Source organism: Vulpes vulpes, chromosome 13 (genome assembly GCF_048418805.1).
Source record: "Vulpes vulpes isolate BD-2025 chromosome 13, VulVul3, whole genome shotgun sequence".
Taxonomy (NCBI): domain Eukaryota; kingdom Metazoa; phylum Chordata; class Mammalia; order Carnivora; family Canidae; genus Vulpes; species Vulpes vulpes.
In genome coordinates this window covers 27337689-28412500 of record NC_132792.1, presented here as the reverse complement: position 1 = coordinate 28412500, position 1074812 = coordinate 27337689, and the positions used below count along the sequence as shown (strand labels likewise).

Here is a 1074812-nt window from a genome sequence, read left to right as displayed (position 1 = left end):
TGTGTGTCCTTCTCTCTCTGTGTGTGTGTGTGTGTGTCCTTCTCTCTCTGTGTGTGTGTGTCCTTCTCTCTCTGTGTGTGTGTGTGTGTCCTTCTCTCTCTGTGTGTGTGTGTGTGTGTGTCCTTCTCTCTCTGTGTGTGTGTGTGTGTGTCCTTCTCTCTCTGTGTGTGTGTGTGTGTGTCCTTCTCTCTCTGTGTGTGTGTGTGTGTGTGTCCTTCTCTCTCTGTGTGTGTGTGTGTGTGTGTCCTTCTCTCTCTGTGTGTGTGTGTGTGTGTGTCCTTCTCTCTCTGTGTGTGTGTGTGTGTGTCCTTCTCTCTCTGTGTGTGTGTGTGTGTGTGTCCTTCTCTCTCTGTGTGTGTGTGTGTGTGTGTCCTTCTCTCTCTGTGTGTGTGTGTGTGTGTGTCCTTCTCTCTCTGTGTGTGTGTGTGTGTGTCCTTCTCTCTCTGTGTGTGTGTGTGTGTGTCCTTCTCTCTCTGTGTGTGTGTGTGTGTGTCCTTCTCTCTCTGTGTGTGTGTGTGTCCTTCTCTCTCTGTGTGTGTGTGTGTCCTTCTCTCTCTGTGTGTGTGTGTGTCCTTCTCTCTCTGTGTGTGTGTGTGTCCTTCTCTCTGTGTGTGTGTGTGTGTGTGTCCTTCTCTCTCTGTGTGTGTGTGTGTCCTTCTCTCTCTGTGTGTGTGTGTGTGTGTCCTTCTCTCTCTGTGTGTGTGTGTGTCCTTCTCTCTCTGTGTGTGTGTGTGTCCTTCTCTCTCTGTGTGTGTGTGTGTCCTTCTCTCTCTGTGTGTGTGTGTGTCCTTCTCTCTCTGTGTGTGTGTGTCCTTCTCTCTCTGTGTGTGTGTGTGTCCTTCTCTCTCTGTGTGTGTGTGTGTCCTTCTCTCTCTGTGTGTGTGTGTGTCCTTCTCTCTCTGTGTGTGTGTGTGTCCTTCTCTCTCTGTGTGTGTGTGTGTCCTTCTCTCTCTGTGTGTGTGTGTGTCCTTCTCTCTCTGTGTGTGTGTGTGTCCTTCTCTCTCTGTGTGTGTGTGTGTCCTTCTCTCTCTGTGTGTGTGTGTGTCCTTCTCTCTCTGTGTGTGTGTCCTTCTCTCTGTGTGTGTGTCCTTCTCTCTCTGTGTGTCCTTCTCTCTCTGTGTGTCCTTCTCTCTCTGTGTGTCCTTCTCTCTCTGTGTGTCCTTCTCTCTCTGTGTGTGTGTGTGTGTCCTTCTCTCTGTGTGTGTGTGTGTGTGTGTGTCCTTCTCTCTCTGTGTGTGTGTGTCCTTCTCTGTGTGTGTGTGTGTGTCCTTCTCTGTGTGTGTGTGTGTGTCCTTCTCTGTGTGTGTGTGTGTGTGTCCTTCTCTGTGTGTGTGTGTGTCCTTCTCTGTGTGTGTGTGTCCTCTGTGTGTGTGTGTGTCCTTCTCTGTGTGTGTGTGTGTCCTTCTGTGTGTGTGTGTGTCCTTCTCTGTGTGTGTGTGTCCTTCTCTCTGTGTGTGTGTCCTTCTCTCTGTGTGTGTGTCCTTCTCTCTGTGTGTGTGTCCTTCTCTCTGTGTGTGTGTCCTTCTCTCTGTGTGTGTGTGTGTGTCCTTCTCTGTGTGTGTGTGTGTGTCCTTCTCTGTGTGTGTGTGTGTGTGTCCTTCTCTCTGTGTGTGTGTGTGTGTCCTTCTCTCTGTGTGTCTTTCTCTCTCTCTCTCTCTCTCTCTCTCTCTCTCTCTCTCTCTCGACACAGAGGAGTCCTCCTCGCTTGCTTGCTCTGTCTCTCCATGTCTGTGTATCTCCCTCTGTGTGTGCGCGTGTCTGTGTCTCTCCCCCTCCCTGCATATGTGTGTTTTGTGTCTCTCCCTGTCTCTGTGTGTCCATGTCGGTCTCTCTGTCCATGCATGTGTGTGTTCCCCCCCACCCCGCCCGTGTCCGTGTCTCCTTCCCTAAGTCTGTGTGATCCCTGTGTGCATCCCTCTCTGTGTGTCTGTCTCTCTCCAGGTCTCCCTGTAGATCTGTGTATCTCACTCTTCCCATGTGAGCTGGGGGGGCGGGGGGGGGGCGGGAAGGGGAGTATCTGTGTGTTGCTCTCCCCATGGCAGGGTGGAGTGGGGTTGTGTGGGTCTGTCTCTCTCACTCTCCCTGTGAGGTGTGTGTCTCATTCTCCCCATGGGGGGGCGGTCCTTGGGGGCCTCTCCTCTGCCTCCCCTCATCTGACACACAGTTTGTGGCAGAGCTCGTGAGGAATTGCTCATCAGGTTCATTCTGGGCAGAGAGCTGCCAACAGCCATTCCAGCCAGAGCACATACACCTTAACACTGACCTGAGAATCTAAGTAGGAATAAAGATGGCAGATTTTATGCTTTCTAGGCCTCCACTGTGTCCTGAGTCTGTATACGTGGATCCTCTAATAGATCATGAAACCTGGGCCAGCTACTGCCCCAGTCCATCCTGGGGAGGACTCCTTCCTGACAGAAGGCTCCCCATAGGCTCCCCTCTTGCCTCTTCCTATCTTGGCCCCAATAATTTAACTGAAGAAAATGAAGCAAGAACACAATGTGCTTCTTTAGGTACAATGACTGGAAAAGGAGCTGGTTAGGAAAAAGAGGGGGAAGATCTTTCTAGACAGAATAAGTAACAAATGCAAAGGTCCTAAGAATATTCTTCAGAGCATTTGAGAAACAGAAAGAGCCCAATAGGACTGAGATACCAAAAGGAGAGTCAGAGATAAGCAGAAACCAGGTCACACAGAACCTTAGTCTCAGCAAGGAGTTTGGGTGTTCTTGCAGCGAAAAACTCTGAAGTATTTAAGTAGCAGAAGCAAAGGCTTTGACTTTTTTTTTTTTTTAAATAAGTAATCCCTCTGAGCACCCACGGGAAAAACCAACTGGAAGCCTACAAACATGTTTCAGGAAGGCAACAAATGGTCTACAAAACAGCAATAGACTTGGAAAAGGGATTCAAAAACATACTGGAAAAGGGCATATAGAATGCAAGCAAGGTATTGCTCAGAAATGAGAAACAGAAGTTTAAGCTACTAAGTGGATATTAATGTTTTGTGGAGCCAGGAAAAGAATATCCCTATTTAAATAGTGAGTTTCTCAGGGAAAAGAGGCGGCTTCTTTGGATTCAAGAGGAGTCCAACAAGGAGAGGCTTCTTTAGAGAAAGATTTTACAGAAAGAAAGAAAAGAGGGAAAGGGGAGAGAGAATCTCAAGCACACTCCCACCGATCATGGAGCCTGATGCAGGGCTCGATCCCATGACCCTAAGATCATGACCCGAGCTGAAATGAAGAGCCACTCAGGTGTCCCTCCAACATGAGGTTTTAAATTATAATTTTATATACATTATATATAAACACATATGTATTTAAAACTTTTGATTCTTATATGAAGAACCAAAAGCTCAAGGCAATAAGCATCCCAACCCACCTACCAAATTAGCATCAGTGCAATATTCTGGAGAACAATTAGCAGTAAAATCAAAAGCCTTACCTTTCCATCTTGATGGTTAAGAGCATGGTGGAATCCAAATGCCTAGACTGAAATTTTAGCTCTAACACTTACTAGCTGTGTAAACTTATGCAAAATATTTACCCTCTATGCCTCAGATTCTTCCTCCATAAAATGACCAGCAAAATAAATCCTACCTTCAACGTTATAGTAAGATAACATGTAGCATGAAGAACTATGGTTGGCACACAAATCACTCAATAAATGTAATGGTTATAATATATTAATTTTAAAAAATCCTGCACTTATTGTGGGGATCATTTTGTGATATATAAAAATAGTTAATAGTTAATCTCTTCCTACACCGGAAACTAGTAGGATATTGTATGTCAGGTATACTCTATTAGAAAGAAATCCTCCACGGTTGGTTGTTTTGTAAACTACTTATACAAAGAAGGTGTCAAGTCTTTACCATTTGCTTCCAGGACAAAACACCGGAATGTCTCAACAAGAGGGAGGTTTGTTACCAAAATAAATTTCAAAACCCAGTAAAAGAAAAATGGGGTCCGAAAGACACGAACTACTAGCCCTAATTAGTGGATACCGCTCATTTGTTCTCTTAAAAACATACAAGTTGAAGGAGTTAAAGAAAAAAAATAAGATCATTCTCCACCTTTTATTAGTAAGAGAAGCTCGTGCATTCTAGTTGTTTTCTTGGCTTGCAATATAACTAATTTCTTTGACTCAATACTTTCTGTGCTCCTCACAGCACCACAAAGGGACTTCACCTGTGAGAAAGGCACACACCTACAGTGTTTAGTTCTCCCCACAGGTTTGTTCTGGTGAGCCTTGTATTAAAGGTGCTTACGTTCAAAATTTCTAGCAGACTATTTAATACCATCTCTTTCATAGGCCTTTGTGAATTAAATTTTCAACTTTACTAGACTGTTAACTGTACATATTGTAGATATCACTGAGTAATATAAAAGCTACACTAACACTAACTTGATTGGTAGCAACAAGCAAAGTTTAAATGGCTATAGGAAAGAGTCCGTAATTAGAGCCAGCTGCAACTCTTAAGTAGGAAGTACAGTAACTTTTTTTTTTTTTTTTTTACAACTTAACCCACAGAAGACAGAAGCTCTAGACCCATTTCTCAATACACCTGCAAAGTCAGGACTGCACAACTGCCAACAGGCCACTGATGGCTTTGGAGCACATGTTCTAAGTAGCTAGCTGCCATTCAGGTCAAGCTTTGGGGCAACTTTTAGCCTTCTCATGTGACGTCCTAGTATCCTACAACATCCAGTTGATCTCCTCAAATATTTTCCTTCCTCCCTCTCTAAGCCTTCTAGAGTGTTTAAGTAGCACAAAGTACTGTTTTTCTACCCAATGAGCCTCAGATTACACGAGGCTGAAGCTACCGTACGTTCATTCAGGAGCTTCTCTGAAAGCTGTTAACAGAAAACATTATCAGAAGATGTCTAATAGAGTTCAGCTTTTCAGAAGGTTTGCATTTCATTCCTGTTAGCAGTAGCCAAGAGGATTGTTTTGAGGTCATTTGACCACTCATGTTTCAGTAGGCAGACACTATTGGAAGATTTCTCCTCCTCCATCTGACAGGCAATGGCCTGACACAAGACATTTTACTTGCTCGTAGTGAAGCTAACCCCGGGGTGAGCCAAACATGCACCAACTCCTTCCTCTGAACATTTGCAATTAAAGGGGAAGAATTAGACCTATTGCCTGCTTTTCCTGTAAGAACTGTGTTTCATAGTAACAAAGTATCTATGGTTGAAAAAGAACAGTTCTTTTAATAGAAATTTAGCTAATAAATGTCAAAGGAATAATAAAATTAGGGGGAAAAACTAATTAGTAACACCTAATGAAAGTGATGATTAAAAAAAACAATGGAAGGAACGATTAGGTGAAAGGTTAATGGGAACCTTCAAGTGGAGGGATCAGGCTGTTACCACATGAACCCAGAGATTCATCTTAGCATCACCAAGAATGGCGCAACGGATGTCAGGTGCTTCCTGATGGGGTGTAGTATGATTCACATGCGCCACCTGTGAAGTGTTCTAGCCGAAAGAGTGGAATCTGAATCTAATTAAATCAAGGTGAGCTTCTAGTTTACAAAAATGTGAAAGATAAAGGAATAAGTCAAAGGACACCCCCCAACCCCATATAAGGAAGTAGAAAAATCCAGAATGTTATGTTATTCTGCAGAAAACAGACCTGATTCCCCCCACCCCAACACCATTAAGTCAATGGCATGGGAAGGAAGCTCTAGAATCAAAGGAACTCAAGGAACCTACCAACCAAGTACAATGAGTGGGTTTTATGTGAATGCTGATCCATACATACCAGCTATACAAAGACATCTGAGGCAGCTGAAGTTTCACTACATACTGATTAAGACAGGTTACCAAGGAATAGCCAATTAACCAATGTTAACGACATTGTGGTTCAGTAAGAAAATATCCATATTTGTAAGACATGCATTCAGAAATATTTAAGGTAAAAATAATCATTGAGATTTGCTTTATAAACAAGTTTTAAAAACCCCTAAAGAATAAATGAAGTGTGGCAAATCTCAGTGTTTGAATGACAGGTGTATAGACAGTTTTTATGTACCTTCTCTGCCTTTGTGTATGTTTGAAAATTTTCACATTTAAAATAGGAGAACAGGGCACCTGAGTGGCTCAGTTGGTTAAGTGTTTGCCTTTGGCTCAGGTCATGATGCCCGGGCTCTAGGATCAAGTCTGTCTGTCTCTCTCTCACTTCCTCACATCCCCCAAATAAATAAGTAAAATTAAAAAAAAAAAAAAAGTAAAATGTGAGAACATTTAAAATAATGTGCTACTAGCCCTTTATATATAGCAAGGGACTATGAATACAACAATATTAGATGCCACTCAAAAAGTGAAAGGGAACTAATTTAAAACACCTCTGACAGCAAATGCAATGTACTGTAGGACAATATGAAGATTGTAGTAATGTTCTATGAAGGGTGCTTACAGCCCTTGGAGTTCAGTTAACTTTACTAGGAAATCAGTAAAATGGATTTTTCAACTTCAGCTGAACAATAAGCCACTTTGATTCATAGTTATTTGAAAAAGAAGTAAACACCACTCAGGTGATTCTTTGAATTCATGAAGTTTCATAGAACTCCAGAAGTGAGAAAGAATTTGAGGTTTCCTAGTCCAAACCCTATAAACCATGTCTAAAGTGTCTTCTCCCCCAGGGAAGGAGAAGTCCACAAGTCCAGGGATACTGCTAACATCATCCTGCATGTGCAGTACATAGTCTATTAGAGGCGGGACAGCCGCACACAATCATTCTACTTCTATTGCCATTAATACTAATTAAGGTATAATTAATACTAATTCCACAGGTTGTTGTGAAAATCAGGACATAAAGAACCTAAAGGCCTGGCACAGGTTAGGACTTGCTATGGATTAAAATGTGTTCCCCCAAAAGAGATGAAGTCCTAATTGCCAATACCTAAGAATGCAGAATTATTTAGAAATAGTGCCTTTGCAACTGTAATCAAGTTAACATGAGGTCTTTAGAGTGGGCTCAATCCAATATAACTGGCATTTTTGTAAGAAGGAACAGAGACGAACACAGAAGGGAGACAGCCATGCAAAAATGGAGTAGAGATTGGAGTTATGCACCCACCAGTTAAAAAACATCTGGGGCTTCCAGAAGCCTCAGGGCACCCCCCACCCTCTGCAGTCTCAGATGGTGCATGGACCTGCTGACCCCTTAATGTTGGGCTCCTAGCTTCTCACAGAAATGTGAGGAAATTAATTTTTGGTCTTTCAAGCCACCTAGTTTGTGGTACTCTTAGTTACAGCAGCCCTAGGAAATCAATACAGTATTATAGTATGTGCTGCTGATGCACTTCTAAAAAGGACATCTAGGAGAGAACACTGGTGTGGATGGAGACCCTCCTCTGCCTCATTCTTCAATCTAGGTAAATATTCCTCTTAATGTAGCCAATTATTTTTTGCAACTGTACCACATCAAAACCTGAGGATAAGTCAAAAATCAATGATAACCCCTTGTCTCCAATATCCTAGTCCTCCATAGTTGCTTCTTTGATCTTAAGAGAAAAACTCTACATTTGTTTTCCGTTAAAATTTCATTCATAAATTCACTGTGTCATGCCCAGCCATCAGCATTCTTTTTTTTAAACCCATCAACTAACATTTAAATGTCCTGTCCAACTTCATGTCATGCAAAATATGGTTGGCAATACCAGCTGTCTTCAACTTAATCATTAGGAAAATATTGTTCCAAATGCCTGGGTGGCTCAGTCAGTTAAGTGGCTGCCTTTGGCTCAGGTCATGATCCCATGGTCCTAGGATCAAGCCCCACCGCAGGCTCCCTGCTCATGCTCTATCACTATCTTTGTCTCTCCCACTCTCAAAATCTGAAGAAGAGGAGGGGTGGGGAGGCAAGGGAGGGAAGGGGAAGAATATATTGTTCCAAACAAGAAAAGAATCCTTTACCAGGTGTCCCTCAAAGTAGTCAATCCATTACTTACCACTCTTTCAAATATAATTCAGTAACATTTGATCATATACCTGCATTTCCCTATCTTCCCCAAAAGGATTTAAAGCCTATTTTGCTTTCCTAAATACAACCTATTATTAACAAAGTTTTTGTCAAACACGTATCTTCTAGTAAACCTATTCAAGAAAGCAAAATATTTGTATGGCATAACCCAAGCTGGCTACAGTTGCATTGAAATCTGGCTCTCTTCTAATTAAGCATTCTAGAAATTGACATCATGGTCATGTAAAAATTGAAAAATAGGCCTTCTTTCCTTTTTTTAGGAATTCAGATTAAACTTCAGTTTCTATAATGTTTATTACAAACATTTAAAATTATGACTCAGAGGCATGAGATACAGAATCTAATGAAGTAATTTTTAGTATTCTGCTTAGAAAGATAAAAGTCTTATAACTTGAGTCAATAGTTGTCAACAAGAATTTCTATTTAAGTACCTAGTAGAAGCCAGATGCATTACAGATGTGCTCATCGTGGCTCTTACAGTTTGAATGGTCTTTAGAGGTCCCTCTACACTCAGTATAGTCACTGGCTTTATAACACTTTTAATACCCTTGGTTATAAAAATTTTAAAACACCCTGTTGTGGGAAAAAGGCAATTTCCAGAGGTTGAATACCCATAAAGGGTCTCCTCCATTAATGGATAGTGTCCTAAATACAGCTGGTAACTTCCTAGGAGCCTCCATTTTGTCCCTAATTCCAAAAGTTAGGATAAATCACATCCTTTTTTCCACATGACAGGCCACAAGTCTTGAAAAGGGAGTGATCGTGTCCCTGCTCTGTCTTCCCCTCTGTAGGGCTCTCCCATCTCCTTAAAAACTCTCAAAACTCAACAAAAAGAGGACTACTTGAAGCTTTCTAAAGCCTTTACAACAGTTAGTATTGAGTCACTTTCAAATCAAAAATCACTTTCAAATAGCAATTGCAAAGGACTACTTTATTTCTGCCCAAGGGAACAGTTACATTGCACCAAATTCATAATTTTGGACAGTTTTCAAGGGACAATTTCCAAGCCCTAGGTCACTTTACAGAATAGTATTATTTAAAGGCAGGACAAAAAAAAAATCATTCAGTCAAGAATCACATTAGCCACTGCAGGATTTATGGACCAGCATAAGTTGTGGTCAATGGCTTCCCTAACTCCACAACAAACCAACCTCAACCCACTAATCATGCTCCTGGGAACCACAGCTGTCCATTATCAAACAACATTTAGGTTTTTAAATTACTTAGTTTCCTAACTTCAACAAAGTTTCTCTATTATACAAACCTGATGGAAGGACAGTGACACAACCGATCTTTCACTGGTAGAAGGAATGCTATGGATAGAACGGCCTTAACTTCTTGCAAAACATTAAACAGATTCTAGATCCTTAAAAAAAATTTTAAGCTTGTTTGCTCATTCTGTTCACCCAATCTACAGCTGCTCTCTGCCACTTCCTTTTATCTTCGATTTGCAGAGAACACTCAAGAGTTCCCCAAAACTCCCCTATAAACCTGATCCTTAAGCACACAGAACACTTCCAAAAACAAAGAACCTCTAAAACATCAAGACTCAAGCATCAAAAATTAGCATTAATTTTAACAAAGTATTCTTCTACCTCTAAGAACTACCCAGAGAGCATGACAAGTCAAAGACCAGGATTATCTTAATTTTTAACTAGTGATGGTAAACTTGGAGCCCCAAGGGCAATTCTTCTCAATCCACTGGCTGCCAAGAGGTTTTCCATTCAGTGCAGTCTTCAAGCATCAATGATGGTAGTGAAAAACAAAATACCATAGTTACCCCAAAAGACTATGGTAGGGTCATAGTTACCCCAAAAGACTATGGGGGGGAGGCAGGATGGGTATAGGATTCACACCTGGTCATAGGGATATTAATTCCACCATGATTCAACTCAACTGAAAATTAGTGGGGGGGGGGGGGGTGTTAAATATGCAAGGTCCTAATGATGCAAATCCCTCACCATTAAAAGCCAGCTTTTATCTTAAGGCAGCGGCATTAAAACACAGCAGGTAACGTGAACAATAAGGAGCCAGAGACTTTTTAAATCCTCCATCAGACTTCATTACATGAGGAGGAAAGAACCTTAAAAAAACTGGATTTTCAAAATATAGGACACTTTCATTATTCTCAACAGGTAAAAATGTGAGAGATTAAAAGAAATGGACATTCTCCGTAAAGATTAAAGAATGTGGCAAACAATTAATTGGCAAGTATTAATTTGCAGTTGTTTTGGCCAACTCCAAATTTTACCAGCTGGTTCAGGTATGCACTTTATGGAAAACCTTTATAAAACTAATGTTTTCCAAAGTGACTTAGAAGCTGGAATCCACCTCTAAGTTGACAGGATCTTTATCTCACAGATCTTAAAACTTCGAGGTTGGTTAAGTTTGCCTTTTGGTGAGGTTTTGTCAAAAGGATTAAGGACCCAAATCAGAAATGCCCCCAGTAAGGCCGAAAGCTCTTTATTTGTTCCTTTTTTCTCCCTTTCTGTGTGGATATCAAGATGATTACAACATTAATCTTACTAGAGAAAGCACAGGCGTTTTCTCACCTGAACCAACGGGACAAAGCAAAGTAAGCACATCCAACAGAACATCAGAGAACAAAGCAGCAGGAAAAGAATGTAAAGTGTGCCCTCTATCGGTCTGTGAGTTCTAATTGCCAAATTGGCAAGTTGTATCCAGCAATAGGGAGACATGAAGGCCATCCTAGTAGAAAAATTATAAGATATGCTAACCCAGCAGCAAACACCTAGCAGAAGCCCCCTTGACCTGAAGAGTGTTCAGGCTGGTTCTGACCAATCTGTGAGCCTGTTGTGCAATATATAGGAGTCCTGTCAATGCTAGCATATGTCATCAGCTGAGAAATCGCAACAGCAATTTCTAAAAACCCTATATTCTGTTTTATTAATGAGGTAAAATTAGATCATATGAGAAGAGGGTTTTAACAAAACCCCCTTATTCTGTATATTTGGTGCTTCTACAAACTTTTTAGAGGAGTAGAGAGAATTAAACATCCATTGTCTTTGAGTAATGGATCATTAGCCAAGTAATTATTTACAGAGATAAATCCTGAGATAGTGCTTCTGATGTTCCCTCATACTGTGTAATATGTACATGGCAAATAGCTGGAAACCTACTACCTGGAAAATAAGATTTTAAAAAACAAATGTGTTTATCAATTTGGAGCAGCCATTTGGCATCAGGCTAGTTAAGAAGGTCTACCTCCTATTACTTTAACCCATGCTCCTTAACCTATTGAAGGAAACAGATGAACTATGGCCATTTTGAGACTTCAGTGAGAGCTTTAGATCCTCTCTCTATACCCTAAAAAGAAAGGTTTTGCTTTAGTTTCAGGGGGCTCACAAAAACCTTGGTTCCCTCTCTGGACCCCAAATTAAGAAACCCTGCTCAAAAGAAATGTGCTAAGTAAACTAAACTCTAAGTGCCCTTGATAGCCTTCAAGTGATGAGAACTCAAAGATCTTAAATGAATTTTAAGGGTTTCCCCAAGCAACTAGGTAAGAAAGCAAACTACTTATAATTAGTTTCTCTACATTTTAACAGAAAAAGAATATCTAATAGCTTTTCTCTAATCTTGGTTATTCTAGTTATGATGGTATAACATCTACAGGAGTATACATAAAATTATACACACACACACACACCCCTCTACACACAGGGTGACACACACATCTGCATAACCACACACCTACAGACACACATTTGTTTTGGCTACTGGTATCCGAGAAATAAGAGGTTCCTAAAATTCATATACAAAAATCCTCTTAAAACAATGATCAAAAAATTTAACAATACAAGTATGCAAAAAAATTTTCATAACCAGATCACACTTTCAGTCCTACACTTCAGGTACCCCCACCTATTCAGCCTTCAGTTATCAGTTAATTTATTAGCACAATTAGGAGTTGAAGTTCTGAGGCTCAGTAGAAGTCCGTGGTTCAAAGAACTTTGGAACGGTTTCAAAAGGGGATTTTTTTGAATGAACAGTTATGTTGGACACATAATGCATACAGGAGAAGCCAGGGAGTTCAGGAGGATTGCATTCTACTAGTTCTAGCTATTTTTCATTTAACTTAGTTATTGGTTTTTTGTTTTTTCGTGCTTAAGATTTTTATTTATCTATTCAATGGCGAGGGGAACATAAGTGCGGAAGCAACAGAGGGGGAAGGAAAAGCAGACTCCCCACTGAGTAGGGAGTCTGACATAGGCTTCTATCCCAGGCCCCTGGGATCAAGACCCAAGCCAAAGGCAGACACTTAACTGACTGAGCGACCTAGGCGCCCCTAACCATTTGTTCTTAATATAAAATTTCACCTTCCAATGCTGTCAAACTGGTTGCATCTTCTCCAAATAATGAAAAGGTCAATGCCCTCCCAAAAGGCACTATACAAAAAAAGGGAAAAAACTAGGTAGGTCATCTATTGATACCTACAGACTTGTTCCTCTCACACACACCCACATTTCTCACAAATATGTCTGCACAGTTATGGGACACTAACATCAGGAACACAAGAATGCAGATTGAAGGCTTTTCCTGCACAATATGGGTTATTAATATAATTGCCTTTTGGGAAGAGAAATACAACTTTTATTTCCCCCTAAATGATTATTCATATGGGCCAAGTGTTTGGGGATAAAAAAATCCCTAGTTGACCCTTTCTCTAGAAGTGCTTTTAAGATATAGATTAACCCCACCCCAGAATTTCCCCTTCCCTGCCCCAAGCTCTCTCTGCCAGGTGGGGGTGCTCTATCATTCAAATAATAAACTAGTATACAGATACACCAACAAACACTAGTGTGCTCTACGAAATTCTGAAGATTATCAGAAAAGACCTCAGAACGAAGGCTAGACTGGGGGAGGCTTTTATAGCTCAATGTTTTTGGTCTTTAAACTTTAAAGAATAGCAAATAATGAAATTATACCTACTATCTAATAATCCATACAAATGTCGACTATGCATAAAGAACTTAGAACTTTTGTTTTTTGAAACTTAAGTCACCGAAATTATTTTAAGGGCAAACAAAATCTCATCATCAAGGCCTTTTTGTTTAGCCACAACTTGTAGAGAAGCACTCTGTTAGGCCTGCTTTGAGGATATAAAGATGAATCTGCCGAAGCTCTGCCCCAGAGTTTGAAATATGATAAGGATAGGGCATTTGGCAAAATAACCAGAATAAAAGGGAAAATGAGAGCATGCTTTAAGAGTTGCACAGAAGGCTGAGAAAGTTATGAGGGAATAATTGATTCTGGCTTCAGAAAAAAAAAAAAAAGGCAGAAAATTCCAGGGAGTGGGGGTGGCTTCCTAGAGGGAGTGACTTCAGCTGAACACCATCAGATGGCTCAACAACTTAAAAGACTCAAAACACATGGTGTGCCTGTAAGTGAAGTAATCCAGTAAAGCTTACGCGTGTAGCCCTTCCAGGGTGGTGGAAAATTGGAAATGAGCTGCCACTAGGTGGTGGGGAAAGCCTTGAATGCAGCGTCAAAGAGGCTGGCACTTAGTCTGCAGTCAGTATGGAGACCCCGGGGGAGTTGGGATTTATGAACAGAAGTCATATGATCAGATCCGTGGTAGAAAAGCATTCAACAGGTTAGCCTCAAAGGATCGAGTGAAGAAGAAATAGATGCTGGGAGAGGAGGAGTCCGTGAGGGTCTGAGCTAGGAAGTACCTTCTGGGATGGAAAGAATGAGGTGGAGATAAACATTTCCAAGGTAGATGCGCTAAGACGTATCGAGCCAATGAAAGAGGCAATAAGGAGGACAAAGACGACAGGGAGGCTTCCCAGCTGGACTCCTACAAACCACATGAACAGAAAAACAGCAGAGAAGACAATAGCAGTTTCAAGTTCACATGTGCATGGAACGGAGTATCAGTATATGAGGGTGCTTGGCCTATCTCTCCATAGGGCAGTAGCTGGGAAGTCAGAAGGTCATAGAACCTGAAGCTGAAAAGAAAACAAAAAAAAGCTTTTAAAAGTTGGAGCTGGTGTTGAGGCACTCTACATGGAAGGAACAGTTGAAGATACAAGGAAGAAGCCCCCAAAGGAAAGAACAGAGGAAAAGAAACACTGGTCTATACCTACTCTGAATGAGAGGACCAAATAAGAGAAATGAGCAGAATAGGGGAGGCAGAAAAAGTATGAGGTCACTAGTCAAAGGAAGAGACTTTTCTTTGCAAAGGAGGGACATCTCCAGAGGAAGGAGTCAGGGAGGACTGCAGCAAGGTTGGTAGCCTCGCAATGAGGTGAATAGAAGGAGAACACTTAGGAAAATCTTTTCAATAAAGTGGCAGATGCAAAAGCCCAGTTGTAGCTGATTAAAGGGTGAATGGAACAGGATTATCAATCAATAGAAGGTAAAGGTACAAGTGAAGGAAAAGGGAAGAGATTGGAAAGCAATGGGAGGAAGAAAAAAAATTAAGAATTTTAGGATTCACGGGGAGCAGCATCCTTTAAAAGAGCAGCCCGGGTGGCTCAGCGGTTTAGCGCTGCCTTCAGCCCAGGGCGTGATCCTGGAGACCTGGGATCGAGTCCCACATCAGGCTCCCTGCAAAGAGCCTGCTTCTCCCTCTCTCACAAATAAAATCTTTAAAAAAAAAAAAAAAGGGTGACTGGCATGGAAAGGTCCTAGAGAAAAGAACAGAACAGGTGGGGGCAGCCCTTGGGAGGAATAAAAGCATACTCTCCTTAATTATTCCCCCTCTCCCATCCCTTCCTGGTCCTGTCATCTAAGCTAAGACAAGAGAATAGGAAAGAGGACTGAAAATCCTTTTTAGTTCCAAGGATCTAATCCCCTAGTCCTACTATCTCCAACCCCTTTCTCTCCACACGCACGAATACACATACACCTGTACACATATATATCCCTTCCTGAAGGTATGCCGAATTATATGATTATGTGTGCTCTTCAGCATTAACTGGAACCTTCCATATTTATTCCATATAAATTCCATATTCCAAATAAAATTCCATAATTATGGAATTAAATATAATTCCATATTTAAAATGATGAAAGTGTAGGAATATGGGCATGCAACACTATACCTACGATCAATCCTTGATTGCTGCAGATGAGAAAAATGGGGGAAAATTGGGGGAGAAAAAAGGAAATTTAAAACTATTTTCATCCCAGGGTTTATCACCCCCTTTTAGCAAAGTAGTTATCAGGCGTTATATCAAATGATTGTCGGTCATTTATTTCCTGCACTTAGGAGGGGTAAGACTGCTTATTCCTCGGGGGCAGGGGGGTGGGGGGAGAGCTTAAAAGACAGTCAGTTGGAAGGAATGAAGTAAAAAGTATCCTGGGTAATCCATAAACTGGCCAGTTAGTCTTAATAAATCAAGAGGTGGTTTTGCATTAGGGAATTAGAAATGTCATTTCCAACTTGTGATTTCTGCAAAATTGGATGCTACCCAAGCTGGATTTATAAGCAGATAAAGCCAGAATTAAATGAAGGCCTGGGGGAACATCACCTATTCTGAATCACTTCCAAATTTCAGTAGAATAAGAGGTTGGTTGAGACGCAGCAGTTTTTCAACCTCTGTGCACTGGTAAAATACTAGACAGAAAAACTCAGAGTTCTACTAGAAGAACAAAAACAGCCCATTAACGGAAGAGAATATTTATATGCAAAGTTAAACATCACAGGAGATTTTCTGAAATACTCAAACTTAAAAAAAGGTAATACACAAGATGTATTTTAAAGCTTTCTCATTTAAGTGTAGGTAAATATATTCCATGTGTCATCTGTATTTCCGAAAGAAGACCAATGAGAAATGAGCTATCATTAACAGTACTTGTAAAGGCACATATCTCCAAATCTCTCCATTAAATTTTTATTTAGCCCTATAGCATTAAAGAGAAAATATTTAGGTTTTTCACCAACCTCAGTTACCAGAAACATACCACACTGTTTGTGATCAACACTTCAGTTTCACAGAAGAAGCCAAATCTAATCTTAGGGAAAATGAGAGGTTATGGAAGGAGAAGCTGAGGCTTTGCTATGGAAAAGACAAGGCAGGAAAGATTTGTCATATTATGCCCCCTACCATCCAGCCACCAGAAACACCAATTACATATCTGGGCCTTGCTATTTTTTTAAGCAGTGTTATCATAGATGTTTTCATAGATCCCAGTTAAAATGTAATTGGGCATATAAACAGAATGAAGGAGATAGAAAAGTTAGTCCCTTCATACTAAACTCAAGAAATCCCACAAAACATGATAAAGTTAGGATTGGTCTCTGCCTCTCAGTCCTTCAGCCTGAAATGGGTCTTACAACCATTCCAAAAAAATGAAACAAGTCTACCTAGTTTACCATACAAATAAATCCTAAGTGGTTCCAAGACAGGTACAGGCAGCCAGGGTTAACAGCTAATAATGACCATGCTTTTGAATGAGAGAGTGGATGAGAGGGCCACCGCGTTCCAACTGTCACTGTTTAGACAAAATGTGAGTTGTCAAACAGTTTTTCAAAAAGTTGGCATGTGCCTTTTCTCTACAGGATTTTCCTTAGTGTTTGTGCCTAAGTAAAAATTAATGAGGCATAGGCCCTATTAATGGTTATCAAATATATTTTTATTTTAGGATTCTGTTTTCTAATAAAGGGGGAGAAAGAGTGTAGACAGAGTTGTTTATGATGATCTCCCCCATACTAGGTGTGGCCAAAAGTAGGGAAGGTTGATGTTCTCTCAACCTTCTGGTTATATTTTGAAATACAACATACAGTTAAAGGATATATTTGCTCTCTATTCCAAACTGGATGCAATTGATTTTAACTGACTAAATTATCTAATCTCTGCCAAGAATTTTATTTCATTAAGAAAATGATATTATAGAGCATCTGAGATCATAGAGCAGACTAAACATAAAGCCAAAGGAGTTCTGAGAATGCTCCACAGTGAAGGTTTGATTATTTGCAGATGGAATATAGAAGGGAAAAAAAAAAATCAGCTTGCAGGCATCAGCCTAACCAATCCTGGTATCACTGCTGCCTCCACAGTAGCACAAAGCCAAGAAAATAACTGATCTTCTAAGCCACAACATTTTTTTTAAGGTACTAATCACTTTTCTCCCTAGAAAGTAATATTTAACTGCCACTATCCAAGACAAAAGGAAAAGGGGAAATGTTGGTACCACAATAGGCTCTAGCATGTCAACTGTCACTGCTGACATGATTTGGCTAGTGGTCAAGCATTCACCAAGGAACTAATTTAAATCAATCTTCTTTGGGAAAGGCAATTGTTTGGTATGCGCAACAATTGGTGTAGAATCAATCAGTGGACATGAGATCAATTAAAACCAGCTTAAGTTTGTGAAGAGGGACAATTCACACAACCTGAGTTAGATCTCTATTCATTTCAATACTAGCACAATGCAATCCTTAAGCTTCCTTGCAAAGCAGAAAAGCTACTATCACCCTACGCTGTCTCGCCAGGCCTTCAAGTAGTTCCACTTTTAATTAAAAACACAGTATATCCTTTGTTGGCACAGATAGTGTGGTGACTTTTAAAAACCGTAGTTATTTTAGCCAGAAACTTGGAATTTGGGAAGGGGCATCTGTTAAGAAAAGGGGGAAAATGCAAACTTTGATAAGAATTTGGTGGTGGTGGTTTTTAAACACAACCTTACCAATTTACACATAGCCGAAAGTGGTGGAATTTTATTAAATCGAAATCCGAAAGGTTGGTTTGGCAAAAGTGACTATTGCACACTTTAGAACTGGGTTTCTCGGTGTCAGCACTTGAGGATATGGAGGGTAATTGCTAGGAGATTTTGCCAAAGCAGCTTTGAAATGAATAGGTTTTGTGTCAGATACCTAAGGCGGCCCAGGGCCAACCTGGGAGCCGGCCCTGCCGGGAAGAGCGTGCAGTACCACTTCTGGCCGCAGGGGCGCCGCGATGCCCTCCATCAAACAGCACCGCGGTGTCCAGTTCTACCCAAACGCTTAGGGTAGATTCCGCCACGCCCGGCCACGATGGGACAGGCAGCGGGAGCAGGAAGACCTCACGAAATGGCTCGGTCCTCTCATAAACAACCACTTGGCAAAGCGTCGTAGGAATTTCTATCTTTGCACAAACTCTAAGCATCTCCGTTTTTTTCCCCCAACCAAGAAGCACCTTGTGCTGTCAAGAGGAGATAAATCTTCTCCAAACACTTTTGACCACTGTGTAACCAAAAATTGCCAGATCTGAGTGTAATACCTCAAAAGAAATTACCAAGTGGAGAAAGGAGCAGGTGGGGAGGAGGCCTGGAGGAGGAGATGGAGAAGGACGTTTTCAAGACTCCTATCAATATTAAACTTTCACGGCCTCTGGGAAGAAATTTCTCCCTAGCATTTTTATGCGAAACGATTTCTGAAACTATGCACTTTCCAAATGTCAGACGTGAGAAAAAAAAAAAAAAGAAAAGGAGTAGACTTTTTAAACATCTGTGGCGTCAGTGGGAGAGCAGAGGTTACTGCAGTGGCACACCACCGGTTATCCCGAGCTCGGCCGCCAATCTCCAGCCCCGCGGGTAGGTGACAACAGCTTAACGAGGTCCTAAAAAGCTATGAAAAGTTAGGGGGAGAAGAGCTCTCCCCGAAATCTGGGTGCCGGGCCGAGATTCCGTAAAACGAGTTCTAAACATATTATATATAGGTCGAGTGAAACTTTTATATCCCAGAGGAAAGAAAGAAAAAAAAAAAGTCAGAATCTGTTAACTTCAAGACAAATTCTAACCGTGCACAAGTCCAAATTGCTAGAGGAAGACAGTTCCCAGGGGCTGCTGGGCACCTTCCATGCGCGGCAATGCGCGGACTGCGTGTGTTGGAATTGGGTTTAAATTCCCCAGAAGAGCCTCCCTTCCCCTAAAATGCAGCTGGATTAGCTGCAGCCACAGCAGGACTCAGAAATAGGCGCACAGTAAATCTGCCTGAAAGCTAGTTCCCTGAAATATTTCTGGAGGCTTCCACTTGCCTTCCCCGCAGCGCACACAAGTGATGGAGATTGAGGGAGCGGTTAAAAAGCCAGAAGTGAATTTCGCTGGGAACAGAAAGCGTATGGAGAGAGCAAAGTCAGGCCGGTCCCCAAAACATCACTCTGCACGCCAGCGCTCCCCGGAAAACCTGCGTACAAGTTGCTGATCAGTGCAAAAAAGTTCAGTAAGTCATCCCACGCAGTCTTAGGTTCCAGAGACATTAATTTTGCCCCTTCCCTATAAATGCAGGTCCTCCACCTTGACTTGGTACCCCTCCCCAGCTCTCAACTCGCTCTCCCCCAGTCCCCCCCACATCCACACCCACAGTGCTAGGCCGTGTTCAAAGCGATCCGGGGCGCACGTGAGTGGGAAAGGTAGAGATGCGCTACAGGGAAGACGGTTAAGAGGACTGGAAAGACAAAGAAGAACAAGAAACAACGGATGCCGGATAAGAAATGGGAGCGAGGGAGAGGGGTTCAGGAGTAGAAGCGCGGCAGCGAACGGGGTACGGCCCGCACCACTCGGCCCGGGGCGCCCGCGGGGCTCACCCGGCTCCCCGCACGTCTCGCCCCGGCTCGCAGCGCCCTCCGAGTTCTGCCGAGCTCAGGCCCCAGGAGTGCAGAGCGGCGGCGCGCGGCAGCGGGCAGGGGGGCACCGTGCGCCCCGCGGGGCCTCGGGAGCCCCGGCGCGGCCCCACGCACCTCGCGCGGAGGAGGACTCACCTCGCTTGCTGCGTCTCCATCGGTTGCCTTGGCAGTGGCTGTAATCCATACAGTTCAGGATGATGAGGGCAAAGGAGAAGAGGCGAAACTGCATCTGGGCGGCCGGGCGGGGGAGAGGCGCCTCTCAAAGTCGGGGAACTGGAGAGCTCATCCGAGGAGCCGGCGCCCACCGCGCAGCCGGGGAAGACGCGGAGCGCGAGGGGCCACTAGCCCGGGGGGCGCGCTGGTCAGTTCGGCGCGGTCGGCATCGCTCACCCCTTGAACCTGGGAGACGAGGAGGAGAAACAGCGTGGAGGGAGCCCCGGGGAGGCAGCCGCCTCTACGCGCGTCCCGACTTAAGAAGGGGAGGGAGGGGGCGCGACCCCACCGGCGGGCACGAGCCGCGGGGCGGTCTAACCCCGAGCGCACAGCTGCCGGCGACGAGGAGGGGAAGGTGCTTTACAATCAGTGAATTAGCAACCTCTGCGCAGCTACAGGCTCCCACCCGGGGAAAGCAGGCGCGTTGCGCGGCCGGTCCAGGGACAGGAACGCGCTCCAAAGGCATCAAGGGCGCAGCGTTCAAGGAGCCCCCCGAGGTCCAAGGTCCCACGGCGGGGAGCCGAGCGCGGCGGCCGCGGTGGCCGGGCGCGGGTCGCCTACCGTGGCACTTACGGCTCGGGCTGCGCGGCGAGCCTAGGCGCGGCGCTCCATCCCGGGCCGGGGCCGCAGGTCGCCCCGCTAGCACGTGGGCTGGGGAAAAGTTTGCCGCGCGGCCCCGGGAGCGCCCGCAGCCCCCGCGGGTTGGCAGCGCGCCCCAGCAGGAGCGGCGGGCGGGCGCGTCGGCAGCCTCGGGGATGCTGCGTCCCCGCGGTGAGTGCGGTCCTCGGGCGACCGGCGCGACCGCACTCACTCTCGAGGTCCCTATGCAACTGTGCGGCCTCCCGGCTCCCACTCCGCAGCCACCCGCAGCGAGGATTCCTCCCTGCCCACGCTGTGCGAGGCAGAACGGTCCCGCGAGGCCGCAGGGATGTGGCGAGCGCACTTTCCGACGGAGATGCAGCCGGCGGAGGCTCGGGATGCTTCTATAAGTAGGTGGTGCTGTGGTCCAAGGCATCCGTGTCAGGCTGCCTCGGAGTTCCTGGGTCCTAAAGCCAGAAACTCTCGGGTTTCCCTGAGGTCCTAAAGAGCGCTGACGGCTTCCAGCGCGCCCAAGCCCAGCAAGTCCCCTCCGGGCTTTCCTGGAGTGCGCGGCCGAACCCGAGAGTGGCGGAGCCGGGGGCGCCCGGGTCTGCGCTGGGCGGGGGAGCGCGGCTGACTTCACCCCCCCCCCCCCCGCGTCTATTTCGGGCGCTCGGGGAACCGGCTGCAGCCCCAGCCCTGACCTTCCCGCGGGAGGATCTGACTGGTGGCCTCTCCTAGACCATCCTTCCCGGGCTCCCCGCCGGGGATCGCTGCTTCCGACGGGCGGAGTTTGAACTTGAGCCGCGTCCCGAAAGACACCACACCTCTGCCACTTTTCAGTTGACGTCTCGGCTTTGTTCTATGGGAAAATCTGTGAGCGCGGCTGAAATTAAAGCGAGCCCTCAGTGTAGGGAGTGAAAGGGGTATTTCCAATAGCTTTTGCTTACCCTCGGAAGTGTTATTTCTTGACTTCGTTTCTTCTCCAGAAAAATTTGGAATGACTTGTGGTCCTCTGCCTGCAGGACTCAAGAAATTGGGACCTTGCTGCTTTAAACAAAAGTTCACTTTCCACTCAACTATTTCTCAGTCATAATCTTCCTCTCTCCACCCTCAAAGACTCCCTGATTTAAACCTCTGGGTGCTCTAGTTTGGGGGACTACCGTTTAACAAAGTGTTACATGGCATACACTTGATGCTACTGGATTTTTTGTTGTTGTTGTTGCTACTTAATTTCTTGTGTTGAAATCTTCTGTCCTGACCTCATTTCTGTTCAAATGAGTGTAATTACTCCTTAGGCAAAGGTAAGATTTTTTTTTTCTGCTAACTATGGCAGTATATTTGTAGATATGACCATATGCTAGCATTTCATACCCCTGAAATTTCCTTCTCTATGCTTTCAGTGTCAAAGATTTTCAGAAATTTAGAAACTTGAGACAATCATGTTGAAACAATAAGACTATTGGGATAGTCATGTTTATTAACTGTTCCATTATTGTGTATCCATAGCTATTTTTACAGACATCACTATTACGTAACAATATTTATGTGCTAAGAATTTCAGTGTTGTTTCTTTTATGCATGCCTGAGAACATCCAAGATAAATCTGAGTTGAGGTCACTGGTCCCATTTCCTAGATAAGAAAAATCAGCCCCTGAGACTGGCCCACAGGGCACAAATAGGGTTGACAAAACACATTGCAGGAATAGTAGATCTGTTTCTCAGCTTTCAGAGTCTTTGATTTTTATCACAGAATTGGAAGCAATTGGAAACATTTCAGCTTAGGGAGTGGCCTAGCATTTAGCATGATGGCTCGATATTCCAGTAGATATTCCTCCCTCATCATAAATACCACTCATATGAGGCACACGCCAAATTTATTGTACTTCTAAAGAAGTTAAAAGCATAGGAGAATAAAGACTTCTCTAATAAAGCTCTCTGTCTTTCTGTACAACTTTGAGACCCCTTCAAGATCAGTGGTTATCAGTGTCTTTTAGAATATTTATTAATTTTTTTCTTTTAAAATATTTAAGGGCAAAATGAGCACAAGACTAAGTAGATATAACTCTACCACTAACCACCTAAGGTCACTTTTGGCAGTTTTCTGCATCTTAGTTTCCCTGGCAGTATTCTCAGGAAATTAGAACAAAATCTCTTCCATCTCTGCCATGTTCTGGTTGGCAATCAATTTTCTATTTCTATCAAGAAGTTTTTGATTCTATGAGGTCTAACCCAGGTGAAGACAAACTCATCATTGATAGATTTTCAGTGTAGAAAGATGCCATTCATTAGTTAAATTACAGGCCACTTTCAACCTTCTGCCTTTGAAGATTACTTTCCATAATTTCAATCGTTTAGGTTGCACAGTTGGAATTTTTTAAAGCCCGAGATCCTTTTCAGTTTAGTGAACAACTAGATCAATTTCATTTAAAAAAAAAAAAAAAAGAATTTTAACAGCACCATTTCTGCTGAAGTTTGGTTGTTGCTCTTAAGACAAGAATAGGCTCTGGGAGAAGAGCCTTAATTCCTTTGTTCTTATGCTCGCTCCTGGTCTGTCTCTGCTTTTTAGAGGATACCACTGAACCTCCAAAATCTGTCACACTTAGTTCTTGGGGTATGTAGAGGCCCACATACTTCATCTCTTAGAGGCTACTTTGTTGATAATGCAGACTTTTTTTTTTTTTTTTTTTTTTTTTTTTTTTTGCTATTCACTGAATATTTTTCCTGATTTCAAGAACCCAGGAATGTTCTTGCTACTAAAAAATACAACCCTAGCAGATCCTAAACTATCATTAACTTTAATCCCATATTTCTGCTTCCTTTCATTTCTAAACTCTGAATGTGTTGTTGTTGAGCCTCACAGCTCACAGTTTCTCCATCTTGGAGACTCAGTGGACTTTTTCATCAAACTGAGTTTAAATGGTGGTTTCATTAAACCAGCTTTATAAATAGATATGTGCCTGGTGTCTGTTTACAGAGAAACATACTGGTGAGATTGACTTCATACCACTCACTGGCGATAGAGAAGGTCAAGTAAGGGCAGAGTTAGGGAATGATGTTATAGATGGAAGGCAACTTGTGCACTTTACTTTCCCGGCTTGTAGCTCATTGATACAGTTAAAATTCAATCCTTAAAAAAGAAGATATAAGGAAAAGGCTCTCTGCCAGCCACCCAATTCTCCTCCTCAGAGACAACCAGTTATTTGGGTATAACCTTCCAGGTTTTGAGTATCTTCCAGAGATATGTTGTGCTTGTCAAGAAAATGTGAATGTGTGTGTGTGTGTGTGTGTGTGTAGATACTATATATAATCTTGCCCCTATCTTTTATGCAACTAGTGGAAAACAGTATTCATTAATCTGCACCTTGATTTTTTTTCATGTATCTTAAAGTTCATTTGGTATCAGCTCTTTAAAAACTTTCCTTTTTATACAATCACATATAATTTCATTGTATGGTTGTATGTAGCCAGCTCCCTACCAAAAGCCATTTAAGTTGTCTTCATCTTTTTCTGTTACAAGCAATGCTTCAGTTAACCTTTTCATGGTTCATTTTACCTTTGCATTATAGATTCCTAAAAGTAGAAAAGTTGGATTAAATAGTTGGATATGTGTGTGTGCATTCTTAAAGTTACCTCCCGCAGAGGTTCTATCAAATCACAGTGTATAAAAGTGACAATCTCTTTATATACTGGCCAATATGTTTGCATCTTTGATACTCCTAGGCAGACAGTGATACCTCAGTAGTTTTAATTTTTATTTCTTTTAAATAAAATTATGTTTTTAATATGCTTAAGTGATTCTGATTTCCTTTCCCACGAATTCTCCAAAATTATCTATGTTCTTTTTTTTTTCTCTATTCTTGGTCATTTATTTTTGCTTTGTAGAATATATATATATATATATATATATATATATATGATATGTATATCTGTATATATGCACATATATACACACACATAATCTTGTGATTTTCTTACAAATATTTTCTCAAGTTTATGATTCTTCTCTTTCTTTTTAATGTATATAATGACCATGCTGCAATCTTTAAAATATTTTTGTGCAGTTAAATTTGTCAGTGTTCTCTTGTATAGACTTCTGTTTGTGTCCTACTTGTAAAAACTCTTCCCCCTGCCATTTTAAAATTTTCATTTGAAAGTTTTCTAATACATTCTTTGATGTTAAAAAACCATATTAGTGATTTTATGACTGCCTGATGTGGCTACGTTATAATAGATTTAAAATTTTCTGAATCTTTCAAATTTGTATTCACAGATTTGGCAGACTTTGGCTCCAACTCTCATTTTCATTAGCTAGTTTATTTAGAGTTCTCTTGTCTTTTACGCTATCAGATATTCATATTCTCAGATTTAAAGTTTCCCACATTTTGTTACTTGTTGAAATTTGTTAATGTTGTCTTGCCCATCTAAAATTTATCCATTAATTACATCAAAACAAACTATGGCATTGGCCATTGCAACAATATTGATAGTATTTTTTTTCCTGTTAAATGTAAGCTGAATATTTATTTTACTGGTTGTATGTCAGAGCCTATGTTCATTTATTATATTGTGTATGAAATAATTAAATTAATTAATATGAAAGATCCTCAGCAGGGTCACTGACCAGTCCTTATCCAAGCTAATTTGTTGTTTTTAAAAGCCGCACCATAATCACTTATTTAACATTTGAAAAATGTGTAAATATTTGACTTCTCCAAATGTTAATACTATGTTCTGCCACTTGAGAACTCTTCTGTAGACTGATGTGATAAGGCTGATTTCTCATTTTGCTCTCCATCTTAATGGAAGGGATCCAGGAGGCTCTCTCTTCAAAGGAAATCCAGTTCAGACCAGCTCATAAGAGAAAACTCAAGATCTGACTGAAGTTTTACAATTATTTCCTTTATTTAATCTTGTGTGCTCTGAACTCTTTTGAACTAAAATAATATGTGTCATTTCCATTCTTTTCTGTGTGAATGTGGTTGCTGGAAGGAAGTGTTACTACACTTGGTTAATGACAAGAGCCACAAAATGATTCCCAGCTATTTTAAGACTTAGACTCAGTTTCATAAATATGAAGAGAATGTTTTGTTTGACACTCAATTAGCCACGCTAATTGGGATAAACAATAGGACAGGTAATCTCTGACAGCAGGAAATACCCTTCCCAGAACTCTCTTCAGAGCAAGTATCTAAAATAGATATACTTCTCCTAAGCAAGTGGTTTGTCTTTAACTTACAGTTATAATGAATTGCATTACTGTTCAAGAGCAAATTTGTGGCTTACCATCAGCAAGGACAAAAGAGAGGCAGGCATTTATGTACTAGTCTCATTTCTTGCTCCGTTTTATGTTTCTAGTCCTCTTTGCCCTTTGCTGTGTTTTTCTCACAATGTACTTACTTTGCAGTATTAAATGTATCTTTATAAACCACTTTAACTTTGAAATAGTATAGAAAAATTTAAAATAATAATATACACGTTAGATATATGATAATACAGAAATATATACACAGGTCAGAAAACCAATGGGGGCAGTGACAGGGTGGGGGCCTTCTAGTTGCTGAGTATGTCTGCTCTAACTTTCCATTCCAGAACAGGAAATATCCATGGTGTGAATTTGGGGACCCACTAGGCCCATTGGGAGATGGACCCAAGCCAAAATGCCGTTAATCATCCAGTCTTCATAAGCCCCTTCTCCTAACATTTTATTTTATTTAAATTCAATTAATCAACATATTTTTTTAATTAATCAACATATAGTGTATCATTATCTCTTGACATTTGAGGTGTTAATAATTTAATATTAGTGCCCCAAAATCTGGTTACTTCCATCTACCCAAAACACAGTCATCTGAGTAAATGGCCCCAGGTCCTATTGGGGATGGCCAGGAGAAAGACTCACAGTGAGGATCCTTGCTCAAGAGACCTGACCTTCTCTACATTCAAGGAGCTCTGGGGCTGTGAATTGGCTCAAGTATGGATTGGTTAAGGGCCTGTGACTCTGTACTGTGGTGACTCCATTTCTGTTAACCAAACCTAAAGGTTTTCTGTTATATAAATCAAATGAGACTTTACTAGGCTGCATATCTATTTCAGTCCTAGGGAAAGAGTAAGTTATAAATGCCAACTACAATCATATGACTAGTTGCAGAAACAGAAAATAAGTATTTCTTTCTTCATTGGATAGGAATATCAAATATTAGTGTTTTGTCATCTCTTATTCCTCTGCTATCTAACATAAGATGTGTAGATTATTACCCTTATTTCACAGTATTATACCACGAAATATGAAATAGTAAGTGTGATTCAGCTAAAAGAATGAATATCACCCCAAAATGAATAAAAGAACATGTGAGACTTTGTATATCCTCTTTTGGTAAGATCAATATGTTTCTGTGTAGATAGATGTGCCATGTTCTGTGGAAGTATAAATTTGCTTTTATCTTTCTCTGGGAGTTTAAATGTGGTCAATTGAGGTGTGTTTTGATACCAGATTATCAAGAGGATGGACTGTTGCAGTTTTTACTTCCACCTGGGTTAAGTTGGGAACCATATTTCCCAAATCCCCTGCCATGTAATGATGTTGAGTTAGAGCTGGCTAAAAGAGGAATCTACACAAGATTTGGAGGACAGAAATAAAACAGTGGCCAAGACTTTCTGAAGGTCTTTCTGTAGTAGGATGTGATAATGGATAGAAGTTGAGGTACATAGTAAGTACCAGCTTGAAACTCACTTTTCTACATAGAGCCTTTTTCCGGATGGTGGCTCTGCTCACCCAGAGATCCCAGACCCACAACTAGACAATTAGCTGTAGAGACAATAGATTTCCAGAGACTTCTCTACAAATTCCCCCTTCACCGTAGCACTATGATGGTTGTGCATGCTTGGCTTGTCATGCACATTAGTAACTCCTCTGGTCCTCTAATTCCCCTTCCAGACCTTTATTTTCTCAGTTTCTCTCACAATTCTGTGAGATCTAATTCCTATAATAACTCCAGGTATAACACCCAGTGAATCTGCTCTCCTGACTAAACCATGGCTGACATAAAGATTATCTATTGATTTTCAATGTTTAAAAAAAAAGAGAGAACTTAATCCCTTTTCCTCCCGCTTCTTCCCTACACACCATCCCCCCATCTTTCAGTTATAGTCAAATCAACATATATTTTTTAAGATTTTATTTATTTATTCATGAGAGACACACAGAGAGAGGCAGGGACACAGGCAGAGGGAGAAGCAGGTTCCTCGCTAGGAGCTGGTTGCAGGATTCAATCCTGGGATCCTAGGATCATGCCCTGAGCCAAAGGCAGACGCTCAACTGCTGAGCCACCAGCAGATCAATAGTGAGTCGTCATGTTTTTATGACTGTTATTCAGAGCCATGTCATGCAGTAAATTATAACTACTGTTACTTTCCCTTGCAACTTTTTGTTTTCTCTTCTGCAGAGTTTTCTGTGACTTACTAGAAATTCAATGCAAACATTCTTCTGGTGTTCTTACCCACCTCCTAATATGTTTATTCATACCAAGTAGACCATCAATTTCAACTTCTTAAAGTTCCTCTTGAAGGCTCTGGAATGCTTCATCTGAGCGGGTTACCCTTTGGCCCTGATACATAGTTGTCATCCTGGGATGTCCTTTCACTATCTTCCTAGGAATTCCCTTTCCCTCTCACCTCTGGTGGATTTTGTTTCCTGTGTCCCACATCTTCCTCTTTCCTAGTTAATCCTTCACTGTGGTGAAGGACATTCTCCAAGAAACCAAGAGTTTCTTGAAAACTTTTGTATAGGAGTAAATTTTTTGAGACTTTGTGTATCTAAAAATGTCCCTATTCTACCCTCACAACTGGTTACTTAGCTGAATATAAAATTTTAGATTGAGATTATTTTTCTTTGATAGCTTGGAGACATTACCCGGCTGTATTTTACCCTCCAATATCACTTTGAGAAGGCCAAAGTCATTCTAATCACTGATTCTTTTTTATGTTGCTGTCTGTTGCCCCTTCCCAGAAGCTCAGAAATCTAAAATTTCACTGTCAGTACTTTGCTGTGGATCTTTTTTCATTATTCTTGCTGGAGGTTCGATGGCCCTATAAACCTGCAAATTCATGTCCTTCAACTGATCTTTGGTTATTTTGTGGATTATCTCTCCCCCCCCCCCATACACATTTTCTCTCCCCTCCTTCCGCCTTTTTTTTTTTTGAATACCCGTTTTCCAAATATTGAACATTTGAGCAGTCTTTTAAATTTTCCTATACTTCCTCTCCTATTTTTCATCTCTGTCTTTTTTACTCTACTTTCTGGAATATGGCCTCAACTTTATCCTTCAAGTCATATAAAGAATTTTCCCGGGATGCCTGGGTGGCTCGGCAGTTGAGCACCTGTCTTCAGCCCAGGGCATGGTCCTGGAGACCCTGATTAGTCCCACATCGTGTTCCCTGCAGGGAGCGGGCTCTGTGTATGTCTCTGCCTCTCTCTCTCTCTCTCTCTCTCTCTCTCTGTCTCTCTGTCTCTCATGAATAAATAAATTAAATTAAAAAAAATAATTTTCCCTTATCCTTCTCATTATTTTAATTACAAGAGCTCTCTATCTTTTAAAAATATTCCTTGTGGTGCCCAGTCTTGTTTATTACAGTTGCTTTTCTCTGTGTTTATTTTGCTCCTTACCTTCCATCTTTAAGGATTTTCTTGATATTTCATCATTCTTTCCTATTTCCTTACATTTTAAAATGAGACATTAAAAAGCCAATTTAAAAGAAAACAATCATTTGGGTGATGCTTGTCACCTTGAGATTTACCATATAGGAAAAGTGGACCATAAGTAAACTGACTGAGACATTTCATGAGGGAAATAAAAATATAATTTATTTAATTATTCTCAATATAGTTGGTTGGACTCCCTAAAGGTAAATATTCCTAATATTCTGCTAAGAGGGACAGTTGAGGGTTAGGCAATTGTCATCTTTACTACTCCTTTCTTTGAGAATTTTTCCTTCTTTTAGGTAAAATATTTTACCTTAGATTTAGTAAGGTTTCAGAAGAGTGCAAAATTAAAGGCAAAAAAGTGTTCTACCATTATTTGTCTCCGTATTTTTTTATTCATTCAACAAATAATTATTGAAGCCCTATATATTGACACCGTCATGGGTGCTGATGATACAGTGCTGAGAGAGGAAGACAAGATCACTACCCTTATGGAGCTTATATTATATCATATATATATTATATAGATATTACTGGGAAGGGTTAAACAATAAAAAGTAAATAAATAAACAAGAGATTGTCTTTGTTTCCCAAAGCGTTTACTTGCTTTTTGTAGTTTTTATTTTGATACAATTTCAAAAAACTACAAATACCCTTCTCCAAGTATCACCAATTATTTAAATTTCACTGTATTTGTTTGTTTGTTTTTTTGAGTTCAATTTGCCAACATATAGCATAACATCCAGTGCTCATCCTGCCAAGTGTATTTGTTTTATCATTCACTCTATCTCTACACCTACATGTATTTTTTGAAACCAATGATGAATAAGTTTTAAATATGGTCTGTTATTCCTAAATACTCCAGTGTATACTCCTGAGAGCAGGAACATCCATTTATATAGTCTTAATGTTATCAAAATTTGGAAAATTAACATTGATATAATATCATTATCTCACTCAGAGACTCTATGCAAATGCTCTCAGTTGTCTACTATGTCCTTTACAGCTACTTGTTCCCCAGGTCAGAAGGGAATCCAGGATCACATACTACATTTTACTGTCATGCCGCATTATCCTCTTTAGCCTGAAACTGTCTTTCTTTGTCATCCATGGCCTAGATGTTTTTGAAGAACACAGTCAATTTTTCTTGAATGTCCTTTAGTTTGGATTTGTCTGATATTTCCTCATAATTAGATTCAGCTTATGCCTTTTATAGGGGGGAATACTATGAAATTAATGCCATGATGTTATCAGGGCATCATATCAAGAGGAACATGATACTTGACCTGTCCTATTATCCATTACTTGATTAAGATATTGTCTGTCAGATCTTAAATGGTAAAGTCACTATTTTTCCTTTTGACATTAACAATTAATTTATGAAAAACACTTTGGGACTATATAACTATTTTCTCTCTCATCAAACATTCACTCACTATTTTTGCCATTCCTTAATAATTCTTATTCAAATCAATTATTACTCTGACAGTTGCCAAATGGTGACTTTCTAAATACGTTATTTCTTCTACATTTATTAGTTGCCTATCAGAGAGCTTTCTCTTCTTCCTTATCAATTGATTAATATCAGTATAGACCCATCCATGGATTTTTATTTTGTCCAATGGATTATATTGTATTACCATATTTATTTTGATTCTCAATTTCTCCCAGATTTGGTCTTTGGGAGAATCTTAAGCTGGGTTCTGTGTTCTTTTCACATGTTCCAACATTCTTTAAGTATTTTTTTCAATTTTAGGAACAACCATAACTTCCAGACTTATCTTGTGTTTTCCCAGTTCCAGTCCTGCAAAGAACATTTTCTCCAAAAAGGCCCGGTTCTATTTAGTGGAGAATTATATTTGGAAACCGAGATGTGAGTGCTGGGTTTATACAATGCAAGTAGTATCATAGCATCTAGTTTTTTCAGCATCAGAGTTAAAATCATGAGTGAGTTCTTTATATACACTCCCATTCCAATCCAAACACAGAGTTTATTCTAGCCTTCCCCCTTTCCTTGTTTGTAACTTCCTCTGCAACAGTGACAAATGTAAATTGGAAATAAATATAAAAGTAATTACTGCTGTTGTGTATCAAGAAAAACTTTACAGAGATGACATATAATCTTGGTTTTGAAGGCTGAATAGGATATTATGAGGGAAGCAAGAAAGGGCATTAAAGTCAAAAGTGATAGAAAACAGAGATTTAAAGGGAAATAGTAGTCTAATAAACCAGTGTACTAATGGGATAGGGTATGGAGAGAGGGATGGAAGATAAAGGTTTAAATTGGCAAAGTGAACTGCAGACAGATTGCAGGTGAATGGATTTCCATGGTAACACCAAGGAATTTTATCTTCAGTATGAATTAAAGATTTTTTTTTAAGTAGAAGGTGTAACATATTTGATTCTACCTTAGGAAGATAATTATTTCAGCAATACTTAAAATGCCCTGGAGGGAAACCAGTTCAGAGGTTAATTATTATATACATATTTTGTCATATATGGTATATGATTATACTATGTATGATATATTTATACACACACAGTGACTTTCATGGTAGTTGTGTTCTATAAAGTTGCTATGAACACTAAACCAAGTATGTAGAGGAAGAGAATCAATGAACAATCCAAGAAGAAAATTTGGGGTTGGGAAAAGGAATCAAATCTAAGGGGATTACAAGAATAATAACAAGGCTAGTAAATGTCCTGAAGAGGACAGGAAGTAAAGGAAATATGCAGCCAAACATGTACGTAATACAATTCTAAATAGGCAACATTATTTGACTATTTGGTACCCCTTGCTTGTACCACCTTATAATTCTTATCATGCTTTCAGATGGTAGAAGTAATTCAAAATTGGAAAAATAGATATGCCAGAGTCCAAAATAGACCAAGATGACAGTACTTTGGAGAAATAAGAAGCACCTTATACCATCAATTTCAAGACAGAGAAATAAAGATGTTCATCAAAAATCATGAGAAGTTGATCCATTACATCACATTAAAAAATGTAGGTTTGGTAACCCCAGTCTCTCCACAGGCAGAGTACAATGAAAGAATGGGACAGAAAACTGGGAGAGCACACAACAGAAAGAAAGGATCAGGAATGATGAAGCACAGAGCAGGGTTTTCAGAGAGAAGATTTCCAGTTCCCAGGAATGGCTGGCTACATTATTTGAACCAACTCTTCTGCTGAAAACAACTAAAAAAATGCTGAATATAATAAATATCTTTCCAACAGCCACAAAGAGCTAACAAGATAGTAAGGAATAACAGGCCAAAGAACCCAGGATGTTAAGTGAGCACAGAAACCACTTTCATCCTGAGGCTATTTACCCAACATAAAAATGCAAATTTCCATTTTCTCTGGAAAGGGAGGGTTTCTTGTAGAAAGAGAAATAGAAATTTAAATCAAGGATAGATACTAATTGGGGAATTAAATAGAAGACCCTCCTCACAATAACCTGGTACCCCCTGCTATATACTTAAAAGTCAGAGTGGTTCAGCAGTAAACTAGCCCTCACCACATCTGGGATCCAAGATTTACCGCACCTGGGTGGAGACACTCAAGCACTGAATTCGAATTAAGGTGATACTGGACTGATAGTCCCCACAGGTGCTGACAGAAGCAAATTCAAAACTTGCCCTGGAATAAAGTACATCCTGAATTCACATTATTCCAACCAATGATTTTTCAAATACAATAACCAGCACAGAATAAAAGAGAATTCATCCTGAATTCACATTATTCCAACCAATGATTTTTCAAATACAATAACCAGCACAGAATAAAAGAGAATTCATCCTGAATTCACATTATTCCAACCAATGATTTTTCAAATACAATAACCAGCACAGAATAAAAGAGAAGGAGACACACACACAAAAGGGTCACTGTGGACAAGAAACAACAGACAACATAAAGAGACCCACAAAGACTTCAAATATTGTTATAATCAGACAAGTTATAAAACTATGCTTTAATGTGTTAAACGACAAAAACAAGCTTGACAATATCTGCAGGGAGTAGAATTGACAGTGAGTGAGATAGGAAAAAAGGCTAAGAACAGTAAAATTTGAGGGAGAAATAGATTCTTGATGACATTCTTTTTTTTCTTTTTTTAGAGACAGAGAACACCTGTGGGTAGGGGCACCCAGAGAGGAAAGAGAGAGACTTTTTAAGCACGGCACCCTGCTCAGGGTTCAATACCACAATCCTGAGATTATGACCTGAACTGAAATCAAGAGTCAGCCACTTTACCAACGGCCACCCAGGGGCCCCTAGAGGACATCTCTTAAATACCTAGACTCTATGCCTATAGGCCTGATGCTTTTCCATTTTATAAGGCAGAACATTCCCTTTTTCTGCTCAAGCCAGTTTGAACTGGGTTTCTGTAACTTGCAAACAAAAGAGTCCTGTTTATAAGAACTAGATTCAGAGCCCTGGTCTAGTCGCCAAGAATAAAATATCTGAAAGAGAAAGAATCAGTTAATGAAGAGGAATGGAAATTTTTTAAAGGGGAAATGATTTAAAAATTCAGATAATGAGAATGATCTATTTGCCAACCCCTCCTAAAAATAATCTCCTCCTACTGAATTTCTATAACACTATAATTATCCTTTTCTGGCACTTAAAAGGTTTTACCTTATATTGCAGCTAACTTTGTATATCTTTAATCTCTCTTGTAAATCTGCATACACTGGGGAAAAAATAGTCATAGGATTTCAGAATTGTAAAGTACCTTGGACAGACTTAGTAGAATTTTCTTACTTCATAAATTGAAGTAGGGACCATGTCTGTTTTATCTTGGTATTCTAGATGTATTTAGGAATAATACTGATTGACTGAAGGAATGAGTTAATGAGATTAAAAGAGAAAAGGGAATAGGAGAGAGGAGAAATTAAGAAAAAATGAGAGATACAATAAATAAAATGTACATATTTTGGGAAGGGGAGAAGAGAAGTTGGAAGAAAAAGAGTAAGAGAAGGCAGAAGAAATTAGGAATACTGAGCAATATTTGTATGAGTCTCCAGTTGTGAGCCATATTATAATGCTTTTCTTCTAGAACTTTGACCCTTCTAAATTTTCTCTGCTGATGCAAATAATACAATTTATTTTTTTTAATATCCTGAGTGCACATCAAACCAGAGGAGGTAGGAACACTGGATGTATCCTTCAGGGCTGGGAGAGTCCTGATGTAAATCATGGAAGTCGGGGTGGGTTCTGGAAATGGGTGGGTTCTGGCAGGTTGGTAATGTAATGGCTAGATTGGAACGGCTTTATAGAACTTCATGATTATCCTGGTAGACTATAGTGTGATTTTCAATTATTTGTTTTCTCTTTCCTTTAGGGTAATTATCCATCTTCCCCATTGCCATGGAAACTACAATGACTTCTTGTGGGAATACACCTCTCTGCCCCATTGATACCAGTCTTAGCCATGTGATTGGTTTTAATCCACAGCATGTGTGACTCATGCCATATCCAAGCAGAAGCTTTAAGAGCCATGGTGAGTATCTCTTGCTTTAGGTATGAAAATGACATGTTTTCAATGTTTTCAATAAAAACTGCTCTTTTATCCAAGATCCTATAATAAGAGGATCACATGCAGCAGAGCCACAGCCTGATCCTCAGACACCTTTGTTATTCTGCTATTGAGATTGAAGAATCATTTGTTACCAAAGCAGAGCTGACTTTTACATCAGTAAATTGCCTTTGATGCACAAACAGCAATATTTTCTAAAATAAATTCCTGAGTTACTTTGTTTCCAGGACTACACACTCTGACACAAAACTCGTTCAGAAAAAAAAAATGCCATGTTTGAAATATAATTTTGTCTATGCTTATATAAACCTTTTTAATTTCTCACTATCTATTTGCTCATGAAAGAGAACTATAAAAATTGATCTGTAATCTGTATATTCACAGATCCACAATGTCTGAGAGTGTAATAAAAGAAAATCACCATACATCCTCCCAGCAACGACTTAGATTGCTTTGTTCTCATGCAGGAAAAATGGACTTTACTTTTAAATGTTAAAAAAAAAATTATAAGGCTGTCTGTGTGTATAGGGAAGACCACCCCTTTCTTCACCACTACCACCATAAAAATATTTACAGACTATAAATATCTTGGTTTCAGGACCCAACTGGTCATCTGATAGTTCAGTAATGGTCTTGGTGCAGAAAGAAAAATATGTTTCTTGGTTTTAGAGGAAGGAAAAGGAAAACAACTCCAATAGTTGCATTTTTTAATTCCAATCTGCAAAGGAAATGTTTTCTTTCATGAAAAACCAGTGAAGCAAGACTTGCCTGAATTTTTATATAAATCTTAAAAAAAAAAAAAAGCAATGTACCATAGGTTAATACCACTTCAGAAAAGATGGGTTTTTCATTTAAAAGCTGATAATGAGCAAGCATGCTCCCAGAAATATAGTATGTACATGAGCACTTATAGATTTAGCCAATCTGCTATATAGTCTTCCTCCTGAAAAAATTGAAATTCCTTTTCCTCTAAATCTAACAAAGAACAAATTTCATTTTCCTCCTTTCAAATTATAGAAAAGGAAAGTAAAAATTGGAGAAAAGATAAAGGGATGGCTTTTATAAGTCATTGGAATTTTAGTTTCAGAAACATTTTGCTATTTTTTTCCAAAAGGCTAGATACACAGAAAAATAATAAGAAAAATATGCTGTTCACTGCATCCTGAATCCTCATCTTTCAAACTGGACCTGTTTGCGAGTGTCAGTTAGTGCCTGCCAACTGTAGAAGCTGTATTCCTGCTGGAAAGTCCTAGCACGAGAATATCGTATTTCTTCTGGAGCGTACCCATTGCAATTTGCTAATATTCTTAAGGTGAGAGGTCCAATTCAGTTTGCCAACTGCACCCACCAAGTTGGTTTTGGAAGACGTTGACTGTTGGGTGTTCAGGAAGAGATTTTTTAGATTCCCCAATGTTTTCTATTTGTTTGTTTTCTTAAAAAAATACTCATCCATCAAATGAGTGGGTTAGATTTCCTTTCCTGTTTGGGAAAGAATCTGTTCTTTCCCCCTTTTCAGTGGCAATTCATTATTTTTACAAGATTAATCACTGGCCATAAATCTCATGTGTCTAAGATACTTGGCCTGCTTTTTGCTGTATCACAGTAAGATGTTAGTAAATCTAATATAACAGATTGTGTCATCCAATGTATGCGTTTTTGAAAGTGGAAGCCAAATGTAAGTAAATTGAATTGGCTGACTTCTAAGAACCAGAGAGCTGTATGAGGTAGTTTGGACTGAGTACAATCTCAGCCTATCTCCATTCTGCTCTCCCCCCTTCAGAAACAGGTATTTTCATTGCAAGCCCCTAATTGCTAGAAGAGTGGTCTTTGTTGACCACAAAGGATCATTATGCAGCCTAATGAACTGGAATTTGGAATCTTCCATTGCTTTTCCCTCCATCTCTCATTGCACAAACTCTTGTATCAGCTTTGCCCCCTAATGCACCTGCTCTGCAGGTGTGCATTCTCTCCAATCCAAGCACACCAGCCCCCCATCAGGTCCAATCAGATTTCTCACAATATTTTTGGAAGAAGAGGAGGTATCACCTTCTTCCATGTGTATCCCTTTTAACCCAGGCTATCATCTGCCGCAGAGGTCACAAACTCAAGCCTCTATTCAAGATCAACTGGGAACATATTGAGCAAAATGAGTAGGTGGGGACTGCAGAGAATTATAAATTATACATGTCCCATCCAGAGAGGGCAGTCACTACTGAGTTCTGGCTACAATTTTTCATGTAAACATTTGGTCTTCTCAGGCCAAATATTTTTCTTTTTTTAAGAATAATGGTGTATCAGTCAAGTTTCAATCAAAAAAACTGTACAAATCAAATTTTATGACATATCCCAATTTCCATAGGTAGCTACCTTAAAGTTTTAAATATATACATGCATATGCACATTGTTTACCAAATAAAGACTGTGTGTCTCTACTTTGTAATAGTGAGTGATATTTCTTCCCACATGTAAATGGACAGAATTGGCCTCTTAAAAAAATTTGCTGAAGTTACAGTCTCAACTTTTCTATATTGCAGGACACATTCAGTTTAGTAACTTCAGGCTACTTTGCTTTGTGACTATTCGTTTATTTTCTTATTCATCTATCAGATATTTATGGAGTGCCTCTGCTAGGGGAGGGTATATGGAGAGAAATAGGACATGGTATCTGCCTTCAAGGTATGTATGAACTACCCAGGGAGTCTGGCACAGAAACTAAGTTAATATGGATGTAAGAATTTGTTGAATGCAGAGACAAACCATCATTGGGTTGTTTTCAAAATCAGTTCTCAAAACTGCAGTGCTGCCCAATCTTCCATTAATTTCCCATACCCACCTCGTCCAGCCCACCCACTCTTAATATCACATATGCTAATTACTGTGCATGCTGAAGGAGTTGGGTGTGTCTGCTGGTTGCGTCACATTCGCTAAACTCCATGACTCTACCAAATTGTGCATATCAGGAAGTCAGTTATACAGGCCACCTTCTCAAACATGTGACATCTATGAATAGGCAAACACAAAACAGAGAGAAATAGTGTTTCTTATTGCTCTCACTTTTCTCATCCTGATTTCTCCCTTACCCTTTATACCCCTATTCCTCTTACCCTAGTATTCACTGCTCATCTACAGGGAGAACACAGCAAAATGCCTGGCATGACTTCTAGCTATTAGAAAATAATGGAATGAAAGTCAGTCTCTCTCTAAAAAAAGCAACACGTGTGTCATTGCCCTTTGAGATGTCCCCGCCTTAAACTCTAAGGTGTAAATAGGTATTCAAATACACCAGGACTGAGGAATGACATTAAAATAGAAGGGTTTTCAGGTTTCTTGGAATTATTCTCTCTCTCTGCACTTTAAAGCTGAGTTTTGAGTCTCTATGTAGATGAAAATCAACAAGTCAAGAGTTTTTACTATCATCTGGAATAAATTATAAGCTATAGTTAAAGAATAGCCAGTGTTCATTGAGTACCTTTTCTGTTTCAGGTACCATGTTAGAGGATGTATGCTACCTAACTCAAATATTTAATTCTTACAATTTATAGGGAGTGTTACCACATGTCCAGATGAGAAAACAGAGTAGGAGAAATTGAGTGACCCATGCAAAAATCACACACTAGTCAGTGGCAAAGACCCTGGGCCCTGGGTCTTCCCCATCAAACCACACTGTTACTTTAAAGCACACATGAAGTAGATCCTTGCTCACTCAGTTATGAGGTTATATGGACAGATCCCTTAGTTGTATCACCTGATCTTTATGCCAAAGAAGTAAAGAATGCCAGAAAATAAATAACAACTTCAATGACAGTTGTATTGGACCAATACAATTTCCTAACCAGGCTGCATGGTTATGGCAAAGACACAAGGTAAAATGCCTATGAATTGTTTTCCCTGACAATAAGCAGGACCTGGTAATAAACATAATCTTAGGATAACGATGGTTATTCTCTTGTAACTCATTGCAGGAGTAAGCTGGCCTAAGACTGAAGTTTGATGGATTTGACATATATCCATTTTAAAATGCTAACGGACAACTTGTCATCAGTTGTTATCCAACATTAACCATCAATGCCCCAGTAGAGTTCAGCCTCTCCACAGACCCCCTTGGTCCAGCCGCCTACCTACTCCACTGACTACACATGCTACCTCCATTAAAGCACTGCATGCACTGAAGTAGTTACAGGTCTGCTGCATGCTTTACACCCAGTAAGTTCCATTACTCTAACAAATCGGGGATGCAAAGAAGCCAGGTATACACCACCTTCTTAGGTCCTCAAATCTGCATTGAATAACACAAATTCTACAGCTAACCAGAAGATTGAAGAAGGTCTGGTATGGACCAGATTCCCTCCCACCCATTTTCCAGAAGTCCATAGTCTAGAACTCCAATGAGATAGGACCTGGTTATCCCTAATGCAACCACAGAAGGAAGTAGGAAAGCAAATACTAGGCCTTAATTTTCAGTGCGCAAAGGCTCAGCAGGGAAAAGTAGAGCCTGGCTGTTTCCCTATAACTCTGAGCCAATATCCAACTCAAGCTTTGTTATTTTTCCAGATCTAAAAGCCCTTCTATTCAAGGTTTTCTTCACTCTCCCTCCCCCACAATATCATAAGCCCATTGATTTGTGCACGATTTGGAATAAATCTAGCCACGTGATGAGCACTTGTCAGGGATCCTCCCTGAAAGAGACTATGGTGAAGCACACTTCTTCCTGCCTAGTGTGCCTACACTTGCTATTGGACATTCTGCTTCCAAACTTTTGATTTGCAATGGTGAAAGAGACTCTAAATGAAATAGTCCCCTGACCCATTATAGGGGCCCCACATCCTTTGCTTCCATCCTAGACCCTCAAAATTAAGGGACGTTGATGGCATTTTTCCAAGGATATCTGTCATTTACATTGTAAAACTATTCTACTTTCTTAAAAGGGACAGTCGTAACCCCTTTATACCTTATTTTAATTTGGTCTTATCTGCAATGGACTTAGCAAAGATTCATGAAAGTTCATAAGATACAGTCTTCTTTCAAATTTTATGTATGGCTGGTATGCCTGGGTGGCTCAGTCAGTTACATGTCTGACATCAGCTCAGGTCCTGATCTCAGGGTCCTGGGATCAAGCCTCATGTCATCAGGCAACCTGTTCCCCTGTGGAGTCTGCTTCTCCCTACCCTTCTGCCTCTTCCCTGCTTCTTACTCTCTCTCTCTTAAATAAATAAATAAAATCTTTTTTAAAAATTCGAATTTTATGTATAGCTTCTTTATTCCATTATTCCTTTGGTCATTTCAGTTGAGGGTGGAAGGATTCTATGATTCTTGTGTTCATGATACCATTCTTCCCTAAAGTCATTGAGACTTCTTCTGTTTCCTTGCTTAGAAAGCCATTCCCAACACATTCCTCACCTTCCTGGAATTTTGATTAAAATATCAATTTTCATTAATTATAGTTTTTTGATGCTCAAAGAGGGCTTTTGTACCCAGAAAATATTATTTAGAATTATGAGGGATTTAAATATTTGATATAATAAATTTCCCAAAATTTAAAACCAAAATTGTCCTGAAGGCTTTAAACCTACCTGAATAGTTCAGTTCTTTTATTTTACCTATAAATTTAGTACATTTTATGTAAAACATGAACAATAATTTTCAGGAGAATCTTTAATTAATGTTTGGTCAAATAATGTAGAACTTACCAAATTCTACTTAAACCATTTAATTTATGGACTTAATTCAGTTCCCTAAGCATTGTAAACTCCATTTAAAATTAGTGTATTTTCTTTTAATTGCTTGATCAGGCAGGGGCACAGTGCTTCTAGATAAATCCTTCCTAGCATTTACACAACTATTTTTAGTTTTTCTCAAATTCTTTTATTTATTTACTTTTTTTTAGAAAGAGAGAGGAGAGAGCATGTGCATGAGTAGGGGAGGGTAAGAAAGAGAGAAAATCTTAAGCAGGCTCCATGCCCAGTGCAGAGCCCCATGCAAGGCTGAATCTCACAACCTTGAGATCATGACCTGAGCTGAAATCAAGAGTTGGATGCTTAACCAACTGAGCCACCCAGGTGCCCCTTAAATTCTTTTCAATATTTCAATAATTTTTTAGAATTTAGACAAATTTTCTTAACAACTTTCAGCTTAAAATAACAAACCTAGTATCAATCTTTTAAAGCTGGAATCACAGGGTTAATCTTTCAAATTCTCTAACATTTCAAATTATCTTTAACACAACAGACTATAAAACAGCATGCACAGATTATTCTGAATTAATACAAAATGAGTTTAGCTAGGGTTTGATTTCCTTAGAATCTGAAAATATAAATAACAAGATAAATTGAAGAGCTACATATCAAACTCCAGACTCCCAAACAAAAAATGTACATTCTTTACAAAATGGCAATGGAACACTGAACATGTATTAGGCCACAAAGGTATCATCAATAAGTTCTACAAAATGGAACTAAGTAGGCCATGTTATGGAGCCAAAATATAATTAAATTCAAATAAAAAATAAAGACCAAATAAAAGAAAACCATTTATTTAGAAATTTAAGATTACTTTTCTAAATAATTATTTGGTGATAAAAATGAAAATTGTAATAAAATAATATTTTAACAGCAATAATTGATACCAACATATAATAAGCTGGCAATATGTCTTACTGACTCACCCTTTTCTTGTCATTTACCTCTTGATCAAGCTTTTGCATTCATCAATGACTTTAGTATTTGGCTGGCTGTTTTCCTATCACTTATTTTCATCATTCTTAGTGAATTTAACTTCATATAAATAATTCATCAAACACCCAGATGTTTCAGTTTTCTACTTCCTCAGTTGACTTCTTGGCTTCTTCCATGGTTAAAAAAGAAAATTTCTTTCTAATCTGCATTGGAAATGCATTACAAGGGTATCCTCATGGTATCATATCATTCATCCCATAATAAGTACTATGCTAAGATATAGTTTAAATAGATCCTATAAGATTACCTGACTCCAAAAAAAAAAAAAAAAAAAAAAAAAAAAGATTACCTGACTCTATCTATCACCACCTAGTTATTATATTTATTTTAAAACTGGCTGTTTAAAGTATAAGTATTTTATTAACAATGAAAAATGAAATGTAACTGAAAAGACTCATAATGATCATTTTTAAAGAAACAACTAAAATCTCATAAGCAAAGATCTAATTTCTAGTATTACAGTAATACTACTTCAAAATACAAACTCCTCCAGCTTCTACAGTCCATTGTGCTGGATACATAGTTTACAATATATAGTTATTGGCTGATTGACATAGTGTTTGCACATAAGTTGCACTTATTTACTAGATGCTTCTAACAATGTCTAAGAATAGTAATGAAAGGGGCAGTCAGTTAAGTAGCTGACTTTTGATTTTGGTTCGTGTCATGATCTCAGGATCCTGGGATCAAACTTTGTGTCAGGCTCCCTGCTAGGGATTGTCTCTCTCCCTCTCCCTCTGCCTTTCCCCCTGCTCTCTCTCTCTCTCTCTCTCTCTAAAAAGAGTAAAGGAATCTTTTTTAAAAAATACCCATCCATAAGGAGATAACTAATCGGAGAGAAAAGAATAGCAAAGATGAAAGATAAAAGAATAAATAACTGATTTATGGCATGATATTGACTTTAAGTATATGGGGGTACTAGATAGGGGTTCTATTAATCTGCACATATCAGTCACTAACTGAATTACCTAGAGAGGGGATTATTATTCTTATAAAAGAAAAAAATATGGCTATAGATAGTGCAGGACTGGTATAGTAGCTCCATAATGTTATCAATATCCCAATCTACTTCTCTCATTAAGCTCTGCCATCCTTAGCATTTAGTTTTCATTCCTTTGATCATTTTATAAACACAAGATGATTGCTTAATCTGCAACTTCTAGTCCAGGTTCTAGAAAGATCAAAGAGATGAAAATCATAGGATTATATCAAGGTGCAGAAAAAGTATTTGACAAAATTCAACATCCTTTCACAATAAAACCCTCAACAAACTGAGTACAGAAGGAATGTAATAAAGGCCGTATATGACAAACCACAGCCAACATCATACTCAATGGTGAAAGGTTGCAAACTTTTTCTTTAAGATCTGGAATGAGACAAGGGGTCCTTTCTCATTACTACTTTCAATATAGTACTGGAAGCCTTAGCCAGAACAATTAGGCAAGAAAAACAAATAAAGGGCAGCCAAATCAGAAAGAAAAAAAACCCAAAATTTTCTGCCTGCAGATGACACGATCTTATGAATAGAACATTCTAAAGACTCCACCATAAAAACCTGTTAAAGTGTAAAAGTGGTCATCAGGGAATTAGAAGTGAGGAAAATAGGGAGATGTTGATTATTGGCTACAAGCTATAAGATAAATAAGGTCTGGGCAGCCTGGGTGACCCAGCGGTTTAGCGCTGCCTTCGGCTCAGGGTGTGATCCTGGGGTCCTGGGATCCAGTCCCACATCAGGCTCCCTGCATGGAGGCTGCTTCTCCCTCTGCCTGTGTCTCTGCCTCTCTCTCTCTCTCTCTCACTCTCTCTCTCTCTCTCCTCGTGTCTCTCATGAATAAATAAATAAAATCTTTAAAAAAGATAAATAAGGTCTGAGGATCTAATACATAATCTGGTGACTGCAGCTGATAATACTGTGTTGTATAATTGAAACTTTCTAAGAGGGAAGAACTTAAATGTTCACAGAAAGAAAGGAAGAAGGAAGAAAGAGAAAAAAAAGGTTAGACTGGAGGAATCCTTTCACAATGGGAATATATCATACATCATATGTATACATATATCAAGCAATCATGATGCACACTTTACATATCTTATGTATTTGTCAATTATACTTCAGTAAAGCTGAAAAACTTTTAGAACTAGTAAATGAATTCAGTTGCAAGATAAAAAATCAATATACAGAATCAGTTGTATCTCTATTCACTAACACTAAACTATCTAAAAAAGAAATAAGGAAAGCAATTCCATTTACAACAGCATCAAAAACAATAAAATAGTTGGGAATAAATTTAAACAAGGAATAAATGAAAAACCAGTACCTTGAAAACTGCAAAACACTGTTGAAAGAAATAGAAGACACAAATAAACGGAAGTATTTCCCATGTTTATGGGTCAAAAGAATTAATATTAATATTGTTAAAATATTCATACTATCCAAAACCATCAAAAATAAAAATAAAAAATAAAATTAAAAAAAACCATCTGTAGATTCAATGCAATCTCTATTGAAATCCAATGGCATTTTTCACAGAAATACAAAAAACAATTCTAAATGTGTATGGAACCACAGAAGACCCTGAACAACCAAAGCAATCTTGAGAAAGAAGAACAAAGATGGAGGCATCATACTTCCTGATTTCAAACTATACTACAAAGTTTTAGTAATCAAAATGGTATGTATGGTACATATAAAGACTGACATAGGTCAATTAAACAGAATGGAGAATCCAGAAATAAACCCATGCATATACAACTAATATTTGACAAGGGAACCAAGACTATTCATACAACCCAATCGCAAAATAATAATAATTATTATTATTATTTAATTAAAAATTGGGCAAAGAAATTGAATAGACATTTTTCCAAAGAAGGCATACAAATAGCCAGCAGATGCATAAAAAAAGACGCTCAGCATCACTCCATCAGGGAAATGCAAATCAAAACCACAATGAGATATCACCTCACCTCTATTAGAACAGCTATTATGAAAAATAGGTAAGTACTGACAAGGATATGGAGAATAGGGAATTCTGGTGCACTGTTGATAGGAATGTAAATTGGTATGGTCATTATGGAAAACAGAATGGAGGTACCTCAAATAATTAAAAATAGAACTACTATACGATGCAGCAATTCCACTCCTGGGTATATAGTGAAGAAAACGAAATAACTATCTTGAGGAAATATGTACATTGCCACATTAGTCACAATAGCTGAGATATGTAAACAACCTAAGTGTCAGTCCATCAACAGATGAATGGAGAAAATGTGATGTGCATGAATATTACACAATGCAGTATTATTCAGCCATGAGAAAAAAATGAATCCTGTCATTTGCAACAACACGGATGAAGGTTGATGACATTACGTTAAGTGAAATAAGTCAGAGAAAGAAATATACTGTATGATGTCACTTATATATGGAATCTAAAAAAGCCAAACACACAGAAACAGAGAATTGATTGGTAGTTTCCAGGGGTGGGGAATGCAGATGCTCGTCAAAGAAACAAACTTCCAGTTATAAAATGAATAAGTTCTGAGGACTTAATGTGCAGCATGGTTTGACTACATTGTATTGTATACTTGAAGGATGCTAAGAAAGTAGATCTTAATTGTTCTCACTACACACGCACAATGATAATTATGTGAGGTAATGGATGTGTTAAGTAACCTTACTGTGGCAATCATTTTGCAATATATATAATCATAACATTGTACACCTTACTTACTTATAGTGAGATATATCGATTATATCTCAATAAAGGGGGGGAGGGTGGAGATGAAAGAAGCACCCAAGAGGAAAAGGTGGTGCCACGTCTATATCACAAAACAATTCCTACAAATTCTTTCCTGTCTCACTGGCAAGAATATTACCACTTCTTACTCCAAAAGAACTGCTCAGAACAAAATTGGGATTATATTTTTAAAAAAGAAAGGAAGAATAAATGTTAGATAGATGACCATTAGTTTCTGCAATATTGAGAGTAGAAAGAGGGAGTAAATTCTTGGAAAGGGCCTCATGGAGAAAGTGATGAAAGAGCTTGATCTTTAAAAATGGCAGGAGCTGAGTATCCCTATGAAGACCAAAGGAGTGTACTTCAGTATCGTGATAGCATGAACAGAAGGAGAAGTGGATATGAGTGATTAGCCTGACATATTCCGAGAACAGATTAAGGCATAGACTATGCTGGGAGCAATGAGAGAAAGCTGAATTGATGGAGGGAGTTCAAGTTGTGGAGATCTTTGACAGGAAGGCTTTGGACTTGACAAGAAGCATATTAAGGATCTACTGGAAGTTTTAAAGCAAGAGGAAGAATGTATTTAACTAATAGTTTAAGAAAATTTTCTGTGGTTGCAGAATGTGGTACAGATTAAAGTGGAAAGAGATTGGATCTATTTGCTTATGAAGTCACTGAATAACATCCAAGTGCTTTCACTGCAACAATTATAGTTGTTGCCCAGCTGAAGGTCTTAGAGTTACCCTAACACGAGTGTTTCCTGACTAATGGCTCACAAACTGGCAATCATCCATGACGTGCTCGCTAATCCACCCGAAAATGCTATTCATTCTTAAGACAGTACAGAACAATATTGTCACTATATTTTTAACATATGAGACATTATCTACCTTGGATTGTGGCAATTGAGCTTTTGAGGAGGAAATACAAATGATGATTTTTAAAAAGCAGGCCATTTTTATTTTGGTCAATATGCTCAGAGTTAAGTGTTGACGGTATCCATGTGTGGAGAAGTGTGTGAAAACTAATTTTTATGCCAGTGTCCTTTTCAAACACTGTGCATCAAAATTCTGGTTTAATAGCTTGCCTGACTCACTCTTCTCTTCCATCCCTCGGGCAACTCAGATTTCTGCAGTAGGCTGGAGTTTAGCCGCACCCCCAGCTTGGGGACCAATCTTCTTCCCTACTATTATTAGAGGATTCTGGAATCATAATCAAGTAGCTCAGTGACTCAGCAACCCAGCATGAAGTCAGCTCTGCTTCAGGAGATGGTTAACCTTAGATCCCTTTCTAGTGATTTGATTCTTATCATGTTTTTCCTTGTTGAACACTCTGTTGTGATGCTTGACCCAATGCCCATCCCTCCAGAACTGAGATCTTACCTGGGTCCCATCAGTCCTCCAGAATGCCAATGTCCTAACCCTGAGTCCCAATGCCCTCCACCTTCTGCTCCCCCTTCCTGATGCTTCTTCTTTTCTTGTTGACATGTCTAGCTATTGCTAATTGCCAAATCCCCAGCAGCTCACCTGCTTGTACTTATTTCCTCCTATTTCCTATTGCTTAGAGTTGTCTGGTCTCCTGAGTCAAGCCTGTTGAACAGCTGACTACAATCGTGTCCTGTAGTTTTATAAAGTTTCACATCTCACAGCCTGTCTTTAAGCCTTTTTGCTTATGGAAGGATTCCAAAAAAATATTAATTCATTTTTATTCTATATACTTTTCCCCTTTCCCTTCCCATTCTCAGCAGGTAGCCAGGCTCCTAGGATATCCTTGATACAGAGAATTTTGCTGAGAAGTCAGAAGCCATCCCAAAAAGATGGCTTTTTTGTTGATACTCTGTTCTGCTAACAGAGAGAATGGAATATACAAGTGATCAGAAGAACTGTGTTAACAATGTGGGAGACTAATTCCAGACAGAATAGCCATCCCACACTATGTCAAGAATTAGCTAGAAGAAGGTGCCTGGGTGGCTCAGTTGGCTGGGCGTCTGCCTTCTGCCTTTAACTCCAACCATGATCCTGGGGTCTTGGGATGGAGCTTTGCATCGGGCTCTCTGCTCAGCTGGGTGTCTGCTATGCATCCACTTAGCCCCCCATCTCACCCCACCTCTGCCATTTCCTCTGCTTGTGCCTGAGCGCACGTTTTCTCTGTCAAATAAATAAAATCTTTTTAAAAATTAGCTAGAATGTAAAAACACACTAATGATCTCTTAACTCACTTATAACAAATGGTAGAATCAATGAGCATGGGATCCCTGGGTGGCGCAGCGGTTTGGCGCCTGCCTTTGGCCCAGGGAGCGATCCTGGAGACCCAGGATCAAATCCCACATCGGGCTCCCGGTGCATGGAGCCTTCTTCTCCCTCTGCCTCTCTCTCTCTCTCTCTCTCTCTCTGTGACTATCATAAATAAAAAAAAATTAAAAAAAAAAGAATCAATGAGCATAAATTAAGATTGGCAACAGCTACATTATGAAATCTCCAATCTGACCCAGGAAAGTTAGGCTCACTGCAAATAAAGATCAGAAGGGGATCCAAAAATTACAAATAGAAAAAGCAAAATTGGCATACTCAATATGGACCAAAAAACCTAATCAATGAATCAAATTTTATTGCAAAATGTTTCACAGAAAGGATCTCAAAAATGGTAGAATATATTAATAAAGTAAGAATGACAGTAGAAATATTAGACATTTTTAACTGCAGCCTATAGAAAATCAAAGAATTGCATTCATTTGGTGTAATTCACTTCAGGAAAAAGTTCCTCAGCAAATAAAACTCACCTGTGGAATAATTCCGAAGAAATTCTCCACACCAGCACCATAGCGTGAGAATGGAAACACGACTTTTATTCACATTGAATCATCAGCACTTCACCCAGTAAAGGTCTCAGGTTTCCTTTTTCATTTTATTCAACAATTATTTATTGAGTACTTACTGGGTAAAAAGGCTCTGTTAGGTGTCCTCAATAGAGCTACAAACAACAGAGACATGCCCTTGACCTCGGAGATCTTACTGTGTCTCAGGATCTCACCAGGAATGCTTCCAAGTATGCTTTGTTGTATAAAGATGTCCACAGAGATTCTGGATCCACTTCATGTTCCTCTAGGTCTCAGCATACTAAAACTCAAACCATCTTCTCTAGCTTAAGCATCATGATGAGCAATGTGCAGCAAGGTGTCATAATGGATTTGGTCTTTTCAGATTCTCTTTTTTCTAGTTGCATTTTAATCTTTTTACCCCCACTCTATGGAAGTATTTAGATACAACTGTGCATCAAATTATTCAGCTCCCCAATTTAGTTAGAAGATGAAAAATGACACTTCACAAGTAAATTGAAATTCAGGAGTGAAGTCTAAACCCCACTAGGAATGTATGAAACTACCCCCACACATTCAGAAATTATGATCATGACTGCTTATAACTGTGTTCTTTTAAAAGGATGTAGGTTATTTTCATAGTTAAAACCATGGTAATCCTTATTTCATCTTTCTGTATATTATCAAAAATGCCCATCCCTTCATATCTGCCAAAATACAGTTTCTGGACTTGGCAAATGATAAAAGCCTTCCTCTTCAAACCCTTGTGGGTAGCTACAAGAAGAAACTCCTGCTGGGGCCATTGCTGCCCAGCACTTGACTACATGATTGTCTCACAATCAAGTATCATTGGGTTTTGGTTCCTTTTAGAATACCAAAGTAGAAATAAATTTAAATTCTATTAAAAATACTCCCCCTCCAAAAAAAATACTCCCCAACCAATTTAGCACAGAGGAAGGTCGTCTTCTGAATGAACATATCAAGTACATCCGCATTTCGCAAACCAGGACTGTGAAGGATTTTGGTGGTGGAGAAAAGAAAGGAGGTGATGACATCAGCTTTGTCATCCCACTGTGGCCCTCTGTTCTCTCTCTCACTCTCTCTCAGCCTTTTGCTTCCATTTCCACCATCACCAACTCTCCCAAATCCCAGCTCACTCATTTAACACACATTCACAAAGCATGAAGGATGTTTGTCACTGAAGACAAAACACACCTATTCCTCTCCTTTCCCTTTGTCAAGGGCTCCCTGCCACTGTGTATGTGTGAGGGAGTTAGGAGACTGGGGTGTGCCACAGAGCTCCAGGGAAGACCTGTGCGTCAGCGTGGACCCTTTGAGTTTGCCCATCATTGTGATCAGGGCAGGATTTTAAGGTCCCAAGCAAAGCAATTTAACAATTCTCTTCTCTCTGTTCTCTTTAATAAATTGCCACATCACAGTGCTTGGAGGGGCCAGAATATACTCTGTATTAATCCCATTACCAAGAGCAGTCTCTTTAGAGCAAGATTTAAATCCCATCTCGGTTCTGACACAATAGAATTCTCAGAAGCAAAACCTTCTCAGGGAAAGAGCAATAAATCAGGATGCAGCTCCTCCCGGAGTCTTCGCCAGCAAATGTATTTTCCAGGCAAATAGGAGCTGGCGGCAAAAAACAAGTGAGCTCAGGTTTCCTGTGATGCGATTACTACCTTGGGGGAGGGAGAGAAGGGTGGATGGAGAGAAAATCTGACCCTACCTTGGACTGAAAAAAAAAAAAAAGAAAAGAAAGAAAGAAAGGAAAGAAAAAAAAATCTGGCATTTTGGCAGTCCATCTACAAGCGCTTTCTGAATGCCAAGTGCACAGTAGAACCCAGCCAGAAACAGAGACCTCCGGTGCCTTGTGATAAGCCACTGTTCCCTCGCTCCGCTTTTCAATAGTGTCAGGTGAACAGAGTCTAGCGCTGCAACCTTAGAATGGGGCGAACAGCAGCTGCAGGGCAACCGAACACCCGCCGGACCACAGCGCCGCACCGCCGGCGGGGGGAGGAGGACGCACGCCTTTCTTCTCTTCAGAGAAAGATCTTGCTACTTTGCCCTTTTTCTTAACCTTTCCTTTTCTGCTGTGTACTCCAGTCAGGTTTATCAGTCAGCGGGCCAAGTTGGACCAGCGAACGCCACACCTTTGCCTGGACAATTGCACCCTGGGGGGTTTCCGGGGGTGAGGAGCTTGACCACCCAGCCACTCACCCCAGTCGTCATCTCCTTATACTCAGAGTGTCAAGGGCGCCCCTTTGGAGCCCAGAGAACCGAACTTGGACTTTGGCTGTGTGTTCTTGGGCATCATACCTCACCTCTCTTGAGCCTCAGCTTCCTCATGTCTATGATGACGATCATGATATATGCCCGTCAGTGCTCTGTTAGAAATTAATGAGACAATAGTAAAATACTTAGGATCGGGTCTAACACGTACGAAGCACTTGAACAGCAAATATTTAATGTAGGAATGTGCAAAACAGATGTGGAAAAGCATGGGTTTTATTTTACCTGGAATGTACTTTAAATATCTTCTTGTTCATTTGGTCCTTCCATTGACCCATCAGGGGTCAGTCTCTCTGCCTCTAAAAAAATTCCTGCCCAACCTCACAGAGCTCAGGGCTTCTCGCTCTGTGTACCTAAAGCAGATCATATGAGCATCTATCTACACTGCAGCAATTCCTGCACTGTTGAATGAGGTCATCTCCTCGTCTGTCAGCCCTATCATGCCATAAGGCAAAGGAGACATCGTTCAGTTACAAGAGGGTTACAAGCACCTCTGTGGCCAGACTGCTTGAGACCAAATCCCATTCTCACTTTGCCAGTTAACTGCCTCAGTGTTCTCCCTGAAACTGGCTATAATAGTAATAGGGCCTGCCTCTCCAGGTGAGCTTAAAAGAATGCTCAGCATCATAGAAGTATTAACTTTTATTATTATTCTCCTCTGCATCCACCAGAGCCTAGGAGATAGCAGGCATTTGAGGCATGGGTTTGGAGGAACCAGAGAATCACTGCAAATTACAAAGAGAGTGATCCATGTATATCTTTCTGGGCAACACATTACACAGTGATTCAAGAGTGGCTAAACTGGTATCCAAAAGATTTGAAAATAGGATCTTGAAGAGATATTTTCTCACACATGTTCATTGCAGCACTATCTATGATAGCCAAAATGTAAAAGCAAACTGAATGCCTATCGATGGGTGAATGGATAAAGAAAACATGGTGTATACACACAATGGAATACTATTCACCCTTAAAGAAGAAGGAAATTCTGTCATTTCCTACAACATGGATGAAGCTTGAGGACATTATACCAAGATGAAATAAGCCAATCACAAAAGGACAAATACTGTATGATTCCACTTATATGAAGTAGCTAACATAATCAAACTTATAGAAACAGAAAGTAGAGGGGCTGGGGAGGGGGAAATGAGGAGTTGCTCTTCAATGGTATAGGGTTTCAGTCATGCAAGACTTTGAAAAAGTTCTAGAGATTTAATGTGCAGCAATGGGCATTGAGTTAATAATACTGTTCTCTACACTTAAAATTTGTTAAAAGGGTAACAAAGCAAATTTAAGTCATGTGTTCTTTACCACAATAAGAAAAAAACCATATTTAAATCCTAAAAAAGAAGAACTAAATTGGATGTATGGAACCCAGCCCTGCAAGCCTATTTGTGCCCAGCCCCGTGTGAGGTAAGTGCTGGCCTTCCCGAGGCAAACTTGACACAGTCCGGGCTCCTTCTTTATGAGGAGCATCAATGTCTCCACATCTGCACAAAGGTAAACACCTTTGTGCTTCTGTTGAATGCCTACAAACATCATTTCAGAATATCTAAGGCATTCAAGTAAGGAAGACAATACAGAATAAGGAATGCCTGGAATAGTAGAATAATGTTCTACTTTTCTGTCTACTCAAGTAGTTTGCTTTCCAAACTAGTCTTCTGCTAAATAGCCTACATTTTCCCCCCTCATAACACTTATCTCCTCTGGCATTATAATATATTCATTGGTTATTGGTCTATTGCCTGGTAGTAGAATATAACTCCATGAGAGCATAATCAGGATATGCCTAGCATATAGTGATGCTCAATAAACATCTATCGAATGAATGAATGGACAAATGAGTAAGTGAATGAATGAATGAATGAATGAGTCCCTTATTAGAGAAGAACAGGAAAAAATAGTTTGTCCTTAGCTTGACCAGCAAGGTTAAGGTGCTTATGTTGAATAGGAAATTGTCTTTGGAAGAATAGAATCCCTTTATCTCTTTGCATTGCATCATTTTGCCCCCTCTAGTCCGAGGATGCAGACCCCAGTGCCACTCTGCAACACAATAAATATGAATTTAGTTATGATTTCTTAACTAGATATTTCCAGAATACACTGAACTTTATAGATTTTTATGAGCTAGGTAATTCCAGAAATTGAACTGCGTGACAAGAACTCATTAGACATAGGGGATGAGAACCACTCAGGTAGGGCCAAGAAGACAAACATAATTGTGTTGTCACCATTTCAACAAACTCTCAGATAACATCCCTTGAAACTGGGTTCAGGAGCAAAGAATGAGAGGTGTCTAAAACATGTAGACTTAGAGTATTATCCAGATATTCATCCAATCAGCCTTCAAAAACGGAGTCCTCACCCTGAGCTAAAACTCTTCCTCTTTATTTCATTTCGGAGTCAACCAAACTTTCTACCACAGTCATCTGCTAGGTTTGGAAGGCTTAGAATCCTGAGGTTGCAGAGTCACTCTTTATTCCGATGCCTGCTTCAGAGGCTAATGAAGAGGACGAACCACATCTTCCTCATTCTGACCCGTGGAGACCCTGTGTCGAAGCCATCAAGAGGATACTATTCATACTCGTGCTCAGTTCCTCTGAGCCTGTATTTCCATCTGTAGCATCCCATGTCACGCCTTCTGCAGGCCCACCGAGGATTATTTTTATATGCTTCATTTGGGCTTTCTTATGAAATTCTGGGTCAGAGCACTTTCCAGAATAATTGGAGAAGTTACCAAGGCTTCTGAGGAAGAAGATACCAATGGCATTTTTTTTTCCTTTGGAACAGTCCCAGGGAAGAAGGTTTGGGGGAACCTCAGTTGGGCTTACGATCCCCCTGCATCAACAAACTGTCAGTAGCTGACTTTGCACAGCAGTTCCAAAACCAGAAACCAAAATAACTGCCACTGAGAACCTACTGACAGCAAGATTTTACAGCATTTTTCCCTGTTGTGTAACCCAGCCTCCCTTCCACCTTCCCTCCCAGAGATCATTCTGTAGCCAGGAATTGTTTCCCTTTTCCTGCCCCAAGCAAGTGCCCCACAAGTGCATCTGTAGTTTATAAGACTCCTCAGTCATATTGGATGTGGCAGGAAAGGACTGTGGAAGAATGAAAGCAGGAGATGAGATCTGAGACTGTGAGTTCTCTCCTAACCTCACTCCTGACCAGGATAACCCAAGACGAGCACAGGGTCCAGTAACTTTCACAGAGAAGAAACACAGAGATACAGATAAAACCCAGATCAAACGCAAAATCAGTTGCTGTGTTCAAGTACAGAGTCAGGAGAGGCCAGCAGAAAGCTGCCAGCAGATGTGAGTGAGAAAAGGAAGGATTTTTATCTCAGAGGTGGCGATGGGGAGACTCACAGAAGAATGGTGTGTATGTGGCACTGATGCTGCTGATGATAATGATCAAATAATAACAGCTACCATGTATTAATGACCTGTACTGCAGCACCGTGGTGGGTTCTTTCTATGCATCAACTCATTCAGGCACCAGGCAAGGTGCACAACTACCTTTAACTCCATTTCTCAGATGCAGGTCCCAATGGTTAGAGAAATTAATAACTTAAGCATGGTCATTCAGTTGCAGAGAAGAGCTAAGACTTCAGCTCAGGTCTGTCTGAAGCCCATATAGCTATCCCAGCCCCTGGATAGGGCTACTGTCCTGGCGACCTGTGGAATGAACCCCAAATGGAATATTCAAGTTCTGATTTATGCCCTCCTTCTTCCAGCTCCCTGCTTATTGAGCATGCCCAGGGCGAAAGGAGGATAAACCAAGGAGGCCATTGCTGCTTTATTCCTCACCTAGGGGTGGCTCTATGCTGTGATTCCTGGGGTGGTGTCCATTGACTCCTGTGAGGAGGTGACAGGAAGCAACTGGTAGTCTACAGGGAGTCAAGCAAGGTGCCATGCTACACTTCGGCACAGTATTTCTGCCTCAAGACTCCTGGGCCCATGGGTGCCACCTGTACTCACTCTTGATTGCTTCTTTAATTTCCCATCTGAAAGTTCAATTTGTCAGTAATTCTTCTGTTTATAATAATACTTTAGCCCCCCCCCCCCCACCTCAGCTTTCGCTGACTGCTCCCACACCCTCCTATGAACATTGCTTCCTTCAGCCCCAATGTGGAGAACAGCTGAGTGGGAATGCTAAGGCAAAGCCAGCGAGCCCCCAAGCAATGCTTCCTTGGCAGCAGACTCTGAGTTGGCAACAGGCATGCAAGAGCTCCAAAGAACACAAATATTCCCCCTTTTTTTGGGCAGAATTAATGGATAAGTGCTTTTAAAAAGACAGGAATAGAACGGAGACTGGGAAGAAAGAAACAAAGAGGAGAGACTTTTGACTAGGTAAGAATCCCACATCAGAGCTCATCCCCTAGGCTGCAACGATGACTTGTACTTCATACTATACATGCACCCAAGCAAGGGTCTTCCTTCTACATTCGCAGCAGCTGCTCTCACATTGTCAGAGCTCCACACATTTTGGTTTTCTGTAGTGAGAACAGAAACCATTTCTCTTCCCAAAGGTAACTATTATCATGCTGATCGTGATGATGATGATAGCTGTCAGGTATACAAGCCCCTATGCTAAACACTTTAGATGATGATGATGATGATGATGATGATGATGATGAATGATAATGAGAACCCACAGTTTCATAGTTTACTAGGTACTAGGCACTGTTCTAAGTGATTTGTATAGATTAACTGATATACTGATACATCAGTTAACATACAAATCCTTACAGCAAAATGATGAGGTAGGAACTATTATTACAGATGGAGACACTATAGAGCAGAGTTTAAGTGACTTGCTCAAAGTCATGGCTGTGAAAGGTAGGTATTTATCTCCCAAGAACCTAAGGCTCAGAGGGGTTTAGTAATCCATTCAAGGTCACACAGTGAGAAAGCAGTGAAGCTGAGTTTCAAACCAGATCTGCTACAGTCCAAAGCGTATACTATTAGCCAGTATGTTTGATTAACTCTAATTCTCTCTATAGATATAAAGATATATATATATATACAGATATGTATATACATGTGTGAATGTGTGTATACACACACCATCCATGCAACCTAGAAAATGAGAAGTTTGATGAGGCCAAACATACGATTGTGTTTCTATCCAAGAATTTGAGTAGAAGATGGTCTATGACAGCCTTCAAAAATTTCACATGTGGGTCTATATAGAAAAGGATTATATTTGAAAGTGACTTGGGCAACATGGAAAAGCAGCTGAGGCCCCCTTTCACCCTGTCCTGCCACCTATGAGCAGCTGAAAGGATCAATATTTTAGCATGCCCGATTTGGGAAGCTCTGCCTTGGAGAAATTTTTCAGGCAGGTAAGCAGGAAGTGAAGAGAGATCCTACCTTATCTTCTCTCTTCTCCCCTTCTTACCTCTTCCATTTTCCTGCTCCTTCACCTGCTATGAATTTCAATGGCCGCAGGAAGAAAAAGAAATGTGTTGAATAAAGTCAGTGTGATCACTAAAAAACAAATATGCCTCATCACCTAAAAGACCCCAGTCATAATTTTCCTTATTCTTTTCTTCTTCCCCCAGGAAAAAGAACAATAGTAATTAAAATGGAAACATTAGGAGGCCGGGAAGCAAATTGTGAGCACAATTTGCCTAGAAGACAGCCAAGCTGCTGAATTCACTTCCAGCCCCGCCACTTGCCCCCCACCACAAACAGCAACTACTGTCTTGCAGTGCTGGAGTCAAAACCTGCCTACTGGGTGCCGCACAGGCGTGCGACCACAGTGGGTCTCCCTCGGAGCCAAAGCGGTGTGAGCTGCACCGCTTGGGGCATTTTTTTTCCAGAACAGAATAAACATTGGCGTACATATCATTGGGAGCAGGCGTGCCCTGGCAGAAGGGCACGCTGTGTGACTGGCAGCCAATCCTCTTTGGCTTTCAGTTTTATGTTTCCAAATTCTAATTGAATTGCAACCACACCAGGAGCAGTTCTGCTTCATTTTTTGTTACATAAGGCTGATGGCCCAGGAGCACAGGGGCCGTGGAGGTCTCTGGAGCTCAGACTGGGAGTGAGTGAGTGCATTCCCAAAGGGGACTCCTTGCGTGAGAAAGGGAGAAAAGAGGACAGAGACCGTGAGCCTTCACCTCTCTGCATTTTCTGCTCGAGGCTGCGCAGCGATAGATGCCAGGCAAACCCTGCTGCTCCTCATGCCAGATGCAATGTACATGTGTTGTCAAACTAGGATTAGTTTGTTATTTCTCCTTTAAGTAGGTTAAGCTTTTTTAAGCAGGGGGTAATTAAGATTATGACTAGACGAGGAATGAAATAAGTCACGGGGCTTAATGAGGGTATGCTAGTTACCCTCCAATGCAAAGGATAGTAAGTTTGCTTTTATTGGTATAAAAAAAGAAAAAGAAAGGATACACAGATAGACAACTCCATTCACCATCCCCAGTAGAACTGAGAGCACACAGGAGCTCTAACGTAGGCTATCACATTTTTGAAAAGATTTTCTCCCCATATCTCCCTGCCGCTCATTGGCTCCTTCAATCCTCTATCATTACTGATTTCAGAATACTAAAAGCATATAGCTTTATGCTCAAAGATAAAATTGGCACACACACGCTTTCTGCTCACAGGGGCTATCTGCTGCAAAGAACTTGGTGGGAAATAGAAAGGGGCAGGGGATCAGAGAGGTTGTGCAAAGGCTCTCTCTGTGATTCTAGGTGATTCTATCTGTAAACTATTACAATAGCCTGCTTGCTGAGCTTTCAGCAGCTCTCATGGGTTCTCTCCCAAAGAAATACAGGAGACTCCCAGTCTCCTCGCTTCTGATTGTTCCTCCCTCTGCTCCGTTGTCCAACGCAGCCGCCAGACTGGTGGCTCGCAAAGGCCCACTTGTTGGTGCCATTCTCCTGTTGAAATTCCTTCCCAAGGGCACAGAAATGCTGCCCCAAGGGGCATCTCCTGTAAATAATACTTGCACGTTTCCAAAGATGAGAATCTTCAAATCAGCACTGTGTACTGACTGGCAACACATTTAATGTCTATCATTAGTGGATTGGTTAAATAAACCATGGTCCAACCACATAATTGGAAAACATGGAGCTGTAGAAAAGAATGAAACAGATCTGAATGTGCCAAATGTGCTGATATGGGACAATCTCAAGATTCAAGTTTGTATCGTATGTTCCTGTGTGTCCAACAAAGGAAGAAGAAAGAAGATACTTACATATAGAATATTTCTACAAAGATACACAAGTGATCATGGCTGTGTCCTGGGAACGGGGCTGAGGAATTGAGTATCTGGTGGTGCCAAATTTTCTTTTCATTGTATGCTATTTGCAGGTCTTATAAGTATGTGTATATATTACTTGTGTAATAAGAAACACTAACTTAAAAAACAAGAATAAAACCCTAATGTAAAGAGCTTTCTCACCATCTAATGAAGGTACTTCATCACTCCGCCCAGCCCAGCCCACCTTTGATGCCTTCTCTGCTGGCTCAGGTTGCTCCCCATCATTTGTCACTGCCTGACACGTTCCTGCTACCCAAGAACATGCCACACACCAGCGCACAGCTGGGTCTCCTCATCTATGTATTGAGAATAATAACAGCATCCATCACATAGATTTTTTTGAGAATTAAATAAAACATAACAAGTACTTATAACAGTATCTATCTAGCAAATAAGTTTTCCATAAATATTAGTTGCTATTATTTTTTTTTTTATCCTAGGGCCGTTCTTCTCTATAGAAAAGCCTTTGTTCTATTCTCTTTCTGGTGAAAGGCTGCTTATAGTCTCTGGCCTAGCTCAAATGTCATCCTCTCTGTTCTAACAATGTCTGAGCACTTTGTTCATACCCTTTGTGTGGTGCTTTTCAGTGTCTATCACATTAATAACATATTTGTCTGCTTCAATTCATACCTTATGGGCTAAATAGAGCAAGGCCTGTGACATAGATTATTTTCTATAGTCCAATATAGTTTCTCTGCAATTATTTAGAGAATTTAGTGTAATGAAAACAGTACGAAAATCCCCAGAAGATGTAGCATATGTGTATTGCAGCAATCAAAATCCTCTCAGAGTGTGTGTGCTAACGGTTTCCCCACTGTGACACTGGAGAAACCTTCTGAGAAATAAGTATTGACATTAGTGCTAAGATTCCCCTCAAGGGGATCTGAGTACTTCACACCATTTCGGTTGTCAGGCCGCACTGTTTACAGCTCATTCCTTCTTGCCAGAATGCTGGGCCAGCTTTTAGTACTTAGTAATATAGATTGCAAGCTAAATTTTGGCTGATGTTTAATTTTAAAAAATGTGCATTAAAATCCATAGAAGACGAAGAAGAAGAAAAGACTTGAATAAATCATTATGAGAGATATTTCCTGGTTGATTATCATTTTGGAGTTGAGTTTCTAATATTAATACAGTTACATATTCAATGATCTTCCATGCTCATGTGAGAATGAATACATTATTCAGGAACATATAACACAATTCCAGAGGTAAAATATCTGAAGGGGTAGGGTGTCTTGGACTGATATATCTCCATGGATAATGTGTTATCAGAATCATATGGAGGTACTTGTATCAAGACTCGGGTTCCCAAGCTTTACCCAAGGTGGTGTCTCTGGCCATGAGGACCCTAGAATCTGCTTGCTTACATAGGATAACTTGGTCATTCTTAAGTATATTAAACCTTGGAGAGCCAGTGATTTATAACCGCATTAAGACAATTTGGCTTAAATAAGAAAGTTCGGCAAATATAAAGATCTCGTGAAAAGTCAAGCTCCACCAAGTCACGAAATATCTACCATATGCTGCTCCCCATCTTACGTGCTCCTTAGGCAGGGAGCATCTTTGCATCTTTGGTTCTGCCAAGCACCTTGTACGATGTCATGCTTGCAAAGATATCAGGTCTATAGCCAGGTTGGGACAACTGTAGGGAACTGGAATGTGGCTAGCTAGTGATTGATTCTCTTTCCCTTTGGCTCCACGTTGAGTTTCTCAACTCTAATTGGAGATTCTCTTTTCTGGGCTTCAGGCCTGATTAAGGATAATGGCCATGGGAAGGAAAAGGGAAAGCAACATAGTGTGGCCTGAGTCTCAAGTAATATGGAACCCAAATAATGAGAATTGAATCACAATTATACTTGATCTTTGCACCTGCTTGTTTTGCATTTTTAAATGCCTTTTCTTGAGTAGATACAGTTGTCTCTTTCAGTCCTTCTTTATATAACCCTGTAAGCACATGGCATAAAGATAATAATCAAAAGCAACACACTCCACTCAGCAGGTTCCTCTTCCCCATAGTAAATAAGTCAGTTCAGTATGATCTGAGAATCATTGTACTTTGTGAATGAATCTATATATTCACAGAGATTTACTGCAAAACTGTAGTCTTTAGTGGAAAGAGTATTTGTTTTAAAGTCAGTATCTATGTTTAAGACCCACTCATCTCTTCTTAGGTATACAACCTTAATAAACCAAGTCATCTCTTCTTTCTGAACCACAGTTTTCCTGTCTGTAAAATAAGAGTAAAAATTCCCACTTCACATTGTTGTCATAAGGATAGAAGAAATAATATTGACAAAACACTGAGAATATTGTCTAGTACATAGTAAGTATTTAATAATATCTCATTAATTCAATCATCAAATGACAAAGCATCCATGATTTCCAACTATGCAGTATTAACTGTGTTGCTATGAGAAATACTAAGAGTAGTACAGATCGTGCTTAAGCACGACCAGCTACCAGCTGGTGCTTATCTACAAGATAAAACCTGATACACACAAACTATAGCAATATTGTATACAAATTTTTTAAGTAATACAAAATACATCATAAGGCAGTATGTGATCAATTACTAGAATAGGGGTTTAACTAAAAAATCCAACAAATAAGAGTACTGAAGAAATAATTTAGAGGCCAGAAAAGTGATTTGCTAAGATCACTTTGAATATTACTGAGACATTCATGAAAGTATATCTTTATCCACTTAACAAATATTTCCTGAATGTCTACTATACCACGCATTATAGGCTCTGGAAAGCAGTGATAAACAAGACAGAAGGATCCTGGCACCATGGAGCCTATATTTTAATGGTAGGGAAAAGACAAAAAAAAGAGAACAAATTAATGTTCAAAACGAACATAAATCTAGATAGTGAATGACAAATTCTAGGGTAAGGCATCACAGTAGGACTAGCTGGCAGGTATTTTAGAAATAGAGTTAAGGAAGACCTCTCTCTTCAGGGAATATTTAATGAGAGACCCAAATGAGGTCAGAAAGTGAAGCAAGAAAAGACCAGAGGGAGGACAAAGGAGCAGCAAGTGCAAAAGCAGGAATGAACTTGGTGCACAAGATCCTGCGGAAGACCAATGTAGCTGGAATGAGATGAGCCTGGGGAGCAGTGACAGGAGACATGGTGAGAGAGGAAAGTGGAGGCCAAATCACACCATACCCTCTCAGCCGTCAAAAGAGGGGATTTGACTCTAAGCTCTGATGTGAGCCCATTGCAGGATTTTGAGCAATTGAATGGTATAATTTAATGACTTCCTTCACATAGGAGTGAAATGATTTCTTTCACATGATCATGTGTGGAGAACAGATTTATGAGGTAAAGAGGATAAATATGAGACCAGTTAGGACATCAGCACATGGCTCTAGAGAAGAGGACAGTGATGTAAGCTGTGGGAGATGAGAAAGGGAGCTAAAAACACAATAATTAAAAGAAGAATTTAAAGAGATTATTAAAGGAGAAATGATGAAAAATATGGCAAGCTGGTGGACAATATATGAAAAATAAAGAGGATACAGAAGAAATGAATTAAAGCCGGATGAGAAGTAGGAAGCTCAGAGAGAGATTATTATCTGGATAATAGAGTATAAAGACCTGGAATCTGGAGCTCATGCTCTTGAATTTGAATCCCAGGTCTACCCTTTACTCTCCATGGGCCTCTGGAAAGGTTCCTTACCACAACTAAGCCAGTTTCTTCATCTGTAGAATAGGAACAACAATATCTGCATCATAGAGTTGTGAAGGTCAAATGAGAAAATATCTATTTCCTTACACATGGTAGATTCTCCAAAAATATTTGTTCATTCCCTTATACCTCCAACTGAATTTAAACTTTACTCATCTCCTGCTAATAGCAAGACCGTCTAAATACCATTATTTAGAAACATGTGTAACTTCTTCATGGAAACTTTATTACAGTGGATCAACAACTATATTTTTGTTACTTACTCTATTCTCCAGTAATCCAAGGAGAATTCTAAAAACTGGCTCCGCTTTATGGCAAGATGGGAGATTTCCAGGCAAACTGTGTGGTGTAGTCAGATCACCTTAAGGGGAATCTCCGTGCCAAGCCCTATTTACCAGATGGCCCAGTCTTAGGTCCACTGAAATTGTAAACTGTTAGCAAGCAAACTGCAGGGCAATTTTGATTGTCTGGGACCCTGTATAGGAGGAGGCAGGCTTTAAGAAAATCAAAGCATAAACTCTATAGGGCTTTATGGATTAAGGTCACAGCCCCTCAGTGAATACATAATGCCCTAAAGATGATTCCCATTTGTTCATCCAAAAGGAGAAATGGACCAACAGAAGGGAGGTGGCTTTTATTTATTTCCATTGTGCTGTACTAAGTGAATCCAGGACTCACTGTAATTTCCTGTCACAGCCACCCTTTCAGTACAGCTTCCTATTCATGCAGCATGTAGGAAAGTTGAAGTTTTCTAAAAATGAGAATGAACCCCATTTAGCAGTTGAAGATGAAGTGTTGATTCAGAGCTGCCCAGTATGAGATACAGCTCAAGGTTTGGTCTTTCACACTGCTGGAATTTTATTTAATTAAATACTATTAATAAATTAATACTTAAAAATAAAAAATAAATTAATACTTTATTAAATACTGATCACACAGCCAAACCAAAACAGAGAGTACTGTTGGTATAATACTGGGGTGACATGCAAAAAAGAATTTGGGGTGGAGCATAGTGGAGAAGGGAAGGTGAAAGCACATATGAAAGCTCTCACAAGCTAGGGATGAAACAGGCAAGCACTTCTAAATCAATCAATAGTTTTTTCATCTCCCCAAAAGACACTAATGCTTAATTGGAAATAGTGGCCATTGAATCATTGACTGAGAAAGGATCACCACAATATATCTAGTTACCATACATAATTACAAAAATTTTATTCTTGTAATGAGGACTCTTAAGATTTACTCTCAGCAATTTTCAAATATGCAATAGAGTATTATTAATTATAGTCACCATGCTGTACGTTACAGCCCCATGACATTTATAACTGGAAGTTTGTGACTTTTGACTCTTCAGCCATTTCACCCACCACCCACCCCTCTCTGGCAACCAGCAATCAGATGCTGTCAGAACTTACCAATGATCATATTTTCTATAGTGCAAGTGATAAACTGAATCATGGGAAGAAACAAAAAGTGTTCTCTCTGACTCAGGTATTTTGATTTGGACAATGGAGTTTCAAATCATGTTCTTGATTTCTATGAAGATTTTAATGAAACTATGGAAAAACCAAAAGATTGTTCATATCTTGCTCAAATAGAGCTAGATTTTGCTTATCTATCTGTATATTCAGCAGATATACTACACAAATGTAAATTTTGAAAAATTCTACTTAGTCTATAAACTTCTTATCAAAGAACATGAGATCTTACCTGCTAAATGTTCTACACACCTTGTACACAACACTACTTTAAAAAAAAAAAAAAGGAGTAAAGTTTATTTACCTGTAACATTGAGGCTTTCATAATGAAAGCATTGGTTACTTTTCAAAATGTGTAAAATGTGTAACTGTATGGAAGCTCTTAATGAGATTATTGGCTCTATAGGAGTGGAAATTGTCTCCTTAGACATGTGCCTATAAGTTGGGTATCATTGTTCTCAGCCATAGAAAAGATGTTGAAATATTAGCTTGCCATAAAAATCATATTTTCAAAGTGTGGCACAAGGAGAACGTATCTTAGGGGCGCCCGAGTGGCTCAGTTGGTTAAGCATCTGACCCTTGATTTAGGCTCAGGTCATGATCTCAGGGTCCTGGGATTGAGCCCAGCATCCTCCATTCAGAGCTCAGCAGGGAATCTGCTTCTTCCCTCTCTCCCTCTGCCCCCACCCCCATACACACTCTCTCTCAAAAATAAATGAATAAATCTAAAAAAACAAAACAAAACAAAGAATGTCCTCTAATTTGCAAATGCTTTGAGGATGAGAATGGAAAAAACACTACAGTTAAACAGAAATGTATATGCCATTCCTTTGAAACTGTTTGGTCTTAGAAGGGGCTATAAGGAACCTACAGAAAGGTGAAGGGGCTGCACAGGAATTGTTCAATGTTACATTGCAACAAAACTTATATACAGAAAAAGAAATTACTCTTTTTTGGAAATGAGACTGCTTTCAAACGCAGAAAATGGCAGACAAGTTCAACAGGACTTTCTCATTTCTTCACTAAAACTGAACCTTATTTGGAATCCAACTTTAATTTCACAAGTTCAAACTACGTCTATGCTTTAAAATCATTTTCCCTGAGAAATAGAGATTTCAGTGATGGTGACATGATTGTGTTTTGAAATGATAGACAATTTAGATATGGGCAACTAAATGATTAACTTCCAAGTGGTTTTACGATTAATAAGCAGCCGGTCTATCAAAACAGGTCTGTGGATTCAAATTGAATGGACATATCAGGAGACCTAGAAACTAATTCTTACAAGTCTAAAAACCTGGTGTTACTAGTGAGTAAAATCCCGAGTATTCAATGCTCAGATTCTTTTGTTGAAAATATTTAGATCATCGTGTTGGATTGACATCAGGAATCAATGTAATGTGGGTTTAGTAAGAGCAGAGCAGCAAAGTAATTTTACATTTGATTATATTTACTTTTGCAGCAACAAAAAAGAAAAGAAAAAAGGATGCCCTAAAGAAAAGCTTGCAGGCAGTTCTGAGAGGTATTATTGGAAAAGGGAATTGAAAGAATGAAAATACTCTACTGGATCATGATTCAGAAAGAAATATCTCATTATTATTTTTTATTAGATATAGTTAATATCTGTGTAATTAGTATGGATCTTACAAATAATATAGCCTGAAATAGTTTAATATTTAATAAGATAATAAGAATGAAATCATAGTATCAGAGTAAAGAAATATTATCAAAATACTGTTAACTTTTCCTCACCCCTATGGTTTTTTTTTTTTACCCCTATGGTTTTTAAGTTAGTCCCTATCATTAATTACTAATTGCCACTGTTAGTTCTATTGCTTTGGTTTAAATCATAACATTTATATTTTAAAAAAGTAAATAATATAGAATTTTATATAATTTCAAGTAAACACTCATTTTCATATCTTTATATTAAAGTAATAACATATAAACTACTTATTATATACTATATGGGGCTATAAAAAGTTGCTTACTATTTCTCTCCCAGCCAAACAGTATTCCTGTGCCCACAAAGTGCTCCCAGGAACACCCTTCTTCAGACAACTCTCCATCAGCCAGTCAGATTTCAGAGAGCCCGATGATCGATGCAGAAATGGTTCCTTCTTTCATGAACTTCCAGACTAGCAGGAAAGAAAGCATCAAATATGTAATTATAGAGATAGTGTGTGGAAAAGAATGGGGCTATCCAGAGGACTAAAAAAGCACAACTGCAAGAGCCAGTTGGGCCAGGGAAGGCTTCCCTGAGGAAGTCACAGCTAGTCAGCTCCTATAGGCTTAAGGGAAAACCATTTGCAAGCCCACATCTCCAGCATTGGAATGAGTCCAGGATTGCAAACCCGTCGACTGTAGCACAGATTTAGACTGAAGGCGTCCTGTGATCTTCACACAGTTTTCAAAAAACTCAGGCTATCTTATATATATAAAATACTGAGTTGGTATCCTAGCTTCACTCTATATCCTTGGTCAAATTATTTAACCTCACAGATCCTCGGTTTTCTTATCAGGAAAAAATATTCTTTCAAGATTGTTGAGGAATTATGTGAAGTGTCTAGCACTTCATATACAACAATAAAAAATATTATAGCAATGTAAGATTTATCTGCTATGGTATCCTACTATTCCTCATATTTAGGCCTTGGACATATAACTTGTTCTAGAATAATTTGAGAGAGAGATTGATTTCAGCTGAACCAAATAGCACAGAAATACTTCCAAATATCCAGGTCTTAGCTGGTTTGCCATTAAAAGATAATAAGGGGCCTGGAATGAACTTTTTCCTTGCTGGCTAAAGTCTAGAGGCACTCAATACAATGTTAAACTTATTGATTTTAGTTCCCACCTGCTCGACTTGCATCTTATTTCCTTGACAGCAAGATTAAAAGAAAAGAGCAATGAGTAATGGAATGTCTGGGGCAGATTTTGGACACAGGAGATAGACTCCGAGTGTCTAAACTTGCACACATATCAGCCTATATCTCTTTCTGATCTTCCTAGTAGAAGTACATTCCTTTGGTTTATCCTCACCTGATCTCTTCCATTTCCCTACTGCGGACTTACCAGACCCTACTCCAGTCATACCCTAGATAGCAGAATGAATTCCATCATCTCTTTCGGTGGGGTGTCATTTGTCAACTGGAATAAGGGCCTCGATTGTGCAGAGGAAGCCCTGAATATCGATAGACAACTCCTGGCTATCAACACCTCACTTTTGCCTTGTGCCTGATTTCAGCCTGGCTAGCTAGGTGTCAGAGGTAACATTCCTCTTGGAGGTTTCAATACCCTCTCTTGTGACCCCTTGACTCTGCTTGATGACTTCCATGATTTGTTTCTATATATTGAGGAAGGTGAGATTTTTAAGCTTACAGAGGGAGAAAAGCAACCAATTGGATGCCATTTAGCCCTCAAAAAGAAATGGATTGAATATCAGCCAATTTGTTTTAATTCCTGGAACTCCACAACTTACAATATTCTCTGGTTGGGCTGGCTGACTTCCTGACCCCATTCACTTTCAACTGATTTTATTTTTTATTGTGAAATATGTCATCCATAAAAAAAGGATGTGTAAAGCATACATATACTTTTTAAAAAAAACTATTGTGAAGCACATACCAAGCTCCCTCCTCACTCTGTCTCTCTCAATCTCTCTCTCTCTCTCTCTCTCTCTCTCTCACACACACACACACACACACACACACACACACACATGCACACACGCTCATTACAATATGATAGAACATCAATATCTCAGGGGACTTCCCATCTCTTCCCCGGGTATAATACTAGTATAACTTTTGTGATAATCATTATTAATAGTTTCATCATTTACATATGTTATCTCTTAACAATGTAATTTAGCTTCACCTGTCTTCAAATTTTATAAAAATGGAATAACAGTAGCTTTTATTTTGTGACTTGCTTATTTCATACCATATTCTATTGTAAGACTCATTCACATTGATAGAGAGGTATAATGAGTTGATTTTCTCTGCTCTATAGTATAGTATTATAGTATAGTATTGACTTTCTCTGCCCATTGTATTGGAACACCTGGGTGGCTCAGCAGTTGAGTGTCTGCCTTTGGCTCAGGTTGTGATCCCGGGGACCTGGAATCGAGTCCCTCATCAGGTTTCCTGTATGGAGCCTGCTTCTCCTTCTGCCTATCTCTGCCTCTCCCTCTGTGTCTCTCATGAATAAATCAATAAAATCTTTTTTTTTTTAAAGTAATCCATTGTATTACTTTACTAAACTGCAGTTTCTTGTATCTATTCTACTGCTGGTGGAAATTTGATTTGCCACGTGTACCTTGCTCCACTTCTGCTTCCACATCTTTGTCCCAGCCTAGGAGACATGTTTTCTCCCCATGTATTTAATTCTCTCAAAATATGAATATTGTTCTGTTCCTGATTCTTCCTCACCAGTTCACTGTCAATTCTGACAGGTCATAGATGTTGAGGTCAGACTATTTAGTTACTGAATTACTAATGAGCACCTTCACAAATTAATCAAATATGGGATGCCTGGGTGGCTCAGCAGTTAAGCATCTGCCTTCAGCCCAGGGTGTAATCCTGGGGTCCTGGAATCGAGTCCCACATTGGGCTCCCTTCATGGAGCCTGCTTCTCCCTCTGACTGTGTCTCTGCCTCTCTCTGTCTCTGTCTCTCATGAATAAATAAATTCTTTAAAAAATTAATCAAATATTTTGAGTATTCAGTGCTAGGAACTTAGACTCAAGACTATGCAATTTAATATTCAGGAGAGCTTACAAATATTTTCTTTTACCAGCACTGTTGGATCGATAAAGTGCTCAGTTGGTATAGGTTAATCCTTGATTGACATAATAAAAACAGCGTAATTGCAATAACAATAGTAGAAGCTAACATTTATTGTGTACTTACTATGTGTAAGGCACTGTTCTGAGTTTTAAAAGTATTAAATTATTTCATCCTCACAGCAATACTATAAGTACTACTATGTTAATCCTCGTTCTATAAATGAGAAAACTAAGACCAGCAAAATTATGTGATATACCCAAAGTCATACACTAATGAGTATTAAAGTAGAGGGAGTAATAGAAACTTAAAATATAGTTTAGTTATGTTATTTACATAGGCATAATAATAACAACAAATAGTAACAACTATTATTTACTATCTTTACTGTGCAAAATACTAAATTGAGCCCCCTACATGATCTCATTAATTCTCATAATAATTCATTGTGATGAGTATTGTATTTCCAATTTAAAAGGAAAGTTAGCGGGATACCTGTGTGGCGCGGCGGTTTGGCGCCTGCCTTTGGCCCAGGGCGCGATCCTGGAGACCCGGAATCGAATCCCACGTCGGGCTCCCGGTGCATGGAGCCTGCTTCTGCCTCTGCCTATGTCTCTGCCTCCCTCTCTCTCTGTATGACTATCATAAATAAATAAAATTTAAAAAAAAAGGAAAGTTAGGCTTAAAAATGTTAGGTAACTTGCCTAAATATCTAACAAGTGGCACACTAGGGCTTGAACCTAAATATGTCTTACTTCAACATTTATAATCTATCCTAACACTCTGCTGTCCCTCTATAGATTTTACCCAGCTTTTGACATTGATTCATTTCCTTCTTAAATCCCAATTCCTTCTTTCTCTCTTTCTCTTTCTTTCTTTCTTTCTTTCTTTCTTTCTTTCTTTCTTTCTTCTTTCTTTCTTTCTTTCTTTCTTTCTTTCTTTCTTTCTTTCTTCTTTCTTTCTTTCTTTCTTTCTTTCTTTCTTTCTTTCTTTCTTTCTTTCTTCTTTCTTTTTCTTTCTTTCTCTCACCATAGGATGTGGTGGAAATAAAATCTATAAAATTCAACATTCAACTTGCAATGATGTCTAGGGAAAAGAGGTCATCACTGGTTGGAGTCACAGTATTAAGTACTCCATGGAAATTTTTTATCCATTCTATTCTGCTATGTCACCATAAGTGTTTGGATGTAGCCTAGAAAGAAAAAGTGAGTGTGACCATTGTCCTGCTCAGTAAGACTCCGAAGAATATCAAGACATTCTCTTGTCCCATTAGCCCTTCCCTTAAATGACTCACTTCTTGCTTGTTTCCTAAGAATGGAAGTTACCAGTTGGATCCTTCTCTGTTCTTTGTTGCTCTGATTAGTGAAAGCTATACATCACACAATGCTTTTAAAACCATTGTACAGAAAATACAATTATAATAGTAAGTCTAATTGTTTTTATAGTGTGTAACATAGTTTAAATAACATACGCAGCTAAATCTTGGCCCCCGAAGTGGCATTTAGCTATCTTTTTGGTTATTTATTTAACTACAAAACAATTAGTAAACTGGAAATGTATATGTGCCTTTGGACACATGGAATGATCAGAAATTCCCTTTCTGAGGCAACCACAGAGAAGTTAAAAACATTAGTACACACAGAAATGATCAGGGGATGATACAAATTAAAAAATCAAGATGTAAATGCATTTTTTTTCCTTTTCACTTTAATTTACAAGCAGTAGAATTCACTCCTTTAAGTGCACAGTTCTATGAGTTTTGACACATGCACAGAGTTAGGTAATCATCACCATAAATGAGATACAAAGAGTTCCATCAACCACAATCCCCTACCCCCACCAAGTCCTTTTTGTGGTACCTCTGGAGTCAAGCTTTCCTCTGACCTTTAGAGCCTGGCTACCATTCATAGTTTTCCCTATAGTTTTACTTTTTCAGAATATCATATAAATGGAATCACATGGTATATCTGGCTTCTTCCACTTAGTATATTGCATTTGAGATTAATCCATGTTGTTGCATGTACCAATACATTCTTTTGTATGGATGAGTACCATTTTATTGTATGGATGTACTACAGTTTATCTATTCCCCATCTGAAGGACATTTGTATTATTTGTAGGATTTAGTATTGGGAATAAAGCTGCTATAATTTTCATATACAGGCTTTTATGGAAAATAAGTTTTTTTCTAAATTTCACTTAATTAAATGCCTGTGAGTGGGGCTGCAGGGTTGTAATGTGTGTGTTAAACCTTGTAATAACTGCTGAACTGTTTTCCAAAGTACCAGTTTGCCTTCTCAGCAGCACACTATAAGAGTTCCAGTTGTTCCACACAGTCCTGTATACATGGAATGATCAGGCTTTGATTTTAGCCACCCTAATCAATGAATAATGGTATCGTGCTGTAGTTTTAATTTGTATATCCCTAGTGATCAATAGTATTGAACATATTTTCATGCATATTTACAACATCCGTATAGCTTCCTAACAAATTGTCAGTTCAAATCTTTGCTCTATTTTTTAATTGGATTGTTTGTTTTCTAATTTTTGAGTTTTCATTATATAATTTGGATCTAAGGTCTTTTTCAGATACAAGATTTTCTCCAACTGTATGGCTTCTGTTTTCATTTTCTTAGCAGTGTTATTTGCAGAGTAAAAATGTTTTAGTTTGTCAATATTTTTCTTTTACGGACTGTGATTTTGATGTTGTATCTAAGCATTCTTGCCCTAACTCAAGGCCACAAAGATTTTCTCCTACATTTACTTCCAAAAGTTTTATAGTGTTCCCATTTACATTTACGCCTATGATACATTTTAAGGTAAAATTGGTATAAGGTGTAGAGTATAGGTCAAGGTGCATTATTTTTGCATATTGATGTTTGTTACAGCATGATTTTTTGAAAACACTATTCTTTCTCCACTGAGTTGTCTTCACACCTTTGTCAAAAATCACTCTGCCATATATGTAGAGGTCTATTTCTAGACTCTCTATTTTGTTCCATTAATCTATGTACCTGTTACTTTCAGGAATATCATACTACCTTGATCACTTACTTTTAAAAGTTATTAATTTTTCTTATTCAAAAGAAATTACCAAGTTTCATGTGGTCCTGAATTTAAAATAAAATTATTTCAGAGATAAATGTTTTCCAGATGTCCTTTAAAATTTATGATTGATTTATATACTCATGTTGACTTAAGAAAAACAAAACAGGGATTAGGAAATAATTCAAACATCTAAGCTATTAAAATTCAGATGCCAAGATAAATGAGTTGAAAATGTGCAATGCTCATCTTGTTTCTGGAGGCTCCAAAATTTATGACTAAGTTATTTCTATAAGTCTAGGACCAATTACTGCTGTTTCCATAATGTTTAAAGCAATCCTGCCACTGTATTGGATTCAAATGGATTAATCTGTATTTTAAGATATGGCTGTAATTCTCAAAAATCTGTCTTAATAAAGATAGTGAGTGGAATAAAAGAACTTCTAAGAAATATTTATTAATTTTCCACTTTTTGCTTTAATAAAAATATTTTTCATAAATAGAAATTTACCTTGAAGTCCTCTAAAATCAGAATACCTTTTATTTAAGATTTTATTTATTTATTTATTTGAAAGAGTGAGAGACAGCACAAGCAGGATAGGGTGGGGGAGCAGAGGGAGAGAGAGAGAAGGAGTCTCCAGGCGGAGCAGGAAGCCCAATGCCAGGCTTGATCCCAGGCTCCCTGATCCCAGGACTCCAGGATCATAAGCCGAAGGCAGCTGCTTAACCAACTGAGCCACCCAGGCGCCCCTAAAAATCAGATTAATTTTTCTATCTCCATATCCCGTTTCAAATATTCTCAAAGCAGCTACATGCTGCCCTGCAAAACCGCTTCTCCAATACACGATATAAAAGTTAGGGCAATCAGAAGTTCCAGCTCAGGTAATAAATTATCATGTCACCCTATCTAAAATGAGTTTTGAGTCAAAGCTATTACTATAAAATTAAATATTCATTAGAGCAAGTACCAAGTGACCAACGCGAAATGCATAGCAATTTAAAGATAAAAAGAATTATTGCCTTCTGCTTTTAATGAAATGACACATTGTAAGTTGGTGTATACAAGCACTATCAAATAACAAGATGGAGTTTTCTAAAGCACTATTACTAATATGTTTAAAAGAATATAACTGAAAGAAGAAAGTTGAGCATAAGCTAGACTCAGCCCCATAAGAAGCATGAGCATGTCTGCTTTGGTCTCTATTCTATTCTTGGCACCTAGCATAGCACCCAGAATAACTTTTTTTTTCTTTTTTTTTTTATGATAGTCACAGAGAGAGAGAGAGGCAGAGACACAGGCAGAGGGAGGAGCAGGCTTCATGCACCGGGAGCCCGATGTGGGACTCGATCCCAGGTCTCCAGGATCGCGCCCTGGGCCAAAGGCAGGCGCTAAACCGCTGCACCACCCAGGGATCCCCAGAATAACTTTTGTCTACTGACTGTAAGTTTAGTGATTAAGTACATGGTTTTAGAGGTCAGGCAGAAATAAGTTGAAATCCTATATATACTAAAACTTTTATTAAAGATAGTATTGTTTGGACACATGGGTGACTCAGTGGTTGAGTGGGTATCTGAGGTCATGATTCCCGGGGCCTGGGATCAAGTCCTGCCTCCGGCTCCCCACAGCTCTCCCTCTGCCTAAGTCTCTGCCTGTTTCTGTGTGTCTCTCATTAATAAATCATTTATATATATATATATATATATATATATATATATATATATATATATATAGGCAGCCTGGGTGGCTCAGCGTTTAGCACCGCCTTTGGCCCAGGGCCTGATCCTGGAGACCTGACTCTCTCTCTCTCTCTCTCTCTCTTTCCATGTGTCTCATGAATAAATAAATAAAATCTTTAAAAAATAAAAAAAATAATAATAAAGACAGTATTATGCAGGGGCACCTGGGTGGCTCAGTCAGTTAAGCGTCTGCCATCCACTGAGGTCACGATGTCAGGGTCCTGGGATCCAGCCCCTCATCCGGCTCCCTGCTCAGAGTGCGGAGCCTGCTTCTCTTTCCCTCTGTACTCTCTTGCCCTCTCTCAAGTAAGCAAAATTTTTAAAAAAGAAAAAAAAAAAAAAAGAAAAGAAAAAGCAAAAGCATTAGCCAGTTTATTTTTCTAAGTCTGAAGACATGAGTTTGAAAGACCCTAGTTCTAAAATTCAAATCTGTTCTCAAAAGTTAGGATTACCACATGAAAACCACTAAAAAGTTATGCTTTAGGCTTTAATAAGGCAATTCATAAAGAGGAGTTTCAGTGCTTGCCACATGTCACATAAACAATGATCTGTGCACAATGCTCGCTTCACGGGGGGGATACTTTGGGGCGTGTAAGTGTGGGAGAGCAGGCCCTCGGCGGGCAGTGAGGCGGGAGGAGGGACACGCATACGCGGCGCAGCTCTACGCAGGCCAGGCGGCAGCTGCCAAGTACCCCCCCCCCCCCCCCCCCCCCGCGGGTCCTAGCGAAGCAGCGATGCGGGCGGGCGGCCAGGCCCGCTGGGGTTGGGGGCGGCCCCGCGGCCCGGCGCTTACAGCTTACAGCGCCGAGGCCCATGCAGTCAGTCACGTAGCAGCACCTGCTGACGCGCGGGCCCTCGGTTTCTGGGTTGTTTTGCCTTCCTCTTTTCCACATACTTCAGGTCGTAAGATAAAGCCACACGAGCCAACCCGAACTCACGGCTTCGCCCCCGAGGCGAGCCTCTGCTTCCCGCGGCGCCCGCCGGCGTAGCCCCTCGGGGGCCTCTTTGTCCCAAGGTACCGGGCCCTGAGGAGTCATTCCGTCTCCCACTGGAAGGCCTGCGAGGAGCCCGCACGTGACTCCCATGTGACAGGAGCGGAGACCGACCTCCCACGCCCGCTAAAGGCAGAGGACACCCCAGATTTCCTTCCGGTAAGGAACACGGGCGGCTTCGGAATGGCCCGGCACGCCTGTCGCCCGGTCACCTTAAGCTGCGCACCAGAAGGTTCTTCCTTACTTTCTCTTGGCTTCCTTTCCTTGGCAGCTCCCTGTCTCTCCTCCGCCGGCCTGGGCCGTTCTCTTCCCTGTGAGGGGAAACAACACAAATGGCCGAGTCTCCTCAGATCAACGGTAAGTGACGTACTGATGGCTATCGGGCAGCAGTGCCCCTGGTGCCCCGCAGAGGGGAGCTTCAATTCAGGCCTGGGAGAGGATGGGCAGTTGGCCACAGCAAGCCGTGGGGCCCTGGAAGGTTTCACGTCCGGCCTTTGGAATCTGTGTAGAATAGCCTTGAGGCCCATCCAAGGGCCAGATAAGAACTCTGCTGAGTCCCAGATGCCGGCTTTGTTTCCACCGCCGCCGCCTCTTCCTCCTCAGCCAACCCCTCCAGTGACACCCCCAGCCCCCACCCCCCACCTTTCCCCCACCTCCCTCTCTCTCTCCTGAGTCATCATCCTCCAAACACAATGCCTTGTGCTGAGTCTCACCACCACCCCTTTCCGGCTCCTCCCCCACCCCAGCGGAGGGGTGGGGGGATGGGGAGCCCTCCGTCTATGAACCCGTCAAGAAATGGTACTTTCTGGAGGGATGGCAAACCCAAGGTAAATTATTGCAAGCCTTCCCCTTAATAAGGGGAGGAAATCAAAATCCCAGACATGAGAGTCCACCCTTGGCAATGGTAAGGAATTTAGGAAGAGCCTCGCTGATAATGGGATTCAGAGCTCGTTTACCAAGAGGATGATAGAAGCCATTGGGCATGGTTATGAAATGACTGCCTAGGATTGGAAGACTTTAGTTAAGATAGTCTTAACCACAGCCCAATATAGTGTTTGGTTACAAAAATTTAATAATGCAGCTACCACTATCTCTTTGGGAAATTTGGGAAATACAACTCTTATCGGGTTTGATAGGATCACTGGGTCCCGCCCTAGGCTGACCCGTAGGCCCAAGCCTAGTTACAGAGGTAAGTTTTTAGTCAGACATCTCAAGTGGCCATGAGAACATGGAATAAGATCCCTAAAGTCAATGTACCCACCAGGTCCTTCACCACAATTAGGCAAAACCTCACAAAACGTTTTGTTGACTTTATTAATAGGCTGCAAAATGCTGTTATAAAACCAGCTGATCACCCCCAAGCAGCTAAGGTTCTGGTACTGCACTTGGCTTATTAAGTGGCCTTTAAAAGAAAAAGAATTGCGACAAGCAACTCTCTTAGTTCAAGACTAATTAAAAGCAGGCTACATAGAGTCCCCATATAGTCCCTGGAACATGAACATGCCCATTTTCTATGTCCCTAAAAAATCAGGAAAATGGAGGCTCCTTCACAATCTCCGCCAAATAAATGCCTGACGCATAGTGTCTATGGGAGCACTACAACCAGGTCTTCCAAACCTAGCATTAACTCCCAAAGGTTGTCACCTCCTCAAAATTGATTTAAAGGACTGCTTCTTCACTATTCCTCTACACCAGGATGGTAGAAAAAAATTTGCTTTCTCTTTGCCTTGTATTAATTCAAGAGTCCCACTAAAAAGATACCAATGGAAGGTCCTTCCCCAAGGAATGGTCAACAGCCCCAGCATTTGTCAGGACTTTGTGGACCATGCTCTACAGCCTACCCATACTACATTCCCTGAAGTTCTAATATAGCAGTATATGGATGGTACTCTCTTGGTGCATCCAGACGCCATCACCCCAAGACATATGCCCATTTGGCAGATTATACCAACAGGCAGGCTTACAAATCACCCCTAAAAATACAAAAGATGGAACCATGGAAATATTTGGGCTATATTATTATCCAAAGACATATCCAACCACAAGGAGTCACTATTGCAATTAAGAAGACTGACCCTCAACGACCTTCAAAAATTGCTAGAGAACATTAATTAACTTCGGTCCTCTATGGGCATTCCCACTTACAGCCTGTAGCACTTCTTCAACACTTTAAAGGGAAACTCCAACATCCTTTTTCCTCGAGTCCCCTACCCACAAGCAAGGGAAAAATTAAAGCAAATAACCAAATGGCTTAGTATTTGTCGCTTAGAATGAGCCACCCTTGGTAGTCCAATACATTTAATAATCTTAGACACACCTCACAGTCCCACAGGCCTCATCTGTCAACTTCTCTCACATGTAGGGGTCCTAGAATAGACATTTCAAGCCCATCACCCCAAAAAGAAATTTGGAACTCAATTTAAACAACAGGCTACTTAATTGAACAGGTTTTGGCACCAATGTCAAATACTTACTGGGTGACCCAGATATAATTAATCCAGGACCCAATAAGATGGATTTTTAGGCAGCTCTCCACCAATCTAAAATCTTTCAAATAGCATTAGTTGATTCTCATGGAAACATTAATTTTTCTTTATCATGAGACAAAATCATACAAGGCTTTCAACTCCTTCCTCTTGCCTCCTTTACTGTCCTATCTGCCCCTCCTGTTCCTGATGCCTTAACGGTCTTTGTCAATGGATCAGGAAAATTGGGTAAGGGCTCAGTCACATGGCTGAAACAAAGCACTTGAAGACATTTTCTCACTATACACCACAGCTCCACTCAACGAACAGAACTTGGTGCTGTCATTACAGTTCTTCAACATTTTCATGATCACCCTTTAAATATTGTTACTAACTGCTTACATAGTTGGTACAATTCAAGTCATTAAAACAGCCTTTATCCATAATGGTAATGGTGAGAAAATTTTTAATATGTTTAGACACCTTCAACATCTGATACAGACCAGGACAAAATTAGTCTATATCACCAATATCAAGTCTCATTCTGGCTGCCAAGTCCTTTGGTAAAAGGTAATAAAAGAACTAACAAATTAATAATGTTTTCTACAACCATAAAAAAGCACTCTCTTCTCATCAGTTTTTCCACCAAGGGGCCAAAGCTTTGGCTTTAACCTATAAAATACCTTTATGACAGCCTCAAGAAATCATCAGTCAGTGATACTCCAGGATTGCCCCCCAAGAGGGGTTAATCCATGTGGATTAATAAAAAAATGAGATCTGACAAAAGGATGTCACCCATTATGAGTCCTTTGGGTACCTTAACATACCTCCATGTGACTATTGGTACTTTCTCTGCCCTACTCCATGCTACAGCCCAATCCAGAAAAGCTAGTAAGCATGTTAAAAAACATATTCTATCTGCAATCACCGCTATGGCCTTCCTAAACAAATTAAAACTAACAATGGTCCTACTTTTACTTCCAAGGCCCTTACAATCCTTTACAAAACATAAAAGACTAAACATGTAACTGACATCCCAAATAACCCAACCAAACAAGCCATTGTCAAATGGGCCAGTGGCTTTATAAAAGCACAGCTGTATAAATAAAAAAGGAGGAATATGGAGACATATACTTCCCCTCAGGAACAACTTTATAAACCAGTATTTACTCTATTTTTTTTTTAATTGCAAAGCATCAGGACTTACAGCCATAGAACACAACTTTGTTCCTGCTCAGAAAAAGCCTCTAGGGCTCTATCAGCATCCCCTACAAGGACCCCAATGGCAGAGGCTGATGAAATTGTTAACATGGGAAAGAGGATATGCTTCTGCGTTCTCTCCTTTGGGACCCTTTTGGATTCCAGCAAAAGCTGTATGACCCTACCATGAGCTGGCATCTACAGGGATCAAGCCCAGTTCCAGAACTTCAGAAGCTTGCAGTCCAGCCCACCCTGGGGATGATGACAAAGAAAAGGAAGATGGAACCCCTAACCTCCATGATGTAGTCCTCTAGGCCAACATGGGGGTACCTGAAAAAGACTCACTACACAAGCAGAAAAAGCCTTAGAAATCATGGAAACACCTGTGGCCCCTGAAAATGTACTTCTTTCCATGTTTGCACACAAAACTATTAATTCTATAACTCCCAAGTGCTGAAGTCCCTTTGCTACCTGTTTCATAGAACTCTCCATGCCGAAGCCATGATGACCCTCCTGCAACAGTCTCGTTATCAGCCGATTCCCTAACTGCCTATAACCCCTTTGAGTTCAAACTTATGTAAACAAAAAAGGGGGAGATGTGGAAGAGCAGGACCTCAGTGGGGCAAAGAAACAGTAAGAACAGGGACACACATAAGTGGCAACAGCTCTATGCATGTGGCAAAAGCCAATTATTCCTGCCATGAGTCCTGCTGAAAACAGCAATGATGGTGGATAGATGGCCAGGGCTGCTGAGGTCAGCTCTCTGTCCCACACAGCCCCCTACTTAATGCTCCTCTGAGGCCTGTGCAGATAGTCATGTAGGCAGCTCCCTGCTGACCCTAATGTGATTTGTTTCTTGAGCTGTTTTTCCTTCCCTGTTTCCACATATTTTATTTACATTGTATGATGATAAAACCTAGAGCCAACCCAGACTCAAGGCTTCACCTCCGCACCTTCACTTCTTGGCAGTGCCTGACAGTGCAGCCCCTTCGGGCCTCTCTTTGTTCCATGATATTGGACTCTGAGTAATAATTTCATCTCTCATCAGAATGCTCCACAAGGCATATAAGATCTCATGTATTTGTTTAAATTCAGTCTCAGACAGTATTGGGAGAATAAATTTAATAAAAAGTGGAATTATGTATCAAAAGCTGTTTTATAACTGTTTGTGTACTTTGACTCATTAATTCCTCTTCTGAGAATCTACCCTAAATCAAAATACAGAGTTCATTGAAGCATTACTTGAAACAATTACAACAAAAGAAACAATCTAATACCCAACAATAGAAGAATAGAACCAACATCAATTAGGAAAAGATTTTTGACAAGGAAGACTGTTTTGTTATATTGCATAATCAGAAGTGTATAACAAAAATTATGTATGTGGTATGCATTCAACTACATAAAAATATACACAGAATTAGCACTAAAACTATCTTAATTTAAAGCTAAAGACTGTCAAATTAGGTTAAAATAAAAGGCAAATACTTCAGATAAGAGAAGCAACTAAAAAATAACTGGTTTAAAAAAGTAAAAGATACCATAGAATGTATTAGACAAACACAAATAAAATAGGTGTCACAAACATGAATTTCATAAAAAGAACAATTCAAGGAACAAAGCATTAAGTAGAATAAAAGATAGAAATACATGCGTGCAATTATAAATTATAAAAATCCATAACAGCTGTTTAAAAATCTGTGTATTAAATTACACAGCACTAAAATATAAAGTCATTCAGAATATATGTGAAGTATTTAGAAATACACTTGACATAGAAAATTTCAACATGCTATTATAAATTCTGTCATATCAGATAGAAAAAACAAGAACATTAAGATTTGAATAATTAATAGATGAATGATGCACTCTACAACCAGTACATATAATTTGAAAAGCACCTGAGTAAAGTAATATACTGATCTTTACTAAGCCAAAAATAAAATATTAATAGGTTCTACAAAAATAAATTATAGGGACACCTGGGTAGCTCAGTTAGTTAAACATCTGCCTTTAGCTCAGGTCATGATCTCAGGGTCCTGAGTCCTGGGAACATGTTCAGCAGGAAGTCTGTTTCTCCCTCTCCCTCTCCCTCTCCCTCTGCTCCTCCCTGCTCATGCTCTTTCTCTCTCTCAAATAAATAAAATCTTTTAAAAAATTATAACAGACTTATTTTTAAATTGCAAAGCAATAAGTTTATAAAATAATGGAAATATAAACAAAAATACCTCAGCTCCTTCAAAATTAACCTGGAGCACAGTTTGTGGAATATAGTCAAATTGTCCAAAGGAACAATTTCATAAGTTTTATTATTTAAAAAAATGAATAGAGGTAAATGAAGTAACATTTAATTCAAGAAGCTATACAAATAAATACCTATTAAATTTTAGAGGTTCCCAGTGCTAGAGTTTTTCATTGTGTTGCAAGCAATTTCATCCATTCTTAAAGTTTCATTTGTCATTTGTATGGCAATCAAAATTAAATTAAAAAAAGAAAAACAACAGAAGAACAGAAATTAGCTCTCAAAAAGAAAGACCAAGCAAAGAGTAAAAGAAAACTTTAGAAAGAAAAAAGCTTATAAACAACTTGCTCAGTCAAAAAAGAGGAAGGTAAGAAAAGTTACTATAGTTATGAAACAATTATCATACACTACTAAAGATCATAAAAGAAAGTAAGAGATCTTAAAATCCAAAACAAAATAGAATAAAAATTTCAAACAATAATTTAAAAGACAGTATTTCCAGTTTCTGCTCTGGCATGAAGTGAGCTTGGAAGTCATATCTTCCACCTTCATAAGAAGAAAAAGTTTAAACAAATGTGGCTGCCATGCCATAAGGACACAAACAGCCCTGTGGAATAATCCATATAGAGAAGAATTAACAATCCCTATCCTAGAGCCAGCACCAATTTGCTTCCTTGGAAATATATCCTCCCTCACCCTTCAAGCTTTCAGATAACTACAGTCCCAGCCAACATAAAACTTTAATCTCATGAATGACCTGGAATAAGAACTAACTAATGCCATCTTCTGTTATCTTCTACTGCCTCAAATAGTTCAGTAAATTTTAAGTAAGATTAAAAGAAAAAATCGCACTTAGACTTCATAATAACACTACAGAACATCAAATATAGAGAGATCTCTAGGGAAGCCTAACAGAAAAAGAAAAATGATCTTCAAAGGAACAAAACCTAGACTGACAGCAGACTTTTTCATAGCAACAATGGGGCCCAGAAGTCTATGAAATGATGTGTTCAATTTTACTAAGAGAAGGGAACTATCAGACTTCTGTACCCAAAGAGACTATAATCAAAAAGTCATTAAAAATGGAGGTAAAGGGGCCACTGGGTGGCTTAGTCGATTAAGCATGTGCCTTCAGTTCAGGTCATGATCCCAGAATCCCAGGATTGAGCCCTGCATTGGGCTCACTATTCAGTGGGATGTCTGCTTCTTCCTCTGTCCCTCACTCTGCTTGTGCTCTCTCTCTTGCTCACTCTGTCTCTCAAATAAAAAAAAAAATTCTTTTAAAACTGGAGGTAAAATAAAAATGTCTTCAGAGAAGAAAAAACAGTGAGTTTGCTACCAATAAAATATTACCAACTGGCACAAAAGTAAGCACATAAAGTAGAGAGCCCAGAAAGAAACCCATGCTTATGTGATCAATTAACCTATGACAAAGGAAGCAAGAATATACAATAGGGAAAAAATAGTATCTTTAACAAATGGTGCTGGAAAATTGGACAGCTACGTGCAAAAGAATGAAACTGGACAGCTTTCTTACACCATACACAAAAATAAACTCAAAATGTATTAAAACCCTAAATGTGAGTCCTGAAGCCATAAAACTCCTATAAGAAAACCTAGGCAGTGATTTCTTTGACATTGGCCATCATAATAGTTTTCAAGCTATGTCTCTATAGGCAAAGGAAACAAAAGCAAAAATAAACTCTTGGGACTACACTAAAATAAAACAGATTTTGGTGCAGTGAAGGAATCTACCAACAAAACAACAAGACAACCTGCTGAATGAGATAAGATATTTGCAAATGATATATCCAATAAGAGATTAGTATCCAAAATATAGAAAGAACTTATACATACAACCCAACACCAAAAAACCCCCAAACATCCAATTTAAAAATGGGCAGAGGATCTGAATAGACATTTTCCCAAAGAAGACATATAAATGGACAACAGGCACATGATAAGATGCTGAATATCACTCATCATCAGGGAAATTCATATAAAAACTACAAAGAGCTATCACCTTACACATGTCAGAATAACTAAAATCAAAAACACAAAAAAATAAGTGTTGGTGAGGATGGAAAGAAAAAGGAACCTCATGCACTGTTGATGGGAATGCAAATTTATGCAGTCACTGTGGCAAACAGTAAGGTTCCTGAAAATATTAAAATTTTTGAGATTAAAATTTAAAATAATAAGAATTACCATATGATCCAGTTATTCCACAACTGGATATTTGCCCAAAATACAAAAACACTAATTTAAAAAGATATATGCACACCTGTGTTTATTGCAGCATTTACAATAACCAAAATGTGGAAGAAGCCCAAGTGTTCATCCACAGATGAATGGATAAAGAAGATGTAGTGTGTGTGTGCGCATGCATGCGTGCATGTGTGCATATATATACACACACACACACACACATATATATGGTGTGTGTGTTATGTGTGATGAAATATTCAGCCATAAAAAAGAGTGAAATCTTGCCATTTTCAATGACACAGACCTAAAGAGTATTATGCTAAGTGAAACAAGTCATTCAGAGAAAGACAAATACCATCATTTCACTTATATTTGGAAGTCAAGAAACAAAACATCTGAAAAATTAAAAACAAAAGAGACAAACCAAAAAAGACTCTTAAATATGGAGAACTGGTGATTGTAAAAGGGGAGGTGGGCAGGAGGATGGGTGAAATAGGTGAAGGGAATTTAAGTGTACACTTATCATGATGGAAAATGAGAAATGTATAGAATTGTTAAATTATTATATTGTACACTTAAAACTAATGTAACACTGTATGTTAATTATATTCACTAGAAAATAATTTACTAAAGAAATTCCAAAATATGTGCTTTAGTCACATGGAATGGGAACTGTGGTGGAATTGTTTGAAGTACAAGAAGGAAAGAGTTATTTGGACAAATTCAGTCAAATCTTGATGGCATAAAATAACAAAACTGATGTCTTTCTGGATTGAAATAAATGCAAGAATAAGTTAGAATTAAAATACATGACAATAATAGGATACAAATGGGAAGCAGGTGACTGGAAGCAACTGTGGTAGGTTTGTGTATTGTTCAGAAAGAGAATAAAAATTTTTTATTAAACTTAGATCTTGATAATGCAACATCCATGTTACAATTCCTAAGAAAATCCTTGGAATAATACCTCTTATTATTTGATAGATATGGCAACTACAAATAAGACTAATCCAAAATAACAGAAAATACCATTTGGAGAAAAAAGATGAGAGAAAGAAATATAGAAAGAATATAATAATAAGGAAACACAAAAAACTGTTAGAAAATATATCCAAATATGTGTATGTGGTAACTTAAAACATACATATTTATATGAACAGATACACACACACATATGATAGTTATATCTACATATAGTAATTAAAATAAACTTAAATGGACTAAATAATCCTATTAAAAGAACACAGATCAGGGCAGCCTGGGTGGCTCAGTGGTTAGTGCCGCCTTCAGCCCAAGTGCTGATCCTGCCAGGGATTGAGTCCCACATCGGGCTTCCTGCATGGAGCCTGCTTCTCCCTCTGCCTGTGTCTCTGTCTCTCTCTCTCTTTGTGTGTCTCATAAATAAATAAAATCTTTAAAAAAAAGACAAAGAGGGATCCCTGGGTGGCACAGTGGTTTGGCGCTTGCCTTTGGCCCAGGGCGCGATCCTGGAGACCCGGGATCGAATCCCACATCAGGCTCCCGGTGCATGGAGCCTGCTTCTCCCTCTGCCTATGTCTCTGCCTCTCTCTCTCTCTCTCTGTGACTATCATAAATAAATAAAAATTAAAAAAAAAAAAGACAAAGATCATCAAAATATACTTAAGAAAAGTCAACATCTAAAACTACATCTAGATAAAAAGGTTTGGGACGCCTGGGTGGCTCAGCGGTTGAGTGTCTGCCTTTGGCCCAGGGCATGATTCCAGGATCTGGAATCGAGTCCCACATCTGGCTCCTTGCAGGGAGCCTGCTTCTCCCTCTGCCTGTGTCTCTGCCTCTCTCTCTCTCTCTGTGTCTCTCATGAGTAAATAAATAAAATCTTAAAAATAAATAAATAAATAAATAAATAAATAAATAGGTTTCCCTTCCCCTTCCCCTCTTCTTCCCCTTCCTCTTCCCTCCCTTCCTTCCCTTTTTCTTTTCTTTTCTTTTCTTTTCTCTTCTCTTCTTCTCTTCTTTTCTTTTCTTTTTTCATTCCAAAAAGCAAAAACCCTGAATGAACTAATGTATTCACTAATGCTCTTAGATGCAAACAAAAGAAGTCACTCCAAATAGCTCAAGCAAAAATTAATTTGTAAATTATATTATGCAATCAATGAATTTCTTATACAATCAACTATCCCAACTTGGAGACTGTGCAGACAGAAATGATGCCCATATTATTCTGCTAGATGGTCCCTATGAAGCTGCTACTTCAGTGAGGTAGACACTGTAGCTGGTTACACTAGGCAGTGGACATTGTCACAATATTCTGCCTCTGGACAGTTCTGTTCCCATGAGCATTGCAATGGATTTCTGGAATAGCTGCTTCTTTGTGATGGAAGTTTCAAAGTGATGGGAAATAATGAGCCTAAGTCATATGCTGGAGAAGTTGAACACAACAAAACTCTGCAAGGAATAATTCTCATCATCGTTTATGTGAATGTCATCCTCCAAAGTTGTGTAGTACAACTGAAGGAGTCTGCAGAAGTCCTGGCACATTTTAGAAAGTGAGTTTTTGGATTCCAGCTATTAAAGGTATGATATCTGGAAGTGTGAAATTCTCCAAATGTGAGAAAGGTGTTAGAAATTGCTAGTGACTGAATTGTGTTCTCCACAAAATTCATATGTTGAAGTCTGAACTCCCAGGACCTCAGAATGTGACTGTATGAAGAGATACAGTTTTTAAAGAGTTAATCAAGTTAAAATCAAGCCCTTAGTGTGGCCTTGAACCAATGTGATTCGTGTCCCTATAAGAAGAAATTTGGACACACAAAAGAGACACCAGGGGTGTGTCCCCATGGAAGTAAGGTCATGTTAAGACACAGAAGGCAGCCACCACAAGCCAAGGAGCCAAGGCTCTGAAGAAACTGAACCCATACCTTGATTCCAGCCTCCAAAATGGTGAGAAAATAAATTTCTGTTGCTTAAGCCATCCATCTTTGGTATTTTGTTATGGCAGCCTTAGCAAACTAATACAATGGCCGAAAAGAACAAGTGTTTGCTAAGACTACTCCCAAGAGAAAGAAAGAGAAAAATTATTTTCAAGTCAAAATAGTGGTTGTTTTGGAGGGGTTTTCACTAGGATGTTGGAAATATTTATATTTTGATTTGGGTAGTAGATACAGAGCTGTGTATACGTGTGTCTTTATATGCATAAAATTTCACTGGGCCATACATTTTAGGTTTGTGTAGTTTACCATATGTATAATTTACTTCAAATAAAATATTACTTTTTTTAAAAACTACCACAAAAATGCTTGGCACCGGTTTTACTGGTAAGGTCTTTCATAGTTTTTAAAACTATATATTTCTCAGGCTATATAAACTGAGAAATTTTTAAGTAAATTTGTCACAGAGTTTATGACAGAATTTGTGAGTAAAGCTATTGAATTAGTTTTGTGAAATTAGCATAATTGTAATGGAGGCCAACTAAAAACTGGACCAATTTTACTTAGAAATGGAGATTTTTAAAATAATAAATTATTAGTAGTACATTTCATCAGTACATTAAAAAGTAAATCTTTTACCAGGACAATGCAGAATGTATTCCAGGATTGAAGATGAGAAATCTTGAGAAATTTATTTATGAATTCTACCACATGTCAGTAAATGTCAAATTGCATTCAAAGTAGATTCCGGATTTTAGAATGAATAAGCTACTAAAAATAGAAATAGTCATTTAAGATTAAAAATATATATGGTAAAATAAAAAAAATAATAAAAGGATACCTACCATCATTACTGTTGGTCAACATTGCATCAATAAGGGATTCCAGAACAATAAGAGAGCAAATAAAAATTGAGTTAGCAGGAGTCAATGCTATTGTATGTAGATAATACAACTGTATGCTTAGAAAACTAGTGAAAATCAACTTTACAAAGTTCTAAAATGAGTAGGTTTTCAGCAAAGCAACAGCAAAGAAGATAAATATGCTAAAGTAGCTGCTTTTCCAATCAGCTAAAAAAAAAAATAACTGAAAAGAATGATTCCATTTGCTAGAAACAAGAAACATAAAATAATTCTAATAGAAATTATGTAGGGCTCACATGACAAAACTATAGCACTTTCCTTATACAAAATCAGACTTAAATGTAGATTTAAATGTATGATCCTGAATAGACAGGCTAATTTTGCAAAGGTATCATTTCTTCCCAAGTCAACTTAAACTAGAAAAAATATTGGCATATGGTTGTTTCATAATGTGTCAACATTCCTTTCTATTTCTCACAGGAATGGGTAAGAGAGATTCTTTTGGGAGATTTGGAGAGTAGAAGTGAGGCAGCAGTCATTTTGTAGCTTGTACACATTTTCACTGATCACAGCTTCATCTCTGGGTGTGATACAGTGGCAGCAGGCAGTGTTCCATCTTCCCCTGTATCCTCCTCCCCCCCCCACCCCCCCGCCCCGTATCCTCCTTCACCTGCTTCTGACTCCTGGGACAGATGTGTGTTTGGCCCCATGATCAAAGGCAGTCACCTACACCACACCACCAAGGGCAGAGGCAATATGAACAGGCACTGGTATCACTCTGTCCCCAAGAGGCTCAGCTTGTGATTATGGCCTCACCTTGTCCTTGATCTTCCCAATGTTTCCCCATATTGCCTTCCCAGGATCAGATGCAAAGGCAACAGCCTTGCAGACACTGCTTATCAGCGCCTACAATTGCATAAGATCTTAGCTATATGTGTGAACCTCCTAGTGTTTTTGCTTCATAAAAACTGAAAAGTATGATTACATACAAATTAAAACTTCTGAATATTAAAAACACATAAAAACATTTAAAGGCAAAACAAAAAACATGACAAAGTTTTAATGCCTTTAATACATGAAAAGTTCCCTCTGAATAAATTCTTAAAATACTATACAGCCAGAAAAGAGGAGAAAATAGGAATAGCTATGTTAAAGAAATACTGTAATTGGCCATTAGACATATAAAATCAATATAGAATATCAATTGTATTTAAAGAAATACAAATTAAAATAAAAATTGTTATAATCTACCAACTATAATTCACTAAACTGTTAAAAATGTAAGTCTAATCTCACTAATAATCAGAAAGTAAATTGATATAAGATTTTCAGAGATCAGTTTGGCCAGATCTATCTAGAATCTTGGGGAGATATTAATTCTCTTCTAGATCTCTAACTTAAGAACACAATTAGCATTTGAATAATAATACACAAAGATGTTCATTGCAGTGTTATTATACTAACAAACTACTACATACAAAGTTATTAGAAAATAATAGGAAATTGGTTAAATATATCGTGGGACATTCATAAGATTTTGTCATAAGTCTTCCTCAAAAACTATGTACTTGAATTATTAAAAAAATAATGTCCAAATACAGTGCAGTGCTATGTGAAAAGAATAGCCTATAAAACTTTGTTAAGTATAAGTTTTGTTACAAATCATAAATTAAATTGGGAGAGTGGGCTGGGGGGCAAGGGGGTGAGAGAGGCGGCCACGTGACCGTGCTGCAGGTGGGGTGTCCCACCTGAATGTACTATGTACTTGAATTATTAAAAAAATAATGTCCAAATACAGTGCAGTGCTATGTGAAAAGAATAGCCTATAAAACTTTGTTAAGTATAAGTTTTGTTACAAATCATAAATTAAATTAGATGTAAAAATAAAGGACTAGAAGAAAAATACACCAAAAATGAAAGTGATTATGTAGAAACTTATGGAATTTTTTAAACTTTTGTCCTTTGCTTTTCTTATATTTTTCTCTTTACACTTTGCTGTATTTAAAGCTTTTATAATTATAAAAGATAGATGCTGCTATTACATCAAATTATTGTCCCTAGATGATGGGATAAGGAGCAGCTTTCTGGTTTTATGGAATCCCATATTTTTATGTGTTAAGTTTATAATCTTTTTATAAAAATTATCCTTTTCACAATAACTCAGAGGCCAAGTGAGCACAATTAAATAAAGGTCTCAGATACCAGTTTTTACAAAAAATGAGATACCTTTCTTTTCCTCGCGAGTATGAGATCTGAGCTAGAAGATGAATACAAATAGTTAAACTATGTTTGGTAAAGGTCTTGCCATTATTTTTCAGAATGTGATTTTTCATGGCACGACAGTTCTAATTGTTAGAAAGCAATCATCTCATAGAGTTCAACAAATGGTTCTAATTCTATCCTCTTGAGCCACACAGAGTATATCTAATCCTTCCTTCACATGCAAGCCCTTCAAATATTTGAAAAGTTTTCATTCCCCCTGGGTTTTCTCAAGGCTAAATATCTCCAGATTCTTCAACTATTTTTCGTAGGTCATGATTTTGTCTCTTCAACTCAGATGTCATCCTTCAGACACATTTCTTTTTCAGACAATTAACAAATGAGAAAACCTTACTGACTAGCCACACACACACACAAAAAGACAAAAAGTCAATGGTAAGAATTTTTTCAGATTATTTTATTACTATTTATTAGAAAATAATTTCTTTTTCCTTTTAAAAGTTGAATTTCCAGAAACCGTTCTTCATTTTAACTCAAGTAGTCAAAGGATGCCTGGGTGGCTCAGCAGTTTAGTGCCTGCTTTAGCCCAGGGCATGTTCCTGGAGTCCTGGGATCAAGTCCCACATCAGGTTCTCTGCGTGGAGCGTGCTTCTCCCTAGGCTGATGTCTCTGCTTCTCTCTGTGTCTCTATGAGTAAATAAATAAAATCTTAAAAAAAAAAAAGTCAGAAAATTCCAAGTTAAGAACACACTTCACTAAATTATTTAAATACTCCTCAAAGCAGGGGGGCTGACTAGACTAGTGTTTAGGAGCATAGGCTTTGGAATCAAACCATCTACGTTCAAATCCTTCTCTACTATTGATAGCTGTAAGACCTTGAGCATAATTCTCTGTCCTTGTCCTTGATGTTTATAATGGTAAACATCTCCTAGGTTACCGAGAATTAAATAGGATATTGTATGAAAGCACTTAAGTCAGTGTCTAGCACATAGTAAAGTCTTTTTAAGTAAAACAGTTTATAAATGTTCTCAAAGTAATTTTAAAATCTTCTAAATAAGTCTATATGAAGATAGCGCCTATAGGAAATATATATACGAAGAGAGAATACAAAAGCATGAGTTATTAACAGTGGTTTTTGCAAAATTTCTAATCCTAAATGCATAATTTCATTTAAAAACTATAGTTTTAAATGGGGTGATGGACATTAAGGAGGCACATGATGTAACAAGCACTGGGTGCTATATAAGACTGATGAATCACTGACCTCTGCCTGAAGCCAATAATACCTTATATATCAATTAATTGAATTTAAATTTTAAAAAAATTTTAAAAAGAACAATTGGTACATACATATCCTTTTATGCCAATAAATATTGGCATAAAATAAATAAATATTTTTAAAAATTTGTACTTTCACAAATCAAATCAAATCAAGGATACAGACCTTTACTGTGAAGGAGGTAGATAAATAGAGATAGATAAATAGTTAACTAAATTGAACTAAATTAACTAAATTCAGTTTTCCAGGGGAGAAATGATGAGTGCTTGATTCATAGACACAACAACAATGAAGACTATCATTTTGTTGAGTGCTTACCCTGTGCTAAGCACTCTACTCAAAGAGGAGGAAGAAAGACAGAGGGAGGTAAGGGAGCAGAAAAAAGGAAGATGGGGAGAGGGGGCAAGGGGAGGGTAAGAAAAGGAAGGGCCAAGAGTGAGTGGTAGCTAACATGCAATGAGTGCAGGCACTGCATTGTTTCACAGGAACTGTTTCATTTAATACCATAAACCTACAACACTGCTACTAGAAACCATCTTTAGAGAGGTTAAGTACCTGCTTGAGGCAGAACAAATTCATTAACTGGCAAAGGATTCAGACCTAGTTCTAACCACTAAATTAGTATCAAGGAGGGAACTAGATTAGGGCAGCAAAAGGACAAGGAAGAAAATACAAAAGTCTGGTGTCTAAATGACAGAATCGGTAGCAATAGGAAGTATGGATTTGAGTGAGGATGGGAGGTGGAATAAAAAGAGTAGACAGTAATTCTTTGGTTTTTGCATTTCTGAGGCAATATCCAAGACACTCAAAGCAAAGAAAATTGAAATAGTTCAATTACGCTAAATCAATTTTACATTGTGAAGGAATTGAACACTAAAGGTCAATAACAACATTTAAAAGACTAAGGAACATTCCTTTTACTTAAATCTGATTCAGGGAAAGTAAAAATAAAACATGGAAGATAAAAAATACTTTCCTTTTTTTTTCCCTCATCAAGGTGATTTTTTTTAAGTTTGGTAACTTTTAGAAAGGTCCATATTTGCCTCAGTTTGATAAAATAAAGTTTAGCAATGGGGAATGGCTATAACCATATTTTCTTAAATTCATACACCAAAGGAAACCTTTCAGGACCAGCAGCGTGTTTTAATCATGCCATGTTCACTTTCAGAGGGATGTGGAGTCTGGCTGGTGATATTCCAATGCCGATGCTTTCTTCTTCTAGACACACACCTGATTAAAGGCTACAGGATCAAAGAGCAAACCACTTACAGCAAAGTGCTACAGATCCCAAAGCTCATCTGTGAATGGAATCATTTAAAACTATTTTAAAGGGTCATCACAAAGAGGGTGCTTATTTTTAGAAATAAGTTTTCTTTTGATACAAAGAAAAATGTTGGCCATTTCCCTTATGTTTATAACAACATTCCAATTTAATCTTCAGTTTAAAAATTCTTTAATTATTGCACAACAGTGTTTTGTTGATTGCATAACATTCACATCTCTATTTGATACTAAAATCTAGACTTTTCTACGTTTGTGTGTGTGCATGCGCATGCACATTCTTTTCCTTTATGGTAATGATATATGTTAAAGCTTTGGTTTATAAATTTGATTCTGCTCTCAGGGGAAAGCTATAAACATGAGTGATGGGAAAAAATATGTTATAAAAACATCATATTTTAAGTTATTTCATTATGACTTACCCAAATCTTTTTCTGGTAACAGCAGTGGAGCTGAAAAAGAGGATGGTATTGGAAAGCCTGGGTGGTTCAGTATTTGAGCATCTGCCTTCTTTTGGCTCAGGGCACGATCCAGGAATTCCGAGTCCCCTGTATGGAGTCTCAAATTGGGCTCTGCACAGGGAGCCTGCTTCTCTCTCCGCCTCTCTCTGTGTCTCTCATGAATGAATAAATAAAATCTTAAAAAAAAAAAAAAAAAAAAAAGAGGATGGTATTGTGTAGGTATCTATTCCAAAAGTTTATTCCTCTGAATTCCACATTCCTATCTTCTACCACTTAAAGTCATTGACATATATATAGACATAAGGTCTTCAAGTAAAAGTAACCAATAGATTTGGAATTGTTTCTGGAGTGATGATTAGAATCTTGCACTGAAAAGGAACTTCTAATCTAAATTTCTTTTGTTAGTTATCATGACTATCACTGAAAAAGCTGGAAGAATATATGCCAAAACACACAACCACATGTTTTTTGTCCAGTCATACATAAGAAAGAATCCAGCATAATTACTCTTGAATTAAAATCAAAAGCAAGTTTGTAAGATCTATGTCGTTAGAAATACTGAGATTTCATCTAGTATATAGTTGATAACGATCATTATATTTACTCCACTTTTGTTTATAGTGAAATTAAAAGTTGAAAGACAGAAAAAGTCCCAGCAATTTAAATAAATTATATGAAAGAAAACACTGCATGCCACTGTATACCTTTATGAGCCTTTGGCATTTCTGTTCTGAGTAAATATATTGTTCTAATATAGTATAATTTTTTAATTTTCCTTGTCTTAAACTATTTTATAAAATTGGAGTGACCTTTTAAAAACAAACAAGCAAACAAACAAAAAACAAAAGAAGTTTGTCTGCTCCTAGAAGACAGAACCAAAAAAACATTGGGCAAATTTAAAAACACATACACACATTAGCTTTGCTTCTCTACAATTTAGTCATTATAGTAGAATATAAGTTTCAAACACACAAAACCTCGAGTCTCCTGGTGCATCTTGTGTTACCATCTCTTATTCCACTGGAATTCCTACGTTGGAGCAGAGTGTTCTTAGGATAATTTAGCTTAAAAAAAAAAAAAAAAAAAAGCTACAGTTCTTCCTTGTTGTCTATTCAAATTATCCAGAGATGCTGTAGAGAGTTCTTTCCCTTGTTTTTCTCCTTAATTGTTCTAGAAGAGAGCAAATTAATTCAGTAATTTTTTTTAACTTTGATGAGTGATGTTTCACCTAAATGTTCATTCTATTTTCTTGTAAGAGAATGCAGCATGTTATAAAAGTGGTAATTTTGTCAGTATGTGGTTATACTTTTTTTGCTGTTTCTATAATCAATTATTTTTCCAGAGTTCCATAGGTCATTCATGTCAGATAAGTTTACCAGGTGATCAAATGGTAAACCTGAAAAATAATGTTTAACTCTCAAGGTTCTTTTGAAACTCACTTGAAATAATGTGCATGATTGTTAAGTAAAAGTGAAAACATGAAGCAATAAAAGAGGCATTTTTGATTGTTGGTGAAACCTCATTTCAATCCTACAAGTCTTCAAAAACAAGTTCCAACTCCCTCAACAAGGTTTATTACTAGATAACTAAGAATGTTGTCTATTCATGTCATCTATTAAAACAAGGCATAATGGTCATGTAGAGCTCTGGACGGTTTCTGAATCAATGAGACCACATTCTGCCCAATATTTACTATGACTAGTTATATTAACTTGTTAGCAGAAATTTAATTTTTAAAATTTTAATTTTTTTAAATTGATATAAAAAGTTGTAATACTTGTTTGTCACAGCTTCTTAAGTTTTGTCTCTATCATGCAGTGTTTATGCTAATAGCAGCACATATGGCAGCAATGTACTGACCTTTGAATATGCTGAGATAAAACTTGTGATCTACCATTATGGGATTCATGCTTTATGCTTTGTTTGTTTTGTTTTTAAAAGCTGTGATGATTTTAAGCTGATCTATCCGACTCTTTTCAGGTCTCCCTCACATCCAATGGCATGCACTTAGGAAACAGCTGGCAAAAGTTCAAGGTGCAATCTGTGGCTAAGAATGGAGAAACACTAACTGGCTTATGGACAGATGGACCAATAGCTCTGGCCTGATTAGCTAACTGAACGAAGATACAAAGCTAATCATGTGCTTCCTCTCTAGGCAGACCATTTGTTTTTAAAACCAAGTGAAAAGCTGCATATTCCCTGAGGATAGCAACCAATCAGAGACTCACAGCAATGCCCTCTCTACTTTAGTATTTCCAGACATCACCTGTGTACCTGAATGAATGAATGAGTAGTGAAAGAGTAAATCTCTGTGGTATCCATTATCATGCCTACTGTTTGGGGAGTACAAAGATGAACATATATCATGGTTATTGTGCTTAAAGGGCAATATAGAAGGCAGGAAAAAATGGCCACAAATAAATGTAATCTGATAGTATTTTATTCCCCTAGAAGAGCTGCCAGGTTTCAAGTCCTGATTAAATAGGAGTGTCTGTGATCTGATTTTTTCTCCATGCCACCACTCTGATTAAGCTCTGCCTCTGATTCCCCAATAGCTGGGGTCTACACTGATCAACATGGAATCTTAGATGTACACCTTTAAGCAATCAGACTTACTTGTATACGCACTTAGCTTATCCATAGGGAGCTGTGCCTAAGTGCCCACACTGTTTCCCAGTTCAAAAAAGCAACTTCTCCTTACCCCTCAATTGTCCTCACAACACTTAAAAACAAATGAATCAATCTGGCATTGTTCTCCCAATCCCATCACACTAAATGGAAGTCAGCACAAAAGTCAGAGTTTCAGAACCAAAATAGGAGATGCCTTAGATTAATGTTATTTCTTGCAGATTCTAAGAGTCAAACAGTTTATTAAATACATGAGATGAAAAATTAACAAAGCCTAACAGTGTTTGTGCAACCTCTCCACAAAGTTAACACTTTTCCAGAGGATGGCTTGATCTCTAAGAGAATTTAAAAGGCATGGGAGTAAATTATGCATGGAAAACACACAAAACAGTTTAAAAGCAGGCTGTTTTCTAAGAATCTAATTAAAGCCTCATTGAAAATTTTAAACATTTCACTCTAGCAGATAGTTTGCTCTGGCCTTGATTACTTTCTTACTGATGATCTTTACTGCTCAGTATTTTACTTCTGACCTTTTTACTACGGAGGTAAATCTGATTTGGGTTTTCAATTGCTCCTGTGTTAGCAATAATGGTACTAGAATCAGAAGGATTTACTTTCCAACTGAAGATACTTCAGGATACTTGAGGGTATTTGATGATACCTGTATCCCTGTATCCACACATCCACCATCTAGAAAACAGCAGTCATATGTGCCAATCAACAGTAGGGTGCAAACTTGAGTTCACAATATTATGAATTTGAAAGTCAGCAGTTTTGTATGCTGTCCAGCTATTTTCCTGACCACTGGGAAGTAGACAGGGAGGAAAACATCTGAGATTATTAGTATATCTGTCTCTCTTTTTACTTCCATCACTACCAAGAAAGAGCCAAGACCAAGAGAAAAAGAAGTTTTGAAACATTTTATAAATTATAGCTAATGACTGGGGATCCCTGGGTGGCTCAGCGGTTTGGTGCCAGCCTTTGGCCCAGGGTGTGATCCTGGAGTCCTGGGATCGAGTCCCACGTCAGGCTCCCTGCATGGAGACTGTTTCTCCCTCTGCCTGTGTCTCTGCCTTTCTTTCTCTCTCTGTCTCTCATGAATAAATAAATAAAATCTTTAAAAAGTATATAGCTAATTATGATTTTTGCAAGTCTTCAATTGACCTTAACCATTAAAAAATATCTTAGAGCAATACTTCATAAGTCTTAAGTGTTTTCACATACAATATCACTTACCATATAATATTGTGTGGCTGTCTCAGACATCAATTGCATATTCATGAAAAAAAGGGGGGGGCGGAATGTGGCAGTCCTTTTGTTTGTTTCTTATCTCCAGTAAGTAGGCATATAAAACAGCTAATATTGCCATTAGATTAGGAAACCAGAGAGTAAGAAGTACATGATTTTGTTCAATATCACCTGATAATAACAGAATGAAATTAGGGTTTTTGGATAGGTACATTTATATATTTTTCTTCAAGTCCGCTTTTTCCTCCATTATGCCATTCTTTTTTTAAAAAAGATTTTTTTAATCTCAAAATCTAGATCTTACTGTTTAGTAAGATGAAGTTCTCTAGATTGATTCAGTTCATCTAGATGTGAAAAATCTTAGACCTATACAAGAAAATATACAAGTTGTCTGACCCCTTATCCCCAAACACAAGGATAGGGCATTACAACATAGATAAGGATAACATTATAGACACTCTCCCCCCACTCCCCCCAAAAAGGGAGGGGGAATGGCGGTAGAGGGATGGGAATCACTGCTACCCAGAGAACTTGAGATCCAACAGAGAATGGGCTGGTAGTATGTTGATCAGGATTCAAGGCTTGGGAAAGCCTTGAATTCATTCAATAATTTATCATGGGCCTCATATGAGCCAGGCATTAGGGATTCAGTAATGAATGAGACATCATCCATAAATAAATGAAAATGACAGTCTAAGATATTAATCAACTAATTATAAAATTAATAATGTAGTAACAGTGAAATTACACACAGTAAATAAAACAAATAAGAGTATATATCTAGACTAGTATAGGGGGAAGAAAAATTTTCCCGCAGGAGGAAATGTCAAGTTGTCCTTGATATTTGAGTTGCATTCTGGAGCATAAATAAAATACAAACTAGAAGCATAAGTATGCGTGTGCATGGGAAGTAGGGGGTTGGAGGGAGAGAAAATTCATTCCTGGGCAGAGGGAACAACATTGCAAAAATCAAAGCCTAGGAAGGATTATTGCTTTTTAGAGTATTTTGCAAATGTGGATACCAACTGGTGGATTACAAAATCAATTTATGGGACATAATAACTATTACATGGAATAATAAAAAATTAGAGATCATCACATTAACTAAGAGTAGGTATTGTTTTATAAAACTTCAGTCAAATATGTATATTTTTCTTAGCAGTGGGTCATGATGTAAAGTATTTTTCTTACTCTACAGCAGTCCAAATAGCTTGAAGCTACTGTTTTAAGGGATTGAGAAAGGTCAGTGGGGCTTGAGGATATCTTAAAATGAAGCTGATACAGCAAGAAGATAGCAAATAATGATAGCCACGTTAAGGTTTCAGTCTTTAGGCTAAGAACAATAGGTAGTCACTGAAGAATTTTAGCTGGGAGAGAAAAATGATCAGATTTAAACTTGAAAATATTACTCTGGCTCTATAATACAGAAAACAGGTAGGTATGGGGGTCAAGAATAGCTATAGAGAGAATAATTCAGAAAATATTGTATTCATTAAGTGATGGATGCTAGCCTGGGTAAGAATGGTGGCACAGAAGTAGGTGGATTCAAAACACAGAATATTAGTTTAAAGAATATAAGTTGGCATTGAAAAATGGTAAATGAATAATAAACTATCAAAAATGAAAAAATTGTTGAAATAAGAAATTCAATGGAGGCTTCAGAGCAAATTAGACACAGTTGGTAAGATCATTAACAAACAGGAAGAAAGAGCTGAAGAAATTATGCAAAATGCAATGCAGTGCAGGTGGCAGAGATAAAAAGTACGAAAGGGAGGAAGGTTTTTTGGGGAACTCAAAAACACACCTGATGAACCAGGAAGAATTATCCAAAGAGATAACTTTCCAGAACTAATGCAAGACAAAAGCCATTTTCAGAATCAGAGGACCAATGAATCCCAACCTGTATAAATAAAATTCACACTTTAGACATATCATAGTGAAACTTCACAACACTAATGAAAAGATCCTAAAAACAACCTGGGGAAAGTCTCATTACAAAAGGAATGCACAAGAAAAAAACGCATTATTGTATAAAATATCTAAACTTATGAAATTACAATAAAAAAACAGAATGGACGTAAGTAAGTAGGGAGGAAGATCACTGTAGTAAACACTTTCCTTGTATCATTCGGGAGAGTCAGAGATACTAATTTTAGGACATTGTTAAAAAAAAACACGTATTAAAATTTCTAGAATGATCATTAAATAGAAATAAAACATTTAGTTGCCCAACTAGAAGGAAAAAAAATCTTAAGGTAAGAAATATGGAGTGGGGTAATAAAAGCCAAAGTGAGACAAGTAGAAAGCTTGTAATGAGATGGTAGAAATAAACCCATATAGGTTAGTAATCATAATGAAAGGAAATGGATTTAACTCAGCAGTTAATAGAAACAATTGTCAGACTGGTTCCAAAAACTCTAGATAAACGAGAATGTGAAAACATCGTGTTCATCAATACTTAGTTGAATTAAATATGGTATATCCCAACAATGGAATACCACAAAGCAGTGAAAAAGGATCAAATACAGCTGAATACACCAACATGAATATATTAACATGGATGAATCTCAGTGTTGAGAAAAGTAAGCAATAAGTTACTAAGCATGATTTTGATTAAATTCATGTCAAAAACATGCAAAAACATGTTAGGTATATGTGTGTGTCTGTAAAACCATACAGAAAAGCAAAGGAATTATTAACACAAAAGTCATGGTAATGGTTGCTTCTTAGGGGCAAAGAGGAAAATTAATGAGAGGCCCACAAGCTTGTCAAAGTTACTAGGACCATTCTATTCCTTAAGTTGAGTAGCAAGTAGGAGTATTGGGTAAATGAACACTGGTTTTTAACTTTTATGTATTTCATATTTTAAAAAGCATAAACATATGCTTGTGAATGCATGGAAACTTTTAAAAAGTATACAAGAAACCGTTTACTGAATGTAAGCCTCATGAACTCTTGCTCTTTCATGTGTTTTCAGTGCCTGTAAAATTTGCTGGGATAGAAGAGGGCCTATTTATTGAGTGGAAACAAGAACACAAAAAAGAAAATTAATCACTACATAATTTGTGCCCAATGCCTTACTGGGATAGTTTACATATAATCAAAAGTTACAGTTAAATCCAGAACCAGGTAATTTGTTTTTATGCAAATGAACAAATTGTAGGTAATATGTAAAAATAGCCATTAGTTATAGTTGTTTTTTTTTCCCCTCTCTGATGGATACTAGTAATCTATAGTGGCATCATCTCTCAAGTTCAAAGGGCAATATGTGAAAAGCAAAAAGTGGTAGGAAAAGTGAACATCAATTATTCATATAATGGATCACCTTGAAGGAGCAAACCATAAACAGAAGAAAAATCAAAGAGATGTTCATCAAAGTTTTGTCTGTTCCAAATAGATTTTTTTGGTGGGGTCACTGTATCCAATGATTATGCTGGTAGAAGAAAAATGAGAATCTTTTACGCACTTGAAAATAATGGTGCACAGAGACTTAAACTGTTTCGTGGATCAAGAGCCTCCTTTACAACCTACTAAATGTATACCACTTAACCCTTTGTAAATTTAAAGCAATAACGATGTAAGAAGGGACAACGTGTTGTAACTGAAAAAGCCCGGGTTTCAATTCATTGCTTTAACATTTACTCGGTAGGATCTTGAGTAAACATGTTTCCCCATCAATAATATACAAATATTAATGCCAAAATCTCAGTGTTTCCAGGCAAAAGTGTGGCACTCAAATGTTAGCTTTCCTTCTTAAAATTCTCTAAATATATAAATGTGAAAATGCCTGACACATAATAATAAATGTTTAATATTAGCTTCCTCTTTCCTCCTTGGGTTTTCTTTCTGGTCCAGCAAAGCACAGAGTTAACTGCTGGATTTGCTTTCAACTGCCATGGAATCACCTAGAAATCCTTGCCATTAATGTGGTTTGGTTGAACCATCATCTTAGATAAAAAGTCGTTCATTAGTGATGCCTCTAAGAACTTTTTGCCCTTGGGTCACTAGTGGAAAGGGAAACAGGCAGCTTAACATCCTTCCCATTTCTGTATAGCTGGAGTAACATATGTAATTCTATGTAGTTTTGTGTAACTATTTCTCATAGGTCTGTACTTCTGATTCATGGAATTAGCCCTTGCACACAAAGTAAAATGGGCCTGTATTGATCTAGTTACTGATATACCCCTTTTGGATACCTCTCTATGAATTTGACCATTTTGTACTACTGATGATCCTTTAAAATTGGCATTTTCACAACATGGGCTATAGAGAAATAAAAAACTAGCATTTGGCTTACCCTAGCCAGCAGCAATCCTCCTCTACTGTAGCACCTTTGGGCTACAGTTTGGAAGAACCAATACCACAAACCAGGGGCCTGAAATCATAGCACATGGGCCAAATCTGGCCCATAATCTCTAAACTTAACTGCAGGTTGAGGGTGATCTGACCAGATGCCAAATAAAAACCCTCTTTTATCCTTGTACCACTGAGTGCAGAAACAGAAATGTCTGTTGTCCAACTAGCTTTTTTAGTTCAACAACCAAAGTGAAAAATCAAAGCACTTCTGTGTAAAGGAGACCCAACCAGACTTTACATACTTAAAGACTTAAAGATCTTGGGTATCCAGTAAACTGTGTGTGTGTGCGCACACATCTGTAATATTCAAGAAGTCATTTATAAAATTCAGCTTATACTCCTGTTTAGTCTCTGTAGCTGTCCAGTGAATGACAAGAAGCCACATTAAGAAATTAAGAAATAGTAGCTTTATTTATAATTAGCCTCAAACTAGAAACAACTCTGTCCTTAAAGGTACATGGTTAAGCAATGTGGTACATCAATACCATGGAGTAAGACTTAACAATAAAAGGGAAAAAACTACTGATATAGCAACTTCAATAGATCTCAAGGGCATTATGAGTAGAAAAAGTTAAATTCAAAAGGTCATGTTGTATAATCCCATTTCTAGAATATTCTCCTGATGACAAATTATAGAGACTGGACAGATTAGTGGTTGCCGGGAGTTAGAGCTGGTGGAGGTAGGTATGACCATGGAGGGAGCAGCACAAGGGAGAAGTTCAAAAAGTTTTTCTGAACAAAAGATCTCATATATTACTAAACCAACCTACTGGTACAGAGGCATAGTCACAGAAAAATCATTTCCCCAATAAAACATGTCTATTGTTCAGGTAGTAGTGATGCACACATAATGATAGGATACGAGCACGTGACCTTCATGCAGGATAAGCATGTGTGCCATCTCATATGTAATCCCTTAGAGACCTAGTCTGGTTCTCCTCCAATGCATCCTCTTGGAATTATACCTGGTTTTATTACCAGTTCTCATCTGAATCCAGTGGGGGAATGGGATAATTCTGCTTTTGTTTCTTGGCCAGGAATCACTTGATCCTGAAGTTTTGTGAGAAAACGTGGAAAGGAACAATCAACTCCACACACCATGAAGGCAAAGAATAGTTCCTTATCTTGACTGTACTAAAGGCTACACAAACCTACACAAGTGATAAAATGGCACAGAACTATTTGTACACATTGTCCCCATGTCTATATCCTGGTTGTAATAATGTATTACAGTAACAGAGACGGAAAAACTGGGGTAAACTAGATTTAGGCTTCATGACACCTTTCTGTACTATTTTTACAACCTGCTGTGAATCTGAAATTATTCCAAAATGAAAAGTTAAAAAAAACTTAAACACACGAGGAAATTCACCAGATAAAATGAAACACAGCCAATTTTATTCAAATTCCCCCAAATTTATACTCAACATGTTAACTGTTTCTAAAATGTATGTCACTCTTTATACAGTGATTTTATTATTTCATCTTTATTTTATAGTTTTTTCATATTATCTTTATACAGTTCTTCAGTAGAAGCCAGAGTCCTGAGTTGCCCAGTTAGGAGCCTATAACACAGAAAGAGAAATTGACATGGTGAGAAGAAAGTACTTTTGGAAAAAGCTAACTTAGAAGAAAGTGAGGCTAGCATTTCCTTTTAGAATTCCTGCCCAAACCACTATGATTTTAACGACCTCCACCATTTCTAAATGTCAAATGTGCCACTTAGAACAAAAAACCACATCAAAATATCAGCTAAAACAGTTTTTGACCAATTATAAAGAGTAACATTGACAGTATCATCAATATTATTTTTTTCATTTTTTTTCAATATTATTTTAAAAAGTCAATACAAATTGATCTTCAAGCAAACAGAAAAGAATATTATCTAAAAGTTGTTTTAGGTTGAGTTATTCTGGACTTGGTTGGAAGAGGCATAAACATAATTTCCCAATTCTTCCTCTCTTTTAAAATTGAAGAACTAGGGCAGCCCGGATGGCTCAGCGGTTTAGCGCTGCCTTCAGCCCAGGGCATGATCCTGGAGACCCAGGATCGAGTCCCACATCGGGCTCCCTGCATGGAGCCTGCTTCTCCCTCTGCCTGTGCTCTGCCTCTCTCTCTCTCTCTCTCTGTCTCAAATAAATAAATAAATAAATAAACAAACAAACAAACAAAAATTAAACAAAAATTTTAAAAAAAATTTTTTAAATTGAAGAACTATTTAAAGTATTTGATGAACTTCAATCATGAGGTCTCTGATTGTCCATCTGTTTTAGGAAGCAGCTATATGCTTCCTAAACTTCCTATACTCCAATTATACACAACCATAATGGCCAAAAAGCATTAAAGCTGGTTTGTGATTCTAAAATTACAAGGCCATTCAAGTTCCTTTAATACCTAATATGCATGCTCTCTACCAAAAGGGAGGAGGTATATTTTTTTGACACAGTTAAATACGAGTATCAGATAAAATCAGTTTTTAAAGATCAACACTATAAATAAGATCAATATTTTCATAGAAGTATTTCTTCAGATTTAAAAAGAATACAGATTTCAACCTCTTGAAAGAAGTCTACACATGAAAGTTATTATATGCCAGTATCAAAATGATATGTTGTAAACCCTCAGCAGAAGAGTAAATGAAGCCACACAGGCAGAATAAATGGGAAGAAAAACAGATATAATATAAACCAGGAACACAATTTTTTTCAGTTTAGTAACAGATTTTTTTTTAAAATGTCCATATCCCTAATTAGAAATACAAAATCAGATATAACCAATATATTAGTATTTATGTTACGTTACTGCTAAATTCCAGACAAATCAGAAAATCTGTGGTTCTTACCTCTGACCTACTATTCTGATTAAGTTTCTTCTCAATATTCATGGCCAACATCTGGCTTCTAAATGAAAGGCTCTTGGTCTTTTCAATCACTTGCTGATATGGTGAGACTGCATTGTTACCCATAACCACATGACCCTAAAATGAGACAGAGGGAAATTGATTCTGTAATACTATATCTGAACTTTCCAGGTAGGTCATGAGCATGACATCACAACACTACATGACTGTTGCACACATTTTTATGCACTGGAGATGACAATAATCATCCAGCAACGACAAAAAAACGACAAAAAGAAAAAAAAAGGTGGCTGCTATTGCCTTAAAACGAAGCAAAAATTCTTAACAAAATAGAATAAAATATCCAAATGAAAAATTCCCAAAAAAGTTTTACAATAGTCAGCAATTTATAGATGTAGCATAACTAATTTAATACTCACTAATTTAGAATCAATCTTGGCATCCAGTCTAGCATTTCTAATCAAATTTACAATCCACCTTTCAGCTTCTTCTGGAGTCATGTTCAGTTTGTCTGCCAACATGCTAATGAAAAAAATAAAAATGATGTTAATGGAGTCTAGAAACTAAATTTCATGTACATAAGTCTTTGAACTCACTCTAGAGACTTTCAGGTATTTATGGATCACCTTCTTTTAAATATTATGATTCAGTACCTGCAGTGTTCATGTTTGTGCTATTATCTTGTACTATGCATGACCTATCCCATTTCACTAACCAGAGACTGTAAGATCCTTGAAGGGAGGAGACCACATTTCACATTTACAGAAATCCTTAATTAGTAACAATCTAAGGGAGAAAAAAGTTTTACGATGTATAATGATGACAGAAATTACATCTACTATAAGGAACATCAGTGATAAAAATATAATGAAATAACCTAGCTTAGGGCTAGTGTATATGTTTATGTTGTAAACTCTGAGGGCACTCAGGATTGCACTCTATAACCTAAACGGCCACTGAATTTCAGAGGAAAGAGAAAGACACAAAAGGAGAGAGGGAAAGGAGCAAGGGAGATAATCGTTTTTGAAAAAGAGGCTTAATTTATTGGTACCAACAAAAGCACCCTTTAGTAGTAGGTAAGTAGCTGATGGAAGAGGATGTATGCATAGTATTTAAGAGTATACGGTATACATCTATGCACATATGGGTGTTTGAACATTAACTGTTCTCTTTTCACCTCTCTTCATCGAAGACATTGTACAACTTGCCAGGCCCTCTCATGTTATCACTAGTTTGATGAAGAAAACTAGAAAACTAGTAATAAAATCTTTCCTTGGAATATTATAAACTAAAATTCCTAGCCTGATAGCCTTCCTGATTTTAAAATATAGTCAAGACATTGGCAATCACATAATTATGTAATTCCAGATCTCCTAACCAACCCAAATAATCTAGTTAATAAAAATACCCTTATAAGAATAACGGAATTTATGTTAACCCTATTTTATACATTTATTGAAAAAGAGTTAATAGAATTTCATTCAAAATGTGAAAATTAAACTAGGTCATCAATAAAATAATTATAAACTAAATCTACAAAGATATAATCATTTAAAATTTATCCTTAAAATATGCTTAGAGTTAAGAACAATTTGATGATGAATATGAGCCAACTCAACCATAAAACTCCCTGGATTTATGTGTCAAAATTTTGTTCTCTGTGTTTCTGATCAATTTTCTTCTAAGTACACATTCTAAGCAAACATAAAGAACAAGTAATCCAAGAAAAATGAAATCCACTACTATTTCAATGTCATGGATAGTGGATTTCATTTTATATCACTGTTCTCTACTAACCCTCCTTTTATTTGTTACTAAAAATCAGGAATTGTGTCGATTTACTTAAACAAGAAGGCATTTTTTTTTTTTTTTAAGAAGGCATTTTTTTGACTGGTAAAAATTCCTGCAGCTTGTGTGGTTTCCCATTAACTCCTGTGTTTTCTGCTGGTGCCTGACTTATTTTAGAAATGTGTAAATTTCATTGTCTCTGCATTGCTATAGTTAGCTAATATCTGATACTCTTACCTAAAGCTGAACTCTAAAGGTAAAAGATTTTCCACAACATACTCAGTATTTTATCACATTCGATAGCCATTTATCTTTTGTGTGTCTCCTGCATCCCCCAAAACACAACTCTTTAAAGTGAGGTCAAAAGCATTTTACTCTGAAAAATACAAAAGAAACTGTACTAAATATATTAATATTCCAATGTTTAAGATCACTATATTTTGTTTTAAAAGAGCAGAAAATTTATTCCCATTAAAGCTACAGATTATGTGGAGTTGGTATTACAAACATGTTTTTAAATGATAATATAAAAGCTATTTATGAAGGTGGTTTAAGTAGCTAAACATTTAATGACACTTTCAGTCTTGAAGTCTAGGTTATCTGTTGGATTCTTCCTCTTGCTGCCATATACAACTGAGAAGACCTAGAGTTCTCTTTAACCACTGCCTCTTATCTAACCATTCTATTACTATCATGAAAGACTCCTCTCCAGCCATACTAAATTTCTCCATTCATTAAACATGACCAGTTTTCAATCACTTCAGGGCCTTTGCATATACTGTGCCTCCTGCTTAAAAAAAGGCTCATCCATGTTATTCTTCATTTAGCTAGCCGTTCTAAGGCTCTCAGCTATATCAGTATCCTCATAAGCCTTCCAAGACTTCTCTGCAAGCTGTAACATATCTGTTTGATGCTTTCATAGCCCCTTTATTTTCTCTGGAGCAGTCATAACAGTTGCAGTTTTTTCTGCTGAAAAGTATATCATTCTTTTATGATATACTGCATAGATAACCAAAGATCACACACCATAGCTTCTTTGTTCACTGCTTTCTATCCAGCAATTAGCAAAATGCCCAGTTTATAGGAGTCAATTAATAAATATTTACTGTCTGATTCCTAAGCTGGTCACTCCCCTAAGTCCAGGCTCATTACTATTTCCCCGTTTTTTAACGAATTTACTTCTCCAGTCTCTCTTTAATCGATTTTTACATAACTGTCAACTAACCAGTTTATGCCCAAATTCCTTTTAAAACTTTAACAGAGCCTTTCTACCAAAACAATAAAATCCAAACTTCTAAATTTCTCATTCATGGCTCACTACAATTTAGGTACAACCTCGCTTTCCAACCTCTCATTATTCTCCCCCATGAGTACCATATGCCAGCCAAACCAAACCAATTATCTTCCTTCCTTGCCTTTCATTCAACAAAATATGAACTGTTAAATGCTAATGACAAATACGTCTATTCCCCACTTTTATAAAGTTTATGCCAGGCGATGGGGAGTAGAGGACAATCACTTAATCCCCAAAATATATAAATTATTAAAGATGAAAAAGATAGAAAAAAAGATGAAAGAGTAGCAGGAGCTATGTGAGATGCAAAAAAGTTTACTAGTCTTAGTTTGGAGGCTTGGAGATATATTATTTAAGGAAATATTTAAGGTCAGATTTTAACATAAAAGAAAGAAAAGCCTACTCTGCATAATAACTTCATGTAGAATTAATTTTTTGTCCTTCCTTTCTTTGCATCCATATTCTGTCTCATATTCCAACATAGCTGGGCAATATGGCAACATACATCAAGACCCACAAGTACTGGGGGATCCCTGGGTGGCTCAGTGGTTTGGCATCTGCCTTCGGCTCAGGGCATGGTCCTGGAGTCCCTGGATCGAGTCCCACATCGGGCTCCCTGCTTGGGGCCTGCTTCTGCCTCTGCCTGTGTCTCTACTCCTCTCTCTGTGTCTCTCATGAATAAATAAATAAAATCTTTAAAAAAAAAAAAAAAGACCCACAAGTACTGCAAGCTGATCCATAATCCTACTCTGGGGATTTACTGCTTTGCATTATGCTTGTTGATCTTTTATGTATTAAAATCAGGTCAAAGCAAAACCTGAAATAAGGTCCATGAAGTATTAGTAAATTATTGATAGCATCTCAGGTTATCTAGGCTACCAATCACTCCGAGAGTGAATTACAGAATATGGCAATAGTCCAGTTCCTTTAAATAACAGGAAAATATATAGAATAAGAGAAATTAAATGACAGAAACCCTCAAAATTGAAAATTCTTACAGTCTACCGATTTTATGCAAAAATAGTAAAGATTTAAAAATAAAAATATAAATTCTATTCAAGCTTAAAAACAAAAAGCTGGTTTAAGCTATCCTATACAATGCTTATCTTAAAGTAATTCAGCTCATCAATAAAATACAAAATGTATCAAAATGCAGAACTTCTGCTGAGAAAAATATCTAATTTGGTCAAGATTTTAAGCACAAAAATAATTTTCTGATTATTCAGATTATATAGAAAAATCTCAATCTTGTCCAGACAGCTTAAAGCAGACCTTTAAATATTTTGTGTAAATATTCCTTAATAGATATCTTCAAGTTGACTAGCAGTTCTTTTCCTTTCTCAAGTGATGCAACAACATATTGAGTATGTTAAATAAGAAATACATATGGAACCACAAAAGATCCTAAACAATCAAATCAACCTTAAGCAAGAACAACAAAGGGAGAGGTATCACACATCCTGATCTCAAAGTATATTACAAAGCTATACTAATCAAAACAGTATGGTACTGATACAAATAGACAAATGGAACAGAATAGAAAGCCCAGAAATAAACCCATGCATATATATGTGGAATTGATTTACAACAAAGGAGCCAAAAATATACAATGGGGAATTGTATATTCTTTGATTATATATTCTTCAATAAGTGGTGTTGGGGAAACTGGACAGCCATATGCAAAAGATTAAAACTGGACCACTATATTACACTATAAACAAAGTTAACTCAAAATGGATTAAAGACTGAAGACTTGACAGTAAGACTTGAAACCACAGACATCTATTAGATCGCACAGGTGTGGTAAGTTCCTTGACATAAGTCTTGGAGATGACTTTTTGGATCTGACACCAAAGTAAAGATGACAAAAGCAAAATTAACTAAGGGGACTATATCAAACTAAAAAGTCTGCACAGCAAAAGAACTCACCTACAAAATTAAAGGGCAAGCTACCAAATGGGAGAAGATATTACAAATGATAGAGCTAAGGAGTTAATATCCAAAATACATAAAGAACTCTACTACTGAATAGCAAATAAACCTAAATAATTCAACTAAAAAAATGGGCAGAGGATCTGAACAGACATTTTCCCAAAGAAGACCTATAGATAGCCAACAGGTACATGAAAAGATAGGCAACATCACTAATCATCAGGGAAATGCAAATCAAAACTATAGTGAGATATTGTCTCACACTTCTCAGAATGGCTATTATCAAAAAGATAAGAAATAACATGTTGGCAAGCATGTGGAGAAAAGAGAACATTTGTACGCTGTTGGTGAAAATGTAAACTGGTGCAGCCACTATGGAAAACAGCACAGAGGTTCCTCAAATAATTAAAAATAGAACTACCAAAACAAAAACACGAAACTCAAAAAGATACATGTATACCCATGTTCACTGCAGTTAATTTACAATAGCCAGACATGGAAACAACTTAAGTATCCCACTGATGGAGGAGTGGATAAAGAAAATGATAAGCATCTAGCTATTTATAGGCCATAAAAAAGAATAAAATCTTGCCATTTGCAATTCCATGTATGAACCTTGAGGTCATTATGCTAGGTGAAATAAGAGAGAGAAAGACAAATACCATGTGATCTCACTTATAGGTGGAATCTTCAAAACAAAACAAAACAAACAAAAAGCTCATAGATACAGAGAACAGATTGGTGGTTACTAGCGGTGGTGGGTGAAGGGACAGATAAATGGATGAAGAGGGTCAAATGGTACAAACTTCTAGTAATAAAATAAGTCATGGGATATAAAGTACTGCATGGTGACTATAGTTATTAATACTGTACTGCATATTTGAAATTTGTCAAGAAAGCAAATCTTAAAAGTTCTCATCAACCCCCCCCCCCAAAATACTATGTGTGGCTATGGGTGGTAACTTAGACTTACTATGGGGATCATTTCATAATATATACAAATATCGAATCATTACATTGTGTACCTGAAATGAACATGTCATATATTAGTTATAGCTCAATAAAAACCCTAGAACTATCAATATCCCTTGAAAAATGAAAAATCATTGATATTGTGATACAATATCAATAATTATCAATAATTATCAATAAAATAATTGTCAATAAAATAACTGAAAGATGTAACATCAGATTTTTTTTAAAGATTTTATTTATTTATTCATGAGAATACATAGAGAGGAGAGAGAGAAAGAGGCAGAAACACAGGCAGAGGGAGAAGCAGGTCCCATGCAAGGAGCCCTACGCAGGACTCGATCCTCGGTCTCCAGGATTATGCCCTGGGCCGAAGGTGGCGCTAAACCACTAAGCCACCTGGCTGCTCAGAGATTTGTTTTTAACCTACAGAAGATTTGGAAGATGATGCGAGAAAATCTCCCACAGTGTAGAACACAAAGATAAAGAGATGGGAAATTGGAGAAAAGATTAAAAAAAAAAAATTAGAAGTCTGGTTCAAGAGATCTAATATTTAACCAACAGCAGTTCCCCAAGAATAAATAGTGAACATAAAAGAAAATAATTCACTTAAGAAATAATTCAAAATATTCCCCAGAACTAAAGATGAATTTCTAAATTAAAAGGGTCTATCTAGTATGAAGAATTAAAATAAACCTATACTAAGGAATATCACTGTGAAATTTCAGAGCAATGAGGATAAAGGGGGAAAAAATAAACCCTTCAAATTGCTAGAGAGGAAAATACATGATCAAGGATAAAAATGGCTTCTTACTTCTAGAGTAGAAAGCTAGAAAGTGATAGAACAATGTCTTTAAATTCTGGGATAAAGTAGTTTTCAACCTACTATAGTACCATGCTTAGCAATACCATTATTCAAATATGAGAGTAAAATGGACATTTTTAGATGTGAAAAATTTACCTCTAAACCAACCTTCCCTATAAAGCTACTGAAGCTTTACAATAGTAAACCAAGAAAAAGGAAGACAATGAAACTGCAGCTCTATCACAGGAGACAGACTAAGGTAATCTCCAGAACAAATGACAAAGGGAGACAGGTATTCCACGAAGGCACAGAGAACAAGTCCAGATTTTTTTCCCCAGGAGATATAACTGATAGAATAATCAATCTTGAGAAGAGATTTATAAATTGGCAAAAAGTATGAAGTATAATTAATAATGAAGACAGTAAGAAAAACAACGAAGCAAATGACAGTGGGTCACAATTATCAAGTCTAGGGAGTACAGCAAATACTAAAACATATCACAAATCTACCTTTTTCGAAACAATTTGGTCCTGACTCAGGAATCAAGACACAATCAGATTAAAGGGTTCAGAAAAAGTCCCACATACAAATGAGAATTTAAAATGTGATACGAGTGGCATTTCATATTAGTGGGGAAAAGGATAATCTTTCAACTGAACACAAGAATGATAAGAAGCCAACAGTCCTACTGCTGATAGGGAGAAATTTTCAGTGGTCTGGAAAAAAGATCAAAACAGGCATAACATTCCCTGAAGTTGAAACCTAACCCTAAACAAGGTCCTAACTCTTGTCAATTCTATGAAGGCTGAGAGAGGTTAAGAAAGCTACAGAAGAAAAGTCTAAAGGTAGTAGAGGTTAGTTCATGAAGCTTAAGGGAGTTACTTCTAGAACATAAAAGCACCCAAGGTGAAGTTGTATTAATGTAGAAGCTGCAACAAGTTTTCCAGAAGATCTAGCCAAGATAATTAATGAAGGTGACCATACCAAACAGATTTTCAAGTAGAGCCTTATATTGGAAGAAGATGCCATCTAGGACTTTTTTTTTTTTTTTAATTTTTTAAATTTATTTATGATAGTCACACACACACAGAGAGAGAGAGAGAGAGAGAGAGAGAGGGGCAGAGACATAGGCAGAGGGAGAAGCAGGCTCCACGCACCGGGAGCCCGACGTGGGATTCGATCCCAGGTCTGCGGGTTCGCGCCCTGTGCCAAAGGCAGGCGCTAAACCACTGCGCCACCCAGGGATCCTGCCATCTAGGACTTTCATAGCTAAAAAGAAGTCAATGCCTGGATTTAAAGCCTCAAAGGACAGACTGACTCTCTCATAAGGGGCTAATGTAGCTGGTGACTTTAAGTTGAAATCAGTGTTCATTTATCATTCCAAAAATCGTAAGGCCCTTATGAATTATGTCAAATTTACTCTGTGCTCTACAAACAAATTATGTCAAATTTGCTCTATGCCTGGATGATAGTACATCTGTTTACAAAACGATTTACTGAGTATTTTAAACCCACTGTTGAGACCTAATGCTTAGGAAAAAAAGATTCCTTTCAAATATTACTGCTCATTGACAATACATCTGGTCACTCACGAGCTCTGATGGAGATGTACAATGACATTCATGTTGATTTTGTGCCTGCTAACACATCATCTGTCCTGCAGTCCATGGATCAAGGAGTAATTTCAAGTTTTATTAAGAAATAGCCTTTTCTAAGGCTATAGCTGCCATAGATAGTGATTCTTCTGATGAATCTGGGCAAAGTAAATTGAAAACTGTCTAGGAAGGATTTACTATTAAGATGTCATTAAGAACATTTGTGATTCATGGGAAGAGGTCAAAACAGAAATATTAACAGGAGTTTGGAAGAAGTTAATTCCAAGCCTTATCGATGACTTTAAAAGATTCAAGATGACAGTGGAGAAAGTAACTGTAGATGTGGTGGAAATAGCAAGAGAACTAAAATGAAAAGTGGAGTCTGAAGATGGGATTGAAATGCTGCAATCTCATGATAAAACTTAAACAGATGAGGAGGTGCTTCTTATGACTTTCTTGAGATGGAATCTACTCTTGGTGGAGATTATTGGAAATGACAACAAAAGATTTAGAGTATTACATAAACTTAAGTTGATAAAGCAGCAGCAGGATGTGAGAGAACTGACTCCCAATTTTGAAAGAAGTTCTGTAAGTAAAATGCTATCAAACAGTATCACATGCTACTGAGAAATCGTTTGTGAAAGGAAGAGCCAGCCAATAGATGTGGAAAACTTCACTGCTGTTCTAAGAAATCAAGGAAAGACCTTCCACCAGCAAAAGATTATGACGCACTGAAAGATCAGATAATGGTTAGTGTTTTTTAGTAATAAAATATTTTTAAACTAAGGTATATACATTGTTTTTTAAAGACATAATGCTATAATGCACACTTAACAGACTATAGTACGGTGTAAACACAACTTTTATATGCACTAGGAAACCAAAAAATTCTTCTGACTAGTTTTATTATGATATTCATTTTATTGCAATTGCCTGGAACCAAACCCACATCTCTGAGGTAGGTCATATATTACTTTTGGTTAACACAGAAATGCAAAAAGGCTTTTAAAACTATTTCATCTTCATCTGGAAGTGCACCCTTCTATATTTCTCCTTAATATCAGGAAGTATAATTATGAATATAAACTGCCATGTAATAAGAACTTTAAGAAAAATATTAAGATTTAAAATGTTAAAAAAAAAAGATTTAAAATGTTACTTAATAAAATCAAGTAGAATGACTTCATAACTTAAAGAAATGCAAGCGTAGTTGGCAAATACCTTCTTTTGTGAAAAGTCAAACTAACTTTCTTAAAAAAATTACACAAGTGTACACTCCAACATGTTTATCACACACATTCAAAATATTACTTCCATACTTTGTTTTTATCTACAATTGAAAACTGGTCCAAGAATTATTCTAGAACAGCTTTTAAATTTCAGACACACATCATATCTGATAAATTATTCAGCTATACAAAATTAAATCCCACCATAGTAATCTTTTTTGACAGATGCTGCATACTTTATGGTAAACAGATTGGTTATTTATCCTACAAATCTATAAGACTGTATATAAACTGATAAAAACATTCTTAATATGCATTTTTATAAAGATATAACTATCACATGTGCTCAGTCATTAGTCAAGAAACCTATCAACTAAGAATGTTCCAAATCACAAATAGAAAGAATTGTTTAATAAACAACCTTGGTTTTATACTATGTACTATTCTCTTCAGCATTTAAAATGTGTCGACTATTAGACAGTAAGGAGGACAGAGACAAATCCTTCCTTCTCTGCCCCCACAGAAGATAGAGTATCAAATAATTTTAATTAGAGGCAAAGATAGGTCAGCACAAGCTAGTGAATGGAATAATTTGTCATGATTAGTATACAGTGGAAGATAATTTACTTTGCAGCTTAAAATATTCCATTTTGGGGCACCTGGGTGGCACCTGCCTGTAGCTCAGGTGATGATCCCAGAATCCTGGGATCAAGTATTGTGTCAGGCTCCCTGCTCAGCGGGGAATCTGCCTCTCCCTCTGCTCATACTCTCTCGCACTCTAATAAATAGATAAAATATTTTTTAAAATTCCATTTAGTGAGTTACCAGGGTTCATTAAAGCCTCTGATTTTGCAACATACTAATTATGCCCATGTCATTTTAATTATATTTTTCTTCAAACACCTATCATAATTTATAATTTTATCTTCATTTAGTATGTTTCTTCTTCTGGACTTAAAGCTCTGAGGATGTGCTCTCTTCCTTCTACCAGTGTGTGCCCAGAAGAGGCACTCATTCACATTTGTAACATTTCCTTCTCTGAACACCTGTACTAGTTACACTGCTATTACTAATTACATCATAATCATGACACATAGTGTATTTATCCTCTTGGGAAAGTTGAACATTACCTTTTAAAAAAGTTTTTGCATATTCTTAAATGACAGAATTGTAGAAATGGTTAACAGATGGGAAGGTATCAATATCAGTATGCTGGCTGTAATATTTTACTACAGTTTGTGAGATGTTATTCCAAGATGTTATATTGGAAATGTCAATTGTGTAAATGGGAAACTGTATGAAGAACAAAGAGGATCTCTTTATTATTTCTTACAACTGCATGTGAATCCAGAACTATCTTAAAATAAAAGGTGTAATTAAGAGGTCTTACAGAAGAATTACTTACAGGAGCTTTAAAAAAATATAGATGCCAAGATCTCCTCCCCAGAGAATGTTTCAGTTTTTTAGGGGTTGGACCCTTCCTTTCCTTCCTCCCTTCCTCTCTTCCTTCCTCCCTCCCTCCCTCCCTTCCTTCTTCCCTCCCTTCCTTCCTTCCTTCCTTCCTTCCTTCCTTCCTTCCTTCCTTCCTTCCTTCCTCTCTCCCATTCATTCATTCATTCATTCTAAAAGATTTATGTATTTGAGAAAGAGTGCATAGGAGCACAGTGGGGTGGAAGGGGACAGAAAGGGAAGGAAAGAAAATCTGAAGTAGACTCTTAGCACAGAGCCTGACCCAGGGTTCAATCCCATGACCCCAAGTCAGTTAAGATGCTTAACTGACTGAACTGAGCCATTCAGGTGCCCCTCAGTCACCCCTTATTTTTCTTTTAAAAGCTTCCCACTTGGAAAAAAAATTCCCACTTGATTCTACTGTGCTGTGAATACTATAAGTCATTACTTTAGAGCAATGCTTCTACCCAAGGCTGACTATACTTGGGAAGCTTTAAACTCATATTCTTAAACCCTGATCCTAGAGATTCTGATTCAGAAGATCTGTGGAGACTCCAGAAAATTTATTTATTTTAAATTGCTGTTATTTTAAGTTCTGTACAGCTAGGTTAAAAACCTGGGTTACAGAACAATGATTTTTTTCTATGTACTGTTTAAAGGTAAGCATTAAGCTTGGCAGATTATTATCATGGATTTCAAATCCTTGGGAGTCTGAATTAAGATGATTTCTGAATTTATAAAAGGCCAACTTAAATGCCTAACTATTTTAAACCATATTCCTAACCCATTAAAACAGTTTTAAAAAAGGAAAACCTGGGGTGCCTGAGTAGCACAGTAGGCTGGGTGTCCAACTCGTGGTTTTGACTCAGGTCATGATATCCAGTCCCATGTTGGGCTCTGTGCTCAGCACAGAGCCTGCTTAATGCTTAAGATTGCAGGTATGTATCTCTCTCCATCTGCCCCTCCCCTAACTATTTGCATGTGCATGCTTACTCTCTCTCTCTCAAAAAAAAAAAAAAAGAAAAAAAAAAGCCTAATCCCTGGACTAAGTCCTACTGGATACACACCTTAGAGATCTCATTGTTGCTCTAAGTCGAGTATTTCTTTTTTCACCTGAAGCTATATATTCTGCTCTGCCCCTATCTTCTTAATTCTTTATATGCTAAAAATATCAAGTCACTGACTTTTCTTTCCATTACGTTAACAGGCTGTGAATGTGCGCCTAAAAAACTGGCAACCTGATGCAAGTTCTTAATCTTGGATGTGCTTTCGAATAACCACTCTGAAGGTATAGTACAGTAGCTCTGTTATACAACATAGCAGAGCATACTCAGAAAATTTGATCCAAAAAGTTTGAGATGGCTTCAGGGAATGTGTATTTGTAAAACAAAATGAACTTATTAATAATTCTAAGACACAAAATTAAACAATGATTTATGGTTTCCATCTTTATCCTCTTTTAGTGAAAAGACTAAAGACAAATTAGTCTAAATCTGATATTTCTAAAAATATCATTAGTGCACAATGAAAAAGAAAAAATTGATTTTCTAAAAAGATGTTTTATTTATTTGACAGAGAGAGTATGAGAGAGCGTAAGCAGAGGGAGTAGCAGACTCAGACTCGCAGGACCCTGGGATCACTACCTAAACTGAATGCAGATGCTTAACACTGAGCCACCCAGGTACCCCAAAAAAGAATTTATAGTGAGGCACAATACAATGAATGCCAGAGACCTATTAGAGTCCAGGCTCTCCATTAAATAAGACCTAAGCAGCTTAATGTCTCTGAGCCTTAAGTTTTCCAGCTATAAATAAGGAATCATCTCTTTTTCTGGTATAAACAGTGTTTCCAGAAATCTTATGGCTGTACAGAAGTAATTCAGCAGTCAAGAGGAAAGCTGAATAGCAGTACAGGCTAAACAGCATGAAGGGGCTCTGACTGGACTTATACACACACACACTAATATATATATACATACTGCTCATCTGAAAACAAGCATAATACACACACACACACACACACACACACACGATTTAAAAACCATGGTTGTAGAACTTGAAACTTGAGCCACATTTAAAGCGCTCAAAAACTACCAAAGTACTACTGGCAAATATACTGAACAATGTAGTTATAAAAGATTTCCATCACCGCAGAAAAAAGTCCTATTATTGATGATTCAGCAACTGTGCACTGCTGGATCAGAAACTCTTAAGATTTTTTTCCAACTCAAATTCTTCCTTAATATTTGAAGAAAATGCATTAATATAAATCACTAAATTAGAAAACATTCCACAGGTAGCCAAAAACATTTAAACAACTAAAATAAAAAGGAAACACTATCATTGGAAAAGAGAAAAGATTTCTGGACTTTAGACAGCCACTAGTACTTTAACCTGAAAATGCTTTATTTAGACTTTGTTCAAAACTATAAAAAAACTACAGGAATCAAAAACATAAAAACTACACTGATATCAACTTTACAAAGAAAAAAAATTTATTCATTCGACAAATATTTATTGAACACCTATACTGTACTAGACTAGTATACTGTGTGTACTAGACTAGTATACTCTGGATACTACGTGCTAAAGATATAAAAAGGAGAATTTGTTTTCAAGAGAGTCATAACAGAGATAATTAAGTTAGTTCTAGATAAAACAAAACACCCAAATGATCATATTCTAAAGAGAAATAGGGGAAAAGTCCACAAGGAAAACCGAAGTATTGGAATCCTTCTATCACAAGGCTGAAATTATAAATCTTGGGAAAAAAAAAAAAGGCAGCACAAGAATTCAGTTATCTATTGTCCACTAGCATTTCACATATGATTCATCTCTTTATTTAACAACCAATGACATATTAGGAATTGAATGTATTATTTAAGAGAATCAAATTTTTTTAATTATATGTCTGCTAGCTTTAGTAAAGTACTAATAAAACTGGTCAAGGCTTTAATTCCCATAGGAAAAGCCTCATGACTACATGATACTTCTACTCTGAAAAACCACTTCAATAACAACCCAGTAATAATAGGCAAACAAGTACGGATGTCTCAGCAAAACAAATGGCACTAAAGAAAAACTTTGGTCTACACACAATTCCAAAGAGACAAACATTAAAGTAATTTTTTAAGCATTTATGGAGCATATTTAGTTTTGACTTCTTCTGTGGCCAAAAGGGCGCTAGTTATTTTTCAAATTCTAATATGTAAAATTAGTTTCTAATAGGTTATATAAGTTTCACAATTTTTCCGCCAATAATTTTCTCACACAACAAAGAAAATTTCAACTGAAATTCACCATACTTTCCATGTTTCAACATTTTAGGATGTCATAGGAGTTTACTATATGAGAATTCAAATATATAATTAAATGAAACAAACTCAATTAACTGAAATGATTACCAAATGTGGTCTTTCAACAGTATTTCCGATTCACCAAGGGCTAACTTCTTCCTTATTTGAACTTCTGTTGAAACCATTCTAAAACTGGCTATTTTTTATTTTTCTTTTCTCTTTTCATAAGGCATAACAGTATTCTTTAAAAAGGTAACTGACAATCATCATGATACTGCCTTGAAGTTACTCCATTTCCAAAAATCTTGCTATGCCACACACGTAGAAGCTAAAGAAAGTATTTCTGAGTCTGTAGTATTAGCATCCCGAATAAAAACAAAAGTTAGGATTTTAAATAAATCACTATCAGATTGTTTTCTTTTTCTTCTAAAACAAAGGGAAATAAAATAAAAATCCAATTAACTGGAATTCTATGAAGTGTCATTTTACAGTAAATGGAAATTTCCAGGAATTTAAAAGTAGAAAAATACAAATCAAATCAGGGTGTTCTTACTTAATGCTGATACACTGGTGGATGCGACAAAAAGTCTCAAATATGAAGAGACGAGCATTTTCAATGAAATCCTCAAGACAAGCCACCAAGAAGAAGTCATTCACAAGTACCTATGTATGAAAATTTAACAAAAAATAATGAATAGCACTGACAAGCAATTTTCAAAAATGTGACTCAAAATACTTCCTGTGCTTTACTCATTGTTCCAGTTTACTACAGTTCTCTCACCTAATATCACAAGTTCTATATACCACAGCACCTTATATATTTATATTTTTTAATACATATATTTTTTGTGACAAACCACAGCACCTTCTAGAACAGTATGTTCAAGCCTCTAACAATTTAAAGAGATAAATGAATGCTACAAGAAAAAACCTTAGGCACTGCCATGTTTTCTTGTTCTATTGATGACTTGAGCAACCTTGTGACAAAGTAGTTTTGTCCTGTTCATTATCCTACATTAATGCTTTGTAGATAACATATCTTTTCTAGGTTCTTAACATAGTTATGAACAGACTAAAAATATGCATATTTATATGTAAAGTAAGTAGACTTGAAAATAAAGGAAAAAAACTCAAGGCTTTGGCTCCTATCATAATTAAAAGAGAATATTTTAACTTCATTAGTGTCTATTTAACAAATGTACACCAATACATAATAACACTGCATATAACTACATGAACACAAAATATCACATTGTAGTCTATTTTATATTTTGTCCAATGTGTGAAAATCACCTCTGAAGTTATATTACACGATAATTTTCTTTTCCTTAGAGAAGATCATAGTTCTTGAACTAATTCTTTATATTTTGTGTTAATATTTGGGTTTGAAAATGAAACTGACAACTAATAACTTTGGATTTGGTAAATGCATTTAAAAGGTAAGTTCCTGGGTAGCCCCGGTGACTCAGTGGTTTCGTGCTGCCTTCAGCCCAGGGCCTGATCCTGGAGACCCAGGATCAAGCCCCATGTCGGGCTCCCTGCATGGAGCCTGCTTATTCCTCTGCCTGTGTCTTTGCCCCCCGCCCCCATGTCTCCCATGAATAAATAAATAAAATCTTTAAAAAATAAAAATAAAAAGTTCTTCATTTTTTTCTTTTTTTAATTTCTTAAAATTCTGCAAACTAACATAAAAAAAAAAACCAGAAATCTGACTCACTCAGTTGCTCCGAGGTGCTTTAGTTTCTATCAATTAACAATAGACATTATTGTTAAAAAAAATACACATCCTTATACCTTAACTGGTTTATAGCAAATGTGAAGTACAATCATGTGAAAAATTCTAAAGACAGGCCCACTTATGAAACAAACTGAGAATCAGACTTAGCATGTGCAATTTTATACAATCTTACACATACCTATGAAGTACTTCATATATTTACTCATATAAGACATGGAATTACCGGTATATGTATTAATTTATAATGTCACCAATGTTTTAACAAACTACTAACAAAAGGGATACAATATGGCAACATAAAAAATGTCAAAAAAAAAAAAACCCATAAAAAATGTCTTTACCCCAGCACATTTCTAAACAAGTATTTTAAGATTAATGTTTCTGATTTAATTACTAAAAAACTGCAAGTTAACTCTTACAATATCCAATATCCAAACATTAAATAATGTTATTAATGTATAAGTAAAAACTCATACTTACTGATTCGCATTCCCTCAGCTTTTTCTGAGCCCCATCAAAATCAAAGTTAACATATAAGCATTCAACAAATTCTGTAATTGGGTCTTTATATGTGTAAGACTCCTGTAAAATTAAGTCAAAGGTAAGTTGGATCAGATTTTACACTGTTTGGTAGACTGCCTCTAGAATATTCTAATCTTCATGTTTTCTCCTCCCTTACCATTAATTTCTAGCAAATACCTAGTGTCATCTTCTTGAAACAATTGCTCATATCCTGATTCTAGGCTACTCCTTAAGCTTATAATGCCTTCCAGACTGAGTTCTGTAAATTATCATCCTACAACCATTCCACCAAAGGCTTTCACATTCCTCTATTGGCAAAAGTCTCCCTTAGTCAATACACAGTGATGAACCATCCCCAAGTATGTAAGGGTATTCTTATTTAATTTATTCTTAGGTCAAATAAGTAAGCTCTTTTTCCAACCCATAGTTATTGCTGAGAAACTCGCTAAAATCAACCAGTAGGGCCACAGGTTTTGTACAACTAGAGACTATTAATATTGTATCCTATGTAAAGATCACTACTCTGGAATTATGTAGGTAAGCCATCTCCCAAAAGACAGTGCCAAGCTCCAAATCTCCTTCACTCTTTGCAATAAATGCAACACTAATATAGAAGACACATTCATCCATCTAGCAGAGAGCACTATTTATTCATATCACATCTAACATAAGTATATCTTGGAATTAAAGAGAGTAAATTCCCAGTTGAGTATCCTGGGCTCCGTTCTCAATATATATACTGCATATATACTTTTTCCTATTTTTAAAACATTTTTACCTTAAGAACTAAGAGTCTTACTCTAGAAACATATGTTAGATCTAGTTTAGACACATTTTAAAACTTAATAAAGATTTTAGTTTTTACCTGTTGAATAACTTTAACAAGATCTTTTAGCACCTGTCGGCGTTTCCGAACATCTTTGTTTGTTATGACGGCTGTAGTCAAATATCGCAGAATATGTGGACACATTGTCTGAATTGCATTAAGGTACCTATAGTAAAAATTTAAATAACTTTAGTATTTTTAAATTTAATAACCCAGTTTCTCTAAATCTATAATCAACCACATGTGATTTAAAGAAACACTTGAATGGCCAATTAATTACATTGTGCTGTTTCAGTAACGGAAGACTGAGAATACTTAAGAATAATTATAAGGACCATCTCCTCCAAGGAAATGAAAAAAACAAAAGTTTGAGGAGAATGCCAGCTTTTATGAAGACTCACTTCAGAGGTAAATAATCCTATTATTATTGTAACAGGATTTGGGAAGGTCCCTATACATGCTGTCAGTCTGTTCCAAAAGATTGCTAAGCTATGGCTTTCAGTCATTCACCTTCTGGAAAAATGTGTGAAAACTTTCTATGTGCAAATCAGTCATCATAATCAGAAAATGAGGCACTTAAAGTTTCAGAGAATGAAAGACTGGAAACTACAGGGAGAAAGAAACTGTTACAGTATTATAAGGCTCTGGTTAAACTGGTAGCACCGGGAATTAGAAAGGAAGGATTAGATGTCAGACAAATGTCAACAGGGACTCAGCTAATATTTGACAAATCCTGCGATTCTGATGCAGCTGGCCACCCTCTGTCACTTGGTGTTTATCCTGTATTCCTCCTGCTCAATTTCCTTAAATAGCTCCATAATTTTTATCCAAGAAGTACCTTGAAGTGTCAGGCACTATGCCAACCTTGGAAATACATGTCAATACAGTCCATTACTCTGGGCTGAATATATAAACCCCAAAGTACCATCCAGCTTCATCTCCCACCAGACCATCACTGACTGCTTCCTGTTTTTCTACTTTTTTTTTTTTTTTTTAATTTTTATTTATTTATGATAGTCATACAGAGAGAAAGAGAGAGGCAGAGACACAGGCGGAGGGAGAAGCAGGCTCCATGCACCGGGAGCCCGACGTGGGATTCGATCCCGGGTCTCCAGGATCGCGCCCTGGGCCAAAGGCAGGCGCCAAACCGCTGCGCCACCCAGGGATCCCCTGTTTTTCTACTTCTTAAAGCTCACTCCACATATTCTCCCAAACACATCCCTCTGGAAGCCTAAACTCTAGCCATCCTTCAAGATCCAGCTCAGGTACCTTATCTTCCAAATTCTTCCAGACCATGATATTAATAAATCTTTGTATTTCATCATGTAGTAGATTACCAATAAAATGTTGTTCAAACTCTTTAGAGGACCCTAGACACTGTTAATAATCTAACAATTAATAATAATATTTAGTCCCTCCTTAAATTTCCTCTAAACAAGGCAGGGAATAAAAAGAATCAACACTCACTCAAGAATAAACCACTTTCTAGAGAAAAATAACTAAATAAGTTGGCTAAAAGTTTCATCATCTGAAAAATTATGCCTGAGTTTCAGGTAGAAATTTTTAAATTGTCGTCTTCATTCAGAATAATTTTGTCTCAATACTCTCTTGCCAGAGATCTCATGCACAAACACAGGAAAGGATGACTGTTTTTCTCAATATTAATTTTCAAGTAAGTAATTTTAAATAGGCATTCCTGGAACTAATAAACTTATCCATATAGTTTAAAAAACTAAGTTTATGATATGAAATGTTAAACATATTTACTTATCCTAGCTTTCTATTACTGCACCACATATATCCTCATTGTTTTTAATATAGGAGAACTTCTTGGGAAATCAAATCCCACTCTTGGAGAGTATATGGCAGGGGTTAGAAAAAACTTTTCTAAAAGGCAGATAATAAATATTTTAGGTTTTGCAAGCCAGGAGGCACAACTGAGAATATTGTATAGGTACTTATATGTAAGAAACAAAAAAGAAAGCAAGTTTCCTAGGGGAACTCCAGGATCAGGTCATGATCCCGGGGTCCTGGGATGACCCCTTGCCCCTGCCCCACCACTGGGTTCCCTGCAGGGGGCCTGCTTCTCCCTTGGCCTATGTCTCTGCTGCGTATTTCACAATAAATAAATAAATAAACAAATAAATAAATAATCTTTAAAAAAGAGAAGAATTTCCAAAATATTTTATTGATAAAACTCAAAGTATTAGTAGTGGAGTATGATCTTTTAAATAACTTATTTACTAATGAGAAGAACAGCATTTATCTATTGGGGATAATTTTGCTTTATCTACTGGGGATAATTTTGCTTAATTGCATTCAAAGTTAAAGATCCTAACATTAAAACTTACTGCAAATGTTTATCTCTTAATGCTGTTCTTAATTTTACATACTCCGTCTTTGTAAATGTGTTTCATGAACCTAGCTCAAAAACTTATCAATTGACAGAAATGTGATCTTAATTTAGCATATTTATCAGCTGGGAGGCATTAGAGAACTCTGTTAAATTATTTTGATATTGTCCCTTATGATATTACATTATAGATAAATCACTTCCAATTCAATAGCACAGTTAAGTGAATTTGAAATATGGAAATTTCCTCTGTACCTAACAATGAGGTCTAAAACATTCTGGAACTGTGATTTGAGTTTGAAAAATGGATCTGCTAAAAAAAAAAAAAAAAAAAAAAAAAAAAGGATCTGCTATAAATCTGTGTGGGAATGAAGGTCTCCTTTTTTGTTTTATCATGTGAAAGAATGGAAAACAAAGCAGCTGGACATTACTTTTTATTCATTCTATGTTAGTTGTCATCAGAGTGACTGCTAAAATATAGTTTTCTTTCTTTTCTTTTCTTTTCTTTTCTTTTCCTTCCTTTCTTTCTTTCTTTCTGATAGAGAGAGAGAGAGAGAGAGAGAGAGAGAGAGGCAGAGACACAGGCAGAGCGAGAAGCAGGCTCCATGCACTGGGAGCCCGATGTGGGATTCGATCCCAGGTCTCCAGGATCGCGCCCTGGGCCAAAGGCAGGCGCTAAACCGCTGCGCCACCCAGGGATCCCTAAAATATAGTTTTCCATATAAATACTATTTTACTTTCAAATTTTAGGGTGAATTAAGACACAGTAACACGTTATAGCAAAGTTAATTTCCAGAGCCATCCAAGGCTTAGTAATTATTTTTGAGGGCAATTTTTCTCAGTCAGAAAAAATTCAATCTTGCCCTGAGCTCAAAAAAGTCACACTAAACCTTTGCCCTTGCTAAGCCATCCAACTGTTGTTAAGTAGGGAAAATCAGGATATTCTATTTCTGACAAAAATTCATGGACAACGGTTAAGTCCACAGGAGCAAATGAAGTTCACTGTTGACAAAAATGGTTCAAAACTATACCACATGAGGTGCCTGGGTGGTTCAGTCAGTTAAGCATCCAACTCTTGATTTCCGCTCAGGTCAAGACCTCAGAGTGGTGAGATCAAAACATGCATTGGGTTCCATGCTGGGCATGGGGCCTGCTTAAGTTTCTCTCTCTTCCTCTCCCTCTGCCCCTCACCCTTGTTCATTCTCTTTGAAGGAAGGAAAGCCAGCAGGCAGGCAGGCAGAGAACACACAGATTCAAGTATTTGCCACACAGTATCTGGTGTCAATAGGTTTTGAACTTTTTTTTCTTCCACATGTATTTGCCACAAAGTTTTATATCTTAGCAGATTCCACTTCAGGTTGCATTAAATTAGTGTTTTGTCCACTTTGAAAGTATTTTCACCTATACCTGTTCCACATAGACTATTCATAAAGGTATATTCTTTAGTCATTTCAAATCCAACACTGATTCCTCAAATCAACAACTAAGCCATTTGGTAACATCTGTTGACTCCTCAAGACCCAAGGAAAATCACTAAAAATCACGTGCCTTGTTTTTTAATTGATTATTGACATTGTTCCAGATAACTTCAACTCTCAGTAACTGTTCTCAACCAAAAAGCTAATATTTTTAAACAAGTTTATTTTTTCTGAACATTATTTCTTCAGCTACTTCAACTGAACATGATTTAGAATCATCATTGGTAAAATGGCTTTCCCTACTTGGTGAAACAAGAGCCACTCAGAAACTTATCTGCTTGAAGTCTTATTTTCACTAATTTTTGTGAGGAAATTCTGCTATAATGACATTTTAAATTTCCTAATTCTTCTGATGCTTTGCTGTCAGTTGCAATATTATAATGAGTGCTTACAGTCTTGCAATATAAATTAAATTGTACTCTTTTAGCATACCTATAGTGTCAGTTCAATGCTTTGCTTTCTAATTCAGAACAAAATAATCCCCACTCCATTGTGCCTTAAAAGCACATTTGAAGTCCACTTTTCTTGTTTTGACATGATGAGTATGCACTGGTAATAAAAGTGGTGAAGTACTGCAGTATGGCAATATAAATAGGGCCCTTGAAAGATTGGCCAGGTGTATGTGCAGCATTGTTGGTTTCATAATACACTGAGTAGCAGTGTGAGGCAACAAGAGTACAACAGTGTATGATCCCTGTCACAACAACTCTGTCCTTATAGTTCAAAAGCAGCCAAAGACACTATACAGATCAATGAACATGGCTGTGTTCCAATAAATTTATGGACATGAAAACTATAGTCTCAATGTAATTTTTACATGTCACAAAATATTTTTCTTTCAATTTTTTTTAACCATTTAAAATGTAAAAGCCATTCTTCGATCATAGGCCATAAGAAAAAAAAAAAAAAAAAGGCAATGGCCCACAGTCCAGACCCTTAGTATACAGTATTACCATGGCTCTAGACTTCCAAACTATAGCAGGAACTCCCTACCTTCTAGAACTGAAGTGATCCTTCCTATGTATGTATATCTACATAAATCAATACATAAAGAAGGGGAGTGGGGGATAAAGTGACTCTTAAGTTATCTTAGTTCACAATCTTGCAGGATCAGTGATGATACGTTTTATTTTAATTAAAATACAAGCAAAATCACAGATGTGGTTTAACAGTCTACACATGTCTGCTGTACTATTTTATTCTTTTTTTTTTTTGTACTATTTTATTCTATTTCTTTCTTGTTGTCTCTTTTTCTGTCAACTGAAATCAGGATCAATGTTCATCTTTACTGGACTCTTCTAACTTTTCCAGATCTTACTGATCTGGAAGGAAACTGTTAAACCTACTGTATTTATAATGCACAATACATCAGTACTTAGTTAAATATGTTTTTAAGCTACTTCTTGTATTATTTGTTTGGATAATAAACTATTTAAGGATAGAGGGTGTAACTCCTCTATTTTTGAAATCTAATTTTATTATTTTTCCTTTCTTTTTTTAAAGTAGGCCCCACACCCAATGTGGAGCCCAACTTGTGGCTTGAACTCACAACCCTGAGATCAAGAGTCAGACCTTAACAAGTGAGCCACCCAAGTACCCCTATTATTTTTTTCTTTTAAATAGGAACATCAATATTTATTGTATTTAAGTATAATTTCATGATAGGTAATTAAAAATGTTTTAGTATATTTTTTCTCTAGTAAACTCTGATCCAATTGTACAGTTTTATGGAAGTTTTTTGCAGTGTTTTCTAATTGCAAGTCAGATCATTTAGTAATCAAAAGACAAAATATCCCAAAATAAAAAAAAAAAATATAAGTAGCTAATGTGCCAGATGCTATCATAACACAGAGAATAAAAATTCTGTCCTCATACATCTTACTCTAGAAGGAAAAATAAAGCAAGTATAAGTTATTTATTTTAAAGGCATTAAGTAATTAAATATCAAATATAAAGTAGACACAATATATAGACAGGACTTCATGAAAGTTGAAATAAGCCTGAGCTGGATCTTCAAAAACAGGCAGGCTGAGGGCAGCCCCAGTGGCGCAGCGGTTTAGCGCCGCCTGCAGCCCAGGGCATGATCCTGGAGACCCAGGATCAAGTCCCACGTCAGGCTCTCTGCATGGAGCCTGCTTCTCCCTCTGCCTGTGTCTCTGCCTCTCTTTCTCTCCCTGCATCTCTATGAATAAATAAATTTTAAAAATCTTAAAAAAAAAAAAAAAAAAACAGGCAGGCTGAGATAGGTCTAAAAAAAGAAGAGAAGGGCATTTCTGGAAAGACAGTCTGAAAAAACAAAAACAAAAAACAAGGCAAGTCACTTAGGAGAACTTCAGAGGATAAACTTTAACTTAAAAAAAAAATTTTTTTAGATGGAAACCTTAAATGTCATCATCTTGTGCTAGATTAGCTAAAATATCTGCATGAGAAAGAGTTTTATCAGGAACAGTCCAAAAACAGGAAAAATAGAGACGGAAAGGTCAGTCAGGACAATTTCTGAATACCACACAGTTGACTATTAACAGTAAAACTTGAAATTTCTTAGAGGGGAACCCCGGGTGGCGCAGCGGTTTAGCGCCTGCCTTTGGCCCAGGGCGCGATCCTGAAGACCCAGGATCGAATCCCAATTCGGGCTCCCGGTGCATGGAGCCTGCTTCTCTCTCTGCCTCTCTCTCTCTCTCTGTGTGACTATCATAATTAAATAAAAATTAAAAAAAAAAAAAAAAGAAATTTCTTAGGGTGTTTATGTTTTTAGTCAGAAAACACTCAAGGCAGTGTTTGACTCCAACTGAACTTTAAATCTTTTTACAATTGGAGAGTAAGTAACTAGGGCATTGTATCACAAATGCATTCTTTTCTCTAATAGCCTATGAACATTTCTTTGTCTTATATTTGATACCTTATCTTATACATGTTACATTTAAAAGTTCAACATTTTTCAAATGTGCAAATCATTTCCATTTTAGATTCAGAATAAATTATGTCAGAAATGGTAATATCTATGATGTAAAACATTACTTAACCTGCACTGGCACCTAAACTGTCACTTCAAGGACAAAAGTATAAATTCTCAACTAAGAACTTTTCTGTTTTACAAAAAAAAATTATGTCCAAAATCTATATTAACTATCAATTTGATGTAGTTTTATCGATTAATATACTCAACAAACCACATTTAATTGTATTATTGTGCTATTAGAAATTGAAAACAGGGGTGCCTGAGTGGCTCAGTTGGTTAAGCATCTGCCTTTGGCTCAGGTCATGATCCCACAGCAGTCCTGGGATGATCCCTGCATCTGACTCCCTGCTTGGCCAGAGCCTGCTTCTCCCTCTCCCTCTGCCTGCAACTCACCCTGCTTGTGCTCCCTGTCACATAAGTAAATAAAATCTTTAAAAAAATAAAAAAAATAAAAAAAAACCCTGAAAACAGGAAGAGTAACTTCTCCACTAATTTCTAGTATTAATCAAAGACAACTGAAAAGCACATACTGATTGTAGACTTACAAATGCAAATGACCCTACTTACTGGTAGGTATTCCACAAGCTAGAAAAAATGGCTAACACAATGATATGCCAAGCCAACTGGTTATATTTTTGTATGAAAAAGATTAGAATCAAGCAAAACTCAAAAAGAGCCATGAAGACATTACCATTGTGGAAGAAAAAACAACGGTAACCTGACCTTATGGTAAGTGAAGAATAAGCACAGTATTTTAGTGAAAAGTGAAAGCTATAATCCTGCAGGAGTAGTTATTTTCCACTTGTGCTAATACACTGTTTGTTTAAAAAAAAAAAAAACAAAAACAAAAAACAAAACAAAACAAAAAAACATACACACAAAAACACAATTCCACAGCCATGAAGGTTCCTTATTGAGCAGTTGAAAATGTCCAAAAACTGATTTATGGTGATGGTTGCAATATCTGGTAAAGTTACTAAAATTCAAAGAATTGTAAACAAATAAATGAAAATTTGAGTATCTTAGCACAAATTGGGATAGTGGCATCATTCTATTCTAGCACTGTTTTTTTCCCCCACTACCATACTTGCAGTCAAAAAAAAAAAAAAAAAAAAAAAAGCCGGTGCACCTGGGTGGCTCAGTGGTTGAGCATCTGCCTTTCACTCAGGTTGTGTTCCTGAGATCAAATCCTGCATCAGGTTCCCCACAGGGAGCCTACTTCTCACTCAGTCTCTATCTCTGCCTCTCTGCCTCTCTCTCAGTGTCTCATGAATAAATAAGTAAAATCTTAAAAAAAAAAAAAAAAAAAAAAGCCTGTTTAAACTACGTCCTTGATTAGGCAGTACAAATTATTGATTAAAAATAAAATTCAACCCCTCTATACTAATCTTTTTAATATTCTGCATGACTTAGTGGGAAGTATGTATAATGCTCTTCTGCAATATACTTCAGTGTCTCAGTTATTTTAAGGAAAAGCACTTGTAAGAATGAGTTTTGTAAGCTTATTTGTTTCTCTCACAGAACACTACTTTTACTTAAAACAATGGATGACAGATAAACCAAAGCTATTCAGAATTGGGTATTTGGCAGATATTTTCTAGAAAATTAAAGTGAGCCTAAACTTTAAGAAAAACATATGATAAAATTAGAATTTTCCCAGAAAAAGCAGAATTTTTGAAAATATCTGTCAACCAAGAGCTTGACTACTTTCCAGTACTTTAAGCCTTTTCTAATAGGTTTAGTGGTGATAGTAATGAGTGATTTTTTTTGGTATTGCATGTGAACATAATTTGGAATATCTGCATAACTCATGGATCCAAGATTTCCCAACCAATGTATGATGTTATATAGATGAGTACAAAATCCATCAAGTGCAAGACTGACCACTATAGTTTAGGATTCAAAAAACCAAATAAAGTTTCAGATTCCACTTATAATAACCTTTAAAGTACCACTACTTGACTTTTTTTGGATTACCAAAAAAGAATATTCATATCTGAAAAGGCTTTATTAAAACAGCTTTTCTTTTTCTTTTTTTTTTTTTTTTTTTTTTAAGATTTTCTTTATTTATGAGAGAAAGAAAAAGGCAGAGACACAGGCAGAAGGAGAAGCAGGCTCCACGCAGGGAGCCCGATGTAGGACTCGATCCCAGGACTCCAAGATCACGCCCTGGGTTGAAGGCAGGGGCTAAACCGCTGAGCCACCCAGGGATACCCAAAACAGCTCTTTTCTAACTACAAGTATGTGTGAGACTAAGTTTTCTTCATATCCTTCAGAAAAAAATAACATCAGGTATGAAAGTAGGTATAAAAAATCTAGTTTATGCCAGAAATGGAAAAGTCTGCAAAAATGTAAATGCCAACACTCTCACTAAATTTTCAAGTAATTTTTAAAAAATGAGTCAACTATAATCAATTTACTACTTGTCAATTACAAAATATGTCAACTTTCTTTTTTAATAAATATCCAATAGCTCCCCTGTATCTATGTTAATTTAGGTCCTGCAGGGAGTGCAAAGCTCCCATTGGATATTCCAATAGAGTTCTATTTGCCTTATAAAGATAAATGAAGGCTATCTATCTATATAAAACATACTTTTTTCTAATGCACCAAAATGACCAATAAATCCATCACGTCCTTTTAGTGGAATCACTGAAAAACAAAATCATCTCAAATTTCTTTCCTCATTAACTGATCTGATAAAGTAACACTTGTGTCACTTAGGGCATTTCAGGTTTTGGAGAAAATCGTACAAGTATATAACAGTATTCCTTGTCATTTTTATTATTATATCACTTCCCATAAAAAGCCATTTCATTTCTAATTCTTTTTTCATTCTTGAAATGAAATTATCAGGTTTAATATTAGTAATTTCAACATTGATAATTTTCATTGCCTTTGTTGTGTTTTTCTGTACTTTCAATCAAGGTTTTAAAAGCTGAATAAGCACTCAAAAATATGAATTAATCTGAGTGTTGCTTTGACAAAATTTTGTGTTTTATAAACATTTACTCTCTTCTTTGATTCTGTTCTTTATAAGACTCTAAATAATTTCTAGGTTTAATGTACTCTGTTCAGAAACTACAACCTATAAAATTTATATATTTTTTAACTTATTAGATTTTAAATGGCAAAAGGTACTGTCTTTTTGTATATGAACCATGGAAGTACAAATGAAGAGAAGAATTAAACCTATTAATCTAAAATAGCTTCATAATTATCTTAATTCTGAGTGTCATTTTAATTTTATTTCTATGGCTATGAGTCTCTATCTTACCTTAAAATTTTTTTAAAAATCTACTTTTTAGGAGGAGTTCTGGGAGACAGCAGAGTAGAAAGATCCCAAACTCAACCTCATCCTATGGATACAACTAATAACCCTGTAACAGTGTAAATAATCCACAAAACAGTCTGAGGACTGGCAGAACAGACTCTCTACAGCTCAGTGCAAAAAAAGAGGCTGCATCAAAGTGGGTAGAAAGAGCAGAGATATGGGTAGAGACTTTCCTAAGGAGACCTAAGGGATCGTTCAGAAAACAGAGGGATGCCTTGGGCTTGAAGTGGGGAGAGAAAGGAAACCTCATGCCAAACACCCCAGGCACAAGAATAGCACACAGGGAAAACAAATCCCGTAACACCTGACTTTGAAAACCAGAAGCATGTAATTTCACAAGTTGTTACATCAGTGCTTAATACCTGGAACTTTAAAATCAGTAGGTGTGACTCTGGGAGCCAGCAGGGAGGGGACACTGAGTCCTCACCCTTAAAGAGCACAACAAATAGCCTCTAAGAGACACAGCATAAAAGCAGCAGTTTGAAAAAATATCTGGGGTATGCAGGAGGGAGATCTGTTTACTAATCTCAGAGCCTATGCTGGACAGGTAGGGATTGTTGGAAGACTTCTCCAAAAACAAAAGAGGTAGCAGGTGCCATTTCCCCCCTTTGCCTCTCAGATACCTGGGTCCCTGCAAGGAATCAGTGCGGACAACACTCTCCACCTAGCTTCCTAACAAAGCACCACACCCCCACATTCTCCAGTGGACACACCCTCTCCAGCCAGGAGTTGGTTCCACATCTCCTCCCAATTCACAAACCTTCCTAACACTACCCATCCTCACCGGCTACCCCTGCCCTTCTGATAACCCTACCAGCTTCCCTCCCAAGAGGCTACACATTTCCTACAGCAGACCAGCTAGGACCTAGCTGGCATGATACACCCAACCCCTCTAACCCCTGCAGCAGGAATTTTCTAAAGTGGAACAAGGCTCCATAACAAGAGACCCACACAAACCTTACCAACTATCAACACTGAAACTGAATCAGTAATCAAAAGACTCCCAGCAAATAAAAGTCCAGGAGTAGACAGCTGCACAGGTGAATTCTACCAACGTTTACTACTTTTCTCAAGCTTTTCATAAAAAACACAAAAGGAAGGAAAGCATCCAAATATATCCTCTGATACCAAAATCAGATAAAGGCACTACTTAAAAAAAAAAAAAAAAAGATAAAGGCACTACTAAAAAAGAGAACTACAGGCCAACCTCTCTGATGAACATATATAAAAATCCTCAACAAAATATTAAAAAACCAAAGCCAACAATACAAAAAAATCATTCACCACAATCAAGTGGGATTGATTCCTGGGATGCAAGGGTTCAACATTTACAAATCAATCAACACGATATATCACACCAATATGAGAAAGGATAAAAACCATATGATCACTTAAATAGAAGCCAGAAAAGCATTTTACAAAGTACAACATCCATTCATGTTAAAAACCCTCAACAAAATAGGTCTAGAGGAAACATACTTCAACCTAATAAAGACCATATATGGAAAACCTCACACTCAGTTGTGAAAAACTTAGAGCTCTCCTGCTAAGGTCAGGAACAAGACAAAGATGTTGACTCTTAACACTTTTATTCAACATTGTCCTGAAGTCCTAGACAGAGCAATCAGACAAGAAAGAGAAATAAAAGGCATCCAAACCGGTAAGGAAGAGGTAAAACTTTGACTATTTGCAAATGACATGACACTATATATAGAAAGCCCGAAAGATTCCACCTAAAAACTACTAGAAGTGATAAATGAATTCAGTAAGGTCTCAGGACACAAAAGCAATTTACAGAAATTGACTGCATTTCTATACACCATTAATAAACTAGTAGAAATAGAAATTAAGAAAATACCAGGTATGACTACACCAAAAATAGCAAAATACCTAGGATTAAACTTAACCAAAGAAGCAAAAGATTTGTACTTTGTAAACTACAAAACACTAATGAAAGAAAGTGAAGACAACACAAATGAAAGCTATTCCATGCTCATGGATTGGAAGAACAAATAGTGTTAAAATGTGCTTACTATCCAAAGCAATCTTCAGATTTAACACAATCCCTATCAAAATACCAACAGCCTTTTCACAGAACTGAACAAATAATCCTAAAATTTGTGTAGAACTACAAAAGCCCCCAAACAGCCAAGGCAATTTTGAAAAAGAAGACGTAACTGGAGTATCACAACCCCAGGTATCACGATACATTACAAAGCTGTAATAATCAAAACAGTATGGTACTGGCACAAAAAGAGACACAGAGATCAATGGAACAGAACAGAGAGCCCAGAAATAAACGCACAATTATATGGTCAATGAATCTTTGACTAAGGAGGGAAGGATATGCAATGGGAAAAAGATAGTTTCTTCAACAAATGGTATTGGGAAAGCTGGACAGCCACACGTAGAAGAAAAACTGAATCACTTTCTTATACTCTACATCCATACAAACTCAAAATGGATTAAAGACCTAAATATGAGACCTGAAACCATAAAAATCCTACAAGAGAACACAGGCAGTAATTTCTCTAGTATCATCCATAGCAAAATCTAGCTATGTCTCCTGAAGCAAGGAAACAAAAGTGAAAGTAAGCTACCAGTACTATATAAAAATAAAAAGCTTCTGCACAGCAAAAAAAAGCAATCAGCAAAACTAGAAGATAACCTACTGAATGGGAGAAGATATTTGCAAACGACATATCTGATAAAGGGTTAGTATCCAAAATATATAAAAAATTTATACAATTCAACACCAAAATAAAATAAAATAAAACAAATAATATAAAGTGGGCAAAAGACATGAACAGACATTTCTCCAAAGACATACAAAGACATGAAATGCTCAACATCATGCATCAGAGAAATGCAAGTCACAATCAACATGAGATATACCTCATACCTATCAGAATGGCTAAAACACAAGAAAAAAACTGTTGGCAAAGATGTGGTGAAAAAAGAGCCCTCGTGTGCTGTGGGTAGGAATATATATACAAACTGGTGTAGCCATTCTGAAAAAGTTTAATGGTTCCTCAAAAAATTAGAAATAGAATTATCATATGATCCAGTAATTCCACTACCATTTATCCAAAGAATATGAAAAACCTAATTTGAAAAGATATACTCCTTGTTTATAACAGTATTATTAACAATACCCAAATGATGGAAGGAGTCCAACTGTCCATTGATAGATTAATGAATAAAGAAAATATGATATATATTTAAAATATTCATACATAATGGAATGTTACTCAGCCATAAAGAATGACATCTTACCATTTGCAATAACATAGAAGGATCTAGAGAGTACAATGCTAAGTGAAGTCATTCAGAGAAAGACAAATTCCATACAATTTCACTCGTATGTGGAATTTAAGAAACAAAACAAGGAAAAAAGAGATAAACCAAAAACAGTCTTAACTACAGAGAACAAACTGATGGGTTACCAGAGGAGAGGGGAGTGGGGAAATGGGTGAAATAGGTGAATGGGATTAAGAGTACTTATTGTGATGGGCACTGAGAAATGCACAGAATTGCTAAATAAATATATTGTACGCCTGAAACTAACATAACCCTGTGTGTTAATTATACTGGAATTGAATTTTTAAAATGATCTATTTTTTTTGCATTATTTACTTTTTGCAAAATTTTGATTTGTATCTTTTTTAAAAGATTTTATATCAAAGAGAAAGAGCAAGAACATGAGTGGGGGGAGAGGCAGAGGAAGAGGGAGAAGCAGATTCCCCACTGAGCAAAAAGTCAGACAAGGACTGAATCCCAAGGCCCTGGGATCATGACCTAAGCAGAAGGCAGCCACTTAACCCACTGAGCCACCCAGTTGCCCCAGTATGATTTTTATCTTGACACTTTCTGCAATCTCAACTGAACTACCTTTGTATTTCTAGTAGCCATAACAAATGGTTCTACTAATTAATTAAACATATTCTATATACCTTTTAAAATTCTCATAAGCCATAAGGTTGTCAGGAATTGATTCATATTGCTTCCCCTACTTGTATTACAGAAATTTCAAAGTGAGTTTGAATACTTTTATTTTTGTTGTTTGCATGCTTTTTTATTACTTGAAAATAATCAAAGAGACTGTTAAATTTAATGTTCCTTTCTAAATATATATGTAACTGCAAAAAACACAGAAGAGTAGATCTACTAGTAAGTAGTACTATGGAAAGCCAATTCCTAATGATTCCTACGGCTTATTTCATTCAGGAAGAGCTGTCCTTATCCTTAACCCATCCCCTACGTGTCAGGTTACAGGCCAATGACTGGGTCAAATCTGCTAAATCAGAGTAAGATCATCTTCCCACACTGATTTTAGGAATATCAATCAACTCTTAAGATAACCGTACAGGTTTTATTAAACAGGACAGAGACAAAATACTAAGTGTTATTTTTAATCTCTTTTCATTTGAATGCATATTTGGCTAATTTCCATAAATACTGAGAAATATATCCTTAATTCTTATTTAAAATACTGAGAAATATATCCGTAATTCTTATTTAAAATTCTCAGAAAACATCTCTTTTATAAGATGCATAGATAACTGGGCAGCCTGGGTGGCTCAGCGGTTTAGCGCTGCCTTCAGCCCAGAGCATGATCCTGGAGACCCAGGATGGAGTCCAATGTCGGGCTCCCCACATGGAGCCTGCTTCTCCCTCTGCCTGTGTCTCTGCCTCTCTGCCTCTCTCTCTCTGTCTCTCATGAATAAATAAACAAAATCTTTTAAAAATGCATAATTTAACATTAAAGACAGGTAGGTAGCTATTCCCTGCAATAATCAAATCATTTCCTGCAAATAATCAAATTCCCAAATTTCCTGCAATAATCAGTCATTTTTCTGGATACTCCAGATTCATCCAATATTGATGTGTCTCAACTACTGCATGAGATTAACTTTAATTGTCAGTATCACAAATAAAAAAGCCTTTTCTAAAATGTAATGGTTGAAAAGTACTTCTCAAAAGGGTACCTCTCAAGAATCACTGCTCTGAAAGGATTAAATAAGCAATGTACCATAGCCAAAAGAGATTAATCAATTTAATCTCTCATAGAGAAAGCTACCAGATCAGGAAGACTTGAGAAGAACCTGATAAAAGACATTAATATATTTAAATCAGAATGGGGGACGGAGGTAAGAACACAGTGAGAAATATTGATCTGAAATGAAATCATGAAAAAAGTAAAAAAGCAAATCTTAGAAATGCCCATCTAAACGTTTTGGGTGACATACTTATCAAAATGTTCATTATCTGGTACTATGGCAAGAATAGTCCTACTATGAAGATAGATACATTAGGCCAGCTTAATCTGATGGTCCATTAACAGTCCAGTCACAAATTAACTTTCCATTCTGATTCCAAGTACTCTTAAAGCAACATTCTCTTTATTACATGGCTTCCTAGGTGTTAAACTTACAGGGTCAGAACTCTTACCACTTATCCTTCTCATTATGAATTACTGAAGGCATTCTGGTTTTATACATCAGTCTTTCTGAAGCTGGTTCAGCTTTGTTCTTCATAAATCTACTTTTAAGATACTGCTAAATAATATTGCTGAGCTTACTATGGTAAAGCCCACAACCAAGTATTACACCCTTGTAGGATCTTAATGTACAGTTGTTTTTGTTTTTTTAATTTTTCCCACTAGCCTTTTTTCTTAATTCAACAGACTGATTTATATATCTTTTAGATTATAAACAATTTATTATGGCATTCAGCAAATAGCAAAATATATAATAAATAAAATTTAAAAACTGCATATATGTAATTTTAATAGTGAATTTCCCATAAACAGGATTTAAGGAATAATAACTCAGAATTAGGCTAGTATGTACACAGTGAATAATGTGAATCTTGAGGGCATACTTAAATATATCTCTAATAAAGGAAGAAATACAATGCTATGTAAATTGTAAAATTTTACCTCTTGCCATTTATATTTAAAATGGGGTGCAGGGCAGCCCCAGTGGCTTAGCATTTTAGCGCCACCTTCAGCCCAGGGTGTGATCCTAGAGACCCGGGGTTGAGTCCCACATTGGGCTCCATGCATGGAGCCTGCTTCTCCCTCTGCCCATCTGTCTGTCTCTCTCTCTCTCTCTCTCTGTTTCTCTCTCTCTCTGTGTGTCTCTAATAAACAAAAAAATAAAATAAAATAAAATAAAATAAAATAAAATAAAATAAAATGGGGTGCAAAATCATATACTGTCTTTTATCTTAACTAATGCCATGTAGTTCTTCTTTTTATCTTTTTTTCAAGGAAAGAAAAACACAATTTCTTGTTACAAAAACTCCTCTGCCCATGTTTGGTTTTAACATACTGGGTCACCAGGTCATTAAAATACTGACTAAATATACTAATACTGAGCTTACATTACAATGTTAATATGAAAAATAAAACAGGCCTATTTCTGTTAAGACTGCTTCTTTTTACCAGATTCAGGGGAACAGTTAGCATTTAATGCAGAGAACAGAATATATACCATTTAAAAATGGTTCCCTTGATTCTCCATAAAAAAAAAATTACTGACATTTCTAGGTTGGCTGGATACTTTTCATCTGTATTACCACTAATAACTTAATTTCTCTTACATTCAAAGTGCTATTATGTTAAAAACTTCACTGAAGAGGTCAAATATTTTAGTCTTAAAAATCTTACTAAAACAAACATTTAAAGTACATTTACTAATTAAAAGTCACATTTCTTAATGTGACTCAGTTTAGAATCTCATCAACTTATCCAAAAATATTGCTACAGATATTATTTTCAAGACTTTGAAAATTACAAAACATCTTAAAAACAGGTAACTCAATCTTCACTGATGTTTTAATTCAGAAGGGTATTACACCATCTATTTCCAAGCTATACCTTTATAAATTAAATATGCATTTTAGAGAAAAACATTAAAGTAATAATTTGACAGACATGAAAACAAGTGAAATATAACAACTATATCTTCATTTTGGTAACATATAACAAAGAGATGGCTCAAAAGTTACAGAGTTTAGCCAACAATATAGTCAATTAAGCCATACCATGAAGCAAATGCCAATCCATTATTGCAATCTTGAATTATGTCTATATAAGCACATATACAGGTCAAGAAGTTAATATTGCCCCTGTAATCTATAAAACAACCCTAGAATTCTGAAGATCTGTATTTTAAGAGGATTGTGGATAAACTGGCAGCTACCTACGGAAGACAACCAAAATACTCTTTAGTATTAGTCTTTTTTTTAGTCTGAAAAATTACACACTTGATAAAACCATAGATATTTAGCCTGAAGGAAGAGATAAGGAAAAATTATCTTCAAACATCTGAAGTGTTCCCACAAAGTGGTTTTGTCTTCTGTTCTTCTAACCAATAAGAAATAATGAGAAGATTCAAAAGGCACTTAGCTCAATTGGAAAAATAAATTTCCAAAACTGATTTGCAGCTAACAATAGAATGGTCTAGTTCATAAAGCAGTGAATTTCTTAGCACCAAAAGTTATATAATTGAGCAATGATGATATAAAGAACTCTGGGATATATATATTTATTCCATGCTTTGGCCTGGAGTCCTAATTCTGAATATATTAATTATCTGGGATCTTGTTAAGATTCCGATTCTGATTTAGTTCCTCACGGGTAAGGCCTGAGATTCTACATGATGTCTATGCTGCTGACATAGGAAGCACACTAAAGAAGCACTTCAGCAAGTTCAAAGTACACTGTTTTCAAATAATTTACTTGAGTTACATGTAAGCTTTTTTAATTAACAAGCAAATTTACCATTTGCAGAGGGGGAAAAAAGGTTGACAACAAACTGAAATGTTAGTGAGAAGTACATTTTTTAGTTAAAAAAAAATCCATGTAATTTCACATAACGAAAGTCAGAATTATACTGTGAAATAACTTACTGCGGCTGGTAAAGGAAGAGATCAATTATGTTATCACGCCCTTTGGGGTGGTTGAAGAAAACGAACAGAGACCAGTGGATGAGCCATGTTCGCTGCTGAAGAGACTGAAGTGGAGAACTCACAGACTACGGGATTAAAAAATTCACACATAGGCAATATTAATATATGAAAAAGAGGCAAGAGAATAAACATTGCTGATCTGAGAATTTTTATTAAAAATGAGAACCTTCTGAGGCATGCTCTAAGGCCATTATGATCAAAGTCCCAACCCCTAGACCCTCAACATTAGAAATTACCTCTCTGCTCTGAGAAATAGATTCCATAATGTCCCATATGCCATTTTTACAAAAGATGTAAACTATACATCTTCTGAAAACATTTTACACATTTCAGAAAACATTTTAAATGCAAGGACTGACCTAATTACTCATAGTTGTTTTATTAGGCAGATTGTAAGTGAAAACTATCATCTTCTGCATAGGACTTTTTGAGGACCTGTCACTGAGGTGGCACTAATAGTATTATGACATTTTCACTGTACAAATAAAAAAGGTGCAGTAGTTTAGAAGAAATGAAAACTTGAGTTCATTTCTCTAAGGGCCAAAAAGTTTGACAGTTTCAAGGAGATTCAGTGAAACTAGTCAACTCCTAACCAGCTGTAACTTTTACGTCAAGTTAACAAAAGCTAATCTGACCATTTTTATTCCCCCCCCCCCATCCTTCCACTCCTCCCTCCCCTACTCTTTTTTCTTTTAATGTACAGTGTTCTCCTTATCAGAAAGTATTAAAGATACACAGAAATTTCATAGAATCACCCTGGAAAAATGTAACTCACATTATTATCTATGGTCTCTTTTAACCGTGTAAGGTCTTCCATAGCTGCATCCCAATTCTGCATTAAGATTTCAGACGCCAGTTTTCCCCAGAGTGAACTCAAAGCATTTCTATCTGTTGCTGGAACCTGTTTAAGCAATCATAATGAATTATATTCTGAATATTCTAGGAAAAAAATATACTGTGTATTTTATACCTTACATATATCCACCTAGCCTACTAAAAGACTTATAGCTTTCCACCCCAAACAGTAATTATCTAAGTTCTTACTGGATCACATTGGTTAAACTGATTTAAACAGCTTCCATTTAACTTAATTTACTAAAAATACTCCCCCTCTTTGATATTCAGTCTAACTCAGAAAGAGTAACTTAAAAGTAGGGTACAGGACCAGCGTTAAAAGTATTATTTTCAGAACAAAAAAAATATCCAAATTACAACACAAATGAAAGGAGTTAGAGAAAAAAAGCAAATCTACTGGTTAATAATAACAATAATTATCAAAGGAATATGTACTGTGCAATAACATGTTTATTTTCACATAATCCTAATAGAAACACTAAAAAGGTAATTTTTTTAATCTCCATTTTTATTAAAGAGGGGAAACTGATGCATGGAGAGTGTAATTTGCTCAAAATTACACTTCTTTAAATTTTAAAAGCTATAGATTTTTTTTAAAGATTTATTTATTTTTAGAGAGCGAGAGGTAGGGGAGAGGCAGAGGGAAAGGGAAAGAATCTTTTAAGCAGACTACCAGTAAGTGTAGAGCCTGATGGGGGTAGGGGTAGCACTTGATCCCATGACCTATGAGATCATGACCTGAGTGGAAACCAAGAGTCTGATGCTTAACAACTGAGCCACCCAGGCGCCCCCAAAGCTACAAAATTTATACCACAATCTAAACCACAAAAGAGGAAGACTAAGGGCACCTACTCTTTCTGCCACTGATGGAAAACGGTAACAAACCCAAAATACCTATTAAAGACTTTGATGGCAGTAATTAACTATAATGTACTGAATAACATTTAGCAATCACATTACTTGTAATAGACAAAAAAATGGAAGTTCAATTTTTTTTTCCACAACCACAACCAATTCAGGATACATCCCAGTTTGATATTAAAATGTGATAAGCTATGCATCTGAAAATCAGTAAGTAACAGATATCTATCTTTTACAGCAACATTATCAAACAGAACACATCAGCCCTGAAACTTCAGCCAAGACCCAAAGCTTCCAACATTACTTAAGCTTTCTTGATTCAAGGAAAAGTACCTTTAAGTCAAATGGAATGTACTTACAGGAGATAAATTTTATTTTATTCTTTTTAAAGATTTTATTTATTTATTTATTCATGATAGACACAGAGAGAGAGGCAAAGACATAGGCAGAGAGAGAAAGAGGCTCCCTGTGGGGAGCCTGATGTGGGACTTGATTCCAGGACCCCATGGATCATGTCCTGAGCCAAAGGCAGATGCTCAACCACTGAGCCACTGAGCCGTCCCAAAGAAAGAAATTTTAAATTCTGAATAAAAACAATAACAAAACCCATGCTACTAAAATATGATCACCAACAGTTCTAGCATCTTAAAATCACTTTTATTTTAATAACTGCTGGATGAGGGGAGAGGTTATATTTTCATGCCAGATTAAAGGCACAGAGAAGGCAGATTTTTTTTTTTTTTTAAGATTTTATTTACTTATTTGACACACAGGGAGAGAGAAAGAGAATAAGCACAAGCAGGGGGAGTGGCAGAGGGAGAGCAGACTCCCCGTTGAGCAGGGAGCTGGATGCTGGACTTGCTCCCAGGACCCTGGGATCATGACTCAAGCCCAAGCCAAATGCAGAGATTTAACTGACTGAGCCACCCAGGCGCCCAGAGAAGGCAGATTTTTAACAATATAATTAAAATACAGTGTTAATCCCTTTTATTTATTTTTTAGTAACTTTTAAAACAAAAAATGTTCAAAAAATTCCTACCAACTCTGCTCTACCATTTCATTCCAAGTTAATGCATTTCTTAGACCACAACCAAATAGGGTGCATGTAAATACTCTTTCGATGTATTCTAAAAGCCATCACATTTTTAAAAAATAAAGGTAGATTCTGGGGTCACACAGCTTTAATTTACACAACACTGACCTACAATAGGTCACCTGGAGAGTCAAATTCTAATCACAGATCATAGTTACAATGGTTCTTTCATAGCTTATGTTTCCCTAACTATAGATTTAAGAGAATAACCAACCACCAGACAAGAATTTAGACATGAAAAAAGGCTATTACAAAAAAATAAAAGTAAGTAACTAATAAGTAAAACACTGATATTATTCATCCCAAATCCAATTCAGGATTTTTAATGTTTGCTATTAACAAGATTTTGAACAAATACATAGATTTTATAGTAGTGCCTATCTAAACAAAAGAAAAAGAAAAGTAAAATTATCCACTGTTTTAAACTTAGCTTGGTTAGCTCCCATCAATAAGCCAATTTCCACCTACTCAAATGCTTTGTCACACAGATAGGACATAAATTTAAAATAACTTTCACATAATTTCTAAGCACTATCCTATCACTATATTTTGACTGCTCTTAATGTAGAACATTGATTTTTGTGCTCAAATCATGGTAATCAATCACCTAACCAAATGTCATTTGAATTCCAACACAAGATCTGTTAGGTAATACAAAAGCTTTAAAACAGAATTTTTTTAAATTAGGGAACTAAGATCTTATTTAAACAAAAGGAAACATAAAAACTTCACAAACCTTTAAGTATATATACCTATCCTTTGTATAAATTTTCAGACTAATTGTAAAACCACACTACATAAATGTAATATACTGTTAAAACTAGAATATATTTATTAGGATAAAAGCTTTTTGTAGCAGGATAGCAAGTTTTTAATCCCCTAAAGGTTCATGCGTACTACTCTGGCTCAAGTCCATGTCATTACAGTTGGCTCTTCATACCAACCTGCTTTCAAGGGTGGATATGCTAGAAGAGTTTCAATATCTGGATTTCCAGCAGTTACCTTAAGTTTCCACGTCTTAGCAAAATGGCACATTCACTCACTGACCAGCAACAATAAATTTACTGTGCTAGAACTCTAACATGACACTAAATCTTCATTCTCAAAATTCACTCCCAGCATTAACAAATGATATGAATAACCAACTCTTTTCATGTACCTGTAATCATATCAGGCTTCTGATTTTACAATCCTGGTTTAAGCTGTTTACATTTCCAAAGTAATCAACTTTTGCTCTCCTAAATCCTTCATAATATTCAAAGTAAAACTGATGGAATTTTCTGATAAGCCACTACATTTTAGCATCACTGATTACCTTCAATGCACTTGCAAGCTAACCATAGCTAATCTGTAAATTAAGAATATTCGTAAATGGGAGCAAGAGAAAAATACTTTTTTTCAAATCAAATTTTGAAATACACTGAAAATATTTTCTTTAGAAGCAAGGATAGTAGTTCTAAAAAATGAGGTTCCCGAAGTACTTTTTAAGTGTAGCAATTAGCTGACTTAATAAAACAATCTCTTCTTCTCTGCTCCCCCAAAAGGAAAATTTAATTTCCTAGAAAACAACGAAAGAAAGCAGCTATAAGTCTTTTCTTTGTGGTAAGCATATGGGGCTAAAAGAATAAAGGCAACAGAAAATAGAGAAAGAAGAAACAGACTCTTCCAAAGTTAGAAAACAATAAGTCCCTGTCTTAAGAAGTTATTTCCCAACATCTAGGATTAACTAGAGAAATCAGAGACTCAGGTACTTGCTTACTAACCCAAAGTGAGTAACAAATTATAATTTCTCAAGTGAAAAGCTAGTTAAAACAAGGGCATTTTGATAACTCTAGAAAGCATTAATACAATTACCTACAACGAAGGCAGAATGAGAAAAACACATCTTTTCATTTGAAAGCCTTTTTTCTTTGGCTTCATGCAATTCTCCTTCCCAAACAAAAGCACTGAATCTAGCAATTTGTCAAATAGGCAAATGAAAATAACAAAGAGGGTTCTTTACTATTAGAAATTTGCTCTAATAGTACCATTTAACCTCACCCTCCTCCTCATTATTAAAAAAAATCATTGAGTTTTATTTTCTAATAGCTAAGGGTAGAAATAAATGGAAAAAAGTTACTATTAAAAGCCATAATTTTTTTTCAAATGTTATTAGAGTTCTACAGTTGTTTAAAAGAAACTCAAGGGATGTATACAGCATAAAATACTGAATTAAATTTAGGAATAACGGATTTATTCAACGAATATTTATTAAACATCCACGATGTGCTATTCACTGTGCTATACAGTAATATTAACAAATTGATTACATGATAGAATTTTGATAATGCTCATCATACAATTATACATAAAATAAGAAATTAGTGGCCTCTACTTTTGGGTTTCAAGAACAAGATAAATTTTCCTCCAAATTTATAGGTCTGATACAAGCTTTCCTATTTTTATTTGTTCTTTGTTGGGGAAAGCAAATTTTTTTCTCCTTTCAAGGATTCTTGAAAACTTATGTACAGACTCAAATCTATGACATGTTTTGACAACCCAAGGGAAACTGACAGCCATATGAAATCTGAGAAGAAAAAAAATTTACTTACCAACACTCTAAAGAAGTAAAGATACTCAGCTGCTCCAGAATAATTCCCACATTCATATTGGAATTTTGCATACCTATAGAGTGTATCTAAATATTCCTGCCTAAACTAAAAAAAGAAAAACAAACAAACAAAAAATTCAGTTCTATTTTTGAGTTTTAAAATTCAAGCCATTTACTTCTTTAAATGTCTCCAGAAGTTAACTCTCTTAGTGCATCCTAGGTGTCACCAAAAAAAAAAAAAAACCAAAATAAAACAAAATCATGATCAGAAGTACATGATTCTTAAAACATACATTAGCAACTGGTGGACTTATCATTCATAATTCTGGTCTCAAAAGAATTATGAGCTGTAACAATACCTAATTTGTTGCAATGAAAATCTGAATTGCAGTAGAAGGTCTAAGTTGTGAGTCTCTCAGTCAGTGACTGAACTTAGACAACTAACACGTGCATGCATCCCTAGAAGGTTTTGTGATTCTATGCAAGTAACATGCACAGTAAATTTCAGTTCTGTAAAAACTGGAAGTTTCACCAACTTTTGAAGTTAGCAATGAAAGCAAAGTGAAAGTAAAGAAATATAAGAAGGGCTCTGAACTAGAACATTATCAAACACACCAAACATTCTCTATAGAAACCAGGAAGAATAATTTGCACAGTGGTCAGCATACCTCTTGTTATAGTAATTGTTAAATAAAAGATAAAACCGAATGCAAGTGAAGAATTAATTACATGCAAGTCCTCAAACTTTAACACAAGGGAAAGGAGCCTGGGAGATGACTAGGAAAGTCTACAATAAAATTCCTTTATTGGGGATTTATGAAGATCTTAATAATGTCAAGAACTACTATTTTCCAGAAACCAGCCAGCGTATTAATTCTATTGCTCAAAGCATTTCTAACTCAAATTTAGTTCTATCTTTATTTGTAATGCACCAGAAATAAAAAAATGGTACCCATTACTTGATTATTCTAGAAAAAATAAAAAGTTTTGAAAATTAATAGGACCTAAAGGTAAGTATAAGCATCTCATTTTCTCATCAGCATCAATCTTTAAAAACTGAAGTTTTGAAAACATACCAAGTATTATATTAATAAGTTAATCTGGAATTTATACTCATGTCAAGCCTCAAACCTATATATGCAGCACTATTCTTTAATTAGCCTTATTAAAACTGGACAACAATAGAAAATTTTTTAAATATCACTTACACCATGCTTGTCTGCCAGGTAGTCAAACAGCATCCGGCCATCTCTTAATTAGAAACAAAGATTGTATTTAATAGGCCATAGAAAACAAAATATGCATATCCAATGCTTATCCCATTACCCACATAAAGCCATTTAAATATCTTAATACTTAAACACTAGAAATAAGACTTCTAGAAAAAAATAAAAATATTACAAGATTCATCAGTTATGCTTGTTACATATTTTAGGGTGTATGCTATACACATACATTAGGGTGTATGCTATACACCCTAAATAATTATTATCCATATCAGTGTCAATTCAACTGACCTTTTCTTAAATTAGCTTTGCATAACTATGATGTTGACAGGATGGTAAAAGACAAAATGATGACAAAGACACCAAGGAACGAGTGACAGATGGGCACAGTGGCCCACTTACTGGGCATTTTCAAAAAAGAAAACATTTTCTTACACTTATCACAGAGCAAATGCTATGATGTTTTTCCAGAGCATAATTTTACTTAAAGATTTAATGGGAGAGGGAATATATCATCACCAAAATTAACATGGGTATATTATAATACTGAATATGAAACATGCATGAAATTTTAACATAAGATTTCAAAAAAAACTTAACACTTGTGGATCACAGTGAATAACTATTACATTCCTTGTATCCATAATCACTGTGGCAGTATTTTCAGAAAAGTATGATAAGTACAATATATGTTCAATGAAATTTAAAAACGAATTGGTTGGAAGAGATTATCACTTTGAAAATAAGTAGTTTACACGTTTTTAAAACAATTCCATCCTTCCATTTATCTCAATGCCAATGCCTATTAAACTGCAAGGAGTTCTCACTTTCTAATAAATCTATATTCATCTTGATTTATATCCTAATCTCATTAGTTTCTAGTACTTAAGTGACTAAATTTGGAATTTAAATTCTAAATTTTCTGCTGAACCCTAACAGCTGGGTTATTCCAGCTGTTCCTTTGTGGACACTTATATGTGACCTGAAGGTCTGTCATTATATTCTATTCTAAGTGTACATAAGTAGCATAACACAGGCACACACACATAGCTTATACATGTCTGCTTTGTTAAGACATAGCTATGTGTACATGTATAGGTCTGTGTATTATGTGTTATACATAGTGTAACGTGGCGAACATTAGTAACGTAGCAGGTTACATTATAATATGGTTATATTGCTGTTTTGCTTATAATTATCTGGTAACACTTCCCCAAAACACAAATGAAAACAGAGCTAATCTCTCTAAAAATTTGGTTTGGTCACATATCGTATGAACTAAAGATACAACATAGCAAAATCTTCAGCAATTCCTCTAGTAAATACATTGGCAGCTGAGATTTACCACAATGGCAATATTCAATTTTAGTAGATTTTATTTTAAAGAATTTCTAATAACCCAAAGGGTTTCCATTAATGATATACATTAAGCCAGAGTGAGGCAACATGCTTTCTTTGGAAACCAAGCAATAAATTTATTTCTGGTTAAGAGGAAGTTAAGAATAAAATAACCTTATCAGCTCTACACTATTCTTCGTCCTTGGGCTGAGCAATGAGGTTGGAAGGATACAAGAGAATGCAGCCAAGTGATAAAATGAGCTCAGGTTTCCCTCTTGGCACTGCCCAGGCACAGGTATGTCAACCTCAGTACTACTGACACTTTGGAGATGGATAAGTCTTTGTTGGGGGTAGGGTACTGATCATTGTAAGATGTTTGGCAGCAACCCTGACCTCTTCTTGCTAGGTCCTAATAGCAACCTTTTAATTATGACAACTAAAAATGTCACCATACACTGCTAAATATCCTCTGGAAAGAGAGGAGGAAGGCAAAACTATTCCAGCTTAATCAGATTTGGGTAACTGGTAAAGAAGTTAAAAATAAAACTAGTATTAATATTTTAAGGAATTTCTGGGCCCTACACATTAAGGATAAATTAAAATAAAGTAATCAATTACTCCATGAACTTTTATGATGGGATATTAGACAAAATTTGAATGAACATTTGTATTAATCCAGAAAAGAGAATTTGCAGAATACAAATTAAGGGAAGATACCTGGTTGACTGCATCTGCCTTGTAGTTTCTGGATCTTCAAACATCTTCACAATTGGTTCCGTTTCTGCCTGAAGCTGTTTCAGTTGTGCAACAACTGTGGTTCTTTTTTCTCTCAAAGCTAATTAAAAATGCAAAGGAGTACTCTAATGTTAAACTATACTGCTCACCATGAAGATGTCTCTGGAAATTTTTCAGTTTACTTAAATTGTGCATAAATTTTTTACCAACATATTCATGTCTAGGAATCATCAACTCAGTAAGTCTCCCAGATCCATTTTTTTTTTTTCTTTCTAGCAGTGCAAAAGCACATAAAGAGGGAATCTTCTTATTCTTAAAGAAAACTGAGGAATATACTGATACAGCCTGGGAGGGGGTGGCTGCTATGAAACAAATGATCTGATTCTACATTTCAGAGACTTCAATCCTGGTGTTTTTGTATTTGTTCTCACTGAATTTTCTTAGGTGAATATTATCCCAGAGTTTCTGAATAGACTCAGAGGCGTTTACGTATTACTATAGATCTTCAATTAGGTTGAATGGAATTTAAATCCAGTCAGTAATCTCTCTATAAATCTAACTCTGTAATCTCTCATCCCAATTCTAGTTTCTACTGCATGATGAAGAGTCAGAGAAAACATGCACATAACCTACCCTGCAGGCATGTTTTAAACTTTCAATAAGAAATAGTTAACTTTTTCATCACAAACTAAAATTTAAAGAGCTATTGTCATTTACTGTAAGTAAAAAATGTGATTATGTTTAGTGTAATAATTTGTTACACATTAAAAAAGTATTACTGGAACAGTGTTTCTCAAACATAAAAGGGTACCTTGATCAAATTTTAGAAAATGTCAATTTAAACAATGTAAACTCTATTTCTCTATTGAAAGCGTTCATAGAATTTTTTAATACCATGTTCATAAGCGTAATAATACAGCATTTTTTCAAACTTAATGGGAAAACTTTCTTTTTTTAAGGGAACATCTATTATCACAGAAAACAAGAATGTGGAAAACATCATGCCACGGTAGTGCTCCAATTTAAGTGCTGGGCCTCCACCAGCAGTTTCTGATTAAGTATATCTGGGGTATGACTCCAAAATTTGCATTTCTGACATATTCTCCCAGGTGAACTAATAATGTACTGGGGACAATACTTTTGAGAATCCTGGATATACCCAGATACTTCAAGATGAAAAGAAATCTCTTAGAAACACAGATGCTAAATGAAAATGTTAGCAGACCAAAAACAGCAGCATTCTCAGATTATTCTAAAAAGACAATCTGATACATAAGCACAATTTTGATAATACACCCTATGAACTGAACATATTTGAAAATCATGTTTCAAAGTAGTTTCACACTATTTGGGGTGAGAAAATAATATACTTTAGATGACACATAACCTTCACATTACCTTTCATCCAGAGAACTTTTAAAACATTCGAATAATTGATTAAAGACTTTTGGCTAAAGCTCTTAAAAATCACAAAACTTTAACACACACATCCTCGGTTCGTGAGGCAAGCTGCAGTTCCAAATGACAAAACTTACCATGTGGAATATCATCAGAATAAAGGTTTTTGTATACATCCATAGCAAAGTCTACCATGTTGGTATCACTAAGAAGATCCAATTTCCCTTGTAATAATTCTTTTTCATTATATATCTGCAAGACAAAATTACTTTCTAGTGAGTATGCTGAAGTACCTCCAAATAGAAAGATAAACAGCCGCACCAACTCAACTGATAAGCACATATAGGTGCTTCCTTGCCACACCAGATAATTGGGCATCAACTCAAATTTTTTACCTTCTTAGTATCTCACATCCACATGATGCCTACCCATCTCTCCTTGAGGTGGCCTCTTGTCTACCCCCATATATTTTTTCACTAAATCATTTGAATCCTTTATAATCCTTCCCCAATTGACACCACTAAAACAGAACCAGCACCCATTCTCTAAGTCAACTATGTCTTATCAGGTTTTTACTTTGCTAGGACTTCAAGAAACAATTTAACCCCAAAGTACAAGGACCAAAGAGATACAAAAGCAAACTTACATAAATGTGAAATTTAGTGCAATGAGCAACATGGAAGGATTCTATACAATAGTATTCAAGGAGATAGTAACCAAAATTAAAAAAAAAAAAAACTTAAATAAGCAGTTATCAAGATAAAACTTAAGCAAAAGAAAAGATTTGCATACTACATTTAATTTTGTCAAGGGAAAAAAATGCAGGAAGATTCCACATTACAGTTTGTGAAAAGATGGTGATCAAATGGTACAGCTATGAGATCAAAACTGAATCTTCGAAGCTATGTAAAGAACTCCTACAAAATAGTAAGGAGAGAGAATTCAATTGAAAATGGCTAAAAAATTTTAACAGCTGCTTTATAAGAGTATAACCAAATGGTCAAGAAACTCCAAAAAGGTTCTCAACTTCACTAATCATACAGAAAATGCAATTAAAGCCACATTAAAACAACAACAAAAACGCCTGTCAATACCAGTGTTGGTGTAGATGTAGAGTAATTGAACACTTACTCTTCTGGCAGAAGTATAATCACTTTGGAAAACTGTTTTTATTTCCTAAAATCAAACATACTTTTTGACCTAGTAATTCTGGTCTTTGATACCCAAGAGAAATGGGTGCATATATTCAAAGGACATATCCAAGAATGTTCATAGCAGATAGACCAGTCTATCAATATTAGAATGAATAAACTATAATATACCTATATAACTGATTAATATTCAGCAATGGAATCAAAGAACTAGTTATCCTACCAACTTGTATGACTCTCACAATGTAGAATGAATTAAGTCACACAAAGCAGTACAATGCTTAGTTTCATGTATGTAAAATCCAAACCAGGCAAAAAACTATTCTAGATCAGATGAGTCCTTACCTTTGGGAGATGTGAGTAGATTAAGAGGAGTCAAGAGGAAAGTTTTTAGGATATTTGTCATGTTTTATTTATTGATCTGGATGGTGGTCACACAAGTGGGTTCACTTTGAAAAAGGTGCTTATATTTAGCACTTTTCTGTATGAATGTAATATTTGATAAAATTTTTCTTTAAAAAATTGAGGCTTCCTTTCAGTGTACCCTATAGAAACTTAATTTTAAGTGAAAACATCTTTCTCTAGCATACGAACCTCTTGTCACCCATTTATAGATTTTAATTTACACGGTCTCTATTGTAGATTAAAAGCATTGCTCCTCTGCCATCAGACCTTACTGGCCTCTTAAATCTATCTCTGCTTATATCACCTTCCCTAAATTCTGCCTTATACCCACACTTACTGTGTAAAGGGCAGACAGTAAATAACTTAGGCTTTTGAGCCAAGAGGCAAAATCTAGGAAACTAGGGGTACCAAGGTGGTGCAGTCAGTTGAGTATCTGACTCAAGGTTTCAGCTCAGGTCTTTATCCCAGGGTCCTGGGATAGAGTCCTGCATCTGGGCTCTGCTCTCAGCGGGGAGTCTGCTTGAGATTTTCTCTCCCCCTGCTTCTGCCCCTTTCCTCAACTCATGCGTGTGCATGTCCACACACATGCTCTGTCTCTCAAATAAATAAATCTTTAAAAAAAATCTAGGATATTATATATAAGTCCTGTAAGAGTTTCCACAATTTCTTTTCTTTCTAAAGTAAACAGTAATAGAGTAAAATTTTTTTATAAAAGAGATCTACTAACAAGAAGAATGAAATTTTGGGAGGGTGGGAACTAATTCATTCAACTGAGGTACAGAGTTAGTGTTTTATAATTGAAAATGTTTGCACATTTTCATCTATTAAAAATTATTTTTAGGTTACAGACCATACAAAATAGGCAGAGAGTGCTTGCTGTATTTGCTTCACGGACTATAGTTTTGCCAATCCCTGCCTGGTCTATCAATCTCTTGAAAACAGCTCCTACTTTTTAACAAATTGAAAATATTCTTTTGACATCTCTTCCTGCTGTCATCCTCCACAAATCCAACATCCATACTGATGATTAAGAAACTCAAGCCTTAAAATTTCCCACATCTTTCCTTAACTTTCACTTAGTACCTCATCTCTAACACTTCAATTTAAATTCATCATCTTTTTCACTATTACCATTAAAACACTTCATCATGCCCACTATACCCCACTGTCCTTTGAAACTTTTATATCACCCTTTTTGGTTGTCACTTACCACATTAGTTAAGATACCATTTTTAACTATTCCAAAGATTTTCTCATTAGTAGTATCATTGATTCCATCCATTTTCTCCAGCCACATACAATTCAATGTCAATCTCTACTTCTGGAAAAAAGTCCTCCGCCTTCTATGTTCTGGCTAAGGATAACTATAAAATGTTTCAAAAGCAAGCAATAATGCTATTCTTATTCATATCTGTGCTTTTCTCTGATCTGTAATCCATCTCTGACATATATCTACAAGCCTACCTCCAAACATTTCTACACTATTTCAATAACCTTCCACTGCTCCTCTCCCTCTGACAGTGACTGTCATAGGCCCTTATAAATAAATATATGATTTTCAATCTCAGTTGGGCCATCCATACCCACCAATTCTTATACTTTGATCAGTTTTCTCAGTCTCGATTTCTATTCCTTTTTTTTTTTTTTTTTCGATTTCTATTCCTTATCTCACTCCACAAAACCCCAACTGGCTGCCTCCTCTTTCACACAGGATGGCCTACCCTCCCAAAAGAAAATATTCAAGAATATTCACTTTGTCCCAGAAGGCTAAGAGATAATGCTTTAAATACATTACCTCCATGCAATTTTTCTAACAACCCCATAAGGTTGGTGGCAGTATCAACACTTCATGCATGCGACAGGCTTAATTAAGATGAGAAAGTAACTGCTCTGAGATATTAAATAATTATTAAAAGCATGTATGCCAGACTATATTTTACATGCTAAGGACACAGCAGAGAACAAAAGTAGAGCACACATTCTCCAACATATTACAAATATATCAAATTGTTACTCTCAGGAATAATGAGCACAGCCTTTATCCTAACTATCTAAAACTCAACTTAAAACCTATCCTCAAGGGACGCCTGGGTGGCTCAGTGATTGAGTGCCTGCCTTCAGCTCAGGGCATGGCCCCAGAGTCCTGAGATCAAGTCCCACCCTGGGTTCCCCTTGAGGAGCCTGCTTCTCCCTCTGCCTATGTCTCTGCCTCTCTCATGAAAAAAATCTTTAAAAACCTATCCTCAACAAAACAAAAACCTATCTTCAAAGTCCTTTTTGCCCACAGAATAGAATCTTTTCAATTCTAACAGCACTCTGCCAGTACTTCTCTACCTTTGTCCCTTTTTGCATTGTATGTAATTATAGACCTTTATCTCCTCTAAAGGATAGGTAAGTTTCTCAGTGGTGAGATGTCTGAGTTTTATCCTAGATTTAACACAATTCCACGACAGACCTATACTTAGTAACTGCTAAGTAAATACTCCAGTATCTTTCTTCCTCTGAGTGTATTCCAGCCATCTCACCAACATTCTCTACAAAATGGCAGGTACTGAGCAGTTATTTTCCAATGACTTTCAGCTGCCATTCATAGTTTTGGTCTTACCCTATGAAAAACTAATTTACCTTCACATATTCCTCCCTTTTATCTACCTGCCTTGTAAAACAAAAACATAAAGACCACATCACAAGAATATGAACTTTGGCTAGTTTAGGAGCATTTCTGCAAGTAGCTGATAAAGGATTTCTAATATGGCATTTTTCTATTCTTTCATTTTTAGCGAATTATCCTCACACATCCAGAAAAGGAAACAAGGCTGAATAAGCGGTTTTATTCAAGCTCTAAAGTTACAGGTGTAACTACATCCTAAGTAAAGAAAAATCAAAAGAACTTTGCTGTTCCCTAACATCATAACTTTAGAGTCATGCTATGTGTTTGGAAAAGGAACAGATAATTTTGCGGACTATACCTAATGAACAATTACTACCAAGATCTGAAAAGTTATCAGAACAATTTAATGTTGATTTGCAGAGCTCTTCTGTTTTACTGTCGTTGAGCCACACAAATATACTTCCCAAGTCTAGAGTTCCCTAAGTAGACTTACGTTGTAACCTGCTTTCAGATACAGGATTCATTTACTTTTCTAGCCAATAATCGAATCCCTTCATCATAGAAACACTGCTTTATCATGATTATTATGTATCAATTTCCCAACAAACTCAAGGTATAACTAACACCAACATTTCACAACTTTCAGGATTGAGACGTTTTGAAATGAGGACTCAGAACCACATAATTCAAGGTACCTAGAGTAGCTAAATGAAGGTTAACTTTCAAATTACTCTTAGTCTGTATACACCGGAAAACCACTTTTAAGCAAAAAAAACAAACAAAATTGTCCAGTTTTTTTTTTTGAGGGGTCGGGGAGAAGGACGCCCCATCAGACAAAATATGCCACGCTCTAAGAACTGGCTGTACTTATCGAAAGACCGGGAAGACTCTATGCGAAGGACTCGCAACTTCATGGAAGTTCAAGTAGTACTTGGTTTTTAAGTGTATGAAAATTATTCCAAAGATCTGGCAAACAAAAACGCAAAGCCAAGCACACCCTTCCCCATAGTCCCCGAAAGAAAACCCAAAATCTCCCTACACAACAATTTGCTTTCGGAAGCAAGCGCTACTACTTGGACGCTGGCGAAAGGTCCACTTCCGAGAGGAACTGACGCGAAGTCCCTCTGGCACTGTCACCTCCAGAAGTGAAGCGGAGACCTCTTCAACCTAAGCTGTGCACCGTCACCCTCAATTCTTGTCACACCCGAGTCCTGCCGTGCTAACCAACTGGGACGGCGCTAAATTACCAGCAGATCTTCCTGCCTCACGCAGGACCAAACTCGCGGCCGCCTCACACGTGTGTCAGGCCTGGGGCTGTCGCCACCGCCTCTCGGCCTCGCCCGGCGTCTTACGCGCTCCCGCGGCTTCTTCGCGGTCAAAGCCCCCCTCACCTCTTTTACGGAGAGAAACTCCAGCAACGGAAAGACTAGATGCCGATCCAAAAAGTGCGCGATGCGAGTAGTCAAGTCGTACTCCGCCATCTTGCCAAGAAAAAAGAAAGTCTGTACTCACTAAAACTTTATTGATAGCGTCGACGAACAAACGGACAAGGCCCGGGCTGCGCGTGCGCAGTGGTTAACCACGCCCGGGGCCGGGGGCGGCGTTCAGCCCCAAGCGCTCAGAGAACAATAGCGCATGCGTGCGGGTCCTCCCTTCCTTTAGGCAACCGTGAGGCTGGGCGGAGCCGCGGGCGCGGTTTCTTCCGTTTGCGAGTCTCCCGGCGTTCCGCCCTCCGTTCCGCTAGTAAATACCGAGAAGGGATTGTCGATTTCTTTGGGAAGTGGCCGAGGGCCAGATAATGAGGCCCCTGCTTTCCGGGAAGTTGCATGGAAGAAAGAAAGAATACCTGAGGCTTCGTTGGGCGTATAGCGTTTGTTTTGTAGTCGTGGGTTACATTAAGGGGGGCGGGTTTCTAGGCAGCAAACTAGTGAAGTAATTTTTGATGATAATTAAGATCCGTGATCTGTCGGGCGTGGTCGGCCGGACCTAGTCTTTTAGGAAGGTCAGAGAAAGCACAGGGTAGCAGTTTAATGGAGGCTCGTAGCGGCAGAAGGAGGCGACAAAATTGGAGCCAGGGTAAACCGTGCGTGGTGGATGGCTTAGCGATCGGAAAGGCCACGACACAGGGGAGGACTTGGTATATTCCAAAAGCTGAATATCCTGTGTGACTAGACAGTGAGGTAAAGACGATGTGAAGGGCCAGGTCATGCTTAAGGTAAGAAGGTGGATTTTATTCCAGGTGCTCTGAAGTCTCCTCTGCCAGTCCTCTTTCATCTTTCAGGCCTCTTCATTCTGGAGGGCCTCAGGGTCTTGGACCTCTTCTCTAAGTCAATACCCTAGTTGATATCATTCAACCTAATGGCTTTAAATGCAGTCTGTACATTGACAACTCCTAAATTATAGCCCCAACACAGACTTTTAGTTAACTGCAGACTCACATGTATGTAGCTGGCTACACAGCATCTCAACGTCGACATGTCCAAAGCTAGACTCCCACATGTAGCTCATCAAAACCTGCTCTTTTTGCCCTCTTCTCCGTCTGGTGAATGCTAGTTCCATCTGCCCACTTGCTCAGACCCAAAACCTTGGAGTCATCTTTGGCTTTTCTCTTTCTGTTACATTTTGCACTGAATGCACCAACAAACCCTTTGGTTTTTAGCATCTGAAGCATATGTGGATCCAGTCAGTTCACACCACCTCCAAAGTCACATCCCTAGTCCAAACCACCATCATGTCTTGCTTTGGTTTGTACAGTATCTTCTTCACTAATTACTTTGCTTCCCTTCTTTTCCACCTGTGATTTATTCCCACAGAAGCCAGGGTGACTCTTAAAATAAATATGCTTAAAGCTATCAAAGCCTTGTTATCTCTTGCACTAACCTCATCTTCTTCACTCTACCCCAGCCCTATTTTCTGTCTGTATAGATTTCCCTACTCAGGGCTTTTATGTGAATGGACACATATAATACGTGGCCTTTTGTGTCTGACACTTTCAATTTGCATAATATTTCCAAAATTCACCCTAGTTTTAGCATGACCAGTACTTCATTTCTTTTCATGGCCAAATTATATTCTATTATATGGCTATACCACAAAAAAATTATGGACATTTGGGTGGTTTCTACCTTTTGGCTACTATGAATAATGCTGCTATAAATATTTGTGTACAAATTTTTGTGTAGACATAAATTTTCAGTTTTCTTGGTTCTATACCCAGAGATGGAACTGGTGGGATACATGGTAACTATGTTTAATCACTTGAGGAACTGCCACACTGTACTATAATTTTGCAAGATATTAACACTGGGGGAAAACTGAGTAAAGGATCTTGCAAGTGTTTGTGAATCTACTATCTCAGAATAAAGTTTCAATTTGAAAAAAAAAATGATTTCTAGACTTTGGGCATAGGAAACTGCGTTCCCACTGGTGAGTAGTAGATGGGGGGAGAATAGTAGAGGAATAGGTATGGGTGCTAAAATCAGGAATTCTGTTTTAGAAGATTAAGATCCTTATTATATATCCACATAATGATGTGTAGTATGCAAATTGACATACTATTCTGGATCAGTTGATATAGTTGTTACCACTTACCATGTATGTCACCTCGTAGAATAGACCCTCGTTATCCATAGCAGGTACGTTCCAAGACCCCCAGTGGATGCCAGAAACCATGGACAGTAATAAACCCTATACATATACTATGCTTTGCCCAATACATACATACCTATGATAAAATTTATAAGTTAGGTATAAAGTTTCCCAGAAGCCCAGAAACTAAAGTTGTAAGAGAATATAGACAGGAAAAGAGGAAGTTAAAGAAGTAGCAGCCAAAGCTTCCAGCATAAGTGACCTAGGGCAGAGGAAGAAAGCAAGCAGGTAACAGTATGGAAACTTGTCAAAAAAGGAAGAGTGGGCATTTTTGAGAAGCAGAGAGAAATAAGATGCAATTCAATTTGATTAACATTTTGAGCTTTTACCATATGCAAGGTATTAAGCTAGGTATTAATGGAAGTATATAATCCGTAAAGGCTATATAGGAGCTTTCAGTCTTAATATGTGGCAATTGTTTATTCATTCATTCTGTGTTAAATAGTTACATGGTCCTAAGCACCGTTTTAGGTCCTGAGAATATAAAAACGGACTACCTTCTCTGAAGAAGATTATATTCAAGGGGAAGGAGATGAATGAAAACAGATAAATATATACTTCATTCAGTGGTGATGAATGCTTTGAAGAACAGTATGCAAGGTAGAAGTTAGAGAATGGTGGGGAAGGTCTTCAGTGTATGTAATGTGGTCAGGGAAGGCCTCTCTGGTAAAGTAGAATGTGAAAAGGGACCTGAAGGAAGTAGGGAGCCTATGGCTCTCTAGAGCAAGAAAATTTCAGGTAAAGGAATGTTCAGTATAAAGGTACTGAGGCCCAACTGCACTTGGTATTAATGAGAAATAGCAGGGAGACTAGCAATTCAAGAGCTGACTGAGCAAAAGGAAGTGTGATAGAAGATGAGTTCAGAGAGTGAGTTGTGAGACAGATGACATAATGTTTTGGAAGCCACAGTCAAGACTTTGAGTTGTATTCTGCATCAGGTGGGAGGCTATTGGAGAGTTTTGAACAGAGAAGTCACATATTCAGAGTTAAGTTTTATAAAGACCACTTCAGGGGCATGTGGTTGGCTTAGTTGGTTAAGCATCTTGCCTTCAGCTCAGGTCATGATCTCATGGTCCTGAGATCGAACCCTACATTGGGCTTCCTGCTCAATGGGGAGTCTGCTTCTCCCTCTCCTTCTCCCTTCCCTCCCCCCGCCCATGTGTTCTCTCTCTCTCTCTCTCTCTCTCTCTCAAATAAATAAGTCTTTAAAAAAAATTTAAAAAGACCACTTCAAAGGTTGAGGGGTAGGGGTGGCAAGCATTTACATAGAGAAACCAGTTAAGAGACTATTGAAATAATTCAAGCAAGAGATGATGGTGGCTTAAACTAGAGTGATAGCATTGAAAAAGTTGTGCACAGTAACAAAAATCTGAATACATTTTAAATGCAGAGCTATCAAAATTTGTTAATGTATTAGATGAGAAAAAGACGGGTCAAAGATGACCCCAAGGTCTTGAAGAACTGAGAGGCCATTGACCAAAATGAGGAAGGGTATGATAGATGCATGTTTTAGAGGAGAGAAATCAGTTTAGTTTTGGACATACAGTATTTTGGATGCCTATTAGACATCCAAGTACTGATTAGGCAGTGGTGTATAGGGATCTGGAATTCAGGAGATAAGTAAAAGCTGGAGACAGAAAACTAGATCTTGTTAATCTATTGATGAAATTTAGAAACGTGACTGAGTGAAATCAGAGTATAAGTGTGCTTGAAAAAAATACAGAGAAGACTAAATCTTAGGCACTTCAACTTGTTGGGACAAGTTGGGACAACTTAGATCAAGCGAAAAAGCTAGAGAAGGATGCAAATAGGTGGTGGAGAGAAGAGGACAAGCAAGAGAAAGTGGTGTTCCAGGCGCCAAAGGAGGAGAATGGTCCAAGCAGCAAAGAGCAACTGTGTGGTGCTGTTAGTTCAAGAAGACAACTGAGTATTGTGCTTTGGCTTCCAAAAATATGCAGGTTATTATTGACCTTGGTAAGAGCAGTTTCAGTGAGTGATGAATGAAAGTCTATTTTGTGTGGGCCCGAAAGATGGGAGGAGTGAAACAACATAAAAAAACATATCTTTTGAGGAATTTTACTAGAAAGGGAAGCAGTGAGATAGAGGTATTGGTGTGGATGGAGTCTACTGATTTGACATGATACAATACTTATGTATATAACTGTAATGAAAGGATAGAGTATTAACAGAAACATAGGGAATCTGAGAAGAACATGGATCTCAGGCTGATCCAAGAGATTGACTCTCAACGGGAGTAGAGAAAACAGAAATCTTGGTGGGTCAGATGTCTTTTGTGTTGGGACTGCTGACTTTTTACAACAAATAGGGAAGAGATCATTGCAGTGGTTCAGGAACAATTGGAACGTTGTGGAGATACAACAATAGGAAAATAGAAGAAATGCTTGAGAAAGACAGCTTGGGAAGTCAGCTGTCAGAGACTAGGGGAGAATATGCCAGAAGAGAAAAGATGGGGGCCAAATAGCTTATGTGAGGAATTTGAAATTTATCTGAAATCATGAGGAACCTTCAAGTATTTCTGAATATGGGAATGAATAATTCTGTGTTTCAGAAAGATAATTCTGACAGTTGTATGGACAGTGGATTGGATAGGTGAAATGGAGCCAGACTGTGGAAGGTCTTCAAAATCAGACTGGGAAACTTGGATTTGATCAGATAAGCAATGGGAACCACTCATTAAGTTCTTAAATAAAAAAAGACATGAAGACAGTGGTGTTTTGTCCTTTAAAATTAAACTAGAAATGATTTACAAGTTGGATTAAAGTGGTGACAGATTGGAAACTCTGCTGATTTGCCTGGCTTTTCCCCTGGAATTTTCCTTGCTGGTTTGTGAAAATATCTTGTTTCTTTTTATAAGAGATTTAGCCCCAAATATGGAAAATCTGACTTTTTGGCTTTAGTCTCTTCCTAGTGTTGTAGTTAAAAAGAGATATTACAGAAGGACAGGCAAGGCCTCACCTGGTACTCAGTGGTATTTAATTCTCCTTCATTTATTAGATGTCGATTGAATACTTGCCATTGGCTATCACCGTGTCAGGCTCTAGGGAAACAGAGAGGAAACCAGTCTTAGCCCACAGGGAGCTTACCATTTTATCGGTGGAGGCAGGCATGTAAAATGTAAAATAATCGCAGCACAGTGTGAGAGAGTCCATGCACAGAGTGCTTCTGAGAGTCCAGGGGAAGGAATAATTTGCTGCTAGAGGAAGTTGGAGCTTCATGGGTAAGGTAACATTTGATTACCTCTACCTGAATGCATGTTCAGCTAGCTAAGAAAAGGGGAAAGAACATTTCAGACAGAAGGAAGAACAGGCATACAGGCTTGGCCTTGAGAAAAAGCATAGTGTGATCAAAGACACTGAGAAGGTCTTTATGCCTAGAGGATGCCATGTGTGATGATGTTGAGTGGCAGAACATGAGTCTGTGTTGAGGGATCATGGCTAAAATGTCAAGGGCACTGAAGACTGCTGAGAAGTTTGAATATTAGCTTGCAGGCCAGTCTCTCTGATAACCCTTAACATCTTTCAACACATCCTCTTCCTCTGTCTTTCTAGTTCAGGCTCTGATCATCTCTCATACTTGAATAATCTTTCGAAGCTTTTCACTATCCCTGGTCCCAGACTCATCTAACCTGTCCTCCCCTCTGCTATTTGGATGACTTAAATAGACATCTAACTTTGCTATGAACTGAATTGTGCGTGCCCCCCCCCCAATTCCCAGATTTCATATGTTGAAGTCCTAACTCATGGTAGCTTAGAATGTAACTATATTTGGAAATAGGGTCATTAAAGGCAGTAATTAAATTAAAATGAGGTCATTATCTGAGCCCTAATCAAGTATGACTGGTGTCCACATAAGACAAGAGATTAAGATACACACATGTACAGTGGAAAGACCGTGGGAGAAGATGGCCATCTACAAGTGAGGGAGAGAAGCCTTTAGAGGAAAGAACTCTACTAACACCTTGATCTTGGACTTCTAGCCTGTTTGTTATTAAGCCACCCAATCTGTGATACTTTGTCATGGCAGCCTTAGCACAGTATATCAAGTTTTTTAGAAACTTATCACTCCAGAACCTTATACCTTCCCATGCTAAGCTCTCCTCAAACAACTAACCAAATTTATTGTTTTTCTACATCAAGAAGCAAGATCCCAAATAAACAACCTAACTCTACACCTTAAGGAACTAGAAAAAGAAGAAATGAGCCCAAAGTTAGTAGAAGAAAAAAAATAAAGAGTAGAACAGAAATAAATGCAATTGAGAACAAACAGTAAAGAAGACTAACTAAACCAGGAGTTGTTTGGGGGTTTTTTTGTTGTTGTTTTGTTTTGTTTTGTTTTTTTGCGCCTGCCGGGCTCCCCGGGTGCGGCTGCGACGCCCGCCACAGCTGGGGCAATCCACGGGAAGGGCCCGGCTCGCGTCCAGAGTCGCCGCCGAGGAGTTGTTTTGAAGGTAAACAGAATTGACAAATCTTCAGCTAGCCCAACCAAGGAACAAAAACAGGATGCAAATCAACACAATTAGAAATGAAAAAGACATTACAACTGAAATATAAGAATTATAAGAGGCTCCTAGAACAACTATATACCAACAAACTGGACAACCTACAAGAAATGAAAAAAAAAATTCTTGGAAACATACAACTTATCAAGACTAAATCAAGAAGAAACAAAGTCTGAATAGAACAATTACTGGTAAGGAAATTGAATCAGTAATTAAAAAAAAAAAAAATCTCTCAACGAAGAGAAGCCCAGGACCAAAGGGCTTCACTGGTAGATTTTACTATTTAAGTAAGAATTAGGGATGCCTGGATGGCTCAGTGGTTGAGCATCTGCCTTCACTCAGGGTGTAATCCCGGGGTCCTGCGATCCAGTCCCACTGGGTTTGGAGAGGGCCTGCTTCTCCTGCCTATGTCTCTGCTTCTCTCTCTGTGTCTCTTATAAATAAATAAATAAAATCTTTAAAACAAATAAGATTTAACACAAGGAGGTGGGAGAAACACCCCCAAACTCATTTTATGAGTCCAGCGTTAACCTGATAACAAAACCAGAAAAGGATACTAATAGAAAAGAAAACTAGTTGGATAAATACACTAGTTATACTTTTAGTAAATAAATATAAATATATTTTTTCAGGTAAATATAGATGCAAATACTCTCAATAGAATACTAGCAAACCAAATTCAGCAGCACATTTTTAAATTTTTTATTGAAGTTTTATTTGCCAACATATAACACTGAGTGCTCATCCCATCAATGCCCTCCTCAGTGCCTGTCACCCAGTTACCTCAACCGCCCCCCCCACCTCCCCTTCCACAACCCTTTGTTTGTTTCCCAGAGTTAGGAGTCTTTCATGGTTTGTCTCCCTAATTTTTCCCACTCAGTTCCTCTCCCTTCCCTTATAATCCCTTTCACTATTTCTTATATTCCCCGTATGAGTGAAACCATATGATGATTGTCCGTTGATTGACTGACTTCACTCAACATAATATACTCCAGTTGCATCCACGTCGAAGCAAATGGTGGGTATTCGTCCTTTCTGATGGCTGTACTCCCTGTACTCAGCATTTCACTACATCTGTATCTTTGAGGTAAATACCCAGTAGTGCAATTGCTGGGTTGTAGGATAGCTCTATTTTTAACTCTGAGGAAACTCCACACTGCTTTCCAGAGTGGCTGCACCAGTTATCCTTTCCCACCAACAGTACAAGAGGGTTCCCCCTTCTCCACATCCTCTCCAACATTTGTTGTTTCCTGTCTTGTTAATTTTCCCCATTCTCACTGGTGTGAGGTGGTATCTCATTGTGGTTTTGATTTGTATTTCCCTGATGGCAAGTGATGCTGAGCATTTTCTCATGTGCTTGTTGGCCATGTGTATGTCTCAGCAGCACATTAAAAGGATCATTCACCTCACCGTGATCAGTGTGGTTTATCCCTGGGATACAAGGATGGTCCAGCATATGCAAATCAATTAGTGTGATATATCACATTAATAGAACTGAAAGAAGAATCATAAGATCACCTCAGGAGAAAAAGTCACACATTTACATCTAGGTGTTAAGTCTTTTTTTTTTTTCCAAAATAATTATTTGACAAAATTCAACAAACATTTATGATAAAAGCTCTTAAGTTAGGGTTAGAAGGACTACATCTCAACATAATAAAGGCCATATATGACAAGCCCACAACAAATATCACACTCAGTGGTGAAAAGCTGAAAGCTTTTCCTCTAAGATCAGGAAAAAGACAATGTGTGTCCACTCACCACTTGTATTCAGCATAGTCCTCGAAGTCCTACAAGAATAATCCAGCAAGAAAAAGAAATAAAAGTTATCAGAATTGGAAAGAAAGAAGTAAAATTATCTCTATTTGCAGATGACATGATTTTATAGAGAAAATCCAAAAGACCCAACCAAAAACTGTTAGGTCTAATTAATGAATGCTATAAAGTTTCCAGATATAAAATTAACATATAAAAATCAGTAATGTTTCTATACACTAACAAATTTTCACGAAAAGAAAGAAATCACTTCCATTTACAATAACATCAAAAACAAAATACACAGGAATAAATTTAACCAATAATGTGAAAAATCACTACTCTGAAAACTACAAGGTGTTGATGAAAGAAATCAAAGAAGACACAAATAAATGGATAGGTGCCTCATGTTGATGGAATAAAAGAATTAATATTGGGGTGTCTGGATGGCTCAGTCAGTTAGGCTTCTGACTCTTGATTTCAACTCCAGTCATGATCTCAGGGTGGTGAGATCGAGCCCTATGTTGGGCCCGCACTGAGTATGGAGCCTGCATAAGATTCTCTCCCTCTCCCTCTGGCCTCCCCACCACCACCACCACCAAAAAAAAAAAAAAAAAAAAAAGAATTAATACTGTTAAAATATCAGTACTGCCAAAACCATATATAGATTCAATGCAATCTCAATGAAGTTTCCAATAGCATTTTTTACAGATACAGAAAAAAACAAAAAAACTTCTAAAATGTATGTAGAATCAGGCAGTTACTATTTCTTCACTCGCTCTCCAGCAGGTCATTCAAACCAAACTGCCCTCTGCCCCTTCCCACCCCATTGACCACCTTTTCACTTTTTAAGACTCAAATGAAGCATCATCTTCCCCATTCTGTGCTCCTTAGCGGAGCATATCTGAAGTAATCAGCCTCTCTACCTCCTCTCTACTGACAACAAACTTTTATCACAGCCTGTAACAATCTAACCCACTTTTTCTTTTTTTACATCTTTTTTTCCCTCTCCTATACTAAAGACTGTGCATATAAGGACTAGGAATATCTGTTTTTATACTCCCAATCCCTGTCTTAGTACTTGGCACATAACAAGTACTTAATAGATGCTATGGAAATGAATATATGTGTATAGAGCTTGGATATCTAGACCTACATATTTTTGAAAGAAATTCAGCCACATTTTGGAATAATTTAATGAATACCTGTCACTACTATAGGGGACACATTTTTTAAAATGCTCATGTCTCCTGATTTAATAGCTGTCTTAGATATTTATAAATAACACTAACAGTATTTGTAATTCACTGAACCCTTTTATATGGCACCAATGCAGATGCCTATTGCATTTAAAAAAATATTTATTTATTTGAGAGAGAGAATAAGTGGTGGGGAGGGGCAGAGGGAGAGAGAAATCAAGAGAAGCAGACTCCCTGCTGAGCAGGAAGCCTGATGTGGGGCTCAGTCCCAGGACCAGGAGATCAGGACCAAAGCCAAAGGCAGACACTTAACTGACTAAGCCACCCAGGCGCCCCCCTCCTATTGCATTTTAATGTCTGCCTTCTTTAGTTATATTTCCAGTTCATTTATTCAACACACATTTGTTCCTATTTTGTGCCAGACACAGTATTAGATTTTGCAAGTAAAAAATGACTAAAATGCTCTTTCTACCTACAGGAACTTATAGTTAGGTCGAAGTTACAGATACATAAGCCAGTGGTTATACTTTAGTGTGGTAAGTGCAATCATAGAAATGTACATGAGGTATTAATGGAGTAGTTTAATTAGATTAAGAGCCCAAACATAGCTTACATCTAGGTGTTAAATCTTTCTTTTTCTCCCAAAATAATTATTGCTTCTTGGAGTGCATATCTTCAGAAAATGACTTTTTCCTGACCCATTCTCTTGCACTGGAGGGACCTTCTTGTAATTCCTTCTGTACCAATTCTACCCAATGCCTGTGTGAGAATTTCCAGAAGCCCCCATCCTGCTGTCATCCTCATTAAAGTATCACAGAGAGAGAAGGCGCCTTTGGAGGACTTGAATCCCCTCTTTCTTCACTTACCACCTCATATAAAGCTAGGATTGACAGCTAATTCTGTTCTACTCTGAAACCTTGTAATAAGCGCAGTGAAGGATATTGGGCAAAGGGAACCATTACTGCTCTTATCTGTCTCCAACACCAGGACCTGGAATGTGGCTACCCCACTCTTGGGGGAAAGTAGCAATTACCCGTAGTTGGGAGAATCTTAGAAGAATCTGAAAGAATTGTGATGAATCTAAAAGAGTTGACAAGCTAATATAAACCACTACCCACTTCAAAACATAATTAAAATACCTGTGTATCTGTTCAAATACTTCTAATTCTGTATGTCTTTTATAGAATATTCTGTGTTGGTATTATCTGTCTTTAAAAATTCCTGCAGTTCAAATAAGCACTTAGTGCCTGATTGCCAGACCAATGGGGTTGGTTAACATACTTATTGATAGAAATATGCCCTGAAATGCAGTACAATCTTCTAATGACAACTGTGATTTGAATACATTCTCTTATGTGAGAATAACCAGCTTCAATTATCTGATCAAAAATCCTATTTAGCATTTAATTTGGAAATTTTTATGTAAAAAATGTGGGCTCTTTAAGAAAGTAATTTTTAAGTAAAGTTTCCATGTTACTTTAAGTTATATATCTCAAGCCAATGCTAGGATCTACTGGCTATGAAGGAATTCAGCTAGTATCACATGCAAGTCCAGTTACTGCTGATCTAGCCAAAAAATAAAAAGTAAATATTGAGATGATGTAGGGAGCCAGGCAGCATTTTCAGCCTGGAACCCAAACAAGAAAACACAGTTTTCCAGGGACTCTAGGGCCCCAAGTAGAAGAGTTAAGTAGGAGAACAGTATCGCTGTTCATACTTGTGGTATACCCTTTGTCATGTTGTATTTACTTGATCTGTTTACATGTCTGTCCCTTCCACTAAACTATGAGTTCTACAAGGTCAGGAATGAGACATATTTATGTCTATACCCATGTAACCTTTCAGAGAAATAAAAATAATAAAATAAAATAAAATAAATAAATAAATAAATAAAATAAAATAAAAACCTTTCAGAGAAATAAAAATAATAAAAACCTTTCAGGAGCGGCCCCTGCCCGGATGGCAGCAGTAGTTCTAGGGGGAGACACCATGGGCCCCGAGCGCATCTTCCCCAATCAGACTGAGGAACTGGGGCCGCACCAGGGCCCTACAGAAGGCACTGGGGATTGGAGCAGCGAGGAGCCTGAGGAAGAGCAGGAGGACACAGGGGCAGGCCCAGCTGGCTACTCCTATCAGCCGCTGAACCAGGATCCTGAGCAAGAGGAGGTGGAGCTGGCACTGGTGGGGGATGGTGAAGATGTAGTTGCTGATATTCAGGATCGGATCCAGGCCCTGGGGCTTCATTTGCCAGACCCACCAGTAGAGAGCGAGGATGAAGAGGAGGAGGGAGCTACCGGACTGAGCAACCACAGCTCTATTCCCATGGACCCTGAACATGTGGAGCTGGTGAAAAGGACGATGGCTAGAGTAAGCCTGCCTGCACCAGGGGTTCCTGCCTGGGCTCGGGAGATCTCAGATGCCCAGTGGGAAGATGTGGTACAGAAGGCCCTCCAAGCTCGGCAGGGAGCCCCAGCCTGGAAGTGACTACCCTAAGAGCTGCCTTATCTCCCTGCATTCCAGGCCAGAACCAGCACAGGACTGAACACATCCCTGGTTGTAATGTCCATCTCCATCTTCCTCCTCTCCCTTTCCACATCAAGGCAAATCAGACTTCTTCTCAGAGACCCACTTTATTCAGTTCTGTACATATGGGGAAATCGGCCCAAGCCCAACCCATCTTAGCATGTATCACTCTGTGGAGAATAAAGCACCCTATGTACACACAAAAAAATAAAATAAAATAAAATAAAATAAAATAAAATAAAATAAATAAAATAAAATAAAACCTTTCAGAGTTCTGTAGGTAGCCCCAAAGGAGAATAACAAAAGGGATTCATTGGAAGGCATTAAATATTTTAATATTATCAAACTAACCAGACGGTAGGAGACTACGGATATGCTTAGTGAAGTCTTCCCTGACTTTCCCATTTAGAATAGCTTCCTCCAACATTTCCACATCTTGTTTATTTCCCTACCAATGCTTATCACAATCTATAATGACCTTGTTTATTTGTTTACTGGTTTAAATCTTTCTCAACTCAAGGTAATTTCATGAAGGCAGGAACCTACTCGGCGGTCTTGTTCATTACTGCCTGATAACTATTTGTTGCTTAATAACTATTTGCTGAATTAATCTTTGAATGAATTAATATGTGTTATTTAGGTGGGATATGTTTGTGTCTAAAAATTTCTTACTTGATACAGAAGGCTTCCTTATACCAGGTTACAATGGCCACGAGGAGAGGTAGAACTATTGAAAAAGTAAAGAATGTGAACATGCCTTGATTCCTGGTGCTTGATCTCTGAGAGATCTTCTCTTTTTATTCTCCTATATAACAATGGAAAATGAACTCAGTGCTGTGAAAGAAGAGAGCTGGATTAGTGATAGTCGTATCTTTGAAGGCTTCTCTGAGTCCTGGAGATCAGGAATGAGGGAGTTGTTACAGGCACTAAGCTCCATTTATTTAACAAAAGTATTCTGTACCTGTTTTGTGACAAGAACTAAGTGGGGCCACGAGATACAAAGATGACTAGGAGGAAGGTTGTAAAGCAGCAACAGGTTAAAAACTGGGGCTCTCTGAAGCTGCTGGAAAAGATCCGTGTACTCACTCGACAGGGTTTTTTTTTTTTTAATTTATTTATTCATTAGAAGCACAGAGAGAGAGAGAGAGAGAGAGAGAGAGAGAGAGACAGGCAGAAGGAGAAGCAGGCTCCATGCAGGGAGCCTGATGTGGGACTCGATCCCGATCCCGTGTCTCCAGGATCACACCCTGGGCTGGAGGCGGCGCTAAACCGCTGAGCCACCCGGGCTGCCCCCTTTCTTCATTTCTTTTTGATTTTTAAAAGAATTTGTTTTTTAAAATTAAAAAAGTGTTATTTCTTCACTTTATATTTTAAGGCATTAACATAATTCCTTTTAATTTATAGATTAATTATCTAATTATTAATCCTCTAATTCTGTCACCTCAGTGCTGAGCTTTTCTAATTCTGATTAAGGAGGTTCTCTCGCATCTTGAATCACTACTTTAATGGCTTGTAGGCTTGCTTTGAAACGGCGGGTTACAGTTTTGAGCTGTTTTGTGGGCACGTCTTCATGGCCTGCGCTCCTGGTCTGTAGGAATGTCAGTTTGCCTCTCATTCCTTTTTCTTACAGTATTTTTATACGGGATTTTCCCTCCATACTATGGGAAGTTCGTTTTATGTTTTTGTTTTTCCGAAAACTGATAGTGAGGCTGATGGAGAAAAACTTTTCTGGGGGAAAAAAAAAAAAAAAAAAAAAAAAGCCTCTTCTGTTGTTCCTGTGTAGTGGTGGCTTGCTGTCTGGAAGTCCCTGGCCACCGTGTCCTCCCCCCTGGACCTTTCCTCCGTCCCAGGGGCCCCGCAGGCTAAGGCTCCGCCCCTGCGCGGCCGCTCCTCCTCGGGGCGGAGCCGGGGCCCAGGTCGCGGCCCGGCCAGTCCCCGGGGCGCCCAGTCCCGCTGGGGCCGCCGCGGGTCCACGGGCTGCGGCGCCGCCCCGGAGGGAACCGACGAGGCCAGCTTCGCCCCGGCTGCGCGCCGCCGGCTGCTCGGTCCGGAGCACCTGCCGGCACCTGAGCCCACCTGCCGCGCCTATCGCAGGGCCGGGGCCTCGTCGCCGCTGCCGCCCGCGGGCTTCCTTCTGCCGCTGCCCCGGCCCCGATGGCTCCACCGCTGGAATCTGGGTGCCCTGGCTTTGCTGTAAATTTTGCCCAGGCCTTTGGGCTTCGCCACTCAGTTGCTCTGTTTTTGTGGTTGTCGTTTGCTTGCTTTTGCTTTTTTTGTTTTTGTTTTTGTTTTGTAGGAATTTGAAGACTTAAAACCTGGGCTTCCACGATCTCCCCCGAATCCGGGTCACCTGCATCTAAAGCCGAGAAGAACCTGAGACTAAGTAGATGTGACCTTCCACACAGGCTCCTTGAATGGAAGAGTGGTGCCCAGTGCTTATCAAGTGGATGCTTCCTCTGTACCCGCCACCCCAGACATGTAGCAGCTTACTTCTGCCCTAAGCAATTCTGCTGTGTTAAGCTTTGTCCTCAACCTCCGTGCCTGGCTTCAGTAGATCCCTAACAGGCACGTAGGACCATGTCACTCCTCTATTCTACGATTAAATTCCCAACTCCTTGGCAAAGCATACAAGACCCTCCATAATTGGGCCTTTCCCTCTCTCTCTTGTCTGACCTACTGCACCACCTTTAAACTCCATGGGCTTATGCCACTGGCCTGCTTGCCAGACATCATTTTCATGCTTCAGTGCTTTTGTGTGCATTGTATTGCTTCTGCTTGGAATGCCTTTCCCACCTTTGTTCTTCTGGCTAATTCTTATTCAACTTTCCAGACTTCATTGGCCTCCTCTTGGATCTTACAGCACCCTGTGCTTTTTGTCACTTACCCGGTAAAATGTACATGATCTGCGAAAGGGTCTGTCACCCTCACTTGGCAGTAAACTAGGGACCATATCTTACCTTTGTGTGTCTCACATCACATGCAATACCTTGCACATAGATAATTTTAACAGTTTCACTGCTTCTTGCTTCTATTGTCCTTTCTGAGTCATTTTACCTACTACGTGGTACCAGCTATGCTCTATTTCATTTACTGCAATGGTATGTTAAAATTTTTTAAAAATTCAAATTTCTCTCTGGTTCAGGTATTCTTCTGAGCTTCAGATCACTTATTTATTCACTGCTTGGGCAGCATCTGCACTTGTATGTCTCCCAAAGCTCCAAAATCAAGAGCCAGCTCACCACTAGTGTTCCCTTTCTTCATCAATTACACCTTGTTGATCATGCCAGAAAATAGGAGTCAGGCTAAATCACTCTTCTCTCAACTCCCCAGTCCGCAAGTCCTACTGATTCTACCTTCCAAGCCTATCTCAGTTACTTTCTTTTCTTTCTTTGTTCCTTTTTTTTTTTTTTAAGATTTTATTTATTCATGAGAGACACACAGAGAGAAGCAGAGACATAGGCAGAGAGAGAAGCAGGCTGGGAGGGAGGGAGCAGAGACCCTGATGCAGGACTTGATCCCAGGACCCTGGGATCATACCCTGAGCTAAAGGCAGATCTGTGGGTGTGGTTTTTTTTCTTTTTTTCTTTTCTTTTTTTTTTGACGACACGGTTCAAACTTTTATTTGGCAAGAAGTTTGATCCTAGGACATCAAATCAACATTGGGAATAAATAGCAAATTCATATTCAGAATAATAGTAGGTCTGCGTACCCTCCCCCCCCCCCCCCCCCCCCCGCCGCACTATCGGCCTGATGCCACAGGGCACAACCTGTCATCCTGTCATTCTGCTAAACTGCGGGGCCAGAGTAGAGGCGCGGGAGCAAAGTGGGTACCAGAAGCCGCCAGACCGTGCAGGGTGTGGGCCCAGGACCAGGGCGGGGGCACTTGGAATGGACGCCTGGGGGGGGAGGGGGAGGGGGGGAGGAAGGAAGGGGAAGGGAGGAGGGGAGGGGGCGGGGAGGAGGGGCGGGGTGGGGACAGGAGGGAAGCAAGCAGGGCTGGAGCAGGTGTTCCCAGAGGAAGAGGCCTGACCTCGCCCGAGTGTGGGACGCTCCAGGGCATCCTGAGGTCCCCAAGGCTGCTCCAGGCAGTGCACCATGTGCGGCAGAGTCATGGGCAGGGCACTCAGCCAGGCCCCTCACTACACCCGGCGGGCCGCGTCGTGCGGGGAACACTGGCCACACTGGCCACAGAGTCCAGGTACCCGCAAGCCGCTCTCTACCCGCGTGCAGCCCCCTGGTCTGCAGGCCCGGGCGCGGGATCGTAGCCGCCGACACAGAGCCACCCAGGCATCCCACTTCCATTCTTCTCTAATCCACTGTAACTGCACCACTTGCAGCCATATAATCTCTCACCTGAAGCCATTTAAAACATATTCCTAACTATATTCCTGGATCTACTCTTCACTTTCTCTCACCTATTTTACATATGACAGACAAAATTACTCTTTGAAAATGAAAATTTGATCTGTTTGTCCTCTACTTAAAACCACTCAATGGCATTTCATTGTTTTTAGTATGAAGTCTGAAAATCCTTAAAATGACCTCTACATTCCTGCACCTTTTGTTCACTGATTTCCTTTAAATTTCTCAAATTCAGCAAACTCCTTCCTATCACCCAGTCAAGCTATTTCCTCTGCGTGGATCCTCCCTCCATCCTTCTTCCTCCCTTACCAGGCCAAACTCATATTTTGCCTTTAATATGGTAAATAGTTTCCTGCTGTTTATAGTTATATTCACTTAGAAATGTATCCATAAAAATAGTGTGCATTTGCTTGTTATAGAACTCTATGTTCTACATAAGTAAATCAAATCCTTTTTTTAAATTTCCTTTAAAAAATATTGTATTTATTTATTAGAGGCAGAGCATGAGCAGGGGGAAGGAGTAGAGAGAGAAGAGCAGACTCCCCACTGAGCAGGGTGCCTGACCTGGAACTGGATCCTGAGTGGAGGAATCATGACCTGAGCTGAAGGCAGACACTTCACTGATTATGTCACCCAGGTGCCCATAAAATCAAAGTCTATAAATCTGTCAATGACTTGTATTTTATATTCAACATTATGTTTGAAAAATCCATCCATGTTGCTGAATGCATAATTTGTTCATTTTTTTTCTCTATAATATTCTACATTTTCTTAAAATCTATTCCAAAATCAATGAACTTTAGTGTTGTTTTCAGTCTGGAGCTGTAGTGAACTATGAATAATGCTGCTATGATCCTTCTTCTACATGTATCTGATCTACCAGTGTACCCATTTTTTCAGGGTATATACCCTATGATCTTTGACAATTAATGCCAGATTGTTTCCTAGAGTGGATGTTCAAGATTATACCCCTATCAGGAATATAGGAGAGTTACTACTGCTATACATCCTAGCTGACACTTTTTAATTCATGCCAATCTGATGCATGAGTGTTTTGCTTACACTTTTTTTTTGTTGTTTTGTTTTGGTTTTTTTTTTTTTTTTTGCTTACACTTTTAAAAATAAGTTGATACTTTGTAAAATAATACCATAATATGTGGTCACTTGTTTCCAAAGCTGGACACAACAATGCCTCCAATCCCACATGCCCTTCTGCAATATGATTTTGTAATTTCTCCATTAAAAAATTGAGTCTATTTCTCTTCCCCCTAAATCTGAGTTGGTGCCAAGACTTGTTTTGATTTCTAGATCTGAGTCTTAAGAAGCCTAGTAGTTTCTACTTTCACTCTCATGGAATCCAGCTGCCATGTACGTTCAGGCTAGATTACTGAATAGAGAGGCCAAACCAGCCCCCAGCTATTCCAACTACCCCAGCTGAGGTGCCAGACACAAGAGTGAAGTCATCTCAGATATTCCCACCCTAGTTGAATGCAACTGCAAGAGAGAACCCATCCAATATTATGTACAGAAATAATAAATGGTTATTATTTTAAGCCAAGTCAGTTGTGGATTTATATAACAATAGCTAGTTGAATGACAATATATATATATCAAAGGTATTAAAAAATGCTTCTACCCTCCCTGTTTCTTTCTTTTAACAATCTATCTTAAATGTTTTTATATGATCTTTTAAAATACATACAAAAGTGTTAATCATAGTTATATTTACATTTTTTAAAAAGTGGGAACAACCTCTATGTTTAAAATTTAAAATGTGGGGACACCTGGGTGGCTCAGCAGTTGAGTGTCTGCCTTTGGCTCAGGGCGTGATCCCTGAGTCCCGGGACTGAGTCCCACATCAGGCTTCCTGCATGGATCCTGCTTCTCCCTCTTGCCCATGTCTCTGCCTCTCTTTCTCTGTGCCTCTCATGAATAAATAAAATAAAATAAAATAAAATAAAATAAAATAAAATTTAAAATGTGGAGTAATTAAATTATGATGCTTTCATAAGGTAGGACACTCTACAGAAAAAACTACATTGAAAGGATTTTTAATGACACTAGAAAATGCTGAAGAAAAATATCGGGGACTGGTAAGGGCAAGATCGATATATATTTACATATATATTCTTGTTTAAAAATTGTACATAGAAAAACATTGGAAAAAAACAATCAATATATCAACAATAGTTTAGTGGGTTTTCCCCCCTAGTCTTTGAAAGTTTTCTACAGAGAGGATATATTACTTATCTCATGAGAGAAAAGATACTAATGCCATTTTTCGGAACAGTAAAAAAAATTGACGTGCTCCTGCGGAGAAAATTCCCCTTCTTTTAAAACTGTACAGGCTGTGGCACGCTGCTTCCCCTGGTGGCTATCAGTTCAAATTTCAGGAGCAGACCTGGAGGCTTGTTAGCCCAAATTTTTGAAATTCAGAGACAGTTTCTAACTCTATTTTTCTATGTTAAAAATAAACTACTATTTTACTATTGTAATTATTTCATAAAAGAAATGACATTTCAAAGTCCTGAACATGAGAAGAACATAATCACAAAACAAAAGACAACCCTTTAAACACATTTAACTTTATGAAAATCTCACTAGGGACTTGGAAATTTTCATTGCCATGGACTGATGGAGACTTCATTTGCAAGACTGGCTCAAAGAAAGAAAAAAACACAACACTAAACTTAAGACTACTCTTAAGGATATCAAAAGCCAATATATTCTTACTTGGTAAAAATTCTAAATTTCCTAATAAAATTATCTTTCAAGTTGAGAGGGATGAAACTTCTAGAGCCATGAGTTATGTTCAGTTTCTTCAAGGGTAGAGTTTCTCCAAGTGGAGGTGCTTCCTCAATATTAATTTCAGCCCCAAGGATGCTATCCCAGATCTATTGGTATGGTATTGGTATGATCTCTGGGAGTGTGTGGCCTAGGAGTCTGCATTTTTAACATCATCCACAGGGGAGAGTTATACACTTAGGTTTGAAAGAAATACTGTCTTTTAAGGGTTCTCTATCTTGATCTTGTTGATAGGTCATGACTGTAAATAAAAATTCATCAAGGTGTACACTTAACTTTTATACTTCATGTCATTTACACCACAGTAAAAAGTAAAAATGAAACAAATAATAGGAGTTACATAATTGCCTTGGTAAAGTATATTTATTTAGCAAATTTTAATTCATACTAATAGTCATGATTTACGTATTTCTGTTGCTCTGAAGCAGATAGTTTTGCATTCTAGAAAATGCAAATGCTGGTCATTTTAGAAACAATTTTTTATGTAGTTTTGGTTAAAATAATCTTATTTCTTTAGTGGAAAAATGATTCTAGTTTCCAGTCAAATTTATTTGAAAAACAAGCCATTATTTTGTTTTCTTTCATATAGAAAACATTCATTATTACAGATTGTTAAAATTTTTTGATTTCCTTAGAAAGTTGATGTTTTAAGTAAACAATACATTTAAACCCCTGTAGTTTTTGTTTTGTGAATATGAAGAAATGAAAACTTCTGTAAGAAGAAAGGAAGAGAGGGAGGAAAAAGGAAAAGAAAGGAAAGGCAAAAAAAGAAAGAACATGGAACAAACAGTACCCTAAAGACAAAATATTTCTGTCTATCCACTCAAAATAAACCCCCTCAAATAACTGAAGACATTTCACATGTTTTGATTGTTAGTTGTTTTTGTTTTTGTTTTCTTAAGGGTTTTATTCATTTACTCATGAGAGACACAAAGAGAGAGGCAGAGACATAGGCAGAGGGAGAGGGAGAGGCAGGCTCTGCAGGGAGCCTGATGTAGGCTTGATCCCCAGACCCTGGGATCACAACCTGAGACAAAGGCAGACATGCAACCACTGAGCCACCCAGGCGCCCCTTGATTGTTAGTTTTATCTTAACTATTCTGATTCCCACTTACAATAGCTTCCTTAAGGCATAGTAGCTTATTGTAACACTTCATGTTTGAAATACTTTGTAGGTGTTTCTATTGATGTGTGTTTATAAGCTTTGTTATTATTATTTAAAATATATGATTGCTTCTGTGTTGGAAAGAGAGCAGCAAGGACTCACTAAGAGGTAGAGCACCTTAAAGAATTTGTGGCTTCTCATCCTGATGCTTGATTTATCACACACCTTCACAATTTTACTAGTGTCAGAAGGAGGCCTGTTTTCTCTTGGAATGCTACATTCTTTAGGGAATGAAGTGTTCAGAGTCTTTAACACTGTATTAGAGTGTCCCCTGAGTATTTAGCATCTGGATATGGCCATCATCACAGTCATGAAAGATAGAGCAGACCAGAACTGACTCTGTCCAGGGGAAAAGCAGGATCAACACCAAATCTACCATGGAGTTTCCTAGTGTTACAAAAATAATGGGTTATGGCATCTATATAAAACACTTCTGCAGTCTTGCATTTAACTTGTGTTATTGTCACCCAGCCTATATACAATTAGGAAATAATAGTTAATGACATTACTATACAAATTTAGGGGATTATAAACCATAATTTTCATAACAACAATTACAGGCTGTTATGGTAACTCTATTTTTCTCATACACATAGTGTCTCTTTTTTTAAATAATGGTGCTAAAAATTTTAGAAGGATTTTTGAAATATAATAAATAATCCACATTTGTTCAGAAATTATTTCTTTAGTATTACCAGGAGATATAAACTTCTAAACTAGATGGTTCAACTGACTTATTTTGTATTTATTTTTAAAATTATATTGCTTAATATAAAAATTATATAGGTAATAAAAAGTTTTTAAAATTCAGATAAACTGAGAAGAAAAGAATTAAAATCTCTCATAGAACAATTACTTGCAAATAATCCCTGTTAACATTTGTGTGTTGGAAAACATCAAGAGTGAGACTGCTAGGTCGCAGCATTTATTTAGCACAATATACTAGATAGACCCTGCTTTACAAATATTAATTCATCTGATTCAAAGAACAATTCTGTAAGGTGGTCTTATTATCAAGCCTATTTTACAAAAGAGAAAGCTACAGAATAGTTATTAAGAGACTTGCCCAAGGTCAGACCACTAGTAGGTGGCAAAGCTGGGATTCTGGCCAGACTTTGGAGTCTCTGTTTTAGTTACTTGCTAAACTTACACTTACCAATATATTTTTAAAATAGCTTTACTGAGATATAATTGACATGCAACAAGCCACACATATTTAAAATATACAATTTGATCGTTTTAATCATCCTCACTGTTTTTATATGTATAGGTTAGTAGTGTTCAGTATATTCACATTGTACATAGTCAGGCTCCAGGGCTTTTCATCTTGCAAAACTGAAACTCTCTAACCATTGGACAATATCTCCACCGTTATCAACCCCTCTCTGCCTCAGCTTTTGGCAACCACTGTCCATCCTACTTTGTTTTATGAATTGGACTATTTTAGATGTCTCATATGAATGGAATCCCACAGTGTTTGTTTTTCTGTGACAAACTTATTTCACTTAGCATAGTGTCCTCAAGTTTTGTCCATGTTATAGCATATGACAAGATGTCCTTCCTTCTTTACTTTTTAAGGCTGAATAATATTCCTGTGTGTGTATGTACCACATTTTATCTATCCACTCATCTGTCAGTGACATTTGGCCTGCTTGCACCTCTTGGCTGTCATGAATATCGCTGCTGTGAACATGACTGTCTGTACAAATATCTCTTTGAGACTCTGCTTTCATTTCTTTTGGATATAAACCCAGAAGTAGGATTGCTGGATCATATGGTAATTCAATTTTTTAAATTTTTTGAGAAACTATTATAATGTTTTCCATGGCAGCTGTACCATCTTACGTTCCCACCAACAGTGCACAAAGATTTCAATTTCTCTATGTCCTTGCTAACACCCATTCTTTTCTGTTTTTTTTTCCCTATAGTAGGCATTTTAATGGGTATGAGATGATAGCTCATTGTGCTTTTGATTTGCATTTCTCTAATAATTAGTAATGTGAAAATCTTTTCATGTTTGTTGGTCATTTGTATTACTATCTTTGGAGAAATATCTAGTCTAGTTCTTTGTCCACTTTTAAGTTTTTTTGTTGTTGTTCATGAAAGAGATCTTTATATATTCTGGATATTGATGCCCAATATATGTTTTTTAAATAAATGTAGAATAATATTTCTACTTTTCAGGCTATTTTACAGAATGCTTTTTCATTTTATGTAATTTGAATATATTTAGTATTACTTTGCTATGAAATCTATATTCTGGCATATGTTTACAGATAGTTTTTAATGATCTTTCTATTGCAAACATGCTATTTTCATTTTTTGCCATGGTAAATTAAACTACAATGATCATATTTATTGATTTTTATGATAGTTTCTGTGTTAGTTTCTAGAGTCCATTGTAACAAATTACCACAAACTTCATGGATATAAACAATAGAAGTTATTCTCCTAGTTCTAGGGGCAAAAAATCTGAAACCTGTCAGGACCACACTGACCCTAGGATTCTATGGGGTAATGTCCTTTCATTTTCTGGCTTCTGGTGGCTGTTGGCATTCTTTGACTTTCGGCTGCATCATTCTGATATCTACTTCTGTGGTCACACTGCCTCCTCCTCATGCTGTCTATGTAATCTCTCTCTGCCTTAATCTTATAATAACTCTAGTCATTGGATTTAGGGCCCACCCAGATAATACAGAATGATCTTATCATCTCAAGATCCTTAACTAAATGATAACTGCAAAGACTCATTTTTCCATGTAAAGTAACACCAACAAATTCTGGGGATTAGGACATGGACATACCAGATGGAGCAGGAGGGAGGCATACTATTCAACTGATACAGTTTCATTAAAATAAATTTCTAAAATTTGAATTATTAGCTCAAGGTATGATGGTTTTAGACAAATATTTTCAAATTGTGTTCTATAATGACTTTAATTGCATTTTTAATGTTCTTAAACATATATGTGCTGTGTGTGTGCTTACATACACATCATGGAAAAATATATATGTAGTCCATAAAAATTAAAAAAGGAAAGAAAAGAGAAGTGAAAATTGGAGGTGGGGAGAAAGTGAAAAAGTAATACTGAGAATTGTCGGAGCTCCTTAATAATTTAAATTCTGTAGAGAGTTGTATCAGTAAAATATACCTTACTGCCCCAGGCCTAGACATGTGGCCAAACTTGTTGTTTTGTTTCTGTTTAGAAATATATTTTGTTTTCAAATCTTTGCATTTTATTTAAATAATCTTCAATTATGACATTTTCTATTATAAATAAACTTTTTTTTCCTATTTTCTTCAATTGTCACATAATCTTTACACTGTAAAATATAAATTTTTGGACTTTTACAATCATTTGATGAAAAAGCTAAGAAAAGCTTTGTATACATGTATGTATTTTGTTGGGATGTGGAAAATCATTAGGATTCTTTTCTGAAACCTAGTTCAATAGTTCACCAAAAAGGAACTACGTCTCAGGGTTAAAGTCATTTTCAACAGCATTTGGGTAATAAATCATCTGGAATTGTATTTTCAATACTTTATCATAAATAACTATGAATCATTGGGTCTTGATAGAAGGTGATTTTTGTAACCAACTTGTAGAACTTACACATCCAGCTGAGTGTGAGTTCCTCTTTTTTTTTTTTTTTTAAGATTTTATTTATTTATTCATGAGAGACACAGAGAAAGAGAGAGAGAGTCAGAGACACAGGCAGATAGAGAGAAGCAGGCTCCATTCAGGGAGCAGGAGGTGGGACTCAATCCCAGAACTCCAGGATCACTCCCTTGGCCAAAGGCAGGTGCTCAACTGCTGAGCCACCCAGGCGTCCTGAGTGTGAATTCTTTAAAGTCAGAGACCATGTATTTTTTCCGGGGATGTGACAATTGCTCAAAATTGGGTTTTGAACTTCTCTCTTAAAACTAACTGGTTTTAACTTGTGGCTTAAGATTCTCAAAAATAAACTCATTTCTTTTATTTAAAAAACCCATTTCATATTTAATCCAAATTTTCTATTTATTTTTCAGTTTGACCATCCATTGGACTTGGCTCTAAATAACTTTTGTCTGGCTTCAAAAAAAAAAATCAAATCCATTTTCATGAAAAAATAGTTTGTCACCGGAGAAGATACTCAATATGTTGCCACATTTACCAAAAATGATTTAAGCAACATCATTATCATTAAAATAAGTAAATGGCCTCCTGAGGAATGTACTTTGAGACCAGACACTTAGAAGTGTTATTTCTGGTATGTTTTCAGTAACATCCTGACACGTGCTACAGATGTAACACAATAGAGTTATTGCATACTGGATTTTATGGGATGAAGAGAACTCTCAAGATTTTCTAGTCAAACCTCCTAATTTTACAATTAAGGAACAGTGAGTTTCAGGCAACTTAAATTGCAGAAGGCTCGCTACATCCTTAGCTGGTAATGGAGTTTAGTGAGATCCAAATTTTATTTGATTTAAGGGCTTTAAAGGTTTTTTTTAATATATATACTATATACACATATGGTGTAGCTGTTGTGAATTGGCTAGTGGCTGCAGATATGTTTAAATTTGCTAGAAATTTTTAAATAACTGAAGGAGGGTGGGGCAGTAGCTGTCCACTTCAGATTAGCAATGGGTTTTAGTTCTGTATGAAACATATGCCCTTAGGTAAAGTCAGATTTGATAAATAAAATTTGAATTTCAGATACATAATGCTTAATTTTTTATTATAGGTATGTCCCAAATATTGCATGGGATATACTCATACTAAAAATATTCATTATTTGGAATTATTTGGAAATTTAACTGGGTGTCATGTATTTTATCCAGCAAATCTAGCTTTGAAGCATATGAGACATACTTATTACCATTTCAAACCCAGCCTAGCAGCCAGGTATGGCGAAACTATTTACAATTCACTAAAGAGCCATACATTCTCTCATATTTTGCAGCTTTCTTGAAATTAGGCAGAGCCACATGACTTGTTCTGGCTAATATCCTGTGGTTTGAAGTGATATGTGTCAGTTGATTGATGTACTTAAAAGTCAACCTGCAACCAATTACCCCCCACCACCTTCACACTGTCCCTGCTGCAGTGAACTAGAAGCCATGTGTTCAAGATGGCATACATGCAAGATGCACTACTTTTGAATCCCTGTAGAAAAGTTAGAATCAAAGTACCCAGGAGAACTGTTGGACCCACAGCATACTTTGTGTGTAAGAAATAAACCTTTATCTGTTAAACCACTGATATTTTATAGTTTGTTTGTTACTGCAGCTTGGCATAACCTACCCTGATAAGCCTACTATGTATCATTAGATAAATAAAATAAATTCTGTGAGTCTAAATTTGCTGCTTTTTTTTTTTTTTTAGAGTAATCTCTACACCCAAGGTGGGGATTGAGCTCACAACCCAGAAATCAAGAGTCCCACGTTCTACCAACCAACAGGGTATTGTTGTTTTTTAATCTTTATGGTGTTGCAATCAACTTTGCAGAACTGTTTGAAGGATTCAATGAGAATTACATGCGAAAAGCTTTAGCACTCTGTAGGGTGCAAAAATGAGAATGATATTTAATGATAGCATGCTTATGATGATTATTGTTTTAATTCTTAGAACATTCTTATGAAACTGGTGTTATTTTCATTTTATTACTAAGGGAAATGAGGCTTGAAGTGGTTGAGCAATTTGTGAAGGTCATTTCATAAAGCTCTTATTAAAGTTACGTCTCTATTCCAGGACAGTCTGACTCCAAAATCAGTATTTTCAAATCTATATCACATAAACATTTACCCATGACATACAGAAGCTTATCTCTATGTCATTTGTTCATTTTAGAAACAATTATTGATTGCCTCTCATATCAGCCACCTGTATTAGCATTAGAATGCTAAATAAAAGACCAGACCTCTCTTTCCCTTAAGGAAGTCTCAGTCTTGTCAAGGCATGTAAATATGTAATTACTGATTAGTACAATGAGTTATGTGATAGACAGAAGCAAAGACTTCTAAAGAAACATGTTGGAAATGGAGTATGGTTAGATGAGGCTTCAAGGAGGTGATGAAAACTGCATGGAGTCTTGGAGGATAAATGTGAGCCGGTCTGACAAAAACAGCCTGGGATTCTAGGCAGAGAGAACATATACTAAGAATGCACAAACCCATTTGGTATGTTCAGGAATTGTAGTTAGTTGTATACCTGGGTTGCAATCATCTAGCAAGTTCAGGAACTGAGTATAACCAGTGGGAGCTAGAAACATGGCAGAGGGCTGCTCAGTAAGAGTGAGAGTATAGACATGGGGTGGACCAAAAGGACAAAGAAAATGAAGGTACCACCAGGGATTTTGAGGGAGGGGTAGAAATAGCCTGACATACTTCTTCCTTCCTCCCACCCCTGCCTCCCATTGAGCAAACCTAACTAGAAGCCAGTTGGTAAGGGAGCCAAGGAAATGTAGTTTCAGGAGCCAGCTTTCTGCTATACTGAACAGTATAGGGAATGAGTGAGAAATGGATCATAGAACAAATAGCACAAGATTTTCAATTCCACCCCTTGCTCTGAGAGGAGTGTTCATATTCTTCAGGCAACAATATTAACATATCCTATTGTTTGCCAGTTGGGTTTTCCTCAGCAGCAGACCTTGAGATGGAGATTAGGGTATAGGAAGTTTATTGAGAAGTGCTTTCAGGATCAACACTTGTGGAAGAGAGGAAAATTAAGTAGAATTGGGTAGAGGTGATGTTGAGCTGCAATGCAGTCCCAACAAAACTGCAGCTGAACCCATGTGAACCCATCTGTGCAGCTAGGACAGCCTTTCAAAGTTGTTTCTGCGGGGGTAATGGAATTGACCTTTATACTCCTATCTGATTGATGATTGGATACCAGCTTTTCTGGGAAGAAGGCATGACCTTGGGCCTAGAGAATGCTGAAAGCCAAGAACCATCTTCCAGCAGCATTCCCAGAAGCCAGGTATGTCTACCATGATCCACCCCTTGTGCCCCTCAATCTCTGCATAGTTTCTACAAGCAGCTCCTCATGGAGGAGGGAGGGAAAGGGCAAAGTTTGGAAAGGGAAGGTTAATGAGACAAGCTAGAGTTCTCAATGCTGCAGTTGGTTACAGGGCCACACTAACTCATCTCCCTCCTCTACCATGCACTCTAGACCCTCTCCCCCTCAGCTGTCATCTCTAGTGGTCTCAGTGGTTTACCTGGTGGCATGACCCAGATCCTTTTCTCGGAGGTGTATCTAAAGCACTGATTACCCTGCCCTTCTCTGGCCAGAGTTACCGCATTTGTCAATTTGCCATCAGAACTGGGCAAGGCATATAAATGGATTTTACAAGTGGATTGCCTGGGCTCCACACTTTTCCAACCAGCCCTACCTCCTCTTGATCCTCTTGTACTCTATCTTGCTGACTAATCACTGGACAGAAGGAGTCAAAAGTGCTCGGGCAGTAGCTCAATTGGACTCTTGCTCAACTGGACTCTTGCTATGTCCCCTGGAAGAAATGTTCTCTCTCCAGGAATTAGGATTTGTATATACACAGAGCCCAGAGTTCTATACAAAGAGTAATAAAGAAATCTTAAACTTTCAGTGAAGAGCAATCTTTGGGGCTCTTAAAAATTCAGAGGCCAGGAGGAATAAAGACAGCTAGGAAAAAGGAAATGACCAGTTACATAGGAAGGAAAACAGGTGTATAATGTTTGTGAAGTCAAAAGAAGAAAGTCTTCAAGCAATGGATTTAATCAACTAATGTCAAATGCTGGGAGGGATACAATACGATTAAGACTAAGAGTAGACCACTGGATTCAGCAAGAATTAAGGACCTTGAAGAGTATTTTTTTCAGTGGAGTGGAGGAATGAAAGCCTGATTAGAGGAATTTAAAAATAGAAATAGGAGACAAGAATATGAAGATGCTGAGTATAGATGCTTTTAAGATGTTTTCTAGAAAAAAGTAGAGGAAAAGAAGGTAGCTAGAGGGAAAGGCACAAATAATTTTTTGAAAGAGGTGAGACACTATAGCATGTTGATGGAAATGACCTAACACAGAGGGAATGATTGAGAGGCATAATTAGTCTTTGCCATAGATGCCTGACAAGAAGTGCTCAGTGAATGCTAGCTACTCAGAACTTGATAATTACAAAATCATCTGCCTACTTTCTTAGATTTTGATTGAATTTTTTATTTCTACCAAGTATCCAGGTAATGTCAGCAATATACTTAAGTGTTATTAAGGTCCATGAATGTTGCTATGAAGAATAATAAACAAGAAGTTTAACATTCCTTATGACCACGTAAAAATAAAATTATATTCATTGTTTTTAGGGGAGGGGTTTATGTAGGTTAGTCCATGCATCTGAATATAAACCAATTATTTCCACAAAATACTTTAGAATTTTGATTAGGTTTATTATTTGAGTAGACTTTTGTCAACAGTCAATAACAAGAGTGGCTGGTAGATGTGTAGGGCTACAAAAACAAAGAAATAAAAACAATAAATGACAATGCAGAGAAGAAAGAATAAGGTCAGTGGAATGGTTGCAAAGCATTAAGCACAATCTGAGTGTTCAGATGAAAACTCTCCCTTTTAAACAGTAACTATGGTGACTGGGAAACTAATCAGGGTGCCCAGGATTAGACCTAGTACTTTAGTGGATCTAGGACAGAGACAAAAGGGAGGATATTACATATAGTTTTGTTATTTTGAACAGAGGAGAAAAGAATAAACCTCTTTATTTGTGAAATGGTTCAATTTGTGTGTGAGGAAAAGCCATGACTATAACCAATCAGAGTCTTCGTCCAAGTAAAAGATTACACAGAATTATTGTCAGATGCTGGATTTTTCCTTCCAGAGAAATGACAACCCTTTACCTTGAAAATTTCAAGAGCAGTCTTCCAAAACCCCTATAAAATATTAAACTAATATACTTGCAATTTTAGTACAAATCAGGAAATTCAGAAATTACAGTACTCATAGTAATATTACTAAGTTCACAGGGCACACATGTAAGACTTTTTATTCCAAAGCAGCCCAATTTTAAGAGTTAATATTTCTTTGGGGACCGATGTATTTTCCATCTTCTCTGCATTAAGATTATAAAACAAAAATGTGTTTGCATACTTCATTTAATGTATAATTTCTTAGCTCTGCCAAGATCTTTGGCTGACCTCTGATTTTGTATCAATATTTAAGGGAAGATATTAGATGGGAAATCATCTTGAGGCAAACTCAAAGACCAGTCATATAGTAAGACTTTTATATTTTGTATATTTACAATGCAGTAATTTTACTTTGTGACTAGTTTCCATAATATGTTTTTGTTAATTAAAAAAGAAAAATATTTAATTTCCAAGGGCAAATTTCCAGTTTTTCACTTCTTTACTCCAAAACACTGAATAGAAGAGAATCATACAGACGCGTAACATTTGATTTACTTATTTTTCTCATGCTGTGTTTAGTTTTTTAAGTCCAAATATTTTTGATTGGTATAAACTATCTGGAAAACTGATTTAGAAACTGATAAAATACTTCTGAAAGTCATGATGGCATATCTACTTGACAATGTAAAAATGGACATAACTAAAATATCCCTAGTTCTACGCTTTTCAATTGAGAAAAAAAAAAAGCATTCTTTTAAAGAAATATGACAGATCAACCAATGCAATTTTATCTAATGAGGGCAATCTGAGGAGTTGTGTGGAGCATACCTCAGAATGGCCCACTCAAGGGGATGGAAGAGGGGAGCATTTCTCTCCTGATTCTTGTTCTGCATTGTTTTAATACCCTCACACTTCCAAGTTTGTATGTGAGTCAAAATGTAGCTCAACAGTTACCCTCAGGTACTATAGCAAGAAATGCCTGATGTAGAAAGCAAGAAATTGCCATAGAGGCAAGATGCTGTCTCATTATACTTGTATATATCTGATTGTCATAATGACACTTGGGCTTGAGTATGTTGAGAGAACATGAGGGGATGCAAGAGGTGTTTAAACACCTTTTCATGATTAATTCTGGAAAAATAACATGATGTAACTATTGATAGATATAGCTACTTGCAAATGGATATTTAAGGCAATAATACAAGAATACCCAAGGTTTATCAAGATGACTGTAAGAATGTTTAAGTCTAATCCATCATGTTGTGTTTAAAAAAGAAAAGATAGGCTATAGCTATAGAATATATCCCATGTTTTCAACTCTGCATGGGGCCTCTTAAGAGGAAGACGAAAAGTACTATAGAAGCTTTGTGTGCCTTCAAAATAGTTACAAGGCATTGTCTCCTACAAAATAGTCAAATACCTACCCTGTTTAGCAGCATGATCTTTAGTGAAGACGGACATCATGCAATCATAGCTTAAAGACATTAACTAAGAGTATCATCTAATTTGTTTTATTCTGCTTCTCTGTTTATCAAACGACCTCTGATTCTCTTGAGGCTTTCTCATAAACTGGTCTACAGAGATAAAATGGGCTCATTTTCAACATGAATAATTGCTTTCCTTCATAGTCACATTTATCATCATAAATTTAAAAACTGAACCATGATTTATATATCAGTACTTTTTGAATCTGGATAGTGTGAGATGAAGATTACTGAGCATGGTTGGGATATTGTTTAAAAAGATATCAAGCATGGGGGGTGCCTGAGTGGCTCAGTTGGTTAAGCATCTGCCTTGGGGTCAGGTCATGATCCTGGGGTCCTAGGATTGAACCCACATCAGGTTCCCTGCTCAGTGGGGAGTCTGCTTCTCCTTCTCCCTGTGCCCCTCCTCCCCCTCCCCGCTCATGTTCCTCTATCCGAAATAAATACATAATATCTTTTTAAAAATATAAAAAATAGATTAAGCATGGATGTGACAAGGAAATCAAGATGATATGACAAGAAGAGAATTATATAAAGTTCTAGAAGGAAAAGCAGTTGAGTGAAAGTTGAAACAGTAAAGTAGCTTGGAAGAGTAGAAGATGCAAAGCATGCTGACTTTTCTTCTTGGCTCTGTGGATAAAGTGAAGGAGGTCTGGGAGATAATATAGTTTTCAATTAATGGGAGACAGTGTGAGAAAAGGTTCAAAACGATAGCTTGGCTATTCTGATAGTAGAGGGGCTTCTACAAAATATTGTAGACCCAATTATCCTAAGTTTTCAGTTGGAGCATGGCATAATGGAGCCTTCGACCTTAGCAAAATCGCTTCTCCAAGTTAGTGGTTTGGCTTGATCTTTTATCAAAAGTCTTGGGAGATTGAGAAATAAAGGTGATTGCAAAGCATTTGGTAAACATAAATTAATAGAAAACTCAACATTAGGAACTTTCTAGCAAATGTCTCTGAAATAAGTGGTGTATTTTGTGAAAAATTTCAGAGTGGTTTCTTGATACATTAAAATGTTTTTCTCGTATTAGTGATGCTTTCATAGTTGGCTTGATTCACTTGATATCGATGATCTGCACTATAATAAAATTTAAGCAGAGAAACTTAATACAGTCTGAATTGGGAACCACAGCTTCATGGGGACTTAATATATCATGTTGCAACATAACATTCTAATATACATAATTTCCTAAATTGTGCATTGACTTCAGGGAGTACTTAAATATTCAGTTCAATTCTCTCTCTTAAGTGTTCAGAATATAGCTAACAATATAATGTCCTGTATGCAGAAGGTAGAAAAGCTTCCTTCCACACCCAGATCCACCAGCAGAGCCAGAAAACAAGAAAATAGCTGTATGGAAAAGTTCCCTGGCAGAGTTATTTTCAGCACATTTTGAGAGGACATAAAAGGAAGAAGAATCAACATTTCCTGAATGCCAGCCCTTTTACTAGTATTTTAATGCACTTTAGCCATTAAAACAAACCTGCAAGTCTAGGTATTCATCATTCCTATTTCATTTTTGAGGAAATTAAGCTCAGATGTTCTGTTGAAATTACAACTGTGGTGGAACTGAGACTAGAATACAGTACTGTCTTCATTCTGTTCATACACCAAGGATCTATGTACAAATCTATGAATGCAAGAGCATTCTGCTCAAGCATCCCATCATGGGTATTGTAGCAACATTCCTTTCAATATTTTCAGTGCTGTCAAACTAGGCATCCATTTATGAAAAGAATATCTCTGCTCCTTCCTTAAAGGCAAGAAGGGGGTTATCAGACTAGTTTTTGCTTTCTTAGTAACAGTGGGTATGGTTTCAGGATCCAAGCTCTAACATGTTCATCAATTGTAAACTCCTGCATGACAGAGGCCATGACTTTGACTTCCAATTTCCAATTCCTACCTGTTTAAAAGAAACGCCCAGAATCAAGTCGTGGAAGCCTATGTTTTAGTTGTTGAATTCTTGCTTCTTCTCAACTCTGAAGGCTCAAGCCCTGAATTATTTCAATTATTTATGAAATAAACCAGTGCTCACATTAATACAGTTTTTTAATTTATTTGGAAAAAGTAGATGAAGAAAATGTTTGGCAAATGCTCACTTTTACAGTGAACTGGGTTTGGCTTGTTGACTGAGTGGATTTGGATATGAATATTTTCAGTTGGCAGTAAGAAGGAGAAAGAATTCTTTATTTGCTTCTTGACATTGTGAGTTTAAGGAATGCTTTGTGCTGTTATTCCGACAGACTTACAAATCAAAATAAGCACGAAATGGTAACCTCCAGAAGTTAGTGGAAGATAATACTGGGGGGAAGAGACAAGTATGTTTTCACTCTCAAAAAGGGTGAAATATGTCAGTAGGAGAAAGGGGAATTCTTATTTTGAAGCTATTGTATAAACCATTAATTTCATATAGCTTCACAGGGAAACACATTAAAATTCACTTTAACTCCATGAGGAGGTTAATAAATACATTAAAAAACTAAGGTAACTACTTCAAATGAAGAACTGAGAAGTTATCTTATAAAAGGATATAGTGTGCAGCCTCCAGAACAATCCCAATGGTCCCTACCTCTTGATATTCCCATCTTCCTTCCATGAAGTATGGGCTAGACTTAGTGACTTGCTTTCAATAAGGTGGAACTAGCAATGTACATCAGAAAAGGCAGTGTAGTCTCTCTCCCTCTCTCTCTCTCTCTAAGATTGTTCGCTCTGGGAGAAGCCACATGTACTATCACGAGCAACCCTATGGTGAGGTACATGTGGCAAGACACTGAGGCCTCTTGCCAACAGCCATGTCAATGAGCTTGGAAGTGGATCCTCCAGCCCCATTCAAGCCTTTAGATGTCGAGATTCCCAGCTAACAGTTTGCCTGCAGCCTCATGACAGACTGAACCACAACTACTCAGCTAGGCTGCTCCTAGATTCCTGATCCTGAGAAACTGCAGCATAATAAATGTACATTGTTTTAAGGCACTAAATTCTGAGGTAATTTGTTGTGCAGCTAGTACAAGGAGGCAGGAGTGATAACACACACTCTATTCTGTAAAGGATAGAGCCAGAAATTCACTTCAGCAAGATAACTAGACAGGAATAGATCACGTTTCAGTAGGCCAGTTAAAAGAAGAAAATGTAGCCCACAAGTCTTGAGAGTCAGCATGTCAAGGCTGAAGGACTGAAGGCCAGCAAAATAGGCACACTTTGGAAAAGTTAGTACACAAAAGTTTAACCCCAAAGGTTAGTGGAGGAGATACTTTTTGGGGGAAGCTACAGAGAAGAAAACGAAGAAAAAGACCTTTTTGGGGGGAAGCTACAGAGAAGCTAGAATTACCCCACAGGTTGAGAGACTGTCTGACATTTGATGTGGAAATTGTCCCAGTTATCAGAGTTCAATCAACTGAGTAGGCATGGTTTTTACCCTTAGGAACTTATATTTCTAAAGGGACATACTGACATGAGCAAGCATATAAAAAGGTATAACTTTAAATTCTAAAAGAATATTCTTCTTCCTTTCCATTCTCTCTGCCTCTGTCAAGCTCAGATTCTCTGCACCTCATGCCTAGCACTTAATTGCTACCAGGTTGTTTCTTGTTCTTGAGCCTTGTCTCCTCAGCTAGACTGTAGGTTGCTTAAGAAAAGGATCATGTCTCGTTCAATAATCCTCCTCTAACCACAAATTCTTATTTGAAATGTGAGTATATGTGGACATATTTCTGTGTACCTTCTCTGAAGCCACAAGAATTTTGGATGATCATACATGAATCATTTCAAATGCCACCATCTTGTCTCCAGTGAGATCCAAAGCCTTCTGGGTTATTTTTTTCTACCCTCTTCTGCCTCTCTATACTATTGGTTATATTTTCTCCAATTTTTGAAAAGGTGCACTAACCCATTTTCTTTATAATATGGACATTATAATGTGGTGCAAGAAATGATGCTAAGTGTTGAGAGGACATGCTGCCTTAGATAAGATAGACACAGACCCTGCCTTTTTATCATTTGCTACTCATGTAGTCTGTACAATATTAGGAAAAAAAGTAATTAAACAGTGATAACTCCCAGCAATGTTTAAAGATAGTATACATGATCTGTCATGCTATTTCCCAGTGGAGAATCCATTTTTTGATCTGACACTGCCATAAGTGATATTTTGTACCAAAGAAAGCTTCACAAGATCTTCCAACGTGAAACTCTTCCAGAACAGAAAGATGTACTCATGGGGCACCTGGGTGGCTCAGTCAGTTAAGCATCTGGCTCTTGATTTGGCTCAGGTCATGATCTTAGGGTCATGAGATGGAGCCCCATGACAGGCTGTGCTGGGCATGGAGCCTGCTTCCTGTCCCTCTGGCCCTCCCCTCCTTAAAAAAAGAAAGATGTACTCACATAAAAGGACATAGATAACATGATTGATGGAGAGACAAAAATGAAATATCTTAAAAGCAGGCAGGTGGCAGTTATCAGATCTTAGAAAATAATTTCTCAATCCTTGATATCTAGAACTTTTCATTTGAGAAAGTGGACATAAAGTGTATTTTAAAAAGACCTTTACACATATAGTAAATGATTCATTACAATTCTATAAAATGACTAACTCTTAATTTGTTAGGTGTCCATTTAAAGTTGTTTCTTCCCCAGAGACCATCCCATGTAGTCCTTGTACTCTAGTATAATTTAAAGTAGCCCTTGTACTCTAGTATAATTTAAAGTAATTTAATATTTAATTGTCTATTTCCATCCAATAAATCATGGGCTTTTAATGAGAGCAAGGACCTGTCTTTCTTGATTAATTTTGTATCACTAGTCCCTAGCATAGTGCCTCACACATGGAAAATGTGATGTATAAGGGAATAAATACATAGAAGTAAAAAAGGTCTTCAAAAAAAAGACCTGTTATCATATGCATGCTTTCTTTTTTAAAAATTCATTTTTAAAATATTCAATTTAAATTTAATTTGCCAACATATAGTATAACACTGAGTACTCATCTCATCAAGTGCCCTCCTTTGTGCCTGTCACTCAGTTACCCCATCTCCCCCGCCCCCAATCATACTCCACCCTCCCCTTCTACAACTCTTTGTTTGTTTACCAGAGTTAGGAGTCTCTCCTCCTGTTTTGTCTTCCTCTCTAATTTTATCCGACTCATTCTGACTCAGTTTCCCTCCTTTCCCTTATAGTTCCTTTCACTATTTCTTACATTCCCCTATGCATGCTTTCTCTAAAAAGATAGAAAAAACACTGAAAAGAAATAAAATCACTATGTAAGGCTGTTCAAACCTGTCTGCCTATCTGATGATAAATAATTCTGCTCGGAGCACGAGATACATTAATTTTCATTCATTTCTTCATTTATTTATTTCCTTCCTAGTGCATACTAAGCAAAGCCTTGACCTCTCCTGTTTTGCCCCCGAAGCCTGTCCGGAGGCTGCTTTGTAGATTTGGTCCTAGCAGACAGACCTGACATTCCTGGAACTCTCTCCATCTTTTGCCTTGAAGGCCCTGATATCAAACAGTCCCAGCTGGTTCATTCATAACAGGCTGAAATATTTGAATCGAATTATGCTAGAAAAGGCAGCCATTAGAGGTGTGCAAACAAAGAAGCAATATTGCAAAGCAGGGTTCAGAAAGATTCTTCTGTTGGTAGTGAGCAGAGCAGTTAGAGTATAGAGGATGGGAACTCAGGCTGAAGCTGAGCAGGGAAAGTAGAAGCAGACAGCAGCTAGGAAACTCAGGCAAGGGTCTGATCCTGACAAGATGATAAACTGGATTAAAATATTGGCAGTGGGAATGGAAAGAAATTGTTGGATGTGAAAGACATTAAATAAAAATTTGAAATCCATTCACTGTGAGCCTAGAGGACAGGGACTTATCTTGACATTCTTTGCTCCCAGGCTCATGCCTGGGACAGATTTTACTGCAGGGGGCACAGCATACGTCCAGGAACTATTTAAGGACTGAATCAATAACAATTAATAGAATTATATAACTGACAGGATGTGGGAGAAGAGGAAGAAGGAATAAATCAAGAGTGATTTTCGGAAAGTTTGGAAGGGAATATTATTTCAGTAAAAGAAAGTATTCAGTTTGGTCTTATTGAGTCTCTGTAGTGTCAGAAATTAGCAATATGGATTTGGAATTTGAATTCAAAAGATAGGTTAAAGAAGGGGTTCTTCATCCTTGAAGAACTGGGAAGACTGAAATCTTTAGAGCACATAGAATTTCTAAGATTGGGTAGATGAAAGAATGGAAGTCAGAGTCAGCCTCTCAATTTGGTATGGCAATGCTTGTTTCCTACTCTAGAGGATGAGTTCCCATGGGGGGGTGGATACATACATAATATAGTCAGCAGACAGGGTTTCCAGTACATCCTTCTTCCAATCAAGCTGCGACTTTTCATGTATTTAACTTGCTTAAGTTAGAATTTCCTGACTTATAAAAAAAAGATAGTAAATATAAAGACAAGCTCTTAAAGATGTGTCTAAGAAAATGGCAATATAAATCTCATGTAGGGATGTATGAGTGACAATGTGCAGTAAATATGAAGCTTTAGTTTGCTGTTTAGGATAGTTCCACCTTCTCAAAACATGACTTCTTAAGTAAGAGTGGCCATCTTTAGTGATTCTGCCCTTTCATATCGTATGACAAAGATTAAGAATTTAAATGTACCCAATCGCTATCAAAACCATGGAATTTTGAGAGCACTCTCTAGAAACTAAGTAAATACACAATAAGGAGGAAAATCCTTTGATCTGACAATTTTTTAAAAAGATTTTATTTATTTGAGAGAAATAGAGCATGAGAGGGGGAGATGGGTAGAAGGAGATGGGGAAGACTCTCTGCTGAGCAAGGAGCCCACATGGCTGGATCCCAGGGCCCCAGGATCATGACCTGAGCCAAAGGCAGATGCTTAACCTAGTGATCCACCCAGGAGGCCCTGACTTGACAATTCTACATCGAACCATTAATACAGCTGTTAAATAAAAGTAAATATATTTGAGATAGCTCTTGCCTCACCCATTCTGAGTTTTGTAAAAACTTATTTCCAGACAGCTCACTGAAAACAGGCCTTTCTTGTTAAATTCAATGGAAAGGTGGTGGTGTTCTATACAAATCACTCACTCGTCCTTTACTATTACTGATATATTTTGTAAAATAAATGTCTCAACATCACACATAATGAAAATCAAGTTATTGATTTTCATATGATTTTTTTAAGAATCAGGAAAAACCCAGGCTTCAATGAGAAAATTTGAAACTTACAAGAAAACATCTTTAAGTAGCAATGAGGTACACCGCACCGTGTGTTGGGGTATTTGTGCTCCCACAAGATTCTTACAATCCACTCAATGTTAGAGATACAAAAACCTGAAGCATCATTTCCATATTTGACTTGCACATGGTCTTCTTGTTTATCATATCATCCACCTAAAGATGCTAACATTGATTAAGGTTTCTTTTCTTTCTTATACAAGCCTTCATTCTCCAGCTTTCTTGGGGCAGCAGGGGTGGTGGAGGGCAGGAGGGGCCCCAGCTTACTGCAACGATTTGTGTAACCTGTGGGAAAAGAACACTGGCCGACATGTTAAAAATATCCAGCTTTTAATTCAGATTTCTAAAAATATTTTATTTATTTATTTGAGAGAGACAGAGAGAGAGATAGTGAGAGAGAGCACAAGTGGTGTGGAGAGGGAGGAGCAGGCTCCCCATTGAGCAGGGAGCCCAATGTGGGGCTCCATCCCAGGACACTGGGATCATGACCTGAGCCAAGGGCAGACACTTAACCAACTGAGCCACCTTGATGCCCTTAATTCAGATTCTACCCTAATCAAAAAATGAAAGAAACAAACATTAATTGAACTTTTACAACACACCAAGCCAAGATATATATAATCTTGCATAAGTGGTAAAGGAGACCCAATAAGGTAAATATCATTAGTCTCATTTTATAAATAGGGAAAACGGGGGCTCAGAAAAGATAAATAATTTATCCAAGGTCATTGACTAGAAACTAGGATGTAAATATTTAAACTGACTTTGAAATCCCTAGTTCTTTCTGTCATATTAACTTCTATGACTACAAACCATTCATGATTTTTTGGTTGTTACTTGATACTATAGTTAGGCAAAAGCTACTACAAGTTAAAAATTTTTTTCAGAATGTTGGGAAATATTTTTGTAGAAATCATTTTATTAGTTCACAGCATGAGTTAGATGTGAAGTATAGAGATCTGGAACTGTGCATTCTCAGTAAGTACATTTTAATAATATTGGAATACATCAATTAACTCATTGTGATATTGTTCAATGTTATACTTAAAGCTTAACGTGAGGAAAGAAAGACTGAATTACAACATATGATTGGCATCCTTATTTTTATACATTAGTCTCCATTATTTTTCCTAGGGGCTGCATTTCCAGTGATCTTTAGGAATTTTAAGTTTCCTAGTATTGCATTTTTCCAGCCCAAGTCTTTGACAGTCTCAGTCAAAATTCAGCTGATGTTGTGGGCTGATTTTTCCCCCTAACTTTTTATTGAAACAGTGTATTTCTCTGAAATAGTTTAAGGCTGTTCTTACCATTTCCTGCTGGGTGGGACTTTTTTTTTTTTTTTGGCTATGCTGTTTGCTTAAACTATGAAGCCATTTCAAGTAGACATGTTTTATCATCCTTTTTCCCCTTTAGAGGAACCTCCCTATAATTTAAGGTTGTTAATAGCCTCACCAAAGTGACATTTCTAATGTTTACTTATTTATTTTTCTCATTAGACATAGAGGATGAAGGACAGTGGTTCTTCATCACTACTTCTAATTCCAACCTGCAATGAGTGGTTAATAGGTATCCCTTCGGTAAAATTGTGTGTCATAAAAAGGGTATTTTAAACATAAATGTAAATAAGGCTAATAATTTTAAAAACATGTGAGAGAAATAGCTCATATTAAATAAAGCTAATAATGCCTTAAAATATAGGTCATCCCTTGAGGAGTTGAAAATCCAAACACATTTCCTAAAGTTGCTTCTGGAAAGCAAAAGGCATTGGAATTAAATCAATTAATTGAGTATTTAGGACATGTTTGTTCTTATTTTCTTCATCACTGTTATTATCAGGGCACTTTAATGATAATAATAATGTGGTATGTGTACCCATTTAAATTTCATCATTAATTAAAATAAGTGGCATGTTCCTCAGGAACTTATTAATAAAACAGAACAAAAATGACAGAGACTCTATGAAGCCAACAAATACATTAGATCATTGAAGATAAAGGAAAGAATGGAAACAAGACCCCTTTCACAGATCCAAACATGTATGCTGTTTTAGAAAATTATTACAGCATTTCCTGCTTCATTAGTGAGGAGTTTCTCATTTTGAAATTCCCCTGAAAGGACATCCTGACTTATTCTTAGTAAGTTACCATTACAGTAGTCCGCCCACTCCTCATCCCATCTCTGGTTTTTCTTTCCACTATTTCAGTTACTCACCATCAACTGGAAGTGGATGACCCTCTTGCAACTATCGTCAGAAGACTAATAGTAGCCTAATGCTATGTTCACAAACCATATATCATTCACCTTCATTCATCTTATCAACGTAGGCATTTTATCATCTCACTTTATCACAAAAGGAAGGGTGAGTACAACATGAGATATCTGGAGAGAGACCACATTCACATTATTTTTATGACAGTATATTGTTATAATTGCTCTGTTTTTATTATTAGCTATTGTTGTTAATCTCTTAATCTGCTTAATTTATAAATGAAACTATCATAGGGGTGTATGTATAGGAAAGAACATAGTATATATAGGATTCCATACTACCTGTGGTTTCAGGCATCCACTGCAGGTCTTGGAACGTATCCCCCTCAGAGAAGAGGGGCTACTGTAGCTGCATTTCTGCATGAAAGCAGATTAAATCTTCTTCCATATCTCTTGATCTACCCAGCTGTCCTTATGATGTGTTTTAATGTTCTAGACCTACTGAGTCAAAGAGTGTGAAAAGATCAGGCATCCTGGAGAAACAACTCACAATGCTGGTTGTACCAAAGTGAGAAAGTGCTGTCTTTTCACACCACATAACAAGTAATCACCCCTTATTTTTGGAAATTGTAGGGAAAGTACTGGCCTGGTAGTCATTAAATGAAGGTTCTAGTTCTCAGCCCATTTGTAACTTAAAAGGCCACCCTTGGAAATCACTTAGCCTCTCAGTCTCGGTTCCCAAACAGTAAAATGAAGGACTTTTAGAGAGAGTATTGTCTCTAAGATGTCCTCCAGATGTAAGGCTTTAACAAGACCCATAAAATCTGTATTTAATGCCGGAATCTAATTGGAATATCTTTAAATTTCCTAAGTAAATACTGAGCAATGGGGGTCTGCACTCACCTGCTGAGTGACATTTTGAAACTCTCTAAACCACTGACCTTTTCCAAAAATCAGGGCATCGTACAATTTTCTTTATCCTATTAGCATAGAAGCCATGAGAGTGAGTAAAATTCCTAGTTACAAAACTGCTTAAATTTTTTTGGAAACCATCTTCAATAAACATACAATGTATAGCTATCTATTAGAGTGACTAAATGTACATCCTAAACAAACATGCTAAGAGAGCTGCTACTTCGAAGGAAGAAAGTCAAATGAAAAACCATTTTTTAAAAAAGACTTTTTATTTATTCATGAGAGACACACAGAGAGAGACAGAGAGAGGCAGAGACACAAGCAGAGGGAGAAGCAGGCTCCATGCAGGGAGCCCATCATGGGACTCGATCAGGCCCTGGGCTGAAGGTGGCACTAAACTGCTGAGTCACCCAGGCTGCCCTGAAAAACCATTTTTAATGGATGTTAAACAGGCTTGTGGTGATCATTTCGCAATACATACAAATACCAATCGTTATGTTGTACACTGGAAACTAACATAATGTTATATGTCAGTGATACTTCAATTAAAAAAGGGGGGGAAAATGAAAACCATTTTATTTTCTTTTAGGCAAACTCCAAATATTTTTCTCATCTATTTTAAAAATTAAGAATAGGAAATATTGCCTAATAGTCAAAAAATTTAAAAACTAGGAAGGAGAGGCAGAGATTAGAAAGGAAATGAAAGATGAAAATGGAGGGAAAAAATGAGAAAAAGAAAGAAAAAGATTCACAAATGGAGAGAGAAATAGATAAACCAGGAAAGATAAGGAAAAACATCAGAGGGAATTTCATAGAAGTTAAGTGGACATGAAAAGACAGACACTCAAAAAATGGAACATAAGTTATCTACAAGAAAGGTATTCATGCAGAAATAGCTTAATCAATGGATTTTAATGAAATAGATTTCACACACATAGTAGTTTTAAGCAGTCACCTCTTGGCACTGATTTCTAGGCCAACTGAAGAGGAATAGAAGACTGAATCAGATATTTCCCGATGTTATTTCAATTAAAATGAGCTTCTTCAATGGGTATTCCCCACATATTGTAAAATGATAGTAACTGACTAGAAATTGGTGCCTCAACTAGAGAAAGGACGAGAAAAATTTAGGACAGAATAAAAAAAAAATTCTTTAAAGTATTTTATTTTCCATGGGAACAATAAATCATTTGTAATTTTTCATGGAAGTCATTTATTTGCAAGTCTTTTAAACAATGTGTATCAACTGTTAACATCAATCTCTTTTCATACTATTATTAATTCAAAATAGAATATTTCAGAAGTTAAGGAATTAATTGCTCTTTTTCAGTTGTTATTTATAAGAGCATAATTGTTATTTTTAAAATATCCTTATCAGTTGGAAAAGTAGTAGATGCATATGAGTAAAATGACATTTCCTTTAATATAATCTGTCAAAAATATGTGGTGTTTATAGATAAAACAAATGTCAGAATATTGCTAATAACTCATTTGGGGGATGTGGACATAGTGGTTCGTGTGTTTTCTATTTTCGTGTATATTTGGGATTTTTCTCTAACAAAAAAATAAACCATTTTTCTTTGAAACTGAGTCAACTATTTCACTGTGTCACAAGAAGTAGCTAGATGAATACATGATATCTTACTTTCAGGAGATCATGGAAGACTTTCTAGAGGATTTTTTGTTACCAAAATTTCTTTGGTTCCTACTTCTTTTTCAGTGACTTCTACAACTTTATTTTTTCATCATCAACTAACTTTTATTTTCAGAAGAGCTGAACTGTATTTTTATAAATTTCCACTTCAGAAGCACAGGAAGTCTTAAGAAATGGATGAGAACCAGGTACTTAGTGTACGGTTTTCCATTGTGTTTTATTTAACTTAAGTCCCAAATTCTAAAAGCAGAAATGGAAGTATCTTTATGCCTTGGGTAGAGATGTCTCAATTGTTCCATGGGAAGGCTGGAGAAAGCATTGCATTTGGAAGCCTTGCTTTGGCTATCACCTGAGACTGGTATCCTAGAAGTGCAGTCCAGTATGCTGAGTCTCTTGGAGGAGAGGAATGCTTGCCTCTTACTCACACACTGCTTTATTTGCAAGTTAAAGTCTCAGAGGAGACTGTCTGTCTACCCAGCTGCAGAATGTGTATGCGATGATTGCATCTGTTGCCATGGAAACTGAAATATAACCGATAAACTACAGCCCAAAACAGATTAAAATTGACTTAGAAAAACTATGTAGGGTTATTACAAAATGCATGATAAAACATCTCTTTACTGTACCTCCCTCTTTAAAATGATAGCTTATGAAGTAGAATTTTCATAGAAATCATTCTACCCAACAGAGTTTGTGGTGGTAGAAAGATTATTGCTGAATAAATCCTTAAAGTAGTATATGATAACTGCACATGACAGTAAATGGATGGATGGTTTAAATGCATATATGTTTGGCTAAACATATATGTATAAGGGTAATGATATCATTATGAAATGCTATGAGTCCCAGAAATCCAGGCCCAAATATATTTGAACATGATAAAAAAGATAATTGATTTTTGCTTTAACCTGATTTACTATTTCAAAGATGTATATCTATTGTTTTGTTTTTTTTTTAAGATTTTATTTATTTATTCATGAGAGAGAGAGGCAGAGACATGGCACAGGGAGAGGCAGGCTCCCTGCAAGGAGCCTGATGAGGGACTTGATCCCAGGACCCCGGGATCATGACTTGAGCCAAAGGCAGATGCTCAACCGCTGAGCCACCTAGGTGCCCTATTGTCTTGTGGTTGAATTTATATTAACCTAAACTTAATAATAGCCACCACTTATTCAACCTATACTCGTAATGATCAAAATTGTAGAGCTGGAGAATTAATAATCGAAACTGTTACAGAACATCAGTTGGTTGAAATGAGGTTTTTTTTTCCTGAATGCAGCAATCATACCTAAAGAGCTAAGACTGGTCAGTTGGGGAAACTGAAAAATTATAGAATGATAATTATTCAGATGTCATACAATTAGCAAACCTTATTTTTAGGGTGTCAAGTGTATTAAGATCATTTGATAGTAACAATAAATTAATTATTTTTCCTAGCAAAAATTATCAATGGTGGTATGTACTAAGGGAAAAGAGCAAAGACTGGAATTGCACTTGACCACTTTTGGATTTTCATTGTGTAATGAACTTGTTCTGCATTATGACTTTTAAAAAACAACCTGCCAAGTTACACAGAGCAAGAGGACAACTTATGGAGGATATATCTATCACCCGGAAAGTTCGAAGTTTATTTTGCCATCTTTTAAGTCAAAGGAAGACTGGAAGGTCTGTTTTCCCATTTGTTGTTCTGAATATTTATAGAAAAGGAAAGGTTCTTTTGGAGACAGTTGAAACGAAGTTCCAATTCTGTCTTTGGAAATGACTCATAGCTTCTAACGTAGGACCTTCTAATGATCCATATGTCGATGTATGGAATGTTTAATGACATAGGAATGGTGATAGCTGGATCTTGGTCTGTTCTCTGTCCTGTCATTACCTGGCTGTGGATCTCACACATTTCTGGCCCACAGTTTTCTCATCTGTCAGATCTCAGTAGGAGGTGCTGAATAATCAGTAACATTCCTTTCAGTTCTAATTAGAATCAAACCTTATGTGAATGTTTCTATCTGACTCAACCCTAATCCATAATTCCTTTCTCCCTAATTATTTTCTGGTATTGGTCCAGGGGTAAATATGTGTCCAGTTCTAACCAATTATTGTTAATGGCTGAGATTCCAGGAACGCTTTTTAAAAGGATAGATGGTGCCAGAATGATCCTTTGGGCCTTTTGAACCTGTCCCCTCTTGCCTGCAAAAAATGCAATGCATAGGGTATAGCAGCCATATTTTTTTCAAGATTTTTAATTTGTTTATTTGAGAGAAAGCATGAGTTGGGGAGAGGGATAGAGGGAGAGAGAGAAGCAGACTCCCCACAGAGCAGGGAGCCTGACACGGGGCTTAATCCCAGGACCCCAGGAACATGACCTGAGCTGAAGGCACATGCTTAACCAACTGAGCCATATAGGCAACCCCCATAGCAGCCATCTTAATGTCTATGAGATGACAAACTAAGGATGGTAGAAGCAGAGAAATAAAAAAAATGCATATCCCTAATGGCTTCTTTGAGAAGCCTTACCAGCCTTGGGCTGTCTGTATCTGGATTTCTTGCTATAGGAGAAAAAAACCCCATCATTTAAGCCATTGCAAAATGGTTTACCATTATTGGCAGTAGAATTTATGCTAAATGATATAGCTTAATACAACAAATAGAACTAAAATGCTCTAATTGAAGAAGGTTCCTTGTGAAAGATACAAAGATCAATACCATGATTGCTTCTCTCAAGGCACTTCTAAGTAGAAGGCAAATGACGAACACTCAGCTAACTACAATACCAGTCAGAATGCATTAAGAAATGTATCAACAACATTTTAAGCAAGATGAAGTCATTCTTGAGCTCAGGGAACTATGTGGGGAAATTGGACATAGAGCCCCCCCCCTTTTTTTTTTTAAAGATTTTACTTATTTAAGAGAGAGAGCACAAGCAGAGGGAGCGGCAGAAGCAGGCTCCCCACTGAGCAGGGAGCCTGATGTGAGGCTCGATCCCAGGACCCTGGGATCATGACCTAAGCTGAAGGCAGACTGAGCCACCCAGGTGCCCCTGGGCATAGAGCCTTAAAGAGATATATTTTAGTACTCTTGGAAGTTCATGCTGCCTCTTAATTACATTAATAATTAAATTATTAATATAAAAGCAGTAATTGGACATTAAGCTATGATCACTTTATTATGCTGATCTAGAGATTGGGTCATATAGTTAAGCTTGACTTTCAATTTAACATTTTAGCAAAATATTGTTTTATAAAATATCATTCTAAAAGAATTCCACATTAGGAGGTTAAAAAGGGTCATGGTAACCCATTTCCTTCCACTTGCTCAGCTACTGGTTTATGTAACTACTCTCAGTGCCCTAATAATTTGCTGTTTGAAAAAATATGGACTAAAGTCAATGCCTGCCCTTTTTTTTTCTGCTGCTATGATGCTACTCTAACCCTACTTAACTGTCCAAGTCTTTTCCCAGACTGTGTAATCTGATAAGTGATTCAACACAGTTAAGTTAACCAATAAAAATGGCTTAATATACCACCAGCATTCACTTGTGTTTGTGCTTTTATAGCATCTAGACTGTGATCATTCCTGATCACATTTTGGAATCATCAGGGACACTTTTAGAAATACCGAATGCATGAGCTCACCCATCCAAGTTGATTTGAATCTAACAGGTCTGGCAGTGGGATGCAGGAACTGGTAGGTTTATTTTATTTTATTTTTTAAAATATTTATTTATTTTTTCATGAGAGACACAGAGAGAGAGGCAGAGACATAGGCAGAGGGAGAAGCAGGCTCCATGCAGGGAGCCTGATGTGGGACTCGATCCCGGGACCCCGGAATCATGTCCTGAGCCAAAGGCAGACGCTTAACCACTGAGCCACCCAGGCATCCCAGGAACTGGTAGGTTTAAAAGTGTCTTAGGTGCTTTTAATGTACAGCTAAGGTAAAGAACCAGCAGTCTAATCCACCAGACGCCTGATGTGGCAAGCTTCTCTAAAAAGCTACTCTCAGCCTTGTGGGATTAGATGACTAAAGCACAATTCATTTTGCCCCTGAGCTGAAAAGGAGTTTGTTGAAAGAATCTTGCATTTTCTCAGCAACACCACAGGGAATGGGGCCTCTTTGGGGCCTGCACCCAGTATCGGGAAAGCTGACCGGAACCAGGCAGTGGTTCCCCTGGCCCCTTCCTCTCTTGTTCACTCAAGCTCTAATTCTCATAAACTGCAGATTTTTGATTTATTCCTTCCCACCACCCTCACCCCCAGATATCTGGTCTATTCTGCTCTTTCTGAAACTCAGCTCTGCCTCCCCAGCTATGAAGGAAAATTCTATGGCTACTCAAGGTCAGCACATGTATTTGTATTCTGCATATACCTAGAGGTCTGCACCTGCCTTATATGAATGAAATGGTCCCTCTGAAGGGAATGGCCTCAAGATACATCACTACTGGTGACTCCAGCTTCTCCTTTTCAGAGACAGATCCAAGCTCAGAGGCTCCTTCCTTACAAGTACATAGTCTATGAGAAGCTCTGGCCCAGCGTAGGTAAGTGTCCATTCTGATCTACTCACCTATGCTCTGAGATGCAGGCTAAGATGGCAGAAACACAGCTGCAGAGGTCTCATCCCTACATGGGGAAGGGGGCACTTATTTATAAAGGGGATCATTTATGAGGTAGCCAGTTAACTAAAAAGGTCTAGTTGATCCCTCAAAGAGCTAGCTTTTGAGTATGGGAGATGTAAACATAAAATGTCTCTCAGAAGCCATCTTTCAGTATAATGAGCACGTAGGAAAACCCAGAGGCCTTTCCTGACTGTTGTGTTCCAGGAAAGCATTATGGAAGGGATATATTTTTTATAGATAATGTAGGGAAAGAGGGACTCAGGAGGAGAGGGTATAATGAACAAAAGCATGAGGTGAGTATGGCAACTATTTCAGATCCATTGGACCATAGGATTTAAAACATAGTATGCGATCAAGTTGAAGCCAGAATGTAGAGCTTTTTGAAAGTTAGGCAAAAGGCAAAAGGATTCCTTCTAGAAAATGTAAGGTTTTTGAGCAAGGCAAATATATAACCAGATGAGTATTTTAGGAAAGTCGATCTCTTCCAAAGTGACTGTAGTAAGTAAAGAGGAGAAGATATAAAAATAGGTGAATAGATCAAATAAGAGGCAGACAGGATCCAATCTAGGTTGGTGGCAATAAGAATAAAAAAAAATAAAGACAGGGAATTCTCGAGAATCATGAGGATTTCAGGCAGCATGCCAGGGGCAAGGAGAGAGATATTTGGATTAGGAAGTGTATTCCAGGGCTCTGGCCACATACATGTATGGTAAAGCCAGTTCCAACAAGTTACTTTTTAAGGTACTCTTTGTATTTATTTATTTCATTTGACTCATTCTATTGTTCACTCACTCAACATTTACTGAGCACCTGGTTTGATCAGACATTATATAGGGAGGTGGTTCAGATAAGATGAATGAGACTGGACTCTCCCCATGAGGATGTGGACATGAAAACAATGAATGAGAAGACAGCATGAAAAGTGCCACATGACCTCATAGGGCTGCCGGGCAGATTAGATGAGATCACGTCTGTAAGATGCTTAGTTAGGCACAGTGCCTGGTACCTAGTAAGCGCTCAAGAAATAGTAACTATTATTCCATATAAAATCCCCAGAGAGCAAAAAAGTAGAAGTGATGAACTGCCTTAGGATATTGAGGACAGCTTCAGAGATGAGTGAGATCATTGACCAGGCAGAGGCAAAGAGGGGCATTCTAGATGGAAGGGCCCACATAAGTAAAAGCATGATGTGTTCTGAGAAGACAGAGAACAGTGGCTGCTATAGAGTACAAGATGTATATTTAGTAGTGGCACGTAGGCTAGGCCTACTTTTACGTGGCCTCAATGCCCAACAAATTCTAGATTTTATGTTTTAGGCAATCAGAAGCAATGATTGGATTTCAAGCAGACAGAGGGTAAGCAGATTTCTTATTAGAAAGAAATAAGGGACTCTCACTATAGGAACAGTGAGAGTGGGACAGGAGAATAGGTCAGAGCAAAGAAATTACTAAAGGCTACTTAAATTATTCAGGCAAGTCATTTGAGGTAAGAGCATGAATCGAGATGGTTATAGTAGAAATGGATGCAGGAAAAAAAATCATGATTTTTATTTTTACCATTTTTTAAAAAAGATTTTATTTATTAGTGAGAGACACACAGAGAGAGGCAGAGACACAAGTAGAGGAAGAAGCAGACTTCTAGAGGGGAGCCTGATATGGGACTCCATCCTGGGACTCCAGGACCATGCCTTGAGCCGCAAGCAGGCTCAACCACTGAGCCACCCAGGCGTCCCTACAATTTTTCTTGGATAAAGCATTTTTATAACATTTTCAATAATTCACATACTTCTAAAAGCTTGTGACATTATGTTTGAACATTTATCTAATTCAAAACATATTATATTTTTACCAGCTCACTCTTATAATGTTAATCTCTTCTAAAAACTTAGAAAAGACCATGCTTTAGGAAAATGAAACAAAACAAAACAAACTTTCACAATTATAGCATCTATTTTAACATCATAGGTTGGATTACTTGCAAACATACTGTGCAAAAATAACCTCATATGAATATTTTAATGTTGCACTCTAATTTTATGTATTCTTTCTTATATATTTCAAGATTGTGAAATAAATACAGGCAATATTTAAGTATTCTGATGTGCTGATGAGAACATCCTTTTCTTACTGCATTACCTGAGAACCAATCCGGTGGCCTAGACTTAGGTCATGCCTGGAGGCCAGCAGCTTTTTGGGTTAAGTTGCTTATAGCTTATCTTCCTGACACCTGGAAAAGGTTACAGAACTCAGAGGTCTTATTACTGCAATTCTTGTGTACAGTCAATGCCTATTTATCGAAAATTGAATTAACTAAAAATTTACAATGAGTTATTTTTTCTAGTATTTATATGTGATAACTCCTCTTTATAATAAAAACCACCAAGAATTGTAAAATCCTGTATTTCATTTTAAAACAAAACAGTTCAATAATATTTTACTGTCTTTTAAAACTAACCTTATAGTTTTGAGCTAATTGTAGATTCACATGCACTTGTGAGAAATAATATAGAGAAATCCCTCGCACAATTTCCCAGTTCTGCCCAGTGGTAACATCGTGCAAACTATAGTATAATATGACAAGCAGGATACTGACATTGATAGAGTGTATATCTCTTCCTGGATTCTCTGTTCTAGTCCATTGGTCTATCCATCTTTTCCTCCACCAATACTCTACTGCCTTGATTACTGTAGCTATTTAAATGGCCCTAATATCAGGAAGAATGATGCCTCATACTCTATTCTTTTTTTAAAGATGGTTTTAGGTATTCTAGGGCCTCATTTTACTATATTTCATTATAATATATTTCTTTTATAAATTGGAAATCCAGGTATACTATATAGAACAACTCCTATTAACTAGTATATTAAGTTAATTATTAATATGTCATTCATCAAAATTCTGAATTAGTGAGAATTTACTTTTAGTTCTGGCTTTAAGGCAAAGTTACCACAAAACAAATTATAAAAGCAAAGTTCTGGTATCTTCTCTATAGGCATTTAAAAACCATCTATTTGAGGTGCCTGGGCAGCTCAGTCTGTTGAGCATTGGACTTTTGGGTTCAGCTCAGGTCATGATCTCAGGGTTGTGAGACAGAGCACCCCCGCCTCACCCCACTCAGTGGGGAATCTGCTTGAGAGTCCCTCCCTCTCCCTCTGCACTTCCTCCTGCTCAGACACACACACACACACACACACACACACACACACACACACACACACACTTTCTCTCTCTCAAAATAAATAATCTTAAAAACAACAAAAAAACCCCAAAAGATCTACTATTCCAGGGTGCCTGGCTAGCTAAATCAGTAGAGTATCCAAATCTCTCTCTCTCTCTCTCTTTTGGAGCTTGGGGAGGGACAAAGGGAATCTTAAGCAGGTTCCATACCCAGCTCATGTCTGACCAGGGTCTCAATTTTACAACCCTGAGATCATGACCTGAGCCCAGATCAACAGTCAAGAGTCAAATGCTTAACTGAGGGAACCATCCAGGCACCCTTTAGCATGCAACTCTTGATCTCAGGGTTGTAAGTTCAAGCCCCACATTAGGTGTAGAGATTACTTTAAAAAAAAAAAAAATATATATATATATATAAAAGCTATCTATTCCTATCTATATGGATGTGTCATGAATATTTCAGTTCTAATAATTCTAATATATTCATTCTTTAAGATAATTTTAGGTGCTAGAAGTTCTAGTAATGTTAAACCAATGGGGTGCTCTGTAAAATGTTCTGTTCATTGACCTTTAGTTATATTTACCTACCTATAACCTTTATAAAGCAATAAATAACTGCAAGCACAGGACATGAACAAATCCCAAAACCAGCTTATTGAAATGCAACTTTGTCTCTAAAGATTCTGCTGTGCCATTTACCTTTGGAGAAGAAAGGAGAAAAAGATAAACAAAAACTTCAGGAAATTGATGCTCAGAAATTAAATATACTTAAGTGTGGCAGATATATTTTTAGTTATGAAAATGGATATTCTCACCAGCAGTATGCTCTCATAATTGTCTGCTAACAAATAGGTTGGGATACATGAGATAAATTTGCAAACTATTGAATATGCTTGCCAATATTTGAATTTCAAAAGGAATCATTTTGTAGAATTTTGTACAAGTTTCTCTAATCCATGATACTAATTTCTTTTTGAGGTATAAGGAATTTTTATTCTCTTGCAGACAATAAATTAAGATATTTGTGCTGTCTTTAAGAAGTCAAACAGGCTTTTAAAAAGGTAATCTTTTATTACCAAAACCTGAAGCCTAACCCTCTCAGAAATTACTGTGGCGTGTAATCAAAAGAAATAATTATAAAATAAAATATCATGATCATATGTAATGTTTTTATATTTAGCTAATGAAGTCTTTAAACAAGAAGAGTAGAGATTTTTTAAAAAATGTATATATTCAATAGATATATTGAGGATAAAATCAATATAAAAAAACTACAAATATTTAAAGCGTATCTCTAAGTTTTGACACTTGCATACCCCTTTGAAACCACATCACGAATTAAGGTAATAAACATAATTATTATGCTCAAAAGTTTTCTTGTGTCTTTTTCTAATCTTCTAATCTCTCCTACCTCCCCTCCCCTAGTCTAGGTAACCACTGTTCTGCTTTTTGTCACTATGTATTTGTTCGCATTTTCTACAATTTTATATAAATGGAATCATACAGCATGTATTTGTTTTTTTCTTGGCTGCTTTTATTCAGATTCTGATATTTATCCATGCTGCATGTATAACAGCTTGTTATTTTTTATTACTAAAGTACAGATATATCATAATTTGCTTATCCAATCACCGATTGAAGGACATTTGGGTTGTTTCCAGTTTGGGGCTATTGTAGATAAAACTGCTATGAATATTTGTATTCAAATCTTTTTATGGTTGTCTATTTTCATTTCTCTTGGGTAAATATCTTGAGTGGAATGGCTAACTCATGTAGTAGGTGCGTATTTATTTTTTAAGAAACTGTCCAGCTTTTTTTTCCAAAGGGCTGAAACACTTCTATTTCTACCTACAGTGGATGAGAATTCCATATCCTTCCTAATACTTGATATGGTCAGTTATTTTAATTTTAGCTATTCTGTTAGATGTGTAGTGGTATCTCATTGCAGTTTGACTTTACATTTACCTAACGACAAGTGACACTGGGCATCCTTTTGCATGCTTATTTGTTATCCATATCCCTTTTTGGTGAGATGTCTGTTCAAACCACTTGCTCCCTGAAAAAAAAAAAAAAAGAGTTGTTTTCTTATTATTGAGTTTGGAAAGTCCGCTATATATTCTGGATACAAGTTCTATATTAGATCAACAGTTTGCAAATGTTTTCTCCAATCTGTGGATTGTCTTTTCATTCTTTTATAGGATCTTTTGAAGAACTGAACTTTCAAATTTTGATGAAATACAATTTATGTTTTTTTTCTCTTATTGATTATGTCTTTGATGTTGTATTTAAGAAATATTTGTCTAAACCCAAGGTCTCAAAGATTTTCTTTCATGTTGTTTTTCAGAAATTCTATAGTTTCAGATTTTTACATTAAATCTATGACCCATTTTGAGTTGATTTTTGTATGTGGTAAGAGGTATGGATTGAAATTCTTTTTTTTTTTTTTGTATATGGATACACAAATATTCCAACACCATTTGTTGAAAACATTACTTTTTCTTCAGTGAATTGCCTTTGTACTTATGTCAAAAATCAGTTGTCTAGACATGTGTGGGGCTGTATCTGGGCTCTCTATTTTGTTCCATTGTCTGCCTTTATGCCAATACATCACTGTCTTAAGTACTGTAGTTTTATAATAAGTCTTGAAATCAGACCATATTTGTCCTCTAATTTTGTTCTTTCTCTTCATTTGGATACCCAGACAACCCAGGTGTCATAACAGAGAATAGCTGTTTTATGGGGATTTTTTTGTTTTTTAAAAATCTCACAGTTATTCTAGTCTGTACTGAGAAGCTAGAGTAAAAAATCCAGTTCAGATGGTTCTGTGAAGGATATGCTCACATGCTTTATCATTTCATTTGGAACTTGGACTTTATTGAACACAGACTATGTTTCAATTATTGTGGCTGAAATTTGTATCAATCCGGTTCTTGATAAAAGCTAACTATTGTAGCATAGATAAGTGAAAAGTAAGTGCTGAGTATATAACTAGCAAAAGACATGTTTGTCTTTTGAGTCCTTGATCCATTTAGAAGGAGCTGGAGTGAGTTTTCATGAAAAAGTCTTTTTAAAAAAAATATTTATTTATTTATTCATGAGAGACACACAGAGAGAGGCAAAGACATAGGCAGGCTCCATGCAGGGAGCCCGATGTGGGACTCAATCCTGGGACTCCCGGGATCACACCCTGGGCCAAAGGCAGATGCTCAACCGCTGAGCCACCCAGGTATCCCGCAAAATTCTATTTAAAAATTCAGCAGGACTGGGGTGCTTGGGTGGCTCAGTCAGTTGAAACTGTTAGTTTTGGCTCAGGTCATGATCTCAGAGTGGTGGGACCACCCCTGCATCCAGCTCTGAGCTCAGTGGGGAGTCTCTTGAGATTCTCTCTTCCCTCTATGTCTCCCCCACCTCATGTCACACACACTCTCTCTCTCAAAAAGATAAATGAATCTTAAAAAAAAATAAAAATTTGGCATGACTAAGAATTATTGTCTAAAAATTTTTTTAAAAATTATTGTCTAACATGGAATATGTTTATTGATGAGAAACATACCTAACCTTATTGTCCAATTTCCTGCAACAATCCTCAGTAGTTTGACTATGCTTTCAGTCTGATCATTTGCTTGAGACAAAGCAGTTGTTTCTATGATTTTTTTGAAGGCTTACTCTCAATTCAGGAGGGTTTGTGTGTATGTGTGTTTCTTTTTCCCCCAAAACTGAGATTGTCAATATGCCATACCTCAATTGGATTGGGAAAGTTCTGGATAGGAAATTTGCTTGGGGCTGGATAGCATTACAACTGAGGGCTTGGCTTTGGATTCAGGCAAACTGGGTTTAAATATTGATTCTACTTTGTAATAATTACATTACCTTGATTATGTTTTTAAATATCTACAAACTCATTTATCATCTGGAAATTGGGGATTATATAGTGTTTGCCTCTTAGGATTATTACTAGTGGCTTAGACTTTATTTAACTACTGCAAAGACTGGAAAAGAATAAAGCACATAACAAGCTCCAGTGTATAATCTACCAAGTTAATTCCATGATACATGACAGTGAAAACTTGATCAGGAATCCTTATTGATTTTGTAAGATTATATTAATGGTTTATACCAAGCTCCTCAGGAAAACCCAGTGTGCATACACTTGGGAACCACTACACTAGGTGATTTATATAGACTATCATATTTGATTTATAACAACTCTGAGTTGTTGTGCTTTCATTCATTTTTCATCAGTAAGAAAACTGAGGTTCACAATGACTGTGTTGATGGTTATCCAGCAAATTGAGCTTCAAGGATTCAGACCCAGATCTGACTTCAAAATCCCTACTTTTAACTATTTCCCTATATTTATGTAAGCAAGGTTCTTAGAGAACCCTAAATTTAACTAAGGAGAAAATGCACATACACAGCAGAAGTTGATTGCAAATATCTGGCCCAGACTTAAGAATAAAGCAATAGGGGAATTGGGAACATTTCATTGCCATTTGTGAAGGAGTCTACCCTTAATATAATCTTACATAAACCATTAATATAATCTTACAAAATCAATAAGGAATCCTTATCAAGTTTTCAGCATCATATGTCATGGAATTAACTTGGTAGATTATACACTGGAGCTTGTTATGTGCTTTATTTTTTCCCAGTCTTTGTAGTAGTCAAAATCCAAGCCCCTAGTTAGAGCTTCTACCTAATGTTTTCCTGAGAATAATTCCCAGATGTACTGAATTTACAATGGCCAAGATAACCTGATGACTAATTTCTGGAACAATACCCTTCTTGCTATAAAATGCATTCCTACAGGTATGCATTTTTTTTTTCTCTACACACCTAATTTAGGATATAGATGAACCCATATCACAGATCCAATGGGAACACTACAACACGTTTTGGTATCTAAATGGCAAATGGCTCTGGCCATCACCATTAGCTATTGCTTGACTAGGCTTATAAACAAGTTACAAGAACTGAATCAAAATGACACTCTGCACACATGATGACATAATTATGGGTGTAGACTTCATCTTAGAGAAGAATCCCAAAAGAGTTTATGTCAGTATGAACTGTAAAGACTCTACCATAGGAGTATTTTTAGGATTTCTTTACTCCCACAATAATTGCAAAGAACTCAGTGACATTTGACAGTAATTTTATTATTGTGAGAACTTTCTGCTCAACTATAGGCAAGTGTTCTACAGTCGTACCTGGCACTTTGAGGCTAAGGACTCTCCAGAATTCATTAACTGAAACAACAGTGGTTTGTATTCAGTGTAATATAGTGAACCAGACCAAGAAGTTAATAGTATTTTGACATTCTGAAAAGTATTTTCCCACCAGAAAGCTCCAACACAGCCAGATGTTATTTTCCTGTAGGCGATATAGTACTTCAATATAGTTTTTTTTTTTTAATTAGAGATTTTCTGTTTCTTCAAGGGAAACCAGCTTTATTTTCTTGTTATAATTATAAAAATATGGTCAGCCATACAGACAGGTGTAATAAAGAAAGAAGTCATCTGAAATTTCATTATGCAGTGATAACCTCTAGGTATGTAAGTTTCTCTCTTTCCCTCTTTTCCTATTCTTTATAATCTATTTGTCTAAAAACAATGCAATAAGTGCACATGTATGGAAAAAATTAAATTTTAAAGAATGGACATAAAATGAAAAGCAGAATCCCCTCCATTTCTAAATGTTTTTCCCAGGTGAAATGTTTATGTTAACTTCTAGTTTTTGACTTATCAACTATAGTTGATTCCCAACTGTAAATGAAAAAGCAAGCCGACAAAGCCAAAGCTGCTCAAACAGCAGAAGACGCCATGAGGGTAATGGAACAGATGACCAAAGAGAAGAGCGAAACTCTGGCCTCCTTGGAGGATACCAAGCAAACAAATGAAAAACTACAGAATGAAGTAATCAGATTTATGTATTTATGTATTTATGTATTTATGTATTTATTTATTTATTTATTTATTTTTAGTAATCAGATTTAAATGTCTTTTTGTACAAAGGACAGCTTAGCGACTTCATGGAATGCTTGATCACTAACTCAGGATTGTTTATTTTTTGAAGTATGGCCTCATGCAGCTTGGATCTGTGTTAGTGGAGTTGAATATACACCAGGAGCACAATAATATTAAATAAAGTATATTAGTTCACTAAAAAAAGGTGAGTATTTAGTCTACTCATGTTACTTGCTACTTATTTTAATAATCCTAGGACTTAATAGTCCTATTGTTACTTTGATTTGAATTGGTTACTGACTGGTTTTAAATATTATACTGAAATTGCTATTGCCTGTTCTATCTGACTAATCTTTCTCTTTACTTTTCATATTAGTAAGATGCTAACTTCACTATCCAAACTTCCATTTCTGCTGCCCATTTTTTAAACCTCAACTTCTGTACTTTTGCAGTGTCAAGATTTATGATATTTTTATTTCTCTAGAAAAAATATAAATAAAACCAAAAGACCTGTGTTAAAATCATATTTCCATTACAGGCAAGCTGTGTAGTAGAGCCTCACTAAGCCTTGATAGTGAATATGTGATTTACCTTTTCCATTTCCTTTACGTGTCTTTTGATGAACAGCAGTTTCTAATCTTGATAAAGTCCAATGTATCTTTTTTCTTTTATGGTTACTACTTTTTACATACCAAGAAATCCTTTCCTACTGCATTATTGCAAAGATATTCTTTATGCTTCCTTCTAAGGATTTTATAGTTTAGTTTTTATTTTAGGTTTACAATCCACCTCACATTATTTTTTATATGTTGTGATATACTAGTCAGGATATATAGATATCCAGTTGTTCTACTACCATTTGTTGAAAATATTTTCTTTTCCTCATTGAATTTCTGGCATTTATGTCAATTGGCTGAATACATATGGGGAGAGGTCTATTTCTAGATTCTCTATTCTATTCAACCCATCTATTTGTCTTTTCTTATGCCAATAACACATTGTCTTAATTACTATAGCTTTATAATAAGTCTTAGAGTCAGATGGTCTAAATCCTCCAACTTGTTTCTTTTTCAGGATTATTTTAGCTATTCTGGTCCTTTGTATTTCTATTTAACAGTGAATGTTTGACTATCAATTTTTATAAAATACAGCATTCTGAGCTGGAATTATACTGATTCTATACATCATTTTTAGGTGGAATGACATCTTTACAGTATCATCCTGCAACAATGTACATGGTGTATTTATTTACTTTTTTGGCCTTCCTGCAGACTTGTAGTTTTAAAAGTAGAGATCTTTTATATCTTTTTAAAAGTTTATTCTTAAGTATTTAATGTTTTTTGACACTATTATAAAGATTACTTATTTTTAAATGTTATTTCCAATTGTTTGTTGAAATAGTATAGAAATACTGACTTTTTATATCCTAGAACCTTGCTGAGTTCACTTATTGGAATTAAAAGATTTTTGGAGAATCTTGTAGAATCATGTTGTCTGTGAATAAAGGCAGTTTCGTTTCTGCTTTTCTAATCTTTATTCTCCATTACCCATTTCTTTATATGTTATATTCATCTTTTCTGGTAGACTTTTAAACATATTTATCACAGTTATTTTAAAGTCTTTTTCTGCCAACTCTAACACCTACGGCCTTTGTTGGTCTCTTTCTATTGACTGCAAGTCACATTTTCCCTTTCTAGTAATTTTTTATTGTTATGCTGTGGGTAATACATTGCAGGGTCTCTGGATCTTCCTCTGAAAAGTATTGAGTTTTGTTCTAGCAGGCAGTTAAATTACAGACAGATCACCTTTAACTTGAGGAAACTTGTGGAAACTTGGTTTTCATTTTTTTTAGGACAGGTTTATATTTTAGTTTTGGTGATGTAGGCTTTGTTCCTAGCTTCATGGAAAACCCAAGGTGGTTACCAAGGTCACTTAACTTGGTTGGATTTCAGCTTCAAGGTGTGTCTTAGCTGTGGTGGGCAGCAGCTAAAATCTCTGCTTGGCTCTTAGAGCCTTTCACAGCTGTCACCTTCTGCTAGGTTCCTTGGATTGACAGGCAGTCAGCCAACAATTTGAGGAGAGTTTATATGCAGATTTCCAGGCTTCTCACTCAGTAGCTCCTTCCTTTAGGGGATTTCACCTTAGATTTTAGTGGCTCAAACAGACCCAAATTCAGTCCTCTAAATTCTTAGGCCAGCAAGACTGGTTTTCTTCCAGGGTTCTACCTTCCTGTGCTGCACAGACTGAAGAGTGAGAGGAGCTCTTTTTATAGATACGCTATTTAGGGCTAAATAGATGTATAGGAAGTCTGATTGAGACATATTGCCAATCTACAGCCTTACCAAAATGTCCCCATTTTCCTTAATAAGTATCTTCTGTCTCAATTCTGATTGAATAATTTGTAAAAGTCCTTTTCCTCCTGCTTTCACTTCAAAAAACAAATTATGCTTTTAAAAACCTTTTAAATTCATAATGACCAAAATTTAGACTACTTTTATAACTGATGATACAGAAGTAGAATGTGACTGAGGATCAGGAGACCAAGGAATTTTTATAATTGCTTTTCCACCAATCAGCTATGTCATATTAGCATTAGGGAACCACTAAACCATTCTGTTCCTCCTTGTTGGATAAAAGTCAAGAATGGACTAAATAATGTCTAAGTAAAATTCTAATTAGATACTATATAAATACATACACACATACACACATATGTAGGCAAATTATGTAATATTTTGAGTTTCAAAAACACCTCTAATTAAAAAAATTTTGTTTATAAAATTTTTATATATTTTATTAATTGATATGTCACCAAATATAAGAGACAGCTATGACATGAAAATAAGAACATTTCTTATATTTTTTCTCCTGAAACTTTTTGGCTAAAGCTGGCAAAATAATTTTGTTTTATTTTTTTCTACTTTCTTTTTTTAAAGAATGTATTTATTTATTTATTTGAGAGAGTGAGAGAGAGCATGTGCATGCAAGTGCAGGAGGTGGGGAAGGGCAGAAGAAGAGGGAGAGAGAATCTCAAGCAGACTCTGGGCTGAGCACAACCTTGAGATCACGACCTGAGCCAAAACCAAGAGTCCATGCTTAATGGACTCTGCCACCCAGGTGCCTTAACAATGTTCCCTTTAAAAGGTATTAGATAACTTAGAATGATTATAAATATGATATTCTTAATTTATAATTAAAAACTAAAACATATTTCATTCTTAATGAAACTACTTAATCATTAACATTTTGAAAAATGTGCCATTGGGACCCCTGGGTGGCTCAGTGGTTGAGCATCTGCCTTTGGCTCAGAGCGTGATCCCGGGATTCTGGGAGAATCTTGGGATCGAGTCCCACATCGGGCTCCTGCAGAGAGCCTGCTTATCTCTCTGCCTATGTCTCTGCCTCTCTCATGAATAAATATAATCTTTTAAAAAAGAAAAAGAAAAAAGAAAATGCACCATAAAAGTCAAGTGTCATCTTCAATAGGAAACTTTTACTAAATATCTGTAAACCTCTTTGCAAAAACTGCTTGATTTTAATGGAAAATCATTAAAACATCAAAAACCTGTAAACCTAAAGAGTTTTGCTTCTAACTACTATCCTTTCTATGTGTGGCCCAATAAAATAATGGGACTCACATGTTTTCTTTGACATTTCACTAAATTCAGTTCAATTCAATCTAAGTATCTGAGAAATATGTGGGACTATAAACTTAAAAATTCATTTAATTCATTTTAAATTCATTCATTCCTTTAATTGCACAATGTGTCTAGGAACTCCACAGATTATTAAGTATTAAAGTTAAATATTACTTCACTTTGTGTCTAGAGTTACTCTATCTCATGAGAAATTATTGATAGGAATAATATACTTTTAGTTATCTGGTCCATGTTCCTAAGGCCAATGCCCTCCTTTTCTGAACTCAGATGCAGACAACTTCCATGTTACTGAATTTCTATCATTCTTTACTTCTTTCTACCATTCACATCATTTGTTCAAATGTCATCTCTTTGTAAAAGCCAGTTACCTTCCTCTTAACTCTTCAATGATAAGGAATCTTAAGCAGCTCGCTAGCCATTTCTTTTTCCATTTCAAATTTCTGTGTATTTCAGTTTTTTATTCAAGATATGCATGCACATAGTTAATTTAAATTGTTTTGTAAAACACTTTTCCTCTTCCTTACTGCTTCTCTATTTCTTAATTCCTCAAAGCAAAATCAAATATTTTTGTTATTTTAAACTTACCTGCACATTTCTATGCAACATGGTTTTTTTATTTTTTATTTTTTTATTTTTTATTTTTTGCAACATGGTTTTTTAAAAAAATTTTTATTTATTTATGATAGTCAGAGAGAGAGAGAGAGAGAGAGAGGCAGAGACACAGGCAGAGGGAGAAGCAGGCTCCATGCACCGGGAGCCCGACATGGGACTCGATCCCGGGTCTCCAGTATCGCGCCCCGGGCCAAAGGCAGGTGCCAAACCGCTGCACCACCCAGGGATCCCTATGCAACATGGTTTTATTGCTATATCTTGATCTATCAATTTTAGATATTATCTCATGTCATCTCCCTCCAAATAAGGATTTAGCATTCACTTTTGTTTGAAACCACTTACGGTACTGCCTATCTCTATCCTATCCCCACCTATATATTTTTCCTCTGTGCTCTTTTCCTCCCAGTATAGTTACATCATGTCTAGTTAGGTCAATATTCAATGTTTGAATTCTTATAAATAGTTAAACAATATTTTCTGCTGAGCCACATACTATACTGGATTAATTTTACTTTTTATTAGAGTTCGTTGTCTTGTCTCCCCCCCCCCCTTTTTTAAAAGATTTTATTTATTTATTCATGGGAGACACACACACACACACAGAGGTAGAGACATAGGCAGAGGGAGAAGCAGGCTCCATGCAGGGAGCCCGACATGGGACTTGATCCCAGGTCTCCAGGCTCACACCCTGGGCCAAAGGCAGTGCTAAACTGCTGAGCCACCCGGGCTGCCCCCTTTTCATTAGTATTTTACATATAAAATCCTTTGGTTAGCAATTTATATATACAATTAAATATATAACTTAATTTCAGACACTTAGTTGTTTATATCCCTCAAAGACACCCAGACAATTCTACCAATTTCATTTTTCTTGAAGAAATCTCTTCTGGAGCTGTTTGACTTTGCCCATTTTCCTATAACTTTCTTATAACTTATGTATTTTCTTACTTGGTTTATGCTCTTGTTTAGTGTAACATTACACATCCTCGAGCAGTGGACGAGAGAGATTCACAGCAGCTGGATTTTCATGACTTTAGATGTCTGAAATGTCTTTATTTTTCCCTCACAGTCGATTAGTATAGAATTCTAGGTTAGAAATCTCAGTATCTTAAAAATCATTGTTTCAATGTCTTTTAGATTCCAGGGTTGCTCTTGAGAAGTCCAAAGGCATTCTAATACCTGTCTCTGCATTATACCTTCTCTTTGGAGGTGGGTGGAGTTTTTGCTTTGCTTTCAGTGTTCAGAAGTGTATTGTAATTGATATTAGTATGGATTCATGCTTTTCCAATGTGCCAAGGCAGATATTCACATTCATCAGGCCCCCTCTACCTGCAAACTCATATCCTTCAGTTCAGGGGACGTTTTGTGGATTATTCTTTGTTGATTTCCTCTACTCCATCATGCATTTTCTCTTTCTGGAAATCATTTTATTTGTGTATTGGCTTTCCTGGATTAGTTCTCTATTTGCCTATCTTTCCCATTTTATGTTTGTCTTTTTACTCTACTCTCTGAAAGTTTCCTTCAGTGTCATTCCCCAGTCTTTTTTTTTTTTTAAGATTTTATTTATTTATTCATAAGAGAGAGAACGACAGAGAGAGAGAGAGAGAGAGAGAGAGAGAGAGAGAGAGAGAGAGAGGCAGAGACACAGGCAGAGGGAGAAGCAGGTTCCATGCAGGGAACCTGACATGGGACTCGATCCTGGGTCTCCAGGATCACACTCTGGACTGAAGGCGGCGCTAAACCGCTAAGCCATCCAGGCTGCCCTGCCCCAGCCTTTCTATTGCATTTTTGGTTTCTGCATTTTTTTAAAATTCCAAAATCTCTTCTAAAAATTATGAATAATTCCTCCTCCATTTTAAATAGCATACTGACCTTGCCTCATACACCTTGCCTTATACATCTCAGGACAATTTTTTAAAGTAAACTTTTCTTCTCTCTTAATAGTCTCCATTCCCTTGTTTGTCTGGTAATCCTTAGTTGATCTTTCTTCTAAAGACAATGCCATTGAAAACCTGACTGCAAGTTGGAATGTGTGGATGGTGCTTGTCAATTGTAGGCTTCACTTTCTCCTTGGTCTGTTTTTTCATTGAATTTCTTCTTCTTGTGAATTTCTGATCAATATCTTTAGACTTTTTTTTAGGCTGGTCATTTTGCCCAAAGAAAACTTCTAAACTTTTGCCTGCAGGTTAGAAATCTGGCTCTCAGAGTCCTGGGAGCTGAATGAGGGAAGGAGGTAGGATATCTCAGCATTCAAAATGTAAATATTTACTTAATCTCCACATTTTTAGTGTGATATTAGAGATACCAGTGGTTCTGGTGTCCCATTCTCCAGAGACTCTCTATTTTACCCTCATCGGAGAAATATTTTCTGTCCTTTCCTGGACCTGAAGACTGAAGTTGCCTTGCAGTTTATGGTAGAAAGGGGGATGTGGGATCTGTTTCTTAAACAGACTTTCAAGTATGTTTCTGTATTTAGTCTCATTTTCACTGCCCTTTTTCACTCGCCATGGCCAGGAACATTTCACGTTTTACTATGGCCCGAGCTGTGGCATTTTGGCTATCAAAACAGAACATTTGAAAAAAAATATTTGTAGCTTCACTTTACTGTTTGCTTTGTACCAGGTACATTATAGACATTATCTATAATTTTCAAAACCAGCCTAAAACTATGTTATTATCATCGTCAGTGCATGGAGTTGAATAACTTAAATAGAATTACATAGTAAAGCAATTGTGCTTGAGATTCAAAACTGAATCTGGACCGTAGGCTCTAAAGTTGATGCTTTTTGCTACATGCTGCACTGTGTTGTTAGTCTTAAAAGAGGAGTCAAACTTATTAAGTCAGAAACACCAGGACCTACTGGCACATCTGAAATGCCTTTGCTCTCCACCTCATTTCATATTCATCGGGTGTTTTAGAACTTATTTTGGGTGTATCTTGAGTAGACATTGGGAGTGGAGAGTGAAAGCCCAAGGATTATGGGAATAATGACTTTGAAAAGATTGATGATGATGCAGCCACTAGCAGGAAATGGAAGTGAACTGTTGAAAGGGGAAAGCTTGTGCCTATATTTATATTCCTCACATTGGGGTAATAGTAAAAAAAAAAAATCAAATGATGAAATCAACTGCAGCCTTTTGCTGGTATTATGAGTTTTTTTGGTTGAGTTTGTTTCTTAAGGCTGAGCAATTAAGTGAGCCTTCCCTGGAAACAGGAATCAAGATTAGATGATCTGAGAGGTCATTTTCAGCTTTATGACTCAGAAATGTTTATTAATGAGGCCAGTTTCCCCACTCACAAACCTAGTCTTTTCTTCTGCTATAATCAAATATTTATTCCTATCCTTTGTGCCCTGCACTTCCACTTTGCCTCCTGAACCAAAGCATACTTGTAAATTCTAAACAAATATTTACCAACCACCTACTATCTGCCAGTCACTATTAGATGTCAGTCACACAAAAATAAACAAGACAGACCAAGGCCTGCCCAATAGAACTTAATGAGTTTAATGGAGAATTCTTATCTTTAATAAGCAAGTAAAATAAACTGATAAACAATAAGGGGACAGATCTTACCATCTTTTCCAAATTTTTTCATATTATATGCATTAAATAATAAATATTTAAAAAAATAAATATTTAAATACCCTTTCATTTTATATTCAACATTAACCTAAATGACCTCTTCAACCTCCCAGATTTTACTGTGCTTCAAGGGATCTGGCATTGCTCCTTTTCCAAGAGCATATATTTGGTTCTCTTCTTTGCTAACTACAGCCTTCTTCCTGCCATCTGCTTCCTTCCCCCACTCTGCTGATCCTTAAGAGATTTTCTCCTCCATCATCACCCATTTAACTCTCTTTTGACATCACTTGTCTTTTGTGCTCATCTCAGAAGAAAAGCTGTTTTTCTTCTTTCAGATTAAAGATGCTCCTTTTGCCCTAGGACTATTCCTTACTCCTCAGAGTATTTTCACTCTTTAGTATCATTCCTAGACTGGCTCCACTGGTGTATTCTCATCTGTCTTTGCATGTGCACAGATTTTTTTCCACTATTGATAATTTCCAATTGACAGAGACAACCCATGGAGCTAGTCTTCTTTCCCTCAGATTTTCACTTTCAGATAAGTAAATATTTATTACCCTCAATTTTGATTTCTGTCATGACAACATACTTCTTCTTTAGCCTCTGTCATATATTTTTCCTCAAATCCTTTCACCAAAACTCTTTCAAGGGTGACTATTGACCTCTTACTAAATCCAATGACCTTTTCCAGACCTTACTTTTTGGCTTTGGCCTTCTTAACATTTCTGTAGTACATGACCATGTTGTCCTTCTGAAACATACTTATTGGTTGGCTTCTGTGATCTTCTGTGACACTGAACTTCCATGATCACCTTCCATTTGTCAGACAATGGAAGACTCTTCTCTATCCTAGTTCATGACTTAACCCTTTGACCTTCACTCTCAAGTTTCTTTCCCATTTTTATTGATTCTGTGCATTGGCTATAACCATTAAAGCCATTAAAACTATTATTTTTTTTAAGATTTTATTTATTTATTCATGGAAGACAAACACACGCAGAGAGAGAGAGAGAGAGAGAGAGACTCAGAGACACAGGCAGAGGGAGAAGCAGGCTCCATGCAGGCAGCCTGACGTGGGACTCTATCCTGGGTTTCCAGGATCATGCCCTGGGCTGAAGGCGGCGCCAAACTGCTGAGCCACCCAGGGTGCCCCATTAAGTCTATTCTTGATGAGTCTTTGAATTTTCCAAGTGGATCATGATATAAAGTATGTTAAGGGTTGACCATATTTTGGAATGTTTTGCTTAAGCAAAATTGTATAGGCTCTGTACAGAAGGATTGTTCTGAGTGTGATATTCTAATGTGCATTATGATATCCAAGAAGTAGTAAACATCTTCAAAATGTATTTAGTCTCAGGATCTTTTAATGGGGCATCTCATGTCAATAGTGTTTGAGAAACACATTTTGGAAAACAGTGTTTATTATTATGAGTTCTAATGTCTCACCTTAATTCAATTTTGTGCCGGAAACTAAACATGGGATGTTTCTACTTGGATATAACATTAACTTAGTAGGTCAAGAACTTACTAAATCAGGTCTAAAATTCTACTCAGTACAACACCATTATTTTTCAACCCATTATCTCTTCTTAGTTTTCTTCTCTGCATCAGTGTCATCACAATTTTCTTAGTCATTCCAACTCAAAACCTCAGCATCATCTCTGGATTTTCCTTCTTCATCATTCCCTTTACCATTCAGTCATCTCATAATTATTAATTAGATAGTTCTTGAACTTGTATGCACTGTTATTTCCCTAGTCCAACTTCTCATAACCTCATATCTGGAAATCATCCTAAATGGCCCTGATGTGTCAAGTTTTTCCTCATATGATCCATACAAAACAACCACTTTTGTCAAAATACAGATTTGATCATGTCACTGCCCTACTAAGACTCTTCAGCCAACTTCTGGTTACCTCTTGAAGACAGTCTGAACTATTTTAAGGTTAATGTCTCTATCAATTTCCCCTATCTAGTTCCTTGCTATTTCTTTAATTTTACTATTTACTCCAGCTAAATAGACCTCACTGTTCTAAGACTGTGGAGGTTTTCTAGCTCTGAACCACTTACTAACAATCTGCCTTGCATTACTTTTGGCATTATTTTTAAAAATCATAGATCATAAAATCAATTTTTTGGTGTTTAGGTGAAATTATTTATTTTCATTTATTTGCTTGAAGATTACATCTATATTGTAGTTCTCTATTTTCTCTTCATAAGGAAGTAATGATCTCTGTAAGATATTCTTTTTTTTTCTATAAGATATTCTTATGGGATCCCTGGGTGGCACAGCGGTTTAGCGCCTGCCTTTGGCCCAGGGCAGGATCCTGGAGACCCGGGATAGAATCCCACGTTGGGCTCCCGGTGCATGGAGCATGCTTCTCCCTCTGCCTATGTCTCTGCCTCTCTCTCTCTCTCTCTCTGTGACTATAATTTAAAAAAAAAAAAAGATATTCTTATACTTTTATGTCAGTTATTCATTGCTAATAACACATCATCTCAAACTTAATTGCTTAAAACAAAAAGACTTTATTAATTTGTTCATGCTTCTCTGGGTCAAGAATTCAGGCAGGGACTGCTAGAGTTTCTTCTTTGTCAGGGATCATGGTGTCAGTGGGGGTGTTGGGATGGCTAGAGTTTTAAGATGGTCTCTCTCACATTTCTGACAGTTATTTCTGATTCCTGATTGAGGACTCAGGTGGGGCTGTTGTCAGGTTTGGTTTTTCTCCACATAGATCTCTCCATGGGGCTGTTCAGGCTTCCTCATTGCATAGTAGCTGAGTTCACAGTGGGTGAATTATAAGATGCAAAGACAGAAGTTGTATTACTTTTAAGGCCTACCCTCAGAATTCAAAGCATTACATTTCCTATTAGGCATAATAAGTACTAAGTCTATCCCAAATTCAATGGTGGAGGAAATAGACTCCACCTTTTAACAGAAGAATAAATAGCAAGGCCACATTGCAAAAGAGCATACTGATAACCACTGATCCTTTTACTGTCTCCATAGGTTTTCTTTTTCCAGAACATCACACAGTAGGTAGTATTTTTGGATTAGTTCCTTTCATTCAATTACATGTATTTTAAGTTTCTTCCATGTCTTTCTATGGTTTGGTAGCTCATGTACATTTGGGCTGCTATAACAAAATACAACAGATTAGGTGGCTTATAAAAAGCAGCAAGTATTTCTCAGAGTTCTGGAGGCTGGAAGTCCCAAACTGGATGCAAGCATGGCTGGGTTCAGGTAAAGAGCCTCTTCTGAGTTGCAGATTGCTGACTTCTCAGTGTAACCTCCCATGGTGGAAGGGACAAGAGAGCTTTCTCTGGCCTCTTCTGAAAGGGCTGCAAAATATTTCATTGTACAGATACAGCATGGTTTTATTTAACTCATTTCCTATTAATAAACATTTGGTTTGTTTAGTCTGTTATTACAAATAGTATTTCTTATTTTTTAAGATTTTATTTATTTGAGATTGAGAGAGAGAGAGACAGAGCACAGGTGCATTTATAAGAAGGGCAGAGAAGAGGGATGGGGAGAAGCAGACTCACAGCTGAGTAGGGAACTCCACGTGGGGCTCAATCCCAGGACCCTGGGATCATGACCTACTATAGTCAAAGGCAAACGCTTAACCTATTGAACCCCCCTACAAATAGTACTTCAGTGAATTCCTGTGAACCTACCTTTTTGTATTTTTTTTTTCCTGGTGTATCTTTGTAGTAGATTTCTAGAAGTGGGATTGCTAAATAAAAGGGTAAGTACTTGTGTAATTTTGCTACATATTGACAAATTCCCCTCTCTTTAGGAGTTTCAACATTTTGTATTTCCATAACAATGTATTAAGGTGCTATTTCTTCACAGCCTTATCAAGAAAATATGTTGCAGACTTTTGGATTTTTTTCCAATCTGATAAGAAAGAAATAGTAACTCAGTGAAGTTTTAAATTATTACTTATTTGTTATGAATATAATTTAAAACTTTTCTTATGTTTAGTAGCCATTTACATTTCTTTTTCCTATGATATCTGTTCATATTTCTAGCCTATCTTTCTATAGGTTGTCTTTTTTCTTTAGTTTTAGAAGCTTTTATATATATTAGAGATATGAACCATTTGTGTATAAGATACACTTTTTCCTAGCCAGTCATTTGTTTTTTTTTTATTAGTTGTGTTTATTTTCACATTTCTAATTCTTACCTAATCAAATCCATCATTTTTATTGCTTCTGGAGTCATAGTTTCCCCACTTTCAGGTTGTCATTCAATTCTGTTTCTCTTTATTTAAATTTATTTATTTTATATTTATTATATATATATATATATATATAATTTATTGGAGTTGATTTGCCAACATATAGTATAACACCCAGTGCTCATCCTGTCAAGTGCCTGCCTCAGTGCCTGTCACCCAGTTACCCCATCCCACTATCCACTACCCCTTGTTCATTTCCCAGAGTTAGGAGCCTCTCATGTTTTGTCACCCTCTCTGATTTTTCCCACTCATTTTCCCTCCTTTCCCCTATGATCCTTTTCACTATTTTTTGTATTCCCCATATGAGTGAAACCATATAATGATTGTCCTTCTCCGATTGGCTTACTTCACTCAGCATAATACCCTCCCATCCACGTCAAAGCAAATGGTGCGTATTTGTCCTTTCTAATGGCTGAGTAATATTCCATTGTATATATAGACCACAGGTTCTGTATCCATTCATCTTTTGATGGACACTGAGGCTCCTTCCACAGTTTGGCTATTGTGGACATTGCTGCTGTAAACATTGGGGTGTAGGTGTCCCGACATTTCACTGCATCTGTATCTTTGGCGTAAATACCCAGTAGTGCAATTGCTGGGTCATAGGGTAGCTCTACTTTTAACTCTTTGAGGAACCTCCACACAGTTTTCCAGAGTGGCAGTACCAGTTCACATTCCAATTCTGTTTCCTTTTAATACGCTTAGTAATCATCAAACTAACCCTGTTTAGTGGGTTTAAATAGCATTTTTCATTTTTATTTTATTTATTAATTTATTTTAAAAGATTTTATGTATTTACTCAAGAGAAAGAACTAAGGACTCTTAGATCTAAGGATCTAAGACTCTAAGATCACCACCTGAGCTGAATGCAGATGCTACCCAGGAGCCCCACAACCAGCGATTTTTTAAATAAGAATAAATAGAACAGAAAAAAAAATGTAGTAATTGCACATAATAAAGTATTGAAAGAGCTCGGAAGTTGTCATTCCTATCCTTACAACAAGAAAAATGGTGAACAAACTGAAAGTCATCAATTTTGGAGTCATCAGAGAACTGAGGTCAAAGAACAAAATGTTGCTCCTCAAAACAGAGAGACAGAAAGATAAAGAGAATTGCAGTTTACCAGGAATAGAAGCCCAGTAGAAGCAGACTGTAGTAGGAACTGTTATCTGTAGGAATACTTCAAACTGTAACTAAGGAACTACTAAGTGGCTTAATGTAGACTAGCTTAAGAGTTAAAAACTCCAAGGGGGCCCTATTTTAATGGTACACTCCCATTTCCATGAGTTTTACCTCCAGAGTTCCTATCATGTTCTCACTGTGAAGATGGGAGACAAATCCTCTAGTACTTCCAGCAGGAGGAGGAATAATCATTTTGAAATATGTTCTTTCTTTTTTTTAGATTTTATTTATTGATTCATGAGAGACACACAGAGAGAGGAGAGACACAGGCAGAGGGAGAAGTAGGTTCCCTGTGGGGGAGCCTGATGTGGGGCTCCATCCTAAGACCCCAGGACCACAACCTGAGCCTAAGGCAGACACTCAACTGCTGAGCCACCCAGGAGCCCTTGAAATATTGTTCTTAGCAAGTTCTACCCTCAAAGGAAACTATTTTACCAGAGTTTAACTGATTGGGGTTTCACTAAGGCTTAAATAGCCTGAGGGAAGGGAAATAGCCAGCCTAGACTCACTAAAAACTTGAGACCTAATCTGAGATCTAATCATAGGCCTATAGAACACTTTCCCTTGCCCTATACCTTGCTCCATATCAATAGGGTTCCTGTATAATATTAGGGGATTAAGGCTAGAAGAACTAAAAGCCTCAAATGCTATTTAAGGAGTCTCTATGAAAACCCAAAGGCTACAAGGGGAGACACACCTGTTAAATTTTAAGCTCCTCGAGTAGATGGTCATTTCTTTTAAATCACCTCAGTTGATCAGATTGACATGTAGTAGGTACTCAATACTTATTCAATGAATGGATTCGTGAAGGACTCAGTATACTGTACTCATTCTCCTTTAAGAAAGATAGTGGTTGGCTGTCAAGGTCTTATCCTTTCTATTACTTTTGTATGTATGATTCATTATTTAAAAGTTCACAAAATTAGCAATCCATGAAATGGGACCAGTTCTTATAAGCATGTCTTTCTAGGGTCCCGTGGGTGGCTCAGTTGGTTGAGCAAGGGACTCAGGTCATGATCTCATGGGTCGCTGGATCCAGCTCCAGCTGGGGCTGGGTACAGAGTCTGCTGAGGATTCTCTCCCTCTGCCCCTCCCCCCAACTCACCCGCATGCTCTCTCTCAAGTATTTTTTAAAAATAAACATATCTTCTAGAATTTAAATAAAAATCTGAAATTTAAAAAAAAAAATGAAGCAGAAGTGAAAAGGGAGTCATTCCCTCCCCTCCTTTCTTTCATGTGAAAATGGGCAGAGTTTAGAAATAACATTTATAGGGATCCCTGGGTGGCTCAGCGGTTCGGTGCCTGCCTTTGGCCCAGGGCCCGATCCTGGAATCCTGGGATCAAGTCCCATATTGGGCTCCCTGCATGGAGCCTGCTTCTCCCTCTGCCTGTGTCTCTGCCTCTCTCTCTATGATGAATAAATAAAATCCTTTTTTAAAAAAAAGAAATAACATTTATAGATTTTCAAGTTTCACACTTGATTTTTTTTTTAAGTAGGCTTCACACCCAGCATGGAGCCCAAGGTGTGGCTTGAACTCAGGACCCTGAGATCAAGACTTGAGCTGAGATTAAGAGCCAGTCACTTAACTGACTGAGCCACCCAGGTGCCCCAGAAGTTCCACACCTGAAATCATTTTGTAGGGAAATATGCTTTATTTTGTGCTCATTCTTTTCTCTGTGCTTATCTCCATTTCTTACCTCCCACTTCCTCATCATCACGTTCTTCTTTCTTCTGGCCTTTAGGTCCCCATCATCTGAAGTCTCTCTCCAGGGGACTCTGAGAATGGAATGGAAAGAACCCTGGATTTAGTGCCAGGAGATCTCAGTGTAAATCCTGATTCTGTGCATCAAGCAACTGATAGGCTTGGGGGAGGCATCTGCCTCTCAGAGCTCAGTCTCCTTCCTGGGCACAGTGGACTTTCCAAGTCATCCTCCTTTACTAGGCTGCTGGGAGAGTCAAAAGAACATCAAGGAAGGGCTTGGTAAGTTGTTAACTTAAAATCACCTATTGCCAAAATCACAGCTGTCTGGGGTCCTGCACAAGGGCTCCAAAGAATTCTCTTTGGGTCATCCCTTCTGTTGTTTTCCCCCTCTGTCTCTCTTTCTACCTTACTTATAGGAAGAAGTTTATTCCTTCATGTTGTCTGAAGGCTTGATTATCTAATGCCAATTATTCACTTACCCTTCTAGTATGATTTTGTAGCTATTCTGAATTTCTAGTTGTATCTGGTGGGAATGATTTGGAAAATGATTTTAAGCATTTTTCTCAGAATTTTAAAATCTGAATTACATCTCTATGTTTAACTACATCTCTACATATAATTGCATCTCTATATTCCAACTCACAACTAGTGCAATCCCTTTGCTCACGTCAGAGCATTGTTCATTAGTTTAACCATTTAAAATTAACTTTAATGATATAAAAAATCTAATATTAACCACTTCCCTTAACTCATTTGATTAGTAACTTGTATCAGGTGAATCATTCCAGTGATGCCAATTCATTGTAGTGAGATTGTTTCTCAATCTCCACTACCTCACAATTTAGATCTTAATGGCTTTAGGTTGGATATAGCAATTATATTTTGACAGGACTGAATAAAAATTCTGTAATGTATAACCACTGAGGAAATACTCATGATATTGTACTATTAAAAATGTACTTGCAAAAAAAGAAAAAATTTAAAAATAACACAGATGATGCTAACTCTTACAATTGCAAAATCATTTAAAAATATAAGATTAGTCAGCCTGTGGTAGATGACTGAATTTCCTAAGTAAGGCTATTTAAATACTTCACTGTATGTGGAGTTTCTATTTAACTTTCTTTTTTTCAAGTTTTTATTTAAATTCCAGTTAGTTAACATGCAGTGTAATATTAGTTTTAGGAGAATTTAGTGATTGATGACTTACATGTAACACCCAGTGCTTACAACAAGTGCCACCCTTAATACCCATTACCCTATAGCCACTTTCCCTCCAACAGTCCTCAATAGCCCCTAGTTTGTTAAGAGTCTATTTTATGGTTTGCTTGTCTCTCTTTTTCATTCCCTATGTTCATCTGTTTTGTTCTTAAATTCCTCATATGAGTGAAATCATATGGTATTTGTCTTTCTCTGACTGATTTATTTCTCTTAGCATAATACAATTTAGTTCCATCCATGTTGTTGCAAAGGGTAAGATTTAAGATTTTTTATGGCTGAGTAATATTCTATTATATACATATACCACAACTTCTTTATCCATTCATCAGATGATGGACATTTGGGCTCTTTCTATAATTGGCTATTGTTGATAATGCTGCTATAAACATTGAGGTCTATGTGTCTCTTCAAATCAGTATTTTTGTATCCTTTGTGCAAATACTTAGTAGTGCAATTGCTGGATCATAAGGTAGTTTTCTATTTTCAACTCTTTGAGGAAACTCCATACTGTTCCTCTAAGTAACTTTCAAACTCCTAGATTCTTGGCATTTTGCCACAACATTTATTGATTCAATCCTTCTCTCAGTGACACATGGATGCAATTCAAAACATATTTTTTAAGTAAAACACTTTTGTCTTTTTTTTCCAGCTAATAAGTAATCTTTACTACAGAGTGAAGAAAATTCAAAGGACAAATAATGCATAATTGAGTTACATTCCAGGTACAAATTTTTATTATTCAAATAAGCATGCATATACAACATTAAACAATCAATGTTTCAAACATTCAATTTTGGCATTCTCTTTTTTAAGTCTGCAGAGCTCTTTTTTTTTTTTTTTTTTTTTTTTTTGGCTGGGTACAGTATACTTTATTGATGGTACATGACAAGGTAGGGCTCCCCAAGCCCCTCCCCTTCCTCGGGGTCTAGGATATAAATTGGAGGTCAGGAGATTCTCAGTGTGTTGGGGGATTAAGTTGGGGCAGGGACTCCCCAGCAGCTGAGAGCCTCTCTCTTCCTCTCGTTCTTGCCGGGGCTGGTGGTCCAGGAGGCTCTTACTCCTTGGAGGCCATGTGGACCATGAGGTCCACCACCTGGTTTCTGTAGCCGAATTCATTGTCATACCAGGAAATGAGCTTGACAAAGTGGTCATTGAGGGCAATGCCAGCCCTGGCGTCGAAGGTGGAAGAGTGGGTGTCACTGTTGAAGTCACAGGAGACAACCTGGTCCTCAGTGTAGCCCAGGATGCCCTTGAGGGGGCCCTCCGATGCCTGCTTCACTACCTTCTTGATGTCGTCATATTTGGCAGCTTTCTCCAGGCGGCAGGTCAGATCCTCAACTGACACATTGGAGGTGGGGACACGGAAGGCCATGTCAGTGAGCTTCCCGTTCAGCTCAGGGATGACCTTGCTCAACAGCCTTGGTGGTTCCAGTGGAAACAGGGATGATGGTCTGGGCAGCTCCTCGGCCGTCACACCACAGCTTCCCAGAGGGGCCGTCCACGGTCTTCTGGGTGGCAGCGATGGCATGGACGGTGGTCATGAGGCCCTCCACGATGCCAAAGTGGTCATGGATGACTTTGGCTAGAGGAGCCAAGTAGTTGATGGTGCAGGAGGCATTGCTGACAATCTTGAGGGAGTTGTCATACTTCTCGTGGTTCACACCCATCACAAACATGGGGGCATCAGCAGAAGGAGCAGAGATGATGACCCTCTTGGCCCCGCCCTTCAAGTGAGCCCCAGCCTTCTCCATGGTGGTGAAGACCCCAGTGTACTCCACAACATACTCAGCACCAGCATCACCCCATTTGATGTTGGCGGGATCTCGCTCCTGGAAGATGGAGATGGACTTCCCGTTGATGACAAGTTTCCCGTTCTCAGCCTTGACTGTGCCGTGGAATTTGCCGTGGGTAGAATCATACTGGAACATGTACACCATGTAGTTGAGATCAATGAAGGGGTCATTGATGGCGACAATATCCACTTTGCCAGAGTTAAAAGCAGCCCTGGTGACCAGGCGCCCAATACGGCCAAATCTGGCACTGCACCAGAAGATGTGGCTGTCTGTCGAACGGGGAGGAGCAGAGCTGCAGAGCTCTTTCTTGAGTATCCATATTCTTGGAAATGTTGACCCATCTTCTAGTATATAGTGGAATTTCTTTTGGAATTTTGGGTCTATAGATACTTTTTTTTTTAAAGAAATGTAAGGGATCTGAAAAGCCTATTAAAATACTTTCTATGCCACTAAGTTTAGGGTCACTGCTTTTGACTTAGGTTAAAACTACTATCCAGGTAACCAAATAACCAAGTAACTCAACTAGTATCTGTAAGTTCTATCTACAAATAATTCTTATTGAGAGTTTGTTTAGTTATATACATTCAGATACTTTCTTGGTTTTCATATATAAATCAAACATTTTTGTGGACAATAAAGTTCTTCCTTATTTTCAGCATCCATTCATTCAAAACTTGTGTAAGCCAGCTTTTGCTGTAATAACAAATAACCTCAACGTCTTTGTGGGTTAAAGCAACAAATGTGCTTGTGAGGTGGTTCTGTCAGATTTAGCTGAGCTTGGTAGAGCTAGACCTTGCCCCCATGAAACATATATTTTCATTTCATAGGTCAAACTAAGGGAGTAAGCCAGTACCTTGGATATCCTATTCTCATTTTAGAGGGACCAATCAAGAGACTGGGTACCAAGCCATGCAAAATATGCAAGTACATTTAAAACTTCTACTGAGATATTCTTTTAGCCAAAGAAAGTAATATGACCTAGGCTAAAGTCAGTGGGCAGGAAAGTAGACTGTATTCATAGAGAAGCATGGCAAGGGTATGGAGGGAATGAATATTTGTGAAATAATGCAATCTCCCGCAGCCTGCCATTGTTTACAAATGTCCACTTCCTTCCCAAAAACAAATATAGTCAACCCATTCTAACAATACTCTAAGGTTTCATTCAATCAAAATATCTAGCTTGAAATGTAGGCTCTCAAAATATATATCATGCTTGGGGCATCCAGGTGGCTCAGTGGTTGAGCATCTACCTTCAGCTCATGTTGTGATCCCAGGGTCCTGAGATCGAGTTCCGCATCAGGCTCCCCATAAGGAGCCTGCTTCTCCCTCTATGTCTCTGCCTCTCTCTGCATCTCTCATAAATAAATACAATCTTTTACATATATATATATATATATATATATATATATATATATATATATATATAATATGTCGAGATATATATACACACACACACACATATATATATATATCATGCTCAAACATAGCTCCTCTTCAGCCAAAGTCCTATAAACTAAAGGATTTGTTATTTGCACCCCAAACATCCATCATAAAATAGTAGAACCCACAATAAACACTCTTATTTAGAAAGGGGAAGAAGGAGAGAACCTAGCAATCACTGATCCATAGCAATTCTGAAATCCCAATGAGGAACTGTTATAAGATCTACTAACCTGAGCTAGTGCAGAAAGCTTTACCCATTTTCAGTTTTGTTTCCTGGAGGTAGACTCTTAGTCTATAGTCCTTCTTGAAATCTTGACTTCATTTTCTAGGAGGTCCTTCCTTTTTAAATATCCTCTTTGGGAAAAATTGCCCTCTTTGGCTACTGAACAGCTTCCTCGGCCTGCCCATAGAACATGGAGGACTCAAGAATAGTTTTATTGTTCAAATGATGACAATTCCTTCAATTCAGGCCAGTGGCAATTTGAGCAGTTGGGCACAACTCTTTAAAAAATATTGTTGTTTTCTTTGATACCTTTGTTTCTATTAATGCCTTCTGCCAGTAACCAGATTCATAAGACATCCTTCTAGGCTTAATTACAGATAATTTGAACTCTTTAGCCTTTCATTAGGCCAAATCTATGGTCTCTTTACCCTGAGCCATTTTTGATACCTTTAAAGGAATCAGAGTCTGAACAGTCTGATGACAACAATTTTGATTTGGTCTTTGCTCTCAAGTTTGAGTCTTAATAATAGTAGGAGTAAGGGTTTTAATTAGGTGTACTTTTCCTTAATAGAATGAAAATGGTAGCTCTTCATATTATGAAGGATGACAAAAATATTTTGTAGGCACTTTATAATATTAATTTTGTATTACTGTGTATGCTTTCTAATGTTTATAATGAGTTTCTAAAAGAGAATAGATCATATAAACTGCTTTTCTTCCATTTATCCACTTGAAAATTTCTTTGAAATTATCCTGAAAATGGCCTACATATTACTATGGTATTTTCATATTCAGAATTTGCTCAACTTCTGATATACTTTCAATTCACTAAAAATAATTTAAATTATTCCATGTAAGAAAATTCACACACAATAGAAAATAGCTTTCCATGCCCTTGAGTTGGTCTTTGCACTGAGCTTTTGTCTTAATTTGCAAATAGCTAACTGGCTGGAAATGAGAAACAGTTGCATTTTTCAACTCTGTCTCTGGATTTCTATATTCTCCTTTTCTTTTCTCCTTTTTCTCCTTTCTCCATACTTATTTGAAAAAAAGGCCAACTATTTTCTCAGTTCATCTCTCTCTTATAATGCTAAATAAGCACTCTGGAGCTGCCAACATTCTGTTTCAAAAAGTCTTTGCCAAAGTCACAAGTTTATAGATATATTTTCTGCCTTTCAAGTTCTCTCAGGTGACAGTTTTACCAAAATGTCCCCTATTGTTTAGTATAGGTTGTCATTTTTTCCAGAGTCCTTTACCATTAGGGCTCCCATAGTAGGCATTGTGCAAATACTACAGACTTTAGTTTTTTGTTGTTACAGTAGTGCCTTGCTTCTAGGTAGCAATTTCTTTATTAATCAATACTATTCAGCTACAGAAAAGAACCAAATCTTGCCATCTGCAATCACATGGATGGATTTAGAGGATATAATGCTAAGTGAAGGAAGTCAGAGAAAGACAGATACCATATGATTTCACTTATAGGTAGCACTTAAGAAAAATAAGACAAAGGAACAAAGAAAAAAGAGAAAAATAAGAACAATAAAAAATCAGACTCAAATATAGAGAACTGGTGGTTGCCAAGGGGGGAGGTAAATGAGTGAAGGGGATTAAGAGTGCACTTACAGTGATGAGCACTAAATAGAATTGTTGCATTATCATATTGGATACCTGAAACTAATATAAGTGTATGTTAATTATACTTGAAAAAAATTATAGTAAAATATAGCTTTGCAAAATAGTCCAGGATACAGAATTTAAAATATTCACCTTTAAGATATTCTTTTCACTTCCCTTAAACACCCATATTGCCTATTTCTGTAAGGACTAGTCATGAGAAAAGAAGTTAGAGTCACTAAAAACAAAAATACAGAAAGAATCATTGGAAGAGATGAGATGTTGATGCAATACTGATGCACTGAATGTGATCTTTTTATCACCAAAAAAGTTGCACACATGATGACATATTTGCACCTCAACTCCACCACTGATCATCGCACTGTCCTCTTAGGTGAAAGTACTAAAAAGGCAAAGTATGCCTTTGTTTTCTTACATTCACCCAGGATCTCATTGTTTTTGCTACAAAATTACCTCTTTTTCTCCATCCTAGTATTAATACCTACCATTTATTGGTTGCTTCACCAGGCTATAGACACTGTGCTAGTCAATGTGTGTACATTATATAACAACAGCATATAAACACATTTTTCTCACTTATCAGTGAGGCAATGAAGACACCTCAAACATTAAATAACTTTCACAAGCCCATAAAGCTAGTAAAGTGGTAGAGACAAGATTCAAATCAGGTCTTTCTGATTGTAAGAAAATGCATAGTTCTGACCACTCCACAGCACTGCCACCTGTCCTGGACGTGTCTCTTGCATACTGTATGGCCTTGGCTAGACAGAAGCAAGTATATAAATTAATCCTAAGGCAAAAATGATTATAATCTCTCATCTTTCCCTCAATACCCTTTATCTTACCATTTTGAAAAATGAACTTGCTCATTCAAATGAGTCTCTAATTGGACTGGTTTCATGGAAGGTGACAAAAGGAAATGAAACATTTTAGAGGAACTGAGGAGGTCTTTGGAAAGAGGAGCAGGAGTCATTCAGGTGCCATTTGAGTCATTCCACAGAGTTGGTAGTGTAATCTCCTCTGGCTGATGCTTTCTAATATCGCACACCCACACAAGTGAACCTTGCTCACCTCCTCTCTCAAGAATGGTCAGCAAAATTTAAAGCTCTAACTAAAAAAAAAACATTGAAGAAAATCAGTGCGCTGTATTAACAGCATACATGAACTTAAAGTCTCTGATACCAAGGTAAGCTTTCCACTTGGCTTCATTCATTTATTTACTAAGCAATATCAACTTATTTGGTTTTTACCTCTTATATGAACTATTTTTCCACATACTTACTGACCTTCATTAATTTACAGAATTAATCTCTTTCCTATTCCCAAAGAATTTACTATCTTTCTCTATATGTCAGATCTTACATATTACATTTTACTTTATTTTTTACATGTTAAGGTTTTTTTCACTCTAACAATCCCCTAGGGTTACACTGACTTATAGATTTTTAACGAGAGCATTTAACCATGTTTGGCACTGGCCAGCTGCTGAATAAACTTACAATTTCTATATCTGTGTTTCCTATTTGAAAAATGCCAGCCACAGGTGCAATTATAGCCTAACCTGTGTGTGTGAAACTGATTCCTCTAGTTTATTTCTTTCTCTGTTTTCTTTGCTCACTTCCCCCTTTTTTTCTTACAATTTGTGCTTTCCTTTTTTGCCTTTTTTTTTTCTCTGAGTCTATCTGCCTTTCATCACTGTCTCTGATTAGCTCCATTCTCCAACAGGCACCTGCTTGTGTCAGGGAAGATGCCACTAGCATCAGGTTCAAATTCTCCAAGCTTAGTAATCTGAGCAGAAAGAGAACTTGTTTACTTTAGCATGAAAAATGTCTTGATATATCTTCTCTTACTTTTTTTTTAAAGATTTTATTTATTTATTCATGAGAGATGGCGGCGGGGGGGGGGGGCAGAGACACAGGCAGGGGGAGAAGCAGGCTCCATGCAGGGAGTCTGACATCCCGGGACTCCAGAATCATGCCCTGGGCTGAAGACAGGCACTTAACCGCTGAAACACCCAGGGATCCCCATCTTCTCTTACTTTTTGCTGGTGATATTCTAACATGAGGGTAAGTCAGGAGGATATACCTCAAATATCCAGAACCTGATCCATTACCTTTTATGGTAGATTACTTATGTTTTTATTGAGATGATGCTATGTAATAAACCACACCAAAAATCTCAGCTCCAGTCTTGGAAGAATCTTTCTGGTTGTCCCAAATTTGGTGCCAGCAGCTCTCAGGCTGCATGCTTCATTAATGTATACTGCATGTGTCCTAGTCCCTCAACCTTTGATTTAAAGTCTTAGGCTTCATCCTAGTTGCACCAAATTAGGTCATGGTACTCTCTCTCTGAACCAGTCATGGACCAGCTAATACTAATTAGTTTAGGCCTGAGCCACATGTGGTACTCATTGAGCTACTTCTCTAAAGCACATCAGCTGCTTAGGACGGTGATGGGTGGTTACCTGAAACACAAGCTGGGTGCTAGAATCAGAAGAAGGTGATAAAAGGCTGCCAGAATCAGCAAATGCCCAATACAGAATATGATGCTTATGTTTTAGATTTCTTATTTAAGCTCAGGTTTTGGTTTAGCCTACTCTGGTTTTAGGAAGAGGGATTGGGCAACAGTCATGATGTGAACTGGCTATTAGTAGATGCCGCCTCCAAGACTGAACTGAGAAAATTTGCTGAATAAAGAAGGAAAGATGAAGAAGAGGTACCTTGTAAGGGTGATATTTTTCTTCCACCACCTGATCTAGTGATAAAGAGCAGCTACTGAAGTTTAAACTTTTTCTATCCCTGGAAAGAATATAAGACATTCCGAATTAGAAACATCTGCTGGTACATTAGTCATTGTTCCAGTTCTAGGGGGAAAAATAGTAAAATGTTGGTCTTGACAATGGAGAGTTACCCAGAAAAATTTTTTGATAAAAAAAATTAAAAAATATATGTAAAAAATGGACAATGACACATGTTAAATAATACAGGAATTCTGGAAAAAAACCTGGTACATCTGAAATTTCTGGTGCACAACAAATACTTAAGGATCAAACAATTTTAGTGATGCTGACAAGATTATTGCTGCTTCCAGGTCATACGGATAGAGTGTCTTGGACTAAGTGTTTATTCAAAGGACTGTTATGATACATCAGTGAAGGATTTCCTAATAGAATTCACTGTGGTTGGGCACCTGAATGGCTCAGTTGAAGTGTCTGTCTTCAGCTCAGGTCATGATCCCAGGGTCCTGGGATACAGCCCTGCATCAGGCTTGGTGCTCAGCAGGGAATCAGCTTCTTCTCCCTCTTGCCCTCCCCCCACCTGTATGCTTGCTCCCGTGCTCTTGCTCTCTCCCTTTCTCTCAAATAAAATCTGGAAAAAAAATTCACTGTGTTTATAAATTTTTAAAATTTATTCATTCATGATAGAGACAGAGACACAGGAGGAGGGAGAAGCAGGCTCCATGCCAGGAGCCCAACGTGGGACTCAATCCCGGGACTCCAGGATCACGCCCTGGGCCAAGGGCAGGCGCCAAACCGCTGAGCCACCCAGGGATCCCCTCCACTGTGTTTATAAAGCTCCTATCTTAAGCTTTTAAAATATTTGTCTGCGAGGTGGTTTTGAACTGTCATGAAGATTTCAGGTGCTCTTCATAACTCTACTTGAAGCCATTCCTCTAAGGATGGCCCACAATTGTCTGCTTGTTTATGTTCTAGAGATGAAATGAAATAATGTATGAGATGTGAACGAAATAGTCCTGAGTACACGGAAAGTGCTCAGTAAACTGCAGGACCCAGTTATCCTTCTTATTACTGCTCTTCTTTTGCCCCATATAATTTGAATCACTTTTCCGTAAGACCAAATTCTGTGTGCAAGTTGCTGCTCTAAGGATTTGGTGGCAGGAAAGTCCACCAACACCTTTGTCTGATCTCAAAGGATAAATAAAGGGGGCAGCTGGTTTCTAACATCTTTGCTTTGACAGCCCTCAGAGCCACCAGAGCCTCACATGCAGTTGGGGCTATTGGTAGCTTCTGGAGAAAGAGTGCTTGAACATCCTCAGAACGCCAATGTTTTTTCAGGGAATAGTATCCATGTGTCTCAAAGTGAAAATTAAATCCAAACCTCCTTCATCATCAAACACTTGCTGTTCCTCTTTGAAAACTTGGTGAATCTGGTGCTCATGAAAACATGGGTTAGTGAAGATCAGTGTGAAAGGCTAAATAACACATGCTTTCTTTCTCCTCTTTGGTTCTTCACTTTAATGGTCCTAATACTTCTCCAAAAGAAGAAAAGCAAGCAATGAAACAAAAAAGATATAGAAGTGATGCTACAAAGAATCACCCCTTAGTTAATGATAGAAGAAATGCTAGTTTAATGCAATACAGCTGGTACTTATAATTAACTAGTGATCAGTAAATGATCATTAAGAGGTTTGCAATGACTATATTTTTATGTTATGATTTGAGTAAGGATTTTATGATATGTTTTAAGTGCATTATTTATGAAGAGCAGAGGCTATGCCACAAAATAATTAGTTGTCTTCATTTTAAGGTTTTTATTTTAAAATACCTATAGAGGATTTTTTAAAGATTATGCTCTAAATACAAAATGAAACTAGAGAGTAGTAATGGATATTTACAGAAATGTAAATTAAAATGAGATATGATTTTTTAATATTTTGGGCTAGACCAGGTGAAATAGCAAAGGATGTGGAGATAAATATATTTTGGAGAGAGAGCCATCAAGATCTGTAGTTTAATTGGATCTGCCATGGGAAAGAAAGAAGAGTGAGTGATAAGATGTTTTTACTTTAAGCACCTGGAGGGATGACAAATAAGGAAAGCCATGAACCAAGCAGGGATAAGGTAGGAGTACAGAGGAGTTCCTTTGGGGACATGGTAAGTTTGAAGTTTGGCTCTATTATCATAAGCAGTTTATTTTCCCACAGACTTATTTTGATTAAATCTCTTGATTTCCAGGGTATAATATTCCTCAACTCAAACCCAAGGAAGAGAGGTTGGTCTAAATAACTCGGCTTTTCACAAGTTCTGATAGTGCAACAAATTTTTGAGATTATCGACTTTGAAAAATAAAAGTGTAAACATAAACATAATGTGCATAATGATCAATTATTGGTTTCATTTTGTATTGAGCATTGTGCAAACTGCTTTACAAATGTTAACTTTTCTCCTATTTTCAGATAAGAAAAATTGAGGATTTAAAAGGGCCTAGCAACATAGTTAACAGAGCTAGTAAGACCAGTTTGACTCGAAAGGCCTTGCTTAAAGGCATTAAAATATATCTTATGTGTTTGCTTTTTTTTTAAAAAAAAGATAATATTGATCTTTATTGATAATATTGATATATTCTAAACACTTCTAATTTTTCTTTATCTTTTATAAGCATATTTTTCAGTTTCATACTAAATAGAAGCAAATATTCAAATTAATCAATCATAAACAATATTTAGCATGATTTATTATGCCAGGTTCCAATTTAAGAACTGATATGGCCTTGGAGCAATCATACTGCATTGTTATCAGAATTGAGTAGTCATAAAAATAAATGCTTACAATACTGTTGAGTAAGTTGAAAAATATGTCAATGTTAAACACTAATTTAATTTTTGAAAATCTGGAATTAGGCCAGCAACATTTTTTTAGAAGTTGAAAGTGTGTATCATTCCGAAAGATGAGCTTAACAAATTACAAATTTGTGTTTACAAATAGAATTTTCAAGATGGTATACCTAGTGAGCAGGTACTGGATATAAATATTACAATATTAAGCAGGTACATTTCTCCAGAAAGAAACTTCTTAGTGATGAGGAGCAATTGCCCAAATGAAGGAAAGGAGATTAATCACTTACTGATTAGCCTTGAAAAAAATACAATCACTGGATTTTCCATAGGAAAAAAAAATCAGGCTCCTCTGGGCTGCACACAAAATAAGACCAGAAAAGGAATCTTGTGGTGCCAAAAGCAAATCTGGATTAATCATTAGTGGCTGGTCCTTTGACAAGTGTGGTTTCCTGCCTGGGATGTCATACTTCTGTATTGAGTTTTGACTGCCAGCATGGCCAGAGACCATCATCCGTACATCATAGCATCCTAAGAGATGTCCCATGATGTCTCATTTTTCCAGCATCTTCTTCCGAGAAAATTATGTTAAAAGGAGCATCACTAGTGGCACTGAAGGTAAAATGAAGTAACAAAAGGGGAGATTGGTGCTTATGGGGAAGGAAAGTCTCATTGTCTTGCCCTGGTGATAGCGGATGCTATAAACTGACTCTGCAAATAGAATCTTTACTATAGAAAGTCTTTAGGTTTTAAAACGCAAGCAATAAGAGTTGCCTTTTTTCCTGTTACCCCAGAGTATCTCTAATAGCCAGTAGCCAATCCACAGAAACATGGAACATTACCTCAAAGAGAGAATACAGAAGAGCTAGGATAGTTAACAATATTCAAGGTGACCAGGTGAAGGAGCAGAGGCCGACAGGCTGGACTTGTAGTTTTACCTTTGATTCATACACTGTCTCTGTGCTTATGCAGCAGAATCAGCATGACCAACCAGGCATCTCAGCTCCTTGAGTGTTTCCATCCTTGTTATCACCTCTTTCCTGAATAAAGACTTAATCAAAATCAACTATTGCATTCTGTCCTTGGTAGCCCTTCCCATTCTGACTGGATTGGCTCAGCCAGATGACATTCAGGTGAGCCAAGAAAAGATGCCTGTCCCCTCCCCCTCTCCCTCACACTCCCAACTTGTTGGGATGGGGTGATGTTATCCTGTTATATATTTTGAAAGATTATTTGTTGAAAAGTAACAAATGATTATATTTTCAACTCATTCCTATGTATCCATAATCAGAGAATTAGAGAAATCTCTAAATTAGACCATTTATTCTCTGGTTCCAATTAGTATTAATCAAGAAACCTTTCTTACCTTTTAGGTTTGTGTGCCTGACTCACACAAGACTTGGTATGATTATGTGCATTTCATGATTTTTTTTTTCAGATGAAATCACACTCTCCCCTCCTCCCTGAATTAGTAACATTTGAAGTTAACCATATTCTTTCTTTTCTGTAATCAGTGGAGCAGCTTCCTCCCTCCCTCCATCTTCTATTGGTATTAGCTAGTCTCCTGGTCAGCTATTAACAGGCATTCTGATGCCTTTATTAGCTACCAGCTGTCTTAAAACTTCACTTTTTCCCTTCCTCTTCCTCTTTTTCTTCTGAAAACTAAATGCCTTTGCAGAAATGCTTTTTCCCTAATGGTTAATTTATTCAAGAAACTTAACATGGATTAAGATCCTGGCAAATGTAGGCTTTTAAAAAACAAACAGTAGGCTGTATTTAAAACCAGATTTAAGATGAAATAGTGAGGAAAATGAAGAATCTCTTAGGAGCAAAAGCTTTAGAAATTCGTAATAACCGTAATCAGTCCTAACCCATAGGTAACAAGGCCCTTTTTTTAAACTAACATTGTTTTCTTTTGGTGTCTCATTGAATGTTAATGTGCTATACCTTTACTTTATTCATTAAAAGAAAAAAAAGCCTGCTCAATTTAATGCATAGAATGCTGATTTCCTTTTGGATAGCTTAGACTCTGGTTCATTTCCTTATTTCCAGTCTTTATAATTTTATACCTAGATAAATGATATTTTTCTATTCTTAATTTTAAAACAGGTCATGAGAAAAAAGTTATGCCAATGCTACTAATCTTTAGATTGCCAGCGCCAGGAAAGCAACATTCATAATATTGTCCTCACTGGCTTTCCTTTTGGAATTGTGGTGCCAGGGAAAATGATTTATTGCCAGCCTGGACTGAGACTTGGGCTTTGTAGAAAAGATTTATTGGCATCAACTTTGCATAAGGCCATAATCAGTCCTGAAAAGACATTTGTCACTATAAACCCTTATTTTCAGGTGCCTGACACTTTCCATAAAACTATACTTCAAGTGGAAAAGTCATTTGGGTTTTCAGATCCTTTATTCCAGTATTTCTTGACCATTTAAAAAGTCTTTCATTTCTTGAGCTTTCTGGATACACTAGCATAGTGTTCCTGGGACCTATCCCTAGGTTTCCGCAAGGCAGGCAGGGGGCTGGGGAGGTGGGAACCATAAGTGTATATTTTAAACAAGTGCCTGAGGAGCTTCTGCCGCAAGTAGAAAACTGAGAAACATTCTCAGGACAGCAGATATGGAGTCCTGTGCATAGCTCTGGCTGTGTTTGTGTAATCCTGACTAGCTGATGTGGCCTCTCTGTCTCATTTGTTTCCTTGTGTATTCCTTATATATGCCTTAATTGGGCAAGTATACTGTCTTTTTATAAATCGTGAAGTTTAAAGAAAATAAAGTAAGGAAGTACTTACCTTACAGGAAGTACACATAGGAAGCAGATGATGCACCTTTGTTCTATTCTTTTTTCTAAAATCCATAATGACAAGCACAAACACACAAACAAAATTACTTGTGTCTGTGTATACATGCATAGACAGTACTCAGTCAGGGGTAGAAAAACTCTTGGGAGGGTGAACTGATCTCTTGATCAGAATGAACAACTTAAAATTCACTTGTAGGAAGCAGCAATACAGTTCAGATTAGGAGACATAATCCAAGAGCCAAAGTTTACTGCAAGGTGGATAACCAAAGAGGTCCTGTCTTGAAACACCAGTCTCAAGGATGCCTAAGAAGCTGAAAACATTCCTCAAGTACCAATGACAGGCCCTCAGATTTAAAGAGAGTTTAAAGTGCTTAATGCACTTAAGATAGCCTGAAATAGCCAACTATTTACCATATTCGTTAACTCACCAAGAAACTGTGCACAAATTAATTGGTCCATGTTTACTCTTATCTGTGGCACAAATCAGAGGGGTTCAAAAGTCAACCTGAAAGCACTTTTGCATTTCAATTGATTCCAAATGTAAAGTCATGATACCATTTGCTTTTTATAGAATAATTTATAGTGATTGTCCTTTATAATGTGAATCTGTCAGGTCTGAGGTCACTTACATGTTTAAGTTCTGAATTTTATATGATTCTTGCATTCTACTTCCTCCTCTTAGAAAAACCTCCCTTGAGTCAGTTTTGGAGAAAATACAGTAAATCATGAAATCAGCCAAAAGATAGAAACCTCCAAGCAGTAGTACATTTTGTCATGTAGCTGTTATTTCCAGAATTTTCCATTTTGGTGTTAGTTCAAAACATACTGGTTAAATTGTTTATTTTATTTTTAAAGATTTTATTCATTTATTCATGAGAGACACGGGGAGGGAGAGCAGGGACACAGGCAGAGGGAGAAGCAGGCTCCATGTAGGGAGCCTGATGTGGGACTCTCAATCCTGGGACTCCAGGATCAAGCCCAGGGCCAAAGGCAGGTGTCAAACTGCTGAGCCACCCAGGGATCCCCCTTAATTGTTTATTTTAAAAAGAAAAATATATTCAAAGAAGGGTTTTGCCTTAGTCACTGTTTTACTAATAGCCAAAGAATATTTTGTGAAGTGTTACAAGGAAAAATAAAAATCTGGTACATTTGTGCTCTTAATATCCAAGTCTTAGTTAACCTAATGGATTTGTTATTGGAACAGATACAAATACATTTATTAATTCAAAATAAAATTTTACATTGACATAGATATCTCAGTCCTCAACAAATACATCATTTATATGTTTTAATACCAGTCTAACATTTGTTCTGATTATTTTACATGGATTATAGATAATTAGAAAATAAATATTCAAATACTAGAAATGAAAACCTCATGGGGTATTTTAAATGCTTGTTGATTATAAAAAACATAAAACATGAGCCTGTCTCTTCAAACAATCAATTATCAATTAAAACAACCAATATTAATTGGACTATCTTAGATATACCAAGACAATTGAAATGCATGGAGCTCTAGGGAAACCACATTGCTCAGCCCCACCTATCGTGCAGTGGGGATGGTGCCCACTGGAATTAAGCAGGGCACACCCAGTCTGCGGGATTGGATGTAACAGCCCTTGATGCCTCCTGTCCTCAACTAGTTTACAATCCATCTGAGCAGGGGGAGGAAGCAGGTAAAATTGGAGATAAGATTAATACACATGAAACAAGAGTAGCAAGAAAAAAATATATAACAATAAAATAAAAAGGGAGAAAAAAGTAAAATGAAGATGGTGTATGCCAAAGACATGGGAATGTGTCTTGTTTCTTTTTCCCTCATTAGGTGATAACAGATTCTAAAATAACTTGGGTAGCTGAGCATGTAGTTGAAGATATGCTCTGTGTAACAGAACTGCCTGTGAGCTCTGAGAAGCCTGGAGATTAATGACCACATGGAGGCCCTGGTACAAATTTTTAAAATGATCCAAGAAGAGAATATAGACTTTGTCATTTGATGAGATTGGGTTTTAGCCATCAGGGAAATTTCAGCTTCAACGTGAAATTTCTGACTTGATAGGTTACATTTTATTTGTGTATTTTAATCACATTGTGAATTCATAATTCCAGGGTGAAAACACCTATCTTACATATAAAACGTCCGAAGAATGCTGGGTGGGGGGGTGGGAATGGGTTTAGGGAAGAAATTGTGTGTGTGATGTTATAGGTAAGGAATGCGATCACAAAGACCAATTCCATGAAAAACATTTCTTGTAAACTCATGAAAGAATGCTGTTACATATAAATTTGAGCATGCAATTGCAGAGTAGTATGGACAGTTGAATGCTATAGGTGTTTTATTCATCTTTCACGCCTTGGCTTAGGAATCACTTACTCTAGAAGGCCTCCCTGATCTCCAAAGTTAGGTAACATGTCCCTCCTGTGGCTTTGCAGCATGTGCTCAACTATCAATGCACTCATAACTTGTTTGCAATTGCATGTTTATTGTTCTGTCTCACATAACAAAACGGCAATAACAATGTTTAATATTCATTAAACATTATGCTTACTAAATGAACTTTCTTAAAGCTTTAAGTAATTATGTGCTTTAATAATAAGAACCAGGACGCCAATAAATTAGGAAATCTAGAAGAAATGGACGCATTCCTGGAAAGCCACAAACTACCAAAACTGGAGCAGGAAGAAACAGAAAACCTGAACAGGCCAATAACCAGGGAGGAAATTGAAGCAGTCATCAAAAACCTCCCAAGACACAAGAGTCCAGGGCCAGATGGCTTCCCAGGGGAATTCTATCAAACGTTTAAAGAAGAAATCATACCTATTCTACTAAAGCTGTTTGGAAAGATAGAAAGAGATGGAATACTTCCAGATTCGTTCTATGAGGCCAGCATCACCCTGATTCCAAAACCAGACAAAGACCCCACCAAAAAGGAGAATTACAGACCTATATCCCTGATGAACATGGATGCAAAAATTCTCAACAAGATACTAGCCAATAGGATCCAACAACACATTAAGAAAATTATTCACCATGACCAAGTAGGATTTATCCCTGGGACACAAGGCTGGTTCAACACTCGTAAAACCATCAATGTGATTCTTCATATCAGCAAGAGAAAAACCAAGAACCATATGATACTCTCATTAGATGCAGAGAAAGCATTTGACAAAATACAGCATCCATTCCTGATCAAAACCCTTCAGAGTGTTGGGATAGAGGGAACTTTCCTCGACATCTTAAAAGCCATCTATGAAAAGCCCACAGCAAATATCATTCTCAATGGGGAAGCACTGGGAGCCTTTCCCCTAAGATCAGGAACAAGACAGGGATGTCCACTCTCACCACTGCTGTTCAACATAGTTCTGGAAGTCCTCGCCTCAGCAATCAGACAACAAAAAGACATTAAAGGCATTCAAATTGGCAAAGAAGAAGTCAAACTCTCCCTCTTCGCCGATGACATGATACTCTACATAGAAAACCCAAACGCCTCCACCCCAAGATTGCTAGAACTCATACAGCAATTTGGTAGCGTGGCAGGATACAAAATCAATGCCCAGAAATCAATGGCATTTCTATACACTAACAATGAGACTGAAGAAAGAGAAATTAAGGAGTCAATCCCATTTACAATTGCACCCAAAAGCATAAGATACCTAGGAATAAACCTAACCAAAGAGGTAAAAGATCTATACCCTAAAAACTATAGAACACTTCTGAAAGAAATTGAGGAAGACACAAAGAGATGGAAAAATATTCCATGCTCATGGATTGGCAGAATTAATATTGTAAAAATGTCAATGTTACCCAGGGCAATTTATACGTTTAATGCAATCCCTATCAAAATACCATGGACTTTCTTCAGAGAGTTAGAACAAATTATTTTAAGATTTGTGTGGAATCAGAAAAGACCCCGAATAGCCAGGGGAATTTTAAAAAAGAAAACCATAGCTGGGGGCATCACAATGCCAGATTTCAGGTTGTACTACAAAGCTGTGGTCATCAAGACAGTGTGGTACTGGCACAAAAACAGACACATAGATCAATGGAACAGAATAGAGAACCCAGAAGTGGACCCTGAAATGTACGGTCATCTAATATTCGATAAAGGAGGAAAGACTATCCATTGGAAGAAAGACAGTCTCTTCAATAAATGGTGCTGGGAAAATTGGACATCCACATGCAGAAGAATGAAACTGGACCACTCTCTTTCACCATACATAAAGATAAACTCAAAATGGATGAGAGATCTAAATGTGAGACAAGATTCCATCAAAATCCTAGAGGAGAACACAGGCAACACCCTTTTTGAACTTGGCCACAGTAACTTCTTGCAAGATACATCCACAAAGGCAAAAGAAACAAAAGCAAAAATGAACTATTGGGACTTCATCAAGATAAGAAGCTTTTGCACAGCAAAGGATACAGTCAACAAAACTAAAAGACAACCTACAGAATGGGAGAAGATATTTGCAAATGACATATCAGATAAAGGGCTAGTTTCCAAAATCTATAAAGAACTTATTAAACTCAACACCAAAGAAACAAACAATCCAATCATGAAATGGGCCAAAGACATGAAGAGAAATCTCACAGAGGAAGACATGGACATGGCCAACAAGCACATGAGAAAATGCTCTGCATCACTTGCCATCAGGGAAATACAAATCAAAACCACAATGAGATACCACCTCACACCAGTGAGAATGGGGAAAATTAACAAGGCAGGAAACAACAAATGTTGGAGAGGATGCGGAGAAAAGGGAACCCTCTTACACTGTTGGTGGGAATGTGAACTGGTGCAGCCACTCTGGAAAACTGTGTGGAGGTTCCTCAAAGAGTTAAAAATAGACCTGCCCTACGACCCAGCAATTGCACTGTTGGGGATTTACCCCAAAGATTCAGATGCAATGAAATGTCGGGACACCTGCACCCCGATGTTTCTAGCAGCAATGGCCACAATAGCCAAACTGTGGAAGGAGCCTCGGTGTCCATCGAAAGATGAATGGATAAAGAAGGTGTGGTTTATGTATACAATGGAATATTACTCAGCAATTAGAAACGACAAATACCCACCATTTGCTTCAACGTGGATGGAACTGGAGGGTATTATGCTGAGTGAAATAAGTCAGTCGGAGAAGGACAAACAGTGTATGTTCTCATTCATTTGGGGAATATAAATAATAGTGAAAGGGAATATAAAGGAAGGGAAAAGAAATGTTGGGAAATATCAGGAAGGGAGACAGAACATAAAGACTCCTAACTCGGGGAAACGAACTAGGGGTGGTGGAAGGGGAGGAGGGCGGGTGTTGGAGGGGAATGGGTGACGGGCACTGAGGTGGACACTTGACGGGATGAGCACTGGGTGTTTTTCTGTATGTTGGTAAATTGAACACCAATAAAAATTAATTAAAAAAAAAATAAGAAGAACCAGGATGCCTGGGTGGTTTAGTTGGTTAAGCATCTGCCTTTGGCTCAGGTCATGATCCCAGGGTCTGGAACAGAACTCTGTGTCAGACTCCATGGGGAGTCTGTTTGTCCTTCTTCCTTTGCCCCCCCCCCCCACCACTTGTGCTCTCTCTCACTCTCTCCAATAAATTAATACAATTTTTAATAATAAATAATAATATGAAGAAGAACCATCTAGTGAGGTAGGTATTGCTATTAGGTTACTTTACAAATGAGGAAATAGAGCTGTAAAAAGGTTAAGAAACTGCCCAAGGCCAAAGAGCTAGAACATTGCAGAGTAAGAATTCAAATACAAATAATCTGACTACAAAACAGGGAAAGTGTATTTTACACCTGCCGCTGGCAAAATGTTGGGCACTTAGCATCCAAATTTTCACTGAACGAATAACTGAATGATGTCAAAGAGGGAGACAGATGAAGATTGGGAGCTATACAAGAAAGCTGGTTAGGGAGAGTGTGGGATTTGAGCTAAGCCTTGAAAAATGGGCACGATTTGGATGAGTTTACAAAAAAGTGGAGAGCATTATGCCTGGAGAACTTGAGCCAATAATGAGAACATGTACACAGAGTGTTTGGGGACAGTCAGGAGGCTGTAGACATGGAGACTGGGTAGGAAGGTTGAGTCACATTGTAGAATATCTTAGAAACACAGGCAAAGTAACAGAAGAAAGCCACTAACATACCATGTATGTGAGAGTGACATGACAAGAGCAGTTTTTAAGTGAAAGCATTATGTAAAAACAGAACAAAACCACCATCTAGGCATATTTTAAAATATTCTTTATATTCTTTAAAGAATGTCTATTTTACTAGTAAACTAATTTCAAGGAGTGTAGTTTTCACCTTATTTTTACTTAGTCAACTGAGTATCTGCTCTTTTGTTATATAAACACTGTAAAGGATGCAGTAATTTCATAAATGGTTAAATATAGTTTCTTTTAGATATATTACTCTTCAATTTTGAAGTAGGTTTTATTTTCTTTCAAAATAATAGGAGGCTCTCATCTCACTTAAATATAACCTATTTTAGTGACTGTAATTTTATCTAATATATCCTTTGTCAAATTTATTAATCTCCTAGCTGGCATTCAAAATAGTCACCATTTAAGATGATTAGGTCAGTCCAAAAATTAGTTGCCTAGCTTATCAATTTCTTAGTAAATGTCTTTATTGCCAAAAAACTGTAAGGTTCTGCCCTTGGCTTTTATTTGGTATATGGCTCTACAGCTTGGAGAAGGCAAGCTCATCAAATTTATAGATGACACAAAGTTGAAAAGAAAACAATCTATCTGATGTCACAATCTAGAAAAGTTGGAGCAAGGGTCAAATCTAACAGGATGGAGCCATACGGTTAGATCATGTTTCAAGATTCTATGAAAATAACTGCACCAGCAAAAGACCAAGAAAATGATGTTTAGCTGCAATACGTGGGCTAAGTACCCCTGTTTGTCCACCCTAGCAAGTTTACAGTCCATGGTGACTACATTGAAACTCAACAGAGAATACTATCATACCTGATTTGTGCTACCCTGGAAGGGTGCATGCAGTCCCATTCTACATTGACAATAGGTTTTAAGTAAACATACACACATCACACATACATGTTTTTAAATCCATCACTCTCTCAACTTGGAAAATACTATTAATTAGAAACAAAGGAGTTGAACTGCTTTGTCAGCTTTGCAAAATATCAAATCCATCACTTTTATTGGTCAAACACATACCTGTGACAATGGTGGTTCTGCCTTATAGTGGCCAAAGAACTTTATGAGCCTGGTGTCGTGTACTATTGGATTCCTTCTTCAAATGGTTTTATGGATTCTGGTAGAGTAGCTCTATACCCACACAATGTCTTTTAACAAGGCACAAATTCACCAGAATTATAGATAATCCTTCTCTTAATACTTCTTGGCTTATATATCATCTCTCTCTCTCTCTCTCTCTCTTTGGCCAGATCTAATAAATATAAGAAAGATAGAGCTACTAAATTTTATTTCCAAAAATTATCAGTTACCAAAATAAAAGAATTTGTTTTCAATTCATATTCTCCATTTACTTTCTTGAGGTTCCTAAACTATTAGACCAAATTTTTCTTCTAAGTTGTCATATGATTGGTAAACCCAATTTTAGTTCTAATTTACCATATGAGTCCTTAAAAGATACTAATTTTGTCAAATTCAAATTATCTCAAAAACTCTAGTGTGCAAACCTTCCAAATTAAACAATCCCTCCCTCTCCTCTCTGTTACACATATACATACTCACACAGGTATAGAGAAATTTTTTGTGTGTTTTTCTGGATCTCTAGACATTAATAAAACTCATATACACAAGGGCTTCTGGTTCAACAACATATATATCAAAAAAGAAAATATATATCAAGAACTATATCTAAAAACTACTGAATTTAACCATCCTTTCATTCTTTAATCTGTTCATTCATCCAACAAATCTTTATTTGAATATAATGGAGTGATTAAAAGTTCAAGCTGTAGAGCCAGATTCCCTGGGTGTAAGTCCTAAGCATTCCAGTTATAGCTTGTGGGACCTTGGTTGGGACTGTCACAGTTTCCACATTGCTAAATTGGGGATAATAATAAAACCTCTTATGGATTATTTTAAGGACATGTAAAATGCTGAGAGCAGCACGTGACACATGTAAATGCTGTATTTGTCTTGTTATTATTATGGTCTCTACACTTGATCAATTTAAATCTTTTTCTAAGGACAGGTACTAATTCTTTTGACAAATATATTCACCCTTAAAGATCTTCTAAAATGAGTTTTAGCTCTAAAATTATGGAGAATACACCTTACAGTAGGTGATTCCTTGTTCCTAAGAAAAACCTTGGTGAAACCGGTGAACAGATTATTAAAAATGTCTATTCATTGAAAGAATCCTCTCCAGAAAAACCACGTTCTGCAGCTTAGTGTCATGACACAGATAACATTTATATCAGAGGCTGAGCTAAAACACTTGTCTTGGCAAAAGTAGAAAAAAAAAAAGCAGAATAAAGAATTACAGGAAAAAATAGGTACTGGTGTTCTCATGAAAGTTTAATTCTGTTGACCTTGACAGTGTTGCCTCAAAATGGGGTGAGAAAGGAAGATGTGTGGTGACCTAGCACACAGATGAAGGGGTGCCTCCCACCTCATACAAGATCTGTTATGTGTCTGTAGAAGAAGGTAAAGATGCAATTATCCTATTTTCTTTGGGGTTCTTGTTCTCTTTTGTTCATTTTTTTCTAATCTTCATAGTTATATCTGCATTTCCCCTAATCTCAACACTCATTTCATTAAAATGATGACCAGAGTCACAATCTATTCTTTGATTTTTCTTTCGGAGGCTCTTCTCTCTTCTTATTTCTTATCAATTTTATACTAGCAGCATTTTGAGACAAAATAGAAGTTATAAAGGGAAGGGTTCTGCAATGCCCTGAGTGTCAACTAGCTGAATGGATTGGTGCACGGATGAGGGATGGGGAGAGAGTCCTGGGGAGAGTATCTGGATCTGAGAAGTATAAATCCTACAGAACTGCAACTTATTGGTAGTATATTTCTCTCTGTGTCTTTGAAAATCTAAAAATCCCATTTAAGATGCCTTTTTGATTCCAAACCTAGTGATCTCTAGCCCTACAACTTTATAGATGATACTTTGAAATTATCTGGATAGGCATTCTGATAGTTCTAGGGATAATGATATGCTCATAAAGTTAAGTGTGGCTGAATTTATATGTAGTGCCACTGCTTAGACTTCTCCAAATTTTGTTACTTCTTGAAGTCGGATCTCAGTTCAGCTCTCTTCCACAAATCTTAGTGGATTATGGACAGATTGAATCCCATTATGGGGTTGGACTCAATTGCTGCTGGATCTAATCAAGGTTTCTCCCAGGGATCATTCCACAATGACAAGAGAAGCCAACGTTCCTCTGAGCAAAATTACTTTTATTGCACTTCTAAAATCATTGATTTTCATGAAAAGAGGAAGATTGGAAGTAACTTAGATAATTTCTAGCACTTTAACAAGATGTACTGACTAGTTTGAAGTTGTATGGTGACATTTTATTTCCTGTTTTAGGGAGGATAGACTCTTTCACTTATTTTTATAAGCTACTTAAAGTCTGGTCAAGTTTCCTCTTTCCACTACACCAAGACCTTTGAAAAATTAAGAGATACATTTTTAGGTGTTGGTCATTCTCCAGTGTAAACCTAAATGTTACTGGAGGAACAAAGAAAAACCATCATTGTGAAGACCCATGTACTGGTGTAGGTATGGCTGCTCCATCTAATTCACTTCTTTTTCTGTCTGAGCTTTGATCCCTTTGCAGAAACCTAGAAGTATTAATAATCCTTCCTATACATGGAGAACCCTTGAGGTAATAGGGCAAAATGAAATTAAAATTAAATGGGAGTATCAAATTGGTTTTAAGATAACAGCATGGTGGAATAAACACGGTGAAGTAAGAAGTCAGGTTAGCGCTCAGAATGCATTTTAGAAGTTGCACACATTTCCTGAAGGAGCAGTTAACCTTTCTTTTGGTATTATTTTGCCTTTCCTTTTAGACATTAGGTACTCAGAATTGGATCCCTGAATCATACATGACTCGCTTCTTAGATATTTAGTTATTTATGGGGTTATTTTTAATAATGGAAGGAGCAGACATGAATCCACAAGTCACAAGTGCTTGACAAAAACAAGGGGCATACATTTGATTCTAGCTTTCTTTACAGCCAAAGAAGAGAACAGAATAGAATCAGTGACATGATTTGCAACTTTATGAAATAATGAAACAAGAAGCCTGGTCCTCATTGTGGCACTATAAGGAATTTTCTGTTGCTCGCCTCACAATGAGGGCATTATAACATGCAAAAAAAATGTATTCAGCAGCATCATTAACAGTACATTTCATGGAGTTTTATCCACTTTGGTTCTGTTTGTTGCACTGAATGAAGTTAGGTTACACTAGCCCTTGCCTGAATATAAATAAATATATGTGAATTGCAAACCTTATGTAGCTCACCCTGTAGCACAAAAAAACATTTGGAACTTCCATCTCTTAAATTTTTTGAGTGAAAGATATATGAAACTTTTAGTGGCATTTAAATGAGCACAGCACCTGTCTGGCCCCACACTTTCCCAATTTATAAGCAAAGTCTTCATTACCCATATGTCCCAAGAAACCCAACGCATTCAGAGGAAGACTCCAATTTGGATGACCTTGCTTCTATTCTTCTTAATTTATTATTAAAATGCTGTTGCTTAATTTGTTGAAAAACTTTTAGAGGACCTATTATGTGCTAGGCACTGTATCTTCACTGAAGATATAGTAGTGAACAAAAAGTAGACACAGTTGTCCTGCTTTGATGGTTTGAGAGGGGGAAAGCAGTTGCAGGAGGCCAACTGAGCTTTGGAGGCAATATGGGAACAGGTAGTATAGAGCTTTATAGGAGGTATGAGAGACTCTGGATTCAACTCTTAGCAAGATGTACAGCTATTGGAAGGTTCTGAGCAGAATGACATGATCTTGTTAAAAGAGAATCATTCTGGGGCAAGGACAGAAACTAGAAGACCAGTTTAGTGAAATAATCCAAGACAGGTTAAAAATCAGAAGGAACAATTCCCAGTTTCTTTTTCCTAGATCAGTATGCCATATTTATCCTCTTTACTAGAACTTCTGACACCTCTCCTTACACACCTTTGGATGATTCTTATTTCCTATTTCACAGAGCAACCATCATTCTTTGCCTTCTTACCACTGCTTCTATCCCTCAGCTCATATCCATGTCCATTTACTCTGTCTTCCCTTTGGCAACAACTGACGAATTTTCTGTAACTCTCTTTACTAATCCACTAGTCCCATCTCCTCTCAACTACTCAAGGACATCACTCTAGAATTTGTCTCTTTTCTCTATTGCATCATCATTTCTCCTTTACTTTTTTGCATCTTCCCATAGCACGTAAATATGCTAATATTCTTCCAATATTAAGAAAATCCTCTCTTGACCCAAATCCACCACCCAAGTGCAGCCATGTTTCCCTATTCCCCCATATAGCAAAAAATCATATAAAGAATAATTATTTCTCTCCTTTGTCTTCTCTTAAAAGGCTCTCATTGGGCTTTCACCCCCACCACTCCACCAAAATTGCTATTGAGAAATCAGCAGTGACTTTCATGTTGCTAAATCTAATGATCAAATCTCAGTTCTCAACCTACTTGGTCTGTCAGCAGTAGGGAACACATTAAACAAAATTTTTTAAAAATTTATTTATTTGACAGAGAGTGAGCACATGAAAGAGGAAGGGAGAGGGATAAGCAGACTCCCCATGGAGGGGGGAGGCCCATTTGGAGCTTGATCCCAGGACCTTGGCAAAAGCAGATGCTCAAGGGACTGAGCCACCCAGGTGTCCCAGGAAGGGACACATTTTTACTTTTGGCACAGCCACTATCTTGGTTTTCCTCCTCTATTTGTTTTCTTTGCTGGCTTCTCCTTATCTCCCATTAAAAATGGGTTTCAGTTCATGGGCCTTTTTGCTTCTCTGACTATACTACTCTTTTGGTGACTGCTTCTAGTCTCAAAGCTTAAATACTATCTATATGATATTCAAAAATTTAGACTCTAGTTCTAAACTATAATGTTAATTCTAGACTTATCTATTTTCAGTTGGGTATCTAATAGTTTTCTCAAATAGATCAAGCCCAAAGCTGATCCTGATCTTTTCACCTAAACTGTTCCTCCTGTATCCATCCCCATCCTTGTAAACAGCAACTGAACTCTTTCAGTTACTGATCCAAAGCCTTGGAATCTCTCACACACTCTGCCTGCAAGCCAATCGCAAATCCATCATTTTTACTTTCAAAATGCCACCACCTTCTAAACATATTTAGAGTCTGGATATGTTTTTAATTCTCATTCTTCCACTGCTACCACTCTAGCTTAATCCTCCATCACATTTTGAATAGATTATTGCAACAGCCACTTAAGGGGTCTAACTGGTTCTGTCCCTTTACTTCCTTTATTTCCTTTATTAGTCTGTTCTCAATCCAATGGCCAGAATGATCCTTAGGTCATTACCTCCTTCTGTTCAAAATCCTCCAGAGGCTTCTCATCTCACTTAAAGTAAAAGCCAAAAAAATCCTCAATGGCTTAAAAGGCCTGGCACAGTCCAGCAACAATTTAAAAGTCTGGCAATATTGAGTATTGGTGAAATTGTGGAACACCAAGTGGTTTTATTTTATTGATTTTTAAATTTAATATAGTTTGTTTTTTTAATTTACTGGTGAGAATGTAATGGGTATAAACACTTGGAGAACAATGTGGCAATACTTAATGAAGCTGAAAATGCACAATGGGACAGGAATTCTGGTTCTATGTTCATACCTAAAAAGTCCCATGCATGTAAAGAGAGTAACATATACAATAATTTTTATAGCAGCATTGCTTATAACATCAAAAAACAGAAAACTAAACATCTATGAATAAAAGGTGGATAAATAAATCTTTATATGTTTATACAATAGAACATTACTAAGCAATGAAAATCAAGAAATGAAAGCTACATGTGCCAATATGGAGGGTCACATCGAAGCCCTCATTTGTATTAATGTTTTATTTCCTAAACAGGGTAGTGGGTTCACAGGTATTTATTACATTAGTTCTTAGAGCCTCTGTATGTCTGAAATATGTCATGAATTTTAAAGGAGGTAAACGGGAAATTTGTTGAGTGAGGGAACAGTTTAGAGTGAGAGCTTGCTGGGGGAGGGGCATAGATAGACACAGAGATGAACTTATACAGGCATGCATTGGGGCTGAGGAACTTAATTTCTATCCCCTCCTCCTGCAGTTTTCTTGGTTCATGTTACCATTTTTTCAATAGCCTTCTGTTTGTTCTTCCTCACCAGGTTCTTATTCCCCAGAATTCATTTTTTTATAGTTCTGAGTGGTTTATATAAACCCAAATCTGATCATGTCCATCCCTCTCCCTATAAATCTTAATAGACTCTTCATTACTTATAACAAATATAGTAAATTTCCTAATAGGATAGAAAGGGCACTGTAAAATATGGACCCAAGCATCCTTACCAATATCTGTCCCCAAATACTCCTGTTCGCAGCTCTGCGTTCTTGCTCACAGTCCTCTCTAGGGAATCATCCTTGTCTCACATCTGGAAAACACCAACATGAGATACAGTTTATGTGACTTCTTTCTAGCTTCTCTGGAGGTAGCAAGTCCTTCCTTTTCCTGTACATGTATAGAATTTTGTACATACCTCTATTATAGCAGTCATATTGTGTAGGATTTTTATTAGGTACTTATCATTCTGTTTCCCTCAATAGGAGCTATTAAAAGTCAGAGACAGTGGTTTTTGTTGCTGTTTCATCTTGTTTATATGTTTGCTTTTAAATCTTTACACACCTCGTCCCTACTAAGATGCTTAACATGTAAGGGATGCTAAATAATTATTTGTAGAATTGATGAAAGAATGAGTGGAGGTTTTATTTAGCAATGTTGTGGGTGACAAGAATAGACCAAGTAAGATATAAAGACAGTTTTCAAGTTCTTAATTATATGGCTGCCTCTTCTCATGAATTAAAGTGCTATTTCAACTTACAAATATTGTCAATAAGCATTGACAATACATATTCCAAAAATGAGAAAAAGTTGCAGGTATTATTTTGTTCATGTTAGCTAAATGTAGTCAGGATTGAGATGGTCCCTTGCTAGGATAAGTCAAAACTACTACACTGACAGGATACCAGAATATTTCAATTTACTTTTGAAAGTCTGGGTTAAAGCAATATAATCTTTAATCTGAAAAAAATGCACAACATAATATAACTCCTTCCTACATTCTCAAGATTTGAGACATGGAAGTTTACAGTTTCATTGTAGGGCCACACTAAGTCAATGAGAACTGTATCTGGATATGACATCTGCACAGGAAAATCTACTCCCTTTATTTTTAAGTTTTTTAATATCAAATTATTTTACAATTTGGAGGAAAACCCTACTGCTCCTCCATTGGTTCTCAAGACAATTGAATGTGGTAACTTACATTTTTGAAAATATATCAGTTTGGTATTTACTCAAAACTGGACAAATTCCACATTTTCAAAATGACTAGCTATTACTGAAGCTCCAACTTCCAAGTAGCTTGAATATTAAGAACTGGTTTTAAAAACCAAACCCACAAAGTACTCCAGAAAATGTAATCATTCTTCAATTGTCAACCACCAAGGCGCTTCCATTTAGAAAAGAATCAAGAGACTTGCCAGTTATTCAAGCCTAAGTGTCTTAACCCAGTTTCAGACTGAGGACAAAATACTGTAGAGACACAAAAGAATGCAACAGCACTCACTTCTTTTTTTTTTTTTTTTTTTTTTTTTTGAGGGAAGCTCTTTTATACATTCTCTAAGAAACAAGTATAAAACTGAGTTATTAGTCACTCCCGATAGAGGTGAGAGAGAAGCTGATGATGTGACCAGAACCGAAGGAAAGTTGTCTAGGTAATCAAAATACCAGACTTCCATTTAGACCCCTGAACAGTTTCCCAAAATTTTTTGAGGTGGTTAAGTCCATCTTCTGCATTATTTCTCAAACACATTAGGATATTGTTACCATGTGTGTTTTCATTTTTGTTACTGTTTTTATAATTTGCCCTAATTGCATGAAAAATGAGGGCATGAAGAAAAGCATGGGAGTTCTCTTTTCCTATTTTAACCCCACACGTTAAGCACAGACTTGCCCCATGCTGACTCCTCTAACACTTTGTAGGAGGCCCTGATCCAGCAATCATTCCTTTCAACTTCCAGACAACCGCCAGCCATACTCTTGGATGGGAAAAATGGAGAGGTTTTGGAAACTGCAAATCAAGTGTTTGTGCTGTATGATCTTCCAGTTCTGCCTATCAGAGTCCCAGCCAAAGCAAAATTCACAAATCAGTAATCATTAGACCTCCAGCATTATTCTCATTATTTTCTGAGTGTTTCCCCTTTATCCTTTTTAAATTTTCCTCAAAATATCACTTGAGTGAGGTGGGAATTATATGATCTTACAATAAATACCAGCTTTACAAATGACTATTACCTTATGGTGAATAGTACAGTTACTGAATGCAATTTTTGGTAAATTTCAATATTCCTATTTGAAAGCCAGGCTTATATAATATTAGGACTTTTTCTTAATAATTTCAAACTCAGTATTTGCTTCTAGATGAGTGAACTTGAGAAGGATGAAAGGAAAATGAGTTCTTCACAATAAATACATTTGTACTTTTAGGATTTCTTGCCACATAGATGCTTGTTAGGATTTTTTATTTTATTAAATTTTTTTTCAAACTGTATTACAGACACTAATTACAGGGCATTTGCTATTTTAAGAAAGGGAGAAATAATTAAAAAGCTTATCCAAATTTTCCAGGCATGTTAGAGTTGGGGAAAGGATCAAAAGCCAATATTCCAATGTTTCCTATCCATTTGTTTCTCTTCCACACCACATTTAGAACTGGTTACAAATAAATTTTTATTTCCAATATCCATCTCAAGGCTTTCATTGTATTTTTATTCCTAGATAGCTACCAAATATTTATTTTATTTGAAGCATATTTTGACCACTCTTGATTATGTTTTTTCCAAAAATGATTTTCCCCGGTGACAACTGAAACTCAAGTGATGATAACAACAAAAGAGATTTTGAGAATTTTTCCAGAACCAGGGTCACTGGTGACATTTCCATAAATCACACACAATCTCAACACAGACCATCTTACAGAGAAGACTTACTCTAATAAGCTTTAATGTACAGAGGTTAAAATAGCCTCGTTGTATTTATCTTTCACTGTGCAGCTTACCAAAACCAAATTTCTGTCATCAACAATTATTAATCATCCATATGCCCTGCAGAGAATTTTAATAAAGCATATTATGAACCTGGGGCTGGGGTGATGCAAGAAGGACACAAATGTGATCCAAATTTATAAAAGGAGATGGGGGTCCCTATGGCTCCACCACATCTGTTTGCCATATGTTCATAAATCACATCAATGTTTTGAACATTTCTCCTAGCACCTTCCTGTCACTCTGGTTTTATAGTTCATAATTTTACCCCTCTTACCCTCATACACACGAAAAAAATCTCATTATTATATTTCAAGGTTGAGAATAACATTTGACCAACTATTGGGTTAAACAAACTGCAGCCAATGGCTGTGGCTAGTGTCCAATGACCTTCCAGTTGCTTGAGAGTTGGTTGCAATAGGCAAAAGCAGGAGCAAAACTTGTTTATTCTAAAAAAGGAAAGAATATGAAGATACCAGTTACCACTGCCAAAACCAAAAGGAAGCTACATTTTTAGTATGAATCTATGAAATAGAGTTGCCAATAAGAAAGTTGACAACTTAGGAAAAGATGTTTTACCCTACAAATAGGACCCTCAGAAACATTATGCACACTACTTATTTTTGTTTTCCTGTGATGCTAATGCATATCTGCATGTGGTGCAGTGCCTGCTCTCTAAGAGTTTGACATCTCTGACAACCATGACATGAAGACAGAGCAAGAGCAACAGGATTCAAATTGCATTTTCCTGACAGTCTATGTGACCTGTTGGTTTGTTTAACAAAAAATGTAAGCAAACTAAAGGTGCAGAGTAGGTCAAATTATCTATGTGGTATCATAATAGATGAAACTGAGGTCTCTGGTCATGGCTGACTGGCCTCTCCTCCCCCTTGCTCCAGGTAGTACTAGTGAACAGAATGTAACAACAAAATCATGCATATCCATATCTAAGCTTGAAAACAAAACAGCAAACAAAAAACACCCACTTGGTGCCAGAAATAAAGAGAGGTTATCTGAAGCCAGAGCAAAAAAGGAAGCTAAAGCCATGGGCCCTGAGGCTACTAACCCTGGACGTTCTAAATCACTTTCATTTGAGAATAGAGAGTTGGGAAAGGAGACAAATGTTGAGTTGTTGACCCTGTGGCATGGGAAGCTAAAGGTGCACTACCAGTATGAAACCAAGAACCTGGAAGGGACTAGAAAAGTTCTTTCCACTGGACTGGGAATTTGGCAAGAAAAATGGGCTGCCTGTACTAGATCATGGTTGAAAATTAATCATCTGGAAGAAATCTAAACTGATACTATGCAGGGATAGGGGGTTAAATTCACACATTACACTTGGTGAGAGAATCTTAGGTCATGAAATTATTGTAAACACTGGTTGAGAGACCCATGGGACTGGCAGAGGGAGACATAAAACCACCCACAATAGGGATCCCTGGGTGGCTTAGTGGTTTAGTGCCTGCTGTTGACCTGGAGAAAATATTACCAAAAATATACTTCAGTGATCCAGGAGTCCTGGGATCGAGTCCCACGTCAGGCTCCCTGCATGAAACCTGCTTCTTCCTCTGCTTGTGTCTCTGCCAATCTCTCTCTCTCTCTCTCTCTCTGTCTCTCATGAATAAATACAATCTTAAAAAAAAAAAAAAAAACCACATACACACCCACCCACAATAATGACTTCACAAGCTTGAATCATGACATATCCTTTGAAAACAACTCAATCTGAAGACAGAATCCAACTAAAATTTGAAGCATTTAAGAAAACAGATCTCCATGTGACTCAGGATCTCAACAGGAGAATTCATAGGTTAAAACCAATAGAGCATGGAACAATGTGAAAACAAATTTGCTTTAAATATTCAAAGATATAGATAGAAAAAAATAAAAATTATAAGGGCAGTATCTCCTAAAAAAAGCAATTTTGAAAAAGCAAAGTGGAAAGCCTAGAAATTAAAAATATAATAATTGAAAGGAAAAGCTCAGTATATTAACTATTTAGTGTATTGCATATGGACAGAGGAAATTAGTAAATTTGAAAACAGATCTGAAAATTCATCTAAATGCAGTGGGTTAGATTTACATATACATAGATATATATGGAGTTAAGGAACATGATACCTAATATGCATGCTATTCCTCAATTAACTAATTATAACTCATTAACAGATAGATTATATTGCAAATAAAAAAAGACACCAGGAGTATGGAATGAGAATCTGACATATGTCTAATAAGTCTAATAAATATTCTCTCCAGAATCAGAGATTGGGAGAGAAGCAGTCTGAAAATGAAAGAAACCATGGATCTTCATATTCAAGAAGCAGATAGTTCTGAGTAGGGTAACCAAAAAAATCCACACTTAGACACTATGGTGAAATTTTAGAATGTCAAAGATCAGGATTTTTAAATTAGGGAGAAAAAATTTTAAGATGCACAAAAGCTGAGACAGATCCTTATGAAAATATTACCAAAAATATACTTCAGCAAGAAAGAAATTGAATTTATTTATTTGAGAGAGAGAATACAAGCAGTGGGGAGGGGTAAATGGAGTAGCAGGCTCCCCACTGAGGAAGGAGCCCAATATGGGGCTTAATTCTAGGACCCTGAGATCATGACCTGAGGTGAAGGGCAGACACTTAACCAACTGAGCCACCCAGGCGCCCTAGGAAATTGAATTTAGAAAGAAAGGGTGTGGTATAAGAATCAATGATAAACAGAAAAATCAAAGCATATTGATAAATCTAGGTTGAGATGTTTAAAGTGTGTATGTGAGGAGAGCACCCGGCTGGTTCAGTTAGTAGATTAGAGCATGTGACTCTTGATCTCGAGGTTGTGAGTTCAAGCCCCACACTGAGTGTAGTGATTACTTTAAAAAAATAAAATAAAATGTGTTTGTGCCTGCACACATATTAAAATAAAGTAACATAAATGGTGGGACAAGACACAACATTTTAAGGTCCTTGTCTTTTTTCAAGAGAAAGATAGAATTATTGATTCACCTAAAAACTTATTAAGTCTATTATTACTATTTAAGAGTAACTGCTAGAAGAATAGAAATAGAGTGCATAACTAACAAACTTACAAGAGAGATCTTTAAAAGAGTGAATTGAGGATGGGAATAAACTCAACCAATACAGTACATGAAACAGCCACTCACTTAACCAGGTTTTTTCATTGGTTTTATTGCTTATAAAAGTACATCGATATAAACAAGGTTATATCTGCATTTTCAGGAATTATGATGAAGATGAACCTAGAAGAATTATATGTAGGACATTTTTTAATATTAAATGAGCTAATACACTTATGAGATAAATAGGAAGAAACAAAGTGAAAGACCTCAATAAATAATTGTCATTATCATTATTATGTTTAAATATTAAAAAGTTTAAGCTTTCAAAGTTAATCAGGAGAGGAATCCTGAATCTTCTTTGATATGAATGTACTATGTGATTACAAATTAACGTTTTTAAATTTCAGATAATTTGGCTATTTTTAGCAGAAGCCAGAAAGTCAAAACAACAAAACACTTCTGATATTTATATATAGAAATAATAATGATAAACAGTGCAGTGAAAGAAAAGAATGAACAAAAATTTTGCAACAAGGATTGCAGATTCATTTGAAAGTTGGTACCAAAAAAAAAAAAAAAAAGAAAGTTGGTACCATTTTTCAGATAGTGGGGGGATGTTCAACTTTGAGATTATGCTGGAAAAACATTAAACATTTTTCACTTACAAAAGTGCTCTTTTCATTCTTAGAAGTTTTACAGAACTATTATTTATAATTTCCATGAAAATTTTCATATCTTACTTTGTTTAATAATTTTTTAGGACATATTTTTTCTTCTGGGTCATATGAGTTTCAAAGCTTGAATAATGTCATTCATCGTTGGCTTTCCCAACAGAATTACCATGTAGCTTGTACACAGTTAAAACTCATGAAAATTGGTTTGTAGATAAAAATAATTCTTCCAAAAATCACTGACATTTGTGAAGAGAGCCTGCTTAAATTCAGTAGCACATTTTCCCCTTGTCATTGAAAAAGACAACCATTCTCTTTATCCCTCTTTTTACCCCACCAAATAGAGCCTAGACAGGAACCAAGAAAAAGATTTATCAAGGAATGTATGCTTCCAATTTTTTAAGTTAAAAGCCTTCATATGCTTCAGGAGTAGATCCTTCTGACAGGAACATCAAATATCCTTAGTATTGAAGGTATAGGACACAAAAAGTCACAATACCCCATTACTCAGCCATGAAGCTGACTCCTTTGTTCTTCATTCAAGAAGTATGTTACTTACAGTAGATACCAGAATCAAGAATTTTAATGGATCCAGTTTCTCTCCAATCACCTATTGTACGTGAAAGATAAAGCAACAGATGTAGAATATTCAGTGATGCATATTCTTATGGAGTTACTTCCATCTTCTCTCTCCCATCTTCAGACCACTTCTGCACGTCTCTCACTACTATGCAGCATAGGACTGCATGACAAATCATTGTCTAAATATTGTTATCCATGAAGTCAAAGACAGCTTTATTTGGAAGAGGGCTTAAAAATTATACCTTACTATAGGTATAGAACTCCTTAAGTGCCAGATGGTTTCATTTCAACATTAAGTTGCTGATCTTCCTATGACACTTGCCAGAAGAAAGTTTGGGACACCTCTTCACATGTTTCTTGAAGTAGCCTCTTGATACTAAGGAAGCCTCTCCAGATGTAACCCAGTAAAGATAATACCTTGCAAACCATAAATAAAATGGCCTAACTAAATTCACATCAGGAGACTGCCAGTCTGTAAGAAAGGGGTTCCCCACCCTCCTGCAAAACTCAACAAATTAGTTAGAACTGAAAGTACAGGGTTTAGTTCTGACTCTGCTTGCACATTAGAATCGTCCCAGATCACCTAAACATGAAAGATGGTCAAGACATTGATATTTTAAAAAAAAAGTTCCTTTGTTACTTCTTTTATTTTTTGGCGGGAGCAGGGGGCAGAGAGAGAGAAAGAGAATCTTAAGCAGGCACAGAAATGGGTGAGGGGCTCAATTTCAGAACCTTGAGATCATGACTCTGAGATCATGACCTGAGCCAAAATCAAGAGTTGGACGCTTAACTGACTGAGCCACCCAGGTACCTTTAGTTGCTTCTAATAATCAGCAGCTGAGAACAAGTGTTATGGGGCCTACTGGCAAGAAGATCATACTTTCTTTTTAAAATGAAAAAGCTACATATGCTTATTGTTTTTACAACATAGTTATGGATAAGTAAAAAAATGAAGAAAAATCCACATGTAATCTTGATTTCTAGAGATAACAAATATTAAAACCCTGGTGCATTTTCTTCCAGATTCTTTTTTTTTTTTATAGTTGTTTTTTGTTTTTTTTTAAATTTTTTTTGTATTTACTTATGATAGTCACACAGAGAGAGAGAGAGGCAGAGACACAGGCAGAGGGAGAAGCAGGCTCCATGCACCAGGAGCCCGACGTGGGATTCGATCCCGGGTCTCCAGGATTGCGCCCTGGGCCAAAGGCAGGCGCTAAACCGCTGCGCCACTCAGGGATCCCTCTTCCAGATTCTTTACTTTGCATCCCCATATGAAAACATGCATGAATATATTAACACATTCGTTTTTGAGAAAGCTAATTTATGAAAGAGATGGGATGTGGAGAAATTGGAGCCCTCATACATTGATTGATGGCAGAAAATGTAAAATGGTGCAGCTCTTTTGGAAAACAATTTGGCAGTTCCTTAAAAAGTTAAATACAGGGATGCCTGGGTGGCTCAGCAGCTGAGCGTCTGCCTTCAGCTCAGGGCGTGATCCTGGAGTCCCAGGATCAAGTCCCACATCGGGCTCCCTGCATGAAGCCTGCTTCTCCCTCTGCCTGTGTCTCTGCCTCTCTCTCTCTCTCTCTCTCTCTCTCTCATGAATAAACAAATAAAATCTTAAAAAAAAATTAAACACAGAATTACTATATGATGTAGTGATTTCACTCCTAAGTATCTAACCCAAGAAAAATTAAAGCATATGCCCCCACAAAAACATGCAAAAAATGTCTAAGTAGCTAGCCCAAAAGCTAAAATAACACAAATGTCCATCAACTGTTGAAATAAAATGTGATATTCCATAATGTGTAATATCATTCATCAATAAAATGAAATTAAGTATCAATACATACTACAACATGGATGAGCCTTGAAAATGTTATGCTAGGTGAAGGAAACCCATCACTAAGGGCCACTAACTGTATGATTCCATGCATATGAAATGTGCAGAAATAGGCAAATTTATAGAGACGAAGTAGACTCATGGTTGCTTAGAATGGGGTTGGTGCAGGTAAGGAATGTAGATGGACTGGTTGGGGGTCCCTGGGTGGCTCGGTGGTTGACCGCCTGCCTTCGGCCCAGGGCGTGATCCTGGAGTCCCAGGATCGAGTCCTGCATCGGGCTCCCCACACAGAGTCTGCTTCTTCCTCTGCCTGTGTCTCTGCCTCTCTCTCTCTCTGTCTCTCATGAATAAATAAATAATTTTTTTTAAAAAATATGGACTGGTAATGAGTATGGGGTTTCTTTTAGTGGGAATGAAAATATTCTAAAGTTAGATTGTGGTGATGATTGAAAAATACTGTGAATATGCTAAAAAAATTAAAAATAACATTAAATTGTACACTTTAAATAAGTGAATTGTATGGTATGTGAAATATATTTTAATAAAGCTGTTTTAAAAAGACGTAAGAACTCAGAGTCCTATTTCACATCTTAATATTCTAATGTTGATTATTTATTACTTCTTTTTAAAGGGATTTATCCCCATTAGTTACTCTTTCTTTCCTCCTTCTTTCAATGGTTCTTTTATAAGTGAGCTGACGGGAAACTCTTTACCATCTATCACCTCCAGGAAAAAATAAAGAATTTTAAGACCTACTTAGTTCTTGTTGAAAAGAAGTTTGATATTACAAATATCAACGTCACTAGAGGCTCAACTCTAAACCCATGGCAAAAGGGAGATTTGAGTGAAATCTGTGTCACTAGGAGATGCCACCAACATTCTTTTGATATTAAAATAATCTTCTTCAGGATTTGAATTCTTGAAACACAGTACTCACTTAGCTAAGTTTCTGGTTTGTCTTTTTTATTACCTGCTAAGAGCACATCTTAAAATAACTTTTCCAGGAAAAAAAAAAGTGCTCATTGAAAAATTCTGTTCTCATGACTTATCTTCCTAAGAAATATAATTAGAAAATAATATAGATTGCAATGTGTTGAGAGGTACAAAAGAGGAAGTTTGGGGCTGCTAAGAGTGCTGTGGGAAGTTAAAAATTTGAGTAGGAGTTTGTATTGATAAGGAGGGACATAATAGCAAATGCCTACTTCTCTGGCTGCATGTTGTGGTTAACTTGATTAAAGACAGGCTTAGAGTTAGCATCGGCTTCAGGGTTGCACTAAACTGGTCAAACTCAATTGTTACTCGAAATTGTACTTGGACACTCGAAAACAGCAATTTGAGGATTTTTTTCCCTCCCCTTTTGCTTTCAAGTGGTACAAAATAATGTGAAATTTTCTGGCCAATCATAGACTGATTGAGGATGTATAGTAAGAAGTCAACCACCAGCTAATCTGCCAGGGCAGACATCCCAGAACTGGTGGATTCATTCCCTTCGAAGGAAAGTACCAGTCGGAGGCCTCATAAAGGGGGCAATGGGTGTATTAATCTTAACAAAACCCCAAAAGCATTTCCCATCATTTTTAGATTTGAAGTGGTTTAAAAGAAATTGAGAAGGTAACTTACAGTCTGTCTTAAAATAGAGGAGCCCACATCAAAGTTATATTCATGGTCTCTTCAAGAAGGATCTTCTATATAAAAAAAATTAATGGCATAGAATATAAATAGTGTTATACTATGACAGCCCTGTGACAAAAGCTATTGTCATTCACAGAGGTTTATGACCTTAACTCAGGCTGTTTTTTTTTTTTTTTCAAACAAAGGGCCCATAATTACAGGTCCTTGCCAAAATGTAATGCTATAAGTTGGTGGTCTTCAAACTAATTGATTTTTCTTTTTTCTTTATTTTTAAAGAGAATTTATTTATTTATTCATGAGAGACACACAGAAATGCAGAGACATAGGCAGAGGGAGAAGCAGGGAGCCTGATGTGGGACTCAATCATAGGACCCCAGGATCATGACCTGAGCCAAAGGCAGACACTCAACCACTGAGCCACCCAGGCATCCCTGATTTTACTTTTTAGAACAACTTTTGGTTTACAGAAAACTTGAATGGAAAGTACTAGGAGTTCCCATATATCTCTTCTCCCCAGCCCCTATCTTGTATATCGTTTCCCCTATTATAATTTGCTATAATTGATTAATTGATGAACTAATATTGATACATTGTCATTAATAATTTGCATTAGGGCTCATTCTGTTGTACAGTTTCATGGATTTTGAAAAATGTATAATGGCATGTATCTACCATTGCAGTATTATACACACTTTCATTGGCCTAAAAATCCTGTTTTACACCTCTTTATCCTTTTCTTTCTCCCTCCAAAGCCCTGGCAACTATTGATCTTTCAGTAGTCCCTAGAGTTTTGCCTTTGCCAGAATGTCTTATAGTTGAGATCATATAGTAAGTAACCTATTCAGATTGGCTTCTTTCACTTAGCAATGCGAATTTAAGATCACTCTACTTCTTTTCATGACCTGATGGCTCATTTCTATTTATTGCTGAATAATACTCTCTTTAATAGTTTGCTTGTCCATTCACCTATTGAAGGGCATCTTGATTGCTTCTAAGTTTTGGCAATTATAAATAAAGCTGTTATATACATTCCTGTGCAGGTTTTTGTGGGGACATAAGCTTTCAACTCATTTGGATAAATACCAAGAAGAGCAATTGCTGGATCCCATGATAAGACAATGTTTAGCTTTGTAAGAAATTGTCAAATTTCCAAAGTGACTGTACAATTTTTCATTTTCACCAGACATGAATGAGAAATCCCAGTGCTCCATATCCTTGCTAGCACTGGGTTTTGTCAATGTTTTGGATTTTAATCATTCTAATAGTTGTATAGTGGTACCTTGGTCTCTCCCCCCGCCCTCTTTTTAGGTTTATTTATTCGAGAAGGAGAGAGAGAGAGAGAGAGAGAGAGAGAGAGAGGCAGAGACACAGGCAGAGGGAGAAGCAGGCTCCATGCAGGAAGCCTGATGTGGGACTCGATCCTGGGACTCCAGGATCACACCCTGAGCAAAGGCAGACGCTCAAACACTGAGCCACCCAGGCATCCCATATCTCACTGTTTTAATTAGTAATTCCATAATGACATAGGAGGTTGAATATCTTCTCATATGCTTATTTGCCATTCATATATTTTCTTTAGTGAGATACCTGTTTAGACCTTTTGCTCACTTTCTAACTGGGTTGTTTGGTTTCTTATTGCTGAGTCCTAAGTGTTCTTTATATATTTTGTGTATCAGTTCTTTATCAGATACCTGTTTTGCAAAGATTTCCTTCTGGTCTGTAGCTTGTCTTTTCACTCTCCCTCTAGTATTACAGCATGGTAATAGGTACAAAGTAAAATCAGTAAGTGTTAATTGAATGAACAAATTAGGTAGTGTCCACTTTCTTCAGGCATTCCTGTTGCTGGCTAACAGTTTCTTTCAAACATGTGAAAAGCTAATCATAGATTAATGGTTATTTAAAAAAATCTTTCTCTTAAAATGAATGCACTGAGCTTCTCAAACAACTGAAAAAAATATGAGTATTTTATTAGCTTCAAATTATCTCAACAGGAAACCAATGTCTCCTATTGTGATGCCCATATAATAACAATTGAGGAAAAAGAAGATGCGTCTTTAAGAACTGGTTGATAGAGAAAACTTTAAAGAGTTTGGAGTGATTTGTCATTATAAAGCAGGTCCCTTGAGAAGCCTATCTTTTTTCCTGCACTCTTTGTATGGAACTGAGTTTGCTTTAATAGTTTTTTTCTTTATAAAATCATTCTTCATAAACCCAGTGTTTTTGAGGGATCATTTATTCAAATCCACTTATATAAGCTTGTAACCTGTTTTAACAGTTTGCTTATAAGATGAATATGTATTAACAGGGAGAGGGACTATTTCCCTAAAACCTGTTACTGCATTTTTGAAAAGGCTATAACTGATGTGCTTTAAGAGTCAAAGCTGTGATTTCCAAGGTGCACAACTTGATCTTGGGTGAAAAGATGATTCTTTTAAGATAAATTCTCCAAATTAGTTATGGAATTTTTTATGCAATAGCTCATTACTGTTATAGAGATTATAATGAACATATTATAGCACCTTAAAGTCTTAAAAAATTCTGCAGTGAATAAAATGACCCCCAATCTTAGCCAGTTTGGCTATAGAACCCTTCCAATGACTTATTAATTTCCTCTAATATCTATTACCATCCCACAAAACAACTTTGTGATATGATTTATTAAAATACTTTTTTCCCCCTAAAAAAAACAATTTTGGAATACATTTTCTTCCAAAAGCGAGGGAGGGCAAAACTGAGCTAATGAGTAACTCTTTATGCTTGTTTCTCTTTGTCTGTGCTGTATGATAGATTCTAGGGGAAGGAGGTAAGTAAGATAAAGAAATAGGTAGTATATAATGAATGATACAGAAGTCCCAATTCTTTTGCTGATGGGCTGTTATATATATTTAGTATCTGTAATGAACCCAATATAAAAAGAGTAAGTGGCTTTTGTGAAATTATGGTGGTAAATGATAAAGATGAATAGACACCACTTGCTAGGTTTGGATCTGCATATTGATTCACATCCACCTTGAATACCATATATTTTATATACATGTTATCTTATGTCCATACTTTTGCTTCTTTTGACCAAGGATTGTATAGAAAAGGATTTCATTTCATATTTGTTTTGCATAGTATGTAAGAGCTTAGTGTATATAATTTGGTGGTAATATCAGCCTCTAGTAAAATGTGGTCAGTATATTACTTAAGGACTTGTCGCAAATAAAATTCAACCTTAATGCTTTTCCACCTTAAAAGGATTACATTACATCTTGTTAAAATAAAAAAAAAAATGTGTAATGTAACAGTTCAGAGTGACTCTTTTATGTTAATGTAACAATCACTCTGAACTGGTTGTTCTTCAGAATGATCCCTTTTAGAGAAGTTATCACTGATTTAACATTAATAGACCAAAGAAATGGAAGACACATTTAACACACCTCATAAAAGACAAGCCACATTTTGTAGTGCTTTAGGAGACAGACAACTGATTTTAAGGTGTTAATTAGAATGGAGCATGTTAAAATCAGAAAGTTGTCTCATATGACAAGGAATTAAAACACTGTGTTTTAAAAAAGAAGTAAACTGGAAAAATACTGATTCAAAGGGATACATGTACCCTAGTGTTTACAGCATTATCTACAATAGCCAAAGTATGGAAAGAACCCAAATGTCCATTGACTGATGAATGGATAAAGAGGATGTGGTGCACACCCACCCACCCACCCACACACACAGGAATATTATTCCATAAAAAAGAATGAAATCTTGCCATTTCCATTTCCAACGATGTGGATAGAGCTAGAGAGTATTATGCTAAGTGAAACAGTCAGAGAAAGACAAATATCACATGATTTCATTCACATGTGGAATTTAAGAAACAAAACATGAACATGCTAGGGAAAAAAAGAGAGGCAAAACAGAAAAACTCAACTATAGAGAACAAACCAGGGGATGGGTTAAATAGGTGATGGGGATTAAGGAAGGCACTTGTGATGAGCACTGGGTATAGTATGTAAGTGACGAATCACTGAATTCTACATCTGAAACTACTATTATACTGTATGTTAACAAACTGAAATTTAAATAAAAACTTTTTTTTTTTTTTTTTAGTATTAAATAAAAACTTGAAAGAAAAAAATAAAGAGAAGTAAACTGGGATGGATAGAGTGACTGATGCATTAAAATGTATTGACTAATGTTCTGAATATGTAAGAAATTTGAAATGAGATTACTTATCTTACAGCCCTTGATGGTTTTGATGTAACAGAGACTCCTCAAGTAAGTAATAGAATTATTTTATTTATAATACCTTGAAATTATTTTTGTAAGAATAAAAAGTGGTATTTTGGCCCATACTGTGAATCAGTGTAGTTCTTCAGAGAAAGAATTACATTAGAAAATAAGAAAGTAAGTTGGAACGCCTGGGTGGCTCAGTGGTTAGGAGTCTGCCTTTGGCCAGGGAGTGATCCTGGAGTCCTGAGATTGAGTCCCACATGGGGCTCCCTGAACGGAGCCTGCTTCTCCCTCTGCCTATGTCTCCACCTCTCTCCCTCTCTGTGTCTCTCATGAATAAATAAATAAAATCTTAAAAAAAAAAAGAAAAGAAGTAAATAAATAAATATCAAGGTAAATTACTGATACAGGTCAAGTGGTTGACTAATGAACTCAACGGTCCCCTAAAATCTTAAAGTATTAACAGAGTATAATGTAAAGCACAAAATCTCGAATTGGATTGTATTTAAATCTTGCTTCTGGCACTTCCTAGTTCTTCTATGACTGAGAAATTAATTTATCTGAGTCTCAATTTCCTAATCAATAAGATGGATCTTAATAAAATGCTTCTCTTGAAAAGTTACTGAATAAAAATGCTGTGCCTAGAAAAGATCTAAAAGCTTCCACGGAGAAATATTATCAGACAAAACAGGTCTTGTCTAAGGATCAGGAATTAAAATGACTTCAGACTTCTCAGTAACAACATTGGAAGCTTAAAGAGATTGTAGTAGTACTTCAAAATATTAAGTAAAAATTATTTTCAATCAATAGTTCTGTATCTGACCAATCTCTTAATCAGGCAGCATAATAAAAGACACTTTCAAATATACAACATATAAAAATTTCAATGCACCATCTCTAGGAAATTACTCTAGGATAATTTTCAGAAATCAAAAAAGTAAATCAAGAAATAAAAGGTTGAGGCACATGAGTGGCACAGTCAGTTAAGCTTCCAACTCTTGATTTTGGCTCAGGTCATGATCTCAGGGTTCTGAGATTGAGCCCCTGTCAGGCTCTGCATTGGGCATGGAGCCTGTTTAAGATACGCTCTCTCACTCTCTTCCTCTGCCCCTCCCCTCCACCAAAAGAAAGGAAAAAAAGGATGAAGGGAGAGAGGAACAGAGAAAGAAAGAAAGAGGTTAGGCTCAGCAAATCTTTTTTTTTTTTTTTTTTTAGGCTCAGCAAATCTAATAAGGCTCACAAGAGAATAATGTCCAACCCAGAAGTCCATTCATTAATTTTCAATGATAAATACAATGGTCAAGTGTTCTAGAACACTATTTATCATCTGGCCATTGCATTATTTATCTAACAGAAAATCTACATCAGAAACATGATCATAACCAGAAAGTTGTTGCTTTGTAAATATGAATCAAAATGGAGGGAGATATTCTATGATGGCCAATTTGCCCATGTCCACTATCAGAGATATTATATATACAAAGGCCTTTTGGAGTTTTCTTAACCCACCCAGGATAGTGACAAAAGTATGTTAGCATTCTTAATATGTTATCCTGCACTTAATTGTCCCCTGTTACATCATTCTTTCTATCAACTGGATTAAATCTATGAATTAACCTTTACTGGAGGGTTTCCAAAATGTCCTTACTCAAATATTTACAAACTATCTTTTTTTTTTTTTTTTTCAGCTACAGATTTTTATTAGATGAAGGATGTCTTCGGTTAGCTCAAAGGAAAGGGGTGACAATTGGCAAGCACTCCTCCATACAAGAAAGGAAGCATTCTTGGCTAATGGGGATGGGTAGTTATGATATTTAAAGGTCAGTGTCTTCTGCTTAACTTTGACCACCCAGGAAGATCTTCCCCTTGGCACTCAACATCACCAGTCCTGACATGAAAGGGTCTGCAATGAGCTAGTTCAACTTGGCCAACAGTTCTTCCAGTTCTGGCCGAGCTTTGAATCTTCCCTTGAAGTCTTCTTCAGTGTGCTCCTTCACTGACAATCTGACTCCTTCAGGAAGATTGCTTTGGATTATTTCCAAGAAAATCTCTGCAAATGTAGCACTCAGACCACTGATCTGAACCACTTGTTCATGAGTGGTAAGAACTGAGTCCAGGAGCATTTTGTTACCTTGGTCCTGCAGCCGCAACACTTCCATGGTTTTGGTGGGCATTGCATAACTTTCCTCAACTTTAATGGATAGATGGTTGCAGAGGTGGTGAACATATTGGGCATAACTCTCTGCTAGGGCCATGTCGTATGCAGTCAGGTGAATGTTTAAAACTCCATATTCATAATCTGTCCCCAAATTAATGGGTCTCACTTCTACTTTTCCCTTCTTCTTCTTGGGCTCCTGTGCTTTAACTAGGTGCTTGTATCTTCCAATGCCATGGGTAGGCTTTGACTTGTAGTGCCGACTGGTATTCAGCAGAATGCCACCTGCAGAACAGATGGGATTTTCTCCTGAAGTCCTGAGCCTTAAGAGAAAAAAGGCTTGCTTAAAAATGGTATCGGTCCTCAGACACAGCATCTTTCCCAGAGCTCCGTTCATCCTTTGTTGCTGCCGCCGGGAACCGTTTAAGTTGAAGACCCGCCCAAGCTGCAGCGATCCCCTACAAACTATCTTTTTAAAGTGGATTATTTCGACACTTCATTGATTATGTATGATTCTTACTTCTTTCATTCAAAGAAGATAACTTTATTTCCAATTTTGGGGGGCATCCCATCATAGCCCCTTATGTACTGACTACTATGTCCCCTGGCAAACTAAATAGAATTAACAAGAATTCTCAAATAGAATCTAAACAAACAAATTTATGATTAGGAGTTTTTTCAAGACACTTAACTTCTTTAGAGCATCATACACAAACAAGTATCTGAATGGATGAGATCATTGAGGTCCTCAGCAACAAGAGATTTTAAATCATTACTACAGAGCTACACTATTTTTGGAACACAGCTGTATTACACTCTATTCTTTCACTATTAATATAACCCAGCTATATTATAACTATTAATTTTCTGTTTGCCAATCTCTTTGATTTTAGAATAAGTATTTTTTGAAATCAAAATGTATTTATATATCCTCCACCTTTATCAATCACAACCATCTTTATAGTCACATTGCACACATGCACACACACCCAAACACACACTCATGCACATACACTACAATGCACAAACTAAATACAAACTCAGTTCTAAAAGAAAGGTAGAACTAACAATATTTGGTATAACTTCAGAAAAAGAGTAATTTTTGGCAGCAAAATTTCCCAAAGTCTCAGATTAGAAAGCATTATGTCAAAATATAGGGTCAGTCCAAAGTTCCTGTGCAGGATTGTTAATTTGATCTATTCTATAACGACTGATGCCATAGCCACTAATGCCAGTCACCTTGACCCTTTGTATCATTAGTCACAGCTGGCACCCTGTTGTAGTGTGAATGGATCAATGCCAATCAACCTCTATTACCAAAATACTATTTCAAATCGCATGCCCAATGGTGGGTAAGGGTTAACATCTTGATTTATAAGGAGTTAATTGTAACCACCATTGAAAGCAAGATCAAGAGCTAGAACTAAAACAAGCTAAAAGACAATCTATATATGTGGAAAGACTAGAGAGCCAAGCAGCTAGATGGGAAATGTTAATGTAAAGAGAAAGGTAAAAAGAAGAGCCACTTTGCAGATAGGGGATGGAGGGGATAGAAAAGTAGAAAGATCGAAGAGATATAAAATATTGTAGATGCACTGTACTTTAAAAAGTTGAGCTAACCTCAGACTATAAACTGTTACATTAAGGCCCTATTTAAAAAGAGCAATCTGGGATCCATTTTTGATGTTTCTATTCTCTTTACCTCACAATTGTATATGGCTAAAATTTAGCATTTCCTCCAATTATGAATATAAACAACAAACCACAGTAGTATTAGTGGTATCTGTGACTATATCATGAGTAGAAGTCATCTATATTTCCTTTTTCTAAAGAAAGGATTTTATTTATTTATTCATGAGAGACACAGGGAGAGACAGAGGCAGAGACTTAGGCAGAGGGAGAAGCAGGCTCAATGCAGGGAGCCCAACATGGGACTCGATCCCGGGATCCAGGATCAAGCCCTGAGCCAAAGGCAGTCGCTCAATGGCTGAGCCATCTAGGTGTCCTGAAGTCATCTATATTTCTGGATCACATTGTTATTGTTGTAGATATCCCAGACTATCTTGTATGCTTATTACGTCTTTGAAATTACATCATTGGGGCACCCGGGTGGCTCAGTGGTTGAGCGTCTGTCTTTGGTTCAGGTCGTGATCCTGGGGCCCTGGGATCAAGTCCCACATCAGGCTCCCTATGGGGAGCCTGCTTCTCCCTTTGCCTATGTCTCTGCCTCTCTCTGTACCTTTCATGAATAAATAAAATCTTTTTTTTTTTTAAAAGAAATTACATCAGTTATAGGTTTGCTCTTGGATATTGCTTTCAAATGTGTCAATAAACAAAATACTCCTATTACTATATCACAAATCTGTTTTCTTTTTAATATTTTGATAATTGTATTCCAATATAATTAGTTTCCTTTGTACTGCTATGTATTTTACTTTAGGCATCTAGAAACATTACTGTGAGAAACGCTTCACAGGCTTACCTAGACTGCAAGAGGGTCCATGGAAGAAATTTCAAGACTCTTGATTAAAGGGACTCAAAATATCAGTGAAATGGTAAATACTTTCATGTCAATTAAAACATATTTTTATTTTATAAGCTATACAGATATTTTTAAAAAAGAAATAGAAAAAGTAACAAATAGTATAAAAGTATATAAGTAAAAAGTAGGAGTCTTCCAGATTAAAGAATACACTTATGATGAGCACAGAGTAATACACAAAATTGTTGAATCACTGTATTGTACACCTGAAACGAATATAACACTGTATATTAACTTTAAGGAATTAAAAAAAAAAAAAAAACCTTGGGATTCTCCTGTTACCTCCATAGCTTCTCACTACTCAGTTCACTTTTCTGGTATGTGTCCTTCCTGACACTTCCTTTTTGCACTAAAGATCTCTTATTTATAGAGCCTCTTATAATGTATAAACAGAATCACAACATGCTTGTTTTATAACATGGCTTTTAAATTCAACATATATTGTGGATATTTCTCCATATCATTATATACAAATTCACCTCATTGTTTTATATAATATTTCATGATGTTGTTATACCACAAATTATGTAATTGATTTTTAATAGGTACTTAGATACTGTCAAACAAATTTCAGGGAACATCTTATTCACTGAAGTGATATTGAAAATATTTAGGAATCCTTATGTCATGGATGCTAACAAAAATGGATCCCAACTTCAGTACTGTAGGGAGATTTTAGTGGTCCCCTGCTGGACTGGGCATTCACCCTTTGTTGCTAGGTCACAAAGAAGCCCACTGCAGAGGGTAGGGGGGCTGAGACATTGGGTGAGGAAATCAAGGACATTTATGTGAGTAGATTTGTTGCTTAATGGCTGAAGTGCAATTGCTAAATCAATGGAATTTATACTTATATTTAGATAAATAATGTCAGATTGCCTTTTAAGAAAGTATACTTATTCTAACAGAACTTCATTAACAATATTTTTCATCTTTGTCTAAATGTACATAGAAATTTTAACATTTAACATCAAATTTTAATCTTTTTTATGTTTATAGAAATTTGTATTAGTGTCTCTTATTTTGCATTTTTAAAAATTATGAGTGAAGTTGAATGTCTTTTCATAGATTTATATGATTAGTGTTACTTTCTCTGAGGCCAGTCACTTTGAGTCCTTTGTCCATTCTGCTATTGATGTTTATTTTTTATAGATCTTCAAATTAAGATCTAGAAATCTAGATTAGAATATATATTTAAAAAATAAATAATTAAAAAACAAAAATTAAAAAAATAAAGTCTGTATTAAAGAAATTAGTCCCTGTCTACCATATTTGTCATGTTCATTTTTTTCCATTTTGTATCTTTTGGCTTAATGGTTTTTAAATATTGAGAAAACTTTACTTTCTATGTAGTTGAAATTGTCAGTCTTTTTCTTTTGAATTCTGGGTCCTATATCACATTTTAAAAGCCTTTCCTATTCCAATTTTATTAGAAACAGTCATCTGAGTCTTTTTAAAACTACTTTTATGGTTTTAGTTTAGAAATTTTTTGATCCATCTGGAATTTATTTTAGTATAATGAGTGAGGTAGGCATCTAGCTTAATTATTTTCCAAATGGCTATGCAGTTGTACCAACACAATTTACTGACTAATCAGTCTTTCCTCCACATTATCCTAATTTCTTAAATGAACTTACATCCTTTTTTAGATTTTCGGATCTGCTCCATTGATATTTTTATTCCTTTTCTAGTATCAGACTATTTTAATTACTTTAACTTTATAATATATTTTAATATTTAAGCAGGCTGCCTTACTTTGTTACTCTTTCAGATTTTTTTCAATAATCTGATATATCCAATCATGTGCCACAAAAAATTGAATTATTTTCTCACATTTCAAAAAAATCAGTTTTCTAGTTGGGATCATAGTGAACTTATAGACTAAACCAGAGATTTATATTAATACAATAGAATCTGTAAAAGAAAATGTTAGTTTTCCTATATATTGACAACTTCAGTAAAATTTTAATTTTTCTTTGTTCCTTAAAAAAAGTTTATCCCTAGATTTTTTGATTGTTGATTACTATTGTAAATTGGATATTTTTTTCTGTATAATTTCAAATCTTTTTTTGTGTATATGAGAGAGTTAATGACTTCTTTGTTTTATTGCATTTTTTTTAAACTAGCATGCTTACTGAATTCTGTTTCTCATTATTCTAACTTGCTTTTATTGGGTCTTCCAGATAAACTTCCAAACCATTTACAAATACTGCCTCTTCTCTTACAATAAGATAATTTTTTATTTAATTTTCTTACCTAATTTCATCTTCAAAATAGGAAAAACATCAAATTAACAGGAAAGATATGGGGGAATTTCTCCAGGGGCAGAACCATATAAAGATGCTTAAGTAAAATAAAATGATGAGAATAACTCTTCTTGTTCAGTGAAGCTACTTTTATATACGGTTGTCACTATATGAGTCATTTTTGGTCACATTTTCAAGCTCAGCATACAACTCCTGCCCTATAATTGCTCTAATAATTTTAAAATAAAAACACTGATAGCTGTAGACAGCTATAAATAATCAAAATGGAAGGCATTCACACCATGCTTTCAAAATGCACTTGTTTAGCTTTACTTTGCCAATAACTTAAACCATATGGAAAGGGCAAATCCTCCTACACAAACACATTCTACAAGTGGCATACACAATAAATGATAGCATTTGACAAGTTTTTACTAGTTTATTTCTTTTCAGAGACAGAAAAGCCAGTTGTTACAATCAGTGTAAAGTGAAAAAATATGTACCTTACCAATCCAAAATCTTTCTTTCTCTCTCTCTCTTTTTTTTTTTTTTTTTTTTTTTGGCCTGTGTTACATCATGTTTATACAAGAGCAGCTCTCCTGGACAAGTTGCCATATATCCATTCCTATTCCCTTTGCTCCTGTTCCAGAAGCTGAAAGGTCAGTGACATAGTAATGCCTATTATAAATACCATTTGGTTATGAGGTTGATAATTTTGGGGAGCTTGATTGAAGACAGTGATGGACTTCCAGATGTCATGACTCACTTGCAGATCAACTTGAGAAACTGAAAGCTGAGCTCCATAGCACTTAAAAAAGCCTATTTGGACTTCTAAGCAGTAGGACAACTATAGGAATAAGACATGAATAGGAGTTATATACAGAAACTGATTACTTAAACAAATGACACCCCTTCCCCTTCTCTAATAGTGAGAGGAGTGGAAGTAAAGGAGCCTAGGGACATCCAGATTTGAACAGTGACCCATTTTTCTGCCTGAGATAAAAAGTAGTCCTTCTGGCATGCTTGTACGCATCATGGCCCTTTTCCTATATATTGAACACTTGGGCCTAAAGCATGAGCAGAGAGAGACAAGATGAAAGTAATGTGTGTCAGAGGTTAACTGAAGACAAATAATGGTTGCTGGAAGATTAGGGAATTCTCTAGTTAATTCTGTCTTTTCAGGTGAGCACATGTGGTTCTTATCTATACTCATTGTGAAACTATATCTACCCACCTTGAGGGAAGAATTAAGTTGATGGTTTGGTTATATTTTACATTTTATTTTTATTTCTATTGAAAATTTAGTCCTCTTTAAGGTTGCTGTTCTAAAAAAGTCACAAAAATTTTTAAATGACTAAATTTGGTGAAATTACAAATGAACAAGATTGAGGTTTAGGGGATCTTGTAACCAATTATGAATCAGAAGTTTTTCTTTCTTTTTTTAAAATATTTTATTTATTTATTTAAGAGAAGGAGAACACAAGCAGGGGGAGGGGTAGAGGAAGAAGCAGGCTCCCCATTGAGCAGGGAGCCCTACTCAGGGCTCAATCCCAGGACCCTGAGATCATGACCTGAGTCAAAAGAAGACACTTAACTTTTTTTTTTTTGCTTGTTTCTTTTGCCTTCTGGATGTATCTTGCAAGAAGTTACTGTGGCCGAGTTCAAAAAAGGGTGTTCCCTGTGTTCTCCTCTAGGATTTTGATGGAATCTTGTCTCACATTTAGATCTTTCATCCATTTTATCTTTGTGTATGGTGAAAGAGAGTGGTCTAGTTTCATTCTTCTGCATGTGGATGTCCAATTTTCCCAGCACCATTTATTGAAGAGACTGTCTTTCTTCCAGTGGATAGTCTTTCCTCCTTTATCGAATATTAGTTGACCATAAAGTTCAGGGTCCACTTCTGGGTTCTCTATTCTGTTCCATTGATCTATGTGTCTGTTTTTGTGCCAGTACCACACTGTCTTGATGACTACAGCTTTGTAGTACAACCTGAAATCTGGCATTGTGATGCCCCCAGCTATGGTTTTCTTTTTTAAAATTCCCCTGGCTATTCGGGGTCTTTTCTGATTCCACACAAATCTTAAAGTAATTTGTTCTAACTCTCTGAAGAAAGTCCATGGTATTTTGATAGGGATTGCATTAAACGTGTAAATTGCCCTGGGTAACATTGACATTTTCACAATATTAATTCTGCCAATCCATGAGCATGGAATATTTTTCCATCTCTTTGTGTCTTCCTCAATTTCTTTCAGAAGTGTTCTATAGTTTTTAGGGTATATATCCTTTACCTCTTTGGTTAGGTTTATTCCTAGGTATCTTATGAAATGCCGGGACACCTGCCCCCAGATGTTTATAGCAGCAATGTCCACAATAGCCAAACTGTGGAAGGAGCCTCGGTGTCCATCGAAAGATGAATGGGTAAAGAAGATGTGGTTTATGTATACAATGGAATATTACTCAGCCATCAGAAATGACAAATACCCACCATTTGCTTCAGTGTGGATGGAACTGGAGGGTATTATGCTGAGTGAAATAAGTCAATCGGAGAAGGACAAACATTATATGTTCTTATTCATTTGGGGAATATAGATAATAGTGAAAGGGAATAGAAGGGAAGAGAGAAGAAATGGGTGGAAATATCAGAAAGGGAGACAGAACATAAAGACTCCTAACTCTGGGAAACGAACTAGGGGTGGTGGAAGGGGAGGAGGGCGGGGGGTGGGGGTGAATGGGTGACGGGCACTGAGGGGGGCACTTGATGGGATGAGCACTGGGTGTTATTCTGTATGTTGGCAAATTGAACACCAATACAAAATTAATTTATTATTAAAAAAAAAAAAGACACTTAACTGAGCCACCCAGGCACTCCAGAAAGTTTTTCTTAGGAACCAGGCACATAAGAAAAGAGAGACAGAGGTGAGAAAGAACATAGTTATAGACTGTATCTTGACTGTTGAGGTAAGATAAGCAGTGGTGTAGTTTGAAATGGTGCTGCATAGGTAGTCATGTGTACTGTGGGTATTAGGTTATGTTTGAGTGCCAACTTCTAAAAAATTGGAAACAGAGCCTTCAAAAATTTCAATTTGTTCAGTTGACCAAGCAACCATAATCTTAGGTACTCTGTCCTTCTAGCCCCAAATAGTTACACATTAATGCCATTATAAAACTAGGAATGATTTTATTATCATAAACTAGAATTTTATTATAGGCATAATGGTTTTTGAATTTCAAAAATGATGTATAGAATTTATATTAAAATTATATATTTAGGATGACAGATACTATCTTAGTTACCCAGCTTAATATGAATGATTAGACTTATTAGTTGAGTAATAATTTTGAATTTAATGATTTCATGTCAAAGTATTTGGATATCTGCTAGACGATAAGGAAAAGTATGCACCAAAATTTTCAGAAAGAGTTCAAGAAAAATTTAACCTTGGGAAATCCCATCCACTAAATTAAATTCACTGGGACTTGAAAAGGGGAAGAAAAGTTAAAAGAGAAAGAATTTATCCTTTCTATTTTTTTCTAGGAAAAAATATTGAAGTAGAAATAAAATGCTTCTATGTTTTTGTAGACAATTTAAAAATTCTATGCTTGTTATGTTGATGAAAATTACCCTTGTGCTCTTAGTACTGGGAAACTCCATTCATCCTTTACTAAATTAATCAGGACTCTCAACAGTAAGAAACAGAATCCTAAATTAAATTATTTTAGGGAAACAAATAATTTATTGATACATATAACAAGAAAGGATACAAATGTAAGTAATGAAATCAAGGAAGAACTGGAGTTGGAATTCACTGCCACCAAGACTCTTCATCTCTTCACTTGTCTGTGCTTAACTGAAATTTTTTTCAACCTCTCATAATCAATCTCCACTGTCTCTTCTGTTTTGTACCAAAGAAAATGGTCCAAAAGAAGGAGAAAAGGTGGGCTAATTATTAAGTTGCCCTTTCTTGCCACTCAATAAGTAAGCTTCTGCAGTATAAAGAGTTTAGATGTTAAGGATTAATCTTCTAAACCTGGAGAGTCACAGAAATTATTCAATCTGATGATTTGTGTAGACTGCAATATCCTCGGGGGACAAAATCTCTATCAAATATACCAGTTTAAGACTAGAGGAAAAATCTTAATCTTGGGTGGATCTAGGTAGATTGGCAATTTCAAAGACCCATTGAAAGCCTTGCTTTACAACTTTGAGGCAAAAAATGGATGATTGACATATATGCATCACATTTCACCCCCTTCAACCTCACCAAGAAAAATCAGAAAATGGATTTTTTTTAAAGAGAAATCCAAGTGGATGGAAGAAATGAAAGAGGAAAAATAGCACAGGATTTTGGGAGCTGGAAAGCAGATGGAAAAGTAGAACTCATGTACCATACTTGAGAAAGTTAAAAAAGACAAAGGATTGGTGGGTAGGGAAAAAAAGAAGGAACATTAGATTAACTGTCCGGGAGATTAAAAACAATTACATGGCACTTATGATGTGCACACAGGCATTCCACATATTATATCATTGACTAATCATAAGTGCCTAAGGCGTAGGTACTTTTATTATTTCCAATATCCTAGTGGAAAAACTGAGGCACAAAAAAATTAAGTCACCATTAATAAATTGAAGGCTTAGGATTCAATCCTAGGCAGTCTAACTTCAAAGCCTGGGGATTTCACCACTCAGCCTGCCCAGATTACAAGAAAGGGAGAGTAAGGAAACAGAAGAAAAAAAAATCCTTCTCAGAAAACAAGTGCTTATAAAGCACCTAGCACATGTGGCACCTGGGGTGGCTCAGTCAGTGAGCAACTGACTCTTGATTTTGGTTCAGGGTCATGATCTCGGTGTCCTGAGATAGAAACCTGGGTCTGGCTTCCCAGTCAGTGGGGAGGGGAAGTCTGCTTGGGACTCCCTCCCCCTCCTCATGTGCTCTCTCTAAAATAAATAAATAAATCTTAAAAAAATAAAGTCTTTTCAAAGGTACGTTTTGTTATGTATGTTACAAAGTTATACTAATATGAATACTGAGCAATGATTTAACTACAATTGTGCTTTAACTATGGTGGAAGGATAAGGGATGGGAAGGAAATGTTACATGATGGGATGGAGAGAGGAAAGACAACCACATCCTCAGCCCGAGTAGGGTGCAGTAGATGATGCCTAATATTGAAAACAAAAATACAACATCACAATTATCCATTTCTAAAGACATGGAAGTAAATAACAAATATAGTCTCTACAAGTACTGTTTTCCATAACAAAGTTTCTATGATTTTTATAGAACAATTTAGCTTATTAAGTTATGTGTATGAATTATAAAAAGAAAAAAATTCTTCATTTTTGATTATTAGAATTTTCCTGACTAAGATAACCTGGAGTGCAAATTAAAGTCTTCTTACATTGAGTTTAATTAAGAGCATTTACATGTGGAGCACATACTATTATTACATAAAATGCCTTTTATTTTGCATATTGTAAAACCCCATTAAATCATCTATAAAGTTTCTTTAAAATCATCTTTTGTTTAATGTATTCTGTATCCTTATGGAGCTAGGCATTTTTCCCAATTTAAAATGAAGTTTCAGAGAATGAGTTTAATTTTTTAAATTGCCAAAGATCTCTTAAGAATTTGGGAGAGTAGAAAGATCAGAACATAACATTCCCAATTCTGTCATCAAGCCACAAATTCATGTTGAATTTCCTCAAATATTTTAAAAATAATAAACAACCAACCAAAAAGACAAATAATTTGAGATTGCCAAAAAGAAAAAAAGGACAATGTTGGCACAATTGTAAACTAATTGTCCATATTTGACAAGGACTCTCGAATTCATGTCAGATACAAAAGAAGTCTATTTTCTCCAAAACTGTGGAAATCCACAACTGAATAAAAACTATCATGAATAAGTATAAATAACAGAATGAGTGATAAGATCTAGTATATAATCAGTGGATATGGTCCAAAACTAATTACCATGTATCTACTGAATCAATGAAGGGTAGAGAAAGCTAAATACACACATATACACACACTTTATTCCATTTTCCATCAGTGAGACTGATTACTTCTGGTTTTGATTGGATAGGACCTCATCTCACACTTTTAGATCAGAATATTATTTAAATTTAGTTTATATGAAAACCTTACTCTTTAAGAAAATATTAAAAGAACAGAAACAAGGGAGTAGATATAGATTTGGCCTCAGATTCCTCATCTGAAAAATTAGGACAATAATTGTACTTATCTCACAAAAGTGTTGTGAAAATTAACTGAAATAATGCATGGGAGCAATTAGCATAGTGCTTCAAGCCATTTAAAAGATAAACTCAATTTCAACGCTTCTGCTTAGTTCACTATATTATTCTCATACTTAGAAGAATAACTTAATGGACCCAGTATTTTTTTAAGTGATGACAGGGTCCTTAGGCAAAGTCTGGAAGGAGAAAATTGAAAAGTGGGAAAAAAGAGAAAAATGTCTGCATAATGTCTTAATAGAAACTTTCAATTGGTTGGGTGTTGGGGATACGAACTAGGGGTTTGGAGGTCCTAGCAGGGGAGGAGAGGAGTGTTCTAGAAAAGGAAGATAGATAAATATCCAAAGATGGGGAGAAAGCATAGTTTAAAACAATCTCCTAGTGAGTAATTTCACTTTTCCTTTTCTACGTTGGACATATTCCTCCTCCTCGTTTTAATGAAAACATGTCTACTCACAAAAGTCTTTTGTTGGTAGAGCTTTGGATAATGAACATGGGTTAAGCATACAGATAAAGAAAAGTCCCAGAGGCAAGGCAGTGAATGGATATTGGGACTGAGTGGGAGATAACTGAATCTCTTGAGCCTCTCCATGCCCTCACCATCCTGAGAAACACCTGGGAAATTGTGGGAAGGTCTTGAATTTCCTAGTGTCTACAGAATACAGAATTCACTCAGTAGCTGAGCGAATTTGTTCAAGTATTCCAGAAGGCTGGCAAATTTGGGATTCTCAGGATTAACATCAGCTTTTCTTTCCTTTAGCTAAAATACCCCAAAACACAACTATGACAGATTATAGGAAGCCACATGAGTTCCCTAAATAATAAGCAAGTTACGATGATATAACGGGAATGAATAAAAAAAATTTAGAACATTTAATGTTTTATAAAATTGTTTCACAAGCATTAGCTCATGCAATTTTCACAAAGACTGTGGAATCTTTTTTTATTTTTAATGAGAAAAATAGACTCAGATATGCTCATGAACTTGCCCAAAGGATCACAGTGAGGATAGGCTTCCTTTACAGAACAAAACGATACAAACCTTGGTGGGGGAGAGTAGACAAATTTGGGCTACTTCAAATTTTACCTATACCCGTTCTGATAGATAAATCAACTTGAAAATTAAGTATCTGCTTAAAATTATTGCAGCTGCTGTTTCAAAAGATATTAATGAGCATGGTTTTGGTAATCTGGGATATTTTTTAAAATTTTGCCAAAAATTAATGTGTATTCTAAAAGAGGTTATCCTCCAACATGATTGTCTTAGCAATATTTTTATTTTATTGCTAAAGATCCATTCCCTTTAATCTTGTTTTCCATATTTTAATGAAAGAAAGTGAATTATTTTAATAAGCCCAATTCTATAAAGAGAAAAATCTATAAGCCAGAGTGAAATAGAAACTAGTTTGCAAATGTATCATTTTATTATAAAGTACTGATTGAAGTATGGGGTCTAAACATAAATGAAGGGTCTAAACATAAATGAAGCAGGAAGGTAATGAAATTGAACTTAGGAAATGAATCATTAAGGAAAAGAGACACTACATAAGTTATATTGAAATAGAAATATATTGACTAATGCATTCAAAAGTCTTCACATGAATAAGTGCCCAGTATGTGGCTCAGTATCATGTCTTTAAATTTGGTTTTCTTATAATGACTCATTATAAGCACATAAGAAACCAGTTCGGGTACTAAATTTCTATTTCCCAAATATGTGATTTTCTCCGTACTGGTGATGGTTGGTATTTATATGCTTGGTGCAGAAAAAGCAAAATTTCCCTTGATTCCTGGTTTCTATTATAAGCAACATGAAAATCCATTGATTAAATACTTGTGATGATAATCTTAGTGTTTTGCTTGTTTTGTCAGTCTTCCCATTAAATTGTAGTTGAGATCATCTTACCATTTTGTTAAATTAATGGCATTTTTGCTTATATTCTGGAGTTGTGAAAGGTTCCCTGTATGTGTATTTTACTAAGATTTAATGCTGTTGAATACAAGGCAGTGTTCTGCAAAAAAAAAAAAAAAAAAAAAAAAAAAAATCATGTCAAAGATTTACAAACCAATGGAGCCCAAACCCTGTAGAGTCACAGCATCATATTAGCAACAGTGCAGAACAAACAGATTGCCGTGAACAACTACAGGAGAACCCACTATACTTCTTCCCTTAGATTTCATTACCTGAGAACCTTCTTTCTTTGACAGTTTCATCTATAATCATTTTGTTTGCCTGAGTTGGGGTATAGTGGTTAAGCACCTAATTCTACCACTTACCATTTGTGCTGCTAACCTTTTTATACCTCACCATCTTTATGGATAAATAAAGATGATAGTGTACACCTCACAGGATTGTTACAAGGCCTAAGTGAGAACCTGAATAGTATAAATAGGGCTTGGCACATAGTGACTCGATCCACATTTATTATTTATTCTTTCTGGTTTTCTTTTTAGTTTAACTTTTCATGTCGAATATATTTGTTAAAATGCTTTTAAGCTGAAAGTTTTAGGCCACTTTAGACTCATCAAAACACACTGAAGTTTATTTTCTCACTTAACAAGAAGTCTAGATACAGGCAGTCTCCTCAGAGGCTCAACAATGCCAGGGTGTTAAGTCAATGTTTCTGGAATTCTTTTGGTTTCTGTACCCTACCCCTTACCCATGATCACAAAATGACTACAATGTTCCAGGAGAGTATCCAGAGCAGGAAATAAGAGGACAGGCAGAAAAGAGGCTCCCCCGCCCCCCAAGGAGATTCTACCTGTGTCTCATTTTTCCCAAACTGGGTGTCATGCTCACCTGTAGGCCAAGAAAGAATGAGATTCCTATGACAGAAGGCCAGAACTAATTATTTGCTTTTTTGTTTCTAAACAACAAAATAAAGGTCTATACAATTGTATAAGGAAATTTAGAGTGTATTAATACGCTCTTCTCCTCAGTGGTTTGTTTATTTTCCCTGAATTATCTAGGTAAATGTTTTCATTCCTAACTATATTCTGTAGATTTATCCACAGTTTATTAAGTGCAAACATATTTTTGTTTATGCATTGTTTTTTAAAAATAGATTGGAGAATGATCTCTCAGATACAACCAAGAGGGAAAAAGAGGGTTTATTTTTTTCTAATTATGTAAGATATCTTCCAATTGTCTCATTTTGTATTCTCTCATACAGCTGATCTCCAAGAGAATTACTCAGCATTGAATATTAAATGGATTGACGAGTAGGTGAAAATAGTATGTAAAACAAAAGAATGGGAAACCAGAGTCATGTGGAAATAATGTAATTAATTGAGTTGAGAAGCTAGTTCTTTACTTAAAAAGATTCAATGAATTTGATGACTTTTCATTGTGAATAATAGCCAAATATGAGAAATTTTTATTCACAGAGTGAAAAATCATGTTAGGTTCATCTTTAGGTTTCATATTTATTTTATTTGTATTTGGTTTTCCATGAGGCAGGAGTTCTACATCAGTATCCTTCATTCTCTTTTACCCGCTGTTGCTTTTGGTATAATGCACACCATAAGTCTTCCAATTTGTTGTAAATGTCCCTTTACACCAATTGTTCCTAAAACATCATGGCAGCTGGCAGTGACACAAAAATTCCTGAGAATGCCATATGATCATTAGATCATTTATCCCTTTGTGGCTGTTCCAACCTCATGTAGCTAATACTATATTATAATATGTTATTCTATGAATCTGGTCCAAAGGCACAAGAATGCTGTGATAAAGAACTGAAAAGTATTTGAGATGTGTCAATACGGAAACGGAACCAAATTCCTTTAAAAGGGACCTAATAACTATAGTTTCTATCCAAAGAATAAACTGACCACACTCTCCAATGGACTGGGTAATATATAAGAAGCTGCTATATAATTCCCTCACATGAGAACATGCTGATAAGAAAATGTGCAGGCTAGACATGTAGCCAACGGCTTCTTTTTTGGGGATATTCAGTTCAAACACTCTGCTAAAAATTAACCCAGAATCCATGGATAAATAACCTCCAATCCAAAGCTTCATTTCTGATGAGGAGAGAATAGAAAAAACATCATGGCCGTCAGCCCTAAGAGGTGTGGTGACTGTGTTCAGAGACTGTGATCTGTGGTTCTCCTAACTTTTTAATTGGCCTCCTGGGGTATGTAGAATGCTGTGTGTTTGTCACACTTGTAGAGATCTTGGCACAAACGATTTACAGCTGTTTGGAGCCTTAACACAATAGAAAGGGCCTGCTGGGTCTGGCATTTGCTGACACAGCCTTGGAGTCAATGGAAAAGTCTGGCTTCTCTTTTGAGGTCCTCACAGTGAAGGATTTGCAGACTGTAAAGTATACAAGAAAGCTAAGAATCATCCTAAGCACAACCAAAGCGCTTCTCTGCAGGGCTCCAGGGAATCTGGTAAGTACACTTTTCCTGCAGAACCCTGAAACATTTTCGCCTTCTTCACTTGAAACATCATCCTCCACAATAAAACACTTTATGATATTTTGCCTACATTTGCCACACAAAGGGATTTATGATAGAAGATCTCACATCAGAGGTGGTGGCACACTAGAACTCATGGCTGAAACCAAGGCAAGGCATTATTTATTATTTTTTTTGTTTTGGATCCTCATAGTGTTTCATTATGCTGTGTTTAGTTAATTTGAATTAGTTGCCAACTTTGAAAAGTCAGAACATTTCACATTATAACAGAAGTCCAGACTATTGATTTCTCTGGAAAAACCAGATCTGGCCACACAAAGTCTGAATTTTGGCTTGGAACAGATAACCAGGGATGGACAGCACTGCCCTCTTTAAGGGAACATAGGTCTCAAGTGCCAGAGTCCTTTGGAAGGCCTCTTGCATTCACATCCCATGACTGGCACGAATAGGCACTTGAATTAACAACCACAATATATAGAACATACCTTTAAAATGCAGATTTCAAAAAATAAAGAATATTAAACACAACATAACCACCTCTTAGCTTGCTCAAATAACATTTTCCTATCTTGTTTAAGGTTTTTTTTTAAGAAGTAAAACATCATATATAAATTTAAGCTATTTATCCTTCCAAAATCTCAATCCTCTTTCTTCACCTATATAGATAACTTCTATTTTGACTTTGCTCTTAATCATTTTCATGATTTTTTTTACTATGTAGCTATATATATATTTTAAAAATTGTATTCTTTTATAAATTTTTAAAGTTTATAGATAAGGGTTTTTTGTACCTTGCCCATTCATTTAAATTTACATTGTTGAGATCTATCCAGGCTGAAACATGTAGGTCTAGTTAATTCATTTAAACAGATCCATAATCTGTTTAAATTTATTTTGTGATCTATTTTGCAACTATATTTCAGTTAATTTATCCATTTTTCTATTGCTGAAAATTCGTTACATTTGTAATTTTTCATTCTTTAGACAATGTTGCTTGGAACATTCTTGTGCACATTTCCTTGTACAAGTTTATCAGTTTCTTTAAGATACACCTAGCAAGGAATTGCTGGGCCTTAATTATCCTCAATATTCTCAGATATTGCCAAAAATTCTCTCCATTATTTTATTTAATTCACTCCCCTATCAATAGCAGAAGAGAGTTCCTGATACTCTTCTTCCTCACAAATACTTGTCACTTTTTTCAATTTTTTGCCAATTTTTAGGAGTAAATGGCATTTCATTATTTTTTAACTTATTTAAATTCAATTAGTTAACATATAATGTACCATTAATTTCATATGTAGAGTTCGGTTATTCATCTGTTGCATATAATACCCAGTGCTCATTACATCACGTGCCCTCCTTAATGTCCATCACCGATTTACTCCCCCCTCCCCTCCAGCAACCCTCAGTTTGTTTCCAATAGTTAAGAGTCTCTTATGGTTTGTCTCCCTCTCTGATTTTGTCTTATTTTATTTTTCTCTCTCTTTGCCTATGATCCTCTCTGTTTTGTTTCCTAGATTCCACATATGAGTAAAACTAGTGAAAGCAAACATCTTTTTATAAATGTACTGGCTTTTCAAGTTACCTGAGCTTTAGTTGATCTTTTTCCCTCATTGTTTTATTGCTATTTTTTATTTTTCTCAGTGATTTGGAAAGATAAATGGTAAGATTTCATCCTTCTTGATGGCTGATTTGGAAGGATTCTTTACATATTCTAGATACCAAATCCCTTGTTGATTATATGCATTGAAAATATCCCAGGCTTTGGCTCATCTTTCACTTTCGGTGACTTTTATTACAGTGAATTTTCTTTTTAATATAAAATTTGTCAGTACATTCTCAAGATTCGTGTTTTTTTGCCTTGCATAAGAAATCTTTATCTAAACCTAAGTGATAAAATATTAGGTACTTTCTTCTAAAAGTTATACACTTTTCACAATTAGGTTTTTAACCAACTTAAAATTTATCTTTGTGCATAAGAACCTAATCTTATTTTTCAATATGAATATCCATTTGTCCCAGCACAATTTATTTAATAGTTCATTTCCACCTCCTAAGTTTATAATGCCACGGATGAATGTAGAGTTCGAGAGCTATCAATTTTGTTCTACTGGTCTATTTGTCTGTTTCTATATCAGTATTGTAGTCTTAATTACGGTAACTTTAAAATAAGTTTTGATTCTTTGTAGGGACAGTCTCTCCTTTCCTTCATCCTACCATTCCTCCTTGAAAATTATCTTGATTATTCTTTACTTCTGCTCTTCTACATGAATTACCTTTTCAATGTTTTGAAAACAAACAAGTGAGCAAACATAGCCCTGTTGGGATTTTGATCAGATTTATAATAGATGTTCAAGATCTATTTGGGGAAAATGGAGATGTTTACAAAAGAGAGTCTTCCTATTCATGCGTATTGTATATTCTCCATTTGTATAGAAAATTGTCAATAAAGTGCTACAATTTTCTTCATAATATTTTGCACATTAAAAAATTTAATTCCTAGATTTTTAAGATAAAATTTGATATATTCTAAATGTATATTTTAAAAATTACTATAACTTATTTCTACTCTTTTTTTTGGTATGCAATAGAATTCCCAACCAATTTCTATTAATTGATCTTGAATCCAGCTACCTTGTTTTGTTTTCTTTTCTTTTCATCAACCATATAGTTTGTTTATAGGGTTCTTGGGCTTTCCATTAAGCAATCATATCATCTTTGTATAATGAGAGTTTTATTTCTTTTTTTATCCTTATACTTTTGGATCTATTTTTGTTGAGTAGAATTAGCATTAGCAGGTACATGAAATTTTTACCATACATGAAATTTTGAAGTTTTACTTGAGCTAACGCCTATCTCATTAAGATGAATGAATAATCTTTTCTGGTATTTTCTAACATCTCTCAATTGTTTCCATTTAACTAATTAATTAAGAGTCATTGGATACTCAGACCACTGTAATAGCATCCTAACAAATATATTTTTAAAGGATTTTATTTATTTGAGAGAGAGGGAGAGGGGAAGTGGCAGAGGAAAAGAGAGAATCTGGAGCAGACTCTGCGCTGAGTGCAAAGCCCGATGCAGGGCTCAATGTGAGGACTCTTAGATCATGACCAGAGCCAAAATCAAGAGTCAGACATTGACTGAGTCAGCCAGTAAAAAAATACTTTTTACTTCTACATTTGTCCCTATATAAACGATTTTTAAAAAATGTAAATAAAATCACATCACTCTGTCTAAAATTCTTTAGTGACATTTTGCTGTGCTTTATGATAAAGTCCAAACTCCTTCTAATGCATAATCTCCAGTCTCAGTGCTTACCATTCCCCCTCTAGGTTTTACAAAGGCTGGAGATTTTATCTCTATTAAGAATCTTCCTTGACAGCTCTACATAATATAGTCCCTCCACTCTGTCCTGCCCTCCTTCCTCGGTTTCTCTTTAAAACATCACCCTGTTTGTTTTTCATTCTAGTACATATCACATTCTGAAGTGATGTTATTTGCTTACTTGTTCATTGTCTGCTTCTTCCACTCGAGTATAAGCTCCATAAAGGCAGTCTTGTTCATGTTAATATTCCCAGGGCTTAGACTAATGCCAGGCACATAGTTGGTATTAATAAATGCTTTTTGAATGAATAAAAAAAAAAACAGTTCTTTCTCCTCTTATCCACAATTATCTCAAATATATACTCTGTATTTTCTGACTGCCTTGACTCTAAGGAAGAAAATTATCGATGTTGGAAAATTGGTCAAAGATAAGAATAAAGATCAAAGTTTTCTAGATGGCTATTTAAAAATATTATTCTTCCCAAATGTTAGGAAGATAGGCAAATGTGTTGCTATTGAATGGGCAGCCTTTCCAGGTGAGGTTCTAGTATAATCCAAGTTTTCTGGAGGTTAACATGGCTTCTTTATTTTTTTAATTTTTATTTATTTATGATAGTCACACACACACACACAGAGAGAGAGAGAGGCAGAGACATAGGCAGAGGGAGAAGCAGGCTCCATGCACCGGGAGCCCAACGTGGGATTCGATCCCGGGTCTCCAGGAATGCGCCCTGGGCCAAAGGCAGGCGCCAAACCACTGTGCCACCCAGGGATCCCTAACATGGCTTCTTAGTGGTACAACTATGCCTCTCACAATGGTTCTTCTGCTGTTCTATAGGTTCAGGCATTTTGGGACGGGGAGGGGGGGGTGCCTATGGATAATTGTGGGGGATGGGGCACTGGTATCTCAATCCCAAAGTTTCTGTTCCACATCTTGTTGTTCTCTCTTCCTAGTGTCCTCCCCCAGAAGTTCCTCTACCCTCTCTTTATAGGCTTTCTCCCTAAATATTTAAGTTTATTTCTTTGCTAGAAGATAATTGTCCTAAAAAAGATCACAAGTTTAGAATTCCAGTCTTTTGCAACCTAAAACTTGTACACCTTATCTTCAGAAAGTCTAGTCTTTAAAAACATGGTGACATTTTACCATGAACCACTGAAGACTTCATATTCTGCTCCAAATGTACACTTGTTTCTATAGGTCAAGGATTGGAGCAAATAATGCTGAGCCCTCTACTGTGCTAGTTAACATGGAAAGAGAAGAAGCCAAGATTGTAGTAGAGGCTGGAACCAGAGAACATAACTCAACAGTAAGGTGTGAAAGTTCAAAAGACATTAAGTCCGCTGTGATCCAGGAAGCCATTCTGTCTTGTTACAACTCTGTAACTGGGGAAGGGGTAGTTCCAGGAAACAGTAAATATTTAAAGTCAGGCAAATGTTTTTTTTTTTTTTTAATTAATTTTTATTGGTGTTCAATTTACCAACATGCAGAAAAACACCCAGTGCTCATCCCATCAAGTGTCCACCTCAGTGCCCGTCACCCATTCCCCTCCAACACCCGCCCTCCTCCCCTTCCACCACCCCTAGTTCGTTTCCCCAAGTTAGGAGTCTTTATGTTCTGTCTCCCTTCCTGATATTTCCCAACATTTCTTTTCCCTTCCTTTATATTCCCTTTCACTATTATTCATATTCCCCAAATGAATGAGAACATACACTGTTTGTCCTTCTCCAATTGACTTATTTCACTCAGCATAATACCCTCCAGTTCCATCCACGTTGAAGCAAATGGTGGGTATTTGTCGTTTCTAATTGCTGAGTAATATTCCATTGTATACATAAACCACATCTTCTTTATCCATTCATCTTTCGATGGACACCGAGGCTCCTTCCACAGTTTGGCTATTGTGGCCATTGCTGCTAGAAACATCGGGGTGCAGGTGTCCCGACGTTTCATTGCATCTGAATCTTTGGGGTAAATCCCCAACAGTGCAATTGCTGGGTCGTAGGGCAGGTCTATTTTTAACTCTTTGAGGAACCTCCACACAGTTTTCCAGAGTGGCTGCACCAGTTCACATTCCCACCAACAGTGTAAGAGGGTTCCCTTTTCTCCGCATCCTCTCCAACATTTGTTGTTTCCTGCCTTGTTAATTTTCCCCATTCTCACTGGTGTGAGGTGGTATCTCATTGTGGTTTTGATTTGTATTTCCCTGATGGCAAGTGATGCAGAGCATTTTCTCATGTGCTTGTTGGCCATGTCCATGTCTTCCTCTGTGAGATTTCTCTTCATGTCTTTGGCCCATTTCATGATTGGATTGTTTGTTTCTTTGGTGTTGAGTTTAATAAGTTCTTTATAGATTTTGGAAACTAGCCCTTTATCTGATATGTCATTTGCAAATATCTTCTCCCATTCTGTAGGTTGTCTTTTAGTTTTGTTGACTGTATCCTTTGCTGTGCAAAAGCTTCTTATCTTGATGAAGTCCCAATAGTTCATTTTTGCTTTTGTTTCTTTTGCCTTTGTGGATGTATCTTGCAAGAAGTTACTGTGGCCAAGTTCAAAAAGGGTGTTGCCTGTGTTCTCCTCTAGGATTTTGATGGAATCTTGTCTCACATTTAGATCTCTCATCCATTTTGAGTTTATCTTTGTGTATGGTGAAAGAGAGTGGTCCAGTTTCATTCTTCTGCATGTGGATGTCCAATTTTCCCAGCACCATTTATTGAAGAGACTGTCTTTCTTCCAATGGATAGTCTTTCCTCCTTTATCGAATATTAGATGACCGTACATTTCAGGGTCCACTTCTGGGTTCTCTATTCTGTTCCATTGATCTATGTGTCTGTTTTTGTGCCAGTACCACACTGTCTTGATGACCACAGCTTTGTAGTACAACCTGAAATCTGGCATTGTGATGCCCCCAGCTATGGTTTTCTTTTTTAAAATTCCCCTGGCTATTCGGGGTCTTTTCTGATTCCACACAAATCTTAAAATAATTTGTTCTAACTCTCTGAAGAAAGTCCATGGTATTTTGATAGGGATTGCATTAAACGTATAAATTGCCCTGGGTAACATTGACATTTTTACAATATTAATTCTGCCAATCCATGAGCATGGAATATTTTTCCATCTCTTTGTGTCTTCCTCAATTTCTTTCAGAAGTGTTCTATAGTTTTTAGGGTATAGATCTTTTACCTCTTTGGTTAGGTTTATTCCTAGGTATCTTATGCTTTTGGGTGCAATTGTAAATGGGATTGACTCCTTAATTTCTCTTTCTTCAGTCTCATTGTTAGTGTATAGAAATGCCATTGATTTCTGGGCATTGATTTTGTATCCTGCCACGCTACCAAATTGCTGTATGAGTTCTAGCAATCTTGGGGTGGAGGCGTTTGGGTTTTCTATGTAGAGTATCATGTCATCGGCGAAGAGGGAGAGTTTGACTTCTTCTTTGCCAATTTGAATGCCTTTAATGTCTTTTTGTTGTCTGATTGCTGAGGCGAGGACTTCCAGAACTATGTTGAACAGCAGTGGTGAGAGTGGACATCCCTGTCTTGTTCCTGATCTTAGGGGAAAGGCTCCCAGTGCTTCCCCATTGAGAATGATATTTGCTGTGGGCTTTTCATAGATGGCTTTTAAGATGTCGAGGAAAGTTCCCTCTATCCCAACACTCTGAAGGGTTTTGATCAGGAATGGATGCTGTATTTTGTCAAATGCTTTCTCTGCATCTAATGAGAGTATCATATGGTTCTTGGTTTTTCTCTTGCTGATATGAAGAATCACATTGATGGTTTTACGAGTGTTGAACCAGCCTTGTGTCCCAGGGATAAATCCTACTTGGTCATGGTGAATAATTTTCTTAATGTGTTGTTGGATCCTATTGGCTAGTATCTTGTTGAGAATTTTTGCATCCATGTTCATCAGGGATATAGGTCTGTAATTCTCCTTTTTGGTGGGGTCTTTGTCTGGTTTTGGAATCAGGGTGATGCTGGCCTCATAGAACGAATCTGGAAGTATTCCATCTCTTTCTATCTTTCCAAACAGCTTTAGTAGAATAGGTATGATTTCTTCTTTAAACGTTTGATAGAATTCCCCTGGGAAGCCATCTGGCCCTGGACTCTTGTGTCTTGGGAGGTTTTTGATGACTGCTTCAATTTCCTCCCTGGTTATTGGCCTGTTCAGGTTTTCTGTTTCTTCCTGCTCCAGTTTTGGTAGTTTGTGGCTTTCCAGGAATGCGTCCATTTCTTCTAGATTTCCTAATTTATTGGCGTACAGCTGTTCATAATATGTTTTTAAAATCGTTTGTATTTCCTTGGTGTTGGTAGTGATCTCTCCTTTCTCATTCATGATTTTATTAATTTGAGTCTTCTCTCTCTTCTTTTTAATAAGGTTGGCTAATGGTTTATCTATCTTATTAATTCTTTCAAAGAACCAACTCCTGGTTCTGTTGATCTGTTCCACAGTTCTTTTGGTCTCGATATCATTTAGTTCTGCTCAAATTTTAATTAACTGTCTTCTTCTGCTGGGGGTGGGGTCTATTTGTTGCTTTTTCTCTAGTTCCTTTATGTGTAAGGTGAGCTTTTGAATTTGAGATCTTTCCAGTTTTTGAATGGATGCTTGTATTGCGATGTATTTCCCCCTCAAGACTGCTTTTGCTGCATCCCAAAGATTTTGAACGGTTGTATCTTCATTCTCATTAGTTTCCATGAATCTTTTTAATTCTTCCTTAATTTCCTGGTTGACCTTTTCATCTTTTAGCAGGATGGTCCTTAACCTCCACGTGTTTGAGGTCCTTCCATACTTCTTGTTGTGATTAAGTTCTAATTTCAAGGCATTATGGTCTGAGAATATACAGGGGACTATCCCGATCTTTTGGTATCGGTTCAGACCCGATTTGTGACCCAGTATGTGGTCTATCCTGGAGAAAGTTCCATGTGCACTTGAGAAGAATGTGTATTCAGTTGAGTTTGGATGTAAAGTTCTGTAGATATCTGTGAAATCCATCTGGTCCAGTGTATCATTTAAAGCTCTCGTTTCTTTGGAGATGTTGTGCTTAGAAGACCTATCCAGGGTAGAAAGAGCTAGATTGAAGTCACCAAGTATAAGTGTATTATTATCAAGGTATTTCTTGAGTTTGGTTATTAATTGGTTTAAATATTTGGCAGCTCCCACATTCGGGGCATATATATTGAGGATTGTTAAGTCCTCTTGTTGGATAGATCCTTTGAGTATGAGATAGTGTCCCTCTTCATCTCTCACTATAGTCTTTGGGGTAAATTTTAACTTATCTGATATAAGGATGGCAACCCCTGCTTTCTTTTGAGGACCATTTGAATGGTAAATGGTTCTACAACCTTTTATTTTCAGGTTGTAGGTGTCCTTCTGTCTAAAATGAGTCTCTTGTAGACAGCAAATAGATGGGTCCTGCTTTTTTATCCAGTCTGAAACCCTGCGCCTTTTGTTGGGGTCATTAAGCCCATTCACGTTCAGAGTTACTATTGATAGATATGAGTTTAGTGTCATCATATCTATTCAGTCCTTGTTTTTGTGGATTGTTCCACTGAACTTTTTCTTAAAGGGGAATTTTAAGAGTCCCCCTTAAAATTTCTTGCAGAGCTGGTTTGGAGGTTACATACTCTTTCAGTTCCTGCCTGTCTTGGAAGCTCTTTATCTCTCCTTCCATTTTGAATGAAAGCCTTGCTGGGTAAAGTATTCTTGGTTGCATGTTCTTCTCATTTAGGACCCTGAATATATCCTGCCAGCCCTTTCTGGCCTGCCAGGTCTCTGTGGAGAGGTCTGCTGTTACCCTAATATTCCTCCCCATAAAAGTCAGGGACTTTTTTTCTCTTGCTGCTTTAAGGATCTTCTCCTTATCTTTGGAATTTGCAAGCTTCACTATTAAATGTCGAGGTGTTGAACGGTTTTTGTTGATTTTAGGGGGGGATCTCTCTATTTCCTGGATCTGAATGCCTGTTTCCCTTCCCAGGTTAGGAAAGTTTTCAGCTAGGATTTGTTCAAATACATATTCTGGCCCTCTGTCCCTTTCGGCGCCCTCAGGAACCCCAATTAAACGTAGGTTTTTCTTCCTCAGGCTGTCATTTATTTCCCTTAATCTATCCTCATGATCTTTTAATTGCTTGTCTCTTTTTTCCTCAGTTTCCCTCTTTGCCATCAACTTGTCTTCTATGTCACTCACTCGTTCTTCCACCTCGTTAACCCTCGTCGTTAGGACTTCTAGCTTGGATAGCATCTCATTTAATTGATTTTTAATTTCTGCCTGATTGGATCTAAATTCTGCAGTCATGAAGTCTCTTGAGTCCTTTATGGTTTTTTCTAGAGCCACCAGTAGCTGTAAAATAGTGCTTCTGAATTGGCTTTCTGACATTGAATTGTAATCCATATTTTGTAACTCTGTGGGAGAGTGGGCTGTTTCTGATTCTTTTTTTTGAGGTGAGGTTTTCCTTCTAGTCATTTTGCTCAGTGCAGAGTGGCCAAAAACAAGTTGTATTGGGAAAAGGAGAAAAAGAGAGAGAAGGAAAGAAAAGAGAAAAAGAAAAAAGAGAAAGAAGAAAAAAAAGGGGAAAAAGAGAAGAAAAAGAAAGAAAAAGAAAGAAAGGAGAAAAAAGAAAAAAAAAGGGGGGGTGGGGGAAGCAATCAGAAATCAAGAAGAAAGAGAAAAAAAAGCACAAAACAAAACAAAAACAAAAACAAAAACAAAAAAAAAAACACGGGGGAGTATCTTCCGATTCTGTATACTTTAAGTCCCTTGACTTCCCTTGGAACTGGTCCGTGTCGCTGGTCTTCTGGGGGAGGGGCCTGCTGTGCTGATTCTCAGGTGTTAGCACTTGGGGGAGCTGCTCTGCCCCTGCCTGGTGCAGGGCTCAGTGGGGGTTGTTCACCCCGTGAGGCCCCGGGAGGAAGCCACAGTGGCGGGGGCAGCTCTGGCACCCTGGAGTCAGCTCCCGCAGTAGCTCCGGGGCTCTCCGTCTGCAGGGCCTGGGGGCTCCCAGGCGGGGCCGCTGATCTGCTCAGTTCCAGGCAGGAGCATCCTTGCTGTCCTGGGCCCTCCCGGCCTCTGCCTGTCCCGGGGGAGGCCGGATCCTGGGCTGTGTCCCGGCGCCCTGTGCTACGGGGCCTGCGCTGTTGGATTCGCGCCGCCGCCTGAGCCCCTCCGAGCTGTTCCCAGAGCCGCGCCGCCCCCTCCGCGGAGCTTCTTCCTCCGCCCCACCTGCCGCCTGAGCTGCTCCCGGAGCCCCGCAGCCCCCTCCGCGGAGCCGCCGCCCGAGCCCCTCCAAGCTGTTCCCGGAGCCGCGCCGCCCCCTCCGCGGAGCTTCTTCCTCCGCCCGAGCCGCCGCCGCTGAGCTGTTCCCGGAGCCCCGCAGCCCCCTCCGCGGAGCCGCCGCCCGAGCCCCTCCGAGCTGCTCCGGGTCCCGCCGAGCGCTGCAGCCCTTAGGGAGCTCGGCGCACTCTCCGGGGCGCAGTTCCTCTGTTACTGTCCCAGGGAGCCCGAGGGCATCCCCGCCTTTCTGGGGATCCTGCTCCAATTCCCCGGGAGGCCTTTTCGCGGGGAAGGTTGGTGCAGCTCCTGCTCCTCCGGGTCGGGGCTCTCCTGTCCTGGGGACACTCGCCCCGGCCTCAGCCCGGCTCCTCGCGGGGCCCCTCCCCCTTGGAGGCCTTTTGTGTCTTTATTTCTTTTTCCCCGTCTTCCTACCTTGATAGAAGCGCGAACTCTTCTCACTGTAGCGTTCCAGCTGGTCTCTCTTTAAATCTCAGGCCGAATTCGTAGATTTTCAGGATGATTGGATGGTTTTCTAGGTAATTTGTTGAGGACAGGTTACTTGGGGACCCTGCTCTTCCGCCATCTTGCCCCTCCCCCTCAGGCAAATGTTTTTATTATATCTATTCATGTAGAAGACATTAATTTTGTTGTAAGACCAGGTAAGCAGCTGATGAGTCATCATCTACCATCTATATATTCAACCAGTTCAGCAAGTCAGCCTCAACCTCTTCCTTTCCAAATGCCCTTCATTCACTCAGTAAATCCAGCTCATTATTTATTATAAAGCTCATTATTTTAGTTTTCAAGAGGTCCAGAAGCAGGTTGGCCAAAAGTCATGAATGCAGCAGCTCAAAGAACTTGTCAAGGACCTGAAATTTTGTTTCCTTCTTTCTTTTCTGCCATCCTCAACATGTTGGATCATGTTGTTAGACTTTTTTTTTTTTTTTTTTAAATCATGGCTGCAAGATGGCTGCTGCAGCTTTAAGCATTATATCCTCACAAATCCACATCAAGCAACAGAAAAAAGATGACCCTGCCTCTGTCCCCTTCTAAAGTTGAGAAAAAATTTCCCAGAATACTTCCAGCAAACACCTCATTACATCTTACTGGCCAGTGTTTCATGCTTAAAAAGATCACTGACAAGATAAATGGGATAATTATGATTGGTTTACACTAGTCAATATTCACTCTCTGGAGCTGGAGAGGGGCCCACTGGTTGTTTTACTTTCAAATACCTGAACAAAATTTGAATTCTATTAACAAGGAATGGAAGTGAGAATGGTTGTTGAACAGGCAGTTCCAGCAGACGCTATTGGTGCCCCAGTGATATTCCACAGGCCTACTCTGAAGTACTCCTGAAGTTTCCTCACACACCCATGGCTTCCTATTTCACTCTGCTTCAAAGTGTTCTCTGCCTATGGGAGCTTGCTCTCTCAGGAGAAATCTTCAACTAATGAAGACAGATGATACTCCTGCTTCCCCTGATTAATGGAACAAATTCAAGGCATATTCCACACAATTTCCCAGGGAAATTGGCCACCAGTAAGATGGACTCCAACTTGCCCACAGTGGCAGTACACTCATTCACATAACATTCATTGATTTTCCTCCCTTTAGTGTCTCACTGCTTCCTGGTACCACACCCAAATCAATGTCTTGTGTTCTGCTTTTGTGCAAATTCTAAGTCATTAGTCAACAGTGTCTGCCAGTTATAGCACAGGTGCTTCTCTCTTGTTAATGCCTTGCCTGGTCTCCAACATAGGGTTATTATTCCTTTGTGTGGCTGCTACCTTATATAACCCACTAATATAACACACATTGTTTCATGTGTGCTTATTTCCTACTATATTCTATGTTCCTGTTCTAGTCTTTGCTACACACTTAGTATCCTGCACAGTACCTGGCAGTAGGTACTCACTAAAAGAAAACATTTCCAGAGCTCACTGTGTGGCTTCTTACCGAGGATTTCTCTCAAAAAACAAAATGACACAATCCTTTGACCACCCCAGTCATGACCCTCCCTTCTCCGTTTTATTTTTATTACTTCCATTGCTCTCTGCTTCAACTGCTGCCTGCAAGGTTAAAACTCTGGATTTCTCCAGACTAGGAAGGTATTCATATGGGATAAATATGCTTTCCACTATAAGTGAATACCCCATGACACATTTTTTTTTTTTACCTATGTTTTAGCATTTCCAATCTCTGAGACAGATCTTTTAACCTAAATATTGCCTCACAGCTGGCAGATCATGTCCAGACCCACTGAACTCCAGCTCACTATGAAGGCCAATAATTCAATGGCCTAAAATATGGACAGCAAGGCAGAGGGCTTCCCTGTTGCTGCTGCAAGGAAATTTTATTTGAGAAACTCTAATTCTTAGTGACATATTTAGTATATTCTCATTTCCCCCCTAACTTTATTGCCTTATCAGTAATACTGAAACTGGGGCACCTGAGTGGCTCAGTGGCTCAATGTCTGCCTTTGGCTCAGCTCATGATCCCAGGGTCTTGGGATGGAGACACACATCAGGCACTTCTCCCTCTGCCTATGTCTCTGCCTCTCTCTCTGTGTCTCTCATGAATAAATAAATAAAATCTTAAAAAGAAAAAGTAATACTGAAACTGCCTTCGAATATAGAAACGAGTAGCTGGGAAATAAGTCACATGAATGATGTAGTGATTGCTGTCCATTTGTGTTACCCTTGCTCTTTAAAAATTAAAAACAAAAACAGAAAAAATAATTACTGTTGCCAATAAAATAGATGCCAATTCATGATGTAGAGTGACAGTTAAAGAAGAAAAAATAGAAGATTTGGGACTTGGGGAAGAATTTTAGAAAGAGGAAGAATAAGATTTTCAGGCCAGTGTGAAGCTAGAGCAATACTAATGTAACTACTGACCTCAATAGCTTGGTTATCAGTGTATTAACAGCTGTTGTGAAGTTGGCTTCCTATACTGATAGCCAATTGGCACTTAGTTGAACACAGTAAACAGGAGCAATGGGAGTGGGGAGAAAGGGTGAGGCTGCATCAAGGGTCAGACAGTAATCTGTGAGATGAATGTGGCTCAGATATTATGTCTTGCAAATGTTGGACCTAAGTGCAGAAAGAAACATGTTGCAATCAAGATTTCAGTCCCGCATTAATGGAGGCAAATTTATTGTGGAACTAAATGAAGCTTGGGTTTTAGACTCCCTTCACTCCTACAGGTCCCTACTAAGGGCCAGTAGCTAATTTGTATCAATTAATTTTCTTTCAACAAGTTCCCCCAAATTGTGTGAGCTCCAAGCTCTGAAATACCTAATTTTCCCCTACATTTAATTTTTAAGAAATTCTCAAAAAATATCAGAATATTGTAATGAAATACTGTTTTAAGAGGGTATGAAAAATCCCAATTCTGATAAACAAATAAGTCATATCATTTCACTAAATAAGTATTTATAACTCCTGACAAAGAGGTTTAAGATCTGTTTCTTTAAAAATATTATACTGTAATTGAGGAATCAAGGCTTAGGCTTATGAAAATAACTATTGCAATTAAAATTGAAAAATGGGATGTATTCATTAAAGAAGAATTTGTTGTGAACTCTGTGACAGAGTATACCAGACAGACTGGGTATCCAATAGTTAATAAAACAGACATTAGCTTTCATGAAGCCTATAGTAGGAAAGAAGCTTTTAAAAAGTAAATTAGTGAATAAATAGAATCATTAAAAGTTGTGAAAAGTCCTATAAAAAAGACTATCAGGTTGTTAAAACAGAGATTAAAATAAAAAACAACTTTCATATTGGGTAGTCAGTGAGAATCTATTTGAGAAGGGGGCCCACCAAAAAGGAGAGAAGAATCAACAATGAAAAGAGATGAAAGGAAATATGTTCTGGACAGACATGTAAAGATCTGAGGAAGGAAGTATCTGGGGCCCTCTTGAGCAACAGAAATGCAGCCAGAGTGGTCAGGTACAGTAAGCAGCCAGAGAGAGACATGAGATGAGGCAAAAGACTCATGGTACTTGCAAATGAAGACTTCCAAGTATTTTCCATGTTACATTTCCTTCTTAACTTGTAAAATGATGAGATTTGAAAACTGACTTTGCTTTTTAGAACATAGTAGTACCAGTAGTACAAGAGACAACCATTGTGTTCCAGGAGATAGTTTATAAAGTTACAACAGAGGAAGAAAAATTAAGCATGTGCTGTTTCATCAAGTTCTTAAATTCCAATCTCTATTTTTAAAAAAATATAGCCTACCTTCCAGTATTGCACATTAGAAACATGATAATTGGATGCCAATACTATCATTCATTTGGGTTATAAAAGAATGGATAACACTGTACTCCTCATCACCTTTGGAAGAAATTACCAGCATGTTCATGGACTTTAATCATGGGTGAATTTTATTGTATCTATGGTGGAGGAGTGGTATTAGGAACAGCAACTTCAACTGTCCTGACTTCTGAAAAAAAGTAATCTTGCTACCTGAGGTCTGAAAAACTATGTGGGTAAAATTTTATTACTTAATGATAAGTTAGATAAAAATAATGAAAGGAATTTTGGTAAAAGAACTTTTGGTTGATTTCTTTCTTTTGGAGTTCTGAATCCCCATTTCACCTCTCAATGAAAGAGCTAATCAATTAGAGCTTGACAAAGAGGAGGTAGACAGGGATCTGATCACCTCTCAATGAAAAAGCTAATCAATTAGAGCTTGACAAAGAGGAGGTAGACAGGGATCTGATCATACCTGGTCTTTGAAGCCAATGGCTTTTGATTTAAAGTCCATGGAAAGCTGGGGCACTAGGGTAGCTCAGTCAGCTCAGGTCATGATCTCATGCTCATGAGATTGAGCCCCACATCAGGCTCCATGATCAGTGAAGTCTGCTTGAGATTCTCTTCCCTCTCCCTCTGCCCCCCAACTTAAAAAATAACTAAAAAAAGTCAATGGAAAGCTATTTAGAAGTCTTATCTTAAAAAATCATTTGGTTCAGTTCATGTTTTAGGAAGCTGTATGTTTTAAGAAGTAGCACAATGAATTCTGTATTGGGAGATTAGTGTGTGCTGATCATAGAGAAGAGGACTTCTGAGTGTAGATAAAATTGAGACTTTAAGTGATGGGTGAAAATTGATAAGCAGGGGAGAGAACAAGAAAGGGTATTCATGGTAAATCCAATGAAATGAGAAAAGGCTTTGAGGTTGGCTAGGGTGGGAGAAGTTAAAGAATATGCCCATCTGATTGAGGTATATTAAGTTCTAATCAAATTATAATGGATTCTGCTGATCAGACTAGGAACATTTAGGTCATAGGAGACTCCAAAAAATGTATGCATGATATAATGGAAGTAAAGCTTCAGAAACACAAAATTGGTAGAAATGTGAAGGTAGGATCTATTCAAAAGTGTAAAAGAAAGTAAAAACAACTAAATAAGAAAAATCTAAGCAACAAAATACTTTCTGAAGTAAAATATGCACTTCATTTTTCACTTTCAGTTAAAACCTAGATAAGCTTGGCAACAGTTGTTTTATTATTTTATTAGCAGACCAGGGAGAAATAGAGAGCAAGACCACAGTAATACAGATGGAGCTAGGGTTAGCTGTAGGACAGGTCCCAAAGGAACATGACAAGAATAAAAAATCAGACTGAGCATGGCAACTTGGGCTTGGGTATGATTCAGCTGGTATCATGTATGTGTTGACATGATGATTATTAGTGTTGTTACAATCAGGTAAGTGGTCCTAAGAGTGGGAATGAGAGAGAGGCATGAGGAAGAAGGGAGGCTGGCAAGCTAGGTCATTTGTTAAAATTCATGATGGAAGTTAATTTCCCACAACTCAGTCATAATACAAGTATCCAAAGTTGCATTTGGGGTATTCTGAGTTCAAGTAGGTAAAATACTAATTAAATATCCCAACCATTGGGAAAAAGGGGCACCGACCACTTGCAAGCCTAGGTTTCAGTGGTCTCAGGATGGGACAAATCTAAGTCCACTTAATGTAGGGAGATAGTGTGGTTTAATGTAAAAGAATGTAGGGACCTGGACTCACAACCAGGCTTCTCTCTGCCACTTGCTAGCCGGGTGAAAAGCTATAAAGCTCTGAACCTTACTTTCTTTTTCCAAAATATGAGGATACAAATGCCTAAATGGCATGGTTGCAATGACAATGTTTGTAAAAGTCTCTGATGCAGAGAATGATTTGCTAAAAGGCAGCTATTAAAAAAATGATGTCATTAGCAAAATAGTCTGGAACCTATATCAAATATTACCTTAAAGGACTGTTAATACAACCTGAAATACCTATATTCATTTCCCCTTAAGATAAAGAAGTCATAAGGATAAACATGAGTATTGTGTCTCTGCTTCCTGGGCCACAAATGGGACTATACTGATGGCAAATAATAAGAAACATCAGATCAGGACTTAGAATGTAGAGTGATTCCTTGGTGAGCATGATCTATACCTTCACCTCTAGAATACTGGTATGTCATGGCATTTTAGAAAAGGCTACTCAGAATCTAAGGAAAAACTGTTATAAGCACCAGCTCTTTATGGAGACATTTGAAAAATGATACAGCATCAAGTCACTTGGCAGATGGTGCAGAGGAAGAGGAAAAGTGTTTCACATTAATGAATCTGCATACTGAAAAGCCCACTATGCTTACAGGAGAAGGGTCTTTAAAAGACTGACATATTACTTTCAGCTATAACAAGTAAAATTATTTATAAATGCAAAGTTACTATAGAAAAGAAATAGTGGATATTTAGCAAGTAGTGGAGCTACTGAAAGTTCCTGAAAAATAAAGTAGAATCATACAAGGGAAATATAATCATAGAGGAAAGAGAAGTGATTGCTTAAGGGAAAGTCTCTTGATGTGTTCTCCTACATCCTGTGCTTCCACCATTGCAGCACTTACTTCCTAGAATATAATTGACCATCTATTTTCCCCATGAATTCACAAGCCCATAGCAAGAGGAAGTCAGTCTAGCTTATTTATGATTGTTGGTACAATCCCCAGGCTCTGCCAGTGCTTGGCACATCATAGTAGCTGCTTAATAAATATTTGATATTAAATAATAAAGCTAACATCATAGAAAACACTGTATCAACCTGAGTGGAAGATAAAGTAAATTAAAGAATTTCACAGGAGGAAAAAAGAGAAGAGGCACTGCAGCATATAGGCAGATATGTGTTTTAGAATGTCTTAATGTTTCATGCCTAAAAAATATAAAACCAGCTTCTCCATCTGTGACCCTGATGAATAAAAGAGATAAAGAAAAATGAACTCTAAGTTGTAGGTGGGTGTATATTAAACTTTAAATTGTGGCCACAGTGGCTACAAATCAGATTCAAGGTCAACATAGGGTGAAAATAGTTGTCATTTTATTTATCTTATGCTTTACAAAAGGTAAATACCACTGGTTATTTTACATATATGATCCTGTCTTGGAAAACTTTTATAAGAAAGGAGAAAGAATCTCCCAGTATAAAATTAAAATGTAATCAGGGGCAGTAAAAACAATACGGTTGTTACTTCAGCATCGAAGAAGATAAAACTCCAGGTCCAAGAGCCTCAGAGAACTTTGACAAATGTGACCCATGAGAGATGTAGGATGACCTGGAGGTGTTGGAATTGGATGCACACATCCATTGCTATATGTTACAGCTGGATGATTTAAGAGACCCCATGCTAATGAATATCACAAGGAACCAGAAACTCCCTTGACAGCCATGTATACACTTGTAAAATAACAAAGAATCTGAATGTAAGTATTTGTACTTCATCACTCAGTCTGAAATTCTACCCAATCCAGTCAGGCCTAGAGAAACGTGCAGCTTTAGCAAAAATCAGTCCCTCCCTTGAAACAAAATATTAATGTTACTACTGATGCACCCACTCTTCTAGGCATTCTTCATTTCAGATGTTCTCAATAGAGCTCTGACACTGCTTCTAATCAATCCATATTAAAGGGCCAGCTATAGGATGTGACATTTCTTCTGGAAAACTGTATGTGTTAATATAAAATCTGGGCTTTTGCCACAGAGATATTTTTGTAGTGAGTGAAAACTGCTGCTTAAGAAACAAAAAAAATTGAGGAAAATTGGGAACTTTTTTATCCAGTTTATTCTGATACTGAAATTCAAAAAACAGGACAGGATTAATATGTTGCTTTTTCTATGATGATATTTATGCATTAGATGGAACTACTCTTGCTGTTTGTGTCCTTGTGTTTTCTTTTTCTTTTTTTTTTGTCCTTGTGTTTTCTATGGTACAGTTTACCCCACAGTAGATCTAAATTTAAAACAATAAATGTTTTGAAAGAAATAAAATTTAGCTTGAGGGAAAAAAAATGTCAGTTAAAATTCATGTGGACTAGGCTAATTGGACAACCAGACAGCATACAGCATCTTTCTAGAAAGCCTGTGGTTGTATTGTGGACAGTTTATATCTTCTCCTAATATATAAAATATTCTATAATAACAAGGATAATTGAGCTCTTATTAATTTCATCATGAGATAACTGGTGCCTTTAATGTCAGAATCATCATTTTTAAGATTTGGAGACTTAAAAGGCTTTGAGTATAAACTGTAGCCCTGCCTCTTTAATAATTATATTGCTTAATATATACTGATTTGTACTGGCCAAAATTTGATTGCTAATACCATTAATTCAATACAATCCATACTTGCTCAGCTTTTTACAAGACAAAAATATGAACTAAAATTAAAAGCTTGTACTGACAAAGTCATATATTGTGATGATAAGCTGGATGATCATGAAAGCTCAGAAGTTATAGACATCAACACTTCATGCTTTATAACAACTGAATCTTGCCTGGCCAGAGTCTAAATTTTGCTTGGACCTTTTGAACCTCTTCTTCTCTACCCAAGTTCCTGAGTTTAGATAGCATCAATAATTAGTTCTGGATCCTCTTCTTTTCTCTATCTAGGTTCTATCCTTAGGCAATCTTACCCACTCCTAGGACCCTATATAACATCTCCAGCATAGACCACTTACCTAAACCTCCACTTAGCTGACACATGTCCATTTTAGAATCTACTCTCCACAGAGTTTCATTTACTTATTTGTTTATGAGTAGGCTTTATACCCAATGTGGGGCTTGAACTCACCAACCCTGAGATCAAGAGTCACATGCTCTACTGACTGAGCCAGCCAGTCGCCCCCACATAGTTGTATTTTTAAAAAGTGAATGAGATTGTGCCACTTTTCTGGGTAAATTTCTTAAGTGGTTTCCATTTCTTTCAGAATATAGTTCAGATTTCCTTACCATGGTCTAAAATGCCCGGTCTGATGATTTCTTTCTAATTTCTCATGTCATCTCTCCACTGCTCTTAGCTATTGTGATTTTCTTTCCCTTTCTTGGAGGGTTTGCTCTTTTCAGACCTTTACACTTGTTCCTGGACTGCTCTGCTTTTCCTGCAGCTGTTCCTTTGGGCTTGCTTATCCTCAACCTTGGGTCAAGGAGCAGAGACCACCCTCTCAGAGGCTTTCCCTGGCCACCTTCCAATAACTTTTCTCCCTCCATTTCTCTCTCCTCCTCACTCAGGGTTTTTTTTTTTTTTTTTTCCTTTTTCATCTCTTAGTAATATGAAACTACTTTGATTTTTAAAATTTTGAATTTTCTAAACATGCTTTTGTTCTCCCACCTATTTGTGTCCTACTCTTTGTTCAGCTAGAGGCTTCCATTGTCTTAGGGAGGATTAGGGTTGCTATAGCATGAATGAGAGGAAAAGATGGAATCAGCGTTCTGCCTATTTCACTGGCAGCAATTATAAAACATGAAGCCTTCTGATTTACAAGAGCTTTTTAAAAAGGTTTTTGAGGAGGAAAATGTTTTTTCCCTAAACTTCTGAAGGAGTTTTGGTTTATTCACACATGACAGGCTTAAAAGAAAATAGAAAACTATTGATTGTTGTAGAAAATTGAAGAATTGTGGAAAATATAAGTGCGGGGTGAAGTGAGGTAGAGGTGAGGAGCTTTAGTTAACCGTTCTCCACAGGATGCACTTAATAAGGTAGGGGGAAACTGAAAGCCTTTTCTCCCGCCTCAGGGTCAGACTTCCTCAGATTGACTTCTCAATCTCCTGAGAGTCTTTGAGCCAGATGCCCTGTTGTCTTATCAGTAAAATTATGGTAGTATTTCCCACCTCCTAGAATCTTGAGGATTAACGTAGTTAACACATATCTAGCACTTTAGAATAAGGTCTAATAACACAGGGAAGAACTCAATATTTACTAGTCTTTATGACTTTCTGCATAACAACCTCTCATTCATTGTTTAAAATTGTTTAAGTCTTATAGCTCTTCTCGGAAGACCTTCTTTAAAGTTATCCCTTTCCTAATCCCTCTACCCCCAAAACACACTAAGTATTTGTACCTTTGTTTTTTGTATCTATTTGAATTACTCAGTATTGTGAAGAATTTACGGCTAGTCCAAACCTTGTAAACTAGATAAAGATGGGTTAAATTTTTCTCAATTACTTCTAATTCCTTTTAAAGGAACAAAAGTTTCTGTAATGGTAATTTCTTAGAAATATATATAAATAAAATTATGGAATTGCAGAATTTTTAATTACAAGTAAAGTTTATCTCCCCAAAGAAACTTTGAGTCACACTGGTAACTTCATTTTTTAAAAAGAGCTTGAGAAGAGTATTTATATGCTGTTCTCAATCATTAAACTTTATAAATTCAAGATTTCTCTAAGTGATTTATTATTGGGAGGGATAGTATACCCTTCTTAAGTTCTGAATCAAATGTTAATGTCCTCATCTTATACTTATGGCATCATTATTATAAGAACACAAAATCATATTCCAATTATTTTCAATTGCATGTTGCTATGACTTTTTCCCTCTGAGGTTGTTACTTAAAAGTACATCACATACACTTGTGGGAACTTCTAGAAATCACACTAATTAAGTGCACATGGAAAAATTCCTTAGCATTCCAGGGTTGCTTCATAGGCTATACTTAGATAATAGATTAGCACAAGTGGAGCAAGAACAATAAAGTAAACCATAAGTCAAAGGAATGATCAGTTTTAAACTTGTGCAGATAATAGATTAGACAAGTGGAGCAAGAACAATAAAGTAAACCATAAGTCAAAGGAATGATCAGTTTTAAACCTGTGCCCTGAAAGGTAATATAACCTTCTACCTTAGAAGATTGCTACTAACCATTTATTGTATAGAGGCTTTTAAAAATACATGTTGAATCAGTAACTACAATTTCTGGAATTCTTTATAATTCTAACAAACTGCTATTGATATATGTCAGAAGACAACTCTGGAGATTAAGTTTCTAATCAACAAGAGTGATTCAGCTGTAATAGAAGTCTCTGAAACAATTCTATTTTGGTAAAGTGTTGAATTTCATCTTTGGTCTTAGGAGTGAACATACTCGTGATCTAAATAATTCCATTGATATAATGAAGATCTTTTGCCTTTCTCCATGAAAAACTTTTCATTAACCACCTTGGTGTTATACTTGGAAACATATTTACATAAATAGTCATTTCCGGGGATCCCTGGTGGCTCAGCGGTTTGGCGCTTGCCTTTGGCCCAGGGCGCGATCCTGGAGTCCCGGGATCGAGTCCTGTGTCGGGCTTCTGCATGGAGCCTGCTTCTCCCTCTGCCTGTGTCTTTGCCCCTCTCTGTGTGTCTATCATAAATAAATAGATAAATCTTTAAAAAAATAGTTATTTCCTTTTCAAATGACTGTTGCAAACCCAAATGTATAAAGCATAATTTTAAAAATATTTTTATTTATTCATGAGAGACACAGGCAGTGGGAGAAGCAGGCTCCATGCAGGGAGCCCAATGTGGGACTTGATCCCAGGTCTCTGGGATCAGGCCCTGGGCTGAAGGCAGCACTAACCCACTGAGCCACCTAGGCTGCCCTAAAGATCTTATTTTTAAGCAAGCTCTACACTCAACATGAGATCAAGAATCACATGCTCTACCAACTGAGCTATCCAGGTGCCGCCTATATATGTGCTGCCAAAGCAAGCCAGGTACCACCTATAAAGCATACCCTTTAACCTACTCTTGGAATGTCCTCCTTTTTTATACCTTACCTCCTATCAAATACACTTTCCTTTCTGCATCAAAGCTCCCCTAAATCTCACCCTCTCCCCAAAACTTTGCAAACTGTCAATCTATTATGCTTTAAGCCTAAATCTCACAAAATGGGCCAGTTTAGTGTAAAAACATTAATTTGTCTTTTTTTAATCCAGTCCTTACTTGACTCTGCTTGTCGTAACTTCACTCCTACTATATAGAGCTCTGCTCTTTATGGCTCTTAGCCTCTATTTCTGTAACTTTTACCTGTCTTTCATTCCATTCCTTCAGGGCTTCCAAGTGATGATTAGATCATTTGAGAAACTAATTTGAACTAATGTATTGAGGCAGTACTATCTATGGTCATGTGATAGGATGGGTATAAAACACAAAATCTGAGCCTGTATGAGCTCAGAGAGCAGAGATCATTAGTCACCAGGCAAGGGACCTGGAACCAGCTACTCAGATTCTACCACAATTAGGGAAAAGCTTCATTTCTGGTATGTTTTATACCTTATGGTATATATTTTAAGTTTTGGTATCATAAGGAAAAGTAATGACTAGTAAAATTCTTCATTTAGAGAACACAGTCTTTAAAAATCTCATGGAATAAATAGGTGTTACTGGAACTAAACCTTAATGAATTATAATTAAGTGGCTATTGTAATACATGCCTTCTCATTAGATATTACTTTCCTTGAGCATACTCTGACGCACCAATCTAAAAGCCAAGTGACTTCATTCTTCCCAGAATGGCAACTTCCCAGCATAACACACCCTGGAATGTATTATTGTGGTTTCAAATGGTCTGTGTAGTGGCAAATTTGTCATAATTAAGATGTTTTGCAGAAGATAATGACAGCCTATTAAATACTAAGTGAAAGTTATTCCTAATTATAAATGTTGATATGTCTGAAGATTTATGTATATAAATACATATATTCTTTTGCATTTATATTTTATACTTATATAATTCATAAAAATGTATATAAATACACACATATAACTCATATGGCTTTATATATATTACATAATTTAAACTAATTTTAACTTTTTCCAGATTTAGTTCATAGTCTTTCGCCATGCAATTTATTTAGCTGGCATCCTCCTTAACTATAAAACTTCAGAGGAGACTGATGATCCAAGAATAAGGTAAGTGAAGTCTTCATGAATTTAAAAAGCAAATAAACTAATACCTCTCTTAGTAGGAGTAGGGGGTAACAGGTGAGTTCTCTTATCACTAGTGAAGATGTATATTGTTTTTTTTTTTTTTCCTGGAGGTCAAGTTAGTCTTCATAGTTAATGCCTTAAAGTTGTGCATACCTTTTCTATCTAAAAAATCCCCTTCTAGTGATTCATCCTAAGGAAATAATTAAAGTATGAAACTGCATATATAGGAATGTTCACTGTGGCACTGCATATCACATTAAAATGATGCTAATCATCCAAAAGTACAAAAAGAAAAGCTTGATTAAATATATTGATATACCACTAAAATGAACAATTCTTGCTTTAAAATGATTATGCAGATTATGTAAGTTAACATGGAAAATGTTTATCTGTGTTCAGTGAAAAAGTCATAATATAAATATTACACACAGTATGATCCATTTATACTTAAAACATGAATTTATATATTTATATACACCTTGTGTGGATGTATGCATGTGTGTGTCCACATTTCTTCACACATGAAAAATCTACATTTACAGTACTGATGAATGAGTCTTTCGTGATGAAGGAAATGTTCCATGTCTTTGCTAACACAGTAGTCCCTAGCCACTTCTGGCTATTGAGCACTTGAAGTATGGCTAGAGCAAATGAGGAACTGAATTTTTATTTATTTATTTTTAAGATGTATTTATTTGAGCAAGAGAGATAGCTAGTGAGCACCAGAGAGAGCAGAGGAGGTGGAGAGAGGCGGGGTCTTGGCTGAGCAGGGAGCTGATGCAAGGCTCAATCCCAGGACCCCAAGACCAATCACTATCTGAGCTGAAGGCAGATGCTTAATTGAGCCAAGCACCCCCTGAATTTTTATTTTATTTATTTTAATTTAAATACCACATGTGGCTAGTAGTTACCACATTGGGCAGCAGAGAGCAAGAAGGGTGTATGCCATGATGTTAACAGTGGTTATAATTTGTTATTGTTTATCTTCTTTTTGCCCTTCTAATCTCTAAGGTTTACAAATGAACATGTATTACATATATGATAAGAAAAGAATAAAGTTCTTTTTTGAGAAGTCAAGGATGGAATTCAAGTATCGATCTAAGTAAGAGTCTGAAGACCTGGATTTGAGTACCAGTTCTGCCATTTATTGGTTATATTAATTTTTAGTTCAAATTTTCAAGCCTGGGGGATCCCTGGGTGGCATAGCAGTTTAGCCCCTGCCTTTGGCCCAGGGCGTGATCCTGGAGTCCCAGGATCGAGTCCCACGTCAGGCTCCCTGCATGGAGCCTGCTTCTCCCTCTGCCTATGTCTCTGCTCTCTCTCTCTGTCTCTCATGAATAAATAAAACCTTAAAAAAAAAAGATTTTTAAGCCTGTGTAATGCCTGTAGCATCTCTTATATTATTTCATGGTATTTTTTATTAAATTAATTAATGTTTGTGACCAATGACTTCATTTAGAGAAAGTTAGGAATAAAGTATTCTATTTCTATGTTTTAATTTTTATGTAGAGAATTAAAGAATGTTTAAGAAAGAAGAAATTTAAGAATAGTGAAATCAACTATGATTCTGATGTTTATGAAATAGGAAATAAAAACTAAAAGCTTGCATAGAGTGAGAGAAGAGTGGCCATACTTACCAAAGAAGATGAAATTACTTGAGACAGAGTCATTAATGTGAAAAAAATCTTTGGCATGTGCCTTACAGTTAGCTATTAACCATTTTAATAAGGCATAATAAATACAAAAACATTCATCTAAGAATCTCACTGATTAGATGAGTTATCCAAAATGTTAATAGAAGCCATGCGCTCTCATTTAAGTTTCACTAATTAAATTTTAAAATCCACATGAATGCAATGAAAATATCATATTTTGTTTGTCCAACATATAATAACATTGGAATTAAAAAGTAGTTCTCTACTTTTAGTAGTAGTTTGAAGAGACTGGACAAAGATCTTCATAAGATAATATTTCGTAAATTCAGAAGAACCCTGCTTAAAGAGTTCTCAATTCAGTGAAAAGGCTTATTGCTTCATGAGGTCAACAGAAATGCTCTGATGGTAGTACTTTAAAAAACATAGCAACACTTTATTTTTATTTATTTATTTTTTAAAGCTTTTATTTATTTATTCATGAAAGGCAGAGAGAGAGAGAGGCAGAGACACAGGCAGAGAGAGAAGCAGGCTCCATGCACGGAGCCTGATGCGGGACTCAATCCTGAGTCTCCAGGATCACACCCTGGGCCGAAGGCGGTGCTACACTGGTGAGCCACCCAGGCTGCCGCATATCAACACTTTAAAAGCATTTACTTAGAAGTCAGATGAACACCAAATTATGGATTTTATACTCATAAATGAAATTGAACATACAATATAATGGCACTTGGAAGCTGACATTTAAAGCAACCCAAAAAACTCTTGTCACTAAGATGTCCATGGAGAATAATGTTTTCAAAGAGTACTGAATGTATCTTAGGATATTATTGTAGGTTTCAAATATGAAGTCAAAAGAAATAAACTATATGAAGAAAAATAAAAGATAAAGATGTTTATTAAATATATTAGGTATGAGAAAATTGAAAGAGTATCTCGACTAATGATTAGACTGAAGTGTTATTATTTATTTTTAAACTCTTTGAAAAACTTGTTTGTGGCCTGATTCATCTAGGTGGCTACAAATGGATGAAAGACCAAAGATGGCACTAAAATCTATGAGAAAACAGGTAATTTTCTCAACTGAGAAGTTTCCAGTTTGTAACTTTCAATTCTTTCCTCTTATGTTTTTAAAGGCATTAGCTGAAGACATCACAAGCCACTAACAATAATTTCAAACCCTGAGGAGACTGGCCAGATGCCAGTGGGCTAGGTTCTAAGTGCTTATAACCACAGAGAGGAAAAAAACAACAATGTTAGAAGCTATAGATTCATTACATCAACTACATATCTCAGAAAATATTGATATATATTTCAAAGAAATAGACTTGCAGTCATCTAGACCATGGATTTAAAAAAAAAAAAACAACAACAAAAAAACCAATTTGGCCCTTTTTCTTTCTTCCTTAAGATTTTATTTATTTGAGAGAGAGAGAGCGAGAGAGAGAGTGAGAGAGCACAAGCAGTGAGAAGGGGCAGCAGGAGAGGGAGAAGCAGACTTCCTGCCAAGCAGGGAGCCCAATACAGCTTGATCTCAGGACCCCAGGATTATGACCTGAGCCAAAGGCAGGCACTTAACTGACAGGGCCACCCAGGTGCTCCTACCCCTTTTTTCTTTCTTTGTTGTAATTTAAAAATGACCATAGCGGGCACCAGGGTGACTCAGCGGTTGAGCATCTGCCTTCGGCTCAGGTCCCAAGGTCCTGGGATCGAGTCTCACATCGGGCTCCCTGTGGGAAGCCTGCTTCTTCCTCTGCCTATGTCTCTCATGAATAAATAAGTAAAATCTTTATAAAAAATGACCACTGCAATTATTTCTAAGTTTTTGCATTTGAGCAAGAGATTGTAATATTATAGTTATTTGTAGTTTATAAAATGTTTTTGCATGTTGCTTTTATTTTTACCACAAAACCTTAAGTCAAGATTGATTAAGACGAGAATTTTACAGATGAGAAAATTCAGGGAAATTGGTAAATTTATCCAAGGTAAGTGGCATTGGTGGGGCTTGAACCTTGGTTTCTTGATTTTAAGGCTGGTCTCCCAGACTTTATGACCACTTTGAGGCAGAGTCATACCAGGTACACAGCTGTTTATGGATCCAGACATCTTTATGCATTCCCAGAGCTTAAGGGATGAAGGCTTGATGCATCTTTTCTCCTCTTCATTACTCACGGCCCCACTCCCAATAGCATAGGCAGTGTGGCTTCTTCCTGATACTCAATTATTCTTGTTTTGAGTCAGGGATACATGCCCTTCTGTTTGGAATATAGCAGATTATTACCATATACTTAAAAAATAAACTCCAGTCTAGACCCATTGATTCTTTTAACAACATGCAATATCAAACCACATGTAAACATTATTATAAGCTGCTGTTCTGAAATGTCAGGAAACTATTGTCCCAAGGACAGAAAATCCTCAGACCCACATAGTTACCTAGTTTTATATGCAAAACTTGTAACAGGAAAGAGATATTTGGTGTGTCATTTGCAATTGTTTGGTTCTTCTCCTTTCCAGAGAATTCTTACACTGAAAAGAACAAACTCTTTATACCAACCAAATGAAAACTCAGCCTGTGGTTGACAACTTAATAAAGTTATCTGTGGTTGTATAGCACTAGTGCAAATGATAAGTTTGGGATTCTCCAAGCCAAAAAATAAAATATAAGGTAAAGCTATATTTACCTTTGCACATACATGCATGCATGTATTTTCAACAATTATATCCTTATTTTCCATGAGTTTTTAGAAATGTTTTCATTTCTTTTGGTATAAGTGATGTTTAAAGTTCAGATATTGATCTCCAAGATAACCCAAACAGCTGAAGCTTTTCCAAATGTATGAGGCAAATGAGAACATGAAAGAGTCAACTATCTCCTTAATCTGCCTGAACACGACTAGTTCATAGAACAGGCATACTTGCCTCTTTTCTTGTGGAACTCATTTCACAAAAGCTATTTCCAACTTGTAAAATAATTTAAAATAATAATCATGTTGGTACTGAAGAACACCTTTTATTTTAGTCAGGCCTCTCTTTGGAGGGTGACGTTAAAATCTGGTGAATATGACATGTGATAGTAACTCTTCTTTAGAATTCTGACAGAACACACATTTTGCTTATGGGGTAAGAAAAAACCGATAGTAACTTAATCATGTTTTAAATAAGACATTTTAATTTTCATGTTTATAATATTTATAATACTTTAACAGTGACATTGAAAGGGTGAACATACAATAAATGTAGAATTCATGCTCAAATTAACAAATGAATTAGCTTTTAATATTTGAATATGTCTTGAGCATCTGTTATGTGCTTGGCATTAAGCTAAATGCTTTACCTACATTATCTTGGCTACCCCTCATTAATAATCCTAGGCATTTAAAAAGGATTATGTCCCATGTTATACATTTATTTTATATATTAGCATTTCCCAGCATGTTCCATAGATCATTAATTCTAAAAATCATTCGATGAAGAAAAGGGCTCTGTGGTCAAAATCCTATCATTGTTCCTCCTAAAGATTTAAAAAATACTTTAAAAAAGATATAAGAATTAACAATATCAATAGCCTGAAAAAAAACCAATATAATCTTTTCAATAGCTATAGAAAAATAATTTGACAAAATTCAACATCCACTCATGATAAAAGCTCACTGAACTAAGAAGGGAAGGGGGCTCCTTCAACCTGATAAAGGAAATTTACAAAAACTTAAGAGTTACCTATCATATTTAGACTGAAAGCTTTCTCCCTCAGATCAGGAAGAAGGCAACGATATTCTCTTCAGTAGTCTAACATTGTCCTGGAAATTCCAGCCAGTGAAGTGAAGCAAGAAAAGAAATACGATTAATCCAGATCAGAAAGTAAGTAGTAAAACTTTCTTTATTCATAGATGACATGATCTCCCATACAGGAAAGCCTACAGTGTACAAAAAAGTCACTAGAACTAATAAGTGAATATAGAAAACTTGCAGATAAAAATATCAGCAAAAATAATTAAATTTCTACATACTAGTGACAATTGCAATTTGAAATTTGAAAGGAACTATTTATAATAGCATAAAAATCATAAAACACTTAGAGATGCGCCCCAATGTGTATAGCAACAATGTCCACAAGAGCCATACTATGGAAAGAGCCCAGATGTCCATCAACAGATGAGTGGATAAAGAAGACGTGGTATGTATATACAATGGACTACTACTTGGCCAACAACAACAAAAAAAAGAAATCTTGCCATTGCAATGACGTGGATGGAACTAGAGGATATTATGCTAAGCAAAATAAGTCAATCAGAGAAAGACAATTATCACATGATCTCATTCATATGTGGAATTTAAGAAACAAAACAGAATCATAGATGAAGAAAAGAAAAAATAAAACAAGATGAAATCAGAGAGGAAGACAAAGCATAAGAGACTCTTAATCATAGGAAATAAATTGAGGGTTGCTGGAGGGGGTGGGGGGAACAGGGTAACTGGGATATGAACATTAAGGAGGGTATGTGATGTAATGAGCACTGGGTATTATATAAGACTGATGAATCACTGAATTCTACCTCTGAAACCAATAATATATGTTAATTAAATTTAAATAAAAATTTTAAAAAATAAAAATAGAAATATACATAAAAATAAATACTTGAAGCATAAAATACTTTAAGAAACTATTAAGATAAACATTAATTTGTTAAAAAACAGAGATGAACCTTTAAGATACATAACATTTGTATCCTGAAAACTAGAAAATATTAATTAAAGAAATTAAGTAACTTACAGATATGAAAGAACACCTAAATAAGCAGAGACAAATCAAATTCATGGGTTGGAAAAGCACATTGTTAAGATGTAATTCTCCCCAAATTTATCTCTAGATTCAAAAAAATCCCAATCAAATCTGAGCAGTCTTTTCTGTAGAAATTAACAAGTAGATTTTCAAACTTTAATGGAAATGCAAAAAATCCAGAATAGCAAAAATCATTTTGGAAAAGAACAAAACTGTAAGACTCATGTTACTTGATTTGAAGATCATGAAGCTGTAAAGGTACAGTAATCAGTGTTTTGGCTTAAGGATAAATATTTAAATAAATGGAACAGAATAGAATCTACTCAATTTCTAACAGTAAAAAAAATTTATTGGGGAAACTGAAATTTTAATTTCAGTTTTTTAATTTTTTTAAAACATTTTTATTCATCCATTCATGGGAGACACACAGAAAGAGGCAGAGACATAGGCAGAGAGAGAAGCAGGCTCCCTCTGGGGAGCCCGATGTGGGACTCTATCCTGGGGCTCTGGAATCATGCCCTGAGTCAAAGGCAAGCCACTCAACCGCTGAGCCACCCAGGCATCCCAGTTTTTTGATTTCTTGAAAAGACTATTGCCTTTTCAAACAATTATCGTATGACCAAACAATGTCATTCCTCCACATTTCTCAAAGAGAAATTAAAGTACATGTCTAAAGATCCTGTTATTGAATATTAATACTTAATATTTATTAATATTCAATATTAATATAACATTGTTGCAATTTAAAGACTCAGCAATAAAAAGAAGCTAATTACTGATAGATGCAATCTCAAGATGTATCTCAAAACATTATGCTAAATGAGAGAACTCAGACAAAAAGCTATAAATGTATGATTAGACTGGAAAGAGCAAAATGAAAGAAACAGAAAGCAGATGGTTGTTTGCCATGGGCTGGGGAACGAGAAGAGAATGATTGTGAAGCAGATGGAAGGAACTTTTGGGAATTATGAAAATGTCCCATATCTTGACTGTAGAGGCGTCTATATAACTGCATATTTTTATCAGAATTGGTAGAGCCATACATTTAAAAAGGGTATATTTTACTGCAGGTAAATTAATCCTCAGTGAACCTAACTCAAGCAAAAAGACTCTCACAATACTTTAGTAAGAAACTGCTTTAAATATTTTTTAACTCAAAGATTTCTAAGATTGTTTTACTGAAAATATTTGAAAAATATCTTTCTGAAAATATGAAAAATATTTTACTGAAAATATGAAAATACATATATCATATTTTAGAATATAAGTATTTTATAAATACATATTTTCAATATTTATAATTACAAAAATTAAGTTTCTTAAAGTTATTTTTGAGGATCATAGTTATAACACAGACAAAACATTCCATATATTTGAGTACTAACCTCAGAAAAGCAAAGACACGTTTCTTGCCTTCAGGCTGCTTAGAATAAATGTAGGAGATTGGCAAGCCAACTGTTATTGAAAATTCAGCACAATAAATGGAATGTTAGAGGTGTTTACATTGCGATATGGAAGTACTCAAGAGGATTGTTCAGTTGTAACTCAGAGAGGGGCAGGTGTGGAATGGCTCAAGGAAAGGTTCCTGGGAAATGCCTACACTAAGTAAGAAAGGACAGGTTGAACTGAGCAAGGCATGGAATGTGGGGTAGAGAGAAGAGAACTGCAGAAAAAAAAAATGTATGATGTATGAGACAATATTATCTTTGAGAGAAAGTTCTAATGATTTAGGATTGTTGAAATACAAAGAATTTGTGGAGATTTTAATTGGGGAGATATCAGATCTGTATTTTAGAAGGCAATTCTAATTGCTCTGTGGAAGTGACTGGAGATGGAAACTGAGAAACCAGTTAGATCCTTGAGGCAGGAAATTGCTAGGATATGAACTTGGTAGTGGTAATGGACATGGAAAAGAGAAGACATTTGATAGAAATATTTAGAGGTGGATTTGGTGTTCTTTGAAGACTGAGTGAATGGACATTAAGAGTAAGATGAAAGGAGGGATCCTTTCTGGCTCTTGTTAAGAACACATGTAAGTCAAGTTCCAGATAAGAATCCTCAAATTATTAGCAAGGATATAAAACAATATTTATACAAGTTTATTCCCTACAACTCCCTACAGTATGCAACAGGCAGGAGATTCTCAAAAACTTCCTGTTGGATGAATGACCAAATGAAAGAATTACAATAGTAATGAACTAATAGGAATAGGTAGGTGAATTTTGTAATAGAATTTCAAGAAACTACAATTGTTCCTAAGGCTCCAGAAAGTACAATTCTTCCCAAAGCCATAAGAGTCAAACATATGAAAGACTTCATAAGATTAAAGGCTCAGTATCTTTATTTTTTAATGCCTTAAGTATGTTATAAATTTGAAGATAGTTAACAAAAAATATCAAGATCTTTTAGTGCCATTAAAGTTACATAGATGTACCATTTCTCTGAATCTTAAAAATTTTTTACATTTGTATTTCTCTTGAAAAGAACAGCTGTAATTTTCTATTTTAATAGATTTTACCCTGAAGCATTTGCATGCTTCAATAAATTTTCTACCTTATAGTCATCATTCTAAATCTTTCCCATTTTTTCCAAATGTCCATTCTTATTTTTATCCTTCTTATTTTCAGTTGAAGAGCCACCTCCCACTTTACTAACAAAATAGGCATCCAGCCTGAATTCCCTCATTCTCCTTCTCCATACCTCTTAAACTACTGGAAAGAAATTCTCCTTCATGGAAAATGATTTCCATGTATTAGTGAAAGTGACTCACTTTTGGTATATTGGACAAAAAACTAAATATGAACCTTCCTAATATTATGATATACAAATTGTATATTGATTTAAAAGATGAGCTGGATTTACAACTTAACTTTGACTTATTCAATTAGAGATAAAGAAACTAAGGTCCAAAGAGGTGCAATAAATAGTCCATGATGGCCAAGTGATTTTTCACCTCTAACGGTTCACCCTAGCTCTAAAAATCTATTATCCTATGATTAGAAAGAAAATCTATGAACAGTTTGTGGGTAATAGAAAAATACAAACTAAATTGGCTATGATTTACCAAAATAAAAGTAGACTATGGTTATTGAAAATCTAGCTGTGAATAAGTTAAAAGTAAAGAAGAGTATATCAGTATATGTTAATTTATTTTTAAAGTGTTCATTAAGGGTCTTCTATATGCCAGGAACTGTTTTAGGCTATGGAGATAGAAGGTGAACAAAACAACAATCCGTCTTTGTGGGGCTTATACTCTAATGAAAACAAAACTAAATAAGCAAACTACACATCATAATAGATGGTGAGAAGTGCTATGGATTATCAGAGGGAGAAAGGGGTATACTAATTGCCAAGAGTAGGGTGGAGGGAGAGTTACAGAAAGCTCTCTCTCACTAAGGTCATATTGGAGCAAAAACCAGAAAGAGAAAGAACAACCCATGCAATGACCTAGGCAGCGGAGGGAGTTTGGAGGGGTGGAGAGGGACGCAGTGGGAAGGTGGAAGGATGCAGGGAAGTGATCTTTTAGGCAAAAATAAAATCAAGGGGAAAAGCTTTGAGGTGTACTATTTCTAGCATGTTTCATGATCAAGAAGCTAGAGTAAGAAGGCCAATGGGGTTGGAGCAGAGGCAAGTAGGAGTTAATAGGTAAGAAGAATAGGGAACTACCATAGTAGCAGACTGCTATAAGGCCTTTATTAAGAATAAGATAGAGGCTGTTAGAAGTTTTTTGTGTAAAGAAATGATAGGATCTACAAGAAATGATAAATGTTGGTGAGGATGTGGAAAAAAGGAACCTTTACTTAGTGTTGGTGGGAATGCAAACTGGTGTAGCCACTCTGGAAAACAGTATGGGGGTTCCTGAAAAAGTTAAAAGTAGAATTACCACATGCTCCAGTAATTGCACTGCTGGATATTTACCCCGCAAATACAAAAACAGTAGTTCAAAGGAATACATGTACCCCTATGTTTATTGCAGCATTATTTACAATAGCTAAATTATGGAAGCAGCCCAAGTGTTCCTCAACAGATGAATGGAGAGGGACACCTGGGTGGCTCAACGGTTGAGTGTCTGCCTTTGGCCCAGGGCGTGATCCTGGAGACCTGGGATCGAGTCCCACATCAGGCTCTCTGCATGGAGCCTGCTTCTCCCTCTGCCTATGTCTCTGCCTCTCTCTCTCTCTCTCTCTCTCTCTCTCTCTCTCTCCTGGATAAATAAATAAAATCTTTAAAAACAAAAAACAAAAAAAACAGATGAATGGAGAAAGAAGATACAGTGTATATATATTCAATGGAATATTATTCAGCCATAAAAAGAATGAAATCTTGCCATTTGCAGCAAGATGGGTGGAGCTAGAGCATATAATGCTAAGTGAAATAAGACAGAGAAAGATAAACACCATATGATTTAAGAAACAAAACAAATGAACAAAGGAAAAATCCAGAGAGAGAAAGAGAGAGAGATAGAGAGAGAGAGAGAGACAAACCAAGGAACAAACTCCTAACTATAGAAAACTGATAGTTACCAGAAGGGAGGGAGGTGAGGAAATGGGTAAAAATAGGTGAAGGGGATTAGAGTCCACTTATCATGATGGGCACTGAGTAATGTACAGAACTTTTGAATCACTATATCGTACACCTGAAACTAATATAACGCTGTATGTTAACTATACCAGAATTAAAAATTTAATTAAAAAAAGAAATGATGGGATCTTACTTATTTTTCTAAAGGCCTATTCTGGATTTTATATTGACTGTAAGAGAATAAGGGGTTATGCAGGAACCAAAGGAAGGCAGTACTCTAGGTGAAAGATGGACATGGTGAGAAGAGGTTAAATTCTGAAGATATTTCAAAGGCAAAGCCAGAAGTATTTGCTGACAGACTGGATATAGGATATGAGAGAAAGACTATAAGATTTTTTGGTCTGAACACCTGAAAGGAAGGAGTTGCCATGACTGAGGAAGAGGAGACTATAGGAGACACTGGTTTGGATGGAAATTAAAGAACAGAATCCTAGGTGTTCAATTTTAACTATATTATAAAATGCTTTTTAGACGTCCAATTAAGAATGTCAATTATGGGGCAGCCCTGATGGCCCAGTGGTTTGGCGCCGCCTTCAGCCCAGGGTATGATCTTGGAGACCTGGGATCAAGTCCCACGTCAGGTTCCCTGCATGGAGCCTGCTTCTCCCTCTGCCTGTGTCTCTGCCTCTCTCTCTCTCTCTCTCTCTCTTTCTCTCTCTCTGTCGGTCATGAATAAATAACTAAAATCTTAAAAAAAAAGAATGTCAATTATGCAGTTAGATATATAAGTCTGAGGTCAGAGGAGAGATACAGGGAGGAGATATAAACTCTGAAGTCACCAGCAGATAGATGACATTTAAAACTGTATATCTGGATGAGATTAAAGAGATGCTCAGAGACTTATAATTCTAATGTTTCTAGGCCAAGAGATATGGAGGATCCAATAAAGGAGTTTAAGAAGTGGTCTTCAGGGTAGGAGGAAAACCAAGACAGTGAGTGCCCTGGAAATCACTGTTTAAAATGCTGCTCTTAAGGCAAGCAAGATGAGGAAATAAAATGAACCAGTGTATTTAGAATGGTGAATGTCATTTGTGTTCTTGATAAGACACAGGTTGGGAAAGGAGTGTGTGAAGTCTGATATAAAAAGCTACAACACGTTTTATTGCTTAGGATCCATGAAAAAGCAGGAAAAGAGAAGAATTACTGAAATGACAGCCTGAATTAAGAAGAGGGCATAAAATCTAGTGACCAAGTGCGGGGGTTGGTCTCAGAAAAAAGCACAAACAACTCAGAGGAACAAGAGAGAAGTCAGAATATATACTGTTTTCAAAAACAGCTTATATTCATTTATTACTGTTACTTTTCTTAGATTCATATTTTATCCTTTACTTATGAGCTCATTATTTAAAAATAATTTAATACCTTTTAATTTTTCTACATTTTACTTTTATATGTAATAAAATAATCTAAATTTCTAGATTCTAGAATAACTCCTTTCAGTCCAAAGAAGACCAAGCAATTCCAGCATAATGTAAAACTATTCTGAATGGCAGAAATAACTCAGATTCATATGGGGCATTCCAAGTCTCTTTACTACTTTTCTTAACCAAGAAGTAACCAGAAATCTTATAAGGGCATTCTATTAACAGGGATATGCCAAGATAGTATTGTTTTTACACTACATGATTTATGTCAAATATAATCTCCGTATATATTAAAAGCCCTGGGATAAATAATATACAGGAAGATTATATTTCAATATTCAGGGAGATAATCTTTGACATTTGTTATGTTTGTATTAAACAAAATATAGTTGTCCTCTTTCCTATTATTCATAAATTGGAGGAAGTAAGGTTATGTCAGTAAATTATTCAGACTTTAAAAATATTTGTATTAATTTATTAATAATTAATAACCTAAATATTAATAACCTAATATACCAGAACTATAAGTTTCAAAAATTCAAGTTGTCTTACATATAAATGAGAAACGTTATTTTTCAAAGATAGTGACTTCTAAGTTTGTATCTCCCACCTAGAACTTTCTAATTTACTGACTATATATACATGCATAGTCAGTAAATATATATATATATATTTACTGTATGTATATATAAAAATGTATGCACATATATACACATGCAAATTGTATACATATGTAAATTATAATGTGTATACATAATTTATATATAAATATATATAAGTATATAAACATATACATTTCCCAGAAGAATGGCTCATATACTAGCTGTATTTGAGCTTTTAGCCTAGTAAATTTCATCTGGTAAAACAAAAAAACAAAGCTAATCACACATGTGCTCCGATGATGCTACTGAATGCACGACTGACTATATAGCAGTTTTATTCAAGAGGTATAGGTTGAGCGTCTGCCTTCGGCTCAGGGCGTTATCCCAGGGTCCTAGGATCGAGTCCCACATTGGGTTCCCTGCATGGAGCCTGCTTCTACCTCTGCCCGTGTTTCTGCTTTCTCTCTCTGTGTCTCTCATGAATAAATAAAATCTTTAAAAAAATAAACACAATCAGGAATAATGTGAAATATAACATTAAATTAACAAAATCGGCAATCTTTTCTCTGTTTCTAAGAAATAATTTTTTTAAAGATTTTTATTTACTTATTCATGAGATAGAGAGAGGCAGAGAGACAGGCAGAGGGAGAAGCAGGCTCCACGCAGGGAGCCCAACGTGGGACTCAATCCCAGATCTTCAGGATCACGCCTTAGGCTGAAGGCAGCACTAAACCGCTGAGCCACCCAGGCTGCCCAATAATCTTTCAATTAGTGAAATTTCTAGGAAGGAATACATGGTATCCTGGGACAACATGTGCCACTGACTGACTTTTTTTTTTTTTTTTTAACACTAAAGCAGTGTATTTGTTTTCTAGGGCTCACATAACAAAATGCCACAGACAGGGTGGCTTAAACAGCAGAAGTTTATTTTCTCACAATTCTAGAGTCCAAAATCAGGTGTCTGTAGGGTTGAGAGGTTGGCCTCTCTCATTGCTTGTGTGTTGTGTTCTTCTCCCTGTTTTCACATGATCTTCTGTGTTCTAACCTCCCATTCTTGTAAGAACACCAATCATTGCCTTACAGGGTCTACCCTAACAAATCTATTTTAATTTAATTACCTCTTTAAAGATCCTATCTCTAAAAGTCACATTCTGAGGTAGTGGAGTTTGAGCTTCAAAAATATAAATTTAGGGTGGGAGGCACAATTCAGCCCATAACAAACACTATAGTTAGTTACAAGAAAAATGCATAATTTGGAGAAGGCCTTATGGTATTTTTCTATTCTGAAATCATAATATCTTAATTAAATGTGAGGTCCATCAAATTCATCCACTGAAATTCTTTTTATCCCAAAGTTTAAAATGTTTATTCCTTAAACAGAATTGTCAGTCAGCATTCCCTGAAAAACTAAAAATGGTTGAATGGATTATACAGATTTCTTTATAATTTACAGGGCATTTTCATATATCTGTTGTTTGAGTCACACAACTCTGGGAAATTTAGAAAATATGGCTTCTTCATTCTTCATTCGGTGGCCATTTAATTACATTATGTGACACCTAGAAAAGAGAATGGCAGGTGAAAATTTATGTGCATGAGGATTTGGGAGACTCAAAAAATCACCTCAGGTGTAAGAGTTTGTCTACAAGAATGACATAGGCCTAAGCTCACAGTTGCACAATGCTTTTTTCAAGGGCCACAGAATGGTTGCATCCATGATATGGCAGCAGAAGCAGGGTGAAATTAAGAAAGGACATACTCATTTGGTAAACTTGACTAAGCTATTTTCCTAACCAATCTGGTATTACTTAGCATATAGTTTATAACCAGACTTTCCTCAGACTCTGATAAAGTAATTTGAAAGTTCTGGCCAAGGTTTAAAAAGTTCAGATGACTTCTGGTGGTGAAAAGTGACTGTGGTGAACTAAAATTCTGTACGTTTTTAAGACTGCAGTTTAAAGTGCAGAGCACACTGATAGGATCAGTGGCAAACACATGGCATTCTCCTTCTCTAGGGATGTCCCTCAAGCTCCATCACTCAGCTTGATCATATTAACTGAATCATTGTTCCACTCATTGAGCTAGTGTGTTCACTGCCTAAAAATTCACAATGCTGCCAACTGTGGCTACCACTATTATGGTGTACTTTCTCCTATTGGCTAGTATGATGCTTTTTGTTAAGGAAAACTATAGAACATTATAATTGAAATTTCTCTATGTAAGTTCAGGAAAATTTTTCATGCTAGGCTATTTTTTTTTTTCATGTTGAAATCCCTAAAATATTTTACCCTGGGGAAAAACTCAGGACCTGGCAAGAGCAAGGAGCAGAAACATCTTTTAGAAGGGAATCTAAATTTATACATGAAGGGAGAAAACTTCTGAATATGCCTATATTTCCTCATTCTCCTGAAGCCCCAGTAAGTAAAGGAATAGAAAGAGAACAAAAACAACAAAAGAACAACAACAACAAAAAATATAAAGGGAGATAAAGATGGTGAGAGATTTCAACAGAATTCTCTGGGAAATGGAAAGCAGCTGGCTAGTGGTGTTCAGTAAAGGAAGCTATAACGTGAGTGCCTACATAGGAAGTTATCTGTAAAAACCATGCTTTTTGCCTTTTTTTCCTCTTTCTTCCTTTTTTTTCTTTTTAGTATATTTGCCCTACAGAAACCTGGAAAAGTTTAGGATATTGAGGCACAATGTACTGAATGGCAAAATGTACTCAACGCTAAAAACAAGGAAAATGTTTGAAAGTAGCTAGATCCTCAGATTTTGTCTACTACTCCTAAGATAAATAATTCCCTCCCTATTTTCTCCCTACTTATACTTTGGAGGAATCAATGTTTTAGCTTCTAGATAAATTACTACATCCAAAGGCTTTGGACCATGGACACTAATCAGTGTGAGGTATGGGATGGGAAATGAGGCTGAAGCCAAAAGGATTAAGTCCAATTTTTATACTGATTGGTAGGACTCTGGCCCCCCTTCCCTATCCTGTTCCTAGAATACAGGTGTTAAGACATACACTCAAACTGGTAGGAGAATAAGAGAACACTTCTCTGGAGAACCAATGACCTCAAAGAAAAGACCTAATGAAACTGACACTGACAGATCCTAATTTAAGGAAAAAGAAAGCAGGCATCCTATTCATCACAAACACATAGTATTTCCATACAGCATTCTGGTGTCTTATATTTAAATATGAAACACACAGCTAAGTATCACAAGACATTTGAGTAAAATCTTCTACATGAAAGACATACATTAGAAAAGAAAAAGAGAAAATAAAATACCTAGAGAAAATAGAGACACTGAAAGGAGCAGAACATACTTTAAGGAATATTCTCAGAGAGATAACAGATAATGATTGATAGCTAAAACAAGAACAACATGCTATTTAAAAAAAAAAAAAAAGAACAGAGGACAATGAAGACATGGAAATGAAAAATAAGATAGCCAAAAAAGACTAATTAATAGAAAATTTGGAAGATAATATTGAAGATATTTCCCAGCTAGTAGAACAAAAAGATCAAGGAGATGGGAAAGAAGAAATGAAAAAAATAAAGGATCCAACAAAAGATCTAACTTTCAAACAAGAAAATAAAGGAAATGAAATCATCTAAAGAATTACACAAGGAAATTCCCCAGAACTGAAATGTGTAGAGAACAGTCCAGATTGGAACAAGGCATAGAAGAGAAATAAAAGAAGAGGAAGAAGAAATTGACTATTGAGCTCTCATAAAACAGTATTGGAAACTACAGTAAATTTAGACAAACTAATAATAAAAACTGGCAAATGAAAACTTTAAGTAGTTGCTAATTCCAGGAAAAAATGAAAGATTGTAGAGAAGGAAGGATCTCTCTGTCCTACTTGACCTACGATGGCAAATGTATTTGGGTGTTTGAATAAAGTAAACCTGATATAGAAAGGATGGGCAAAGGCGAAAAGAAGCATTGGCAGAGATAACATTGCTCTACTGAGACAGCAGTAAACTATATTATTCAGAAATATAGAAAAAGCAGGGGGAAACATATATTTAGAAGAATTCAGTGTTTGATTGGTGTTATTGTAAGTCTTTTAGTGAAATTTACCTCAATATAAAGTACATACATATATTTGATGAAAATAAAAATTGAATTAATACAAAAAGGGAAATCTAAGATTATAACAAAGGGTAAGAGAGATGGAAAACAGTCAAGACTTATATATTTCATTTACCCATAAAATTCATTATAAAAAAACTTTTAAATGTAAAGTTGGACTCCATAATAGTTTTTTTTTAGTATGATCAAATAATATTTCTCTTATTTTCACATTATGGTAATGGCTTGATTTATGAAATTTACATCTTTGGCATCTTTATACTAATGTATGTCCTAACTTTTTAAAAATAAAAAGATCCAAATTGATATCTATATCTTACTAAGTTAATTATAGTAACTGTTTAAGAATATATCTCTATGAAACTTTGTTTTCAAGTGAGACTAGGGTTACTTCCTACCTTAGTCATTAGTTGTAAGGAATAAAGACTCAAACTAGCTGAGTAATGATGGAAAATTCATTTAAAGGATAAAACACTATTTTAAAAACTCAGGGGCAAGTTTTTTGAGAGACTGGAACAAGGAAACAATGCCATCAAGATCTAAGGCTGTTGATTTCATTCTATTCTCTCCCTCCAGGGCCAAAGGATTCTCATGTCTTCACTTTTTTATGTGCCTAAAACAGTATTTTCTTGCTCTATGGAGATTTCTGGGTTTCACTTATGCAAGCCCAAAAGTGATCACTCCAGGGTCGGCTTTCTGTGATCTCCCTAAATGGTCCAAAGTTGCCAAGTAGAATTTCTAAATTCCAATTCCAAAAGCTTGGAAGATGAATGATTGGCTCAGCTTGAGTCAAGTACCTACAATTGATCCAATCAGCTGTGGGCTGTGTTTGGGAGCTGTCATGTGACCTGATACTCCCTGGCAGGGATGGTGGAAGAGATTGGGTAGCCTGGGTGGCTCGGAGGTTTGGTGCCTGCCTTCAGCCCAGGGTGTGATCCTGGAGACCTGGGATGGAGTCCTGGGCCAGGCTCCCTGCATGGAGCCTGCTTCTCTGTCTCTGCCCCTCTCTCTGTATCTCTCATTAATAATAAAAAAATAAAATCTTTTTTTTTTTTTATTTATGATAGTCACAGAGAGAGAGAGAGAGAGAGAGAGAGAGAGAGGCAGAGACACAGGCAGAGTGAGAAGCAGGCTCCATGCACCGGGAGCCCGACGTGGGATTCGATCCTGGGTCTCCAGGATCGCGCCCTGGGCCAAAGGCAGGCGCCAAACCGCTGCGCCACCCAGGGATCCCAAAAAATAAAATCTTAAAAAAAAAAAAAAAAGAGATCAACAAATAAGCAAATTGACTAACACATTTGCTTTACTTTTTCAGTTATCTTGATAAGGGCTCAAAAAGTCTCTTTTTATTCCTAGCCCGGATGCTCCAAAGAAAATAGACACTCCAAACAAAGTGGAATAACTGACAGGTATCCCAAATGAAGTGGAGAGTTGTGAAAAGTATAAAGAATATATGTCTCTCCTGTTCTTGAGCTTTCTTCACATGCATAAATTAAAATTCTAAATCAGGGGAGTTATAGGAAACGTCTTAGTCTTATTTTTCAATGGAGAGACATTCCCACTATTGTCCGATTATTTTAAGGCCAATATGATTCCCTGCTGATGTTGTTACTTGAAGATTTGCATTATGAGAGTAGAATGTATGAGAGTAGAACCTGTGTCACAGGAAAAGTTTCCCAGAAGTTAATGTTTATGATATTTAAAATTACAGTTATATTTTCAACTACATGAAGCCAATTCTTGCATCCTTATCTATTATTTTATATCCTGTGTAGAGAAGTATTAAGGAATGGGGTTGGAATGAGTGATGGGCTAGAAGAAATAAATTAGATTCGAACACACAAACTATTTGAACTAGCCTTATGTTAGCCCCCATTAAAATATCACATATGTTTCTTTCTTGGTAACTGTTTTTATTTTCTTTTAAAGCTGAAAAAAAAGAATATTATGTTAAATGACACTTCTATCTTGGCTTTTTCCCTAAAAACATTAAAGAGAAATTTCAGAGACAGAAGAAAAAACTTTTTGTTACCAGGGTTTTTCAGCAGTGTTTTTTATGGGTAAAAGAGGTTTGGTTTTAGATTATGTGTGGGAAGAGACGTGAGAACAGATGTGATTATAATGTCATTGCATTCCACATCCTCATAGACAGGTTAATTTAGAGTAGGCAGTTGCTTATTTTATAAACTGAAGAAACCATTTGGGCTTCCTGGATTTCTGGCTGAAAATTTAAGACAACTGCTTGCTGAGTTTATGAATTTAAAATAGATGGATTTGTAAAGTGTGAATAAAAATGCAACAAATAGGAATTATCTCTGCTTCTTCCAAGATATATTTTCAAATCTACATCAGGCTTCTATTTAACTGTCACCAAGGAAATATTACACAGTTTGCTAGATCATCCTGTACTAGAGTTGAATGATGAATGGAAAAGAAAACAGAAGCAGTCCATGAAATGATGACTTCATTACAGTGATTATTTTTAACCCTTAAAGTTTTATTTTATTCATGTCAGGTATTGTGCTATGCCTTCACAGCCATTTTCACATTTAATCTTTTTAATAGCCCTTTGAGGTAGGTATTATCTTCTAGCAAATGAGATAATAAAGGACTTATGCCAGGTCATATTAGGAACAATTGGTAAAATCAGAAATCAACTCAAAATTTTAAAATTCCAAGGAATATCACTGTTTTGATATATAAACTGCACTTGAAAAAAACAATTTAATTGAATTTCTTTTTTGGCAGTAACTGTGAGAAATGGCATGTCTGTATATTTGTGTCATGTATTCAGTGATTTTATTCAGATCATTATTTGTATCCCTACAATTTCATTTGAGTTCTATCCCTTAGTGACAATTTCTTCGGAAACAATGGTTTCCTCAGAGGTTTGTCCACTGGTAATTCAGAGACATATTTCAGAAGCTCTGCTTTCAATAGAAAGTTTTATACTTTGAGTAATATGTACTTCTCCCCCACTCAAATCATAAAAAAAATTCTTTTCTAACTAAAAAAAATTATATATTTAAGTTAACTCATGTAACTGCTCTAAAGTGACTGTAATCTGTAACTTTAGAAAAGAACACTCAGAATCAGACCAGTGTACTTTGGTTGAACTTTGGTTTAATTTGGCTAATTGTGTTTAGCATGCAGCTTAGGTTGATAATTTTGTTTGTGCTGACACCAAAGTATCTACTTAATGATATTATACTGACAATTATAGCTGTGCTTTAACTGATAAACCAAAGTTAGCTTCTGATAGTTTAAAAATATTTAACTCTTATCATGATATAAATTATATAAATGATATTATCAACAGCATTTTTTTCCATTTCCTAGCATTTCTAGAATGGGAAAACTTTTGTTCAAGATTAATGGTTAAAAGTATTAGCTATTCATGAATTAAATGAAAACCTGCAAGACCAGCTTACATTTTAAAAAATATATAGTGTAAGTGTGACTTCTTATGCACTCTACATATATTGAATCAGGCTAGATTAATGATAATAATCATAAATACCATTTCTGGCTACTCAGTTGTTCCTTGAATTAATATATTACGTGGCATCATAATTGAGACAACCAATACATTAAAATAGATTACTTTGCACAAATCAGATTATACATGTTATGTACGTCAAACCAGAGTTAAATGTTTTACTCTTTTATTTCCAAATAATTATGATGAGGCAAAAAAACACTCTGTAAAAAAAAAAATTCATCTTGAAAGTTTACAATATATAAAGATCTATATAATACATAAGATTTCTAAGTTTTATTCCTGCATATGGATATTGTTTGATCTACTACTTTATTGAGAGGCTGGACTTTAGCTGTGAAATTTACTTGTGAAATTGTTTTATAGCAGAAAATAATATGCTTTTATTTTCAGTATTCTATTTAGTGTACTATTGTAGGAAAAAATGGACTAAAACTAGAATATTAAGGCCTTTTTCACTTTTTTCCACCTCAGGACAGCAAGAAAGTTGTAATACAAAGCAAAATAAAAATAAGAAGAAAGCAGATTTGTGAAGGCACAAGTCAGATTCAAAAACCTCTCCTTGCCTGAAGCATTACAAAAGACACAGCATGCAGGCATAATCTTTAAGGGAGTCTCCTGTGTCATCAGGGGTCTAGATTACATCATCACTGATTTCATCTTTTCCATCTCCTAATTTTAATGTCTCTGCTTTCCCAAGGCTGCTGTAATTTATCCCATGGGTTCTCAAAATAAGTGACATTTAAAATAGAAACATAGCTTCTGTGTTTTCTTTATTGTCTTTGCCATTTGTCGATACCACACGTATTTGCAGATAAGTACCTTCTGTTCCAGTTCTAATAAAAATGTTCTTTACATATCCACTGTTCTGTCAAGAATTTTTTTGATTTGTAAAATGAAATACAAATAATACATTTATGTTGCTTTAGAGTAAAACTTAATCAAAATGAATTTTGTTGAATTTATGAGACAAGAGCTATATTCAACATAAATTTGCCAGAAATGTTTTGCGTCATGCGATACTTCAACTATAATTTTATTTTTCTTCTTACATCAGACTGGAGCAACCCTTCGCCAAACATATTTTAAAGACAAACAAAATTATAATAGTTCCTACTTTTCCTACTTTCTAGTATGTTCACTCCTTCAGGGATTTTTTTGGGAAAGAGTAAAAAATCTTGAAGAGGATAGTAAGTCCCAGCTGAGAATCATGTGCCAAGATGTTCAGTGACTTTTTTTTCTTTAAAGACACAGATGATAAGAATAGGAAACCAACTTTTAGCTATTTGGGATTGTTTCTTTTTCTTTTTTTAAAGATTTTATTTATTCATGAGAGACACAATGAGAGAGAGAGAGAGAGAGAGAGAGAGAGAGGGAGACAGAGAGAGAGAAAGGCAGGGACATAGGCAGAGGGAGAAGCAGGCTCCATGCAGGGAGCTTGATGTGGGACTTGATCCCGGGACTCCAGGATCACGCCCTGAGATGAAGGCAGATGCTTAACCGCTGAGCCATCCAGGTGTCCTGGGAGTGTTTCTTAAAAAAAAAATAAATCTAGAAGTTGCCACTTTGAAAATAGCTGAGTTATTATTTCAAACTGACTTATCTGAGAGTAGGAAGGGATTTAAGAAGTTTTCAGCCATTCTTAAATATGTCTGCCATGTGGTGCCAATTCAAGTAGAAGCTGTTATTGATCTCTGGTAAAGAAGTTAAATTTATTCCTTTTCAGAGACTATTCTTATTGAACCCTATGATTCCCCTTTGCTGTTAAAATAGTAATTTTAAGATGAAATTATGGGAAGCTAAATTGCAGTTATTACTTTTAATGTCCTCACTTAACAAAATAAAAAGTTGGCAACTTATATTGGCTCCTTTACCTTTTTCCTGGAAATTTTACTGGTTCATAAAGCCCCAAATCAGTGAGCATTGGTCTAATGAAGCTTCTGTCTTTCCACAAATAATTATTGAGTCTCTTGGGACAGTTCATGAACATGACACACAGATGCTGAATGGAGCTTAGAGTCTAGTAATAGACACAAATGATGATATATAAGGATTATAATACAGTGGGGTAAGTGCTACAAGGAGAGGAAATACTGGAGCATATGAGCAGGGCACCTAATCCTGATCTGGGCAAGTCAGGCAAGGAGGTCTCTCTAGGAAAGAGATACAAAATATGAAGTAGAATATATTGGCTTTGTGAGGAAAATACCCTTTTCAAGGTATCTACGTCCTCAGAAAAGCAAACCAAAGTGTTGCTTTAGCATCATGGAATCAGAACAAAGAGCTATTAATTAGAGCCTATTGAACTTTGATGAAATAATCACATCTCAGCCAATATAACTGTTCTTTAGTGGTCAATTTCTCTAGAGACGAGGCAGTAGGATAACAACCTTAAGGTAAGAAGTGATATTCTCTTTCTCTGCCCATCTCTCTGAGAGTGAAACTTGCCTCACCCTCCTCCAGACCCTTGCCTCACCCTCCTGTCTCATGGAGAGAGTGTCAGGGAAGAAAACTGGGAAGTCAGGAACCTCATTTTTCTGGGTTTGTTTTTCAAAACTCATCAGGATATACATAAGCATGACTGATGTATAACTGATATGGCTGTACTGATTGGTAAGTTATTAAAGTACTTTGCATTCACTGATAAATAGCCGTTTACCCAGAATCACCTACCCTCCCCAAACTAAAGGATAATGCTTACGACAGCAGAGGAGGCTCCAGGATGCTGCATGAGCAATAAGCCAGTTTCTGCATCCTTTCTGATTGTTTGGAGTATTAGTTATCTATTGTTGTATAGCACTTCATTCCCAAAACTGGCAGCTTAAAGCAATAATAAACAATTGTTATCTGACACAGTTTCTTGGCAACAGCTCAGCTGCTCAGCTGAGTTGTTATGGCTAACCATGTATCATTGCAGTCACAATGCCAGCTGGATCTGAAGTCTTGACTGGGGATGAGAGGACCAGTACTAAAATATGTCACTCACATGGCTTGCAAGTTGCAGGAGACCTCAGTTCCTCACTACATGGATCTCTTTGTAAACATGCATGATTGTCTTCATGACATAGGAGCTTTCTTCCTCAGAATGAGTGAGCTAAAAGAGAGCAAGGCAGAAGCTACAAAGTCTTTTATGACAGCTTCAAAAGTTGCACTTCATCATTCCTGAAATATCTTATTGATAACACAGTTCACCCCTATTCAATGTAGGTGGACCATATAGGGTGTGCTAATTAGGAGGTGAAAATCATTGGGGACCATCTTTTTTTTAAATAAATTTATTTTTTATTGGTGTTCAATTTACCAACATACAGAATAACACCCAGTGCTAATCCCGTCAAGTGCCCCCCTCAGTGCTCGTCACCCATTCACCCCTACCCCCCGCCCTCCTCCCCTTCCACCACCCCTAGTTCGTTTCCCAGAGTTAGGAGTCTTTATGTTCTGTCTCCCTTTCTGATATTTCCCACACATTTCTTCTCCCTTCCATTGGGGACCATCTTAAAGCCTACTACCACAATCAGTGACCTTGCCATATGGTTTGTTCAATATTCTACACACCACTTTCACACAAGTCAGAGTAGCCTTGAAAAAGGAGAAGGCAGCAAGGTGGGGGCAAATTTGAACCTGAGATTAAATTTTTGTCTTCCTCCAAGAAGGTACTTCAAATAGAAATTGAATCTTACAAAAATGCAAATTTTGTTCTTGCACACCTGAGTTTTTGCACTGAGATTCATAGCTTGTGTCTCACATAAGTGTTCCCAGAAAATAACTGCCAAAGTTTTGTTCACCAATACTCTTCTGTTGCTTTAATTCTTTAAAAGGTATAATCCTTCAATAACTTTGCTATTCATTTGAGTCTGGGAAGCACTCTTCTTTCTTCCATTAGGTATTGCTTTCATCAAAGTATTCATTCTGGCAACCCAAGATATGGAGCCCCCATACCATTCTTTCTACAGGGCATCTGTGCAGCACAGCAAATGCTAACTAGGACTGCCTTGGCATTCAGTAGGGAGAAGTATGGGTTGACAGTGAGGGTCTTTGGATTTATGTATCATTCACACTTCCGACCTGTAATCAATTTTCTGTTTTTTGGGGGGAAAATATTAACAAAATTTGGACTTGCTTAAGTTTATTAACAAGCAATCACCAATGATAGTACAGCAGCTATCCAGTGAATTATCAAGGTACATTGTGAGGGCAGTATCTTTGGAATTTTCTAGTATTTCATGGAGATCTTAAGGAATTTTAGAAATGTGGGACACCTGGGTGGCTCAGCAGTTAAGCGTCTGCCTTTGGCTCAGGGTTTGATCCTGGAGTCCTGGGATCGAGTCCCATATCAGGCTCCCTGCACAGAGCCTGCTTCTCCTCCCTCTGCCTCTCTCTTTCTGTGTCTCTTGTGGATAAGTAAAATCTTTACAAAAAAAAAAGAATTTTAGAAATGCTGCCATTTTACAGAGTTATACTATTACTCTTGGAAAGATGTTTAAAAATCCTATATATTTGGAATCTGACTGAAAAAAGAAATATGAAATCCTAGATAATTTATCAATGGTAGTAGCATTAATTCCTATCCCAAGAAAAGAATGAATAATTACTGATTGGTGTCTCATAAAAAAATAAGCAAATTTTCAAGTCTCTTTGAGCTATCTATAATCTACTATGTCTTTTCTTCGATGCAAAGCAACCACTGCCGAGCTATTAATCACACACCGGAGAACAACATTCTGTGGAGTTGAAATAAAATTTCCATATGAGACCTGCTTCTCCACAAAAATGGAAGATTACACCCAGGATGGAATAATAATAACAATGCTACTGTGGCAGCTAGGGAGGTGCTCTGTTAGAATCTCCCTTCAAGAAAGAACTTGCTATTTAATTGCAAGGAGTGCACCAGCCAGCTTCCAGCTCTTAAAGGCTTCAAAATTTATCTCAGCTTCTGAGCTGGGGTCATGCTCCTCCAGGTACCTTCCTCAATGACTGAACATTGTGAGGGTTCTAGGGCCTGGCCATTTCTACCCAGTATAGGACTTCTCTAATGGGAAGTCTTTGCTCAGGTGCTTTTCTCATTGAATTTGGCTGATACTTTGTCAGATCTAAATCATGGTGTGAGGCTATTTCTGTCCAATCCAGCTTCCTACTCTCTTTTGTTTCACAGGCATCAAATATGCATTGTGGTCTGAAAGCTTTCCCTCCCCAAGCTTTCCCTTCCAGGAGTATCCAGACGACAAAGCTATTTTTTTTTTTAAATAAAATCCTACTATGTGAAGGACATTATATAATAATGTGTTTGGGAGAAATTATTTAACCTCTCTAAACTGTTACTTCATCTGTAAAGTGGGATTGTTGTTTGAAATAATCTACAAAGAGCAATTTGTAAAGTGCCAAGTACACATTAAGTACTCAATAATTGGTATACAATACTATTATTGTACCACATGCCAGACTCTGTGTGATAAATTCCAGTGTTTATTACTTATAATCCTTGTTATAATCAGCAAGTATTAATATGCTTATTTGACATATAGGGAAACTAGGATTCAATGAGGTTAAGATAATTTGCTCAAATTGCTTAACCACATAGCTAGAATGAGCAACCTCAGATTAAAACCCAGCAGGTTCTGTAGAAGAGAGTAATGTACATGTATGCTGGCAAATTATCCATTGCTCAGAATATAATGAAACTCCATGCCCTCTATGACATGCTATAAACAATTTATAACTAATACAAACTACTTTGGGAACTCTTTTATAACTCTTAAGTCTGTGCACTTAATTTCACTACATATATGACATTAGAATCTGTCCATGGGCATTTAACACTAAGCATTTGCCTAAAAGCTTAGGAGAGGATTATATAGTGTCACTGCCACTCTCTGATGAGTACTGGTCAGTTATTCTCATAGAATGACTCTCAATCTGGGTTTGTCCGATGTTTTCTCAAGATTAGACTGAGGTTATTTTTAATATTCCATTTCTCTATTGCTAGAAAAACTACATCAATTGGAATCACTCCCTTCTGACTGTTGTGGTTCCCACCCCACCCACAGAAATGCTCAAGCCCATTATTAAAAGATGGAAAAGAATCTGTAACGGAACTATAATGGTAGAAGGAAGTTAAAATACTATATTGGTCAATTTCTAGTGAGGTGACAGAAATTTGAACTGAGTGGCAGCTTTTGAAGCTCACTTATACTGTTCCTTACCTCACAGTTTTAAGATAAAGAACCACAAGGAGATATGACCTTACACCTATCAGCATGGTTAAACTCAAAGACAGGAAATAACAACTGCTGGTGAGGATGTGAAGAAAAAGGAACCCCTGTGTACTGTTGGTAGGAATGTAAATTGATGCATCCACTGTGGAAAAAAGTATGGAAGTTCCTCAAAAATATTATAATCCAGTATAATCCATATTATAATATTATAATCCAATATTATAATCCATATAATCCAGTAATTCCACTACTATTTACACAAAGACAGCAAAAACACTAATTCGAAAAGATATATGGACCCCTATTGCAGCATTATTTACAATAATCAAAGTATGGAAGCAAGTCAAGTATCCATCCATAGATAAATGGATAAAGAAGATGTATGTGGTATATATGCACGATGGAATATTACTGAGCCATAAAAAAAAGAATGAGATCTTGCCATTCTCAACAACATGGACCTAGAGGATATAATTCTAAGTGAAATAAGGCAAAGAAAAACAAATACCTTATGATTTCACTAATACGTGGAATCTAAGCAACAAAACAAAGAAAAACGGAAACAAATAAAAACGCAGACTCTTAAATACAGAGAATAAACAGGTGACTCCCAGGGAGGAGGTGAGTAGGGGGATGTATGAAATAAATAAAGGGGATTAAGAATGCACTGTTTATTTTTTTTCCCTTTGTAAACGGTTTTATTATCAGTGATATTAACAACACTATCTGCCACTTATATTTACATATCTTTTTTTCATCTTTACAACAGCCTTATAAGGTAGATACAAATATTAGACACATTTCACAGATAAGGAAACAGGCTCAGAAAGGTTAAGAAACTTGCCCAGTCACCCAGCAAATAAGTGACAGCACAGGCCTCTCCCCAGAGAAGAGTTAGTGAACCCCTATATCCCCATCCCTGTTACCTGGTAAAGGCAAACATCCGAACCCCATAACATACAATCTGGGAAATAAGTTTCAAAGCTCTTTGTGACTATGGATCTCACCAAACTCCAGGGGTCAAGGAGAGAACCTTCCAGCAGTGTTCCTGGTCCATTTTGCACATAAATGCACTGCTTATGATGAGCACTAAGTACTGTATATGGAATTGTTGAATCATTGCATTGTACACCTGAAACTAATATATAACACTATGCTAATTATACTTCAATTAAAAAAAAGAATTTTAGGGACAACTGGGTGGCTTAGTCAGTTCAATGTCTGCCTTCATGTCAGGTCATGATCTCAGGGTCCTGGGATTGAGTCTTGAGTCGGGCTCCCCGTCCAGGGGGGAGTTTGCTTCTCCCTTTGCCCCTTGCCCTGCTCATGCTCTCTCCTTCTTTCTTACTCTCAAATAAATAACATCTTTAAAAAAAAAAGAATTTTAACTACAATTTTTAAAAATTATGTTTAAAAAACATTTGAGATCATGGTGCTTCCACACTATGAGATAGAGATGGATGAGGTTGGTAGAATGGACTTAGGGGGTGGACAGTTTTCTTAGCAAAATTCTGCTGGGAAACCAGTCTTTTTTCCAAACAAATTTAAGGGGTTGACTAAGCCCTCCTACATGCAAAAAAGCATATGATTTATGATCTGAAAAATAAGATGGACATGTTGTCTCAGTATTGCTATTGGCATTTAAGTGAATTCTAACCAAGAGTGGTTGGCATGACCATGGAAAGAAAAAGATGACCAGTAAAGTAAATGATATTGCGGCCTGATGGCAAGGGTAAGGTACATCAAAACTATAGGTCTGAATGAACAACTTAAGCCACTTGCAGCTAGAATGATGCTAACAAATCAAGAAGAGACACTACAGAAAAATGAAAATTTAATTTGTAACAGAATAACATGTACTTAAAAAATGTATAAGTTGATATTCAGTATATTTTTAAAATATTTTATTTAGAGAGAGAAAGAAAGAATGTACACAAGTGGAGAAGGGGAGGCACTGAGGGAGAAGGAGAAGCTGACTCCCTACTGGGAAATTTTATGAAGCAGGGAGCCCCACATGGGCTCTGGATCCTAGGACCCTGAGACTACAACCTGAGCTGAAAGCAGATGCTTAACTGACTGAGCCACCCAGGCACCCCAATATTCGGTATATTTTTGTGTGAGCTTACCCATAATGAAAGTTATTTATTGTGAATACTTTTTTGAACATTTTTTAAGTAAAGAATTAGGTTATACTTCTATTGTAGAAAATGGAGTCTAGATGGGTTCCCGAGACCATCAGGTTACTGTAATAGTTTACAGAGTACAGAGACTCCTGGATGTTTGGTACCCAAACGGGATATTTACAAAAATACATTTTTTCACAGACTTCTACATATATACAGATGTATGTATGAGAACAGAATATGCACTTTGGGGAAATTAAATAAATATCATTTGAAAAAGTGGACTTTTAAGTATGGTTATAAATCTTAAAAAGAAACAACTCTAATTGATTGTTCATGTGGGACAAATTCTGGGTGTACTCTTTCTGGATGTACTTTCCTGTTCAATGTTGTTACAACTATGGCACAGAGGGGTAATTATCAGTTTGTGAATTCTACTGTGAAAGAACCAAAGTGATCTCACTGGAAATGTTTCCCAGAGACTCTCCTTTGCTTTCTAAAATAATATAATTGGATGTGAAATGAACTTCTGGCACATATTAAGACATATATTGCAAATGATGGCAAAGTGGAAAAACTAGAAGTGCCTAAATGCTACAGTTGGGCCAGCAAAGGGGGTATAGACTCTTGTGTTTGGAAGCTGGGACATATTAAATTACATAATCTTTTAAAAATGTAATAAACAATTTTCAGAAGGTTCCTAAAACAACTTCATGTTAATCTGGCCTTTGGTAAATAAAACTCTAAGGAAAACTTCCTTCCAAATGTGAATGTGTCACAGTGAAAATCTATTGACATGGAATGAAGATGAAATAAGCAATATTTTCCCTTAAATACAAAGGGATTTATGGCTATGATTCACTAATTAGAAACAATAACATGATTTAAAAGCTATAATAAATTTTATATGAGACTTGTAGTGAGACCAATTTACTTTCATGGATAATTGTCACAGTAAATAGAGGTTATAAACTATGCTATATATTATGGGATATTTTAATTCAGTATGATTAAGACAGAACAAAGCAGATAGTAGATTCTAAATAAATGATGATGATGTTGGATACTGCAAAATCAATTCAAATGGCATTACGCTGTCCTGTTGTATGATGTCCATTTTATAAATGCCATAAGGTTTATTACATATAAGAAGTTGCTTTAGTCTTTCATAATATCTGAAGTTATTAATTGAATTAAGTAAACTTTGACCATAAAAGAGAAGCACTTCATAGAGCTTCATAGGCCAATGTAGCTTGATAAAGCTTATTCTACCTCAAAGAAAGTGTAGGCTTATTCAAAGTTATTCCTTTCTGACTAGTTCATTCTGATGTATTATTGTTCTAATTATTCAAACATAAGCTTGTATAAAAATGAAAATCATGAGTGTTATATAAAAAAAGCAAGTCATAGATCACATTCATGTGCCTTTTTCATTGATCTACTGAGATCATTAAATGAGACAGTTATTTCCCATGGTGTCTAACATGGCATAATTTAATATTTGGCTGCTTGGATATTTCCTTGATATTTGTCACCAATACTGGGCAGTGTTCAATCAGAGAAACTGGATTAAATATTTTTAACATACATGAACGAATACTTTTTCAAAGGAGTGAGGTGAGAGAGAAAATTTTGAAAATATTCTATAATAGAAAATTTTGAAAATATTCTATAAAGGTAGATTTATAGAAAGTATGATGTTTATGTTCTCAGGGTTATGGTTTTATCTATGGAAGACATTTTTTATTTACATTTATAATTACATCATAAAATAGAATAAAGAAGAATAAAGAATTTTTGTCACTTACATACCAGTTTTTTCCTGAGTGTTCTGGAGGAGGGAAAGTTTTATTAGACATCTGAAATGTTACAATATGTAAACACAGTCAATTCCCCCGATTCAGAAAGTACTGTTGTTAAAAAAAAAAAAAAAATTCTACTTAAATATATTTTTCCTGTAAGTATTTCACCTTTTATCTAAGATTTAAACAGCTTATCTCCTTCATATGCATTTCCCCTTTGTCCTACTAGTGGAAAAAGTTGAGTAAATCATATCACATCAGGGCCTCAGATTAGAAAACATATACAAAGTTCATTAGTTTTTCAAAGTATGGCAATTACCCCACTAATGGGTTGCAACTAGTTTTTATTAAAAGAAAAAAAAAAGGAAATTGACTCGATTTGAATAGAAAATATACACACATCATAGTCTGTAAATTTTGTTTCAGTTTTATATATATGGACACATACTGGGTAATGTCAAATGTATTCCTTAATATAGGTTGCAGGCAAAAAAGGTTTGAAAAGTACAGTTTTAATGATTCATAAATACCTTCTAAGTCTAAAATAAAATCATTCAAGTTTCCAGGTCAGAGATCCTAAAAATGATCTCCTTTAACATAGTGACATAGTTTACTGCCTGAGAGACACTAGCAGCTAATCACAAGGGCATTTAGTTGAAATGACTAGAGAATATTTACTCTCTTAATTAGTTCTGTTAATATCCATTGTATTTAAAAGACATTTTGTTGAGCTTTTACCTACTCAAAAAATCCAACAAAATGTTAGGCATAAACAATTTAGTTTAGTCTACAAATATTAATTTGTAGATGTATGTCACATATACATATGCCACATATTGTGGTAAGGAGCTGGGAGATGTAAAATGAATAGGTATGGTCCCAACTGTGTTTATAATTTTTAGGAAAATATCAGATATAAAAAGAGAACATCCTATCCATAACCAAGGAGTAAAGTTCATATGTGCACTACTATGAAATATTATCCTAATAATCACGAATTCAAGATGTTGTTTTTTGAGTATCTAATTCACTCATTCAACAAACATTAACCGTATGCCAGGTGCTTTACTAGGTTGGATGTTCCAAGGCTAAAATGACAAAGTCCATACTCTCAAGGAATTTATATAACAATCAAAAATACAGAAAATAAGTAAACAACAAAAAAAATCAAAGCGGTAAGTGTTATAATGATGTAACAGGCATTAACTAGGAGTCACTTGTTATTGGATAGACAATAGAAAAGAAAGGCCTCCCTGTAAGTAGATAGTTTTAAATAAAACTGAGATATAAGAGACAAAAATAAGACAGCAACTTAAAGCTATGAGAGGAACATTCCAGGAAAAGGGATATTGGGCAAATGCCAGACCCAAGGCAGAGAGGAGTTTGGAATGTTTGAGGAATAGTAAGTAGGCGAGAATGGCTGGGGTTTAGTGAAGAAAGAATAGTAGATGAGGTGAGAGAGAGATGTAGGAGAGAGCCACACTGAGTAAAGCCCTATAAACTGTGGTAGTGTTTAGAGTATACTTTCATTGCCTGGGGGAGTCATTTGAGAGCCATAAGCAAAGGACTTCTGTGGTCTGATTTTTTTTTTTAAGATAGTAGGGGTGCTAATATAGAAAATAGATTTTACACAGCTAGAATGAAACTAACATAGTTTAAGAGGCTATTACAGTCAGTAAGGTGAGAGATGGTTGTGGCTTAGACTGAAGTAGTACCAGTGGAGATGCAAGTAGACTTGGACAAAGTTTTGGAAGTACAATACAGTATTTACTGACAGGCTACATATAGGAGGTGGAGAATCGACAATACTTCCTAGAATTTTAGTTTGTGCAACTAAGTGGATAGTTTCATCAACTGCAGTGGGGAAGCCTATTTGGGGGGTGTGGTGGAAGGAATCCAGAATTCCGTCTGGGATATGTTAACTTGGGGATGTGTATTAGCTATCTAAGTGAATATGTCAAGAAAGCAGAACTGGGTCTCAGAGGAGAATTTGGGATTCATCAGCATATAAGTAGTATTTATAGCCAAAGGACTGGTACCTCCATGGGAGTGCCATGCAATATCTCTTTTAATTTTGATAACAATTCAAAGTAGGTATTTTTCTTTTTATATAACTATAATTCGCTTCTTTTTATACATGAGCAAATGGGGTGCTCAGAGATACACATTCCAAAAGTCAACCAGCTACTAAATATTGGACTTTGGGTTCAAATCTGTCTGATAGAGTTCGTGTTCATTCTATTGTTTTCTTGAAGCATTAGAATACATGAATTTCTGAGTGGAAGGTTTTTAATTTTTTTGAATGAAGAATTTCTAAAAGGTCTGTTAAGTTTGCAGAGAATGAAGCTCATTCAGAATCGATTCCAAGTTTCTAAGTTCAATAGTCTTTTCTGTCCTTATGTAACTTCTCTGTGGCTGATGCTATTGATAGTTCCTTTTTCTTTTTTAAATCCTACTCCCTTGGCTTGTGGGATATGACCCTCCTTTCTCCCTATCTTGATTGCCTCTTCATTGTTCCTTAACTATGGCTATAATGTAGAGATTTTCAGCCTTCTTTCCTCATTTTACATATTCCCTTTACAATTTTATGTTTCCATTGTTTCAAATATTAAATATATGCATATGAATTTAAATTTCTTTTCTTCTACTCCAGACACGTCTCCCTAGCTCTAGTAGACGAGGTCTAATGGTTCCAGAAAGCAAATAGCTTGGTGGGTGAGGGTGGGAAAGGAGGCTCCCCGCCGTGAAGTGGCAGAGGAGGAGCTAAGTGCAGGGACTGGGACGGTCTCATTCGTACATTTATTCCGTATTTCATTCATTCACTTATTTATAAGGATTTACATGTTGGCCGGTCTTACGAGTTTTCAAATCTAGAATGGCAGACGGTGGTGATCCAGGTTGCCAAGAAGACTTCACGTGAACATTTATTTACTCAGTCCTCGGCCACACAAACATAGCGTAAAGGCAGAATCCCGCTCAGTCTCTCAGAGAGATTTAAACAAATTTTTGGAGTGCATCCGTTTAGTCGGACATTCTAAAAAATGGAAAGCAAATCCCATTACGGAAGGAGGAAAGCTGGCAAATAAAGGACTGGAGCAGATGTGACATTGCAGCAGAGCATGAAGAGAACAAGGTCAGGGAGTGGGAAGAAAACGAATACACCTATGTAGGAAAAAATGAAAAGCCGGGAGTGGCGCATATTAAAAAAAAACAAACAAAAAAAACCCCCGCATTTGCTAAAAATCCCTGGTAAAAAAGTCACCTCGTCCTGGGCGGACTTCACCTTCCGGCTCTTAAGTCAGGCGTCCTCGAGTCCCGGAACGCCACCAGCCGCCAGGCTCGCCCCGCCCGCCCCGCTCGCCCCGCCCCCTTCCCCGACTTCCCTGCCAGGGGGCCGCGTGCACGTGCGCGGCGGATCCCGCCCCCTCCGGCCCTCTCGACCAATGAGAAAGGGCGTCGTCGTTCGCCGCCGCCCGGTCGCAGGTCACGTGACGGTGTCTCCCCGCCCTCTCATTCCCTGCCTCTAGGTTCTGAGAAGATGGCGAAGGTCTCAGAGCTTTACGATGTCACTTGGGAAGGTAACTGCGGGCGGGGAGGGCGCGGAAAGACCAAAAGCCCTGGGAAGCGGTTCGGCAGTACGTGCTGCTGCCGGGCGGAGACCTGGATTCTTTGGTCTGTCTTCTGCACTGGAGCTCTCTCCGGACCGGCCAAGCTGAGGAGGTGGCTGAGGTGGATTTTGAGGCTGACCCTCTCCTTGGCCCGGCCGCCGATTGGCGTCTGTGGTGTTCCCCACCGCTTGTGCTCATCAATAGACTGACTGACCGGTGTACCTCCGCGCTGTACAGTAGCCCAGGATGGCTTCCGTTCTGAGACGGGAGGGCCGTCGCGCATTTCATGTGGCTGCTGGGAGGCGCGGAGGCGGCGGGATGGTTCCCTGCTGAAGCTTCCCTGCAGCCGAGAAATACAGGGCCGCCAAGGCCTTTTATTAAGCTGTGTGAGGGTTACGACTCTGTGCCTTAAAGGTCTGTGGAAGACCCGTGAACAAAATTGATCCTCCCACGTGCCACTTTACATTTCGTTCTCTGCAAAACTGGGTCTCTCATTTCTCTTCTTCAATATCCGCTCCCCCATTCCCCTCAAAGCACACTTAGACACGTAACACAACTTTCTTTTTACTTCCTGCCAGTAATTCCTTTTCTGAAAGGGGAAAAGAACTGGTTATTTTAGGTATATGCTCAAGTGTGGTGGACTTCTTCTCCCATTCTACTTTAAGGGAGAGTGTTCTTTAAATCTGGAGGCAGCCAAACTTTGAGCCCGTTTTATAAGAGATTTTTGTGTTCTTAAAAACTTTAGTGGGAAGCATGGTTAAGAGCCTTGAGTTTCTCTAAGGCTTGATAGTTGTGTAATTGAAATTTCTGTTCCCGTTATTTAACGGTAGCTTTAATAGCTTATTTGTTTAGCGAATGCCTTCTTCAAATACTTAAACAGCGACCTGATAACATGTGGACTGAAAGTTATATTGGCCATTTGATGGTGACTGTATCTATCAGATATTACAAAATTGCAAACATATGTGGGAAAAGGTAAAATTCCTTTATACCTGAACTGAATTCGGTAATTTATCATTAGTTTTGTGGCCTTTAGCTCACTGTGAACCTCAGTATTTCTACCTGTATTGGGGGAGTTTATTATATTAAATAAAAGTATTAGCTGCTTAGTGCTAGATCTTGGGTATATTAAATTAAGGAACACACAGTCCTTACCTTTAGGGAATTCACAGTCTAAGGGAGAAGACAGACCTGTAAAATACATAGTTTTATTTTATTTTATTTTTTTTTTTAATACATAGTTTTAAAAGGCTTCTGTCAACTGTATATTCTGAAGCCATATGGTAGATATGTGGCTGTTACTTTTAATGCTTTTTAAAATTTTTTTTCAATTATTTCATACTTTTTAGAAAGTGCTACTTTGAAGGTATGCTCAATTCGGTTTCTTAGGTGATAGGAGCAAGTAGATAATGACCTATTAGCAGATAAGGTAATGATTTAGTAGGTAACTTGGGATCTTACCCTGTGGGTATTGTAAAGAGGAGTGGATTTAGAATAATAAATACAAACTACTTCACAAGTATGATTGAACAAAAGAGAAAACATGTTAAAATGCTTTTACACCATTAAGTGCTTTAGAAAAAGATGATCTAGCTCCTTGTCCATGACTCCCACTTTATCTTAATTATTTCCCCCCTTACTCTTTGGGCTGGCTATGCTGGCTTTTGTTGAATTCCCTAAATGTGTTCTGCTCCTCTTATCTTAGAGCTGGACAGATGCTATTTCTTCCTACTGGGAGTGTTTTTCCTTTCTTGCTCTAGTCTTGCTACCATTATACATTACCGTTTATCAGAATTTCCCTCAAAGGTCATATATTTTGGAGAGCTTTCCTTGACCACCCTATCCTATCCCTTTGCCAAAATTTTTTGAAAAAAAGAATAAAAACAACAAGAAAAGCAACAAAATGTACTTCTGGTCCTTTAACTCTGTGTCCTCATATTATTGAAGTGCTTATCCAATTTGTTAAGTTTTAAAATTTTGTTTCCTAGAATGAAGGGGGGAGGGCCAGCCTGTTTTATTCTTGTGCTAGACATTTTGGAAGAGCTTAGTAATTGTTTACTAAGTGAATTGTTAATAGCATTAATAATAAACATTAACAAACTGTCACAAAAGACTATAAGTCATTTTTCAAGTGTTGGAAAAATTTCTGTACCTTAGGTAGACTTAGGCAGCTCATTCTACTAATAGGCTATAGTTTACTTATTTGGAAAATGAAGGTTTCAGACTTTTCTGGAATAAAAGTTCTGTTTCAGGGCTTTTAAAGAGATCCCAGATTTTTCTTTCAAAGACTTATAGTAACACATTTTTAGGATGTTAGAGGGTGATGGAGGACTCTTGAAGATAGTTTTTTCTTTAGATTTTTTTGGGGAGGGCATGTCAGCTGGACCTGTGTCCTTAAGAATTCCATTGTATAGCATCATGAATTAAAGCTGTGGAAATGGCTTGTTCAAAAAGTACTGTAGTTCTTGTGATAGGAGGATTTGTCACATTTATAAAAGACCCATGTAGTAAGTCTAACACTCTTTTAATCTATTGAGCTCTATAAAAAAAAGTAGAATATATGGTTTACCTATTCAGCCAGTTGAAAATTAATGCTGTTTGTTAGAGTAGTTACTGCTTAGGAGTTTAGAGGTGGGAAAGAGAGTTGTAAGAAGGGTATAGCCAAGTTTCTCAAAAATAAGATATTTGGCCAGGATATGGATAGGATGTCTAGCACACTGCCTTGCCTATAATAGGTACCAAATGAACATTTGTTGAAAAAATACTTGTAAAAATGTTTATTCTCTCTACTTTCTCTTTATTCAGTCCTTCAAACCATAATTTGGTTTCTATGCCCTATCATTCCAGTAAGGTTTCTAGGGAGACCTAATGCCAGTTCTAATGAATGTGTTTTTTTACACCTGTACTATATTTGTTGTTGCATATCACTCCATGAAACATTCTTTCCTTGGTTTCATAATAACATTAGGGGTCTCACTTTTCAGACCTTACCTTTGTGAGTTTTCTGTGTCCATTTATTTGCTCCTTGATTTTTAGTGTCCTTAATAGTTCTTTTCTTAGCACTCTATTATCAGTGGTTTATTAAACCTGAGACCAACAGCCTCCAGGCTGATGGAGGGATAAGTTTTATGTGGTTTTTGAATTCTATGAAATTGTATGTAAAATTGAGTATATGTAAACATGTACATATTTCTGGGAAAAAAAGGGTTCAAAGGTCTCATCAGCTTCAAAGAGTACAAAATTAAAAAGTTAAATGCCTTCTGTGGTTGATCTAATTCACATGTAGCTTTAACTATTGGCCTATATACTAAATAGCATGTTAATTAAATACATATCTGGAGTACTTGTAACAGGCAGTGTTCCACTTCTTGAGGATACAGTGCTGAACATGACAGGCAGGATCCCAGATCTCATGGAACATACCCTGAGATTTCACTTCTAAGCTAAAGATCCATATTTATGAATATGTTTTGTGAAAGTAATTTTTTTCAAGGTAAGAGCTAGGTTGTCACCTTGAATGCTAGCCTAATTTGGGTTCAGCATGTGGGCAAAGGGTGCGATGTTACAGAACAGATCTGTAAAACACTAATTTATATTCCCAAGACACTTAACTCCTCTTTTAAAATAATCTGCCAGGTTGGTGTGCCTGGGTGGTGCAGTCATTTAAGCATCTGACTCTTGATTTTGGCCGAGTTTATAATCTCAGGGTCTTTAGATGGAACCTTGGGTCAGCCTCTGTGCTCAGCAGAGTCAGCTTGGGTTTCTCTTTCCATCTCCCTCTGCCCTTCCCTGCTCCTGCACGCATGTACTTTCTCTCTCTCTAAAATGAATAAATAAATCTTTAGAATAAAATAATCTGCAAGTGAACTGTGGTATAGGGGATAGAGTTTGAATGAATTCTGAGAACCCATGCTTTGGTTCTAAGCATAAGGTTCTGTTGTGATGTAATAAGGGATGTGTATTTGGTATTTTTGTCCCCAGTTGTGTCACAGAGCTCCTAAACCTTTAGAAATTTCTTGAATGATAAGGTTAGTAGCAACAGCTTTTGTTGTATTTAATCTTTTTTTCTGGGTTTTTGACTTAAGAGCCTCTAAGATCTTTGGAGTTTCTAGAATGTTGAGTATCTTTTTGTATGCTAATGAGACTGTTGGTGGCTGGATAGCTTCAGATTGGGGGCTGGTCATCCAAAAGACCAGGGAAAGTAAAAAATTGGAACTCTCATTTCTTGACTTCCTGGGAGAGGATCTGGAGATCAATCCAGATCCTTGGAATGAAGCCCCCATAAAACCCACTAAGCTATGGTGTTTGGAGAGCTTCCAGGTTGGTAAGCACCTCAAGGAAGGTACTACTAGGATGGTGTCTTGCTGAGAGAGAGTATGAAAGTTCCTCTGCTTTTCTTTTCTCTTCTCAACTTTGCCCTATGTATCTCTTCCATTTGGCTTTTCTTAGTTGTAGTTTTTATAATAAATCCATAAGAGTAAGTGAAGCACCTATCTGAGTTCTGTGAGGTATTCTCACAAACCTGAGGAGGAGGTTGTGAGAACCCCAGGCTTTATAGCCAGTTAGTCAGAAATACTGGTGGCCCTGACTCTTGATTGGTGTCTAAGTTTTGTGGGACTGAGCCCTTAACCTGTGGGGTATGAATGACCTACTTTATTTTTTTATTTTTTAAATTATTTTGTCTGTTCATTTCCTCTTGAACTTTGTAAGAATCAGTTCAAGGTTATTTCCTTTGCGGAGTGAGAGTCAAGCTGATTTCTGGTTGTCAGTAGAAGGAATTAACTGTGTTAATTTGATTTTTAAGACCATTTATGATCTATTTTTGTCTTGCAATTTTTTTTAAGACTTTGAGCTATAGGAACTCAGATAATGCGTATGAAAGTAGTGAAAATTCCATGTTTCTTTTATACTTATTCTCTAGGGGCCAGCTTATGTGTTCAACAATTTAACTGTTTAAATCTCTTCTGTGTCTGTAGAAGGAAGAGGTGGTACCCAGATGAATAAATATGTTAGATTTTCTTAGGTAGGAGTAAGAAATCATAAATGTGATTGGAAAATTGGATAGTTCATTCTACCATAACTATATGAAAAAGGGACCTTTTGTTTACTGGATTAGATACTCTTTCCCAGTTATTTCTGTTGTTATCAAAATACTGTTCATTACAACTCCTCAGTTTCCTCTTATTTTATGATATGCAGTGTTGTTCTTGTGACTCTTTTGCTAGTGCTTTTTACCTTACTTTACATTATTTTCACTTATTATTATATATATAATTGAAAGATTTCCTTTGTTCTGATTCTTTTGCTGTTTATTTTCTTGCATAGCTGTGTATCTTTATACATTATATGTACTGTTAATGTTATTATGAAGTTTTATGATGAATGTCCTTTCAGTGCAGACAGCCTAATATGATCCCCTGATTATGAAATTTTACATTCTTGAGTGGGTGAGCTTCAGGAGTACTTTGGATTTTTGAGATTTCTATGAATAATTTTGTGTTCCCCCCTGCACCCCCAAAAAATTATCCCTAGCTTTTATCAAGTTCTGAAAATTGTCTTTAACTTCAAAAAAGTTAAGATCCATAGTTGCTTTAGATCTTAAATCTTTGTAGCAGACCAATCCTATTCATTACTTTTATATAGTTGTAACATTAGTTGTAATGTCTTTTTAATCTTCTAAAGGATCTGTTGCTTTTGTTAAATTTATTTTCTGCTTTATGAATTTTGACATACCATAGACTTAAATCAGTGTGACTTTATTTTCTCTGTCTGAAAAGTTGATTTCAATTTCCTTATCAGTTTTTGACACTGATCAAATATATATGTAATAACAAGCTTTATTTTTTTCAGAAATGCGAGATAAAATGAGAAAATGGAGAGAAGAAAACTCACGAAACAGTGAGCAAATTGTGGAAGTTGGAGAGGAATTAATTAATGAATATGCTTCTAAGCTTGGAGATGATAGTAAGTGCTTTATTCATGCTCTTTCATGTTATGTTTTGGGTTTTAGTTTTTTTATTTTTATTCTTTTTTGGGTTTTAGTTTTTTTAAAAAGCATCTTTTCATTACGTTTTTCCTGCAGTCTATGATTTGCCCCCTATTTAAAAAAAAAAAAATTCAGGATGTCTAATGATGCATTATTTTGAGAAGGATTTCTAAATTGCTGGTTGTAGTGAAGCATTCAAATAGATATTTTTGCTTTAAAGCTCAGAGGGCTATAGTCTTGTTCTGGTCACAATGTATTTCATAAAGAATTTTTTAGTAACGCCTGTGTGGCTCAGCTGTTGGGCGGCTGCCTTCGGCTTAGGTCGTGCTCCCAGGATCTGGGATCGAGTTCCGCATCGGGCTATTCTGAGGGAGCCTGCTTCTCCCTCTGCCTCTTTCTCTGCCTTTCTGTGTCTCTCATGAATAAATAAATAAGTCTGTAAAAAAAAAGAATTTTTTAGAAGAGGAAAGGTATTAAATAATAGATTTTTTTAACCTTATAAGATATTAAAATATTTTATATTACTGAAAGCATAGAAGATTGCTTTCTTAATCTATTATATAATGCAGTAAAACAATTTTCAGTTACAAGTAATATTCTCTAAAATATCAGAAACAAGAAAAATGTCTGATTTCTTTTGGGAGATTTTTACATTAAGTTCAATTTTTTTTCTCTCTGTGTCTAGTTTGGATCATATATGAACAAGTGATGATTGCAGCCCTAGACTATGGCCGAGATGACTTGGCTTTGGTAGGTATTTAAACTAATTATATTTTATTTTATTTTAAATTTACTTCGTGAATTATAAGTACCTAAGCTTTAGTACACGGCTTGTAGTTGAATGCTTTTATGGGTGAATTTCAGTGCTACTCCTAAGAGTAGGTGAGACTAACTAGGTACTTGGGACAGTTAAATCTTTTTAACAGTCTTGAGAAGTAGATATTTAGTATCCCAGTTTTACTGAAAAGGTTAAATTGGTTGGTGAAGGTTGTCCACTTAACAGGTGAATTATGCTATTATAGAGTTTAAAAAAAGAAGCAGATAGTTTAAAACAAGTTTATCTTTTGGGTTTTTGAATGACTTTTATAACACAGAGAGTAGAGTCACTGACTCATGATGATTTGACTTACAGTTTTTCAACTTAATAATGGTCTGAAAGCAATACACATTCACTGGAAACTACACTTTGAATTCTGATCTTTTCCTAGGCTAGTGATAAGTGGTATAATACTTTCTCATGATGCTGTGTGGTGGCAGTGGGCCCTACCCTCCCAGTCAGCCATATGATCATGATCACCAGGGTAAACAACTGATAAACTTACTACCATTCTGTACCCATACAGACATTCTGTTTTTCACTTTCATATAGTATTTAGTAATTAAATATAGTAATACTGTATTCCATATAGTATTTAGTAAATTTAGTAAACATGAGATAGTTGATGTCTTATTATACAATAGGCATTGTGTTAGAAGATTTTGCCCAACTATAAGCTAAAGTGTTCTGAGCATGTGTCAGGCAAGCTAGGCTAAACTATGCTGTTCAGTAGGTTAGGTGTTATTAAACACATTTTTGACTTTCAATATTTTGAACTTAATTTATTTATTGGGATTTATTGGGATGTAACCCCATCATAAGTGGAAGATCTGTACATAATGTTAAATACTATTTTGCATTGTTGTAAATGTATCTCTTAAATTATTAGAAAATCCTAACATGTATAGAACATGACTTAGAATACTAATATTGCTTTTAGAATAAAAGAATGATAATAGCTATATTTTTGAATACTCATGTGATAGCCATTGTGCTAAATGCTTTATATTATACTTTATTTAATCTTCACAGTTATTTCTTGATTTGTGCTTGATACTATCATTATATTCATTTTGTAAATGAAAAAGTGAAGGTTTCTGGTTTTTCGTTTTATTGTTCTATATTCCAGAGTTCTTCAGTACAACTTCATGCTATTTCCTCATTTAAGCCAAAAAGAAAGTACATGCAAACAAAGTAGAAATATTAGGAGAACATATGCATATCTGAATTAGCATTGCTTTTTTTCTAAGGTAATTTATGTTACATTGCCTATATATCTAATTTCAGTGGAGCTACTAGTGGTAAAAGAAAAAGTGTTCCATTAAACCTTTTAGATTACCATCAGAACCTATGAGATAGTCTATCTATCTGTCTATCTATCTATCTATCTGGGGGGAGGGGTATAGGAGAGGGGGAGAGAGAATCTCAAGCAAGTTCTATGCTCAGTGCAGAGCCCAACCCCGGGCTTGATCCCATAACCCTGCGATCCTCACCTGAGCTGAAATTAAGAGACACTTAACCAACTGAGCCCTGAAATAGTCTTTCAAATATCCATAGAGATTGCAGCTTGCATCTTAAGGGAAATGTTTAGTTATTTTTTAAGAAGCCAAATGCCATTTGATGAAGTAGGAGATCAAATTAGATAATATTGGTAACCAAAGCCAGAGATCAACTTAAATGGTAGCTTTTTTTGTAACATAGTATTTTTTTAATGTTCAGAATTTCTATACAGCTTGATTAACCAAGTAGTATGAGTTGTGCATGGTGTCAAAGAAATAAACAAACATCATCTCCAGTTTTGACTAACTTGAATATTTTTCTTAGTGTGGCAGATGTTTAGCCACGTACTTGGAAGCTATACTTCCAGATCATGTTATAACTTTTTTATTACTAATTAATAGTTTCTTCACTAAGGAAAGGTATTTTTTTTTTTTGGTCACTTATGCTTTGGGGCACTAGAATGGACTGTTTTTATAATCCTTAACATTTTAGTGCTTCCAAGACTCTTAAAATCCTCATATGTTGCTGAGAACATAGTTGGTACTCAATAAATACTTGAATATTTATTTATTTATTTAAGTTGATAGGTGGATTATGGATCTCTCCCAAAGGGGATTGGTACTCTTTAGATTTGGTGTCAGTATTTTATAACCCCAAGTCAGGGTATGTGTACTGACAGGATGATTGATTAATACATGATTTCAACAGGGCAAAAGTGTTATAGTATTTGGAGGACTTGAGAGTACTGTCAAAGAGCTTAATTTATATCAGGAGAATGCTTAGATAATAGAAACTAAAAGCCAGGAAGTTGTTATAAGGGTTTAATTTGGGCCATTATGGAAGCAATTCTGAAGGAGTAGTAATATGGCAACATCTAAAGAGTTATTAGTGTATCCCATGACCTGCTTATTTTCCCAGTTAAGAGCATGATCAGTTTCTGAGTACTGTAATTTCAGGGTTCTTCTTTTATCCCTTATTCATTACCAATTAATTTCACTTCATGTTGTTAGAGTACACTAATGAAATGATTTAAGAAGATACATTGAAGATTATATAGGCCATTCCCTCTAGCTCATTTAGTATATGTAATGTAATTCCTACTTCTTAAGTCTTTTTTACCAATTATTTTTTCAGTTTTGTCTTCAGGAGTTGAGAAGACAGTTTCCTGGCAGCCACAGAGTCAAGAGACTAACAGGCATGAGATTTGAAGCCATGGAAAGGTAACTGAACCTTAAAAACAGTATAATCTCAGGGAATGCCTCGGTGGCTCAGTGGTTGAGCTTCTGCCTTCAGCTCAGGGCACGATCCTGGGATCCTGGGAATGAGTCCCACATCGGGCTCCCTGTGGGGAGCCCGCTTCTCCCTCTGCCAATGTCTCTGCCTCTCTGTGTCTCATGAATAAATAAATAAAATCTTTTAAAAAACTCCAGTCTAATCCCATTTTAAAATGATAAATGTGGGGTCTAGATATAGGTCCTCCTATACTCATGACAGCATCATTAAGTGTGCAAGAACTTTTGCTTTTGAGCTGCAGAATAGTGTCAGTGCTTTCTCAGCATAAATCTTGCCAGTTACTGCCAATAAATAGGATTTGACATAGGAGTGCAATTTACCATCTCTGACCTAGTGAAATGGGTTTGTGTTTTGGAGTAAGGACTGGTTTTATATCCTGTTTCTATGATTTATTAGCTGTTTATCTGGCACATTATTCAACTTACTTAAATCTTTTAGCCTTATTCCTCTGTAAAATGAGAAAATTACCAACTTGTCAGGATTGTTTTGGGAATTAGTAATGACATATGTGTAGTACCCTGACAGGTATTCAAGGCATAGAAGCTATTACTATTTCTTAAATGGGATATAGTTGGCATTGTATTAGTTTCAGGTACATGACATCATGATCTGATATTTGTGTATATTGTGAAGTGATTACCACAGTGGGTTTAGTTAACATCCATCACCATACATTGTTACAATTTTTTTTTCTTATGAGAACTTTTAAGATTTTTTCTCTTAGCAGCTTTCAAGTACATAACACAGTATTGTTAACTATAGTAACTATACTGTATATTATATTCCCCAGGACATATTTTATAACTGGAAATTTGTACCTTTTGAGCACTGTTACCTATTTTCCCACCCCCAGTGCCTACCTCTGGCAACCACTAATCTGTTCTCTGTTTCTAGGAGTTTGTGTTTTTTTTGATTCCACATATAAGTGAGGTCATATAGTTTTTGTCTTTCTCTATTACATTTAGCATATGCCCTAAAGTTCCATCCAAGTTGTCATAAATGGCAGATTTTTTTTTTCTCTTTTATGGCTGAATAATATTTCATGATACCAGTCTTCTTTATCCACTCATTTGTTAATGGGCTTTTAGACTATTTCTGTGTATTGGTTATTGCAAATAATGGTGCAATGAATGTGAGGTTGAAAATACCTTTACAAGATAGTGATTTTGTTTTCTTTGGTTAAATACCTAGAAGGAGAATTGCTGGATCAAATGGTAGTTCTATTCTGAATTTTGTAAGAGACCTCTACTGTTTTTCATGGTGGCTGTGCCAATTTACATTCCCACTAACATTGTGCAAGAGTTCCCTTTTCTCTCCATCCTTGGCAAGACTTGTTATGTCTTGTCTTTTTGATAATAGCCATTCTAATATGTGTGAGCTAATAGCTCACTGTGGTTTTGATTTTCATTTCCCTGTTGATTAGTAATGTTGAACACGTTTTCATGTACCTGTTTGCTATCTGTATGTCTTCCTTGGAAAAATACTCAGTTCCTCTGTCTCTTTTTACTTAGGTTTTTTTTCTTTTCTTTTGCCATTTATTGTATGAGTTCTTTATACGTATTAGATATTAACTCTTTAGCAAGTATTTGAAAGCATCAGATAATTTGCAAATATTTTTCCAATTCCATAAATTATGTTTTCATTTTTGTTGAATGTTTTCTTCGTTGTACAGAAGCTTTTGAATTTGATATAGTCCCACTTTTTTTTTGCTCTTGCTGGCCTTTTTTTTTTTTTTTATAACCTCAGTTATAGTAGCTTTTAGTAAGTAGAATGTATCGATATAATTTTTCTTAATCTCTTTAATCCTTAACTTTTGATTTATGTGTTTGTGTATATGTATAGTTTAATCCCATTGGATTGTCTCTGTAAGCAATCAAAGAGCATAGGTAAAGAAAAATAAATAAAATAGTATTATTTTAGATTAGCAGAAAGTAATTTAGATTCAAAGGACGGAATGGAGGAAATCTACAACGGATTGTTCCTGAATCTGTGTTCTCGCTAATATCATTTTTTGTTTTATTTCAAGTGGTATAAATTTCTAGACTACTCTTAAAATGTATTAATACCCAAACATCCCAGAGTCCAAGATGGTTGATTTTTAAAATTATCTTGTAAAGGTTTGAGAGGTACTAGTTTCCAAAGCACACATTTTAAGTAGTTATTATCCCTCTACCCGCCTTCCTATCATGCAAAAAAAATTGATAGGGTAACAATTTATTTATTTATTTTTAAAGATTTTATTTATTTATTCATGAGAGAGGCAGAGACATAGGCAGAGGGAGAAGCAAGGCTCCCTGTAGGGATCCTGATGTGGGACTTGATCCTAGGACCCCAGGATCATGACCTGAGCCAAGGGCAGACGCTCAACCACTGAGCCACCCAGGTGCCCCACAGTAATTTATTCAAAAGTTTTCTAAGACACAGGTGAACTCTAATTCTTTTAAGCCTTACTCTTTAATTGAAACTCATGTAATCATTTTACTCAATAAGGTTTTACTGCTCTTTTTCTTGGAAGAATGACTACTATGTGTCTTCATTACATAGGACCATTAATAATTGATTCTCATACACAATTGTGTGAATTAGAGTGATCTGTGGAATTTAAAGTACATAGTTCCCTACTCCCCACTTAACTGAGATCACTTTTTTAGGAGTTAATCAGAATCTTTCTTTTAAAAAAAGCCCTTCAGGAGAATAGACAAGTAGGTTTACAAGTAAGTTTAAGAACATTGCTGACTAAAGGTAAATTCTTGTGGACCTTCAGTGTATTAGGATTCTCTAGAGAAACAGAACCAAGAGGATATTGATGTACATATACATGGGTGGGAGGAGGGAGGAAGGATATATAGGGAGAGGGAGAGGCTTATTATGAAGCAATCAAGGAAGCTGAGAAGTCCTAGAATCTGCTGTCTGCAACTTGGGAGACCCAGGAAAGTTGGTACTATAATTCAGTTTGAATCCCAAGTCTGAAGGCCTGAGAACCAAGGAAGCCAGACTGAGGCCAGGAGAAAATGAGATAAGATGTCCTAGCTCAAGTAGTGAGGCAGTAAAAAGGAATGAACAGCTCTCTTTCCTTTGTAGTTTTATTCAAGCTCTCAAAGGATTGGGTCATGTTCACTCACATTGGGGAAGGCAATCTATTTTAGCAGTAAATCTGTCCACAGATTCAAATGCTAATCTTATCTGAAAACATACTTAGACATACCCAGGAATAATATTTAATCTGGGCAGTGCATGGTCAGTCAAAGTGATCTGTCACACTCAGAAAAATTAACCATCACAGTCAGTTTTTACAGAACTTACTATTTTTTATAGTAAAATTTAAATATATTTAAGTAAACAACTAGCTATTAATGTTTTGTATGTATAGTTTTTTGTGTTTTTTTTTTTTTTTTCTTAAGATTTTACTTATTTGAGAGAAAGAGAGAGATGGTGCACAGGCTGGGGGAAGGGGCAGAAGGAGATGGGGAAGCAGACTCTGTTGAGTAGGGAGCCTTACATGGGGCTCAATTCCAGGACCCTGATGACCTGAGCCAAAGGCAGATTCTTAACCGATTGAGCCACACAGCGGCCCCTATGTATATAGTTTTTGTACAACTATAAAAACGATGTAAATTTTCTGATAATACCGAAAAAACTAGAAAACTGCTAAAATTTAGATTATCATTATATTAGTGAAATGAAGTTTCCTATTGTCTTCTATCATTTGGTGTGTTTTCTAAAGCTTATGTAGTTGGAAAAAAGATTCCCAGGGGGTTCTCATTCTCATGTACTGTATCTTGTGAGCACCCTTGCTCTATAACATTAATTTTGTCCTTGTTTATATACTTCATTGTCTTATTAATATTTAATGATTTTTATTTTACGTTTCTCCATTTAGTTGCAGGTTCTATTGAGGCTAGCATCCTTACTGTATTACCATGTATTTGAGGTCCAAACTAATTTTATTTGAACTAGTCAAGTCTGATTGACTTAGTGTGCCATGATGTTATTTGGCCTCCATATGGTATGAACACATTTACAAATTAAGTCTGCTTTTATTTTTCTCAGTTGTCTACTACAGTTAAAGTAGTCTTACCTACTAGCATGATTATAATCACAAAGAGGCTTGGGTGCTAAAATTGTGGGGCAGTATTCAGTTAAAAGATATGTCATTATAATGATACAGAATATTCATGTATTGAATATCACTAAGAAAAAATATAAAATTAAAAAATTCTCTTAGGAAACTTAAGAGATCTCAAGAACATAGCTATTGTTCCTAGTTTTAGAAACATTGCTGTGAAAGGTTTTAAAGATTGCTTTTAGTTTTCTTTAAAGATCGATATCTGGAAATGGAGAAATTGATTTGGAGTAGAGTTGGGTTATGGATACTGTTAGGAAGGAATTGCAGAATCAGCTTTTTCCTTACACCTCAAACAAGAGTCCTACAAGAATCATACAAGAGTATATGATGTTCTTTATGTGATTTCTGATGTATCCTTCTGCTTGATTCCTTATCACATAATGTTTATTTTGGCTTGTTAGACATAGGCAGACATATTTGATTATTTTTTCATTTGTGTTGTTGTAAATTGTTAACTATTCCCTTTGTGAGGTTGTAACCCAGCAGGGTGTACTGCAGGTGTATATTTAACAGGTACTTAATGAATTGAACTGAACCAGCTAACTAAGAAAGCTAAGTATTTATTAAAGGAGAATTAAATCATAGATCATTTCCTTGTGAATTTGTTAAAATGAAACTTGTTCTTATGCTTTATTGGCTATAATTCTAGGTTTACCTAGGACCACAAAGGTATCTATGTTGCTAGTTTTTACCTTTGTATTTAAGCCAAATTGAATCATTGTATTTTAGTTCATCTCTTTTTTTTTCTTTGTTCATGAATCTGTGTTTTTAAAGTAAGTTTTTCTAGAAATACTTTATTCATGAATTTTTTTCTGTAAAAAATAATACTGTAGCAAATTTCTGCTGTTACCTGAAGATCAGAAGAGACTTGGATTGCAACTGTAAACACATTTAAAGCCCTGCCAGTTTAATTGTTTTCTGTGTTTACTATTTGTCACTAAAACTTGAAAATAATGATTCTTGATTTTTTTTCTTTTTAAATAGATATGATGATGCTATACAACTATATGATCGAATTTTACAAGAAGATCCAACTAACACTGTAAGTTAGCTGTTTGCCCTGAAGATTGTCTAAATTTTATTTTAAAAGGTGAAATTAATTGATTTTTTAAATAATGGAAAAGTAAATATGAAATCAGGTTTTATCTTCTTATTTTAGATACTTTATGTTGGGCCACATTTTAAAAATAGATTTAAAACTCTTCAGTGAAATTTGACTCATAGTGTATCTTTTCGGACAGAAACTGTGGAAATTTAGAAAGAAAGAATTTTACGTGCTTGCAAAAAGGTCAGCAGAGCTCAGTGGTTTTATAATATTTTGAAGTTTATGATAAATAACTTGTTTGGGTAGTTATATTTTAGTTTTAATGAAAAATGAAAGAGGTTATCAGTAATTGGTATATGGAATTAATAAAGGTGTTTTGATTTGGTTTTACTTTTTCTGTCTTATACTTGAACAGTAACACATATATGTACATATATATAATATACTTGTGTATGTATACAGATACTTGTATATGTATATATGTGTGTGTATATATATAAAGAAATATATATATTTTGTTTCCTGTAAGATAACATCTTTAATTTATCCTGATTTGAACAAATATATCAGTATATTGGGCAGAGTATTTGTGCTAAATATACTTATATAGTATTATTTGTCTTAAAAATATTGCTGAAGGGGATCCCTGGGTGGCGCAGCGGTTTGGCGCCTGCCTTTGGCCCAGGGCGCGATCCTGGAGACCTGGGATCGAATCCCACGTCGGGCTCCCATGCACGGAGCCTGCTTCTCCCTCTGCCTGTGTCTCTGCCTCTCTCTCTCTCTCTCTCTGTGTGACTATCATAAATAAAAAAAATTTAAAAAAAAAAAGAGCCACAAAGGTTCTTTAAAAAAAAATATTGCTGAAGATTTTTTTGATTTTTGAGAATAGTTTGAGAATTTTATTTTAATATTTTTGCATAATGGCTTTCCTCAGACATACCTTTTACTCAATGAAAAGTTATAGAGATTTTAGATAACATACCAGGCATTTTAATATTTTTTTATACCCATGCACATATACACCTGTTAAAAGCAAATCATATTTAAAAATTTTTAAACAAAAACCAGTTTGTTTTGCCCTTTTATAGGAGATATTGCTATATTAACACAAATACATGAACGTTTTCTCTTATTTGGCAAGTGTTTCATTGAAAATATACATTTTTGTTAAGCCACTTAATGTGTAATTGTGGATTATAAGATGCAGAAATAATAATTGAACATTAGTTACTTAATTTAAGTAAATTATTTATGCTTTCTTGGGCAATTATTTAATATTGAAGTGTGTAATATTTAGTTAGCTTTTATCTAAGGCTTTCATTGGTCATAAATCTGATCTCTGCTTGTCTCTTCTGATACTTTGTGGTAATACTTAGATCTGTTGCTTAAATGATAGTCTTTTTTCAGCTTTACTGAGATAGAATTGACAAGTAACATTGTGTAAGTTACACAGTGTGTGCATGTATATGTGTATGTGTGTGTGTGTGTATATATGTGTGTGTATATATATATATGTGTGTGTGTGTGTATATATATATATATATATATATATACGTAGTGAAGTGGTTTAGATTTTTGCTTTTAATATTATCCCATCCCAGGGACATTTCTTCTGGAAAATTCCTAGGTTTTTTTGGGGTGAAGAGGTAGAGATAGGTACTTGAATGGCAAGGATTTATTATTTTGTGAGGATTCTCAGCATATACAATTTCAGGGAGAAGTTTTGAGAGAGCTGCAATTCTACCCTTGGTAAAAAACAAAAAAAAAATCAAAAATAGAAAGAGCTTTTGTTAGTATATCTACATATTTCCAATAAAAGTTCATAAAAGTTATGAATAACTTTCCAATTTTAACCATTCTACTCACTTGCCACCTGTTTTAATAAAATAGCACCATTTTTCTTTTCCTGAAGCATTTTCATTTACTTAGTTATAAGACTTCACTACAATTTCAAAGGTATTCATTTTTCACACAGCCAAATATTAAAAATATGAAATCAAGTTTCCAAAAAAAGTTTGCTCCATTTTTTTTTTTAATACCAGGTTAAAAATCAACAGCTTTTGATTTTATTTTCTTGGTATTAGGAGTCAAACATTTTACTTCTGTGTCAGTTTGAATTGGGGATATTTTTAATAAATTATTTCACTTTTTCAGGATCTAAGATAGTATGTAATGATTTTTCTGTGTTTGTAGTAATTTCTATGTTCTCTGGCTCTAAGATTGACTAAAAGAGAAATCCAAATGGTTTCAGTCATAGACTATATATGAGGTGTTGGTAACTATGTCCCTTAGTTGCTAGGTAAGTATTTTAGAACAAGGTGACTAAATACATTTTGCTAAATGTATTATTCTTTCATTAAATATTATTTTTAACATCCCCTTAGTCCCTTCTGTAAATGTTTATTGAATATCTGTCATGAGTCACCAGAATGTTGGGTGTTACAAAGCATAAAGACAGTTTCTGTTAATGTACCCATAGAAAGCACTGTGGTAGACTTTGAGAGAGATAACAAAACCATGTAAACCTAGAACTAATTAAGTCTAGTAGGGGAAGACTTCACTTATATTAAACAGTTAAGTGGCAGTGTAGAATACATTACAGTTTCTTTTTTCAAACCAACTATAATGTATTACCTCAAAGGTGGGAAAGTCTAGTTTCACCCTCATCCATAGTTATAATTCAGGCTTTTTTTTTTTTTTTTTTTTTTTTTTTTTTTTTTTTTTTTTTTTTAGTTTTATTTATTTATGATAGTCACAGAGAGAGAGAGAGAGGCAGAGACACAGGCAGAGGGAGAAGCAGGCTCCATGCACCGGGAGCCTGACGTGGGATTCGATCCCGGGTCTCCAGGATCGCGCCCTGGGCCAAAGGCAGGCGCCAAACCGCTGCGCCACCCAGGGATCCCAATTCAGGCTTTTATAATACTGTGATTCTTCGTGTTGTATGAAAGTGATCATATGACTATTAATGGTCTTGTGCCTCTGTGTTTCTAGATATCCAGTATAGAAATGAGGTTGTTCATTCAAGCTTTAAGGAGCTTGGAGCTTCCCTTTTATATGTGTTCATTAATCTTTCAAAAAAAATATTTAGTGCTTATGGTGTGCTTGGTGCTCGGAATAGAAGAACAAATTAGACACCCACCTGACTGTGCTTAGGGATGCAGAGTGATCTAGTGAACAGATTATGGACTTTGAAAATAGACTGTTAAATTTTTATTCCTTAGTCACTTGCTGTGTGGTTTTTGAGCCTTGCATGGCTTGAAGGATGAATGTGGTTGAAGTGAAGTAGGGTCGGCCAGGGAAAGTTCTTGTATCTCCTGAATGAATCCTTAGCACTATTTAAGTACAAAGTCTATCTAAGGAAGAAAGAATAAAGTGATTAGAAAGGAAGTTTTCAAATTTCCTTTAGGGAGGTTGCTGAAATGGACTCCTCCCGCCCCTATCCCATCTATTTTTAAAAGGTTGTGAAATATTTTTTTGAAAAAGTAATACCTATGTTAAAAATTACAAAGAATATATGGTAAAAAATAAGTCCTCTCACCCCGGATCTCATGTTCTCCTTCACTTAGGCAAACATTGTTAACAATTTCTTAATGTATTCTTCCAGAGGTTTTTCTCCCTCATGTACACACAAATATGCACGTGTGTATGAGTGTATCCCTTTTGACAGAGTTGTTGGAAAAGGAAATGGTGGCATATTCTCTCTTGCATGCATTGTAAAGATCATGCTGTATGTCAGCACATCCTTACATCATCCTATCCTCTCAATAGCTGCATAACATTGCATTGTATGATGTATAAAAAACAGTTTCTTGAAAAACAGTCTCTTGAAGTAAGACCCCTTGATGAACTCTTAGATTGATTCTGATATCTTCCTCCCTGGAACAGGCTTGCAGTGAATGTCATTTGTACGATGAATTTCTACTCGGGAATCTGTCTGGAGGTCCGTGCATTTTAAATTTTGATAGATGTTACCAAATTTCCTTGCACAAAGGCTTTTTAACCATCCATATTCACTTCTGTGGTATAAGAGAGTGCTGCTTCTCCTGTATCCTCCCACATGGTGTACTATCAGCTTTTTTGTTTTTAACCTCTGGCAGTCTAATTGGAAAAAAAAAGGTATCTTGTTATAATTTGCATTATGAGAGATGTTGAATATTTTTAAATATGCTTTAAAAGCCATTTGTATTTCTCTTTCCAAACTGCCTCCCTCCTTTAATATGTTTTCCAAATGAAATTTTATTTCTTTTCTTGTTGAAGAGAGGGCATGGTTCTGGTGCTCTAACTAGTTAACCTCATCCTTCTTCCCCACTCTTTGACTTCTGAGAAAAACGGGTTTTGAGGAGCAATATTTGATACCTCTGAATTGGTTCATTGTACACAGTGACTGGAGATGCATCAAGAAGGCCTGTGTTGGGTATCCCTGGGTGGCTCAGCAGTTTAGCGCCTGCCTTTGGCCCAGGGCGCAATCCTGGAGTCCCGGAATCGGGTCCTGCGTCGGGCTCCCGACATGGAGCCTGCTTCTCCCTCTGCCTGTGTTTCTTCCTCTCTCTCTATACATCTATCATGAATAAATAATATCTTTAAAAAAAAAAAAAAGGCCTTTGTTTTTTAACAACCTGGTATGTGACACTTAAGAATTTTTATTCTTAGAAAATGGAGAATGAATGGGGTGCCTGGGTGGTTCAGTCAGTTGGGCATCTTTCTCTTGATTTTGACTCAGGTCATGATCTCAGGGTTGCAAGGTCGAGCCCCGCATGAGGCTCTGAGCATGGAGCCTGCTTAAGAGTCTCTCTCCCGCCATGCCCCTCTTTCACACACTTACTCTCTCTAAAAATAAAAAAGAAAATGGACAGTGATTAGGGAAATCCATCAGATAATTTTAGAAATAACTTTGTTAATAATACACGAGATAGTTTGAACAAAGTGCAGAGATTAAATAATTTGTAATCGGGCAGCTGTTCTGTTTTAGGCCAGAGATCACGGGGATCTAAACCTAGGACAAGTAGAATTGGAAAGGTTAGGGAATGGATGAAAGACTATTTTACAATAAAAGTACGCAAACAATTAGAATCACTTAGCTGTGAATGGTTTTTAGAAAGGTAATTCTCAAATGTGAAATTTTAGTTGTTAACCAGTGAGAGTCAAATATTGGATTAGTCTTACTGTGAGCTTTTATCTCTTAGCTTGCCTAAGCACCAGTCAGTTTTTTCTTTGCTTGCTTTTAATATAAAAGTAGGCTTTTCTTCCTTTGAAAGCTCCTTAAGGGAAAAAATTATGTCTGTTGCATAAACTAATACCTAGCATATGGTAGGCCTTGAGCGAATACTTGTTGAATGAATACTTTTCAGAAAAGGGGTGTAATAATTATTGTGTTTTAGTTGTATTTCATATTTCAGAAAGAACAGATTTTACCTTGAATTGTGAACTCCCTCTTATGATTTATGAAATATTTAAAGTTTTGTTTTGGAATTAGACGGAGTTGCCTCTGTGCCAAGGGTGAAGATGCTTTTAGAATGTCACATTTCCCAGGGTGTTGGGCGTAAGACTTGGTGGACCCAGAACACTGCTTTCCTTCTGTTGGCCAGTGTCCCAGCATCCGCAGTATGGGGAGATCTAGATTGTATTTTGCTGGTAGACCTTAATCTTTTAATCCTTTCCTAGGTGTTCTCCCCCACTTGCCCCCCCAAAGCTTGTATTTTAAGACATTTAAGACAAGTTTCAGGAAGAACTGCTGGTTAGCCCCTTTGTACATAATGTTACAGAAGGCATGTAGTAAGTTTGATGAAGATTTGTTCATAGTCATCAATATTTTATATTTTATAATAGGCATTCTAACTCTGTTATTAAATCACTTATAAAATGTGGAACAGTTTTTAAGACTTAAACTGGCATTTGCAAAGATCGATCCAAACAAGACATTTAGAGAAATTCAGAACATAGGCATATTTTTCAGGGAAAAAAAACTATTAAGAAAGAAATAAATGGAAATTGATAAATATTCAAGATCCTACTTAACAGTCCAATTAATTCTATTTTAAAACTGTTTTGACATATAATTGATATAGAATACACTGCATATATCTAAGATGTACAGTTTGATAAGTTTTGACATTTGTATACCTGTGAAACCATCACCATAATCAAGATAGTGAACAAAACTATTATTTTCAGAAGTTTTCTTTGCTCCTTTCCATTTTTATATTTCCAAAATATATTCTTGAGCTTTCTTGTGGGATATAATTAAGTTACTTGAAAACGATTTGATCCTTTTGGGTCTTAGACCTTAGAGAGGTCCAGAAAATGCTTATAGGGCTAGTTACTTATTCCCCATTACAATCCTTCTGGGTACCCAAAGCTGAGTGACTCAAGGGAAACCCTTGAGATTCAAGAGGAATCTAGAGTTTTTATTCTGTATTCTTTCTTTCCCAGTGCTGTGTCTACAAACTCTAGCCTTTGATCTTCCTGGGCTCGCAGCTCCTGAACTCAGAGAGTCTACTGAACTCAGCCTGGTATTTCTCTTTTTTTAGATTTTTATTTTTTATTTTTATTTTTTTAAGATTTATTTATTCAGAGAGAGAGGTAGAGACACAGGCAGAGGGAGAAGCAGGCTCCATGCAGGGAGCCCAATGTGGGACCTGATCCCGGGACTCCAGAATCACGCCCTGGGCTGCAGGCGGCGCTAAACTGCTGCGCCACTGGGGCTGCCCTGATTTTTCTCTTTTTGCACAGGATCCCTGAAATTCTCAAAGCAATGAGCCAGGGCAATAAAAATAGGGCTCACCTCATTTATTTTCAGCTTCTCAGGGATCACTGTTTTTTGTTGCCTGTTGTCCTGTGCCTTAAAATTGTTGCGTGTATTTAGTCTAATTCTTTAGTTGGTTCAGGCAAAAGGATAAATCTGTTCCCATCTTGGCCAGAAATGAAATCCCTATAAAATTATCATGATAAATAAAGATCGGTTCTTAGGCCAGCATGTGGTAGTATTTTTCTTTAGAAGAAATAAGGTGGAAACGGCTGTTGCTTGGTATGTAACTTAATAATATATTATTGCCTATATGATAATTATTGCCATGTAGGTATTTCTTTATGCTATCATACATAGTTTCATTAGGAAGATTGGCTTTGTGTAGCTAAGAGTTACCACTTAAAAGTTTGTTTTAGACTTTAGACTATTAGGAAATAAAGTGCTGTGTCTTAAGTTTTACATGATCAGTCAACATACTGCTTATATAATAGAGATTTTAGGGTATGATTCCTAAGTTGTTTAATATACGTTGGCGAATTGAATTTAAAAAAAGGGTATATTTAAAACCTTCAGTGAAATGTTAGGTGGAAAGCTCTTCATTTTTAAAATAGGCTGTTACAAAGTTAATACTGAATTTAAGTTAATAGTGAATTTCTCACTTGACGGGATGAGCACTGGGTGTTATTCTATATGTTGGCAAATTGAACACCAACAAAAAATAAATTTATATTAAAAAATACCGAATTTCTCTTTGTTTTACATTATTATAAAATTGTAACATTCCTCCCACTACAAATATGTATAATACAAAATAATAATAATAACTTGTTTTACTTGTAATATTTTGGATTCTTTCAGGAAGTTTCCTAGAAAGATCTAGCATGGGAATCAGAAATTTCAGATTTTATTTTTAATCTTACCTCTCTGATGGCATTTAAGTTGTTTAAACCTCTGATTTCCATCATTTACAAAAGGATTGTTTTTTAAAAGGGATTTTAAAGATTAGTTATCTTTGAAACACTACAGCAGTGCTTTAAAAGCTATATTCTACAGCATATTGCTGACCTAAAATATCAGTGTATGTTTAGCAGTAGAGAGATGGTTCTGTTGTTAAATTACTGAGAAAATGAATTAACACCTAGACAGGTGTTTATAGTATACCCATCTTCATTTGAGATTTTTGTGCATAATGGTATCCAATAGTGTTCATACCATAGCTCTTACCATGACTGTAGAGGTGGTAATTGTTTTTAATGTTTATACTTTAACTTTTTGCCTGATATGTCATATTTCAGTGCAGTATTTTCAACAAGTTTCCCTAGATCTATGTAATATCTCAACTGGTGCAAATCCTATAGAGATTGGGACAAGATACTAATATCAAACTAAGTAAGCCTGTGCTGGGCCTTTAAAGATTTCATAGGTAAAGCTTTTGGCAAGGCTTAACACCTATTTTAAGTATAGACTAACCGTATAAAAAGAAGGAAGATAACATTTATTCAATAATATTATATACTATGTACTGTATTAGTTGCTTTACATTCATATTTGGAGATTTGTGTGTTATGGAGGTTTGGGAAGGTTAAATATTTTGCCTTTGGTTAATAAGCTGGTAAGTGCCAAGAGTTGAGATTTATTTCTTGTCTTTTTTGTTTTAAAACATGGACTCTGTTCTACCATATTGTCTGTAGAAGTAGTATCATGATAAGTGAAAGGAATAAACAGTTAAATATGTTTCAAATGTGTTGGATTGGTGAAATTAGATACAACATATCCAAAAGAAATTAGTTTTTAAATTATATGTTAATTTATCCATCATCTATTTTCAGAAGAACTTGGGAGAAGGCTCTCATTTGGAGTTTAATATTCTTCCTAAAGTCTTTAGGATTGAGTTACTTTTAGAGCTTTTCTTTTACTTTCTTTCTGAATTCTTGAGGCTTTTTAAGTGGTACGTTTATTATGGCACTTTCATTGTTGTACAAAATAAAATTATTCCAAAAATACTTGAGTACCTACCATTTGGCAGGTGTTGTGTTAGACCTTTGGCATGAGTTGAATAATCAAGGATATATTTTTTTTAAGCATTTTGTTTTTTTATTGCCAAAATGCTGTTATCATTGTTATTATAAATATCACTGATAGTCTTATTTGTAGGGAGTCTCTTGATTCTGATTTTTTTGACTTTCACTTTTTTAGAGCAAAACCCACACCTTTTTCACCCATGTTAGATAGCTCCATTTGTTTAAAGAGCACCATTCATTTTATTTCCCTTGTCTGCATCTTGTGGAATCTATATTATATAAAACAATAATGATCATGTCCATAATTAATAGATTTAACTTGGCCATAGCTTTTGTTTGTTTTATTGTTTTGCTATCTGCATTGAATTAAATAAACAGAGATGGAGGAGATATAAATTTAATAATTTATATAATGCCCTCCAATCTCTGTTAACTACAGCCTTAAATGGATAGCCTTGAGTACACACAATGTTACTGTCTGACTACACACAAAGTTGCTGTCTTCCTTGCCTTTGCTTCTGTGTTCCTTCATCTATGCTCTGTCCTCCCCACAATTCCCTCTTTTGCTTTTTTAATGTCTTCTTGTGCTATTTCAGTATAGGTATCACATCTGGGATCCTCTGCTTTCTGCCCTTACACTTCCTCCATTCTGCCAGTCTGTGTTAGGCTGTCCTCCATGTTGCCACAACACCCTGGATATCTCTATCATTGTCTTTTTATTGGATGTGTCTTTTTCTCATGAGCTGCTGTAAGGAATTATCTATTCTTTTTTTTTTTACCTCATTTTTTTTATTGTTTTGCAGAGTACCTGTTAAACAATAAAGTTCAGTATATATTTGATGAATGCATAAATTAATGACACTGATACTTATATTAGTCATTTAAAAAACTTTAAAATGCAAGGTGAAATGTTTTGTCTACTTATAAAATACTTTTTTCAGGTCCTGTATTATTCTTGAAAGACTTACAGATAGATTTTCTCTTAAAACTGAAAAAAGTTATCAGGAGCTATATTTTATAATGCATTCAAGTGGCCATGGTGAGATTTTTTTTTTTTTCCTAATCTCTACTATTCCTCTATCTTTTAACGTACAAATCTTATGAATGAGACAGAGTAAAGGACTTTAGGCTGGGTAAAGATTAGAATTCCCTGCTGGCTTGTAATTATCAGAATCTGGATGGTTATTTATTTGAATGAAATGATGCATACATTGTGTACATCAAAAGTAAAGCATATGTGATTGTTAGAGGAATGTTTGAATTCCCCAGTGGGATGTCATAGGGTATGTTTATAAACTCCCACTAAGCAGTAGTTTGACAATGGAATTTCGCTGGCATTGAGATAATAATTTGCACAGTCAAATTACCTTCTTTACAAAAACCCAGGGAATCATGAGGGCCTAATCCTTTATTAATGTCAACCCATAGGCTGCAAGAAAGCGTAAGATTGCCATTCGAAAAGCCCAGGGGAAAAATGTGGAGGCCATTCGGGAACTGAATGAGTATCTGGAACAGTGAGTGTCTTACAAGAGGATTGTGTTTTGTTATTCTGATAAATCTTTTTTAATTAAAATGGAATTTGCATTTGATTTTCCTTTTTTGCCTCCATGCTGTTCATTTACAGAATATCTACACCTTTCCCCCCCACCCTTTTCCTCTCACCAGATTTGTTGGGGACCAAGAAGCCTGGCATGAACTTGCAGAACTTTATATCAATGAACACGAGTAAGTTGTAAATTTTGTTAGGAGTGCAGTTTTTTATCACTATTAGATAAGTTCAGAAGACATAGTGGTTTCGGAAGGATTGGTGAAAGAATATGAATCATGTCATTTTAAATTAACTAAATAAATGAAAACAGATCAGTTTGTTGATTATAATATGTGAATTGCTTTAATTAGCTCATTTGTGTTTTGCTAATTATTTTTGTTTGAGGAATATGTTTTTCTTTCAAATACAGATGGATTCTTTGGAATTAGAATGGCCTGCATTTTCTGAATTAAGGCTGTTTTTAATGATTCAAAATTGTGAATTTTTAGAGTCTAAATTGTTCTAATATACAATGAGTATTATACTCCCTGCTGTTTAAAAATTCTGTCAATTGTATGCATTTATTAGTCTTAGAATTAAGAGAATCAACTTTTCCAAAGTAGAAGCATTCTGTTGCCTGGGTAAAAGACCAAGAATAATCAAGAATGTTGAATGCTGTAGGAACTTGCTTATTGGATATTTAATGTTTTTGTTAGCTTTTTTATTGATGCAGTGACAGGAGGAAATCCCAGTGTGAGAGGATTAGCCTAGTCTTAGTCAGTTTTCTAATATTGCAGCATTAATGCTAACCTCCATCTATAGGCAGGATTTTTTTTTTTCTTTTTTCCCTTAGTTCTTCTCAATCCAAAGTATATACATTGTTTTGTTTCTTCTTTCTGAGGGAATAGAATCAGATTCTCATGTGCATATTCTTACTGTGTATGAATAACTTCATTCTCGTACTACAAATAGCTGACACAGGAAATAAAATAGAATGAAGACATTTATGTCTTAGCTTTGCCCAGGGCTATATGTGTAATGTGAAATGGAGAATTAAGGTAGTTATCTGTTATTTGTAGTAAAACCAGAAGCTAAAATAAAAGTAATAGTTATCATTTAATGAATGTGTACTGTATTCTGGGAACCATTCTTCAGTTCTCTTCTGTGCTCTGGCTGTCAGAATCCTTTTTTTTTTTTTTTCTATTAGTAAATTATTTTCTGAATCATGTTCATATAGATGTATATATGCTTATATGATCACATATGTAAACATACTCAGGATTATCTTATGTATGTGAGAGTGGTAGTGCATTTGGCTTAACTGGTAATGTCTCCATCTTTCAAAGCTTTGTTCTAACATTTATTTTTATTTTTATTCTGGTATAGTTAATATACAGTGATATATTAATTTTGTATTCCATTTCTCATAGCCTTAAAGTCAGCATTTGTAAAGTATACGGTATATAATTTGAATAACATGAAACTGAATTTTTGGAGAGAAACAAAACATTAGTTTTATTTTGTCCCTAAAACAGATGACAGTTATTTAAAATGTTTTTGTGACTTTTGAAGATATCATGATTAAAAGCATTTAAAAACATTTCAGATTAATCAAGGAATTTAAGTTAAAGAAATACCTAATGAAGAAAATTTGGAAAACACAGTAAAAAGTAAAGACAAAGACCAGAATTATGTGTAATTGCATCACCTTATCTATAATTTATATTTTATTTTCTTTAGTACTTCTTGAAACAAACCTAAAATAGAATTATTTTTATAGTTTATACTTTTCACTTAATCATGTTTTAACAGACATTTCCTATCACAATAAATATTTCACAGTGTGATTTTAATGACTATATTACTCCATCTTATTGATGTACTCTAATATTTTTAATCAGTTTCCTAGAGGAATAGAAATCTTTTTTTTTTTTTCCTCTCCCTTTTTTCATTTTTACTATAATTCTGTATGAGTTTGTTTTCTTGGACTAAATTCTTAGAAATAGAATTACTTGATTATAAGATATGCACATTTTTAGTGGTGTTGATAAATCATTCCTGTTGTTGTTCACTAGAAAGATAGTTACCAGTTTACTCTCACATCAGCAATTATTACTCACCCTCTGAGTGCCATTATTTTTTTCAATCTTTGTAAATTTTTATAGGTGAAAAATTGGTTACAACTTTGTAAAAGATTTTTAATAGCTCTATGTATAAAGGACAAAAAATAAAGAATACAAACCTTTGTCCTGTCAAAAATATATCCTTGTTATGTATCTTTTTAATATTGATTTTTAACTTACAGGAACTTCGTATTTTTATATAGTGAGATATATCAGTTTTTATTGCTTTCATGTCCTCTAAAACTACATAAATATATCACCTCTGTTTTCTTTTTTCTTTCTCAGTTTAACTTTTTTGCATGTGTTTCTAATATTTCTGTATTTAGTTCTAAAATAGGCTATAGTTTATTTTTAACCTATTATTTATTATTTGCTTCACCTTGAAACGGCCACGTTCAGTATTGCTTTATTTTGAGTCTCTAAAGAGTCATTGAGATAGAGTTGAATGTATACTTAAGAGAAATGAACTGAAAAATCCCAAGAAATCAAGAAATATAAAGACAGAAAAGCACCTGAAAAGTAACTAACTCTTAGGGGAAATGATAATTGTGTTCGACCTAGTCTTTTATCTTGTATCACAAAACTCTTTTTGGTCTTGAAGCTAGGTGTTTACAAAATGACCATTTATTTTTTCTAATTGAACACAGAGGCAATTTTCAGGTTTAGGGTGAGTGGAAAATAAATATCTCTAGAGTTTTTAAACTATATGAAAATCAGAATCTGTTCATTTGAGTCATTTAACCTGTTTGGGCAAGTCATTGTAGTAAGTAAGGGATTTTTTTGTTTTGTTTTATTGTTTGTTTTTGGTAGAAAAGATGAGTTACTGTGTTACCAGTTCAGTACTGTTTGTGGACACAGTGGCAAAATGTAGCAATTTAGGAGTTGCTGGATATATTTATCATCTTGCCATTCTTTTTTGCATGGGAATAAGCTACTTTAAGCAGCATTGCTACTCTAGATCTAGAATTTTTATTCCAAATAAATTTCCAGAGTAGAATGTTCATATAAGCCTATTCATTGTTGTTACAGAAATCAGAGGATATGGAATTCTGCTATGCCCTTTTTAAAAATATCTTTAAATTTTCTTTATATTTGCTTCTCATTTATAAATTCTAGCTTCTATTCAGCGATTGCAGTGGTATATATCATACCAATGGATCATATTGAGACATTTTACTTGTTTTAAATATAAAAAGTTAGTTAAAATGTGTACATTAGTACTACCAGAATGTGTTATAAACAAAAATATGTGTTTTGAACACACTTAATTTTTTTTTTACTTGACTTGTAGTTAAAACTAGATGTTGTATCAGCAAGAAGCGATTAATAATATAAAGTAATTATGGTTGTGGCTGTGGTTCCGTTTTGTAGGTCCAACCTTACTATTAAAATTCTATAACAAATGGAATTATCAAAATCCTATAAGGAAAAATCATAATGTTGATAAAGCAATATGGGGATAAATGTGTGACCTCTACAAATGCTTTTAAAAGTGAAGAACGGAAGAACTTTGAAAACTTTATTTAATTATTGACTCTGACATACTAATACTAGTGGTTACTTTAAATAGATTAAAATAATTTAAATTCTATAATCAATGAGTCATTGTAATGAATTAACGTTTTTATGGATTTGGAATGGAATTGACTGTGTACTGTTCTTGGGAGAATTGAGAAAATGGTCACTCACATACTTTCCAATATGGTTTAAATACTCTTGAGTGAACTTCTGTTGAGAAAACTGTCTTGGACCATCTTCTGCTTCTTTTAGCTCTAAGTTTATTTGATTCTATACTTTATCCACAAAATTAGTTTGATTTTATACTTTGTGAAATTAGGAGAAGGGATCCTCCTCTGTATAAATATATCCAGCAACTCCTAAATAAATTTTGAGAAAAATATCTTGGCATTCATTTTTCAGTAGACACTCCTACCTATTTTATCTTAGTTAATACTGTATAAAAACGGGAGTCATAGTTGTGCTCAATCCATTTAAGTCTGTAAGAATATTTATTCTTAGCATTAATATGAATTTTTTGTATCATCTTAGTAAAAGGAACATATTTAGAAGGGACGTGTTTAAGGTAGAGACCACTTTCTTCTTCTCTTATAGAATGATAAATATATACCAGATAGGTAATCACAATACTTTTGTTCTAGACATTTATGTAATCATTCAGTCATTTATTATATACCTATCACATGTCAGGAACCAGTGCTAGGTTTTGGGTATAAAAATGAAAAAAGACTAAATAGCTATATGATCCTTGATAACAGTATGTATATATAAATCTAAAGTGCTATGATTTTGGTAATCTACAGGGTGTTTTTGGTTTCTCAGGCCCTTTTAGTTTGATTGCTGTACCCATTTTTATGTTACCATTGACCTCTTCATCACTACCATCATTACCATGGTTTTTTATTGTGTATAGTGCATAGAGGCAATATGCAGAGTGGTTATAAGTAGGCTGTCCAGAGTGGCATCGCCTAGGTTTCAGTTAGTATCTCTGTGCCTTCTCAACTATAAAATTTTGATAATTTCCTGCTTCCTCGAGTTTTGGCAGGATTAAATGAATTAATACATATAATATACCTAGAGAAGTGCGTGGTACATAATGAGCATATAAGTTAGCTGTTATTAGTACATATATGTGAAATTGCAGTATGTATACTTTGAAAAGTATATTAGACTTAGTGTGAAGATCGGTAGCTTTGTATGTTGGTGACAAATGCCAAAAATAATTGTAGGTAGCCATTTTCTGTTAGCTACTGTCATCACCTTTCATGGGGAATAAACTTTAAAACACCTGTGTTCTTTAGGATTTCCTATAAATAGTGACGATATTCACATTGCTTTAAACATAAAATACATTAATGGGAATTACAGTCACATGGTGTAAAACCATTTTTCCAGAGCCCTTTGTAGCAGTCCTCTCCTCAGGTTTTGAGGAAGATGTTTTTGTTTCTTTACCACATAATGAAATAGTAGTAGAGTATGTATCAGAACCACTAACTTCATCTACCTTTCATGGGTTTAAAATTTCTAACTTCATTATAATTTTGTGTTTGACAAACAAGTAATGAAAAGTCTTTGTAATACAATGTGTTGGTAGATAATGTCACTAAAGGATTTTTGTGGATAGTATTTAATAAAATGTTTATTTCCTTTTTACACTTCAGCCATTCAGATATTTTATTAAGTGATCAATGGGCTTGAAGTTATTTTATATGTAACCTGATCCAAGATTGTGAAGTCTGTGTTGTGAATAATGTTTTGGAAATAGTAACCCAGTTTTAAGAATGTAATATCTACTGATGGTTCATAGGCTGCTTTAGAATCTAAGCCTTTGTTATTTGTATTTAAGAATTCAGCATAACAGGCTTTTTATTAATAAAGCTTTAAATTTGGGGAACAAAATACCTAATATCAAATTGTTTTAAGATTATTTTCAATCACTGTTTTAAATTATTTTTAAGTTATTTTAGCTAAGGTGGTATTTGTAACTTTTAAAATTGATTTTTCATCTTCATATTTTTCAGCTATGCTAAAGCAGCCTTTTGTTTAGAGGAGCTAATGATGACTAATCCACACAACCACTTATACTGTCAGCAGTATGCTGAAGTAAGTGCTCTCAAAAACAACATGTATATGATTTTATTTTTGTTGATGTTAGGTATTATTTTGGAACTAAGAACATGTCCTAAATGTGAGGCAAGTATATAAATATTTAAAACATCTGATGAAAACTGTAGGTTGTAAAAGATTTAAGTTTTTATTACTATAATGGGAATATGACTTTAAAAATAAAAGCACTTACTTAAAACAGTGAAATTCTTTGTATTTTTTATTGTATACTCTTTAATTTTGAACTAATGATGCCTTAATTGTCACCATTTAATGGCTTCTGAAACATTTACAATAATTATGATTTTTAAATCCATATTCTAGGAAACATGTTAAGATCAATATTTTTGGAAGTAGGAAGTATTTATTTTACTATAAAGAATAGTAATACAATTGAATGCTATATAAGGTTAGGATTTCATTAATAAGGAATGTCAGGGTGACTAGGAAAGGGCAGCTCAGTATTTAAGTATAAATTTAGAATGCTGCTAATAGAAAATATAAAGTTGTGAGGCATTTAGGCAGCTGAAAAATAAATTATATTGGCTTTTTTACGAACAGCATTTTTTTTTTTAATTAAAAAAATTTTTTTAGCATTTTGTTTTAAAAACTACTCTTATGATCTTAGTGTTCGTAGAATAGATTTTTCAGGGAGATTATTATGCTTTAAAATTTAGATTAGCTTTAACAACTTTAAGATGAATTCTTTTAACATCTTGCATTTGTTTACAGAAATTCTGTTTCAATTACTAATGCCTATGGTATGATGAAACATGCTATATTTCAAAGTAGTAAAATAAACAGATTTCAGCACTCTGCAATTTCTAACAGGTTAAATATACCCAAGGTGGACTTGAAAACCTCGAACTTTCAAGAAAGTATTTTGCACAGGCACTGAAACTGAACAACAGAAATATGAGAGCTTTGTTTGGGCTTTACATGGTGAGTAAAGATGCATGTTTAATGTTATTTTATGAAATCTGTCATTTAAAGTCCATTAACTATCCCATCCAATCACTTCCCTCATTTTTTTTTGTATCTTGTTGATAAGATTATTTTTCCCCTCTAGTTAAATAATGAAGTTTTATTTTTAAATGTTAATACATCCTATTTGATATTTTATTATAAAATGTGTCCTATTGTATCAGAATTTGTCTACTCTATTAAATAGTAGCAGATATGAAACCATATTATGTATTTTAATTGTTTTGATATTCTTGGGTTAAATTGTATTTAACCCAATATTGTATTTCTTACCTTAAATTATAATTGTATGGCAGTTTTAAACTACACAATAAAAGACATTAGTAATAAAATTTCTACTGTCAAAACTTTTCTTATGGTACAAAAAAGAGCTTGGGAATTGTGGGAAGCATGTAATTAAATATTTCTGTGGTTTATGTATGCCAAGTGACGAGCTTAGAAAAGTCAATTAACAAGAGCTATGGGAAATAGAGGAAGAATTTGCTGAGCTTTAAAATATACATAAAATGAGCCCCTCTCTCTACAATTAGAAAACTTTTTTTAATAGGCCAGTTCTTTGAAATTTTAATTTATCCTGATCTTTTCAAGGACTTTGGATGAATGTCTTATTGGGGCTCAGTGAAAAAGAATTGATTGCAGAAGTAGAGGCAGGAAGAAATATAAATGAAATCATTTTTAGGAAAGGAATGGCAAAATATAATTAGAAAATGGTTCAAAGGAATTTCAAGAAATTTTTCCTAGATCTACCAGTGCCAATTATAATAGGTTGGAGATATAGTAGCAGTGCTATCTCTTTATCAAATAAATGAAATACTAATTTTAAAAGAATTAGTATTTAAAACAATTATTAAATTACAAATCTATTAGTATTTTAAAACAAATTATTAATGATAGTTTATATATAACACTTTATGTGCTAGGCATTATTTTAAATCATTAAATCCTTATATCAACTGTTTGAAAAGATACTATTATTAGTACCATTTCACAGAAAGTGAACCTAAAACACATAGAGGTCTAGTGAATTTGTTGAATGATATCACAGACTTACTAAGTGATTGAGCTGGGATATCAGCTTAGGCAGTTGATTCCAGAGTCATTCTCTTAATCACTGCATTTGCTTAAATTTGTACCAAGAAGGTGATATTAAGGACATAGAAGTATAAAAATAAGATTTTGGTCAATAAATTTCTCACTGACTAAGGAAGAGAGAAAAAAAGACCCTGTAACACAGGCTAAGTATAAAAGAAAGGCTTAATTTTTTTTTTAATCACTTGGACAAATCCTCTTAAGAATATGATATATTTAAGCGTAAGATAAAAGATCTTCCTCTCTCAAGAAATACAAATATATGCTTAAAAATTAGTATATAATTATGGTGGTTTACGGATTTTTTCGTGGATCCTAGATTAACAATCCCTTGTTTAAGTACATTTTTTAAAAGGAGAGGATGGATCAAATTGCAGTGATTCTAATTGGTACTGTGGAAACATAATTTGGAAACTCTTGGTAAACTGAAAAGAGAACTAGATTGGAAATGAAGATCTCTTTCTATTTTTAAGGCTTTCATAACTTGCTTTGGTCAAGTCAAATAACTCCTATTGGACTTAAATTTTTCTTCACTTACTAATGTAAATTGGACCAAATTATTTTTGAAATACCTTCTTACATTAATATTAAATCATTCTATAATTCTGACATAGGAAAGCTGAAGTAATACAGTATTAAGTAACTAGAAATAATAATTTAATAACAAGAAGTAATAATGACCTTCAATATTCTACTATTTAAGTGATACTCTACAGTATTTAAGTATTTAATTTTACCTTTAAGAGTTGTGGTAGATAACTAATAAATTTAGGTATTATTTAAGATGCTCTCTCTTTTTGTCATTTTATTCTGTATTTTAAAATATATTTTTATTTTTAAATAGTAATTTCATTCCACTTTATTTTTATTTTAAAAATTGTTTTGGTACAGTTTTTAAAAACCCTTTGTTTTCCCATTGCAACTAAGATCCTGCATGTTTTTTGGTTGTCTTGGCTAGAAAAAAGGAATTTTGTTTTTGATGTTTCTTTTTTGTTTATAGTCGGCAAGTCATATTGCTTCTAATCCAAAAGCAAGTGCAAAAACAAAAAAGGACAACATGAAATATGCTAGTTGGGCAGCTAGTCAAATAAACAGAGCTTATCAGGTCAGTATTGATAATTTTATATTATCATATAGGTGAGTTAATGTATTTCTTAATTGTTTTTTCTTTCATCAAACTAAGAAGCCAAATGTCTATCATTGGACTTTTTGCCTTTGAGTCTTAATCAAATGTGTTTTAACTGTGTAGAATTAACTTGTAGGATCACTTGTTTTTCTTCTTTTTTCAAAAGAAGTCCATTACTCTTATGATCCCATAAGTAGCCCTGACCATCTGGAAATTTCAGTAGTCAGCATTTGGGAAATAAAAAGTAATTTTAAAAATCCAGAAAAGGTAAGCAAAATCACAGTGTATTTCAGAATCAGATTGGATATGTGAATATATTATTAATTAGAATATCTCAAGTTATTAAAAGGGAAGAAGAAAAGCCTAAAAGTAAGCTCAGCTCGTCAGACTATATAAAAAATATTTTTGTACTCTGCTTACATGTCAGATCTTATCTGAAACTTCTCTACTCATTTCTTAGTTTTCTGAAGCTTGTCCCTAAGAGATTCTTCAGGAAGAGCTCATGGGAAAATAGTATCTTCTTAGATCTTGCATGTTTATAAACTCTCTCTGTAGTCTTTATATTTCTGGGATAGTTCGACTTTTTTTTACAACCTTTGACTTACATTTACTTACCTTAAACATGTTCCATTGTGTTTTAGCTTAAAATATTGCTGTCAAGAGGTCTAATCCCATCCTGATTTTCTTTCCCTAAGTGACTTAGACTTTTTGTCTGGATGTCCAAAGGAGTTTTTTCTTTAACATTAAAATCTATTAGTTTCACTGCAGTGTATTTTGTTGATTGTTATTAGGTCAGTTTTCCCAAATGCATATTAGTCCCATTCGGAATGTAAATTTAATCCTCTGTTAATCTGATAAGAGTTGCTTTTAGTGTTAAATATTTTTTCTGTTTACTTGCCTAAATTTTTTTCTCAGCTCTCTAACAGTTTATTGGATTTCCTCTCTCACCTCGTTCCTCTATCATTCATTTTCTTTCAAATCTTTTTCTGTCAGTTTGGTTTTTTTCTTCTAGTAATTTTTTATGGAGTTAATCTGTATTCTTTTGTTGTTTTCCTTGTTTAAATCAGATAGTTTTTATTGGGAGAAGGTTTTTGTGGAGTAAGGGCGTCGGAAATAGGATAATTTTCCCAACTTGACTTTTTATGGCTTCCTCTTTGAAATACAGAACTTAAATAAGACCTTCTGTATACAGTCTTTCTCAGAATCAGTGTGGTTCAGAAAGATTTTCTGGCTTCAGCCTTCTGTTCTACCCCTAGAGCTCTGTAGATCTTGAATTCTGAGGTTTGCCCTCAGCTTTAAATGTTGCATTTTGTTGTTAGTTCTTTTATTTTATTCTGGGATTTGCTGACTGTGGACATCACTACCTTCCTCTTACCCACCCCTCTCCCTTTAGTGAGCCATCTCTCCCTTTGTGTTTCTGCCCTATTCAATTTGGTTTCAGTTTCTGGTGATTATCCTTCAGTGTGAGATTTTTTTTTTCCTTCCTGGAAGAGGGTGTTTGCTGGACATTTCAGAGGTTTTGAGGTTGTACACTATTAGGGATGCTTAACGTCATATTACATGCAGCTTTTAAAGCTTACCTTTGATTTTCAGCCTTTGGGACTGTCCTGGTTTTTCAGACCATTTGCAGATTCATCAATTCATAACTTTGTTCATTTCTTCAACTTTTAGAGTTATACGCTATCCATCCTACCATACGTAATCCTACCATACAGCTGTTGATCTTTTGTAGGTCTTTCCACTATTGGTGATAAAACCAAATTACGGGGTTTTGGAGTATTGCCTGTAATGTAGGTTTTTTTGAAGATGTTTTCTTTGGCCTTGTTTTCTGTTACTTTGTTGTGGTACTGTTTCTTTTTGTACTTCACCTGGTTGGAGAAGGTTGAGGAGATTAAAAAAAAATCAGTGCCCTCATGATCACATTTTTTAAAGTCACTTGTGTATTTTTATTATATATAATAGAGGATATTAATTTTTTGGCATATTGTAAGTCAGAATATTTATAAATATTAGCCAGGCTGTGCTTCTTTAAATGTAGTTAGTTTGAGATAGCACAGATCATAATGGGTTTCCATAGTTAGTAGGCCTAGAGAGAGAGAGAGAGAGAGAGAGTGTGTGTATGTGTGCATGTGTGAGAGAGAGAGATTTAAAGTTAAGACTTGGATAATATAAAACTAAGGGTATGCAGACTATGTCCTTTTTTTGAGATATTTTTGAGAAACAGCTAGCTGCTCAGAGAGTGCTTTTTTTGACATGGCATGATTATATTTTTATTTATTTATTTATTTATTTATTTATTTATTTATTTATTTTTAAATTTTTATTTATTTATGATAGTCACAGAGAGAGAGAGAGAGAGACGCAGAGACACAGGCAGAGGGAGAAGCAGGCTCCATGCACCGGGAGCCTGACGTGGGATTCGATCCCGGGTCTCCAGGATCGCGCCCTGGGCCAAAGGCAGGCGCCAAACCGCTGCGCCACCCAGGGATCCCATATTTTTAAAATCAGTTTTCATTACAACATATATAGAAAAAAGAACCCAAGATTACTTGGGTACACATTTCAGTGAATTATGCAAGGTAAATGTATCCATGTCAAGAAATGGGAACATTACAGTACCCCAGAGCCCTCATAGTACATCCTCTTAATTTCTACTTCTATTAACCTCAAGAGTATTGATTCATAATCCCTAGTTTTGGCTTGTTTTTGAACTTTATAGTATCATAGTATGTATTCATTTTTGTCTAGCCTATTTCACTAATATAATTATGACATTTATCCCTTTTCATGTCTAGTTCATTTATTTTCATTGTACTAATAGTCTGTTATATGAACTATACTACAATTTATCTAGTCAGTTGTTGGTAGGCATTTGGGTTATTTCCTGTTGGGGGCTATTTTGAATAATGCTATACTGAATATTGCTGCAGTCTTTTGGTATACATGTGCTTCTGATGAGTGTATGCCTTTGAGTGGAAATACTGGGTCATAATTTATTTTCCAAATTAGTTTTTTATAGTCCCACCAGTCATGTTTGGCAGTACTCATAGTTCCACATCTTTACCAATACTTGGTCCTATCAGTTTTTGTAATTATAACCATTCTGGTACATGTATAGTGGCATCTTATGGTTTCATTTTTCATCTCCCTGATGACCAGTGAGATTGAGCATTTTTTCATGTTTATTGGCTATTTGAATATCCTCTTTCTTGAAGTCTATCTTTTTAATTGATTTATGATTTTTTATTTTGTTTTTTAGTTTTCTGATTATGAGCTTTTTGTTATACGTGCAGAAAATTTCTTCAACTGCTTACCTCCTATCTCAAATGATTTTGATGAGTTCTGAAGTAAAAAATGTTCATTTATATTCTTTTATGGTTTGTGCTTTTTGTGTTTAAGAAATTGGTTGCTACTCATAGTCATAAAGATAATTTTGTGTGTCTTGAGAGTTTTTTTTTTTCTTCTACCTTTTATATTTAGATCCATAATCCATTTGGAATTGATTTCTATGTATGGTGTGAAATAAGGGTCAATTTTCCCCCATGTAGCTATCCAGAGAGTTTCTGTCCATCTCTATTCTGTCATGAATCCCATTCGTGGAAGCTAATATCACCATGTAGGAGTTAAGAGAAGAACACCAGTGCTGGATCTGTGTTGTATGTCTTCAAAGTTTGGTTCTGACATTAATTATTTATGCAGTTTTGGATAAATTGTATACTATTTCTGGGCATAGGTTTTCATCTCCAAGATGGATATAGTAGAAGTTTTCTGAGGATTAAAAGAATTAATACATAATTTTCATCAAACTGCTCTAATATATATTACATTGTTTTTAATAATTACATGCTCCAGGTTTACTTTGTGATGCTTGCTGTGTTCATTGCAAATATGACCACAACAAGAATGGTTATAAGAGCAAATTCTTCTAGAAAATTTCTTATGAGCTAGGTATTTTTCCTATTTTAGAAATAAAGAAATTAAAGCATTGAAAGATTAAATAACTTTCCCAATTAACATAGCTGGTTAATAACAGCTATTTTCAAACCTAGAGAGTCTGACTCCAGAGTTGGTGCTCTTAACAGCCACAATAAACTGCCTCTATAAAGAAATGTCAGGTATAAATGTATCTGAAACTAGAAATGCAGTTTTTCACTCTCCTCCCAGTTATTTTCTCATGTGAACAATTGAATAATGTGAACTAATTTCAGAGTTTAGTTTTGTTTTACTTTCTATCTCCTTCGTAATACAATGCCAGACAATTATGCCCTTTTCTCCCTTAGGAGATGCACCTTACCACTGGACATGAATCTGTTATTTCAGTATTTTAAGCCACTGTTTGTAGATCTAAACCCTGTTAGTAATATTTACCCCTGCCATTCTTTTCTTCTTTTAAATTTTGCCTTACTAGATCCATTCTATTTATAGATTTATAAAGTCTTTGTTCTTTGGAAAGACCTCTAAGAGTGTCATTGGTACTCTTCAGTATTTGAGTTTTACATCATAAACTCCTTAGTCTACAGAGATGTTTTACACATCTTTACTGAAGATGTGATTTGCTTTCTCTTGACTCTATAGGAAGGGATAGAAAAAAGAACTTTTGCCAATTTCTATCATTTTTAGATACCACTGCAGGAAGGTAACGTATCTCTGTTGGTCGTGTCAGGTTTCTGTATAACAACTTCTGTGTAGCTCCTCAACTACACCTATCATGCAAAATTTATTTGCCCCTCGACACCACTAACAGATTTTAAATAAAATCTCTTTGTTCTTTTAAAGCTTGTATATTCTGTGCTTTCTCTTTAGAGGTTTTGTGTTCTTTCTATGAATCAGATTCCATAAATATTTGTATCCATTACCTTTTGCTAACTTAGTGATTTAAAATAACAACTTATTTGCTTATGATTCTATAGGTAGGCTGTTTAGCTTGGACTCAGTTGAGTAATTCTGCTCGTCTCAACTGGGCTTATTTATATTTCTGCAGTATGCTAGTGGTTGATGGCCTCACTTAAATTTCTGACTTTGGCTGTCTGTCACCTGGGAGGGCTGGGCCTCTTGTTTCTCATTTGGCAGGATAACTTGGACTTACTCATGTGGTGGTCTTAGGATTCCAGGAGTAGCAAACAGTCAAACTCCACTGTGCAAGGACTTTTTAAGTCTCTGTGTCACATTTTCCTAATTTTCCATTGAGCAAAACAAGTCACATGGTCAACCCAGATTCAGGGGATGTAATACTTCACCTCTTGGGAAGAGAAAATATGTGGTCATTTGGCAATTTATTATACTATTGTAAAGCTTCATAGTCCCCACCTTCTGTTGTCATTTATTTATCTGCTTTATTGAAGTATGATTTATATACAGTAATGTACATACATTTTAAATGCACAGTTGAAGTATTAACAAATGTATACACCCTTCTTACCATCATCCCATTGAAGATATGTAGCATTTCTGTCACCCCAGAAAGTTCCTTCTGCCACTCTGCAGTCAGCCCCTCCTGACACTACAGACAAGCACTGATAGCATTTTTATGACTATGAATTAGTTTTGCCTCTACTAGAACTTTATATAAATGAGATCATAGGTTATGTACTCTTTTGTGCCTGGCTTCTTTCACTCAGTGTAATGTTTCTGAGATTGATCCATCCAGTGTTCCAATTTATTTATCCTAGTACTTTGTACACCCATATTATTTTGCACAAATTCTGCAAAGGTAAATTTTAACCCAATTTATTCCAGTTACCACAGTGGATAAATTATTGACCTTTGAGTTTGATAAAAAAGTTTTTATTTGACAGTGCTTTCTGGTGAGTTTTCTTTAAGATCCATAGAGAATTATGAAAGAAGAGTTTATTTAAGCAAAATCTAATTGTATGAAAACAAAAATGCAGTATTTGTGATTAATATGGAAAATATAACTTTTAGAGATTGACACTTTAGTAATTAGATAAATCTCTGGGATCTAATTGAGAATTTTATGACTCATGTCTAGGCATATAAACAAGTATAAAGTATATAATAAATACTCCTTATTATACTGTTTTTCTAGGCATTTATAAATTAGAGAAAATGAGATTTTAAGAACTGGTTTTCCTTCTTTCTTTCTACTTAATAATGAAACAGAATATGGCTACTACTTGCTCTTCAATTAGGTAATTGGTTTAGCATGTTCAGTAGAGGCAGGCAAGTTTGATTAATGCTCATGAAAAACTTTAATGTGAACCTACTCACAATAATTTTCCAGATAAATGCTTCTTTGGTACACTGTTAAATTCATCTGTGCTAGCAATCCATATGTTATTTATGATTGCAGAGGTGATTCTGTTTCTATCCTTTTGGGAAATGGAAAATTAAATCATGATTTGAGGGAAAAATAGGATTCCGGCTTAATCAGTTAAATTGCCATATAATTCTGGAATAGACAAAATAATTGCATGTCAGGCAAAATTTGAAGTGATAGATTTATATTTCCAACTTTCTTTTTATTTGTTCTGACACAAATAAGTTTGGCTTATTCTAAATTGTACTGGCCTGTCATAGTGTTGACACACAATCTTAGGTGTTTTTTTTAATTACCTAATTTAAAAAATCACAAATTTGTATTTACTATTATTATGTTTAAGTACAAATCAAGAAAAGTGCTGTATTTTAAAATACTGGTTATGACTTCAGTTCTACAGAAAGTTTGCATTGTCCTGTTTTGCTAATTAAAAAATTGGAGTGAATGTTACTATGTGGTATCCTATGTTGGTCAGATCCATCAAAGCTTTTTCTTGGAATTAGTCCTTTAAATATCTGATTAAGACCATTCCTGTTTACTTTGGATAGGCAGTAGTAAAAGAAAAGGCTTTCTGTTCTTGGTAAGTCCTTGTGAAAGTGAATTTATCAACTAGGTAATAGGAATAATAACACATCTCATATCCTTTAGTCACCATCGGAAATTATGAAAAGTCAGAATTTTAAATGTATTGCTATTACCATATTTTGTAATTAGGAATTGTATATTTAACATTTGAATTCCTTAGTAATGTCTTATGAAAGGTGTAAAGTGATCTTGATTCTTATGAGAAGCTTTTTTCTTCCCCTGGCATTTCTCTAGAAATCCCCATTATTTACTCTATCAAATCAAGATTCAACCATAGAAGCTAATGGTTTAGGAAGTAGAAGAATCATGATGTTAACCTGCAGCCAGAGAGGTCAGAGGCAGGTTACCAATTCCTGAAGTCTATTGCTTCTGTGGTTTTACCTGTGCTTGATCACTTAATCTTTCTCAACAGGTCATGAGAAGTTTGCCAAATTAAGTTAATTACAAAAGAGAAGGAACACATCATAAATCAAGTGCTAAGTGCTTAAGACAGCATTGGTATTTGTAGGGAAAATCAGTCACTTGAAAATGTATGAGTGCTTAGACGTATAGTAAAAATACTATATTTTGCTAATAGCAAACGTTAATCAATACTTTAAACAGGGATACAGAGAATGTTGATATAATAAACCTTCTCTTACCCCCACAAGGAACATTTATTTAGTAAATCTGTAGTATTCAAACTGATAAATGGTGAGAATTGTCAGTCTAGTTAGAAAACTCATTTTGAAATCAGCATGGGGTATTCAAGTGTTTTCCTTACTGATTATGTGCATTGTATTGAATTTAATATGCCATGAATTTGCTTTTAAATATGCAAAGATACCGTTTTTAATGCATTGTATTTTGTTTTAATTATAAAATCCAATCCCAATTTGGTTTTATAAAATTACAACTTTATAAACTAGTAATGCATATCTTAAAACATGTTTACATTATTTTAATATGTAACATAGAGTTTTTATTTTTTTTGTAACGTAGAGTTTTATTTGACAGCTCTTTGCTGCAGAAACATATCATGTAGTCCACTAATAATTCCAGAAACTTTTTAAAGATTGTGACTTACTTTAATTAATTTTAGAGATGTCTTACAACTTGAAAATATTTAATAGAAAGTACTTGTACATTTACATTTTACTTTGAAATTGTAAATATTTTTTAGAGGTCTGACAAGTAGAAATGGTTTACATTTCTACAGAAGTATAAATTTCATTTATAAGTTAAACTTTTTATTTCATGAAAGTTTCTAGTTGAAAGAGGATAGTTTTAAAATCAAATTTATGTTTTTATAGGTTATCACACTAAAGCATTTAAATTGGCCAATTTTGCAGTCAAATCATAGTGCACTTCAACTAAAAATGAAACCTTAATGAAAATGTAACGTCCAAATTTTGAACTTTGATGAAAGAAATTAAAGACAACACAAGCAAAATGGAAGGATATTCCATATTCATGGATTGGGAGAACAGTTATTGTTAAAAGGGTGCTTACTGCCCAAAGTAATCTGAAGATTTAATGCAATCCCTGTCAAAATACCAACAGTATTTTTCACAGAACTAGAACAAATAATCCTAAATTTGTATGGAGCTACAAAAGCCCCTTAATAGCCAAAGCAATCTTAAACAAGAAAAACAAAGCAAAGCTGGAGGTATCACAATTCCTTCAAGTTATTCTACAAAGCTGTATTAATCAAAACAATATGGTCCTGGCACAAAAATAGACACATAGATCAGTGGAACAGGATAAAAAGCCCAGAAGCAAACCCACAATTATATGTTTAATTAATCTTTAACAAAAGAGGCAAGAATATGCAATGGGAAAGTTTCTTCAACAAATGATGTTGGGAAAACTGGACATAGCTACATGCAAAAGAATGAAATTGGACCATTTTCTTACACCATACAGAAAATAACTCAAAATGCATTAAAGATTAAATGTGAGACCTGAAACTATAAAAATCCTAGAAGAGAGCACAGGCAGTAATTTCTCTGACATTGGCTGTAGCAACATTTTTCTAGATACGTTCTGGAGGTTAAGGAAATAAAAGCAAAGAATAAAACCCAAATTTTGTTTTATTGAAGAAAGGATATTTGATTTCATGCTAGTGACAAAATAGATAATGTTAACTCTTGTTAGCAACATAAAGGTAAGATTATGAGTTTGAACCTGCCATGAAATTGAGCCTAATTGCATTTTTTTTTAAATTAGTTTGCAGGTCGAAGTAAGAAGGAAACTAAATACTCTCTTAAGGCAGTTGAAGACATGTTGGAAACACTGCAGATCACCCAGTCTTAAGGTTTCAGACTCTTTCACATTACATTTCACAACTGCACAGTTGAACTTATTGGCCTGTGACTTATTTACTAAATGCCTAGTGCTATTTATATACTAATTTTTGTTAAGAGGGCAATTGTAAAGAATGTTTATATAAACCTAAAAATGCCTTTTATTGCTAAGCAGGAAGATGGAGAAAGTCCATGGAAGAGAGATTTAACAAGATTCATATTGATTGTACATCATTCTCTTCATATCACACATACAGAACTTCTTTTAAGCCACAATGTGATGTAGAAATCCCATAAATAAATCATGTGATTTATTAAATTTGTGTATGAAGATTCTAGATTCTTTTTGTTATACTCAAGTAGCGAATATGTTGTTTTAGAACTCAGTTTCTAGCTAACTCCTTATTTGTGAAAAGAAATAGATAGCATGCATACCTGACAAGCAAAATATTGGCAAATTATTTTGATTTCTCTTTATAGTGTTAAGTTGGATTTTGCTGTGCATTCCAGTGGGTTATTGTTTTATGCACTATAATATTATTCTGATAAGTCTTGCTTAATATATATCATTCTCCAAAGTTTAGTAATATCTCTGTAAAATTTTTGTTTTGCCATAGGCCATAACTGAGATTTTTTACCTGTAAGAAGTTTTAAGGTTCATATAATAATCAAATTTAACCTTTATGAAAGTTAAAGTTATTGAACTTTTAAGTATAAACTACATAAAAGAATATTAAGACAACATAGTAGAGATTAAAGAGATTTCAGTGAAAAAAAAAAGGTTTCAGTGGCTGAGTTATTTTTACTAGGGAAAATAAAATCTAAACTATCTTTAGGGGCAAAATTTTTACAGTTCTCATATTTCATTACTTCCTTAGTAATAAGAATTTCTCTTTCCTTTTTCTCTTTTCATGATAAACAACCATTATACTACCTTCAATAGTGTTTTGCATGTTTCAGTGGAATAGAAAGAAATTTTGAGACGCTTTTAAGAACTTTATTCAGACACAAATCAGTTTTTAAAATAGGCAATTAACCATTCAGGGCATGTATTAGTAAAGTAGTAGTAGTTTATAATTTACATATACAAATTACATGTTCTATGTATTGCATACATGTATAATTACATATATAAATAGTTTACGTATATAAATAATTAGTTCTGTACCATTAGTACAGAAACTTCTACATACTTGTCATTGCTGGATTTAGGCAAATGGGGTTAATGGAGGAATTGACAACCTGGAAGTCTTTAGGAAGAAAACTATTGTCAATATCAGTTTTTAATCTTTTGAATAATTCTGTTAGTAAATTATTCTCCATATCTGGTCTAATTCTTTTATTTTGCAGTCTTTTTAGTTTTATTCTGCCATGAGAAGTGAGCAGAATGTAAAATTCCCCACATAAAGATAATTCTTATCAACAAATCTTTGTTATCACAAGATATACTCTCTTTTGCCCATGAATTTAGTAACTGCATTTTCAACGTAATCACCCATCTCAGATTTGTTTGCTATAAAGTGCTCATATATTATTCCACTACCTTTCTTCCCACTAACCTCGTATAAGTCACTAAGGTAGTGTTTACTTTAGCAATTAAATTTGTGTGAGGTAGTGTCTTTTATAATCATCAGCCAAAGTTTCAGTTTATTTTTCTAATTTTAAAACCTGCTTGCCAAGAATTTTTTATGAAATACATTGTTAATGTATAGAAATTTAATAAACCTCAGTTTAAGTAAGTGTACTGATCATCCAATCGTGGCAGATATTTGCCAACTGCTTCTACCGCCACTTTTTCCTCGTTAACAGTATCTTACATTGTTCGGTAGGACCAGAGATCCTTGTTCTTCAAGGAGATAAGGTTCTTACTTTACCTCAGCCCTAGGATATGTATCATGATTGATCTTAAAAAACAGAGGTGATTTCATTTCTTATGGTCTGTGATATGCCAAGGCAGTACTTTTTGCAGTGAAGGAAATCTTCTGTATTTGTGGTGTTCTCTATGGTAGCCACTAACTGTATGTAGCTACTGAGAACTTGAAATGTGGCTAGTAGAAATGAGAAATTGAATTTTTAATATAATTTTAATTTAAGTAGCTGCATGTGACTACCATGGCTACCATAGTGGGCAGTGCAGATATCCAGAGTGTGGGCATGTTACCTATTTAAGGCTAATAAAATGAACAGAAGACTATTGGGAAGGGTTTTCCTTTCAAATTAAAAAGTCAGAGCTTTATGAAGCTTTTTGCCTCTTTCTCTTCCTTCAGGCCATGAGTGTAGTCAACATGTTTAGAGATACAACAGCCATCTTACAACTATGAAACAATAAATAGGAGAATGAAAGCTACTTTTCAGAGATGACTTTGTAGAAAGACTAGGGAGAGCCTGCATCCCTGATGGCATATTGGATACTTGAACAAACATGAGTTGCCATCCTCTGCACTTATCACATGAGAAAAATAAACTCTCCATTGTTTAAGACATTGTTTGGGTTTTCTTGTTACTTTTGCCATGTATGTTTCTCACTACTACTATGTCCATTAATTTTTTTTAAATATGCAAAGCTCTTATTTTAGACATGCTGGGAATGGTGTTTCAAAGTGTAATGATTTAAAGTTAGAGTAGACAAGTACATATAACAAAAGTAGTAATACTTTGTTGTAACTCAACATACACTATTTAAGCCAACCTTAGCCATAGGATATTATTGAATTGGGGAGCAGAGGAGGATGTAGAAAAGATAGAAAAGGAAGACCAGTGCTTCAGCATGCTGGGAGCATATAATTTTTATTGATAAATGCTTCAGGGAATCTTTTTTTTCTGATGCCACAATCCATTTATTCTCAAAGTAACTTTATTTCATAGAACTTTAAGATTTTAGAAGGGACTTTATTATTATTTTTTAAGATTTTATTTATTTATGCATGAGAGACACAGAGAGAGAGGCAGACACAGGCAGAGGGTGAAGCAGGCTCCATGCAAGGATCCCGATGCAGGACTCAATCCTGCGACTCCGGGATCACATCCTGAGCCAAAGACAGACGCTCAACACTGAGCCATCCGGGGCATCTCTGGAAGGGACTTTAAAGATGAATTAGTTATATTCTATTTTAGGATGAGGAATCAAGGTTCTGAGAAATTAAGCTCTTCTGTGAAAGAGCAGGACCAGGATGTCAGGGGTTCCCAAGTCAGTGTATTTTCTAGTATACTCTGAGGTATGTATCTATTCTGTGATATATTCTTCCTATTTTAGAATGAGAAAAATAAGAGATAGATGTATCCGAGGAACGTTACTTGTTAGCATAGCAGGGATTAGAATTCAGATTTTCTGACTTGTAAAACAATTTTTTAGTGGAATAATAAAGTCATAATTTATTTATGAAATTATACTTTCATTTTGAATTAAACTGAACAAACTAAATTGCCCATTTAAGCTATATTACTTCATTTTAAGTCATTGTGAGAACTATTTCAGACTATTTAGAACTACTTTGAACCTCCCTTCTCACTCTTGACAAGTAACATCTTGTTATAGACTGAATTGTGTCCCCCTAATATTCATATGTCAAAGTCCTAACCCCCAAACCTCTGAATGTGATTTTATTTGGAGATAGTCTTTAAAGTGATAATTAAGGTAAAATTAGGTCATGGGTGGGCCATAATCCAATATGATTGGTATCTTTATAAGAAGAACTTAGGACACAGACAACAGAGGAAAAACCATGGGAAGACAAAGAAAGATGCCCATCTACAAGTCGAGGAGTGATTCCACAGAAGAAACCAACCCTCCTGACACCTTGATCTTGGACTTCTGGCCTTTAGAACTATGATGAAATAAATTTCTGTTGTTTAAAACACCCAGTTCTCTGTGTGCTTTGTTAAGGCAGCCCTAGCAAACTAACAGAGCTTTCTGACTAATTCACAGAGAAAAACATACCCAGTATCAGACGTTTTTGTACTTGACCTAACCTCTTTTTCTCTTAGAGTAGAAAAAAATAGCCCTGCCCTTGCTTGAATGATTTCCCACCACTGTCCTCATTTTTTATACCTAAGCCTTGTTTTAGTTTCACAAATTTGCCTTACTGACTTCTACCATAGAGCATCCTGTCTTCTCTGAAATGTCACATCATTGCTTTTCTTCAAATTTGTCCTTAAACTATTTTTCTTTTGTATCTTTTCTTTCTTTCAACTAGAATTCTTCCTGTTAACACTCATATATGTCCATTTCATTACCTTTTTAAAACAACTCCCTTCATTTTCATAATCCACCTCTAACTACTACCCTGATTCTGTTTTTTGTTTTTGATTTCAGTCTAATTCCTTCAGTTTTCTAAACTTGTATCTGTTCTTCCCCTCTCATTCTTTAAATTGCTCCAGTTTGGTACCTCCACACACTCCCACTGTATTCCTTTGAAATGGTTTAGTTCTGTGTCATCAATCTGATGGATGTTTTCTTTTAAACCATAACTGTGTTCTATTTATTTAGTGCTGTATTACACATTTCAGATCTGTCCATTCTTGTCCATTTTCATTGCCACCACTACCCTGGAACAAGCTGTCATCACCTGACTCCTAAACCACAATAGCCAGAAAGCTAGATTTCTTGCATCTTCACTTCTCAGTCTGTTCTCCATTGCAGTGAGAATATGACTACACATCACTAGAAATGACTTTTTACCTTTCCCCTCATTAAAACTCTTCAGTTGTTCCCCTTTGTTGCTCTATACATGGCCTGTGAGGTTCTGCGTAGTATCAGAACCAGGAAGGATGGTTCAGATTTCCTGATTGTAAACTACTCTCCCCTCTATTTCTGAATTTAGCCATATTTAAATTCTGTGGCTTTGTTAATGCTGTCTTTTTCCACAAACTTGGTACTCATTCCCTCTGTATGGAGCAAAAAGCCTGGACTCATCTATCAGAGGTCAGGCCCCTCTTCTTTCTTCCTACCCATGTTTTTAAAATAATGTTTTATTTTTACAGTACTTTGACTCACCAGAAGTTGCAAAAACGGTATGGGAGTTCCCATGTACCAGCTTCTCCCTATTATCTTAACCATAGTATATTGTCATAGGAAATTGACATTGCAGCATTACTATTAACTGAGTTACTGGCCTTATTTGGTTTCACAATTTTTGCATGCTCATTTTTTTGTTTATAAAATGTTATATATTTGGATTCATGTTACTATCACCATAAGCATAATATAGAACCTAACATCACAAACTTCATTCTTGCTACTTACTAGTTATACCTTCATCTAACCCTAATGACCAGCATCCACTGATCTTTTCTCTATCACTGTAATGTAACTTTAAGAGTGTTACATCAATAGGATCAGACAACTTGTAACCCTTTGAGACTGGCTTTTCACTCAGTATATTGCCATTTAGATCATAACTGTTGTTGCTGTGTTGATAGTTTGTTCCTTTTTATTGCTAAATAATGTTCCATTGTATGGACATACCTCAATCTGGTAATCAGCTACCAAAGAAAGCCCTGAATTGTTAGCACAACCATATGATCATATCAATTGATGTACAAAATTATTTGCAGAATTCAACACCTGTTTATGATTTAAAAAACTAATTTAGCTATAGAAGGAAACTTCCTTGATCTGATTTTTTAAAGACCTGTAAAACATATCTAGCATCATCTTGATGAAAGAATAAATGCTATTTTCCTAAGATTGGAATGAGGCAAGGATGTGTATTTTTATCACTTCTATTCAACATAGTACTTGATATCTTTGCTGATGCAGTAAGAAGAGAAAAAGGAACAAAAGGCATACAGATTGGAAAGAAGTAAAGCTGTCTATATTTACAGATAAGCTGATGATCTACATAGAAATATCCCAGGAAGGGATCCCTGGGTGGCACAGCGGTTTAGCGCCTGCCTTTGGCCCAGGGCGCGATCCTGGAGACCCGGGATCGAATCCCACATCGGGCTCCTGGTGCATGGAGCCTGCTTCTCCCTCTGCCTCTCTCTCACTCTCTCTCTCTCTCTCTGTGACTATCATAAAATAAATAAAAATTAAAAAAAAAAAAAAAGAAATATCCCAGGAAATCTCCAAAAACATCCTGAACTAATAAATGAGTTTTATAAGATCAATACAAGGTCAACAAAATTCAATCATGTTTCTATATGTTAGGAATAAACAATATTTATAATTGCTCAAAATATTAAACATAAAATTTTAAAATATACAGGATATGTTTGCTGAAAACTACAAATGCTAATGAAATCAAAGAGCTAAATAAGTGGAGAGACATCCCATGTTCATGGATTGGAAGACAATATAGTAAAGATGTTAGTTGTCCCCCATATGGACTATAGGTTTGGTACAATTAGTATCAAAATCACAGATGCTTTGTAGATAGAACTTTATAAAAATATATGAAAAGCAAAGGAACTAAAATATTCTAAACAACTTTACAAATGAAAATAAAGTGGGAAGAAATCTACCAGATATTGCCATATGTAGGTATAGTAATCAAGACAGTGTGGTATTGTTACTGTGTGATTTTGTCAGAATGATAGACGCATAGAGTAGTGGAACAGAATAGAATCCAGAATTGACCCATGCTAGTATGACAAACTAATTTTTGAGAGAGATGCATAAGCAATTCAATGGTGGAATTGGGCTGGGACAATTGAAGTTGAAAAAATCAGACATTCATAGCAGAAAAGGCCCTCAAACTAGACCTCTCACCTTATAAAAAAGTTAACTCAAAATGGGTAATGGATCTAGATGTAACATGTAAAACTACAACGCTTTTAGGAAAAAACAGGAAAAAATTTCTTTGACCTAGGATTAGGCCAGAATTCTTCAAGGGACAGCAAAAGTGTAATCCTTTATAAATCAATCAATCAATCAATCTTTGTCAAACAACAAAACCTTGTTCTGAGAATGACCTGTTAAAAGAGATGAAAAGACAAGCCATAGACAGAAAATACTTGCAGTTATCTATTCGATAAAAGACTTTTGTTCAGAATAAAGAACTATGAAAATTCAATAGCAAAAAAGAATGGGCAAAAGACTCAGGCACTTAAGGAGGTAATAGGGATGGCAAATATGCACAGGAAAAGATGTTCAACATCATTTGCTATTAATAAGGATGTGCAGATTGAAGCTTCAATGATAACACCCCCAACACAGAATGACTAGATACATACCCATAATTTTGTATACTGATGATTATGTGGAGCAACTTGGAAATATCAAACGTTTAGCTACTCAGGAAAAGTTTGTTGTATACTTTTATATTATCATATACTTTCATTTGGAGCATTTATAATCTTAATTATATTTTTAAATAATTGTTTCCCTCAGTAGATTCTCTAATTATAGGAGGTCAGAGACCATGCCTATATCTGTCCATTTCTTTCATTCTAGGTTCTAGCATGATACCTGTGCATAGTAAAGAATTCTTTTAATACAAAAAAAAATTACTATGCACATCTTGACATAATTTATTTAACAAATCTTACTTCCAGAAGTAGTTTAGTTTCACTTTGTTTTGTGGCAAAATAAATTATAATCAGAAAGTTACCCAAAAATCTAATCTGCATGTTAAACGAACAATATTACAAGGCTGCCAATGAGATTGTATATATGTCATAAATAATTTTAAAAATGCAATGCTTAACAATATAAATGAGATATTCTCAATAAACTGTAGAAATTTCCCAACTGTAAGGATATTGCAAATGGCCAAAAGTGACTAATGGACTGTTGAAAATTTTTGTTAATGGTTCTCAAAGTATTTCTGGACTTGTTAGAAATGCAAATTATTGAGCTTAATCCCAATCTACTATATAAGAAAACTCAGGACACAGTCCAGCAATTTGTGTTTTAACAAACCCATCAGGTATTCCTGAAGCCCACTAAAACTTGAAAACCATTTTTCTACGGTTGACTTGATTGTTGGAAGACTGATTGGAAGAAGCAAGTGATTCTGTGGAGATTGTGTTATTTCCTTTGTTTCTTGTGTTATATTTGTATATGGTGTTCTTTGTGTTATCCTCTCCTTTGCTTCCTCCCCCTTTTCCCCATTTCATTTTGTTTTTTTTTGCAACCCTATTTCCCCTTGATGCCAAAATAAAAAAAAACATGTGTACATTTGTTTTATATGTTGAATGTTTTTTCCCTTTGTAATTTTAAAATTAGTACATATGTAGAAATATCGCTATTATTTTTTCTTGGAACTCAAACTGAATTTATTTGATTTGTATTAGTTACCCTCAGTAGTTTTTTTTTTTTTTTTAGACTTTTAAGTGAAAGGAGATGGAAGTGGGTCAGTGGTCTTTAAAAAGAGAAATTCTATGTATTCACACACATACACAGATGTTCATATATATGCCTTTCCATCTTTCTATGTATACATGGTGTATTTGTATTTTTTGCACTCAATTGTAATAACCATAATGAGGGTGTAGATGACTTGAGCTTTGTATGACAGTGGGTATAGTAGAAAATAATAATATTAAGTCTCTGTTGTTCTACATTCATTGTTTCTTAAAAATTCTGATTAATAGAAAGATTTTGATGCTTAAAAAATTAAATTAGGGGGCACCTGGGTGGCTTAGTTGGTTAAGCATCTGCCTTTGGCTCTGGCCATGATCCCAGGACCTTGGGATGGAACCTTGCCCCACGTCTGGCTCCCTGCTCAATGGGGAGCTTGCTTCTCTCTCTCTCTCCCTCTGCCTCTCTCCCTGCTTGTGCGCTTTCTCTCTCTCTCTCTCTCTCTCTCTTTTTCAAATAAATAAATACAAATCTTTTTTAAAAAGTTAAATTAGAATCATATCACAGCAAACCATTTTAGCTGCAAATGAGTGAATTCCAGTGGGGTCAATTGCATGTCTACTGTTGTTGATATAAGAAAACAAGCATTATGAGAACATACAACTGCTTTTTAGGTCTTTAGGTCCTAGGTCTACCAACAAACTGCTGCCCCAAAACAACTTGGAGACTAATTTATCAAATAAGTCACTGATGGGGAAATATCTACTTGCAGATGTCCAAGTAATACTGAACTTTTCCAAGTAGAGAATGGACACTAACTTTGAAGAAATATGAGTTTATACCTAAGTAATTTGAGAGATATATTACTAAGATATCCTTTGTGAGTTCAATTATTTTATAGGCAACCTAAATATTATATGAAAACATGGGTAAAAATGATTTGAATATGTGATTGTATCAGGTTAATGACCAAAAACATTAAGATTTATCAAAAAACAAACAAACAAACAAACAAACATGCTCTTTAAAAATCTAGGTAACAACGTCTACCATAATATATCAACTTAAAATCAGTTTGAAGCTCTCCAGATTGTTAACTATAGGCAGTAATGTTAAGAATTGGACTCAAATGACAATTTATTTTGGATCTAATTTCACTATATGTTTTATGTGTCATACTTCATATGACAGAGAGAACCAGGGAAAACACAGTCCTTTGGCTGATAATTTCTCAATGTAACCCTCGCCCCCCAATCTGACCAAAAAAGTGTGGGGAAAAATTACCATAATTCTTGTGAGGGTATTCAGAGTTGGGAGGTTCCAGATAAAAATGCCTGAAGAAAAACTATAAAAATTGCCTTCCTACAAAGAACTTCAAATAGCATGATGATTTAAAGGAACTAACAGCAGTCAGGAAATAGACATTCTACCAAATATGTGATTGTATCATAAGTGGCACCCAGGAGTCAGAACACTGGTGCTTGCATAAATGCAGTCTTGGGAATATTACAATGAGAGTTTAAAAAATAAAGATGTAAAAATAATTGAGTATTTTTTTTTCATTTTACAGGGTACTACTCAATATTTCAGTTTTCTGCATGAGATTTTTTTAAAGATATTTCCACAAGAAAGAATTTAATAGTCTAAAGAGAATCATAATGGAGTATTTTATGTTAATCTATCCTAATTTAGCTTAGTAACTTTAAACTTGCACTTAATTTTCTATTGACAGATCTCAGATGTTCGTGAACTAATATTGGGATTCATATTTTTAACAGTCATTGATCAGAAATGAAAAAGCTTGCTTTTCAATACTTTTTTCCTCCAGCAAGCTTATAGAAGTACGCCACCTAGAGTAAATTTTATTTTACTTTAATTTTTAAAGTATAAAACTGTTGGGCTGATTTAATGTTCCTTTAAACCCCAGGAAGTAGAGATATATAATCAAAATCAAACTAAATCATATAATTGTGGATTTTTTTCATATATGTTGTTTTCACATGTGACTTTTTTTTTTTTAAGTAGGCCACACGTCTGATGTGGAGCCCAACCTAGGGCTTAAACTCATGTTCCTGAGATTGAGATATGAGCTGAAATCAAGAGTTGTACACTTAACTGACAGAGCCACCCAGATGCCCTATATGTGACAATATTGCTGTATAAAATATTCTGTTAATAGTTTTTGTTAATAGTTCCAGATTAAGCAGTTTATTTAATAAACCCTCTTGCGATGGATAACAAATTAAATCCAGGAGTTACACTTTTTAAAACCTAATTCAATGAAATTAGGGCTGATTTTGATATGTCATTACCAATTAAAATAAGTATGGAAATATTTGAAAGATATTATGAATAATGAGTTATACACACACACACACACACACAGTAAACCTTAATCTTGCTGTGGTCAATGAATTTTTTAAGTTTAATTGTAGAAGACATAGCCAGTGAGTGAGCTTGTTGTCGGACCAATACAAGTAGGTAAAGTTTTTCAAATGCTAATAAAATGTGAATGGAAAGAACCTTTTATTTGGTCCCTCATGGTTTTTCAGGTGGAACACGAAGCATATAAAAGAACAAGTTTTAATATTTATTTATTGATAAAACACTGCAAGATTTTGAGACCTATAGATTTCTTCGACTAGACAGTGTTAAAAATCATTTTCCCCCTTTATGGAATATTAAGTGACATATAACATTGTTTAAGTTTAAGGTGTACAATGTAATGATTTGATGCATGTATATATTGCAAAGTGCTTACCATAATAAGATTAATTAATACATCTTTCACCTCATGTAATTTCCATTTTGTTACTGTTATGAAGAAAAAACATTTAAGATTTATTCTCCTAGCAACTTTCAAATATACATTACATATTATTAACTAGAATCACCATGCTGTACATTAGATCCCTAGAACTTACTCATTTTAGAATTTAAAGTATATGCCCTTTGACTAGTATCTTCTCATTTCCTCAAACCTCTAGCCCTGTTAATTATCAATCTCCTGTTTCTGTGAGTTTGACATTTTTAGATTCCACATATGAATGAGATCATACAGTATTTGTCTTTCTTTGACTTATTTCACTTAGCATAATGCCCTCAAGGTCCATCTATGTTGTCACAAAAGGCAGAATCTCCTCCATTTTTATAGCTGAATTATATACACACACTACATTTTCTTTATTCATTCATCTATCACTGGACATTTAGGTTCTTTATGTGTATTGGCTATTATGAATAATGCTGCAGTGAATATAGGAGGGCAGATATCTCTTCAAGATAGTAATTTCATTTCTTTTGGATATATATCCAGAAGTGGAATTGATGGATCCTATAATAGTTCTATTTTTAATTTTTTAAGGAACCTCCATATTGTTTTTTATGGTGGCTGTACCAAGTTACATTCCCACTGATAGTGCAGTAGGTTCCTGTCCCACTACATCTCCAGTATTTATTTCTGATATTTTGATGATAGCCATTCTTACAGATGTGAGGTGGTATCTCACTGTACTTTTGCTTTGCATTTCCCTGATGATTAGTGATACTGAGCACCTTTTCGTGTACTTGGTGGCCATTTATACATCTTTTTTAGAAAAATTCAAATTATTTGCCCATTTAAAAATTTTGGGTTTTTTGCTACAGAGTTATATTATTCCTTATATAATTTGGAAATTAACCTTATCAGATGTGTGGTTTGCAAATACTTTCATTTTTCAGGTTGCCTTTTTATTTTGTTGGTTGTTTTGCTGTATAGAAGCTTTTTAGTTTGATGTGGTATCACTTGTTGATTTTTTGCTTTTGTCACTTATCCCTTTGGTGTCATATCCAAAAAATCATTGACAATTCTGACTTCAAGGAAATTTCAGTACTTTGTTGAATAGCAGTGTGAGAGTGGACACCCTTGTCTTGTTCCTCATTTTAGTGGGAATGTTTTCTTTTTTTTTTTTTTTTAAGATTTATTTATTTATTCATGAGAGACACAGACAGAGAGAGAGAGGCAGAGACATAGGCAGAGGGAGAAGCAAGCTCCACGCAGGAAGCCAGACGTGGGACTTGATCCCGGATCAGAGGAAATGTTTTCAATCTCTCACTGCTAAGTATGATGTTATCTGTATGTTTGTCAGGTATGGCCAATATTATGTGAGGTATATTCTTTAGCCTACTTGTTGAGAGTTTTTATTATGAAAGAATTTTGAATTTTGCTCAGTGCTTTTTGTCTGCATCTATTAAGATGATCATGTGATTTTTTTCCTCTAGCACATTAATGTGTTTTATCATATTGATTGATTTTCACATAACCATCTTTGCATTCTAGGGATAAATCCCACTTGATTATGGTGTATGGTCCTCTTAATGTGCTTTTGAACGCATTTGCTAGTATTTTGTTAGGAATTTTTGCATGTGTATTCAGCAATGATACTGGCCTGTAGTTTTTTCGTGGTATCCTATTCTGGCTTTGGTATTAAAAAAGTTCTGGCGTTGTAAAATCTATTTGGGAATGTTCTCTCCTCTTCAGATTTTTGGAAGACTTTGACAGGATTAGGATAAATTATTTAAATGTTTAATAGAATTCACTAGTGAAGCCATCTGGTCCTGGACTTTTTCTTTGCTGGGAGATTTTTGATTATTGAGTCAATATTCTTGCTAGGAATTGATATGTTATGATTTTCTAGTCATGATTCAGTTTTATGGGGACACCTCGGTGGCTCAGCGGTTGAGCGTCTGCCTTTAGCTCAGGGCATGACCCAAGGGTCCTGGGATCAAGTCCCACATCGGGCTCCCCATGGGGAGCCTGCTTCTCCCTCTGCCTATGTCTCTGTCTCTCTCTCTGTGTCTCCCATGAATAAATAAATAAAATATTTAAAAAATGATTCAGTTTTATTTATTGTTTTTAAAGAGATTATTTATTTGACAGAGAGAGAGTGAGCACAAGCAAGGGAAACAGGAGAGGGAGAAGAGGCTTTCTGCTGATCAGGGAGCCTGATGTGGGGCTTGATCCCAGGACCCTGGGATCATGATCTGAGCCAAAGGCAGACGCCTAATTGATTGAGCCACCCAGGCACCCCATGATTCAGTTTTAATAGGTTGTGTATTTCTATGAATTTATGCATTTCTTGGAGCTTGTCCTATTTGTATGATTGTCCATGGCAGTCTCTTATGATTATTTGTATTTCTCTGGTATCAGTTGTAATATCTCCTCTTTCATTTATGGTTTTATTTATTTGAGTTCTCCTTTTTTTCTTGGTAAGTCTACCTATGGGTTTGTGAATTTTGTTTATCTTTTCACAAAACTAGCTCTTCAATTTTTTTATTTTTGGGGGTTGTTTTCTACTCTCTCTCTTTTTAGATAGAGAGCAGGTGCATGTGTATGAGTGGCAGGGAGGGGCAGAGGGAGAGGGAGAAGTAGGCTCCCTGCTGAGTAGGGAGCCTGACTCAGGGCTGGATTCCAGAACCCTGGGATCATGACCTAAGCTGATGGCAGATGCTTAACCATCTGAGCCACCCATGAGCCACCATTTTTTTAGTTCTCTAAGGTATAAATTTGGGCTATTTATTTGAGGTCTTTCTCTTTTTAATGTAAGCTCTTATTGGTATAAAATTTTCTCTTAGCACTACTTTTTCTGCATCCCATACATTTTGGTAGGTTGTGTTTCCAATATCATTTGTTTCGAGATATTTTCTAGTTTCTCTTGGTTTTTTGTTTTAATATTTTATTTATTCATGAGAGACAGTGAGAGAGAGAGAGAGAGAGAGAGAGAGAGAGAGAGAGGCAGAGACATAGGCAGAGAGAAGCAGGCTCCATGCAGGGAGCCTGACGTGGGACTCGATCCCGGTCTCCAGGATCACGCCCTGGGCCCAAGGCAGCACTAAACTGCTGAGCCACCAGGGCTGCCCTCTAGTTTCTCTTTGATTTTATCTTTGACTCATTGGTTTTTCAGGAGTTTAATTTTTATGTATTTGTGAATTTTCCAGCTTCTCTCCTGTTACTTATTTCTAGTATCATATCATTGTGTTTGGAAAGGATTCTTGGTATGATTTCAATCTTCTCGGTTTGCTAAGATTTGTTTTATGACCTAACGTATAGATTAGTCTAGTGAATGTTTCTGTGCACTTGAGAACAGTATGTGTTCTGTTGTTGTTGAATGGAATGTATATTTCTGTTAAGTCTTTTTGGTGTAAAGTACAATTAAGTGTTTCCTTATTAATATTTTGTTGGCATGGTCTACTCATTGTTGAAAGTGGGATATTGAAGTCACCTATTATTAATATGTTCTTGTTTATTATTCCCTTCAGATCTTTTAGTATTTGCTTATATTTAGATGCTCTGATGAGGGGTACATATATATTTATAATTGTTACATATTTTTGATGAATTAACCCCTTTATCATAATATAATAACCTTCTTGGTTTCTTGTTCAATTTTTTGACTTAAAGTCTGTTTTGTCTGATATAAATGTAGCTATACCTGCTCTTTTTTGAATTCCATTTGCTTGGTATGTCTTTTTCTGTCCTTTCACTTTGAGCCTCTGTGTATTCTTGAAGTCGAATTGTGTCTCTTATAGGAATCATATAGTTGGGTCTTGGTTTCTTTTTTTTTTTAATCATTTAGTTGCCCTATGTCTTTTTATTGGAAAATTTAATTCACTTACATTTAAAGAAATTAGAGATAGATAAAGACTTAGTGTTGCCATCTATTTTATTGTTTTCTGACTCTTGTAGGTCCTTTGTTTCTTCTCTTCTATCTTTGTGAATTGATGATTTTCTGTCGTGGGGTACGTTGATTCCCTTCTTTTTGTGTTGTATGTATCTACTGTAGGTTTTTGTTTATGTTTATCCTGAGGCTTACATAAAACATCTTATATATATAGCAGTCTATTTTAAAATGATAGCAACTTAACTTAGATTGTATGTAAAAACTCTACCCTTTCCTCCTTTCCCTCACATATATTTTTGATGTCACAATTTATATCTTTTTATATTATATATCTAACAAATTACTTGTATCTACAGCTGTATTTAATACTTTTTTCTTTAATCTTTATCATAGAATTAAGTGGTTACCACACCATCATATTAAAGTATGAGAATATTTTGAATCTGACTATATACTTACCTTTACCAGTTTATTATATATTTTTATGTGTTTTCATATTACTAATTAGTGTCCTTTTGTTTCAGCTTGAAGAACTCCTTTCAGCTTTTTTTTTTAAGAGGGCAGTTCTGGTGGTAATGAATCCCTGCAACTTTGGTTTATTGGGAGGTGTTTATCTAGCCTTCATTTCTGAAGGACAACTTTGCCAGGTAAAGTTTCCTGGTTGGCAGTTTTTATCTTTCAGAACTTTGAATATGTCACTTCACTCTCCTAGGTCTGCAAGTTCTCTGCTGAGAAAACCAGTGATAGTTTAATAAGGATTCCCTTGTATGAGGGAAAGGATTTTCCTCCTGTGCTTTTAAAATTCTCTTTGTCTTTGATTGATTTAAAATTCACGATAATGTAACTTGAGAAGATTGTTTTGGGTTGAGATGTGAGGACACTTATTAGCTTCATGAATTTTGATGGCTAAATCTTCCCCCAGTTTTGGGAAGTTCTCAGACATTATTTCTTTATATAAACATTCTACCCCTTCTCTCCCTTTTTTTCCCTTGTGACTTCACTGATGTATAAATGGTTTCCTTTAATGGTATTTCATAATATTGTAGGCTTTCTTCATTATTTGTCAATTTTTCCTTTTGCTTATCTGACTGGATAATTTCAAATGATCTATCTTTGAGTTCATTGTTTATTTCTTCTACTAGGTTGGTTCAGTCTCCTGTTGAAGCTTTTATTGATGTCCTCAGTGCAGCCATTGTATTTTACAGTTCCAAAATTGCTCTTTGATTCTTTTTTATGTTTTTTCATTTTGTTTTTATATTTCTTTTTTTTTATTTTATTGTTTGTATTCTTTTGTAGCTCTATGAGCATCTTTATAATAATTACTTTGAATTTTTTATCAGGCAGTTCCTGGATCTCCATTTCTTTGGCATCATTTACTGGAAATTTACTGTGTTCTTTTGGTGGTGTCATGTTTCCCTGCTTTCTTCATGATCCCAGTAGCTTTGCATAAGTGTGCAATTGAAGAAGGAGTCACCCCTTCGAGACTTTATGGACTGACTTTGGTAAGAAAAGATCTTTACCTATGCCGGGGGGCACGCTGAAATGTGATATGGGAACTATTGGTTTAGGATAACAAGTGCAGGTATGTGTGGTGGGTCTGAGCCCTGCAGGATGTGATTTTTCAATGGCTTGGCCTGCTGAAGTCCATAACATCTACAATTATGTGGCCCTTGATGAACATTGTGGGGAATCTGCATTGGCTGCAAAGGCTTTTGTTCCTCGGCAGCAATTTCAGGTCTAGTGGCTAGAGACCAGGGCAGGTAGTGGTAGTGGTAGTGGTTAGAGCTCGTGGTATACACACCTTTGGCTCTGGGCACCAGCTGCAGGCTCCATTATAGTGACTGGGGCTGGTTGTAGACATTCACATAGTGTCAGGGGCCAAGGGAAGCAACAAGAAGGAGTCAAGGCCAATTGTGCACTGGAAGCTGTGGGGGCCTTGGCTGTCAGTGGGAATTCTCATGGCTGCAGGGTTGTGCCTTGGGTATATGTATTACAGTGGAGGTTGGTGATAGGAGTCAGGCTGGACTTATGCAGGAGCACAACTAGAGGAGCTAGCCCTGAGCATGTTGCATGGTGATGGGGTCAGCCATGGGGGTCTAGGCTGAGATCTTGCAATTGTGCAGCAGTAGAATCTACAGCGGAGTGTCAATGTGGATCTCAAGCTCTAGTAGGGAGGGAATGTGAAAGTGGGGAGAGGAATTCAGTATCTGGCTTTTGTCAACATGGGAACCTGGGGGGTGAAAACCCGTGAAGTCTGTGGGGAGCTCTACATGACTGTGCTGGTTTCCTCAGTGGCAAAAACTCCTGAAGTCCTTTGCAGAGGAAGTCCCTGGGAACCATGGTCACTCTCACTATCTGGCTGATACTGGTAGCCCCTGTGCTTCTTATTCCTAGCCATAGCTGTACTTTTTGGCTTTGCTGATGTCTGGGTGATGTGAAACTGAAGGATTCTTCATGCAGTGCTCTGAAAGGATTATGGAAGCTGATCACTCATCCTATCACAGTGAGGGGAACCTTTCTAGCTGGTGAGTTCCCTTTTGGCAGGGAACAGTGCCAGCCTGGGGAGATTGAAGCAGGCAAAATGAAGCTGTTCTTTCTTTCCTTTTTGTGTGGCTATTTTCAAGTTTTTTATTCTACTGTATTTGCTAAATTTCTTTCTTTTTAAATTTAATTAATTAATTATTATTATTATTATTATTTTTTATTTGCTAAATTTCTTAAGTGGACTCCTGAGCTCTCCCAAAACTGTTTTTTTTTTTTTCATGAACAGCTGCCTAATTGTTGACCTTGTGGGGGATTGGAAGCTGGGGTCTCCTACTCTGACAATTGGTGATGTCACTATTCAGCATTGACATTTCGCAATGAATGTGATGGGGAAAGATTTTTATAAAAATCAATGCAAAATATTTTGGATTTAAAACCAAACCTATTTGGAGATATCATGAACCTCTGCCTTATCTAAGCTTTAAGAGATGCTTTTCTAGTTTTTTGTATCTGTTGATAAGTAATGCCTGAAATTTTTGCTTTGGAGAGTTCAGACTTCAAAGCAATTGTGGGCGAATGTTGTTTCTTATAGCATCCTACAAAGAATCAGATTTTCTGGTGAAATATTACTTGATTTATTAGTGCCCTATATAAGTGACTTCTACAAACTATGGGAAAAATTCCTGCAAAGTTGAGGTCTTGTCTTCAATTTCCTTTCCCTACAGCATCTGACATATATTGTTGCCACTGTGGATGCTTATAAATATTTGTCAATTTCATATTTTGTCTGTAAGCCAACTGATGTTGGTGAGGAATGTCATTCAATTGCTAAAGTTTAACACTCAAATTAAGTTATAAGACTGTAGTTTTAGTTGGCAGGTTTTTGTTTTTGTTTTTTAGGTTTTTTTAAATTAAGTATTGCGAGTTTTACTTAAGGCACAGCTGAACCTCCTTGATAGCAGTTACATAGTACAGAAGTTCAGAATGAAAAACTTATAAAAATTTCTTAGCTCACTAAGAATATGCACCAGACAGAAAAATACCCATTGGGTAATAGTAAGTAGTTAATGTTAGTACTAAAAACTGAACACATTTATATTTCAGTTATAAGGGATACATGCATTTTATTTCCTGTATAGCTTCAAGATTTTATGCTGTCCAGTTGCTATGGGGAGTTCTGTTATCCGTCACTGTGGGGTTTCCTACTTGGCAGCATTATGTATTTATGATGTCATCTGTGTTTGCTGGTTGTTGCATTTGCAGTGGAACTTGTATTTTGGCTAGTTGAAAAGGGAGAGAAAAAGAAAGCAAACTAAACTTGACTCCTTGGCAATGAAGCCGTAGCTTCCTGTTACTTGGAGCCATATATTCCAAGAATGCCAAATGTAACTTCTGTTGTGGGCCATAGTTACTCTACCTATAATTGACTATGTTTTCATTATAATTATTATATTTATTATATTATTATTATATAATAAACTTATTATTATATAATAAACTTGTATAGTTATTTGAAAATCCAAAAGATAAAACTAAACATATTGTCTTATTTGTTGACATGGTGCTTTTCAGGTGGAATTTTAATATGGGAAGTTAGCCTATGTAGAATGATGCTTATTTTGTTTATTTTGATCAAAGAAAAATCATCATCATTATTAATATTATTATATAAGCTTTTATTTACTGAAAGTACGTGAAAATCTAAATGAACTGAAAAAAGAAGTTTTTCCCTCAATTTTTATAAGATAAGCAAAATAGAAAATAAATTTAAACTCATTAATATCTGAGACTTCTTTTTAAAAACAACTTCCAGTATATATTTTCAAGTTAGCACATATTTAGCTCACAAGCCAGTGTTCTAAACCATCTACATCTACCACATAAACCTGTGATATTTGTTTATAAAGATTTTCAGGTATCCCAAGAAATACCTTCTTAATATTAAAAACACAGAAGTACCTTCTTTTTTTAATTTTTTAATTTTTTTTAATAAATTTATTTTTTATTGGTGTTCAATTTGTCAACATGTAGAATAACACCCAGTGCTCATCCTGTCAAGTGCCCACCTCGGTGCCCATCACCCAATCACCCCCACCCTCCACTCACCTCCCCTTCCACCACCCCTAGTTCGTTTCCCAGAGTTAGGAGTCTTTCATGTTCTGTCTCCCTTCCTGATATTACCCACTTATTTTTTATCTTTTCCCCTTTATTCCCTTTCATTATTTTTTATATTCCCCAAATGAATGAGACCATATAATGTTTGTCCTTCTCCGATTGACTTATTTCACTCAGCATAATACCCTCCAGTTCCATCCACGTTGAAGCAAATGGTGGGTATTTGTCGTTTCTAATGGCTGAGGAATATTCCATTGTATACATAAACCACATAAAGAGGATATTATTTTTTATTTTTTTTATTTTATTATTTATGAGAGACAGAGAGAGGCAGAGACACAGGCTCTCTGTAGAGCCTGATGTGGGACTCAATTCTGGGACTTGGGATCACAACCTGAGCCGAAGGCAGATGCCCACCGCTGAGCCACCCAGGTGTCTCCAGAAGCACCTTCTTAATATTGATTCTTAATGTAAAAAACTAAGAATTAACTCCTTAATGTTGACATATTAAGTGATATTCATTGTAACTTGTAGATTTATAGATTATGTTCATTGTAGTTTATGTATTTCATTTTATTTTTTGAATATTGGCAGTCTATGAGACAAAGTTTAGTAAATATCTACTAAGTTAACTTAAAACATTGTGTATGCCTCCAACTATGTTGCACAATGATATTCCCTGGTCTGTGGAAGCATATGAAGAAAATGCATGGGTATTGCCTGTATGTATAAAACATGTGGAGACAAAAATCTAATACTGAGATCTTGCCCTTAAAGAGCTTACAATTTAGTTTGAAAGCCAGTGTATGAGAATGAAAATTCTATTAGTGTAAATATCAAGTAACTGTCCAGTAATACAATATAAGAGTAATTCTTACTGCCTGGTGATTTGATATTTTAGTATTAAAATATTATATATAAATATTAATTTATAAATATAAATATATTTAATATATCTTCAGAAGATATCCCTGTAGGTTGAAAGTTCTTTAGACCTTGGAGAGGCGGAAAAGACTTACTCTTTTTTTTTTTTTTTTATACTTTTTTTTTTTTTAATTTTTTTATTTATTTATGATAGTCACAGAGAGAGAGAGAGAGAGGCAGAGACATAGGCAGAGGGAGAAGCAGGCTCCATGCACCAGGAGCCCGACGTGGGATTCGATCCCGGGTCTCCAGGATCGCGCCCTGGGCCAAAGGCAGGCGCCAAACCGCTGCGCCACCCAGGGATCCCAAAGACTTACTCTTGATACTGAAAGTTGGATGATAGTTTAGATTCAAGGTAGGGGCAACAATTAATTAATTAATAATTTTTAAAAAGATTTTATTTATTTATTCATGAAAGACACACAGAGAGAGGCAGCGACATAGGCAGATGGAGTATGAGGCTCCCTGCAAGGAGCCTGATGTGGGACATGATCCCTGACTCTGGGATCGTGCCCTGAGCCAAAGACAGATGCTCAACTGCTGAGCCACCCAGGCATCCCAGGAGCAGCAGTTTATATGTCAGTCTTGGGACAAAATAACCATCTAGAAATATAGTAAGCAAATTGTTTTGTTTTCTTTAGGATGAGAATTTAGGAAAATGAGTATAGAGAAAGAATGATGGGAAATGTTAATGTTTAGAACAAATACTTCTCTAGCACTTTACAATTTATAAGGTATTTCTGTGTAATTCTCATTTAATCTTAAATACCTGTAGTGTAGTATCTCATTATTCCTATTTAAAAAATAAATATAGGACTAGGTAACTGGGCGTTACAATTACAAAATATAAATGAACAAAGTATAAATGTAAGCTTTGATGATCTTAAGAGAAAAATATAATAAAAATAAGAGTAGGGTGGAGATTAGATACAAGGAAAAATGTGATACTCTGATTTTCATTGCAAGGAGACAGTTTAGTGATAAAACACATAGCTTCAAAAGTGACAGCAATATTTTTATAATTTTTTCATACCTTTAGAGAGTTTTTATGTAAATCTATCTCTTGTAGAGTTATACTTTTATCTGAATTTCAGTAATGCCTTCTATTTATTTAAAAAAGTAATTAAAAATAAACTTGATTATTCTATTTTTTTCCTAAAATTATATATATATCTGCCATCTGAAGTACTCTTTTGCAAATTGTACAGAGTTGTGAAGATGTTCAATAGGAATTGGCAATGATTATTTTGGGGTGATGGAACATTGGTAGTCTCTTTTAGTTTCTTCCTGGCACTTTCTACTATACTTTCTAAGCTAAATGTGTACCATTTTTTTCCGCAAACAATAAAGGCATTATTAATTTTAAAAATTCCATAAAGTACAGTTCTGAGGAATATACTTTGGGAACTACCGATATAGGTAATTACTCCTAAACTTTATGGATGAATTTCACAATAATATATGATTTTTCAAACTCAGAAGTTCTAAAAATTACTTTCCAATTTTTCTGTGGCGTGTAATGAAGTGATTTAGCAAAAAGTTTTTGTAATTACTATATTTTATTCTTAAGTGAAAACCTAAGAGAAAAAGTTGCTACTTATTAGTAGACCTCCACATATATATCATAGATATTAGTAGTTTATATTCCCAGTTCAAATAAAGACAAATTAGATATAATAGTCAGTATGGTTTATTTTACTATAATTGCTTTCTGAGATACAAGAAATACTGATACATTTTTAAAGAATTTTGATCAGACAGATTGAACTAATGGATCTGAAGGAGATCATTTTGAGGCAAATTTATACATTTATTATGTTTATACTCACTAATAGGTGTTAATATATATATTCCAGCACTTTCTTATGTTATCTTTCTTTAATCAATGATAATTATGGACATAAATTAGGTAATAATAGACCAAAAATAGGTTATATAAATTTAAGTAATGATTACTACCTTCATGATTACCAGTAGTACTCTGCTGAGTTGTAAAAAAACTAACAATGACTATATCTGGAGGACCTCCCTCTGATTTCTGATACTCACTATTCATTCTACAGCACTTGCCCTCCCAGGCTCTTCACATGTTCCATTTTAGATGGATATTTAAAAAATAATTTTTATCAACATTTTTAAAAGTAGATACTGAAACAGATACCACTGTTAAGTTTAACATCATAATCTCTTATGAGACCTTTGTAAACCCTTGAGGATTACTATTTGGGAAATAGCCAAATAGGAACTAATGTAGGCATGGATTTCCATGTAATTCCTGAGGAAAAGAGAGAATGTTGAGTGGGGAGAGCAGAAAGTATGGGACTGAAGCTTAAGGTTTATGACAATTTTGGGGGATAAATACCCAGTAGTGGAATTACTGAATCTTATGAGATTTTAATTTTTAACATTTTGAGGAACTTCCATACTGTTTTCCATGGTGGTTGCACCAATTGGCATTCTCCAGCAACAGTGCACAAAGGTTCCCTTCTTTCCACATCCTAATTGACACTTGTTATTTTTCATCTTTTTGATATTAGCCATGCTGATTGGTGTGAGATCATAGCTCATTGTGATTTTGATTTGTATCATAAGTACAGAGAGCAAACTCCTGGTTGCCAAACACACTCAAAGAAAGGGATGGGGGTTGACAAATTAAGTGAAGGAGATTAAGACGTACAAACTTCCAGTTATAAAATAAATAAGTCAGAGAGATGAAAAGTACATAACATAAGGAATATAGTCAATAATATCATAATGACTTATGGTGACAGATGGTGACTACACCTATTGTGGTAAGCATTGATTAATGTACAGACTTTTGAATCACTGTGTTGTACACCTGAAACTAAATAACACTGTATGTCAACTATACTTCAATAGTAAAAATTTTAAAAAATAATTTTAAATTTAAAAGTAAAAAAAAAAATTGGGGAGTGGAAGAAGAAAAAAAGAGTAAAAGACAAAGAACTAAGGAAATATAACAATTCCAGGGCAATTGCCATCGAATGAATGACATTATATACTGTATCTTATTTCATACAGTATCCAAACCTAATTAGAATGAGAAAGTTGCAACTCAGAAATATAGGTGGAGGAAGGAAGTAGGCTAATTAGAGAGGTGAAAAAAAATGTGACTATAGTAAAAAAGGGATGAGAGAAAATGGGCAGATTTAAGAAATATTAAAACTTAAAAGTAGTAAGACTTGATGAAATAGATATGGATGAAACCAGAGAGTATGATGCTAAGTGAAATAAGTCAGAGAAATACAAATGCCATATGATTTCACTTATATGTGGAATTTAACAGACAGATGAACATAGGAACAAAAAAAAAAAAAGAGAGAGGCAAACTAGAAAACAGACTCTCTCTCTCTTTCTCTTTCTCTCTTTTTAAAAAGACTTTTTTATTTATTTGAGAGAGAAAGCATGAGAGAGGGAAAGAGAAACCCAAGGAGACTCCAGGCTGAGCACAGAGGCCGACATTGAGTTTGATTCCACAGCCTGAGCCGAAACCAAGAATAGTCTGCCTAACTGACTGTGCTACCCAGGTGCTCACAGAAAACAAACTTTTAACTGTAGAGAATAAATTGAGGGGAGGTGGGTGGTGGGATGGGTTAAATAGACGGGTATTAAGGAGGGCAGTAGTGATGAGCACTGGGTGGTGTTGTTAAGGTTTTGGCCATTAGATTTAGTTCTGGTCGACATTTAAATTAAAAAAGAATACTTTTATTAATTTCACTTAGAGAATTTAGGAAGGGATTCAGGTGTTATTTAACATTACCAAGTTAGAAAGGTAATTCATAGAAATTCTGTTAGTGCACTTTCAAATTTGACTTGATTTAGAATATTATCAAATAGAGGAGACCAAATTTTAAAAAAAGAAAACAGCGTCAATTTGTGGCATAGAGCTAAATGATAACATTATATGACAAGATTAATAAATAGTTTCATTTAATATTAGTTTTTTTAAATATTTTTTAAATTTTTATTTATTTATGATTGTCAGAGAGAGAGAGAGAGTCAGAGACATAAGCAGGCTCCATGAACCAGGAGCCCGATGTGGGATTTGATCCTGGGTCTCTAGGATCGCACCCTGGGCCAAAGGCAGGCACCAAACCACTGCACCACCCAGGGATCCCCTAATATTAGGTTTTGATACAACACTTAAAACACTGCTTTGGTTCAAAGTAAGTTATTGAATCTAGGTAACAAGAAAATGAATAAGATTATTAGCATGTAACAAAGCCCAGAAATGAAATATCATTTGGAAAATAGCAAGCTGGTTAAAGGCCAGGAAGGGGAAAAAAATAAGAAACGCAAATGTTCCATCAGAGAACTTGCTTTGAAAATGAATAAAAGAAGTAAATATATTCCATTTAAATGTTATTTTATACTTATTAGACTTTCATTTCTAAAGGACAAATAACAAAACAGGATCTGGATTTTTTTAAGTGGGAGTAAGAGCTATTGTTCCCTTTTGATTTTAAGTAGGAATATGTTTTCTCTTGATATTTCAATCTAGGACTATTTCTTTTTGCATTAAAAGTTTAGATAGACCAATCTAAAGCAACAAATTACACCAAAGGGAAATTGGAACAGATAAATGTCTTTTAGGACGTATGTTACTGTTTATTAAAAAATACCAATCTTCTACTTTTATATAGACCAAAAGGTTTCATACTTTCTTTTCAAAAGTAGCATGGCAGAAAGCTTTTGTAGGTTAGAACTGCAGAGTAAACACTGTACAAAACTTAAATCATGAACAACCTTACCTCCCAATATGGCAAAAATAAAGTATGTAGTTTTGTAACATATATTGCTTATAGAAAGCATTCTATACCAAAAAGCACCGTCTCTTTAATAATTTAAATTCCCAATGAGCAAAAGATATTAGTAAGAAAGGAATTCAACATTATTAAAATCTTCTACTTTGTACCTATGGTGAAAGATGACCTCCTTAGCTTACCAAGTGTTTTAAGTTCCAGTGATTATTTTTCTCTTCCTAAATCGCTAAATGGTCTCTGATTTGCTATCGTGTTTGCTGAATTTGTAGGATTATTCACTTTCACTTTAATCAGTTGAAGATTTAGTAAAATCCAGCATCTTCTTTGATGAGTCAGTAAATAGTTTTTGTATCTTTCAACCTAAGAGTCCTCTTCTCCGGCCCTTTGCTTGCCTGACAGCTTTGTGCTTAGTTTGTTTTAGTTAGAAGGATATTTAACATTGTGACTGATCTGGACTGCATGAAATAAGATAGTCAACTGGTGGAAGCCAATTCAGGCCACACATATTTAATACTTAAATGCTGAACCTGTATGGTGAACAGGTGTTTTGGAAGTTGCCAAATGAGCCATACAGCCTACATGCAGATGACTGGGCATGGTCTAAAATGGCCTGAACCTTCTGAATTTTCTGACTTTTTCCCGTCATTTTGAATTATACCAAAACAATTTCCTTCAGCATTGAAGCAGCTGGCCAGGTCTTATAGTTTCTTTTTTCTTATGTTCAACTAAGGAAGAAAAATTGATTCAGGGGGAAAAAGGTATGGCTCACCCCAAAGTTTGTGCTAAGGATAAGGCTCAGTGGCACTAAAATGCCCAAGTCTGTGTTTGTGTGGATTTAGGGTGAACAAAATAACGGCATAATTATGTTCAGGAAGTAGAAAAATTAGATTATACCTCTAATTTTTGAGTAAGAGTGAGTAATTTTCTCAGTTGTATTTCTCCTTCATTAACACCATGAATTTGTTTAATACTAACTTCAAATTTGTAATATAAGTAATAAGTTTCCTTTGTTGAGGGACAAAAGTACATTCTCTTCTTAGGTAGTTAGTTCATGTTTCTAGTGATGAATTTAAAAGTTATTTCTTAATTCCATACTACTATATTATTCATCACCAAATATAAGAGTGATTAGGGATATCTATTAGCTAGCTGGATTAAGAACAAACCATTTTTGTGACATGAAACTTTAGGCTAAACATGCAAATTATTGATTTGCTTTTGATTTTGCTAGTTTGCCAATGATTCTCTTTGAATATAGGGCTTTCACTTAGTAATATCTGAAATAATTCTTTGCTATAATATCCTGTAGATGTGAAAATCATCCAGCCTTACAGTGCACAGAAAATATAGAGCATCTCTATTTAGTTTTGTTGAAGGAAATGCCCAATATGGTATTACAGTAAAGAGTTATTTCAGATATCACTAAGTAAAAGCACTATATCCAGATAGGAAACAGTCAGCAAAACTAAAAGGCAGCCTATGGAATGGGAGAAGATATTTGTAAATCACGTATCTGATAACTGTTAGTATCCAAAATATATAAAGAACTTATAAAACTAAATACCCAAAAACCAGATAATCCAATTTAAAAATGGGTAGAAGACATGAATACATATTTTTCCAAAGAAGACGTACACATGGCCAACAAACATGAAAAGATGCTCAGCATCACTCATCATCAGGGAAATACAAATCAAAACTACAATGAGCTGTCACCTCACACCTGCCAGAATGGCTAATATCAACAATGCAAGAAACAACTGGTGTTGGCGAGGATGTGAAAAAGGAGAACTCTCTTGCACTGCTGGTGGGAATACAAACTGGTGCAGCCACTCTGGAAAATGGTATGGAGGTTCCTCAAAAAGTTAAAAATAGAACTACCCTACATCCAACAGTTGCACAACTAGATATTTACCCAAAGAATACAAAAATGCTAATTCAAAGGAATATATGTACCTCAGTGTTTATAGCAGCATAATCTACTATAGCCAAACTATGGATACAACCCAAGTGTCCATCAACTAATGAATGGATTAAAAAGATGTAGTATGTATATACAATAGAATATTTACCTAGCCATAAAAAAGAATGAAATCTGACCATTTGCAATGATATGGATGAAGTTAGAGTGTATTATGCTAAGTCAAATAAGTCATCAGAGAAAGAGAAATACCAGGTGATTTCACTCCTATGTGGAATTTAAGAAACAAAACAGATGAACATAGGGTAGGGGAAGGAGGAAAAAGGAGAGAGAGAGGCAAACCATGAGACTCTTAACTATAGAGAACAAACTGAGAGGATGTGGGTGGGGGATGGGCTAAATGGGTGGTGAATATTAAAGAGGACACTTGTGATGAGCACTGAGTGTTGTATGTAAGTGATAAATCACTAAATTCTACACCTGAAACCGATATTAAACTGTATGTTAACTAACTGGAATCTAAATAGAAACTCAAAACTACAAAAAAAGTGAAAAGATAAACCACTGAGAGGTGATACCTGCAATTATATAGCCAACAAGGGATTAATATCTCTCTAGATTATATATATAGGATATATAATTATATGTATGATAAAAATAAAAAATTATTACATGTTATATATTTACATGAAGCACATAATAATAGATATTTATTAAGAATTAATAGGAAAAATTATTTATAGAGCAGCTCTGCCTGACAACTATTATAAACCTCTGAATTATTTTAAACATCCCTCTTAATTGTTCTAAACATTCCCCCTCTGCATGTTTTTTTATTCCATTAATCTCCAAGTCCTTTTGATTATATTTCTAAACTTTATTTTAAATTATTCTCTTTCTTTTTGGTCCCACTAACTTGGCTCAGTATAGTCCCTTCAACTTAGGGGAATAGATTTCCAACTTATTTCCCTCCCTTCTTTTAAACATTTCTTTTGCAGTGCCAACAGAAAAAGGTTTCTTTTTCTTTTTAAAAAAAAAAAGTAAAAAAATAAAAAAAATAAAGTTTTCTTAATACATTCAGAACAAGCTTGTTATTCTTTTACTCAGAAATTCACCATGGTTTATAATTCATAGCGTTCATTTTAATTTTTATCAAACTATATATGCACATAACTTAGTCAAATTTTTGTAAGGTCACTTATTTGTTCATCCTTTTAACTTATGTCCATTTAATTTTTACTATTACATTGATGTCTTGAGTTCGTGTTGTTTCTTCTTGATTTTTTCAGTCTTAAGCATAATGTGTTGAGTTTTCATTATAAAAGGTGAGGGTTTAGCTCTCTTCCTCTATCCCTACCACATATAAACACCCTTCCATATCCCCATCTTCCTGATACAGTTAATACTGCAATTTTGATCATATTTTTAGTATTTCATGTCATTTTGACTATGCAGATGCTATTACAGCTGGTCCAAATATTAAATTGTTTTTACTTTTCTGGATAACTTCTTGTGTTCTTTATCTGTTCTTGTATTTTCTTGCAATTATTACTAATTTAAACTCAAACTGTTCCCTGTTGCCTAGTCCTTAATTCAAGATATTCAGATACATCATGCATTCTATCAATTCTGTAATCCTGAAGAAGTTGTTTCTTGATACGTAAATTCCTAGCATAGTACCATTCATATATATGGTCAGTAATCAATAAATGTTTATTGATGACTGGAATGTTACTCACTAAGCTTCATAAATATATTTCTACAGTTTATGCCTTCTGAGAAAAACTAAAGTTAGGTAGGTTATTTCAAATTTTCACAATTTGGAGAAACCTCAATTTTCTAATCTGCAAAATAGGACCAAGAATTTCTACTTCTAAGATTGTTGTAAGGATTGATCATATAATGATTATCAGCAGTACTTGGCACATATGAAACGTTGAATGGCGATAGATACTGATTTAAAGTAATGATTGTGTACTGCTACTATTACTATCCTGTTGGTAATTCTGTGACCACTTGGATTCATATCATGAATTTCCTTAGGGATTTTCAGTGACTTCTTATCAAAAGAAAGAGTTGGAGAAAGATTTTTCGCTATTTCAATGTTTTTGAAGAGAATTCCCTTGACCTTTTTTTGGGGGGGGGGATCTTAATTTGAAGAGTTTGGGATGCTACTCCTCTTCTTTAAATACCCTGTCTCAGGGATAATATAAGTTCTTTCTCATTAGTTTGGATAATAATGTGTCTTAAGCAAGTACCTATAGGACTTAGTTTATAACAAACTCAGTTTTAACTATTCATATTTATTCTTATCTCTTCAGTGAATTTATGGGCTTTACTTATTTATTTGGTATTTTATTATTTTATTTTAATTCCATTGCAGTTTAACATATAATGGTAAGTTAGTTTCAGGTATACAATATCGTGATTCAAAAGTTCCTTCTTATACTCAGTGCTCATCAAGATTAGTACTCTTAATCCCTGTCATCTACTTCACCCATCCCTCCATCCACCTCCCCTCTGGTCACCCTCTGTTTTCAGTAGTTAAGAGCTTGTTTTATTTTATTTATTTATTTATTTTTTTTAAGAGCTTGTTTTAAAAAAAAGTGTGTTTTTTGGTCTCTCTCTCTTTTTTCCTTTCTTCATTTGCTTTGTTTCTTAAATTCCATATATGAGTGAAATCATATATGTGTCTTTCTCTGACTAATTTCACTTAGCATTATATTCCCTAGATCCATCCATGTCTTTTCAAATGACAAGATTTCACACTTTTTATGGCTATTTTCATGCTTTTTTAATATGTATATTACATATGCATATTCCATATATATATACACATATATATACACACACACATATATATCTTCATATCTTCTTTTCCATTTACCTATGGATAAACACTTGGGCTGCTTCCATATTTTGGCTATTATAAATAATGCTACTATAAACCTAGGGGTGCATATATTGCTTTGAATTGCTGTGTTTGTATTCTTTGGTTAAGTATCTAGTAGTGCAGTTCCTAGATTTTAGGGTAGTTGTATTTTTAACTTTTTGATGAGCCTCTACACTGTCTTCCAGAGTGGCTGCACCAGTTTGCATTACCACCAACAGGGCACGAGGATTCCTTTTTCTCCACATCCTCACCAGTACTTGTTTCTTGAGTTTTTTATTATGGTTATTCTGATGTGTGTGAGGTGATATCTCATTGTGGTTTTGATTTGCATTTCCCTGTTGGTGAGGGATGTTGAACATCTTTTTGTGTGTCTGTTGGCCATCTGTATATCCTCTTTGGAGAAATGTCTATTCATATCTTCTGCCCACTTTAAAATTGGATTATTTAGGGGGCACCTAGGTGGCTCAGTGGTGGAGTGTCTGCCTTTGGCTCAGGTCATGATCCCAAGGTCCTGGGATAGATTTCTGCACTGAGCTTCTTGCAGGGAGCCAGCTTCTCTCTCTGCCTATGTCTCTGCTTCTTTCTCTGTGTCTCTCACGAATAAATAAAATCTTAAAACAATTTTTGATTATTTGTGTTATCAGTGTTCAATTATGTAAGTCCTCTATATACTTTGGATACTAATCCTTTATCAGATATGTCATTTGCAGATACCTTCTCCCATTCAGTAGGTTGTCATTTAGTTTTGTTCGTTGTTTCCTTTGTTGTGCAAAAGCTTTTTATTTTAATGTAGTTTTTTTTGTTTGTTTGTTTCTCTTGCCTCAGGATACATATTAGAAAGATGTTACTATGACTGATGTCAGAGACCTTACTGTCTGTGCTGTCCTCTAGGATTTCTGTTTCAGGTCTGATATTTAGATTCTTAATCCATTTTGAGTTTATTTTTGTGAATAAGAACGTGGTCCACTTTCATCCTTTTGCTGTCTAGTTTTCCCAACACCATTTGTTGAAGAGAATGTCTTTTTTCCCATTGCATATCCTTGTCTCCTTTTTTGAAGATTAATTGACCATATTGTTATGGGTTTATTTCTGGGCTTTCTGTTCTGTTCCATTGATGTATGTGTCTATTTTTGTGACAGTGCCATACTGTTTTGATTACTAGAGTTCTGTAATATAACTTACAATCTGGAATTGTGATACCTCCAGTTTTGTTCTTCTTTTTTAAGATTGCTGTAGCCATTCAGAGTTTTTTGTGGATCCACACAAATTTTAAGATTATTTGTTCTAGTTCTATGAAAAATGCTGTTGGTATTTTGATAGAGATTGCATTAAATGTGTAGATTGCTTTGGGTAGTAGGGACATTTTAACAATATTTATTCTTCTAACCCTTGGGGATGGAATGTCTTTCTATTTCTTTGGGTCATCTCTAATTTCTTTCATCATTGTTTTATAGTTTTCAGAGTATAGGTCTTCCGCCTCTTGGTTAAGTTTATTCCTAGGTATTTTATTATTTTTGGTACTAATTGTAAATAGGGTTGGGCTTGGTGTAAGTAAGCTAGGTAGTTAAGGTTGCCAGGATCTTGCAAGTGGCCCTGTGTTTATGCTGGGGGTTGGGGGAGGGGAGTGCATCCGCCAGCTCCATTGTTCCTGTAGGAATCCCCTGTGAACCCTGTGAGCATGTTCCTCCAGGACATGCTCTAAGATGAGTAAATAACTCTCCCTCTTATATGTTCCAGATATTTTTCAAATGTTTGCCTCTATGCTATCATCTCCTTGGGCTATTTGTTGTGCTGTCTCTTTAAGGGTGGCAACTTGGCTTCCTGTCACCCTCTAGGCGATCCAAGAATGGAGCCTGCTGATTTTTTAAAATTCCAGACTTTAAGTCCCTCGGTTTTAAAAACCCACAGAATTCAGCCCCTTTGGCTTTCAAAGCCAAATGTTATGGGGATTCATCTTCCCAACGCAGACTCCCCTGTGTGATACTGTTTCTCACTCTTCACTGCGCCCTTTACTCTATTCTCCCAGTGGATGGCCAAGGTCTGTTTAGGTGCCCACTGAGTTTCTGCTCTTCCTACCCTCTTTGATGTGGCCTCTCCTCTCCCTTTATGGAGTTTGTTCTTCCTGTCTTCCGGTCTTCCATTTTCTGGGTTATTTATCATGATGTGAATGCTATCTTCTTGTATCCGTGTGGCAAGGTGAGCTTAGGGCCCTCTTACATTGCCATCTTCCCAGCCTTCTGATTGTATGGGCTTTTAAAATGCCTTCTGATATAATTGCTTCTCATATTTTGTACTTTTTCCTCTGAATATTTTTATAGCATTGAGCATTAAGGTTTAATTTGGCACCATGAATTATAGATGCTTAAATGATATTATTATATTAAGTCATCTAAGTTTCAAGTGAGTAAGGAAGAGAAGGAAAAAACTTAATTTCCCATTGGTACCTAAAATTTCTGGGAGCATACAGAAACATTCTAAAATGTTTCGCAGCCAATTATGCTATTTTGCCTTATTCCTTCATTTTTTCTCAGGATGTTTTCCCTATGAAGTCTTTTTTTTTTGGAAATTCTGCTTTATGTTCATTTTGGAAATAATGTATTAAATCGGATTGACTCAGGGGTGCTACAAAAGAAACCTTCGGCCAGAGAAGAAAAATCTCCAATAGCAGAGTGGTCCCAAATCAACAATTCCTACTGAGGCTGTTCTTAACTGCTTATTGTGCCTGACATATAGGGATTTCTGATAGTTCATTTGGCATTCTTATTTCCCTGAGAAACGCAGAAGGCATTTTAAGTTGTCTATTAAAGATGTCTCTCTTACATGTCATTTTGGAAATCTTAAGGAAAAAATGACCATCATTGCACATAGAGCCAAACTCAATCTCTCCCTTTCCTAGTTGAGCTAACTTTTTGTTTAAACTCCACGTATAGTTGAGAAAATAAGAGATTATTTTTAAATTATCAAACATTTGTGGATGTTTCTAGATTTGTAATAGCTGGTTTAAATGTGGATTTTTAAAAATTTTTTAAGAAAATGACATGTTGAGTAAATTTTCATTATTGCAAAATGATTTATTTTTAAACTACTAATTGTACCAACTATGGAGAGAGAAAGGAATTCAGCTAAATTTTTTTAAAGATTATTTATTTATTTATTCATGAGAGACACACAGAGAGAAAGAAAGAGGCAGAGACACAGGCAGAGAGAGAAGCAGGCTCCATGCAGGAACCCCTATGTGGGACTTGATCCCGCTATTCCAGGATCACGCCCTGAGCCAAAGGCAGACACTCAACCGCTGAGCCACCCAGGTATCCCAAGAATTCAGCTAAAATGTAAAATTGCAACTGATTAGTGAAAACATCAGAAGAAATTCTAGAAGATAATTCTGCCCTTAGACTGTGCTTGTAACTGCACAAAGAACATTGGGATGTACTACTGACACCTTCATTCAAGTTGCTCTGATCAGATTTATTATTTTTTTCCTTATACCCATACTCCCTTTCTTGGTTAATTTATTTACTGCCTTTTTACTCACCAATTTATAAACTTTGACCTCCTTCCTGCTCTTCACTAAGTTCTGGTCATTAAGTTACAGTTTTATCACTGAAATGCCTCTTGACTGATTCTTTTCTATTCCCTTTTCATTTCTTGGATTCAGAGCTTTACTAAGCTATTGCATTATGCTCTGAACTGGTTTTCAAATCTCTCTAGCCTCCAATTGTACTTTAGGAACTTTTGATTGTTTTGCATTTTTCAGGATCAAAATCTAACTTTCTTGATAAGACCATTAAGATCCTTTGTTGCCTCAGTATTGTTACTGCTAATGGGTAAAGCTAGGGCTTTAGGGTTGCAAAGACCTGGATGCAGATTTTATCTTTATCACTTCTTGTGTGATTTGCTCAAATAGGTTTCTTAGCTTTACTAAGAATAGTTTCCATGTCAATAAATTGGTAGTGAATTGGTAATGATAAGAACAATAATAGTTTACAACTCCTAGAATTTTTGTCAAGATTAAATTATCTATTTAAAGTGCTCAGTGTGTGATAAGTGTCAGGTTTGACCTGGTTGGTAGTGAAATGAAATAGAGAGGCCAGGCAAAAGTTGGTCGAGGCAGGCTTTTAATGGACGGGCTCTCGGGGGAGGTCCCGCAAGGGGGTGGGGCCGGCAAGTCGCGCCCAAAGGGAGTGCATGTGGACTTTTTAAGGGGAGCGGTAAGGGGTTGTGTCTGTATGGCGTGATAGGTATTAGGGCATATTACTGGTGGAATCGGTACGGGGCGATAACTGCTTATGCCCTTATATGGGGGTTGGGTAAGGTGCGGTTCAGGTTTCCTGCATAGGTCCTGTCTCCCCGTGATGAGGCGTCCTTAGGTGGTCGGCTGGTGGCAGGGAAAGTCCCGAGGTGAGGGTAATAAGGTGGAGGGCCCGCCCCCATATTGTTGGTGCCTCCCGATCCCCCTTGATCCCGCCGGCCCAACAATAAGCATTCAATATGTTAGTTTTCATTTTTCTTTCTCATTATTTTAGCCACCATGCCTATTGCTTACCATGATGAGTTTCCAGATTTCATCTGTCTGCTTATGTTTTCCCCTCTCTATCTGAACTTCTACTTGTTCTCCAAAGCCCTATTTAAATGTCACTTCTATGAAGATTTCCTTGGTTCAACTCTATTAATTACTCTTCTGAGAGTCACATTGTATATTCATACCACTAATGGTGTTCATAACACTATATCATAGGTATACTTTTGAAAGCCCTTTTCCCTTATCCATTTGAAAATCTTCAAAGGTTGAGACCTCTGAAGTTGAATGCTAGAAAATGCAAGCATTTCCATTTGTAATCCTAGTTTTAGGCTATATTTCTCTTGAGTTAGTCGCCTCTTCAAATAGATATCTGAGGTCTTTCTTAAAGATAACTTTAAAAATAGTAAATTGGAAACATATTACTATTTTAGCACTGCTACAGAAGGTTTGGAAGATGAAGTAAAAAGCCACCCACAATCATGCTGTTGTCATGTGATTTGTATTATTCTTTTGTATTTTCCCTTCTAATTGTTTTCCTGTAAACATGTATTTGCCTAGTTGCAATTCTAATGCACATTCAATTTTTTGTTGTACTTGGGTTTTTTTTTTAAGCATTATGTTTTAAGTACTTTGTATGCTATTATAGGACATTTATAACCATTGAAAAACTACTTAATTCTTCAAGTGAATATTTAATTATTTGCTATATATTTCTGTCTACTCTTTGTCTCCTGTCTTGCTATTATAAACACTGCTATAGTAGACAATTGCATGACAGTAGCCTTTTGTACGTTTTGGATTAATTCCTTGATATATGTTCCCCAAAGTGAACTTAATGCTTTAATGATAATTCACTTCAGTCATACGCTGTGCTAGGATTATAACTACAGTATTTAAACAGGCCAGTGGTGAAACTGAAAAATGCTAGGGTAGAAGATTAAGGAAGAAAGAGGAGGGTTTGTTTTTTTTTTTAAATAAAAGTGTTTACTCCTTAAGGAGAGGTACCTAGCCTTATAGTTTTTTGCTCTTTCTCTTATGAGGAAAGTGTTCATTGATTAAATATTTATTGAGCACTCTAAGTACAAAAACGTAATGCCTGCCCTCAGAAAGCTTACAGTTGACTGAGAGAGGCAGATATCCAAACAGGCCATTAGAATACACAGACATAAGGACTACAAGGGGTATAAGTGTATCCAGTATTAAAGAATATACAGAAAGAGCAACTAAACTCATATTGGAGGGTTTAGAGAATTCATTCAAAAATTGTGTGCTCGTTACTAAAGGTAAAATTCTGAAGTTCAGGGGGCTCCTAGTTTGGTGAGATTGACACTCATTTTAAAAATAGCTATAGTGGATTTAAAATTCCAGATGAATTTCTAGACCAAGATAAGGATTTCAAGTGAAATATCTGAAACTCTGTTTTATGATTCAGAGAGGATATAAATGGGATGAAACATTGAAAGAGCATTTATGAGGGGCAACAAGAATGGAAGAAGAAGAAGAAAGCCACATTCCCTTTCTATATCCTATTTGCAGCCAAGTCTACATGGGGAAGGTGGGCAGAAATACTTATCCTCGAATAAGATAAGGTTGGTAAATATATCAGACTAGCCCTTTTAATTTTATAAATCAAGGCTGCATTTTTGTGACCCAAGTAAGCATATGGCATTCTGTTCTAAAAAGAGATTAGAAGAAATAAAAAAGCAAACATCTTTTGGTGTCATACTATGAATCTTCCATATTCAGTTTACCAGTTGTTATGGCTATATACATACACAGTCTTAATTTCCTAAATGGTCAGAGACTTGGCATGTCATACCTTGGTGCTCATTCTTTAAGGATGTATAGCATAGTCAGCTAATTACCTCAAATCTCCTTTCTTTTGGTCAGAGAACCCCAAGATTTTAGAAGCTGACAAAGCCATCCAGCTAGTGACTACTTTTTCTAGCCTCTCACAATGAGGTGTATCTGTGTGACTAAATTTTGGTCACTGGTGTATGAGAACTAAATTATGCAGTTCTGGGCTACTTCCTTTAAAAAAAAAAGAAAGGAAACTGATGACCTCCATATCCTTTTTCCTTTTTGCCATGTGCTGTGACTTGATGAGAATTTGAACAACTACCTCAGGTTTTAGAGCTATGGGAGCTATGTGTTATAACAGAGCTGCCTTGCCAACCCTACCTCTGGATTGTTAGAGAAGTATATATTTATATAATTTTAAATAAAAGAGAGAGACATATTATTTTGTATATGAGTATAATATGTAACGTTATTTCATTCATTGGGAGGAGATTTTCTTTTAGTAAATTAGCCTATTCCTTGCTTAATTCAGGAAGAGTAGTGGTGTAAGGCTAGAGTATTCTAGGCAAATGGATAAAAGCTGTAAAAGAGAGGGTGATTCAGGAAAGTACAAGCATTTTGGTATGGCTGGACTGCAGGGTATGAGAAAGTGTGAGAGTAGAAGTTGGAAAAATAGATAGTAGCCAAATCATGAGGAGACTTGTATATCACACTGCCAAATTTAGATTTTGTCCTATCAGCTCTAGGGAACCATTGAAAGTTGTTGAATAGGGGGCATGGTTTAAAGAAAGATCACATCAACAATAGTATAGAGGATGAATGACTTTTGTCCTGTTGTAGTTTTGGATTGTTTGTATCTTTCATCCCCGTCTGTCAAGTTGGATAATCAAGGGTAATGTAATCTGGCTTTTCTTCAATTTAGTGGGGCTCATATAAACCTAAACTCCAGGGTTCATTATGAAATCAAAGGAGCAGGAAAAACTTTTCCAGAATCCTCTTCCTCAACCTGAGCTGTTATGAGTGGGTTGGAACCCTAGCACTGCGTGGTGGAGCTATGTGCCTTTCCATCAGTGCTAGCATTCAGAAAATTCTGGGCAATTTCTCCTCTCAGATCGGAGCTAAATTCACATCCAAACTAAGCCTTTAAAGAGAATTACTCTTCCAGTTATATTGATGACAAATCCTTCCTCTGTAGTCATTTCCTCATATTGCACAGCTTTTTTATCATGTGCTTGCTGAATCACAGCAATATTTAGTTCCATGCCTTGGGCACTTGAATCTTTTGGTGTGTACTTCAAGAAGAGCCAATCTAAGCGCCCCTGGTTTTGTTTTCTGTTGTTCTTCCTGCATATTATATGTAGGATAGTAATAACAAAGTACTTGGTTGCTTTTAGTCTTCCTACAGGATTTGCACTGAGTGTTTTAATGTTCATTAGCCTACAAAATAATATAATTCATATACACAAATAGAAAACACTCATCCAACTTGTAAGTTTTTCTTTACATCTTAGCAATTAAAGGTGAGCAGGTTTTTATGGCTTTCTTGCCATTTGCTTTTGTTTTGTTATTCTCAGAAGAGAAAATAGGAAAAATTTTCTGGTGAGCCAAGCCCATTACCCCCAAGGGACTATTCATTCTGCACTACACTAGAGGGAAGGACAGCTAAGATGAGTGATATCTTGGCCTGCTGTAATCATGTTCATTTGGTGATATTTACAGTCCTACTGCTCACCCCTCCCTTGAATGGTGTCTCAAAAGCTTTGGATAGCTCAAACTTTGCCTGTAACAAATTTTCTCAACATGCCTCCTTTGCCTCTACAGATTTTAAGCAGATGTATTGAATCAGTAAAATGAAGATGTGGTAAATTCCACTTTATTTTGAATAGAAACAATCACCAAAGCTCAAGCAGATTTCTCTTTGGCCTTCTTTTATTTGAGAGAGGTGGAGACAGAGCAAGCCTAACTTTTAAGAGAGGTTTTTTTTTTTTTTTTTAGGTAACACCTCAAGGTCACCTGACCTTGGGTCTAAAATGCTTTCCAGTAGAAATTGATTTTTATAATGATGATCCTTAAATACTTGAAAAAATACTTTCCAAATCATTAAGGAAATAATGATCCATCAGCAAGTATTTATTGACTACTATTAACCAATAACCAAGTAAGCTTAGTATTGTTTGTTTCTTTTTTTAAAGATTTTGTTTATTTATTCATGAGAGACACAGGCAGAGGGAGAAGCAGGCTCCATGCAGTGAAGCCCAATGTGGGACTCAATCCCAAGTCTCCAGGATCACGCCCTGGGCTGAAGGCAGTGCTAAACCGCTGAGCCACTGGGACTGCGCAAGCTTGGTATTGTTAACAGTGTTTTAGAGATGAGAGAACTCAGGCATAGTTAGTTTCAGGAATCTGCTCAAGATCATGCATATGGAAACTGGTGAAAGAAGGAGTAGTACCAAACCTCATAGTAGTTTAGCTTTTCTTAAGGACTTGATAGTATGGGTGGGAGAATAAGCCTAACACATGAAAAAAAAATGGGAATAATTAAACCCAGAACCATGTGGTCAAGACTAGGGATATAATATACAGAGGATAAAGAGTTAACATGGCTTATAATAATTAGGCTTCAACCAGAATGTTAGATTTGAACTAGATCTTGAGGATGAAATAGAACTTCCATAGGCAGAGTGGATGGAAAATACAATTCAATCATGAAGAAATAGTTAGAGCAAACTATTACAGAGGAGAATCATGGAATGTAATTTCAGAGCATTTTCCATGTTGCATACATTTAATTTTATTCTAGTTCTTCAATTTCAGTAACCCATTACCATACCCCATTTCCAATAATATAGATAAATAGATTTTACTAAGAAAATCTATGCTAGACATTTAGGGCTGGAATTTCTTATCTGGAATTCAATATGCTTTCTCTACCACCACACTGCATGGAGTATGGGTAATGGGGGTGGGAGGAGAGAGAGCATATAGTACTGGGTATTCTCAAACTGTCTCCTTTTCAAGTACTAAGCAGATCCAATTCTGCTTAGCTTCCCAGATTGCAGGGCTGTCAGATGGAAAGGAAAAACAAAGTATATGAAGTTTCTTTTAAGGTGCACATGTGGACTGGTGTTTCTTTTCTTGGCTTTTAGAAGGTGCCTTCATCACGGCACAAAGGGATTTTCTTGATACTGTGGGGATTTATTGGTACATGTTATAATGTACCATAGAGACACTTCTTTCCTCTGCAGAATTATGTTTGATGGGTGACAAAGCAAATACCCAATAGGCTTCTGAGATATGATGTGTGGATCCTGTAAAGAAAGGAGTTTGAAGATTGAAAAGGAAGGAGGAAAAAAGGAACAGGGTGACAAGGTTGCTTTTAGCTCAACCTTGGTCTTCCTATGGAAATGATACTGTTTTAAAAAAATTCTATACTCCACAGACATTAGCTTTTGGCCAGAAGGCAAGCAACTATTCTTTTAGCAGATGGGTAAGCGAGAAGGTATAGAAGGAAAATGAAGTTTAAGGAAATGCCTGATTCTTAGAAGATTCTTGGAAGGTCATGCAGTTCTTAAAATCTGCTTGGGAGGTTTTTAAAGATGGGAGTGGTACAGTTGTATCCTCTTTGATACTTTTTCACCCAGTTCTGCCTACAAATAGATGCAGAGAGTTGGTTTAGATGATTTCTAATACAGCCTTGCAGATCTGTGGTTATATTCAAGTTCTTTTATTTTTTTTAAGATTTTATTTATTTATTCATGATAGACAGAGAGAGAGAGAGAGAGAGAGAGAGAGAGAGAGAGAGGGGCAGAGACACAGGCAGAGGGAGAAGCAGGCTCCATGCCAGGAGCCCGACATGGGACTTGATCCCGGGACTCCAGGATCATGCCCTGGGCCAAAGGCAGGCGCTAAACCGCTGAGCCACCCAGGGATCCCCTATATTCAAGTTCTTTTAACCAAAGGAATTAGCCTTTAGAGATTTAGAGGTATTTGATGGGGGCATATTAGAAAGTCTGTCTTATTAAAATGAAATGACAGAATTATTAATATAGTTAAAAAATTGGAGGCCTAGGACAACAATTTCAGAAAGAATTCCTGAAGTCTTTGTTAATTGAGAAAGTCATGTCTAAGTAAATTTTGTTTCTTTGTAATAGAGGGAGTGCCTTGAGATATTCTGTACTTGTACAACAATATAAAGAGAAAGGTCTGTCAAGGTGGGCTATGTCACTTACTGTGTCTCTGCCTTGCTTTTGTATTTTGGGACATGCATCCTTAAGTAAATGAGCAAAAAGTCTTCAGGAAATTGGGGTCTCTTGACAGTATAGATGTTATACCTGAAAGGAGCATTGCATACTATTGCATTATTCATGGGGACTTTACATTCTCTGATTATCTTTTTTTATTTTTTGTTCTTTTTAGAGAGGGAGAAAGAGAGGGGAGTGGCAGAGGGAGAGGAGAGAAAATCTTAAGCAGGCTCCACACCTAGCACAGAGTCTGACATGGGGCCTGATATCACAACCCTGAGATCATGACCTGAGCTGAAACCAAGAGTCAGACTCTCAGCCAACTGAGTCACCCATCCATATACCCCTCTGATTATCTTTTAAGAGTAGAAATTTCAAGCAAACAGGAAGTTGATATTCAAAGACTTCTTACTTCCCCTATAGGTTTCCTGGGTTCCATTCATTAAGTAAACATCTATGTGCCAGTAGTAGTTCAAAACATTGAGAATGCAATGAGAATAGATCAACATGGTTCTTATCATTAAATATTTATTGTCTGGACTTTCAAGCTTTTAGGAGGATATCATACCTAGTAATAATTTAATATAATTAGAAGAAAGTTTCCTTTATATAAAGCTAGATTGTTCCCAGAATTATTGTAATACTTACAAGAGAAAATTTTGAAATTGAAAAGGACTTGGGAAATGTCTCCTTTCAGTCAAGAATCCATTTTAAAAATCACTGGTAGTTCTAGAAAAATCAGATTTTCCAATTTATTCATAATGTGGTAGAGTCAAGTATACTTTCATAGATCTGCAACAGCACATTGGTAAGGGAAGCCTGCAACAAGAAACCAATTTCAAATTTTGTTTCTTATTTCTGAAATGGTTTTCTGTCATAACTTTGGAAAACCAGCACCATGAATTTTTCAAATTATCCTTAGGCAGCTCTGGCATAATTTATGTTAAGAGGTTTTGGCCTGTTTATGTACCCTGGAATTTGCCAAAATTAGTAATGTGATATTCCATATTTAGCAAACCTATAGAGCAATAAATAAGGACATATGACTATTGGGGAGAGCTGTTTGTTTAAATTCTTTTTTGTGGCATTCATGAAATGTGGGGGACTTCCAACTCAAATTCTGCAATATTAGGCAGCAAGTTGTACTCTGAACCAAACCAGATGGTGATCAGCTCTATTCCTATTATCAACTCACTACAGCGATGGTTACCAGACCTTACTTGCAACTTTAACATTTGGAACAGATTAACAGCAGTTAGACTGAAATGAGAAACCTCCATTTTACTAAAAGTTTCAGAACATATCATGCTGTAAAATCAGAAGGACTAGTAAGAAAAATTATGAGGGAAAGAGTTCACTGTCTACCTTGGTTTCTCCCTGCAGGATGCATTATTTCCCTTTTATGAGTGCCCTCTTCAAAGGAATTTTAATGTGGAGTATTGTGAGGATTAGGGTCTGTTAGCCTATCAGCCTCCTGAGGTGCCCCATTTCACAACCCATTGTTGAATTTATCTAGGTATAGCCATGAATAGTGCAATCCTGATGCACACAAAAGGGTTGTTTGGGGGATTCCCTTTGCAATACGGTTACACACACACACACACACATACACATGCACACACACACGCTGTACAACTTAAGAGGTTCAGCCAGCCATTCAAATTCATAAACATTTGGGCTGCCCAGATTTGGTCTGTGGATCTGAATGTATTTTGTAAATGCTTTTGCCTTGTCTACCAATGCCATATACTGTTTACTTCTCACAGTAACCTTTCTTTTTTGGCATCTATTGGTCTAGGACAAATCAATGTGTGTCCTTTACATCTAACTTTGAATACAGGTGAAACCATGTTAAAGTAAACACCTTGGCCAGCAAGTCTTAAAGTTACAGCTATCAGGACAAAACGTAGAAATAAGACATATCACTGAATTCAATGCCCATTTTGTGTTACATAAAACTGACGTATTTAGTTAAAGAATATACTAAAGACATAGTTGGTGTGAGTGGTAGATATGATGAGGACGGATATGAGTGTTCTAATGTATCAACATTCTTCTATGATTATGGTTCTGAGACAGGAACAAAAAGGTAAATTCTCTACTTTCAATACTTAAATGGTGGCAGCTCTACTCTTGTTCTTCTGGTGGACTGAATAGCTTGCCAGAGAAACCCTTCAGAGAGAGGCCGACTGCTTTTGTGCATTTTTGTTTTTTCTCTAGCCAAGATCTTGCTTCAGGGTTGATTGAAAATCCATTTGCCTGTTTCTTGGTGTGATTGGAAATAAAAATTCCTTTTCAGGAATGGATTTTTGAAGCGTCTTGTACTGTACAAATCAGGAAAGATGAAAATAATGCTTAGTTCCTGGAGGATAAGAATACCTCACTTTTGTCTGCTGGAACTGAATTTTGGAGTGCAGTTGTTAGAAATGCAGACAATGGAGTTATGATATATCTGGAGAAGAGTGGCAAGAGAGACAGAGAGGAGAGAGAAAAAAACAGACAGGGAATGTTCAGGAGAATGTTCATTATCCTACAAGTGGAAGGAACTCTTTTAAATATTTTTAACTGGAAAAAAAAATAAATAAATATTTTTAACTGGAAATGACTTGATAGGATTGGAAACTATATGACTATACTCTAGAAGAAGTAGGATTATTACAAGAATAATGAAAACCAGGTAGGAGGTTATTGCAGTAGACAAGGTGAATGATAATTTTGACTGGTATGGTCCTTCAAGTCTTTGTTCTATTCACCCATAATTAGGGCTTTAAATATATTTAAGTAAAATATATTATACCATATTACTGTTTAAACTCTAATTTTTTTTAGCTTCAGAATTTATGGTGAACATTTTTTTTTCCTATTTACCATTCTTCTATACTAATTTTTAATAATCACATGAATTTCCTTATAGGAGAATATTATTGTTGTTTATTGGGTTATCCCCTATTGAGTGATACTTGAATTTTCAGTTTTCAATAGTCACTACTGTTATGATTATCCTTATAAGTACATCTTCAGTCACATTATGACTATTTCATTAGTATAACTTCTTAGAAGTAGACTTTCTAGGACAAAGAGTATTCAAGTCTTAAGTTTTTCAGGGTACTGCCAAATTGTACATGTAGTTCAGCTTCTTTTGCAGTATAGCTGATACCCAAGGAGCAGTGTATGAGTTGCATATATGATCCCCACACTGTGTGTTCTCGTCTTCTCAAATTCATTAATTGTGATTCTTCCTTAGAGTGTAAATTACCTTGTAATCAATGTACTTTGCTTATTGTAATAAATAATCAGTTACCTCTCTTATTCTAGACACCAGAGTTAAAATTTGGAATGAGAAAGGACTTGTGAAATTCTTCTTTGAACTAAGAATACATTTTTTGAAATCACTGGTAGATCTAAATTTATGATATTTCCAATTTATTCATAATGTGAAAGAATAAATAAAAGTGTATCCATCTTAGACATGAAAAAAACATAATCTCTGTCCTCAAACATTCACACTTTCTAAAACAGACTTTTTAAAGGGTAGTTTTAGATACAAAGAAAAATTCAAGGATTTTATAATTACTCCCCTGCGTTCCCCCCCCCCAAAAAAAAACAAGAGGAAAGAAGAAAAACAAAGATCAGAGACATAAATAGATGTGTATTTTTAAAGTGAAAGAAAGTTATTGTTTTTCCTTTGAATTTTTTGGAAGGTAATATTGTAATTTGTTAATGCTTGGAACTGCTTACAACAAGGATCTATCAGAGGCTAGATCCCTTTGGTTGAAATTCATGAGAACTTGCTTAGTGAAGAAGATCTTGAATGGGCTGACTACAAAAGAGTTCTTATTTCCACAGTGGCAGTTATGTTTCTAATGAGATGAACATTAAAGCTGACTTGGAACCATCTTATTTGTGTTAAATATAATTCCTTGTTACATATTAACATGCCACAAACTTACCTTTCAAGTAAAATAATACCCAACTCCCATTCTTCTTTTTCTTAATTCAAATACTATTTTGCTAAATGCTAGGCACATAGTAGATTCTTAGTAAATGCTTGATTAATTCATTAACCTAGAAAGTAGCTGGTAATAGAAGATTCTCATTTTGGATCTGCCTTGCTATGAATATTAGTGGCAAAATATGCTCTCCATGCAGGAGAAACATGTTTGAGTTAATCAAAGTGAGGGCAGTAACTTAAAATCTTAACTGATATTCTGGGTAGCAACTATTAACACCTCAGTTACTTTTCTATTGTGCTTTAAGAAATTCATTTCTACTACATACTTATATTTTCTCAACTATTTTGTGTTCTCAAATAGTCAAAACAAAACCCAAATCAAGACAAAACAAAACCCCAAACAAAAAACAAAAGGACAGCCTAGCCAGACTCTAACCAAGTCATCCTATGGGAAACTTGCTTTTTTGGGACCTCTCAAATTCCCATTTATTAGTCCTTTCTCCTTTTACTCTATTTCTAGAATAGTAATACCACTGTGATGTCTCATCAGCCAAGTGCATTTTCTTTTTTAAATCTTGTTAACTAACAATTCAGAGGAAGAGTTTAAGATATTACTGTTTTCAAGAGTTACTTTTATTAGGAGGAGTCTTTAGAAAGGAAAAAAAAAACCCTTTATGATTCATAGTAGCAAATAATAGTGGAGGGGATTTAAGGTGACCTATGGATGCCATTTTGTGAGTTCTTTCTAATATCTTAAGTATTGGGGAACTTACTTAAATTTTCCTTTCAAAGCATCATCCTCCTACTCTCATATTGTAACCACCAGAAAAGATGGCTTCTATACACTCTAGCCCAATCAGAAATTTTCCCACCAAAGAAATGTGTGCCTGTTTGAATTATTTCCCCATTTGTGATATAAAGCTAAACCCCCAAAAACCTTGCTATAGAACATCTTTGGTTCCAACATTTTATATAAAAGTGGCTTTATCTTAATGTATACATCTTTATACCTAAAGGAAATCATCCTTTTAAAATGTTTACAATATTCCTTTTTAATCCTAAGGTGTTATAAGCCAAAGCTTCATATTAAATAAATGAATGAATGTGATCTTGACTTTATTTGTGATGTGGGGTATCACACTATGATTGGGCAGCTTTATTTAATGTTGTTAATTATTTTTTGAGTTTTCCACCATCCAGACTTCTCTTAATCAGACCACAATCTATTTTCTTTTTAAAAAATATTTTATTTATTTATTTGAGAGAGAGAGATAGAGATGAGGGGGGCAGACAGGGAGGGGCAAAGAAAGAGGGAGAAGCAGACTGCTCACTGAGCAGGGAGCCTAGCCTGACTTGGGGCTTGATCCCAGGACCCTGAGATCACGACCCAAGCTAAAGGTAGTAGCTTAGTCAACTGAGCCAACCAGATGCCCCTCACAATCTATTTTCTACAGTATCCATTATTACATAATTACTTTTTAATCATAAAAGATAATTATGAATATCATATATTATATAAAATCATAAGAAAAGTAAGAAAACCATTTTTAGGAGAGTGGTGGAGAAGACAATGGAAACTAATTCTAATTTTAATCAAGATAGTAAAGCCTATGCTTCATAGAAAACAAACTATCAAATCTCATTAACTTGACTCATTTGGTCCAGGTGACCCTCCAGGAAAACTTGTCTTCAGTGCAGTAACTTGACAATTGATGTTACTGAGATCTTGAGGTTCTAATGTCTCCTCACCTCAGTAGGATGCCTCAACAGGAGGAGTGAATAGAGCATTTATAACCTTTTCAGATCCCGCTGATCAGAGATAATCAGATGGCTCTATTAAACAGTAAAAATTTTGAGAATCATAGTGAGCGTTATTAATGAGAACAGAGTTAAATTTATCTTAATTATGAGAGAAAGGGCTCAATCATCTGAAAGAACATCAGGTCTGAGAAGAAATGAATACATTTTGGGTATCTATTTTTAATTTTTTGAGGAACCTCTACACTGTCTTCTACAGTGGCTACACCAGCTTGCTTTCCTACAAACAGTGCATGAGAGTTCCTTTTTCTCTGTAGCCTCACCATCACTTGTTATTTTTTGTATTCTTGATTTTAGTTATTCTGACAGGTGTAAGGTGATAGTGCAGTGTAGTTTTGATTTGCATTTCCCCGGTGATGAATGATATTGAGCATCTTTTCAGGTGGCTATTGGCCATCTATATGTCTTCTTTGGAAAAATGTCTGTTCAAGTCTTCTGCCCATTTTTAAATTGGATTGTTTGTCTCTTTTGGTGTTTAGTTATATAAGTTCTTTATATATTTTGGATATTAACTCCTTATCAGATATGTGATTTGCAGAAATCTTTTCTCATTCTGTAAGTTGTCTTGTTGTTTTGTTGATAGTTTTCATCACTGTGCAGAAGAAGCTTTTTATTTTGGTATGGTCTAATTTTAGTCTTAACCACAGTTACTTACTAAAAAGATATGTGAGCATCTTGGACACTACACACCTATCAGACATTGGAATCAGATTGGCCACCACTTTCATTTCCTGTTCTATATTGATTTTCATGCTTATTTGCTTTCTGTCTAGCAATCATCAATTTCACAAAGATATGACATCACTGAAAGGAATGTGTAATTTAATGTTGAAACTGTGAACTATATTTAGCTAGTAGTTCATACAGTGGCTGACAGATTTTGAATATTGCTGTATTTCCCTTAAATGTTTAAAATGCCAAAAAAAAAATGCTCAACAGCACTTCTCTAAGGGTGCTGCAGTGCCCTGGGGTGCCTTTATACACAGTATGGGAACCACAGGCTTATTACATGGGTACTATGTATAAATCACTTCTCACAATAGTTTGGAAGGTAAGTGTTATCATTCACAATTTGGATGAGAAAACTAAGGTTTGAAAAGGGAATGAATTCTATCCCAAAACTTCTACTTAAGTAATTAGCAAAGCAGAGGCTTGAACCCCAGCCTCTGGCTCCAAACTCCATTGCATCATGCCATGTGCCTTGAGATTTGCAGGATTAAGGTTTTCACAGCTTCCTCTCCCCATGACCTTTCCTGGGTTTCAAAAACATTGAAATGACTATTTTTTTTAAACATGTGGAAGTGCTTGAAACTCATGGAAATGATTTTAAGTCATGTCTACATTTTTAGCTTTAAGGCACACCTGCTAGAAAATAAATTCTCTTGAGTGGAGATTAAAGAACTTTAAAATGGTCTTAAAATGGCCCCAAGGAAGATTGTTTAAGCTTGAAATCAAGACAGTACATTTCTAATTAACTTGTAATTATTTTACTGCTAATTTTTAATGTGACATTTAGTATGTACCACATATCACTTTTTCTCCAGCTGTCAGGACAGTCCCTAAACTAAACCTTCTTCACCAGCTGTTGCCTAATTCAATATGGTCCATGCTGGAATTTTTCCAACTCTGCCTGCACATAATTTCTAAGTCTCAACAGACCTGTGCAAACATGAACCATAACTATAATCTTTCATGTTACTCATAGTTCTATTTAATTATCTGAAATACTACCTGATAAATAGTGTAATCAGAAGAATTCCAATTTAACAGTAACTACTTCCACATCACTTTTCTACTCTCATCTAATTTGAAACAGGTTTTGGATTACTACCTCTAAATTATGTAAACTCCTAATCAATGATTAATTTAAGAATCTTCATGCTGCTGTTTTTTGTTTTTTTTTTCTCTCCTTTTGTGTGTGGTTCCTAAGTGTCAATAAATTCAGGCCTACTCAAATGAAAATTTTTTCTTCCTTAGACTTTTTAGGTCTTTATTTTCTACTGAGCTTATTGAGGGGACAGAGGATGAGTATTTGTAAACAAAGAAGAGTCAATCCTTACAACAGAAAATTGTTCTTAAAGAAAATCTCTCTTAATGTAAAATTAAAAGTACATTTGTATTAAATACTCTGTCACAATTATAGTTCAGAGAAATATCTGCTGAGGAAAACTGTTCTTAATTTAAAAACAAGGATGCCTGGGTGGCTCAGTGGTTGAGCATCTGCCTTCAGCTCAGGGAGTTATCCCGGGGTCCTGGGATCAAGTTCCGCATCAGGATCCCTGCAGGGAGCCTGGTTCTCCCTCTGCCTATATCTCTGCCTTTCTGTGTCTCTCATGAATAAACAAACAAAAATCTTAAAAAATAAAAATAAAAAATAAAAACAAATTCATAATGAATGGCTATAGAGTGACATTTATTGAGCAATCTGTACATGCCAGGCATTTTATGCTTATAATTTTCTTTAAACCTAAACACAACAATGAGAAGTCATTGTTATTACTTTCATCTTGCAGGTGAGGAAAGTACAGCTGAGAGTTTGAGGAATTCTTTCAAGTTAACAAGTGAATGAGAGGAAAGTACAGCTGAGAGTTTGAGGAATTCTTTCAAGTTAACAAGTGAATGAACGTTAGAGCTCACATTCAAACTCAGCCATGGCTTTTGCCTGCAGGGATATCCTATCCTCAGATCAAGATATATGGAGATAGTCTCATCTTTTTTAATGGTGATTGCATATGAAAACATAATATTAATCTTTAAAATTTATCAAATACTCTATTGGATGCTACAATGTTATTTGCTTTATTCTGGGAGCTAATTAGTGCTAATTATCAATACTGACTGCTGAAAGTATATAGCTTATGCATTTTCTAAAAGTCCATGATTTATTTTTAGCTTTTCTGTTATTTGCCATTAGGGATCTCACAGGATCATAGTGAGTTGCTGATGATCTATAATACAGAAAAAAGTTTTGGGCTGGATCCCAGGAAACCTGGATTCATATTTGCCTTTTCCACTTGTTACCTTGATATTTAAGAGTCAGTTTCTATGTCCAGGGCTCAGTTTCTTCATTAGTATAATAAAATAATTGAGATGTATGCTCCCTAAGGTTTTTTTGAGTACCAAAGTTCTATGATTTTACAAAGCACACTTATGTCTTATATGTCAATCCCAATGATGCATGTAGATACAGTTAAATGCTAGTGGTATATATAATTCAGAACTGAAAGAAATACCTTTGGATTTGGCTTTTGCAAGCATAAATGAAGTACAGTAAGTGAAACCTTTAAAGCACTATATCAATTGTAGTTTTTCTATTAGCTTGCTATTGCTATGTAGCAAATTACCACAAATTGTGTGGCTTAGAATAAGACACATTTATTATCTCATGATTTCCATGGCATAGATGTCTCAACATGTAGTTTAGCTGGGTCTCCTGCTCGGGATCTCATCACAAGGCTGCAGTCAAGGTGTCAGGAGGCTACATTCATTTCTGGGGCTTGGTCTTCTTCCAAGCTTAGGTTGTTGGGAGAATCCATTTCCTCATGGTTGTAGAATGGAAGGCCCCATTTTCTTGTTGGCCGTCAGCTAAAAGCAAGAAACTCTCAGCTCCTGGAGGTTGCCTGCAATTTCTTGCTCTGTGGCTCCCTCATAAGCCTTGTCAAAATCTGGAAACTTACTTCTTCACGTCAACAAGGAGTAGTCTCTCCTGCTGTCTGCTAAGATAAAGTGTTAGGCAACTGTACTGGGTTAATTGGTGTCCCCCCCACCCCCAATTCATATCCACCTAGAACATATAAGAAATTATTTGCAGATGTAATTAACCAAGTTAAGATGAGGTCATACTGGAGTAGAGTTGGTCCTCATCTAATGACTGGTGTCCTTTTAAGAAAATAGAGGCACAGAGACACACAGAGGGAAGATGGTCATATGATAACAGAGTCAGAGATTGGATTTAGGGTGCTATAGGACAAGAAATACTAAGGATTACTGGCAACTACCAGAGGCTGGAAGAGGCAAGGAAAGATTCCTCTTCTAGAGATTTTTAGAGAGGGTATGGACCTACAGATAACTTGATTGTTGATTTCTAGTATCCCAAACTATGAGAGAATAAGTTTTTGTTGTTCTAAGCCACCAAATTTATGGGATTTTGTTATGGCAGCCCTAGAAAACTAATACAATAGCATAATGTAATCATGGGAATAACAGTATCACATTATCTTAGCTATGTAACAACCAAATCAAAGCAGTGACATTCTAATACCTTTAACATTTTCTCTTAGAAGCAAGTCACAGAGTCCTCCCACACTGAAGGGGAAGGGATTATACAAGGCATTGGCTAGTCACTGGGGGTCACCTTAGGATGTCTCTCCCACATCAACACAAGTTTATGCTATTTTATTTTGTGACAGCAGGCCCTTCTATTATGTAGAAATTGAATTAAGTTCTATTTAATTCTCTTTTACCACTTCTAATTATTTCAGAATTATCTATAGAGATATTTTATTAAAAAGTTTCAGTGTGACTAATATCTTTTTTTTTTAATGATGGCTCTTTTTCTTGAAGTCTATTATTCTTGACATTTTCTGTGCTCTTAATTGTCTCCTTAAATTGGATTTGTTGACAACTTTGGCTACATGTTGCTCTGAAGATGAAAGCTAGTCAATCATTTGAATGTATAAAAAAGAAAAAGAAGTTTATTAACTAATCTTTGGTCTCTTAAAAAATCATTAGCACTCTAAGAGATATTGGTCAATAGATCAATATTCTATTGAACACCTACTATATACCTATCATTGTACAAGATTTTAAGTATATTTTAGTACATATTCACTATTTCAAATGATAAAATGATGTGGTCAAAGGCAAGCTGAGACTCATCAGCCAGAAAGTCATTGCTGTCAGATTATCTAAGATATACTTATACAAAACATTAGCAGATTCAATTATATTAGCGTTCATAGAACTGCAGTTCAGGGTTATCAGGAACCAACAAAGCAAAGCGATGACTCTATTTGACTATAGGTACTCTTGTTTTTATACTGGCTCTTGAATTCAAGCTTCCACCAATGCTATGAAATAGAGTCAGATTTGTGAACTAGTGTTTCAGACACATCTCTCATATTTTCCTATGGATTTCTTTTGGGACTGTTAGACAGACATGTGTTTTTCTTTGGGTACTACCATAGAAGTCCCTAATGGGATAAATTTCAACCCTTAGTCAGCCTTGGGGAAAAATAAATGTTTCCTTATATATGAACTTAGTGCATATCATGTTGCATAGCTATTCCGGGTGCAAAGTGCCTGTACGTTATTCTCTGGAGTTCAGACTTTTCTTTCAGAGATAGTTTATTTGGAAACCTATCACTATTGTCAAAGATAGAGGCTTGCATACTTTCATACACAATGCTGTCAAAATCTGGTCTCTAAACTATTCTTGATTCTATAAAGATCATAATTAAATTTCTTCTTGCCAAATTCCCATCTTTAACACTGCATGAATAATCCTTTAGGATATTGGTATTTAATACTGCCAGAAAAAGATATTAAATACTATAATTCCAGGAAGATTATTTGTATAGTATCAAACATGAAAAAGTGAAATGCATTTTAGGTCTCTACCCTTGGAATTGCCATGTAATGTAATGAAGTGAAATTGCTTCATGTAAAGAAGTTTATATGGTTGAGTTTCTGGCTCTAGATTTTGGCAAAATGAAGTGTTCCATAGGTCCCTGATGAAACCAGATGATCAAAGGCAGCCATTCTCCTTTAAGTTTTCTGTAATGGGTCCCTCAGTGAGAGAGGTCAGAATCCTACAGATTAAAAAAATCACAATTTGACCTAAGTTCAAATTTGAACTCTGGCACTTTTTAGTTATAAAATGGGATGGTATGTTGTATCACAGGGCATTTGTAGTGATTAAATAATGAATGTAAATTGCATAGCTTGAAGCCTAGCTTCATGTAAGAAGTGCTCAATATATATTAGGTAAAATGAATTAAAAAAATAAAATTTCAACTCAACATTCTCTTCCAACTGTGAAGCAAACTTAGACTATAGGGAAATTTGCAAATGATCTTGGGATTTTCTTTTGACTGAAATATCGGCACCACTTATTATGGTGGAAGGAACAAACATTCATTGGCCACCTATGGCATGTCAGACAATATGTTAGAATTTTTGCATAGATGAGGTCATCAAATTCTAAAACAAAACAAAACAAAACAAAACAAAACAAAAACAAACCAAAATAAGCAAACAACCATATAGGTCTCATTTCAAAATAAGGAATTGAGCTAAAAAGTTTCAGAGCTGTGATTTAAATTCATATCTATTTGACTCTCTAAACCAAGCTTTTTCTGCTGTACCATGCTGCTTCTCAAATGGCAAAGCCCTCTGAAATTCACCTGTTAAATGACTTCTGTATGTCATAAAGAGAGACAAAGTCTTTTACCAAAAAAACCCTGACCTTTATTATGGAAAGGCATAAGTGATTTCAAGTGGTAAACAACAAACCTACAAACTTTTTGAGAGGCTTTCATTTTTTTTAAGAGATTTTATTTATTTATTTATGAGAGACAGAGAGAGAGAGAGAGAGGCAGAGACATAGGCAAAGGGAGAAACAGGCTCCATGCAGGAAGCCCAATGTGGGACTTGATCTTGGGACTCCATGATCACACCTTGAGCCAAAGGCACTCAACCACTGAGCCACCCAGGCATCCCTTTGAGAGGCTTTTAAATGTGATTAGGCACAGAGAGCCCCACTGGCCAAGTCTGTGGCCCTGGGCGGTCCCTAAGGATTAATGATTTACCATCAGCCGGATCTCTGGGAGTGCCTCCTCCCAAGGAAGGTGACTGCTGGGCCTCCTGGGGCGGGTATCTTGCTGACCCAGCTACCTCTTCTAGTGGAAGAATATGGTCTGAACTCAGGGACAGCTCTCAGCCTAGGCCTTCTGCAGGTGACCTACAGAGTCTGCATGTTCTAGGGGAGTTGAGGTAATGATTAGGACCCCCTGTTCCGTGTTGGACATAGTGGGGGTGGCTGCTCAGAAGTGCAACTGGTGCCACACCCCACGGCCTTCAGGCCCTCATTCTGCCTGCCTGGCCTCGCAGTCCCTGATGGTGCCTCCCTCCATCCCCCCACCCCCCACCTCTGGGCTTGATCTACTCTGGTCTGCAGTTGGCCAATAAAGTTGTGTCTCCAACCTGGCAATAAAAAAAAAAAAAGAAAAGAAATCAGACACACAATCAGACATTTTCAGACTTGCTTATTTAGATATTTCTCTTTTACTCCCACCCACACATACATGCAGTCACATTTGCCTGGACCAGTTTGTATCTGCTGAGAATCTTGGGCTCAGTTAAATGGGAAGTGGGTGGCTGGGAAGAGTGACTGGGAAATAACTACATTTGCATTTTGAAAAAATCATGGTGACTGCAGCACATAGATTAGATTAAAGAAGGCTAGATGAATGCAGGGAGATCAGTTAGGAGGCTACTGCAGTAGTTTAGGTAAAAGATGGTACTCTTAAAGTACACTAGTGATAATTAAGAGGATGAAAAGTCAGTGGATTTGGGTTGGAAGTGAAGTCAGTAGGGCTTTATGATGGACTGGATATAAGTGGTGAGGTGAGAATCGTTCAAATAAAACTCTTATATCTGTCAGGTTCATTGAATAGGGAAACGAGAAGTACATTCACATTTTAGGGGAAGGATCAATACCATGGCTTTATATATATATTGAATTTGAATATGGCAAATTTAGTATGTTGAGTTTGAGACTTCCAAATGACTAGAGATACAAATATGGAGTTTAATCGTAGTATATATGGTTATTAAAGCTGTGGACCTGGATGTGATTTTCTCAGGAAAGCATAACAGATGAGATGAAAAGTTTATCTACTACCCAGGCTTTTGAAAGTCTAATGTTTGGTAGCTAGATGGATGGGGGATGAGCCTGCAAAGTAAATACAGGAGTGACTAGAGATAAGAGAATAAAATCAAGTATCTATGGTAAGAAAGTATTTCATAAGAGGTGATTAACACATATATAGTAGATGCATACTGAAACAGGTCCATAGATTGTGACAAGGAATTAATTAATGACCTTAGTAAGATTTCTTTTGGTAAAGTGATGAAGGTAGAAACTGAATTTTTGAGGTTGAGGAGTCAGCAGGAGGTGAGAAATCAGAATAGTGTGGAGGAAAAATAAAACTTCTTGAAGAGTTTGGTTAGGGGGCAGCTGGGTGGCTCAGTGGGTTAGGCATACAACTTTTGTTTTCAGCTCAGGTCATGATCTCAGGGTCATAAGATTGAGTCCCACACTGGGCTCTGCACTCAGCATGGAGTCTCCTTGAGATTCTCTCTCACCCTCCCTCTCTGCTTCTCTCTCTGCTTGTATGTGTACACATGTGCATGCTTCTCTCTCTCTCAAATAAATAAAATCTAAAAAAAGAGGTTTTTACAACCTATTTAAAGCAGTTAGGCTTTCTTTTTTTTCCTTCTTTCCTATTTGGGAAAAGTAAAACATTGTCACGTCTTAGGGCAATTTTTTTCTTGCACCTGAACCAAAAAAGAAAAAAAAGAACAGAAAAAAAAAAGAAAGAAAAAAAAAGAAAAGAAATAGAGCTAAATTAAAGCCAGGTCTATGTTTTATCTAGTCCTGTATTCTGTGTGTTAGAAAAGCCAATTATATCTCCTGCTTCTGAAAGTAATGGCCTTATGAAGAAGGGATCCTGTAGTGCCCAGGGCCTGGTGCTTCAGGGAGTGCCTCCAGTGTGTGGTGAGTATGCTTTGTCATGATTTTCTGGCTGTTCTGTCCTCCAGGTCAGTCATCTGCAGAGGCTTTCCTTACCCGCCACAGATAGTGTTTGGTCCCTGGCCTGAATGTGTTGAGTTTTAACTAGGCGTGCTTTTGTCTGCTTGTGAAATGAGACCTGTCACACCTCCACTGTAACGGAGACCTTGCAAAACTTTCTGGTCAGGAGATGTGATGTGGGCAGGGGTTTGTGCTGTTCTGGGGGAGTGGCCCATTGCAATGAGACTGAGGTGAATGTAGCTAAGATAGCAGTTCCACTGAAGTGTGTGGGGTGGGGCTTAGTATAAGCCAAGTAGCTGCTTCCCACAGGTGGCTCTATGCTTATGCAGACTACTGGGGGAGGGAAATGGTGTTGGCCAGCTGCTTTGTTCTCGGAGAGGTGTCTCTGTGAAAGCTGCTTCTCCAGGACAAGCTCCAAGAAGAGCAAATAGTTTCCCCACTGTGTGCCCCAGGAACTCTTCAGATCACTGTTTCCATGCTGTATGCCTCTGGGTCGTTTGTCTGCCTGCCTTCTCTCTAAGAGTGGCACAGTGCCCTAGGGACTCTATCCTAGCCAAGCCCACTACCTTTAAAACTCTTGGCTGTAAGCCCTGCTGGTTGCAAGAACTCATGAAATTCAGCCCCTCTCATTTTCCAAGCCAGTGGCTAAGGGAAAACATTCTCCTTGTGCATTCCTTTGTGTGCTTCTCTATCTCTGTCTATCTCTAGCTCTATCTTTATCTCTTCTCTCACTTCTCTGTGACTATGGCTCCCTCTACTCCACAGCAGAGCACTTGGATCCTTTTCTCCCTTAAACCACATCTCTATACTTCCTATCTTCTTCCATGTGGCTCCTCTCTTCCTTTAATAGTGGAGTTTGTTCTATTGGTCTTCAGGTCAATTTCTGGGGATTTAAGATTATTTGATACTTATCTACTTGTATTCATGGGACAGGGTGCACCTAGGATCCTCCTCTCCACAGCTATCTTCCTGTCTCCACTATAATTTTTTTTAAATTAAAAATTACTTAAATGAATATATAATAATACTGACTTTGTTTTGCTTTGCTGTTATATGAATTTAAACACATGTATAGATTCCATAAATACCACTCTAATCAGGATACAGAACTATTTCATCACCCTAGGAATCCTCCTCATGTTATTTGTACCCTTTCCTCACCTAAACCTTGGCAACCACTGATTATTCCATGTCCCTGCAGTTTTCTCTTTTTGAAAATGCCATATAAATGGAGTCACAGAAGGTGTAACTTTTTGAGGCTGGCTGCTTTTACCTGGGAATAGGTGCCTTTGAAATTCATCCACATTGTTGCATATATCAATAATTCATTATTTTTTATTTCTGAGTAATATTCTATTATATAAATATACCACAATGTATTTATCCGTTTATCTGTTCATGTATAATTACTTCCAGTTGTTGGCAGTTATAATTAGAGCTGATATAAACGTTCTTATACAGGTTTCTTATAAATATGTTTCCTTTTTTTTTAAAGATTTTATTTATGTATTCATGAGAAACATACAGAGAGAGAGAGAGAGGCAGAGACACAGGCAGAGGGAGAAGCAGGCTCCATGCAGGGATCCCGATACAGGACTCGATCCCGGGACTCCAGGACCACGCCCTGGGCTGAAGGCATGCGCCAAACTGCTGAGCCACCCAGGGATCTCCCCCACCGTTTCTTTATAATAACTAGGAGAGGATTACTGGGCCATATTGTATTTAACTTTATAAGACACTGCCATACTGTTTACCAGGCAGCTATACCATTTTGTATCTTGGTTTTAAAATTAAAATGAGATACACTTCACGTTCTCATTCATTTGGGGAATATAAATAATAGTGAAAGGAAATATAAAGGAAGGGAGAAGAAATGTGTGGGAAATATCAGGAAGGGAGGCAGAACATAAAGACTCCTAACTCTGGGAAACGAACTAGGGGTGGTGGAAGGGGAGGAGGGTAGGGGGGTGGGGTGGAATGGGTGACGGGCACTGAGGGGGACACTTGACGGGATGAGCACTGGGTGTTATTGTGTATGTTGGTAAATTGAACACCAATAAAAATTAATTTATTAAAAAAAGTAAAAAAAATGAGATACACTTCTATTAGAGTGGCTGAAATTTTAAATGCTGACAATTTCAAATACTGGTGAGGATGTGGAGAAATTACAATTCTAATGCATTGCTGATGGGAATGCAAAATGGTACAGCTGAGTGAAAAAAAGCTGGAGGTCACAGTCTTTGGTACTCCAGTTACAGAAGTGACATTTTTATCACTTTTCCATATTCTATTCATTTGAATCAAGTTACTAAGTCTAACCCATATTCAAGGAGAGGGAATTACTGAAAGGCATGAATATCATGGAGGAGGAATCACACTTGGAATCATTTAAAAATGCTTCCTAAAACAAATAATTTAAAGAACATGAGAAGGAAGAATAACACTTACGGGGAAGAATATTATATTTACACATATATTTGCCATTTTTACTATTATTCTTTATTTCTAACATTCCAGTTTCCTTCTGCTATCATTTTATTTTTGTCAAAAAAAATCTTTATCAGTTATTTCAGTGCACATCTCCTGCAAGTGTATTCTTTTAGTTTTCTTTTTTCTAGTAAAGTATTTATTTCACCTTAATTCCTGAAGGATATGTTCATTGTGTATAGTGTGCTGAGCTGACAATTCTTTTCTTTCAGCTCTTTGAAAATGTTAACTTTCTTCTGGCCTCCATGTTTGATTTTTTATTTTCATTTTTAAAAAGATTTTATTCATTTGTTAGAGAGAGACAGACAGATAGTAAGCAGGGGAATAACAAAGGGACAGGGACAAGGAGACTCCTTGCTGAGGGCAGAGCCCAACGTAGGGTTTGATCCCATGACCCTGAGATCACAACCTGGGCCAAAATCAAGAATCAAACACTCAGCTGAGTGAGCCATCCAGGTGCTCCCCTGGTCTCCATGTTTTCTGATGAATTTGAGTTATTTTCATGAATAATGTGTCATTTACTCTGGTTACTTTAAAATTTTTTGTTTTAATTTTCAGCAATTTATGTTTCTTGGATTTGTAAGTTTCTCCTGTTTAGATTCACTGGGATTCTTGAATCTGAAGATTTGTGCATTTCACTATATTTTAGACGTTTTTAGTCATATCTTTAAAATGTTTTTGAGCATGGGTTCTTTCGCTTCTTCTAGGACTCCAGTGACTAAAATATTAGATATTTTGGTAATTAGTGTAAGTTCTTGAGGGTCTGTTACTTTTTTTTTTCCCAGTTTGTTTTTCAGCTAGGAAAATATCAGTAGATCTGTGTTCAAGTTTACTTGTTCTTTTCTTTACCATTTCCAATCTGCTATTGAGCCTTTACAGTAAATTTAAATTTTGGTTATTGGTTTTTACATTTCTAAAATTTCTATCTAGTTCTTTTTTTATAACTTCTGTTATTGCTGAGTTTTTTTCATTTTTTCTTCTTTTTTTCTAGAATATTTTCCTTTATTGGAACATTTTTATAATAGCTGAAATGAAGCCTTTGTCCAATAATTCCAATATCTGTGTTATTTCAGTGTTGGCATCTGTTGATTGTCTTTTGCCATGCAAGTTGAAGTATTAGTAGTTCTTTATATGCTGGATAATTTCAGGTTGTATTCTGGATATTTTGAATGTAATATTATGAGTCTCTTGGTCTTGTTTAAATCCTATGGAGAACGTTGATATTTTTGTTTAACAGGCAACCGACCCAAGTAGTATAGATCACAAGTTCTGACCAGTCTTCTGTAGGTTGTGGTTTCAATATCAGTTTTATTTTCAAAGCCTTTGACATACTATTCTGATATGTCCCATGTATATACCATTCATTCAATGGCCAATCTGGGACATAGCTCTTAGTTCAGTTCTTGTAGTCTTTGTTATGCTGTTTAACATCTGATCCATTCATGTGCAATTTGGGGGTGAGTCCAGGAGTTCATAAATAATTTTGTGGTGTTACTTTTTGAAGCTCCTTCCTGACTCCAGAACTTTTCAGTTTCCTGATGTTTACATTGCTCGTTTTCTGGCTAGAAAGCTGGAACTTTATTTAATCTCCTTTTTTGCCCATTTCTCATTACTGCATCTGCATCTGAGGTCCATTGTTAGGCAGAGAGAGAAAAGAGCAATGGAGTTTTGCCCCATTCTCTCTGGTTTTGACTTTCCTTACTCCCTGAGCTTATCTAAAATACATTCCCTCTCATTAAAAACTTTAATTTTTTTTTTTTTTTTTTTTGGAAAGAGTTTGAAAGAGGAAGTCTTTTTGCTAAAAGCTGGCACTTTTTTCATTTGAATCAAAGCCTGTAGTTTTACCTGTTACCAAAGAAGCAAATGGTAGGCCCAGTTGTTCTGGGTAAGTATCATGTACTGAGAGAATTCTTTGTAGGATACGAGATCTGAAATTAACTGTAAAATGAGGGATCATAAAATAGGAGGTGCAGAAAGAAGGGTACAAAAGATAAATGGCTAGTGAATCTAACAGTTACTGCCTCTCCCACACTGACCTAATGTTGAAGTGAAAGTATACCCTTGGGATCCGTGGGTGGCGCAGCGGTTTGGCGCCTGCCTTTGGCCCAGGGCACGATCCTGGAGACCCCGGATCGAATCCCATGTTGGGCTCCCAGTGCATGGAGCCTGCTTCTCCCTCTGCCTGTGTCTCTGCCTCTCTCTCTCTGTGTGACTATCATAAATAATAAATTAAAAATTAAAAAAAAAGAAAGGTATTAAAAAAAAAAGTATACCCTTAGCCCTGAACAAAGATAAGTTCATATATTTTTGAGTCCTGTTAGGTTCTTGAGTTTATAAATTCCAAGTCCTACAATAGCTTTCCTGTATAGGTCTTAAAGCTGTTCAAAATAACATTTCTGCCCACAGTAGGCCAATAATTTAAAGATCACATTTTAATATTCCAGGACTTTTGGCCATACTCTTTTTTTTTAATTTTCTAGGTTTAAGGGATTATCATTTTATTTAATTTCATATTTTATTTAAATTCAACTAACTAACATATAATGTATTATTGGTTTCAGAGGTAAAGGTTAATGATTCATCAGTCTTACATAATACCCAGTTCTCATTACATCACATGCCCTTCTTAATGTCCATTACCCAGTTACCCTATTCTGCCCCCTCACCTCCAGCAACCCTCAGTTTGTTTCCTATGATTAAGAGTCTCTTATGGTTTGTCTTCCTCTCTGATTTCATCTTGTTTTATTTTTTTCTCTTCCCCTATGATCTTCTGTTTTGTTTTTTAAATTCCACATATGAGTGGGATCATATGATAATTCTTTCTCTGATTAGCATATTTTTCTTAGCATAATTTCTAATTCCATCCACATTGCTGCAAATGGCAAGATTTTTTTTTGATGACTGAATAGTGTGTGTGTGTGTATACATATATACCACATCATATATATATACACACACACACACACACACACACCACATCTTCTTTATCCATTCATCTTTGAATGAACATCTGGGGTCTTTCCATAGTTTGACTATCATGGACATTGTTGTATGAACATTGGGGTGCAGGTGCCCCTTTGAATCACTACATTTGTATCTTTAGGGTAAATACCTAGTAGTGAAATTGCTGGGTTATAGGGTAGCTCTATTTTCAACTTTTTGAGGAACCTCTATACTGTTTTCCAGATTTGCTGCACCAGCTTACATTCCCATCAACAGTGTATGAGTGTTCTCCTTTCTCTGCATTCTTGCCAACACCTGTCATTTTCTGACTTGTTAATTTTAGCCATTCTGACTGATATGTGTTGGTATCTCATCATGGTTTTGATTTATATTTCGCTGATGCCAAGTGATGTTGAATATTTTTTCATGTATCTGTTGGTCATTTGTATGTCTTCTTTGGAGAAATGTCTGTTCATGTCATCTGTTGGTCATTTGTATGTCTTCTTTGGAGAAATGTCTGTTCATGTCTTCTGCCCATTTCTTTATTGGATTATTTGTTTTTTGGGTGTTGAGTCTGGTCAGTTTTTTTTTAAGACTTTATTTATTCATGAGAGACATAGAGAGAGAGAGAGAGAGGCAGAGACAGAGGACGTGGGACTCGATCCCGGGTCTCCAGGATCAGGCCCTGGACTGGAGGCGGCACTAAACTGCTGAGTCACCTGGGCTGCCCTGGTAAGTTTTTTATAGATTTTGGATACTAGTTTTTTATCTGATGTGTCATTTGCAGATATCTTCTCCCATTTTGTCAGTTGTCTTTTGGTTTTGTTGACTGTTTCCTTTGCTGCTCAAAAGCTTTTTCTCGATGAAATCCCATGAGTTAATTTTTGTCTTTGTTTCATTTGCCTTTGGAGATGTGTCTAGTAAGAAGTTGCTGCAGCTGAGGTCACAGAGGGTTGCTGCCTGTGTTCCCCTTCTGGGTTTTGATGGATTCCTGTCTCAGATTTAGGTCTTTTATCCATTTTGAGTCCTTTTTTGTGTATAGTGTGAGGAAATGGTCCAGTTTCATTCTTCTGCATGTGGCTGTCCAATTTTCCCAACACTATTTGTTGAAGAGATTTTTTTCCATTGGATATTCTTTCTGCTTTGTAAAACATTAGTTGACCATAGAGTTGAGCATCCATTTCTGGGTTCCCTATTCTGTTTCACTGAACTAGGTGTCTGTTTTTGTGTCAGTACCATACTGCCTTGATGATTACAGCTTTGTAATGAAGCTTGAAGTCCAGAATTGTGATGCCACCAGTTTGGGTTTTCTTTTTCAATATTCCTGTGGCTACTCAGAGTCTTTTCTGGTTCCATACAAATTTTAGAATTCTTTTGTCCAACTCTGAAATAAGTTGATGATATTTTGATAGGGATTGCTTTGAATATATAGATTGCTCTAAGTAGCATAGACATTTTAACAATATTTGTTCTTCCAGTTCATGAGCATGGAATGTTTTTCCATTTCTTTGTATCTCCCTCAATTTCTTTCATGAGTATTCTATAGTTTCCCGAGTATAGATCATTAGCTTCTTTGGTTAGGTTGATTCCTAGATATCTTATGGTTTTGGGTACAATTGTAAATGGGATTGACTCCTTAATTTCTCTTTCTTCTGTCTCATTGTTAGTGTATAGATTTCTGTGCATTGATTTTATAACCTTCCACTTTGCTGAATTCCTGTATGAGGTCTAGCGATTTTTGGGTGGAGTCTTTTGGGTTTTCCATATAGAGTATCATGTCATCTGCAAAGAGTTTGACTTTGCTGATTTGGGTCCTCTTTATTTCTTTTTGTTGTCTGATTGCTGAGGCTAGGACTTACATATAGTACAGTGTTGAGCAGCAGTGGTGATAGTGGACATCCCTGCTGTGTTCCTGACCTTAGGGGAAAAAGTTCTCAGTTTTTCCCACTGAGAATGATATTTGCTGCAAGCTTTTTGTATATGGCTTTTATGATGTTGAGATATGTTCTTTCCATCCCTACACTGAAAACTTTCAATCAAGAAAGTATGCTGCACTTTGTCAGATGCTTTTTCTGCATCTATTGAGAGGATCGTATGGTTCTTGTCCTTTTTTTTATTAATGTAGTGTATCACATTTTTGATTTGCAGATGTTGAACCACCCTTGTAGCCCAGGTATAAATCCCATTTGATCATAGTGAATAATCCTTTTAATATACTGTCGGATCCTATTGGATAGTATTTTGGTGAGAATTTTTGCATTCATGTTCATCAGGGATATTGGTCTGTAATTCTTTTGAGGCGGGATCTTTGTCTAGTTTTGAGATCAATGTCATGCTGGCCTCGTAGAAAGAGTTTGGAAGTTTTCCTTCCATTTTTATTTTTTGAAACAGCTTCAGAAGAATAGGTATTAATTCTTCTTTAAATGTTTGGTAGAATTCCCCTAGGAAACCATCTGGCCCTCACCTCTTTTTTGTTGGGAGATTTTTGATTCCTGATTATCTCAATTTCTTTGCTGGTTATGAATCTATTCAGGCTTTCTATTTCTTCCTGTTCCAGTTTTGGTAGTTTAGTCATCTCTAGGAATGTATCCATTTCTTCTAGATTGCCTAATTTGTGGGCATATAGTTGCTCATATGTTCTTCTAATTGTTTGTAGTGCTCTCTCCTCTTTCATTCATTATTTTATTTATTTGAGTCCTTTCTCTTTTATTTTTGATCAGTCTGTTGGCCATAACTCTTAACACTTTTCCAAGGTGAAAACACAGAGGAATCTTATTCAGGGATATATCAAACCTCTAAATATCTAGTTTTATGAAAATAAAACATTTAATAAGTATCATTCATTTTTTACTATGAATTGGATACTTAAAACCATGTGTCTGGTTATCAGAATAAAAATAAAATGGTTTTTAATAATAAACAAAATCTCCCAAGTAATACATAAAAATGATGTCATTGAAATCTGAAAACTCTCCTTAACAGTTTATGTTTATACAAGGATGTCTTGCTGATGTCTGATGTAAGGAAAAACAGAAAACCTCTTAGAGAAAATTAGCTACTTGAACCTGGGCTGTTGAAAATGCATTTAGTAAGTCTGAAAATTTTGGCAGAATGTCACATCATCTAAATGGGGGAGATAAACTTGAGGTGTAAGGGATATGAAATACAGTTTGCATTCTTGATTCTCCAGACAGTAGATTTTGGAAGGTGATAAGTTAAAGCTTTTGTGGGAAAATGGTAAATTAATTTTGAAGCTGCCAGTGATATATCCTGGCTGGACTAAAATCAAGGCATTTTCATAAGTCTAAGTGACCTAAAAGCAATTGACATGGGACTCTTTTATTTTGCTTTTTTTTTTTTTTAAAGATTTATTCACTTATTCATGAGAGACACACACACACACAGAGAGAGAGAGAGAGAGAGAGGCAGAGACACAGGCAGAGGGAGAAGCATGTTCCCCTAAAGGAGCCCGATGGCTCCCAGATCCCAGGATCATGCCCTGAGCTGAAGGCAGACACTCAACCACTAAGCCACCCAGGCGTCCCTTATTTTGCTTTTAAGATTCAATTTCCACATTGTTATTTTATCAAGAATTTTCCTTGGGGAAAATTGGGGATCTTACAGTTGAGTACACATTCAAAATGGCTCATCTTTGCAGCAATGAGAAAAAAATATCTTGAGCATCAGTAACATAAAAATAAATAATGTTTAGCTAAAGAATAAAGAATTATAAACAAGGTACCTCTTTAAAGAATTCCTCTACTTTCTTCATAATTCTCGTATGTGATAAACAGTGTACATGAGAGTCAAAATGCTCTGAGCATCTCTAAGTATGAAAAGCAATTTGTGCAAAAAATAAGAAAACTGCTTGTAGCCAATCTATATATTATCAATAGATAAATGGTTGAGGATAGACATTATTCTATTACCACTGATTGCAAGAATTTATGATATTCACTTAGCTGGTGCCAAATTTGCCAGATTTTGCCATATAAATATCTCAAGGGGCAATACTAGGTCAGTGGTCAAGAGTTTGGGCTCTACTGTCAGACTTTTCTAGGTGTTATTCCTGGCTTCACTATTACTAGCTTTGTGATTTTAGGTTGACTGTTTTCTCTTAAGCTTCATTTATCCCATCACAAAATGGAATTAATAGTGTACATTTCATAGGATTGTTGTGAGTATTAAATCATCTCATATAAAATCCTTAGCATAAGTATTAGCAAAATCATTTGGTAAACACCCCATAAATGTTAGCCACTGAAATGACCTGGAGATTCTACAGAACAAGTAATTCAGTGAAAGCTCTTTCCATGAAAATTGTCTTATGAAAGACTCTTACCTTAGGTATATATAATTCAATCCAGCAAGTTTAGGATTGCTGGTCTTACATGTTTCAAAATCTGGTGTATAATAAATGGATTTTTATTATAATTTAAATTTTTTTCAAATTATATTTATAAAATTAAGTGCCATTTAAACATTTACAGAAGGGACACCTGGGTGGCTCAGCAGTTGAGCATCTGCCTTTGGCTCAAGGAGTGGTCCCAGGGTCCAGGGATCAAGTACCACATCGGGCTCCCTGTGAGGAGACTGCTTCTCCCTCTGCCTGTGTCTCTGCCTCTCGATGTGTGTTTCTCATGAATAAATAAATAAATAAAAATCTTAAAAAAATAAACATTTACAGAAATGGATGTATGCCTGTGAACTCTCAGGTTTCTTAAGAACAGAGTTTGTAAAAAAAGAAAAGAAAGAAAGAAAGAAAGAAAGAAAGAAGAAAGAAAGAAAGAGAAAAGGAATTCAGTCTGTAAACCTGAGTTATACTGAATCTTTTTCCCTTTTGCATATAGATTCATATACAAAATTTAGTAACAATCCATTCTGCCTACTCCAGAATCAGAATATTTACTTTATTCTTCTGAAACTATTGTACCTTCAGATGGAGGACTTAAAATAAAATCTTTTTGAACTGATTTAGAATCTTTTGAATTAACTTTATTTGTGCCATTGAATATGGCAATCATCTATATTTTTGTTATGTACACTAAGATGATAGGACAAAATGAGATGTTTATAAGAGTTCCATGACTTAGTGAAAATGATCAAGAAAAGATTGAGCATTGGCTTCTACTGATAAACTTCTAGGACAAAGAAAGGGTAGGTTGATGCTTTATGACTACTAGAATGCTTGGTGATAATGATGCTCAATACATACTTTCTGAATAATTGAATTCAGTTCAGTTTGTCTGTACTTGCCTTTTCTCCCCAGCACCAAGAACATACACCCCTCTGTTTATCCTTCAAGACTCAGTTCAGTTCATATCTTATTCTTGGAAAATTTGCCACAGTGTTGATCTTCTACAAAAAGTGTGGTAGGTATCCTTTGTAGCAGTTTCATAGAAGTTCTTTTTACTCCATTTAGGTGAAGGCATACAGCATATCACTGACTCCCCCTGCCCCCGGTCTGTATAGTGCTGAATATGTTGTAGTATCCCAGTATTTATATGTTTTTTCATTGTACTTAAGTGATTCAAATGTGTGACTTGAAGCCTCTGATTCTACAGATGCTTTGTTAATCATTTTTGTGAATCAGAGCTGGCATTTCTAGTTTTATAATTGAGAAATGAATTTATAGATGAGATGCTTTCAGTATAAAAGATGCAGTATTTTTATTCCATCAAGTTTTGCCATGCTTCTGTAAATATGTCTCAAGATTCCCCTGAAGTCTGGGATTTGTGATCTTCAGCTGTCACTAGAGTGTTATTTTCAACTTAGAATGAGTAGCAGAAATATTACTTTACTTCATTAACTTTGAAACCTAGAGGGCTTAGTGTATGTTTACTAAAAAGGTTTTCAATGTCAACTAGAGGGCCGTGAGAGGCTCTGGGCTCTATTTTCCATAATTACTCAATTATTTACCTCCCCTCTCTGTGTTCTCTTATGAGAATAATAAACTATTGTTTAACTCATTGGAACTCAGTGCAAGTTGGAAGAGTTTTCATTTCATAACAAGCAACAATTTAGTGAATGTAATAATTAGATGATGAGAACTGCTTCTTCAGGAAAGGGGTAAGAAAGAGGCATGAATGAGGCCAAGAAGACCACTCTGGCAAAGAGAGGAGATTTTTTTAGCAATGAATATAGGGTATACTGAGGTTTTATTCTTATGCATGGAGCCCAAATTCCCTGGAAAAGGATTTGGCCTGTACAAACTATGGTGCCTAAACACAAATGTATCATAGAAGCATGGGCTGGAAGATTCTATTTGGACCTATTCAGTGGGTTGTTCTTGTTGTCCATCCCACAAATTATCTTCTCCCTACTAATTACTTCATTTCCAGATGCTACAAATGAACACTGCTGCTGTGTGCATGACTAAAAAAATAAGTGGAAGACAAAAGCAAAGTAAGACTAATGATAGATTTTTTACACTTAAGCAAACTCCTGAAGGTTTGGATTCTAAAGAGACCCACAGTAGGAATACTTCCTGAGCTCCTGTTACAGACATGTGAACAGCTGTTCTGGACCTTCTCTTCTGTAAAAATCCTCATTGTTGCTTGGTCTCTGCAAGTAGAAGGCAAATTGCTCAGCTTGCTTTGAATATGAAAGAGAAATTAATTGTAGTTGGGTTTGACTTGACAAGGATCGAGGTCAGAATTTTTAGAATATTCTCTCAAATATTCCAAATATTCCTACCTTTCTAAAATATCAATAGTTGGAGACATTTCTGAAATCATGAAGTAAAATAAACCAGGCAATTTTGGGAAGATATCCTGGGGGTCCGAGGCAGTGGGCAGCTGTTTTATTTTGTCCTATAAGAAGCAAAGTCTGTGTTGTTGAATAAGCTACCCTATCAAGGCAGCCACAATGCATGAGAAATCTTCATTGAGAATTTGGAAGGAAATACACAAAATGGGTTAGACTTAGAAAAACTTTAAACACTTTCTGGTCATCTTTCTCATTTTATTGGTGTACAAAATATCAGTTAAAGATTACTACCTGGGGCAGCCCTGGTGGCCCAGCAGTTTAGCACTGCCTTCGGCCCGGGGTGTGATCCTGGAGACCTGGGGTCGAGTCCCACATTGGGCTCCCTGCATGGAGCCTGCTTTGCCCTCTGCCTGTATCTCTGCCTCTCTCTCTCTGTCATGAATAAATAAATAAAATCTAAAAAGAGAGAGAGAGAGAGAGAGAGAGAGAGAGAGAGAGAGAAAACAAAACAAAAAGATTACTACCTTGATTGTTCATCAAAAAAGAAGGAGCCAGAAATGGTTGACTTGAAGTCTATAACCATGGCTAGTGAAGTGATTTTATTGTTGGATTCTGCTCCATTGACTCTTCTGAGCATTTCACAGAAGAAAGAGCATGGTGTGTGAAGTTCAAAAGAAGGTGGATAGTTCCTTGCTTTCTATTACGAGCATGATATTTTATCTCTGAGCTTTCTTCCTCTGTTACTATAGGGTAATAATGATAACACATACTATTCAGGGTTGTTTTGGTTGTGAGGATCGACTGAGGCAATGCAGAGCTTAGGATATGGCAAAATTGGAAGGCTTTCTCAGATTTTAGATCCTTTCTTTCTCAGTCCTAATCAGTTCCTTTTAAAGTCATCTGGCATTTGAGATTCAGAGACCTGGATGGGCCTAATATGATCTTGATTTTCTTCCATTTAGGTGTTTGTTTGCACATAGATGTGCAGATAGAGTTTAGGGGAGGAGAGTTCAAGGTATCTAGGTCAGAGCCCTGGCTTTAGAAATGGACTTTGAAGTAAATGTCAGTGAATGAAAGATTCACTTTGCATAGTGCCATTTCAAAAGAGACTGTAGAGTTTCATCCCCTCATGGGAGCCCCCTGTATGGGCATGATGCAAGTTAGAACAGGCACAAATATTTTATGGCTTTTCTACAGTCTTGTTCATTTAGAGGTAATCATTGCAGCTCTCACAAAGGCCAAAAAATGATCACATAAACGCTCCTTACTTGGGAGATTGGTATTCTTACTGGCAAAAACTTCTAATTTCTCAGGACTGCATGAAATTGTTAATCAATTAACAATTGTGAGTCTCTGCATATAGTTTCTTCATAACTCCTACCAAGCCAGTTCAACTTCCTCCTATTACATTAGTCAAGACTACCGTCATCTCCTTTTTTATTTTTTTTTCCTTTGCACAGTTGTGTGTTTTCCAAAGGTTTAACCACAGTTGCATAAATATTTTTCCTGTTATGAATCTAAAGCTGACTGTAGGGAAATAAGATAATTTAGTCAACCAGATTTTCTATTTGGGAGTAGAAAGGATTCAGTGGAGCTTCCATAGGGTGGGACAATATCCTCTTGAGAAAACATCAGTCACACTAGTGCAGATTACACTAAGCAGTGCTACTGATGACTGAAATTAGAAAATCTCCATGATTCACCAAACTTGAACAATTGCCTAAAATATAGCGCTACATGTATTGCTTATCCATTTAAAAAGCCAGTTGATGGGATCCCTGGGTGGCGCAGTGGTTTAGCGCCTGCCTTTGGCCCAGGGCGCGATCCTGGAGACCCGGGATAGAGTCCCACGTCGGGCTCCCTGCATGGAGCCTGCTTCTCCCTCTGCCTATGTCTCTGCCTCTCTCTCTCTGTGTGACTATCATAAATAAATAAACAATTTTTTTAAAAAAGCCAGTTGAAAGAGTCCCAAAAGGTTTGCTTAGGCAGAAAAGACCTCCAGATTTCCAGAATTGGCAAAACAGCTATAGTTGGGGATAGAGGGTATCAGATACTTCTCACTGTAAAGGTGTGTGCTTGATTCTCCTACCAGTTCTTTAAATTTTCTGTGATAGTTCCATTAAATTCATTAAGTTTACTTCATACAACCCACACCCTGGTCAAGAACTAAAGCAAATATTTTCTTTCTTTTTTTTTCTTGTTTTCTTTCTTCTTTCTTCTTTCCATCCTTCTTCCTTTCCTTTCATTCTGTCTTTCTCTCTCTCTCCATGGTATTATTCTCGGCCTTCATTATAGCTATTATTTTTCCTTTTTCATTTATTTTTTTCCCTTCCTCCCTATCTTGTTGCTGCTTAGATTTTTCTGATACTACTTTTATAGAATTGGGTTGATGACAATTTTCAGTTTAGCCAAAGGACATCATTAATCCCTGCTCAACTTCCATTTTATATATATTTTTTTCATATAATTTCTTTATTCCCTGTATTGCCCATTTCCAAATCTGTTTTCCCTACCATAGGCACCTATTCTTTTGTTTTAATGTGAGTCATTACAAACCACCTTTTTTGTGTATTTATTTGTGGATATGTATAGCCATAAGCAATATGTATTATTGTTTTAGGTATGTGCTTTCAGTTTACACAAATGGTCTTACTTGATATATTCTGTTACTTTTTTTCACTCAACATTATGTTTTTGAAATCTATATGTCAATGTATGTAAAACAAGTTCATTCTTTTTAATTATATGTATTTTATCTCTTTGCCCTATTAATGGATATTTAGTTTGTTTTTAACTAGCTGCAGTGGTGAACATCCTTTCTCTATGTCTTTACCAGCAGAAGTTTTTATTGGGGTTGGGAGACATTGTGGTTATAAGATTATAATCACTAGGTTCAGAGTAAATCCATAGTCATTTTTGTATTTATTTCCAATTTTCTCTTCACTATTGCTATTCCAGCATACGTGCCTGCATGAAGATTTTTACTTCCCTACATCTTAGTTTTAACTTTGATACTTCTCAGCATTTTATTTTTGTCAAAATTGTGGGTAGAAAGTACTATTTCATTGTTGTTTTAGTTTAATATTTCTCTGGCAATAAGGATGAGTACTTCATTATTTGTACATCTGGCATTTAGTTTTTCTGTCTATAGATTGCATATTTATAGTCTCTGCCAATTTTACTATTGGGTTTCTCATTTTATTCTTGCTCATTTGCTGGAGATCCTTATAATTTCTATACATTTTTTTTTGCAAAATGCAAATCTTTTCTCTGGGTCTGTCAACAGATGTAATAAAATCCATCAAACTTCTCCTTCATAGTTTGTGCTTTTATATCTTACTTAAAATCCTTCCCTGGAGGCACCAGAGTTGCTCAGTGGTTGAGCATCTGCCCTTGGCTCAGGTCATGATCCCCGGGTCCTGGGATCAAGTCCCACATCAGGCTTCCTTTAGGGAGTCTGCTTCTCCCTCTGCCTATGTCTCTGTCTCTTTCTGGGTCTCTCATGAATAAAAAAATAAATTAAAAAAATAAAAAATAAATAAAAAAAACTTTCCCTGATACTGCGTGTTTGCAGTATTCTTTTACATTTTTAAAAATAGTATTAAATATTATCTTTAATACTCAGTATAATACTGGAGCTCATATTGCAATAGAAAAATCAGAGTAAGTATGAAGGGTAGAAACGGAGTTGATGTAATTATTTATGTAAAATATTTATAAGAATAAGAAAATTATTAGAAGTAAAAATTTAGCAAGATGGCTGGATACAAAATCAGCCAATATTAAAAATGGATTTAGCATTAGAAAATTAATTTAATTCATATGTTAACAGAATAAAGGAAACTAATCATATAACAATCTTGATAGATGTAGAAAAATTATTTGATAAATTCAACAATTTAACATAATATAAAAATGTGTATAATAAAACCCCACAAAATTAATCTGAAATAGTGGCACATTACATCCTAAAATATCAATAGCTTTCCCCTTTACCAGTAATCATTAAACAGAAAATACAAAACCAAAGTACCAATGGTAATAAGCCTAACAAAAATGGGTAATACTTTTACAGATAAATAGTTAAACACGCTTCTAGGGAAACCCAAAAAAGATCTGAATGAATGGAGAGATGTACTGTATTTCTGAATGGAAAGACAGCATCGTAAAGGTAATGTTTCTTCCCAATCCAACATATAAATTTAATGCTATCCAAATAAAATTCCAAGGTATAGGATTTAGATAGTAAATATCTAAAACCATCTGAAGAGTAAAGATGAGAAACTACCCTTAAGATATAAAGGTTTATATCAAATATGTAATAATTAAATTATTCTAGTATTAGCATAGGAACAAATAGACTATCATAATAGAATAGACATTCTGAAACCATGCCTGTGTACACATGAGAAGTTGATCACGACTGATTAGCTACTGAAAACAGTTATGAAATAATTATTTTAAAAATAATGTTGACATATAATAATAACAAAAACAACCACCAATATTTATCGGATGCTTGCTGTGTTCCAGCACTGCTCCAAATGTTGAAATACATATAGATTCAGGCTTATAACAATCAAGTGAAATAGGTGATATCTATAGCATCATTTTACAAATGATAAAACTGAGGCACAGGCACAGAGGGATTAGATAAATTGATAATTCCCAAGTGGGGATTTCATCCTAGGCAGTTTAGATTCAGTGTCCATTCTCTTAACCACTATTCTAGACAGCTATCTCAGATCTACATTGGCTCATTCTAAACAGAAAAATAAAATTAGGTCCTTACTTTAAACTGTGCACACACACAAAAATGATCTCTGGATGAATTATTTCCTTTTTAAAACATTTATAACAATCTATTATTTCTTGTCACTAGTATCAGGAGTGTGGTGACTAACTCTCCTAATATGCATCTAAAAACTCTGAATGTCTTAGAATATCTTATTTACATCAGGATGTTCACTTTTGTTTTGTTTTCCCATTTCTTGTGCTTAGTACCTGACAGAAGAAACAAATTTGCTCTATGAAGAATTGTAGCTATTACATTACAGGAAGAATATAAAGAAAAAAGTGATAGACAATGAATGCTCTACATCAGAATAGAACTTGCTATCTAGAAACAGTGTATACTACTGGGACAGATAAAAAGAACTCCTGAAAAAGGGAATTTTTGACACAGAATCTTGAGCCATACGTTCATAGAAACTCTTGGGTGTATATTAACCAAATGTCAGGATGCTTCCTGAATATGAATTTTGGGAAAAGCAACAAAGTACTCTCTTAGTGATATAGAGTCTGGAAATAAAGGTGTAGACCTAGAAATCCATAAATTCATCTTTACTTCACAACCAGAATAAAGTGGATACTCATGGGTTTAAATGCCAGCATAGAAATGGATAAACTTTCAGTTTATCTATCTAAAATTTTACTTCTGTTTGTGTTATATTAACTGATGTATTAAAAATGTCTAATACAGTTAATGTCTAAACTCTGGAATTATGTCATTTCTTCATCTCTTTCACATTTACCTCCATTGATTTTCATTCAGTATCTTAATGTAACCTCTCCCTCTACCCTCAGGGCATGGTTGGAGTTTAGATAAGCAGGATACAGACAGGAATTTCAATGTTTCTTTTTATCTCTCACAAAAATTTAAGGGAGTCCAAGAACATAAACTACAATGATTATTGTATCTTCTTTAGTATCTGTTATTTACAAAATCCTGAGAGACTTGGCCCTCATGTGTTACAAACAGCTGTTATCTGTGTCATTCTGTATTGAGTATTGTGAAGTCATACATATTTGCTCCTGACACATGTCTTCTCTCTCACATTAAGTCCTGTGATGAATGGAACATTTCTTCCATGATAATTTCTTTTCTTAACAATCCATTACATAACTTTCTCTCCAATAGGGAGAGAAGGAACTAATTTTACAAAGTAGGTGTGCAAAAAAAAAAAAACAAAAAACAAAAAGCAAAGTAGGTGTGCAGAGGGTGGGAACCGTGGATCTATATATGTAAGTTACATGGGCATATATATGTCAATGCTTTTTCTCCTAAGTCCACCAAAGAGTTAACATTTCTGCCACCCTTCTTCCTAGATAAAAACTGTCAAAAAAGAGAGAGTAAAAGTAAGAGCCTGGAAACACACCTAAAATCCCTTAGAAGGAAACTAAATATTTTTGTCTTGCCATTTGGGAAACATGATTCTTTTTTAATTATTTTTTTTTTAAATTTGCTTCCTATAAACACTAGTAATATTTAGTCCTATACTACAGCCAATTTTGAGGTCTTAGATCTACCAGACTTCTAGTCTCTATGTTGTACCTGAAAATCATACTGGGAAATAAGAAGCTGGGAATTCAAGTAGATGAAAGGAGGAAATATTTGTTTCCAAGCTCTATTCACCTTATTTTGTGTGTGTATGTGAAGGATTTCCATATTGCTTAGTTTTAATGGGTTTCAGTAGAACTATAGAAAAAAAAAGTGGAAAAGAACTATGGCTTTCAAAAAATTGGGATCAAAGTGCAATTGGCATGCCTGATTATAAGAAGTTAGTTTCAAATACTTAATTACCCAATTTCCAACCTCCTGTCAGTATCTTGGAACTGTGAAGGTGAAGAATGTGAATTTCAACCTGCCCTTGCAGATATCTGCTTAAAGTTAGTATCACTTCTTTGAAGAACAGAATTTGACTTTTATCATAGTGATGTTAATAACTTTAAAGTGTTATACTCCATAGTTATCAAGATACACCAAATAACAGGTGACCAAGAGACTAAGTAGCCATCAGTTTTGAAGAGTTTTAAGGAATAATTTAGTGTGATTAATTATACTAGACCACCCAAGCTGAGATTGTGATTCTGAGTATGGTCTTATTAGAGGGGCCTTCTACAATTATCTTGTTACTACATATTTAGTAAGTGCTTTCTGTAAATCTGCCAAATCCCATGTACCAACTTCCTCAATAAAACCAAGCATTTATGCCTGTCATCACTGTAAATGCCAGGGAACCACAGAATATCACGAGGAGTTATTTCACTCATGTTTTCTGTCAACAAAATCACAATATCAGTGTTAACGGCATTTGTCATTTAAGCTTTTTTTTTTCTTCTTCTTCCTCCTAAAGGAGAACACTGTAATGAACCATTTGGGGAATTTGGATTCTAGAAACACTATTCTTAGAATTCTGGGTTATCCCAAGTGGTTGATCTGATTTTTTACTGTTATAGTTATTTTTACAGAGTGGATTAACTTAGTTATGTTGTAATTTGACATATGCCCACTCCTTTCAGTTTAAGGAAAAAAGATACTTCCCAGGAACTTCTTAGACAATGCGGTTAGTCCAGGACAGAACACCTCCCAAGATGTGTCCAGGGGACATTGAATTGTACAAGGGCAGTGGAAGCCTGGCACAGCACAATTTTATCTTCCCTGCAATAACTGTGGGGAAGGCAGCTTGGAATGAATTAAGTTGTCCTTAGAGAGTTCTGTGTGTTTGTGTAGCAGTCAGATAATAGAGTGCACAGCAACTGGAAATGCAATGTCCCATGACTGAAACTGTTCTCAGAAATGAGATACAGAATCTGTGGAAGAGGTTGTATGCTCCCATCTATTACTCTCATGGGTGTAAAAAAAAAATGTCATTTTGTTTTCTCTTTGTTCTCTCTGGTTTTATTTCTACATTTGTCTTTTCCTGTCTTTTGGGGGTTACTTGAGTGTTTTTTTTTTTAAGATATCCATTTTGATATATCTTTAGTGTTTTTGAGAATGTCTTTGTATAACCTTTTCAATGGTTGCTTTAGGTGTTACATTATATTTACCTAACTTAACAGTCTACTGTTGTCATCATTTGACCAATGGGAGTGAAATATAAAAACCTTCCCTCCTATTTTATCCCTTTACTCTCCTCTGTTTATAATTGTCTTAAACATTTACATATGTTTGTAATCACATCAGACAGTTTTATAATTTTAAAAAGATTTTATTTATTTTAGAGAGAGGGAGCTCTGGAAGGGGCGTAGAGGGGGAGGAAGAGGGAAAGGGAGAGAATTGCAAGCAGACTCTGCACTGAGTGTGGAGCCTGATTTGAGCCCATGATCCTGAGATTGTTAATTGAGCTGAATCCAAGAGTTAGTCACTTAACCAACTGAGCCACCCAGGCACCCCAGAAAGTTTTATAATTTTTGCTTCAACTCTCAAACATAATTTAGAAAACTCAAGAGGAGAAGGAAAGCCTATTATATTTATCCATATGTTTGCTCAGTGTAGTCTTTCTTCCTTTTTGAGATTCCATGGTTCTTTTTTTAATAATTTATTTTTTTTAATCACATCCTTTCCATTCAGGGTATTACTTTTATCCATTCTTTTAAGGTAGGCCTTCTGGAGACAAATTCTCTTATATTTCTTTTATCTGAGAATGTCTAATTTCCTCTTCATTCCTGAAGGATATTTTCACTAGGTATAGGATTCTGGATTGACAGTTCTTTCAGCACTTGAAAGATACTGTTCCAGGCAGCCCGGGTGGTTCAGTGGTTTAGCACCGCTTTTGGCCCAGGGCCTGATCCTGGAGACCCAGGATCGAGTCCCGCGTCGGGCTCCTTGCATGGAGCCTGCTTCTTCCTCTGCTGCTCTGTGTGTGTGTGTGTGTGTGTGTGTGTGTGATTAATAAATAAATAAAATCTTAAAAAAAAAGAAAGAAAGAAAGATTCTGTTCCACTTCCTTCTGGCCTCTGTGGTTTCTGATAAGAAATATACTATTATTTGAATTGCTTTTTTCCTATAGGTAAGATATTGTTTCTCTGGATTCAAGTATTTCCTTTGTCTTTAGTTTACCGAAGTTTGGCTGTGACATGTGTCTTGATGTAGATTTCTTTATAGTCTAAAATTTACATTTGGAAAAAAATAAGGTAAAATTTATATTTGGTTGTCCATTAAACCTCTGTTTCTTTGCTAAGACTCTATTTTTATAAACAATTGTTTAAGTAAATTTGTAATTGCTTGTTAAAGCATTTTTTTGTGATGATTGCTTTATAATATTTGTTAGACAACTCTTCCATTTCTTTCATATCATTATGAGCACTTACTGATGGGCTTTCTTCATTCATTTAGAAATTTTCCTGGTTCTTGGTATGCAAGTGATTTTTTTTTTATCAAATTTTGGACACATGGGGTATCATGAGAATCTAGATCTTCTTTACACCTTCTCATTTGGCTATCTTCCTGTACAGAGAAAGGAGTGCTGTCAGGTGGGAGCCTCTATTGTCACCTGAAGGGAGTGCTCCTTGTTATTGCTGGATGAGGTTTAACTCACCACCAGGTCTCCCCTGACACCATGGTAGGGGTTTACCTCATTATTACTGGGCAGTAGTAAAAATCTTGACTCTCTACCAGGATTCCTGTGGTGTCATTCCACTGCAGAGAGAAGCATACATCTGTTATCCCAGGGTGGAGGTAGAAATCCAGGTTCCCCACATGGTCTCCACTAACACTGTGACTCTTATTACCACCTGGGGGATAAAAATTCCAGTCCTCTAGTTAGCCTTCTGTGACATGATTCATTACATTCTGTCAAAGGTAGAAGTCCATACTCCCTGCTCAGCTATTGTTATTTTGAGTAAAGTAGGTCCCAGTATTTTTTTTTTTTTCTGTTGTGTTTGGCTAGAACAGAACAGTTCTTTTTTAATAAGATTTATTTATTTATTTATTTATTTATTTATTTATTTGTTTATTTAGAGAGAGAATGAGCATGCACAAGTCAAGAGAGGAGCAAAGAGGGAAAGAATTTTAAGCAGACTCCCTGCTGAGCTTGTAGCCTGAATGTGTGGATGGGGGGTCCTCAGTCTTACAACCCATAAGATCATGACCTGAACCAAAACCAAGAGTCTGTTGCTCAACCGACTGAGCCACCCAGGTGCCCCAGAGCAGTTATTTTCTAAATTTCTTTCTTGCTAACTGTCCTGTTCTTGTCCTTTGACTAAAGAGAGCAAACTTTGTTTTTGTGTGTGTGTGTGTGCATTACTGTTTCAGGATTACCAGTTTATTTGGCTCAAAGTCTGGAATATGTATGTCGAAAAGAAAACCCAGGGTATTCACTACCATATTGACTTGAGTCTCTTGCTGGTCTGCTATCTTCTCTCCATCTTTCAGAGTCGTCTTTTTTTTGTGTGTGTATAAAACTGTGTCTTCTTTATTTTGCATACTTTAATCTCAGAACAAAATAAACAAACACCACAATACACATCCAAACAAACACCACAATACACATCCAAACCCCTTGTCAAATGTCATGAGGGCTAGGGCTTAAGGCCCTTCTTTCCTGCTTCGAACAAAGACAGGAGGGAAAAAAAATCCAATAGACATCAGCAGAGGGAACCAGGTGAACTTGGGCCACTCAGGGCTGCTGGGGAGCCATGGGGACACTATAAAGAGGGCACAAGGTCTGCAAGGAAAAATTAATCAACTTCTTCCATTCTAGAGGCATCCTCATCACCCTCAAGTGGAGGGATCTTATCAGGAACAGCAGCACTGGGTTCCTCTGCTGTCACTTCATCTTCATCAATGCCCAGGTCTAGCTTGATCATGTGGTAAATGCGGTTGGAATGAGTCTGGGGATCCTCCAGTGAGAAGCCAGAGGGGAGCAGAGCTGTTTTAAACAGTAGCACCGGGATCCCTGGGTGGCGCAGCGGTTTGGCGCCTGCCTTTGGCCCAGGGCGCGATCCTGGAGACCCGGGATCAAATCCCACGTCGGGCTCCCGGTGCATGGAGCCTGCTTCTCCCTCTGCCTGTGTCTCTGCCTCTCTCTCTCTCTATCTCTCTGTGACTATCATAAATAAATTTAAAAAAAAAATTAAAAAAAAAAAAAAAACAGTAGCACCACCAGGTCCTTGACAGCCTTGTAGTTCTTGTCTGCCTCTGCCTCTGCCACAGCGTCTCCACAATGGGGTGGTCAGGGTTGATCTCCAGGTGCTTTTTGGCCATCATGTAGCCCACTGTAGAGTTGTCCCGGAATGCCTGGGCTTTCATTATCTGCTCCATGTTGGCAGTCCAGCCATAGGTGCTAGTCACAATGCAGCAGGGTGAAGACACCAGCCTGTTGGAGATGGTCACCTTTTCAACCTTCTTATCCAAGATTTCCTTCATGAGTTTGCAGAGATTCTCAAACTTGGCCTTGCTCTCCTCCATTTTCTTCTCCTCCTCTTCATCCTCAGGCAACTCCAGGCCCTCCTTGGTAACTGAGACCAGACTCTTCCCATCAAACTCCTTGAGCTGCTGCATGCATTACTCGTCGATAGGCTCTGTCGTATACACTACCTCGAAGCCCCGTTTTGTACTTGCTCCACAAAAGCAGAGTTGGCAAGCTGTTCTTTGCTCTCACCAGTGATGTAATAGATGGACTTCTGAGTCTCCTTCATATGGCACACGTACTCTGAAAGAGAAGTCATCTCATCTCCAGACTGGGAAGTGTGGTAACGCAGCAGCTCAGAAAGGCGGCACCGGTTAGTGGAATCTTCATGGATTCCAAGCTTTAGGTTTTTAGAGAACACCTCATAGAATTTCTTATAGTTTTCCTTGTCTTCTGACAATTCAGAGAAGAGCTCAAGGCACTTCTTCACAATATATTTGCAAATGACCTTCAAGATTTTGCTCTGCTGGAGCATTTCTTGGTAGATATTCAGGGGCAGGTCCTCGGAGTCAACCACACCATGGATGAAGTTGTCCATGATGAACACATAGCGGACATAGAGTTTGATGTTCTTTTTCTTCTTGTTTTCAAAGAGGTCAAAAGAGCCCGATGAGGGATGAACAGCAATGCCCTGAATTCCAGCTGACCTTCTACAGAGAAGTGCTTGACTGCCAGGTGATCTTCCCAGTCATTAGTAAGGCTCTTGTAAAACTCTCCATATTCCTCCTGGGTGATGTCATCAGGGTTTCTGGTCTAAATGGGCTTAGTCTTGTTCAGTTCTTGATCAATGTATTTTTCCTTAATCTTCTTTGTCTTTTATTTTTTCTTGTCCTTGCCACTATCATCCTCCTCATCTGAACCCACATCTTCAATCTTGGGTTTCTCCTCGTCATCTTTATCTTCTTCCTCTTTCTCCCCTTTCTCTTCCTCTGCCTCATTATCACTAATTTCTTTCTCTCATTCCTTCTCCAAATAAAGGGTGATGGGATATTCTATGAACTGGGAGTGCTTCTTCACCACTTCTTTGACACGTCTCTCCTCTAAATATTCTGTTTGGTCTTCTTTAAGATGGAGGATCACTTTGGTACCCCGGCCAATGGGCTCACCATGGTCTGCACATACAGTGAAAGAACCCCCAGCAGAAGACTCCCATGCATACTGCTCATCATCATTGTGTTTTGTGATAACAACCACTTTATCTGCCACCAGATAAGCAGAATAAAAGCCAACACCAAACTGTCCAATCATGGAGATGTCTGCACCAGCCTGAAGAGCCTCCATGAATGCTTTAGTGCCAGACTTGGCAATGGTTCTCAAATTATTTATGAGATCAGCTTTGGTCATACCAATGCCTGTGTCCACCAGAGTCAGGGTGTGTTCCTGGGGGTTAGGGATGATGTCAATTTTCAGCTCTTTACCACTGTCCAACTTGGAAGGGTCTGTCAGGCTTTCATAGCGAATCTTGTCCAAGGCATCAGAAGCATTACTGATCAACTCTCGAAGAAAAATTTCCTTGTTAGAATAGAAGGTATTGATGATGAGGGACATGAGCTGGGCAATTTCTGCCTGGAAGACAAAAGTCTCCACCTCCTCCTCTCCATGGTGCACTTCCTCAGGCATCTTAAAGGAGAAGAGCTGCGAGCACTACAGACCACGGTGGGCAGGGACTGCGTCCGGCTACAATGCCACACCAAGGCTGCGTGAGGGTGACTCCTCAGAGTCGTCTTAATGTTTGTTTTGGATTTAATGTCCAAGGGTTTTGTTTGTAAAAACAGGAACATGGAAAAATTTTGAAAAAAAAAACAGGAAAAATGATGTCTATCTTCCTGATAGCAACAGTCCCTCTAAAAGCTTTACTCTCTTATAACAAGACATGGAAAACTTCTCATCAGAAATCCCACACTCCTTGATTTTAAAAGCAAACCTTCAGCATGAACTTCAGTGCTTCCAATTAACATTGATTTAACTATTTTGCCTCAAAAATGATGAGATAAAATATTTTAGAAGATCTCTTCACTAATATTGAGAGCATCAGATCAATCCCATTCTTTTTTTATTCACCGTGCCCCTATTTGAATTCTCTGGTAAATACCATACTGATTTTTTTTGAGGCATCTAGATTTGAGCTTTAAGAGTCGTTGGCTTCACTGTCATGTTTATTCACCCAACTAATAAATGTAAGTCATGTCTAGTCTTCATTATAACAAGTGTAACCAGCATATTGAATTGAATATTAACATGATTTTTTTATTATTCTAATAAATCCCTCCTGGGCATTCCAATACAATAATACAAATTTGCAAAAGAAGGCTTAGATTTTTGGCAGGTATTTTGGAGAGATCTAGCACTCTATGGTGAGCAAAAATTGGGATTTCCACTTTCCTTCTTATATCAAGATGCTTGTTTCTGGACCATTTATTCTGCCCCATTAGTTTTTCATTTTGTCTGTTTTAGACCATTTATTGCCATGGCTTTCTAATATGTCTTAGTATCTGGTGGAATGAGTCGTGGTTATTTGGAGATTTTATTTTTTCATATAAACATCTAAATGTTTGGCATGTTCCCCTAAAACATTCTGCAGACTTTTTATTGGTATTATATTAAATTTAAACATGATATGTTTATTCAGGTTTATTCAGGTCTTCTTTTATGATAGTTAAAGGTACTTGATACATTCTCTTCACAAATGCCTTGTTCATTCTTTATGAGATTATTCTCACTTTATGTTTTTTTTTAATTTCTATAATGTGATAGCATATTTACAAACTTGGTGAATTCTCTTATTAATTCCAAGTATTTTTTTTTTTTGTTTTTCTTTTTTTAAATGATCATACTGTTAGGAAATGTCTTGCACCTTCCTTTGCAATTATCATAACTCTTTCTTATCATATTTATCTTTCCTACTGCATCACTTAGAATGTTCTGTATTACTGCACTGAACAGTAAAAGAGACAATGAAAATTTTATATTGTTCCAGTTCTTAAAGGTAGTATACTTAACTTTCAGGTTTTACTAGATAGTTTTTTATCAAGTCAAGGAAATTCCTTTCACTCTAGCCTTCTGAGAGTTTAGTCATAAAAATCTATTGACCTTTATCAAATATAGTTTTTCTTCATTTATTGAGATGATTATGTGATTTTTTCTTTTAGTTTATAATGTTTAAATTACATTAATAAGTTTTTTGATGTAATTAAACTATTTTGGATTGGTTGAATCCACTACATTGAATTCTGGTATATTAACTTTTAAATGAATTGATAGATTTGGTTGTCTAATTACTTAGGGATTTTTGTGTGTTTAAAATTTTTATAAGTTAACTATATCTATACTTTTCCCCTCATTATTTTTTATCCAGTTTTGAATTCATGGTTATACTAGCTTCATAAAATTAGTTGGGCAGCAGCTTTCCCCTTTCTCCTATTTTTCTGGAACAACTTGTATAAGAAAGGGATTATCTGTTCTTGAAAGTTTGGTAGTATTCAACTACAAAACCAAATGGGACCAAGGTTTGGTCATTTTTGGAGGGGGAGTTCTTGACTCCCATATCCAGTTCTTTAATGGTGATTCATCTATTCAAGTATTATATTTCTTCTTGGGTTTATCTTGGCATCTTACATTTTTTCCAGAAATGTATCCATTTAAGCTAGGTTTGCAAATGTCTTGGCATATAGTTGTAATAGTATTCTATTATTTTAAAAAATCTTTGTTACACCAAAAGCTTATTGCTAGTTATTTTTTCTAAATTTTATAAAGCAAAATGTCCAGGGTTTTTTTCCTCTCTTACTAATCAAAGAATTAGTTTTGTTACCCATCTTTAATTAAATAAGTTTTATGTAAAATTGATTTCTGATGTTATCTTTGTCTGTTCCCTTCATTTTACCCAGTTTTGTTTATTATATTGCCATTTTTCTAATTTATTTTTGGATATGTACTTTAATTATTTTATATCTTTTCTATTTTTACTTAGATTTCTTCAAAGCTGTAAGCATTCTTCAAAGTGTAACTTAACCTCGGTTTGAAATTTTGATATTTAATACTTTCATTGTCATTCACTTTTAAGTGTACTATAATTTTTAGATTATTTTCTTTATATCCCAAGATTATTTCGTTGCATGTTTTCAGATATATCTCTATCTATATATATATATACATATATATAATCTGTATTAAATATGAGTTTTAGGGCTATCTTATTTTAATTGATTTAAATTTTATTGTACTATGGTTATAGAAGATAGTCTGTATGCTGATGATTACTTAGTATTTACTGAGGATTATTCTGTGCCTTAGTTGCCCTACTACTAGTTATTTTTTGTAAATGCCCCATGTTTGTTAAAAATGTATGTTCCTTTCTCTTTTTCATGGGTGTGAATGTCCTTATATATTTAATGTTCGATATAATGAACTATGTTCTTTAAATTTATTATACATTTGTTTATTCTTGGTTGCTGTAAGCTATCAGTTTCTGGAAAGACTGGATTAAAATCCCCAACTACAAATTTCTCCGTAGTTCCATTATTATTATTATTATTATTATTATTATTATTATATTTTTAAGCTTTATTGATAGGTGCATATATATTCATGGTCATTATACTTCAATCTCTGTTTTTTTTCCCAGTACATAATATTCTCCTTCACACATGTTGTGAGGGTTAAGAGGCATTTTTGTTTTGGCAAAAGATACAGAAACTAACAGATCTATTTACACAAAATAAGAAATCATACATCATAATATCAGTTCATGGAATCATAACTACTAGGCATAACAACTTCAGCATTTTATTTTATTTTTCTTAAAATATGCTATGTGACCTTTCCACTTGTGCATAATTCTGGCAGTATATCTCTTCATAAGAAGTGCGGGTGAGTAGTGCAAAGAGCTCCAGTACATTTTTTTTTTTTTAGCATTTATTATGAGACTGGGAAAATTTAAGATTAGTTTTCTGGGTATGGATATTTTCCACTAGAAAATGCTTTAGGCAGTTTTAATCAATCTACTGACTTAAAATTTTTATATTTTTCAGTGTGGATGCAATAGATCTTACCTATAAGAATATTTGTTTAAATCTATTAAGGTGGTAGGGAAATGTATTATCTTAGCTTTGAAAAAAGAAAATTGAAATTATAAGAAATTGTACACCAATTAATTTAATGATATTGGTTAGTAATATTAGTAATGACTTTATTTTTTAAAGCACATTTTACATAATTGTCTTTTTTGTGACATTATGGGTGAAAAGCCTTTTGTCGACATAATGGGTTTCACTGGTATGGTAATTTCTGGATCTTCACGTTACTTAGCCTGCCAGGAGTTTTTGACAAAGTTGAATAATCCTTCCTTCTTGGAACACTGTCTTCAGATTTTTCCAAGACTGTTTTCTCCTCACTTTCCTCCTTTGTTCCCAGCTGCTTCTAAATCTTCTTTTGCTCCTCCTTTTTTTGATCTATAAGTGTTAGAGTGGACCAAGGCCCAGTTCTTGGAATTCTTCTCTATCTACTCTACTTCCTACATAATGTGATTGTTCTATAAATAGCATTTATATGGTAATTACTCCTAAATTTATTGTTATTTGACTGAACTATATGAAATTTCTGATACAACTATTTTTTGATATACAAACGTGGTAATTTTACATGATCAATGATTCAACCTAAAAAAAAACTATCTGTAATATATATATATATATATATATATTTTTTTTTTTTTTCCATGTGAGCATCCAAGGAACTACTCTCTTCTCTCACAGCAATGTTATCAGCAAATCCTGCCAACTCTACCAGCAAAATATATGATAAATCCAATCATTCCTCATCAATCTTACCACTTCCACCTTAGCCTCAAACTGTCATGATAGTCTCCTGACTGGTTTCCCTGCTTTCATCCTTGTCCTTTTATGGTCTATCGTCAACACAGTTGTCAGAGTTATACTTCTAAAACATAAGCCAGAACTTGTCAAACCTGCTGACTTTTCCCCATCAAGTTCTGAAATCCTTTCCATGGCCTGTCAGACATTACATGTTCTGACTCTATCTCTCCTTAAATTCATCTGCCATCTTTCTCTCTTCTACAGCCACTGTGGCTAATGTTTCTCAAACTTGCCCAGTGTGCTCCCATTTTGGGGATTTGCCTTTCAGGCTTCTCTGTATGGGATAATCTCTTCCCAGCCACTTATGGCTCACTTACTTCTTTATGCTTTAAGTGGCTCCACGGCCACCTCTTTAGAGACCTTCCCAGACACCTCTGCATAAAATATCATCCCTTACTATTACTCATTATCCTTTTATCCTTTCTATTCCTTTTCATAGTACTTATCAGAACCTATAGTGGTTATGTATTTATTTGTATGTTTATTTTCTGTCTCCTTCAACTAGAAACAAGCTCTACCCACCATAGATTTTGTCTGTTTTGTTTGTGTTTTTGTCTCTAATATAAGACAGTGCTTGGCACATAGTACATACTCAGTATTTGTTGAATGAAAGAATGCATGCATAAATGAGTGACCTGGTTATGGAGAGGGGACTTTTTCTTTTCTTTTTTTAAAGATTTTATTTATTTATTCATGAAAGACAGAGAGAGGGAGAGAGAGAGAGAGAGAGGGGTAGAGAGAGAAGCAGGCTCCATACAGGAAGCCTAACATGGGACTCGATCCTGGGTCTCCAGGATCAGGCTCTGGGCTGAAGGCTGTGCTAAACCGCTGAGCCACCCGGGCTGCCCAAGAATTTCTTAGTGAAGCTGCTGCCTCCCCTTTTCTTTCCTTGGGCAGCCATTTTATCCTGATAGCTGTGGAGTATGACTTCCTTGTCACCATATTTTATCTAACTTTCTCCGTCATTGCTCTTAGGGCTTCTTTCAGGTTGACCAAGTTGGCATTATAGGGAATGCAGCAAAGTGGGGCATTTTGAATTCTGGGTTCCTTAGGCAAAAGTTTTGCTAATTAACTTTGATACTATTACCTCAGCTCAGTGGTAGCACTGTGTTTTTTTTCCCCCCAGTGCTAGCACGGTTTATTTCATATCTTTCTTTTCCAGTTACCTTTGATGTAAAAAAATGGAACAAAACAAAAATATAACACCAAAAACCCACCAATAACTAAAAACATTTTCCCACTCTTCTAGTAAAAGAAGGTGGAGTGATGGGAGAGCAGTCCAATAACTCCACATATCCACCTTTTCAGTTCAGAAATTGTGGTAGTGTGTGTGTGTGTGTGTGTGTGTGTGTGTGTGTGTGTGTTTATTTCCATGACTCCAAAAAGTTTTGTAGCCTTAGACAATATCAGGATATGTGCCAGCCTCTTTCTCATCAATCAATTTTCTACCTACTAAACAGTAATCTTTCCCTAAATATGTACTACAAAAAAATCTGACCTAAGTGAGATCTGGTAGTATTAGCATCACCTAGGAGCTTGTTAGAAATAGAAGCTCTTACAACCTCATTCTAAAGCTAGTAAATTCATTGACTTTTGAGTTCATGATCATCATTTTCTAGTCATAATGCTAGTATTCTTTATAGCTGTGGCTACACTGGAAATTGCCTGTAGTGTTCTTGATATTGATATAGTTGTAATTATTCTAATCCTTTTCTCCTTTTAAACTTTTCTCTATAGAACTTTAGGATTCCTTGAAAATTGCTTCAGCACATACCTCAGGGATGACGGTTACCTTATGGATGGCATCCTACTCCGTCTTGAGACTATCTTTTCACCAGGGTAGCTGTGTAGGTTGAATTGTGTCCTCCCCCATGACACCAAAAAAAAAAAAATTGCATTTCTAACCCCTGGTACCTGTGATTGTAACTTTATTTGGAGATGAGAGCTTTGCTGTTGTAATCAAGTTAAAATGTGGTCAAACTGGATTAGGGTAGGCCCCAACCCAGTGACTGGTATCCTTGTAAGAGGGGAATTTGAACATAGACACAGACGAAACACGCTAGGAAGAACACTGTATAAAGATGGAGGCAGAGATTGAAGTGCTATGTCTACAAGCCAAGGCATGCCAAGTATTAATGGCAACCACAAGAATCTGCAAGAAAAGCATAGAATAGATTCTAACTCAGAACCTCCAGAAGAAACCAACTCGGTGACACGTGGATATTGGAATTCTAGCCCCCAGAGCTGTGAGAGAATAAATGTCTGTTTTAAGCCACTTGGTTTGTGGTATTTTGTTATGGCAGCACTAGGAAGCTAGTATCTTTGATCTGTCTTTATATCTGCATAACATACCACTTGAAGGAAGCATTGGCTCACTTGTGAAATGTTTAGAAACCATGACTACTGTCCACTGGTGGTAGTGGTAGTAGGTGACAGGAGGCCGTAGGACAAAAATTACTCTTTACCTCTGACAAAAACTCTAGTTGGAGAGGCAGTGTGTTCTAGGTATTCTCTAGCACTTACAATAATGCATTTTTTCATTTGATAAATCTAAATTACTGTTCCCTTTCCTCCCTCGCATGGCTCATTCTTTGAGTTGCTTGGATGAATTGTAATTTCAGTGATAGATACCTCAGTGATACAGTGTACTCAAAACCATTCATCTTTGCTAATGGACCAAGGAAGTACCTTGACTCTTATTTCTTTTAAATGAATTCTTTTCCAATGTAGTACACTGACTGGGAAGCTAAGCAGCAACCATTATTCCTAGATTGTTCTGGGACCACTCCTCACTCCCAAGAGGCCCAGCCATATTTTTTTCCCATAAGGTCCATAAAGTTCTCATGGAAATAAAACAATTAGGTCCACCTTCCACTCCTGCCCCGAAGACATGTCTTGAATTCTCTTTTCACATATTGCTAGAAGTCACTGAGAAAAAGATTGAAGTGGTATGCAAAATTTTGTCTTAGGCAAAATGAATAAAGATAAATTGCTATTTCATTTGGAAGGGAAAAGTAGGCAGCATGATTGTATAAGCTCATTAAGGGCTATGTATCATTTCCAAATCCACAAAGTCATAGTTGCCTGTTGGTACTAGCTAAAAAAAGCAGTAGGTAAGTGGATTAGTAGAGCTAATTTGGTCATTTAGAATTGTTTTTACTTTTTTCAATTAAGGGTATATCAATTTTCTTAATGATGTTTTAACACAGCAATTATATTTTAAATAAACAAGTGAAAGAATGCAGACACTTATTCAAAAGAGATACTCATAAAATTGTTTTATATTTTTAAATTTATAGTTGTATTCAGTGGATTCCAATAGGATTTATTGAGTTTATTTCCTTTTTGGTTTTAATTAGGAAACTCTACTGGAATTGTGGATAGCTATACAAAGTGGAGGAATGGATGTTTTTATTTTATCATATTGGATGTTAGATTTTTTCTTTAATAAATTTTCAGAGATACTATGGTGTTAGTTGAGTTTTTTTTTAAATGATAGAAATGAAACCAAATATTTACTTAAAGTCATTTTGAATGTTGCAAAAGAATGTGCTTATTGAGAAAGTTGAGTTTTCTCTAAGAAAAGCCCTCCAATTTCTATGTTTTGACTGTATATCAGTTTGAGATTGGGTCTTGTGAAACTCCAAATAAACAAAAGAAGTATTCAGAAAAACATTCTTCTACTTGTGGTGGTGAACAGAGACAGGACAGAAGGGAAAGGCCTTAGGATAAAGGAACTATTTCCTGAGATTTTCTAGAAGGGACCAGTTCGAATTCTTTTTTGATTTTTGAGTTAAAAATAAGAATATATATGGATCACTCCATCAGCTCATCTTCTACCTTTGTAATTGAGAACCAAAAAACCATCAGCAGTAATGACTCAGCCATGAAACTGAGGGTTCTTGGTGATTGGTGTACACACGGGTTCTAACAAAAACTGTTCCTGGATAGTTCTCTCTTTCATTTTACATATATATCTTATTATAACTAATAAATGGCAGATAACATATCACATCTTGCCTACTTCATCCTGAAACTGACAGTGATTTTCCTAAAAGCACAACACCTCAAGAACTGTCTTCTCTTGAACTCTCCCACTTCTGTTCTGCTTGGCCCTGCTCTTGCCAGAGTTTACTCTGATTTCCTCTCTTTACCCCCACCCTATACTCACTATTATCCCTTACCCATCCCACCCTTTAGGCCACAATTCTATTATTAAAAAGGTCTCGTAGATATTGATCTTTTTTCTTCTTTCATTTCATTGCCTTAACCTAAATCTATAATTATTAGATTCTGGAGCAATAAGGGATCTTGAAGGTCAATTTACTTTCTTCTCGTCTCTTATAGGTCAATATATTGAAGAATGTATATGATTCAAGGTTATATAACTATGTAGGAGTACTACTAGAAGTACTTGTATTACATATGCCTCTGACATTTGTTAATACCATTGTTATTATTTATAATAATACTTTATCTCTTTGATTATTTCTATTAAAGCATTATACAGCAACAGAAATAAATTTGATAGTGATGTGCAACACCAATTAATTTATTGAACACACTTATTGAGCATATGCTAAGGTCAATGATTGTTCTAAATTCTAGGAATTAAGCTGTAAATAAGGTAGAAAAAACTTTCAACCTTCATAGACTTTGCATTCTTGTGGTGGAAGATAGATTCTAAATTTTTATACATATGGGAAATATATACTGGTTTGTGATGATGCTGAAAATTCAAGCAGGGAAGAGGGAGAGGAAATGTAGGGGTTCTATGTTCTAGTATGTATGTTGAGGGAGGAGGTGAGGGAGTAAAACCAAGACTTTGAATGTGAGGAGACAGTATACTGGAACTGAATCAAACAAGCATTTGTTCTTCTTGCTTTAATTTTTGCTAATGAAGGATTACCAAATATAATCCTTTCAAAGTTTTTCTTCCCTTCCTCCTGAGATGAATAACGTAAAATTGTGGCAGATAGTAATAAGGAAGGTATGGTTTTGCCCTGGCTGCCACTCTCATTACCTTAATTTTTCTTTGAGATTCTCATTTATCTAAAAGGCAGGATTCACCCATTGACATGGCAATCACTAGTTAATTTAAATCTAGAGTTTGCATTTCTTCATTTTTAAGAACTGAGTTTCTTACTTGAAGGCAAAGAGTTTAATTAAGGCTGCATGTAAGAGAAAAAACAAGATGCAAAAGGAACCTAGAACTACTAGTGCCTCAGCTCAAATGCCATATATTGGACATTTATAGAAGAGGGCAACAGCTTAGAAACCTCTTTACTGAAGGAGGCTGGAGAGGTAATTGACATGAGTGACTTGGAAAACCGAGAAATAAGTGCTGATCAGTTCTCTCTGCTTTTTGTAACCCAGTGAGTGGTATAGTGTTTCAAACCTGGGTGGAGAAAATCCTTCAGTTGAGTGGAAGTGATTAACTACGGGGAATAGTGTGTAGCAATTATTTTTCTTACCTTGTATTTGTGTGTACATACAATAGTGTAGGAGGAATGGATATATTAAATTTCCCCTGGTGTTTTTCCTGCTTCTCCTATAATTTCTCTTTCCTTTCTTACTTCCCTTCCTCTCCTTACTCTTAATGTTGGTGTTGCTTTGAGTTCCATCCTTATTTCACTGCTGTCCTCCCTCCTGCTCCTTTCTCTGGTAATCTTGCTCATTCACAAGGTTTTAGTTGTCACCTAAATGGCAATGATATCTCACTTTCTTCACACCTGAACTCTCTGATCACTAGACTAATAACGTTTTGCTTGCACATTATGTGGGCACCTTAAATGTATGGAAATAAGCTAACCCACCTTTGTTTTACAAGTTTCTGCATCCTTTTAGTCTCCATCTCACTATACATACCATCTCCCAAGCCAAATACTCAAGTCATTTTTGACTAATTTCTTTTTATCATCAATCAACCCTGATAATTTTCCAATAATATTTTAATTAATTTTAATTTTCCAATAATATTTTAGGTTTCTTTGTCTCCATCCCTATAGTTCTTTCCTGAGCCTTATCTCATCTCCCTTCCTCCTCTAACTCCATCCATCCTCCACATTTCTGCTGGAGAAATCTTTGAAAATGAAAATCTGACTAGATAATATCTTGCTTTGGCCATTTCCCATAATTGACTTCCCTTAGGGTCAGGCTTTTTCTTACCCAAAAGTGATCTCTACATTGCTATTTGAAGAAATATGGAAAGGAACGCCTGGGTGACTCAGTCTGTTAAGCGTCCAACTCTTGATTTTGGCTCAGGTCATGATCTCAGGGTCATGGGATCAAGCCCTGCCTCAGGCTCAATGCTCAGCATGGATTCTGCTTGAGGATTCTCTCTCTCCCTCACCTTCTTCACAACCTCCCTCCACTTGTGCTCTTGCTCTTTCCAAAATAAATAATCTTAAAAAAAAAAGAAATATGGAAAAATGTTCAACAAGTATATCAAAATGATAGAACCATAGAATCACAGGATTGAAAGACTCTTCAAAAGTCACCAGTGGAACATCTTTCTCTTCTCTAGAGGTATTCAAGCAAAAGCCAGGAGTCAAATGAGAGGGACTGAAAATGGAGAGAATTTAAGTCTCAGATATGATCTGATCCAGGTGAACTGAGATCTCGGTCTCTTTCCAAGCCAACTCTGGATTGTTTGATTTGGAGAAGCCTTATTCATTTTATAAGTCCAACTTAATGACATTTTCCTCCTGAAGTCTATCTTCATTTCTAACTGGAGTGATTTTTTAAACTTTGTTTCTTCTCTGAGGACAGAACCTGTCTTCTCTTAGTAAGTGCTAAATGAATATGTGGATACAAAAATAGCATAGTTTTGGGGCAGCTCTGGTGCATCGGTTTAGCACCACCTGCAGCCTGGGGTGTGATCCTGGAGATCGGGGATTGAGTCACACGTCAGGCTCGGTGAATGGAGCCTGCTTCTCCCTCTGCCTGTGTCTCTGCCTCTCTCTCTCTCTCTCTCATAAATAAATAAAATATTTTAAAAAATAGCATAGTTTCTAAGGTTCTAGTTTGTATTATTGTTGGTATAATGTCAAGAACTCAAACTTTACCTTCAAGAGGACGTTAGTTCAAATCACAATACTTACTAGTTGTGTGCTACTAGAAAAGGTGATTGATTCATGACAGTGAAGTTTGGTTTCCTCATATGTAAATTAGAAATACTAATTTCTGCTCTTAGGATTTTTGTAAGGATTAAACAATAAAAAAGTAAACCTGTTGTCTGTAGTCTCTGGGGGAGAAGTTCAAGCTAAGTTCATTCATTTTGTTGACAGAATTCATTCCCTGTAGTTGTAAGAAGGAGGTAGTTATATCCTTCTTAGCAGTTAGCCAAGAACTTCTCAGTAACTGAGAGGCTACCCATATTCTGTGTCGCAGTGACTCTCTGTATTTTCAAGCCAGAATTTGTGGGTCAGATCTCCCTTTGCCTTGCCTTTGAATTCTTCTTCTATAAGGTGGAGAAACCTCTCTGCTTTTAAGTGTTTATGGGATTAGATAAAACCCACTTAGACAATATCCCTAGGACACTATAAAATATAATCATGGTGGCTATATCTTATATTCACAGGTTTCAAAAATTATAATATTGCATTTCAAGGGGCCATTTTAGAAATTAATACCTGCCACAAATGTGCATTACCATATAAAATAACAAATAAAAAATAAATATAACAAAAATAAATTATAAGTTTTTTGCATATTTTTGCTTTTCTACTTAGCTTGTATACTGTTAAGTTTTTTTGCAGCTGATATTTATGTTGAGCAAATACTACATACTTCATGAATACATAAAGTACAGAAAATCAGATATGAGAAATTTTCATCACTTTTTAAATAAATTCCATTTTTATTGAGCATTTATTATGTGCTAGTTTTCCACTCTAATTCATCTCATCTTAAAAGCAATCCTGTGGCTATGCTATTACGAGCATTATTTTGTAGAAGATGAGAGACAGAGATAGATTAAGTAAAATCCTCAATGTCTCACAAGTAGTAAATAGTAAATCCAGAACCTGAATCCAGCTAGTCTGTGTGCACATGCCAGGCTCTTGACTTTTGGGATTTTAATATTCAGCAAATTGTTCCTATTGATCAGTCATCTGCTCAAAGAAGATGTCATCCAGTCATATGGAAATGCAGCAAATCTGGTGCAAAGAACTGTGAATCTTTGTTGGGCCAATTCACTTACATTTCACTGAAAAATCTGCAAATAAACAGATGACTTCTTAGAGGAAATGGAGGAGCAGCTTCCCAGTGATTTAAAGTCAATTATTAATCATGTTCAGATCTTTAGAAGATTTAACTAGATTAGAAGGATTTATTAACAGTATATTACTTATTGAAGCAGAAAGAAGTAACCTCTATTTGTAAGGCTTAACACAGTAGATAGAAGTAAAGCCCAACAAACAGCTTAGATAGGCTCAGTTAAGCGCACATTTTTACCTGTTCCTTGCTAACATGATTGAGTAAGTGCTTCCAAACAGTTAACAGTTTGGTCATAACCAAATCCCACTAATCATGAGGTATAGAAAACTCATTTAGATACCAGGGGAAAAAGGGAGAGAGAAAGAGAATTGAATGATCTAATGAGGTCTTCCCATCTCCAGTATCTGTGAAACGTATTATTTAGTAATACTTTAGAGATACTTGTGTAATTTGAAGTAAGTTAATATTATAACCAGAAGTATCTATTTTGGGACACAAATCCAATTGCAGTTGGTATGCCATGTCTGTCCTTGTGTGTCTGCCTGGTTACCAGGAGAGTATCTGTCCTGGGCTCTGCATTGGGCAAAATATGCTTTATCTAAGTGTTTGGAGGCTTGCATTATTGAGTGACTGAGGGGTGAATTGCAGCACTTCTTAGACTCTCCAACTCACATCTTATGTATTCACTCATTAGTTCATTATGTCGATGCTCAATAACTATTTCTTGAATAAATGAAAAAAAATCCTCAGGAAGATAGTCATTCAACCTCATTCTAAGGACATAGGGACATAGGGAAAGCAAAGCAGCAATGTTGGGTTGAAGATCTGGACATTCTTTTGAGAATTTTTTTAAAGATTTATTTATCTTATACAGAGAGAGAAAGCACAAGTGGGAGAGGGGAGGGAGGAAGGACAGAGGGAGAGAAAGAGATTCCTCAAGTAGACTCCTTGCTGAGCAGAGTCCAACGTGGGGCTCTAAGGACTCATGAGATTATGACCCAAGCCAAAATCAAGAGTCAGCTGCTTAACTGACTGAGCCACCCAGGTGCCTTGAGAATATTTTTGAATTCAATCAAACTCGGCACAGAATCTCACCAAGGGAATGGAATTTGTCCTGTATGAGCCAAAAGCAACCTATTTTTGGATTTTAGCCACATATCTGGGGGCAAAATTCTTGAGGCAACATAAGATAGCCTCAAGAGTCACCTGTTTGGCAACATGGTATAGGAGTGGGGGTTTACAGACAAAGAGACACGTCTTTAGACAAACCACCAACTAAGTTCCTAAGTCTTTATAAAAACTATGCAGTGTTTAATAATAATAGGGAGAGTACAATAGCATGGAGATTTCCATAACCCAAGAGACGAGCATGGACTTATTGTCTGTAATGTAGCTGCCTATTAAAGTGTTCAGGTTTGTAGGTCTGTCTTAACAGGTTGGCAAAGGATAGGCTATGTAACTTTGCACTGGCTCATAAGAATAATGAATAGAAACTATTTTTTAGGACAAGGCAATTTTGTGCCTCTGGTACTTTAAGAATATTGCCTAGGGACTATGAGCTTCTCAGGACCCCATAAAAATACTTCAGGACTGAAAAAGATGTTGACTCCAAATATGAAAAGACAACAGCAAAATTGAAATTAATAAATATTTACTTCAGTGTATATAAGGTATAACATGTTATTTTATTGTTTGTTAAATATATTATTAGTTAATATTGATTTTATTTGAAAACTTGTAGCTTGGATTTTTTTTAACCTTGCCAAAATTCTCAAAAAAGTGATGACTGTAGAGAATTTATTGCTATTTTCAAAGTAAATGAATTACCACATAATTTCTAAAATAAAATTATGAAGATCTTTCAAAATTTTTATAGCAAGATATTATGTTAATCATATTAATTAATTTAGGCATTTTAATAGTTTGATACAGTGGCAAAATTGCCCAAGGCTAAATCAGGTCTTGAATTAGAATGTGATGATCAGCAGTCGGAAGATGTCCATATATCAGAGAAATTCAAGAGAAAGGATCCAAAGAGTCTAATTGGCAGAGTCTAGAAATGGAAACTAGGCTGCCAGAGATAGTCGTTAACGTAGCCAGCTTTCCTCCCAAACCATGAGAGAACTGGCAATAGCAAGTCATGGCCTCAGCCTTACAGAACAAAACGGGAGTTCAGGGTCAGGGCTTTTTTTCTGAGTAATAAGTCAGTTGCTGGATTACCACAAGCTAGCACAAGATAAAAGTTGGCCTTGGCAGCAAGTTTGACTTGTATATGAGTCCCTTGAGTTTTAGTCTAGTTTTTCCCTTAACCAAGAGCAGATCCCAAGTCTAGAGAAGGCTGTGCACATGGGGATCATGACAGTCAACAAATATCTTTAAGCACCTGCTATCTGCCCAGGGACTGTCTAGGTACTGGGAATGCAATAGAAAACAATTCAGATACTAACTCATAGGCCACCCTGCTTACTGCCTAATGGGAAAGGTAAGACATTAAACAATAACAAGTGGGATAAGTGCTATTGAAAAGAAGGACAGAGTGCTAAGAAAGTAGCACAAAGACTGTGAGAACGAGAGATCAAGACAGAGCATTAAAGAAAAATCAAGTAGAGCAAGCGTGACCAGGACCAGGGACCTTATTGATAGGAGAATTTTAATCTAACAAAGGACATCACAGCAGCAGTTGCTGGAGAGCTGGACAGGAGCTTGGCATGGGGGCATAGAGGCATAGCTGTGGATTTTGAGGGACTTGACAACCAGGGCTGGAGAGTTCATGGTTAGCCCAGCATAGACAAGATCTTTCCCAGAGCAGTCTGTAATATTGAGAAGCACTCTCTTGGAATATGTTTGAGGGGCCCTGGATTACTGTGCTTTCTGTCACAAATGAACTATTATTTAAATTTTATCTCTTCTACTAACACTTCCTCTCAGACACTATGGCTACCACACTTGCAAACAATCAGTTTGTGTCAGCCTGCTGGACTGTCCAGTTGAAAAATCTGTCCTTTTTAATCTTTAACGTGTAACTTAGGCCCTTGGAGACTCAGGCATCCCTAACACATGTATAATTCTTTAGAATTTTAAATAAGTTGTGTTCAACACCAATTAACATCATCATCAAAAATATTGTGCATGGCATACATCTCATGCAAGCAGCAAGCATTGATTGTACAAAGTACTCTCAACTGGAACCCGCCCAGCCCCAAATGACTTCATGCAGAGAAAATAAATAGCAGTGAGCAGGCAGCTTGATCTGGGTAGAGTGGACTTTTTTTGTTGTTTTCTTTTTCTACCTCCAGCAGCCCTTAGCACAGTGCCTTACTCATGAAATGGTCGTTAAAATGGAACGCATACAGAAGTTGGTATATTTTTTCAATGCCACATCTGAGTTTGAGAGTCAATCAGTTCAAGTTGAATCCCCTAGCATTTTTATTTTAGAGATAGTACCTTTGTCTCTGCCTTCCTCCAGAGGGGAGAGATGCAATGTAATAATATAGTCATTTGTACTGAGTATGTTCCAGCTGAAAGGACTCTGTGTAAGTGCTTTGAGTCTAAAAGAAAGGTATTCATTGTTAGACTCTAGTATTTGAAGATGACCTCTCTGATAGGGTTGTATCCCTAAGTGACTGAAATGGCTGTGGTCTCAGAGGCGCGTGGGAAGGCTTTTCTTCGGTTTGTGGTAAGAGCCTGTTTGCAGGCCCTGGTATTAGTAGCGCCACCTTCCTTCAGGCTGCTTGTCAAGATGAGTTGGTGCATTTTTGTTAGGTGTATACCAGGTTCCTCTGTTGACAGGTGTTCTGTTCCAGAATTTCATAGTTATTGAGAAATGGACTATGTCAGCACAAGATTTTATTGTATTTTGAGGCACTTTGGAGCCTCCGACAGCTGCTCTCATTTTGCAGAGCAAACTGCTGCTGAAGGTTTGGCAAGGCTTAATTTTTAAATGGATTCTATGCTGCTATATGCGGCATTTCCCTTGGCATTTGAATCATTCAGCACATATCCTCATCGTTAGATCATTTTTTTTGATGAAATTTTTGTTGGTCACCTTTAAAGCTGCATCAATCACTTGGTAATGGAAAAAAAAGTCAATGTAATGATCTGCTTTGAAAATAAACAGTATAACTTGACTTTGGCGTTGAGAGCCTATTATCATGTGGTAACATCATTCTATTCCAATGACATTATCTGCTAAGGATATTATGATGGTGGAAAATATTCCGATTTTGTTATCGGAACAATGAAACTGTGATATTTAATTATAGAGAAGCATGTTTAATTTGGGAAATCTGGTATGTTGACTGCCATAGTGTACTCATCAGAAGCCTGGGTGGTGGTAATCCAATTTGAACAGAATGTTATTTAGGAACCCACCATGTTATTGATTTAACACTTTTTCTCACTTTCTTAAATCTTTTCCCTTGAAGTTTGAATTTTCCATTAAGTTTTCTGATTAAAAAATTAACTAATGACTCAATTAACACACTGTGTAGTAGGAAGTAGAGAAGGGTGAGAAAAGGGAGAATGGCATCCGTGGCTAGTTTTTATTTTGGAGGGGTGAGACCTGTATGAATGACACAGTGAAGGCATTTCCCAGTTGAAATGTTAACAAATTAGAGAACTGAATTCTCTCTCTCTCTCTCTCTCTCTCTCTCACCTCTTTACACATATATACCATGTATTGAGGAAATTAAAAATAAAGCAGTTGTATGATTACATTGATTAGACTGTTATGTGAATAAATAAAGGCTATCCTTAAAATGGTTGAGAAGGTGGCATTGGGATAAGATTTGAAAGGCAATACGGGGTACTTCCTTTTCTATAGTTAACTTTCCTGCTAATAATTCATTGTGCCATCCTACATTCTTAAATGCTCTTCAACTACAGCTAATGACTAGCCAAGAAATAAGTGAGCCCCTTTTACTGAGTACCTTCTATGTGTCAGACATCATGCCTGATCTAAAGGGAATGTAGAATAAATAAAATCTTAAAAAAAATAAAGGGAATGTAGAAATGGATAAGGCACATGTTGTCCTCAGGGAGCTCTCCATCTCATAGGAGGCAGACACAGCAAATAACTGTTTTTGGTGTTCACATGTGGGTCAGGGGTGGAAGAGGACACTAGCAGTGGGGAAAAGGTGAAGAAAGTCACATCACACTTACTCCAGTCTCAGCAGTACATTAGCAAGAAACAGTGAATCAGAAAATAAGAGAATAATTATTTCTGGGCTGGAAGAAACTCAGAAAGCAGAGTCCACCCTAATTTGACAGTGAAGCTGCTAAACATCTGAGAGTCAAATGGCTTTTCCAAGGTCATAGAGCAAGTTGGTGGCAGAGATAGAACTAGAACCCAGTCTTCTGACTAATGTTCTTCCTACTATATCACATTTCTTTCAAAGTTCTATTTCCATCTTGGAGTCAAGGATAATGGACCTCTGCAGGAGGAGACTTGGTCCCCTCACAGTTTTCCTTGGTGACAAGTCCTGATACGGAGTCTTTATGTTTCCTTTTCATTCATCCGGAGGGCACAAGATATATTCTAGGTGTACCTAATAGTAGGATATTTCTGCAGCTGGGTCAGAGGTGCTCTGTGACCTGGTTTTGGCTTCTGAAATAGTCTGAGTTACTACTTGGAGTGTCCCCAGATTCACTAAAGTGCCACAGAGACCACAAAACAGAACCTTTGTCTATATAGAGGGTTGGGAAGAATGGAGGAGGTTGTATTGAGGACTACCACTAAATTCACATGGGGATTGTGTTCTCAAACAGAATATAAGGAGACAAAAATGCCTTTTGTTTCTGGCAGGGGGCCACAATCAGCCTCAAGGCTGGTGGCATTATACTGAAAAAAAGTAGCCCAGGCTTCGTATCTACTGGCACTGAGTGATTTGGGCAATCGAATGGAAATATGACCTTTTTGGTTTGTGCTACTTCAGCTCAGTGCCCTCTGTAGACTCTTAAATATATACAGCATGCTGAAAGCTCTTCTTTCATAGACTTTTTTTTAGGTAGAATGTATATCTGAAAGAAGCCATTCAAGAACTGGTTTTAAATAACCTAAATATTTAATTGTAGGGTGGTAAGTAAATATTGGTGTTATTACATTTTAAATGGAAGCTTTACTTTGTTCATTCTTTATAACTTTATTTTTGTAAGTATACAAATTTACAGAATTGTCTCTGCCAAATAAAGAGCCCCACTCCCAAATCCAAACAACTGAAGTTGATCACAAAGGCACATTGCTGGTAATTATGTATAGGAAACAAAAGGAGGAATAAATATAGCCCTGGTTACTGCAAGCTCATTTCACATCAGTACTGGCTTTGTGACACAGAAAATGATGTATAAGTAAAAAATGCCTTGGAAAAATAGGAATTCTTTAAATATGGACTATGTTGATCTTAATCTAGTTAGCAACACTTCATATTAATGCATGACTGTGTTATATTTACATTTCCTTAGGAGGTGGTGTGTTGAAAGAAAAAGGCATGTGAGTTGGACCCATGAAGTTTAAGATCCTTACCCAGGACCTGAGAAGTTTACTTCATTGTTTTGAACCTGACTTTTCTCATTGGCAAAAGGAGTAGTTTCTCCATGTAAAAGTCTTGGCATAGTACTTGTTGCATTATAGGCATTCCATAACTGTTAGCCCAATTTTCCTTCTTAATTCCTATGAAAATAAACCAGTGAGCACATGATTTTTGAAGTTCTCATTAACTATCCTTTTTTTTGTGTATCTAATAGCACTCTTACAGTTAGTTGGGTCTCCTGGTGGGCATAACTCAACTTTATTATAAAATTCAAACATAAAGACAGCTTGGAAGGGAGGCCCCAAGAGATACTGTACATCTCATCTGAGAAGAAAAGGAAAATCAATCAAGGGCAAAGCTGTGGTGAAAGAGGAAGAAACTGAGACACACATCTTTCCCCTTTGTGGTATCAGTCAGCATTCCAAGCTCAGGGCCATCCCATCTTTTACTGTCAAAACTGGGATGCTTTTGAAAGTGAAAAAGGATAGGGAAAAGTGCCAATAAGACAGGATGCTGAGAGAACAGTCATACATCTGGACTTTCCAGAGCAAATCAGAACATATGATTACCTTGTCCATAGGAGTCCTGGGGGCCTCAGGCAGCATGGTGTCACACAGACCATGGCCAGAATTCCAACTGGGTTCCCAATGGTTAGGCACATGGTGTGATCAGTTATGCAACCTCCCTGAACCTCAACATATTTATTTATGGAAGAGAGTTAATGAGAGCTGTGCCTCAGGCTGTACTAAGGATCAGAGAAATGCATCTAAAGTACTTGGTGTGCAGTATATAGAGATTGTTTTTTTATGTATAATGCATGCAGAAAGCCTGCATGGAATGGATCTGAGAATAAAAGTAAATCTCCCAAAGGGAGAAAATCTCCCTTATCTCTGACTTCAGCATTACAAAATTTGGAACATGGAGCAATGGGGGAGTAAAAGGAAATTTACTGCCATCTTATACTACTTGCTGTTAATTTTGGACTTCATTAACCAACTTTATTAAGTATTTTTGCCAGATATATTATTATATTTTTAATTAATAATATGTGAGTATAGAAGATCAGAGATCAAGAGAGAGGAGATGTGTTTGGGGAAAGAACTATTGCCTATAAACAAGTTGTGGGTGCTGGCAGTGAATTTGCACAGGTTAAGAGAACTCAGCTGCAGAGGGTTGCAATTAATTGCTTCCCCTTCCCTAAACGGAATAACATAAATGGCCTTGTAGGTTCTTGAACCTGCCAGGGAAGAGGGCAGCAATCCCCTGGTTTGCATGGCTCTCTTACCATTCATTAGGAAGAAAACTTTCCGTCTGTATGTAAATAAGAACACATATCAGACATATTTACTTTGATTCATTATTTGAAACCACCCAGGCAGCACTTTAAAAAACATATCAGCATTTGTTGAGACTGCTGATCCTTGGATAATTATCCAACTGCCTTCTCAGAATAAGTGTCATCTCCTCAGACGTCATCCCGAACACATTAATTATGAAATAACAGAGGGCTTCTGAATATCTTCTCAGGCATGATTGTTCAGTTAACAGAATTTGTGTTCACATTTTTTGTATTTGTATCAGCAAAGCAGAAGAGGAGGCTCAAAGCTGGAATATTGTAATTGCTTTAGTGGACACAAATTATACAATGAATAGTTACTGAAATGACATTTCAATACATCTGTAAAGAGAAAGAACCACATAGGCTGGATGAGGTTCTCCACACTTTGACGTACTTACTGACATTTTTCCTTAAAGTCAAACCACTTCTAAAGATCCTGATTTCGTCAGGGTGGGTATTTTCTACATGCCTTTTAAGAAATAGTCTTGCTCTTTATTTCATTTCATTATTTTAATAAACTATACTTTTTGGGGGGCTTTTGAGTGTTTTTAATATTTTTGAGTGTTTTTAATATTAAGAACAAATTAACACATATATTTATATCTTCACTGAGACTTTATTATTCTAGCAAAGAAATTATATATTTTTAAAACCAGACGAATGACCAAAAAATAGGCTTCTTGTGCATTCCCCCCCCCCTTATTTGTCCTTTCTGTGATCTTCTTGTATCTATCTAAAATGAGGCCCAGTTTTGCAGTCTTTATAATGGTAATGTTAACTCTGAAATCAGAATTAAGCAAGTGAAATTGAGGTGTTTATTTCCCAACAGAAATAACGTTCAGTTTGACGAATTTAAATAAGCAGTAGTAAGTACCCCATTCCTTTGCTAGGAAGGGAAATCATCCTAACCCCGTGTAAATGTTATCTTGTAATTGGTGGGATTTGGTTTGGCAATTAAACCTGCCAGGAATAACAGAACCTGGCTTCCCTGAGTCTTTTTTTTTTTTTTTTTTTGGCAGTTCTTATTCTAGCAAATTTTTTGGAAGTTCTTTTGTAATTCTTGGAGAACACCTTTAGTAATGTGCCTGTATGATTAAGAAGCACATCTCGGCTCGACAATTTAATGCATGTCTGGTAGGGCAATCTAGTCTGGCTAGAAGTAGTTGGCAAACTGTTGTCTATTACCAGAAAGTAAAGGGAGTGAATAAGAAATTTCCTAACTTCTTCCCTCATCTTTTCCTTTTATTTTAATTGGAATTAACAGAGTAAAATCGAGCTTTTTGGTGTGCAATTCTGTGAATTTTAATATATGCATAGGTTTGTATAACCACCACTACCATCAGGATATAGAACAGTTCTGTTGCCCCCAGACTCTTGTATTATATCCCTCCACTGGCACTTTGACCCCATCTGTAACTCCTTGCAGCTACTAATCTGTTCTCCATTATTATAGTTTTATCTTTTCAAGAATGTCCTATAAATGGAATCATATATTATGCAACCTTTTCAGACTGTCGCCTATCATTTATTATAATGCCTTTAAGAATCATCCAGGTTAAAAAAAAAAAAGAATTATCCAGTTTGTATATATCAATAGTTCCTTTCTTTTCATTGCTAAGTAGTATTCAGTTGCATGGATGTGGCGCAGGGTCTTTATCCATTGAAGGACAATTTTACTTCCTTCTAGCTTATTATTATTATTATTATTATTATTATTATTATTATTATTATAGAGCTGCTGTAAACAATATATAGGCTTTGTGTAGATATGAATTTTATTTCTCTAGGATAAATAGTGAGGAGTGAGATTGCTGTGTCATGTAGTAAGTGTGTGTTTAACTTTATGAGAGATTGGCAAACTATTTTTCAGAGTGACTATACCTTGCTATCAGCAATGTGTGAGAATTCCATTTATTCTGTATCCTCATCAGCACTTTGTATTATTCATATTTCTAGTCATTTTAATGCGTATGTAGGGGCATCTCATTTTAGTTTTAATTTGCATTTCCTTAATGACTAATGGTGTTGAGCATCTTTTTATATGCTTATTTGCCTTCCTTATCTCTGATGAAGTTTTTGTTTGAATCTTTTGTTCACTTTTTAAATTGAGCTATTTGTTTTTTCCAGTAATTGAGAGTTCTTTATATACTCTGGATATGAATAATTTTTTGAATATGTGATTTATAAGTATTTAAAATATTTTTAGTCTGTAGCTTCTTTTTTCACTTTCTTAAAAGTAACTTTTGCAGAACAAAATTTTTTAATATTGATAAAGTCCAATTTATTAATTTTTGTTTTATGGATTATGCCTTTGGCGTTATGTTTTATGTTTTACATTTTTAAAATGATTTTATTTATTTATTCATGAGATACACAGAAAGAGAGAAGCAGAGATATAGGCAGAGGGAGAAGCAAACTCCATGTAGGGAGCCTGATGTGGGACTTGATCTGGATCCTGGGATCACGCCCTGAGTCAAAAGCAGATGCTCCACTGCTAAGCCACCCAGGTGTCCCTGTGTTTTACATTTAAATGTGTGATTCATTTAGACATTAATTTTTGTATAATGAGTGAAGTTTAGGGCAAAGTTCATTTTTATTTTTTGATATGGATGTCCAGATTTTCTAATACCATTCATTGAAATGACTATCCTTTTATCTTTGCAAAACTCAGTTGGTTATATTTGTGAATGTCTATTTCTGGACTCCACGCTGTACTTTGATCTATGTGTCTATCCCTTTACCAGCACTGCACTCTCTTGATTATTGTAGCTTTATAGATCTTAAGAATAGGTGTTGAGATAACTTTAATTTTATTCCTATTTCTCAAAATTGTTTTAGCTACTTCAGTTCTTTTGTTTTCAGTATGTATTTAAAAATAAATTTGTCTGTATCTACAAAACAAACAAGTATGAGCACCTGGGTGGCTCAGTTGGTTTATCATCTGCCTTCAGCTCAGGTCATGATCCTGGGGTCCTGCAATTGAATCCCACATTGGACTCCCTGCTCAGCAGGGAGTCTGCTGCTCCCTCTACCCATCCCCATTGTTCATGCATGCATGCTCTCTCTTTTTCTCTCACATTCTCTCTCATAAATAAACAAACAAACAAACAAATAAATAAATAAAGTCTTTGGAAAATTGTAACAAAAACAAGCAAAAATAAACAAACAAAAAAAAACTTTGTTATTTGAATAGAATTGCATTAAATCTGTAGATCAATTTGGGAAGAATTTACATCTTTATTATGACTGAGTCCTCTAATCTGTGACCATGAAATGTTCCTATGCTTTTTAGGTCTTTTATTTTTTATTTCTTTCATCAGTGCTTGTAGTTTTTGGAAAATAGATCTTATATATTTTGTAGATTTATACCTAAGTAATTCATTTTTTGGAGCTATTATAAGTGGTCTTATGTTGTTTTTTTAAAAGATTTTATTTATTTATTTATGAGAGACAGACAGAGACAGAGAGTGAAGCAGAGGGAGAAGCAGGCTCCATGCAGGGAGCCCGATGCGGGACTCAATCTCAGGACTCCAGTATCACGCCCTGGACAGAGGCAGCCGCTAAGCGGCTGAGCCACCCAGGGATCCCCAATCATATGTTTTAATTTTGTTTCCAGTTGTTTATTGCTTGTGTATGGGAATACTACTGATTTCTGAGTGTTGACTTTTTATGTTGTAATCTGCTAAACTCAAAAGTTCAAGGAGTTATTAATTTTTAGATTTCTTGAGGTTTTCTAGATAGAGAAATAGATTATCAATAAGTAGGGATGGTTTCATTTACTTTTCCTTCAGTATGCCTTTTACTTAGTCTTACCTCACTGCACTAGCTAGGACTTCCAGTGTGATACTGAATAGAAATGGTAAGAGTAGACATCCTTGACTTGTTTTCAGTCTTACGGGGTAATTTTCCCTTTTGTCTCTGAGTGTTTGGAAACCCCTTCCCTTCTCCTTGAGACAGAACTAGAGGGCTTCTCCTGCTCTCCCTTTCTATACTTATGCTACTTCCAGGTCTCAGATTGCCTAAAGTTCAGGCCTGGTGGTAGCAGAAGAAAAAGAAATTATGAACTCACCACTAATTTGGTAATATTTTAAACTCTCGTATTTTCCCCAAACTACCTGATACTCTTTTCTGAGTTCTCAGATAGCTGTTCTAACTATGCTGTCCAGGTTTTTTAGCTTCATTCAGTGGAAGAGACAGGATAGAGCGTACCTCCTCCATTTTATCTGGAACCAGAACCTTTTTATGTTTTTCAAAATAAGAGATTTGTTTGTTTGATTTTGCACATGCTTTTTTTCCATCAAATTTTTAGGAGTAATTTTTAGGGGAATTTTAAGGGGAAAATATTTTAATCCTGGAAAATGGAAAAAGTACTTTGGAAAAGTTTTTCTTCCCTTTACATTTTTTAATGTCTATTTATTGAAGGATGGGAGTTTATGTGTTATATTTCACAATATTTAAGGCAAGAGAGATTATAAGGTGCAGGTAGAAAATAAAATGGCCTCCTTTTCCTAGTACTTAATGCCAGACACACTCAAAGGGACTAATTATTTTGTTGTCTTTCAATCAAATTTTGAGTGGCCCTCATTAATCCACTGCTTACTCTCAGGTGTAAAAACAAAACAAAACAGGTGTCCAGTCATTTTATTATGTCAAACCAATTCAGTTCAGGAACATTATGTACATCCCTATATAATAACTAAAACTCCAACTTTATTTTAAAGTTGAAGCTTTTCCTCTGAGACTGCTCAAAACCAGGGTCTTATAGGAGCAAGGAGGTGGGTTTGTCATTTTCCCTGTTTTGCCTACAAACACTTTTTTTCTTTCTTTGCCATTCATTAGACACAATTGGCTCCCCCAGGACTGAAGAACAGAGTAGGAAATGTAGAGAAGAGCTAAGGGTCAGGGAAAGTATTACTTGGCTGGCACTATAAGGAGTTGACATTGGCCCCAGACTTGGAAAGTATTTAAAGCCAGACTGTTTCTCATTTGCAGGGTTTCTAGACACTCCTCCCTATGCAGCTGGTCACCTACAGTTCCATGACACAGGTGATGCACCATCTCCATATAAACTGTAAGTGTTGGGCTTAAAACACTCATTCAGTGGCTCTTTTGAACAAAATTCATTTAAGATCAGGGTGTTTCTCTCTCTCTCTCTGTCTCTCTCTCTCTCCCTCTCTCTTCACATATACGTAGTCCACAGGAAAATCACTTATTTTCCCAGAGCATACCCCTGTACCTCTGTTTCTTGCCCTTAAACTCCCTTGGGTATGAGTCAGACCACAGTCAACTTTATCCACTAAGCTATTCAAATATTCTTGAGTCTCTGGATTTGCTCCATACCTGGTAGGTCTCATAGCACGTCAGCAATTCTCTTGAAAGAAAGACTGTACTTTTCTACTCACTTGTCTCAGACTCCTCAGCCTATTTTATAGGATGGAGGTTAATGGGAAGGTCACAAAGTGGTTCTCTACCACAATCTTTACAAGTCTGACTTGTATGGCCTAACCAATACTGAGAGGAAAAGTCCCTTTTTAATCTCCTATTGCCTATATAAGTAATCCCTTTGGTCTTTATATGACTGATATCTTATGTGCTAACTGGAAGAATATAAAACATGTATCAAATGTAGCTGGTGACTTAGAAGATAAGCAGTCTGGTTGTATGCTTATAAAAGTACCAGTTAGATTCTTTAACATGTACTTTTTATTTTAATGGTCCTATCAGTGAAGACTTTCTATAAGCATTGTCTTCAGGATTGGATGTTACTGCAGAAAAGAAGAGAGAAAGAAGGGAATCATTGCTCTACTTTGGATTTCAGAAACCTGTAGGTTTCAGCCTTTTATATTATTTATCAAAGTGTGGGTAGTGTGGGTGAATGCCTGTTAATGTAAAATGATTTTTCCACCATACAGAGAGGCAGGGGGAGAAAAGCTTCATAAAAAAGGAGACATAAAAAGAAGGTTTGGAAGAAGGTAAAGGGATCCTCATATGTCTCCCTTGATCAAAATGTAGGTCAAAAGAGGAATAGTGGATAGGTTTGGGGGACCCAAGACGAGAGATTTGTGTTTTACTCTATAGAATGACTCTAGGAAATGCTCTCCATTTTTTAGAGATCCCACATCTAGGATACAGCAGAGATTGGAGTAGCAAAGCAAAAAGGCAGGGAATGACATAGAGAAGACCTGAGACAAGCCTCTTAACTCTAATGGTCTGAGAGAACCTTCAACATTTTCCAATGATCATGATAGGACAGAGTAGCAGATGGCCCAGAAGAAGCCTTGTAGAATGCAGACTGTCTGGCTCTGAATATTGGCTACCATGCAGGGCCATGAGTATCAGCAGCTTCCAGAAACTGGATTCAGGACTCAGTGGCCAAGATGAGGCAGGGCATATTAAACCTCAACAGGGAGGTCAATGATTATGGACTGGACTTGGGCCCACTCCCTCTACCCTGCAACTTCCAGAATACCACGGTGTTCTGAGCCTTCTCCAAGACACCACCCAAGAAGAAGGGAAGGACAAGCAGAGAATGAGACTCCTGAATTAACTGATTTATTAACAATAAAAATATTAAGTTTTAAGCCAGAGATATCTCAAATTGGCAAGATTAGGCTTTCCACTACTGAACTGGATCCAGTTTTGCACAACTGAGTCTATGACTGTGAAATTAAAATTCATTATATACATACATACTTGCTCACTAAATTTTGAAAAAATGAGAGCAGAGCATGTTTTTTTTGTTTTTTGTTTTTTTGTTATTTTTTTTAAGAGAGAGTGTGTGCAAGTGCACAAATGGCAGGGGAGGGGCAGATGGTGAAAGAGAATCTTAAGCAGGCTCCATGCCCAGCACAGAGCCTATTGCCGGCTCAATCTTACAACTCTGAGATCATGACCTGAGCCAAAATTAGGAGTTGGACATTTAACTGACCAAGCCACCTGAGTGCCCAAAGCCCAGTTTTAATGGATCCATTTTATCTTTAAGACCCGATAAAATGCCTGAAAAAAAGGTAAAAATTGAGGTAGCAGGTATTTTTATTAAATTATTATGGTAGAAACAAAACTCTTAATTTGTGAATTGATTAGTTGACACCTGCCCTAGTAAATGAAATTGCCACCACTTAATGAAATTTTCAACTCTCTAGTTCCTTTACCTCTGAAACTTGGGTCTAGCTCACTTGTCATAATAGCAGGTGAACTTCTGTGATTTCTCTGATACTTTTTTTTTCTCCTCCTGTATCTTTGCCAATCTATTGTTTGCAGATACGGGTCACTCCTACGGCTCATCCCTCTTTCTTCTTATAAGTTACCAGAAACATGCAAAACTGGAAAAAAGTTAAAAGAGAAAAAACATACATTAGAGAAAGGATTCTGACATAGGGAAAGTCCAGTAATTCATTGTTGGGAAGACTCTCGAAGACTCTCTTAAAAACCCGTTTGTACCATAACATGATTCCTCTATTAGGAAAGGAAAAGGTTTTCTCATATGGACCCCTCCTAGATATCTCTGAACAGTTAACAAAACTTTTCTGCTATGTTGGAAAACCACTTTTCACTGCCATTTATTAGTGATGTCTCTTTCACTTCAGCTATTGTCTCTTTTCCGATACAAGGAATAGAAACAACTGAGTGGAGGGCAATTCCACATGAACCTTTGATAAGATACCTTGTTAAGTAAGTAATTTCTTAAAGTTTTTTTTTTTAAGTAGTATTTATTTATTTGAGAGAAAGAGAAAATGGACCTGAGCAGTGGAGGGGAGGGGCAAGGGGAGAGGGAGAGGGAGAGAATCCTCAAGCAGACTCCCCTCTGAGCATGGTGCCCAAAGTGGGGCTCAATACTAGAACTCTGTGGTCACTTGAGTTGAAACCAAGAGTCAGATGCTTAACTGATTGAGCCACACACGTGCCCCTAAAGTTATTTATTTATTTATTTAGCTCCTAAAGTATTTTTTTAAAGATTTTATTTATTCATGAGAGACATACAGAGAGAGGCAGAGGCATAGAGACAGGAAGAAGCAGACTCCCTGCGGTGGAGTCCCTCCGATGCAGGACTCAATCCCAGGATCTCGGGATCACAACCCGAGCCAAAGGCAGATGGTCAACCACTGAGCCATTCAGGCACCCACCCCTAAAGTATTTTAATTCTAAGTGTAATTTTAAGAAAACATCAAGACTTCATTGACAGCTAGAATGGTTAATTCAAGGACACCCTTTTGCTTTTAACCGTATGTGAGAAGGACCTTCAAAAACCTAAGTCATCAAAGAATGTTTCCAAAGTATTGCACAGATTAACTAGAAGCTTTCTTCAGAATTTATTTTTTAAAGTATAGCTTGCATAATTTTGAGCATGAAATTTGATGAAACATCAAATACCTGGGATTTTCTCATTTAGAGAAAATATAATAGAGCTGTACAGGAGTCACTTCATACTCAGGTTTTGCGCTTATAGGAAGAAGACTATCTAGGTGGACTTTCAATTGGGAAGGTGCACTTCTTTATCGAACAAAACAAAACAAAACCCAAAACATAGTTTGCAGTAAACATGATAATAGACTACGAGATTGTGGAAATGTTGGCAATTTTTAGTGATTTGTTTTTATCCTGCCTTTGAAATTGTAGGTTAATGATATGATACTACTTAGATGAGATCAACAGGTATTTCTGATGATGAGAATAAAAAGATAATTCCCTATACTGAAAGGAAGTATAATACTATAATGAAAATGTAAGTTCTAGGGTCAGATTGCCATGAGTGGAATCCTGGTTTCTCTGCTTTCTAATTATGTGACCTTAAGCAAGTAAAATAATCACAACACTTAAGTTTCCTTATGTGTAGCATGGGAATAGTAATTTACCTCAAAGAGTTTTGAAGATTGAATGAGTTAATACTGAATGTAAAGCAACTAGAATAGAACTTGCACATTGTAAGCACTTAACAATGCTAGCTTTGTTGAATAATTATTTTGAGTAATTGGCTTTTGTTATCATGTCCTAGAAATAACCCCCATATCCAGTTAGTGTTGCTGTATATTATTGCCAGAAAGGATAGTTTAAGATCAGCACTCTGATATCTAAATCATCCACCCTGAGAGATGTCAAGTGATATTTAATTGATTTATACTCAATAGTTCCATATTGCAAGACAAGTCATTTATTTACCCCAGGGGTACAGAAAACTTATCTCAAAAAGTAGGTATGTATAGTATATTTCCCAAAATTATATATCATCTTTGTAATGAATCATTACAATTGACTTTCTGTTGTTCTGAGAGATGACTGGAAATTCCTACCTAAAAATTTTCAAACTAAAATTCTTATGGTATGTTGTATTGATCTAGAGGTTCAAGGCTTTGACTGGCCATTTATTCATCTGTGGCTTGACACCAGGTCTGTTATCAGAGAAAATGTTGACGCTGCATGCAAATAATCTCTTGGCCATCCAAGTGAGGTGGCCCTTCATTCAGATATGAGTCTTGATTAACTGTTAACCTTACTTTCTGCATAGTTGGTTGTTAGATATGTAGTAGAGTATTTGCAATGAATGCTTCCTCTAGGGAATGTTCTTGAACTTTTGGATGACTGACTGTTATAGAAAAAAGAAAATTCATTTGTGATAATATTTATGGAAAATTACTTAAAAGATATGAAAGCTTCAAGATATTCTACATCTTCCTCTTACATTAAGCAATAACGTGAAGAGTAGGACATTAACACTATATTGTTTGGAGTCATTATAAAACTAATTTTATTAAATCATGTTTCACCATGTTCATCACTGTTGGTGCATTGTTGAAGACTTTATCCGCTACATAAAGGAAAGCACTGGACAATTAATCTTGGGTTTTCAGAGAAAATTATGATTCTTCCATTATTACAAATCTTTTTTAAAAGGTTTTCTGGGGGCAACTAGGAATCTTGTTTCTAACAACTTTTAATGTACTATCTTTCTAAACTATTATCAGGTCATACACAGAAAACAAATGTTTATATTTATATGGCATGACAAGGACAAAAGAGGAGGCTGCATATGGCCAGAGATACAGAGATATATTTTATATACATAATATACATATATATTTGATATGATATGTATATTTGATATGTATATATTTGATATGATATGTAGATATTTGATATATATAATATATATTAGATCTCACTATAAATATGTGTGTGTTTGTACAAATATTTGTGCTTATTCCTCTACTCAAGTACAAGTTTTTGTCTCAAAATATACTTTCTCGACTCCAAACAACTGTTTATTCCAGCCAACCTAGTTTTCCTATTGTTCCTCATACTCCTCCTTTTTTCTTTTCTTGATCCTTTTTCATTCCTTCCTTCCTTCCCTCCTTCCTTCCTTCCTTCCTTCCTTCCTTCCTTCCTTCCTTCCTCTCTCCTTCCTTCTTCTTCCTTCCTCCCTCCTTTCTTTCTTTCTTTCTTTCTTTCTTTCTTTCTTTCTTTCTTTCTTTCTTCTTTCCTCTCTCCCCTCCCTCATCCCTTCTCTTTCTTTTCTCCTTCCTTCCTTTCTTTCCATTTTTCTCCTAACTACTTTTGCTCAAACTATTTGTCCTTATAAAGGCCTTCTTCCCTCTTTCTAATAGTCCTAACTTGCCATCATTTAAAGATGCAATTTGTTTATGAGAAGCTTTCTCTGGCTGCTATACTTGAGTCAGAGGACTAATTTTCTCTTTGATTCCAGAAGCTGTGATTCTGCATAGTACCATTAATAATTTATTATTTGAACTTCTTGATAGTTTCTTTGTTGGTCCTTCTCCTGTAGTATTATATTTTTTGGCATTCACTGGATTGCAGACTTCTTGAGTGCAGCAACTTGCTTTCTAGGTCCCTTAAACTCTCTTTTCACAGATTAGTACAGGTTTGGGTATAGAAAAGGAAGCTCCCTGTAGCCTGTGTTTCAGTTGTCTATTACTTTATAGCAAACAGCCCCAAAACTCAGTGCTTAAAACAGCCATTTTATTTTACTCATGATTTTAGGTGTGAGAAAGTTGAGCAAATGTCTTGGCTGGTGGTTTGTCTCTCATCCCTTTGATAGGAGCTGGGCCAGCTGAGGCTGGAGGATTCCAATTTGACTTCTTCACCTACATGTTAGGTTCCTTGGTATTCTGTGGCTGGTCTCTTCCTTCATGGTGTCTCATCCTTCAAGGCCCTTTCATGTGTCTTAGACTGTTGTCTTGAGGAATCATACTTCTTGCATGGTGGCTGCTTCTAGGAAGTCAGAAGCTGCTAGGCTAGGTAAGAGATATGCCTGGACCTGGCACAGTGACACATTAGTCCTATTCCTCTATTGGCTAAAGCAGTCACAGAGCCTCTTGGATTCAAGGGGATGGAGAAACAGACTCCAGTTCTCAATGGGGAATGCAATAAAGTCACACTGCAGGAGATCATGCAGGATGGAAATTATTGTTGAGGCCATTTTTGAAAAATATAATCTGATTCAATCTGTGGGTATATTCAGTGGTTTTATTTTGGATGTATGTGCATTTGAGTAAAATGTACAAGATGTAAACTGAGGAGTCAAGAGTTAGAAATGTATAAAATGAATGCTATTTTAGAATAACTAATCAATTAAAAAACAAATGTACAGACCAGCATTTTATTAAGAGGATCTGCACATTTAGGTTTTTGTCTGACTAAGGTGCTGTGGTCTACCTGAGGCTGTGATACGATAGGCTCCTGGTACAATGGCAGCGGACTCTGCTATTTGATTAGATCAAATGTAGCAATAACTAATTCTTTTGTGACAGCTTTTGCTGTGTCAAATGTAGTAATGGCATGGCCATGATATTCTCTGTGTAAATGGACTGGAATTTAATTTGAACTCCAACTTTTTACTAAAAAGATATTCATGGCTTTCTAGCTTAGCTCTCCAATCTCAAGGGTCATCAATTCCAATTTTAATATTCTTTTCAGTTCTGCAGACTAATCTATAAACCAGGCAAGAAAACAAATTTGATTTTATTTATTTACTTTATTATTATTATTAAAATATATTTAAACGTAAACTATTTTTTAAAATGCTTTGTATGTCATGCAAGATAAAAAAAATACATTGTAGTTAAATTGAATGGAATAAGATCTTAGTTCCTGACATCTGAGACTTTAGTCCTTTGTGTGTATGTGTCTGTATATATGCATGTGTTATTTGGATTTGAGTGAATTTGCTGGTATAAGCTACATAGAGAACTAGACAGTCTATCTTGAAGGGTTTTTTTCCTTTTTAAAAATAGGTTTTATTTATTTATTCATAGAGAGAGAGAGAATGAGAGAGAGAGAGAGAGAGAGAGAGGCAGAAACACAGGCAGAGGGAGAAGCAAGCTCCACGCAGGGAGCCTGATGTGGGACTCGATCCTGGGTCTCCAGGATCATGCCCTGGGCTGAAGGTGGCGCTAAACCACTGAGCCACCCAGGCTGCCCTATCTTGAATTTTTAAGGTAGAATATTACTATTATCATATGGAGTCTTATCTTCACTTGCTAAATTGGAAGTTCTTTAAGGTGAACACTGTGTTATGCATCTTTTTATTGAATACTCAACTCTGGAGTTTCTATGCAAATGGAACTGCTACTGGTAAACTAATTCTGATTTGGCCACCCTGGGAATTCGAAGTCCTAAAACAGGCCACTCTAACTTACTGGAACCTTTAGGAAAGGCTGCTTAGGATTACAATTTGTTTTTTTTTTTTGTTTTTTGTTTTTTGTTTTTTTTTAATTTTTTATTTATTTATGATAGTCACAGAGAGAGAGAGAGAGAGGCAGAGACATAGGCAGAAGGAGAAGCAGGCTCCATGCACTGGGAGCCCGACATGGGATTCGATCATGGGTCTCCAGGATCGCGCCCTGGGCCAAAGGCAGGCGCCAAACTGCTGCGCCACCCAGGGATCCCAGGATTACATTTTGGGTGAATCTTTCTATGCCTAAGTCTCTCCCCTTCAGTTTCTCTATTATTTACACCAATTTACCTGTACTCTTAGGAACTGTTGATGATAGAATCTTTTCCAAGGTGCTTAAAATCAAATACCTCTCACTGAAACATTACTGGATATGGAATGAATCAAAAACATGTGGATTAAATTTCCTTGAAAATTTCTTTGGTTATAAAAATTAAGGAGAAAAAGTGTTTGGCCAGATGCATTGTGGGTGATGCCAAACCTAAATTGTTTGAAAAATGTGTGTGCTGGTTAGATAAACAAACAAACAAGTTTTATTTCCCTCTTGCCTTGTAAAACCTCACACTCACATAAAAAAAAAATCTCAGGTCAGCTTACAGTCAGGTTTTATAAAGTTTTTTTAATTTAAATTCAATTAGCCTACACATATAAAGATTTTGATAAGTCTATAGTTTCCTTCTTTACTTGATCATGGGAGGGAAATAACTATATAGGTAAATGCTCCTGAGAAACAAGTAAGCTATGCTGATTTTCTCAATAGACTGCAATGGATTGAGTGATATAAGATGTATTTGTGATATGTAACATTCAGATGGTTTCTGAATGTTAATTGAAGATTTTATCTAAAAGAGTTTTTTTTCCATAAGAGAAGCAGTTGACTTTTTCAACTTAAACTATTCCTAAAATACTCAAGAGCTTTGAGATGTGTATGTGTGTGTGTATACATACATATATGTGTGTGTGTGTGTGTGTGTATATATATATATACACATGCATGCCTTTAGCATGCAAACAATAAACCTGAAATTAATTTAATCCCCAAATCCAACTTAATGAAAGAAAGCATTCTAAGGTTAAATTTCACTGTAGGGCAGCCTGGGTGGCTCAGCGGTTTAGCACCTGCCTTTGGCCCAGGGCCTGATCCTGGAGACCCGGGATCGAGTCCCACCTCAGGCTCCCTGCATGGAGCCTGCTTCTCCCTCTGCCTGTGTCTCCACCTCTCTCTTTCTTTCTCTCTCTCTCTCTCTTTCTCTCTCTCTCTCTGTGTCTCTCATGAATAAATAAATAAAATATTAAAAAAATAATAAATAAATTTCATTGTAATGGTTGTTATCATTCTTCTTGTCTTCTCCATCAAAAATCATCAAATAATTGCTTAACCATCTGTGTCTCCGTACCCAGCATAATTTAAGGAGAATCACGTTGAGATGGTCCCTAGCAATTAGACAGATACATGAGTATGTATACCCTAGTACAACAGAAGAAAGACATTAGGAAATAAATAGGCCACAAAATACTTTCAGTGGCTCCGAAATTTAAGTGTCCATAGGTATCACCTGAAAAGGTTATTAAAAATAAGGTCTTTACAGGGCTAGCAGTGTGCAGTATCTGTGTTGTGGGATGTTTGGATAGATGGTGGTCACAGCATGCAAAAGACTGGATAAAATGTATAAAACCTGATCTTGTCCTCAAAATATAATATAGATGGGAATTATATATATCATTTACTCGTTGAAGACTTATTGTCCACTCTAGTCAATATTTGCCTCAATTTTCAGGATTCTTTAAATATGGAGTTTTTTCAATTAAACATGAAGGAAATGAAAATTTGGTCACATTGGAAAGATATTTAAAATTTGTAGATTAAAATAGAGTTTATATATACCAATGGATAGTGAAATCTTCTATTTCTAGGGTTTTAAATAACCTTAATGCCTGAGAGAAAACATTAAGAGCAAAAAATCAAAATCGCTAAATTTGCTAAACTAGGGAACCCACGAAGATGCAAAAAAATCATATAAAATATCTGGGAATAACAACATGTTCTTGATCCCTTCAACATAATGGCTGTTCAGTAGCTAGTAGATTGTAGTTGATATTTCAGATTATAGAGCCAAGGGATGTTTGTCTTATAGTCTGGTGATGTGCAACTGGGCTCAAAGGAAACATGCTGATGCTTCAGATGGATACATAGTGCTCTCATTGGGATGAGACTTGATATACAGATAAGAACTGGTGACAGAGTTTGGCTAGGGAAGGGTTCTTGTGTATACTGTTGTCTGATTTCATTCTTCCTCAGCAACATCTTTGATCTCATCTCCCTTCTAACTCTAATTATGAATGCCAAGTAACCACTGTGACTACATTTTTCTATCAGTGAACTGATCTGTTATAAATTACCAGAAAGGTATATCTTCAAATATTTGTTCAGGACTGATATTTATTTTCTGGGTACCAACTCTTGGATTCTTCAAGTCCATTATATTTCTGTGTTAAAAAAAAAGTGGGGATAAAGATATTGTCCCTTGTTTCATAGGTTTCTGGGGTTAAAGAAACTGGAAACCACTTAATATTTTTCTAGCTCGAGAAATATTAAGATAATTAAAATAATATTTAACAATTTTACAAAAGGCCACAAGAATAATGAATATTTGGGAATCAAATATTAGAAATGTAAGGATCAGTATCATTTTCCAAATGAGGAAAGGAGCTGGTTGGCTTGCCCAATTTCACATAGTTAACCAATGTTTGAGCTAGGTCAAGTCCAGTTTATCTCACTTTCAGCATTGGGCTCTGGAATGTTCCACAAGACCAGAGCTTTAACAAGACTCATCTAAGAATTGGTGCTATGATTCGTTACTGAAAGCCCCTCGACTCAAGATAAACTGATCTATATAGCTCTAAGCATACATTTGACATAACATAGGAACATGCAATGTTAAAATGAGAAAGCACAGTGGAGAAGGTAGTCCAACTTTTTAAATTTTTTTGATAAGAAATGTATTATGTGAGACTTTCATGCTCCAGTGGCATCCTGGCTCTAGTTCATTTCTTCTTCAAGCTTATACTACTTTCTTATTGCTCTTCTGTAAATCATTACAGCTTAGATATGCTTGACATGGCTATTTGAGTTATGCCAACTTATAATCTTCATTGGCAGCAAAATAAAAAGCCTAGGTCTTCTATATATTGTAAGTCAGGTAGCAATCTCAAAATCTCAACTGTGAGTCACTTCTGCTGCTTTGCTAACCAGTCATTTAGAACATAAACTTCTGGATCAGAAAATTAAAGAATTCAGAGAAAAAGAAGCAATATTTGGGTGAGTTTGCTTGGCTTTCTTTGTTTCTTTAGTATTCAAGTGGACAACTTGTACAATTTCCCTTGCTTTGATCTTACCAGTCCATACTACCAAGTTGCAGGCACAGTTACTTGCCCATCCCTTAATCTACAGACTTTGAAGAACATGTAAAAAAAAAAAAAAAAACCTCAACCATTGTGCAACTTGCAGACTGAAAGTTCCTTCCAGTGATTGCTGCTGCTGACATGGGCCATGTGGGAGGAGGCAGCTCCCACTAGGTCTGCCCCCAAGTCACCTACCCTGCCAAACCCATCAATCTTGCCAACATCATTTCCTGAATAGTGAAGCTCCTCAATGCGTGTCCACTGGCATGCCCTTGGAAGAGCAATTCCAGTCAGGAATTAATTAATGGAGAGAAGGCAAGACAGAGCCTTGTATTTAACTTGGAACCATGATAACCACGAAATGGCTGTGCATATTTTGTGAATCAGATTGCTGTCAAATCCATGTGTGTTTTGACTCGGATACAGATACACTTCAGTGATTGTATGTTCTTTAGTAAGAACTATTTGATGTTCAAAAACCTTGAAGCCATTCAGACCACTTTCTTTCCCCTTTCCAAATAGAAGTTTGCATTTTGTCCACCACAAGGAAGATGCAAATGCCAAAAGGCCTGAGTTCACTTTGAAAGTCCAAAGCCACAAACTCTGATTGGCTTCTCCAATTGGCCAGATATATTCTCCAGGGCTCCAGACCTTACATCAGTGGGACACTATGATGTCGTAATGAAGAGTGTATACTGTGGGGCAGACTACCTGAATTCAAATCCCTCAACTGTACCTTCAAATAAATTGCTTCATCTTACTTAACCCCAGTACTTTATCTTCCGAGGAAGTAATAAGAATACTACCTTCCTTGTATACTATATTTGGAACATTTAAGAACCTGACAAACAATAATTTATGAGAAGATTGGGGAGAACTTTTTGGTAAGGTTTATTTGTATTTGGGTATTTCCTATTCATGTTAATGAATTGAAATGATCTTTATTAATAAAGAAGACTAAGTTATTACACAAGGTTACAGACTTTTGGTTTTTAAAATCCTTTTCAGGTATCTTGAATAGATATTACTTATACAATAATTTCTGTCCAACATATTGCAATATTCCCTGCAATATTTCTCTTTCTCTTTTGCTTTAGCCCAAACTAAAAGTCTTTTCCCATTTTCACTATGCCTAAATTAATATTTCCCCTTTATTTCCCTTGGGTTACTTCTGAGTGCATATCAATTACATTTGACATTTTAGTTTGGTTTTAAAAATATTTTCCAAAGAAATGCACTAATTGTGGTCAGAGATTAAAAGGAATAGGAATGGAACTTGCAAAGACAAGAAGCAAGAGGAAGGAAAGAGGAAGAGATCCAGAGATGTCGAAAAGTATGAGCTACAAAGTCCAACTATGACAATTCCTATAAAAAAATTCCTATATGGAGGAGGAATCAAACTTAATACTTACATGCTAATAAACTAGCGGTAGAGTTTATTTATTTATTTATTTATTTATTTATTTATTTATTTATTTTATGATAGTCACACAGAGAGAGAGAGAGAGGCAGAGACATAGGCAGAGGGAGAAGCAGGCTCCATGTACCGGGAGCCTGACATGGGATTCGATCCCGGGTCTCCAGGATCGCGCCCTGGGCCAAAGGCAGGAGCCAAACTGCTGCGCCACCCAGGGATCCCCGCGGTAGAGTTTTAATAGCATTCAGATAGATTCCAATGATAGATGAGTTATGTAATGATGGAGGCTTTTGTGAGAAACTCAGAGTGAAGGCTCAAAAATTTAATTGACTTCAAACGGGCATTTGGATGAGGGCCAGCAGGTGAGCATTGAATGCTGTACTTACTTCACACAAATATTAAAATATGTGCTTCATGGTAGACCCTGAATAGGTATATCATATGAATGAACATGAGAATAAGTGAATGAATTAGTGGACAAAGTAAATGCAATAGCCAAAAAGATGTGGGAAGCAAAATGTAATTAAATTTATATTCCAAGTATAGAACTGTACTAGTAGAATGTTCTGAACCTGTACTATTCTAATAAAAACTTCCTTAATTGAGTAGTATAAGACTAAAGCATACTTACTATACAGAGAGGTCAATATCTTGGATCTTCCTAAATGAAAAATAAACCAGATGGGTCACTTTTTTCCACTCTCTGTGAGAGGAAAATACAAATAGAAAAGTGAACCGGCTCAATAAATTGTTGCTAGGTATCCTTTCCATCCTAGGAAATGCTGGACAACATCTAGGGGCAGAAGCTGTAGAGCCGGCAAGAGACCAGTTTCCAATGATGGCTCAGAAAAGGTCACTGCCTTAATAGAAATCACCAAGATGAATGTGACTCAGAAGCCTAATATCTCATGACAGCAAAGCTTTCATCTAGGAATTCATTAGCACCCAGATAGGAAGTATATATATACAGATTACACTAACCAAAGCCCTGGACAAGAAGCAGCAGATGAGGTCTCCTTTAATAGGTCCTTCATTTTCAACCATTTCTATATTGATGCAAATTCAGTTGTAATTTTTGAGGTCTTTACTTCTAGATTGTTGCAGGTTGGGCTCCCCTAGTAGTTGGACATTAATTTACAAGATACTGAGAAGCACTCTGGAGATGAGTACTGATAGTTGCAGGGGAGGGAAGCAGAGCTGGGCAAAGAAGTGGAGCTGTGGTATAGTTTTACTGAAGACCTCAGCAGGTCCTTTGGGAGCTCTGGAGCTGGGATGGCACTTTAGAGTTGGGGGCAAGGTGGCTGGACTTTTATATCCCTGCAATGATTTGGATAGGATGAGGACACTGGATAGTGGCTTCTCCTCAAAGTAGAGGTAACCTTAGGCAAAGCAGTTTTCTTCTGACACAGTCCTCCAAACAGGTTCTGACAGCAGAGGACCATCTTTAGGCAGCACTTCCAGTAGATAGATAAATTCCATGTTCTTGAAGGGGAATCTGGGCAACACATGATTGCATGCCACAGTTAGTTCTCAGGTATTTATCATGGTTTCTTTATGAGGTCAAAGTAAGCAAAACATAAGAACTGTAAAAATAACTTGTTTTATAAGATAAACTCAAATCAGACAAATTACTATGTGTAAGTGGAATCCCATTGTATAATCCCAGTTGGACATTTAATGGTGATCCTATAGTAATGCATTTTATTTCCTTAGATTCTTCTTGTCCAAAATTCTTATCAGTGTTTAATGGAAGGTTTGGGAGAGATTTCTTAAAAAGCAGGTATAGAAAGTAGACAAAACTTCTTTATTTTTTTGTTATGGTCTATTATACTGGGATATGACATTATGATAAATTTATGCTCTCAGAGAAGAAATTTATTTCTTTTCACATTATAAGATCTTTAGAGTACACTGACTTTCATACCAAACTAGGAAAATATACCAACATGTACCAACTTAGAAATATACTAAGTTCCAAAAGTTTACTGCTAAGCCATTGCTTGGAACTTCAAGTTGTAATTCAACTTTGTTCATAGGAAATTTATTTCACTACAGTTCAGCCTCTCTGGGTCTCGGTTTCATAATCTGTGACCTAAGGAACCAAAGGATAGACAATTGTGACAGCTCTTCTATTTCAGCTAGAACATATGGTTCTTTGTATGTAATGGTAGTTCTGTCACTGATTATCAGTGCTTGTTGGAGTACTTCAGTAAATGTTTGATTCTGTGCTGTTTAAAGCTTTTTTTTTTTGTTTGTTTTTGTTTTTGTTTAAAGCTTTTTAATGAATCTTTTCCACCACTCTGTAGCCCATAGGGACTGATACACTGAAAATAGTATATTCATTGGAATAGCCCAGGAAGGGGCGGGGCAAGATGGTGGAGGAGAAGGGTCCCCAAGTCACCCGCCCCACCAACTTACCTAGATAACTTTCAAACCACCCTGCACACCTCCGAATTCGGCCTGAGATTGGAAGAGAGAACAGCCGGAGCACGACGGAGAAGGGTTTTCGCTTCTAACCCGGTAGGAAGGTGGGAAAGACGAAGCAGCATCCAGCGGGGCGGGGCTGCGAGGAGCCGGGCTAAGGCCGGGAGGGCCTCGGCCGGGAGCGCCCGCCCGGAGAAGCGGGAACTGAACGATCCCCGGAGTCTTCCCGCCGGGAGGGCGCTCGCAGGGAGCTCGGGCAGGACCGCAGGAGGGCAGCGGAGCCCCAGGTTCCCGGGGTCACTAGCAGGAGGGCGCCCCACACCCCGCGGGCCGAGCTCGGGGAAGGGCTGGAGACGCGCCGGGGGCCTTGGGGAGAAGCCGGGAGGGGGGCGGGGGCTCCGGGCGGAGGGGGCTGCACCTGCTGCCTTCGGGAGCCGCGGCCCGGGAGCGCGAGTCCGGCGGCGCAGGCCCCGGAGCCCAGGGCGCGGGGGACACAGCCCGGGACCCTGCTCCCCCGGGACAGGCGGGGGCGGGGAGGGCCCAGGACAGACGGTCCTGCCCCGGGGCCCCCGAGCTGTGCAGGTCAGCGCCCCCCCCTCCCCGAGCATCCAGGCCCCTGTGGACTCGGAGCTGCGGTGGTTACTGGGGAGCTGACTCCAGGGCTGGGGGGCAGCTGCCGCCAGTGGTGGTGTCCCTCCTGGTGTCACCCTGTGCCTGGGAGGGGCGGGCCGCCAGGGAACAGGGGGCTCACGGGGGGTACACAGCTACCCGGAGTGGGGGGTGGGCATCTCCCCAGGTGCACACACCTGAGAGTCAGCACAGCAGGCCCCTCCCCCAGAAGACCAGCTGGAAGGACGGGGAGGAGCAAGTTCTTGACCAGGCAGCGCTGGAAAGCTCCAGGGGAAGTCAAGGAATTTGTAGTATATAGAACCAGAGGATACCCCTCCTTGTTTGTTGTTGTTGTTGTTGTTATTTTTATTTGTTTCTTTTTCTTCCTTTTTTCAGTACAACTCATTTTTAGCCACTCTGCAGTGAGCAAAATGACTAGAAAGAACTCACCACAAAAGAAAGAATCAGAAACAGTCCTCTCTCCCACAGAGTTACAGAATTTGGATTACATCCAATGTCAGAAAGCCAATTCAGAAGCACAATTATAAAGCTACTGGTGGCTTTGGAAAAAAGCATAAAGGATTCAAGAGACTTCATGACGGCAGAATTTAGATCTAATCAGGCTGAAATTAAAAACCAGTTAAATGAGATGCAATCCAAGGAGGTCCTAATGACGAGGGTTAATGAGGTAGAGAAAGAATGAGTGACATAGAAGACAAGTTGTTGGAAAGGAAGGAAGCTGAGGAAAAAACAGAAAAGCAATTAAAAGACCAAGAGCAAAGGTTAAGGGAAATAAATGAAAGCCTCAGAAGGAAAAATCTACGTTTAATTGGAGTTCCAGAAGGTGCCAAAAGGGACAGAGGACCAGAAAGCATATTTGAACAAATCATAGCTGAGAACGTCCCTAATTTGGAGAGGGAAACAGGCATTCAGATTCAGGAGATAGAGAAGTCCCTCCCTAAAATAAATAAAAACCACTCAACACCTCGACATTTAATAGTGAAACTTGCAATCCAAAGATAAAGAGAAAATCCTTAAAGCAGCAAGAGACAAGAGATCCCTAACTTATATGGGGAAAACTATTAGATTTACAGCAGACCTCTCCACAGAGACCTGGCAGGCCAGAAAGGGCTGGCAGGATATATTCAGGGTCCTAAATGAGAAGAACATGCAGCCAAGAATACTTTATCCAGCAAGGCTTTCATTCAGAATAGAAGGAGAGATAAAGAGCTTCCAAGATAGGCAGAAACTGAAAAACTCTGTGACCACCAAACCAGCTCCGCAAGAAATATTTAGGGGGACTCTAAAAGAAAGATGATGCCCAAAGAAATAATCCAAAAAAACAGGGACCGAATAGGTATTATGATGACACTAAATTCACATCTTTTAATAGTAACTCTGAACGTGAATGGACTTAATGACCCCATCAAAAGGCGCAGGGTTTCTGACTGGATAAAAAAGAAGACCCATCTATTTGCTGCCTACAAGAGACTCATTGTAGACCTAAGGACACCTACAGCCTGAAAATAAGAGGTTGAAGAACCATTTACCATTCAAATGGTCCTCAAAAGAAAGCAGGGGTAGCCATCCTTATATCAGATAAATTAAAGTTTATTCCAAAGACTGTAGTAGGAGATGAAGAGGGACACTATATCATTATCATACTTAAAAGATCTATACAACAAGAGGACCTAACAATCATGAATATTTATGCCCCTAATGTGGGAGCTGCCAAGTATATCAATCAGTTAATAACCAAAGTAAAGACATACTTAGATAATAATACTCTAATACTGGGAGACTTCAACACAGCACTTTCTGCAAATGACAGATATTCTAAGCACAACATCTCCAAAGAAACAAGAGCTTTAAGTGATACACTGGATCAGATGGATTTCACAGATATTTACAGAATTTTACATCCAAACGCAACTGAATACACATTCTTCTCAAGTGCACGTGGAACTTTCTCCAGAATAGACCACATACTGGTCACAAATCAGGGCTTAACCAATACCTAAAGGTTGGGATTGTCCCTTGCATATTTTCAGACCATAATGTTTTGAAACTTGAACTCAGTCACAAGAAGAAATTTGGAAGAAACTAAAAAACGTGGAGGTTAAAGAGCATCCAGGAAATTAGAGAAGAATTAAAAATATTCATGGAAACTAATGAGAAGATACAACCATTCAAAATCTTTGGGATACAGCAAAAGCAGTCCTGAGAGGAAAATAGATCACAATACAAGCATCCCTTAAAAAATGGAAAAAAACTCAAATACACAAGCTAACATTGCACCTAAAGGAACTGGAGAAAGAACAGCAAATAAAACCTACACCCAGCAGAAGAAGAGAGTTAATAAAGATTCAAGCAGAAATCAATGAAATAGAGACCAGAAGAACTGTGGAACAGATCAACAAAAGCAGGAGTTGGTTCTTTGAAAGAATTAATAAGATATATAAACCATTAGCCAACCTTATTAAAAACAAAAGACTAATAAAATCATGAATGAAAAAGGAGAGATCACAATCAATACCAAGGAAATACAGATGATTTTAAAAACATATTATGAGCAGCTATATGCCAATAAGGCCCTCTATAAGAAATGAATGCATTTCTGGAAAACCACAAACTACCAAAACTGGAACAGGAAGAAATAGAAAACCTGAACAGGCCAATAACCAGCAAGGAAATTGAAGCAGTTATCAAAAACCTCCCAAGACACTAAAGTCCAGGGCCAGATGGCTTCCCATGGGAATTCTATTAAACATTTAAAGAAGAAACAATACCTATTCTACTAAAGTTATTCTGAAAGATAGAAAGGGATGGAGTACTTCCAAACTCATTCTATCAGGCCAGCATCACCTTCATTCCCAAACCAGACGAAGACCCCACCAAAAAGAATTAAAGCCCAATATCCCTGATGAAACAGATGCAAAAATTCTCAACAAGATACTAGCAAATAGGATCCAATAGTATATTAAGAAGATTATTCACCATGGATGCAAGGCTGGTTCAACAGTCATAAAGCAATCAGTGTGATAGATCATATCAACAAGAGAAAAAAATAAGAACCACATGATCCTCTCAATACATGCAGAGAAGGCATTTGACAAAAAACAGCATCCATTCCTGATCAAAACTCTTCAGAGTGTAGGGATAGAGGGAACATTGCTCAGCATCTTAAAAGCCATCTACAAAAAGCCCATAGCAAATATCATTCTCAATGGGGAAACACTGGGAGCCTTTCCCCTAAGATCAGGGACACGACAGGGATGTCCACTCTTACCACTGCTATTCAACATAGTACTAGAAGTCCTAGCCTCAGCAATCAGACAACAAAAGGAAATAAAGGGCATTCAAATTGGCAAAGAAGTCAAACTCTTCCTCTTTGCAGATGACATGATACTGTACATAGAAAACCCAAAAGACTCCACCCCAAGATTGCTAGAATGCATACAGCAATTCGGCAGTGTGGCAAGATACAAAATCAATGCCCAGAAGTCAGTGGCATTTCTATACACTAACAATGAAACTGAAGAAAGAGAAATTTAGGAGTCAATCCCATTTACAATTGCACCCCAAAGCATAAGATACCTAGGAATAAACCTAACCAAAGAGATAAAGGATCTATACCCTAAAAACTACAGAACACTTCTGAAAGAAATTGAGGAAGACACAAAGAGATGGAAAAACATTCCATGCTCATGGATTAGAAGAATTAATATTGTGAAAATGTCAATGTTACCCAGGACAATTTACACATTTAATGCAATCCCTATCAAAATACCATGGACTTTCTTCAGAGAGTTAAAACAAATCATCTTAAGATTTGTGTAGAATCAGAAAAGACCCCGAATAACCAGGGGAATATTGAAAAAGAAAACCAGAGCTGGGGGCATCACGATGCTGGATTTCAAGTTGTACTACAAAGCTGTGATGATCAAGACAGTGTGGTACTGGCACAAAAAACAGACACATAGATCAATGGAACAGAATAGAGAATCCAGAAATGGGCCCTCAACTCTATGGTCAACTAGTATTCAACAAAGCAGGAAGGACCATCCACTGGAAAAAGGACAGTCTCTTCAGTAAATGGGTACTGGGAAAATTGGACAGCCATGTGCAGAAGAATGAAACTAGACCATTCTCTTACACCATACACAAAGATAAACTCAAAATAGATGAAAAATCTAAATGTGAGACAAGATTCCATCAAAATCCTAGAGGAGAACACAGGCAACACTCTTTTTGAATTTGGCCACAGCAACTTCTTGCAAGATATATCTATGAAGGCAAGGGAAATAAAAGCAAAAATTAATTATTGGGACTTCATCAAGATAAAAAGCTTCCACACAGCTAAAGAAACAGTCAACAAAACTAAAAGACAACCTACAGAATGGAGAAGATATTTGCAAATGCCGTATCAGATAAAGGGCTAGTACCCAAGACCTTTGAAGAACTTATTAAACTCAACAGCAAAGAAACAAACAATCCAATCATGAAATAGGCAAAATACATGAACAGAAATTTCACAGAGGAAGACAGGCATGGCCAACAAGCACATGAGAAAATGCTCCATATCACTGGCCATCAGGGAAATACAAATCAAAACCACAATGAGATACCACCTCACACCAGTGAGAATGGTGAAAATTAACAAGACAGGAAACAACAAATGTTGGAGAGGATGTGGAGAAAGGGGAACCCTCTTGCACTGTTGGTGGGAATGCGAACTGGTGCAGCCACTCTGGAAAACTGTGTGGAGGTTCCTCAAAGAGTTAAAAATAGATCTGCCCTACGACCCAGCAATTGCACTGCTGGGGATTTACCCCAAAGATACAGATGCAGTGAAACGCTGGGACACCTGCACCCCGATGTTGATAGCACCAATGTCCACAATAGCCAAACTGTGGAAGGAGCCTCAGTGTCCATCGAAAGATGAATGGGTAAAGAAGATGTGAGATCTATATCTATATCTATATCTATATCTATATCTATATCTATATCTATCTATATATAATGGAATATTACTCAGCTATTAGAAATGACAAATACCCACCATTTGCTTCAGTGTTCATGGAACTGGAGGGTATTATGCTGAGTGAAGTAAGTCCATCGAAGAAGGACAAACATTAAACAGTCTCATTCATTTGGGGAATATAAAAAATAGTGAAAGGGAATAAAGGGGAAAGGAGAAAAATGAGTGGGAAATATCAGTGAGGGTGACAGATCATGAGAGACACCTAACTCTGGGAAATGAACAAGGGGTGGTGGAAAAGGAGAAATAACCAGGGTGTTGGGGTGACTGAGGTGATGGGCACTGAGGCGAGCACTTGATGGGTGAGCACTGTGTGTTATGGTATATGTTGGCATATAGAACTCCAATAAAGAATATAGATAGATAGATGATAGATAGGTAGATAGATAGATAGATAGATAGATAGATAGATAGATAAAAAAAAGAAGAAGAAGAAATAGCCCAGGAATTGCTGTGGTAGTTGAAATGCCACTCACCTTCTCAGCTCTGAGAGGAGTTACTTACATTTACTATTTTTGGTAAAATAGAAAAGAATGGTTCAGTGACTTTATGTTCTGTTTTATTTTTAGATGGATTAATGCGACAAAACAGACATAATGTAGAAGTTTTAGTAACCATTCAAACCATTTCACCCAGGCAGCAAAATGTAAGCTATGATAATAGGCCATCCCTGTTGGCAACATTGTCCATTATTTATAATGCTATGGGAGGCCCAAGGCCACCCCAAATGACCTGGTAAACCATGGTATCCTTTATGCAAGTATTCATTTCTAAGAAAGAAAATTATTACATATTTGTGCCAGACATAATGGTTCAGAGAAGGGTTTAAACCTTTATTTAATCCCAAGAACAACTTTATCATATAAATTTTATTATCAATCTTAATTCTACATGTGAGGAAATTGAGGCACAGAGAGCTTTATGTAGCTTTTAAAGTCTTAGAGTAAGTATTCAAATCCAGATGTTATCTTTTTCATTAACAAATGCTATTATCTCTATAAACACTGCTTCCAAGGAATAGAAACTAGGGACTTTGAATAATAATAAGAAACACTTGGAGTGCCTGAGTGGCTCAGGTCATGATCTCAGAGTTCCGGGATTGAGCCCTAAACCAGGCCATCCATGTTCAGTGGGGGAGTCTATTTGAGGATTCTCTCTTTCCCTCTCCCTGTGCCCTTCTTCCCACTCACATGCTCCCTCTTTTTTTTTTTTTTTTTTAATTTTATTTATTTATTCATGAGAGACTCGGAGAGAAGGCAGGGATATAGGCAGAGGGAGATGCAGGCTCCTCACAGGGAGCTCAGTGGGGAACTTGATCCCGGAACTCCAGGATCACACCCTGGGACAAAGGCAGATGCTCAACCACTGAGCTACCCAGGCGTCCTTCTCCCTCTCTCTCTTAAATAAACGAATAAATCTTTATTAATTTTTTTTAAATTATTTATTTATTTATTTATGATAGTCACACAGAGAGAGAGAGAGAGAGGCAGAGACACAGGCAGAGGGAGAAGCAGGCTCCACGCACCGGGAGCCCGACGTGGGATTCGATCCCGGGTCTCCAGGATCGTGCCCTGGGCCAAAGGCAGGCGCTAAACCGCTGCGCCACCCAGGGATCCCCACGAATAAATCTTTAAAACTTAAAAAAAAAATCTAAAAATAAACAGAGTCAGAGTTTAGTTATTGAAAATTGGAAGTATGGAGTATTGTCCTACTGAACGTTCTGCACTTCTCTTAATCCTACATGTATATACAGATGTTGCATTGATTGTGTCACTCAGAGTGTGAGCTGAGGCCTGTCCTCTGTCCACATTTTCACCTAAGAAGTGGATGAGTCACAGTAATATGTCATAAATGGTAGTGCAAGCTGGATGCTGGGCAACCCCAGACCACAGCTCCCTGTGCGGTCTCTGTTTCTATGGAATGGGTGTAACTTGGGGTGGGCATCCTGTCTCCAATTTCTAGTTGGATCTTCAGTGTAACTCCTGCTCTGAGAAGGTGGAAGGTCTAAGAGTTAAAAGAGATCTTCAAGTTCAGCCTTTTGGTTCTGGGAGAGAAGTTATTCACATACATCTTGCTTCTCTAATTTGAAGCTAGATCATTTTGCTAAGTTATTCAAAACAAAAAAGCACGTTTATGAACAAAAGTTGCTTAAGCTAACCCTCTAAATGTCCACATCACCAATGACTTGATGGTCAAATCACTGTGTGGGAGAAATGTGAAAAGCAGGAGGATTTGTGCTGGAATGAGAGACAAAGATGATCTATGTTCTTTGCTGCTTCTTAATTTTTTATAAAATAGCTTTTTGAAAAGTATTCCATTTGTCATAGGGATTGAGAGGCTTATTTATCTTGCTATTACCAATGACACATAAAGAAGCTCTCCTTTGTTTTATTTTTTTAAGATTTTATTTATTTATTCATGAGAGACACACACAGAGAGAGAGAGAGAGAGAGAGAGAGGCAGAAACACAGACAGAGGGAGAAGCAGGCTCCATGCAAGGAGCCCCATGTGGGACTCCATCCTGAACTCCAGGATCATGGGACTCCAGGATCACACCCTGGGCCAAAGGCAGGGGCTAAATCGCTGAGCCACCCAGAGATCCCTTTCCTTTGTCTTAAATTGACTTCCCACATCTTTGCTTTTGTTAACATGTATATGTTGCAGTTTCAATACCTAATGTTTATTTGCATCTTTCCTGACTTCATTAGTTTTCCTTGATTAACCTGTAGAAGATGGCATGTAATGCTCACAAAGAAATGCTCAGCAAATCCATTTTTTTTACCATAAAAGTTTAGAAGAATTTCTGAGTTTAATGCAACAGAGTAGTAGAGACCCCTCCATGTGTAAGATTGAGAATCATTAAGAAAATTTCCCGTGGTATTTTCTCTGTGGAGTAGCAGGTTGGGATGGGGCATGGGTAGACAAAGAAAGGAAACTAACATTTATTAAACATCTGCCAGCAATTGTTGCACACATTATCTCATTTAAATCTTTAACAATTTGGGGGAGGTAAATATTTCCACACCATTGTATATGTGTGAAAAATCAGGCTTCAAGAAGTTCATTTGCTTTCTATCATATTCTTTGTGGTAAAGCTGGCATTCAAACTCAGGTCTGTCAGAGGAAGACACATGCCATATGATTTCACTTATATGGGGAATCTAAAAAAAACAAAACAGTGAACAAATAAACAGAAAATCGGAAACAGACTCATAAATACAAAGAACAAACTGGTGATTGCCAAAGGGGAAGGATGTGGAAGAATGGGCAAAATAGTTGAAGGGGATTAAGAACTACAAACTTCCAGTTATAAAATGAATAAGTTATAGAGATAAAAATTACAGCATGGGGACTATAATCAATAATATTGTAATAATGTTGTATGGTGACAGATGTTGACTATACTTACTGTGATGAGAACTGAGTAATGTACAGAATTGTCAAATCAGTATGTTGCACACCTGAAACTTATATAACAACGTATGTCAGCTATACTTCATTAATAAAAAAAGAAAAGAAAAGCAGCTTAGGTCAGTATGTCTCCAGATTTGTGCATATTCTTTCCACCAAACTACATGTCTTTGAAGGATATCACTTAGCAGGAGTGTTCAGCTTCCTAATGACAAAGCACATTCATGACAGTCTTTTTAGATACATAATAACTTTTTTTGATTTTTGGAATCCTTTTCTGGTGTTCAGTGTTTTCTTCCCTTGTTGCCCCTTCTCTATTACTACTCTGTCTTCTTGGTAGGAAGTCTTTAGTAACAGTAAAGAGAAAGAAATTTGGTTAGCATCATGGCATCTTGAAGAGACATGTGAGAATAGTCAGCACCCATAAGAGGAAGTATTTTTGTTTCAATCTGAAGAATCCAAAGGATCAAAGTCTCTTTCTGGAATCCTTCCTTCCTCATCCTATTTCTACTCTTCCCATGATGTCTGGTCCTTGGCAGTCTGATGTAGATGGAACTGGAATCAAGGGGATTGTGTTATTAGAGATAGCAGGAAACTTCTAGATACCCCGCTGAGATTATTTTTATTTTAATTTTCCTAAAGCAGACCACAAGACGAGGCAAAGGTAGTTTATTTAAGGTGAAGGTGAAGGTAGTTTATTTAAAGGTGATCCTAGAAAACACAAGTGAAGAAGTATGGAAATTGAGGTAAGGAAGGGGGAAGAAGAACCAGTACAAGGTGTTTTAATGAATAGGTTACTGCCGTGGGCCAACTAGATTTAGTTCCACTTGGGTATCCTCCAAGAAAGTAAATAAGATGGGGATGCTAAGCACTTATTTATCAATTTCTATTTTGTATTGGTTGACATTTGCCCCTACGGCCTTTACTTCTCCTGCACTTCTAAGTTGTGCCTGTCATTGGGAGGTCTTATAGTCCCTAAAAAGCCTTCAGGTAAGAAGAAACCTGTGTGAGATGTCATATGTTAATCATGAATTTTACTGTAGCTGTAAGTGAAATAGGGAGCCAAGGGGCTATGGAGAAGGATATCAACCGCATCTATTATAGACGTCTCTATGAACTGACAGAGACTTGATGGGTAGAGTACAGAAGTGCCTTGCATCATTCTGTAGACTCCTTGTAAATATGTGATTGATAAGTGATAGGACAGTCTGGAGAAAGACAATATAGTGCAGTGGGTACTACCATGGACTCTGGTACTGGATTCTAATCATCCCTGTTACTTACTAGCTGGATTAATTTGGTCAAATTATTTAACTTCTCAGTGGTTATTCATCTTTATATAATGAGGATGGTGGTAATAAAGCTTACCTCAAGGGTATTTGTGTCAAGTTGAAATGAGCTAATGTGTGTTAAGCATTTGCAACAGGGCCCAAGATAGGTACTCAGGCCTTTTATTTCTGGTCATGCAAGAGACTTCCATTGTCTCCTAAATTTTACAAATGTGGAATGGAACTTTCAGAAAATCTTCCGAGTGATTTTTTTTCTTAAGATTTTATTTTATTTATTCATAGAGACAGAGAGAGAGAGAGGCAGAGACACAGGCACCATACAGAGAGCCTGACGTGGGACCCGATCCCGGGTCTCCAGGATCACGCCCTGGGCTGCAGGCTGCGCCACTGGGGCTGCCCCTTCCGAGTGAATTCTTAACTAGAGAGACTTCTTTTACATTCTGCCATCGAATTCTGCTCTCCCAGACCCAGGACTTCACATATATCTTACTTAACATGTGATCTACCCAAACTTTGAGTAATCAAAGAATTCAACTTTTAAGCAGTATAAGTTTATAAATGGGCAGAGTGACAAGAAAAAAACAGAAAGAACTGATGTTGCCATAAATAGTCTGGATGTCCTCAGAATTCCACATAAACAATACCCACTATGACATAGATTCAGTCTGATAAAATATACTATGATTTCTGCTGATGGAATGTGTGCTAAATGTACTACACATATTATCTCATTTAATATTTATATCAAATCTATGGGGTAGCTATTTACTAGCTCAGTTCTTCAGTTGGAGAAACAGAATCAGAGAGCTGAAATAACTTGCTCAAGATCCCACAACTGGTAATTTGTGGGACTGGGAGTCTTGACACCAAGGCATGTTTTTGTAACCACTATGTGCAATTGAAGCACTGCAATAAGCTCAATGTTATTCTCCACTGACATCAGTTGAGGCTGATACTCAGAGTAGTTTCAGAATTGAAGCTTGTGTGGAGTTCTGCTCTATTACTTGTGGCCTCGGGCATCACTTAATCTTCCTGAATTCATGTTTTCTATAAAAGAGGAATAATGGTGTTTACTCCATAGCATTTTTGGGGGGATCCCATGAAATTATTTAAGTACTTTATAATTAAGTATTATATAAGTTTGATCATGTAAAAGGATAAAGTTTTAAAATGAGAAGCTGAGAGTCTACATGAATGAAAACAGTAACAAAGTAGTTCAGATTTTAAATGGTTTCATAATTAACATTATATTCACATATTTCAGTTTCTAATTGATATTCTTTCTTTCTTCTTCTCTTATTAATTCACTTCATAGCCAGGGTTAAATATTTACTGTATAAGGCATGTTTTATGAGTTAGGAATATATAGATGAAAGTAGCATAGTATCCACATTTTGTTTTGCTCATGCTACTTTTTCATTCTGCCCCTCTCTTCCCTCTTTCCTTCTTTCTTTTCTTCCTTCCTTCCTTCCTTCCTTCCTTCCTTCCTTCCCTCCTTCCTTCCTTCCTTCCTTCTTTCCCTCCCTCCTTGCTTCCTCCTTCCTTCTTTTCTGTAATTTTACTGTATCTTAACTGAGGAAAAAAGATAACCAACTCATCATCTTTGTTTGCCTCTACCCATTGTTTAGAAATAGTTAAGTCTGAATGCTTTTAAGTTAGTTTAACAGTATGTCAAGACTCTGAAGATATGTTCATTTATAGATACCTCTGTCTGCAAATTAGGCCTTCCTAATACTGTGAAACATTAAGGTCTTTAAAACCATTAAGATTGTTAGCTTTGGCTGCAGATAAGCAGAATAAACAAACGCCTTTCCAAGGGGCACTAGTTCTGCTGTCTTCATTGGCTTTCGAAGCTCAAGGAAGCCACAAGTCTCAAAAAAAAAAAATTCTTATCCCCCAAACTGAGGACTTTCTAATGGGCTTCATTGTTTTTTGTCTAGTGTTTCTTACAGGTGAAGATAGCATAATGTTTTTGTGTTGGCTGTGAATGTACTTTAGTGGTTTTCTGATTTGTGCTAATCTTCATACTTGTATATAATTAATTATCTACCTACCCATATCTTGTCCCAAATATTGGCTCTGATAGACAAGTGTCTTTTCACTCATGAATAATCAATCAGTATATAAGTGTAAATAAAGCATGGAAATATATTTCTAAATTTTGAGGGAAAATTGATGGGTTTTCATGTTAATTCACTAGTTTCAATGTCTTCCTCTAACCTGGTGGTTCTTAAGGAATAAATTTGCCCCTGTAGGACATTTGGCAATATCTTCATAGGTTTTTGGTTGTTATAACTGCTACTGCTGTCTAGTAAGTAGAGACCTCAGGGATGCTGCTTAATATCCTGCAATGCACAGGACAGTCTCCTAGAAAGAATGATCTGACCCCAAGTATCTATAGTACCAAGGTGGAGCAACTATAAGTCTAACCTCATTCTTATTTGGAAAGTTTGGGAGATATAATTGAATTTTTTAAGGTTAGTTCTGCCAGCCATAGCCTTAGATTTCCCAGTATCAGAATAAGCATAATCTTGAGCAAAGTAGGGAACCGACAACACTTCACTCAATATATTTTATTATTCCAAAATGAAACAAACCAGAATTTTTACTTCCTTTGACTCATTTAAAAGGCTCTCTTTAAAGACTTTTATTTTAAATGTTGTATGTGTATGAATAGGAATGACACCATAGTCTTCTCAGTGGTTAAGATCTCTAAAAGGTTAACATGGCTTTGGTCAATCAGGAAAAGGGAAGAAGAATAATGAATGCAACCACCACTTGTTAAAGTACCACAATTTGAGTGAATTACTCAAATCGTGAATTACTTTCACTTTTTTCTAGAATCTCCTTAAGGTTTTGTCACTTTAAAACCCTTGCTCACACTATTCCACTATTCCCCAATGGTTAAAATTCTACCTATATATCAAGGTTGAGCTTCTGGACCTTTCTGGACCAGCGTAAGAAAAAATCATTACTTCTTCCTTAAATAACTTTTGTGGATTCTAGCCCTCTTTCTGTGGTCTTCTGTCAAAAAAATATATGCACATGTATTTATAGATATGTTTATCTTATTAAAAATCTATGACGTCTTCAACTGAAATTTAAATATTTTATATTTTAAAGGTAAGGCTCTCTATATCTTTGTTTCTCCTAACATCTATTAGCATGCACTTAATTGGCATTTAATAGATTCAAGTTGATTAGTGTATTTTTGCAGGTTTGCCTTTCTCATGGAGTTGAAAACCACAGTAAAGATAAAGATATTACCAAAATAACATTCTTTACTCTGCAGCGACTGTGTACCATTAGCATGTTGAACGGAATTACTTATTGTTCCTCCTTACTTTGGTATCTTTCAGATACCCTTATTTAGATTATTTTAGTGTTTTTAAGTCCCAGAAATAGATAGCCACAGCAACATGAATTATCCTGTTTTATTTGGTGTATTTTAAAGCATTGTAGATTTTCTACAAATCTTTCCCACAGAATGTTCTTTCTTGTTAATGAAAACTCTGGAGAGAGAGGTGGAGGTTGAGAGGTGAGGACAGATAAGAATTTAGCTGTGTGTTTCTCACAGGGCAGCAAGTTGTGGGAGACTTTGACCTGGATCCCTGGAGCTTATCTCACATATTTGTTAATCATGTGGAAGAGGGAGCATGCAGATTTTAAACTGTTAGCTGCAACACAAACCATACATGTGTTTGGTTAGGATAGCAATGAAACATAAAAGTAGGGAACCAAGGTTTGCAATTCTGCACTTGCTTTTTAAAAAGTTATCCTATGTTCATACCGTAAAGAACAAATCAAAATATGATGAGGTAAACATTCTATATAGTCATGAAATGAGATCACAGTTAAATACTAACATATTTCTTTCCTGTATTCCCTTGAAAGTGTTTTCATCTCTTGCTTTCCAGTTCACAAGTAGCTTTACTCTTCCCTTCTCAGTACTAAAAATTCTTTTGGACTGTTCAAATTTTCTTTTCCAAGCAAAACATAAAATTATATATTGCAGATGTGAATTCTTTAGATTAAAAATAGGCTCACAGTTTGAAGTTTAAAGATAAGGTATAGCAGTCAAAATGTTTGCAGGGTATACTTTATCAATTATATATCATTTAATATCCCCAGTGTGCTGACTCTGTTGCCCACTATACAAAATAATTCTTGTTGAATTATTTTGCTCTTGAGGAAGCTTATTCATTTTTAAGACTCTCTACTCAATTTTAACCTGGAAGCAGGCTTAATTTTACTATAGGGATGCTGCAGTTATGAAGTTTGATATATCTAAAAAAAAAAGATTTTATATTTGTAAAATACCAATTATACCCTATTTCAAGCAAACATATTCTTCAAATACAGGAATAATATGTAAGAGGTACATAGTAAGTCAAGCATACTTAATATAAACTAATGTATGCTCTAAGCCACAGAAGAAAAATCAGTGTAGAATTGAATTTCTCAGTAATGTAGCTAGTTGGCTTGATGACCTTAGATTCCAAGGCCTAATTTGCTAAGAGCCAGAATCAAGATGGTTTTATTGAACAACAATTAAACATCTCAGCCTCCTTCATTAGTCTCAATGATGATTCTAGACAATATTCTTTTAGGATTATAATGTCCATTTTCTTTCTATTAATTACATCTTTTGTCTACATTTACATTATTACATTATCTTTAATACACTTATTTTTGATAAAACATTATTCTGTTTTTGTCTCTATATTGGGGAGATCAGGAGTGCTATTATGTGATTTAAAATAAAATCTTCAAATTAAATTTTACTTAGAATTTCCCTCTTACAGTTCAAAATTTTATGAGATCATGAGCCTCTTTATTTCATTTGATTCATTGTTATTCTTTTGACTTACACATGTAGCAAAAATGTAGATACCTGATCCCTAGATGGTCTATGGAGCTATTTTCAGTATTAAAGTTTACCATGTAAAAACTGCTTGAGTTGGTATTTATTTGTGATATAAGAACAAGACATTTTATTGGTGCCTTATCAAATATGGCATTATTTTCCCACTACTTTTCATAAGATTTTTGGCAGCTGAGGGTGAGAGTGGCTACAGAGGTGATTAGAGCCAGTGACCTGATGGCTGAAAAATTGTTGAGAATCTGATATGGACGATGGTGATATACAATGTTATCAACCTTCCTGGTTCTTGAGTGAAGACAAGAGACTATGACATTGAGATTTCCATTTGTTTAAATGTATGCTGTAAAAATTGAATGTTTTTTTCTGAAATCATTATATATATACAACCTGTCCATTAGTCACCTCATACATTTTATTATCACTTCATACTTTATTTTCTTCCTTTGACCTCAGGAAGAATCCCAAGTAATTCTAAAACCCATTAGTATCTCTGAACACTCACAAAAAATCCATAAATGATTTCTTAATGGTCATTACTAATCGGTATTAAGCAATCTTGGACTGGTTAGAAGTCATTGTATAGAGACTTTAAAAAATCTTTAATACATGAATTCTCTTATGTTAAAACTATCATTTCCCTTTTGAGTATCTAAAAATAATACAAGGTGTTTACCCCTCAGTAAAACCATCATAATAAATGTGAAAATTCCACTTTCACTCTCCATTATTATAGTATGTTGGATCTTAAAATAAGAGAGTTGCAAAAGTTTTTAATTTACAAATAGGTTGAGAAATCCTAATTATTCCCCATCCCCCACACTTCCAGTTGATCCCTTGAGTAAGAGCTATAGACAAAGGCTTAGTAATATTGAGTTTAGATATGGTTTCCAGCTTCTTTGGACACCTGTGCCATTTGAGGGATGATCTATAGTACTGTGGGATATAATATATTAACACAGAACCATAGGGTTTAGAATAATACAGATGGAGTTCAAATCCTGGCACCATTATATTGTAGTTGTATGCTTAGGCCAAGTTGCTTGTAAAGTAGGGATAATGCTAATACTGACCTTAGCTAGGTTGTTAAAGAATAAATGAGATAATGAATAAAAACTCCTAGCACAATTCCTATTATACAATGAGTATGCAATAAGGTTAATCATTACTCTTATTTGCGTTTCTGTGCCCAAGAAATCTTTCTCACACCTCAAAGGGGAGGACCTACTATAGGAGCAATATAGAAAGAATTAAGAACAAATCCCCAAAATGAGAGATGAGAATTTTCACTGAGGCCCACAGGATGGGCAATGGTGCTGTTTATTGGGGCTTAATAAGAGTCATAGGCAACTATACAAATAAAGACCTATAGAAAAATCTGCAGTTTTGTTCTCTGAGTTATGCTCAGTATTGTCACTGAATTTGGTACATTAATGGACAATCTGGTCAAAAGTAAAAATTGTCTCCAATATTCTTCAAAGTTGCAACACCCCTGTTTAGAAGCTGTAGAGGTAATTCAAACCAATTTTGTCATTATTTAGAGTTCTACATAGCAAAAGGACTTTTGACAACACCATCTATTACTATCCATAAAAGTTGTGAACTTTCATCTTAAGTATGTTTGAGTGTAACAGGCATGATGAAGAGGTTTGTTGAAATGCTTTCCACATTCCACGGGAAGCAGACATAGTGGGGATAGTGGGGTGTCTTTAGGATAATTTGTGTAATACGAGCCTTTCTACTTTCCCAGATATTATAGTAATAGTAGACAGAAGTTATTCTACTAATAGATGACCATATAGTGTCCATTAGACCAGTTACTCTTAGCAAGCCTAATGAGTTTGGGCAAAGGGAAAGACCATCACAGTGAAGGACCTTTCATGCATGAGGACACTGATGCCCTGGAACTTGGCATTTCTAGATCCTTTTTGTCTTAGAACTTACTCCTCTAGGTTAGTGCCTTCCTCAGCTATAGCACTGAAGAAAAGAAATCAGTGGCCCCACTAGTCAGGGAAGTAGTTGGCAAATTGGTTAAGCAGTCTCCATTTGAAGTCAGACTTCCTGGATTTAAAGTCTGACTCAGCCACTTTTACACCTGGCAACTTTGGGAAATCTTATCTCTACTTTCTCTATTTCTAAAATGAGAACTACTTCATCGGATTTTTGTGGATAAAATCACAAAAATGAAAGTAAACAGCTTAGCACATTTATTGGAACATTTTATTTTTTTATTTTTAAAGATTTTATTTACTTAGAGAGAGAGAGAGAGAGCATGAGCAGGGGAGCAGCAGAGGGAGAAGCAGAATCCCTGCTTAGCAGGGTGCCCGACATGAAGCTTGATTCCAGGACCCTGGGATCATGACCTGGGCTGAAAGTAGACACTTAACTAACTGAGCCACCCGGGTGCCCTACTGGAACATTTTAAATGCTCAAAATAAATTAGGGTTTTTGTTGTTAATATTTTGGGGACATTGTTGGTTCCATGTTGGAAAGCTAATCTAGTGAGATAAAATTTTCTTTGAGTTAAAGAAAACTTTGTAATAGCAATGAGATCCTTAGGGAACTACAAAATTAAGAACTTGGAGGATCATACCCTAGCCAGCACTTTGGGCTAGAAGAGTAGTGGCAAGAAGTTATAGAGTCTAAGAAAACTAGCAAATCACACAATTTGCGGACACATTATAGTGATGATATAATATCCATCAGCTCAGTAATGCCCCTTTAGCTAGGACTTTGAATACCATTATGTTGGATTGTGTTTTCTCAAAACTCATTTGTTGAAGTTTCACCCCCAGGATCTCAAAGTATGACCTTATTTGGAGGTAGGGTCTTATGGATACCAAATTAAAATTAGAGAGGGCACTAATGCAATATGACTGGTGTCTTTATAAAAAGGGAAACTTTGGACATAGAAATATAAAGAGTGGGAGAATGCCATGTGAAGAGTCACAGGGAGAAGACAGCCATCTACAAGTCAAGGAGAGACTCCTGGAACAGATCCTTTCCTCACAACCCTCAGAAAGAACCAGTTATACCAACGTCTTGGATTTTGAAATGTGAGATAACAAATTTCTGTTGTTTAAGCTGCCCAGTTTATGGTACTTTGTTATGGCAGCCCTAGCAAGCTAGTATAGATACTCAAAAAAAGTGTCATGGAGTAGACTTGGTGAGGATATTCTTGGTGCAGGTACTAGCATATGAAAAAAAAATAAAGCCTCTTTGGATTATAAAACCATGGTTATGGACACTAGGAAAGGCATCTTAGTTGCCAGTTTAGATGTGGACTGATACTGTTAGTCATTTGGGAAAAACAGGATCCCAGAACCTTCCCTTCCTCTAGGTTTCTAAGGGGTTTGGAGCATAGTGGTAATAACTGTCCCATTTGCTTTCTGCTTGATGTTGAAAGCATGCTCAGAGAACTTAACACATGTAGGTAGGGACTCATATTTGGTTTGAGACTAGTGAGAAGGAAAAGGTTTGAATCTTACTTCCTAACTCTTCCATTTTTGTAAATCAAACTCAGATGATAGGAAACATCAATGGAAATAAATATTTATACCTTTGTTTTGAATGTTACAGGCCTCTAGAGTTGTACAAAATGAATTAATGTATTCATCCAGTCTTTTGTCAGACCTTTATTGAGCCCTTACTATATATCAGGTTTCATTGATATTAAGGCTTTGATGGGAGATAAAACTTGGTTCCTGATGTCACAGGATTTAGAATCTAGAGAGGGAAGTATATAGAAGGCTGAAGCAGACTGTAACAATTGCTGAGGAACTCAGGGATGCTATGAGAGATGAGTTTCTATCTCATGCTGCAGGAGATTGAGGAGGCTATGAAATGCATCAAGGAATACATGACACTTAAGCCAAGTCTAGTAGGCCCTCCTTGCTAGGTGAGTACACGTGGAGGGAAAAGACAGGACAACCCAGACAGTAGGTATAGCACAGGCAGTATCATAGGGGAATGAAAGAATATGACACACCTACAGTAAGTGCCAATAACTTGTTTCAAGGATGGGTTAGGTACTGAGGGAAGGAGAAAGGATTGGCAGTTAGTAGAGGGTATGCAGTCACCATATGGAGTAGAAAATGAACTGATTTTTGAGTTAGAATTCATGTATCCATTCAATAGATATTTATTGAAGTTCTAAATATATTAGGATTGGAGGATAGAATTGTCATTGTTGACCTCATGGAAAAGGCTTATATTTGCATTTTTCCGGTGCCATTTCCTTGCTATGTGGCTCCTGAGCAAGTGACTAACATAAGGTGGAAGACTCTGGATTTAATTCCCTCATTGGAAAAATGAGAGAGTTTGATCAAGGTTGCTCTTAGTTCTAATATGACTGCCATGAGCAGTAAGAACATGTTCTCCTAGTTGACATTGATAGAATGTGGGGTTTCCCCACCACTCTAACTTAGAGCATCCTGGGCCCACGTATACTGAGTTAATGATTCCATATTGGGAAGAAAAGTGTTCAAATAACAGTCCCATTAGGCAATGATCCATTTCTCCCAGAGTAATAAAAGTCACACATTTATGATTTGTATGAAATAAAAACTGTGAGCTTTGTTTTTCTTGTGAAAAATCTGTCATGTCTCTGTGGAAACTGGTTTTTATCACTCACAGGGTTACTGTAATAATTGTAGACTTTTCTACACTCATTCTCGCTCCAAAAAACAATGGGATATTTACATCTTAGTTTATGAGCAATTATGACTCAATTGTGAAAATATTAAGTGTTGAGAGGAGAGAAACATGGCTGGCCCTGGGGAAATATCTCAAGCAAGTAGAATTTGTGCTCGTATCCCCTTCCCTCCCTGATCATGCTTAAGTACTCCTTTCTTTCTTTACCCCCACCTCAATCTGTCTTCTCATTTAGGTTGGTAGCCTGTGAATTCCTTATCAGACACTAATTATAAACTTAAAATGATCTCTTGTATTCCTTATAATAATTCATGAAGAATATACCATTATCCCTTTTTCACAAGTAAGGAAACTGAGACTCTGAAATAGAACTTTTCTGAGACCATATAACTAGTAAATTCCAGAGTTGGGATTAGAACCTAGGTACACTTTCCCCCAGGTTTTTTTCTTACTCATATTTTCTCTCTCGATCGATCTCTCTCTGTCTCTGTCTCTCCCTGAAAACATAAACTCACCCCCAATGAGCATGCTTATTGTAGGAATCAATTTTGTAGTTGTTATATCAATATTGATGTCTAAATATGAACCAGTATTTATTTATAAATCATATCTCTTGGAGATTGGCCATCCATACCTACCCCTTAATTAGCTTCATTGGTTACCACCCTCACATATAAGTTTGGGGGAACTAAATCTCTTCTTTCTGCTATAAAGTTAGGCATATGCCTTCCAACAGAATGCATTTTTTGAAGCAATTAAACACTATTTGGATGGGGTGTTAGCTATTTTATTTTATATGGTTTTAATGGGAAAAATATTTTTCAAAAATCTTGAAGACAAGTATCTTTTTCAATGAAAGTGACTATAAGCCAAAGGCAAAGAAAGAATTTACCAAGTAGAAAGGACACCTGGGTGGCTCAGAGGTTGAGCATCTGCCTTTGGCTCAGGGCATAATCCCCAGTCTGGGAATAGAGTCCCATATCCAGCTCCCTGTGAGAAGCCTACTTCTCCCTCTGTCTGTGTCTCTGCCTCTCTCTCCATGTCTCTCATGAATAAATAAAATCTTTAAAAAAACTTACCAAGTAGAAGATAAACAAACAAAACCCTGACAAATTGAGGCTCCTCACTGACATTCCATATGGCCATTTAGAGAAAAAGAAGTAGGTGGGTACAGAACACAAAGCAGTCAGCCAGGACTATTTTTATAGCCACACAACTTAACCTTATGGTGGAGAAATCAGAACAAAAATAGAATAACTGATGGAGAAACCACAATAATAAACTATCCTCCCTGCCCCCACCCTTAACAAAATGGTATTTAACAAATGAGAGCTGATGAAATAAGCCTAGAAACAAGAAAATTATGTTTTACCACTTGTAAAAAGAGTTGCTTAGCATTATTTATGTTCAACCAAATATTCTTCATACTTTCCACCTATAAGTTGTCTCTCTCCTCTCTTGATACTGTACCTCAGCTTAAAATCCATTAACCATAATGGAAAAGAATAGCTATATTGTGGGCCTGTTGTAACTTTTGAAGATGTTCTGCAGGATATGGCTACCCATACCAGTTGAAAGAATATTCAGTTTTTGCCAAACCTGTTCATTTGTCTATGTTCACCTACTCCATTTCTCTTCTTTATTTTGGCAATATGGCTGACTTTCAGGGATTTTTCCATTCTAAGAAGACTTAAGACTGCTGCTCCTCTTTAATCATCTGGAGAGAGAGAGTTTTTCTCAACTTGGCATTGCTGCTAACAACCTTGGCAATGCCAGTGGATTTGCACAATATTGTATTCACAGCACCAAGTGTCCCCAAAATGAACTACATTTCAGAGTGAAGAGTTCAGCGCATAGACTGCCTGAGTAGTAGAGGTGATCTGAGAGTTTTCTCCTGCTCTTAAGTAGGTTTTTTCACTCTGGCTTGAGGTAGTTCAGAAGATTCCCCTCCTTCTTATTCTTGTTCATCACTGTAGCTGGTCTTTTGTATCTTTCCCCTTCACTCCCAGCCCTGATTGTATAGACTTCCAGTCTCATATTGCCAACTCATTGTGTCTCTACAATTTCAAATATATCATGACCAAACCAAGTGCTTCACTTTCTCCATTGCACTGGCTGGCCTCTTTCAGAATTTCTCCCATGTCTGTTTTTTAAAAAAAAGTAATGTTTGACCCCTCCCTCAAATCATTCTCCCTCTCTTTCTTCTCATTATTAATTCAATTGGAATTAAAAAAATAAAACAAAAAATTATTGTTTCTCCCTCCACAGTATATCTGGTCCTAGTTCCCCCCCCCACCCCACTACTGATGTTCTCCCAGCCTTTATAACCCAAGAAGCTATGATCATGTCCTAGTTCATATTGCTGTCTCTTTTTTCTTCCGATCCTTTCTGCAAATCATATGGTTACATTGTTTTCAAGACCGTGTTTCCCTTGAGTTTGTCCTACATTTAGAAGCCTGAAGTAGGATCCAGGCTCTCCTGAATCAGCTTTAAATACTTTGCTAATTTTTAAGGTATTATAGAACCTACAGCAAATCTATCAGACATCATTTCTTGCTGTTCCCTTAAACACATTTCTAACATCAGATCAATTCTCATTCACCTCACCAACACAGAGTTTATTTCTAACTTTCTTATCCCTCTTCACTTAAAAGGTTTTTAAAAATACTTCTTTTTTATACTAATATTATTCATTAAAATCTAAATCTCAGCTCATATCCTTTTTCATGAAGTTTTCCCTGACCATTGTAGCCTGCAATCTTTTTTTTTTTTTTTTTGTAGCCTGCAATCTTAATTGATTTTTTGTTTCTTTGAATTTCTGTTGGTCTCTACTGATTGTTGCCTTGTATTTTTCTTGAATATTTTCATTACCATTAACCACATCTTTCCAATTAGAGTATAAACTCATTGAGGATCAGAGACTACTCTAAATTATCTTTCAAATTAGCATGGAGGTTAATTTTTGTGATGTGCATCCCTTATTCTCTGATAAAAGATAAAGTTTTCTGTCATTTACGTTTAAATGGCCCTTTAGAGTCTATGGCATCTTTTAATATATATTATTGAATCAGAAAGTCTTAACAGGTTTTAAATAATTTGTATTTTCAGAGGCAGGAGCTGCCTGCCATCCTCTGTAGAGTTGCAAGAACACCCTGGAAAAAACCTTGCTACCTATTTGAGTAAGCAAATAAATGCCAGATATAGTGACAAAAAGTTGCAAGAGCTTCTGTTTCATTCATCAAACTTCTGTCAGGATGAGAAACTTTTAAGTGGGAGTAGAAAGCCTGCTTGAGGAGCCCACAGAGTTTCCTTCAGCTCCTTCTCCCTGAGATTCAGAACTAAGGAGCTCTGCTTGTTTTAGGGTGGTCCTGACTGTAAGCGGCAAGAGGGCAACATGAGGCTTTAAGTTAAAGTTAACACAGGTTCAGAGGAGGATGGTGTTTAGGAGAAGGAGGAGTGAACATTGTGTTCTGCCTGAGGCAGCAAACACTAGAACTTTCATTCAGCTCTTCTTTGGGATGATCTCTCATGGGGAACAAAAGACCCAAAAGATCTGAAAATTAAGGCTATCATACATTTGGAAGTCAAGCCTACACCAAGGCTCAGCATAATGCCTCTGTGAAGGAGCCCTGCAGCTAGCAGTGGGCAGTATAAAGGGATTTTAGTTCCCATCACTTTTCTGGGTATAACCATTGGAAACCACTTTGCCCCAGGCCAACACTCCTCAAGTTTCACTCAGAACTCATACCTGATAACGGTATATCCTATATAAGTAGCTTTGAAACTGCTTTGATCCTAGGAGCCCCAGCCTTCTTTAATGATTGTTCACTGGGGAGTGAACCTGCCCCTCCTCAAAGAATAGAATGGATGGGAGGGAAGGAAATGGAGAAAGAGAAGGGAAGGAAAAGAAAATTTGTCGTAGCTACTATGCTTTGGCCATGATCAGCCAAATTAAACCCAGCTTCTACTCAGCAGCTCTCCATGAGAGTAAGTACTTTTCTTCTCTCCTACATACAATTAAGCATAAAAATTTCCTTGAAATTAAAATGTAGAGAGGGTTGAGGGCTTGAAGAAATGCAGACCAAATTTCCCTCTTCTAATAAGTGAAAGGTCAAGTATAGTTGTATTTTGGGATTTGACTGAGTCATATTCTGCATTCTACATGCATGCAGAATATAAACAGGGTTCTATATTATTTTGATCTCCACAATAAATTTGTAAATTAGGAAGGCCACATATTACTTTCCCCATTTGAAATGTCAGCTCTTTGTAATGGATAGTCAAGAAAGGCTTAGTGATAGCATAATCTTCTAAAATATCCAGTTTCCTTCTTGACCTGGTGGGGCAGGCAGAATAATGTCCCCCTTCTCCCCAAATGTCCACTTCCTAATCCCTGAAACCTGTGAATATGATATTTTACATTGCAAAGGGATTTTGCTAAGGTGAAATATCTTGTGATGAGGATATTATCCTGAGTTATCTGGTTGGACCCTATATAATCACAAAGATCTTCATAAATGGAAAGTCAGAGTCAGAGATCTGATCACAGAAGCAGATGGAGAGCAGGAGAGGTAGAGGGAGAGAGAGAGAGAAAGCATCTAAAGATGCTGTGCTGCTGCTGACTTTGAAAATGGAAGAAGGGGCGTGAACCAAAGAATGAAGGTGGTAGCAGAAACAGAAAAAAGTCAAGAAAATAGATTCTCTACTAGAGTCAGCAAAAGGAAGGTAGTTCTGCTAACACCCTTATTTTAGGACTTCAGACCTCCAGAGTTGTAAGATCATACATTTGTGTTGTTTTAAGCCAGTAAATTTGTGGTAATTTGGCATTACAGCAATAGAATCTAATATACCCAGCTAAGGCACAATTAGTGGCAAGTCTTTAGCAACAAAGCTGAAGATGTAATCTATTTTACTACCTATTTTTGAACAGAAAGCAAAGTTAGTAAAATAATTAATTGGAAAGAAATGATTTGGTGCTTACTTACCTGATAGAGTCGTTTTTCTATTTTCTGGGTATCACCACCTTCTCTCTCCTTGCAGCTCATTCAGCTACTGCAGCCTGACTTTGAATATACTCTGTGTGCACGTGTCTGCCCATTTCACACTTGAGCATGAAAATAGAACTATGGTTAGGGCCAGTGTATATTCTGAAGGGTCAGTGAAAACTTTTGCATTCTTAAAGCTTTTTCAAGCTATTTTCAAGGTTCACTAATACCATCTTGCTTCACAATTATTTTTTTTAATTTTTATTTATTTATGATAGTCACAGAGAGAGAGAGAGAGAGAGAGAGAGAGAGGCAGAGACACAGGCAGAGGGAGAAGCAGGCTCCATGCACCAGGAGCCCGACGTGGGATTCGATCCTGGGTCTCCAGGATTGTGCCCTGGGCCAAAGGCAAGCGCTAAACCGCTGCGCCACCCAGGATCCCGCTTCACAATTATTAATTAAAAATGAGAATTTGCTTTTGTGACATTTGAAGAATTCTTCCCAGACACTTCTACGTACTTTTCAGTTTCAAAATTTTCAAGGTTGTCTATTGGACTTCATTGGAGAGAAATGACCTTCATATGAATGTAATTTTTTTTCTTTACTATGAGTCTTATTTCATCTCATGTTCTTCATGCTGTTTTCCTCATTATTTGTGTTGTGATTTTTCAAGAGGTTCAAGTTAAGTCAACCCAGATATAAATGATAAACTTTCAGAATTTCCAAAGTCTCTAGAATTTATTTTTTTCTAGAAATAAAATAGGCAGACATTGCCATAATTCCACAACTTGTTATATTCAGCTATACTGAGTAATGAGTTTGAAATGTTATGGGTATAGCCTTGTACTCCTCACAATCACTAGCAATCATTGAGTACTTACTGTATGTAAGTTCTGAACTAATATTTTACATTTATTGGCATGTGTAATTTTTAAAATGGCTCCATATCATATGGTAGGTTGATTTTATTAATAGCCATAATTCTTCACACATCCCTTGTTTTAGTCTGTTCAGGCCACCATGACTAGATAGCACAGATGGGTGGCTTATAAACAACAAAAAATTATTTCTCATAGTTCTGGAGGCTGGAAGCTCTAGATCACGGCTCTGGCAGGCATGGTCATGTTCTCTGCTAAGAGTCCTCTTCTTGGTTCATAGCTAGCACCTTCTCACTTTGTCCTCACATGGTGGAAGGGGCTAGGGATCTCTCTGGATTCTCTTTTATAAAGCACTAATTCCATTCATGAGGGTTCCACCCTCATGTCTTAAGCACCTCGCAAAGGCTCTTCTTTCTAATACCATTATCTTTGGGAGTTAGGATTTCAGCATATGAATTTTGGGGAGACTCATTCAGACCATACACCCCTGAATACATACCCTTTAATAATTTCTTTCAACACTGATTCAAGACCTGGCCATGTGACTTGCTCTGGTCAATGGAACCTTGGCAAACTTGATGCAAGCAAAGACTTGAAAAAGTGCTTATACATTTCCCTTCTTTTTCTTGGACCTCTGCCACTACCAGTGAACAGATCTAGACTGGCTTTGTGGAGAAACAGGAGTTATATTGTAAAAGAGCTAAGATATTCTAAGTAAGGATATTCTAACCTATGCAGCCCCAACTACCTTTCCAGGTGATTGCAGAATCTGAGTGAGTCTAGCTGAGGTCAGCCCACTTTGACCCAGATTGTGAGCAATAGTCCATGCTTATTAGTTTAAACTCTAAGTTTTGAGATAGTTGGTTACTTAGCAATAGCTAACTGACCCCATGTAGATACCAATATTCTTATTTTATATATGAATAAACTGAATTTTTAGAAATATTAAGTAACTTGTTCAAGACTGACTCTAAAGCCTATGAACTTGACTATATGCAATTAAACCATGTAAAACTGTGAAATGAAATCCTCAGCCTAAAAATTGATAGACTAGTTCTTGTACACACACACACACACACACACACACACACACACACAGTGTTCCCATTCTTAAAGGAGAGAAATGAGAATTATGAAGTAGATGTAATATAATGGAGCATAGTGTGATCATCATTGATCTCTTAATTTCTCAGAGATGACACTACTGATGTACTGTACAGAATAATTTTCTTTCTTTCTTTTTTTTTGTTTTTGTTTTTTTTTTCAGAATAATTTTCTTATAGTATAGTACTCTTCTTGGACTGTAGTATGTTTATGGACCTTGCCCCTAAAATGTTCCTAATGTCCTACACCCCTAGTGATAATGACCATTAAAAATGTCTTCATAGGGGATCCCTGGGTGGCTCAGCAGTTTGGTGCCTGCCTTTGGCCCAGGGCGTGATCCTGGAGTCCCAGGATCAAGTCCCATATCAGGCTCCCTGCATGGAGCCAGCTTCTCCCTCTGCCTGTGCCTCTGCCTCTGTGTGTGTGTGTGTGTGGTTGTCATGAATAAATAAATAAAATCTTTTTAAAAATGTCTTCATAGTCATTTTGATTATATACCTTGGCATCAACCCGCTGTCTCAAGTTTTCAAGCCTACTTGAATGGGGCAGCGGGCTGGGAAGAGATATCACTTCTAGTTGAGAACCATTGTTGCAATTTTTAAAATATTAGATTTAATAGAAAACACATGCGTGTTTTTGTTGTGTATATACCAATTAGAAATAATTTAATTTCATTGTTTGGGACTAATAAATTATTATAAGGCAAACATCACTGACATCACCACACACGTGAAGAAGTACTTTGTCAGTCAATCTCAGATACCTGCCCTAGGTTCCCTGTCTCTAATGCAACCCCCTCCGTCTTCTCACAAGTAACTAATATCCTAGATTTATAATAACCACTTCTTAAATTTTAACTTCTCTGTAGTTTTGTCAACCAAAATGTGTATCCTTTTTAAAATTTTTATTCCTTTGTAGTTTTAATCACCCAAAATGTGTATCTCTAAGTCAATATAGTTTTGTTTTGAATATACTTAAAAAAATATGCCCTTATCAGCTCTTTTTAATCTAAAGGTAACCTCTCCAACATTTTCTTTTATTTATAATTTATTTGTCAAGGAATATTGGATATTTAATTATTTCAGGCCTAAGGCAATAAATATTTGAGAACACATTTTTTGTTTGGAAAAAATGGCAATATCATTTATATAATCAACTTATGCATAGTTTATTCAGAGTTTGTCACTACAGTGCATTGGTTCAGAAAAATACTGTCATTTTTGCACAGTTGTGTCTTAAGACAATAACCCCACTGTTTCTGCAGTTAACATCATGGCCATGGAACACATCATGTTAAACAGTGAGGTAAATAATTATTTCTCAAGCAACAGGCCTTGATTGCTTCCAGGGAAGCTATTAACTGCAGCTCTATTCCACCCATACCTGTTCATGAATGATCATCACTTTATCCATTTATTTAGTGCTTTCTCAATCAGGAGTAATATAGAAAATGCTTTTGCTTCAACCCTTTCTCTCTGTCCAATTGCTGTGCCATGGCTTTCTCCTCCCAAATTAGGAAGAAAATCAAAGCCTAGTCATTACATTGGATCATAATGCTAGAGATCAGGCTGCTTTTTCCTAATTCTGTACTTCAAGTTGGAATATTTTAGAATATCAGTTTACAGTATAATAGGGAAGGTAAGAAGCTACTTACCCTTTTGAAGTTGGCAGGTAAGTTGATTGCCTGGAAATCTGAGTGCTATTTAAAACCAACAAAATTTGCTTTCTGATTATAATAGCAATATTTAATCATAGAAGACTTTGAGAGAAAGCAGAAAAGTACAAAGAAAATTAGTCAAAATTAGAGGATGATGCCTCATTGACAGAATCCATTTTCATTATTTTAATTTTGAGACCCATATGTTTAGCTGTCATTTTCAGGGACAACACACCAGTGCCACTGCCCAGATACAGTTTTGTTAGCCCTGCACTGATGCTGATGGCCTGTCTGGGCTGGTATGTTTTTCTCTCTTCTGACATGTATTTCAGCTGTCACTGCACTCAAGATTAACAACAGTGAGGACTCCCCCATCATGTGAACTCATACACAATTTGGTTTTGTCCATAATCTTGCATGGGAATGTCTTCTATTTTTCTCTATACACCCTTCCTAAGATCTTTGGACTACGTGAGCATTCCTCCAAAGTGAGCTGACTTATGTGACAGGTGGATCTCTATCCAGCATGGATGGTCAATTGGGGTGTGAAATAAGACTAAATTCATTAATCTGCAGCCCAGGCTAATAATATTCCTTATTAGCTCTCATTGAAGCTTTTCTTTTAAATCTATTGTTAGAAAAGGTCTGATCATTAAAAGATTTCATAAACTTCACTCCATCTTTATTTCCCATGTGGTCTCTTAGCATCCTAGTCTCTGAGGAAGAATTTAACTGCTCCTAGGAAATACTATTGGTATATGATAATTAATAACGAATAACGTGTACTTGACATTGTGCCTGGCAGAGTGAAAACTCAAACCTGGTGAGTGTTAGCAAATACAATGATTAGTAGTAAAAATTTTAAGTGGGAGGATCCATGTGTCATCCAAATGAATATGTTCAAACACAGTTAGAAATACACAAACATATTTAAGAAAATGTGAAAGTGTTTAATTAGCTAAAGGATATATTACCTATCATTCTTTTTTTGTATATTTTTTATTGGAGTTTGATTTGCCAACATATAGTATAATACCCAGTGCTCATCCTGTCAAGTGCCCCCCTCAGTGCCTGTCACCCAGTCACCCCATCCCCCTACCCACCTCCCCTTCCACTACCCCCTTGTTCATTTCCCAGAGTTAGGAATCTCTCATGCTTTGTCACCCTCTCTGATTTTTACCTATCATTTTTTAATAAGCTTGAATAATACTAGAGAGACATTGCCAAAGCTGGAAAACTCCAATGGTCTGTACACTTCCAGCTTTACTCAGAAGACAAACATAACTTTACCTGCTCATTCTCCAATAATCCATGGTGCCAAATAGATTTGTTTTAGGTTTAGAATTAATTAAAAGGTTTAGAATTAATTTAACTTGGCTACTGAGTTGTACATTCTTTGAAAGCCAAGAATGTATTTTCCTCATCCATCTAGCTCCCAAAGCTCCTAGCAGAAGATCTAATAGTAGATCGGTTTTTAATAAATATTTAGTGAATGAATGAACCCATAGATTTACCTAGAATAAGACTGTAGGTTAAACCTGCTTTCTGTTTCCCTAAGAAAAGTTTTGGGTACAAAAGTTATTTAATTCGTTTTAGGAATTATTGCAAGTCCATGACTATACTCTGAATAATAATCTGGTAAAGGTAGAACACTAATCCTGAAGACAAAACATCTCTACATTCATTAATATACTCAGCACACATTTATGAGCACTGACTATGTTCTAGGTGTCATATTAGGCAATAGGAATGACAGTGTGAAAGACTGACATCGTTCCTGCTCTTAGGGAACTTAACAGTCTAATGAAGAAGACAAGTAAATGGTTAATTTCAAGACTATACAGTTAAGGTTATGATAGAGCTATAGATACATTTCTTCCTTCTTGCCTTTTCAAGGAGAGAGATTGATCTTTAGCAACTTCTTGCCACATATAAGTTTTGTAAAATATAAGGAAGAAGTTCTTTGAAGTCAGATTTTTTTTTTACATACCTATACTCAATTTTAAATGTTTATGCCAGATGTCCCTGAGAGCAAGGGGGAGATAGAAGTTCCTTTGAGATCCAGAAGAAAGGGCATATTTTGGTTAGGCTGGAGAGAAATCTGAGGCCAATGATGAGAGGTCTGTGATCAGAGAGAAAGCTTCCCCATTTTATAATTATGTCCTAGAGACGTGGCAAAATCTCCAAAATTGGACCATCAAGTGAGAATGATCCTGATATGGGGCCTCCCAGAATTGCCCGTGATTGGCATATCCTACACAAGGGGCATAGAAATAGCAGAGCCAATAGAATTAGTGGAAGTTATGAAAATGGACATAGGGAAGTGCTGAGTGATGACTAAGGAACTCTTCTCACCCACACTCCCAATAATGTGGTGATACATAAGTCTTTGGGCCTCTTACAAACCTGGAGAAGGGAAGCAGCATAATCAACAGAATGGATTTCTTGCCAGCTGAACACAAAGGAAGCTTGGACAGGATTCGAATAAGTTTAATAAGTAATGAATAAATGTTACTTCTTACACATCTGAGTTTGTGAATTCAGATTATACTTGCCTTTCTTGGATAATATGGCAATTACAAAATTATTTCAAAAGAAATTGTGAAATCAGGAAACCACCACTTCATACACATTTTCGATGAGTTTTCAGGTGAAAGGCTAATCAAAAACTTCATGCTTAACATGTCCTTAAGAAATATTTATTAAATCGAAATGACTCTATTAGAATATTTCTAAATCATCCAAGTGTGTCAATGCTAAATGTTCAGTTTAGGATAAAGGATGCAGTATATTGTAAGAGGACCAATGTAGTGCTATGTTAGGAAGTAAGTTCAGTAGATTCAAGTATTTGATAATTATATGACATTGGACAAGTTAGCTATTTATTCTGCACCCAGTTCCACATTGGAAAATAAGTGTAATAATAGATCTCTCATGGTTCTTGTGAAGATTAAATTAACTAAGTCTTTGGATTTTAAAATGGAAGAATTCATAGGTATCTTATGCTTTTGGGTGCAATTGTAAATGGGATTGACTCCTTAATTTCTCTTTCTTTAGTCTCATTGTTAGCGTATAGTAATGCCACTGACTTCTGGGCATTGATTTTGTATCCTGCCACGCTGCCAAACATTAATGACAATTAATTGGCTATATCCAGTTTGCATGGCTGGATATTTCATGAATGAGTTTCAAACAAACATGACGTGCCTTTTAGGGTACATTATTTTGGGGGGCTTAGAATTAAGAAATTTTCAAATAGCTTAGAGTTTGTTGTTATTGTTGTTAAACTGTGATCTGTTTTAAGGCATAATTAACTGAGATTCTGTATAATATTCAGTGCATTAACAGAGACAGTTTTACATTATCTGGAAACACTCTCAAGATATTTAAAATCAACTAACTTGATTGTCTTTGAACTTCAATGTGGTTTTTACTCATTTTTGTCCTTCATAACTCAGGTTATAAAAATATACATTACCTGAGCTAAAAAAAAATATAGGGCACCCTGTATATGTATATTCCAAGTGTGGTCCTTTGTAACATTACATTGGAGAATAACAAAGAGATGGGTTCTTCTTGGTTATTTCATCATGTTAAACATCATATTAAACATCTGGATGTTTCATTTTAGTTTGTATTATAGCTGCTTTCTCAGTTACAGGCATACAGACTGTCCTTTCCCCACATAAGCTCTGTTTCTTGTAACTCACCATCTCCTATTTGATTCCTTAATTCCACTGGCAATTTGGAGCAGCCTGCTTACTCATGTTGTGTCTGCAGCTCTGGAATCTTAGCCCTTGAGTCATGTAATCTCGGAAATCTTTGCTTTCTGCCTTATGTATTCACAGCAATCAGGCAGGCCCTTAAGGCCTTCCTGGAAATATCCCAAAATACTTCATTTTTTATTTTGTATTTAGTTTGAAGGGTTTCCAGTTAAGTTAGCCTTGGATTCCTAATTTTGACTGGCCACCCAATTGAAGACAGCCTCAGAGAACTCTAGTTTGGCAAATCAGCACCCTTGGTAGAATTCTGTGGATTTCCTACATGTCACACAACCAACTTGTGATGTCAAGTTTTCAGAATCATTATTTTTTTTTTATTATAGGAAAATTCTGCAACCAATATTTAGTACTAATAATTCCTTCCCTTCTTATTTAGTTTATCAATGAAAGATTGAGTTCGAAAGTAGAAGAAAATAAGAATTAAACATTTGTTAAATATAAATATATTTTAATGAAACATTAATAACTGTAAGATGGAGTTTATGGAACATACTATTAATAAATTGATTCAAAAAAATATTAACCTACTACATGCAGGTTATATTACTAAGTCACTGGAAAAGCAAGAAGAACTCTGACCCATTTTCTGCTCATGAGAAGCTTATAGTCTAGGTTGAAAAGCAGAGAAATAAACCACTAATTTCGGTGCAGTTAAGTATTATGTCAAGGGTAAGTACTGAGTATGATGACAGCAAAAGAAGGTGGCCTCTTGGAGGTGGTTATATTTAAGTTATGATAAGAAGGAGAAAAATAATTTAGCCAGGAAAAGAAGAATGCATTTTGAAAATTTTAGGCAGAGAAAACAATTGTTCAAGAAGTTGGATTATTCCGGGATGCCTGGGTAGCTCAGTGGTTTAGTGCCTCCCTTTGGCCCAGGACGTGATCCTGGAGTCCCAGGATCAAGTCCCACTTCCGGGCTCCCTGCATGGATCCTGCTTCTCCCTCTGCCTAATGTCTCTGCCTCTCTCTCTGTCTCTCATGAATAAATAAATAAAATGTTAAAAAAAAAAAAAGAAATTGAATTATTCCAACCAGTGATGGACTTGTCTTAGGTCTTTCTCACATACTATACTATTTATAATAGATTGTAAAAATGGCCACAAATTCTTCCCCTCTTTGTTTCCAAGCGCTTGCAATGTGATGTTACAGACCCTCCCATAAAGAGGTGTAATATATTTCTCTACCTTTTGAATATGGGTAGGGCATATGACTTGCTCTGGATAAAGGGCCTAAGCAAATGTGCTACTAGCAGAGTCTTGGCCCATGCTTGTACATTGGAGCCTGACCTCTTGCTGAACTAGAGCCCTGAGACCATCATATTTTATGAGCCTGAGTTAGCCTGTTGGGTGAAAGAGAGATCACATGGAGGAGAATTGAGGCATCCTGACTGACAGGTTGCCAACTGCCAGATATTTAAGGGAAGCCATCTATAGGGAACAAAATAAGCCTTCTCCCCCCAAGGATCTCCACATCCTAATCTCAGAACCTATGAATATGTTACCTTACATGGCAAAAAAAGATTTTGAAGATATGACGAAGTTAAGTATTTTGAAATGAAGGGATTATTCTGAATTATCTGAGTGGGCTCACTGTAGTCACAAGGGTCCTTAAAAGAAGAAGATAGGAGAGTCAGACTTAGAGAAGATGATGTGAGAATGGAAACAAAGGTAGAAGTTATAGCAAGATCTGAAGATGCTTTACTGCTCACTTTGAAAATGAAAGGAGAAACCATGGGACAAGGAATGAGGTGGCCTCTAGAATCTGGAAAGTGCAAGGAAACAGATTCTCCTCTGGAGCTTCCAGAAGGAATGCAGTTGTGCTGATACCTTGCTTTTGACTACAACACTTATGATTTTCAAAATGGTAAGATAAAAAAGTTGTATTGTTTAAATAAGTTTACAGTAATATGTTTCACCAGTAATAGGAGACTAATACAGCATGCTGGGCTTTCTAGTTGTGAGCCAATCTGCTAGCAAACTACAGCTGCATAGCAGTGCCCAACAGAGATCAGTCAAGCTGGTCCACACCAGAACCACCCAGACTACTCCGGGATCACTAGTGATATTAAGCAGGTGTTTTAAGTCACCAAGTTTTTGAGTGATTTCTCACACAAGAACAGCTAATTGATAAACTGATCTATAAGTTTAAAATTTTTAAAAATCAAAAGTTTTTAAGTTACTTAAAAATAGTTATTTCCTTAACTCTCCTATGGACTTATGTGGGCAGCTCTCTAAAGTAAAAATTCACCATTCCTGCCTCTGAGTCCCCAGTCTGTCTTGGTTCCTGACCTTTCTAAGTTTGATTGTTCACCTCTTCTTTGGATTTCTAATTTTCCTCAGTCTTCTTCCAATACAGTTCCCTTTTTTACTTAAACTAGCCCTGGCTGGTTTCTGTTACTGCTTGACTGTGAGCTCTGTAAATGCAATTTGGGAATTCTTTCTCATTATCAACCTGTTATAAGTTTGTTAGGTATTCTGGTATTTGGGAAGCATGATAGGAAAGACATTTGCTCATCTCTAGATTTATCTTTAAATTTTTGTCATTTTGTACACACTTTAAAGAAAGCTATACTGAGTATTTTTTCATTGAAACAAGTCAACATAAACCTAGAGCTGGTTACAGAGAGCCTCCATGTCATTACTTGTCTCACTTTCTACTCAGTTCAGACTAAGTCATCTCGTTGGAATGCCATGAGAAGACATTCTATCCTTTGTTAAGGGACTTGACTGACCACAATTATATTATTATGCCTATGTGTGTTGAAAAATTCCAGGGAACGTTAGAAAGAATCACATGGGATTTTGGCTTGAATCAAATGAAACCAGTTTGGAATGAGAAAGCAAAGATACTTTGAGCAATGAAAGAAATTTCACAACTATTAAAAGTATCAGTTTTACTGAAAAATTTTCCTTCCTTGAATGTCCTATAAATTGTACTTAGAGTTGTGTACTTTTTAGAGTATGAATAAGGATTTTGGTGTTGCAAAATGTAACTTTTGTTTCATGGTATATAGCTTCTTTGAGTCCCAGTACTATATTATATCAATTTCCTACATTATGTGTAAATATTTCTTGCCACTCCTATTATACATGCTTCTTGCTCAGTTTGGTTCTGTGGTCATCAATTCTATGATACTGTCACCAGAAAAATTATTTTTCTGCCTCCCTTTTCTTCCTCTGCCCCCACTAATCATTCCCTAACTCTTAATGAATTCAAGACCTATCGTCCCTGCTTTACCACATAGGCTACTGAACATTGTGGAAATAAAATCATATAACCACAAACTGGGAACTACTACAGGCTTGGTATTTTCAAGTCTAGCTGGGTTCTCAGTGCCACTTGGCAACCCTTTTCCTTGATGCTGGTTTCATAGCCCAAAGTCTTTCTCTTTCAGTAATAACTGCTCAGTCTTGACAGAGGAAATAGAGGCTGTCAGATGCTAATAATTTCCCTTCCCTACATTATAAAAATGCTGAAAGTAGCATCCATCCTTCTTTCTTTGTATTAAGGGAAAATGAGTTGATATTTATCAGCTATATGCTGTATATCCAGCCAAAACTCTTCCCTGAACTCCAGACTCATACTTCTTATTGTCTACTAAACATCTCCACTAGATATCAAACAGGCTTCTCAAATGTAACATGTTCAGAGCAAAACTCCTGATCTTGCCAAATTCTGCTTTTCCATTGTATTCCTCATGCCATTAATGGTGACCATCCTTCTAGTTGTTAAGGTCCTAAATTTTGCAATCATTTTGCTAACCCAGTCACTGTCATCTTTTATTTAGATTATTGAAGTAATCCCTATTTTTTCCTCTTTCATCTGCTGTTGTGGCCTTACAGACTGTTCTCAGTATGGTAGCTGAAGTCATTATGCTAAAAATGTAAATAAGATCACAGTCTTTGCTCCGAACTCTCCATTGTCTTCCCATTTCATCCCACGCAAAAGCCCAAGTCTTTACAGTGATCGTTAAAGCTCTATACCAATAGACTCACCATTGCATCTGACTTTATGACTGACTACTCTCCTTACTTATCTACCTCTTCCTTGAATAGGATGGACTTGTTTTGGCCTTAGGCTTTTGCATTTGTCGTTCTCTGCCTGCAACAGACTTCCCCAGGTTATTTGCCTGCCTTTCCTTTTACTTAGATCAGGTTGTTGTTGAAATATATTTTTTTCTCCATGAGCTTTTTCTGATCACTTTATTTAAAATTGTCCCCACCAGGGCAGTCCAGGTGGCTCAGCATTTTAGCGCTGCCTTCAGCCCAGGGCCTGATCCTGGAGACCTGGGATCGAGTCCTGTGTCGGGCTCCCTGCATGGAGCCTGCTTCTCCCTCTGCCTGTGTCTCTGCCTCTCTGTCTCTCTGTCTCTCATGAATAAATAAATAAAATCTTTAAAAATATAAAATAAATAAAATAAATAAAAAAATAAAATTGTCCCCACCTACCTAATCCCACTGATTACTCTCTAGCTCCCTTTCCTGCCTTACTTTTCTCCACAATGCTTTGATAGAACATTTTGTATATTCACTTCTTTTATTCATTGTCTTTTCCCGCCAGAATGTAAACATAAAAAAAGGAATTTTTGTTTATTTATTACTTTATTTCTCAGTACGTATAACATTGCTTGACACATAGTGGAAGTTCAATCAATATTTTCTGAATGAATAAATGTTTTTTCCTTACTAAGGGACTTCTTTGTTTATATGCTGAATCAATTTCCACTGCCTGTTTTAGAAATTCATTCATGAACTATTTTCAAATTTTCTTGCATTTTTCCTCTCTCTCTCTCATCTAAATCAATGTTTTCAACTACACATTTATAGTTAAATATCACTAATATTTTTAAAGATTTTACTTATTTATATTTCTGAGAGAGAGCATTCATGTGAGTGTGAGTAGGAGGAGGAGCAAAGGCAGAGGGAGAGGGAAAGAGAGGAGAAAGAATTTCAAGCAGACTCTGTGCGGAGCTTGGAGACTGATGTAGGGCCTCTCTCATGCCCCTGATATCATAACCTGAGCTGAAACCAAAAGTTGGATGTTTAACTGACTGAGCCACTCAGGTGCCCCAAATATCACTCATATTAAAAAGAAAATCCCTGTGGTTTCTGCTTTCAGGCTGAGATTTTATGAAAATTATAATAAGGAAACACAAAATGAAATAAACACATTATTGGAAAGATAGGATAATATGGAGATCAAAAGTGAATTTTTAAAAAATGTCTAAAAATTGAAAAAAGAATAGGAACAAGTTGAAAGATGAAATAGAATCTGAGGGCAGCTGTAGCCCAGAAAACACAGAGTGTGTGTGTGTGTGTGTGTGTGTGTGTGTGTGTGTTGATACCTAGAGAGCATTTGGTCCCTCAGTTGACAGGGAAAAAGGCAGAATGAGAAGTAAAGCTAGAAGGAGGGGATTTTTTTGACATGTGTTTATGGAAAGCTGTACCATTTTGTTCACTCATTTCCTCTCCCCATTGTTATACACAGAGCTGTTTATTGTAGAACTAGTAAGTGGGCCAAGACAATGTACTTTTGAATTTTTAGGTAATGAGCATCTATTACTTTGACTTAGATCTAAAATAAAGATGCAAAAATGATTAAGGGTAAAGAGGAAAAGCCAGGGGAGAGTACTCTTAAGAGCACAGACTCAGGCACCAGACTGGGGTTTGAATCCCAGGTATGCTACTTACTAGTTGAATAACCTGGAATAATTTAGTTTGTGCCACAGTTTTCCTGTTTTTAAAATGGACATAAATAGAAGCATTTTGCTTATAGGGTTACTGTGAGGAGGACATGAGTTAAAATAGATAAAGTGCTTGAACTAGTGTTTGGTATGTGTGATATACTATAATTATGTGCCTGGACAAGGAAAAGGGAAAATAAAAAAAAAATATTCCATGAACCAACCGAATCTGTTTTATTTCCTCTAACTTGATCCATGTTTAGTTTAACTAATAATTCTGGTTTTGGTGGTCTTTTGATGGAGAAGAATAGTGTTGCAAATGACCAATTGCTTGGGATTTCTGAATAAGGAGCAAGGAATTAGGGAAATTTTAATTTGATTGGATGTTTAAAATGCAACTTGTATTCTAATCATCATGCCTTGATCAATACCTTTGTTTCTGCTCTTGTCATCTTGAAAGAACCTTCATCCAATTTTTTCATATCCTAAATAATTTTAGGGAAATAAACTAGCCCTATCCCTCTACAAAGACTTTGATGAAAGCCCTGGCCAACTCACAACTCTCTTTACTCTCTTGCATATATTGTTGGTTCATCCCATTTAGCCCCATTTCAAATTGTTTAGTCTAATTATTGGGAACACAGAAATTAGTACTTTATCATATACCATTAGGTAGAATATATTTTATTAATTACTATAAGTTTTTGGTGTCTATTTATTGGTAGCAATTTTTATGAAAGGACATTGATTTTCCCTTAATCTAAACTTTCCTGTAAGATCTTATACTTTCTTCCTTTTTTTTTTTTTAAAGATTTTATTTATTTATTCATGAAAGACAGGGAGAGAGAGAGAGACAGAGAGGGAGACAGAGAGAGAGACAGAGAGAGAGAGAGGGGCAAAGACACAGGCAGAGAGAGAAGCACGCTCCATGCAGGGAGCCTGATGTGGGACTTGATCCTGGGACTACAGGATTATGCCCTGGGCTGAAGGCAGGTGGTAAACTGCTGAGCCACCCAGGGTTCCCCTGCTTTTTTCTTTTTTTCACAATTAAATCTTTAGAAATGGAACTCTGCATTTAGTAATAATGTGGTTTCCAATTCCATAGCTCATTTACTTCTTAAACCTCTATAAATTGCCTTAATCCTGCTATTCTGTTAACACTACTCTCTTTGGGGTATACAGTGACTTCTTAGTTGCCAGGGGAAAATATACATTTCAGTTCTTATTTTTCTTATCAATTTAACATGAGTATCTTGACCACTTCTTGAGTCTTGAGTCCTCCTGAAATTTCTTGAATCTTCTTTGTTGGATTCCAGAAAAGTGTCCTTCCCAGTTCAGCCTTCACCTGTGACCATTTCTTCTCATCCTATGAAGGTATCAGTATCCAAGATCTTTCGTAGATCTTTCACTCCACAGCTGGTTAGTATTATGTATTCAAAATACAATTTATGGTGAATCAGCTAGTAACCAGGGTTACTATCATATTTAATGGGAAATATTCTTAAGAATAGAATTATTGTAAACCACAGTAACACATCAGATAATACATTCTAAGGGAAAGAAAATTATTGAGATAAGAGCGTGGTTTTGGGTACCTAGAATTGTGGGAAAGTTTCTGTGGGAAAGTTAAAAGGCATTTTTTTCGATATTTAGAAGTATAATTAAAAAGGACACTTACAAAGCCAAAACCAGCAATGCTAGAAAAAAAATTTAAATGTAGTTCTTTGAGAATTTACCTCCATGGAAATTTTCTCTTACTCTCCTATGCTCTTCCAAACACTACTCTGTAGAACGGATACATTAATAGTGCATCAATTATACATCATTTGGGGCACTGATAGGAGTAGAGAGTGCCCTTATTTCTCACTCCTCTTTTCCTTCAAAATTTTTCCTTCTCTGTCCCCTAGGAGGGGCAGAGTAATTTAGAGTTTGATGACTTTTAGAGGGGCAAATATAGTCCGCTCCTCCCCCTTGAGTCTTCAGGGTCTACCTGCCTTCAGGGAATCTGCCCTGATAGAGCATGTGGAAGGCATAGTGGTAAAGGTCCCAAACTTGCTTTTTATTTGGAGTGAGTAGATGAGAAAATTTGCTTAATTCTAGAGACTCGAATTAGTAAGTCCATTTTTGCCACATGTTCTCCAAGGGCCCTGTTTTGGTCTCTATCTGCTTCATTCTTCTGTTCATCTCAAGGAAAATATTCCATCTTTTGAACATCTTATGATTCAGGAGGGGACAACAAGGAAGTTGTTTAATGGTCCCCTCAAACTCCAGTATTATCTACCAATAGAGTCATTCCTCATTATTTGTGACACCAAAACAATCATTTCACTGACACATTGTTCTACCTGGCAATAGTGTTAAATACAAATCTTTCTATGATTTTTTTAAATTGAAATATATCCACTTTTGGAATGATTTCATGGTTACAAAGAAATAAAAGTACAGCCCCATGTGATATATTCACTGTATTCATCTCATAATGGTGGATTCAGCTAGAATTCTTGTGGTCATGTATTTTTGTTCCTTATTATTGTCGTGTAGATAACAAAAAAATTCTATGATGTAACACAGTAGGAGAAGACTAGAAACAGGCACAGGAGAAATCTTATTTTCTTTATTGGAAAATTAAATCTTGTCTAATATATAGTTCTCATTTCTAGGATTTCCTAAATCAATCTTTCTTTTTCTTTCTTTCTTTCTTTCTTTCTTTCTTTCTTTCTTTCTTTCTCTCTCTCTCTCTTTCTTTCTTTCTTTCTTTCTTCTTTCTTTCTCTTTCTTTCTTTCTTTCTTTCTTTCTTTCTCTCTTTCTTTCTCTCTCTCTTTCTTTCTTTCTTTCTTCTTTTCTTTTATGATTTTCTTAAATCTAAGATGAATGAAAATCAATTTTCTCCAAACTCTAGAATTTTATTTTTCTGATGCCATTTCTTAGAAACAAAACAAAACAAAACAAAAAAACAAAACAAAACCTTTCAAATTAGGCTCATAATCCATGACAAATGAAAAACGCTTTCCTTTGGGGTTTTGCTACATAATAGTCATAAAATGCATTTCATAGGTATTCACTTGAGGATATTAAAATATTATAGACTGTCATAGACAGTTTCAATTAGCAGCTCTAATTTATATATAAGGGAAATCTAGAGTCATTCCAGGCTAGAGGGAGATGCCTGGCACAGTTAAAAACTGAAATTCTAAGGTTATAATTCCGAGCCATATAAGATTCAGTCAACTTAGTTTAGCAAAAATTTACATTGTAACTGCCATGTATAAAGCGTGGCATTAGAAACTAGGGATTCAAAGATTAATCAGACCTGGTCTCTGAGATTCGTAATCATAAATGGGAGAGACAGATGTGAATTCAACCAGGCAACTGCTCTTCCTCGGATGAGGCACCAGGATACAAGCCTATGTTTTGGCCAAATCAATTAATGTTAGGTTTGGGTTTCTAAAGTCTGGATCTTGGGCTGGTAAGTGCTCTAAAGTATCCAGTACTGAACAGAATTAGTTGATAAACAAAAAAATCAAACAAACAAATCAAAACAACAACAAAAACAGTATGGAGAATTTTAAGGTGTATGACTTTCAGGCTTTAGGAATAGAATTTAGTCCCCATAAATTAAAATCCAAAGGATCAAGAGTCTGGTAGACACTAGGACCAAGTAGAGAATGAGAACAAGGCAGAAGGAAATTGAGAGGACTCAAAATCTTTGCAGAGAGCAGGCTGGCCAGACCATGACTCATTTCTGGTGGCTGCTGGCCATGTGAATTGGGAGCTAAAGGCCTGAGTTGGGAGGACACCAGCCAAGTACTAGATCATCATAGTATAGTGGAAGGAGGACAGGGATTGAGCAAATCATGTAAGTTGGTTGTTATTTTCATCAAGTTCAGTTTTTAGAACTGGTATATGAGGCTTTCCCTAGAAGAAACAAGGTTATACAGAGATGGGCTACCTAAAATTAGCAAGAACATTGATGTATAAATATACCTTTTGGGCTTCCTGCATTTGCTCTTTTGTATGTCATGTGCTTACCTGTAGATCTGGGGGTAAGTGAGACCAGCCCCACTTCAAACCATTAGGAACAAGAAGGGAACACGGTTCTCCAAAAGGAATACTGGGGTGCCATTTAAAAATTTAAGAGGAACAGATTTCAGACTGGCAAAAATAGATGTCCTGCATGAAAAGGAAAGGCACAATATCAAATGCAATCAAGGACAAGGATTATGAGGAAAGAAAAAGACGTCTGAATTTATCAATAATCACAAAAGTGATATAAGAAGCAGGCTGTTTAGGAAAGCTTCGCAGCCAGGGAGATACCAGTCTGAATCCTGGTTCTGCTTCCCCAATTTTGTAATTTCTGAGCCTTAATGGCAAAGCCAAAATTATAATTTATATCTGATAACTTAAATATATAAGATTAGAATCCCCCCCAGCCCTGGTACATTGGTGCTAGTTATTATTCTTAACAAACCAAAAAATGAATGGAGAGGAAATAAAAATAATAATAGCTCTGATATAAGAAGGGTAATCAAATGAAAGAAAATAGAGAAATTAGATTATAGGTAGAAAGTGGCAACAAGTTAAATTTATTTTTTACCAATCTTGTTCTCCCCACCTCAAGATAGGGCAGATCTGTAAGACTTACCAGAAAGAGTCAACTGAAGAACAGATAATAAAGAAGGATGATAAATTAACGAGTCACTTAAATAATGTGAAGAAAAACTATTTATCTTCCAAGACTAAAAATAAAGAGAAGATGACAGCCATTTACCTTCATAGGCCATTTCAAATGTTAATTTTTCTGTAAAGTTCTTTGATGCCTCTAGCTAGGCCCAGTTGCTCCTGCTTCTGGCCCTCATTGTCCTTGACATACCTTCCAACATAGTCCTTACCACACTGTAATGTGAAAGTCAATTCATACATGTCTTTCTATCATGTTGTAAACTTCAACGCCAGTATGCTCAGTGCCAAGCACAGTTCTTATATTACCTAACTCACAAATGTTATTTGAATGACTGTATGAATAAGCATAAGCAATTGCTTTCATTTTATCCTAAAACAATACTACTGCTACTGACTTGAATCTCTTGGGTGATTTAATAGAGAAGATTACTGTCTGGCCAATTGTTTATATACTGGGACATATGAAAGACAGTCCTGTCTTAATAAACTTGAAGGTTAAGATTTCATCTGTAGAATGTACCCAGAAGAGCCATTGTCGTCCTCCTTGCTGAACTGCAAGTTTACAAGTCTCTCTCTTTTTTTAACCATGTGCTTCTCCAGGCTAAAAGCCAAATCTTTTTCATCTTGGTATATATATCCCAGATTTCACTCACCCCCTCAACTCCGTAGCAGAAACCTCATTCAGTCCCTGACACTTAGAGAAATTCTGTAAATGTTTGGGTAATTAATAAACGAGTATAACCCAGGTAAGTGATATTTAAACAATGCCTAGAGTGGTATTATTTAATGTACAGTTAAATAGTTGTGCCTCTATTACAGAGCATTTGTTTATAAAATGATTTAAGCACATCATTCACACATCATAAAGCTGCCCTCTTTTAATCCTTTTGTTATATTACATTGTGAAACAGTTAGCTGTGTGATATCCCCACTGAGAGTTTTTAGTGTAGACAATTAACTCAGTTCATTGGGAGAGAAGAATAGATTTGAACTGTTACTTATTTCTTGTATTTGTAGCTGAGCTGGCCATGTCAGAGAAAAGATTTTCTTATTTACTGCATATGGAACATGGAAAACTATCTGTGGTGAAGGGAGACTGGGGTCTATCTGTGTACTGAAATGTAGTTTAGTATTAAGAAGGAAATCTTTCATTCCCAAAGATTGACTAGGGTGATACATAGAAGAGAATCCCATATGGTTAAATTTAGGACCTTGAAAGAATTCCACCCAACAGCCTCCTCTAGCATTTTCATTTGATTATGATCTGGATCATTTTCCTTTCCTTTAAGCCATTCCCTTGAAATTACTTATTCCAAGATTCTTAAATCAGTGGCAAAAGAATTGTTGGCCAAAGTTACTGCCTCCTTTATACAAATGGTCTTTTCAAATTATGTGACTTTCATTTAAAAGTAGCTCTAGGCAGCTATGATGTTTCAGTTTGCAATTGTACAAGAACTGTTTGTGATCTTTGCCACTGAACCTGGCCTTTTTCATTTTTCTTCTTTCTTGCAGCTCTTATCTTTGCTGTTTGCTGAGGTGATTTGAGTAACAGAAACATGGAAAGGCTTATACATAATTGCACATTGGTCTTTTTATTTTCAGTTTAAGGTTGACCCTTTCAAGGACAGATTGGCATGGATCACTGCTTATTGCTTAGAGTTTCAGTAGTCATTGGGCAGACATTTATAGAGCATTGGCTATTGGCAGACACTGAAGGTAACTGTGTGTTCATCTACTCTAGGAGACATGTCTTATACAGAAAACATTTAAGCCTTAACATTTCCTGATTAGTGTGATGAGTGCTATAATGGTAAGACAGGGGCTTCCAAAGCACTGACATCTAATTCCACACTGAAGGGAGTGGCCTACTCTTTGGATGGGTCACACAGTCCTTAGAATAAGAGTGAAAAAATAAAAATAAAAAAAGAGAATAAGAGTGAGAGTTATCCAGGGAAGTGGGGGGAGGAGTTGTAAGACAGACAAGATGAACAGGCCCTTATGAAGAAGTAGGAGTTTGTGAAACTGTAAGAAATTCTATTTAGCCTATAAAGAGTGCAGAGGAAGAACTAATGAGATGAGGCTGGTGGGGCCAAACAATGACTAAATTATAAGCACTTACCATTTTTCATCTCCAATCTTCTATAAAATGTGGACACAAAAGATAATCACCCTTATTTATTGGATGAATGAGAGATGGTGATGGAAAATGAAAGAAGCTAAGAAGTGCTTCCTATACTAAAAAAAGACGGACAGATCCATAGGGAGAGCAAAGGATGTGGGAGGTAGAGCCTAGAGTCTTGGGTAGTCTGGATAGAAAAAGAAGCAGGTGGACGAGTTGAGGAGATGATGGTGGAGATAGAGGGAAAGGGAAAGATCAAGAGAGAAAGACATACACACATAAAAATATACACACAAGACAGGGACACTAAGAGACACACAACTGAGTGAAATAGAGGCACTTAAAGAAAAGAATACATGTCCATCAGTGAATGAATGGATAAAAAGAAGCTGTGATTTACACACACACACACACACACACAGTAGAATATTATTCAGCTATGAGAAAGAAGAAAATACTGCCATGGGCAACAGCATGGATGGCTCTTGAGGGCATTATGCTAAGTGAGACAAGTCATAGAAAAACAAATACTGTATGATATCACTCATATGTGAAATCTAAAAAAGCTGAACTCATAGACACAGAGAATAGAATGGTAGTTACCAGGGCCTGGAGTGGTTGGAATTGGCAAGATGCTATTTAAGAGTACAAACTTGCAACTAGTAGATAAATAAGTCCTGGAGGTCCGATGTACAGCATAGTGATTATAGTCAACCATACTGTATTATAAATGTCAAAGCTGCCTTAATTGTTCTCGCTACAAGAAAAGAAAGGATGGCTTGATAGAGATATTACCTAATGCTATGGTGGGAATCTTATTCCAATATATAAATAAATATATACAAATAAATGAAGTCAACACTTCATATATATGAAGTTTATACACTGTTATATGTCAGTTATCTCAATTAGAAAAAATAAAAGAATGCACACCAAGACAGAGCTAGAGATAGTGAGAAAACAAAGAGAGAAATAGAGATAAAGACATATTTAAAAAGACAGATATTAAATAGAGCTATAGAGAACAGGAGATGAAATAGCTACCACAGAGACTAGAACTTTGGAACAAGAGAATTGCTTATAGAGGTTTTTAAGAAAGTTTCTCTGTTTACTGTATTATGTAATGTTCTTTGTTTAGTAAAACTACCCTGCTTATGAACATTTTTATAATTTTTCACTTTTTATATGAAAAACATTTCATTTTTATGAAATTTAAATTTATAAAATTTAATTTATAATTTTTCACTTTAGGATGTATGAACATGGTCAGACTGGCCCCATAGGTGCCCAGTTATGTACTGCAGAGATGAACAGTGATGAGAGCAGGGAAGGCAAATATGCCCCATTATGGGGTTGGCTGTGATCATGTGGTCAGAATGTGACTTTTCTCTGTTCTGAACCGAGGACTCATACAGAGAGAGCTCTGAGGCATCTGGCTGTATCTCAGAAAGCAATTGGACATCACGTTGCCTGGGAAGTCTTCCTAGATCTTGCAGTCTTAGGTAGATGCCCCTCTTCTGTGTTCCTACAGCACCCTGCTTCAGCCCATTTATCACAGGCAGAAAATAGGTGAACTCTAGTTACACAATCATATGCGCTATGTATCCTCATTCTCCATGTATATTTTTAATAGACACCATGAAATTTGATATCAGTAGAAACATTGGATTCTGACTTTATAGTGAATGAGTACAGTATGTGCAGGAAAATTTACCCATTTACCCATGGACATGTTACACAAACAAGTCCTGGAGAATAGCTCAAATAGAGAGAAACTTTCAGAGTTATTCAACTAGCCAAGCTCAGACAAATTCTGTTTTTATTATTATTATTATTTGCTTTTCTAACTTACCAAAATCAAGTTAAAGGTTCAATGGTGGGAACCCGGGCACCTCAATCAATTAAGCATCTGCCTTTGGCTCAGGTCATGATCCCAGGGTACTGGGATTGAGTCCGGCATCAGGCTCTCTGCTCTGCTGGGAACCCGCTTCTCCTCTGCCTGCCACTCCCCCTGCTTGTGCTGTCTCACTCTCTCTGTCAAATAAATAAAATCTTTTTTTTTTTTTTAAAGATTCAATGGTTTGCAGGTACCTGCTAATAAATGTTATTATTCCCACATTTTCTAGGAGAAACAGCCAGGAGATATTAAGGGAGATTGCTCAGGATGAGGGTAGTAGTCAATGGCAAATCAAGTCTGGATCATAGATTTTCTGTGTATGCCACTGTTATTTCTAATCTACAATACTGCTTCTCACCTCAAGAGAGTTCAATGATTTGGAAGAAGTATATAGATGCTTCAGCAAGCACATTCCATACACTTACGCTGTCTCTAGAATATCAGGAGGCCAGGTGGAAATTATAGGTGGTTGGAGTACCTATAATTTTATCATTTTTTCTTTATAAACTACAGATTCTCACTCCTACTAATGGTCAAATACCTTGAAATTCTTTTTTCTTCCTTATGTTAGGCACAACTAACTATGAATAGTGAATTTACAGTGGGACAGGCCCGGTAGAAAGGGTCCAGGACTTGGAATGGTTTCTCCCACTGTGACAGGCATGTTCCGTGATAGAAACAGATCTATCTACAGGCAGGGGGATAACTTCAGCAAGTGGAACTTGGATGTCAGTGAGTGAATTATTATATAAAAGATAGTAGCTAGGGCAGCAGTCTTCCATGGTGGGAATGGGATAGAAGTCTAACAGGGAAATTGTTTCAATTGAGGGAATAGCATTGTAATAAGAAGTGTGAAGCAAGAATAGCCAGAAGCAGACACCTCGCGCTTTGGTACCAGGGCAGGATACCCTGGGCCAAGAAGGTAGTAGAGGACTAAAACAATACAAGAAAGGTTTTGGTCCCAAGGATTTCTGAATGCATTTAAAGCCTAGGCTCTAATATATGAGAAGAACATGGGCTGGACTAGCAGGAAGAATAATGACATCAAGTCAAAAAATGGTGAATGGAGATGCATAAGGCCTATTTACCTAAAGTCGGGATTTGTCCTAGAAAATGTGGTTATCTAAATAGGTAGACCAGAGTCAAAATGCAAAGAAAGAGAGTGCAGAGTCTAGGATACAGCAGAGGCTTAATACTTGTTTATTGAATACATAGCAGTACTATTTTGGAGCATCTGACTCAGCTGCTGATGCAGAGATGTGTGACAAGATGGAAAAGTGGCTCTAAAAGATGTTTGGTTAAAAACAATACGCTTGCAGCACAAAAACAATATTGTAAAATGTCTGTTGAGATAAGAAATAGGGTAATGCTAAGAATATATCATTTAATTAGGATGATACATAGGAATAATTAAACACTTTCGTCACTTGCATTTGCAGAAAAAAAATGTTTTTATTGCCTTTGTGTTGAATAGAATACTGTAGAGGGAGAAAAACTCACCACATGATACAATATTAAAATAATAAAAATCAACCTAAATATTTAGGCACAAGTTTCATTTATTTGGATTGAATGACTCCAAACTTTCTAGTTGGAAGCTCTTTTAAGAACAAACCTAGTTACACCTTCTTTCAAAGAGCCACCGTCTTCAAAAACAGATTCCATGTGTTATCTAATTAATCAGATGGCAGCAAAGGTGTAAACCTAAGATAAATTTATTAGATGTGATTTGCTTATATGCCTAAATCTAACATGTAGGAGCCATGGTAGCTACAAAGTGAATGTCAGTACACATGTTAGCAATGATCCCTAAAAAGACTAAAAACATCACAGCCATGAATTAGGTCTGAAGGCACTGATAATTATTTTCTGGACTGTAGGCTAAATATTAATCTTGATGGGTCATCCTCATTACCCACTATATAGTTAAGGCTATCGTCAAGTTTAACCACAGCTTTTGGACATAGGAGTGGCTATAGAAGAGGACTTTCTTTTACCTATTCTGTTACATAAAGTCATATGAATGGACCCGTGTCTGGCCTTATACTATAGCTTCCTCTATTCTTAATTATCTCAGTATTTAAAGATAGGAGATTGAACAACAGAAGAAAGTAAACAATAGAGACTACAAAGCATTTTGTGGTCACATCCTACCTCTTGACTCAGTTTTAAGGCCATCAGGGTTTTGAAGACCCAGTTTCTTAAAACCAACAACCAACTAAATAGAATACTACGTAAACACTGCATTACATTTACCACATTATGCAGCATTATAAATAATTCAGCACAAGTGGCACTTCTAGTGCAAATGAACTTAGGCCATTTTGTAGCATTAACTTGATGATTTTGTTCACATTTACTTTCTAATACAATCTTGGCTCATCTGTAATGGGTTTCTTAGGTCATCGATTTAAAATAGCCAGGTTTATTCTGCACTCACACAGAAACAATAGCTATTTCTCAAATTGATAGTTGTAAAGAGAGGTCTAATTTCTCAATATGTATTGATTTTTTTTTTTTTTTTTGGTGCAGTAAAGAGGATCTCTGTTTTTCAAAGCAGCCTGTGCCACATTGGTGGAATCTAGTTGGTCTAGATTAAAAACAGATTTGTGTCCTGGAATGCTGAGTACAAGTCCTAATTGTGTGGCAGTTCTATTTTTTGATTAGTCAAACAAGACTGACCAATCTCTCAGGATGCAGAGACAATAAATTAACACTATATTGTCAAGTATTTTTTGGTCAATAGAATATTATAGTAAAATGATATATTTTCCTTCATGATATTTGGTGATGAGTGTGGATTAAATGATGGAATTTTTTTAGCCAGAGGCATAGTTGCTCCTTCTGGAGGAGGATTTTGTTTTTCTTTTTTTCCTTTGTTCTTTTTTCTTCTCTGTTAAAGATGCAGACACAACCATAGATTTTTTAAAGAAAACTGTCCTACTGATAAGGTAGTTTCAGGCAACCATGTTATATAAAGAGGATATGTGGCATATGATCCATTGCTCCCAGGTGATGAGACTCAATAGGGCAACTGAGTCAAGGTTAGCCCATCCATAGCATGAACAGCAACCCATGATGTGATATTATCCAAAAGTTCTGTTCCAAAAAAGATGAAAGTTATTAGTTGAACCCATTAGATTACTTCTCTTAGGACCTTGCACTGAAGGCAATAAACCAGAGGGTATCAGGAAGAGAACTAGACAGAAAATAAGAGGTATGCGGAGAATAGCTGAGCGAGTTGAGAAGTACATATTTGGACTGAAAATCTATGGGCTTTTGCTGCTAGAGCTACCTTAGAGTCTGCATGACTCTTTCATTCCAACTTCCGTGAGCTCTATCCTGGTTTCTGCCTTTCCTGATATCTGGCTCTTTAGCTTCCCTTGGCTTCTAGGAAGATAATCTATATAGACAGGGGCATGTTTACTTATTTCCATACAATAAAATCCCTGTTACATAAGTTTGAGTTAGTAGCTGTCCTTATGACAATGACTAATAAAAGCAGAAGTAAATAGAGATTGTGAGCAAGAGGTTCTGAAAAAAATCTGTTTTAAATTGGAGTCATTTTCTGCTCTCCTGTCTACCAAGAAGAACATATGATGCTTTTAGATTTTAAACTACAGTAGTATCATCTCAATATTAATAGACTCAGGGGCTCCATTCTGTAGTTCTGAAATCTTGAATTTTAGTTTACCCCCCTGCAAGGAATACAAAGCTTAGTCTGGGTTTAATCTTTTATAAAGGGGGATGTGTGCTGGTTGTTTCCCCATTTGCTCTTGGATTATTCCCCTGCCTTTCTCTTCTTCTGTTTTATATAACAGGAAACTACATTTCCTAGATTTTTTTGCCAACTAGCTTTAGATAGGTTGTAGGACAGAAGGAAGGAGGAAGCTAGAGTAGTTCTCCCTTTCTTGTTCAATTATAGATGAAGCACCAGCATCTCCTTCACTTGCTGTAGCGGCCACCAGACAGGTCTACCCTGTGTGATACAGACTCCTGGCAGGACAGGTAAGCCTTCTCTGCTCCCAGCTTTCACTGGATGACCCTCAGATTGTGGGCTCTAGGAAGATGACCTCTCTCCTTCTCTCTTACCCTAGGAGCACAGAGGCTTCTTACTGTTGCTCCTCTCTCTCATTTATTTATTCCCTATCTGACTTTATATCTCTTTTCTTACCAGTGTAACCAGTTTCCTGACCTGGGTCAGTCATTTAACTGAGCATCCACTTCCACATCTGCAAAATGGAGATATAAGATACATTTCAGAATGTTGTTGAAAGAATTATATGCTGTTTCAGAGTGGCCTCAAACAAATCTCAGAAGGCTAAATGGGATGATTAAAAACGGAAAGATCCAGGCTCCTGAGGTGGAGTCTAATTTGTTAATACACTGCAATTAATTCTTTAGCTCTAGGGACTGATCTCAGACTAATGAGTACCTATGGTTTAAAAACAGTAGGTGTGATGAAATTAAGCCATTTTGCAGAAAGGAAACATAAGTTGATCCTCAGGGGGAGGGAGGGATGGATATATATATATATATATATATATATATATATATATATATATAACTAGAAACTATAGAAACTAGAAACTATATATATATATATATATATATATATATATATATAACTAGAAACTATAGAAACTAGAAACTATATATATATATATATATATATATATATAACTAGAAACTTCCTATCAAAATGACTCTGGATATATGGCCTAGGATATTACTAAATTTCCAAGTTTCCAAGAATGCCAAGAAAAAAAGTTAATTAGCATTTTTCTACATGGCAGAAAACTTTGCTACCACACCAGTTTTACACTATGGAGCTTTATTCTTTGAAGAGAAATTATGTCATCTTCTTATTGGTCTGTAAGTCTAAACATCCCAGACAAGGGACTGTGTTACCCACTTGTTGATCAATAAGCTATGGCTGGGGCTGTTGGGTATGATTCATGCTGTATTAAGGAAGCAGCTTCTATGGAACCATTTGGAAAGAATGGGAAGGCCAACTACTTCCTAAAGAAGGGATGCTGGAACAGGAAATCCCATAGGTATTCATTAAAAAAGTATGCATGAGGTAAACAAAAGAGTCTGCAGATATAAAAATAAGAATGTAGCCAGTGAAGTATAACAGATTGGGAAAACAAGAAGATGGTGTTTCATAAGAGAGAGAATTTTCAGTGAATGGCAGGTACAGAAAAAGAGGAATCATCAAAGATAACTACAAGGTTTAAAATATGAGCGATGAAGGAATATTTTGTTTAAACACTTATGGAGTGCTTATGACATGCCTGCAACTATTTTAAGTACTTTATATACATTACCTGATTTAATTCTTTTTTTTTTCTGATTTAATTCTTATAACAACCTATTGTGGCAAGGAAAAAGGCGCACAGAGGTTAAGCAACTAGTCCAAGACAACACACTTAATAGGTAGCAGAGTAGGGCCTCAGAACAAGCAGGTCTGTTATAGAGTAACAAAATGACAGAGGCAGTCAGACTGCACATACATCAAACCATCCAGGGGCTGAGACACAGTCTCTGGCGATTGCTGCCATAGAAAATAGAACAAATATCTCTTCATGACTCATTCACCTTGAATGGGTTATGTGTTCATTCCTGAATGGGTCATTGTGACCAGGGTGATAGGCTAATATATATCATTAACTAATATATATTAGAGTTGGGACAATCTTTCCTAAGCAACAGGACCAACAAGAAATAAGGAATTTCTACAAAGTAAAATTTTGGTTGCCATTGCAAGAAGATGGGGAAATGGAGGTTGGTGACAAAAATGACAAATTAATACCATTAAAAAAAAGGAAACCAAGCAGAGGATTTGACTCTTAGATGGGATAATGGAAGCTACTGAATCAGGAGAAGAGGAAAAAAAGAGACCACAGAATGGATAAGAAAATGAATAAAAGTATGATCTGGGGTCTTACTGAATTAGCTGGGGGAGATTTCAGCAGGGGCTAGTGTTCTCCACTGTGATTATTGGTACCACGACAGAAAACCCTGATCTGTCACTATTCTATGGCCCTATTTTCACCCTCATGTTGTTGATTTAGAGAAAGCTGAACCCTCTACACCTCTCTGTTGAAACATCTTTTTCTGCTGGCTTTTTGTCAGCACTGTATTCAAGTGTATTTATTTTATATACATGCTTCCTTTCATCCTCACTTTGAGCAGAAAATCAAGAAGTAGGATTTTCATAGGTAATTTGATCTTGTATCTTTATTTTTCAACTTAAAAAAAAAAGCAACTCTTGTAGCAGAGTGACTTTATCAAGGTTAAACATAGTGTAAGAAAAGACCTCTTTTTAACTTTCTCCTAATTTTTGCCCTTCACCTCTATTATCTGAGGTTGGAGGTGGTCAATCCTAGTTCAGCCTCAAAATAGTTATTCTCTTGGATGAAAGATGTTAAAGCCAAGATCTGAACCTTAAAGAAGAGGAAAATATAATATGTAAACACTAAGGTGCTGTGGCTCATATGTCGTTCAAAAATATGTAGTTTTACAAAAGAGCCTTTCATTCAAAACATAACAAGTAAACAAGGGAGAAAAATTACCTGTGGATTTTAATTAGAATGACCATTGAATACTGGATAATTGATGAGTCACTCTTTTTAGCTAATAAGAAATAAGAACTTCAAAGATCATGGAAATTTCTCCCTGTTGCATTTAAACACAGATGTGTAGATTACTGGTAAGTGGTAGCTAACTTACTGGTTGCACAGTGCTTAAACTGGAAAGGAACCACTTCCTGAATTTTGTCATTTCTATAATAATCCGGTTATGACAAAGAAAATATCAAGTTATAATCTAGGAAGATTCATATCCTATAGATACATTTTAATAGTTTCATTGATTTCCCCTTTATATACATAATTTCTAAAAGTAGCCTTCCTAGATGTCATTCATCTTGGGAATGAACAGTGCAGAGTATAACCTTCTTTTGCCTCCTCCTCATTCCCCCCAGATTTCAGCATATGTACATTCCCTTCTTTAAATGAAAAGAAATTGCATTTTGAGTACCTCCTCCCGTAATACTAAGAAGCAAAGCAAGACTGTCATCTGCTTCATTTTATGGACACTAGTGATTTTCCTGTAGAGGGATAACTGTTGATTAAATATTTTCCATGCTCCTTCTACATTTCCTGGTTCTGCAGCTCTTGTTTCCCTGACTTAAAGCAAAAATATTGCTTGGTTAAGACACCATGCTCTATTTCAAATCAGTTTGCCACCAACATTTGGTTATTGGGATATCATTTAAAAGACAGTCTACTCATATTTGAATATTATTCACATGACCGAAAACAAACCAGGACACCTTCACAATCAGTTCATTAAGTTAATAAATGGCTTTTTAGAGCTCTTTATAATTGTCCTGCTTTTAGAAATATAATATCTAAGCTGATATGTCACTATTGTTTAATAAATCTATCAAAGCAGGTACAAATACATAAAAGTGTATTTATACTATCTACAATCTTAACAATTACCAACTGGAGCAATTATATCTGCTAATTGCTGTATTGACAGTAGTCACTGGCAGATCTTACTAGAGCAACTATACCATTTTCAAAACATATCATAACAAAACAAATGACAATAGCATCAACTCCTACCATTGGTACTACCACAACTCTTGGTAATTCCGTATCTACTAATTTTAAGTGGTAAACCTGATGGCCACATTAATTCCCATCTTAAATGAGGAACCTAAAGATGAGCACATTTTAATCACTTATTCAAGGTCAACAGGACATATCCAAGGCAGAAGCAGGGAAAGAAACAAGGTTTTCTGACTTGCAAGAATACATATTTTGTTATCTGGTGTTTTGTTATGTTGATACCTGATATATCAAGAAAGTTTACATCAGTATTAAAAAATTCACCATGAGCTTTGTTGGATCCTGATTCCACAAATTATAGAAGAAAAAAAAGAAAATTTGCCTCTCATCAAACTAAAATCAATAAACACATTTATACAGAAATACCTCATAAAAATGTTTTTTATCAGTCCTGAGAATCCAAACTTCTTGGTCATTATGGCTGGCTTTCCTTATCCTCCAAAACTTTGTGATTTTTACTTGGAGTTAAAGCTAGAAAAGCATATTTGGATATCAGTCAATAGTCTGCCATAATTGAACTGCTATTACAATATTAATCCAGTTTACATTGCCAGATCTGGAACTCTGTTGTTTATGCATTATATTTAGGCACAGAGAATATTTTTTATGACCTGGGAATCTTGGTGCCTACAATCCTGGCTCCTTAGACACATTATGCAACCATTCCCTTCTAATGTCTTGCCACCTTCTGAGGTTGCTGTCACGGAGCATATGTGGATATTGCTCAGAGGGCTCACAGATCTCATTCCCTTTTCAGGCTGTTTCACCTTATCAAATGCATCATCTCTCCTTCCTTCCTAGACTTCTGAAACCCCAAAGTATCATTTCCTCTCTGCTTCCCACCTTGCCAAAATCTCTAGAGGCTGGGGCTATAAAAGGTTGATATTCTGCTTCAGGAATGGCTGTAGGGAGGACACACACATGTTATCCTGCCAAACACATTACTATAAAAAGGTAATCATCATTGGTCTTTTTAGTTATTTTAAAAATCTACTGAGCCCTAAAGCTTTCATCTTCTGTTCTGGGCTGAAAGAAATTTTGGCTGATGACATTTGCATTGGCCATGATAAAGGGTAGAATGAAATCACCCATCTTCTAATTCTTGGTAGTAAGTGGAAATTCCTTATGACTCTGGGCAGACTCTTATTTGAAGCAATAATATGTTAATTTTATTTTTCTAATTTTCATAAGATACCATATAAGATTTTTCAAAAGCCCAGTAAAATACACCCACTTGTATGCTTTTCTATTATCAGCTAATCATTGATATGCACAAAGCACATGGAAATGCCAGTTATCTCCAAAATGAAAGAATAGAGCATTTTCCAGAATAAGTGAGCAGTCCCATCTCCCTTTCTCATGTCTATTTTCCTTGCACTCAGAAAAATGCTGACATTGGAAGTATAAATAATATGTTAACTCTGAATTTGGATAAATTACTTGACCTTTTATTAAAAGTCCTTTCTTTGCTTCATGAAAAAGTATACCTTAGTTTCATTCCAATTCAAGTTCCTCTATGAACAAGTGGCCAAAACTATAGTCATTCTGGTACTGTGTGCAACATTTACTGGGGTCAGAAGCACCATCTGTTTATGGAATGGCTTACACTGAAAGGTCTTCAGGAAAAAAAGGGTTATCCTAATTCAGTTTAATCCAGTATGAGGCATTGTGTAGCACAATATATGAGAGCTTTAGATCATTGATAGGATTTTGATTCTGAGTCTTCCACATGCTTCAGTGCTGTGTGGTTGTGGCTGAGTCTTAATGCACCCTATGATATCACTTCCCCATTTTAAAAACAAATAAAGATCATAGTGATTTATTTTGATACTTTAAGCTTGGCTCCCTTTACTTTCTCAACACCCCACAAGATTTCAATAAAACCGGCTCATCTTCCAGAAACAGATTAAGAATCCTTGAAAATACTTATATCCAACAAAGATTAAAGTGCAACAGTTCTATACTTATGTAGAAGATCTAGATACAGAAATACATGAAAGATGAATAAATCCAGTAGTTTGTGAGCTGTTACCAGGAAACTTTCATCCTGTGTTCAATCTAGCTTTAAGATTCAACTAAACAGAAGGAAATAATACCAAGGAATAAATTCATTTTAGGTTAAAGGAAAAGGAAAGAAAAATGAAATTAAATAAAATATTTAAAATGCAATTGACTTACAAACCTTTAAGCTCTCTTTTAAACTTCAACATCCTCACAAGATCTGGATCAAAGTTCCAGAGAATGACCAATGATGGTCATTAATAATAAAGAAGAACACTGGAGAAATTAAGAGAATATCATACCTATGCTTAGCAATATGATGTTTTTAAAATGTGCAGTTGGAATAATAAGATAAAACATTTCATTAATCTTGTCATAAGTGTGGGGGTTTTTTTGTTTTTTCTTTCTTTTTTTTCATAGGTGTGTTTTTTGAGCCAGGAAAGAACTTGGGACCTGATAGGGTTCTATAGAAGCCTTGATTGAGTGTGGTTGCAAAGTAGATGATCTGAATTATTAACAGGAACAGATGGTGGCAATTCTCAGTCTTGGAAATATTTTTTTTTTACATTTGTCTAGGAGTTATCCAGTTATTTGTAAAAGGCACTTCTCACTGGGTTTAGGACAGAGCCAAAGGTTAAACACTAGCTCAGAGTCACCCAATATCTTGATTTTCTGGCCATTATGAAAACAGGGTTCTTACTCCTTTCCACTGACCCCTGAGCTGTACTACCTTGTTGTCAGGCTGAGAAGGTCTGCTTGTTTCTGTTTGTGGTTGGATGAAAGATGTTCACATGGCTAATTATCCCTGTGGCCCAAAGAAAAGCAGGTGAAGTCTGAGATTAATGCAATATTGAAGTGTTAAGAGGCTTTCACAGCTCAGAAAATTCTCTTAGCTGAGCTGGTTCTCCTGAAACGTTGAGTCCTGTTTTCCGTGGCATGGTGCAGCTGATGTTGTCACTCTGTGGTCAGGAGCAGGAAAGCTGGTGGGGTGGAGAGAGATTAGCGGTCTGAAAATATGTAATTGGAATTGCATGGCAACAGGGAGTTGACAGCCCTCAGGGACCACAAACAGGAGAGGACCAACAGCTCAACTGAATTAAAATAAACTGTGATTTTGAAAAAATAGTGGGGGAGAAACATCATTGAGTATTTAAGAATTTGATAAATTATAGATGAATTCTGTAATGCCTACCTTAGAAGGTAAAGTGTTAAATGAGATATGTAAGAAAATTAGTATAGTGCCAGGATCATAGTTATTAATCAATTAAAAACCTGATAGTTTTTATTCTTATTATGTATGGGGAGAGCAGATCAGTATACCTTAATCTTAGAAGCAGTATTATTTCATTGGAATTTTCCCCCATTTGCACTAGAGAATTTTGATCCTCGATTCATATCCTGTACCTGACATTGTGGGTGGAAAAACTCCACTCATGAATTCAGAGAGGGCAGGCACTTTGCTACGGCAGTTGCCATCCAACTGACTGTGGTTAGTTTGTATAATTGAAGCCAAGCAAAGCTAAGGCAATGCTGGTACATGGATCCTTCTGTTAGACTAAATAAAGAACAATGAGACCATTTTTATGGGGGGAGGAGAAAAAATATTTTTAAAAGTAGAGAATGGCTTGAGACTAGGAACCTTAGGCTGTATCTAAATGTTACCAAATATTGAAAAGAAACTGCACAAAAAAATCTATTTAGTCACCTACATGTTTCTAGAAATCCAATGTTTGATTTCATTATAGACAAAATCAGAGGAGGATTAGATTTTTTTTCCCTGGCATTATGAGACACGGTCTCAGCATCTTTCTGGCTTATAGGTCCCTCTATTTAGAATTAGAATAAATTAGAATTTATATCATGTATTCATCCAGGACCAGCACAGCTGCTTTCTGGGATGCCAGTCCACTGTTAAGGCCACTCTTCAAACTATAAAGGACTATTTGTTTTGTGAAAAGTTTGCATAGTATTAGAGCACAGTTTGAGGTCTGGTTCATTTAAATGAGCCAGCCAAATTTGGTATCTTGGTGGTTTAAAGTCAAAGGATTAAAATTTACAAAGCAATGACGTTTAACTTTCCTTCCTGTACCTCAAATCTATCTCAAAGAGATCAACCAACAAAATTCCTTCTGAAGTTCAAAAAAATTAAGTCAATTCAAATCTGTAATAATGTCATCTGGAGCATCTGGGAATTTTAGCAAGAATAGTTTTTGCTCAGAACAAGATGATAAAGAATGAGCAGTAGAGAGATAGGTTTAATATAACACTGTACACAAAGCAGATGTTCCAAATGTTGGTTGTTGAGTGAATGAATTGAAAAATTTTAAATAAAGGTGGTTTTGACATGAAGATCAAGAGTTAAACACAACTTTTCAACTTCACTTGTTGTATGTAGAGGAAATATAAGTGTAAAAGCATGACCTCAATAGTCTGAAAGACATGGATTCAAATCCTCAGAATATCACTAGTGTTTTTCAAGTTTCCTCAATCATAAAATATTTTTTTAATCTGCAAGAATTTTTTTGAAGATCACATCAGATATTTATAGAGAACTATACCTAATTCACAGTAGGTGCTCAATAAATATTGGTTCTCTCTCCCCTAGTTGTTCTTTTAACCCTCTTTTAAGCGTGATTTTAATTCCAAGCTTAAATGCTTAGCATGCAAAGGAATAAAAGGAAAATTCTGAGATACATCTTTTGGAGATTCAATTCTAGTGATCCACTCCATATTTATCTTCTATGATTATGTCACTGGATGGACTATACAGCAATGAGCAATGCATTCAAAGGAGTATTGGCAATAATTGATCAATTTATTGATGAATATACTTTATAAAGATTTTAACAAATTCATCAAAACTCATGGGATATTTAAATGGTATTGCAAAATCTACCTATGAAGTTGTTTTGGGGAAAAAAAATCACACAATGGGATCTTCTTATTCCAAGAAAAGAATTCCAGAGAACTAATGTTATGGCTAACGCAAGAAACTATAACATTTAGAGAATTCACCAGTCTGCCTAAAAATCCTATGAAGCTGTCTCTGTTATCCTCAAACATAGATCAAAGTAAGACTTTTCTGTTATGTTCAGTACCTATCTCATAAAGTCAGTACACACTTGGAGTACTAGTTCCTGCCTTATTATCACATGACTTCAGAGCATTGAGCCTAGGGAGGAGTAAGTTGCTATGCAGTTCTACACTGGAAGAGTCTAGGCAATGAAAGGAAACAAATCTTGAGGGCAATGAAAGCTGAATGTAGCCATCCCTCACTATGGCAGGGAATGTGGTTCACAGGGAGAACATAGACAGTAGTCAGCTTAGTGAAACAGCCAAGCAACAGGAACAGGCATTTTACAGAGAACATTATGGGGAACCAAACCTCAAAAGCAACCAAAAGATAAAGATGACTTCAAACAGACTTCAAATAAGCTCTCAGCATAACACAATCCCAGGGCAGATTGTATGGGCCAAAAACAAACACTGTGGGAGATACAGAAAATCAGCAAACCTAGAAGAATCCAGTTGAAATCAGAACAGACATAACTATTTTGACCACTCTTCTGCTCATTCCCTAGATGAGAAATAACCAAACACTGATATCAGAACCCTACTGAATAGTATTTGGCTTATTATCAATATCTTAATTTAAGTTCAAGTATGGCAAATTGTACAGTTCCCATGTCAATGAATAGATTCAAACATTTTCAAAATCTCCTATTATTTTCATACAGTCCCAAGTTAAAGACTTTATTAAACATGGGTGCCTAGACTACATGAATCCAACTTGACAATTATAGTTAAATATTGTTACCTGGAGTTTGCAAAATTAGATTAGCACCCTTCCTTAAAGACTATTGTTTCAACAAGGATTTACCAACATGTTGTATTATGATTGTTTGCTTTTGTGCCTGTAGTTTAATAAGCTTAATAAGGCCTGAGAATGTTTATTTGTGTAAATATACATGTGGTATTATTTGGTGCTCCATGAATTTCTTAAACAGTGGTGTGTATGTGTATGCGTTTCTCTGCATATTGTAGAGATGGGAGTGTGGCCTAAGGTATTTTTTAAAAATGCTTTCCCATTTATTCCTACTATGCACATAGGATCACTTATGAGCTAAATTCATCATGTCCAACACGAGTTTGATTGACTCTTACTCTAAAGAAGATGGGGTGTACATGACATGATGAGCACTGGTGTCATACTCATGTTGGCAAATTGACTTTTTAAAAATTTTTAAATTTTTCATTTTTTTATATGTATATTTTTTATTGGAGTTCAATTTGCCAACATATAGTATAACACCCAGTGCTCATCCATCCCATCAAGTGCCCCCCTCAGTGCCCATCACCAGTCATCCCATCCCTCCGCCCACCTCCCCTTCCACTACCCCTTGTTCATTTCCCAGAGTTAGTCTCTCATGTTTTGTCACCCTCTCTGATTGTTCCCACTCATTTTCTCTCATTTCCCCTATAATCCCTTTCACTATTTTTTTATATTCCTTGTTTGAGTGAAACCCTATAATTATTGTCTTTCTCCAATTGACTTACTTCACTCAGTATAATACCCTCCAGTTCCATCCATGTTGAAGCAAATGGTGGGTATTCATCATTTCTAATGGCTGAGTAATATTCCATTGTATACATAGACCACATCTTCCTTATCCATTCATCTTTTGCTGGACACTGAGGCTCCTTCTGCAGTTTGGCTATTGTGGACATTGCTGCTATAAACATTGAGAAGCAGGTGTCTCGGCTTTTCACTGTATTTGTTTCTTTGGGGTAAATTCCTAGTAGTGCAATTTCTGGGTCTTAGGGTAGCTCTATTTTTAACTCTTTGAGGAACCTCCGTGGCCTAAAGTATTATACTCTTTGAGGAACCTCCGTGGCCTAAAGTATTATACTGGGAACTGCTATCCTTATCTTTTCATCTTGCCTGTTATAACCCATCAGTCTTCACTTGGTTCCAGAAACATCATACTAATTGTCATGGATTGTATATATCTGAGTGATAAGACCAGTTAGTGAAAAGTAGTAATACCAAAGAGACAAAGGTCAAAAAGTCTGAAGATTCAATGTCATGTGGGTCAGTGGGCCTAATACTCCATGGAATTTATTCAGAAATTCTGTAATTGAACCATGGTAGCTAGGGTTAGCCTTGTCTGTAAACTGCTATGATAACTAATTATGGGACCTCATCTATGAGTTTAACATGTCATATGAACCAAAACAACTAGTAGTTGTATGGATTGAACTGGGTTTCAGATAGGCAGGGCCAAGCTGCATGACTCCAGTGGGGCACCACTCACATTGTCATCTATGTGAATTGTGCTCCATGGAATTGTGCAGCAGATAATGTGTGAGTTATATATGTACTCCGAAGGGAAGGTAGATTTAGATGTGTAGCAGATGCTATCAGTGCCCAACCCATATTACTCAAATGTCTCAGTTTGCTCTGCCTGATTTCCAATTTCCAGATAAGCCCAGGGACTTGTCCTCTCCAATCCCATTACCTCAACTGTGAAAAGTGGCATGTAGGAAGTTAATACTTATAGAATATTTCTTGACCAATAATTCTGGAAGTTGTCATATACACACATGCATGTGTGCACACACACACAAATATCATTGATTAATTGCCTTCCATTTCTTGTGTCACCTCTCCACTTTGCTTTCATTATTGCCTATACTTGTCAAGTACTTGTATACTTGACTTGTATACTCTATGACTTCATATAATCTTCTGAGAGATCTGAAACTAAAATAAAGTACAACCTAGATTTGTTTAAAAATTTCCAGAATGTGGTTGCGACTCTTGTCCCTTTAGAGAAGGCCTCTTCTTTGTCTATTGGAGTTGGAGTAGTGGCCCTGAACAGCTTCCAGGATAGAAATGGACATTCTTACAAAATGTAACATCAAATCTATCATCTATGCCCATTAAATAAATAATTTAAAATCCTAATTAGAGTCCTCTAATGAGTCACAAGACATCAAATGAATGTTGTTTCTGTTTCTACCAAATATTACAGGCTCTTTAAAGTAATTCTGGTCATAATCTTATTCTGTTTTCAGATACATGGAAGCAAAATGTAAAAAAAAAAAATTAAAAAAACTTTTTTGCTAGCCATTTAGAGAATTAAATGGTAGAAAATTTTAAATTTAGAAGAGGTGACACAGAATCTCAGAGGATGTGACACAGCAGTTAAAAATACACTAGGAAATGGTGAGTATGCTTGCATTTATACCAATGGAACATAGACCTAGGCCAATGCCATCCATAGTTGTTAAAAGATACTCATTCCAGAGAATGTCACTCATTTGGAAATGAATGGAAACATGTCATGTTGAATACAGTTTAGTATGGGGAATTATGACAAGGAGGTAATACCGTTCATATTAATTGTATCATAGTAACAAAGTAATTTGAAAGTAGAAAGAAAAACAAAAAGGATAGACAGAGAAAATGATAAACTAGCTTTTTTAAAAAGGAGATACAATTGTGACAGACTTGTGTAAAAGGTGGGGGAATATTGAATGTGAAATTCTGAAAGTGTATTCAAAAGAAGAATTATAGAGGGGAAGGGAAAGAAATCAGGATTGGATAGCAGAAATAATGTTAAAAGTCAGTAAGTTAGGAGAACATATACGGGATACCAAATCTTATGTAAGAATACTTTTGGGGACTTTAAATCAGCTCCTGTCATTCTTTGACTCAAATCTTCCACTGGCTACCAATCTCCCTCAGAATAAAAGCCAAAAATCCTTCCAGTGGAACCCTACCTGATCTTCCCTCTTACTTCTCTATCTTCATCTCCTCTATAACTCTTCTTGTTCATTCATCTCCATATACAATGGCCTTCTTTCTGGACCTCATACATGCTAAGCATTATCTATCCTATCCCAAGGTCTTGGCGCAGGATATTCCCTCAGCCCATGGGGATATGTACATAGTTCATTCCCTCTTCACCACATCTTTACTCATATGCCACCTTCCCAATTAGGCCTTCAATGATCATCCTGTTTAAAATGTCAACCTTCTCCTGATCATATTGCTGTATTTTCTAAAATAATATTTTTGGCCTTCTAACAAAATGGTCTAATATACTTAACATATAAAATTTGCCTTTTATTTAACTCCTCTCCCTGCCCTTCAGCTGGAACGTAAGCATGTTGAGGGTTGGAATTCTAAGTTTCTTTTCATTGACATACCTCAATCTGAATGAATGAATGAATGAATGAATGAATGAATGATGACTTGTTGGTTGCTCTGTTAACACCAGCAACTGGCACAAAATAGTTACTGAAAAAATTCAATGAAAGAATCAATGAACCTTTATGGGTTTGAAAAATCTTATAGATGTTGAAGTAAAATTTCAAATTAACCTTGACTTTGGTCACAGACACTAAAATGTAAATCAAAACATTATTCACAGGCTGATTACTTATTTTCACTACTGGAATTTATAGTTTAATCTTTAGCTGTGAGATATCTCATCATAAATCTCTTAAATCCAGCATCTTACTTTCTAGGCTAAATGATATGAATTTTATTTAGGTGACATTTGTGAGATAAATACAGTTTCTAGGAGACAATTTGTGATATGTCTATGGTGATCCAGCCTAGAGGGAAGAGAATATAATCTAGTTTCTCTTCTTTCTACCATGGTTCCAAATAATTAGTCATCCAATCTGTATTTTTATAAAATTTTTTAGTATATATGCTGCTGAAGCAAGCACTATTTTTACAAAATTTTCAGTAAACACAGTGTAAAAATACTGACCTTAACATAAACATAAAAACATTACTTTTAACTGAATAATTAACATAAAATGCATTATATACATATCAGTGAGCTAGAAGTATGTTAGAAAATTTTCTAAAAAATATTTGAAAATATAGTAGCTTCAATTTAATGTGAAAAAAATATTGATTTTTGGCTGAAGTAGTTTCAAAACAATCTTGGTATTTTGACCTTTTCTGAAACAAATGAATCATGCGCAATTTGACCAGATGACTCTTTTCCAAAAATGGCTCAAACTCTAGCCATGTTTCCACCATTACCTTGTGGCAAGAGGGAATATTGACAAGTAATGACAGTTACTTTGACTCCTTGTTTTTGCCACAAAATACATATTTCTGTACTGATCAGCATTTTAATTGTACTTGGGCATGAGACTAAATGTGGCTAATTGACCTTGGAGCCATGAGATTGGATCGGACTACGTCTTCCTGTATACTTTTTAATAAGACTTGAATTTAAGGGTATGTTCAGATAGATGAGTTGTGACAAGCTACAGTGATTCAACTTTTGATATTTTGTTTTTACTCTATCACCAGCTTGCAGTGGCACCCCAAATTCGGTATGGTCTTGAAATAGATCACTGTAGATATTACTTTGACCATGACCACATCTAGATTTCAAGTAGGAAACCAGTTTTCATGCTGTGTTTCTCCTGGAGAGGGTATCACTTAAGAGAAATGCCTATTTTTACCTCCAGAACAAAACACTAGATAAAATGCATTAATCCTTCTTTACATTTTTCAGGGGAGGACTATATATTTTCATAAAGAAGAAATTCTTTTTTCCTCCAGTTTTATTGAGAAATGATTGACATACATCACTGTATAAGTTTAAGGTGTACTGCAAGATGATTTGGTTGACACCACAGTAGGTTTTACTTAATATCCATCATGTCATATAGATATTTAATAAAAAGAAAAGAAAAAAAATCCGTTCTCCTTTTGATGAGAACTCTTAGGATCAACTCTCTTAACCATTTTTCTGCATGTCATATAGTAGCATTAACTGTAGTAATCATAGTGTACATTATTATATCTCTAGTACTTATCAATCTTATAAGTGAAGGCTTGTAAGTTTTGACCATATTCTTCCAGTTTTCCTCTCCTGACCCTCAACCTCTGGTAACCACAAGTCTGATCTCTTTCTATAACCAAAGTTTCCTTTTTTAGATTCCACATATAAATGAGATCATACAGTGTTTGTCTTTCTCTGATTAACTTCTTGGCATAATACCTTCAAAGTACACCAGTGTTGTCACAAATAGTAAGATTTCTTCATTTTTATGACTGAATAATATTCTTCACCTATTCATCCATAGATGTACTAGATGTATATGTAGTTGTTTTTATGTCTTGGTTATTGCAAATAATGCTATTATGAACATGGGGGTGTAGATATACACCTCAAAAGTTGAGTTAGTTTTTTCATTTCCTTTGATATATTCCCCAAAGTGGAATTGCTGAAACATATACTAGTTCTATTTTTATTTTTTTGAGGGATCTCCATACTGTTTTCCAAAGTGGTTGCACCAACTTATGATCTGAGAAACAGTACTCAAGGGTTGGTTCCCTTTACTCCACATCTATGCCAGCATTTGTCATCTTTTCTCTGTTTGATGATGGCCATTATAACAGGCATAAGGTGATACCTCATTGCAGTTTTAATTTGTACTAATGACTAGTGATTTTAAGCATCTTTTCATATACTTAATTGGCCTTTTATGTATCTTCTTTGGAAAAAAATGTCTGCTTGGGTACTTTATTCATTTTTTAACTGGATTATGGATTTTCTTTGCTATTGAGTTGTATGAGTTCTTTGTGTATTTTGGATACTAATCCCTTATCAGATAAATGGTTTGCAAGTATTTTTTCCCATTTCATAGGTTGTCTTTCATTTTGGTTTGTGGTTTTTATTGCTGTACAAAAGTTTTTAGATGGAACTCCACTTGTTAATTTTGATGTTGCTTGTGCTTTAGGTGTGATTTCCAAGAAATCATTACGAAGACCCATGCCAAGGAACTTTTTTCCTGTTTTTCTTTTTTCTTTTTCCTAGCAATTTCATGGTTTTAGGTCTCACAGTGAATAACTTTAATTCATTTTGAGTTAATTTTTGTGACTGGTGTTAAGAAAAATTCTTTTAGAATATTAAGTGAAGAATGAAGATGACAAAAACAATAGCTTTCAAGTGTACATAAATATAGTATTAGAGAATTTGGGCTTTGGGGGAACTTAGTTTTATATTAGCACGTCAATAAAATATCTGGAACATGTTTTCCTATGCTGTTGCTGCTGCTATTATTATTATTATTATCATCATCATGCCCATGCCTAGTTTTGTTAGATTCTTTTAAACAAAAGAAGACCACAATTATTGTTAGCTCTGCATATAGCCCATATAAGCCAATTATGGGATTACTCTAAAAAAAAAAAAAAAAAAAAAAGAGAGAGAGAGGGAGCCCAGCCACTCACAGGAGGAACTGAAAGTCACATCCAAAGAAATGTGATCTTAAGCCCATTGATAAATTTTGAAGAGGCTGGAACAAAGCAAAAGGTGAGGGTGATGAAATGTTCAACCATGTCACTTCTAACTGCCTAAAGAAATGATGGAGACCATGAATGCAAAGATGTTTCAAGGCAATAAAACTTGTTCAAAAAGTAAAAAGTAGTAGAGTCTGCCTAATATAAAACCCCAGAAGCTCATGGCACTAGCACAATATTTTCTTTATAACTGAAGAAAGTGATTTAGAAAAGGACTTTTTAACAAAACAAGTACTGAAGACTTTTTAAAAGTATGTTCTAGAATTTCCATTTGCTGTTTTAGAACTACCTCAATACAATTTAATATTTCTCCTTAAATTTATATTTTCTGTAGCACCTTGAGCATGCCAATCACTATTTTGCCAACCACAATACTTTTAGGAATACAATTCCTGAATTTAGAGAGATATTCCTGTAAAATTTATAGAAAAAAAGAAATGTTGCAAAATGTTAACAGTGTTTATCTGTGGGTGGAAAGATCATAAGTAGCTTTTATTTTCTTTTATGTTTCTTTCTATATATTTCAAAATTTCTCGTGTCTAGTTATTATTTTCATAATAAAAATTCTGTTAAAAATGACTGCAATTTTCTGGGAGACCAAGAGAAAAGATCACTTGATTAGTTGGTAGAATTTTAATACTGTGGATGGGTACTAGTACTGAGACTTAGTTATGTGTTCATGTGTTGACAGTCTTTGCCTGTGGTTTTTGTTTGTTTGATAGCCCATATGTCTGGGCTAGAAATGCAGGAATAATTTCACTTGGTTGATGGGAAAAGGCAAACGGCTAAAACCATTAAAATGGTATGGATTACTTCACCCATGCTTATTTGTTAAAGGAAGAGAGAGGGGAATGGAGTGGGAGGACACACATCTGCCTCAGCCAAGTGACTACTAGTTATTAAACCTTTGTAGACATAATCTTTCTAAATCTCCCTTCTAATATACTCTTCTTCCATTCATTTCCATACCAATAAATGGCATCTTTTCTCTCACACTTTTCACCTAGAAATCTAGAAGTCATCTTGACCCATTTTTCTCCTTCATTGCTTAAATCGAAGTCTTTTTTTTCTTATGTCAAAGTCTTCACCAACCATCAACTAATGAATAGATAAACAAAAAGTAATGTATCTATGCAATGGAACATTACTTAGCCATTTAAAAAGGAACAGACTGATCCATGCTACAACATGGATGTACATTCAAAACACTATGCTAAGTTAAAGAAGCTGGGCATAAAAGATTACATATTATATGGTTCCCTTTGTAAGAAATATCCAAAATAGGCAAATATAGACACATGCCATGAGCTGGGGAGACGAAGGAATGGTGAGTTATTTGGTTTTCTTGGGCTGCCATAGCAAAAAACCACAGGCCAGATGACTTAAACGGGATGGCAGAAATCTATTTTCTCACAGTTCTGGAGGCTAGATGTCTGAGATCAAGCTGCTGGCAGTGTTGATTTCTTCTGAGTTCTGTCTCCTTGACTTGTGGATGGATGTTTTCCCCCTCTGTCTTCATATGGTTTCTTCTTTGTGTAGGTCTATGTCCTTATCTACTCTTCTTATCAGGAAACCAGTCAAGTTGGATTATGGCCCACCTGTATGATCTCATTTTACCCTAATTTCCTCTTTCTAGGCAGTATCTCCAAATACAATCATATTCTAAGATACTTAGGTTTAGGACTTCAACTTATGAATTTTGGAGGCTAAGGCACAGTCACAGTTCAGCAAATAAAGAGGAGTGACTGCTTAATGGGTATAAATCTTTTAGGGTGATGAAAATGTCCTGGAACTAGACAGTGGTGGTGGTTGCAGACATTGTGAATGTACTAAATGACATTGAATTGCATACTTAAAATGGTTTAAAATGGCAAATTGTATGTTGTATCTTACCTCAAAAAAAAAAAAAAGTCATCACCTGGCATATTGATTTCATCTTTTAAAATGAATCACATCAGTGTACATTTGCCATCTCTACCACTCTAGCCAAAGCTACCATTATTTCTTACATGATATATGTCAACAATTTCAAACTACTCGTCTTGTTTCCACCCTTGGTCTGCTCCAATTTGTTCTCTGCCCTGAAGCCAGCTGGGTCTTTTGGAAATGTGGATTCAATTATGTCACTCCCCAGATTAAAACATTTCAGTGATTCCTCATTTTCTTTAGAATCAAATCCAAAGTTTTTGTTTATGGCTACAGGCCCATTATGCTCAGGTCTTTGTCTACATCTCAACTTTGTTTCTTCTTTGTTTCTTTTCTTCTTTTGTTTCTTTCTTTCCCCACTGTCTAATTTGCTCTAATCTTAACCTGTCATCTTTTAACTTTTAGCAAGCCAGGATATTTCTTATCTCCGGGCTTCTGCTTATGCTATTCCTTTACCCCTACTGCCCTGCCTTCACTCCTAGCATACCTAAAGTCTATCATCATTTTTATCTTACCTCAAATATCACTTCCTCAGAGAGATTTTTCTCTGATTTTTCCATCTAAATTATTCTTTTTCATAGCACTCTGTTTCTTTTTTCAAAGTACATAGGACAAGTAATTCACACAGTAAGGACCAACTTCTGCTGAAACAAGGGCAGGACTCAGTAAAGAGATACATGGGCATTAATAAAATAGAGTACATAATAGATTAAATCACAAAAATTAGAAGTTAGTCTTTTGTTTTCTTTGATAAGTATGTTAAAAAAAGAAGATAAAATAATATAAAAGAAAGAAAACATAGCTACAAATAGTAATGTCAAGAATTCTTGACAGAACACCATGAATAATTTTTGGGTCGAAAAGGAAAAAAACAAAGAAAATGAGTAAGTAAGGAAGTATAAATTATTTCAAATGACTTGAAAAGAGGTAAAATTGATTACATCAATTATCATATTAAGGGATCCCTGGGTGGCGCAGCGGTTTGGCGCCTGCCTTTGGCCCAGGGCACGATCCTGAAGACCGGGGATCGAATCCCACATCGGGTTCCCGGTGCATGGGGCCTGCTTCTTCTTCCGCCTGTGTCTCTGCCTCTCTCTCTCTCTCTGTGACTATCATAAATAAATAAAAAAATTTAAAAAAAATTATCATATTAAAATCTATCCCTATAAAAGAGATGAGCTCAAAATTAATTTATAGTCAAATTATGTTTAACATTTTTTTAAAGATTTTTTTTTTAATTTGAAAGAGAAAGAAATAAAGAGAGGGAGCAAAAGCATAGGGAGGGGCAGACGGGGTGGTGAGAAGAGAATCTCAAGTAGACTGCACTGAGTGTGGAACTGGATGTAGGGCTCTTTCTCATGACCCTGAGATTATGATCTGAGCCAAAACCAAGAGTCATACACTCAACCAAATGATCCCACTCCGATCTCTGTTTAACTTTTAAAGAAAAGAAAATTGCTCTGTTAAATAATCTTTCTAAAGAATTAAAATGTTGAAAACTTCAAAACTCATTTAATTAAGCTGCATAACCAGAAAATAAAAGAATACAAATATAGGAAAGTATACATTAATCTCATTTACAAATATAAGTAAAAGTATCTTAAGTTAAAGAGTCAGAAATGAAAACCAGTAATTTTTCAGAGAATTATAAAATTCCTAAATATGATTATTCTAGAAGTGTACTAATGCTTTAGCATTGGGAAATCTATTTATATAATTCAATTGGACTAACAGATTTAGAGAATATTACACAATTATTGTAAAGGGCATTTCTCATGAATCAAAACCATTCTTAATAAAGTCATACTAGGAATAAATAGGTTCTTCCTTAGTTTAGTTTTTAAAAAAAAATCTGTCAGAAAAACTTAGCAAATATCATAAAGATGAAACATTAAAAGTGTTCCCACTGAAGTCTTGACCAAAATAAGAATGCTGAAAACTATCATGATTACTAGAACCAGGAGTCCTAAGCAATGTAATAAGGTAAGAAAAGAAAATGAGTTAGAAGTATCAAAACAAGGGACTCAAACTTTTATTATTATAAACAATAGAATTTCAAGAGAAGGAATAGAATGATAATTTTAGTAAAATGAGTTGATACAATGTCAATATACAAAAATCAACATCTTTTCTATGCACAATTAAAAAACTAATTAGAAAACTGAAAGATCTACTACAATGAGAACACAAATTATTAAAATATTCATTAACCAACTTAGCAGAGTGCATATGACATTTATAGGGGAAATTATATGATTTTACTCAAATATATATAATAAAGCCTAAGTGAAAAAGCCTCAGGATAAGAAAACTCAATACCATAAATAAGTATGTAAATAAATACATAAATTAAATGCAATATGAACTAAAATCCTAACAAGATTTTTTAAATGATAGTTACAAGTGTCTCTTAAAATTCATCTGAAAGAGAAAACATGCAAGGATGTACTAAAAAGAAAAATTGAGAAAGATAAATAATATAGGTTTAAATTGGGAAGGGTGATTATTTCTTTGTTTTTTATTTTTCCTTAAAGAAGAAAGAATTTTTGCTCCTCCTAGGAGGGAGATATTATTGGAGTACATTTTCTTCCTTGAACTGTTTGAATAATTTCTTTGCAGATCTCACTCTTCCCACAGTTAGGGCCTAAGAGCTAGATCTGTAGAGAAGACATAGAAAGCCTCACTTTGGTTCCAAGCTAACCTATGTCCTCTAGCACAATATGTTGGAAGTGTTATGTTTTACATGTTTACAAACATGTAGGTTTACAAAAACCTACAGACTTATTAAAGGAATGTACAGGAGGTTATTTTGACAATCATGAAGCTGAGGGGATCTATGTAAGACATTAAACCCGAAACCCATAAAAAAGCTTTTATCTTATAAATAAAAATGAACAATTTCTGGACAATGTGATACAAGAGCCAAATTTAAAGTAACAAACTGGAAGAAAATATTTGCAACAGATAGAGAAAGAGCCATCAGGAGTTCCTACAGCTCAATAAGGAACAGCAACTATCCTAATAAGAAAAATAAACAATAGTTACAAACTGGCAGTTCTAAAAACATGGCCAGCATACATCTGAAAATATGCTTAAAATCACTAACAGAATTCAAACTGGAAAATTTTCCCCCATCAGATTAGCAAATTTTAAAAAGACTAGTATGCAAACTGGTGCTTTCATGAGCTGTTGGTCAGTATTAAACTTGGTTAAACCTTTTTCAGGTCAACTTGACAATATTTTTTGAATTTAGGATTTACATATTCTTAAACCAACAATTACTTCTGTCTTTAAAAATCCATATTTAATGGGGTGCCTGGGTGCCTCAGTCAGTTGAGCCTCTGGCTCTTGACTTTGGCCCAGGTCTGGAGATTGAGCCCAGAGTCAGGCTCGGTGCTCAGTGGGGAGTCTGCTGGAGATTTTTTCTCTTCCTTTCCCTTGGCCCCTCCCCCCACTCTCACTCTTGCTCTCTCTCTCTCAAATAAATAAATAAATCTTAAAATAAAAAAATCCGTGTTTAATGTCCTTGTCCTCTCCCATAGTGATGTCCTTGCTAGATCTCCACCCCTTATTGTTCGCAGCTTGCATGCTCAGTTTCAACCAGGACTGTTCCCAAGGCCGCAACTCAGTTTCTCATTACCTGTTTAGCCATAGTTTCTCAACAATATCCCCAGGTGTCTGGGTTAAAAGGAGCTTCCATTCTTAGCCTCCTTGTGTGACAGAATCAGAACCCTTTCCCACAACCATCTAGGCATAAGGTGAAAAACTCAACTGCCTGCTGACAGTCGTAAAGTAAAAGAAAGTAAAAGAAATGAATGAAGCAAGGAGAGTAGAAGTATGTATGTTAGTAGTAGACTTTGAAAGCAAATTGCAGAACATGTACTCTGGCCAAAGTAGTCCATATTTATATGTGAAATATCCTAACCTTTAAGTAGTTCACTAATTTTTGTTGGTTTACTAAAACAAAGAAATTATAATTTGTGGAAGGCAAAGGAAACATAATTTGACTCATGAGCAATTTATTGATAAACCTCCAATCTAATAGTTAATTTACTCTGGTGTCTCCTAGTGCCCTAACCTGCCCACATCCCTTAGATAAGGCCATCACAATTCATTGGAGGCTCTGGAAATGTTCATCTTCTAAAAGCAAAGGGTCTTATTAGGTTGCCTTTCCCAGAATCTCCTTAGCATCTCTGCAGATGCATACATCTCTCTGTCATGACAATTCTGCATACCAAGGTTATGGAGTGACAGTGAACAGTATTTAATTAAACCTCTAAAGGTCCTGGTACTCTTCTCTCAAACAAGGGTGACTGCTCATCCTTTTATTACAGTCACTCAAGTGACTTGACCAGAACAATGTAAATCTACTACAACTAAATCTTCCTCCAGAAAGAGATGCATATGGTAAATCATGCATTGAAAAAAATTAATGTTCTACTAGTACCCCAACCACATGATGACTATTACAAAAGCCATGCATTTAAAGTGCAGGCAAACAACAGACACGAAATGTGTTCTGCTCAGAGAGAGTGAAGGGATCATAACCTCCAATTTAAAGGCCAAGATTACTTTATCCAGTTTAGAGAGTAAGGCACTGTTTTCATAGAGTAATGAATCACATTTTTTCTGCCCCACAGAATTCTAATGCTGTCCAGTATGGTAAGATAGATGATCCTACTTAAAATTATATTTTACAAAACAAAACAGATATAACTCAGTAACTGTGCATCTAATTGACTTAATTGCCTCATTTATCACATGACTTAAGTGAGCTGCTGTTTTCTACTCTGTTTCACCCATGTAATTCTTGTAATATAAGAGCTGAGACATGGTGCCAGGCATGAGCGAGAAATCTTCTCTCCTGAGAAAAGATATCAGTGGAGTGATGTTGGCTTTGGGTTCCAGTTTATTGAAAAATCAATGTCCATTTGTGCGACCAACACATATGGCTTTCTTCCAGGCTGATGATGGCTTCGGGAGGCTGACAATCACCTAATGAAGTCAGATCAGCTTACCCAGCACCCAAGTTACAGTTGGCAAAGTGACTTTGTCATTAAAATCCAGTTTATCATTCCTGTTGGTGTTTTTCTTTCCATCTCAGCCCCTCCTATCTGTTTCTCCTGAAGCCATAGTATTGTTTTTCTCTCTGTAGATAACAGACCAATGGCTCCAGTTTTAACATTTCAAAGGGACTCTGTATGTTTGGTGCTCAAAGGATAAACAACTTTTTCCACAAGTTCATGTCTGTCATTAAAGGCAGGAAAATACATATATATGTAGATAGTCCAGCTCAGTCTTGACTCATAATAGACATTTTTACAAGTCAGAGCCAGGTTTGTAATAGGCTCAATTGAAATGCATCAGATTAGCTGTCTTGGGTAAATCAACAAGGCTAGGTTTGTCTAATGTGTTGATACATTCCAATAAACAGAGTCCAGCTGACATTTTACATGAGGCTTTTAAAAAAAACTAATTACCAGTAAAGTAATACAATTTCCCCATTATTAAATGGAGTGGCAGTCTAAATTGCAATACTGTTTCTTCCCCCAGTGTTCTCTTTCCCTGGAGAATACATCCAGAGTGATAGTCACTGGCGTCAAAAGCTCTGGTAAAGTAGTGGGTTTTTTTCCCCCCGAATCTGCCAAAAGCAACAAATAATTCTGTTAGGAAGTGCCAGCTCAGTCACTTAGAGCATGATTACTAGGTTCTTACTTGGGCCTGTTACGTGAAGACCTCCCTCTCTATTAGCTAAGAATGTTTTGATTACAGGTAACAAAACTAACTGGTTAATGTTAGAGAAAGAAAGGAAAAAGAAAGATTTCTATATATATAAATGTGCAAGGATGGCAAGCAATCACAGAATCAATGGGAAGATAAAGAACCAGGCATAAGACTGGATATGAACCAAGGCATTTTTATGCCAAGCGGGAAGAAGCCAAGATCTTTTAGTCCAAACGGTTGGTCTGGAGCTTCTGCTGCATGTAGGGCACCATGGCTGCTTGCTGCTGCTATGAAAGAATTTAAGTGTCTTTATGTCCCTTGCTAAAGAGTCAGAGTCACATGTTGGAGCCTCTGGTTGATTGGGTCAAAACAAGATACTGGAAACAATAGAATATATAGTCATTTGTGCTTACCATTCCTAAAGAGAACAAACATCTAAAAGTTTGCAATCACTATAGTATGTCTGAACTGGTAAGTGGTATAAGCTGGAAGTGATCATGGACATTTGGAAAGATTCAGGCTCACAGCAATCTTGACCAGTGAAGAAGTGAAGTCTACTGAGAGAGAGTCATGTTAAGAATTTTGCATAAAGAAGGCAGCCCTGGTGGCTCAGTGGTTTAGCGCCGCCTTCAGCCCAGGGCCTGATCCTGGAGACCTGGGATCGAGTCCTACATCAGGCTCCTTGCATGTAGCCTGCTTCTCCCTCTGCCTGTGTCTCTGCCTCTCTCTCTGTGTGTGTCTGTCATGAATAAATAAATAAAATATTAAAAAAGAATTTTGCATAAAGAAATATGTAAAATGGTTCCTGTAGGAGGCATAATAAATAGGGAACAAAAAGATAATAAACTAGTTAGGGAGTAGAGTCTCCAATAAAAATCTCAAGGTCAAGATGAAATTTAAACAGGACATAAATTTGCAGTGTTCTGCCGTTGTAGTAAGGCATATCACCAAAGGATTTTAGGATACACACATGTGCACACATGCATGTGCATATATACATGATTTCTATACATATATGGAAATGACTCTTCTTGAATAATATTTTACTGGGCCAATAACAAAACTCCCATATAATCTTTGTTTAAGGCAGTATGTTTGATTCTCATCAACAGATTTACTTTAAAAGCCCTCAAATGGGAAAAGTGAAAAGAACCTGCATTTATTGAGTGTTCATGTTGTTTTAAGTATCTTTCTGTGTCATATCACTTAATCCTCACATCATATCTTCAAGATAAATATGAGCTGCTCAAGTTAAAGATAATAAAGATGAAGTTCAGAGAATGTAGGAGGTTTGCCCGAGGTCACATATAGCAAAAACCTATTCTGTGTGTATATGTATGTAAAACAGTCAGATATACTCCTAGACCTTATGTTCTCATCTCTCACTCCTCAGTCTGACTTCTGACCCCATCACTTCAGTAAAACAGCTCTAACAAAGGTTATCAGCAGTTTTCATGTGACTAAATTCAATGGATACTTTTCAGTCCTCATCCTACATCATTTTAGCAGCATCTCACACACTGTACAATTCTTTCCTTCTGGAAACACTCTTATCTAAGTCATTTTGGCTGCTATATCAAAATACTGTAGACTGGATGTTTTAAACAACAAAAATTTATTTTCTCACAATTCTGGAAGTGGGAATTTCAAGATCAGGAGGCGGGCAACTTTCATTCCTGGTGAGGACCCACTTCCTGGCTTTCAGAGGGCTACCATCTTGCTGTATGTTCACATGATCTGTTCTTTGTGGGAAGAAAAGAGAGAAGGCTCCTACATTTCTTCCTCTTATTATAGGGGCATAAATATCATCATGGGCGATCTACCCTCATTATCTCGTCCAAACCTAGTTACCACCTTACCTCCAAATACTACCATGTTGGGGATTAGGATTTCAACATAGGAATTTTTGGAGGACACAAACATTCACCCCATTAGAACTCTCTTCTGCAGGGTGCCACATTTGCATGGTTATCCATTTCCCTCACTGGTTACTCCTGTTCTGTACCCTTTCTAGCTTTATCCATTTTTATTTGCATTCCTCCCTTATTATTATTCTTGCTATTCATGGATAATTTTATTCAAGCCCACCTTTAATAACTAGTAAGGAACAGATGTCTCATGATTTTATCTCTAGACCACACCTCTAATTTTTAAGTCCAGTTTAATTTACAGCTACCTATTTGATATTACTTATATCCTGCTCTTCCCATGAACTTATAACTTGCTGTCCCCCCCAAAAATAACCCTAACCAACACACACAGATACATGCATATGTACATACATACTTGATCTTTTCTAGAATACTGTGTTACAAGGAATGGCACCACTATGAATCACACTGCAATTTTACGTTTATTGGCATAATTAGTGTCTGTTAGTTTATAGCCAGCCAGCCAAGATATTAATTGTGCATCTACTGTTCCAGTACTATTCAAAATTCTGAGCAAATAACAGTGACCTAAACAAGCAAAGTCCCTTTGTTAAGGATTTATGCCCCAGTGAGGAGATGCAGAGAATAAAAAGTAAACAGGGAGAGGGGATGGAGTGTAATTGAGAGAGCTGCTATAGCTAGGGAAGCCAATTCGGAAAAGATACCAAATGATTTGAGACTTGGATGATGAAAAAAGGGCAGCCACATGACATTATTGAGGAAGAATACTCAAGTAGAAGGAGCAGCAACTATAAAGGTCTTGAGATGGCGATCAGTTTTACATGTTCTAGAACCTAAATGTAAGCCAGTATGGCTAGAATGTAGTGAAAGAGGATAGTGGAGAGAGGTGGGATTAGAAAGTTCTACAAGACAATGACATTCAGATTAGATTTCTGGAATGAGAAAGAAGTAAAACAACAAAAAAAGAAAGTTGAGTTAGCAATTGAAGGGAAAGTTATAAGAAGAGTTAAATCATTATTTAGGCTTTTCATTGTACCTCCTGAAACATGAGGAAGAGAAAACTGGCCTGGCATATTCTCAATCTTGGTATTTACTTTCATACTTCTTTTTAGGGGAAGTTTGGAGGCAGATGAGGTGGGCCTTTATCCGATGTCTCTAAAATCACACCATAATAAAAGGACAAAAACTGTTGAGTTCAGAAAATTGTGAGAGGACTGGAAATTTTGGGTAACATGTTCCTTGTATACAAAGGATTGAACATAGAAATTCTATTGACATCTAATTGCTGGCATGTGCAGGCTGATAAGTGTTACCAAATGCCTTCCTAAATAAGTATTGGGTGGTGTGGAAAGAAATGTTTCTCTGTTGGCTAAATGGTGAAAGCAGTAACCTATTAAGAGAATTATTCTCAGAGACTGAATGCTAATTGATTTTATGTGCATGTCAAGAAGCCGATCAATGACAGGCTTGCCGCAAAATAGCAGAGCAAAGAAAAATATACAAAGCAGATTGTAGTCAAATGTGGAAAGCATCTGATCTTATCACTGAAAATATGTAGTTTAATGAACATTTTACCAGTTTGGTACACATAAACTCCATAAAATCCAGAAACTAGAACTCTTCAATTTCACTCTGAACAATTATAGATAACATGTAAATGTTTTTAACTAAAGAAAACCAATTTTATAACTTCATAATCTGAAAATTTTTTTATTGAAGTGAAACTCATATAATATAAAATTAACTATTTTAAAGTGTATAATTCAGTGGCATTTGTACGTTCACAATGTTGTGCAACCATTGCTATCTAGTTTGAAACTATATAATTCCAAAAAGTGGATACAACCCAAATGTCCATCAATGGATGAGTGAGTAAAAAAACTGTGATTTATCCGTACAACTGAATATTATTCAGCCATAAAAAAGAGTGAAATACATATTGCAATGTGGATGAACCTAGAAGACCTGCTAAGTGAAAGAAACCAGCCACAATAGGTCACATTATATGATTCCATTTATATGAACTTTCCAGATTAGGTAAATCCATAGAAACTTTGTAATTTCTTATATGATAAATGATGACTGACTTCCTTAAGAACTATGAACTTTTGTGAATGTAGGGACTGTACCTTATTCATCTGTACATTTCTTTACCCCAAAATACAGTTTCAGACATACAGAGAACCCACTGTTATCAGTTAAGAACTGATACAATGTACTTATCATAGAACTAAAACCAACACCAATATTTGCACGTATTTGTCATAAAGATTTGACCTTGCACAATTAATGGAAATAAGAGAGATAGTCTATGTGATGTTTAGTTTCTAAATCTAGTGCTGGAACCTGATGTCCACATTTAGGTAACTAGGAAGAAAAGATTATTGTGGAGTCAGGGAAACAAATACAAACTGGAACCTGTGATTTTGAACTGGAGCCCTTAAGAATGAACTGGAAACTCTATAGGTTCCCTATCGCCTTCAAGTTTATTTCTGATGAAAATTCCTTCAAAAGCTAATGCCCCATTGTCACAGAGCTAAACACACACCTGGACCAGGAATTGGAGAACTTAGAGCAGGAGATGCAGTAGGATCTCAAGGAGTTGCTGCTGCCACCCTCCAGCCAGGAAGTCAGGGAGTCAGTTCCAACAGGCAGGAGTTATAAAAGCAACCTGTGCTGCACCAACCTTGTCAGCACCAGAAGGTAGCTTCTGTCTTCTGTGTCAGCATCTGACGTAATCCCATGAAGGAAAGATGGATTCTGGGAAATGTAGTTCAAGCTAAGCTAAATTGAGGCAATGGTAATCAATCTCCCACAATTAGCAGGGATGCTTATAGAATAAATGAGTAAACCAGTGCAAGAAACAGTGTGTTAGCAAGCATTTCTGTAACTGCCTTGTCTGCACTGTGTGTGAAAAATATTTTTCAAGTGCCTATATAAACCAGAAAATGGACTGGGCACTTTACCAGCATGATTGTTTTGCTATATCATCACAACAACCATATGACATAATCACAATTTTTATTACACAATTATTTCTTTTTTAACTTTAGTTACACAGTTATTATTACAAAGGAAAGGAAGTGCAAATTGCTAAATAGCAATAGATATTTAGCTTAGGTAGCAAATAGTTGAGCTAGAAAACCAGATTGAGATCTATTCCACTATAAAGCCCATGCTCTGTCCACTATACTGCCCTGCTCCTGACAGACCTACACTGGTTTTCTCCACTCTGTGTAAAGTTTTCTGCTGCTTTCTCCTCTCCATTTTCTTCCTTTTCAAGAAAAAAAAAGGTCCATCCTTTCCCTCCATGTAACCATTTTTAGGGACGACTGAGTTCTATAATCTGGACTTGTTCAGTGGTGCCTGTCAGATGTTATCAGACTCGGCATCAGAAAATGACAGACACCTTTCCTTTTTTCTCTTAGGAGTGAATTACTCTCTCCCTCCCTGTCTCCATGCTCTGCTGTTAAATTCACTTCCATGCTATCAATCTTTCATGAAACCATGAACAAGTCAAATTCTGAGATATTCTTCTCATCTGTTGTTGATAAGTCCCACATGTTTCCAAAAAGTGTGTTGTTTTGCAATGACTTGATGCTTGATATTATGACAAAAAGACAATATATAATTAGAAGACTAAAGAATTGTGTGTATTATTTGCCTAAGATGAGGCATAAAAGTATTACTAGCTAACATTTTTCAGTTCTTGCCATGAGCATAGTCTGACCTAAGAGTTCTTTATATGAATTCTCTCATTAATCTAAATGACTAGCCAATAGAAGGGTTAACTATATATTGAGATTTTTTTTTAATGAACAAATCTGAGCTTTGAGACATTAAAAAACTTGCTCAAAGGTACAGATTAGTAAATCATCAGGTCCCTTTGATCTGAAAGCCCTTGTTCTTAATTATCATGAAATGTCATTTAAAACTCCTTACCAATTTCTTCCTATTTTTTTCCTGGGGGTAGGCAGGAGGGATGAAGGGTAGAAGGAGTGGGAGAGAGAGAATTTTTTTTAAAAGATTTTATTTATTTATCTGAGAGAGAGAGAGGAGAGAGAAAGAGAGAGAACAAGCAGCAAGGGGAGAGGCAAAGGGAGAGGGAGAAGCAGACTCCCCGCCAAGCAGGAAGCCCAATGTGGGGCTCGATTCCAGGACCCTGGGAATACAACCTGAGCCGAAGACAGATGTTTAATTGACTGAGCCACCCAGACACCCCAGGAAAGGGAGAATCTTAAGCAGGATCCATCTCCAACATGGAATCTGACATGGGGTTCGAGCTCATGACCCTGAGATCATGACCTGAGCCGAAATCAATAGTCAGACACTTAACTGACAGAGCCACCAATTTATTCCTCTTATTTAACAACTATCCATTCAATGCTCACTAGAGGGTCAGGTATAAATAGCAGATTAAAACACCGTGGCACAGGGCAAAACGAGGAATATAGTCACAATCATATTTTTTATATTCTAGTAGTTGTGTTCAAGTACAGTTTACGAAATATGTAGTAATACTTGGTGGATGGAAGTCTTTTTGAATGTTCTCTCCAAAAAGCTGAGAATGCAGTAATTTTCCTCCTAAAGAAATTAAGATCATTGATCTTGTTTTAGTAGGAAGCAGTTAAGTCAATCTAATAACTGCAAGTTTAATAGACTGAATTTTTAAAATTCAAGCTTTTGTCTTCAAATTTATATACACAAAATAAATGAGGAAAGAATATGTCTTACTTTCATAAATTTTACCTTCTCATTACAATGCACTGTGAAGATAGGGACTTATAGAAAGAAGAATCCAACTTATGGTAGCAAATGCTAATGGAGATTTCTGCTGCTAGTACAGCAGATCCACTCTCAGGCTGTTTTAGATTATGCTTTTGCTATTTGTGCTATCATTTCCATTCTTTCCTCTCTAAATACCCCCCCCCCCCCCCATCTTTTCATCTTACATCTTTAGTGCATTCATAGTGGAAAGGTTGTAAAATTTGACTGGACTGGGAAATGACATTAGAGAATGTAGAGCATAAGAAGATTGGAGACCTGGCCGAGGGGATCTTCTCTAGGGTCTGTTATCTACTTGTTTTCACATTGCACATAGTATTACTGATAGGAAGAGCCAGTGGATATCCGCTCAGTCTAGTGTTTTCTGGAATGATTCTTTAATCTAGAGCTTCATTGCAACAACAATAAGAGTCACAGAGGTGACTCCTTCACAACATAGGATGAGAACTATGTCTGGTTTAACTTAAGCTACTTTTGTGGATATTGCATTATATATGACAGATGGGTTCTGACACAAGCTTCATTTCTTCCTTCACTACGTAAATTAATTTAGTTTGCTATGGCTCAGAACATAATACTTTGTAATTGTTTGGGTTTTGCTTTCTTTCTTTGTATAGGGTCAACTGATTCTCTTTTTTGTTATTGTTATTTGCTTTTATTTTTATGTTATTGCCTGATACCTCTTCTTATTTTGCAAGTTTTCTCAAAGTTTACTTTATCAACTGAGATGCTTAAAGGAAATTACCTCCTTCGATGTTTCTGAGGATGATCTACTACCAGCTATCCCTTATCATGGATATCTGTTTTGGGTGCCTGAGCTTTCACGTCTGCTTGTTTTTCCTTTTTAAACTTGACAGTCTGTATCTGTCTGTGCTGTGGCAATACTTCCTGTGCATTAAATGGTTGCCATGTATTACCTCTTGCTTTCACAGTAATCCTGCAAAGTAGTGTGATTATCTCTGTTTTACAAATAAAAACCTAAGATCTGAGAAATTCAGCTACTTTTTTCTAAGGTCATATGAAATATATACTTATCTGAATTTAAAGCTCAGAGTCACTGAAAAGATATTTTATCCATTTCCCATTGTAATGAGAAAAGACTATTTGAGTCGAAGAAAATATGTAACTGTAATAAGACATGGGGCAGTTGAACTGCTCAGGCTTAACCCCTGGCTCCACCTTTGTTATCTAACTAACTTTAAGTAAGTTACTTGAACTTTCTGAGACACAGTTTCCTCATCTGTAGAATGGACACAATTACATTAACTAACTTTCTGGGATATTGTGAGGACTAAATGTGATATCACATGTGATATCACTGTTGAAGAACGGGCTGACATGTGGGAAGAGTTTAGTACATGCTAGCTGTGATTACTATTACTGTTGTTATTTTTTTTCCTAACTGAAAATTAGTTTACTAAACAGAAGCATTAGTGTCATGGTACTCACTCTGAAACATCAAAATTCCTCATGACTTTAGAAGTTCAGAGGTTTGAGTATTTAACTGTTTCATACCCATAGTCGCATTGGGCCATATCTATGCTGGAAGAAAGAAAGGATTTTTTTCCTTTAAATTAGTGCTCCCCAAGCTATGGTAATATTACCCCTTTTCTTCTGTCCTGACTCTGTTCTTAAAAATGAAGTGGAATATTCACCAATTACCACATGATGCATGAAGTAGCCTCATCCTATAAAACCCTATTCCTGGAAAACAACCTTGGCTTGGCTTTGGTGATTCTAAATGTGAGGATCAGAGTCCAAAATTGACTCCCTGGAAAGGCTGTTCAGGCAGCAGTTAACAAATCACCCTCCAGGAGGGAGAATTCCCGGACAAGCTGGGCAGGATCAGGGCACTCACTTCCCATAAATCTCCCACCAGCCATTGCCCTTCTTTCTGGGAATCACCACCATTGTTTTCCCTCTTCTCTTAATCCCTTCTTCCCTAGCTCCTTCTTTACCTCCCATCCTCATTCCTTCCTTTACTTTCTTCTATTAGGGAATTAAAGCAGACATCAAAACCAAATATAAACTAACACATTGTAATGCCCCGTATCTTTAATACTATGTGTGCTGTATGTATTTAAAGTTGAGAAGTTAAGACTGTAAGGAGAAGGACCATGTCTGGTCCTTCTCTGGAAGACACCTAAAACAGAACTTCATACTCTGCTAAGGCTAGAGAGCCACTGAGGAGGGTCATGTTCTCAAAACAAACAAACAAACGAACAAACACACATACTCATGGGTTTATCTTACTTCATGTTCTATGCCATTGGCCATAATACCTCAGATATATCTGAAGAAAAATGATATTGAAATAATAATCATAAAAGCAATGAAAAATTAAGCCTTCAATTTAGGTTGTAAGAATGATTTCTGCAAAAGGAAGAAAAGGAAGCCCAGGTACCTTGATCACCAAATACCCTCTACTTTGCTGTAAAACATCTATTAAATGTGTGGGGGTCTTAATTACTCAAAATATTGAAGTTAGTTCAAACTGTCCTTTTTGAATGGAGTATTTCCTGATGTTTGCCTATGCTGGAACATTCCTCACCTTGGTGAGGTGAGTCAGCATTTTCCAGTTCTCTAGCTTATTAACAGAGTTGTACCTCTGCCAGTGGTTTCCAAACACAGGAGTGTGACAAAATTTCACTGGTCTGAGGTAAAATGAGAAAAATAAGGATAATGTAGGGACTTTTTCTTAGAGCCAAATTTATTTAATTGAAAGGAGGACCATTTACTTTGAAATTATGTAATTTCTATATTTTTGTGACAAAGAGGTCTTTCTTTTATGAAAAGATCGACAAACAAAGAAAATTGAGGAACTGCTTCCTTAGACTTTGGAAAATGTGAAACGGAGAGATTGCTCTAGGCCACACATGGGTGTGTGTGTGTATGTGTGTGTTTATAGCCAGACACCCACCTCAAGGGATAGAGTAACAGGACAATTCCTTAAGGAGGCTTGTAATGGGGGACTTGGTGGTGGTGGTGGTGGTGGGGGGGGGGTGGTTAGCTCCAGTCAGATGGTTGCTAAAGCTGGGAGGAGTTACTGAAACACAAGGGGTTGCTATTCCATCCTTACAAACCTTTATTCTTCATATTGCCTTTTTGGGTTGTATTTCTTCCTCTGAGCTATAATTGGTGTCTTTTTAAACCCGATTTTACTTGAATAAAATTGTTCCCTAGGGATAGCTTTGATAAGTAGTCAACAAATTAAAACAGGAAGTGAATGAAAAGAAAAAAACTGCTGTGATGATATTTCTAATAATAATGGTACACCCGTAATTATTATAATTATCTTTATAATTAAAAAAAAAACCAAACTTTCAGCAAACAAGGAATAGTGAAGAACTTCCTCAACTTGATAAAGAACATCTACAAAAAAGCTTCAGCAAACTTCATACCTAATGGCAAGAAACTCAAGATTTCCCTAAGATTAGGAATGGGCAAGGATGTCCTCTCTTACCACTTCCATTTAACATTGTACTAGAAGTCCTAGCTAATGCATTCAGAAAAAAAAAAAAAGGAAAAAATGGTATACAGATTGAGAAGAAAGAAATAAAATTTGTTTTCAGATGACAAAATTGTCATGTAGTAAATACAAAAGAATCAAGCAAAAATGCTTGGAAGTAATAAGCTATTGTAGCAAGTTTGCAGGATACAAAGTTAGTCTACAAAAGTCAATTGCTTTCTTATATGCCAGCAATGAGCAAATGGAATTTGAAATTAAAAATACAGTATTGTTTGTATTATAACCCTTTCCCTTATGAAATACTTAGTTATAAGTCTAACAACATATATACCAGATTTCTATGAGGAAATCTACAAAACTCTGATGAGAGAAATCAAAGAATAATTAAATAAATGAACAATTGCTTCATGTTCATTGATGGAAAGACCCAATATCATTGAGATGTCTCTTCTTAATTTGATCTGTAGATTCAATGTAATCTGAATAAAAAAACCCAGAAAGTTATTTTGTGGACAAACTAATTTAAAGTTTATACAGAGAGGCAAAAGACCCAGAATAACCAACACAATATTGACAGAGAAAAACAAAGTTGTAGGAATGATTAATTTAGTGTGTATTTTGTCAGGGCAGGGGAGTCAGAGCAAAATCTAGTATATATATGGTGTTCAATATATCTGTTAAGTAAATGGATGGATGGTCAATAATGTTAAAGGAGAGGGATGCAAGGCTAAGTAGAGCTGTAGGTGTACAGAATTGTGTTAGGGTCATGAAAAAGGCATGAGCCCTAGGACACAGGATGTATGGAGAGAAGCTCCAAAGATAGATTTGTCTACTTCACACTTAGACATGAGACTTTCCCTGGGAACCCATTCCATTCTCATTTTTTATCAGTCATTCATTTATTAAGTAACTACTATGTACTAGAAACTGCCCTCAGCAGTGGTGAGTATACAAGGATTAATTTTCTCCTCATAGATGCATTTTACTGGTTCTTCACTGAATGCTCACACAGCAAAGTAGACACCTAGCTTCTACCCACTTTCCTACTCTTGGCACTTTTATGTACTGACACAAAATTTAAAAAAAGAGTTAAAATATCTCTTTCATGCAGGTTCCCAACCTTTACTGCTTTGAAGACTGGCTAAAGTAAAAACTTTTTTGGTTGGTTTTCCTACTGTGAATAAATACTGCCCTCTTCTGGAATGTTGACAGAAGTATAAAAGACTGACTTCTAGCCTGGAAAGCTTTAGAGTTCGTGGAAAGTTAGGGTTAGAAAGGATTTTACTCTAATCTCATTATTTTATTAGTAGGGAGTTTGATTCTTGAGAAAGTCAAGTTTCTGCTCTCTACATTGGATGAGGAGAGAGGGGAATGAAACTTAAGCTTTCAGATTCTTAGTTCATGATACCTCTTTTCAAGTTTACTAGAGATATGGTTATTGATATTTTTATTGCTCCTATCTATCTATTTATATATGTATTTTCCATTCATTTTTTTTTATCACATTCAGTGATGCTTTCTTCTGGTTCCTACTCTCCTTTCCATAGTGTAGTGATAGACAGACTGACCTTGAGGACTCAAAACAGAGTGAGAGCTGTCTCAACCTGTCTGTCTGTGCATCTGTATGTCTTCTGAATTTTTGTCTGTCGGACTATCTTATATCTTCTATAGATTTATGGATGAGAGAGTTTAAAGCCCACTACCTATTTCTGAATTTAAATATGTATGGGCAAACCTCACATCGTCTTCTCTTCCATTCAGATAGTCATTTGGCAAATATTTATTGCCTACCCACTAAGTGTTGAATGTTGTGAATACATGAACAAAAAAAAGACAGGTTCTCTCTTCCCCTGAGTTATCGTTAATGGGGTTGATAGAAATGTGAACACATGATCAGAGGCAGCAGTATGATGAGGTCCTCAGACAAGAAGTCTCAGAGAATGGAAGGATGCATCTAACTCAGACTGAAGGAGGAAGGAGGCTTCCTGGAGGTAGTGGTTCCTAACCTTTCCAATTTTTGAGGATTGCATATATGATTAAGGGGGAATACAAATGTCAAACTGCAAGCAAAGTTTAACAGACATTCCTACTCAATCTTCATTCCCTGAGAGAGCTCAGGGATTTGTAAATCTCAAAGTATAAATAACTCAGTGATCACTGAACTTCGAGGATATAAACATCTTATATAATAAATGAGACCAAATTTTACATGTCAAATAAATCATTCAGAAACACTACTTATAATAAAATTGTGGGGGATCCCTGGGTGGCGCAGCGGTTTGGCGCCTGCCTTTGGCCCAGGGCGCGATCCTGACCCTGGAGACCCGGGATCGAGTCCCACGTCGGGCTCCCGGTGCATGGAGCCTGCTTCTCTGCCTCTCTCTCTCTCTCTGTGTGTGTGACTATCATAAATAAATAAAGAAAAAAAATTGTGATAATATTTAATTTTCATTCCATCTACTTCTGTCATTAATATTCATATATTTATACAGCTTACATTTATTAGGATTTCTAAAGCCCTTTACTTTACTGAGAATCTGTATTAACTTGTGTAGCAAACTTTGTAGGCTGTCCAATAAAGAATAAAGCCAAAATAAAGCTAGAAAAAGACCTATAAATAGGAGTAGAAATCAATGAACTTGTCCTTGCAAGCATTCTGAGAATAAAGGCTATTTATCTGTATTAACAATGGCTGGGGGAAAAAATGCCTGAAAGTCTGTTTTAGTGTATTACAGAGGAATACAAATTTAATTCAGAGAAATTTGATTAGGAGAGAAAGAGAAGTCTCTGATTCCTAAGTGGACCTTGGGCAGGTTGTTTAAGCCCTCCAAGATCCAGATATAGAGCTACCTCTAGCCCATATTGTATCTTTGGGCAAACTGGAAAAGGCACACCCTTTGGGCCAGTGTATCCCCACAGACATTAAGCTTGGTGAACAGAATGTGAGATGATCTCAGTCCTATCTTGCCCCTTAATCTGGTCTCCCTGTGCAGTGAGGGACCTGCCCAAGTATATGCAGATGCCTTCACCAGATACTTCAACAGTAAAATGGAGCTCTGGGTTTTATACTATATGTTGGCAAGTTGAATTTAAATAAAATTTAAAAAATAAAACATAAAAAATGGAGCTTGCAACTGTTCTGTGAACCTCACAAGGTTGGTGCAGGGATCTTATGAACAAACAAAAGCATACATGTATATACATACATACATACATTTCATAAGCTGTGTTATACAGAATCTAATGTTCCATGCTTGGAAGAGAGATTATTGTATCAATGATCACAGATATTCTCTTTAGAGATGCTCAGAAGAGTACTTGTAGCTGCTAACTAGACATCTGTTAAAATGTCATCCAGAATGGCCTGAGGATGTTCATGTTCTGTGAAGCACAACGTTGATTTCTTGGAAGCCCTCTCTTGTTTGTGACCAGAATTCCAAACAGCAAAGCCACAGTCTTCTTAGAGCGTTCTGATTCCCATAGCCCGAATTCACTCAGGTGGCTACACACAGAGGACCGTGCTGACAGCTGATGGCAGCAGGTGCTAAGAGCCATCCCTGATCCACTGAGCACACAAGAAGCACCAGCTCTCTTTTCTCTCTTTCATATTTCTTCACTTCTCAAACCTCCTTTATTTCTTCTAGAAGAATTAGCCCCACATATATGTTTCAAAAATATTTCCAATAACTAAGTTTGAAGTTTTATGGTTCAGCTTAATTTGGAAAACACAAACCAACACAAAAGGTAAAGTAATTCATTTTTCACACCTCAGGACAAAGCCAAAGTATATTTTTACACATACATTCATACACTAATTTTACACATACACTCATACACATTCACACCTCAGGATGTGTGAGTTCACACCATTCACACATCTTTCACACCTCAGGACAAAGCCAAAGTATATTTTTACACATACACTCATACACTAATTTTACACATACACTCATACACATTCAAACATACTAGGTATACTTTCACCTTAGGGTCTGTGATCTTACAGTGTTTCTGCCTGGAATAATCTCCTCTGCATATCCACATGAAATAACCTCTCCCCTCCTTTAAGTCTTTGTGGTTTTGTTTAATGATGTTGATGTACAATGAATATCTATTGAATTAAATTGAACTGAAAGTAGTGGGAATTCCTGACCTATATGTTTATTTTGAACTTAATATTTTTTGAAAATTTCTTGGGGATGCCTGGGTGGCTCAGCAGGGGACACCTGGGTGGCTCAGTGGTTGAGCGTCTGCCTTTGGCTCAGGGTGTGATCCCAGGATCTGGGATGGAGTCTCACATCCGTCTCCCTGAGAGAAGCCTGCTTCTTCTCTCTCTGCCGGTGTCTCTGCCTCTCTCTCTGTGTCTCTCATGAATAAATAAATAAATCTTAAAAAAAAAAGAAAAGAAAATTTCTTGAAATTGTTTCTCCATAATTGTTCCTTCTATTTAAGGCTGGTGTTTATTATATTCATTATTTATATGTAGCTTTAAATGAGCTTATAAGCAATTTTTCCCAAATACTTATACTGACAAAAAAATCTGGCAAATAAGCCAGCTCCTATGCTTGGTATTAACTTCTGGAGTTGCCACATGTGAGTGTGTGTGCACATGAGCAAGTGTGCATGTGTGTGTGTATGTGTGTGTAAGAATACTTGAAATTCTTGGGGGTATCCAAGTCACTAAAAGATGAAATAGGTAAGGGGAACAATAGATGGATAGAGAGCAACCCTATCTAGATGTTTTGACAACTATTCCTCTTATAGCCTTGAAGTACTACCTTCTCATGTACTTTATACTGTTTAATTATCCCCTGATTCCAACCTTCTCCAAAGAGATGTTAAAAATTACATGGACTGGCCAAATCAGGGTAGAAATCATGTTTGGAAAAGGCAGACACAAGAAAATTTTGGCACTAGGTTTAAGGTTTACATAGATAATCTTTCAGGTCTTTAGTACACCATAATCTGGTTTTATTTATTTTTTAAAAAAAGATTTTATTTCTGTTCATATATTCATGAGAGACACAAAGAGAGAGGCAGAGACAAAGGCAGAGGGGGAATCAGGCTCCATGCAGGGAGCCCAATGTGGGACCCGATCCCGGAACTCTGGGATCATGCCCTGAGCCAAAGGCTGGCACTTAACCACTGAGCCACCCAGGCCTCCGCATAATCTGGTTTTAAAGCCTATAGCTACATTCTAGGATATTTACAATTTTAAGACAAAATGCTTTTTTATTTGATTTTCTTCTTAATGATATAGCTTCATGATTATGAGTCTAATCACACTGGCTGGATAGATACCTCTCAGATTGGCCACTTACCAGGGTGTGGCTTTAGGTACAAGCTCCATGCTCTGGGTCTCAGGTTTTCATCTGTTAATTTTTTTAGTTAAGGTATTTAATCATGATCCAAGAGAAAAGGGACACTTTGGGGTGGATAGCAGGAAGAAAATAAGACCCAAATGCCTCCAGGACTGATCCTCAAATGCTGTGAAGGATCCCAGGGCAGGGCAGGCAGCAGGCTCATATCCCACATTCAGAGAAGACAAGGGGGCAGGAGTCTCCCTCCAGCCTTCCTCACAATTGGGAATGTCTTTCTAGGTTGTCTAGGAATACCCAGTCCTACCTTGCTGGAGAATGCAATGGAAAATGACAGATATGTTAAAACCTGGTGATCCTGGTAGGCAGGAGGAAGGAATCACAAGAGAGCCTGGTAGAGCTAGTCACCAGCAGAAGGTATCCCAGGATTTACTTCCTATAATTACTGACAGGAGTTCATGAGATTGCATTGTAGTGTTTCAAGAAGTGAACACTGAATAAATGTCAGCTGTAATTATATAATAGGATAGGATGTGTTTCGTATGTCCTTAAGTATGTCCTCTGCAATGTTCCTTTGGTTTACTTTACTTTCTAAAAGTGTCACTTGGCAATTCTGTTGAAGCTGCTTCCTTTGTAGATCACGGGAAGAGGGTTGTAGAGACCATGATGTTGATATGAGTACACTGCCAGATTCTAATCTTAACATGTGATGATACTAGGAGATTGTGATGAACTATGCTGGAATCTTACTCTATTGTTTAAAACCAGACCAAATCTTACCACTGCATGTTGCCATTTTCTGCCATTTGGAACTGCATATGACTTCTGGTGTCCTTGTAATTTATTTTCTTCCTCCATTTGCTGGTCTTCCTTTTCCAGATGTCAGGTATTCAAGGTGAAGGGAGAAACATTTATTTGGTACCTACTCTATGCTGGAAATGGAGGAATCACTAGCTTGCCACAACCCTTTCTATCTCCATTTTACAAATGAGAAGTTGAGGTGATGTGGTTAAATTATTTACTCAAAGTTGTATAGTTGTTAAGCGGCCAGTTAGAGATTCCATTCCTGATCTCTCTTGCTCTGAAACCCCCCACTCTTTGTGAATTAGAAAGCTGCCCTTAAAGGGCCCAAAGAGGATTTTACCCTCAATGCCAAGATCACCGTCACCCCTACTCCACACATGCTCTGTTATCGTCTACTTATCATAATCCTACTTATTTTTCTAGGTGTTAGCACAATGCTATGTTCTCCATCTCCCTATCATGCTGCAAAGTAGTTGTCTTGCAAGACTGTTGGACATCTAATACCATGTAATGCAGCATGTTAGAGGCATGTGTTATTATGTGGCTAATACTCTTTTAGGTACTGATAAAAAAAGAAGTAACACATGCAAAGCAAGCAAGTTTCCTCCAAAGAAATCTTCAAAGTTTCCTATGGCCACTGCTCCTTTGATTTGGAATAAAAATCACAAAATCTTCACAAAAGAAAGAAAAAAATCAAGCATCAGTTTTGTGACCAGTAACTCTTTCAAGTTATGTAACCGAGGTAGTTGGAAATACAAGAAAAGGACACCAAATCCATAATTGTGAACATTTGGGGTTAGTGCATGGTCCAGGAGTTAAGTGGCTAGATGCAAACATATACACTCCCTAGGGAAGTGAATCTCACATCAAATGAAAAGGGATTGCAAACAGGAACTCCATACAGGAACCATATGCAAAGTTTTGAGAATACTCTATTTATTTGCTAAGAGAAGGTGCAGTCTCTTTAATCATGTTCACAATTACCTTCCATTTTTCCCTAATAAATTAGTTTTTCTTTTTTCTACCAGGCAAGTGCATTTTGACTTGTATGGATCACTCTCTCATTGTCACAAAATATTAGTTTTAAACTGATCAGGTTTGCCAGATAGACATTTTGAATTCCCGTTTTGTGAAAGAATGCAATGCTGCTGATTTTATAGGTGTAGAACAGTAATACTACCTCAGAAAAAGTTCTTTCCTAGGGAGAAACCATGGCAGAAATCATTAAGGAGGAAAAGAGGGCATGTAATCTAAGGTTACATTGTTTAAGAGCTTTTTAAAACAGAAAATGAAAAAGGAATCAGGAGGGCAAAGTTAAGAGTTGGTTAGGTTTTTTTTTTAAGATTTTATTTATTTATTCATGAGAGACACAGAGAGAGGAGCAGAGTCATAGGCAGAGGGAGAAGCAGGCTCCATGCAGGGAGCCCGATGTGGGACTCAATCCCAGGACTACAGGATCACGACCTGAGCCAAAGGCAGATGCTCAACCGCTGAGCTACTCAGGTGTCCCAAGAGTTAGTTAGTTAAGAGCATAGATTTTAGAGCCAGAGAGCCTCGTGTATTAATCATGATTTTTCCTGTCACTATATGACTTTGAACACTTAATCTTTCTACGTTTCAGCATCCTAATAGTTAAAATATGGAATAATGCTTACTTCAAAGAATGTCCTGAAGTTCAGTATATTTAATATTTGTCTGTTTGTCTATCAGCCATTGTACAATACCCAGAAGAAACTGTAAATAAACAGATGAAGCCCCAGAACTCGTGTAAGTTATTAGAGGAATAATCATATATTGAGCAAACAATTAATTACAATTATGGAAAGTCTTGCAAAGGAGGAAGATGGAGTCCAGGTGAGCAGACAACAGGGAAACTGTACCTAGACTGGAAAAGTGCATTTAAGCTGAGATCTTGAAGCTTTGCAATGAGCAGAGGAAATAGGTCTCAGGAAAAGGGAACAGTTAAGTCCTAGACTCTGTGATAGGAAGGACCATGGTACAATCCAAGAACTGAAAGACTAGAACGTGGCAAATAACCTGACTATACACACACAGATTATACTTATTATGTCCTGAGGGCAATGAGGGGTAGGAAGCAATTCCTACATGAAGGAGTGACATGACCTGAATTGCATTTTCTTTTTTTCAATAATCTTTTAAAATTCTGATGGGACACCTAGGTGGTTCAGTCGGCTAAGTGACTGTCTTTGGGTCAGGTTGTGATCCGTGATCTGGGGGTCCTGGGATCCAGCACCACATGGGGCTCCCTGCTCAGCAGGGAGCCTACTTCTCCCTCTCCTTGGCCCCTCCCGCCATGCGCTCTCCCTCTCTCTCAAATAAATAAATAAATAAAATCTTAAAAACACAATCTTTTAAAATTCTGAAATGATCACAAACTTTCAGAAAATTAGGAAAGAAAGCTGTTTACTTTTTTTTTGAACCATTTGAGTATAATTTGGTGACCTTTGCTCTCTAATACATTAGTATGTACTTTCCACAAACAAGACATTTTCCTACGTAACCAAAACTGCCAAGATCAGAAGACTAATATTGACACATTACCAACTAATCCTCAAAACCCAATCAATTTTCATCAGTTGTCCCAATAATGTCTTTCTGCTGAAAATAGCAGTTAGAATCCTACTAAGTGCTATGACTTAGTTGTCATGCTTCTTTATATTTCTTCAATTTGTAGCAAGTTCTTTAGTATTTCCTTGAATTTAATGACTTGGAGCCTTTTGAAGATTGCAGGCCAGTTATTTTACAGACATCTTTTTAGTGCAGTTTGTTTAATGTTTCCTCATGATCAGAGTCAGGTTAAGAGCCTTTGGCAGGAGTATCAGTGAAGTGATGCTATTCCTATCTGCTGTCACATGATAATCAATTTATCCCATTGCTAATGACATTCACTTTGATCACTTTGGTTAGGGTGATGTGTAACAGACTCCTTAACTTTAAAGTTACTGTTCCCCTTATAAGGAATAAATATTTTACAGGTGATACTTTGAAACTATATAAAATCTTATTCCTCATCAAAACAATTGAATTATTTATTTATTTATGTCTCTTTTGACTCCTAGTTTCCTGCTTTATTCAGTGTGTTATAATTTGTTAACATTTTTATTTAGATGCTCAAATTGTCTCTCCCCAATTTGTCCATGATGTCCCAGTTTGTCCCAATTTGTCCCTTCATATGAGCTTTTGAATCCTTTTAATGTGCTCTCTTCATTTTTTGAACACTTGCTTGCCTTCTGGAACAAAGGTGCCTTTTGTACTTTCCCTCAGCTAGTGCTGAAACAAGGTAATCTTGAGGATGTTGAATCCTTTTGGACAACAGTATTTGTACACCAAGATATGGGCACTAGGAGTGCTCAGTATACTTACTACTGGGAAGTTTCTGTTCCAGCCCTCACAGTGGACAGAGCTAGCAGTGCATGTCCATATGTGTGTTTGTGTGTGTGCAAATGAACCTTGTGGTATTGGATTGGAACTAGAAGTATCAGTGTGGACTCCTGGTTTTTAGAATATATGTGGATTGAGAAAGAAATAAAATAAATGTGTGTCTGTGCATGCATGCATATATACACATACTTTAGTTTTCTTTCTTCCTATATTTGTACTTCCCTTTTCCAATAGTGAGGAGACTAGTTCAAAATATTCTTTATGTGTTTATTTGATAAATCTGGGCATGCAACAAATCTCCCATCTCCATTGCCATCCCCTCCTACACAAATTCCTCCATCCACCAATTTAAGTTCTGAGACCCTGTGACAATGCAAGGATGTTTACCTCATTCTGCCTTGGATTCGGCTCACAGTGCCAGACCACCTGTCCATATGGATGCTCTCTTTACCCTGCTCAGGCTCTGACTTCCAGTGCCAGGCAGGCTGCTTCTCCTACCAAGTGGAGCATTCCCCATGCTGCTTGGATACGGATACTGGCATAACATGGCAGGCTGCCCCTGACACCTTTCTCATCCTGATTGAGCTCTGATTTCTCCACTGCAATCTACTCCCTTACTCTCTCTGTGAATGCCCTTCTCACCTTGCTTTAGCTTTGACACTCCATGCTGGGGCCTTGAGTGAGAAATATACCTTTTGTGCTAATGGAATAGCAAGGAGGCTAGTGTACCTTAAACAGAATGAATGAGGGGGACCGAGAGTTGAAGGCCAGGTTGTATATGGCCTCTAGGGCTATTTTAAAGACTTTGGCTTTTGTTCTAAGGGAGGTAGGGAACCATTGGAAGTTTCTAGTGATATGATCTGGTATGTTTTAGAAGAATCCATCTGGTGCTATACTATGACTAGATGAAAGAGGGACATGGATAGAAATAATGTGCAGTGTATTATTACAGTGCACTGGTACAACATATGGATATACTTTAAATAAATAAACATGTATCGGAGTGTGCTCAAATTCTATTATCTACAGTGGTACAGGATTATAAATGTCTGAAAAGTATTGTTCACAGTGGCAAGAAAACCAGCAGCTGAGTTTACTTAGGAAGAAGGTAAACTTCTTTTACTCCTAGGTTCAAAGAACTAATTAGTGATAACACCTGTTAGAAACAAAACACCTATGATACACTAGTATTTCTCCAGTACTAATGGGAAGAGAGAAATTTGGGTGTGATTAACCTATTGAATGTGAGGGGATGCTCTGTGTAAAGATTTGAAGCAGTAGTGCTAGTATGTGTGTAATTACTTAATGTTCTGTATTCTTATGGACTTCTAAAATGACATTGAGGCAATTCAACATTTAATAATTTGATATAATATGAAAATAGTACCTTTTCCATTCTTATTTACACATGTAATTTATATTTGTGTAGTTTATATTCTTTTTAGAAATAATAAGTAAATAAGTAAAAATGAGATAATGAATGAAATGTACTCATTATAGCATACTATAAACATAGCTACTGATAACATTTCATGTATTTATAGTCTTATATATGCGGTGTCCCAATAAAAATTACACAAATTATTAATGCATATTTTGATTATACAGTAGTATATAGATAAGAAGTGTTTAGTTTGAGCCTTACATTTGTCTTCTAACATATTAAAATGATTGCTTTAAAATGTTTTTACTCTGAGGTTGCCTGAGTGGTTCAGTCACTTAAGTGTTGATTCTTGATTTTGGCTCAGGGCCATGAATTCAAGCCCTGAGTTGGGCTCCATGCTGGGCATGGAGCCTACTTAAAAACAAACAAACAAACAAACAAACAAATAAAAATAAAATGTTTCTACTCTGATTCTTTGGATAAGGGTTCTACTGAAATGTTCTAAAGGGGTAAATATATTTTTTAATTGGGGAGATTCACAAAGACACACAGCGTATATTTAAAAAATAGAATCAGCTCTCTAAATTGTTTTATTTTTGTAATCTTGGTACTGGTTCATGATCATCTACCTGTTTTTGTTAATTAATATACAGTCTCACTAAAATTTTTAATAGGAGAGTAGTATTCCACAGTATGATAATTTATTGGGCTATTTTCTTTTGGCAGATCTGCATTGCTTAGAATTTATCTCTATTATAAGAGCACTGTCATTTATATCTTTGTTAGCACATCTTTGTGCACTTGTCTGATTGTATTCTTATTCTGGTTCTAATCAAATGGAGCCTATATTTTCCCAAGCATCCTTGTTTTGCAACAAGTGATAGAATAAACTTATTGTTTTTATGTTTAATATATAAAGTTTTGAAATATATATACATTTTAAATATAAAACTGGGTTTCAAAGAAATTTCAGGCTGTCAGTTGGCCACTTTAAGAGTAGGGAGCCTATTGGGGAAGGGTAAGTGGAGGGTGTGTATGGGAATAGAAGGAAATAACATTTACTCACATCATCAGTTTCTTTGATGAGTAAGTTTGAGAAGCATTTAAGATGTAGATCTAGGGCAGCCCAGGTGGCTCAGCAGTTTAGTGTCACCTTGAGCCCAGGGCGTGATCCTGGAGAGCCAGGATTGAGTCCCACGTTGGGCTCCCTGCATGGAACTTGCTTCTCCTTCTGCCTGTGGCTCTGCCTCTCTGTCTCTCTCTCTCTCTCTGTGTCTCTCATGAATAAATAAATAAAATCTTTAAAAAAATAAGATGTAGCTCTAAAAGAATTTCTAGGTCAAATGGCATGGGCATTTTTATAACTTTCTTTCCATATTGCAAATATTTCCCTAGACAGGATATACCACTTTGTCCAGTATCTATAAAAACTGCCAATTTGTTGGAAGGTGATAGAATCTTCCAATGATTATAATATTTAAAGGTATATTTTAAAAAGAAAACCATCATGGGCACAAATGTCTATTAAGGTTTCAACATGTCTCTTTCATGCCATCCTACTTATGTCACCATCTTGAGATGTTATTCATATACAAAACCTCTTTGAAACTTAGCTAATTTTTAGTGAATAAAATTTTGCTCTTCTTTCTCTGACTCTATAAATAGGAAAGGATTAAGCAAATTTCAAAATCACTCCATGAGAGTGGTCACACCAGCTGCACCCAAATTTTTAAAAAAACTATTTATGGATATCCAAGTTTATTTTAAAATGAAATCATCACATTCAGCATCAACTTTGATTAAGGAGAAAAAAATAAACTTCCCAAGCTTTTCAGACAGCTGTCAGCCTAACTACAACTTGAAATGGATACTGTTTGTGAACATAGCAATGAGAACTATTAAGCATCAGGTACTATAGGAAATGATTAAATAATGGCCAAAATTCAATTTTGAATTAGAAAGGACACAAGGATTATACCTGTTGTGAGAACCTCCTCCTTTTGTAATTCATTAAGAGCCTTTCTCATACCAGTATAATTTTTTATACTTCATAAAAAATTGGTTTAATTGTATCTGTGATCACTGTACAAATGTTTTTTAAGCCTACAATTATTATGTAAAGTCTAATAAATTAGGTAGACTGTAAGCTGTCTGCAAGTAGGGTAGAGTCTTTTGGCATAAAAAAGAAACCCAATATAAGGCTCTCGGATAGGTGAGATGTGGCATGTAGCCCCCAAATTATGATATAAAACTAAAATATCCACTTCAGAGATAATTTTCAAGTCTCTTAATTTAATCAACATTAATTGAATGCCTGCTGTGTGCCAGGTGCTGGAGAATAGTGGAGAAAAACCAGGCAGAGTGCCCAATGTGTGTATCCAAGAAATTTAACTGTATTTGTGTTGTAAATGAGACTAGCATGCTCCCAAAATCCCATTTTACTCCCTCTATCAAGAAAGGTAATCTTTCTCAGTTTACAACTGAGACACACTAGCATGGAATTATCCTTAAAATTAGTCATTACAATAACTCTATCTTATTCCTCCATTTTTTTTGGTCTAGCGTTACTGGCCATTTTTCTGTCCTTGGATTCCCTAAGCATTTCGCATTCTTAGGGATTTTGATTTTGATTTTGCTCCTCCTTTACAGCACTTTATGAAATTATTGTTATGTAAATTTTCTCACATATGTAGTATGATTTGGTAGAGGAAGAATCCTAAACCAATACCACTTATCCATATATCATTCTAAGAGTAATATTTCAAGAGGGAAGTTCAGTTGAATTCTCCTATATCTACCAATTGCTCTAAATCATATCACATTTTAGTTAGCTTCCTATTTGGATCATTACTGTCATGTACATATTTGTTTTTCCTGGAGTTTCCAGTTGTTTTTCTTGGCTAAGAAGTAACTAGCTTTATTATGGTTTAAGCATTTTCTAGATTTTAAACTGAAAGTGCCGCGTGTATTTTTATTCCGAAGATACTACTCCTAGAGCCTTCTACTGCAATATCAATTTATTCATTTCTAACTGTATGGCCATCATTCTGGGATTTATTTTTACCGTATTAATATTTTGGTTCCATTACTGTTTTTCTTTTTAACTTAAAAAATTTTTATTTAAATTCACTGTGGTTAACATATAGTTTCCAGGATAGAATTTAGTGATTCATCAATTGCATGTAACACCCAGTGCTCATTACATCAAATGCTCGCTTTAATGCCCATCACTTAATTATCCCATCCCCTCCATTTCCCCTCCAGCCACTCTCAGTTTGTTTCCTATAGTTGAGTCTCTTATGGTTTGTTCCCCTCTCTGTTTTTTTTTTTTTTAAGATTTTATTTATTTATTCATAGAGACAGAGAGAGAGAGAGAGAGAGAGAGAGAGAGAGAGAGAGACAGGCAGAGGGAGAAGCAGGAATCATACAGAGACCCTGATGTGGGACTCCATCCACGGTCTCCAGGATCACGCCCTGGGCTGCAGGCGGCGCTAAACCCCTGCGCCACCAGGGCTGCCCAGCCCTCTCTGTTTTTATCTTATTTTATTTTTTCTTCCTTCCACTATATTCATCTGTTTTGTTTATTAATTTTTACATATTAGTGAAATCATATAGTATTTGTCTTTCTCTGACTTGCTTCACTTAGCAAAATACCCTCTAGTTCTATCCATATCATGGCAAATGGCAAAATGTCATTCTTTTTTATGGCTGAATAATATTCCATTATATATATATTTATATATAAACCACTTCTTTATCCATTCATCTGCTGATAGACATCTGGGCTCTATCCATATTTTGGCTATTGTGGATATTCCTGCCATAAACATTGGGGTGCACATTGGGTACATTTCCACCAATAGTAAAAGGGGGTTCTCCTTTCTCCGCATCCTCACCACCACTGTTGTTTCCTGAGTTGCTAATTTTAGCCATTCTGACTGATGTGGGATGGAATCTCATTATGGTTTTGACTTGGATTTCCCTGATGCTGAATGATGTTAAGCAGTTTTTCATGTGTCTGCTGGCCATTTTGTATATCTTCTTTGGAAAACTGTCTATTCATATCTTCTGCCCATTTCTTTACTGGATTCTTTGTTCTTGGGGTGTTCAGTTTGATAAATTATTTATAGATTTTGAATACTAGCTCTTTATCTGATATGTCATTTGAAAATATCTTTTCCCATTCCACAGGTTGCCTTTTAGTTTTGTTGTTTCCTTTGTAGTCCAAAAGCTTTTATCCCAATGAAGTCCCCATAGTTGATTTTTGCTTTTGTTTTCCTTGCCTTTGGAGACGTACCTAGCAAGAAGTTATTGCGGCTGAGGTCAAAGAGGTTGCTGCTTGTGTTCTCCTCTAGGATTTTGATGGATTCTTGTATCACATGTAGGTCTTCCAGCCATTTTGAGTCATTTTTATCTATGACGTAAGAAAGTGGTCCAATTTCATTTTTGTACATGTAGCTGACCAATGTTTCCATCACCATTCATTGAAGAGACTGCCTTTTTTCCATTGGATATTATTTCCCATTTTGTCAAAGATTAGTTGACCATTAGGGTGAAGGTCCATTCCTGGGTTCTCTATTCTGTTCCATTGATCTATATGTCTGTTTTTTTGTGCCAATACTATATTGTCTTGATTACAGCTTTGTAATACAGCTTTAAATATGGAATTGTAATGCCTCCAGCCTTGGTTTTCTTTTTCAACATTCGTTTGGCTATTAGCGGTCTTTTCTGGTTCCATACAAATTTTAGTATTGTTTATTCCAACTCTTTGAAAAGTGTCCTTCTTCAGCTGTTATTACAGTCTTTGATTTAAAAGCTAGTTTGTCTGATATAAAGTTGGGCTACTCCCATCTTTCTTTTGATGTCTATTAGCATGATACATGGTTTTCCACCCCCTCACTTTCAATCTGGAGGTGTCTTTGTGTTTAAAATAAGTCTCTTGTAAGCAGTATATATATATTTTTATCCATTCTAATACCTCATGTCTTATGATTGAGCATTTATCCATTTACATTTGGAGTAATTATTGAAAGATATGAATTTAGTGCAATTGTATTACCTGTAAAGTTGCTGTTCCTATAGATTGTCTCTGTTTCTTTCTGGTCTTTGTTGCTTTTGGGCTCTCTCCCCAATCAAAGGATCTCCTTTAATATTTTTTGCAGGGCTGGTTTAGTGTTCACAAATTCCTTTATTTTTTGTTTGTCCTGGAAACTCTATCTCTCCTTCTATTCTGAACGAAAACCTTGCTGGATAAAGTATTCTTGACTGCATATTTTTTGTATGTAGCACATTGAATATGTCATGCCAGTCCTTTCTGGCCTGCCAGGCCTCTGTGGACAGGTCAGCTTCACTATAATATTTCGAGGTGTTGATCTATTTTTGTTGATTTTGAGAGGGGCTTCTCTGTGCTTCCTGGACATGAATGCCTGTTTCCTTCCCTAGATTAGGAAATTCTCAGCTATAATTTGTTCAAACAAACCTTCTGCCCCTTTCTCCTGCCCCTTATCTTCTGGGAACTCCTATACTATGGATATTATTTTTCTTTATAGAGTCGCTGAGTTCCCCCAGTCTACCTTTGTTATCTAATAGGTTTCTTTCCCTCTTCTTTTCAGCTTCTTTATTTTCAATAATTTTATCTTCTATATCACTGATTCTTTCTTCTGTTTTATTCATCGTCATTTTTATGGCCTTCACTTGGCACTACACTTCAGTTATAGCATTTTTAATTTTTTAATTTTGGCCTGACTAGATTTTATTTCTCTTATCTCTGCAGTAAGGGATTCTCTAGTGTCTCCTATGCTTTTCTCAAGCCCAGCTAGTATCCTTATAATTGTTGTTTTAAATTCTAGTCCAGACATTTTACTTATATTTGTATTGATTAAAGCTCTCTGACCATGTTTTTTTCCTGTTGTCTCTTTTGAAGTGAATTCCTCTGTCTTGTCATTTTGGAAGGAGAAAAAAAAGAAAGAAAGAAAGAAAGAAAGAAAGAAAGAAAGAAAGAAAGAAAGAAAATATAGAAATAAGAATAAGAAAAACTAAAATTGGGCAGCCCAGGTGGCTCAGAGGTTTAGCACCACCTGCCATCCAGGGTGTGATCCTGGAGATTCAGGTTCAAGTCCCACATCAGGCTCCCTGCATGGAGCCTGCTTCTCCCTCTGCCTGTGTCTGTGCCTCTCTCTCTCTCTCTCTCTCTCTCTCTCTCTCTGTGTCTCTCATGAATAAATAAATAAAATCTTAAAAAAAAAAGAAAAAGAAAAACTAAAATTTAAAAATTAAAAAATCAAAAAATTAAGATAAAATAAAATACATATAGATCCTAGTTGTGCTTTGGTCTGCCTGTTATGAGAAGCTTCCATGGATCGTTTTTCTGCTTTATAGATATGCAGCTTCATTCTACAAGACTTCCAATCAATTTTGTGGGTGTTCAGAATGATCCAATCCTTAACTGTGTTCCAGTGAGGATACAGGCTTAGGGTTGCCCTACTCTGCCATTCTTTTAAAATTTTTAATGACTTTCTCCTTCTTGCATTCCTGATTTTACACTGCCTATGTACAGTCACAAGATTTTTGTTTTCAGGAAATGGTGAATGAGGTATAAATTCTTCAGTACATGCACATCAGAAAATTGCTTCATTTTGTTTAAACTTAACTGATAAATTGGCTAATAAAATTTTTCTAGATTCCAAATCATTTTTTTCACAACACTAAATGCTTTTCCTTTGACTTTTAGCATCCAGTACTGCTAATCTGATACTAATCTTATTCATCTTCTTTCATAAGTAACACTTGACAAGAATTTTGTCCTAGAAAGTTTTCAAATTTTATCAAGATGTGAACAGATATGAATCTTTTCCCTTTTCATTAATTCTCTTTGACCTTCAGTGGGGATTTTAAATGTGAAGATTAAAAAATATCTTTAACTCAGGAAAAACGTGTTTGTTTTTTTTTTAAATTTAAGTCCTATCATTCATTGTCTCTGTCCCCATTCCCATGACCTTAGGAACTATTACTGTAGGGATGTTGTAAGGAACAAGCAAGATAATTTGAAACCCTCATTATTAACCAGAAAGAAAACAAAATTGAAAAAAAAAACCACCTTTATTCTTGATCTCTTGTGGAGATCTGAATTTATCTAAGGATCTGCTTAACCTCTTTTCCCAACTACAAGATTAAAATTTTGAGGTGTACCTAGGAAAATTTTTGAAATTGCTACTGGAGGCAAAAATTACAGCTTACTGCCAGAATGGAAGAGAAAGAGGTCAAGTGGTCCAAAGTGTTCTTCAATTAAACACTTTGATAATTGATTTAAAGTCCAAATGAAGCTTGGAACCTCCAGCTTGATTTGGTGCTCTTCAAAGTAGATGGCTCCCTAATGTACTGTAGTACTTTAGCTTCCATAGCCCTTTCCTTTCCACTAGGATGAACCTTTTAAATTCCATGCCCCAAAAATCTAACAAAATCTCTGATATGCACATGATATACGCTCATTTTCAGTGTTGATATGGATTTGTTACGTTAATTATACTTTTTACTGAAATTTTAGGGTAACATGAGGAACAGAGACAAGTAAAATGTGTGCTCAATCTGCTATACTGAACCAGACATCAACATATGACAATTGGATGCAGGGCTTTGAAACAGTAGTCTTTTTTTTTAAACAGTATTTTAATGTATTGGGCTATTTTGATATAATCTACATCAAAATCATTAAATTTTCCATTGTTTAAATTCATAAGTATTATGTTTAACATGTAGCATTTATCTGATCCCTGAGCTTTTCCTCAAGCTTCAATGGAATAGAAATAGTAATAATATGTCAAGACCTCCTGCCTTGCTGATTAATAAGAGCATACTCCCATAGTACTTGTTGAACTAAGTGATCAACTTCTAGAAGACAGAATTTGGATGGAATCATAAAGAGATAATCACACAATAGTATAGTTAGTGTTAAGATAAAATCAGAGAATTGCTCTTTCCATATATTTTCCTTTCTTTACAGCCACAAATGCCCAAATTTACTTTGCTTTTGAGGCATGTCCAGAACACTATTATTCTTTTGCCAATTAAATTATTTTTACTTCCTAAACTTTTATCTATCAAATCCTTTGGTTTCAGCATTTCAAGACTTGTCTAAAATCCCAAATTCTTCATAAAGTTTTCCTTAATTAATTAGAAAAATAGTCAACAAAATTTTCTTATAATGACAAGAATAATTTCTGTTCTACACTTTTTAAAAACATTTTTTTATTTTTATTTATCTTTTAAAAAACATTTTGAATGAGATATAAGTCACATACCATACAATTCACCCATTGAAATGTATAATTTAGTAGTTTTTAGTATAGTCACAGAATTGTGTATCTACTGTCACACTCAACTTTAGAACATTTTTATCACCTGAGAAAGACACTCCAGACCCCTTAGCTGTCATTGCCCTATTCCCCTATCTCTCCTGCCCCTAGACCTAAGCAAGCACTAATTTATATTGTTTCTATAGAGTTCCCTGTTCTGAACTTTCATATGAATGGAATCATATAATATGTGAACTTTTGTGACTGGCTTCTTGCATTTAGTATAATATTTTCAAGGTTCATCCAAGTTGTACCATGTATCAGTACTTCATGTATTTTTATAGCCAAATAATAGTCTATTGTATGGATATATTACATTTTGATTATCCACTCATCTATTGATGGACATTGGTGTTGTTTACACCTTTTGGTTATTTTGACTAATGCTGCTTTCATGTACAAGTGTTTTTATGGATGTATGTTTTCATTTCTCTAGGAATTATAATTGCTGAGTAATATGATATCTCTGTGTTTGTTGGTTGGAAGAACCACCAGACTATTTTCCAAAGCAGCTGTATCATTTTACATTCCCACTAGCAGTAGTATATCAAGATTCTGATTTTTCTACATCCTCACCAATGCTTAATGTTATCTGATTTGTTTTGATTCTAGGCATCCTATAGGGTATGAGGTGACATATAACTGTGATTTTGATTTGTATTTCCATCATGAGTAATCATGTGATCATCTTTTTATGTGCTTATTGGCCATTTATATATCTACCTGGGAGATATACATATACATATTCTTGGAATATATAAATTATTTAGAAAAATTTCTATTTGGATCTTTACCCATTCTTTAATTGGGTTATATTTTTATAATTGAGTTGTAAGAGTTCTTTAGATACTATAGATACAAATCCCTTATCAGATATATGATTTGCAAATATTTTCCCCATTCTGTGGGTTGTCTTTTCACTTTTGTAATGTTTCCCTTAAAACACAAAAGCTTTCTATTTTGATGAATACAAATTTGTCTGTTTTTTCTTTTGTTTATCTTGTTTTTTTTGGTTGTATCTAGGATCTTTTTTCAAATCCGAGGTCATGAAGATATACCTCTAAATATTCTTCTATGAATTTTATATTTTTAGCTCTTATATTTAGGTTTTTGCTACATTTTGAATTCATATATATATATATAGTACGAGGTAAGAATCAACTTCACTCTTTTAAATGTGGTTATCCAGTTTTCCCAGCATTGTTTGTTGGAAAGACTATGCTTTCCTCATTGAATATTCTTGATGCCCTTATTAAAATCTATCAATCATAGAATCTATTGTACGCTTATGTTTTACAATATGCATTTATCTCTTTGCCTACACATAAGGATAATACTTGGTTTATTTCTGGAGAGTATTAAAATTATCTATAACATTTAACCAGGCAGATAATCTGGAAAATGTCTGTTACCTACCTACACTCATAACAACCACAATATCTCAGTGGTGTAGTATGTATTTAGCTTATGTAGCTGGAAGTTGGCTTGAGATTGTTTGATGCAGGCTGGATCTGATGGAGACAGCTTGGATCTTCAGGTCTTCTGCAATTATCTCTCATTTTCTGTCTAGAAATAGTGTGCCAACGTGAGCATGCTTTTCCCATGGAATGACAGACACTCAAGTATAACTGCATAGACACATCTTAAGGTTCTGCTGTATAAAATGCACACTGCTTTGTTCAGTATTTAGTCTTTCCACTCCCATCCCTAAGTTCTTCCACCATATTGTGAAATGCCATAGTATGAAATGCTAACATTTAATTAACTCAACCAAGTCCTGTGGCCAGGTCCACCATCAAAGCAGCAGGGAGGAATTTTCTCCCATAAAATTAAAAGTGTTGAATACAGTATAATACTACATCCTATAACTCCACAAATTATACAAAACTTGCTCTAGGAAAGAAATTAAAAGCCCCAAAACTCTTATACAAGTTCCCCCTTGCTATATTTACTTATTATTTCTAAGAATTTTCTTTTGTATATTTTATAGAATTTTCAACATCCTGCCATGTCTTCTGTGAATAATAGCTTACCATATTCCTCTCCAATATTTATGTCTTTTCTTTTTCTTGCCTTATTACATGGGTTAAGAAATTCTAGTTCAATGTTGAATAGGAGCAGTAAGATAAGCCGTCCATCTTTTCCTTAATATTTCACCATTAAATGTGATGTTGGCTATAGGTTTTCTTCGATACATTTTATTATATTCAACAAATATTCAAGTTTGCTGACAGCGTCATCATGAATGGTTATTGGATTTTGTCAAATGCTCTTTTTGTAACAATTTTGAACTGATGATTTGTTTTTCTCTTAAGATGAGAATCACATTGGTTGATTACAGCTTTTTTGAGGCATAATTGACATGAAATAAACTTCACATATTTAAAATGTACAATTTGATGTTATGGTATTTGTATATACCTGTGAAATCATGATGGTAATCAAAATAACTGCATTTGTCAATCACTTCCAAAAATTTCTTAATAGCCCATTGTAATTTCTCCTTTTGCCCATACCTATATCCTCCCCTGATCTCTAGACTCCTATTGATCTACTTTCTGTTACCATATGTTATTTTTCATTTCCTAGAATCTTATACATAAGGAAGCATACGGTATACACTATCTTTTGTCTGACATCTTTCACTAAGCATACTTAATTTGTAAGTCTTCAATGTATAATATGTAACAATTCATTTTCATGGATCATGCTTTTGGTGTTGAATCTAAGAAATCTTTGCCTAACCAAAGGACAAACATATTATTCCCTATATACTGTTTCAGACTTTTATAATTTTAATTGAAGTATAATTGACATATAGTACTACAATAGTTTCAGGTATAAAACATAGTAATTTGAAAGTTATATACATTACAAAATGCTTACCATGATTAGTGTAGTTACCATTGGTCACCATACAAAATTATTACATATTATTGACTATATTCCCTATGCTATACTTTTTATCCCAATGACTTATTTATCTTACAACTGGAAGTTTGTACTCTTGATCCCATTCACCTATTTCATCTATGTTCTTAGACTTTACATTTATGTCTATGATCAATTTTGAGTTATGGTGAACCTTTGCAATTACATTGGGCAACCTTTGCAATTACATTGAATTACCAGAACATAATCCAAAATAACCTCCCATATCAGAATCCTTAACTTAGTTATATCTGAAAACTTCTTTTTGCTTTGTAAGGTAGACTACTCACTATTTCAGGGGATTAGGACTTGGACATCTTTGGCGTGAGGGAGGGGTGTTATTATTCTGCCTACCACAGATAGATTCTTATAAGCAAATATCCCTGGGTTTTCTGTATTATACAAATGGCCTCCATGTTGTTCTAAAATAGCTTAATTGATGAACAACTTGGGACAGAGTAGAAAGACTGAAAACCAAACAAAGCTTTACCACCCAATTTGTAGTTGAAAGAAGATGAGCTTTTCAGTAAATGGGATTTGGATTTGAATCTCCAATTTTTCCTTTTATTCACTCTATAATTTTGGAAAAGTTAATTTGTTGTCTGTCTTCATGTTTCCCATTTAACAATAAGGTATAATGATATCTTATAGGGTTACTTTGAGAACTAAAGGGATAATGTCAGTTATAATGCCTAGACAGCACCTGGCATATAAAATGTATGATAATTTACGTTTCTTTTTTTAAAGATTTTATTTATTTGTTCATGAAAGACACACACACACACACACACACACACACACACACAGAGGCAGAGACACAGGCAGAGGGAGAAGCAGGCTCCATGCTGGGAGCCTGATGTGGGACTTGATCCCGGGTCTCCAGGATCACACCCCGGGCCAAAGGCAGGCACCAAACTGCTGAGCCACCCAGGGATACCCAATAATTTACATTTCTTCCTAGAAACCTTTACTTCCATTAGGCTCTATTTTTCTGACCAAAACACCTGCTGTATTTATTCCTGATGCTTATGCTATTGGTGTATGTGTACTGAGAATCTTTCATCTTGATACTAATAACATTGCAAAGTGTACATTAGTAGAGAGGTTACAAGTTGTAGAGCCCTAGATCTAAACCTTGATATCAGTATGTGTGAACTGTATGAATATAAGTATTCTTATATCCTGAATGAGGAGAGTAATAGTCTTGCCTAACCTAGTGCCATCAGGGCTAAGCACACAGATATCCCTTTCCTGTGGTAAGCTTTGTGGTGCAGTAATTGATTTGGCCCTTAGAGGGAGCTCCATGTGAGTGAGAATCCTGAGAAGCAGATGAGCTGTGTAGTTTCTTTCCTTGGATTCTGTTTTTAGCAAAACTGATTAAGGGGTGATTTACATTGCATAGATTCACAGACATGTGATATTTATATGCATTTTAAAATTTTGAAGCAGAACATAAATTTAGGTTCATTAGGTTAACAATAATTTGAATTACTTCATGAAATGCTCTTAATGTCTTTGACAAGATCAGAAAATAAATAATCTCAATACCAGTGTATCCTTCAGTGGCTGACCAAGATTGTAAATCCCATAATTTACAAAATATATTTTTGGCATATATTCGAATGATTGCACTAAAGTAGGCAAGGCAGCAATCATTTTGAATCTCTCAAACTATAACCTTTCAAATAAATTAGTTCTTCCTGTGACACAGATTGCTGAGGCAATAAACTATAAATGGTTTTTACGGAAGCAAATACAAATAGAAGAGAGTTACAAGTAACATTAACATTCTGGATAACCCAGAGCAATCTTAGACTTATTTTCCGCCTTGAAAAAATGAAAATATAAAGTAATAAAGATGTCACTAAGACCAGAATTCAATATTAATAAGTTTATAAATATAAAACAATAAAGATATTCACACTAAGACCAAAATTCAATATTAATAAGTTTAAAAGAAGATACATTAAAGGGGAGATTAATGTGAAGTTTACTCCTCACGTGGCAAGAAATAAGATCATGTAGTTTAAGACATTTCTCCTAAGAAATTATTAAACTCATATTTCTATAGCAACTATATGTGAACTATCCTAAAGTGAAGGAAGGAACTAATTTTTTATCTTAGACACTATGAAACTTTATTTCTCTGTGAACTTACATTTGCAAAAGTTTTATTAATTTCCTTTAGCATGATAAAGCACGGTCCTGAGCCTGAGCCCCACTCTTTGACTTATTTCCCTAACACACTTTACACACCTTTAAAGTCTCCATGCTTTGCCTTGTGATTCCTTCCAATGAAGACTCCATTTTCTCTACCCATGTTTGCTGAATTCAAATATCTATTTCACAGTAATCCTCCCCAGGCAATCTTTCTACCCCTCCCTCAACGTATGTAGTGTTATTTATTTACTCATCATATTTCCAAAATATGTCCTATTCCAGTTACTGGTTTATAATCTTCACTGCATGACCAAATTCTGACCTTTGTGTGAGCATACAGTGTACCCTATTTATTTGAGAATCCTCAGAACCTTCCAGGGTGCTCATGAACATGTTATAAAATTAATGATATACAGAGTGCCATGTATCCACAAGCAACTTAAAGTCTGTGAGATGAGGCCAGAGATGGTATTGATGCTGATTTAAGTACATGGAGAACCTAATTAAGAATTAAGAGACCATTATATGCTTTCTTTTCAAAAAAAAAAAACTTACTCATTATTATGTTCATCAGAAAATCCATTTTTTTCCAAAATGAGTTTTTAATGTTTTAGACAAAAGCAGAACAAGTTAAAATTACTTACACTTAGACTGAAGCCTCTCATTAGACATATTCAGGGAAATCTTAGGTACTGAGGCACACTGAACAGACTGCACTTGCTCACATTTCCTCTTATCCTCTTCCCTTTCCTATTTAGGCTCCACACAGAAGCCAGAGCAATTTCCTTTTTAAAAGAAGAAATCAAACTATATCATCTGCCTTTTTATCATTTACATCTCTGATGGCTTCCCAGTTCACGTAGAATAAAACTCAAACCCTTTCCTTTGGCCTCCAGGTCCCACAGGTTTGGCCTTTGCTGACCACTGTCACCATTTTTCATGTGTTCTGCTTTACTTATAAGCGATAGTCACAGTTCTCCTTCCTTCTCTTATTTGAAGACATGAAGGTTAGTTCTGCTTTTGGCCTTTGAAGAACCTTCTCTCCTGGAGAGTGTTTCCTTTACCTCCTTTAAGAGACTTGCTATCCTGCCCCGTAGATCCACATTAAAGACTCTTCCTTAGTCTTTCCTGATTACCTACTCTAAACAGCTTCTCAGATTTTTCAAGTATATCATCTTGTTTTATCTTCATTATAGCATTTAGCAATACCTGGCTGCTTCTTGCTATTTATTTTTCTGTTCCTCAGTGCTAGATGATATAGTCCTTAAAAATAGATACTTTGTTTCAAATAGGGGCTCAAAAGCATTTCCAGGTGTTCTTTTTTTTTTAATTGAAGTATAGTTGACATACAATATTGCATTAGTTTCAGCTGTCCAACATAATGTTTTGATAATTATATAGATTATAAAATGTTCACCATAGTTATTACAGTTTCATTGATATACTGGATTGGATGGGGATATGTCGTGGGGATGATGAGTACATCCCCATGACTTACTTATTTTTTGACTGAAAGTTTTTACCTTTTAATCCTCTTCACCTATATCATCAAAATAGTAATTAAATATAATTAACAAAAACATTTCTTAAGCAAACGAATGTACTACAGGGAATCAAATCTGAAACAATAACAAGTATTCATTCCTTTCATCTTTTCCCCTGGTATTCTCTTAAAATATTGGGAGTTGAGGTTAAGAACACATTCAGCTAAGTTATCTCAAATGTTTAGAAAATGAGTAGATAAATGTAAAAGATCAGCATCTTGAGAAGTAATTGTTGGTCCTGAGATGTTCAAATACAGATATGTGGATTCTGCTAGAGCCAAGCAGGTATATAGAGTACATGAAGAGAAATTCTTCCAAGGACTTTTGCTGAAAATGACATTAAAGAAAAGTGAGAGGGAAGTAGGGCCCAGAGAAATTTTTTGTTTTTCTTTTTAAAATAGAAGAAATAATTACATGTCTTTAGAAAATGATACAGTGGCAAGATCATATTAATTAATCAGGATATGTATTGTTATAGAAATCATATTTTTTTCCTTTCTAAGCTGCTATAAATTACTCGGAGAAAATATCTCCAGTAGGAGATGCTAATATGTAATTAGTGTCATAATTAGGATGAGGATGTTAGATATATATTGAGGAAGAGATCAGAAAAGGATTTTGGTATTCCATGTGATAATTGACCAAGTGAAAAATGTACCTGGATAATTTTGGAGTATAATACATAATACACTGCTATGTTTATCCTGGACGTATTGGGCCATATTGATTGGACCTGCATCATGGGACTCCAGTAGTGACAGCCTAGGAAAAATCCCTTTGCTGACTAGCTTTCTTCACTTTTAATATTACAGGTCTGTGTATTATCATCTCTAAGGTCTCTAACAGGTCTGAAAACTCTGTACCTAATTGGAATGTTGCAGATTTCAGAAGTAAAATGAGACTACAAATGAGATTCAGTAAAGATAAAATTCATCTACTTCAAATCTCTGGATGGCCTAGCATGCCACTTGGAAACTGTATTCCTCTTTCAAAGTATAGTAAACCAATTAGCAAATAGCACAGAGAGGTCATGCCTAGCAATTGAAAATTGCAAAGCATTTCCTGATGGAATTACACATTGAGTATATGAAGAGACCTAAAAAATGACTCAATTAAAAAAATGACTCAATTTAGCTTTTCTTAAAACTGTGAAATGGGTGTTTTATGAGCTATTAGTAGGCATTCTGTAACAAATGAGTTCTGTGGTCAAATAAGTGTGGACAACATGCACGGTATATTTGATTGGGAGGTTCTCAAATCTTATCAGTGTATTAAAAGTACGAACTTCATTAAACAAACCCAACTAACATTAAACATACATTTCATTCATTCAACCAGTATTTATTATATGCCTACTAGATGTGGCAGGCTCTACCAGAGATACTTGGGATATATCAGTGCCAACACAGACAGTTTTGTCTTCCCAGGGCTTACATGCTGGAGGGTTGAGGTAAGGGATAAACAATAAACATAAGAATAACCAATTTATAAAATACGGTAGAAAATGATAAATGCCACATAAAAAAATTAGAGGAGTATAAAGGGAGGGCTTGTGCTGGGATGGGAGCATATCTCATCAGTATTTGATAGAATAGTCAAAGGAGGCCTCATTAGGAAGATGACATTTGAACAAAGACAGAGGTAAGGGAATCATATAAGTAGATACTTGGGAGAATAACATTTCAGTTAGAGAGAACAACCAATACCAAGGCAAGAGCACGTCTCATGTTCAGGCAAAAGCTAGGGGGCCATTGTGGCTGAAGCCAAATGAACAAGAGGACAGTCAAGGGAGAAGAGATGAGAGAAAATCTTATGAAGATACTTATGGGCCATTTAAGGCTTTGGCTTTTTCTTTAAGTGAAATGGGGAGCCACAGGAAGGTTTTGACCAGAGAAGTAACTTGAATTTATTTACATTCTAAAAAAACAGTGCTGTGAGGAAACCTACTAGAATTTAGGTTCTCCACCTAAAGTCATTAGTATAAGCTGTGTTGATATCGTAATTCACAGATCATTCCTCATACTGACATACAGACTCTCTATAAATATTTACTGAATGAATGAATGTATTAATAAATCGTATACCTTTCTGAACAAAACAAGAGGCCAAAATATGGCAATTCACTTATTTCACTAATTATGTGAAATTAAGAGCAATTAAACTTTTAAGTCCCAAATTATTTAGAAATATGAGAATTAAAAAAAAGAAATATGAGAATTATACAGTTATTGCATTGTATCAAGTTTTTATTGCTGTTATAACAAATTGCCAGAATTTTAGCAGTTTAAAACAAGACCTATTCATTATCTCATGGTTTTTTGTGTCATAAAGTCTGACACATCTCACTGGGCTAAAACCAAGTTGTCAACAGGGCTGTGTTCCTTACTGAAGGCTCTGTGGAAGAAACCACTTTTAAACTCATGTTTTTAGGGCTGATTGCTGTTTTTTTGTGACTGTCAGATTGGGCTGATTTTTGCTCCTAGAGGCTACCTACATTCCTTCATTATGTTTTCCATGTGGCCTCCTTCAGCAATGATTGGTCCAGTCCCTCTGATATTTGGAATCTCTCTGATTCAGCCAAATAAAGTTCTTTGCTTTTAAGGGCTCATGTGATTAGATTAAATCAAAAGAGATAATCTGTAACTTTATCACATGCGTATAACCTTAATCATATCTGTGAAGTCCTTTTGCCTTGTAATTTATTCACAAATTCCAGGGATTAAGACCTGGACATTTTATGGAAGCCATTCTGTTTACCATTTCTTTTTTTATCTAAAAGATTATAAGTGTCTTTCAAAAAATACTTTCTATAAAATTATATTTTTGTCTTTGAGATAGAGGTGACAGATATTTCCCCAGGGGCATCTGGGTGGCTCAGTCAGTAAAGCATCCAACTCTTGGTTTTGGCTCAGGTTACCATCTCAGGGTCGTGAAATGAGCTCCCATCGGAGTTACTCAAGATTCTTTCTCCCTCTTCCTCCACCCCTCTCTGCCCTCCGTGTGCCTGCTCTATCTCCCTAAAAATAAAAATGAAAATATAACTTAAAAAATGAAATGTTAAAATACAGAGATGATAGATATTACCCTACTAAGAGAATCAAGAAGAAAAAGGTTAATTAAATTTTCTAAATTTGAATAATTTTCTAGATATAATTCCTTTCTATCTCTTCCTTTTCATTTGTGTTTCATCCCATTTCATTCTATTCAATTCCAGAAACTTTGGTTGAACAACTTCTATGTGCCAGACACCTATATTACTTGCAATGGATATAAAAATATAAGACATTTTCTTAGCTCTTAAGGAGCTAACAGCTTAGTTGGTGAAACCTCACAAACATATAATTTACAGCAACAGGGTATGACAAATGAACATTAGTGGACAAAGAAATTAAGATAGCACTGCTTACAGTTACCTGATGCACCCTAGAGCCATTAATGCTATATTGGAATACTTCCAAAGTAACTAGGTAGTAATTAATACTAGTTACTAGCTACAAGGTAATAACTAATACTTCCAAAGTATCTTCAACTCCCTGAATAAACTGTTTTTGGTAATTGCCTTGTGACTAAGAAGGAAAACATTTCAGGGGTGGCTTGGGCCTACTAGTCTTTCTATAACTTAACTTTACTGGGCCAAATAAAAGCCTGTAAAATTCAAGGCTCTCAGTCATCAATAGAGTAGGGGTGGGAAGTCAAGTTGGCAGGCTGGGCTGGGGCTTGCATATATGTCTAAATCCCCCTGGGACACTCTGTCTGACTATTCGGCAATCAGTCTTGCTGTGCACTGTAGAAGACTGCTGAAGCTCTCCTTGGCAGGACTCTGAAGATTTAAACAGTAGCATTTTGTTATATAGACCTTGGCACTGTGCTCCACAGACAAAAAAGATTCAGTCTTTTATGAACACAATCAAGACAACTGGCTCCACCATTGTTTTGCTTTTTGTTGTACTTTTGGATACCAATATTTCAAAGAAAATGTGGTTTCCCCAACTCAGAAAGTTTTTTCATGTTGTTCATTAAATAATTCATTAATGTGTTCATTTATTTCTTCCTTTGGTTGTGTGCCTCCAGAATGTAAAACTGTGTAACCTTCAGCTTTAAATGTATGCAGACTTCTCTGATGTTTTTTTGAGAATGAAAAAAATCAGTCTGACTTAGCATATATTGTTGAGTTAACCATCAGCTTGCAGGGATAAGAGGGAAGCAAAGTCATATTTTTGAGCATCCAAAGACACAGACCAGTCCAAATGGACATCAGCCAGTGGTCTTGGGCAGTGTCCTGGAGACCCTTTGCTATATTTGGTATGGCATTAACTTTTTAGGTTTTGAAAAGTGGATAGATTCAGAGGGTCCTAGATGTCAAGGGGTAGGATATATTATCAATTGGCAGGAAAATATTTCATATTTAAACAATTGGAATATATATACTGGTCATCAGATCTAAATATCAATGTTGAGGGAGAGTACGTTTGTGAATTAGCAGTGAGTTTGCTGTGGGCAAAATCTTTGTGTCATTCTGACCTATTCACTCCTCTAAAACTGCATTTTAAAGCAGTCTTTCCCAAGTCTCCCTCTTCTTCACTGTCACCTGGTGAACTTTATTTTTCGTTTTAAAAATTATTTAAAAATCTATCATGTGCACATGTTTATAAAAATCAAGCTACATAGAGGGCTAGAAAGTGAAAAAGTTAAATCACTTGTCCTATACTACTTGCACCTGTGGAATCATACTCTAGAAGAATTCACTTTTGACTGTTCCATTATTTAGGTCTTTCAGTGGCTGCCTCTATAACTAACGACAATAGTTTTACATATATGGTTCTTAAGTGTCCAACTCTTGATTTTGGCTCAGGTCATAATCTCAGGGTTGTGAAATCAGGCTCTGTGCTCAGCGCGGAGTCTGCTTGAGATTCTTTCTCCTTCTCCCTCTGCCATCCCCCTACTCCTGTGCTCTCTCTCAAAATAAATAAATATATTTTTTAAAGATTTTATTTATTTATTTATTTATTTATTTATTTATTTATTTATTTATTTATGAGAGACACACACACACACACAGAGAGAGAGAGGCAAAGACACAGGCAGAGGGGGAAGCAGGCTCCACACAGGGAGCCTGACGTGGGACTCGATCCCGAGACTCCAGGATCACTGCCCGGGCCAAAGGCAGGCACTAAACCACTGAGCCACCCAGGGATCCCCAGTAAAATCTTTTTTAAAAAAAGTTCTGATGTGATCCTTTTGTTCAGCCAGTCAGAACTAATTCAGTAGAGAAGGCAGAGTGTGGATTATAACATAACTATATGCTTTATAAAGATATTTGCTCAACCACCATGGCCATGTTTGGTGGAATTTTAGAATCTGCAAATTTCACTTCACTTAGAAAATATCTTACCTTATTTTCCTCATCCTTTTGTATTTTTATACCTTTTAAAAATTCTTCCTCTAAATCTATTTGCCTTATTATAAACCTTGTGTGTGTGTGTGTGTGTGTGTGTGTGTGTGTGTGTGTCTTACAGCTTTTCTGTTAACTCTATATTCCCTGCTGGGTTTTTTTACCCATATTTAGAGAGTAGAATAAATTGCTGTCTTATATCATTGTCCAAAGAAAATGAATATGGTGAAAGGTCATTCAAATTGTAGAGAGCAGAGTTCTCAAAAAAGATGATCAGAATTTTTTGGGAAAATGTATAATCTCATGATCAATTAATAGGATACGTGTTCTCCATACTTGGAAACTCAGCATATTGATTTAACATGGAAATTTATATTTAGCAAAAATTACTCACCACACTCAGGAACATAAAAATCTCTATGCTTATTTCTGACTGCCAAAGCATTTCATGCAGCGCTGGTTGTTTATAATGAAGATGGTGCTGACTCCTGAAATAAAAATTTCTTCTGTAAGATGCACTAAATCACGGGGAGTATTAGGTAATAGCACAAATACATACTCAAAATAGGACATGACATCTGTCGGAGCCTGGCTTGCTAGTAATTTTCTGTCCTTAGGCTAAGCCTCTGAGCATTATGAATATACTTAACACAGGTAGTGAGACTTACATTGTGGGTGAATGGAACAAGCAAGTCCGTTCAGTCTGCCATACAGAAACCATTCTTAATTGAATCACATCTAAATATTTTCTCCATTTTGAAATGTCTTGTAGCATTTTTAAGTTCAATCATTATTTTCTATAGGATGAATTGATCTTCTCAATCATTACAAGAGGATCAAAGCTACTGCTAAGAATTTATACTGCACAAAAAGAGATGAAGGGAAGTAATTTCAAAAAGAAAAATTTTTTTTCTCCTAAGCCAAATTCTTTCTTTCAGAATTCAACAGAAGATTTTTGTGACCCCCAGGACATAAAGGCTTATATTTGATCCTCTATTTCCAGTTGCCTCCCACTCCCAACTCCTGGACACAACAGTTCTCAGCCCTCCCAGTTCTTCCTTTCAAATATCTTAGACAATGAATAATTGGAAATTTAAAATATTTATTTATTTTTATTTATTTTTTAAGGATTTTATTTATTCATGAGAGACAAAGAGAGAGGGGCAGAGACATAGGCAGAAGGAGAAGCAGGCTCCCTGCAGGCAGCCCAATGTGGGGACTCCAGGATCACACCCTGAGCCAAAGCCAGACACTCAACCGCTCAGCCACCCAAGCATCCCTAAAAATATTTAAATACCATTTATAATAGCACTGAAACAACAAAATATTAAAGGATTAATTTTAAACAAGGTGCACAATCCTGCTTCCCTGAAAACTACAGTGCTGAGAGAAATGTTAAAAAACCTAAGTAAGTAGAAAGGAATGCTGTATTTATTTATTGGAAGGCTCAATATTGTTAAAATGCTTATTCTCCTCTAAATTTTGTGTGTATGTAGATAGTCAATATAATCAAAAATTAGCTAAATTCCCTATGGAATTTTAAAGAATATAGACAAGCTGATTTTAAAATGTTTTTGGAAATACAAAAGACTTAGAATAGCAAAGAAAGAAAAAAGATCTTTTTGCAAAGTTAGAAGTACCTGACTTCAAGCTATGTTATAAAGCTACAGTAGTAAAGATAGTATAGTATTAGTAAAGTAATAGATGAATAGATTAAAATGTAGGATCTAGAAATAGATTTACATATATATAATCAAATAATTTTCTTTTTTTAATATGTGAGAGCGTTCTTTTTTATTTTTTTATTTTTTAATAATAAATTTATTTTTTATTCGTGTTAATTGGCCAACATACAGAATAACACCCAGTGCTCATCCCGTCAAGTGCCTCTCTCAGTGCCCGTCACCCATTCACCCCCAACCCCCACCCTCTTCCCCTTCCACCACCCCTAGTTCGTGTCCCAGAGTTAGGAGTCTTTATGTTCTGTCTCCCTTTCTGATATTTCCTACCCGTTTCTTCTCCCTTCCCTTCTATTCCCTTTCACTATTATTTATATTCCCCAAATGAATGAGAACATACACTGTTTGTCCTTCTCCGATTGACTTACTTCACTCAGCATAATACCCTCCAGTTCCATCCACGTTGAAGCAAATGGTGGGTATTTGTCGTTTCTAATGGCTGAGGAATATTCCATTGTATACATAAACCACATCTTCTTTATCCATTCATCTTTTGATGGACACCGAGGCTCCTTCCACAGTTTGGCTATTGTGGACATTGCTGCTAGAAACATCGGGGTGCAGGTGTCCCTGCATTTCATTGCATCTGAATCTGTGGGGTAAATACCCAACAGTGCAATTACTGGGTCGTAGGGCAGGTCTATTTTTAACTCTTTGAGGAACCTCCACACAGTTTTCCAGAGTGGCTGCACCAGTTCACATTCCCACCAGCAGTGTAAGAGGGTTCCCTTTTCTCCGCATCCTCTCCAACATTTGTTGTTTCCTGCCTTGTTAATTTTCCCCATTCTCACTGGTGTGAGGTGGTATCTCATTGTGGTTTTGATTTGTATTTCCCTGATGGCAAGTGATGCAGAGCATTTTCTCATGTGCTTGTTGGCCATGTCCATGTCTTCCTCTGTGAAATTTCTGCTCATGTCTTTTGCCCATTTCATGATTGGATTGTTTGTTTCTCTGCTGTTGAGTTTAATAAGTTCTTTATAGATTTTGGAAACTAGCCCTTTTTCTGATACGTCATTTGCAAATATCTTCTCCCATTCTGTAGGTTGTCTTTTAGTTTTGTTGACTGTATCCTTTGCTGTGCAAAAGCTTCTTATCTTGATGAGGTCCCAATAGTTCATTTTTGCTTTTGTTTCCTCTGCCTTCGTGGATGGATCTTGCAAGAAATTACTGCAGCCGAGTTCAAAAAAGGGTGTTGCCTGTGTTCTCCTCTAGGATTTTGATGGAATCTTGTCTCACATTTAGATCTCTCATCCATTTTGAGTTTATCTTTGTGTATGGTGAAAGAGAGTGGTCTAGTTTCATTCTTCTGCATGTGGATGTCCAATTTTCCCAGCACCATTTATTGAAGAGACTTTCTTCTAGTGGATAGTCTTTCCTCCTTTATCGAATATTAGTTGGCCATAAAGTTGAGGGTCCACTTCTGGATTCTCTATTCTGTTCCACTGATCTATGTGTCTGTTTTTGTGCCAGTACCACACTGTCTTGATGACCACAGCTTTGTAGTACAACCTGAAATCTGGTATTGTGATGCCCCCAGCTATGGTTTTCTTTTTTAAAATTCCCCTGGCTATTCGGGGTCTTTTCTGATTCCACACAAATCTTAAAATAATTTGTTCTAACTCTCTGAAGAAAGCCCATGGTATTTTGATAGGGATTGCATTAAACGTGTAAATTGCCCTGGGTAACATTGGCATTTTCACAATATTAATTCTGCCAATCCATGAGCATGGAATATTTTTCCATCTCTTTGTGTCTTCCTCAATTTCTTTCAGAAGTGTTCTATAGTTTTTAGGCTATAGATCCTTTACCTCTTTGGTTAGGTTTATTCCTAGGTATCTTATGCTTTTGGGTGCAATTGTAAATGGGATTGACTCCTTAATTTCTCTTTCTTCAGCCTCATTGTTAGTGTATAAAAATGCCACTGACTTCTGGGCATTGATTTTGTATCCTGCCACACTGCCAAATTGCTGTATGAGTTCTAGCAATCTTGGGGTGGAGGCTTTTGTGTTTTCTATGTAGAGTATCATGTCATCGGCGAAGAGGGAGAGTTTGACTTCTTCTTTGCCAATTTGAATGCCTTTAATGTCTTTTTGTTGTCTGATTGCTGAGGCGAGGACTTCCAGTACTATGTTGAATAGCAGTGGTGAGAGTGGACATCCCTGTCTTGTTCCTGATCTTAGGGGAAAGGCTCCCAGTGCTTCCCCATTGAGAATTATATTTGCTGTGGGCTTTTCATAGATGGTTTTTAAGATGTTGAGGAATGTTCCCTCTATCCCAACACTCTGAAGGGTTTTGATCAGGAATGGATGCTGTATTTTGTCAAATGCTTTCTCTGCATCTAATGAGAGGATCATATGGTTCTTGGTTTTTCTCTTGCTGATATGATGAATCACATTGATTGTTTTACGAGTGTTGAACCAACCTTGTGTCCCGGGAATAAATCCCACTTGGTCATGGTGAATAATTTTCATAATGTACTGTTGGATCCTATTGGCTAGTATCTTGTTGAGAATTTTTGCATCCATTTCAACAAAGGCATCAAAGTGATTCAGTGAGAAGTAGAAAATCTTTCTACAAGTAGTGCTCAAAAAGGAGGATAGCCAAAAAAAAAAAAAAAAAAAAAAACAACAACAACAACAAAACAAAAAACAAAAAACAAACAAACAAAAAAAACCAGGCCCTTCAACTTCTACTCAAAATCTAATTTGAAATGGCTTGCAGACCTATAAATAAAAGCTAAAGTTATAAAGCTTCTAGAAAAAACCAGGAAAATATTTTCATAAACTTTGAGTAGAACTAAGATTTCTTAGAGAGAGTAAACAAACTATAAAGTAGATTTTATTATAATCAAAAGACACTGCTAATAAAATAAATAGATAACAGCCTGGAAGAAAATATTTGTAGCAAATACATTTGTTGAAGGGCTTACATATTAAGAATTCCTAAAACTCAATAATAATAAGGTACATAATTGTATAAAAATGGACAAAACACTTGAGTAAACACTCACAAAAATAACACATGTATGACTAATAAGCAAATTTAAAAGTGTTCAACATCATTAATTCTTAAAGAAATGCAAATTAAAACACAAATTGAAATAAAATTGACAGTACCAAATGTTTTAGAGGATGGAGAGCATTTGGTACACTCATACATAGCTGGTGGGAATATAAAGTGGTAAAACCACTTTGGAAAATAGTTTGGCTATTTCTCAAAAAACTAATATATATGTACCCATATCTAAGAGGACTGGAAACATCTATCCACAAAAGCCTTGTTCTAGAATGTTAGAGCTACTTTATTTGTAGCAGCCCCTAAGTGGGAAAAACCTAGGTATCCATCAATGGGAGAACAATGATTAAATAAACTGTGATATAGTCATACAATGAAGCAACAATAAAAATAAATGAACTACTGGTACACATAAAAACGTGGATAAATCTCAAAAATATTATATTGAGTATAAGATGCCATAAACAAAGTATATAATTTATTATTCAATTTATAAGAAGTTTAGAATAAGCAAAAGTAATCTATGATAATAGAAATCAGATGGGTGGGGTTGCTTCTGGGGAATGAGGCAGAGAACATACTGGAGAGGTGTGAGGGAGCTTTCCAAGTGATGGGAATAATCTGACTTGATACAGATGTGGGTTACATAAGTATACTCATTTGTCAAATTGAACAAACTATACACTTAGGATCTGTGCATTTCATTGAATGTAAAGTAGAACTTAATAAAAATGTTTGAAAAGGTCTTCCAGATTTCTTCATTACTGATTCTTTTTTTTTTTTTAATTTTTTTTTTAATTTTTTATGATAGTCACAGAGAGAGAGAGAGAGGCAGAAACACAGGCGGAGGGAGAAGCAGGCTCCATGCACCGGGAGCCCGATGTGGGATTCGATCCCGGGTCTCCAGGATCGCGCCCTGGGCCAAAGGCAGGCGCCAAACCGCTGCGCCACCCAGGGATCCCTTCATTACTGATTCTTATGCCAATTTCGGCTATGAGTATTCCACATTTATTTTGTTGTAATAACCAAAGGATTCTTTCAATATGGAACTGTATTTTATTTATGTTCATGTCCCAGCAAATGGGCCAATATGTGGCACATTTTATTCCCTAACCAGAAGTCCATCCAGTACAAGCCAGTCACTGAAACATAGCTCTGGCTTAGCCATTCTGCAGGCATGAAACATTATCTAGTCTGTTCATTCTAAACTACTGCAACTTTATGGTATTGGAAAACCAGTGAATCTCTTCATTCCTCTCATCATATCATCCTTTGGCACCATTCAAAATACAAGTTACTGCAGTTTTTTGTCTTCTCTATTAAGTTCAGTGTTTCCTCTCCTCCACTCCAAATCATCTTCCATTATTTTCCTCTGTGCTCAATTCTGTATAGTTTTTGGAACTTTTGTTGCTGTTGTCCAAGAAAGAAAGAAGGAGAGAAAAACAGTAAGTAAATTAAAAGAAAAAATGCACCTGAAAAAGCCTGAATATCTTCACAAAATGCCCCACGTTCATCCTTGCACTAATTGAACCAGGGGACATTTGAGACCTTGCAGCTCTCTCAGGTGTAAGCTGTTTATTATGACACTCTCAGTCCTATGTAGAGTACTATGCATTCTTGTTAGTTTAAAAAAATTGTATGATTGTTTTAAAATTTAACCTACCCCCTCCTCTCCACTAATGCAGTCTAAAATGCTTCAGTACTTGTGGAACACAGCTGTTCTCCTTTGGTTCTGCAGATATGCTCTTACCCTCAGCCACACCCAAGCACTAGCAGAGCTCAGCTGTCGATCGAGCAAAGTTTGGTATAAACTTCAGATGGAGAAGCATTTTCCTCCCAACGTATGTATTGTACCTCAATAGCTAATGCTTTAAATGGCTCCTCTGGTTTGCGTCTGTAAGTTAAGGCCTTGGATGTGGTTTGTTTGTCCTTAAAAGAAATAAAACTTTTCTGCTGATTAAAAAAAAAGACACAAACAACAAACATCACTTATAATTCAGTGAAATATAGTTAACAATTACCCTTTCTACTTATCACTCATATCTGTTGATATCCTAGTAACTCATCTGCATTCACTAAGGACTTTGGGATCTGACTCCATATATGTCTCTACCTTTTTTAATTTAAATTCAATAAGCCAACATATAGTACATCATTAGTTTCAGGTGTAGCTTTTCAATAATTTATCAGCCACATGTAACATTCAGTGCCCATCCCATCTCATGCCCATCACTTGCCCTTCTTAATGCCCATCACTCCATTCCCCACCCTACATCCCCTTCAGCAACTCTGTTTGTTTCCCAGAGTTAAGAGTCTCTCATGTTTTGCCTTCCTCCCTGATTGTATCTCTACTTGTAATTCTATCATTATCCTCTGTCAATATCCATGTAGATATCATTCAGTATCTTAGTTTTCAAGTTCCTTGATCTTCTTTCTTATCCTATTTTAGAAGCCCATTTCCATGTCTTCATGATGGACCCATCCATTGTCTACTTCTTTTTTATTAATAGTTTTTTAAATATATAATTCACATAAAGATAAAATTTACTTAAAGTGTATGGTTCACTTTTGGTATATTCACAGGCATATGCAACCATCATCACAGTCAATTTTAGAATATTTTCATAACCTTAAGAAGTAACCCCATATTCTTTAGCTATCATATTCTTTAGCTATGCATACAGTTCCCCCACCCCACAGTGCTCCAAAACCACAAATCTACCTTGTCTCTATAAATTTCCCTATCCTGGACTTTCCTATTAATGGTATCATACAGTATATATAGCCATTTGTGACTGTTTTTTTTCCCTTAGCAGAATGTTTTCAAGGTTCATATATGTAGCATGTATCAATGCTTCACTCCTTTATATGGCCAAATAATATCTCATTATATAGGTATGCCACATTTTATTTATTCATTTTTCCATTGATGGACATTTGAGTTGTTTCCCTTTTTGGCTATTATTAATACTGCTGCTGTAAATATTTATGTACAGTTTTTTCTTTTGGTGCATGTTTTTATTTCTCTTGGATATCTAATTCAGAGTGCAATTGCTGAGTGATATGATATCTTTATATATTGCCTACTTCTTACTATTCAATATCTGCCTCTGACCACCGATCAGGCTTTCTCATTTTTCAATTGTATCTGATTTCATTTTTCCTCAAACTATGTGATCTCTTCTAACTTTATTCTGTTGCTTACATGCCCAATGGCCTATTACTTACTCACTTGACACTATTCTTAAATCTCGTCTTCTTTTCTTTCTGTTACTATACAATATGAAGCTCTAGCTTTGGATTAATATAACTATTTTTTATTCTTAACCTATGTGCTAGTTTGGCATCATTAAAAATCTCTAGTCTGTAACCTCAGCTGGACTTTTGGTGCTGTTTGTCAATGTTGTAATTTGTCCCAAGTCAGCTTGCTATTTCATTTCCCATAACAGCTATTTCAAACATTGACATCTCTTCTTAAAAGCTTAAATGACCCCTGCTCACTCTTCCAACTTCCTTGATATTTTCTAACCCTCTCCCCACACATACTCTGCCCCACATCAGTCCATTCCCTGTTTCTAAACTCTCAAAGAACACTCCCATTTCAGGGTCTTTGTTATTGCTGTATCTTATGACTGAGAAACTCATCTCTTTTTTGGTATTCTTGTTCCTGAATTTCACTCAGATCTCTTCTCAAATGTCAACTCATGAGAGAGGCTTTTTCTAACCTAACTAAATTAGTATCATCTTCCAACAACCCTCTTGTCCTTACTCTCTGTTCTATTACCATGCTATTTTTCTTCTTAGCTCTTATCTTACACGTTTTATTATTTGTTTGTTCATTGTTTGCCTTTCCCCACTATGATGTAAATTTCATGAGATCAAGGCATTTGTCTATGATTGCTCACATATTTTGGCACTGGGAAAAACTTAGATATAGAAAGAGCTTAACAAATTTCATGGAATAGGGACGCTTATGTGGGTCAGTCAGTTAAGCATGGGACTCTTGACTTTAGCTCAGGTTATGATCTCAGGGTCCTGAGATTGAGCTCTATATCTACCTCTGTGCTCAGCCGGGAGTTTTCTTGGAATTCTCTCCTCCTTTTGCCCCTCCCCCTGTGTGCTCTTTCTCTCTCAAAATAAATGAATAAATCTTTTTAATTAATTAATTAATTTTGTGGTGTAAACATGTTATAGAAACTTCCCATTATTCCACTTTCTTTACTCTTTCAAAAGATTATTATGTCCTGCTACATTCATTACTCACCCAAACTTTTCCATATGCTCTTGTACTTTCTTCTTACCTGTCTCAGTAGGATAGATGTCCTGCTCCGGTCAAAGAAAATCCCTCTGTCTCTAGTTTTTATCTCATCTTTGCCTTTTAATCTGGAAAATCCAATAATTTATTCCTTAGTTTTCATATGTGTTTAACCTCTACTCTACTGCCATTGCCTTTTCCTGAAGGTAACAAATACACTTGAATTTGTTCTACCTAAACACACACACACACACACACACACACACAAAACAAAGAAACTTTCTCTAGAGCATCCCCCTTTTGTGCTACTTTTACTATATCCGTATCCATATCCATATCCACTTCCATTTACAATCAAGTTTTGTGCGAAAGAATTCTGTTCATATTATTTCTACTTTCTTATTGCTCATATCACTCCTCAATTTAAAGTATCCTGAATTCTTCCCCAAATATCTACCAAGATCATTTTTAAGATTTTCCATGATCTTCATAATGTCAGTCAATAGATAGTGTGTTTTCCTATCCTAAGGACCCTCTGGGGCAGTTGTCCTTTTGAGTACTTCCATTTTCTTGATACATACATTCCTCTGCCATTGTGACACATTTTTCTTTCTCTGCTATTTTTTTAATTGTTTTTTCTTATTCTCAAACACAAGTTCAAGTTTCTCAGCTTACTTGCATTTCAAATGTTGACGTTTCCCAGAGTTTCAGTTGCACGCCTGACTCTGTCCAATCACATGAGCCTTCTTTGCGTTGAAAAAAAAAAAAAAAAACACCCATCACTTCCCTGAAGTCTTTAGAAAGAAAACTTGCTGTTTTCTCTACTTGGAACACTTCTCTTTTGTCCTTTTACTTGGCTGCATTCTTCTTGTCCTTTAAGTCTTACCTTGAAGGTGACTATTTCCTCAGGGTCCTCATACTTAAAGCGAATAATTAAAGAATTTTAATAAAAATAGCACTTATAAAGGTAGAGCAGAATTAAGGGAAATGTACAGGGGATGGTAAAGCACTCTGGAACTGGCAACATTAGGAAGCCGAGCATGAAAAAGAAAAGCTACCAGAACTGGATGGTAGATCTAGCCATAGAAGAAGGCTGCCTAATCTAAGTTGTGTCTGTCAGATATGCAGCCACAGCCTAACCATGGTCAAGTAAAAAGTGAGAAGGCAGAGTAAATATTCTGACTAAGCTTTATTTTACTCTTTAATTGATGAACCTATGGAGAAAAGTGGTTAAGATTGACTTCCTTTTCTTGTTCCTGACCTTACAGGGAAGGCTCTCAGTTTTTCCCCATTGAGGACGATGTTAGCTGTGGTTTTTCATATATGGCCTTTATTATGTTGAAGTATGTTCCCTCTAAACCTACCTTTTGAGGATTTTATCATGAATGGATATCATACTTTGTCAAATGCTGTTTCTGTGTCTATTGAAATGATCATATGGTTCTTATTGTTTCTCTTATTGATGTGATGTATCATGTTGATTGATTTGTGAAAATTGAATCACTCTTGTGTCCCAGAAATAAATCCCACTTGAGCATGGTGTATGATTTTTTTAATGTACTGTTGGGTTCAAATTACTAATATTTTGTTGAAGATTTTTGCATCTATGTTCATCAGACATATTAGCCTATAGTTCCCTTTTTCTGTGGTGTCTTTTCTGGTCTTAGTATCAGGTAATGCTGACCTCATAGAATGAATTTGGAAGTTTTCCTTCCTCTTCTATTTTTTGAAATAGTTTGAAAAGAATAAGTATTAACTCTTCATTAAAAGTTTGGTAGAATTTGCCTGTGAAGCCATCTGGGCCTGTACTTTTGTTTTTTGGGAGTTTTTTGATTACTGATTCAATTTCTTTGCCGGTAATCAGTCTGTTCAAATTTTCTATTTTTTTCCCTCTTCTGTTCAGCTTGATTACTTTCCATTACCCTGTCTTCTAGGTCATTAATCTGTTCATTACATCATATGTGTTTCTCGTTTCATTTCTTGAGCCCTTTATATCTCTGCTATCTTATTACTTATGTTTATAGATATCTGTGCCATGATTATTCTATTGGGTATTGCTAGAGGTTCCATTTAGGATCTCTTCTACCATAGACACTTCTGATACTATGGGGTCTTTTGCTCATAAGATCCAAGTGGAAGGGCAGTTTATAACATACCCAAAACCTGATGGAAAGCCTTTTTCTCTTTCTTTATCCAAGTCCCACCAAGTGGCAATATTATGGGTCACCTAATAAGTGGGATTGAAAAGAACATCCAAATGTGTTAAATGTGTTAAATGTGGATATAGCATATCCAAAAGTCGAAGGAGTGTGCCTGTTTATTTGAGGTGGGATTTGTGAGAAAGAGCAACTTAAAACTTATCTCCCCTATTAGAGAGTGTATCTGGATGTGCCCACAAACTACTAGAACTAGATATTTCACTAGTGTACAGGCCCCTAAACTCTTTCCCATATTTCCCTATGTTTCCATCAAGAATATAGGGATGCTTACTAGTTTCTGCCCAGCATGTCTAGATAGCATAAAATTGTCAATATAATGGACCACCATGATACTTTGGGAGATTTAAGATGATGAAGGGACATCTGGATAATGTATAACGTTAAGCAGGCATAGTGACATAACACTGAGATAAGATAATGAAGGTCTACTGCAATCCCTACTGCATGAAGAAATATTGTCATTATCATAGATCCTTATGTTCAAAACACTCTGATTGCTACTCTATCCCTGAGATTTATTATAGTTTCATTTACCTTATCTGAATATTAAGTGATCACCACTTTGACTCTACCAGCTTAGGATCACAATATTCCTATTCAAATCCAAGCCAAATTTATTTGAGGCATCCTCCAATATCACTTCTGGCTTATAATTAACATGGAATTTTTCAAGATACTAGTATCCATACTTAAAATTTCTTAATGTGTTGATTAGAGAAATACTCTCTGAGTCCACATACTAGGGTATGTATTAAGGGTGGCTCCAGAGTTAGCACATAATAGGTTAATTTTTCTCTTTCTGAATCTTTTAGACTTCTTTTATTTTATTCAAAATATGCCAGGCAAATTCCAGCATTACCATTTCTCTATCATTTACTGCAGGACACCATTGAATCCTAGCTCCAATTAATCAATCTGGATGAAGAAGGTATGTGGCATTTCCGCATGCATGAGCCAACACTTTAAATTCTGAATCCTAAGAATGTGCTCTCATGTTAGTAAATAAGCCTGATGTCATCTTATGACTTGACCACTTTGTTATGATCATCTTGTTCTAAAATAACTAGAATCTAGTACCATACATGCTGTCCAGAATTCTGTTTATATAAATTGGGAAAATTCTGCCACTACTTTAGGCCTTGAATTTTTCCAAGTGTGCAATGCTGATCATAAAAGCAATGAGAGGTAGTGAGTGTGCATGCCCCTGTAGGCCACTCCCAGGCCTGGCCAATTAAAATTCCCCATGTGTGATCTTCCTTTTTTTTTTTTTTTTCATGTGTGATCTTCCATGAGTTTTTCCCTTTTACCAGCTGAATGTTGACGCATAGGGTGGCATTGGAACTATGCATTGAGTAATAGTACTTCCATCAGCCTGGGTCTCTAAAAGACTACATTGGAAAGAACCTCACACCACCCTAATCTGTGGAGGCTGAGAAAAATTAAGGCCATTCCACCTCAAGTTTAGCATTAGCACAAGTACAGCCATCTTAGGCCCCTGTGAATAAGAGCTGAACTTTATAAGAAAAACTGCAGTAAGCCCTCTGCAGGGAATCCCATATCAGAAAGACAACAGAGCTCAGAATTGCCCTCAGCAGAGAATCCCATATCAGATCTTAAGAAACCCCCGCACCCTTTCCCCCATGTTGGAAAAAAAATTCCTCCACCCCTTCTGAAAATTCCCTAGACCAGCCCATAAAAAACGCAGCTGTAACCCACTTCGGAGTCCAAGCCCTTGCTCTGCTGTGTGGAGTATACTTGGACCCAAGCTCGAGCTTGTAAATAAACCCTCATGTACTTGCATCAGTGTCAGCTCCTTGGTGGTTTCTCAGATTCACAATCTTGGGCACAACAAATCTATCCTCCACCAGCAGGCTGGCACCAACAGTGGACTGTTAACATAAGAAAGTTACTTCTATTGTGTTTGAGTCATTTTATATGAGATATACTTGTTAAAACAGTTTGCTTATCTTAACTAGACAGGACATTTTTGCCTTCTTTTTTCCTTTTTACATGAGGTGTGGTTTATAAATTATTTTGAAAATGGGAAATTACTTGATTCTTGGAATTAATGCCTTAGAGAGCCTGATCTCTGTGATGGTACGCCTACATAAATTTGTAGATATGGCAACTCTAGTGATAATTATTATTAGTCTGCATCCCACTTCTTCTTAGGATGTTATTTCTTCTTATCCATCAGTATCATAGAAGCTACAATTTCTAACTCCAGAGAAATATAAAACATATACCTGATACCTTTAATTTAAGAAAAATAGCAAGTTGATGGGCAAAGTGATCTGAGTGGCTATCAGAAGAGATCCTGATACATGGGAAACATTTTCTGTTTTTGTTTGTGTAAAATATATACCTTTAATGAAATGTCATCAACATATACACAAATGGCAATGTATCACAATTGCCTTTTTTTCTGTCTCTCTTATTTAGGAACCAGACTATAGGTAAGACAAAAACAGCTAGTGTTCCCAAATAATCTGCACAAGGTCTTTTTTAGGCAGTTAAATAATCTTGAAAGTTTTTTAAAGGGTTTATTTATTCATGAGAGATACAGAGAGAGAGAGAAAGGCAGAGACATAGGCAGAGGGAGAAACCTCCCCCCAAGGACTCTGATGTGGGACTTGATCCTGGACGCTCAGATCACACCCTGAGCCAAAGGCAGACGCTCAGCTGCTGAGCCATCCAGGTGTCCCTAACCTTGAAATTTTTGACCTTACAAATCTTTCACCAGATCTCTGTTTACCATATATAGTTTGTTATGCAGGTTGATGAGTAGAAGAACCTCGAGTTTTTGTTCTAGGAGAAATGATAAATCTACCTTGATATCACATTCATTTTAAACAAGGACATAAATTTGTACATGACCTCATCATGGCATAGGCCAATTTCTTTTTTATAGAATTCAGTATTTTACTTCCTTGCAGATGCCTTTTGGTCAGATTATTTCAGAGCTTTTGTTTAAAAATAAATGCTTAGTTTTAAAAAATTAGAATAGGAACTCAAGTAGCTTATTAAAAGCCCCTTTAACTTTCTGCTTATTTTTTTTAAGCATTCATTTTAAAAGGCAGAGTGGGAAGATGGCGGAAGAGTAGGGTCCCCAAGTCACCTGTCCCCAACAAATTACCTAGATAACCTTCAAATCATCCTGAAAATCTACTAATTCGGCCTGAGATTTAAAGAGAGACCAGCTGGAACGCTACAGTGAGAAGAGTTCGCGCTTCTATCAGGTAGGAAGACGGAGAAAAAGGAATAAAGACACAAAAGGTCTCCAAGGGGGAGGGGCCCCGCGAGGAGCCGGGCTGAGGCCGGGGCGAGTGTCCCCAGGACAGGAGAGCCCCGGCCCGGAGGAGCAGGAGCTGCACCAACCTTCCCGGGCGGAAAGGGGCCCGCAGGGAGTTGGAGCAGGACCCAGGAGGGCGGGGATGCCCCCGGGCTCCCTGGGACACTAACAGGCACCTGCGCCCCGGGAGATGCGCCGAGCTCCCTAAGGGCTGCAGCGCTCGGCGGGACCCGGAGCAGCTCGGAGGGGCTCGGGCGGCGGCTCCGCGGAGGGGGCTGCGGGGCGGGAGCACGAACCCAACAGCGCAGGCCCCGGAGCACAGGGCGACGGGACACAGCCCAGGATCCGGCCTCCCCCGGGACAGGCAGAGGCCGGGAGGGCCCAGGACAGCGAGGACGCTCCTGCCCGGAGCTGAGATCAGCGGCCCCGCCCCGGAGCCTCCAGGCCCTGCAGACGGAGAGCCCCGGAGCTACTGCGGGAGCTGACTCCAGGGTCCCAGAGCTGCCCCCGCCACTGTTGCTTCCTCCCGGGGCCTCACGGGGTGAACAACCCCCACTGAGCCCTGCACCAGGCAGGGGCAGAGCAGCTCCCCCAAGTGCTAACACCTGAGAATCAGCAGAGCAGGCCCCTCCCCCAGAAGACCAACTAGACGGACAAGTTCCAGGGGAAGTCAAGGGACTTAAAGTATACAGAATCAGAAGATTCTCCCCCGTGTTCTTTTTTGTTTTGTTTTGTTTTGTTTTGTTTTGTGTGGTTTTTTTTCTTTCTTTCTTTTTGATTTCTGATTGCTTCCCCCACCCCACCCCACCCCTTTTTTTCTCCTGTCTTTTTCTTTCTCTTTTTCTTCTTTTTCCTTTTTTTTTCTTCTTTCTCACTTTTCTTTTTCTCTTTTCTTTCCTTCTCTCTCTTTTTCTCCTTTTCCCAATAACAACTTGCTTTTGGCCACTCTGCACTGAGCAAAATGACTAGAAGGAAAACCTCACCTCAAAAAAAAGAATCAGAAACAGCCCTCTCTCCCACAGAGTTACAAAATCTGGATTACAATTCAATGTCAGAAAGCCAATTCAGAAGCACTATTATACAGCTACTGGTGGCTCTAGAAAAAACCATAAAGGACTCAAGAGACTTCATGACTGCAGAATTTAGATCCAATCAGGCAGAAATTAAAAATCAATTAAATGAGATGCAATCCAAGCTAGAAGTCCTAACGACGAGGCTTAACGAGGTGGAAGAACGAGTGAGTGACATAGAAGACAAGTTGATGGCAAAGAGGGAAACTGAGGAAAAAAGAGACAGAAAATTAAAAGACCATGAGGATAGATTAAGGGAAATAAATGACAGCCTGAGGAAGAAAAACCTACATTTAATTGGGGTTCCCGAGGGCGCCGAAAGTGCCAGAGGGCCAGAATATGTATTTGAAAAATCCTAGCTGAAAACTATCCGAATCTGGGAAGGGAAAGAGGCATTCAGATCCAGGAAATAGAGAGATCCCCCCCTAAAATCAATAAAAACCACTCAACACCTCACATTTAATAGTGAAGCTTGCAAATTCCAAAGATAAGAAGATCCTTAAAGCAGCAAGAGAAAAAAAGTCCCTGACTTTTATGGGGAGGAATATTAGGGTAACAGCAGACCTCTCCACAGAGACCTGGCAGGCCAGAAAGGGCTGGCAGGATATATTCAGGGTCCTAAATGAGAAGAACATGCAACCAAGAATACTTTATCCAGCAAGGCTCTCATTCAAAATGGAAGGAGAGATAAAGAGCTTCCAAGACAGGCAGGAACTGAAAGAATATGTGACCTCCAAACCAGCTCTGCAAGAAATTTTAAGGGGGACTCTTAAAATTCCCCTTTAAGAAGAAGTTCAGTGGAACAATCCACAAAAACAAGGACTGAATAGAGATCATGATGACACTAAACTCATATCTGTCAATAGTAACTCTGAACGTGAACAGGCTTAATGACCCCATCAAAAGGCGCAGGGTTTCAGACTGGATAAAAAGCAGGACCCATCTATTTGCTGTCTACAAGAGACTCATTTTAGACAGAAGGACACCTACAACCTGAAAATAAAAGGTTGTAGAACCATTTACCATTCAAATGGTCCTCAAAAGAAAGCAGGGGTAGCCACCCTCATATCAGATAAATTAAAATTTACCCCGAAGACTATAGTGAGAGATGAAGAGGGACACTATCTCATACTCAAAGGATCTATCCAACAAGAGGACTTAACAATCCTCAATATATATGCCCCGAATGTGGGAGCTGCCAAATATTTAAACCAATTAATAACCAAACTGAAGAAATACTTTGATAATAATACACTTATACCTGGTGACTTCAATCTAGCTCTTTCTACCCTCGATAGGTCTTCTAAGCACAACATCTCCAAAGAAACAAGAGCTTTAAATGATACACTGGACCAGATGGATTTCACAGATATCTATAGAACTTTACATCCAAACTCAACTGAATACACATTCTTCTCAAGTGCACATGGAACTTTCTCCAGAATAGACCACATACTGGGTCACAAATCGGGTCTGAACCGATACCAAAAGATCGGGATAGTCCCCTGTATATTCTCAGACCATAATGCCTAGAACTTAATCACAACAAGAAGTTTGGAAGGACCACAAACACGTGGAGGTTAAGGACCATCCTGCTAAAGGATGAAAAGGTCAACCAGGAAATTAAGGAAGAATTAAAAAGATTCATGGAAACTAATGAGAATGAAGATACAACTGTTCAAAATCTTTGGGATGCAGCAAAAGCAGTCCTGAGGGGGAAATACATCGCAATACAAGCATCCATTCAAAAACTGGAAAGAACTCAAATACAAAATCTCACCTTACACATAAAGGAACTAGAGAAAAAGCAACAAATGGACCCCACCCCCAGCAGAAGAAGACAGTTAATTAAAATTCAAGCAGAACTAAATGAAATCGAGACCAAAAGAACTGTGGAACAGATCAACAGAACCAGGAGTTGGTTCTTTGAAAGAATTAATAAGATAGATAAACCATTAGCCAACCTTACTAAAAAAAAGAGAGAGAAGACTCAAATTAATAAAATCATGAATGAGAAAGGAGAGATCACTACCAACACCAAGGAAATACAAACGATTTTAAAAACATATTATGAACAGCTCTACGCCAATAAATTAGACAATCTAGAAGAAATGGACGCATTCCTGGAAAGCCACAAACTACCAAAACTGGAACAGGAAGAAATAGAAAACCTGAACAGGCCAATAACCAGAGAGGAAATTGAAGCAGTCATCAAAAACCTCCCAAGACACAAGAGTCCAGGGCCAGATGGCTTCCCAGGGGAATTCTATCAAACGTTTAAAGAAGAAATCATACCTATTCTACTAAAGCTGTTTGGAAAGATAGAAAGAGATGGAGTACTTCCAAATTCGTTCTATGAGGCCAGCATCACCTTAATTCCGAAACCAGACAAAGACCCCACCAAAAAGGAGAATTACAAACCAATATCCCTGATGAACATGGATGCAAAAATTCTCAACAAGATACTAGCCAATAGGATCCAACAACACATTAAGAAAATTATTCACCATGACCAAGTAGGATTTATCCCCGGGACACAAGGCTGGTTCAACACTCGTAAAACCATCAATGTGATTCATCATATCAGCAAGAGAAAAACCAAGAACCATATGATCCTCTCATTAGATGCAGAGAAAGCATTTGACAAAATACAGCATCCATTCCTGATCAAAACACTTCAGAGTGTTGGGATAGAGGGAACATTCCTCGACATCTTATAAGCCATCTACGAAAAGCCCACAGCAAATATCATTCTCATTGGGGAAGCACTGGGAGCCTTTCCCTTAAGGTCAGGAACAAGACAGGGATGTCCACTCTCACCACTGCTATTCAACATAGTACTGGAAGTCCTCGCCTCAGCAATCAGACAACAAAAAGACATTAAAGGCATTCAAATTGGCAAAGAAGAAGTCAAACTCTCCCTCTTCGCCGATGACATGATACTCTACATAGAAAACCCAAAAGCCTCCACCCCAAGATTGCTAGAACTCATACAGCAATTTGGCAGTGTGGCAGGATACAAAATCAATGCCCAGAAGTCAGTGGCATTTTTATACACTAACAATGAGACTGAAGAAAGAGAAATTAAGGAGTCCATCCCATTTACAATTGCACCCAAAAGCATAAGATACCTAGGAATAAACCTAACCAAAGAGGTAAAGGATCTATACCCTAAAAACTATAGAACACTTTTGAAAGAAATTGAGGAAGACACAAAGAGATGGAAAAATATTCCATGCTCATGGATTGGCAGAATTAATATTGTGAAAATGCCAATGTTACCCAGGGCAATTTACACGTTTAATGCAATCCCTATCAAAATACCATGGGCTTTCTTCAGAGAGTTAGAACAAATTATTTTAAGATTTGTGTGGAATCAGAAAAGACCCCGAATAGCCAGGGGAATTTTAAAAAAGAAAACCATAGCTGGGGGCATCACAATACCAGATTTCAGGTTGTACTACAAAGCTGTGGTCATCAAGACAGTGTGGTACTGGCACAAAAACAGACACATAGATCAGTGGAACAGAATAGAGAACCCAGAAGTGGACCCTGAAATGTATGGTCATCTAATATTCGATAAAGGAGGAAAGACTATCCACTGGAAGAAAGACAGTCTCTTCAATAAATGGTGCTGGGAAAATTGGACATCCACATGCAGAAGAATGAAACTGGACCACTCTCTTTCACCATACACAAAGATAAACTCAAAATGGATGAGAGATCTAAATGTGAGACAAGATTCCATCAAAATCCTAGAGGAGAACACAGGCAACACCCTTTTTGAACTTGGCCACAGTAACTTCTTGCAAGATCCATCCACGAAGGCAGAGGAAACAAAAGCAAAAATGAACTATTGGGACCTCATCAAGATAAGAAGCTTTTGCACAGCAAAGGATACAGTCAACAAAACTAAAAGACAACCTACAGAATGGGAGAAGATATTTGCAAATGACGTATCAGAAAAAGGGCTAGTTTCCAAAATCTATAAAGAACTTATTAAACTCAACAGCAGAGAAACAAATAATCCAATCATGAAATGGGCAAAAGACATGAGCAGAAATTTCACAGAGGAAGACATGGACATGGCCAACAAGCACATGAGAAAATGCTCTGCATCACTTGCCATCAGGGAAATACAAATCAAAACCACAATGAGATACCACCTCACACCAGTGAGAATGGGGAAAATTAACAAGGCAGGAAACAACAAATGTTGGAGAGGATGCAGAGAAAAGGGAACCCTCTTACACTGCTGATGGGAATGTGAACTGGTGCAGCCACTCTGGAAAACTGTGTGGAGGTTCCTCAAAGAGTTAAAAATAGACCTGCCCTACGACCCAGTAATTGCACTGTTGGGTATTTACCCCACAGATTCAGATGCAATGAAATGCCGGGACACCTGCACCCCGATGTTTCTAGCAGCAATGTCCACAATAGCCAAACTGTGGAAGGAGCCTCGGTGTCCATCAAAAGATGAATGGATAAAGAAGATGTGGTTTATGTATACAATGGAATATTCCTCAGCAATTAGAAACGACAAATACCCACCATTTGCTTCAACGTGGATGGAACTGGAGGGTATTATGCTGAGTGAAATAAGTCAGTTGGAGAAGGACAAACAGTGTATGTTCTCACTCATTTGGGGAATATAAATAATAGTGAAAGGGAATATAAGGGAAGGGAGAAGAAATGTGTGGGAAATATCAGGAAGGGAGACAGAACGTGGAAGACTCCTAACTCTGGGAAAGAACTAGGGGTGGTGGAAGGGGAGGAGGGCGGGGTGTGGGGGGGAGTGGGTGACAGGCACTGAGGGGGACACTTGACGGGATGAGCACTGGGTGTTTTTCTGTATGTTGGTAAATTGAACACCAATAAAAATCAATTTATTAAAAAATAAATAAAAATAAAAGGCAGAGTTGGGATAGTAGAAATTATGCTGATCTGAATGTCAGAAGCTATGGGTTCATATCTGGTTCTGAATTTGGACTCCTGAATAAACTAATACCACACAAAGTCTTATTTTTTCCCCTCAATCTCAATATGAAAACTTTTGTAGGTTACTGATGAAAAACTGATAAGAATAAAATGCCTGGTATATAGTTCTTTCTTATTTCTTTATTTCCTTTGGTGCTAGCCTGATTCTTCTTGATTGGATTAACATGATTTCTCAATGACTTGTATATCAGATCAACTTGGCAGAATTATCATGTGCACCAGAGACAGTACACTCAGAACATTTGTCCTTTGGACCTGGTTCATGCATTATTTAAAGAACAAGCATAATTTGTTAATAAAATTAAACATGTGGAATCTAAATATTAAAATATATTCAAATTTACTACTTCATATCAACGGCAGTTTGATTTTTAAATTGTCTTCCTGCATTGACACAGAGACATTAATGTGGAAGCCGAGAAAATTAAGGCCATTCCATCTTAAGTTCAGAGTTAACACAAGTACAGCCATCTCAGGCCCCTGTGAATAGGAGTTGAACTTTACCTTACTTCAGTTAAGCCCCATATTAGAATGAGAACAGAGCTCAACGCCCTTGAAAGCCCCATATCAGAATGTAAACAGAACTTGAGAAATTCCTCCACCCCTTCTGGAGGTCCCCTAGACCAGCCCATAAAACTAAGCTGGAACCCACCTCAGGGTCCAAGTCCCTGCTGCGCTGTGTCGGGTATACTTGGACCCAAACTTGAGCTTGTAAATAAACCCTCGTGTGTTTGCATCGGTGTAGGTTCCTTGGTGGTTTCTCGGATACATAATCTTGGGCACAACAATTAAGCCACACTCCCTCTTTGGGACCAATAGGTACAGGCATCACCGGTCTGGGCTAAGGGTATCCTTGGGTCTCTGTAGCCGCAAACTAATGAAACTCCAAAACATCCAGTACAATACAAATTCAATAGAGAGGAAATTTTCTGAATAGTTTACTTGAAGCAAAACATTCATCTTCTATTACTCTCTCCTTTACTCCAAGTACTTAAAAACTTTCATTCTTTATATTTGTAAGAAGATCTGGATGTATATAAAAGCCAAGCTTTGATAGAGAAGGCTGCTACAGTGTAGCCTACCCTGCACCTCCACTTAACTTTTCCCTTCAGTCCTCAATTCCCTGTAAACTGATCTTAGTATTCTCTTATTGAAACTATTCTTAAAAAGTAGCATACAGTCTCCAAATTAATAAGTACTAGAAGCACTTTTCTTTCCTTATGGTATTGTACTCACCAGCTGCATTTCAAACCACATGTGATCCTTGAGATTTTCCATCATAATTTTCATAGTTTACTCTCTCTGGTTTTTATTATCATATTAACTGTTTTCTCTTGATATGTTTCAGAGTCTCTCACATATTTACTCAGCTTATTTTCATTACTTTTTCTACAGAGTTTCTTCTTTAGGCCAATATTCTAAATATATGTGCTTTCTTGAGATGATTCCAGCATGAACTGTGGACTTTAGGACTGCCATATTGATGTACGCAGGCCTACCTCTCTATTGAAGTTTATTAAGTGTTTGTAAATGTCTTAATTTTGCATCTCAATTTAGGATATATATTAGGGGCCTGTATTAGACATCTGTTGGGGTTTCTGCTCAGTTTAGAACATATTCTTTCTTTTTTAAAAAATATTTTATTTATTTATTCATGAGAAACACACAGAGAGAGGCAGAGACACAGGCAGAGGGAGAAGCAGGCTCCATGCAGGGAGCCTGACGTGGGACTCGATCCCAGGTCTCCAGGATCAGGCCCTGGGCTGAAGGTGGAGCTAAACCGCTGAGCCATCTGGGCTGCCCTGTGTTCTTTCTTTTTTAAAATCATATTATTTTATTTTATTTTATTTTATTTTATTTTATTTTATTTTATTTTATTTTTCATCATGATAAGTGCACTCATTAATCCCCATACCCTATTTCCCTCATCTCCCACCCACCTCCCCTCTGGTAACCATCAGTTTGTCCTGTATAATTAAGAGTCTGTTTCTTGGTTTGTCTTTCTCTCCCTGTTTCCTTTCCTTGTTTGTTTTGTTTTTGAATTCCACATATAAGTGAGATCATATGATAGTTGTCTTTTTCTGAGTGACTTATTTCCCTTAACATTATATTCTTTAGCTCTATCCATATTGTTGCAAATGGCAAGATTTTATTCTTTTTTATGCCTGAATAATATTCCATTGCCTGTGTGTATTGTATGTGTGGGAATATTATATATATATAAATCGCATCTTCTTTATCTATCAATGGACACTTGGGCTGCTTCCATTGTTTGGCTACTATATGTTATGCTGTTGTAAACATGAGAGTGCATGTAGGAGAAGCTTTTTATTTTGATGAAGTCCCCAAAGTTTATTTTTGCTTTTATTTCCTTTGTTTCAGGAGACATATTAGAAAAATGTTGCTACAGCTAATGTCAGAGAAATAACTGCCTGTGGTTTCTTCAAGGATTTTTATGATTTCAGATCTCACATTTAGGTCTTTAATCCATTTTGAGTGTATTTTTTTAATGAAAGAAGGTGATACAGTTTCATTCTTTTACATGCGGTTGTCCAGTTATTCCAACATTGTTTGTTGAAGAAACTTTCCTGTTGCATGTTTATTCCTGCTTTGTTGAAGATTAACTGACCATATAATTGTGGATTTATGTCTGGGTTTTCTGTTCTATTCCACTGATCTAAGTGTCTATTTGTATGCCAGTACCATACTGTTTTAATTACTACCACTTTGTAATATAACTTGAAATCTAGAATTGTAATAACCCCTAGTTTTGTTTTTTTTTTCTTTCAAAATTGCTTTGGCTACTCAGGGTTTTTGTGGTTCCATACAGATTTTAGAATTGATTGTTCTAGTTCTGAAAAATGGTGTTGGTGTTTTGATAGTGATTAAGTTAAATGTGCATATTGTTTTCAGTAATATAGACATTTTAAAAATATTTGTTCTTCCAACTCATGAGCAGGGAATGTCTTTCCCTTCCTTTGTGCCATCTTCAATTTCTTTCATCAGGGTTTTATAGTTTTCAGAGTACAGGTCTTTTGTCTTTTTGGTTAAGTTTATTCTTCGATATTTTATTGTTTTTGGCACAACTATAGATGGATTTGTTTTCTTAATTTCATTTTTTGCTGCTTCATTATTAGTGTTTAGGATGCAACAGATTTCTGTATGTTGATTTTTTTTATCCTGAGACCTTACTGAATTCATTTTTTCAGCTCTAGTAGTTTTTTGGTGCTGTCTTTAGGATTTTCTATATATGGTATTATGTCATCTACAGATATTGAGAGTTATACTTCTTCCTTACCAATTTGGATGCCTTTTATTTCTTTATGTTGTCTAATTGCTCTCACTAGGACTTCCAGTACCATGTTGAATAAAAGTGGTGAGAGTGTACATCGTCTTGTTCTTGACCTTACGGGAAGCTGTTTTTCACCATCAAGTATGATGCTGGCTGTGGGCTTTTCAGATAAGACCTTTCTTATGTTGAGGTATGTTCCCACTAGACCTACTTTGCAGAGAGTTTTTACCATAAATGGATATTGTACTTTGTCAGGTGCTTTTTCTGTTTCTATTGAAATAATCATATGGTTTTTATCCTTGCTCTTATTGATGTGATGAACCATTGATGTGATGAACCATGTTAATTGTTTTGTGAATATTGAACCACACTTGTATCTCAGGAATAAATTCCACTTGAGTATGGTGTATGATTTTTTTAATGTAATGTTGGATTCGATTTTCTAATATTTTGTTGAGCATTTTTTGCATTATATTCATGGGAGATATTGGCTGGTAGTTCTATTTTTTGTGGGGTCTTTATCTGGTTGTGATATCAAGGTGATACTGGCCTCATAGAATGAATTTGGAACTTTTGCTTCCTCTTGTAATATTTAGAATAGTTTGAGAATGATAGGTATTAAATCTTTAAAAGTTTGGTAGAATTTACCTGTGAAGCTGTCTAGTCCTGGACTTTTATTTGGGGGGAGTATTTTGATTACTCATCCAATTTCTTTGCTGATTATGAGTCTATTCAGATTTTTATTTCTTCTTGTTTAAATTTAGTAGGTTATATGTTTCTAGGAATTTACCCATTTCTTCTAAGTTGCCCAATTTGTTGGCATATAGGTTTTCATAATATTCTGTTAAAATGGTTTGTATTTCTGTGGTGTTGGTGGTTATTTCTCTTCTTTCATTAGCGATTTTGTTTATTTCGGTTCTCTCTGTGTTTTGGGGGGCTTTGGAGGTCTTTTTGGATGAGTCTGGCTAGCAGTTTATCAATTTTTGTTTATCTTTTCAAAGAACCAGCTTTTGATTTCATTGATCTGTTCTACTGTTTATGTTTTTTGTTTTTTTTTTGGTTTCTATACCATTTATTTCACTCTAACCCTACTATTTCCTTTTGCTGGACTTGAGTTTTGTTTGCAGAGCACATTTATTTCTGGGCACTGTTCCTGACACAGTATTCTGGCAGACCATGCTTGTGGTCTCCTTAATTTCCATTTCTTCTTTAGCTTACTAATAGAACTTCCTTTTTACTGGAGTGTCAATATGCCCAGCTACTAAATTAAATGTCAAAATTTACTAAGTCTTCTAAGGATTCTGGAAAGTTTTACTTTCTTGATAGAGGAATCATCTCTTCTTCTTCCTTGTTTCTTCTTTCTTTTCTTTTCTTTCTACTTGGAATGTAAATGAAAGCTGAAGGGAGGCCAGTCATTCTGCTACAATGAGGTGCCTCTAAGGATGGGAAGAACCCCCCCGCCCCCCCCTCACACACAAATAGTGCTGAACCAGGAGACAGAAGCAGTCTAGACCACTGTTGACTCTTTGGAGCTTCTGTACCAGTTCTGTCTCCTACATTAGTTAGAATTAATTTCACTTGTGAGCAAAATAAAATATCAAAGTAATAGTGGCATAAAAAGATATAAATCATTTCTCTTTCATGTGTCATAAAAATATATAAATCATTTCTCTTTCATGTAAATGAAGTTGAGGGATGGACAGTCCTGGGCTGATACACAAGATGATACAAGTGATTCCTTAGTCATTAAGCACTCAGATTCTGCATTTTATGCTTATGGCTTTGGGAATAAGAAGGCTGCTAGGCCATATAATCCAGCCATTATATCCACACTTAATTCATGAGCAAGAATTATCTCCCTTTAAAATATACATAGAGACGTATATATATAAATACATACATATATGTATACATGTATACATATGTATTTATATATATATGTCTCTTTAAAAATACTTTCTTGAAGTCACATAGGACACTTCTATTGATATCCCTCAGCCAGAAATTAGTCATTGAGTCATACTTAACTGCAAGGTAGCTATATTTTCAGCTACAAATAATGACTACTACGACAAAGGAAGAAGGTGGTGAAAATTGGGGACAATAACTAGCTGTTTATTTTCCAGATGCTCATCTTTGACTACTTTATATATCCATCTAAAAAATAATTCCCCATTTGATTAAACTTAAAGTTAGGATTCTATTACTTGCAGCCAGATGCAATTCTTAACTAATTTAGAGTTTGGATCCTAAATAAGAATGCTAAGAGTAACAAGATAAAATGTGGAATTGATAAAGAAAGAAAGTGGGGCACTGGACAATGAGTAATCATATGATGCATGCCAGAAAATCGGTGATGATTATTTTGTAGAATTAAGTCAAGTTGTTTTCTGTTGTATTTTAGGAAGTCGACCATAGCCTCCCCAGTCTATAGTATTAGGAAAAATAGAGGGCAGTTCAGACTTTTGCAGGGGGAAGGAGTTTACTTGTTGCCACTATCATCAGACCATTCTATAAGCAAAAATGGAAGAATTGTTTTAATTATCTATTGCTGCATTATAAACTATTCCAACACTAAATTGTTCAGAATACCTATTATTATCCCTATAGTTCTTATGCATTGAATAAGCTCAGCTGAGTGATTTTCTCATAGGATGTCTCCCATAATTTCATGTCAGGTGGTGAATGGGGCTGGAAATATCTAAGGTGTTGACTGGCCTAGACATCCAAGAGGGCTCTTCCTTTAGCTAGGATGGCTGAGAGACTGAGCATCTTTCTCTCTCCATGAAGCCCCTCCTCATGACTTAATTGGGCCTCCTCACAACATGATCATCTCAAGGAAGTCATGCTTCTTTTTGTTGGCTATCCCCAAACTGACTGTGTGAGAAACCTAGCTGGAAGCTACTAGGCTTCTTATAGTCTAGCCTCAGAAAACATGCAGCATCAGTTCTGCCACATTCTGTGGTCGAACATGAATTATAAAGCTACCTAGATCCAAAGAGTGCGGACTACACAAGTATATGAAAACCAGGAAGAGGGATCCCTGGGTGGCGCAGCGGTTTGGCGCCTGCCTTCTGCCCAGGGAGCGATCCTGGAGACCCCGGATCGAATCCCACATCGGGCTCCTGGTGCATGGAGCCTGCTTCTCCCTCTGCCTATGTCTCTGCGCCTCTCTCTCTCTGTGTGTGACTATCATAAATAAATAAAAATTAAAAAAAAAACTAGGAAGCATGATTCTTGAGGGTTGGACACTATCTTTGGAAAGAGAATACAAACTTGCTAAGAGAGTTGCTTTATGCCTGTGTCTTAAAATCTCAATTGGATACTGAAAGATTGTAAAAAAATTTTTGTTTTTGCACTTTAAACATATTCCGTGGCTGTGGAAGTCTTAGCAAAAGCAAAGACAGACTTATGCTACTTTTCTTAAGATTCCTCTCTCAGACAAAGGTTTTGAGTTTAAAGGAAAAGATGAGATCAATACTACTGTCATCCAGAGGCTGTTTTGAATTGTTACAAGATAGCTGCAAGAAACTAAGGGCTAGCAGAATGTGCAGAGCAGGGGTCAGTTGATTCAAGAAAGGACTCTTCAGGCTCAGAGATCCTCAGCTCTTTCACATATATAGAATTAATAGCTTAGAGCCTACTAAGTTTTTGAGGAAACCATTTTGTGAAAGAAACTGAAGGGTTACAGGCATCAGCTTGTGATTGTTCAGTCCTCAAGGTCATTTCTTGCAAATGCTTGATAGCTCCCAGAAAAGGCATTTCCCCCAAAGCTATAGGCCACTCATTTGCCATCTTTCTATCCTACTCAAATGGAAGAGGTTTTAAAATTTTTGTTTGTTTTTAATTTTATTTATTTGTTCATGAGAGACAAAGAAAGAGGTAGAGACATAGGCAGAGGGAGAAGCCCGATCCCTAAAGAGAGACTGATACAGGACTTGACCCCAGGACCCTGGAATCACACCCTGAGCCAAAGGCAGACACTCAACTAATGAGCCACCCAAGTGCCCCTGTTTTGTTTTGTTTTAATCTTGATCATTCTACTGATTCTCTATACCCAATTCTAATATGTATGGGGGAAGTATCCCCACACTAACAAGCAAATCTCTGCATACCAACTCAGTTCTGATAGTATCTACTCAGAAATAGCATCAGATTCCATAGGTAAAGGGTTTAGTCCTACCAAGACTGTCCATTCCCCCTTCTTGTCCCCTGCACTTCAAATGCCAGGTGTAAATCCAGGTTATCACCTGTGCTTCTGACCTACTGGCTACAGATTAAACGAGAGGTATTCACAACCTGCTCCTTAGACTTATAGATTCTAGTCACAATGTCCAGGTTGTTACCTATACTTCTGACCAACTCGCTAAAAATCAGATTCCCACATGCCCATCTTTGGTTCAATTAATTTGCTAGAGTGGTTCACAGAACTCAGAGAAACATTCTATTTACTAGATCACTAGTTTATTATAAAAGAATATAACTCTGGAACAACCAAGTGGAAGAGATTCATAAGGCAAGATGTGGGGAAAAGGCAAGAAAATTTCATGCCCTCTCCAGGCACAACACTCTTTCTGAATCACATGTTCACCAACCCAGGAGTTCTTTGATTCTCTTCTGGTTCTGTTTGAATTTTTGTGGAGAATTCATTACTCATTGTTTGAAGAAAAAAACAATTTACTCATTGTTTGAAGAAAAAACAAAAGAATTGATTATAGCTAAGATTTTTAAAAAGAAGAGGATTTGTGGAAACAAAATACTTGGGAAATAGAGTATTTTACAAGTGGATAACAGTGGGTGTCTGTGGAGCAGAATCAGATTGTTGGAAGACAGGAACGGGAGACTTACTTTTCTCTGTAAACTCATTTGCCCTAATAGAATTTTGTGCCTTATCCATGTATTACCTATTTGAGAAAGCAATTGAAAGCCACAAAATTTATTTTCAATATAATGTGAGCCATACCATGATAGTTACCACCATACTAACTAGCTTCCATTTATTGGGTTTTTACATTGTGTGAGGCTCAGTTCTAAACCCTGTACATAAAATAGATTAATTAATTCTCACATCAATCTAAGAGGTAAGTAGCATTACTATCAGCTGTATGATTTGGAAGAATTGCTTGATTTCTTGTGTAAAACTATTTTTATTCTATCCTATTTATACTATTCTTATTTCTGTTCATTCTGTGATATCACATATGTTAAACGTTGAATGTTTGCTATGTTAGTAGCTATAGTAGAAAGTATTCTGGTTTCGAAGTCCTGAGCTCTTTTTTTTTTTTTTTTTTTTGTCTAGCAACTTACTACCTATGCAAACGTCAGCAAGCCACTTTTCCTTTCTGAGGAAGTCTTAGTTTTTCACTATAGAAAGGAAACAAGGTGCCTTCTCATTTTACAGGCTTTGCATGAGGATCAAATGAAGGCATACAGTGGAGGTAGATTGGGAACCAGAATACACCAAACCAATATGGGTTGCTATTATTATTAATACCTAGTGTAACATTTCAGTTAGGAAAGTGGTAAGGCAATAGACATGTAACTGAAAACAATTGGAAGATCATTCTGCTTTCAGCAGGAGTGGCATTTCCTCTTTGCTTGTTGCTTTATATAGCCGCTAGTTTTATGCATAGCAACAGCCTTGAAGTGGATCAGCAAGTACATAATGAACATACTTTAAGCAGGAAATGTTAAATGATTTATATCTGTTGGTATGGGCTAAGCCTTGATTAATTCAGGAGATGTTTTTCTCAGTTGAAAAGAAAGCAACTGACCTCATGTTGTTTACTGTACATGAATAAATTCGACATTTGGTGATAAAATGGTAAGCTAAGTTAAATTTGTGGCTTTTGTCTTAAGAAAACCCTGGAAATATTGTACAGTATTTATTTAGATTCACTCTCTTTTCTTTTGCATAATTTGAGAGCAGCTTCCCCAACTCCTTCTTTTTTTCTTCTTCTTCTTCCCCTTCTCCTCCTCCTTCTTAGTCTTTTCAGGAACAAAACAACCGTGTAAAATACTGCAAAATGACAACAAAAAAATCTTACCAAAAGTTAAACTAGAAGGTGGAAGAATTTGACTTTATTAAACAAATAGTATCTATGAAAATATATGCAGAGTGTTCTAGAGGATTTATCAAGCCAAAATTCCTTCAGAATGCCATATATATAATAAGAGAACCATCTGAGAAATGAGGGGAAAGGCAAAAATATATATCTTTGTTGTTTTTACAGCTCTATAAGGTTACCTGGCAGACTTGCCTATAGTTTGGTTAATTTTAGTTTTTCTTGGCTCTTATAATAGTTGAAACCCAGAAAAATCTTCTAGAGACCTTTATCTCATTGGTGATAAAAAAGAATCATAATGCCAATAGTCTCAGACAGCTCAGTTTATTTTTGCACAGAAATTTTATTTTTTTCTCAATAATGTCCCATCCTCCCCCTCTCCTCCGTAGAGCCTTTCACCTCCCCACAGTGGCACTCTGCTGAGCAGCTTTCCAAGGGGAGAAGGAATGTTTGAAAATGTGGGGGAAGATGTGAACTGCAACCCACATAAAAATCTTTATTTAGATAGTTTTTATCCAGAGATTTTAAAAAATGCCAACTAAGGTACTCAATCCTATTTTCTTAGCAGAAGCAAGAGAATAAAGCAAGAAGGTGGGGAATGCTTAGTACACCTGCACCCTGTATGGAATTTAACATTTTCTCTTATTTAGTAGTTCATTGTTTTCTTTTTACCTCTATTCAGAGCTTACAGCTTCAATAGGCAAGAGCTCGCTGGGCAGCAAATTCTGAGTGTGGGTTTTAGGGTCAAGCTGACCTCACTTCAGATTTCTTTTTTTTTTTTTTTTTAAGATTTCATTTATTTATTCATGAGAGGCACACACAGAGAGAGAGAGAGAGAGAGAGAGAGAGGCAGAGACATAGACAGAGGGATAAGCAGGCTCCATGCAGGGAGCCCGATGTGGGACTCGATCCTGGGATTCCAGGATCATGCCCTGGGCCAAAGGCAGGAGCTCAACCGCTGAGCCACACAGGCATCCCTCACTTTAGATTTCTTGAGTATTTTTAAACCAGAATTTAATTGCCTCAGCAGAAGGAACCAGAAATTTTACTCTACCCAAAACAAACAAAACAATACCAGACCCAATTTCAAACAATCATAGTAGCAACAATTAAAGCAAAATGGCCAAAATGTTATGTTTACTGTAATGAAAGAGATTCATTTGAAGTCAGGAAATCTACATTTAATTGTCTAGAAAAAGCATTCACAAATATCTTAAGCTCTTCAGCCTTTCTTCATCGGTTCCATTGGAATGACCACTGGCCTAACTCTTTTATAGTTTGTGTGCAGACCCAACAATGGTGTATCTCTGGAGGTCGGTAAACATTTTCCAGTTTCCAGGACTGCAGAATAACTATTTTATGTTTTGTGGGTCATGATGGTGGAGTCGTAGGACAAAAGCAGCCATCCACAATGTATACACTAATGAGTGTGTCTGTGTAAAAACAACAGCAACAACAAACCTTCACGTATGAACACTAAAATTTGTATTTTATATAGATTTTACATTTCAAAAAGTTCTATTCTTCTTTTGATTTTTTTCTCCAAACATTTAAAAATGTTAAAATCACTCTTAGCCCTTGGACATAGAAGTTTTGGCCTGGATTTGGCGCACACAGGTTGTAATTTGCTAACCCTGGTGTATATTAAGCACTAATAAGTTTACATATATGCAAATAGTTAAGTTATATAACATCACTGTGAGATATCTGAGATACATTTTAATTCCAAATTTCCCTCTGTCACCTCAAACTTGTTAAGATTCCTCCTTGCCATTTTGCAACATTTCAGTTTTGTCTCAAGGAAAATAATTTAATTGAAGAGGTCCTTTTGACTGAAAATTTCCAGGATGCATTTCCCATCCAAAGAGAGGCGGTTGTAGAGTTACTTAGCACTTGAAATTAGATAAACTACTGAATCATCTCTGAGTGAAGCATCCTAGATTTCCCTAGATGATATAGACACTCATTTTACACCTTGTGCATGCCCCAAAATAGAACCCCCCACACACAATGCGTTATAATTATCTGCTTAGGTGTTGTTCTCCCGGTGAATTAGGAGCTTTGTAAGGATAGGGACTGGGCCCCAGTGTCTCCTAAAATTTGTGGCAATATTATTCATTTATTTGTGCCGCTGTGAAACTAATAAGGAATCTGAAGAGCATGTAGAAATACAGGGAAAAAAAAAACAAGTAAAATTGATGAGGGCATCAGGATAAAGGAGAAATGTGGGAGTTAGATTTATAAAGGCAAGGTAAGAGTATCACAGGAAGCATATTCCACTTGGTCCTGTACAGTTGCTACATGTGGCCTGCCAACTCGCCCCTGTGATTGATTGATAGATAGATTGATTTTTTTTTTATTTGGAGTTCGATTTGCCAACATAGAGTATAACACTATCCCGTCAAGTGCTCATCCCGTCAAGTGCTCCACTCAGTGCCCCCCAGTCACCCCATTCCTGCTTAGCAGGGAGTCTGTCCCTTCCCCGCCCCCCCCCATGCTCATGCACTCGCGCCCTCTCTCTCTCTCTCAAACAAATAAATAAAATCTTTAAACAAAAACATAAAATAGTTATGGCTAAATGGAACAAGAAATGTTCTGAACCAAAATTCTGCTGTGGGAGAATAAATTTTAGCTGAAAATTTCTAGTCCCAGAAATAGCCTGAATAAATTTGATTCTGATGTCCAGTTTTTGTGATGTTAAATTAGAGTTCATTTATATCTTTGTTCTGCTTCCTATAATATGATTCCCCCTTTCCCCCTGGGCTGATTTTAAGAATAGCTCCTTATGGGATCCCTGGGTGGTGCAGCGGTTTGGCGCCTGCCTTTGGCCCAGGGCGCGATCCTGGAGACCCGGGATCGAATCCCACATCAGGCTCCCGGTGCATGGAGCCTGCTTCTCCCTCTGCCTGTGTCTCTGCCTCTCTCTCTTTCTCTCTGTATGACTATCATAAATAAATAAAATTAAAAAAAAATTTAAGAATAGCTCCTTATCTTTGCTTTTCAAGAATTTGACCATGATATGCCGAGGGGTTTATATTTTTCAAAAGGTTTAGGAAGTTTTTCTCCATCCTTTTTTGAAATATTTTTCTTCCATTTCACTGTCTCCTCTCTTTCTGTACAGAGAGACCGCTGTGAGGCTCTTATTCCACAAATCTTTAAGTTTTTCATTATTTTTTCCAATCTTTTCTTTTTTTTTTCTCTTCTATATTCTATTTGGATAATTGTGATTGATCTTTCCTAGCTTTTTGTCATCAACCTTTCTTTTTTAGAGTTGCATCAACTATTAATTCCATCTAGCAATTTCTTTTTCATTTAAAATGATATACTTTGCAATTTCTATTTGGTTCTTTTTTATATTTCAGTTTTTCTGCTGAGATTTCCTATCTCTTTGCTTACTATAACTTTTTTTTGTTTTAAATCTGTACTTAAGTAAATAGATTTATATTCTGTTTTTAAGTCCTTTGCTGCTAATTCCAGAATTTGGGCTAATTCCATAGCTGTTTCTACTGATTTTTCTCTAAATTATGGATTATGTTTTTTTTACTTCTCCACATGTCCAATAATTTTGGACCATATTCCAGTCATAGTCAATGATATCTGGAAGGGGGCATAGATTATGTTTTCTTACTTAAGAAGAGATGAAATTTTGTTCTGCCACACAGCTAAATTAACTGAATCCTTTTGTTCCTGTTAGGATTGTTTTATGCTTTGTTAGGTTAGAAATACTTCAATTTTATCCATTCTTACAACATGGTTCTTACTCTAGGACCTGGCCCTCACTCCTAAACTCTGGCCTTTCAAGGGTTTCAAAAGAATGCCTAAAGTCCTCAGTGCAATCTCTCCACTTTAGGATTGAACTCCACTTTCTCCTAGCAGTCTGAAATCTCTATTTATATCCTTTGGTAGCTCCATCTATCTCTCAGGTCCACAACTATCCTGTTATCTTCATAGAGTCTAGTTCTGAATGTACTTATCCAAGCTTTCAGCCAATGTATCAAGGAGATCTCCCATATAGAAATCTGGAGGCCCTTTCTACATACTTCTCTCTGGTAACTTCAAATTTAAACCACCTCACCATCTCTGAACTCCCAGTTTCTGCCATTTCAGAGTAGGACTGATGCTTTTTTTTTACATTCCATCTTCTTGTATTGAAATCAGGAAAGTGTCCCCAGGCCAACTGCCAGGGCAAATGTGAGTCTAACCTTGTATGTTTGCCTTCTACCAAAGATCACATTTCTGCTCTATTGTTAAGTGTCTGAAAAATAGTTGCCTCATTTTTTTTTCTGTTTGTAATTATTTAAAGAGAGATGATTAGTCCTATACTAGTTACTCCGTCATGGCCAGAGTAGGAATCAGCACTTTTAAATATTTTTAAGTCTGCTTTACATTAATGTATGCCAGCTTTGGTTGTGAAACATTCAAATTGCCTGCAATTATTTTAAAGGTGCTGTGAGACTTTCATACTGTAAGATGAGGCATAGGCATTATTACAAAATAATTGTTTAGATAGGATGTAACAAAATAGGTTTGGGAGTCCCAGTGAAAACTGTAATGTTTTTTGAAATTTAAGTCTAAAGAGGCCATTTTATGCTGTAATAAAATGGTTATTTGGCATCCTTGATTTTATTTCTCAAAGGCACAAGCTTCGTTGTCTATACTATATTAAACAATCGAAAAACAGTGAATCTAGCTTTTATGTTCAGGATCTTCATGGATTACTTTTTAACTGAAGTTTAAGAAATTATTGTGAATTCTGCTAATGATTGGCTTAATTAGCAAATAAATACCAATTTTTCCCTAAGGTAGAAGACTCACAAGAACAGTTAAGTACTATATATTTATGAAAGTCATATTAGAAGCAAGATTAGATTGGAATTTGAATAATAATAGCAACATACATTTATTACCAAATTATTACCAAAGGTTTAGGTGAGAGAGTATGGGCAAATGAGAGAAAAAAGAAGAAAAAGTGTATTAGGCATTGGGGAATACAGGAATGAGGAGGAGTATTTTTTTCCCTATTTGGTATTTGTTATTCATTCAATACATAAATGGGGCCCTGGGATGAAGAGATTATAGTCTAATCCTTTTTTGAAAGTAACAACAAATACTATATAATAAGAAAGTAAAGTATAATTGAAAATTAGAGAGTTGGTTTGGAATGAATTTGTTTCTGAACTGTTAAAGTTATTTGTTTTATTCTGTCATTAAATTTTCAAAATACTTGGTTTTCATCTACCTCAAACTAAATGGAAGGCAGCATTCCAGAATTTGCGAGGATAAATCTACCTTATGATACTGAAGTTCATAAATCCAGGAACTCTTTTAATATACAATGCAAAGTGGTTCTACAGAGCTCTTGCATCCCTTTCACCTGTCCATTTCAGTAAACAGCACAGGGGAAATCACTTCATCTCTTTGTTTCCTTTTCTAACTTAGAAATAGATAGAAGGAACTAAAATTCTGAATGTTGCAGTATATTCTTGATATTTTTAGCATCACTGTCTTCGTTGTGCTCTTGAATCTTACCTCATCTTAGGTCAAATCAACAAGTTTATTCCCTGTGACCTAAGGTATGTATCTACAAATTTAGAGGAACAGACTGAGATCATTGCATGAAATAAAAAACAGTTTTTCCCCATGAGGATAGACCTGCCATTTCCTAGTAGTTATGTTCAAAATGACCATATGTATATGTTGCAGGAACTCCAAGGATAATATATTTTAAATGGGGGAAAGTTTCCTTTCACCTGGTGATAGTGTAAGTTCTGATCTTTCGGTGCCAATACTGTTATTCCCGGCAGACCTCTGCTTTGACCACAGACCTCAGTAATTCCATTAATCATTTTGTTTCCTTCAGAGCTAGAAGGCTATATCCAAGGGAACAACACTAAAGAGGGATAAGATTATATACCATTCTTTAATTTCCTAATTTGGGGCCTACAGCTCAGCATTTAAGAGATCGGGTATTTTTTCCTGTTTGCAATAAGAACATATTCCTGGCTAGGAATATGCAGGCTAACTGGTTAGGATCATCCTCTACGTAGACAATTTAAAGATAACAAATATGTAGCCTTAATTTGGTGAAATCATTTTTAAAGCAATACATAACATTCTGTTAGTATTACTATATTCTATCAGAATGTATATAATATCAATATCTCAGCACAGACTATTTGTAATAATAAAATGATGATCAATTTTCAAATATTATATAATATTCTGAAGATTTATTCTTTTACCATCCTTTATGGGATATTCACATGCTTCCATATGGGCTGAGTTAATTAAAGTGCCTTAACAAAGTTGCTTTAAGTGCTTGCTGTACAAACAGCTTCTCCCATTTTTAAACCAATAAATTGCTTTTAATGCCTCCAAAAAACAGCCATATATGTATCTTTTAAATATACACAGTTGTTACAGAGAAAATGAGCCTGAATGATACCAGAAAATAATACCAGAATTAGCAAATACATTTACATGCTAAGTTTTCCTATGATTCTTGGTTAAATCTTTTATTTTTCCCTTATCAAATCAGGTGCAATTTCCACCTTAGTAAATGCTTTGCAATTTTCTCTCAAGTCTATACTATTACTTGTTTAGCACTAAATCATTTATGTACTGAACTCTGCATATTTCATTTTTTTATTGAATTGTACATTTCTTTTTCTTGAGCTGTCAAGAGAGGAGTTAAAGTTTTCTGTTGGAGTATTTTAAAAATGACTTTTTTAAAAAGCAGAACACCTTTCAGACAGTTATGCAGCTGCTTTCTTATAGATCTCAGTAACTAGGCTACATCATTTAATGAATGACTCTTTTAATAACCCAGAAGTCATTTTATTTTATTTTTTTAAAAGATTTTATTTAATTATTCATGAGAGACACAGAGAGAGAGAGAGAGAGAGAGAGAGAGGCAAGGACAGAAGCAGGCTCCATGCAGGGAGCCCAATGTGGAACTCAATCCCAGGACTCCAGGATCATGCCCTGAACCAAAGGAAGACACTCAACCACTGAGCCACCCAGGTGTCCCCAGAAGTCATTTTAACAGAAAAGTTCCAGTTCCAGGAATAGTTTGGACAGATTACCCTAAAAGTCCCTTTATAAAACACACACACACACACACACACACACTCAGGGAAGTCTGGGTAGCTCAGTCAGTTAAGCATCTGACTCTTGATTTCATCTCAGCCCCACGGGGGGGGGGGGGGGGGGGGGGGCGGGCGGCGGAGCTCCACCCTGGGCACAGATCCTGCTTAAGACTCTCTCTGCCCCTCTCCCATCACTCTACCCCTCTAAAAATAAACAAACAAAAACACACACAGAGAAAGTAAGAACAGAATATACTTTCAAATGTAGAGTGGAAAAAAAAGGAAGGCTGAAAACCAATAAGGGAGCATGCAAACTGAGACTCCTGCATATACCCAGGATCCCCTGCTGGTGGGGGAATAAATGAACTCAAAGTATTATTTAGTAAATATTTAGTAAATATGCTCACACCCTCTAACCTAAAATTCCATACTTTTTTACAGAAATTCTCAGACAAAAACAAAAACAAAACACAAGATGTTCATTGCAGTATTGTTTGTAAGAACAAAAATATTAGAAATAGGGCAGCCCCCATGGCCCAGCAGTTTGGCACCACCTTCAGCCCCGGGTATGATCCTGGAGACCTGGGATCCAGTCCCACATCGGGCTCCCTGCATGGAGCCTGCTTCTCCCTCTGCCTGTGTCTCTGCCTCTCTCTCTGTGTGTCTCTCATGAATAAATAAATAAAATCTTTAAAAAATATATTAGAAATAATACCAATTCCCATTCATAGGATAATGAAACAATAAGTGGTAGTATACAATGGGTGCTCAGTACTATATAACAATAAAAAATGTGAAATATATCAAAGCCATATAGAAAACATGGATGTATCCCCAGAATAAAATGATTTCAAAAAGCCAGCTGCCAAATGACAATGATACCATCTTACACTATTTATAAAAGCTTGAAAACAAGCACATAAGCAATATTACAGTATTTATAGTAAGTTTATAAAATATTTGTAACGTATATCAAAACATGCATATAATACATGTATGAGAAGTAAAGTATTTTTAAAAATTGTGGTAATGATAGACACCAAGTTTAAGATAGTTGTCATCTCAATAGAAGAAAATAGGTCTTGGGGAGAGGTAAAAGGGAGCAGCAATTCTAATCTGTATTATCTTATTTATTAAAAATATAATTCTTATAAAAGTTGAGAGGGATATATTAATTATCAAGAAAAGTGAACAATTTCATATGCTATTGGTGGAAGTTTAAGTTGCAGTGTATTTGGAGGGCACTTTGACTATATTATCAAAATTGAAAATGTACAAACCTATCATTTAATAATTATATTTCTAGATATTTATCTTATGGGTACATTTGACATAGGTAAAAAGTTGCATATATAGAGATTTATTGCAGCAATGTTTGCAACAGGAAAAATTTTGAGACATCTGAAAGGGAACTGGTTAAATATATTTTTATATACCATACTTAACATATATGGATATAGTGATTACGGCATATTCATACAATGGAAAATATACAGTTCCTGAAAGAGGTAGCTCTCTAATTGCTGAATGAAAAGATTCCTCATATAAGTTAAGTGGGAAAAGCAAGGCACAGGAGAGTAGAACCATAGGCAGACGTGGCTCAACTGATTTAAAAAACATATATGCTTAGGAATGCTATTATGTAGTATATTCATGAAAATAGAAGTTTAAATTATTGAAAAGATACTTCTATGAAAGAGAATAGGGGAGACTATGGTGAAACGAGATTTAATTTTCATTGTGCATACTTTGAATTTTTTAACATGATATGTGTATTAAATGACTTCAACAGCCAGTTATAGGTTTTAAGAGGTAGAGTCGCCTGGGTGGCTCTGTCATTTAAGTGTCCAACTTTTGATTTCGGCTCAGGTCATGATCTCAGGGTGGCCTGATGGAGCCCCACATAGGGCTCCTCAGTCAGCATGGAGTCTGCTTGAGATTCTTTTCCTCTTCCTTCCACTTCTGCCCATCTTCCTTCTCCTCTCTCTCTCTCTCTCTCAAATAAATAAATAAATAATATATATTTTTTAAATGGAGGGAGAAGGCTACTGGGCACAGAAAATGCTAGATTTTTTTTTTCTCCTTTTAAAAAAATCATGGAGGGCAGCCCCGGTGGCGCAGCAGTTTAGTGCCCTTAGCGCCGCCTGCAGCTCAGGGTGTGATCCTGGAGACTGAGGATCGAGTCCCACGTCCGGCTCCCTGCATGGAGCCTGCTTCTCCCTCTGCCTGTGTCTCTCCCTCTCTCTCTATCGCTCATGAATAAATAAATAAATAATTAAAAAATAAAAAATAAATAAAATCATGGAGATTCTGGACCCTAATGCTATGGAAGTTATTTTGTTTTGTTGTTGTTGTTGTTGTTTCTTTAAATTCAATCAACCAACATATATAGTACATTATTAGTTTCAGATGCAGAGTTTAATAATTCATCAGTTATGTATAACACCCAGTGCTAATCACATCACATGCCCTCCTTAATGCTCATCACCCAAATGCTATGGAAGATTCCTAACTCTGGGAAACGAACTAGGGGTGGTGGAAGGGGAGGAGGGCAGGGGGTGGGGATGACTAGGTGATGGGCACTGAGGGGGGCACTTAGTGGGATGAGCACTGGGTGTTATGCTAAATGTTGGCAAATTGAACTCCAATAAAAATTTTTTTAATTAAAAAGAAGAAAAATGAGAAAATAATTTGAAATATGCTTCAGAATACTAATAGAGTCTTTTGTTTCATATCTAATCCTTATTTGAATACAATTAAGTTCATATTCTCTATAAGGTAGTGATGAATGTGCTGGTATTTATACGCATAGTTTTAACAATTATTATCAAATAATTATTTTTACCAGTTGTGCTGAAGGAAAAAAAACAACACTATACTAAGTATCAAATGGAGTATAAAGTTAGTCAATAATGTTAAGGTTGCTATTGGATGTTTGATGTTATGTAAATAAATAATTAAGTAACTTTCCCTCCTACTCCCATGGCAAAGCACACACATTCTTCAAATGAGGGGGTGAGTGGGTGGGAATTCAGGTCCTGAAATGGTAAGAAGTGCCTCAAGGTCACACAAATTATTAGTGGCAGATCTAAAGCTGGCATCCATGTTTCTTGACTCTTGGTTTAGTGTTCATTTTACCTACATCTAAATGCCTTAAATGGTAAATCCCAATTGTGCATAACAGAAGGAGAAGAGGGAGAAAATAAGAGAAGCGAGGGAGGCAGGAAGGAAGGGAGAATAAACTAACATTTATTGAAAACCACTATGTAGCAGATACTTTTATACAGTTAATTTTTTTTATATTTATAAGTACTCTCTAAGGTTCCAGATAGATTGCTATAAGCTATTTTATATTTGTGGAAACCAAGGCTTGATTGTCATGAGGGTGGGTAAGTGGCATTAAATAAATAGCTAAGGTATGAGCAAATACCATTTCCCATCTTACACTTACTTTGAGCTATGCACTCAGTGGGTAGAATTGTGAACAGACTCACAGATACTATTCCAAATATATACATATATTTGTAAAGTCAAAGCGAGGTAAGATAAATGTTAAGTTGAACCATTATATATTTTGACTTTTAAAAAGAGCAATTTTATATGGCGGGATCATCCAATATGCATGATACAAAGCACAGCTTAGAAGGACATACATACAGATCCCATTATGGATTCTAAGAGGAATCTTCAAGCATCTTAGATAAAGCAGAATAAGAGTCAAGCCGGTCTTTTGGGATTGGCAACCTAGGTTGAAAAGCCAAGTGCACCAGGGAAACAATACTGGGTCACAGATCCCATCTTAGGAGATGAGTTGCCAATAGAAGAGCTAGAGAATTATTAGCTAGCCCGTTCTGAGCGCGGTTTTGACAGAATGCACTCGTTGGCAGGAGTGTGAGAGGCAGCAAATGCTGTGGCTTTTACTTGTCTCAACCTTTACTTGGCTGAGTGCCTGAAGCTCTCCTTAGAAGAGATGCAATTATCCTCTTGCCCTTTCTCAAAGTTCTCTTCTGTCACTTTGTAGTCTGGCTTCAACAATGTCATACCTGATGACTGGTGTTTGAGCCCAAGCCAAGGGTGTCATTACCTGGAGGGGGTATAGTAATGTAACCCTATATATTATCTATAGCAAACTACCTGGAAGCGCTACAACCCCAAAAGCTTTTACTGGTTTAACATTCAAGCCAAACTGCAGGGCAAAAGGAAAAGGAGATAGTTTGTTTGCTAAAGGATTGGGTTATAGCAGGATGGACTATGTCAGTGAAAGGTGCCTCCTCTGGTTCTATTGTCTCTTCCTTGCAGCTCTAATACACCAGTTCCTAGATTCCTGAATTAAAGTGAAAAGCCAGAGCTCACTTTCTCTTTCTCCCTTTCTCTCTCTCTCTCTCCCTTCCTCCCTCTGAATGTGATAAGACCCTTCTTTGAGAAGAAATCCACCTACTTAGCACCTTTCCTTAGAAGCTTTTTAACCACTGTTTACTTGAATAGGGTCCTTAATGAGTGGTTTTGCTGTATGTGTGGAGGTTCCTCAGAGTTAAAAATAGGTCTGCCCTATGACCCAGCAATTGCACTGCTGGGGATTTACCCCAAAGATACAGATGCAATGAGATGCCGGGACACCTGCACCCCGATGTTTCTAGCAGCAATGTCCACAATAGCCAAACTGTGGAAGGAGCCTCGGTGTCCATCGAAAGATGAATGGATAAAGAAGCTGTGGTCTATGTATACAATGGAATATTCCTCAGCCATTAGAAATGACAACTACCCACCATTTGCTTGGACGTGGATGGAACTGGGGGGTATTATGCTGAGAGCAATAAGTCCATCGGAGGACAAACATTATATGGTCTCATTCATTTGGGGAATATAAAAAATAGTGAAAGGGAATAAAGGGGAAAGGAGAAAAAATAAGTGGGAAATATCAGAAAGGGAGACAGAACATGAGAGACTCCTAACTCTGGGAAACGAACTAGGGGTGGTGGAAGGGGAGGAGGGCGGGTGGGGGGGGGGGATGACTGAGTGACGGGCACTGAGGGGGGCACTTGACGGGATGAGCACTGGGTGTTATTCTGTATGTTGGCAAATTGAACACCAATAAAAAATAAATTTATAAAAAGAAAAAAAAATAAAAAATAAATAAAAAATAAAATTTACCACAACTGAAATCTCTGCTATTTTATTTTTTCCTTTGTAAAAGAATCTCACTGAATTCATAGACTCTATTTTTGTTTCCATTCATCAACCCACTTCTCTAACAATCCAATAACCATCTTCATTATAGCTGATACAGTATTAAGCTCAGGATAGAAAGCAAAATGCTATAGTAGTTGAGAACCTGGTTTCTAGAATCAGGAACCTGGGCTAAAGTCTAGGATCATCTAATTACTAGATATTACTTTGGGTTTTCTAATCTCTTACACCTCGGTTTTCTCATCATTTATATAGAACCTACTTCCAAGAGTTGTAAAGATTAAATGAGATAATCACTGTGGAGTCTGCATAGAGGCTAGAATACAAGTATTCAGTAAATTTGAACTCTTATTAATGGTGATCTATGAAGCCACAGCAATCTCAGACAATTTTTTAAAAAGGCATCCAGGGGATCCCTGGGTGGCTCAGCGGTTTAGAGCCTGCCTTTGGCCCAGGCGCGATCCTGGAGTCCCGGGATTGAGTCCCGCGTCGGGCTCCCGGCATGGAGCCTGCTTCTCCCTCCTCCTGTGTCTCTGCCTCTCTCTCTCTCTCTCTCTATGTCTATCATAAATTAATAAATAAATAAATCTTAAAAAAAGGCATCCAGATCAATAAGGAAGAAGTAAAAGTTTCATTATTTGCAGATGATATGACACTATATATAGAAAACCTGAAAGACTCCACCAAGCAACTGCTAAAACTGATAAATGAATTCAGTAAAGTCACAAGATATAAAAAAAATCCATGTACAGAAGTCTGTTACATTTTTATGTACCAATAATGAAGGAGAAAGTGAAATTACGAAAATTGCATTTACATTTACAACTGCATCAAATAATAAGATACCTAATAATAAACATAACTAAAGAAGTGAAAGACCTGTATTCTGAAAACTATAAAGCGCTAATGAAAGAAATTGAAGGTGACACAAAGAAATGGAAAAACATTCTATGCTCATGGATTGGAAGAATAAATATTGTTAAAATGTCCGTACTACCCAAAGCAATCTATGCATTTAATGCAAACTCTATCAAAATACCAATATCATTTTTCACAGAACTAGAACAAACAATGCTAAAATTTGTATGGAACCACAAAAGTCCCTGACTAGCCAAAGCAATCTTGAAAGAGAAAAATAAAGCTGGAGGCATCACAATTCTGGACTTATAAAGCTGTAGTCACCAAAACAGTATGGTACTGGCACAAAAATAGATATATAGATCAATAGAACAGAATAGAAAATCCAGAAATAAACCTGCAATTATATGATCAGTTAATCTTCGACAAAGCAGAAGAGTATCCAATAGGAAAAAGTCTTTTCAACAAATGGTGTTGAAAAACTGGACAGCAACATGTAAAAGAATAAAATTGGACCACTTTCTTATTCAATACACAAAAAATAAATTCAAAATGGATTAAAGACCTGAATGTGAGACCTGAAACCATAAAAATCCTAGAAGAGAGGATTCTCTTTGGCAGTAATTTCTTTGACATCAACTGTAACAACTTTTTTCTATGTCCCCTGAGGCAAGGGAAACAAAAGCAAAAATAAACTGTTGGAACTATATCAAAATAAAAATCTTTTGCACAGCGAAGGATCAACCGACAAAACTAAAATGAAACCTATAGAATGGAAGAATATATTTGCAAATGACATATCCAATAAAGAGGTCATATCCAAAATATATAAAGAACCGAAGGAACTCAATACCCAAACACCAAATAATCCAATTAAAAAATCGGCAGAAGAGATGAATGGACATTTCTCCAGAGAAGACATCCAAATGGCCAACAGACACATGAAAAGATTCTCATCACTTACCATCAGGGAAATGCAAACCAAAACTACAACGAGATATTACTCCACACCTATCAGAATAGCTATAATCAACAACACAAGAAAGAACAGATGCTGGTGAGGATGTGGAGAAAGAGGAATATAAACTGGTGGTGGGAATGCAAACTGGTGCAGCCAGTCTGGACAACAGTATGGAGTTTCTTCAAAAAGTTAAAAACAGTGCTCGCTTCGGCAGCACATATACTAAAATTGGAATGATACAGAGAAGATTAGCATGGCCCCTGCGCAAGGATGACACGCAAATTCGTGAAGCGTTCCATATTTTTACTTTTTAAGTTGCCTTTAGTCTTGGTCCTGATCTTTCTTTTTACAATTATCAAAATAAAATTTATTAAGAAAAAGGAAAAAAAAAGTTAAAAACAGAGCTTCTCTATAATCTAGTAATCACACTACTGGGTATTTACCCAAAGAATACAAAAACACTGATTTAAAGGGATACATGCACCCTGATGTTTTTTGCAGCATTACTTATGGTGGCCAAACAATGGAAGCATCCCAAGCATCCATTGATAGATGAAAGGGTAAGGAATGGATAAAGAATATATCCATTCTTTATCCATGGATAAACTTTCTGGAGTATTGTGGTCAATGAGTAAAAAATTATTGAATGAATAAAAGAATCCATAAGAATAAATTTCAAAAAAAAAAAAGAATAAATTTCCTCCAAATTATTTGATTTTGCCTTACCACAATCTTCCAGATATTTCCTCCTCATTACCTAATTCTTCACCTGTTTCTCATGGAATGAAACTGTTCCATGCATCTGACTGAACCCTAATTAAACCCTTCCTCTCTTGCCATTGATAAATCTAAGAAACCAACCTTTTCCCCCTCATAACATTACCATATGTTATGCCTCAAATCAACCCAGATAAAGTAGGTGTTATGAGTCAGCCACAACAAAAACAAATCCCAAGCAGTTATAGGCAAAGAGCTGCACTTTAGATAATTCTGAAAAATGTTAACAGTGCTTCTAAAGAACTAAAAATTCTCTCCTGGAATTTAGCGATATAAACAGAAATCTAGGCCTGAGATGGTTTGTATAGTATTTGAATGTTTTAAATAAATTCCAATATTCACTGGTTTGGGAGATTTTATAAATAATATAAAAGGAACAATAAGTCATTGGCGTTTGGTTTCTGGTTGAGATTACTTGGGGATGACCAGAAAGGTCACCAGAAAGTATTCATTTAAAAATTGGGTAAGAATGTCTACACATTCAAACTAGATATTTTGAGAAATAAATGAATATATACCAATACCTTTTACGCAAAGCAGATATGCAAGGTACTTTTCTGGTAAAAGATCTAATTCTCTGACTAATATCTTTATTTCAGTTAATGAAATCTGTATCTGAATTCTTGATTCATAAATCCGCATTCTTGAACTGGGAACTTATAATAATCTCTGGAATATCCTACAGGCAAGTATAGGTCTACTGATGATTTGCATAGTCTCAGAATGAAACAATAATTCTTCCATCTGGTAACATGACAGATTTCTGATTATTCTTTTGTGAACACAGTTTAATATAACAGTATTTAGGGAAAAAAAGTAGAATAGTTATTGAAAAGGTGCTTAAAGGGAAATAACTGGTAAGACCTGATTTTTATCTAATTTTTCCTTTCTTTTGTGTATTACCTCTGGAAAGTAGAAAATGTGACAATAAGTGGGCCTTTAGAAAACTGCCATTTCCACACCTAAAGGAAAAACATGATAGCATTTTATGGGATATCCCATGTCTCTCTTGCCCTCAGACACAACCAAGATAAATGAGAAGATGTCTAAATGGCAAGTCTGGGTGACAACATCATGGCAGACCTACTGCAATGAGCAGTTGACTGATGAGCAAGAGAATAGAGGTTGAATAAAAATGTGAATTCCTAGATGCTGTATACATTTTTTTTCTATTCTCAAGTAGGGGGTGCTTTGAGTTTAAGAAGAAAATTCCTTATCCCTTCTGTGTGCATGATAAAGTTTGTTTAAGACAGAAGTCATGTGGCTGCTTCATCCTGCTGATGCCATTCAAAGTGAGAACATTTCTCTATGGGGTGCTTGCTCTTTAGGCTTGACTGGTGGGCATCATGTCTGAATGGTGACAGAGGTAATGTGAGCTTGAACTGCCATCACAGGAGTAGTGCCTCTTCTTCCAGCTCATCTCACTGCTTTGATCTCTGCTTCCAATTTTTGGATGCTAAAAATGCTGTAACTGACCTTTAAGGACACTCTGCACTCTCCTAGGCACCTGTAAGATTAGTCTCAATTTTTCCAGAGATAAACTCACTCCCTCATATTCTCCAGCTAAAGAAAAGAACACAGTCAAGCTGAGTTTATCATTCTTTGTCCACCTGCTATGTTTTTAGGGCTCCAGTGTTTTGGGCCTTCTATCCTCTTCCTATTCAGTTTCCACCATATCATATCAATGTGATTACCATTTCCAGGTACACAACTTCAGCATATTCTCTGATGTTTGATTTGCCTGTGGTCAGAATTAGGTGTAAAAATGGAAGATTGTGTAGTATCTGTTTACTTTTCCTACTCTAATGTTGGCTTTGACTACTCAGCACCAGGTTTGACCTGAAGCTCAGAGCTTGGCTAATCCTGAGAAGAGAGATTCAATTCTGACAAGTTTGTCTCATCTAGGGTGCTCTTTTCTCTAGCTACCAATGATACCACAATTTTAAATCAGTCTTCTCAAGGGCCTTTATTATCCAGGGCTTGAAGAGGTGGTTATGAACTTAATGGCCCCTACACAACCTGGTTAAGGTCTTAGCAGTTTGGAACTTCTTTTTCATATATTTTTTAGCAGACTAAGACATGAAATATAAAAATCTAGCAGAGGGAACAGCTGATAACAGGGAAAGAATGAACCTGCCTTTAGAAAGTCAATTTCTCCACATCTGTTGTTATGGGATTCTTTCTTAGCCAGTTTTCCAGTAAAAAATTTTGATACCATGTAGGTGGGCCAGCCAGACAATTTCATTTCACATTTACATTCAACTTTTAACCTGATATGGAATATGTAAGAACATACTTCTTAAAAACCTTGTCCAGGTTTGGGTTAAGACTCAACTGGAAGCATTCTATTAATACAGGTATAGAATGCCTGCAAGATACTGTACTCAGTTTGATGCCTTCTGACCATCACTAGAATCCATTTACAGTCCATCTCAAACAGGATTTGAGTAACATGATTATCAGTGGCTCTACTACGGTTCTACTGTGAAACATCATTCATAGAAATTCTGAATTGGAAAATATTGTTTCCTTGTAAGCTATTTCTTCATAGAAAATACCTTATCTTGTATCAAAACAAAATACCTTATCAAACTCACTTATTCTTATAAATGATATTCTTTTATCACTAAGAAAAGCATGATTTATTGAATACTTCATAATCCCTAAAAGAGGGTTTAAATATACTAACCCTCTGTATTTGTCCTAAATTTTGATATTTGACATACAGTAACTGGAATGGGGTATCCTGTTCTAAAGTCTAAAGCTCTCCTAACATTCCTACCAAATTTTCTTTTGGGGGAGGCTTTTTCTCTACGAAGCTTATCTTGCAACGGTTTACAAGTACTAATCTGTTTGCTTTATATTGTAACTGAACCCAAATTTGTATGCCTAATGCTCAGCAAAGCCAATCACTGAGACATCAAGTATGCAGCAAGGAAAGGGTTTAATCGAGAGGCATTACAAGGAGACAAGCAGGCAGGCTCACATCTGTCTTACCCAATTGAGATTAGAACAAGTTTTTATAATCATGGGGATTGGGATTACATATATATTGATGAAAATGATGGGAAAATATGACTATTCATGAAGAAAGGTGGAGCATGTGCATTGAGCAATCATATATGTAACATACATTCCATGTTTTCTTTGAGGTGGAGTCTTAACATTTAAATGAGGCAAAATTCAACCCCTGATGTCAAGAGGTCATCAGTAGCACAAGGAGAGGGGCTATGCACATGATATGAGAGCCAGTATAAACTGGATGTGGTCTTGGGCTCATTATCTTGGGTAATGAGTGCAGGACCTTGCTTGTTCATGGGCTAGAACCGTATCAGTGACCTGCATCCATGTCAGCCCAGGCCTCTATGGAGAGAGTTGGTGGATGTGTTAAATTATTGAGGTCTGAAAAGAAACAATAACTCATGAGGGAGAAACAGGTCTCTGAAAAATAAACTTTAAATTTCCTGTTATTCTTAACTCTGAGGGGCAGTTTCTGTTTCAGAACATTAGGAAAAGGAATAAGCACATTGACAAATGATTTTCAGTAGAATTAACATAACCTAAAACAATCTAGTTAACAATGAAAATATTTATTTGCATTTATTGGCATTCTCTAATAATACTTAATTAGGCAACATTGAATGATCCTATCCAGCAGAATTTTAGTTTTCAAAATTTGTTTAAAGTTTTTACTTAAATTCCAGTTAGGTAACATACAGTGTAATATTAGTTTCAAGTGTAAAATATAGTGAATCAACACTTCCATACATCACCCTGTTCATCAGGAGTGTACTCCTTAATTCCCATCACCTATTTGACCCATGCCTCCACCCACCTCCCCTTCGGTAAGCATCAGTTTGTTCTCTACAATTAAGAGTTTCTTGGTTTGTCTCTCTCCTTGTTTTCCCTTTTGCTCATTTGTTTTGTTTCTTAAATTCTATGTATGAGTGAAATCATATGGTATTTGTCTTTTTCTGATTGACTTCTTTGACTTGGCATAATGCTCTCTACTTCCATAAATGTTGTTAACACATGGCAAGATTTCATTCTATTTTATGGCTGAATAAGATTCCATTGTATATAAATACCACATTTTCTTTATCAATTCATCATCAGTGGACACGAGCTGTTTCCATAATTTCTAGATAATGCTGCTATTAATATCAGGGTGCATGTATCTCTTAGAATTAGCATCTTTGTGTTCTTATACAGCAGAATTTTAAAAGAGTTAATATTTGAAAGTGCCCAGTAAAAGCAGTAATTAAGGATAACATTGTTGCTGTTATTTATTGGGTTATTTCTTTTGGATCTTGTTAGATTTATCAGGATGTTCTCTATCTAGGTAATGAAGAGCTTATTTTTAGCTATGGTAATATATTATTAAGATAAATCTTCAAAGTTTTCAAACCAAAGTTATATTCTCCATCCTTTATGGTATTAAAATTCTCTAACTGATTGAACAAATTCAAAACAATTTTTCCAAGTTAGAGGGACTTTTGCAAGGTTTCTAGTGGCTCCCATTCTTGGAGACAGGATAAGAATGTCCATATAGGCCAACATAAAAAGGACCCTCTGAAATTTTCATGATAGAATCTCAACTCTTCCCCTATAGGTCTGACACCTGAAGCATTTGAAATTTACTTTTATATACAAACAGAATTTCAACCATGTGGACACTCATCAGAGAATTCAAGAACAAAAGACCAGAGATTGAGCAATTTTGTTAGAAGCTTTGCTAGAAAAATCCAATATTTGAAAGCCAGTCAGAGAAGCATGTTAACCGTCCAATCCTCAAGAGAATTCTGGCTCCATTCCTTAATTAAACAGACAGCAAGCTGGACTATATTAGTTTCCTGAAAAAGTATCTTCCCTTTGGACTTAATAATATGTCCTTAAGCTTTTATTATTGGGTATAATATATTATTTATATAATTATATAGGACATATTAATTATATGTATATAATGTTATATATTATGTTTATATAATATTAATGTAACACATTATAATATGTATAATAATATATAACAGTGTGTATAATATAGTAATATAATAATTATATTAATATACTGGAAGCATCCATTTGAAGAACATTTCTAGAGATGGATGAGTGGCTCAGAGGTTGAGCATCTGCCATTGGCTCAGGGTGTGATCCCAGAGTCTTCGGATCAAATCTCACATCGGGCTTCCTGCATGGAGCCTGCTTCTCCCTCTGCCTATGTCTCTGCCTCTCTCTTTCTCTGTGTCTCTCATGAATAAATAAATAAAATCTTTTTTAAAAAATGAAGAACATTTCTGTAGCTTCAGTAAAACCTTTTTCCACTGTGTCACTCACTGTCCTCTATGTAAAGATCTACCTGATTATTCCTTTCAGAATTTTGTACCAGAGTGTGTTTTCTTCTATAAATTAATACCCAGACTTTCTGGGGATCCCTGGGTGGCTCAGCGGTTTGGCGCCTGCCTTTGGCCCAGGGCGCGATCCTGGAGACCCGGGATCGAATCCCACATCGGGCTTCCGGTGCATGGAGGCTGCTTCTCCCTCTGCCTATGTCTCTGCCTCTCTCTCTCTCTCTCTGTGACTATAATAAATTAAAAAAAAATACCCAGACTTTCTTTATTATTTGTTTATTTATTTATTTATTTTTAGACTTTATTTTTATCAAGTACTTCATAATACTTTTTACCAAGTACTTCATAATAATGACCAAACATTCTTCATTCCCTTTTTGTTTTGTTTAATAGAAACCTCAAGGTTAAAAAAAAAAAAAGAAACCTCAAGGTTAACAAAATTATTGTGAGTTATTAACTAATATCAAGGTATCTAGTTTATATTCTCTTTTCTTCTGATTGATTTTGAATTAATCTTTTTTATTGTTAAGTTTTGGTTTAGCATTAACTGCATCAGTCATCTTTGAAATAGATGAACTACAATTATAGTTACTAGATAGCCTAGATTTTCCAGGGACATTTTTATTTGAAGTGGCATTATTCATTTACCTACAGATGATTAATTAAAATCTAATAATATACTTCCACATTCTTATAATTATAAAGTTTTTCATGAAAATAAATTCGCTGACCATTAAAAATTTGAAAGATCCCGAGTCCCAATTTTGGGCTGATAATCAGCTTCATATTGTAAATAAGCCCAACCTCATTCCAGTACTCAGACCCATTGTTTCCACTGACCATTGGCCATAGTAACTTGGATGTGCCCCACATACTCCAAACTTAACATACCTTTCCCACCCAACCTAGTATTTCTTCCTATGCTTTCATACCTTGGTTATTGTCAAATTATCTAAGCAGTTTCTCTCACTGCCTCCACCTCATTCAGATTAGTCATTGACTTCATCTATTTCATTTCTGAAATACCCGAGTTATTACCCCTTCTCAGTTTCTTCACTTTTCTTTTTTTTTTAAGATTTTATTTATTTATTCATGACAGACACACAGAGAGAGGCAGAGACACAGGCAGAGGGAGAAGCAAGCTCTATGCAGGGAGCCCGACGTGGGACTCGATCCCGGGTCTCGAGGATTACACCCCAAGCTGAAGGCGGTGCTAAACCACTGGGCCACCGGGGCTGCCCAGTTTCTTCACTTTTCTAGTTCATCATTTCTCCTTGGCCCCTTCCTCTTGCTTTCCTACCTGTCCTCTACTCCATCATCTGAGTTTTCTTTCTAAAACTGAATTCTGATTATGCCATTTTTGACAAAATGTCCATAGTTCCTCTATTATCTGTAGAATACAGTTCAATTACATAACCATGACAGTAGTTGTCATCCATCCCAATTTGCACTATTTACTCCTGGAACACAAGTGTTTGCAGCTTTCCCTCTTCATCTACCTCCACTTCCTTCCTCTGCCCACTTCACAACTCTCTCCAAGGACCACCTTCCTATTATGTTTGGGAGAAATTATAAGTGAATGTGTATGTATGAGAGCCTGTTTTTCTGCTACTTCCAGCAGCTACGTGCTGCTGTTAGGTCTGGTTCAAACTTTCATTTGCTTCCCTAAGTTTATGGAATTCTGGAACAACCATCTGCTGGTGCCTCTAGCATGTGGGCTGCAGCAGAGGGGTAATACCAAGGGGCCTGCCCTTCTCTTCTATGCCCCATCTGTAAATCCTCCACAGCGCCATGAATATGAGGTTGTTATATATGGCTGACTTGTATGAAAGGTTTAAAGACGTAGAAAGAGAAGATACAGAATAATTAGGAACAGGGAACAACTTAATATTAAGTATGTAACATCCCTGATCTTCAAAATCCTTCAGCCATCTTTGCAATGGGGAATTTGTCAACGAGTAGACTTTTCTTTCTGAAGCCTCTGATTTGCTTGGGCCCTCTCCCACTGCCCTTTTCTTCCTCTGGCCTTATCTTTTCTCCCTACATGGTTATGCCCAACTTACAAGTTCCTCGATATTTATTATATAGAGTGGTTTTACTTTTTACCCACTCTCCCATCAGAGTAGGAAGTTTGATCTGTGAGTAAAAAGCTACAAAGTAGGTCCACTTTGTAAAGGGAAAAAATTCCCTTTGTTAAAGCCAGTATGGTTAAGCATAGTGAGAACATAAATTAATAACGTTTCTACTGAATTGTTTCCTTACTGCAGTTGGATAGAAGTCAACAATAACAAAACCAACTTCTCAGAATAATTATAGGCCTCTTGGCAAGTCAGAGTATTTTTTGATTGTTAAACAGATTCTCTTTTTCCTCTGACATATATTCTGACATAAAACCTAAATTCATAAAAACCTCATAAGAGGAAGGAAAGCTGATGAAGTATAGTTCAGCACAAATAATGCCATCTAGCTACCAATAAATTATTCATGGTAGCTATTTATATAGTGTAATTCCTATACTTACCTGAGAATATGCTGACAAGTTCTTCTTTCTACTATATTTTCATCAGTCGACTTAACTCAAGTCTGAGGAGAAAGATAACAGTTGCCTCTCTCTCTTCTTAGGTGTGTAGATTATGTTTATTGTATTCTAAGTTGTAAACTAAGTTATATTCTAAGTTATATTTACAGAAAGGAAGAAAGGAGAGTCTTTGTGGCTCCTTTAAAGGATGAGAATATGAATGTAATTAGGAAACAAATGGGGTCACCCTGGTTAATTATTTCATGAATCACCACGTCATAGGCCTGGCAGAGACCTTGAGAGACACCTTCTTACTCTCAGCAAGAAGATATTACCTAGACTGGATGATCGCCAATCCCATTTATACGGCCCTACTAAGAAGCTCTCACATTTTGCCTTATTAAGTCATTCCAATATAATAATCCTGGATATCATAATAGTCTTCCTGATGGATAACTGAATTCTTATGTTGCTTTCTTATCTTCTTATATTAGCCCAGGGAAGTCAAGATAATTAGTTCATAATTTGTTATTTTCTTAATTAAAAATAATTTTATTTTGTTTTCTGGTTTCAAAACTTTTTCACAATCATAGTACAATTAAGTACATGGGCTCTAATCCTGATTCCACAACTTACTGGTTGTGTGATCTTAGAGAAATTTTAAACCTGTTTGTGCCTCAGGTTCATCATCAATATTTTTGAAGTAACAATGGTACCTACCTTAGAGGGTCCTTTTGAAGATTAAATCAAAGGACTTAATAGGTGTAAATCTCTTGAATATTGGCATATAGTAAGTATTATAAAAAATGCTTGTTAAGAATTAAAAGCACATTTAGGAAAAAAAGGAAAGAAAAATTCAGAAAACACAATAGAAGAAACAAATTACTAAAAACTGTACTCTAGAGACAGCTATTTACATTTTAATGTTCCTTCTTGTCTTGTGTACTATAAATCACATATATAGCACATAATTGGGATAATGCTGCATTTGAGAAAAGGCTCTGTATCATGAACTTCTTCACTTAATGTTACTTTATGAGCACTGCTCCATATCCTTAAAAATCTTCCACAATTATGTTTAGTGGTTTTACAGCAATCCATCATATGAGCTTACCTTATCTCAGCAGTCCCTCTGTTGTTGAGCAATGAGATTTTTCACTATGTAGCTAATGCAGTATGAATATCTTTGTAAATAAGCTTTTATCTATCTCCTTGAATATTTCTTTTTTAAAATATTTTCTTTATTTGAGAGAGAGAGAGTACATAGGGAACAGGGGGAGGAGCAGAAAGAGAGGGAAAAACATTCCCTACTGTCCCTATTGGACAATAGGGCTCCATTTCAGAACCCCAAGATCATGACCTGAGCTAAAGGCAGACCCTTAACTGACTGAGACACCCAGGTGCCCCTCCTTGAATATTTCTAGTCTAAGTTTTCTTGAAGTGGGATACTAGGAAAAAAGGATATTTTGAAAGTTCTAGGTACATACTATTAATCTATATTCCTGAAAGAAATGTATTACTTGATGCCTCTGTGAAGCTATATATGACATAGTACATTTCGAGGCCACATTAAGCATTGCTTTTTTTTAAAAAAAGGAAAACATGTTCCCAATTTGCTATAATAAAAATTATATCAGTTTGATTCCTGGTGAAAGTGAATGTTTCTACATATAAACTATTAAAAACTGGTGAATTTTTACTGAGACATGCCTTAGCCTTTCTGCTCTGCAAGTAGAAGTCATTGTTCTCTTACATTTTCCCTTGTGTCGTGGTTTCTAACTTTAATCCACTTCGTGGCTTTCCTCTAAAGAGTTTTTCCTTTTTTGGGTTCTTCTCTTATCCTGGAAACCAGGATAAGAGGCTACTTTAGTATTGGGGCCAGACTGCTGGTTTTTGGAATAATGAGAGAATTCATCATGTTCCTATTTATGCAAGTCATGAGCAATCAAGTGGTTGGTACGAGTTAGTATTGATCTGGGTACTATGGAGGTAAGAGAGGGTCCTTGCCCTCCCAGAGTTTAAAGTCTAATTGGAAAGAAAAGTCTAATGCATGAAACAATTAGTGATCAATACAAGGCAGCCTACACTGAGCGAATATTAGAATACAGATACTAAGTGCTTCAGTCATTTAAAGAAAGGGAGAAATCAATGATGATGTGAATCAATCAATGAGTTTGGCCTTGGCAGAGGGAAGGACAGGCAGTTCAGGTGAAAAGAACTATAGAAGTGATAGCCTATTGTAGATAGGAAGAGCATGGATTTTTGTGTCAGACCTGGGTGGGAAGTCTTAGCTCCACCATTTACTAGCTTTGAACTTCAGCGTAGGTATTAACCAGTCACACTCCAGGTTTGAATCCCAACTCTGTCACTTACGAGCTGTGTGTCAAAGCTGATATTTTGGGCAAGCTAATAACTTCAATGGTAAATCGAATTTGGTTCATAACATTATGGTAATCAGAATACCTACTTCATAGGGTTGTTGTGGGAATTAAGTGAGCACATGTGAAAACTGGGTCCTGGCACATTATAAACACTCAATAGTGTTAGTTTTCATCACAAATTGCTTTAGACATCAATTTAGTAAATTTAGTAAATCACTTGTTAATATATTGTACTAATGATTCTCCACCATAATAACTGTGGGTGTTTTGAATGAGAATTAGACAGATTTGTCATTGCAAAGGAGAGAAAGAGACTGGAACTGGAGGTTTTCCTCCAAATTATGATGCACGTTTTATATTTTGAAGTGAAGTGCTTGGCTCTTCCCTCAAGGTCAGTTTATTGTTCATTATAGCCTACATGCACAGACCTGTATCTCCCTCCATTTGGGCTTGAAAGCCTTTTATTCTGTAAGGCCCAAAGTTACCTCTGATTGAGGAAGGGAGTAAATAAAGGTATGCAACTTTCTTAACTACTTCAGCAGTAGGGGGCAGTGCTGACTATGCCATTTTAGTATCAAGGCAGAATGAGTTCATTTTTAGCAATTGTTCTTAATGTCATCTGTATTCCAGAGTAGTTAATTTTGCTAATTTGGCAAAACACGGATAAAGTTAAATAAAATTCAAAGATAAATTCAACATAAGCAGACAAATTCTCTGGTCTGGATAAATGGCAGTAAAGAACAGCCTTTTGCCAGATTGCTCCCTGAATAGAATCTTTTAGGTTTTAACACTAAGAGTGTTCCAAAATTTTTTTTCAACCAAATAAAAGGATTTTGTGGGATATCTCTATGGCAAAACTCTTCTATTCACAAGACAGAGTTTTCTGCCACATAACATTGGAACTAATTATTGCAGCTATGGCTATTCAAGGTCTGGAGGATTATGGTATAAGATATTATTAGCACATCATACTTTACAATTAATCAAGACAGTTTTCAGAATGATTTTCTGTCTCATGAAGAGAAATATAATTTCTTTCTCGGACTATCTATGTTGGCAGAAATAAGAGACCTCTAAATACATAGTTTCCACGTAGATGATTGATAATAATGAAGGAGGGGAGAAGAGGAAGAGGAGGAAGGGAAGGAGGAGAGAAGAAAAAGGAGGAGGAGGTGGAAATGAGAAAGAAGATGAAGGGGAAGATTATTTTTGATCATGATGATGCCCCAATTCAGCTATTTGTCAACCAGTACTTAATCAACATGAACATAGCTCCCAAGTACTTCCAAAAACCCAGGTTCTGCTGTGACAAAGCAGCTCACTTAAGATAATGGTGGATCTAATGATGGAATACCAGACAGGATTCCCTCTTGGCCTTCGTCTCATTTATCATATTTAAGTTTCATCAGAGTCCTGCAAAACAGTGTTATCCCTGTTTTATAAATGAAGAAATTATGTCTCAGATGACTTGACAAGAGTAGAGGAGCAGGCATTCAACTTCAAGCTAGTTGTTTTCCTGTTATGAAGCCCTTATTATCGCATGTGCAGTGAAGATTAAGCAAGACACTTCATAGAATGCCTGACACAGTCGGCACTCAAATACAATTTTTTTCCATCTTTGAGTTCCTTACTGGAGATTACATAAATCCCATGAGAACTATTGTGCACATAGGAAGAATAACTACATTTTCTTTTTGGCTCAAAGAAAACTGACAGCATAGCTTATCTGAACCTCAGTGGGGGCAATAAGTAGCATGGCTACAAATTTTGATAGGTTTAAGTTGGTTTTATATTTTGAGAAATAGCTATATTATCTAAAAGCAAAATACTGGTATGATTGCCTTATAGAGTTTCTTATTTTTCAAATTCCATGACCATTACTTTTCTTTATAAAATGATGAATACCAAATGAAATAGCTAGGATAAATAGATTTTTTTTTGCAAGAAGGGTAATATTCCCTCTAATCTGGAATAAATAATGACTCCTTAGTGAAGGTGTCCTAGGTTTCTGTCTTTTCTCTACTGCCTATGAGTTGTGGCTAGTCATCTAAAATTCTTGAGCTTCAATTTTTTTAATTTTTAAAATGCAGGTAGTAATACTTGTCTTGGAGGAATGTTGTGAGAATTTGGTAAGTAAGGTATAAATTCCATAACATATAGTAAGGACTCAAAAAAGTGCTTCCTCCTGCTCATGAACTGGAAGCATTGGGATTGGTATTTTAATAATCTTAATAATAAGATTATTTTTTTGTTGTAATAATACAACAAAATCATATAGGTAATCTTAAGGTAAATTGTGATTATTTCCCTCTTTATTATTATTATTATTTTTCATTTCATTTCTCTCTTTAAAAAGCACTACTCATTTGTGTGTTTCTGGGAGTTTTTAGAATAATTTTTTTTTGCCTTTAGTATAAAAGTATTAAATATAATGGCTCAAGTGGTCATCAGAGAATGTAGGAATTTTTATATTCATTGATACATAATGTGCTTTAACAACACAAAGACTTTAGAAATTGTGATGGTTATCAGTGTCATCTAACAAAGAGCCCTAACTCTCCCCATTTCCACTTACATGATGGAACTGCATTTCCCAGTTTGAATGGGACTGTGGAACTAGACTTGGCTAGCAAGTTGCCAGGAGTTACAATGCCTGGTCCAGACCTTTCAGACTCCCTTTCTCCTTCCAGCTTGACAACCAGTAACAATTGAAAAGGTAGCTACATCAGACTTGGTCTCTAAGAACCTCCTCCCCTATTGACCTATAAAAGTCATATAGTAAGATACTATGGAATTGTAGCAGCATTATGTAACTCATTCTAAATGATTAGAAGTGGTTAACCAAGGAAAAATCTTCTAGCAAAAAATATATATATATTACATAAAATATATATATTACACATACATACATATATATGGCAATATATGGAGCCTCACTTCAAATTGTCCCTTTAGAATTGTCAACCTTGACAGCACTTATTTATACATAATAAGAAAAAAATTTCACTTAGTAATAGCAATTCTTATGCATCCCTCAGTTGAAAATAGAGATCAAAAGTAGATTAAGATAAGTTTAAAAGCAGGAATATAACTTAATTTGATATTTTTTCTCATCTAAAAGTTTTTTATATATTTAGATGAGTATTCTTTAAAATACCAAAAAATACCAATTCATGTAGTTTTTTCACATCATGCAATTCACACTCTAAGTTCAATACTGAGTAAACCCAAATATCTTTGATTTTTTTCATATAAAGTAAAATAATAAGGTATGGTTTACATTGTTCAATGATAATGATAGCAAGAAGAATGTTGTGTTTGAATCAGAATAAATATTACTATTAATTTTTTGGACAAATAATTTCAAATATAATTTTAAAAGACAAAATCAGCATCACAGATTCAGATTTAAATAAATAAGAACAAACACAATGAAATATCTTAATAAATAGTTTTATTTTAAAATGATATGACACACTTGCTATTAACATATAAGGCATCACATGCCCTAAGAAAAAAGCCCATAACCTTAATAACTGCCCTTTTTGCATATTAAAACACATAATCAACATCAAATTATTTTTCTTATTTGGCAAGAAAAATAAAATTAAAAGCACGATGAGAGCCACAAAATAGAAACTCTCAAATATACTGTATAGCAATAATCCATCTTTGCTTTCTTGTACAACATTTCTTCCCAGCCTGGCTAGGAAGCAGGAAGATGGCAGTGGGAAAATAAGGCTGTTTTCTTCCTGAAACCCAGGAGAATTACTAAAACTTGGAGCAAAGGAAAATACTTTCTGCTGCCCATATTTCCTTGAAATAAAATATTAATTCATGATAAGATAAATTCTAAATATGCCACACCCTTATGAGCCTGAAATTGCACAGTTAAAAAAATAAATCAAACATCTGTGAGATGCTGAACAGCCAAAAGAGACCTACGTAACTATGGCATCTCATTCTGAGGTTGATTCTAAATTCTTCATTCATGACCTGTGAAAGACTTCTCTTGTCCTTAAAGTCAACATTAAGGCATGCCAAATCTCCTATAAGAAAATTATTCTAACAATAGCTTTGGATATTACAGTTCTATAATTATAAACATTCTTCTAATACATACAGAGACTTGATTGGACATAAATTTACACACTAACAAACATAAACCACAGGTATGCTCTTAAGTGTAAGCCACAGATTTTTGAAGTCAATTTTACATATTTAAAAAAACATCTTATGTTTTACAGTGTCAGTGCACAAATCAGGCAAATTATTTCCCAAGGCTTCTGCCCATAAAGTTGGAAGGAGAGAATATTTTAGAATACTATGAACCATAAAATGATATAGCTGAAAATCAGCTGAAAGATAATGATATGTTAATTCTCTTTCTTATGAACCCTTTTATACTGGGTAAAGCCAGTGAGAGTTCATTATAATTCTTTTCATTGTAGTCATTCTTTATGCCCAATTCTGGGAAAGGTCAAACCCCATTGCAGAGAACTATAAAGATCTGTCTTATTCGTTTGTCACAGTGGAATCTAGCTGGTGCTATTAAATCTTGTTGAATAGGTGAACCACTGGTGAAGGTTGTGAATCTCTTTTGTCAGACCACATTTTTGTGGTAGCAGTAAGTGCTGCAATGGAATCTGACCTTCAGATTGAAAAACCTGCTCCTAATAAATATATAGAACATTTTTTTTAACTTTAGATGATTAATCCAGGTAAGGTTTTGCATAAGCCTCTCGCACATATGAAGGCTGAAATGTTCAAATGCTGTTGCCTAGAATTTCTGCCTGTCACAAAGAAGTAACAAAAAGTAGAGCTAGAGCCATTGGGTTCAGACCCTAATTCCTGACACTCAACTGGCATAGTGCTCACTCAATCACTATCCTTACACTGGGAGGCAAAACGAAGGCACAATTAGTAGGGCAGTCTCTTTGTCTAAATTTGCACCTCAAAGGACATGTGCGAGCATTGGTTCAATTGGGTCCCCAAAACAAATAAGTATGATAGGGATGGACTCAGATATTTTAAGCAGACAGCAAAGCTTGTGATATTGATACCAGGCAGGTATCTAGTAAAATAGAACCAAGGGGCATAGCAGTTGTATGGATAAAAGCACCACAGCCACCAAGAATTTCATGGTACTAAGCAGTCCTACATTCCTCTAAACTATAAATCAGTTATGAAATGGGAAGCCTAGAGAAAAGAGATTCTTCCTCTGAGGAGGCCAGTAAGTGGTCTGCTTCTGGAGCTCTAAATGGCTAGAAAGGACCCTCAGCATTGCAGAGAAAACATTCAGCTCTACTATAAACAGTTTAAGGTGCCCTACAAAGGAACAGTTTACTAAAGTTATTAGGAAGATTAAACTGTCCATAAGCAGCATATAGATCCCAGTTGGTACTGGAGAAAGTCAGCTTTCTTTCTGGTATTCACCCCTCTGGACCACATTGCTAAAGAATGAGCTGCTTTCTTTTAAGATTAGGAAAGTGACTTACAGTTTAGTTTTTTGAAACCTGATAGAAAGTTAAAGACCTAAACATGGACCTCTGAAAGAAGTTGCTGTTGCAGTTCTAGCAATAGAAACTCTCATAAACAACAACCAGCACCATGTTCAAGAGATAGATGTAAGGTCATAATATCCATGAAGGATCCAAGACCAGCAAGACCACAGCCATCATCGGTTCAATGTCTATAGCGTTTATCACCTGATCTTGCCAAAGTACTTCTAAATAAAGACATTTAGAGCCAAAAACCTCTGACTCAGGTTAGAAACAAAAGAGTCTTAAAGTTCAGGGGGTTTTTGTTGCCTGTGTTACCATGACTTTAAATTCAAGTAATCCTCATCTTGAATTCAGGCACTGATAGGATGGACAAGAGCTACCCAACTGAATACTGGAGGGAAGCGGATTAAGGCAGTTAGCTGAACTTTGTCAATACAGCATTAAAGGAGATACCCAGATGATTTTCTGAATTGGTTCTTTTTGGAGTAATGGTCTGCCATCACATAAGTAGAACCTTAAAAGAGATGTGTCCTATACGTGAACAGATTTAAATAATGTTGTTGAAATAAATAAGCATTAATTATAATATTTCAATTTTAAAATTTTAAGAAAGGAGAGGAAGAAATGCATTCTGACTTGTTAGGTCTTTCCTTGTGCATATCTTATCCTTATTAGAACTCAAATAGATATAATGGGAGATATGTGTATCCTTTAGATCACATCAGAACTGTATGTAATTTGGTAGCGCTGTTAAGATTCATTACATGTTTCCCAATGAAAAATTTCGGGTTTTTCTCCTTTATCCAGTTTTACAAAATTGAAAAACTTCCTAACACTTGATTCTCAAATTTGTCTTCCTTCATGAGCTGAAAATCGGGCTGTACATTAATTCAGTTTAGTCTGCAATTTAGCTAATTAACTATGTCTCACCAATAAATAAAACAAAACTCAGCTGATCCCACTTAGCTTCTAAGAATAAGCATGTACTTTTTTAATGTATTTTTTAAAAAGACAAAAGACACACAGCTCAGACCTACTCACCCAGCCAAGGATATCATTAACTTATTGCCTCAACTTCCATGTAAAGAGGATCCCTAAACAAGCTAGAATCTGACAATTTATAAACCTTCAGAATATGAAATTTATACTGCTGATAAGTCAACTTCAACATAAATCATGACATGAGAGTCACAGTAAAACAAAAACTTTGTTCAGAAAGCACAATGACCCAGCAATAGATAGCAAAAATCATGTTTATATTCTCCCAATTTTTTTCAAATTGAGCTACATCTAGCTTTTGCTGATGTTCATATAATTTCTCATTTTTACCTAATAATTCTTTCACATGCCTGCCCTCTCCCTTTTTAGTATCCTCTGATTCTTTTTCCATTTCATCTTAAATCCTTAGTAACACACAATGTATCTAACTCATCAGATCAATCTCTGACGGCCACAAGAACTCATTCACATAAATGTCCTGAGTCACACACTCTGCCAGCCAAAGTCATCCACGTATTCCACAATCCTCAAAAACAACAAAAACTTTAGGCATTAGAATTAGGCTTTAGAATCTATCAAGAAATTGTGTTCTCACTTCCCCATTTCTGCCCTTCCAGCCAAAGTTCCAAGTTCCAGTCCTCTTTACGAATGACCCCACCGATGGAAGTTCAAGCAACTCTTACAGTGGAAGGATGGAAACACCTCAAGGATTAACTGTAAAATGTAAGCTGTTTCTGAGCCTGTCTTTTCTACTCCTTTGGTACATAATGGTACAGAGATAGTGTGGACACTGGTTGTGTTTTGCAAAGTTGTGACCACTTTGCTCATCATGAATCTCATCGAGCAAGTTTGAGTGTTATGAGGCAAGATTTCACAGTTACTGAGGGCATGGATGAGGAACTCAGAATGATACTTATGGGGCACCTGAGTAGTTCAGTAGGTTAAGCGTCTGCCTTCAGCTCAGGTCATGATCTCAAAGTCCTGGGATTGAGCCCCGTATCAGGCTCCCTGCTCAGTGGGGAGTCTGCTTCTCCCTCTGCCCCTCCCTGCCTTGCTGTGCTCTCTCTCTCTCTCTAATAAATAAATAAATCTCTAAACAAAATTTAAAAATTAAAAAAAAAGAATGATACTTAGACCACTGTTAGGAGGTGATAAGTTTTAGTGAGGATGCAGTTCCCACTGAATCTCTATGTTTACTCTTTCTCTCTGCCGTTCTTCTAATTTTTTAGCTGTGGGCTTAAGGACTGCTGCCATCCTAGGGCAATGGCAATGGCTTGTTGCTTGGCCTAGAGTAAGTGATACCAGCTTCTAGGCACAGTCTCTAAGAGTCTAGCTGCAATTGTATTGCAATTGTATTTCTCCAAACAACAACAACAAAACATCACGTGGGTGTGTGTGAGCCAATCATGACTCAGACCTGCCTAGAGGTTTATGTCTGGAAATATATTATGAACGTCTTATGCTTTGGCTCTCTGGTGTGAGAACCAGGAAAGAATTCTAGAGCCTGGGTGGCCAGTATGATGGCCAAACCACAAAAATAAAATGAAATTTATATGAGCAACTAATTTTACTTCATCTAGAGAATGAGCATGCAACACTGGCTAAAATCTGGCACTACTGTTCTGGGTTAAATTAAGATTAGTCTTATAATGATTTATATTTTTTTCCTAAAAAGTTGATTCTAATGACTTAGTTACCACTTCTGAGCACAGGAGTAATTTTAAATATAACAGATGTGTTTTTGCATTTTAAAAAATAATCAATATCCTCAAGCTTCAAAATATTCAAATTCAAAACCCTATATTTTAGTGTTCAGCCAATTTAAAAGAAGAAAAGAATTAGCAAGAGAATGGATAAGCACCTTTGAGAATTAAATGTAAGCCTTATTATATGACTAGTACTTAAGTTCTATTTCATAAAATGTTACTAATTGGTCCTACTGTGTGTAGGACCTCCTAATGTCCAAAGAATAATACCCCATATACCATGTAAAAGAAATCATTTGTACACTGGTTGTTAGAAATATTTTGCTATAGAAATAGAAACTGATGGCCATTATAGATTAGTTAATCTCAGTTCTTTAGATGGACAGGTGTAGCTGGTTGTAGTTTCTTAATGCATTTACACAGCTTTTCTTCTAAATAAAAAATACATATAGAACCAAAACACTCATTGGCTGTTGGTTTGGGAAATAAGCCTTTCTTGCTAAGCAAATAAACTGCACTGTTCATTTTAAGAAATGTGGTTTGTTTTCAAATAAAATGCTAATACAGATTCTCACTAGGCTCACAACCAGAATTAACTCTGTACATCAAGAGCATCTTCCTCTACCAAGGACAGTTCCAGGGTATTTTCATTAGTGCAGGTTTTCATCCTAAAGTTGAAAGAACCGTAGAGTTTTGCAGACTCTTTGGAAGAGGCAAACCTGTTGCGACGATACAGCTCCCCTTTCCACATAGACATCATTAGCAAACAGGACAGAACGACCCCCCCAAGCGTAAGCAGGCAGAGTCCTGCAATCACACAGCGGTCCAGGTGAGCCCCCAACCTCGCGCTCTCCTTTTCCAAGCGTTCCATCTCCCTGGCTGCCACGGTGTTGGGATCCACAGTCACTTCCCGTGGGACAATGTAAGAGATGATCACCAGCAAGATGCCAGTGACCAAGAACAAGATGGCACTGACGAAACCATAGTCTACAGACTTCCCTGAAGATGTGGCTTCTGAACTTACATCATCCTCATCTTCAGATATCAAGGATATGGCAGGCTCATGGGCCCACTCATTTGGATTTCCCCAGCCAAGGTCTCCCAGATGACTGCTTCCTTTTGCTGAAAGGGAACATCGGTTCTTTTGCTCTAAGTTGACATTCTCATCCACGCAGGTAAAAGAAGTTTCTAATTCCTGGCTGCAGCAGTTGCAGACTTTCCGGCCTGCCGTTATTTGGTTGTTCCCTGAGTTGAGAGGTCCTGGTGGCAAAGAGTCTATCTGAATAGCACTGTCTTGCAGGGAGGAGGAGGGGGATGCTAGAGAAGGGCGAAGTTTAGATCCTTCCGTCTCAGCTGCTCTGGGTGTCGACATACAGTGTCTCTGGCAGCAGAGAGCAGCTTTGACAGCTGCTGCATCTGCCTGGTCACCAGGAAGCCCTCCTGAATGCCAGTCTGCAGCATCACACAGGACCGCCTGGCTGCTCTTCTTAGCAAGGCAATGGAGCTCCATCGAGCTAGTCAGACATCCCCCAGCAGCTTCTGAAAATTCTGCCAACAGCAACACAGATAAGAACCCAATAGCGGCTAAGGCTACACTACCAGGAGTATCGCTCCTGGGGTCCCCATCTCCTTTTTGGTCACAATTGTTGACACTTCCAGCCCCAGTTCCTCCTAAAAGGGATAAAAGAAAGGAAAGGATATCTAGTGGCAGGAAAGTGTGAAAAGGGCAAATCCTCTGACTTAGCAGAGGGATTGACACTGAGAAACTTAGGTCAGGGTAGAGGTAGAAAAGGAGCACAGAGGAAGTAGCAGTGTCTCTGAAGGAAGCATTGCCGTCACCAAGCCAAATTTATCCAAGGACTCACACATTTCTGTGACAGGATCCCTCAAACAAGAAGGCAAGTTTCCTGTAGAGAGACACAAATGAGAAAGGCAGGGACCTTTTTTAGCAGAGCTGAGATTTTCTGGAAAACCTGGGGAAGCACACACTTCTCAACAATTCAGTTAAATTCTTTACACTACCTTTGGTTCAGAACAGATCCTAATATTGATTAGCTTTAGAGCATCACTGTGGAGGAACAAATATGGCACTATCCGGTGGGCTCTACTGGCACTGGGGCTCAGCATTGTGACTGAGTAGCTCTGAAGTGGGTAAAAGATACCCGGCCACATCTCCTAAACTTAAGGTCATCCGCTGACCTTAGTCACAGTCCTGTGTGTACAAAACCCTCTGCTTGTTCATTGTGCTTTCATTCTCAGCCCCTGCAGCTACAGGATGCTAGCTTGTTCTGGACTGGGAAGTATGGAGACAACTCGCCTTACCGTGTGATCCCAGCCAGACCTGATGGGGCAGCCCGCTCCACTCCTCCTCTCCCCACCACACCTGGTCTAGGTACAGATCAGCTACTCTTGCTCATTGTGTCTGAATGGGTCTGAGTTCCTCTCCCTGTGCACACATGGCTAACAAACACGCATGGGAAATTGACCATCCAGATGTTTTTATTTAGAAGTAAACTGACAGTAAAGACAAATTATAAACCTGCAGAGTCACAGTTCTGTTGAGGGAAACAGGTGAGAAGCTGTTAACATAGTTCCAAAATTACCTTTGGAAATTTGTCTCCAGACATGCCTTACTCCCACTGCAGCATGGGATCCTTCTGTGACAGAACTTTGGGTTGAGCAGAAACTGTCATCCTTCCAAGGAATAAACAACTCCACTATCACCGAGTACAGCAGTTACAAGCAAGGGCCCTTTTAATTTTGTTTCCAAATTCTTGGCAATAATTGATTTAACCCATGGTGCTGGGGGCTTATTATGCTCAAAATTCGCAGCTCCAGGGATTCCTGGGTGGCTCAGCGGTTTAGGGCCTCCCTTTGGTCTAGATTGTGATTCTGGAATCCTGGGATCGAGTCCTGCATGGGGCTCCCTGCATGGAGCCTGCTTCTCCCTCTGCCTGTGTCTCTGCTTCTCTCTCTCTGTGTGTCTCTCATGAATGAATAGGTACAATCTTTAAAAAAAAAAAAAATTTGCAGCTCCAACAGCTGGCACTCCCCCCCCCACACACACACAAGTAATGCTTACCTAAGGTCTACTTGGCAACTCACTTAAAATATGGGAGAGGGAATCCACACTTTTCTGCTCTATATTAGTCTGCTTTATTTTTTTTAACTTCCATTGTCGAAGTTTTTCTGTAACTGAAACAGGAAAACAAAACAAAAACCACCAAGTGCAAAAAACATACAACTGAACCAACCACAGCTTTCCCCTAGCAAGTGGACACAGATCCCTACAGTCGGATCCGTCCACGAATAAAGCGACGATAACGGATTTGATCAATTCCTCAGACGAAAAGCAGTCTCGCAGCTCCCTCAGACGTGCGGGGCTGACGAACTTCGGCACGATCAGCGCCTCACACCGGGCCACCCGGGATAAAATCGGCAGGATCCGCACGGGGCTTCCAATTCATAACAAAGAGGGACAGAAATCTCCACTTAATCCCCCTCTCCTCGTCTCTCAGGAAAGAGACTCCGCGTGTTCCATCGCGGATATGCGAGCCGCACAGCTCCACAACCGGCGCCTCCCTCCTCAGCACAGGATGGGGAACCCCACGGCACCGCCAAAGGCTCTTGGCCTCCGCTCCCGCCCTCGTCCCTCTGGCTAAGCGCGCGGCTCCTGAGACTGCACCTCGGAGCGAGGGGACCGCTCCTGCCTCCCCCGCCGGCCTCAGCGGGCACCGACACCTGCACGGAGCTAACGGACGGGCGAGGCCGGTCTGGGGAGGCGACCTCGCATCCGGCCGGCGCGGGGATCAATCCGTCGGGCCCGGGGGAACCTCGAGGCACCGGCGTCGGGCCGCGACCGCCGAACAGCCCGAGGCAAGGCGAGCGCCCGGCGCAGGGAGTGGGACGCGCTCCGCTGCCCCGCCAGGCTCCCGGGGGCTCTCCCTCGCCCCAGCGCCTCCTCCCGGCCCCGCTCGCCCTCACTCACCCCGCCTGACCGCCCCGTGCGGCCCGAGCACCGCGCGCCCCCCGGCGCGGCTCCGCGGGGAAGTCGCCCGCCTTCCGGCCGGCAGCGCTCTCGGAGCCTCCGCTCCGCCGGGCTCCGCCGGGTGGGCAGCGCCTGCGGCGCCGGCCGGGAGGGGCGGGGCCGGGCGCGGCGGGGCGGGGCGGGCGGGGCGGGCGGGGCGGGCGGGCGGGCGCTCCTTGGTGCTGAGCATCCCGGGAGATGTAGTCCAGGGCGGTCTCCCGGCTCCCCCCACCTTGCTCTTTCCCCTCCGCGTGGCTTTTGCCCTTCCTGCTCTACGTCCATGCTCCTGATCATCACTTTAGAAGACATCACTGGACCCTAAACTCAGGGTTGGGTCCTACAGCCTCAGGTACGGCCACAAGATTATGGGGGAAGGAGTGTATATGTGGTTCCAACACTGTGCCAGCCAATATGCCTATTTTGTCTTGTTTAATAGAACAGATCTTGGAAGAAGATTTTATTAATCCTCATCCTTACAGATAAGGAAACGAGGCTTAGAGGAATTAAGTGTTTCATCCAACGTTACAGAGACAAGAAAGTTTATTCCGGGAATATGCTTCCAAAGTCATTGCCTTGCCCACACAATCAGGAGAAACATCACCATTGAGGGATTTGTTCTTTTTTGCCTATTGCATCCCCTGTGCCTTAGCCAAGTGTCTAGTGTCTGTTGCATTATGAGTAGTAATGATCCAAAATAACGACCGTTAACATAAATAATACTTACTACTTCCAGGTTCTCTTCTAATCACTTTAGATACATTAACTCGTTTAATGTTCACAATTTTTTTTTTTTTTTAATTTTTACACGAGAGGAAATTGAGTTACAAAGAAGCTTAGTGATTTGTTCAGAGTGCCCAGGACTCGGCAGAGGTGAGGCATGAACTCCAAAAGTTCTAAAAATTATGCAAATTGCATGAATGGAAGAAAGATCAGAGGGCTAGAAAAGAAAGGGTTGGGAATAAAGGAAGTCGGCAGACGAAGCTTCTGAGTTATGACTCCCAGGAGAGAACAAAGTAACTTCTTTGGGTCACCAGTCTTTCTAACCATAGTGGATTGCACCAGCCAACAGCCAAAGGGAATGTGTGTGGTTTGTGGATCATCTCCAAGTTTTCAGCATTGCCTTTGGGACTATTATGGGGTTATTGATTGTTTTCATCTATGGGAAACAAAAGAAGGGCTATAACCCTTTATAACTTTTTTCTACTTGTGAGCAGCTCATGTAAATTCTGTGGTTGCTTGCTTTCAAGTGATAAATAAGTCTTCCATAGTGACAATTTTGTTAGTTTTCCTTTATAGTGATAGAATCCATAGTATCATAGTTCTAGGGACTTCACAGTCCAGCTCCATAAGATCTTTTCCCACCATAACTCCCTTTTGGCTAGTTAGGCCCATTTGTTGATAAGCATGTTATGCATATTGTGGTTTCTTCTGCTTTGTTTATTACTCTGCTCTCCAGTGAGAATATCCTTCCTTCCATCCCCTATTCCTTCCACCCTTTTGAGGACTATCTCACCAAACCATACATGTAGGGGTAGGGGTACATTCTGCTTTTAGTACTTTATGTTTAGAAGGGAACACAAAGACATCATAGGGTATCTAGAAGAGAGCAACTGAGAAATTGAAGAAACTCACTTTGGACAGGAAGATGCTGAAGGAGCTTGATGTATTTAGTAATAGGAGAGTTACATGAAACAAAAACTAGCTTTAAATAATTTAAGACTCCCAAAAAGAAGAGGAATTCTGTATCATGGTTAAAAAGGGTAATAGCAGAACCAATGACAATAATAGCACTTGTTAGCCCTAATATGTTCTCATATTTAATTCTTACACCAATTCTATATGGGAGCACATATCATTGTACCCATTTTGCGATGTAGAAATTGAGGATTAAAAAGGTGGAGTCTCTGTCCCAAGGTATGAGAACTAATCACTGACAGAGCCAAGATTCTAACTTGAGTCTGTCTGATTCCAGAACCTGTATCTCTTCACCACCATGCTGTACTGAGCAATGCTTCACAGTAGAGCATGCATGAGAGATGATAATATTTATTGCACTAGGATAAACATAAGAGGTTTCTCATGGTCATAGTTCTGGTGCTGTGGCTACTGGAGGCTCAGCAGGACAGCTAGGAGGGCCAAGGGAATACATAAGCCAGCACGTCTGTAATACAATGAATCACCTGAGGATGATGGACATGGGGACTGGAAAGCTTTGGATAGCACTATCACTTTTAATAAAGAGGTTGATTTGGGGCTGATTATAAGAAATAACATTCTCTCGTGGAATGTGAAATAGGATGTCTCATGAAAGTGAATTCTGTATTACTGGAGAGGATAAAGAAAGAACCATTTATTAGTGATTTGTAGAAAGGGTTCATCTAGTTGGATTAGAGGACTTCTACGGTTTCTCTGCTGAAGTGATTCTAAGTTATAGCTCTTTCATAAATCTCTTTTCCTCCAAGCCAGCCCCCTAAAGGTTCTGCCTCTTGTGAACTTTACTAAGACTTGTCAGCCCTGGTGTTTGTTGTATTTATCAACCAATGCCTTCTGACATTTCTTATATGTCTAGGTAACTACTGCATACTGTTTAACTGCCCACTTTGGTGCCTAAACCTCTAGTGGCAATTGTAAGCTCATAAAGGTCAATATTCATATATTAAATGTCTTATTACCCCCTTCAGAGAGTGTAATATTTCTATTGGATAGAGAGAGGGAGAATGAACTGACACTGGAGATGATTATCTGTCCACATGATTGTCTCTCATGTCCTATTTCTATAGATAGTACATTTGACTGCATATTAATGACTATTAACAAATATCAACTCTGCCACATATTACAAACTCTCATTCAAAATTCTGCAGAAAAAGAAATGTAGACTGACTGAGTTCCTGGAAATAAAAGCTCTGCAAAAAATACCACTTGCTGGAATAATTTCACCTCTCCCTCACCTACGTCCATGTCTAAAACTTACCTCGAAATCTGACCAAAGAACTTTTCAAGAGCCTTTCTTGTTCAACACCCCCAGTTTCTCATTATGCTTCTAATTGGCATTCTAGTGGCATAAGGCATTTCCTTTTATATAGTCATCTTGCATATATAGACTTACTTCATTTATGTTTTATACTTCTTTGTATGTGGTGTCTCTTCCCAGATAAAATTTAAGTTCCTTGAGAACCAATATATTCTTTCTATAATTTCAAAACTGCACATGAGCATCAAACAGTGAAATACATGGGCAACAGTGGCTTCTCAGTATGTGCTGACAAAACAATTAACACTATGATATTAAAGTCTAGGTAATAATTTCGACCTTGCATATTTTTTAAATGTCATGGGTTTCTGTTTGTTTGTTAGTGTATTTATACTCTGTGAGGTATGGGAGGAGCATTCATGATGACACTATGTTGATCAGAGAAAAAATAGATTCTGAGAAGTAATTTGACTAAGTGAATCAAGGGTAGTGAAGAGATTTGCAACAATCAGTCTTTTATAGTGATGACTGAGGATGGTTTCCAGTTTTCTCTCTTTGGCAATAATAAGAAGAACTGATTATAAATAAATATCCTTAGTGGGTTCAGAGTTATTAGGAGAGACTAGGCTATAAGGAGGTAAGAAAGACATTTTTAGAATTGGCTGTATAGAGGCTCAGTCATTTAATGACAATAATACAAGGAATATGATTTACTTTATACCCCAAGCTGGGACTTCTGAATGATGGAAGAGAAGAGTATAAAATGACCAAAATTTAGAGTAATGATCTCATTTAGTAACAAAATTCTAGGAACTAAAAAGTAACATTAAATTTGAAAGTTCCCTTTAGGGACGCCTGGGTGGCTCAGTGTTTGAGCGTCTGCTGTTGGCTCAGGGCGTGATCTTGGAGTCCCACATCGGGCTCCCTGCATAGAACTTGCTTCTTCCTCTGCCTGTGTCTCTGCATCTCTCTCTCTCTGTGTCTCTCTTGAATAAATAAAGAAAATCTTAAAAAAAAAAAGTTCCCTTTAAATAAGAATGCTTACAGTAGCCAGGCAGGCATGTTATTTAAATTAAGAAAGTGCCCAGTACAGACAGTTGGGGTCTGGGGAGACTGCAGCCAAATTGAGAGCAAGTGCTTTTTCCTAAAGGGAGCAGTATCCCCTAACTGCTTTACCTGACTTTTGTCTTGCATGAATTTAAATATCAATAAAAGTCAGATATTCCAATTTGTATTCAACAATTCAAAATATTTTAAATTTTAAATTTTAATTTTAATTTTTTTTTTCTGGGTCAGAGAAAACATAACTACAGGAAGCATTAATTTCCAGTAATAGGAAACTAGGTGATTTAGACCCACCCACTGTTGAGGATAATTAGAAAATCTAGACAAAATGTATAAAAATCATGTGTTTCAAGACATGCAAGTTTAACAAGATACAGAAAAATTACTGGATCAAAATCTAGAGAAGATAGATTCAGAATGTCAAGTTAGGAGCTTGAAGCTTCCTTTTACTTGGAGATGTTAGATAATTACAGAGGGAAGAGTTGAAAAGCTGAGGAGGTAAGGAGATTGGGGATTGAAATCCTGAGGCTGCCAAAGAAAGGATGTAGTGAATCTGCTCCATTCCTTAAACTCTGGGTTGGAATCCCGAAAGGTTGCATGCTGGCAGTGTGAGCCAGAAGTTAGATTGGCCCTCATAGGGAGCGTACCTCAGTTTGTTAAAATGTCAATCCCTAAAATTTAACCAAAATAATTTCAGAGTGTTAGGACACCAGTTACTTGGCAGAAGCAGCATTCTCTGAAACAAAAACAAAACAAAACAAAATGAAAACTACAGCATCATTTCAGACTAATTCTACAAACAATTATGCAAATATACTGACTCACAATAAAAAAATAACCATGAGAAAAGCCAATTTCTAAAGGTCACACACTGTGTAATTTTATATGTGTATATAATTTTCAAAGTGACAAAATCATAGAGATGGAAAACAGATTAGTGGTTGCCATGGGTTAAAGATGGTGAAAGTGAGGCATGGGTGTGACTGTAGTATAAGGAGATCTTCATGGTGATGGAAGTTCTGTTTCTTGATCATGGTCCTGGTTGCATGAACATATGCATGTGGTAAACTGACAATTTTTTGGTTTGATCTTCCATATAGTTACATAGTTACATTTGAGGGAAGCTGAAGAGTACACAGATCTTTCTGTAATATCTTTGCAACTTTCCAAGAATCTATAATTTTAAGATAAAAAGCACAACAAACCAAAAAGCCAAGCACATCAGGTTAGATCACATGCATGAAAACAAATAGAAACATAAGACCATAGAAAGGACCAATGGGAAGCCTCAGATACTGGAGGATTTTATTTTATTTTTTTAAATTTTATTTATTTATTTATTTTTTATGATAGTCACAGAGAGAGGAGAGAGAGAGAGAGGCAGAGACATAGGCAGAGGGAGAAGCAGGCTCCATGCACCGGGAGCCTGATGTGGGATTCGATCCTGGGTCTCGAGGATCGTGCCCTGGGCCAAGGGCAGGCGCCAAACCACTGTGCCACCCAGGGATCCCAATACTGGAGGATTTTAAATTGCTATACTTACTGGGCTCAAGGAAATAAGACAAAATTTAGAATTTTTCAGGGATCTGGAAATGAAAAATAAAAAATAACATAATCAAAATTTAAAACTCAAAAGATAATTTCTTATTAGAAATTATGGGGCCCTGGGTAGCTCAGTGGTTGAGCATCTGCCCTTTGCTCAGGTTGTGATCCCGAGGTCCTGAGATCAAGTCCTGCATTGGGCTCCCCGCAGTTAGCCTGCTTCTCCCTCTGCCTATGTCTCTGCCTCTCTCTGTGTGTCTCTCATGAATAAATAAATAAAATCAGGAAGAAAGAAAGAAAAAGAAAGAAAGAAAGAAAGAAAGAAAGAAAGAAAGAAAGAAAGAAAGAAAGAAAAGAAAGGAAATTAGACACCATGAAGAGAAATTAGTGAATTGGAGACAGTTCAATAAAACATCTCAAACAAAGTACAAAGGATGAAAAATAGAAAAGTGAAGTAAAAGACATGGAAGTTAAACAGGTTTCAGAGATTCTTGGAGTAAAGTTTTTTCTCTCTCCTTTTAGGAGGAGAGGAGAAGACAGCTTTCTCTTGCTCCTGTAGGTAAGCAGACAAAATCAAATTTTCGGATTCTCTCCTGTGATACAGACTTTTAAGTTTGTATACATAGGGCATTTGACTTTGCTGTCATTACATTGTCCCAGTAGTAAAACGTGCGGTGTTGGGAACTGCAAGGTCATTACTTTAAGTGTAAAATGATAATCTGTCTCTGATCCAAGTACCATGTGTGCATTCAGGATAGAATTAATAAATATGGATTAAAAAAAAAACAATAGTAAGAATGGAGAAAATAAGCTAGCCACTAAAAAATTCTAATTGTAACAGTATCATTCCATTAAGTTAGTAAATGAGGCAAAACTATACCAGAATATTTTGGGATATTGGCAAAACAATGAAGAAAAGCAAGAATGTGCTTACCATAAATGTCAAGATAGAGGCAACCATTTCAAGGGATGGAGGCAATAGTGATTTGGAGAAGGCAAAAGAGGCTTGTGGGGCATGGCACATCTTGACCCACACGTGCTTACATGGGTATTCTCTTTGAGCTAAATTATTAGAGGTGATTCTCTTCATTTCATGCTCTGTTCTGTGGGTTGCAGATCATAATAAGATAAACATGCCTTTAGAGAGGATTCAGGTTTCAAGTGCCTGATTTGAATCTTGCATTAATAACTTATATCAACCTAAGGATTTTGTCTAGCTTAAGAACTTGAAGGTAGTTTCCTCTAGCTTGGTTTCACCTGGCATATTGTTAAGCATGGAGGGTGGCCAGACGTGTGATCTTACAGTACCCCATACCATACTACCAGGATACTCCACATAAATTCTTTGTTCAAGTCATTAATAACATTCAATAATTCAGCCATTCATTCAAATATTAATTAAATGTCAAAAGTTCTAATACTAAGTGCCAGATGTAGAGTAGTGAACTGAATGAATACATCCCAACTTTCAAAGGAGTTTTCAATCTGGTGGGGGATGTGCCAAATTAACAGACAAGTATAATACCATTTCATCAGTGTTCTGATAGAGGAATAGATGATACAGTGGTAACATACAGGAAGAGTACCTAACTCAGAATTGGCAGGTCAAAGTGCACTCCTAGATGATACAATATCTAGGTAAGACATATATAGAAAGAAATTAGCCCTTTAAAGAATGAGGTAGCATGATTAATGGTGAGAATTGAGAAGTAAATGCAACTGAAGAAAATTCAGTATGTACACCATATAAAGTGTGAAGGGAAGAATGTCAAGTAATGATATTGGAAGTGTCAAGAGAGGAAAAATTATCTGTGGGCTAGCAAGTAAGAATAAGGTGTGTGGACTTAATTCTAAATACAGCAAAATACCAGTGGTGGCTTTTAAGTAGACTAAGATCATATTTGAATTTTAAAAAGATCATTTTGGAGAATAGATTGAAGAGGAGCTAGCCTAATCAAATAATTTATAGTAATCGTGCAAGCAAGAGATAACAACAATGAGATATAAATATAAAGATGTAGATAAGAAAAAAAAAAGATGTAGATAAGTTACAAGAAAAAGGTATATCAATGCAAACATTAATCAGAAGGAGACCAAAGCAGCTATGGTAAAGTGGGCTTCAGGACAATGAATGTTACGAGGAATAAGAGAAATAATGATAAAAGGTCCAATTCCTCCAGACACAACAACCACAAGTGTGGATGTACTCCCTGAATCTCTGTGGGGCCACATTTCCCATTCTGTTGAATGGAATATGTGTGGAAATGGTGTGTGTTAACTTCTGGGAGGAAGTGGTTAAGGGTCTAATGTTTCTGTCCATTTTACTCTTCATGCTATCTGCTATCTGTATGATGCTAAAATGACCTTGAAGCCATAATATGAAAGCAACCTGGATTGCTGAATCACAGCTCAGAGGAGAGCCACTTGATCCATGTCAGACTCAGACATGAGCATAAAACAAACTTCTTTTGTGGCAGTGAGGTTTTGAGCTTATTTGGCGCAATAGTTAGTCTTTTCTCCTTAGCTGCAGCAGGCCAAAAAGGAGCTCAGAAAGCGGACAGATAGGGTCTGGTTATCTACCTATGTAGAGAGTAGTTTAAGCAATTACTGTGTTTTGCTTTCCTTTACTATTAAGGAGAATAAAAGTTTTATTTTAGATTTTTCATATCATAATAATTATTGCTAATCTTTTCAGTGATATTATTTCAATACTTAAGCTAAGGTACCTTTCTACTTGAGTTTTATTCCCACATTCTCACTGTCTTTTTTTCTATAAAATAAACATGCTTGAAAAGCATAATAACACTCTATAACTGTATTTCATATTTTTGGATATATGTCAGAGGAATAGCCAAGTTGGATTCCTATAAATATATAAACATGGCTCTGGAGTATTATTTGCTTCATTGTGTTTTTTACATATATATATATGACAAGGCATATATATATATATATATATATTATAGTATTTAGTGTTTTTATATATTAATTTAAATATTTTAATATGTCTTCAATAACATCTTATATGCTTTTCATATTTTAGAAATTTCTTCTCATTTCTGCCCCACTGACAGTCCCACACATTTTTTAGGGAAGCTTAAGTTGTGAGAAAGGTCTTCATGACTTAGCCTTTGCCTAACTCTTCTTCCCCACCTCCCAGCACACATTCCAACTTCATAAACTGTCTGCAATTCACTGAATATTTCCAGTTGTACTCATAGCATTCCTTCTTCCAAAGCTGCCTTTTCTACTTAGACTTGCTGGTTCTGAACTCCATTCCCTCAACTTGTCAGTATAAGTCAACTCTGCTAGAACATGGTTTTCTCTATAAAATTCTTTAATGCTTCCCCACCCTGGGTAGAATTGACCACTACTTTCTTTGTATCTCATTCTAATTCAGCTCTTATATACCCATCAGAGCACCAATAATATATATCTTTTTTTGTCTAATGTGTGAAAGGAAGAACATTAGTCATAACTTACCCCTTGGTCTCCAAATTTCACTTCCTTTCCAAGGAGGGCAAATGTCAAGGAATGTCTTTCAATTTGCTGAGCTGAGTGATATATGAAAGTGCAATCTGGGAAGCTGAGAAAGATTAAATAGTGCTATATAAAGAAAGAGGTGGGGGAGGCAAATCCCAGAGTGAGAAGGAGGCTGAAATCAGACACTGAGAGCCTTGAAGAGAGGGACTTCTGAGGAGGAGGGAGAAAAAAGAAATCACACACAGTGAAAGGAGATTAGAGAAGATTTTTTTGTGACTGGATAGGAAGAAGAAAAAGAAAAAGGTTGGGTAAAAAGTTTCCCGTGCAAAATGGATTTTTGGGTCCTCAAAGTCTTTAGCCCAATATATTTCAAGACTTAGGTATCTTGATTGATTTGAGTTCTCTCTCTCTCTCTCTCTCTCTCTCTCTCTCTCTCTCTCTCTCTCTCTCGTAGTTAAAAAAAAAATAAACTTTGCATATACAATGTATTTTGTAGCCCCAGTGGGATCTGGAGCAGCACCTTGTGGTCAAACGCATTAATTTATCTTTCAGCAAAGAGTATAGATAATTCACACTAGTTTGGATAAAGAAAGAATGTAAATAGCCTTTCATAAATACACATTTGATTTTGCTGCTACATGATCTTACTACAAATTAGTAAAAACCCTTTTGGTTTTAAGACTTTTTATTGGATTTCAGAATCATGACTAAGCAGTTGTGGCCCTAAATAAGCCTTGCCTTCACCTGCCAACAGATCTTCCTGTTCTTAACCTGGGTTCATTCATGGTCACATGCTGGGTCACTGGTCTAGGACTGACTGAGCTGTGGATGGCTTGTCTCTGTTTTGCCTAATTTCCCATCATTCAGCCAACTAGACTGATTCACAGGGTAATTCACAGGGTAGCGACACGTTTCCAAAAGAATGAGTGAGAGCACACAAAGCTTCTTGGCAGCTAAGCTCAGCACTGGCATGTGGTCATTTCTAAAGCATTAAAAAAATAAATAAATAAAATCATCAGCCTCGCCCAGATACAAGGGTTAGGAAAGTAGACTCCACCTTTTAACATGAGGATCTACAAAGTCACCTTGCTAGGGTTGTAGAACAATTAGGACCTTTTTTTTTTTTTTTTTTTTTCTGCAGTCAAGCTGCTATAACTAAAATGAGTCTGAACATCAAGTGGGAATGGGTAGAGAACTGATGTTATCTAGATCCAGTCAGATATTCATTGATTGCCTTACCAATGTCAATTTCCCACCATTCTATTTTATTTTATTTCCCACCATTCTATTTTATCACACTCTTTGGATTTCCCTCTGAGTAGCCATCTTTCTCTTTTGTGTAGAATTTCCCACCATTCTATTTTATTTTATTTCCCACCATTCTATTTTATCACACTCTTTGGATTTCCCTCTGAGTAGCCATCTTTCTCTTTTGTGTAGAAGATTTTTTGGTTTGGGGAAATTGACTTTACCCTCTGCTCAAGGGCACAAATCAGGAAATTTAATCACATACCCTCAGGCTACAGTGATTGGTTAGGGATTCAGTTCTAAACAAACACAGGACTTTCTTAGTCACAACTGTCTCAGAAATATTTTAATCAAGGTGAAGTGCAAGATTTTGATCAATGATTGAGGATAGAGGAAGCATGTAGTCCTTGTTTCTGCTTAGAACCACAAGATAAGTCAGCCTGAGGATAAAGCTGACACATAGGAAGAGGGAATATGCCAAAGAATTACAAGAAACAACAAAAGTCAAGGTTAAACTGCTAAATTTCCTATGGTCTTTGACCTTCATGGTAACTTGAGTCAACAAATCTCCAACCTAAGTTGGGTTTTCTAAATATCTATGAAAGCATCCAAAAGTGACATATTTTCATACCTTTCTCTATCTCATTAGACATCTTGAAGTAGGCACCAGGTTTAATTTATATCCAACTCTCTGGTTTGAGCTTAGTGCCTGAGAAGTCTAAAATAAGTGTTTGATTAAAAGCCCTATATAACCTAAAGCCTGCTGAAACATAGTTCTCCAGTATGAATAAAGTGGAAGCGGTATCTATAAATAAGAAAACAAAAAGCAGTAAGCAGTCGCCAACCTATAGGGCTCAGTTTGTATTTGTAAATGAATCTATAAATCATTTGATAAATGAATAATTTAAACCTGAAATCCAACAGTCTGTATAGTTTAATTTTGTTACACAAATAGATTTAAAAAGTTACAAATAAATGCCTTTGGTTAGAAAAAAAGAAACTTAAATGTGCACACACACACACATGCACACACACAAGCTTCCCAACCATAAGGAAGGAAATGTTCCAGAAAGGGTAATCCAGTCATATTTTTATGGATAGTGGGTTTCAGAATGAGAATAAGAAAATGAAAATAAACAAGAAGAATTCAAGAACAAGTTCAAAATGAAATATCATGAACATGGCACTTCCACAAATAGTATTCTAATTTTGTAAAATATATAAGCAAGCTAAGCCTAATTTTTTAAGTCCTTATTAAGATTTTGATTTCAGTGTTCCTGGGAAAAGGGAATTTGGTTATTTGGCAAGGGGTGTTATAAAAATTAACTAGCATGGATGCTTGACTAAAATGAAAACCGAATAGCAATGCAAAATGTTAGTTCTGTGAGCCGGAGCCAGAGATCTTACATGGTAAGAGTTCTGTCTTTCTTGACCTTACTGGGAATTAGAAAGGAATATATGTCTCAGCCTGCAAGATAAAACCCATCCTTTATGAAATCAAGACAAAGTAACTTTTATAAGCAGCAATAGAAATGAAGGGTAAATATTGGGGGAAAAACACTATAATGAACTGTGAAATCTAATGACAGAGTCTGTCACTGTGCAAAATCAATGTCACATTCACGTTTGGTAAGCTATGACATCCATCTATCAAAAATACCTTAGAAATAATTAAGTGGATCATTATAGTGTTAGTCTATCTTCCTCTCACTGTGGGGGCAGACTAAGTAGCTCACTACCAAATTCTCTTAACCCAACAGAGTCCTCATTTCTATGTTATGCATCTATTAAAGTCTAACACATTCCTTACAGTCATATCAGATAAGAGAATTACATATATTTCTTCAAGATTTATGCTTAGGATAATAAAAATAGACGCTGTCTTCAAATAATAACAAAGAAAATGAAATTACAAATTTTAGGTACAGGACAGCTTAATCTGTCCACTCTTTGCTCAGCTATAATTGGTGACTTTTTAAAATTATGTTATGATCTACACATTACATTTAATGCTTGACACATTAGTGAAGTTTATACAGCACACATACTCCAGTCAGACACCATGCTAGATTCTGGGAATTAAAAAAACAGAGGTTACATATGATCTTTACTTTACCTTTATATCTTTACTTTCAAGTTTTCTTCAATGTGGTACAGGCTAGTTTGTAGAAGGAAAATTTCCTTATTAAAAAAAAAATGTCAGAGAAGCCCTATTGTTTTAGCTAGATACAGTTGTTCCTGTGTATTAAAAGCCCTACAGTCCATTTGCCTACTCACAAGATGCCTTAAATATCTCTGGAACTTAACCCATTTGCTCAACTGAATCACTTTAGGTACCTGGCATTCTCCTAAGTAGAATGTGCTGATGATCTCCGATAAACTAAATTCCTCTTCCTGTGTCTTCTCTCAACAACAGTGAAAATCCAAGTTCTCTTTGGGGAAAGATGGGAAGAAACTACCTTAAAATAATCAGTAATTTAAGCATTCATCTGATTCTCAGGCTAAACCAAAAGGGAAATAGTCAGTACATTTTGTCATAGAAATTATAATGAAGCAAAATACTCCAAAGTAATTCTCCTTCCATCTGTGAACTAATAGTGAAAGGCATTGTTATAGGCCTTTTATCCTCATAAATATTTTAAACTTCATGACCAAATGTGCTTGCTGTTTCTCTTAATTGAGCTATGAGAATCCAATCACTGGAGTGGGTTAGTACTTTTGACAATCTCAAGGGGTATTCCTCCTATCTTTGCTATCCCCAAAGAAGCCGACTTTCAGTGGTTTGACCATTGGGAGGAGGGATAAGTTGATTTCAAATTATTGCATATTTTCCATTTGTATAAATGTGGGTAATTTTTTTAAATCTTATTTTCAGGAGATAAAATGATTTATATTTGGAAAGGCACGATCCACCCAGAAATGTGTGGGTGTCATAGCCATGTATCTTAGACCGTAAATCTGTTCTCTCTCACTCTTAAAAAATAAATTGAAAATGAATTTTTACTGCTCTCTCTTGAATAACTTAGACATTGAGGAGCTTTGGTGTTGCTTCAATGCTTTCATAATCCTCTGCACGTATCCCTGAAATCACATTTACTATACTATTTGTCAGTTCAGTTCCCATCTCCCCCACCAAAATGCAAGCCTCCTTTACTACAGGGAATATGGTTTATTCATCTCAGTATCCTCAGTGCCTAGCAGAGTGTGAAATAAAAACGTCAAAGCATACTAAGGAGAGAAGGAAGAAAATATGGAGGAGAAGAATATAAAGCTCAATATGTGGAAAATGTTTTAATAATGTGGTTAGAAATTCTCTATTGTAACCTCTACTTGGGAAAATCATGATGTTTGTTAAAAGCTTAATACAGTAGATTTGTTCAGGAGGGAAAAAAAACACTCAGGAATAGAAAATAATATCCAAAATATAATAGGGTGGAGCTAATTTAGGTAAGCTTTTTAAAAGCACAGGGATCAAAAGCTATTTATTATGATGTTTCTAAAATACTACAAAAATAACAATATGAGCTGGAGTTGTAACAACCTGACCTCAGCATTTATACTTCTTGTGACTATTTAAGAAAGGTAGTCACAGATTTTTTTGCCTTGACCAAGAAGTGGGATCTATGACTTTTTTCCTTGAGTCTGAATGGAACTCTACTTGTTACTAATAGAATGCAAGAGAAGTGGCACAGTGACTTTCAAAGCTAGATAAAAAATGGTTGTGCAGCTACTGTCTGGGACATTCAGCCCCATTGAGCAATCATATACCTGTACTCTAGCCATTATTTGACTGCATATGCATGAAAGACCCCAAGAAATGTCCAGCTGAGCCCTTCCTGAATTTCTGACCACAAAATCATGAGCAAAATAAAACCGTTTTTTTTTTTTTTTTATCTGCTAACTTTTTGGAATAATTTGTTACACAGCAGTATTAGCCAGAATACTTCTAATCATGGATCCTCTAATCAAGGCCTTTTTAAGGAGGTAGCAGGTCAAGTAAGACTATGTTTAATAACATTTGTCAGATATGAGGAGCAAATTTAAAAGGATTTTGCTTTAAAATTTTTAAAGAGCTGAATCTAAATAGTTTATATTAGTGAAGGAGAATAGCTAAACAAAGGAGAATATTGGTCACGTATACCTCACTTAATAAGCTAGAAATTGTTGAGTATTTGTCACAGTTTATTGATTTATTTATTTATTTTAAATATTTGTTTTAAAGTTTTTTTTTTTTTAATTTTTATTTATTTATGATAGTCACAGAGAGAGAGAGAGAGGCAGAGACACAGGCAGAGGTGGAAGCAGGCTCCATGTACCGGGAGCCCGACGTGGGATTCGATCCTGGGTCTCCAGGATCGCGCCCTGGGCCAAAGGCAGGCGCCAAACCGCTGCGCCACCCAGGGATCCCAGTTTATTGATTTAGAAAGCAAACTTGGATAAACTTTTGGTTAGCCCACTATGGAGCACATTTCATCTTTAGACATTTGTAAGGTTCATCATCACAGTTCTAGCTGGTATATATATGGTGGATAAGTAAAAAGAAAACAGGGAAAACTTTCAGAAAAAAAGAAAACAGGTAATATTTAAGACAAAAGTCAGGAAAAATGCTATTTCATCCATTAAAGCAGAGATTATATAAGTAACATAAAACGAGATTCTTGACAATAGTCAATAAGGCATAATTCTGGACAGATATTCTAAAAGAGAGCTCAGAGAGTCCGAAGAAAGAAAAGAGTTAACCCTCAAAAGGGGAGCCCAATGAATTTTTTTAAAGCCCCATAAAATCTTTTAAATTGTCTTAAGAATGACTGAGACTTTTTCTTCTATAAGTGGCAGTATAATGTAGAATTTGTGGTAATCAACAGATATTGAGAAAACCTGCCCTTGGCAATCCCAGATCTTAAATATCTTTTTGAAGTTTGAAGTAGCTCACAATATGGAAGTCTAGAAATGAATGTAGTGTGGATCTTTCCTTCGGGGAGAACATTAATTCTGAGAATGAAAGTTCAGGACATTTAGCTTATGTGAATTGGCAGAAAGCTAATGTTCTCTGGGGAAATTTTAGTATATTGGCAATAATTATAATTGTCATAGCTCAGGTTTTATTCATATTACATGATAAGAAATGACATTGCAAAGATATTTAAAGCACTCTCAGGCTTTCAACTTGTTCAGTCTTTCATGCTATCTATTCTCACTATTCTCTCTCTTCCTTTTACAATTCTGTTCCCTGATTATTTGAAAATAAAATTTTATTTCTATCAAAATGTTTTATGCGAAGAAATATTGACAAAAAATTAAATGAAAGTAGTGTTGAAATACATAAATAGGATGTTCACTTTATCCACTTGTTCTGCTCCCTAGAGACAACTGCTTTTAACTCAGTAAGCTTATTAGAGAGATATCACCATAATTTAAAAAGTAAACATTTACGGGGTGGCACCAGGGTGGTTCAGTCAGGTAAGCATCCAACTCTTGATTTCAGCTCAGATCACGATCTCAGGGTTGTGAGATCTGGCCCCATGTCAGGCTCCACACTCAGCTTGGGATTCTCTCTCTCCCTCTGCCCCTCTCCTCTCTTAAAAAAATAAACAGTAAGCATATACTGCATTTTCTTATTTATCAACAAAATGTTCTACAATGGTATATGAGCATTTAACTTGCAATTCGTCTTCTTTTCCCTTACTCTTCACATCATCTCAGTATATTTCAATCTTTGATTAAAAGAATATGCACTGTTTTCACCATTATAACTACATAAATATTGTTCATGCTGAACCAGGTAGAATTCTGTAATGTTTCTGATTTCTTAGACAATTTATTTCCCCTATAGTTATTAAAGTCCTCATTTTGTTTTTCACTTAGTTTTCCTTGAATATCTAAGTTATCTACAGATTTCCCATAGCTCTTTAACGTGCCTCTCCGTGCAATTTTCTTGACCATCAAACATGTCAGATGAGCTATTAGTTCCAGGTATTTTTTCTGGAAACAGCTTTCAGACTCTGAGCTGAACAGGTTGCTCTCTAGGCCAGGTAAACATTTTGTATTTTATTCTGGAATGGTTGTTTACTTTCATCTTGGGAACTGTCTTTATTTCTCCACTTTATTTCTTCCCCCACTTCTTCCCTTCCCTGGTATATTATTTTAGATCCAGCTGTAAGTAAAACAAACAACCCCCTACAAAAATACCCAACCTTCCAAAAGGTTGCTTAAATATGGAAGTTTATTTGCTTTCATGGAAAAAGAATCTGGTAGTAGACAGCCTGGACTGGTGATGTGTCTTTCCAATATCAGGTACACAAGCTCCTTATGTTGCTTCTCAGCAATACTTCCCATGTTACCTCCTGGTCCGAGAGAGTTGCTGAGTCTTCAGCCATCATGTTTTCATTCCAACTAGTATCAAGAAGGAAGGGTGAAAAAAAGGTACACCTTCTTCCTTAAAAGCACTTTTCTTACATTTTCTTAGCCAAAACATAGTTTCTTGGCAATATCAACCTGCAAGGAAGTTTGGGAAACAAATCTTTTATCTGAGCTGGCATATTTTCATCTAAAATTTGGAATTGTATTATCCAGTACAACGTGTCTAATGGATATTAGGAGGTAACTACTCCAATCTGCCATAATTGGCCTCATTGGACGGGAAGGGAAGGAATCAGGAATGGGCAGAGAGAGAAGTCACAGAGGTAGGCTGGGTGATATCCTCAGTACAGGAAGCTAAGAAGCTAAAGTGGCTCTTTAGAGATGTCCCTTGAGGTTATACTCTCTGGATCTTTACAACCCTGCCTCTATCAATCATTAGATGAGGGGCTCCCTGAGAAGCATATGATTTGGGATGAAGCAGCTCTTTTTAGCTAAGGCAGTCTCTGAAGAGGATAATTGCTGTCTTTGACAGCCCTACGTATCTACTTTTTTTTTTTTTTTTTTAATCCGACCAGGGTAGAAAGTACTCTGAAGGGAAATCTAGATGGCTCAGCCCCATTGTTACCATAAACCACAAGAGACTGGTTTCTACAAAATATTTTTCAAAATCTCCTTAGCTAAGGGCAATATGGATAGGAATCATTGAGTGCAAGTTGAAAACAGGATCATTGAGTGAATACAAATTAGTACTACTGAGGTCTGTCTCAGAGTATCACTAAGTCCTTAAGTACTGTAGAAAATGTGAAACAAGATTTTAGTCACTATTTTGTGAGTAAGTATATTTGAGAATCCATGCTTCCAATACCATTACTCAAAACCTGTTTCCTGTTTTTGAAAACTGGAGGTTCCTCCCTAGGAATGAGGAGACAAATTTAATTTTAATTTTAGTGTCCAATGTCTCATCCTAGGCAAATCCTTTCTTAATATGTTGCTCATGCAGTGCCCCTTTGATTCCTTTATACACCTGAATGTACACAGCCATGCACAACAGTTTATATGAAGTGTCTTTGCCATGTGCATTTAAGAAGCCTGCCAATATCCCAAGTTCTTTATATCATCTGAAGACATTTCCAGGGGTCATCATCCTAATGTCATCATCTTCTTGTTCAGGTTTCACTAACTCTGTGTCTCTAATACTTTGTGATGTGTCATTTTCTAAATTCTCCTATGATTTGTATTTCCTCAAAAATTACAGAAAATATCAATTAACTGAGGAAAATAAATTTTAAAAAATTATAATTCCCAATTCTCTCACTTTCTAAGTTGGTTGAATACAAAGGAAGATCCTCTTGGTTGTTCAGAGGATTGGTAGATTAAGATATACATAAAGATTGTGGGTGATTAATAAATGTGCCTCTTCTGACCACTTCTTTATTTATATAATTCTTCCTCTAGAAGAATTATTCTAAGGGGTTTTCCAGTTTTGCAAACAGAAGAGTACTAAACCCCCCCTGTCTAGGGAAAAGTTGCTACAGAAGAAGTAAATAAATATTCATAAGGGTCAAGGACCCTTTTCTTTCAAAGTTCAAGCACTGCTCTGATAGATGGAGATGGTCTGAATAATGTTTTATGGGTAGAAAGGCAATTAAGGTCCTGAAAGGAAACTCATGAGGGAAGGAGACACCTGGACTGGTTACCCAATTTCAATACCTAGACATAGGTGTTGATGGCAAAAGCTGTGTTGAGTTCCATGTTCTAGTGATTGAATAGTAATTTTGGAACCTAGATCACAGGCACAGCTGTGACCTGTTCAGAACTGGGACCAATGAGGGAATTACTGAAGCACAGGATTCTGTGAGACCATTGTTCAGTTCTATCATTGTAGTAAAGACAGAAGCAATATAGAGAGAAAGCTGGCCTCAACTGGCAAACCAATCTGATTTTTATGTTTTCTATGCCTAAGCAGAATGGACTCTTGTACGGATTAAAGCACAAGAGTTCTATAATTTAAGGATGGAAGTGGCCTCAAGAAGATTCTTAGCTTCCTGCTTATTTGACTATATGGAGCCTGGATTAATTCATTTAAGAATTAAAAAAAATGTGAATGTTATAGACTGAATGTTTGTGTATCCACACCACCCCCAACATCTATATGTTGTAGCTTTAACTCATGGTGTGACTGTATTAGAAAATGAAGCATTTTGTAGATAATTAAGGTTAAATGAGGTCGTAGGTTTTGGGTCCTGATCTTATAGAATTAATGTCCTTAAAAGATACCAGAGGAGTTTCTTCTCCCACCCCAGTCTCTCTCTCTGTGTCTATCTATCTGTATGTGTGTCTCACAATCTCTCCCTGCCATGTGAGAACATAGCAAGAAGGTAGCTGTCTGCAAGTCAGGAAGGGAGCTGTCAGTCAGGAAGAGAACTCTCACCAGAAAGCAAATTGGCCAGAATCTCAATTTTGGACTTCTAGCCTTCAGGGTTGTGAGACAATAAATTTCTGTTATTTAAACTGCCTAGTGAATAGTATTTGTTATGGCAGCCTGAGCCAACTAATACAGTGACCACTTTTGTACTCCAAGCAAATGAAATAGGTCATAATAGTCATTTCAAAATAATGGAGAACTTTTTTTCTTGGTTAGAGGTATAAGGTCAAGTTGAAAGGGAGCAAATGTATTCAATATCACAAGCATAAAACCAGAAAGTTACTTCTAATGCTCTCAAACACTCACATGGAAGCCACACAGAAGAATTTAAAGAAAAATTCTGAGTCCTGGTGACCTTGTTACTCAGAGTTACTTTCAAATTGTATACAATTGGCCATCTGTTACGCTAGGCTAAATAATATGGCATTTTAAAAGACTAAGCAGAAAAGAGATTTTTTTTTTTTTGGTGGTGTGAATATTGTCAATACAAAGTCTTGGAGTTATTTTTGAGAATCTCCATCTCTCTGTGATTGTCATGTCATTCATACATGACGACTTTTGTAAATGTCTTTTTTTCTTTATTCTTAAAGGAACAGAAAGTAGAATAAAAAATCTATTAAAATCGTTGGTCTTTAATTCAGTTCTGGGTTGATTAACTAAGGCACATTACCTATGACCATTTAATGTGACATAATACCTCTACTGTGGGAAGTCATAAATAAAATTCTGTTACATTTCAGTGTTTCTTTTTTTGTTTATAAACTAAGATGGACTCTGTTCTTATTTACTAATTAAAAAGGACACTGATGGTGATGAGGTAGCTTCATAAAATGACAGGGGATATGACCCCCCCAGGATCAATGCAGTGGTTCAGCAATGTTTGGGCAATATTACCAGTTCTCTCTTACCTTAGTGACAGACTGAAAGTGTAGAAACATCATGAAAAGATTTACTGAGCTTAGGGCCCAAGGAATTTACTATTCCTTTCCAGTTAGCATTGAAAGAAGGCAGTTTTGACTCAATCCTGATTTCTTGGTCATTTGGAAATTTAAGCACTGGAATGTATCCTTTGAGGGAGATTTTGAAAATTAGGCTTTCTTAAGAAAAAGAAAAGCACTAATTATTTCTGTGGAAAGTTGTAACCTGCTTGGTTCTCTCTTCTGTGTCAGGGTCATAGATTTTAAGTCAACCAGGTATGGGCTTGATCCTGAGTTCCAGTGTATGACTTTGAGTATTCTTCTTTTTCCTTCTCTATAAGGTATGGTAGGATGATAGTGAGCGGTATATGAGAACATACATAGAATACATTTAGTACAGGGCCTGGCACACAGCAGCCACTCAATAAATCATAATTACTGATATTTTGAAGATCTTGCTGATGTTGCTGATGGTGATAAGTATGCTAAGGCAAGAGTAGAAAGAGCTTCCTTCCTGTATTTGTCATATTCATTCAAAACTGATTCTGTAGATATTCATGAAGCATCTACCATGAGTCTGACTCTGGGTTAGACACTTGATATGAAGAAAAAAGGAAAATAGATCCGACTCTTGTGTTTATTGTGCTTATATGCTGGTCATGAGGCAGATATTAAGCTGAAAATCATAAAAGTAAATATATAAATACAAATAAAGATAAACTTTCTAAAGAAAAATTCACTGTGGGCTATGGGGAATACAAAAGGGGATGGAGACCAAGAGATGAAGAAGTGCCTCTATGGGGAAGCATTGCTAAGACCTGAAGAAGCAGACTGCGATAATAAGCAAAGAGTTTGATGAAGGGCACGCCAGGCAGAGGGACAGTATATGCAAAGACCTGTGGGTGGAGAATAAATAGATGCCCCTGAAGAACCACAAGAAGACTAAGGGGGCTGAAAGTGAATTGAATGGGAGTGAAGGGAAGTGGGAGGACATGAGGAGGGAGATGTAGACAGGGGCCAGATTGGAGCTGTTAAAGATTAGAGTTTCTACTAAATGCAGTGAAAAGTCATTTTGAATAGAAGAATGACATGATACAGTCTACATGTTTTAAAAATTCCTTTGACATCTCTGTAGATAATGGAGTAGAAAGATACAGGAGCAGAACAGGATAATGACTACTTAAAAGCTATGATCTTATTCCAGGGAGGGTATAATAGCTTAAGGATGCTTAAGGAAGCATCATAGCAGTAGAGAAGGAGATGGATGAATATTTTATATGTGTATTGTCTGGCATATTATCTTAATTATTGTAAAGATGGAATGCATATATACATATATCTTCAGCTGCATCCCATCTTTACAATAATTATGATGATAATAATAAAATAAAATGCCGGACAATTTATTAAGCCCTTTCAAATGCATTGTGCCACTTAATGCTTAGAACCTCTTTTTTAAAAAGTAGGTACTGCTTTATTAATCATTCTGTTATTAAATTAAAACAAAAGTCAGAAAGGTAAAATAATTTTCTCAAGGCCATACAGTAGAAAGTAGTGTTGCTGGGATCTGAGTTCATATGTGTCTTGATTCTAAAATCCATATCTTTAAGCATTTCCCAGTTGTGCACTTGCCACCTAATCTGGAGAATATGTGTAGATTCTATCCCTCTGCACTGGTATCAGGGATTGTCTTCAGCTTCCGGACTCTCACGTTTTGGAGTGACCTCAGAGACAGTGGCTATGCCAAGAGCATCGTCTGAGGCAGTTGTGGTCAGCTTCAAATCTGCCCCAATATCAGTATCACCAGTGGCTCTAGGTGCTCTCCTCCAGAGTGCTCTAGTGTTTCAGAAAAGTGGCCTTTATAGAAAGTGAGAGGAATTATTGAAGCTTTACCCTTGTGCATTAGGAAGAGTGGAATGATAATTGCTTTATATTGTGTGGTGCTGCAGATAATCAAGCAGAGGAATTGGAATAACTGTTTTGAAAGAAATGTGAAAGATCACCAAACCAGAAATGTTTTAATGAGAGGAGCAGAGTACAAATCCTGAGCAATAGTAGGTGGTAAATAAAGTATTCAGAGTAGATCACTAAGAGGATATGCTTTGATGGGGGAGGGGAGAGGAGAATAGACTGATGAAATATAAAGATCTCGACATAGTTGCAGAGAGGAAATGTGGAAGAACGTGTCAGACGTTAGAGGAAAATATAGCAATAATACATACCACAATTGAAAGGTTACTGTGTGCAATTAAATACATCGCCTCTTTTAATTCATTCTCACAATTGCTCTTATTTAGTAAGGCTCAAAGATATCAAGAAAATTGCCTTGTATTACGCAGCTAATATGTGGTGGAGTCAGTATATTACATCTGTCTGCCGCCCATGTTGAACTAAAATAACTGTATTCTCCTGACACAAAGGGGAAGAGAGGGGCACGGATTTTGAATGAATCCTCTCTATAATTCTTGTCTCTAATCACAAAGGGAAAGGGAGCCCATAAAGAAAGTACAAAAGAAGAGCAGAAAATACGTTACCTGTCCAGGCTTTAGAATGACCTCTCTTTAGAAGATAACCACTCTGGCTGAGAGATTAAAGTGAAGGCTGCAAAGCTTGACAAATAGCACAGGCAAATCCTGAAAGGCTGTATCTCTAGTGACAGAATGAGGTTTCTTGGGAGTTACTGCAGATACCAGACAAACAGCAGTACATTTTGCATCATGCATGGAGGATAATAAGACTGAGGAAATTTCTGCTCTAACTGTCCCCTTCTTTAGTTTGACATATTCTGTGTGTGGTAGCAGTGGGTGCAGAGGGCAGATCTACACTAGAACTTAGAAATGTTAAAATGTTGTTGGTAAATTGAACACCAATAAAAATTAATTAATAAAAAAAAAAAAAAAAAAAAAGAAATGTTAAAATGTACATGATGCCACCAAGCAGAATTTAACTGATTGCCTTTTGGTCAAGGGAGCCTATTTCTAGTGTGAGAATCTATTATCCAAGACAGAAGGGACTTCTAGATCAAAGGCTATGCTGGTAAGGAGGAAGACAGTGTGCTCTTGAGATCTGTGACTTATAATAGTTCCATAGCTAATTGCTGGTTACAATGATGGCTGCCATTTATCAAGTAATTCTTAGGCTAGGTGCTGTGCTAAGAGCTTCCCATGCTTTAGTAGCATAGCATTCAATTCTCATAAAATCCCGGATACTATGTGCTATAATTATAATAATTCCCATTTTACAGATAAAACAGATAATGAGAAAGGTTAACAAAATTGTCTAAAGTCATACTGTTAGTATAGGTATCACAGGTGGGATTTGAGCCTAGGAGATTTGACTCTACAGCTCGTGTGTTTAGCTACTGTATGGTGCAATGTCTATTTTAAGTTCCATGTCTCCTATCTTTCTGAGTTCTCTTTGGGTTTTGAGTACATACATCTCACTTGCTTTAACATTTTAGAATTCCAGAAGTGACTATGCAGATTAGATCTTGGGACACTCTTAACTTTGCCTATATTAAAAATAATGAAAACTCATTTATAAGCAGCATTGGAAATTAACTGACTGCAAAAAGTTTCTCTACTGTGAAGAACTCTACAAACAGTCTTGTTCTCCTATATATGTAAAAAAAGAAACTTAGCTAGAAACTTGGGGGTAGAAGTACTTATTACAGAACTTAATACACAAAAGTACAGTAAATATTGTTTGAAGAGTGGAGATGTGAATTGACATACTTCAATAATGTCTATAGAAGTTTCTAATTTTTTCTTAAAAAAAAATTTAGGCCTAACTATCCCTCTCTGAATGAGTATGCTGGGGATTGGCTCAGTTGGAAATGTATGAGTGGATCAAGACTTAGAAGAGTGTTTTCCCTCTAGGCTGTTGCCAGTGATGACATGAGAAGATGAGACACTGTCAAAGGTTAAGAGCTAAGCCAGAGAAGGAAAGGCAAATGGGCCACCAGACTAGAGACCAAAAACTAATATGGAAACCCGGAGTCCATTGTCACCATGATTAGCAAGAAGCAATAATCAAGATAAAAAAAAAGTCATCTGGACCAGGGGGTACTGTCACCAATGCTTTTATATGGAGGCTGCAGCAATAGGTTAGGTTGCATGTCTCTGGCTTCATTTTGAAAATATGTACAAGCGGATGGAAACGTGGAGTGAAATGACAATATCCTCTCCCTTAGTCAACTAGGAAATTTTTTCCTTCAAATATCCACTTTTCTCACTGTACATTTTCCTGATTTCTCTCCTCTGATGATAGTCACTCTCAATAAAGTGATCTGAATTGCCCTTCTCTATACCTCAAGTGTCAGAAATGAAATTTCTGTCTTTCTGCTCTTAGAGGCATCTGGCACCCTGCAGAGCCAACGGAGAGAGATGAGCTTTTCTTTTCTTTTTTTTTTTTTTTTAAGATTTTATTTATTTATTAGAGACACAGCGAATGAGAGAGAGAGAGAGGCAGAGAGAGAAGCAGGCGCCATGCAGGGAGCCCGATGAGGGACTCGATCCCGGGTCTCCAGGATCACGTCCCAGGCTGAAGGCGGCGCTAAACCACTAAGGCACCGGGGCTACCCGAGCTTTTCTAATTTCAGCCAGAAATGTATTATATTAAATGCGACTCAAAAGTGGGTTATTGCTTTATCGATTAAGAGTAAAGGTTTTGGCAACAGACACCAAGCTCCCACCTATGCTCTACTACTTACTCACTCACTATGTTACTCTACTGCTCTGCATGACCCCAGCAAGGTTACAATGGCCCGGAGCAAGGTTACAACGTTATATTCATTCCAACTTCTTAAAATTGCTTGGGTAATTGAGTTAGAGAATGAAAATGAGGCTTAAGCTTAGTAAGCATCCAATAGATGATGGCTATTATTTTTATTGATATTATTATCATTAAAAATGGTCAACAATTGCAGTGTATGGATGGTAGGGGAGAAAGAGCTTATTTAAAGTGCCCCAGATTCCTCCTGGCAAGCAATGAGCATTCACTAAATGGGTCTTACAATGATCATGATCTGCGTATTATTATTCTGAGATGCTGATACTTGCAGGACAGCCTAAGAAGAAGCTTAAAATCTATTCAATTAAGTCTCTTTTGTCTTCACTGCACTGAAGTTTTCTCTCACTCCTCTATTTAACTATATTTCACCATAGAAATTGACTATCTCTACCTTGACACAGGGTCATTTTCTAACTTAAAATATTTGGTGTTTTATTGGAACAAAACAGGGATGAAACACAATGTACAATGCTTGATTTAAGAATCATGCAACTCTATTAATACTATTTCATCCCCCTACTTTCGGACAGGGATTGAATTATCCAGACTCTGTTAAGGTCACGGTTGATTTGAATTATGCACTCTAGTTTAACAGTGGAAAATATGAAGTTCTTCTAGCTCAGTGAGCTTAGAGAAATAGATTGATAAACTTCAGGATTAAAATGGGACTATAGGAATAAGAAGGATACATTTATGAAGAATAGTTTTGGAAATATTAAAATTACTTTATAAAAATAGAACCAAGGCTTTTATTAATCTAAATTTGAAAAATTTCAAATAGATGATTCGACCAAATTTCCTATTCACTCATTCATTAGTTCATTCAGGAGGTATTTATTTAGTGCTTATTATATCCTTTTTTTTATATCTTTTTTTTAAAAGATTTATTTATTCATTCAGTAGAGACACAGACTGAGAGAAAGAGGCAGAGACACAGGCAGAGGGAGAAGCAGGCTCCTCGCAGGGAGCCTGATGCGGGACTCGATTCTGGATCCTGGGATCACAACCTGAGCCAAAGGCAGGCGCCCAACCGCTGAGCCACCCAGGCATCCCTAGTGATATCCTATAGGTGCTTGAAATTTACATCATATTCATCTCCAACACTGGATCATAGAATTGGATTGAAGAACAACAAAAGACTAATGAAGTAAAATAGAATTTTTCACTGGTCTCAAATTATACTCCATTACTGATTTTTTAATTTAGCAAGCTTATTTCTTCTCACTTTATACCCCAATCCCTGCTTTCTTACCCCATCTAACCTCTGCCCAAGGCTGGAAAGAGATTGGAGGGCAGGAGAGGAGAAGCCAGGGAATTTCTGCTTCCATCTTGCTTACCTTACCGTCTCCATGTCCCTTTCTTCTCTCAGCTGGCTCTAGTAGTACTGTTTTCTCTCTTTGTTCCTTCAGGCTTAGCAGTGGTAATACCTTTCATTTTCTGGCAGTATGTGAGTGCCTATACACCCTTTCCTGGCTTCCTTATCTCTGTCCACCCCTTTGTAGACAGTCCTTTCATTACATTGTTTTCAAAATCCCATCTGTGTGAGCCTTTTCTTCCCTGCCTGGACTCCAACTGATAGATAAATAAATGCACCTGCCTCACTGTGATAAGAATTTGTTCGTTACTAACAATAAACAAAAAAGAATTGTGTAAAACAGTTAATATTTCAAAATAGACATCTTTACCACTGAACATCATGAAGTGAAACTATCTGTTGTTATGAATCATGTTTATATACACATATCTAGGGATGTATGTAGAAGGCATTGGCCATCAGTGACTTCTAGACAACAGTTTGCCTGCTAGCTTTTGTTGTCCTGAGATTTTTAATTAACATACCCATTGTTTTGTACAGGTGAGCCCTACATGCCCAAACGCATCTGAACAGGTACATCAAGACTTTCCATCAGAGATTGAGTTACTCCTACTCTTTCCTCACAATGCTCTTGATTGTAGAGAATAGCGACAAGAAACCAGAAAGGAAACACCATTCTTTACAATTTAGCAGGAAAATCAAAAGAAATAGGCAGGCAATCTGCTGTTCCTTCCCCATATGGGTGACAGCAATGCAATCGGAAAAATAAGTACTAATTAGCTAAATGAAAAGCTCAAACTGGGATTGTTGAAGAGTTTAATTTTAGGGCAAACTGAGATGCTTTCCCAATCCTAGGGATGTAGAAACAGACAGGAACACAGAATGTCTTACCTGCAAAAGCTGGTCAATAAAATCCTTTATGTCTCAGGAGGAACACCATGAAGTTATTTAGCAGAAATGCTAACACAGATTCTAGTTAAGAATTAAATAATTTGAGTATTTATTCATATCTTACTCTGAAAATCAAAGTAATAATATTGTTCTGAATAATTCTTTATTTATGTTCATTCAGAGTAGGTTATCAAAGTACACATTGGAATTAGGTTTCCTAAATAAAATATTTATTGGAAACTCTAAAGAACCTACTGTACAAATATATTGCTATGGATTGAACAGTGAGAGATTATTTCTGCCTGGGTCAAATGAGTATATTGAAAATTAGGTGAAGAGTTTCTACAGTCTATTTATTGAAACATTTCAAATATTTATTCCCTTTCTGCCAGATTAGGAAACACATCTAGAAGAAAAACAATTATATTTGCCCTCGGATTATCATTTGCTAATCTAATAATTTGTAACCCATTCCTTTTCTGGAATTAGGTAAGTAAATCTCACACTTGGTTTCCAGAATATTCTCTCAAGATATTCACATCACCTTCAGTCTCCTGATTTCCCTTTCATTCCTTATTGTTTCTCAGAGACTACTAACTGTGAATAAATAATCTAATTTGCAGTTTTTCTTGATACCCCAGGTTATAATTTGCCTATGTCAGGAGACAGACTCATTTTGAGATTATATATTATTGCAAACAACTCACTTATCTTGAGATTTAATTCTCTTTTCACCAGCATTAAATCCAGCTTTTTGTGATCTGAGGCTCTTTCTTAGGGGCATCAAAAGCACCAACAAGACAAAGAAAACAAAAACAAATAAGAGTTGAATAATTGAACATTCCCTTTATCTTGGTGATTTTTATTTCCTCTGTCTGCCTTGGGCTTCAGTTGGCTCTTATAAATACAAGAGATCTGACTTTTAGGGAATGGGATCTCAGGCTTTTTTCTTACTCTGCCTTCAAACAAAATAATTTTGATAGAAACAACACTGGGCCAACCACATTTATCTTGGTAATTCCCAAATATTAGCTTTTGAGATAGTTCATTCTTGTAACAAAAAAAGTATTCCATTTGATATCAAGCTTCTTCTTCTTCTTTTTTTTTTTTAAGATTTAATTTATTTATTTAAGAGAGAGAGAGAAAAGGTGAGGGGAGGGGCCGGGGGGAATGGAGGGAGAGAGAGAGGGCATTCCCAGCAGACTCCATACCAAGTGCAGAGCCCAATGTGGGGCTTGATCTGGCCACCTAGAGATCATGACCTGAGCTGAAACCAAGAGTCAGTCCCATAACTGATGGAGCCACCCAGGCACCCCTTGATTCAAGCTTTTGACAAGCTGGCTTGGTATATAGTTTAACACAGAGAACTGCTGATGCTAATGAGTGCACAGATTTTCTGAACCAAATATAGTCTCTTAGTTCACATCATGATATTAGGAGATCAGCAAGATAGAACTGGCAATAATTCTGGAACGGAGCCCTACATTAAAAATCTCATTTGGAAAAACTGCTTCCTACTGGCTATTACACTGGAGTCACTATATTAATGAAAGATGGAAATCCTTGGTTACACTTTATATGATTATAATCTTCAATTACTAAATAGGCTTCTGGTTAAGCCCAAAGGAAATTTGACTTACATTTCTGATTAAGGGAGAAATAGACTTAATTATGTGATGATCAACACTTTTTTCCCCCCTCCTTCCCTAAAGAAGACATTTTGGATTCAGGTTTGGATCATCCGTGCCCCCTTAACTTCACTCTGTCCTTCAGTGTTGCACCTGATCTGAAAAAGCATAAAACTGCAATAGTGAAAGCAAAATGAGGCTCTTTAGAATGTCATGGGTGACCTCAGGAAGTTAATAAAATGCCCAGTATTCTGCTCATGATTCTTCTGAGAGGGATTTTTTTCCTTCTAAATCCATATCAATACAGAAACTCTACAGAATAGCAGAATATAGGCAACTATGGGCTCAATGTAATGAAAAGAACAGGAAAAAAAATAATACTGGTGAATTTTTGAGATTAGACCTAGGAAATATTAAAGTTAATATCTTGTTTAATAAATGACTTCACTAGAAGCCAAAAGAAAATTTGGTCCTAATATAAAGGTCAATATAAAATTAAGATTAGGCAATGGGGTTACTTGTGGATGAATTCTGTGAAATTACTCTAAAATCACAAATCTCTTTTGATGACCACATAAAATATTTACCCCATCTATTTGTCAATCCATAGATGGTAATGTTTTCTATATTAGGCATTAAGTGACAATTTATTTTTCAAGATAATATCAGTTACCTAAAAGTTTAAAAGACTCACAAGTAAATATTACATTAGGAATAGTTTGAGATTTATCCTTAGTGGTAAATTCAAAGCCTTACTATTTATTCTAATGCCCTGAGTACAGTTCTATCCAGATAGGCATAAAGTCTACTCCATCTGGAAAACAAATACTCCCTTAAATACTCAAATGATAAACCTATTAACCTACTCACCTTTACTGTAAAATTTTGTATCAACTCCCAATAATCTATGCTACATTCTAGCAAAAACAAAATGAGTTGGTTTTATATTGCTCCATTTAAAAAACTAGGACATGAGACTTGATGGGGTTAAGTAATTTTCTCAATGTTTTAATAAATTTTAAGACCTGCTTTTCCTTGTAATATTACACAATACTAATTTCTTAAACCATAAGCTTCATAAAGACAGAAGCTGTGTATGTTTGGTTGTATGTTATATACCCAATACCTAACTCTGTGCCTGCAGCTTGGTAGACATTTGCTGACTGTTCATGTTAAAGACATAGCCACCATGGAATGACCTCTGTTTCATTTTCATCAAGAAAATGGTATAAGATAACAAAATAAACTTTTTTTGTGTGCTATTCAGTAACCTTTTCCATCTCTTTGATTTCATAAAATAATAGAATTTTACACCTTGGGGGAAACTTCAGGATTATACACTCAGTTCCTTCATAACTGACTGTTTCTGTTTCCCAAGCAAAATAATTTTACTGTAAATCCCAAGTTAGCCTTGCTTTTCAAAGTTAGTATTATTACCAGAATGAGAGTTGTTGAAAATATTTTTTTTGATAGATTAGATACCAATTCTAAGCAATTTGGAATAGGGCTGTGTCCTAGTTTCCATTATTATTTCCTAAATTATTTTGACGTAGCTAATGGCTTTAGAATTACAAATCATCCAGCTAGGAGGAGTAAAATCAAGGAAACTACCTGCATTGATGCCAATGACATTAACTAGACATCTTTGACTAGTTATTGCCCCAAACCAGTTTACATTAATTTAGTAGCTGCCAAGGCAAACACTTTCAGTTGATCAGAGTTTCCTGCAAACACAGACGACTTTTCATATATACAATATCTCATTTTCTACTGCCTGCCTAGAACCCACACTATTTGGTTAAAGCTTTCATTAAGTAGTTTTATTTTACTATTTATTTGGAGACTTGTATTTCAGGTCATAAATACAAAGTAGTCATAAAATCAAATACTATGAAAACCAAACATTGTTATTAGATTTTAGTTATCTTCTGCCCTGGCACTCTGGTTGGGAATCCAGAGTCAAGTACTAACTAGTTGGGTGGTGTAAGACAAGTTTCTTAACTGAGCTTTTCACCAGTTATCTCATTGATAAACTGTAGATAATAATAATCTTTATTTCAAAGAATTTTAGTGAAAATTAAATGAGATAAAGGTGTCAATTCTCCATAAACTGATCCATAGATTTCATTTTTTCCTAATCAAAATCTTTGCAGATTTCTTATTTTGAAAAAATTGACAGTCTGATTTTAAAGTTTATGTGGAAATAGAAGGCAGTTTATTTGAAAACTAGCCAATGCAATTTTGAAGAAACAGAACAAATTTGGAAGCTTTTCACGGATTACTCTAAAGTTACATTGATCAAAACATTGATATAGTGGGGCAATGATAGAGACACTGATCAATGGGATAAAATAGAGTGTCAGAAACAGACCTTCATATATTCAGTCTCCTGAAATACAATAAAGATGACAGTGCATTGCAGTGGGAAAAGGATGATCTTCTTATTAAATAGAGCTGCGTTAATTGGATATCAATGTGAGAAAAAATATGTACCTTGACCCTTACCTCACACTATACAAAATATTCAATTCCGAGTGAATTGAAGATGTAAATGTGAAAGAGAAAACAAAACTTAGAGAAGACCATTTTCATGGCCCTGGAAAAGGCAAAGATTTCTTAGGCAGAAAATAAAAATCCACTATCTATTTTTTAATTTATTGGAATTATATTAAAATTAAGAATTCTGTTTCAACCACTGATAATAGTGTCTAAAAGCAACCTAATGTACAGAAAAAAATTTATATATATTTCTATGACAAAGAATATATATATATATATAGGATATATATATCTCAAAACTCCTGCAAATCCATCATTTCTTATGAGTTAGACAACCTGATAGAAAGCTGTACAAAAAAGACACAAACCCTTATCAAAGGAGAATACCCAAATGTCCAATAACCATAAAAAGTGCCAAACTTCATGAGCCATCAGAAAAATGAAAATTAAAATATTCACAGTAGAAGATGACTTATCTGTAATATGAATGCATGACAAAACACTAGTATCTGGAATATATATATAAAATGTTCCTGAAAATCAAATCAATAAAACAAAGTTCCTATTATAAAATGGGCAAAAGACTTGAACAGGCCTTTCACAAAGGAGGAAATTCAAAGAGCCAATAAATATGCAAAGGTGTTCAACTTTTTTAATCATCAAGGAAATAAATTAAGAGCCACAATAAGATACCACTACATTATGACCACATTGCATAATTAAAGTCTGACTTTAGCAACTGTGGGTGAGAATTTGGAACAGCATCTACTTGTAAACAGTGGAAGTTTGAATTAGTGCAACTGCTTCCTGAAACCATTTAGATGTTATCTATTAAAGATGAAGATAAGTGACTGATAACTCTCCTGTACCCCTAGGAATGTACCATAAATACATCTGCATGTACAAAAAATACACATGAATTCTCATAGCATTGTTTAAGATGGTTAACAACAGACAACAAGCCAAATGTCCTTTGATAGGTAAATAGGTAAATAATTTTTAGTATAGTCAAAGAAGGAATACCATAAAGTAATGAAAATGAATGGACTATGCAACATGTAACAATCTCAGAGAGAATCATGAAATAAAAGAATAGATCAGCATGACTTTCTTCAAAAGCAAAAAAGAAAATAAACTAACATGTCTACAGACATGTGGTGGATGCATTATGAAAAAATAAGGACATTGTAACATAACTATTATCACAAGAATCAGAATGGCAATTACCCATAAGAGGTAGAAATTTGGATAAGAAGGAATAGACGAGGTTTTCTGGGAGCTGGAGGTAATGTTCTCTCTCTTTACTTGGATACTGATGAATAATGTTCATTTTGTAGTGATTTATTTAAACTGTATACTTTTCCTATATATATATGCTATGCTCTATTTCCCAATTTTTAAAAGCTGAAATAAGAAAAAAATAAATAGGGAAAGAATATCCATTTTACTGGTATGGGTCACAGCAAAGACACAGGCAATTCAGTTCTTCAACATGACTATATTCCTAGAAGCACAGTCTAGAGTGTGTTGTATCTTTCTTTAGCTCTTCTATAACGAGTAAAATGAAAAAGCTGAAAAACATCAACTATTAAGGAGGATGTGGAATAAATAATGCTCATGAACTGAGTGCAAATGTAAATTGATAGAACCACTTTGGAAAACTCTTCTACTAAAACTGATTATATACACCTGCGATTCAATAATTCCACTCTTGAGCATTCACAGTAGAAATGTATTTATTGGAACACCTGGGTGGCTCAATCTATTGAGCAACAGACTCTTGATTTCAGCTCAGGTCATGATCTCAGAGTGGTGGAATGGAGTCCCTCATGGGGCTATGTGCTCAGCGGGGAGTCTGCTTGAGAGTCTTTCTTTCTCTCTCCTTCTGCCCCTCCTCCTGCTCATACACACATGTTTCTCTCTCTCAAAATAAATATTTTTAAAAAGAAATGTTTTTATCAAAAGACATGTACTAGAATATTCATAGCAGAACTATTCCTAATAGCCCCAAATTGGAAAATATACAAATGAACAGTAATGGAATGGATGATAATGGAATGAATAAATAAATGGAGATATTGTTATAAAATGGAATACTATTCACTGATGAAAATGAATGATCTATAATTACACACAGAAATATGGATGAGTCTTGCAACCATAATATTAAGCAAAAACTGCATATAGATGTCTCTATAAGTATATTAACAGGCAAAATTAACCTGTGCTTTTAGAAATCAGGATACAATTATCCTTGAGAAGGGAGAAATTGAAACGAGTCACAAAGGAGTGCTTTATAATATTCTTTCTTAATATGTGTGCTGATTAAAAGGCTGGGTTCAGTTTTTTTTGTTACTATAAACATATGATTTATGTGCCTTTCTGTATGATACATTAAACTTCTCTGAGAAGTTTTAAAAATGGATACATATATAAAGTTGTTAGAAATGCAGCTGGTATGTAGTAAGCTCTAAAAATCATTATCTATTATTAATTATGTTGTTATTGATGTTCTTGCCTATGAAAAGCAATAAGTCTAAGTTCTGATCCTCATGTGTTAAAAAAGGAAATTAGTAAATGTTAGAAAGACAAGAGAATTAGCCCAAGTTGAGGCTATCTCACTAACATAATCAGAATAATTGAAAAATAATTGAAAAAATGCATAACTTTGTTCTTAAATGAGTCAGTGTGTTTTCATGCTATATACTACCTGTGGCACACATCCCTAAATGTGGGAAACACTTCAATTGATCAAATAATTTAGCTACTTTGAAGAGATTGTTAACATCTTACTCACCTTGATAGACTCATCACAATGAGCTTCACCCCAACAACCAGCAGTGTTCTTTTTTTTTCCCTCTGAGACTCATTTATGTCCACTTGACCTAACAACTAGCTGAATAATTTTGATTTATAGAATCTTCACTTCAATGATTATCTGAGTACTTGAGAAGTCCTAAAGTTTAATTGTAGCTCACCCTATAGCTTAATCCCATGTGGAAAGAGAATGACTCCTTATCTGGAGAATATAAGGCATTCTCTCACATTTTCAGAGAAGATTGTCTGTTGTTCTGTTGACACGCTTGTTAGTTAGTTAATAACTACTAAAAGAAGTCCCTTTAAATCAATAATAGAAAATATTATTTTCAATATCTCATCAAAGAATATGGTAAAGGCATAGATTAATAGCAGTTTACATTGTTCCAAACACTATGACATGGCTTCTTGCTCACATATCAGAGGATTAGCTAGATTGAAAAGAGAACTAACTAAAAAAATGCAATATTAAAATAAGCAAAGATTAATAGTAGTTTAGAACTCCATCTTCTGCAATTGCATGATTTTCTATTTGTTTATCAACTTTTATCAAACACTGATAGTTGCATAGAAGATTATCTCATTAACTTTGAGTTTGGTTTCAACAATAATACAAAACAATGTTTTCAAATAGATTTCTAAGCTAAAAATGGTGCATTCTTTATGGACTCGGAGACAAAGGTTATCAAACAAATCATTGTGTACTAATTCTAAGGTGGATGAAGTAGAAATATCTGGTCAATGAGTATTGACCTAATGGCTTTTAATTATTGAGATCAATGTAATATCTTTCTTCTTCTTGGTTTCTAAACCCTGTTTGGTAAACTATTTCTCCTGTGCTCTTAGAGATACCAGATGTTTGATTTGCTTTGACAGGTGTGTGTGGGAGTATCTGTTTTGTACTACCCTTGCTAAAACAACATCTCCATTCTACTTAATTGACAACTCCTATAATTCCAAAGTCTATTACAAACTATAATTCCTATTTACCCTAACTCCATGGGTGTTTGACAGATGTGAAGTTGGAGAAAGAATAATCTCACCATGTTAGAAATTTCAGAATACCACTGAAATAATTCCAACTCTCTTTTACTGGCACATTCTTCTGGATCCTTAATTATACCCCTATTATCTGCCATTAAATCAAGTCCTTTCAAAAAAAGAACTTCCCCAATAAATAAAATGATTTGGCATTGGTCTCTCCAACTAAGGAACAGGTGCAGTACCATACTGTCTTAGTGTGGATTGTAACAGAGAGTTCAGGTCCTGATGAGAAGGAAAACTCAGGTAAAGCCTCTGGGGATGTCCTACCAGGTTGAAACTTATATAGGACATCTCTTGTACCTTGCCTTATATCCTATTGCTCACTACTTTTAAGTCGTGCAGCAGCAATAAATTTTCACAGGTATAATTTGACAGCACAATGTATCTGTTGTTTTGGCTTGGGGAATTCTTGGATATGCAGCATGGGATGGATGTGAGCACTTATTGACACTCTACAAGGCATTTCCCACTTATAGTAGATGGAATATGGTATTTTCTCTCAGTGAAGTAGATAATCTGAAGCATATTGTCTCTGACACCTCAAGAGGTCTTGGCTGGATCAAGCATCAGTTGTCCACTACAGAAATCAATGTGGCATTTGTTAAGGGATTGGCTTTCCTTTTTCTATTTCACTTTCTAGTTTGTCATTCACTTCCCTAGTAGATTATCTACATGAAAATGCTTGTCTCAGTTTCTGCTTTCAAAGAAATCTCAGGCTAACTAAATCATAACTAGAAAGAAATGAAAAGTTGGAGAAGAGAATGGATGTGTATAAGATAAACAAGATGTAGATATTTACCTTATCTTAAAATGTATCTAAAATAGGATTTGAGGCAGTTATGATCACTGAACAGGTATAATAAGCCACAGCACATTAACACAAGCAAAAAGGCAAAAAAGTACATTGTAAATGAGAAGATATTTAGTCCCCAAGTTGGAATAAAATGGCAGCAATTGAATGGAATATTTGTACCTAGGTTTCCTGGCAATCAGGGCAAAAATGGAAGCATTCAACCCTTAGTGTTTAGTGGTTTAGAGTAAGCCAATTAGTCAGTAGCCATAAATGCATTCACATGCTGGACTCCAGAAGAAATTGTTCATCTATAGGGACTCTACCCTATAAATGGAATATTGAAAATGTAAGGGAGGGTATTCTTAATAGCAGAGTTATAATAGAGATTATAGAGTCATTTTGTGAAGTTGCTTCATGTACTGTACGTAGTAGAACCAGAATATAATACCAAGCATGTTTAATTGTGAGCAAAACTGCCTCCTGATGAACTCTGAACAAGATAGTTCAATCCTGGGCAGGGTAGCTTGGTGGTTTAGCGCCGCCTTCAGCCCAGGGCCTGATCCTGGAGACCCAGGATCGAGTCCCATGTCAGGCTTCCTGCATGGAGCCTGCTTCTCCCTCTGCCTGTGTCTCTGCCTCTCTCTCTCTCTCTCTCTCCCCCTGTGTGTCTCTCATGAATAAATAAATAAAATCTTTAAAAAGAAAGATAGTTTAATCCTGCACTTAGATAACTAAATTAACATGTGAAATATTCTTTTAATCATGTAATATAACATATTTATTGCAAATATTACCATTTCCCCCTGTACCTATGGCAGACATTCTTACTGATTATGGCATTCTTCCTCTTGATCTTGGATGCAGTGTCTCATTTTCTTAACATGATACTCTAAACTACAGATAGTTTAATATTATTAATTATCATTTGTACATGTAACATGTACATCTGGATGAGAAAAACATATCTGCCAAAACATCATCTGGATGAGAAAAATACCCCTGTTAAAAATTATTTTTGATGGAGAATAACTATTAAGCTCTTCTGAGTCACAGTAAATAAATGAACCCCAGATTTCACAGCCTCTTGAGGGCTACTCTTGGGACATATGATAGAATTTGTTCACTATGTTCAATACTGAGAACAAATAATGTGTGAAAATAGAGTGAGATTTCCAACATGACTAAGACACCTAAGAATTGTTAGAGGTACATTGTATCTCATGGTATAAAGAGTATTGACATATGAAAATGTAAGACAAATTATATGTAAGGAATTTTCTTTACCCTAAAGAATCACTCTGCCAGAAAGATAAGACCCACAACAGTAGATGCAAATGTCCACCCAGCATTATAATAGCTATTGTTTCTTTAATAAAAAGAAGGCAGGCATGACACAGTGTAACTTACATTCTCAAGAACATTCTGAAGTTCTCCGCTCCCCAACTCTCAACCCTTCCCACCACCTCAACTGCCAGTTGGTGTGGTATTTTTCTTGGAAATGCAACTGTTAAAAAAACCAAATCAAAACAAAATCCATCTACAATTGTAACAAAAGTAACAACAGGATGAAACCCTTCCTAGATCAACTGCTTAAAAATGGGTTATGATTCCTTTTTTTAAAAAATTTTATACACACACCTATGTGTGTGTTGGCATTTAATAAGGGGAATAACAAGTTGTTCTAAAAGAAAAATATATGAAAAGCTAATATAAACTCAAAAGGAATATCCCAGGCTGGGCATTCTTGACAAAGAGAATATACCTAGAGCAAAAGTAGAAAAAAGTAAGTTGAAATAAAATTATCTAAGTATTTCAAGAACTGTTGTTATGTATTTGTGAATTAAAACTTCTGGTTCCTGAGGTACCTGGCTGGCTGGCTCAGGCAGGAGAGCATGTAACTCTTGATCTGGGGATTGTGAGGTCAAGCCCTGTGTTGGGTGTAGAGCCTACTTTAAAAAAAGAAAAAAAAAAAAGACTTCCAGTTCCTTTGAATAGGGGAGAGAGGCTAAACTTACCTTGCAAATCAAGCAGCCTAATTTGCTAATTTGTGCTTATTAGAATTCCTTTTCTAGTACATTGATGTCATTTCTTCACTTGTTTGTCTTTCCTCTGAGGCTGCAAATTCCATTAGGACCTCACTTCTTATTCATCTCTTTTTTTACACCTCATAACTCTCACAGACACATGGCAGATGTGCTATTAATATTTATTTAGAAAATTAATCTATGAATGAATAAATTCAAATGATGCTACACACTATGCTTCCAATTTACTTGAACTTTCTGATTTCTCTCTAAAAGTCTGTGTTTTTCAGAATATTCTCACTTCAAAGTAACTTGGTGGCAAAAGTGGAATTATAAACCCAGAGTTCTTCCTCACCGCCCTCCACACCATTTTAGTGACTGCCAAACACTCTTAAAAACTCAGTTCACATTTGGTCTAAATCATTTCTAATCACACAGAGGGGTAGAATTTTAGCTCAAACAAGTATACCGGTGACTTTCCTTACCTCTACACCTTCAATTGGAAAAATGGAACATATAGAATCAAGCACACAAGTATGCATACATTTCCATGAGAATAAGGCCAGTACTTCATCTTTTTAAGTTCTTAACAGATATTATTCACTTTTAGAGAAAAATATTAGCTACTATTTAACAAGCATGTTCTATGCCAAACACTATGTAAAGCATTTATATGCATCGCTTGATCTTCACAATATTCTTATGAAATAAGTTCCAACCTTATCCTCATTACATAGTTGAGGAAATTGTTTAGAAAGTTTAAGTTACATATTGCTCTTACATTGAAAGGCTTGGTTTCTTTTCTTTCTGTTTTTTAAGATTTTATATATTCATTGATGAGAGACACAGGGAGAGAGAGGCAGAGACACAGGCAGAGAGAGAAGCAGGCTCCATGCAGGGAGCCCGATGTGAGACTTGATCCGGGGACTCCAGGATCATGCCCTGGGCCAAAGGCAGGTGCTAAACCACTGAGCCACCCAGGCGTCCCGAAAGGCTTGGTTTCAGACCCACTTGTATCTGATGCCATATGCCATAATCTAGTCTTACTCATTTTTATGTATCATCCAGCATGTGTCAAAGGGTCTGTTGTAGAGTAACAAAGAAGGAATGAATGAAACTAGAATGACCAAACTGTTTGAAAATATTTCACTTCAAACAGAGCTAATCCCCAAAGCCTTTGCCTTTGCTTTCTCCTGTTAGATTTCTGTGACTTCTTAACATCATAGAAATTAATATTCATGTGCATTTTATTTTTAATTATTATTTTTATTAAATCTCAATTATTGAGTACATTTTTAAAAGAATAATTAACATACAGTGTTATATTAGTTTCAACTGTGCACTATAATGTTTCAACAATCAGATTCATTACTCAGTGTTCATCACTATAAATGTACTCTTAATCCCTATTATCTATTTCACCCCTCTCCCTACCCACTTCCCCTCTGGTAGCCACCAGTTTGTGCTCTGTATTTAGAAGTCTCTTTTTTTGGTTTGTCTCTTTTTTTTTATTTGTTTTGGTGATTGCTTTCTTAAATTCCACACAGGCAAAATCATTGTGGTATTTGTCTTTGTCTTATTCTACTTAGCGTTATGCCCTCTAGGTCCATCCATGTTGTTGCAAATGACAAGATCTCATTCTTATTCATCTGCATTTTAAAAGTCCCCAATTGAGGGCTCTTGGGTGACTCATTTGGTTAAGCATCCCCTTCTTGATTTCAGCTCAACTCATGATCTCAGGGTCATGGGATCAAGCCCCTCGTCAGACTCCGGGATGAGCTTGGAGCCTGCTTAAGATTTTCTCTCTCTCTCTCCATCTCCCTGTGCCCCTTCCTACTCTGGTCACACATATTCGCTTTCTGTCTCAAAAAAAAAAAACCCCAGTTGGCATTTAACTGAAATGTGGATAAAATGGTGGTCTTTTTCCCACATATGCACCCTTTCCATAGCAGTCTCCTTTTAGTAGGCAATTTAGTTTAGGTTCATTTGAAACAGTCATCTTTTTTGATAATGTACAAATTTAAAAGATCAGTGAAGTGTGAGAGCTAAATGGATATAAAAATACAAGAACATATGCAGAGGGTGTAGAAAAGAGTCAGACAATACAGCATTTCTCAGCATGAGGGCTGCTCTGTCGCATTACTACTTGGGACATCTGTGCCTGCACCAAGCTGTCTCAGAGAAAGGCTTTGAGCCAAACCATCATGCAGACCTCATCCTCCACACATAGTGGTGGCAATGCTGCTATTCAGAAGCACCTGCCCATGAATACAATTTGCTCACTGGGGCTGCAGGAGCATCAGAATTATGCACTATCTCCATCTAATAACACCTTTGTAGTCACTCCACAGCAGGGGCTCTACATGGGTCTTTTAATATTCTCGCCCTCTGTAGGGAATAAGAACTATGATTTCTCTTCCCCTCATGAATTAAATTGTATTACCAGGTAGCAACGGGGCAGTGCCAACTGAATAAAATTGATGACAAAAGCAGACAGGAGAATTCCAATGTCCTCAGCTGTGTTTGAGGGAGACAGATTTTATTTCAAAGGCACTAACTCAGCAAGGCATGAGCCTTAGTGCCATGCAAGCACCGTGGTGTTGCTCACTAAATCTAAAGCCAGGAGCAGCACAGACCAGGTATCACTTACTAACAGTCAACTTGACGAACAGCGTACCCATCTGCAACCAAGCCATGCCCTCTAATGTCCCCTTACAAATCTCTACAATTGCTCTCCTCCTGTATCTTTGGGTTTGCACCTGTGTTTTAATATACAACTTCTTTAAGATAGGATATTGCATTCAGCTATTTCAATATTCCTAGGCATAACCATGGGGTTGGCTTCCAGATTACTAAATTCAAACTCATCAGGCAGGTACATCAGTGACCTATAAATGAAGCATGCTGTGAAAATCACTTTCAAATTGTAGAAATACTGCTGCTTATTTCTGATAAGATGTAATAAAAGGTTGGATAATATCTTTGGGATTCATAAATTACAAATGCAGTCTTTGTTGACACCATGGTATGTATGTTTGCCTATAGTCTATCCATGGCCCATGACTCATGCCTGTATTGCCAGTGTCATCACTACCATCTTCATTTACAACAGACATTAAGATAGCTTTTTCCAAAGTACATTCCTTGGAACACTAACACTGCATAATAGAGCTCTATGGAAACATCCTACTGGGGAATGTTTTTTGTTAATCCGTAAAAGCAAAATATACTCTGTTGCATTTTTCAAAGTTATTTGATTAGAAATCTTTCTTTCAGAAAATATCTTGAAGGCTAAATACCCCATTAGAATTGCCATTTGAAGGAAGAATAAAAACAAATAGTAGCATAGGTTATCACTATCCGGATGTTCATGATAAGTATGAGGGAGAAAGAAGCACAACCTTTTCCTGTTTGAGCACTGCCTTTCCCCGAAAATTAAGATCCTGTACCTTGATCTCCATTGGAGATTCATTATCTCACAGATGAGTTATATAGCAAAAATAATAAAGACTGCCTAAGTTGTGCACTCTTATATTTCCAGTGTTAGGCATGTAGGAGCTGCTCAGTAGGTAAATGCTTGTTGAATTAGTAAGTGAATGAATGGATGGATGAAAGAATGAATGAGTCTGCATATGCCTCTTTCTGAATGTAGCCACCTATGATAATGCACTATTTTTCAAAAGTAAGTAGGCTGGGGCCCCTGGGTGGCTTAGTAGTTTAAGTGTCTGACTTCAGCTCAGGTCATGATCTCATGGCCCTGGGATCGAGCCCCAAGTCAGGCTCCCTGCTTGACAGGGAGTTTGCTTATCTCTTTCCTTCCCCCTTTGCCCCTTCCCCGCCACCCCTGCCCCCGCCCTGCTCATGCTCAAATAAATAAATGAAACCTTAAAAAATATATATAAGTAGGCTGTATTAGAACAGATGTTTCTAAGTCACCGCAGTGGCTCTGCTCTTCTCTCTATAACTTGTAAATAATGAAATCACATGCGTGTTTCAAAATGTCAGCCTCTGTTGCTGGCTGTGTTGTTACCATGGCAACATAGACTATGACATTATAAGCTATGGTCTCTGCCACAGCAACTATTTGAGAATTACTCTGCAGAATTCCGCAATGAGCGGAATGAATTCCACAATGAGATATTGTTGTTATGGATCCCTATCCAGCCCCGGTCTGAACCTGGCTGTGCATGTACCTGTGAGAATGAGGTTTACTTTACATTACTTTCTTTTATTATTCAGAGCCTAATATTCCAGTTGCTAAATAATAATTATTATTTTTTTAATAATTACTTTATCTTCCTCCTTCATTTGCTTCAATTATGCTCACAGTACAGAAAGTTAGAAAATACCCTCAAGAGCACTGATGCTCAGAATTTGGGATTTTATGGACTAGAAGAACTCATTAAACATTAGAGGAATAAATATCTGCTTGTCCACTTTTATTAATTGCTAAGTAAAGACAAAAATTTTAAAATAACCACCCCTTTCCCTAGTTTTATAAAGAATGGACACTCTGTCCCCTCAAAGCAGTAAGGACAATTTAAAATAAGGGACATTTTTTTAATTTGAAGAAGCCTGTAACATAAGAGTCACATTGCCTTTATTCATTTTATTAGACTGCTGAACATTTTATCATGGACATATGCTGATTGTTCCACAAACACATATCTGAAAACTTCTTCCCAAGGGGACAGTAGGAAAACAAAAGTGAGTGTAAAACATGTGAAGCTTTAGTTTAGATGAGGCCAATGGTCTATACAGCCTAAAACTCCATCTTGTCAGTGGCTCCAAGTAGCTTACCACACCAATCTCCAGTGTTGTGTTGAACCTCACAGAGATTCTCCCCTCCTCCCCCAGCCCCTACCTCTGCACTCTCCCTCCCAGCAGACAGCCTCACTTCCTCTCTCTCAAGAAAACTGAGACAAGTTTCTTGATTTCATATATACAAATTATCTAAATCTCTACACATCTTTTTTTAGGAGCATAGGCCTTCTATTTATTTCCACTTGTTTGAAGTTTTCAATCTCTACTTCTTCACTGACATCTTTGCTCCAGCCTTCACCTTCTCTTTATTCACTTCTCCCTAGTAAAGTACTAAATCTGATTTATCTTGATCCATATTAATTGTGCATATAACTACTGTAGCCCCCCTCCAAAAGTAATCAATTCCCTTCCATTTCTCACTGTAGTTCTCATGGATTTTTAAGAAGGCCTGAGTCTTCTCAGTCCCTCTATCAAAGTGTAAGCAGATTAGGCACGATCTACCTCTCTGGTAGGACCAGCCAGGTTTATGCCCTGACTGTTCTCGCTCCTCCACTCACATAGATGGGGTAAATCAGGTCAGATTAGTGCTTGTGGTCTTGGCTGTATGTCATCAGAGGCCCACTATGTTTTCCAATCCAGACATTTCCAGTGAGCCCTGAATAAAGCTGTGATCTCCATCATGCAGCCTGTTCTTTATGTATATACAGCGTTGGCCAGAATCTTAGAGAGTCAGAGTTAAGTGGTAGGATTTGGACCTAGCCTCACTCCAAACTCCTAATAGTTTATACCCCTCAACCCCATCTCCTTTTGTGTCCACCTCCTGCAATCTGGTTTCCCCACCCACAGAACACCCAACCACTCTGGCAAAATCTCACCAGTGTCTGTCTAATTGTCAAATTCAATAGCATATGTCAATCTTGTAATGTTTTTATGTATCTTGAAAATCTTGAATTTTTAAAAAGTAAAATATAAAGTTTTTTACATCTTGAAATCTTGAATTATTTTAGCTATTACTTTCTTCTTCCCTGTTCTGATACTCTGACCATTTTTTCTTTGAAATTCCTGAGTCTTATTCTATAGAAAACACTTTCTTTACTTTTACTTTTCTAACTACTTCTTCACAGATTCCTTCACTAAATCCCTTAAATGTTAATATGCTATTAAGCTCTAATCTTGACCTTCTTCTAATATGCTATTAAGCTCTAATCTTGACCTTCTAATTCTGTTACTCTTCTGCCATTACTTCTGCCACTGGACTGACTTTCAAATCTACATATCCAGTATAGGTCTGTTCCTGGACAACGAGTTAGTTCTATGTTATCTTTCTGCCTGTTCAAACTCTCCACCTAGACAAATGATAAGCATCCCAAACTTTTTCAAAATTAAATCAATCATTCCCTCATGGCAACATGAGAAGTTCCACTGATCTGCTCCCCAACGAAACTGGTAAAAATTATTTTTAAAAAACAACCATTTAAAGCCTCTGTACTTCTAGGTATATACTCAAGATAAATGAAAACATATATCCACACAGAAACATCTACAAATGTTCATAGCCACTTGTATTATTATTCATAATAGCCAAAAGTTGGAAAAAACCTAAATGTTCACTAGTGGGTAAGTGGATAAACAAAATTTTATATATCCACACAATGGAATCTTATTCAGCCAGAAAAAGGAATGGAATACGATACATAGATGAAACTTGAAAACACTATGCTAAGTGAAAGAAGCTACTCACAAAGACCATACATTATATGATTCCATTCATTCCATTCATATGAAAGTCTAGAATCTATAGAGACAGAAAATAAATTAGTTGTTGCTTAGGGCAATAGAGGGAAGAGTAGGTATATAGGGGAGGCGATAAGTAAAGGCACAGGGCTTCTTTTTTCTTTTTGACAAAAATATTCTAAAATTGACATGTCATGGTTGAATATATCTTTGAATATACTAAATACTATTGAATTGACACACTTTAAATAGGTGAATTTATGGTATGTGAATTATATCTTAATAAATCTGTTTTTAAAAATGAATTGATCATTTCCACTCAAGTCTGTTTATTCTTGTCTTTTCCTAAGTCATTCTCTTAACCACCCAAGGTAGTAATTATCCTACAAGCTATTCTAGACTCCCCTCTTTACCTTTACTCCAGTGCCCAGTTCTTCATCAATTCCTTCCTAATCTACTCCCTAAAATCATTCTGACCTGTCCTATTTTCTCCACCTCTATTTCATGCTCTCAGTTCATGGTCTCATAAATATGATCTCTCTTGATATGCATCCCTGTCCTAAGAGTTGAGTATGAAGGGAATGGTATTGGAATTGGTGGTGAGGATGAGAAGGATTGACTGAGGGATGCACTTACTTGTACTCCAGAGGTTTTTTGTTTGTTTGTTTGTTTTTCTTTTGCTGTTTTGCTTGAAATGTTGTAGACAGTGATAATAATGACAGGGTTCTGCTCCCATATCTGTACCTCTTCTCTGCTTTTGATTTCTTTCTTCCTTTCTCTCTTTTTTCCTTTCTCTCTGTATTTATGGTGTTCTTTTTTATATATATATACTGATACATTTTAAGCCAAATGAAGGAATATTTTATCCCTCTCATTTCTCATTCCCAAGCAATAAAAAATTCCTGTTTATTTTACTCCTTTCAGGGCAAAAATTAGAAAAACTTATTTCTCTACACACATATATGTGTAATTGTTTGGAGTGTCTCTATATTAGTTTTAACAACCTGTGGAAATTAAAAATCATAACAAGAAAACTGTTGGGAATAAATAATTGAGGGATTTGACTTATAATTAATTTTTGGTAAAGAGGACTATTGTGAGGGTAAAGAGTTTTACTAGTATAGGGTAGTGTTGTCTATGGAAAAGGAATTGTGTTGGATGATGTTAGAAGGTGGAGGAGGGAGAGTAAAGTATCCTCCAGACTGAGAAGACACTTTGGAACCAAAACTTGAAGCAAGCCACTCCATACCATTTATACAATTCTATTCAGGGTAACTTACTGACAGGGAATAGGGCAAACAACTATCCAGGTGCTGCACATATATTCTTTACGAAGTCCAGACCCTAATTCACAGCTTTTATAGAGTGAGGGGATGTGCAGAGGTCATTGAGGTCAAAGAGTTTAACATTTAACAGACTTCATGGCACCATCTGTGTACCAGAGGGAAGGGAGGGGGAAGAAACTATGTTATCTCTGCTAGTTATCTAAACAGCTTTACAGGGGATCAAAGCAAACCTGCTTGCATGATCAGAGCATACATTAATCTCCAAGAGGCCCAAAACACATAGCCCTAAGAGAACACATAGACATGAACAAATGGAGGACCAAAAATGGAGTCAGTTTTGTAGCACTCTCACAGGTGACCAGACTTAATGACAATGATTAATACATTAACTGTTAAAAAAATAGCTATTTTATAATAAAAATCAATTGAACACCAATAATAAATAAATTTACAAGAAAAAAAAATCATTGTTATCTACTTGTTTGGAAGGTGAAAGGTACAATGGTCAGTAGATTGGAAAACATAATTTGGCAAAACACATGGTAGCTCTATAAAGTTCAAACTCCTATGCAGTAAATGGTTTGGGGGACAATATTAAATTGGATGAACAACATCTGAGGAACAGGGGACCTCAGATTTGCAAATGTAGGAACTAGATTTTTTTTTTCCTTTCCCAAGGATGATTTGCCACCAGAAAGCTCTTTCTAAATGGGTAATAATGTTCCTGTCTGTAAATATGTACACTGTCACTGTAGGTAAGCCATGTGGGTAGCCAGTATAAAAATCAAAGTTTTACCTGGTCATTATAGACACAGAACAAAGGGATTTAGGTGATATTAAAAAGTATCTCCAAGCTTAAATAACATAGAGCACTACTTCCCACTACTGGGGCCTGTCACGGAAATATGTGCTTCAGTTTATCAGTTAAGAGTCCCTGCATGGAGAATGGTTTTTGTTTTTTCTTTTCAAGACTCCATCTTCCCCACATAGCAATTTATAGCATTTCTTCATATATAAAACAGCATACAATCAAGTTGATGTTGCTTTAATCAGAAAATAACAACTTGTGATTAGTCCAGCATCATGTTTCCTGTGTCTGATAAATTGTAGTTTCCTTTGGCTATAAATACAGATATATCAGTCTGGTACCAACAGACTCTAATATTATCCATTTCTTCCATCTTTAATGCATCAGATCTCTTGGAGTGTGCATGTACCTTACTTTTTAAACTCTCAGAGGACACATTTTTCTCTTAGTTTATTTTTTAAGATTTTATTTATATATTCATGAGAGACACAGAGAGAGAGAGGCAGAGACACAGGCAGAGGGAGGAGCAGGCTCCATGCAGGGAGCCGGATATGGGACTCCATCCCCAGACTTCAGGACCACGCCCTGGATCAAAGGCAGGCGCTAAACCGCTGAGCCACCCAGGGATCCTCATTTTCTCTTAGTTTTAAAAATATTTCACTCTAAGGAAGCTAATATTCCTTTGTTATTTATCCTCTCTTCATGCAAGAAAATGCATTTTATTGTGTATCTGACCTGCATTCTTTTTCTTTTATTCTTTTAGAGAGAGAGAGAGAGAGCATGCTCACATAAGTGGGTGGGAAGAGGGAGAGGATCTCAGACTCTGTGCCAACGTGGGGCCCAATCTCAATACTAAGATCATGACCTGAGCCAAAATCAAGAGTTGGGTGCCTAACCAACTGAGCTATCCAGGTGCCCCTGACCTGAATTCTTGACACATTATTTGCTCTTCGTGAAACAAAGAAAAGCAGTTTGTTTATTTAAATAACTATAGTTAGGGGCACCCAGGTAGTTAAGCCTCTGAGTCTTGATTTTGGCTCAGGTTATGATCTCAAGGTCAGGGTTGAGCCCCTCCTGGGGCTCCATGCTCAGGGAGGGGGTCCACTTGAGAGTCTTTCCCTTTCCTTCTATTCTTCTACCTCCTTAAACACACATATATAAATAGATAACTATAGTTCTATGTTTGCAAAGAAAGTTTATATTTAAAGTTACATTATTTTTTAAGATATTTATTTATTTATTTATTTATTTATTTATTTATTTATGATAGGCAGAGAAAGAGAGAGAGAGGCAGAGACACAGGCAGAGGGAGAAGCAGGCTCCATGCCAGGATCCCAACGCGGGACCAGATCCCGGGACTCCAGGATCGCGCCCTGGGCCAAAGGCAGGCGCCAAACCGCTGAGCCACCCAGGGATCCTCCTAAAGTTACATTATTTAATTAATGGCCTTCTCCATTTTTTAAAAAAGACATTTTGTTAAGGGCTTACCCAAGCACCTAATATCTGGGTATGATTTTTAATTATCTGTTCATCTTTACCTATAATGAGACATTCTCAGTCTAGGGAAGGTTGGCACCAATTGTCAGAAAAGATCAATCAGTTATTTCCTGGATGAACAATTTTTACAATGAAGAGCAATTGGCCAGTCACTGAATTCTTGACATGGGTAACTATCCCAAGAAAAAATATTCTGTAGTCCCTGCTCCCTCAAAAAATTTTCTAGATTAATATTACAGGAGACAAGAAAGTTAAACAAAAGAAATCAATGTTTTGCTAAGATGTGACTGAATGTAACAAAAGGCAGCAAATGAACAGGACCAAAAGCATAAAATACAGTCAATCTAGTTAGAATTGATTTATCTTCAAAATAGAATCAGCAGCTAAAAGATAGGTGCACAACTTTTTTAATATTCCTCCAGCACTTAGGCAAGCCAATATAACCCAGGATGTCCAATTCACCAATACAAATGGAAAGAATTTGCTATTTTGCAATGAAAGATCTGTGCTATGATCAGTATTGTTAGAAAGAAAAAAGTATACCGTGTGTGTGTGTGTGTGTGTGTGTGTGTGTGTGTGTGTGTGTTCATAGCAGGCTGTTGGCCTCAGATCTCTCTGTGGGATCTGCTGGCTCTGGCACGTGTCTTGAGGTCTCCTGTTGCCCTCTCACAGTAATATCTAGATCAGAGTTTTCCAAACTTAACGTCATGTGGAACACTGTTCAGCATGAAAAAAATAATAATGTTCCATGCTCAAATAAGCTTGGGAAACTATTAAAGAAAGGTAAGGAGGCTTTGTTAAGATTTTCCAAAGGTAGTAAGAGACCTTTTCTTTTTTTTCCTGTTTGAAAGTAGTCATTTATTAACTGACCAGATTACAAAAATAATCATGGTAGATACCTTAGTTCATCCTTCTAATAAGCCTATTGTCTGGTCTTCCCTGTTGCCAGCATCTCCACCTTCTACAAAATGGGTGGTCTTTTTCTTCATTCTGCTGTGTGGAGAAGATAATTTGAAGGGCCATAAAATGTTGTTCGCTTCTTTGAAACGTTTTCCAAAGGTATAGATCTCGTGAATCAGATCCTCCATGCAAATGATGCCATATTTACCAAGGGATCGGGCAATCAATGTGTTATCTGTCAGGGCAATTCGCTTCTTGCCATAACCATGCTGGTAGATCAATTCATTCACTGACTTCAGGTTTGGGTACCCCCAAGCTATATATGGTTCCACAATCCTTAGAATGTTAACTGAAGCCTTATTGAGCTTAACAAAGGTGCCATTGAAGATTTGGCGAAGGCAAAGAAGCTGAAACACCTTTCAATGGCTCACACCATTGATACCTCTGATCCTGATGACAAATGCCAACTTGGGTTCTGCAGGCGCGTAGAAGTTGCCGGCTTTTCTCGCCATCCTCGCCATGCGAATCTCAGTTCTGTACATCTGCCTGTATTCCTTGTGGTAGTGCTTAGCTTTTTCATAGATAAGCATCCTCCTTGTCTTTCGAAGCATCTTTTGGGCAAACTTTTTTCTCAGACGCTTGATCTTCAACTCTTGTACATTGTGAATATTTACAATTTATATATTATGGTCTCTTTCATTTTAGTCACATTCAATTCTGGAATTCCCATTAGTATCTAAGTAAAACATTCCGTGGAACACAGTTGGGGACTTTTGACATAGACTCTGGGCTCTTAGGGCCTTTTACCCAAATATTGCCCTCTATCTTAGCTCTTGAGATTATGCCACTCAGGAGGCAAGAGGCACACCAAACTCAGTTGCCCACCTGAAGGCTCTTTAGACCCACCAGCAAGAGGCAGTCCCTGATCTGTGTTATATCTGAAACATGATAGGCAAACCCTTCATTAGTGGAGTCAAGAGACCATGATCTCCAACCAAAAAATGAGGTGTTGTAATCCTTGACCCTGACACACATACCACAACCATCCCCTCAATTCTCCATTTCTCTGTAGGAAAGAGTAGAGTCCAGTGAGATAGGGAGATTTTCATGTCTCCTGTTGGGCATTAGACCATTACTACAAATGTACTCATTCTTTTTTTTTTTTTTAATGTACTCATTCATAGCTACTGGGTTATAGTTATCTGTATGGTACTATTCTAACCACAGAACAGCACAAACTTTGCAAGAAAGCTTCTAATGATACTTTATTTAATTAATACCTTCTTTTAAAAAGATGCCTAAAACTAAGGCATGGGGAGTAGTTATGTGAAATCAGTATGGTCTAGCTAAAATACAGAAGAATGTCCCACCGGCATCAGGAATCATCTAATGCCTCATTTACAAAGAGTGCCTGCTGGCACACAAGGTTCAAATTTCCTATAGATTGGCAGAAAAAATAATTATTGTGACTCTGCTGTGCATAGAAGTAGGAACCTGGTCACACAAGACTTCATTTTTAATAAAATCCCCTAAGGAGATATAAAAGGGCAGCAACTGAACACTAAATTTTATTCTTTAGTCAGTTTGGTGAGTCATAATAAATGCTTCCTTCTGAATTATTTTTTCTTAGAAAATAATAAGACTGATCATGTGAAGCATACTGGAGGAGTAGGAAGTACACTCATTATAGAATCAAACAGACCAGGGGTTTGGATACTAGGTCTGTCACTTCCTAGCTAATTACCTTGAATAAGTTTATTAATCTTTCTCAGTTCTAGTTTGTTTGTCTATAACATGAGGATAAAAATTTCTAAATCAAATGATCAATATGTGAATATCTCATGTAATGTTTCTAGCTCATAATAGGAATTCCATAAATTAGGTATCTCTAGGCTGAAATGAAAACAAAGCAAATAAGCAAATACTAAAATCAAAATACCACTAACAAGAACTATCAATCTTGTGTCTATGATGGTTGTTACTCTACAGTAAAATTCTTTTATCTAATTTGATCATAGGTCATATCTGACAAGGTGTAGCATTTTTATGGTTTGAAATGAGCTAGTCTCTGACAGTCAGATCTAGCACTGACAAGAGTAGAATTAATTGCTCCAGTTAGTAGACAGGAGCCTTATTCAGTCTAGCTGTAGGGGGCTTTAGCAAGACAAAAATTCACATCTGGGAGCTAAGGTTTGGGTTTATTTTTAGATTTTATTTTAAAGCCAGTCTTGAAAACAAAGTCCTGTGCCATTTGACAAATAAGGTAATAAATAAACTGATGGATGATGTTGTAAAATATGATTAAAATCAAACATGCAATAGCTAGTTTAAATGCTAATGTTAATTGTTTTTTGAACACTTCCACTTAAAATTTTAGGATAGAATATGCCCTAGACTTGTTCGAGCCTAGACTGTGCTTTGGTGTGGCCCAGAAGTCATTAACCTGGTGTACCCAGACTTCAACTTTATGAAACATAGTAGCAGAGACGTACATATTAGAGATGAAATGCAACCAAGCTGCTCTAAAGCAAAAATATTTCCTTGGGGGTACTTTAAGAGAATTGGGATGTTGATTGGGAGGTAACCTATATCAAATAAGTGTTTGTTAGAAAACATATTAGTTAAGAAGTATAACATCAGAGTAAGTGCCAGGATGCTCTGACATACAAGTCAGAGTTTGAGTAGAAAAATAGAACCACTATAAGTGTCACTGGAATCAGGAAATTGATAGAGGAATTAAGGTTTACACATATGTGGAAGGAGCTAGAAAAGTGAAGGGCTAGCAGGCTGAAGGATTGGGAAGCAATCCATGATGACTTCAGCCTGACGTACTAGAGTGGGTGGAGAACTGGAATCTGAGAACCACTGATTCTGGTCACCAGGACCCAGAAGACAGCAACCACAGAGATATCCATAAAAAGCCACCATGCCTCGCTGCCGTGCCTTCTGAAAATATGGCTTCCTCCTCACTTTTGCCTTCCAGGTCTCATAGTTCCTCTCATAAATAGTCTCTGAAGCCAGAATCATGCAGGTGAGGGATCTGGGGAAATGTAGTTCCCATCCTTGCAAGGGAGGGTGATGGTCCTGAGTTGGTAAGAGACAACCTGGTTATATTTTGTGCTGAGATGTCCTGGCTCTCCTGGGGATGATGACAGCTGTACAGAATGTTTGGAAAGATATCCGTCCCTTGGGATCACTTTTAGCATTTTTCATATAAGAAATTCTTATGAGAACTATGATTTTAAAAAAAGAAGCAAAATGACTTAGTCAAAACACTAAATCAAGAAAAAAGAGAAGTCAAGCATATATTGAGTATCTTTTGTGTGACAGGCATTAGGTGATTTACCGTTTTTATTCCATTTGCTCTCACAACATAGATTGTTGCTTTATTTTTTCATTTTAGAGATAGGGCAACTTCATTTTAAAGGTGAAATAAATGTCTCCTGAATAATTTAACTGGTAGATGATGAAGTGTATGGAACCTAGGTTGGGTCTAAACATAGTGCTATTTCTACCATGCCATAATACAACCTATGAAGGGGATAAAAAATTTTGACATTGCTTTTAGCAAACACAAATATTTTTATATTAATAAAAGCTACACTGGCATTTGTTTAACCTTCAGTGTGTATTGTGCAGCCTACCTGCATCAGAATAACTAAGAGAATTTGCATTTAAACTAGTCTCTAGGTGATTCTTTACTCTGTAGTTTAGGAATCACTGATTTAAATATTTCCTCAGTCATCAGAGTGAATATTGAATCAGGAGAAAGGGCCAGTTTTACTGCAACTATGATATATTAACTAGCAGGACATATTAAAATACAGAATTATGCAAAGTTTCTGTAAAATACAGAATTAGAGGCAGTTCAAATTCCTACCCGTTTTGTCAATATTGTTGCCTCACATAATCTCCTTCCTGGAGTTAAATAACACATTCCGACTATTTCCAAATCAAATGGAATCTGGAACAGAAAAGCACAAATGTTTACTTCTTTCCAGGTACAATTATCTAGGGGCATAACACTTTCAAATATATATTAAATTATTTTAATATATTATTTTCATGGCCAGGTAATTGTCACATGTTTATCAAACAGCCACATCCTGCAGTCAGGTAGCAAAGCACTTGAAACCATTTTGTTTGCCTACACAAGAATCTAGTACATTCAGCTCTCCGGTGACCCAGCAGACACTACGGTACTTCATGGTACTTATGCTCACTCAGGAACTCTTAGTAACCCTGTGCCTCTGGTTCAATTTCTCAGTAGAATATAATGACCTTAATTGGAAAGACATCTTTTTTTGATGGAGAGATCTTCTCCAGATTGGAGCTTATGTTCTAAATGCATGCAAGAACACAAGGAAAATTATTTTAGGAGAATAACCACCAAATTTCAAATGGATCACCTAGAAGATTTAACCAAAGAGGAAATCCCTAGTCATGCTATTCTCCGTGGAGCTAAGTAATTGTGCTACTGATTTTCTTGTTTGGCAACCAATATACTCTAAAAACCAGATCTTAGGCCTAGGATGTCTATACCAAATGAAAGCACAAAATATTTGCGTAGAATAACCTAAAAAGAATATCAGTTAAGCCTAGCCAGTTAACTAAGCATTATAATTGAGAAACATAATGAAAATTATTTATTTCAAAGCTTCATGAAGACAATATAGACTAAAGGAGATTCTTATAATTCCAGACATTTCAAGTTGAAAAAAAGTCAGTTCATTAAAGTTCCATCCTTGGCTCATCTGCTCCCACTTGTCTCATTCTTTCCTATAGAATAGGTTTGTTTCTACCACCTGGGAACCATGAAAATCCAGACCCATATTCCAGGACTGCCTTACTAATAAAGTCTCCTAAGCGGTGATTTGCTTTATGCTCATTGTGATCCTGTTTCCTCAGTTCTTACTGGATCTTTTTGATCATTTTGTCTGGATATCAGACTGTGTGTGTCTGCTACCTTTTTGTCTTTTGGTTTTCTGTACCCATCTCATCTGCCTTTTGGTAGTCTTGATCTTTTTTGTCACTTTTTTTTTTTTTTTTTTTTTTTTAGAGGGGAAAGCAGAGGGAGAAGAAGAGGGAGAATCTTAGACTGGCTCCACGCCAGGCATGGAGCCCAATGCTGGGCTCCGTCTCACAACCCTGAGATCATGGCCTGAGGTGAAGTCAAGAGTTGGATGAACCAACTGATCCGCCCAGGCACCCCTTTCTTGTCACACTTACACATGCTTCAGACTCCAGCCTCTTGACAATCTGTTCCACCTGGCGGCTTTTGTGGTTTCTCTAGCCCACTCGAGTCCCTTACCTATTATTGCAGTCAAGTGGAAGTTTATACCTGATTCTAATAGATATTAGACTCACAATTCCTTGACTAAAAAATCAACTGTTGAGAAAGATTAGTTAACCAGTCTTACCCCAGACCTCTATTTCCTCACATTTAATGTGTGGCTTTTTGTATCTTTCTCCTAAGGTAGTTTTAAGATTTGAGCGAGATGATCATGTGAGGCACCCAGTGCCTACACATGTGTAGTACCTCTCACTTAATAAGAATTTAAGCACTGATGCTAACATATCTTTTTTGATCTTATTCTATATTGCTTTGACACTTAGGTAAATTTAAGACATTTTTCTGTTTCATGAAATATTTCATCTATTCTTCCTAAAATAAGTATAATGTTAAATAAATTTTTTAAATCTCCAGGAAAAGAATTTTATGCTCTTTTCCCTTGAAAGACTCATTGCCTAGCACCAGGCTGGGCATGATAGTAGGTGTACAATAAATAATTACTGAAGTGAATTAAAGTGAATGGGGAGCTGGAAGAGTTTCGATAGCAGTTGCCAGGCTGCCTGTTACATGTTATTCCTGACAGAATGTCTTCCATGAATTAATGATTCAGAACACCAGGTGGTCAGCCACAAGCTTCCTAAAAAGGGAAAGGAGCGGGAGGAGAGGAGGATTTTCGCATGAAAGCTTTAAGTTTCACCACAGTGAATTCAAAATTCTTCTTTCTTGCTTCCAAAACTAGGCAGCTGGTGTCACAGCTTCACTCCAACTGTTAGTAGGGGCAACGATGTCTGGGTTGCAAGGCATGTTACTGGACTCCATCTCACTCCCACACTGCTTCCAGGTTCTAATGATTCCAAAGATTCATTTATACTTAGATTAACCTTGATAAATAAAATACTTATATGTCTCCAGTTTTTAAAGAATCAAAGTGAATGAAAAACTATAAAAGATTTTAAAACCCCCTAAGACTAACTTGGCAAGAATACAGCAACTTGGAAGAAAAAAATTTACTGGTGTCAAGACTCTTCTCTATTTTACAGTCATACCCCTTTGGAGTCCCAAGGGTCATATAAGGGCAGAGAGCCCAGTTTGGATTAAGAACTTTGGAATACTTTATTGAGCTTATGCCTGCCTAGATAGTAAGAACAAAGCCTTGGCTCTCCCAAGCCTAGCCCCAAAGAATATATATTTTGACCAAAGCTTATTTAAACATGCACATGTGCACACACACATGCATGCATTTTTCTCATTGAAATATTGAATAATATTCTTTTTTTAAAAAAAAAGGAATATTGAATAATACTCATATATAAGCATCCTCTCTCATCATCATAGCAACCTAGGGACCAAGAAGATGAGCTTAAAGAGACTGCCACCTTTATCCCGATTTAAATAATTTGACTTTGCAGATCTCAGCTTTTGGAGAGCTGTTGGTATCTTATGATGTATAGCATCTGTCCATAAGCTTGAACATATTTTCAGATTGATTGTGCTCTGCTTGACACCCCAGCTTATATCCTCTTCTACATCTAGCAGAAGTAGATCAGACAAATATGATTATACAAATCCTACACATTAACCTGATAAAGGGAGAAAGTAAGATGCTATCATGTTGTAAGACAAGAGAATGTAGATTATCACTAGTTGGTCCTATTTAATAATTAAGAAATTGTAGGATGGAGTGCCATGGAGAAAAATTATATTTGAACCTAGACCCCTACCACCTACAGGACAGTTCAAAGAGCTCCCTAATTCTAATCACTCATTTAGTGGGAATTACGCCTGCAGTCAATCGGAACTTCTGCAAGTTCCTTTGATAACTCAGTTCTGTACTGATACTGTGGTGGCATATTTTGGGGAATGGTCTTTAATAGAATGTAAGAGAATAAAGTGATTCCAGTCTAAAGCTTTGGTGCTGGTATTTCTTGAGTAGTATTGTTACTACAAGTCTGTTTGAAATATTGATACTTAATTTTGATTTAAAAGTGAGGACACCAGATAACAGCAAGGTACAGCCAAGTTAGTCTTTCTGGGCAAAGACCAACTGTTGGTGAGAATGTAGAGCAACTGGAACTCTCAAATTTTGACACTAAGAATACTGTTGAAAACAGTTTTGTATATTTTTATGCAGTTAAATATAGCCTTGCCACACAATGAGAAATTAGGCTTCTATGTATTTACCCAGGAGAAATAAAAAACATACTGTATTTTGATACAAATACTTATAGTCCAATGATCATAGCAGCATAACTCATAATTAAAAACTGGAAACATGAATGAACCCAAAATGTTTATAATTGAGTGATGAAAATATGGATGGCTTCTGCTTCTTTTTTAAATTCTTCCTATTGTAAATTCTCTAGAGAACTTGTACTTCTACTACTAAGGAAAGAATACTTCTACTAAGAAAAGAATTCTTCTACTAAGGAAAGGATACATGCTTTGGATGGTGCAGCAATTACTAATGTGGAGATGCCTAAAACTTCCCAGACTATTCCAGGATGTTGGACTGTGCTGAGTCTGGGAACAGGCTCAAAATTCAAGGTCTTGAGAATGGGCAGCATCTGGTGCAGGGTGCTGTGTCACCTACGTCAATGCTGACATAGATGATGAGGCTGATATGGGAAAGTCCAAGGAGTGAGGGGCACAAAGCCTCAAGCAAAGCCAGGGCAGGCCATCCAACTGAGTCATCTTCCCACAGGGACTGGGCAGATAAACTGCACCTAGTTGTCAAGGAACCAGACAAATTCCTAGAAATCTGATGCTTAACACACTGTGCCACCCAGGCACCCCCCTCCTGTATCTCTTCAAAACAATTTTTTTGTTTCTTACATTCCCTTCATGTAGAAGGGAATGTAAGATGAAGGGGTAACTGGGAAAAGAAACCTGGAACATATTTCTGAAGCAAAGAAAAGATCACAACAATTCCCTTTTTGGGAGAATTTATACTCTCAGCATGGGTAGAGAGGAAACTTCAACACCAAGAAGATTATTTTACTGCTAAAAGACCACTGGAGTAGGGTGACTGGGAGGCTTAGTTGGTTAAGCGGCTGAGTTCAGCTTGGGTCATGATCTCAGAGTCCTGGGTTCTAGCCCCCACCAGAGTCCTGCTCTGTGCTCTGTGGGGAGTCTGCTTCTTCCTCTGCCCCTCCCTCTCCCCCTGCTCATGTTCTCTCTCTCTCTCTTAAGTGAATAAATAAAATCTTAAAAAATAAAAACACAAAATAAATAAACAAAAGGTTCATGGAGTGGTTGCCATGAAACCAGTAATTGGGCAACTTGCTTTTTGTGTGACCTTAAGAGAAAAACTTATCTTGCAGGTCTTGGTTTCCTCTTATGTAGAACTAAAGGTTAGCTTAGCTGATCTCATTAGTTTTCCCTCTCTCTCTCTCTCTCTCTTTGATTAAGACATTCTGTGTTTTCTCATTCTGGGCAGAATGCCTAAGATGTCCAACAAAATAAATTTGTTTTGAAGAAAAAAAAATTGTTTTGAAGAGATACAGGAGGGGGGTGCCTGGGTGGCACAGTGTGTTAAGCGTCAGGCTCTTGGTTTTGGCTGGGGCCCTTGTCTCAGGGTCATGAGATTGGGCCCTTGGCCTCTGCACTCATTGCAGAGTCTGCTTAAGACTCTCTTTCTATCTCTCCCTTTTCCTCTGCCCCTCCCCTCCCCCCGGGATGAGGGCACTCTCTCTGTCTCTTTCAAAAATACATAAAATAAATCTTAAAAAAAAAAGAAGATATAGGAGGGAAGTGGTTCAGCTGAATTTCTTTCTTTCTCTTTTCTTTCTTTCTTTCTTTCTTTCTTTCTTTCTTTCTTTCTTTCTTTCTTTCTTTTTCTTTTTTTTCTTTCTTTCTTTCTATCAGGTAAGTTCTACACTGAATGTGGAGCTTCAATTTATAACTCTGAGATCAAGAATTGTATGCTTTCCTGACTGAGCCAACCAGGCACCCCCCACCTGTATTTATTTCTGAAGCATAGTAGATTTTCTGACTTTCAGATAACACCTTGACATATGCTTGATAGTTTCTGAGTAAACTTACTTTATATGTGATGAAACATAATAAATTTAAATTGTTCCTAGTTAATCTAAAAGCCATAGGCATCTGACACATTCCTACTAATTGAAGATATTAGGAGACTTTCACTTACTGCTAATGCTTGGTGCTAGAAATACTTGAAAGTCAAACACAAGTCATTTATTTTGTGACTCATTTCCAACTACTTGGGAAAAGATTCATCTAGTAACTCTGTATCTCAGTGCTATGAAAAAAGTCAAAGTATTGTATAAAAGATTGAATTTCCCTGTATAAAACATTAGAGAAAACTACATCTAGAAGAATATACTGGACATATTCTACGTTAGCTCTTTGTTCCCAGAGTCCACTTGTCCCTGAAATAATCCCATTATGTGCCTTCCTTAGCCCCGTCTTGGTTAGAGGCAGGTGGGAGAGGTTAGGTCTTTTGTTCTACCTTAAAACCATCTTGCTACAGGACTTGCTCTGACATTGGGGATATAGCAACACCGGCTCCAACACCTGGCATTTTAAAATCTGCTTAAACCTGGATTTACATTAAAGTTCCCTTCCTTGGAATTTCCCTGACTGATAGCTCCTGCCTCAATTTCATTTTTTACTTAATTTTCATGATCCTTAGGGTCACAAAAAGAAATTAATGTACAGATTACCTTCACTGCTGGTGGTTTTATGGTAGGAATTCTCCACACATGGTAGCGAGAACAGCAATGTTACCTTGCACCCAGGGCAAGCAGGACTTAGATGTATAGCAGACATGTGACTACCAGAATAATAACTAAACGCTGTTCAGAAGAACAACTACTCTTTTTCCTCCTCCTCCTTTTTTTGTTAAGTTTAAAGAAGAGAGGATATGATTGTACCAGTTTTTACGACCTAACTTGAGGTTCTGAGGTAACGGATCTCTCTTGTGTTCAGACATGAAGATACTTCAGATAAGGTACCAAAATCCAGTGCTCGCTTCGGCAGCACATATACTAAAAAATTGGAACGATACAGAGAAGATTAGCATGGCCCCTGCGCAAGGATGACACGCAAATTCGTGAAGCGTTCCATATTTAAAAAAAAAAAAAAAAAGGTACCAAAATCCAGCCAAATCAATAAGAGCCAGGATAGTAATATTGGTTTCCTTTAACCTACAGGTACAGTCATATCAAGTGAGCCAGAAGAGAATTGGGATCTCTTACTTCAAAAAATGGGGCAATGTAAATGAGCAGGTACTTGGGGCTTCATGAACTTACTGATTAGTAAGCTGCAGATGAATAGGAAGTACAGTTTGTAAAAAAAGGTACCACCAAGCCAGTAAGGATCTCTGCACACTCTCCCATCTGCTACAGGAGCCACTTGTAATAGATGTAGATTCTCAGAGCATATGAAAAGTCTTGCCTGCTACGTCCACTCTGGTATGTTTAGAAAGACGTATCTGTAAGATCAGGTCAGTTATATCTGTTCTGCAAAGAGCTTTCACTAATGATAAGCATTTGTGAAATTATGCCTGTATGTTTTAGAGTATGATTTACTCGACAGGAAATTGATACAATCTCATTTAAATCTGAACTATAAGCCAAAAAAAAAAAAAAAAAAAAAAAAGGCATTTCCTTCTTTGTCAATGTAGTACGGAAGCCTATTAATCAGAGGCATATATCTAAGGCTTCCTAAATTCATTCTCTAAAAAAGGAAATGCAAACTCCACAAAGTTGAGCCTGGGTTCCCACTAAAACCACCTATCCCAGTGCTAAATTTATCATGTGAGTTTAGGTGGAAGGAGAAATAGTGACAAAAGATGTTTAATGATGTGTGTATCATCTTCCATTTATATATTTTGAGATTATTTAAATTTATTTCTTATTCTGGGCTTCCTGTATACTAAGGTTGGGGTCTTTCTGGTCTTCTTTTCTACTTTTTGTTGGATTTCTTAAGGCTTGTTTTTCATCCTTTTGCTTTAAAACCATTTTGGGAAATTATCCATGTTATTTATGCTATTTTAGTGGTGATCCTTAAATTTATAACACATAAATTTCATTCAACCATATCTTAACTTTGTCTACAGTTATATCATCCTCCTTAATAAAGAGGATTTAAAATGCTATAAATATGATTACCCCCTTCTTAGTAATGTGTATTATCTTGTTTTTAAAATGAAAATATTATTTATTCTTTATGTAATTTAGATATACTCCTACCTGACTTAATTTCTTTATTTGTTGTTGCTTTTAGCATCCAGTTCTATTCTTGGCTCACTCTTTCTCCCTGCAATACATTTTCTTTTAGTAAGTGCAGGTGACTAGGAAAATCTCTCAATCACTGTATGTTTGGAAATATCTTTAGTTTACACACATTCTTGTGTAATAGTTCAGCATATTATAGAACTCTACATTCACTATTTTGGTTCAGCAATCTAAAAATATTACAAGATCTTTACACCTCTATGTTGCTGATGAGAAATCTGTTGTAAGGTCTAATCATCATCCTTAATAGATACACTACTGTTTTCCTATTTTCCTTTCATTATATTCTCACTGTCCATACCATAATGTGTATACATATATACAGCTTTGTTTTATATCTAGGATGACAGGAGGTTTGTCTGAATAAAATTTAATATTGGGGATTAATTCCCTTTAATTTGAAGTAATTACATCAATGTCCTCTTCAGTGTTTTTACTAGGTCTATGTTTATTTAACCTCTTCCATTTATTTCTTATTTATACTGCAGGTTCTACACTATAGCTATTGTAATCATTTGAAATGTAAATCTTACTATGTCAGTAATTAAAATATTAAAGACTTTTCTATGTTCCTAGAATAAAGACCAGAATCCTAAATAAGATCTGAAAGGTCTTAGTGATCTCTCCAGACTTATCCTGGATCTTTCTCTTCTTTGCCTTCTGACATTCAGACACATTGACCTCCGTTTAGTTCTTCCTCACTTTTGCCAGTTAACTTCTAGTCCTTCTTGGGATCTCATTTCATTATTATTCCTAAAATGAAGTCTTCTCTGACCCCTTGCAATATATCAGTTCTTTCCAAGACATGCTTTCATAACTGCCTGCACTTTGTTTCAAAGGATACTAGGACTACAAATATGTGATCATATGATTGTCAGTCTTGACCATTTGAGATTTGAGGGCAGGAACATGTTTTGCTCAATTGTTATCCTAGGGACCCTGGGTGGGGTGGCTCAGGGGTTGAGCGTCTGCCTTTGGCTCAGGGCATGATCCTGGAGTTCCGAGATCAAGTCCCATATTGGGCTCCCTGCATGGAGCCTGCTTCTCCCTCTGCCTATGTCTCTGCTTCTCTCTCTCTCTCTCTCATGAATAAATAAATAAACTCTTTAAAAATATATTTTTTTATCCTAGCACACAGCATAACTGTGGGGTTTTTCAAGTTAATAATAAAGCAATACTTTTAAAACTACCAGTATGTTCTTATTTATTTCTCATACATGCATGGAAGGTATCTATTGCCTATTAAGAAAATTGCTTATTAAGACTTAGCAGACCTGATATATCACTTCCATCAACCTTTAAGCTCTGCTAAATTTGCAAATTGTATTATATGGAACTATGTTTTTAATGTAGCTAATCATCACTTATCATCTTACAAACAGGTGAAGATCATCAACACAATATTTTGCTTTCAAAATGCTTCTCAAAAGAGATCACGGATACATTTTTCATTTTTATGTATAATTTATTGGTGTTTATTTTTGCCAAGTCATATAATTAAAAATTAATTATACACATGTACAAGGAAGTAAATGCGCTTCGGAAAGAAAAAAAGAAAAGCCTTCCTACTGGGGATCATGAGCTCAGCAAAGCAGGAAGCTGCCATCTGGAGAACGATTTTCACACTCTCACAAGTGAAGTGGCTGCAGATCACCACGTGTGACATGCTTCTTTTACTTCTTTTCTAATTAGATGCAATTTTCTTTGAAGGAGCTTTTTATTAAAGATATAATTGTACTTATATAATCCAAGTAAAATGTAGCTTGACAGATGGAAGAAGGATGGAAGGTAGTTTAATATCACCCTTACAAATAAAGTGTTACCAGACAAAGATTTGGCTCAGTATTAGTCCTTATTTAAATGCTGATATTTCCCCCCTAGTTTACACTTCTATCAAAGTTTTAATATGAAATCTCTAGCTCACTTATTCGAAAAGAGAAAAGAATCAGCAATCTTCAGTTTTCAACTGAACAAGTGTTAGTGATTCCCCACCCCACCCACAGCCCCTCAAGGCTGCACACATGGTAAATAAAATTTCTTTCTTTCTTTCTTCTCCACCTCCCCCTCCTTCTTTTTCTATGAGCATTGCTGATGGCATGACCAACAACTTGGGCTAGCTCTTGTCAAATCAGCACAGCAAATATCCCATAGCAATTATAATGGAGTAACTTTGTTGTTTGTCCAAGGTAACAGCTTCAAGAGCAGTGTAAAATTGTGTGTGTGTGTGCACACAAGATTTATCTACTGAAATACACATGCTACATGCACACATACATGTATGTAATGCATATGTGCAAAATATGTACCTGTGTGTACATATGTGTGTATGTGAGACATATTGTATGTATACACATATATATGACATTTAGCTCAAAGTATCTTTTTTTAATAAAGTATTTGTGGCAGGATATTCAGCTGCTATATCAGAAACTCAGAATGACAGTGGCATGCACATTATAGAAGTTCATTTTTCTCTCGTGAAGTCCAGAAGTAGGTGGTGTGGGCCTGACATGGCAGCTCCACTATCACCAGGGCCCCATATTTCATCTCTTTTTCTGCTCTGGCAATCATAGCATTTGTTTCCATTGTCAAATTTCCTGAGACTGACCTAGATTTCCACTTGAGTTCCAGCCACTCTTAAGAGCTCCAGACTAGAAGCAGGAGAAAGAGAGAAGGCAATGTGAGCTGCCCACAAGCCCCACCCAAGTACTTTCATTTAATTCTCACGTATACAGGCAGGCTGGGAATTGTAGTTGATTAACAGGACACTTGCACCAGTAAGGAAGGAGGGGGTGACTACTGAGCAGGCATTCCACAGCCTATTTTGGTGTGCTTGTATTCAGCTCTTCTCTAGAACTCAGGTATGCATGTGTTTAATGTGCTAGCAGAATAAGTGTTTGAACCAAACTGATTCCTTTATTGGTCTAAAAGGCAGCCTTCCAAGGAATGTTGGTCCAGGCCCATTACATTATTATTTATTTTTCCCTTGAACCAGAATGCTATTTATTTTATTCAGTAAGCATGGTCTCTGTGTTTAACTACATTCTTTTTGGTTAAACAAATCATACTTTAAATATATGAGAAAAACTAAAAAATTAAAGCTCATGAGAGATTCTTTTGAAAAGTCCAATTCATATGCTACATTTTACTTTTAATATAAATCTTTTTTTTCTTCATTTTTTTCTTTATTTCAGGAAAAGTAAGGCCCATCACCTCATCTATGCTAAATCACTAGGTCTTATTAATTAAATTGTTTAAAATTCACTTTCTATGGTTGTAAAATGTGGTGAGTGATACTTAATTTATGGGATTAGCATGAGGATTTTGAGCTCATGTATACAATTTGTCCAGTGCAGTAAGTGGGTAATGCCAGGTGTGTTCTCTGGAAAATATCTATTTCACATTTCCTACATATGTCTGAATAAAGAAAATAAAATAGGAAAAGTATTAATAATACAAAAATACAGATTCACTCTTTAGAATTTGCCAAACTGAAAAAAGAGGACTTTCTACATCTTTGCCATGATAAAAGCTATTTTCACATTTCTCTTCTTTACACCAATGAATATCTATCTCTACAGATAAACAGAGAATCGTGATAGACCATTACTACTAATGAGATAGTCACTTAGATAACTAAACAAGATATAAAGTACTATATAAGATATGAGATATAATATCAAAATTAAAATCAATAGTTATTCCATCACCAACATAATGTATTAGAAGAAGTAGTAGAAGATATTTACTAAAACTGTTAAAACCTAGTAATCAATTGATCAAGAAATTTTCAAGATCTTTATGGGAAAAACTATAAGACTATACTGAAGGTCAATCAAGAAATACTAAATGATATCTGTTCCCAGATAGGTAGAATCCACCAGGATTTTTCATGGATCATTGCAACTTAATTCTAAAATTAATATGGAACTGTAAATGTATAACAACAACCATACCAAGTTAGAAAAAGATCAGAGACTGAAATAGCCCCACCTGATCAGGAAACATATTCTAACACTGTGGTAATTAAAGGCACAGCATAATGTAGGAATAGGCAAATAATTTGACAGAACGAATAAGAAAGCCCAGAAAGAGAACCTTGCATATATACCTTCTCTTGTGTTTTTGGCTAATTCTGACCCCAAGGAAACAGTAATCCCCTTTGTGCCTTACTTGACCTTATAGGAAACAAGAAGTGGGAGTATCCTGTTCTTCCACACTGAGGTGACTCTCATCTTTCTACTCCTAAGTCACCACCTTCCCCTGAAAGAAGAAATAAACCTTTATCACATACTTTCTAAACTTTCTACTCTGTCTATCCTGAAGCTACTTCCATGTCCTGTTGTAAGAGTAACAAAAGGAATTCTGCTCCATGGTTTACTGTGTGGGTTGACTTGGATAAATTATTTAACCTTTCTATGAGTCTGACTCCTCTGCTGTTGAGTGAGGATAATAATGCGATCTCTCCTGTAAGATTGTTTTTAGGATTAAATGAGTTCAAATCATTACATTTAATAGCATCACCTGTGGGATGTAGTCATACAGCTGTACTCATTGTTTCTCCTGCTATACTCTTATATTTACTCAGTGGGTCTAGATTTTCTTTGTCCCTGGATGTAAATCATGATCTTTCTGCTAACTTTTAGGTAACACAAACAGTTCTTTAATCATAAAATACAATCTTAGGTTAATATGCAACATGGTTAGTCCATGTCATAGTCAAATCTTCAGTCTTGCTCTAAAGCCAAAATACTTCCCCTCTCGCCTCTCTCAGTTCATTTCTATGACAGGAAGGAAGCCTGTGGTTGAGGAAGTAACTTGGTCAATTTTTTAATTACTTTCTTCACCTAACCTTCTACTTTAATCCTTTCTTGCTAAAAGCAGTAAGGAAGAGAAAAGATATATAAGGTGCAGAGAAGTTCCTACTTGGACAGTACTGTCATGGCGGCCCAGTATCAAGTCCAGCAGACTGGACTTGATAGATGTTCAAAGCTGAATATTTTTCTTGTTGGTACTTAGGTGTGTTCTCTGGAAAACATCCTTGCTGGAAAATTCCTAAAAGAATGCCCTTGATGAGAACAAAAGCATCCCTATTCTTGCTGATTGCTTACTCTTTCTTCAGCCCAAAGAAACTACTTGCTTCTGTCTACAAGGTCTGTTTCTCCTGATACGAACTAAGACAGTGACTTCAAAAGAGCTCTGTCTTACATGTGGTACAATTTGGGTTCTTGAGAAACACATATTTCTTACCCTGGAAAATTCTGGAAGCCCTGTGTAGTCCCACAGCAGCCACCTCTTTTCCATACATTGTCAAAGCAGCTAGTTGGCCACTGCCATTGGATTTCCCAGGTGTGACACAGGTCTCCATCCACTCTGGTCTTTGTGGTACATGTGACACATATTGAGCTTCTCAAATCCCTTTTATTGGGCTTCAGTGGACAGTGTCCTTCAGCCCTCTTCCTTAGGACTCAATATGCAGCATTCTCCAAATAAACCTCCCCATTCTGATTTCTAACTCTTAATACTTTTGTTCCACTGAAGTGAGTGAAAGGATGTCAGGTAACTTGTTCTTGATATTTGTTTATAAATTTTGCATATACTCCAGCACCTCCTTTGACATGTGGTACCTTTTGTTTCATGGTGCCCCAGCCAAATTTCCATGTCAAACTAAACAAATATTAGCTATTATTATTGCCTAAGGAAAGGGAACATAAATGCTGGCCCTGGGGTTGGTGGCTAAAAGAAATTTTAGTTTTATCTGCCCTATTTTTTTTAATATTTTATTTATTTATTCATGAGAGACACACACAGAGAGAGAGAGAGAGGCAGAGACACAGGCAGAGGGAGAAGCAGGCTCTATGCAGGGAGCCTAATGTGGGACTCGATCCTGGGACTCCAGGATCACATCCTGGGCCAAAGGCAGGTGCTAAACTGCTGAGCCACCCAGGGATCCCTATCTGCCCTGTCTTTTAAAGGAATAATTAAATCATACATTGTATGTAAAATTTAAAATATTTTTAAAGCAATGCTTTTCATGGAATATAAGATTCTCCAATATTCTTTATTAAGTAGGCTCTCCTTTTCTCAGTCTGCAATGCTACCTCTGCATGTATCGTTTCCACAGATGTGCTTGTTGGTCTGTTTCTAATTTCCCTGTTCTACTACTTTGGTCAACTTGCTTATTTCTGTACCAGTATTGCACTCTACTAGCTATTACATCTTTATACAAACTCAATATCTTACAGAGAAAAGTCCTCTTTATGATAGCCTTTTACCTCAAGAGATCTTTGGCTACTCTTGGACTTTTGTTGTCTTTCACTAAAATTTTAGGATCAGAATCTGAAAACCATAATCAATTATTTGAGGATCATCCATTATTCCCAACCTCCAAAGTCTAGGATACAGGAAGAGATTTGATATAATTAAACTTAAGGATCCAACCTTTCCTCTTTCTGTTGAGACAATTGTCTCTCTCTTTATTCCCAGATAATTGATGGTGTTGTTAGCCAAACACAAATTTTCTCATGGGAGACAGAGCAATAAGTTTCCTTCTAATCTGTAATAGAGGTTAATATTAAGTAGCATGCATGTAAGAATCTCTTGTGACTTAATGCAAGATAGATATGAAGACAAGAGAAGGTCCTATATTCTGTTACATTCCCCTAGTATGTGATAAGTAAGTTACCATGTGGAAGTAGAATGGCCTATCCTGTTTCATGTTCTTTTAGTGACAATTTAGCAAGCCTCCATCTTCACAGATGAAGAAAACATTGGAATGTGGAAAATGCCTGGCAAACCCCCAATCCATTTTTTAAAGAATTTGGCAATGGTTGTGACATACTCTATCTTTTGCTTTTCTCATTTAAAACTGTGGTTATATTTCCAGGTCAATACATAAAGATTCAACTCATATATTTGTATAATATTCACTACGAGGAATACTGCAATGAACAAAATAGAGAAGATCTGTGGATACAATTTTAATTGTCTTATTCTCAGTGTAGTATTACCAGAGTCTTTCCTGTTCCCTAGATGAAGTTGCCACTTTATTTTTGCCATCATCTTTTCCCTGAATTTACCTCCACTCTGGCACATTTGTCTTAACATATTTATTTCCATCCTTGATAACCATTTCATTCATTACTTCTCTAAAACTTCCTCTTTTCTTCTTTTTTAATTAAGCATTGAATACTAATTTCTTCACTGTGCCATAATTTTTTTCTTGGTCATTTTCTACCACCAGTTGGGTTGATAAGGGCTTTCCTCTAGAGAGAAAAAATGTAATCATTCTCTGTATCCCCAGTTTCTGGCCTAATGCAAGGGACACTGGACTCCACAAATAAGGAATGAATTTTCTCAAGTTTTCATCCATCACCTCCATGGAGAGCACTCCATAATATTTTAAGTAGTATTTAGATATTTTGATCTGGATGTCACTCCATCTGCAAATATCCAATAGTTTGAAAACTGAAACCATCATCTTTTCTCACCACTGCGTTTCCCTCAACCAGACCCCTTTCTTGACTTTTTACAGTGCTTAGCCATCATTATTTTGAGTCAATCCTAACTCATTGATTCTCACCTTATATTTTGTCAGTCATCAAGTTCTATTGAGATTGGTCCCAATATTTCCTTCAACAATCCTTTCTTTTTCCAAATTAACAGCCACATTGAAGGTACGCATCTTCTCATGTGTGGCCTATTATTAGACACCTAACATGGTGACTCATAGACACTCAAGAGATGCTTAATTAATATGTGACCACGTGTCCAGGTGTGAACAGTAAATTATATATTCACCATACTTTTTGAAAGGATAGGAAGCTGCCATAAAGTGGTGAATGAAGAGATCCATGGTCCAAATGCTTCACTTGTTACATCTGTCAAGAGCTGGAGATCTAAAGCCAGCTTGATTCACTGGTGATGTTTTTGCTACCAGGCTGATGTCAGAAGGACTTATTAAACTTCATTGACAGGACACCATTAGTAAAGCTGGATATTGTAGTAGTTCTTCTGACCTCATTTGTTCAATCCATTTATTTTTTTAAGAGCTTCTTTCATCCTCTCCATGACTGCTGAGCCACCCATCTTCTAACATACCTCTCTTTAGTTCTTACTATCCTGGAGTATTATTTGAAGCTCAAGAATTCCCACTTTTCCAGTGAATCCCGTCCTCTTATCTTACTGATCTTACAAGGCAATAGCTAATCAGGTTCACTCACCCATTAATTCTATAAATATTTAATGAGCATTTTCTGTTTCCAGAATTGTTTTAGGCACTGGAAAGAAAAATTAGCCCTTGCAAAGGCACAGCTGGCTATTTTGCTAACTATTCCCCTTGACCTCATCAATATGTCAGGTTCATAGAAAGGCAATATATCATGTCAAAAGCATGATCAGAAGACATCACAAGTTCAGATCTTACCTATACCCCCCTCAGCAAGGGATATAGTACAGTTAAACTCTTTGTGTTCAGTTGCATCATTCATAATAATAGTAATTTGTCCTCAGATTTTGTAGTATTATATAGGAATATACCTCAAATTGCTAAAATAATTCTGATACATATCAAGTATTAAAAAAAAAAACTGGCTATTAAGAGGAGGGCCTAAATGCTCTGGGCATTTCAGGTCTTGAGAGTTGTTAGGATAAAGATATGAAAGTTATACCAATGTGTGCTGTGCCAGTTACAACTCCATCTCTGCCTATGTATTATGTGAGATTGATTGATATTGATTACTTGATTTATTGGTTGATGGCCTAGGATATTGAGTAGGTTTAGTCATGAATCCACACAGCAGCCAAACACAGCTGATTTCTGAAGTCAGAACTGCGTTCAAATCTTTCTTTGTTACTTAGGTGCCATATGATCTTGTGAGAAATGGAGTTAATGATTCTATGACCATTCTTCATTTAATCAATGTTTACTGGGAACGTACTGCTTGTCAGACACTACTGTAGGCCCTAGGGATATGCCACTTAACCAGAGAGATATGATATTGGCACTACTGGGGCCTGCAGTTTGGTGAGAAGAGGAGAAGTAAACATGCAAACAATAAATCAAAGAGTTTTAGCAACCTTCCAGGGTGACTGTGAGGGTTTATAAATTCTCCAGGAATGGAATGGAAGTTGCCTGGATAAAAGGAGTTCATAGTTTAGTATGGGAAGTAACCACACAATAGATATTGGTCATACTATACAAGCAATGAGAGCAGGAAGCAGCATGGCTATGGAGCCTGTGAGAAAACAAGAGCCCCAGGGGGGTAGATTCTGAGCCATGGCAGGAAGACTAGAACAGTGACTGGCTAAAGGGAGGACCAGCAGGAAGCTTCCCAAGATCAACTTTGCCATCTAAGGCCATTCTGTCTTCCATTTAGTCCAAACACTGCTGCCTGAAATATTTTCCAAGTCAGTTTGTTTCATCACATTAGACCACTCCTAAATATTTTACTTTCCTAGATCTCTCTTCACCTAATGCCCAATATTATTCTAGATGCTCTTTTCAACTTTTCAGAAAATGTTATTAGATTTGAGAGCTCAACCTAAAGGAATTGCCAAGTACTAATCTACTGCAGATTTTCCCTGTACTTCTTATTCTTCGGGATTAATCTTTGTTTTCGTTTTGTTTTGGTTTTACTGTTTTTGTTTTCTTAGGTATGGTGCCTCCTCTTCCACATCTTTTTCTCTCTACTCCTTCTATGTCCTGATATCAAATTCACCTTCAGGAAATTCTACCTGGTGGGAAATTATAGCAATTCCCGACCTAGACATTTTTGGCAAAAGTCCAGCTTCCTAGCAATCGACTGATCACTCTGGCCTCTAAGCTGGACAATGCAGAGCCACCTCAAAGAGCTCTTACAGGAAAGCTGCTGGATGTAAACAAAATGAGATCATTGAAAGGAATGCAGTGCAAACACCAAAACCTGTATCTGGACTTTTAAAAATGCACCAGTAAGTTTTGTTCAAAGCCTCTAGGTCCTTATAAAAATCTACAATGATTTACAGGAAAATATTTTTTAAAAGCCTAGGGAATCTATGTGGACAAACACTTGTGACTTTAAGAGTCTTCTTTCTTCTTCTTTAGGATTGGAACATGAGTGTATATTACATAGAATTGTAACAATTTATAATCTGACATCTACCGAACAATAAAAACAAACAAAAGTAGGATTTCTTCCAGATATAGATACCAGAAAAACTTCTCTCATTTTGGCCCTCTCATGTTGACTTCAAGGTCTGGATGAATGCATTTTGCATTCATGAAAGTGAGTGGCTTTTTGCCTTTTAACCCCTGCTTCACTGTCAGATGTCAAACAGAACACTGCAGCCTAAGCGTGAGAGAATAGACTGGAATATCTGTAACTTGCTGAAAAAGTTAGTAATCTGTAGATTGCTTACATTCTCCATGTGACTATAGGTATCACTATTGTGCAGAGTTTCCTTGAGGCTGAAATTATTGTAGCCATCTAGACTGGAAAAATAACGTCAGCTAACTAATGTGGTTGTTTCATGACTGTGTGCTTATGACATTGATGAGAGAAATAGGTACATTGAAAGGGATTTTCTTCTTTGTCTTCTCTTCTCTCTGTCCTCACTTGACCTGGAAGACCCACTATCATCCTGGAGATGACTTCTAAACCTCTGTCATCTCTGTCACCCGACAGTTCTGTCCCTCAAGGCCTGGGCCACAACTGTAACTGCTGCCATAGGTCCCTTAAATACATCATGTCCAAAACTTAAATTCATTATTTTCCCTACCAAATTGTATCTGTCTTCTCTTGTGTCTTGGATTAATGCTCTACTATTCAGACAGTTGCACGACTAAAATTTCTTATTGCTTCCCAGGAATTCTTGAATATCTGACAATGTTTATATTCCAACACTGACATAAATGGACAGTTGCAGAGGAGTAGGATTGCAGTAAAGAAGATCTAAATATTATTTTGAGAAAGTCCTTTGGTTTGAACAACATTGTCATAATCCTCTACAGGACTTCAATAGTTTGCTAAAGACTGAATAATCCAGTATAACCTATTGCAATTGAAAAACTCACTTCAAGTATATTGTCTTCGTGTGTGTGTGTGTGTGTGTGTGTGTGTGTGTGTGTGTGGCTCAGGGAGGTTTTATTATTATTATTAACTAAATTCCATATTTATTTGACTTTCACTAGTTTTCTGATTAATGTTCTCTTTCTGTTCCAAGATCCAGTTCAGAGTATAACATTGCATTTAGTTGTCCTGTCTCCATAGTCTCTTCTATTCTATGACAGTTTCTCAACCTTTTCTTATCTTTCACAATCTTGACAGGTTTTTTTTAAAGATTTTATTTATTTATTCATAGGGACAGAGAGAGAGAGAGGCAGAGACACAGGCAGAGGGAGAAGCAGGCATCATACAGAGAGCCTGATGTGGGACTCGATCCAGGGTCTCCAGGATCACGCCCTGGGCTGCAGGCGGTGCTAAACCGCTGCGCCACCGGGGCTGCCCCAATCTTGACAGTTTTGAAGAACACAGGGCAGGCCTTTGTACAATGTCCCTCAATTTGGGTTTGTCAGCAGTTTTTCTCATGATTACACTAGGGTTTTTGGTTTTTGGAAAGAATGCCACAGAGGGGAAGTAAATGCTTTCTCATGTAACATCAGGGGATACATGATACCTGTATGGCATTACTGTTGCTGTTAACCTTCATCATTTGGTTACAGTGGTGTCTGCCAGGCTTCTCCACTATTATTTTCCCCTTTCTATACTCTATCATGAATGCATTTTTTTTTTCTTTAAAAGACTCTAGTTTTGTAACAAATTTTTATTTACTTACTTTGTTAGAATTCTCTAACATGGGGCATCTTATTTCAGGAAAAAAAGAGAGAGAGAGAGAGAGAGAGAGAGAGAGAAAGAGAGAGAAGTAAACTTATTTGATTTTTTTCCTGGAAACTACCATAATCCAAAGTCACCTCTTTTCAACAAAAATTTTTAAAATATTAGAATATAACTCAACCCAGTGCTGACTGTTTCATATAGAACATTTACATCAATATCATGACTCATAGTTGTAATGCATTTGAGCTACTCTTGCCATTGATTGACTGGGTTTCCTACAACTTATAAAATTTTGATAGTTTTTATGATATTAATCAATCAAAAAAGCACTCAGAAATAGCCCCCCCCCCTTTTTTTACAGAAAAGTATGTGTAATATATTTATGTAAAGTTTTTGAAAAGTTCTAGCAAAAAAAAATCTGAAATATATGAGGAATTCTGACTTACTTCAGAGAAAAATATTAATATAAAAGGATAATTTCATTTAAAACTATGTATAACACTAAAACTTCCTTTTGTCAGTGGAAAATATATATACAATAACACATTATCTGTGACATATTTTTTAAAGTTAAAATGTTTATTTTTTCTCCCTAGTGGTTTTATAGCTCAAGGCTTGTCAACCATGTTCACATGAGTTATATCTATGCATTTCCTGAACCTTTAATGCTGAATAGAATATTTGCAAACATGACTCACACCTGTCAGAGAGAAGGTCAAATAATTTGGGACAGCCATTTGTACTCATAATATTAGCTTCATAATAATATTGTAAGGGGTTTTACCTTACATTTTGATAAGCTCTTCAGGAAAATGTAGAGTCATGCCTTCTTGTGTCATTAGAATATATGTGTGAGTCTCTTCAATAAATGGTGCGGGGAAAATTGGATATCCATATGCAGAAGAATGAAACTAGACCATTCTCTTACACCATACACAAAGATAAACTCAAAATGGATGAAAGATCTAAATGTGAGACAAGAATCCATCAAAATCCTAGAGGAGAACACAGGCAACACCCTTTTTGAACTTGGCCACAGCAACTTCTTGCAAGATACATCTGTGAAGGCAAGAGAAACAAAAGCAAAAATGAACTATTGGGACTTCATCAAGATAAGAAACTTCTGCACAGCAAAAGAAACAGTCAACAAAACTAAAAGACAACGTACGGAATGGGAGAAGATATTTGCAAATGACGTATCAGATAAAGGGCTGGTTTCCAAGATCTATAAAGAATTTGTTAAACTCAACAGCAAAGAAATAAATAATCCAATCATGAAATGGGCCAAAGACATGAACAAAATTTCACAGAGGAAGACATAGACATGGCCAACATGCACATGAGAAAATGTTCTGCATCACTTGCCATCAGGGAAATAAAAATCAAAACCACAATGCGATACCACTTCCCACCAGTGAGAGTGGTGAAAATTAACAAGGCAGGAAACAACAAATGTTGGAGAGGATGTGGAGAAAGGGGAACCCTCTTGCACTGTTGGTGGGAATGTGAACTGGTACAGCCACTCTGGTAAACTGTGTGGAGGTTCCTCAAAGAGTTAAAAATAGGACTGCTCTATGACCCAGCAATTGCACTGCTGGGGATTTACCCCAAAGATACAGATGCAGTGAAATGGCAGGACACCTGCACCCCAATGTTTATAGCAGCAATGTCCACAATAGCCAAACTGTGGAAGGAGCCTCGGTGCCCATTGAAAGATGAATGGATAAAGAAGATGTGGTTTATGTATACAATGGAATATTACTGAGCCATTAGAAACGACAAATACCCACCATTTGCTTTGACATGGATGGAACTGGAGGGTATTATGCTGAGTGAAATAAGTCAATCGGAGAAGGACAAACATTATATGGTCTCATTCATTTGGGGAATATAAAAATTAATGAAAGGGAAAAAAAGGGAAAGGAGAGAAAATGAGTGAAAATGTCAGTGAGGGTGACAAAACATGAGAGACACCTAATTCTTGGAAATGAACAAGGGGTAGTGGAAAGGGAGGTGGATGGGGGGTTGAGGTGACTGAGTGATGGGCACTGAGGGGGGCACTTGTTGGGATGAGCACTGGGTATTATGCTATATGTTGGCAAATTGAACTCCAATTAAAAAAAAAAAAAAAGCAAAGGAAGAACAAATCACCATGTCTCTTCCTGAGCTGACTGTCCACCTTTTCCAACTCTAGGGCATTGCTGCTTCTTTCTCTTGGGGCTTTGAACTCTGGGCCTTATACCAGTAGTCACTTGTTCTCAGGCTTTCAGAGCTGGGTTGAGTTATTTTACTGAACTTCTTGGTTTGCAAGCTTGTGGATGTCATATTATGGGATTCTCCACCTGCATAATGCCTGAGCAAATTAATATGTTAAATGTTCTCTTTTATCTTTGTATGTATGTTTGTGTGTATGCATTCTCCCTCTCTTTCTCTATTATCTATCATCTATCTATTGCTTATTCAATCTATGTTTTGGTAGAATACTTATACTATAGATTTTGGGAAGGGGAGTTCTAAAGGAAGAATGACAACAAAAACAAAAATAAAGCAACAAAATTAAACAAACAATAAAAAGAATATGTGTGTGATTGCCACAACAGCCTATAATTAAATTTTTGAAACCTAAAGTACACATTAAGAGTGTAAGAGGGGGCATGCCTGGCTGGCCTAGTCGGTAGAGCATGCAACTCTTGATCTTAGGGTCATGAATTCAAGCCCCACATAGGGAGCAGAGCTTAAATAAGCAAACAAATAAATACCATATATATCTCATTTTTAAAAAGAATATAAAAGAGACACCAGCTTATAGCTAAGTCATATTTACTACTGGGTTTCAGGTCTGACTGGTGACGGACTTCCAAGACCCCATTTCATCTAAAGCTCAGCTAGACATTAGGGTGCAAGGCAGCACATTGGTATTCATGAGGCAGAGTGTTGCATTAGAAAGTTCATCCTTCTCGCTTTTGTGGATAATAAAGCATAACTTCCATTGAATCTGTAGTTCAAGAACAGGATGTTCATTGGCACTAAGAAGGTTTCAAAGGCATTAACTGTGGTTGTGGAGGCACTGACAATGCACAGCTGTGGAAGCATCAGCCCGTAGCCAAGATGGCTCCAATAATGTCCTGTATGTCCTGCTATGGGATATGTGCTAACCTGTGGCTAGAAGAGGGCTCAGCAGTGCAGTTGGTAATAGTGAAAGAAAGTAGACAGACCCTAATTCATCTGGTCCTAAAGCCAATTTTTCTTAATTGTCATGCTATAATGCTCATTAGCTTGCTCAAAAGGGATCATACAAACCACTTGGCTCACTTCGAGAAATTGACACACATGCCAGTACCAGCAACAAAACTGGAAATAAATGTTTAAAGTACAGATATGAAGAACTTGATACCTACACACTAATATCTCTAACCAAACTCTCCAAGTCATAAATAGTCAAGTGGCAACAAATGAAATCATACATCTCACAACATGCATTCATATTGTTGGGTTTTATTCCCCCCTAGAAAAGGCAGTAGTCCTCAAAAATATTAAGAGCAGTACATTAAGTGGCCACTCGGTGTCAGGAGCTGCTAACTGTTCTTCTAAAGGAACCATTTTTTCAGTCTGGAAAAGAAACAGAATATTTTTAAATGACTTGACTACCTTATTTTCTCCAATTTTAATGTTTTAACTACTGAACATTTTAACACAATTCCAAACAATTTTGCTTAGAATGTTCATAATTAGAACTGTTCTGAGTTTACTGATGTTAAGATGATTAATAAATCTCAGCTGCATAATAATTTAATATTTATGTTCATCTGTTTGTGGAATCTAGTTACTTGTTTTTTTAAAGATTTTATTTATTCATGAGGGACACATATAGAGAGGTAGAGACATAGGCAGAGAGAGGAGCAGGCCTCCTGTCGGGAGCTGGATGGCGGGACTCCATCTCAGGACCCTGGGATCACAACCTGAGCCAAAGCAGCACTCAACGACTCAGCCACCCAAGTGCCCCATGGAATCTAGTTATAATAAGTAATTTGGGCTTATGTCCTCCTCTACACCATGACAGAGATAATCTAGAAAGAACAGGGTAAAGAAGAATGAAAAAAGAGCTTTGGTGTCAAGCAACCCTAGCTTTAATAGCCCAGCCAACTTGTCCATGTATGATCTTAGATAAGTAACTTGAGTTTCTCTTTCCTTATTTGAAAAATGAGGATAATAATACTCACCTTAACAGAATTACTGTATTAACTGATATAATCAGTAGTTGTTAAGTGCCTGGCACAGAGTGGGCACTTATCATTTTACATCTAATGTTTTATAGTGAGTATCATGAGGACTTGCCTATTTCAACATTCTATGATTCAAGTATCTAGAATTTTCTGAGATTTTCTTCAGTCTTTATTAAATCCTATCCAATGAGAAATCAAAATGGATCAATATCTGATGTTCATTTTATTACATTATTTTAGTTTGCAAAATTATTCTGAAATATTATGAATGAATTGATTGAATCGTCTTTTATGCCCTTTCATCAATACATTAATAGTAGCAATTATTTAGAGAATTTTTAACCCATTTTTCTCTTATATGTTGTATCTTCCAACTTATTTACCTCAGTCTTTTCTAAACTTTACTTTGTCCACAAATTTATACCATTTTTATTTTTTCGTGATCCAAGAAACTGAGAAATATTTCCCAAGATGGAAAAAAGGAAATATAGGTCAAGGTGGAAATTCTGAGAATAAGGAAATAAGAGAGTGTATGTAAGTTAAGCTTTCATCTCTGACCCTCCATTCTAATAGGCAAGAAGGTGTCAGAAGCAGGACAAGTGGGGATATGAGACCATGATTCAAGAAGAGAAAATTCTTCAGAAAAGGTAGAGTAATAAGGTATCTAAGGATTGTAAAAAAGAGGAAAATTACCAATTATTTTAATTCATTTTAATGAATCACTGGCTTAGAATTCTGTAAATGTTTGAGATACATAAATAAATATTGGGCTGTAATTCTCTTAAAGGTCACAACTTTGAAGCTCAGTTTTTTTTGGTGGGAGGAGTAAGTAGGGAATTTTTCAGAATTTGAGCTCTACTGCACACAACCTAGTTTACTATATAGATTAACAATAGTATATTATATCTGACTCCACGATGCATTTTCAACAGGATGGTGCAGATTTTTGACTAGTGGCAACAGTGGACTCAGAATTGATCATGATAGCTCTCAGAATGATAGTTATGAGAGCAATGTGAAAACTACTTAAACCGGAATTCTAATTTTTGAGAGAACTGATTTTTGGACTAGCTGGTCCAGCTGAAGAACCAGACTTAGGCACCACTATGTCAATGAAGAAGTTTTAAAAAAACTTAACAGAGTTCTGACTCCAAAGTTGTTTTTAATCCTGGCTTCATAAATATGCCTACTTTTATTAGAAATATGGGTTCTTTCTAGAAGGAAAAAAAAAACATTGCTGGGGGATAGAGAATATTTTGAGACTAGTTATAAACTTTAGTTCTATTGGTCAAGACCAAATCAAATATGTATTTCATTCTGGCAACAAAAGGCTGGCAACAAAACTTATATCTACTAGCACCAAAATTTGGGAAAATGTAGAGGGAAGATCTCTTCCAAAGATAGAGGGAAAGAATTTTGGGTGGTGGCTTTAATGGTTCTTAGAGACAACACAAGTATAGAAGTCTCAGAAAGCAAAATTCTGCACCCATGAGAGAACTCAGGTGGCCTTTGGGGAAGAATTCTGCATGTAGCCTCAAAGCCAACTAATTTGGTGTTTCCATGAAGGTCTGCCTAATGTCTTAAAATATGAATATGGAAGGATTTGTGGTGACTGAAATATATATAATGACTCATGTAACAGCTCCTTAGGATGGATTAAGACAAGCATGTCCTTTGATTTCTGACTAGAATTACCTCAGTATGCTGTCCACCAGGTAATTGTATAAAGAGGCTTGCAGGCAAAGAACATCTAAGCAAATTTCTTGAGGAGTTGTCTGGTTCATGGGAACAACCCAAATTCTTATTGTTTGTAAATATAATTAGGACTAAGGAGAAGAGGAACTAGGATCCAGTGGATGAAAAAGAAAAGTATGTGTGGGAGGATACCTAATGAAACTTAGATCTTGAGAGGTAAGGGTTAACTCCACGAGATGACAAATCTTTGGCATGAAAAGTAGTTAGGCTTTACTATCTTGATCTGGGCACATTCTTAGGCCAGCACAAAGTTTGGTAAGAGACCTCAGTGGAAAGAGGAAATGTGATATAGTCATAATAATGGCTGGGTGTTTCACAGGCCCCAGGGTAAGTGATATAAATCCCAAAATAGTGGAAATTGGAGATAGTCTCAGTAATTTTTTGGTTGTGACAATAATGACTACCTAGTGGCTCTATAGGTCCCCAGAGTTTCTTTTTTTCCCCTGCATCCGAGAGGGTACAGATTTGGAGAAAAAAGAACTTAAAACTAGGGATGTCAGATTAAGCTAATGCCCAGTTAAATTTGAATCTCAGATCAGCAGTGAGGTTTTTAGTATAAGTGTGTCCCAATATTGCATGGGACATACTTATAATAAAACATTTTTTGTTTATCTGAAAGTCATTTATCTAGATGTATAGTATTTTTATCTGGCAGCCATATTTAAGTACTTACTTAAATGTATTTGTTAATAAGAAATGACTATAGTGAGTTCTGTCTGGTTCTATTTAGCATTTTCTCTAGAGTATCTAAGAGGGAGTATACTCATTCCCAACAAAAAAAAAATATAGGGGAGAAGTTTTATGTCAATAGACAAAATCCATGAGCAAAACACACTATTAAATAATTAAAACTTCTTTTATGAGATTTTTATAAGATTGAAAGGATCTAAGACAAAAACAAAAATTTAGAAGACTTCCTCTCTGCTCATGACTAATAGAGAGAGTGGCAAAACTACCAAAGAAGTATAGCAATAGAATTAATAGGATTGGCTGTTGTCATCAATTTAATGAGTGGGGAGATAGAAGAAAAGTTTGGAATGATTTATAGGTTCCTGGTTCAGTTGGACAAATGGCATCATGAACCAAGAAGAGAAAGGGGAATATTGAATACTTGAGGAAATATTGAATCCAGCTTTGAAAAGCTGATTTTGAGATATTTTTTGAGATGTCTACCATACAGTTGAACACATGTATTTGGAACCTAAAAGAAGATCTGCATTAGAGATATGATTGGCAGTTGAAGCCATAAAAATGGGAATAATAGTGGACATATAACATATAGATAATGAATAGCAAAGGGCCAATGATGGAACCATGGGGAACACATATATTTGAGGAAGAGATAAAGGAGAGAGAACATACAAAATAAACTAGGAAGAAAATATAGAAAGAAAGATAGGAGAAATGGTATCCTAAAGGGAAAGAGATGAGAGCTTCACAAAGGAAGTGCTCATGAGTGCCAAATGCTGATGAGGTGAAGTAAGATGTAATATAAAAAAGGTCACTGAATTTGACAAGTGGAATGCCACTAGGGATATGTGCCAAAGTATATTTATATTGAAGCAGTGGGTGCCAAAGCCAAATTGCTGTGAATTGGCAAGTCACAGAAATAAGGAGGTGGAGATAGTGAGTACAATCAGTCAAGGAGGCTGACAGTGGATAGAGGAAGCAGAGCAGTATTTAAAGAGGACATAGTATTGAAGGAGAGCTCGCTGCTCTTTTTTCAAGGGAATTTGGAATTGAGACCTGCTTGCTTGCTTGCTTGCTTTCCTTCCTTCCTTCCTTCTTTCTTTAAGTGATAGAAACTTGATCATGTTTATGAGTCAGTGAGGTTGAGGGTAAGACTGCAGAAGAAAGAACCACAGAAAATGGCCAGGGTCCTGAAAGTAAAGAAAGGGGTGGGAACAAAGGGACAGTGAGGGTTTTAATCTCTGACTCGAGTAGAGACGGCATGTTTTCTATACCATTTCCTGTACTGTGACTAAAAAGAAGCAGATGAAAGTCAGTGAACTGTATAGGAAAGGGGAAATAGGAAGAGGGAAATAACGTGGAAAAATCAATATTGCCTTTTCATACTTAACCAGAAATGAACACGTCTGCTATGAAGAAATACTGAATCATGTTAGCAAATCTTGACTGAAGTCTAAAGAATGAAGGACTCAAACCAGATGGAATAAAAAAAAAAAAAAACAGAAAGACTTAACCAAAAGGACTTAAATCAGAGCAAGTATGGAAAAGGGTGACGGATGCAGAAACTGGCCGCACCCACTTCATAGATCAAGGGAGCCACGGCTCCGTCAGGTCTATCTGGCAGGTATACCCTATTGAAAGGTAACATAGAAGATCCTAGTGCCTTTCAGCTTCAAAGTATTTTAACTAACTTCTTTGTTCTTATTTTATTCTCACTAGGAACCTGGTGTGAATGGTTATCCCATCTCCAATTAACTTTCTCATTTCAAATGAGTCATTTCGCATTCTGATTTTGACAGTTTAGTCTTCACGAATTAGTGAGTCAACTTCCCTAAGCTAAATGAACAGCAACATGATTAGATCTAAAATTTCAACTTGCATATCTGACAACTGGATGCTGGTTTCTGGTGTATATAGTTGTCTTGCGAAGCTTCCTAATAACAGTTGGTACAGCTTTCCCAGAGTCATCTCAGTCCAGGTAAATAATTTTCTTTATTTCAATTCTCTTTGAAATACAACTTTCAAGTCTTTTGTATACATATCTCAAGCTTCTGTGTCCCACCTTAGCCAAGGGAGGTAGCAAGGAATAATGACTCTATATGAGCTCTGAAACCAGATCAACTGAATCAGAATCCACCTCTTCTACTTCAGCTATGAACTCAGGCAAGTTAACTAACTTCTTGTTACTTTGATTTCCTCATCTTAAAAACTAGATATAAAAAAAAACTAGATATAATACTAATATTCACCTAATGTTTTGTTTCGTTTTATTTTTGAGGATTGAGTTAATACCCTATAAAACTCTTAGTATAGTGTCCAGCACATAGTAAGGACTTAAATAATATTAACTACGAGTATTAGCTCCAAACTTGCCTTTTTCCTAGACATCATAAACCGTGTCCCAAACTATACTTATTATTTTCTCTCCATTTCTTTCTTTATTTAATAAATATTTATGAAGCATCATTTTTATGCTTCACCTCACAGTACTAGATGCAAAGGAAACAAGGGTGAATAACACAGGAAAAGATTCCTCTTCTCCACTATCTGGTGGAGAAAGAGGATGATCAGGAAACAGTTCAGCAAAACACAGTAAGGTATCATTCCTGTCCTTTAATGCCTGGTTGCCACTCACATTTGTAACAACGATCAATCTAAGAAATAAAAGCCTAAAATATTTTTTAATTCTGCTTTCACATTGTAATACCTTTCCTGGAACCACTTTGCTTAATTTGATGTAAATCTTTCTAAATTTCTTGGTGGTATAGACTAAATAGATCTTTAAAACCATTAGAAGATCATTATTTTAACTATTATTTTGGTACCATGAATACTTTAAATTGCTGAGTTTCGTTTACCTGGATAGTATCTTCAGCATTATTTATGAAAGCATGTTCTCTAGTCTTAATTGGCTAGAAAAAAATTATTTGAATTTGTAAAATCATCATTCTTAAAATCACCAGGTTTTAGAATGTGACCTAATATGTTGGCTGTGTTTTTAAGCCAAATTGTGTAGATGTCAGCCATTTTTTTAAACAAGAAGGTATGGCTAATACTTTTCTCAGTAGCGTTTAGGTGCTATATATCCAGAGTTTCTAATTGTCACACATGCCATCCCATGTAAAAGAGAATGGCTTAAGGGACTGCCTCTTTGAAATTAATCTAAGCATAGATCTAGCATGTAGAGATGTTTAAATCACCGCCACAATGATAAGCCATTAGGATAAAAAAAAAAAAAGACCTTTTATTGAAAATGCCTAATGCCTATATTCCTCTGATATAGCCACATCCATTTGTTGTGAATTCCTAAAGTTCTTTAATCTCAGAAATTAAAGCTGATTACCATCCCAAACATTCCAAAAGGGATAATGAAGCAATGGAGAAGGGAAAATGGCAACCAAGGCAATTATTGGCCAAGAGCATGGTTTTAGTGACTATATATATTCAATTATTCTTCTCTTAAATTGTTCATTTGGTTTGTTTTGGTAGAGGAGAGGTTACTACTGCATCCAATCTGACTTCTAAAGCTACACTCTCCTAACAGAGTAAGCATCAATGAGCACTCTGGAGGGCTAATTATAGGGCTGTCAAAAACACTTACCAGAAAGAATACCCAGAGCAGTATTATTCATCATAGTTCAAATGGGAAATAATCCTAATGCCCATCAATGACAAAAAGGATAAGTAAATTGCAGATTCTCTTTAAAGTGCATACTATACAGCAATGAAAATAAATTATAGCTATATGCAAAAACATGGATATTACAAACATAACATTGAAGCAAAGAAGGTAGACATAAAGAAATGCTTGCTGTTATGATTCCATGTACACGAAGTCCAGAAAGAGATGTTACAAGTTATAATGGCAGAGACTTTGAAAATGTTGGAAATGGGATCCCTGGGTGGCTCAGTGGTTTGGCACCTGCCTTTGGTCCAGGGTGTGATCCTGGAGTCCCGGGATCAAGTCCCGCGTCGGGCTCCTGGCATGGAGCCTGCTTCTCCCTCTGCCTGTGTCTCTGCCTCTCTCTCTCTCTCTTTCTCTCTCATGAATAAATAAATAAATCTTTAAAAAAAAAAAAAGAAAATGTTGGAAACGTTTTGTTTTTGTTTCATTCTTTTCTACTATCTTACCTGGACACTGATTACATTAGTGTTTCCACTTTGTGAAAATTCAGAGAGTTGTACATGTGATTTGTATGCTTTTCTATATATATGCTATCTTTCAATACTCTTTAACAAAACTGATAATCTATGGCAAGTGGGCTTTTGGGGCAGCTGATGATACTCTACTTTTTGACCTGGGATATGGCTAAAGTAGTACATTCATTTTGTGATACTTTGTGCGCATTCATGATTTGCACGCTTGTCTATATGTAATATGTATGTAACACTGAAGGTAAAAAACTAGAAAAAAAAAACCCTCAAACTGCTCGCCATTATATTATATTGTTACACTGTCTGGGTAATTGTCTTTTTACAGTGAGATATATCAATCCAGGCTTAGAATTTGACACTGCAGGGGTGCCTAGATGGCTCAGTAAATTGAGTGACCAACTCTTGGTTTTGGTTGGAGTTGTGATCTCATGTGGTGAGATTGAGCATGCTCATGGATGCAGAATCTGCTTGAGATTCTCTCCCTCTCTCTTTCCCTCTCCTTCTCCCTTTGCCCCTTGTGTCACTTGCTTGCATGTTCTCTCTCTCTCTCTCTCTCTCTCTCTCTCAAATAAAGGAAATGAATAAAATCTCTTTTTTTAAAAAAAAGAAAGGAATTTGGCACTACAATGATAGTGAGGAGTAGCTATCATTCCTTCTGTTGTCCCTTCTTTAAAGGAACATCTTTCTCCAGTGAATCTCATTGAGGACACAGTATTCTGGCTATAGATTGTGGCATTCCTTATTTGGTTAGGCAGTTGGGAACTTCTCATGTGTGCATAGAATGTCTTTACTTACTTCCTTAATGTTTTGTCATAATTTATCAAGTTAATTTCTAATAGATCTCCCATTTATAAGTGACAAACACTGAATTTTAGCAGAAAGTCTCATAGATATTTTTAGAATAAGAGTTCAATATTTCTTTGGATGTTTTTTCTCCTACTTAGGAAAATTATGGCAAAATATCTAGTCATTGAGTCTGGTTTGTTTTTTACTTTTGATTTATCAGAAATATCAAACTGTTTAATATTTTTAAAATCTCTTTTGATGTCTTACTACCCTCCGCTAATTCTCAGTGATATGGACAAATTTATAAAATTTGTAAAGTCTCACAGATTTAGTTACAAAGGGCATGCCTACCCTTGTCATTTAGGTAGGGGTATTTCAAATTGTAGGAATAACTTCTTTAAATTCTTTATTAATAGTGGCTTACTGTGGCAGCATTGACAGGCTTCTCTCCATCAGGAAAAAAAATACACAAATAAATATATTCTGTTTTCATCTGAATAAATTCAAGCCAAAGACGATAGATACTCACTATTGAAAAGAATGAAAATTCTGATTTTTTAAATTATTATGATTGGTTCATGTCTTCCATAGACTTGCTTTGCTTTAAATAACTGTAATATTTTCTTTTTCTGATAATCCAATTATCACAACTTGGCAAGTAAGAATTCATTTAAGCTGATTCTGCTAACAGAATCCTAAAATTTAGACAACATCTTTGTTTTCCTGTAACCAGATATTCCAGACCATCTTAAATTTTTTATGTCCCAAAATAGTATATCATCTACTTTTTGTAGAATCCTATTCCATTTTACTGGAAAATAAATTAGGAACCAAAGCCTGATTATCAGGGATGCAAAGCAGACTAATGAGTCCTTATTATAATAAAAAAGTTTTTAGGACATGCTAATAGAAGAACTAGAAAAATTATATTTGAAAATCTTATATTCAAGGTACTTTCATGTACTGCCAGTTGGATTGCCCATGGAGAACTGATACCATCAAAATTACAAATATAGTAATTTATAGTATGGGACTAGCAATCCCACTTTGAGGGAATTATCATATAGATATATTTGTATAAGTATAAAATGATATAGTTTATAATTTAAAAAAATAAAAACACTCAAATGTCTTATCAAAAGGGGATTGGTATTTTTGTAGAATATACTACCAAAAAAAAAAAAAAAAAAGAGGTTGTGTTATTGGCACGGCTGCAGGAGAGGCCACTGCAGGGAAAATGGTGGATGGGTAGCCAGGAAAGGAGTCTAGAGCCACTAGAGTAATGGAGGGGAAATTTCCAATTACCATGCTAAGAGGCTGTGATCTCCACAAAGCTTAACAAAGGTCTGCAAGTCTGTATTTACCATAGTCAGAAAACAAAGATTTCCATCAAGCTTGGATCAAGTAAGCCTAAGGAAATTGTTCCAAGTCTTGCTCCAAAAATCCTCTCTGTAGCAGCAGCTATTAATGGAGCTGAAGATAATAAAGTACAGGAAACACCTCCAGAAGCAAAGATGAGCATAAAGAATATTGAATGGGGATACACCAACACCAGCAGCCTGAACACCTTCAATAAAGGAATTCTGATAACCAGAAACTATGGGAGCAGGATGTAAAATTTCATCTTGGAAATTTCTATGACCAGTACAATTAAATGATAAGTTTTGAAATTGGGGAATGGGGGAAGCATAAAGTTAAAAGAAATAGTTCCCTTTTTAAAAGACCAGTAGAAAATTCTTTGGAGTCCAAGCCAGGTTTTTTGTTTGTTTTATTTTTTTAAGATTGAGTTGTACACTAATAAATGAGAGATTGAAATAAGAGGTGCTTGTTTCATGGATAGATCTCAAGACATTTGTTAATTTTGTAGTCTTATGGGATTAGTTTCCAAAAGTTACAGGCAATAAAGAAACCAGAAATGGGATCCTTAAGAGTTGCACTTTTTTTTAGATACAACTATTAGCCCTACTAAGAGAGAAGCAAAAGTTATTGTTTATTTAAACTTCAAGCAGTTTCTCTATAACTAATACCTTCATTATCTAAACTGCCTGGCTCCCAGAAAGAGTCATATAGAGAGGGAATATTGTATTAGGGGGAAAATATTACTGGACTGTCAGCGGAGTCAACTTAGACAAAATTAAGATATAGTTTTCCCTTTTTAACCATTTGTTTTATTGCAAGTCATCATAAATAAGACATTGTATTGCTGTTGGTAGATACAGACACTTAGCTGTATACCATTCAAAATACCATTTTTTGAAACTTTGTGTGAACCATTGAGTATTTGAAATAGCCTTTCACCTAAATGGATTTGCCCTACCTCCATTGGTCTTTAAAGAGCAACCATTTGTCATCAAAATAAACCAATATTTTGAATGTGCTTCTCTTGCTTGTTAATTAACTATTTCCTGTAAGCATTTAAGAAAAAAATTAGGAAGTACTCTTTACACTGATGTAGAAAAATTGCCAAGATATGTTGTTCAATGAAAACAAACAAGGTGCAGAATAGAATGCTTTTTATACAAAATCACATATGAGAAAAAGGTGAAAAATTAAGCATATATGCTTATATTTGCAAAGAGAATCTATGAAAAGATTGATAAGAAACTTTAAGAAAGTGTTTATGGGTTTGGGTTAGAGTTTGGAACAAGGTGATTAACAGACAAGATATTATCAAGACTTTTTACTGTATATTATCTTCTTTTAATTTTTTTAAAAGAATGTGTTTTGAACCATGTGTATTACCTATTCAAAAATTAAAGGCATTAAAAATAAAATATGTAGATACACTAAAAAATAAAGTATAAAAATTAAGATGTGCATCTGTATTGATCTCATTAACATTTCTCTGCAACATAACAAAATAGGTTTTTAACCACTCAAGTGAGTATAGTTGTACTCTCTTTTCTTTTATAATTTAATAAGCTATATAGTTTTCCATTTAAGTGAAAAGCTGATGGAAACTAATGTAATTACTTATTTATTTTCTATACTAACACAAAAAACAAATTCAATATAATAGTACTTAAACTATGAAATGAATAATATTAATATCATAGTTTGTTTTGGCAACCATCCTTTGAATATATCCACAAACATTGCGCAAATTATTTTGCTCTTGAGTCAATAGTAGTAATTCCTCATTCTGCTGTTATTATGTCAAATTTCCTATTAGATACTGTGTTCCAATATTTTAGGTTCATTTTAAATTTAAAACTGCTGTTGTTCCTATAACTGAAAGTGTTTACCTGACAGCAGCTTTCAACTGCTGGCTTACATATAGAGCAGTGGAAGCTAGTCCAACTCTCCTAAATATTTGAAGTATCTTTTAACCACTGGGACAAATGGTATCAGTAATCACCAATGGTTTTTTGTTTTTGTTTTTTCCTCATCTTCTTCCAAACAACCTTTTTCTTCTCAATGTTTCTTAATATTAAACAGTATGACAGTTTGACCAAATTTTGGCCAATACAGTGAGAGGTCAATGATGTTGCCACTTCTAGGATTGGTTCATAGAAACCTCCTATATATGATTTTCATTGTTTTTTTCCACTTATGGCCTAAGTAAAGAGGAATTTCTGGAGACAAGAGGATGAGCAAAATGGAAAGGGACTGGATCTCTGAATGATTGCATGGAGCAGAACCTGCCCATATTCCTTTCAACAACATTCATTGTGCTCAATAAGTATTCAATATTTATGTTGTTAAGCCTTTGACAATTTGTTATTATTATAGCAGTTAGTCTACCTGACTAACAGAGACAACCATCTGATACATCTGAAATTATTTAAAATATATGTCTTATGTTCATAAATTACTGCAACTTTGCCTTCAGTTAGAAACAAAAATAAAAAATAAGGAAATATTATTGTAATTTATATGTTTGACTAAAGCACTCAGGTTTGCATATCCAATTCAAGTTCAACTTCATTGAAAATCTTGTCTTTGGGGATCCCTGGGTGGCTCAGCAGTTTAGTGCCTGCCTTTGGCCCAGGGTATGATTCTGGAGTCCTGGGATTGAGTCCCACATCAGGCTCCCAGCATGAAGCCTGCTTCTCCCTCCTCCTGTGTCTCTGCCTCTCTCTCTCTCTCTCTCTCTCTCTCTCTCTATGTCTATCATAAATAAATAAATCTTAAAAAAAAAAAGAAAATTTTGTCCTTGTTTGGGCATAGATTTTAATTTATCTTTGGTCTTTTCTGAGTTATTAGCATTTCTTTCAACATCATATTTATTTTCTCACCAACTTTACTATATGATATATTGACATAACCAAGCCTTTAAACATCACTATTTCCAAATCTTTTTTTTTTAAGATTTTGCTTACTTATTAATGAGAGACACACACACAGAGTGAGAGAGGCAGAGACATAGAGGGAGAGCAGGCTCCATGCAGGGAGCCCTGATGTGGGACTCAATCCCAGGACTCCAGGATCATGCCTTGAGCTGAAGGCAGGCGCCTAACCGCTGAGCCACCCAGGCCTCCCCACTATTTACAAATCTTATTTTTAATATGATTTAATCTTACTCTGTTTATTAATAATCTTATTTAAGTTTTGGCTTTTAGGATGAGTATACAGATAAGGATACAAAATGGAGCTCATATAGAGGATATATAACAAATTTTGTTCTCTTGCTTTTATTGTCCTTATTAATATTATCTAGTGTTTAGCAAATTACTAGGTCTCTAAAAAGAAAAAGTATCTTTTGAGGATTATAAAGGAAGAGGGACATCAGTGAAAATTAGACTACTAAAATATTTGTTATAAAAGTTTACATTTAATAAATTAATATATTAATATAAATATACACATTTTAATGGCTTTATGTGAAATTCTCTTTTAACTCTTTATTTTTATGAGCTACCCTAACCCTGTGTGCATGTGCATGCATGTATGTGTGTGTGTGTGTGTGTGTATGCTCATGTATCTACTTCTGCCATTGATGGTTTTCCATTAGAAATTTAAAATGTTATCAAACTGAGAAGTAATTTTATCAATCAAAACCTAACCTTAAGGAACTAGAAAAAGCACCACAGACTAAATTCAAATCTAGCAGAAGAAAATAATAAAGATATAAGTGGAGAGTTACAAAATAGAGCATACAAAAACAAAGAACAGGAGAGATTTGAGATTAGGTGAAAAGTATGATAGATGTGTAATTGAAGTACCAAAAAGAGAAGAGGGAGAGATAATGGAGCAGAAGCAATATGAAGAGCTGATGGCTAAGAATTTTCCAGACTTCTGTCCAGACTCTGACACCTGCCATTTAAAGTCTTTCAGAGTCCAGACACCACGGCTCCCTAGTTTCCTCTTCTGCCTCCTCCCCAAGGCATCAAGAATAATGGCTCTTCTGATCTTTGCTGAGGACGTCTTCTCCCTGACAATGTCCTTCTTCACTTATCTGCATACTGAAATCCTCCTTCTTTCTCTTTGGGCAATTGAAATGTCTTCTGCATTGTTTTTACAATTCTCTTGATCAAAATGAATTGTTCTCCTCATTGAAATCTCACAAGTTCTTTGTTTCTATTCAAGTAGAGAATTTACTGTAGTCTGACTCCTATAATTCTTTCAGCCACCTGTCTTCTCTACTACACTGTTCAAAGAAAGTTTTGTGATATTTTTGCCTTTCATTGGGAAAGCAGTGGCTAAAAGGAATTTAACACTCAGGGAAACTTGTTAAGGCAAGAATCACAGAAGTGCAGGAGACAGTCAGCCTAGTTATACTCTAGCATAGGCATATGCCAAAAAAATAAGGAAATAAGGAGTCATCGTAAGGGAGACAGGAGTCTGAAGGGATCAAGATTATACATTTCCAGGGGAACTATATAGATGTAGACTCTATCTAATAGAATTTGGTAACTTCAGGATTTAATTTCTTACATTAAGGACATTAACCATAAACTCTGCTTTTGTGTCTGTAGAGATTGTAGTATTCTGTGTATCCCCAAAGTAGACACCACATCATATATTAAGCATGACATTACTAAAAGAAGAAGCTAAGCTTTGAAATGAGATACGGGGGTGTCTGGGTGGCTCAGTTGGCTGAGTAGTCAACTCTTGATTCTGGCTCAGGTTATGATCTCGGGTCATGAGATCAAGTCCCAAGATGGGCTCCACGCTGAGCATGAAGCCTGCTTAAAATTCTCTCTCTCCCTCTCCCTCTGCTCCTCCCAAATCCTGTTGTGCTCTCACATTCTCTCTCTAAAAAAGAAAAGAAAATAAATGAGAGACAGTTTTAAGATTTTTCTCAAGAAGTGGTCAAGTTAGAAGGTAAAAGAGAAAACTGTTAGAAGAGTGATCTAAAGCTTCCTCAAAATATGTATTGCCAATAAAAAAATCGTATTAAGTGCCTACTTGTGAGTCCTAAAGTGGTGACTCTTCTATAGGCACATAATAAACAAAATAGATCTAATTTGAAACCACGGCATTCACTGAATTTTTATATGTGATTAACAATTCATTCAGAGATCTCGGTAGAATTATGAGGATATACAATACTATTTATTATTTGAATAGTAAATACACTTTGTTGACATAGCTGTGGCAATTCAATTCCTGAAATTCAAATGCATTAACCCTGTGAAAATAGCAAAAGGTAAATGTGATGATATGGGATTCTTTTTTAGAACTTATTTCGCTTTTTTTTTCTTTTCTTTTTTTTTTCTTTCTTTCTTTTTTTTTTTTTTTTTGGTAAGAGAAGTTGCAAAGTAGGAGGAGGAATAGAATCCTAAGGCAATAAAGGCTTTTGAAGGTTCAATTACAAAGGTTTCATCTTCTCAACTTACCTGGAAACAGGTGAGCAAGAAAAATACTCATGCCTTTTCCTCATGTGATACTCTTTGACATAATTCCCTGTAATTTGCTGCCTTTAGCAGACAGATCTGATATTTAGCAGACAGATCTGATAGCAGATGGAGATCTGATATTAAGAGGATACAAATTCATCCTTTCCACATTCAGTGGGGGTAGTGGAGAGTTGAATGGGGAGTAGGGGAAGAAGTCAAACTCAGAATGAGACAGCTACTACTTACTGCTCAGTAAGTGATTTGCCATCTACTTCGGGCCTTGAAAGAATAGTTTAATGTCTGTATATTCAAGTAGGATTCATGTCTAACTTCCTTCTTTACAGAGTGCACGAAATTATATACTCGGTTTACTAATGTTCTCTCTGATAGAATCTTACCTTCACAGCCCTGCTAATAGTCTGTAATCTGGTGATTATCAGACTCAAGCTTCTTCATGTCAAACTTGATTTATATTAGAAGCCGTGGGGTCTAGACAAATGTAGAAGATCTCTGAAGATGTATTTGGGGGAGAAAGCATATGGAAGGTAAAATGGCCACTAAGGTACAGATCCATTTCCAAAACAAGTGTAGAAAACATCAGTGGTTTAGATAAATTCTTTGGCAAGATGCTTGACCCAATGTTTCCTTTTAGTGAACTGTACTTAGATCTTTAGATTTTTTAGCATAGGTTTTTAATATTTACCAGTATTTTGCAGCTGATCTCAACAGAATTAAACTGATCTTGCTATAACTCCTTTAAAAATTGTCATAGCTTCATGGGATGCTTGGGTGGCTCAGTGCTTGAGCATCTGCCTTTGGTTCAGGTCGTGATCCTGGGGTCCTGGGATCGAGTTCCACATTAGGCTGCTCTCAGGGAGCCTGCTTCTCCCTCTGCCTATGTCTCTGCCTTTCTCTCTATGTCCCTCATGAATAAATAAAGTCTTTAAAATAAAATAAAATTGTCATAGCTCCATAGTGAAGAAACAATGAATCAGAATCAAACAGATGGCCATTTAAGTCCTGTTTCTATGGAGAATGAAGTACAAAGACTGCTTTTCAGGTAACAGACCACTTAATCAACCAGCTCTCTGAGTGCACAATTACGCTTTATAGTTAATGTCAATATTGTAAATGATCTGACAAGATGTCTTGTGTATTACTTCAGGATATCTCCAGAAATCAATCACTCTCACCACCATTCTCTCTTACTTGAATTACTGTGATAGTCTCTTCATCTTCTATTCTCTGCTCTGAGCCCTTTTCTCTCTGAGTCTCTTCTCAATGCAAGTATAAGAGTAATTTCAAATATAAGCCAGACAATGTCATGTCACAAACCCTGTAGTAACTCCCATTTCACTCACAGACTAAAAGCCAAAGTCCTTACAATGACTGACTTAATTTGGGTTCTTTAAAAGCAAAGCCTGAAATGTGGACTCTTGTAAAAGAGATATTGTGAATGTGTACTCCCAGGTGCAAACTTTAAGAGAGAGGGAAGCAGGATAAAACAGGGGAAAGAAAAGAGCAGGGATGTAATCTCAACTAAAGTCTGTCTTGGCCTGATGCACAGCCGTAAGGCTTTGGTACACAAATGGATCATAGAAGAGACCAGCTTTCTAAACACTCATATCTATCAACACATTACCATTGGCTCTATGCACATGGGTGACTTCCTGGTCATATGGTTCCTCTCAGCTAAGAACTCATAGAAGTTGGGGAGCAGTGCATCTGTAGTACATATTTTTTAAAAAGATTATTTATTTATTTGAGAGAGGGCATGCATGAGCAGGGGGAGGGACAGAGGGAAAGAATCTCAAGCAGATTCCCTGCCAACCATGAAACCCCATGTGGGGCTCAACCTCATGACCCCAAGATCATGACATAAGCCAAAGTCAAGAATCAGATGCTTAACCCACTGAGCCACCCAGGTGCCCCAATATTCAGTACATACTTTTAAAGGGAGCATTTATTCAAAACAATTGATTTATAAAAGTGTTTCATGAGCTTTTTGGTTCCAAAGTGAGTGCATTCTTCCTTTGATAACATATTTTAATTTATCAGTGGATTCAATGTCTACTCTTTAAAAAAACACTTTCTTTTATAGCCAGAATTACTTGCCAGGAATATAGCAAAAACTCAATTTATCAGTTTAAAGGTATACTTCACATAGCAAATAAGACACCCTTTAAAAAGTTTATTTGAAAACACAGACCATAATGCAAAAAGAGTAAAACAATAGTCATTATCAAGAGTTTAAAAAATGTATTTTTCTTGAAAGAAGAACTCCAAAGACTCACTTTAATTCTACTTGGTTTGTCTTGCTCTAGAATTCTAGGAGATAACCATGGCTTATTTTATGTTCTCCACTCAAAGTATGCACACATTGGAGATAGATGTAAAAAGAAGGAGAAGGACTCTTGAATAGGTAGTGGTATACTGAACTTCTCATGTGCACTCATGTAACCAAAATGCACATGCTTGTGCACACACAGAGATGCACCCTACACTCCAATACAATTTTCCTACCATGGAAAAATTCAGGATCCATCTTTCTGACATTTTCTTATCTCCTTCCACTTCCCACATTTTCCTGTTTTCCCTCTTATTCTATATTATCATCTTCAAATGTCCCCTCACCTATGGTCTCCAAGAAGGTGCTTTGTGGGAAGGCATCTTCAAGTCTCTCGTTCTCCATGACCTGAGGATTCCTCTTGCTTTATTCATTCATTGATTTGGCAGCTGCAGGTGCATTCTAAGTGGCAGGTACTGGAGATGTTCAATCTTAGGTTAGCCTCATCTGGATCTAGCCAAACTAATTATGTATCCACATGGATCATGTTCTATAAATCCTCTGTCCCATTTACCTCTCACAAAAACAAAAGTATTCTTCTCTGCTTTGAGAGAAAGGAAATTATTCCATAGATGTTCAACAATTTTCTAACGTCACCCAGCTATAGTAAATGGAAAAGCTGAATTAACCGAAGTTTCTAACCCCAAAGCCAAAGGGTTTTTTTGTTTTTTTGGGTTTTTTTGCTGCACTTCTGATTGTCCTGACCAACAAACCTATCCCAGTGATCCCTCAAGCCACAGTGTGGCTGCTTTGTGACAGGTCATTAGACTTGTGTCCTAATGTACTCCACTTTATCCCTAGGGTATGGGGTTGTTGAAATTCTTGCTTCCGTCAGAGACAGAAAGCAGCGGTAATTTCCCTCAATGATCAAATTATAGCTGTAAGGTCTTCCCCCTGAATCCCTGCTCCTCCTTCTATTCCTCTAATGTTATATCTACTTGACTTTTTGTAATCTTCCTCCTACCTCACCTGCCACATATAAAGGTAAGATGATCCTCATGTACTTTACATAAAGTGTTCAATAGTGATTTTTTTATAAATGTAAAAGCAACTACTAATCTAACTTTAGATTCTCAAATTTTTGTGTTATCATGGAGATAAATGGTGTAAATGAAGTATAAATTTCATAAACAGAGACATACAAGTTTGGACTCCAGTGATTTTTAAGGAGACATCTTTTGTCATTATTAAGCTTAGGCTTTCCCTATGCTTATTAGGAGTAATGGGTAGAGATCTAGATCTTCTTTACAAAAACTGTTTGGCTAGATCCAGATGAGGCTAACCTAAGATTGAACATCTGACACCCTATAGAAACCTCTATAAGTATCCCCAAAGTCGACAAACTCACTCTTGAAACTTCTAGTTCTCTGTATTGTATGAGTCACTCCTCCAGGCTCTTAACAATTGCCCTCAAAATGAATTCTTTGCTATCACTTTTGTATTACTTTAGAAACCTGTTTTCAAGAAAGTCTGGTTTGGTTTGGTTTGGTTTTAATCAGAAGCAAGTATAGTGCTTTTTGACAGGCTGCTAAGTACTTTGGCTGACGTCCATTTTTATCTCTTATTTGTTACCTTGATCTTAAGAGGTATGCAACTTGGCGAAGGTTTGGATAGGGAATAAAAGGCAGCTCAGCCAAAAAAAAATCTCATGATCTATTCTTCATTTTTAACTTGATATTTATGATTATAAATATATAAAGGCTTGTGAAAATAAATAAAAAGCCAAAAATACAGACACATTTAAGAGAAAACACCCTTTTATATCATATCACTGGGACAAATTACTTCAAAACTTGGGTAAATGTCTTTTTAGATCTCTATGTATTTCACTGAAATGGGAAAAGTGAACAGAAATAATCAAAGTATTTAAAGCAAGTTGTCTAGTTGTATGTATCTGCCTTGGCAAGGTAAGGTTGTATTTGAATTTTTTTTTAAGTTTTTAATTTTATTTGAGGGAGAGAGAGACAGCATGAGTGGGAGGAGGGGCAGAGGGAAAGGGAGAAGGAGAGAGGCAGACAGACTTCCACTGAGTGTGAAGCCAGAAGCAAGCCTATGCAGGGCTTGATCCCAGGACCCTGAGATCATGATCTGAGCCAAAGTCAGACACTTAACCAACTGAATCACACAGGCACCTCTATATTAGAAATTCTTGTCCTAGCATCTATTTAGACAAAAATTCAAAGTCTGACTTAATTGAATTAATGGACACATTAAGGGACTACCAAGTTTGCCTAGATTTGGAGATGGTAGTGGAAGGAAGACAGTTATTCCACAGTTAAGAATACTTACTCCTATTATTCACCTAATATTCAAATGTTCTATCTCAAAATGGTAACTTGGATCCTTTTGCTTTCCAAAACCCTCTGTATGAGTGATATTATTTATCTCCATGGCTTTCCAAATGTAAGATAACCCTCAAAGATACCTTCAAAGAAAGTTAATTGTGCATTCCAAGGAGGGAGAGAATATATTATTCAATTTTTTCTAATGAAAAAGAGAAAGAATATAGGGATGATCCATATAATAAGTACCTTTGATGCTGGACCTTGAAGCAAGGGCAGGATTGAGCCAGGTGGTAAGGGTGGAAGATATTCTATGTAGAGAAGTAAACAAGAGAGACATAAAAGGGGAAAACCTGCAAAGAGTGTTTGGGGGTTCTTTTTGTTTGTTTTCCTGGAATATAGGTCACATATAAGAAACTACTCAGAGATAAGACATAAAGATAATATTGTAGAGCACTCTGAATTCCAAACTAAAAAAAATCTCTAATTTTATTTGGTAAGAAATATGAAACCTTAGAATATTTCTGAAGAATGTATAACAAGATAAGGACTACACTTTAGGTAAATTGAACAGCAATATCTTCAAGGGATCTGAAATAGGAATGTAAGGAGAGCTGTACTCTAGGAATGTAGCCATAGATTTGGAAACAATTGGTTGACTATGAAGGCATAGGTGGTAAAAGGGGAAATTCTTAACTTTTAGCCCCTTGTGACTAGATAGTTGATAGTATGCCATTACTAGAAATGATAAAGTGAGGGGGAAGCCCCTTTCTTGGATACAGTGGAAGACTTTAAGTTACATTGAGTGTATAGTGCCCATAAACATTCTAGATAAAGATATAATATTTGGAATCATCAAGATAGCTAATTCCTTTGGAGTAACGAGATCTCTGAAGTAGGGAATCTATAAACAGATAAAGATAATAAAGGCAGAATATGAACAAAACAGATGACAGAGAGAGTTCCATCAAGGCTGTAGAATACACAATCCACTTCGGTAGCCACTAGTCAATATGCATTTTGAACACTTGAAAGGGACTAGTCCAAATTAAGGTGTATTGTAAAATATGTACTAGGCTTCCAAGAGTTAGTATGAAAAAATCAGCTCTCACGGGAAGAAGCTTGTCTTCCCTCCAGTGCTACAAAGCATATAAAAAAATTATCCATTGAGCAGAATAAAAAAAAAAATAACAAACCCAACAACAACAACAACACACACACACACACACACACACACACACACACACAAAATGAAGATGAAGAAACACTTTAACCATGCATATCTGTTTACCTGGATGATGCAATGTTGGTAAAAGGGAAACAATATTATCTAAATAGAATGAATCAGTCAGGTTTCTGAGAGCCACTACTCTCCAAAAAACCCCCACATATAATAGGCATATAATTGGAATTTAATAAATACTTACCAAGTGGATGGATGAACATTACTGGATAATTCAGTTTCCTGGCATAAAATGGATGCCACACTCATGTAGAATTGAAGAGAATTTGATAAAAGAACTATTTCTAAATAAGTGGGCATAATAAAAGACAAAAACAAGGAATGACAACATTGTGAACCTATTTCCACCACCAGGTCTGAAGAGACATGGAGAAGAAGCAGTTATTGAAATTTGGGACATACATAGTAGATTCCTTATAGAAGTTGTGACCCAAGTTAGAAAGATCCAGCCAAGTGAAAATGACGTCAAAGAAGGGAGCCAGTGGGGAGCACTTGATGGGATGAGCACTGGGTGTTATGCTATATGTTGGCAAATCGAACTCCAATTAAAAAATATACAAAAAAAAAATAAAGTGGGTTTCTTGGAAAAAAATAATAATTTGAACATATTTTAAAAAAGGGATCCAGTGGAATAATTACTTGGCCCTCCTTCTATCAGCTTGTTGATCTTTCACTGGTACTGACCACTGGCTAAAACCAACGCAAAACCCTATGGTAAGGGAGCCTCCTGAATATAAGCCTTCAAAGTCAAACTCCAAGAGCCAAGTGGATGTGGAGAGGCATTCATACATTACCCAGCACAAATTCTTATAGCTTTCATTATCATTCTTTTCAATCTATCTAAAGACACATATATTTCCTGAGAAATGCTCATGATTTCATTCTCATTATCAATCAGATGGTGAAAAAAAAATTAAGCATCTAGACAATGTTTTAGGCACTGGAATATGACTTTAACCAAAAAAGACTAGGGCCCCATCCTAAGTGAGCACATAGTCTGGTGGAGAAAGAGAAACATGCCAGAGCTCCAGAGATCCCCTTTATAGAGAGAAAACCATAGACTTTAGAATCAAACAAAAACATTCGGCAATTAACATACTTACACTGAGTCCCTGCTTCATATGTTAAAAAGAAATTGTGACACCTCTTTCTTAGAGTTACTGTGTAATTTAAAGGCTGTGTATGCATAGCATTTAATATAGATATTGGAATAGAATATCTAATTATGACATTAGAAATGGCAGGAGATACCTCTACATTATAAAGGTCTCCCCAATAGGTTTATATTTTCTCCCATATCTTCTTCTTAGGTAGCTCCTGCCCATGTCCTCCCCACTTCAGTTATCTGCTTGCAAAGAATTGTGTATTAGTTTCTTCAGAGAAGCAGAACTAATAGGAGATATATACAAAGAAATTTATTATATAAATTGGCTCCCATGATTATGGAAGCTGAGAAGTCCCACAATCTGCTGTCTGCCAACTAGAGGCCCAAAGAAGCTGATATGGTAGTTCCAGTCCAGTCCAGTTAGTAGAACCAGGGGAGCCAATAGTAGAAGTACCCATCTGAATCCAAAGGTCTGAGAACCAGGAGCATCAATGTTGGAAGACAGAAGATGGATATCCTTCCTAGCTTAAACAGAATTTTCCTTCTACCACCTTTTTGTTCTATTCAGGTCCTCATTAGATGGCATGATGCCCCCCCACACTGATGGGAATTATCTTTATTCTACCAATTCAAATGCTAATCTCTTCTGGAAACAGCTTCACAGACATACCCAGAAATAATGTGTGTGGTTTTTTTTTTTTCAACTATCTGGGCATCCCTTAGCCCAATTTGACATATAAAATTAGCCACAGATTGCAGAGCACTGAACGAAAACACAGCTGGCATTTGTAAAAGACCGTAACTGCAGCACTGTCTTCCCTTCAAAGCACAATTTCTTTCTCATTTTACCAAACATGGGAACTGGTGGTTGGTGGTGAGTGTAGCTTCATGCGTCCAGAGAACCCAGGAAGTGGAGAATTCCTGTTGCAGCAGTTTGGGTTATTGCAGGCCACTGCATAATCTGTCCAGGGAGGGCCTGCACTGTGGGCATGTGGAGCATGGCCATGGTGGCAGCTATCTCCTTTTCCTCCTATGAGAACTATGAGCTGTAATTTAGCAAGTGTATTTTCCTCCTATTGATCTCACAGGAAATCTATCCATACTGTATCCATACTGACATTTGTAAAAGACAAAGTTCTCCTTGCTCCTTCCCTGCTTGGTGTCTGTCAACAATATTTAATTACTATAAGGATAGAAAGCAAATGTTCTCTGTTCGCTGGACACAGCCTTGACCCCCTTCCTGTACTCTTCTACTATTGTGTCACTTATTAAGTGAATTGCATACAGAATGATAGCCTTAACACCTTCTGAGTAATAAATAAATGATCTATATTTTTCATTAATGTTGTATGACCTTGTCTATGAGACTTTATGTTAGATGCTAAAAGAAAAATTGAGGTGAATAATCATTACAACTATGAAAAAGAAAAAACACTTCAAGTTATGAGGGAAAAGAAGAAACAATTATAGCAATTATGCATAAAGAAGTTTTATTAATGACCCAAACACCAAAATTGGTTTTTTAACACATTGGAGAACAAGCAGATGCTTTATTATAATAATTATAAAACAGAAATTCTTCTACATTGATATTTCCATTAACATTTTCATTGATATTTGGAAAAGATATTTCCAAAGCTGCTTTACATATCTTCTTTAAAATACTTTCTCAGGTGTTAAGGCCACATGTAAGATGCCGGGTCTGTCATCCTCTTGGTCTTTAGTCTTCCAGTTATACACAGGGGGGTTGTCTCCACTAAATTTAACCTTAATACAATTTGATTCTTGCAGATATCTTTTGCAAGCCAAAATATGCAAGCCTAAAAAAATTTTTTTTCAATGCTAGCCTTCTAAAAGTTCAGAGCTCCTCCTGTGTAAAGTGAGTTCTGTATTTTTACTTCCTCTAGGCCGCCATGAAACAGATTTTAAGTATAGCAAATGTTTACATTTGTTATGAGCTGATGGCTAATAAGGCTCAGACTACGTTTGCTGAATATGTAGGAGGCCAGTGCGCCTAAAGAAAGCATTGCAGCTTCAATCATTTGGCAATATTCTCTCTTCATTTGTTAATTCACCATGCATTCATTCAACACTAACTTTCTTCACTTACATGTGCAAAGTATTAAGTTAGACACAGTGAAAGGGAGGCTTATATGGCATGGTATCTGCTTTTTTAAAAATATATGTATATATTTAAACATTTTGTTGATCAGTGCAGGGCCCAATGCAGTGCTCAATTGATCCTACAACCATGAGATCATGACCTGATTCAAAATCAAGAATCAAATAGCCGACTGAGCCCCTCAGGCGCCCCAGGCAGGGTACCTGATTTTAAGAAGCTTGTGTTTCTGCTTCGGTAACTATATGTGACCAAACTTTCTATTAGGTGATAGTTCAAGAACTATTACAGAGATACTACTGTTCCTAATTTTTTTTAAAAAGGGTTGTGTATGTGGTAATGTCACTTGCAGTATGCAATCAACTTGAGAGACTGAGAAAATGAGACTCAAAATTGTCAAGTTTGTTAAGTATCCCTGTATATCAGCACACCTGTCTTTCCTTGCAACTTTTCTCTAAAACGGTTTGCACTATATATGCAGAAATGAATTATCAGGAAACTATATACAATCATGAATAATTTTTTCTTGTACATATTATGTAGTGTGAACTTACCATGTGTTATTACATTATATTGTAAAATATTTTCTTTTTCTCTGAGGCTATGGACATACAAATGACATATTTCTTATTTCCTCCATATCTAATATTCAATATATTTCACACAAATAACACTGTATAACCTTTCCCTTGTCAGGAATGTGTGAAAACAGTTTGCTTTGTTCTCTTATACTATAGTGTGGACCGTTAAACGGCAATTCCATTTTTACAGAAAACATGGATGTAATTTAGCAAGTGTATTTTCCTCCTATTGATCTCACAGGAAATCTATCCATACTGTATCCATACTGACATTTGTAAAAGACAAAGTTCTCCTTGCTCCTTCCCTGCTTGGTGTCTGTCAACAATATTTAATTACTATAAGGATAGAAAGCAAATTTTTCACCATAGCCACAAGGCCCAATAGGGTCTGGTCTCTTCCTCCCTCTCCAATGTCAAGTTCCCCTCTCTGCCCTTCTTTCCCAGAATCCAGCTACTCCAACCTTCTTTCACTCTTTATGCTTCCTGATTCTGGAGCTGGACTGCCTGGGTTTCAATCCTCACTTTGCCCTTTACTAGCTCTGTGATTAGACAAGTTATGTGATACATCTATGCCTCAGTTTGCTCATCTGTAAAATGGATGCAATGATGGTACTCACTTGACAGTTTTGTTATTATGGAGATCGAATGTTACATATAAAAGTGTCTACTTGTGTCTGGTACACAGAAAGAACTATGAGAAGATTTCTATTATGTGTTATTCTTGCCTAAGTGACTTAAGACATGCTTTTGTCTCTGTTTCAGTGCTGCCTTTTGATCCTTTTCCTTAGCTAAAGAATATTTATTCTTTATATATCAGTCTAAATGTTCTGTCTATAAAACATTTCCTTCCTCTCACATTAGATCAGAACTCTCTGTTATAGACTCCCCTAGCACCCCGTATGTCCTTGGTAGCACTTACCACAATAATTTTAATTAATTGTTCTTTCCTTTCATTGTTTTGCTTGAGTCTATCTTTGCTGCTCCCTGAGGGTAGAAACCCAGTCCATCCTGCTTACCACTTTGTAACCTTTCTATTCTCTCACCCCTAACATATGAATGACTCTCAATAGCTTAATTGACTGATTAATCTCACTTGTTTTCCCTTTCTCTTCCTGACCTTTCAGAGTTATAGTAGCAAGGAATGATCTAGCTAGCAGGGAGGCATTAGGGGCACCCAGGATACGTCTGTGCTCAGAAATGTGCTCTGCTCTGCATCATAATGAAAGGAAAAATGAAACCATTTGGAAATATGGAGAACAACAAACTAGGGGAAAATTGGGTCAGAAAGGATGTCAACAGCACATTTCTCATAAAGGAATGGATAATTATCCTCATGGTATTCCTGAAATTGGGACAAGGCATGGCGATCATAAATGGCAGAAAGTACAAATGGAAACTTCTACCCAGACCTCTATCTAACCATAACTCTGCCTCTGGACCAAAGCAAAAACAATAGTCTGATTGTCAAAGTATGCACAAACCTCTTTCCCACATCTCTTGTAAGAACTTTAATCTTTCACCAAGAACATTTACAATGAATGTATTTCCTCATGCTCATTTCCTGAATGGTCTGTTCATTTGTGTTTTACCTTGCTTACTTTCTTCAAGACCAAAATCAATTCTGGTCAACTCCACCAAATATCCATTAGGCTATATGCACACTCTCTCTTCATAAAATGAATGAATTTGTCTATCTGTGAATATCTTTCTGTTATTTCCATATATCTCTCTCTCTTTCTTATTACCAATGTTCAACAGTTAAACCCAGAATGACCATTTATTTCCTTCTGGTACTTCAACCTTTCTGCACTACCCAGAATTAACCAGAAGATGTCAGTCTTATAACTCAAACCAATTTTGGTCCCTCTCCTAAATCACGTAAAAACAAGATAGAAGGGCAAAGACCTTTAAAATCCCCTAAAACTCCAAACAGTGGCATACAATTCAATATGCTAAGATATTCTTTATACTTACATACATCCTGTTTCGGGTTTACAGAAATGTAACCCATGGGCAGATAACTATTCACAGATCTTTTCTAATAACTGAAGCCAAATCAGTGTTGTGACTAAACAATCAGAACTGTGGAGTTGGGAGGGCCTTAGAGTTCCTTTGCTTTACCCTCTACCGTCTGTCTCTCCATGAGTTTCTTTTATCCAAGAATGGGAAGTGATTTCTTAGTACAAATTCATTCCCTTATTCATACATTTAGTTATTCATCAGTTTTTTATTGAGCATGTTCTATGTGCTTGGCAATGGGATAATTGCTAAGGGATCCAAAAGTTAGAAAGTTGAAATAGACACAATCCTTGACGACAGTCATGGGTTGAATTAGGCCCACTCCCCAAAGAAAAACCAGGTACAGTGAAATCCCAGTATCTCAAATGTGAACTTATTTAGAAATAGAATCATTGCAGGTATAATAGTTTAGATGTATCAGTACTAGGGTAGGGTGGGCCCTTAATGCAATACGACTGGTGTCCTTATGGGAGGAGGAAAGAAATGCACAGGGAAGAGATGATCATGTGATGACAGAAAAAGGGACTGAAGTGGTACATCTCCAAGCCAAGGAATTCTGAGGATTTCTGGCAAACACCAGAAGCTAGAGGTGACAAAGAAAGAATATCCCCTATAGGTTTCATAGGGAGCATGGCCCTGTTGACACCACGATTTTATACTTCCAGCCTCCGGAACTGTGAGATAGTAAATTTCTGTTGTTTTAAGCCACTCAAGTTGTGGTACTCTATTAGAACAGCCCAGGAAATTAATACATCCACAAAAAGATTACACAATACAAACAGGTAAGTCTACTACAATGTAACAAATGCTATTATAATTGAAGTATGGGATGTAATGGGAAAACAGGAGAAATGCCCATCAGAGGAGATCAGAGGATTTCTAGAGGAAGTGACCCCCATTTTAAAAACAAAAACAAAAACAAAAGATGCTAAAGTAAATTGTTGTTACACACTAGAGCCATTTTATAAATGGACAATAGCGTGCAATTCTCTCCCCTACCTACAGTCCTTCTTTGCCCAGCTCCCACTTTGGTCAGCAATCAAAATATTATTAGATGTGAATTTCAACTCATATGTTCTGGGACTCTGTACTAGATTTTATTTCAGTTTTATTCTCTTATATCACTAAAAACAAACAACCCACAACCAAAAAATTTACTTTGTACCTCTAGTGATTACAGCAACCAATTTGTACTAGAACCCTTATAATTTTACTGAGACTTCATCTTACCCCTACCCTCTCTTCCTGCTGAACCATGCCCTTTGCCCTTACCTCTGCCCCATAATATAGGAGACATAATATAATAACATAATATAGGACATAATATAATACATAATACAGTAACATAATATAGGAGAATAAAACTGAAATAAAATGTATTTTATTATTAGTTTGGAGCAAATACAAAGTACAGTTTTTTTGTTTGTGTTGTTTAAGATTGTCCACAAACTTGGGTTTTAGTAACTACTGATTTATCAAGATTATATGTGAAAGAAAATACATATGCATAATCTTTCTGTTTCTATCTCTGTCTCCTCCTCTTTCATCCACCTCCCCACTCTCTCTAATGAAAAAAAAATCTTACTTTCTTTGTTAGGTTCCGAAGAAATCCATAGTAAGGATTCAAAAAGTCCTTTCCACAGCATGTGTATATAATTTATAGATCATTAAATGCTTTCTCACAAATTTAGTTTAGAGGGAGGTTTAGATTGTTTATCCTTTTGTTAAAAGCAGTATTATTTGGTCCCAGCCTATGATGATGATATGATTTTAGTAATAAATAGCCTTGAGATTCTTCTTACTAGATATTTTTCATTAATTCATTCAACCATTCATTCAATTCCTCATGAAACCAAAGCTTGTTGGATGCCTGTGTTCATGACTGGGACTAGGATATGTAACAGAAATATAATTTTTTTCTTAAAAGATTTATTGATTTATTTTAGGGAGAGAGAGAGCACAAATAAGGCAGAGTTGAGGGAGAGAGGGAGAATCTTCAAGCAAACTTACCACTAAAGTTGGAGCTCAATGTGGGGCTTGATTTCACAGCCCTGAGATCATGACCTGAGCCAAAATCAGGACTTGGACACTTAACTTACTGGTGCCTAGAGATACAAACATTAAGAAGATAAGATTACTTGTTCTAAAAGATATCATGACTTAGAAGAGAAAGAAAAATAAATGGAGTCAACAAAAGTATACAAGATGGTACAGAAGAGAAAAGAACGGAGGGTTTGCTTCTGCCTCTAAGGATCAAGGAGCATTCGTGAAGCTTTTCTATTAAATCCAGATCCTGGAATGCCAGGGTGGCTCAGTGGTTGAGCATCTGCCTTCGGCTCAGGCCATGATACCAGGGTCCTGGGATTGAGTCCCACATTGGGCTCCCCACAGGGAGTCTGCTTCTCCCCCTGCCTATGTCTCTGCCTCTCTCTGTGTGGGTCTCGTGAATAAAGAAATAAAATCTTTTAAAAAATTTAAAAAGTAAAAAAATCCAGATCCTACACATATAATGAATTCATTGTGAGGTTCAACAGGTGATCATGAATCACCTACACTAAAGAGTTAGAAGAACAAAGTTCCACTCATGTATATAATTAGCAAAATAACAAATGTGAAAAGTAGGCTAAGGTTGTAGAAAAGACCCCAGAGATTAAAAAAAAAAAAAAGTTAGATTTACTTGTCTAAATGGTACAGAAAGAAATCAGGTCAATAAGGAGACAAAAAAGCAAGAATCTGTAAAGGAATATGCTTGTATATCCTAGATATAGAATAGAATAGTTGTAGATGGTAGTATATGCTACAGGTAAGAGTTAATCAGACTCTGAACTAACTTTCTGAAAGCCAGTCCTTACACATATTTAGCTGGAGTGACCCAGGATGCAGTCTGACCTGGAAAAATGCTCAAGACCACCATTCTGGGACCTGGTGCAGTTGCGGAACATGAGGTAACACCAGGAACATAATGAATGCCAGTGACCCATACACAGAATACTGAAGCTGCAACAAGTTCCTCATCCATCACTTTCCATGTCCCCATGCAGTACAGCTTCTGACAGGTACATTCATGAATTCATTACTGTAGAACTTACCCAGATGATGGAAAGTACTTAGACATCCTGCAGTGTATTAATTAGGGTTTTTGTTTGTTTGTTTGTTTTTGGTGAGGAAGAGTTAGCAAAAGAAAACACTCCAGAACTAGCCAAAGTTACTCCAGGAAGACAGAGAACTCTAACAGAATGCGAAAGCAGAGATGCTGTCAAGCCTCATGAAAAGACTAGAACCACTAGATCCCATTTTTTCTTTTCTTTTTAAAAGATTTTTAATTATTCATGACACACACAGAGAGAGAGAGAGAGAGAATGAGAGGCAGAGGGAGAAGCAGGCTCGATGCAGGGAGCCCGATGGGGAATGGATCCCAGGTCTCCAGGATCACACCCTAGGCTGAAGGTGGCACTAAACCACTGGGCCACCAAGGCTGCCCATATCCTGTCTTTTCTTTGCAGCTTTCCACCAGTCTTCTCACGCTTTATTCTCAGTCCAGAATAACTTTTTCTTCCTCCACCTCCCCTTGATATGTCTTGTTTTCAATAGATTTGCCAGATTAAAGCTGTAATCTCTCAAGCACCTTAAAAAAATTCCTAAGGCCAGATTAATTTGTAATAGCTAAATTCAGATATTCAAACCTGGTACTATGTGGATTGAGATGTACAGTTTTGGAAAAAGGAGATTGGATACAGAAATGTCATGATTCCTTCATTTTCCCTAAATTTTCCATATTCTCTTAAATACTTAGAATAAATGTGAAAAAAAAGGAGTTTCAACACTGAGAACTCTATTTTTCATCAAAAAGGAAAGTTTTGTTCGTTCAACCACAGAAGTGAAATGATTCAGAAAGCAACCACAGTTGAACAAATTTAGTGTCAATTTTAATACTTGGGAACAGATCAAACTTGAAATTGAATTTTAAGGATATATATTTACAAACAAAATCCATGTGAGAATATGTGCTTTAAACAAGCTGACACTGACTTCTATGATATTGCATATTGCTGCACATTTCTACAAACATTGGCACCTCTAATGCATTCATTCTTCTGCTGCTTTTTTTTTTTCACTAATGACTCGGTGATTAAGAAAGGAAAAAAGAAAACCAAAATTGGTGAACTAGATGATTTAGGAAAAAGTTTAACTTGACAAGGGAAGAGTTTGTCTAGAAATGAACACTTTAATGACATGTCAAATCTCTATCTTACCATGAAAGTTTATGTCCTTTCCAGTAGAGATCCCAAATTATGAGAAACTACATGAAAACATAGAACAATGTAAGATTTATTCATTTCAGTTTTTACTTTAAATAAAAGGGAAAATATGTATTGCTGGGTTGTCTGAACACCATCAGATGCAGGAACATTCCCAGAGATTCTATCTGATCCTAGCAGAGAAAAGTCTGTTTAATTCCTCTTTGGTTTCCTATCTTGGACATAGAAAATTTCTCACTCTGTACTGGAAAGGAATTGGGCACCGTCTCTGCTGAAATTGATTCACAGGTAGTCAAGAAACTGGGTGGCTTGATAACAAAGGGCTCTTTTCCTCTCTTTTTCCTTTTTTCTTTATTATTTTCATGAAAGGGCTTTATTTTGTGTTCCTCTTTGGCAGAAATCTCTGACTCACAGATCAGCTGTTCTTTCTAACAGTTAGTTTCCACACCACAGCATGACTTAGGATATTAAAGATATTACACACAGATTCTCAATGTGTATGAATCATACCAACTAAATGTTGAGTCCTGGAAAGAATGTACATGGTAGAGGGAAACTACAGAAGATTGTGAGAAGACAGGAAAATGCAAAAATGAAATGAAATCTAATTGGATATCTAAGATGAGTAATGACATTTCCGTTACAATTTTAGGACTAATTTTCCTAACTAATCTCCAGGGTAACTCAAGCCTAAATTGAAAGAAGCTTTTCTGAGTCAGAGTCCTGTGCAGTTAATCTGAAGGCTTACTGTCTAGGTGCTGGTTCCCTGCACCACAACCCTACTCAAGGCCTCCTTTTTCAAACCCCACAAAGACTCTTGGCTTAGGCATCCAGGAGAAAATATTTAAGACATTTGTATGTTCCAGCATTGTGCTATTTGAAATATCACTTTCTGGGGTACTTGACTGGCTCAGTCCAAAGAACATGCAACTAACTCTTGGTCTCAGGGTCATGAGTTTGAGCCCTGCATTAGGGGTAGCGATTAATTAAATGAATAAAATTTTAGAAAAAGAAAGAATTATGATTTTTTGCAGGAAAGTCTTAGGAAGTAATCTGATTTCCCAGATAGCTCCTGGATTCATAACATTACCTCTAGTCGCTCCTCTAATGAAGGAATGGTTTAAGTGTTAATAATCTACATCTAGAGCCAAATCCCCAAGATTATATTCTGGCTCAGTCGCTTACTGGCTTGTAGGAAACTGTATTCAGTAATATAGTATACAATAAGGCGTACATAGTACAGTGACAAATTAACACCTCTATAGGAAATGCTCATTGGAGGCTGTTACATGCTTTCACTACACAAAGTACACGTTGCTATGTAACAGCCTGCAATAAACATTTCCCATCTGAACGTTCTCCAATTTTTGGCTCATAGTCATAGACCATTAGTCTAGCTGGATAATTTCCAGAGCTTTCAAGAAAAATGAACAAAATATCAAGGCAAGATAGGATGTTTTGTAAATAAATAGGCATTGTGCATCCCTCCTCTTAGCTGTTTTATTTCTCTTGATCAATGAGATTGATATTTATTTGCCAGAACATAACCTTAAAATGTTCCTATTTTCTTCTTTGCAGGAAGATTTCACTTAGTGGACTTCTCTGCAGAATTTCACACTTTTGACCATTTTCTTGAGTTTTTCTCTCCCTCAATATCCTTGACTTCTTTAATATCTTCATGTCCTTGTTCTTCTCCTATAATTGAAGTCATTCTGGGACTCCTGGGTGGCTCAGTGGCCGGGCGTCTGCCTTCAGCTCAGGGTGTTATCCTGGAGTTCCAGGATCGAGTCCCTCATCAGGCTCCCTGCAAGGAGCCTGCTTCTCCCTCTGCCTGTGTCTCTGCCTCTCTTTCTGTGTCTCTCCTGAATAAATAAATAAAATCTTTAAAAAAATAATTCAAGTTGTTCTAAGTATTCATCATGATTTCGTTACTTCATCTCATTAAAAATATCAGCTTTCGTCAGGATTTACTCTCAGCTGTTTTCCATTAAAAATTTTTCTCAGCCTTTCTGAGTTACAAACCTCTTTTAAAAATCTGTCAGAAATCAGGAAGTCGGGGCACCTGGGTGACTCAGTGGTTAAGCATCTGCCTTTGTCTCAGGTCAACGTCCTGGAATCCTGGGATTGAGTCCTGCATCAGGCTCCCTTCCAGGAGCCTGCTTCTCCCCCTGCCTATGTCTCTGCCCCTCTCCCTGTGTCTCTCATAAATGAACAAACAAACAAACAAACTTAAAAGAAAAGAAAACCAGGAACTCTTTCAGAGGAGTGGAAGATTGGAGAAGACATATTTCCAAATTATGCACTTAGTTTCCCCCTCCACTTATAAGCCCTGCTGGGAAAACTCACATACTCTTAAGCTTCAATATCCCACCTGTGTTGATTGACCCATATCTGCATTTTTATTCCCAATCTCTTTCCAGTACTCCAGACCTGTATATACTCAGCTAGTGAATGGGTGCATTTGGAAATTGCAGAAGTGCCTCAAATTCTACCTGCCTAAACTACAAACATCTTCTCATCTAAATCTAATATTCTTTGCCTTATTGTCTGACACATTGGATGATACCACCATTCACCCAGCCATCCAAGCTTGAAATGTTGGTCACCCTAGACTTTTCCTTCTCCCTCATTTCCTAGGACTAATTATTCATCAAGTTCTGTCATTTTTACTTCCTATAGATCCCAAGGATGCTGTTTTCTCAGTCATTGTTGTGCTTCAGATCCTCATAACTTCTTGCCCATTTTAGTAACAGAGATTCCTTAAATTATTTCAATTGCATAATTAGTAAGCATTTTATCATTGAAAAAGATCCAAACAAAAGTACAAAGGGTAAATTGTCTCTTTCCATATTGCCTTATTCCACCCAATCTCTCTCCTCCCACAGGTATATCCATTATTAAGCATTTGGTTCATACCTCATTAGTTCTTGTTTCTTACAATTGCCTGCATATGCATGTAGAGATGCAAAGATATAGGGTTATTGTTTTGTTTTACATAAATGGGAACATGCTTTATATAAAAGATTTGGAGAAATTTCCATTTTATAGAGGCTGCTTTTAGGCAAACAAGCATGAACAATGGAATGTAGAAAGGTCCCACAGTGACCACTTGGCTGAGTAGAAACAGGCCCATCAGGCAACCCACCTCAAAATATCATAGGCCCTAACTGACCCATGGGCTTACAATGAGGCACCATTCCCAAAAGAGGGAATATTCTGTTTGTCGCCATACTTCCTCATCTTCCCCCTTTAAAATTCCTCCCACTGCCTGGTTGGGGACAGCCTCTCCAGTGCTGTCCTGCCTGCACTCCCTTGTGGTGTATTCAATAAACTTCTATGTCCTTTGTTCTGCCTCAGGTGAATTCTTTCACCACCCATACCACCAGCCTCCACTCCGATCATCACCCCCATCCAATCAAGACACCCCATTTAGACATTACAGATGCATGTGATTTAATAGCTGCTTAGTATTCCATTGTAAATGATGCAGGAAGTATAATTTAACCTCCTGAGAATGTGGCAGGTTTCCATTTTTCACTGTTATAAATCAATAAATTACTATCATCCTTATGTGGTGCACCTGTTGTGCATGTGGAAGGATACTTTTGAAGGTGTGATTCCTAGCATTGGATATCAGAGATTCCTGTCTGCTCTCCTACTTCTGTCCCAACCCTCTACCATCCACCTTCATTTATTCACTGCCATTCAATAACAACAACAAAAATCTTAGCATCTATAATTCTTCAGCCACTGTGTTGGACATTTGGTAATAGAAGAACCAGCTGATCATGCTTTCAGGGAGTTCAAAATAAAATAGGAGATACAGACAAGCAAATAGACAACTAAAGTGCAGTATGACAGGGACAAGACAGAAATGTACACAAGGTGCTCTCTCAGAGAACATCAAGTCAGAAAACATGCTCATTCTGAAAAGTAGGTGAGACCAATGCAAAGGTTCCTAGATACCACTTGAAGTTGGAATTGGCTTGATGTAGAAATGATGGGACTTTGCAGCAGAAGGAAAACCTGTGATTTGTCAGTGTTGATGTGTGCCATGCACTGTTCTGGGTACTGGAATTACAGAAGTGAACAAGATAAAAAAAAAAAAAAGGTTCTCACTTTTATGGTCCTATCCTTGATATCGTGGGGGGAGGAGATTGACACAGAGATGCACGAGAAAGTGTATGATACAAATTCAAATCATGACATGCATTATGAGAAATAAAGCAGAGCAATAGGTTTTGAGAAGTGTTGGAGTAAGCTATTAAGAGATAGAGACATCCATAAAGGGTTTGTGAAGGTTATGTTTGCCTTGAGACATGACTGACCAGTCAGAAGGAGACAGCACATCAAAATCCAAGAGAGGTACTTAGCAGAGGGAACAGCAAGTTCAAAGACCCTGAGGAAAGAATGGGCCACAGGAACAGAGGAATGAGAGGAAGGCCACTTACACAGCTGAGGGTATATATCCAGGGAACTGCAAGCATTTATGTGTGACCATAACCACAGAATGCCAGAGAGGATCCTTTATGATCTGATTTCTGGTTCCCACCTTCTCCCCACATCACTTATCACCCCTCAGATGATTTTTAAGCTCCAGACACACAGTTGTTTTCAGCTACCTGAAGCAATGACACTTTCTTACCTTCACTCCTGTTGTTTTCACTGACTCCAATGCACCTTCCTTGCCCAGCTAACTCCAACTTTCCCTTCAGGCTTAGCTCAGAGACCTATAGTCCTTTCTATGGCATAGTAGTCTGTTCGTGAATAACCTTTTTTTTTTAAAGATTTTATTTATTCATTCATGAGAGACACAGATTGAGAGAGAAAGAGAGAGAGAGAGAGAGAGAGAGAGGCAGAGACACAGGCAGAGGGAGAAGCAGGCTCCATGCAGGGAGCCTGACATGGGACTCGATCCCAGGTCTCCAGGATCAGGCCCTGGGCCAAAGGCGACGCTAAACCGCTGAGCCACCAGGGCTGCCCCTGAATAACCCTCTTAATGAACTGCATTTCCCCTGAAGACAGAGCTTGTGTGATCTGCACTTGTATCCATAGAATTTGGCCTAAAACGTGACACAACAGGGGTTGTGTCCGCTAATTGGAGATGACACCTCGTCTCTCTCCTGTATGGCTTTCCTTCTTCCTCATCTGATTTATAAATTCTATCTCACAACCCTTCCTGTAGAAACCCAAGGAAAAAGTATGTCTCAAAACATATGATACTTTAAGAATTCTGCATATTTTTTTCTAGATCTGATCTCTTGGAATATGCATCTTCTAAGGAGATTGCAGTCCTTACTTTTTATATATTTTTTCTTCTTCTTGCATTTGCATTTTCAGGAAAGGGAAGGAAAACCATTTTCTTTGTGATAGCATGTATTATGTGCCAGCACATTGGCTCAGTCTTTGCCTGTTACCTTATAGCATGTTCAAAATACCACTAAGAGGTAGTTATCTTTTCTCTTGCAAATGGGAACTTGAGGCTCAAACAAATAAAAAAGCTGAGTTATAATTGAACCCAGTCAGTCTGCCTCCCTCAGTAAAACAACAAGAACCTATGTCTAAAATCAAGAAGTCTTTTCATAATACATAAATTCATAATGAACTCATTGAATTCATAATTCATAAAATAATTTCTTAAGTATTAATAAAATAAGAACATTAGGGGCACCTGAGTGGCTCAGTGGTTGAGGGTCTGCCTTTGCTCAGGTTGTGATCCTGGGGTCCTGGGATCAGGCCCCACATCAGGCTCCCTGCAGGGAGCCTGCTTCTCCCACTGCCTATGTCTCTGCCTCTCTCTCTCTCTCTCTCTCTCTCTCTCTCTCTCTGTCTCTTGTGAATAAATAAATAAAGTATCTAAAAATAAAATAAGAACTTTAACACAAGTAATAAAAACAATCTTGATGTAAAAATGTCTAAGATAAAATTGTCAGAAAACTATGGATATTTGGGAAAGAATATAGTCAACATTATATAAAGGCAAGCTCCTATTCCTGCCTCAGGTTATTATTGTGAGTACAAACCAGAGCTAAATGCCAAACGAAACAGCATATCATTACAAACCAAAAGGATATTTTTCTTTTTCCACTATTCACAATGAAAGGTAAAAATGACTATAAATATCACTCATAATGATGAGTGCTTAAGGATTCTTTATTACATATAGAAGAAGCAATCGTTGTTATAAATGTCCAGTCAGATTGCATTTCAGAAGTACTTCTTATGCTGAAAAAAATAAAAGTCTTCAAGTTGTCACCAGTCTTTCATCCTAAGTAACACTAAAAAGGTAGCATATTACAATTTGTTCCATTTGGACCTTCCTCTAATTACATATATCAGCTATATAAGAATTTCGCCATTACTTATATGTACCATGAAAGTTTCTCTGATGGCAAAATGTATTTCAATTACACGAATCTTTTTGAAGCACCTTACAAATTTGAGTAGCTGTCCTGTATAACTCAAACAGAAACTTCAGCAAAACATGGTCTCTTCCCTCAAAAAATTAATGGTCTAATGAAAGATACCTACAAATGGAACTTAGTACCATTTAAATATTCTATATACAGTTTCTCATCTATGTAGTATAAGTGAGGGTTCTTTTGTTAAAGCCATTCTCTGAGATCCTAGAGATGCAAAATCAGTGCCTAATGGAATAAGACTAAGTTGTTGTAAGGGCAACATTCCAAGGATATTTGGATGTTTAGTGTCAATTATTAATTACATTGTTTCTTCTTTCAGGCTAAAGGAATATAGTACATTGTATGATCTCAATCACATAAATACAAAAACAATCATGCACAGAAAAATCATTGAGGAAATAGCCCAAAGTACTACTAATGTTATTTGTAGGTATTAATAAAGGTTAAAAAATATTCTCTGTATGTTCAATTTTATAATCAGTTCATTTAACAAACATGATTTTGATAGTAAGGTGAATATCTGGCCTCTAAATTATAGCCTGAAAATTGAGAGGTTGGACTTTAGAGATAAGGAAAGTTTTAATTTTGTCCTTGCAAATTTACCTTCCTAAACCTCGTTTTCTTTGGATTTGAAATGGAGAAAATATCCAGCATGGGATTTTGTGAGGATTAGATAAAATTATATGTGACATGATCAGAGATATTTAATGAAAATTATTAGCATTCTCCCATTCTCTGCCATGAAGAAGCATGAATTGTAAAGAAGATCCTTTGGTTTTGTTGATCAGTGTTAAAAAGAAGATGCAAATAATTTAGAAAACATTTTTTAAAATTTTATTTATTTAAGTAATATCTACATCCCATAAAGGGCTTGAACTCATGACCAAGAGTCACGCACTTCTCCAACTGAGCCAGCCAGGCACCCTGCAAATAATTTATATTAGACAGTTTGAGAATAAAAACAGACACTAAAGTCAACTAAAATTATATAATTTAAAACATATAGATCGGATGCAAATTGGTTTATTATTTTAAATGGCCTATAAAGCAGTTCTATTCAAAACTATTTTCAAAAATTAAATTCTGGGGGCGGGGCAAGATGGCAGAAGAGTAGGGTCCCCAAGTCACCCGCCCCACCAACTTACCTAGACAACTTTCAAACCATCCTGCACACCTCTGAATTCGGCCTGAGATTGGAAGAGAGAACAGCCGGAGCACGACGGAGAAGGGTTTTCGCTTCTAACCCGGTAGGAAGGTGGGAAAGACGAAGCAGCATCCAGCGGGGCGGGGCTGCGAGGAGCCGGGCTAAGGCCGGGAGGGCCTCGGCCGGGAGCGCCCGCCCGGAGAAGCGGGAACTGAACGATCCCCGGAGTCTTCCCGCCGGGAGGGCGCTCGCAGGGAGCTCGGGCAGGACCGCAGGAGGGCAGCGGAGCCCCCAGGTTCCCGGGGTCACTAGCAGGAGGGCGCCCCACACCCCGCGGGCCGAGCTCGGGGAAGGGCTGGAGCCGCGCCGGGGGGCCTCGGGGAGAAGCCGGGGGGCGGGCGGGGGCTCCGGGCGGAGGGGGCTGCACCTGCTGCCTTCGGGAGCCGCGGCCCGGGAGCGCGATTCCAGCGGCGCAGGCCCCGGAGCCCAGGGCGCGGGGGACACAGCTGGGACCCTGCTCCCCTGGGACAGGCTGGGGCGGGGAGGGCCCAGGACAGACGGTCCTGCCCCGGGCCCCCGAGCTGTGCAGGTCAGCGCCCCCCTCCCCAGCATCCAGGCCCCTGCGGTGGGAGCTGCGGTGGTTACTGGGGAGCTGACTCCAGGGCTGGGGGGCGGCCGCCACCAGTGGTGGTGTCCCTCCTGGTGTCACCCTGTGCCTGGGAGGGGCGGGCCGCCAGGGAACAGGGGCCTCACGGGGTAAACAGCTACCCGGAGTGGGGGGTGGGCATCTCCCCAGGTGCACACACCTGAGAGTCAGCACAGCAGGCCCCTCCCCCAGAAGACCCGCTGGAAGGACCTGGAGGAGCAAGTTCATGGCGGAGCAGCGCTAGAAAGCTCCAGGGGAAGTCGAGGGATTTACAGTATAAAGAACCAGAGGATACCCCTCCTTGTTTTTGTTTTTGTCTTTTGTTTTTTGTTATTTTGTTTTTTCCCCTTTTTCTCTTTTTTTTTCTTCCTTTTTCCAGTACAACTTGATTTTAGCCACTCTGCACTGAGCAAAATAACTAGAAAGAACTCACCAAAAAGAAAGAATTAGAAATAGTACTCACTGCCACAGAGTTACAGAATTTAGATTACAATTTGAAGTCAGAAAGCCAATTCAGAAGCACAATTATAAAGCTACTTGTGGCTCTGGAAAAAAGCATAAAGGATTCAGGAGACTTCATGACTGCAGAATTTAGATCTAATCAGCTGAAATTAAAAATCAATTAAATGAAATGCAATCCAAACTGGAGGTCCTAACAATGAGGGTTAATAGGTAGAAGAAAAAGTGAGTGACATAGAAGACAAGGTGATGGCAAGGAAGGAAGCTGAGGAAAAAAGAGAAAAACAATTAAAATATCACGAGGAAAGGTTAAAGGAAATAAATGACAGCCCCTGAAGGGAAAATCTGTTAATTGGGGTTCCAGAGGGTGCCAAAAGGGACAGAGGACCAGAAAGCATATTTGAATAAATCATAGCTGTGAACTTCCCTAATTTGGGGAGGGAAACACATTCAGATATAGTAGATAGAGAGATCCCCCCCTAAAATCAATAAAAACCATTCAACATCCTGACATTTAATAGTGAAACTTCCAAATTCCAAAGATAAAGAGAAGATCCGTAAAGCAGCAAGAGACGAGAGATCCCTAACCTATATGAGGAGAAGTATCAGATTAACAGCAGACCTCTCCAAGAGACCTGGCAGGCCAGAAAGGGCTGGCAGGATATATTCAGGGTCCTAAGTGACAAGAAAATGCAGCCAAGAATACTTTTCCAGCAAGGCTCTCATTCAGAATAGAAGGAAAGATAAAAAGCTTCCAAGACAGGCAGAAACTGAAAGAATACCACCAAACCAGCTCTGCAAGAAATATTAAGGGGGACTTTGTAAAAGAAAGAGGAAGTCCAAGGAAACAATCCACAAAAACAGGGACTTAATAGGTATCATGATGACACTAAATTCATATTTTTCAATAGTAATTCTGAACGTGAATGGGCGTAATGACCCCATCAAAAGGCGTAGGATTTCAGACTGGATAAAAAAGCAAGACGCATCTATTTGCTGTCTACAAGAGACTCATTTTAGACATAAGGACACCTACGGCCTGAAAATAAAAGGTTGGAGAACCATTTACCATTCAAATGGTCCTCAAAAGAAAGCAGGGGTAGCCATCCTTATATCAGATAATTAAAGTTTATCCCAGACTGTAGTAAGAGAGGAAGAGGAACACTATATCATACTTAAAGGATCTGTCCAGCAAGAGGACCTAACAATCATGAATATTTATGCCCCTAATGTGGGAGCTGCCAAGTATATCAATCAATTAATAACCAAAGTTAAAACACACATAGATAATAATACACTAATACTAGGAGACATCAACACGGCGCTTTCTGCAAATGATACATCTTCTAAGCACAACATCTCCAAAGAAACAAGAGCTTTAAATGATACACTGGATCAGATGGATTTCACAGATATTTACAGAATTTTACATCCAAATGCAACTGAATACACATTCTTCTCAAGTGCACATGGAACTTTCTAAAAGGGCTAGTATCCAAAATCTATAAAGAACTTATTAAACTCAACAGCAAAAATCAAACAATCCAATCATGAAATGGGCAAAAGACATGAACAAAATTTCACAGAGGAAGACATAGACATGGCCCACAAGCACATGAAAAAATGCTCCACATCACTGGCCATCAGGGAAATACAAATCAAAACAACAATGAGATACCACCTCACACCAGTAACAATGGGGATAATTAACAAGGCAGAAAACAACAAATCTTGGAGAGGATGTGGAGAAAGGGGAACCCTCTTGCACTGTTGGTGGGAATGTGAACTGGTGCAGCCACTCTGGAAAACTGTGGAGGTTCCTCAAAGAGTTAAAAATAGATCTGCCCTAGGACCCAGCAATTGCACCGCTGGGGATTAACCCCAGAGATACAGATGCAGTGAAAAGGCAGGACACCCCAATGTTTATAGCAGCAATGTCCACAATAGCCAGACTGTGGAAGGAGCCTTGGTGTCCATCGAAAGATGAATGGATAAAGATGTGGTCTATGTATACAATGGAATATTCCTCAGCCATTAGAAACGACAAATGCCCACCATTTGCTTCGACATGGATGGAACTGGAGGGTATTATGCTGAGTGAAATAAATCAATCGGAGAGGACAAACATTATATGGTCTCATTCATTTGGGGAATATAAAAAATAGTGAAAGGGAATAAAAGGGAAAGGAGAGAAAATGAATGGGAAATACCAGAGAGGGAGACATAACATGAGAGACTCCTAACTCTGGGAAATGAACAAGGGGTAGTGGAAAGGGAGGTGGGAGGGGGGTTGGAGTGACAGGTGACAGGCACTGAGGGGGGCACTTGATGGGATGAGCACTGGGTGATATGCTATACGTTGGCAAATTGAACTCCAATAAAAAAATTAAATTCTTTCTAAAATAAAATAAAATACCATGTTAAATAAAGAAAAAAATTTAAAACACTTCTTTGTGTAGTGATTATATTACCAAATGAATAGGATAGTTGTTAGTATACCTATTTATCCACATTAGTCATTCTTGTGTCTATTTTTAATACTTTTCTCAAGATTATATTTTCTATATGATATAATTATTTTTATTTTTTAATTGCCTGCAATATTTTCAAATTTTCATTTAAGCATTAATCTTAATGCTTAATGCTTAATTAATCTTAATGCTTAATGCAAAATTAAAATTAATCTTGTCTCTTTTATGTTAGATATGAAGTTTTAATTGACAAAAAATTGTCCCTATTAATAAGATCAGAAAAAAAATCTGTTGCATGGAGAAAATTATTTTTTTTAATGTGCAAGTCATTTAGCTCAAATTTTTATAGGTCTTAGTTTTTTCCCCTTCCTTTAAAGTATCTTTCTTCAACAAATATTCTTACAGGATAAAACTTGTTAAGTAAATTGTCACTATTCATAATTATTTGAATGTTTCACAAAATTTGTATGAGGGAAAGTCATAGCCCTTCTCAATTTCATTTTATTTTGATGCAAGATATATATATTAAATTAAAAGTAGGAGCCCCTACTTCTACTTTCTTCTTCACACAAACTGAGATACTCAGAAGTGCAATTTTTGAATTTCACAATTAAATCTTGTGTATTGAGGTCTAAAAAGCTAACTCATTCAGCTTCTCTCTTGCTTTTACAAGGATATATTGCAATATCTGATTCCTTGCAAACTCTGTTTTCAGTAATTATAATATGCTAAAAGCTTCATACACTAGACTTTTTGGTACTCCATTTATGAACACATGTTGATTAAAATTTTCAAACTAATTTGGAATAAAATACTGTCAAAATTTAGAGAAGTATTTTAAAAAGTTTAATACCATTTTAGGACACTTAAATTAATATGAAAAGATATTATTTAGATCTTCAAATACATAAAATATGATTGATACTGGGTACAAAGAAAGAATACTATAAACTCTGCTATTGGTAGTTTTTTTTAAATTAATTTTTATTGGTGTGCAATTTACCAACATACAGAAAAACACCCAGTGCTCATCCCGTCAAGTGTCCGCCTCAGTGCCCGTCACCCATTCCCCTTATTGGTAGTTTTATATAGGGCATCAGTTTCAGGACACCTGGGTGGGCTCAGTGGTGAGCATCTGCCTTTGGCTCAGGTCGTAGTCCTGGGGTCTGGGAATTGAATCCCTCATCAGGTTCCCTGCAAGCATCTTCCTTCTCCTTCTGCCTATGTCTTGGCATCTTTCTCTGTGTCTTTCATGAATAAATAAATAAAATATTTTTTAAAAAATACATCAGTTTCATTAAACATTTTAGCTTCAGGACTTTTACTGTTTTGTACAACTATATTTTTAAATTTTAAACATAAGTTCTATTTTGATTGATAAAATTTTAGAGCCCATTTGGATACTGATGAATTAGGGCAGAGGTTGGCAAGCTACAGCTCTCTGGTCAAATCTGGAACTCTGCCAGGTTTTATAAATATAGTTTTACTGGAACATAGCCATGCTTTTTGTTTATGGATTTTCTATTCCTACTTTTGTACTAAACAGTAGAATTGAGTAGTTTCACCAAAAACCATACAACCTGCAAAGCCTGAAATGTTTTCTATCTGGCACTCTGCAAGACACAAATTTCCCAATCCCTCTAAGAATACACTATGATGAATTCCCAGTATATTTGTGTCATGAGTTTCTTAATCATCAATATTATCTTTATAATGATGCCATGCTCTATCAAAATTTGTATTCATATTTTCCTACAAAACAACTAACTCTACTGGTGAACTTCTTAACTGAATTCACAACAGCAATCACAGTATGACAGAATGAACTTCCAAGAGTTTAACTTTGATTCCATTAAATGGGTGAAAGTCAACCAGTTATTAGAATTCACTAATTTTCCATTTAAAGCAGTAGATAATTGGCATAAGAAGCAGACCAGAAAATTTCAATAGTTGGGAGGCTTACTGAGGATTATCCTTGGGATCATCTCTTGTGAAAGAGTCTGTAAAGAAGCAAGATTGGCCAAATAGAGAAGTCAACTTGGCCCAGAGATGCCTCTGCTCCCTTCATGAGACTTATTCTGCTTTGGACCAAAATGGCTGGTCTTGAATACTCCTTCCTTGATCAGCCAGCCCTGAAACACATGTGACCTTGGCCAAGCTTCTCTCTGCAGCTGAAGCAATCCCTCCAAGGACTGATAGCTGTAAGCTGTCTGCCAGCAGCCCTCCCCAGTAGGTTCACTAACATGTCCTGCCTCAGAGGGAGACCCAGGAGGTGCATCACCAAGTTATGATCATCCATTTCTTCATATGTGTTCCAGGAGCAGCTCTTCCAGGATTCTGAGAGGTCTCTCTTCTGAGGGAAGACTTAGAAAAGGAAGATTAATGGTGCTGGCTCTGACTCCTACAGCTACAGCTGATCTAAAGGTACCACTGAGACTCATTGCTTTTTTCCCTTTACTACCCATTCTAAATTTCCTTTAGCCTCATGAAGCACTGCTAGGAGGCTTGGCCAGCAACAGTGCACTTTCAGACTGAGGCTGCCTGAGAATTGTCATTTTCCATCAAAACTGGGCAAGGGGATACCAAGTGGTGCCCAGTTGGATCATCTAGGTGTCCCTGTTCCTCCATTGTGTTAATAGCAACCCTTCTTTCTGCTGATGATCAGAGTCAAATATTTTTGCCAAGATGATGACTTCTCTTCTTGTTTGATAACTTCTGGATACAGGGAGACTGTAATACCCAGGCATCAGTCATAACTTTTTTTCTGTCACCTCATAGAAGTATATTCTCTTAAGGATCCAGGACTTAAAAGCCTAAAGAGCCCAGAGTTGTTGGGACAGAAGGCACAAATTCTTCCAGTTGGTTACTGGGAATGATAATAAGGAGAGCTATTCCTGATTCTATCCCCTAATCCTGGGCCAATCATTTTCTTCTCATTCAACACATAGTTCTATATAAAGTTCTTTAATTTAAGGTATATACAGTGACATGGAAGATGATGCCCGATCCTCCAAGTATCACCTCTCAACTAGCACAAGTTATGCCTCCAAAAGACTATTTTCAGTGCTCTATCAGGCAGCATCTTCTGGATGGTGTGATATGTGATATAACCAGTAAGTTCTATGGTCATGGGCTCCCTCCTCTTTTTCTTTATACTGAATTTCTATTCTTCTTTTTAAGATATTGATTGATTGATTGGTTGGTTGAAAGAGTCAGGGGAGGGGCAGAGAGAGAATCTCTAGCAGACTCCACACTGAATGCAGAGCCCAATGTGGGGCTCAGTTTCACAACCCTGAGGTAGGACCTGAGCCGAAATCAAGAATTGGATGCTTAATGGACTGAGCCACCCAGGCGCCTCAGTGAATTTCTATTTGATGAGATCCTTTGCTGGTGGGTCAGACATACCATATACCTTCAGAGAATAGTGTTAGTTGAGGTTCTTTGGACTGAAAAGGCAAAACTCTACCTGGAATCTGTGCCTATTCCTGCTTGAAGGAATCACTGGTCCTTCTATGGTGGAAGGAGCTCAATCTAGTCACCTTGCCATTAAGTGGCCAGTTGGTCTACTTGAGAGATGATGGTATATCAGGGACCTAATGTTGGTCTCTGCAACTAGCAGGTTAGAAACACAGCAGCAGGAGCTAGATCAACCTTGGTAAAGTGGAACCCAAGTTGTCAGGCTCATTTAGAGCCACCATGACTAATCCATTCATGTAAACAATGACAAAGCCTGACATCAACTGATTTCAGTGAGATCAGTGAGGTGCCTGAGGCACAAAATTTAAGGACATTCACTTTGTGGCTGTGCACCTGCAGAGTCAGCACTCGTGAGTAAGTGCCTCCTGTATTTTTACATCCTAGGTGCCTCACTTGCCCTGTGCTAGTTCCAGCCCTGCCCAAGTCATTCTGTTTACTTGGTTGTCTAGTGTACCTTCCCTGGTGTTTCCTGTCTGGTCAACATTAATTTGTCATAGACATACCAATTCACTTTATGCCCATTCCCATATGCCCATTTTATTTTCACTATAGCCCTGATACCTAGAATAATACTCCTTATTTACCTGGCTTTTTTTTCTTACCTGTTTTTTGTTCAGTAGCTGTCTCCCATCTCTTATTCAATTAGGGCTCCCTCAACCTCTCAGTCACAGTTACAGATATAGTCCCTACAATCTTATTTAACTTTTAATATCTTTTTTATGATTTGTAGCCGCCCCATGTGTTATTTGTTGCCATTCTCCCAACTGGATTCAGTTTTTTGATACTCTTGTATACTCCAAAAGACCTGTCTAGAATAGTGTTGCATATATATAGTGCGAAGATTTCACAAGTTTAGAATTTTTAAAGGATTCCTGTGACTCTTCAGAGCATACTCAATGAGGCTTTTATTTAAAGGCAGACACTACATTCAGTAAGAGAAAGAGAACATCAGTCAGCATTGAGAATTGGAAAGACATCAAGTCATGGGTTTCAGAGTTCTTTTTCATACAGTAATATGCTTCATCTATACATTAAACTGAAAGATTTATGTGATGAATCTTAATTCAGGAGAACTTAGAGCAGAAATTCCCAGCAAGATCTTCTGTGTCCCTCTGGTCACATAACCAAACCTGGCTGCCAACGGCTTGTATTAGTTAGGGTTCTTCAGAGATACAGAACCAATAAGATACACACACATACACACACACACAGATTATATATATACGTGAGCCAATTCATACATGGTATGGGAGTGTATGTATTATATATATACATACTAAATTTCACCACAAATATACATAATACTCATAAATATGTGGAGATTTATTACATATTATATGTTTGTTTATGTATATGAAGAAATGTATTATAAGAATTGGCCCCCATGATTATGGAAGCTGAGAAGCCCCACCATCTGCCATCTGCAAACTCCAGAGAACTGGGAAGCTAGTGCTATAATTCAGTCATAGTCTGAAAATCTAGGGATGGATAGTATAATTCTCATTCTTGGTTCAGAGACCTGAAAGCCAGGAGCATTGATGTCTCAGAACAGAAGATGGATGTTATAGCCCCAAGCAGATAGAACAAATTTAACCTTCTTCCGTTTTGTTCTACTTAGGCCGTGAAAGAATTGGATTATAAAAGATGATGCCGCTGGCATTGGTGAGGCAAATATTCTTTACCCAGTCTACTGATTCAAATCCTAATCTCTTCCAGAAACATCCTCTCAGAAAAACCCAGAAATAATGTTCTGAGTATCAGCTATCCTTTGATCCCGTCAAGTTGATATACAAAGGTAAAAGCCATCAGTAAACAAACAGCTGTCCTCTGGGGCATTTTGGACTTTAAACAGCATGTTATAAATCCCACTACCCTTACCATGGCCAACAGCCAAAATCAGATACCTAGATATCTTCAGAAAGAATCATAGAGCAATCTCAGTTCTCTCTATATAGGGTCTCAGCAAATGCTTGTTTGGGTTAAGGAGTTTATTTACTGAATAAAGTGATTCATTCACATTTCCAATCCACTTATACTTATATAAAGCTATGAAAGATGCTTTCTTAGACTCTTTGTAAACCTTTAAAACAATTACCTACAATATAAGATGATTGATTCTGCACCCCAAATCTTGATTTCTCTGTTGGCTCTTCTTAGAAGAGAGGGAAATTTTAATCCTGTTACATACATTCATAAGACATGATTGCCTTTGTGTCTATGAATGCTTCATTTTTATTTAGTAAGTTCTTTCTAAAGTCTTAGATTAGTAAAGACATAATATGTGAATGGCCAATGTGCCAACAGCAAAGTGCCTTCACTTAGAAACATGAACTTAATTTAAATTGCCTTTTGTCTAAAGATGGTGCTACTACCAGGAACAAGCCACAGAGTACATATTTAATAATGACTATAAATCCAGACATTTCATTATTATAAATATTGAAGCCTGGCAGATGCATGACCCCTTGAGGTGGCCAGGCTGATCTAATATAATACATTGTTGTAAAGCAGTACTTTCTGAAACCAGGAGAGTAAATCTAGCTACTTTGGTTTTGGAAGAGCATACCCTAGAGTTAATAAGAGTTAATAAGTTAATAAGTAAGTTAATAGACTAGAAGTGTGAGGATATGAGGATAGAAACCTTGACTATTTCATTTGTGGTTATATTTCCATGGCTTAGCATACAATGGCACATGGTAGATGTTCAGTAAATACTTATTGAATGAAAAAAAAAATACTTATTGAATGAGTGAATGAAAGGAAAAACAAGTATGAATAAAGCCTTACTTATAATTGTGGCCTAAATATTCATTCAAGATGAAGCCAGAGATTCTAACTTCCATTTCCTTGGAGAGACCTCAACAAGACTCAGATAGTCTTTTAAGGAGAGTCAGGACTGGCTCCAGAGTCACCCAGCCAATTCCCCTCTTAGATGGAGATGCTTAACACCATCACTCATTCCTCACTGAGTGAAGCAAATTTTCAGCTTTACTCAGGTTCTGGTAAAGACATGGTAAATGTGGGGACTGGGAAGATAATGATGTTGACAAATGAAAGGATAAATATAATATCCTTTTAAAATATAAATTGGCACTCCTTTCAACCTGTCTTCAACTCCTCCTCAATGTCTTCCTTTCACTTGTAGGAAATATTCTTTTCCTAGTCTACTGATTCAAAGCCTAATCTCTTCCAGAAACATCCTGTCAGACAAACCCAGAAATAATGTTTCATCTGAGTATCAGCTATCCTTTGGTCCCTTCAAGTTGGTCCACATAGGTAAAAGCCATCAGTAAACAAACCAGCACAGCTGTTGGTTTTGGATGAAGTCCAAAGTTCATACTCTGATCTACAAGGACCTACAGGATCTGGCCTCCAGCTTCCTTTGAGCTTATCTCCCAGAGCTTTTCCCCATGCCCATGTGCTCAGCCTCATTGGCTTTCTTGCCAATTTTCAAATGTACCAAGGATATTTGTAATCCTGATGTCCTCTGTCTGTTACAATCTTCCAGGCCTCTGTGGCATTGGTGTCCTGGCTTCCTATAAATCCCTGTGCCATACCTACTTAGAGTGACCAGCTCTGGATAGGCATAGTATTTATGACTCCTGGATATTATTAATTTATTTACTCACTTATTGTTTGAATTCCTCACCAAAATGTACATTCCTCAAAGGTAGGAACTTTGTTTTTTGGCAATGTTGTTTTTCTTTTGTTTTCTTCATGATGCTTCCTTAGAATAATGGCTAGAACACACTCAATAATTACTTGTTGAACAAATAAATGAATGATAGTACAGATGGATGAATGAATGCTGTAACCACTGGACAGGCTCTAAGACAGTCAAGGGGAAATTCCCTTGATGTCACATAAGCAATATCATGAACCATAACACCAAGCAGGAAAATGATGGAGAGAAAAAAAATTGAAATTTCTCTATAATTTCCCTTTCTTCAGATACACTTGACATTCCCTGTACTTGGGTCTTGTGTCCCTGGGTGTGAATAATGATACACAATTCTTGGTATTTCCCAAATAGTTCAGGTACATAAGTCTCCAGGAATGCACATAAACAATTAATTAACTAGAGATGAGTGAAGTAGGGCACAGGAAAGATGATTTCCCTGTAATAAATTAAGAAACAGTGTGGGAAAAAGAGAATTTCTATGTGGTACAAAGGTAGAACAGGAAACAACACAAAAGGACCAGAACTTGATGGATACTACAGTAGTTTTCAAGCTGGTGCAGTTTGTATATATTAAATATATAACTTATACTAACATTTGTAATTATATTTATATAATAACTATGTATGAAAACAAAAAGGTATCTTTTTTGAGAATAAAGAATAAATATAAACAATGTATCATACAAATACTATCTTCAAATTAATATTAAACTATAGTATAATTCCACTTAGAATTCTCAAGGGATTTTTTGTTGTTTTTATTTATGGAGTAGGTAGGATACTAGATAAAAAGATATTAAATTTTATATTGAAGAAAAATTGCTGAGAAGTCATCAAAAAAGAATGAAGAGAGCAATGGGGCTGAGGTCCTGCCTAACAGATATAAGAAAATTGTAGGGGATGCCTGAGTAGCTCAGCAGTTGAGCATCTGCCTTCGGCTCAGGGTGTGATCCTGGGGTCCGGGATCAAGTCCCATATAGGGCTCCTTACAGGCAGCCTGCTTCTCCCTCTGCCTATGTCTCTGCCTTTCTCTGTGTGTGTGTTTCATGAGTAAATAAATAAAATCTTTTTTTAAAAAAAGAAAATTATAGGAAGCCATTGTAATAGGATCAATTTTGTATTGGCACATTGATAGACATGGGATTAGTAGATCAGAAAAGGAAATCTAGAATTAGATTAGATCCCAATCTGTATGATGACTAAATTGTTACATGTGACTAAGTTGGTAGTTCAATTCAGTGTGTGTGTGTGTGGAGGGGGTTATTAATAAATGATATCATCATTATACATGTGAAAAAAATTAAAGTATTATGAAAATGCAAAAATAAATTACTTATGAATTAAAAACTCATCTAAAAAATAAAGTAACAGAAATCTTGCAGGAGAATGAAGTAGAATTCATACCCGATCAAGCGCTAATGGAGCCCTTCTTACTCAATTCTGGAAAACCAAAAGCTGGAAGATATAAGATATAGATATTTGTTTGTGAAAAAATTTTAAAAATATATTGTGTAGCAGAATATAACATAAACATAAGATATAAATAATAGATACTGAAAAAAATATTCCCAAAGAGGATAGAAAGAAGTAACAGAGAAAACACCATGTGTAGAGCATCCTACTTTCTCTTCTCACATTCAGTTGGGGCCACAAGACAAAATTCTGGCCAATGGAATGTGGGCAGATACGATATAAGCCACTTGCTGGCCTTAAAAATACCCTGTTCTATTCTTCTATTAGTTATGTGTTGCTGTAAAACAAATTACCCTAAAACTTAGAGGCATAAAAAAACAAATTTATTATCTCACAGTTATTGTGAGTCAGGAATCTGGATGAGTCTTAGGTAGGCCTTCTGGTTCAAGGTCTCTAATAGGTTGCAACCAAAGTATTGGCCTGTGCTTTCATCTCCTCTGAGGGCTCAACTGAGGGAGGATCCATTTCTAAACTCGTTCATGTAGTTGACAGGGTTCAGTTCCTCAAGGGCTGTTGGACTGAAGATGTCACTTCCTCAATGTCTGTTGCCTGAAGGCCTCTCTCAGTCCCCTGTCAAGTGCACAGCTGGCTTCACTCAGTGAACAAAAAGAAGGAACTGTTGAGAAGCCATGGTCTTTTTTGCAGCCTGATCTGAAACAAAATGTGACCTCCCATCATCTCTACTATACTCTGTTTGCTACACACAAGTCACTAAACCCAGCCCATGCTCAAGCAGAGGATTACATACATGCATGACAACCAAGAGCCTCAAGTCTCAGTCAGTTAAGTAACCAACTCTTGATTTTGGCTCAGGTCATGATCTCAGGGTCGTGCATTGAACTCTGCATCGCTGAGCATGGAGCCTGCTTAGGATTCTCTCTCTCCTCCTCCCTCTGTCCCTCCTTATGTTCACTGCATGCTCTCTGTCTCAAAAAACAAAACAAAACAAAACAAAAAACAAAATAAAAACAAACAAACCAAGAGCTGCCTGCCACAACTCTCCAGGTCTCTTCTTGCCACAGTGATTTTGGAAGCAACATTTCCTGGATGTCATATCTATAAGATAAAGGAAGACTTCTTGACCCACAAGAAACTTTGGAAAGTTGAGAAATAAACTTTCATTGTGCTGAGCCCTTGAGACGTGATTACCATGATGTAACATAGCCTATCATGACCAACGGAGTGTTAATATCTACAGCACACACAGAGTATTTACAACTTGATGTGATTAGGTGGATAATCCAATCAAAAATGGACAGTGGAAATAAAATTTAATGCACAGATTTGTGATTGAAACATAAGAAAAGAGGCCATGATAACAGGAGGGGAGGGAGGAGTGATAATAATAAGCAATATTTATTGAAAGTAATTTATTACTTTGTACCAGTTACTGCTGTGATTTACATTGTTTAACACATTTAATCTCCACAAAAATAAAAGAGATGAAATAATTGTTACTATTATCTCCTTCTGACATAGGAAGTACCTGAGGCACGGAGAGTTTAACAGAATTGTCCAAGATCGCACAGCTAGTAAAGTGTTGGAACGAAAGTTGAAATCCAGGAAGTCTGACATCTGAGCAGTTTTCTATCCACTAAGTCATGCTGTTTAAACATACTAGTCAGGAAAATTACAATGAAAGAAACAGTCATCACATATCAGTCTAGCTAAAATTTGAGTGAAAACATCCATTGAATACAGCAATAGAGAACATTGTTGGCAAAAACATCAATAATACAGGCTTTGTGGGAAGCAATCCTAAAATAGTCATCATTTAATCTACATGTTTCCCTGGTTCCAGCAGTCCTACTCTGGGATCCTACTGTGTTAATTCCCACATTATTTATCACAGCAAAAAAAGAACTACATACAAAGATTTGCCCATAGGATGTAAATATTTTAATAAATGTTTGCATATCCACTCTACAGTATATAACACAGATATTAAGAAGAATGAAATAGAGCTATGCCAATTGACTTAAAGGGATTTCCATGAAGTGTTGTTGCATTAAAATGACAATATATAAAAAACTGTGAATGATATGACCCTGTTTTCTTAGAACGAAACCAAGAAATATTCTTATATATTTATACATTGTATGTGATTCTATGCACTGGGAATAGAATAGTGACCAGTCAGAGGCCAAACTTTAGATATTGGAGAGCAGCCAGGAAAGGTGACTGAGAAAGAATGACCAGTAAGTGGAGTAGAAAGAGAAACAAGAGAGCAGTTTCTAGGAGGCCAGATAAAGAAATTGGTTCAAAAAGAAGAGGGGCAAAAGTTGCTGCTAGTGGCCCTGTTTTTTTGCAGGGGTGGTTCAAAAAAAAAAGTTGCTGCTAGAAAGGACAGGATGAGAAAATTGGCTTTAGTACATGGCAGTCATTTATGCATTTATATTTTCAAGATGTGTGTGTGTGTGTATGGATGGACTGAAGAGGGTTCAAGACAGGATGGGAGAATAATAAAAATAAGGGACAACTACAGTCAAATCTCACAAGAGAGTTTTGATTTAAAGGAGAAAGAGAAATATGGTAATATAGCAGTAGCTGGAAGGGGATGCTTTGTTTTGTTTTGATTTTTAAGATGATAGATATTTCATATCAGTTGTATGCTATCAAAAGCCATCCATAGAGAAAATTCATGATAGAAGAGAGAGGAGGCAAGCACTAGAGTGATGTGTCAAGGTAACTAAGTGGAAATGGATTTTGGTACACAAATGGAGGGGGTGGTCTGAGAAGGTGATAAAGGTTTCTGTCTTATAGACAAAAAGGAAGGCTGAGTACACAGCACAGATCCCTGGTGTTGGCAGAGGTGAGTGTGAGGAAGATGTCCTCTCATTTCTTGTATTTTCATAGTGATGTACAGAAGCAAGGTCATCAGCTGAGGGTGAAGATGGAAGGACATACTGGGAGTTTGAAGAGGAAAGGTATGGGAAATCATCAGGATGAGTGGCAGGGGGAAGGACCATACAGATACAATGGGATTTTTCTGTCACCACCAATGTTCTTCTAAAGGTGATACATTTAATGAACACAGTCAGCCAAGGATGTTCAGCCTCACTCAGCTGCCTGGGTGCACATCTGAAGGAGGCAGAGAGCTGAACATAAACAGGGTAGGGTGACACAGAGATTGGCCCTATAGGAAGGGGACTGTGACATAAAGGGGGTAAAGGACAATGAATGGTGACAGGATTAAGATATTATAGTTCCACATAGATCAGAGCTTTTCTGGAGTTGAGGTATTAGGGGGATTATCTGAAAAGATAGGAGGGGGCGCCTGGGTGGATCAGTCAGTTAAGTGTCTGATCTCGGCTCAAGTCATGATCTCAGGGACCTGGGATTGAGCCCCACATGGGGTCCCTGCTCAGCCATGAGTTTGCTTTTCCCTCTCCCTCTGCTCCTGCTCTCTCTCTCTAAAATAAATAAATAAAATCTTTTAAGAAAAAAGATAGGAGACAATGGTCAGAGTAAAGTACTTAAAAAATGAGATTGTGGAGGGGTTTCAGTTTTTTGTTAGTGTTAGTGTTACTGGTATTGACAGATCTAGTATATAATCATGGAACTGAAAAGCTGAGATGACGTGAAGTTATATCTCATATACTAGGGGAGAGGAGGTTAAGAGACTGAGAAACCAGAGTATTGGAAAGACTGCATGCATGGATATTGAAATCACCAAGAAGTGTTAGGAGGATTCAGAGCAAATGGTATAAAAATCTTCAGAAGTAGCCTGAAAGTCTGTGGATGGGAGCTGACGTGGGGGACGGATGGTATAGTATGGTAGCATGACCTCTGAAGTTAGCATTTTTTAGAAGGAGACAGTGTTTTGGATGGCAGTGTTGTGAATGAAGATCAAGAAGAACACTTTCCTCACTTCTGGGCTGTGAGAAATTAAAAAACAAAACAAGCAAGCAAAATGAACACCTAGCCACTTTTGGAGCGTCCTGAAAAAGAAACAAATTCCTTAGGGAAGAATCAGGTGTTTTTGTTGTTGCTGTTGTTTGTTTGTTTTTAAGATTTTATTTATTTATGAGAGACACAGAGAGAAAGGCAGAGACAGGCTCCCTGTGGGGAGCCTGACATGGGACTCGGTCCCAAGACCCCGGAATCACGACGTGAGCCAAAGGCAGATGCTCAACCACTGAACCACCCAGGTGCCCCAAGAATCAGGTTTGGGATAGAGGAAACAGATTGTTGTTGGCTGAATAATGGCCCCCAAAGGTATGAATTCATAATCCCAGGAATCTGTAAATATTACCTTATTTGGAGTCTTTGCAAATAAATGTAATTGAGTTAAGGATTTTCAGATGGGGAGAGGATCCTGGATTCTCCAGATGGGCCCTGAATGTAGTCAACCACATGCATCCTTGTAAGAGAGAGGCAGAGGGAAACGTAACACAGAGAGAAGAAAAGGGACTCAGATAAGGTGATGTGGAGATGGATCAGAGAAAGATTCAAAGAGAACTTTCCTTGAAGTTTGAAGTGACAAGCTACGCAATGCCAGCAGTAACCAGAAGCTTTAAGAGGCAAGGCATGCCTTCTTTTGTGAAGCCTCCTGAGGGGACGCAGCACTGCTAATGCTTTAACTTAGGCCCAGTGATACTGATTTTGGACTTCTGGATTTGATCTGTGAGAGAGTAAATTTCTGCTTTAAGTCCCCAACTTTGTAGTAATTTTTATAACGGCCTGAGAAAACTAATAGGTGAAGGAAACATTCACAGAAGAGATTGGGAAGACAGTGCATTTTGTTGACAGACTGAGTTCCAGAGAGTGCAGGGAGAGTAAGGAGATGGAATTATAGAGAATGGATGAATTCATATGGAACTGCGAGACTGGTGAGAGTAAGCCGGGTACTCCTAGGCTGCTTGGGACCACCCATTGCATAGGGGTGAGAGAATGATGACAGAGAGGCAGACTCTGAAGGGACGCAGGGGTGTTTGTGCCAGGAGAAGGAGTTTTGGAGGCCCCTCTTCATTTCTACAAATCAAAGGGGGGGGGGAACAACTTCCTGAGAGCATAAGATTATGTATGTATTCATAGATGTGTATATATGTATTTATTTGTGGATGTAGATATATGTACATATATTTCACTATGTATACATAATATGTATGAGTTCTATATCTATCATCATGTGCATGAAAATATATTCATATATGCATATGAATGTGTATTGGCATATTATTTTTAAAGCATGGAGACAAATGAAATGATAACAGTTTGGATAGAGTAAGAGAAATAATGGGAATAGAGAGGGAAAGAAGAATCCTGGCACTCAGAAAACAAAGCAAAACATGATAGGATATGCAAGGATCACATTTATATAAACTGCCTAAGTGTGTAAATATATGAGCAATTTTTAAAAATGAAGTTAAAATAAATTTATAAAAATAAAGTTTGTATAGCAAAAAAAAAAAAAGCCAAAAGACTGTTAAAAATTACATCCAAACATACATGATGGTGACAATCCAATCTTAGTTTCCTCTGCATTTCCTTGTTTTAATTTGTAGTGCACTGCATTTGTGGTTCTAAACTGATCCAGGTGTGCAGACAATTCAACTTACAACAGCTTCAGCTCTCTATCTCTGATTTGCCTCTGCACACCTTCTTTGTATCTGTGAAGGAAAGAGGCTGCCAGTACTCCATAGCATCTGTGTGCTTGAAGGAATTTGTCTGAGATGACCTTAAGGTAGGTCTGCTTTGGGAACCTGGTCTATTATTATGACAAAATGATAATGCGACTAAGAATTCTTGGAAATTGATGTCTACTTAAAAAAAAAATAAACAGCCTGGGCATGCAAATTTTCTTCTTATTAATACCATTTACCACCAAACAGGGTTATAATTTCAAATCTAAGGTTCTTCCCTGAGTGAGTACTAAACAAAAAACTGTCTTACTCTTATGCTGTGAAGCCTAAGGCTTTTTACTTTTTTAGCATCTCTCAAGCCTCAAAATCTTGATCATTTAACAGTGTAATGCAAGTCTCAGGATGTGCATTCCTATCGTGGATCTTCATCATCCAGATGCAGACTAGGGAGGAAAAAAAATGCATGGAGGATTGCTGGAAAAATTTCAACAGATTTATCATAGGTCATCTCTACTCATGTATTCTATTACTGCATTCCAGTCAGTCACTGACTCTGGAGCCAGACTACCTGGGTTCAGATTCTGGTTTACTCATAACTGGCTGTGTATCCTTGGGTAAGTTACTTAATCTCTGTGCCTCAGACTCCTCAACTGTAAAAAATGTGATGGGATTATTGATGGCAGTGTTCTCGTTAGTTTGTTGTGAAGAACAAATAAACTAATGCATGTACTGCATTTAGTTTGGGCACTTAGTAAATACCAGGTACATGTGAACTGTTATTTGTTGTTTTATTTTGATGATGATGATGATGATGATGATGATGATGATGATAATTGGTGAATATGTAGGGTAGTAATTTCCCCAAATAGTGGATGAGTGGACACAAAAGAAAAGATGAAATAAAAGCTAAAAAGAATAAGGGAAAGAAAAATCTATGACCTTGGTTAGGATTTGGGAAGCTGGAAGTATTTTGGAAGAAATGTAGTCTCCCAGAAAGAAACAAAAAACAAAAACAAAAACACTCAAACACACAAAAAGAATAAGAGCAGGGGATTGGTGACTTGAATTACATGGATATGTAAACAGTAAATCCTGAGGTCAGAAAACTTAGGTAATGAGTAGTTGTGGGCAAAGTTGTAGGGATCTGGGAAAAAAAAATCTATGTGTAAAATCACTTTCAATACGGAGAAATATGGATTTCTCAAGTTAGAAAAAATGAAAAAAAAAGACAAATACATACTTAAATTGTGTATTATCATTAATATTCCTATCATTAGAATGACAGGAAAATACATACATCTTTACACATATTTTCCAGCGACTTATTGGGGCAACAGAACTTCCATCTAAATGGCCAAGGACATACTTTCCTTGCTTATTTGCTCATCGGACAGCTTGGCAACAGAAAAATTGGCTTTCAACTTCATATTGCCCAAGGACAATTTTCTCATTCTGAAAGGAGTTTTTAGTTCCAATTCATAATAAATACCTCTACTTGTATTTATAGTTTTATTTTAGAGAACACCAGTGAATTCTTGGCAGGTAGCGGGCTGCTAATGAGGCACGTTGGCTCACAATCTTATCAGTCTTTTAAATTAGCAGCCAAATAAATTTGTCAAAGAACATGGCATGTCTTACACAGAGATATATCATATATTCATGGATTATTCTGTTTCTGGGTTCTTCTAATATTAAGTAGAATCTGATCTTTTATATGGATTTCTAAAAGGAACTTTTCAGCTGTACTTCTGTTCTTCTGAAACAGCTCTTTGAAAGAGCTGATTGAGTTGCCTTAGGCAGGGTCTTTTAGAAGTTCATTTGTGTGTGTGTGTGTGTGTGTGTGTGTATGTGTATATTGGGGGAGGGCGAGGGGGAGTTGATGGCCTCTTGAAAGAGAAGTGCCAAAATAGAGTAACCAAAATTGTCATTATATTAAGCGTTGATATTTGTTTAATTAACACTTGCAACAAAAAATATAATTATGCTAGTTCCAACACAATTATAGGATTTTTTTAAAAAAGATATACTGATTAGCACTTCAGGGTGTTATGGAAATGTAATGGAGCAAAAGGGAAACTTTTATAACAAAGATCTTCATCTTCCAAAACCGCATTTCCTACTGAGTAGCTTTGTCCTATCCTTCTGGCACCCTCTCTGTGTGTGTAACTTACTCCTTTGGCAAGCGTTGAATATTCATCTACATTCTTTCTGGTGCTAAGAGTAGGGACCTTGTAGGGTATGGGTGGCTGTTATCCTGGAGATGGCTGGATTGGTAGCTTCAGAAAGCAGTTTCTTCTCAGAAGGAAGTGGTAGAGATGATGCAGGCAGTCTGAGTCCAAGAACCCAAGGTAAGGTCCCACAGGACCTTGGCTTCATGCAAGACAGAAATCAAGTATAACCCAGAGAAGTGGAAACAGAGTTTATTGAAGAGTGTGACAGGTAGAGAATAACAGATAGAGTATCTGGGAGACTCAGAAAGGAAAGGAGAGTGAGTCTTGTCATTGCTTGGGGCTAGAAGTTCATATTAGAAAAGGGATGTGTTCCTTCAGGAATCCAGGGTAGGGTTTAATCAAAGGGAAGTGTCAGGTGAACAATAGGTATTATTCCACAAATACCAAAGGCAGGAGTATTGATGTCAGTGTCAGCCAACGTGTGTTTGAAGCTAATGTCCTGGAATATGTTTGAGATCTGGTTCTTCCTAGGTGTTATCAGGTACTTGGGGCCTAGGACACAAAACTCAGAGAGCGATTGACTTCCTGGCTTCTCCCTTGAAATGGAAACATAGCTTCATTGGCTTATTCAGGGACAAAATATAGATCATGAGTAATGGAGCCTAGCAGAAAAACAGCAGAGATGGAGCTATTCTAAAATGATGTCCCTTTTGCTTCCCTATGTCAGAGACAGCAGCAACAAAAATAAAGACCCAGAGTTATGGGTTATATTGTGTACCCCCCAAAATGTACATATCAAAGCCCCAATCCCCAGTACCTCAAAATATGGCTGTATTTGGAGATAGGGCCTTTGAAGTGGTAAATAAGTTAAAATAAAACCATCCTAGGGGATCCCTGGGTGGCGCAGCGGTTTGGCGTCTGCCTTTGGCCCAGAGCGCAATCCTGGAGACCCGGGATCGAATCCCACGTCAGGCTCCCGGTGCATGGAGCCTGCTTCTCCCTCTGCCTATGTCTCTGCCTCTCTCTCTCTCTCTCTCTCTGCTATCATAAATCAATAAAAAAAATTAAAAAAAAAACATCCTAATCCAATCTGACTGGTATCCTTATAAGAAGAGGAAATTTAGACATGCAGGAATGCTTGCGCATAGAAGAAAGACCATTGAAAACATGGGGAGGAGGTGATGATAATCTGCAAGTCCAGAAGGGAGGCCTTGAGAGGCACCAACCTGCTGACACCTTGATCTTGGATTGCTAGCCTCCTGTATTGGGAGAGTTTGTTATTTTTTATGGTATGGTGTTATGGCAGCTCCAGTAAACTAATGTACCTACTTTGTTAAATGATGCAAAATCCTCACCACCATTTTTTTCATTAGATCTTTTCAGATTAAAATTGCACTGGACACAGTTAAATAGGCAGTAAAGGCTTTATTCAAGACTATTGAAATAAAGGAAGAGACTGAACTTAAATCCATTAAAGCAAACAGTAGAGAATTTTTTAAGTCCTAGGGTGAGCAGGTAGAGGAAATTAGGAGAAAGGTTCATCTGTGTACTCTGTCCGGCATGATGGGTTATTCTGAGTTTGCAAATGTTTTTCTCTGTAAGTAAGCCATCTGTGTTTACTAACTGGTCTCCACTATAGCTGAACTCCTACCTTATCACAGGGACTGGAAAAGAGGGGTGTTGTCTCTTTCAGTGTTTATATTTCAAAGAGATGGTTCCCAGGTCCTCAAGAAAGATTCCTGGATTATCAGCCTGGCAAAAGGCTGGAAGAAGATTTACATATATTTCAAAGGGGCAGAGAACGAATTTATAATTTTAAGTCTTCTAAAGTAAATGCTCTAAGAAAAGGGAGGCCAGGAGGCTATAGTTGGGAGAAACCTAGTTTAGCCAAGCTGAGGGGAACATCACAGGCATCTTCGTTGACCTCTTTGTTATGGAACAGGCTGACCTCTAGCCCTGGAGGACATCAGTTCCCTGGCACTGGTTTGCCTGTGTGCTCTTGTAAGACTGATGTCCCTCAAAGCTACTATTATGGGATAGGATGCATCCCATAGTACTAGACTGAGAAATTCTGGTCATTTCGCAGAGGCCAAGCAAACACAATCAGAAGGGAGGAAAATAACCCTCTACTATTGCCATTCTGGGCCTCTGCAAATGGTGCCTTAAGCTGGATCTCATTAAATTTGTGTCCCATTTCCCACCTCAAGTCACTCAGAGCCCAGCAATTACCCAGTAAGTGCTTTCCAAAGAGCAAATATAGGATTCATTTCCTTTTAACTTCTCCGTCTGTTTCTTTGTTTTAAAATAGCACAGCTTTAAAATTGGTGTCACCGTAGAAAACAGGTAATATTGTTTTCATTCTGTCTCCTCTCCCAGGAGGTACTTCAGTATTGAGAGAAAATTCCCGTCTGCCTGAAGCCCCAGGAAAGTGAGTGCTGGTGTGAAAGCATCCATGGGGACACAGGAAATTACCATCTAGCTGCCCTGTTCAAAACACCAGTAGGGTGCACCCACCGGAGATGCACATTATCATGGTCAGAGTCACAGACTTGAGTAATAGCCTGTGCTAGAATGTAGACGAGCTGACTGGTTGTGCCTAGCAATTTTCCAGCCCTCTCCTAAACAAAGAAAAATCTCGGGTTGTAAGTAAAATCTCAATGTTTCTTGCTAAATCTGAGGGGAACATCAATTGTTTTCAATTCAGAATAGCTATACAGACAATTTCTTCTTTTCTTGGGTTAAGAAAATAAATGAATTAGATAGAATGACTTATCTTTCCTGAGGGGATCATTTATGGGATTATAAAGGTAAAGGGTTTAAGGCTTTGATTCTGGCCTCTTTGATGATAGGGAAGAAGGATATGGAGTAACAGGTAGACTCATTAGACTTCCAGACATTTGGAGATTCCTTTCTATCTTACAAATATCTTCATTATAATTGCTGGCTTTCTGTGAGGATAAATGCATTCAAACTTTGCTTTGAATAGCACAAACTGGCTTTCTACCTTTTAGTTGACACACTTTTGCTATTTCCAAGTCTGTTGTAAACAGAAGAGAAAGAAAAGAATGAAAGACATTAGGGCCTTGGCAACAGCTCCCTCCCAAGTGTTGTGTGCAGACTGAAAACCTCAGTACCATAGGGGCATATACTCCCTCCATAGCCTCCAAATCCTCACCAAGTGACTTATATATTTTTTCCCTTTTCCTACCCAAGTCAACTTCCACCTCCAAATGACCCTTAATCCTCTTATACCTTTTCACATGGTTTTCATGTTAAATGATTTTGAAGATACAGAACTGAATGATTTAAAGCATGTGTAGCCCTTCATTAATACAATTGAATCAGAGCATTTTCTTTCTTTTTTTTTTTAAGTTTTATTTATCTATTTATTCATGAGAGACAGAGAGAGAGGCAGAGACACAGGCAGAGGGAGAAACAGGCTCCATGCAGGGAGCCTGACATGGGACTCGATCCAGGGTCTCCAGGATCACACCCTGGGCCAAAGGCGGCACTAAACCGCTGAGCCACCCCGGCTGCCCTGAATCAGAGCATTTTCTAATCCTGACTAGGTACATTGCCTCAAATCCAGATGGCAGTTTTATTCCTACACAGGCTTATAGATCTAAAAGTATAGGTACAACCTGGATGAAAATAGTCACTCAACAAAAATTCATTGTCGATCTCTGATATGCTAGGTGTTACGGACACAGCCATGAGAAGAGAGACTGGGCCCCTTCCTCACAGAGCTTCCGGTCTTTCTAGAATAACAAGTAGTTAAAAGTAATAAGGCTTTAATATCTGATGGTAGCACCTAACTCAGTATTGGTTAAGCAGAGTTAATAACAGATGAAGGACATGGACAATTTATCAGAGTAATATTTAATCTGAAGACTAAACAGGAGTTAGCCAGATGATGTACTGTGGGAAAGGGGTCCCACTAAAGGGAATTAGGGTATAAACATCTAGGCTCTAGAGGTAAGAGAAAGCCTGGCTTCTGGAGGAGATGAAAGTAGTTCACTATGGCAAGAGAAGAGAAGGAGAGAGTGCCAGAAACAGAGACAGGAAAGAAGAGGTAAATAAGGTAAGAGTAAATGCAGGGTAGTTTATAAATAATCATGTAAATCTCTTAAAAGAGTTTGGAAATATTCTAAGGCAATAGGCCAAAAAAAGGGATGTGCACTAAGGCTGCTCACCAGGGTACACAGTATCACCAAAGAAAACAGCCCTTTCTCAGAATTGATGGACTCTGACCCACACATGATCCTCATCATGTTTTCTCTCACTACTGTACTGCCAAGAATCCATTCCAAAGGGAAAAGTTAATTGGAATGTTACATAATATTCTAAATCAGAAACTGGAGACAGAAACTAGCTGGAGAAAGCATGAATGGCACTTGAAGGCTATGTTCTTCAGTAGAGGGTTGGACTCTGTAGAGCTTCCGCTTTGCCAAAAAAGTAGCACACCACACACGGGGCCCCTGCTAGACCTTGCCACACTTTTTTATAAACTAGAAAAGGGTGTCTCCCTCCCATCTGAAGCCACTCAACATCTAGGAATAAAGCTTGGCCAGGAAAATAAAGACAAATTTCACCCCCAACACAGACCTGCTATGATCTCCCCAACCTTGAACCTGAATGACCTTAGGCAGAAGCCCTGCATAAGATGACACACATTTGTCTTTTGTTTTAACTTCGTTATATTTCCTGAAGTATATGTATTTTAATATATAGTATCTATCTCCTAATTATATGTTAATTTGGAAAAATAATTATCCTCTAAAGAAGTAAAGAACTGTTAGCCAATGAAACCATAGATAATTAACTTTACTACAAATTAAGGTAGTCTTCTTGCTTCTCCCCAGTTGGGAATTCTGACACAGAGGGAACAAGAGTTGATTACAGATGAAGGAAAGGTGAATTGTTCTAAAGTGTGATGGCTTTAAGAGGGAGAGACAGAGAGAGGAGGGAAATTTAGTAGAATTGTGTGAAGTGTTTTATTAAAAGGTAGTATGTGAGTCTTGGGAAAAGAAAGCTCAAATAGTCATTGAGGAGTGCTGAATGGATAGTGTGAAGAGGCCAAATACAAACTTCATTCGTCTACTTTGCTTGGCTGATTCTGTTTCTAGAGACAACAGTCTTTTCTCCACAGAAGGCAGCCCTCAGACTAGTGCCATGAATCCTACAGTTCAGGGACCTTGTGCTTGTATTGATATTTTTTTCCTTCCAGCTGACTGGGAAATCTAATAACCATGGCTAGCATTTTTTTCTATGAGCAGATGTGCTTGGAATTCCAAATAAATTTACAAGTCTTTGTATCAACTTGGAGTTACCTTAAATAGAAATCAAGGAATATTCTTTTATTAAAAATGACTTCTTTCTTGTATGTCTTGCCATTACTTTTCAGTAGATTAAACAAAGCAAGAGTGAAAACACATGAAATGGAAAAGTTGTCTGGGGTTACAACTTGTATAAGGCAGGTTTCTTGGCAACCAAATAAACTCAATTTTGTGGATTTCAGTGTGTACTGATTAATGTCAGAGGGGCCACAGACACACAGATTTGATTACTTCCTACATGATTTCATTCTAATAGTATTATTGAAAGAGTTCTTTGAAATTTACCTTTTGACCAAAAAACACCCAATGGTGCTCTGGGTTTCCAGTGAAATTTAAATTGACTCAATTTTGTTTTTGGGGATTTTTAAAAAACTATTCATTTATGCATGCATGCATGTGTGTGTGGAAGAAGGGCAGAGTCAGGGAGAGAATCCTGAAGCAGACTCCCCACCGAATGTAGAGCCTGATGCAGAGGCCTATACAGGGGCCAGTCTCAGGACCCCGAGATAATAACCTGTGACAAAATCAAGAGTCGGCCATTTAGTTGACTGAGCCACACAGGCCTGCTTAGGTTGACTCAGCTTCAGTGGATGACATGAAGTAGACACTGTATCAGATGCTAACTGTGTAGCACCTCATTTAATCTTTACAATAACTCCTTCAAGTAAAGATTATATTTTCAGTTAGTCAAAAACTGGAGCACAAATCCAAGGTCACTCAGTTAGTGGATGACGGATATAAATTCTACATTACATAGCTCTACAAGCTTTGCTTTTTCTGATCTATCATTTTGCTTGCTTGCTTTCTTGATAATTCCTAAGTGTTTACATATGCCAGTTGCAGTTTGTCCCAACTTAAATCTCACAACACAACTCTGGTGAACATATGGTTATTTACATTTTATAAATTAAGAAATTGAGATTCTAATGTTAAATATGTTTTCAAGGTCATGCATGAGTATGTGATAGACTCTATCAAGAATTTAAATATTTTAGATCCAATTTCAGTTCTTCTCCTACTCCCTCACAGCTTCCTTTCTCAAGATGTTCTGTCCTAAACTCAGCAAAATTCATGCTGCTTAAAATAAAATTGGCTCTCTGTCACTTTTAAAATTTACCTGTCTGTTGACCTCTTCCTCAAAACCATCCTCTCTCTACACTTGTTGAAAAAAATAATCTTATATATTAATTCAAGCCGGGATACTAATGACAGATTAGTGAATTTATGGTTTTTTTTTAAATTTTATTTATTTATTCATGAGGGAGAGAGAGAGAGAGAGAGAGAGAGAGAGAGAGAGAGGCAGAGGAGACACAGGCAGAGGGAGAAGCAGGTTTCATGCAGGGAGCCTGAAGAGGGACTCCATCCTGGGTCTTCAGGATCAGGCCCTGGGCTGAAGGTGGCGCTAAACTGCTGAGCCACCCGGGGTGCCCTCAATTTACGTATTATAGCTGATCCTTGCATGTTTCCTAGGAGACTAAAAAAGACAGAACCTACTGGAATGACCCTTTCTTGTTGGACTATTAGATACTGAGGCACAGATGGCAAGGGAGATACACATTTGAACAAACAACCTTTACTACATGTCTAAAATCATACAATGAGTAAATAAACCTAAGACATGCATAGATGGTACTGTGAAAGATACCTGTGCTGTATGCTCATATGCTTACATTAGTAATAAATGTATAATTATGAATTAAAACAACATAAAAGAGCAAGGTCTCATGAACCTCCAACATATCTGAAATATTTTTTGGCTCTAAATTCCTTCTCTTCATAAACAGGTGGAGACTCTATGCTACAGTCAATATCTCACACACAGGTGATAACCCAAGAAAGAAGATAGAAGAATGAGCAGGATGGTAGTCCTCAATTGTGGTATTTTTCTGTTTCACATATTTGAAAACACTAAAGACTATAAAAGCTGTAATGATTATTAAATTAAAATGACTATAGGCAATCAACATTAAAAATTAAAAGCAAAAAAAAAACTATATTTTTTTGGGCAGAGTGATACCCATTCAATTTCTTAGTTTGCCTTTCTAATAACATTAATGATATTCTCTTCCTGGTAGCTTAATAAAATATTGACTTACAAAACTGGGGATAGGGGAGTGATATTACTTCAAGCATAGCTGAAATGTCAACTCAAATTATTTCCTTAAGTTTCTACTCCCTCTGGGTCTTCCCTCTCTGCTCCTCTGTGTGTGAGCCTAATTCATAGGTTTACCACATGGCATGGCTAAGATAATGACCAGAAGGCTCTACGCTACTAGCTTACAAATACCAATTGGAAAAGAGTGCTGCTTTCCCTAGAAACTCTTGCCAAATCTCCCAGATTTTCCATGATTTGCTTGGCTTTTGTCACTTGCCGATCCCTGAATCAATCATTGTGGCTAACAGAAATCTGATGCCCTGATGGCCACACCTGGGTCAAAACTGCTGAGGGTGGTGTCAACCTAAGCAGAACCAAAGGGAATGAAAATGGGAGGAAGTGGACAGATGAAAAGAAAAATTAAGCTACCCCTAAGGCTCTTTCAAAATAGTGGACAAATTGAGTCTCTGGAGGATCCTTTTAATACAAAGGAAAAAGACATGAAGTGGATTAGAAAACATTAAAAAAACACATTGTATATCAAAAACAGCTGTTTGTCTTTCTCTGACTGACTTTTGCACTCAGCATAATACCCTCTAAATGCATCCATGTTGTCACAAATGGCAAGGTCTTGTCTTTTTTATGCCTGAGTAATATTCCACCATGTAATATTCCATGCAATAAATATGATTTCATGTATATGCAGAATCTAAAAAATAAAACAAATAAACAAAAAGCAGAATCGGACCTAAAAATACAGAGAACAAACTGATGGTTGCCAAAAGATGAGGGGAGGGGGATGGGCAAAAAAGATGAAGGGGAGTGGAGATACAGGCTTTTAGTTATGGAATAATGAGTCATGGGGATATAAAGTACAGCACAGGGAATATAGCGAATGGATTTGTGATAACAATGCATGGTGACAGATGGTACCTATACTTAAGCATAGCATAATGTATAGAGTTGTTGAATCACACTATGTTGTATACCTGACACTAATGAAATAGAATGTGTCAAATGTACAAAAAAATCTATTTATAAGTAATACCAAAAAAGAAAACAAAGACATAGCTGTTGATTGAAATATAATTAAGTTATCTTGATAGTATGCAAAGAATTACAAGTAGAACAGTTAAGCAAGAAATTCCTTTTCTTTGAAGTACATTTGTGTCAGATTCCATTGAAACCAAGGTTGGCAGAAGAGTATGTCGATTAAGCAAACTTTAATTAATAATGTCACAACATAGCCATGAGTAGGATGGATTAGCTATATTCCCCAGGTTTATGTGACCCGTGTGGTTCTTACTTCAGAGTCTATAATGCCAGAAGAGAAGCATGTGTCCAGAGAGAATTTTAAAACAGGAAAAAGATGATTCAGCATATGGGTTATCCAATAGGCTAAGTCCAATAGGTTAAGTTATTTCTGAAACCCTTAATATGCCCCCTATTCACTCCCAACTGGCTAGCTCCTTCTTTTTCAGCTATAATTTTTGCTAATCAGCTATCTTGAAAAAGTAAGGGACTACAGGATTGGCTAGCTCGGCTGATGCACTGATAGTTAATTTTGACTTTCAGCTGTGGAGCAAAGAGAAAATGGAACTGCAGTCATATTGTGAACAAGAATAAGATTATAAGGAACACTGTGAAGAGTTCAATGCAAGAGGGAGGTGGTGACCAGATCTGAAGCAGTGGCTCACCAACAAAGGGCAGAAAAGAAAGTTAGCATGGGTACAGGAAGAAGATCCTGACACGGTCTCTGAGCCCATAGAAGCTGGGGAGAGAAAACCTTTTACTGATATCCTATCACCCTATGCTGACCAGGTTTGAAGAGCACTGGGTCAATGCATCTCAGGAAGCCCTCCAAACCTGATGGCAACATGGAGAGGCTGGAGGCCTTGAATGAAATGTCACTCATACTTGTAGGTAGTCAGAAAAGATCCCCAGAGCAAAATTACAGTGCTATAAGCATAAAAAGAAGAACACATACTGGGCAGGGGGAGTGGTGGGGAATAAACTCAAAAAAACAGATGTCTCTTACACGGTTTTCCTAACAACAGATTACATTTTGATGGAAATGAGGACAATTCTCATCTTCTTGATATTCTAAATATTTAAGAAACCCCACATAATATGCAATGGGTTGTTTGCAGTGATGGAACTTTTGTCATTTTTTTAAAAAGATTTTTATTTATTTATTCATGAGAGACAGAGAGAGAGGCAGAGACACAGACAGAGGGAGAAGCAGGCTCTCCGCAGGGAGCCCGATGTGGGACTCGATCCCGTGACCGGGATCACACCCCGAGCCAAAGGCAGACACTCAACCACTGAGCCACACAGGTGTCCCAGAACTTTTGTCATCTTATCCTTTGATGTACTATAAAGTTATTTCCAAAAAACTTGCAGAAGAAACCTAATGTGCCATCAAGAGATATTTTGCTGTTTCCCAAGTAACTCTCTCCTTCCGGAGGCACTACCTGTAAATCAAAATATTACTGCCCTGAAAAGAGGAATATAAATAACTCAATCCACCAGGAACAGAGCCAGAAAATAAGTCAAGAATAGAAAACCAAAATAATTAGTGCAAGGGCATCTCAGCCAAATAAAGGGGAGTGGGATGTCTAACAGTTAAGGGGGAAGCAGCATCAGACCTTGGTTTTAAAAGAGAAAATTGAGAAATCATTAAGTGTTTTACTAAGTGCAACAAACCCTGCTAGTGATAGCAAAAGCTAATTTTTAAGGTACTCAAAAAGAGATGACAAGTTTTCTCTAAAATGTATACAAGTGATAGCCAAAGAGATGATAACCAGGTATAAAAGCATCAATAGGGAGAAAATGGTACACATGGAGAGAGCACAAAATATTAAACCCCAAAGGATTTTAAGATAATGTGAGAAAGAACCTAGTTCTCTAAACCACTGAACAATGTAACTACCCTGGGAGAAATAACCAGTGAATAAACTTGAACTAAAAAAGAAAAGAAAATGTATTCATTTTTAAAGGTCTTTGTAATTAAAGATATATCTTTGATTGAACCATAAATCCAAATTTTATGAACACTTTATTCATTTTGTCTCTCTTCTGTTATTCTTAACTGGATTATTTCCTTAGAAGTTCCAAATTAAGAACCTTAGGTTTGTATTCACAGGCAGAAATACCTGACTGACGCAGGACATGACTGTAGGTAACCTGCTTATTGTGTGGTCCTCGGGTAGGGAGAAACCACAGCCTCCCTTTAGTTCATTTACTCTTTACTGCTATAGAGGAGAGAAAAGGGGAACCACAGAATTATTATGGGATAATAGAGTGGGCTGAAGCTGTCAGACTGTGTAGACATGAGACTACCCAGACTGTTTTCTACTTAGTTGAAAATTCATGCTAAGAAATCATTAGCAAATGGGTAAGTCTAAAACTCTGTCACTATCTACAGATACCAGTCCTGATGTCTACAAATTCCCTTTCCAAATGAGTTTCCTCTCCTTTGCCAAAGGCAAATGGTATGAGTGTGAAGAAAAGACTAAGCAGATCAAGGGAAGACATATAAGGGAAAGAATGTGTCACTGTCCTAGAAACTTCTTCCTGTGACCCAGTGGTGTGAATTTTCTTGGCCTTGGTCCACGAATAGGTTCCTACTGCTTAGCGGCATGGAAGGTAGGCAGATTGATAAGTGTGGAAATGTGCTGTTTTACAGGGTAAATGTATCAGGAACACAAACATCATGCCCTGGAATTCCTTTTCTGCTTCCAAGGGAAATTTGAAAACCCAATTGCTCTACATTTCTTCTTTTACAAAAGACACTCAAAGGTGTCTTCCAAGATATAGCCAACAAATCTTGTATTTTGCCTTTCTCAAATTAAATGTGATAAAAACACTAAGTCTAAAGCTTTTTCTTCTTTTAAAAAATGTTGCACTATGTTATTGAAAAACAGGGTAACAGCTAGTCCTAAATCAAATTTAATGATTAAAGTATAGCAAGTTCCAGCTCTTACATAGATGAATAAATTTAGCAACTTTAAATATTAAAATCTGACATTTAATTTGCATTTCTACATGGTAAAGCATTTCATAATATTTTTGTGCTCTTTAGCCTTTTATTAAATGTGAATTGTAGAAACAGATTAGCATATCAAAACTTATTTATTGGTTTAGGAAAATAACATTGCATAATCATGAAAAACATATTGTGGATCTTGTGAAAAATGAATGATGACCACCAAGACAATTTATGTCCTGTAGTTAGCAGAATGAAGTCATAGGGTTATAAGAAAACACACACACACACCATTTGCCTTCAAATGAAATCCACCACTTCTTCCCCCATCATAGTTTCAATCCTAGCTATTAAGCTTAAAGTTTAAAATGTATACAAGTACCCTATGAAGAGCTTGTGATATATTAGCTTTTAGAGAATATTTGCTATTTTTTAACTCATGTATTTTCTAAACAAAAATAATCTCATCACTCTTCAAAAAACTAGAACTTATTGGGGTGCCTGGGTGGCTAAGTTGGTTGGTTAAGTGTTGGTTAAGCTGGTTAAGTGTCCAACTCTTGGTTTTGGCTTAGGTCATGATCTCATGGGTAATGGCATCCAGCCCTACATTGGGCTCCATGCTCACTGTGATGTCTGCTAGAAGATTCTCTCTCTCTGCCTCTCTTCATGCATGCTGTCTCTCTCAAATAAATAAATCGTTTTTAAAAAAATAGAACTTATTTCCTCTACCTGCAGTACTATGAGCAAAAGGAAGATACTTGCATTTTAACAAAATCTTGATTTCAAAGTACAGTATTAAAATAAAGAGGAACATGATATGTTGACGCTTAGTTTCCCTCAACGCTTCTTTTTTGTGCTTGTTTTCTAAATCTGCAAGATCAATTTGTACAAGCAACACTGACAAAGTATGTTCTCAAAAATCAAATTATACCCTACTAGTATCTGCAGTAGAATTTTAATCCTTAAATAAAATAGACAGTAAATCAATATATTTAAAGAAAATAATTGTTGATAGAAGTGTGTTTCTTTGCTGAGGGACAGTTTGAGACTCGGTGAAAAACTAATAGTGTTAGATCTTAGTTTTAAGTCCTAAAGAAAGAGAAAGATGAAGCACATGTGTTAATTTTTAATATCCTATTTTATAGCTAAGGTTGTATAAACAAAGCTTCTTTTAAATGAGTTGGAACAGTGATAAACATAGACACAATATAAATTATACCTCAATCTTGGCTTCTGAAGGTCTTCTAAAATAATGGAATTTGCAGCAATAATAATGAATATTTGTATTTTGTACCATCTAGACTGGAACAAAAATGGCCAGATAACTATTGACACTTTCATTTCATATAGTTTATCATTTGCAATATATTTTATTGTTGTGTTGTTGAACAAAGTATAGACTTTGAAATATGGAATTATATTTTATGCTTTAGCACTTAACTTTGCACAAGGTCAAAATGGATTTATCACTGATGGGAGACATCTCAAACTCTATAGACCACTGGGACAAAGAAAAATAACTTTTAAAACAACTCGGCCAACTATAATATGCTCATAAAAATCAGACTGGGATTGGATAATGTCTGGCAATTCTTTTTCAGTATTGATTGAGTTTTACTCCTTATTTTTTTTAAACTTTCTTTTTTTTTCTTTTTTTTTTTTTAGATTTTATTTATTTATTTATTTATTTAGAGAGAGAGAGAGAGAATGGCTGGGACACAGGCAGAGGGAGAAGCAGGCTCCATGCAGGGAGCCTGACGTGGGACTGGATCCCCGATCTCCTGGATCACACCCCAGGCTGCAGGCGGCGCTGAACCGCTGCAGCACCGGGGCTGCCCAAGTTTTACTCTTTAAAAGACCAAAGTTCTATTCAACAATAGTTAACAGATATCCAGACACAACTATTACAATCCACAGTTTAAATTTTAGGTAATTATCTCAAATCACATTATCAGCTGGAAAATGAAAAGATAGTTAAGAAGCTTTTCTATGAGTGGCTGGAACATTTCTACCAAAAAAAAAAAAAAAAGGAATATTTATGGGGTATTTTCTCATAGTATAAATCTGGCTTACAAAAGAGTTAATATAGTAGTAGTCTCTCCCCCCCCCACCCTACCCCTGATATTTAGTTCATGGATTTTCTGTTCGTATTTTAATGGTAGTCCACAAATCAATGAGCCAGCACTGATAGATGTACCATGTCCTAGACTGTACCCAGGGCTGAGTTAAATCCCTCCATAATCCTATAAATGTGATAGGCAATCTCCACCAAAGCTACTCTTAAATACAGGAAGCCAGACATGCAGGATCCTACAACATGTAAGGAAAATCTCATGCTGTGAGATCAATGAGGACTTTGCCCTATTTTCAGGAATGCCTTATCAGAGAACTAAGAATAGTGGAAAGAGACTAAAAATAGGAAGGCACCAGGGTGCAGTGCAGAAAGTGAACACCCAAATCATATGTCTTATAGGACGTTCTACAGAACAAGCACCTGCCATACTCCTCCCTACAACTCTGAGCCTGTTAATGCTATTTTTCCATTTAAAACATTTTACAGTCAAAAGTCAAGCAAAGTTTCCTAATAAACAGAGATTCTCAGCTAGTCTACTCTCTTCCTGTTAAATTGTGTTTTTTTTTTAATTTCTATTTTAGAAACATATCTACTGCACAAGTTAAGACCTTAATGAATAAGCAAATAATAAAAGTTTACCACAAATGGTTGTTGAACATGTCTAGATTTTTAAGGGTTTTGATAGAAAATGTCATCCTCTTGATTTCAGCATCTCCAGCACAGAGCCCTCTTATTGTGCTTTTTTGAAGAAGTTTATGCTATTAAAAAATATGAAAAATTTATGCTATTAAATTTTTAGAATAATTAAGTTAAAACTTCCCAGTACCACATTATTTTAAAGAACATGCACATAACAGATCTCTATGAGTTCAAATATTTTGAAGCTCTCAAAAGCTTTGCTTCTTCTGCAGACTAAATCAAGAAGTCGTAGAATAAGCAAAATACTATGAGACTTAAGGGGTAAGGAAATGCAACAGATTGCAAAAGATTGCAACAGTACAAGAGGCTGCTGAAGGTTCAGTTCAAATTCTAACTGTAAGAGAAGAAAGGAAGCCTCAATTTGAATTTAAGTAGTGTATGTTTCTTGATCTTCCAGTTTTTCCTCATTCAAAGTTTCTTGGTTCTTCTTTGTTTTGTTTCATGGATCCCTTTGGGTAAAACTTATGTTCTTCTTCTCAGAATAATATTTCTAGAAAAATAAAATAAAATACATAGGACTTATAGCACAAATGATACATTTAAAATATATATAATGCATATTTGTTATATAACAAAAATTATATATCTAATTATATATATCACATATATAATATATATATTAAGATCCATGCCAAGAGGCCACATACAAATCACACTTTGAGATAAAAATTCCCAATTCCCAATAAGAAATTTCCAAAGGATTTATTAACAACAAGGTGGCCCCTAGAAGCAGGGGCAGATAGATCATCTATTGTATATGCTCCCTTAGTAGCTGACAATGTCCGGCCACAGTCAGGCATTGCTGAAACTGAGAAACAAAGTTCTTGATGGGCCACCATCCTTTTATACTAGTGACTTTCATTACAATTTAGGGAGAATGTAAACAGCCTATATCCTTAATAAAAAAACATTTGCAGGGCCAGCTTGGGTGGCCCAGCGGTTTGGCACCACCTTCGGCCCAAAGCCTGACCCTGGAGACCCAGGGTCAAGTCCCACGTCAGGCTCCCTGCATGGAGCCTTCTTCTCCCTCTGCCTGTGTGTCTGCCTTTCTCTCTCTCTCTGTCGCTCTCTCTGTCTCTGTGTCTCTCACGAATAAATAAGTAAAGTCTTTAAAAAAAAAAAAAAAACATTTGCAGACATCTGTGTCCCTCTTGATTCTAAAAGCAAACTCGGGATCAGCTAAATGACACTTTATTTTTAAAATATCAGTATCTGAGACCAAGAGTCTCTGAACAATATCTCCACCTTCAGCATCCTTGAAAGGCCGTCTCTCACAAGTGTACTTGATAGGTGTTGTTCTGGTCTTCAAGGAAAGAGTTCATTGTCGGATAGGAATTCAACTGTGGTTGATCTTTAAGCATCCTGTCACACAGCTAGGGGGACAAGCCTGACCTCTGCTAGCAGTTTGGTCCACCAAAGTATAATCTTCTTTCCTCCCACAGTAATATGGCCAAGTTGGTCGGACGGCTGCCTAACTATACGACATTTCCCAGGTTTACTTGTGGTTAGGTAGTCTCTAGCATAAGCAAAAGTGGTGAGTGCGATTTTCTGGCTATTTCCCTCAAAAAGTGGGTATATATCCTACATGCTTTATTTGCCCTCTACATTTTCTGAAACCCAAATGTATCGGTGACTCTATTCTTTTTTTTTTTAATAAATTAATTTTTATTGGTGTTCAATTTACCAACATACAGAATAACACCCAGTGCTCATCCTGTCAAATGTCCCCCTCAGTGCCCGTTACCCATTCCCCCCCACCCCCGCCCTCCTCCCCTTCCACCACCCCTAGTTTGTTTCCCAGAGTTAGGAGTCTTTATGTTCTGTCTGATATTTCCCACACATTTCTTCTCCCTTCCTTTATATTCCCTTTCACTATTATTTATATTCCCCAAATGAATGAGAACATACACTGCTTGTCCTTCTCCGATTGACTTACTGCACTCAGCATAATACCCTCCAGTTCCATCCACGTTGAAGCAAATGGTGGGTATTTGTCGTTTCTAATGGCTGAGGAATATTCCATTGTATACATAAACCACATCTTCTTTATCCATTCATCTTTCGATGGACACCGAGGCTCCTTCCACAGTTTGGCTATTGTGGACATTGCTGCTAGAAACATCGGGGTGCAGGTGTCCCGGAGTTTCATTGCATCTGAATCTTTGGGGTAAATCCCCAACAGTGCAATTGCTGGGTCGTAGGGCAGGTTTATTTTTAACTCTTTGAGGAACCTCCACACAGTTTTCCAGAGTGGCTGCACCAGTTCACATTCCCACCAACAGTGTAAGAGGGTTCCTTTTCTCCGCATCCTCTCCAACATTTGTTGTTTCCTGCCTTGTTAATTTTCCCCATTCTCACTGGTGTGAGGTGGTATCTCATTGTGGTTTTGATTTGTATTTCCCTGATGGCAAGTGATGCAGAGCATTTTCTCATGTGCATGTTGGCCATGTCCATGTCTTCCTCTGTGAGATTTCTGTTCATGTCGGTGACTCTATTCTGACTAGACATGCAATGAATACCCTAGGAATGGTGAAAAAAACTAAATGGAAGGAAACTGTTTACTGAATGATTGGGTGGTGCTTGGTGACCTATTGATACCCTATCCCACTCTAGCTACATGACAGGAAGAAAAAAAATAACTTGTTGGAACCATTGAATGTGGAGGTCTCTCTGTTATGACATTTCAACCCACTCTAATCAGTATATGCCTTGTGTATATAATGCCTCATCTCCACACACCATTCTGGAATTGTATAGTGGACAAAGTTGATTCAATTCTATTGCCAGAACAGCAAATAACACCCAGAAAAACCACTTATCTAGCACCACTCAAGATAGGCAAGGCCTTAAAATATGGGACAATCTTATACTTACACAATGACTATGATACTAATTCTGTGCGTAATATTTATTAATGTTAGTTGAAAAGAATATTCCTCAGTTTAGAATACCAAGTTTTAAAGTGTTTCATGTATTAACTTTATTTAAAATTCTAGTCAACTAATCTAGGAAGATGAAACTATTCACTGAGAAGTTCTTAATATTCATTTACACAATTTAAACGTATAAATCTTAGAGAATTAATACATCTTAAGTATGGAAACATTCCAAATTTTCAATCTGGCCATTTATCCTATATTTGAACTTCCTCTAGAATATACCACCTCAGGTGATTATAATAATGATAAATACTATATATTACTACTTCTGCTACCATTACTGTCACCATCATTACTTCCACCATTACTTTTAATGAGCACTATGTACCTGGATTCCGTACTATCACATTTATTATACTAATAATTTAATCGATTAATTTATTTAATGATAGAAACTCACTACCTCCAGAGCCAGATAATTCTATCATTGTATAATGTTACAGTTGAAGACTTTTGATTAAGCCTTTAAATCCAAGCTGTAAGTAAAATTTAAGGTCAATCATTCAAAATGTACCCTGAAACAGAATATGGGAAAAATATTAGTTTATTTGAAAATAAAAGACATTGCATTTCTTTCTTGATCCACAGCTCATTTATTTGAGTTTAGTGTCCACTATTTGTTCCTGAAACCATTTTAAAACTAACCCCATGTACTGATAGAGCATTTTAATGAAAATAATATGACAGGGGTTCTGTAGACTTACTTCCAGGAAAACCCCTATACTGAAAACACATAAACCTTCACATGGCCTGAAATCAATCATAACACTCAAAAAAATCATGATTGCAACAATTACCTTAAGATTAAAAACTCTTATCTATTTTTATGGTTGTCAAGGAAAACTTCCTCTGATTTCCAAATGAAATACATTGGCTGAAAGATAAACAGAATAAACACTAAAATATGAAATAAAATCCAACAAAATATGACTTTAAAAATTCATTAAAATTTAAAGATCTTAATTTTTAAATTTTAAACTCTCAAATAAAGCATTGCAAAGATCAGAATAACTTTGAAGATGGAATTCTGACACTCCTCTCTAAGTAAAGTTAATGGAATTTTAAAACCTAAAAAATTAAATTCTCAACCACAATTATTTATACTGTCTTAAGCACTATGTAAAATACAAATGAAATTGGACATAATTGTGCTTTTAACTATTTTAGACTATAACAGAGAGATAAAGTTATATAACTGGAAGATCAAAATATTAGAGAAAGATTGTATATCATTTAAAAAGATGATTTGTGTAGTTGGTATGGAGAAATGTTGGTAAGATTTAACTGCAATTATGGATAGTTAGAGATTAAAATTGGTAAAATAATTTTTCTCAGTATATTTATTTAAAGATGGACAAAGTACCATAAAGTATTACTCTGTATAAATGCTGAGAAATGAAGAAATAAATACATGTAGTTGCAAAGAAGATACCTTGGACTGAAGTTAGTCATCCTGGGCTTGAACTCTCAGAGGTTGAACCAAAACCAAATCTTTATCATTTCTACCTGCACTTCCAGGTGCAAAAGTACAGGGTCTGAAAAATCAAAGGTGCTCAATAAATTTTGGCAAATTAATCCATCTGAATTCAACTATTAAAAACACTATTATGGAAGTTTCTTTACATCCTGGCTTTGGGTTCCTGTCTGTCAATTATTGATATTGGACTAAATGATGTCTATCAAGTTTACCAACCTGTTATTCTTGCCAATCTTTGATTGTCACCCAGAAGCTATAGTCTTCTTATTCTTAGCCCTCACATCCAATCCATGACCCAGACAGATAGACTCTTCTACCTAAATATCACTGGAATCTGTCCACTTTTTCCAGTGCCATACTAATCTAAGCTTCCATTCTCTCATTTATAAAAATAAAATGCCCTATTATCTCCCTCTCTTCCACATTTTACAAGAAGTCAGAATGACGTTAAAATAAAAATTCAATCATGCATCACACGTATTGTTGCCTCCTCACAGACTTTATTTCGTTTTTTTTTTTTTTTTAAGATTTTATTTATTTATTCATGAGACACACACAGAGAGAGGCAGAGACACAGACAGAGGGAGAAGCAGGCTCCATGCAGGGAGCCTGACGTGGGACTCAATCCCGGGTCCCCAGGATCATGACCTAAGCCAAAGGCAGATGCTCAACCGCTGAGCCACCCAGGTGTCCCTCCTCACAGATTTTAAGGATCCGAAATCTAAACATCTCCTAAGAAACCTATCATAATTTGGCTCCTTTCTCTACCTCTTGTCTGTTGTGACTCTTCCTTTTAAATTCTCCATGTTCTGGCACACCTAATTTTCTCTATGTATTCCATGTACTATATTTCTTTCCTCTTCTACAAATCTATAGGTAGTCTTTCTTCTCCTTGAAACACTTTTGTCTTCCCTTAGGTCTTAGGCTTACAAACTCTTATTCATCTTTTAGGTCTCATCTCTAGGCACTCAACCTAGATTAGGTCTCCATAATATTTATTCATATTCAACATTATATTTCCATTTTGGCAAGGATCATTATATTTCTGTACATTCTGAACATTTTCCTCACAAAGTTTTAAAATGCATAGAGTCAGGAATCTTAACTATCTTGTTTACCACTGAATCCCAAGATTACAAAACAGGTCCTATTATTTAGCAATTAGTTTTTACTGGTCAGTTGGACTCTATGTCTTCTAAATTAGTGTTTTCTTTAGTCGTTGAATAAAGTCACCAATAGTCCACTAATAAGGTCAAAGAGAAAATAATCACTTAGCAAAGAGATAAAAATCCACTGGTTTCTTATCCAGTTCCATTCTTCTTCTTTAGTAGCCAAACCCAGAGTTAGTACAGGGCAGCAATGTGTACCTAATTCATAGTTCATCATCTCCCTACCTTGTTTCTAAGAGTGGCCACTAAGTTCTGGCTACTAAGACATTCCACAGAGGGTTCCTCTTCCCAAATTTATTTTTTACTTTGCTTTTTGCTTTACTTTGCCTTTTGGAATTCCCATTTTTCTAGGCTGAGAAAGAATGTAATGCCTGAAAGTAAAGCTGCCATCTTACCAGGATGAAAACTACATAGTAATTATGATAGAACAGGAAGATAGGATGAGCCTAGTTCATTGCTAAATATCTTCCAGGCGTGGCAGCAGTCCTGAGGCACTTTAAGATTTCCTTTTACAACTCTTCAGGGAGCCTGGATGACTCATTTGGTTACATATCAAACTCTTGATTTTGGTTCAACTCATGATCTCAGGGTTGTGAGATTGAGCTCTGCTTTGGATTCCACGGTGGGCAGGGAGTCTGCTTAGGATTCTCTCTTTTCCTCTACCCCTCCCTCCTAAAAAAAGAAAAAAAAAAAAAGAATAAGCTCCTTACTTGTTTACTCTCTAGGAGCTTAAACTTGCATCTGAACATATTTCTAACACATTCAGTCAATCACTGTGAAGATATTATTGAGTGTGTAGAAAGCAACAAACATGTTACAACCTTTTGGTATTTAAATCCAGCTCCGCCCCCTTCCAGTTGTGAGACCTCATTAGTTTCATTGGTTTATCTGTTAAATGAGAATAATGATATCATCTTGCAAGGTAAATATGAGTATTAAAGGCAACAACTGTAGCTCATGGTCTGATACAGTAGTTGCTCAATGAATCAAGAAATTTCAGTGCCTTTTGAGAAAAATAAACGTATACAGGATTTGTAGCCAAATAGAGTTTCTACCGATTACTTACTTTATAAGTCCATTAGACTCTTTGGAGACTTGGTGTCTTAGTTGTAAAGTGAGGACAATATTACCTACCCTAGAGAGATTTATGAGGATTAGAGATAAAACATTTAAAGTAATAGACATTTAATGAATGGCAGTTATGATTTAATAGAATTAGAAATGCACAATAGTATATCATCCTAGACTACAGCAACTAGATTAAGATACTTGAATCTACAGAGCACTTTTTCAATAACAATTTTTTTAAAGATTTTATTTATTATTTATTCATGAGAGACACAGAGACAGGCAGAGACACAGGCAGAGGGAGAAGCAGGCTCCACGCAGGGAGCCCAACGTGGGACTTGATCCTGGGTCTCCCGGATCACAACCTGGGCTAAAGGAGGCGCTAAACTTCTGAGCCACCCGGGCTGCCCTTCAATAACAATTTTTTTAAAAATTCGTAACATATTTAGTTTTCCTCTTTAGCATTAATTCTCACATGGAGGTTAGAGAGGAGGCCACAAGCCCCTTTGAAAGTTTTAAGAACTCTATGGACCTTATCTATAGAAAAAAGCACATATACAGAAACTCTTACATTCAGTTTTAGGGAATTATGGATTCTCTTAAGTTCTCTCCAGCTCAAGATTGCATTATACTCCCTAATCAAGAGTTCATGGAATTTAAGGGGCCATCTTAATATGGTAATTATGCATTTAAAGCTGTCCTGTGGAATAAACTCAAAGATGTATAATCTTTATCTAATTGTTTTATCTGCATATCTACTCCAATACACAGAAATCACATTATTTGAGAAGAAGCCCTTTCAACACATTTGCATTTAGAAGTTTGTTTTGTATAGATTTATGTTTGGAAGTATTAAGTTTAATTTAAACTTTATTAAAGGGGAAAAGAACAGAAGACATCTAGATGACAAGGGAAACTAAAATCAATAAGCTATAATGCAGCTATCTAAAATGTGACCCAGTGTTCCACTCAGAAAAAGGACAAATAAAACTCTGAGTGATAACTCCTCAAGAAAGAATTATGTTTCTGCCAAAATATTGCTGAGATTACACATGGGACTGCCAATAGTTGTAGTTTATAAAGAATCTAGTGTTACCTTGTGGTTAGGGCACAAGGAAGTGCTGGAGAAAAATGCTATTTTGGATTCTTCAAGTCACAGGCTTTCACTATGACCCTGACCAAGTTACACAACCTTTGCTTCTTTCCACCTTCCCACCCCACCTCCCCAAAAAGAAATATTCTTAATCTTCTCTATTCTGATCTAATACTTAGTAGACAATAAATATGTGATGCATCACATATATGTTAAGTATTCCTTAGATTTCAAAACCCAGTTGTATTGTATCAACTTACTATAGTAGTGAAGTCCTAAGAAGGAAGCAAGATTCAGGTGAGTCATCTGGTTTAATTCAATAGGCTTAATCCTTCTAAATGGTGTCAAGTCCCAGCCTTGCACAACTATGTCAGTCTCCCTGAGCTGTCTTTCCATCTTCTCTTTACCTTTGCCTTGTGGATGGTATTTATGATGAGTTACACTGTCACCAGAACTAAGAAAAGACAAATGGTTTCTTTATCATAGTCCTATGTGTCTCAGCCTTTCCTACCCATCTCCATGTAATTTTGCATTCACTCAATGTGTAGGAGTCACTCAGCTAGTTTCTCTCCATTGCAATAGCAGAATTTAGTAAAGGACATAAATACTCTAAGGAAAAGCAAATCTATCCTTTTGGGATTCAAGCTTTCTAGGAAAGCTTTGTTCAATCATGAGTTAAAAGTGCATTGAGAGACATTAAAGAATGGAAATCCTTCCTGTCTATACTGGTGAAGATACTAGAACAAACTTAATAGGAACACATAAGAAAAAAATAATAGACAAAAGCTCACCTAAGAAAGACCTGAATTCGAAAAATATAAATTATTTTTGTAAAATCCAACTCTCAGTTATACACTGGAGATCACAATGAAAGTTTAAAAGTGAAAAATGTGATGTTATATGAAGAAAGCAAAGTGAATAAAAGTGTATATAGAGTACCACTGTCTAAGCAAGGTACTGGAGAGGTACCACACACATGCATCTGCACACACACACACATATACATAAGTTATACACACACATATGTTATACTCACACTCTTGATTTTATTTTTAAAAATGGAAAAATAATCATTTTCTTAAGGTTTATCTATCATAGGAAAAAGAAAATAATTTCAACAAAGAGAGAAGCTAACTTGTTTTGTTTTTAGCTCAACACCATTTAACGTCATTTTAAAAAATTAAATATCTTTTTTAAATACTTAAGAATAAAATGGAAATTAAACAAATAAACCTAATTATCTAACCATTTGGTGGCATAACTATACAGAGATGAACAATCCCAAATGACTGTAGTTCACACACTGGATTGTGTATCACTAGTAGGATATAAACAAAAGACAAAAATAATTCAGAAAAAAATTTGAGCTTTTTTTCAGTGGCCATATTCTTGGGGGTGATGTTATTGTTAATCTCAGATTTGTATGTGTATGTTTTGGGGTAAATCAAGTGAATAATTATATTGTCACAAATTTTTGGCATTGGATAAAGAAGATAGATGAGATTGTTACTAAAATTGATGAGATTAAAGAAAAACCTTCTGGTCCTGAATTTGAATAAAAAGTGTCACTATAAACTGAAAATGATTCTTTTTAATTTCTTGATTTATTAAAAAATTGTTAATAGCTTTATTTAGCTATAATTGATATACGAAAAAACTGTACATATTAAATGTGTACAATTTAGTGAGTATGAACATATACAAAACCCCCCAATACCATCACATAATCAAGGGACTAGACATATCCAATACCTTCCAAAGTTTCCTTGTATCATTTTGGTTTTGTTGTTCTTTGTTTATTTGTTTTGTGGTAAGATGATTTACTGCGATCTACTCTATTGGTACAAAGTTTCACTTACGCTAGATGAAAAAATTCTATAGATCTGTGGTAAAAACATGGTGTCTATAGTTAACAATATGGTATTGTATTCTTCAGAAGATTTTCTTTTAACAATACGGACCTATTTCCTAGATCTGTTTACCAAAAAGGCCTTTTACGTAACTGGTGTAGTAGCTATGGTATCCTAGCATCAAATTACAATCTTTAAATGACCATTTCTCATTAAAAGAAACCAAGGCTTCTTGAAGAAATGATTGATACCAAGTCTCACGCAAAAGTGCATATGAGAAGCCTGCAATACCTTGTCAAACTATATATCAATGATGCCATCAACCACTACCAGGGGCATGTCAAAAAAGACACAGGAGCTGACTTGAAGAGATTCCTGATAGCCATATAAGGGATGATTGAGCATCAGTAAAAAAAAAAAATAATAATAAATGCAATCTATTAAAAACATCAAATATGTTTAAATCTGTGGGTTCTTAATCTCTCTCACACACACACTACACAAGCTCACACTTGCCACTTTTGCAGTATGTTAAGATACCAAGTGTGCAACTGCCTTTCATACCCTATCTCATACTCCCATGGACACACTTCTGAGTGAAGCCTCAGGTGCACCGAAAGGACAATCCATGTGGGCTTATGTCTCACATTATGTTGATAGCAACCTTCTGTTTTTCTGACACAACCCTGAGAAGTGGTCTGCATTTTGCAGTTGTCCTCAACAGTGACCTTGATAGGGTGCCTTGCCTGTCTGTTGTCTTTCCTCCTTTCTTCATTTCCCATACCATTCACACCTGCTCCACAGGATTAATTCCAAAACAAACAAACTATACAAAAGTCTTGGTCCCAGGCTCTGCTTTCCCATGAAGGAAATCCAATATAGCTGTCTCATTCATTATTTTGAAAACTGGTAAATAAAAGAAAAGGCTCAAGTATTTACTCCATCATGTATAATCTGGACCTAAAGAATAATCAAGTAGTTGATAAAGGAAAGTTTCTCAGTATAGAATTATTCCAACTAATCAAAGAAGAGGTAATAGAATTTGAATACCACCATTTTACAAGTACTAAGGATTAATGGATTTTGGAATATTACCAATGGCTGATAGCACAACAAAATGAGAAATGAGAAAATGTTAAAATGATATCTGATGGAAATAGACACCACCACAGTAAAGAGATCTTGTAACTCAAACAGAAAACAACTAAATCTGACCAAGGACCTCTGGATCTAACTACCAATTTGCAGGAAATATAAAGGACAGAGGAATATATTAAGTGACATGACACTGTGACACCACAGAAGTGCAATCAACAAAACCCAAAACGTGGGAAATTCTACAGAACTAATGACCTATTTTGCTTAATAAAAATTTGTAAGTAAAAAGATGGAAATTAGTAGTTCAAGAGATTTAGTAGACACATTAAATCAATATATGCACTTTACTTAGATACTAATACAAATAGTTTTTTTCTAAAAAAGCTATGAGACAAATGGATATAATTATATATTTAATGATATTGAACAATTATTTATCTTTGCAATGTAATAATGATATTGCATTATATTCAATAAATAATTATTTTTTAGAAATACATATTAAAATATTTACAGGTGATGTGATTGGATTTGCTTCAAAATAATCAGGTATGGAAGAGGATAAGCAAATGGGGATATAAGTAAAATAAGATTAATCATATGTTGATAATTGTTGAAGCTCAGTAGAACATAATTCAAGTTTGTTATACCTAGGTCTATACTTTTATATACATTCAAAAATTACCATACTAAATGTTAAAACTGCATGAATACGTGTGCAAATGTGTATGTATACATATACATATCAACCTGTTTGAAATATAAGGAGAAATTTTTATGACACAAAAGTGTTAAATTTCATTTATTTTCTTAAGCTTTAACTGATTAAGTAGACAAATAACTATTTGAATAATACAATTAAAATAATACAAATAAAAAGATTAATTTACCTAATATCTATCTTTAACAATGTAAAGATTGTACTTTCTTTCCTAACAAAAACTTGATAGTTACAATAATTAATCATACCATAGGCTATAAAGGTAACCTTAATTTAAAAATCACAATATGTACAAAGCATATCCTAGAATCACAGACCAATAAAGTTTAAATGTATTATAAATAGTTGCATTAAAAATTTAAAAAACTATTTCAAATTATTATTTGAACAATCTATTATAGATCATTTAGAATATGTCACTAATGGACACTTCATTAAAAAATAGTATGGAGAGTGTGGGGGGGGGAGGGGCAAGATGGCGGCAGAGTAGGGTCTCCAAGTCACTTGTCCTCAACAAATTACCTAGAAAACATTCAAATCATCCTGAAAATCTACGAATTCAGCCTGAGATTTTTTTTTTGAATTTTTATTTATTTATGATAGTCACAGAGAGAGAGAGAGAGAGAGAGAGAGAGAGAGGCAGAGACACAGGCAGAGGGAGAAGCAGGCTCCATGCACCGGGAGCCCGACGTGGGATTCGATCCCGGGTCTCCAGGATCGCGCCTTGGGCCAAAGGCAGGCGCCAAACCGCTGCGCCACCCAGGGATCCCTCAGCCTGAGATTTAAAGAGAGACCAGCTGGAACGCTACAGTGAGAAGAGTTCGCGCTTCTATCAAGGTAGGAAGACGGGGAAAAAGAAATAAAGACACAAAAGACCTCCAAGGGGGAGGGGCCCGCGAGGAGCCGGGCTGAGGCCGGGGCGAGTGTCCCCAGGACAGGAGAGCCCCGTCCCGGAGGAGCAGGAGCTGCACCGACCTTCCCCGCGGAAAGGCCTCCCGGGGAATTGGAGCAGGATCCCCAGAAAGGCGGGGATGCCCTCGGGCTCCCGGGGACAGTAACAGAGGAACTGCGCCCCGGAGAGTGCGCCGAGCTCCCTAAGGGCTGCAGCGCTCGGCGGGACCCGGAGCAGCTCGGAGGGGCTTGGGCGGCGGCTCCGCGGAGGGGGCTGCGGGGCTCCGGGAACAGCTCAGTGGCGGCGGCTCGGGCAGAGGAAGAAGCTCCGCGGAGGGGGCGGCGCGGCTCCGGGAACAGCTCGGAGGGGCTCGGGCGGCGGCTCCGCGGAGGAGGCTGCACCGCCGGGGGCGCGAATCCAACAGCGCAGGCCCCGGAGCACAGGGCGCCGGGACACAGCCCAGGATCCGGCCTCCCCCCGGGACAGGCAGAGGCCGGGAGGGCCCAGGACAGCGAGGACGCTCCTGCCTGGAACTGAGCAGATCAGCGGCCCCGCCTGGGAGCCCCCAGGCCCTGCAGACGGAGAGCCCCGGAGCTACTGCGGGGGCTGACTTCAGGGTCCCAGAGCTGCCCCCGCCACTGTGGCTTCCTCCCGGGGCCTCACGGGGTGAACAACCCCCACTGAGCCCTGCACCAGGCAGGGGCAGAGCAGCTCCCCCAAGTGCTAACACCTGAGAATCAGCACAGCAGGCCCCTCCCCCAGAAGACCAGCTAGAGGGACAAGTTCCAAGGGAAGTCAAGGGACTTAAAGAACACAGAATCGGAAGATACTCCCCCGTGTTTTTTTTGTTTTGTTTTGTTTTGTTTTGTTTTTTTGTTTTGTTTTGTGCTTTTTTTTTCTTTTCTCTCTTTCTTCTTGATTTCTGATTGCGTCCCCCACCCCCCCTTTTTTTTCTTTTTTCTCCTTTCTTTTTCTTCTCTTTTTCCCCCTTTTTTTTCTGCTTTCTCTTTTTTCTTTTTCTCTTTTCTTTCCTTCTCTCTCTTTTTCTCCTTTTCCCAATACAACTTGTTTTTGGCCACTCTGCACTGAGCAAAATGACTAGAAGGAAAACCTCACCTCAAAAAAAAGAATCAGAAACAGCCCTCTCTCCCACAGAGTTACAAAATATGGATTACAATTCAATGTCAGAAAGCCAATTCAGAAGCACTATTATACAGCTACTGGTGGCTCTAGAAAAAACCATAAAGGACTCAAGAGACTTCATGACTGCAGAATTGAGATCCAATCAGGCAGAAATTAAAAATCAATTAAATGAGATACAATCCAAGCTAGAAGTCCTAACGACGAGGCTTGACGAGGTGGAAGAACGAATGAGTGACATAGAAGACAAGCTGATGGCAAAGAGGGAAACTGAGGAAAAAAGAGACAGGCAATTAAAAGACCATGAGGATAGATTAAGGGAAATAAATGACAGCCTGAGGAAGAAAAACCTACGTTTAATTGGGGTTCCCGAGGGCGCCGAAAGGGACAGAGGGCCAGAATATGTATTTGAACAAATCCTAGCTGAAAACTTTCCGAATCTGGGAAGGGAAAGAGGCATTCAGATCCAGGAAATAGAGAGATCCCCCCCTAAAATCAACAAAACCCGATCAACACCTCGACATTTAATAGTGAAGCTTGCAAATTCCAAAGATAAGGAGAAGATCCTTAAAGCAGCAAGAGAAAAAAAGTCCCTGACTTTTATGGGGAGGAATATTAGGGTAACAGCAGACCTCTCCACAGAGACCTGGCAGGCCAGAAAGGGCTGGCAGGATATATTCAGGGTCCTAAATGAGAAGAACATGCAACCAAGAATACTCTATCCAGCAAGGCTTTCATTCAAAATGGAAGGAGAGATAAAGAGCTTCCAAGACAGGCAGGAACTGAAAGAATATGTAACCTCCAAACCAGCTCTGCAAGAAATTTTAAGGGGGACTCTTAAAACTCCCCTTTAAGAAGAAGTTCAGTGGAACAATCCACAAAAACAAGGACTGAATAGATATGATGACACTAAACTCATATCTATCAATAGTAACTCTGAACGTGAATGGGCTTAATGACCCCATCAAAAGGCGCAGGGTTTCAGACTGGATTAAAAAGCAGGACCCATCTATTTGCTGTCTACAAGAGACTCATTTTAGACAGAAGGACACCTACAACCTGAAAATAAAAGGTTGGAGAACCATTTACCATTCAAATGGTCCTCAAAAGAAAGCAGGGGTAGCCATCCTTATATCAGATAAATTAAAATTTACCCTGAAGACTATAGTGAGAGATGAAGAGGGACACTATCTCATACTCAAAGGATCTATCCAACAAGAAGACTTAACAATTCTCAATATATATGCCCCAAATGTGGGAGCTGCCAAATATTTAAACCAATTAATAACCAAACTGAAGAAATACTTTGATAATAATACACTTATACTTGGTGATTTCAATCTAGCTCTTTCTATACTAGATAGGTCTTCTAAGCACAACATCTCCAAAGAAACGAGAGCTTTAAATGATACACTGGACCAGATGGATTTCACAGATATCTACAGAACTTTACATCCAAACTCAACTGAATACACATTCTTCTCAAGTGCACATGGAACTTTCTCCAGAATAGACCACATACTGGGTCACAAATCGGGTCTGAACCGATACCAAAAGATCGGGATAGTCCCCTGTATATTCTCAGACCATAATGCCTTGAAATTAGAACTTAATCACAACAAGAAGTTTGGAAGGACCACAAACACATGGAGGTTAAGGACCATCCTGCTAAAAGATGAAAAGGTCAACCAGGAAATTAAGGAAGAATTGAGAAGATTCATGGAAACTAATGAGAATGAAGATACAACCGTTCAAAATCTTTGGGACGCAGCAAAAGCAGTCCTGAGGGGGAAATACATCGCAATACAAGCATCCATTCAAAAACTGGAAAGAACTCAAATTCAAAAGCTCACCTTACACATAAAGGAACTAGAGAAAAAGCAACAAATGGACCCCACCCCCAGCAGAAGAAGACAGTTAATTAAAATTCGAGCAGAACTCAATGATATCGAGACCAAAAGAACTGTGGAACAGATCAACAGAACCAGGAGTTGGTTCTTTGAAAGAATTAATAAGATAGATAAACCATTAGCGAACCTTATTAAAAAGAAGAGAGAGAAGACTCAAATTAATAAAATCATGAATGAGAAAGGAGAGATCACTACCAACACCAAGGAAATACAAACGATTCTAAAAACATATTATGAACAGCTGTATGCCAATAAATTAGGAAATCTAGAAGAAATGGATGCATTCCTGGAAAGCCACAAACTACCAAAACTGGAGCAGGAAGAAATAGAAAACCTGAACAGGCCAATAACCAGGGAGGAAATTGAAGCAGTCATCAAAAACCTCCCGAGACACAAGACTCCAGGGCCAGATGGCTTCCCAGGGGAATTCTATCAAACGTTTAAAGAAGAAATCATACCTATTCTACTAAAGCTGTTTGGAAAGATAGAAAGAGATGGAGTACTGCCAAATTCGTTCTATGAGGCCAGCATCACCTTAATTCCGAAACCAGACAAAGACCCCACCAAAAAGGAGAATTACAGACCAATATCCCTGATGAACATGGATGCAAAAATTCTCAACAAGATACTAGCCAATAGGATCCAACAACACATTAAGAAAATTATTCACCATGACCAAGTAGGATTTATCCCTGGGACACAAGGCTGGTTCAACACTCGTAAAACCATCAATGTGATTCATCATATCAGCAAGAGAAAAACCAAGAACCATATGATCCTCTCATTGGATGCAGAGAAAGCATTTGACAAAATACAGCATCCATTCCTGATCAAAACACTTCAGAGTGTTGGGATAGAGGGAACTTTCCTCGACATCTTAAAAGCCATTTACGAAAAGCCCACAGCAAATATCATTCTCAATGGGGAAGCACTGGGAGCCTTTCCCCTAAGATCAGGAACAAGACAGGGATGTCCACTCTCACCACTGCTGTTCAACATATGTCTGGAAGTCCTCGCCTCAGCAATTAGACAACAAAAAGACATTAAAGGCATTCAAATTGGCAAAGAAGAAGTCAAACTCTCCCTCTTCGCCGATGACATGATACTCTACATAGAATACCCAAAAGCCTCCACCCCAAGATTGCTAGAACTCATACAGCAATTTGGTAACGTGGCAGGATACAAATCAATGCCCAGAAATCAATGGCATTTCTATACACTAACAATGAGACTGAAGAAAGAGAAATTAAGGAGTCAATCCCATTTACAATTGCACCCAAAAGCATAAGATACCTAGGAATAAACCTTACCAAAGAGGTGAAGGATCTATACCCTAAAAACTATAGAACACTTCTGAAAGAAATTGAGGAAGACACAAAGAGATGGAAAAATATTCCATGCTCATGGATTGGCAGAATTAATATTGTGAAAATGTCAATGTTACCCAGGGCAATTTACACGTTTAATGCAATCCCTATCAAAATACCATGGACTTTCTTCAGAGAGTTAGAACAAATTATTTTAAGATTTGTGTGGAATCAGAAAAGACCCCGAATAGCCAGGGGAATTTTAAAAAAGAAAACCATAGCTGGGGGCATCACAATGCCAGATTTCAGGTTGTACTACAAAGCTGTGGTCATCAAGACAGTGTGGTACTGGCACAAAAATAGACACATAGATCAATGGAACAGAATAGAGAACCCAGAAGTGGACCCTGAAATGTATGGTCATCTAATATTCGATAAAGGAGGAAAGACTATCCATTGGAAGAAAGACAGTCTCTTCAATAAATGGTGTTGGGAAAATTGGACATCCACATGCAGAAGAATGAAACTGGACCACTCTCTTTCACCATACACAAAGATAAACTCAAAATGGATGAGAGATCTAAATGTGAGACAAGAGTCCATCAAAATCCTAGAGGAGAACACAGGCAACACCCTTTTTGAACTCGGCCACAGTAACTTCTTGCAAGATACATCCACAAAGGCAAAAGAAACAAAAGCAAAAATGAACTATTGGGACTTCATCAAGATAAGAAGCTTTTGCACAGCAAAGGATACAGTCAAAAAAACTAAAAGACAACCTACAGAATGGGAGAGGATATTTGCAAACGACATATCAGATAAAGGGCTAGTTTCCAAAATCTATAAAGAACTTATTAAACTCAACACCAAAGAAACAAACAATCCAATCATGAAATGGGCAAAAGACATGAAGAGAAATCTCACAGAGGAAGACATGGACATGGCCAACATGCACATGAGAAAATGCTCTGCATCACTTGCCATCAGGGAAATACAAATCAAAACCACAATGAGATACCACCTCACACCAGTGAGAATGGGGAAAATTAACAAGGCAGGAAACAACAAATGTTGGAGAGGATGCGGAGAAAAGGGAACCCTCTTACACTGTTGGTGGGAATGTGAACTGGTGCAGCCACTCTGGAAAACTGTGTGGAGGTTCCTCAAAGAGTTAAAAATAGACCTGCCCTACGACCCAGCAATTGCACTGTTGGGGATTTACCCCAAAGATTCAGATGCAACGAAACGTCGGGACACCTGCACCCCGATGTTTCTATCAGCAATGGCCACAATAGCCAAACTGTGGAAGGAGCCTCGGTGTCCATCGAAAGATGAATGGATAAAGAAGATGTGGTTTATGTATACAATGGAATATTACTCAGCGATTAGAAACGACAAATACCCACCATTTGCTTCAACGTGGATGGAACTGGAGGGTATTATGCTGAGTGAAATAAGTCAATCGGAGAAGGACAAGCAGTGTATGTTCTCATTCATTTGGGGAATATAAATAATAGTGAAAGGGAATATAAAGGAAGGGAGAAGAAATGTTGGGAAATATCAGGAAGGGAGACAGAACATAAAGACTCCTAACTCGGGGAAACGAACTAGGGGTGGTGGAAGGGGGGAGGAGGGCGGGTGTTGGAGGGGAATGGGTGACGGGCACTGAGGTGGACACTTGACGGGATGAGCACTGGGTGTTTTTCTGTATGTTGGTAAATTGAACACCAATAAAAATTAATTAAAAAAAAATAGTATGGAATATGGCCAAAGCAACAATATTTAAGATAGAACCTATCATCTTAAATTCATAGATTGTTAAAGAAAAAAAAACTAATTATGTGAACTTAGACTTTCTTTTCCTCTTTTTGTGAATAATAGAATATATCCTTAATTTAAAAAATTTCAGTAGGCAATCTTATATATGAATAAAGGTTAAATCAGAATCTTAAAATTAAATCTAGCAGAACAATATAATGAAAATGATAAATCAAGAAATTAATGCTAATTTATATTTGAGAAATTTAGTAATGTAATTTATGACAGAAATAGGTGAGAATCATGAGACCACTGATATAATTTCAATAGAGACTAAAATGTCACTGTAAATTTGATTATCTCAAAAACAATTCAGTAGTTTTATAATCCAATGATACTCCCATAATGGAATTTTCTTAAAATTCTCTTTCAAGAAAATAGAGAAAACAAAGTTTTAGTGGTGAAGCACTTTAGATACCTATTAAGATTACAAATCATGGCAAAGATCCTATCAATAATATCTTATGAATATATACCAATTTAATATGCAATTTAAAAAGACAAAATGGTATTCCAATTTAAGATAGATTATAGATCTTAATGTGAAATATTATACAATAAACTTTTTTTAAAAAGCAGGAAATTGTGCTCACTTACCCTAAATTTCAAATCTTAGCTGGCTTTGTGATTTTATTGCTGTGAGAGAACTAATATTGACTTTTTCATTGGAGAATTCATGCTCAGTTCCTCTAAGTGAACTGACAGACCAGAGATGGGGTGGGTGCCTCTCCGTGCTGCCGACAGGCTGCAGACAAGGCCCGCAGGCTGGTGTTCATGGAGGCAGGGACTGCTGCTCCCCTTGCCTAGATGTTGAACGGGATCTCACCTTCAGATGAATTTCTCTACATACTGTTTGGGCCTTTGCCAAGTGAAACTACATTTTTAATTTTAATTTTAGCTTAGTTTTTCACCCATCTACACTGATTTTTTGACTGTTACCTAAGTTGAATAATAAAGGATTGTCAGTTGAAAAAAAAAAAAAAAGACTTGAGGGTGGCCCTCCGGGCGCCTTCAGCCCAGGGTGTGATCCTGGAGACCCGGGATCAAGTCCCACGTCGGGCTCCCTGCATGGAGCCTGCTTCTCCCTCTGCCTGTGTCTCTGCCTCTCTCTCCGTCTCTGTGTCTCTCATGAATAAATAAATAAAAATCTTAAAAAAAAAAAAAACAGAAAAGAATATCTTCATGACTTTTGGTAGGTGTAGGGCTCTCCAGAGAAATGGAACCAACAGGAGATATAGTTATAGGGATATTTATGTATATGTTTATAGATATACATACATATATAAAATAAAATCATGATAAATAAGAAAAAACAGGAAATTATATATCTGATCTCTGTGGAGAAAAACTTTTTTTAAGTATAAAAATAAATGAGATTTAAAACTTTGACAGGACTACACACAAAAAAGTGTTCTATAAAAATTCTGTAAAACTTCAATATCAAAAGCAACATAAAAGAGCAGAATGATAACTTGAGAAAAGTATTTGCAAAGAGTTAATCTTCAACATTAAATGAGAAAATGGGCATAACATATGAACATAATTAAAAGAAGGAGAAATATAAACAAATATTAAACTTGAAATCGTGTTCAACTTTACTAATAATCAAAAAGTGCTAAGTTTAAAACTCTATGAAAATGTTGATAAGGTCGATGTCAGAGAAATTACTGCCTGTGCTTTCTTCTATGATTTTTATAGTTTTAGATTTCACATTTAGATCTTTTTTTTAAGATTTTATTTATTTATTTATTCATGAGAGACACAGCGAGGCAAAGAGATAGACAGAGGGACCTAATGTGGGACTCGATCCCTGGACCAGGATCATGCCCTGAGCCAAAGGCAGATGCTCAACTGCTAAGCCACCCAGGCATCCCTCACATTTAGATCTTGAATCCATTTTGAGCTTATTTTTGTGTATGGTGTTAGAAAGTGGTTTAGTTTCATTATTTTACATTCCAATTTTTCCAGTGCCAGTTACTAAAGAGACTGTCATTTCCCCATTGTATATTCTTGCCTCCTTTGTGATAGATTAATTGACTATGTAATTGTAGACTTATTTCTGGAGTCTCTATTCTGTTCCATTGTTCTGTGTGCCTACTTTTGTGGCAGTACCATACTATTTTGTAGTATTCTAGAGCTTTGTATATATCTTGAAATCTGGCTGTGTTCTTCTTTCTCAAGATTGCTTTGGCTATTTGAGGTCTTCTGTGGTTCCATAAATATTTAAGGATTATTAGTTCTAGTCCTGTAAAAAATGCTGTATTTTTCTAAATATGCCTCCTCAGGCAATCAAAAAGTAAAATTAAAATATTGTGGCTACACTAAAATAAAAGGTTTTTGCACAGTGAAGGAAACCATCAACAAAACAAAAAGACAACCTACTGAATGGGAGAAGATATTTGCAAATGACATATCCACGAAGGGGTTAATATCCAAAATATATAAAGAACTTATACAACTCAACACTAAAAAAATAAATAATTCAATTAAGCAATGTACAGAGGGTCTGAATAGACATTATTCCAACAAAGACATACGGAGGGCTAACAGACACATGAAAAGATGCTCAACATCTGGGAAATATAAATCAAAACCACAATGAGCTATCACCTTACACCAGTTAGAATGGCTAAAATCAAAATGATAAGAAGTAACAAATGTTGGTGAGAATGTAAAGAAAAAGGAACCCTCATGCACTGTTGGTGGGAATGTAAATTGGTGGAGTCACCATAGAAAACAGTATGGTGGATCCTCAAAAAATCAAAAATAGATCCAGTAATTCCAGTACTTTAATATTTACCCAAAGAAAATGAAAACATTAACATGAAAAGATATACGTGCTCCTATGTTTATTGCAGCATTATTTACAATAGCTGAGATATGGAAGTAGTCAAAGTGACATCAATAGATAAGAAAGATTTAAATGGATGGATAAGGAAGATGTGGTATATACATATATGGGAATATTATGCAACCATAAAAAAGGATGAGGGCCTGCCATTTGAAACAACATGAACAGACAGAAATAAATCATACTGAAAAATACAAATACCATCTGACTTATAAGTAGAATCTAAAAAAAAAGAAAAGAAATGATTAAGTAAACAAAAAGTAGAATGAGACCTATAAATACAGAGAACAAACATGATTGCCAGTGGGGTTGAGGGGAGTGGAGGGTGGGGCAAAATGGGTGATGGGGAGTGGGAGATATAGGCCTCCAGTTATGGAATGAATAAGTAATAGGAATAAAAGTCACAGCATAAGGAATACAGTCAATTATTTTATAATAGAGATATAATGGGACAGAAGGTAGGTACACTTATGGTGAACACAGCATAATGTATAAACTAGTTAAATCACAAAATTGTACACCTGAAACTAATGTAACATTGTGTGTCAACTATACTCAGATAAAAAAAATATAACGAAATAGTTGTAAAAGATAGGGGCGCCTGGTTGGCTCAGGCAGTAGACTTTTGATCTAGGAGTTGTGAGTTTGAGCCCCATGTTGGGTGTAGAGATTACTTAAAAAATAAAAAAACTTAAGAAAAGAAAAAAAAAGATCTTCAGGAAGGGGGCAGAAGGGGCACTTTAGTGTACTTTCTGTAGAATGTAATTTGTTAGTAAGTACTAAGTATATACCAACTATAAAAATGACAGTGATCTTTACTGAAATTCTATTTGTAATACCTGAGTTTTGGAAATACTATCCTTTTTTAATAATAAAGGATAAGAAATTGAAATGTTGGATCCCTGGGTGGCGCAGCGCTTTAGCGCCTGTCTTTGGCCCAGGGCACGATCCTGGAGACCCCGGATCGAATCCCATGTCGGGCTCCCGGTGCATGGAGCCTGCTTCTCCCTCTGCCTGTGTCTCTGCCTCTCTCTCTCTCTCTCTCTCTCTCTCTGTGACTATCATAAATAAATAAAAATTTAAAAAAAAAACTCATTTAAGAAATTGAAATGTAAAATGTGTAAAATTGTACCCATTAAAATAAGTTTTGGAATATTGTTCAAAAGTATGAAGAACTGTTCTCATTCTACTGTGAGTGAAAAAAAGCAAATTATAAATCTCTGCATATATAACCTTTTCTTAATTTTATAAAAAATTAAAACAAAACAAAAAGTATTGACAGAAAAAAAACATTGAAAGGATATATACTAAAATATTAAGTTTCATTGTTGGAAGTACATAATGTTAACCTTTGTTTTTTTATTTTATTATTTATTTATTTGTATATTTTTTTATTGGAGTTCAATTTGCCAACATATAGTATAACTGAAATACAAATCAAAATCACAATGAGATACCACCTCACACCAGTGAGAATGGTGAAAATTAACAGGACGGGAAACAACAAATGTTGGAGAGGATGTGGATAAAGGGGATCCCTCTTTGTTTTTAATTTTATATGACAGGTATTTTTAATTTTGGAAATAGAAACAAGTTAAAAATTTTACAAAAGTAAGTGAAAATTGTGGTCATTTGAAAATTAGGAAATAAAAATTTGTATAGCAGGAATATGGAAATCATAAAGATAAAATATGAATAAATGAATATGAAAGCAGATGAAGCAAAATCTCCTCAAAAACAGTTTAATAAATTCAAGGAACCTGGATAGCTTAGTCAGTTGTGTCGGCCTTCGGCTCAGGTCATGATCCCAGGGTCCTGGGATGGAGTCCTGCATTGGATTCCCTACCCAGCGGGGGTCCTACTTCTACCTTTCCCTCTTACTCATGCTCTCTCTCTCTTTCTCTCAAATAAATAAATTAAATTAAATTAATTTTTAAAAAGACTAATTCATAGAAACATTGAACAAAATATATATTTTGTATATTCAAATAAAACTGAAAGAAACCCAATGAGAAGAAGAAAAATCTAGAGATTTGAAAAATTAGAATAGTACCTGGAACATAAAATCCAATAAATATGTTAACCATATACAGTACATGCTTACATACTTGAGTATCTCCATTTAAATGGACATTTTCTGAAAGAAAAACATAAATGTCAAATTTGATTCACAATGAAATTAGAAAAAGAGAAGAAAATAACAACATAAATTGTAAAACACTTCTAAAATTACTGCCAAAAAATACTCAGTCCAGGTATTTGAATCAAGTACTTCTTTCAAAGTTCCCCAAAGTACATACTTTTCATAATAGAACTTGTAATTATACTTAAGTTCCTAGAAAAAGCATGAAACATTTCTAATGCCTTAAATTAGCCATAACCTTGACTCCAAAACCTGGCAGATAAGGCCCCCTACACAGCTGTGTAAGAGAACAGCTGTCTGTTCTATTTTCATTAAGAATGTTCTCTGTCAGGATCCCTGGGTGGCGCAGCGGTTTGGCCCCTGCCTTTGGCCCAGGGCGTGATCCTGGAGACTCGGGATCGAATCCCACGTCGGGCTCCCGGTGCATGGAGCCTGCTTCTCCCTCTGCCTGTGTCTCTGCCTCTCTCTCTCTCTCTCTCTCTCTGTGACTATCATAAATAAATAAAAATTAAAAAAAAAAAGAATGTTCTCTGTCTATCCCACCCCGACACTAACTCCCTGTCCAATTGCAGTGCGTCACTTGGGGTCCCAGCAGGTGATAGATGGCACAGCTGAGAACTTGGTCCTTGGAGGAGGCTTTCTGATGAAGGAGCTGTTTGTTGAGGTGTGGCAGAGTTAAGGGAACCAACGTGTGATTTTGAGGCGCATAGGAACTAGCGATATGGGGAAGCATTTATGGTTCACAGGCCGGAAGGGACAAGTGAGGTCGTGGAAGAGGGGTTGATTGACAGAAACTATAATTTTGGAGAGATGTAGTCACAAGCAGAACCATGGCAACACAAAGGGGGAAATGGAGGAGGGAAGCCACTACACTAGATCCTTTCCCTTCTCCTGTCTTCCAGACTTTGGGGAGTGCTTTTCATTGGCTGACTCCAGAAAAAGGCTAAAAACTGAGGAGCGCGGGGGAGAGGGATGGGCACAGCACAGGGTAGAGGAGGGTCAAGAATCCATGAGGGAGTGCTGTCAGAGGGAACAACTGGACATTCACATGACCATTCCCACCCCTTTCTTTAAGAGCTGTGGCAAGGAGAAATTGTCTAGGGACGTGGCATGGTAAGTATTTAAGACCAAAGCCTGAACAACTGCCTTGCTCTGAGACCTTCTCAGAAACCTTCCCCAAACTTGTTTTCACCCAACCTTAGCCACTTATCTGGACCTTCTTGCCTCTAGCAGCTGTGCCACCTCTGAAATATGAATTTCAAGCATTCCACATTCTGATTTGCATTTATAATCTATTATCTCTACCCAAAGATAACACATTCAAACAATTCTTCCAACTAATGAAGCTCTGCAACATATACTCACCGCCCCCCCCACACACACATGCTCCCTCACACACATTTACTATTCACTACTGTTTTTCTGTCCTCACTTGCCTGTTTTTTCAGGTTAGATTTTGTGATCCCAGGATTTTAACCTCTCTCTGGAAAACACCTTCAACTGTCTGGCTTCTTGCTTCCCTTGGAGCTCATTGTCAAGAACTGTTTTTACTACTTGCCACAATTTCCTGGATGCTGGTGAAAGAACCAGACTCCTGGATCAGAGATAAAGAAGAGTTTTGTTACTCAGCAGTAGTGGTAGCCAGATTATCAGCAGTTTTCCTCTGGTTCCCTGAGCCCCAGTTCCCACAGGGTGACACAAAGAGGTTTGGATGACACCTCCACATTCAGTGGGCTGCATTACAGGAGAGGAGCCCTAAACTTGGGGAACTGAATCTTGTGTAATGGGCAAGAAACATGACCATTATGTTGAAGACATTATCTTTATTATGCTGGAGGGTAAGCATGCCAACCTTTTACTCTGGAGGAAGAGAGTCTATTATTTCTATTTTCTGAGCCCTTTCCCTACAGAAACATCCCTGGAAGAATAGTCCATGACAAATTATAGTCAGTGCTTCCACTCACAATCTGTGTAGAAATGCATCTATGCCTGTATCCAAGCAATCAGAGAAACTGCTGGAGAAGTCAACCAATTAAACTGAGAGGTCTCTTTCTCTTGCATCACCACTCTCCTTTTTTACTGGATTATGACCATCAACCTACAAAGTCTCCATTTTTCACTTTAAAAATAAAAATCCAAGTTCCCCTCCATCTATCACTTAACCTCTCTGCTTTTCTTCAGAGCAAAACTTCCTCAAACAGAATAATTACACTTATTCTCTCTGCTTCTTTACCTTTGCTTTATTCTGTTGATCTCTCTGTCCAATATTCCTTTTTTTTAGATTTTTTTTTTTTTTTGTCTATTTGAGAGAGAGAGAACGGCAGGAGGGGCAGAAGGAGAGGGAGAGAGAGCATCTTAAGCAGACTATCTCCTGAGTCCAGAGCCTGACACAGGATTCAATCCCATGGCTCTGAAATCATGACTGAGCTGAAATCAAGAGCTTAACCAACTCAGCTACTAGGTGACCCTCTATGTCCCATATTCTTAGATGACTTTTATCAAGTAAAGCATGTTGCCAAATCACAAAGATTTCTCCTACTTCATCTGAACCTACCTAAACATTTTCAAGATAACCAACATCCTTGGAGTGCCTGAGTATCTCAGTTGATTAAGCATCTGCCTTTGACTCAGGTCATGATCTCAGGGTCCAGGAATCAAGCCCTGTATCTGCTTCTCCCTCTCCCTCTGCCCCTCCCCACTGCTTGTGCACCATTTCTCTCCCTCTCTCTCAAATAAATAAATACAATCTTTAAATAATAATAATAATTAATAATAATAATAATAACCAACATCCTTTTTTCTTGAAAAGTCCCCTAACTTGGTTTCTATGAAATGAGCACTCTCAGAGAGTTACCTCTCTGAATGTTCCTTTTCAATGTCCTTTACTGGAGCTTCTTTCTGCACAGGGCTGGGATGTCACACAGGACTGCCTGCTCCCCCTTAGATGGACCTCAAACTTGGTTTAATACCTTGTTGTCACCATCTTGAAATTTTAAATTTTTGAACAAAGAGCTCTGTATTTCTGTATTGCACTAAGCCCCATATCTCCACCTGGTTGACTAATGCCCATCTCAAATTGTTATGTCCAAATGAAAGTTCTTGATTTCCCCTTCTTTACAAAATTTCCCTCTTCGGGTTCTCATATCTGTTAATGACACTACCATATATCAAGTTACTGAAGCCCCAAACCCACGCATCCTCATTCATGTGTTTCCCTTTTCTCAGCCCCCATATAACCCATAGCAAGTCCTGTCAGTTCTACCCCTAATTTGTATCTTGAGTCTGTTTACTCAAGTACATCCACTGCTCTCTTTGTCTGATCCATGTCATGGCCATTTCTCCTCAGACAACTATAATAGCCTTCTTTCTTGGATTCTTTTCTCCATTTTTCTTTCCAGGCAATTTATTTTCCCTAGTAAGTAAAGATCTTTTTTTGTTTGCTTGCTTATTTTCTTAAATTTATATTTTAAGACAATTCAGAATTATAGACAATAACAAAAGCAGTATAAAAAATTGCATATATCAGATTTCCCAAATGGTAACATTTGACCACATTTATTTTATCAATCTCTCTCACATATATAAAATAGCTAATATATGTTACACGTATACATAAATATGAATATATATAATTCTCACTGTTATTTCTTCCTAAATATCATTTGAGAGTAGGTTGTAGATATCATACCCTTTTACCCTTAAATATAGCACTGTGGATTTCCCCAAATCAAGAATATGCTCTCAGTTAACAATCAAGAAATTCACTTTGATACAATACTATTATCTAATCCATAGGCCTAACCAAATTTGGCCAATTGTTCTAGTAATAACTTATAGAAAAAGTTATTCTATAAGTTCTATAAGTTATTCTATAAGTTTTTCTATAAGTTCTAGAAATAACATAGAAAAACTTTCATTTCTGGTCTAGGAACTAGGTCAGAATTCATTTTGCATTCAGCTATGTTTCTTTATTTTCTTTAATCCACTTTGTCCTGCCAAAAAATATGAAAGTACTCAAAGAATGATGGAGACATGTCAAAGGACACAGATCCCAGCTTCAAGAGGCTACTATTGGTCAAATCTGGGAAAACCAGAGCATCAAAATAACTGATTATAATAACGGATTATAACTCATTGAATAGAATAAGAATCCATGAGCCCTTACCAATCAAAAAATAAATAAAATAAAATAAGCCAATAAATAAATAAACGGAAGAAAAGAGAAAGCCCTTCCCTAGGTAGAATATCAACAGATATGGAAGAAGTAAAAGCATTTGCAAATCATTAATGAATAGAGAGTACTATATGCTCGGTGCTGTGCTAGATGCTGGGGATAAACATTATCCAAAAACAGACACTGTTGTAGAGATAATAAGACAATGTCTGAACCTCGGAAGCTTTGTACATAAGGCCTTTCTGACCTGGTCCTCATAGGGTCTCTCCAGTCTGATCTTGTGTAACTCCCACATCACTCTCTTTACTACAGTTATGATCAACTAATTTCAGTTTCCCTCTTGTTCTCCAGTTTTACATACTCTCCCTTTGAACACACCAAATCTCTTTAATTTCCCCCTCTATGCTCCCTCCCATTTGCAGCTTACTACCAAGTGGTACTTCTTCCAGAAACCGTTCCTTACTTTTCCATTACTCATACTACAAATCTCCTTACAATATGACTTAAACCCTCTTCTCCTTCCTATAACAGTACTTACCTTGTATTTTAATTGTTGCTTTATTATTTTTCCAACTACTAAATTGTAAGCTTCTTTTTTTTTCTTGATTGATAGGCTTTATTTTTAGAGAAATTTCAGATTTAAAGAAAAATTGAGCAGAACATATAGAGAGTTACCATAAACCCTCTGTTCTCCCTCACCCTCAGTCTCCCCTATTCTAAACCTCTTGCATTCATGTGGTACATTTATTACACTTGATGAACCAATATTGATACATCGTTTTCCCCTAAAGTCCATAGTTACACAGGATACATTCTTTGTGTTTTACAGTTCTGTGGGTTTCCCAACTATAAGCATCTTGAGGATGATGATTTCCAGGGACAGCATAGTACTTGATATATCATACTTCATAAAAATTCTTGCTGAATGAATGAATGAATGAATACAGAGCCAAAATATCAAATAAAGGAGAATCCAGATTCAATGGACATGTGTCATTCGGGCTTACCCAAATCTTTTGTTCCACGTTTTGAAAGTTCCCCTATATTGTGAATCTTACTATGATGGAAATCTAATTTCCCACCCTTACTAGCCTTTATGGTACAAATATGCAATATATGCTCAGCCAGTACGATATGCTTGAATAAAACTCTGGCTCAGAAATAAGCTATGGAAGAAATAGGTGAGGTTCTGAGTATTTGTTCTGATGAACTTAAGTGGCAGGAGAGGCAGTAAGGTTATGAGGTGGTTGTAGCAAAAGTCCCTGTACCAAGCAAGTACTGTGGTATTCAGGGGGCCTATATACTTCTGCTCCACTGTTCCAGTGCCTGAGGTTTTCTGCCTGCCTTAATAAAACTTTCTCTTTAAACCAATTGGAGTGGATTCTGTTGTCTGCAACAGAGAAAGAACATATATCATGAAGGAGGACTATTATGTATAAAACATTTAGATGAAGCAGAGAGTACCCCTGATTCAGTCCTAAAAGGTGGGTAGTACTTGAGTTTGATAAAATGCAGAAAAAGCAGTCCAGGTGAAGTAAGGATACATCAGTGGGAAAGTGCAAAACACATGGCAGGGAGTAGTCTCATTTGGCCAGAGTAGCACAGAGGAGAAAAAGTTGGAGAAGAAAATCAAAAAATGGTTTCAGACCAGATTTGTTAGGTATCAAGTGACAGAATAAGAACTTTATTCTGAAATAAATTAATCAATTAGTTCACTGTGTGTTACCTGGAAGACAGCTATTCCTCAATTGCTTAGGATCACTCTTTCTGTATCACATAAAGGAGAATGTAAAGCCTAGCCTATTCCTGGTTTCTGCTATAAATATCTCTATAACTGACTATATAACGGAGAATCATAAACTCAGAACCACCAGGCCAAATTCAGCCTGCCACCATCTCTTATTGGGTAAGTACAGTTTATTTCTAGTTAATTTGAATTTGACTGTCTTTAGGATGGGTTTGAGCCCTCCAGTGAGGGGCAGAGTCCCCGCCATTCCCTACTTTTGTATACCTGGCCATATCACATATTTAATTTGGAATTGTGACCATAGCCCTAATTCTGGAGCTACTTATCTTAATTAATGTCATTTAAACACGTATGACAGAATAAATCCTGTATGTCAGTTTACCTTTGGTATTGGGGTGCCTGGGTAGCTCAGTCAGTTAAACATCCAACTCTTGGTTTCAGCTCAGGTCATGATCTTGTGGTCATGATCTCAGGGTCGTGAGATCCAGCCCCTCCTCTGTGCTCAGTGAGACTCTGCCCTGCTCCTTCTCCTTCTGCTCCTCCTCCCTCCCCCCACCATGTGCACACACACTCTCTCTCTCTAACATAAATAAATCTTAAAAAAAAAAAAAGAATGACTCAGTGTCTGACATCCCAGGGTGCAAAGTGATGGGTGAAACTGTACCCATAAAATACTCCCTTCCTCCTTTTCCCCACCATGCCATAGCCCTGCCCCTTCTCTTCTAGCCTTTGATGCAGAATTCTAAATGGGGAGAAAAAGCAGCCAGGCATATTTGGGGGCCGGTGGAGAAGCGGTAACCATGCCCTCTCCTCCACTGCTGGTTGCTAGCCTGGGTTGAGCCCAATGAGTGGGATGGGGTGGAGCGGAGAAGTTTTAAATTGAAGGAGGGTTTGGAGTTCTAACATTAAGTTGGATTGGATAGTTTATTGTCTTAAAGATTAAGGCTTTTCCTGTTACTATTTAGAATGTGCACAAAAGCTATGGAATCTACGTAAAACTTCATATAAGTAAAAACAAGCCAATAGAGTGGGTCTGTGGGTGCAGTGGTGTGGGAAAAGGAAATAATGATAAAATTCATGCCTAAAATGTATACTTTATTTTAGAAACTGGCTAGAATTGCAACAAATCCTTGATCAATTCTTATGCCAAGACCCCAGCTCTGCTCTTAGTTACCTGACCAGTCCCCATATCCACTAGATATGGCTTTTAATTCTGACTTATTCCTTCCCTAATATTTTATATTCTTTTACATTTTCTTGATTTCCACATTTGGTTTTCTGGCTCTTTCTCTGTCCCTGCTGCTCCTATTACCTGATTCTGTTCATCCCAGAGTTTAAGGTGGAATCCAAAACCAAATCCATTATTCTCATTATTGACTCATACCTAGAGATGAGTCTAGTTCCTGGTCTTAACTCCTTGAATTTTCTTCTGTCTCAAAGAATTCATTAATGGGATTATTCTCAGAAATGATCAGAGAAATGGCATTCAAGTGATAAAATATAAATTTTATCACTTTATCACATTGTGCCAAACCAGCACAATGACCTGCTCAACCTCCCATCAATGAGAGATATGAATAATGCCTGAAGAATCATTTTCTGGGGTGCCTGGGTGGCTCAGTGGTTGAGCATCTGCCTTTGGCTCAGGTAGTGATCCCGGGGTCCTGGGATCAAGTCCCACATCTGGCTCCTGTGAGGAGCCTGTTTCTCCCTCTGCCTGTGTCTCTTTGTCTCTCATGAATAAATAAATAAAATCTTGTAAAAAATCATTTCCTAATACATTGTCCTACTTGTTTTTTTTAGTTAATGTGTTATTTCATTTATACCATGAAAAGAGTTCCCTCTGCACCTTTAACTAAACAAATGTTTGCCATTTACTTAGCTTCTGTAATGGGCTAATATTTTCATATAATCATTTCTTTTAAAAATACTTTATTTATTTATTTGACAGAGAGAGAGAGTGAGCGAGCAGGAGCAGGGGGCAGGGCAGACTTCACACAGAGCAGGAAACCGACACAGGACTCAATCCCAAACCTGAGGGGAAAGGCAGACATTTAACTGACTGAGCCACCCAGGCACACCTACAATCATTTCTAACCTTCACAATACCATCTTGTTCTAGCAGGCATTATTTTGATGCCATACAGATAAGGAAATTGGCTCAGAGAGTTTTTTGACTGGCCTAGTTCATGACAGAACTAGAATTTCATATTTTACTGATCCAGAATGAACTAGAATTTGGCAAAATGTGATTGAGAATACATAACAGATGTTGGGAGGATCATGGTGAAATTCCAAAAGGCATATTTTGGGATTCATGAAGAATACTTCAAAATATTAACTGAGAAATGAGTTGGATAAGGACAGACAGAGGGAGAGAACTTGGCTTTGGCTAAGATCCCAGCTGTAGAAACTGCCAAGACACTATAAATTAAAGCCAACACTTGGACTTGTCCCTGGTTATAGACAGATATCTGTTGTGGAGCACTACCAGAAGGATGGACTCCACTTAACTTACTGCCTCTATTGCTCGGGCTGGCACCAGTTGGAATTTTAAGATTCATTCTCTAACTGAACATAGCAGGGCACACAGTCAAAGGCTCCCACTCCAAACTCAAACTGAGTGCTTGTAGCTGATAAATGAAGGGAGCTTTGAAGGCAGGTAAGAAGCAGGATTTTGCTGTCTCGTCACAGAGTGCTTGTTATTTCAGCCGTGTGATTGCACTCCACTTCAGAGCCTGGCTGGGGTAAACTATAATGACCATTTTATGTTAACAGAGAATTTCATGGAATACACAAGCCTTCTCAATGTTACATGTGATGTTTCTCTGTGATACACATAGTGGGAATTCACCAAAGAGTGGCATTTTCTGTTCTAGCTGTGATTATGGTATAGTGTGGTATGGGTGGAGAGAACATTCAGAAGTCCAGTGATAAATCTGCAAGTTGTTTCCATGGCTACCAAACATTTGTGATCCTGGATATAAATCCTGCAGCAACAAATCTGTTTATTCATGATCTTTATAATCAATGACAGTTATAACTCAAGTTAATATTTCAGATATTAATTCAGAAAGTGGGGCACCTGGGTGACTCAGTGGTTGAGTGTCTGGGGTCCAGGGATTGAGTCCTTCATCAGGCTCCCTGCAGGGAGTCTGCTTCTCCTTCTGCCTATGTCTCTGCCTCTCTCTGTGTCTCTGTGTCTCATGAATAAATAAATAAATAAAATCTTTTAAAAAAATAATAATTCAGAAAGTATTTACAAGGCACATGAGACAAGAACCAGGTTCTGAGAGCACAGAAGTCAGCAGAATAAACACAAGTCCTGAACCTCACAATTACCTTTTTATCAAATAGAATTTTGTAGAATACCAGTCCACTATGGGTTCTGCTTGATAATAATATTAATAGTAAAATTAATAATTACATTTGGACAACAAAATAAAATAGTACTGGATCATGGCCCAAAATATAAAATCAATATTCATAGTCCCTATTGGTATGAATACATGATTGAATAACTAAACAAGTGGGGAGAATAGGCAAATCTTCCATGAAGAAGAATTCCAAATAAATTATGTAGAAACTCCACCCTCAAGGAGATTGAACATAACACCCTCACTACTTAAGTATGGCCTGCTTATAGTGACTCCCTTCCAAAGAATACAGTATGGAAAGAGGATTTTTTTTTTAAAACGTAACTTTATAGGAATGAAACCTGATGAACACTATATCGGCCAGTTGGTCAAGGTTAACACCAGCAAGGATAAGTCATATTGATCGTGTGTACCTTTGATATAATGTCATGAAGATGGCACTTAACTTCTGTGGTCTTCCTACCTCAAACACATAACTCCAATCTAATCACACCAAATTCCCAAATCCTAATTGGAGAGTCTATCTACAAAATGCTGTCAAGATCATCAAAAACGAGTAAAGTCTGAGAAACTGTCACTGTCAAAAGGAACCTAAAGACTCATTAAGGCTAAATGTTATGTGGTACTATGGATGAGATCCTAAAGCAAGGAACAAGAAAAATAATATTACCTGAAAAATAAGAAAATATGAAGTATGGACTTTAGTTAATAATAATGTATTGATATTGGTTCATGAATTTTTAAAAATGTACCATACTGACATAAAATGTTAATAACAGGAGAAACTGGGAACTCTATGTATTACCTTCACAATTTCTAAATCTAAAACTATTCTAAAATAAAATGTTTATTTTTTAAGAAAAATAATTACTTCAGTTCCTTCTATAGTTTCCAAGTTACTTTTCTATCCATTAGCATATTTTAACTTCAGTTCAATAAAGAATGGACCCCTCTACTGTGCTAAGTACTCTTCCAGACACATAGAAATTGTCCCTAATAACTGGGCAGTAACTTAGATTGAGATTTGCCAAATCTACATAACTTTTAAGAGTCAGAGCAAGGACTCAATAGTAGATTTATAACTATAGATTTATTTCTTTTTTCCATTAAATTAAATTTACAACTGGAAGTAATTATTATTTTACTTGAGACACTCCATCATAACATGGTTTTCTAAGACCATGTTAGCATGGATGCCAGTGTATAAAGACAAAAAAAAAAATGTCTTTTATTTTGTGTTATTGTCCCATAAGCAACTGAGCATATTCTCTCAGGTTCAGACCTCCTGAAGTTCTTATGCCTGAAATTCCTTAATTGATATAAAACAAAAAGATTTGATTTTAGTTCTATATTCTATGGTCTGTATATCCCAATCCTTTAATCAGATGACATTCTACCAAGTTGAATTCAGATAGCATAATATATGTTCTGGAATTCCTTTGCTTCAAAAGTGCATATGCTTAAATTCAAAATGCTTACTTACACTGATAGCAAAGCAAGGTAACGAAGCAGGAAATATCACTGGTTTGGACATAGAAGAGATAGATTCAAATTCTAGCTTAGACGTTGTCTTGTTTCATTATTTTGATCAAGTTATATACATATCCTTTCTGAGTAACAATTTCTTCTGTAAAATGGGAATAATACCACTTACTTAGAGGTGCTTGAAGTATTAAATAAATGTGTGTGTGGCTCACCAAATATAAAACCTGATGCGAAGTAGGGATTCAATAAACATTGTTAGAAACTTGCTAGGGGATGAAGTCTGTGAGCAGGAAAAGAAGAGCAATGAGATAAAGGTGAGAATGTCCTTATTATAGAATTTTCCAGAGAAATGGCCATCAGACATGTAGAATACAAATTTTCACAAAAAGGGAATAATAGCATAACTTGAATTAACCATTGGGTCAAAAGGTATTGAGATTCTCTGAACATTTGAAGCCTGGAAGATAATCATAAGTGCTTGAGCTTATTTCTGTCAAAACAAGAGCAAATAATTTCTTCTTCATGTCTGACAACTTGGCAAATCACATAATCTAATGTGTTAATCTAGAGGATGAGCCTTTTTATTAATAGCTTTTGTTCACATGCCAGCTCAGTACTCACAACTGTGCCCAAAAGTAGTGCCAGAGGGTTTGTATGAGCTCTTTCATTAAGTTAAATGTAATTAAATTCCGGACTTTTTACATTATAAATGGTGCTTCCTGATGTTCCTTAAAACTATAATGTACAAAGAGGATAAAATCCCATATATTTGGTCCTGTAGTGAAGGTCTTCTAAACATTGACTCTGCGGCCTCCAGCTCCTCCTCCTGTGACCCTATGTGTGAGCAATGGGACATGACTTGTAGGGCACCCATCTCCTTGTAGAGGACAGTAGAGAAATCTTCTGAAGATTATCTCCTAACCTCTGATTGCCCAGCACTTTCGCTTCCAATATAGTGTTCTGACCTCCAACATTTGCAGCATCATGTGTGGAATCTGAAATTCTACCGCCTATTTTTCTGTTTGGAAGTTGCTGCTTTTAATATAAATGTTGACTTTATTTTCTGTATGCAAGTTTTGGAGCTCTAGGCCATGAACATTTTCAAAATAAATCAGCTCAATAATAAACATACATAATTCCCATTATAGGTAATGATCTGTGTAGTTCAGGGCTGCCAAGTTGAGCCCTAGATCAACATCCAGAAGTGTTTTTGAAGGCCTAATATGTATAGAGGCATTACTGGTGCTGATCCCAGCCATATGAGGTCAGTGTTTCAATTTCCCTGACAGCAGCTTCATTGGCAGGACAAAGTGTACAAGGGTTGCCAAAGCTAACATATCAGGTAGCTGGGCCTCCAAACAGATGTGTTCCCATTTTCTGTTATTCTCCCTTTGTCGGCAATTTCTATATGTGTACCAAAGCCAGATTGTGATGCTTACTTGGATGTGCTCAAAGCCCATTACAGTCCTTGGCCATATATGGATGAACTTGAGAATAGACTCCGACTCATAGTTTGAAGTAGTTGAAAATGTCTAAGACTCCTTATTCCATGGTCAAATTATCAGTTTAATCTTTTCTAGTGTTATCAGGGGAGCTGAGAGTTGGGGTGGCAGGGGGGAAGGGGGAAGTAGTGGAATTAGCATTACCTGTCATTTGCCTCTCCTCAACTTGATTTTTGTCAAGTCCTAGACTCATGATATCTGAGATTTTAGTCAGTTCATGCACCAGCTAAATGGCTGCATCAAAATTTCCTGAGATATAGGCTAATAGTACTGTGTAGCAAACCTATAAAATCAAACTTCCCAAACTGAGCCATGGGAAAGATCCAGATCAGTGATAACCTGAGCCGAGTTTAGACACCTTAAGAGTGCTTTGGGTGATAAGTATGCTGGTCATATGGGACCCTGGAATTTTTAACCTTCAGACCAGACCAGCAGTCAGGTTTGCAATTTACCAAGAAAGTTCTCTTTCACTCAAAGCTACAGTTACAGTACCACAGTAGAAGTAGATCTTTAAGTCTTTCCAGTTTGTTCCAGAACTAATGTCAACTCCTGGAGAAGGCAGAGGGCTAAATGGGAAATGGAGGAACCCATCTGGAAGTACCCTTATGTCTCAAATGAGTCTCTTGTAGACAGCAAATAGATGGGTCTTGCTTTTTTATCCAGTCTGAAACCCTGTGTCTTCTAGATAGGATCATTTAGCCCATTCACATTTAGAGTAACTATTGAAATATATGAATTTAATGTCATCGTAATACCTATTCAGTCCCTGTTTTTGTGGGTTATTTCTTTGGGCTTCCTCTTTCTTTTACAGAGTCCCCCTTAATATTTCTTGTGGAGCTGGTTTGGTGGTCACATATTCTTTCAGTTTCTGCCTATCCTGGAGTTCTTTATCTCTCCTTCTATTCTGAATGAGAGTCTTGCTGGATAAAGTATTCTTGGCTGCATGTTCTCATTTAATACCGTGTATATATTATGCCATTCCTTTCTGGCTTGCCAGGTCTCTTGGAGAGGTCTGCTGTTAATCTGATATCTCTCCCCATATAAGTTAAGAATCTCTTGTCTCTCGCTGCTTTAAGGACTTTCTCTTTATCTTTGGAATTGGCAAGTTTCACTATTAAATGTCAAGGTGTTGAATGGTTTTCATTGATTTTACACAGTAGTTACATAGTATATGAAGTATTTTCCATGTGTAACATGAGAAGAATTATTTGTGTTTTAAGATTCTCTTCTACCTTCTAAAGAAGATAGACCCCAATGATTGGAGGGTCTCTTGTGGACTGAAAAGAATGATGCCTGGGCAATGATGTTTAGAGGAAATGAATAAAAGTTAAATTGAACTGCATGAGAAAGGGAGCAAGAGGGAGTGAATGGAAGCATTAGGTGGAGGAAGGGAGAGATTAGCCTGGAAAAGCAGGCCCTGAAGGACAAGAAGAAAGAAATCTGAAACTGAGAACTGGTCTGTGTATGATCAGCAGACCATGCTGCTCTAACAAAAACACCTCACCGTGTGGTGGCTTAAATGAGATAGATTATTTTGCTAGCATTTAATAGTTCAGGGATTAATAGTTGGGAACTTCTAAACTTCTAATGCTGTTTGTCAGTATTCTTTAGATCATAATAAATGGGAAAGAGTGAAAGGTGAGCAGCTTTGACTCTAAGAAGATGATCAGGCAGTTGTACACATCATTGTTCATATCTCATAGGCCTGACTTGGTTCCTTGGTCACACCCAGATGCAAGGGATGCTGACATATGTCATTTCTAGCTGGGCAGTCATGATCTCAGCTAAAACCTGGAGCCTTCTCTTGCTAAAAGGAAGAAGGAGTATATGGATACAGTGACACAATTAGCAGTCTCTGCCCACTTGGCAGGAGATAGCTAATTGCCAGTTTGGGCATGTAATGTTTTATCCTGTGCTGTGTGAATGATCACCTTTAATTTTCCCCCAATATACTTAGGAAAATACACACTGTTCACTAGTGTTTTGGAGTGGTTTCTTTCTAGTAAATGTAAATAGCCAAGGTCTGCTTCAAAGCTGACCCACTGGTGAAAACAAAAGCTCCACCCAGAGATAGTGACAAATGTGCTGCATATGTGTTGTCTTGTTTTATCTTCACAACAGCTCCATTAAGGAGCTATCACCATTTCCTTATTAAAAGAGAAAATGGAGGCTCAAAACGTAAAAAACAACTAGTAGCCATGTATCTAGGAAGTGAAAAAGTTAGGATTCCAGCCAAAGAGTGCCTGATTCCAAAGCCCTTGCCCTATAGCCTGGTGCCCACTTCATGTGCTCCATACTCTATCTCCTGTCCTGAGGAAGAGAGCCTCATCAGGCCCAAGGATATGGGTTATTTCACTTTATCCCTTTGTACATCTATTCCCCCCCCCTTTTTTTCCTAGGTGACTAAACCTTCTGCAAAGCAAACCCCAAACCACCTTAAGCAAATGATTTTAGATAGGATAAAGACCCATTATTTAGTTTGCAAACTCAACCTTTTGAAAGCTCACCCCACCCAGAGATTTGACAATTAACCTTTAAAACAGTTTAATTTAGCAAATTTATAGGGAAAAATTGGTAGAAATTTTTCCAGTATCTTTTCAGAGAGATTCAAATGTGGTGAATCACAACACAGTTATGCGTTGAATGTGTTGCCATTGATAATTAAGAGACACACATATCATGTCATGGAGGTAAGAACAATCTAAGGTTTCCATGACTTGCTGTTTCCATTAGCTAAAGAACTACTTTTAAAATAATAAGCATGCTTCCTAGCGTAAATAATTTTGTTTCCAGGTTAACATCCTACCAAAAATGGCATACATAACATTTCTCTTGACAAATCCAGGATTCTTCTGCCCATTAAAAACTAGCCATTCCATAATAAGGCAGACTTGCTTTCCACTGATGTATAAGAATCTTCTATGCACTATTTCCTCTGGTGGATGGAGAAATGTGGGTATTTAATCAAAAGCTGGACACCAAAAGGCATAGACCAAGACTGTGTACAGATTTAAAATATAAATCAAATAAATTCTCACACAGAATTCTGAAAAAATCTACTCTCATAATACCTTGCTAAAAAACAGGAAACAATCTCACCAGGGTCAGGAATTATGGTCGCAGAAGAATTATGAGCAACTCTGATAGAAAACTTCCCTCTCAGCTCTGTTTGAAAGTGTTTATGTTTCTCAAAAGACAGATGATTTATTTAGATGGTGTCAGCATCAGCAACACTCTACATGAGGTCTAAGGATGCTAATCTCTGAAGAGCATCCTTAAAAATAATACTTTCATGGTGAAAGTTGGGAATTTCATATCCCATCATACTATTTGAGATACACGAGATACATCAACATATTAAGGCTGTACAAAAAAAATCCCTACTCACTTTTATATTTTTTATAAAGTATTTTTATAAAGTATAAAGTATATATTTTAATATAGTGTTTCCAAAACTTGTTTGACCATAGAATTATAAGAAAAAAAATACTATATCCTACCTCCACTCCCAATTTGCCATTCATTTTTCCACTTAGCCATCAAGATTAGCTTTTTTAAAGCACCAACCAAATATGTCACTCTCCTTTTGCTCAAAAATCTCCAATGGCTTCACATCAACTCAGCATGCAAATCACAGCTCTGACCAAGGTCCATAAAGTTTATATGATCTGGTCTCTCACTTCTATCAATACCTATTTCACATATGCCTCCCTGGGCCACACAGACTGCCTTGCCATGTCTGCAATATGTCGAGCATTTTTTTTTTTTTTCTGTCGTCTTAGGACTCTTCCTACTGCTATTCTTTGACTTGGTCATTCTTCCCCAGATATGTCTATGTCTTTCTCACTGACCATATTCTGATCCTTGCTCAGATATCACATTATCAGAAAGTTTTTACCGTTTTACATAAGACATCATTTCTAAAATAATAATCTCCTTCTCTATCCTTTAGGCCTTTACCTTATCTTGTTTTTCTTCAGAGTACTATTCACTACATGATATTATAGAATTACCAGTTTATTAGATTATTTCTCCTCTCCTTTACTAGAATGTGAAGTGTGTGAACAGAGATCTTTTCTGTTTTATTTGCCTCTTTATCCCCAACTGTCTCTGACATACAGCAGGTACTCAATAAATAAACAATTAATTAATTAATTAATTAATATATCACAGGACCAACATCATCCCATGAAATACATTCAAGAATTGTTGGTTCTCATAATGCCAAAACAAAAGGTAGATTTGATTAATTCAAATAATCAACTAAACTCAAACAAGCAGGAGGAGGAAAAAAAAAAAAACATAAAACTTGTTATTTGGCTAATAAAACCAATCCAGAAAAAAAAAATGTTTAGGCTAAACCTTTTTTCTACGTGAGGTTCCAGAACCATCCCAGAAAAAATAGCTTTTAATCTCTTATTGCTGAGATGTATGATGTTCTAATTCCTTAGAGGAGGTTTCCTACTTTTTTTTATAGATAGGAAATGTTCAGCTCACAAAGCTGACCTAAAGTTGTGTGAATTATAACCTGGCTTGATCTCCACTGGAGAATATTCAAAAACTCCACGACCTTCAGTGAGGAAGACTGCAAAGTACTTTTCTGGCACCTGATTCTACTAAGTAGGTAAAATATGGAGTTTGATTAGTTTGCAATTCCAGAGGTCTTGCATCAGGAAATCAAGAAATCTTGCATCAAGCGGTCCAGTTTCACATTATGTGAATTATGATTCTAATGATCTTTTTGTGAACCTAAAGTTCATATTATAACCCTTGAAAAATCAGAGAAAAGCAATGAAATAGAGATGTATTTTCCTTGAATATGTCACAAATTGAGAATGGGACACTATTTCCAACCATCACTAACATCATGAAAAATGATTGCCTTAACTCTTTTAAGAGTCAGTCACTCGTACTAAAGAATTACTTGCTTGAAAAACAAAATAAAGAAACCAACATTGAAAGTTACTCCTAAATTCCTCCCACAGAAAGCTCTAATTTCTAGCTGCCACTAAAAAGAAAAATGATCACTATGCTCTCTTCCTTGCTTGGTAATAGCTTAGCAGTTGCTTTTTCAAAAACAAGGTTAGGAAAATTTGATGAAGTGGCTCATTTTTCATAATTATGTAAACTGTACATAGTGAACACAAAAAAGGAAAAAACTTATGTGGGAGAATGTCACGACCCACAGAAGCCTAGGTATGAATGAGTGCCTTGGATGGACTTGAATCCCAATCAATCTCAGGACAAGAAAATAAAAGAGACTCAAAGGAAACAATAAAGCAAAAGGATGCTAATTTAGAAGTTTCCACTGAGGCACAGAGGAAGGCTACAAAATAACAATGGCTCATGATGGTCCAAGCCTTATTCTATGAGCTTTTCATACTTTAACTCTCATGATAAAGACATTAGGCAGGAACTTCTGTAAACCTCATTCTATAAATGAGGACCCTGACGCGTTAAGAAAAATGTAGATAAAGTTACTTTTCCTTACAACTTACAGCCCGTTGATAAGATAAATACCTGAGACAAGTAGGATGGGACATTCCTCAAGGAACTCACAGCTGTCTTAATGTTCATGCTTTGCTAGAGGCTAAAAGCAACCCTGGCTTGACAATGGGCAGACCTCCAGGATCCTGTAAGTCATCTCTAACTAGAGAACTGGGTGATGGGCACTGAGGAGGGCACCTGATGGATGTTATATGTTGGCAAATTGAATTTAAATTAAAACAAATGTGGAAGATAGCTCCAGAAGACAGCAGAAGAGTAGGGACCCTCACCTCACCTGGTCCCACCAACTTACCTAGACAACTTTTAAACCATCCTGAACACCTATGAATTAGGCCTGAGATTTAAAGAAAGAACAGCCGGAGCACGACGGAGAAGGGTTTTTGCTTCTAACCTGGTAGGAAGGTGGGAAAGACGAAGCAGCATCCAGCGGGGCGGGTAGGAAGGTGGAAAACCCGGTAGGAAGGTAGAAACCCGCTTCTAACCCGGTAGGAAGGTGGGAAAGACGAAGCTGCGAGGAGCCGGGCTAAGGCCGGGAGGGCCTCGGCCGGGAGCGCCCGCCCGGAGAAGCGGGAACTGAACGATCCCCGGAGTCTTCCCGCCGGGAGGGCGCTTGCAGGGAGCTCGGGCAGGACCGCAGGAGGGCAGCGGAGCCCCCAGGTTCCCGGGGTCACTAGCAGGAGGGCGCCCCACACCCTGCAGGCCGAGCTCGGGGAAGGGCTGGAGCCAGGCCAGGGGGCCTCGGGGAGAAGCCGGGGGTGGGCGGGGTCTCCGGGCGGAGGGGGCTGCACCTGCTGCCTTTGGGAGCCGCGGCCCCGGGAGCGCGATAAGGGCGCGGAGCCCAGGGCGCGGGGGACACAGCCGGGACCCTGCTCCCCCGGGACAGGCGGGGGCGGGGAGGGCCCAGGACAGACGCTCCTGCCCCGGCCCCCGAGCTGTGCAGGTCAGCGCCCCCCTCCCCGAGCATCCAGGCCCCTGCGGACTGGGAACTGCGGAGGTTACTGGGGAGCTGACTCCAGGGCTGGGGGGCGGCTGCCACCAGTGGTGGTGTCCCTCCTGGTGTCACCCTGTGCCTGGGAGGGGCGGGCCGACAGGGAACAGGGGCCTCACGGGGGGTACACAGCTACCCGGAGTGGGGGGTGGGCATCTCCCCAGGTACACACACCTGAGAGTCAGCACAGCAGGCCCCTCCCCCAGAAGACCAGCTGGAAGGACAGGGAGGAGTAAGTTCTTGGCGGAGCAGCGCTGGAAAGCTCCAGGGGAAGTCCAGGGATTCACAGTATATACAATTAGAGGGTACCCCTCCTTTACAGTACACCCCTTTTCCAGTACAACTTGTTTTTATATGAGACCAGAAATTTCCAATGTTTTTTCTCTTTTCCCACCTTAACTACAATATTTTACCACCTCTACATTTTTAAATTTCTTCCTTTTTGACTTTCATATTTCTACAAGTACATGTCTTAGAAATATTTTCCACTTCTAGATTCCCTTCAACATACTTAATTTAATTTTGGGAGATATACGAGATATTTTTTTTTTTGTTTTGTGTTTTTTGTTTTCTCTGCCTCATTTTGTTCTACAATGGCGGGAGTTAATACCTTCTAAAACATGACCAGCGTGCACCCAGAACCAAGTGGAATACTATGCTGCTTCATTCTGTGAGATTATACTCCCTCTTCATTCCCATTCTGCCCCCCTCTTTTATCTCATTTATGTCTTGGTGGTCAATGTTGGGGCTTTCTACAAGTATCACTGGTTTATACAAAATTTGGGACTGAGCATCTTCTAACATACAAAACTTAATACACTCAGAACCAAGAGGATCACCATCTAGGACCCCTCAGTAGACTACATTCTCCCTCCACTACAACTTCTTCACCACCACCGTCTCCCAGTCCCCTCTTTTTTTCTTCTCTTTTGTCTTTTTTCCTGTTTCTTTTGCTTTTTACTCTTTTTTTTCTCTTCTTCTTTGGGATTCTTGGCCTTTTATTTTTTACTACTTTAAGATTTGTTTTTCACTTTAGTGGTCCTTTTGTTTTATTTTGTTCTGATCGTTGTTTTTATTTTCTGGTCTCTGACCTCATCAGAATCATCTAGGGTGAAATTTACTTAAGTCGTGGTTGATATTCTTGACTCAGCCAGCTCATAAAGCCACTCTGCACTGAGCAAAATGACTAGAAGGGAGAACTCACCACAAAAGAAAGAATCAGAAACAGTCCTCTCTGCCACAGAGTTACAGAATATGGATTAAAATTTGATGTCAGAAAACCAATTCAGAAGCACAATTATAAAGCTACTGGTGGCTCTGGAAAAAAGCATAAAGGATTCAGGAGACTTCATGACTGCAGCATTTAGATCTAAGCAGGTTGAAATTAAAAATCAATTAAATGAGATGCAATCCAAACTGGAGGTCCTAATGACAAGAGTTAATGAGGTGGAAGAAAGAGTGAGCAATATAGAAGACAAGCTGATGGCAAGGAAGGAAGCTGAGGAAAAAAGAAAAAAAATTAAAAGGTCATGAGGAAAGGTTAAAGGAAATAAATGGTAGCCTCAGAAGGAAGAATTTATGTATAATTGGGGTTCCAGAAAATGCCGAGAGAGACAGAGGACCAGAAAGCATATTTGAACAAATCATAGCTGAGAACGTCCCTAATTTGGGGAGGGAAACAGGCATTCATATCCAGGAGATAGAAAGATCCTCCCTAAAATCAATGAAAACCATATAATACCTTGACATTCAATAGTGAAACTTGCCAATTCCAAAGATAAAGAGAAAATCCTTAAAGCAGCAACAGACAAGAGATTAAATTTATATGGGGAGAACTATCAGATTAACAGCAGACGTCTCCAAGAGACCTGGCAGGCCAGAAAGGAATGGCATAATATATACACAGAGTACTAAATGAGAACATATAGCTAAGAATACTTTATCTAGCAAGGCTCTCATTCAGAAGAGAAGGAGCGATAAAGAACTTCCAAGATAGGCAGAAACTGAAAGACTACGTGACCACCAAACCACTTCTGCAAGAAATATTAAGGGAGACCCTGTAAAAGAAAGAGGAATCCCAAAGAAATAACCCACAAAAACAGGGACTGAAAAGGTATTACAACGACACTAAATTCATATCTTTCAATAGTTACTCTGAACATGAATGGGCTAAATGATCGCATCAAAAGACGCAGGGTTTTGGACTGGATAAAAAAGTGAAACCCAACTATTTGCTGTCTACAATAGGCTCATTTTAGACCTAAGGACACCTACAGCCTGAAAATGAAAGGTTGGAGAACCATTTGTCATTCTAATGGTCCTCAAAGGAAGCAAGGGTAGCAATCCTCGTATCAGATAAATTAAAGTTTATCCCAAAGGCTGTAGTAAGAGATGAAGAGGGACACTATATCGTACTTAAAGGATCTATCCAACAAGAGGACCTAACAATCATGGATATTTATGCCTCTAATGTGGAAGCTCCCAAGTATATCAATCAATTAATAACCAAAGTTAAGACATACATAGATAATAATACACTAATACTGGGAGACTTCCACATGGCACTTTCTGCAAATGACAGATCTTCTAAGCACATCATCTCCAAAGAAACAAGAGCTTTAAATGATACACTGAACCAGATGTATTACAAGGATATTTATAGAACTTTCCATCCAAATGCAATTGAATACACATTCTTCTCAAGTGCACATGGAACTTTCTCCAGACTAGACCATATAGTGAGCCACAAATCAGGTCTCAAGTGATACCAAAAGATTGGGATTGTCCCCTGCATATTTTCAGACCACAATTCTTTGAAACTAGAGCACAGTCACAAGAGGAAATTTGGAAGTAACTCAAACACGAGGAGGTTAAACAGCATCCTGCTAAAAGATGAAAGAGTCAACCAGGAAATTAGAGAAAAATGTAAAAGATTCATGGAAACTAATGAGAATGAAGGTACAACTGTTCAAAATCTTTGGGATATAGCAAAGCAGTCCTAAGAGGGAAATATATCCCAATACAAGCATCCCTCAAAAAATTGGAAAAACCTCAAATACACAATCTAACCTTGTACCTAAAGGAACTGGAGAAAGAACAGCAAATAAAACCTACACCAGGGGATCCCTGGGTGGCTCAGTGGTTTAGTGCCTGCCTTTGGCCCAGGGCATGATCCTGGAGTCCTGGGATCGAGTCCAACATTGGGCTCCTTGCTTGGAGCTTGCTTCTCCTTCTTCCTGTGTCTCTGCCTCTCTCTGTGTCTCTCATGAATAAATAAATAAAATCTTTAAAAATAAAATAAAATAAAACATACACCAAGCACAAGAAGAGAGATAATAAAGATTCAAGCAGAACTCAATAAAATAAAGACCAGAAGAACCATAGAACAGATCAACAAAACCAGGAGTTGGTTCTTGAAAGAATTAATAAGATAGATAAACCATTGGCCAGCCTTATTAAAAACAAAAGAGAAAATATTCAAATTAATAAAATCATGAATGAAAGAGGAGAGATCACAACCAATACCAAGGAAATACAAACAATTTTAAAAAACGTATTATGAGCAGCTATACACCAATAAATTGGGCAATCTAGAAGAAATGGATGTATTTCTGGAAAGCCACAAATTACCAAAACTGGAACAGAAAGAAATAGAAAACCTGAACAGGCCAATAACCAGGGAGGAAATTGAAGCAGATATCAAAAACCTCCCAAGGCACAGAAATCCAGGGCCAGATGGTTTCCCAGGGGAATTCTATCAAACGTTTAAAGAAGAAACAATACCTATCCTACTAAAGCTGTTCGGAAAGATAGAAAGAGATGAAATACTTCCAAACTCGTTTTATGAGGCCAGCATCACCTTAATTCCAAAACCAGACAAAGATCCCACCAAAAAGGAGAATTATAGACCAATATCCCTGATGAAAAAGGAAACAAAAATTCTCAACAAGATACTAGCCAATAGGATCCAACGATATATTAAGAAAATTATTCACCATGACCAAGTGGGGTTTATCCCCAGGATGCGAGGCTGGTTCAACACTTGTGAAACAATCAACATGATAGATCACATCAACAAGAGAAAAAAACAAGAACCATATGATCTTCTCAATAGATGCGGAGAAAGCATTTGACAAAATACAGCATCCATTCCTGATCAAAAGTCTTCAGAGTGTAGGGATGGAGAGAACATTCCTCAGCATTAGAAGCCATCTACGAAAAGCCCACAGCAAATATCATTCTCCATGAGGAAAAACTGAGAGCTTTTCCTCTAAGATCAGGAACATGACAGGAATGTCCATACTCACCACTGCTATTCAATATAGTACTAGAAGTCCTAGCCTCAGCAATCAGACAACAAAAAGAAATAAAAGGCATTCAAATTGGCAAAGAAGAAGTCAAACTCTCCCTCTTCACAGATGACATGATACTGTACATAGAAAACCCAAAAGAGGAATGCCTGGGTGGCTCAGTGGCTGAGCATCTGCCTTCAGCCCAGGGCATGATACTGGAGTCCCAGGATCCGGCTCCCTGCATGGAGCCTGCTTCTCCCTCTGCCTGTGTCTCTGCCTCTCTCTCTGTCTGTGTTCTCATGAATAAATAAATAAATAAATAAATAAATAAATAAATAAAATCTTTTAAAAAACAACAACAACAAAAGATTCCACCCCAAGATTGTTAGAACTCATACAGCAGTTCAGCAGTGTGGCAGAATACAAAAATCAATGCCCAGAAATCAGTGGCATTTCTATACACTAACAATGAGCCTGAAGAAAGAGAAATTAAGGAGTCAATTCCATGTACAATTGCACCCAAAAGCATAAGATACCTAGGAATGAACCTAACCAAAGACATAAAGGATCTATACCCTAAAAACTACAGAACACTTCTGAAAGAATATGAGGAAGAAAAATATTCCATGCTTATGGATTGGAAGAATTAATATTGTGAAAATGTCAATGCTACCCGGGGCAATGTGCACGTTTAATGTAATCCCTCTCAAAATACCATGGACTTTCTTCAGAGAGTCAGAACAAATAATCTTAAGATTTGTGTGGAATCAGAAAAGACCCCGAATAGCCAGGGGATTACTGAAAAAGAAAACAAGAGCCAGGGGCATCACAATGCCGGATTTCAAGTTGTACTACAAAGCTGTGATCATCAAGACAGTGTGGTACTGGCACAAAAACAGACACATAGATCAATGGAACACAATAGAGAATCCAGAAATGGGCCCTCAACATTATGGTCAACTAATATTCAACAAAGCAGGAAAGACTATCCCCTGGAAAATGGACAGTCTCTTCAATAAATGGCGCTGGGAATATTGGACAGCCATGTTCAGAAGAATGAAACTAGACCATTCTCTTACACCATACATAAAGATAAACTGAAAGTGGATGAAAGATCTAAATGTGAGACAAGAATCCATCTAAATCCTAGAGGAGAACACAGGCAACACCCTTTCTGAACTTGGCCATAGCAACTTCTTGCAAGATACATCCATGAAGGCAAGGGAAACAAAAGCAAAAATGACCTATCAGGACTTAAGATCAAAAAACTTCTGCACGGCAAAAGAAACAGTCAATAAAACTAAAAGACAATCTACAGAATGGGAAAAGATATTTGCAAATGACATATCAGATAAAGGGCTAGTATCCAAGATCTATAAAGAACTTATTAAACTCAACAGCAAAGAAACAAACAATCCAGTCATGAAATGGGCGAAAGACATGAACAGAAATTTCATTAAGGAAGACAGACATGGTCAACAAGCACATGAGAAAATGCTCCGCATCACTGGCCATCAGGGAAATACAAATCAAAACCACAATAAGATACCACCTACACCAGTGAGAATTGTGAAAATTAACAAGACAGGAAACAACAAATGTTGGAGAGGATGTGGAGAAAAGGGAACCCTCTTGCACTGTTGGTGGAAATGTGAACTGATACAACCACTCTGGAAAACTGTGTGGAGGTTCTTCAAAGAGTTACAAATAGAGCTACCCTACGACCCAGCAATGGCATTGCTGGGGATTTACCCCAAAGATACAGATGCAGTGAAACAGCAGGACCCCTGCACCCCGATGTTTCTAGCAACAATGTCCACAATAGCCAAACTGTGGAAGGAGCCTCGGTGTCCATTGAAAGATCAATGGATAAAGAAGATGTGAGATATATATACAATGGAATATTACTCAGCCATTAGAAATGACCAATACCCACCCACCATTTGCTTTGACGTGGATGGAACTGGAAGGTATTATGATGAGTGAAGTAAGTCAATCAGAAAAGGACAATCATCATATGGTTTCACTTATATGGGGAATATAAAAAATAGTGAAAGGGACCATAGGGGAAAGAAGAGAAAATGGGAAAAATCAGAGAGAGTGACAAAACATGAGAGACTTCTAACTCTGGGAAATGAACAAGGGGTAGTGGAAGGAGAGGTGGGTGAGGGGATGGGGTGATTGGGTGATGGGCACTGAGGGGAGCACTTGATGGGATGAGCACTGGGTATTATACTATATATACATTGGCAAATCAAACTCCAATAAAAAAATACAAAAAAAATTAAACATATGTAAAACAAAACAAAAACATACAGAAATTGCTTTAAAGATCTCTGTTATCTCTATCCCTCTGCTCCCTCTCCCCACCCCCAACTTAAAAATAATCAGTTGCACCTCATAATAACAAGTGCAACTCTTTCTGCCAGTGGGTCCTGTCCCAATGCTATAATAAGAGCAACTTTTTGCACTGTGGAACATCTAAAGCACTCTTTTGTCCACTGCCCTCAATGACCCTGCATCACCAAGAGGGTGTAGGTGAGGGAGAGGATTCTGTGAAGAAGTTTCTTTGGCAAAATGTACCCTTTGAGCCCCAAGCCCTCTTCTTCCAAGAAGGGGTGACAGGTGGCTCCAGTCCCCTCAAAACAAGTCTAATGATTAAGAGATAGATGAATAGGGGGGTTTAGTAAGACCAGAGAACCTTCGTTATTAGAGACACAGCAGACTGAAATCTAACCTTTGTCTCTAGAAATCTGGAAGACGGTAGAGAGGAGAACTCGAGCTGCTTTAACAGTGAGGCTAAGACAAGTTTCCACAGCTTGTCCAAAGTGATGACACTCCCCTCTTCGGGTAAGTCAAAGAATGGGATCCCTGGGTGGCTCAGTGGTTGAGCATCTGCCTTTGGCTCAGGGCATGATCCCGGGTCTGGAGATGGAATCCTGCATTGGGCTCACTCTGAGGAGCCCCTCTCCATCTATGTCTCGGCCTCTTTCTCTATGTCTCTCATGAATAAACAAATAAATAAAAAAGAAAACAAAGAATTGTGGGTTGTTTTTTTTTTCCCCTGTGGAACAGGATGGAAAGAGAATTGATTTGGAAAATACAGATATTTGTGTCTCTTTTACTCATGCAATTATCCTAGTACTTAAAGCATACTTATTCTAGAGGACAGAACAGATGTTCAATGAATATTTATCCATATTTTATAAATTGCTATTATGTCATTATAAAATATTTATTAAAATATTATTTTATAAGTTATTAATATTTAATATAGGTATATTAGATAAGCAAAATATTCAAGATTTAATTAATATTTAATAAACAAATATTTATTGCTTCTTAATACATGTTAATTAACTAAAGAGAAAACACTGAGTAAGGAATGATCAGCCAAAGGAGAGCCACTGCTACATCACAGGAGATCCAACTAGAGATTCAGAAAGACCTTTCTAAAATACCCACTCAGTTTATTGTGCAGAGAAAACCCCAGCATCTGACAGAGAGAAAGAGAACAAGCAGGGGAAGGGCAGGGTACAGAGGGAGAGGGAGAAGCAGACTTTCCACTGAGCAGGAGCTGGACACAGGACTTGATCCCAGGACACCCGAGATCATAACCCAAGGAGAAGGCAGGTGTTTTACCAACTGAGCCACCCAAGGGCCCTTAAAACCCCAGAATTCTATATAATTTCCCTTGAAGTTTCCTTGTAGATGAAGACATTTGTGGGTGTCACATCATCCACTAATTCTATTCCCTTTCCTCCCATTTTATTCTGGATAAGTTATTCCACTCCCACTATCCCCCATGCAGGTAAGAGGTCCAAGGAGGGAGGCAAAGATGCACTGGTCATTTTCCCCAGTGCACATGGGAGGCTGGGAGGAGTGTGAGGAGAGGTTTAACATCACATCATCATGTAGCGTTTGATTACTTTTATTTATTTTTTATTTATTTTATTTTGGGGGGGTTGATTACTTTTAGAGCCCCTGACTCCAATTTCTGAGACATAGAGACTGCTTTTGCACTTAGAGTGACTGCAGAGCAAAAGCAGAAATTATGGGTTATGGTGGATCGTTGGGAGCACCATCTCCAGCCTTGTTCAGTGATACCATACTGACACCAATAGCTTGAAATCAGTCATGGTGGGAGAATCTAAATGAAGGAAACTGTCAAGCACTACAGATTAGCCACTCTGCCTTTCACCCAACCAATAACCAAAAGCTGAATATTAAACATTTAGCAGCATTTTCCCTGAACCTCTAGGTGCATAAAGCTTCACAGGCAGTACCTTTTCTAAGGTACTGATCAATCCAATCTTCTTCAAACATTTTAGAGAAGAGAAAGATGAAGTATTCCTAAATTCATTCTGTGAAGACAGCAACCAAGAGAGCAAAGCCAGACAAAGGACGGAAAGCCAGCTCATTTCTCTCATGATCATCAATGCGTTTTTCACCTAAAATTGCATTGCTGAGAATCATCCATATCTTGATGTCTAGGTGTAGTTTGTTTGTGTCGACGGGTGCAGAGTACTTTATTCTAAGCGCATACCAAAATAAGACAGTTTATTTTCCATTTCTTTTTTCAATTTCGTTATTTCCAAGTTTTTGTTACTATGCAACAGGGCTGCTATAAACATCTTTGTACAGGTTTCCTGGTGTAGGTTATACAGGACATTCTCCTAGGCATGTACCTAAGAGAAGAATTGCTGGATCATAGTCTATGCATATGCTCCACTTTACAACATAAAACCAAACTGATTTCCAAATTAAAGAGGCATCTGCAGTTGCTTTTTGGTATGGTATAGGGAGAAACTCAGTTTCATCTGTTTCCTTAGGTATAACTTTCATCTAACTCCACTTGTTTAAAAGCTGTTTTCCCCAAATGATTTAGAGTGCTACGTCTTTTATATATCAAAGTTCCACGTATATGTGGGTGTGTCTTGCAATCTATATTTCATTGATTGATTTTTCTGTCCCTCCACCAAAATATAATTGCTGTAGCTTTTAAACAAGCCTGGATATTTGGTAGTGCCTGAGATCTCTTGAGCCCTTTGGCTTTCTGTATTAATTTTAAAGTCTGTTCTTCCTCTCACGAACATATATATCTCTTTATCTATGTAGTTCTTTAATTTCAGTTATGTCTATGGATTTCCCAAGATGTCTCTCATATCTTTTGTCAGGTTTAATTCTGTATCTTTGATTTTTTGTTGTTGTTGCCCAAAGATAACCTTCTTTTTCATTAAATTTTCTTAACTGTTCCTGCTGTATAAGAATGAATATGCTCCTTGGTAACTTCTTTCTTTCATCATTGCTAATTGTAGATTCTTTTGGGCTTTCTTTGTTAATGATAATATTGCCTTCATTTAATATTTATTTTTTATTCTCAAAAATAGACTTATTTTTAAAAGCTTATATATTAGTCTGACATTTTCATTTTATAAATTTTAAAATGACTAAAACGTTTTGGTAAAGAAACATAATAGAAGTGTACTACCAGGAGAGAGACAATGGTAAGTACCACATCTGGGATGGTAGTTGCCATGGACAAGAGAGACAAAGGGGTAGCAGATAGAATCAGTTATTATCAGCATCCTAGTTTTGTATTTCTGGATGGTTTCATAAGAGTCTTCTAGAGAGACGGTTTAAAAAGTTGCCTTGAATGGAGTAATAATGGAATTATTATGATAATGAGAATTAGTCATAAATCAACAATCATATTCATCCAATTTTATGATTCTGAGACCCAGTTAAAATAAGAACCCTATTAAAATAATAACCTCATTAAATTATAGGAGGGGGCTACTGAGGCACAGAGGGTACTCATAGCTTGATAACAAGTGGTGGAGCTAAGATTTTTTTATACAGATGGTCTGACCCAAGAGGCCCATGATCTTAGTCATATGCTCTAAAATGGGTGGCATGTGCAGACGTAAAAGATAAAACTAACTAAATAAAATAGTATGGATAGTAGCAGCAAGAGTGGGAGCATATGTATTATCTTTCCATTAACTTAGCCCTTGTACAGTAATTACTAGACTCTACGTAAACACAGGGCAATAAAGAACTGATGCAACTTACAAGAAAGAGGGAGAGTTAAGATTTGAGCTATGCAAGATTTGGGATGAAAGAATGACACAAGAGAAGACTCTGGGAATGAGGAACAGGGCTGAGACAGTCAGCCCACTCCTGACAGCAGAGATGTTAAGAGTCTCTAGAAAGAAGGAATCTGTGGTTAATATAAAAGCTACAACTGCATAATATAAATTATCCACCTAGGTTATATATATGACTCAAGTGGCAGCTGGACTCACCCTGTACTCTGATATTTAATTAAATTTTTGTAAAATGCTAGACTCCCCACCACCACCACCATACACATGAAGTTCAAAGGAATTCTTAACAGCTCACATCTCCTATGGTGCCTACATTCTATAGTTCTGCATCCATGAGTTCTCAAGCTCACTCACATCCTACTTCCCATGACTGTTGTCTTCTTTCCTGTCTGCACTAACCCACATGCAGAACATACCTCCTTTTATATTATTTCTTCCAAAACTACTCTCATAAAGCATTTGTATGCTACCCTAGCACAACCACCAATTTAAATTTTAATATTAAACATTACCATTTAGAAGTCCTTTAGCGCCCATGCCGTCAGGTGTTCCTCAATGACCACCCTTCTCCACAGAGCCCAGCCAGTGGCTGTGTGCATCCTCACATTGCTTCTTCTTCAACTCCTCTTCAATTTCTTCCTTGGCATGGATTCAGCTTCATGTTAACTTCTCACAGACTGTTTTCGCCTTCTCTTCCTCCGTTATTTCATAGCAGCACTCCAACTCTGTCAAAACATCCCATCAAGGTATTTTTCTAAACAAAGACAATCACTTTCTTAAGGTTTGTCCTTGTGCCATGTAATACTTGTATATTGCACAGTAAACAGCTGCTAACAAGAGCTCCTCATGCCTCTCTAGCACTTCCTTGGATCCTCCACTGGGACCACAGACCTCCTGCCTATAATCCAGCCACTGAACAGATAACATGCAGCACAGAAGAGAACCTTTACCAGACTTATCAACATTTAAAAAATATTTTTAGTATAACCCTCTTAGGAGTGTATGTAAAAAGACAATAATGAGTATATATATGTTGATGATTGAGAAAGAGAGAGAATGGTCCGTTTTGACATCATAACATTACTTGCCTTTTCCTATGGTTGAAGACCCCAATTTTCTTTTAGAAGTCTCTCTACCATTATGTGCAGTGTTCCTAGATGGTTCGTTCAGGGGACAAAGAATAGATGTGTGACCCAAATGAAGGAGGGAACTCAGACTCTGACTCCTAGTAATTAGAATTGCTAAAATGAAGGTTTGTGCTGGACATACTCATAGTAAAAAATTATTGGTTGTTTATCTGAAATTCAGATTTAATTACATGTCCAGTATATTTATTTGCTACATCTGGCAGCTACACCGGTAATCAAAAGTCCTGGTTGCCTGACACAGACAGAAGATTGCTGGGGTCCAGCTACTCTTCTGTCCACTACTTTTGTCTCCAGGATTCACTGTCACTACCCAGGCTCTGTCCTGCCTCAAACCTAGTTATTTATTCCCCCAGTTCTTTGACTATCCCTACCCCAAAATCCTCCACTATATTTCTTTCTTTTTTCTTTTCTTTTGTTTGCCATTGTCATTGTTGTTTGTCTCAGATATCTAAAGTTGTTTTTTTGTAGTTACTAGCAAAAAAATCACGGCAGCAACACAACTGGCATACCCATGCTGGAAATAGCCAGGGTATTTTGGCCCAAAGAAAATCTCTAAAACTGAATTTATTGCCACTAAGATCTAAGATAAAAATATTGACTTAGAAAATGGACCCTTCTGACTTCTCCAGAACTTCAGACCTGGCAATATGGGGCTGCAGTTCCACTGGGTAAGAACCATCTGGATTAGAGCAGTTGTCCTCCATAGACAGAATATGCACTTGTTTATTTATACTACCTGCCAGGCCTTGTGGGTGTTTGAGAATGTGATCGATGATACGTATAGTGCCTTCATGCTCCCTGGTTCTTTAACACTGCCTGATGCAGTTCAGTTTAACTCAATAAATCTTTGCTTAGCACCTAAAGTATTTGGCACTGAGGAAAATGAAGGAAGGTTCAGTCCACACCATCAAAGAACCTCTTAGTCTAATGAGTGTGGCAGACACTTCGAAGGAGAACTTCATATGTAATATGGTGAAAGAAATAATGGAAGTAGGTCCAGGGTAGTATGAGAACCAATAAAGATCATTTCATTCAACCTGGGTTTCTGGAGAAGATGAAGCCTCCCTGAGACTAGAAGGATAAGGAAAAGAAGACTTGCTGAGAGGTGAGCAAGCTGATTAAAGGAGAAAAGGCATGAAACAGTAGATGCAATGTAAATAAGTACAAGGTTATTTTTTTCTTTTCTTTTCTTTTCTTTTTCTTTCTTTTCTTTTCTTTTTTTTTTTTTTTTTAACAATGAGGTGATTTCTGATGCCATGGCTCTAGGGTAACCTCTGGCAATCTCTAACTCCTGACTAGACTTTAGTCCCAGGTTCTGTTTTCACTTTGCTTATAGGTATTCCCTCAATCTTGGCCCTCCAGGATGTACTTGTTTGACCAGTGTTAATTTTCCATTCTCTGTCTCTCTTGTCACCCTCCAGAGAAGTCGGAGCCCCCTCACTTAAAGAAAAACTTCACAGCGCCACCTCCAGGCCAATGGCTTCTCAGGGATCCAAGCCCACAGTGGGTCAAATTCGTCTTTTTTTTTTTTTTTTAATCTACCTGATTCTATATCTTCAAATTCTGATTAGGATTTTATGATTTCTAGGGAAGTAACAGATCTCTTAAAAAGTATCATACACGTTCAGCATTAAGCCTCACAGACCAGAATCAATAAAATAATGTTACCATAAATTTGTTTCATTTGTTTCTCAACTCTTAGAAGAAAGCTGTTCTTCAAGGGAAGAGTTTTGTCTTGTTCAGTGCTGTATCCACAGTTCTGCAAACACTATTTCACACATACCTTAATAAATATCTACTTAGTTTAATTAGTGATATAAGATTTGCCACTTATTAAAAATATAGATTGTTTTATAGTTCCACTTGCATAACTGTTTAAAATGCAACCAATTCCAATAATCTTTATCAAGCAAATCAAATTAGTGTGACTGGATAATTTGAATATAGACCATAAGCATTCCTTCTTTTTGATACTTAAATGAAAAATTGGGCATTTAAATCACAGGCTTACCCTTAGAAAAGACAGTGGGTTGGTTGCAGCCAAAATTATTTCAATATTTTTGTATGGTATAGGGAGCCAAATGACTAATATAACTAAATAGTTCTTTTTATTTATTTTTATTTGCAACATGGTTCACACAATTCTTCTAAACAATGACATAAAAGAGATTTCCTTGTGTATAACTTACATACCTCCCATAAAGTAAATGCTCAAAGATACTAGAACAGATCACCTGCTGCTGTACTGTTCTCATATCCAACAGAGTTGATGCACGATATATAAATACTCAAGTCCAATATTAAAAACTCAGGTACTTGACTAACTTTAATAAAGTTTCTCAAACTCTATCAATATATTTAAAGTACATATATATTTTAAGAAAGATTATTGTCAACAACTTCTCTATAAAAATAAGTTTAATGGTTTGGCCCATCTAACTTTACTACTATGAGTATGAACATTTAACTTTTAATATGTGGTCAGGCTTATCCTACCTTCTCTCAACATTAACACCAACCAAATCAAAAGGAGGTAGTAGAGTGCTAACACGTGAAGATTAATCCAGTGATTCCTGTCACAGTGCTTTCCAGGAGGTACCCATGTTACTGGATTTGGGTGATATGGTTTGTTCTTAATTCCCTGATTTGGACAACCAGATTGAATAGGAAGAGAATAGTGATTCTGATGGCCATTCCCGCAGCACATTCCTGGCTTCTTTCTGGACGAAGGGTGCCTTATTGGAGGAGGCAAGAATATCAGTTCTGAAATCTGGTACAAAGGCTTGGGGTTGCAGTCACTGAAGTGGGTTTCACTTCTACTTCCTTACTTATTTCTTCATCTGAAAGAGAGGATCCTGAATGAAAATCAGAGGTAATGCTATCAAAGCTGGATAGAACTGGAGCGTGATATGATGAATGAAATAGGTCAGTAGGAGAAAGACTTATCGTATGTTTCACTTATAGGTCGATAACGAGAAACAGCACAGAGGATCATAGGGGAAGGAAGGGAAGATGGAATGGAAAGAAATCAGAGAGGAAGAGACTCTTAGCTCTGGGAAACAAACAGGGTTGCTGGAGGGGAGATGGGTGCAGGGGATAGGGTAACTGGTGACGTGATGAACACTGGGTGTTATATGCAACTGATAAATTATTGAACACTATGTCTTAAACTAATGATGTACTGTTATGTTGGCTAATTGAATTTAAATTAAAAAAAAAAAAAAAACGCACCAGGACGCCTGGATGGCTCAATGGTTGAGCATCTGCTTTTGGCTCAGGGTGTGATTCTGGAGTCCCAGGATCGAGTCCCACATTGGGCTCCCTGCATGGAGCCTGCTTCTCCTTCTGCCTGTGTCTCTGCCTTCCTCTACCTGTCTCTCTCTCTCTGTCATGAATGAATAAATTAAAAATATTTTTAAAAAATAAAAATAAAATAAAAAAATTAAAAAGCACCAATGAACACATTGTTTTTCTCTCCATCCCGACAGCACATCTCCCATGGCTCCCCACCCAGAGTGAGTCATTTTGGCAACCTAGGCAGACATACAAGATGCCCCTGTTCTCACAGGCTCAGGACCTCTGGATCAACTGTGAAACTCACTGACACAAATACATCTGTAAGCCTTTTTGATGGCTTTTCTGGATATCACTGATTTTTGTATTTCTCTGGAAGTAGCAGAGTCAATTTCTCAGGAAATCTCACAATGGCCTCTTTTCTCCACTTACCATGTTTTTGAACTCGCCTTGTGAGGAAGAAGATAACAGCAGCAAATTCATTCTTCATTTTTCCCACCACCCCACTGGGCTCTGGGGCAGCAGACCTGGCAGCTGCACAGCCTTGCGGCCCCACAAGAACCAAGGCGCCACCTCCCCTCAGAGAACCTGGTCCCCAGCGTGTGGTTCCCATATCATCTCAATGTTTCTCATTAAACTATAAGATTTATCAAGTGGTAAGCTGGGAATTATTTTGTTGTGTTCCTTATGAGGTATTTCAAGGAGAGAACCAAAAGACGTATTAGCACTTTACTGGAAATTGCCTATCCACTTCCCTATTGCCTGTCTATTTATACCTAACCTTATTCCAGAAAAGATTGAATGTGGCTTACAGAACTACATAAACTACTTCAAAAGCATAAACAAAAGCAGAGCAAAAGAAAGAAACAAAGGATATATAACACAACTAAGAATGAGTGTAAAATGTACATCATAAAGACCCATATGGTTTACTACAACTGAGTCACAAATTTGGCCCTGAGCACTCTACCAAGTTCACTGGCAGAGGGAAACCTGATCAGTTCCTCAACGCACAGGGTTTATAATACAGAAACAGCAATTTATCATGATGAACGTGATGATTACTGTCCCAAGATCAGACAGGATGTGCTTACTAATGTTCTTATATTTTACCTTAATATAGGCTGATGATCACAGTAGAGAACAATTTAATAAAAGCAGTTCTGCAAGGAGGAAATAGCTGCTGGTGACTTGCTTCTCCTTATTTACCTACCTGCTATAATCAGCATGACTAGCTAAGAATTATAGTATACACAGCATGCAGTTGCCACAACAGTCCCTTATGCAGAATTCTCCTGTTTCTTTCCAAATTATCACTTTATTCTCCATGCAATATATTTCTAATCAAGCACAGAAGCAAAAAATAATGCTGTATCTTTAACAATATCATTCAAGAAAGAACCACCAATAATCCTGATTTCTATTATAGGCTTTTTTGTTTCCTGCTGTATAAACAAAATTATGATCTTTACCATTTAAAAACTCAGACATATCCTATCCCGTTTCTATTTGCATAAAGTCTATGGAGTTCCACACTGCATCAGCCGTGGCATTTAAAATCTCTGGATATTTTAATTATTTATGACAAAGATGGATAAAGATTATATTGTTTGACGGAGTCATGTTGACAAGCAAATAATGGTGTTTTTAAAAAGGAAAATGTGAAATTTTACTTTCTAACACATGATTGTTTCACCTTATAAACCTAAGGTTAAAAGAAAAGTTTTAAATCAATCACTGGGTGGTGGGTAGAAATTTTAGATTCCAATTGAACAAGTCTACTGGCACCATGACCATATGCTAAGCACTGTACCAAAAGTTTTCATACAAATATACCAAAGTGTCCTGACAACAGCCCTATGAAGTGAAGGCTATCATTCCTATTTTACAGATAAAGAAGTTGGGACAATAGTGCTACGGTCAGTAAACTTTTTCTATAAGGGACAGAGAGTAATTATTTTAGACACTGTGGACCATTAAAGACTTTGCAACAACCATTCGGCTCTGCTGCCGGAATGTGAAAAGCATAGACTGGACTGAAAGGAATGGCTGTGGCTGTGTTCCAGTAGAATCGTATCCACGAAAGAGATAGCAGAGCCACAAAATACAGATCCTTGGGCCATAATGTGCACACCTCTGAAAGGTATAACTTGCTCAAGATCACTCAGAAAATTTGGATTAAAATTCAGATTTTCTGCTCTGAAGCTCAATGTTTTTTTCTAATCTTCCATCCTTTCTTTAGTGCCTAGACATCCATTTTAAAATAACAAGCTATTTGTGGACAACTTTTGATCAGTTGTTTTTAATCTAGCCAAAATAAAATTCCAGAAAATTTGTTTGAAAAAATGTTTTTAAATATTCAATTATCTACTAATAGCTTTATGTATATGTTGACAAATACACTTCAAAATGTTTTTGTTGGAGTTCAAAGATACCCTCTTTTTTTTATTATTGAAACGAGGAACGGTCTAAAGTCAATGACCCATCTCTACATTTAAAAAAATAAAAAAAAGAAGGGCAAATTAAACCTAAATCATGCATAAATATAAGAGTAGGGGCACTTGGGTGGCTCAGTCGGTTAAGTGTCTGAGTTCAGCTCGAGTCATGATCTCAGGGCTCTCCTGGGATTGAGCCCAGCAGGGAGTCTCCTTCTCCATCTCCCTTTTCTCCCACTTATGCACACATGTATACTCTCTCTCACTTACTCAAATAAATCTTCAAAAGGGAAAAAAGGTAAGAGTGGAAATCAATGAAATAGAAAAATCAATGCAGAATATCAGTAAAACCAAAACCTAATTATAGAGAAAACAAAAGTGGAAAGACCTTAGACAGCAAATAAGAGAGCGAGATATTTTTACCCTGGTATCACAAATGTAGACACTGAGACATGCCATGGAGAATAAATATTCTTGAGGTTATCTACCCATTAAGTGACAGGATCTTAAACCCATGTCTGCTGAGTCTAAATTCCATGTTATTTTCAATATGCCAGCAGTGAGTAGACTACATTGTATATTGTGGGGTGTCATGGACAGACAAGTTTTCCCATCTATTTTCCCTCAGCCTGAAATGTACGACCAAGCACTAAAAATGGAAGTGGAATACTTTTAGCACCTAAAGTTAGACACGCTGTCATATTACTATCTATCAAACAGTAGTATTATGAGTTTATTTCCAGAGTCACAGCATATGGCTGTTCAATAGAGAACTCTAATCAGTACTTCGCACTATGGTCTGGGCGAGTAGCTCTTCTGCAGGTGTGCAGCAGGCCACTTTCACGATTACACTTGGTGGTTGCTCTGGTTCATTCATTAATTCACCAGATATTTACTGAGTGTCTGCTACATGCTAAGCACTGGGATAGACTCTGAGGACACAAAGATTAGGAGGGATCTTAGAGTTTAGTGGGGAAAATGAGCAAAGGGGCAGGTAATTGTAATACATCATAGTGAGAGCAGAATGAACTGGTGACTCTTACAAGAGACTTCTAATTTAGAGGACGAGTGAATATTGGGATTTGCCTCTATTTTCTTACCATATGGGCTTTTTACTCTTGTGCCACTAACCTAGGGTTTCTGCTCCACACAGGTAGTGCTGCACTGAAGGTCAAAGCAGGGATGGCCTTGTTCCTGGCTCCTTTATGGGAAGATTATGGTGGACTCTTAGAGATGTGGGTTCATTATAGATCTCTTAGGTAGGTTAATCTATAAAGCAAACAAACCCGTGTCTGACTTGATTGTCTTTCTTTTTAATGTCAAAGTTATTAGACTAACAGACTCTCCCCATCAATGACAAAGCTAAGAAGAAACAGGAAAGGAAGGGGATGGAGAAACCTCCTTCTCCCAGAGCTACAAATATCTCAAGCACTGTACTTGTTCATGAGTGTCTTGTTCATGATGAAATCCCTCTCCCACCCACACCCTGCATGTGAGCTAGTGCTGGATTGTACTTCACCATTAAATGTATGAATGGATGATTGAATCTTAGACGCATGAAAGTACTAGCCAGGGAATGTGGACGTTTCAGTGGGTAAGACAGAATCTTCCAAGCAGAGTGAACAGCATATGCAGAACCATGCAAAAAAAAAAAAAAAAAAAAAAAAGCAAAGAAGACTATGCAACAGAAGTTCCTGCACAGAAAATAGCCCAGACTAGCAAGAGAATTGAATAGAAAGGGGTTTATAAGATCTGAGAGCTAGAAATGTAATTGAGTCCAATCACTGCTCAGTTCAATCATTTGGCATCATGCCTTGCTGACTAAACTGTTTCCCTTTCTATGGGCTGGGTAAACATTCACTAGCATATCATAATATCTAGTTAATAAAACATTAAACCACCTTCTCTTTGTCAATTTGCACTTATGGGGGTATCAATAAATGAATCTATCATTGTGGGTATAAGCACATGTGAGATTTGAAATACAATGTATTTACAATTATCTCCAATTTTAGTGACTTTATCTGAATTTTCATGGTTGGGAAGTTTGGAAAATCATGCTATAATTTAAAGATACTGTTAATCAATCTGAAAATTAACATTTTCTCTCTTGTGCTTGCAGCAATAGCTTCTGAGAACTTTATTTCAATTAGAAATGTCCAATTATAATAAATGCCTCTAATGAAGATGTAAAAGGACAAGGATAAAAGTGAAGAAATAGGAAGACTGAAGATATAGGTTCTAAAGGGCAACCATTATTCAGTTTCTTGTAATTGCCTTCAGAATTCCCCACCTCCCTTAAAAGAAGAAAATCTGAATTATATATAATGTATTAGTAACAATTGTACTTTGGGAGTTTTTCCAGGCGATTCACATAAATGGAAAAACAAGTGCATGTGAGGTCATGTGTATCCATCTGAGTACTTAATGATAATAATATTGATTTTAAAGTACACTAGGAAAAAAATGGTTAATCCTTACCTATTGTTCTTAGGTACCTATTGTCTTGTTCAGATACACTTGTGGAGAAGGTAGAAGAAAATAAATTGTCAATTGCCAGCATCAATTCATTTTAACCTATGAGCTCATATTTTAACTCTAAGAATTTTTAAATGTCTTAATTCTTAATTACTAGGACATTAATTCTGCAAGCTCTGAGTTCATGTGGCACACATGTGGGAATATTTCCTGATCAGCTTGTAAGAAGCAATTAAAATTCAAGGTTTCTTCCAATCACACAAGTTGCTTTAGAATCAAAGCCTATTTGAATGAAATCTATAAGCACAACATTTCTTTCAGCAAATCAGCATCTAAGGATGGAAGAGCACATGCAAACTGATGTCTGTGTAAGAAGATAGATTTAAGTCCAGAGGCAGGGGAGACTTTGACAAACTTGTCCCTACTACAAATAATGAATTTTTGCCCATAAGGAAGCCTAAGGCTTTTAGGAGACTCCATAGGAGGTCTATGTAATAAATATATGTCTACTATTTGTCTACTATCTACTATCATATTTCCATGATTTAGTTTAATTCTCACATTTCTATGAGTTCAAGAGGTTGGCTCTATCACTTCTATTTTCCTTGTAGGGAAAGTGAGGAAGACAAACTTGACCAATGACACAGCTAAGAAGAGGAGCAACCAGGATTTGAATCGAATTCTAACCCCAAAGCCTCTGTTTTTTCTTCTCTACCCACAAAGTGCCAATTCTACATAAGCTTTTTGGAAATATGCAATTAGTGGTTTGGGATATATAGCAACTTTAGTCCTGGTGCTCATACATCAGTACTAGTCATTCCTTCAGAATAAAAGGGATGATTCATTGTCATGGGGAAAAGTCTAAAATCACCTATCCCTATAGAAAAGCCCACCTAAAGTACTCTAAACAGAAGAAACTCAAAATGAATGTATTCTATTTACTGTGGTTCACATTTAAATATTACTCTATAGACAAAAAATTGACATCTGTGGCTGTTAATATAATCACAGAGGTAGAGAACCTTCTCTCATCTCTTCTTGAATGTGAAACATTTAAACAAGAAAATTTCTCCAAGAATGTTGTTACTGTTATCACAAATTAACCATAATCTCCTTCCAGATTCCAAATCTGGAAAATCTGCCTCAATAAAATTCCATTTAAAAAAGAAATAAGGTACAGAATGAACCACAGGTTTCCTCAGGGAAACTAAGGCAGGGGCAAGGGCAGGGCCAGTGATGAGCTTCATGGATTTCCTTTGCTTCTAGTCTTGTTTAGGTATTTAAACAACACAAGAGCTAAGAAGGCTGCCACTGAAGGTAAGACTGCGTGATGAGGTCCTGAGGAGATCTCTAAAACTCCTGCTCATTGCATGTCTGTGGGTAATTCTTCCCAGCTACACCCCTAATCCTCCACTAGCTCTTCTTCCTTATGGCTCTTCCCAGATACTTTACATCTCAGACATTTGGAAACTACTTCAAAGTGAGGGCCTATAAATAATACTTCCTGTCATGTCCTTACCTAGATGCAGCAGAGAAGTTAGAAACATGGACTCTGGAGCCGTGTGGCTTGGATTTGTATCACAGCTTTACCATAGACTTGGACATGTGAAACATGCTTCATTTCTCCATATATATATAATATGGTAATAGCAGCATCTCCCTCACAGAGTTGTGGTGAAGGCTAAGTGTGGAAGAACAAATAGTGCCTGGAACAGAGTAGGTTTTCAGTAAATGTTAGCTGTCGTTAATATTTTGAAGAAGTAGTAAGTTGAATTCTCCACCTCCATAGCCATATACAGTTGATCCTTAAACAACATGGATTTGAACTGCATGGCTCTACTTACACACAGATTTTTTTTTTACAGTACAGTTCCATAAATGGATTTTCCTTTGGCTTTCTTACTAACTTTTCATTTTATCCAGCTTACTTTATGGTAAGAATACTGTGTATAATACATACAACATTACAAAATATATATTAACTGCCTGTTTATGTTATTAGCAAGGTTTTTGGTCAATAATAAACTATTAATAGTTAAGTTTGGGGGAGTCAAAGTTATACATGGATTTTTCAAGTCTAAGTGCACAGGGGTTGGTACCCCTAGCTCCCATGTTGTTCAAGAGTCAACTATAATTATCAAAATTCCATTGACACTTCAATTTAGTTGTGAAAAACGGGGATTTTGTTCTAGTCTTCATCATAGTCTCATAAAATACTCAGAGAAAAATATCCCATCTGTCTATAAACAGTATTTCAAACATCACTGGTCACTAACTACCCTCCACTCAAAACTTTTCCATACTCCTACACTTTATGATTACATGATATTAATAGTTGAAGGAGGAGCATTCACATTTTGCTATGTTTATGTCCTTCAACTTTTAATGTAATAAATATTTTCATTTATTTTTTAATTCACTCTTGGTGACAACCCACCTAGATGTTAATCTTTTCATGATTTTCCCCCTATATAAACACATGGCCTTTGAAACCAACAACAGTTGTTTTGCTTTCTTCTAAATCATATAAACAATTAGATTTACAGATGGTGATCCACTAGTCCCAGTTTTCTGGGGACTTTCTAGATTTAAGCACATGAGGGTAGAGCCTGACATGGGGCTCCATCTCACCACCCTGAGATCATGACCTGAGCCAAAACCAAGAGTTGGACGCTTAATGGATTAAACCACCCAGGCATCCCACCCCATTGTATTGTTATGAAGACTACATGGAGGGATACAGGAGAAAAGTCTAGAACAATACCTGACACAATCCAAGTATTTTAAAAAGTATTATATCATGCTATTACTTTGAACCAATCACTGCCTTCAGTGAGAGGGCAAGATACTGATTAAATTTGACTATGGCCCTCAAGGAGCAATACAGATGCTTTGGGGGAAGTGATCCTGGGTCTAGGTCAAGCAAGGCTATCCTAAAGAACGCTGTGTTTATTCTCTGCCTTTAGTGTAGGAAAGGGGCCTAAGCTCTCTATGTATTCATTTCTTTACAAGCTTCATAGAATCTACTGTTGAAAACCTTAATCTCAATTCATTTCCAGGTTTCAGGTATGTTTAGTCTTCAGTAACTTCTCTTCCCAAATAGGACATCAGGATGTTTAACATTTCAGGCACATACCAGGGTCAACAAAAATAGCTTTTGCCTCTATCTCACTGCCTTCTATTTTGAATATTTGTGTTAATAATGTGCTTCCTTGGTGCTCTAAACCAGAGGATTGTTTTCATTCTAACCTTTTCATAGGTTGTCTTCAAAGAAATGTTGCCAGAACATCAATATGTTTTCCATTAGAAAACTGAAAATTTGTTTTCCACATAGTTCAGTATAAATGTGGGTATAATTGAGGATGTCTCACTCAGCCAGCCATGCTGTCATCAGGCATTTGTCACAGCCCCCCTCCCTGTCCCAAGTTCTATCCTGCTCTCCTGGCTTTCCCACTCTGTCCTTAGTCTCTCCCTAATTCTGCAGTGTGTGTCACCTTTCACCACACAGGGAGATGATTAGTGATGTGCATCTGGGTACAATTATTAAAAGTGTAATTATTATTTACACTACTACTACTGAAACAATCATGCCCATCATATCTTACTTGGTTTTATTAATTGCCAAACTCTTCCTTTGACTCCCTCAACAACATGGTACCTACTACTGAGTTTTCTTCATTGGAGAAACAAAAGTGTCTTAAAGAAGGTTATGAGATCTTTCCCCTTGCTTCTACCTTGTGCATTTAGTCATTAAGGGCAAATAGGTATGGCATCTAAAGAGTGAGCAGCGGCTGCAGGGAAGCTTGGAGCCCATCTCTAGAGCCACACAGATGTACCATTAGCCACAGTGGCCCATGATTCAGTTAAGTCCCACCACAAGCCAGGCTACCTTCCTGATCTCCTTCATAGGCCAGTCCAGGTACCCATAGAAGCAGCATCCTGGAATCAGAAGATCATGGAATTTTATACAGGCTTGGAGTTGGGTCCCTCCAAACAAAAGTGACTCAACTGGTGAATTTTTACCTGTTTAAATTTCCTGTAGGGGCTCTTCTGAGATTCAAGTTCAGCAGTGGATGCAGGGCATCATCTTCTGAATGGCTCACATTCCTCCTCGTGTTCATTTCTCTGCCACATTCCAGACTGCTTTATCTTCTTTGATTCTCCTACTTAATGAAGTTTTTCTTTTACTATCTTAACTATACAGAGAACTATTTCTTTATTTTCTTGAAAGTCTTCATAGGCTGGAGGCTAGAATTCACATCCCATTACTGCATCTTCCTTTAAGTAAAAGAGTAATCATTTACTGAGTTCTAATGATTCCACTTCCATGGGTTTTTATCACATCTTCTCTATCTCTCTTTTTTAATCCCTCTGACACAATCCTGATAAAAACAACAAAACTACAATTTATAGAAGGCCTGTTGTGGGTCAGGCACTTTGTATACATTGTCTCTAAATCCTTCCCAGTACCATGCAGTGAAGGGGTTATTGTCTCTATGTGGCTCTTTTCTATTTCACTTACTATGATTTGATATATACATATATACTTTATATGTCTATTCATTGTCACAACCAACTGGAATGTAAACTCCATGAGGACAGGGATATTTGTTTGGTCATCACTATATCACCAGTACCTGGAACTGGTACCAGGTTGGCAAGGACCCATCATTTTAATTTAGAACATAGCATAATGTCTAGCATTTATGTATCACCCAATAAATATTTGTTGAATTAATTAAGAGATCAAGAATGACACACAAGACTCCTTTTCTACTTCTGTCTGCTTATATTTTATTTTTGACTTTTCATATCAAATTGACCCATTCTGCATTTATTTATTTATTTATTTATTTATTTATTTATTTAGTGAAGAGGGGCAGGGAGAGAAGCAGAGAGGGAGAATCTTAAGCAGACTCTATGTCCATTGCAGACCCTGATACAGGGCTCAATCTCACAACCCTGAGATCACGACCTGAGCTAAAATCAATGTACAGACACTTACCTGACTGAGCAACTGAGGCTCCTCAAATTCTAGGTATTGCACCTTCTATAATTGTGGCATCTGGTTAAGTGGTCTCTGCAAGATATTTGTCTTTGCATCTTGTGTTAAAGCTTCAGGTCCACTCGTGAGGCAGCCATTCCCAGGAAGGGAAGATGGAGATACAGTAGGAGAGAGCAAGAAAAAGTTGGAATCCATGAATATAATCTGGAATCCACAAGGAAAGACTGAAACCTGTGCCATTTCCTATTGCCGCTGACCTTGATGATGTAGGAATCTGCAGAAATCAGGGCCTTTCTTCATAGAGTTAAATACACACACCTGCCACAGGATTCAGAGACACTGAAGAAGAATCCTGAGGAAAGTGGAGCCCTCAGAGGCCTGACAGTTGCCTCATGTGAATGAGTTAGACATCTCTAAGTTACAAAGTGGCCCTCCATATAGCTTACAAAAATATCCCTTGTGGCTCACCCCATCTGGAAACATACAGAAAAAGGAATTCTGAAAAATGTAGTTCAGTCTAGCAAAGTTGACACATTACAAAGCTGCCTCTCATATCTTCCAATTAATTGCTCATGACAGTTTTGAGTTGCATTTCCTATTTTTCCAGTGATTAATAACCCACCTTAATAAAGACTAGAAACTGGTTTTGTCTTTTATAAAGGTCTTAAGGTATTACTGAATTCCTATGTCTTGCCTCTACTATGTCACTTACAATTTAATAGGGTACTTTCACTTAAATTAACTTCTCTATACATTTGTCTACAAATAGCACTAAATCAAAATAAACACAGAAATAAAAATAATGCCTTAAACATTTTAAGGCATTAAAAACTATTTTATAATTTTAAGGCATTTTAAGGAAAATTAAAAAGTATTTCTTTTTCATATAAAAGACAGAGGAAGTCTAGAGCTGGTTTGTCTGTGAACATAAGAAACTCAAGTTTTCTCTATCAATAAGTTGTAGCATCTTTAAAGTTACTTCATGGTCCATGAAGGCTGCTAGATCTCTAACCATTGCACCTACTTTCCAGGAAGAGATAAAAATTCAAAGAGCTTACCTCCCAGCTCCCTTACAGATTTCTTGAAGATTTCCTGGAAATCCTGAAGAGCAACTTTCACTTGTGTCTCAGAGCTTCAAGAGAATTCAAGAGCTGAGAATTATAGCTATGTACATTGCTTCAGGGGTAATGAATATTGGGAAGGAAATAGCAACATCTGCCACAGTTCCTAAGAAGAAAAACTTCCTACACAAATCATACTTACCTGGATAAGATATTGCTTACTTTCCTAAGAATGAGAATAGTACTGAATATGAGGTGAGCTTTAAAACAGTTAATTTTGTGGCAAGTGACTTCATTCAGCATTGTCAAAGACTTTTGAAGCTCTGCACTTACAATGTGGGTCTTACAGAGAAAGTCTTCAAACTCTTAAGCTGAAGCAGTGGAGATAATACAGAAACCCAGATTCTGTGGTCAAAGACACAAAATGTGAATTTCTGTAAAAGGTGTGCAGAGTGTTATGAGAGCTCAGCGGGACACTGGGTACACATCAGTGGGCAGTGATGGCCAGAGGAGCTGGAGGCTGATGGAGATGGGATTCTGGATGGGGCCCAGGCTGCACACAGAGACCTCCATGAAACCATCCTGGTTGAAACCAGCTTGTGGAGACTGCAAGGGTCAGCCAGATGGGGGCTCATCAGTTTACCAGCAGACCTTTTCCCAATTGAGGGAAGGAGGGGACCCTGAGAAGAACTTGATACGGATCCAGAGGACCTGCAGAAGTGGAGGAAGCAACGCAGAATTTACTTTGGACACAGAATTCGTGTCTGTTTAATATCGTAGGGCGTGAGCCTGAACTTCCCACAGTTCCTTGCAGGTATTACTTTAAAGGTAGTTATTCATCCACCTGATTGTACTGTTGTCAAAACACTTCCCTGTCTTCATCATTAAGAGTGTTATGCCAAAGAAACAAACTTTGTTTGTACTGCCTTCCCCCTTAGCTTAAAAAAAAAAAGCCAAAATTTGCTTGTCACTTAGCCATGTTGATTTTTTATATGAAATATGACTACACTCTAACGAGACTAATATCTTACAAATGCATTGGCATGTATGCATCTTAGTGAATGCCAATTACTTCAAAGTGTCATGGGGGAGGAAAGCAGGGTTCCGCGGCTGCTATTGTTCCAAACTTTGGGGGAGCTCATATTCTAGGATTCAAAGACAGTGTGGCTGTTGGGGTGGGGGAGCACTCTCATGTATGCTTCTTGTTTCCTATCCTGCTTGAATAAAGGAGGACTCAAAGAATGGGTCTGTTCAAATGGTAGGCACTGCCTGTCTCGGAGGCCCAGAGCATATGGTTAAGAGCACAGACTCCAGGGACAGAGCTCCCAAGTTCAAACCCTAGCTCTGCTCCACCTGAGCTGGGCAACCCTGAGTGAGTTTCTTCCCACCTTTGCTCTCGATTTTCTCACCTGCAAAGTGGGGATACTAAAAATAGTTTTACTCAAAGGGCCTGGGGCAGACCTGAGGCTTCAGGTCAGGTTTAAGTTATTTTAGCTGCAAAGATAAGGTCCCTGGGAACAACCAGAAGAGGAATACTATATTGCTAAACAAAGAAGTATGAACATTAAACTTATATTTTTTTCCTCACAAGTATTCTTAAGCAATTAATTTAAATATGAACAATCGAGTATCTGCTATTTTAAAAGAAAATTAAAATGGAGCACTCTTTATAATTAATTTCTTAAATCTTTTAAAAATAACAGATTCTCAATAATGTAAGGAAGGAGCAGAACAAGGTGTTTCTAAATTAGCATACCTGTTTTGAAGACAAATTAAAAGTCACAGAGAAAGGAAAGGACAGTCTCTAATTCATCATCTAGCTTGTCTTCAAGAGCGGGGAGTCAAAGCTCTGTGCTCTGAGATGATTTGACTGCCTCCTCTCAGTAATCTATGTACCTAGAGTGTGTCAGCCTGCCTGGTCAAATTTAGTTTGAGCGAACAAATTGAATCAGTTGTTGGTTAGTTTTAAAGATCTTCAAATTGCTTAATTACAGTCTTTACTGAATTTATCAAATCTATATTCCTCATTAAGAACAGAGCAGTTATCCTCAAACCACATGTGAAAACAAGACCACTACCCTCTACCCTCTGTGTGGGTAAAACTACCCTCTGTGTAGTTACAAGGCCCTGGCGCCAATGGATCCATTGGGCTCCACAACTCACAGAGAGCAGGACAGCAGACCAATCAAGCACGCCTGCCAACATTAAGTGATTCTTGCTGTGAAACTGTTCACATGCTCTAGAAATGTTAATGGACATTTGGGGTTTTGCATGAGTATGTAAATTCAGGTATGTGGATGACTATGGAAACAATAATTTTGACCAAAAGTGTGTTTCTTTTTTCCCAGATAGACCCAGATTTGAAAAAGCCATGTGGGTCCTTGACTGTGTGTTTAGATACTTTGCAACTCACGGCCATGGGTAGAATATTCTAGTTATTGGCCATGGCTGTCTCCTTCATTCATTTCCAAAAAGATATATTTGTTTTCAGGCAGTGTATCCCTATTTATGCAACATGTATAGGCTTTCTTTCTGGTTGTGAGCATTGCATGTGTACAAGCAATACCTGGAAATAATTTATACAATGAGCTTGAATCAGATGGAGGGGGAAACCTTTATTAATGCACAAAACAGAATTCTTTCAAATTGAGATGAAAGACTGTTTTTGCAGTACACATTTGCAGTGGATTTCAAGTATCATCTTTCCTCTTTCCCTATTATTTGCTTTTGTCCCCCTATTTCAAAGTGTTAATCTGATGCTTTGAGAAAGTTTCCTTTAAAAGCATTTTAGATGCTCATTATGAACTCACTGTAAGCAGTTCAAAGAAAAATCTCTAAGACTTCTGTAAGTTTTAGGAGATGTGAAGAACACCGTTGTATCTGGCATGATATTATGTTTTGACCTTCAGAACACCAGTAGGAATGTCAGTAAGCGGCAGCAGGATATATATGAGCATTATATGGATGCATGAGAAGATAAAGTATCATTTTCCAAAATGTATTCTACTGAACTTGGGCATGAAATACACACACACACATACACACACATACAGAGCAGGGGAGGTGGGAGAAGAGGGAATTCCATGGTCCTATACGTTGGAGAAATGCTACACACCACACTCTATCCCTTCCTAGAGACATCCAATACACTTTATTATCTTAAAAGGTATGGAGTGCACTGTAATGAAGAAATCTGTTTAACCTAGAATTTCTCTACATATCTGAACCACAGAATCCTTATCACTTGGGATTAGCAGGACTTGAGTTTTTGGGAAAACACCTTGGGAACCATTCTCTCAATAATCACTAATTAAGGCCTGTAGTAATGATTAGCCAATGCATTAATTTTTAATTAATTCTCCTAGAAATTCTAATCATATTTTTCCTGTGAGCTAAATTATTTTATCTCTACAATAGTCATTTGTGTTGTTTGAACCTCCATAAGTTTGGAACACTGGAATGTTGAAGTTTTGTCTTTAGAAGCCAAGAGATGAGGCCTTATTTAAATCAAGAGATAGTTACTTTTCTAACCTGAATATTAGTTTGCCAGTGTCTTTGCTTCTTCCACTCCCAGCTAATAATTGCAGTCATTCCCACATGCCTCCCATGTGCCCGCTGAGGAGTAAAATAGTATTTCCCAAGAGGCGGTTAGGTCAGATCAACCCCATTTCATGAAGAAGAAAATGGAGCTGTGGTCAGAATGCTGAGGAACTTCCCTAATAAGCAAGGAGAAAGCCCAAACCCAGGTCTGTCAGACTCCATCAGCTCTCTTCTGGAGCACATGGCCTCCCCCTACTGTGAGCTCACCTGCCTCCCCCAGGGCTCAACTAAACACCATGGCCTGTGCACACCTGCATCTCCACTGTCACCACACTGCTTTACAGTTGCTGGCTGATCCAATCTCTTCTTCACCAGTGTGTGGAGTCTACTGTGCTGCCTCTGCTTAACAACTTCCTTGTCTCAAAATACCCAGAATTCACCTCAGGACCTTGGCAAATAGCAAGTGTAATAATAGCTAACACTGAATAAGTAGTTCCTTTGTGTCAGACTTGATGTGGTTGCTTTAAATGTATTAGCTCTTTTTCTCAAGCACTGTTACTATGGTTGTGTCACAGAGGAGAACCTTGAGGCTCAGAGATATGAAGGAATGTGTCCAAGGAGACACATCTAGAAAGTGACAGGGGCCGGGGTCTGCACACAGTAGGGGCAAACGGACTCCCTGCTGAATAACCCATGAATAAGAAAAGCTATAATATCTTTTGAATTCTTATTCTATACTTAGTACCATTCTAAAGGCTTTATGTGAATTTTGATTTTTAGTCCTTACAATTCTGCAATTCTTTTACAGAATTGTAAAACTGGGTGGCTGATTATTCGGCCCCCTATTTTTTACAGAGAAGGAAATGGAGCAGAGAGAGCTGAAATACCTTACTGAAAGCCACAAAGCCTAGCAGGTGATGGGACTGGGATTAGAACTGGCTCCAGAACCAAGGTTCTATGAATGGATAATTAAGTTTTTAGACACTGAACTAATTATAACACAACTCAGTAGAGAATCACACACCAAAAAATTTTTCATTTTCAAGAAGTAATAAAACATGTTGCCAGTGGCCTCCATTATGAAATTCTCCAAAAGGACACGTGGCTTTTCTTAAGCGAGAGAGAATATTTTGGTACAGCATTCTTCTTGTGGCTTGTATGTTTAAAGCAAAATTCATTATGATTTCAGTTTGGCCTCTCTTAGGAGAAAGATTTGAAAAATTTGAAACTGATTATTGAAAAAGAAAGCAAATCATCAGGAGGATAGCCTCTAGATATTTCCTAAATTCCTTTGCATAACATGCCTATTCTATATCCTTTATACTCTCCCTCAAAACAAATATTCCTCAGCTCTAAGCTGCCCTACAGGCCCAAGAACCAGAAATAAATGGAAATGGTTAAGTGAGAAGAGAAAACAACAAACATCATTTTAAAACTTTGTATTTCCATATACGACTCTGGGAGGGCAGTTGTCAGCAGCCCAACAGCTGTGTAATGTTCAGCAAAAATTTGCCTCTCTGGATTTATGGAGTATAAAAACAGCCATCATAAGATCTGAAAATGATGAGACCAGTCCTGGAATCGCCGTGTCAACATTTAGAAAGTGCAGTGGAAGGGAAATAAAAACCATAAAATCATGGGTGACCGAAGGTGCAGGCATGCCACACACAAGCAGCTTTTTCCATAAGGAAATGTTGATTATAGGCGAGCTGTAGATGCCCAGCAGGCGGGGCCAGTAGGCGGTGTGGCCAGGGCAGGTGGACAAAAGGAGGCCTCTGATACTTTGGTGATTGCCGAAGAAAGGAGGGTGTTCACATTCTCTTTCTAAGTCACCTGGCTCTTTAGTGATATCAAATCTAGCTACTTCAGTGCCAGAGATTGTGACAGAGCAGCTTCCATTGTACCCTGAGACCTGAGTGCTGATGAAATGATAATGACTCCTAATAGTGAGCACTTCTTGTGTTAAAAACACTCTTTATCTGTCCCCTTATTTATTTTTGTTGTTGGTATTGTTTACTTATTTATTTGTCTTAAACCACATTTACTGTCCCATGGTTCTGGAGGCTGGAAGTCTGAAATCAGGGTGTTGGCGGGGTTGGTGTCTTCTGGGGTGTCCCCTTACTTAAACCTTAAAAAAAAAAAAAAACGCCATGAGTAGGTACCATTGCCAACTTTGCTCTACACATGAGTAAACCAAATCATGGAGAAATTAACTAATTAGTCCAAGGTAAAATAGGCAAAAAGGAAAAGCCCAGAATTCAAAGGGAGACAATCACAACCAAGATTTCATCTTCTTAATATTCCATGCCAGAGTTCAGCAAACAGCAGCCTGCTGGCCAAATAGGTCCACTGCCTGTTATTTTAGTGGCCCGTGAGCCAAGAATAGTTTTTACAGTTTTAAATGTTTGGGTAAAAAAATCAAAAGAAGAATAATATCTCATGACACATGAAAGATTTAAATTTTATTGTTCATAAACAATGTTTGATTGGAACACAGCCACATGTACTCATTTCTATGTTGCCTATGACTACTTTTGGGCTTCAATGGCAGAAGTCAGCAGTTAACCACAGAGGTGGTATGGCCTGCCATGTCAAAAATATTTATTCTCTGGCCTCGTACAAAACAAGTTTCCCACTCAAAAACAAACAAACAAACAAACATTTAAGTTTCCCATTGCCTGGTCTATGCAATGCTGAGCGAGGGCTGAGAAGGATTCTCCAGATTTGCTTTCCCCAAGTGATGATCTGTCCCACCGCTGTCCTGGCAAACCTTCCTTCCCATCTACCCCCCGTCTATTCACTCTCATATCTTTGCTCCTATGTGTGAACGTGACACAGTGCTAAATTTCTGACCTACTACCAATAGGCTAGCTTATTGTGTCTCAAAATATTTGGATAGAAATATAAGCCTAGTATACTAGCAAAACCAGATAATGGCATTCTTCAAAATGGAACTAGACACAAAATCAAATTTCCAAAGTATAGTTACGGTGACTTTAAAAATATTGGGGCCAGTATCCAAGTGGGAGGGGGAAAGAAGCATTTAATATCTCTTTTTAAGGACACCTGGGTGGCTCAGTGGTTGAGTGCCTGCCTTCAACCCAGGGCGTGATCCTGGATCCTGGGATCGAGTCCCGCATCGGGCTCCCTGCATGGAGCCTGCTTCTCTCTCTGCCTATGTCTCTGCCTCTCTCTTTCTGTGTATCTCATGAATAAATAAAATCTTTTTTAAAAAATATCTCTTTTTAATTAGAATCAGACCTAGAAATATAAAGAGCAAACTGATGGTTGCCAGAGATCAGGGGCATGGGGAAGTGGGCAAAATGGGTGAAGGGGAGTGGAAGGCTTCCAGTTATAGAAGGAATAAGTCAGGGAGATAAAAGGTACAGCACAGGGAATATTGTGGATGGTATTGTAATACGTAGCAAAATGGCATGTGGTAGCTACACTTGTGATAAGCACAGCATAACCTATAGAGTTGTTCAATCACTATGTTGTATGCCTGAAAGTAATGTAACATTGTGTGTCCACTATACTCAAATAAAAAAATAAAATAAATAAAATCTTTTTAAAAATTAGATTGCTCCCATCAAAGCATAGGTTAAACTGTTACCCCTTGCACCCCTGCCTTCACTGTGGCTCAGTGATCCTCACCTGAGATTAGAAGAGTGCCAGTGAGATGCTGTAGCTGAAGATACTGTGTGCATAAAACAGCAATCAAAGAGGAAGCAGCAAAGGTAATTGGGAAAATAGTGCTTCACTTCCCTGATCACTGGGTTTCAAATATTTTAATAAATAAAATCCACATTTAATTTAAACATTAGTTGGATAAAAATTTCACCTGAATACTTCATGCTTGGCTTTTATCTCTCAGGAATCACTATGGCAACAGCACAGGAGCAGGATTTGGCATTTCCTTAACCACAGTTAAGTGAGTAACCAATAAAAGAGATGAACTTACAACAGAACAACCATAAAATATGCATCATTAGACCAGTAGAGCTGTGGGTTTCTCTTGCATTAATATGCATTCCATAAGAACAAAAAGCAGGAAGGTAAAGAAAACTATTATCTCCAGAGAGGAAATCTAACCCTCTATTCTCCAGGGGACTTATCTGCATATGTACAGTGGGCTTAAAGGTCCCCAAGAGCTTGATTCTTTGACATCATGTGGGTTTTTCTGCTCTGTTCCCTCATGCAGCTCTTAGTCTCCGCAGACCCTATAAGCCAATGGCATTAAGTCTATGATGCAGAAGAGCTTTGGGCCTTTTCCATGCTGGAGGTAAACTAACACAGAAGAGCCAAATAGAGCAGCCTGTCTGCTGCCAATAGAAGCAGGCAGTGCAGTTTTACAGATATGATGAAATTCCAGAGACACAACCAGAGGATTCAACTTCCCCAGGCTCAATTCAGAGACAGCTTTGTTCAACTTCAGAGAGGAAACTGACTCCTTCCATTTTAGTTCCTTTGAAACGAAAGGTTACATAAAAGGAGATGTTATAGGAGGACCCTAAGCTACCTGAAACTTAAGCATCTCTTGCTTCTCAAGAATAGCTTAAAATACTCTCGAAATCAGACATTTAAAACCAGAACATGTCAATGATTCCAACATCCTTATTTTTTTTTAATTTTATTTATTTGACAGAAAGAGAGCATGAGTGCAAGAGCAGGAGGGAGAGGTAGAGAGAATCTGAAGCAGACTCCTCACTGAGAGCCAAGCCTGACGCAGGGCTCAATCCCACCACCTTGAGATTATGACCTGAGCTGAAACCAAGAATTGGGGGCTTAACTGACTGAGCCACCCAGGAACAACCCCAACACCATTAAATAATGACCAGGAAATTGAGGCCCAGAGAACTGACACAAATTGCCGAGGGTCATCCAGCTGATTTATGGGATACTCATATCTTTAAGGGACACTCAAGGCTTTCATTTCCATGACATATACCACCTTACCCCCTTGTCCTTCCAAACATGGACTGATTCTTTTTAAAAATAGCCTTGGAGTTATACTGAACTCTGGTTGTCAAAAACTCATGTTGCTTGTTGAAACATGTTGTTAAAAAGCATGTTTCTAGAATGAGGAGAAAAAATTCTCCTGGCTTGTTGTGCCCTGGAGAGATGGTGAACATTTGCCATCATCTAATTGACATGAGCAAGGAGAGTTTAAAGTTGCTGCCTGCAGTATCTTCCTTGAAAAGCAGACAATCAATCAACAGGAAGTGTTTTGATCTTTGAAGTACACTAACCCCTTAGGTAAGTCAATTCAACTAGAATTTATTAGAGACAGGCATAATGTAGAAATTTTCTTTTTCCAGCAGCACTAGTATTCAATTACACCTACTCAATAGAACCAGGAGAATGCCACTATCTTGGCAAGGTTTGGCATTTCTTCAGTTATTAGGATGTTGTAGAAAAATATAAAATGTTTATCTCCAAAGACATTCTCATGGTAATGAGTAAGGTGAAACAACCCCTTGTTCTATAGACATGCTCCACCCTTTCACTCCTCTGCTTTATTACACACATTCTCCCCACAGGCTGAAACACCCCCTCCTCTTTCTCCTTCAAGAATCAAGACAAGTATTAGTTCCTTCTGAAGTTTTTTGGATCCTCTAGGCCAAGTTGGTGGCCACTCTTATGTACAACTGAAGAGCTCACTGCATTTTATCATATTCTCGTATTGAACTTACAAGGTAATACCGTAACTCGTATTTTGTGTTTGTTTCTCTTTCACATTGGACCATAAACTACTTGAGAACAAGGAATCTTGTTTTATTTATCTGTGTGCCCCACAAGAGATAGGTGCATAGTAAATGTTTATCTTCTAATAATGTTTTGTGAATGATAATAACTGAATTTTTTACGACCTGCACTTTCTACTAGTTCATCATTTTCTCTCTCTGAAAGCATGCCCTTGAAGACGTGGACATCTTGCTCTTTTGCATACACTTAGGTTCCTCTTTCATTCTTAAGTTGATTAAGTCATCCAGCTAAAACTCAGAAATCACAAGAACATTAACATGACTTTCAAGCCAGGGGAAGTTCTGCAAAGGCAGTGCACACTTGCCTAGGGCTGTTGGAGGTGGGAGCTGTGCATCTTGAAACTCCTTTGGCCCAGACTCACAGTAAGATGTACATTTTATATTATAATCATGTACCTCATATCTTCTAGAGCCAGACTTCCAGGTCTGTACCCTGGCTCTGGAATATATCAACTCTGTCCTTATAAAGTTGTTTAACCCCTTGGTTTCCTCATCTGCAAAATGGAGTTACTAATAACATCTATCTGACAAGATTGTTATGAAAATTAACTGAGTGTACATCAAATTCTTAATACCATATGTGTAGAGTTCTTATGTCAGTCTCAGCCATTATATTATTACTTATATGAATAAGAATTTAATTAAATAATACCAATATTATCTGCAATCTAAAAGAATTTTTTTTCATGAAACTTAAATTGACATCACAACCAAATATCAGGTCTCAACTGCAGTTTGAAAATAACAATGCTTAACAATTTCATTTTCTTTTTAAATATTCATTTGCTAGAGTTTGGTAAATGCCAATTATTTTTAAAAATCCCTTTGGAACAGGCAGAGGAACCATAAAGCTTCTGTCAGAAGAGGTCTTAAGAATGGACAATCTAGCCTCCCTGACTTATTTCAAAAATTTGTTCAGCACAAGAGGACCTACCCCATCTATCCCTTTCATCATTAAATAGATTTGAATCCTGTCTTCTTTGTCATTACTCTGAAATACAGATAAGTATTCAACTTCGTAGCTGGCCTTGCCACTTCTTAAAACAAATAAGCAGTTAGCAGGATACAACTTCAGAAGCCCATGCTTCAAAAATCAGCAGAATTGGAATATAGTCTTTTTCTTCTACTTTAAGTATACTATCTGTTATAGTTCTAATAATTTTAACTCATACTATTTCATGTAATCCTTAAAAAGAACACAGGACCCTATGAGAGAGCTACTATTGTTATCCTTACTTTACAAAGGCAGGTGTTGAGACACACACTAGTTAAAGGATTTGCCAAAATCTAACAGACAGTAAAGTGAGCTGGGACTGAGGACCAGTCAGTCTGCATCAAGAACCTTGAACTTAGCATACGCTTTTGCAACAGGGCTCTACCTTCAAGGGTGGGGGAGTCAGGCACTGCGTTCACTGTGGAACATCTCAGAGAGAGACACCAGGAACCTGCTGCTCTCCAACTGAGAATTTTCTATGCTTCCGACCTTCTCTATTCCTCAGGTGGTTGCCAGGGGCTATTTGCCTAACCCTTTATTGTTTGTTTGGTTTTTTTCTCCTGGCCCCAAGTCTTGTTGATCTTCTTCCTGGCCTTTGAAAGTAATTACTCCATACCTTTTCACATAGAATTAGTCTCTTCTAACACTGCACATCTTTAAAAATGTGTACACACCTCAATTATAGCAGCTAACACACTGCAATTTAATTAACGGCTTATGTAAGTCACCCCTGCCAGGCTGGGAGCTGCTCTGTGCTTTTCATATTTATATTAGGTTCTATCTATAGGGTCTGGCACAGGGCCTGTCAAACAGTTGGCACGCACTAAGTAAGCATTTAACAAGCGTGAATCGGAAGAACAAGTGGACAGACAAATGAACCTTTCCTCCTGAAGGTGAGAAATCGCTCTGTAATGTCATCTCCTGAGTGATCCACCACACTGCTTCCTTGCTATCCTTTACAGAGGATTTCCCTGAAGACTGAAAAGTTTAAGAAAAAATGTAATAATGTAATGTAATATTTCATAAACATCTTACCTTAGGAAAGATTACTGTGACAATTTCACAAACTGAAAATTTGTTCTATGTTAATGCCTCTTTTTAATTTTTTTGTGTTTTGATCATTTTCAATATTAGAATGACTTTTGATTCTCAAAGATGCTATACTTCTGATTTTGGCAGATCTTTCTTAACTCCTTCAAACAAACCTCCATTCCTATCACCTTCACCTTCAGACTCCCACTCCACCCACCTTCCTGTGGCTTTGAGCCACCATGAGACTGTCACAAAACTTTTCCTCATGGAGAAGTGGTCCCTTCTGCACATCACACCTAGGGTGAACTCGTTGGTGACACCAAATATCGCACTGTAATTAACAACCTGATAATTAAGTGACCTGTTCATCAAATGATAATTATTGTTTATAACCTCAATAATCTGCACTCTTCTTTCTGTCTTAGAATACTTTTTAAGCCAACAATTCCCAACAACTGAAACAAATCACTTTTTCACAGTTTTCTGTCACAATCCTGATTTCAAAGGCATCAATAAGAACTTCAATTCCACAAATTCCCTAACTTGTTATGAACATAATTACGATGAATGAACAAATGCTTGCATTTTATTTGATTAGTTAATAAAATTGCTGAGGCATAAAAACATTCAGTGTTATATTTTATATTAACTTGGTTTTAAAGAATAAGGATGATATGGTACTAGAATCTCCATAGAGATGCAATTTAGTTAAACCACTAAAAAACTCCACTGCATGCAGAAGGACACCCTTTATAACTTAGATATTTTAAAGGCACTATGTGGTGTTTTACCAAGTTTAATAATACTAGTTTTATATTCTACAAACGCATTGTGTTTATAGAGTAGTAAATACACTGAACTTTTACTCTGTGCCAAGGGCTGGACTGAGTGTTTGATATGTATTATGTCATTAACTCATCATCTATTCTATAAATTATATTTTAAGTCAATAATTTGAGAATATTAACTCATTCACTTGTACATCAGTTTGTGTTGTATACAAACTTCCCTCTCTGTGGACTCTCTATATCCTGTCTGCTGCATGCTGCTAGGCACACAAATGCATAAAACAGAGTTCACCCTTAACATGAATGGTTATTTTCTGCTTTGAATTTTTTACATCTAGCCATTATGTAGATTTATATGAAAACAAACTATTATGTAGATTTGAATGAAAATGGTACAATCATTTTGAAAAACATTTTGGCAGCTTCTTAAAAAATATAAACATATCTAAATTTATGTACCAACAATTTCACTCTTGGGCAATTTTGTAATTTTTATCCAGGAAAAATGACAAAATATGTCCACAAACATTGTATTTGCATAGATATGAATAAAGGTTTTATTCATAATAACTGAAACTTTAAAACAAATTGTCCACAAATAGGTGATTGTATAAATAAAATAGAGTATCTCTATATATATCCATACAATGGAATAAATAAAAGGGAATAAAAGGGAACAAACTACTGGATGCAACAAATGGATATTTATTTTTTTTTAAATGCCGATTTAAAGAAGCCAGACACAAAGGAATATATATTGTATAATTCCACTTACATGAAATTCTTCAAGAGATAAATATAATCTCAACATAGAAAACTGAGCAATATTTACCTGAACAAAGAATAGTTTAGGGGATACAGAATTGGCTGGGGAAAAAAATAGGGAACACTTTAGTATGATGGAAGTTTTCTATATCTTAATTATGGTGGTGTTTGTTAAAATTCATAAAACTGTACACTTAAAGTGAATTATATTTATTTTATATGAACTGTACCTCAATAAAACTGATTTTTAAAAAATGATATATATATGCACATTGGGAAGCAGTGTTTTGCATCTGCATTTGTGTGTATGACCTAAAAAAGAAATAAGAACAGAGGATGAACCAAAGGTCAAATAGTAAGTTGATAGATTTAGTAGGCAAAAGAAAATTTTATCAGGAAGGTCTTATACAACTATTCATGTAGGCATAGATACATTTGGAATTGAGATCCCTAGCAGCCAGAATAAAGAATAAAACATGATCAACTAAAAAAAAATAAATAAAAATAAATAAATAAATAAATAAATAAAAACATGATCAGCTACAAAGACAGAATTTTACAATAACTGCAATACATTTTTGAATTACACAAATGTTTAAACATAAATTTAGTGTTACATAAAACATGCGATAAATCAAGATTAAACACAAGTTCAGAAGTTAGATGTTTTGATTAAAATTCTTAGTCTTAAACCTTTCGTTTAGGTCATGCTTCCAAGTGACACTTTGGGGAAACTTCTAAAGGGTGTTAACTCTTCCTAAACATGCTTCACCTGACCAGATTACCAATGGTACAGACTGCAGAGAAGAAGGAGCTCTGTGTTTGTGTTCATACTTTTCATTTTTAGATGTTTTTAGGTTGAGTTCTACTGTGCTTTGTTTTTAAATCTAAGGTCCTATTTTCTCCCCAAATGTGGACATTAGGTAATATAAAAGTATATATGATAGAGAAACAAAATGGAAGGCCCATTTGTGCCCCAAAGACACATTACCATCCAACCTACTTTACCATTTAGGGCACAAAGATTCCATGCCTTTTTCAATTACCATAAGCCAAACTTCATAAACCCATTACATAAAGTATTTTCTTTTGTTGATCAACAGCCAACAGTTTTCTCTAGCTAATATTTAAATTTCAGCAAAAATGGATTTTGACATTTTTCTGTAGTTTGCCAAATGCCTTCTCCTACCCCAGGCTCCAGACTAAAGCTTCTACCTCCACAGAGGAAACCAGAGGATCCTTAGTTCAATATTCAGGTGACTCAGCATCAAATCCTGTTTTGACTTTGTTTCCTACTTCCAGAACCCAGACCTGATGTCTCAGTTCCAGGGACCAAGTCTTTGCCTTGGTTTTGCACCTGAATCTTAACCTAATAGACAGTATTGGGTTCAGCACTTTTAAACCTAGAAACCTGCATAGTTCTACAGTTTCTCCCAGGAAGCTAAATCCTGTGCCAGTGTTCTGTTGCCAAAATGTTCTGATGCTGCCACTTTTCTGAATCATTGCACATTCTTTGCACCCAGTTTATTTCATCCTCCCACAGCCTGGACCACCAATGACCACCAGTCCTTCATCTCCAGAGACCAACCTCCGTTGGTATAATTCAGTGATCCTTGACCACTGTGGCACCAACCAACCTTAGGCTTGCTTCATGACTGATTAAATGAGAACACCTGGGAGAGAGACCTAAGAATCTGCATTTTTAAAAACCCTCCACATGATTCTGAAATTCAGACAGGGAAGAGAAGACAGAATAGGGTGAGGCAAGGTATAGTGCAAAATTTAAGGCAACTCCAAAAAAATAGTAATCAAGATATAACTTGATCCAAAGGAGGAGTGTTTGGGTGGCTCAGTTGCTTAAGCATCCGACTCTTGGTTTCAGCTCTGGTCATGATCTCAGGGTCATGAGATGCAGACCCCCCTGGAGGCCCTGGCTCTGGTTCCAGGCTCCAGGTTCCAGGCTCCATGGGGAGTCTTCCTGTCTCTCTCCCTCTGATCCTCCTCCTGCTTGCACTCTCTCTCAAAAAAAATAAATAGGTAAAATCTTAAAAAAAAAAAAAAGCAAAGTAATGCATCATAAGCAAAATATCAAAATTTGAACTAAAGGATCAGTATTTGGAGCCTGAGGTGAAAGGGAAAAATTCATAATATTGATAGTGTCTTTATGTAAAATTTTGATATTTTATTCATCATAGATTTGTTCACATTTATACTAATTTAAAAAATAGTCCATGAAAATATTGATTATATTAATTACTGAGGTTTTGGGTACTCCCTGCAATTTTGCCTTCTCCTCACCCTGTTCTGGGTCCTACAAACCACTGATCTAGTTGGATGCTCTACATTATCTCTGAACCCTAGTGCTAGTTGACTGTAGTGAGCACCGATATTCTGTTTCTCAACAATTTCCCACCTGCCAAGGTAAGCTCCAGTTTTGACAGTACAAGTTAGATAAATATATATACATATAATATGTATATTGTATGTAATATATATTATACATATATGAAGAATAAGTCAACTGCTTTCGTCCAGAGTCCCAATCTCTTTCTCAAGCCTTAGTCCAATTCTAGGAAATACACCAACACCCAAAATATGTAGGAGGACTAAGCCAGTATGTACATTTTAAAAATTCTGTCTAGGGGATCCCTGGGTGGCGCAGCGGTTTAGCGCCTGCCTTTGGCCCAGGGCGCGATCCTGGAGACCCGGGATCGAATCCCACATCAGGCTCCCGGTGCATGGAGCCTGCTTCTCCCTCTGCCTATGTCTCTGCCTCTCTCTCTCTCTCTCTCTCTGTGTGTGACTATCTTAAAAAAAAAAAAAAGAATTGTTTAAAAAAATAAAAATAAAAATAAAAATTCTGTCTAGGTGACTCTGATCCATCAATGCTCCCTGCCTCCCACATCAGAACCATTGAGCTAGGTCAATGTTACTCCATGTATGGTCCACAGACCAACAGCATCAGCATCAGCTGGAAGTTTATAAGAAATGTTTATAAGAAGTGCTTGGATCCCAACCTTGAGCTACTTAAACAGCAACTTGAGGATGGAACCAGGAATCTAGATATTAATAAGCTCTCCAGGAGATTCGGATGCATCCTAAAGTTTGAGAAATGCTGATTGTATAAATAATCTTCTATCTACTAATGGATTCATGACAACCCATGGACAGCCACCTACTCCCTAGATAGCTAAGATCACCTCCAGAGATAAGGGTGAGGCCTGCCCTAATTCTTCTCCTGTGGAGGCAGGTAGGCTCAGCAGGTGTGACAATGTTAGCCGGTGTGTCCCAGGAACAGAGACTCACTAAGCAAATAGTTTCCTAGGATACCCAAAAAAGAGAAAGTCAGATTTTGAGAGTAAGCTGTGTGACTAGAAATGCCAGGGGTCAGAAGCAGAAGTGCTAAATTTTCCTCAAGCTGAAGGGGCAAATCTGAGTCCAGACCAAAAAGAAAGTCCCAGCTCTAAGTCCAAGGACATTTTACAAAGGAGCCTGTGTAGTCTCATGCTCAGTTTTTCTTGATTCTAGCCAAGTGGCATGTGAGTGACAAGGCTTCACTAAGGGCATCAGGCCAGAGAAAATAGTCTGGGACTGAAATGGCCATGAGCAGCAGTGTGCGTGGCATATAGGTTTGCCGTCTACATGGCTGTACTCAGGACTCACCAGCCTTTTTTTCAAAACAGCTGCCACTGGACTGTTTTCAAACTTCTTCCTAGTCAGAAGTACTCAAACAATACAAAAGCCACAGTTGATTATAATCTAGGATACTATTGTGAGGGAAAAAAAAATCAAACAAAATGTAAGGTTTATCGGAATGGAACCCCATCCTTGTGTAGTTTTTTTTTACCACAGAGAACATTCATCTGATACAGTCTGATTGAGGTATGCAGCTAAAAAGCCTAGCTTATGAAATCACAGCTACTTTGAAGATACAATTTGGCACAGAGCATGAAGTGGTTTGAAAACAGAATCATTCTGAGCAGGCAAGTGTGGGAGGGTGCAGTCAGAAGTTTGCACTCTCCCGAGTTGAAGGAACAGCAAGGTAAGGGGGGGGGGGGTCTGAGAGCAGAAGGGAGGACTCCTCACTAGAAAGCCTGCCAGTGGTCATCACCAGCTCCAACTTCTCACCGCCAGAGCAAGATCAGAAAATTGAGCCCTACCCTCCCTAGTTCACAGAGCCAGGCCTTATACACCCTGTCGCCTCCACGCAGAATATCTTCCCTCTTCCCACCTATCAAAAAGTGCCTGGACTCTTCAGGAATGTTCTTAGATGTTGCCTTACCTCTGAAGTCTTCCTGGGTCCTTGGGCCCATTCCCCTCCCCCCCCCCCACCACTGACAGATAGATGCCTTCCCCATCACACCTGAACCCTCTCAACATAAGCTTTTAGTGCATTGCTCCCTGTAATGTGTATGAATCTGCTTCTCCCAATAGACCATAACCTACTGGAAGATAAGAACGAAATGTTGGGCAGCCTGGGTGGCTCAGTGGTTTAGCACCTGCCTTCGGCTCAGAGTGTGATCCTGGAGACCCTGGACCGAGTCCCATGTCAGGCTCCCTGCATGGAGCCTGCTTCTTTCTCTTCTCTCTGCCTCTCTCTCTCTCTCTCTCTCTCTCTGTGTCTCTCATGAATAAATAAATAAAATCTTAAAAAAAGAAAAAAAGAACTAAATGTTACATAGTAGGTGCCTGGTGCATAGTAGGAGGGTAACAATTACATACTCAAAAGTGAATAAAGATGCAAAATAGAGGTTCAGAATGATGACCTCATACAGAAACAGTAAAGAAGATAAGATTTGGAGTGGAGGTGGAGTTGCCAGAGCAGATAGTGGTATAGATGTTCTCTCCCCTCATCTTTACTACCTAAGAGTAAGACTTGAAGTAAGGTCTTCTCAGGTGATCTGAAAGTGACTAAAATCCTGGGGAGGAGTGAGAAGATGTGCTATGTGAACCATGACCTTTCAAGAGATATTTTGGGCTGGGGGTGGTGGGGTTGAGGCCGAGTAGGGAGGCAGTGGCTTCTTCTTCTTTTTTTTTTAAAGATTTTATTAATTTATTCATGAGAGACACAGAGAGGGAGAGCAGAGACATAGGCAGAGGGAGAAGCAGGCTCCCTGCTGAGAGCCCAATGTGGGACTCCATCCCAGGACCCTGGGATTATGACCTGAGCCGAAGGCAGATGCTCAACCACTGAGCCACCTGGGTGCCCCAAGAGCATTTTTTTTTATTCCAAATGTAAAGGGCTAAGCAAGAAAAGTGATGTTCAGAGTAGTCTCTGTCCTCTAGTCCAGAGAGGGAGAGACAGGAAGGGCAGCTCCCAGCCAGTATGCTAAACCAGTTGGAGGTGGAAATGACAATGCCAGCAGAAATCCTACTCAGGGTGAAAGAATGTGCATTTGGCTGGTAACTTCACTGTCTCTCTGAGGAGCTTGCATGTGATAAGCAACCAAGACTCAGATGGTTGCAGAGGCCGGGAATGTGTGATGGCTGAGGGGGGCTGGCACATGTGGCAGACAAAAGGGAGGAAGTGTGGGGTGAGGAAATGGAAGCAGGTGCACCCTGCGTGAAGGACCCCCGCAAACTGCTGCCCATAGCCACAACTCAACTCCAGGTGATTATTTCTATTAAGGAATAGAGAGAGGCCCAGGATTGCCAGATCTTTCTAATCTTTATAAGAGGCAGAAATTCAGATTTAGTATACAATCTCCCAATTTTGAAAAGTAGACAATAATCAAATTATTTTCAATCACACTTGAGCCTACACTGTACAAACCAAACAATAAATGTCTCAAAGCTGAATCTGGGTCATGGGTGGTTCATTGGTCATATGATGATTTGAAAAGAGAAGTAGAGAGTCAAGGAGCACTCGGTTCAGAGGGTGGAATTACTCAATATGAGCCAGAGCTTTACCTTCCTCTTGTTGGTACGTAGCCATGAACATGGTTTAGATATCCCCATGGTTGTATATACTCAAAAATGTACACTTCTATCGACATCTAGAAGGAAGAGCATCTAAACATCTTAAAACAGAGAACCAAACTATTCACCATATGGAATTTGGTTAAGGGCTGTTTTTTTGTGTCAGTTAATAAAATAAAACATTAACATTTGGTGTATTTGGTTGCTGCCGGTGGAAGGGAGACATGTTTTCTGAGCCTCCATAAAAAACTGTGAGGATCTGCCTGCGGACCACTTTAAAGAAAGAGAAATCAAGCTTAAGTACACATTTCTGAAAAGGATGCATCCATGAAGTTTCATTTCAGAGCTGTGGTGCCACAGTGGCCCTGGCCTAGATTTCCACTGGATGTGTTTTCACCTGGAAATAAATCGACACCAAGCACTGCTGGGTGGTATATGAGGCTGGTACACCGGAGGTGGGTGAGGAGGGGAGAGCCACCCAGGAGGGTGGAGAGATCCTCTTAAGCTGTGCGGAACCAGAGTCGAAAACCAAACTTAACAGACCGTCCGCAGCCTTAAGTCAATATTCTTAGCTGAATCAATTGTCAGAAAAATAATTTTTATAAGCCTCAGAAGATCGCCGCTGAAATGCTTTAATAGCCATTTTCACTCATTTTTCCATTCATGTAACAGGGGAGGAGGGAGCCAGTCTCACAGGTTCACTGGAGAAATGGTTCAAGGGTTTCCATAGTGGAGAAAGGAGTTGACTGCAGTTCAGCTATTTCAAGCTTCAGGGCTGTGCTGGGCGGAGCAGGATCTGCTCTCCCCAAAGTCCTATCACACCGGGAGTCCCGGAGCTCCCGCAGCACTTGGGCTACAAGCCAGCCCCCACCCCCCACCCCCACCCCACCCCCACCCCCCGCTGCGGGCGGCGCCCCTGCTTGCGATCCGCACCCTCCAGAGCCAGGCCGGGGTCGGCGGCACCTCGAAGAGGAAATCCTCCCGGGGGAGGAGGTGCGGGAGCGGGAGGCCCGGCGGGCGGCTGGGCGCGCGGGGTGCGGGGCGCGCAGCGGGGGCGCCCGTCAGGGGCCGCCCAGGATCCGACGGCCCCGCGGCTGCCCGGCTGCTGCTCCCGCTCGCGCTCCGGCTGCGGCTCCCGCTCCCGCTCCCGCTCCCGCTGCGGCTGTGCGCTCGGGCGGCGCTGGGCTGCGGCGCGAGGGCTCCGCGGGGCCGCGGTGCGGGCGCCGAGCGAGCCGACCAGACCTCCCTCCCGCGGGGCTGGAAACTTGCGCTTAGTCCGGCCTCGCCCGCCCGGAGAGCGCAAGGCAGCGAGCGCCGCGGACCGAAAGGTAAGAGAAGAAACTGGCCCCTCTCGGGAAGGGAGGGCAGGGGGCAGCGGGAACGGCCACGGCTCCCACTTGCGGTTTTGCAGCCGGGGGACCCCCCCGCGCCCCTCCCGAGAGCAGAGGAGGCGAACGCGACGTCGCTCCCAAGCTTCATCATTGAGCCTCCGGGCTTTCCCCGTCCCCGGTCCCGTTTACTTCTTTGCACTTTTCCGGGGCATCTGAGAGGTTCCCCTGTATCTTTCAGCTAGCAGATACTTCGTTTTCCCTTCCGGGAGCTCTTGCAAAATAGGGAGCTTCCTCGGTTTCTCTTAGGCGTCCCCCCGCCCCCTCCCCTCCGCCCCCCCCCCCCCCCAAGAGGAAACAGGTGCCTCTTGTTAAGCTGGTCAGGAACAGATCCTCCATCCTGCACGGGAGTTGGAATGAAGAGAGTTTTCAGAAGTGCCGGTGAGCCCTGTTACTGTAGACCCAGTATCAGGGAGGTGGAGGTGAAAGCAGAGGAACAGAGAGGTGCCTGTCACTGACTGGCTGCCTTTGAAATGGTGACGCTGTGAATGACTTTGGACTGTGACTCTTCACAGGGAGAGAGAACCACAGAGATAAAAGCAGGCCACCGGGAAGAGGATGTTTTGAGAAGTGTTTCAGAGGAACTTCAAGTCGGTAAAGATGGAAAACCAGACCGTAAGTGAACTGAACCAAACACAGCTTCAGCCAAGAGCAGTGGTGGCCCTAGAATACCAAGTGGTCACCATCTTGCTTGTGCTCATTATCTGTGGTTTGGGCATCGTGGGCAACATCATGGTAGTCCTGGTGGTCATGAGAACCAAGCACATGAGGACCCCCACAAACTGCTACCTGGTGAGTCTGGCCGTAGCCGATCTCATGGTGTTGGTGGCTGCAGGCCTCCCCAACATAACAGACAGTATCTATGGCTCCTGGGTCTACGGCTATGTTGGATGCCTCTGCATCACTTACCTCCAGTACTTGGGCATTAATGCATCCTCTTGTTCAATCACAGCCTTTACCATTGAGAGGTACATAGCCATCTGTCACCCCATCAAAGCCCAGTTTCTCTGCACATTTTCCAGAGCCAAAAAGATCATCATCTTTGTCTGGGCTTTCACATCCATTTACTGTATGCTCTGGTTCTTCTTGCTGGATCTCAATATTAGCACTTACAAAGATGCTATTGTGGTGTCCTGTGGCTACAAGATCTCCCGGAATTACTACTCACCTATTTACCTAATGGACTTTGGTGTCTTTTATGTTGTGCCAATGATACTGGCCACCGTCCTCTATGGATTCATAGCTAGGATCCTGTTCTTAAATCCCATTCCTTCAGATCCTAAAGAAAATTCTAAGACATGGAAAAATGACTCAACCCATCAGAACAAGAATTTGAATTCAAAGACCTCTAATAGATGTTTCAACAGCACAGTATCTTCAAGGAAGCAGGTAAGCAAACGTGAGCCACCAAGTCCACAGAAGAAATGTAGGATAGAGTTCCTTACAGGATGGGATCAACTTTGCCTTACTCAGCTGATGGCAAAATCAAAATACAATCATGCAAATGCTTCACAGTGTAAGCTTCTGATTTACATTATTAAATCCATCTCTAAAACAAATGAAGATCTAAAAATAGGTGGGGAGGGCGCCTGGGCATCTGCCATCAGCTCGGTCATGATCTTAGGGTCTTGGGATCAACCCCCAGTCAGTGGCTAGTCTGTTTCTCCCTCTGCCTCTCCCCTGCTCATTCTCTCTTTCAAATAAATAAATAAATAAATAAATAAATAAATAAATAAATAAATAAATAAAATCCTTAAAAAATAAAAATAAGTGGGGAAGATGTGACAGCACACCGTTAGGTATCAGTGTAGGTGTTGTGAAGATATTAAGGGAATAGAAACAGAAATTCTAGAAGTCCACTTTTAAAGAGTTTGTGACTCTCTGAGAAATGTTATCAAAATTTTTGTACCATTTGTGGCTTCTGTGGGGAGCAGCTAGATATCTTTAAGAATTCTATGGCATGACAAAGATTTGATAAGATAGTTTGAGAAAGATGAGTCAAAGCAATAATGAAACTTCTCCTACCATCCTACAGCTGCACACTGAGGTATATAACTGAGAGGGGCTCCTGGTCTTGGACTTACTAGTTTTAGGGAGGAACGATTCTATCACCCTCTCCTCCAACAACCTACAAAGTGTCCCAGCACGCAGAAACTGTAAATGCACCCTGCTCAGGCCATGTTCTGATAAAAAGGCTAACACCAAGCTCAATTCATTTGTTACAAGGAATGATTAGGTTTTTTTTAACTGTGTTTCTCCTGATAAGCATAACTAAAAATGACTTTATGCTTTCAGATCACCAAATGTGGATGTGGTTACAGCTGAATAGTGGTTTTACTGGTGGAACTTTGTTATAGTAGACAAGGTTTATGAGACAATATAGAAATAAAATACTGTTATGTACATACTCAGCCATAGTTACACAATTGTTCTAAGTTATTTAATGAACTTAGCTTTCAGTTCCTTTTCCTTCTTTGCTAAACAGAATAAACACATAGTAAACATTTATTCTCATAGCTGAAAAAGAATACTTGAAACTGACAACACTGGCTCTTTCTCTCTCTTTTTTTCCCCTGCAAGCAAGACAATTCTTCCAGTGTGCATAGATAGAAACTGAGCATACTTTTTAAAGTATGCCTGTGGATTATACATGCTATTACTTCATAAACTCTAGATTAGCTCATAGATGAAGAATTTTAATTGGAGATATGGGCATGCACTGAAATTACTTACTAATAAGTGTGGGTATTGTAGATATAAATGAAATGAATAAGAAACTCTAACTTAAAAGGGGAGTATACACCATTTTAAATGATACTGTGAGATTTGATTTGCAGAACATTTATTATTAAAGGTATCTCGATACTGGACAGGGAAGACCTGAGAACTATTGCTAGCTCTTCAATCCCTATTGCTTTGGGTTTAGCAATGTTACCTAATACAAGGCATGTTTGGATCCATTACCCAAACTTGATTAAGGGAAATTTAGAGAGATCTGTTGACCATCTGCCAAGACAAACATTAACAAACACAGTAAGAAAGTAAAGAATATGTACATCTCAATTAGAGATCAACCATGGGTTAATGTCTGCAGCAAAGAAGGTCAGTGAGTAAATTTGTTCATTAGACTCCAATTTATATTCTTGTTATAAATTCTAAAAAAAAATTGGTCTAGCGTCCTTCTCAATTGTAGTCATTAGTACCTATCAGCAGTAATAATGTGCTTTAAATTGCTAATTATGTTACATGTTCACACTCCTATTTCAAAGCTGTTACAACCTCTTTATAGAGGCCGGTAGTAGAAGAAAAAGCCAGAGATTTGGTTTCAAACAGTCCTGGGCTTAAATGCTAGGGTTCTAATCAAACAGGATGACCTTTAATGAACAGAACTCTGAGTCTCAGTTTCCTAATCTAGAAAAGGAAGGTAAGTAACAGCATCCGGGGTTGCTATGAGGGTTCAATGAAACATCTCATGAAATGGAGTGGCAATTAAAACCTGACTGTTAATTAGCCTTCTTCCTAGTATTATAGTGTGTTGGCAACTGTAAGAAAAAATACATATTTGTTCCTTAAAATACCATGTGAATTCACCATTTAAGCACACTAGTTGTTGAACAGATGTGTATATGATAGAGGAACTTCTCTAAGGAACTTTTTAGGGATGCCTGGGTGGCTCAGTGGTTGAGAGTCTGCCTTTGGCCCAGGGCATGGTCCCAGGATGCTGGATCAAGTCCCACATGGGGCTCCTTGTGGGGACCCTGCTTCCTCCCTCTGCCTGTGTCTCTGCCCCTCTCTCTTTGTGTCTCTCAAGAATAAATAAATAAAATATTTTTTAAAAAATAAGATACTTTTTAGTAATTGAGGCATTTGGAAATGTATTCAGAGCATTTGTGTTTATCACAATAACATCACTGTCAAATAGCATTCAAGAGAGAGGGGGCACTAAATGTCCTGAAATTTGCAAGACAGTCCTCCACATGGAAGAAGTGCCCTGTTACAAATGCCAGTAATGCTCTCGCAGAGAAACGTGCAATGGCATATAAATCAATAAAATGCAATTAAGTAATATGTCAGAAAATTCAATCTTGATTACAGGTGGGATGGGAATTCAGAGAAGAGAAAGGAAATTGTGGGGCTAAAGGAATCAGAGAAGGCTCCATAGAAGAGGTGGCATTTGAGAAGGCTCAGAAAGGATGGAGCTGATTTGGAAAGTAAAAGTCCAGAGGACAGCCTCCATACAGAAAGGACGTGGCTGGGATGAGAATGTTCTATATTTGAAGAGGAGACAAAGAAGGGCACATGGGTGGGATTTTTATGGTGTTGAGTGATTTGGTTGATGAAAACGAGTGATATATCACTCGTGTACTGGGAGCAGTACAAAGAAAGATTGGACTAATAGGAGTGTGTGTGTGTGTGTGTGTGTGTATGTGTGTGTGTAAGAGACAGAGAAGAGACTGTGAAGGATCCCAACTATCAGACAGAGAAAGGAGTTTTAACTTCATGCGGGGGCAACAAATAATGAGGATGGTGAGCAGGAAGCAGCAGTGAGCAGAATGTTTTGGGGGGATGATCAATATGTGGATGAGACACATTTGGAGAGCAGGAGACTGGTGGCAGAAAGGCTACCTTGGAAATTGTTGGTAGTGGTTCAGGCCTGAGGTAATAAGATTCTCTATCAGGAGAATTTAAAGGAAAGTGTGAACCAGAGACATGTTTCAAAGAAAGAAAGGGTGAGGTGTGAGCATCATAGATGCACCAGCTGAAGACAGAACAGCATCAGGGCTCCGAGCCTAGAAGATACTAGTTCACTGATTGATGAGTCAGAGTGAGAACCATGCAGGGGAGCCAGCTTTGTCCAAAATCAATGTGCCTTTCATTTGGCATTTTTCTCTTCTAAAATTGTTCTTTTCTTAAATCTTCAAAAGGTTCAAACCCCCACCTCCTATAACCAAGAGTCTTTTATTTCAGTATCTCCTCGGCATTTTTTTTTCTTTCAGGCAAGTTTAATTTACATTTTAATAAATATTTTCTCTGGGACAGATCTTTCTAACCAAGTTATTAAAGTCAAATGTGCATAGCCTCAGAGAACTCCATTTAAAAAGGAAATAAAAGAGTATTTATATGTAAGGGACAAATGTGCATTTTTGTTTATTTTTAACTTGTATCCCCCATGTGGAAAATCCAGATCAGATCTTTTTTCCCTATTATTTAGAGATTCAGTTATATTTTAGGAAACTGACTAAATATTTGGCAAATTGAATGAAAGAAGCTACTCAAAATAATGGCTTGAAACTGTGTAGACAAAAGATTTATCTGACTAACTCTTTTGCTTTACAATTAGTTGCTTTGATATTGGTGAGATACAGATTAAATGATCCCATTTGTCACATTTCAGCTCTATCCACACAGTGCCAAAAAAGCCTGTCAGTTTAGTCTATTCCGATGTGGAGCGTATCTCTATTATTGACTGTATATTTCAAAGGAATTGATTGGATCCTTTGGTATTTTGGAGCCACAAAAACATCTTGGTAATAGACTATACCACACATACACACATTCAATGCAAATATTTGCTTTCCATAGGGTGTAGGGGTGTGCAGAATATTGTATGGAGCAGACTACCAATTTTCTTTTGCACTGAGTCTCCCTAATTAGTTCCTTTTTGTCTGGTGGGAGAACTGTGGAACAAAGTCCAAGTATAAGCTCCATGAGTTTATGGCAAATTTTTCATTATGGGTTTTATTTGACTAAAGAAGCCTTTAAAATACCAGTCTTTGTTTCCATAAATTTCTTACAAGCCTTCTACCTTAACAGGGGAACATTGCTCGCCCAAGAAACAAAAGAAGCTTTTCTTTTTAAAGCAATCCATGCCTTTTGTTGCTGTTGCTATTGTTACTGCTGATGATGATATAAAAGCAATCATGTGTATTATGGAAAACCACAGAAAATTAGGAATAAGGAAAAAAAGGCATCCCTTAACCTACCTCCCAAAACCGCAGTTCATTAGCATTTGCTTATATTCTTTTTCTTATGTTTTCATTTGGTCTTTTTTATATAATTACAGTAATATATATATGTACATGTATGTAAAATTTATACCCTGCCTTTACATAAAATGTTGAAATTAATATTCTCAAGGAAAATAGCAAAGTAAAAGAAAATGGGTAAGATTGAGTCAGTTTTTTCTTAGGCTTGATTTTCTCATCAATAAAAGATGAATAACAATTACTCATAGACTCTTTGTTCAAATACAATGAGATGCATGTGACAAAATTCATGTTTGTTCTCCTCTTGCCTGTTCTTTTCACTACCCTTCCCTCCAGCTTGTCCTTCTCACTGATCTCTGGCCCCTTTGGCAGTCCCGTAGGCATGATTGAGTGGTGCAATGGGCTCTTGAAAAATCAAGAAGAGAGATAAAGAAAGGGCTTATATACATGTTTTCTCTTCTCCCCCTCCCTCCTGCCAACTCTTGCCTCCAGTGCTATTTGCTTTATAAAGAAGAAACAAGGCAAACCCACTAAAACAGGAGGGAAAGGAGGCCTAACAGTAAACTATCCGGCAGTAGGGTGGTGTTTGGGAGGATAAATCCCTTAGGTTGTATGGGGAGCTTAACCATTCGTTCATCTTACCAGGCAAATTCGTGATACTAAACCCTCCAGCATCAGGCCTAAATTAGAGCTTTCTCAAATTTACTGGGACTTTAATCCATTTTTCATTTCTAATAGTTTTATTTATTTCATTTGTCTAGGTTCAGCTATACCCTTCACAATATAAAGGTCACTAAGAATGAAAAAAAGTGTGATTTTTGTCACTTAGCACATGGGTGTCTACGGGAGCCAGCTTATTATTATCATCAAAAAATAGCTTTCCATTTTCCCATTCACATCCTGTATAAGGAAAGACTCTATACAGACCCCATCAACTGACTTAGTGAAATTCCCCTGCAGTTACGTGCTTTGTGTCCCTTGGTTAGAAGAGCATTGTTTATTCCCAGTTTTATATTTGCAGCTTTGAGCCATAATTTCACCAGTAGAGAAAAATAAATTTTTCCTACATGCTTACAAAAAAGGAGAAACCTATACTCCTATAGCATTCTTAATTTGGCCACACACACACACACACACACACACACACACTTAAAATCAGATAACCTTGAGACACGCCTGGGTGGCTCAGTTGATTCAGTGTCAGACTCTTGATTTCAGCTCAGGTCATGATCTCAGGGTCATGGGATGAAGGCCCACGTTGGGCACTGCTCTTGGCAGGGAGTCTGCTCAAGGTTCTCTCCCTCTCTTTCTGCCCCTTCCCCTGCTCATGCTCTCTCTCAAATAAATAAAACTTAAAAAAAAAAAATTAGCTAACAAGGCACCTGGGTGGGTTAGTTGGTTAAGTGTCTGCTTTTGGCTCAAGTCGTGATCACAGAGTCCTGGGATCAAGCCCTGCACTGAGCTCCCTGCTCAGTGCAGAGTTTGCTTTCTCCCTCTCCCATGCTCCTCCTCCTGTTCATGCTCTCTCTCTCAATCTCTCTCTCAAATAAATTAATAAAATCTTTGAAAAAAATCAGCTAACCTTGAAAATGACAAACTATATTTATTTACATAACCTCTCGTGAATTCTTCAAACTGTGAGCAGATATCTTAAGTTCCAGATAGAGGAAGGTGTGGTGGCTGGCACTATCTCTTTAGGTTCCTTCTCCTTGTCCTTATGAGTTGGGGAAGGGTGGGAAATACAAAGCTAGAGGGAGGTCAACATTAATCAAAATTGTGCAGAAATATCCTCCTCAATTTAATGAAATGTCCACTCACAATCCAAAAAGCACCTAGCACTGTTCTAAGGATGGAAGTCACAGGGACACACAGAGATGAACTCTTTGTCTGCAGAGGAACTCACTGTTGGCAGTGTGCACAAAGAAGCCTAAGCAGTTCACTGTGTTCCAGATAGAGGGCATGGCATCAGGAGGGGAGAAGAAATAGGAGAGAGAGGAGGGAGGCTTTATGGAGTGCATGGTATTGAGTTGAGCCTCCAAAGATCCACAGAATGTCTAAAAGCAGCACTACAAAGACAAGGAGAGAAGCAAGAAGCAGAGCTCCACAGAGGAGAGGCCAGGAGATGATTGGGCAGGTTCAGGGATGGAACAGTCTTGTATCCTTACTGTGGGGTGATGAAATACAGTTATCCAGTGAAGGAAGTCTGGACCTGCTTCATCTGACTCCATTCTTGCTTCTGCAGCCTCATCCTTTGTCATTCTACCTGCTTTCGTCCACACCCACTTATGAGTCTTTAGCATGTAGCTCTAGCAGACATTTCATTGCTTTTAGGACATTATGAAAGTGCATCAAATCCAATATGTCTAAAACTAAACCCATTATTTTTCCTCATAAACCCCAACTTTCCTCTTTCTTATCTGATAAGTCCTAATCCAGAAATCTGGGAGCCCTTCTAAGGTGTCTTCTACTCTATATTCCCAAGTCTGAGTAATTCTAGCTCATGACTTTCCTATTTGCTGTGCCCCACTCCCACCACTATTGTCCTTGTTCACCACTTCTCCCTGCTGTCATTCAGCACACACCTCAGCAGCTGCTTGGGTTCCAGTTCTAGTCTCCCCCAAGTCATTCTGTATACTGCTCACCAGGGGACCGCTCTAACAGAGATATGTTATCCAAGTGATGTGTATAGTTCCCCAAGGCCTACAATTTCAGCGTCTTAGCTTTAACAAATAAGATCCAAGCTCCTTCCTGTGTGCTCTGTTTATTCTCTTGGTATGCCACAGTGATACCAAATTATTTGTAGTTCTCTGAACTTTTTATGTTCTTTTGGCTAGAATGCCCTTCATCTGGCAAACTCCCAATTATCTTCCCAGTCTCAGATCAAATGATGGCCCCAAGCACCCCATCAAGGCTTCCCAGAATTTCCCAGTCAGACTTATATAACTAAACCCTTAGCTATGACTACGTATGTGAGGTGCTCTACCTATGTTCCCATAATACCTTGCATATACTGCTAGTTTAGTAATTCTTAAGTTTCACAGTTGTTAATCTGTCCATCTTCCCACTGATGCTAATATCCTTAAGAGTTGGACTTTATATCCTCAGTGACCTCAATGCAGTGTCTAGTGCATATAGTGGGGGTTCCAAAGTATGTATACTTACAGTTGTGTGTTGTGGCCCAAAAGCATAGGCTTTGGAAGAGCAGGTTGTTAGCATCTCTTCCTGACTCTGTGTTCAGTGGTGTCACACTAGTTGCTCAAAATTGGCTGTGGGTAGAGTTTTATAGACTAGAAATCAGGAAATATGATAATTCAGTGCCTCCCTCTTTTTCTGTGGAGAGCCAATTGTTAAGTAATTATCAGCACACTTCTCTGTGTGTGTGAGTGTGTGTGTGATGTATAATTTTACATATGTAATAAATGAAAGTATAAGAGTATATGCATGCTTACTTACTTAGGGGCTCAATCAATTCCAACACTATTTTGCTCAATGAAAAATTGTTGCTGATTTATGACATATCCTTCTCTGATTTTAACTAAAATTTTCTTATCTTATATTGAATCCCCTTTTAAGCTTATTTTTTAAAAAAAAAATTATTTTAAGTAATCTCTATACCCAATATGGGGCTCTAACCCACAACCCGCAGATCAAGAGTCACATGCACCACTGACTGAGCCAGCCAGGCATCCCTCTTAAATCCCCTTTCTACTCCAAACTAGCAGCTACCCAGTATGATGGTGACTATGTGAGTAGAAAAGACTTACTTTTATGGAGATTTCCCCCTCCCAGACAGGACATGCTAACTTAGAAATATGGCAGACTCAAATCATAATTTGCTTTTTATACAAAATTCTGTTGGCTTTCCAATAAGCCTTAAAATACCTTCTGTAATGAGAGAGCTCACTGGACAGGATGGGCAGAGAGGCAGTGTGATAGCAACCCAGGGAAGGAGAAACAACGTGAGCAGAGGCATAAAAATGAGAATAAATCTGAGTGCCCCTATGTGACTCATTTTCCTAAAACAATTTGTACACATCATCTTCTTTCAAAAAGAATATCCTCAATATCCTCTGACTAGCTTTTAAAACTCTAACATCTGACCCTCTCATCATTATTTTGGCTTTGTTTATCCATTATTTCTTTAATTCAATAAACATTTATTGAGTGCCAATTTCAAGTCAGGCATTGCTCTGAAAAACCAGCAATAGTCACTATCTTAAGGAACTTTCAGTGAAATGTGAAAGATTGCCATTGAAAACAATTGGAGGGGCACCTGAGTGGCTCAGTTGGTAAAGCGTCTGCTTTTGGCTCAGGTCATGATCTTGGAGTCCTGGGATTGAACCCCATGGTCTCCATGCTCAGTGGGGAGTCTGCTTCTCCCTCTCCCTCTGCTCCTCCTCCCATTCATGCACATGCTCCTTCTCAAATAAAATCTGTTAAAAAAATTGGAATGAAAGTTGGGCTGTACAGTGTGTGGAAGAGGCAACAGAAAAGGGCAAATGCTGCACTTAAAGATAGAAAGCAAGCCCCTAATAGAGTAAGAGTCATTTCTACTCTAGAATGATAAGTGGGCGTTCACCCGGCCAACATGAGAAACAAGAACACCTTCAACCAGCAGAAGTTGTCATTTATGTAAACCAAGGTTCTCCCATGCATACCAGGCTCATTTATATATTGCAACCTTGCTCATGTAATTTTTTTCCCACCTGTAAAGCCCTCCCTACTCTTGACACTTCTATACCTATCTGTGAATCTCAAGTTTCCAACTCAGGCTGCAATTGGGTCAAGAGGTGCCATACATTAGACATGTATTAGAAGGCAGGTAAGCATTAGCTCTTGAATCAGAAAAATATACATCCTAGCGCTTTTACTTTGGATAAGTTATTTTACTTCTTCATACTTCAGTTTGTTCATACGCAAAATAGGATACTAATGAGACCCACTCATAAGATTGCTGTGAGGAAATGCCTAGTTCATAAAAAGTATTCAGTAATTCTTATTTAATATATTTAAACTATATGCTATATTTAAAAGGCATTTATTCCCTCCTTACTCATGAAATAGCAGAAATATAGACTGGTCATTATTTCCTGAAGAAGACTAAGTTTAGAGGTTATAATAGAGATATATCTTCCAAGTTCATCTAACAGCATATCAAATTAGGAGCACCTGAGAGGCTCAGTTGTTTAAGGGACTGACTCGATTTTAGTGCAGATCATGATCTCAGTGTTGTGAGATAGAGCCCCTCATCAGGCTCCTTGCTGGGCATAGAGCCTACTTAAGATTCTCTTTCCTTCTCCCTTTGACCAACCCCCCTTAAAAAAAAGTTTTAAAAAAAGATCAAATTAGCAAATACTTCCTGAGCTCCTACCTTGTGCCCAGAGAGAAATACAAGTGCAATACAAAACTCACACACATAGAAACTAAGTGTCACTGACTTACTGTGTATTCTGTGCTGTTTTATGTGAACTGACTCATTATATTCTCACAACAGTTCTGAGAAGTAGTAACTAATTATAGAAGAGGATTTGAAGGCTTTGGGGGCTGCTAAGTGTTGTGGTCTGGGTCACATAAACAGTTGTGGCAAAGTCAGGATTTGAACCCACACTCATCTGCTCCAGAGTTTACAGTTTCAACCATAAGGGCAAGAGAAAATCAAATAAAGTTGAGATTGGTAAAGGTTCAAGGAAGTTTCCTGGAGCTGGTAAGATGAAAGGGATCTAGAGGTTTTATGGGGGCTAGTTAAAGAGAAGGAGAGAAGAGAGTTCGTCCCAGATAAAGGAGGGAGAAGGGGAGGATGTGATGTATCATCAATAGGAGAAAAAAGCCCAGAATTTAAGAACGCATGTTCTGTCTGAGGAATAGTGATGAGACTAGCCAGATGTGAGCCAAGGGTTCATGTTAGGGAGACAAGGGAAGTAAATCTGGAGGACACACAGGCTGGGAATGGATCACTGAGACCAGAAACCCTGTGCACCACCACCAGCTGCGGCCTGCCAGCTTCTTGGGCTTGCCACCCAGTGATGCCAGGGAAGGCGGCACACGGTACCCGGCAGCTGCATCACCCTTGGAGTTCCCACTGGTGACCTCTGTGTGGCCCTTTGCAGGACTCTAAGCAGTTCCTTCTTTACATGCTACAAATGTCTATTTCAAAGCTCCCAGCTCTCCTTAAGCCATTATACCAGGAATGTTTTGCACGGAAAGTTCTCTGGTGTCAACCTCTCCTTCCTAGGGCTCCTTCCTTGGCACCTGTGTCTCCTCAGCCCTCTGCGCTGTCAACCGGGAGGCCCACCCCTGCTTTGCTGACCTATTACCCAGGCTTCCTGGAGCCCTTCATCACCCTCCTCCAGTTCACCCCACAAAGTGCTGCTAGAATCCTATACAGTGCACATTTGATAACACCGCTAAGACACCTGGAATTGCCAATAACCATATATGTCTTCCAGGTATAAACACCACATCGTTAGCATGGCATCCTGGGGCACCTGGGGTTGCTCCCTGCTTACTCCCTCAAGCCCACCTTCTCCCTGTCCCCCAGCACAAGCACACCCACACCGTTCCACAAGCAGTTTCCTAAACTGGCCCCACTTCATAATGTGTCCACGCCAGGGTACACTCCCCCTACTGCCAGGGTTCTGCAGCCCCTCCTTGGACCTGTCACCTACAACCAAAGCCCACTAGCAGCAGTGGCTGGTGCTTCTCCCTCCCCTGGGCAGTATTCTGTTCTCCCATCTGTACAGCACACCACTTGCTCTAATACTTTGCTCAAATATCTCTCCCACCAGATCTTGCATCCCACAGTGGTGGCAACTATATCCCATTTGGTTTGTGGTCCATGGTGCCTGCCATGGCGCCTAGGGACATACGGATAAATAATAGTAAAGACCGGGTGCAAGGAATGAGGAAGATGAAAGCGTCAAGCATGACACTAGCAGTTCTTTTCAGGAGACTGCAAATGGTGGAATTGTTGAGAGAAATGTGGAGGGAAAAATGCCAAAAGGACTGTCAGACATCTTCAGTAGAAGAGGATTTGAACATTTAGGTTGTAAGCCTTTGGGATCTAGAACAATCTACATTGTAAGATGAGTGGTCAGGATAAGATACATGCCTTTGGGGCTCATTAAAATAATGGAAAGAAAGTATAATTAGGGTTGAATCTGAAAAGAGGACAGCTGACAAAAACTGAGTTTTGGAGGAATCTTTATAATTAGGAGGCTGGAAGAGGACTGGAGTCTTTGCTGGAGTTAAAAGACCTAGTTTCCCCTCTTGGAACATAGCCAAAGGGCCAAAGACAGAGTTTTAGTTGATGTTTTCCCTCCAGTTGGGAGGGAAAATAAAGAAAGAAGAATGAGCCAAGGAGAGAGAGAAGGTTCAAGGAGAGACAAGTTTCAGTTGAAGGAGTAAGTGGATTTATCTAAAACTGTGAAGTCCCTGGCCTTGCCACTAGGGTTGAACACAGCTCTTCAGAACTGCATGCAAGGTGCATGAGAAGAACTTAAACCACAAATTAAATTCACTCTGAAAATTGAACAAGGCTAAGTGTGCACACGAAATAGAATGAATAATGCAAAAACACCTGACAGCCCTATTCAATTGTAATAAAAATAGATAAAATCATTCTGGAAAAGAAAATACTGTGACCTTTCATAAACAGCACTGGTGACTCTTATCCTGTACCTGTAGGATAGCTCGCTTGAGCATAATCACAGAGTAATTGCAAGTAGGTAAAGCATCCTGTGCCTCTCTGTTCTGTGCCTTCATTGTTTGAGTTTGAACAGGATTTATGGCTTGGGAGAACTTGGCATATTTTCTGCAGGCAGCAGCTCTTAGCATACAGAGGGAGACCCCACCGTGAGAGTGAGAGAGAACAGAGGCCGGGCAAGTGCAGAGCATCCCATGAATTTTTAAAGATCATTTGTAAAGTCAAGTAACTGGAGCCTCCAGCAACGTGCTGGACGGACACCCTCCCATGCTTCCTCTGATGGGAGTTCGGCTTTGTGACTGATTCTACTTGGCAAACATTTGAAAGATCACGCATGTGGGTGGGAGAGGGCAGGAGAAAAAAATGTGCACTGATAGATTTTCTGCTTTACAAGGAAGGATGGGAATAGGCTCCGATTCAGGGTGAATTTACAGAAATAGTTAACTAGAGATTATAAAGTGCTAGGATGGATCTCCAGCTATTTCTCTGTTAATCAATTAAGAGCAATCAAGTCAATACTTTTGTATAAACCAACTCTGTGCACAGTGGAAGTATTATCCTGGTTGAATTATTACAATCCTTTCAATGTGTTATTATAGGAAATGGGAAAATCGTGGAGGTAAGGACAGATTTGCCCCTACTCATCTGTGATTTCTTTGAAAACCTACTATGTATCAGGCACTGGGTTATGTACTAGGATACAAACATGAACAAGTTAGAACTCCTGCTCACAAAAAGTTGACAGTCTAATAGGAAACACAGGAAAGGAAACTGATAATTACAACTGTAAAGGAATAAGTATTATCATCAGAAAAAGCACAGAGTGGTGTACTTTTAGTTCTACTGACCTAGATGGCTTGGCGACAGATGGGCATCAAAAAGGCTTTCTGGAAGGGAATTCCTAAGCTTCACCTTGCAAATTAATAGAAATTTTGTAGGTAAAGAAGGGAATGAAGATGGTTTATGCAGTGGAAACTATACAGGGAAAGGCCAGGGGCCCAGAAAGGAGAACCATCTGTCCGAGAAGTGCACATAGCCCATTAAGACTAGACAACAAAAGCTGAGACTGATGAGACAGGCAGGGATCAGGAAGCAAAGTCTTTAGCTAGGATACTGAGGGATTTGTACAGTATTCTAGGGGCTATGTAAAGTCCCTGGAAGATTGCAAGGTGAGGCATATTTTAATCAGATCTGTGCTTGAGGAAGATCGCTGTCTTCATGTAGGCAAAGGACTGGACCAAAGTAAGGGCATTTGTTAGGAGAGGACTGCAACAATAGGGAAAAAATAATCTGGATGATTCTGCAAAGGCTTCACATGATGAAGTCAATGGCAGTAAGACTAGAAAGAGATACATTTGGGATCTAATCAATAGACTTGGTATGAGTAGATGTACAGAAAGGGGGAGAGAAGGGAATCAAAGATAAGTTACTTGAGCCATTGAGAAAGTGGTGTGATGGTTGAGATTCTGCATTCTAGAGTGTTAATGCCTCACAGCAGAACCAGGGTTGGCCACTATGTGATGTGAGCCAGTTAATTTGACTCATTTTGCATGTCTATAAAAGGGATGCTAACAATGGACCTATCTTTCAAGGTAATTATTAGGATTTAGTGCTAAAATCCATATAAAGCATCATGCATGGTGCCTGGAACATGGAAACAATAAACACTAGGTACTATTATTATTAATTGGATAGTGTAATTTGCCTGAATGAGGACATTGGTGGAGGAACACATTTCAGGGCAGTGAGCATATTAAGTTCAGCTTTGCCCATGTTGCATTTGAAGTGTCTAGAAAATACAAAGGTACAGTTTAAAATACAGATTTAGGGCTTATAAGAAACACCTGGACTGGAGATACAGATTTGGAGCAGTCACTATGCAGATGGTTTGCTGGAGACTCTGGGGTAGACATGGTTATTGGGGGAAGTTTTGTGGAATAGAAAAGAAACCCTGGAGGAGCTAGAATTCTGGGGATAATGAGATGAAGAGCCCATAAAATAGACAAATGAAAGGAATAAATAAAATAAAAAATAAATAAAAGGAATTACCAGAGGGGGGAGAAAGAAAGCCAGGAGAAAGTAGAGTCACAAAAAACAAAGGAGGAGACTTTCCATAGAGGTCAATAGAAAGAGGTAAAGATAACTGAAAAACCATCCAAAACAGGCATTGGCAGCCCTTGTGAGTGCAATTCCCATAAAGTGTTAGAGGGACTACGTTAGATTTGATTTTATGAAGTTGTGAATGAATGGATTGGAAGGGGCGGGAAGTAGGAAACCGGGCAGAGAGTAAGAGTAGACAACTTTTAACAAATTTGTTTGTGAGAGAGAGGGGTAAGTGGGGAGTGTACAGTAATGAAAGGGAGAAAAAAAAGTCAAAATATTTTATTTTATTTTGTTTCCTGCGTAAGACAGGAGAAACCTGAAGCTTTAAAATCCTGATGGAAAGGGATCCCTGGGTGGCGCAGCGGTTTGGCGCCTGCCTTTGGCCCAGGGCGCGATCCTGGAGACCCGGGATCGAATCCCACGTCGGGCTCCCGGTGCATGGAGCCTGCTTCTTCCTCTGCCTGTGTCTCTGCCTCTCTCTCTCTCTCTGTGACTATCATAAATTAAAAAAAAAAAAATAAAAAATAAAAAAATAAAAAATAAAATCCTGATGGAAAGAGCGAGCAGAGTGGGAGGAATTACTTGCAGATACACGAGCCAGACTCACTATTGATAGGGCTGGGTCCATCCCACAGGAGGCACGAGGGGATACCAGCAAGAGCACAGGCAAAGCCATGACCTTGGAGAGGAGGCAGGGCTTCTTTCCTTACCTCTGAGCAGGGATTGCATCTAATTCACCATTCCATTTGCAGCACCTAGCACAGTGTCTGGCATATAGAAGCACTAATGTCAGATAAATGGATAAATGAGTGACTTAAAGAGAATAAATGATATAGAAAAACAGATAAGGATGATCTTGGTTGCAGATTATTTTTAGGTTCTGGGGCAGGAGGTGGTTCGCTTTCACAAACTGGTCTCTCTTCTTGGTGAAACAGAATGGAAAATCATGGACTAAAAATGAAAAGACAGTGGCAGAGGGAGGGGGTATGAACAGAGGCACGGCAGTTCATTGTGAGAAGCAGGAGTGGTAGATGATAAGTAGAAGGATGACAGGATTAAGTCATTCATGTTTAGAAACAAGAAACTGGGGATCCCTGGGTGGCGCAGCGGTTTGGCGCCTGCCTTTGGCCCAGGGCGCGATCCTGGAGACCCGGGATCGAATCCCACGTCGGGCTCCCGGTGCATGGAGCCTGCTTCTCCCTCTGCATCTCTCTCTCTCTCTCTCTCTCTCTCTGTGTGACTATCATAAATAAATAAAATTAAAAAAAAAAAAGAAACAAGAAACTGGTGTGATAGTAAATTACAGGAAAATCTGAATTTCTTAGTGACACCCAAACACTTTGTAGTGGTCCTGTTCTGGGATTCATTCCCAATAAACATCTTAAGCATGGATTAGGAAAATCCATCCCTCTCTTTGGGCAACCAAGGCACTGATCCTGAAGGTCTTTATGTGTGTGGTGCCATATGTACACGGGCCATTTCATTGTTCCCTCTTCTGTTACAAAGAATAACCCGCCCCACAACCAGTACAATTTACACTTGGTGCTTCATTCCCTTTCATTGAGGCAAGGGTCTTATGATAAAGATAGATAGGATTTGATGCATTACCAAGGGCAGAAATTTCTTCATTTGCCACAAAGTTCCATCTGAAGCCTGCCTCTAAATCCATAGAAGTCAGGAGCCTCAGTTGTGGATAGGACCAGTTCATGGACCATAACTCTTTCCTCACAATCTTGAGCCAGATCTCTCCTTTATCAGCATCCTCAGCTGATGTGTCTGATGTTCACAGTCTTTTGCCTTCCCCTTAAACATCCCGGCTCTTTCTAACTTATCATTGAAGGACGCCAGAACATACTTAAAAGCAATTAGCCTTTGATAAAAGGAACATAACTCCATTTTGCAGACAGTTCTTGACTTTACTTTGCTGCTGACTTTATCTCATAGGAAGAGGGCATTCTGAAGTGCAAACACTCTTAATAAACAGGGGTGGGCGGAATTGAGGGTGCTTGACCCTTCTCGTGCAGAAGCTAGCACACGGAGTTTCTGTGCCTCACTGAGACTCTTGAGATACAAAAGGCAAAAGCCAGAGAGGTTCCACAGAATAACCCTTCCTTTATCAGTGACTACATCCCACACGATGTTTGTTTATTCCTGAGAGGAGCTCTCCCAACTCAAGGAGTCTGTGTCAGCCACTCAAAATCCAGTGCAGACCCAAACTTCAGACAGGTGGAAAACCTGCCGTTATGGGCTGTGGCTTTTAAGCTAATGAATAGTTTCTGTTACTGGCTCCTTCTCAACTCTGCTCATTTCCTCAGAATAATTAATTAAGAATGGTTATTAAATCAAATCAGGCTTATTGTATTCATCCTAAATATTTTTTTAAAGAATTTTATTTATTTGAGAGAGATCATGAGCAAGGGAAAGGGTAGAAGGAGAAGCAGAGTCCCCACTGAGCAAGAGCCCAACTTGGGGTTTGATCCCAGGACCCTGGGATTGACCGGAGCCCAAGGCAAGTGCCCTAAACATGTTTTGTTTTTTTGTTTTTTTTTTTAAGATTTTATTTATTTATTCATAGAGATGCAGAGAGAGAGGCAGAGACAAAGGCAGAGGGAGAAGCAGGCTCCATGCAGAGAGCCTGATGTGGGACTTGATCCAGGGTCTCCAGATCACGCCCTGGGCTGCAGGCGGCGCTAAACCGCTGCGCCACGGGGGCTGCCCCCTAAACATGTTTTGATACAGACAATTATCCATGCATATACCACAAGTAAAAAATACAGTCTTGAATTTATTTTTTTAATGAACACTGAGGTCCTAAAAGAAAACTCATGTTCCTATTATGCCCAGTTAGTCAGAAGACAGAAAATTCTGGTCTGTGACAGTGTGAATTATCTTCTTAAATAATTTTTAATGATCACTAAGAAATTTTGGTAGCATTAGAGGAAGGTTCTCTAGTTTTTGCAAACCAAAACCTAAATGTAAGCCCACTTTCAGACAATCCTGCTATCTTTCATAAAGAGTGAGAATAAAGCTATTGTAATTAGAAATTTATTTATTCAAGAAGATCACCTTTCTGCCTCAGCTAAATTGACCCAATACGATCTCAGTATTAAGGATAGAGTCAAGTTCTTTAGTAACACTGAGGAATATAAAGAATTCTTCCACAAACAATAATTTATCATAAGGGTGACTTGAACTATGATAATTAGCTATGATAAAATTCACAAAACCATTTTTCCCTACAGAGCAATAGAAACACCTTCATTCAGAAGTAAAACATCTCAGTAAGCTGTTACATAGTCATGCTAGGGAAATGCTGTGCACGAAAGCCTCTTTAGTGAGCAGAGATTCATTCCCTGTGTACTAACTAGCCAATATTTCATACATATGCCATGCTTACAGTCATTAGAAAGATTTGAATATATCACACCTTAATAATGTATTGTAAATTTGCTATCAACTATTATTTTACTCCAAAGCCCCTGAGGAATAGGACATGTTCCCTCAGTACAGAAGCACATCTCCCACAAATTGTAAAGGGAGGCAATGTCGCCAACTCCCCAGGAGTGTGAAGTGTTTTGAAAAATTTTCCCAAGTGATCCTCAAAATCTCTGCATCCCAGTTTGAGTCACTGTTTAAATATTCTAGCTTAGATTCTTTAGTCAATATCATGCATCAGGTTACTTGTCTGGTCTCCCTCCCACCAGTGTAACCTAACCCAGAAAATAGTATGTCCCACTTACATGGCTGGTAGTCATTTGCTCACCTTTCAGACGGCTAGTATTACTGAGCTCGTACCGTGTGCTAGGTATGGTGCTCAGGGATTTTTGCACATCATCACATTTGTACCTGAACATGGGTATAAGTTATCATCTCAGTTTTAAAGATGAGGAGTCTGAGATTTAACAGCATTAACCTCAAAGTCATCCAATCAAGAAATGGAAGAACAAGGGATCTAATCCTAGCATCTAATCCAAAGCCTCTGACAGTAACGTTACACTCTGCTCCCTCATGCACTTGCCCACAGTGCTAGTAACTCAGAGATGAGGTACATATCTCATATATATATATATATATATGACGATTACAGTGATTCGTGTATGGCACAAAATGTGCTAAACACCTGCTTGGGTGTTCCTGGCACCGTTTTAGACCTTTGGAACACAGTAGTGAACAAATGAGACAAAGATCCTTGTCTTGTGGAGCTTACATTTTAAGGAAAATGGGAAACAGAGAATAGATAAACACAGTATATAAAATACAAGTAGTATATCAGATATTGGAGAAAAATTAAGCAGATGAGGAGGATATGAAATACTGAGATAGGAGGGAGGTGGTTTTAAATAGGGGAGCAGATATATAAAATAAATAGCCCATTTTCAGAGTGCAGTGTTATTTTGATTCTATATGCAGACACTTGCAAATGTCATTTATAAATCAATGCCTGAAACAACAGGATTTTTCCCATTAATGAAATGTTAAAACACCATGCCAGCCTACATAAGTCATTTAGCTTTTATGCACAGGAAGTATAGCAGTGATAGTATTCAATTATCTTTCATTAACTTTTATAACACTTTTTCTAGAAGAAAAGGCATTCTACAGTCTAATTCAGAACCGAAACGTTTTTCCTACGGCCGGGATAGAGACCTCTAGGTAGGTCAGAGATTGAGAGAGGTTTGTGACAATGTTCTCTTACTTATATACAGTGCTGATTCTCTTCATTTTTGTAAGAGAAAATATGACAACATCTACCTAGTTCCATCTGAGAAATAAGAAACAGTTTCCTTTTTTAGGGACAGATAGGACAAGAGACTTCTATCTTTTTGGTGGTAGCCAGAGTGGTTAAAACACAGATGGGGGCAAACTGTATGGATCAAATCCCAGCGTTGCCTACTTGTAAGTATATATGGGTTCTCTCATTTGTAAAATGGAGGTAATGGTATTACCTTCCTCACAATGCTATTGTTGAGATTAAATTAGCTAATATGTAAATGAAACACAGAACAGGATCTGATGCACAGTAAGTAATGAGTGATTTTAATTGTTAGTTTCAAAATTAGCTTTTCTTTTCTAGCATTTACTATGTTCCAAACACTGCATAAGCACTTGATCAACATCATCTCATTTATCCCCACAACTCTGGGAGACAGGTAAAATTTCTTTCACCCTTATTACTAAAGAGAAAACTAAGACTCAGAAATAGAAATGGGCCCAAAGTCCAACAGCTGTTAAGTGCTGGAGCTGGGATTCCAGCATAGAGTGGCTTCTGTAAAAGAGGATATTTGACATTGGAAAATTAGGAGAGTCTGATATGAAAACCAAGGGACTGGCTTGCTCTGGGCCAGCAGGACCCACCACCGTCCTCTCCAGCTGGCTCCTGTATTGCTTTCTACACCATTCTTGAATTCATCATCCAAAAGAGCACACATCTTCTGGGAAAGTAGCTCCTAGGGTTATTAAAAGTACCATATTAGCATAATTTTTTAGGTGACATTTTTTAGAGTGATAATGCTCAAGGAGATTCTGTCATAAGAGAAGTCAAATTTTCAATCAAAACTTTGGCCCAGGGGTTCCTGGGTGGCTCAGCAGCTGAACATCTGCCTTCGGCTCATGTTGTGATCCTGGCTCACAGGATCGAGTCCTGCATCACGCTGCCCGCAGGGCTTCTGCTTCTCTCCCTCTGCCTATGTCTCTGCTTCTCTGTGTGTGTGTGTGTGTCTCTCATGGATAAATAAAATCTTAAAAAAAAAAAGAACAAAAACAAAACTTTGGCCCACAAGCTGAGAGCCAGCATTAATTGATATTTCTCAGAGGATCTGTTCATATTTAGATGAATAATTTGAAGAAATTAGCCATAAATCACAATAGTAGTTTGAAATAAGTTATATGACATTTATCTCCTTTACCAGAAGTATTAGACTATTCCACTGGTTGGCAAGCTATGGTCATGGACCAAATCCAGCTCCCCTGCTTGTTTTTCTAACTAACCTTCACAGCCATGCCTATACATCCATGTGTTGTTTGTGGCTGCTCTCATATTAACAGTGGCAGAGTTGAATAGTTATGACAGAGACTGTGGGACCCCTAAAGGCTAAAATACTTACCATTTGGCTCCTTATAGTCAAGGTTTGCTGACCCTTAACCTATTCGTATTTAAAAGTTTATTGGTGAAAATATATACTCAGTACAGGTACGTGGTAGGTGTGTGGGAAATAAATTAAAATACATATTAAATCAATATAACCAAAACAAGAATTATCTCAAAATCACCGAAAACAAGAAAGTTCAAGCTTATCGCAGGCAGCCTTAATTAGTAGCTAGTGTATTCCCTAACGTCATCTTGACTCTATATCCCCTGAAGAAAATACTTTGCCCATTATATGGGAGAATCCTTGATTTCAATGCGCTCTAAAAATACAAATTTAAGATGCAGAGTGACATCCAGAAAAATGATTTTCTACACCTTCATGAGGGACGGAAACCACACATGACTAGATGTGACAGCAGACAGAGAAGAATGACTGTCAGAGTGGGTTTGTATCTTTTAAAGGCAAACCCCACTTTGGTATATATTAATACACTATCAATCAACATCAGTAATGGGAAATGACCTCAGCATAAATCATATTGACTTAGCATCTCTTTAGTTCTTCACATTTCCTAAGTTCTTCATAACATTATATCCAACAATTATTTATTTCTACAGAATAACAAGCTGTTTCCCAGAAAATTTTCTTCATCATAATTCCAGTCTGATCTATCATGCCCCATCTTGAGACTGAATCTTTTCACATTGATTTTAATTGTTAACTTTAAGCATTTTTTAATGCCAAACCTTGATTCAGGGGCTTGAGATAAAAATATGCAGTACACAGTATTCTTGCCATCAAGATCTTACATATCAGAAAAGAAATCAGACCCAAAATAATAATGGCATTTGTGATTAGGACTGGAAGTACCAAACAACCACATGGAACTACATGGAAGAAGCAATATGTAGGGGGTAGCATTAGTGAATTGTTCATTCATTCATTCATTTCTTGAATATATAAATATATTCAGCACCTACTGGGTGCCAGATGTTCATGTTGCTCCTTGCATGTTGGGTAGGGCAGGGATCCTCAAGAAGCCATCATTCTACAGATGAGAGAGACAAGAAACAAACAGATGATGCAATAGGATTCTCTCAGAACGGGATTGTTAGTACATAGAAATAAGCAGGAAGAAATGAGAGAAAGGAACCTAGGGAAAGATTAGTACTGAACACTCTCCAGAAAGTTAATATTCTCTTCTCTGGATATCATTCTCTTTATCTTTAAAATGAAAAGAATGCCTACTTCATAAATACTGCAAAGATTAAATAATTCAATAAATTCCCTGATACTATGTTTAAGATATATTGAGCACAGTAAGGAATTATTATTTGCTGTTGTTGTCAGAATCTTCTCTTCCATTTAGTTAAATCTTCCACATTTTCCCAGAGATGGTTAAAATGATATGTTATTTATTTATTATTTTGATCTGTTATTTATTGAAGACAATACTCTATGCGGGCCCTTTACATAAATTATCTCATGTATTCTTTACACTTACTCCTATATCACAGATGAGTATACTGAGGCTTATAGGCATGAGATATCTTGCCCAATTTTATACACCTAGAAAGACACAGAACTAGAATTAGAATCCAGCCTGTTCCTTCAACCACTATGCTAATACTATCTGGACAATACCATTAAAAAGAAACTAATGACTTAATAATCTATGGTAAGGGGCACCTGCGTGGCTCAGTTGGTTAAGAATTTGCCTTTAGCTCAGATGATGATCCCAAGGTCCTAGGATTGAGCCCTGCATCGGGCTCCTGCTCAGTGGGGAGCTTGTTTCTCCCTCTCCCTCTGCTGCTTCCCTTGCTCGTAGACTCTCTCAAATAAATAAATAAAATCTTTTAAAAATTAAATAAATAGAAATAATCTATGGTAAAAGCTTGGACTTCATAGCACAAGCCCAGCATGCTGCAGTTTGCATTGTACACCTTGTAGACTCATATAGATTTTTAGTCAAACAGGTAAAAGCAGATAAATGCAAAGTAGCCCCAATTCAATCTGTTAGGTGATCAAGAGGTGATAAAGCTAGCACCCCTTTACCAAGGAAGCGGATTTCAAGACATGGTAGGGAATATAATAGCACCTTATATTAGAAAGGTATAGAATTTGTTTCAATGCGTTTTCACATCCTCTTCGCAATTAATCCTCAAACATATTCTCATATTAACTGAGACATCAAGGCTCAGAAAGCTTTGAGTGGCGATGATTGGCAAAGCTGACATTTCAAACCAAGTCTTCTGATTCTGAGTCCCATGGTTAGCCCATGAGAGAACTAAAAATCAGTAAAAAGTGCTGAATTTATGACTTGCTGAAGGAAAGAAACTTATTTTCCCCATTTGGCTGTTTCTGTGAGTTCTTTTGGGACAGCTAGAAAATTTACTCTGTAACTCCAGAGAGGCCCAATCATGGTAGAGCTTGGTCTCTTCTGAGAGAAACCCAGGTAGAGAAGGAGTTAGCTGCCTTCCAGCTGCTCTTAGCACTGTGATAAGGCATTTTGTCCAAGATCTTTAGGAGCAAGACCACTAAATGCCCATTAAAACTTTGGCAGCCTTGAGAGGTTCACTTCTATTTAGAGATTACCTCTCTTCCCCTCCATCATTCAGAGTTTACATTTTAAAACATTCTCATTGATTTCTCATCCCCTGCTGGGTGAGCTGAGGGATTGTTTGTCTGTATCACTGTCTACGTTGTTATCCTCACCAGGCTTTAGGGCCAGAGAAGCACAGGGGAGAGATGAGATTGGGAAATATCTCCCTCAGAAAGAATCAATATCTTCGTAGAAGTGTTAGAGCCAGCAACTGGTTGCCCAGCTCATAGCCAGCCAAGATCCCTCATTCAGAATTTCTAAGGACTGGGACCAAAGAGAAAAATGATCAGGAGAAGTAAACACATCCTAGAGAGCAAAGGTAAGAAAACCAACATAAGATGATAAGGCAGCCTTTTCCACATGCTTAGTCATTCACCAGTAATTTACCTGGAAGAGAGAGCATTTAGAAAAGGCTAAGTAGCACACTCAACCCCAGAGCAGACACACTGTAGCATTGTTCCAGGATGCTCTTGAAAGAATTTAGAGTGACATTTTATTTTCTACAGATGTTATTATAATTTAAATCCCAATTCTCCTTCCCAGCATGTTTCCAAATATTGGCCTCCTGTGAACAAGAAAACATCAAAGCAACAGAAGGGAAGCCATCCTTTCCTTTCCTACTTCTATCAGACTGTAACCAACCCTGAAACCTCCACACTACAATAGTTGCTAATGTTGCGGGAAGTTTTGTGGAGAATCCTCCAAAACTACATTTTGCCTAGCGCCAGGCTGTTTTCTACTGTTAACAGGATAGCCCACAAAACAGAAAACTTTCAAAAAACATGTTCCCTCAGAACCTAGTGGAGGGAATGGGATAGCTCTGTTAGGTCCTGAGCATAAACTCTTGAGTAGAACTAGGAATTCATTTTTCAGGTTCTCTGTTCCATACACTCAGTCTTCACCACTTCCAAACTTTCATCCTACCTTTTGTTTTTCGGTTTTGCAAACTTCAAAAAAAATTTTTTTTGCCCCCAATTCAAGGTAAGTGTAGAGAAGAGCATAAGGAGACTTTGCAGTGAAATATACTTGCTCTTAAAGTGTGGCTTTTATTCAAAAGCATGTGACTCGGCATCAGTCTTATCCTCTATAAAATGGAGATATATTAGGGCTGATATGAAGAAAATACCAAGCACACTGCCCAGCACATAGTAGGCATTGCATATATCTGAATGTTCCTACTCCCTTCCATCCACTAATTCCTACTGCTAGATTAGAATGCCGTCCATTTTCATTCTTATTTCCTCATTCTAGACTGAAACATGTTAAGAAATACTGCACAGTCATCCTCTAACAGACTCAGAGATTCTGAGATTCTCAGAAAGTGAGACTGACAGCCACTCAGGGTCTCTCTTATCCTGAAAGGTTTTGGTATGATTTAGCCCTGAATTCTAGTTCCACTAATAGCTCAGTGTCCATCATGTTTTCCACTCTCCACTCTTTGTACCTCTCCCTAACTTTGCTCTTGAAAGAAAGTATGGGCTTTGAGGGTTCATTCCTACAGTCAGACTTGGGTGCAGAGCTCTCTCTGTTTCCCATGAGGGTCCTCATACTTGGTATTTGGTGATGCTTAGTAAAGCATCTGGGGGTGTCATGGAGGAAGGGACGCATGGTGTTCTACATGGAAATATGTCCTGTGTAATTCCACCTCTCAACTGTCCTCGTATATCTGACCAAGGGCAGTGCCGGCTCATGACCATCCTGGCACATGCAGCCCCCATCCTAGTATATAGAGCCCACTTGCTTTTCCCCACAAATGCCTCACTCAGAAAACAGCTCTGCTTGACAAGTCTGCTTTCTCAGCACCCTTACAATTGTGGAGACTTTTTTTTTCTATTTCAGATATACTATTATAAATCCATACTTAAAAATATTGTATCACTATTTATTTCCCTAATTCCTACTTCTCCCTTAATCTATACTTCTTCCTCAAGCTTCACTGAATACAACCAAAATTTCTCTACTATGAATCTCTGCTACTATTTTCATGGACATTTTAAAATCAGAATAGAGTCCAGAAAGTACTCTGTAATTCTAGCCAGAATGGCTCAAAGTTCTTAATGGAATATTTAGATATAGTACTTGACAGGTGGAGTCAAGAACCCATGCATTAGCATCACGAGATGGCTTCTTGCCAACAAATCTTTAAGTAATCCATAAGCAGGATTTGACAGTCCATGATCTCTCCACCATGAATCACCACTCAGACCTTATTCACTTTTATTGTATTTTAACTGACTTTGAGTTGATTCCAAACCCTTTGGTGCCTCCATCATTCAATTTTTAAAAATCCCACCAATGATCTCATTCCATAGTACAAAACACCTCACATTGATTATAACTGTCTTTTAAAAATTGTCAGACTCTAAGTCAAAACAAGGCAGAACACTGGAAAAAGAAAATCCCAGAGCTCCCAATCAGTGTAGAAGCTTACCTAAATTCAGACTTACATAATTGTCTCTTCAAGTTTATTCTTCAACTGGCTCAATTAATGTAACAAAATGCAAAGGGTCATTGATCACTTTGCTGAAGGCCATCTGAGAGCAAAATATTCCCAGTGACAGAACACTTTGTTAAAATGCAGCAGTGCAGGAGAACATGGACAGGATCCAAACACAGAACATATTGTTACTCTTTAAAGAATGGCTTTAGAATATTAAAGCTAACTGTTTTGTATTCATTAACCAAGAGAATGTTTCCAGAAGGAAGTACACTTTTGAAATTGGGAATATTCCAGCCAGAAGTACAAGAACTAGAACACTTACTAATTTAAAGAGTCCTAAACCTACATATACCTCCACAATTATATTTTACATTTGTGAAAAACAAATATTTATTCAAATAATAATTCCGCTGTGCATTGAGCACTTGTTATGTGGGAGGCATATTTACTAAGGACTTCTCCCAACCTTTTGTATGTTAGAGAGCCAATATAAGTTTATTGTTGATTTACTGTGATCATGAAACCGAAAACAGAACTTTGGTGTTATAGAATGTGGGATCCAAAACAAGTAAAGAGCCTATGATCCACAAATTAGTTACCTGCTATGACAGTCTGGAAGATCTTTCATTGTAAAAATGGTAAAGAGCGAAAAAAAAAAATTGGTAAAGAGCCTTCCAACACAAGTTACTGATATGGTTATCATCTCCCATTACATAGCTTTGCCCTTTTAGTTTTAAGAAAGCTTTTCCACAGTATTTAAGGTTGCCCTGAAATCTTTATCTTCTACCACTGAATTTCAGCTAAATATTTGAGTGGACCCTGGTACCTGTTATAAAATAATTTTTATTTCAGCATTCCTTTTAAAACGTCTATAGATTCCGTCTTTAAATTGACAGTACTCCTTAAAGAGGAGTCAGTTATTTGCTTTCTTCCCAAGGTAATGCTCCAATACATCTCTATGATTCAATTTCTTCAATAATATTTCAGTAAGAATGCCCTTAAAGGGAAAATAATAAAAGGTTAGGAAGCCAGGGTTCTGGATATAGAGATACACCATGTTCTTAATTTGCTACAGGAAGTTAAAATGAATTCTAGTAATTTCTTCAGCATTTCAGGAAGCTACATCATCCCTGTGAACACAGCAGTTAAGGTAGTTACTGACAATCACTGCTATCAGCATTGACTCTGTTCCTATAGTCTATCAGCACTTGAGGAATAGTGTGCTCCAGGCACTATCTCCCTTTACCTGGCCTTACCTCCCCCAAATAACAAAACCCAATTATGTGGAAATAATCACAAACATGTCGGAATATTGTGTTACCATTAATAACATATAAGTTAGATTTTCTTAGAATGTTGGAAATGCAGAAACTTTGGGGAGAAATATAGATTGCACATTTACTGACTCTGGGAAATGAAGTTCAGACATTAAGTCATGTGATCCACCAAGAGAGGGATTGTGAAACCAAGATGTTACAAGCCAATTCCAACTCTTTCTTCCATATCCACCACACTTTGCCACTCACGGGCATAGAGTGGTATGCTGCAGCCTGTCTCTCTCAAGGAAGAATGTCTAGATAATAGCAAGACCCGTGACCATGCACAGAACCTTTTCTGAATCATACATAAAATCAAAAGTCAGAATTTTTCTCTGAATCATTACAAGAATTCCAACTAAACCTTCCAGAGAATTGAGGTATCAACCAACTCCTTATGACTTCCCAGACAGACTAATAAACTAATCTCTGATAATTAATCAAAATGTCCCCAAAAACCAGGTAACCAGATTCTCACGAATGACATGCTACTAATTGAACTGTGGCCCCAAAAATAGGAGTTCCCATTTTATTTTTTATTCTATTTTATTACCTTTGCATTTTAAGTTTTATTGTTTACTTTTTTTCCCCTGAATGAATGAGCCCTATCTGCCTTTTTTCTCCCTAATCAGTGCTTTATAAATGTAGCATTCTGATGAGGGGCAAAAAACATGCATAATCCCAGGGCTACCAATGATTCCTGCCAAAAAATATTACCCTTTCCAAATATTTCATAAACATTATTTACAACAATTAGAAGTCTTCAACTTGGTATATATGTTGATTTCTGTAACTATCTAGAAAGAAAACTAGATGTAATATCAAAAGACCTTAATCCAATAACTAGCATTGCTGTTTGTATTTATATATGTAAATTGTATGACCTTGTTTCTCTGCTTTTCTGAAATCAGTCTCCATCCCTCATCAATGAAATGGGAACTATAACACTTGTCCTATAGGTCGCATAGGGATATAAACACAAAATGGCTTGCTGACCATGAAAGTACTTGGTTAATTCCAAGGAATTAAACAATTAGCTGCCACTAGGACCCCACTCAGGATTCAGGGAATTGACAAGAAAGGTAGAATTTTCCCCTGCATTATCTAGATAGATTAAGTGTGGCTGAGAAAAAAGAGAATATATTATACAAGTGTTTTTGTATGTATGATTGAGAAAAGGCCAACCTTACCACTTGTGCACCCCCATACTATTCCCTATTGTTATCTTTCTTTCAATTATCTCTCTTTCTCTCTCTCTCTTGGATCACAAATTTCCCCCTCTCTGTGGCACCGTTCCCCAAGCAAACAAAGATATAATATCTTCCATTTAAAAAAAAAATAAATTGACTCTGCATCTCCCTCTGGCAACCCTTCTATTTTACCATCCTTTTTCCAGCAAAAGTCCTAAAAATATATGTTTACAGTCACTATCCACTTCTTCCACCTTCTCTTGAACCCACTCCAAATAAGCTAGCCTGATAAATGAAAGTTTTTATTAGTATAAATGAATAATACATTTCTCCAAAAATATCCATTTCTTCTTGTGTTTTTATGTCTTGCAGTTTTCCAGTTTCCAAGAGCAGCCTAAGACTATGTCCCAAGTGTTTTAAATTTGTCTTTATTCTGTATCTTTTTTGAGTCCTAATATGTCTAACCAATTCGTATTTTTCACTAGGTATTATATTAATAATTATCTCTAGGAATTGTTTCAATTAAATCAAATTAAATGTTTAATATTCCCAAATGGTTTATAACTTAAAAAGCAATATACAACCCAGGTATACACCCAAGAAAAGTAAAAACATATATCCACATAAAAACTTTTACACAGATGTTCATAGTAGTATTATTCATTACAGACAAAAAGTGCAAACTGCCCTCATGAATAGGCAAATAAAATGTGGCATATTCACAGGGTGGAATATTTTTCAACAATAAAAATAAATGAAGTACTGATACATACCCCAACATGGATAAACCTTAAAACATTATATTAAGTGAAAGAAGCCAGTCATACCACATAAGACTAATTTCGTTCATATGAGATGTTTAAAATAGGCAAACCTATGGAGCCATAAGTTTATTAGTGGTTGCATAGGGCAACAGAGGGCTGAGGAAGGTGAGAGTGACTTCTAATGTGTATAAGGTGTCTTTCAGGATGATGAAAATGTTCTAAAATTTGAGTGTAGTAATGGTTATACAACTCTATGAATATACTAAACACTCTTGAGTTGTACACTTCAAGTGAGTGAATTTAATTATATGTAAATTATATCTCAATAAAGCAATATATGAGGTTAGCATTAGTCATAAGTCAAGTTGATAACATGCACCCTTGATATATTGTGTTGAGAATGGCAGTTCACCTTGTGGCCTTCCTCCCCCAAATCCATAACTTCATTCTAAGCATGAGAAAAACAGCAGCCAAACTCAAATTGATAGATATTCTATAAAACACCTAACTGGTACTCCTCAAAACTATCAAGGCCATCAAAATTATGGAAAGTTAGAGAAAGTGTCACTTCCCAGAGAACCTAAGGAGGTGTAATGACTAAATGTAACATGGTATCCTGGATAATATCCTAGAACAGAAAAAGCACACCAGAAAAAAAAAAAACTAGTAATATTTGAATAAAGTATGAAGTTAACTAACTCCATAAGAAAATTATCAGTATTGGTTTGTTAATTGTGACAAATTCACCACACCCATATAAGGTGTTAATAATAGAAGACTTTGGTATAAAGTATATGGAAACTCTATTATATTTGCAACTTTCCCATATATCTAACACTTTTTTTAAAAAAGCAATATACAAACTTTAGTTATTAGTTTTAGAACTTGTAGTAAAAGTCATAGTACCAGCAGTAGAGATAGTAGTTAATAATACAAGGATCCTTGCTGGTTGAAATAGAGAACCTAATTAGCCTGGTGTTTCACCTGGAGCACATATATGCACAGTTGAACTAGCGGCCCCTGAAGGAACCATAATCTCAACTTTAACAATCAGAAGATAGAAATCTATCCAGTTCACATTAAAAAAAGAAATGAAGAAAAATTGCTAGTAGGGTCTTTATCTAGAGGTTTTAAAATGATTACAAAAGGATGTATTGAGAAGGACTGAATCCAAACTCTTTTATGAGAACTATATGCCACTATACCATATAGCTAAATACAATGAAGAGTAAAATATATATAGGGCTTGATTTAAAATTTTCAAGCTGATCCTCAAAGAAAGATAACCCTTCACCATGGTGGCCAAGGACAGAAGCCCTTGCTTAGCTCCTCCTGTTCCCATCCTGCTCTTCTTCTCAACCATCTCTGTAAGCAATCTCTCTCTAAACACTATTTTAATCAATTGGTTACATGTAATCAATTTAATCAGCCTCCTTTTCTTGTCCTCAGTATACTGTGCAAAAACAGCTGCCTCATTGATCAAAATGGCTTCATGGAGCTGACATTCAGAACTCAACAGTATATCTCCTTTAACAGCTGCATCTCTCCTTCTGTCCTAGCAATGAAGGTCAAGCACCCTACAGAGTGTAACATCACCTTATCAGATAAAAATAATGACTTTTGTAATGGTTTCCACAAACTTCCTAGAGAAAGAGATAGAGCTCTACTTATTCACATGATCTGCAATTGGAACTCTGCATACTAATTTTTTTTTAAAGATTTATTTATTTGAGAGAGAGAACATGAGCAGGAGGAACAGAGGGAGAGAGAATCTGAAGCAAATGCAGTGTTGAGCATGGAGCCCAAAGTGGGGCTCCATCTCATGACCCTAAGATCAGACCCAAACTGAAACCAAGAGTTAGACTCTCAACCAATTGAGCCACACAGGCACCCCGGAACTTGCATACTAAATTACTCCTGGCACCCATGATAGGCCTCACTATCTCATGCCTCCAGGCTACCACACATATCCAATCTCTTCAGGAACATTCTTTCTGCCTCTCTTTACCTCCAGACTTTGGCATAGATGTCACTGAAACCAGGAAGCCCTCACAAACCACCACTTGAACTCAGGGTCATCAGATCAGGTGCTTTCCTAGAACCAAAAATTTTTTCTGTCTTCAGATTCATTACAATGTATTACAACTACCATCAGATTATAAGGTACATAAAGCCATTGGCAATGTCTCTCTGGATCATTGTCGAATCCTCAAGAGACAGGATATTGACTGGTACATAGTAGGAACGCAAATGCATCTCCTAAATGGATGGATAAATTCCTTCCCAATAGAAATATATTGTAAAATCATTTTCCCCTGAAGATTGTGTCATACTATTTCTCAAGGAACTTTATGCCCTGGTACAGAGGCTTGTAAAGAAGCAATCGCTCATCTCATCACATTGCCCTAGCAAAACTGTCAATGCTTAAAGACAATGGCCCAAAGATATTTTCAAATTTGCATCTTTGTCATTTCATTTGGGATAAGGAATAGCAACAGAAATAAAACTTCAACAACCACAATGTATGAAAGATGATCTCTAGAACATTTCTTTCCAGGTGTTTGCTTCTATACTGAATAGGAGTTCTTAATATCCAAGCTATGGAAACACTTAAAACTTGTGAATATTTTAGAAAGTGATTAAACTCAACCAAAGATGTTGGGAATTAACTAACAATAATTATGAATGAGAGTAAATGTATTCCTTATTATCTCACTGGAAATGTATTTTCCACTTGATCAATTTTAGAAACATCATTATATTTGTTTTACTCCACACTTCCTTACATTTTAAAAAATATATTTATTTCAACAAAAAGCTGAAATGTGTTAAGGACTCAGTTTATTAATTAATCAATCTCCACTTAAAAGAGATTTTTTAATATTAAAAGTAGTATTTGTAAAAATCCTCCAACAAAATTTTGGAGTATCAAAATCCAGAAAGTGATCATAGCTACATAACTAGAAATAATTCTTTCCATGCCAGAATTTATTCAACATTTACTGGGGTCTATCTTCTGTCACATACTGTACTAAATCCCTGAGGACAAAGAAATGAATAAACTTACCCATCCCCTGACAAAGCTTACCATGTATTAGAGAGGTGGACAAATATAGATCATTACAATAAAAATTTTATTAATGATGTCAGATTTTGCCAGGGGGTGGGGGGTGGTGGAAGCACACAGCAGAGATATTAACCTTGAAACGTGTTGCTTTTGTTAAAGACAATGCTCCCTCACTGACATTAAGTGAAAAGAGGTAGGTAGCTATTAAATGTAGGTTAATGCTTCACCTGACAATTGTAGAGAAAAACACAAAGATAGGTGAAATTCAAACTTTAAGTTTGGAAATTTAGCAGCAATAAATATGTTGAATTTATGTTTAGAAGAAGTTAAATGTTTCGGTGACCACAATAGGGATAACGCAGTAGAAATCTTATCATTGGAAATGCCGAAGACTTTCATAGAGAGAAAGAGCAAAGTATAAAGGAAAGAGCATGGGCTTTGTCTTAAGTAGACTTAAGTTGAATCACAGCTTTGTCACTTACTACTCATGTGTCTTTAGATGAATCACATACTTTCTCTAAATCCCAGTTTCCCCATATGTAAAATGGAGCTAATACTAGCTGAGCTATTATAAGCATTAGATAAGATACTGTTTACATATCTTTGTGACAAACCATCATAAAGAACTGAAATGTGACGGTAGCAGTCTCATTGTGTAGCAAGCAGAGATTCAAACATAGGATGCTTAGTCCTTGGCAAGGTTGTTGGCAGGTGTGAAGCAGTGACCCAATGTCAAAGAACTTGGAGTACTAGACAGGAGACAAAGACAAGGATGTGAGTGATGATGATGATAAAGATTATAATTACTATAGCTCCTTCCAAAGTTCAGAATATTTATCCCTGAATTAAGTCTTTGATTTCCTAGGACCAATTAAAGTACTTACTCATAATCTTAAAAGTGTGCTCAGAAAAAAAAAATTAGGCTTCAGTTAACCTCTTGACTGAGTAAATCCTTCTTTTCTATGAAAGAAGTCAGAATCTCTGAAATAATATTTTACCTGGCATTATATGAACTAATGTCAAAATTACACCTTCTCACACAGAACAACTTCTCTATCCCCAGTTAGCAAAATATGAAGTCTAACTACCCTCCATGCACTGAGTCTGAAGAGAAGCTCAGGGAACAGTGAGTGAGGCAGAACGGGAATTTAGGCACATTTTTAGAAGGCAGGAAGAGCTTCAGGGGAGTGATAAAATGGCCCGAGAATGGAGGGAAACAGTAACATGAGAATAGGTGTATAGATCATAGGTATTATCGCAAGCAAGTAATAGGAGTTGTTCAAAAAGAGATAGCAATGGTTTAAAAAAACAAACAAAGAAACAAAGGCTATTTGTGCCCATAGATGAAAAGTCTTACAGCAAATGATATTTGGAAAGCCAAGGAACAAGGCAATTACTATAAATCCAGGAAAAAATAGCAAGAGAGTAGCATTATTCCCACAATGTAGGATGCAAGGGGAATTTCTAGCTGAGGTAGAAGAGATATGGCTAAGAGTAAAGACAGAGCCCCAGCCCTAGGGAAAAAAGAGAGGTTTTCTGACAAAGGAAACCAAGATGGATTCTATTATCAGGATTAAGTACAAGGTTGGGAGATGAGTTTATAGTAGATACTGATGACAGTGTACGTGTCTAGATGTAAAATCTTTATTTCTACACTAAAGGCCTTAAAAAGCCCTCTCACAAAAGAGGATCCCCCTCAATGCCAGAACAAGACAGAAGCTGCTAGTACTGGTTTTAGTAAAGCAGCTGAAAAGTCAAAAGGGATGAGAGGGGAGGAATCTGCCCCTTCCATTTCAGTTTGTTTTCAAGTTAGAACACCTAGAAAGTCTGGGCTGAGGATTTCTCAAACCCAGTGAGAGAGTAAAGGTAACTGAAAACTTATTTTATTTTATTTATTTATTTTTAAGTTGTTTTTTTTTTTTTAAGTAAGCTCCTCATCTAACATGGGGCTTGAACCCATGACCCCTAGATCAAGAGTCACATACTCCACTGACTGAGCCAGCCAGGTGCCACTGAAAACTTATTTTAAAATGTATAAAGTGTTGCTTTTGGAGAAAAGCAATCAGTTATTATCTTAGTCACCCAAAGATAACCACTGCTATAATTTTAATATGTCCTTCATAGAATTGAAATATTATGGTCTTTTTATATTGTCATTAATCAAAGCGTGATATTTCCAATAGTGCTTTAGAGTTTCCAAACCCGTATCATATTCATTATTTTTAAATTTTATTTTCTCGATATCTCTATGAAGTAAATGAACATATGATCAGGCATATTTTCAGATATAGAAATGAAAATACAGGTGAATGCCTTCATTAAGGTCCTAAAACCACTTAACGTAGACAAAACCAAATGGTCTAACTCTGAGTCCGTCAATCTCCAGAATCTGCTAAATCATGCTTTTTGATGATCTGATCCCTGGGCAATCTTGGATATTAACCTCATCCCCCCTATTGTCCTAGCTCCTGTGCTTTGTTTGTCCTTAGGAGTAGGGTCAGCTCTATGTAAAACTTCAAGGTTTGTTTTCTCTGTCCTGCATCTCCCTTGATCCTACAGGAAAGCTGTGTGGTGGGAAGGGCAAAACCTTGGATCCAGGCTGACTTGGATTCCAGTCCTGGCTCTGAGACTCTACCACTTCTGCCAAAGTACTTACCAGCATCTACGCTTCATTTTCTGATTTGAAAAATGAAAGATGCAATACCTATTTTGGAGGATTTTCAGTCTTTTAAATGTGATAACATATGTAAAGCAGCTAGTCGAGTGTCTGGCACATAGTAGATATTCCATAACCATTGGCTTATTTTAAAGACATTTTATCCTTTTCAGACTATTATGTTACCTCATTTGATTTAGGGGAGCAATATTGGCTCCATTTTACAGATGACCTATACGATTAAGATCATTTCTCAGCATCACATATAAGGTAAGTAAAGACAGGATTAGATCCTAGGTCTCCTGACACTTGTCACAAATATTTTTGGTGGCCTGTGTCACATTCTCTTAGCTGGACTCTGATTTCAGCCATTGTGATAGTGGATGGTTCCTGCTTGCAGAGAACATCCTACTTCCAGTATCCACTGTCCCCAGTCCATCTTCTCTGCCTCAAAGTCTCTAAAGCCCCCATGAGTTTCCATGCAGGAGAATCCTGGAAGTGTGGGCCTGTTAAAGCCCCTAAGGCAGTCCTCAACAAAGTGGGGAGATTGGCAGCCAGTGGATAAATGCCCCAGCCTCTCTTTCCCTGGACAGATAATCCTGAAATGCCTTACTTAATCCATAGTTGCCCCACAGAGTGAGCATCACAATAATACACCCTATTTTAGTTTTTCTTCTATCACAATCTCTCTTTTACCCTTCCTTAATCCTGCTTCCTGAGATGATCTCACAAACAAAACTGCATGCATTTATTTAAGTCCTTCTCTCAGACTACATCTTGGGAACTAATGGTTGGGGTGGGAGTAAGGGGGAAGGTGTTTTATTTTCATTTGTTTGTTTGTTTTGTTTTCATTTGTGTTTGCACTGCATTTCTCTTTATTTCTCCATAGGTCACCAAGATGCTGGCAGTGGTTGTAATTCTGTTTGCCCTTTTATGGATGCCCTACAGGACTCTTGTGGTTGTCAACTCATTTCTCTCCAGCCCTTTCCAAGAAAATTGGTTCTTGCTCTTTTGCAGAATTTGCATTTATCTCAACAGTGCCATCAACCCGGTGATTTACAATCTCATGTCCCAGAAATTCCGTGCCGCCTTCAGAAAGCTCTGCAACTGCAAGCAGAAGCCGGTAGAGAAACCCACTAACTACAGTGTGGCCCTAAATTACAGTGTCATCAAGGAGTCAGATCATTTCAGCACAGAGCTTGATGACATCACTGTCACTGACACTTATTTATCTGCCACAAAAGTATCTTTTGATGATACCTGCTTGGCTTCTGAAATAACCTTTAGCCAAAGCTGATTCATGAATGAGAAGAAAATGGACCACAAAGTAAATGAGAATCTGTGCCGTTATCAACCCAAGAGGAAACAGCCAGTACTTGTACCTGGAAACAGAGCAGAGAAAGTCTTTAGTATTGCTCTAATAAATCCTGGCCCAAGATATTTTAACCCATAGGAATGATTCATATTTTCCTTCTAGTATCACAAAATTGTTTCCCCCAAAATGGAGCAGATTTGTGAAAGAGCCAAATGATAGAAACTAAAAGTGTAGCTCTTTCCATTTAAGTTGAGAAATTCACTATTTTTCTGGGGCTTCAAAGCTTAGATAAAATTGAGACACTGATTTCACATTATTCATAATATATGTAATTTCTCAAACTCCCCCAAATTATTTGTACATTTGATAATTTGGCAATGTTTCAATGTTTGCATCTAGCATTTCACTTTAACACAGCATAGTGCTATTTCATGAATATCTGAAACTACAGAGTAAAGTAGAAAAAAATTTATTAAGTAAAAATGAGATTTCAAATATGTTCACTATACAAAAAAACAAAAACAAATGTCATAATGCTTATAAAATTCTGAGATGATTTTTTAAATTCAAGTGTAGCTGGCACACAATGTTACATTAGTTTCAGATGTACAACATAGTGATTTGACAGCTGTATACATTATGCCGTACTCACCACAAGCGAAGATACCATCTGTTGCCATACAACACGGTTATAATACCAGCGACTATATTCCCTTGACTGTACATCTCATCCCGAGAGAACTCTTTATGTCTTATAAAGTAGGTGTCATCATTCAACTCTAACGTAAAATAAATCTCAAAATAGCCAGAATTATAAGTTGAGAAGACATGAAGATTTGATTTTTAGATTAATCCAGCTCTTAACCAACTCTTGAGCCTCTTAAATGATGAGTGAGACAGGAGAAATATCAGATTAAGTAACTCTGAAGATACAAACTAACATGTAAGTAATTATTGAAAAGCAGAGCCAGGACAAGACCAAGTATGTAAAATAAGGGTTGGCTTTTTCTCTAAAATTTTTAAGGAAGAAAATCCTTTTCGAGCATTCTTGTGTATAAACTACTGAGCCATGTCAAGTGAATCTTTCTAGTGAATCTAGCTTTAAAAGTCTGAAACATTCTCAAAAGCCTAGTTGCTATTCTAAGTCAGCCAAAGTCTGACGATTACACTTCCAGATGAAGACTCCCCACGGAGGATAGAAGTCTATGGATTTTTAACTTGTCTGCAATTGCCCTTCCTGCCTGCCTGCTTGTCATTTGTAGGTTTGGGTTTTTTTTAGTTTAGTTTTTTTTTTTTTTTTAATGCAACTGATAGTTTGTTTACAGATTCTAAGTCAAAGCAATGCAGAATTCTGTTGGCTTTTTTTCAATAGATCTAAAACTGATCTCATCTCATTATTAATATCTTTTTCTAGGTATGACTTAGACCTGCTATTCTATTCCAGTGATTATTCCAGGAGTGTGAATGTGAATCTGCCCAACCCATAGGGTCAAGATCCAATTTGGTTTCTTCCAGATGGGTCACCACCTGGGATATAGCCAATGAGTATCTCCAAGTGTATCTCCTTGGTGATGGTTCAATAATAATTCATTTTGAATTGTGAGGTCAGAAAGTACTGGGTTCCCCAGAGAATGGTATTTTCCCTCTCCAGCCTATATCCCTATTTCATGGATTTTTTGGAAACCTAATCACTGCTAACAATTACCCCTCCCCACCTTCTTTATAAAGCATACATCATTTCTGTTTTGGAAACTTCAGTTTTAAAATGCTGCTACACAGAGTGTCTACTATCTAGAACATCAGACCAGAATATGTTTTTGGGAAAACTGGTCTCGTCTACTCCAGGAAGATATTCTTATCCTGTCACTATATGCAAGAAAACAAATGCAAGCAAATGTTTATGGGAAATACACTAAAAGTCTATCTGCATGACACCAAGAAATCTATTTTAACCGACTTTTCATCCTGGATTAAATATTAATCTTAAAATCGTATGGATAGAAGCACCAGAGTGACCCAACCTCAAATCACACAGGCACATGTGCAGGTGCATACAAACATACACATACATGTGCATAAATTACTTAACAGATGGGAATGGACTATATTAGCCTTTTCATTAGGGAAAGGAACTGATATCATTGAGCATCTACTATGTCTCAGCCTTGCTGATAGGTACGCAAACCACATTATCTTCATCACAGTCTCACTACAGCTGTGATTTCCCTGATGATAAATCCAAGGATCAGGGATCAGGGATCAATGCAGCTTCTCTAAATTGTGTAGATATTAACAAGAGAAAATGTATCTTTCTTTTTTGTTTCCCTTTTTTTTAAGCCAGCATGCTGATGGCAACTTGTGACCTGATGGCCTAAATAACTAAAAAATATAAATATTCTGCTGAGTGGTAATATTAGACATTGAAAAAATTACAGTTAATTTTATATGTCATACATGGAACACAATATGCTCTTCTCACCATTGGAAATTTAATTTAGGGGCTCAGTTTTTCCATTTCCACTTTTAAGGAGTTATTTGCTAATAACCTGTTAGTTTTAGACCACGTGGGAAATTCAAGGGAGCATAGTTCATAGTGTTTCAACTCCAAAGCAAATGCCATTATGAAATTAAATGTTCACATGCAAGATCCAATAGATAGTTGGGTTTACACAGAGGAGATATGGCTTTCTAAAGTATTATTTATCACACTACTAAATCACAAAGTATTTCCTTAAATCATCAAAATTTAATACTCCATCAAACGAAAAATTAAAAACTTGAAAAAGTTGCTGATGGAGGAGAGTAATATTAAGGGCCTCCTTTAATAAAATCCCTTGGGTTATTTTGTTACTTCCAATTCCATTAATTTCTGAGTGTCTTTGGCTAGATCTTGCACCTGAGGTAATTAGGTAAAGGTCACAGATCACAAATAAAACAAGCAAATATAAATTACCTCTTAAGACTTCTTCCGTCATTATTGTGAGTGTATTTCTAGAGCTTCACTCCAACACAAATACGCTGAAGAGAAATGAGAAAAGTCCAAACCATATTCACTCTTAAACAAGCTAAGTACACAGAACAATACACTTTGAAAATATTCCAAAACAAATGGCTGGTTTGAGCAAAACAACTGGTGAAGTAAAAGGAAAACTCTAACCATAATGCTTAGTGTAACTGAATCTTAAACTTCTGTCATTTTCAGAAGAATGTGTTGGAATACTATGGACAGTATGTCTTAGTAAAGCTGGATCCATACAATTTTGGTCTGCTCTTAAAGATTAAAAGAGTTATCTCATTCTACACTATGTTCAATCTGCAAACTTGATAGAAGAGAGACAATATTAACTTTTTGGAAGAAAAGGAGATTTTAAATTGTCCCCTTATGATTCTGTGAATTACATATGTACTATATTCAACATTATTTTTGCCTCTCAACTACAACTCAGAAAAGTGTTGGAATATTCATATATAGAGTAAGGAAACTAGATGTGAAAAAGAGCATCCGGAAACAACTGGTCAATCCCAGGTTCAAAGGAAACTTTTTTCAAATGCTTGGAATCACTCTTGGAAAAAGCAGAGGATGAAAACCTCAAGCAATTTGTTTTCTGTTTATCTATCAAAACCAAGACTTGGCTGAGGGAATGTATTTAGAAGAATATTCATGAAGAAGTCTTACAGAGCCCTGTAATAACAAACACATTTTTCTCTCCTCCCCTCCTCCTTTCTCTCACTCCTCCTCCTTATCAAACTCTTATCTCTCCTATAAAACATGACTTTCCTTAGAGCAGGCAATTTCATCTGACTTCATTCAAGACTAAACCTGGACATGAACTCTCTTAAGGAAAAGTGTAAATATTCCTTCAAATATATTTATATGTAAGAAAATATTTTGTTCTGAAACATTTTCATACTTTCATAAAATCATGTCTCAAGTATGGAAAAATGTATACTTCTGACATTTCTATTTAACTGAAGTCCCTGTTTTCATGGTGGGGCTCAGGTGTAGAGTTGAGCCACTCGATGTGGCTTTTTCCTCACAGAAACAAGCAGAGGTTTTGCATCTCAGAGCTTCAGTGAGACGCCAATAGAAGAACACATCATATGTGAAAAACTACTACAGAAATGTGTTTAAGGGAACAAAAGACTCTTCCCATTCCTAAAGATCTCACAGTCCAATGAGGACAAACAAAACCAATGTGGCACCATCTCAAGATACAACTGTTGGCAATATTTAGAACATGAATTAGAGATGTCAAAAATGTTTTAAAGAAGCAATTGTTAAAATAATTTATGTGTTGTGATTCTATTTTGTGAACTATAATAAGAAATATCAATTGTTCATTTCACTGATTACACAGGGGGAAAAGGTCAGATAAGGCCCTGTAGTATTTTGTTTATATGTTTGGTCTGTAAGTATAATCTCAAATTACTCAGCAGAAAAGCTCATTTACAAAGTTGCACACTAGGGAATAGTCTTGTTGCTGAGATGGTTAGCACCAACAGGCTATGCTGACATAAACCAAATTTTGGTGGTTCGAATTTTGAAATTCAAATAATCTCTTTTGAAAAGAGTAGCCGTGAATGTTTGTATACAATATTGTTAGGCCTGTTTACCATCTTCTACACCAAATGCATTCATGGGAAGTCCAAACTGGGGTGATTGATTTATGTTCTAGAAACATGGTCTAGAAGAATAGAGGGATTCAGTGAAATGGTATGGCTGGGACAGCGCATTGTCAGAACTGTCAAATCTGGATTCAGCAAGATTAAAAAAAAAGACAATTTTGTGGCCAATAAAGAGCAAATTCACGTGATCACCTGTATGTCCTCATGGAAGAACATCTGGGTCAAGTCCATACCGCAGGCTCTCAACTAGAATAATGGAAATGAAAGCACTTTGAAAATTATAAAAGAAGGATAGGATAAGCAGTGGAGTTAGCTAGAGCTCCTGCAAACTTATTTGAGCCCCAAAGCAACACTCTTTAGTGATTATTTTGTTCCTCTCAGAATAATGGACTTAACTGGTATGCATATGACTGTTCTCTGAATTGCAGCAAAGGGAGTATAAACTTTCTCAAGAATGTTATGGACTGATGCTGATAGAGACTTTCCAAAAAAGAAAAACAGATACAACATGGTATCAGAATAAGAATCTACCTAACTAGAGGTCTGAATTTAGAAGTCAGTAAGAACATTCTCTATATTCCTAGAATGGCATTAAATTCTCTAGGAAAGAAGCCAAGTGTTCACACCTTAGCCAGGAATAATAAACCAGTCCCACTTTGGTACACATAAGATGACCTGGAAGCTTATTTTAAAATACACTTTATTTGGCCGTGCCCCAAGAGATTCTCACTTATTAGGGGATCTTGATGCCTTAGTCCTTGACCACACCTTGAAAACTACTGAGTCCTGATCTCTCACTAGGACCTTTAAAGTCATTATTTACTTCACAAATCGTAATAAGGAACTATATGGAAAACTTCTTGTGGGTAAGCCTATCTAATCTTTGTACTCCACAAATTATTTAAACTTGGATAATGCCCCTAGGTATCTGTTAAACTAATGACCAATCCCAAACTAAGGAATATATCTTAAATCTTCTGGTGATGCCCAATTTACCTATAGATCTGTCCTCACAATAAGATGACTAGTTCTATTTGGGGTTTGGGTTTCTTTGTTTTTAAACACTTTTTCAGCTCAGTGAAAGGCACTGCATTAAGTGTACTGGATCATAGAATTATCCCTCATATATATATATAATGCTTGAAATTTCAAAAACAAGTCCACAGCCTAATTTAATAATGAAAAATAAAGGGGACCAACATATTCTTTCTGCCCTCTGGAGATTATAATTTAGTGACAACATACTAACAGAGAAACATATAAGAAATATAGAGTACATAATTGGAAGCCAAGTTGTATGATTTCAGACTACAAATAACTGAGTGCTACAGAGAAAAGGAGGCATTAATGGGACCTGGAGTAATCAAGGAGGACTTTGGAGGAAAATTAGGACTTCTTTCAAGGAAACATTAGATTTAGATATTTAAAGGAAAAACAATACATGTGGGAGAAATAAGCTGAGTGGGGATAGGGAGACACAAGAGATCTTAGAGAAATCTTCTGGACATTAAGGATAGCTACCCAAAACATGTCCATTTTATGAGGGATTAATGAAGGAAGACAGCTAGTCCTTTAATATTTGCCACTACAATAAAGCCCCAAGTAAAGGAAAAGTGAATGAAGTCAATTTATATCTGATGAGAAAATATTCCACCCATATACTAGAATATAAAGGGAAAAACAGCTTCTAGGTTAGCATGTTTGTTTTCTAATCTTTGTGAATTTCATTTATTATCTATAGAAAATATACTACACTATTTGTCTTATAGGTGTTATAATTCTAAAAGTGTTCTTATAGTCTTGATTTTCCAAGTGAAAAAATATATGTGTATACAAATATATACAAATATATATATATATATATGTCTTTGTTTCTATATTATATTGTCACAATATATTTAAAAGTATTTATACCTGTATATATTATTCAGGGGTCCTTCACAACTCTGGACTTATCCAATTACGCTAAATATAGAAATCAGAGCTAGCTCAGGGACCTAGGCCCTTCATGAACTTAAACTTTAAGATGAAATCTAAAACTGAAGAGCATGTAGTGTTTAGCTTCAGATTACTTCTGACAACTTCATAGACTTGCGTGTTGCTTATGATGTGCTCCTGAATGCATTGGCTTCCTTCTTATCAGTTTTACAAAGTTGTGTGCTGACTCGCTTCATCCCTTGGGAATTCACTGTTGCGTCCTTGTGGGACAAAGACTCTTCTATAAGAAAGTGCAGTATTATGTGTGCTGCTGTGGGAAACTCTGTGTCTGTTCCAATATGTGTACTGTGAGCAATAAAGAATCAAACTGAAAGATCTAGCTCTTTAACTTTCTTTTCCTTCCCAATTATTTAATTTTTGGTGTGACTTAACCCTAAACCATTTGCCTAGAAGATTTTATTTTAATGGTACTCAACATGATCCACTGTGGGTTTGTTTGTTTGTTGAGATGATTATAAGTAATAGGCAGGTAGGCATTTCCCTCTTTAATAATAAATTTAATGTGTATTCGATGGAACAAATACAACTATCTCATCAAATTCATGATGTTGATATTAATGAATTCACTTAATGTTATTAGATAAGACAAACCCATGAGGGTTAATTAAATAAGCTGACATTTGGGCAAGTCTAAAGTAATTCTTTGAAATGTCTCTACCTGTTCCTTTTTGTGTGTTATTATAGGACAGATTGCTCCATTACCTTTGTAATTCCAAGTAATCTCCAATATACCTGGAATAGACAGGCAAAAATACACAAGTTTGTGTGTATTTGTGTGTATTTGTGTGAAGTTTGGCTCTGTGTGAAAGTGGGTTTAGTTAGTCCCTGGGGCCACCACTCTAGGAAACAGACTCAATTTGATAAAGTCCATTTTGGCATAAAAGGAAATGCTTGCTTAGGTAAATCTTAAGCTTTGCTTAAATGACCTTTTTATTTCACACTTGGAGAACACAAGGAAAATAAAAAACATATTTGAAGCACTGTTACATTCAGTGAATAATAGAAGATTCTTTGAATCCTCTTTATTCAAGAATAAAGCGATCTTGCCACCACTAACACTGTTTACCTTTCAAAGTATTTGTTCTTATATTACGATGTATAGCACTCCAGCCTTTGTAAATTTTTCTCAATTCCCCCAGGAAATTAGTTTAGTGGAATTATACCAAGTAGCATATTCTTCTTTCCCAAAACTCCTGAAAATGCTGTAAAAATCAATAAGGACATGTTTTTGCTCACTGTGGTTAGCAAAGCACAGTGACTAGCACAGTACCTAGCATACAATGGATCTTCCACAAATGTCAATTAAAGGATGCAAATGAATGTGTTTATTAAATAATTAAATTTAATGAAAAGAAAGAATTTTATACCACAGATAACTATTAAGAGTGTAGATTGCATATATACACTGAAAAGTCCTAGACCTCCTAACTCTCAAACATCACCAGCTAATTCATACTAACCTTAAAATATATTCAGCTTCATTATTAAATATTGTTTCCTCTGATGTGAAAATCCCCTCAGTGCTCAATGTGCCCACCCCATCCACTCCACAAGACTGCCAACTCTGCTGCTAAATTTGTCATAAAAGGTGAGATAATGTAGGTGAATCTGTGCAAATAGATTTGCATGGTGGGCGGGGGGGGCGGGGGGGGGCTCCTGGATGGCTCGGTTGGTTAAGTGTCTGCCTTCAGCTCACTCAGGTCATGATCCCAGGGTCCTGGGATGGAGCCCAGCATCAGAGTTCCTTGCTCAGCTGGGAGCCTGCATCTCCCTCTTCCTCTCCCCCTCCCCTTGCTTGTGCTCTCTCTCTCTCTCTCTCTCAATCTCTCCTTCTCTTTCTCTCTCTCTCTTTCTCTGCCCCCCGCCGTCAAATAAAGAACTAAAATCTTAATTTAAAAAAAAAAAGATTTGCATGGTGGTAGCAAGCCACTTATGGAACCTTGTGCTCCAGCTCCTCTTTAGTCCCCAAGATTTTAGCACAGCTGTGGTGTACAGTTGCTCACACATGGCCACTCTCCCATCTCCAGCAAACCAAAGTGACTGCTTTTCTTCCTCACAGCTTTCTCCAAAACTGTGGAAACTACTCAGCTTCAACATAGGTAGCCAAGAATTAGAGAGTAGTTAATGCCCCTTTGGTGGGAAACAAGAATTGAGGAGGGAAAAGTGAAGGAAGAGAACTGATGGACAAATGCTCCACCCTGTTTTGGTGGAATATTTTGGAATATTAAGAATGGCTATTTAGGTTCAGCACAGTTGAGCCCCCATTCTCCATATTGATAACCAACTCAAAAACATACCCTTCACTCACTTTTCTTCCTTCCTTGTCCTAACTATCCCAACTTTCTCTCTTCTGCTTCCTGAATTTTCCTGCAAAATGTAATATGTCCACCCAAGTCCTTGTCTGAGGCTTTGCTTTAGGTGCCATTCAGTGCTACAATTTTTTTAAGTGGATGTCTAATGAGTGGTGGGTCAGATGCCATCAGCAGAAAGTGACACCACGAATAGATCTTATCGTATTTCTAAGCAGATATTGCCTTCTAAAATCTCAAAGAGCTGACATTGCATATGTAAATCAGTTATGACACCTCTAATACAGTGCAGTTTTATGATTCACAAAACATACTTCTCTATACTACTGAACGATAATGGATCTTGTCAATTCATTTTTGTCTCCTCGTTCTTTCTTATATAATTCATAAAGTACTTAACTCAACATATAATCATTACATCTGTAAAACAGAGATAGAAACACCTAATTTATGCATGCACTGTGAGGATTAAATTAAATTACACCTAAAAGCAGTTATAAGATACACTGCCAAGAATATGTACTCAACACTAACAATTACTAATCAGACTCAAGGCTAATCAGAATTCCAACCACATCATGTTACAAATATTCATTGAGAAATTCTGTGTCCAAAGTACTTTCCTACATGCTAGGGTAAGATAAAAAGGCAGAATTATCCTCAATAATTTATGATCTTGTTAAAAAGACCAAATGCAAACATTTAAAATTTAGGTAATAGCACAAGATTTAACTAACGGTTCAAGGTGCCAAGAGAACCAAAAAGGAAGTGCGTGGTGAATTCCCAATAATTAACATAGAGGATCATCACCAAGAAAATTGAGGGAGAAAGCCTTCCAGCCTAAGCCAGCAAGAAGAGGCAGGTGGAATAGACAAAAAGGGAGGCATTCAAAGCACACTTCAGCAAATGAGAAGGCATAAGATGGTGTGGAGACAAAGGAGTGTGATAGAAACTATGAAAAATTAACTTGCTTACAATACAATAGCAAAAGCAGAATAACAGTCTAAATCAAGTAGTGCTCATTTCAAAAAGGAATTTTTTTGAGCTGTTTTATTTTCAAACTAAGACATCCTGAAAATATCAGGCATGAAAATACTAATATTATTTTTTGAAAATACTAATATTATTATGGATCTGAAATTCATATGGTGAAATTCTACCCTGCAAGGTGATGATGATATTTGGGGGTGGAGCCTTTGGGAGGTGATTAGGTCATGATTTAACTAGAGCCTTCATGAATAGGATTAGCACCCTAATCCCATAAAGAGACCCCATAAACTCCCTTGATCCTCTGCCATGTTAGGGCACAGCAAGGCTACCATCCATTCATGAGACACCAAATCTATCAGTGCCTTGATCTTGGACTCCCCAGACCCTAGAACTATGATACATTTCCTTTGTTTATATAAGCCATCTACTCTACAGTATTCTGTGTTAGCAGCCCAGATGAGCTAAGACAAATACTATTTTGCTTGTTTCTGGTTTAGAATAAATAGAAAGTAAGCAGAATGATAGTACTATCTTTGAACCTGTCTATAAACCTAAATTATTCCAATATAATATGTTTACTAAAAAAAATTTAAATGTTGATGATGGACGTCAAGGAGGAAAGCAATTTGATCTAGAAAGTTTTCCCTATGAGTCCCAAAATTATTTTGACATTTACAGTTTTTTTTTAATTAGTTGAATGGCAAAATTAGGCCAATCCTCTTATCAAAATCACTAACAAAGTTTATAATTGTCAAACTATTATTCAAGGGCAACAGGGATTTTTTTTTTTTTTTGTAGGGAGCCTTTTAAATGGTTCTCACTTGAGGCAGTTAGCTTCATATTTTTTTATAGCAATGAAAGTCAGAAAAGCTCCATCCTAACCCCGAACACATACACACACCTACATACACACACTCCCAGATTACTGAGTTTATAGAAGTATAAAATAATAGGAAGTTCAGAATGACAATAGACACCTTTTTTTCTTCACTTTATCCACACATTTATTCATCATCTAAAACATTTTATCTAGTACATGACTTTGGTCATTCTCAAGTATTATAAAACAGACTCTAGTTGACTCCAACACATTTCTAATGACAGCCTTTACCAACTTACTCTCAGAGAAACTCCAGCACTGATTATTAAAATGATGTTTCGACTTTTACCCTCCACTAAACCTTGAAGGTCACATGTCTTATTATGGTTGGTGACATGGTTGTGGCAACTTCCAAGTTCTGAGAAAGACTAATGCTTGATCTGAAAAAAAAAAAGTGAAAATTGGTGATGATAATAACGATTAGAATATCCATTTGTTTGTTTGTTTAGCTTCTTAGTCCTATCAGTTCTGATTGGATAGAGATATACAGAAATATCTGGAAACACCACTCCAACAGTCAAATGAAGGGAAGCAAAGCAAGAACAACAACAACAAAAAATCCAGGATCAATGAAAATAACCCTTCCAAATAACATATTTTGTGTTAGATCTTTTGGAGAAAGAGCTCTTTTAGTGTTTAATATTCAATATTTAATGTAAGCATCCTTATTTCATTCATAATCAGTCATTTTCTCTGGGAAGAATGTAATTAGTTACCAGAAGGACATGAGACAGCTGAAAGAATCGGCACCTTTGCTTGGAACATTGAACACATTTTTTTTAATGCCAAGATGTGAAGGATGTGGAAACATTGATTTTTACAGCCAAATGGTGATCTACAGTTTTTTTCAAATTGGACATTTGTTAAGTTTTCCCACATTGCACATCGTTCATCTAGGCTATACTTCATATTGTCCTGCTTACTGATAGAAGAGTGACGGACATTATTAGTATAAATTAGTATGAATTGCTTCCCTTTAATTTCTATTTGTTTTAAAGATTTAATTTATTTGAGAGACAGAGAGAGCACAATAGCCAGGGTGATTAAGGAGCAGAGGGAGAGGAAGAAGCAGATTCCCTATTGAGCAGGGTGTCCACTGTAGGGCTCCATCCCAGGACCCTGAGATCATGACCTGAGTAAGCAGGCAGATGCTTAACCCACTAAGCCACCTAGGCACCCCTCTCTTTATTAAATATTTATTTATTTCAGAGAGAGAGAGTGCCCCTGAGCATGCATGCCTGCAGGAAATGGGGGCAGGGGCAGTGCAGAGGGAGGGAACAGAGGGAGAGAGAAGCAGACTGCCCAGTGAGCATGGAGCCTGAGGTGGGACTCCATCCCAGAACCCTGAGACAATGACCTGAGCTGAAACCAAGAGCCCGTGGCCCAACTGATGGAGGCACTCGGACACCCCTCTGCCCTTTAATTTCTATGTCAGTTACATATGTTTGGATTTTTATAAAAATGAATATTGGGCACCTGGAGGGCTCAGTTGGTTAAGCATCTGCCTCTGACTCAGGTCACAATCCCTGATGAGTCCCAGGCCTGGCTGCTTGCTCCACAGAGAATCTGCTTCTCCCCTTGCTCCTCCCCCACTCATGCTTGCCCATGTGTGTGCTCTCTCTCTCTCTCAAATAAATAAATAAATAAATAAATAAATAAATAAATAAATAAATAAAACCTTTAAAGAAAATGAATATTGTTGTATCTTATGACTGGAATGATGTAGTAAAATAGAGTGACACACTTAAAAAGCCCAGAGACACTGAGATGCAGCATCAAAACTGCTCCTTCCATGAAGCAAGCACTGAGAAGGAAGTTGAGGCAAAGGTCATCTATTTACAGAATCAGGGGGGGAATCTGGTCCATTAGGAAAATGGCATCCACATAATTCAATTTAAGACAACAAGTGGGTAGTGAACATCTACAAGCACAAAACACTATGACTGGCGGCAGACAAAATGTATTATGTATACTAAATAGGCAACTATTTGAATATTTAAATTGTTAAAGAGTGACAGATTCTCTCTTTAAATGTTTGAAGGGTTACTTTTAGTACCTCTTCTTCTTACTGTTTTCATTGTAAGTTCACATTCTAGAAGTCTCAACCCTCCCTGTACCCTCATCCTCCATTCTTACCCCTCTATAAAAGGGTAGTGAACTCACCCCATAAACCATCCAGACTGCCAAAAGGCAGCTTTTACATTTATTGGTGTCACTCCTAGGAGAATACCACAGGATACCACATTCTACAGTCTCCTATTGTTGAAATGATACAAAGCAAATTAAAAAAAGGCTTATCAGATTTTAGAAAAAAGGGAGTCCCTGGGTGGCTCAGCAGTTTAGCGCCTGCCTTCAGCCCAGGGCATGATCCCGGAGTCCCAAGATCGAGTCCCACTCGCTGCACAGAGCCTGCTTCTCACTCTGCCTGTCTCTGCCTCTCCCTCTTTCTCTCTCTGTCTCTCTGTCTCTCATGAATAAATAAATAAAATATTTTTTAAAAAAAGATTTTAGAAAAAAATATCAAATGCAAATACACTGAAATAATGGAAATGCAGCCAAAAGGGTGATCTTCTCTCTGCCAATAATTTGACATTAACTCAAGGTGGCCTAGGGCAAGACTGCAATGTCTCCATTGCCCAGGGAATTGAAATCTGGGGTCCCGAAGAGGGGTTTGTGTTGTCTAAAATAGAAGCAAATATATCCTGAATTTTCCTGGGTTTCACCAATCCATGAACACAAATGAAATCAATTTCACTGGTTGGTCAACCCGCCTGCCTAATCAGAGGGCATCAGTATCCCGTTCGGTTACTACGAGCAGACCCAGAGTGTATCGCATTGCTCAGATCCTGTGTTATCATGTTCTTCAACCTTAGCCTCCTCATTAATCCCAAACCACCAACAATTAGCATCTCCCAGCTGCCACACTGCCAGTTCTCACCATTATAACATAATTTTGCCTAAGGAACCATTTATTTTGACTTCAAAAGGTACAAAGCTTTTGAGTTGCCAAAAAGAACTGCACTTATTTTTTGGCTCCACATAAAATGCTCCTCTCTCCTACTTTATACCATCTTTTGTAATAAACTTGGTTCTATATACCACTGCTTATGTTCTGTGTATAACAATGATTCCTATGAAAAAAGGCTCCAGCTTCCACCTGCAAATGTTTTCTTGCTAGAAGATCAAATCCAACCTAGGAGCAAGACTGAGGAAAAACATCACACTGTCCTTTGCCTCCCTCTAATCTCTTGTTTGACTCAGACACTTCTCACAAAACTTCTGCCTCTGGTCTTTTTCTCCTTTAATATAAATCAGCTCATGAATGTAAATGATGAAGGTCACTAGCTCAGCAGAGCAGCAGACTGAATCCCAGCTTACATTCAGTGAAAATTACAGCTTTACTGAAAACAGATTTAAGTGTAAGGAACAAAGGAGATGTGCTGGTTTACTTCTTTTGGGGACTTGAAAGAGCAAATATTAAAGGAAAGAAATATTCAAGGGATCCTTAGCTTGCTTCAAATGGTCTATGTATACAATGGAATATTACTCAGCCATTAGAAATGACAAATACCCACCATTTGCTTCGACGTGGATGGACCTGGAAGGTATTATGCTGAGTGAAATAAGTCAATCAGAAAAGGACAAACATATGGTCTAATTCATTTGGGGAATATAAAAAATAGTGAAAGGGAATAAAGGGAAAGGAGGGAAAATGAGTGAAAATATCAGTGAGGGTGACAAAACATGAGAGACTCCTAACTGGGAAATGAACAAGGGGTAATGGAAGGGGAAGTGGGTGGGGGGTTGGGGTCACTGGGTGATGGGCACTGAGGGGGGCGCTTGGCAGGATGAGCAGTGGGTGTTATGCTATATAACAAATTGAACTCCAATAAAAAAAATTAAAAAAAAAAATCTGAGTTCAACCCTACCCAAACAAGAAGGTTTTGTTTTGTTTTGTTTTTCTTTTCAAGCAGGACATTTTGATATCAACTTTACACATCATCATTCATGGCCTCAGACTGTCTCTCAATCAGCAGGTTCCCAAAGCATTCAGGTGGAATGAACGAGTAAGGGCCAAAATGAGACATATTTGGCTCTCATTAGCCTACAAATGAACAGAAAGAAAAAAAAAACTGCTTAGTTTAACCAAAACTGATATCTGATAAAAATGGAATTTTGAAGTCAAATTGGGAAATTCAGCTGTTACGATGCTAAAAGCAAAGGTATTCAGCTTTCCATTTTTTATCGAAATCCTATAGACCAGACTGAGATTATATACAGCACTCTAACCAACAAAACTAGACCCGCTGATTTTATTCAGTGCATTTGGAGGGAGGCCACAGAAGCTCACTACGCTCCACTTTCTCCCCAATCTGTAACTGTTCAGTGATGGCTTCACAAAATTTAATTTTATGGTGAAAGACTGCAGCACTTGTGTGCAGTGTTAAAGACTATCAAATGATTCATTCCCTCCATTCACAGTGGTCTCAGGAGAGAGTGAGGTTTAAATCTTCAGTTGCTGGTAAATAAAAAAACAGAACTTCCGTTAGCAAATGAAGGATGCAAATCAGAAGCTTAATTTTGGTTTGTACATGCAAAATCACAAAGCAGCAGCTCAGCCAGGCCCCCTGAACCCAATAAGACCAGAGGCAAATAGACATCGTTTAAATGGAATCCTGGAAGTCCATTTCTCTTCTTGCATATTCCTGCTCCTGGAGAACGTTGCCCAGCAATTAAAGGTGTTGAATTCATGCAGAGTGCCTGTTACACAGATGAAACCGCACACAGAAAATTGGGAGGCACACTGCAGCATCAAGTACTGTAATTAAGAAAATTGTCTTTCTGCTTTTCTATGAATATGAATGACTGAATAAATGGCAGAGCAACGCAGCCTCTTCGTTGGGAAGAGAGCCTGATGCAGGAGAGGCGCCCGGTCTCCAGGAGATCCAAGAAGGCTTAGGAGAAATCCAGTCAGAAGCTAGGCCATCTGAGTAAAATGTAGGAGCCCAGATACTTGCAAAGAGAAAAATCAAAATGGGTGAAACTTGCAGCTTGGGTGCAGTTGCCAACACATTAGCCTGGATCGGAAAGAGGACAGAAAGCACCGTGGCAGAATGTTATGGCTGAAAGGCCCCTGGGGAAAGTACCAGAATGTGCTCTAGAAGTGGATTTTCCAGAGCTCCCGAGTACCTGTCCTCAGCAACCCTCTTCATCCTTCCCATCACTCCTATCCAACCCCGAACACTTTCAAACTCTCCTGTGGACCCCTCATTGTGCTTCGTCTGACAGCAGGGCTGGTACAAGCTGCCAATTCTGCAAAGAGCTGGGGACAAGTGCAGAGAGGCATTGGCCTGAGCTCGCAGAAGCACCCCGTGCCTGGCTGGGAGAAATGGAGCAAGGCCTTGGTCAAAGGTGATGGGAGAAAATTTTTCTAAAGGCCTCATATGTAAGGGAAAACATTTTAGATTTCAAAGTCAGCATGACTGGACACAAACTTTGTTTAAAACAAAAGCCTCACTTATGGCCCACCAAGCATACATAGTACACCTGCTGAATGAATGAGTGGCCTCAAGGAAATGCATCGTGTCCATCAATGCACCTCCTCCCTGCATCCCTTGATGTTAAAACTGATGATTCCTGCCTATATGTTACTCTATAATCTTTTGAGCTCTTACAAGGTATAAAAAAAGTCTATAACTGTAAAAACTATTCATTCTCCAGAGTGCTCTCTTCTTCATGAAGATTGTGTTTCCCAGGCATCTGTCCTCACTTGGGCTCGAAAAAAATTCTTTCTTTCTTTTAAAGATTTGTTCATTTGCATCAAGAAAAGTTACCTGGAGGAAAGCAATGAGGAGACACTGAAGACTGAGGAAGTATATTTGGGAGGCAAATGGAGTCCGCCAAGACAGGAACAAAGGAACACTCAAGAAAGAGGAATTAGGGCTCATTGCTTGGGTAGTGTTTGCACTGAAAAGGAACATCTATGTGGTTCTGGCTCAATCTCTCTGGTAGATTTAGTGACATGTTCCAAAGAAGTCCCCAAATTCATTTTATAGTGATCTTTTCAAAATGTTATAGGATTGGACATCTGGGTGGCTCAGTAAGTTGAGCATCTGGCTCTTGATCTCAGCTCAGGTCTTGAACTCAGGGTCATGAGCTCAAGCCCCCACCCTGTGCTGGGCATGGAGCCTATTTTAAGAAAAAGTGTTACAGGAACATTTAAACTCATGCATCTGGTGTAGATTGCAAAGAAATATTTATAATAGGGGAAAATTAGAAATAGTCTAAAAATTCAACATTGGAATATTAAGTAAGTTATGATATTCTTATAGATGGAATTTTATGGGACCATTAAAAAGGTACAGCATTTGTGTAATGACCTGATTTTCCACGCTTATTTATGTTTATAATTTGAATATGTTATTTTTATGTAAGTCTTTAAAATCCTTTACCCAGGGAAGAATTGCTTGGACAGCCCCCCTTTTTTTTTCCAGTGTAGGAAAGTAAGCACTCTTAGATTCATGTAGCCAGATCAGGTCATGATCTCAGAAGAGTTACCTAGGAATCTAGAGGACTTTTGGGAGACAAGGGGCCACAGCCCTACCACTGCCAAGACAAGACAAGACCTCAGGGAGACCTGATGGAGCTTTCTGGGATTGTGTTGATCAGGTTTCATCGGCAAGAAATAGCAAGGGGTCACCTGAAATATGTTGACCTTAATGAAAAGGGTAGCTTAAGGCTTTTGGCTGAGCCTTAACACCGGAGCCTAACAATTTGTGTGGAAGAGCTGATTCTGATACCTCATGTGGTTAATTCCAGAAATTCCTCTGGAGCCAGGCCCGGAGCATAGTGGTTATGCATTGGGAAACAGTGATTTAGCTAAGAGAACAGTAATCTTGGGAATCCAAGTGTGGAACATGGATGAAGCTAAGGGAAGATACACAGTTACCCTGTTCTTTCAATTCAAAACTGGCTGGCTCCGGCACATAACACCAGTGAAACTGGTTCTGAATCCAACTGTCTAAAAAGCACCCAGGACTGTGCCCAGCTTCCAGTAAGTATTCAATAAACAGCAGGCCCTTTGCACTTGGGAGCTGATCACAAATTTATGAGCAGCTCCTTTGCGTAGAAAAAGCAGAGTAGAAGATTTCTACCCATAAAATTCTGAATAAGGTATGTTTTTTATTGTTCCACGGCACCTTCCCTGGAAAATTAGTCATTCAGGTGCATTATTTATACTTTATATCTAATTGTTACATGGTGTGATAACAATTATGCAAATCACTAAATGAGTCAGGTTAACTAAGTTTTGTTTGAGTATAACAAAACTTTGGGTTCTCAGTCTTCATAATTAGATGTTTCTATAATATATTAGTTGGTATCCTTTCAACTGCAGTAACAGAAGCCATAACTCATCCAGGCTTAAATAATAAGGAGCTTTATTATTCAAATAGCAAGAAGCTCAGTAGTCAACTGCAGAGTGATTCGATTCAGTGGCTGAAGCTATCACATCAGGGGCCCAAGACTTTTCTAACTTTCTGCTCTTCTGTCTAGAGTGTTTGCTCTGTCCTTGGGGTCCTTTTTGTTTTGGTCATCAGATGGTTGCCAGCAGCAACCATAGCAACATTGTTTCTTATTCACATCTAGAAAGAGAGAGGGAGTGGGGGCAATCATTGCCCCCATGTGGAATATGTCTTTGACTTTAGTCTGAGCCAAAAATGTCAGAAGCCCACTCCTGCATCAGAAACAGTTGTGGAGGAAATGCCACCATGCTGGTTGCTTTAGGTTAATTATTATCCATGTTGGTTCCAGGGATTGTGTCAGTTTCCTCTTAATCAGCTGTGAGGGGCAGGAATGGATATCTGCACAAAATTAGGAAAGAGGAAAAGGCATTGAATGTCAGGTAGCTAGCCAGCAGTCGCTGGCTTAGTAGCTGTGTGGAAAGATTCTTTTTCTGAGGAAATGTGTGTAGGAAAAAGAGGAACGATGGACCAAGAATCTACTGGGAATAGCTTACTCAGAAAATTGCAGGCACGTCTCTATATTTTGAGCAACTTGAGAGAACAACTTCCTAAAAGTCTAAAAGTGTTTCTGTCATCAGTATGTAAGTAGTATGAAAACAAAAAGTGGTTATGGTCATTTTACTTCATTGATGCCAGTAGTATTGTGCCAGAAGTCATACTGTTGCTAAATTCAAAATGCCCCATTGTACTACACAAGAGTTCATTCCTTAACTCTTCCTTCACTGGGCATGAGTTTCTTACAATGACGCATTAGATCACCTCCAGGAAGTCAATGGCTGGTGAATTCACCCTGTCAGCCATTCAGACACAGCTGATATGCCTAAACCTGAATCCCCCTATGGATCCTCAGCCTGGGTTTCCATCTGGTACCCCTAGCATTCTCCAGCATTAAAAATAGAATTAGGGATCCCTGGGTGGCTCAGCGGTTGAGTGCCTCCCTTCGGCCCAGGGTGTGGTCCTAGGATCCTGGGATGGAGTCCGCATCAGGCTCTCTACATGGAGCCTGCTTCTCCCTCTGCCTGTGTCTCTGCCTCTCTCTCTGTGTCAAACAAATAAATAAAATCTTTTTTAAAAATAGAATTATACCAGAATGATGAAATAGTCTGCATATATTCAAAACTAAGCTGTACTCTGTAGAAATCAAATAAAGGATTGTTCAAACTAAAATCCATTTCACCTATTGGAAGAATTGATGTGATCTGATTAAGTTAGTCTGTTGGACTCCAAAAACCAGTTGTTGTTGTTTTTTAAGTCAGACTTTGTGATTTAAGGCAGGTGTTTGAGTTTATAAATCCTTCAGATATCAGCTGCCTATAAGTGTTAGCTTCTGTGAGTTTTCTTATATTATACATTCTCCAATTCATAAACCCATGCCAACTGGAGTCAGTGAATGTATAAATTATTAAAGCTCATATTAAGTATTAATTTATTAAGTATCTACTGTGTATCAGGCACTGTGCTAGGTCACTCCATCCTCAAATGTGAATTGTGAATTGACATATATATATATATATATATATATATATATATATATATATATACATATCTTCAGTGAAGTATGCTTTTTAACCTATAGATCTGCAAAGTACCTTGGAATCACACAGACTGATAAATTCAGGACAGCCCTTCAAAGAAGGCAACATTTAGGAAAGGTCTTTAAAATAAGTAAAATCTTGGGCAGCCCAGGTGGCTCAGTGGTTTAGCGCCATCTTCAGCCCAGGGCCTGATCCTGGAGACCCAAGATCAAGTCCCACGTCAGGTTCCCTGCATGGAGCCTGCTTTTCTCTCTGCCTGTGTCTCTGCCTCTCTCTCTCTGTCTCTCATGAATAAATAATTTTTTTTAAAAAAAAGTAAAATCTCAGGGTACCTGGTTGGATCAATCAGCTAAGCATTTGACTCTTGATTTCAACTTGGGTCATGATCTCAGGGTTGTAAGATTGAGCCCTGGGTAGGGCTCTAAGCTGAGAAGGGCTCTGCACTATGGGTGGAGCCTGCTTAAGATTCTCTCTCCCTCTCCTGTTGTCCCTCCCCAATCCCTCTCTTAAAAAAAAAAAAATAGGTAAAATCTTGAGATAGAGAAAAGAGCTGAAAAATACATTTTGAGAAAAAGAGAATTTTATGGGCAAAAGCACAAAACATGAACAAGCATGGCAGTGTCACAGAATGTTACTGTGCAGAAAAATGGTTAAGATGATTTCAGGAAAGGAATAGGTTGTAAAGGAATCAATAAATAACAAGATTGAGATTCTAGAGACACAGGCGTTAATCTTTATTTTGCCACTTTATATTCTAGGTCTCTGTCTTCATCTGTAAGTTACTGATGTCAGTCTCCCTTAAATGCTTCATGAGATGAACCCTGACCATTCTGCAGCAGTTACAGCTCCTGCCCTAGGCCCACTCTATTTCTACCAGCTCCAGCCTGCCCTCCCTCTCCTCGGAGGGGGATTTGGACACTGGCCTATGTTAACATGTTACCTAGCACTCAGCAGACATAGGGCACAATTATTTTTGAAGAGTTAATTGACCACTAGGAATAAAATAGGTAAAGGTAATATGTGATTGAATCCCAGACTGTGGTAGGAAATAGCTGTGAAGGAAACTTTGAGGTCAGTTGAAAAGAATTTGAGTATGGACTCTGGATATTACTGTATCGATGGTAACTTTTCTGATTTTCACTAATGCACTGTGGTTATGTAAGATAATATCTCCTTATAAATTGTACGATCAACTATTTAGCAGTAAAGTGGTATGATGCCTCCAATTTATTCTCAAATGAGTTGGAAAAAAATTATAAATAGATGTAAATATAAATGTGTATACAGGAGTTCCTTATTGCAATTTTTTATTAAAGCATAGTTAACATACAATGTATATTAGTCTCAGGTGTACAGCATAGTGATTCAACAATTCTATACATCAGGCTATGCTCGCCACCATAAGTGTAGTTACCATCTGTCATCATACAACATTATTACAATATTATTGACTATCTCCCCTATTCTGTACTTTTCATCCCTATAACTCGACCTTATAACTGGAAGTTTATACCTCTTAATCCCCTTCACCTATTTTTCCCATCCACCTAGCCTCCTCTCCTCTGGCAACCACTAGTTTGTTCTCTGTATTTATGATTCTGGTTTCTGTTTTTTATTTGCTTTGTTTTTCAGATAAATTTTACATAAAATATTTTTTTGTTTTGTTTTGTTTTTAGAGAGAGAGAGAGAGGTGGGGAGGGAGAGAATTTTAAGCAGGCTCCATGCCCAGCAGGGAGCCAATTGTTCAGCTTGATCTCACAACCTGAAATCATGACTTGAGCTGAAATCGAGTCAGTTGCTTAGTGGGCTGAGCTACCTAGGCACCCCTAAAATATATTTTTTAGATGCATAAATATAAATAAATAATATAACTATTTATACAGGAGTTCTTGCTTGCAATTCTTATATAAGTTTTGAATGAGAAAAAAATAAAATATCATTGTATAAAGGACATTAAGGTAGCTCACCATCCGATGAGCTAATAACTCATTTCTCCCTCCCATCATAGCATATTGATAGGTGCCCATCCCAGCACTACCAGTGTTAAACCTGCCTGCTCTGAAAAATTAACTAAATTCTTGTTATTACCCAATTTTACTATGTGATTTGTTACTTAATTTGGCCTTAATTTTTTTCAGGACTTTTCACTCCTTCCTGATTCCTGATGTTTTGGTACAAGTCTTAAAACCAATAAGAAACCATAAATCAATGTCCTACTTGGCAGGAGAAGCTACTAAAATTTTATGCACTGAAGTCCTCTAAATTTCAGTTTCTTATACTAAATAGAGATATTAATTCCTGCCACCAGGTTAGGAATTTACATATTTAATTTTTACTTTAGGAGGAAAAAGAGGCTTGCATGGTGTCAGCCTTCTTGTCTTCTCTGACTACTCCTCAGCCCTCAACTGTAGTGAGGTTTGAGGCCCTAGTCTCATACTATTATATTCTCTCCTGGAACACTTTTCACATGTAGCAAAATGAATGCTGAACTTTGTCTGTAGCACTCCATGGAATGCAGCAGATAACAGAATATTTCAGAGCAAGCTAGGGTGACAAATGACACTTCAAAAAGCTAACAAAGAATGTTTGACTTCCCTATGCATCTCATGATTTCAGTACTTGGTTTCAGAGATCACTAATGAAAAATTCATTTTGCAATGATGTATTTGAAGTGTGGCTCGGTTTGCTTCTGAATCTCATAACTCCCATCCCATTAGCAAATTTTTTAAGATTAAATGAAATTCTAGAAAAATAGGGGGTTTTGTTCTTTTTCCAAAATTATTATTTTTAAAAATTTTTAAAAACTATTTTTACTTTTAAAATTAAGAACACAATTTTATTGAAACATAAATTTTAAAAAGCAGAATCAGAGAGAGTAAAAAAAAAAGTACCACATTTCCTCATCTTGATTCAAACCCTAAGGTAACCACTATTAAGTCTTTGATATGATTTTGTCTTTTCTTTGCATTCAGAGAAAGACTGTGTGTAGCTTGAGTCTGTTGTCTTAAAAAGTATTGTATTAAACATGTAATTTTGTGATCTGATTTTTTTTCATTTAAGATAACTTTATATCTTTAAGGTCTGTTCTTGTAGATATTCCATCATGCTACTTTGAGAATTAACTTAAAAATCCCTTTGAAGAAGAGATCCATGCATTATTCAAATTGGAGAACACTGATCAACCACATGCTATTGTACTGGATGGCTGTACTGTGCTTTAATTTCATTTGTCTCTCAATGACTTCTGGCTTGTTCCTAGTACTTTACCGTCACAAACAATGCTTCAGTGTGCATCATAATGAAGATATTTTTACATACATTTCCCAGCAATATTATAGGATATTTTCTTTAAAAAGAATTACTGAGTCAAAGGGTAAACACATTATAAATTTTGGTATATACTGCTACATTGACCTCCAAAAGGACTATACCTATTCACACTCCAAGCAGCAGTACATGAGAGTAATCATGACACACTTTCCTCCACACTGAATATATCAATCTTTTAAGCTTTTCATAAATTGATAGACAAAAAAATTACATTAAACTCTAATTTCCTTATTACTAATAAAGTGAGCATTCCATCTGCCTGCCTCTCTCTTCTTCCCTCTCTCCCTCCCCCACCTCATTATTTTTTTTTCTGTAAGTTGCTTTTTCATGATCCTTGTCCATTTCTTTGGACTGAGTTTTCTCACTGCTCTATAAAAGTTCTTTATATACTTTGAATATTCTTTGTTATAGTTATAGCAAATATTTTCTCCCATTTGGTCGTTTTTATCTCCTGTTTGGTGTTTTGCTTTATAGTATCTTTTACTATACAAATTTAATTCTTTAACTGTAAAATTTGTTAATCTTTTCCTTTATCATTTCTGTGCTTTCTATCTTTCTTGGGAAAGTCTTGCCCATGTCAAAGCACTAAAAATTTCACTGGTGTCTTTTACTAGTGCTATTTTTTTATTTTATATTTTGAAATATCTAAAATATGAAACAAAATTTAATAATCTTTCCAATAGAAAGTCAACAGATGTAACACATTAAAGACTTTCTTATCTCCTCAAGCATTGAAAGTACCCATTTGTCATATGACTATTCATACTTTTGGTCACATCTTTTAGGTGAGGTCCTCTGATATCAGCCTTCAGGAAATCAGACAACTCCTCTTCTTCAGTTGTTTAGGGGCGAAATGATTTGAGCTGACACCCTAATATTTTCTATATATTTCTGATTCTGGATTCCTCAACTAAATTAATCTATTTATGTCTTTCTTGACCAATACCAGTGTATCTTTTTTTTTTTTTTAATACCAGTGTATCTTAATTACCTTAGCTTTATACCTTAATTTAAAATTTGAGGGTGCTATTTCTCTTATTTTTCTTTTATCAAATTCTTGAGTATATTTCTCCTACATATATCAAATTCCATGAAAATATCTGCTATTATTTTAATTCAAAACAAATCAAATTATGAATTTGTGGATTTTTGCCACACTGAACTTTCCCATGCAGAAATATGGTATTTTTTCATTTATTCAAGTCTCCCTTTTTTGTCTTCCTTCCTTCCTTCCTTCCTTCCTTCCTTCCTTCCTTCCTTCCTTCCTTCCTTCTTCCTTCCTTCCTTCCTTCTTTTGAGAGAAAACAGGAGGAGGGGCAGAGGGAAAGGAGGGAGAGAATCCTAAGCAGACTCCAAGATGGAGCACAGAGCCCACTCAGGGCTCAATCTCATAACCCTGTGATCATAGTCTGAGCCAAAATCAAGAGTTGGATGCTAAACCAACTGAGCCACCCAGGTGCTCCTAAAGTAGTAATTTTCTGCAGATAAGATTTGAATACTTACTATTTGTTTTTTTTTCCTGAAAACATTACAGATTTTTGGTGTTGCTATAAATGGGATTCTCTTCCACTGACTTCTTAAATTGGCTGTTCTGGATGTATAGAAAATTATACCAACTTTGTATGTTGACTTTGAATCTAGACAACTAACATTTTTTGTTATTTATTTATTTAGCTTTTCCAATCTTATCATCCTCAAGTAAACATACAATTGTGTCTCCTGTGTTGTGATCTAACAGCCTTTAGATGTTTATGAGTACGTGCCCATGTGTTGTTCTTACCTGATTTTGATATCAATGTTATGCTCAAATCATGTTCCATTTTTTTTTGTTTATAGTATAAATTTTAATTTCTCTTGATTTCCTTTTCAACCCAAAATTCATTTAGAAAGGATTAAATGTCTAAGTTATTAGGTGTTTTGCTAGAAAAAAATTTTTTTAAATTTCTTTATTTGTAATTTGATTGAACTATGACCAAATAACATATTCCTATCAAGTCTATTTTTTAAATAATTTTTATATTTTGTGGACTAATATGTAGAGTCTTAGAATTTCCTTACCCGTATACAAATAAAAAAATGGCTGCATATTCTCAGTTCAAGGATACAAATACAAAGTTCTCTATGTTTATTAGATGTAGTTTGATAATTATATTATTTACATCTGCTATATCTTTTTTATACTTTATCAATTAATTTCTGAGAAAAGTGTGTTAAATTTTTCTGCAAAAATTGTAGGTGTGTTCATTTTTTCTTGTATTTCTAATACTTTTGCCTTACATATTTCATAGCTGTGCTTTTAGATTTATATACACCATATCTACTTGTTTGATATAAAATCTTTGTCCTCTAACATTTGCAATATCTCTGTGTCTCATTTAATATTCTCATCCCAGAAAAATTAGAGTTGTTCACAAAAATGCACTTTTTCTCTATTAAGACTACCACAATTCTCTTTTATTTTGTTAACATTTTCCTAGTACATTTCTTTTTCATCTTATTAGTTCCAGTCTTTCTGTGTCCTGATTTTCTTTCCTTTAGATGGGTCTCTTTGAAACAGAAAATTGTTGGATATTGTGTTTTTTGTTTGTTTGTTTGTTTTTTAGTTTATTTGTTGTCTTGTTCATGTGTACTTTGATACTATTTCCCAGCCCAAAACTTGAGATATGTGCCATAATATGTACATGGCATCTGATATGGTAGCAGAAATATCAAAATAAGGACTGCGTTTGAAATATGAGGCATATAACTATTGCATATATGTAATGGTGCTTGAGGATTTTACTCTGGTAACATGTTTAGGATAAGTTGATTCTACCAACTAAAGCATCATCCTTAACGTATACCTTTCCTTTATTATGCATATTCTTTAATATATTCTTTTAGGTATGTCATGAATAAACTCCAAAATCCCTAGTTAAATGATTAGTGAAATATTTCCAAATAGAAAATTAGACAAAATCTGCTTCTACAGAAGGAAAAGGAGTAAAAAGTCAACTTATTAAATATTGTTTCTTCCATTTAGAGATTATTCATCTAAAATTAGAAGGACTTTGGACTCTTGGCCTAGACCAGACATGTCCTACTCATGGAGAAAACATGAAAGAAGTGTTAGTCCAGGCTTCTATAGTTCTAAGATGCACGTCCATATTTTACAAGGTAAACGGTACATAGCAAGAGCTAGTAACAGGCAAAACTGGAAAAGAGCCATATTTGTCTCACCATATTTCTTGATTGGACATCTGGAGTTCTTTGATACATTTCATTTTTTAAAAAAAGATTTTATTATTTATTTATTTATTTATTTATTTATTTATTTATTTATTAGAGAGAGAGAGAGACAGAAAACACATGAGCGGGATGGGGGTGGCGAAGAGAGCAGAAAGAGAGAGAAGTAGACTACCCGCTGAGCCCAGAGCCTACCTAATATGGGGCTTTATCCCAGAACCCTGAGATCACGACAGGAGTCAAAGGCAGACACTTAACCAACTAAGCCACTCAGGTGCCCTATTTGATACGTTTCTATGTGCACGTATTTATGTATCCATATATAATATTTAGAGATCTTGAATGGCCAAAGGAAGGAGAGGAAGAGGGAGGAGGCAAGGGGTTTGTGGGAATGGAAGGAGGAATACAATTTAGGAGTATGAGCTTGGATTATTTGGACATCAAGTTGGAATCAAATTTTAAAGTAGTAAAAGGCAACATGGAGGTCTTGGAATAATCATAGAAAGGAGAAAAGGAAAGCAACTTCTTAAAATTAAGATAAGAATATACTGATGAGGTCATGTTACATAATCCTGTAGCCCTGAAACACACCTTTCAGAAGACATGATTTTAGAAGGTAGAGTGGTGAAGTGACAAGTGCCCAGTTTTAGGATCACACAGGCCTGGGTTTAAACACTGAATCTGCTGCTGACTTTCAGTAAGCAAAATTCTGCATCTCAGGGCTTCTCTCTGTATGCTGTCAGTGATAAAAATGCAAACTAAGTCTGGTTGCTTTGAGGTTTAAATGAAATATTGTATAAAAAGTACCTGAATCATAGAAGTCAGTCAATAAGTAACTGGCATATTAGTGCTTAATTATTTGCATGCAAAATCAAATCTCAAACAAAAGGTTTTTCTTCTAAGCTGACCATCAAGTACACTAGATCCCTTCTGAACACCATTCATCAGAAAATCAAATTTAACAACGGCTACCCACAGGATCCAAGGACCACTGAAAGATGCATTCCCATCAATAACATTTCTTGTCCCTGTCCCACTTTGCTAGAAGATGGTGTTAGAGTTGGCCTGGAGTTTGTGAAGCTAGAAGAGAAAACATTTAGAATTACTCTGCAATAAGCGCATCAAATATATATTCTTAACAACAAATCTAGGCAGTATATACTTTGGTCCCCACATTACATATGAGGCAACTCCATTCAATTAAAGGGAAGTAAATCCATATTCCCACAGCTCATCAGTGGTGGAGACAAAATTCACATTAGACCTGGCTACAAAACCTACTCTCTTTTCATCACCTTTTAATGCCACTGAGAGTCTATTTTGGACAGGTGGTCTTCTATATTTAATGTAACCACTGTTCAGAAAAACAAATACTCGTGCATGCAGAGTTGAGAGAATGGTTTGGGGTGATGATGACATTCAGAATTCATTCTGATTGTTTGTCTTAGGAATTTTAAAGATCAGAACTCATAATAGAACAAAAACAGTAAAATTGGCATGATGCAACAGAACATTGGTAACCGTGAGAGCTGAATCTAATTCTCTTTATTTTAGCCTCAGAAGCTATTTGTGAAACTGCCTGTGACATAGGTTCAAATTCTCTGTTTTCCAGTGAATGTTTTTGCTCCCAATAGTCCATTTCTAGATGCAACAGATGTTCCTTCTAAATGACTCATTACTTGAAACTTAGAGAAAACCTTTTGGGAAGTCAAAAGAAAAAAAGCTTCTTTGCTCTCTCTTGCTGAGCTTCAGAAAACTCAATACACATTTTTTGTGGAGAGTTGTGAGGTGTTTTTTTTTTCCAGTTTTCTCAATAGGCCGAAAGGTCAGGATGGTGTGTTGCATTCTGCCATCATTCACACACAATCCATTCATTGGTTGTTCCTAATACTCATCTTCTTTTTTTCTTTTTCTTTTTTTTTAGTACTCACCTTCAATAGCTGTGTCCAAAAATATCCACCTAATCCCCTCCCCCCCAAAACAAGTTTTAATCTATGATTTACATTAAAATAGCTAAAACCCACACCATAAAGTACCCAATATTGAAAATTTAAAGACTACCTCCATTAAAAACATCTCCGTAGAGGTTCTCTAGTTCTCTTTCCAGAATGAATAATCTTTTATATATTTTATTATCTTTGTATTTTTTTGGTTAGGAATATTGTAGATATGCAAAGCCTAGACCAGAATAAAGCTGTAGCATTAGAGAGAAGCATATATATTTCATAGATACAAATAGGATATAGTCTACAAGGACTGATAAGTGAGTTGCTGTACAAGATGAAGAATAGGGAGAAGGCAAGATCGACTCCCAGGTTTATAGTTGGCCTGGAGGGTGAGGGAGGGTTCAATTTTGAACATTCGATCCAACAAATATATATTGAATACAGACCATACACCTTCATTAACTTGGGTCTGAAAAGAAATTGGTGAACAAAACAATAGAGACCCTGCCCTGTTGTGACTTATAATGTATTAACATGCTAAGACATTCAAATGGTAATCTCAGACAGCTGTCCATAGTGTTCCAGAGAGAAGTCTCTGCTAAGAGGTGCCATTTGAAAGATCCCTCCACATTTGTTCTGGAACTTTACTTGAGACCAATATAGATTTAATAATCACTGATCTAGGCACTGGAAAAGCTGCCACAGATAACGCAAAGCCTCTGCTGTAATAAAGCTTGCATTCTAGTGGGAGAAAACAGACAATAAACCAAGGACTTTATGATGTATCAGGAGGACATAAATACTATGAAAAAATAGAAAGCAGGGCAAGGGGAGAGAATAGGAGAGGTAAGTAGAAATGGTGTTATAAATAGGCAGGGCCACCCTGTCTCTCCATAATGAGGGGACAGGGCATGCTAACCTCTGGGGGAAGAGCGTTGCAGACCCAGGAAATGGCAATTAAAACTGGAGTGTGTGGTGTGTCCCAGAAACTGCCAGGAGGCCAAAGCATGTGAATGAAGTTCAGTGAGCAGCAGAAGACAGAGATGCAGTACGAGTGGGGTAAGATCCCATAGAGCTTTGTGGGCCAGAAGGACTTTAGACTTTCTCTTTAGTGAATTAAAAGACCACTGGAGATTTCTAAGAAGGGTGATGTGATCTGACTTATATAAGTAAGGATCACTGGCTATTAGGTGAAGAAGAGACTTCACACAGGGTTAACCCAGATAATTTACATTGGACCTCAGTCTAAATGGTTCTTAAATAATTAAATGCTTTCCACTTCTGTCTTTCTTCCAGCTTTCCTTTTATAGAGTTGCTTCCTGCATACAGTTGGCCTGGGAGAGCTGGCTGTGTAGTTTAGAAGGTTATTCTGTTTCAGAATCTAACAGGGGCCAGGAAGCCAAACCTAGAGGAAGCAAGCAAATTGTAGATGGATGTAGGCTTTTAGGAATTAGAGTAAAGGAGACATTTGCAATTCTTCTACATGATGCAGGCAGTTCTGTAAAGGTAGAGATTCAAGGCAGAAGTCTCTTCCAGAAACAGACATTCATTTCTGTGGGGAGCAATACTGGGTCCCTCAGGAACCTGAAGGCAGCAGTGAGTAGAAGGTGGGTGGCATTGCAAAGACAATAATGAAGAAAACTCCCCATGTTCAGCTGGGAACAAAGGAAGGCTGATGTGGCTGCCTTTCAGGGGAACTTGGGTCTGACGTAGGTGCACAAGGGGAACTCCATACAGCCACGCTGAGTGGGGAAAGCCCAAAAGTGAGAGACAACTGAGGAAAAGAAGCCACACTGTGTTTTGCACTGAGTTTGCTCATGCTCAGGGAGCTAAGAGCCTTGAGGTTGTTTTTAGCATGAGAAAGTTCTAACAACAAATGGTTTACTTGTGCCTACATGCCTGAAGGTATTTTGGTATGTAGTTTTTAAACCAAGCATCAGCATTATTGTTTGCTTATACAGTTCAATCAGAATCAAATAGGGCTTTAAAAAAAAAAAAAAAACTGCCTTTGCATTTTCTCAAACCCTTTAAAGCATGTAGCCCTTGAGATTTTTGCAAGAATCCTTCTCATTTCTAGCAAGAGCTCTGTGTTCTCAACCATGCTACATGTTAGAATCAACTGGGGAAAATTTTAATATTATTATTTGATGCACCATCACAGAAAAGAGATGATAATCCACAGACTGGGAGAACATATTTGCCAAAGACACAACCGATAAAAGATTGTTACCTAAAATACACAAAGAACTCTTACAACTCAACAACTTAAAAAAAAAAGAAAAAGAACAACCTTGTTAAAAAAATAGGTAGAAGACATGAATGGACATCTCATCAAAAAAATGATATGCAAATAGAAAATAAGCATATGAAAAGATACCCCACTGTCATATGTCACCAGGAAAATGCAAATGAAAACAATAATGAGATACTGTTGTTGTTGTTTTTTTTTTTTTTTTTTGAGATACTGTTACACACCTATCAGATGGCCAAAATCTAGAACAGTGACAACACCAAATGTCGGTATGGAGAACCAGGAGTAACAGGAGCTCTCATTCATTGCTGGTAGGAATGCAAAATGGTACAGCTATTTTGGAAGACAGTGTGGCAGGTTCTTTCAAAACTAAACATACTCTTGCCGTATGATCTAGCCATTGCACTCCTCGGTATTTACTCAAATGAGGTGAAAACTTACATTCACACAAAAACCTGCACATGGATATTTATAGCACTTTTATTTATAATTGCCAGAACTTGGATGCCTTTCAATACGTGAATGGATAAACTGTGGTTCTTCCAGACAATGGCATATTATTTAGGGCTAAAAGGAAAAGATCAAGCCATGAAAAGACGTGAAGTGATCTTAAATATAAATTACTAAATGAGAGAAGCCAATCTGAGAAGACCACACACAGTATGAGTCTTAATGATATGACATTTGGAAAAGACATATCTATGAAAATAGTAAAAAGATCAGTAATTGCAAAGGATTAATAGGGAGAGAGATATGAATAGGCAGTGAAGGCCCAGAGGACCTTTGGTGTAGTGAAAATGTATGATCCTACATTGTTGGAGATGCACCATTGTACATCTGTCCAAGTCACAGAGTGCATGCTAACCATGAACTGTAATGTACACTGTGGACTTTTAGTGATAATTATGCATTGATACAGATTCATCAACTATAACAAATATACTACTCTCCTATAGGATGTTGGCAGTAGAGGCAGGGTGTATGGGAATTCTCTTTACAGTTGACCCTTAAATAATTCATGAGTTAAGGGCACCAAGGCACTGTGTAGTCAAAAATCTGCATATAACTTTTAAGTCCCTCAAAACTTAACTACTAATAGCCTACTGTTGACTGGAAGCCTTAATGATAACATAAACAGTTGATTAACACATATTTTGTGTGTTATATGTATTATATACTATATTTTTGCAATAAAGTAAGCTAGAGAAAAGAAAATGTTATTAAAAATCATAAAGGAAATAAAATACATTTATAGAACTGTGCTGTACTTATTTTTTAAAAAATCCATGTATAAGTGGACTTGTGTAGTTCAATCTACGGTTATTCAAGGGTTGACTGTACTTTCTAGTCAACTTTTCTGTGAACCTGAAACTGCTCTAAAAAAGTATCTATTTAAAAGAGAAAAAATGAAAAAATAAATAAATAAAAGAGAAAAAATAATGTTCCAGTCCCCATCCACAAAGATTCAAATTCAACTTGCCAATAGTAAGGCCAAAACTTTGGTGCGATTTTATTTAAGCTCACTGAGTGATCTTGAAGTGCTTCCAGGTTAAGAACCATCATTCCAAGTAAACATGACAACCAGGTGTCAGGCAGATAAATGATTTCTGGCTTTCGGCTTTCTTGCTGAATTCTAATTAAATTAGTATTTACACAGTTGTTTATAATTCTCTACCAAAAGGCATTCATAACTTTTTCCCACTGTGATACTAGCAAAATGCCAAATGATCTCTTTAATAAAGGAAAATAGGAAATTAAAAATTTTAAATAAAAGCTGTAACTTTATGGTTTGTTTATGCCTTTAAACAACATCTATAGTTCTCTTTATCCTAATCTCTAAGGCTTAAAACCTGTCTTTCTGCAATGTAGCAGTATTTGAGGCTCTAAATAAAGTGAATTGTGGTTTCCATTCTGTCATTTACTATTAAAAATGAAGGACATCAGAGTAAACAAATAATGATCAAGGAAAATATCTAAGTACATCAATTGCCAATGGAGAGATTTTGTTGGTTGGTGTAGTAACTAAGAGGAGAGGAATGACAGATGGCACATTTTGATGTTTGTAGAGCATAAGGACTGAGGACAGATTTCTCTTCTAATTAGCTATGTCTTCCTTAAAAGAGGAGGGTCTGAAAAACCCAGTCAGATGCTGCTTTGGAAAATTCTAATAATCTGAAGGCTGGGCAGTATGAGTAAATTATCTACAACTTATCCCTTTGCTGTGATGTGGCTTGCCTCAAGCCACTGTCCTTCCTCCTTTGACTAAATGCCTTCTATATTTCTATCTCTAAAGAATAGCTAAATATGCACATGGAAACAAGTACCCTGCTCTTCCTGTGATAGGAATTGCTTAGGCCATCAGAGGATCCCATCACTAATCAAACCAAAACAACCTGTAGAAATTATAATATTAATAACAGCTCACATTTACTGAACACTTGTTATGTCAGGTTTTCTGTTAAGTAATATAAATTATCTCATTTAAGTCTAACAACAACCATATGATGGAGGTGTTATTTTAAGCCCCATTTTATAGATTAAAGAGAGAAGTTCCTATGATCTGAATGCAGAGCCTGTCATCTTGCAGTCGTATTGGCAGATATCCCAGTGTGTGCAGCCTAGTTCTAGACATGATTCAAAGTTGGAGAATCTATGTGAATTCTCCTGCAGTAAAAATCCATACCTAAAAACAAGGTTTCCTCACCAAGGTCGTATAGACTACTGATGCAAAAAATCCCTGGACTGTTAGCAATCAACCAGAAAACCAAGGCCCTCGTTCTTTCTTACATATAAGATTCATCTATGGAACTGATAGAAAAAAAAAAAAAAAGAATCTCTGGTCCCAGTCTCAGAGATTCTGATGTAGTTGATATAGGTTGGAACTTAGGCTTTGGGATTTTTACATATTCCCCAGGCAGATCAGCTACATAATTTGCAGAGCTCATTTCAAAATAAAAGTACAGGACTGTTTAAAAATGAAGAAGGTTAAGATGGCAAGAGCACAACAGAAACCAAGTGCGGAGCCCTTCTTTGAATAAGGCGCCGTTTGACTACAAGGGTAACACACCCCTGAAAATGGCCCTGCACCACATGATGTCAATATGTTAAAACTTTGAAAGCCATTAGACCAAGGGGTTCCCCAGCTAGGCCTCACTCCTGTAGCTAGGGTGGCTTTTCATCATCATCATCACTGTCTTCACACATATTAAGCTGTTTGCGAGCATCACTTAATCCCTGCAATAAATAACATTATGAAGGGAAAAACTGCAATTATATCCCCGTTTTTCAGATAAGCAAACTAAGGCTTTGCTAAATTAAGTATTGTTCCTGGTGTCTTTGAGGAATAGGCAGTGGCTTTGCCTACATTGAGACCTGGCCACCCAGATTCTGAATCCTACACTCTTCATCATTGCCCTAACTATAGCTCCATGAGTAGTTTTTTCTTTTTCTTTTTCTTTTTTTTAAGGAATTCTCTGTGTAACTCCAGCACTAAAGAAAAAGCAAGATACTATGCATGGAAACAGATTCATGTCTAAAAATTCATATGACTTATTCTTTTGATACATCTTATTGTACCTTCATTTATTATTTTTGCTTTGCTTCTCTTTTTATTTTGCTGATATATTGCATATACACTAGCTGGAATATACATAAACATGAATATACCTAGATAGGAATATGATTTGTATAAAATTTCACTTATAAAGCTCAGAAAGGGATTCGGAAGCTCCCAAACCTATGTCTTCTGCAGCTACTCCCCTTCACAGTGTCTTTGGGGAGGATATTACCAACAGAGCACACACTCTAAGGAGGAGGATGGCTTCTTAACCTGCACTCAGGAATGTGCAATAGCTTTGTTCACTGACTAGTAGTTTCCCCGTGCACCCTACACTAAAGATGAAGATGGTGGAAATAAGCAGACATCTATCCCAGGGATCATTTCATTGGGTCCTCAGGGACACTCTGGAGAGTGGCTCTGTGTCATCACTTCCTACTGCACACTTAAACACATTTGTTGAGGGGAAGTTCAGTTCATGCAGCTCTCTCAAATAAAAAGATAATATACTTTCCTCCCCACTCTCCTTTCCAGGCTGCGTATGTCATGGCTATTTCTCATCCTAGCCTTTAGCTCACAGTCTTACAGTCCTGTGTACCATGAAGGCCATACCTTAGACCATAAACAATGGAAGCACAGGGAATGAGTTCTATTCAGTTTTATACCTTCAGCTTTTGACACAGGCACATACTTGGCCTTCAATGTTTATTAAGTGAATGAACGCAAGTGTGAATGAATGAACAGCTTTCAAAAAGAGTGAATTGTGAAATGTACACATTCACCTGCAATATGAAAGCCCTTCAAAGACTTTATTCTTCTCCCCACCCTTTTTGTGACTTAGTTCTGCAGAGACTTGCTATACTTTTTGACAGCATTTCACTTATTTTCATTTATGTTCCTCTGTGGGTTCTAAATAACTCCTTACTTTTCCAGTTATCATTTGTATTTTACAGAAATTCTTCAAAGGATTTGCTTCTACAGCTTCAGAGAGTTGTCTTGGGAGCTACTATTTATCTTAGCTTTTGGAGGGATTTTGATTCCCAGCAAAAGGCTGCAACATGGAAAGTACAAACTCATTATTATCCAAGCTCTTGACAGTGACTGGGGACTAAAATTATTAGGTTGGTTTTAGCTCACCTTTCCAATTTTCATTTCCTCCTATTTATATTCTCTCATATCTTCTAGTTCCTATACTTGCCAAGATAATTTCAAAAGCACTGACTATAAGACAGAAGTTTCAATATATACTCATAATCAACCCCTTGCATTTTTATTTTATATGGATTGTCTGCATACTTAGGCAGTCCTACTTTTCCCACAGAGTTTTGTACATAAGGATAATCTCTAGTATAAGCCTTGTGCTTTTAACAGCATTTTTCAATTTGTGAGTGTTGTCTAACATAGAGTCACATGTCCCAACTTAGTCTTTCTACCCAGTGGTCATGGATACCTACAATTCTAGGTCAATAATAATAACTTTTAGCCCCAGACTAGCATCAGCCCCCAGGTCTGTGTTCATCTTTTTCTGTGATCTCAGCATTCTCTTATTTTCTGGCTCTTCAAGGATTCCCATACCTTCTTGTGAACCAAACACATCATTTTGAAGGTGTTTTGCTGTGGCAGAGAGCTAACAGTCCCTAATACCACAATACTGTTGGAAGTAGGATTCTGTGGTTTTAATTATGAACAAGATCCTGGTTTTAACACCTTCCTCCTGCCCCACATCTTCCCTTTGTTTAGACAATTCTTCTTCATTCTTTAAAACCCAGTTTGGAGAGAATTTTATCTGAAGCCTTTCTATCTAGACAATGAATAACTTCTTCCTGTCTGCTGTTTCTATAATTATACAACATTCCCTCATTGTACCTATCATATTGTATTTTGTTAATAAGACTCTTTTTCTCACTAAAGCATAAGTTTCTTGAGGGCAGAGGCCAAATAATACCTGTCTTTTCCCAACCAGGTTCCTAGTACAGTATCTAGCAGACAATAAAAAAAAATAAAAATTACAGAAAGGATTTAAGTCCTGTTGCTTTCTTTATTTTTTTTAAGATTTTATTTATTATTCATGAGATACAGAGAGAGAGAGAGGGAGAGAGTCAGAGACACAAGCAGAGCGAGTAGCAGCCTCCATGCAGGGAGCCCATGTGGGACGCAATCCCGGAACTCCGGGATCACGTCCTGAGCCAAAGGCAGATGCTCAATCGCTGAGCCACCCAGGCATCCCAATCCTGTTGCTTTCTTAATGTACATTGCGACTCAACTGGTCCTTCCACTGCTGACTGATAAATTTACACTGGGAAGACAGCTGAAAGGCCTTCACTGTGACTGTTGTTTGTACTTGATCAACTTCATTCCAGTGACTGAAATGTCAAAGATGGAACAAAAACAACTACTGGGTTCAAGAATAATGATTAGTTCTCTATTTTCATACACACACACACACACACATATACAACATAACATCTATGAAGCTGCATTTCCAAGTGGCTGTAGGAAAACTATCTGTTCTCGACTCAAAGGCAACACTTCTTTTCTTTGAGAAATAAACTCCTTCTCCTAAATAAGATTTATTAAGATACCGGGCAGCCTGGGTGGCTCAGTGGTTTAACGCCACCTTCGGCCCAGGTTGTGATCCTGGAGACCCGGGATCGAGTCCAAAGTCGGGCTCCCTGCATGGAGCCTGCTCCTCCCTCTGCCTGTGTCTCTGCCTCTCTCTCATTCTGTATCTATCATGAATAAATAAAATTTTTTAAAAAAATTTTTTTAAAGATTTACTAAGATACAAAATCACAGAATTACCCCTGATTGCTGACATCATCCCATTAAAAACAAAACCCTACTTCTTTAAACCCTCCCCAAATCACTTAACACAAGCCCAAATCCTATAGTTTTCCTAACACCCTTTTACAAAGGCATCCCATGGAGTGTGTTCTCCATCATGTCGTAAGTCATAAATCCACCTTGATGAACTGCAGGTGTGTTCCTGGTAGTATTTGGCTCTCTGACCCACCTCTCTTTTCTGGAACAGTTTGATCTTCCTACTTCAAGTTTCCCATCTTCAAGTCTTAGAATAGCCTTATTTTAGTATTACTACTGCCTTCATGGTGCTTAAAACTTATAAGAACCTTACCTACTATGTAATTGAGATTGTATATTATTGTTTAAATGATTCATGCCATATACATCAAGTCATATACATAATTTAGAACATATCCAGCAATATTACCCTACTTTTATTTTATATCCTGGGCAAATGGCATCTCTTCAGAGTCTAAGACAGTGCTTTTCAAACTTTCACGTACATGAGAATCACCTGGGGGCTAAAACACATATTTCAAGGCCCCACTTCCAAAACTGCTGATTCAGTAGGTTCAGGATAGGCCAATGAATTGCATTTCTGACAAGTTCTCAGGTGATGCAGAAGCTGTTGTTCTGTGGACAAGCTTTGAGAATCACAAGCCTAAGAATTCAAGGGGGAGCCTAGGATTTCTCAAACCATTATATGCAACCTCTGGGGATCAAAAAACAATCTCAAGGGTCCAGGAGCCCTCCATAAAATTTTTAAATCTTGTGTATCTACTTAATAAGTATCTGAAGAAAATTAAACATCTGGATTTCTGCCTCATTGTTGACTACTGCTATATAATTTCATATTTGCATTTAGGATTATAATTATACCAACACCAAGAGTAGTAGTTTAGTTGCCATTAATAAGACTGGCCAATGGGATGAGAACAGAGGTGGACTAAATACATAAATGATGTGTCCTTGGTGAAGATCAAGTGAGATTATAAATGCTATTTGAGTAGACTTAGCAGTAATTTGAATAGAGAAACATGCCAGAGAAAAAGGACTGGCACAAATGGACAATCCCATGGCACAGGAAAACATAAGCATGTCAAATTCAAAAGAACTCATGAAATAGCAATCAGAACCATATTCTCTTTGTAAATGGTGCTTTAGTTTCAGAAAAATATAATCTGTCATATAAACTCAATATTATTATTATGCATTATATTTGAGTGAGGTATGGTTTGAATCCAGATAAATAAGTGAATAGATCTCTTTTCATTGAGATGTTTTGGCATAATTTAGAAAGAGCAGAGCCCATAATCTTTTCAGTCTTATCAGTCTTATCATAATCTAATCTGTCAACTTCATGGATAAACTGGAGGTCAGCCATGTGGAACAAAGGTAGATCTAAATTGCCAATTATAGAAACAAGAACCTGGCTATTTCAATCTGAAAATCAAATGCTGGGGCAGGGGGTGGGGTAGGGGGAATGGGATAAATGGAGTATGGGTCTTAAGGAGGGCACTTGTGATGAGCTCAGAGTGTTGTATGTAAGTGATGAATCCTGAATTCTACTCTTGAAACCGATATTGTACTGTATGTTGATTACCTAAAATTAAAATAAAAAATGCCAGGGAAATCTAATTCCTTAAATCCTCCCTGTGAAGTAACAAAAAATAAGGGAAAGGAATGGATTTTTAGAAAGGCATAAAGTAAATCTAAATTTCAAATAGATGTGGATAGAAAATAGGACAGAAATGGAGAAGACTGAGAAAATGACCCCCAAAAAAGAAGACAATGAAATAAAGTCAATGGAAATATGTCTGAGAATAAAAGATCTCTGGAAAGGTCAAAGACATATTATGCCTTATATTCGATAAGAATATGAAATCTAATTATTATGACAAGGTTTATACAAGAAACCCATGAATCTTTTTCTTCCTGCTGTGCTAGAATCATTCATCAACTATATATAAACTTTAATCAAACAAGCTGAAAAACCAGCAATGTCATACCGAGTAAACAAACGATCTTATTTTCAATAAGTAGATATATTTGAACAATTCAACAATTCACAAATGTTGTTGAGTCCTTACTCTGCCCCAGGAATTGTGCTGGGCATCAGACATACAATGGTAAATAAAATATATATAATCTCCATCTAAATGGAGTTTATAGGATTGAAGGGACTACGGGAAACAACCAAGAAGTTCTAGAACATCAGAAATCACTCACAGGGGAGAGACATGAACCTATGAAAATTAACAGAGACACCCAACCAGGTTTAGAGGGTCAGAAATGCTATGGAAGTTGGAAATGGGGGGATGCACAACAGGCCTGAACTCTATTTTCTTCCTCTGGGGGATGCCTAGAAAGAGATGCCGCAGTTAAATCCCTTCATGAACATGAGACCTGATGGTATGTCTTCAGGGGGCAGAAGGAAAGTCCTCTTTATGAAATTGTCTAACTGTGGTCTACCTACTTTGCTTACAATAACTAAACTTGGAATTTACACCTCACTAGAGAACATCATGGAAACTATGTGATGAATGGGGTATATAAAGGAGATATTCTATAACTGAAATAGCTCCTTTGCATACATCACTCAAGCATCATTTACAACCTCACATTTTCTAATGTACATCCTAATATGGGAAAAACAGACTTTTGGGACCTTTGTCTATAGGGTTGGGCATTTTCATGTTTCACTTGAGGGTTGCAATTCCCCACATGTTCTGAATTTGACAATTCAACCTTCAGTGTCATCTCAGAAATGACAAACTGTGACTTAAGGAGTAAGCAGGAGTTGGCCAGATAAAATCATCATGAGGGGCGGAAAAGGAGAGGCACTGGGAATGACAGAAAACTGGGTTAAGAGCAGAAGAAACAGTTTGTGAAAGAAGAAACAGTTTGGAGAGGCGAACAAGCTTTTATTGAGAGCAAAGAGTGAAAGACACAGCAAGCAGAAGCCAAATCCTAGAAGGCTCTGGGGCCCAGGTAAAAAGCTTGCAAATCACTCCCAGAGGAAAAGAATACAATTATGATGGTTGAAGAATAGAAATGACCTGGCTTGAATTTTAGAAAGAGTGTTCTATAGTACAGAAAAAGCATTAGATAAAGTCAAGAAGACAAGATAGGAAGCTATTAAAATACTAAGAGTGTATCTACACTAAACACTCCAATTAAAAGTTGGAGATTGTCACTTGAAAGAATTTCCCTGATGGAAATACATACTGGATGTGCCAAACAAGACTTACAAGTATAATTTTGGAAGTATTGTGTACAAATAGCCCCAAACTGGAAACAACCTAAATTTTGATCAACAATGAAATGGATAAATATATTATGGAATATTCATGAAATGCAAGATACAGCAATGGAAATGAACAAACTTCTGCTATTCACAACAGCAAGAATGAATCTCACAAATGTAACATCGAGCTAAACAAGTCAGACACAGTTAATGCATCTTCCATGATTTCCTTTATATAAAATATCAGAATCAGGCAAAATTAATCCATAGTATTAGAAGTTAGATCCATGATTACTTTTGAAGTAGAACAGTACCTGGAAGGTGCTAAGGAACTCCTGGGATGCTGGCAATATTCTCTTTCTGGGTGGTGGCATCACTGGTGTTCACTTTGCAGTAAACAGATTAGTTTATGCTTTTTCTTCTGTATGCCTGTTACGTTTCAATGTCAAAATTACTTAGACCATAAAGCTGAGGTTTATAGCCCTAGAAGAGAGAATATAAAGCAATCCACTAAGGAAAAAAAAAGTGTCAAATTTTGTGATTTTTGTTCCAAAATAGTCTTGAAAGCAGTGGTTTTCCATTATAAGAACCAGGAATTTGAAAGAGCAAACAATCTGTATGTGGCTTGCTTTTTCTGTGGGAAGTTTCTGATGGACTTCGGGGATTTCTAAAAATGTGGTTTTATTGATTAAAAGCAAAGCCTAGAAGACCCAAAACATAGAACAGGGAAAAGCATGTGATAGCACAAGAGTAACTTTGTTAACACCCAGACAGGTGATCAAAACATCTTATGGGGCTGTGGGGGAAGAGGGGAATTTGACAACTCAAAAAGAAAAGTGGGACGCCTGTATGGTTTCCCAGGGTCCTGGGATCGAATCCTGCATCAGTTCCCCGTGGGGAGTCTGCCTCTCCCCCTGCCTATGTCTCTGCCTTTCTGTGTGTCTCTCATAAGTAAGTAAATAAAATCTTTAAAAAAAAAGAAGAAGAAGAAGAAAAAGCAAAAGAGTTAGACGTACGTGTGGAGCGCCTGAGCCTCTGTCTCGTCCTCCCTCCCATTATAATCCCAGGCAGCACGTCAGAGTGAGGAACCCCGGGGCATGGAGGCAAGGGCCTTTCTTCCCAGGCATTAGCCCAAAGAAATAGCAAACCTCTGGGAGAAGCTCTGCATCCAAACACCAGAGAGTGGAGAAGCAATGGGTATGGAACAGTCAGGGAGAAAAAGTGGATCTAATACACCCCTCCAGGTCTTCTCCAGCTCAAAAGCCAGTTGGTAGAAGATCTAACGATTCTTAGGTCGCAAGAGAGGCATAGAAATTAACAGTAGACCAAAAGAAAGCTGATAGCTGAAGGCAGATGCAGACCCTGGCGCCCAGATAACTGGAGCTTATGATGGAGATGTCAGTGTGCAGATGCAGCAGCAGCAGACACTGACCCATGGGACCTACGAGGGCCAGGCACCCATCAGGATACGCGAGCAAGGTCAGCGATGACCATGGAATCTGCACATCACCCGCCCCGTGGTGGTACCCGGGCCCTGACCCTAGACACCACCCAAGGAGATAAGGGGAAGGAAGGGGAGGACGGGCACAGAGACTCCGCTCTGAGTGGAAATGACTGAATTTCTGCTTTTCACCACCAAGCAGAAATGAGGAATAAAGTTTTATTTTTGCAAACCCTCAGTCTGTGACTATAAACCATTTAACTGCTGCACAGAAAAAGATTTACATGCAGTTCTGAGGCCCCAGTTGGTATGTCCTCCACATCCAAAAAGATGCTTCTTGCAAGGTTTGGGGAAAGAAACGAAGGAAAGTATGTGTCTTTTATGGATAAAGCAGGAATAATTATCCAAACTCCTAGGGTTACTATAAAGATTCTGGAACATGATGAAAGTGTTACTGAGAGAGAGATGGGAAAGGAAAGAAGCCTCTGTTCTTTTTGCTGCCCCAGTAAAGAAATACAGGACAGAGAAACAAAAGTAAAGCAGACCAAAGTTTTACTAAAGTACATTCCAAGAGAGAAGCAGCTGGTCAAGAAAGACAGAGGCTTCTGGAACCCCTCCCAACGTTTGAGTAACAGTCCTGGATTATATAAGTAGCCAACTACACCTGTCCTTTCCCATGATGTATTCAAAATACCTGCCGGGGTAGGAAACTGCAACATTATCTCTATCCTGGAGACAGAGGGCACATAAGAACAAGAGGCTGCTTTGTCTTTAAAAATATTTTTAAGTGTTTTTAAAGGCTGCCGGGACGCTGTGACCACAGACCAATGGCTAGATCGGTGGAATGGGGAGGCCCTGGTTTGGGGCTCTCCATCAGGACATCTAAGGTCCATCCCCCTGTCCCTTGTGCCTAGCTCCCTGCCTCACAAAAGCAGCTGCTGCCACCAAGTAAGAATCAGGAGATATCCATCCCTCTGTCCAGGAATGGGAAGGTTGAAAGAGATCTCTGAGGACCCTCTGGTCCAACCACCAGTCTTTATGAAGGAAAACGTGAAACACTGAAGGCAAATCATTGTTTGATCTCGTTTTGTAGATTTCAGGCCTGGAAATTTTACAGTCCATGCTGGTGTTCCTCTCAGACACAGTCAACAATACTTCCCAACTCTTTCCTAGCATTTATGCCATTTCTTCCCATTATAGCCCTTGTGAAAGAGACAATAATTAACTATGTCCTTTTCTGTGACTTTTCTTTCACTGGAAAATAGTCATCAAAGCATCATTTCCTCTTCTTTTTATGTAAGCTAAATAATTTCAACTCATTTAACCTTTCTTCACTAGTCCTGTTTGAGATTATATTGTTTTTAATTCTCAGCACTAAAAATGTTTTAAAAAGATGTGAAGAACAAAATGGAACATGATGCTTTGGTAAGCAGGAAAATTACTTCTCAATTTTTATGACGTAAACAATGCTATTTCTTTGAAACAATAGTCAAACATTGCAACTTTGTAGAAATTTATTTTTTAGAATTTGTAGGAAATTGTAGAATTTTCTACAAATGTAGAAAATCCACAAAATTCATTTGTAGAAAAATTCTTTTAAAGACGTAACTACACATTGGATTTTGCCCTGTTTATCACATCTTTAACAACAGAGGAAAATTAAGAGGAAGGTCGGTGACTTTACTCATGTTCAAATTGCTAGTCAGGGCTAGTTAGCATTAGAACTGGAATTCTAACTCCCTCTGCTCTCTCACCTGCTCCCCATGTCTCTGCTCACCATCATCTCTCACCTGGGCCCCTGTATTTGCCCACTAACTGTTCAATCCCACATGCATTCTTGTCTCCCACCTTTCATCTACACTGTATACTTTAGCTAGAGATCTCTTCAAAAACATAATGTCAATGTCTTGATTAAAATACTTCAGTGAGGGACGCCTGGGTGGCTCAGTGGTTGAGCATCTGCCTTTGGCTCAGGGCATGATCCTGGGGTCCAGGATCGAGTCCCACATCAGGCTCCTTGCTGGGAGCCTGCTTCTCCCTCTGTCTGTGTCTCTGCCTCTCTCTCTCTCTCTCTCTCTCTCTCTCTTTCTCTGTGTGTGTCTATCATGAATAAATAAATAAAATATTTTTAAAAATAAAATAAAATACTTCAATGATTTTCCCATGTATGTTTGTGGAGAGGGGGCTGTTTTCATTTTTATCTATTTTTGGCACTTTCTTATTTCATGCACTAGAGGGGCTTGACACTTATCATGTATATTCCTGCCCAGTTCTAGAATCAGGGGTTCTTCAAGGAGCCCTACGTCCTTTTATTGGAGAATGGTATTAAAAAACAAGATCTGGAAGCTAGGTGTGCTTATTGCCATTTGGGTATCATCACTTTTAGGCCTTCTTAACTCACAGGATAAGAAAATATATGTATATTACTAGCACATATACTAGCCCATGGACATACACACATGTACAGATACATATGCATAGCCATCTGTATCTATATGCAACTAAACATGAGATCATACTGAGGTCTCTGGCTCTAATCCAGTACCACGTGGATATCTCTAAGTTCCTTTTCTTACTTGTCTATAGCCTCCATTCCAACAGTAAGAGAACTTGACCCCACCATCTTCCATCCATTTATTTAATCATTTAATTCCAGTATATACATATAGTGGTATAAGAATTATTAATTCATCCCCCAGTGAGATAAAAGTTTATCAACTACAGTTCTCTTGTAAAGCTCTTTCTGCCTTTACTCTTCTTGCAGATCATTTCCAGTGCTACTTAGGTCAGCATTTTCCCCCCAATCCCTTCAGTGAGGTTGTTTTATACATTTGTGATACAGTTGCAATTTGTATTTATTCTATGATCCACTGGCCGCCTAAATGATTTCTTGAAGATTTATTATTAAGGTTATCAAAATCACCATTTCAGTGTTACTGCCAGTTTAACTTCTGGTTCTGGTAAGCAGGTTTCAGCAGCGACTCTCCAGATTCACCCATCTCTCCAGGTTTCGGCATGACACCTAGCCCTATGACCTCCACTCTCTGATGAGTCCAAGAAAAGTCACTTATGTTCAGGCTATTTCACTTTTTCTTGTTGTAAGCTCATTACATGTTGGAGCTAAAAACATATTTACTTTTTAATGTCCATTTTCTCCCTAATTCTAAGCCCTGTGAAGACAAGATCATGTCAGTTTTGCTCACTGCTATAATCAAACACCTACTTCAAGTTCTAGCACATAATAAATCCTGAATAAATATTTGTTAAATGGGTGAAAAAATGAATAACTCAAGTCCAAATGCAAATCCAGTGATTTTTTCCTATGACACATGTTTCCCTGGCATTATTTTATCTTTAGACAGTCTTTTTACCAATCCATATTTTGTGTTTCATAATCTTCCTTTAGGTCATACTTATAGCTGTGGAAGAAAATAACTCTGCATTAATGACAATTATTCATTCAATGTTTTAGCAGAAAGAAATGTCATAACCTCTCTCAATATCCCATTCCTATTACCATCACTGCTAGACATTTTTTAAAGCAATTACTATTTATTGGACTCAGAACACTGGTGCTTTGATGCCATAATGATTTTAAATAAAGAATAGAAAACCGGTTTTCCTCCACATTGTTTAAATAGTTGGCCCCTCTAAATCTGACTCTGCTCTTCCTGAAATTCAAGTTGACAAACTTTCTTCAACCAAGAAATTAAGCCAAACTTCAGGGCTCTGCAGGTTAAGTAGCTAACCAAAGCTTCACACTATTTAGATGCTGAGAGCAAGACATGTTTTTCTCTGTGGCAGAATAATTACCTTGACTGCTTTGCCACAAATCTGTAGATGTTTAAAGATTTCTTTAAAAAGCCTATAAATACAGGCACCATGAGGAGATTACTAAGCAAGGCAGGAAATCCAATGGTTTCTATAATTTTTCATCTACAAAAAGATTATTTGCATGAATCAGTATGTGATTTATACACTCTTACCTCTAACATACACTCCTTACTCCTAACACACAGTCTTACTTCTAACAACACATTCCTTACCAAAGCTACATTTGTTAACTTTCCTCAAGTGAAGTGCATAATCTCCTAAAGAGATTCTCATATGTTGCTTGTGGGAGTGTACATTGATATGATCTTTATGTATCAAAAACTTAAGTATTCACACAGAATTCTCTCTTCTAGGAATAATTTCCAAGGAAATAACTAAGGGAGTATGAGAAGATTTAGTAACAAAGATGTTAATCACATAGCATCTGGAGTTGTAAAAAAAATTAAAAACACCCTAAACATCCAACTATACTGGATTGATTGATTAAATAGTGATGCAATCATACAACGGAACATTCTGCACCCATTAAATATTATATTGCAAAGGTGTATTTATTAAAAAGCAAATATTGAGCTGGAGAGTTAAAATTTTAACTTCAAAACAGTTTGCATCATATAATTTCAGAAATAGATTTATTGATGTTGATAGATGATAGATGGATAGATAGGTAAACCTGGATAGAACTAAAGATATGCTTCAAAATATTCACAGCAATTGTTTCTGAGTGGCAATATTTCTCTTCTTATTACATTTTCTGATGTTTCTAATACATGCATTTGGGGACTTCTTTAAAAAGATGTACTCAGCCCATAGTTATTATCTTCGCACTCTGATCTGGTCATATTGCAATTTCCAGGTGCAACTAGAGTGCTCCTGAAGAGCCAGGGTTGATACAACTAGAAAGAATAGCCATGTTGCTAGAGACCTTGGATATGAGATCATGGGTGTTATCTGCTGAGGAAAGATATGACCAGAAATCACTCCTTTGTTGTTCCCTCTTTTTCAAAAATGGAGCTAAAATATATAAAACAGGAAAAAGAATAGAATTAGAATATTATACTTAGCAATGTCAAGATGACAAAATTTCTGTGGCAGAAACAAAGCTGGAACTAGAATAGGATAGATATATGGTTTTCATATTGGGGCATAATTTTAAGGGAATCCATTTTCATATCCTCAATTTTCATGGGCATTCTTTCATATCATCAGAGAGATTCCCTCCCCCCACATCCCCTTTAAAATTGGTCTTCTCTCATTTTATATAAGAAAGATATCTTCATGACTCATTCTAAATCTAATTGCATCATTGTTGTAGGGTGTAAAAACATCGAGGACACCAGCAAAAGACTAGAGTGTGTGTGCAGGAGAGTCTCTTTGGTTGATTAATCAAGATTTTTTCTTCCTATCTTCCTGTGTCTGACAGATTTCTGATAATAATGAAATATATCACCTTAGAAATATAGTGGTATGTTGGCCCTTGTAAGAATGTTCTGGGGTGCTTGTGTGGCTCAGTTGGTTAAGCATCTGCCTTAAGCTCAGGGCATGATCCCAGGGTCCTGGGATAGTTAGGCTGCCTCCTCAGCAGGAAGCCTGCTTCTCCTTCTCCCTTGGCCTGCTGATCTCTCTCTCTCTCTGTGTCAAATTAAAAAAAAGTCCCAAAATTACAAATATTAGAGTGGGCAATCACCACCTCTTGCCTTTCTCAGACTCTTTTCAGAAATTAAATTGCTCCCTATGAGAGAAACTAAGGAGAACAAAATGAAGGAAGCATTTTTTAAAAACTCTAAAAGCTAAAAATTGCTCTTATAATATGAGCAAACTTTTTTTAGATATCTGTAATATTCATAAAAGAAAAGCACCATTTTGCCAAGTAGAAAAGCTTGGTGATGCTGAGCCTTTAAAGAATATTTTCTAAGACTATTCAATTTTTTTAGTTATAATGGAAAGTACATTCACAAATAAAAATTTTATGATTTCTTCTAGATCTATGTGCATTATTCAATGAGATCCTTAAACTATAACTTATCAAATTAAACTGTAAAAAATGTATTTTTTAAAGATTTTATTTATTTGTTCATGAGAGACACACAGAGAGAGGCAGAGACACGGAGGGAGAAGCAGGCTCCCTGCAGGGAGCCCATGCAGGACTCTATCCTAGGATCCCAGGACCATGCCCTGAGCCAAAGGCAGATGCTCCACTACTGAGCCACTCCAGGCGTCCCTGTAAAATACTTATTCTAATGATATATTAGTTCATCTTATAAAGTGGTTAATATTTTCTAGCCCCTATTAAATAATATACAATTATCTGCTATTTGCCAGGTAAGCATAGCAATAAGAATATTTTTCTTTTGGAAAGTACATAGGAGGAGGGGGGCGGGGCAAGACAGTGGAGGAGTAGGGTCCCCAAGTCACTTGGCCCTACCAACTTACATAGATAACTTTCAAACCATCCTGAAAACCTATGAATTCAACCTGAGATTTAAAGAGAGAACAGCTGGAACGCTACAGAGAGAAGGGTTTTTGCTGCTAACAAGGTAGGAAGAGGGAAAAAAAATAAAGAAAGAAGCATCCAGTGGGGGCGGGGAGGGCCCAGGACAGCGGGGATGCTCCTGCCCCGCGCCCCGAACTGTGCGGGTCAGCGCCCCCACCTCCACCGGAGCATCCAGGCTCCTGCGGACTGGGAGCTGCGGTAGTTACTGGGGAGCTGACTTCCAGGGCTGGGGGGTGGCCGTCGCCAGTGGTGGTATCCCTCCTGGTGTCACCCTGTGCCTGGGAGGGGCGGCCGCCAGGGAACAGGGGCCTCACAGGGTACACAGCTCCCACTGAGCTGGTACCTGGCAGGGTGGGGGGAAATCTCCCCAAGTGCACACACCTGAGAGTCAGCACAGCAGGCCCCTCCCCCAGAAGACCAGCTAGAAGGACCGGGAAGAGCAAGTTCTTGGCAGAGCAGCGCTGGAAAGCTCCAGGGGAAGTCGATGGATTAACAATATATAAAACCAGAGGGTACCCCTCCTTTTATTTTTTTCCTTTTTCCAGTACAACTCATTTTTATATCAGACTATAAATTTCCAATTTTTTTCTCTTTTCCCACCTTAACTACAATATTTTACCACCTCTTCATTTTTAAATTTCTTACTTTTAAACTTTCATATTTCTACAATTACAGGTCCTAGATATATTTTCCACTTCTAGAATCCCTTCAACATACTTAATTTAATTTTGGGAGATATACAAGATATGTTTTTTGGTTTTGGTTTGTGTTTTTTGTTTTCTCTGCCTCATTTTGTTCTACCATGGCAGAAGTTGATACCTTCTAAAACATGACCAGCATGCGCCCAGAACCAAGTGGTATACCGTGCTGGTTCATTCTGTAAGATTCCTCATTCCCATTCTGCCCCCCTCTTTGATCTCATTTATGTTTTGGCAGTCAATGGTGGAGTTCTCTACAAGTATTTCTGGTTTATATAAATTTGGGGCTGAGCATCTTCTAACATACAGAACTTAATACACTCAGAACCAAGAGGATCACCATCTAGGACCCCTCAGTAGACTACATTCTCCCTCCACTACAACTTCTTCGCCACCACCGTCTCCAGTCCCCTCTTTTTTTCTTCTCTTTTTTCTTTTTTTCTCTTTATTTTGTTTTTTACTCTTTTTTTTTCTTCTTCTTTGGGATTCTTGTCCTTTTATTTTTTACTACTTTGTTTTAAGATTTGTTTTTCATTTTAGTGGTCCTTTTGTTTTATTTTGTTCTGATCATTGTTTTTATTTTCTGGTCTCTGACCTCATCAGAATCAGAAATTTACTTAAGTCGTGGTTGATATTCTTGACTCAGCCCGCTCATACAGCCACTCTGCACTGAGCAAAATGACTAGGAAGAAGAACTCACCACAAAAGAAAGAATCAGAAAGAGTACTCTCTGCCACAGAGTTACAGTATATGAAATACAATTTAATGTCAGAAAACCAATTCATTTTTTTTAATTTTTATTTATTTATGATAGTCACACAGAGAGAGAGGGAGAGGCAGAGACATATGCAGAGGGAGAAGCAGGCTCCATACACCGGGAGCCCGACGTGGGATTCCATCCCGGGTCTCCGGGATCGTGCCCCTGGCCAAAGGCAGGTGCTAAACCACTGGGCCACCCAGGGATCCCCAGAAAACCAATTCAGAAGCACAATTGTAAAGCTACTGGTGGTTCTGGAAAAGTGAATAAAGCAATCAAGAGACTTCATGACTGCAGAACTTAGATCTAATCAGGCCGAAATTAAAAATCAATTAATGAGATGCAATCCAAACTGGAGGTCCTAATGATGAGGGTTAATGAGGTAGAAGAAAGAGTGGGTGACATAGAAGACAAGGTGATGGCAAGGAAGGAAGCTGAGGAAAAAACAGAAAAACAATTTAAAGACCATGAAGAAAGGTTAAGGGAAATAAATAGCCTCAGAAGGAAAAAATCTATGTTTAGTTGGGGTTCCAGAGGGTGCTGAGAGGGACAGAGGACCAGAAAGCATGTTTGAACCAATCAGAGCTGAGGACTTCCCTAATTTGGGAGGGAAACAGGCATTCAGATCCAGGAGATAGAGAGATCCCCTAAAATCAATAAAAACCACTCAACACCTCAACATTTAATAGTGAAACTTGCAAATTTCAAAGATTAAGAGAAAATCCTGAAAGCAGCAAGAGACAAGAGATCCCTAACATACATGGGGAGAACTATTAGATTAACAGCAGACCTCTCCACAGTGACCTGGCAGGCCAGAAAAGGCTGGAAGGATATATCCAGGGTCCTAAATGAAAAGAACATGCAGCCAAGAATACTTTATCCAGCAAGGCTATCATTCAGAGCTTTCAAGATAGGCAGAAATTGAAAGAATATGTGACTACCAAACCAGCTCTGCAAGAAATATTAAGAGGAACTCTGTAAAAGAAAGAGGAACCCCTGGGATCCCTGAGTGGCTCAGAGGTTTGGTGCCTGCCTTTGGCCCAGGGCATAATCCTGGAGACCCAGGATCGAGTCCCACATCGGGCTTCCTGCATGGAGCCTGCTTCTCCTCTGCCTGTGTCTCTGCCTCTCTCTCTCTCTCTCTCTGAATGAATAAATAAAATAAAAATCTTGAAAGAAAGAAAGAAAGAAAGAAAGAAAGAAAGAAAGAAAGAAAGAAAAGAAAAGAAAAGAAAAGAAAGAGGAAGCCCAAAGAAATAATCCACAAAAACAGGGACTGACTAGGTATCACAATACACTAAATTCATATCTTTCAATAGTAACTCTGAATGTGAATGGGCTTAATGATCCATCAAAAGACACTGGATAAAGCAAAACCCATCTATTGGCTGTCTACAGGAGACTCGTTTTAGACCTAAGGACACCTACAGCCTGAAAATAAGAGGTTGGAGAACCATTTACCATTCAAAAGATCCTCAAAAGAAAGCGGGGTAGCAATCCTCATATCAGATAAATTAAAGTTTATCCCAAAGGCTGTAGTAAGAGATGAAGAGGGACACTATATCGTACTTAAAGGATCTATCCAACAAGAGGACCTAACAATCATAAATATTTATGCCCTGAATGTGGCAGCAAGTGATATACTTGGCAGCAAGTATATCAATTAATAACCAAAGTAAAGACATACTTAGATAATAATACACTAATACTGGGAGACTTCAACACGACACTTTCTGCAAATGACACATCTTCTAAGCACAACATCTCCAAAGAAACAAGGGCTTTAAATGATACACTGGACCAGATGGATTTCACAGATATTTACAGAACTTTACATCCAAATGCGACTGAATACACATTCTTCTCAAGTGCACATGGAAGTTTCTCCAGAATAGACCACATACTGGGTCACAAATCAGGTATTAACTGATACCAAAAGATTGGGATTGTCCCCTGCATCTTTTCAGGCCATAATGCTTTGAAACTAGAACTCAATCACAAGAAGAAATTTGGAAGAGATTCAAACATGTGGAGGTTAAAGAGCATCCTGCTAAAAGATGAAAGGGTCAACCAGGAAATTGGAGAATTAAAAAGATTCATTTTAAAAAAAGAATCTTTTTTTAAAAGATTTTATTTGTTTATTCATGAGACACAGAGAGAGAGAGAGGCAGAGACACAAGGCAGAGAGAGAAGCAGGCTCCATGTAGGGAGCCTAACATGGGACTCGATCCCGGGTCTCCAGGATCACACCCTGGGCTGAAGGCGACGCTAAACCACTGAGCCACCCGGGCTGCCCATGGAAACTGATTAAAATGAAGATACAACTATTCAAAATCTTTGGGATACAGCAAAAGCAGTTCTAAGAGGGAACTACATGGCAATACAAGCATCCCTCAAAGAATTGGGAAAAACTCAAATACACAAGCTAACCTCACACCTAAAGGAGCTGGAGAAAGAACAGCAAATAAAACCTATACCCAGCAGAAGAAGAGAGTTAATAAAGATTCAAGCAGAACTTAATGAAATAGAGACCAGAAGAACTGTGGAACAGATCAACAAAAGCTGGAGTTGGTTCTTTGAAAGAATTCATAAGATAGATAAACCATTAGCCAGCCTTATTAAAAACAAAATAGAAAAGACTCAAATTAATAAAATCATGAATGAAAAAGGAGAGATCACCACCAATACCAATAAAATACAATTTTAAAAACATATTATGAGCAGCTATACACCAATAAATTAGGCAGTCTAGAAGAAATGGATGCATTTCTGGAAAACCACAAACTACCAAAACTGGAACAGGAAGAAACAGAAAACCTGAACAGGCCAATAACCAGGGAGGAAATTGAAGCAGTCATCAAAAAGCTCCCAAGACAGAAAAGTCCAGTTCCAGATGGCTTCCCAGGGGAATTCTATCAAACGTTTAAAGAAATAATACCTATTCTACTAAGCTGTTCCGAAAGATAGAAAGGGATGGAATACTTCCAAACTCGTTTTATGAGGGCAGCATCACCTTAATTCCAAAACCAAAGACCCCACCAAAAAGGAGAATTATAGACCAATATCCCTGATGAACACAGATGCAAAAATTCTCAACAAGATACTAGCCAATAGGACCCAACAGTACATTAAGAAGATTATTCACCATGACCAAGTGGGATTATCCCCAGGACGCAAGGCTGGTTCAACACGTGTAAAAACAATCAACATGATAGATCACATCAACAAGAGAAAAAACAAGAACCATATGATCCTCTCAATAGATGCAGAGAAAGTATTTGACAAAATACAGCATCCATTCCTGATCAAAACTCTTCAGAGTGTAGAGGTAGAGGGAACATTGCTCATCATCTTAAAAGCCATCTACAAATAGCCCACAGCACATATCATTCTCAATGGGGAAAAACTGGGAACCTTTCTCCTAAGATCAGGAACATGACAGGGGTGGCCACTCTCACCACTGCTATTCAACATAGTACTAGAAGTCCTGGCCTCAGCAATCAGACAACAAAAAGAAATAAAAGATATTCAAAGTGGCAAAGAAGTCAAACTCTCCCTCTTGCAGATGACGTGATACTGTACATAGAAAACCCAAAAGACTCCACCCCAAGATTGTTAGAACTCATTCAGCAATTCAGCAGTGTGGCAGGATACAAAATCAATGCCCAAAAATCAGTGTCATTTCAATACACTAACAATGAAACTGAAGAAAGAAAAATTAAGGAGTCAATCCCATTTACAATTGCACCCAAAAGCATAAGATACCTAGGAATAAACCTAACCAAAGAGGTAAAGGCTCTATACCCTAAAAACTACAGAACACTTCTGAAAGACATTGAGGAAGACACAAAGAGATAAAAAAATATTCCATGCTCATGGATTAGAAGAATTAATATTGTGAAAATGTCAATGTTACCCAGGGCAATTTACACATTTAATGCAATCCCTTTCTTCAGAGAGTTGGAACAAATCATCTTAAGATTTGTGTGGAATCAGAAAAGACCCCGAATAGCCAGGGGAATATTGAAAAAGAAAACTAGAGGCCGGGTACATCACAATGCCAGATTTCAAGTTGTACTACAAAGCTGTGATCATCAAGTCAGTATGGTACTGGCACAAAAACAGACACATAGATCAATGGAACAGAATAGAGAACCCAGAAATGGGCCCTCAACATTATGGTCAACTAATATTCGACAAAGCAGGAAAGACTATCCACTGGAAAATGGACAGTCTCTTCAATAAATGGCGCTGGGAATATTGGACAGCCATGTTCAGAAGAATGAAACTAGACCATACTCTTACACCATACATAAAGATAAACTCAAATTGGATGAAAGATCTAAATGTGAGACAAGAATCCATCAAAATTTAAAATTCTAGAGGAGAACACAGGCAACACCCTATTTGAACTTGGCCACAGAAACTTCTTGCAAGATACATCTATGAAGGCAAGGGAAACAAAAGCAAAAGTGAACTATTGGAATGTCATCAAGATAAAAAGCTTCTGCACAACTAAAGAAATAGTCAACATAACTAAAAGACAACCTACAGAATGAGAGAAGATATTTTCAAATGACAGGTAAAGGGCTGGTACCCAAGATCTATAAAGAACTTAATAAACTCAACAGCAAAGAAACAAACAATCCAATCATGAAATAGGCAAAAGACAAGAACAGAAATTTCACCAAAGAAGACATACACATGACCAACAAGCACATGAGAAAATGCTCCATATCACTAGCCATCAGGGAAATACAAATCAAAACCACAATGACAAACACCAGTGAGAAGGGTGAAAATTAACAAGACAGGAAACAACAAATGTTAGAGAGGATGTGGAGAAAGGGAAACCCTCTTGCACTGTTGGTGGGAATGTGAACTGGTGCAGCCACTCTGGAAAACTGTGTGGAGGTTCCTCAATCCTGGAAAACTGTGTGGAGGTTCCTAATCCACTACCCTACAACCCAGCAATTGCACTACTGGAGATTTGCCCCAAAGATACAGATGCAGTGAAACGGCAGGACACCTGCACCCCAATATTTATAGCAGCAATGTCCACAATAGCCAAACTGTGGAAGGAGCCTCGGTGTCCATTGAAAGATGAATGGATAAAGAAGCTGTGGTCTATGTATACAATGGAATATTACTCAGCCCTTAGAAATGACAAATACCCACCATTTGCTTCAACGTGGATGGAACTAGAGGGTATTATGCTGAGTAAGTAAGTCAATCGGAGAAGGACAAACATTATATGGTCTCATTCATTTGGGGAATATTAAAAATAGTGAAAGGGAATAAAGGGGAAATGAGAGAAAATTAGTGGGAAATTGAGAAATATCATTGAGGGTGACAGAACATGAGAGACTCCTAACTCTGGGAAATGAAGAAGAGGTAGTGGAAAGGGAGGTGGGCAGGGGGGATGGGGTGACTGGGTGATGGGGACTGAGGGGGGCACTTGACAGGATGAACACTGGGTTTTATACTATATGTTGGCAATTTGAACTCTAATAAAAAGAATATACAAAAAAATATACAAAATATACAAAATATACAAAATATACAAAGGGGAGCATTACATAATAATAGAGGAGTGATTTCCCCAAAAAAAGATAAAGAAAGTACACAGGAAATGTTATCATTATAAAAAAACAGAGTTCTGAATATTTATATGTGATTATTTAACACTTCCCAGAAGCTGATATTAGAGATCAATATATGCTTAAAAACCCATTAAGAAAGGCACACTGATTTATTATGCTTTTCACAACTACTTGTTTTACCTATCCATCACATTGCATTAACACAAATTAAATAACAGAACATAATACATTGCTTTTTGTTTCTAGTTCTGCATGTGAGGAGCTTGCAGGTCACCACTCCTTTCTACCAAGTAAAAATCATAGGGCAAACTGCTGCCTGCAAAACCAGAGAGAATGACAAAGAACACAGAGAATCACAACTTACCAGATCAGAAACACATGAGCTAAAACATCCATGCAATCAGTGCCAGAGTAGGAAAACCTGAACTGTAATTAACAAACTGATAGACATATCTGAGAGTTAATGTCTCCAGGGGAACCAAGTCATAGAGGAATCTCCCAAACTTTTACCTGAAAAAGCCTGACCAGGTTCTAAGAGTAAATATTGGAGACAAATTTCCTCATGCTGGCATGATGAGAAGAAAATGAACTATTTTTGAAATATGCCTTCAGAACAAGGTCTGCCCTTAGGACAAGCTATCCTAATCTGCAAGGGTTGCATCAGAGCTAATGACTGGGGGAAGGGAAATATCCAAGCCAGCTGGCTCTAACCATCCTCCTGTCTGTTCCACCTGAGGGGTGAGGGCAAAAGAAGCAGTTGTGAAGTTCACAGTCCAGAGGCATAAGCTCACTAAAAGGCCTAATCATATGACAATAGAATATTTACTCCCTCCACCACCACATGACTAAAGACCTATTTTCCCAGTTCATCATGTATAGCTAGCATGAGAAATTGACAAGACATACTAAAAGGCAAAAAACAATTTGAAAACACAGAGCAAGCATCAGAACCAGACATGGCAGGGGTGTTGGACTTATCAGACTGGGAATTTCAAATAACTATGATTAATATGCTAAGGCCTCTAATGGATGAAGTAGTAGCCTGCAAGAACAGATGACCAATTTGAAAAGAGAGAGGGAGATCCCAAGAAGAAATGCTGGAAGTTAAAAACTAACAGAAGTGAAGAATGCCTTTTATGGACTTATTAGGACATAACTGAAGAAAGAGTGTCTGAGCTTGAAAATATCATAATAGAAGTCTCCAAAAATAAAAAAAAAAAACAATGAGAAGAAAACCTGATAAAAGAAAAAAGAAAAAAAAAACAGAACAATATATCCAAGAACTGTGGGACAGCTACAAAAAGTGTGACAAACACATGATAAGAATAACAGAAGGAGAAGAAATAGGAAAAAAAAGAAGTATTTGAAAGAATAATGACTGAGAATTTCCTCCAAATTAATATCAGACACCAAACCACAGATTTAGGAAACTTAGGAACCAGGAAAATGCCAAGGGAAAAAAAATACACCCAGGCACATCTTAGTGAAACTACAGAACATCCAAGATAAAGAAAATAGTCCTGAGAGAAGCCAGAGAAATAAACACCTCATCTATAGATGAGAAAAAAATTACATCCAATCTCTCTTCAGAAACCAAGATAAAAGAGGATAGAATGAAATATCTATGAGAAATAGTTTTGAGAAAAGAAAACTACCAGCCTAGAATTCTGTGCCCTGTGAAACTATCCTTCCAAAAGGAAGAAGAAAGAAAGACTTTCTTAAACATAATTGAAGGAATTTGGGACACTTGGGTGGCTCAGTGGTTAAGCATCTGCCTTTGGCTCAAGTCATGATCTTGAGGTCCAGGGGTGATTGAGTCCACACCAGGCTCCCTGTGGGGAGCCTGCTTCTCCCTCTGCCTATGTCTCTACCTCTCTATTTGTGTCTCTCATGAATAAATAAATAAAATCTTTTTTAAAAAATTGAGAGAATTTATTGCCAGTAGACATGACTTACAAGAACTATTAAAAGAAGTTCTTTAGGGAGAAGGAAAATAATATAGGTCAGAAACTCAGATCTATATACTATGTGTGTGTGTGTATGTGTGTGTGTGTGTTTGCTTATATATAAGTGAATTGAATGGCAGCAATGATACAAGCGATGGAAGGGAAGAACTAGGATTATTTTATTATAAGGTACTCACACAATCTCTAAAGTAATACAGTGTTATTTGAAACAGACTTAGATTAGTTCTAAGTGTATATTACAGACCATAGGGCAACCACTAAATAATAATAATGTAACTAAGAAAGGAAAGAAAAGGGAATCATGTAAAGTGTTCAATTAAAACTAAAAAAAAAAAAAGTAGAAAGAGTGGAAGGCAAAAGTAGGAAAATAACAAGAACTACAAATAGAAAACAGTAACAAAAATGATAGATATTAATCCAACCATATCAATAATAAATTTGGACATCACTCGTCTAAATGTACCAATCAAAAGACACAGGTTGTTAGAGTAGATCAAAACAAAACAAAAACCTTATATGTTGTCTCCAAGAAACTCACTTTAAATATAAAGACCATATAGATTAAAGGTAAGTGAGTGGAGAAATATATACCACACTAAGACTAACCAAAAGAAAGCAGAAGTAGAAATATTAATTTCCAACACAGCAAACTTCAAAGCAAGGAAGGTCATCAAGGACAAAGAGGGGCATTACATAATAATAGAGGAGTGATTTCCCCAAAAAGACCTAACAATCCTTACCATGTATGTTCCTAACAATGGTGTCAAAATATATGAGGCAAAAACTGATAGATTTGCCAAGAGAAATGGAAGACTCCACTATTATATTTGGAGGCTTCAGCACCCCTCTATCAGAAATAGATCCAGTAGGCAGAAAATCATTAAGAATATAGTTGAACTCCACAATATTAATCAACTGGAAATAAAGGACATATACAGACTACTTCATCCTACATCCACAGTCTTCTCAAGCTCACATGGAACATGCACCAAAATAGAATGCATTCTAGGCCATAAAGCACATCTTAACAAATTTAAAAGAATAGGAATCACAGGATGCTTGCTTTTCAACCACAATGGAATTAAAATACAAACCCATAATAGAAAAGCAACTGGAAAATCCTAACATACATGGAGAGTAAATAACCCACCTTTAAAGAACTCACATCTCACAGAAGAAATCTCGAGACAAATTGAAAATATTTTGAACTAGATTAAAATGAAAATATGATTTAGTAAAATTTGTGAAATATGGTAAAAAGCAATGCTTAGAGGAAATTTATAGCAGTGATTGCATATATTAAAACAGAACAAAGATCTAAAATGAATCATCAAAACTTCCACTGTAGGAAACTAGAAAAAGAAGAGCAAATTAAATCAAAGGTAAGCAGAAAAGAAATAATAAATATTAAAGCAGAAATTAATGCAATTGAGGGTGTCTGGGTAGTTCAGCCAGTTAAGGTTGGATTCCTGATTTCAGCTCAGGTCATGATCTCAGGTTTGTGAGAGTAAGCCCTATGTTAGGCTCTGCCCTAAGCATGGAGCCTGCTCAGGATTCTCTCTCCCTCTCCCCTTCCCTCCCAACCCCCTGCTCATGCTCACTGTCTCTCTAAAAAAAAGAAAAAAATGAAAAGGAATTAATGCATTTGAAAACAGTAAATCAATAAAGAGAATCAACACAACCAAAAGTTGGACCATTGAAAAGATCAATAAAATTGATCAGCCTCTAGCCAGATTAACTTAGCAAAAGAGAGAGAAAAAACAGTAATTACTAATATGAGAAATGACAGGAAGGACATCACTGCAGATCCCATGAATGTTAAAAGGATAATAAAGGAATACTGTGAATAATTCTATGCCCACAAGTTTGGAAACTTTAATGAAATGGACCAACTCCCTGAAAGACAAAATCTGCTAACACTCACACAAAATGAAGTTGACCATTTGAGTATGACTATAATTATTAAGGAATTTGAATCAACAATTAATAAACTTCCAAAACAGAAAACACCAAACCCAGATGGCCTCACTGGTGAATTCTATCAAATATTTAAGAAAGGGTGGCTCAGTTGGTTGGGCATCTGCCTTTGGCTCAGGTCATGGTCCTAGGGTCCTGGAATGGAGCCCTGCATCAGGCTCTCTGCTCAGTGGGGAGCCTGTTTCTCCCTCTTCCTCTGCCTGCCACTCCTCCTGCTTATGTGCTCTCTCTCTGTCTCTGTCTCTCTCTCTCTCCTTCTGTCTCTCTCTCCCTGTGAAATAAATAAATAAAATCTTTAAAAAATATATATTTAAGGAAGAAATCATACCAATTCTCTATAATGCCTTTCAGAAAATAAAAACATAGAGAATAATTATTAATGTATTCTATGAGGTCAGTATTAATTACCCTAATACCAAAACCAGATAGACACCACAAAAAAAGCTCTACAGACCAATAGCTCTCATGAAAATAAATGCAAAAATGCTCAATAAAATATTAGTAAATAAAATCCAAAAATGTATAAAAAGAATTAAATACCATGACCAAGTGGAATTTATTCCAGGTATACAAGGCTAGTTCAACATCCAAAAATCAATTAGTATAATATATCATATCAACAAGCTGAAGAAGAAAAAAATCACATGATTGCATTAATAGGTGTAGAAAACGCATTTGACAAAATCCAGCACCCATTCATGAAAAAACTCTTGGTTAACTAAGAATAGAGGGCTATTTCCTCAATGAGTGGTACTTCATGTGTGTTTCATACTACAGCACATCAGGGCAGACACAAAGCCTGACTACCCAACATTCCTGAGGCAAAGATGAATTGGTGGATTTGCGTTATTTACACAATTTTAATTATCATTATTAATAACTGGTATTATAAAGTTAAATATCAGCAAAATAGTTGAGAGAGGATATCTACAAAAAGACCACAGTTACTATCATAATTAATGGTGAAAACTGGGAGCTTTTAGGTGCCTGGATAAGTCAATCAGTTAAGTAAGCATCTGTCTTCAGCTCAGGTCATGATATAAGGGTCCTGGGATCAAGCCTTGTCTCAGGCTCCCTGCTCAGTGAAGAGCTTGCTTCTCCCTCTCCCACTGCTTGCCTCCCACCCCACCACTCATACTTGCTCACACTCTCCCTCGAATAAATATAATCTTAAAAGAAAAGAAAAGAAAACTAGCTTTCCCACTAAGATCAGAGAAAAAGCAAGGATGTTTCTTCTCACCACTCCTTTCCAAATTCACACTACAAGTTCTACCTAATGTAATAAGACAAGAAAAGGAAGGGAAGAAATGAAACTGTCTTTATTCACAATGACCTGATTATGTAGAAGATCCAAAAGAACTGACCGAAAAAATCTTAGAATTAATAGGCAGTAAAGCAAGTCTTCAGGATACAAGGTTAATATACAATATAAAAATCAATCACTTTCCTATATACTAGTAATGAACAAGCGGAATTTGAAATTACAAACACAATACTACTTACATTTTCACCCTAAAAATATTAAATATTTGGGTATAAATCTAACAAAATATGTACAAGATATATATGAGGAAAACTATAAAACTGATCAAATAATTCAAAGAGGAACTAAATATTCCATGCTCATGCATAGGAAGACACAGTATTGTCAAGGTGTTAGTTCTTTCCAAAATGATCTATAGATTCGATGCAATCCCAATCAAAATCCCAGCAAGTTGTTTTGTGGATATTGACAAACTGATTCTAAAGTTCATATAAAGAAGCAAAAGATTCAGAATAGTCAACACAACCTTGAAGAAGACACAAAGTCGGAAGACTGAAACTACCTGACTTCAAAACTTACTATGTATCTACCATGAACAGACAGTGTGATACTAGTGAAAGAATAGACAAATATATGGGGCACCCACCCAGGTGGGTGAGTGTCTGCCTTCAGCTCAGGTCATGATCCTGGGATCCTGAGATCAAGTCCCACATTGGGCTCCCCAGAGGGACCCTACTTTTCCCTCTGCCTGTGTCTCTGCTCTCTCTGTGTGTATCTCATGAATAAATTTTAAAAATCTTAAAAAAGAGAGAATAGACAAATACATCACTGGAGTAGAACAGAGCCCAGGAAAATATCCACATAACATAGTCACCTGATCCTCTACAAAGGAGCAAAGACAATGATCAAAAGATAGTCTTCTAATAAATGGTGCTGGAACAGTTGGATGCCCATGCTCAATGAAATGAATCAAGACATAGACCTTACACCCTTTGCAAAAATTAATTCAAAATGTATCAAAGGCCTAAATGTAAAGTGCAAAACTATAAAACTCCTAGAAGATAACACAGGAGAAAATCCAGATGACCTTGTGTGTGGCAATAAATTTTTATTTTTATCTTTTTAAAGATTTTATTTATTCATGAGACACACACACACACACACACAAAGAGAGAGAGAGAGAGAGAGAGGAGAGGCAGAGACACAGGCAGAGGGAGAAGCAGACTCCATGCAGGGAGCCTGACATGGGATTTGATTCCTGGGCCTCCAGGATGCCCTGGGCTAAAGGCGGCACTAAACCACTGAGCCACCAGGGATCCCCCTAAATTTTTAAATATAACACCAAAGATGATCCATGAAAGAAAGACTGGACTTCACTAATTTTTTTTTTTCACATGACCGTACTAAGGGCAGCCCAGGTGGCTCAGTGGTTTAGCGCCGCCTTCAGCCCAGGGTGTGATCCTGGAGACCCAGGATCCAGTCCCACATTGGGCTCCCTGAATGGAGCCTGCTCTGCCTGTGTCTCTGCCTCTCTGTGTGTGTGTGTTTCTCATGAAAAAATAAATAAAATCCTTAAAAAAAAAAGTCCAAGAGAATAAGAGGACTAACCACAAATTAGGAGAAAATATCTTCAAAACAAATATCTGATATAGAACTGTTATCCAAAGTATACAAACTCAACACTAAGAAAACAGACAACTCTATTAAAAAAAAAATGTGCCAAAGACCTTAACAAACATCACACCAAAAAAAAAGGATATATAGTTGTCAAATAAGCATATGGAAAAATGTTCCAGGGACACCTCGGTGGCTCTGTCGGCTCTGTCAATTAAGCATCTGCCTTCAGCTCAGGTCATGATCTCAGGGTCCTGGGATCAAGCCCCACATTGTCCTTCTCGCTCAGCAGGGAGTCTGCTTCTCCCTCTCTCTCTGCCCCTCCCCATTCTTCATGCTCACTCTCTCTCTCTTTCTCTCTCAAATAAATAAATAAAATCTTTTTAAAATTTTTTTAAAAAGAAAAAAGATGTTCCACATCATGTATCATCAGAGAAATGCAAATTGAAAGAACAATGAGATATATCACTACATACCTATTAGAACAGCCAAAATCCAGAACATTGACAACACATATGTTGGTAAGAGCAACAGGAACTCTCATTCATCGTTGGTGGGAATGCAAAATGGTACAGCTATTTAGGAAGACAGTGGCAAACATATTCTTACTGTACCATCCAGTTATTGTAATTCTATTTATCCAAAGGGGTTGAAAATATTTCCACACAAAAACCTGCATATGTATGTTTCTAGCAGCTTTATTCATAATTGCCAAAACTTGGAAGCAAACAAAATGTCCTTCAATAGATAGATAAACCACGGTACGTCAAGGTAATGGAATATTTTTCAGCACTGAAAAGAAAAGAGCTATCAAGCCATGAAAAGACATGGAGGAAACTGAAATGTCTATTTTAGTGAAAGAAGCCAATATGAAAAGACTAGATAATGTATGAGTCCAACTATACAACATTTTGAAAAGGCAAAACTATGGAGACGGTAAATAGATCAGTGGTTGACAGAGGCTAATAGGCAGAGAGGGATAAATACGCACAGAGGATTTTTTTAGGGCAATAATGTATGATACTACAATAATGGATGCATGTTATTATATATTTGTACAATGTATACACCGTGAATGAACCCAAATGTCAACTATGGACTTTGGGTGATGCTATGTTAATGTAGACTTATCAATTGTTACTAATGTACTGCTCTGGCGAGGAATATTGGTCATGGGGGAGGCTGTGCATATATGGGGGCAGGGATTATATGGGAAACCTCTGCACCTTCTTCTCAATTTTGCTGTGAGCCCAAAATTGCTCTAAGAACAAAACCTATTTAAAAACAATAATATGGGGGATCCCTGGGTGGCTTAGTGGTTTAGCAGCTGCCTTTGGCCCTCGGCATGATCCTGGAGTCCCGGGATTGAGTCCCGCATCAGGCTCCCTGCATGGAGCCTGCTCCTCCCTCTGCCTGTGTCTCTCATGAATAGATAAAATCTTTAAAAATAAATAAATAAATAAATAAATAAATAAATAAATAAATAAATAAATACAATAATATGAATGTATTTTATTTTATGACTTATAAAGATTGAGCCCTGATTATATTAGATCCTGCACAATTTTAAATAAGGCTTTACTGCTTTTGGTGATCTTATGCATTCCATAATTTGTTTTTCAGTGCCTTTTATAATAGTTGTTGAAGCACATATTTTAACCCAATTAGTTGAATTAAAAAATAAAGCCAGACTTTTTCTAACAATGAGTGAGCTTAATTTGATTGATTTGGTTTGTCAATGAAGACAGGATTTGCTAATTAGTTTACAGAGTAGAAATTTTCAATTAATTGAATGAACTAAGTGTGAAGCCTCAAGGTTTTGACAAAAAAAAAAAAAACATATTTAAAGCACATGGAATATGAAAGATATAAGCATTTTATAAATGTATTATATTGGCAACATATATTGAAATTATTATTGTTTCATGGTTCAATTGTTTTTGAGTATATTGGGTTAAACTATATGCCTCTGTGGGCAAAAGTAAAAGGTATAATAAATAGCCATTTGAAAAAAATTGGTAAAGCATTTTTGGTTCAGTTCCCAGAAACTGAGAAAATGAATGACCCCAACAATTGGGTAACAAATCTTTACAAGTGAGTTGATTTTCAATTATTTGCTCTCAACAGAATTGAAGGCAAACCTAATAGAGTATTCAACTAATAGATGATTAAAAGTGATTTTTGATGCTAGACCACTTTCAGATGTTTGGCATGTTACTCAGAAAGTATTCAAAAATTAAAGGACATCACTATAACAAAAGCCTTTGCCTTCTCATCTACCTATCTATGTGAATTGATGCTGAACTCTCTCTTTGCCACTCAAATAATAAATATTCATCTAGGGGTACATTAATTGGTGAGAAAAAATACAATGTATCATATAAGTGCTTAATTAAATTATCTGTTAAATTATCAAAATTATAATATGCATATATTTAGGTAAAATTGCATACTCATAATTCAGAGATTACATGATCCAGATCATATGTTTTAATATAATAAGGCATTTAAACTTAACTGTATATACATAGTTTTGTTAAAAATAAGTATGATAATGGGTCAATAAAAAATTTTAAGCATAAAAATATGTTTTCTGAACATAAAACTCTGTGGGGGAAATGGAATAAACTTAAGAGCTAAGGGAGAAAGTGATAATTTCCTACCATTAAAAAAAGGTTTCTTGTATTTTTAAACTGAATGGTGGTGGCTATGAAATTGCCAGGGTATTTAGATTATATCGAATACATTTAAAAGCATTTTCAGTTTTGTTTAAAATATAAAGATTGAAATATTTCAGAAATTACATACTTTTCATTTTTTTAATGATTAAAATAATAAATTATTTTAAAATAATAAATATTTTAAAAACAATTTAATAATAATAAATATAAGCAAATAAATAATAAGTATTTTAGAAATTATTTTAATTTCTAAAATAATGATTAAAGATTCATTACTCCCAGTCTAATCCTGACAACAGACATATCTCAATAGAGGACCATCCTGCAATATACCTGGCCAGTCTACTCAAAACTGTCAAGGTCATTAAAAACAAAAAAAGTCTAAGAAACTGTCACAGCCGAGGGGAGATTTGATGACTAAATGTGATGTATCCAGAATGGGTTCTCCAAAACAGAAAAGGACATTAGGTAAAAATTCAGAAACTCTTAATAAACCATGGACTTTAGCTTAAAATAATGCAATAAGATTGGTTTATTAATTGTAAAAATGTATCATAAAAATGGTAAACTTTTAATGATAAGGGAAACTACCTATAGGAGTAGGGGAACTCTGTTTTATCCTTATAAATTTACTGTATATATAAAACTGTTCTTTAAAAAGTCTTTATTGCAGTGCCTGGGTGGCTCAGTCTGTTAAGCATCTGCCTTTGGCTCCGGTGGTGATGGGGTTCTGGGATGGAGCCCCATGATCAGTTCCCTGCTCAGTTGGGAATCTGCTTCTCCCTCTCTCTCTGCCCCTCCTCCCAATCCATTTTCTCTCTCTTTCTCTAATAAATAAATAAAATCTTAAATAATCTTTGTTTAAAAATTGATTTGTAAATTAAAAACCTAACAACATACAGGAAGGGACATAGTTCTTCAAAAACTATTTAGCAAGTATCCATGAGAAAATATTTTAAGCATACAAGTTTTTGTTTCTGCTTTCTAACTCTATTACCTGAGACAAATGACCTAACTTCTTTCTGCCTCAGTTTTCCCATCTAAGAAATTACTTCTTAATATGATTTTCAAGAGGATTAAAATAATGTACGTAAAATATCTGGCATGTAGTAAGCTCATAAAACTGGTTATTATTGCTATTATTTCTGTCATAAACAGACATGTCAAATCCAGGAATTACAAGCAAAAGTTTATGAGTAAATTTGCAATCATAACTGAGAGAAAGCTCCAAGTTGGTAAGACCAACAAACCAAAGCAAAACGTTAATACTACAGAAACATCATGCATCCAAACGTTCTCAAATTCTGAGTACCACCTTCGTAGTACTCTCCTGCTATTCAACAGTGCTGAGTTCTTTGTACCCAGCCACTGACACCCAGCACCGCCACTGCATACAGCCGGGGGAAACTTGGGTGTCCTTTGGGCCAAAAGCCTTGGGGGCACCAACATGACAGCTAGAAGCCCAGCCTCACAGAAACTGAGGGCTGCGATGTGAACCTCTGACAACCTTTCCTTCTTAATACCATCCACCAAGAACTGAAAATTAAATTGATAACACCAAAGAAACTGATAATCAAAATATTGCGAAAAAGGCATAGCAAGGGCAAGACAAGTTTGCAAAAACATTCACAGTGCTGAAAGATCCTTGCAGAGACATTTGAAACTCAGAAATTTCATCTGCAAGTCTCCATGTCTGCTCCCTTTCCAAAATGTAAACTCTTCAAAGGTAGAAAACTTGGCTTTTTAAGCTCTTTCTTTGCAACAAACACAATGTCTGGTTGGCACTTAGTAAATATTTATTAGTGAACAACTTTTCCCCAAAATAATATTTATCCCAATAGTTCATGAAGATAATGAAATAATATTTATATTCTTTATGATATGAACTGATGGTAATAACTGATAGCTCTTACATTGGACACAAAAGCTTTCAATTCACATTTACATATGATATCTCATGTTTATCTTTGCAAATCCTCTGTAGAGAATGTATCATTTCTTTTCATTTGTTTAAATCATTTTTACCACTTTATGCAGAAGAATGCAAACTTTCAAATGTCTGCCCGTTTGCAAGATATCAAATAATGTTTTCCATGTAAAAAAAGTAATTGAAATCCCATCCTGTTTTCATTTCACCATCTTTTCAGTACTTTGGACAGTAACTTAGAACCATTGGTTTATTTGATCCTTAATTCATTCATCAATTCAATAAATGTTATCAGACATCTAGTTTGAACTAGACTTCATCAGTAAACAAGGTATAGAGTTCTGTCCATTGGTAAGCACCAAAAGAATTTGTGCAAATAGGGGAAATGATATGTGCAAAAAGCTTTGAGTCTCTAAGGAATAAAAATGATGTGCTTGGAAACGGGCCCCTACTACTTTATTACATGCGTGGCCCAGTAAGTGTTCTAGGCCCTTTACATATGCCATGACATTGACTGCTATAAGTATACAAGGTAGATGTTATCCTTAGGCTGCTTTCAAGTGACAGTATACCCATTTTATAGAAAAGGAAATTGATCTAAGAGAGATAAAGTTATGTCAGGTCCCATTAAGTGAAGGAGCTGCAATTTAAAAACATGTCTGCTAAATACTCAAGCCTACTTTCTTCTTCCCAGCTTATCTGTGATTTCTAATACAATGACACTTTAAAAATTCAGAATAGAAGAGCTTCAAATGTATATTTCATGCTTTGCCTGTTGTGCCCAAGAGAGCATATAAAAGTTTCTTGTTAGCATAACAACCATGCTGCCTCTCTGCAACAGTTTACCATTCCTCATTTGTTGAGGTCCTTGGGCCAATTCTTTTTTTTTCATGGTAGGACACTTGCCTTGAATCCCAGACTGACTCCTCACTGTCTTTCCTTCTATACTCTCGCTAGGCCCAAATGGTGCTTTTAAAAAGACCCAGAGGATATACAAGCCAAAATACTGGGGAAATAGACAGTAAGTGTGTACCAATAAAGAGCGGAATGGTGATGGAGGTCTTGGAGGGCAGTTATAGCAAGGAGACCAGAGGGAAGGAGAAACCGTGTCAATGGCAAAGCTCTCAGAGCACAGCAGTGCGCAATTTGGTTTTGGTAGGAGTGGAAGACTATACAAATATACAAACTTGTTTTTTTTATAGAATTTAATATAAAATATTGAGCAACTTCCTTTGACAATCATCCTCCAAAATAACAATAATAGTAATCCATTGAATTAGTTTTTGCTGTATAACCACACAAAAATTTAGTGTTTAGGTGAGATTCAGCTGAGTGCCTCTTCTGGTCACAGAGAGGATTGTTTGTGTGTCAGCTGCAGCGTCGACCAGGGGACCAGTGTGAGGGGCTTCAGCTGTGTGTACTGCTCTCTGCTCTAGGTAGCTTCCCATCCTCAGGCAGGCTTCCAAGGGAACAGTGGAAGTACTCAAGGCCTCTGGAGAATGGGCACGACATCATCTCAGCCACATCCTAGTAATATACACAAGGCATGAAACCAGCCCAGATTTAAGATGGGAACAGATAGAGTCTGCTTCTTGATGCAAGGAGCTGCAAAATCACATTGCAAAAGAGTGTGACTATGATGTGGATCAAGTTTTCATTGTTACACCAAGCAGAGTAGCCGATTCCAAAGAAAGTGTGTCTTATATAAAGAACTTTCAATTTCCAGGGACTCCATTAGAACTTAGAAATAATAACAGGGTTTTAAACTTAATTTTAACTTTAAATATTCCTCTCCACTCATTAAAACAGCAACAGCAGTAATTGTTTATTGAACTTCATAATATTTTGGAAGCTTTACATTTAATCCTCTGTGTAATACTGCAAGATAAGATTTATGATCTGTGTTTTACAGATGGGAAAAGTCAGAGAGGTTCAATGGCTTGCCCTGGGTCACAAAGAGAGTGTCAGGCCTGTCTTATTTCAAAGCTCATGCTTTCCCTCTCTATTACACTCTAAATTGGCATCTGAGGGACACCTGTGTGGCTCAATGGTTGAGTGTCTGCCTTGGACTCAGGTCATGATCCCGGGGTCCTGGGATTGAGTCCCTCATCAGGCTCCCCATGGGGAGCCTGCTTCTCCCTCTCCCTATGTCTCTGCCTTTCTGTGTGTGTTTCTTATGAATAAATAAATAAAATCTAGATAGATGATAGATGGATAGATAGATAGATAGATAGATGATAGATAAGTAAAATTGCCATCTGAAAACCCCTTTGGAAATTTATTTTGCATCCTGGGTGTAATAACATCTGCACCAAATGGGAACACCAGAAATTGAAATACTGTAGTGGATATAATGAATTGGTTTTACCTATCATTTCATTCTCCTGCTAGCATACATTCCTTTATTTGCTACAGAGACTGGAAAACTAAAGTCTGCATTTCCCACAATCCCTTGAGTGTAGGATTCTGAAGGTGATTTAGTTATTTGTTTAGGTGGCTTAGTTTATTTTAATAGCAACTGTAAGATTTTATTTGGTTCACTTTTAAATTTTTATTTTTAAATAAAAATTGTATATATTAAAGGTGTACAACATGATTTGAGATACATAGAGTGAAATTATTTCTACCATCAAGCTAAGTGGAATATCATCTCCTCACATACTTACCATTTGTGTGTGTGTGTGTGTGTGTGTGTGTGTGTGGTGAGAGGACCTGAAATGTACTGTCTTAGCAAATTTCCAGTATTTGATACAACGTTTAATTATAGTCCTCATACTATACAAGAGATCTCTAGAATTTTCATCCTGTGTAACTTCTTTTTTTAATTTTTTTTACGACTAGACACTAAGAGTCCTGCAAGGGCTGGTAGCATATTTTTATTGTTGCTTTTGTTTTCCCTTTGGTTATCTATCACCTAGCACTCTGTACCTAGCACATAGAATATGTTAAAACATGCATTTTTTATTGTGGTAAAAAATTTATAAGATCTGATCAATTCTCTTGATAAATTTTTAAGTGTACAATACAGTATTGTTAAGATAGTATAAGTGCAGTGTAAGAACAATGTTGTACATAACTTTTTCACCCTGCATGACTGAAACTTTATAGCCACTGAACAGCAACTCCTCATTTCCCTCTCCCTCTAATCACTGGTAACCACCAATCTACTTTCTGTTTCAATTAGTTCAATTACTTTAGATCCCTCATGCAAGTGGGATCATGGAGTATTTGTCCTTGTGTGACAGGCTTCTTTCACTTAGCATAATGTCCTCCAGGTTCATCAGTGTTGTAGCAGATAATAAGATTTCTTTCTTTTATGGCTGAATAATATTCCATTGTGTATAGAATCACATTTTCTTTATCCACTCAGCCTTAAAGGACATTAAGGTGGTTTCCACTTCATGACTAATGTGAATAATGTTGCAATGAACACAGGAATGCAAATATCTCTTTGAGCACCTGATTTCAATTATCTTAGATAAATAACCAGAAGTGGGATTGTGAGGTCATATATTTTTTTTAATTTTTGAGGAATCTCTATGCTATTTTCAATAGCAGCTGCATTGTTTTACATTCTCACCAAGCACGTTACAAGGGTTCCAATTTCTCCACATCCTTGCCAGCCCTTACTATTTTCTGGTTTTGTTCTTGCTTTGTTTTTTATAATGGCCATCTTAACATATGTGGGAGATGATATCTGACTGTCATTTTAATTTGCATTTCCCTGAGGATTCATGATGTTGACTGTTTATTGACATACTTGTTGACCATTTGCATGTCTTTTTTGGAGAAATATCTATTCAAGTCCTTTGCCCATTTTTTAATTGAATTATTTGAAGAATTTTGTTTGGTTTTTTTGTGGGTTTTTTTTTTTTGTTTTGTTTTGTTTTTTGCTTTTTACTATTGAAGTGTATGAGTTTCTTATACATTTTCAATATTAATTGATATATTTGAATATCATATATATATCTTATATACATTCCCATATACAAAATGGGAGACATTTTCTCCCATTCTGTAGATTGCCTTTTTATTCTGTTGATTGTTTTCTTTGTCATGCAGCAGCTTTCTGATTTAATGTAATTCTGCTTGTCTATTTTTGCTTTTGTTATCTGTGCTTTTGTTGTCATATCATATAAATTACTATCAAGACCTAAAAGTGATTGAGTTCTGGAAATAAGATTAACTAGCCTAAAATTGAGAGCCAAAAGTGAGGAATATGCCACTCCTCTTCTTTGTATCCACTGTTACTTTTGTTTTTGCTATTAATCAAGATGGTGGAGACATTGGTTTTTCCATTGGCTATATTAGAAAAGGTCCTAATTTCCAGTCATCAACCTCATGAGTGATGCATTCTGAACATCCGCTTTACAGGTACAGGTACAGATTGTAAGAGGTGGTATGGTTATAGCTCTGGCAGCAATAGCAAGAGATAAATGTAGACTATCCTGACTGTGGCAATGGTGGTTGGAGCTGAAACCCAATACCTTACGTCACAGTAAAGGCAACAACATCTTTAAAGGTCCACTTTTGCACATGGTTTTGGGATTCATCCCTGAAACCATAATATAGAATTTGTTACTACATCCAACCCAACAATTATGTGAACCATTTGATACACTAGAATAAACTCATTTCTATATAAATTCACTAGAGTGGATTCCAACTATACAGCTAGTCTTTTTCTTTTTCTTTCTTTTTTTTTTTTTCTTTGCAGCTGAATGCTGAGCAGTGCAGTCATTAACATTATTATCTAGATTATAAATATCTTTTTAGTTTAATTTTCTACAGTAGAAAAAAGAGGGGGAAAAGAAAAAAAATATCCTTGTCTGGTCCATAGGAGTTCAAGCTGTATATGACCTTCACACCTGCATGACTCTCTACTCCCACATTTACTGAATATACTTCTCCACAGGGTGCCCAGGGGAGACAGCTGGTAGCATGGTTTCATGGAGACAAATCTACACTTAATAACTTAGAAGCTATGGAACAGATATACTTGACTATATTTAGACCTCACATAGCACAGCAGGAACATTTAAATTGAAGCTATGAAACCAAAATTGAAAGACTATTAGTTCTAACTTAGTCATTTCATCTAGATATACCACCTGTGTGCACCCAAGAGTTTCTTGTTCCATTAAGGATTTCATGTTTAAATTGTGTTTGTGGGGTGGGTTTGAATGTAAACCAACAGCAGTGGGAATGGAGTCACAGGAAGAATGAAAGATAGGAAAGGAGAAGGGCCACAGTACCTGGCTTTGCTGTGCCCTCTCAGCTCCTCTTGGATTGCTTTCACTCTCATCCTCATCTATTGGTCCCCACTCTCCTATTTCCCTTTTTCATCTTCTGTTCTATATTCCCTTCACTTCAGGTTGTACCTCAACCCCACTGCTTTGTTTCTCTTTCCTCCCATCTTTATCCTTTTATCTTCTTCTTAATCAAAAGAATAAAGCAAAATTGCAGAACAAAAATGTCCTACAAAAGGTAAAGCGAGCTCCTACTTCAACATCTAATGTCTGGCTCTCTTCTCTTCTCTTCTGCTTTATTCAATCATTTTTACATCTGAAAAATGACCCAAATGAAAGTAAATTTTAAAAGAGAAAGTAGTTTTTAAATAGTATCTACTACTTTCCATAATAGCTAAACAAGAATATTTGTATTGTGATTATTATTCAAAGCCAACTCAAACTATTTAGCAAGCATTTATTCCATTCCTACTCTATGTTCACCCTCACAATGGCTTAAGAACTGGATAAAACATGATAAATTAAGGCTCAGTTCCCGCCCCCAATCAGCTAGTAGGAAAAACATATTCATGCAATTATGAAAACATATGATAAATTGATACTCCAGTTTAGGCCAGAAATCTCAGTGTCATCTTTAATACTTCTCTGGAAGGAGCTGGACCACACTCTGCTTTACCACATGGGCTAGCACATTTCCTCATACATTGTTATTGATTGTTTAGTGCCTCCATCCCTAGCATGCCCAATCTAAAAATCCCCCTGGGAGCCCATTTGCTATGGGATATCCAGGGAGCATCATTCAGGTCTTAGCTTGCTCACAGAATCTTCCCTACCTGCCCTTATTCACGTTTCATAGTAAAACAGTGTTAATTGAACATAGTTGTCTTCCCCTAAAGATGCCTTTGTTCTCTCAGCTCAAGGGTAGGAGATCCAAGTTAGCTGTGATGGAGTAGCTGAGGCAGAGTCCAGCAGGAGTGGGCAGCAACTATGTGTGATATAGTGGACTTTGTTATCACCATGGCTGAGGATATAATCTAGACAGGTCAGCTTCTTAAGATGGAGAACAGGGGGCAGGCAGTGTGAATTCAGAAGAGCAAATAGATGCTGCCCATCAAAGTCTACTGCTTTTGCTCTTCAGTATCTGCTCTTGTCCTTCATCTAGTTGAAAAGTTCATACCTTCAACCTGAAGGACTAAGCTAATAATTTGGCTACCACATTTCACACATTAGATACCACCTGGTATTTTTTATACCAGGAAGTAAGCAAAAAAAGAGGGATCACAAAGTTATCGATTAATGTAAATCATAGCTGCTTCAGTCCCTACTCCTATAGCTGGTCAAGAGACTAAAATTGGCTTACTCCACTACACAGCTCATGTTTCTTTTACCTTCTGCAAGCACCTTGGCTGCAGAGGGATTTTTTTGTGGATGGATGACCTGTAGGGTCTAAGCATTTGGTGTTCTTATCATTTTGGAGTTGTTGCTATTTTCCATTGAACAGAACTATTAGATAAGGAAGTGTAAACAGGCACCCAAGAGAACCCCCTGAGTCTTAAACACAGTCCTTATGAAAGATGGGAAGTCATGTAAAGATCATGAGGAAGAATATTCCTGAAAGAAGAAGAAGCCCTTCTAAGAGGTCCATATATATATCTTTTCTCACCCTCAATTTTCCAGTTATGTCTCCAAGTGCCTGATTCCCTGGCCAGCCCAACATCCTTACGCACAGCCATTAATCAGTTTTAATCTATAACTAAGGTTCTGTCTTTCCATACATGTATTACCTAAAGTTCTGCCTACTGAAATTCTATGTGTCCACTTTCACTGCTGTCTCTCCTTAGTGTAAGAGCATCTACTCCTAGCTGGTGCCAGGATACCACATAGATACACTGGCAAGCCCGGTCCATATTTTTTTTCCATCCTCCAGGAAATAGTCATAGGAATTCTCTGTGAGGCTACAAGTTAGAGCTGAGAGCGAGGCAACAAAGCAATAGAAACTGATAACATGGGCAGCCGGGGTGGCTCAGCAGTTTATCACTGCCTTCAGCCCAGGGCCTGATCCTGGGGACCCAGGATCAAGTCCCATGTTGGGCTCCCTGCATGGAGCCTGCATCTCCCTCTGCCTGTGTCTATGCACCCCCCTCGAATAAATAAATAAAATCTTGAAAAAAAAAAAAAGAAACTGATAACATGAATCTGAGCCACCTGCTTATAAAGTTTCCTTATGCCTCTGGATCTCCTCAGACTCAATATCTATTAGCCATTCCCATTTTAAAGATTTATTTGAGAGAGAAAGAGAGAGAAAGAGAGCATGCACATGAGTTAGGGGAGGAGAGAGGGAGAGAACCCCCAAGCAGACTCCTTGCTGAGTGTGGAGCCAGACCAGGGCTTGATCCCAGGACCCAGGAGATTGTGACCTGAGCCGAAACCAAGAGTCAGATGCTCAACCAACTGTGCCACCAATGAGCCCCTAGGCATTCCCATTTTGTAATACTGTTGCTGATCTTGTCCAATTTATGATTCAGGAGCTCAAATAACACTCATCAATAACATGCAGTTTGAACAACACAGTCACATCATGTTCCATGGTTAGGCACTAGCCTCTATGACAGCCCAGTAACAAGCTCATGAATCATGAAGGATTGTTATTATCATTTGCAGACGTGAAGAAATTTGCACAAAGTTTCATTGCTAGTTTAAGTAGCAGAGCTAGGATCCATATCTAGAACCAACGCCCTTAATCTAGGATCCATATCTAGAACCCACGCCCTTAATCAGCACATTATATTATCTCATCGTATTTGATTTGGACTTTGAAAGGTGAATGAGTTTGGAGCAATACCATCAACTTAACATTTTATTGTTTACATTATCACTAAGTCCCATTTACATTTAGAAATGTACTAAATGCTTTTCATTTATTATCTCATTTAATCCATACAAAAACCCTATGAGGTAGCTACCATTATCATGACTTTCTTACACAGGAGAAAATTATGACTTAGGTTATTTTCTCACATCATGAAGCTAGTTAATGGTAAAGGGAAGATTTCATTCCATGCAGTCTGACTCCAGATCAACACGGTAAAGATTGACAGACCAAGTAGAGTAGAAGAGTATTTAGACAGAAATAGTAGTGAAGCCCAGGTGGCTCAGCAGTTTAGCATTGCCTTCGGCCCAAGGTGTGATCCTGGAGACCCTGGATCGAGTCCCACATCAGGCTACCTTCATGGAGCCTGCTTCTCCCTCTGCCTGTGTCTCTGCCTCTCTCTTGCTCTCTCTCTCTGTGTCTCTCATGAATAAATAAATAAATAAATCTTAAAAAAAAAAAAAAAGAAATAGTAGATGATAGCAGAATAGAGAACTTCATCTGGTTGACAACAGGGAGCTACTGAAAGGTGTTAATTTGGAATTACCACCTACTGTGGGGAGGGAACCTCTAGGTAAAGTAGGAGAGTTAATCTGTTTAAGTAAAGTTCATGTGCAATCCTATCATTGCTTCTGGTTATGGTCATCAACAACAGGTCCGGGGTAATCCAGCAGTAGCGGGGAGAGGTAAGCAGAGATGAGACCTAAACTTTCCCTCCCTCCGGGATGACAGCTCCATAGGGGGCGGGGGGCAGGGGGGTGCCGCATGCTCTAGGTAAGGGACGACAGTGCCAACATCTTTAGCAAATACTTCCAGCCTGGAGGGAACTAACCACCTTTGGGGGATGCAATCGCTATTTTTCCTGGTCATTCATATTATCTCTGACATTGAGACTCCAGATCCTCTTTTTCTAGGACTTTAACAGTGCCTGACCACCTGATCCTTTCTGACTCAGCAGACTCTTTTGAGCTTCCACTTCTTCCCAAGAAAACCATTGATCTGTCCACGTGGTCTGTGCCTCTTTGATTTTGACCTCTCTTCTGGCTGTCCCATAGCATTGACCAGCTAGACCCTTTCTGGTCCTGTTTTCTCGTGGCAGGTCTCAAACTGTCTGTATTCGCTCTGAGTATTTTAAAATACTAATTATGGGAGCACCTGGGTGGCTCAGTCAGTTGAGTGTCTGCCTTCAGCTCAGGTCATGATCCCAGGGTCCCGAGATCAAGCCCTGCATCTGCTTCTCCCTCACCCTCTGCCCCTGCTCTTGCTCTCCCTCTCTCTCTCTTAAATAAATAAATAAAAATCTTTTTTAAAAAAAAATTTAAATAAAATTTTAATTATGGTGGAAGTAATAGAAGAGGGTAGAAGAGGAAAACACATGCCACAAAGAGACCAGATGGGAAAGTAATTGTTCATACCTATGAGGTAAGGCTGCAACAAGAGTGAAGGCAGCATGAGCAGGAAGCTGCTGAAGACTTTTCAAAGAGATGTCGGTATCAATTGACTGACTGATGGAGGTTAAAGGACAAAGGAATTCAGAAGTAAATTCTCAGTTTCAACTCAAGGTAAGCCGGAGAATGGTACCATTGAAATGCTAGGTTGGAAGAACAGAAATTGAACTGTAGACATGCTGAGCTTTAACGTGGTCCAAGTGCTAGTGTTCATGGGGCAGCAGGGAATGAAGCACCCAAGAGCAGAGCTAGCTATTGACCAGGAATTGTTTACATAGTACAGGGCAGAGAAACAAGAGAAATGAAAGAGCTTTTCAAGGGGAAAAATGTAAAGAACATCCGATAGAGTAGATTCCTTCTGTATATACAGTAGATAAAATATCAGAGCACTATAGGCCTCATTTTCTTCTTTATCTCAATTCTTTTCTTTCACTTTTGAGGCTCAGATGAATGTGTGAGGGAAAAAAAGACTAAGTTCATAGAGATAATGGGTATTGCAAATACAATAATGCTTCCCCCAAAAGATTTTCTTCAAAAAAATCTGTTACAAATTTTATCAAAGCATATTTCCATATCCTGTTATAATAATAATGATAGTACTTAAAAATCTCTCTTATTTTTTCAATAAATTCTATTCTATACTATGGTAACAGAATAGAGTGATCTAGTTGCTCGGTCATTTTCTCCAGAAAGATATAATATGGATTATATACACATGGGTTAATAATTTTTAAAGATCTCATATTCTTAAGAGATACTACCTAGTTTTCCTTTTATATTCAAAAGACACATTGTGATTTTGTACTCCTCAGGGTTATCAATGAGGTCATAAATTTTCATTGGACTGGGAATGTGTCAAAGCATGGGATTCATTGGATTTTCTGATAAAAATTATAGGCTATCATTTGTTCTCTACCTGAGCAAAGACAAATGAGTCCAGCCACAAGAATTTCCTGAGTAAGCATAATAATAAATCCATTAGAAATGAAATGCATTTATAATGAAGTTATCTTTTGCTATATCAAAGATCTTTTCAATATGATCATTAGAATGCTATCACTTTAAGATTTCATCTTCTGGCACCCCATTAAACATAAAACTCTCAGTCAAAGTCTATCGTTGATTTGATTGATTGATTGACTCACTGATCATGCATTATCCTTTAAAGCATGTCTTAAGTTTGATTGATTACAATCTATGACATTTAAAAATTTATCTCAGGTATAAAAACAGAGATTTTTCAATTAGTTCTACCATCTTAAATTTCCTTTGATGAGAAATGAAAAATGGGGGAACCTGGATGGCTCAGTGGTTGAGCATCTACCTTTGGCTCAGGTGGTGATCCCAGGGTCCTAGGATCAAGTCCTGCATCAGGCTCCCTGCAGAGAATGTGCTTCTCCCTCTGCCTATGTCTCTGCCTCTCCTTCTGTCTCTCATGAATAAATGGATTAAATCTTTTTAAAAAAATAAGAAAAGAAAAGACATGATAAAGTGGACAAGCCTAAGGAAGCCCAAATGGAACTTTCTCCTACTATTTGGGCAACTTTCTGCTACTCTTCCCTAGGAGAAAAAAATGGCATTTCTTTGAAACTGGGAAATGGCACTGCTTTTCACCTACATTGGACCCCTTTTTCTAGTGCTTCCCCAAGCAGTATAAAGCACACTAAATCAATATATGGGAACAAGAAATTTTAAATCTGTGCACAAAAACATCAGATTATAAATAATAGATTATAACCCAAATCATTGTCCCCACCCACTCACCACATAGAGACTAGAAGATTGGTCTTTGCCTAATAAATCAAAACCTTAAAAGTACTACAAGCAGTTCTAGCTTGGCTACTGAAACAGGGTACAAAAAAGAATATGCAATTTTGATATGTGCAAATTTGAGTTAATACAGTGTTGCACAAATCAAGAACTGCCTATATTTCAAGAAGAGGCCAGGATTTGAGCTCCTGGCTACAGAAAGCTGACTTGCTCTACTTAATCAATTTGGGTAAATTTGTTTCCTTCTGATTTATTTCTCTTTTGCTCCTAAGAATACAAGAAAAGATAAGAAGAGAAACCAGCCAGAATGTCCCACAGAATGCCAGGACCTTTAAAAATTCCTCAGGGGGGATCCCTGGGTGGTACAGTGGTTTGGCGTCTGCCTTTGGCTCAGGCGCCATCCTGGAGACCCCAGATCAAATCCCACGTCGGGCTCCCGGTGCATGGAGCCTGCTTCTCCCTCTGCCTGTGTCTCTGCCTCTCTCTCTCTCTCTCTCTCTCTCTCTCTCTGACTATCATAAATAAATAAAAATTAAAAAAATAATAATAAATAAAAATTCCTCAGGGAAAACAGTTTGGAAACAAATATATCTAATAATTATATTTGAGTTGTCTGGCTCTCTAGACTTTCATTGTCCAATATTATGGCAGTTCAGTACTTAAAATGTGACTGGAAAGAATTGAGTTGTGCTCCAAGTATGAAATATACACTAGATTTTTAAGTCTACATAAATAAGAAGAAAGTTTTAAAATCTCATGAATAATTATAATCACAAGTGATTATATTGGTATTTTGGACATGTTGAATTAAGTAAAATATACTATTAAAGTTATTTTTTTTGATGTGGCTACTATGGAATGTTTAATTATGTAATTGGTTCACATTATATTTCTATTGAAGAGTAGTGCTCCAGTAAATTTTGCTACATACTCAAAAATTTGATGTGAGTGGATTTTGGTGAGAAACAAGAAAAAGGCATTAAACCAAGGACAGCACAAGCAAGATGGCATCACAATCCGAGTAATAACACACATAAGGCACAGCTTCAAGAGCTCTACATATATTGATTTTTTAATCAGAATAATAATCCTGTATGTAAGATGAAGAACTCCATTTTTCAAAAGCAAACGAAGGCACAGAGAGGTTAACTAATTTGCTCAATGATATGTAGCCAATTAGAGGTAAAGGAAGATTTGAACCAAAGTACTCTGACTCGAGAGTGCATGCTCTTTTCTGACTACTTCATTGATTTACTCTTTTAGCAGCAGCAGGAACTTAAGTCAGAGGCTTATGAGAATGTAAGTATCCTGAGAAACTGCAGAAATGTATAGCAGGTGGTGAAACTTTCCACATGTCCCTGGATGGGCATTTAAGCTAATCTTCCTAGACCTCAATGGGAAGAACAGTATTCTCTGAAATACGGATGACATAGAGGTTAGGTTTGCTATAGGTCTTCCATAACTCAATTAGCTTGAACACAAACTCATTCATAGAGTTTCTGTTTAACTCCCTTTCATTCAGAAGGCCCTACCTTTGGGCCCCACTCCTCGGGTCATTAGTAAGGCACAGTGACTGTAGACCTGAGGAAAGGCTAGTCATGGAATTTCAGGCTCTGGAGTTCAGGAAAGGGAGCAAAGTAGTGGGTCAATTGACCAGGAGGGAACAGTTGATCTAAATTAAAGTAACTAGATCTGGAGCTCAGAAAAGGTAGAGCCCTACTTCCTGAAAGAGTTTACTGAGACTTTAATTTGGGCTTGAAAATAGAGAAAACTTATAAGAAGGTGTAATTACCCCAAAGATCCAGATGTGGTGAAATGAAGGGGCACCTGCATCCCAATGTTCATAGCAGCAGTATCGACAATAGCCAAACTGAAAGGAGCCAAATGTCCTTCCACAGATGAATGTATAAAGAATGTGTGGTATATATACACAATGGAATATTACTCAGCCATCAGAAAAGATGAATACCTACCATTATATCAACATGTTTAACTGTCTTCTCATTCCCCATGCCCATCCTTGGGAGACTATAAACTTGTTCATCATTATATTTCTAGTAACTATAAAATACCTTGCACATAATAAAGTAACAATAGGGGATCCCTGGGTGGCTCAGAGGTTTAGCACCTGCCTTTGGCGCTAAACCCAAGATCAGGTCCTGCATTGGGCTCCCTGCATGGAGCCTGCTTCTCCCTCTGCCTGTGTCTCTGCCTCTCTCTCTCTCTCTCTCTCTCTCTATCATGAATAAATATAATCTTAAAAAAATTTTTTTTAAATAAAGTAACAATAAATACCATTGAATGAGGGAAGGAATGAGTTTCCTTATCCAATAGAGCCAATTGATGAAAATCATAGCTGATTTTATCTTAGAATTTTCTGCTTTTACTTGTATCCTAACTGACAAAATGTTTTTATTGTTAAAAAATTCTTCGAATTATTAATGGTGAATATAGGAAAGTTCCAATGAGATTGGGCCAAAAATCAAGTAAAACAAGATTCTATCTGAAAACTTCATTTTTCATGGACTGGTGCTATAATGTGTCAAACATCACATCCATAAACATGGAAATCATGGTGATAATTATGGCGATAATATGGTGATAATTGTGGTGATAATATGGTGATACCTCTGAAGTAATATTTAAGATGAAATTTATTCTTCCTATCTCTTTGGACAGTGAATCCATTTTTGTATATAGCTGTTATGGTAATTGAAGTAGTCGAGAGTTGAATATTATAATGGGAGGAAAGGTTCTTTAAGATGAGAGCCTTGGTCATGTCAATGCTTTCTGGCCAAAGACCACCAGGAACACACCTGCAGTTGAACAAAGTTGAGTTCATTGATTTGTTCCAAGAGAGATTTCATACCATAGGGTAGTGTGGGACATCTCAGTAGTACAAAGGTCCTATAGAATTTGATCTTTTATTAGGTTTGTTGAAGCAAGTAGTGAGAGCATGTGTCGAGAATGTCCAACCAATTGAGGTTTTATTCTGGATTGAATGTTGTTTGATTGCAAAAATAATTCTATGACTGGTATCTTAATAAATCTTACCTGTAAGTTGGAAGGAATGAAGCAAGGCTACATATGTATTAATAAACTATTAGGCTAGGGGAATATTTGGTCATTTAGCTTAGATAACATTCATGATTTATCTATTTTCAGATGTGTTTACAGAGGGGTTGTGTTTTTTTCATGGTCTTGTGACATCTGCTACTCCTTCTCAGTGATTCAAATACCAGAGTCCTGGTTATTTACCTCATCCAGTGAAGGCTTCAGCTCACTAGTGGCCAACTGGAAGTCTGTGGGCTAAATCAGGTCTGAAAATATGTTTGTCTGGGCTTCCCAGAATTTATATATTTTTATTTTATTTATTTATTTATTTATTTATTTATTTATTTATTTATTTATTTGAGAAAGAAAGTGTGTGTACCTGTATGGAGATGGCAAGGAGGGGCAAAAGGAAAGGTGAGAGAGAGAATCCCAAGCAGGATCTACACCCAGCGTGGTATGCACCCACCACCACCACCACCACCCATGGCTTGATCTCAAGACCAGAGATTCCAACCTGAACTGAAACCAAGAGTTGGATGCTTAACCGACTGAGTCACCCAGGTGCCCCTGGGTTGCCTAGAATTTTTAATTAAATGAATTGCTAACATTTAAAATTGGGAAATTTTACATGAAATAAATCTAAATGTCTGGCTTGTCTGGAAAAAAAAATCGTAAATTCCAGCATTATTGAGTCCATATTCTGCCTGGCAACAAACATTCAGCTGGAGCTGAGGAACAGGCTTTCACATGGCCTACTGCCTCAGTTATGTGGGCACGCTAGATACTTAAGTCTGAGGTTCTGATTCCCTTCTTGCTCTTCTACTTCTGCCCCTATCATCCTTGCCAGTGGTTCAGTAGCCTCTGCATGACCACCTAACACCTGGGGCCCAAGTTTCCTGACTTTCTCAACAAAATGATCTCTGCTTCCCTTAATCTTAGCCTCCCATTCTATATTGCCGCCTAGCACCTTATCACCGGTAGATGCACCACCTTCTAAATCTTCAAGTAGCACTTTGTGACTAAGATATCCATTCTTCCAACTGACTCACACTGTAACTCCTACTGAAACTCTTCACTTACCTCATCTAGAGACTGTGAACTTTTAAATCTCCTCATTTTTCTCTGTCCAACAGCCCCTCTATTTTCACAGCTGCCTACTGAGCCTGGATTCCATGACTCATCATATCACTCATTTGCCCATTTCTGCTCAGAATCCAACCAAACACTGTTTGTATTCAGCCATCACCGTCTCTGCACCTGCACCAGGCAGCTGAATACTACTAGGGAAATCATAAAACTAATAGTACTAAATTCATTACACTTTAAAATCATTTAGCACTCATATAATGTGACTCAACATAATGTCAGAAATTTAGTATATTTCCCTAGACTATTCTGGATTTTTTTTTCCATTTTTTACTCTCTCATTAAGTCTTTCCCATCTCCTCCCTCACTCATTTACCTCTTTAATAACTTCATTTCAAATTCCCTAGCAGAGACTCCATGAGAGTAGAGATTTTGTATGGTTCAGTGCTGTTATTTAGGCCGAGAGTGGTAATTTAATGCCTGGCACATAGTAAGAACTTAATAAATTTTTGCTGAAAGGTTATTTCAAGGTGAATATTTTCCCGCCATCAAATCTACCTACCTATCTGTATACGTCCCCATTCTTCTCTGCATTCCCTACTGTTCACTGGAAGAAGTACCCCACAATTGTGTGTTCTGCAATTTAGTCCTTCCTCATTATTTTGAAATGCTTAATAAGTTTAATTTAATTTAAAAATTCATCCATGTTATCACTAGATATTTCAACATTACATTTGTTGAAGAGTGTTTATGGACAAACCTTATAAAGAACATTTTGCTATACTAATTATAATCATCATTAACCATTTTGGAGCATCCAAATTTATTAAGTACTGTTCCAACAACTCTTTATATACCAACTCATTTAACCTTCACAATAACATAAGATAGGCACTATTTTTTTTCATCCTCATTTAACTGAAGTACAGAGAGGCCAACTAACCTGCCCACATTCTCACTGTCTAAAAACAACTGAATCTCACTCTAATCTACCATGCTCTACTTCCCCCTCTTAAAAAACAAAATTAAAAAGGTAAAAAAAAATAGTACAAACTTCCACAGTGATGTAAAGAAAATTGCTGAGAAAGAGAATGGAAAGGAGGGAGAAGGAAGGAGGGGGACGTTGATGCTTCTACCTCTAAAGTCATCCCAAATCATTTTTTTTAAGATTTTACTTATTTATTCATTAGAGACAGAGAGAGAGGCAGAGACACAGGCAGAGAGAGATGCGGGACTCAATCCCAGGACCCCGGGATCACACCCTGAGCCAAAGGCAGATGCTCAACCTCCTGAGCCACCCAGGTGTCCCAGTCATCCCAAATCTATCCTCTTCTTTTCCTCTCCATAGCCACTACCCTACCCCAAACCACCACTATTTTTCACCTGGCAGTAGCCACCCAACTGTTTTCCAGGATGCTTTCCTCTCCTCAGAGCTGCCACAATTACCTGCTTAAAACATGAAGCAGATTATCAAAGGACTTCCATTGCATTTGGCATAAAACCCAGACTTATCGCCGTGGTCCATCAAAAGCTGCATATTCCAGCACCTGCTCAACTCTCCAACTACATCTTACCTAAATATCCCAACTGCCACAATGAGGAAGAAGAGTCTGCTTTCAGTTCCTGGAACACATCACATTCTTTCCTGAGTCAGGGACTTGGCCTGGGATGTTTTTCTTCTTGCCTGCCCCTTTTGGTTCTCAGCCCAATATGTCACCTACACCAAGAGACATTCCCCAAGCATTCTATACAGAGTAACCTCCTCCCTCAAGTTACTGCTTATCATGTGACTCTTTATTGCCTCCATAATATTTAGTGCTACCTGTTCTTCTGTCTCTGTATCCTAGGTATCCAGAACGGTTTCTAGAGTGTGATTGGTACTCAGTAAATATATACTGAATAATAAATGAAATGAGATATTATAGGTATGACTCTTAGCACAATTCCAAGGTTCTTACATGTATGACACTGGCCAGCGATTGCCTGATTATTGATGTTCTAAAATAAGCCAAACTAATTTCTCAGTATATCTTTTATCTATAAATAACTCTCTTATTGCTCTTAATTTTTTGGTGGTTTATGAAAGGAAGTTTCCCAGTTCCCTTAATCATGAGCCTTGTTTTCTCCAGCTACACATTGCTTTTATTATTGTTCTTGCTGTTTATAATTTACTGAAATCTACTCTCATGAGAGGAAGTTTTCCTATTACCATCTCTGCAAATATCTATAAATGATGGTAAGGAATCTCTTAAATGGTCATTTCCAAAACATTTGCTTCAATTCAGGAGCAGTTCACATGGCAATACCTTTTCTTTCAAACTGCTTTTATTTTTAAGAAATAAGACCAGATATAATAATTTCCATTCTGAATAATTTTGGGTATCTATAAATGATTACTTGGGCACTAAGAAAATATCTGTAGAGAATGAGTAATGTTTTACTTGAAGTCCTTTTGTCAATTAGTACATTTTTAAAAATCAAATGATAAGCTCCTTCAGTTTAGGGTGAAAGTAAATGGTAGAGCTCTTCTAAATTGTCCAAGATTGTATACCCTTACCCAAATTCTTATTTACGGAAATGTTTTGTGGTTTGAGGGAAATACCATCAGTTTTTCAAGTGCTTTATCTATGAACTCAAAATTTACATAAAATCTACATTATGAAGTAAATAGGATGCTGTAGTGCTCTAGTTCATCCAGTATATTTGTTTTTCTGTGCAGGATAATTAAGTTTGTAGGAATTTGTCCCACATGTTAAATTCATGAAAGTTAGGTGATTACACAGACTTTCTTTGGGGTCATCACCATTCAGCTTGTAGCTAATAGGAACTTTGGGAAGAGTTCATCATCTCCCACAAAGTCACTTTTTAATATTTCTCTTATACAGATTAAATAGCCTAAAACTTTTTCTCAATCATTTAAGTTTTTTCATTATTGAATTATTACCCTGGCTCCCTTTTAGGTTGTTGAGTGATGCAGAGCTACACAATATCAGAATGACCCTGCCCTTTTCTATTCAAGGATAATGCCTCTCATGGTGTTAGCAGGTAAAACTGAGAATCCAGATTCAGCTCTTTCCCTTCTTGGTTTCTTAATAGATGCTTGTTGACTTGGGCAATAATCAGCATTGGAAATACTCTATCACCTACCATGTTAAGTCAAGAAGTTAATAAATTTTTATTGTTAAAGCAAAAGAACAAGACAGAGAAAATAGAAAAAAAATTATTTTTGGCTTTCATAGGTTGGATGTATTGCTTTGAAAAATATATATATAAATGTCCAATGATGCTGTAGCTTGTCTAAAACCAGAAAAAGTATGGCATGAAAGAATTCTCTGCATTGGAAAACAGTGTCTTGCAGATCTGGAGTTGTGTTGCTGCATTTCTATTTTTGATAGTTAGAGTGTCCTTAGCAAATCAGCTTCCTTCTAGAAGGGTCGAGGACACTAAGTGAACCCACACTATAAACAACACTGAGAACAGCAGAAGAAAGAAATAAGAAGAGCATGCATAATGTGCAGTTGCTTTTATTAACAGGTGATAGGAGAAAGGAAGTCTCTGCTCGGTAGTAGGTCTGTTTAGTGTTCTAAAGAGCATACTGACCACCAGGGACATGGCAGGTGGTGAGAGCAGCCGCCCACTTTTGATTAATTAGCTCAGACAGGTAAGCAGTCTGTACCATGTCCTACAGTGTGTATGGGAGGAGATTGAAGGGGTTACCTTTAATTTTCAAAGCTTCAGCTACCTCTGGCTCTATTTGAATGGCAACAGCAGATCAGAATTAATGGAGAATTTTTTTTTTTTTAAGCAGCAGCTCTGGGGATTTGGGCTTCTCAGACATCTATTTGTGGCTTTATATTACTAGGACATTAATTGCCTAAATATTTGCAGTCTATTCTCATTTTCCAAGATCACACTCTAGTCATATAAGAGGAAACAAATAAAAGTGGTTACTCAGAAATGTATTTTTGACAAAGTCTAGAAATCACATGCTTTTCTATCATATACTTCTTCACCATATGCTTCATTCATTTCTTCCCTCCTAATCCAAGATTCCAGAAACTGTGGACCTCACTTATTAACTTCACTGCCTTGCTTTTTAGCTTCCTTCATTCCATAATCCATTGATTTTTTTTTTTCTGCTTTCACCAAGACACTGCAACTGGCAAATGTCACCGGTGATTAATACCCATTGTGGTCATTATCTTGCGAGGCCGCTATTTTGCTCCCTTTCTTGAAACTCTCTACTCCTTAGACTTTTGTCACCCATTTCGGATTTCCTCTTCCCTTTTTAACTATTCCTCCCTAATCTTTATTAGTTTCCCATTTCTGTCTACCCTCTGAAATATTTCTGTTCTTTCTAACTTTTTTAGTCAATCATTCTAAACCATTTTTATTGCTTCACACACCACTTCTGCAAAAACAATTCACAGGTTGCATTTTAACATCTGACCTTTTCTCTAAGCTAAGGCCTGAATACACAGTTGCTTTATGGTTTGAGGATACTCCTACAAGGTTGTGGTTGTCCTATAGGCATCTTGTCCTTGCATAGGAAAAAAACAAGTTCATCACTTTCTGTCCTGTTTTACAACCAATTTCGATAAATGATACCAAAATCGACCCAGTTATCCAAGCCAGAGGTCTTGGAAATTTGTTGAGGCTACATGTTACCTGTTTCCTCACCCTCTGCATCCTTGCTTCATACATACCTCTAATCAAGTACAAACAAAACCATCAAGACTTGCTGATTTTAACTGCAAGATAGTTCTACTCTACTACCTCCCGTGAGTAAAAGACAATCAATAGATGCCAATGCCACATACACAGATGTTGGAATTAATTGAAAAAGATTTCAAAGCAACTGTCATAACAATACTTTAACGAGCAATCTTTACTAAACTTTTTTCGTGATCTATCAATTACTGAAAGATATGTCAAAATCTGCTATGAATGGAGATTTGTCAACACTTTGAATAAATGCCAATATAAAGAACTGTAAACCTGTAAAATCTATGACAGACTGTCAGTCTTTTCTTGTTTACTATGACCTTGACACTTCTGATGAACACTGGTCAGTTATTCTATACTTTATTCCTTAAATTTTTCTGATGTTTTCTCATGATTAGTTTATATGTTTTTGGCAAGACTATCATCAAAATGGTGTAATTTTATTTTTCACTTTGTAATTAATATTGGGGGGGCAGTAAAGATCGTGCAAATACCCTGTTTCTCCCCAAACATTAGACCATAAATTTTAGCATTGATTGATGGTTCTTGGCTGCAATAATTATTAACATTGATGTCATGTTCTCATGATTTTTTTTTTTATGCTTCCCATTTCTTCAGCATTTATTCATTGGAGTACTTCTGTTAGGAAGAGCTGTCTCTTTCTTTCTTTCTTTCTTTCTTTCTTTCTTTCTTTTTCTTTTCTTTCTTTCTTTCTTGAATAATGTATTTATAAACAGTATGAACTCATGCATTTTAATTTTATTCTAGAGTTATAACCTAAGACTATTATTATTCTGTTGTTCAAAGTATTCCAGCATTGCCCAATGAGAACTCTTTCACACTAGCTCCATTGTTTTTCAGCATGACTTTCCCCTCCATCCTTTTTTGAATATTTCTTTAGCGTCTGACACCATAAGATACTCCAGGATCATCTTGTATTTTCCAAGTCTTAGTCCTGGAATCAAGCGCTTCTTTCAGGAGCCTGCTTCCTTCTATTGGAGAATGACATATAGAAACCAAGATCTGGGTGCTAGGTGAAATTATTCCTGGGGTGTCATTGGTCACAGACCCCTCTCAGCAGACAGGGCTTAGTTATGCATACACATGCACACACACACACACACAAACACACTAACCTATGGATATACACAGAGCAAATTTATTATTGTGTTATCTGCATACATATATTAAAAAACAATGAGTTCATACCAATGCCTCAGATTTCAAAGTATTTATTCCAGCCTGCCTCCTTTCTTTATTTGTAAATTTATTCTACAGCAGTGAGAATCTGGTTTGCATTTGTTAAAATATTTTTATTTACTTATTTAATGAACCTCACCATATAAAGTAGAATTGCTATTCCATTCTCTGAGAAACAGTTACTAACTAAAATATTGGACCTTTGTTCAATACTTCCTGTCTTTACCCAATCAAAATACCATCTTGCAAAATAACTTAGGTTAATTCTTCACTCTTTCACTTCTCTCAGTATGACTGTTCATTTGCAATTCGATTAGGTTTATTTGTTACAGTTTATATTTCCTTTTGAGTTCTTTTTCACATTCTGGTGGGGTTTTTTGCATTTGCATTTGTTTTAGGAGGGTTTGTTTTGTTTTAGCCTATATACAATAAAATTTACTTTTTATATAGTTCCTGGATTTGTTTGTTTGTCTTAAAGAGAGAACGAGCACCATGTGAGCTGGGGCTAGAAGATAAAGAGAGAAGGAAAGAGAGAGAATCTTAAACAGGCTCCCCATGTGGGGCTCAATCTCACAACTCTGAGATCATGACTTGAGCAGAAATCAAGAGTTGGACACTTAACTGACTGAACCACCCAGGAGCCCCAATTTCTGGGTTTTGACAATACACAGACTTTTGAGTTCAGCATTATGGCCTGATACAAAACAGTTTATCATCCCCAAAATTCCCTCCCAAGAAAGCATTTTTTAAAAACAGCAAATTTTAAAAAGTAAAAAGACTAACCATAAATGAAACAATTGAAAATGTGGCTTCATAAATACTACTTGAATTTTTTTGGCTTATTTTTTATTCATACTGTGTTCCTCAAATATCATATTTTGTCCTATAGTTTCATAAGGTTTTACTGAGATGAGTTTTAAATTAGCCTTTTTTGAGATATCATTTATAAAAAAATAAGCTGTACCTATTTATTTACTTTTAATATTTTATTGAGTATAGTTGACACACAATGTTACCTTAGTTTTAGGTGTACAATATAGTGATTCAACAAGTCTATGCATGCTCATCATAGGTATAGCTACCACCTGTCACCATACAAAACTATTATAATAGCATTGGCTATCTTCTTTATACTATGCCTTTTATTCCCATGGCTTACTTATTTCCATAACTGGAAGCCTGTATATCCCACACCTCTTCACGCATTTTGCCCATGTCCTCATCCCCCTCTCCTCTGGCAACCATCAGTTTGTTCTCTGTATGTCTGATTCAGTTTCTTTTTTTTTTTAAGATTTTAAAAATTTATTTATTCATTCATAGAGACACAGAGAGAGAGAGAGAGAGAGAGAGAGAGGCAGAGACACAGGCAGAGGGAGAAGCAGGCTCCATGTAGGGAGCCCGATGCAGGACTTGATCCCAGGTCTCCAGGATCACACCCCGGGCTGCAAGCGGTGATAAACCGCTGTGCCACCAGGGCTGCCCTGATTCGGTTTCTTATTTGTTTACTCATTCGAGTTTTTTAGATTCCACATATAAGTGATATCATAAAGTATTCATCTTTTTCTCTCTGACTTATTTCACTTAGATAATACCCTTTAAGTCCATCCGTGCTGTCACAAATGGCACAATCTTATCTTTTTTATGACTGTGTAATATTCTCTCCCCCCCGTCTTTCACATACAGACACACACACACACACATAAATGTGCATGCGTGTATCTTCCTTATCACATCTTCTTAATCTATTGATAGACTCTTAGTTACTTCCATATCTTGACTATTGTAAATAATGCTGCAGTAAATGTAAGGGTACATATATCTTTTGAATTAGTGTTTACATTTTTGGGTGGTAAATGCTCAGTAGTGGAATTATTGGATCATATGAAGTTTCTATTTTTAATTTTTTGAGGAACCTCCATACTGCTTTCCATAGTGACTGTACCAATTTTAATTCCCACCAACAGTATACAAGAGTTCCTCTTTTCACAGCCTCACCAACACTTGTTAGTCATTATGTTTCTGGTTTTAGTCATTCTGACAGGTGTAAGGTGACGTCTCATTATGGTTTTGATTTACATTCCCTGATGATTAGTGATGGTGAGCATCTTTACCTGTGTTTATTGGCCATCTGTACATCTTCTTTGGAAAAATATCTATTCAAGTCCTCTGCCCATATTTTAATCAGATCGGTTTTTATGGTGTTGAGTTATATGTTCTTTATATATTTTGGATATTAACCTTATCAGATATATCATATATCATTCACATATATCTTCTCCAACTCAGTAGGATGCCTTTTGATTTTGTCAATGCACTTCACTATGCAAAAGGCTTTTAGTTTGATGTGGTCCCAATAGTTTATATTTGCTTTTGTTTCCCTCACTTCAGGAGACATACCTAGAAAAATGTTTCTAGAGTCACCTTCAAAGAAATCACTGCCAATCTTCTCTTCTAAAATTTTTATGGTTTCAAGTCTCACATTTAGGTCTTTATTCCATTTTGAGTTTATTTTTAAATATGGTATAAGAAAGTGGTCCAGTTATAGTCTCTTGCACGTAGCTGTCATCTAGCTTTCTCAGAATCATTTATTGAAGAAACTATCTTTTCCACATTGTATATTCCTGCCTCCTTTCTTATAGATTAATTAGCCGTATAATTGTGGGTTTATTTCTGGAGTCTCTATTCTGTTCCATTGTTCTATGTTTCTATTTTTGTGCCAGTACCATCCTACTTTGATTCCTATAACTTTGTAGTAAATCTTGAGATCCGGAATTGTGATACCTCCAGCTTTGTTTTTCTTTCTGAAAATGGCTTTAGTATTCATGGTCTCTCGTGGCTCCATATAAATTTTAGTATTACCTATTCTAGTTTTGTGAAAAATGGTGTTGATATTTTGATAGGGATTGCACTGAATCTGTAGATCGCTTTGGGTAGTATGGACATGTTGCCAATATTCATTCTTCCAATCCATAAGTATGGAATATCTTTCCATTTGTTTGTGTTACCTTCAATTTCTTTCATTAGTGTTTTATAATTTTCAGAGTACAAGTCTTTCACCTCTTTGATTAAGTTTATTCCTAGGTATCTTATTCTTTTTTGGAACTGCACCTATTTAAAGTATAAAATTCTATAAGGAACAGGCAGAAGAGATGAGGCAGACAGGGAGAGCAAAGCGATCTGAGGTGTGGGAAGGATTCAATCAGACATGGCTGGTTTTAAAGATGGAGGAAGGATGCCCAGGAGTGCAAATGTCCTACAGGAACTAAAGATGACCCCTGGGCAACAACCAGCAAGAAACAAGGCTGTGAAAATCCTTTCTCAAATATAAAGAATTAAGTAATACATCAAGAAATACATTTTTTCTTTCCCTTTTTCTGTCCTTATAAAATGTCTATACATTGCTATTGGTTTACAACAAAAAGTAAACAAGTAATTGCAAAAGAAATAGACAATGTGAAATAAGTCACTGCCTTTTTAAATTCTCTAATATTACATTCTCAGTAAGAAAATTTTATTAAATTTGTTCTGTGTTTTCATTTTTTCATATATTTACATTTTTTTTTATATTTACATTTTTAATGAAAATTTTTAAAAACTCTTAGGAAAGGCAACTCTAACCAAATAATTTTTTTAGTTATAATCAAGACACAGAAATAAAGGTAATTTCCAAAGCCAGATCATATATGAATATATATTCCTCCAGTAACATAGATCAATTACACAATTGTCAATTGTCAGATCAATTGTCAGAATGAAGAAAAGCAGGATTTATGAGTGTATCTCTGAAAGGTCTGTTTTAATGCTGTGAGTCCCATCTCTACCCCTGGGGGGTAGGTGAATTGCAGGGTGGGAAAGGGGATTGGTATTACAGAAGTATCACTTGCTCACCTTATGCCTAGTGAGAAGTAGTTTTTAGTGTCAACAGGCACACACATATCCAGTTACCCTTTGTCCTAGCTTTTTCCCTCTGGGAATTTTATCTGGAGGTTTTGGGAAGAGAAATTGCTTTTTTCACTTCATCAAGGTGACAGTTGGAACAGAAAAATTATACTGAATAGAAATGATAGTGAAAGAGGATCAGAATGAAACCAGCCACCTCAGGATGGCAGCCTATGAGCCAGTCTCATAAAATCACTTCCAGGAATAAAGAACAGAAGAGTATTGATATCCAATCATAGAGGTGTTACCAACTGCTGTCCTGGGAAACCTATCTATTGCCTGGAGTCCAAGAGGAGAAAGATGTCAGTAGTGATCCAGAGAACCTCACTGAAGAGAACATATGAGCCTGCACAGCGGACTTCCTGAACTAGCAGAACAATGAGACAAAGACAGGGAGATGTTATTCTGTTATTCTGGTCTGAGGGAACACATATTTACTGTTACTGCAAAACTTGATGATTAGATATCAGTCCTGCCATTCCAACTGAAAGATGCTTCTCCACATGTCCCTCTCAAGTGAAAGCTTTAATTGATTAACCTGCATTTAATGAACACCAAGCGATGGGCTAGATTCCCTGAGAGATTATAAAAAAAGATGGCATGTGGTTCAGTTGCAAATGGAGGAAATGAAAGGCTAGGAAGAGGAATTCTATGATTTACCCAAAGTGTCAAAGGACCAGGACTGAAGTCCTACAACCTACGCTTCAGTCCAGGTCCTTTTCATGTCTGCTGATGATCTGCTAGAGATGACGTCAGGACCTCCACATTAGCAGATCCCATGCATATACCTCAAGTAGTCCTAAAAAGACCAAGACAAAAAAAATTGATACATATTTCTATAAATTTAAATCATTCAAAGGGATTACGTTAAATCTCTTCAGATATCCATTTGTTTTCCTGATATTACCATGAGGGGAAAATTAGCATCTGAAATGAATATAAAAAATTCTTCAAATCTTTTTCCTATAAATTCTCTAATAAAGAATTTTTCTGGGAAGCCCCGGCTCAGCGGTTTAGCGCCACCTTCAGCCCAGCACTTGATCTTGAAGACCCGGGATTGAGTCCCAGGTCGGGCTCCCTGAGTGAAGCCTGCTTCTCCTTCTGCCTGTGTCTCTGCCTCTCTCTCTCTCTGTAAGACTATCATAAATTAAAAAATAAAATAAAATGAAAACTACTTACATTTCTTCCCTTTTTTCACACATTTCATTTGATCCATGGACATTCACACCCTCTCTGTATTCAAGAATAAGATTTTCCAGGCAGAGGATTATGCCAATCATTTATTTATTGTCTCTGCGATCCAAATCTACTCTTTTATGCTCCACTCTGATATTGTGGGGCTGGGACTCTGCAAACTTCACTTTCAAACTACCTTCTCATCTGCCTTCATTTGGGTTATGCTAAAGCAAGTTTTCTCAGCCTCAGCACTACTGACATTTTAGGCTGAATGATTCTTTTTTTCCCCCAGTTTTATTGAGATATAATTGATATACAGCCCTGTATAAGTTTAAGGTGTACAGCACAATGAGTTGACTTACATATATTTTGAAATGATTATCACAATTTAATTTAGTTAATATCAATCATCTCATATAGAACCAAAAAAGAAAAAAATGTTTTTCTCCTGTCATGAGAGCTCTTAGGAACTACTATGTTAATGATTTTTAAATATACCATACAATGGTGTTAACTGTAGTCATCATGTTATGAATTACATCCCTAGTACTTATTTATCTTATTTACATCCCTAGTACTTATTTCTCTTACTTGGAAGTTTCTATCATTCTCCCTTCCCCAATTCCCACCCTCACTTCTGTTCTCTTTTTCTATGGGTTTGGGTTTTTTTGGTTTTGCTTGATCATTTGTTTGTTTAGATCCCACACATAAGTGAAATAGTACAGTATTTGTCTTGGCTATTTAGCATAATGCCCTCAAAGTCCATCTATGTTGTCACAAAAGATAGGATTTCCTTCTTTTTTTATGCTGAATAATGTTCCATTGTGTGTGTGTATATATATATATATATATATATATATATATATATATACCACACTTTCTTACTTTTTTAAGATTTTTTAATTTATATATTCATGATAGACACATGGGGGTGGGGAGCAGAGACACAGGCAGAGGGAGAAGCAGGCTCCATGCCAGGAACCCGACATGGGACTCAATCCCGGGACTCCATGACAACACCCTGGCCCAAAGACAGGTGCCAAACTGCTGAGCCACCCAGGGATCCCCTATACCACACCTTCTTTATCCATTGATCCCTCAGTGGACATTTAGGTTGTTTTCATTTCTTGAATATTAAAAATAATGCTGCTATAAACATGGGGGTGCAGATATCTCTTCCACACTGTTTCATTTCCTTCAGATATATTCCTAGAAGTAGAATTGCTAGACCATATGGTATTTCTATTTTTAATATTATTGAGGAATGTTCACACTATTTTCCATAGTGACTGTAACAATTTACATTTCCTCCAACAGTGCACAAGGCTTCCTTTATCTCCACATCCTCATCAGCATTTGTTATCTTTTATCTTTTTGATGATGGCCATTTTAAGAGGTGTGAGGTGATATCTCATTGTGGTTTAATTTGCATTTCTCTGGAAATTAATGATGTGAGCACCTTTTCAAGTACCTGTTGGTAATTTATAAATCTTCTTTTGACAAATGTCTATTCAGGTCATTAGCCAATTTTAATTGGATTATTATTATCTGCTATTGAGTAGTATAAACTCTTTACATATTTTGGATATTAGGCCCTTATCAGATATATGATTTGTAAATATTTTTTCCCATTCTAATAACTGTCATTTCATTTTGTTGATTGTTTTGCTGTGTAGAAGCTTTTTAGTTTTATGTAGTCTCACTTATTTTCAATTTTCTTGCTTTTGCTTTAGGTGTCATACCCAAAAATCATTGCCAGGAATCCCTGTGTGGCTCAGTGGTTTGGAGCCTGCCTTCAGCCCAGGGCATAATCCTGGAGTCCCAGGGTCGAGTCCCACATCGGGCTCCCTGCATGGAGCCTGCTTCTCCCTCTGCCTGTGTCTCTGCCTCTGTGTGTGTGTGTGTGTGTGTGTCTCTAATGAATAAATGAATAAAGTATTTAAAACAAACAAACAAAAATCATTGCCATCATCCATGTCAAGGAGCTTTTTCCTATGTTTTATGATTTCTAGTCTTACACTGAGATCTTAATCCATTTTGAGTTCATTTTTCTAAGTGTTATAGAGGTTTAGTTTCATTATTTTGTATGTCAACATTCAATTTTCCTAGTACCATTTATTGAAGAAACTGCCTTTCTCCATCTACCATTCTTGTCTCCCTTGTCAAATATTAGCTGACTATATCTGCATGGGCTTATTTCTGGACTCTAGTTTCTGTTCCATTGGTCTTCGTGTCAATTTTCATGTCAATACCACAGTATTAGATTACCATAGCTTTATAATATCTCTTGAAATCAGGAAGTGTTGCCTCCCACTTTGTTCTTTTTTCTCAGGATTGCTTTGGCTATCTGTGTCTTTTGTGGTTCCATGTAAATTTTAGGGTTTTTGTTTCTTCTTCTATAAAAAAAAATGGACTCTTGATAGGAACTGCATTGAATCTATACATTGCTTTTGGCAGTATAAATATTTGAACAATGTTAATTCTTCCAATCCATGAAAACAGGATGCCTTTCCATTTATTTGTGTCTTCTTTGATTTCTTTTATCAATGTCTTATAGTTTTCAATGTAGAGATCTTTCACCTCTTTGGTTAAGTTTATTCCTAAGGGTTTTACTATTTTTTTTCAAAGATTTTATTTATTTATTTATTCATGAGAGACACACATAGAGAGAGGCAGAGAGAGAAGCAGGCTCCATGCAGGGAGCCCAATGTGGGACTTGATCCCAGGACTCCAGGGTCACACCCTGGGCTGAAGGCAGATGCTCAACCGCTGAGCACCCAGGTGTCCCAAGGCTTTTATTATTTTTGATGTTATTGTAAATGAGATCATTTTCTTTATTTCTTTTTCAGATGATTCATTGTTAGTGTATAGAACACTACTGATTTTTGTATGCTGATTTTGTATCCTGCACCTTAACTGAATCTGTTGATTAGATCTAACAGGTTTTTGGTCAAGTCCAGGATTTCCTATATATAGTATCATGTCATCTGCAAATAGTGTCAGTTTTACTTCTTCCTTTCCAATTCTGATGCCTTTTATTTCTTTCTCTTGCCTGATTGCTCTAGCTAGGACTTTAGGTACTATATTAAACAGGAGTGGTAAGAGTAGACATACTTGTCTATTTGAACAAGACATACTTGTCTTGTTCCTGATCTTAGAGGAAAAGCTTTCAACTTTTCACTACTGAGTGTAGTGTTAGCTGTGGACTTGTCATATATTGCTTTTATTATATTGATGTACATTCCTTCTGTACTTAATTTGTTAAGAATTTTTACCATGAACAGATATTGAATTTTGTCAAATGCTTTTTCTATGTTTAATGAGTTGGTCATATGATTTTTAATTTCATTCTATTAATGTAATATATCATCTTTATTGATTTACGTATGTTAAACCATCCTTGTATCCCAGGGATGAATTCACTTGATTATAGTGAATGATTCTTTTAATGCACTGCTGAATTTGTTAGAATTTTTTTGAGAATTTTTGCATTTATATTTATCAGGTAGTTTTCTTTTCTTGTGGTATCCTTTTCTGACTTTGGTATCATAGTAATGCTGGCCTGGTAATGTGAGCTTGGGAGTGGTCTTTCCTTTTTGATTTTTTGGAGAATTGGTATTAATTCTTCTTTAAATGTATGGTAAAATTTACCAATAGAATCATCTGGTCCTGAGTTTTTCTTCTTTGAGAAATTTTTGATTACTGATTCAATCAGTAATTTGTCTCATCATATTTTCCATTTCTTCCCAATTCAATCTTGGTAGGTTGTATGTTCCTAAGAATTTTTCCATGTCTTCTAGCTTATCCAATTTGATGGCATATAGTGGTTCATAGTAGCCTCTTATGATTCTTTGTTTTTATGTGATATCAGTCATAATGTCTTCTTTTTTATTTATATTTATATTTTTATTTTATTTGTTATTATTTATAATTTTGTTGATTTGGGTCTTCTCTTTTTTCCTTGGTTAGTATAGCTAAAAGCTTGTCAAATTTTAAAAATCTTTTCAAAGAACCAATTCTTTGTTAATATTTTCTATTATTTTCCTATTCTTTCACTTATTTCTGCTCTCATCTTTATCACTTCCTTCCTTCTGCTAATTTTGGCCTCAGTTCATTCTTTTGTTAGTTCCTTTAGTCATAGTATTAGGTCACTTATTCAAGACCTTTTTGATTCTTAATGTCACCTAAGACTATGAACTTCCCTCTTAGAACTACTTTTGCTGCATTCCATAAGTTTTGGTATGCTGTGTTTTTGTTTTTGGTTGGTTCAAAATATTTTTTTTTTTTTTATTTCCCCTTCTAGGTATCCAGGCCAGACTTTCTGGTCAGGAGCTATATGGGGGGTGGGGAAGTGGGCATGGCTATTAATGAGCTCTCCTGCTGGAACAGAATGGGAGGGCCAGCCCCAGCCCCTTCTCAGGGGTTCTCAATCAGGCTTTCTGGTCAAAGGGGCCCAGAAGCTGCATTCTGCAGTGGCTGGGACTATGAGTTAGCTCTCCTGCCTGAGTGAAACATGAGGGTCTCCTTCAAACTGGCTCCCAGGTGCTCTCAATCAGGTTTCTGGTTTGGAGGGGCCAGCAGCTGCACTCAATAGTGGGTAGGGCTATAAATTAGCCTTTCTGCCTGGGCAGAGCAGGGATGCTAATTCAAAGTTCCAAAAGGTTGTTTGTGGTCTTAACTCAAACCAACCTGCTCCTTAACTTCCTTAAGTGTGACGGGCTCTGCTCTGTGGACCATCAGTTCTATTTGTCAAACTCTCTACCCAAGTGTTGTTGGGCCATTCAGCTTCTAGGTGTTCCTACCATGCTTTCTGGTCAGATAGGACCCAGAGATATATTCAGCAGTGGGTCAGACTAAGATGATACAGTTGGCTATGCAGCTACCCTCCCCTGTGGTCCTAGGACTATGACTCAGCATCCCTGCCTGGGCAGCAACAGAACAGGCTCCAGGGCTATCAAGACTCTTCATCTGAGGACCCAACCCAGGCAGACCTGCACCACCAAGTTCCCTGGTTGGACTACACTGTACACTGCCATCTTGTTTCTGCAAGTAAGCAAAACTACTGATTGAGACAACTACTTGAACACTGCGGGTAGGAACTCAGTCTGCCATGATCCATTTGCTGATTATTGCAAATCCCTCTCCCTGTCTCTATCACAATGAGATTCCCAGTGGTCAAGCCCTACAGATTCCCCAACAACCTCTGTCTGATGAGACCAAAGTTGGGAGTCCCAAGAAGTGAACCACAATTCTGGGGAAGCTAGATGTCCACACTGGACTCTCTTTTCCTCCTGGAGGAACACAGGCTCTTATCTTTATAATTCAGTTTATCTTTGCCTCTGTGGTACTGGGAGACTGGGGAAGGTGCTTCAGCCTCACCTGTGCTCTAGGATTTTCTGTAGTGTCTTGTCCATTTTTTTTAAATGAGATAGAGCAAAGTCAGGAATGATCTATGTCACTATCTTGGTGATGTTACTCTCCTGGGATTTGTAATGTTTTTTTGTTTTTGTTTTTGTGTTTTTTTTTTTTTTTTTTTTTTTTGTCGGGGATTTCTACAGTCTGGCCAGAACAGGGGAATTGTAGAATGCTTACTTAGCAGGATCCCTGGCCTCTACCACTAGATGCCAGTAACATTTTCTACCCCAGTGTGACAAACAAAAAATGTCTCCAGATGTTGCAAATATCTCCTAGGAAACAAAATCACCCCTAGTTGAGAAACACTGTGTTCTACAGAGACTGAAAGGAGAGCAAATGGGGAATGCCTGTTAGCATTGCTCTAGTGGTAGCAGTTGTTCTCATTTCCAGCTTCCTTTAGCACTACCTGAGTCAGAGACATTAGTGGCTGCCACATGGGGCAGTTTCTCTCTTCAACCCCTCTTCTGGTCATCAACTCCTCAGGGACTCTGCTCTGAGCTACAAGGTAATCCTAATTGTGCCCACTATTTCCTTAGCTCTAGGGGCAATGTTGGAGTGGTTTCTTCCTAGAGCTATCACCTCCAGCTTACCTCAGCAACCCCTTGCTGTGCTTTCACCTTCCATCACTCATGTAACTATTTCTCTATATTAAATCCCTTCTGTTTGAGATGCTTAATACAGTTTCTATTTTCTGAACTGACCTACGACTAATAGAGTGATAATGACTGTAACTTTGACACAGACCAACAATATAGGTGGCAGGAGCCTAGGATGTTTTTCTTCATTCAACAGACATTTATTAAACGTCTATGAATAGACAGGCACTGTACTGGGCTTTGAGTATAAAAGATAAGCAATATGGAGTCTCTGCTATCTGAGCAATAAAAAGGCCTATCAAGAGCCAACTATAGGGACACCTGAATGGGTCAGTCATTTAAGCCTCTGCCTTTGACTCAGGACATGATTCCAGGGTCCTAGGATTGAGGCCCATGTTCAGGCTTCTTGCTCAGCGGGAAGTCTGCTTCACCCTCTGCCCCTCCTTCTGTTCATATGTGTGCACTCTCTCTCCCTCAAATAAACAGAATCTTAGGGGGGAAAAAGCCAACTATAGATGAACTAAGCACTTGCAAAATTGTTTTTTAATTCAGTACCTCATTTGGCAACCCACAGATCAATGTCAAAAGGTGCACTGTATGTTTTTTCTTTACTAGTTTTAATTATTTTGAGTACATGTCCTATTTTAGTATGGTTTTTCAATTTCAAATTGAAATTTCCTCCTGAAATATGCATGTTTATCTTCACTAAAGATGAAAGTAATCCAAATATTTTATAGTTGCCAAATCATCCACAAAAGTGGAAGGAGGTTAAAAAAATATGTAGTCTTTATTCAAACATTTTTGTTGCCACTTGGTGAAATAGGTCAGATTTATTTAGAAAAATGGATGAAGACTAAAAGATACAAGCTAGAAACCAGTAATGTTAAATGCTTAAAATTCTATAAAATGTTTCAAGAGTGATTTGAGATTTCATATGTTGAGTAGTAAAGAATTTGAAAAAAAACAAAATTTTTTAAGACTCCTAATTTTATAAGGCTGAGTACCTGAAGGAAAAGTTCAAATTCTATCCTTTGCCTGAATGTGCCCAGACAACAAAAAGGACATTAGTCACTGTCTTAAATTTTTATCTTGATGATTATTTTGAGACGAGTAACAAATGGTCTTTTGAAAGGGAGGTAGGATAGGATCATACATGTGTACTTAAGAAATATGCCTATACGTATGTTACATTAATGAGGTTTGTGCTTCTCCTTGGGTGGAGATTTTAACATCATAATGAGGTAGAGGAACTGTTGGGAACTCTATGGTCCATCTGTACAGGTGTGAGTCTGTTGAGGTTGCAATCATGGCTGGTCTGAGATTATGACTGGGGATTAAATGGCTTTTGTAGAGATGCTTCAAAAATGGCTTGAATAGGGGAGTAAGATAATGAGAAAGGTCCACAGTGACTCTGAGGTAGAGGTCTGAGGAGCTTGGGTGGTCATTGATCCCATTAATTGAGAACAAGTGAAGTGGGTTTATGGGGATGATAATGAAGCATTCTGACAGGTTTCTGTTCCACTGCTATGATGCTGCTCCCAGAAAGGTGGAGACAAAGTTAACTGAAGGGGAAATTGGGTGTTATTTGATTATATATCATCTCTGCTACAGTAATATTGGAAATAGTTCTTTAGCCTCTACATCTGCGTACTAGTAGTGAATGAAACCCACAGAATATTGGTCATTTTATGGCTGTATAAAATACACTTAATGTTGCATTCAGGGAGATGATATTTAATGCCAGTAATATGTATTAAAAGAAATAGTGTTTATGCTATTTTTGCTCATCTGGTTATTACTCCTTGATTTCCAGACATTTTGAATAAATGTATAACAAGCAGAAATTTGAATTGTTTTACTAACCTACTAACATATCCTTTATACTATCATACGTATTACTTCTTTTTATTGATTAGCAAAAAACACTTAGATTTGATCAAGACTCTTTTTGACTAACTTTAGGCTCCTGTAAGCCTCTTGACCTTGATGTCTATCCTCGCCAGACCTGCATCACCCAGTGGTAGCAAGAATCTTAAGGCAATTTAGAGACACCCTTGATGTCTGATTACCCTGGCCTACCTTCAGCAAAAATCCTATGAGGGCTTCCTCCCCTCCCCCCCTTAATAACTTTCCATCCACTGATCTGCACCCTTTTCCTTGGCTCCAAATCCTCATTTGTCCAGGCTGTATTTGGAACTAACCCCACTTTTATGCTAAGCTCTCTTTTCCCTCCTGCAGTAGTCCCTGAATGGAACCTGTTTTTACTGTCCAGCTCTGGGTTTCTTTAACAATCTCATCCTACAGTAGGAGTTTAAGCAACCTCAGCAAAACCCAACAAATACCTACTATGTACCGTTACTATGCTAGGGTGACATATCAGTTCAGGACTAAGCAGGAAACAACCACTTGAACTTGTAAAACACGTAATTTAATGCAGAGAATTGGTTACATGAGTGACGGAAGAGCTGAGAAACAGGGCACACTAAGGCAAGGCAGAGATTCCTATCGCAGGAACCTAAGATGAATCCTCCTAGGCCAGGGGGAAAGAGAGGAGGTGGGATTACCCCATCCTAGGGGCTAGAGTCAGGGTGCACCTGACCCCCCAGGAACTGGGGTCATGAAGAAGACAGATTGTGCCAGATACGTCACCCAACGCAGAGGAGACCTAGGGGGAAAATTCCTTGGCTTCTACACTTCTATTTTTATTTTTATTTTTTATTTTTTATTTTTTTTAATTTTTATTTACTTATGATAGTCACAGAGAGACAGAGAGAGAGGCAGAGACAGAGGCAGAGGGAGAAACAGGCTCCATGCACCGGGAGCCCGACGTGGGATTCGATCCCGGGTCTCCAGGATCGCGCCCTGGGCCAAAGGCAAGCGCCAAACCATTGCGCCACCCAGGGATCCCCCGGCTTCTACACTTCTAATCCACAGTGTTCCCCATTGGCCCACGGGGGGCTGGGAACCTGAGAAATGCAGTCTGCAGAGGGCTGCTCACTTGCAATGCAGAACAGAGCAAGGGAAAGGCAAGAAATGGATCTGAGGCTGGAGACACTACAGCCTGGCAGAGTGGTTCATTTAGTATTTAATTTGTGCAACACTCAGTAAGGTACTCTTAGCCACTTATGGCTGGGAAAACTTTGGTTCATTAAGTGACCCAATCACAGTGCCCATATGGGGTAGATCTAGAAGTTTTACAAGGTCTCTTCTGATCCAAAGCACCTGCCCCTTCCTCAGCAAAGGCTTGAACATCACAGCTGGGCTCTCCATGCTGCAAATCCTGAAGAACAGTCCCAAGGAGGACTGATAGGCTTCTGGGAAACAAAATAGGGGGTATCTTCTAAATTATAGAGACACTCTGGTAATGCAAGACTATAGGACCTAAAAACCCAGCTGCAGAACTTGAACCTTTTTATTGAACAAAACAAAGATCCTGGCTTAACTGCTTACATAAATCATTATTGTTCTGCTTAATGGGGCTGCCATAAACCTAATAACCTGAAGGATTTGAAAGCATTTTAATGAAAAATACACTGGCATTTTAGAGGAAAGTAATTTGGCCCAGGGGGACAATTTAGATACGAGGGAGATTTATCCTTTGTAGTCAACAATAAGCTCCGTTACCTGGGCGATGTAACACATTAGCACAGATGAGTTTATCTGATAAGCTACTGCCAGCAAAGAGCCAAACCTGAAGACAAGTAGAAAGGCAATGAAGTGGTTTTTATGGAGTCTGACAAGAGGTAAGGGGAGAGGAAGGAAGACGAGCTATCTTACAGAGAGATAAAGGCTCCTTCAAGAATAATAGAATTGCTAGGGAAGTTTATTGGGTTTGTTACTTGGTTTTTATTTAGTGGATTTCCTATGTACTTACTAAATGTGTGTTACATGATCCTCTGGTTGTCAGTCCATATTAGAAAGTGATTTTGTGTGGATTTAAAGGTTAAGTAATGGGGAAAACTCCTCTTCTTGGATGCTTGTACAAGTGTCCACACATTCGGAGCTCTACAGCCTGATGGGTTCATAGGTCTCAGATAATCCACAGTATAGCTATTTCCCCTGGAGCTGAAGTGGGAGAGCAAGGTTCTGGTCTCACGGAGTTTCATCTCAGGATGAATCCCTCAGTCAAGGGAGACTCAATGAAGTGATAGAGCTTTATTAAGTGAGGATTCAGAAAAAGCTCTCGGATGAAAGAGGTCCTGACAGGGTTGCCACTGCAGCCTTGGAGGGTTGGTCTTTTATTAAAAGTGAACCAGAGAGCCTAAATCCTTTGAACATCTCTGCTGATTGTTGGGCCTGCGGGATCAAGGGGATCGGGAGGCACCAACGAAATGGGGGCCCTCCACCTTGCTACCCTCACCTCGGGACTTTCCCGCCACCAGCCGACCACCCAAGGACGCCTCATCATGGGGAGACAGGACCTATGCAGGAAACCTGAACCGCACCTTATCCAACCCCCATATAAGGGCTTAAGCAGTTATGCCCCATACGGATTCCACCAGTAATATGCCCTAATACCGATCACCCCATACAGACACAACCCCCTCCCCTCCCCTTACAAAGCCCACATGCACTCCCTTTGGGCGTGACTTGCCCGGCCCCACCCCCTTGCGCCCCGAGCCTCGCCCCAGGGCACGGGCATTGAAAGCCGGCCTGACCCCCCTCCGCCTGGCCTATCTCATTTCACTACCAACCAAGTCGAACCTGACATTTGGCACCGACACCGGGAGGCGATCGAGGCCCACTCTGGTGGGAAGCCTCTCCTCTCACCCCCAGGTCCCCACTGAACCCAGCGCCTGGAAAGCGGGTAAGTTCCCCCGATTCCCTGCCTCGGTCCGGGTGGTCCCGCCTGAAGCCCGGCCGCGGGGCACCTCCTCCGAGCCGGTGGCTCTCCCCTGTGCCTGGGGATCAGGAGGTGTCCTCATCCTCACGGTGACCTCTGTTTCTGCCCTGACCCTGAGCTGCAAACGGGGATGCCTGTTTTCAGTCTCTGGGTTCCCCGGCGGAATCATGGGAACTGCCCAATCCAAATTTGACCCCAAAATTCCCTTGGGCTGTCTACTGGCCAATTTTGAAACTCTGGGGTTCTCACGGGATCTCAGAAAATGCCATCTTATCCATTATTGTACAGTGGCCTGGCCTCAGTACCGCCCAGACAGCCAGTCCCAGTGGCCCCTGAGGGTACCCTTGACTACCAGATCCTTGGGATCTGAACAGCCTCTGTCAGCGCCAGGGTAGATGCTCTGAGCTCCCCTTACGTTCTTTGGAACCTCTGTTCTCGCCCCTCCCTCCGTTCCCAATGTTCCGCTGCTCAAGTCCTTCTGGCATCGGTACCACCTCCTTCTGCCCCAAAAACAAAAGCCCCTGATTCCCATTCTCTTTCCCCCCTCTCGGAACCTCCTGAGGGTCTCACTTGTCCCTACCCCTCCTCCTCCCTACTCGAAACCTCCTGCTGCCTCCCTCTCCCTCTGCGTCCCAAACACCCTTACCTATCCCGACCCTCAACCTTCACCTCTTGCCTCCCCTCCGATCTCTACCCGCACAAGATCTCACAGGGTCTCTTCCTCCCCTGACCTGCTCTGTCCCTTACCAGAGGTGGTGGGTGCAGAGGGCGTTATATGTGTTCATGTCCCATTTTCACTCCAACATCGTTCCCAAATTGAAAAACGGCTGGGGTCTTCCTCTGCTAACCTGGGAAACTATATCAAGAAATTCCAATTGTGGAGGCCAAGAATATTTTTTTTTTTAATTTTTGTTTATTTATGATAGTCACACAGAGAGAGAGAGGCAGAGACACAGGCAGAGGGAGAAGCAGGGTCCATGCACCGGGAGCCCGACGTGGGATTCGATCCCGGGTCTCCAAGATCGCGCCCTGGGCCAAAGGCAGGCGCCAAACCGCTGCGCCACCCAGGGATCCCTCCCACCTGCCCTCACCTGGGAATTAACTGCCCCCACCTGGGGCTTGCTTCAAATATGGAACCGAGGGACACTGGGCCCATCAATGTCCCAATCCCAAGGAGCAAACTCGGCCATGCCTTCAATATCGAATGATGGGCCACTGCAAATCCTACTGCCCCGGTCTGGGAGGATCCTCCGGGCCTCCATGTGGGGGAAACTCTGATCGGGTAAGTCCTGCCTTCCAGTCCATGGGCTTGGATGATGGCTGATGGGGCCCAGACTCAGACACCGCCCTCACCCACACCGATCCCAGGGTCCTGCTCCAGGTATCGGGTAAGTCCATCTCTTTCTCATTGGACATGGGGGTGACCTACTCTGTTCTGCCTTCCTACTCAGGTGCCAGCTTCCCCTCTCCAGTAACAGTGGTGGGAATTGATGGCACCTCCTCTATTCCACGAACTACCCCATTCCTCTCTTGCAGCCTGGATGGGTTCCCCTTCTCACATTCCTTCCTTATAATTCCTTCCTGCCCAGCTTCTCTCCTCCACCAGGATATCCTACACAAACTCAAAGCCACCATTCGTCTTTCTCCCTCACCCACTGTCTCAGCTCACCTCATCTTACCCTTAATTTCTCCTGATCCCTCCTCACCACCCCATCTCCCTTTACTGGTTAAGCCCCAAGTCTGAGACACCTCTAAACCAATTGTGGCACCTCACCCCACCAAGTAAAAATCCACTTAAAAGATCAAACCTCCTTTCCTTCTCATCCCCAATTTCCAATTTCAGAAACTCACTGACGGGGACTTAAACCTATTATAGACTGACTTTGCCAGCAGGGCCTCCTTATCCCCATCAGCTCCCCGTGCAACAACCCCATTCTCCCTGTCAGGAAACCCTCTGGAGCCTACTGCCTAGTACAAGATTTAAGACTCATTAACAAGACTGCTATCCCTCTCTACCCAGTGGTGCCCAACCCATACACCCATATTCCCTCCACCACTACTCACTTCTCAGTCTTAGACCTCATAGATGCCTTCTTTACTGTTCCTCTACACTCAGATTCATACTTTCTCTTTGCTTTCACATGGAAAGACTCCAACACACATACCTCAGGACAACTGGCCTGGATGGTACTGCCTCAGGGATAGCCCCCATCTCTTTGGCCAGGCCCTTTCTGGAGATCTCCAACAATGCTCTTTTGGACATAGCACACTCCTCCAAAATGTCAATGACCTCCTCCTTTATAGCCCCTCCCTCCCTTCCTCATAGGAAGACACTGCTCTCTTCCTTAATTTCCTTGGCTCTAAAGGGTACTGGGTTACTCCCTCCAAAGTGCAACTTTGCACCCCCATGGTTACCTATCTGGGTATATCCTTAACCCCTATCTCTAAAACACTCACTGGAGACTGCATCCATCTACTCCAGGATCTCCAGCCCCCCCCAGAACACCGACAACATTCTCTCTTTCTTGGGTCTTGTGTGTTTCTTCCAACACTGGAGTCCTCCTAACTTCACTCTCCTGGCATGACCCCTCTATAGGGCAGCGAAACCCCACAGGGACCATTGACAGATCCCTCCACTGTAAAACATCTTTTTTCCAAACTACGAGACTACCTTACTTCAGGATCCATTTTAGCTCTTCCGGACCTCTCAAAACCTTTCTACTTATTTACTGATGAGCGTTCCGGCTTGGCCACTGGCGTCCTGGTACAGCCAAATGGGACCAACGTAACACACATTGGCATACCTCTCAAAACAGCTAGATGTCATTGCTCAGGGTTGGCAACCATGTCTCAGAGCCCTGGCTGCTGCCACCTCCCTTACAAGGGAGGCCCTTAAACTCACTCTGGGATGGCCCTTCACCATTTTCTCCTCTCACCACCTGGGAGGTCTACTGAGCCACAAATCTATTTCTCATCTGGCCCCTTCTGGAATCCAACTTAATCACTTCCTCTTCATCGAAAATCCTGACATCTGTCAACTTCTCCTTGTCTAAATCCTGCTACCCTCCTACCTACCCCCTCTACTAACCCAGAACCCTCCCATTCCTGCCCTCAACTCCTGGAAGAGCTGACTCCTCCACATCCGGGACTTTCTGAGCAACCTCTCCTTAACCCTGACCAAATACTCTTTGTGGATGGTAGTTCTCTCATCACCCCAGATGGCCAGAAACATGTGGCATATGCTGTCATTACCCTAGATGCAATCCTAGAGGCAGTTCCCCTCCCCCTCAGGACAACCTCTCAGAAGGCAGAACTATCTTTCACAGGGCTCTTCATGTGTCCAAAGGGCAATGAGTTACCATATACACTGACTCCAAATATGCCTTCCTCATCACACATGCACATTCTGTCCTCTGGCAAGTGTGAGGGTTTCTTACGACCAAGGGAACCCCCATAATCAATGGGCCCCTCATTTCAAAACTACTCAAGGCCCTCAGCCTTCCCACTGAAGTAGCTATTGTTCACTGTCGTGGACACTAATCCTCCAAGGACCCGGTGTCCCGAGGCAGCAATAAAGCCGACTCCACTCTCCGAGCCACAGCCTTAGGCTCCTCCCCAGTCCCCCTCCTCTTCCTTAACATGCCACATTTCCCCTCATACACTGCTAAGGAGATTCAGATGCTCAAAAAAATGGGAGGAATAACCAAGGATAAGGGCTGGATCTTCATTCAAAAGAAATTCACTCTTCCAAACCATTTAGCTCCCATGATCATTTCAGACATACATCAATCCCTACCATTGGTCCCAAGGCCTTACACCAGTTCCTAGAACCCTTTTTCCACTATCCACATCTCTGAAAGGTTATCAGAGACGTACATCAGTCTTGCAAGGCCTACTCCTGTAAATGCTCAAGGGGGAATTCGCAGGCCGGGACCCAATCATCAGCTCCATGGCCACCAATCTGGTGAGGACTGGCAGCTTGATTTCACCCACAGGCCATGCCACAAATCCTTTTGCTACCTACTGTTCTTGGTGGATACCCTTGCAGGGTAGATAGAGGCTTTCCCCACAGCTTGGGAGATGGTGGATGTGGTGGCCACCATACTCATTGAACACATAATTCCAAGATTCGGCCTCCCACAGACCCCACAATCTTAAAACAGCCCAGTTTTCATCTCCAGCATCACCCAGCAAGTCTCTGAGAGCCTAAACATTACCTGGAAGCTCCATATCCCATATCACCCCCAGTCTTCGGGTAAGGTAGAGTGAGCCAACAGCCTTATCAAGGAACACCTCACCAAACTTACCTTGGAACCTGCCTGTCCTGGCCAACCCTTTTCCCCGCTGGCTTTAACGAGGCTCAGAGCTACCCCTAGAGGGCTGTCAGGTCTAAGTCCCTTTGAGCTTCTCTATGGGCAGCCCTTCCCACTCACTCAAAATCTTCCATCATTGCCTCTGCTTCTCCTGTCTTACCTACCTTACCTAACTCTTCTATGAACCCTCCTGTGGGCCCATGAGGATTCAGTCATCCCTGCTTCCAGAGATACTCCCCAAGCCCTGGCCCCAGGGGATAGTGTCCTGCTGAAAGAACTACAACCAAAAACTTTACAGCCTAAGTGGACTGGCCCCTACACAGTGGTGCTTATGACCCCCATGGCCGCTAAACTCCTAGGACACCACCCATAGGTATACATCTCTAAATTAAAGTGAGCTCCCTCACAAGATGTGTGGACAGCACAGCCTTTGGGACCTACTCGGGTGCGGCCATCATGCCATCATCCTCCTAATCCTCTCAGTAACTCCACAGTGACCCTGGGTTTAGGTGGTGGTTTTACGTGACAGAAGCCTGGGACCAGGGATCCTGGGCCTACCTTCTCTCTACTACTGATTGTCAACCACTGGGATATCAGGCTTCTATTAACTTCTCCTTTCCTGCATTCAACTCTGCCCCGCAAAGATCCTCCGACCCCTCAATCTGCTTTGTCTATGACCAAGTCCACTACAACTGCTGTACCTACTGGGTTGAAACCAATGGCGGTTGTCCTTACCTTTATTGTAACATGCACACTACCCAACTTGTTACCACACGTGGCCAACACCATCTTAACCACCGACAGAAAGTCGTACTTCCTAACTATTCCAGATCCTTGGGATTCCCGCTGGGCAACCGGGGTGACTGCAAAATTATACTGCTGGCCTTTTGATTCCTACCCTGCTTCCTCTCTCTGAATCTATAGAGCATATGTGTGGGTCTCACTTCCACAAATCCTATCTGCCCTAAGCAACCAAACTCACACCATACATGCATAGGAATAACATCTCCAGACCCACCTACAAGCTAATCCAACTCAGAAGCAAGGCCCCTTCTCCTGGGTAAAACTTATCCAACAAGGTGCTACCCTTACCAACCTTCCTGTCATGGGCAATTTGTCCCACTGCTTTATCTGTGCTGCCTTGGGCAAAGCCCCCCTAGTGGCCATTCCCCTCCCTAATCCATTTAACTGCACCAACCCCACACCCACACCTCCAGGACCTTCTCCCTCCCTCCATAACATTCCCTTATTCACTGACCCCCTTAACCACCAACTCCCTTCTGTTATTCCACTCCTAACTCTTCCCTCTGCAATGTCACCCTATCAAATGTTATCTCTCATCATCTCATCATGCCCCCCATCAGAGGCTTCTTCTGGTGCAATGGCACCCTTTCTAAATCCCTTAACACCTCCCCCTCTCTTCTTTGCCTACTCATCTCTTTAGTTCCAAGACCATGTACAACCAAGCTAAAGTTTCCTTCCTGGCTAACCTTCCACAAAAACAAAAATGGGCAGTCTTTCTCCTTATCCAGTCTCATTCCTTATCGGGATCTCCCTGGCCTCCACCCTGGTGGCTACAGGACTGGGTACAGGGGCTCTAATTAATTCTGTAGATTCTACCAGAGACTTATCTGAAAGGCTTCAAGGGGCCATCATGGCCTCAGCAGAGTCTCTGTCTTCTCTACAAGGCCAAATAACATCAGTGGCTCAAGTTGTGCTCCAAAACCAACGTGCCTTAGACCTTCTCACTGTGGACAAAGGTGGAACCTGCATATTTCTCAATGAGGAATGGTGTTATTACATCAATAAAACAGGTGTAGTTGAGACCAATCTCCACACCCTCGCCAAAGTTCGTGAAACCCGATACCTTCCTGGCGGCCCAACTACACCCCAATGGTGGCAGACCCCACTAACTACATGGCTCCTCCCCCTTCTAAGTCCACTCCTAATCATCAGCATATTATTAATGGTGGCCCCTTGCATTCTCCGATTCATCCAAGAACAAATTCGTGAAATGTCTTGAGTATCTGTCAACCAACTCCTCCTTCACCTCTACTCCCACTTGTCCACTTCCGAGGGACCCCATGATGCCCCCTACTCATCAGGAAGTAGCCAGATCTGAACTAACACCCTATAACAACAAGAGGAATGTAATGTTGGGCTGGTGGGATCAAGGCAGGTGGGAGGCACCAACAAAATTGCGGCAGACCCTCCATCTTTTTACCCTTGCCTCGAGACTTTCCCGCCACTAGCAGACCACCCAAGGACACGCCATCATGGGAAAAACAGGACCTGCATAGGAAACCTGAATGGCACCTTACCCAACCCCCATATAAGGGCATAAGCAGTTATCGCCCCATACTGATTCCATCAGTAATATGCCCTAATACCTATCACCCCATACAGACACAACCTCTTACCCCTCCCCTTAAAAAGCTCACATATACTCCATTTGGGTGCGACTTTACCGGCCCATGACTTCCCTGGCTTCACTCCCTGTGGGGCCATGGAACCTCACCAGAGAGCATGTCCATTAAAGGCTTGCTTCAACCCACCTTTGCCTGTCCTCTCCATTTCACTACCAACCGGATCAAACCTGACACTGATATCACCATTGATTAAGGGCTAGTGATAATACTTCCTTTTTAGGGTCTGGTAATTCTTTGTTGGTCACAAGTAACTGTTGTAACAATATCCTACCTCTGACACCTAGGACAGGATTTCTTTATCTCTGGTTTCCTTATACTTCCATATATTTTAAATTTTGTGATCCTGATCCCATGGCCCCCTACATATCTCCCTCTACTTAGTCCTGTCCATCCCTTACTCAGAGCCACGTGGCAGTGTTTAGAATTCTTGATTTACAATTTTTTGTCTTCTGTACTTGGGTGTATTATTGCTTGCTTATCTGTGTTGTGGAGACAAGCTAGGCTCAGAATCCTTCCATGGGCTCTGTTTGTCCTCCTGTAATCTAGTATTGATATAGGAATTATCTAGGGGCAGATGGGTCTAGGCAGGGAAAGATAAGGGAAAGGCCCAGAGTCAGGCTCCCATAAGTCCCAAGGACACCAAATGGTCCAGAGTCAGGCTCCTACCCATACCAAGAAAACAGATAAGACAATAAAAACAGAAGAAAATAAATTAGGCTCCCTAGCTCCAAAGTGTTAGGGAGTATCTCCCTTTGACAGTTACCAA

At 37.0% G+C, this 1074812-nt stretch overlaps 5 protein-coding genes, 5 long non-coding RNA genes, 2 other non-coding genes and 5 pseudogenes across 18 annotated transcripts in view; 8 read left to right on the top strand and 9 right to left on the bottom strand.

Moving 5' to 3' along the window:
- Positions 1-19876, bottom strand: part of RSPO2 (R-spondin 2) — a 154918-nt gene extending 135042 nt beyond the window's left edge. The window contains exon 1 of the mRNA XM_025994853.2: positions 19686-19876. Coding sequence (XP_025850638.1) covers positions 19686-19779 — 94 coding nt within the window. The 5' untranslated portion in view covers positions 19780-19876. The remainder of the gene's footprint in view (positions 1-19685) is intronic.
- Positions 19877-87725: 67849 nt separating this feature from the next.
- On the bottom strand, positions 87726-97619 carry LOC112917018 (uncharacterized). Of its 2 annotated transcripts, XR_011996549.1 has the most exons (5): positions 97512-97619; positions 95991-96086; positions 91288-91480; positions 90272-90486; positions 87726-87976 (listed from the first exon to the last, which is right to left on the bottom strand). It is a non-coding gene; the product is annotated as an uncharacterized lncRNA (long non-coding RNA). The 2 variants fall into 2 exon arrangements; XR_011996548.1 differs by lacking the exon at positions 97512-97619 and having other exon boundaries at positions 95991-96101.
- A 2299-nt stretch (positions 97620-99918) lies between these two features.
- On the bottom strand, positions 99919-152885 carry EIF3E (eukaryotic translation initiation factor 3 subunit E). The gene is made up of 13 exons (XM_025994855.2): positions 152604-152885; positions 147183-147297; positions 145630-145747; positions 143557-143599; positions 142350-142454; positions 137725-137850; positions 136890-137014; positions 118888-119014; positions 117981-118082; positions 116316-116425; positions 101822-101924; positions 101385-101519; positions 99919-100107 (listed from the first exon to the last, which is right to left on the bottom strand). The coding sequence occupies exons 1-13, from the start codon at positions 152691-152693 to the stop codon at positions 100069-100071; spliced, it is 1338 nt and encodes a 445-aa protein (XP_025850640.1). The 5' UTR covers positions 152694-152885; the 3' UTR covers positions 99919-100068.
- Positions 152886-164280: 11395 nt separating this feature from the next.
- On the top strand, positions 164281-165049 carry LOC112917148 (male-enhanced antigen 1 pseudogene; annotated as a pseudogene).
- A 12172-nt stretch (positions 165050-177221) lies between these two features.
- LOC112917019 (uncharacterized) lies at positions 177222-198516 on the top strand. The gene is made up of 5 exons (XR_011996547.1): positions 177222-177439; positions 178558-178634; positions 193016-193171; positions 195656-195777; positions 197027-198516. It is a non-coding gene; the product is annotated as an uncharacterized lncRNA (long non-coding RNA).
- A 6371-nt stretch (positions 198517-204887) lies between these two features.
- On the bottom strand, positions 204888-342877 carry LOC140595150 (uncharacterized). Of its 2 annotated transcripts, XR_011996546.1 has the most exons (5): positions 342791-342872; positions 332378-332485; positions 252576-252658; positions 224325-224403; positions 204888-205431 (listed from the first exon to the last, which is right to left on the bottom strand). It is a non-coding gene; the product is annotated as an uncharacterized lncRNA (long non-coding RNA). The 2 variants fall into 2 exon arrangements; XR_011996545.1 differs by lacking the exon at positions 332378-332485 and having other exon boundaries at positions 342791-342877.
- LOC112917021 (uncharacterized) lies at positions 208032-226313 on the top strand. The gene is made up of 5 exons (XR_003234405.2): positions 208032-208926; positions 209130-209290; positions 209390-209546; positions 224370-224608; positions 226200-226313. It is a non-coding gene; the product is annotated as an uncharacterized lncRNA (long non-coding RNA).
- Positions 226483-227606, bottom strand: LOC112916969 (glyceraldehyde-3-phosphate dehydrogenase-like; annotated as a pseudogene).
- On the bottom strand, positions 269026-269959 carry LOC112917020 (large ribosomal subunit protein mL48 pseudogene; annotated as a pseudogene).
- A 118-nt stretch (positions 342878-342995) lies between the features above and the next one.
- Positions 342996-390147, top strand: EMC2 (ER membrane protein complex subunit 2). Of its 2 annotated transcripts, none has more exons than XM_025994856.2 (11): positions 342996-343106; positions 348987-349100; positions 349808-349872; positions 352574-352659; positions 357843-357900; positions 368098-368183; positions 368335-368394; positions 373860-373941; positions 374776-374886; positions 377018-377122; positions 386214-390147. In XM_025994856.2, the coding sequence occupies exons 1-11, from the start codon at positions 343067-343069 to the stop codon at positions 386298-386300; spliced, it is 894 nt and encodes a 297-aa protein (XP_025850641.1). In that variant the 5' UTR covers positions 342996-343066; the 3' UTR covers positions 386301-390147. The 2 variants fall into 2 exon arrangements, with proteins under 2 accessions (XP_025850641.1, XP_025850642.1); XM_025994857.2 differs by lacking the exon at positions 342996-343106 and adding an exon at positions 347372-347456.
- An 11568-nt stretch (positions 390148-401715) lies between these two features.
- On the top strand, positions 401716-685525 carry LOC140595149 (uncharacterized). Its single transcript, XR_011996544.1, has 4 exons — positions 401716-401838; positions 402532-402693; positions 491739-491817; positions 684600-685525. It is a non-coding gene; the product is annotated as an uncharacterized lncRNA (long non-coding RNA).
- Positions 464060-466519, bottom strand: LOC112916975 (heat shock protein HSP 90-beta pseudogene; annotated as a pseudogene).
- LOC112917166 (U6 spliceosomal RNA) lies at positions 666654-666760 on the top strand. Its single transcript, XR_003234422.1, has one exon. It is a non-coding gene; the product is annotated as a U6 spliceosomal RNA (small nuclear RNA).
- On the bottom strand, positions 680917-689789 carry TMEM74 (transmembrane protein 74). 4 transcript variants are annotated; one of them, XM_072734047.1, is made up of 4 exons: positions 689677-689777; positions 688771-688883; positions 688292-688696; positions 680917-687595 (listed from the first exon to the last, which is right to left on the bottom strand). In XM_072734047.1, the coding sequence occupies exon 4, from the start codon at positions 687196-687198 to the stop codon at positions 686281-686283; it is 918 nt and encodes a 305-aa protein (XP_072590148.1). In that variant the 5' UTR covers positions 687199-687595; positions 688292-688696; positions 688771-688883; positions 689677-689777; the 3' UTR covers positions 680917-686280. The 4 variants fall into 4 exon arrangements, with proteins under 4 accessions (XP_072590148.1, XP_025850644.1, XP_025850645.1 ...); XM_025994859.2 differs by lacking the exon at positions 688292-688696 and having other exon boundaries at positions 689677-689789; XM_025994860.2 differs by lacking the exon at positions 689677-689777 and having other exon boundaries at positions 688771-689644.
- Positions 689790-738468: 48679 nt separating this feature from the next.
- Positions 738469-739167, bottom strand: LOC112917149 (large ribosomal subunit protein uL30-like; annotated as a pseudogene).
- Positions 739168-748798: 9631 nt separating this feature from the next.
- Positions 748799-748907, top strand: LOC112917167 (U6 spliceosomal RNA). Its single transcript, XR_003234423.1, has one exon. It is a non-coding gene; the product is annotated as a U6 spliceosomal RNA (small nuclear RNA).
- A 177146-nt stretch (positions 748908-926053) lies between these two features.
- On the top strand, positions 926054-970396 carry TRHR (thyrotropin releasing hormone receptor). The gene is made up of 3 exons (XM_025993354.2): positions 926054-926168; positions 926744-927617; positions 963034-970396. The coding sequence occupies exons 2-3, from the start codon at positions 926829-926831 to the stop codon at positions 963439-963441; spliced, it is 1197 nt and encodes a 398-aa protein (XP_025849139.2). The 5' UTR covers positions 926054-926168; positions 926744-926828; the 3' UTR covers positions 963442-970396.
- Positions 970397-1074812: the final 104416 nt, after the last annotated feature.

Bases quoted from the DNA above. Each gene is read 5' to 3' on its own strand.
- EMC2 (XM_025994856.2), top strand. From the start codon at position 343,067: ATGGCGAAGGTCTCAGAGCTTTACGATGTCACTTGGGAAG. The intron at 349,101-349,807 runs GTAAGTGCTTTA...CTCTGTGTCTAG, and splicing joins TTCTAAGCTTGGAGATGATA to TTTGGATCATATATGAACAA. The intron at 368,395-373,859 runs GTAAGTTGTAAA...CATATTTTTCAG, and splicing joins CTTTATATCAATGAACACGA to CTATGCTAAAGCAGCCTTTT.
- TMEM74 (XM_025994859.2), bottom strand. From the start codon at position 687,198: ATGGAGCTCCATTGCCTTGCTAAGAAGAGCAGCCAGGCGGTCCTGTGT.
- EIF3E (XM_025994855.2), bottom strand. From the start codon at position 152,693: ATGGCGGAGTACGACTTGACTACTCGCATCGCGCACTTTTTGGATCGG. The intron at 147,298-152,603 runs GTGAGGGGGGCT...TTTGTCTTGCAG, and splicing joins AGTTTCTCTCCGTAAAAGAG to ATATATAATGAAAAAGAATT. The intron at 100,108-101,384 runs GTAAGAACCACA...TCTGTGTTATAG, and splicing joins ATCAGAATAGTAGGTCAGAG to GCTCCTAACTGGGCAACTCA.
- TRHR (XM_025993354.2), top strand. From the start codon at position 926,829: ATGGAAAACCAGACCGTAAGTGAACTGAACCAAACACAGCTTCAGCCA. The intron at 927,618-963,033 runs GTAAGCAAACGT...ATTTCTCCATAG, and splicing joins CAGTATCTTCAAGGAAGCAG to GTCACCAAGATGCTGGCAGT.